At 37.3% G+C, this 1,153,433-nt stretch overlaps 3 protein-coding genes across 18 annotated transcripts in view; 2 read left to right on the forward strand and 1 right to left on the reverse strand.

Moving 5' to 3' along the window:
* Window positions 1-89,536: 89,536 nt before the first annotated feature.
* Window positions 89,537-484,822, forward strand: BMPR1B (bone morphogenetic protein receptor type 1B). Of its 14 annotated transcripts, none has more exons than XM_078001801.1 (15): window positions 89,684-89,874; window positions 200,341-200,410; window positions 228,985-229,047; window positions 326,211-326,305; window positions 406,336-406,399; window positions 433,636-433,795; window positions 443,709-443,811; window positions 444,664-444,766; window positions 453,201-453,297; window positions 454,380-454,518; window positions 459,300-459,492; window positions 460,630-460,927; window positions 478,102-478,277; window positions 480,852-480,982; window positions 482,756-484,417. In XM_078001801.1, the coding sequence occupies exons 6-15, from the start codon at window positions 433,653-433,655 to the stop codon at window positions 482,879-482,881; spliced, it is 1,509 nt and encodes a 502-aa protein (XP_077857927.1). In that variant the 5' UTR covers window positions 89,684-89,874; window positions 200,341-200,410; window positions 228,985-229,047; window positions 326,211-326,305; window positions 406,336-406,399; window positions 433,636-433,652; the 3' UTR covers window positions 482,882-484,417.
* A 5,626-nt stretch (window positions 484,823-490,448) lies between these two features.
* UNC5C (unc-5 netrin receptor C) lies at window positions 490,449-876,128 on the reverse strand. Of its 2 annotated transcripts, XM_015138825.3 has the most exons (17): window positions 875,655-876,128; window positions 658,003-658,224; window positions 625,544-625,687; window positions 602,175-602,278; window positions 575,284-575,464; window positions 569,785-569,952; window positions 567,249-567,413; window positions 545,200-545,256; window positions 542,985-543,176; window positions 541,964-542,308; window positions 539,098-539,185; window positions 528,924-529,092; window positions 525,770-526,003; window positions 508,432-508,581; window positions 506,280-506,444; window positions 498,063-498,241; window positions 496,289-497,307 (listed from the first exon to the last, which is right to left on the reverse strand). In XM_015138825.3, exons 1-17 carry the CDS (start codon window positions 875,776-875,778, stop codon window positions 497,142-497,144), a joined length of 2,853 nt encoding a protein of 950 aa, XP_014994311.1. In that variant the 5' UTR covers window positions 875,779-876,128; the 3' UTR covers window positions 496,289-497,141. The 2 variants fall into 2 exon arrangements, with proteins under 2 accessions (XP_002804202.2, XP_014994311.1); XM_002804156.4 differs by lacking the exon at window positions 545,200-545,256 and having other exon boundaries at window positions 490,449-497,307.
* Window positions 876,129-1,153,256: 277,128 nt separating this feature from the next.
* The window catches only part of PDHA2 (pyruvate dehydrogenase E1 subunit alpha 2), a 2,574-nt gene continuing 2,397 nt past the window's right edge, over window positions 1,153,257-1,153,433 (forward strand). For both annotated transcript variants that reach the window (XM_001097880.5, XM_078002565.1), the window contains exon 1: window positions 1,153,257-1,153,433. This exon is cut by the window's right edge. The gene's annotated coding sequence lies outside the window, so the exon portion shown is untranslated.

Below are 1,153,433 nucleotides of genomic sequence, written 5' to 3' on the forward strand. Positions count from 1 at the left end.
GCGCCAAAGGCAGAGCACTAGGGAAGCCCCCCCTTTTTTTTTTTTTTTTTCTTTTTTTTGAGGTAGAGTCTCCCTCTGTCGCCCAGGCTGGAGTGCAGTGGTGCGATCTCTGCTCACTGCAAGCTCCGCCTCCGGGTTCACGCCATTCTCCTGCCTCAGCCTCCCGAGTAGCTGGGACTACAGGCGCCCGCCACCACGCCCGGCTAATTTTTTGTATTTTTAGTAGAGACGGGGTTTCACCGTGTTAGCCAGGATGGTCTCTATCTCCTGACCTCGTGATCCGCCCCTCTCGGCCTCCCAAAGTGCTGGGATTACAGGCGTGAGCCACCGCGCCCGGCCGAGAAGCCCTCTTAAACAGAAGTTTGCCAAGAAGGCAATTTTTATTTTGTCCTGTCTGTGACTGCATGTAATAACACACAATAAAGCTTGGAGCTGTTGTTTAGTGTAGAATGGAGTATTTCCATGTCCGAAAACCACTTGTCTGACCTCGGGGGGATAAATAAAGCAATTCAGAATTCTCAGGGAGTATAATTTTTCAATTTCTCAAATATGGTAAATATAGTTCCCAAGGGAAACGACTTCTATGCCGGGTCCTTGAGTTGGTTGACACGGTCTCTTATGCATCTATGTTTCAAAGGACAAAGTTTCTGTTCTTTCTGTCTGAAGTTTCCTGAGTTCCAAATTATTTTTCATCTGAACTGTCATGTTCGCTCTCTAGTTCAAATATAATGGGTTTTTTTTTCTTTTTTCCTTTTTTCTTTGTTTCTTTTGTTTGCAAAGCACACACAACTGGTGCTATTCTAACTTACTCAAAAATACCATTGTTTCTTTGTTTAAAGTATTTTAGTAGACTATAATACCTTCAGGTGTGTCTTGAATTTTCTACCCTAGCTTAGTACTAATATGCCCATTTGTTCCCTTGGTAAATGAGAAAGTAAATGGAACTCCAGTTACATCACAGCAATATTAGTTTTGGCATAATAAAACTGCTTACTTAACCTATATTGATGTCATCTAACCCCGGAAACTTTCTCTATCCCTGTTTCCTTGAGAATCCTGACAATTTTAGTCTCCTTAATTGAATGAAACGGAGAGCAGAGGAATCCATGGAGCTTTTCAAGTATGAACTTTGAAATATAAGTTAAATTAATTCCAGCTTAATTAACTGGAACTTACCATTCATTCTGCTTTGCTCAATTATTATGCTACTGCTTAGTGATTTTTCTAATACCATTATAAATGCTTTGAATTCTCCTGCCCCTAGAAAAGATAAATTGATCTGAATCTCTTATAGTTTGTTTGCGCCTGTATCTGGGAAGTTCTGGATGACCTTTGACCATATCAACATAGATTATAATCAAGAATATAAATTACAGCTGAGGGGGAAAGGTGGTTACTCCTGGTAGATCAGTCTGAATGCAATCAGGAGGACAGAAATCACAAAATAACTTAGAGTCTAGTATAAGGAATTAGTAAGCTGTGATAGGAGAGTAACTAAAAATACAAAGTGACCTCTAAAGGATAGCCTGGGGCTGAGAGAGGACCCAAAGAAGATAAGCTTAGAAGGAGATGCCCTCCTCATGACTGGGGGTAGGACCTTGTTGGAGAAACTGGTTTCAGCCCACTAAATAACCGTTCTCTGGGTTGCTGAGGTTCTGCGGACAAGGCAAGAATCCTCTGGAATGCAGACAAGATTGATGGGTGAGTGCACAAAGAGAGCTGGGTGCTGCTGTGGGCACAGGCCCGGAATACACAGTACCCACGTCATGAAGCAAGGTGATGTGAAGGCCCCAGCCCGGGACGTGAAGTTTCTGAGGGACTGTGCACGCTGGAAGCACAGCTGGGGCAGAGCTCCACCAGTTGTCCCCACATACGTGCGCTCTGATGGTCCACACAGAAAAAAACAAATGCAACACCTAGACCCAGGAAGAGAGGCCCCTTCTGCAGCAGTCCTTCTGCTCCCTCGGGACAAAGCTTCCTCATCACTGTCAAGGAGAAATGATTAATATCACAAAGCTGGTACTGAAGAGTAAAGGGTGCAATTTGGACGTGCAAGTCAGTAAATTGATAATCGGCACTCTTGAATGCAAAATAGAAACTAGATGCTCAACTATATTGAAACTTCCATTATCCAGAATGTCACTGCATATACTTGGTGAATTATAAAGTTAAACAAGAAATTCTTCTAACTTTGTTCTAATCAAAAATCCTCTCATTAATATGCTTTCAGTGTGCAAAGTTAACAATGTTGCATTGGTTGTGTTTTTCAAGGTCTAAATATTCAGTATAACTAAATAGTTCTGAATATTCAAGAGATTTAGTTGGATGTATACTAAGATATGACTGAAGATTTGGGGTTTTTTTTCTTTTTTAGTTCATTTTCTTTTACTGTAATGCTTTTCCTACAGTTAAAATGAGTAAAACATTCTTAATTGAAGGCTTATGTTAGTTAACTGGGATTTCAGTTTATAGAAGCTTTTCTGTATAAACTCCAATCCTTGTCATATAGAAAAAAATGAATGATTTTCATAGTTAGCAATAGAAAGCAAGGAGATAAACAAGTCCCCTTTCTCAATAAACTAAACCATGAAGGGCTCAAGCCCAGCAGATCTATAATAACAGCTTACATTTGTTGTATCGTCTGTGTAATTTGTGTGCTATATTACGTGGTACACTAGTATACCGTAAAGTTCTAAGAATTGGAGAAACTCTGAGAGTCAAGTATTTTTAAATCTACATTTTACAGATGAGAATATGAAAACTCAGCAAAATGAGTCTCTAAAAACAGTTATTAAAGCAAATCTGAGACTTAGACTTTCTAATAGTCCAGGGAGGAAATGTATTACTTTATCCACATTCCCTTAAGGTCCTTCTTATTAATAAGGGACAATTCCCATATATTAAGTTAGTAAAGGATATCGTTAGAAAGTATTTAGTTTTGCTACAGTATGTAAAACTTAAAGACTGTCTCTATATGACTTGTGCAGTTGCCTGCTACACAGATGTCAATATCTGTGAGGTTTGCAATTGGACCATCTGTTCTTCAAGGGTATTTGTGAATTGATAGTCCTCTCTGCAATGCACCATTTGCTGTTCTTTGTGTTTTCACTACATTTCACAGTCTATACACTGGATATAAAACAACCACAGAAATAAGAAGAGAAAGTTTATTTGAAGTGTGCATAATACCAAATGTGGTATCAAACAAATTAGAAGACTATAGGAAATGCAATTAAAATTACTTTCACACAGCAAGGTCAATAATACCTATTTATAAGATGCTGGAAAAACAGGTCAGAATGGTTGACACCCAGTTAATTGTTACCTTTTCTGTTTGATGGATTTAGTTCCAGACTGTGAGTCTGAAAAATGAAGGATGGAGAAGGTGAGACCTCCATGAGAGGGGAAAGAAACTGCATGTATGCCCAGTTATATTGACAAGGTTGTATAAGATTCTTGGTTTTATTCAATTGAAATAAAATCTCTCTACTATTTGGTAATGACAGGCACCACTGCTAAGTCCACTGAAGCATAGCTGGAAAATCCAGCTGCCCTCACATCTGTTTTGCATGACCTTTTAATCATCAGCAAATACTTCTGCCACTAGGAATGGAAGTCTGGGTAGGATATGGCTATGTGACTTTCTAAGCTATAGCTATGGAAAACATATTGAAACAAAATTCACGCATGCCATGTACTGTGCCCAGAAATTGTAGACTAGTCTGGGTGGTGTTAAGGATCTGACCTATTGAGAGTACTCACACCTGCTTCTTACATTCAAGTTGTTAATCCTTTGTTCAGAAAATGAGACATATTATGAAATATGTGAATGGACTGCTGTGACTTGAATCTTAAGTGTTTAGGCTCTTAAACTGGTTCAAACTAAAATAACATTGATGAAATAGTGTTTTAGAGTTCTATTACATTTATTATATTTCAGAAACCTGTGTGAGTTGACTTTACTCTCATTTAAGATCTAGGACTTTGTTGGAATGCTTGCCTGAGTTCTAAGTTGTAACAAAGGGTCCTGAAAATATTTAGTTACCCAAAATTTTAAAAACAAAAAAAATCACTAAAGAATCTCTCCTGAAAGCATTGTAATAAAGTTCACTCTCCTACTAATAAATGTCATTCTCACACCAATATGATGGGTAGCCAATGGGATATGTTCAGGGATTACAGTTTATCTCAAGAGCAACTTAAACTGCTATTAAAGTAGAAGCATTAACCAGTAGTAATTGAATATAGCAATTATATGTAAATATAACAGTCAAATTCTTAAAAGGAAAAGATCTTGTTTATGAGGAACACAGGTACTGGCATTTAAAAACCCACCTGAGCATGAATCTTGGTGATACTCAGGTTGAATTTATATGTAGGAGTGCCACAGACTGGCTAATAATTTGGATCCCTTTCAAGTCAATTGTGTTGCTTTGTTAAATCATTATTCCACATTTATGTAGAGGGAAGACTGAGCACTTTGTCGTGAGGAGGGAAGAAACAGAGAATAACTGGGAACAAAGATCAGCCTGTTAAATACTCTGATCACCTAGCTGTGTCCCTCACTTACCCCTGCCACTCAGGAAAGCAGCCCTTGGCCAGGAGAGATTCAGGTGTTGCTCCAGAATCTCTCTTAGGAGTCTTCAATCCCTGACTCTAGGCTGCTTATCAGAATAGCACATCCAGCCCCACACAGTTCTCTCACCAAGAGCCACCCTATCGTCTCCATCTTGTAATGTTTCCAGCAATGTCTTAGAGCTTCTCATGGACTGGCACCCCGGGCAATTGTCCAGTTGATCAACTCTAACCAATATTCCTTCACTTAGGAATCTTCTGGCCTTGGAAAAACTACATAACTTGGTTGAACCTTCATTTCGTCATTAGTGTGTTCCCTCATCATCTTAGAGGATAATTCTCAGTCTTGGAGAACCATGTGACACAAATGAGATAGTGTGTGTGACACTACCAGAGCTTCAGACAACATCTTCAGCCCTTTTTCCTAGAATACAGATGAGGTATTACTCAAAAAACAAATTCAAATTTTTAATCTTTTGTTCAGAAAAACGAGACATATTAGGAAATACGTGAATGGATTGCTATTCCTTAAATCTTAAGTGATCTCAAATAAATTGGGGATTACCATCAACTGTCTTATCTCAGAGACTCATAATACATCTTTACGCTGAATAGTCTTGCACAGTTTTAACTACATGTTTCCAAAATATATCTGACCATGGACTCCTTGCTTAAAGAACACCTATTCTACATAATGTAACTTGGGAAACACTGGTTCATCCCTTCTGTTTGTTTAGGGTGAATGTCCTGGGTTGTGCCTCTCTTCACATTTTGGACCAGTGGTTCTCAAACTTTGGTGTACATCAGAATCTTCTGGGGGGCTTCTTAAAATTGGATTGCTGGGCCAACCCCCAGAGTTCCTGATTTAGAAAGTCTGGAGCAAGATGAAACTCTGCAGCTCCAACGAGTGCCCAGGTGAAACTGATCCTGCTAGTCTGGGAGCACTGTTTGGGAAGCACCTGTTCTAGATCTAGACCAACACTTCTCACCTTAGTATGCGAACAAAGGACCTGGGGATTGTGTTCAATGACTCACCTGGGACCCACCTCCAGAGATTCAGATTCAGTGGGAGTGGAGTGGGGCCAATACGTGTGCATTTCCGACAAGTGTGGTCACACTTGAGGGTCTGGCTTAGATGTCACAAAACAGAATGCTGAGGGACTTTGTGAGCCTGAAGGTAAAGCCCAATGTTTTCTCTCCTCCTCTGTAGTCTAAAATCAGGGAATCATGCTTTGATTTCTGAAAATTAGATACACAGAAAAATATGATCTCCTCTGAAAGCTTTTTAAGGTTTTTTTCATCATTTTTTTTTTCTTTTAGAATTTCTATGACACTGGTGAAAAGTAAAACTGGTACAACAGAGCCTGCATGGGCTGTTGGCAGAGCCAGAACACTAAATGCCAGCAATGGATGTAAGCCCTGCAAGGGAATTTGGAATTCAGTTAATGGTAGATTTTTTTCATCATTCCAGATTAGGAATGCTAATTTCTCTAATATTTAACAATAAACCTCACGGAAGTATGGCAGGAGTAAGTTACAGAAGAGCGTACACTGAGCCGGAGGCAATGAATTTGTGTCTTTGGCCGGCTGGTCACTTAATGTTTTTCCGATACTGCAAAAGTCACTTGACCAGGTTTGAGCAGAGCTTTCTTCTCTATACAAATCCACTAGATTGGAGGTCTTCTACAGTTTGCTTTCGTAACTCTGTTTTTAAAATTAGTTTCCTTTTAATTTTAGGGGTTGTTTTCCTTTTTTTTTTTTTTTTTTTCCTGAGACAGAGTCTCACTGTGTTGCCCAGGCTGGACAGCAGTGGGGTAATTTCAGCTCACTGCAACCTCCTCCTCCCGGGTTCAAGCGATTTTCCTGCCTCAGCCTCCTGAGTAGCTGGGGTTACAGGTGTGCTCCACCACACCCAGCTACTTTTTTTGTATTTTTAGTACAGATGGGGCTTCACCATGTTGGCCAGGCTGGTCTCAAACTCCTGACCTCAAGTGATCCGCCTGTCTCGGTCTCCCAAAATGCTAAGATTATAGGTGTGAGCCACCTCACTCGGCCTCCTTTTTATTTGTACAAATTTATGGGGTCCATGTGCAGTTTTGTTACATGCATAGTGGTCAAGTTAGGACTTTAAGGGTATCAACTGATTAACATTGCCCCTATATATAATTCCACATCATTGTCTTCCCCACTCCTACCCTTAGCCCTTCACCCTTCCAAGCCTCCATTACCTAACATTCTACTCTCTATGTCCATGTGAACACATTTCTTTTTAAGCACAGAATGGCTATTATTGAAAAGGCAAAAGTGACTCTTTTAAAAGCCTTGAGAACTCAATACAAGAAACAAGCAGGAAGTAAGCACTGGGCACTTTCATGTCTTCATTTTTTAGGAGGAGATACCTCTAACTTGCAAAACCACTGGAAGGCCTCTGAATTCCTCCAGTTCTCACAAACAAGATTTGTAACTGACTCAGCTGTAAGCTTCCTACATTTCTTCTAATCGCACATTCAACCAGCTGTGGGGGATTGAGGGTCTGTGCTGTTTGATGCACACCCAATCAAACTCCCCACAATGGCTTTGGCTTCTCCTAAAGAAGAGTTTTGTTTTCGTTTTAAATCATAATCCATTTCTTCAATGCTTTCCCCCTTAAAACTAATAGGCAGATTTTTTTTTTTTTCTTTTCAAACTGTTGAAAACTGCTTCACTCTGGGAGAGGAGGTAAGTGGAATGGTTGTCTTGCAGCCGCACGGGGAGGTCTGGGAGTTGCTTTGTTTTCTTAGCTGTGCTGTGCAAATGAACTGAAGGTTTAACACTTAGGTGCTGTTTGAAGATATAATACAACAGAACCCAGAGTAGGGAGTCCAGGAACGCCATTGCTGGCCTTGCCCAAGGCCCCTGCTGTACAGCTGTTCTGAGAGCTGCAAAGCTAAAATTTGTTGCCATGGCTTATACCTAAACAAACCCATGCCTGTTCTGGTATGTAGATTATGTTCTCCAAGGGCAGTCCTGCTCACTCATTCCATGTCCATCTGTGGGACGCATGGGTTTCAATCATTCCTCCAGCATCTCCCATTCTAAAGCTGCAGTTTGTTATATGATATAGTGCCTTGTCACTTAGCAGCAGGCTCTGTGGTATTGGGATCAGCCTATTCCTCCTGCCTTCCCCAGCCATACTGGAACCTCTGTCCTCAGGGACCTTGCTGTGGGACCACCTTGCAGGTGTTAATACTTTTCCCACTAAACCTGCTTGGACAGAGGCCAACGTGAATGCTGTACTCCACTGAGTAATGGATATTCCAGGATACCGTTTGGTTAGCTTTGAGGCCATAGCATGCAATCTTCCCCTACTTCTATCAGTACTGGTCCTTCTCTTTTAATTCCCCATTTCTCCCCCTCTCTCTCTCTTTCTCTCTCTCTCTCTCATCTGCCCATGGTCTGGCAGATGGCTCTCCTTTTGGTTTATTCTAGTACAATGATATTTGGTCTTATTTTTTAGTTTCTGCCATCTCAGGGGACTCAGAAGCAATTTCAAAGACCAAGAAGTCTCCTAGGAAACAGCAAAATGACATTACTTCTAATTCTGTATAACATCTTAGAGGTAACAAATACATATACATTCTTCTATCAATATGAAGTCTAAGCAGCAAGTGCAAAAGCACAGGTCATTTTAATTAGAACAGCATCCTGTGCAGGCTCATGCACACACACACACACTTTCCATGACTTAGTAGCAACAGTGGTATTAAATTATTTTCCTGGCAGCTAAGCTAAGAAAAAAGTGCTCTGTGGTCTGCACAGTCAGTTTCAAAAGATGCAAATAAGTGTTACTCTGGAGAAATCGCCAAGCCCTGGATTCTTGAAGGAATTTGTTGTGTTAATCCTTCTGTGAGAGACATTGGGCAACAAAATGGCCCATGTTTTCAAACTCTGAATGGGTAGGGAAGACCGTTATTTACATAAAGTCATGTTTTTTTAATCAACGCTTTCTAAGAGCAGAATACTGTCATCTCACAACACGTTTCTGCAAGGGAGTTGAAAGAATATGAACCACATATGTTGGTGCCTCATTCACCCTTTCACACATTCATTTATTGAACAAAGATATGTGGAGCACCTAGAATTTACCATGCACCATATTTGTCACTGGGGATCTAGCAATAAACAAAGTACAAGTCTCTACCCTCTTAAAGCTGACAACCAGTCAGGAGAGAGACATTCTGCTACAATAGTATTTAGTCTTTTTTACGGACCAAGAGGTCTCCTAAAAAACAGCAAAATTACATTACTTCTAATTCCATGTATCATATTAGAGATGTAGCAAATGGATATACATTCCTGTATCAATATAAGGTCTAACCAGCAAATGCAAACGCACAGGCCATTTTAATTGGAACAGCATAAATCAACTAGAATAAACCAACTAGCAACTGAATATACAGAATATCAGATGGTAAATGGAGCATGGTGAAGAAGGGTGAGGGACAGAGTATAGGAATGGATAAACCAAAGGAAGTGAGGGAGGGACCCATGTGGCTATTTGGGCGAAGGTTGTTTCAGGCAAAGGAGAAAGCTTGGCATGTTCAAAGAAGAGCAAAGAGCCAGGGTGTCTGGAGGAAGAAAGAGAGCAAGGAGGCTGGGGAGGAGAGGGGCTTGGGGAGGCCAGACAGGGCTTGGTAGGCCATTTTAATGGCTTTCACTTCCCTCTAATGATAAATAGTTTAACAAGGTTTTTAGGTTGGTTCATGTTATTAATTCTCTGTCTGTCTCTCTCTCTCTCCACTTTTGAGGCAGGTCTTTGGCAACGAGTGGACCACATTCCAATGTCTGAATGAATGAAGGCCCAAGTGTCTGTAACATTACTAACCACCTTTGACTTTTACTGTGACTTGCTCACAGGGCAGGGCTTTCCGAACACTCTATTTTTGGCTTGTAAGAAAAATTATGTAGTTCTCATCTTGATGAAATTTCACAAGTCTAAACTCCCTATAATTTCCATAATACAAAATTTACTAGTCTTCGGTTTTCCTTTTCTTGTTTTTTGTTGTTTCTGTGCCCAAAGGGAGTTCATTTCCACAGGGTTAGCAGCACAACAAGATGAGCCTTTGACACACCCTTGCTTAAGTCTGCTCTCTGGCACGGGAAAGGGGCTTTGCAGAGAAGAATTTTTTTTTCTTTTTATTTTTTTGAGGTGGAGTCACCCAGGCTGGAGTACAGTGGCGTGATCTCAGCTCACTGCAACCTCTGCCTCCCAAGTTCAAGCGATTCTTCTGCTTCAGCCTCCCAAGTAGCTGGGACTACAGGCACACACCACCACACCCAGCTAATTTTTGTATTTTTAGTGGAGACGGGGTTTCACCATATTAGCCAGGCTGGTCTCGAACTTCTGACCTCGTGATCCACCTGCCTCAGCCTTCCAAAGTGCTGGGATTACAGGCGTGAGCCACCGCACCCCACCCAGCAGAGAAGAATTCTTACGGGTTGAGATGATCTTGGAAATAGGTGTAAGAACGGGATAGCAAACACGCTGCCAAAGAGCACAGGAGATTGGACCTGCGTCCTCAGATGAAGGGAATCGTCTCTGCCTTTTCCACACAACGCTCCCAAAAGGGCTGTTGTGGAACTTGAGTTGAAGTTGAAAATAGAAAACTCTTATACTTTGTCTATTTGTTTGGTTGATTATCTTAAAGTGATTCTCACCCACTCTAGAAATCTGCAGAGTTTTTGGGAAATCACTGTAATCCTCACCTGACACATTTTTGTCCAGAAAAAGTAATTCTCAGGAGCAGTTTAAAAGCAAAAGAGAGTCCTCAAAACATCATGAATGCATTCATGTTGAGTGTGTGGAGACTACGGAGACAACTGCCTTGGTGTGCTGGGCTTGATGGAAATGGAGAAAAGAAACTGAGGGTGTGTGGTGCCCTTTGGGCTTTGCTGGACTCCGTTGATGAGGGGGCCTCCTTGGCTTCCCTCCTCCACCCTGCCCAGTGCTTGTCTTGAGTTGTTGTCCAGCCAGACAACGTTCGCTTTGTTCTTCCAACGACTTTCTGGCCACATAACAAAATTCTCAAAGCTTTACAGACAGTTCCCTCTGAGCACACATAAGGATGCTTTATGGTAGGACAGTATTTGTTCCTTTTGGACTCTAGGTACACCATGTGCACTTGCCAATTTGTGCAGCTAGATTTTATGAGCTTCGAAAGATTATGGACAGTTGGCAGTCGATCATTTATCCCAAGTAAGAAAGGCCCATTAGGATTGTGTCCCCCCTTCACCATCCTCCCGGACCAAACATTTATCAGAATAATTCCCCCAAACACTTCTCTCTAATTCTGTTTCCAGATCACCACCTCTATGTGACATCATGGGAACTTAGTGCAAATAAATCTCCAGAGAAACCTCTGGTGGACAGATATTGAAATGGATTGCTGCAGGAGGGCATTACTTATCTCCCTCCAGAGCGAGGTTTATCACTAAAGCAAGGCTTTGACGAAAAACACTCCTGAGGCTTCTGTGTACCTTAGTGTTTCCAAAGCATTTCACCATCAAGTCTGAACATAGCCCAGAGCAAAATTAGTGCAGGATCTTTTAGCAGCTTAAGACTGAGGCCACAAATTAGGGTACAAGAGGAAGCAGCCGCGATGGTACAGGCTAGTTATTATTATTGATACTATTTTTGTTGTTGTTTAACTAGCAGGATAGAAAAGATGCCTGAAATTGGTCTTTGTTGGCACTGAAAAAGAAGCCATCCAAAGGATAACCTTTTCCAAGTCTCTGAATTACCCTGTGTGGAAGTATTATATCACTGTAGAAGGTTATATGATTTTATATATGGGATGGTGTTTAAGACTCATCAAAATTTGGAACTTAGACAGTATCTAAGAGTGATTTCTTTTCAAATCACTTCACTCTTCCTAACTCAGGTTAGAATTTGACAATGGGAGTTGATTATTTTCAGTGTATTCCTTGTAGTCCCGAATGAGACAAGGGAATGACAGAAAGACTCTGGGTGATGGCAAAACAAATGCTTCTGAGAGGATAAGATGGAGAAGTTGCTTCAGACTGAGCTGGTTTAAAACGGCCGCATATGGGACTAGGATGTAAGTCAGGCCTTGAAGTTTGTGTGGAAACAAGGCAAGTGACAGGCAAAGAACAGTGCAGGTAGAAGACTAAAGACTAAAGATGTATGTATCCAAAGACACAGCCTGGCAAGAGGAAGGGAGAAGAGGGGGAAACCAATTCACAATGTAGTGTTTAGGAATTCTGAACTTTACTTATTTAAAGACAGGGTCTTGCTCTGTCACCCAGAGTTAGTGCGGTGGTGCGACCATGGCTCACTACAACCTTGACTGCCCAGGTTCAAGTGATCCTCCTACCTCAGCCTCCCATGCCACCACACACAGCTAATTTTTAATTTTTTGTAGAGACAGGGTCTCTCTATATTGCCCAGGCTGGTCTTGAACTCCTGGGCTCAAGCAGTCCTCCTGACTTGGCCTCTCAAAGTGCTGGGATTACAGGCATAAGCCACTGTACCCAGCCCTGGACTTTATTTTAAAGCTAGGGAGACAGGTTCAAAATAGTTAAGTGTATTTCACCAGGTAGCAAATGGCAAAACTGGAATTTGTATCAAGATCTGTCTGTTTTCAAAGTCCATATTTTTTGTTCTCACTTATAAGTGGGAGCTAAAGCCAGGTGCAGTAGCTCACACCTGTAATTCCAGCACTTTGGGAGCCAGAAGCAGGTGGATCACTTGAGGTGAGGAGTTTGACACCAGCCTGGCCAACATAGTGAAAACCCGTCTGTATTAAAAACACAAAAAAGGCCAGGCGCGGTGGCTCACGCCTGTAATCCCAGCACTTTGGGAGGCCGAGGCTGGTGGATCACGAGTTCAGCGAGATCGAGACCATCCTGGCTAACACGGTGAAACCCCGTCTCTACTAAAAAATACAAAAAAATTATTCAGGCGTGGTGGCGGGCGCCTGTAGTCCCAGCTACTCGGGAGGCTGAGGCAGGAGAATGACGTGAACCTGGGAGGCAGAGCTTGCAGTGAGCCGAGATCACGCCACTGCACTCCAGCCTGGGTGATAGAGTGAGACTCTCTCTGAAAAAAAATAAAAATAAAAAAATTAGCTGACTGTGGTGGCGCACACCTGTAATCCCAGCTACTCAGGAGGCTGAGGCAGGAGAATCACTTGACCTCAGTAGGTGGAGGTTGCAGTGAGCCAAGCCGGGCCACTGCACTCCAGCCTGGGTGACAGAGCGAGACTCTGTCTCTAAATAAATAAATAATAAGTGGGATCTAAACATGGGTACACACAGACACGAAGACGGGAACGATAAACACTGGAAACTCCAAAATGGGAGAGATGGGGAGGGACAATGGCTGAAAAACTATCGGGTACTACATTCAGTAGGACTTGGGTGACAGGATCATTAGAAGTCCAAACCTCAGCATCACACAAAAAAACCTGTACATGTACCCACTGAATAGGAAAAAAAAAAATAGCCTGTGTTCTGTGCCCTCATCTGAACATTGGGAGTGTTGGACTCAGTTGCTGATTCTAAGAACAAAATGAAAAGAAAAGGTGTGTGTGTTGGAGGCCCAAAGCTAACTCCCAGCTATGTGAAAGAGTCTTCTTGGTTCTCAGAACATTAATCCCGTATCTCAGAAATTCTAAGCAAGTAACCTGTCCACCTGTCATTTGTGATGTTTATGTAGCCATCAGGTTTAGGAAATTTTAAACATAATTATTAAATTATGTTTGATATTAAAATTCTGAAGATGATATACCCAAAGGATCAGATTTCTACCTTGTTTCAAGGAAGAGAGAGATTTGGCAACTTTTGGCATCCTTTAGGGTTTGGCCCCCGAGGCTGGAGTTGAGTGGCCACAGTCCATTTTCTTTTTTCTTTCTTTTTTTTTTGAAACGGAGTTTCACTCTTGTTGCCCAGGCTTGAGTGCAGCGGCGCAATCTCTGCTTATTGCAACCTCCACCTCCCAGGTTCAAGCGATTCTCCTGCCTCAGCCTCCCTAGTAGCTGGGATTACAGGCATCCACCACCACGCCCGGCTCATTTTTGTATTTTTAGTAGAGACGGGGTTTCACCATGTTAGTCAGGCTGGTCTCGATCTCCTGACCTCAGGTGATCCACCCACCTCGGCCTCCCAAAGTGCTGGGATTACAGGCATGAGCCACCACGCCTGGCCCTACAGTCCCTTTTCATGGGCAGGAACAGGCTCATTTGCCTCTGTGTCCCTAGAAGCTCTTCACTAATTTTTTTTTTTTTTTTTTTTTGAGATGGAGTCTCACTCTGTCGCTCAGGCTAGAGTGCAGGGGCATCATCTCGGCTCACTGCAACCTCCGCCTCTAGGGTTCCAGCGATTCTCCTACCTCAGCCTTTCAAGTAGCTGGGATTACAGGTATGTGCCACCACACCCAGCTAATTTTTTTTTTTTTTTTTTTTTTTTTTTGTATTTTTAGTAGAGATGGGGTTTCACCATGTTGGCCAGTCTGTCTCGAACTCCTGAACTCAGGTGATCCACTGGTCTCAACCTCCCAGAGTGCTGGGATTATAGGTGTGAGCCACTGTGCCCAGCCTGCTTCACTAATTTTTATTAACCTGCAAAGCCTGGCACTCGAGTGAGAGGCCTCATTATTTAGTTTAATAATGAAGAGCTACACAGGGCTTTCAGTTGGAAATTAACATGATGAAAGAAGGACAATATGATACATGAAAATAGATCTTTAAATGTGGTACATATAGCACTTTATGCAATTGCTAGTAATCCTTAATATTCACTAACTTCCGTTCAAATCTTCCCACTTAACAAGCATTCTGAGGCACAAAGTATTACTTGTTAGCTAAAGAAGTCAATGAGTATGCCATGATAGTGTTGGGAGATACTTAGCAACTGAGTTCAACCCTTGTTTTATGGTTGAGGACAGAAAGGTCTATGTAGGAAAAGCAATTTTACCCAAGGTAGCATGGTCTGAGAGCTATTGTATCTGTCAGAAAGTTCATTCATTGGTGATGGTATAAAATAATGCAAAGTATCAAAAAGATTTTGAATAAAGGTCCTAATGGAACTATGCATTGCATAATGAACTTCATTTTTCTTCTTCTTTTTTTTTTTTTTTTTTTTTTTTAGATGAAGTCTCGCTCCATTGCTCAGGCTGGAGTGCAGTGGCAACCTGCACCTCCCAAGTTCAAGTGATTCTCCTGCCTCAGCCTCCCCAGCAGCTGGAACTACAGGCATGCACCACCATGCCCGGCTAATTTTTATATTTTTAGTAGAGATGGGGTTTCACCACGTTGGCCAGAATGGTCTCCATCTCCTGACCTCGTGATCCACCCACTTTGGCCTCCCAAAGTGCTGGGATTACAGGCGTGAGCCACCGCGCCCAGACTGAATTTCATTTTTCATTCTTCCCTTTTCTATTTCTTTTCTTTTTTATGTTTCTTGGACGGAAAATAATTGTAAACTCCTTCTCAGTGTGTTTCTGTGTGGGGGATTGCAGCTCTCTATGCAAACCTGTGTGTTTACACTGAGATTGTGCCTGAGAACAAGCGTCAGGTCTTGCGCCACCCACCCCACCCAATTCCCCGCCCTGTTCTTTGTTAGGATGATTGATATGAGAGCAAACCAGTGGCCTGGAAAATAGAAAATGCAGTCAATTTTTGGTTTTGAGGCTTTTTGATTTCATGTAGCATTAACATTTCCAAAAGACTAATTTCAGAGGTTGACAATTTAAAAACTTTCCACAGATGGACAATTATCTACTGTGGAAAGTATTAATTACATAAAGAAAGAACATTTTAACATCAAAGCAGTCGAAAGGGCACACTCTCAGAATAACTGGCAACTTTTCCTGAATAAGGATTGTTGGTAATGTAACCCTGACATACATATGTACATTTGCTTTTCCATGTAGGAATGTTGCAAATTTGTCTGACCTTGCTCTGAATGAATGAACATTTTAACATTGTCTGGCATTTGGGAAACATTTGTTCTAAACAGCCCCCCCAACCCCACTACAAACTGAAATATTTCTATTGCCACTGTGAGTGACTTTTGATTATTGCTTTGTTTTCATGTCAAACCATCTGCCAAGATTTTTTCAAATCTGAAACAGCCTACAAAATCTCTTCTCACAGCATATTACCGTACTTGCAGAAATCAACGTATAGATATTTATAGTCTAATCTCTGTGACCCTTCTGAGTATATTCCCAAGTCCTTGCAGGAAAGGAGCTGTCTGCCCTGTGTTCTTGTCTTCCCAGTTCTGTCTGTGGTTGTCGTTCATTTCATTTGAACATAAGCTGTGCAGTGGAGGTGATCTTTGCTTGCTGGTGGTCATGGGTAAGGCAATTATGAAGTCTGACATTATTCTTGGAATGATTTTAAGCAAAATATCGTAGTTCATCAAAACCTGTCTGCAAAACGCCAACAAGTTAATAGTCATTTATGTTCAGAAGGAAAAAATTATGGCTGCCAGACCACCTTCATGTGGGAGATTTGGCCATAAATTTTAAATATCCATTGTGAGAATTATACTATGTGTAAGGAAATCAGCATCCTGCAGTTTTACAAGTGGGCCTTAGAAGGGCATAATGCACAAAAGCACAGTAAGAACAGAAAGACTTAAGAAATGCAAGCAGAACAGGCAAGTAAAAAGGCATCTCTAAAACTTCTGGCGTCTCCTAAAAGCCTTTAGGTATGGGCACAGTTCCTAAGGCTTTTTTTTTTTTTTTCTGAGACAAAATGGTGGTGTGGCGTCCTGAATGTTTTAAACACTTAGAATTGCCACCAGTTTTGAGCTCTTTCTATGCGCTGTCTTACTTGGGTCATCTAATGTCAGCTTTGGAAAAGCCTCATGGGATGTAGATACTGATGAGGAAACGGAGATTTAGTGAGAGGTTGGTACCTGGCCCAGGGTCTCAATCTGGCAAGGCTTGGCTATCCTTTGTCTGGTCCTTGTGCCAAACAAAAACTATTCCCTACTGGGCACCAGAGTTAGAAGAAGGTACGTGCCTACCACAGCTACTATATGATGATTATACCAATTTGTTTAGGAAAAAAATGGTGTGGGCTTTGGGGTCAAATCAGACCTAATTCCAGTTTCATCCTCACTGCTTACTAGCAATGCAACTTTAGGAAAACTTAGATTGTCAATTCATTTAAGCCTCAGTTTTCTTATCTGTGAAACAGAAAAAATAATATTGCCTTACCTCATGAGGTATTGCAATTTATAGACAACAGTATACCTCACTACCTGTACCTAGTAAAACAGTTTTAAATGTTAGCTATTATCATTGTTAATTACTTTTCGTTGAGCAGGCAGCCATCATAATGAATGACTCTCTTTGAGTCGGGGGAGATTTTCAGAAGTTTACATTGGTACATCATTTTCTTAAAGTTTTTTTTTTTGTTTGCTTTTTGTTTTTTTAAGACAAGGTCTTGGGCAACCCGCTCGATCCCCTTCCATGCCGTGGAAGCTTTGTTCTTTCGCTCTTCACAATAAACCTTGCTGCTGCTCATTCGAAATAATAATAATAATAATAATAATAAAAAAAAGACAAGATCTCCCTGTTGCCAGGTTGGAGTGCCAAGTGGCATGATCATAGCTCACTGCAGCCTTGAACTCCTAAGCTCAAGCAATCTCGTGCCCCAGCCTCCAGATTAACTGGACTAAAAGCATGCTCTATTATGCCCAGCTAATAGTTAATTTTTGTAGAGATGGGGTCTTGCTCTGTTGCCTGGGCTGGGCTGGTTTCTTGTTATTAGCTTGAAATTTTATAGTTTTTGTAGGAAGTTACAGAGTACTCAATAAAAGTAAGTTCTGAAATTGTCACTGAGAGCAGTATGAAATTTCAAAAACTGCTTTTAATTTCAACAAGAACTTTAATTTAGGAACTGAGTGTGCTCTCAGAAATATTTTGAGAGTCCATTATTCCAGTACCAATGGGTTCAAGGATCCCATCAGCCTTGGGTGCTCATGCTTGTGGTCTTTATTGGAATCAACTTTCCTTTCTCTCTTGAACCTTGGCATAAACTTGTAGACTCTTACCAAGAAATCACCATGACTTATTTAGGGCTAGCACTGGAAATTAGACTATGCACACCCTACACTCGCTAAAGCTAAATTTCCATAGAATAAGATTAATTTCCTGCTTCTTCCTTCCCAATTGACTTTTGTGCAATCAATTTCCTATAAATTAAAAACAAGATGCCAATTTGCTATAAACATTTTAAGAAGATCCTTAACCGCAGCCTGAACTAGCCCTAAGGCAGGTTCTGTTCTATCCCTTCATTTCCTCTCTCCTCCTTATCAGGGAGCCGGTCCACCAGCTGCGGTAATAGCCCTGTTCTCTGCTGACTACTGACCCTAGTTTCAACACAAACACTTTGATCTATGGGCAAATTTTGAAAAAGTTGAACAGGAAAACAACTTGAGAATGACAAATGCAATTGTTCGCTTTCCCCCACCCTTTTAGCACACATTTACACATACGCTCACATACATACAATATACACATTCAAGAATATACAAAGAATTCCTTAAAGCCCAGAGCAAAAGTGAATTTCCAGGACACAAGGAATACCATCTTTATTGAGGCCATTCCTAGAAGCTCTGAGCTTTTAACAAGGGCAATTCTTAACTAACACACTTTAATCTTGAGAGTTATTAATCTAAAGTACAATTATTAAGTAATAAATTTGGTATTTAACAAACATGCCAGAAATTCTACATCCAATGATTATTGATCATTCAGTCACTGCACTTATAAGTATTGAGCTCAACAGATATTGTTAAATGATCCATTTTTGTCCAGGTGAAGCAAATATTAACCCCAATGGCCATGCGGTAAATGTAGTTTTATGCTTTTGCAGAATAGGTAGTTCCTGAGTTGTTATATGAGTTAGACTTCTTAAAAACTAAGTTGTTATTAATGTCCTAAAATATTTTAAGTTATTTAAGTTTTCTTGCAGTAAACCTTTTATATAACTATTTGCCTTAAAGCAAAAACGAAGTAGTTTTTTGTTTTTGTTTTTGTTTTTGTTTGAGACGGAGTGGAGTCTCGCTCTGTCACCCAGGCTGGAGTGCAGTGGCACGATCTCAACTCAGTGCAGCCTCTGCCTCCCAGGTTCAAGCGATTCTCCTGCCTTAGCCTCCCAAGTAGCTGGGATAACAGGCAAGTACCCCCACATCCAGCTATGTTTTTTTTGTTTTTGTTTTTGTTTTTGTATTTTTAGAAGAGATGGGGTTTCGCCATGTTGGCCAGGCTGGTCTTGAACTTCTGACCTCAAGCAATCCACCCGCCTTGGCCTCACAAAGTGCTGGGATTACAGGCATGCACCACCATGCCTGGCCAGTTTGAAGTAGTTTTCACTTAGGGATAGACATATAAATCAATAGAAACAACTAGAAGGTCCAAATTCAAAACCCTGAACACATGAAAATTTGGTCTATCACAGAGGCGGCTTTGCAGTCATCTTTTCAGTAAATGATGCTGCTATGATTGGTTGCCCATATAGGAGGGGGAAATTGGAGTTGTAATTATATCACAAACAATAATTTATTTCAAGTGTATAAAGTTGTAAAGGTGAAAAGGAAGCCTTCAAAAATGTTAGAATAATATATAGGAAATTTTTTTATTTCTTTAAGGTAGCATAAGAGTTTAAAAATATACACACAAACATACACACAAGCACATACATAAAGGAAGGTATTGATAAATTCTTCCTCATTAAGATGTAAAACCTAGTTTCAGCAAAGATCATTTTTAAAAAGTGAAAGGGGCTGGGCACAGTGGCTCATACCTGTAATTTCAGCACTTTGGGAGGCCAAGGTAGGCGGATCATCTGAGGTCAAGAGTTGGAGACCAGCCTGGCCAACATAGTGAAACCCCATCTCTACAAAAAATACAAAAATTAGCGGGTGTGGTGGTGCACGCCTGTAATCCCACTAGTCAGGAGGCTGAGGCAGGAGAATCGCTTGAACCTGGGAGGCAGAGGTCGCAGTGAGCCAAGACAGCGCCACTGCACTGCAGCCTGGGCAACAAGAGTGAAACTCTGTCTCAAAAAAAAAAAAAAAAAAAAGGGAAAGGATGAGGCACAGTCTGGGAGAAGATATTTGCAAACCATAAATCAACAAACAACAAATCCATTGGAAAGAAAACATATTGTGCATAATAGGTATGTAATAGAAATGTGCAGATGTTGCAAAAATATAAGTTTAGGGACCCTATATATATATTTTAGAGACAGGATCTTGCTGTGTTAGGTTTGACTACAGTGGCCTGAGCATAGTTCACTGCAGCCTCAAACTTCTCGGCTCAAGTGATCCTCCCACCTTGGCCTCCCAGAGTGTTGTTTGTGATTACAGGTGTGAATGACTGCACTTGGCCATAGGCCAAATATTATTAAAGAAAGTTATAAATGCTATAGTTATCTAGAAAGTGATTTATTATATATGAATTAAGTCAGTATTAAACTCCACCTTGTTTTTGTTGATATGTTCTATTGCACATGAAACAAATATTTTTGAAACGTGATTGTAAGAAGCATTTTATAACACTGAGATTTCATTCAAATTTACTACATAGAAAAATCATGATTTAACTTTCATAATTGCTGCGACTTCCTCCTTGTTTTATCCACATGGGCTCAAATTATTTCCATTGACGTGGGACTTCCTCATCCTTTTCTTCCAATTGATTTCTAAACATACTGTTGAACAAAACTGATTCGAGGCTCTGAAACCCACAGTTTTATTATGAATCATTATAACAGCTGTTTTTAAACCAGTTCCTATGTGCTTGGCATTGTCCTAAGCACTTTGTATACTGTCTCCCTTTTACTTCTTACAAACCTATGAGATAGGGACTATTTTTAACATCCCCACTTTACAGATGAGAAAGCTGAGACACAGAAACTATGTAATTTGCTTGCAATTAAACATCTAGTAAGGTTCATTTTTTTTTTAAAGGATTTTTGGTCCAGGAAATATAAAAACTGTCATTGCTCTTCTTTGTGACATCTTTAAGTTATGAAGCTAAGAGCAACAGTTAAATAATGCTATTTTTTAATGGCAAAACCCGTAATTACTTTGGCACTAACCTATTACATTCTAAAATGCATCTGTTTGCTCACTTTATTTTCTTTGAATATCTGTTGAAGGGCCCTAAGACACACCAAAACATTTCTGAGTTTAAAAAATATATAAAGTAAAACAAAGTTTGTAAAAGTTGAACTCCTGCAAATAGTCCATATTTCAGGTGACACTTGGCCCTTGAACTACATGGGTCTGAACTGTGTAGATCCACTTATATACAGGCATTTCTCAATAAATACGTTTAAAAATGTTTGGAGACTTGCAACAATTTGAAAAAAACTTGCATATGAACTATGTAGCCTAGAAATATCAAAAAATTCAGAAAAAGGTATGTCATGAATGCATAAAATACATGTATTTTATCATTTACTAAAAATATACACAGTTCTATTATAAAAAGTTAAAATGTGTTGATACTTATGTACACAGACACCTAGAGACCATGCATGGCACCATTCACAGTCCAGAGAAATGTAAACAAATGTAAAGATGCAGTATTAAAATAACTGCAGAAAATTCACTGTGTATATACAGTGATACTTATTGACAGATAAGACAGTCGAAACACGGAAACTATGTAATTTGCTTGCAATTAAACATCTACTAAGGTTCATTTTTTTTTTTAAGGATTTTTGGTCCAGGAAATATAAAAACTACCATTGCTCTTCTTTGTGACATCTTTAAGTTATGAAGCTAAGAGCAACAGCTAAATAATGCTGTTTTTTACTGGAGTAATTTCACAGCCATCTCCTGTTGCTATTGTGGTGAACTCAAGCGTTGCCAGCATTGCTTGAAACGCCGTGTGAGCTCACCATCTCCCAGTGAGCAGTGTGTCTCTTCAGTAAATTGTGTGTCACAGTGCAGAGCAATCTCTCATGGTCTGCCAGTCTTTTTCATCGTATTGAGTACAAATCCCAAACCTTGAATAACACCATGGGACCCACACAGAGTGCCACTAGTGATGCTGCAAGTGCTCCCAAGAAGCAAGGATAAGTCGGGACATTACAAGGAAAGGTCGGATTGCCTGATTTGTACCACAGATTAAGGTTTGCTGCTGTGCCTGCCATTTCAGACAGATGATTCATCTTGTAAACAAACGACACAAATTTACACTATCTATGCAGTACAGTAGTGTAAATGTATTTTTTCTTCCTCATGATACTTTCTTAACACTTTCTTTTCTGTAAGAATACAGTATGTAACACAAATGGCATACAAAATTGTATTGATTGACTGTTTATGTCATCAGTAAAGCTTCCAAGCAACTGCTGGCTGTAAGTAGTTAAGTTTGGAGGGAGTCAAAAGTTCTATGCAGATTTTCGATTGCCTGAGGGTTCAAGGGTCAACTGTACTTCTCTGAATTGACCACAGAAATTAAAGCAAAGAATAATGGTTTATCTGAGTCCTCCCTGACTTCTCCAGGTGGGCAGTCAGATCAGCTCTCTTAACACCAGGCATTTACAAAAGGAAAAAGGCCCATTTGTGAGGTGCTGTAGATAAAGAAGAATGAAGAAAGTGCCGTGTACCTTCCATCCTCCAGGTGTTCTCCAATGGACCAAAGTTCAGCTGACAGACCCCTATGTGGTTGTGCTTGTTGCTAAATTATACTATTAATATTGGTTTCTACTGATTGGAAAATAGTCACTGCCCTGAGGCCTACCCCAACAAGCCAGTGCTTTCTGCTACCCGGAAGTCATGATCCTTCCCCCAGGAACCTCCTGAACCCCTGCACTGTCCAACAGCTTGAAGGCTAAGGGCTGGCACAGCAAAGGTATTCTGGATCCTTGATCTTGAGCTATCATCAGCATCCATTCTGATCAGCTGATGTCCATGAGGCAGCCCCAGTTGTTAGCTCTGTTGGTTTTCACCTCTGCATCTTCCATTCTTTATACTGAGTCCCCCAGCTATGGTGATTGGTTTAAAGGAGCAAACCATAGGTTCAAATTAGGAATTAATGACAGTCTAAATAAGTGAGGGGACAGCTCAGTCCTCATGTATTGCTTCTACAAATCCACCAAGAATTTCTTCATCAATATGTTTCCTGTTCCCTGCAGGTCCATCTCCATTCACTAAAGCAGTTCAGAAGTGGATCTTTCTCTTCATTGCCTTATTTCTGCCTATGACCTTCTCAGAAGCAAGTTCTTAATTATTATTAGCTCAACTGATTTATTTTGCACGAAAATACACAGTTTGCTGATGTATACAAAGTGTTATTGAGAGACAGACTAGCTGGATTTCCTAGGCTAAGAATCCCTAAGCCTAGCTGGGAAGGTGACCGCATCCACTTTTAAACACAGGGCTTGCAACTTAGCTCACACCTGACCAATCAGGTAGTAAAGAGAGCTCACTAAAATGCTAATTAGGCAAAAACAAGAGGTAAAGAAATAGCCAATCATCTGTTGCCTGAGAACACAGGTGGAGGGACAATGATGAGGATATAAACCCAGGCACTCAAGCCGGCAACGGCTACCTGCTTTGGGTCCCCTCCCTTTGTATGTGAGCTGTGTTTTCACTCTATTAAATCTTGCAGCTGCACACTCTTCTGGTCCATGTTTGTTAGGTCTCGAGCTGAGCTTTCGTTCGCTGTCCACGCCTGCTGTTTGCCACTGTCACAGACCCACCTCTGACTTCCACCCCTCTGGATCCGGCGGGTGTCCACTGTGCTCCTGTTCCAGCGAGGCACCCATTGCCTCTTCCAACTGGGCTAAAGGCTGGCCATTGTTCCTACATGGCTAAGTGCCCAGGTTTGTCCTAATCGAGCTGAACACTAGTCACTGGGTTCCACGGTTCTCTTCTGTGACCCACGGCTTCTAATAGAGCTATGACACTCACTGCATGGCCCAAGAGTCCATTCCTTGGAATCTGTGAGGCCAAGAACCCCAGGTCAGAGAACAAAAGTCTTGCCGTCATCTTGGAAGTGCCCCACCACCATCTTGGGAACTCTGGGAGCAAGGACCCCCTGGTAACATTATTTCTGTGCTGTACCCAGATCCATGCAGTAGGTCTTTTACTTCTCCTCCTTATAAGGGTAGATGATCATAGACCACATACTTTGAGAAACTCCTTGGTCTCCTATCTCCATCTCTCATGGTAAAATCTTTTTTTTTTTTTTTTTTGAGACAGAGTCTCACTCTTGTCACCCAGGCAGGAGTGCAATGGCACGATTCTGGCTCACTGCAACCTCCACCTCCCGGGTTCAACTGATTCTCCTGCCTCAGTCTCCCAAATAGCTGGGATGACAGGTGCACGCCACCATGCCTGGCTAATTTTTGTATTTTTAGTAGAGACAGAGTTTCACCATCTTGGCCAGACTTGTCTCGAACTGCTGACCTCAGGTGATCCACCTGCCCCAGCCTCCCAAAGTGCTGGGATTACAGGCGTGAGCCACTGTGCCCAGCCTATCATATTTTTTCTTAAGGTAAGACACCTTCACCGTAAGAGAAATGAATCAGCTCCAACAGAAGAAGGGGCTAGTATTCTAGGATGACAGGTATCATCTGTTGTGGGCAAAACTGCTGGATGAAGACTCCAATGGGCTCTAATGGCCCCCAAACTCACAGGTGAATAAAAATGCTCACTTGCTGTGATACATAATTGTATGTGTCAGTTTGGCTAGGCTGTGATACCCAGTTATTTGTGCAAACACCAGTCTAGATATTGCCTTAAAGTTTATTTTTTAGATGTGATTAGTATTTATATCATTAGACTTTGAGTAAATCATCTCCATAATGTGGGTGGACCTTACCAATCACTTGACAGTCTTAGGAGAAAAGACTGAAGTCCCCTGAAGAGAAAGGAATTCTGTCTCTAGTCTTCCTTTGGACTCAAGACTGTAACCCCAATTCCTCTCAGGTCTGCCCTGCAGGTTTCAGACTTGCCAGTGCCCACAATCAGGTGAGCCAATTAATTAAAATAAATCTCTCTCTCTCCAATGTATGCCATTGGTTCTGTTCTTCTGGAGAACCCTAATACACTTACCCAGAGAAAAACTATTTATATCAGAAAAAGGTGATTACTTCTTTTAAAATTATGTCAATTTTTTTTTTTGGTTTGTTTGTTTCTGAGACAGAGTCTTGCTCATCGCCCAGGCTGGAGTGCAATGGCGTGATCTCAACTCACTGCATCCTCCGCCTCCCAGGTTCAAGCAATTCTCCTGCCTCAGCCTCCCAAGTAGCTGGGACTACAGGCGCCCACCACCACACCCGACTAATTTTTTGTATTTTTAGTAGAGACGGGGTTTCACCGTGTTAGCCAGGATGGTCTTGATCTCTTGACCTCGTGATCCACCCACCTCAGCCTCCCAAAGTGCTGGGATTACAGGCATGAGCCACCGCGTCTGACCTATGTCAAGTTTTTGAAGCTTAAAGTGTGAAAAGCATAATTCTGAGAATATTAATATGCGTATTTTAATTACTACTTATGATGTAAGATGACTTTTATCCTTCACAAAGGGACAGGACTAAACCTATTTAGCAGCATAAAAAAGCATAAGATTTGGCGTGTTTCAGGGACAGCCAACCAGCACTTAACTCCAGGAACAGTTGGTATCCTCTGCTATTAGCAAGAAATCTCACTGTACTGTATGTGTTCCTGGTAGCCATTGTCTGCATACATCCCCCTCTCCTGCACTAGCTCCCAGATATACATTCCTTAAGGGTAGAGGAGGCTGTCATGAATCCCAGTTTTCAGTCCCAGAAAGAGACCTGGGGCCAGTGGTGAGGCATTCTGCTTGAGCTCCAAAGATTAAGCTCCTCTCCTGCCCTTGTTGGGTCTAGGAATGGTACATGAAGACCAACCACTTACACTGAATGTATTTCTCACCACTCATTTTCCCATGCTTACTCTGTTTGACCAATATCCAAGTAAATACAACCCAATCTGTGAACAGAGTATACCTCTTCATTTACTTAGATCCCTTTAAAAGTATTTCAATAAAGTCTTACAGAGTTCTACGTAAAATCCCTATGTAACTCTTTCTACGTTTATTCCTAGGGATTATTTTTTATAACTTTTTTTTTTTTTTTTGAGATGGCGTCTCGCTCTCAGTACGCTCTCATGTACTGTTGGAGTACAGTGGCATGATCTCAACTCACCACAACCTCCGCCTCCTGGGTTCAAGTGATTCTCCTGCCTAAGCTTCCCAAGTAGCTGGGATTATAGGCACAGGTTACCACACCTGGCAAATTTTTTGTATTTTTAGTAAAGATGGGGTTTCACCATGTTGGCCAGGCTGGTCTTGAACTGCTGACCTCAAGTGATCTGCCTGCCTCGGCCTCCCAAAGTGCTGGGATTATAAGCATGAGCCACCGTGCCCAGCCTTTTATAACTGTTTTATATAATGTCTTAAAATGACAAGGCTGGGCACAGTGGCTCATACCTATAATCCTAGCACTGTTGGAGGCCAAGGCAGAAAGATTGCTTGAGGCCAGGAGTTTGAGATTGACATGGGCAATATAGCAAGACCCCATTTCTACCAAAAAAAAAAAAAAAAAAAACTGGGTGTGATGGCATGTGCCTGTAGTCCCAGCCACCCAGGAGGCCGAGGTGGGAGGATGACTCGTGCCCAGGAGTTCGAGGTTGCAGTGAGCTGTGATCACACCACTGCACTCTAGCCTGAGAGACAGAGTGAGACCCTGTCTCTAAAAGTAAATAAATAAATAAATAAATAAAGACTCTTTCTGTTTGTTGTTGATTGAAAATGATTATCAAATAACTTCGGTCCTTCTCCTTTTTTTTTTTTTTTTTTTTTTTTGAGACAGAGTTTCGTCGCTCTTGTTATCCAGGCTGGAGTGCAGTGGCAAGGTCAACCTCTGCCTCCCGGATTAAAGGGATTCTCATGCCTCAGCCTCCTGAGTAGCTGGGATTACAGGCATCCACCATCATGCCCAGCTAATTTTTTAATTTTTTTAGTAGAGACGGGGTTTCACCATGTTGGCCAGGCAGGTCTCAAACTCCTGACCTCAGGTGATCTGCCCACCTTGGCCTCCTAAAGTGCTGGGATTACAGGCGTGAGCACTGCACCTGGCCGAGGTATTTCTTCTTTTTCTGTACTTGAAATAGTTTGTGTAAGATAATATGATATCTTTACTAAATGTTTGGTAGATGTTTCCGGTAAAGCCATTTGGATCTAGAGGTTTTATTTATTCTTTCTTTTAAAATATAATTTTTAACAATTCAACTTAGCAATTCAGGATGTTTCAGATAATTTATTTCTTCTTGAGTAAATTTTGGTAGGTTATATTTTTCTATAATTGTATTCATTTCATGTCTATTTTTAAATTATTGGCATAAAATTATTTATGTTATCTTTTAATTATTTTTTTCATTGTGCAGCATATGTGGTAATATTCCTTTTGTTGTTGTTGTTGATAGTCTGTAAGTTCTATCTTCTCTCACTGTTTTTTTTTTTTTCTGAAATGGATCCTCGCTCTGTTGCCCAGGCTGAAGTACAGTTGCACGATCTAGGCTCACTGCAACCTCCGCCTCCTGTGTTCAAGTGATTCTCCTGCCTCAGCCTCCTGAGTAACTGGGATTACAGGGCTCACCAGCACACTCGGCTAATTTCTGTATTTTTAGTACAGATGGGGTTTCACCATGTTGGCCAGGCTGGTCGCGAACTACTGACCTCAAGCAATCTGCTCATCTCAGCATCCCTAAGTGCTGGGATTACAAGTGCTGGCCACTGCAGCTGTCCACTCTCTTTTGTTGATTCAAATCTCACCAAAAGTCTATCAATGTTATTACTTTTTTTAAAGAATCAGCTTTTGGCTTTGTTGAACCTCTTGTTTCCATTTCACTGATTTCTGCTATTTTAGTTTTCTTTCTGTGTCTTTCTGAAGATTTATTTTACTCTTTTTCTAACGTCTTGAGGTGCTTAATTAGTTTTTTACCTCTTATGTTTTCTAATATGTGTATTTGAGTCCCTATATTTCTTTGTCATATCCATATTCACAAATTTTGAAAGTCAGTGTCTTAATAATTATTCCATTCAAAATACTTTCTAATTGGATTTTTTCTTTGACCCTTAAATCATTTAGAAGTAAATTTCTTAGTTTTCAAACACACAGAATCTAGTTATCTTTTATCTATAGCTTAATTGCTAGAGATGATAATTTGAGAACCCACTCTATATGATTTCAATTCATTGAAATAAGACTTGCTTTATGGCCAATTATGCTTAACATTTGTAAATGTGCCATGTATTCATATATATGTGTGTGTGTATATATATATGTGTGTGTGTGTGTATATATGTGTGCGTGTGTGTGTGTATATATATATATTCTGTGATTGTTTTCTTCTTACAGTTTTATATATGGCCATTAGGTCAAGTTTGTTAGTTGGATTATATAAATCTCTTTTAAGCTTCCTGCCCTTTTTGCCCATTTTGTTCTGTCAAATTGCTCACAAAACTCTGCTGGACTTTATTTCTCCTTTTAATTCTGTCCTTTTGCTTTATGCCTTTTGAGCCTACGTTATTAGATGCATACAAATATATAGTGTTATTTATAAAATAAAGTGTTATATAGTCTGATGAATTAAATATTTGTTATTATTAAATTACTGTCTTTACTTTCTATAATGCTTTTTGGCCTTAACGTGTAACAGTTACACAAGCTTGGGGACACTGCCCTTATAGAGCCACCTTAACTTTCCTGGGAAACCCAGGTGATGTAAACTTGGACTACAAATTTAGGCAAGGGCTAGTTTACTTATAGTTCCACTCTATCCTGAAGGTGTAGCCCTTTGGCACCTCAGCTTATTGTGGGGAGAATTTCCCGCATGTGATTCCTCACACCGTACGGACCCAGGTCTCCGATTTCTGTTCCTCTCACCCAGCAAGTCCATTAAGGCAAACATTTACGGATATAAAACTCTTAAAGGAAGAGGCATCAGCCATATTGCTAGAGCTATATAGATGTTGAAGTGCTTTTTATTCTTCTATACTATTTAAATACTTTGCAAATTTTGTTTGGAAGCAGTTACAAAAACAGCAGACAATAGCAATGAATATGCTTGTGTCATATTTTCCAATTACAACTACAAAATAATTTTTCAAGATGAATAATATTATCACATGACCAGCATATGGTGAGCTCAGGATTCAAAACCAGACAGTCTGAGTCCAGAGGTATCTTAACTTGGCTGGATAAAAAGAGCTTAATCAAAGTAGGACCTCCCTCTTCTGATGAGAGAACCTGACTAAATGTCTACATACCATGGCCCTTCTGAGAACAGCTGTTAAGAAACCAAGATTCTACATCTACCCTAACAATAAAGACCTCTTTAACTGAGTTCCCTTTAACATCCAACAAGTCTGCTGAAACAATTCACAAATACTGTTTAGAAATCTTTCATGTTGTCAGCAAATATTTGAACAAAATGAGGATGCTGTATTTAATATTACAAGAATGTGTCACATAAATCAATATTCTTTCCTGATTCCCAAATCATATTTATATTCTATATAACATGTTGCATTTGAAAATGATTTCATTTTCTTTTCCAAATTGTAGTCCTTCTTCAAGAAACTACAGTAGATATGTGCTTCATGAAGAACACAATATGTGTCCTCTTTCCAACTTTGTTTAAATAAACTGTTCATCAATTCTTAGGTCTGCATATTCTTAGGTCTCTGTTAAGGAATTTGAAAAATTTCCAAGTTCTTAATCTAATCCTGAATTAAAACATCCTATCTTCAACTCTCATCTTCTCGTGATAATTATTATGCTTATGATGCACAATAATGGATGTATGTATAATGTTTAGACTATTAAATACATTTATTCTTGCATCCATGACTAAGCCATTTTTATAACTTTTCAGTAATTTCATCCTTTAGAATTTTATCCCCCTCCCGCTCTTTTTTCTTTTTTTTAATTTTGAGAACTTTGGTACTATTGGCTCTTGATTTTATGCTTACAAGAGAATATTTAATGGGTTGGTGGCAGTTTTATTGTCTCTTAAACATTTAATAGGTTTTCTGCATAATTTCTTAATCTGTTCTTATTTTTTTTAATGTTTTTGGTATAAAATTGAAAACTTATGGGATTGAATTTTATGACATTGGCACAATTCCTCCTCCACAGTTGTAGCGTATACTTCTATTATACTCTTATTTCCAGGGAGTAAAATATGAATATAATAGTGTCACATGGCCTTGATACATAAAGTTTATGTTTGGGTCAGTATTACAGATTGAAAACTTTTTCTTTAGTAAACAAATAAGATCGGAGATCTTGTAGATTATTTTTATTTTAATTGTTATTTATCATAAAATACTGGCAAAATCTGGAACTGCGTTTTATTACAATTTTTTAAGGTTCAACATCAGTTTGATCAACTTTGTTTTACTTGCCTAAGTATGTTCTGATGAAAATAGCACTGGGGTGGAAGTCAGGAAATTCAGATTCTAGTCATAACACTGCCATTTAGATGCTCTGTGATCTTGGGCCTCAGTTTAGACTAGGTCAGAGATTTCCAAATTTTTTAAGGCTAACATTCTATGTTTAAACAAAATTTTACAATGTGAAAATCAAAACACACCCTCTGAAAAAGAGTGGAATATATTATTTTTATTAAGTTGCTCCACAATTCTAGGACAGTACTATTCATTCGATGAAGCAAGTCAATCTTTTTTTTTTTGTTTTTTTCTTTGAGATGCAGTCTCACTCTTGTTGCCCAGGCTGGAATGCAATGGTGTAATCTCGGCTCACTGCAACCTCCGCCTCCCAGGTTCAAGCGTTTCTCAAACTTAGCCTCCCAAGTAGCTGGGATTACAGGCATGCACCACCACATCTGGCTAATTTTGTATTTTTAGTAGAGACAGGGTATCACTATATTGATCAGGCTGGTCTCGAACTCCTGACCTCAGGTGATCCACCTGCTTTGGCCTCCCAAAGTCCTGGGATTACAGGCGTGAGTCACCACACCCAACCCGCAAGTCAAGTCAATCTTTATGAGAAACTGGAGAGAGATTTTTCAACTGTTTGAAATGGCTATTTTGCTCCCATTGCTATTTAATTTACAAATACAGAAATTATAAGTTGAGTAAGCAATTTATAAACAACTTTTGCAAGTAGAGTTATAAAAATGATCAGTATGTGGACCACTGCCATCTCTATGGATGTGTGTATTAACAGTTTAGTAAAAGTAAATTTTAAAGATGCAGTTTTCAAAAGTCCATACGTTAAACGAGAATAATCCTGAATGATAATACTGTCAGGGAACTTTTAATCTGTTATTTAGACTTTGTACAAAGTTAACAAATGTAAATATTTTAATTTTCTTCTTAAATTCTATACATGAGAAAGTTTATTACCATTTCTTCTTTTGTCCTTTGGGATATCCTCTGAAAGGACCTGATTGTGCATCTACAGTTGATTTTAGACAAGCCATTTCATGCATAATTCAAAACCCATTGTCAAGAGACAGAATGACATTCCTCTGTGTTACAGATGAACTGAGTGTGAAAAACTACTTTATCTTTTGTGCACACTCTCTGAAGTCTAGTTGTGACCCACTCATGTCTTCAAGCACTTCCCCTTTGATGACCTAGCTCCACCCTCCATCCTCCGGGGACCTCTGCACCCACAGCCATTCCTAGCCTGTGGCCCTGGGGCTGCCCTCCCTCCTGGAACAGCTCCCTCCATCCTATTCAGCTGTTGCCTGGAAACCTCTTTATTCTTCTCTCCTGTTTTCAATTTCTTAGCGAAACTTGTAAGTTTTTGGTGCCTGCCCCTTCACACTGAAATTTCAGGCCCGGTCTTGCTCCCTTGCTTGTTTCGGTGATGCTCCAGGGGCCCAAGCCTTGGCCTAACATTGCTCTCAGCCAGGCCTTCCCATCACCTTGGCCTTGATCTGACCCTAAAGAAACAGCCCATCCCCGCCCTAGCCCCTCCACACCCAGGAAGGGAGTCCCTACCAATGTCCAATGTCTCACTAAGTCAGCGCCACTTATAATTATGGCTTTGCTTTGTTGAATGAATTTTAAATGAAAGATTGGGTTTATAAAATCTGTTTATAGTCATTTAGGCTTGGCGTCTTTTTTTCATAACAAAAAAGCCACCAGAAATCACGCCCCAAAATTATTTTCTCTTTTTCCCCCTGCTGGCCTCTAAATCAGCTAAAATCTTATAAAAGACTTGCTTTGCCAATGACCACTTTGTACAAATCCTCTTTGGAAGCACTTGACCAATGCTCAGGTAACAGTTTTGGACCCTATTTTATGTATATACTGAATTAATTAGTACTTAATTTAAAGTTTTTTATTCTTGATGCCTTAATGAATAATTCATGTACCTTGGTAATACTGAAAAGATCTTTGATTCACGTAGGTGGGCAAACATCTGACTATACTCAAGTCATTATTCCTTAATTTATTTTTTCATCATTTGATGAAACATTTATAAGGCATTTACTCTGTATCTGATTCCATAAGAGAAAAGTTTATAATCTACTGAACAAGTCAAAATAATAAAAGCCCATACAAATTTGTATCTTTCCCTCCATACATGGTTATCATATATGCTTCTGTTTGTCTTCTTGCCGAAAGGACGAAATCCTTTTTAAAGATACTATTTTCACTAAATCGTGAAAAGTGTTTTATGGTATAATTTCACATAAAAGCTTTAGTTCTGACACTGTAAAATATAGTATTATACCTTAAATCCTAAACATTCTTGCTTGTGAGCTGAAAATTAAGAATCAGGATCCAGTCAAGCCCTTTCAATTGCTTTTGGAACAGGTGCTGGGGCAAAGCTGTGAAAACAGAAAACTGAGCGCCAAGAATTCCCATGGACTTCAAGAATGGAACAGACAAAACCAAAGGGTGGTCCAACATCCACAGCCAAATGACATAGCTCACTCTAATCACTGTATATTTTGAGAGCAAATGCACTGGAATAACAAAACGTTTTTCCTTTTTTTTTTTTTTTTTTAACATTTTGAAAAATAGGAACGATGACAGTTGTGAGAGTTTTCTCTTTGGAACAGAGGAACTATGGAGAGGGCTCCGAAGCGGCAATTTTCATAAGGAAAGCAAAGGAAGGGCCCAGGTCTCTGCGGCTTTTTGTGCTGAGTCTCCCTGGACTCAGCTGCCTGAGGAGGATGGAGCTGGGGGAGGGAAGTCTCACTGGCTGCTGCACAGGGCTGCTCCCCACGTCTGCCTTCACACTGGGGCAGCGCCCTTTTCTGGTGCCAGGACCCTGTGGCATTGCTTTCCGGTGCTACTGGAGCCTTCTAGGTCTCACAGCTGGAGGGGCTCCCAATCTTGTTTTTCTCCTTTGAGCAGTCAGTCATCTCTGTGACTTAATTTCTTTGTCTGAATACAGGATCAATGGCAACAGAGCCACCTACCTCACAGAGTCAAGTAAAGCAATGTGTACAAATGTCCTTTTTTTTTTTTTTTTTTGAGACAATGTCACTCAGGCTGGAGCACAGTGGACAATTGCAGTGCTCACTGCAGCCTCGACCTCCCAGGCTCAAGCAGTCCTCCTGCCTCAGGCTCCCACACAAATGTACTTTTAAAAGCAGAAATCAAGATGTGAAGGTATTTTAATTGGCTCTATGAACTGCCAGCTGATACAATTGGTTATGATTAGAAGCGTGAGGGAGACTTAGAGATATCATGAACACAGGAGAGGTATTACTTAAGAACACAAATATGAGAGAAAAGATCAAAATAAAACAAAAATAACAGGAAATTATAAGAAAAGATGGACGAGAATTCAGAAATGTGAGGCTAGCTCTAACTGTTGGTCTATGTGCAGGTTGTTGGCTATGAAAGATAAAAACAAACTCTGAATGGCTATGCCGGGTGAACGAAGTCAACAACACGGAGGGGCTGAAAGGGTGGGAATTTACAAGTGATGGAGTGGGCACACCACGCATATTGTAAACTCCTAACACCGGAGCCATTTTTCTCTATTCACCTTGTACAGACAGATAGTACGAGTGCAAGACACTGACCCAGCTCAGTCTGCTATTTCCTCCTGATTGGAGTAAATTGAAGAGGAGAAACAGCCCAGAGATTTTATTCTTGGAATTCCATGACTTCTTTTAAACTTTTATTTTGAAATAATTTAGACTTTACAGAAAAATTACACAAATAGGAGAGTTCCTGTATACCCCTCACTCTGCCTCCCCTAATGTTAACAACTTCTGTGACCATAGTCCAATGATCAAAACCAGGAAATTGACATGGATACAATACTATTAAATGGCAGACGTCATTCAAGGTTGCTACTTTGCTCACTAATGTGTTGTTCTCATCTAGACTCTAATCCAGGATCCCTTAGTCTCCTCCAGTAGGTTCCTCAGTCCTTCTTTGTCATTCAGTACCTTGACACTTTGAAGAGTACTGGTCAGTTTTTTTGTAAAATGTCCGGCAATTTGGGTTCATCTGAAGTTTTCTAAGATTAAATCGAAGCTATGCATTTTTAGAAAAAAATAAAATACAGAAGGGGGTTACAGCACATCAGAGTTTATGTAACATCAATAGGTTTTCTAACTAGGGATGGTAACTTTGCTCATTTGGTTAATGGGATGTCTGCCAGGCTTCTTCACTGTGAAGTTACCATTTTCCCCTCTGCTATTAAAAATTATCTAGTGAAGCTGGGCCTGGTGCTGTGCATCTGTAGTCCCAACTACTCTGGAGGCTGAGCCTGGTGGATCTTTCGAGCCGAGGAGAAGGAGGCCAGCCTAGGTGACATGGCAAGACCAGGTCTCTACAGAAAAAGAAAAAAATAATTATCTGGTGAGGAGACACATTCCAACAATGCAAATATGCTGTCTCTCATTGTGCTTTTGCTCACTAATCTTGACATGCACCGATGGCTCTTGCCTTATGACGTTTGCCTAGTGGTGATTTTCTATTTTTCTCATTCTTTTTCCATTTATTAAGGATTCTATGGGCTTGGCATGATGGCTCATGCCTATAATCCCAGCACTCTGGGAGGCCAAGGTGAGTGGATCACCTGAGGCCAGGAGTTCAAGACCAGCCTGGCTAGCACAGTGATACCCCATCTCTACCAAAAATACAAAAATTAGCCGGGTATGGTGGTGGACACCTGTAATCCCAGCTACTCGGGAGGCTGAGGAAGGAGAATCACTTGAACTTGGGAGGTGGAGGTTGCAGTGAGCCGAGATTGTGTCACTGAACTCCAGCCTGGGCAACAGAGTGAGACTCCATCTCAAAAAAAGAAAGAATTCTATGATTTCTTGGCTGGGTGTGCCCACACCTCCACACCTGTGATCCCAACACTTTGGGAGGCCAAGGTGGAAGAATCCCTTGAGCTCAGGAGTTTGAGACCAGCCTGGCCAACATAGTGAAACCCTGTCTGAAAAAAAAAAAAAAGAAGTAAAGGGAGAGAAGGAGGGGAGGAAGGGGAGGGGAGGGGAAGAAAGGGGAACGGAGGGGAAGGGAAATTAGCCAGGCTTGGTGGCATGTGCCTGTAGTCCCCGCTCCTCAGGAGGCTGAGGTGGGAGGATCACCTGAGCCTAGGGAGGTTGAGGCTGCAGTAAGCCTTGATCATGCTACTACACTCCAGCCTGGGTCACAGAGTGAGAGCTTATCGCCAAAAAAAAAAAAAGAATTCCATGATTTCTTAATCAATACTTGAGCAGGGTGGTGATAACAATACCTATATTAAGCAAAACAATATTTTTATTAAAAGTAACAAAAATGTGGTTATTGATATTTAGGTTGAATTTCTAAGGCTTTCTATAGCTAATTGCTCCCAATTAATGTCTAATTTACTAATACCGAATGCCTCCAACTACTTCAGCCTTATCAAATTCCATTAAAAAGCCTTATCAGGCTGGGCGCGGTGGCTCACGCCTGTAATCCCAGCACTTTGGGAGGCCGAGACGGACGTATCACGAGGTCAGGAGATCAAGACCATCCTGGCAAACACAGTGAAACCCCGTCTCTACTAAAAATACAAAAAATTAGCCGGGCGTGGTGGTGGGCGCCTGTAGTCCCAGCTACTCGGGAGACTGAGGCAGGAGAATGGCGGGAACCCGGGAGGCGGAGCTTGTAGTGAGCCGAGATCTGGCCACTGCACTCCAGCCTGGGTGACAGAGCGAGACTCCGTCTCAAAAAAAAAAAAAAAAACCTTATCGGGCTGGGCACAGTGGCTCACACCTTCAATCCCAGCACTTTGGGAGGCCGAGGTGGGCAGATCACAAGGTCAGGAGATCCAGACCACCCTGGCCAACATAGTGAAACCCTGTCTTCACTAAAAATACAAAAATTAGCTGGGCGTAGTGGTGCACGCCTATAGTCCCAGCTACTTGGGAGGCTGAGGCAGGAGAATCCCTTGAACCCGGGAGGCAGAAGTTGCAGTGAGCCGAGATAGCGCCATTTCACTCCAGCCTGGGCAACAGAGCAAGACTCTATCTCAAAAAAAAAAAAAAAAAAAAAAAAGAGGCTTATTGAAGCTAGGAAAATTAGAAAATTATTTTGTGACAATTCAAATACCTATATAGCTAGGTTAACTTGGTATAATGAGATATAAACCACACAATTAGAAAACTTATGACAGAAAACTGTTATGACTGAAGGATTCCTCATGGAATCAGATGATGCTTGTTTAAATCAGTTAATCGTTCAGAGTTGGTTGGCATGATGTGAGAGGAGATATATGTAAAATAGACATAAAAGGGATGTGGTCCCTTTAAGAAGCCAGAGTTCAAAATACAGCAATTGTTTTCTGTGAAGAAGCAGCTCTCCTTGAGTGTGGAGACAGCTTTACAAAATGATTTGCCACCATTTTGATAAAAGCAGAAAGTGCACAGAGGCTCAAGCTCTAACCTCTAAGTCAGGAACAGCCCTGGGGGAGAAAAATTAAAAGCCTAGAGTAACCAGAGGTGTTAAGGAGGCAATAAAACCTTTTCCTCTACAAGGCAGCCAGGAACTGGCTGAAGGAGAAGGTGCCAGGGGCCATGAAAAGGTCCAATAACTTGAACCTGTGGCATTATTTCAGATCATATAGTTGGTATAACTGATAAAATGCTACATAAAATGAAGAAAATATCCTTAATTTATAGGATCACGGGGAAAATGAAATAAAATAAATATGTAACATACTTAGCAATGGCTGGTGTTCAGTAAACAGTGAATAAATAGTATTCATTTTCCAAACAAACATCCATTGAGTTTTCATGGATTTCAACTTTTACACTTAACTATTTTGAGCCTCAATTTTTCACACTCATAAAAGCAATTGTACTAATGACTCCTAAAGTGTCTTTTAACTCTGAAATGCTATGACTACTCTGCCATAGTGGAGAATTCAAAACAAAAAACTGCACACTAGATTTTATAAAGTCAACTGCCTTTATTCATTTATTTATTAAGCACTGGTTTTGTAGCAGGCACCATGCTTAAGGCTAAAAATTTTAAAACGCAGTAAAACCTGTTTCCTGAATTCATTCAGGCTCACATTCTGTTTTGACAGATGACCATGCAAATAAACTATTAACATGCGATATTGTAGAATTGTAGAAGAAAGGGTTAGTTCTCCCTGGGTGAATAAGGGCTGGTCTCAGAGAAGAGAAGACAGTAGACCTGGTCCACAAAGAAGGAAGAAATTTAGCATGCAGAGAATAGTACATGCCCAGAAAGAGTGTTTGAACAAAGATATGGAAGTACACAAGTGTATGGTGGTAGGGATCAGTCTCATACTTTGGTGTGTGGAGAAGAAAGTGGTTGAACATAAGTTATGTTGGGAAAAGGCTAGAGTGTGGCCTTCATTAGGCAACAGGGAGCATATATTGTTATTTTTAAGTAAAGAAATCACATGATAGATAAGTGTTTTACAAAGTATTTGTCAGCAGGGTAGAAAAAGAAATTAATGGTGAATGATTGGAAATGAAGAATATATTTATACTAACCTTCTTACTGAAAATGACTACAAATGCCGTGTGTGTGTGTGTATGTGTGTGTGTGTATGTGTATGTGTGCGCGTGCATGCTTAAGCATCAAAATGCTGAAAATATAGTAAGGAAATAAGCCAAAATGCATGTAAAGGGAATAACCAGAAACTAGCTTAATGTATCAAGGCCTGCTGGAGTGTGAAGGACAGGAAACAGAGCCCATCTATCATAACACTGGGCAGTCTAACAAGTAAATTCCGAATATATTTTGGGACCTCAAAGGTTCCACCACATGTGTAAACCTGTAAGAGTGAACTGATAATAAACCTTTCTGCTCCTTCCACTCCTACAACCTCAAGAGATTTCAAGAATTGAAAGGAAAGTTATCTTGCATTGGACAAAGCAGGGTATGGGGAAAAGAAATAATACAGCTATCCCTCAGGAATTGTACCCTCCAGCCTGTCCTGAAAGAGATCTTATAGGCAAAATTCACATCTTTTGGGAGGTCCCCCCCGCCGCAAATTCAAGTCTTGAATTTAACCTAAAATGTTCTAGGACTGATAGTAACCCTGTATAATAACATGGCAGAAGTAAACACAAATCCCCTATGGAGAAACCCACCTACATCTCAGGCCTCAAATATTTCCCACATAGAATTTTTCAAAGGAAAACAGCAGTCAATGGTAATCAAGTACACAAGGAAATAAGGTCCCATAAGCAAGAGCCAGCAGATACAACAGGCAACAAAACCAGACCTGTCTATATTTCAAATGTTGACATAAGGATACTATTTTAATGTAAATAGAGGTATAAATATACATGTTTAAAACAAATCATATTTAAAGAAAGAAAAGATACGCTAAAAAATGCCTGCAGGAAACAGAAAACTACTTATTTATAGATTTAGGGAGCAGTATCATTTTGTTACGTGGATAAAATGTCATGTTTGTTATATGCATAGTGGTGAAAGCTTGGCTTTTAGTTTAGCTGTCACCTGAATAGTATACATTGTGCCTGTGAAGTAATTTCTCATCCCTCACTCCCTCCCAACCCCCGACCTTCCAAGTCTCCAGTGGCTATTATTCTACTCTCTCTGTGTACACATTATTTAGCTCCCAGGTAATAAGCATAATAACCAGTAGGTAGTTCTGATCCTCTCCCTCCTTCCACCCTCCACCTTCAAGTAGGCCCCAGTGTCTGTTGTTCCCCTCCTAGTATCCATGTGTTCTTGTTGTTTAGCTCCCATTTTGAAGTGAGAACATGCAGTATTTGGTTCTCTGTTCCTGTGTTAGTTTACTTAAAGCTCTATCCATGTTGCTGTAAAGGACATGATCTTGTTCTTTTTCATAGCTGCATAGTATTTCACACAGAAAACCGATTTCTTTTCTGTTTTTTGTTTGTTTGTTTGTTTGTTTGTTTTTTGAGACAGAGTCTCACTTTGGCCTGATCTCGGCTTATTGCAACCTCTGCCTCCCAGGTTCAAGTGATTCTTGTGCCTCAGCCTCCCAAGTAGCTGGGATTACAGGTGTGCACCACCATGCCCAGCTAGTGTGTGTGTGTGTGTGTGTGTGTGTGTGTATTTTTAGTAGAAATGGGGTTTCGGCGTGTTGACCAGGCTGGTCTTGAACTCCTGACCTCAAGTGAGCCACCCACCTTGGCCTCCCAAAGTGCTGGGATTACAAGTGTTCCTGGCCAAAAACCTATTTCTTAAGTAAGTTATTGGTTAGTTATTTGTTAAGAATATTTTCAACAGAAAGTAATGAAGTACTCAGCTGTGTATTAAGCAGTAAGACATTTGATTATGTCACACAACAAGAATAGCGAAAGTGGGCAGTCCCATGTTTTATGAAAAAAACAACAATATCCCCAAGGACCCTAGTTCTTTCTCCCTATCTATTCTGCCATTTCTGAACATCCCTAAGGCTTGTTGTAATCTCATGGTAACAATTCAGCTGGCACTGTTCTTCACTGAACTGGCTCAAAGCAGGAAGAAAGGATGGTAGAGAAAGGATGCCTCATGGGCTCAGTCTTTTCACCTGGGAAAAAAATTTTTCAGAAGTAATGGGCTATCTCTAACATTCTTTTGGCTAGAATTGGGTCCATACGTGTTAGCTAAAACTGGGTCCTATGCCTTTCCCAGAGCAATCACTAGCAAGAGGAAAAAGCATTACTATGATTGACATAGGCCAGTGTGTCTCAAACTTCACTGCACACTAAAGGCACCTTGGGAGCCTTAGAAAGTACTGAGGCCTGAGACTTATTTCCAGAGATTCTGGGTGAAATTGCTCTGAGGTGTGACTTGGGCATCAGATTTGTCTGTTTGTGTAAGTTTCCCAGGTGATTCTAATGTGCAGCCAGGGTTGACAACTACTACCTGAAAGACCAATTATGGTCCCTTAGGGCTGGAAGAAGGGCCTAACTTTACAAGCTCAAAGGGCCTGAGTTGCCAACCAAATGAAACTGAGGTAGAAAAATGGCTGCTGGTGGCCCAGGATTCATTTTTCAACTTAGCCAATCCAATGGAAAAAAGCTTCTCTTTCTCAATATTTCCATTAAAAGTCCAAAATTGAGTCCCATGGGTCTATTTTTGGGTATGTGCCATCCTTGAACCAATAATTATGGCCAAAAGGATTAAAAAAAAAACCCACTAATGGACCAGTCCTGGGTCATGCGCCAGGAAAGGAAATTTGCCCCAGTGGAGCCAAGCAGACTGTGAGTGGGAACGGGGAGGGGATTATTCTCCAAAGAAAAATATAGGTGCCATTATTAGAAAAAGAGAAGAGAAAAAGCCCAGAGGCTGGCTAGTGCTCAATATATATTTGTTGAATGAGTGAGTGAAAGAATGATACTTACTTCTCATTGTTTCCACTCCTAAGTGAGCAAAGGGAGTAACTAGCACACTTCACTCTCATTGAACCTGAGGTTCATTCTGCAGAGGGGCTCTGTTGATTCTTGGGACAAGAATCTTTGAAATATGATTTAGTCTGTCTTCATGTATTTAGGATGACTATTTCTATTCTTTGGAGGTGAACTAACTTCTACCAAACAGATATTGTGGATGGTTGTATGAAGAGGGTAAATATACTTAGTAGGAAATAAAATTGAGTATTGTGGCCAAATTTCACTTCTCTGATCTCAATAGTGCCAGTTGTGCAGCTATAATTGTCAAATATTTAATATCAGAGAATATCATACCATCAGATTATTAATTTTTGGTAAACAAAAGTACTTTTACCTGAAATTTTTTTTTATCTTTACAACCAAATGGAAGTATGACTTTATTGCCAACAGTTTTAAGAAACCAAGTTAAGGCCAGGCACAGTGGCTCACACCTGTAATCCCAGCACTTTGGGAGGCCGAGACGAGAGGATTGCTTGAGGCCAAGAGCTTGAGACCAGACTGGGCAAAACAATGAGACCATGTCTCTCTACAAAAAATATAAAAACTAGTTGGGCACGGTGGTAGATGCCTGTAGTCCCAGCTACTCAGGAGGCTGGGATGGGAAGATGGTGTGAGCCTGGGAGGTTGAGCTGAGATCACCACTGCACTCTAGCCTAGGCGACAGAGCAAGACTCTGTTTCAAAAAAAGAAAAACACAAAATAAGAAAAAAAAAAAGCAAAAACAAAAACAGAAAAACAGGGGGACATAATGATGAATGTTCAAAAGACATAAATGTTAGGATGCCATAAGCATTTCATTCAATCTATACCCTGGCTCTGTGATTCTCCATATATAGATTTAACCATTAGCTCCACAATAATTGCTTCTGCCTGCTAAAGGTTTTTTTTTTAAACAATTTTCCAAAAGGTATAAACATAATCATTTTGGCCGGGCGCGGTGGCTCACGCCTGTTATCCCAGCACTTTGGGAGGCCGAGGTGGGCGGATCACCTGAGGTCAGGAGTTTGAGACCAGCCACACCAACATGGTGGAAACCCCGCCTCTATTAAAAATACAAAATTAGCCAGGTGTGGTGGCGTATGCCTGTAATCCCACCTACTTGGGAGGCTGAGGCAGGAGAATCGCTTGAACCTGGGAAGTGGAGGTTGCAGTGAGCTGAGACTGTGCCATTGCACTACAGCAACAAGAGCGAAACTCCATCCCACCCACTTCCCCACAAAAAAGCTAATAGTCGTTTTGATGGCAGCAACTCACACGAAAGGGCAGTGGGGTGCTTCTTACAAATCTTAAGGAAAGAATGGAGGAAAAAAAATCTGTCTTCTCGATACCACCTGTGACTTTCAACCCAAAGCAGGCTGAGGAAGGAGAAATACTGAGACTTCTGTTCTTTGGTTGGTTGGTTGGTTGATTGGTTGGTTGGTTTATTTATGTGTTAGTTGTTGTTGAGACAGAGTCCAGAGTCTCTCTCTGTCGCCCAGGCTGGAGCGCAGTGGTGCGATCTCGGCTCACTGCAACCTCTCCCTCCTGGGTTCAAGCGATTCTCCTGCCTCAGCCTTCCAAGTAGCTGGGATTACAGGCGCCCCGCCACCTTGCCCGGCTTAGTTTTTGTATTTTTAGTAGAGATGGGGTTTCACCATGTTGGCCAGGCTGGTCTCGAATTCCACCTCAAGTGATCCGCCCTCCTCTGCCTTCCAAAGTGCTGGGATTGATTACAAGCGTGAGCCACCGCGCCGGCCTATGTGTTAGTTTTTGATATAACAGATTAAACATATTTTTGCTAGTTTGCATTGGCCTACTAACTCAGAGAAAACCACAAGAGAATTCAGAATTGTATTGCCTTGTTTCATTCTGGGTGTCCTTTAAGGGAAGAATTCTCTAGGGTCAAATTTCAGTACTTTGTAGAGATTTTTGTAGCAGCCATGGAGAGGTGGGAGGTAGAAGGAAAAGCAGACAACCTCGTGGGAGTGCTTAGTAACAATGCACAAGACACAGAACACAGAGACTGAATTAGAAGGTCTTCAATTCCTGACATTAAAATATAATCAGTTAATTCCAGCCGAGGACTTTTTACACATAATCCTCTGATTTTGTGTGTGAGAGAACATTAGTTCTATCTACAGTTCTATTACCCTTTAAAAATTTTTTTATTTATTGGAAATTTAAGAAAGACAATACTATACAAAGAATATGTTTCACATTTCTAGCACCCAGACCTTAACATATTTCCTTCCTTCCTATTTTCCTTCCTTCAACTTACTTTTTTTAAAAAAGATACATATTGATTATAAAGAACTAATACAGAAAAACATAAACATGAAAGAAAAAACCTAAAACCCAGAACTAGAAATAACATCATTAACAATCATCTATCAGTTAAATTATTTTTCTATGCAAGTAGACAGAGATAACTAGATACGTACAACTTTTTACATTAAACTAGAATCATACAGTAGATGCTACTTCTAATATAAAAGCAACAAATCTAATTTAACTTGAATGCTGACAAGAAAGAAAAGCTGAAATGGAAGACAACAAATTATTACACACACACACATTTATGGTTTATACATACACCTCAGGAGACATACAAAAGGCTAAAAAATAATTTTAAAATAGCTTTTTAAAATCAGCATTGCCATGAGTTTTGTTTTGTTTTTTTAAAAAACATTCCTCTTAAAAGCAGTAAGAATTGACTGGACACAGTGGCTTATACCTGTAATCTAGCACTTTGTGGGGGTAAGGTCGGAGGACCACTTGAGGCCAGGAGTTTGAGGCCAGGAGTTCGAGACTACACCAGGGCAACATAGCAAGACCTCATCTCTAAAAAAATATTTAAAAATCAGCGGGGTGTGGTGGTGCACACCTGTAGTTCCAGCTACTCAGAAGGCTGAGGTGGGTGGATTGCTCGAGCCCAGGAGTTTGAGGCTGCAGTGAGCTATGATCAGTGCGTTACACTCTAGCTTGGGAGAGAGAACAAGACCCTTTTTCTAAAAAACAAAATGAAGTAAAAATTGACTCTTTGTTAAAACGATGAGACATGAGCACCCTCACAATGCCTCTTTTTCATCAATTCATGTCTTGAATTTATTTACTCGTTTTATTTTAATGCCTAGGTTTATAACGTTAACATTCTACTCTGTAGGACACATTCCCCATTCTTACTAATTTCTGTGTTTAAATTTACTTTGTGCCACCATCAGCTTTTATCACAGCTCCCTATTTCTCTATTCTGTATTTTGCTTCAACTCTTAAAAGCGAGAGTTAAGTAATGTTTCTTTCAGAAGGGGCCGGAGGGGTGTATTTCTTTTCTTTTTTCTTTTTTTTTTTGGGGGGGGGGCGGGGGGGAGATGGAGTCTCGTTCTGTCACCAGGCTGGAGTGTAGTAGCAGGACCTTGGCTCATTGCAACCTCCACCTCCTGGGTTCAAGCAATTCTCCTGCCTCAGCCTCCCTCGTAGCTGGGACTACAGGTGAGAGGTGACAATGTGCTAGCAACCCTCACTCTCGGTGCCTCCTCGGCCTCGGCATCCACTCTGGTAGGCTTGAGGAGCCCTTCAGCCCACCACTGCCCTGTGGGAGCCCCTCTCTGGCCTGGCTGAGGCTGGAGCTGGCTCCCTTTGCTTACCGGGGAGGTGTGAAGGGAGAGGCGCCGGCGGGAACCGGGGCTGCACGTGGCTCTCACAGGCCTGCAAGAGTTCCAGCAGGCGTGGGCGGGGGCTCGGATGGGCCCCACACTCGGAGCCGCTGGCCAGAGCCCCCAGCCCAGGGCAGTGAGGGGCTTAGCACCCGGGCCAGCAGCTGTGGAGGTTGCACGGGTCCAAGCACTGCCGGTGGGCATGCACCACTCTGGAATTCTTGCGGGGCCTCAGCCGCCTCCCTACGGGACAGGGCTCCAGACCTGTAGCCCACCAAGTCCCAGCCCCCCTTCTCTGCTGTGGGCTCCTCCCTTGCGGCCGGAGCCTCCCCGAGGAGCGCTGCCCCCTGCTCTGTGGTGCAGGCGTGGGACTGGCAGGCAGCTGTGGCCTGCAGCTCCCATTCAGGATACACTGGGTGAAGCCAGCTGAGCTCCTGAGTCTAGTGGGGACTTGGAGAACCTTTATGTCTAGCTAAGGGATTGTAAACACACCAATCAGTACTCTGTATCTAGCTCAAGGTTTGTAAATACACCAATGGGTACTCTAGCTAGCTAACCTAGTGGGTACTTGGAGAACTTTTCTGTCTAGCACTCTGTGTCTAGCTAAAGGATTGTAAACCCACCAATCAGCACTGTGTCTAGCTCTGGGGTTGTAAATACACCAATCAGTGCTCTGTGTCTAGCTCAAGGTTTGTAAATACACCAATTGGTACTCTGTATCTAGCTAACCTAGTGGGGACTTGGAGAACTTTTCTGTCTAGCACTGTGTCTAGCTAAAGGATTGTAAAAGCACTAATCAGCACTCTGTCAAAATGGACCAATCAGCTCTCTGTAAAATAGACCAATCAGCTTTCTGTAAAATGGACCAATCAGTAGGATGTGGGAGGGGTCAGATAAGGGAATAAAAGCAGGCTGCCTAAGCCAGCAGTGGCAACCTACTGGGATACGTTTTCACACTGTGGAAGTTTTATTCTTTAGCTCTTTACAATAAATCCTACTGCTGCTCAGTCTTTGGGTCCACACTGCCTTTAAGAGCTATAATACTCACTGCAAAAGTCTGCAGCTTCACTCCTGACAGCAAGACCATGAACCCACCAGAAGGAATAAGCTCCAGACACGTCTGAAGGAACAAACTCTGCACACACCATCTTTAAGAACTGTAACACCCAGAGAGTCTGCGGCTTCGTTCTTGAAGTCAGTGAGACCAAGAATCCACCAATTCTGGATACACAGGTGTGTGCCACCATGCCCAGCTACCTTTTGTATTTTTAGTAGAGACGGGGTTTCACCATGTTGGCCAGGATGGTCTCGATCTCTTGGCCTTGTGATCCTCCCGCCTTGGCCTCCCAAAGTGCTGGGATTACAGGCGTGAGCCACCGCGCCGGGCTGGCTGTTTTCTTAGGTACCTTTCTTTATCTTTGAGAATTCTACCTGTTGCATTCATATTTGAATATCTTGCCTGGCTGTAATAATTATGGGTCATGGTCTTCCTCAGAGCCTGGTAAATGTTGCTCCATTGACTACTAGCATTGAACTTTGCTGTAAATTAAGCGTCTAGACTGATTTTTCTCTCCAAGTAGAATATTTATATATTCTGAGTATATATATATTCTGATATATATATATTTGCTATAGAGAATTTTGTATTTTGCTTCAACTCTTAAAGGCTAGATTTCAGTAATGTTTTTTTCAGAAGGGCCCAGAGGGTTGTATTTCTAAGTACTTTTTTTATCTTCGAGAATTCTACGTGTTGCATTCATATTTGAATCTCTTTCCTGGCTATAATAGTTATGGGTCATGCTTTTCCTCAGAGCCTGGTAAATGTTGCTTCGTTGAATACTAGCGTTGAACTTTGCTGTAAATTACATTAAAAGTCTAGACTGATTTTTCTTTTGGAGTAGAATATATATATACACACACACACACACACACACACACATATATGTTTGTAACCTGCAGTTCAGTAACTACTAGGATGAGTGTCAAACTTAAGATTTCCATTTTAAATTTTACTGAAGACTAGTCTGTATCCTGCAATTATAGTTTTTTCCTTTATTTCAGAGACGTTTTCTTGTAATATACTATATTTGAATATATCTTCTGTTCGTTTTGTGGGGCCTTTGCTTCAGAGACCTCAATTATCTTTATTTTGGTACTGACTTCATTTGTTTTCCCTATCAACTTTGTTTCATTTTAACCACCATATTTCTTCAATCTGATTTGGTTGTATAATCGCATCTTTAAGATCTTTTTTTAGTTTGTGTTCTCATTAAGATGAACAATGCAAAAGGAATCTCCTGTGTTTTGAATTTTATTTTTTTCTGGATTTTTTTTTTCCTTCGGGTGATTTGTTGCTGGAGTATTGCTTTATTTTGTCCGTAGGCTGTCATTGTTTCTTGTACATTGCGGAGTTGCTATGCTGTTTCTTTTTGTATTGATCATGTCTAGGTGACTCTCCCCAGTCTATTTGCTCTGAGGATGTTTGAGTGATTTCTCAACTCTTTCTAGCCTATCTGAAGCTTTTTTTCCCCCCCACTTCCCACCGACAGCTTGAGATTCTGTATGTTCTACTCTTTTTATCTGTACCTTAAGGAAACGGTGGGGAATGGGAGAAGTGTGCAGGCTGTGTCAGATGACCTGGGGTCCTGCACTTTTTTTCCTGAGATTTTATTACATATCCTGTACGAGAGTTCACTCCAGCTAATTAGGGCTCGATACCATTCGCAATAGGGAGTGAGTGCTCTTGGGCTTTGGATTGTTTTCTCTCTCACCCACTTCTCCCCTTTAGTCCTTGCTACTGTTCCTCAGTCAGAAGAGCAACAGGGTAATAAAACCAACTCAATTTCCTTTTCTCCATATTTGGAAGTTTTTGTGGGAATTCTCGGATTTTTGTGAACTTACCAACATGGTTTCTGGAAAGCTGAGGGTTGGATTCGGAGCCAAGCTATGTCTTTCAGCGTCACTTCATTCCAGAATCAGCTGCTTCTCTATGGCAATACATTGCGCCTCTTTCTTTATTTGGTGACTTGATGAATTGTTGTTCTTGTTGGTTTTTACTATTTTTTTTTTTTTTTTTTAGATGGAGTCTGGCTCTCTTGCCCAGGCTGGAGTAAAGCCTCCGCGGCTCACCACAACCTCCACCTCCCGGGTTCAAGCAATTCTCCTGCCTCAGCCTCCTGAGTAGGTGGGATTACAGGCATTTGCCCCCATGCCTGACTAATTTTTGTATTTTTAATAGAGACGGGGTTTCACCATGTTGACCAGGCTAGTATCGAACTCCTGACTTCAAGTGATCTGCCCTCCTCAGCCTCCCAAAGTGCTAGGATTACAGGTATGATCCACCATGCCTGGCTCATTTTTATGTATTTTATTTTATTTTATTTCATTTTATTTTATTTTTTGAGACAGAGTCTCACACTGTTGCCCAGGCTGGAGTGCAGTGGCACAGTCTCGGCTCACTACAAGCTTTGCCTCCCTGGTTCGCGTCATTCTCCTGCCTCAGCCTGCCAAGTAGCTGAGATTATAGGTGCCCGCCACCACGCCTGGCTAATTTTTTGTATTTTTAGTAGAGTTGGGGTTTCACCGTGTTAGCCAGGATGGTCTTGATCTCCTTACGTCGTGGTCCCCCCGCCTCAGCCTCCCAAAGTGCTGGGGTTACAGGAGTGAGCCACCGTGAGTGGCTGGTTTTTACATTTTTGAAAAAAACATATGACAGGCAGCTGTAGTAGACTAAAGGCATAAACTCTAGAGCCACACTTGCTGGTTTCAAGTCTCTGCTCCTTGCTCAATGAGACTGGGCGTGAAGATATTTAGCTTCTATGTTAGTTTTCCAGTCTGTCAAGTGCCTTCCTCAAAGCGTTGCTATTAAGATCAAAGCACTTTAATGCAGATAAAGCTTTTAGAACCATCCTTGGCATATAGTAAGCACTTAGTGAATGTCAGATAATCTTTTTATTTTTAATGCAGTTATCTTTGTTAAGTACTAAGCAGTAGAAAATTCTTTTCAATCTATCTCCTTAAGCCAGAAGACTCCGGTTTTATTCTTAGCTTAATGTTTCCTAATATTCTTGAGTCTATGTAGCCTGACTGAATGGCACAATGAGGTTATTCAGAGGTAATACCTATTGGTCTAAACTTTCTACTTCAAACTCCCCAAATCATGTAAATATGCCCATTATTCTCCTTTTTCATTTTGTCCTCTTCTCACAAAAACTCTGTCAAATGTCAAAAGTGAAGAAATCCATGACTTCGGAGAGTTAATTAAACCTTAACCTTCTCTGGTATATAGCATATGCCCCAATTGCTGTTTACGGAATAAAGATACTGAATCTAAGACTTGCTCCACAATTATCGGAATAGTGACACCCTCTAAGTATCATTTGAGAACTCATGCTATTATTTCATGGATTGTGCATCCTAAAAAGAACCAATTTATGTAGTTATCTGGACATCACCTTTTATCATTGCATAAGTTAACGTATCTTTTAAAATATATTTTTGGCTCTACATTTCAAAATATCTCACCCATGCCAATAATCCCTAAGTGGTGGGCCCTATAAGTATACTGCAAATGGGTTACACATGGGCAGTAATATTGATCCCTCCCAGTGGTTGGACTGAGGCTGGAAAGCTGGAATGCCGTGCTTTTGGCCTGTTCTACTTAGCCCTACAACAAATGGCCATTTCCTATGTGTGCCATAACTTGGAATAAGTTGGGGTGAATACAGGGATTTATGCAGTCAAGAGATCAATTATGCCAAAACATAGAAGCTCTCAAGTAGACCCATGACTTTGGAGAGTTTATTAAGCCTTAACCTTCTCTGGTGTATAGCATATGCTCCAATTGCTGTTTACTGAATAAATATACTGAATGTAAGACTTGCTCCACAATTGTTGGAATATGGACAAATGATGGGTTTGAGAAGGCTTATGAAACTCTTACAATTGTGTGCAAAGTTTGTGCCTGTGAGTGTTTTTCTGAGGGTGTGTAACTTTTGTAAAATCTTTAAAACAGAGTTTTTTCAAAGTGCAATTTGAGGTCCAGAATTATCTGAAAAGAATGTTGTTAAAAATAGATTCCCAGGACCCATCTTACTGAATATTAAATCACTTTAAATGAGTAAAATAAAATCCTTGACTTATATCCAAATTTTTTATTACTGCATAAATGTCAATTATTTTTATTAAGTGGACATTGGCGTAGTATTTGTGTCACAATCAGGAAAAAAAAAGAATTGACGGTTTTATTTGTCAATAAACTCTGGATTTGTTGATAATATCAAGCCATCAAAACTTAATCAGATCTGGTTCTTTACTGATAAAAGTTTTATATATAAAATAAGAGAAATGAAAATTTCCTTTAATTCTTCAGAGATTATTTCACACTTAAAGAGTATGTGCCTTCTCAGAAACTTTGAAAGAAAATGATACAATAATTTTAGGTCATATAAAGAATAACTTTCAGCTGGGCATGATGGCTCACGCTTGTAATCACAGCACTTTGGGAGGCCAAGGCAGGCAGATCACCTGAGGTTAGGAGTTCCAGACCAGCCTGGTTCAACACTGCGAAACCTCATCTCCACTAAAAATACAAAAAATTAGCCGGGCGTGGTGGCAGTCGCCTGTAATCCCAACTACTTGGGAAGCTGAGGCAGGAGAATCTCTTGAACCCAGGAGGTTGACAGTTGCAGTGAGCCAAACCACTGCACTCCAGTCTGGGTGACAGAGTGAGACTCTGTCTACAAAAAAAAAAAAAAAAGTAACTTTCTCTCAGTGAAAGCTGCTTAAAGATGAAATGGGTCGTTTTGGGGAACAACAAGTTTCCAGCTCACTAGAGTGGTCAAACATAAAGGGCAAGTTCACTTCTAGGAATACCGTAGAAGGAACTCAAACATCAGGACCATTGACCTTCTACTGTTCTATTTATCTTGCCTCTCCATCGCAGTATGTTTTAATCTTGACAAAATTTTTATTAACTTGACAGGGGTAATACATACTCATTGTAGAAAATTTGGAAAATATAAACCAGCAGGGGAAAATAAAACAGTTTAACTCTATGTTACCGCTAACATTTTATTTTAGACTCCTCTAGTGTTTTTATACATAGATTTTAGAATTTTTTTTTTTTGCATAATATAGTAATATTGTGCCTTAGCTAACATCCTATTGAATGGGCAAAAATCAAAAGCCTTTCCTCTATGATCTGAAACAAGACAAGGATACCCACTTTTACCACTGTTATTTGACATAGTACTACTATAAGTCCTGGCTAGAGCATTCAGACAAGAGAAGGAAATAAAGGACATCCAAATCAGAAAGAAAGAAGTCAAATTAGCCTTGTTCACAGATGATCTGATATACTTAGGAACACCTAAAATTCCCACCAAAAAATTATAAGAACTGATAAACAAATTCAGTAAAGTTGCAAGATACAAAATCAACATACGAAAATTGGTAGCATTTATATATGCCTATAGCAAACAATCTGAAAAAGAAATCAAGAAAGCAATCCTATTTACAATAGCTACAAAGAATATAAAATACCTAGGAATCAATTTAGCCAGAGAAGTGAAAGATCTATACAAGGAAAACTATAAAATACTGGTCAAAGAAATTGAAGAGGACACACAAAATAATGAAAGAGTTCATGAAGCTCATAGATTGGAAGAGTTATTTTTTTTTTTTCTTGAGACAGAGTTTCGCTCTCGTTGCCCAAGCTGGAGTGCAATGGCGAGGTCTCAGCTTACTGCAACCTCTGCCTCCCAGGTTCAAGCAATTCTTCTGTCTCAGCCTCCCAAGTAGCTGGGATTAAAGGCACCCACCACCATGCCCAGGTAATTTTTATATTTTTAGTAGAGACAGGGTTTCACCATGTTGGCCAGGCTGGTCTCAAACTCCTGACCTCAGGTGATCTGCCTGCCTCGACCTCCCAAAGTGCTAGGATTACAGGCATAAGCCACCATGCCCGGCCGAGTTAATATTGTCAAAATGACAATTCTACACAAAGCAATTTATAGATTCAATGAAATCCCTTCTGAAATACCAATGACATTCTTCACAGAAATAGAAAAAAAAAATCCTAAAATTTATGTGGAACCACAAAGGACCCCTAATAGTCAAAGCAATCTTGAGCAAAAGAACAAAACTGGAGGCATCATACTACCTGACTTTAAAATATACTACAAAGCTATAGTAACCAAATTAGCATGGTACTGGCATAAAAACAAACACCTAGACCAGTGGAACAGAATAGAGAATCCAGATATGAATCCAGATATTTAGAGCCAGCTCATTTTCAATAAAGGTGTCAGGAACATACAATGGGGAAAAAAACATTGTCTTCAATAAATGCTGCTGGGAAAACTGGATATCCATATGCAGAAGAATGAAACTAGACCCCTATCTCCCATCATATATAAAAATCAAATAAAAATGAATCAAATGAATCAAAGATTTAATCTAAGACCTGAAACTATGAAACTACTAGAAGAAAACATTGGGAAAACACACTAGTACATTGGTCTGGACAAAGATTTTTTGTGTAAGACCTCAAAAGCATTGGCAAACAAAGCAAAAATGGACAAATGAGATCACATCAAGTGAAAAAGCTTCTGCACAGTGAAAGAATCAACAAAGTGAAGAGACAAACCTATGACAGGGGATTAACAACCAGAATATTTAAGGAGCTTAAACAACTCAATAGCAAAAAAATCCAAATAATTTGATGTAAAACTGGGCAAAAGATCTGAATAGATATTTATGAAAAGAAGACATACAAAGGACTAACAGATAATATGAAAAAACACCATGAGATATCATCTCACCCCAGTTAAAATGGGTTTTATAAAAAGGACAGGGAGCTGGGTACCGTGGCTCGCACCTCTAATCCTAGCACTTTGAGAGGCCGAGGTGGGCAGATCACCTGCGGTTAGGGGTTCAAGACCAGCCTGGCCAACATGGCGAAACCCCATCTCTACTACAAATACAAAAATTGGCCAGGCAGGGTGGTGCATACCTGTAATCCCAACTACTCTGGAGGCTGAGGCAGGAAAATTGCTTGAACCTGGGAGGCAGAGGACGCAGTGAGCGGAGATCACACCACTGCACTCTAGCCTGGGCTACAGAGTGAGATTCCATCTCAAAAAATAAATAAAAAAAAAAATAAGACAGGGAATAACAGATGCTGGCAAGTATGTGGAGAAAGGACAAGCCTTGAAGGAATGTAAATTAGTGCAGGCACTATGGAAAACTGTATGGAGATTCCCCAAAAGCTAAAAATGGATCTACCATGTGGAACTACCATATGATCCAGTAAGTCCACTACTGGGTATATATCCAAAAAAGAAATGTAAAAAACGGAAATCAATATATCGAAGAGATATCTGCACTCCCATGTTTATTGCAGCACCATTCACCTTGCCAAGATTTGGAAGCAACCTAAGTGTCCATCAATGGATGAATGGATAAAGAAAAGGTGGTATGTATACACAATGGAGTATTTTTCAGCCATGAAAAAGAATGAGACCTTGTCATTTGTGGCAACATAGATGCAACTACAAGTCATTATTTTAGTGAAATAAGCCAAGCTCAGAAAGACAAATACTGCATATTCTCACTCATATGTGGGAGCTCAAAAAGTGGATCTCATGAAGATAGATTGGTGGTTACCAGAGGCTGGGAAGCATAGAGGGGTGGGAGAAATGAAGACAGGTTGATTAATGGGTGTAAATATATACAGTTTGATAGAAGTAGTAATAACTAGTGTTTGATAGATCAGTAAGGCGACCATAGATTACAGTAACCTTGTATATTTTGGAATACCTGGAATAGAATAATATAAATGTTTTTAGCATAAAGACAAGCATTTAAGGTGATGGGTATCCTAGTTGAGCTGATTTGATCTTTACAAATTATACGAATGTAGTAGATTATCACATGTACAACAAAAACATGTACATCTGCTATCTATTAATAAATTTAAAAAAGAAAACAACTAGAAAAAAAGAATTATATTGTGTCTAATAGTTTACAAATTACTTTTTCATTTAGTATTAATAAATATTCTCTACATTTTTTAGAATATCATTTTTAATGTCAACCTCTTATGGATATGTGATAATACTCTAATCACTTTCTCATAGTGAATGTTTACATTTTTCTTACTCTTTGCTATTATAGACATAATTGCAATAAATATCTATGAAATCAAATTTTTGTATATTCTCGTCTATTTCTGCATTAACAACTTGCCCACACTTAATGGGTTAACACACTGTAAACATTTATTATCCTCCGAGTTTCCATGGGTCAGGAATTAGAGACACATATGAGGCTGGGCACAGTGGCTCACACCTGTAATCCCAGCACTTTGGGAGGCCGAGGTGGGTGGATCACCTGAGATCAAGAGTTCGAGACCAGCCTGGTGAAACCCTGTCTCTGCTAAAAAAAAAAAAAAAAAATACAAAAATTAGCCAGGCGTGGTGGTGCATGCCTGTAGCTAGTTGGGAGGCTGTGGCAGGAGAATCGCTTGAACCCCCGGAGGCAGAGGTTGCAGTGAGCTGAGATCGCATCACTGCACTCCAGCCTGGGCGACAGAGTGAGACTCCAACTCCAATAAATAAATAAATAAATAAAAATAGAGACACACATGATGGGATAGTTCTGGGTTGGAATCTCCTGTAAGGTTGTAGTCAAGATGTCGCAGGGTCTGCAGTCACCTGAAGTCTTGTCAGACACTAAAGACTTGGCTGTCATGACTGGCTAGTAAATGTTGATTTTGGCAGAAGGCAACAGTTCTTCCTCTCATAGATCTCCCCACAGGCTGCTTGAGTTTTCTTACAACATGGCAGCTCACTTCCCCCCAGAGAAAGTGATATGAGAGAGGGAAAGCCAGATAAAAGCTGTTTTTTTTGTTTGTTTGTTTTTTGCTTTTTTTTTCCCCCCCTAAACAATTTAGCCTTCAAATTCATATAGCAGCACCTCCTTCACATGGTATCCCTTAGAAGTGAGTCCTCGCTAACTCTGGTTAACATTCAAGAGAGGGGAATTAGGCTCCATCTTTTTTTTTCTTTTAGACGGAGTCTCGCCATGTCGTCGCTAGACTGGAGTACAGTGGCGCGATCTCGGCTCACTGCAACCTCCGCCTGCCGGGTTCAAATGATTCTCCTGCCTCAGCCTCCCGAGTAGCTGGGATTGCAGGCACCTGCCATCACACCTGGCTAATTTTTATATTTTTAATAGCAACGGGGTTTCCCCATGTTAGCCAGGATGGTTTCGATTTCCTGACCTCGTGATCCGCCGGCCTTGGCCTCCCCAAAGTGCTGGGTAATTACAGGGTGAGCCACCGTGCCCGGCCTAGACTCCATCTTTTTTTTTTTTTTTTTTTTTTTTGGAGATGGCGTCTTGCTCTGTTGCCCAGGCTGGAGTGCAGTGGCATGAACTCGTAGGCTCCATCTTTTGAAGGGAGGAGTGTTACATATTTTATAGACACATTTTAAAAACCACCACCACAACTAATCTTCAAATAAATTTCTATAGGTGGGACTTGAAGTTTAAAAGAATATGGAACATGTGAAGGCATCTTATACAGTACGTATTTCTGAATTGCCCTTCAGACAAATTGTATTCATTTATACTCCTCTAGCAGTGTATGTAGTTTTTTACTTCCCAGAGCCCTAGGAAACACTGTGCATTGTTTTTAAACAGGGCCTTTGCTTCTTTGAGAATTAGAAAAACGTGCCCCTTCCTCTGGGCAGACAGATGTACCCACTAGGGTATATGGCTTCGCAAAAGGACTGCCACCTGGATTCTAGCTCTCCCACGTCTGCTGGGCTGGGCACCCTGGTGCAGGCTACAACCCACACAGCTATACTCAGTGGCCTTACTGAAAGTCACATGTTTGTCTTTTCTTCAGTACAATGCTAAAGTTCACATTTGTCCTTTTCTACTTACTAACGCAAATTTTATTTTTCTTCCCATTCTAATGATTAAAAAAGTGGCCCTAATTTTCCAGTTTAAATCTATTATTGTATATAATAAAAATTTACTTCCTTAACACAATATCCCATACACATTTTATTAAATTGAGCTCTGTTTTTCATCTTTGCTTGCCTTGTCTGTAGCCACCTCCTGTATAAGGATAGGGTTGTGTCATTGCCTTATGACAAAATTGTCTGTAGAGGTGATTTTTCAGTATGCTATGATACAGGCAAGGTTGTAGAATGCCAGCCAGAAAGTTAAGTGTGTACTTATAAGCATCAATTGCCCTTGACCAGATTCACAGCTTCTGCTTTTTTTTTTTTTCTTTTTTCCACTTTCATTTCCTGTAAGGGGAGATGTGATAAACCACAAAACTGGCCGTGAATCCTACACCTGCTAAAACTTGCCATTTGGATCCTGGCACTTACATTTCATAAAATATACAAGCATATTTATGCCAGTTTACATAAGAACACAAGAGCCTATTCACATGTTTTTCTATTACAAAAAAATATTTAAATTATGATTTTTATGCTGCCTAAACCAGGCTCTAATTAACATCCATTTTAACATAACCCTCTCTTGTATATTCGACCTCAGTTTCTTGGTATTTCTTGATATTTTCAATTATCACTCATTTTGTGTTAAGTTTGAAAAATTTTGTCATGAACTGATAAAAAAAGATTTTATAATTAAAGTTTTGGGAACCTTGACTAATGTAAATGTGAACGATCCTGTTAAAAAATTTGACTATTTTAACAGTGGTTGTTTTTTGGTATTAAACTGACCATTCAGTTTAATCATAAAAAGCAAAACTGTTTATGTGGTTAGCATAGTTGAAGCAAGAAACATAGTTGCTATTTCCACCTCTAGTATTTGGGTATGATATTATTGTATGCAGTTCTTCATTAAATCTATGCTTGGTGATAGGTGCTAAGAAGCAACAAGAGCTCAGATTTACTTCCATAAAGCTCAGGGAGGTATAATCAAAACATTACTTAAAATGTAATTGCTTTTTCATCATAATATTTGAAACTGAGAGATCACTTTTCCAGGTGTCAAACAAGCATTGAGTTTTAAAAAGTGGCAGAGTCACTAACATTTATCAAAATGCATTATTTATATCAAATAGTTAAAAATGAGTTTCAGTATCCCCAAATCACAGAACCTCCTTCTTTACCAAAAAAAAAAGAAAAAAAAAGTATTACCTCTAAACAGTACACAAGTTAAATTTTCATGAGAGTGAGCAAATTCTAATGTTTAAAATAGAAGGCCCACTAACGGGTTAGAATTCATTCTGACATAGTTTCATTTGATCATTAGATCAAGCAATACTATTTTAACTGTAATGAAAATATCAATTCTTAATATCATCTTTTTAATTATAGGATCAGAGATATTTTGGCTCTAAAATGCCACGGTCTTGTCAACCTGGACTTTACATCAGGACAGAGAATGGTGTGAGAAAAACTTTTAAAGTGGGCCAAGAGTTTTGCTTCAATCAATTTCTGTTAAAGTGGTTTCTCATTTATCACCTCTGAAAGGACGTTTAACAAAGGCCCTCTGATGTAACTTTTGTCAGAGTACCAGGTAAACTGCAGATTAAACATTAGCTTAGTCTAGAGACGGAGTCTTGGAGAGGGAGGTTCAGTCTTCAAACTTTAATAGATGTGAGGAAATGAATTTATTTTGTTAAGTAGTGAGCTTCTTTTCCTAAAATAAAAATTTGTCACTTGGAGCTTAACAGTTTCATGTCCAGGGTGAGAATTAGAGTGTGAACCATGATCCAGGGTATTAAGATATTTAAAGGCTAAAAAAAATAGATGGGTGGATCACTGGAAATATCCTTTCCAATGCAATAGTATTAAAAGTTTTATGTGTACTATGAACCTGGAATATTTGGATCTTGTGGGAAAAGTTGACTTTGCTGGCAGAGTATCCTGTTTTTTTTCTTCTTGTTTTTATGTTGTGTTGGTTTGTAGGGCTGAAACTGGACTTGAAAGTGAAGTAGAGATTTTACATATGTGGACAGTAGTATATTTCTGTGAGGCATTTTCAGAGGTTTCGTTGTATCCATGTAAGTGGTCAAAGTCCAAGGGCAAAACAAGAAGATTTAAGAAGAGATGCCACCTGTATCAGATAATCTCAATACTTCAAGTTGTTTTGAGCAAAGAATGTATCTGAATAAGACCGTCTGTTCTCAACATCACCTTTTTGGCAGTAACATTCTGTGGGTAGACCAAATTAGAGGTAGGCAGTATGTTGGAACAAAAAGAAAAGGCTATGCCTCCACCAAAACTGACTGCACCACCAATTTTATTGGAACTTTTTCTTTTTTAATACCACTTGGAATTTGGAAGGAAAGAAAATCTTTTCTGTTTTATCACTTATGTTAGATGTGGAGTCCCGAAAAAAGAGCACCCAAGGGGATTTTAGTATTTATTTCTGCTTAAACGAGAATATGAATAGGGTAAGAAAAACCTGTCTGTGTGTGTGTGTGTATGTGTGTGTGTGTGTGTATGTGTGTGTGTGTGTATGTGTGTGTGTGTGTGTGTGTACCCCCAGAAGTGGCTGTTATTCATCATGAGGGAAGTGTTGGATGAGATGCTGCACAGAGGGAACTCTGTGATTTTAGACAACACTTCCAGGTAAAATACATTGATTTTTATTTATTTTTGAAAATGCTTTGAAAAATATATAGCATGGTACTGCAGCATATTAGGTGCTCAGTAAATGCTTTACATTACAACCCAGCTTCCTTAGGGCCCCTCATCTGTTACACTAACAGCAAGAACTCACTCCTTTTCCCACCTGCAGGGCCTTCCAGCCCTCTTAATGTCTCACCCAGCTATTTCTAGGAATTTGAAAGGAATGGCTTCTTTGTGCTGAAAAGCAGGTCCACCGTGGTGATTACTCCAGCCCCCTTTTGATTTTTGCTGATTAAAAACTGCATGAGGAGGCCAACATGGCAATGCTAGTATCTCTGCTCAGGATGCAGTCTTCTGATCTGAACAGGGCTGCCAGGAGGGCTGTGTAGGACAATAAAGATTATGCCCTGCACAACCCCAGGACCACCATTTCCTTACACTCCAACAGAATGGCACTTCCTGGAATTGTGCCGTAAGGTGGCTATGCTTGCACACACACATACACATACCCTGGGTATCAAAAAATGGCATGATACTCTGTGGAGGCCACTGTGTACGGATGCCGTGTGTGTGTGTAGAAATGGAGAAAGTACCCTCTCCCTCTCTACCTTGACTCCCTTGGACACCTGAGCATAGAAGTAGTATTGTTTGTGTCCCGTCCCTCCCCAGACAGCAACTTGACCATCTGGATACAGTCCCTCTATACATAAGACCCCATCAAATGTGCAGTGGAATCAAGAGTCCAGAAAAGTGGTTTGCTGTCTGCCTTCTCCTGACCCTAATTTCATGTGCCCATGAAGAGTTTTTGCTCAACTTTAAGTGACCTAATGTGTCTATTTACTAGGCATGCCTGTTATGTTGGAGTTTCAGTTCGGGATCCAGCTGGGACCTTTGCTAGAAGTTGATCGAATGAGTAAATGAGTGAGTGAATGGGTTTTTGTATCCATACATATATCTTAATTTTTTATTAAATAAACTTGTTTTGTGAGGGGAAAAATAAAGCCTATTTGTGGTACTAGTTGCCACACTGGAGTCTGAACCTTAGCTTTTTGATAAGTTAGTTATTCGTATGTTTTCTGTTTATTTAGACCCTCTCTCTGCCTGATAATTAAATGGAAAAGCTTTGAGTTTGATATACAATCCTCACAAAAGTTCCTAATAAACTGGTCATTGAATGGACAATAGGAGATAGTCCAAAGTGCTCTCTAGAGGAATGCTAATAATTTTCAGAGTTCTGCTTGGTTTGCTTTAAATGATAGAATACCTAATGGTCCCTAGGGCATCTTTAACATAAGTAATTTACTTTTAATTTAAAACAAAACTCGGGTTACCCTTAAGCCACAGAGGGAATTGTGGTTTTCTAGTCAGGGGTGAAATCACAGTTCAAAGCACCCTGTTGTTTCCAAAAGCTGCAACCTCCTTAAGGGAAGTGTCAGAGCCTCCAGCCAGAGGCTGATCCGCATTCACACACCTACTCAGTACATGGGCCTGTGTCCACATCGTCTCTGGATGTGGAGGACACAATGGAATTTTGCTCTCTCAGCTTGCTTGCCTGCTTGCTTGCTTGCTTGCTTGCTTGCTTGCTTGCTTGCTTTCTTTCTTTCTTTCTTTCTTTCTTTCTTTCTTTCTTTCTTTCTTTCTTTCTTTCTTTCTTTCTTTCCTTCCTTCCTTCCTTCCTTCCTTCCTTCCTTCCTTCTTTTCTTTCTTCTCTCTTTTTTCTTTCTTTCTTATTTTTCTTTCTTCTCTTTTTTCTCTTTCTTTTTCTTTCTTCTTTCTCTTTCTTCTTTCTTTTCTTTCTTCTCTCTTTTTTCTGCTCTCCCTCTTTTTTCTTCCTCTTTCTTTCTCTCTCTTTTCTTTCTTTCTTCTTTTTCTCTCTCTTTTTTTCTTTTCTTTCTCTTTCTTCTCTCTCCTTTCTTTCTTTCTTTCTTCTCTTCTCTCTTTTTTCTTCTTTCTTTCTTCTCTCTTTTTTCTTCTTTCTTTACTCCAGGGGAAGATCATCTTCCCACTCATTCCCTTTCCAGCTCTGCATTCATTCACTGAGAACCACCTCCATCACCCAGTAAAATCCCTGCATTCACCATCCTTCAAGTCTGTGTGTGACCTCATTCTTCCTGGACACCGGACAAGAACCTGGGTACCAAGAGGGCACTGAGCTGGTTAACTCTTAAGCCATCTGCGGACAACAGAGCTAAAAGAGCACTGTGGCATGCCCACTGGGGCTTCTAGAGTCACAGGCACCCACCCCTAGGTGCTGCGGTGGGGCCGGAGCCCAAAAACACTTGTCCCACTTTCTGCACCTGTCTGTCTGTGTGCTCCCCATCCTGTAAAGGGTTTGAGCATTCAGTGGCCAGACAGACAAGCCATACCCTTGTTGCACATCCTGCGAGGGGGGTCAGGGAGCACTCCTGTTTCATCACAACACACTCTGTGACACTGTGCCTGCTATTCCTTCTCTTCTTCATGTAACACAATCTTGTTCATCCTTAATAACTGGTGATCTTTAGGGCCATTTACAAATGGTCAATTTCTCCTGCTTTCAGGCACTTGGTAAGATCGCTCTTTTCCCATCCTGTTTTAAATTAGATGTGGTCATGTGACTTGCTTTTTCCAGTATGTGGTGAGCAGATGTGCTATATTCATGAGGCCGAAATTTCCTGGCAGAAGTTTCAAGGGTGAGGGTTGCCGAGTTCTCTCCGCCTGCTCCAGCTATCATGAAGGGACCTGCTGAGATGAAGTCTCTGTCACCAGGGGCTCCTAGGGACTATATTGAGCAGTAGTTTCCTGCTAACTGGAATTGGATGTGTAACATGAGTGATGTGTACAACTCGTGCATGTATTAGAGCAACAGAAACATTGGTGATGTTTGTTACCATGGCGTAACCTCACCTAACCTGACAGAACAACACAACCAAATTCAAGTGTGACTTTATCTAGGAAGCCTGCTCCACGTCTTTCCTACAATGACCTGTTAATCACAATTTTCTTGGTGCCTTCATAATGCTTTTCACGTAACTTCATTGTTGCGCTTGCCACAGTGCTTGGGGATTTTGTTTACATGACTCTTTCCCCTATCATGCTTTGAACACCTCAAAAGAAAGACCAGATCTTAGACACCATACCCACCCCTTCTCATTTTTTGACAGATTGGTTGGCACATGGTTGCTATTTAATGACTATTTTTAAATAAATGAGAAAAAGGATAATCAGAAAAGCCATTTTCCTTTTATGATTAGAAAAGATTTTGTAACAGCTTAGAGAAGCTGTTAAAACAGAGAAAATAAGTTCATCAAGTTATCAGACCAACCCTTTTGTTATTGTTCATGTAAGGTAAAGAATGTATTAAAATTATTTTAATATCTGTTTTGCCCTGAAATAAATTTCAAAGGATAATAGTTTGGTAGTCAATAATTTCATTGATAATGTAAAGATCATCACCCAAATCTCTTTCTTTTTTTTTGAGATGTATTCTTGCTCTGTTGCCCAGGCTGGTGTGCAGTGGCATGATCTCAGCTCACTGCAACCTCTGCCTCCTGGGTTCAAGCGATTCATGCCTTCCACCATGTCTGGCAAGTTTAAGAAGATACTAATGCAGGAGATATGGATTTGGGGTTACTAACAGACAGCTGATACCTTGAGAAACTAGCATGTAATGAGTGGCAAAGGAAAGTGGAGAAATTCAGATATAGTAGAGCTGTGGTTCTTATCAAGATAGGTACTTCCTCAAAGGGGGGCATTTTGGGTAATCACAATGATTGGAAGTGCTATTGGCATTTAGTAGCCTTCAATGAAAAAACATTTCTGTACAATTAAGAATTAACTTACATTGCATGTCTTTTGAATCTCCTGCTGGACACTAGGTAAAAATCTGTTTATAATTAACTGAATGTAGAACCTTACTCTATTTTATATGTAAATTGAGGATTTTATTTTCAAGGTTTCAATATACATTGATTATTTTTTCCAGTAATGTAAGGACCTGATAAATAATTGCACTTTTTAAAAATTTTTTTTTTGAGACAGAGTCTCAGTCTGTCACCCAGGCTGGAGTGCGGTGGTGCAATCTCGGCTTACTGCAACCTCTACCTGCTGGGTTCAAGTGATTCTCCTGCTTCAGCCTCCCAAGTAGCTGGAATTACAGGTGCCTGGTACCACACATGGCTAATTTTTGTATTTTTAGTAGAGACGGGTTTCACCACGTTGGCCAGGCTGGTCTCGAATTTCTGACCTCAAGCTATTCACCTGCCTTGGCCTCCCAAAGTACTGAGAAAACAGGCATGAGCAACTGCACCTGGCCATAATTGCACCTTTAATGTTTGAAACTTTACCAAGAGCTAATTGCCATTTTAAAAAACCATGTAATTGAAAACATCATCCTTCGTATTTGAGTAACTCAACTATATATCAATCTGTATTGTAATTATCACAATTGATAGGTTCAAAGATACAGGTTCGAAAACTATAACCTTAAAGATATAGGTTCAAAAAATCTGATTACAATACTTAATCGTGTCTTTTAGTGTAGTTAAATCAAAGTATTTACATGTCAAGATATGTACTAATTTTATAAATTACCTTATTTTCTTCATATTGGTTAAAACACTTTATTGTGTATTTTTAAACATATGTAATGTGAAGATACATTAATAGTTACCATAAGGATCCTAAATGGGGCACCACAGGATGTAGAGTATAAAGAAGGAGCATGGTGACACACAGAGTGGGTAAGCTGTCTCCAAAATCTTAAAAGAACTATAAAGCATTGTCCTTTCTTAGGTGTGGCGGATATGAGATGCAATAATTTGTCCTTTATTTTTGAGGGGATACCCCTATATGTTCTTAAAAAAAGTCACTGTAAACTTTAAGCTCCTGAACCTTCAACCTTCATAAGGATTATTTCCCATCCTCTGGAGTGTATTTATCTTTTTTTTTTTTTTTTTTTTTTTTGACAGTGTTGCTCTGTTGCCCAGGTTGAACTGCAGTGGTACAATATCGGCTCACTGCAGCCTCCACCTCCCAGGTTCAAGCTATTATCCTGCCTCAGCCTCCCAAGTAGCTGGGATTGCAGGCGCACACCACCACACCCGGCTAATTTTTGTATTTTTAGTAGAGATGGGGTTTCACTAGGTTAGTCAGGCTGGTCTTGATCTCCTGATTCAAGTGATCCACCCGCCTCGGCCTCCCAAAGTGCTGGTATCATAGGTGTGAGCCACCATGCCTGGCCAGAGTGTGTGTATCTTGCTAGGTAGAGACTTCTGCAACATCCTTAAGAAAGGTTAGAAGGGCCGGCCTTCAACTAGCCTTCAACAGAGAGGAATGGGCCACTTCTTCAGGTTGAAAGGGTTCAGCTGATTCAGATTTCACAGTTCTTGATTGCATTAACCCAGATGTTCTTAAGTCCCAGGTCCTTTCCAATCAAGGTCTGATAATCAAATCAGATTTGAGAGTACGAACTTCTGGACTTCACCCCCTTTCTAATTAAGTCTAATGTTTGATGCTTAGCTTTTTCTGCCCTCTAGCTGCAGAAGATGAACCTCTTTATATGCTGCCAAGGACAGTCTATGACTTGCACATTTTAAGTTGGTGATTAATCACCATTGTCTTCATTTTCTTTTTTCTAATGCATCAATAATACCCAGCAACATCCATCTAATTCCATAGTCCTTAAAAGCACCACTTACTCCATGCTTCTCAAATGCCTGAGACAATAGCATCCTTCAGAGCGTTCCTTTCCACCTGTATCCTATACTCCTTAACCTCTCATGAACAATTGCACTGCTACAGCTGCTAGAAGCTTTTGATACTCCATCTGCTGAGCCCCTTCCAAAGCCCCACTGCAGAGCTGCTTCCTAAGAATACTTCCAGTACCAAGTCCTAGGTTGGGTTTCCTGGAAACAGATGCTGAGATGGAGGTTTGTACGTAGCGGGTTTATTGATTCATGCTCCTGGAGCAGCGTTTTTAAGGGGGTAAGAAAAGCATGATTGGGAAGAGGAATCAGTGGCAACAGAGACCTCCGCTGATCCCATAGGGAAGCTCTGCAAGTGGGACGGCCCTTCAGAGATGTCCTGAGTTAAAGCAGGAGAGCCTGGAAACTCAAACTCACGTAAAATGTTGATTATATATAAGCAGTCCCTGAGGATGGGACATAATCTTGGGTGAGGCAACTACCTTTGGCCAAAAATAATTCCCAGAGAGGCATGCAGTTGTGAGCCATAAGCAGTCAAATTATTATTAAAGTATAACCCCAGAACGGGGGAGGGGAAAGGAAGGAGAGGTGCCTTGGGCCGAAGGGGGTGATCTGGGTGGTGCCCCACAGCATCACCACAATTAGGAATTTTAGAGGTGCTGGGGGAGGGGGTGAGATAATAGGATTTCAAGGAAGAAGGAAAGATGAACAGACTCATGTCCCTTCTGCCTGCTTATCATTGCCACTTTCTAATTCAACCAAGATGTGGAAAAAGCATGAGCTTTAGCATCTCACACACATGTGTTCATATTACAGTCTAAAACTTGCTAGCTGTGTGATGCTAGACACCGAGCTAGCATAAGAACTCATTAACAATGGTTGTGAACATTTACGGAGTTCTCACTATATACTAGGTGCTTTTCTCAGTGCTTCACATGTACAAGCTCATTTACCTGTACTAATCCTATGAGGGAAGGATTATTACGTTTCACATGAGGAAACTGGGCACAAAGATGTTTGAGGCCAGGCACAGTGGCTCACGTCTGTAATCCCAGCAGTTTGGGAGGCTGAGGCGGGTGGATTGCTTGAGGCCAGGAGTTCGAGACCAGCCTGGCCAACATGGTGAAATCCCATCTCTACTAAAAACACAAACGTTAGACGGGTGTGGTGGTGTGCACCTGTAATCTCAGCTACTCAGGAGGCTGAGTCAGGAGAATAGTTTGAACCTAGGAGGCTGCAGTGAGCCAAGATCGTGCCACTATACTGCAGCCTGAGCAACAGAGCAAGAATATGTCGCAAAAACAAACAAACAACAAAAAACCAAAGACGTTTGTTGCTTTGCCCAAGATTTCAAAGCCAGTAAGTGGCAGAGTTGGGGATTGGAACCCACAAAGTCATCTTCACAGCGTTAGCCTTTAACTATTTTTCTGCACTGCCTTGTTCTCCTTACATAAAATATTTTGTTACAAGAACTCACATGTGTAAGATGCTTGCCACAAAGTAGAAACCTGATAAATGTAAATTTCCTTGTAGTTTCCTCTTGGATGGATTTCTGGAATTATCTAGTCTAGACTGATCTTCTGGCCCTGATTCTGGAAGGGTTCCCATCATTCCTCCCCCAGCACGGCTTTCGAAGTGCTTTGACATGTATGAGCAGTTGAGACCTGAGTTTAGATGCTTCATTCATGCTTTGTATTCATATATTGCCTGTGTTGTTGCAAAATAGATGCTCTAAACATTTACAAAATAAATGAAAGAATAGATAATGGATATTTTTTAAAGGTAGTTCCTAGAAATGTTCTATTGTAAGATTATGGTGGTGGTTAAACTACTATGTGCATTTGTCAAAACTGATTGCATTATGCACTTCAATGGGTACATTTTATTGTATGTAAATTATTCTTCAATAAAGCTAATTTAAAAATAGTTTCAACTCTTAGAGAAATGAAAAAGAAGCTCCCCATGATACATTTCACCACATGGAATGCTGGGAAGAGTTTTCTGTCACTAGAAAGGGAATCTAGTGGTACAATTAGGTCAGCCATTACAGAAAGATTAAGTTTCTGGTTCAACCAAGATAATATAACAACTTGGGCTCAGTGTTTCTTTAATTGATTTACTGTTTCCTCTCTGCTGCTTCTGTTATTCTGAGACTACTTTGAGTAAGTTTTAATTTTAATTTTAAACATGACTTACTAAATTTTCTAGGAAATTGAACCTAAATAGCGCTGTCATATTGACCATATCCATAAAACACAATGGACAGGAAACAGCATATTGTTTTACAGTTCCAAATAGGCACATACAGTAATCTCAATCAGCCGTGTTCACACAGGCAGAAATTCCACATGAATGATAAGAATCTGGAATAAGAATTCTTCAGATGCTATTATTTTTTTATTTTCTGAAGATTGAGAGTAGAATAAACTTGTATGTTTATTTTCTTAAATTGTCAAGCCCTAAAAATTAACTTCATATGTGTTATGGTTATGCATAACATCACTGAAAGTCATGTCATTCAGTTTGGAAATACAAATTAATATTTAGTCAAAAGAATCAACTGTGAGAATAAATCTTGAAAGTATTGTTCAAGAGCAACTTACCTCAGTTTTCTAGAGCATTAATTCCTTCCGGTTTTGGTGTCATGCTAATAAAGAGAAGATAATAGGCTATATTGGGTTTAAAAAATATTTATAGTAATAGGGTTATAGATATAATTTTATTAACATTATATAGGGTGAAAAAAGATGTATCATGTTTTACTGAATTCCTGGTTTGTTGGTATCTCTCATGGTTTTCTTTTTTTTTTTTTTTCTGAGACGGAGTCTTGCTCTGTCCCCCAGGCTGGAGCGCAGTGGTGCGATCTCGGCTCACTGCAACCTCCTCTGCCTCCCAGATTCAAGCAGTTCTCCTGCCTCAGCCTCCTGAGTAGCTAGGATTACAGGTGCATGCCACCACGCCCGGCTAATTTTTGTATTTTTAGTAGAGACAGGATTTCACTATGTTGGCCAGGATGGTCTTGAACTCCTGATCTTGTGATCCGCCCACGTCAGCCTCCCAAAGTGCTGGGATTACAGGCATGAGCCCCCGTGCCCAGCCATTTTTGTTTGTTTTTAAGCAACAGAACTGTAAGTTTTTAATCTTTGTTTTCCCAGCCTTATTACAGTGGTAACATTCAATTAATACCTGCTTACTGACTGTGAACAAAAGAAGCCGTCGTGTGTTACTTCAAAAACAGCTATTAGGCGCACTGAAGGTCACAGAGGCAGCTCTTCCCAATGTAGACAACAAGTTATTGCTGGGAGAGGCTTTAGAAATCTCAGTCTATTAACAAGTACAGTTAATAGAAAACAAAACTAAGGTCCAGTGAGGTTGTGGTGATTAGTTCAAGGTTATCTAGCAGAACCAGATCTAGAATTTAGGACTCCTGTGTTCTAGTTCATTTCTCTTTCAACTACCTGATACTGGCCCCATGGATTTTTAATCATCAGATAAGCATTCACTCATTCAATTGTAAAGAAATACCTATTGCACTCCTACTAATTCAGATGCTATCTTAAACATTGAGGATAAAATACCAAACAGTACACATGCCTTACTTTGTGAAGCTTAGACTTGAGTAGGAGATGCAAATATAAATATGCAAATGAAGCATTATTAAATTTCACTTTATTATGAGAATAATTATAGCAAATTTTTAAAATAACTTATTCTGTTAATTACTTCACATTGCAAGCACTCTGAAAATAGTCATATAACCTTATTTGGTGCTCACCAAAACTCTCTACATATTTATAATTATTTCCATTTTAAGGCTTGAATAAGGAAGGTTTTTGAGGTTGATAAATTGCCAGGGCCACTGGGTTCTTTTGATGTTCTGCCCACAAGGTATAGGGTGCAGGGCCAGCACTAGAAACCTAGGTGGGAGAAGGAGGCTGGGGTCCTGGCATTCAGAACACGAATATTCACTTTAGCCCCTGACACCAAATGTGCTGTGTCTCCACTCCAGAGACCCTGTGTTTTTGCCCTCTCTACAGAATAAACTTTATTTTTGTTTTCCATGAGGGTAAGGAAGGAACTCACCTAGATAAGATGGAACCTAGGAGTCAGACTACTTCTGAAATAGACTTTTTTTTTTTTTTTTTTGAGATGGAGTCTCGCTCTGTCACCCAGGCTGGAGTGCAGTGACGTGATCTCGGCTCACTGCAACCTCAGCCTCCCAGGTTCATGCCATTCTCCTGCCTCAGCCTCCCGAGTAGCTGGGACTACAGGCACCCGCCACCATGCCCAGCTAATTTTTTTGTATTTTTAGTAGAGACGGGGTTTACCATGTTAGCCAGGATGGTCTCAATCCCCTGACCTCATGATCTGCCTGCCTTGGCTTCCCAAAGTGCTGGGATTACAGGCGTGAGCCACCGTGCCCGGCCTGAAACAGACTTTCAAACAGTTGACATTACCTCGGCCCTGCTTCCTTCACCCAACTGCCAGATATGATAATTGTGATCATTGCATATAAATATTTGGGTATGTCTAATTATTTTTTATGATTATTACTAGAAATTGACAATGTAATATTCATAACTACAGCATATAATATTAGTAGAAATATAATTGCTGGACTAAGAAGGCATGAACATTTTCATGGTTATTCATACGGATCACCAAAATATTCTCCCAAAAGTTTGTACAAATTTATATATCAATCTGTTTTTATGAGTGCTGCTGTCTTCGTGCCCTCAACAATATTGGATATTCATAGCATTATTAGTGGGTAATTAGGATGTATGTGTGTTATCTTATTTATTGATTATAATTACATGTTCAGTATATATATATATATATATTATTGAAGAGGTTGTATGGTGTGGTAGGTGAGAGTTGGTTTTGGGGCCAGGCGTGGTGGCTCAGCCTATAATCCCAGCACTTTGGGAGGCCAAGGCAGGTGGATCCCTTGAGCCCAGTAGTTTGAGACCAGCCTGGCCAACATGGCAAAACCCTGTCTCTACAAAAATACAAAAATTAGCTGGGCCAGGTGGTGCATGCCTGTGGTCCCAGTTACTCAGGAGGCTGAGGCAGAAGGATCACTTGAGCCCAGAAGTTGCAGTGAGCTGATATTGTACCACTGCACTCCAGCCTGGGTGACAGAGTGAGACTCCCCCCTGAAAAAAAAAAAAGGTTGGTTTTGGAACTGCACTGCCTGGGTTCCATCTGCACCTCCCATTGATGAGCTCTGTCCCTATACCCCAGTTTTCTCATCTGCAAAGAGGTAGAACCCACCTATTAGGATTGTTGGGAGGCTTAAACAAATAAGTCAACACATCTAAAACTTTTAGGAAAAGACTGGCACACAGTAGACACTGAATATATGTTAGCAATTAATATTATTAAAAGTTGTGTGGCAGGTAAAATATCTTAATTTGATTACTAAGTGAGAATGTTCCCTTTTCATATGCCTAGTGGCCAACTGTATTTCTTCATTTTTGAATTGCTTTCTCATATTATATGCCTTTAAAAAATAGACATAATGATGTTCTCTGAATTGATACCTAAGAGCTCGTTAACCCTAAGTCCTATAATTTTGCAATATGTATTCTTTTTGTGACCACTTTTCACGCACCTCTTGAATTTGGCTCTGAATATCTTCCAGTAACTTTATGATATCAATCTCGGCGATCCTTCAGTGACCACTCTACACTTCCAAGTGCTTCCCAAGAAGGCAGAGGATAACAGCCACCACTCATTTTCCAGTGGTACTGTCTGTGTACTCCAAGTTGCTATTACTTCATAGCAATAACCATAGCCCTTCTGTCCTCTGTGCACTTATATAGCCTTACATTTTAAATTTCAAATTGTTATAATAATTTTTGTTAATATCATTTTTTGGTTAAATTTTTCGTGATTATCTGAGCAAACTTCGAAAGGCATAAACAGGAAGACTCAGCATATATATCTTTTATTCAGACACAGTAACAGTTTATATATTAGACATTTCTTCTGGTCTTTCTCATATTTCTTCAATTTAATAGCAGAAAAAATGTGGAAAACATTTTTTCTCATAACATTATGCAATATGCATACTATACATCATTTCAAATAATTTATTATTGTCATTTTAACAGCAGCAAATGATTCTATTTTCTAACTGTACCTTTTCTGTTCTCCTGATGATTATTTTGGCCATCTACAGCATTGTAATGAACAATACTGTAATAATAAACTTGCTCATAAATCTTTTTTTTTCTTTTTTTTTTTTTTTTTTTGAGATGGAGTCTTGCTCTGTTGCCCAGGCTGGAGTGCAGTGGCGCAATCTTGGCTCACTGCAAGCTCCGCCTCCTGGGTTCACGCCATTCTCCTGCCTCAGCTTCCAGAGTAGCTGGGACTACAGGCGCCTGCCACTACACCCGGCTAATTTTTTGTATTTTTAGTAGAGACGGGGTTTCACCGAATTAGCCAAGATGGTCTCGATCTCCTGACCTCGTGATCTGCCCACCTCGGCCTCCCAAAGTGCTGGGATTAGAGGCGTGAGCCACCTCGCCCGGCCAATAAATCTTGCCTTCTAGTTTGGGTATCTTTAAAATAAACATTTCAATGTATGGACACTTAATTTTTAGGTAGTCAAATATATACTTTGGTTCACATTTTCTTGAAGATATCATTAATTATTCTGAGGTCATATATGCTACTCAGCTCTCACCAACTTGACCATACATTTCTTTTTTTTTCTTTTTTTTTTTTTTTTTTTGAGATAGAATTTCACTCTTGATGCCTGGGCTGCAGTGCAATGGTGTGATCTTGGCTTGCTGCAACCTCCACCTCCCAGGTTCAAGCGATTCTCCTGCCTCAGCCTCCCAAGTAGCTGGGATTACAGGCACGCACCACCACACCCAGCTAATTTTTTGATATTTAGTAGAGATGGGTTTTTGCCACGTTGACCAGGATGGTCTCTATCTCTTGACCTTGTGATCTGCCCACCTCGGCCTCCCAAAGTGCTGGGATTACAGGCGTGAATCACCGCACCCAGCCTTTTACCATATTTTTACTAGCACGTGGCCCTCACCAGAAGCCAGCCAGATGTGGTGCTGTGCTCTTGAACGTCCCAGCTTACAGAACTGTGAGCTAAATAAACCTTATTTTTTTAAAAACGAATTACTGAATCTCAGGTATTCTTTTGTAGCAACACAAAATGGACTAAGACAGAATTATAGCTATGCATGATGGCTGCTGGATTACCTAATCTAGGATTCTTTTGGAGATTTAATCTTTTTAGGCTGTACCTGACTCTTTCCAAAAAGATGTGACAATTCTCCTGTGTCCAGTGACTTTGCTGTCTCTAATACATGTGAAAGTCCTGGGAATTAGGCAAAGCCTGCCATTTTTCTGCTCAAAGGGCAAGGATTTCCTTCAGGAGCATAGTCATTCTGGGATATAGATAATCTTTCTAGAGAAGCTAAAAGTTTCCCCCCTTTTTTCACCAGGAAAATGCCGGGGATATTTGAGAAACTGTGTTCAAAGTTGTCATGGTCTGTATGATACCAGTTATTTGAAATGCATTAATATTTGCATTACACAGCAGGATGTTGTCAGTGTTCTCTGGGTACTTGAAAATAATGTATATGCTACATTTGTTGCGTGCCAATCTCCATATAATTTGAATAATCATGAATTCACGTTCAATTCCTTGTGTGTGTTTTTTTTGTTTTGTTTTTTTTTTTTTTCTGGAGGGGAGATGGAGTTTTGCTGTTGTTTGTTGCCCAGGCTGGAGTCTGGAGTGCAATGGCCTGATCTCAGCTCACTGCAACATCTGCCTCCCAGGTTCAAGCGATTCTCCTGCCTTAGCCCCCTGAGTAGCTGGGATTACAGGCATGAGCCACCACGCCCAGCAAATTTTTGTGTTTTTTAGTAGAGATGCGGTTTCACCAGGTTGGCTAGGCTGGTCTCGAACTCCTGACCTCAGGTGATCCACCCACCTTGGCTTCCCAAAGTGCTGGGATTATAGGCGTGAGCCACCACACCGAGCTGATTCCTTTTTCTTGTTGAAAATATATTCACTTTATAAGTATAATGGATTAGGAGATGGGTGAATATTTCATGTCTCATCTCCAGACTCAACTGTTTAGTACATGCAACTTCCTCTTTATCATCTCCAATTAGATGTCTCATGGATACCTTGGGCTCATCATGTCTAAAACTAAGTTTCATCATTTTATTTATTTATTTATTTTTTTGAGATGGAGTCTCACTCTGGTGCCCAGGCTGGAGTGCAGTGGCACGATCTTGGCTCACTGCAAGCTCCGCCTCCCCCGGTTCACACCATCTCCTGCCTCAGCCTCCCAAATAGCTGGGACTACCAGGTGCGCACCACCATGCCCAGCTAATTTTTTGTATTTTTAGTAGAGACAGGGTTTCACCATGTTAGCCAGGATGGTCTCGATCTCCTGACATTGTGATCCACCCACTTCAGCCTCCCAAAGTGCTGGGATTACAGGCATGAGCCACAGCGCCTGGCCAGTTTCATCACTTTCTCACCAAACAAGTTCTGTTTCCACTTTTACTGTTTCAGAAAACTTCACCATGGTCCATCCACTTTCTTAAATTAGAAGCCTGAAAATAATCCTTCATGTCTCTTTTCCTCCATTCCCCATGCTTAATTTACCAAGCTCCGTCATTTCTAGTTTCTCAAAGATTCTCGAATCTGTCCACTCATCTCCAACCGCAGGGCCACTAACTCAGTTAAAGCTACCAAGATTAAAAATTCTGATTAGTGTGACAGAATGTGTCTCTGTCTCTACTTTCACCAACCTCAAATCTGTATTCCACATCTCACTCAGATTGGCTGTCCTGAAACAAAAATCCAATCATGTCACCAAAAATCTTTTATTGACTCCCCATTCACCTTAAGGTAAAGAATGAACTCTTTGAAATAGCTATCATTTTGTGAACATACATTATTTTCTCAAGACAACCCCATAAAGCAGATACTATTGTAATTACTATCATCCTCTTTTAAGATAAAGAAACAGGTATAGAGAGCTTAAGCAACTTGTTCCATGTATCAGTCAGAGAAACATATCCACTGTGTGTTATAAGATAAAGGATGTATTGGCCGGGCGCAGTGGCTCCTGCCTGTAATCCCAGCACTTTGGGAGGCCAAGGTGGGTGGATCATGAGGTCAGGAGATCGAGATCATCCTGGCTAACACGGTGAAACCCCGTCTATACTAAAAAATACAAAAAATTAGCTGGGCGTGGTGGCAGGCGCCTGTAGAACCAGCTACTCAGGAGGCTGAGGCAGGAGAATGGCATGAACCTGGGAGGCGGAGCTTGAAGTGAGCTGAAATTGCGCCACTGTGCTCCAGCCTAGGCGACACAGTGAGACTCCGTTTGGAAAAAAAAAAGATAAGGGATGTATTATAGAATGTGTATATATAACATTATGAGATGCTGGGGAAGGAAGATCTGAAAGGGAGAACTGGAAGATCCAAGTGGTTCCCAGCCAGTCAATATAAAAAGCCAAGCACATCCAGCCACCCAAGTGGGACTGTGAAGCTGCTGGCAGATAAGTCTGTGGGAAGATTTTGCTTCTGTGGGTTTGTGGTCAAGTATTCAGTGATGGTCCTAGGGCTGCTCCTAGTCCGAGGAGCCAGAGTAGAGAAGAAGAGCTGGAAGTGAAGAGGAACAGATTGAGGACAAGCTGGGACCCTCTAGGGACCTCTGTGTCTGTCCGTCACTACATCCAATCACAATGATTTTTAGAGGGTATTGGCTGCTGCTTCACTTCTATTTCCTAAATCTTGTGAAAGTTCTCTAGTTGGCCATGCTAATAGAGAACTATCTGTGAAAAAAGAGTGTGAAATTTGATTCTCAGATTAACTAGGTTGACAGTAGAATGATTCACCATACCTAAAGTCATCAAGACAGAGTTTGTGTCTGAACCAGGATTTGAACCCAGGCAGCCTGGCTGAGATTCCATGAAGGTCCATTTTATTATGTCCTTCACGGTCTGGAAAACTGCTTATCTCTGCTTTCACTGAATCCTGTTGTACATCCTCTACTTCAGCCACCCGGGGCTACCTCTAGGGACCTGACAAAGGGATGCTCCTCTGACTTTTGGGCACCTGCTAGTCCCATGCCAGAAAACTCTGCCTTTCCTCATCCATTAAATGACCACGTGTTATTTGCCTTTTGGGTCTCAGATAAGCTGTCACTGTCTTTAGAACAACATCCCATTCCCCTAAAGACAATTTTAAATACCCTCTGTTTGACAAGAGCTAATGCTTGCTGCTTTCTTAGGACTTAATACACACCTCCTGCCAGGGCAGAGTCCTGTCTGTCTTGCTCACTGCTGTATCCCTGACACTTAGCACAGTCGCTAATAAATCACGAATAAACAACCATACTAGTAACTGCTTTATGTAATTCCCTGTTCGGATTTATACTCAATTGAAACAGAGATTTTTGTCTTGCCTAATGCATTCGCAGCATTCCAGCATAATATCAATCTGTTTAATATTTGTTGAATGAATGAATCCAAAAATAACAGGGAGAAAGCTGAAAATTTGGATTATTAATTGTGTGTCTTCTCTGCCTGGTAAGTTACATGGACAAAAACCTTCAGTGAGAATTAACTTGGAATTGAGTATTCTTCCACTTAGACCATTAGGCTCGTTAATCACTCTTCTCTGTTCATCTCTTCAAGCACAGTTAGTAGGGCAAATTTATACCATAAAATTCTTGGCTGTCTTTCTGGTTTTGTTGTCTTTGCTGTCTTTCTGTCTTTCTGGTTTTACGGTGGTTTTATTGACACCATCGTAAAACTGTGACTTCTTAAAATGATTTGAAGGTCCCCAACAATAAAAACATGAATATGTTATTAGAGAGTGAGAGAAACACTCTGCCTTCCTGTGCTGGTTGTTGCTGATTATCCTGTTGAACTTGATTACTGATTACTGAGAAAGCTGCATGTTGCAGTTCTGCTTGTTCATGAGTTCTGATGCAGTCTAGGGAATGTAGTAATTACAGTGCTCATTCAGAATAAGGCTGCAATCCAGATGTATAGTACATAAGAAGGTAGAGTAGCTAATATGTTTTCTATGAAAATACACTGGTTTCCATAGGAAAACCAAAGTGAAAGAATATGCCATATACAAAAGTGAATCCTAAATCTTATAAATCCCTCTATCAGAAAAGAAAAGGAGGAGTAAATTACAGGAACTAGAATCTGATCTAAGAAAAGATATGCAATGTATACTTAGTGCCTTTATTTGTATGCTCTAGGAGAGGGGTATTTATTTTTTTTCAGATGGAGTCTTGCTTTGTTGCCTAGGCTGCAGTACAGTGGCCTGATCTCAGCTCACTGCAACCTCTGCCTCCCAGGTTCAAGCGATTCTCCTGTCTCAGCCTCCCAAGTAGCTGGTTCTACAGGTGCCCGCCACGACACCCAGCTAAGTTTTGGATTTTTAGTAGAGATGAGGTTTCACCATGTTGGCAGGGCTGGTCTTGAACTCCTGACCTCAAGTGCTTTGCCCACTTCAGCCTCCCAAAATGTTGGGATTACAGGTGTGAGCCACATTGCCTGACTGGGATATGCAAATTTTCTAAAGGCAAAATCAATAGTATAAAAAACCTAAGTCAAACATTAAGAGAAGATAAGCCTTTGAAAGATAAAATTTTAAATAAATTATTAGCATGTTATAAAGTTTTATTATTTTAAGATGAAACAAAAATGTTAGTTAATAAATGAGAGTAGAGGTGTTAATTAGTAAGTTTATGAACCAGACTTCTGTTTATATTCTCTTATGAAGGATAATTTTTGGTTAGTATAAGATTTTATTTCTTGATTATGAGTGTCAACAAAGGCAAGTGTTGGCTGAGCCTGGGTGAAATACGAGATGTTTATAACACACACACAATTGTGACAATTCAAATGCAGAACTTTTTGTTTAAACAAATGATTATGGTTGAAGTAGAAGTATAAGCAGGGCCATAATTCATGACACATCCAATTCTTTTTCCTGCTGTAGTCATTGGTTTTTCACCTTCACAGTAACACCCATATGAGTGCAACAAAATAGACTATGATTAAAGGATTTGGTAAGATCTTGTTCTACAAGAAAACAAAAAGAAAAACAAACAAAACATTAAGAAAAAGTACTACAAATTGCTGCTTAATGAATTTCCTATGCTTACAGAACTATGTAGCTAGGCTATGGGGAATTTAACTGTCTGAGTCTTCTTTCATTTCCAAACCAATAATACATTGACATAGCCTCGGTCTACATTGTATAAATTAATTAGAGCCAGAAGCTAAATAATTTCCTGGCTGTTAGTTTTAAACAAATGAAAATCTTGCTACCAAGGCTTTCCTGTTGCTACTGTATCAAGATCTATATGACATATTTGGTATCAAAATGTATCTGATATATGTGGAATATGGTTGTATACAATCCAGCTTAGTCGCAGTTACATAGAAAGGCTATTCTTTTTAAGTAAGGCTGCTGGCTTTTAAATCACAGTAAAACGTAAGAATCTTCAAATCAGAAGTCTATTTTTCCATGGGTATGCTGAAATAATGCTTTCAAACTATTACAAATTAACTGAAAAGGTAAGTAGTAAAATAGAATAGGTTTATGTCTTTGTGGTGTAACAGACAGTAAAGCATATAGGTAATTGGATTCCTAACCTTGCCCCCTCCCTGAGGGCTATATATGCCCATTCTTCTACTATACTCCCATGGGGAAGTCATCCTGGAACGTGGAGATAATTAAAACAGCAACCATGGCCACAAACATAATATTGAGGCTATTACCTTGGTTATCTCTATACTAATTTTATGTATATTATGTGCATATCGATCTGCCTTCACAAATGCTGTGTACCAAATACAAAGTTTTCAAGTTGCTGAATGTAGAAATTAGGAATATCAGTAATTTTAAGGTTATGATGAGTTGCAGATATAGTAATAATTCATGTGAGATGTTCTGTCAAATGATTTGAAAGTCATTAAAATCCCTCACCCAGAAATAAATCCATGCATTTACGGTCAATTGATTTTTGACAAAGATGCCAAGAACACACAATGGGGAATGGAAAGTCTCTTCAGTGAATGATGCTCAGAAAACTGAATATCCACATGCAGAAGAATGAAATTAGACCCTCATCTCACACCACATTAAAAACATTAACTCAGAATCTAAGACCTAAGGCTTAAGTCTAAGATCTGAAACTAAAACAAAGAGAAGAAAACAGGGGAGAAGCTGTATGACATAGGTCTGGGCAATGATTCTTTGGATGTAACTCTAAAAGCCAGGTAAAATAAAAACAGATGAATGAGATTATATAAAACTAAAAAGCTTCTGCAGAGCAAAGGCAAGAATCAATAGGGTGAAGAGACAACCCATAGAAGAGGAGAAAATATTCAGAGATCATACATCCGATAGACAGCTTACCATCTAATAAGAGATAATAGCCAAAACACATAAGGAATTCATCTCAATTATAAGAAAACAACCCAATTTAAAAATGAGCAAAGGACCTGAATAGATATTTTTTAAAAGAAAATATACAAATGGCCAACAGGTTTATGAAAAAATTCTTGCCATCACTATTGTCAGGGAAATGCAAGTTAAAATCACAATGAGATATCACCTCATGCCTGTTAGAATGGCTATGATTGTGAGTACAAAAGATAAATGTTGTTGGCAAGGATGTGGAGAGGTAAGGCTTGTTGATAAGAATGTAAATTAATATAGCTATTATGAAAAACACCATGGGGGTTTCACAAAAAAATGAAAACTATACCATATAATCCAGCAATCCCACTTACGGATATATGTCTAAAGGATATGAAATTGGTATGTCAAAGAGTAAAATGGTGGTTACCAAAGGCTGGCAGGTGGGGGGACTGGATAAATGTTTGTTGATGCATACAAAATTTCAATGAGACAGAATAAATTATTTCAAGGTATCTATTGTACAATATGGTGACCATAGTTAATAACAATGTACTGTATCTTTAAAAATTACTACTAGAGGCCGGGCATGGTGGCTCACACCTATAATCCCAACACTTTGGGAGGCCGAGGGGGGCAGATCATGAGGTCAGGAGATCGAGACCATCCTGGCCAACATGGTGAAACCCCATCTCTCCTAAAAATACAAAAATTAGCTGGGCATGGTGGCACGTGCCTGTAGTCCCAACTACTTGGGAGGCTGAGGCAGGAGAATAGCTTGAACCCGGGAGGCTGAGGTTGCAGTGAACCAAGGTCGCACCACTGCACTCCAGCCTGGCAACAGAGTGAAATTCTGTCTCCAAAAAAAAAAAAAAAAAAAAAAAAAAAATTACTACTAAAATAGATTCTTACTATTCTCACCACAAAAATAAGAGAAGGATGTGAGGTAATGCATATGCTAATTAGCTTGATTTAATTATTCCACAATGTATACCCACAGCAAAACATCACATCATGTTGTACACCATAAAAATATACAATTATTATTTTTCTATTTAAAAGATAATCCCTCATTGTCATAAACTTTTTGGTCGATTGCTTTCTCTTCAAAAAAAGCACTAGGTAACTAGGTCGGAATAAGGCAGCAACTTTATTAATGAGTGTTCAAAGGCAAAAGTAGCTTTTCTCCAAGTGGATTTTTTACTGTCCAGAGAATGTTTATCATGCTTGTTCAGTGTCCTTGGCTTGTTAGTAACATTCAAAACACTGTCTCTAGTTTCTGTATCATGTGCACAGTAGACTATTGTCACTAGGTACCAGGCTTCCTGTCGGCTTTGAGAATTCTTTCTTGCAAGGTTAATACTGGAGGTGAGAAGGCTTATGTATTTCTTTTTGAGAATTCATATTAAAGTATCAGTATGGTTTTTTATTTATTCTTTAATTCTGACCTATGTGTTCTCAGTATAGATAGTATGATCTGTCTATTCACTGAGCATGTATGTAATGCTGGTGAATGTGCTACAGAGTCTGCTAAATGCTAGACACAAACATGCAAAGATACAGTCCCAACCTCAAGAAGTTTAGCAACTAGTAGAGGAGAAAGGGACATGGAGAGAGGAACAACACACACTGGGGCCTTTTGGAAGGTGGAAGGTAGGAGGAGGGAGAGGAGCAGGAAAAATAACTAATGGGTACTAGGCTTAATGCCTAGGTGATGAAATAATCTGTTCAACAAACCCCCATGACACACATTTACCTATATAGCACACCTGTACATGTACCCCTGAATTTAAAATAAAAGTCAAAAAATAAATGGCCGGGCGCGGTGGCTCGTGCCTGTAATCCCAGCACTTTGGGAGGCTGAGGCAGGCGGATCACTTGAGGTCAGGAGTTCGAGACCAGTCTGGCCAGCATGGTGAAACCCCGTCTCTACTAAAAATACAAAAAATTAGCTGGACATGGTGGCACGTGCCTGTTTTCCCAGCTCCTTGGGAAGTTGAGGCAGGAGAATTGCTTGAACCCAGGAAGTGGAGGTTGCAGTGAGCTGAGAGTGTGTCACTGCACTCCAGCCTGGGTGACAGAGCGAGATTCCGTTTCAAAATATATATATATATGTGTGTGTGTGTGTGTGTGTGTGTGTGTGTGTGTGTAAAATAAATCATAAGAGTAATTTAGCATGAAACAATTCAATACAATTTCAATGCTTTAAAACCTTCAACAGAAGGAAAGAGAGATGCCAAGTTGTGTTTCCTCACTTCTTCTTAATGTTGGAATTTCAGCCTAGCATAAAAATTGTATCTTTAACATCAGATGATATTAAAAGTCCTCTATGATACCTGCATGATAGCTTTGTCATTAGCATTTTATGATCTGTGACATCATGTCCACAGGTAAAAGCAGTGAAGCAACTGTAAGGCAATGAAACATCAAAAATTTCTTCAATTATTAATGGTTTATCTCTTTTGTTTCACAATAACACAATGTTCGAAGGTAAGTTCATGGTTCTAGAAACATCCAGCACTAACAGGAAAAAGAACAAAATGATTGATCCATTTAGGAGCACCTCAGTCCATCCATAGATTAGCTTGCACTTTAAACTATAGGTAAGTGTGTGTCTATATTCAGAAAGTCTAAGGGGATGTTCTAGTTAAGAATGTGAGATATACACCCTAAAAATCCTGGCTTTAAATATCCACTCCATCACATACTGCTCTGAGACCTTGGAAAGTTACTTAGTTTATCAAAACCTCATTTTCTTCATCTGTAAAATGATGGTATTAGTAGTATCCATGATTAAATGAGATAACGAAATAAGTGCTACAGTTCCTGGCACATAGTAAGCAATGAACAAATAATGGCCATTCTTTTAACCATATTATTATTGTTCTTGTTATTTCGGTTCACTCCAAATTTTATTTGGTCAGAAATAGGACTGTATGTGTAAGAAGAATCAATTCTGTCCTTATTCTGTTATAATAGCATTTGGTGGGTGAAACAGTAATGCCAGAAATTGATGTACATTGTCATGTTATGTTATTCCAGTCTTCATATGTTTATGAAATCTGTAATATATGCTAGGTATCAGATGGCTAATTCTGTGTTTATGTACTCAAGGAGCTTTCATTTGCATCACACAACATCTTGGGATACTCTCTGTTCAGGTAAGAATGCTCTGAATGTAAGAATGCTCACACACGCTCAGCAATGCGATTTTTTTGTTTGTTTGTTTGAGAGTTTCTCTCTGTCACACAGGCTAGAGTGCAGTGGCACGATCTTGGCTTACTGCAACCTCTGCCTCCCAGGTCAAGTGATTCTCCTGCCTCAGCCTCCCAAATAGCTGGGACTACATGGTGCATGCAACCACACTCGGTTAGTTTTTGTATTTTCACCATGTTGGCTAGACAGTCTTGAACTCCTTACCTCAAGTGATCCACCCGCCTCGGCCTCCCAAAGTGCTGGAATTACAGGCGTGAGCCACCATGCTGGCCAGCAATGTGATGATGATTTGATGACTGTTTTCTACCTGTTGAAGATGATAGTCTTTGAATTCCTCAGCCAGGAATAAAGAAATTTTACCGTCATGCCCAGCTCGCCCCCAGACAGCAACTCCCATGATTAACTAGACTTCCATCATCTGGGCCCTTCCCATCTCACACCTCATTCAAATTGCTACTCAGGTCACACTAGTGCCATTTTGCACCAGTCTACTGCTTGCCCTAGCCTTGCAGTAAATAAACTTGTGTGGGTTTTACTCCTGTGTTTAAAAAAATTAATTTAAAATATTTATAAACCGGAAACAAAACCCCATGTACTCGCTGCCTACACAGCCCATTTATAGGATGCTAATCTTTGTTTCAAAAAATCTTTTTTGGGGTGGCCAATACAGTTGGGAGTCTATAGATGTTCTAAGATTCGGCTTCATGTTTTTTAAACTAAACTATGAGGTTCTGTTGTCCTTCAATAGCCAAGATATGTTGAGCACCTATTATATGCCAGGAACACTACCGTGTGTTAAGAATATGCTAAGAGGCCAGGTGTGGTGGCTGATGCCTGTAATCCCAGCACGTTGGGAGGCCAAGGCACACAGATAACCTGAGGTCAAGAGTTTAAGACCAGCCTGGCCAACACGGTGAAACCCTGTCTCTACTTAAAATACAAAAATTAGGCCGGGTGCGGTGGCTCAAGCCTGTAATCCCAGCACTTTGGGAGGCCGAGACGGGCGGATCACGAGAGATCGAGACCATCCTGGCTAACACGGTGAAACCCCGTCTCTACTAAAAAATACAAAAAAAAACAAAAACAAAAAAACACTAGCCGGGCGAGGTGGTGGGCGCCTGTGGTCCCAGCTACTCGGGAGGCTGAGGCAGGAGAATAGCGTGAACCCGGGAGGAGGAGCTTGCAGTGAGCTGAGATCCGGCCACTGCACTCCAGCCTGGGTGACGAGCAAGACTCCGTCTCAAAAAAAAAAAAAATAGCCAGGTGTGGTGGTGGGCACCTGTAATCCCAGCTACTCAGGAGGCTGAGGCAGGAGAATAGCTTGAACCTGGGAGGCAGAGGTTGCAGTGAGCCAAAATCGTGCCACTGCACTCCAGCCTGGGCAACAAGAGCGAGACTCGGTCTCAAAAAAAAAAAAAAAAAAAAAGAAAGAAAAGAAAAAGAATATGCAAAGGTATAAAATACATAAGAGTGATAATGTAGAAGTGTGAGAAACAGTGAACCATATTCCTAGAGAAAGAAATATTTTATGAGTGAAAAAACACTTGACTAGGGTCTAGAAGGTGAAGGCCAAATGATGAAAGGGTCTAGAAGGTGAAGGCCAGAGGATGAAAAGGGCCAGAGAGTATAACAGCCAGGAGAAATGGTGGGAGGTATAAAAATAGTTGGCAAGCAGTCTGTGGGGCTAGAATATTTGGGAGAAGACATGTCTGGTAAAAAAAAAAAAAAAAAATGCTGAAACCAGATCAGTATGGGCTCTGAAGGTCCTTCCAGAATGTATGGGTTTATTCTGTAGGCAAATGAGAACTTTTACAGTTTTTAAGCAGGTGAGTTACAATCAGATCTTCAATACTTCATGTAATTCTGACTTACTGTGTAAATATCTAGCTCATCTTAATGCATAGTGCTACTTAACAAAATCACAAATTTGACCTTGTGTGTTAAAACAAAATTCTGCCACCAGAAAGAAAAGATGTATTTTAGAATGCGATTTCCTCTTTGATCTTTTTTTCCTTCATTCCTATTTTTGTTGTTGTTGTTACTTAGAGGACTCGTTTTCTCTCTTTTTTTGTCTTTCCTCCTTTGACTTTGGTTCTGTCATTTTCCTTTCCATTAAAAGTAGCATGAAACTTTTTTAGGATTCCTTGAATATTGCCAAAGAGGCTGGGGCTTCATCCTGCAGCATGTCCTGGACATCATTGTCTTCATGGTTTGGTAGGTGGGAGATCTGTATAGCTTTCCATGAGTATCTTCACAGTCTCAATGCAGACATTAGTCTTATAATTAGGAATATCATAAAGGAATTCCTACAATGTCTTCTTACAGTTAATGTGGTAATATCCAATATTATTTCTGATTAACACAATGTTAAAAGCTTTATGAATTTAAATAAGGCACAGTCTCTAAAATTATGGAATAGAATTTAAATTTCTTTTCTCTACTAGCCTTAAATAATTCTATCAATTTAAGAGAATATGATGGAAAGAATAGGTTTTTAGTTAATAAGTTTTTAGTAAACTCATCCTTTTCAGGTAGTTTAATCAGAAAATTGCTCTTCATCTGTTTTTGTTACCTAACTTTTCTGTGTTTTTTTCTAGTACAGAAGGAAATAGTTGCTGTATATTTCTTCCTGAGGCACACACTGTAAATATACTGTGAGTCAGGGAAAACACTGAAAAGTTCCAAGGTTGGCAAATCATTTTAGAAGGAAAAAGTCATCAGGAACATGAGACTCTAAAGAAACAGATGTAGGAATTATTTTTATAAGTTTTGTTACAGAATTTTTTCCTCATTTTCTAGTTTTAGGAATTATGTAGGTGTATGGATTAGGATGGTTCAGAATAAAAGATGCTCTAACTTTAGAAATATTTAAAAATTCAAAAAACTATTAATATGACATTGTATTCAAATGTGACTTCAAAGAGATTAATTTATTATCAAGTCCTGCATAATTTGGCAGCATATAAACATGTGGGTATGATATCTGCTTTTATTAAGAAAAGTTGGAACAATATTGACAGCAAAAAAAAAGTAAAATCATTTTAACATTTCTACTTCAGTTTTTTTTTTTTTTTTTGAGACGGAGTCTCACACTGTCACCCAGGCTGGAGTGCAGTGGCACCATCTCAGCTCACTGCAAGCTCTGCCTCCTGGGTTCACACCATTCTCCTGCCTCAGCCTCTGGAGTAGCTGGGACTATAGGTGCCCGCCACCATGCCAGGCTAATTTTTTGTAATTTGTTTAGTAGAAATGGGGTTTCACCGTGTCAGTCAGGATGGTCTCGATCTCCTGACCTCGTGATCTGCCTGTCTCGGCCTCCCAAAGTGCTGGGATCACAGGCGTGAGCCACCGTGCCCGGCCTTCTTCTTCTTTTTTTTTTTTTTAAAGTGAGACAGATCTTGTTCTGTTGCCCAGGCAGTGGATCGATCATTGCTCAGTGCAGCCTCAAACTTCTGGTGTCAATCAGTCCTCCTTCCTCAGCATCCTGAGTAGCTAGGACTACAAGCATGTGCCACCACACCCAACTAATTTTTTACTTTTTTTTAGAGATGGGATCTCCCTATATAGCCCAGGCTGGTCTCAAACTCCTGGCCTCCAGGGATCCTCCCATCTTGGCCTACCAAAGAGATTTTTTTTCTCTTTAAAAACAGAACCAGTAGCTTAGCTACTTCAGATGTTTTCATAGTTTATGACTTGTTTCTGTTTCAATTGAGGAGTTCTATTTTTCTTTAACTTACATATTAGACATAATTAAATTGCTACAGAACTAGAATATCTGTGTTATTTCTTCCCATATATAATCATAGTTGTTTTATATAAAACCAAATAAAATGATAAGCAGAAAATATAGCAGATATGAGAGTAATCTGATGTGTATTTTAATTGTGAGGTTATCACTGACATATTATATACCAGAATGAATAATCAGAAATATATTAATTCAGGCTGGGTGCAGTGACTCACCCATGTAATCCCAGCACTTTGGGAGGCAGAGGTGAATGGATCATTTGCGGTCAGTAGTTTGAGACCAGCCTGGCCAACATGATGAGACTCCATCTCTACTAAAAATACAAAAATTATCTGGGCGTGCTGGCACATGCCTGTAATTCCAGCTACTTCAGAGACTGAGGTACAAGAAATGCTTGAACCCAGCAGGTGGAGGTTGCTGTGAGCTGATATCTTGCCACTGCACTCCAGCCTGGGTGACAGAGCGAGGCTCTGTCTCAAACAAACAAGAAATATATTAATTCACATTAATATTTATTAATTTATTATTAATATTTCATCATCATTTAATTAAATAAATTTAATGAACAAATAATGAAATAAATTAAAAATTCATATTTATTTAATATTAATAAACATTAAAATTTATTAATTAATAAATATTAATGTGAATTAATATCCATATTCACATGACTAACATTAGTATTTATATACATTATGTAAAATTATATTTGTATTGATATTTGTGTTAATATTAAAATTATTCATAATATTTTAAATACAGAATCATAAAGTAGAAAGGAGTCTTAGAGAATTTTTGAGTCTGTCCTTCAACCCCCTGTAGGCACGAACTCCTTCCACAGTTTCCCATCTCTACCTTTGCTAAATGCTTCTGTGAGGGAAATCTTGCTACTTTATGATGCAATCCACAGCACAACATGCAAAAATCTGCTTTTGAGCTAAAAGCACCCATTTTTAGCTAGCAAAACACCGGCGGAGAGTAGTAAAAGACAGGGAAAAGATCCTAACGAAGCTTACAACTTGGCAAAAGGCCTAGCCAAGGTGATTAAGCACTGACCCAGAGAGATGAGTTTTAAAAGCCACAGACCTCATTGCTTCCCAGGTCTCTGCTATCACCAGCTTTTCCCCCCAGCAGCTAGCTTTCAGAACCTCAAAAATGTGTTTAAAGAAATATAGAGGACTCAAGTACCCTGCTTTTCCGTATGTTCTAAGATCAAGCTCCCATAATATCTTAGCTTCAAGATCTTGACATGTTTTTGTATAGTGTCTGTTCAATGTCTACTTAAAACATTCTCAGCTGGGTGCAGTGGGTCATGCCTGTAATCCCAGCACTTTGGGAGGCCGAGGCGGGCAGATGGCCTGAGGTCAGCAGTTTGAGACTAGCCTGGCCAAAAGTGGTGAAACTTTGTCTCTACTTAAAATACAAAAATTAACTGGGTGTGGTGGTGTGCACCTGTAATCCCAGCTACTTGGGAGGCTGAGGCAGGAGAATCGCTTGAACCTTAGCAAGCAGAGATTGCAATGAGCTGAGATCACACCACTGCACTCCAGTCTGGGCAACAGAGTGAGACTCCATCTCAAAAAACAAAAACCAAGAAACATTCTCATTGCTATAGAAGCAGTTTAGTGCACTGATTAAGTCTGAGGTGCTGGAGTCAGACAATTCATGTTTAAATCCTGCCTCTTCCAATTTCTAGCATGGCCTTGGGAATGTTATATAACTTCTCTGTGCCTTGCTTTCCTCATTTGTAAAATGGAAATAAACTAATACCTTATTATGAGACCTCAGGTTGATAACAAATGTGAACTACTTAGTAGTGTGCCTGACCACGCCATAAATGTGGCTTTTATTATGGAAGCTACATTTGTTGAGAGGCTTAACCACTTATTTTGTTTATGTAGAGTCAACATGTTGCAGTGGACAATACGACAACCACAGCAGTAGGAACAGAAGAGCAAGAAAAAGATCTCTCTTACACTGAAAAATATTTCCTTCACCTGATTCCTAAAATACTGTACCTCAAAAGAGGCAGACTTTTATTCCACAATTAGAGAGAAATAGTTTAAAAGCACATGTTCTAGAATGTTACTTAGCATGATATGTCTTGATTTATGACACAATATTAATGGTGGTCAAATCCCTTACAGTTTTGAGAGAAGAGGAGGGTGGAAAAGGAAAGTGATAGGAGTGAGGATATCCATGAAGAGGAAGGAGAAGGGGAGGCTGATAGCATAGAAGCAAGCTGTGTCCCCAGGTCTGTCCTATTTCCCTACTTATAAATTCCCAGAATAGTTCAATTCCAGTGGGCCTGGGCAAATGTCTTTCTTAATGGGAAATATGCCTGCAAGTATTTTGAGAGTCCTCATATACACTGCCCTGGTTTCCTCATGTAGAAGCAGAGGGGAAAACAAAATGTTACTTTTGCTAAAATTTGTCGTGCCACCCGGTGAAGCCCCTGTTTTCTATTCTTTTCCCCACAGTGGTCTCTATTTACTTACTTATTTAGAGATGGTATGGGCATGTGGGGGTCTCACTATGTTGCTCGGGCTGGTCTTGAACTCAAAGGATCCTCCCACCGCTGCCTCTATGTATGACTATGTGTCTATGACTACATGCATGTGCCACCACATCTGGCTCCTATGGCCTTTAAAAGCACCAGAATCGCAGGCTACAGTCACCAATATCTGAAGTGTCTTTGGAGTCTGCTGGTAATCTTGGTAGTTACACCATTGTCTTGGTTCAAGTTTTCCTTCTTTCAATGACGGACTCTTAATTAGTTTAGTGCTTTCATTTTTCCCTCTCCAGGTATCTCTAAATGATCTCCTGAAAATCCCAGTCCACCATTTGACTCCCTGGCTTACAAATCTCCAATGCTGCTCCATTACCTAATAAGGAAAAAATCAATTTCATTAGTATGTTTGGGAAGGTAATTTCTGAACCCTGCTTAGCTTAAGAGTGTCATCTGCTGCACCTTCTCCTCCTCATTTGGACAGCAGCACTGAGATACCAGCTGTTCTCTAAACATGCCATGCTTTTTCATAGTGTTCTCCTTGCTTAGAATGTTTATTCTCTTTCTAGCCCCGCTTTGATCTCTAGAGATCCTTTAGGACCCTTATAAAATGTGACTGCTCTATGAAGGTTTTCCTGACATTTCTAGGCAGAATAGTTCATTTTCCTATGCTCCAATAATTGTGTGTTCATGCATTAATGTACTTCTCATAGAAAGTTCTTTTTTGTTTAAGTATCTTGTTTCTTCTGTATTATGAGTTTCAAGAAGGAATGGACAGAGTTTAAATCTCAAATACCAGGGCTTGGTTTGTCATAGGCACTCAAAAATGTTGATTGTTGAATAGCTTCTTTCCAAGGCTCCCCATTCCTGCTTACAGAAATGCTACCATCTAAGGCCCACCTTAAGCACAGTCTCCCCTGAACCCCATTTTCTCCCACCTGGAGTGCTTTTTTTTCATCCTGAAGACCTACAGGAATTTCCTTTGTTCTCTGATTTGGAATTTTTAAAAATATATTTAAACAAGGTATTTAAAAAAATCTATCTCCTTGTCTGTAAGTTGATTGAAGTGCAATCTGTGTCTTCTCTCTCCAGAGATGCCTGTATTTCCTGAATCAGTATCTTATACCCAGCAGATTCTCTGAAAGATATTTGCTGAATGGAGGAGTTAAGCCAAGGAAAGATAATCCTTAGCGCAACTTCTGAAAAGATACAGGTGACAATACCCCTAGCTCCAAAACATTCTGCATAATGTCTGCTTTATTTCACTGCAGTTTATGAGTACTGCAATTCTAAGGGAGATTATGCAGCTGTCAAATAAAAATTATCAGTAATTCACACAGTAGAAAGGATAGATTCAGGTTTCTTTCCTCTTTAAACTTGCTTAATGGTGATTAGATATTGACAATGATCAATACATTACATTTTTAGTTCTATGGATTTCCAGTAAATTAAGCTTTTCTATGTATACAATCATAAGCTCTGTAAGGAATTATAATTTGGTATCTTATTTTCAATATTTAAAACTCATATTTCTAAACTCACATTTCATTTTTAAATTTTATTATTTTTAGTTAATTATGTGATAGCTCATAATTCCTTGCTTTGACTTTTATTTTAATGGTGTAGAAGTTCTAATTACAGTGTCTTCGAGTCCCCTTCTCCCGGCAAAAAACTTAGCTAATATAAGAGGATGGAGATGATGAAAAATTGGATTGAGGACCAGGTAGAAGGTTATCTAGGTAGTCATATCCTTTATAGTTTTGAAAGAAAGGAGGTGGAAAAGGGGAAGGGGTGGGAGTGAGGGTATTAGGGAAGAATTGGGATGAGAGTAAAATGAATTGATTCTATCTTGGAATTCTTGGGGCAAGAGGATGCGTACTGGCACTGGGGACTGGAACAGTGGTTGAATAAGGAAGGTCAGATGATGCCAATGACTAATTTCACCTGCTTTGGAAATTTTCTTTCAGATACCTTTCTTCTTCCAGTTTGCCATCAGAAATCACAAGGCAGATATATCATGGGGCAAAAAGACCTTTGTGGAGACTCTAACATTGCTTTTATAGAAAAAACATGACCACATTTTCATACACTCAACAAACATTGGGGGCACTGCCTGCTCTAAGTGCAAGCTGCATAAAATAAATTGATACGCAAATGAATTTTTTTATTGGTAAGTGCAAAAAGATTACATTTAATGTTTAAAAAAGATTTAATAGAAACAATTTAAGAAAAAGGAGGAGTTGATGGAAAATAGTAGGCTAAGAATTGAATATAGAAATAGATATGAAGAAAATTGGAAGAAAGTTACTTCAGGCTGAAAAAGTGTTAAAAAAAAAAAAAAAAAAAAAAAAGACTTAGATCACACACTTGGTGGTGACCAGAGACGGTTTGTCAACATTTTGGAAGAAAAAAATTTTACAAAAGGAGAAACTAAGTAATGCTGGAGAGTGGGAAGCTGAAAGGTATTGAAAGGAAAAGAGTGTTTGGAAGGCACGAGATATCTCCCTGGGAAATACAGTTGGCAAAATAGCTGCTTTTAAAGAGGTTAACTATTCTCCCCAAATCTTCTGACTGTGAGCTAGCTTACTTTGTATTTACCCACTTAGAAAGTGTTTCAACACTTAAAGACCTAGCAAGGAGACCACAAAGTATGAGATGTTACATGCTTTTCCAAAAGAAACACGACTAACTGTAAATTGTCATCAAATACAAATGGAATGGGTTTTCTCTTTTGGGTTTTTATTTTTTATTTTTTGGTTGTTGTTAGTTTTCGTTTAACGGTTTCAAAAAATATGTAGAAGGGAAATATTTCATTTTCCTTGGACGCTCAACTGTATATAATTTCAAGATTCTTAAAACTCCCACCTCAAACTGCAGGCATAATTTTGATGTGTTCATTTTTTACGAGGTGTGTCAACGTTTCATCAATTTCTGAAAAGTGCCTATGGCCCTGAAAAGTTGAAATCCACGACATTCTATCATCTCTGCGAGCCCTTTCCAGCTCTCAAGGTACAATAATCCCACGAATCTTTGTTCCTCAAACCAGGAGGTTTTCTGGAAACCTTCTTAAACATAACCAGGACAGGACCTATGATGGAAATCTTGGGGATGCTCTGAGCAGCGAACGGGCTTGGGAAGCGCACCCCTCGAACCGGGCTGCCTCCGGCCCGCACGCCGCAGCTCCCCAAGTCGGCTCCGCGCTCCGCACACAGGCGGCGGTGCTGGGGCCGCTCCAAGTGCGATGAGAAGTGTAATCCCTCCGCTAAGTACTTGGCTCTCAGTCTCCAATCACTAGTGGGAGCTGGAGAGGGCAAGTGAAAAAAAAAAATTCCAGAGGCAGCCGAGGAGCGAGAGGAAAAAAAAAAAAAAAAAAAAAAAAAAAAAAAAGTCCCGCGGTGGCGGCGGCGGCGGAGCGGCCGCGGCGGCCAGAAGTTGACGGCGCGGCCGGGCGCGGGGCGCGGAGTCGGCGGGGCCTCGCGGGGCGCCGGGCAGTGCAGTGCGGAAACCGCGGCGCCGAGGACGCGTGAGCTGGGAGCGTAGCCGCGGGTAAGGCGCGCGCGGCGGGGCCCCGTCCCCTGTGGGTGGCCGAATTCCCGAGCGCGCGGGGGGCGGCCGAGCCGGCAGGAGCCGGGCAGAGCGAGGAGTGGCGCGGGACGGGCAGCAACTGGGTGCGGGGCTGGGCGGTGGTCGCCCCAGGCAGGACGGAGCGCGCGAGGGAGGGGGCGGGCTGCGCGGCCGTGGGGCGGTGGCGGCGGCGGCGGGGAGGGGGTCAGGCGGTGGCCGCCTCGGCTTTGTGCGCGGGCGGCTCTGCCCGGACCCCGAGGCCTCGTGCCCGCGCAGGCGAGGAGTCGGGGCAGGGGCAGCAGCGGCGGCGGCGGGCGGGACACGTGCTTCGGAGCTGGAGGGACGCGCCAAGGCAGGGAGTCGGACCTGCGAGCGGAGGGATGGGGCGGGAGGGCGAGCTGAGGGCAGTCGCGGAATCCGGGAAATGGGAGGGAGCCTGGCGGGGCGGGGGCCCAGGGCCAGCCCCGGCGGGACCCGCAGGCACCCACCTGCCCCGGACGCCTCCCGAGACCCAGCTTTGCCGCGGGGGAAAGTGCGCAGCGGGACTGGTCCCGGCTCCTCGGACTGGGCTCCGTCTTTGCTTCCGTTGTCTGTCTCTTCTCTGTCTCTCTCTCTGCCTCTCTCTCGAGTTCTGGGTCTTTCATTCTCTCCCTCCTCTTCTTTCTCCCTTCCTCTCCTTATTGTTATCCTTTGCCTTTCCCCGCGGTCTCTCTCTCCTTCCGTGCGTCTGTCTCCCTCTTCCCACCGCCTGCTCTGGCTCTCCCAGTGTCTCCCTCCTCTGTCCCTTCATCCTCTTCGCTCTGTCACTCTCGCACACTCTTTTGGTGTCTCTCTCTCTCAAGAGGCTTTCGCTCCAGGTCTTCCTGGCTCCCCTGTCTCTTGCTCTCTGCGCCCTTCTCTCTGCTCATCCCTTTTTCTGCCCAGGCTCCGTGTTTCCCCGTCTTTGGCGGTGTTGGAGAAGAGCCTTTGGAAGTTGTCCGCTGCGGTGCGGACACCCCTCCAGCTGGGTCCTGCTGTTTGTTCTGAGTGGAAACGCTGCAGTTTCCTTGAGTTATTAGGAACTGCTGTTTTTTTAGCCACCTTTCCACCGAGGTGAGGTCAGTGACTACGAGCGGCCACAAAGTTGCCAGTGAAAGAAAACGGAGGAAGAGAGCCGTTTCATTACCTCCAACAGATAATGTGTTAATACCAAACTTATCTGCAGCGAAGCAGAGCCACCTGAGAAAAGGTTCCTGAGTTCTGCAAAGAAACACGAAAAGCTCTAGTGGAAATGAGAGGGTTCATTGCAAACACTAAAAAGTGTTTGCAAATAATTTGAAAAAGCACTTAATGGAAATCTCTTGCTGACGAATCTGTTTTCTTACATATATTTTTAGGATTCCAGTGACAACTCTCCTAATTATTGTTTTGGGCAAGTTATGGGAAATGTCCTGTGTCAACTGGGACGTTAGTATTTAAGAAAATATTCAGTCTTTGTACTTTATACCTCTTTACACACTAGTGATCAAGAAGAATTATTTCTAACTGTAAAGAAAATAGTAAAGGATTTGTCAGTAGTTTTAAAACATGAGACGTTCCAGGGATCAATAATGTTTTTGGAAAAACTTTCATTATAAGGATGTTTTGAAGGATATTACATCTTAGTGAAATATGTAAGTTATTACACACTTAGATCATTGTGCAGTGCAAAAAAGTTTGTTATAATCAGATCATAGTAGTGATGTCTTTATGGGAAACATAGCTGGGAAATTAATTGCTCTGATTTTCACTGTTTTCTTTAGTCATGCATAATGTACCTTTGTGTTTAGCAAAATATGGCCTAGAGCTACAAAACTTGATACAGTGTGTTATTTGTCCAATCTGAATTACCATTTAGAAAACCACCCTTTCCTTTTAGTTACATGATATAAGTTGATATGATCTCATTACTCATGTACTAGAGGCCGCTGATGAAGTTTAATGGCACTGATTTGTGTTTTTAAATCAAAATGTTAGTTTTTGGTGAGTTAAAATCTTGATTTATGTCATGTTAGTGAATCATCACTATTTATAGGGGCTTTGCCACCTTGTCTGCCAGGTGCTGCCCAGCATTTAGTCTAGGCTAGGTTGTCTGAAATTCGCTCTTAGATTATTGTCCCTGAGTGACGTGCTGCCACGGCCTGCTTATGTATGTTTCTCAAAATGTTCCAGTCGTTAAATAATATTTATTAAAAGGAAATTGACTTAAATTTTTCCTCACAAGCTTTGGGAACTGTGAGAGATGGCCTGATAAAGTATTTTTATTACAGTAAATGCTGACTTACTATTATTTGTTTAAAAGTATAAGGCAGTTTAAAATATAAGGCAGTGCTTATCTTTTGCCACATATAGCACCTCCTCCAGCTCTTTCTGAGCACTCAACTCGTATTATCATCCAAATCTAGAGTCAGTTGTCACCTACTCCAACCTAGCAGAGCCTTCCTGATTTTCAGAAGCCCCCTCACCACTGCCTCTGCCTCTCAGGCTTCTCAGTGCCCCTCTTTTTGGTGTCCACCTCTGTGCTATATGGTTACTTGCTAGGCGCTTCCTTGTTGGCCTTTGTCTCATTGAGGTGAGACAGTGTCCCTTCTTTCTTTTTCTCTGAATTTCCGATGCCCAGCCCAGTACCTGGTATATGATAGATACTCAAGAAATCCATGTAGGACGATTGGTTCTTTTCCAAATTGCCTCTAACTTGTGATACTGATTCTTTGTGGATGCAGTAGCTCAAGGGAAATACTTTAAAATAGTGTAATAGCAGATCATAGACTTAGGATTGAAAGAGTCTTAGCATGTCATCACACACGTTAATAATGCTGAAGAGGATGAGGCCCAGAGAGTTTGAAAACCATGCTCAGAAATAGAAAGTGAGGCGAGGATGGCTATGAAATTGAGACTTTACTTTTTTTTCACGGTGCCACAGTTATTTTCACTGGACTTATGTTTGACTTCTTTCACTCGAAGTGGGTAAATATGTCTATAAGTAGAAGCTGGCAGTTATACTCTAAACTCTGAAGATTTCATGTCACCCTGTAAAAGCCATGCATGAAATGTATAACTTTGCAATAACTGATAATCATTTCTGATGCATGTAAGCATCGAGCTAATACTGATCTTTTGGGACCTTGACTCCTAAGTTGTTTCTATGTGGTCGGCATTGTTCTGGGTGATAACTGTGTTGGGCAGAATTACTATTTCTTACCTGCAAAGAAGATTTAAGGTCTCTAGACTTATATTTTCTGCTCTATAATTCTCTCTCTCTCTCTCTCTCTGTGTGTGTGTGTGTGTGTGTGTGTGTGTTGAAGGGGGTTAGGGAGAAGAAAAAGGAAGTTTGGACCAGATTAGTGGTTCTTTTTGAAGTTTTCTTCAGAGACTACCAGTTTAACTCCCAGAACAACTGCAAATTCATCTGTTTTACATATCAGACTTCCTGGTAAGCTTTTGTTTTATAAAAGGCTAACACAGCTTTAAAAAAGCTTGAAGACCTCTTTACTTGTTGTCCTCCAGTCTCTTCCAGTTCTTGAATTTCACAATCAGGATCATTTATAGCTTTTAAATATGGGTATTCGGAGGATGGTTGGTAAAAGTATTAAGGACAGAAGGAAAAACTGATTTTGCCTTAGAGATACTATTAATAATTTCAGGTTTCCATATGCTGAATTTTATGTGATGGCAGAAATTGAAGTAGAATTGTTGAGATATGTATAGGCAGGCCAGAATTCAGGGAAAGGAGAGGTTGTGGCTAGAAAGGTAGATTAAAAAGTCACTTATATTGACTTAATAATTTAAGTTGAGTGAAAATAAAACTTCTTAGGGATGGAGTACAGAGAGAGAGAGAAATAAGCCAAGATTTAGGAGTAGACAAAAAGGACAATTTGTTATGTTATTTCTGGGTATTTTTAAAGCCCATCACAGTAGTAAGAAGGATAATGTATAATTTACATCAGGCAATACTTTGTTTGCATGATGTTCAGGACATCCACTTACATGCCAATATTCTAATTACATTCATTTTACACTCTTTGTGTGGCACTGTTATACACTGTGGGGACACTGTGACTATAAGAGAAACAGGATCCTTGCTGTCATTGAACTTCTAGGGAGTGAAAACACAATGAGCTATAAACAAACACAAGAATAGGATTATTTCCAATAGTGAAATTTGCCGTTAGGAAAACAGGACAGGGTGATATGACAGCATGTGACTGGGCTACTTTATGTGAGATGGTCAAGGGAGGCCTCTGTAAGGATATTCTTGAGTAAGAAGAAAGAGCCAACCCCATGAAGATCTGAAAGAACTTCCTAGCAGAGGACGCACTAGGGCTGTCTCTAAGAGTAGCAAGCTAGGCACTCACTGGCCAGGAAGGCTGGACTCAGGCAATTAGAGGAAGTGGTAGGAATGAGGTCACAGAGGTGGTGAGGTTCATGGCATGAAGTATGCATTTTATTCAAAGTATATTCTGTTGAACACTCTGGAGGATTTTAAACAGAGAAGTGAACAAATAGGATTTAGCGTGTCTGTGCGTAGTGTGAGCAAGAGTGCCTGAATAAGGCCATGTGGGAGGCTGTGAAAATGATGTAGGTGAAGGGTTTGTTGGCTTGCCCAAGGGTGGAACCTTGAGAGGCTGATCAGACATTGTTCTTATCATGGAATAGAAGAATCATGGAGTTGAATCATCTTTTTTTTTCTGGGGCTGGGGGCTGGGGATGTGCCAGGATCTACATTGCAGCAGTTCACTGGTTCAAGAGTTACTTTTACTTTTGAATTTCAGACCTCAGCACCTTCTTAGAGTTCCCAGATATCACCTCTTTACCTCATCTCAAATATCTCATGGGCTGCAAGCTTCTTCCACGTGAGAGCGTATAGTATGTCCTAGGAAGTATTGCGGTAAGCTTCTTAGTGAGTGGAGATGATTCTTGGACTACACTGAGATGGTTGGTTCTTTCTGAAAAGCAGAGTGGTGAGCATCCTTGAATGAGCATCTCTTCACTTCATTTTTGGTGAAGTCTGCCAGTATGAAATAGGGGAAGCAAGGCAGAATTCCTCTAATCAGGTCTGAGTGTCATTTTCCTCTAACCCTCAGCTTTGAAATCTTTGGATGCTTCTTGAAAGAATTCATTGTAAAGTCTGCATTGTTAGATCGGGATGTTACACATCATTGTACTCCAGCCCCTTTGCAAAGTGCTAGGATGTAGTAGGCATTCAGTAAATAGTTGTGTAGTGCTGTTGGATGTACTCTTTTAGAGGCCAGTAGTTTTGATTCAGCTAATTTTATTTTTTCCTGTCTTTCAACAAGGATATGGCTGCATGTGGCATCAGCTTTGGAAGATATTAAGTAGCAAGTTTGGAAATGATTTTTCTGGAGATTGTATTTAGTTATCGGCTAAAGGAAAAAGATACAATCCAATATATCTGTTTATAACGTTTCTTGCCTGGCTGTCTTGAGATAAACATTTTAGTCATTTTTATAGCAGTTAGATAGATAGGAACTTAAACAAGTACAGACACATCTGTCACTAGTTAATTTGATGATTTACGAATCTAAAATGATTCCAAGGAAGTCTGTAATGATGGTGCCTTTGTCTAAATTAATCTCTTGATAGAAATCAGTGAATTTTATCTAACTAGTATACTTTACGACCATCTATAAAATGTATTAAATTATCATCAATTCTTTTTTCTGAAACAAGCTACTATTCTGCTGTTTTCCAATACACATTTAGCCATGATAGTCCACATAATGGAGGATTATCCTGAAATCTTTCCCCTTATTATGGAACGTGGTGCAATGCTCAAATGGGCTTGCCAACAGTTGTGGCATCGCTTCATTTTTATGTATTTAGTAATTTTCTTCCATGGTTTCTTTTGATCCTCTTCAATTTGTCAAGAGTTTTTTCTGTATCTGTACATTGTGTGTTGCCCCATTTTGCCAAAACTTCTTATTACCATTGTCTTCTATGTCAGATATATTTTGGTTGCCTCTCCAGAACCACTCTCAGCCCTTCTGCCTTGTGCTCTCTGCAGGGAAAATAACCTGGATGAACAACTTTGACTTCTAAAATCTTAGGTCACTGGGGAGCCACAGCAGGAGAGTAGAGGGAGGGTGGGGAGTGAGGGTATTTATTTCCTTGGCTCCCTTTCTGTGAGATCAGTTTGGGCTGCCTGTATTCCTACACTGAAAGTCATTGTTCTTCCCAAGGTATCCTTCTCTATAGGACTCTATCTTTCCAGATTCTGGTAATCTCCGGAATAACTTCCCTGCTTTTACTAACCTGAATTTTCTGCAGTACCCTTGGGGTTCTTTTCCACTCCTGCCCACACCCTTTTACATTGTCTGTTTATAAATCAATCCCCTCAGCTTATCAGGAGCTCTGTCAATTAAAGCCCTATTTTCTGTTGATTCAGCTTCTGAAAGCCTCTTCTTTGAAGTTTTCTTGGATTGATGAGAACAGTCATACTCCCTTACCTCTTTTGGACATCTGCTTTCCACCCCAGATTATATGCTTCTGTCCATGCAGAATGATGCACAAACCTAAGTTCTTATATAAATACTGTCAGTCAGTTTATTAGAACATCTCGTGACTTGATAGTCTGTGTACCTTCTATCCACGTGCTTTGTTTCCTTCACTCTTTCACAAACACAGTGCATCTTTATAGATTCACTGTATAGGACCCGGCACTGTACTAGGCATTGTGGATGCAAAAAGGTGGATGTTTGCCACTGTTTGGGAGGGCTGGGAAGGGAGCAGGAAATAAACAACTATACATAATAGTTACAATTTAGGTTTGTGATTAGGTCTATTAAAAAATAAACAGGTGCAGCAGTAGAGAGTAATAGGAGAGACTGTCATTTACTCAGGATCGCAAGCAGCTAAAAGGGCATGTCTAAGTGGCTTTTGTTAAGCTGCATTTATTACTCAGGCTCTTAATATTTGAATATTAAAAGCTTTTCCCAGTGATGACACAAACAATAAATCTTGGCAGGAAAATTAGAATTTCATATAAACCTTAAGAAAATAAAGTGCTTTATACTATTACCTAAAATTAATAGTTTTGTATATATGTATGTATGTATATGTGTGTGTATCCCTTAGGAATTTTCTTATGCGTTGCTATGTATTTTTAAATGAAAATAAGATCATCTATATCATTTTGTGACTTTCATTTTAAATTTAATCGTGCATCAGTGACTCCATCTACATCGATGTATGCATTCTGAAACGTATTTAATGTGTAATCTGTTAGTTAAAGATCACAGAGTTCCTCATCTTCCTGCTCGTTATATTTCTTAGACTATTTTAAACGTTTGATAGACATGAAGAAGAAAACTGGGCCAATAATCTTGCCACACAAAACCTCTGGAAATTAAGAGGCACTTGAGAGTATATTCGTTTGAATTGTGATGCCTAATAAAATTAAATGCCAACAGAGAGGGAACATAATTTAATCAAACCTCTCTTGTTTAATAATTACATTCTAGAATTTTTTTAAGGTCTAACACCACTGTTACTTCTACTTTGTCACACAGTAAATGAAAAATTGGGGTTTGAAGTAATATGAGCTATTTGACTAATCCAGATGAGGAATTTACGTGTAACAGTATGTTTTACCTGATTTCATTTGTTTTCCCAGTGTGTTTCATGGAACAGTGGTTTCATGGAATGTTAGGTGTGCAGCCCAAGAGGGATCTCATGGATGGCAGCATAGCCTCCTGGTTAACTGTGGGAGTTTGTCTAGGTTTGAATCGTGGCTGTATCATTTCCTAGTTGTGAGACCTTGGGCAAGTTATTGCACCTTCTGTGTTTCTGTTTCATCCTCTGTAAAATGTCAATGCCAATAACAGTATTTACATCATAGGGCTGTCTGAGGATTAGAATTTTGATTTTTAAAGTGTTTAGAACAATGACAGGTGCATAGTAAACACCACAGAAGTGTTTGCTAAGCAAGTAAATAATGAAATCTGGCAATTTCTGATGTTTTTAAATGCAACCCTTTCTGAGCCTTTGTTGTATTAACATGCATTAATATTGACAGTCCCCAAAAGTGGTATTTGACCGTGGGACTTGTATTTTTTCCCTGTGTATATCATTGAATTAATGTTCCTCAGAACTCACTAGGGGAAAAAAATTGATACAAACAATTGGCTAAACATTTTCACCAGTTTATTATCTCCTGAAATGAAAGGATCATTCTTACTGCCAGGGGTTGTTCCTACAGTTATCTCACTCATCATAGAACAGGAAACCAGCTCCTGTCTTTTTTTTTTTTTTAAAAAAACTCTTTTTCTTTTTAAAGGTAAAAATGAATGCTTTCCTTCGCTACCCAGTAAAAAACTTTCAGCCCTATACCTGTGAGTACATACTGGGCCTCTGCAGCTCACTGAGCATGAGCTTTACTGTGTATAATATTTTCTAAAAAGTTACTTATTGTTATTTTTTGTAATTGTAAAGAGTGTTCATTGAAGTGAACTTGGGAAACAGGGAACTCAAATAAAAATCAGTCACTTTTTTTTTTTTTTTTTTTAACCACACAGAAGTAGCCACCATTAGCATTTTGGGTCTTTTTTTTCTTTACTGAATTGAGAGCATAATATACTGTGGTTTTGTGTTCTTCCTTTCTTTTTCACTTGACTTTATTTATATAATATTCTCAATCCAAGACATGCAGTGATTTCTGGCCCTCAGATGATTGGTAATCTACATTTCAAAAGAGCTTCCTTCCTTACCAAATTCTGTGGCCAGAGACAATATAAAAATAAAATGGTGTATCTAGAATGAGTTTCTCCCTTATTTTAAGTATTCTTGGAAATTGGAACCACCTGGTAAGCAGTTGGCAATTCTGTTTAAAAGACCTGGAGTAGGTGACCTCAGGTTGCTTCATTTTTATGAGTCATTCCAGTCTTCTAGCCAAAAGCCAGATGGACTCAGAAGAACCCACGACCAGGCTGTTGTGGAGGCATTACTTACTCATCGTGAGTGACTGTGAATGAATTTATATAATGTTGAGATTAACGTGGAAAAGGTATCCAGGGAAACCTAAATTATTCCAAAATAAATTTAGCTTAACTACTATTTACATTTTAAATTGTAAATCTTTTCCCACCATTGCATGTTCGAGGTTGGATTCTAGTGATGTACTAATATGGGGGAACAAACATTGTCTCTAAATATTTTATCTTGTCCTATAATTTTGAGTAGGAATTAATATTGAATTTATATGACAGGACTTAATGTAAACAAAAGTCCTTTTTGTTAGGGGCTTTACTTTGTGTACTTCATACATAATGGATGCTCTAGTAGTTAGAGTATATGTGTCAGTAAAAGTTGTTTTCATTCAAAAGTCCTTATTCAACAGCTTTGAATCTGCATCTCACTCAAGATTAAATCAATCACTCCTTTAAATACTTATCATTAACATCTGTAGCAAATGAAAATATTTAAACCCTCTCTGAAGAGAAAAACCATACTACATAGTTTAATTGAATTAAATTAGCTTTTCATGGTAACCTAGGAGCTATTTCTGGAACCAATTTGGAAAATGATCTTTGTATGCTGTGGCATTTATGTTTGATTATGTTTTTCTTAGTAATTCTCAATGGACCCGATTCACTCCTTGCTTCAGTCATCAAACTCTTGTGATTTTTGTAGGCAAATTATGTATTTCCTACCCCATAATTATGCATATTTATGGATACTATATTCTTCCTCCTTAAATATAGAAGTTATAAAAATTCTTCATTCAATAACATAAAATTATTTAAATTTTATCGTTTCAGCATTCTGTGAAGTCTGTTAAGACTGAGATAGACAGCCATATATAAATGAACTTCTTTCAAAAAATGTTTCATACGATTTGACTTTTGACACTTACTAAAAAAAAAGGTATTTATAAAAATGGCAGATAATCCAAAACTTCTTATAAATACATTGTCTTGAAATACAGAATATTTCAAGCCACATTAAAGATTTTGTGTACTACATTTTCTTCATTTTCTTCTAATTGCAGTCTCTTGATTTACAGAGCCACAAAAACATTGAAAATTGTTTTGAATAACTCAGTTTTCAAGTTTTTTAGCTGTTAAAATTTATTTGTGATTAGCATGGGGTGTATTTGATATGCTTGGTACAAGGACTGTAACTTAATGTCTTTATTTCTTGAATAGCTCAGACTTGACAATTTAAAGAGAAAACTCACCTTCTCCTTAAAAAACAAAACAAAACAAAACTCTGCTTTATTTACCACAATCCGAGTATCAGAATTGCAGTGATTTTTCCCCAAATCCTAACAATACAGGAATGCTCATTTGCATTCTCTTTTACTCCTCACCTTATGATTTTTCCCTCCCTTTTCATTTTTTCCTATTTTTCTCACGTTTGCGCTTAATCAAAAAACGCTATTTTATGTAACTGCTTTTTCTCTGAGCCAAAAACAAAAAACAAAAAACAAAAAACAAAAAAACCCACTCATTTTTATTGTGAATATCAAGAGTATTTCTTTACTAACTCCATCATTCTCTGATTGGAAATTACGAAGTTAGAGTAAGTGGAATGATGATTTGATATTTTGTAGGCATAGTCTTAATATATTTTAGTAACATTGTAAACTAATAAGAGCGAGATACATTTCTATTTTGTTATGTAATCACTTATTTGATTATGTAGTTTCACTTAAAATGTTTTTATGAAATGTTTGTTTTGAACATTCAAAGGAATGTATTTCCACAGCAAAAATAGCTAAAAATGGCACAGACGTGTTATATAAAATATATTGTAGATATTACTTAGATCTAGACACTTTTTATTTCTTTATATAATCTCTTTGATATACAAAAATCTGTAATTACATTATACAGGTTTTCATCAACACCTTTCTAGCTTTTATTTGAAATTTCATGTGTTTATACTTGTGGTTTGAAAGCTGTTATGCATTCTTAAACATTTTTCTTCAAACATACTTGTATGCACCCTGGCTTACCATGAGCCTCTAAATTCCTTTTGTGGCTTATCTGTCCTAAACCTGGAAGGTGTAATGCAGTTTAACAATAATATTTTATATCTGTAGTTTGTGAATAATGTCTTTCTTACAAATGGAATTATTAAATATTTATGCAACATGAATGATTTTGATACCATATTGTAAAGTGTGTCAAAAGAGATGATCTAGTCCTGCTCTAAAGAGAAAGATGTTTAAATTCACAGTTAAGGCTGGGCGGGTGGCTCATGCCTGTAATCCTAGCACTTTGGGAGGCTGAGGCGGGTGGATCACTTGAGGCCAGGAGTTCAAGACCAGCCTGACCAACATGGTGAAACCCCATCTCTACTAAAAATACAAAACTAGCCAGGTGTGGTGGCACAAGCCTGTAATGCCAGCTACTTGGAAGGCTGAGGCAGGAGAATCGCTTGAACCCAGGAGGCGGAGGTTGCAGTGAGCCGAGATTGTGCCATTGCACTCTAGCCTGGGCAACAAGAGTGGAATGCCGTCTCAAAAAAAAAAAAAAATCACAGATGATACACTACAAAAAATAATTCAGAGCACAAGTAGACCTAATATGGGAAAGACAAAATGAGAAGTTGTTGAGAACATGAAATGTGAAGTTGATTCAGTCTGTTATTCTGTCTTTAGGTAATGAATATATTAGGGAAGACTAGAATTGGTGTTTTATGATTTTACTTTTTAAATTTGCTATTAAGTCCTCCAAATACCTTAGTTATCCTCAATCTAAACCACAGTGCTCAGCCATTAGTGAAACTGCTATATTTGGAAAGTGATTAGATTTTACCTTCTTTTCTTCACTTCATATTTCTCCTCAACCAAAGTGGGTATTCTAGCTGAAGTATGGCAGCATGTCCTTAGCACTCTGCTTTGTCCATGCTGTCCATCATTTATGGGGTATGTAGAGTCTTCCCATCTATAATGTTTCCTTGCAGCCTTCACCTTTCTAGACTGAAAGAATGCTGATCTTTGTTTTTGTTTATATGGCTGTCCTATGGTTCACCTGATCATTTATTTCATTTTTATTTTTTTGAATTTTCCTCAGTTTCTATTTTTTTTTTTTTTTTTTTGGTGAAAGCAAGGTTATAGATTTTTTTTTTTTATTCAGCAGCAGATATTTTTGGAGGGCTACTCTATGTAAGACCAGAAATTGCATGTAGTATTTCAAGTAAAGATGAACTCTGATGTTAAATAAGATGAGAACCATATTTTCTCTTCTCTAGTGATGTCTGTGCCGTTGTTAGCTTTTTTGGCTGCAGGAACTTATTAATGCAGTATCCCAGAGGTGACTTCTAGCTCCTTTTTGTGATAACTAAGGCCCTTATCCTGAGAAGTACAGTAACCCTATAGTTTTCCAATTTGAATCTTATTTGATTTTTTCCCCCTAGTAACTCATAAAGTTTTGGAAATCTTGTAGGTTATCCCACTGCCTTGGCATTTCACATGCTGGAAAAACTTAGTGTCTTTTGCAGACCTGGAAAATTTAATCTATATTTCCTCTTTTACATCATTTATAAAAATGTTAAGGCTACTTCCAGCACATTCCCTGTTTATGGTTTTCTTGCCAAAATAATTCCTTTTTTCACTGGTCTTTGTTTCTCCAGTAAAAATTCATCGAATCCTATGATGACTCAGTTCATTATAATAACTTTTGTGGTAGTACCTTGTCAAGGGCTTTAAAAAAAATCCAGTGGATTATATTGACTGGTTTCTCCCTTGAGGATCTACACAAGTTTTAACTTACCGAGACATGATTACCCCTGTTAAAAGAAAATTAAAAGCTAGACCCCCTCCCATGATTATATGTGTTAAATTCTTCCGTGACCTTATACTTGAGCATACACAGACCTTAGAAATTTGTCAGATTGCTAAGAAATAATTACAACACAAAATTAGGGAAACATGAGGGGCTGTGGATAAAAGAGGTGACATTTAAACTTAATGTGGATGGTTGAAATGCAGTTGTATACAAGTAACAGCAGAAAACACACACACACCCACCCACCCAAGAGGCTACCGTGGTTTTCTTTTATATGTGCTAGGCAGTGTGCTAGGCCGGTCACATTGAAGATAGTAGTTACTGTCAACCCATTTTACAGATGAAAGATTTTAATGCACAGTGAGGTTCAGCCAGTTGTAGTGCTGGATTCTAATGTAGGACCCTCTGCTTCTAAATCCATACTCAAATGTTGGAGGTCTGTTAGAGCCAGATATTCTACTGGTTATTGATGAAACAAAGATGACTGACAATCAGCCTTGGTGGTTCATGAGCTTGAAAGACCCCTGAGGCAAGGAGACATGTGTGACAGCTGTATGAGATGGTAATTCCATGTGGAAGGTGCTGTTAGAGCACAAAGGTTGATAATTAAAGAGCCTTCAAGATAGAGACGGGTTATTGATCATATCCTGAGGAGAGAGGTGGATAAAGAGAGACAATGTTTAAAATCTATGGAAAAATATATTTTGAACTTTAAATGATGTACTCTCCCTTATTCTACCCTTTCAGTTATATAACATTTCTATACAGAGAGTACTGGCAATGTGTTTTTAGAGCAAAGTTACCACATATTTACTAATATTGACTTTTCTGTTTGATCCCTATATTGTCTTAACTACAGTGACATTTTAGTGAATGTGAGGAACTGGATAGCCCAGGTAACTTGCTAAGGGTAGAGGGATGCAAGATGAAGAAAAAGACTCATTTGAAATCAGTTGATAATATCTGAAATGATATTTTTAAACTTAAAATTATTTTGAAGGAAGCACCGTGACATACACTCATTGTATGACTTGATGGAGGATTGATGTTAAATTACCAGGAAGACCAGAAAGTATGTACTAAACACCACAGTAAAAACTTTCAAGAAGAGTTTCATCTTGTAACTCCTGTGATTAAATTTTCTCTAATATTTTAGTGACTCTAGTCATCATCTGTAATAGGGATATTACCTATACTTTATCCTTCTGATTTGATTTATCAGAATGCACCAGAGTGGATGGCAATGAAATGACTGCAGCAGTTTTCCAGGCTGGTTTGCAGCCTGCCCATACTGTCATCGTCTGCCAGCCAGCCAGCTGGCTTCATATCTTCACAAACCTTTTCCAGAGAGGACCTCCCCTTTGTCTTCAGCATGATGTTGTTATTTTTTTTTGCAGAGCAAAATGCAGTAAGGCCTACTGGCTGTGACAGTGGAGTTCAGCTGAGGCAGAGTTACTGTACAAAAGAAATCTTTAGTTTCCATAATAACTAGATTAAACATATATTTTACATATAGCCAAGGAGTTATGAGGAAAGCAAGGTTTAAAATGATGTTAAAAGTAAAATAGCAAATTTGCTTTTTAAAATATTTAATATTTAAAATATTTGATATTACAGGTACTATCTCTGTGTTAAATGAACATATTTTTGCTAATCCAGTAGTCACCACTTGATTTTCCAAAGGAATATAAATATTGCAAAAATGTAATAAGATATAGTATAATTTGTAACAAATAGAAAGCTTCCTTAGTGACTCCTTAGATTCCAAAATATAATTTTTCCATTATGGAAAATTATATTTATGTTGAACATAAATAATCAGATGTTTGCTTCACTAATGATGCAGCTTATTTTAAAATTATGTTACTGGATTTAACGATGCGACCTCTGTTCTGTGACTTTGTGTATTCTGGAGGCTTGTTATGCATGTCAAGGGTATTTCCTTTTATTTGTTTTAATTTTACCTGCCATTTAAATCATCGAATGACCCTTCTTAATTGTATTATGAAACCATATAATAAGGAAGGACTAGTTGATTATTTTTTACTTTAACTTTCTTAATCTCATATAATTCAAATCTTCTTTGTGTTCTCATTTCTCAGGTCAAATAATTTTTTGTTTGTAATTTTTCATCACAGTAATGGATGAGATAGAGTAATATGTTTCAATACATTTATTGTTCTTATTTTAGCATTTTACATCTGTTCTCTTTTTCAGGAGAGGAAGTCAAGTAGAATGTAGAAAAGAGCGTACAGTTGAGAGACAGGAAAAGTCATGATCTAGAATCTGGGCTGATCACTTAAAATGGAAGATTGGCTAACTGGAATGGGAAAATCTTTTCTTGGTTAATAATAGTAGCATATAGCATTAGTTCCTTTAGAGCAAGGTACCATAACTGTTTCATCTTTGTACCTTTTTTCTTCTGGTGGTTTTGGAATTTCAGAGACAGAAGGGAGTGTTTATGACTTAAGTCCCTTCTAAACCTTTCAGCTCTAAGATTTTGTAATTCTTTATATGAGACTGATACTTACAAATCTAATAATTATACAGAGTACCATTTACACAATTTTATGAATAAACTCATTACTTGGGAGTCGTAAATTATTTTGGTTAGTAGAAAATAATTCTGCCACAATAAATACTGTATTCTTTTCTTAGAATTATTTGCTAAGAACTTTTAATGCAGTTGTTGAAATGATTTTGTTCAGAAGTCAGATGCGGTTTCATGTTTGACTGTATTAGATTATAATGGCTAATTTTACCAGAGATAAAAAAGATGCAGAGGTTGCCAGCAACACGATAAATTAGTCTCTGTGATTACAACTTTTCACTAATCAATAAGGGATAATTTCCCTGCGTACCTCATCGGTTATCTTTGTTTCTCTGACTCCCCACAGGAAGTCTCTTTTAAAAACTCTTGGTAATATGAAAACAAAAACTGAACCAGGTTAAAGTGTTATGCAGTTGAACTGGTTCCCTCTTTGAAAGGTTAATGCCCGTTGTATTATTTTCCTAAAATATTATTTATTCATACTGTTCTCTGATTGTTTAAATGTTCAGATTTCTTGAAAATGTCTGGGAAACCTGATACATGCTTATTATTTTCAGGTTGATTAGTAATTTCTTTTTAAGAGACTATATTTTCATATAGCAGTCAACTCTATTATTTTTATATGTGTGGGGATTTCAGGGGTGTTTTCTAGATAACCTATACCAAATTTTTAATCTCATCATGCTTCTGTGCAACCTGCCCTATGGCCCGTCAGTATATGCTAACAGGAAAATTATATTTATCAAGCTAGCTAAAATACGGTTGAGAAGACAGATAATCAAAGCCCCTAGAAATTCATCTTGGAGCATTTGCTCTTAGTATAAAATAGGAAGCCTCCACTAAAAACTGCAGAGTTGCTTGTTTTACATGAATTGTTTGCTCTTAAGGAAAACATTTGAGGTTCTTAAGTAATACAAAATATGTTCTTGTCCATAGTGAATGGATTAGGGTTCATGATAATAAAACCCTTGAATCAGAAATGAGAAAGAATGTGAAACAGACTAAGGCAAGTCCGCTTTATGTGGACTCTTTTCTTAGAAGTTGGATTAAAAATGAAAAAAAATTGGATAACCTTTATACCCAACATGTATAAGTTTTATTTATGAATTTTTTCTTCTTGTGCTTTTCTCTTTCTTTGGAACCTGATTCATAATTCACTTTGGGAAAATATTCTGTTCATCTCATTCCATTTGACTCAGTCCCTCCCTTTCTCTGCCTGCACTATCTTCCATTCTTATGTACTCTTCTCTGTTCTTGTTGTTCTTGCAAAATCAATTTGTAATTACTAGTTTCCTGAATTGTTGGTGTACTTCTATCCTCACAGTTTTAGCTGTATGAAATGTCAAAACTTGTTTGTTTCTTTCTATATATTTTATAAAATGGAATATAGAACCCAAAAGATGCTTGGTCAGTGTTGATTAACTGACTTTCTTTTGTATGGTTCTGATCTTTATTTTTTCATAATGGTAGAAATTTTTATTTTTAAAGTACGTGAGGAACCTTAGAATTTTTTAAATGTATAATTTGTTGCATTTGTTTTAAAAATGCATTCTGGGACATGAAAAAGGAAAAAAAATTCTCTTCTGTATTTTGACTAAAACTAGTGTACATGGTTCTATACTGAACTTTCGAGGCAGATATCTGAGTTTGTATTCCAGCTCTCCCACTCAGTGTCCTCATCTGTAGAATGAAGATAATAAGAATACCAATTCAGTAAGGATGTTGTGGGAATTACACGAAATACCTGGCATATAATAGTTGTTCAATAAATGTTCACTCTTGTTCTTTATTTTTAGATGTCTTAAATGGCATTGGCACTCAGCTTACTTTACCAGGTTGCGCTATGAGACTGTCCTCCTAAAACAGAATGAGGAAAATATACAGTTAATTAATCAATTTTAAGGAGAAACTATTTTCTTATTAAATGTTTCTAAGCCCCAAAATTATTTGATCGCAAAATGTTCATATTGAAATATCAGTGCCTAATTTCAAAAAAGAAGCTCTTTAGAAACAAAGTTGTTTCCTTTCCTTTTTTTCCAATTTAAGATATTTCCATCTCTATTTCAAATGCTTGCTTCTAAAAAAAAGTTTATGTAGTGAAATAAGAGGGTAAATTTTATGTTTTTATTAATTTGAATGACATTTTCCCTTGGATGAATTATGAAATGTCTGGTTAACTTTAGCATTAGTGAAGCTTGAATAGATTTTAATATTAAGCAAGTGTTTAGTTGCATGACATGATCAGTTTACACTACTGCAGAGCCTTAATTAAAGTTTTATTAAACTGTGTAAACCGTGATCCAGTTTGAATTTGAAAGTAGATAGACATCTGTTTCAAATATTATTACTACGGTTAGAAATTAATCGCCTTTGACCGATGTGGTGGCTCACACCTGTAATCCCAGCACTTTGGGAGGCCGAGGCGGGCAGATCACGAGGTCAGGAGATCGAGACCATCCTGGCTAACATGGTGAAACCCCATCCCTACTAAAAATACAAAAAATTATCTGGTCGTGGTGGCGGGCGCCTGTAGTCCCAGCTACTCCAGAGGCTGAGGCAGGAGAATGGCATGAACCTGGGAGGCGGAGCTTACAGTGAGCCGAGATTGCACCACTGCACTCCAGCCTGGGCGACAGAGTGAGACTACGTCTCAAAAAAAAAAAAAAATAAAGAAAGAATAGCCTTTTTTCTTTGGAAGTCTGAAGGTTTCTCTTTTGGAATTTTTGTTGTTTCCTCACTATTTCCTCTGTATTAGAATAATTTTGAGGTATATAACTTATATACTTAAAAATCACTTTAATAATGTTTATATTATCTATACAAAAGAAAAGCAAGGAAATATTTGGAAGTATTTTATCAAAGAATAGTAAAACAAGACTGTTTTATGTTAAAAGCAAATTTTATGGTGATGCATCATAAGCCTTTAAGACAGCTTTCTTGATTGGGGACCGTTGTGCTTTCCTTCCTCCTGGGCTTTTTTCTTTATGAAGTGAAGATTAATTCTAAGTAAATTTTGGTATCATTTTGCTCACTTACATAATAAACACAAAGTATTCTCATTCTCTTTTTTTCTTTCGTCAGCTCAGTTGCATTAGAAAATTCTTCAGCAAATGCAGTTATTTAGCTACTTGTATATGTGTTTTAGTTGTGGTAAGGAATCTTGATGTATTTCAAACAGAATTACTTAATACTGTCTAGAGAACAACATCAGAATTGAAATTTTCTATTAAACTGTGCTCATTCAAATGGTAGAAAACAAAACTTGTAATACCCCAGAGTCAGAATCCATTCAGTTACTACATTGCTATGTCTTGATTCTGCAAGACTTGATTATTAAATGAATACGTGTTCAATGGAAACATTATAAAATACAGGAAAAGGCCAGAAAGAAAAAAGAAAATCACCTGAAACTGTACCACTTAGAGCGTGTTATTTGTTACCATTTTGATATATTTCCTTTACTCTTTCTCCTGAATTATTTTTACATATGCTAGCAAAAGTGTGAATTACCATCTTAATTTTGTATTTTATTTTTGCTTGAAATGATTTTATGAATTTCTCCTCATATCATTACATATTCTTCAAAATACTGTTTTAATTAATGACTGGAAATATTCATTCCTATACATTTTCCATATTTTTATCATAAATAATAGTGCAGTGAACATCTTTATGAATAGGTCCTTTAATATTTATATGAAGGCTTTTATATGTATCACCAGTTGCTTTCCAGTCATTCTAATTTGTAATTCTACCAGCAGAGTATCTATTTAATTTCACTCATATTTTAAGATAAGTGTTAATATTTCAGTTATATCCATGAAATCTCCGTAAGGCTCAGAAAAAAAAACAAAACAAAATGTGAAGGACCCCAAAATGAAAGTAGTTTTGAATAGGTAAGAACTACTTCATGTTATTTTTATTTAAAAAAAGGAAAAGAAAGATAAACAGGAGTTTTTACTGCTTACAAATACTGGCCGTTACCTTTGATATATAATTTTATTGTATTTATAAAAGAAATACAAATTAACCCCAATTGTTTTTCTGTTATTATGGTTCTGAGTTTTACTTAATAACTACAGGAATTATTTAAAGGCAAAAAGCTATTCATGCAGAAATCCTTGTAGTCAATGGCAGAAGTGACCTTAAAAGAATATAATTGAAACCCTTTTTTGATATGCAAAATGAGATTTAAGATGGTTCTGTGTTATGTGAAAAGGCCCTTATAGTAGCAGAGATTGAGCCAGAAAACAAGTTGTCTGATTCCTGCTGTTTCCTTGCTTTTAAAAAATATAGAAGTTTTAGTCAGGCATGGTGGCTCATGCCTGTAATCCCAGCACTTTGGGAGGCTGAGGTGGGTGGGTCACCTGAGGTCAGGAGTTCAAAACCAGCCTGCCCAACATGATGAAACCCCATCTCTACTAAAAATACAAAAATTAGCTGGGCGTGGTGGTGGGTGCCTGTAATCCCAGCTACTTGATAGGCTGAGACAGGAGAATTGCTTGAACCAGGGAGGCAGAGGTTGCAGTGAGCTGAGATTGTGCCATTGCACTCCAGCCTGGGCAACAAGAGCAAAACTCCATCTAAAAAAATATATATATACACACACACACACACACACACATATACATACACACATATATATATACACATATATGTGTAAAGTTTTTAAATGAAATAGTTCTTCTCTTAAAGGATATATAATAATAAATAGAGTGAATGTTTGTACATCCAATAGTCAGCTTATGAAACAAAGTAATACCAATACCTTGTAAGCCTCTTATGCATTCCTCAGTTGCATTTGGCTTCTTTCCTTCCCATCTGAGTAAACACTAACCTGAGTTTTGTGTTTATTATTCACTGGTTTTTAAAAAATAATTTTATCATAGATGTGTGTATACCTAACCAGCATGTTTTTGAGCTTTATAAAAATACCACTCTTTTAGGTAGTGTCCTGCGTTTTATTTTTCCCTTCAAATTTATGTTTTTGAAATTCATCCATTTTGCTTGAAGATGTATTTCACTTACTTTCATTGCTTTGTGATATTCTATTGGGGAATAGATCACAATTTATTTTTCCATTTACTTCCTAATAGGATATTTCTATGTATCTGCTATTATAAAGAATGATGTTATGGGCTTCTTGTATTAACTCTTGGTGTACCAGTAACAAGGTGCTCTTTTTTAAATGTATAAAATGGTGCTATATTGTTTTCCAAAGTAGTTCACTTTCCTACCAGCAGCATGTGGATAATTCCTATTGTACCTCATCGTAATTCATACTTAATATTTTCAAATTTATTAAATATTTTCTAATATCCAGGTTTAAAATTTCTTACTGGGTTCATAACTGATGTTTTCATGATTGTTAATGATGATGAGCCATATTTTCATGCATTTTGTCCATTTGTTCTTCTCCTTTGCCAACTTTGTGAAGTGCCTGTTCATTTCTTTTGCTGATTTCATATTAGATTGGTTATTCTTTTCTTAGTGACTTTTAGGGATTTTTTTTTGTTTATTATGAAGGCTAATTTTTAGTTAAATGCATTGCAGACATCTTTTTATGACTAAGGGTTTCTCTACTTTACCTTTTTATGTAGCTTTACTGACAGAAGTTCTCAATTTTAATGTAGTCAAATTTTTCATTCTTTTAATTTATGGTTTATAGTTTTTGTGCCTTGTTTAAATCATCTTTGTCTACCCCAGCATCATAATGATATTCTCTTAATAGTCTTCATCTATCTGTAATTGAATTTTATTTGTGAGGTGTGAGTTAAGGTCCAATTCCATTTTTTTCTATATAAATATGTGTAACCTGTTGATGTATAACCTATTGTCCAAATGCAATTTATTGAATGTATTTATGCTTTCATTCTAGAGTAATTGTCCATTAATGTCAGCTCTGTTGTATGTCAAATTTCTCTACACATACATGAGGGCCTGTTTCTGAGCTTTTAAATTTTGCTCCATAGGTCTGGTTTTTATTCTTGTGATAATATTACACTGCCTCAATTATTGAAGTTTTATTGTGAGTCTCTATACCTGGTCAATGACTCCCTTCCTCTTTTCCTCCATTTTTAGGAAAATCTTATCTATTGGTCCTTTCCTCTTCCGTATACATTTTATAATAAACTTTTCAAGTTTTAAATTGAAATTGCGGTGAATTTAAAGATGAATTTGGGAGAATTGTCATCTTTATGATATTGTCTTTATTAAGAGATATGGCGTATATCATTACTTAGGTAGTTTCATGGCATTTTACTTAAGTTATGAAATTGAAAAAATTCTTAAAAAATCTGGCATGTGTTTTGTTAAAGTTATTCCTAGGTACCTTATTGTTTTGCTCTTATGAACAGTATCAATTATTAAGCATGTTTTCCAGTTTTTTTTTTTTTTGAATAGAAGTTCCCTTTTTTTCAGTATGGTGATCCTATATTCAGCTACCTTGCAAATTTTACTACTAATTTTAATAATATTTCTTTAGATTTTGAGGGACTTTCTATGAAAACAGTTATATTTCTATGAATTATAGTTTTCTCTCTTCCTTTCTAGTATTTGATATTTTCTTTTATTTTTGTCCTAGTGTACTGCCTGGCTAGGAACTAGAATATAGTATAGAATAGAAATAGTGATAATGATCATATTTTTCTTTTTCTCATAGAGTCTAAATCTAACATCACCATTAAGAATGATAACTGATCTAAATTTTATATATACATTTATCGTGTTAAGGTTGTTCTTGGCCGGGTGCGGTGCCTCACGCCTCTAATCCCAGCACTTTGGGAGGCAGAGGCTGGTGGATCACCTGAGACAAGGAGTTCGAGATCAGCTTGGCCAACAGGAGGAAACCCTGTCTCTACTAAAAATACAAGAAATTAGCCGGGTGTGGTGGCGGGCACCTGTAGTCCCAGCGACTCAGGAGGCTGAGGCAAGAGAATTGCTTGAATCCGGGAGGCGGACGTTGCAGTGAGCCAAGATCAGTTCACTGTACTCCTGCCTGGGTGACAGAGTGAGACTCCATCTTAAAAAAATAAAAAAGGATGTTCTCTTATATTTCTAATATACTAAGTATTTTATTTTATATTCATAATAAGTGGATATTAAGCTGTATCAAATTATTATTCTGTATCTTTGAGATCATAAAAGTTTCCTTCTTCCCTTAATCTCTGTGTTACATTTGTTGGGTTACATTTGTTGATTTCATAATGTTAAATTGCTCTTATTTTCTAGGATAGACTCAATTTGATCATGACGTGTAATTAATAATCTTTTTAATTGACTGCTAGATTTGGTTTGTTAATGTCTCATTTAGGATTCTTGCATGTGTTCATTAATGAGATTAGCTTTTTTTCATGTCACCTTATTATTACCCCCAACCCCACTAGCCCTAAGTAGCCACCAATTTAATTGCTGTCTCTATAAACTTGTCTGTTTTAGACATTCCATAAAATGGAATGATACAATATATGATCTTTTGTGACTGGCTTCCTTCACTTAGCATATTATTTTTGATGTTCGTCCATATTGTAGCATGTGTCACTACTTAATTCATTTTCATTGCCAGATAATATCCCATTGTATTGATATACTACATATTTATGCATTAGTTGATGGACATTTGTGTTGTTTACACTTTTTGGTTAATATTAATAATATTGCTATTAACATTTATGCCCAAGATTTTATGTGGACATATATTTCATTTTTCCTGGGTATATACCTAGGAGTGGAGTTGTGGGTCATATGATAACTCTGTGTTTAATATTTTTGAGGAACATCCAGATTGTTTTCTAAAGTGCCTGTAGCAGTATACATCCCCAGTATATGGGGTGTCAGTTTCTCTGCATCCTCATTAACATGTATTATTATCTGTCTTTTTGAAAATAGCTGTTCTAGTCAGAATGAAGTGCTGTGTCATTGTGGCATTGATTTGTGTGTTCCTGATGGCTAATGATATCAAGCATCTTTTCATGTGTTTATTGGCCATTTGTATGTCTTAGTTGGAGAAATGTCTATTCAGATCCTTAGTCCATTTTAAGAAATTGAGTTATGTATCTTTTTGTTATGGAATTGTAAGTGTTCTTTAGGTTTTCTAAATGTTAGTCTCCTATCAGATATATGATTTGCAAATATTCTCATTCTTTGGATTTTCTTTTCACTTTCCTGATGGTGTCCATGGAAATGAAAATATTTTCAACTTTTATAATGTCCAATATATCTATTTTTTCTTTTGTTTTTATGCTTTGGTATCATATTAAACCATTGCCTAATATAAGATAATACTTTTTAATTTATTTTTTTCTGAAATGGAGTCTTGCTCTGTCACCCAGACCAGAGTACAGTGGTATGATCTCAGCTCACTGCAACCTCCACCTCACAGGTTCAAGGGATTCTTCTGCCTCAGCCTCCCGAGTAGCTGGGATTACAGGTACCCACCACTGCGCCTGGCTAATTTTTGTATTTTTAGTAGAGATGGGGTTTCACCATCTTGGCCAGGCTGGTCTCAAACTCCTGGCCTCGTGATCCACCTGCCTCGGCCTCCCAAAGTGCTGGGATTATAGGCTTGAGCCACTTCGCCCGGCCAATGATAAATATTTACACCTATATTTTCACCTTCATTTTTGAAAGATCATTTTAATGGACATAAGACTCATAGTTGACAGTTTTTTAATTTTAGCACTTTGAACATTATTTTCCTGGTGCCTTTGAGCCTCCATTGTTTCTGTGTTACCTGTTAACCGCAATGCAGTTTCCTTGTATGTAAAGAGTCATCTTTATTTATATGCTCTCAAAATATTCTGTTTTTGTCTTTCAGTATTTTTACTATTGTGTGTTTATTCTGCTTGGAATTTGTGGCGCTTCCTGGATTATTGTTTTTGATCAATGTTTCATCAAACTGGAAGTTTTCAGTTCTTCTTGAAACAAATTTTTTTTTGCTCCTTTTTTTTCCTCCTCTTTTTGGTAGCCCCCTTCCATATATATGTGCTTAATGGTGTCCTACATTTCTCTGAGGTTCTGCTTATTTTTCTTCATTTCTAAAAACCTGTTCTTCAGATTGTATAATCTCCATTGACCTATTTTCTTTGTTTATTCATTCTTCTGTCAGTTGAACAGATAATCCCTTCTACTCAGTTTTGCATATCAGTTATTATACTTTTCATTTTTTAATGTTAATTTTTTTTTTTTTTGTCACCCAGGCTGGGGTGTAGTGGTGTGATCTTGGCTCACTGCAGCCTCAACCTCCCAGGCTCAAGCAATCATCCCATCTCAGCCTTCCTGGTAGCTGGACCACAGGTGCATGTGACCATGCCTGGCTACTTTTTGTATTTTTTTGTAGAGATGAGGTTTCGCTATGTTGCCCAGGCTGGTCTTGAACTCCTGAGCTCAAGTGATCCAACTACCTTGGCCTCCCAAAGTGCTGGGATTACAGGTGTGAACTGCTGAACCTGACCAATTATTATAGTTTTTATCTCCAGAATTCCAGTTTGAAAAATTTCTATCTCTTTATTGATATTTTCTATTCGATGAGACATTATGATCACATCATCTTTTATTTCTTTAAGCATGGTTTCCTTTATTTCATTGAGCATATTTATAGTGGCTACTTTGAAAGCTTTGTTTGTCAAATCTAACATCTGGTCTCTCTCACAGGTAGTTTCTGGTGCTTGCTTTAATTCCCTGTATGTTGGCCTCATTTCCCTGTTTCTTTGTATGTCTTGTAGTTTTTTGTTGAGAACTGGACATTTTAAGTAATATATTGTAACGCTGGAATCTGCTTCCCTCCACTCCTAATGCTTGTTTTTGTTATTTGCTTGTTTGGTGACCTGGCTGGACTATTTTACTGCTAGGTGAAGTCTTTGATATTACTTCTCTAATGGTGGATGCAGCATTGGGCATGTCCACAGTTACCTTTGGATGAAAGGGTTTCTAGCAGGGCTCTCTCTGACAGTCTCTTTCCCTTACATCTTTGTCGAGCTGCTTACCTCTGTTGTTATCACACCAGCTATTAGGATCCACTAATTGCTGGTCGATTGTTCTATTGTTGTGACAGTGCTCCAGTCATAACTTGCTTCATAGTCTGATCTAATTAGTTTCAGGCCACTCTGCTGGGGTAGTTTTTGAGGCCGGTGTTTGAGGTTTGTTCTGATTCCAGGAGGGCTCTTAACTCTTTTCCTAGTTCTCTATAGTAAACTATCTGGCTTATAATATAGTTTATGTCTCTTGTGGATCTACTAGCTTAATCTTAATTGCTTATCACCAAAGTCTTCATTGTTTCGAGAGTACCCTTAGGCTTGAACTTCCCTTATACTCTGCTGTTTCAGTTAAAGTTAGTCCCTTTAAGTGAGAATTTTGAAGCTCTCTGTTTTTACAAGCTGTCTCTCCCTCTGGGCAAAATCTCTGAGCCATTGATCTGGAGCCAGTGATCTGGAGGGAGTAGTAGCTTGTTGGAATGACACCATGATTTTTCTAGCAGGGTGCTGGGCTGAGATGGTAGCCTCTGGTCTCCTTATCTTACCTCTTCTGGTATGGAAACTTTGTACTATGAATGAGCTAAAGTGAAGGCGTTTGGGGCACCAGTATTCTCTGCCTGCTGGTGCTGGGTGTAGAGCCTTTATCCTGTGAGTAGGGACTGGTGGAGGAAGGAAGCTCTGACCACTTGGCCATGCTCACCAGAAATGTAGCCATTGTAGTTTAGAGCTGGGGGGATGAGAAATGCTGGTGGCCCCTCCCTCCTGGTGAGAGAGTTTATTCTTTGACTTGGAGCCCCATTTTCTTGTCCACATCCACAGGAAGTGGAGTTTCTCTCTTACTGAACTGGAGGTAGGGAAGGAGGGGATATGTTATGCTCAGAGACCATAGACTCTCACTGTTCTTATCAGGATTTAGTATACTTCTTTGAATTAATGTTTCTTGATCTGCTTCTGGCTCTTAAGACAATTTCCAGAGACTTTACGTGTTTTCTTAATTTTTTAATTTAAAATTTTACTTGTATGGTTGTTTTGGCTGGAGAGGGTGGGTCTGTGGAGCTCCTCATACTGCCATTCTAGACGTGGATTATTGCGAGATTAGCTTTTAATTTTATTTCCTATTGTCAATAAGAGACTTAGGAATTGAGGTATAGTAACCTAATGGAATGAGGTCAGGAATGTAAGTAATTTTTCTGTTTTTTGGATGAACTTGTATGATATTAGGTTTTGTTTCTTAAAAGTTTGATAGAACTTTGTAAAATTATCTGAACTTACGAGATTACTTTTAAACTACTTAGATTTCTTATTTGTTGTGAGTTTTCAGGCCTCCTGTTTCTATTTGAATCAGTTTTTCAAAATTATATTTACATTTGCTCTTTCGTGTAAACTTTCTAGAATTTTTTCTTTTTTTTGCTAGAGATGAGGTCTTGCTATGTGGCACAGGTTAGTCTTGTACTCCTGGCCTCAAGTGATCTTCATGCCTTGGCCTCTCAAAGTGCTGGGATTACAGGTGTGAGCCACTGCACCCAGCCTAAATGTTAACATACATTGGCATAAAATTTATACTGGGCCCTTTTGATTTCTCTGCCCAGATTCATTTGGCTCCCTTCTCAAACCTCAGTTGCTTGTCCTACTTCCTTTTTAGAGTGGCCACAGTAGCAGCTCATGTCATTCTTGTGGTTGTAAAGCCCTGGCCATTTTCATTTTAACCTCATCTTTGATACCATATAGGTCATCTTAGCCTCCACTTTGGTACAGCCTTCCTGTGACCTTTAGGGTAAGAGTCGTAACAAATTCAAAGCATGATGTGCCCCATCTAGACCTACAAAGCCTCAAGCTTCGCCGGCAGTTGCTTGGAGGGGTCAGGCCTCAAAATAGTAATACAAGAAAGTTATGCTGTGGAGCAAACACTGACCCATGGGTGGTAGGAGATAGAAAGGAGCTGAGACAAATGGTCTCCATTTATCCTCTGTGGATATATTCCTGAGACTTGTAGCTTATCGCGATTTCTTGCAAGGCTGTAGCCAGTTTGTTAATGTACCACCTTATAGTTGTTTTCCCTCCTGTCCTGCCTCATTTCCCCTTTCCCTTACTTTTCCTTCCCTGTACTCACCAAAGAATTATTGACATGTAAACTTGGCCTCAAACTCTGATTTCGAAAGAAGTCAGGCAAAACTAATTATAATCCGTGGTATTCCTAGAACATAGGTACCTAGGATGGGGTTAAATTAGATTGCTTCCCTCTTTGAAGGCCTTAAGGACTGCTAGTCGTCAGGGAGCTGACAATGACCTTGGTATGCAGTGGCATCACAATGACCACAGCTTTCAATGAAATAATTTTTCATGAGGTACGGGTGAAAAGAAAGACATGTGGCTGTTGCATTTGATGGGCATAGGGGCATGGTTAACTGTTAGGATTTTGGTGTTTTGGCAGCATTAAAGACTTTAGAAAAGAAAAAGATGGGCCCAAAGTAGCTCACAGCCAGCTTAAGGCACAGTGTGAAAACCAGAGAACTGCTATAATTTAAGAGAGACCTCATTGCATGTTCACAGAGAATACTTTGTTGAAAATTAACCCCGAGATATAAGAGTGGCAAGGCCGCAATATAAGACTGAATGTACAGTTTTGACAGATCACCTGTCAAAGCCAGGGCTTTGATAGAGAAATAGGATGCTGACACCTGGAAATGAGACCTCTGGGTGTATGTGCTGAACAATATTGAATCCTCAATTTTCCCCAAGTCATTTTAGCCGGGAGAAAATAGCCCTACTTTCTCTGGATTCTATATAGTGACTTACCTGAAGTTAGTTCTGTGTATGATCATGCTTAGTCTTGAGATCTGGCCACATCATCACTCATTACTTTTAGGCTGAATTGCTTAAGTAGCATCTCAGCATACGCTAAATGGGGAATTACGATCCCTGCTGTGAAGAATATAGTATGTGTTAAAATAATATGCCCTAATAATTCAGGTATTGTGGAAACATTTGTGGGAATAGGTCTTGAGGATATGGGAAGATGAGAGGGCATGGAATATAAGGTTCTGCTGGGTGAAGATGTATCATCATGCGAGTAGTTACACCTGTGTGATTTGGAATTACATGTTCTAGCAAGGGCTTATGAAAACGTCAGAGCTTCCTTGGCATGTTGTTGAGAAAGGGTCAGAATTCATAGTGGGCAGAAATATTAGAAATATACTTTGTAAGACTTGAGAATTCACCGCTTTTTTTTTTTTTGAGATGGAGTCTTGCTCTGTCGCCCAGGCTGGAGTGCAGTGGCGCGATCTCTGCTCCCTGCAAGCTCCGCCTCTCGGGTTCACGCCATTCTCCTGCCTCAGCCTCCAGAGTAGCTGAGACTACAGGCGCCCACCACCATGCTTGGCTAATTTTTTTTTTGTATTTTTAGTAGAGACGGGGTTTCACCATGTTAGCCAGGATGGTCTTGATCTCCTGACCTCGTGATCCACCTGCCTCAGCCTCCCAAAGTGCTGGGATTACAGGCGTGAGCCACAGCGCCCGGCCCCACTTTTTTTTTTTTTTTAAAGAGAGTCTCATTCTGTCACCCAAGCTAGAGTGTGGTGGCATGACCATGGCTTACTGCAGCTTCAAAGCCTTGGGCTCAAGTGACCTTTCCACCTCCCAAGTAGCTAGGATTATGGGCATGCATCACCACACTTAGCTAATTTTTAAATTTTTTGTAGAGGTAGGGTTATGCTGTGTTGCCTAGGCTGGTTTTGAACTCCTGGCCTCATGTGATCCTCCTGCCTCAGTGTGCCTAAGTGCTGGGATTACAGGTGTGAGCCGCCGCCTCTGACCGTAAACGTAACCACTTTTATTCCCCAGGACATTTTTTGTTTTACCAGGGCAACAAGGAATGAATTATTGACCCTACGGCTGAATGCCTAACCTGGGATCCATAACAAGCCCTTGATATGTAGGAGACCAGCTGCCACCTAGTCTGATGGCAGATGGATCATCTTGGAGGTCTTGGACCTTAAAAGAAGTACTAAAGCATCCTTACCAGAATTGATGTATGCTCCACGTAAAGGTTTTTTATTCCCTACGCAGGCAGAGATCCTGCCAGTATCACCATGTGAATGTCAGTCCACTGACTCAGGGCCTAATATGTTGATGGGGTTCAGGACAAGCTACTGAAATATGGCACCTTGGCTTATTAAATATTTCAAGCTAAAGGAATTTAAGAAATGGCATCTCTGGTTCTCCCCTGAAGCAGGTCATAAGGCCCTCATGTCACAGGTGCCCTCCCTGTATCCGTAAGAAAGAAGTATTCTTATCTCTGAAGATTGGAAGGACAGTGAGAGGAATCAAAGTGAACAGGCCTTGCTAAAGTTCCCCAGTTTATGACACTTAGCTCAGCCTCTTTGTCCTTTCATATATTTCCACAGCTTTCCACTCTTCATCAAATGAAACATAGAAACACTCAGGTTTAACCACAAAAATGAAGGTTTAACCACATCTTTGGTGCTTCATTTGCTTTAAGAATGGCTCCCATGTTATGTAAAACTTACATTAAATAAATTTGTATGCTTTTCTTTTGATAATCTTTTGTTACAGGGGCTCTAGCTGAGAACTTAGATGGGTAGAAAGAAAGGATATTTTTCCTTTCTTGCAGTATCAACGTGGTAACCCACATAGTATTCCTTGGACCAAGGGACCTATTTTGTACTGGAACTCATGATCACAAGATTCACTGGAGTTTGTATGTTTCTAATACCCAGAAGCATTTGGATAGAAGGTTTGAGTGGCCTATGGAATGGAAGAAATATTCAGTAAAAGCATGCAACTTGTGGACAACTTTTGTGGGGTTCAATATGGTATATATGGGGCTGAGTTGATAATAGAAAAAGACAATCTGAAAATCAGAGGGTGGAAGTCGGATTTACTTTCTGTCATCAGTTACAGTGACCCACTTGTAGATTTTGTGCTTCTTGCCCCTGCAGTCTTAAGCTCTTCCAAGTAAGAGGTCCTGATTCATGGAGGTTGGGGTGAGGAACACTTTAGCCATAGGACACAGTTCAGAATTCTCTTGACTGGAAGCTGTGACCGCAGTGTGTTCACTTTGAGCTTATGACAGTGCACCAGCAGGCATAAAAGAAGCATTGGTAGACAAATGAAGTGTGAACACCAGGAGGAGTTAAGGTTATTGCTACACAGTGGGGACAGGGAGGAGTATCTCTGGCCCAGGGGATTCACTGGGCTGTCTTCTGGTGGTTTGCTGCCTAGCGGCAACTGTAAATGGACAATTTGAACAGCCATAGCCTGACAAAAGCAAGGAAACTGTAGACCCAAGCCTTTTGGGAATAAAAGTCTGGGTCACCCCATAAGGCAAAAACTAGACCACCCAGAGCACTGGCTATGGGTGAAGGGAATCTAACATAGGAGGTGCAGGAGGGAGATGATAAACACAGATTTACAGGACCAGCTGCAAAAGGCACAAATCATACCTTGGTTTACTAACTCTCTAGGTGAGTGCAAGTGCAATTCTTCACAACCATGAAGAACTGGACTTGCACCTCTTCTCTTGGAGAAGAGATGTGGGCATCTTTTAGATGTGCCTTTCATAAGAGAGTGCAAATTAATCTGAGTGACAGAAGGAGAGGATTGCACCAGATCCAATTTATCTACCTCTCAGATCTTCTGCATCACACCTGCCCATGCCTGAGCGACTTGCTCTTCCTCCTCTTCAGCATAGCCCCAGGATATTCCCTGGCATAACTGTGGTTGCCTGCCTCTGCCATCACCTTATCTTCTATCACTTCTATCTTGGCCTCCCCTGAGGTGACGAGGGCCTGGCCTTTGCCCATTCACCATCACTTGAACTGGAAAAGGAATTTCAGTAGCTCCAGTGCCCAGGTACCCGTGAATGGATTGGCTGTGTCTTTCTTAGAGGCTTTGCAGAGTGGCAGCAAGCACAACCTGGAAGTAGGAGGAGATTAACACATACATATTAAAATCCACTTATCGTTGCACATCACAATCTGATTGAGAAATGGTTTGGTGTTCTTGCGTAGAATAAGAGAAGATGACACTTCAGCTCATGAGGCACCCACTTACCGAGTTTTTTCACCTTTACAATTTGTTTTCAATACTGAATGACTGTAGACTGGTCAACGTTGAGTTCTTTGTCAACTTCTGATTTAGTCTGAAGAGGATCACCTTCAATGATTGCTCTCAGTTGGTCATTGTCAACTTCCAGTGGTTGGCTACTATGCTCCTCATCTTCAAGGTTCTCATCTCCTTTGCAAAACTTCTTGAACCACCACTGCACTGTGCGTTCGTTAGCAGTTTCTGAGCTAAAGGTGGTATTGATGTTGTGAGTTGTCTCCACTGCTTTATGACCCATTTTGAACTTGAATAAGAAATCACTCGAATTTGCTTTTTGTCTAATTTGTTTCCATATTCTAAACTAAACATGAAATAATAAGTCATTAGCAAAAAACCATAAAGCGAGAAATACCCATTAAACTGATGTATAACATAATCACATTTAAGAATATTCCAGTGTCAAATGGCGAATTCCAACAATGCAAAAACAATTTACTTTTGCGCTCACCTAATATATATATCTTAGTACAGTAGGTCATAGATATAGCTTATAAAAAATACACAGTTGACCCTGGAACAACATTAGTTTGAACTGGGTGGATTCACTTATATGTGGATTTTCTGTCTCTGTCAGCCCTGAGATAGCAGATAGAGGATTTCCTCCTCTACCTCCTCCTCCTCAGCCTACTCAACATGAAGATGATGAGGATGAAGGCCTTGATGATCATCCACTTCCACTTAATGAGTAGTAAATATATTTTCTCTTCCTTGTGATTTTCTTAGTAACATTTTCTTTTCTCTAGCTTACTTTGTTTTAAGCATACAGTATGTAATACATATACTGTATAAAGTATGTGTCAGTTGACTGTATTGGTAAGGTTTCTGGTCAGCAGTAGGCTTTTAGTTGTTAAGATTTGGGAGATTCAAAAGTTATACATGGACTTTCAGCTGCACAGAGATCGGTTCCTCTAACGCCTGCATTGTTGAAAGGTCAGTTGTACATATATTAAGGGTATATACTTAATTTTTGACTGAAGGGAAGATATGATAAAATATTTGGTATAATCTAAAGTTAACCAGTGTGAGTTATTCCTGTTGTTGTAACATGGTGGATTAACATGATCAGATTATCAGTTTTAGAAAAATAAGTAGTGAGTTTAGGGGATACATTGCTGGGTGGGGCGTTGGGTTCTGGAGGCAGGAAGGCCAACGAGGAGGTCTGTGATTTCTCAGTGCTGAGGATTCATTCTTGCTGCCTTCTCCCTTTTCCCTGGTGTTCTCGGCCCTGTCTGGATCTTTCTAACATTTGGCAGAGGAGTTCATGAAGTAGACGCATGGCAATCTGGGAGACATCGATGGCTTTCCATTATTTGCATTTAAGCTCTCCAACTTCAGTTTGTTTAATCCAAAGTTCTTGCCATATCATCCTACAGTTCATTGAGAAAGAAAGAATTTCTCATTTATCTTGGTAACTTTAAAAAACCCTTTATTTTTTAGAGCAGTTTTAGGTTTCTTCTTGGTAACTTTTAAATGAAAAGACAGGACACTTTTTAGTTTTTTACCTCTTGTTATTTTTATCATGATGAGTGACTTCTTCCTAGTTTGCATGGCATCTGTTTTATAGAAATTCTAAGTAGTGTTTCTTGATTGATATTCTTACGTTGCCTTTGGTAGCTTTTTTGATAGTTTTATTGTGAAGTTGTCAAGAATAATTTTGCAATTTACTTTACCAAGTAGGTCTTTTTGTTTGTTTGTTTGCTTTTTGAGATGGAGTCTGGCTCTGTCGCCTAGGCTGGAGAGCAGTGGTGTGATCTCAGCTCACTGCAACCTCCACCTCCCAGGTTCAAGCAATTCTCCTGCCTCAGTCTCCCAAGTCACTGGGATTCCAGGTACACCACCACGCCCAGCTAATTTTTCTATTTTTAGTAAAGATGGGGTTTCACCATGTTGGCCAGGCTGGTCTCGAACTCCTGACCTCAAGTGATCCACCTGCCTTGGCCTTCCAACATGCTGGGATTACAGGTGTGAGCCACCGCGCCCAGCCACCAAGTAGGTCTTTTATTATTCAGTATCATCATGATGATTCTATTTGGGATAGAGCTAGGATTTTTATTTCCATGGAGCCTAGAGGTGGTCACTGTTCCATGTTCTTTTAATAGTGTTTTAACTTTCTAGAAATAGCTGAAAATTATTTATAGAATATTTAAACACGTAAGGAAAAGTTACGTCTCAGTTATGCTCTTGGGAAATCTTGAAATATTTTAATGACATTTAAAAATATTCTAATCACTTGCAAAGATACTTATCTAAACTAATTTTTATTTACTTTACTAATTCTTAAAATTTACTTAAAATATGGAATGATATACAGGCAAATAAGTGGAAATAGAATAGATTTAGTTTTATACCGTCTTCTTTTAGTGGCCACTGGTTTAATACTGTAAAATATGTTTATCCCAAAGTAAATGTGTCAGGAAAAGCTAACCAAAATCGACTGGAAATAAATCTCTTGTTTAAATAGATAAATTCTTGAACATTTAACCTTTCTCTCCCTCTTTCTCCCTTATGCTCCCTCTCCTGCCACCCCCACCCCACCCTAATTCCTCCCACTCCCATGTCTCTACTCCTATTCATTTTCTGAAATGAATAGAGCATTCTTTATTTCATAACCCCATCTTTGCTGGTTGCTTTAAAACTCCTCTTTCTTCCTTTGATTGGTGCCTAAGTTTTTCATTACTTGGCACTGGTTGATTTATAATATATTTTGAAAAGATGTATAAATGCTTAAGACACTAAACTAAGTAGTTCCTCATTTATCTGGCATATTTGAATAATGGATTATTCAAATTAAGATACATTTTTCGGATAGCTTTTAACCTTTCTGACAACTAAAATATTTTAATTATCATTGATAAGCAACTTTAAAAATGCGTGCTTTTGCCTTCTAAAAATAGATTAATTGAACATAATTTAATCTCCTTGGATTATTCTAGTTATTAACATACTTGTAAAAAACTCTACTTTCTTAAGGATTACTGATGTTAATGGGGCTGTTTGCCCCTTCTCTGAGCGTTCTCAGGGCTGATTTCTTCCATCTGTTTTTGGCCTCTGATTTTTGTCAGTTATTAGATAGCTGCAGTATTTTTGTCCCCAGTGGGCTCATGCCAAGTCCCCTTCTCTCCTCCTCCTATTCCAGTCTCATCACTCTCTTTTTCCAAATTATAACATAACACACACACACACGCACACTTTTTGCTGTTTTTATTACTTTGATTGCTTGAAAAATGAAAATTATGCCCAAAATGCCACAAAATAGGGCTTTAATTTGAAGGCAAGAGACTACTTTGAGTAAAATATCTAAAACTAAGTGTATTTATTGCCTGGTATCCTTGTTACTGTCAGTGACTTTGTTTTATTTGCTTTACTTGGCGATGCTAGAGAGATGACTTTTTAAATTGTGACTTTATGTTAATTGAGATGCTACTGTAAAATTATAACATTTAGATAGTTACATAAGAATTTTGAAGCAGAATTAGTTATGGAGAAAATACAACTGTCTTCTTTACATAGTGTTCACCAAACACCCTTAGATATACAAAAGTTACGTGAAAAATTTTCAAAGCAACATGAAGGGATTCTGCTTTTACTTTTTAGAAAATTATTGTCTCAAAGTAATGGCAGTGTTTAGATAGTCAGAAGAGGAAAATATGGTATAATGATTTTCCAGTAGAAGGATCTATAGAAAACCTCTTATTGAAACATTTTTTCAAATGTAGTTTGGCTCTTGATGATTATTAGTTTTTTCAGACGGAGTCTCACTCTGTTGCCCAGGCTGGAGTACAGTGGCGTGATCTCGGCTCACTGCAACCTCTGCCTCCTGGGTTCAAGCAATTCTCCTGCCTCAGCCTCCTGAGTAGCTGGGATTACAGGTCTGCAGCACCACACCTAGCTACTTTTTGTATTTTCACTGGAGATGCAGTTTTACCATGTTGGCCAGGCTGGCCTCAGACTCCTGACCTCAAGTGATCTGTCTGCCTCGGCCTCCCAAAATGCTGGGATTACAAGTGTGAGCCACCACGCCCGGCCTAGGTTTACATAAGCTTTTATAAATACTAACTGATTCTGCAGATGTTCATGTACTTAGTAGTGTTTAGGTGAAGTCATGTTTGTAGGTTTAGCTCCATCTATCAAATGGTAGACTTTGTAAAATCATAGAGTTGTGACAGATGTTTGTGGCCATCAAGTTGTTTCTGAATAGCCTGGACAATTAGTGTTAATATTGAACAAAATATACTCTAAGCTTTTCTCAGATCATCTACAAAGAGGAGATTATTCAAACCTTTGAAAAGAGGTTCTTAATTTTTTTTTTAAGTTTGAGTAAGTCAGAATCAGGACTGAATGATTGGAATAAGAGAAATTATTTAAATACATCTTTTATTGTTTCTTTAACCTCATTAAAGACAGAAATTTCCCCTGGAGGTGTTTTGTTTGTGTGTGCGTGTGTGTGTGCGCGCGCGTGCTTTCAGTTCTTGTATGTTGCCCGTGTGTCTTTGTTGAGCTTCCTCAAGTTTGTAGCGACTGTATGTTTCCAAAGATTTTTTCCAGTGTCATTCAAAATTGTGGGTGCTAAGGAGGCAACAACAAAATAACCTCCAAGATAATTTTTGTATGTTTTTGGTTTATTGTTGATTTGTAATTATAGTCAGGTATAATAGAGTCTACTTGTTTATTTAAATATTAAATGTAATATGGAAGTATATAGTTTGGCCTCTGTTGGAGTACTCAGAATTCAAGAGATACATGTATCTATTAGTCTGTTTTCATGGTGCTGATACAGACATACCTAAGACTGGGAAGAAAAAGAGGTTTAATTGGACTTACAGTTCCACATGGCTGGGGAGGCCTCAGAATCATGTAGAGGGCGAAAGGCACTTTTTACATGGCAGAAGCAAGAGAGAATGAGGAAGAAGCAAAAGGGGAACCCCTGATAAACCCATCAGCTCTCGTGAGACTGATTCACTATCATGAGAATATCAGGGGAAAGACTGGCCCCCATGATGCAGTTACCTCTCCCTGGGTCCCTCCCACAATATGGGGGAATTCTGGGAGATACAATTCAAGTTGAGATTTGGTGGGGACACAGCCATACCATATCAGTGTGTAAGAGATAAATGTAATTTAATTCAAATAATTATTTCTTTATTTCCAGAATAGAGATTTATCTTAAAAGTGCTAAGGGAATTTTAAAAGAAATATGTATATTCCTGAAGTGTCTATTCTATAAACTGAGGTAATGTGATTGCGAATGTGTTGTAGAAGAAACGATTTAACAAAATATTAAATATGGCTTTGAAAAGTATTGGGAATGTTTGAGGCAAAAATTGTCAGCAACTTTGGGCATGAAGATTAAGAGTTCAGTATATTCACGTTGTCCTGGGCTGGACTATGTAGTGTTCCCCAAATTTACCTAAATAGCAAGGCTCTCTGAGTGGTGGAATTTGCGTGTGTGTTTATGATTGTGAAAATACATTTCTGGACTCTTGCTGAAGAAATTCTTGTTGAGTAGGGTTCGGGTGGTGCCCATGAATTTGTATTTTAAGAAGTACTCTAGATGATTCTTCTTATTAAACACATTTGGGAAACGCTCTCATGGGCTAAAGAACTAGATTGTCAAATAGCTTCAGACCCCAGAATTATTGACTGCAGCTGTCAGACAATGCTCAGACTATTTGATGAGGACTATTTGCCATAGTAGTTAGTGAATGAGTTTATAACACATATCCTGGGAAATAGCTTATGGCATATAATGCATTGTTTCTTCATCATAATAGTATTTATTTAATATTTAAGATGTACCAGACATTGTGTTTATCACTTATAGCATTTGTGATTGTTATTTTGTATGCCTCATCTAATTTTAATCTTATTTATAGATGAAGTTGTGACTCAACTAGGATCAGATTTAATGACTGGTAGAGGTAAGATTTAAACCCAGAGAGTCTGTTGTCAGAATAAGCATTCTTAACCAAAATATTGATATATTGTATGCTTGGATTCCTACTTCCTTTGATAAGAGTTTACAGTCCTAAGATCCTCAACTCCAGCATCTCTGTAATAGGAAAGCAATTCTGGTAAAAGTTGGTGCTGACTGTTGCAATTTGTATGAAGGGACTGCTACCACTCCCAATATTAAATGTGTCCCACAGCTCTCAAATAATTCATTAGCATGAAGAGAAACATAAAGTAGCCTGACATGGAGCTATTGCATCCCCTACTCTCAGTTACAGTTCTCCAGTTAACTGAGTTGCACTTAAGACCACCACATCACTACCACCCAAAGAAGTCTGATCACATCCAGCCTCTTACAACCATTTTCTTGCTCCCACGGATGTTTACTCAGAAGCCAGGCAGCATCGTCCTTCGTATACTGACAGACCTTCAGCAGGTTGAGCTGCCTCAGTTCTAGGTGATAACATTTATGGTGACATCCGTCAGTCAGGCAGAGGTGCAGAAAGGAGAGTTTAATCAGGGCACTGATAAACTGAGGTGGTGACAGTGGGAGAGATTGAGAGTTGCAGAATGGTATTTACCCTTTGAGTCTTTAGGATTATAAATCCTGAAGGCTTCTCTTCTCTCCTTCCTCACTGTCCCCTCTATGCAGTGTTTTAAAGCAGGTTCATTAATTTTAGTCTTGAGAATCTGTTCACCTGTGTTGCTGTTTCAGAGAGCAGCATCCAGAGAACAAAATAGAAGCAGGCAGTCTCCTTAGCAAGACACTTGGCTAAATGTGAGTCAGCGTGGTTGCTAACCCAAACCTTCCCATTGAGAATCCCAGGAGCGTGTTAGTGTGTGTTTCTTAGATGACCCCCATAAAGCTTTTCTCTCCAACCCAGTGAAGCAAATGAAAAACAATGGCTAGCCTTCATAGTATACTTCTGGAATGTAATTTTTCAATGCAGCCTCCCCCTCACTCATAGTAGATGAGAACTTATTCTCTGTGTTGCTCTGTTGATGCAGAAAAGACCTTATCTTTGAAATGCCGGGCTGCATAGAATTCACAGTGACTTAATTGGATAGTAGCACTGACCTGTCCTCCTGTCTTCAGGCAGAGAAGACATTGGGAAATTCCTTTAAATTTTCTGAACAAAAGGAAAATGAAAGCCAAATTTCAAAAAAGAGAAGAATTTCATTTTCTGTAGTTTAAAATGACTGATTTTTTTTTTCCTTGAGACGGAGTCTTGCTCTGTCTCCAGGCTGGAGTGCAGTGGCACAATCTCGTCTCACTGCAGCCTCCACTTCCTGGTTTCAAGCGATTCCCCTGCCTCGGCCTCCCTAGCAGCTGAGACTACAGGCGCCCACCACCACACCCGGCTAATTTTTTGTATTTTAGTAGAGACGGGGTTTCACCATGTTGGCCAGGATGATCTCGATCTCCTGATCTGGTGATTCACCCGCCTTGGCCTCCCAAAGTGCTGGGATTATTGGCCTGAGCCACAGCGCCTGGCCAACTGTGTTTTTAATTCATGATTTTTTTTCCCTCTCTTGTTTTGAGTGCATTTGATTCAATGGGTGTCACTTTTTGTTTTTGTTTTTTTTTTTTGTTTTTGTTTTGAGACAGAGTCTCACCCTGTCCCAGGCTAGAGTGCAGTGGCTCAATCTCAGCTCACTGCAACCTCTGCCTCCCAGGTTCAAGTGATTCTCCTGCCTCAGCCTCCCAAGTAGCTGGGATTACAGGTGTGTACCACCACACCTGGCTAATTTTTGTGTTTTTAGTAGAGACGGGGTTTCACCATGTTGGCCAGGCTGGTCTCAAACTCATGGCCTCCAGTGATACCTGCCCCAGCTTCTCAAAGTGTCGGGATTACAGGCGTGAGCCACTGTACCCAGCTTCAATGGGTGTCACTTTTTAAAACTGTGATTCAGTCAGAATAGTGTAGTATTTTTGATGGGGATAAGCGTTCTCTATTTATGTAGAACTAAAGGGTTATCCCCAGTTTTTCTTGTCATTTGCCTCTCTGTCTTTTTCAGCAAAAGGCGTTCTTTCATTACTGTGTCTATGGAAAGAAATTCTGTTTTCAGCACCTCATTGGCTAGATTAATCCAAGATTTACTCTTTTAGAAAGATTTACAAATTTATAATTAGGGATCATTTGTGCAGGAAGAGCTTTTGGATTCAGATGTGAGATTTTGTATTCGTTTAGAGTTTATATTTGAAGAATGTGTAGGAGATGATTTATGCCGTTTCAAGGATTGGTAAAGAGGTATTAGTAAATGGCCGAGTGTAGAAGTTTATGTAAGAATTATTTAGATATTTACTTATGGTAGGAAGCAAAATATTTTAGGGTCTTTACTATTTTCTTTGGTCAGCAAGTGGCCTCTTAGTGAAAAAGACAAGGACTGTTAAGCACCTAATATGAGTCCAGCACTCTTGTGGACTAGGTGGGCAGCTGTGAAGGAGTGAGGTCGGCATGTCTGCCTTGTCTGGCTTGCCCCTGCATTTCTTTATCTGTGTGACCTCAGGCCAGTCTTTTGCCATCTTTGGTGTCCTCAGCAGTAAAATGGAAACCATTATACCATGAACACGTTGCCTTTCTATTTGGATTGTTTGGAGGGTCAAGATAACCTGTGTCTTTTAAAACTATAAAACAATTACCTAAAAATTATTTGGTGATATTATTACTATGATTTTTGATGTAGCCACTGTCCTCAAGGAAATTTTGATTTGTGTGATCAAGGTTTATTATAAAAACAAATGTTTAGAAAGCAATGTAAAATAGGATACAACCCATTGTGGTTCTTTCTCAAGAGTTATGCATTTTATAGGAAACCAGGAAAAGAAGAGATGGGTATACATAGATTAGTCTGAGGAGGATTACAGGATAAGGTGGGATTTGAGCTAAATTTTTAAGCAAGCTTGGGACAGAGGGTGTGAGCAGAGACCTAGACCTAGAGCAGAGAATGATTTCACCCAAGTGCCAAAGAATTGAAAATTGTCTGCCTTCATATGCCCTGTGATTCCTGGGACTCACCACCCCCTCCTACCTTCTTGCCCTTTGCACATAATAGTTCTTCTTCATGGAATTCTCCCCGACTCCCACTTCTCCTTCCAATCCAGTGTCATATGCCTTATGACAGATCATTACCCTGGTGCCCTCACTGCACAGTTAAACCTGCCCTCCTCTGTCTTCCCTACCATATCTTCTGGGAGATTCCATCACTTATCACACTTAACATTAGCTACTGTTAGATAAGGTGCTAGTGGTTTACATGTGTCATTTAATTTTCTCATAACAACTTCATGAATTAGATAGTACTATTATTCCTATTTTATAAATAATAATAAAATGCCTCACACTTTGGAAATTTAATTTGTCCAGGGTCCCCCAACTAATAACAGTGACTGGAACTTGAACTAACCCTTAAACTAAAACTTAAACTAAGTTTTTTTGCATGCAAATATAAAGTAAGACAAACATGGGCTTGGAAAACTTTCCTCATTCTTTCTTCCCTGGATTTTGCTGAGCGGTAGATAAAATGAACTTTATGATTACATAAATAAAGAGTAAATAATTTGAGAGAGTTAACAGTTAATTAACAGTTAACTGCCTCAGGTTTTCAGGAATATATTTTCTCTTTTCATGGTGAGACATTATACTGTGTAAACAGAAGAATTATTTATTTTGATTAAAGGATTCTGTTATTTCACTTTATATTTCATAAATGAGTTGAATGTATACTAAGGCATTGATTAAATGCTTAAGGTTATTTTGTTTATTTTTAGTTGAGAGGAATAGTTTCCCTGGGGGCAAGAAGTCTCTTGTATTTAGTTGTAGTGGTTTCCTCCCACCTGTGGTGAAAGACACATGCTGTGGACGTGGCATTTACTGGGTGTTTGCCTGCCTGCTTTCTCCAGATTATGGGTTCGAGCTGAAATCTAAGCACTTGTGTTAAGAGGAGTCTGGCATAGGGCTGTGACAGCAGCACTGTTCCCATTGACAGCAGGGCTTCTGAGAGGCCTGGGTCGGCTCCAAGAGTGTCTGCATCCACCTGGGAGCTTAGCAAACTGCTCTGCCTCTGGGAAACTCCTCAGTGTTTGTTTTGTTTTGTTTTTTAGGGATCTTTGTCATCCCAGGAGTCCAGGCTAGCTTAAAATTATCCTTGTCCAGGGAGGTCAATGAAGAGAGAGATGAATAAGGTAAAAATAGAGAAGGCATTGTGGCGAATGTGGCATTGGAGCTGAACTTTGAGGGATGGTAGGGTTTACTTAAGTACATTGCATGGAAGACATGAGCAGTGACTTAGAAGTGATACCATATGGAGGATCTTAGTGGAAGTTTTGATAGAATTAGAGGAAAATGTTTCATGGGGTCACAAAATTCACTTAGGTTACAATTTGGATGCACAGAGAAAAGTGATTATTTTGTGTATAATTGATCTGGACTTCCTAATAAGGCTCATTTATTCATTGCTTCCCAGGAGAAAAAGTCACTGTTAAATCAGTCTGGATTAAAAGTAGATTGAGTCTATAATTTAAATAATCTCTTCAGGTAATAATTCTTCTTTCTAGGGAATGTTGCCCATCTCTCACCTCATCCTTTTTTGTGGCACTTCTCCAAGATGGTACGTGGGATAGTGGGCAGGACAGAGGTGTGGAGTGCAGACTATTGACCTTGTGCTCACTGTTCCTCACCCTTCTGTCTGGGGCATCGTTTCTTCTTCGCCTAGTTGCTGAATGCTGTAGTGACCTCCGGTGCTCATGCTTGCGAGTGAGGAACTCATGGTCAGTTCTTTTTCATTTCTTTCATTGAGTACTCCTGGCTGATTCCAAGCCTGTCTTTGGCTCTTGCGGGACCATAGAAACCTTGAACATCTGGCTGTGACTCCCATTTAGTGTTGGCCTGAACGCTCCACTCTGCAAACCTTACTCTAGAGCTACCTCGATTTATGGCAGTGATTTCCCTCTGAGAAGCTTCCTGCCAAGGTTCTTAGCTAGGTCTGGGTTGGTTCTACCCTGCACAGTAATCTGGCACTGTTCAGGAATGCTACAACTCTGTATCTCCTCTGCCTGACCACATTGTGGTTTACATTGATGTGACCCAACCCCAGGTGTTCGGGGTAGCCTAAGATTCTCCAGTGGAAAATGGAGCTCTGGTGAGTGGGGTGGGAATGTGAGAAGTGGAGAATTGACACGTGTCTACTTACCTGTTTCTTTCCTCTCTTCCCTTTTATTTTCCTCACAACTGTTCTAATATCAAAAATGGGCAGAATGCTCTTCTTTTTTCTCCTAGGTCATCTTTTTGTATAAGTAATAAATTTTAGCTCAGCAGAGATGGGAAAGAGAGGATAAAGGGGTAAAAGTTTTATGCAATCTGTTCTCAATATAATTTGATTTGCAGAGTTCTTGTTTTGATGCAGTATCTTATTTTCCGAATGTCAGAAGTTGAATATTTCTTCTTTCTTGGTCTTTGCATATGCATTTCTTCTAGATAAATCTTAATCTCCCCGAAGTAGAAGCTTAGGCCATATTTGGGGAAAGGTCATGTGCACAAAAAGTCAAAAGATAAAAAAAAATTAATTTTTTTTTTTTTTTTTGGATGACAGAGTCTCACTCTGTCGCCCAGGCTGGAGTGCAGTGGCGCAATCTCGGTTCACAGCAAGCGCCGCCTCCTGGGTTCATGCCATTCTCCTGCCTCAGCCTCCGGAGTAGCTGGGACTACAGGCGCCCGCCACCATGCCCGGCTAATTTTTTGTATTTGTAGTGGAGACGGGGTTTCACTGTGTTAGCCAGCATGATCTCAAGCTCCTGACCTCGTGATCTGTCCGCCTCGGGCTCCCAAAGTGCTGGGATTACAGGGGTGAGCCACTGCACCTGGCCGACACATTAACATTTTATAATATATTGCAAGTAGTAAAGAAGTGACAGATAACATTGACCCAGTTTCTTTGAACCATACTTTTCAAACTGTATCTCGTAGGATTGATTAATAAGAAGTTTAAAATTACTCCTTTTAAAGGTGATTTTTGGACAAATGGGATATCTGCCTCTTGGAGAATCACAACAAATATTTGTTTATTAAAGGTTCTGAGAAATTGTGTGGTAGGAAAAAAGGATCTGTTAAATCTTGACTGTGAAGCTTGTAAAAAAATTGTTAAATATCTATTGATTTCTAATAGAAGATAGTTTTTGACTATGGCCGTACCTATCTTACTGGGCGGGGTTGTGGCCGTGTCGGTTAGAGCCTACAACCGAAGAGGGAAATCAGACAGAGATTTGAATAACTTTTCATATAACTTTCTTTGTAATACTTTTTTTTTTTTTTTTTGCCAAGGACCATTACCAGGCTGTAATGAAGGTATTTTTCAAAGTAAGTGTATAGTTCAGACCTGTTCACTAGTATTTACTTTGAACTGAACACCAGGTAAAAATCATTTTCTTTGGGAACTATTTTTTGGTAAAGTAGTTTATGTGATGTGGAAACTATTTTGTAACACGTATGCCTAAGCAGTGGGCCTTTTGTTAGATCCAATTAGAGTTTTCTCTTCTGATTAAATGTGAGACTCTGAAATGTTTCGCTTGGCTGCAGGCAAACTAAATCACTTGGGACCTCTTCTGCGTCAGCTTTCTGCAGATGGAGAGTATAATATTAATACTATTTATGTTTACATAATTCTGGAATTCATTATAGACAGAAATAGCCAGGCTGTACACTTTTCTGGAGTAATGTAATAACTAATAGAACTTATTTTAGAGTTTTTCTGTGATCTACAAAATGAACAAATAGCCATCTTGTGCCTGTAAGTATAGTACGACTTAGAATTATGTAATTGAAGAAGCACAGAATTTTGGAGCTTGGAGAAACTCAGCCAGTGTCTATATATACCATATTTGGAAGAAGAGGAGGCCAGAGAAGTTAAATGACAGTTTTAGGACCATATATTAACACTAGAATACAATTTTATCTTTATTGGTAAACTGAACAATAAGAGCTAATTAACTTTGTTTTTGGACAAAATATTACACTGGTACTCAGGGAATCTAGTTCTTTGTAAGATCTTGAACCAGATGTTCATTACAGTTGTTAAATTCCATTGTCTTTATAAAATTTCATTTGCTGAAAGAAAGTGTATTTACAAAATTTATAAATATGTGAAGAAACAGCCTTGACTTTTCCTTTGTAATGAAATTAAGAGTGGTTTGTGACTAAAGATAAAAGAGAGCTGCAACTTTGTTTCAGAAGACTTTTGTCCCCTAATCAAAATGCTGTGTGTTCATGAGCTACAATGAAATGAATTTATAACATATTTATAAGCTACACTTACATTATTATTCCCAAAAGTTCAAATGGGCTTTAAATAGAAAAGTCACAGCACAAGTATATTTTTCTAATGGGGATGGGGGAATTACTAGGGGGAATAGTGTAGAAGGAGGGAAAGCAGTGTGGATGGAGATGGAGATTCTGGCAAAATCCTGGCTTTTAACCTAAAAAGACTGGGAATTAATAAATCTTATATTTTGTCCTAGACTTTTTATTCTTTATGTTGAAATTTCCATATCCTAACACATACTAGCAGCTGAAAAGTTATATATAGAATGAAGAAAATGAATGAATGAATAAATATGGATCTAGAAAATTGTAGCCAGTAATAACAGTATTACAGGAGAAGATTTTCCATACAATCTAGAAACTCCCAATTCCCTTAAAATACATTTGTCTGATATTTTCATTACCTGGATATTAGCAGCAAACCATATATATTGGAATCCAGTGCAGTATCAACAAATATTTTTCCAAGTTAGGACATTTTGTGGGAGAACTTGTGTGGTTCGATTTAGCTTTAATTCAAGTCAGCTAGCCTCTTATTATCTAAATGGGATGCTGTACTCATCGTGTCAAGTTGATTGTAATGGGGTATATGAAAAACTCAACTGAGGCTGAATCTACAATATTTAGTGAATTCAGTTCTGACAGTAAGTTTTCTACATGTCAGGCCCAGAATTCACATGCTTTTCAACCAAAACTGGGAGTTTGAATAGAATTATATACATACTTGACCCAGTGATTCACTTTAACTGCTGTCCTCATTGTTTTGGCAGACTGTTAAACAGTCTGCTATTTAAACTAGGTTAAAGTTCAGCTTTAAATTTTTTGAAGATAGCTTTTTGAAGACTGTTTCCTCAATAGTTAAATGGGAGCAATACCTATGTCACAGGGTTTTGGCGAGGATGAAATAGATCATTTGATACGTCAGTTGCTGAGCGCAGTTCCTGAGGAGGCTGTTGCACCAGTAACTAGTAATTCCTTCCCTACTTTCCCTCTTACTGTGTTAACTGTGTTATAGGTCAAAATGTAAATAACTGAGTTGATTCTGCTCTTAGTGCTTTAATACTCCATTATGTTCAGACTTCCAGACAAAATACTGGCCATCCAGTTAAATTTAATCTCAGATAAATAGCAAATCATTTTTAGCATAAGATTGTCCCAAATATTGTGTGGGACATACTTATTCTAAATAATTATTTGCTGTTTATCTGAAATTCAAATTTAACTGAGTGTCTTGTATTTCTTTTTGGCAAATCTGGGGACTGAATTACTATATGCTATATTTTACATTATTAGCAGTTGATTTCTTTTATTATATTAAAGATATTTTATTAAATAAGTTCATAATAATAAATATTAGATTGTTGCCAGTTATTTGTGCATTAAAATAATTATATTTTATAATACTTTATTTTATAATTATTTTATATTAAAATAATCGGATTTGATATAAAAATGGTATAATTTTTGTTATAAATGCTTGTGTCCCAATTATTCTTTTTTAGAGATAGGGTCTCACTCGGTCACTCATGTTAGAGTGCAGTGGTGTGATCTCTGTTCACTGTAATCTCTGCCTCCCAGGCTTAAGCGGTCCTCCCACCTCAGCCTCCCTAGTAGCTGGGACCACGGGTGCCCACTACCATGCCCAACTAATTTTTGCATTTTTTAGTAGAGATGGGATTTAACCATGTTGTCCAGGCTGCTGAATTGCTGAGCTCGAGCGATCTGCCCACCTTGGCTTCCCAAATTGCTGGGATCGCAGGTGTGAGCCAAAGAACCAGCTGTGTGTCCTAATTCTTGAATGAAAAAACTGGGGTTAGGGGGAGAGGTGTCTGAGAAAGATGGTGAATGTACTTTTTGTTGTAAATCAATTTACTGATAAAGTAAATAATGTTTAGTAATTAATAATAATTTTAACTTTAAGTAGTGAAATGTGGTTATAGCAAATCACTTGAATGTTTCAGCCATACTGGAAACAGTGTAACTGGAGAGAATATATCTTTTGTAAACTGTGGAGAATAGAAAGTTAATTCAATCTAGGTCCAGCAATATGTTTAACTGAGCTTTGTTTTATATTACTTCAGCATCTATTTACTTATTTATTGAGACAGAGTCTCATTCTGTCGCCCAGGCTGGAGTGCAGTGGCACAATGTTGGCTCATGCAACCTTTTCCCCCTGGGTTCAAGAGATTCTTGTGCCTCAGCCTCCGGAGTAGCTGGGATTACAGATGCCTGCCACCATGCCTGGCCAATTTTTGTACTTTTAGTAGAGGCGAGGTTTTTCCGTGTTGGCCAGGCTGGTGGTCTCAGACTCCTGGCTTCAAGTGATCCACCTGCCTGGACCTAACAAAGTTCTGGGATTACAGGGGTGAGCTACCATGCTGGCCTGCTTCGGTATTTAAAATAATATTGAAAACTTTTTTTTCCAGTGCAACATTGTACTTAAAATATTTATAAATTTAAATCTCTATTTTGCTATTATGTGTACTTGTTACTTTGTAGCCTTTTAAAGCTAAATGGACACCAGATTTGTTCTGAATGCTATTTTAAATGTTTTTGCATTTTCTTTCATATACTTAATACTGTTTTCTAATTAACAGGTGTTAGATACCCAATATAGAAAATTTGGGATTTAGGGAAAATTAGAAGAAAAATTACCCATGACCCCATTACCTAAAGAAAACAACTGGTAGTTTTTAGGTATTTTAGTCTATACGTTTTTCTCTATACATATTTTAGATTGGTCATAATTATTATATTACTGTTTATAATATAGCAACATTTATAATATAGCAACATAATTTTAATTTTAATGGCTACTTAATGTTAGATCCTGCTTAATAGAATAAATTACTCAGCCACTCCCACACTGTGAGATGTTTAATTTGGTTGCAGTTTTTTATTTGAAGTAATACTGAGATGAGCAATTTTGGTCATACAACTTTTTGTATGGTTATGGTTTTGCTCTAGGCTAGTTGCCAAAAGTGAATTTTAATAGTTCAAAGAATTATCTACATTATGAGATTCCAGATATGCACTTTCAAAATTAGAATCTGAAAGGATTATGCTTATTTTTGTCAACACTGGCAGTGTATGAGTTTTATTTCACTATTGACCTTTCTTAAATTTCCAAAAGTTTTTGTTAATATGCTAATTAAAAAATTTTTACAGGCCGGGTGCAGTGGCTCATGTCTGTAATCCCAGCACTTTGGGAGGCTGAGACGGGCGGATCACAAAGTCAGGAGTTCGAGACCAGCTTGGCCAATATGGTGAAACTCCGTCTCTACTAAAAATACAAAAATTAGCCGGGCGTGGTGGCGGGTGCCTGTAGTCCCAGCTACTTGGGAGGCTGAGGCAGGAGAATTACTTGTACCCAGGAGCTGGAGGTTGCAGTGAGCCAAGATTGCACCACTGCACTCCAGCCTGGGTGATAGAGCAAGACTCTGTATCAAAAAAATAGATAATAATTGTACAATTCTTTGACTATTATTATGGTTGAACCTTTATAAATGTGTTTGGTCACTGACATGTTTGTGGTCACTTTTATGGTATTTTAATCCAATTTTTAGAGTGACACTGGGCTATAGGCACATGGGGGGGCATGATAGATACTTGTTGCTTGAGTGTATGTAGGTAGAACATATAAAATTGTTATCATTGAACAGTTTCTTGTTTCATCCCCTGTATACTACTATAATTTTAAAATGCTTTTAATCATCAAACTATGCTGTACTTAGAATACTCCGTTATTTCTTACATTTAAACAAAATTGTCTAGCCACAATAAAATGAACACAAGGTCAGTTAGAAGCGAGGTTACTGTTACTCTGTGAAATATGTAGCCCATTCCTTTTTTCATGTATAAGCTTCAGATTATATCACTTTCAAATATCTGAGGATTATGCCAACTGTTGATCGGAGAGTACACACAACAAATACCCACTACAGCTGCTATCTTCTTTAGTACTAAATATTCTCATTAGGTGCTTTTTTTCTATTCACTTATCTCCCTCTTTCTTTTGTGTACATTGTACCACTCCACCCCACCAATGTGTAGAAAAGAGAATCCTTTTTCTAAAACACATTTGTTTCACGCTTCAGAGACAATGGACAAGAATTTGAAGGGTTCAACATGCCAGTTAGCTTTCTACAGCTTGCTCCTGTAGGGAACACATTTTTGCAGAAAGCAAAACATCTATCTGGCCTCTGCCAGTATCCCAAGTTTTAAGGCAAAAGGAGTAGAGTCCAGTGTTTATGCTGAGGAGAGGCCCTAGATGGTAGCTGTGATTTCACTCTAGAATCTGAATTCTTAGAAAAAGTATGTACGTCAGTGTCACCTCTTAGTTGTTGCACAGTTGTCTACAACTATAGTGCAGTAGATGAATTTACAGCTTTTTTGACCCTAAATGGGTTGGCAATTGACAGAGATCCAAATGGCACAGTCCTTTTTGTTTCATACTTACTCTCAAGGAGCAGGGAGAGAGAAGGATGTAGTCTGTTGCTCTCTATCCACTCTCAAGAAATACAGCTTTTTGAGCATATTCCCTTAGCATTCCACGTATTGGCATTATTTGCTTTCAAGCCCATCAAAATATTTTTACTGTTTTTTGTTAGATACGTGCTACAATTGGTTTAACATTTATTGGCTATATGCTGTCTTCGGTGAGTGCCATATTAATCTACTCAAAATACTAAGTAATATGTGGAAATTTGAAGACAACTTACAACACTGTAAATATATATGTAACCAAATATTACCAATGGTTGAATAGATCATTTTTGTTTCTATTTCTTGGAGGAGTATATAGTAATTTTCTGGAATTAAAAAATCAGTGCAAGGGGAGAAAGTGTAAATTTGATGTGGAAATGGAAACTTACAGTAACTTGTGTTGTTGTCCAGAGGACAAGAATACAGCAAGATTGGGATGTGAGCTTACATGAAACGTTTCATCACGCAGACAAAGCAAATGCAATTTGATTTATATTTTATGTGACAGGTAGAGTCAAATTAAATGAAAAAGTATGTTCTCATAATATCCAAAATACGCTTCATATTTAAGTCTTTTCTGCTATAAAGACAAACTAAATGGTGTTTCTTGAAGCCAGAGAAGAAATAAGCCAAGTATAAAATCCTACTGTGGTGCATTGTGTCCTTTTCACCCTTGGGTGTTGAGTGGCTACCTCAGTGTCAGGCACATATTAGAGAGTTAATTAATGCTGATTAGATTAGTTTGGCATGATTATTTAAAGAAGGGATCAAGCATCTTCATCAGTCGTGTGTGCGTGTGTGTGGTGTGTGTAGCGGATAACATAGTGTTAGACTGGGTAGAAAATGTACTGGTTATAAGTTATGATGTTTATATGATTCCCTGTGAAATGGAACTGAGAAAAACAGCACAATAAAGAATGATGAATTATGTTCTCATATTAATTTTCTGATTTAATAACTATATTTGGTCATGATAACAAGAATATCATGTTGCATAACAGGTATATCTCAAAATGTGTAGTGCTCAGTCAACCATTATGAGAAATAGAAGTTTATTTCTCATTGACATAAAGGCCAAAGCAGGTTTTCTGACCAATAGCTAGCTGGCTGATTAGTAATTCAAGGACCCAGGCTAATTTCATTTTATGGTTACACCATCTTTCATGTATGGCTTCCATTGTACTTATGTGCATTAAACCTACTGAAGGCAAAGAAAGAGCAGGGAATTTGCACTTTGGAGGCTCTCATGGGTCAGGCCTGGAGGAGTTGCATGCCACATCTCATTAGGTAGAGCTGAGGCATAGGTCATCACTTAACTGCAAAGGACTAAGAATGTAGTCCTGCTGTGTGCTCGAATAGCTGTAATCAGCTGCAACTCAGTCTTCTTAAGTCACTGTTTCTTTTCGTTTGTGAATAAAATGACTTCAATATAATTATTATACTCTGATCTAGGATGATTATTAAGAGAATTGTTGGTCCTTTAAAGAATCAGGCTTATTCAAATGCTTGAGTACAAAATTCCGGAGTTTAAGTTCTAAGTTTTAAAGAACTGCTAATCTTCGATACCTTGGTCATGACAACTTTCTCAAATGCCAGGGAGGGAACCTTTGAATCCAAATATTTTCTCTGTATGAAAGGCCCACCCACAATAACATTCATTTGCAGAAGGAAATGATTTATTGCTCCCTGTGAGTGAGTGCCAAAAAAAGTTTTCTCCTGGAATATCGTGCCACTATTTCCATATAAACACGATTTTACCATATCTGAGATGTGGAAATTTATTTTTCATAGAATTTATAGGTTTTGAGGTGTGAAGGGTCCCCATAAAGTCATTTTGCAGTTTGAAAACTTGAAAATATTTAACTTTTATAGTTAAAAAATGTATGTTGTAAAAATGATAGAAACAATATCTAGAGAACTAAAAGCCTTTTTCTTCCAGAATATGTGGTCTGCTTGCCAGAGGACATTGTTTTATATTCTTATTCATTAAACAAGCACTTATTGAGCATTAACTATGCGCTATGTGATTAATTCACTTAGTACCTAGTCCTCCAGAATTTAAAGTCAGAGGAGAGAAGCTTCATACTATTATAGAAGAAGCAGTGAAGGAGGAACAGCCTAGTATTTTTTTAAGAAGCTTTGTGAAGTTTTAAGAGAAAAGACAACATAGCCACTTGACCTTGAAAAATCAATAGGTATTTACCTGGAATGGAAAGGGGTTAGGGTATTCAAGGCACAGAACAGCATGAGCACAGCAGTGAAAGCTTCGAAAGCTCATGACTTGGTTTGGATGCTGGAATTCTGAAAAGCTAGACATTTTGTGATTTATAGAGGAATTGTGGGATGTGCACCTGTCCCAGTTGGTCAGACTAGCCTGACAGACCATACTGAGACCTTTTTGCTTTTTTCTGTAGGCACTGGGAAGCTATGCAAGGTTTTATATCTCATTATATCAATGAGATAATCAGATCTCTAATTTTAGAAAGATAACCCTGTTAACTCTGCAAATGATGTGTAAGTGTTGAAAAGACTAGAGACAGAGGAGAGAGGGTGAGGGCAGTCCCTGGGAGGGGGAGCACAGAATGGACAGGAGAGAGAGTTCACAGGTGGAATTGCTAGAATTTGGGGGTTAGTTGGTTTTTGAAAGTGATTTTTTTTTTGCTTTGTCATTAGAAATTGAAAGGATAACAGCATATACAACTGAACAGCATATTTGACCAAAACTTTAATAAATTTGTTTTAAATACAGTTTATAGACCACATCATGTACCAAATCCAGGATAACATATAAGTTAAAATGCACACAAAATTAAGACAATCTTTATTTTCTTACTGTGACAACATAAGGTGTTTGATAGTTTAAGCTTTTTATTTTTTCGGGCTTCATCTTCCATAGGGTTTTTAACCATTGTTCTAATGGTATTAACCAATTGGTTTATTCATTAAGCAGATATTTACAGAGCACCTAAATATGCTCAGAAATGATCTAGGTCATGAAGACAAATTATAAAACCACTGCCCACATGGAGTTTATATTTGATTAAAAGAAACAGACAGTGTGTCAAATAAATAAGAAAATATATATAGTGGCAGGTGGTGATAAAAGAGCTGTGGGTAAAAAAAATGCAGGGTGGGAGACATGTGACACTTGAGGGTTCTGGTGTTTTAAAGATGGTGGTCAGAAAATCAAGAAGGGCCACTCAGATTAAGTGATGCGATGAGAGATCTGAAGGTCGTGGGGGAAACCAGCTGTGTGGATTCCTAGGGGAAGAAAGTAGTGGACCAGCAGGTGCCAGGACTGAGGTGGAAACCTGACCGGGTGTGAGGAGCAGCAGGAATGGTGGCATGGCTGGGAGAGTTTGGCGAGGGGAGCCTGGAAAGAGATGAGGTCTGGGAGGGAGATGGAGGGCGTAGCACTGGAATCGTGCAGGCTGTTGTCAGGGTTGATCTTGGCATTTTCTCTGAATTAAACAAGATGAAGAGTTTTGAGTAAAAATGTGACATCATCTAAGTTGTAAAGGGATAGGTTGAGCCGCTATGTTGAGAGTCTGCAGTGGTCCCAGGTGAGAGGCTGTGAAAGGCTATCTCAGTAGTCCAGTCGAGAGAGAAATGATGGCTTAGACTGGGGTGATAGTGGTGGGGGTGCTGAGAAGTGGTCAGATTTGGATTGTATGTCCTGATAGATTGGTGGATATGTGGCATGAAAAGGAGGAGTCATGGGTGACACTAGGATTTTTGGTCTGTACAACTGGAAGAAGGAAATTAGCAATATCAAAGCAAAGGAAAACAAGAATGTGAGATGGAAATATGAGGAGTTCATCTTACGTTGCTATGCCTGTAAGATATGCAGGTGGGAATGCCAAGTAGGCAGCTGAATATACAAGTCCGAATCAGGTCAGGGGAGATGCTCGAATATGTTGTGATTATATTTGAGAAAAATAGGATTAATTTAAAACTGGTTGCAAATGATTCAAATCTGATCTGTTCAGGATTAAATACTTAAAAAGATTATAACATTTTAGCATGAAAAAAGAATTGTTTTTATAAAAATGTATTTCTCTATGATTTTGCTTTATTCATATTATCAAAAAATTACTTTTTAACAGATTCTCATTTTTATAAATTCAGAACTTGGAAAGGAAAACTTAAAAGATGTTTAACTTGAGATTCAGAAACTAAGGTTTCTTGAATGCATGACGTGTTATTGCCTGACATAAATATTATGCTTACTAATTGTTGACCTATCCTCCTTCTGCTTTTCAGTAATACGTTTCTGACAGGCTCATATGGTGAGTACCAAAGAACAGAAGTGCTTGGTGGTTAGAGTGTGGGTTGGGGAACACATCCTGGTTCTGCAGTCATTCGTTGGCTGAACTTAGGCACATTACTTACCATTCTTGTGCCTCATTTTCCTTACTAGTAAACTAGAGATAATATAAGTTATAATACAATACTCTTATTTAATTGTGAGAATTAAATAAGTTAATGCATATAAACTGCTTAAAAAGGTGCTGGACACATAGCAAATGAGTAAATGTTAGCATATTTTTATCTGCCATTGAACGTTTGCTATGTGTCAACATATTGGGTACTTTGTATTTATTATTGTATAATTTCAAACTATATTTTCTGCACAGGATATATTTAGCACACAAAATAACAGGATTAATAGAAAACTAAATTTTTAAAAAGGTTATTTGAACTCTGCCACCTCAAATTAATGAGGTGTCTTTATTTATTTCTTTTCTTTTTATTTTTCTTTTTTGAGAAGGAATTTCTGTCTTGTTGCCCAGGCTGGAGTGCAATGGCGCCATCTCGGCTCACTGCAACCCACACCTCCTACGTTCAAGCCATTCTCCTGCCTCCGCCTCCTGAGTAGCTGGGATTACAGGCACCTGCCACCACGCCCGGCTAATTTTTTGTAGTTTTAGTAGAGATGGGGTTTCGCCCTGTTGGCCAGGCTGGTCTTGACCTCCTAATCTCAGGTGATCCACCCGCCTCGGCCTCCCAAAGTGCTGGGATTACAGGCGTGAGCTACTGCACCCGGTCTCATTTTTCTCATAGTCCTTAGACCTGTTCACTCGCATATTGTGTGTCTTTTTGTCATTTTTCCATGTTGCAATAAAGTTGTAATGATTATACATTTTAATGTAACCAAAATTTCTTGGTCGTGTCCTTGTTGATGGATATTTAGACTGTTATAAACAGTGCTTTTATATACTATTATGAATTATGTATTTTCCAGCAAATAACTTTAATTTTACTTATTTCTTGAAGTTAAAGTCTCAAAAGTGGAATTACTAGGAAAAGGATATGCTTTTTGTTCTGGAAACATCTTACCAAATTTCTTTCACAACGTACCACATACGTTCTTATTAGTGATGTACAGTCAATATTGGTAATACTTTTTTTATTTTGCTAATTTGAGTAGACACTGTGATAAAGAACATGGTGCTGGCATTAGACTGACTGGATTCAGATTCCAGAATCACACGTGGCTAGATGTGTTAGCTTAGGAAAGTTACTTTTACCTACTCTAAGCATTGGTTTCCTGATCTGCAAAGTGTGAATTATACCATAACCTATGTACTGTGATTATTACAAGGAATAAATAAGATGATACATATAAAAATGGCACAGCATCTGATATAAGATTATTACTGTTACACCCAATTTTTCTCTTTCTGCACTTTTGGCAATTAGTGTGATCTGTTGTATCAGTTTTGATGCTTGTTTCCATTTGTATTACTTGTATGTGAATTGTCATTCCAGAGATCTTATTTTTTATCCTAAAAAATGAATATGTTTTTCATAGACTGTAGTCCATGTGATGTTGACATTTTATCTGTTATCTTGGCTTTGTGTAGTTACCCTGGTTTCTTGTTTTCTCTTTCTTTTACTTATGTTTTATTTTAAAAGTATATGATTCATTACAATCCCTTTCCATATATCTGAAAATGGTTCTGTTTTATGCTAGTATTTTTTTTTTTTTTTGAGACGGAGTCTTGTTCTGTCACCCAGGCTGGAATACAGTGGCACAATCTCAGCTCACTGCAACCTCCGCCTGCCAGGTTCAAGCAATCCTCCTGCCTCAGCCTCCCAAGTGTCTGGGACTACAGGTGCATGCCATCAGGCCTGGCTAGTTTTTTATTTATTTTATTTTATTTTTTTGTTTTTAGTAGAGATGGAGTTTCACCATGTTGGCCAGGTCTCGAACTCCTGACTTTGTGAATCCCCCCTTGGGCCTCACAAAGTGCTAGGATTACAGGCATGAGCCACCGCACCTGGCCTTATGCTAGTATTTATATGATTTAAACTGTTTTAATGTAACTCTTTGCTCTGTTTGCAATTTGGCACAAAATGTGAAGTATGGATCTAAATTCATATTTCTAAATTATTGACCATTCTTCACTTTGCCATCATTTTTCAATAGCTAAGGCCATTTTTCTATAGAAATAAATACAAAATGAATATATGAAATACTTCTTAATAAAAAAAAACTAGCTACTGCATTGTTTACTACTCGGTTTATCCTCCTAAAAGTGAATTTTACACAAGTTACAGTAACATAACTGAGAAGGCAGTACTATGAAAGAAAACGAAATGGTCCAGGCTCATCTAGTTCTTATTCTTAAAGCCTTATGATAAGAAAAGAAAGGCACAACTAATTTTCTTTCCTCACATGTCTGTTTGTGTAAAGATAGATAATGCCATGGTCTGAATGTGTCCCCCGAAATTCATGTATTGAAACTTAATTGCCAATGTGATTATATTAAGATGTGGGGCCTTTAGGAGGTGATTAAGTCATGAGGGAAGAATCCTCATGAATGGGATTAGGGCCCTTAGAAAAGGACTTGAGAGACTTGATTCACTCTCTTCTGATCTTCTGCCATGTGCGGACACATCGTTCCTCCCCTCCAGAGGATGCAGAAACAAGGCTCCATCTTGAAGCCAAGAGCAGCTCTCATCAGCCCTTGACCCTGCCAGTTCCTTGATCTTAGACTTCCCAGCTTCCAGAACTGTGAGAAATGAATTTCTGTTTACAAATTACCCAGTCTCAGGTATTTTGTTATAGCAGCATAAACGGACTAAGGCAGATAGTAATTTCATACCCATAAAGTCCTTTGAGAATTCTTGGCTGGTATAGAAGACAACAGTTTAATTCTGAGAAGAATATGCCACAAAATCTCTAGAAAATTTGTTTTGGGTAACTGAACTTTTAAATAATACGTTATATCAATTTTTTTTTTTTTATAGTTTCAGAAATTTCTACTTTTCCTGCTTTGATTAAATTCTGGCTCTGTTGTTTTCTAGGTACATGGCCTTTGGTGTATTAGCCTTAGAGCTTCCTTTTTTTTTTTTTTCCCTTGGTCTGCGAAATGGGAATTTTCCTAATGTCTCCCTTGTAGGCAGGAGTGATAATTAGCCATATGCTTCTGTTGTTCTGTTGCATTCAGCTGGTGTCATTGATGGATCTGTGCCTGTGTCAAATTGGTTGCTAAGTATATTTAAAATTGTTCCTGCTCCCAGGAGTATTGTGAGGGTGAGAGAGAGTGTCTGCCCTGTGCTTCAGGGTCTGGGTGTGGGGAAGGGTGATGGTTTCCCCTAAGAAAAGGTATCAGGATCTTCAGAGAAAGAGAACCTTTTCTGATGGCACCACGCTTTTCTCCTTTTCCAGCTACTTTCATTGGCGTTTCTTATTCTGATGGAATGTTTTATGTGCTTCAAACTCATGTTGAGGTGGCAAAAGCCAGAAACCACTCTCAGGAAGTGGTTCTTAACTAGTGCCCCACGGTAGGATCACCTGGGGAACTTTCAAAATTAAATCAATTACATCAGAAACTGAAGGTGGGGTCAAGGCATTAGCTTTTCAGAAGCTCTGCAGAGGATTCCATTGTGAACCCAGGTTTGAGGACCTGTATTCTGGATGATTTTTTCAGTAATAAAAGCAGTACTGTTCTTTGTATTCTCTTTTTTATTACTTTGTTAGGACTATTTTATACAAGCCTCTGTGGTAAATTGTGCTTTTAGTTATACTTTTATTATTTTAGTTTAGTATTCTAGGATGTTATTTATTCAACAAATAATATTTAGTAGTTATATATTCCTAAGTTTGTGTCAGGGGCTCTTCTAACTATCTTATATATCTAAGTCATCTAAGTTTAATGACAGCTATTTACAATAGGTACTATTATCATCCCATTTTATACAGAAGGAAGCTGAGGTACGAAGAGGCTAAGTATCTTGCTGAAGGCTGCACAACTGGTTTGAGGCAGAGCTGCATCTTGTTGGTATAGTTTTAGCTCTTAGCTTCTATGCTGTGCTGTCTCTATACAAGCTCCTACTATGTGCCAGAGAGTATTGTAGGTGCTTAGATTAAAGCAGTGACCAGAACAGCCAGAAATCCTCCTCTTGTGGAGCCTACAGTCTGGTAGAAATTCTACAGATTTTATTTTAAAATGCTCCTGAATTGTAGTCAAGATTTAGTATCTCAGCAGATATTCTACTGTGAAGCGATTTCCTCATCCCATGTAATTAGTTATAATTGTGCATGATTGAACCTGCATAGTATCCTTACTTGAAGAAATGTTTTATTAGTCTAAACTGATTTGGGGGGAGGGGGAGATGAATTAGTGGATATATAGAAAAGAGTATCAAGCCTGTTTAATTTTCTTTTATAGGCTAGGTGTGTTGGCTCATGCCCATAATATCAGCACCTTGGGAGCCTGAGGTGAGAGGATTGCTTGAGTCTACGAGTCTGAGACCAGCCTTAGCAATGTGGCAAGACCCCAACTCTAGAAAAAAATGTAAAAAAATTAACTGGATGTGGTGGCATGTACCTGTAGTCCCAGCTACTCAGGAGGCTGGGGTGGGAGGATCATGCACTCCAGCCATGGTGACAGAGTGAGACTCTATCTCAAAAAAAAATTTTTTTTTCTCTTATAGGCTTAGCTTTGGGTCAGAGCATCCAGATTTGTAGTTAGAACTTTCTCAGTCCTCTCAGAGTCACGGGCCATAATGTATTTCTCCCTCTCTTTTCCCAAAGGGAGAAAGCACCAAGTTTTGGGGTTTTGTTAACTCTTACCACTACAGCTTCTCCTTGTGGCATTCCGTTTTCTCAAAGTGCCGTTATATCAATATAAGCAGCTCATGAACTGAACTAATTTGAGCTAAAACATTACTGGTTGGTAACAGTTTAAGGAGCTGCCCTTTCTGACACCAGGTGCATTTTCACAGGAGTTTTGGTGGGAATGACCATAAGGAGCTGCGTGGGAATTCTAGACACTGTGGCACAGCCAATGGAAGTATTTTTAGCCCAGGGTTCTTTCATCAGCCCTCTAGTCACACCACTTAAACAGTGTGTGTGTAAACAAGTTCTTCTCCCTTCTCTCTGAGGACCTAGATTTGAGACCCTTATTCAGTCCTTCACACATATAACATTGGTTGTGACCTTGTACTCTAATCTGAATACTCTTGAGATTTTCAAGTACATGCTGACAGGGATTTTGTGAGAATATGTAAGTATCTGCTTAATGGTAAGAAATGAACCTTTTAACAAGGAGCTCACCCAGTAGTGTACATTTGGACACAGTTGGTAGTACCTTGGTAGTGGAACAAAATTCACCCAATGAAATATTTTTTTGAAATGTTGGCTTGAAACATTTAATTCAGTTGTAGTTACAAGAGTGCTTTCCTGCCAAAATGAACAGCTCCTAAAACAGTCTGTCATCCTGAGATTTCTCCCCTGCTTTTTCTCCTTAGCCCTATCCAGCTTGCGTCATAATTAGTGAGTAGCTGAATGAATTGAATTTGCCTGAATTTATTATCAGTCTCAACTACAAAACTAAGATTCTTGAAGCCTGGGAGTGCATAATGTTCATTGTATTATTCCTGTACTTCACACAATGAGGCCCATCATAGACCCCCGTTATGTACCTGTGGAAGGGAAGAGAGAAAGAATTTTCTAGGGTGCCAGACCTTGAATGTATGGAGCAGAAATTTTAATTCACATGGTCTGATGCCAAAGTTCATGGTTTATCTTCCCCCCAGAATCAATTATTATTAAATGAACTAAAAAGCCATTGGCATAAAAGTCACCCACAAAAAACATTTGTTTCTTTGGAGAACCTTACATAACTCGATTCCTGAGTAATTTGCTAGTTGAGGTAACCGGATTGCTTGCCTGTCTTCCCAGTGGGACTGTAAACTCTGGGAGGGCAGGGAGTATGCTTTGTTCATTGTTTATTGCCAGGACTATGCAGTGTTCCATGAATAAGTATTTTAAACTACATAATGCCATATGATTAAAACATGTTTTTCTCATAAAGATATGGTAATGATTTGCAACAACAGAAGCTTTTTCTCTGAAGACTTGAAAGAGATCAGAACTTTGAAGGATACGAATGTATTCAAAGAGCAGTTGTACTTAGACTCAGATTGTAAAATAAAAATAATGAAGTCAGAAACGTAGATATATTTTCACTTCTTACAGGTGTTCACAAAGTCACATAGATACTTAATCTATACTAAAAACTTCATGAATTAGAAGACATGTAAATTTTAAACTGGTTAGAAAGGAGACCCAATTCATTCTCTACTTTTGGCACTAACTTCAACCATATAACATATGTTGCTAAAATTAGAGTTTTCAGAAATATGGTATTCATAATAATTAGAATAATGGATTCTAAGAGGGATCATTAGGGCGCATAGTGTGCTTTAACTCTTACCAGCTGTGACAGGGCATGCCATTGCTGTTCCTTAGATTTTGCCTAGAAGCTTTAAAAGAATCTGTTTATAAACTGGAACCAGTACTTAAGTGTCACTGGATTAACACTTCAGAATTTCATGTTTACACATATATTTCACAACTCTCTTTAATATGCTTTAAAGCTGGCTGAGACTTATTTATGTGTTACACAGCTATACTTGGTTCCATAATCTATAGCTACTTTCTTTTGAAATTAAATTTATTGCCACAGAAAATTGTGGCGAAAATAAAGCCAAAAGGTGTTGCAACCTACTAATTGAAAACATGTATTTGGTAACTAGTAAGCATTAGTAAGCACTTAAGAGGTAAGTTTTATTTAATTTTTTTGAAGTTTAATACTAACAAAAAGTGTTTAATAATATTAGCAAAGTTTTCTCAGAAAATAATTTTAGCTAGAATTTAGCTAGAGCATATATAGATATGATATATGCATATATCCTATAAATGTTCTTTAAAATTTTATTTTTTTTTACTTAAACTGTAATCTCAAAATTCATACAAAAGAGTTAGGTTTGACTTAAGATAGTGTTGGAAATGGTTTTTGCCGCTAAGGATCTTAAACTAATCAATTAAGAGTTCAGTAAAACAGCAATACACATAAACCATTGAATTAAATTCAATAAAATATTTATTGAATACCTCCTATTTGCTAGCCATTGTACTAGGTAATGGGGATATGGGAGCGAATGAGATACAAGTGTTAAATTCTGTGGATTTAATGATACATGTAATAAGGATAAGGCTTATAAATGCTTTCTTGTTGAAGCCTGGATAGTACTGTGTGCCAATAGCTAGTTTTTTAAAAATTTGGCTTGATTTCAGTACATTCATGTCTTGTGCATCTATTCACGTCACAGGTAAGTGAAGTGAATCTTCCAACTCCTCTTTCTCCCCAGTTAATGAGACACCCCTTTCTGTGTGCTGTACGTAGCTCTGTGGTAGCATTCATTGTCTTACTCTGTTTTGGTGACTGTTTATAGTCTTAGTCTGTTTTGCTGTGCTATAGTGGAATACCTGAGACTGGGTCGTTTATAATGAGAAGATACTTATTTCTCAAGTTCTGGAGGCAGAGAAGTCTGAGATCAAAATGCTGGGATTTGGCAAGGGCCATCTTGCTGCGTCATCTCATGGTGGAAGGTGGACGGGCAGAGAGACAAAAGGAGGCCAGATTAGCTCTTTTGTAAAATCATTAATCCCACCAATGAAGATGGAGCCTTTAGGGCCACATCACCTCCTAAAGGTCCCATCTCCCAGCACCACCACAATGGCAACCAAATTGCAACATGAATTTTGGAGGAGACAGACATTCAGATTATGACAGTTATTATATCTGAGTTTTTACTTACACCATGAGCCCCTAAAAGGCAGAGACCACTTGAATGTTTACAGTCCAGAGCTTCTCAACACATTGGACATATTTCATGATGGCTGGGTAGATGAGTAAATTAATAAATTGAAAGGAAAGGGGGATATTGGAAAATAGAGAATAAAGAGTGAGGAGCAAAATGGATAGGGTAGAAGAGAAAGAGAGGAGGCAATATAAGAGACAATAGGAGATGAATGGCCAGCTCCCTTCTCCCTTCTCCCTTCTTTTCAGATGAGACTTGATGTGCTCTCAAGTCCCTGGACTGGGTGCTCCCTATCAGTGATACTGGGGGGCTGTAATGGATGTGGCTTCAGCAGAGTCTCTAGTATGGCTTATTCAAAGTCACTGCCATAGACTTAGCACCTAGATAACTAGTTTGGGTGCATTCCAGGAATGCACTCTGACTTAGGCATCTGAGTGATCTGTTTGCCCTTACTTAGTCTCTAGAATAGCAAGGTTACCTCATATCTGCCAAGCCAGTAGGAAGGATACAAAGGCTTTTTTGGGATAATAGTGTTTTTCCACACTGCATTGGTGACTTTTATGTCAGCTAATCTTTGAGTCATGATTGCATTTGAATGGGAAATGATACTCCTAAAATGTGTGCCTTAGATATTGTTATAGTTTTGACTCCTGGTTAAAAAGCATTAATGTCAAAAAATAAATTTTTTCAAGTAACTTTTGGTATCAATGCTTGCCCAACATTTCCACAGGCAGCCACTGTTTGTGCTACACTGTAAGCTTTCTTGTTAACCAGAAACTCTTTTACTTGCTTAGCTGAAATATTTTGAAATCATTTGTTATTGAGCTTGAGGTGCCCTTTCTCAGCTCATATTCTAAATTAACCTCACCAAAGAGCGACAGAAGGTCGAAAAGAGTTCTGAGATAAAACTGCTTTCCAAAATTTTGGTTAAAGCTAGAATGGCGTGGGCAGACAAGGGCTCCTTTGCTTTTGAGGGGTCGGTGGGAGAACTGACGTGGTAGAAAGTTAGCTTGGTTCGCTACCATGCTTCTCTCCTGGTGGGCTGCCAGATTTCTGTGGGTGGATATGTATGAGTTATGTGAAAAAGCTGGGGGCAAAGCTGGTGTTTGGATCTGTGTTTTGAGGAGCTCTGCCCTCATTTTGGAGGAGCCAGTGTCTGGAAAGTGATTGTGAGAGACAACTAGCAGAGGAGAAGGAATTAATGGTCACAGTTTATGAAGAAAAAGAACCAGGATTGCACACTGAGCCCTCTACTGCACACACAGCCTAACCTCTCTATAAGACAAAGATCTGACCATACATATATTTCCCAGGGCTGTTTTCTGACTGAGATATGGAATAGAGAAAAGGTTAGATATGCCTATCTGAGCAGCCTACAGATTGAAAAATAGTTTGTAGTATCTTTTTTTTTTTTTTTTTTTTTGATAGAGTCTTACTCTGTCACCCAGGCTGGAGTGTAGTGGCGTGATTTCGGCTCACTGCAAGCTGCGCCTCCCGGGTTCGCACCGCTCTCCTGTCTCAGCCTCCCGAGTGGCTGGGACTACAGGTGTCCACACCACACCTGGCTAATTTTTTGTATTTCTAGTAGAGATGGGGTTTCACCGGGTTAGCCAGGGTGGTCTCAATCTCCTGACCTTGTGATCTGCCCACCTCGGCCTCCCAAAGTGCTGGGATTACAGGAGTGAGCCACTGCGCCCAGCCACTATCCTTTTAGTTTTTAGAGTTTAGAGCCTTTGTTGGTGTTTAAATTTCTTTCAGAATTATAATGAAGTAAAATTAAATGTTTAATTGATCTAATTCAAGCATTTAAAGATCTTAACATTTTTGTTTGAATTTTGATGCACTAATTTACCACTTAATTCTAATTAGCCTGATAATTGCCAGCACTTTCCCATGCATCTATTCAGGAGGAAGCTAAGGAAATCTTCCTCACTGTAACTTTTTCCTTCCCCATGATTTCACCTGTTAATCAGATGCTTCATTCTTTGTGCTGGTACACAGTTCTGTAGTAGCACCTATTATATGGTTATTGTCTCCTCAGTGTCTCATTTCTTTTCTGCACAGTGAGCATGTGAACAGAGCAAGTATCTTAATCACTTATGGAACTTCTAAACTTGAACCACTTCATGGTTTAGCCCCAAATGCAGACACTAAGGTAGTGTATCCATATGCTATTTGAACTGATCTGTTTTTAAACATTCTAGTTATTTTCTAAAAAGCTCATTCGAATAAAGAAATTATAAAATGAGAACTCATTTTTACTGTCTATATGACATTTAGAGAATTAATTTTGTCTGAGAGAATGAAAACATTTACTTGTGAAATAAGGCAAATGAGGATTTTATTTAACAGATTTGATTCACACAGAAGAATTTCTGTTTAATTGATCTTGGGGAAAAACTCAATGGGGAAAATTTGGTATGCTTTTGAGTAAAAACTTTTATTTTGGGTAAATTTTTATTTTATAAAATAAAAATGTAATAAAAGTTATATATAGTGTTCAGATTATTGTCTAATTTCTGTTTTTTATAAAATTTTAGTTACTGAAATTTGTAACATGGACTCCTTGATCAGTTAACTAATTTAAATTGACATTTTGTTACATTGATTCTCATTAGGTAGAACAATGTTGGATAGAAACAGAAAATTTCAATACAAACTTACTTGAAAAAGAAGGACGTTTAGAATCTCTTTTAAGTGGATGTTCATGTAGTTTGGATGCCAGAGGTGATTTATACAGACTAGAGGCTCAGTAATGTCATTCCAGACTCATGTTAACTGTTCTTTTTGTGGACGGGAGTTCATCTCTAGTCTCTGACATTCTGTGATGGCCCCATCCTCTGGCTGTTAGCAGCAGATACCACTTTCAGCTATAAGAATAGTACTGCTGGGTGTGGTAGCTCATGCCTGTAATCCCAGCTACTCAAGAGGCAGAGGCAGGAGGATCTATTGAGCTCAGGAGTTTGAGACCAGCCTGGACAAGAAAGTGAGATGCCATCTCTACAAAAAATTTTTAAAAATTAGCTGGGAAGGGTGGCATATGCCTGTAGTCCTAGCTACTCAGGAGGCAGAGGTGAGAGGATCCCTTGAGCCCGGGAATTCGAGGCTGCAGTGAGCTGTGATCATGCCACTGCACTGCAGTATGATAGATAGGTGATAGAGTGAGACTCTGTTTCAAAAGGAAAAACAAAACAAAACAAAACAAAATAGTGCCATCGTTTTTTAAGATGGAAAAAAACCTTTCCCAGAAATCTTGTAGCAGACTTGCCTTCTCATTGGCAAGAATTGGGACACTTTGATTTTCCTCAACCACCGTTGACAAAATACATGGGTGACAGTGACTGGTTGCAGTAGTTTTGGGGAGTAAAGCAGAGCACTCTTGTAATGGGTTAATTTAGACTGCCTTTGTACAAATATCAAAATGCTTTGCAGAATGTGGAAAGAAAATGGATTACATTTTTCTGAATGGAAATAGTTTTATTAATATAAGAAAATAAAAGCAAATTTTGTAAGTACACATTACATTTGTAGATAATTAAAAATACCACAACAAAGGATGTTTTTTCTGTTTTTCCAAACTTTGGAGCCAGGCATATGATAACATTTCTTTTTTATTTTAGGCTTTTGCATTATGGATATTACTTTTTCCCCAGTGCCGTTGGCTATTGGAACAGGATCTGAAGGTTTATTATTTGTGGAAAAAATAATTTTAAAATCATTTCATGAAAAATATTAATTCAAATTTTTATTTATTTGATAAGGGCCAGTCAATAGATAGATAAACTGACAGAATGGTACTTAATGTGGAATTCAGATTTTCAAAGATAATGTGAAGCATAAGTGAAACATTAGTTCCTTAAATAGGGACTGCCTAGAGATCTTACTTGAGCCTTTATTGGCTGTGTTCTATTGGTGGTAGAGCTGATAATTTGTGAAGGATATTAAGGGTCAGAAAAGGTTGCAGGGATATTGCAGATGTTATTCCTCTGTCAAGTGTAGTCATTTGCACACCTGCAGCACTGGGGTCTTCTTTCACCATGTTTTAAAGCTCACTTGGGCTGGACTGCTTCCAGATTCACTTCCTGCTCCCTTTGTTCTCTTTTGCACTGTGCTTTTCTGCTGTGTCCCTGCTCTCACTTGTTTAAGGCATTTTCAGAGGAGAATTTGTTCTTGCAGATTTTAGATTTTCTTATAAAAAGTGGAATTATTGAAATTCCTTTTAAAAGATTTTTTTTTTTTTTTAAAGATTCAATTACTTTACCATTTCTAAGGTAAAGAGAATCTCAGGAATACCAATGAAGGAGGAACATCTGGAATGTTCTGTACATTAATAAAAATGGAAACAGATGCATAATTGCTAACCCTGTAGAAGTCCCTGTTATTAGTAACTTAGGAAAAATTTTATTCTGCTTACCCAAAAGGAAAGGTAAATATATGCTTATAATATTAAATTGTTGAAACTGAAATCAATAGTTTTATATTAGTTGTATAGATTTCAGTGAAAAACCCTACCTTTCCAAGAGAAACAGTTTTGCCAATAAAATATGGGAATTAAAATATAGTAACTTTGCCAAACAGATGTAAATTCTTTAATTAAAATAATTTATTTGAGTAAAACTTGCAGCATAATACTACTTTAAATGATACAATTACAAAAATAAGCCAAAAATACTGAATTCTAAAAAATCTATAGGTTTTTTAAGGAAGTAATTTTCCTAATATGAAATATAATCTAATTTGACTCATTAGGGGAACACTGTTTCTAAAATGGCGTTTTATGTAATAAGCGTTCTCTTTTCCTCATTCCTCATCCCCCTCTGTGTCTCTCTGGTTGAGTTAGTTGAGGCTTCAATAGCAAAAGCACTTCCTTTTGCAAGTTTAGAGTTTTAAGCAGTAGTTCCTCTGTCTTTGACTTGAGACAGTATGATTATGTTATATAAATAGATTTGAAAATCTATTTAATAAATGACCCTTTAAAAATAAAGTGTACATAAAAGACTAAACTCTGTTTCTCAAATATATTATTTATGGTTTTGTGCTGTTTGCAAATTATTGCCCCTCTTGGTCATTCCTAACAGGTTCAACAAGTAAGTATGGAATATCTGTAATTTGCCAGGCACTGAGTTAGGCATGTGAGCAGACAAAAATGTCTTTCCTTAGAGAGCTTACTTTAAAAAATTCCATTAAATATTCACTGATGCCTTTGTTCAGCATTTTCCCCTTCTTTATCTTCTCCTAATGATTCATTCTTGCTGTTTTTGTGGCAGCCAGCAGTGCCTAGCTTCCCATGTAGCAGTGTTTGAAAGTATCTGTCTATACTATGATGTGAAAGATTTTAAATATGCATTTATTTTCACATGCAGTTTTTGTGATTAAAAGAGAAGAGAAAGAGAAAAGATGTCAGATAAAATCAACAGGATCAGTATAAAAGTTTTCACTGAAGCAGCACAGTGTCATGGAGAGATGACTGGAATGTGAGTCAAAAGACATGTCATCACCTAGTTCCATAATTGGTGACTCACTTGCTTTTCCTTTTCACAGTTAACCAACTCATGCTAACACAGAGAGAAAAATGCCTGCCATATCAGTTTCACACAAGGTGTTTGTAAACAGCAGATACGATTGCGTGAGAAAATGTTTTCACTTGAACATACTTAAGGTGTTTCATTCCTTTGGCTTATACATTTTATTCGTAAATGTGAGCAAATAAAGGTGAATGTGTGGCTTTCATTATTTCAAATTCAAAATAGTGTTAAATTATACCTAGTTTCTAATTAATAGGATTAATAACTAAAACATTATGTGATCTTGATATTTACCTCACACTCAGAGCTATAAAAAGTAGCATTGCAAGAAATGAGATACATGATTGAATGAACAGTGCCTGATCTGAAGTTGAGATGCTTTTATTTTATTTGGACAGGAATCATACATGGTAATAATTTGGATTATTTCCAATAACAGAATTTTTTCTGCTGAAATATATTTTAAAGAAAACACTTTTAAAGAGTCCACTGTAGATTTTTCCACAGTGTATTTTACAGAGCATATTAAGATGTTAATTATTACTCTTTGATTACAGGATTCCAGGGTCAAATAATTTTGTTTGATAAACAGTATAAAACATATTAATTTACTGCAGAACTTTCAGAGCTTTCAGTATGCGAATGCGTATACTGAAATGTTAAGAGGGCATATAGAATATGCAGCATTTTCCAGCATTATTTGAAAATGGATATTTTTTTCCCTTAGAGAACATCTATTAACAAGCACCCATGGACACTCATCCTGAAAGTGAGGTCCCAGCACCATGAGCATCACCATCATCTGGACCCCACCCCAAACCTATTGAATTAGATATGATGGTGGGGCCTAGATGTCTGTGTTTTAACAAGCCTTCCAGATGATTCTGATACATGTGAGAACCACTGTACTAGGGTTTCCTGGAACATAGTTTTCAAAATAAAGAGCTAATCATTTAAAAATATGTATGCTTTTAAAAGAAGGCCAGACTATTCTGAGTAGTGATATTTAGGTGTCAAGTTTTTATGCTTGGGGGTGTGTGAGAGAAGTCATAAAAAACAAAACAAAACAAAACATAATGCATTCCTGCCAAGTAGAAGATAGGTGTGGTAGAATGAAAAAGGTGTTGAAAGTTTATGATTCAGGATTTAGTAACAGTGGAGTTGGATTAGCTGTAGATTAAGTATCTGACCTTACGTACCACACCCTGACTGTACCTTAAGTTTATGCTTCTGTAAGTTAAAGAAGTGCAAGTAGAATTCCTGAGAAATTTAGTTTTCACAGGGAGGTGTGCTTTTGTCCTTTTCTTGAAGCTTTCTCTCAATTTATTCCAATAGGGCATAATTTCTTTATGATGTTGCTCTTAGGAAAGTCTTTCAACAATTTTTTTATTTTACCTTTTTTTTTTTTTTTTTTTTTTTAGACAGAGACTCATTCTGTTCCCAGGCTGGAGTGCAGTGGCGCCATTCACAGCTCACTGCAGCTTTGACCTCCTGAGCTCAACAGATCCTCCCACCTCAGCCTCCCGAGTAGCTTGGATTACAGGCACACGCCACTATGCCTGGATTATTTTTGTAGAAACAGGCTTTTTCTACGTTGCCCTGACTGTTCTTGAACTCCTGGGCTCAAACGATCTTCTCACCTCAGCCTCCCAAGGTGCCAGGATTATAGGCATGAGCCATTACGCCTGGCCTTCAACAGTTATTTATTGGGTCCTTAGTAGGGGCTTCCTGGGCACTGTGCTAGGTGCTGGATGCACACTGGTAAATAAAAAGAGCACAGTGCTGATCCTCACAGAATTTACAGTGCATAGGAAGGGAGAGGCAAGGAAACAACCTTTCCTAAAGAATGCAGTACTCTGGTAAGGAAGTCCAAGGTGCTAAGGGAAAAGGAGGCATGATACCTGTTATAATCCCCAAGGTCAGGATTGTGTGACATGAGAGGTGTAGTTTATTATATTTTACAGTGATTGGCTTGAAAAATAGTGCAGAAAATTTGTAACACATTTCTAAATTTGGGAAGGATAAACAGTAGCTTGGAAGCATCTCTTTGAGCAGTAGGCAGTTTTATGTAGATAAAATTCAGTGCATCTATCATTTGTAGGAAGAGTTTGAGAATAAATAATTATTCTGAATTTAAAAATATTAGAAATGAGACATTATATAAGTATGTGACATGGAGTTATTCATGCTAGTTCTGATCAGTAATATATTTAGGTCATCATAGGAAGTATGTTCATATTAAATAACTCTTGCATATATTTGTTATAGTAAATTTTCCTAGAGATAAATAATAAACTATTTTTTGGACAACTTCAAAAGGGAAAATTCAAAATTTAGAAAAAATAACAGAAATGTTAATGAAGATATTTTTGACTTAAGAAATTCAGAAAAGTTAAATTTTAACATGATATATGATTATAGAATTCTATTCATATTTGTTTTCACTTTTATACACTTTGCTATACTTTGTATTTATAAATATAATTCTGTTAGATAAGTCATTCATATTTTGTCAAAACTTAATTTTAAAATTTCAATATTTAAAATATTTTTGAATCACTGGTTTTCATTAAGTGACTTCATAGATGAGATTTGATTCCATGTAGCATATAATTTTAGATGTTCCTCCCTCACCCCTTTTAAACTCTTTTAAGCATTGCTATTACTGGGATTGCCTTTGCGAAAACTTACCTGTAGATACTGCCATAATATCTGAAATAGTAGAGGTGGATGTTAATAAAATTCATAAAATAAGCATGAATTACTTTTTTTGATTTACCACTGGAAGGAAATACAGTCAGTCATGTGCAACATAGTGACGTTTTGGTCATTGAGAGCCACATGTGTGACAGTGGTCCCATAAGGATGTGGCTGAAAAATTCCTGTTACTGCCTAGTGACATTGTAACCATCATAACCCCATAGCACAACACATTACTCACCTGTTCATGGTGATGCTGGTGTAAACCTGTGCTGCCAGTTGTACAAAAGTATAGCACAATGACAATTATGTGCGTATATCATAATTCTTGATAATAAATGACTATTACTGGTTTATGTATTGATTACACTTTTTGTCATTATTTTAGAATGTACTCCTACTAATTATAAAAAAGAAAAGGTTTACTGTAAAACAGCCCCAGGCAGGTCCTTTAGGAGGCATTCCAGAAGAAGACATTGTTATCATAGGAGATGACAGCTCCATGTGTGTTACTGCCCCTGAAGACCTTCCAGTGGGACAGGATATGGAGGTGAAAGACAGTGACATTGATGATCCTGATCCTGTGTAGGCCTAGGCTAATGTGTGTGTGTCCTCGTTTTTAGCAAGAAAGTTTAAAAAGTAAAAAAAAAAAATTAAACATAGAAGAAAGCTTATAGAATAAGGATATAATGAAAAAATATTTTTGTATAGCTGTGCAATGTGTGTTTTAAGCTAAATGTTCCTATAAAAGTGTCAAAAAGTTACAAAATTATGAAGTAAAAAAGTTATAGTGAGCTGAGGTTAATAAAGAAAAATATTTTAGCCGGGCGCGGTGGCTCAAGCCTATAATCCCAGCACTTTGGGAGGCCGAGACGGGTGGATCACGAGGTCAGGAGATCGAGACCATCGTGGCTAACATGGTGAAACCCCGTCTCTACTAAAAAAATACAAAATATTAGCCGGGCGTGGTGGCAGGCGCCTGTAGTCCCAGCCACTCGGGAGGCTGAGACAGGAGAATGGCGTGAACCCGGGAGGCAGAGCTTGCAGTGAGCAGAGATCGCGCCACTGCACTCCAACCTGGGCGACAGAGCGAGACTCTGCCTCAAAAAAAAAAAAAAAAAGAAAAATATTGAAAAAATAGATTAGTTAAACCTAAGTATACAATGTTTATGAAGTCTGCATTAGTGTACAATAATAATGTCCTAGGCCTCCTCATTCACTTACCACTCACCCAGAGAAACTTTCTGTCCTGTAAGCTTCATTCATGGTAAGTGTCCTGTACACTTTTTGCCTTTATATGTATTTTTACTGTACCTTTTGTATGTTTAGATATGTTTAAATACACAAATACTTACCATTATGTTATAGTTGCCTACAGCAGGGATCCCCAGCCCCAAGTCTGGGGCCCGTAAGGAACGGGGCCACACAGCAGGAGGTGAGCAGCAGGCAAGCTAGCTAAGCTTCACCTGTATTTATAGCCACTTCGCATCACTCACATTACTGCCTGAGCTCTGCCTCCTGTCAGATCAGCTGTGGCAATTTGATTCTCATAGGATTGCAAACCCCACTGTGAACTGCACATACGAGGGATCTAGGTTGTGAGCTTCTTATGAGAACATACTACCTGACAATCTGTCACTGTCTCCCATCACTCCCGGGTGGGATTGTCTAGTTGCAGGAAAACAAGCTCAGTGCTCCCACTGATTCTACATTATGGTGAGTTGTATAATTATTTCATTATTTATTACAATGTAATATTAATACTAGAAACAAAGTGCACAATAAATGTAATACACTCGAATCATCCCAAAACCATCCCCCTACACTCCCACCCTGGTCCATGGAAAAACTGTCTTCCATGAAACTGGTCCCTAGTGCCAAAAAGGTTGAGAACCGCTGGCCTACAGTATTTAGTACAGAGAAATGGTGTACAGGTTTGTAGCCTAGGAGCAATAGGCTATACCATTTAAGTTTGTGTAAGTACACTCTATGATGTTCATGTAAGGAAATAGTGACACATTTCTCAAAACATATCTCTGTCATTAAGTGATGTGTTACTCTTTATTATTTACTCCTGACACTATTATTACTGAAGTTAACTAGAGTCCCCAGTGGCTAATAGAGGAAAGTTTATTTGTACCATGGGGCGGCTGATTTTACGGGTTTGATCAGATTGGTCTCATGTAGAAAGGTAGTGTAGCAGCCGAGCATGGTGGCTCACGCCTGTAATCCAGGACTTTGGGAGGCTGAGGTGGGCAGATCACTTGAGGTCAGGAATTCAAGACTAGCTTGGTTAACATGGTAAAATGCCATCTCTACTGAGGCAGGAGAATTCCTTGAACCCAGGAAGCAGAGGTTGCAGTGAGCCGATATTGTGCCACTGCACAACAGCCTGGGCAACAGAGTAATGCTCCATCTCAAAAAATAAATAAGTAAATAAGTAAATACATAAATAAATAAATAAGGAAAGGTAGTGTAGTGTATTGGGAACATGAATGCTAAAGTCACACTGCATGGGTCAAAGAAATCCCAACTCTGCACTTGAGTAGGTCATGTCTGTGAGTTGTTTCCTTATCTTTAAAATGCAGGTATAGGCTGGGAGCGGTGGCTCATGAGGCTGAGGCGGGAGGATCCCTTGCGGTCAGGAGTTTGAGACCAGCCTGAGCAACCTAGTGAGACTGTCTCTACAAAATATTAAACAAAAATTAGCCCTGCCTGGTGGCACGTGCCTTTATTCTCATTTACTTGGGAGGCTGAGGTGGAAGGATCACTTGAACCCGCAAGTTCGAGTCTACAGTGAGCTGTGGTAGTGCCACTGCACACCATCCTGGGTGAAAGAGGCAGAGACTTTTTCTCCAAAAAAAAAAAAAAAAAATGCAGGTATAAATAAGTACCTACTTCATAGGGTTGTTAGTATTAAAAAAATTAATTAATACAAAGTGCCTACCATAGTCACTGGCACATAGTAGATAATCAGTAAATATTAGTAATTATCATTTTTCATTTGACCTTCCATAGCCTTTCATTATTCCTTTTTTTTTTTTTTTTTTTTGAGACAGAGTCTGGCTCTGTCGCCCAGGCTGGAGAGCAGTGGCAGGATCTCAGCTCACTGCAAGCCCCGCCTCCCGGGTTCTTGCCACTCTCCTGCCTCAGCCTCCCGAGTAGCTGGGACTACAGGCGCCCGCCACCAAACCCGGCTAATTTTTTTGCATTTTTAGTAGAGACAGGGTTTCACCGTGTTAGCCAGGATGGTCTTGATCTCCTGACCTCGTGATCCGCCTCGGCCTCCCAAAGTGCTGGGATTACAGGCGTGAGCCACCGCGCCCGGCCGACTTTCGTTATTCTTAGGGTAAAGACCAATATCCTTAACAAGACCCATAAAGTAGCCCCATTATTGGCCACTACTTGTTTTCCCCACTTTTTTCTTTTCCTGAATCATTTAAGCTCATTTTATTATCTCTCATGAAATGCTTATGATTAGCTCTCAGTGCTGTCTTACTCATCTTCCCTTGTCTGATTGTTTTCTCTTGCTTCAGATTTGACCTCAGACGTATCTTAGCCAAATCTTTCCTGATATTCCCATCAGTTCCCAACACCTCCTTCCCCTGCCTAAGTTCAATGCTGTCGTTGGCTGTGTTCCTTATAGAATTTTAAAAGGATGATAATACAACTGGGTTGTTTTCTTTCACACCAGAGCATATTATAGACCCAGAATTGTTCTTAGCACATAGTAGGCAAAAGATAAATATTTGGTGGGTGAGTGTGTGAGGTAGTGAGTGAATTAGGAATGAACAAATTGCTCTATGCACACTTGGGTATTACACATATTAGGGTAAGTGCAGGTACCAGGTAATCCTGATACATGAGGTTAGACATTTCTTGTTGTTTTTGAAACTTGAGAAAATAAATGCTTCATTGTATGCAGGTGTACTTGAGAGCTACCCATATGTAGTGTGATGTTTGGTTTTGTTGATTAATTGTATTTTTAAAATATGTTTAAATTATCCTAAACGGATTAGATGTATTATTGTGCTTGAGATATGCTAATGTCTGAACATTGCCAGTCATTTCCCATTATACCTGAGGACTTACATGTTGTTGGCTTGAGCTGCTTTCCAAGGCTGTAGCAGGCACAGTTCTGCCTGTCTGCAGTGAGTATCAGCAGGTGATCACCCTGAGGCAATTGCCTGTAGGAAGCCACTGAGAAATAGGACAAGTTGGAAGCCAAGGCTTCTGCAAGAGCTTTACAAGTACAGATTTGTTTGGGGGTACAGATAACTTCCATTAGTTCTTTCATGATATGCTTATCTTCCTTATCTTCCTGCCATCCTTTTTCTTTCTTATACTGTCCAATTTTCTTCCCTGTCCTTTGAATGTTTGTCTTACTTTTTCCTTCCTCCTCCAGCTTTGCATACTTGAAAAACCTCCTTTTTCCCCCTCCACCTCCCCTTAATTTTGAAAAGCCAAGGAAAGATTTTTTTTTTTTTCCTTTCAAACTCTTCAAGGTTTTTTTCTGGGAAGCCTTCTCTACAACTTTGACACAGGCGGTGAATAAACTCATCGGTATTAAACCCATTCAAAGACATTACACTCCTGTTTCACAAGGAGATTAGGGACTGGTGTAGAAAATCAAATTCTATAGTTTAGAACCTTATGAACTGGAACCAATAAAACAGTTCACCAGAATGGGAGTGTTTTATACTTTCTGGATCACTGATTGTCCAGTACAGAAAGTTCAGCATCACCAGCACTCAACAGTAGCAGCTCTTCCATATCTTACTCTAAAATGGAAATGGCAGTGCCTACTTTAGGTATTTCGATAACAGTAAATAAATAAATTTAATCAGTTCTTTCCTACTTGTTGAACCAAGTAGTTCTTAAGAATTAGGTTGTCATTAAAATTTCAGAGAAATCTGAATACTATGCAGTTTGTGTGTGTGTGTTTTTTTTTAATTTTGAAAATATCCTTCAAAGATAGGGAGTAGTGTTTTCACTTTGACAGGGCATTTGGCAACCATTAATTTATGTAGCTTCTGGGCTCTTTTAGGAAGAAATGCAGATTTTATTGGTTATATGAGTTATTTTTGGTTGTATAGAAAGGTGTAAAGATCTTCCATAAGGTGTTTTAAGTTTCCAAATAATAGTGTGGATTATCTATGGCAATTTTAAAATATAAATTTTACATTTATATTTACTGATTTATTTTTAATTAAAAAACATTTTCAAAGATGGGGTTAAGTAGCCCAGGCTGGCTTGAACTCTCGAGCTCAAGTGATTCTCCTGCCTCAGCCTCCCGAATAACTGGGATTACAAGCGTGTACTACCATGCCTGCCTTTAGCAGAATTTTTAAAAATATAAGATAGGGTGATTTGTTGACTGTTTTTTGGCAGCAGTGTGCACACAGTCTTCAGCTACAAAGTAATTCTCTATACATGCTAGCATTTTGTCTGAAATTTTCTTAAAGGAATCCATTTTGAAAAACTGAATGACCCTGTAATAAGCTTAACAAGTGTTTGGGATTGCAATAAATGATATCAGTTGGCAAAACTTTTTACACTGCAGTAACATTCTCTTTGGTAACAACCAAATGTGGTGTGAAAGATACAATAATATATTTTTAGATTCAAATTTAAATTGAAAACATTTATTAAGTGTAAATTTTGTAAAACTCTACAATTTAAAGATTCTATTTTCTAAGACCATGCTAATTTGTATTCAAATGTAAGATTTCCAGCCATTTAGGAGTTATCTAAATAATTTTTTTCTATTGATGATAGTTAATCTGGTAATAATGAAAATGAAAATATCTGTGAATAAAGTGGTTTTCAGTAATATTTCTCTGTGTACATTCTAATCTTACTTCAGGAGAAATCTTCCTTAGGGAGCTACTTAAAGGGGATGACTGCTGGACGAGTGGAAGGACATTATGATAGTAATAACACAGATCCCCAGTGGAAACTAGGGCTGGTTAGGAAGTGGGAAGACAGAGATGCTGATAATACACTCAGGAGTTCCCTCACCGTACAGATGGGAAGGGAGAGTGAATACACACCCCAGGGTCCTTGGACGAGTAGCCTGAAGCACAAATTATTTTTTTACATGTTTTATTTGTCATATTAATTATAACTTTACATTATATTTCCTAATATACTTTAGTATAAAGCAAGAATTCCTTTTAAATCTTTGGAGTAAAATGAATAATCCAAAGGTTGTTTAACCAGTGACTTCAGATACCTCTTTGTACCAGGAGATAAGTATGAAGAAGTCTTAAATAAATCTTAACCTACTGGGGTTTTTAGTAAAACTAACACATATTTGATGTATATAATAAATAGAACTCTGAAAAATATTTATTAAATACCATATCCTAGATAGATTTCTAGAAAACCATGGTTTTCATAAAATATTTTCCACTTTAAAGGTAAGTTATCCCTGATTCACTTTTATTTACAAGTACATACAATCTTTGTGATTAACCAGTTATTGGATACTAATAATCTTAGTAAAAACATCTGAAGATACTTTTTTTTTTTTCCCCTGAGACAGAGTCTCACTCTGTTGCCCAGGCTGGAGTGCAGTGGCCCAATCTCAGCTCACTGCAACCTCCAGAGGATACTTATTTTTTAACATGCTTTGTACCCAAAGGCCATTACATTTAGTCTGTGAATGTGTTTAGTAGCTGTAATTGAGCTGCAGGACAATTTGAAAACTAGAATTGAACTCTTAACCCCAGGTTTCCTCTGTGATAATTACAGGATGAAAAATAGCCAAGAGAAAACAAATCTATTTATCTTCATTAATAAAATGCCTCACAGTACTGTTTATTACTTTTAAAATATAATATTTTCATTTTACTTATACCTACACATACACACTGTATGTATGCATGTATGTATGTGTGCATGTTTTGTTGAATTAGCTGTTTAATACCCAGATTTCATGAAACAGGAATCATAAAAACTCGTAGTTATTTTCAAGTAATAATAGGACATACTCTCTGCCAGGCACTGTTTTAATGTTTTAAACATATAATTGCATTTAATATTTATATTAACTCTGAAAAAAAAAATCAAGGACCAGCATGATTAAATAACTTGCCCAAAATCCCATAGTAAAGACTCAAGCTGGTGAACCCACGCAGCCTGACTCTGACGTCCATGATCTTAACTACACATGGTATGGATTCCTACTTATTTTTATTAATAAAAAGGAAGCCTTTCTAGGTAAATATATGGAAGTTTATTATCAAAACAATTTGTGGTGATAGTGTTCATAGATTTTCCTGGTTTGAAAGTGAACAGCCAGCCCTATGTTTGAGCTCTAGCATAGGAGCAGGCTGCTTCCCAGCTCACATCTGTGCTGTACCTTTTGAAGTCATGCTTCACTGCGTCTTTGATGTGTTTCTTCTGCCTTGGTTCCTTTCAGGTGTCTAACTTCAAATGAATGGTAATGGTTCCATTCTTCAGTGATAACATAATAGAACTGGAGTTCTTTTATTCTTGTTACATTGGTCATAATATGCTGCATTTTTATAGACCTTTATTTTAACTAATCAAAGTTTTGAGTTTCAAGATTTATCTTTTGGTTATTATTTTATGTTTAGTCTATTCAATGACAAATTAAATTTGAAACTTTAAAAGTTTTTGGAAACACTGCTGTATTCAAAAGAGGTGTGGTGAATAAATTTTATTTTTATTTTGACAGGCAATAATGGGGTGAAAAGCCTTACGAGCCATTTCCTCTGTTCTCATCGAGGTGCAGCTCACCTTCGCTTCCTTGATTTTGGGTACTCACCTCCTACTCTGGTCAGTTTCCTAGTGCACCTCCAGTTTTGTAGTAATAGTGAAGGATGACCTGGGGCTGCAATGCAACTCTATACCAGAAACTTCTAAGACATGTGAAATGTAAACATAACCTTTCTAAGTTTAGAGAAACAAAGAGTAGAATGATGGTCCCCAGGGGCTGGAGTATGGGGGGAAATGGGGAGATGTTGGTTAAAGGGTACAGGCTTTCAGCTAGAAGATGAATAAGTTCTAGAGATCTCATGTACAGCATGGGGACTATAGCTGATGATATGTATTGCGTACTTGAAATTTGCTAAAAGAATTTATCTTAATTGTTCTCATCACAAAAGCAGGTTAAAAAAGAAACTAATGTAGCCCTTCTATTCTGAATCATCTTTTTTTTTGATATGTGTGAATCTTCTGCGTCGACTCTTCTTCCACTGTGGCTTGCTCCTTCTTGTTGCCAGCTCCCTCTATTACAGATACAAGAAACAGAAACTAATCGTAAGGAAAGTGAATTAGTTGGGAGGATTCAGAGTGGCTCAAAGGAAGATTTAAACAATGAGGCCTTAGGATTAGAGCCAGTTGCCTGTTTATCTGAGTGTCTAGAGATCCTACAAGTGAATGACTTCCTCTGGTCAGCTTCTCTGCTCAAGATTACATTATCTGGGAGAAAGTGTGGGAGGATCCAAGACATTCCCCACCTGCCCCATTTCCATGCCAGAGGGATGGGTACTGTGTAGAGGAGCTTGAAGCAGAATACTGGAGAGGGGATATTGGCCAGGTCTCTTGGTCTCTGCTGTCTTCTTTATGTCTGCCTGACTTCCCTGCCTGTCCCCGCAGATTGTTTCACATGTAATATGGGCCATAGGCAGTTTAGTTTAATGCAGGATTTTGCTCTGGGAAAGAAAGATTTGCTGAAAATAGAAAGAAGTAGTGGCTCTGGATTTCAAATCAATTTCATATTGATCACTGGATAATTGTCAGTGAATCATGTTTTTCACTAATCAGGAGTGCAAATTAGTGAGATTAATGAATGTGACTGAGGAGATAATAGTGGGCCAGATCCTAGCAGCCAAATATTTTCACCCGGGTCCTTCTTCCAGGAAAATCCAGAGAAGAAAGAGGAAAAATTAAATTAGTAATACTGCTGGTTCTTCTGGGTTAGCTTCTTGTAAGCATTTCTCTGCCGTTACCCAATATGAAGAGAGCAAAATAGAGTATCAACACTAAAAGATGAAAAACATCACAAAATGTTGATGATTAGAATTTTATAAAATAAATATATCATAGATTAAATATTTCATAGAAGTTTTAATTATATAATTTAAAGAGTAAATAATAGGGTAGAAAGTTATATAAGGGACTATTTTTAAAGCTATATTTGTATTTTTTTAAAATTTCAGTTCAATATCAGGCAGTTGAACTTTAAGGCAGTTCAGAATAAATGGTTAGGTTAGAAAAGGTGAGACTGACAATAACCACGGAAATTCTTAATTTAAGAATGGTCACTTTCAAAACTTGTAAAGAAATACGTATTTCTTTTAGTCACAACCTAAAATTTTTGTCTCTTGTTTATATCTTCTGTTTAAACTTTGCAAAACCAGTTTTTAATTAAAATTCTAAATATAAGCAAATATTAGTATCTAGTCTATTTATGTGTATCCTTTAAGAAGAAATACTGAGTCAGGAAGTGTTATTATTTTGGCATAACAGAGGATCAGCCTATATAGGGAAGGAATTTGGAAGAATTATTTCTTCTCTAGTAATCTGTGTTAATATTTGTTACCTCATCAAGTATATTAAAAGTGTTTAAAAATTTCAGTGGAACAGAATAGTTAAAACCATCCTGAGCAAAAATAACAAAACTGGGGGAATCACATTACCCGACTTCAAGTTATGCTACAGAGCTGTGGTAACCAAAACGGCATGGTACTGGCATGTAAAACAGATACACGTACCAGTCAAACAGAATAGAGAACCCAGAAGTAAATCCATATATCTATATATCTACAGTGAACTTGTTTTTGACAGGGGTGCCAAGAACACACATTGGGGAAAAGCCAGTCTCTTCAAGAAATGATGCTGGGAAAACTGGATGTCTATATGTGGAAGAATGAAACTAGAGTCTTATCTCTTATCATATATGTAATGGTTAATACTGAGTGTCATCTTGATTGGATTGAAGGATACAAGGTGTTGATCCTGGGTGTGTCTGTGGGGATGTTGCTAAAGGAGATTAACATTTGAGTCAGTGGGCTGGGAAAGACAGACTCACCCTTAATCTGGGTGGGCACAATCTAATCAACTGCCAGCACAGCTAGAATGTAAGCAGGCAGAAAAATGTGAAAAGGGAGACTGGCCTAGCCTTCCAGCTTACATTTTCTCCTGTGCTGAATCTTCCTGCCCTCGAACATCGGACTCCCAAGTTCTTCAGTTTTGGGACTCGGACTGGCTCTCCTTGCTCCTCAGCTTGCAGACAGGCTATTGTGGGACCTTGTGATTGTGTGAGTTAATACTTAATGAACTCCCTTTTATTTATATATATATATATATATATATATATATGGATATATGTGTGTGTGTGTATATATATATATATTCCATTAGTTCTGTCCCTCTAGAGAACCCTGACTAATACAGTATATGAACATAAAATCAAAATAGATTAAAGACAAATCTAACACCCCAAACTATGAAACTACTCAAAGAAAACATTGGGTAAACTCTCCAGGACATAGGACCGGGCAAAAATTCTTGAGTAATACTCCACAAGCACAGGCAATCAAAGCAAAAATGGACAAATGGCATTATATCAAGTTACAAAGCTTCTGTACGGTAAACAGTCAACAAAGTGAAGAGACAACCTACAGAATGGGAGAAAATACTTGCAAACTACTCACCTGACAAGGAATAAATAACCAGAAAAGGGGCTCAAATACTGGGAAAAAGTCTAATCTGATCAAAAATGGGCAAAAAATCTGAAGAGACATTTCTCAAAAGACATACAAATGGCAAACAGGTAAGTAAAAAGGTGCTAGACATCACTGATCATCAGAGAAATGTAAATTAAAACTACAATGAGATATAATCTCACTCCAGTTAAAATGGCTTTTATCCAAAAAACAGGCAGTAACAAATGCTGTTGAGGATGTAGAGATAAGGGAATCCTTGTACCCTGTTCGTGTATGTGTAAATTAGCACAGCCACTATGGAAAACAGTATGAAGGTTCCTCACAAAAGTAAAAATAGGACTACCGTCTGATCCAGCCATTCCTCTGCTAGGTATTTACCCAAAAGAAAGGAAATCAGTATATTGAATAGGTATTTGCCCTTTCATGTTTATTGCAGCACTGTTCACGATAGCCAAGATTTGGAAGCAACCGGAGGTGTCCATTACCAGATGAATGAATAAGGAAAATGTGGTACCGATACACAATGGAGTACTATTCAGCCATAAAAAACAATGAGACTGTGTTATTTGCTGCAACATACGTGGAACTGGAGGACATTATGTTAAATGAAATGAGCCAGGCACAGAAAGACAAACTTTGCATGTTCTTGCTCATTTGTGGGAGCTACAAATGAACTGGTGAAGATACAGAATAGAATGATGTTTACCTCTGGGTGGCAAGGTAGTGGGGTGAGATTGGGAGTGGGAAGTAAGGATGGGTAAAGGCTACAAAAATATACAGGATGAATAAGATCAATTTGATAGCATAATAGGATGATTGCAGCCAACAATAATTTATTGTACATTAAAAATACTAAAGAGTATAATTGGGTTTTTTTGTAACACGAAGAAATGATAAATGCTTAAGATATTGGTTACCTTATTTACCCTGACATGATTATTATGCATTGAGTGCCTGCATCAAAATATTTCATGTACCCCATAAATGTATACACTTCATATGTACCTACAAAAATTAAAAATTAGAAAAATTCAGGGAAGTAAGCATAAGAAATAATCCAATTTAATACAGGTGTAGTATTAGTAAGTAAATACAATTCTAGCCTATTACAGTTTTAGGATTCTATTAGGAATTAGAAGAAAAGGGAAGCTAGATTTCAGTTAAGCTCTTTCATTGAATCTGTGAAAGACGTTTGTGGGGAATTAAAATTCATTGAACTGCTATAAGTAATAGTTCTTCATAATTAACCCCCCAACATGCCCAATTTACAGAAATGCAAATGGGGGATAAATGGTTATTTTAAAGAATCACTGCTTTGACTTTCATGGTTTAGGAGTGAGGTACAATTCATTTTATATTGGGGGAAGACAATCCTGGTGAAGTGAACAGCAAGGGCAGATGACCCAAGGCAGCAATGTGCCCAGTGCGCTTAAAGACCAGCAACGAGGCCAGCGTGCCTGGAGTGGAAGGATCTAAGAGGAAACGAGTAAGAGGGAGTTCAGAGAGGTTAACAGGCACCAAGATCATGATTGGTCTTACAGACAGTCTTAAGGACTTTAGTTTTTATTTTTAGTGATATGGAAAGTCATTGGAATGTTTTGATCACATGAATAATATGAACTATCATTGGTGATTCTGGCGGCTGCGTGGAGAGGAATGTTAGGACAATGGGTGGAGTGAGAGACCTGCTAGAAGCTACTGAAGCGATTCCAGGGTGGCAGGGGTGGAGCTGATGAGAAAAGGTAAAATTCAGGATGTATTTAAAGGACAAATAGAAAGGATTTGAATTAGATGTAGGGAGTAAATGAGAGGGAGGCATCCAGAACAATTCCAAAGATTTTTCCAGATGACATGATGGAGTTCCCATTCATAAGGCTGAGAGGGACTGAGAGGTGAAGGCATGGGTGAAACCAGGAATTCATTTTTAGATACGCTGAGATATCAAAATGGATATTGGAGGCTGGAGTTCAGGCTGGCTCCAGATAAAAATTTGAGTTTTGTTAATACATAGGTTTTACCTAAAGCCGCTAAGTGGTACAAGACCATGTAGGTGTAGGGAGTGAATGTAGATAGAAAGCAATATGAGAACTGAGCTCAGAACACTCCAAGGTTTGAAAGTTGGGGAAATAAATGAGCAAAGGCGAATGAGAAAAAGCGAGGTATAGGAAAATCAGGAGTACATGTGTGTCCTGGCAGCCATGTGATGCAAGTATTTGAAAGAGAAGGAATTGATAACCTCAGTTAAGTCCTGTTTAAAGTTCAGCAACTTGGAGAGTCAATGGATGCCCTTGAGAAAAGCAAGTTGGAGTGTCCAGGGACGCCTGATTGGGTTGGTTTCAGTAGAGGTCAAGGCAGGGGAACGAAGTATAGGCAGCAGATTTAGACTGTTCTCTTGAGGAAAAAGGGAGCTGAGAAATTAGTGGCAGCTGGAATAGGAAATGAGGTCAAGAGAGTTTTCTTTGTTGTTTTCAATTTTATTTTTTAAAATTAAAGTAAATACATCATGGGAATGATCTAGTAGAGAGAAGAGAGAAAGGGAAACTGCTGTAGTGCTGTGCTTGAGTTGGCCAGAGAAGACGGAATCTCATACAAAAACAGGGGCATGGGGATGGGCTCAGGTAGGTACCTAGCCTGTTTATCCAGTTGAGGGAAAGCAGAGAGTACATCTGGCCACAGATGCAGTTTGGTAATTAGATGTGGTGGGGCATAATAAGGTAGGAGGGGTTTTTTGGTTTATGTGTGTGTGTTTGTTTTAGTTTCTGTGAGCTGTCCTAAACAGAGGACTGAGGAGTGTGGGAACAAGAAGTAAGGAATGGCTAGGAGAGAAGGCGCTTTTAGAAATTAAGTACAGGCTAGTGCTCAGTGATTTTCCAAGACCAGCTATTGCCTGTGCTAGGATCTACTATATTCTCCCTCTGTTTGTTCCAACCCTTCATTTTACAGCGCTTACAGGATTGCCTCAGACTTGCTTTTTTCCCTTCCTCCCAGTTCTTGTTGATGCCATTCCTTCAGCCTCCCACAGCACCATGGACACGGGGCTCTTGTGTGCAGTGGGCTTTGACTAAAGAGTTGAGACAATGGAGGGAGATTACAACATAATCCTTCCTGCCCTTATTTTTTTAATCCTTTTCCTCATGCTTCAGAGCAGGGGCTCTTCCTTTTTTGTGCCATGGATCCCTTTGGCAGTCTAGGGAAACCTAGGACTGCCTCTTCAAGGTAATTTTTAAATGAAAAAAAAAATGTGTATATATAGCATTACAAAGGAAATTAATGAATAGAATACAGTTTTCAAAAATATAAAAAGCACAATTGTGCTATAATCATGTGTCTTTATGATGTGTGAAACAAAGTCTAGTGGCAGGTCGCGTGACTGTGTTATTTTCAAAGTAGTAATGTAAACAATCTTTCAAGATATCTGTAACAGCTGAGATATGTGAAAATGTTTGTGATTTCCACCGGTGGCAAGGTCACAGGTATTGGTAATTGTACTGTGATTTGTTGCCTATATTCATAAAGAAACGCTAGATCTTAGTTAAATGTTCATAAAAATAGAAAATCTTTTTCCCATCGAATTTCTATCCTTCATTCTGTGCATGAATCTTTTTGGCATCTGTGGTCTTCAGGTTAATGACCCCTACCTCAGTGGTACCTCTGAGTATACCGCTCTTGTCCAAGACTGGATCCTACTACCTGTGGTCTAGCCTCCTACGCCCTCCTCACCAGCCCCATTTTCTTCGAAACTTACTCCAAACAGATATCCCAGATTGTTCTTGTATCTTAAATCTCTCTCTCCATGGGTCCTTTTCTTTTCTTCTTGGAATATGCTTTGATTTGTGTTCTTTCTTCCATTTCCCAGGAGGGCAATAAATAGACTTGCTTGTGTGGCTGTGGCTAGTGCAATGACTGGCATGTGCCCTGTAAATGTTTACTACTTGTAGAAGGTACTCACTAAACGTTTATTAGGTAAATAAACAGATACTTCTGTTTCCACTGGGAATTTTCAGGTTTTTTTTTTTTTTCCAATTAGAGAATGTTATAAATGTCTTCCTGCTGGAAAGGGGAAAATGCTCATAAGAATTATTTCCCATCATGTAAGCCCCTTTGGTAAACACAGGAGAGTCTGCAAATTTCATCAGTCAAACCATGAAAGTTAATGTCGTCGTAGAGGGGTATACTAGATTTCCAAATGTAAGTAATTTTGATAAGAAAACTGAGAGTGACTCTTTGTCAAACCAGTTCATTGGTTTCTATGAAAGTCTGGTGACAAAAATAATTTTGAGTGAGTTATAACTTGTTGGACTTTGGAATTAAAAATATAGTTAATCTCTATTTATTTAAATGACATGTTAAAAATATAGTTCTGATTTGAATTTTGCAGTGGATGCTAAGTAGACACATGTATCTTAGAGAAAAAGGATAGGATTCAATGACCTATTCCTAACTTCCAAGAAGTTAGTTTTGGAGAAGTGTTGGCTATTAGTATTAGAGCATGTTTTTATCCTTGACATGGATTTACTTTTAGTCTATAATAATTTTAAAAAGTATTTACTTTTCTTGTAGTCCAGTAACTGATATTCTTTGAACACATACCTCTAATTTATGCAGCTATTAATCATATTTTATCTTATAATATTTGTTGTTTTCTGTTCTTTATTGGAAGCTCACTTGAAATTTTATATTTATATATTTATGCAAACATAAAGGAGTCAGTTGAGATCATTATAAAACATATAGGTTAATGCTTGGCATGTGGTAAACACTATACAAATAAAAGAAGGAATCACAACCATGCGTATACACAAATATTTATTGTTTCCAACCAGATTTAAAACTGTAAACTCTACGAGTTATGAAGACCTTGTTTGTCCTGTACATCTTCGTACACTCAGTGCCTGGCATAATGTAGGCTCATAGTGTGTTATCAGTAATTGTTTGTTGCGTGAATGTAAGCCACCGAAGAGCAGTGGCTGTGTGGATTGGAAATAAAGATGGTGGAAGATAAGAGATTATTCAGGTAACTCGTGCTAAAGGGGCAAACACATTTTCCCTTACCTATTTGTATTCAGTGCAGTTAGTATTTCTTACAAATACAAAATGAGTGTAGTTACTACAAGTGGATTAGGTGTAAGGAGGTACAGTATTCAGCTGGGACACACTAGCATAGCTGTCTTCGTTCTTTAGGGCCAGCCTCCATTCTTCTTAGATGTGTGCAGGCCATATCAGTTGAACAACATTTTGAATATAATCTGTGGTTTTAAGTGAATATTTGGAAGAAAAGTTATTAAACTGTAGAGATAGGAAAACCTATATGTATACACACATATGGACATTACTCTGTCTAATTTTAAGGAATGATGGAAATTTTAGATATAATTAACCATTGCCATTTATAGATCAAAAAATATATAAATTGATAAGCTATATTTTAATATTACTAAAATAAGATACTTTTACAATTAAGATCTTGCTTTTTCTAGTTCCAAATGGGTGTCATGGTAACAAAAGTACATTAATTGGTTTTCTTACATTTGTGTCCTTGCCCGTTCATTAGGGATTTCGATGTTTTAGAGGGTCATGAAAATTAATCAGTAGCATTTTCTTCTTGTAATGGCAAGCACCCACATTAAAATTATTGCATTCCATGTAACTTATCTTTTGATATCACTGTCTTATTTCTCCTCCTTAAAGAAAAGGCAGACCAACTACTAGACTATATATAAGGTAATTTTATACTTGCCAATTGATCTTCCCTGGGGAGCTACTGTAGTTTTTATAAATAGCTTGCTGACTTCGAAGAAGCATATTTCTGTTCTTAGGAACTCATCTGGAAAGAACATTTCTTTGGGGGATATGGAGACCATGTGTGGAATTCCAGCTACAAGAAAAATTCTGGGATTTAGACAAAGAAATATTAGGTGGTTAAAATTGAAAGTCTTTTTGTGAAAAATTGGTTTGCCCTTAATGGCCATATTTTATGTTCTTAGAACCTAATATATTGTGGATTCGTGGTCCCCAGCCTAGAGTTTCCAGACTCCGGGGACCTGCAAACCTAGATTGGTATCACTGATTATATTATCTTGGTCAAAGTACTAACTTGAAATTGTATGTGTTTAATTTATTAAAAATGAGCAAATGTTTATTACTTAAAATGTTTACTACTTAAAAAAGCAACTCGTTTATTTACTAAATATTTCATAGCATGGAGTTCATGAAGTGAAAATGAAAAGTTGCTTTGGGAAAGACTCATGCCGGTTTGAAGCTTGACCTATATGTGTGATTGCTACCTCCAGAGACTTTAATTTATTGAAATACTGTGTCCAGTTGTAAAGCTAAGAATACAAACCACTTAAGTGAATTTTACTTTACAGTGAATATCAAAGATTGAACTATTTTTTATCCCAAATTAAAATTTCTGATCAAAGATGCAGGCGGTTTTATGGCAGTTCATAAAATACCATATTCTCTCCATGAGGATAATATGTATGGAGGCTATATCTTTTATATAGTATTATCTTTAATGTAATGAATGATAGTGAATTCATAAGTAAAGTAACTTTTATTGTTTTTGGATTAAGAGATATTCAAAATAAGCTTTGTTGTTTTCAAGACTAATGTTGTTTTTTGTTTCTTTTAAAAATTTATTTAGGGGGAGGGGAGGAAGAGCGGGTCATGGTCAGACTAGCAGCACATGCCACCATCAGACTTCAGACACTCTCTGAAGGTGTTTCACACCTCACCCTCCATTTCTCCAAATCACTGTAAAAGCACTAAACCTGAAGATTGAATTCAGTATGAATTCAACATTTTGAAATTTAAACATAATAAATGAATAATTATAGAATTGCTCCAATTTTCAGTCCAATTTGATTTTTAAGAAAACTTTACTTATCTCATTCTTAAATGGCTTAGAAATATTGACCAGAAATTTCTCAGTCATTCCAGTGATTTTACAGCCTTTTTCTTCAGGATGCTGATCAGAGTACTTAACCTATGTTCCTCTTACTGCAAGTTAAACTTATTTCCTGTTCAATCTGTAGTTGAAGGAAAGTAACTGTTTGAGTTATTTGCATTTCCCCTGGGCTGTCTTCATATATTTAAGGACTACTGTGAAGCTCTCTATTCCTTCTAGCATGCCCCAAGATGCCTCATCTACTGAATAAGTCCTTTAGTATCCTGGAATGATAAAAAGTGGACATGAGGTTCTACTGTAATTGTACCCTAATATAAAGGAGAAATATATGAAAATAATTTTATAAAAACGTTTAAGAAGTGCATTTTCAAAAATAATGAATTTGAATATGGAAATATGTGGACACAATTATAATAAGAATAATGAAGTAGATAGATTCTTGTACTCATATGTAGCATCACTGTGAACACCAGAGTTACAAATGCAGGCTGAAAAAGGTTTGTTGTATCAGTGACTCAGAAATAACAAGGGGTATTGAGATTGTGGAGGCAAGTTTTTGATAATGGTGACAAGACTCTGAACAAAACAAATCTCTTGATTTACATAGTTTGTTGCCTTCTTGGAATCTAGTGTGTATTTAAAATCTTTGATAAATACTATGTGTTTATATATAAAATACAGTAAGGTTCTAGACTGAGATAATTATAAACATATTTTTCACTCTCATCATTCTCCAGCCATTCACTGAAGAGTCGTGAGGGACCCTGGAAAATTCTTTGTTTGGGACACTGTCCTGTATTGCAGTAAACCTAGCAAGCCTATTCTTGGCCCGTGAAAAGAAAGACATGCTCCCTAGTCATTGTGCAAGCCAAAAATGCGATAACTTATTTTCAGAAAAAGCTACTCTTTACGTGATCCCCTTGAGAACCTCTGCTCTAGGGTAAGCTTTTGAACTTGAGGTCTATTTTCTAAAGCATCAGTATTTTTATTTTTTCCTTCTCGGTAGTCTATTCAGTTATCTGTTATACTGAAATGTAATCAATAAGGACAAAGGATTCACATTCCTTGTGAATCCATATTCACATATCCCAGAATATGCCTAACATATATTGGATAGCACCAACTATAATAATCTAGGTGCAAAAAGATTGTAAACAAATTATCAGTTGCTAACGAACCCCTGTGGATGATTACTAAAAAGAACCTTTAGTCTTCTTTAAAGGATCCTTCTTTAAAGGAATTCTGGTTCATATTGAGTATTTTATTTTATAATATGTGGGGGGATAAGAACACCAAACATTTATAGAGCACTTATCTGACAGTTATTATGTTACTTGCCTTCTCTCTCATTTTTAAGTCTGATAACCATCTGATGAAGCAAGCATTATTAATATCTTCGTTTGATAGAAAAGAAATCAGAGCCATACAGAGGTTAATTATCTTGCTCAAGGTCACACAGCTATTAAATAGTAGAGCCAGGATTTAAACTCAGGTTTCTCGGACTCTACCTCATTTGCTCTAAATTGCAATGGTGTGCAGGTGAATCTTTTCAGATGGTTTTCATCACTATTAAAATGTGTCTAACATAGATCTTCAGAGAAACTCTTCCCATCTCTTTTAAAATAACATAACATGTACGTAACAAAAATATGGGATAATTAAAACTCTGAAGACAGAAGATAGTGCTTATTTTTGTTAATCACCTTCAACTTCAACTAAAGGGAAAGGCTGTTTCTCAGTCTTCTGGTTCCAGTTACCACTGAAGAAAAGGAATGTGCATTGCTGCCACTAGTGATATTTGTGACTTCTAGATAAACAGTGCCTTCTAGTCTCCTATGTGTTCTCCTTTTCAACGTTAATAAATTTATTTAAAATAAAGTTATTTGAGTTAATCAAATGAGTGCTTGTGCTTGGAAGTGAAATAATCAGATTTTTACTTATATTTAAATTTTAGAGAGGTCCAATTTGATTATTCCACACTGTATATGTTTATTGAAACATCACTATGTGCCCCATAAATGTGTACAATTTGTATTTGTCAAAATAAAATATATAACTTTGCAGTTGTTGACACAGCCTCTTCCAGTTTTCTGCTAAAAGACCAGTGAAGGCCCAGGGGGAAGATGACAACAAAAAAGACTGACAATTGCTAGAAATTTTGATGCATTTCTTTCACCTATAAGGAGCTGGACTGGGAAAAAAACAGATTGTCTCATGAAAAAGAAAACCCAGCTATCCAAAGTAAGAAATGTAGAGGTAGTTTTTGTTGTTATTGTTGTTGTTTTATAACGTCTGCTGCTTGCTCAGAGACCCATGATCTTTTAACGGCTAGAAAACCGGGCAGCCCTCCATCTGCTGCAGGGGTGCTGTTTTTCTGAGGACGCTATAGCATTACCATCACTCATGCTGCCTCCTGACCTCCTGTTCTGTGTGTCTCCATTCTCTTCTTATGTCTTGCTCCATCCAGCCAGCAGCTGTAAGTCATAGAAAGTAGCAAGAACCTGGGAGACGGGGAGCAGCTGACTACTGCATCCTGAAAGGAAGGGGTTTCCTCCTGTAAAAGGCTCAAGATGGGGACAGAGAACTCAATGGTAGGCATTTTAGTTTTCAAGTGTTCCTTTTGCTGATTAACAATGTGTAAGAAGAAGGTCCTGCTGCGGTCCAGAAGATCAGCTTTAAATGAATATATCACAGTCACTGAGAACTGGGCTTCTGACTCTTCACATCTTTCTCCGTTCTTGCTATAGCATTGAAAAGGGATGTCTATAATCATCTAAGGTCATAATGAACAGGCCAAACCTTCTGTTTGGTGGTAGATGCCATCATCATTACAGAAAGGCAATAGAAAGGTTCCAAACAACTTGGGACCTAATTTAAGAAAACTATGCCAGGTGAGGGCCTATCATCCTAAAGATGCAAGAGGAAAGCACATGTTTTGAAATTTATAATGACTGGAACACTTAGAAAACAGTGTAGCATAACAGAAGGTAGAAGATAAGATATTTATGAAACTTCAGCAAAGAGCCCTAAGGAGAACAAACTGCTTCTCTAAAGGTTTGGGAAGATTGCAAGGAACACTAAAACAAGGTGGGACTCAGATCTGCAGAGGGGGCAAGAAAGAATTCATGTTTTTAAAAACTAAGTGAAGTAAAGAGTATGCTTCAGGAACTCTTTCAGATCTCAAGAGAAGGATCAAGAAATGAAATGAGTGAGATCAAAAAGTATGGAGGAGAGAACTGAAATCCAGTCTGAGGAAGGATAAATGCAGATGGCTGATAAAATATGAAAAAACAGCCTTACTCTTATGCAAAGAAATGCAAATTAAAATAAATTAACAAGTAAGAAAATGTGCCATATTAACAAATATTTAAACAAATGACAACATACTTTTGATGCAAGTTCAGTGAAAAGGTGCTACGTGAAATGTGTAGCCATTTAGGCAGTTTCGTACCATTTTCTGTAGAAGGTTAGCACTTTATCCTTAGTGCATAGTTACACACATATAATAAGATTTATATAAAATGACAACAGAATTTGGAAAGAATCTAGTGAACTATATTTAGATGTAATAATTTACGACCTTAAAATCATGGTTTAAAAAAATTTTATATAAGAATATCCTTCCAATATAATGTACTTTATACATTTCCCAAGCTGGAAGCTAACAGATGAACAAGGAAAATAAATATATTAATTAGGAAATAAATTTTGGAAACTGCTTGCTACCCAGATTTATTATAACTTACTTCCCAGGTCATTTATTATTACTTGAAAAAGCATAAGAAGTGTTAGCTCATTACAGGTTCTGAGATGTCCTCAAAAAGACATTTGTTAAATTTGCTTAAACCTATTTTAAACAATAGAACACTTTTTTTTAGTGGAATAGATACTAATATCTCCCAGAATGTTCTTCAAATATCAGTTTAGAAAACAATGTGTTAATGAAAAAAATATGTATTTTTGAAAAACATATGTTTATGTAAAATGGAAGTAAATACACCAAATAATTTAAAATGATCTCTGAATAGAATTGTTTTATGCTTGAATGTAACTCCTGAATTTTCCTCAACAAGAATTTCAATAGAAATGCAATGCTTTTATTATAAAAATATATAGCAGGTAAAAAATATGGAAAATAAATTTGGCTATAAAATTTAGTCATTAGAAGATATAAAATGGAACCATCCTTCTGATGGAATTCATACCATAATTTTTTTCTATTACAGAATTTTGGATTAGGCATTTATTTTAAAATATGGCAAGAGATATTTTGACCAAATTTTTAGTGGTACACATGAGTTAGTTTCTCTTGAACTATAAATTAGTTCAAAGAGACCAAAAAATGGAAAGAGTTATCTTGAGTTAAAGAAGAGTGAAAATAGTTGTTTTCATTTTGTTTTAATCAAAGAACTGAATATAACTCTTCTTATTTGTATTAATTGTAATCAAATGAAAAATGGGACAGGTAGGTTAGTTGCTGTTGATGGCTGAAGGGCATGAGTGTGTGGATGTATATGTGTGTTTAAACTTTGTAACTTCTACTTCATTTTTAATACATCAAAGTGAAAGACGCTGTAATCCTATCTCCTCAGTCTTTCTCCACCCCTTCCAAATCAACTTAAATTCTTCTAATTATTCACAGATGAGATTAAGTCCAAAATAATTTTTTTTACATTATTGTTCTATTTTCTCTTTTTCTTTAGAGATGACTACCTTTGTTTTTGCAATTATGTTAATAGGTAAGCATGTCAACATAATTTACAATTGCCATAATTATTTTATTAATGCAAGACTTTTAGACTGTCCGAGGCAGATCTGGAAGTGATTTAGATGCTTGCCTTTTTTGAAGAATTTGAACTGTTGTCCCATCAGACTGTCTAGAGCCAATTAAATTGGGAGATGAGAGAATTGAGCTTCCAGAGGCCACTCTTTGTGTTAGAATGGGTAGTATTCATTATAAGTTGTAAAGTGAAGTTGAAAGAAATGCATGTTCTAGTTAATAATTTTTTATAAAAAGAATTATTTTTTAACAGATTGAAAAAAATTTCCATCTTCTATATTTTGAAACGCTTTCCATCTTTTAATTTTTCATGACTTAAACTGTAGGTTATAGCACATAATACCCTTCCCACGAGGGAGGCTTTTAATAGTGGAGTCAACAAACCAGTTTTATTTTGTTTACTGTAGTGTGTATAAGGGGAAAATAGTATTCCCCTAACCCCCACATTAATTTATTAGTTAAGACATTATTTCAGAAGATCTTGTGCATATGTATTTTTAGAATAAAGATAGAAAGCACTGGAATCCTTATATGGTCAACTCCTGCGTTTTTAATTTGTTGAACACTTTGATCAGTGTAGGGTGGCAGTTTTCCGGCCAGATCTTAAACCAGGTGGCATAAAGATGATGAATCTTAAAATATTCTCTGACAAGACTTAAAAAAAAGAGTTAATACGCAGTGATAACGAAGTATTTAATATTTGAGAAATCCATGAAAATAGCAAAATATTTTTGTAATATTTTGGCTCAGACTGTGAGGAGATTACTTAATTGCATATAAATGACTAAAGGGTGGCATGGTTAAAATTTCAAAAGTAAAATATTTTCATTTTATCCAATAAAAAAGAATCTTCCTCTTCCTGGGTCTCCAGGAGCCCAGTTAATGATTTGCATTGTGATCAGCATCGTTTTGGAGATTTTCATCAGTGACTTATTAAAACTTGTTGGTTTGATTCGAAATTTTCCTTCCTCAGTGAAACTATCCTACTGGAGTAAGAGAAGCAACATTTTCTGCCCCCGTTCTCTCTTCACAGATTATTCCTTAACACTCCCCTAAACTGTGTGGAATTATTACAGATGATGTGAGAGATTGTAGGTTGAAAGAATTTAACAAATTAATGAGACTTATTTTATTTTATATAGAGATTCTTTCACTAATGGGAAAAACTTTGGTTCCCCTTTGGTTAGGGAGGAAATTAAGTTAAAACCTTTGATCCTAAAGGATTTAGGTAGGTCTGAAAATTGGATGGTGTATGCTACAAACTTGAAGAGCAAAAACTGAGTATTTAGAAGCACTTAGAAATCCAGAAACAAAAGTAAGATGTTGAGTAAATACTGTTTTCAAAGTAGTCATCAGATGTTAGAGAATCATATATATGTAATTTTACAGAAGGCATTTCTTGATAATAAGGATTACTTCTTACTAAGTTTTTTATTCCTACATCTAGAAAGCAGTTTTTATGTAGTAAGGTTGCTTAAATATCCATCAAGAAAATTTTTAAAAACTGAGGCCTAAGGATTCAATTTATGTACTTTGATTGAACCTGTTTGTAACTATTGGTTTCTATAGCCAGGCATATTCCATTTTTTCAGATTGTCTGCTATTTATAAATATTAAACTTCTATTTTTTTAGTTTTTGTAGGAGTTTGCTTCCCCTGTCAGTAAGCATTGAGATTATAGTATAGTAAATACTGTTTTATAATGTTAAAACCTGTTTTGGAGCTTGGCGGAGCTGAGTCTTCTTGTATAGGCATTTCTGGTGCCAGTGCATCCTACAAGCGGTTCTTGGACAAAGTCCATGTAAAAGTTGGCTTTTATATGTCTTTCTCTTTCACAAGAACCCATCCCATTCCATTTTCTTTCATTTTATTCTGTAGTCCTTCATATATATGTATATCTCTTTTGCCTGGGTCTTGAGAGTCATAGGCAGTATAGTGCTGTGATTAAGATAAAGGATGCTGCTGCTAAGGTGGCTTCAAATCGCGGTTCTGCTGCTTGCTAGCTGGGTGACTGAGGGTAAGTTATTTAATCCCTCTGTGTCCCTGAGTTATTTAATCCCTCTGTGTCTCACTTTTCTGATGTGCAAAATTGGGGTAATATTATCATTCGCTTACCCCTCAGAGCTGTTACGAGGATTAAATGTGGTAATACATGTAAAGTACTTAGGACAACGTGTAGTGCATATCTACATTCATTGTCAAGTATTTGAAGGCTGGTAAGAATTTGATATTACCGGTTTCATCAGAGAGTATTTTCTGACTCAGTATGATGTTTGTATTTGGCCAAGAATGGAGTCTTCCTTTGGTGTATTCTGTCTATCCTCTGCAAGATTCTAGAATACCTGTGCTCAGACACTGTGCTCAGCTACCTAAATACTAACTATTAGTGAAGATCCAGGTCAAGTCTCCTATGTTATCCTTCTCTTACAGTCAGAACAAAGACAAGGTCCCTTAACACAAAAAACGTACATGACCAAACTAGATTGCAAACTTCGTGAGGTTAGAGAAATTAGGCTTTATGATATTGTTTATCATAGAACTGAGAAAAAAGAGATTACCTAATAAACACATGCTGATTTTAAAATTATGGTTATAGCTAAGCCATTTTCCAAAAGAGAAATGTAGAAATGATATGATGTAGGTCAGAATAGATTGATGCTATTTGCAGTTTCAGTTGTGCATTTAATTAATAGAATGGAAGTAATCAGAGATGGTTTTACATTGTGTATTTTCTGAACTTTGAATGAAATATTATCATCCCAAGGCTGAGTTGTATTCAGGTGGTGAATAATTTGTATTTACTGCTTATTTGACTTTAGTTGTAAGGAAACTATAGATTTCAGTAGAAATAATAATAGTAGCAGCTAACATTACATAGTGCTTACTGTATGCCACACAGTATACCTGTCAACCAACACCTAATTTTGACTTTGAAAAGCCTTTTTAAAAAAAAAAAAAAAAAGACACAGTGACTTGGGAGATTCCGAATTATTTTTTTTGTTGTTGCTGTTTTTTTGAGATGGAGTCTTGGTCTGTCACCCAGGCTGGAGTACAGTGGCACGATCTTGGCTCACTGCAATCTCCATCTCCCAGGTTCAAGCGATTCTCCTGCCGCAGCCTCCTGAGTAGCTGGCACTACAGGCATGTGCCACCATGCCCGGCTAATTTTTTGTATTTTTAGTAGAGACGGGGTTTCACCATGTTGGCCAGGCTGGTCTCGAACTCCTGACTTTAGGTAACCCACCTGCTTCCACCTCCCAAAGTGCTGGGATTACAGGCATGAGCCACTGTGCCCAGCCCCAAATTTAAATATAAATTTTGGAAACATATTTCTTAATGAAAGATTTTCGGTTTAAAAGGTTTGTATTTAGGCCAGGCACTGTGGCTCATGCCTGTTATCCTAGCATTTTGGGAGGCCAAAGGAGGTGGATCACCTGAGGTCAGGAGTTTGAGACCAGCCTGGCCAACATGATGAAACACCATCTCCAATAAAAATACAAGAAAATTAGCTTGGCATGGTGGCGGACGCCTGTAATCCCAACTACTTGGGAGACTGAGGCGGAAGAATCACTTGACCAGGAGGCAGAGGTTGCAGTGAGCCGAGATTGCTTCACTGCGCTCCACCCTGTGCAACAAGAGCCACGATCGCACCACTGCACTCCAGCCTGGGCAACAAGAGTGAGACTTGTCTCAAAAAAACAAAGGTTTGTGTTTAATTGAATGCTCATGGACATAAGGAAAGGAACAATAGACACCGGGGCCTGCTTGAGGGTGGAGGGCAGGAGGAGTGTGAGGGTCAAAAAACTACCTATGCTTATTACCTGGGTGATGAAATAATATGTACACCAAACCCTATGACACACAATTTATCTGTAGAACAAACCTGTACGTGTACCCCTGAAACTAAAAAGTTAAAAGGAAGTTTGTGTTTAATAGAAATGGTACTTCTAGCCAGTTCACCAGCCTCGATGTGGTTCTTGAGTATATCAGTCGAGGGTAGTCACCACCAGAGGTAAAGTGAGATAGTGAACACTGCTCTTGGCAACAGAGTGGTGTATAACAGTGCTAGGATTTTCTTTTCTACCAGGCTGGTCAAAGTGAAAGGTGAAGAAAATAGCCCTCTGTATTTAGTTTGCAGTTGCTATTTGGTTTCTAATTTAGGTTGTGTATTTTCCTTTAATGTTTCATTTTGACGTAATATATTTTAAAATGGACTTTTCTTGTGGATACAATTTTATGATATGATTTTTCTTAAGTTCTAGGCGGCAATGTGGCTGCGTTTTATTTACTTGAATCGTATGTGATGGGAACCAGACTCAAACTTATTTCAGAAATAGTGTTAATTATACAAATGAAAGAGGCAGATATCTTTTGGTTCATCTACACATTTCAGAGTTGCTCCTGTGGTGCATTCCTGAAACCATATCTGAATAAGCACAACATCTTCTAATGCCAGTAGATATTTTATACCTGCCTGTTGGAAGTTATAGTTCATTAAATGACTACACAATAATGTGTGGTTGTCAGTCAGAACAGCATTCAGGACACAGGTAGCTAGTATCTGGTAATGGGGTTAAAAGTAATGGAAGACAGGTTTGAATAGACATGATGAATATTTAAATTGTTCCCTTATTATCCATTTTAGTTGATATACCATTATTTATAAAACAAAAAGTGGTCTATTAGGTTATATCTCCAGATAGCAGCATTTTGAGTGGGAAAAATCAAGGGATATATGCTGTAAAGAAACAGTGGTCTCTGCCTTGAGTATAATTACTGGGATTCAGTCTTCAGAAGCCCCTTCGTCTGTGCCAGAACCCCAGAATGGATTTTAACCTCTCCCGTTTCAGATTGTCTTCATGGTGGGTGGGAGGTAGTGGTAGCAGGAGGGAGATGTCAGGATAAAGATTAGGATTAAAAAAAACCCAAACTCCAATTACTAAAAAGTTGACATTAGGATAGTATTTAGAAGATTCTTTAAGGAGGGGAAGGTGGAGGCAGAACAAGGAAGGATTGGGAAGTCATTTTGGATATTAGAGTGACCTGAATTCCATATGAAGGAAATGTGTGTTAGCTGCTGTTTCTAAGCCATGTAGTTCTGTATTTTTTTATGAATAGTTCTTTTGATAAGGGCCAAGTCCTTATTAAAAAACAAATTGTATGTAAGTTGATAATTTCTTGGAATTTCTTGACTGTAGATTAGGGATTCAACTTGGTGATATTAGGTCATTGCAGTTGAAAAACAGGCACAAGCTTAAGATAAAATCTTTTAATACCCGATACAATGTAAATGTTTTGTAATAGTTATACTATATTGTTTAGGGAATAATGACAAGGAAAAAAAGTGTGTACATGTTCAGCGCAGACACAGCCATCCCTTTAAAAAAACATTTCAATCTGTTGTTGGTAAAACCCGTAGATACAGAGGGCTAACAGTATGTATTTTTGCATTGCACATGAAAAAACATTTTAATAGTTTAGTGGTTAAATGGAGGTTTGCTTTATAATTTAGAAATGATACATCTGAATGCAATGATATATAGGTTTTTACTAATCTTCAAGTTTTTCTTTTTTTTTTTTTTTTTCTGAGATGGAGTCTCGCTCTGTCACCCAGGCTGAAGTGCTGTGGTGTGATCTCAGCTCACTGCAACCTCCGCATCCTGGGTTCAAGCAATTCTCCTGCCTCAGCCTCCTGAGTAGGTGGGACTACAGGTGCATGCCACCATGCCTGACTAATTTTGTATTTTTAGTAGAGATGGGGTTACACTGTGTTGGCCAGGCTGGTCTTGAACTCCTGACCTTGTGATCTGCCCGCTTCAGCCTCCCAAATAATCTTCAAGTTTTATGGATATATTTTAGATTAATTCAGAAAAAATAAATGTATATTTTAATCTATTAAATATAAGAATATAGAACATAGTTCTAAACACAAACCTGTTCATGCTGGTTTTTTTTTTTTTTTTTAAATTTTGAGACAGAGTTTCGCTCTGTCACCTGGACTGGAGTACAGTGGAGCCATTTCAGCTCACTGCAACCTCCACCTCCCGGGTTCAAGTGATTCTCCTGCCTCAGCCTCCTAAGTAGCTGGGATTACAGGTGCCCGTCGCCACCCCCGGCTAATTTTTTTTGTGTTTTTAGTAGAGACAGGGTTTCACTGTGTTGGCCAGGCTGGTCTCAAACTCCTGGCCTCCTGATCCACCTGCCTCAGCCTCCCAAAGTACAGGCGTGAGCCACTGCGCCCAGCTGCCATTTTCTACTTTAAAAATCCTTCAATGGTTCCCATTGCCTCTGGGTGAAATCCAACATTTCTAGCATGGAAAGCTCCTTTTCAGTTTTTATTTGCTAAGAGGAAAGAACAACAACATGCGTTACATAACAGACTCATTGAAAAACTTTTTTTTTTTTTTTTTGGAGGTGATGGTGGCATAGGATAACACTCTTATCAAATATGTTAAGTGGATTTTTTCTGATTTGTGTCAGGAGTTTTCAGATGCTGAGCATGATTTTAGAATATACTATTTACTGAGTAACCTTCAAGACAAACAAACAAGCAAGTACATATCATAAAGTCTGTGCTTATGCCTAAACCTTTGGAATAGAGGTGAATGCATAGATTGTTTGACAACTTTGTGTATTGGTGACACTGTAAATTCATAGTCCCTAGCTTTTTAGGTGCTGATTGTTGCTGTATAAAAATTCTGTTTATCCCATCTGTTATCTTTCTCATTCCTACTTAGGAGTTACGTTACCATCCATCTTCTCAAGCTCTCTCCATCAATATATTCCAATCCTTTTTCAGAGAATTAGCATTTCTCTCCTCTGACCAAGGAAATACAGGTCATTGGAGACGTGCACCAGTTTCTGCCTCATGTCAACATCCAGTTGTATTTCCATATATTGATACTGTCTTTCTTCCTTTCACAATGTAAGGATCTTCCCTCTTCCACCCTGAAACAAGACTCTTTTCCAGTCATATTATCTGTCTCCTCTCTTTCTTCTCTTTTTGTCCCTGCTGTACTCCTCCTTTAGCATCTCTTTTCCCATCCAAAATCCTTCCCTGGTCCAGTGTCAACCTCTACCTGCTGCTGTAACTCCCTTTGGAAAAAGGCTGTCTGTGTTCCTTACCACCAATTCATTGCTTTTTTGTTTTTGTTTGTGTTTTTGTTTTTGAGTTGGAGTCTTGCTCTGTCACCAGGCTGGAGTGCAGTGGCATGATCTCGGCTCACTGCAACCTCCGACTCCCTCGCTCAAGCTATTCTCCTGCCTCAGCCTCCCTAGTAACTGGGATTATAGGCATGTACCACCATGCCTGGCTAATTTTCGTATTTTAGTAGAGATGGAGTTTCACTATGTTGGCCAGGATGGTCTTGATCTCCTGACCTCATGATCTGTCCACCTCGGCCTCCCAAAGTGCTGGGATTACAGGCGTGAGCCACTGTGCCTAGACCCCATTCATTGTTTATTTCACTGTAGTCTGTAGCTGGAAATGCTTTCACCAAATCATTAATGACCAGTAATTTGTCAGATCCATGGACACTTGTTTCAGGCCCTGGCCTATCTCCTGTATGCCGTAGGGCCCCATATTGAGCACACAATAATGTTAGTTAAGTGAATAACATTTTTCACTTATCTTCTCTTATTTATGTGACTTTCCCTTCTGTGGGGTCTTTTACTGGCTTTTATCTGCCTCTTAAACATTTGCGTTCTAAAGGTTCCAAGAAACCACTGTCTCTCATTCTAGCATGGTTAACTTTTCTCTGGGTAGGACACCCCATTCTCAAGCATGCCTCCAGAGGATGCATATATAGCAAGTCTTTCACCTTAAGTGTTGACCCTTATTAAAAGGGGTCAACATATTCATGTGTTCCATAGACACCTCAAACTCAATATATCCAATTTTACGCTCATTTCCAATCTCACCAAACTGGGTCCTTTTAATTTATTACTGATAAGAGGCATCTTTCTCATTGATATCATCAGATACACAGATGCTTAAACTAGAAATCTAGGAATAGATCACTAATTCTTGCTACATCTACTATCTTTAATTCTGAGTTCTTCCACTCCTCTTTATTCCTCCTACATCTTAGGGCCTCAGTTAATACCATCTCAGTTTTCACCTTGGAATAGCCTTAGTTTAGTTTCCCTGCCTGTGTTTCTAATTTTGATCCTCTCTGTTTTGTGAGTTTTCTTCTCTTTTTTACTTCATTTAACCTAAAGAAAACATTTTAGAGTTTCTCTGGGATGTATGGAACTTTTTACAGTTTCTGGAGAAAATTGAAAATACTGGCCTTTGAACCATTGGGAAAACATACATTTTCATAACCTTCAAAATGTGATTGACACATTGCCCAATAAATGTTTATTCTTGTGTAATTACTGTATTAAGATTAGTTTTTTAGTTGTGTATTAAGATCACAGTTTCTTTTTCTTTCTTTTTTTTTTTTTCTCTTTTGAGACAGAGTCTCACTTCCATCACCCACCCAGGTTGGAATGCAGTGGTTCAGTCACAACTCACTCAGCCCCCTGGGCCCCAGGTGGTTCTCCTACCTCAGCCTCCCAAGTACATTGGGACTATAGGCGTGTGCCACCATGCCCGTGCCCTGCTATTTTTTTTTTTTTGGTATTTTCAGTAGAAATGGGGTTTCACCATGTTGCCTAGTCTAGTCTCGAAGTTTTGGGTTCAAGCAATTCTCTTGCCTCAGCCTCCCAAAGTGCTGGGATTACAGGCATGAGCCACCATGCCCAGATACCTTATTTTTTTATTTAGCAAAAAAGAGGACTCCCCACTGTCATTGAATTTGGGTGTGGGGAGACCAAATGAAATCCTATTTCCTTGGAAGGGACCAATAAGTGTCCTTTGTTTCCAGTGTTGAAGGATGAGCAGGATTGGACAGTTGGATCTGAGGGAAGGGCCATCCCAGGCAAAGGGAAGGCAAATGCTAGTGCTTGAGGCTGTCAACAACACAGTGAAAATATTCCTAGATCATGAAAGTAAGTGTTTGAATTTAGCATAACACATTTGACTTATTATTAATCAAAGGTATTGCATAGGAGAATGAGTATTTATGTTTACCTAATCACTTTATAACATATATTTCATCTCAAGTATTCCCAGTTTGGTAGACTACAACATGAAGGCTTGAATGCTGTAGCTTAATTTCTTCTGTAACTGCTAATTTCTATTATGGTACTGCTTATTTGCATGGTAGTGTGTGTCTCCATGGAGTCCTCATTCAACAATTAAACATTAGAGTATTCTGAGGACAGGGCTTAAACAGTCGAAAACTATATCTTAAATTTCTCTAGAACCTCTTTTTTAAAATTAAACTCCATGATTTATTTGAATTAAATTTTACTATCTCTCTCTCTCTCTCTCTCACACACACACACACACACACACACACACTCTCTCTCTCTCTCTCTCTCTCTCTCTGCTTTAAAGGAAGAATAATAATTTGTATTTCTACTTGCCAGATAATTTGTGACTTTTGTTTTACTTTCTGAAATGTCAAAGATAAAACTTCCATGAGGTTTTTAAATCTAGAATCATCATTCATATATTGTATGAAAACAATTTTACACTTCTTTTTCTTTAAACCTTTTTCCTTTATTTTACTGAGCACCAGAAGAAAGTCAGATATTTCCTGTGATGCTAAAATTTCTTCCAGATCACATGCTGAAATACCTTTTTTCTTTGAGGGTTCTCTTAAATGATCAAATGTAGACTTTTAAGTGTATGTGGCCAGCTCTTTCATCTGAGCTACTTTGTCTAAATATTTATGCTATTCAGATAACATGTATCTTCAATATTCAGCTTTGCATATGGGCTATACTTCAACCAAATCGTATTCCTTTTTCTTCTTTTAGGTTTGACTGAATTAGAGGTATGTTCCATCTGTGTTAAATGAGTTCAAAAGACCTACTTGAATTTGAAATACTCCTGTTCGTTATAAAATAAAATGTGACTGTGTTTCTAAGTATGCATACTTTTTATAATCTATAACATTTTAATTTGTTATTTTCCCTGAGATCATGTAAGCATTTCATTAAAAAAAAAATAGTTTTTATAAAATGGCTCATGTTTTATGTATGTTTGGCCTTTATTTTTTCTAAAGATGTAAAGCCAAATGGTTGTAAGGAACAGAGGTACCACTTTCCCCCTTGAGTTGAGGCCTGGTCAATATTTGAATACTTGTGTACAGGATAACAAATATCTTTTAGACTGAAAACATTATTAATAGTACTTTCAAGGGATATTTAGCAAACTTTCTGGGTAGCAGGGTTGAAAAGCTATGTAGTCAGTAGATTTACAAAGTTATGTTAGAGAAGAAGTTGCAAAGAAAGTTAGGTTTTAAGGAAAATTTAGCTTCATGTTCTAAGTGGCCTTTTAAAATTCTATTTTTATAAACTCTGATCAGTCTTAGCTAAATTTTGCATTTAAACTTGGATAAAAGTCATGTTACAGGGGTTCTTGCAGTGTGAACTTAGTGCCGTATTTGGGCTTGTTTTTATGATTTTCTTGCACTAAACTTGGAATGCACTCTTGAAGAATAGGTTTTTGGCTCTCAGAGACCTTCGTAGTCATACACTAGCTCTTAATCACTGTGTCTGTGGAGTGTCTTACTGGTGGAGCTCTCAGTGAATTGACTTCCCTTTCTCTCTACTTCCTGCCAAGAGTTTTCGAAATGTTTTAATGAAAGAAAGAGAGAGAAGAGAGAAGAGAGAGAGAGAGAGTTTTACCACTTGTGGTAGAGAACATCTTTACTTGGTTATGCTATTTTCCATGTGATTGGAATTACTACTATGATAGAAACTGCCAACTCTTAAGTTATCAGCGCAAGTTTTGGATTAATAGCATCCTTAGCTTTTATTTCCCTCAGTCCTCTTGCTCATTTCATTATGCCTTAGAGAATGGAGAATTGGGAATAATAAGAAATGATTTAGTGTTCTACCATTTAATTTGACTTTTCTTGAGTATGTTAGACTTAACCTGAAAGTTTTGGTCGTGATGGGTTTACATTCTCTGTGGGTTTGATAGTCTTCAGCAAAAATTAGCTTCTATTAGCACGATGAATTGATAATTGCCCAGCATTTCGTCTTGCATTGGATTCTGACTTCACTCTGGAAGCAAAGTGTTATAAAGGTTACCCTACCTCAGATTTTGGAGTTTCCCACATTACCGTTGGAAGGTGTCTTTTGGTAGGCTCTTAAACAATTATGGAGCTATGGAAATAGCCTTAGGTGAGGAGCTGAGCATCCCAAGTTCTCAAGTGCACTCTGTTTATTGAATTACAGACACTTTTTTTTTTTTTTTTTTTTTTTGAGATGGAGTCTCGCTCTGTTGCCCAGGCTGGAGTGCAGTGGCCGGATCTCAGCTCACTGCAAGCTCCGCCTCCCGGGTTTATGCCATTCTCCTGCCTCAGCCTCCTGAGTAGCTGGGACTACAGGCGCCCGCCACCTCGCCCAGCTAGTTTTTTATATTTTTTAGTAGAGACGGGGTTTCACTGTGTTAGCCAGGACGGTCTTGATCTCCTGACCTCGTGATCCGCCTGTCTCGGCCTCCCAAAGTGCTGGGATTACAGGCTTGAGCCACCGTTCCCGTACTGAATGGGCAAAAACTGGAAAAATTCCCTTTGAAAACTGGCGCAAGACAGGGATGCCCTCTCTCACCACTCCTATTCAACATAGTGTTGGAAGTTCTGGCTAGGGCAATCAGGCAAGAGAAAGAAATCAAGGGTATTCAGTTAGGAAAAGAAGAAGTCAAATTGTCCCTCTTTGCAGATGACATGACTGTATATTTAGAAAACCCCATTGTCTCAGCCCAAAATTTCCTTAAGCTGATAAGCAACTTCAGCAAAGTCTCAGGATACAAAATTAATGTGCAAAAATCACAAGCATTCTTATACACCAGTAACAGACAAACAGAGAGCCAAATCATGAATGAACTTCCATTCACAATTGCTTCAAAGATAATAAAATACCTAGGAATCCAACTGACAAGGGATGTAAAGGACCTCTTCAAGGAGAACTACAAACCACTGCTCAGTGAAATAAAAGAGGACACAAACAAATGGAAGAACATACCATGCTCATGGATAGGAAGAATCAATATCGTGAAAATGGCTATACTGCCCAAGGTTATTTATAGATTCAATGCCATCCCCATCAAGCTACCAATGAGTTTCTTCACAGAATTGGAAAGAACTGCTTTAAAGTTGATATGGAACCAAAAAAGAGCCCGCATCTCCAAGACAATCCTAAGTCAAAAGAACAAAGCTGGAGGCATCACACTACCTGACTTCAAACTATACTACAAGGCTACAGTAACCAAAACAGCATGGTACTGGTACCAAAACAGAGATATAGACCAATGGAACAGAACAGAGCCCTCAGAAATAATACCACACATCTACAGCCATCTGATCTTTGACAAACCTGAGAGAAACAAGAAATGGGGAAAGGATTCCCTATTTAATAAATGGTGCTGGGAAAATTGGCTAGCCATAAGTAGAAAGCTGAAACTGGATCCTTTCCTTACTCCTTATACGAAAATTAATTCAAGATGGATTAGAGACTTAAATGTTAGACCTAATACCATAAAAACCCTAGAGGAAAACCTAGGTAGTACCATTCAGGACATAGGCATGGGCAAAGACTTCATGTCTAAAACACCAAAAGCAACGGCAGCAAAAGCCAAAATTGACAAATGGGATCTCATTAAACTAAAAAGCTTCTGCACAGCAAAAGAAACTACCATCAGAGTGAACGGGCAACCTACAGAATGGGAGAAAATTTTTGCAATCTACTCATCTGACAAAGGGCTAATATCCAGAACTTACAAAGAACTCAAAGAAATTTACAAGAAAAAAACAAACAACCCCATCAAAAAGTGGGCAAAGGATATGAACAGACATTTCTCAAAAGAAGACATTCATACAGCCAACAGACACATGAAAAAATGCTCATCATCACTGGCCATCAGAGAAATGCAAATCAAAACCACAATGAGATACCATCTCACACCAGTGAGAATGGCAATCATTAAAAAGTCAGGAAACAACAGGTGCTGGAGAGGATGTGGAGAAATAGGAACACTTTTACCCTGTTGGTGGGATTGTAAAGTAGTTCAACCATTATGGAAAACAGTATGGCGATTCCTCAAGGATCTAGAACTAGATGTACCATATGACCCAGCCATCCCATTACTGGGTATATACCCAAAGGATTATAAATCATGCTGCTATAAAGACACATGCACACGTATGTTCATTGCGGCACTATTCACAATAGCAAAGACTTGGAATCAACCCAAATGTCCATCAGTGACAGACTGGATTAAGAAAATGTGGCACATATACACCATGGAATACTATGCAGCCATCAAAAAGGATGAGTTTGTGTCCTTTGTAGGGACATGGATGCAGCTGGAAACCATCATTCTTAGCAAACTATCACATGAACAGAAAACCAAACACCGCATGTTCTCACTCATAGGTGGGAACTGAACAATGACATCACTTGGACTCGGGAAGGGGGACATCACACACCAGGGCCTATTATGGGGAGGGGGGAGGGGGGAAGGATTGCATTGGGAGTTATACCTGATGTAAATGACGAGTAGTTGGGTGCTGAAGAGTTGATGGGTGCAGCACAGCAACATGGCACAAGTATACATATGTAACAAACCTGCACGTTATGCACATGTACCCTAGAACTTAAAGTATAATAATAATAATAAAAAAAAGACAGACACTTATCTGTAAATGATGATGATTTTTTGGGGGGCGGGGGTAAGAGATACTTGGTTAAATGCTTTGTGTGCGTTATGTTATTTAATTCATGTAGTAAATTGGAGGCAGGCATTATCGCAATTTTACAGATGAGAAAACCAGGGGTTAGAGAAGTTAAGCAGCTTGCTGAAGGTCACACAGCCAGTAAACATAAAGCTAGAATTCATACCCAAGGACTGCCTGACCACAAGACCTGTTTCTTTGCTGCTCTGCATTGTGCTATATGTAAAGTACTGTGTGCTTATTATGAGGATTAAATAAGCTAATGTGTACATCCTTTGTAAAGTAAGATATTAGTCTTGGTATGGTAAAAATATGGACATGTTTGGAACATGGAACTGTTACTAATCTTTTCTGCTATTTTAAGGCTTCATATGCATTTCATAATTTTATATATAAGTATTTTACACCTTCAAGATTGTTAATATTTTGTCAATGTCATGTTTCTTGATTTATGAAGTACTCTTGTTATTCTTTAAAAACCCTTTCTAAGAAGGAAGGAAATCTATATCCCCCCCCTCACATATTCCATGAATTTTTGTTTTGAAAAGAAAAAACTTAATTTTACATCAGAATCTTTAGAATTTTTTGGACTCCAGAATTTAATAATTAGTTATATTGTTCACTTACAATTTCATACTAGAGAATAAGATCTTCAGTATTCCATTATTTTAAAAGATAATACAAGGTAAACACATATAGAAAAGGTTTGATTGCTCCAGTAAGGATACTAAATAGTCAAACAATTTTCAGCAACTTAGTTTACTACCTATATATACAAGCTACTTTGAGTGTTGATGCATTACTGAAATACTTTAAGGCCTTCCTTAGTTTGTATGCATTGCTGAAATACCCCGAGGTTTGATTCTAGAATGCTTGAAAAATTTTAAGTTGCAAAAGGAAAACAAATGAATGCTTACTCATGTTGTAACACTTTTCTGTAATTTACCTCAATTTCTAAGGTTGTACCTTTTATTCAGGTTAGGAATAGGTTTTAAGTACTCTTGATTCCAAGTAATTTGTTTAATTGTCTTAATGCTATCTTTATAATCATTTTAAGCTGTGGCGCTTTTGTGAGTGAGTGCCTAGGAGCTAGAAAATTGACATCCAGGCAGTGAGGTCTGCTTTTTCTTACCGGCCCCCTGGCATTCTCTGTGACCTCACAAGGCACTTTTAAAATCTTTTAGCTTCTCTAGCTCTGAAGGCAAAGCCCTAGAATATGGCTTGGAAATTCAGAAAAAAATGATAATTTAAATAAAGATAAATGTAAATATTTGTAGACAAAGCTTTCAAGTCCAAACTGGTTTTAAATACCCTCTAAACATATAAAAATATTTTTCAAAATCATTTTATAAATCCAGAAGCAATAGAGTATAAAAGCCCCTATCAATAGCACATGTTTAGTGATGATTACAAGTATTTGTTTGAAATATAAATTTTGATATTCTAACTTTTGATTAAAGTAGAAGTATGAATTTTTAAACCTTCTCAGATGAGAAATTAGAAATTTTGTCTTCATCTTTTATAAGAATTGATGAATCTGCTGGCTTTTTATGATATTTAACATTTTTATTATCAAAGAAGAATGCCGGATGCCAGTGGAGCGTGCCTGTAGTCCCAGCTACTTGGGAGGGTAAGGTGGGAGGATCGCTTGAGCCTGTGCCATTTTGCCATAAGCCAGACTTCCTGGGTCAGCATTGAGCAAAATTTCTAACAGGTTTCTGACTACTTCCTCTTACTTCTGGTTCATATGGTCAGAACTTGTTCTGTCACTTGGGATACTCTCCCTTAGGTACTGACCACCTTACTAAACAACCCTCAATCTGCCTTTCTATTTTTATCTGAGTTACCCATTAGGTGGTGGTTTACATGAATTTTTGCTTTTTTCCTTCATCGTTTGGAGATGACTTTTTGCGGATTGAATCTTGTACCAGGATTTTCCATCTCTGTTTCTGCTTGGATAAATCTTATCCATACTTCACGGCTATGAATTTTTTTTTTTTTTTTTTTTTTGAGACGGAGTTTTGCTCTGTCTCCAGGCTGGAGTGCAGTGGCGCGATCTTGGCTCACTGCAACTTCTGCCTCCTGAGTTCAAGCGATTCCCCAGCCTCAGCCTCCCAAGTAGCTGAGACTACAGGCGTGCACCACCATGCCCAGCTCATATTTTGTATTTCTTTAGTAGAGATGGGGTTTCACCATGTTGGCCAAGATGGTCTCGATCTCCTGACCTCGTGATCCGCCCACCTTGGCCTCCCAAAGTGCTGGGATTACAGGCATGAGCTGCCGTGCCCGGTCCGACCATGAATTCTTTCTTCTATCTTCCTGTGTGTTACATGTCTTAATTGCGTTTAAAAAAATTAATGTAAAAAACATGTAACATAAAATTTACTGTCTTAACCATTTTTAAGTGCAGTTCAGCTGTGTTAAGTATATTCACATTATTGTGCAACAGATTTCCAGAACTTTTTCATCTTGCAGACCTGAAACTCTAGATTAAGCCACAAGCCCCATTTTCTTTTCTTCAAGTCCCTGGTAGCCACCATTCTACCTTCTCTCTGTTTGTATGAGTTTGAGTACTTTAGATACCTCATGTAAGTGGAATCATAGAGTGTTTGTCTTGTAGTGACTGGCTTATTATACTTAGCATGATATCTTCAAGTTTCATCCTGTCACTTGTAGCATGTCACAGGATTTCCTTCTTAAGGTGAAATATTTTATGTATATATGTGTGTATGTGTGTGTGTATATATGTGTGTGTATGTATATATATACACACATACCACATTTTGTTTTATCCATCCATCTTTCAGTGGACATTTGGGTTGTTTTCAGCTTTTGACTGTTGTGAATAATACTGCAATGAACATGGGTGTGCAAATACCTCTTTGAGATCCTGCTTTCAATTCTTTTGATTTATATACCCAACAGTGGAATTGCTGGATCATATAGTAATTCTATTTTTAGAATGAAAAGTGTTGCTGTAGTCTTATTTTTGACCTTAAAAATTTGACTACCAGCCGGGCGCGGTGGCTCACGCCTGTAATCCCAGCACTTTGGGAGGCCGAGGCGGGCGGATCACAAGGTCAGGAGATCAAGACCACGGTGAAACCGGGTCTCTACTAAAAATACAAAAAATCAGCCGGGCGCGGCGGGTGCTTGTAGTCCCAGCTACTCGGGAGGCTGAGGCAGGAGAATGGCGGGAACCCGGGAGGCGGAGCTTGCAGTGAGCCGAGATGGCGCCACTGCCCTCCAGCCAGGGGGACAGAGCGAGACTCGGTGTCAAAAAAAAAAAAAAAAATTGACTACCACAGCCATACTGCTTTCAGTCTTCTCCTTTAAGTTTGTGTCTCTTTTGTTTATGTTTTGGAAAATATGGAAATGATGGAGCATATGTAAATATAGAAAAATATGTTTTATATCTAATTAAAATCTAATTGTGATTTTATACATTTTAGTAGAAGAGGGTGTTGCTGATGTGAATACCAACAAAAGGCTATAGAAATCCGATTATCTTTTGGTTTCTATTTTTTAGTAAGTAAACTTGATTAGAAAAATGTTATAGATCAAATTCTAGTTTATGTATTTTCTCTTAAAATCTGTGGCTATTGGCGGGGTGCAGTGGCTCACGCCTGTCTGTAATCCCAGCATTTTGAGAGGCCAAGGCAGGTGGATCACTTGAGGTCAGGAGTTCAAACCAGCCTGACCAATGTGGTGAAACCCCATCTCTACTAAAAATATAAAAAATTAGCCGGGCGTGGCAGCAGGCATCTGTAGTTCCAGCTACTCTGGAGGCTGAGGCAGGAGAATGGTGTGAACACGGGAGGCGGAGCTTGCAGTGAGCCGAGATCGCGCCACTGCAGTCCAGTCTGGGAGACAGAGCAAGACACTATTAAAAAAAAAAAAAAAAAAAAAAAAAAAAAAACTGTGGCTAGCATTTAAGTATCAAAATCCTTGCACTAAGTAACATCCCAAAATTGTAAGTCTAGTAAGACTTAGTATTTGCTGCTTTTTGGAAAGATACCAGAGAAACATCATATGGTATCTGTAATTCTATTATATGGAATATTACATTTTCTCTTATTCATAAGCTAGGAGCTCAAACATTAGAACTTTGTTAAAAGTTTGTAAAAAGTTAGAACTTTGTTAAAAATTACACCAAAAGTTGGAACTTTGAGGTGTTCTTGATCTCTACTATAGTGCTATAATGAAAACCTGTAATACCATTTCAACAATTTGAACTGGTTCATAACAATCATGGAGAGATGTGCTTTATTTTTGGTATATCTTTTCTATTGATAATAACAAATGGGGCTGGGTGCAGTGGCTCACGCCTGTAATCCCAGCACTTTGGGAGGCCAAGGCAGGCGGATCATGAGGTCAGGAGATCGAGATCATCCTGGCTAACACGGTGAAACCCCATCTCTACTAAAAATACAAAAATTAGCCAGGCGTGGTGGCGGACACCTGTAGTTACAGCCACTTGGGAGGCTGAGGCAGGAGAATGGTGTGAACCCAAGAGGTGGAGCTTTCAGTGAGCCAAGATCAAGCCACTGTACTCTCCAGCATGGGCAACAGAGCGAGGCTCAGTCTCAAAAAAAAAAAAAAAAAAAAAAGTGGAAGAACTGTACTTGCCCGCCCCACCCCCTGCCCACAATTTCTTTATGTATTACCATGATTCTGCATTTGAACTGGTAAATAATAATAAACCTTTCTCAAGCCACAAATAGCAATTCAGTTTTTGTGTCTTTGTTGACAGGGTGGAGTTCAGCCTACTCTTTCTTAGATGTGAAAGGAAAGGAAGGTCGTTTCATGCCTTGTTGATAAAGGTAAGGTCATAGTAATTATTAAAGAGTTTGAGATGTTTGGTGGGTATCTACTGCTTTCTGACATTCTGACTTTGTGGTATGCTGAAGTTAACAGAAAGATAATACATTTTATAAGATGAATGGAATCTACACTTGTTCCTTTAGTTATCAGTAAAAACACATAAGATAAAGAAACTGGTGTAAATCAACATGACAAAGTGGATGTGGATTTGTTCTATAATGAGAAAGTAACTTGTGCTTTTCATTTGAAATGTTGGCCTACACACTTAGTCTGTTCCTCAAACATTTACATGGTTGGTAATAACCTTTTATCAACCATTGCTGATATCATCATGATAACATGTTTTAGGTTAATACAAACTAGATTACAAAATTATGCATTTTAAAGCAAATCTATCCGTTACACTTTTCATGCTGATAGTTCTAGTTGGTGTCACTGATTTTAGAGGGCGAATGTGAAACAGGTGGTGTGGACTTCAGAGGCCCCACCTCTGACCCATGTATATTAGTGAATGTTAACTTGGAGACTCTTTTCTAAGCATTTGCTCCTATTGTAGCTATTTTTATAGTGTGCTAAAATGTTCAAATGCTATTACGACTGCTTTAAATGAATTCAATTTGTTTTTCACAAGTCTATGAAAACTGTTCTGTTAATATTCCCATTTTATAGATGTTAAAACTGAAGCATTGGAAAATTAAGAAAATTACCCAGGATTATGTAGATAGTAAATGGTAGAGTTGGAATTACATTGAGACCTCCTGATCTTTACTTCAGTGCTATACTGAAAACCTGTAATACTATTTGAACAATTTGAACTGGCTCATAATAATGATGGGAAGATGTACTTTACTTTTGATGTATCTTTTCTAATAACACATGAACAAATGCAGGATGAATACATGTTACACTTCTTGATGGGTTTGACTTTACGCCAGTGAACTCTATCAGAAATTTTTTATACTTGAAATCCTTATAAATCTACTCAGTAAAGTTTTCAGAAAGTTCCTTTTGCATATTTATAAAATGTTTCATTGCTTGCTTAAAAATGCCCATATTAAAAGATGGTAGCATAATTTTAATTAAGAAAGCAGAAATAATGTACTTTACAAGGATTAGTATTACTCCTTTGGGGGCTATAAGTACAATGTATATTTTTTCCCCTGGCTAGGTGTTATGAGGTTAAATTTTCAGCACATTAAGTTTCAGTTGGACCACATATTATGCCACTGTGCTTAAAAACTCACAATGATTCAAGTATTAGAATCATAGAATTTTCTTCATGGAGAGAGATGGTTGGGGAGTAAGCCAGAAATAATAGGTCTTGATTTGGGTTGCTGTCTCTTTCCAAAGGTTAGTATTTGAGGTGTGGGGCAGGGCATCAGGAACCTCCCATGGTACCAGGGTGAGGGGTTTGGAAAAGGTTTTGTTCATTTTTGAGTCATGCTTCCAGTTGTCGATGGGATCAGAAATTAACCCCAGAGGAAAGGGGCCTTTTACCAGGAGTTGGGATGGGGTTAGAGAACCAGTCAGATGGATTGGCCTCAGGGTTGGCATTTCCTGTTAGTGAACTGAAGTAAGTCAGAAAGCAGAGAAAACCACTGCCTATGCACTAGGCTCTGCAAAGAGAGAGCGAGTGGGTGCCTATAGCCACCTTTCTCTAGAAATAAATTTTAGGATTAATTTAGATTAATCTAGTTCCTACATTCCCTACTCCTAGTATGAATTATAATGTCTATTTTTTGAAGATTTGCCAGAAGAGTGGGAATGGCTCAGCAGGTAAATTAAGGTTTTAAACTATAAGAAAGTGAGGCCAAGGAAAGTAGTAACTGAAATGCAAACATATTTTTCCAGAGATATCAACTATCAAATACATTGAGATACATTTTATATATGTCTAGAAGTATAATATTTATTAATAATAGAGTAATTAAAACAATATTTTTATTAGTGAAAATAATCTATGCTTATTAGACAGATTTGGTAGCAAAAGGTAAATTACACCAGTTCAGTATCAGCACTTTTATATTTCCTGTGTTTGTGTGCATGTGTGTGTGTATATGCATTTAAATTGGAATTGTATTGCCTGTATTGATGAATGGTCTTCTAAAAAACAATTTTAATGGCTCTACCATCTTGTATCATCTTATGTTTTATTATTTCAGGTTTTATTTCTAGGATATATTCCTGACAGTGGAATAACTAGATCAAGGGATGAGAACATTTTTAAAGGCTCTTTAAGCATATTGCAAAATTGCTTTCAGGAATGCTGTATGACTAATATTTGTTTCAGGAGCATAGGGGGGACTGGTTTCCATTGTTTTAATGTGCTGTTTTTTTATTCCTTCTAAGATTTGTTAAAAACCAAAATTGCAACAAATTTAGTTTAAATATATTAGGTTTTTATTAGCAATTCATGAATCGGTAACATTTCATCTAAACATTTAGAAAAGGTGCTCCCATGAGCTGAGCAGAGGACATTATTTTTATAGGCCAGAAAGGGCTGAAGAAAGCAGAAACAGGAGATGAAAAGTGAATTGGTCATTTCAAAGTAACTTTCCTTATAGAATTAAAACAGAGAGGACTTTCTTGTTACACTGGCCCAGGTAAACTAGGCTCCTCCTCATTGGCTGCTGTGCGTCTCCTGTTTTATTTTTTTCTGAAAACAGGCCCATTTCAAAGTTCAGTTTGATTGTGTGACTCCTAGCCACATAATGACTGCATTCTGAGTGACTCTATTTTGGTCTTGTCTGGTATATTGGGCCTAGTGCAGAAGCTCAGTCCAAACCAGTGGCCTCCCATACATTTCAGAACAGGTTCTGCGTTTTTTGTGTTTTGTTTTTTTTAAACTTCATGCTTTTGCAAATTTGTCTATTACAGTTTTAGTTTATTACTAATTTGTTTAAAAAAATTTTTTTTTAAATTATACTTTAAGTTCTAGGGTATATGTGCACAACGTGCAGGTTTGTTACATATGTATACATGTGCCATGTTGGTGTGCTGCACCCATTAACTCATCATTTACATTAGGTGTATCTCCTAATGCTATCCGTCCCGCATCTCCCCACCCCATGACAGGCCCCAGTGTGTGATATTCCCCATCCTACGTCCAAGTGTTCTCATTGTTAAATTCCCACCTATGAGTGAGAACATGCGGTGTTTGGTTTTCTGTTCTTGCGATAGTTTGCTGAGAATGATGGTTTCCAGCTTCATCCATGCCCCTACAAAGGACATGAACTCATCCTTTTTTATGGCTGCATAGTATTCCATGCTGTGTATGTGCCACATTTTCTTAATCCAGTCTGTCTTTGATGGACATTTGGGTTGGTTCCAAGTCTTTGCTATTGTGAATAGTGCCGCAATAAACATACGTGTGCATGTGTCTTTATAGCAGCATGACTTATAATCCTTTGGGTATATCCCCAGTAATGGGATGGCTGGGTCAAATGGAATTTGTAGTTCTAGATCCTTAAGGAATCGCCACACTGTTTTCCACAGTGGTTAAACTAGTTTACAGTCCCATCAACAGTGTAAAAGTGTTCCTATTTTTCCGCATCCTCTCCAGCACCTGTTGTTTCCTGACTTTTTAATGATTGCCATTCTAACTGGTGTGAGATGGTATCTCATTGTGATTTTGATTTGCATTTCTCTGATGGCCAGTGATGGTGAGCATTTTTTCATGTGTCTGTTGGCTGCATAAATGTCTTCTTTTGAGAAATGTCTGTTCATATCCTTTGCCCACTTTTTGTATGAGTTCCTTATGTAATTAAGATGATCAACTCTTTGACTGTTATTTATATGAGATATTTCTACCATTTGTCCTCTATTTTAATGAATTTATTGAAGTATAGCAGTTTCACATTGTATATTCAGGTTTAATAGATTTTTTCGTACAATTTCTTCTCATTTCCAGATTTTGAAAACCAAAAATGACAATTTAAATAGCAAAAATAGATGAATTATGTGTTATGTTTCTGGATCTATTTTGTTATTCACTCTTCCTAACAATCTTAGGTAGTGATTGTAAATGAGGAAACTAAGGCAAGGCAAGATTAAGTAACCTTTGAAAGATAATCCAGCAAGTAAATGGTAGAGCTAGTATTTGAACTGGTCATATGGTTGTAAATCCTGTGCTCTTTACCAGTACCTCATACTTCCTGGTAGAATAGAACAGAACAAGGGACTTTTAAAATGTTTAAGGTATTAATGAAAATTGTCAAGGAAAACATTTGGATTTATTTGAGTGTTTAAATTTGATTCTTTGGGAGGTTAAGGCAGGAGGATTGCTAGAGCCCACAAGTTTGAAACCAGCCTGGGCAACATGGCTAGACCTGGTCTCTATAAAAAAAATTTTAAAAAATTAGCCAGATATGCTGGGATGTGCTTGTTGTCCCAGCTACTCCAGGAGGCTGAGGCAGGAGGATCACTTGAGCTCAGAGGTCGAGGCTATGGTGAACCATGTTGGCACCACTGTACTCCAGCTTGGGTGACAGAGCGAGACCCCGTCTAAAAAATAAATAAAAATAAAAATAAGTACATTTGATTCTTATTTTTCTAGTATCCAGTGAATTTGCTTTTTCTGTTGTTTGGTCCAGGAGATCTTTAAATTTTTTCCCCATTATTATAGAATTAGATGTAGAAAAATATTTTGTTTACTAACTATATCTCATGATATATTTGTATTATTAAATTGGTGTGCATATGGGCAAGACTGTACTATACAGTGAAAAATCATTTTTTAATACAAAGTTTGATACTTAAAAAAAAAACTCTGTACATTGAAACTACTGTGGTTATACCAACCATATGGATTGTTTGGAATTCCTAGACTGAATTTGAATATAATTAGTTATAGACTTGTTATTTGTGGTATTCATCCAGTATCTAAGAGAAGTGATTATCATAAAATATTTTTATGGGATATCTTATATAAAATGACAAAATAATACAAATTATTATTTTATTCATAATTTTTGACTTTTTAAAAAACATGCAACGTGCTGTTAAGTATATATGTGTGTTTCTCATTTACTAAAAAATAGAATTTTCCTATCAGGTTGGCCCTATAGCTGAAGCATTATGTATCTTTGATTGGTTCTCATTCAAGAATTGGCAGTTTAAGAGTACTGTACTTCTAACTTGTCTCCATAAATTCAAGGCAGAACAGCAAATATGCCCTAAAAACAATGCATTAAAATGATATATTTTTATTTTTACTTTTTAATTTTACTTATTTTGAGACAAGGTCTCTCTTTGATGCCTAGGCTGGAGTACGATGGCACGATCATAGCTCACTGCACCCTCAACCTCCTGGGCAGCAATCCTCCCACCTCAGCCTCCTGAGTGGCAGGACTACAAGCCCACACCACCACCTCTGGGTAATTTTGTTTTGTTTTTCTGTAGAGATGGGATCGCACGGTGTTGCCCAGGCTGGTCTCGAACTTCTCAGCTCAAGCAGTCCTCCTGCCTTGGCCACCTGTAGTGCTGGGATTACAGGCATGAATCACTGCTCCTGACCATTAAAATGATTTTTTTTTTTTTTTTTTTTTGAGACAGAGTTTCACTTTGTCACCCAGGCTGGAGTGCGGTGGTCCGATCTTGGCTCACTGTAACTTTTGCCTCCCAGGTTCAAGCAATTCTCATGCCTCAGCCTCCCAAGTAGCTGAGATTACAGGCATGCCACCACGCTCGGCTAATTTTTATATTTTTAGTAGAGGCGGGGTTTCACCATTTTAGCCAGGCTGGTCTTGAACTTCTGATCTCAAGTGATTGGCCCTCCTTGGCCTCCCAAAGTGCTGAGATTATAGGCCTGAGCCACTGGGTCCAGCCCTAAAATATTTTAATTAGCTTTTAAAGTCAGAAAATTCTTGTGTGTGGAAAAGATGCAACATCATAATTCTTAAATTTTGCCTTGCATAATATTGCCATTTTTTATTGTGGCCAAATGTGTGTACCATAAAATGGACAATTTTAGCCATTTTCAAGTGTGTAGTTCTGTGGCATTCAGTATGTTTACATTCTTGTACCATTACCATCATCTATCTCCAGAATATTTTCATCTTCTGCAACTGAAACTATACCTTCTAACTCCGTTTTCCAGTCCTGTCAGTCCCTGGAAACCCCCATTCTGCTTACTGTCTCTGTGAATTTGGCTGTAACATTACTATTGTTAAAGGATATAGGGTCTCTCCCCCACAAACACATGCTTTCTTGTTTTGGTTTGGATGTTTCCTCATGAATAGATTCAGGTCATGCGTTTGGCAAGTTACTGCATAGGTTATCTTCTGCACAAGAATTTGGCAATGAGAGGAGCTGGGTTCAAGTTATAGGCTGGGTCAAGTGTAATATTTCAACTTTTTTTTTTTTGAGATAGAGGTGTACTCTGTCACCCAGACTGGATTGTAGTGGTGTGATCTCAGTTCACTGCAACCTCTGCCTCCCAGGTTCAAGCGATTCTTCTGCCTCAGCCTCCTGAGTAGGTGGGAGTACAGGTGTGCACCACCACACCTAACTAATTTTTGTATTTTTAGTAGAGATGGGGTTTCACCATATTGGCCAGGCTGGTCTCGAACTCCTGACCTTGGTGATTCTCCCATCTTGGTCTCTCAAAGTGCTGGGATTACAGGCATGAGTCACTGCACCTGGCCTAATATTTCAACGTTTCTAGGCCTTTTTTATTCAGCCATAAAATAAGGCTGTTGGTCTCACCTCATCTGATGGCTAAGGTGCTTTTTAGCTCTAAAAATAATCTTTGTTAAATAGGCTGAGATATCCTATAGTGGTTTATAAGTGAAAGGAAAGACTTGGGGATAAGACAGTGTCTCAACCCTGGCTATGCAGCTGACTAAATTAGTGAGACTTTGGAAAATATCCGATTCTTATCTCTAAAAGATTGTGATTCTGGATTTCAAACTCAAGAAAGCGTGGAAAGCTGTGTAGGGAATCTAATGGACAGCCAGTTTGGAAATACTGGCCTGAAAAAGGTTCCTGTGCCACTGTCCCCCTCACTTTTTTTTTTTTTTTCTTCCCATGGAAGGATTGAGGAGGATGACATCTTTCCATAGATTTTTTTTATTAAAAAAAAGTATTTCCCCTTCCATAGAGGAATATTTTCTTCATAGCATGCAGAGGGAACATGATAGTCTTTTGTGTAGTTTTCTATTCTAGGATGCAAGAACAATTCTTTCACTAAATTTATTCTATGTTTTCATATGGGAACAAGTATAGCTTTGCCTTCTCTTGGAAACAAGAAACTTACTCTCTTCATCAAAGTTTAGCTTGAGAGTGGGGAACAGGAGTAGAAATAACATAAATATTTAGCTGAGAATTGTGATTTTGCCTTTCACTTCTGGTGGTGGTGGTTGGTACAGCTGCCTTTTACTGTGCTAAGCACTCAGCATACGTTGTTTCATCTTATCTTGCCAATAACTCTTTAAAGCAGAGGAAATTTTTATAATCCTCTTTTTGCAGATGAAGAAAATCAGAATCAGAGACTTTAGTTACCTGATAGAGGTTAACCCAGCTAGAATTGGTAGGGTGGAGATTTGAATTTAGGTCAGTCTGACTTACAGTACTTTTGAAAGATAGAGTGTTTGTGATTTTCATAGGAAGGGTCTTCAGATCTCCTTCTGGACCATGGGATAGAAGTAGAATAAATTGGTTTTTATAAAGTTTGTTTATCAGTTATCATGATTTCAAATTTAAGAATTCATAGTTTACAACATTATCATTGCTCTGATTTGGTTGGCAGTGCAAACTGAATCACCTTCAGAATGCCTGCAGGTAGGATCAGAACTAGTCGCAGGCTGAATTATCAAAAAGAGTGGCCTTTTCTTGTGTGTGTGTGTGTGTGTGTGTGTGTGTGTGTCCTTCCCTGAATTCCCTTGTGTTTTTAGGCTGCACCCAATTCTCAGTGCAAGGTTCTTTCTACTCATCTGCCTTTCCAGGCATCATCCCAGAGAGCCTTGAAAATAGACTTTGAAAAGTAACTGAGCTCACCTTCCTTCTTCCACTGATGAAAGAACTGTATCAGCTGGATTCTAGTCCAGAGCTGTTTGTTTTATAAAGTGATGTGCATCTGAGAGAGAGAGTGTCTGTGAACTCTCTGAAACTACTTGCTAAATTTCTGTGTGTATACATTTTCTGGCCCATAACTTTATCAGAGTCTTAAAGGAGTCTCTGTTCAAACAAGACAAAACAGAGTTTTTGCATCCTATCATGTTAACATTATAAATGGCCTTATCTTATATTATCTCTCTACTACTAATCAGAAATTACTGTGATAGCTTATTCTCCAAGGATCTCATATTTATTACTCATCCACATGCTCATTTCTTTGTTGTTTATACCCTTTCTCTATTTTACAAAATATTTGAGATTGTTCATGTAAAATAATCAAGCAGCTCATTAATAACTTGTTTTTTATCCAAAGAGAATATATTTTATAATTTAGTATATGTATTAAGGAATATATTATATATGTATTAAGGAATATATTCTGTAATGTGCTAATAATTATTTAGTGTGCTAATAATTTATTAATGTGCTAATAATTATTTAATCCCTTTGAAGTATTAAAGATATGTCAATAAATTGGATCAATTTGCAATTAAGCTATTGTTGGACTAAGGGTAAAGCAAATGGTTTTCAATCATCCTTTGAGGAACATGTGATTTTTTTGAGTCATGTCTCTGTTCTTCATTAAGCTCAAAGTTTCATGAGTAGATGGACTATCGATTCCCTTGAACCTACCAGAGTATTTGGCACTTAGTAATTGTGTTGAATACCCATTTAACAGTATACTCAGTTCCACCCCTAACTAGCCCTCAAATTTTGTCAACTCTTGTGCTTTATTTATTTTTTTTTTGAGATGGAGTCTTGCTCTGTTGCCCAGGCTGGAGTGCAGTAGTGCGATCTCGGCTCACTGCAAGCTCCGGCCCCTGGGTTCACGCCATTCTCCTGCCTCAGCCTCCTGAGTAGATGGGACTACAAGTGCCTGCCCCCACGCTCAGCTAATTTTTTTTTTTGTATTTTTAGTAGAGATGGGGTTTCACCACGTTAACCAGGATGGTCTCGATCTCCTGACCTCGTGAGCCACCCGTCTTGGCCTCCCAAAGTGCTGGGATTACAGGTGTGAGCCACCATGCCTGGCCCACTCTTGTGCATTTTCACTGTCAATACCTTGATCCTAGGGCACTATCATCTTTTGGTTTAAACTGTTGTATAACTTACAACCTGCTAAAAGAATATTTTTCTGACTCTAATCTGCTTCATGCCAATCTAATAATGTTCCCCCTTGAAGTCCGGGTGGTCTTCCAAGATTTCAAAAGTAATGATCTAACTTCCTCAGTTGAAAGCCTTTAATAGATTTTCAGTGCCCTTTGGAGAAAACGTCTTAACTAACTGTCTACTATTCCAGTTTCATATAAAAAAACTGACGTTGGCTGGGCACAGCGGCTCATGCCTGTAATCCCAGCACTTTGGGAGGCCGTGGTGGGTGGATCACTTGAGGTAAGGAGTTTGAGACCAGCCTTGCCAATATGGTGAAATCCCATCTGTCCTTAAAAATACAAAAATTAGCCAGGTGTGGTTGCAGGCTCCTGTGATCCCAGCTGCTCGGGAGGCTGAGGTAGGAGAATCACTTGAACCCAGGAGGCTGAGGTTCCAGTGAACCAAGATGGCGCCATTGCACTCCAGCCTGGGAGAGAGTGAGACTCTGTCTCAAACAAACAAACAAACAAACAAAAAAACTGACCTCAAGTCAGTTAAATGGAGGATACCTTCAAATTGGGTAAGAGTTTTGACCACCCTAGGGAGGTTCTAGAGTTTCTCATAACCTTATATAGGTTTTAATAAAATTTTCAGACATGACTAAGATGGCATCTTATGAAATATCAACTGCAAACATACATTTTATGCTTACAGATTATGGCTGAGTAAATGCAACAGTGCCCCCAAGCTCCATGTATCTAACACTCTTTGCAGTAAGACTTTGTAGTTGTTCCTATTAAGAAGTGAAATCTGTTTTCCCAGCTCTTGAATGTGGGTGGCCTTGGGATTTGCTTTAGCCAATAGAGTACAGTAGAAGTAATGGTGTGCCAATTCCCAGCCTGGGCCTTAAGAGCTCTTGCTTGCTTCTGTTCCCTTTGGAACTCTGCCACTGCTGTGAGCACAGGAACAGGCTCACTTGGTGGAAGGGGAGCAGCTAAGTGGAGCAAAGCCAAGTCCTTCTACTTGAGTCTGGCCCTCTCAGACCAGTCATCAGCCAGCTGACCAAAAATATGTAAGACAGAACAGCCAAGATCAGCAGAGCCACCTACCCAACCTGTACCTGACCACACATGCTTGAGGGAACCCAGCTGAGACCCGAAGGTCCTCCCATCTTGACCCATAGATTCATGAGCAGTTAATGTTTGGAGCCACTCCATTTTAGGGTAGCTTATTTTTGCAGCAGAAGTAAACAGATAAACAGATATTAGTGCCTTTTCCATTTAGTCCATGAGAAGATGACTAAGTCAAAAGGAGCGAGTTGAAAATGTTGCTGCTTTATTTAGCACATCATTATTTTGCGGTTTAGAAAGATTTGACAGATGAATTTGCCTGTTTCTAAGAATTTGCATAGAATGGTAGAGTTTGGACATTTTTCTATTCTGATTTGTTTTAAAAACCATAATAAAATAATACAAAATATCTTGTTTTCTAACTGCAGCCATTGGTGCTAACATATTTATCACCAGGGAAGAAATTTTATTTTTCAAACTTCAGGGAAGAAAAGACATCTTGCCAAAATGCCTGACCACTTTGTGGTTTTTGAAGGAAATGTTAAGTTTATATAGAAGAAGAACATGACTTCCATTTCTGGCATTATGGCAGAACAAATATTTTGAAAAAAATCATCTAGGATTTAAAAATATGTGTAATCTAAAGAGCTCAATCTAATTATTTGACATAATTGTAAAATATATTGCTGACCTGGAAAGATACTAACCTAAATCTTCAGAAGGAAGAAATAAGAAAACGTAAATCCAGAAAAATACTGGATCTGACCGAGCCCTGGTCACAGAATCCTGGAAATGTGGCATTCACAGTGAAAGGATGTACTTGGAACAAAACTTTCCTTTCAGAAGGAAGCTTGGTAAATGTGGAAAAACTGAAGAACACAAAGTAAGATGATAGGAATAAATTCAAGTATATCTTTAATTACAATAAATGTAAAGGCACTGCACTTTTTAGTTCCAAGACAAAGATTGTCACACTACATTTCCAAAAATCCAGGTATATGCTGTTTGTAAGTGCTATGCCTAAGTTATAAATTTAAAAATGGTTAAAAATAACAAGTGAAAAGTAATGTATCAGCCAAGTAATAATCAAAAGTAAGCTTAGATAGATATAGTAAGAAATAACACTTTAAGAATGAAAAGCATTACTACAGATAAAAAAGATTACAACAATTTGATAAAAGGTTAAAATATTCTGAAAGATACAATTTCTAATTTATATCTGAAGTCTGGTTTAAATTTTTTTATAAAGCTAGGATTAACTGAATTATAAGGAGAAGGTAACAAATTTTCAGTAGGAGATCTGAACTCAGTGTTCTCTGTTACTGATTGACCAAGCAGGTCCTAAATCTATAAGCATATTGGAAAGTTGAGCTATACAAATGCTGTACTTGATACAATGGTTTTATGTTGTATATTATGCTACAAAATTGTTGAATACACATCCTTTTAAAAGTCATGGGACATGTTTTATAAAATGATCACCTACCTTCCAGATAACTGAAGACAGAGTAGAGTTGGTAGTACAGTAACCTCTTCAAATCTCCTCCCCAGTGGATGTGAAATTAATTTACCACTAATAAATTTCTATGCAAAAATATACACTCAACATCACTTGAAGACAGAGAATGCCATGACTGCAAAATAACTGTAAGTTCTACAGTCCTCCGTACTCCTGCCCCTTCCCTGTCGTGCTGCAGTGCTTTGTAGTATACACACACAGACTGGGAATCACTTGGGGAGGAAGAAGAGGGACACTGGCAAGGGAGCTTAAGGAACAGTTGGAGAGACCGCTGTATAGGTCAGATATACTTCAAATCTGGAAATACTGAAAAACTGGGAAGATGGGATGAAGATTGTGGGAAAAGGTTTCAAAGTATGAACTATTTAAAGGGTCAAATTAACAATTTTATGGGACAGTCCTCCAATTGCATTACTTTTCAGGGAGGGGGAAAAAAGGTAAAAAGGAATGAAGAGCGATTCTTTGGCAACGGGTGGGAAAGGAGAAAAGAAGGAAAAGGGTTAAATTAGGGTTCTGTAAAACAAAGGAGAACCACAGACTTGGAGGACTCATAACCCTTCTCCCCGTCTACTAAAACAAATACACGTATAAAAGAAATAGTCTTGCTGACACCTGGAATTTGCCAGATTGACAAAAAAAGGTGCCTTTAAACTAGGAATTTTGTAAAATATCCTTACATCACAAAACAAACAAAAGGAAAATGACAATTCATACGAATCTATTGAAAAAGATCAGATAGTGAATTTTCATACAAATCAACGGAGGGAAATACCACTTTCATCACCCCCCCCAAAAAAAAAAGAAAAAAAAGAAAAAACAAGCAGAAAGCAGAGGAAAACTATGTCTACATTCTAAACAATTACTATATACTCAAACATTTAGGTATAAGAAAAATACCTTTACTCAGAAATTTAAGAATTAAAAACAAATAGAAAAGATGGAGAGATGAAAAAATAGTGTATTGAACTTGGTAAATAAATACAAGAAAATGACAAAATTATCTCACAAGTGAAGATAAATTACAGATCTCCCAGGAGAGAATAGATTCAAATGAAAATTAATAAGAGGCATCAAAGAAAAACAGGAAAAAGACCAAGAGGATACAAATGACACAAAGAAGCTAAATGGGTCATGAGAAAGTGGTGGAAATGGAAGGCAGGCAATTAGTATTGTATTACTTGACTCTCTGAAGAAGAAAACAATAATTCGCAAAACCGATACTTAAAACTATAATCCAAGACAATTTTTCAGAAATAGAAAAAAATCGGGATCCCTGTACATTGAAAGAGCTTACATGGGCAAATTAACCCCAAACAGTAAACTTGGAGATTTAGCCTGTTTCAACAATGATCATAAAATTCTAAAGGCTAACAGGCAAAAAGAGTGTGTCATCTACCAAAGGAAAATAATTAGACTAGCATTAGATATTCAAAACCAATATTCAATGCAAGGAAACAATGGAACAGTTTTGTTATTGGTATTATTTTTTATTTTACTCAGTGAAAGAGTCAATCAAGAATATTATATTCAAACTATTTTTCAATTTTCAAGGCTTTAGAAAAGTAGTTTTCAACATGTAAAAGTTTATGTAATTTTCTATCAGTTCTTCCTGAGGAATCTATTAGAGCATGAGCTGTATCCATCCAAATCGTGACTAGGAAAACATCAGTAAAAGGACTGATGGTGAGTATTTAAAAATAAATAAATATGCGTATAAGACTAAAACAAAAGTAGAGATGAGATATGCCAATTAGAAAATCAGAGAAGAGGGGAGAAGAAATGAAAATAGAAAAAGATCTTTGTTGTGTAGGCAATATTCTACTGTAGGCAGATGTTAAAGGACCATATGATTTTTCATAATAGCATGAATAATAACAATGATAATGATACAGAGCACTTACTATGCACCAGGCACTGTTCTAAACACCTTTTAAACAATATTTAATTTTTTCACAATTATAAGAGGTGGGTGCTAATATTGATCATTTTACAGATAAGGAAACTAAAGCAGAGAGAGATTAAATAGTACCTTGGTCCAAAGCTGGTAAGTGATGAAGCTGGGATTGAGGCAGAGGAAGGTCGACTGTAAATTTTTGCTTGCACCCATAAACTAAGTGACCCAGTAACCTGACTTTTCTAGGCTAGTCCCAATTTCAGATATTTTGTTGTATGATTATTTACATGGTAGGAAATTACTTTATCTTATTTTATTGTTAGAAATGCTATTAATGATATATTTCTAATATATCATGATATATCATATGATATATCTCCAAGGAAATCATATCTCTAAGGCAACCATTGTTTCTTACACTGGAAAAGCAAGGCACCATAAAACATTCTAAAATTTGTAGTACATAATATAAAATTTCAATAGTTTTCATAAATGAAATATAGGTTTTAAGAGTCTTATTTTTTCTTATTTTAAATATATATTGGAGCCTCAGAGAATCAGAGAGAAATTTGTAATAAAGAGGACTAGGATATCAGTACCAGGAGCCTCTTGTGGGGGATCCAAGAGAGGCCTCCTAATTACTTTTTATTTTAAGTTTTTCAATGGTGATGTTTCAAATGTGTTATCCAAAAGGGAACTTAATGGAGTTTTAATAGTGATATTTTATTTTTGGTTTTCCTATATTTTTATTGTAATTTACCTGTGATTAACATTTTTCTAGTAATAATACTGTAATATAAAATATTTAGAATTAATCTTATATGATAGGCATTTTCTGAGGCAAACATTTCTAGGCCCTGCGTCAATTCTGTAGTATCTCTATTTTTCAGATAAAGAAATGGATGCTCTAATTGGCAAAGTGAAAACAAATTAAGATTGAAATTGAGGTTTGTACAACTCCAGAGCTCATGCATATTCCATGTGTACAGATGTAGTTTTAATTCTTTCACAAAAGGTGTTTATCAAAAACAAATAAAAAGTGTTGTGCTTTGTTTTGATATGAGCGGAAGGGCTCATTAGTTCTGTGCCTCCTTCCTTTTTTCATTGCTCCTGGTGTCCTGCAGAGAACTTTCCCATGCAGAATAGCCATAATGTACCACAGCCTTCATGTTCCAAAAAGGGAAACCTGAGAAGGAGCCACAGTCTTCCTGCAGGCAACAGATGGTTACTGTTTAAATGAGGGTAAACTCTGGATCTCATCTGTGAAGTGACTCTAGGTTTTTGGGTGGGTGGTTTGGGGAGTTAGGTCAAAGGAACAAGCTAGTAACAAGATTTAGGGGGAGGAGGAAGAAGAAGTAAACAAACCAAATTTGTCTGTAGCTTTTTTTGCCCTTATATACTCTTTAATCATAGTCACATGGCAGGTTGTATTTTTCTGACCCCTCCTCTACCCCAAATAGAGGGAGAGGAATGAAGGGAGGGCATGGCAGGCTGTTTAAATTTGTAGTGTGTTGGCATCTAGCAAGTGCGTTTTGCTGTGGGGTAAGTCCTGTGGCTTGTTTTCTGTCTTCGTGAATAGAGCCTTTCCAACTTTGCCAAGCCTACAGTTAATGTGGTCAAGGGATTTATTATGAAATGTACTAAATCTTGGCATGGAGCTAATTGCATATAACAAGAAGCCTGCTAGAGGCTTGGACCTGAGAAGTGACACATGCAAAAAGCATTCTCTTTCTGATGCTGCTGAAAGAGGTTTTGTGTAGGGGAATGTCTGCATGTCTGCACTTATTGCTAATGAGGTAACCCCCTCTCCCCTAAAGCTTATTTCTGACTTACTTGTTAAATAAATGTAAAATTCTCTCTGTCTTTCCTTCTTCCCACTTTTATGAACAATTGGCAATTGAAGAATTGATATTTATTTACTAACTCCACTTGTAAACCTCTTACTATATTATAAAAATACATTTGTGGCGGTAAATTACATGAGTGTAATTGTGATCTAGAATAATTCTAATGTAAAAGTATGAAAGTCAATCAGAGAAATTGTATTAGTCATCTTGCGCTGCCGTAACAAAATACTTTAGAGTGGATGGCTTAAACAACAGAAGTTTATTTTTTCACAGTTCTAGAAGCTGAACGTTTAAAATCAGGATGCCAACATGGTTGGATTCGGGTGAGGGCTCTCATTTCTAGCTTGCAGACTGCCACCCTCTTGCAGCGTCCTTACATGGTAAAGAGAGACAGTGCATGCTGTCTGGTGTCTCTTCTTATAAAGGCACTAATCCCATCATGAGGGCCCCATCCTCATGATCTCATGTAAACCTAGTTACCTCCCAAAGGCTCCATTTCCGAGTACCATCACATTGGGGGCTAGGGCTTTGGAATATGAATTGGGGATGATACAATTCAGTCCATAGCAGAAGTGATTAAAGGAAAAGACCAACATTGCATTTTTTTTTTTTTAGTTAGTATGTGCCGCTAAAACTTAATTTAAAATTGAGTTTAAAAGTAATAATCGAAAAAGTTTTTTAACCTTTTCTATTGTTTTGTTGCAATTTTGTTGTCTGTATCTTCTCATAACTTTATTGAGATATTATCTTTATATTTCTCACAATATCCTAATATGTGCACTCTACATAGTAAGTGGTTAATATTTGTGTGGTACATTAAACACTTAATAACTTGTTTGGTAACTTAAACACTGTACATTCAACTTACATCTTATTACTGAGATGTACAGAGATAAAGCAATAAAACTTGGTTCTATAAAACAATGACATCCTCTTTTGAATATTATGAGAAGTAATTTTCTGCAGATAAATACTCTTGGATTCTGATAACAAATGTCTATTAAGAGGTACATACATGAAAAATAAAAGTAAAGTTTTATTCATATCATCCAGTAATTTTTGTACATGTAAAGCTAAGACTTTGATACTTAAAAGGTAAATGATACTTAAAAGTAAAAACTTAAGAAGTATTATAGTGGCTTTCATCATATGGTTAACAGTGATCTTTTTGGTACTAGTGGTTTTAGAAGTGACAGTAATCCTGAGCTGAAAACAGTAGTGGCCACACATTTTAATCCTGGCACAGCAGAAAGGAAATGTTGGAATGACAGCGTATGTAGAATTAGGAAAAACAAAACAAAAGGTAACATTCAAAAATGGAATAGCATAGGGATTGTATGACGCCTAAAACATTGCAGATTTATTAATATCTAGGGCTTACCAGATCAGTTGCAATTTTGATCAAGTGTCTCAAATTGGCATTCATGAGGATGGTAAAAACTTGATGATTTACAAAGAAAGGTTTGCCTGTTTTGTTTATTCATTCATTCAGCATTTATATATTGAGTCTCTCTTGTGTTTGAGGCACCATGCCAAGCCCTGTGCCAAAGAGACAAATCAGTGATAGCTTTTACCCTCAAGTACTTAATTTTTTAATCTACTTTAATATTAAATTGAGTCCCTCTGACATATAAAGCACTGTCCTGTGTCTTGGGGCTGTACTTACAAACTTCATCAAGAGTGGTCCTTTTCAAAAAAACTTATGTCTCATTTAGGGAAATTCATATAAACTCATAATTGCTCATAGTTTTTAAGTTTAATAAGTTGAGGTTTGGTGCCAAGTCTAAGTGGAGGTTAACATCCCAGAGGAACATACGGTTTTCTAAACAGTTCACCAAGTCTGGTATGTGTTGTCCCAGTGGATTACGTTCTTGCTACCCACAGGGTGGTTGGTCTGGGAACCAACAGCAGTGCCACCAGCTGCGAGCTTACTGGAAATGCACGTTTCACCCCAGACCCACTGAATCTGAATCTACCTTTTAATAAGATCTCCATGTGATTCATATACATGTTAAAGTTAGAGGAGCTTTAATACAAGATTTAACCTGTAGTTATAATTATATGAGATGAGATTGTATCTGATCTCAGAGTTGAGCTGTTATTTGTTCATGTATACTTTTACCAAGCATTTATTAAACACAAGGATTTATTGAACAAGTATGACATGCTGTACTGGGAGCTGAAGACCAAAAAGAAAGGGTAATCTTTAGTCATGTTTAATCGTTAAATAAATTCTATAACCCAGGAAAGAAGTAATTCTATTGGTATGGAGAGTAAGGAGACTTTACAGAAGATGTGATACTTGAATTGGACCTTTAAAGACCCACAAGCATTTGGTAAGTGAGAGGGGGAGAAATATCCCAGATCATTTTCTCAGGTTTCATTTAACTATCAGCTTTTGAATAGGTGAATTACTAGCGGTAGTTTGTTGAAAATCTTTTACAACTTACTAGGTAAGCTCCCAACTCAAGTTTTGTATATCTTAATGCATTTTGTCAACGGTATATGAATGTACTATTTCCTGAGGAAATGTGGGATAATGAACTTTGGAGTTCAGTTTGAGTAATTTTACATTCTGAGCTTCAGTTTGTTCATCTGTAGAATGGGATATCAGTCTTGTAGGGTTTTCGTGAAGATTACAGGAGCAGAAAATCTAGCATTATGGAGTCCAGTACATTTAAATTGTTATTAATGATTATGAGAACAATTTTAGTTTTTTTTGGTATTCACTAATTTGTATTAGCAAAAGGAAAATATAATGTGACGTGCTTAAAATAAAAATCTACTTTTATAATATAAATGAATATAAAACATGAAAAGATTAAAAAATGAAAAATAATGAGTCATAACATCTGAAATAACATTTTCTCCTTCTGGAAGAGGAAAGCTTGCAAACTTAACGTTCTCCTTTGGCTCTAGACTTTGCACTTAGTGTTCAGAGTCCATCCCAGGAAAGGCCTTCTCTGTCTATAGTAATGGCCCATTTCCGTCTTTCTTAATGAGGCTTCACCTCAATGCCTTTTAAATATTAGAAAAGCAAATTTGTGTGAAGTGGACTCTTCACCGTGTTGTGTGTGGGCTTCCTAAGAAGAAATACATGCATATGTTCTTAGAGAAGATACAACTTCTCTTGTTGTTGTTGTTCTTTTTTAAATTTCACAAATTTGGGACACACATTTCAGTACCATGCTAATGAAGACCAGCTGAGTCTTTCTCAAATGAAGAGAAATTGAAATTGGCTTTCTCTAATCAGTGAATTAGAGATTCACTGATTCCTTATTTAACACTCAGGAACTGGGTTTGTGCGTTCTATAGCTGCAGTCTCACATGACTTGAGGCGAAGTTTCTTGGTGCCTTTCCATTCCTATAAAATGGTGTTCTAAGAACTACCAGTAGAAGGCAAAATGTAAATAGATGGTATTATACCAAAAAAAAAAAAAAAAAAAAAAAAGGTGGAAATGGTGGAGAGAACCCACTGCTGTGTGGCAGTGTTTGAAATGGATAACAACATAAAGTGGGCTGTGGTAGAAAATTTGAGTCCCACAGTGAAATGTGCTACTCAAGGTAAACAGTTCAGTTTTGTTGTCCTTGGCAGTTCTTGAGAACCTTGTCATGTTAATGTAATTATTGAAATTGAATTTGGAAATTGTAATGTTGCTCTCATATTTCACTTAAAAACACTGCTGCTAACACCCACCTTGAAAGGGATCACATATATCTCATAAGCAGGGCACTGCTAATATTTTAGTTACCCCATAAGAAGGATAGTGAAATGAAATACTGTAAAAGCACAACCAGTCTGCATTTTCTTTTCCCTGCTTTTTTCCAACGAGATGCATAATGCAAAAATAACCCACTACCCGAGTGCTCTTTACAAATACACAAACGGTGCTTATTGTGGTTGGAGATCACCCTAGGTCTCTGTGACCTTGGCAACATTTCAGGGGTTACATTTTCACATAGATCCACTGTTCTTGAATAGTTTCTCCAATATATTGGCATAGACCAGCTTTTTTTAAACAGTAAGCATTTATACCTTCTTTCCCCACCTTTTTTTCCCTCAACAAACACAGCCATTATGGCCTTTAAAAGAGAGAGAAAGTGGGAGAGAGAGAGAAAGCGAGAAATCCCTAATTACCATTTACATAGGAGTTTCCATATAGTCTCAGGGCAATGTTGTGATACTTGATCTCGGTCCACATTTTTTCCTTATTTTATTTTAAAGGATTGACTTTTTAAGGATTTCCTTTTGAGAATACTCTATTTTGCATATTGCTCCCCGTAGAACAGTTTAAAAGATATTTGTAAAACTAGGCATTTATTTTCCCTGATACATCTTTTGATCATTTTTCTAAAAGGGAATTATTGATTTGATCTTTTGTTAGTTTGGAATTCTTTGAGAAAAGTAAACTTGTTATATTTCTTCAGACTTGGTTATCTTGGGCACTGAATACTGAGAGAAGCAGCTCTGTATGCTAGTTTTTTTTTTTTTTTTTCTATCACATCTTAACATACTTCTTTAAATGGCTGTATAAATAAGTTCCTTTGATCACTATTTGATTTTTAAAGTTGTTTTAAATTCACGATGAAACTAATTTCCACCTTTAGGTTCTCTGCCTATTAGGCAGAAAAGTTATTCTGCAAGTACCATGATACAGAAGAATAACAGTAGAGAAGAAAATAGTTAATATTAATGTCTTTTAAGTTATTTAATGCATCTTCATGTTGGAGAGACTTGATAGTACTATGTTCAACTTTTAATGTAAATAAGTATCACAAAATTCTTTTTTCTGCTTGATTTTACAGTTGTATGGCTAGTCCAAAGTTGAAAATGTGTTTGTTCTTGAAAGAAAAATGTCCCTCATTGCTTGGATTAATGGTGCTTTAAGACGTGTTTATTCAAAGATGGCAGCACAGAGGTGAATAGGCTAAATGCTCTACATTAGACATCATTGTGTCTTTCACAACAGATGCAGTCAGTGAACTGTTTATATAGCTGCCTTAAATTTTTCTTTGATTTATAATCTATGAGAAAATGGAAATGTTTGTCTTTTTTTGACGAAACTGTAGAGATTCTAGACAAACGTATCTAGTATTCTAAAAACCAATTCATGAAGAAGTCTCAACCTGCTGCACTTCAGCTCTGTTGTTAAATTACGTATTCAGGTTCTTTTAAGAATTGTTAGGCAGTTGAATGAAGAAAATTTATTTTGATTTTGGTATGTTAGAGGCAATTCATTTGTTAAATTGAACTTATGGCACTTCAAAATAATTATTAAGAAATAGCTTGGTGTTCATGAGGTGTGTGACTTTTTTTTTTAATAGGCTCTATATAGCATATCATTATTAAATAAAACAATTAGAATTTTTTTCTAAACTCATGTTTCTTTTTGTTTGGTTATTAGAATCATCTTGTTAGTATTCTAAAATAGATGGAAGTGATCAGACTAGATGCTTTAGTTAATGCTAAAACTGTGCTGTAAACACACAAGTGATGAAAGGAAACTAACCAATGTGTGGCTATCTTTAGGATGTCTTGAGAGGGCTTCTGTTAGCATTTGAGTTAAATTCTTCTGGCGACACAAATATACATATATATTTAATATGCTTTTTGTGACCTTTCTCACCAGTTTGACTTTTTCGGTGTAACTAGCAATCTTTTAGCAAGGATAGCAGTAAAACTTTCTACTTCTAGAGATTTATTTTTCATTCAATGACGTACTCCTAGTTAAAAGCTCTTTGGGGATTTGTAAAAAACATATCTTTGCTAATACTAACTCAAAGGGTAAAAATGAATAATATCTTTCTTTAGGAGTTTGAAAAAATGTTTATCCTCTTGTTGCTTTGTTGAAGTTGATGTAACTTCTCAAATTAGTGATATATATGTCTGTGCATATATACATAGCCCATGAATACACTATTTTTTACAGTTAAATCTAGGCTTGATGATCAAAGTATCTGTTTCAGTACAGAAAAAGAAAAATTTGAGAATGAAGATTTTTGTTAACATTTGAGAGTTGACTTTATGTGATTAATGTTTTAATACCCTGAGTTTACTGAATTAAATCTGAAAGTTGAAAATTAGCTTGAATTTGACTATGATCCTTTTTTTCACCAGCTAATAATGTCATTTCTTTGATTATCTGTTAATGCTGGGAACTTCTCAAGCTCAAAATAGTGTAAAAAAATAGACCTCCCTAGAGCATATATGTTAATATAAAATGCCTATGAATTGGTTCTATAATCCTGAATGAAAATGTAAACATTTTGAAAGAAACCCAATTTGTAACTACAACTTTTTTTGCATATTTTTAGGCAGACTTTTGCAGGAGTTATTTCTTCATTTGTTCCTAAAAGTGAAAATACAGGTATAATCAAGTATTTTTAGAAAATTATTGGCTCTTAGAATATGTGATTATTTTAGAAAATGATTAAGTGCCAAAGTAAGACCCTATTGTAAGGAGAGGCTTGGATCAGTAAGTTAATATAAACTATATCCTGAATCAAAAATAAGTGAAATGAATAGAGGGTACTGCTTTGAAAGATTTAGTCTCTCTAGAGTGTTTATGACTACTGTATGTTTAGTAGGCAACATTTATGAAAGTATTATTTGCTTATACTTTGGCTTGTTCATGAATCTGAAAGGATCCTAGGGAAGCCTGAGATATTTTTCCTCACAGACTTTGCATACGTAAATATCCGCCAGTCAGAGTGGGTTTGAGGCCTTGACCTTGTTTTTCTGAAGCTCTCTGATAAGAAGAGCTGCCTACTCTCCATGACAAGGTCTGGTCCTGCTGCGGCACCATCACCTTGGAAAGGAGGATTAAAGCCCCAGTCTGGAATGACATGACTTGGCTTCTGTCCCAGGTCTTCTTGCTTATATAGGATGACCCTGCGTGGACTCCAAAACCTTTTGTGCCTTGGGTGCTCCCAATGTAAATAAGCGATAGTGTTATCTATTCCTGCGTGACTCATGGATATTCAAAATCATTATTGATAATGCGATGCATTGGAAGGCATTTGGGAATGTTGGCTGTTAAGGTACTATTCTTCTGTCTTTCATTCACCCAGAAAATTGGAGCATTTGTATCTATCAGTTAGCCCTTTTGTGGTCCTCGCTTACCACTGAGTGTCTGGTGTAATTTAGTAAACTGTTAACAGAATTGAAAGAAAGAAAAAGTTAGCTATAATCTTACATATTTCTTTTTTTCTATGAATTTTAAATGAGAATTAAAGGCAATAATGTCCGTGTTCTTTTGTGTGTTGCTTTGTATATGTAATAGTATAACATAAGGGTTTTTTTGTTTTGGTCCAGATTTTTTTGTAAACATTATTTTTGACGAATTTATAAGATGTTCAGCCAAGAAGACATACTGTGGCTTACTTAGCTCTTCTATACTTGGATGTTTAGATTGTTTCTAGTTTTTGATATTATGAGATGTGTGTTACGAGAGGAACATCTTAATTTATAAAATTTGATCTGATTTGGGTATATTGATTCTTAGCAGCAGAATTACTGAGTCCAAGGGTAGGAGTCCTTTAATGCTCTTGATAATTACTGACAAATTCTTTTTCTTTTTTCATTTTTCATTTTTTTTTTTTTTTTGAGACTGGGTCTTTCTCTGTTACCCAGGCTGAGTGCAGTGGCACAATCATGGCTCACTGCAACCTCAAACTCCTGGGCTCAAGCGACCATCCTACCTCAGCCTCCCGAATAGCTGGGCCTACATATGCATGCTATCACACTTGGATTATTTTTTTTTTTTTTTAATTTTTTTCTAGAGATGAGAATCTCACTATGTTACCCAGGCTGGTCTTTAACTCCTGGCCTCAAGCTGTCCTCCTGCCTCAGCCTCCCAAAGGGCTGAGGTTGCAGGCATGAGCTTCCATGTGCAGCCCTGACACGTTATTTTCTGAAAGGTTTTAAGTGTAGTTTAAATTTGCTCCTTAGACTAGATATTCTCTTCTTGGCTCTGACACTTTGATATGGTTTGGCTGTGCCCTCATTCAAATCTCATCTTGAATTGTAGTTCCCATAACCTCACTTGTCATGGGAGGCACCTCATGGGTGGTGATTAGATTATGGGGGGGTTCCCCCGTGCTATTCTTGTGATAGCAAGAGACTTCTCATGAGATCTGATGGTTTTACAAGGGGCTTTCCTCTCCTTTGCTCAGCACTTCTTTTTCATGCCACCACGTGAAGAAGAACGTGTTTGCTTCCCCTTCCACCATGGTTGTTAGCTTTCTGAGGCCTCCCCAGCAATGTGGAACTGTGAGTCAATTAAACTCTTTCCTTCTTAAATTACCTAGTCTCAGATATTTCTTCATAGCAGCATGAGAACAGACTAATACACACTTTAAACTCTCTTCATTTTTCTAGGCCTGGTTGTTTCAAAAATACTTCTCAGACTCTCCAGCACACTAAAATAGGATCATTCATTTCTCGCAAGTGGTTGTGGATCCCTCTCGCTCAAATTTATTAATGTAATCAGAAAATTCAATACATTATCCTGGGATAATAGCAAGTATAGTTGTATTAATTTCTTGAAGCTGCTGTAACAATTTACACAAATTTAGTGGATTAAAACAACTGAAATTTATTCTCTCATAGTTCTGGAAGACCAAAGTTCAAAATCATTGTCCCTGAGTTGGAATCAAGGTGTCAACAGGGCTGTGCACCCCCTGGATTGTGTAGGAAATAATTCATTCCTTGCCTTATCCAGCCTCTGGTGGCTGCTGGCATTCCTTGGCTTGTGATTTGCATCAGTCTAGTCTCTTCCTCTCTGGTCACATTACCTTCTCTTCTTCTGTGTGTGCAATTTCCCTCAGCCTCTCTCTCATGAGGACATGTGGTGGCCTATGTGGATAATGTGGATAATCCAGGATAGTCTTCCCACCACAAAATCCTTAATCTAATCACATCTCCATAGACTCTTTTTTAAAAATAATGTAACAGTGTAACACTTACAAGTACCAGTGATTAGGACTTGACTTTTCAGGCCACTACAGCTTTTACAAAGATGAGTAAGATAGTTTGACTAATGCTTTGGATTTTCTTTAAATCATATATATATATATAAAAGAGCAAAATAACTGATATTTCTGGGAAATTACATGGTTGAATATGAAGTACAAATATGAATATAAAGATATGAAGACTTCTGGTAGTATTATATGACCTCCTGTTAAATGTGGTATATTTCTGTTTTTTGAGATGCAGCAAAAGAAGCGTTGATATTTTATAACTGGTGTTTAAGAAACTTTTCATTAGAAATGTGAAATTTCCTAATTCAAATTCATGAAAATTTGAGAAAATTTATTATAGCCACTGTCAAAGTTAAGCGGGAAATTGAAACTTTTCCTTTTGAAATGGGAATGTCTGTACTGGAATTAAATTGAGCATGTTTTCTCCCTGTAAATACTCTTGATGTCAACTAAGTTTCCCTGTTCACCTACACATGGTACAATTATAGTTTCAGGTATATATTTCTGACAATCTGTACCAGGCGCAGAGCTTGCTATTCAAATTACCACCATACAGTTCTAGAAAATAGCAGGTTGTCACTTCTAGATTCTCAGCAAGAGAGAGGAACTCAAAGAAGGTGGGAGAAAAGGCAAGGGTTAGAAATAACCTGCCAGTTCAAATCTTCGGAACCTTTGCATAAACAAGATTGGAATGAAAACAGATTTTTTTTTTTTTTTTTAAATTTGGAAACCTGTAACTTATCCAATCATAACATTCCATGCTGAGTGCATGCATGCACATTTTAGAAAGACACCACAGTGTAATGTGCTAGGTCCCTGAATCTGCTTCAGTGCTAGCTTTGTGTATAACTTGAACCTAAGACGTCAATTGGCTGGATGGTGTATTTTTATATAGCATCCGGTAAAATGGAAATAGAGGATAAAATGGCCAGCAAAAAAAAAAAAAAAAAAAAAAAAAGCCTAACAGAAATAAGTTTTAAGAAAATTTTACATGTTAATCAGAATGTTAAGTCTTGTATTTACAAATGCAAACTTGTGAGGGCACAATTTAAGTTTTCATGTGTACATAAAAATATGATGATGACTTCAGAAATTTTCAGTGCCTAGCCTCAGCTAAATACAATGGAAGTGTATTAAAAACAAGGGCAGAGTTTCAGAGTAAGTAAAGTTAACAAATGCAATTTAAAAGAAGGCCTAAACCTGATTACTTTGTTCAAGAGTACAGATATATATGTTATTTGAGGCAGAAGTTGGAACATCAAAGAAGCTGTATTATTTGAATAGTCAGAATATCAAGTAGTAAGCTATTTGATTACTTTTTAGGGGTGTGGAAACAATTTTGTTAATTTTGTTATGGCAAATCTTGGGAACCCAAATAACTTACTAAAAAAGGGTATACTTCTAGATGTTTTCAAAATACATGGTCCTCACCCATATCTCTGGAATCTTTAAGACAGTTTACCAGACAGTAAAGCAAAAACCAACCTAAAAACAAAAAGCACCAAATAAAGTTGCCCAACAAATATACCCCAAGAGCGTCAGACCTCCCACGATTCTAAGCTTTGCACATCCATTTGAAAAGTAGACTAAGGTCTTGTAACACTGATGGTTCCAACCCTAGAACCCCTTGGGCAGAGGGGCCCGTTAGGTGTCCTTTTCTGTTAATACTTTGTGCAGGGTTGGTAGGGGCCCTCAGCTCGTAGGTTGAAACTCAAACAAGTATTCTCTGCTTCCCAGGCGCATTGAGCATTGAAGAGATTTAATGTTTCCAAATTGAGTGTTGTGACTTTTTAATGGGATCATGACATCAATTTAGTGGGTTACTAGCAAATACATAGATTAAAATACAGTAAAATGGAAAATATCAGAATGCCTCACCTGTAACGATAAGCATTGTTTTGTGAAAATTTTGTTTAATTGTTGTGATATGATGTAAAATTTTCTAGTAGGCTATTCTTAGATCTCAGTCAGAATAAGACTCCTTCATTGTGGAGAAGGAGTGCCTAGTACATCATTAGATCTTTGTTTTCAGATCTTGAGAGGGCCCGAGAGACCGGATGGCAGTTTATTACTACTGGCAGTTGAGTGCAGTGAGAGCATATAGAGAATGACCTTGGGCCGGGCGCGGTGGCTCAAGCCTGTAATCCCAGCACTTTGGGAGGCCGAGACGGGCGGATCATGAGGTCAGGAGATCGAGACCATCCTGGCTAACACCGTGAAACCCCGTCTCTACTAAAAATACAAAAAACTAGCCGGGCGAGGTGGCGGGCGCCTGTAGTCCCAGCTACTCCGGAGGCTGAGGCAGGAGAATGGCCTAAACCCGGGAGGCGGAGCTTGCAGTGAGCTGAGATCCGGCCACTGCACTCCAGCCCGGGCTACAGAGCAAGACTCCGTCTCAAAAAAAAAAAAGAATGACCTTGAAGATTTAGACTGTGTTTAACATGACTGAGAGATTGAGAAATTATTCCCTATATTCTTGACCATGTATTCACTTCCCTGAAATTGAAGTTCAAAAGCTTGTTTATAACCTAGGAAATACCAACTAAAACAACAATGAAATATCACTTTAAACCCATCAAATTGGCAAAAAATAGTTGATATCTGATATCTCCAGACTTGGCCTGAATGTGGCCAAAGAGGAATTCTTTTCTTTCTCTTGGGAAAGCAATTCGACAGTTCCCTGTAAAGCAGAAAATGTGTGTACTCTCTGAACCAACACTTCCTTAGCTACGTGTCTGCCCTGGAGAGACTCTTCTCCTGAACATGGGCAAGAACACTTGCACCGGGGTGTTCATTGTACCACTTGTATGTGTGCATGTACAAGATGGATTATAGCAAAGATTAGACACCTAGTCACATAGGTATATATTCATATGAAGATATATCTGATCTCTGCTATCCATACTCTGGTTCATTTCAACAATAGAATGGTTAAGAGGGCTCTGCAGACTGCATGGTGTGTGTGTGTGTGTATGTGTGTGTGTGTGTGTGTGTGTGTGTGTGTGTGTGTGTGGGGTATGTTTAAAGGAAACAACTTGACTATCCCTCTCTTGAGTAATTAATAACACACAGGTTTATTTATGCTGCAAATACAGCAGTTGAAGTGAGTGAATTATATTTCTGCCTGTATCAATGGAAATTCATTACACAGAGAGAGATAGAGAGAGATAGAGAGAGAGAGAGAGAAGATGGGGGAAAAGAAACAAAGTACAAATTATTCATGTAATATAATGCCATTTATGTAAAAGTTTGACCCACAGAACACAGTTGTGTCTATAATGTCTAGGCATTCACATACGTTAAAACAAAAAAACCTGAATGAAATTATATTCTGAAAATTGTTTATCTCTAGAGAGGAAGAGAGTGAAAAGGATGATGGCAGTCCTTAGTGGTAGTGTTACAAAAATAAAGAGTCTGAAACCTAAATAGCAAAATGTTAATATTTAGTAAATATTTCTAAACTTTTGTTTTTTTCTGAAGTATTAAACAGCTTAAGATGTAGTCTATTCTATGCTTTAAAAAGTAGAATCATTTAGTCTTTGAGTTATCACTTAATACATATGTTGGGAATTGCATATCTCTTTGAATATATTAAATTTAAAATTAACTTACTCTTTTGAAGAAAGGACAAACTTTAAACTCTTGCAGTCTCCTTTGCTAAACTCTGCTGTACTCATCTTCACTTTAATGACAGAGTGGTTGAGAGAGTAACCGGAAATGCTTTCTTTGTTTTGCTTATTCTCAATTCAGTCTCTGCAGACTGCTGAATTCAATCTTGATGTTCTCCAAGTATGCTCTGTTCACTAGAACAGAAGCTCTGGTAGGGCTGGGTTTTGATCTCTGCTTCACCAGTGTGTAATGCCTGGCAGATAGTAGGGTGCAGTAATATTTGTTGAATGAAGAAATAAATGGATAAAAAATGAGTGCTTTTTCATAGCCTGTTAGTTTATGCATGTAGCATGGCTAAGTGCGTATTATAGGCAAAATAAAGTTAGGGCATAGAAGTTAATTAGATGCTTCTATATTAATCTGTTCCTTACTTGCCTTCTAGAGCTTGGTATTGGGGCAAAGTGTATTTTTCTGAACAAATTTCTCAGCTACCTTTGTTTGAAAGGTAAGAAGTCAATTTAACCCCTTACCCCCTTTTTTATCCCCAAGTCCCAGTTAATGTAGTTAAGTTTAGTACTCAATCAGACAGAAAAGAATGAACTTATGTGTAGCCCTATCTCTATAGTGTCTGTAGTTTCTGATTTCTGTGTTTGCTTTTGTTCTTGTTGCTGCTCTATTTAATTAATTCTTAATCATGTAAACTGCCTCAAAAGTATTTTTGAAAAAATAAGGACAAATGACTTCCATAAACATTTATATTCTTGTAAAGTTGTATATTGCTTACTTTTTTTTTTTTAAAGACAATCATTTAAGATGTTTCTGTGGTCCAGTATTTTTAAAAGAATTCAGTTATGAATTTTATACAGCAGATGCTTAGTTAATGTTATGGGCGGAATTACATCCCTCATAATTTATACGTTGAACTTAAAATGTGACTTTATTTGGACATAGGGTCTTTAAGAAGATGATTAGGTTTAGATGAAGTCATTGGAGGTAAGCCTTAATCCAGTATAACTGGTGGTATGACTTATAAGAAGAAGGTATTAGGATAGAGTAGAGAGGAAGGACCAGGTGAAGACACAGAGAAAGGACAGCCATCTGCAACCCAAGGAGGGAGGCCTCAGAAGAAAGCAGCCCTGCAGACACCTTGATTTCAGACTTCCAGCCTCCAGAATAGTGAGAAAATAAATTGCCGTTCTTTAAGCCATCCAATGTGTGGTATTTGTCACAGTAGCCCTAGCAAACTAATGTACTTAGTGAAGTGAATAAAATGTAGATATCCATCTTTTATTTTATCAACCTACATTTTAATAGTATCATCTCCTTTATATCTTATGATGATATGGAATTCTTATTTTCAGGAAGTTAAAAAATTTCAAATGTGTATTCCATAGAATAATACTTTATGTTTATGTCATTCTTTATATTTTAAATAATTGGTACATGCCATCTCATTAGATTAGCAATCTGACGTCAATGATTTGCTGTAGAAATGCATCCCGTTGCATAAGAACATTTCAGTGTCTATGTAGTCATATGACTTACAGATGCTCTGTAATAATAATAATTAATGCCTATAATAGTGACTTTGAAGTACTAATACCATTCAGGTACTTTGCCCTTTCAGCTAGATTTAATATTAGTGTTAGTCTGTTATTCTAAGAAGTGGTAAACAGTATATATTAATGTGATAGCAGATAGGGATTAGAATATTAAATTTGCTGAAATTCTTTATTCTTTACTTAAATTGTTGGTGAATAGTATTAATGGCATTGCTTTTGCAGTAACGAGCTGTGCTAGTTTTAATTCAGCCACGTCAGGTGATTTGTGAATTACCTGTAAGAGAAATCAAAGACTGTAAACCTTTGTTCAGTGTGAAACATTCTTTTGCTTATTCTAAAATGAAAGATGTGCTAATCAATAATGAACAACATAATTTTCTGTGGTAGCAATTGTGGAGGTAAGTTCTCTGAGGTTTTAAAATATATTAAGTTGTAAAAACTTATATATGAAAAAGATTGGTTTTGAACCTACTCAGTTTTTAGCATTGGCTTGCTTTTATTCCACAATATAGTAAATGTCGAGAAAAACGAACTTGGAATATAGCACTCCTATCTTTCGTTTTTCTTCATCATCCCTCAGCATTCTATGTGTATACTTTAAATGCCACAAGAAAATAAAAGCAGTATTTTATGAAATGGTCTGCCCTAAATTTTAAGGACTCTATTTTTAATAACTCCGAGCTTTAAAAGTCTTGGAAGCTTTAAATAATTTCTATTTTTGGCAGACACCATGAGAATTGTTTTGGATAAATTATTTGAAAATAGATGTCTTCATTTAAGTCATATTCTGTTTGTGAATTCCTTTACAGATATTGTCCAAAGATGGGTAAAATTTTCTTTTAGTTTAAGATGATCAAGATGGTTGGAAAGGCATGATGAATTTCTTACCTGACCTGATAGCATGAGTCAATTTAAATGAATTTTCTTACTTTTATTCAAAAACTAGCAAATTATGTTTTATTTTTCACTGGACTGCTTTAGGCAGGCATAGCAAATATCCCAATTTAAATTTTATCTAGAACATGTAGACCTTATTGCCATTTGGGTATTGCTTCTGTAGTGAAGACAACTGATTACTAATACAAACTGTAGTGGCTAACAATTTGAAAACTATAGTTTTTATAATTAGCTTATAGTTTTAAAATGGCTCTTAATGACTGATTTTTTTTACATCTTAATCAGTGAAAAATAACTAACCTATACTTTCTGTCAATTTGAGTTTTAAGGCTTTTTTTGACTACTCAAGATCTTACATTTACATAATCTTCTTTAAACATTTCCCCTTTTAATAAATTTCATTATGTATTGTACCCCAAAGATACTGGCTGTCATTGTGATTATGTTGCTCGTTCTGCATTCCTTTGCATAGCCTGGCAGATGTGATGCTCTGGACGTCTCATGCAGGATGCCTGCCTACGTCTGGCTTCTATGGCTTAACTAGAGGCTAACTTTATCACTGATGGGCTGGTGGTGGGCAGGGCAGTAGTGCTGTCTCTTTTTCTGATTTTCTTTGCATTTACTTTTTTATCTTGATGGAAAATTTGGCACTTACTAAGAGAACAATGATGTATTTTGCCATTTAAATAGTGAAATTCTTTTTTTTGTTACTGTTTATTTATTTATTTTTGTTATGAATGGACATTTATTTTCCTTTAGGAAAATATCAAGCAACAAAACAGTAATTAATGGATCATAAAATGAACAAAGTAATGGTGATTTTAAAGAAGTATTTCTAAGGTTTGTTCTGTTTTTGTCAAGGAGACTCCTAGTTCTTGCTCAGCCAAGATTTTTCTTCTGTGAATAGTGTTTGGATATAATTCACATTATCTCCAGTGACTCTACTTTTTCCTGGCTACTAAAGATAAATAGCTCCTTAGATTGATAGTTTCTTTCTGTTGATATATTGGTAAGTCAGCCAGTTCAGAGTTAAGTCTAGTTGATTTGAAAATCTGGATGGGTAAATGCCTTGAAAATGCCCTTGGAGACCAAATTAAAATTAAAACCATTTTTTGTTTTGCATGGTACTATTATTTTTGTTATGTCAAAAGCCCAGTCTGAATACTGATGCATTTCAGACGACACATTTATTCATGTCTTATATGGGGAAAAAACAAACACATAAAATATTCACTCTTAAGGGGCAGCAGCCCTAAAGTAAAAACATTTTATGACTGGCCAGTAGTCTTCCTGGCTGTTCATTTATGAAAGATGCATCCTTTCCAAATACCTAATGCATGTGGGGCTTAAAACCTAGATGACGGGTTGATGGATGCAGCAAACCACCATGGCACATGTATACCTATGTAACAAACCAGCATGTTCTGCACATGTATCCCAGAACTTAAAGTATAATAATAATAGAAAAAGAAATATGCATCCTTTCATTTTGTATCTCCTTGGCTTGATAGATTGTTGAAGCAAACACTTGAGGGCAGTCATATATTTAGGGTAGTGAAGACTACTGATTACTAATGCAAACTAATTAGCTAACAGTTTGAAAACTATAGTTTTTATAATTAGCTTATAGTTTAAAAACAGCTCCTAATAACTATGAATAACTCACAGTTTTGGCTCCTTAACACAAACAAGATCATGTATATTATACCTATTATAATTGAGTTAATTTATGGGTTTTGCAGAGCAACACTTCAATTATCTCTCTTTAGGGATTGTTCTTCCTATTTCCATATAGATATCTCAGAATATTTCATTGCTGTCACCTTTGAGTACTTCTCAGCATAATGTTTACACCACAGTTCTCAGCTTCAGATCAGTAACTCTGGGATGTGCAATAGAATCAATCAGAATGCACATGCCTGTGCTTTGTCCTGGATGTATTGCTTTAGAATTTTGGAGGTGGTAGCTGGATAAGTGCATCATGGAAAAGCTTCTCAGTGTATTCTGACACACTCCTTTCATGAAGAGGCATTGACTATACCATAAACCCTAGAAATACATCATTGGCAATACTACTGTTTTAAAGGAGAGAAAGGCATCTTTTTGTTTTTGACCCAGAATGGCATTGCCTGTAACAGGTGAAAGGGAATCATGCTATGTTAACAGGAATCAACATTATCCATTTTTAATGAGTTCATTAAACAGGCAATATTTATTTGGTTGTCTGTTCTATGTTAGGAGCTTTCAGTTCAGCACTCAGGCAGCAAATAAGGTAATTGCCTGTGCATATGCTTGGTGCTCTCTGTCTGTCCAAAGCTCCTCTCTTCTCCATTCCCTTTTTTCCTCAGTAACTCATCTATTAACATGTAAATCAAGAAATGCCCTATGTCTCAGGGAAGCCCTTACTAGAATCTCTAGGTTGAATTAGAGGCCAACTCCACAGCACCCTAGAGTTCGTAGCATGTTGTTATCATCTGTGTGTATCATTGCATGTAAAAATATTCTTATTTGTTATGATTTGCTTGTATGTGTTTGTCATTAATCTATTAATTCATTCAGTGAAGAGATGCTGACTCGTATACTAGCCTGGGAAACCTCTGTGTCCTCAGTGCCTAATTTAATATTCCTTTTTCTATCCAGTAATAAAATTGATATGAATGTTTATGTCTGAGGTCTATATAAATTAAAAGGTAAAAAGTCTTAAGCCAGGTGTGGTGGCATGCACCTCTATTCACAGATATTTGGGAGACTGACGTGGGAGCATTGCTTGAGGCCAGAAGTTTGAGGCTGTAGTATACAATGCTCTCGCCTGTGAATAGCCGTGGTCCTCCAACATGGACAATGCAGTGAGACCCTGTCTTTGAATAAAAAAAAAAAGAAAGAAAAAACAAAAAAACAGTAAAAGGTCTTGGGGAAGGGTCTATAGCAAATAAGCAGAGGAAATTTGAGCTGTTGCCCTTTAACAGGAGACAAGAAGATACTTTTCATAAGAATTGCACTTTCTACACTAAATTAGAAGGTTCGATAGTAGGTCAGAATTATGGAATTTTGTAAGGGTAAATTTAACATATTTGTGTGTATGTTTCTGATATTTTATACATCACATTTGAAATTTCTTTTTGTTTCTATTAATTCATTCAGTAAGCATTATTTAAACCAGTCCTTCTTAAACTTTATTTTTGCATGGTCTCTGTGATTCTCTTCTCTCCTTGTTGCCTTTCTTCTCTCAGCGGCCCCATCTCTTCTGCTTGCTTTTTGTCCTAAACCGCTAAGCAGTAGAGCTTCTTAAGGTTTTATTCCTATCAACATCTCTTCTTTTTCTACGCAGTGATCTGTAATATCACACCCTTTCTTAAGGGTCTCTGTACCATCTTTATGTCAATGATTCCCCAGTTTTTAATCAGCTTCAATCCTTTTATTATAGAGAGTAATTAATTTCAAATACTCAGTCACGAAGAAAGGGTAGACTGATAGATATCTGCAGCTGACGTCAGGACTTTTCATCAAATCCAACGGTGGCTCACGAAAGCATTCATTGAAGTCAGATATCTTCTCTTTAAAAACATTATAAAAACCCTATTTTTTGCTTTAATAATGTCTCCGTGTTCATAGTTCTTACCTACCCTTTTTACCTTACTGTCTGTGTTGCTGTCCTAGGACTGCTGTACGAAATTATTACTAACTTTGTGGCTTAAAACAACAGAAAAGAATTTTCCTCACCATTCTGAAGACCAGAAGTCTGAAATGAAGGTGTTGGCAGGGCCACACTCCCTCTAAAGGTGCTAGGAAAAAATCCTTTCTTGCCTTTTCCCAGCTTCTGGTAGCTCTTGGTGATCATTGGTGGCGTTTGGTTTGTGGCTGCATCACTCCAATCTCTGCTTTCACATGCCTTTCTTTATGTATATTTCTGTGTGTCATCTCCTCTTAAGGACAGCAGTCATTGAATGTAGGGCCCATTCCAATCCAATATGACCTCATCTTAATGAATTAAGTCTGGGAATATAATTATATGTGGGAATATATTAGAGAAGACTATTTCCAGTGTTCTGGGTGAGTATGAACTTTTAGGGGATACTAACTTACTATTCTCCCTAGGTTAATCTATGCTAAATACTCAACAGGAGAGGCAGCTGTAGGGAAGAGCTAGAGTATGAAACCTGGAAAAATGACTGCCAGACTCTGCTGCTTGTGGGTGTGTGGCCGTGGGTAAGGTAGTTGCTCTGTGCTTTCAGCTTCCTCATGTACAAAATTGAGATAATAATGATGCCGACTTTGGGGAATTCTTGTAAAGATTAAAATGTTCCAAATATGTAAAGCGCATAGAACAATCCCCAGCAAAAAGTGGAACATGTTAGTGATAATTGCTGTCATAGTCGGTCTTTTTGCTTAGTAGGCCTGAGATAAAACTTTCTCCTAATTCGTCTCTCCTCCTCCCTCTTCCTGATTTTACATGTTACTTAGTTGTTTCTCCTTCTCACTATAATTATTTGTGAGAAGTTACAAGAGTTACACTACGGTAAGAGCAGACAGGCTTTGCACACCTTCAAGGTCAGTTCTGGACCAACCCACTCAGAAACCACTGCACGGATGAATGGCTGGAGATTGTGAGGCCTATTGTGTCTCCAGGTGCCTGTGGTTACATGGGATCCCTGGAATGTTAATTAATTTTCATATTTCCCCTTAAGGTACTTCTGTGGCTCAAACAATGAATTTCTGAGTTAGGTCCCAGAGTGGCATTTTTGTTTGCCAACACCCTCATAGGAAACTGTACTAGAAGCTTTCTTGTAATATTTAAGAGTCTTTAAAAGACATTCTAGATATGTAAAGCTAGTTTAATATCTGCTCTCAGGACTAGCACTGGAGCCTTTGGTGACATCTTCACACTAAAGATTCGGAGATTACTTTAGGTTATGTGCCTTGCAACACTAAGGTAGATTTATTGCAACTGAGGGGCCCTGAGGTAAGCGAACATATTCTCATCTTTCTTCTGAGAACCTTTTGGCCCCATTAGAAGTATTTGGTTTTTAAAGTATGCCTTATTTTATATCATCCCCTGCAATATTTTTTTCTTCTCAAAATTAGAGAAAAACAATACACCGGTATCTCAGGTGATAGTAGTGTTTGGCACTTAGGGACTCCAGATGTGTTCTTTAAAGTAGATTGAAGTCTTTTGAATTCTTTCCTGCTATTAGAGAACAATGGCAAAAAGCCAGATTCAATCTAGCTAAGTAATTTATAAGATAAGCTAAGTAACATAAGTTTGGATGTTCAGTATAATTTGTCAATGTGTGCTTTTTAGGTATAGTTGCTTATTTCTATTACACCAGGAAATTAAACTACAATATTAAAAATTTCAGGCCAGGTATGGTGGCTCATGCCTGTAATCCCAGTACTTTGAGAGGCCGAGGCAGGAGAATCACTTGAGGCCAAAAGTTTGAGACCAGCCTAGGCAACATAGCGAGACCCCCATCTCTAAAAAAATAAAAATAAAATAATTAGCCAGGCATAGTGGCACACCTGTAGTCTCAGCTGTTCAGGAGGCGGAGGCAGGAGGATTGCTTGAGCCCAGGAGTTTGAGGTTATAGAGAGCTGTGATGGTGCCACTGAACTCCAGTCTGGGCAACAGAAAGAGATCCTGTCTTTTCCCACTCCCCCCAAAGCTGAGATAATTCAGTTTAAAAATCCTTATGAATAAAAAAGGACTTATTAAATTGACCCACCCAGTACTTACGTGAACCACTTATACTGTGCTGTGCTTTTACTTCACTGACCTATATTTTGGATATTTAATACATACTAATGTATTCATAAAAACTATTCTAGTTTCTTCTCTCTGTAGAGGGATGAGCTGAGGAAACTACTCATTCATTCATTGATTCACAAAAGTTTAAAGTGTAAACATTACTGGCTTAGTACCGGACCGAGGATACAGAGATGAGTGAAACTCAATCTTTTTCTCAGTGAATCTGGAAGAGGGAATTGATGTGTAAACCATTAAATTAAAACATAGTGTGAAAAGGGTAAGACATAGCAATTATTAACTTTATCTAGAAGTGAATGTGGGGAGAAGTGTGCTGCCAGGTGGTAATGCCTGAGCTGTGTTTTAAAACATAGAAGAAGCTTGTTGGCTGATAGGAACAGAGGAGAAGAAAGCCAGCAAGATCTTCTCAGGTACCATGGCTTCACAAGATACGGTGTATTTAAGAACTACAAGCAACTTGATTTTCCCGGAGTTTGCAGTACATGGGTTTTATATTTCCCAGAGTCCTCTAGTAGCTGTGGTCTTCAGTGTGGTTTCTGGAAAATCAGAAAATTTTACTGACCTTATGATATTTTCCAAATCATTTGAAGAGATAATATAATATGAAGTTAATGAACATTTGCACAAGTGAATGTAAATTAAGCCCTGATAACTGATATCTCAAAATTGGAGATATTATAATCATAGCATTTTCAATGTTCTTCCTGCTTCAGTACATCTAAGATATGTGAAGCACTCTTGTTAGTAATGGTGGCTCCCCATGGCAATAACTCTTGATCATGGGCAGTGGTATAGGAGTAGGCCCAATCTGTGTATTTGCTAAGGTCAGTCTAGTTTCTGTAGCAGATATATCTCCACATATAAGTGGATTAACACACTGTATTGGTCCTTTTTCATGCTGCTAATAAAGATATACCCAAGACTGGGCAATTTACAATAGAAAGAGGTTTAATTGGACTTACAATTCCATGTGGCTAGGGAAGCCTCACAATCATGGCGGAAGGCAAGGAAGAGCACGTCCTGTCTTACATGGATGGCAGCAGGCAAAGAGGGAATGAGGAAGGTGCAAAAGCAGAAACCCCTGATAAAACCGTCAGATCTCTTGAGACTTATTCACGATCATGAGAACAGTATAGGGAAACCGCCCCCATGATTCAGTTATCTCTCACCGGCTCCCTCCCTCAACATGTGGGAATTGTGGGAGTACAATTCAAGATGAGATTTGGGTGGGGGACACAGAGCCAAACCATATCACACAATAAATACCTTTTTTTCTCATTTAAGTAAAGTACAAAGTGGAAGCTTTTTACTGATAGGAGGGTATGAGGTGGATGGAGGTTAGGTTGCGGGGGAGTGGGCCTGGCTTCCTGTTTTGCTCAGAGATTCAAGCTGATAGACACTCCACTTTCTACAGCAAGTAGCTTTGAAAGTTGCCTTGGGTGTTGCCAGCAAAGTGGGATATGGGGAAAGAGAATGGAGAAGGTCCATCTGCTTTTTGCCTAAGTTTAGAAGTGGCATACGTAACCTTTGCTCATGTCTCCTTGGTGAAAATCAGCCAGGAGGTCCCATCTAAATGCAAAGGAGGGTGGGAAATGTGGTCTTTCCGAACAACAGTTCAGCTCTGTAGAAGGTGACCACAACACAGCCAGCTGCCTCTGTAGCCAAGGCTTTTTAGACTCTCCAGAGGGAGTGAGGGGTATGGAAATAATAGGTAGCTTGAGAAAGCCTCACAGGTGATTCCCGTATGTCCTCTTAGGGAGGGCACTTTTCTCTCTTCAGCTGATTTGAGTGTTATAACTAGCCATATCTCTTCCTGTGTAGATACAGATCAGAAAATTTAGGGAGGGTAAGTTGGGGGCAGAATTAAATGTAAAACTTGGATTAAGTATTTCATGTACATCATTCTGATTTTCCTTCATTTCTAGCTGTCATGGTGTGCTGCTTTTTTTTTTTTTTTTCCAGCCAATTTTCAACATCAGTTTTTGTTAAAATTGTTTAAAATTCTTAAAACTCCCAGGAAATCATAACTTTTAAATACATTTGAAGCATTATATTGCTTTTGGAAGAGGTGACACAATCCTCAGATTGATGAATATTTGATGTAATTTTTTATTTGAGTAAAATTTTAGTGAAGAGTCCATTATGAAATAATTTTCAAGTGGGCAACATATATGTATAGTGTAGCTGATAAGTGGAGATTAAGCGTATATTCTGCTTTTTATCTCTCTTTCAACAACAAATGCTGTGAGGTTTACATTATTAGCTTGTAACCTTATCTAAGTGGTGTTAACGAGTCTTAAGATTAACAGCAACAACAGCAGAAACTCTTGGAAAGAGATTAAGAATTTCTGCAACTGCTGATAGTTTTTTGATTTTGAAAAAGTCACTTCCTTTTGTTAACCATTGTAAAGATTGAAACTATTGCAGTAAACAGGATGCTTAGTGTGACAGTTTGAACCACATTTTCAGTCCTCTTTGTCATTTGATTTAAATATCTAAACTTTGCTCTGCTTTCTCCAGAGGCTCTGTTAAAGAATGGCAAGAGATATACCAAGCAGTATGTGGAGTCTCAGAAGGTGATTTCTGGCCATTGTATTTATGCTTATTCTTACTAATTAATTATCTCTGTGTGTGTGTAGCCTACAATGTTTCAGGCTCTGTGATAAGCCAGGTGGTAGATGAGGGGTACAAAAGGACAGAATCCCTATTCTCACAAAGTTTATGTTTCAGTGCAGCATCATTCAATTGAACTTTTGTGATGATGGGAAATGTTGTGTGTCTATCTGTACTCTTCATCGTCATGGCCACTAGCCATGTGTGGCTATTAAGCTTTTGAAATCTGGCTAATGCTGCTAAGGAACTGAATTCTTATTTAATTTGAATTCATTTAAATGTAAATAGCTACACGTGGCTGGTGGCTATCTTATTGGATAGTTTAGGTCGCATGGAAATACAGACGTTATTCAAATAACCATGGTAAGAATGTAAAATTTCAAGTCTAACAAGTGATATGAAGGAGGTAGATGAAATGCTTTGAGCACCTATAGAGGTTTATTTCACTAATATAGGTAGGTCATTAAAAGCTTAAGTGTGAGTGATAGAGATGGGGAGAAGTGGACAAATTTAAAGGATAAATAGAGTAGAAAATGAACAGGATCTGGCAATTGTTTTGAAAAAATTTGTGAGGCTAGGTGGTCTCAAAGATGCCTTCTAGATTTCTTTCTTGTAAAACTGAAGAGATGAGGCCTATCCACTAAGAGAGAGAACATTGATAGAGGACCAGATTTGCAGGTGAAGCAAATGAGTTAGGTTTTGTAATATTGGGTTGGAATATATAGGCCTTGAAGAGAGATTTGGGCTGGACATAGACAGCTGGTAATTGAAGCTATAAGCAAGGATGAAAGAGTATCAATTGAGTCATCAGAGTCACTCTGAAAGTGAGTCACTTAGAAAGAATATTAATTGAGTGATCAGAGGGCCAGTAATGAGTTGAGGAACTACAGTGCTTAATGGTGAGTATGCATGCAAAGGAAGGATAAGAATTACGGATTCTGAGGGAGTTGAGGAATCACTGAAGTTAAGGTTCTAATGAAGTCAAAGAATGGTTTTAGTGGATACAGCTGAATGAGTAGGCTGGGAGGAGAGAGGGTGGTGGTTTCTTTAAGATAGCTGGATAAGTAAATTTTGAGATGAAACATTTGGTGCTGATGATAATATTCAGGAGCCAATTAGGGAAATGGATGACCCACATAAAGGTGGTCACTGGAGATTAGGGGACTATGAGACTATATAGATTAATTAAAGTGAAAACATTTCATCTCATTTTGACTAAGTAGTCAAAAACTCTCTCTCCTGTTAGAATTGTAAGCTATTAATATGAATGTCATAATATGCATATATTTAAGTAGTAATATCTTATGTGAAACTCACTCGTTATGGTGCATAATGAAGCTGATGATCATGCAATACCTCAGGAAAATTTGATCATTCAGAATTTTCAGGTTTGCTATAGAAGGTCATTTGAAAATGATTAAAGATGATTTATCCCATTATTTAACAAATGTATATGACCTCCTCAACCTTGACAGGTACCAATAATAAATGCCTTGAACTTTGCATGTGTGACATTAAAGGTATTATCATAGATTAAATTACCTTTCCATGCTTTGAAATCTTTAAAGCTGAATATTTGATCACTCATCTTTCATTACCATTGATTATTTCTAGCTGCCCTTACATTTTTTCTTTCTTTTTTTATAATTAACTAAAACCACAACCTGGAAAGAACGTGAGTTATTTGAATCTTGTTTTGAAAAAGCCATTGAAGTTTTAATACCTACAGGGAAACAGATAGTTATCAAAACCATTTGGAATCACTCTCTCTGAACCAATTCTCACCCCTCCTCCCATGCTTACACAACAGCACACATAAGATGACTCTTCTAGTTTGAGCCAAGTTGTTAAATATAATTCTCAAATTATTTTAAACATAATTTGAACAAAAGTGTTCAACTGGACAGATGTTTCATCTTTTGTGTAAGAATACTTCCTCTTTAAAATTTTGAAATCAAAACATTTAATTAACATAATGAAGATATTACTATAAATGAATGATATACATGAAAATACCAATTTTTAGGTATGATTTATTTGATTATTTCTAGCCCTTCACAGTTGCCACTTGTTTGTATATATGTATAATCACATTTGGTCATCCTACCAATAATTCCACAAATAATAATAACAGCTTTAATATAGTTTGGATATTTGTTTCTGCCCAAATCTCATGTTGAGTTGTAATCCCCAGTGCTGGAGGTTGGGCCTGGTGGGAGGCGTTTCAGTCATCGGGGCAGAACCCTCATGGCTTGATGCTGTCTTCATGATAGTGAGTACTCGGGAGATCTGGTCATTTAAAAGTGTGTTGCACCTCCTTTCCCAGCCTCTTCCTAATTTTGCCATGTGACATGCCTGCTCCCATTTTGCCTTTTGCCATCAGTAAAAGCTCCCTGAGGCCTCCCAAGAAGTCAAGCAAATGCCAGACCCATACTTTCTGTATAGCCTGCAGGACCATGAGCCAGTTAAATCTCTTTTCTTTGTAAATTACCCAGTCTTAAATATTTCTTTATTGCAATGCAGGAACAGTCCAATACAGAGAATTTGTACTGAGGAGTTAGGCATTACTAAAAGATAACTGAAAATGTGGAGGCAGCTTTGGAACTGGGTAAGGGGCAGAGGTTGGAAGAGTTTGGAGGACTCAGAAGAAGATAGGAAAATGAAGGAAAGTTTGGGATTTCTTAGAGACTAATTAAAAGATGGTGACCAAAACGCTGATAGTGATATGTACAGTGAAGGCCAGGCTGCTGAGGTCTCAAATGGAAATGAGGAACTTACTGGGAACTGGACCAAAGGTCATGTGTGTTATGCCTTAGCAAAGAACTTGGCTGCGTTCTATTCATGCCCTATGGGTCTGTGGAAGTTTAAACTTAGGAGTGATGATCTAGGGTATCTGAAAGTAGAAATTTCTAAGTAGCAAAGTTTTCACCATGTGGCCTGGCTGTCTCTAACAACCTACCAGATGCAGGAGCAAAGAAATGACTTAAAGTTGGAATTTATATTTAAACAGGAAGCAGAGTATAAAAGTTTGGAAAACTCGTAGCTTAGCCATGTAGCAGAGAAAGTAAAAGCTTATTTGGAAGAAGAATTCAAGCAGGCTGCAGAGCAACCACTTGTGAGAGAAATTTGCATAACAAAAAAGCCAAATGCCATATCCAAGACAGTGGGGAAAAGGCCTCTAAGGCATTTCAGAGACCTTAGCCCCAGCCGCAGCCATCACAGGCTCAGAGAGGCCTGGGAGGGAAGAATGGTTTTGTGGGCCAGGCCCAGGGACCTGCTGCCTTGTGCAGCCTTGGGACATTGCTCCTATATCCTGGCTGGTCTGGCAGCCATGCCTCAAAGGGGCCTAGGTACAGCTTGGGCTGCCACTTTGGAGAATGCAAGCCATAAGCCTTGGCTGTTTCCATGTGGTGGTAAACCTGTAGGTGCCCAGAATGAAAGAGCGAATAATGCTTGGCAACCTCTGCCTATATTTCAGAGGATGTATGAGAAAGCCTGGATGTCCAGGCAGAAGCCTGCTACAGGGGTGGAACCCTTACAGAGAACCACTGTTAGTATGGCACTAAAGGGAAATCTGAGGCTGGAGCCCCCACACAGCATTCCCAGTGAGGCAGTGTCTAGTGAGTCTGTAAAAAGGGGGCTGCTGTCCTCCAGACCACAGAATGGTAGATCCACTGGCAGCTTGCACCCTGTGCCTGGAAAAGCCAGAGGCATTTAACTTCAACCTGTGAGAGAAGCCTTGAGGGCTGAACCCTGCAAAACCACAGGGGTGGAACTTCCCAAGGCTTTGAGAGCCCACCTCTTGCAGCAGTGTGCCCTGGATGTGAGAAATGAAGTCAAAGGAGATTATTTTGGAGCTTTAAGATTTAATGACTGCCCTGCTGAGTTTCTGACTTCAGTGGGGTCTGTAGCCTCTTTCTTTTGGCCAATTTCTCCCCTTTGGAATGGGAGTGTTTACTCAGTACCTATATCCCCATATTATCTTGGAAGTAAATAACTTGCTTTTGATTTTACAGGCTCATAGGTGGAAGGGCTTTGCCTTATCGCAGATGAGACTTTAGACTGGATTTTTGACTTAGTGCTGGCATGAGTTAAGACTGTTGGGAAGGCATGATTATATTTTGCAATGTGAGGAGGACATGAGATTTGGGAAAGGCCGGGGCGGAATAATGTAGTTTGGATATTTGTCCTCAGCTAACTCTCGTTAGTACTGGAAGTGAGACCTGGTGGGAGGAGTTTAATTCATGGGGCTGCCCCCTCATGGGTTGATGCTGTCTTCCTGATAGTGAGTTCTTGTGGGATCATTTAAAAGTGTATAGCACTTCCCTCCTCGCTCTCCTCTCTCTCCGTCTCCTTCTTGCACCATGTGACATGCCTGCTCCTGCCTTACCTTCTGCCATGAGTAAAAGTTCCCTAAGGCCTCCCTAGAAGCCTGTCAGATGCCAGAGCATGGGTCTTGTACAGCTGGCAGAACTGTGAGCCACTTAAATCTCCTTTTTTAAATATTATCTAGTCTCTAGTATTTCTTTATAGCAAGAAATACAAGCTTCTTTACCATTAAATTATGATGGAATGAAGGTTTTTAATTCTCTAATTTGTCTCAGACTTAAGGCTTGAGGCAGTTCTATTAAAATCACACAAGTATGCATATATCATAGTGCATTTTCATTATTCTCATGTGTATCCTCATTTTAAATGGCAAGTGTAGCAATGGAATTGTTTTATTCATTGTTACAAAGAAATGCAACTTCTGGATGGGTGCAGTGACTCATGCCTGTAGTCTCAGCACTTTGGGAGGCTGAAGTGTGAAGATCACTTGAGTCTAGGAGTTTGAGACCAGCCTGGACAACATAGAAAGGCCCTATCTCTGCAAAAATTTAAAAATTAGACAGGCAGTGTGGCGCATGTCTGTAGTCTTAACTGCACAGGAGACTGAGGCAGGAGGATCCCTTGAGTGCAGGAGTTTGAGGCTGCAGTGAGCTGTGATTTAACTGCACTCCAGTTTTCCAGCCTGGGCAACAGAGTAAGACACTGTGTTTAAAAAAAAAAAAAAAAAAGAAGCTTCTATCTTTAAACTTCCTTTTCTTTTGAACTAAATCTGCTGAGGAAGCTGTTTTTGGTTACTTAATTCTCTTTAGTGTAACTATTTCATCTTTATTTTTGATTAACCCAGCCTATATTACTCTGTTATATGGCATTGGTACCTGTCACAGGGAACTTCTCCTGTGTCAGTGGGTCCATTCAGTGCTCTCTACATTATTTTATTTATTTATTTATTTTTCGCCGTTGGGAGCCTGGCTTTATACAAAGTTTAAACATGTGTCTGCTGAGAAGTGATGGGTTCTTCCTAGTCATTTGGGTCCCATGGGGATATCTATACCGAAGCCCACAATCCCAACTGTTTACCTTTAATGTTGAAGATCTTATAACATAATGCATCATGTTATCTCTTCTTCCTGCTTCTAGGCCTCTGCTACCCCACCAACTCTTTCAACATGGCTGTACCTTTCAGTAGGATCCATTTTATGTTCTGAATCCCTTGCAAGCCACACCCAAGTCATGCATACCCAGAAGTGCACTGCCTTAAGTGTATTTAACTGCCACCAGCCTTTTCCGCGATGCATTAATATTTCCTTGTCATGGAGGATATGGATTTGAGCTGATAGTTGACCTTCTCTTAGAGCAATTGCTCTCAAACTTTTATGACTAGTAGTTATGGTAAGAAGTATATTTAAAATTATGATCCAGCATGGATACTCTTGTATATACACCTAACAAACAAATGCTTCACAAACCAATACTTATCCGTGCTACTTAGAATATAATGTGATATTTTCTACACTAGTAGTAAATTTTAAAAAACTGGATGTTTTGACAGAGACACCTCATTACCACCCCCTTTATCCACACCCCCAACCCACCCAAGAAAAGGTTTAAGCCAGACTGTAGAGTTTGAGAAGTCACTAAAACTCTAAAACTTGCTCTACATCTGTCTTTTCTTCTCATACTCTCCCATGGCCACAAGGGGCAGGCCTTCTTTCTTCCTGCATGCCAGAGCTTCCCTTTTCATCATAGGCTGAGCCTTTTCTGTATTATGGGTAAACTCTATGATCCAGCTCTTGATATGGGAATGGGGAACTACCAAGAAAAATAAATTTTCTAAAAATGTTATACCCAAGAAGATGATTTAAGGTCATGTTTTTCTATTAGGAGATTCTCCTAAATCATTTTGTTTCTACTCTGGAAAATACTGATGAATAAAAGTGGGGACAATGTTATCATTTTTCTATCATATTCTTTATTCTGTTTGAAAGTAATTGTCTGAGAATATTAATAATTCTCCTTTTTATTGGATTATGGTGCCTCTAGTGTTAAAAGTATTTTCTTGCAAGTTTTCATTGTCTGGGTTCATAATTTTGAGGAGATTCTTCAAACACTGCTTTATATGATGTTTAAAAATGGATATGGTAGGTATTGAATAATAAAGAAAAGGGATATTATTGTACTTTATATACTGGTTATGTGACATTCTGACAAATTCTTTTAAATTAAAACTACAAACAAAACTACTTTTCCCATATGCAAGGAAATCTCTCTTCATACAGAACAGTTATTTCAACTTCTTTTACAAAGAAAATATTACCTAGAATTTTTGTTTTTTTATTGCTTTTTGATTATTTTTATTGAAATGCTTATTGTCTCTTGTTAACTAATTATATTAATTATGGAGCTAGTGCTCAGTTTCTCAACCTTTTCCAAAAGAAGTCCCCAGTTTCCATTAAAGAGTTTTATGGGGGCTCCCCACACGTCAAATTTCACACAGCCGGCTACATTGGCTTTTTGCAAAGGTCTTTGAATGCAATGCCAAGGCCTCCCACTAATTGTTTTATGGGCTCAGTGTGGGATCTGCATCCCTGACTGGGGAAGCCCCATGTTAAAGGACTGTGGGAGTGAGGAGTTGTCAAACACACCAAGAGCGAGCACTAAAAAAATCCTGGTTAGCTGTAATGTTGCTGCCAAGGAGCATAAGCAGAACCACAAAACATGCCACATGCTGGCTGATTTTAAACAGTGACCCCTATTTCAGAGAATACTCACTTCATTACATTTGTGGGAGAAATTCAAATCACAAATAGCTCCATAATTAATTTGAGTGTTCACTTCAAGTTTTGGCATTGGTAAATTATTGTTTTCCAAGTGGTTAGAAAAATACAACTAAATATTTTTATGTGTTCTTTCAAGGAGACAAAGCTCATCCTGGTTATCTGTGAACATTTAGTCCTGGAATAATATGTTCAAAGTTGTATACTTATCTTTTTTCGTCCGAGAAGATTAAGGAAGTATGTTTTTACCCCTTTTAACCAGTGAATTGCATGTACCTACACTAGTAAAAGTAACTTTTTCTAAACTTGAACAAAGAGCTGTAGTGGTAGAATTAAGACTCCTACATCTTCACTAGGCCTTGACATTGATTTTTCTCAGCCTCACGGAATGCGCTTGGCATTTTGAACCTGTCTTTCCTCCAGAGATTGAAACAGGATATTTTTGAGGTACAGTATGACATCAGAGTGCGCTGTTAGCTTGGCTAGTATTGATACGTGAACAGAATTATTACAGCCACACTTCAAGAGGCCTAGAATAGTAATACTGTATTCTATAGGAAGATAAGTGCATTACTCAGTTCTTGCATTGCTAGAAAGAAATACCTGAGACTGGATAATTTATAAATAAGAGGTTTAATTGGCTCACAGTTCTGCAGACTCTACAGGAAACACGGTTCTGGCATCTGCTTGGCTTTTGGGGAGGTGTCAGGGAGCTTTTATTTGTGGTGGAAGGCAAAGTGGGAGAAGGCCAGTCACATGGTGAAAGCAGGACCAAGACAGAGGAATGCGGGCAGGTACTCCACACTTTTAAACAACCGCATCTCCTGAGAACTCACCCACAATCGTGAGGACAGCACCAAGAAGATGATGCTAAACTGTTCAAGAGAAACCTGCCCCCTTGATCCACTCACCTCCCACCAGGCTTCATCTCCAATATTAGGCATTACAATTCAAAATGAGATTTGGTGGGGGCACAGATCCAAGTATATCAATAAATACAACCTGTTTCACTGCAGGATTGTAGCACTAAAATGAAATGACATATTGATATTTTTGTGAATTTTGAAGTATCTTTTTAGAAGTTGATGGAGAAAAATAGAGTCTTTTTTTTGTAATCGAAATATGTTCATCTTTAAAAGAAGATCCTAATATTTCAGATAAATAATCTTGGATTAGCAATTTTTCTGGAAAAAAAAATCTCATTTTGTTAACATGTTTTCTTTCCTTTTTTGTTGGGTGGGGAGGGGCAGAGTCTTGCTCTGTCACCCAGGCTGGAGTGCAGCAACACAATTACTGCAGCCTCGACCTCCTGGGTTCAAGCTATCCTTCCACCTCAGCCTCCCAAGTAGCTGGGATTACAGGCATGCAGCCCCATACCCTGTTAATTTCTTTTTTCTTTTGTAGAGATGGGGGTCTTCCTATGTTGCCCCATCTGGTACTGAACTCCTGGGCTCAAGCAGTCCTCCCACCTTGGCCTCCCAAAGTGCTGGGATTACAGGCATGAGCCATTGTGCCTGGCCTAGCACTTTTCTTACATGTGTGTGTAACATGTGGATACCTTCTTGTGGGGGGTGTGTGTATGTGTGTGAGAGAGAGAGATGCCTATATGTCATTCTCATTCTGTTGTGCTGTCAACACGATAGCAGTGTTTAATGGATAAAGCAAACCACAAATAAAACATTATGTATATAAAGTACAAAAATAGTTTGATTTTGCAGACTACAGAAATTAATTTCAATAGTCTGTTGATAATGTTTTATCAGTAGCACTATTATTTTTGTTGTTTCTAAGTTGGTTATAAGATTGCAAAATCTAAAGCATGCGGGAACCCTTGATGGTAATTTCTTCATCAGTGTGACTTCCAGAAACTTTATCTCAATTATGATATATATTGCAATTATCTTATATAAAATAATTTTAGTAAGCAGGCACTGACTTACTGTGTGGAAAATTACTCCTGAAAGCCAGATTTTATCTCTGGATAACCACTTGCTGTGTCTTTATTCTGAATAAGAATCCACAGTATGATCCATAAAGCCAACCTTAATACTCTTTATTTAGATAAATGTTAAAATACCTTTACACCCTCTGTAAGATTAAATTGATCATTTGCTATTCAGATCCCAAATTATGCAATCTTTTAACAATTGTCAACATTTCTTCTCTAGGTTGTACTAAACGTTTCTCTTTATTTTGAGTTCCAAAGAGCCAGATTGGATAGAGTGCCCACTATTGCTTCTATGCTGCCATTAGGTTAGTATATCCCAAAGGAACTCATATCAAAAGTGCTATTTCATTGACCTGTTTTCCACCATGGGTCTCTAAAATGCTGTAAGCATGCAACATATCATTATGTATAATTAATTTATCTTACATACTTTGTTTTTGTTCATCATTTTGCTTTGTAACTGTTCTATAGAATGTCCTTCTGCTCATTTTTTAGTACATGATGGTGAAGTTTTTAAAATGAAAACATTTTAACATTTTAACATGCTACCTCCTTTCGAAGTAACATAATGTTATTCCTATTTGCAGATGAGAAAATAGTTTTATGGGAGTTTAGTACCTATCCCATAGTCACATACCACCTAGATTTGGGATGTGAATGCAACAGGCTTATGTACTCTGAAATTTCACATTTATGAAAGGAAATAAAAGAAATATTGAAATTGAAGGGACTATTTAGATAGTCTGATTTACTTGTTGGTGAGGTGTATCTGGTTTATAGAGACTACTCAAGGTAACTACTAACAATAGATATGCAATAATTACTGAATGACTTCGAGAGCCCTGGGTTTAAGTTTTGGCACTTCCACTTGATAAATGAGTGAACCTTCTTGGACTTAAGTTTCTCAGATTGAATAATAATAAGTTTAGATTAGCTGTTCTTTTTAGCCCCAAAGCTTTTTATTCCAATGAATTTATTTCCAGAAGCTGTTTTTGTAGTATAGATAAAATCAGATGTGTTCTTGTTGGAGATGAAATAGTAGGAAGAGAGGGGTGGTTATAAAACCTTCTCTGCCCTGTTTGCCCCTACCTCTAGGCACAGTTTGAGATGTTCTAGATTAGATGATCTTTCGGCTCAAAGATAATTTGGGTTCTAGATCTCTTTGACTGTGATCTCCGGAAAGGTCCTGCTCACACTTGGACTGGGTCTTAGGAAAATCTATAGTGTGACAGTAAATAACATGCATAAACCACTCTTGATGGGTTGCCTTTGACACCGGCTTGCTTCCAGTTATTATAGGATCCAACTTAAGGATGCTATGTCTTGACTAGCATATGCTGTTTGGGGAACTGTGATATTCTCTTTCATTTTTGGAAGAGAATATCCTTGACCCTTCTGAGGAATATTTTTTCCTTGCTACTTGACAGATCTGTATTACCTGTATATGGCAGCTATAGTTAGTTTTCTTCAATTTTTCTAGGACAAGCAAGATAAAGTTGGAGCTTCACAATTACTGAAACTATTTTATTGGCTGAATTATTTTATTGTTTATGTGATTTTCTTGTATAATTATTTCCTTGCCCTTATATTTCTAAGCAAAACTTATTGTACTCTTAAGTTAGAGAAGATATTAACTTTTTTGTGTTACATTTTGCTTTCTCAACATTATGAAACTTGGAGTAGTTGGAGAACATACTAGGATACCTAGTCTACTACTCCCTGAATTAGGAATAAGGATACTTGCGGGCATTTTTCTCCTTTTGACAATAAATACATCCTTGTTTACCCCATCATTGCTCTCAAAACAAGGACTGTGATAAAGGGTGGGGACAAAAGCCTCAGATGTAGGATCAAAACGTGTCCCAGACATGCATGTTAAGGTGGACTGTTTTGCTGACCCCCAACATTCATTTGCCACTTCTCTCCAACAAGACAGTCCATGGTTTCCTTCTGAGTATTCATAAATTTTCAGGGAAGCTGACTTCACATCATGTGTGCAACTTAGATCAAGACAATCAGTGTATTTAACGTTTCTTGCTATAGTGATGTGTGTCACTGTATGACATGTAGTGGTATATCATATTAGTGAGGTATGTGACACTGTATATATCTTATAGTGGTATGTCATATAAGAAGGTGTGTGACCTAAGCCAGTTCAACAAAGTGAATCACAGAACTTTGGTGGATGGTTTTGAAGGAAAAAAAAGGTCTTTCTTTTGTGTCAAATGTGAGCAAGGGGAGCATTTAGCTTCAGAAGTTGGTGACCATGGCTGTGTTGGAATGATGAGCTACAATGAACTGAATCCTTGGTTATTCATTGAACCACTGAGTCAGGCCTTACCTGAGGTTCATGCTACTTAACTTTCCAGTGATGTGAGGCAAAAAATCTTCTTTGACTAATTTATTGCCACTGAACTGAATGAATTTTGTCTGCTACATCACAGCCTTTGGTATCTTTCCAATTTAACTTACTTTCCTAGAAGTAAAATCTCCTGGCCACTTAGACTTTAGTTTCCTCACCTATTAAGTGAAGAGTTTGTTTTGAGCTATACAAAATACATTTTAGATCATGCTTGTCCTCTCTGCCTTCAAGAATGAGAACTTATCTCTGTAGAATCAGAAATTGGTCAATCTTCCTCTTCCTATTTAGAATCATCTGCCCTGCAGCCACCTGGACTCCAAGCATGACATTAAGAATGTGGGTTCCGGCCGGGCGCAATGGCTCACGCCTGTAATCCCAACACTTGGGGAGGTGGAGGCGGGTGGATCATGAGGTCAGGAGGTCGAGACCATCTTGGTTAACATGGTGAAACCCCGTCTCTACTAAAAATACAAAAAATTAGCTGGGCGTGGTGGCGGGTGCCTGTAGTCCCAGCTGCTTGGGAGGCTGAGGCAGGAGAATGGCAGGAACCTGGGAGGTGGAGCTTGCAGTGAGCTGAGATCCCGCCACTGCTCTCCAGCCTGGGCGACAGAGCGAGACTCCGTCTCAAGACAAAAAAAAAAAAGAATGTGAATTCCTCACATACCATAATGTCTTATACTTTTAGTCAGTTTCATAATTTATGTTGACCTCTCTCCTTTCTTCAATCTAGAAATATAATTTTTAACTATGCAAATTTTGAAAAAAAGGGATGGACATAGGAATGATGAAGAGTGGTCATTTTTCTATTAATCTGTAATTCTGAGGCAATACACAGAACTATAGGGAAGCTAAGAATTAATGATGTCAGAGATAAGTAGTCTGTTTTGATATAAGTCAATGAATTTTACTGTTGTGTTTCTTAATCGCATACTGGCTTCCAAACCTTAGCCAGTCATATCTTAAGTGTTATCAGAAGTTAAAATTTGTGACTTTCGCAAACTCACTATTTGTGAGTTTCACAGATCAGCCCAAGTATTTCACCCAGTATTAGCAAAACAACCAAGAGCACATGCCTTAAAAATTCTAAGTCCATATCAAATTCACATGTAAAAAAAGCACTGAAGTGCTTTGAAACTTGGACATGGTACCGGAGAGATTTTAAGGGAAATTTGGATATTTATAAGGACTTTAACCAACTATTGAAAAAATAAGGCAAACAACCAAGTAAATTTTTAAAGCTGAATTAGTTGTGATGATTGGTGGGGTGTTAGTGGAAAATGATTTTATTGGTTTGTGCCAGATGGTGATAGGCAGCAATCAGGGCTTTATAAGAATTCAGTGAATGGCTGTAATGCCGGCACTTTGGGAGGCCGAGGCGGGCGGATCACGAGATAAGGATATCGAGACCATCCTGGCTAACATGGTGAAACCCGTCTCTACTAAAAATACAAAAAAAAAAAAAAAAAAAAAAAAAAAGCCGGGAGTGGTGGCAGGCGCCTGTAGTCCCAGCTGCTAGGGAGGCTGAGGCAAGAGAATGGCGTGAACCCGGGAGGCGGAGCTTGCAGTGAGCTGAGATCGCACCACTGCACTCCAGCCTGGGCGACAGAGAGAGACTCCGTCTCAAAAAAAAGAAAAAAAGAGAAAAGTTCAGTGAATGGTAGTTTTCAGCAATCCAATTTCATGCAGCAAAGATTACCTGCAAGGCACACATTTCTCCTTCCTTCCTTCCCTCCTCCCTTCCTCCGTCTTCTTTCTTCCCCTTCCCTTCCCTTCCCTTTCTTTCTTTCCTTCCCCTCCCTCTTACTCTCCCTCCCTCTCCCTCTCACCCTCCCTCCGCATCCCTCACCTCTCCTTCCCCTCCTTTCCTTCCCCTCCCTCCCTCCCTTTCTTCCTTTCTTTGAAAATGACAGCTCTAATATGTGTGACTCAGTGGTGAATGACCACGAAAGAATATTTATGAAAAATAGGTATGCTCTTTCACTTTGCACTGCAGGACATTTGGTGCTTTCCCTTCTGAATAGATGTTTTACAGGTTTTGCACATTTTGTGTCATACTCTTTTTGGTCTTATCCATAAAGACCAATTACATGATATTTTGGTCTTAGATGGCTCTAATTTTTCTGTTATGCTTGATAGCCTGACTTTTGCAGTGTTTTCCTACATTCTGAATTATTATTTAAATTCAAAATGTTTAGATTTTACAATTTTTATTTAAGGCCAAGCACAATATTAGCTTAGAGGAGTTTGCCCTGGAGTTCAGATGCATCTGTCATTTTGAATGGATACTCCGGGGACCTTTCTTATTTTGTTTCTCTCACAAACACCTTGTTAAATGTGGTGATCATGTCCAAAGTCAGCAGTGCATGCTGAGTTTCTTGAGTTATTTGGCTATACATTAGATTGCATTTTTTAAAACTGTCACTATTTTCTTGAATCTTATAGTGTTATAATGATTTATAGGGGTGTGTGTTTTTTTGTGTAAACGACTGCCTTTGCTTTTTGTGGTTTAAAAAATAGTTAAAAATAATACCTTCAATGGTATTCATAGGTGAAAATCTAGTAGATAATATTTAGGAAACAGATGACCTCAAATTACCTTATGTGTTGGCCTTTACAAAAATGTGTAATTTAAACCATCTCATTTTATTTTGAAAACTTATTAAATGCATGTTTTTTCTTTGGTAGAATCAAAAGAGTTATTTTTAAAAAGATACTTCCTTTCTCAAAATTGGCCTAATATTTACTTTCTTTGTTTGAAAGTTATTTGTATATAATCCATTTACCCACAATTCTTAAGGTTTGCTAACAATAACTGGTGAATTCAGATGATCTGGACACAACTAGTGCGCGTCGCAGGCTTGGTGCACAAGAAGGGGACAATAAAAGCTCTAGTGGACAGACTGGTTTGTTCATTCCTTGTGAGTCACTGATGAATTGATTTGGCTTCAAACTCATGCTAACATATTAACGTTTTCAATTAAATTCAGCAAATAATGACAGTGTTACTATGATCAGATCATTAGGCTCCTCTAGATGAGAAATAATTGTAGTGCATTTCCTGCCCTCATAGAGCCAGTGGATTGCTAGTGGCATTTAAGGCAAAAGCAAAAATAAACAATATTCAAGATGCAACCTAGGAACTATACAAGGCACAGGCGTTCTGTGAGGGCTCGTAAAAGGGCAGGGTCAGAGATGAATGGGGAAAGTAAAATCATCATGAAGAAACTGATGTTTGAGTTTATGAAGAGACAGATGTTTGAGATTATTATTGAAAGATCAAGTAGTCTTTTGGTGAGAGAAGATGGGAGAAAAGGACATTCAGTTGGCAGAAATAGCATAGTGATGTTAGGGAGGTCAGAAACTGGGAAATAGTAGATAAATGCAGTTCCAGAATAGCAAGCTTGAAATAGTTGTGCATGAAAGAAACTGCCATGTTATGGATCTTAAATCCCAGGCCAAGGAGTATTCACTTAATTTGCCAGGCAGGGGAAAACCATTCAAGGCTGAAAAGCAGTAACTTGGAACTGGACTTTATGGAGAGCAGTTGGGACTCTGCTGAGGAAGAACTGGAATGCATTCAGAAAGTTGCACAGATAGAGATAGTAAAGGGCCTAATTGCATTGTGGCAGAGGTAATGTAAAGAAAGAGACCAATGCCTGGCACATTGAGTATGTGGAATCTGCTGTATTTGGCAGCTAATTGGATATGGAGGATGATAACTCCAAAGTTTTGAGGCTGAGTATCTCTGGAATGTTGGTTATTTTTGTTAACAGAAACTGGGCAGTCATAAGAGGAGCTGTTTGTGGAGAGTAAATGTAGGAATTTGGTAAAAGTGCTTTTTTCCATATCGCTCTGGTAGATGAAAGTCTCATCAAATGATTAAATATGTGTATGTGGTTTTTTTAAATTTTATTTTCTGTTTTATTGTATTTTACTTTTTTAGAAAGAGAAATAAAGCTATATTGCCCAGGCTGGAGTGCAGTGGTATGATCATAGCTCATTGTAACCTCAAACTCCTGGACTCAAGAGATCCTCCTGCCTCCACCTCCCAGGTAGCTAGGACTACAGGCTTGCACCACTGTTTATTTTTAAAAATGTTTGTAACTGCAAATCTTTCTAATGGGTATGTGTAGTTCTTTTATAAATTTCCTCGAGATCAGGTGTAAGCAGAAACCTATATTATTGTGCATGAAGGCAGATCAGTTACATTTTAATCTTGATAAACTAAAAATAATTTTAAGAGTTGAAATCTCGTTCTAATTTCTGATTGATTCTTTTGAGACAGCATTGGGCAGGTCCCCCTCCTGTGTTGTCATGCAAATTAAGTGGAAGACTGAGTTTTTTTTTTTTTTTTTTTTTGCAAGTCCCTTAGTAATATAAGAAAAAATATTATTGTTTGGCTAGATGCTAATGTGAATAAACAGATGGCTGGCATTATAGCCTTTTTGCCTGAGATATTAAAACATGTAAAGATATAAAACAGGCCCCTTATATTTGCTCATTGGTCTTTGGTTCATATCAGATATTTTACCTGTTTATATCTTTTATGTGATGGAATAATAACCAACTGAGCAATTAATTGGGGTAACATTACTAAGTCATTTTTGTCGTACAGAATCTATGACAAAATCTGTTTTGATGTTATATTTGTATTTTATGAGTTTTAAGGATAAATTAATTGTACTATTCTCATAAAACTCATTTATTTTTACTTTTATGCCCCCAGACCGTAAGATTCATTTAAAAGAACAAATCAAATGATTTCTGACACAACTCTATGAATAGTTTTCGTGATACATGCACTGGAAACCAACCAAAGCCAATGCCTCCCAACAATTCCAGCTTCTTTAGATTGTGGAGCATGAAACTTGGCTACAATGATGGCTTAAGAGATTCCTAAATGCTTTAATCCAGTAAGTGTCCCACAGCACTTCTTTTAATTTCCACTGAGATTTTGGTTACAGTCAAAGCCATCATTAAACATTTGTTTGGTATTGCCTTGGGGAATAGTGGTATGTCTTAAAAACTTGGGCACAGTGACTTGTAGTGGAGAAAATAAACTAGAATCACTTGCAGCATTTAATATGTGCTGTGAGCTATGCTAGAACCACTCTCTGTATGTTCTCACTTCATATTTGCTCATCTGTAACTTTTGTATCACTACTGTTATCATCTCTCTGCCAAGACTTTTTGCAAATGTCAGGAATTACTTCTTTGCAAAATCTAGGGGCCTTCTTTAAGTCCTTTTGCTGTATCTCAGGATCATTTAACACTCAGGAGTTCCCTTCTCAAAACTGTTTTCTGGACTCTCCTCACCCACTTCTGACCACTTGCGCTGCTGCTGCTTTGGTTCCTTTGCAAGTTTCTCTATTTCCTCTGCCTCCCTTCTTGGTGCTGTCAGATCAATTTGAAACTTTCTTCTCTCAGCTCTATTCTGGCTCATTCTGCCTGCTTTTCATGACTTCATTTAACAGCACTGTAGCCGATGCCTCTCATATCTTACATCCCAGCACAGGTCTCTCTCTTATGCACCAGATCCTCACGTTCTATGATTTCTCCACGTCTCCACTTGGAATGATAAACAAGAACTTCCAGCTTGACACGTCTCGTGTCCCAAGCTAACCTCGTCTTACCTTCCCCACCAGATTTGCTTCTCTTCCTGTGAACTGCATCTCTTTACCCCTTGTGGCCAAAAGCAGAAACCTAGGAATTGTCCCTGATTCCTTGACTTCTCTGTGTCTTCAACTCAGTTTTTAAGGCTTGCTTGTTTTGTCTCCTTAATCCTTCTCAGGTATGTCCACCATTCTCTATTTTAAACTAAGACTGTTTAGGATTACATCGTTTTTCACCGGAATCACCATAACTATCTCTTAAGTGGTTTTCCTGCAGCCAGTTTTGCACCTTCTAGTCTGTTTTATATACACTCTGTTTTATATACAAAGTGACTTTTCCAAAATTCCTAAATGGTTTCTCAGAATAAAGTGAAGAATCTTCGGTATAACATATGAGACCCTTGAATATATGGCACTGCTTGAATCTTCTGGTTGCATATGTCACCACACATTCCATGATTAGCTCCCAGTGGTCTTCAGAACCTAGCTGAAGCTTCCACTGTGGTTCAGATTGGCTGTTCCCTGGTATTTCAGGTGAGCTCTCTGTCACCTCTTTGTGCCCCTGTGACACAGTGTTGGACTCTAAGACATTGTATTGCAATCATTTGCTTTCTTATGCACTATACTTTTAGAATTTATGTGTAGGAGCTGTGACTTTTTTCTGTGTATACTTATTACTGACAAGGATTTAGTATAGGGCTAGTAGGTATACAATGGGAATGTTGAATGGTTTAATGAATAACCAAACTAGGATGAATAAAACCTACTTCCTACTTTAAAGGAACCCACTGCCTAGTGAGAAGTTTACAAGTACTAATACTTTTAAAAAGACATCAATAGACAATTACGATATAGTGTGGAATGAGCTATTAAAACTCATGTTTTCAAGTAGGAAATAATTAAATGTTTATCTCAAGTGACTGTCTCTTGAAGATATATCATAGAAATATGCAAAATTTTTCAAGGCATCCAACCGTGTTTCTTTGAAATGAGGCCTTATTGTGACACTAAAAATATCCAGAGCACGTTACAAAACATTTTTATTGACTATTTAAAACTTTACCCCATCTTTTGTTTTGTCAGTTTTATGAGGACTAAGAAAAAAAAATAAGGCAGGATGTATTAAATTTCTGGACATCTCTTTGGCTGGCTAAGTGGCACGAGGACCATTGCTTATTTTTCTTTTCCTTTCTGAAACTACTATAACAGTTTTTACTATTGAATAGGATTTAGCATGATTCTGGCCTCTGACTTTATGCTTGATAGCTAATTCACTTACAGCTAGCTATAAAAAAAATACAGTTTTCTCCTCTTCTATTGAAAACAATTTAGGAGGACAAATGCGTATTTAAAAACTTGGGCCTGTTACTTTTATGAACCCCTAGGATTTTTAAAACGTATTGTGACATAATTTTACTCGTAATAATAGAGCAAAATATTGTCCAAAATTTGAATGACTCCTTTAGACTTTTAAAGTTACAACTGTTACACATGTCGTGGACTTTTATATTGCTGGAAATAGTCAACATTGTGAATATTAACTCTGTGATTGAAAGGACAGGATCTTTTTAAGTGGTTTCCAAGTCATGTTCTGCAGGGTCCTAGAATTTCAGGGGGCATAGGGAGCTTTCGGGGAAGCTGAGGAGTAGGTGGGCAGGCTATCAGTGAAGCTCTGCAGCCTCTCCTTGCATCTTCTACTCTTCAGTTATATCAGCCGCTTTTATCTGTATGCCTACTGGAGTGTGTTTTGTTTTGTTTTTCTTTTCCTTTTTTAGGATATCATTTTTAGGGTGAAAATACTTTGAAAAAATTAAGAAAACTCATGAAAATAGAGAGTGTTCAGATTTCGTTCACTATCTTCACGTGTCACCTACAGTGACATCCTAAAAGACAGCAAGGGAGGGCTGCATGCTTAAAAATGCTGGGCAAGCAGAGTAATCCTGTCTCATCTGTTTTCCATCGGAGACGTTCAGTCACCATGTGGCGTTTCTGTTGTCTGGTCAATAGAACCTGTGAACCAGGGCCTGACTAGGGTTGGTGGGGGAGTGTGAGGTGGAAATTTGGGGGATGGCGAGAAGCAGAAGTTTAATTATTCTTAAGAGCAAGGAAAAAGGTTGATGATCTTTCCAGTGTCATGGTGTTCACATCGCAATACCAAGGACTTTTATGCCAGGAAGCGAAAAAGTCAGGTCAGAATTTTATAGATTTTGGCCAAAGGCTGTTCCAAATAAAAAGTAAATGTTTAAAGGTGCTGACCATTGCCCTAACTTCTTCTTCCATTCTTTTGGTTCCTTACTTTTCTCCCCTGCCCCAAATAGGGTTCTCCCAAGTGCAAAATTCAAGTGACTGCCATAGTAACCACACAAATAGACCGCAGAGGAGTTCCATTTACTTTAATATCATGATAGTTGAAGAAAAACTACACATGGGGATACCATTGGGTGACATAGATGATGATATAAAAATATCTGTAAGTGATAGGCTGGAATGGACTTTACCCATAAAATAATTTGGATCTTAAGAAACAGATATAACTATTCTTAGTTTAGGGAGTAACTGCATCTTTTGAAACACTTTAAAAAAGTTGGCAATGTTGATTCAAAATGCTATTTTAAAAAACTTGCAAAATGATTCTTTTTGGAGAAACTATAACTGTCAATTTGAAGGATGAGATTCTCTTCAGCAGAGCTTGTAAAAATATCCATTGCCATATGTGAAACAGGTTTAGGGCAGTTTGTCATAAATAAATGAGTTTGTCAAATACATACACACACACACACACCCCTTTTTTGGCCTTAGAGGATGAATTCCAGAGCCATTAAAAAAATGGGCATTTTACAACACATCACACAGATAAATAGACATTACATTAATATACATAATAATAAGAAACAGTAATTTAATAACAGGGATTAGTTATGCCTGAAGGAAAGATAGTGTTGGAGGGTATCAGGATTTGCTGGACTTGGCTAGGTCTGAGGTTTATATCAAGTGTTTGATGAGAATATCACTCAGAAAGGTCTGATTCATCCTGTATTCTGTCAGGATCATCATCTTTGTTAATGACTTATTTGACTCAAACTGCTATAGTAGCTACAATAGCTTCATTTCTGGTTATAAAAGTAGTATGTGTTTATAGTAAGAATCGTGTTTCTTTCAACTACCCGAAGATAACCTCTGTCTGCATCTGGTGTATCTTTCTTTTTCTTTATAATGAATGTGCATATTATATATAAAAGATGTATGTGTAATGTTTTTTATGTAATATGCATATGTATTAAAATTAAATTAAAGCTATTCATAAAGTTGTAAATTGCCTTTTTATTTCATTCATTTAGCAATTCTTCATTATTAGTCTGCCATAATCTAGCGATTTTATGTCCTATTAACTGTTCCTTGAAAACATGGCACTTAATGACTTCTTATTATTCCATTATATCATAGTTTATTTAACTTTTTTCTTATTGTTGTACATTTTCATTGTTTCAGTTTTTACTATTATACATAATATTAAATCATTATCTTTTTGACCTCCTTAATACTTTCGTATCTCAGTATTTCTGATTATTTCCTGAAGAAAAATTCTAAGAAGTGTAGTTATGTTTGCATAATCCCCAATTTAATGGCCTTGATTTGGGGAAATGAGACAAACTCAAGCTTTTATAGAGCCCAGACAATAGGATAGTCTGGAGAAACTCTAAGACATATCTACTGCAATTGCTTTTCAGTAATCCAGCACGCTGGATGGATTCTAAATGGCCTAGTGTTTAACATCACTTTAGTAAAGGTGTATCAGGGTTCTAACATGGTGTGATTGACCAATATGTAACAGATATTTGTTATGACAGACTGTCATTGTAAACCGAGTTATTCTTTATCCTGTTACTTGCTTCTCATTACTGTTCTCAGAGATATCTGAGGCAATCTCAACACCCAATTATTATGTGTGAAACAGCTGTTAGAGCCTAATCCCTTGCACACTTCTGGGTCAGCGGTGCTGTAAAATCATTTCACTGTACCATGACCTCACTGAACAAAAGAAAATGAAAAGTTTAAGAGAAAAGAAAATTCCTACACAGTGCATAGGTATTCTGTTGCATTGTATGACAGTCAATAAACTTGGCACTGTTGTATTTCCAACTATGTATGGTATGTGGTGTTTTAGATACACCCTGCAGTAGCTGATGGCTCAAGGTGAATAATAACTGATAGTCTCTTTCTCTTTCTCTATGTGTATGTGCATGAGTGCACATGTGTTTGTTTTTGGAAATATGTGATTTGGTTCATTTCAGTCATTTGTAGCATCCACGCATACTTAGCCAAGTGTTCAATCTTCCCATGAAATATTTCAGAGATTCGTCATATGAAATCATGGGCTTCTCTTTAGTGCTAAGTCATAGCAAATTATCATCTTTTTAAGGTTGATTTTGTTGAGTGTTAAATGCATTTAAATTTCCCTTAGATATGAAACCATTTATTTTTCTCCTAATCACTTGAAATAGCAAGAACTAATCAAATGGAGTTTTTCTCCTTTTTATGTATACGCCAATCTACCACTGACTCACGTGCATGTTTCTGCCTTTAGGTCAGTGGGAACTTTTCCCAGCCATGGTTTTTTTTTTTTTTTTTTTCCCCTTCATTCCTAATTTCTCTCAGGAACAAATGGCAGCATAGTTAAGCATTAGAAACTTGTTGCCGAAGGTGCTAACCTAAACATCAGTGCCAGGATACGACTGAGACTTAATAGACTAATTAATTTGTCTACTGCACCCCTGACCTGGGAATTACGTACAATGGGCTATACTTATGGAACTGAGAGTCTGGGATCCAAAGTAGAGAAAATGCAACTTTTGTGTGCTTTCTGTATCAACATGCAATTAATAGTTTTTTTCCCCTGCAAAAGGGTTTTAAAAGTGGAACTTTATTCCATCGTGTTTTTGGAAGCATGATACTTTAGGATTCTGTGTGCCTTCTTGTTTTTTTGTTTTAATTTTCTTTTTTTCATATTTTATAGTAGTACCAAATAAAACTTTCACATTATTTAATCCAAACATGAATATGCTGCTCACCTCCAGAGGATCCCAATTATTATGGAATACAACAGTTTCTGTTTTATAATTTTAATATAATAGTGTGTAGTGTGTTTTGATAACAACTACAGTAAGTCATAGAAAAAAATATGAACTTGAAACTTGAATGACATTTTGAAACTGTTTGCATTATGAATTCCTAACTATGGTATTCGTACTTCTTTCAGCAAGTAAATTAATTTTGTTTCCTCTTATATTCCTTTTCTTATATCTCTGTTTTAAAGACAGCTTAAATATGCTTCAAGGGCAGTTTGCATTTGACTTCCACTGAATTTATGGCACTAGATAGAAACTAAATTGAGTAAATCTTTTCCTATTAGCCTGTCAATTAATGGAATATATATGTCTCTGGATCTTGTGAACTCATGGAGGTACCAAATCAATCCCTATTACGATTTTATTTAAAACAAAGTTTTAATATTTTCGTAGTTTGTGAACTTGGAAGCACTCATTAGACCACCAAATGTATGTTGTGCACATGCCAGGCACCCTTCTAAGGACTGTTGATAAAGTGGTGAACAAGACGGACATTTTCCAGCCCTGATACAGCTTGTATTTCAGTAGTGGAAGTCACACTCAAAGTAAACACACAGAGTAATAAAAAAAAAAAAAAAAATCAAGACAAGGCCGGGCGCAGTGGCTCATACCTGTAATCCCAGCACTTTGGGAGGCCGAGGTGGGCAGATCTCGAGGTCAGGAGATTGAGACCGCCTTGGATAACACGGTGAAAGCCTGTCTCTACTAAAAATACAAAAAATTAGCCCGGTGTGGTGGCGGGCGCCTGTAGTCCCAGCTACTGGGGAGGCTGTGGCAGGAGAATGGCGTGAACCCGGGAGGCAGAGCTTGCAGTGAGCCGAGATCACGCCACTGCACTCCAGCCTGGATGACAGAGTGGGACTCTGTCTCGAAATAAATAAATAAATAAATAAATAAATAAATAAATAAATAATCAAGACAAGGCTGATGGTTCTACAAAAAAATGAAACAGAGTAAAAGGATAGAGAGTGACTGGTATGTGTGTGAGGTGGTGTATTAGCAGAAATATTTAGGGCATGGCTTTCAGAGAGGTAATCTTAGAGCTGAGAACTAAATGGTGATATGGTAGCCTTTGGGTGGAGGCTGATTTCATTCAGTTATTGCCAGCCACTTTACCTGAAAGAATATGCAAGACTCATATTCTTCTCAGTATAGGTAGAATGCTTGGGGCATCATAGATACTCAGAAAATGTTAGTAAGGAGAACAAAATAAAATAAATATGGGCACATGATTTCAGGGGAAAATGCCTTATCTTTCTAAAGTTATGTTGCCTCTAATAGAGGAGTGAAAAGTTTAGGTTTTGTGTGCATTTTTTTTTTTTTGTTAGACTATAATGTAAGCCTTACATTTTTGCCTGTATTTATTATTATTTTTGTATTTTATAGGTTTCATAATGGTAAAGTCAGTGGGTGTACTTGAAGTGATGTGCCTTGTATAAACCATAAAGTCAGAAAAGAGTGCTTCTATTGGAGCATTTTATGCTACAAATAGCAGCAGCATATTTATCTGACCGTGGTATTCCTGCTGTGTAGCTCTAAGTCAAGTTGAATTTGCTATGATAGTACACCTCACAGAAATTAAATCATTAATGTTAAAGGAAAAATCATAATGATTTTTTATGCCAAATTATACTGAGGCAGTTTGCCATATGTCTAACCAAAGGTGTAAGAGCAGTAATTTGAATTTCGTGGGACAGACAGGAGCAGTTAGAGAAGAGAAGTCAAATGGTGTAGTGGCCAAATAGGATGAGTGACTGTAGACTTTATTTACTGCTTTCAAATGAATTTTTTGTACCCATTTTCAAAAAGAAGCCTAACGAACAGGTATGTTTGCAGCAACTTTGCTTTGACAGTTTTTTTTTTTTTTTTTTTTTTTTTTTTTTTGTGGGGGGTGAGGGGAGTGGGCTGCAAGGGAGATGGAATTTATTTATTTTTGAACATGTAGTGTTTGAAAGACATTGGAAGATTATTGGATAGATAAAGAGTTTCTGGTGTAGGCTTTAAAATATTCATCTTGATCTGTTTCTTCTTGTTTATGCTTTGAGAACTACAGTTTTAAAGAGAAAAAAAAATTTAGTTTATTTCCAAACTAAGAATGGATTTGACTTTCAGTAGAGCTTTATGTTAAATGTTGATGTTGCTCAGTCCTTTCCTTGGCTCTCTTCTCTTCTCACTCCATTTGTTTTCATCTGTACTTAGGCTTGAAATTAGCACGGTTCTCTTCTCTGTGTCCCTTAGCACAGATCCTCATCATTTCTCAGACTCTGAAATAGTTTGTTAACATTTGTTCATTTTTTTCCCCTTCCAAACTGTCTACCATTTCATCAGCAGAATGGATATCTGAGCCTGTCACTCTCTCTGCAGTAACCCCCAGTGCCTCCAGGACCGGAGGAATGTGTCTTGTGGCATGTGGAGTCCTCCAACTTTATTAAGTCCTTGCTGCCATTCTAGCCTTGGTACTTGTCACTGCCCTTTCTATACCTGAACTTACAGCCTATGCATTTTTTATAGTCCCTTATTGTACCGGCCTGCTCACTCATTCATCATTTTGTTTGCACTTGCTGTTCTCTGTTAGTTGAATGCCATTCCTATCTCTTCTCTTGATTGGGAAATTTTTATCCGTCATGATTCTATTTAAATGACCCATATCTTTTTCTGTGATGTTTTCCTTGGCAGAGTTAGGCACTTCCTCTCAGTCTTCCCATATTAATGCCTTGAATACATCTCCATTTTGATTCTCAGTATACACCTTAAAATGTTTGTTTACATGGCTTTCTCACAGTCATCCACAAACCGTTTATGGACAGACATTGCCTTCTGTTTTTCTCTTAATCCTCATCGCTCAGCACATTAACTGATAGGGATTTAATTGTCATACATTGAATAAATAAACTGACTCCTGCTCTATGTGTCTAGCACCCTGCTATTCATAGTGGAAAAAAATTAAAAGAATATGATTTTGTTCCTTATTCTGTTTAGGGTTGAGATTTTTATCTGATGGGCAAGACTTAAATGCATGAAATAATGAGAGACTACAACATATAGCAGAATATACAAATGGATTTTTGTTTTCTAAAGTATATACAGACACACACACACACACACACACACATATACATACAGACACACTGTGGGAGAGGGAAGGGCAATTCTTAAGTTTCAGTTATCAGATAGCAATCACAAACTAGATAAGAGCTTAGTTGGGATATTGAGGGAGTGAGATTGGAAGTGGCACTATGGTCTGAGCCACGGCAAGATAGTGGCTATGGGATAAATGAGTCCTCATGTGCTTATTTTCCCTATCTTATTTTCAGAAAATCCTAGATATTTTATATAGGTTTAGTGTAAAGGCAAATGTTGATTAATTTGTAAAGCTCCAAAAATAAAATCGAGGAAAATAGAACACTGAATGAAAGTTGAGGTATGCATTGTGCTGATTCTGTCTGGGATGCATGAGACGGAAAGGAAATTTAGGGAACTCATGGCCATGTTGTTCCTCTGGGGTTCTGAGATCTCTAGCTAGTCATTTCCTCTCCACTCTTCGTAGTCCTCTTATGTGTGTTTTATATATGGTGTCGAGGGTTTTAAACTGTACTAGTGGGAGAAATTAGAAGTGCTTGGGAGGCTCAGGTGGGCAGATAACAAGGTGAGGAGTTTGAGATCAGCCTGGTCAGTATGGTGAAACCCTGTCTCCACTAAAAATACAAAAATTAGCAGGGTGTGGTGGTACACGCCTGTAATCCCAGCTACTTGGGAGGCTGAGGCGGGAGAATCGCTTGAGCCCAGGAGGCAGAGGTTGCAGTGAGCTGAGATTGCACCACTGCATTCCCACCTGGGAGACAGAGCAAGACTCTGTCTAAATAAAAAGCTCTCATACTCCATTTTGGTCCAGAATTGCTTAGATGTTTTAAGGTTCCTATCTGGTCCTTGGATTTTGTTGTTGGAGCATGTTGAATTGATAGCTTTTCAGAAGTAGATAAATAGAAGCCTCAAGGTGCTTTGGATTGTCAGACCACAGAAAACTGTAATAATAGCTTACATTTACTATATACCAAATCCCTTAAAAAGCACATTATAGTTTCCGCTATATTTCTTCAACAACCCTATATGGAAGAGAAACTAGGGCAAAAAGAGATTTGGGAGCCTTCCTTAAGATCCCAGATTTCAGCCTGGGCAACTCTGCCAGACCCTGTGTCTACAATTTTTTTTCTTTAAATTAGCCGTGATTGGTAGAACATGCCTGTAGTCCTAGCTACTTGAAAGGCTTAGGCAGGAGGATCGCTTGAGCCCAGGAGTTCAAGTTTGCAGTGAGCTGTGATGCAGCCACTATATGCCAGCCTGGGCAACAGAATGACACCCTGTTTCTTTAAAAAATAAACAAAAGAAAAAAAATCCCAGATACTCTGATTCCATAATCTGAACTCCAAGCCTCTATGTCCCTTTTGCCATTTGACAAATCAAAATTGTTTTTAGGGCTCTGACATCCTAAATGGGAATCACCAACTTTCAGCAAAGGATGAAGGAACCTGATGATGGAACCAAGTGCTTAAATTGATACATTCCTATGGAGATTCTGCATGTGATTAAAAAGAAGCTACATCTGCAAATTTAAATTTTCCCCACATTTCTTCTTTGCTCTAGAATTAATTTTAAAGCTTCTGTAGTTAAGCACTAATCTAGTAATCATAGTAACACTATGAGTTAAAATCAGGATAATTAAAGTCTTCAGTAACCTTCAATATTTTAATAGTTCTTGACAATATGGGGTCTGTGATAATATTAGTTTTTCATGAAAATTTAAAGAGTGTACTTGAAAGTAAGCTTGAGGGTCCACTGTATTTGCATATTTGGATATTTTCCTAGAATAATATAGTGTACTAGTTTGTGCTTGATTTTGTCAGGTTTGTAAAATTTATAAACTTTGGTACTTTAAGTAAGGTTCAAAGCAAACTGATAACTAACCTTTGATGTATTACTGTAGCTTTCTTAGGTTCTTTTAAATCCTGGATAGAGACAGGCAACTAGAGGTAGCATATTCCCAACAAAATTTAGTAATAGCTAGTAAGAAACCTCATTTGTTCTTTTGCATTTTTTAGGGATAGTGATTACATTTTCCAATTTTTATGATTTGATTATGATTCAGATATTTTCTAGAAAAAATGTCCTGTTTTTGGTTTGACACCTTTTTAAAGCCAAAGCCATTTTAGGACATCTTTGCCAAAAATGAAGGAAGTCAAGACTCATTAAATTATTTGGTGAACTCCACCAGTTATTTTAGTTAGTAACTATGATCAGTGCTTTAACTTGAATTGTTTGTTTTGAATCAGATACTATTACAAAGTAATCTGATACTACTCCCTCCCTCGCCCCCTTCCTTTGTTTTTGTCTAGGAATTAGGCCAGCAACACTAATGCATTTGGGAAGTATTATTATATTGTAAAAAATAAACATTTGTGAATTAACAAAACAAGAATTGTCAGAATATAGTTAGAGTCTGGGTGTGTTAATCATTTCTTCATTTGAGTTCTTGTAAATGGAGGCATTTTCAATACAGCTTATGGCAAGCTTGTCCAACCCGTGGCCCACGGGTAGCACGCAGCCCAGGACAGCTTTGAATGCAGCCCAACACAAATTCATAAACCTTCTTAAAACATTATGAGATATTTTTGCAATTTTTCATTTTTTTTAAGCTCACCACAGCTGTCGTTAGTGTTAGTATATTTTATGTGTGGCCCAAGACAATGCATCCACTGTAGCCTAGGGAAGCCAAAAGATTGGATACTCCTGGCTTATGGGATTCTCAGTATGCCACAGTCCTTGGGGATTCAAATTTCTGTATCCTTGCTGGAGCTTTAAGTTCTTAAAAAACTTTTTGTGTCTTTATCACAATTGTTGAACATTGTGAACAGATAGTGTTTACTGAGTTGTGTAATACATGTAAGCTGTGTTCATTTGAGGCTGTTGGATTGCTAATTAAAACTTAGATTTATCTGTTATTCAATTCAGTGTTTCTTTGCCATATCACTAGCTATACAGAAGGGCCATCTCAACAGCACTGGATTTGTTCTTCTCCTTTATACTGAATTGAATATATTACCCAGCTCTATTACTTCTTCCTCCGTTGGTCTCCAGAATAGAGCCCTGAAGTTCCTGCTTGCTCTCACAGTCCTCTTCAAGGCTTTCATCCTTGAATTACTGGATTTTGGCATAGACTTTTAACTGATTTCTCTGCTTCTGGTTATCTAACCCCCTGCAGAAAAGTTGTTCTGAATTTTTAGCTTCATGGTACTAGGTACATTATAAAGTTGAAGGACGTTCTTCTTGGTGTGACGTTAGATACTTTATTTGAATATTGGGAATTTTAATGAGGAAGCCATATTTTATTTTTCCTGTTTGGTGAAACAACCTGTGAAATTCAACTAGTTTCTTTCTCCGTGTGCCTTCTACAATTTAGTTGTAAAACCTGCCTCCTGGTCCTCCTTTAGGTGATAAAAGAAAATATGAAGGACAGGTGCACAGTGGCCCATGCCTGTAATCCCAGCACTTTGGGAGGCGGAGGCGGGCAGATCACTTGAGGTCAGGAGTTTAGAGACGAGCCTGGCCCACATGGCAAAACCCTGTCTCTACTAAAAGTACAAAAAAATTAGCAAGGCGTGGTGGTTGCGCGTCTGTAATCCCAGCTACCAAGCTACTCAGGAGGCTGAGGCTGGAGAATCGCTTGAACCCAGGAGGTGGAAGTTGCAGTGAGCCGAGATCGCGCCACTGCACTCCAGCCTGGGCGACAAGAGTGAAAACTCTGTCTAAAAAAAAAAAAAAAGAAAAGAAAATATGAAAAAGTATTGCTTACTTTCTTTGAATGAGTAAATATTTAGCAATTGAAAATAGTGAAGTTAAAATCAATATTTTCTTTATAGATTTTTAAAATTTTTATTTGTAAAATAAAGTTAGACATTTAAAAAGAGATTAAAATTATGAAGGGTTAGCAGGTGGTGTGGGCAAGTTAAAAGAAAGAAAATGATCATTTGACAGGACTTTTTCACCATCTGTACGATTGTTGAATTGGTAATGATTCATTTTTTTTCTGGGCATATTTTCAGTGAATTGCTCTGTGTTTTCCAGAAGAATAAAATGGTAATCTAATTCTAATTTGCTGCTTTTTCATCAAAGCCTCTCAGTAAACTTAAAATTATTGATGCTGAGAAGTGTGCAGTGAAAGTCATGTGAAAATTCCCTTGCTTCTGTTGTTTTGCGTCTCAAACATCACTCATCCATCTCCAACAGGTGTTCTACCAGCTGTGCCCAAACATTTCAAATGATTTAGAATGTTTCCACACTTACCTTGTATTGTGGCTATTTACTAGAAAAGGAATTATCTGGTTACATAGCTCTTTGGCACAGGCAAAAGACCAGAAGACAAAAGAGTCTAATTCGAGGTTTACCTGCATGTTGTAAAGTAGGTAGAAGTGGCAGGTCTCAGATTGTTTTGCATGTAGCACTGGTACTAAGTGGAATTTTCCTTTAATCATGTATTTTTGGATGTGTAGATTGTGGCAAGAAATAATTTAAATGGAGTCAGAATAATTTTATTTGTGCAGCTGCATGAGGATTCAGTGAAAGACAGTTTGAATTCTCAGACATTTTAAAGCTATTTGGTCTATTAAAATGGAGGAAAATACCTCTTATGCTTTACCTCCTTAATAAAGAAGTAAACAACCTGTCTTTATATAATGTCTTTTGTATCTTTAAAATTATTTGGTTAGTGATTGTAAATGACTGAGAACACGTATGAATGTATTACACTTTCATAAATGACTGAGAACAAGTATGGCTGTATTACACTTTCATAATTGAGAACATGTATGACTGTATTACACTTTCATAATTGAGAACATGTATAACTGTATTACACTTTCATAAATGAGAACATGTATGACTATATTACACTTTTGTCAAGATAATAAACTTTAGAACCTCTGGAAATTTTATTATTCATGCTACTTAGAAAAAACTATTCTTATTATTACGCAATCAATTAAGTCTTAATAGGCAGTAAATTAAATAACACAGTTTCCCATGCTGATAAGGAGGGTTTTCCCTGAGTTATAAATAATCATTGTTGAAATACATTGTTTTCCAATTGTAGCTATATGTAACAGATATCATGTTTAAATGTCATCTTATAGCTGATACCAAGTTTAACTATTGCTGTCACTTTGTGACATGCCATTATTGAATTGAATTCTGGCCTCATAGTACAACTCCAAAAACCAGCAGGTGTTAAGAAATGTTGCCTTAGAGTTGTAGGCATAGGATAGAATATGTTCATGCAGATAAATATGCTTTTCTTTGTAGCACTGTATATGTTTGCATTTCGTGGGCAGAATCAAATGGATTAGGATCTAGGGAACTATCTAACATTTTCTCCACATATACATGAAACTGTGTTGTAGAGTTGCTATTCATGGCGGAGTTCTTAAGGCACTGCAGTATCTTCAGTCATCAGCCTTCCACAATTAAATTTTGACCCTTTCCCTTTAACTAGACAATTATACCAATTAGTGCTCCTGATTCTAGGAATATCCCAGTATATGCAGAGTAGTATGGAGGTGAAAAGAGATGGCTCTGGAAATCAGTCAGCCTGGATACAAAGTCTCTCTCTTCCACTCACTGCTTATGTGACATTTGATAATCTACTCAGCATATCGGCTCCTCTGTGTCTTCAGGTCTAAATAAAGATAATAATAGTACCTACTGCATAGGTTTGTTTGAAAGTTAAAGGAATTAATATGTGTGTCATGCTTAGGATAGTGCCCTGTACCAAGCAAGTAAGGCTTAGATATTGTTTTGATTCTTGGTTTTTTTATACCTAGTAACTATAAGTTGAGAAATATTATCGTGGGAAAGTGGAACTTTTTATAGCATTGTTTCTCATGCTCTTCATGTTAAAGAAATGGAAATGGAATGCTGTAAATAATTTGCCCAAGATTAAACAACTAGTTAATGGCAGATTTGGAACTAGAATGTAGGGCTTTTTAATTGTCCTGAATTTGTTCTGTTTTTATCTCAAGAACATTCCAATAATTTTAATAGTTATAAATTACATAGTTGATTGTGAAATTTCTCTTCTCTAATTTGGAATTAAAGGTAATTAAAATGTTGCATATGTATATATAGGTTGAGAATCCCTTATCTGAAAATTCTAAATCCAAAATGCTCCAAAACCCTAACCTTTTTGAGTACTGACATGATACCACAAGGTGGAAAATTTCACACATAAGCACTTAACACAAAACTTTCTTTCATGCACAAAATTATTTAAAATATTATATAAAATTACCTTCAGGCAATATGTATAAGGTATATATGAAACATAAATGAATTTCATGTTTAGACTTGGATCCAACCCCAAAATTTCTCATATATATGCAAATTTTCCAAAATCCAAAAAATTACAAAACCTGAAACACTTCTGGTCTCAAGTATTTGGGATAAGGGATACTCAACCCATAGTAGGAAATATTTACATATTCTTAAGTCATTAAAAAGTTCTCACTTGGAAATTGTTTATATGGTTTATTATTTTAAAAATACTAAAATTAGGAAACTGGACTCCTCTTCCATATCTGCTTCTGATCCGGGATGAAGCTACTTAACATTACATGCCATAGTTAGTGGTAGCAGATTTTAAATACATAGATGTAAGATCTTAAAATCAGTAATGCATTATTGCTTTGCATTTCCCTGGAGAACATGATTCAATTCATTCTTACTGTGTAGACATATGTGGGATAACTAAAGAGAAATTAGACAACCATGTGCAGTTTTCCTTCAAGGGAATTATATGTAAGTTTTGCAAAGCTCTGTGGTTCAAATAGGGTGTTAGACAGTGAAAGGATGATGTTTGTACTTTTTGGTTAGTTCTAGCGGTAAGTGAAGCTTACTGAAAGCAGAACTACAGAGAGGACCTAATTACTGGCCTTCAGTGATTTTTTTTAAAAAATGAACTTATTGCCTTATTGTAATGCTACCATAATGTTTATGGTGCAACCTGTATACCTGCATTGACTGGAGAGATTGAATGGCCTGACTGTCTGGGACACATAATAGGTTCCAGCTTTTTTCCGTGACATCATTATTATAACAGACTTCTTTAAGAATATGAACAGCAGCTGTGCACTTTTGTGAGTTTTACATTATAAACCATAACAGCCTGTTCAGCTCTATACAAGTGATGGGGCAGCTTGATTCTTAACAAATGAAGCCAAACTCAGCTGTGAAACTGTTAACGGATCTAGTAATGACATAGGCCCCATGTATGGAACATTTCATAACACAACAGGGGAAAACAGGGGCAACAGCCATTTAGCACATTGGCTAAGAAGGTTTTCTTTACCTCTTGCTCAGTATAACTTCACAGAATTAATACAGAATTGCAGTTTATGTCAATAGATGTGGCATATCCAAAGTTGAATTGCATTTTGAAACTTTGACTAGATTTCCCAGTTAATAAGTGTTCCCTTTACCATCCTTAAAGTAGAAAAACAAGAATTATTGGTCCTTGAAGGTAAAAAATAAAATTGCTTATTCTTTCCATAGAGTTAATAATCTAATATGATGATGGGAAAAACATCTCTTGGTTCAGTATCCATGGATTATCTAGGTGTCAGATAAGAAATGTATCTACTTCTTTTCTGTTGTTGTTTTTTTAGACAGGGTCTCGCTCTGTTGTCCAGTCTGGAGTGCAGTGGTATAACAGCTCACTGCAACCTTGAACTCCTGGCTCAAGGGATCTTCCTTCCTGTCTTCTCCCCCAGTAGGCAGGACTACACGTGCATGCCACCATGCTCGGCTAATTTTTTGACTTTTTGCAGAGATGAGGTCTCACTGTGTTGCCCAGACTGGTCTCGAACTCCTAGGCTCAAGCAATCCTCCTGCCCTGGCCTTCCAAAGTTCTGGGATTACAAGAGTGAGCCACCACACCTGGCTATTATAAATATAACTTCATAAGTTATATTTTCGTGTAATAAGCAAAAATCAAGCATTTAGCAGAGAAATTGCTGTAACTATTATGGATGTACCTGCATAGTTTTTTACATACTATATTGACCTCATCATATATTTTTTAAAATTAATACTGTGATGTGCAGTACAAACTGTATACTTTCCACGTGTCTGTTTTCTCTAGTGAATAGCTAAGTAATAACTTTGAAATAATGTCTTTTCAGGGATATTTGAAATTTTGTGAAGTATTCTAAACAGATCAGAATTCCTGAGATGGGAAAATTTTTAGATCAATATCTTTTATAATTCCCTATTTAATTATAAATCTAAACTCTTAGAATAACAATAATCTTACAAATATTTACGTACTATCCTTGTCAAAAGTAGTGAGTACTGCCATGAAATGTTAGTGAGTATATTTGCATCATCTCTTGTGAATCTTTTGGCAGTTAACTCTAGTTTTTCAGATCTTTACTTTGGTGGAATGGAGATTAGTTGCTTCTTGTTTGGTAACATTCAAGAATATAAAGTATTCGTTTTTCTTTCTTAATTTCTCATTAAATAAGGACAATTATTTGTAGCTTTACAAAAATATCAAATCTTGTTTGTTAAGGAATAGTATCTCTAAGCTTCTACCAATTTTATCAGTTTTTATGTATCACTTGAAGTGAGGATTTTATGGGTGAGACATCTAATACATAGAGTAAAAAACTATTCTGGGGACGGTCTCATAATACAGCTTCTTGTGGAAGGCACTGGATCAAATTTGAAGTGTTACATATAATTGATTTTTCTGTGGCAAGAATTAAACCTTAATACTTGTTTGCTGAGAATAACCTAAAATTATTTCACTTTTAGAATTTTTAGCCTTAGTCACTAAATTAGTTCATCCAGTCAAGAAAAAATAAGCCAACATTAGGTAAATATTCTATTCCCTTTCAGATGCTGTATTTGGAGGTAAAACTTGTAGTTTATGCCATGATATTCAAAAGGGCAGATTCGGTAGGGCGCGGTGGCTCACACCTGTAATCCCAGCACTTTCAGAGGCTGAGGTGGTTGGATCACCTGAGCGCAGGAGTTTGAGACCATTCTGGGCGACATGGCAAAACCTCATCTCTACCAAAAATACAAAAAAGTAGCTGGATGTGGTGGCGAGCACCTGTGGCCCCTGCGACCCTGGAGACTGAAGTGGGGAAATCGCCTGAACCTGGGGGGTAGAGGTTGCAGTGAGCCAAGATCACTCTGCTGCACTCCAACTTGGGTGACAGAGTGAGACCCCGTCTCAAAACATACAAACAAAAAAATCCCCAAAACCAAAAAAACCAAAAGGGTAAATATAAAGGAATGACCTAATTTTAGTAAAAAAGATGTGAGGTCATGAGCTGTGTGTTTTTGTGATTCAGTTTAGATTATTGCCACTCAAAAATGAGAGAATCGATGGATGAATACTAACTCCAGAAGGAAATTCCAAGCACAACCATTTGTGAACTCCTTTAACAAGTGAAATTTTTAGTCAGGAAATTTTTAGATATAACTATTAGATTGGCTTACCACCCTTTACACGTGCTTATCTTGTGGAGAAGGTGGTTTTAAGAAACTGGATAAAGCGAAAGACTGGATAGTGTGAGTTTGTTTGGGAATATTGGCAAGGAATAGCCCATCTTAAAAAAATAGTCAGAATTTTTTCCAGATGCCCACTCCTTTGAGCTAATTGGTGACTATTGTTCATTTATGTTAATTTATGTTTCCTTTAGCTAGTAAGATCCTTGAGAGCTGGAGTACTTCTTTGCTTGTATACCTGTGTGATTGGAGCAGAGCAGATGTTTAATACAAATGTGTTTGTTGATTGAAGTAAAGCATTTACTAGGCAGCCAGGATTTTGGAGTCATGTCACCTACCTTTGTGTAACAGTCCCTGCTGGGCATGCGAGGTAAGATTTACTTATGTATTGTCTGGTCTGTCTTATCTCCTGTAGCACCAGTCCTCCTTACAATTTTACTCCATTCCTGAAAGGGATGTCTTTCCTGAAAGGAGGCCTCCTCCAACCCGCACCACCTCTGGCTGTTCATGGCCTTAGTCCCAAACCACATTTACCCAGCAAGCTTCACTTTTTTCTTCCATTACTCACAGATTCAGACCATATTACGACTACTGCTGCTAGTACCATGCTAAACTACTACTGCTAGCTACAATTCATTGACTGCTATTATGTGTTAAGTTCTTTATATATGCTAGCTCATTTAATTCTCAAGATCCTGTGATGCGCTTTACATGTGGGAACAAGTTACATTCCAGTGACACTCACCAGACAGGGTGGAGACAAGATGTTCACTCACGATTTTCTGACTCCAAGCCTCTGTCCTTAGCTTCTTCCTGGTCATAGCTTAGTTCACCATCATGCCAGGTACTTGCCTTTCTCTAACTTTAGTTGTGTGCTTACAGTTCAAACTTTTCTAAAGAGCTTTTGTCTATACCAGGTGGTAAATTCTACAGTAATGCACCAGAATCACTTTGAGAAGCCCTAGATCAAACATGTTCAGAAGCATGAAGAGATACCTGAAATGAGGAATGTAGAAGAAAGGCCAGAACAGTACCAGAGAGAGCAAGGAGGCATTCATAGTTCTTTGAGTCTGTGACCAGAAATTCTCAGGTTTCCAAGCCAAATATATCAAAGTCAAGCATAAAACCAGTACTTTTGCCAGAAAACAAATGAGTAAATAATGCTCTTGAGGTATCTAATCCACCTCATTTGGATAAAAGCTAAAAACAAGGTTAAAGGAAAAACAAGGAGCATAAAGCATGCGGCATAGTAGTTCCTATTTTTGAGGAGGTCAGGTCCTTTTTTTAAAGAAGGACTTGCAGTTTCTCTTATTGAACTGTACAACCTTGGGCAACTTCAATAACCGTCTGGGCTGAAATTCCCTCATTTATAAATCAGAGGTTTGAATTCCGGAATCTGGGCTGCACAACAGAATTTCCTGGGTTATTTCTCTTTTTCTTTCATTTTAAACTACAGGTATGTAAGTTTCAGCCTAGATTTGCTGAATCACGATCTCTGCCTGGCTTTGCATATAGATAGAGAGATGAGTCTGGGGACGAGAGGTTGTGAGGCATACCTTGCCAAGGAGCGTGGGTGTTGCTTGCTAGCTAGTAGGGAGGCAATGAACGTTTTAAACAATTTATTAGTATTCTTTTGTCTGCAAATGAAAAGTCATTCTTTCATTTCTTTAAATTATACTTTAAGTTCTGGGATATATGTGCAGAACGTGCAGGTTTGTTACATAGATAGACATGTGCCATGGTGGTTTGCTGCACCCATCAGCCCATCATCTACGTTAGGTATTTCTCCTAATGCTATCCCTCCCCTTGTGCTCCACCCCCCAACAGGCCCTGGTGTGTGAGGCTGCCCTCCCTGTGCCCATGTGTTCTCATTGTTCAATTCCCATTTATGAGTAAGAACACATGGTGTTTGGTTTTCTGTTACTGTGTTAGTTTGCTGAGAATGATGGTTTCTAGCTTCATCCATGTTCCTGCAAAGGACATTAACTCATTCTTTTTTATGGCTGCATAGTATTTCGTGTGTATATGTGCCACATTTTCCTTATTCAGTCTATCATTGATGGGCATTTGGGTTAGTTTCAAGTCTTTGCTATTGTGAACAGTGCTGTGATAAACATATGTGTGCATGTGTCTTTAAAGTAGAATAATTTATAATCCTTTGGGTGTATACTCAGTAATGGGATTGCTGGGTCAAATGGTATTTCTAGTTTTAGATCCTTGAGGAGTTGCCACGTTGTCTTCCATAATGGTTGAACTAATTTACACTCCCACCAACAGTGTAAAAGCGTTCCTGTTTCTCCATGTCCTCTCCGGCATCTGTTGTTTCCTGACTTTTTAATGATCGCCATTCTAACTGGCGTGAGATGATATCTCATTGTGGTTTTGATTTGCATTTCTCTAATGACCAGTGATGATGAGCTTTTTTTCATATGTTTGTTGGTCCCATAAATGTCTTCTTTTGAAAAGTATCTGTTCATATCCTTTGCCCACTTTTTGATGGGGTTGTTTTTTTCTTGGAAATTTGGTTAAGTTCCTTGTAGATTCTGGATATTAGCCCTTTGTCAGATGGATAGATTGCAAAAATTTTCTCCCATTCTGTAGGTTGTCTGTTCACTCTGATGATACTTTCTTTTGCTATGCAGAAGCTCTTTAGTGTAATTAGATCCTGTTTGTCAATTCTGGCTTTTTTGCAGTTGTTTTTGGTGTTTTAGTCATGAAGTCTTTGCCCACTCCTATATCCTGAATGGTATAGCCTAGGTTTCTTCTAGGGTTTTTACGGTTTTAGGTCTTATGTTTAAATCTTTAATCTATCTTGAGTTAATTTTTGTATAAGGTGTAAGGAAGGAGTCCAGTTTCAGTTTTCTGCATATGGCTAGCCAGTTTTCCCAACACCATTTATTAAACAGAGAATCCTTTCCCCATTTCTTGTTTTTGTCAGGTTTGTCAAAGATCAGATGGTTGTAGATGTGTGGTGTTATTTCTGAGGCCTCTGTTCTGTTCCATTGGTCTATATATCTGTTTTTGGTACCAGTACCATGCTGTTTTGGTTACTATACCACGTACGTAGTACAGTTTGACGTCAGGTAGCGTGATGCCTCCAGTTTTGTTCTTTCTGCTTAGGATTGTCTTGGCCATATGGCCCTTTTTTGGTTTTGTATGAAATTTAAAGTAGTTTTCTCTAATTCTGTGAAGGAAGTCAGTAGTAGCTTGATGGGAATAGCATTGAAGCTATAAATTGGTATGGCCATTTTCACGATATTGATTCTTCCTATCCATGAGCATGGAATGTTTTTCCATTTGTTTGTGTCCTCTCTTATTTCCTTGAGCAGTGGTTTGTAGTTCTCCTTGAAGAGGTCCTTCCCATCCCTTGTAAGTTATATTCCTAGGTATTTTATTCTCTTTGTAGCAGTTGTGAATGGGAGTTTGCCCATGATTTGGCTCTATGTTTGTCTGTTATTGATGAATAGGAATGCTTGTGATTTTTGCATATTAATTTTGTTTCCTGAGACTTCACTGAAGTTGTTTATCAGTTTAAGGAGATTTGGGTTGAGACAGTGGGGTTTTCTAAATATACAATCATGTCATCTGCAAACAGAGATAAATTGACTTCCTCTCTTCCTATATGAATACCCTTTCTTTCTCTTGCCTGATTGCCCGGGCCAGAGCTTCCAATACTATGTTGAATAGGAATGGTGAGAGAGGGCTTCCTTGTCTTGTGCAGGTTTTCAAAGGGAATGCTTCCAGTGTTTGCCCATTCAGTATGATATTGGCTGTGGGGTTGTCATCAATAGCTCTTATTATTTTGAGATGCGTTCCATCAACACCTAGTTTATTGAGTATTTTTAGCATGAAGGACTGTTGAATTTAGTCGAAGGCCTTTTCCGCATCTATTGAGATAATTATGTGCTTTTTGTCATTGGTTCTGTTTATGTGATGGATTAAGTTTATTGATTTATGTATGTTGAACCAGCCTTGCATCCCAGGAATGAAGCCGACTTGATCGTGGTGGATAAGATTTTTGATGTGTTGCTGGATTCGGTTTGCCAGTATTTTATTGAGGATTTTTGCATCAATATTCATCAGGGATATTGGCCTGAACATTTCTTTTTTTTGTTGTGTCTCTACCAGGTTTTGGTATCAGGAAGATGCTGGCCTCATGAAATGAGTTAGGGAGGGGTCCCTCTTTTTCTGTTGTCTGGAATAGTTTCAGAAGGAATGGTATCAGCTCCTCTTTGTACCTCTGGAAGAATTTGGGTGTGAATTTATCTGGTCCTGGACTCTTTTTTTGGATGGTAGGCTATTAATTACTGCCTCAATTTCAGAACTTGTTACTGGTCCATTCAGGGATTCGACTTTTTCCTAGTTTAGTCTTGGGAGGGTGTATGTGTCTAGGAATGTATCCATTTCTTCTAGATTTTCTAATTTATTTGCTTAGAGGTGTTCATAGTATTCTCTGATGGTAGTTTGTATTTTTGTGGGATCAGAGATGATCTCCCCTTTATCATTTTTTTATTGTGTCTATTTGATTCTTCTCTCTTTTCTTCTTTATTAGTCTGGCTAGCAGTCTATCTGTTGTCTTAATCTTTTCAAATACCAGCTCCTGGATTCATTGATTTTTTTTGAAAGGTTTTTTGTGTGTCTATCTCCTTCAGTTCTGCTCTGATCTTAGTTATTTCTTGTCTTCTGCTGGCTTTTGAATTTGTTTGCTCTTGCTTCTCTAATTCTTTTCATTGTGATGTTAGGGTATTGATTTTAGGTCTTTCTTGATTCTCCTGTAGGCAGTTAGTGCTATAAATTTCCCTCTAAACACTGCTTTAACTGTGTCCCAGAGATTCTGGTACATTGTGTCTTCGTTCTCATTGGTTTCAAAGAACTTTTTTATTTCTACTTTAATTTTGTTATTTACCCAGTAGTCATTCAGGAGCAGGTTGTTCAGTTTCCATGTCGTCGTGCGGTTTTGAGTGAGTTTCTCAATTGAGTTCTAATTTGATTGCGTTGTGGTCCAAGAGACTCTTTGTTATGATTTCTGTTCTTTTGCATTTGCTGAGGAGTGTTTTACTTCCAATTATGTGGTTAGTTTTAGAATAAGTGTGATGTGGTGTTGAGAAGAATGTATATTCTGTTGTTTTGGAGTAGAGAGTCTGTAGATGTCTGTTAGGTCTACTTGGTCCAGAGCTGTATTCAAGTCCTGAATGTCCTTGATAATTTTCCATCTCATTGATCTATCGAATATTGACAGTGTGGTGTTAAAGTCTCCCACTATTATAGTGTGGGAACCTGAGTCTCTTTGTAGGTCTCTAAAAACTTGCTTTATGAATCTGGGTGCTCCTGTATTGGGTGCATATATATTTAAGATAGTTAGCTCTTTTTGTTGCATTGATCCTTTTACCATTATGTAATGGCCTTCTTTGTCTCTTTTGATCTTTGTTGGATTAAAGTCTGTTTTATCAGAGACTAGGATTGCAACCCCTGGTTTTTTGTTTTGTTTTGTTTTGTTTGCTTTCCATTTGCTTGGTAAATATTTCTTCCTCCCTTTATTTTGAGCCTATGTGTGTCTTTGCACGTGAGATGGGTCTGCTGAATACAGTACACTGATGAGTCTTGACTCTTAATCCAGTTTGCCAGTCTGTGTCTTTTAATTGGGGCATTTAGCCCATTTACATTTAAGGTTAATATTGTTATGTGTGAATTTGATCCTGTCATTATGATGCTAGCTGGTTATTTTGCCCGTTAGTTGATGCAGTTTCTTCATAGTGTCAATGGTCTTTACATTTTGTTTTGTTTTTACAGTGTCTGGTACCGGTTTTTCCTTTCCATATTTACTCCTTCCTTCAGGAGCTCTTATAAGGCAGGCCTGGTGGTGACCAAATCCCTCAGTGTTTGTTTGTTTATAAAGGATTTTACTTCTTTTTCACTTATGAAGCTTAGTTTGGCTGAATATGAAATTCTGGGTTGCAAATTCTTTTCTTTAAGAATATTGAATATTGGTCCCCACTCTCTTCTTGCTTGTAGAGTTTCTGCAGAGAGATCTGCTGTTAGCCTGATGTGCTTCCCTTTGTGGGTAACCTGACCTTTCTATCTGGCTGCCTTTAATATTTTTTTCTTCATTTCAACCGTGGTGAATCTGATGATTATGTGTCTTGGGATTGCTGTTCTCGAGGAGTATCTTTGTGGTGTTCTCTATATTTCCTGAATTTGAATGTTGGCTTGCCTTGCTAGATTGGGGAAGTTCTCCTGGATAATATCCTGAAGTGTGTTTTCCAACTTGGTTCCATTCTCCCCGTCACTTTCAGGTACACCAATGAAACATAGGTTTGGTCTTCACATAGTCTCATATTTCTTGGAGGTTGAAGGCTTTTTTGGTTCCTTTTCATCTTTTTTTCTTTAATCTTGTCTTATACTTTATTTCATTAAGTTGATCTTCAATCTCTGATATCCTTTCTTCCACTTGAATGATTTGGCTATTGATACTTGTGTGTGCTTCACAAAGTTCTTGTGCTATGTTTTTCAGCTCAATCAGGTCTTTTATGTTTTTCTCTAAACTGGTTGAATAACCAGTTTAGCAATACCTCTTAATACTTGAGGTATTGGTAAGGTAATACTTAGCAATACCTCTAACCTATTATCAAGGTTCTTAGCTTCCTTGCATTGAGTTAGAACGTGCTCCTTTAGCTTGGAGGAGTTTATCATTATCCACCTTCTGAAGCCTACTTCTGTCAATTCATCAAACTCATTCTCCATCTAGTTTTGTTCCCTTGCTGGCAAGGAGTTGTGATCCTTTGGAGAAGAGGCATTCTGGCTTTTGGAATTTTCAGCCTTTTTGCGCTGTTTTTTCCTCATCTTCGCGGATTTATTTACCTTTGATCTTTGATGTTGGTGAGCTTCAGATGGAGCTTTAGATGAAGCTTCGTCCCAGAGGGTCACCCGCCAGATGCCAGCCAGAGTTCTCCTCTATGAGGTGTCTGTCGACCCCTGCTGGGAGATATCTCCTAGTCAGGTGTCACGGGGGTCAGGGAACCCACTTGAGGAGGTACTGTATCCCTTACAGAGCTTGAGCGCTGTGCTGGGAGATCCACTGCTCTCTTCAGAGCCGGCAGGCAGGAACATTTAAGTCTGCTGAAGCTGCGCCCACAGCCGCCCCTTCCCCCAGGTGCTCTCTTCCAGGGAGATAGGAGTTTTATCTGTAAGCCCCTGGCTGGGGCTGCTGCCTTTCTTTCAGAGATGACCTGCCCAGAGAGTAGGAATCTAGAGAGGCAGTCTGACTACTGTGGCTTTCGGGTGCTGGGGTGGGCTCCACCCAGTCCGAACTTCCAGGCAGCTTTGTTTACAATGTGAGGGGAAAACCACCTACTCAAGCATCAGTAATGGTGGGTGCCCCTCCCCGCACCAAGCTCAAGCTTCCCAGGTCCTCTTCAGACTGCTGTGCTGGCAGCTACTGGAGTATGAAAAAAAAACTCCTGCAGCTAGCTTGGTGTCTCTTCCAACAACTGCCCAGTTTTGTGCTTGAAACCCAGGGCCTTTGTGGTATAGGCACCTGAGGGAATCTCATGGTCTGTGGGTTGCAAAGACTATGGGAAAAGCATAGTATCTGGGCTGGAATGCACAATCCCTCACAGCTAGGGGTGGGAGTTCCCTGATCCCTTGTGCCTCCTGGGAGAGGCGAAGGCCCACCCTGCTTCTGGTTGTCCTCCGTGGGCTGCGCCCACTGTCTAACCAATCCCAGTGAGATGCACCAGATACCTCAGTTGTAAATGCAGAAATCACCTGCTTTATGTGTTGGTCTCACTGGGACCAGCAGATTGGAGCTGTTCCTATTCAGCCATCTTGCCTTGGAATCCAAGTCATTCATTCTTTTAAGTCATTTAATAATGTGAATTGTGTGTTTACCAGGTGCTAGACACAAATATGTTACTACTTCCTCAGAGAAATACTTTAATCTTTTGAGCTGCTGCCTACATATGGAAAAGTTGAAATAGGTTATTTTGTATCAGGCACAGAAGGATAGCTACCTTAGGACCTTCTCATGGACAGAAAAGAAATGTGTTAATTATCACTATTTTGCATTTATGTATTCCTAATTAATTATTAACATTTAAAGGCAACTTTAATTTTTTTTAAGTCACAATTACATTAACTTTTAACAAGAAAACATTTGGTTTCATTATGAAGTACAGAGGAATGTGCCACAGACCGCTTAATATCACTTTTGCAGTTTTCTTGTCTGTCTCCACTTCTTGCTCTGTGTATTTGGAAGAAGCTTCATTTCTTTTCCAGAGGTTTTATTGCGAGGAACAAACAAGTCTTGTTTGCACTTTGATTTTAGTATTTGCCATTACATTCCATTCTTCATTCCTATTAAAATTTTAGTTGGGATCCCCTTTATGGAACATATTTTTACAATAAGGTAGATGCATCTGAGCTAGTTCAGCATTTACTAGCAAGGGATAGAAAAAGAGTACCTGCTCTTTTTTTTAGAAATGGTGTCTCGCTCTGTCGCCCAGGCTGGGGTGTAATGGTGCAATCTTGGCTCACTGCAACTTCTGCCTCCCAGGTTCAAGCAATTCTCCTGCCTCAGCCTCCCAAGTAGCTGGGACTACAGGTGCAAGCTGCCACTCCTGGCTAATTTCTTTTGTATTTTAGTAGAAACGGAGTTTCACCATGTTGCCCAGGCTGGCCTCAAACTCCTGAGCTCAGGCTGTCCACCCACCTCGGCTTCCTAAAGTGCTGGGATGACAGATGTGAGCCACGGCACCCGTCATCACTTCCTTTTATAAAGGCCAGAGATCATTAGGGCAGACTTGCTCACTTAGATTTATGTTAATTGTTATTAGATTGTTACTAGATTACTAAGACTTAGAGGTTAAGAGACAGGGTGGTTTAGTTCAGGGGTCCCCAACCCCTGGGCCATGGACTGGTACTAGTCCATGGCCTGTTAGGAACTAGGCTGCACAGCAGGACGTGAGCATTAACTGCCTGAGCTCCACCTCCTGTTAGATGAGCAGCGGCATTAGATTTTCATAGGAGCCTGCACCCTATTGTGAACTGTGCATGTGAGGGATCACTCCTTATGAGAATCTAACTAACGCCTGATGATCTGATGTGGAACAGTTTCATCCCCAAACCACTCTCCATTGTCTCCTCCCCACCCTCTACCCCTTCCCTCGTGGAAAAATTGTCTTCCACAAACTGGTCACTGGTGCCCAAAAGACTGGGGATCACTGGTTTGGTTGTAAGAAAAGCAGTGCAGTTTTGGATATATAATCATGTCTCCAAGAGGCTTATAAATTGCTGTACCTTCACCTAGTTCCTTACCTAAATTTCTTAAGTAGGTCTCAATGTTCTCGTCTATAAAATGGATGGATTAGTTCTTATCTGATGGAGCCACTAAGGATAAAATGACCTCAGAAATAAGTATCTCATTTAATAGTGAGCCTGAATAAGTGTTATTTTCCTCAAAGAAATGTTTCCAACCTCTGTATAAGAGGATGAATGAGCATGTCATATATGTATATTTTGAAACCAAAAAGTTTCTGTATAGTGTTACATATTCTTATTTGATTATTCTTTGTAATTTGAGGAGAAATTAGTCCAAACCAAATATAAGTGTAATAAATACAAGATTACAGTTTACTTTATAATTCATTTTTTACATTATTTCTGAATATTCCAAAAATTTATTGTATTTTAAATGCAAAACACATTGTATAAAATAGACTCCAAGTGAACTTGTACACTATACTATATTCTCATCCCACCGTTTAATCAATTTTCATTGCTTTCCCATTATTATGGGTTTCACATTTTGGATTTGTAATGGTTTTTCTTTTGTAGAATGCTTTTGCATCCATAACCCCAACCTTTTCCTGCAATCTCTCTGATACTGAGCCTTCAGTTGCTGTCTTTGTTCCTATTTAATTTTTTTTTTCCTCAACAAGAGGGAACTGCTTCTCCTTACAGTTTGTCCTTATATTATTTCCAGGTTCAGGCCTTTAAAGGTGTTTTTATGCTGCACTTTTCGGGAACATTCAGTGGCTTTTTCTCTCACCCGGAGCGTGTTGGTCAGATGGGAGATGAAGTGTGTGTTTTCATTCTATTCTTTCTCTGACCAAACCAGAGACTGGTTTACTCCTTGAAGCCCAGAACAGTTCTTGCTCATTACTATACCTTAGCTTTCCTGATTCTTTTCTCTCTTGTCTAACATGTTCTCAACATTTATTTTTTACTCATATACTTCGTGGCTGAGTGGAAAGAGTGAGACTGACTGCATTTCAGATCTTGACTATCCAAACTCTGCAGCTTTGGCTAAATTATTAATCTTTCTACCTATGCAATGCATATCATTAAGGCTGCCACATATGGCTGCTCAGATTGTGCAATGCACATGCCAAGGACTCTGTTTACATGGATTACAGTATGTAGAATGCACAACCACCTTTGCAGAATTGTGATGAGAATTACATGAGCCCATAAAGAGAGTAGTTAAACATAATGATAAAGAGTGGGACTTGAGAGCCTGCGTTCCTGGTTTTATAACTCAGTCTTTCTATTTATGAGCTGAATGATCTTGGGTAGATAAGCTGTATGATCATATCTAATTTTTCTGTGTCTCCCTTTTAGTTTTTTTTTAAATGATGGAGACCACAATGTTTATCTCAAAAGGGATATTCTGAAGATCAAAAGTGTGAATATTTATAAAGCACTTAGAATAGTTCCTCATACTGAACACCTAATATGTATTAGCTATTTTGCTTATTGTATGAAAATTATTTAACATGGTGCTAAATGCTCTTTTGCTGCTGCTGCTGCTGCTGCTGCTGCTGCTGCTGCTTCTTCTTCTTCTTCTTCTTCTTCTTCTTCTTCTTCTTCTTCTTCTTCTTCTTCTTCTTCTTCTTCTTCCTTCTTCTTCTTCTTCCTTTCTTCTTCTTCTCTCTCCTCTTCTCCTCCTCCTCCTCCTCCTCCTCCTCCCATTATTTTTATATAAGACTTACCCTTCACATTCACAATCTGTCTCCATTAGGTCTTTCCTAACCCCCTTATACTTTAATTATCTTTCCATCTTTAGACTTCCATACAGCAAGAATTGTAGTGGGTGTTTGATTTAGCTTAGAACTTATGTTGCTTTATAATATGCATATTTCTATCTCTGTAGTTAAACTGGAGGGCATCTGAAGAGTGGGAACATGATCAGTACTGTTATGGTTTAGCATCTTCTACCTTGCCTATAACTAGTGTTAGTGGAAGATGATTCGGTTTCTGTCAGCTGCTCTGAAGAGAGTTGCTTCCTTCAGGGCTTGAGGCTTGAGAACTGGAGAAGACAGCAGAAACTGTGTTGTATGATCTCCTCTTTTAAGGATTTTATATTCATGTGATTACTTAAGCTTAATATACACAGCAGTGAAAAGTGAAAATTAAAATCTAGGATGTATAGTCAGACTAGCAGAAAGCAGTAAGAGATTAGAAGAGAGTCATGTGTGTAAGAGCTGAGTTACAGAAAAGAGTCTTCCTCTGGGACATGCCTTAAATAGATTTGTATGTGCCTAGATAGAGGTGGACTGGACCTTCAGTCAGTGCTAATAATGTTAATACTAATAGCAATACTGATACTAGTACTAAGAGCAAACACTAACAGGTGCATGCTATGGTAGGCTAGGCATTGTTCCTCATGCTTTACGTGTATTAACACATTTAATTCTTTCTTTTTTTTTTTTTTAAGATGGAATCTCACTCTGTCACCCAGGCTGGAGTGCAGTGGTGCGGTCTCAGCTCGCTGAAAGCTCTGCCTGCTGGGTTCAAGCGATTCTCCTTTCTCAGCCTCCCGAGTAGCTGGGATTACAGTGTGCGCCACCACACCTGGCTTATTTTTGTATTTTTAGTAGAGACGGATTTCACCATATTGGTCAGGCTGGTCTCGAACTCCTGGCCTCAGGTGATCCACCTGCCTTGGCCTCCCAAAGTGCTGGGATTACAGGCTTTAGCCACCATGCCTGGCCAACACATTTAATTCTTACAATAGCTTTCTAAAGCAGCAAATGCTCTTTCCCCATTTTATAAATGAGGAATCACATGTTGCCAATAGGTTTTATTTAGTTGTGTTTGTGACTGCAAGTTACACTTTATTTCAAATTTCTAGAATTTGAAATGAAAGCCTTTACAAATTCTTGGTATCTAACATTTTGAAATTATATTCCATCAATAGTTTTAAAACCAAAAACCAAATATGTCTTGTAATTTTGTTCTTCATAATTAAAGACTTTTTTTTTTTTCTAGAGAAGAGAGTTTTAAGTTCACCTGTTTGTTTCTTTTTTTTTAAATTTTTAATTTTTTTTGTAGAGATGAGGTCCTGCTGTGTTACCCAGACTGGTCTCAAATTCCTGGCTTCAAGTGATCCTCCCACCTTGGTCTCCCAAAGCGCATGTTTCTTTTTAAATAAAAATTGTTTTTATGATAACCCCCTCCATATAAAGACATAATATAATTATTAACAATAACACAAAAAGATAAGAGGCTTTTATGTTTTGGAATGTGGGGTAGCTTATTTTAACCTTCTTTTTTAATTGAGGTCAGCACATCAGATTTTAATGGTTTCTTGTTTGTATGATGAAAAACAAATGGTAAAACTCATCTCCAGAAAGAAAAAGAACAGAGTACTGAGTTTGTGGAACATTTATATTAGTAGAGTTCTACATTTAATTTCTAGCTACTTGGGTTACAATAACAGACCAGAATTTACTTTTTAACAACGTTAACAGATTTAGTGTGTTCTTATCATACCTTATAATATAAATTATGGATCATTGGCAAATCCCATCAATAGTGTTTTTGGCAGCCCTTTGATGGAAGTAGAGTTTGATTTGTATTGTGTTGTTTAAAGAAAAAAATTTAAATTATTATTTTTTTTACTCTTCAAAAAGGCTCAGTTTCAGTGTAATTGTAACTACATCTTTTTCTAATGGGCTTTAGGTTGCATTACTTGTGACATCAAAGAAAACTGTGTATTTTCAAGTAGAAATATAAATTAAGAGGTAACTAAAGATGAACACAGGCGTTATTGTGGTAAAAACTGATAAAGCAGTCTTTTAAATTGTAGATTACTATGTTGATACATGCAGCATTCAATGATTGTTACTGGTTTATTCATTTGACCAAATAACAGATAATCAATAGGGCAAGTGTTGTGAGTCCTCTAATTGGGGCCATATTTCGCAGGCTATTTACCTATCTTTCTTTCTTCTCATTCACAGATCTTGCTGGGGATTAGTGTTAACAATCCTGTGTTTGAGCATGCCTGTGAAACTCGATGCCTCACCTAGGAGGCCTGCCTTCCATGGCGGTATATGAGGTGTGACTATAAAGTGTGAGACTGGTTTCCACTTTATGGACACACTGTGTACAGAGTCTGCCTCCTGTTTGGTGGTTTTTTTCCCTTTTGTAACATGTGTGTGGGAGAATGTATGTAAGCATTTTTTGTGGCTTTTTCTTTTTGTCTTTTTTTTTTTTTCCTTACAAGACTTTAGGATGTTTAAAATGAGCTCTATTACTTGCAGTGTTGTTTGCAATTTCACGTGCCCTTTTTTCTTTTCTTTTTTTTTTTTCCCCCTCTTCTTTCCCCATTGTTTGCAGTGCAACTTTAGGTGAGAAATATTTTTCTTCAACTGGCCCAACCTTTCTGCTGTTCCTTTAGCTTATCACAGGAATGCATCATAGATGGTATTGTGATGATTCATTTTTATGTAAGTCTCAGAGACAACATATAACTTCAGTTAGTGAATTAAAGTATTTCAACTCTGAGATCTAAGAATCGTTTCAATTTGCCTATGGTGATGATAAATGTTACTGACTGTAAGATGTATCTTTTTCAAATATGTTAAAAATGTAAGAAATACAGGTTTTTGCATCAGTGAAATATGGTAACCTTTTTATTAGGTTGTGTATGGTGGGTTATCACTCATGTTTGATATGAAATAAGAAACATGGAATCAAGATGAACATATGTGTGTTGATTCGTAGGCTATTAATTTTGGAAACTGACTACCGTATATCTTCTTAAAAATGTATGGAATAAAAGGTTAAAAAAAAGTTTTCTAATTCTCAAATCATCATCGTTTATCAGCATTCTACTGAGAAAGCAGAATAAGCAATAATAGTGTTCCATTTGGATCATTCACATATGATTAATACACTATGGTGGATAATATAATGACCTTTAAAATAAAGCGGTCTTAGGCTCTAGTATGTATCTGTGAGACCTTGAGCAGATTACTTCATTTCTTTCCCTTTCCTTGGGTAATAAGCACACCTTCCATACAGAGCTGTGTTGACGAGTAAAGTATTACATAAGTAAGATATTTTATACACTGTCTGGGCATATGGCAGGTGTGTTACTTGCTAGGGTTACCCTAACAAAATACTGCAGACTGGGTGGCTGAAACAACAGATTAACTTTCTCACAGTTCTGAAGGCTGGAAGTCCAAGATCAAGAAGTCCATAGGGTTGGGTTCTTGTGGGACTTTTTTCCTTAGCTTTCATTTGGCTACCCTTGCTGCCTGTTCTCATCATTGTCCCTCTGTGAGTGTCATCTCTCTGGTGTCTCCCTCTGTCTCCTAATCTCTTCTTATAAGAACGCCAGTCATGTTGGATTAGGGACCACCCTAACAGCCTTGTTTTAATATAATTACTTCTTTAAAGGCTTTGTCTACAGATACTCTCATATTCTGAGACTTCATCATACGAATTTTGGTGAACACAATTCAGCTCATAACAGTAGGTCCACAGTGTTAGTCATTATTCGGAAATGTGTATTTCTTATTATAAGGATGCTCTGATAGTGTCTGGTGTCATAGTTAGTAGTGTAGGTAACCTGTATCTCTGTACTCTGAAATAAGAGGACTCAGGCTGAAGTGGTCATGGGTTCATGTGAGAACATTAGGGTTTTAACTAGGGAATGAGGATGGTAGTGCAAATTTAAGCAAAACGATTACAGGTCAGGAGTTATAAACAATGATTAAAATCTTGATTTTGGAATGAGCATGGTATAGTTGGAAACACGAGGAAGCTGATTTGGCTGGAAAAGAACCTGAAGTGTGGAAGTCTTGAGAGGGTAAGTGTTAGTAGTTAAGATAAGGGAGGCCAGATTTTAGGGTCGCTTGAAAGCCACAAAAAGGTATTTTAACTCTATGTTCCTAGTGATGGGGAGTCCATATTAAAGATTACAGAACTGGAGGGGGGCACAAAAAGAATTTCAGGAGGATCATATGCATTTTTAGTCTACGAATTTCTGTATATTTTTAGTGTAAAAAGTAAGTATTCATTTACACATTACTTGTGGAATGAAATATCTTTTCCAAAGCATTTGAAATAATCCTGTTAGTAATCCATGATAATGTTAAGGTAGTTGAAGTAGTACAGTCTTATGAGACATGTAGAACACCTTGAAACAATGTGTTCAAATTATTCCCACCTCACCTCTCCCTTTGCCTTCTGCCTGATAACATTGTAAGGTAAGTTTCCTTCCTGGACTCAGTCGGGATGGACTCATTGGTAATCCATGAGTCAGTAAGCATTTTGCAGAGACTCCTCAAAGTTGAATATTGCTTTGGGTTTATTAAAATATTTCTTACTTCTCACATTTCTTTTACATATTTTTACCATTATTATTGTCTGAGCCACATTGGCTATCTTTATAAGGACAGCATTTTTTCTTGAAATGTAATATAAAATTTCATTACAAAATATGTAGTTGGGTTCCATTTCATAAAGTTAATTTACTTCACAGAGCTTTGGAAATGCTTTGGCCAGTGAAGTTTTTGATCTTTGATTAAAATGTCAGGTAATAAAAATATTATGTGAGTTGAGATATATCTGAAATAAGATCTAGGGTAGAGAGTATGATTTTAGTGGCAATTTGGAAAGTTTTGTGCACTATTTATTATTTTTGAAATCTCCTTAAAGTAAAAAATTAAAAGGTCAATGTGAGAGGCCATTTAAAAATTAGTGTTCAAAGATTTAAATGTTAATCAAATTATCTGCATGTTTTCGGTGTCAAAGTAAAGCATAAAATCCTTTCAATTATTGTTTGAGAGTTAGTGTCAACACATACTGAATTACTGCATGGTCCTAAAGACCAACCCCTTTATCTAATTAGAACTATCTGGAATTTATTGTCTCTTTTTACCAATATGAAGGTCCAAAAATGTAGTAAATCTTTATGTTTTAAGATGGCAGCTTTAGTCATAAGTTTTCTTTTAAGGAAAGTCAAATTATTTCAATAAAAGGAAACGTCCTATCTGTATTACTAGTGCTCTGTGAAGCATCTTTTTGGTACAGCTGTAGTATTACGACTCGTGTTTACCATAAGCATAATTTCACAGCATAAATCTCCTGTATACTAGACCCTTCAAGAGATTCTTATCTTCAGACATTCTTGTTTTTTTCTATTCTTTATATCAATGATCCATTTTCAGGGACCACCCAGAGATGGTACCATTGGTTTCTTATGTAGTCGTAAGTCATGTGTTTTTGGAATAGGTGATAGTAATGTTAGAGCATAACAGAAGAGAAAAATATTTGGCATTCTGAGGTAAATTAGGTCTAAGGGTCTGCTTTAATTTTAAAAACAAAAGCTCTACTGTTTCTAGCCAGAAATCCAAATATCTTGGAGTTTAACATGGAAAATGTTTATAGTGTTGTATAGTTTTATTACTACAGACAGAAGGAAAACAGTTTATTGAGTAGCTTTCAGCCAATAAGAAATTTTATACAGGCTAACAATCAAGAGGTGTATGAATATATATATATATATATATATTTTTTTTTTATTTAGAGAGAATGAATGATAAAAGCTCAAGATATTGAGCCACTTACTTTGAAACAAGTCTGATCCTTTTTGGCTTTTATATGACAGTAGACAACTAGCCAAGCAGAAATGTTTTGCAAATTACAGATTTGTCCTTAAGATGAAGGGCATGTCCTTTTGTACCCTTCTTCATTCCTGCTTGCTGGAATGCTCATTTCATGGCTCAAACTCAAGTTCATACCTTGAACCAAGTGCTAGAAGTCACATGTTAAGGATGGTGAAATAATGGTATAGAAGGAGCTTGAGTCTTTCAGAATTGTGGAGTTGCCATAACAGACCTGTCTGTTATCTGTGGATTTTGTTTAGAATGAGAGTGAGCTAAACTTTTGCTTAGCACTGCTATTTTAGGTTTTCAGTTATTCATGGTGGAACATACCAGTGACTGAGCCACTGTCCCTCCCCAGCTGTATCTGGTTCAGGAGTCAGTAAATGATGGCCTACAGGCCAAATCTAACCCACTGCCTATTATATATACAAGAAGTTTTATTGAAATTCAGCCACCCTCATTTGTTTATGTGTTGTTTAGGACAATGGCCGCTTTTCTGCTACAGTGGAGATTTGAGTAGCTTTATTGGAGACCACATGGCTGGCAAAACCTGATTCTTTATAGAAAATATTTGCTGATCTCTGAGATAGCCTATTCACTGATTTCATCTTGAAAATGCCTCTTTTATCATTCTTTTTTTCTGTATTCATGCTGATCCCTTATCAGGTACATATTTTTGCCTCATATTTAATCTGCTTTCACTTCTTCATTAAAAACTTCCTTAAATCATTTGAAATTCCATTATTTATCTATTAGTTGTACTATAACATGGCAAGCTTTCCTAAACAGAGTTTATACTGTGTCACTCCTATAATCAAAAACTTTCAATGACTCTGTTTCCTGGAGCATCAGGTCATAACGTTTTTGGTTGCCATTTATGATTTTCTATGTTCTTTCCATACTGAAGCGTGCTAACATTATTTCCTATTCATTTATAAATTAGTTTATTTAACATACTTTAAAACTTTTTAATTTTTATGAATGCATAATAGTTGTAAATATTTGTGGGAGTACATGTGGTATTTTGATACAAGTATATGATGTGTAATAACCAAATTAGTGTAATTGGGATATCCATCACCTTAAACATGGATCATTTCTTTGTGTTAGCAACATTTCAATTTCACTTGTCTAGTTATTTTGAAATATATAATAAATTGTTCTTGACTATAGTCACCTTATTGTGCTATGGAAACATAGAAACTAGATCTTATTCTTTCTTTCTTTCTTTCTTTCTTTCTTTCTTTCTTTCTTTCTTTCTTTCTTTCTTTTTTTTTTTTTTTTTTTTTTTTGTGAGACAGAGTCTTGCTCTGTCGCCCAGGCTGGGAGTGCAGTAGCACAATCTTGGCTCACTGAATCCTCCACTTCCCAGGTTCATGGGATTCTTCTGCCTCAGCCTCTTGTATAGTGGGGACTACAGGCATGTGCCACCATGCCCAGCTAATTCTTGTATTTTTAGTAGAAACCAAGTTTTGCCATGTTGGCCAGGCTGGTCTCAAACCCCTGACCTCAAGTGATCCTCTTGGCTCAATCTCTCAAAGTGCTCAGATTACAGGCTAGATCTTATTCTTTCTAACAGTATGTTTATACCCATTAATCAACGTCTCTTAATTTTTTCTCTCCACTACCCTTGCTAGCTTGTGGTAACCGTCATCCTGCTCTCTAACTCCGTGAGATCAGTTTTTTTTAGCTCCCACATATGAATGAGAACATGCCATATTTCACTTTCTGTGCCTGGCTTATTTCACTTAACATAATGTCCTCCAGTTCCATCCATGTTATTAGAAATGACAGGATTTCATTATTTTGTCTGGCTGAATAATATTCCATTGTGTATATGTACCACATTTTCTTTATCCATTCATTGTTGAAGGACACTTAGGTTGGTCTTGGCTAATATGAATGGTGCTGCAATAAACATGGGAATGTAGCTATCTCTTCTGTATACTGATTTCTTTTATTTTGGATATACACCCAGCAGTAGGATTGCTGGATCTTGTGGTAGTTCTAGTTTAAGTTATTTGAGGAACCTTCATACTGTTCTCCATAATGGCTGTACTAATTCACATTCTCACCAGCAGTGTGCTAGCATTCTCCTTTCTCCACATTCTTACCAGCATCCATTATTGCCTGTTTTGTATAAGCCATTTTAACTGGGGTAGAGATGATATCTCGTTGTGGTTTTGATTTGCATTTTTCTGATGATTAGTGATATTGAGCTTTTAAAAATATATCTGTTGGACATTTGTATGTCTTCTTTTGAAACATGTCTGTTCAGGATTTTTGCCCATTTTTAATGGATTATTATTTTTCTTCTTAATATTTGTTGTTTTGCCTATTGAGTTTGAATTCCTTGTATCTTCTGGTTATTAATCCCTTGTCAGATGAATAGTTTATAATTGTTTTTTCCATTCTGTAGGATATCTCTTCACTTTGCTAATTGTTTATTTTATTATGCAGGAGCTTTGCAGCTTGGTGTGATCCCACTTGTCTACTTTAGCTTTGGTTGCCTGTGCTTTTGAGGTCTTACACACACAAAAATTGCCCTGACCAACATCCTGGAGCATTTCCCCAATGTTTTCTGATAGTTATTCATGGTTTCAGGTCTGACATTTAAGTTTTTAATCCATTTTTATTTGATTTTTATATATGGCACAAGATGGGATCTCGTTTCATTATTCTGCATATGAATAACCAGTTTTTCCAGCATCATTTATTGAAGAGACTGTCCTTTCCCCATTGTATATTCGTGGTACTTTTGTAGAAAATGAGTTGACTATAAATGTGTGGATTTGTTTCTGGGTTCCCTGTTCTTTTCCACTGATCTGTGTGTTTTTATGCCAGTACTATGCTTTCTTCATTACTATAGTGTTGTAATATAATATGAAATCAGGTAATGTGATGCCCGTAGCTTTGTTCTTTTGGGATTTTTTTTGGCTATTCTATGTCTTTTGTGGTTCCATGTAAGTTTTAGGATTGTTTTCTCTATTTCTGTAAAGAATGTCATTGATATTTTGATGGGGATTTCATTAAATCTATAGGTCGCTTTGGGTAATATGTACATTTTAATAATACTGATTCTTCTAATCCATGAACATGGAATATCTTTCTTTTTTTGTATTATCTTCAGTTTTTTCATAAATGTTTTACAGTTTTCACTGTGGAGAACTTTTACTTCTTTGGTTAAGTTTATTCCTTGGTATTTTATTTTATCTGTAGCTATTGTAAATGGCATTGCTTTCTTGGTTTCTTTTTTAGATTGCTAGCTGTTAGCATATATAAATGCTACTGATTATAGTATGTTAATTTTGTATCCTGCAACTTTACTGAATTTTTCAGTTCTAATAGTTTTTTGGTAGAATTTTCAGTAGAATTTTGAATCTAATAGAATTTTGGTAGAATTTTTCTAAATACATCACCTACAAACAAAGATAATTTGACTTCCTCCTTTACAGTTTGTGTGCCCTTTCTTTCTTTCTCTTGTCTAATTGCTCTGGCCAAGACTTCCAGTGCTATGTTGAATAAGAATGGTAAAAGTGGATATCCTTGTCTTGTTTCTGATCTTAGAGGAAAGGCTTTCAGTTTCTCCCTTTTCAGTATGATACTAGCTATAGGTTTGGCCAAGACTTTTTTCTTCTATGGCTGTGTCTGTGTCCCATAGCACATAACTCAACAATGTTGATTAATCACTAATGAGGACTTGAAGAGTGCTTTGTTAACGCAGAAAGAATCTTCAAATAAATCTTATCAGAAGTATAATATATAAAATGGATTAAAGCAGAGATGCCATTTTTCCTTCTGAGTCTCCATTAGGCTTTGTTGAATCCCTAGGGCCTCATGGTTAAAGATGGATGGGAAGCCACTGATAGAATGGAAATAACATTGGCTTTTACAGCAGGTTAGCAGTGTTTTTCATCAGGTCTTGCCTGTAGCTGTGAGAAAGCAATTTAACCACTTGGAGACTTGGTTTTCTTATCTTTGAAATGAGAGTTTTGTCTTAAATGCTTTCAGTGTTCCCTTCTAGCTATATTAGTATATTTAAAAGTTTCAGGTATATTCCAGCCCTTGATCCTCACACAAATGGTATTCTCCTACTGGAGTACCTTTGCCCCTGCCTATTCTAATCTGAATTTCTTTCAAGACACCATGCCAACTTCTAACTCATCTAAGAAATCTTCCGCTATACCTCTGTGTTTTGCATCTATCACTTTATTGTCCACAGCACGTAAACTAGAACTTGATGTGCACAGCTTCCCAGTACTACTCAGTTGCATATATTTTAGCAAGTGGATTGGTCAGACATTAACCCCTACCTATTTTACTTACTTTAAATATCCTAATAATTAAAATAATAAGGCACACTTTTACCGTATGTACATTATTTACCTTATGAAAGTTGTATATATTCTATTGGAACACTGTACATAGCATATTTTATTGTCACCTTAGTTAGCTTTATCTGCTTACCTACAGAGTTCTCATCTCATATTTCTTGCATATATTGTTGTATTGGTTGAGCTAACATAAATCAAAAGCCTTGCACATAATAGGCATTCCACCAAGCTTAACTCTTTTTATGGCATTTCTTATAACTGGAGAAATCTAAGGTGAGCTCCCCATCCTCCCCACTCCAAAAAAGATGTAGGTGTCCCAAAGACTCCATGCAAATCCATTTATTTTCTGGCCTGGGTTATATAAGATATTCCAAATTGAAGTTACAAAGTTATAAGCTATTTTTTGCTTTGTCTACAAATTAATTTTCCCCCAGTTTAAACACATTGAAAGAGATTGGAGAAAACATAGAAAATTAATAACTTTTGTTAAAGGTTTTCAAATTTGAAGTCCTGAATTTATCTGGCAGTACACTGAAGAAGTGTTCTTCCTGATGTGTTTCAAATAAAATGTATTTTGATTTAGACTGAAAGAGTAAATTGTGTGTGTGAGTGTGTGTGTGAATGTGTGTATGTATGTTTGTGTGTATGTGTTCTCATGTTTACACATATGCACAGGAGTATCGATATGATAAACACATCTTAAGGCACTCAACAGCTCCGATCAGTATTTAAAGCAACATCACTGTGTTCCAACAATGAAACATTTGGGGAATTGGAAAAGACAAAGAAACATTGGAAAGCAAGTTCATTGGCACATAGGGAAAGCATTAGCCAGGAGAGCACTTAGAGAGAATGGACATGCCACCATACAGTTGTGAAAAAGAAAGATTTTGAATCTTGCAATACAGAGCAGTGGCTTTGCCTACCCTTAGTTTAAATATTGACTTTTGAAATGGGATGAAAGTTGATATATACCATGTTGTTGTATCTTTCTCACCACATGTTAAGTGGCAATAACACAACTTTGTTGGATAACTAGTACTGTGTTGTTTCTGATTTAGAGCCCTGGTAATTTTTCTTGTTCTGGGAATACATTGCATGAGAACACATGTTGGAGCTAAAATTAGCTTTAAACCTACCTAAGTAAAAGTGAGAATTCTTCTCATTTAACCTACTTATAAATATTTAAATTGTAAAATGTTTTAATTGCTTTTCTCTAAAAATTATCAGAAGAATAAAAAATATAATGTTAGGAACAAAAATAGCATCAGGAGTAATTGCAGTGAATGATAGTTCAGTTTCAGAAGAAAGTAGAACATTTAAGTACCCATGGAAAAACTAATGTAAAATTTTTGCTATAAGAAAAAGACATATGACTGCTTATTCAAAGTGCAAACAATAAAGAAAAAAATGCAGATTTTAAAATTGGTCACAATACTTCTTTCAATGAGAAATCGATTATGAAGTGGATGTTCTTTAAGCAATGAACTCTACACTCAGCTCTGTGGAAAATCCTCCAGTAACTGGGAAATTGCATAGCCTTCACTTGCCTATGTCTGTATGCGTAAATATTCTCAAGAGAGCTTATGACTTAACTTTCATGCCTGATTTTATTTTTTTCATTTTACTGGCTTTAATTTAAACTGTACATCAGAGTTGAAAACCTAAGTTTGATGACTAGCATTAGGTTATTTGAAATTGTTGACAAGTGCTTGATATGGTAGATTTATACAGGAACATTTTCATTACACAACTAGCCGTTCCCTAAGAGATGGTATGGAGCAGTTAGGGAGCAAATTCTAGAAGTTCCAGCTGCATCCATGGAACTTCTAGAATTTGCTCCCTAACTGCTCCATACCATCATTCTTAGCAAACTATCACAAGAACAGAAAACCAAACACTGCATGTTCTCACTCATAGGTGGGAACTGAACAATGAGATCACTTGGACTCAGGAAGGGGAACATCACACACAGGGGCCTATCATGGGGAGGGGGGAGGGGGGAGGGATTGCATTGGGAGTTATACCTGATGTAAATGATGAGTTGATGGGTGCAGCACACCAACATGGCACAAGTATACATATGTAACAAACCTGCACGTTATGCACATGTACACTACAACTTAAAGTATAATAATAAAAAAAAAAAAATTCTAGAAGTTCCATGAAGAGAGAGGGGGCCTTGCGGAAATATTAGTCAGCCTGAAATGGAATAGTTATTTTACCTTGGAGGTCACAAGGGGAAGCAAGACAACCAAGTGTCTGAGCTATTTTTATATAATACTCATATGTAGGAAGGAGATAGGAATTTATGACAAAGTATATCCAAAGTTGTTGTATATTCAAGTTTTGTAAGTTTATGGGAAAATAAAACTATGGAATTAAGGGATAGTTTCCTCATATATTTTTATATAAGAAAGCCTTTGTAAACCTTTTGTGCAGTCTCCAACTCTGCTAAGTAGAAGTAGAAACACCTTTAACATCTTCTTAGGGTAATGATTGATGGTATTTGAATTGAGAAGGCTGCATACAACCATAGCTGTTCAGAAAGTAGGGACTGTCACAAATACAACCCTGTTGTTAGAGATTATTATGCATACCAACCACATTTATTGTAAAGTAACTTTCAGTAACTATATTCTCTTTTCTTCTATTATAGAATAGATGTCTCTTTTCTTTTCTTCCTTTTTCTTTTCTTTTTTTTTTTTTTTTGTTGAGATGGAGTCTTGCTCTATCACCCAGGCTGGAGTACAGTGGCATGATCTTGGCTCACTGCAACCTCTGCCTCCTGGGTTCAAGCGATTCTCCTGCCTCAGCCTCCTAAGTAGCTGGGATTACAGGTGCACGCCACTATGCCCAGCTAATTTTTTGTATTTTTAGTAGAGACAGGGTTTCACCATGTTGAACAGGCTGGTCTCAAACTTCCGATCTCAAGTGATCCGCCAGCCTCAGCCTCCCAAAGTGCTGAATTACAGGCATGAGCCATCATGCCTGGCCTGGAATAGGTAACTTATCATTTGCAAGTGTTTATGGCCACGTGAAAGAGATTTTTTTCTTCACTTAATAAAACCGTAAGAATACTCTATTCATATCATAGAACTATAATAGCTTAAAATAAATAATATCCAGAAAGTTATTAGAGTACATGAGATATGGCACATTCTGTAAGAATGACTATTTTCTTATCTCACTTTGAGGTTATCTTCTTGAAGGCAGTGATAACATTTTGGTAGTTTGATTACTTTTCTTATTAGTTACACAATATAAACTATGCTTGTAACTTTACCTTCAGGGACTTTTTCTTTCTTTTACTTTTGGTCATCTTTGGACTTCCCTAGCATCTCTCCAGACATCATTACTTAATAATACTTTCCTTGGTATATATGCTTTATTTGCTCAGAGATGAAAAGGTAGCCAAAGACTAAAGTGATTAAAGCTTACTAGTGATGGTGGCTGCATCCTGCCTCCTGTCTTCCTTACTCTTTATGGCAAGATCTCATTGAGGCTGCACCTGGAGGAACATTGCTCAGCTCTAGGACGTGATAAGTAAATAGGTTTTTTTTTTCTTTTTTTAATCATGGGGCAAACTTAAGAAAGCTATTTTTATCGGTTGTAGTTTAAACATTTTTTAATGAAAATGCTATATTGAATTCTGGGGAAAATACGTTTATTTAACAATTAGATATTCTACTTTATCAGACAGCAGAATGTCAATGAGAAAATTTGCACTGCTTGTTAGCAACTTAAATGTGTTTATGGGGGAATACTGGAGAAGCAGCAAACCCAAAGTGAGTTTATACTTCTTAATTTAGTTTTGAAGTTGATCCTTATGCTAAAACTTTCAAGGCAGGTAGCAGGAACACAGCCTCTGCGCCTCTGATGTTTGAGATAGCTCCAGGTTCTATTCTCTGCTACTCTGTAACAAGAATTTAAGATTGTGGTGAGGGAGTTTTACCATTGGTAGCATTATATTATTGTACTCTTATTCTTTGTTCCCAAGGAATGTGGTATTTTTGTATAATACTCATATGTAGGAAAAAGATAGGAATTTGCCTCCATATTCTCATGTATTCTCATGTAGGAGGAAGGTCTTTGCCATATTCCCTGGGATCCAACTCTACTCTGTTTCTGCTTCCAGATTTCCCTGATTTTGTATCCACAATTCCCAGCTTTACCCTGTTCCTCTTTTGGTGAATTTTCCACAAGTTAGATAGGCATAGTTTGTCTATACATCCTGAGTTTACTTTTTTTTTTTTTTTTTTGAGCTGGAGTCTTGCTTTGTTGCCAGGCTGGAGTGCAGTGGCGTGATCTCGGCTCACTGCAACCTCTGCCTCCCGGGTTCACGCGATTCTTCTGCCTCAGCCTCTCAAGTAGCTGGGACTACATGCGCCCGCCACCATGCCTGGCTAATTTCTTGTATTTTTAGTAGAGACAGGGTTCTGCCATTTTGGCCAGGATGGTCTCGATCTCTTGACCTTGTGATCTGCCCGACCCGGCCTCTCAAAGTGTTGGGATCACAGCTGTGAACCACCGCGCCCGTCCATATCCTGAGTTTTCTAAATGATCCGCTGTCTGCCACCCATCACTGCGATTGCATTCTGTCATCAAGATGCTTATTTAGAAGCCTGCAATGTCTGGGCTAGTAGATTGGACTGTTTGTTCTGTTCAGAACCTGAAAGCCTTTGTTTTAACATTGGGTAATAGTCTCAGAAAATGTGTAGCTATTAAAATGCCTTTTCTTCTCTTTTTTAGCCTGACAAAGTCCTGATTATTTTAAAAATATCATTTTAAGGATTTTAGGATTAAGAATTTATGTTCTTGGTGGAATGGCAGAGTCAGTATAGCAGAAATCTTCCTTCTCCCACTTTATTTTTCTCCTTAGCATTTATCACTAATACACTATATATTTCACTTGTGAATGCTTTTTATTATTTGTCTTCCCCAGTGGAAGGTAGGCTTCATTTGGGCAGGGGATTTTGTCTGCTTCATTCTCTTCTGTATCTTTAGTTCTCATAGCAGTGTCTGGCAGATGGTATTTGCCTAAGAAATATTTGTAAATGGAAATATTCTAACTTTGTCCAATAATTATATCTTTAAGTTTAAAAATCTAACAAATAATTAATGATCATACTGTTCTGGTTGTCTTATGTTTCCTTACATGTAAAAAGGGTGATACTTTCATGATTTTTTAAATGTTTCTCATACTTTTAAATGGTTTAGTATTTATTGTTCTTTAGAGTTATAATTAAGGATTAACTTCTTAGTTACTTATAAGCCAAGATTATTTTTTTGTTATATATCTTGTTTTATTTTAAAAAGCTTTTTTTAGAATGTTTAGTAGTTTAATCTGACAATAATTCAGCCTCTTCTCTTAAAGTGCTAGGATATTCTATTGAATATTAATTGCTGATTTATCTGTAGTTATGCCAATTACAAGATCTTACTTCTGCTGTGTTTATTTCTTTCTCCTTTTCTTTTCTTTCTTTTTTTTGTTTTTTTGAGATCGAGTTTCACTCTCTGTCACCCAGGCTGGAGTGCGGTGGTACAACCTTGGCTCACTGCAACCTCCACCTCCCGAGTTGAAGTAATTCTCCTGCCTCAGCCTCCCGAATAGCTGGGACTATAGGCATGCACCACTACGCCCTGCTACTTTTTGTGTTTTTAGTAGAGACAGGGTTTTGCCATGTTGATCAGACTGGTCAGGAACTCCTGTCCTCAGGCAGTCTGCCCACCTCAGCCTCCCAAAGTGCTGGGATTACAGGCATGAGCCACCGCGCCCGGCCTGTTCATTTCTGTTTTAAAGGTTTTTTTTATTTTTAATTTTTATGGATACATAAAAGTTGTACATATTTATGGGGTATATGTGATATTTTGATAGAATCATACAATATGTAATGATTAAATCTCAGTAATTGGGATATATATCACCTGAAACACCTATCATTTCTTTGTCTTGGGAATATTCAAAATCTTCTCTTGTAGCTATTATGAAATATGCAATAATTTTGAACTGTAGTTGCTTCATCGTGCTACTGAACACTATTTTTTATAGCCCTTTAAGTTACATTTTTTGATGAACTTTTAAAATTCATTAAAATTAACTATTCACTACTTGCTCCTAAGACACACAGTCTTAATACATTTTACAGACACTGAATTTGGGATTTGTCCTAATGACATCGTACAACAATTGCAGTTTTTTCCCCCTCAGTGCTACCTAAAATGGCGGTGCAGCAATATAAATAATGATTTTTACATTTGATGAATTACTTATGTTTCAAAGTTTTGGAATCTGGGACTCAGTTTCAGTACTTGTGAAATAAGAGAACTGGACCATGAAATATGATAAATAAAAATAACTTTTCTTCCTGTAGTAATGGATGTGTTTTAGAAGAGTTAAGTTTCGCTTGAATGAAAAAAATTATGAGTAGGTCTGTTGCTTGGAAAAGAGTGTATCCCATTGGCATTTGACAACATATGTATTAATTGAATTAATCACTGCTAAAAATAAACCCTGGTAAGGGTAGGTTATTATTTTACTTGTCACTTTAAGGAAAAATAATTCAGTCTCATCATCTGTCACCCATGTCAGTTAATTGTAGTGCTAAGTTTCATATTACAATGAAAGTGTGATGGCTAAACATACAGTATTTTAATTTAATTCAGAGATGCTTCAATTGCAGGCAGTGCTCCCTCTCTACGTCTCTTCCTGATCTTAACCTGTCATCACAAATATCAAATCTAATAACTCTTTTTCCTCTTACTGCTTATTTATTGATAGACTTATTGCTTTCAATACTTAATATTACTAGAATATTTAAGATTTTTAAATAACAAAATATGAGCTTTTTAAGCATCTAGTATCTTCATCTATAAATTTCAAGATTAATCTAAATTTTATTAGCAATAAAATAGGATCTCATTAAATGCATTATGACCATGAAATTGGAAGTTTGGACAGTTTATTTCTTATATACACCTATAATTTTAAACTAATATAGGTAGTTTTTCTCCTTAAATTTTTCATGTTCTAGACAGAGATGCTATAAATAAAAGTTGTAGAAGAATATCTTATTTAAAAATAATGATGAGCCTCTTAAATGACTGCAAGTTCATTTAATTTTAACATTACATTGTATTGTATTTATGTTGATGGTTTGAGTGATCATTTAATATAAATTTGTTCTCAGAATCAATAATGGAAATGGAGGAACTACTTATTCAAACTTAACAGTATCATTGCAAATCATAGTATGTACAACATTCTTATTTACCTCCTGATAGTCTGCTTATTTTTCCTGCAATAAATGATCACAAAGGAAAACTATAATCAATTCATTGGATAACATGAACTCTTCTTTACTGAGTATTTTGGGAAGAATCAAATCTACTTAAAATATATAATTTGTGTTCAGTTTCTTGCTAGGTGTAACATTAGCTAAGTTGTTTATTTGCTCTTTCTTTAAAAAGATAACTTTATTATGACTTCTAAATAAATACTCATTTTAATACATTTGAAAAATATAGACACTATAAGGGAAAAATGAAATATTCATTAGTTCCATTACTTCATACAACCACAGATAACATTTTGGTTCATTTTTTTTCATTACCTTTCCTAGGTGTACATGCCCATACATGTTCATAATATTATATTGCATATGTGTTTCTGTAATTTGATTTTGTAATATTCTTATATTTTACCTTGAACTTATCTCAAGTTTCTAAAGTTTACTTTAAATATACTTTGAATATTTACGTAATATTTCATCATTGGTCACTTAGGTTTCTTCCATTTTTTTTGGTCTTATAAGTGGATATAATTATGAGTGAGCATAAAAACAGTGGAAAGAGCACAAACTTTGAAGTCAGACCTATGCAAGTTTCAGCTCTGAATATAACTTTTTATAGATTTGTAACTTTATACTATTCAGTTTCTCCATTTATGAAATAGAGATAATGCTGGCCTTAAATTATTTAAATATCAGAATTATAATGGTAATGAAGCAGGGTATTTTCTTGACACCTTCAAGGAACTCAGGACAGGGGTGCCTCATTTACTCAGCCCGGCCCTGTCTACCCCTTGCGGGAGGGAGTGTGTGAGCAAATGAGTGCTGGAAGCAGAGCGAGCGCTTTTGGGTGCTGGCAGGAACAAACTCGATTTACTCGACTCACCATGCCCAACCCCTTGTGGGAGGAAGCTGGTAGGCAAGCGAATATGGGATCCAGTCAGCTGCTTTTGGGCACCAGCAGTAGCAAACTCTGTGTGGGCCCTGTGCAGCATCTAGGTGGGGGTGCCTATGACCCCCTGAAACCCCAGAGGGTGTGTTGCAGTGCTCTTTGAGCTCTGCCATCTGTGGATGGCTCAAGTGTTAACAGCTCAATGGGCCCTTCACCCTTTTGCATGAGGTGACTGCCCTCTGCCAGTGAAGGCAAAGGGCCAATGTGACAGCCTTTTTGTATCCACAGTCATGGCTCCCAAGCTCTGGTCTGGTATCTAGGAAAAATGAGGTCGCATGAATGAATTGAAGGTTGATAACTGTGGGGAATTTTATTGCCGATGAAAGTGGCTCTCAGTGGGAAGAGAAGCTGAAAAGGGCACAGGGCGGGTAGTAATTGTCCCCTGAAGTCTGACCATCTCCAGCCAGATTCTTCTCTGAAGTTACGCTGTCAAGCTGTCCCTCTGAAGTCAAGCTGCTTCCCTCTGATGTCCGACTGTAGTCCCATTTACTGGCTGAGTCTGGGGATTTTATAAGCACAGGATAGGGCAGGGCGGGGCCATGGGTGGTTTAGGAAAAGGCAACATTTGAGCGGGTAAACAGGGATAGAAGTTCTCACTTTGGGCCTCCGTTTCAGGCTTTGCGACTGAGGGCAGGGTTTCGCTGCCCTTTCTGCCTAGAATTTCTCTGTCCCCATCCCTATCAGTAACAGCATTTTCATAGAACCCAGTTCACAGTAGGTACTAAATCACCATCAGTATCATTATGGTAAATGGTAGTGATTACTCTTTCATTATGTGGAATTCATTTACTGAATTCAGAATTCAGTCTTGGAATTTATGGTCCTTGCTTTGGATAAATTTTTACAAAATAGATACTAAGAAAAAAGTGGTTAAGATGTCGACGTTTTAAAGACTTCACTCATACATCCAAATTGCTTTCCAGAATGTTTATGTCAATTCATGCTTCTAACAGCAGTGTAAGAATGTGCTTTTTGCTGCATACCCTTGAGCACTGAATATTATTAAAAATTATACTGATTTACTTAAGAAACTCTTGTTGTTTTAATTTTTATTTATTTGATCACCAGTGAAGTTAGTGATTATTTTTATGGCTATGGTTCTCTTCTGTGTATTATATGATCTTGTCCATTATTTAATATTTTTCTTTCCAATTTGTATGTGCTCTTTGTATTTTAAGGCTATTAATACTTCGCTCTATTTCTGAAAGTATTTTTAGCTTGGTATTTAATTTTACTTATAACAATTTTAAACATTCATTTTTTATAGAAGAGTCATTTCAAATATTATTTTCTTCATGCCGAATCTTATTTCAGCTGCCTTTACTGACTCCTTGCAGCCCTTGTCAGACTAGCTTTCAGGACTCCTCATGTATCCCTCGTTGCCTTCCCAACTCTGTCCTGAAATCACTGATGCAGGCTGACTTACCTGTTGTCTGCCTTTTGTAAACTCCTTTTATGTTCCTAACGTGATCTCCTTGCTGTATTTCTTAACTTTTCCTTTGCACATCTTCTGTGAAGCCTGAGTAAAGCTCTAATACCTGATTAAGGCACAGTTTAGCACTTAATTGTTTTATTTTATAATTTTTTTTTTTTTGCTAATTAGATTAGTCTTCCCAGCTGCATTGAAACTTGCTTCAGAGCAGCGTTTATAGTTTGTACCTTTGTATGTCCCCAAATCTCCTAGCACAGGCAGGGAACATAATAAGCATTCAGTGAGTTAATTTTTGTAACTGCAGATAATTGCCTGATTCCCACCACTCTCCCAAACACACAAATAGACACACATTTATTTTTACCTAGCAACAGAGAAGTTAAGGGAAATGAACAGTAAAGGGTTTCGAACAAATATTTTGGAGTTTATTGCATTCTGTTTTCTCAGTTGTGCTCTGAGTCAGACAGATTACATATAGCCCAAGATAGAGCCAGGAGACCACTTCACTAATTGTAAAGAGCCAACAGACTTCACAAGGACGAAACTTCCAGTTTCTTATTTAAGGTGCCACAAAAGGTATTGGGCTACTACAGGCTCCAAGGTCTCCTCAGGATGGGCTTTGGCAGTGGAGCAGGTGAGTAGGAGGGGCATATGTCCTCAGCCAGAATATAGATAGGACGCAGAAGGGTGTGAAGGAGGACAGAACCATTAACTCTGTCTAGGAAATGTCCTTGGGCGTTCTCAGAGATTTAGGTTTTTGTTTGGAGACTTGGATAATTTAGTGATCAATTCTGAACTCTTTTCATTTTAATAAATATTAATTTCCTTTTTTTTTTCTTTTTTGAGACGGGGTCTCATCCTGTCACCCAGGCTGAAGTGCAGTGGTGCGGTGACAACTCACTGCAGCCCGCCTTCCTGGGCTCAGGTGATGTTCCCACCTCAGCCTCCCAAATAGCTGGGACTACAGGCATGAGCCACCATGCCTGGCTCATTTTTTTTTTTTTTTTTTTGGTATTTTTTGTAGAGGCAGGATTTCACCATGTTGCCATTCACCATGTTGCCAAGGCTGGTTTTGGACTCTTGGACTCAAGCAATCCATCCCACCTCCCATAGTGGTAGGATTACAGGCATGAGCCAGTTTGTTTTTTAAAATATCATCGTATTAAAAAAAAGGTGATATTATAATACCTAACCTGTTTTGGTTTTATTTCATGATTTCTCCTAAAGATTTATAGACAATGTCATTGAAAGAAAATTTTTTGCCTTTCTTTCTAAATTTTTTTACCAGGTATCTATTGCTATTTTCAGTTGTTTCTGTGAAATTTCTCACATATAATCAAAATGAGGTTTAGTAATTAGTGCTTTTTGTTTCTCTTAATTCTATCTGTATAAAAAGTCATTGAAATTCATAGTGGCTTAAAACCACAATAACAATTTTATGATCTTTTTCAGTTTCTGGGGTCAGGAGTTTGTGTAGGGTTTGGCTATTTGATTTGGGTTATGGTATCTCCTGCATTTGCAGTCAGACAGTGACTAGAGTTGGAATAGCAAGTGGCTGAAGTAGCTGGGGCTAGTCAGACATCTTTCACTTTTCATATAACCTCAGAGTCTGGCCATGTGGTCCCTTCACATGGGCTAATTTGGACTTCCTCATAGCATGGCAGCCCCAAGGCAGTCAGACTGCTAATATATATGGCAGCTGAATATTTAAAGAGAGAATACTGTATTATAATGAGCAAGGTGAGAGCTGTATTGACTTTTATGATCCAGTCTCTGAAATCAGATAACTGCATTTATGCCGTGGTCAGAAATTCAAGGTGAGGTAATACAGACTCCAGGCTTGAGTGTCAGAGTTACATGTAAGAAACAACATGTGGAATGGGAAATATCATTGAGGTCATTTTAGGAGAATGTAATCTGCCACAGTCCATCCTCTAACCACAACCACTTATATAGCTCTCCTACGTGCAGAATACACTCCTTTCTGCCCTCAAGCCCCCCAAGTCTCATTCCATTCCTGCATGCAGTTTGAAGTTCAGCATTTTGTCTTCCAAATCAATTCCAGACGCAGATAAGACTCCTTGGCTAAGGCTTCTTGAATATTGAAAGCCTTTGAATTAGAGGTTCTTTGGAAAACCTTTGAACTAAAGAGATAAGTCATCTACCTTTCATACACTAAACATCCAATGGTGGGGCAAGCATAGGAAAATTCTAGAGTTCTTTCTCTTCCAAAGAGGGAAAATGAGAGGCTGTTACATTCCATACTGACTCTGAAACCCAGTTGGTCATCTTGCCATTTGCTGAATGAGTAATCAGTCCATTTCCTGGGAATCGTTCTCTGTGGTGCTTGGCTCCTCCTCTTTGTTCTCTGGTTTCCATCTTCTGATTCATCATTCTTTTTCCAAAAAAGACCTGTATTTGTAGCTGATGATTTCCTCTGCCTTTTTCTTGGGCATGGAAGTTTGGGTGTCCAAAGGTCACTTTTAATTTTCTATTGTCTTTGTTTCCTTTCAGTTCCAGGTGTTACAGTCTTAAAATTTTGAGGGTGTCTTATGCATCAATTTATAATCTACCCCATTAGCAAAAGCCATGCCCTTACATTTTTGAAATAATCACTTCTTTACTAGGGATTCCCGGTGAGGCTGTGGTGGGATAACACCCTGATGGTTTTGGTAGTTAGGTTGTTGAGCAGGGAAAGTCAGCTACGTATGCCTTTAATATCTTTAGAAGGACTTTTATCCGGCTTAAAGGATGTAGAAGGCACCATAATACTGGTGTTAAAGGGTTTTTGTAGTCACACCCTTACTTTTACTTGTAAACCAAGTCTTTCTGACTATACCTGGTATTTTATTTTTCGCTTGAAGCTCTTTCTTATTTTGAGACTGTTTTGTTCTGTGGAGTGACAGGGAATGCAAAATAGTTTTATTTTCAAACCCAGCAAGTTGCCTTTTTTTTTTTTTTATATAGTTCCTCTAAATTTTGCTGAATTTGAAGTTTCTTTTTAAACTCATCTATCTCTGTCCATGTGTTATAAGATGAAAAGGAGCCAGGTGCAGTGACTCACACTTGTAATCCCAGCACTTTAGGAGGCCGAAGCGGGGGCAGATCATGAGGTCAGGAGTTTGAGACCAGCCTGGCCAACATAGTGAAATCTTGTCTCTACTAAAAATACAAAAATTAGCTGGGCATGGTGGTGTGTGCCTGCAGTCCCAGCTACTCGGGAGGCCGAGGCAGGAGAATCGCCTGAAGCCAGGAGGCGGAGGTTGTGGTGAGCGGAGATGGCACCACTGCATTCCAGCGTGGGCAACAGAAGAAGAAAAAAAAAAAGAAGCAAAAGGAAGCCAGTTGCTCCTTTCAGTTTTCTACTTGGAAATGTTCTTAGCTAGGTAGTTGGAGTTTTATTAGGTATATTTTCTATTTTCAACATCACTATGGGCAATGGTGTTGCTATTTTTTTTTTCCGGTACATAACAAGAATTTTTGCCTTCCAATAACTTAATCATCATTTCTCTGAAGCCCACACAGTCATATTTCTTCAGGCCCATCAGCTTTCACTAACAATTTCTTGCAGGCCCTTCTCTCTTCCATCCGCTGTCCAGTTCCAAGGCCAATGCCACGTTTTGAGTATTTTTTTTTTATTATTATAGCACTCACTTCTGCTATCAAAGTATGTTCCAGTTATCTATTGCTTTTTAACAAATAACCATAAAACTTAGTAACTTAAAACAACAAAACAATTTTGTCACCTTTCAAGGTTTCTGTGGGTCAGGATTTTGGGCAGGGATCAACTGGGCGATTCTAGTTTCGGGTCTCTCACGCATTTACAGATGGTGTCTGCAGTTGGAACAGCGAGAGACTGAATCAGCTAGGTGCTGTCCAGGCATCTCTTTATTTGTGTAGTTTCAAGGTCTCTCTAGTTTTTCCACATTGGATGGTTTGGCCTTTCTGCCAGCATAGTGTACTCTGGATAGGCAGACTGCTGAAGTGGTAGTGAAAGGTTTCAAGAGCACATATTCTGGTGAGTAAGGTGGCATTAAATCAAATTTTATGACCTGCCTTTCACACACCAAACATTTATTGGTGGTACGAGCCTGGGAAATCATATAATATCACATTTGTCATAGACATAAGCTTATCAGGATTTAAGCAGAAAGAACTTAGACCCCACCTCTCAATGGGAGGAGTCTCAAAGACAACATAAGAAGAACATTTCAAATGGGAGAGATTGTATTGGCCATCTGAGTCTGTTCTCATGCTGCTAATAAAGACATACCTGAGACTGGGTAATTTATAAAGAAAAAGAGGTTTAATGAACTCACAGTTCCACATGGCTAGCGAGGCCTCACAGTCATGGCAGAAGATGAAGGAGCAAAGGCACGTCTTACATAGTGGCAGAGCAAGACTCCATCTCTCTCTGTCACACACACACACAAAAGGAAAGGTGAGAGTAGAAGTTGTCATCATTTTAACTCTTATGCAGTGAATTCCATGACCAATAGATTGTGCAGAAAATTTGTCTACTTCTTTGTCTTACTCACTATCATGAGAACAACCCAGGAAAACCCACCCCTATGATTCAGTTACCTCCCACTGGGTCCCTTAATGACACATGGAGATTATGGGAGCTACAATTCAGGATGAGATTTGGTTTGGGACACAGCCAAACCATATCACTATCTTTGCAAAAATAAAAAAAATTAAAAAGAAATCATCCACACTTCTTTGTATCCAATCTTTACAGATTAACTCCAAAGTTAATAGACTTTAGGTAAGATGTTGACACATACAGAACCTTTTATGTTTAAAAAAAAAAAAAAACTTTACACATACTTTTGTTTTCACCCTCAAATTTTACTATATAAACATCTAGTGAACTTCTATAGTAATTAGTGAATCAAATTTGAAGTTTTTCTCTGGCAAAGCCAAAATTATGACTGTGGGTGGCGCATGTTTTAAGTTATATCAAGTTCTCAGACGTGCGGAATTTTTAAGTGGCAATAGTTTTAACTGGCCAGGTATAGAAACCTCGTGTTTTTATAAGAAAAGAGGAAAAATATCCCTTTAAAGTGAAGAAGAATTACATCTCTTTCTAAAATCTAGCTTTGCATAAGTATTGACAGATTGTCCCAGTGATTCTCAAAATTCATCTTTTCAGATATCAAGAACCATATGGTTAAACTTCATAAAAATGAATAGTGAAAACTTCATTTAAGGCGACGAATGTGCAGCTGCCAGCATCTCCTTTCTTCTTGGCCACACCAGCTTGGCTAATCTTCTGTCACTACATATGTGGGCCACGTGTGCTTTGGAAATGTTGGACTGTTTCGGATGTTTAGTCTGCATAGGCTGGATCCTGCTCACTGCATCTTATTACTTCGATTTCCCCTTTGCTTTCAGCAGCAACACTATCCAGCTAGTTTTTGTGGGAGTGCCAGATATGCAGCAACTTGTGAAAACCAAGGAGCAGAAAACTGCTACCTGCTTGAAACACAAAGGTATCTTCACAGGGCTGTCAGGAGACCATGTTCCCTGTAGCTCTCTTAAAGGGATTAAAGGTGATATAAAATGAATGGAAAATACCAGAATAAGTCATCACAGTTCATTGCAATTATTACTGTACCTAAGAAACCACACCACTTTTTAGTAGTTGAACTGACCACTGATAAGAGTTATTCATCACAAAATTGAAGGCAGTTTTTCTTTGTGAATTATTAACTATAGTTTGAATGATTTTCTAAAATATAGGCAAAGTGTGGTTATAATAGAATAAGTTAAGTTACAAATAGGATTGCTTATTTCATGTTGTAGCCCTAATTTTGCCTCAACCACTCACCCTCAGGCAAATTCCTCTGTGATACACAACAGGTCCTCAAGTAATGTCTTGTTCAGCATTGTTTTCTTCAGTAACTGATGAGAAAACAAATCGATTCCCAGCGGAGGCCCCTCTTTGTATGGAGTCTGACTTTCTCCCAATGTCCATGTGGGTTTCCTTTAGGTATTTCAATTTTCTCTTACATCCTAAAGATGTGCGCATTAGGTGAATTGGCATATCTGCATTGTCCCAGTCAGAATGAGTGTGGGTGTGTGAGTGCACTGTGTGAGGTAATGGTGTCCTGTCCAGAGTTATTTCCCGCCTTGCACCCTGAACTGCTGAGATAGGTTCTGGCCACCCAAAACCCTGAATTGGAATAGTTGGGTTGGAAAAATGAATGAATGAATACAAATCATTGTCAAATCAAAGTTTATAACAATAGAGTCTACTAGACAAGGGAAGACAAGTACTTAATACAAGTTGGGAATACCTGGGTATTAGCCAGGCATGGTAGTGCAGTCCTGTAATCCCAGCTACTCAGGAGGCTGAGGCAGGAGAATTGCTTGAACCCAGGAGGTGGAGGTTGCAGTGAGCCGAGATTGCATTACTGCATTCCAGCCTAGGCGGCAGAGCAAGACTCCATCACACACACACACAGAGTAGAAGTTGTCATTTTAACTCACAATGTTGTCACATTGTGCAGAAAATTTGTCTACTACCTTGAAATTCCCTTCGATAAAAAATTGGTAGTGTAATACTTATATATGCAATGAGGTGAAATATTGCTTTGGGCAGGTAAATAATGGAGTTTCATAAATTTATCCTTTTTTTTTTGAGACGAGGGTTTGCTCTGTTGCCCTGTTTGGAGTGCAGTGGCGCAATCCCAGCTGTCTGCAGCCTTGAACTCCGGGACTCAAGCAATCATCTTTCCACCTCAGCCTTCCAAAGCACTGGGATTACAGGTGTGAGCCACCATGCCCAGCAAATTTATCTTCTATTGAATGGTTGAATTTTTAATCCATATTTTAATATTTTAATTTTAATATTAATATTTTAATATTCTGATAGAAACATGAGGAGAAGCTCTGCCAGTGGAACTCTTAGGACTTCCGCACCACATGATAGTTAAATCAGTTTTTAACTGATTAGCTTGCCTTTCTGGAATGTGACCAGTACTTGATTGCTTTTTATTTTCTTACAATTTAATTTAGCCTGCTTAGTTTATGGATGATTTCAGCTGTTAAAAAATAAGAACCTAAATTGACACTAAGACTTGGAAAATGTAACCTATGATTAGGAGACTTTATTTTCCACTAAATACACTCCAAGGAAAGATATCCCGGTGTGTTTAATTGAACAATAGAAATGGCAGCTATGCCTGATAAATGTATCTAAATGTTTAAAATCATCATGTAAACCCATGATGATTCTCAGGTTCCAATAGTTTTAGTAAATCAACTTCACTGTTCAGATTATTTCCCAGTTGAATTATTCAGCGGTAGCTGGTGAACTCTTATCAGAATTACATGCTGCAAAATGATATGCCCTTTCAGCAGATGGGCTTAAAAATACAGAGAACACACACTAGTGGAACCCTGGTGGTCAGTGTTAGGAGAAATCAGAAAGAATAATGTAAGCAAAATGTAGATACTGTTTCACATTTTGAGTATCTTTTCCTCCTAACATGTTCAAAGTTACTCACAAATTGTAAGCAAGTGTATTCCAGAACGCACAGGGAGAATACATAAAAGCAGTGAGTCTGAGATGGATTTAATTGTCTTAGGTATTTCCAGAAGAACTCATTTTCACCTAAATTACTTGAATTTTTAGAGGCAAGCATTTCAAGAATTGCTTTCATTTTTGTTATTCATAAATTTACTTCAGAAGGAAATGTATCCAAAGGTGTATTGCTTTTTTAAAAAACAAAACAAAACAAAACAAAACAAACATTCAGATAGGAATTAAACAATCAGGCGCCTGATGGAAGTTTCAGATGAAATCTTTATCTTCCAAAGTCTGCTTATGTAATTAGACTAAAATTTAAATTTCTTACTGTGGCCTAAATTAGTACTTCTCAACCTTGGCTGCATATCAGAATTACAAGGAGAAGTTTAAAGAATACTGGCGTCTGCCTTTTACTCCAGCAATTCTCATTTCATTGGTTTGGGATATGTCCTGGGTATCTGGATTTTTAAAAACATCCTAGTTGATATTAATGTGCAGCATGATTTAAGAACCACTGGCCAAAAGCAACCATGCCTTTTGGCCACCATCTCCTTATTTGACATCATCATGTGTCCTCTTTATCATTTAAAAAAAAAAAATTGTCAGCCGGGCGTGGTGACTCATGCCTGTAATCCCAGCACTTTAGGAGGCCGAGGCGGGCGGATCATGAGGTCAGGAGATTGAGACCATCCTGGCTAACATGGTGAAACCCTCTCTCTACTAAAAATACAAAATATTATCGGGGCGTGGTGGCGGGTGCCTGTTGTCCCAGCTACTGGGGAGGCTGAGGCAGGAGAATGGCGTGAACCCGGGAGGCGGAGCTTGCAGTGAGCCGAGATGGCACCACGGCACTCCAGCCTGGGCAACAGAGCGAGACTCCATCTCAAAAAAAAAAAAATTGTCACCAGAATACTAAAGATTGTTCTTAACCAAGGAACTTTCCATTAGCAGTTTCTTCTGCTTGGGATCCTCTTCCTACAGGTCTTTACATGGCTGGCTCTTTCTCACCATTCAGGTGTCAGCTCCAAGGGCTCTGCTTTAAGCAGGCATTTTCTGAATTTCCCTGTCTAAAGCTTTGTTTTTCAAATATTATCACATTATTCTGTTTAAATTTTATTATTGCTTTTTTTCTATTTATTATTATCACATTCATTTGTTAGTGTTTGTTTTCCCACTAGTATATAAAGTCCATGAGTGAACATACCTGACATGCTGCTTCACCATCATGTATCCAACATTTAAGCCTACCACATAGCAGTTGCTCAATAAATATTTTTTAAACAAATGAATAAAAATGCTAATTGAAAATGATTTTGATAATATTCATAATTATATCTTATTTTTGCCAAAAAGTTCCATGAGATCACATTTTAAAAATTTGAATAGAGACCTAGAATGAAATGAATGGAAATGTCAACAGGCAGAGAGAGGAAGTACACTTAGAAACGTGGTAGTCTCAATACGGAAAATAAGGGCAGTGATATTAAGCCTGTTACTACCACTTAAAGCTGTCACTCCAAAGCCATATTTTAGGTCTTACCAAAGTGTCCCATGTTAGAAATCTTCATATACTTTCAGGTTAACGTCTCTTATTTTAAGAACCCAAGTATCACCTCCCCCTCCACAAAGCCTTCTCTGAGCTCAGTCTCCAGGAAGTTTTATTTTCTATGTTACATGTTTACCTCATGGCTTTTGCCATATTATAATTGTAGCGATGTAGCCACCAGTCTGTCTCCCTCACTAGCTTTTAGCCTCACTGGGAACAGGGATTGTGTCTAGAGTGCCAGACCCATAACAGCCCATAACAGGTACTAAGCAAGTGTTTATTGAATGAAAGCATAAAATAAATAAGAAATATTCCATGAGAAGGATTAGAACTGCTAATTAAAATTATAAAATGGATTTGTCAGGAATGTAAGTGAGTTGAAGTAATTTTTAATAGAATAAAGCAATAAAAAGGGATATACTAAGCCAATTGGAGGGGGAGGGCATGATGTTATGCACACTTAGGAAATTAAGAAAACATTGTTGGTGCCAATAAGTCTGTGCACTGGCTTCCAACTGATATGTGACTTGTCATTTGAATCAGGTTTTCATCACTCACTTGGGACTTTTTATACATTATTTACTCTTTTTGATAAACTTCTCAATAGCTGCTATTCAGATAGATGCATTTTCCAGTAACACCTGATATGCATTTTAAAATGTAGCTTTTAATTGATATTGATTGCCAGTAAACCCAATGAAAACTTTCATCAGTGTACTTTGAACTTCATTATTCTACCCAAAAGAAATTGCAGCAGTCCTTGGGCACATAAATATTTAAAAATCTCTATGTAGAGGCCCTATTAGCTCCATGGGTACTTTTGTCATAATTTTAGCACTTAAATACTACTTAGGTTTGCTCATTCAGATTGTATCCTGCTTCAAAATCTCTATAGTACTACTATGCATAATTTTACCTGATAGTTAGATGACTAGGTCTTTCAAAAGGACACTCATGCAGTTGGAATGGACATATTTTTATTGTCTTTAAAAAATTACACAGATAATTAAACAGAGAAAGAAAAATTGATGTTCAGGACAGAAATTCTGTTCAGGTTCCCAAAGTCCTTCTGAAATACACAGTATTGTCATAGCTTTGCTGCTGTAAGCCTGGAAACTGGTATGCGCTTTTCCCTTGTGCTTTTATGAGGAAACACTACCAATGTCACATTTCTAGGAAGGAGACAGCAAGCAAGGAAAGCAAAGTCTTGATACCAGAGTTACAGCATCCAAAGTAGTTTTCCTTCTTTTAATTTGAATCTCCTTTCTTACATATTTGGATATAGTTCTGTTCTGGCTTAAATGTTACTGCATAGAAATAAAGGTTTACAGAAGGTCATTCTGTGAACAGAGGTATGGAAAGTCTACACATGGCATTTCCTGTGAACAGATGGCATGGTACATTAGGAGAGCATAAGGTGGGATTTGTGTTATTGGCAGAGGGGGAAATGAACCTGAAAGGACAGGGCCAGGTCAAGGTGGTGGAAAGGCCTTTATTCTCTGCTGAGAAGTTTGAACCCTCTGTTGCCAGAGGGGGTCTTGATTAAAAAAATCAGCATAGTAACAATATAGAAGATGGATGGAGGAGAAAGGAAAGTGGTGCCAGGGAGCCTATATTGTGATCATTTCAGTATTTAAAGTTAGATAAAAGCTAAGTCGGAATTTCAGTAGGACAGAGGAAAGAAAAGGAGACAAGGTCCAGAGATCACCATATACTCAAGAATCTTGAGTATATAGGAACTAATTGGAAATAGGGGAGAGCAGAAGTGAGACATTGAGATTTTTAGCATGGATGACTAAGTAATGATACTGCTATTAACCAACACCAGAGAAACCAAAATAAGAGCTTTATATTTGTGTGTGTGGCCATTGTCAATAAAAATATATATGCCCCAAATTGTAAGACTTCATTCTGTTCCCTGGGAATTATTGTGTTTTCCTATAGGAAAATAATTCTACTGAGATTTGTTCCTGTGGTGTTACTGAAAGATATAGTAGTAAGGGCCCAAGATTTAAGGTGAGATGACCTGAATTCAGTTTCTATCTATGTTTCTTTCAAACATGCACACATTGGGCTATTCCCAAAGCAGGGAAGTGAAGTTCCCTGCTCTGAACTTCACTTTCCTCATGTGTAAAGTAGGAATACTTTCTTATTGCTTATCCCAATGAACAAATGAAAGAGCCCTTGTAAAAATATAAATGTGAGTTGTTAGATTTGTAGAGACCGTTAGGAGTTGGACCGTAAGAGAGGTTTTACCCCAGCACCATGGATCTCTTTGCCCTTAGACATGTTTTTAAGGTTCCTGAACTTTATTCTTTCATATTCTCTACTGGTGTTAAGTATCAATTATAAGGGGGCGGTTTGTATATGTTTTTCCAAACACAAGTATTTATGTAAAACAATTATTTTGATTCATTGGTTCTATACCGGTTACCTTTAAAACAAAACAAAAACATAAGTAGTTTAGTTACTACATTGACATGCTATTTGATAACATTATTTCATCTCTTTATTGGATCATGAAAAAAAGTATAAGGATTTTCTTTATTCTTACGTTTTCTACTTTTACTATCTTTCTTTAGCTCAGTTGCAGCTCTGTTCTTGCTCAATCTAGGACTCATACCAGATTGAAGTAAATTAGAGGATGGAAAACAAAACAAAACAAAACTCAGAGTACATTCCTGTCAGTTTTCACCACTCCAAAGTAATCTCATGAAAGTAAAATTTTCAAAAACAAAAAGAATTGCTTCCATCCATCTTAAAGTCTAATTTAATCAGGTCTTGACAATGTATTTTACGTGACAATATTCAGATCTACCAAAGTATAGAAGTGAGATTTTTCATTTTTAGTCTTTTTTTTCCCATTACTCTTTAGTTATTTTTGACACCACATTTCAAGAGAATTTCAGGCCCTGTCAGTCAGAATGGCAAGTGGAAACAACCACATTTTATATGTGAACCAAAGAAGAATAATGGATGTTTCATTCATTTTTTACAAAGATTAGTTTGTTTTATTGTTTTCTTACTATTTCCTCTTTAAAAAATATATTTTGATTAAAAATATAAATTGAATAATGATATTCCTGAGCTTTGCAATTTAAATCTTCCATGTGAAAGTGTATTTATCATGGAGCTGTAAAATAGACCAGTGTTTTTGTTTTTTTAGTGAATTTTCAGACTTAATCCACATTCCTGTTTTCACTACCTAAATTTAATCATTCAGTGATATTTTCTGAGCTACTGCCTTATAATTAATAAACAGTGAAAGTCAGCTTAAACTTGGTAGACAGATATTCTCCTCTCCCATTGAGACCATTGAGTTGGTTTTTGCTGAGTCCCTCCTTCCTGAGATTTCCCCCATTCTAATGTATGACTTTAGCTTGTCTTAAGGAATCCACCAATCTTTGCTTCTTTCCTTTTAGCTGACATAAATCTCTCTGGCATGGATGGTTTCAGGACCACCTTTTTGACCCCCCTCGAAAGATACTTTTTATTCTTGAGATTCCGGTTGTACTGCCTAACCAAATATACTGCAGTTTTTTTTTTTTTCTAGAAATAACTATTCCATAAAATTAATGGCATAGTGTTAATTATGTGTATCTGTGTGAATGAAAATATCCTCTAATGAGTCATTTCTAAAAAAGAAACATTGAAAATTCAGCTACGCCTTTATAATGAAAGAAAATAGTTATTTAAAATGTCAGATAATGATTTATCTGAATATTAGAATCATCCAGAGATTAATGGAATTAAATATTCTTATCCAGTCTCTTGTTGTCACATAGACCTAATCTAATTTCCGTTTTGGAGTAATTGTAGAAATTTTTGATTTAGTGAGGATTAATTCCTTACCTTTAAGAAATTTCTACTTACAGGTATATGATAATTTTAAGAACTGCAGACTTTCTAAAAAGTAGAAAATGCTTGGAATTATATCGCAAATATTTATTATGTTAAATAACACTTTTGATATTGTCATTCATGTCATATAAATATACATTTAGCTCTAGGAGAAAAAGAAATTGAAATACTGATAACACAGCTGGTAACCTAGCTATTATTGTTAAACATGATGAGAAATCAGTGAAGTTTTAATATAGGTTCAATTAGCAACGACTATAACAAAAATAACTTGAAATTCTGGGTGCTTTTCATTCTTCATTATTACCTTATTTTATTAAACATAATTTAGTTTTATTATTGGTTATGGTTGTGTGTATTGTATGCACTATGAATTTAAGAACAATTTCTATTGATAAATGATAAAGCGCTTTAGTTTAGTTTGCCATTTGGTTTGTGCGATGTCATATAAAAGTTTACAAAGACGCATTCTTTGCTGTGGTTTCTGGATTTAGTTTATTCCATCTTTACAACTTACATACAACATTATTTCAGTTGAAAAGAACAAATGACCTATTTATTAACTGAGCAGCCAATACTTCTCATACTAATAATGGGTATGTATTATAATAAAGTGGCAGCAGTAAGGTTGGTAGACTTATGTATGATTTTTCTGTGGGGTCCTGGGAACCCAAATTATTTATTACTTGAGAACAAAGAACTTTAGAGTTAAAGGTAAGTGAGTCTGTATATGATATGCCTAATAATAGCTCCCTAAAGTATGAAAAAAAAGAGGATAAAAACAGTTTGTAGTTTACTTCTAACTAGGCACATCGTAGGGTCAATATTCTTTCTCCTCATTCATTTACACTGAACGCCACCTGTTCCCTCAGATGAAAAATGAGGACTAGCTTGGATTATTAATATCTTGCTTGTACCCATTTGCCCCTGAAGAATGTCTCATTACATAAATTTCTAGTATTCATATATGATTAAGTTTGTCAACAATATATTTTAAAATCATTCATGGCCAGGCACGATGGCTCACGCTTGTAATCCCAGCACTTTGGGAGGCCGAGGCCGGTGGATCATGAGGTGAAGAGATAGAGACCATCCTGGCCAACATGGTGAAACCCCATCTCTGCTAAAAATACAAAAATTAGCTGGGCGTGGTGGTACGTGCCTATAGTCCCAGCTCCTCAGGAGGCCAAGGCAGGAGACTCGCTTGAATCCAGGAGGTGGAAGTTACAGTGAGCCGAGATCGTGCCACTGCACTCCAGCCTGGTGACAGAGCGAGACTCTTGTCTTAAAACAAACATACAAACAAACAAAAAATCATTCACTACTTAGCTTCTTGCTTTTTTAACACCGAATTTCAAGGAAGCATTAAATTAAAGCATTAATGTAACAAGATTACAATTTCAGCTACCTAACATTGATCTGATAGAGTATTTTATTATTACCAAACTGAAAGTACCAATATAGGTATTTATCATAATAATGAACAGAGGATTAGCACATTTTCTTTGCAATTTTATTTTTTTCCCAAAGCTGCTTCTCCTTACTAAAAGTTCTACTGAAATTGTATAGGAATTCAAATTTATTTTAAAAACTGAAACAATATACTAATAAATAAAATATTTCTTATTCCTTAATCATTCATTTGTTTATTAGTTTATTTATTCAGTTAACAAGTAAGTAACTCTGTTAATGCCAGGTACAACTTTCTTGGGCCCTCAAAAACATATTTTAAGCTTTATTTGGTCATAGCGTTTTCTGAAATTATGTTTACCAAAAGTCAAAAGTAAATAGCCAAATGGCTAATAAGCACATGAAAAGATGCTTAACATTATTTATCAGTAGGAAAATGCAGATTAAAGCCACAGTGAAATTCTGCTTTGGGAAATAGTTGGACAGTTCTTGACTGTCTTAAACATAAAATTAGCATATTAGCAGTTTGACTACTTGGTATTTACCCAAGAGTAATGAAAATATAAGCTGAGGCTGGGCACAGTGGCTCACACCTGTAATCCCAGCACTTTGGGAGGCCAAGACGGGTGGATCACTAGGTCAGGAGTTCGAGACCAGCCTGGCCAATATGGTGAAACCTCATCTCTACTAAAATGCAAAAATTAGCCAGGCGTGGTGGCAGGCGCCTGTATCCCAGTTACTTGGGAGACTGAGACAGGAGAATTGCTTGAACCCGGGAGGCGGAGGCTGTAGTGAGCTGAAATCACACCACTGCACACCAGCCCAGGCAACAGAGTGAGACTCCGTCTGTCTCAAAAAAAAAAAGGAAAAAAAAAAAAAGAAAATATAAGTTTGAAGCAAAAACTTGTTTATAGCAGCATTATTCATAATGGCCCCAAAGTGGAAACAAACCCAAATGTTCATTAGCTGATGAACGCATAAATAAAACCTGGCATACCCATACAATGAAATATTATTCAACAATACAATGAATTATTGATTCCCAGTGATGCAAGGTACTAACATTAAATCCATTTCATTGATGAGGAAGGTAAGGCACATATGTAACTTACAATGTAGCTGGAGAAAGAAGAAAACACGGGGCTACCTGACTTCAGAGTACTCAACCTCTACACTGGAATGAAGTTTTGTGGTTGTTTTGTTTGTTTGTTGTTTTAAAGCATCACCCCATCCTTCTTTTTCTTTTCTTTTTGGCCAAACTTTTCAAAAGTGTGACTTTATTCCTGTCTCACTTTCCTTGCTTACCTCCCACCTGCAGTGAAAACAGCTCAGCTGCCAATGCTTTTTCTTTTGTAATAACTGCTTTATTGAAATAGAATTTATACACCATAAAATTTGCCCTTTTAAATCATGCATTTCAGTGGTTTTTAGTATCACAATACTTTCTGAATGTTGTATGTAATGGGCTTTTTCAGTCTCTTTCATATTTAATCTTTCCATGGCATTTGACATTGTTGACCCCTCAGTCCTTGACTCTGTCCTCATTCAGCCCTTTTTCATTCTCCTTCTACTGACCTCGTAATTGTTTTTCAGTCTTTATGCCCTTCTCTTCCTTGACCTACTTTGTAAATGTTGATTTTGGTTTACTTCTCTTTATACATGCTATTTCTGAGAGATCTCATGACCTTGGGAGCCGCCTTTATTGGCGTGTTGCTCGTAAATGTTTATTTTAGTCATTTATCTAACAAATATTTATTGTGCATTCATTATGTAGAAGGCTCAGTTTAGGCGCTTGAAATCTATGCTATTATTGAACCTATATTCTATGGGGAAGACACAAACAATAACAAATAACAAGGAAGTTTGCAATTTTAAATAGTATGAGAGTGGTATGCTTTACTGAGAAGGTGCACTTTCCACAGGGAGTTGAACGTGAACAGTTAGCCGTGCAGCTTTCTGCAAGAACATACAGCAAATAGAAGGATACCAAGAGTAAACTGGTCGGGCATATTTAAGGAATGGTATGAGGACAAGTGGGTTGGAGCTGAGAAACTGAGGGGGGCCCTAGTCCATGCTGTCAGAGACAAAATGAGAGAATAAAGTGGGGCTAGGCTATATGGACCATTGTAAGGACGTTAGCTTTTACTCTGAGTAAAATGGGGAAGCAGTACAGGGCTTTGATTAGAAGATGAATGTAATCTGAGTGAGGTTTTTTTTTTTTTTTTTTTTTTTTTGAGACGGAGTCTCGCTGTGCCGCCCAGGCTGGAGTGCAATGGCCGGATCTCAGCTCACTGCAAGCTCCGCCTCCCGGGTTCCCGCCATTCTCCTGCCTCAGCCTCCCAAGTAGCTGGGACTACAGGCACCCGCCACCATACCCGGCTAGTTTTTTGTATTTTTTTAGTAGAGACGGGGTTTCACCGTGTTAGCCAGGATGGTCTCGATCTCCTGACCTCGTGATCCGCCCGTCTCGGCCTCCCAAAGTGCTGGGATTACAGGCTTGAGCCACCGCGCCCGGCCTGAGTGAGGTTTTTAAGTGACTTCTCTTCTGTACTGAGAATAGACTATATGGTGACAAGGTTTGAACCAGGAAAGCAAGAGTACAAAACTGCTTACTGAATTGATGCGGTCTTCATCTCTCCGGTATTCTAGACTAGTATATTTAAATGCCCATTGAACATACTTCAGTACAACACAGATATCTAAAGTTCATCATGTTCCAAACTAAATCCATCTGCTCTTCCCAGCTCCCTGTTCCCAAGTTGCCTCCTCCTCCCAAAACCTTGCCTTGGCAAAGACCCAGCCACTCAAAGAAGAACCCCACTTGACTCTTCATATATTCCTTGCCCATCAGTCAAATTGAAGATTAAAAGAGCCTTTAAGTTCTCTTTAGTAAGGTATATCAGTTACTTTAATTTCATCCACTGCTTAATTTGTTAGTCCTATCTTTCTGCTACCCCTCAACACTCAATATTAAAATTCAAGCAGTTCCTTGAGAGAAATGCAGGATACAGTGAATCTGTCCTGAGTTTGTGAGTCCTGTTTAATCCACTTCCTTGCCTGGGCATGGGCCTATACATCTTCAGTGACTGATAGAAAGGCCTTGTGTGGTACTGTAGTCCAGCCAGACAGATTTGGGCTGAATCTCAGTTCTATAATTTATTAGTCACATGACTTCAGACAAGCCGCTTAATAACACTAAGCCTCATTTTCTTTATTTTTAAAAAAGCAAAAACATAACCATCTGCCAGTGTTGTTTTTAGTGTTAGAGATATTTCCAAAGCCCCTTTTAGACAGTCCTCAATAAATAATACTTCTACTCCCTCTAGACCACGTTCCTCAAGAAGACAGAGAAAGAGACTTCACTAAAGTTCATAGTTTACATTAAGGCTCACTCTTTGTGTTTTACAGCTCTGTGGGCTTTGTCAAATGCATAATATCATTCATCTGCCATTGCAGCGTCATACAGAGTAGTTTCACTGCCCTAAAAATCCCGTGTTTCACTGTCATCTCCTGACAACCACCTGACAATTACACTGTCTATTGTGTTGCCTTTTCCAGAATGCCATATGGTTAGAATCATACAGTATGTAGCCTTTTTTTCCCCCTAAAGCGATGGGGTCTTGTTCTGCTATCCAGGCTGGAGTTCAGTGGCACAGTCGTAGCTTACTGCAGCCTCGAATCCCTGAGCTCAAGGGATCCTCTCGCCTCAGCCGGGACTACCGGTGTGTGCCACCACAGCTGCCTAATTTAAGTTTTTTATTTTATTTTTTAAATTTTTTGTAGAGACAGGGTCTTGCCGTGTTTCCCAGGCTGGTCTCGAACTTCTGGCCTCAAGAAATCCTTCTGCCTTGGCTTCCCAAAGTGCTGGGTTTACAGGTGTGAGCCACTTATGCCCAGCCCAGTATGTAGCCTTTTCAGACTGGTTTCTTTCTCTTAGCAGTTTAATGGATAATTTTAATGGAATCAGTGTCTAGATTCTCCACTTCTGCATAAACTCTTTATTAATATTGATCTGCCTGAGAATAGTGCTTTATTCACAACACTCTTTCTCTTACCTTACGAAAGAAAAGCACACCCTTATCCATCCCAAATGTTATTATGGTGCATTATCCTGAAGTCATAGAAAATTTAACATTAAAAATTCAACTAATGCATTAAATGTGTATTGCAGAGAAGTATGACAGGGTGGCCGGGTGCAGTGGCTGACACCTGTAATCCCAGCACTTTGGGAGGCTGAGGTGGGCAGATTACCTAGGTCAGGAATTTGAGACCAGCCTGGCCAACATGGCAAAACCCCATCTCCACTAAAAATACAAAAATTAGCCATGATTGCCCTTCATATGGTGGCACTTCATATGGTGGCACATGCCTGTAGTCCTAGCTACTTGGGAGGCCTAGGCAGGAGAATTGCCTGAATCCAGGAGGCGGAGGTTGTAGTGAGTCAAATTAGTGCCACTGCACTCCAACCCGGGTAACAGAGCAAGACTCCACCTCAAAAAAAAAGTATGACAGGGTGAACAACTGAGGACTTAATTATAAAAATACGTAAAAATTCTCTGAGGCCGCAAGATGGAAATAAAGGTCAAGAAAATAAATTGCCATGTAAATTTCAGCTGCCAAAAGAATCATCTCTGTGTGTTATTTAAATAGATAGTGGTTATATTAAATTATTGTAGATTTAGATGCTATTGAGTATATTTAAAATAGCTGATGTGTTTTTTTTTTAAATGCCAATATTTCCAATAGGGTAGAAATTAAATTCTTTGCAAGTACATATTTTACCACAGGTGGAAATTTGTAAATGTCAATTTGGTAATGTGTAAATGGTTACATAATTTTACATAATTTTTCAAAATTCTTTTAAGAGTCTGTGAATAAAGGCAATTAAAGCCTGGTAGCCTATCCTACTCTATAAAACCCAAGTTTGTCGACCTGGCTTATAAAATCCCTCATCACCTTACTCCTTCTAATTGGTTTTGTTTTGCTTTTAACTACTTACTGTCTCCAGCAAGAAAGATCTATTTGAAGTTCTAAGTATGTGTTGTGCTCTTTCCTGCCTTTGTCTTGATTGTGTCATTCTTCCTTTTTTGCCTCACTACCTTCTGCCCATTCTTTAGGATCCAGAAGTCTGGAGTGAGGAATTACCTCTTCCACCCCCACTTCATGTTGGCTCAGATGCTCATTTTCCCTTCTCTCATCGTTGCCTCCTCTAGTCTTTGTTGCTACATTGTTTTACATTTAACTTCTCTTTTCTTTTTCTGGAATTAGACCTGGAAGGTCTTTTGAGAGTAGGAACTATGTTTTATCTTTGCCTGTTCAGCACCTAGTTATATACATCTCTTGACAATAAGTTAATTTATTAGATAAATATTAATTTTTGCAATAAGCAAGGAAAGGTGGATTTCAAATAGTTGGAAAGTTAATTCTTATGTGCAACTTAATTTTTTTTTTTTTGGTCAGTTACACTGTAAAAAGCTATTTTTGTTCTATGCTGATTATTTTTCTGGCTATAATATTTGCATTTACTGGTAAGATTTTAGTAAGCTTTCACATGAAGATGAGCCTAAAGATTATTTTGAGAACCACCGTTCTAATAGAAGGAACACATTACTGTAAGTAATCAGGCAAGGTTTCTAGTTTTGGCTCTGTCACAGAGTTGCCGTGTTGGCACTGTCACAGAGTTGCCATGTTGGCACTGTCACAGAGTTGCCATGTGACCCTGGGCAAAGTAACCAGCCTGGGGGTTGATTTTCTTATCTGTAAGATGAGTAAGTGACCAGAGTCTCCCAAAAGTTTCCTTTACCTTTGATTTAATCAAGAGAAAATTTTAGTAAAATTTGCTTTTAGTAAAGCAAACACATGATTATCTTTGATAAGCAATAAAAAATATGGGCTCATTTATTTTCTACTCATTCATACTGTGGACCTTATAGGTGATATATGGAGATACTCTGTACCTTGTTTATGTCACCTACAAACCATATACTCTAGTGTCATGACTTGGATTCTATCCTTAATCTAAAAATTAAATTTTCAACTTGTCATAATTATAAATATAGAAGTTTATATTTAAACTGTAAATATTCTGTTGAGTTACAATTTTAGGTTATATTTTGGCATCTTTCACTAAATATATGTTGTATCTGATTAATATTATACTTTCCTATACATTTCTATCATTCTCCAAATGAACTTACATTGACATATTTTTGTGACCAGTTACTTAGTCACTGCAGCCTTTCTTTTTGAGAAGCAATATTAAAAAAATTACAAAACTGCTTTCCTGTGTCATTTGGATTCATAATATATAATAAATAAGTTTTATAAAGCTTGATTGACTGACATTTAGATATGACTTTTATAAAGGGTTTGAGAGTATGTTGTTTGGCTGAAACAAAGGCAGTATTTCCTTTCTTGTCTTTGACTCCACCTAGCCCCACTTTTCTCCACCTGCCTGAGGAAAGCTGGAAAGCTGTATTTCTTCAGACAAACTTCATGATTGCCCTTCTGTGCCTGATAGGGGCCTCAGGAAAGGCCCATAGCATCTGTAAAGCTGGCAGCAGAATGGTATTTCCAGGCAAGCACAGGGTTGCTGGGTAGTGAGCCAATCCACAGCTTTGTCTGAGCAGCTGAGAACTTTGCCGGAGTATTACCACGGTGTTCAGTAACACAGACCTGTGCCATGAGCAAGTAAAGCACTGAGCAAGTGTCAGGGTCAATATTTATAGACCACTACATAGCTGCCTTGCAGAGAGAGAAAACGGGAGAGTAACATGCACACAGAGGGCAAGGAAAGAAAGACTGCAGTGGAGGGAATGTTAATTTCCAATTCTTTTCTGAAAATATATTCTTTTTGACTGTCAGGTTCAGACTTCTGCTGATTCATAACCATTTGGCGCTGAGCTATGACAAGAGAGGAAACAAAAAGTTAAACAAGCAAGCCTGCCATAAGTGAGAAGGTAAGTAATTAGCCAGTTCGGTCTCGCTGTTACTCGTAAACTCTGTCTCCCTGTTGGCTGCACTGCATCAGTAAGCCAAGGGCTGTGTGGCATGTCAAAGCTAATGAGGAGGGCTGCCTGCTGGGTAAGAATGTTCTTGGTGGCAGAGCCGTTTTGTGTACTGCTGTTGAGAATGCCGGGTACATTCACAAGACGTTTCCTGCGTGTGGTAGGAATAGCTCTCAAGCACCAATTTCATACTGTGTCCTATCAGTAAGTTTCTGTCTCTTCATTCTATCAAACTCGAGGTCTTCCAGTTGGTAAATTCCTATTTACTTTTATGTCGGTATTAAAACATTAGTGTCAGTTAAGTTTATTGTAGTGAGTGGTCTACACATGGATTGTAAGAGAAACATTCAGATGAACGTATGAAGGTGTAGTAGTCAGTGTCAAAATGTGGAAGCTGGGAATTTGGGTAACATGAGGTCTTTTTTTAAAAAAAGCCAGCCTCCATTTTCCAGTGCACTGAAGTGAAATAGTACCTTTGGGATTAGAGAGAACCTGGGGCGGTGAGAAGTGAGAACAGTCTTCCTAATTCATGGTGCCAAAGGCAAGCACTGAGGTAGAAGTTCTCTGTCCAGGTCACTTGCTATTGGGTTCTAAAAACTGCGACTCCATACTCAACCTCAAACTAAAATTAACATCTCCTCCTATGCATTAATAGTTCGTTTTTTACTGTCATCACATGTAGCACTTTAAATATATTTCTGTGTATGTTCACGGTGCTGTAGCGTGTTCATCTTCATTGTGGTTTTTCATATTCCAGATTATCATTAAAAGCACTGGCACTGAAGGAGACAAAAAATTGTTTTCTATGTATTTTCTGGTTTAGAATGCTCATGAAATATACATACTTGTATGTTTATGTCTACTACACATGGACTAGAAAGTAAATTCTGTTGTTTCACTAGAACTGTGGCTTTAACTAGAGGAAATTTACTGACATAATGAAAATTTCCTTGATCGCATTTCAGATTGTAGAACTATCAGCATTAGCATGATATTTAGAACTGTTAAGTTAGGTTATAGATGGTGATTATAGGTCCAAAGGGTTTTCTGTACTACATATTTAAGTTAAAAACAAAAAATGAGATTGATGCTGCTGTAGAGCTGAAACTGTACAGCAATAGAGATATGAGGAAGAGCTAATACTCTGGCTCAGATTTTGTGTTAGGACTAATATACAGAAATCAGCGCATTCTAAAATAGGATAAGCCAGATCTAAAACAACAGGTAGAATATGTTTAAATCAAAGTAAGAATCTTAAAATGAGACCAATTGTTGTGCAGTATCACTTTTGTTGAATGCATATATAACTTTTCAAATGATGCAAATGTTTCAAAATTAATTTTATTACTTCAGAAATACTTTAAGGCTAATGTAATTGATATCTTAAACAGTATTTTGACATTCATTTATTGCTCGTTGTATCATCTGAATCTTTGTACTTCTTCAAATTCTGCCTACCGTTTCCATTTTATTATTGGGTTTGATTTAGATTTTTGAAAATATCTTTATTTTGAAAATACAACCATGATTGATCTAGAATGGGCATTTCCCAGTTATAGAATCTAACTGGCTAATTTCATCTATCAGTTTTTATTTGCTCTTCCCTTTAAGTAATATCTCATGATCAAGATTGTAATTTCAGATTTTTATTCAGTGTCTTTTAATTTTTGCTTTATATTTTGCATTTAAATAAATACTGGCATGATAATTGCTTTCTTACCCCTCTTTATTGGTTTTGTTTTTATTCCTTCTGGTGTCTTGTTTCCGAAGTACCTTGTTGAAATTTGGGCAGAAAACAAGGCAAGCAAATAAAGAACTACAATAAAAAGAAACTAAAGAAAGTTTTCCTTTCAATCAAGAAGAAATACGACATTGTGACACTGGTTAATAATGTCTGCATTAGGATGTATTTTGGTTGAAGACTGGTTGAGTGTTTTAAAACTCGAAATGCCTTGTCAGTATTTTTGGCTCTGTTGTCCATCCTGACTTTGGTTATCATATTTACAAATAATATTTTATATGCAAGCATCTTATACAAAATGAAAATGGCACCTTTTGTATTATGTATTAAGTATCTATTGAAGCAATGTGAATGAATTTAGCTTGAAATATTAATATTAGCCTCCTCATGGATCTCACTGCTCTAGAGTCATATTTGCTCTGCTAGTAGTCCATCTGCTACACTACTCTTTTTTTTTTTTTTTTTTGAGATAGGGTTTCAATCTTGTTGCCCAGGCTGGAGGGCAATGGCAAGATCTCAGCTCACTGCAACCTCTGTCTCCCGGGTTCAAGCAATTCTCCTGTCTCAGCCTCCTAAGTAGCTGGGATTACAGACATGCACCACCACTCCAGCTAATTTTGTATTTTTAGTAAAGGCGGGTTTTCTCCATGTTGGTCAGGCTGGTCTCAAACTCCTGACCTCAGGTGATCCATCCACCCCGGCCTCCCAAAGTGCTGGGATTACAGGTGTGAGCCATGGCGCCTGGCCTCCTGTACTACTCTTAGGGGGTCAATCTTCCACTCTGATGAACCCATTGCTTTTAATCTAAAACCATCCCATCCCTGTCTTTCTACTGCTTATAGATAAAGACCAGGCTTTACTATGAGTCTCTTGCTCATATACCATCTACTTTTGTTCTATATCAATCTTCTGCCATTCCTTCTGGGCTGTTGTGTGTATCTCTCTTGCCTATCCATGAGAATATTCCCCTTTCTGTTTTATTTGCTGGCAGTATTCAACATCTTCTATTTCTCAAAACAATCCACATTGCATTGCTTTTTTCTTGTATCATTTATGCTGTTCTATCTTGAAAACCCTTTTCCCAATCTTTGCCTTCTAGCCTCACTGGAGAAAGCCCTGCTGGTCTATTCTTAGACTCTATGACTTGGCCTCCTATATAAATCTCCATCCCGGTACTTTGGAAAGCTTGATAATATAGTGTTATATGTTTTTGTTTCTGCCTGAGACTGTAATTTATTTATGGCCAGATTTTTAAATTTAATTTTTTATGCTTCCCCAAGACCTAGCACATAACACGTGTCCCAGAATTTGAAGTAAACAAAAACTTTATTATTTTAAATATAATTTTCTTTATACCCCTTTCACTTTAAAATATTTTACAATTTTGATTAATTAGATAGAAGGAAAACCTCTCAAGTAGATGATACATACTTTGGGGATATTAATAATAATCTAAAAAGTTATTTTGTTTCTTTTTCTAGGACCAATCACAGTATAGTGTGTGTGTGTGTGTGTGTGTGTGTATCCATGCAAAGAGATATTTGCTGAACTCATAAGCTTATTTGAGTAACAAAAGTCAAAATGATGTTGGTTAGCAAATACAAATTCAGGATACATATTCCAAAAATGCTGTTTATGTAATGAATTTGGTGAAGTCTGTCAAAAATATCAGCTAGTTGCTGTGGCCATGTTACCTTAATTTACATGGATAAATTAAGTGATGCCCTAGCAAACTAAAGACAGTGTCATGCCTTCCAAAAGACCCAGAGAGAGCTTCAGGAGAGAATAGGTCCATCCTCATGTAGCTGAGAGAATTGCAGAGTGAAATTGCTCCCAATATTACTAGTAATCCCTCAGATTTCATTTACTGGAGCAGAGATAGTTCAGGTTTTAATGAAATAATAGAAAATCATGGTCTAAAAATTCTAAAACCTGAAAGGTGATAATTCCATTTCAGGCGGAAGAAGAATTTGCTCCTCAAAATAGAAATGTTGAAAGAGAAGGAAGTTGACATTTAAAAAAAGTAGTTTAGCTCTGATATTCAATAAAAATAAAATTTATTTTGCCTTTAATTGTATTTTATTTGCCCATCATACATAAAAGTTCTTACATTATATATGAAATATTTTATATACCAGGAACAAGTGTAAAGCTTCATGAACAATTTGGAGTGACTTATAGTTTTCTTAATTTGATTATTTTTACTTTAGTGTACTCTACCAGCAGTTTCCACTTAAACCTTATAAACATCTTCCAGACATTGAATATAACTCTTCTGTTTGTTTAACCTTGAATTGTATCTGTCTTAGGAATGAAAACAAGATTGGTATTTTCATAGGAAAATTTGGTAATCGTAATTGCTTGGAATGGACCGTAATTCAATTTGGAACGTTTTTTCAGATGTATTTTGCCCATATAACTATCCTGTGTTAAAAATATGTGGAGTGGGGAGGCTGAGCAGGAGAATTGCTTGAATACAGGAGGCGGAGTTTGCAGCGAGCCCAGATTGCGCCACGGCACTCCAGCCTGGTGACAGAGCGAGGCTCCGTATCCAAAAAAAGAAAAATAGTGGAGAAAGTGCCTTAGCAAAGAGTCATAGGTATGGATTTTATAGATCTCACTGGCATATCGTAATATAAATATTATATGATTGGGATGGTGGAATTTTCTTTGGTATGGACACAGAAATATACCAAGTTCCTGTTAGCCAGTGAGGAGGGAAAGCCAAGCTTGCCTCAGTATGGAAACATATAACTATAACAAACATAAGCAAAAACACCACCACCAGCACCGAGAAAAGCTCAAAGAACTTCGTGGTTGGAATGAGGCATAAAGGATTTTACCAGAACAATCAAGTCTTATTTTATCATTGGTACAAGCTTTATTGCCAACCAAAATTTTTCTGTAACAGTGAAGGGCATGTAATTCATAGAACCCAAGAGGAGAAGAGTGAATTAATTATGGAAGTGGGACTTTAAAGCTTTTCTTCAGTGCTTCCATTTTATCAATGGGCAGTTGTGGCATCCACAGGTAACATAACCTGCCAAACATCAGCTTTTCAAGTAGCTAGTTAAGATTCGGATAAAAATTAGTGTTAGGTAATTATAAGGCCAGTATGTTATTAATGCAGCTTTTCTTGTCTGAATGTAATTGCTCTGTTTTTGTTCTTCATGCTGCATTTAAAGTTTAATTTGTTGTGTCTCTGTGTCTTGTCTTGTATTAGACTCCTTTGTGTTATTTCTTAATTCCTGAAAGTTAGAGCTAGTAATTTACCATCAAGTGAGATGGAGTAAAATAATTTTTTTTTTTTTGTCTAATGACAGGTATCCTTTCTGGCTCCCCTGAATTGCCCTATTCTGTTTCGTGGTACAATCACATTCTGCCACACAAACATTCATTCAATAGAACATGGCAGATAGTCCTGGAGCAAAAGACAGGAGCTAAAAAAACAAGTTTCATGCTTAGATTATGTCTAAGATTAGAATTTCTAATTCTAAGATTAGAAATCCTGTATTTCAATAGGATATATATGGCTATATTTTGTTTTATAATTTAAAGATTTAAAGATGATTATTTGTTCTAATTTACACCTGGAAAAACTTTGTTTAAAACAAAATCGAAAGAATGCAATGGGCTTTTCCATGTTGTATTGGCTTTCATCTGGGATTCTTTTAAAAATGTAAATAATCGAAGATGCAGAGAGGGGAAAAACAAGTTTGTTTTGTACCTTTCATCTTCTAGTAAGTTTTTGCTTCTCTATATCTGTTCCCACCACTCCCAAAGAAATTGGGGCGCTTTGGCTCTATCCATTGTTATTAATATTAAGGGCTCTGGTAAAAATTGCTTGTATACTTAGATGAAAGAGGTTTTTTATTGTTGTTGTTGTTGTTTTATAATTTTAACTTCTCTTTTTTTTTCAACTTCTCTTTTAAATTCAGTGAGTACCTGTACAGATTTGTTACATAGGTATATTATGTGATGCTGAGGTTTGGAATACAAATGATCCCATCACCTGAGTAGTGAGCATAGTACCCACTAGGTAGTTTTTAGCTCTTCCTGCCTTCCCTCCCTCCGCCTCTAGTAGTCTCCAGTTTCTGTTGTTGTCATCTGGGTGTCCATGAGTTCCCAATGTTTAGCTGCCACTTATAAGTGAGAATATACAGTATTTGGTTTTCTGTTCCTGCATTAATTCATTTAGGATAATGGCTTCCAGCTCCATCTAAGTTGCTGCAAACAGTACGATTTCATTCTGTTTTTTTTTTTTTTTTTTTTTTTGAGACGGAGTCTTGCTTTGTCGCCCAGGCTGGAGTGTAGTGGCATAATCTTGGCTCACTGCAAGCTCCGCCTCCCCAGTTCACACCATTCTCCTGCCTCAGCCTCCCGAGTAGCTGGGACTACAGGTGCCCGCCACCACACCTGGCTAATTTTTTGTATTTTTAGTAGAGATGGGGTTTCACCATGTTAGCCAGGATGGTCTTGATCTCCTGACCTTGTGATCCGCCTGCCTCGACCTCCCAAAGTTCTGGGGTTACAGGCGTGAGCCCCCGCTCCCGGCCGATTTCATTCTTTTTTATGGCAGTGTAGTATTCCATGGTGTATATGTACCACATTTTCTTTATCTATTCACTGTTGATTGTCACCTAGGTCGACCCCATGTCTTTGCTATTGTGAATAGTGCTGTGATTAACATATGAGTGCTTGTGTCTTTTTGGTTAGAACTATTTCTTTTAGATCTATGGCCAGCAATGGGATTCACTGGGTCAAATGGTAGTTCTGTTTTATGTTCTTTGAGAAATCTCCAAACTGCTTCCACAGTGGCTGAACTAATTTACATTCCTACTAACAGTGTATAAGCAATGAAAGAATTTTTGAACATATAGCTGAAGGTTATTCTCAGCCTCAGCCTGTGATTTCTGTACTTTCCTGTTTCCTCCTCCCTCATGTCAGAAGCAAAGTGATCTTCACAGTTCTGTATCAATAAAAACGCCTGGTTATCCCTTTGTGATAATTTTCCGTTGGATTAATACCTTTCACTTCAAATAAGTATTGCCCACATTTTAAATGTCATGCCTGCAAAGAAATGTCTGATTTTTACATCTTTGCTAATATGAGGAAAGTGATATTTAATTTACTTATTTTTAATTACTAGTGAATTTAAATTTGAGTTATTACCTTTTTTGTTATTTATAATTTATTTGTCTACTTATTCTTTTTTCCAGCAGCTCTCTTCTCCTTTCTGGTTTACAATTGCTCCTTTATTTAAAAAAAAATTAAAGGATCTTGATTCTTTAAATGTCTATTCGTTGCAACTGCTTTCATAAGATTTGGATTACTGTTTAATTTTGTTTTATGTGTTTTGAAACATAAGTATGTTTTGAAATATTTTTATTAAAGCTAATCGATATTTTCTCAGTATCTTTTGAAACTTAGAAAGTCTTTTTAAAACCTAGAAATAGGAAAAAATAGTTTTCTACATTTTATGTCTTCATTTAACTGTTAATACTATAGTCCACAAGGATTTTTTTGACCAAGTACTTCAGCACTTTTGTTGAATCATTCTCCCCCTTTCTCACTTTTTTTTGTGAACTCATTTTATTGTGTATTCCTGTGCCACAAATTTCAATCTTTGTGTTACCTTTCAGTTTGTATTGCATTAAAATTTTTATCTTAAAGTTGATGTTTCTTGTTTAATGAGATTTAAACATTGGAACATGTTAGGGTGGTAGTGTTGGATTTGGCATGATTCTAGAAATTACTGTAGACAAGAGGCTGTGTATGTTACTTATCTGAAGCCATACCTAATAATATAATATGTGTGATTGAGAAATGATGCATGAATAACCACCTCTAGTATGTGTATGTGTGTGTGTGTGTGTGTGTGTGTGTATATATATATATATATATATTGTTAATCCTTCTAATAGACCATCTGATGACTTATTGTTATTTCCTCTTTTCAGGATAAAGAAACAGACCCCAAAATGTAAAGTCACAGATAACCTCACATAGCTAATGAGTGATAAGGTCATGATTTAAACTCAGATCTGGCCAAAGTCCATCATTTTTTTTTTTTTTTTTTTGAGACAGAGTCTCGCTCTGTCACCCAGGCTGGAGTGCAGTGGCACGATCTCGGCTCAGCACAACCTCCATCTTCCAGGTTCAAGCGATTCTTCTGCCTCAGCCCCTTGAGTAGCTGGGACTACACGCACGTGCCACCATGTCCAGCTAATTTTTGTATTTTTAATAGAGAAGGGGTTTCACCACGTTGGCCAGGATAGTCTTGATCTCCTGACCTCGTGATCATCCGCCTTGGCCTCCCAAAGTGCTGGGATTACAGGCGTGAGCCACCGCCCCCGGCCCGAAGTTCATCTTTTAAAGAAACATTGCCAGAAAGAGAAATTACGCTTTTTGCCATAAGTAGTGATAATACATGTGTGTCTGTAGTGTTCTGATGGCACGAATCTTCCCAGCTTGAGTCCATCTGTGAAGCAGTGAGTTCAGGAATGCTGACTTTCAAAGTGTAAGGGCAAGTCAATGAAACTGGCAACATGTGGAAACTTATTTGGAATTAGCACTGAAGATACCAGAATCTCAAAACGGAAAGAAATCATTCTATTTAAATTAGTTTCAGAGCAGTTAAAAATTATTTTAACTTCCTCAGATTTTACTACAACTGTTGACTTTTATCAATTTCTTTCATTTTAGCCAACTTGTATTTCAGTTCTTCCTCATTTGCTTAACATAGCACCATGCCTTCCCTTACATATCTGCTCATGACCTTAGAAGGAAAATTGGCAAGGAATTGTGAGGTCATCAGGGAGTGACTGTTCCATCTGGGTCTCTTTTTCTGTACTCTAAGTTTCATTCAGGGGAGAAATGAGTCTCACTAACCAACAGCTTTTACTACCATGTCTATTTTAAACTACTCAGCTGAGAGAGTCAAGCTCATTGCTGTGGTATCAGTGTCTTGTGTTTGAAGCAGGAAAGGAAATTGTGGATATTTTGGTGTCATCAGAACTCAATATTTATATACTAATTGGTTACCTGGAATGATTTAAGAGGATAGTTTAATCTGCTCTGAAGAGATATACTTTATAAACATAGTTTGTGTTTGTGTACGTGTTGGGGAGTTCACATGCGAAACTTTATAAAAAGACATCATTTGAAATTTTAATTTTTGTTATGTGTTTGCCCACTATGAAGTATTTTGTTCTGTTTTCCTCTTTAACTCAAGGCAAACAATTTTGCTTCAAGATAATGGAGGACTTTTTCCTCCTTGAATCACTCTGCCCTTTTTTGATACATTGGTATGTCTTTGGTAACAGTTCTGCCATACTTCATTTTGTTTTATAACGCTGCCCTAGAACATTTAAAATTCAATTACACCTTATTGTTGATAAGCAAGTTGTTCTTCTATTATTATTTAGAATATTATGCATCAGTATTTGTTTTGTCTTAAAAGTCTTAAATAGGTTATTCATATTATTCCTTATTTTTCAATCATATTTATTTTCTTGCTTTAATGTAAAGATGACTATTACTGCACAGTATATGGTTGAAATATAATTCAATTATGGTTTCATATATTCCTCAGGTGAATATTTGCTTTTTCTCCATGTAAAATACATTTTTCTTAAGAGCCTCTTTCTACTTCTCTCTATACCAATTTTAACTTCATCAGTAAATTAATGTATCATTATTCCCAGTAGTAGTTTAGCTTACTAACCTTGAAATTTATATCTGTGCTTATTATCAGAGGCTTGTTGGCAAATTGATCTTGACAATAAGAGAGAAAGAAAGCATGGTGACCTAGGACACAGCGTTCTGCTGAAGTAATTCACAGTTCCTTGAATGTGTAGAGCTTTTTTGTTGTTGTTTATTTGTTTTAAATGAGCCAAGATACAATGCATATAGTCTTTTGAGTTATTCATTAATACCTCACATGTAATTATTTTCAGTTATTATTGGTAGAAGCAGACAATTTAGAATGCTTTTTTTCTTAAGCCGTTGCAATATAAAGTCTATTGGTATAGCTTGCAAAGCACAATGTGAGTTTAAAATATGTCTCCTGAAACCATGTGTTCTTAACTTGGGGAGCTGATTTTGTGGTCAGTTTGAAGCTGTTCCCGTCGTGTATGTTCCTTCTAGTTAAAAGGAAATGTGGTATTTGTGCTAACATGATTTCATTGTTAATAGTCCAAACTACAACTGTGAATTGCAGAGGTAGAGAATCAATTTTAAAATTTTGGTTATATTTTAATAAAATATTTTTTGTGACACATATGTTTCTGTTTATTAGCTGTGTATTGCCAGTGGTATTAATTGATGGTATTGGAGCATACCTGAGATCAAATGCTGGTTTAGAAATACCATAAGGCATGTAGAACACACATTGGGCTCCTGTAAGGCCACTCATTTCTTACATTTAGGGCAGTTCAACAAACAGGCTGACTTAAGATGACCTCTCAGACAGCCCACCCACCCAGCCAGGAGCTACACATGCTATCACTCCCCTCTGTGTTTCCCTCCTCCCCCTCTCGCTTCCCTTCCTGGTTACATTCTTCCTTTCTTGATCCCTGTTTTTCCCGGCTCCCTCCTTTGTTTCCTAGATTTTATTTTCTTTTTTATCTTTTCATAAATGTCAGTTGCATCTCAGCAAGTTTCTGTTATACCAAGTTGTTACTGATTTTAAAAAAAGTTTCAAACTTTTCCTTATCTCCTGTCTATTGCCCAATTATATCAGAAAACTCTTTTTTTGTGCATTTTGAAGAAAATCTTTCGAATTGTAACAACAGTAAATGCCTGGAAGCAAGAAAAATGTGTGTTATGAAATGTAAAACTGCAATTAGCATCTTTCACAATTTCCCTAAAGTCATTTACCCTCTCATTTTATAATTAATGGTAACTTCGTCAACATGTCATGGATATTTGTATATATGATAATAGTTTCCACAGGACACGGTGGCTCACGCCTGTAATGCCAGCACTTTGGGAGGCCGAGGCGGGCAGATCATGAGGTCAGGAGTTCGAGACCAGCCTGGCCAACATGGTGAAACCCCGTCTCTATTAAAAATACAAAAATTAGCTGGGCGTGGTCCGAGATTGCACCATTTCACCAAAGTTTTAATAGTCAGAAGGTAGGGCTGGGCACGGTGGCTCACGCCTGTAATCCTACCACTTCGGGAGGCCGAGGCGGGTGGATCACAAGGTCAGGAGTATGAGACCAGCCTGGGCAACAGGGTGAGACTCCATCACAAAAAATAAAATAAAATAATAAATAAATAAAATTAAAATTAAATAAAAGTTTCATTTAATCCTTATAATAATTCTGTGTGATAGCTATTATTATCCCTATTTTAAAGGTAAGGAAATGGAAATTCAGGAAGATTAAATAACAATACTTATGATTTATGTAGGTTGGAAAGTAAGGGAGATAAGATTGGAATCAAATACCTTCTGATTTTTTTTTTTTTTTTTTTGGAGATGGAGTCTTGCCCTGTTGCCTAGGCTGGAGTGCAATGGTGCAATCTCGGCTCACTGCAACCTCTGTCTTCCGGGTTCAAGTGATTCTCCTGCCTCAGCCTCCTGAGTAGTTGGGATTGCAGGCGCACCACCATGCTTGCACCACCATTTTTTGTATCTTTAGTAGAGATGGGTTTCACCATGTTGGCCAGGTTAGTCTCATACTCCTGACCTTGTGATCCACCCACCTTGGCCTCCCAAAGTGCTAGGATTACAGGCATGAGCCACCACGCCCAGCCTTACCTTCTGATTCTTAAAACTTTACAGTATAGTATATGACTCTTTTTTAAAATAAGTAACTTCACTTTCCTACTCCTATACATGTCTAAAAGTTTGAGAAGTAGCACGGCAATTCATAAGGCTTTCAGATTTACCAGATGTCCAAACCAGAGAGCAGCAACTCTGTTCCTACAAGGAAGACAAGTCTGTTGATGTTTACAAATATTAATTCATTAATTTTAATATATTATTCTCATGTCATTTTATGTTTTTCTCACTTTTGTAACTCTACCAGGGTTTCTTGATACAACAACAGCAACAATACTTGTGAAAACATGTTCTTCCAAATAAATCCATGCCATACTCTGGAATGTTTTTTGAGACAGGTCATATTTTCATCTATCGTACTTTCTGATTTCAGTTAGACTCTAATAGACTTTTTCATTAGTAATATCACACTATGATGGCATGAATTTTTAGAACACATCATTATAAAAATAGATGTTTTAAGTTATTTGTATATAGTTATTCTGTTAACTTTTTACCTTTGCCTTGCTCTACTTTTCAGGAACTCTATTAGGAATTATGTGAGACAAAAAATGATATTCAAAACAAATTCAATTTTTAGTCTAGTTAGAAGAACCTTTTTTAAAGATTTGGTATAGAAGAAATAAAAGTTGTGGAATAAATGACCTTTAGAAGTTATCTGTTGACTTTTCCATGACTGTTCTAGCCCCATTATTTGTAAGATATAATTTAAGGTTCTTATAAATTATAACTCCTGTTGTAAAATATTTTGCATTTTAAAAGCATTTGAAGACCTGTTGCTTCTTTTCACCTTGCTCCTTTAAATGCTTTGAAACAAGAATATGCATTTTATACACAGAAAAATTAAGATGAAGTAAGGGTGGGCAAAGATCCCAAAGTGAAAAGCCAAGTGTTTTGGCCTTGCCAGAATAGTTCTAAAGCTTGGTTATCTTAATTACAATATATGAAAATGTAAAGAAATAAATACATAATATGTTAACCCATACCAAACTCTATAGAAATAATGAGTGGTAGGTACAAGTCATTTAGGAAAAAAGTTATGAAGTGTTATTTAATATTAAGAAAATTTTATACATTTACTTTAGTTGTTTTTGAAAACTGAGAAAAGAATTTAATATGATTATAGTGGCAGAACACCTGTATTGAGCTTGTGCAACTCTGTGGGAGTTTAGTTTGAGAGCCACTGAATTATCACATAAAAATTACTAATCAGTACATAGGGTGGCAGTAATATTTTCCTGACTATTTTAATAAGCTGTGTTGGTATGTCAGTAAAGAGTTTATAAGGAATATAGGCCAGCTTAAGTAAACTATTGAATATCTGTCTCATACTGTATGGGGAAAAGTGATGACAGCATGACTATGTAGAGTTATATAAATTATGTAAAAAGTCATAAAAATACAAGTGGAGTGAATTTGTCAACTTGATTTTCTTTTCCCCTAACCACTCCACTTTCCTCCTCTCTCCGTTTGTAATGCTATGTAGTAACTTCAGTTTTATGCTTCCATCCATGACAGGTATCATCAACCAATCTAACACTTGTTCTTGTTCAGGTCCCAGTGAGCCTTGAGTACAACCTGCTGCTACAGGGGTTATCCACATGGAAAGTGAAGACTGTTACTACTCACCGCATTCCATAAGCAGAAGCAAATTCTGTAGAGATGAAGGACTTAACTATGACAGCCAAAAATTTAAAATATTTAGAAAATAAATATTTTTATTATCAGCTAAGAATTTCTTTACCAAGACCAGAAGTAGAGCAAAAATAAAGAAAAAAATTAATCAATGCAGCAACATTAAAATGAAAAATCAAACCTGTGTTCATCAAAGGACACTAAAAAAGAATAAGAAAGACCCAAAATTGGTTTAGTATATAGAATTTATTAAAGATACTATGAATCAGTAAGAAAAGTAAATTTAGTAAATGTAAAAACAGGAATTTCAAAAAGAGAAAATCCAAATAGCCAATAAACATATGAAACATGCTGAACCTCATTAATACTTAAAGAACAGAATTAAAACTAGAGTGATGAGGGTTGGGCGCAGTGTCTCATGCTTGTAATCCCAGTGCTTTGGAAGGCTGAGACAGAAGGATCCCTTGAGCCCTGAAGTTGACGATTGCAGTGAACTATGATCACTCTACTGCACTGTAGCCTGATTGACAGAATGAGACTCTCTGTCTCTCTCAGAAAAAAAAAAGAGTGATGTATCATTTCATTTCATACCTACCATGTTGGTAAAAAATATAAATCTGAAAATAACAAATCTTGGCGTCGATGCGAAGCAACAGGAACTCTCATTCACTGCTAATGGCAATGCAAATTGGTACAGTTGTACCAATTTCAATTGATAAATTGAAACTGAACATAAACATATTTTTCCCCAGCAATTCTACCCCAGGTATATATACTATAGAAATTTTTGCTTGTATGTCTCAGGAAATAGGTATGCGATTTTTTAATAGTAGTATTACACATAGTAGGGAAACAAACAAATGAAACAATTTTGGAAACAACCCAACAGAGAACAGAAATGATAAGTTGGAAAATATTTTACACAGTGGAATTAACATAATCATAAAAACGAATGAGCCCCAGCTACATTCATGAGCCTGCAGAATTCCCAAAACATAATTTTGAATGAAAAAAGCAAGTCACAAAAAATACGTACATGATTCTCATAAAATCATGTAGAGTTTCTTCTTCCCATCTCATAGTAAGTTAAAGTTGGCTTCATGGAATTGAGAAAATGTGATATTTAAGACACAGTTAAGGAGTATGTGGCAGGTTCAAACACCAGTTTTCAGAATACCCTTATTTTCTACTTTAATGGTTTATCTGAGGGGTGCTTCATAGTTTAATAAGTGGTTAATATGGTGGGCTCTGAATTTAGAGATCTGGAGTTCTGAGCCTGCCGCTACCATCTAGTAACTGTGTGAACTGTAACAAATTAGTTAACTTCTCTGGGCCTTAGTGTCCTCATTTGTAAAGAAGGATCTTTCACTGAAGAGGAATTCCCCTTTCAGTGTGGAGAATGATGAACTGAAGTTGAGAATCTAGCCAAAAGACGGCATAGTACAACCGAGTGAGACCAAGTGAGAACGTGAACTTAAGACAGAGGCAGAGGATTGCAAGACAAAGGAAACATGAAAGATGTAGAAAGAGCATAAACCAAACAGATTTGAGGGACACAGAGAAGGAATAGTGACAGAACATCTCATGTTGTCTGACCTGGCTAATTGGCTAAATGCTGGTATGATTTATAAAAACAGAAGACATGGGAGGGGCCCGTTTCAGGGTAAAGATGGGTACTCTACATTTCCTTGTATATGTACAATAATTTCAGATCCCTCAAATTAATCTCATCTTTCGTATTGCTGTTATTCTGTACCTGCCACTGTGTCATTCCTGGAAGCTATTTCCATCCATTCCAGTGCTTGGTTATTAATTGATGTGTATTTTCTTATTATTGCTGGAATAGGTCCTTGCCCACCCCGAAGTGACACCCTTCCGGTTTAGTGAAACTTCCATCCTCAGTTATCCACTATTTTGGAACCATAACTCTAACAGCTTCATCATCTAGAGCCTGATTTTGGTGCTCTATTCCTTCCTTTTGGTGTTCAGTGTCGTTTGCTCCCACAGTTGTCCCACTTTATTAAAAGAAAAATTTCAATAGTGTTGCACTTCAAAGGAAATGGAGCTGGGAGTCTCTGCTCCTTGGAAATTGTTTGGCCATATGAACATTTGTTTAGTTTTTCCCTTAGACTAACTCTTTAAAACCAGGGTATTAGAAGATCCTTGCTAGGCAACCCGGAAATCTGTTACCCTTTAATCGAGAGCAGTGTTGTATCTTTATGTCTTATGATAAAGAAGATCACTCAAGTGTTCAGTAATAGCTAAGAAAGATTTGTTTCAGGGTGAGTTTTGGTGTCCAAATGAATCAAAATGGGTTAACAGATTCTCTCTCCTAGTAGAAAGTGTTAGGGTCACTCTCATGAGGCATCGGACCATAGATATCAGCTTAATTTTTCATATGCTGGATATGTGCCTTATATTATTTAGGAATTGCATTTGGATGGAAGTAAAGAAACTGTAAATAATTGTAGAAAAAATTTAGAAGTTTATTTCTCTCTTTTTTTTGGGTCAAAAACCTTTATGTCAGTTGCTTTTTAACCTATACCTGATTTTGTTAACAAATTTGTTTTTTGTTTGTTTTATTAAACTTTTAATTTAGATTTGGGAGTACTTGTGAAGGTTGGTTACATAGGTAAACTCGTGTCATGGTGGTTTATTGTACAGATTATTTCATCCCCCAGATATTAAGCCCAGTACCCAATAGTTATTTTTTCTGCTCCTCTCCCTCCTCCCACCCTCCACCCTCAGGGAGACCCCACTGTCTGTTGTTTCCTTCTTTGTATTCATAAGCACTTATCATTTAGCTCTCACTTATAAGTGAGAATACACAGTATTTGGTTTTCTGTCCCTGCGTTAGTTTGCTAAGGGTAGTAGCCAGAGGTAGGCAATCAGGGATTATGAGACTGTTCCGCAGAGCTCGGGGACTAGTCTCTCTCTCTTTTTCTGCTCCGCCAGCCTAGCATGTGGCTTCCATCTTCAGTGACACGTATGGTTCATTGTGGCTGCTATCGCTCTAACTGTCATGTCTAATTTCTAGGCAGCAGGAAAGAGGTGGATGTGAATGACAGACATGTGCATATACCTCCTAGGCAAGTACCTTCCTTAAGCAGCAATTCAAAATGTCCCACCTCTGGTTACATTTTATTAGCCAGCTTTTAATCAAATGGCTACCTCATGATCTTTTAGCTGGCTATGTTACTACTCTGAAAAACCAGGAATCTGTTGCCAAGGAAAAAGAAAAGATGGGGTTGGGTGCAGTGGCTCATGCCTGTAATCCCAGCACTTTGAGAGGCTGAGGTAGGTGGATCGCCTGAGGTTGGGAGTTCAAGACAAGCTGGGCCAACATGGTGAAAACCCATCTCTACTAAAAATACAAAAATTAGCTGGGCGTGGTGGCACACACCTGTAATCCCAACTACTTGGGAGACTGGGGAAGGAGAATCTCTTGAACCTGGGAGGCTGAAGTTGCAGTGAGCTAAGATCCCACCACTGCACTCCAGCCTGGGCAACAGAGCAAGACTCTGTGTCAAAGAAAAAAAAAAAAAGAAGAAAGAAAGAAAAAGAAAAAATGGATATTGGATGATAACTAGCCTGCCTTGCCTCATTTGTTCTACTTAAGATATTGATGGAACTAGTTTATAGATAAGTAGGAAAAATGGACATTGCTCTTTAATCATAAATACAATGTGCAGATTCCTTATTTTGAGATGTCCCCTTTGAAATTCATTAGCTATTTGAAAATAATTTTTGCTCATTTTTTTCTTTTCTTTTCTTTTTTTTTTTTTCTTAGACAGAGTCTTGCTCTGTCACCCAGGCTGGAGTGCAGTGGCACGATCTCGGCTCACTGCAAGCTCCGCCTCCCAGGTTCACACCATTCTTCTGCCTCAGCCTCCCAAGTAGCTGGGACTACAGGCGCCCACCACCACGCCCGGCTAATTTTTTGTATTTTTAGTAGAGATAGGGTTTCATCATGTTAGCCAGGATAGTCTCTATCTCCTGACTTCATGATCCGCCCGCCTCAGCCTTCATATTTTTTTCTTAACACATTAAGTTAAAATGCAGAGTTTCATGAAAAGGTTTCAATACCTGTTTCCCTGAATATCTTAGACAATTAAGGAACTGAGGGATCAACTAAGAAGGTTTCTGTCTAGGTGTACAAACATGTTTAGAACCTTATGTTTTTTAGTCAGAACCAGAAAGTGAGGCAGTTTGTGAATCATTATTTCAATATGCTACAATGTAATTAATTAAAGAGAAATTGATTCTTGATGTATTTGAATGATTCATTTCTAATCTTAAGCATAAGTACTTAACCTTTGTGTGCTTTGATACAAATGTACCTATACTGCTTCTTATTAATACTGATTTTGAATTAATATTGGCATAGAGACAGTTATTTTTGATGCTTTTCCAGCTGTGTAAATATATGTATTGCATAAACAAACTGAAATTAATAACAGCATTTACTGTGCTAGCAGCATTTACAACTTCATTGTGGACCCTGTGTTTTAAACATCTGTGCTTCATTTACTGTATCTTAAATAGAGTTTTATAACACAAGCAGAATTAGAAGTGTTTACACAAAGATGATAAAATATAATAGTACTGAGAAGAAGAAACAAAATTTTGGAGAAGAGTTTCTTCATAATTAACACAGCTTAGATGAGTAATTCTCCCTCCCATTGAAACAAATAGGTGCCTATTCAAAATTAGGAGGAAAGCATTTTTAAGAGAGTTCCTGAGAGACTAAACTTTTTAATACTTTTGAAAATGTTGAAAGCAAAATTTTTAAAGGGATGATTTATGTTTTTTAAATGTTTTGTCTTATGTTAAAAATTATATAACTTTCTCATTAAATAATTAGTTTTTCAAATGAAGAAAACATTGTGTGCCCTTTAGAGTTAGGAGGCTTTACAAAGTAGAGAAACAGATTTAGTAAATACGACTTTCAAAAGTTATTTGTCCCACAAACAATGACTATATATCTGTCTAATTTGATTATGTGAAAGTTCTAGAATTTTATTTTTATGGTTAATTTTTTAGTTTGAGTCCTGCAAGGCTAGTTCCTGATGTATTTTCTTCAACCGATGTTATTTTAGATAAGACTATTTTTATCTGATTTTCCATTGAGAAATCATGGACATTTGCTTCCTTGGCTGACTTACAGGTACAGGTCAGTACTAAAGGACCCACATGAATAGGCTTTACATATGAGACAGCTCACCCCATGCAGAGATGCCTCCCCAGGCTAGCTATTTGTGCTCTGGAAAAGGCATGAGAAAACAGGTCCTAAGAATGCCCAGTTTCTCAGGATTTATACACTCATTGTTTTCTATATACATGGAAGCAAACAGTGTCCTTAAAGATGATTTAAAAAATTAGAAAACGTAAACTTTCAGAATAGCACTACTGATACATGGAATAGAAGAAAAGAGCAAGGGTAAAGAAGTGATGAATTAGAAAAGACATAATTGTTAGAAGTTATCAACCCACGTTGAAGTCTAGATGTCTGTTTCACTTGTTATGTTATTAAGTTGATATTTTATTATACTACCTATTATAATTTGCTTTTTGTATATATGTATCACTTTACCTAATTAGATGTATATATGTATATATGTACCTAATTTTTGTATATGTGTATCACTTTACCTAAGTAGTCGTTTTGTGGAAACAACTGTCTTTTACTTCTTCAGGTTTTCCCATAGCATCTAACATCACATGAGACACTATCATCTTAAAATAAAGATGTTTAGTACCCTAAAACTAGATCCAAGCGGCACATTTGCTTAGCAGTGGTTTCTTGATAGTGTTTTAAGGATTCGGGGCTAGGTCTGTGTTGTTAGGGAAAATATAGTTTTACATTTAGCCAGGGACTCTATTTTGTTTATTACTGTTTATCTGGTGTTTAGAGTGGTTGTCTGACAGGTTGTAAGTCCTAAATAATTGTTAAAAGAATGAATAAACGATTCTATAATAGTTGAGACAACTAGTAAGCACTAAACATATTTGCTATCTTGTTAACTAAATCAACTGTAAAATCTTTTCTAATTCTAAATTCTGCAGTTAATATAAATATTTGTTGATTCAGCAAATATTATATCAGCATTCAAATTCGGAAGTTGGACTGTCTTTTAATTAATAGAATCCACACAAGAATTGTAGATTCAAAGATATTAAGAATAGTTAATAAAAGCAATCTTTCTAGGGTTTAACTACCATTATTTAAGAAACAATGAAAAAGGCCTGACCTATTTAATTTGATGAATCGATTTCAATTTTGTTATGTCAAACTCCAACTAATATTAAATTAATTAATTGTACAGAATTTTTCTTTGGTTTATATTTTAGCTTATACAGAGTGAAAGGCCACTAACCTAGCTGTGAAATAAGGCTTTGGAATGATTGCATTCTCTGTTTTACATAGGGTAAGATGATGCAGGGACCTGTCATCTGATTTTATCATTATAATATCAGAATTCTGAAAGGGAACTTAATCTGCCTTTAATACCATCTTTTATACATAAAGTGGATCCTTAGAAATTAAGTGCTTAGATTCATAGATTTTTACTGCCAGAGTTAATTTACTACCAAGGTCCTGATTTCAAGATTCAGACCTTTTTGAGTTGTCATTATTTCCCAGTGACTTTTCCACTAAATACTACCTAAAAACATTCAGCTAAGAACGAAATGGTTCTGTACTTCACAGAGTGTCATCTAGCAGGGCTACTGGGTGGAGCAGGGCTGTGGCTGTCCCTCCGTCCCATAGGGTTCTATGATGCATGGGAAGAGGCAGCCAGAGCAGTGACTTGTAGGTATGGTCCATGGACCCTTGGGAGGGGGTGTCTCTAAGAACCTTTAGGGCCTTTGTGAATTCAAAACCATTTTCACAAGAACACTAACATGTTATTTGCCTTTTGCTGTATGCTGACATTTGCTCCTGTGGTTTAGAAGCAGAGGTAGGTAAAATTGCTGCCACCTCGGCACCCATCAACATACAGAGTGTGCTGTATGCCATTGTGATCTTCACTGCTGCACACTTGAAGAAAGAAAAGAAAAATGAACATTGAAAAATGTTCTTGAGAAAGTAGTAAAAATTTCCAATCATGTGAAATCTCATGCCTTTTTAATGTTCTAGAAATATCCTTGGTCCTGCTGCATACTGAAGGACGATGGTTTTACTCAAGGAGTTGTTGTGGAACTAGTTCCTTTATTTAATAGAACTTCTGTTTTTGATTGTTGTTGCCCAGTCTGGAGAGTGGCGGCACCATCATAGCTCACTACAGCTCCAGTTCCTGGTCTCAAGGGATCTTCTTGCCTCAGCCTCCCAAATAGCTGTGACTACAGGTGTGCACCACCACACCAGACTCATTTTTAAATTTTTTGTAGAGATAGGGTCTCACTGTGTTGTGCAGGCTGGTCTCCAGCCCCTGACCTCAGGTGATCCTTCCACCTCTGCCTTCCAAAGTGCTGGGTTACAGCCATGAATCACCATGCCTGGCCTGGAACATCAACATCTTTTTTTTTTTTTTTTTTGAGACAGAGTCTCACTCTGTCACCAGACTGGAGTACAGTGGCATGGTCTCAGCTCACCGCAACATCTGCCTCGCGGGTTCAAGAGATTCTTCTGCCTCAGCCTCCTGAGTAGCTGGGACTACAGGCACATGCCACCGTGCCCAGCTAATTTTTGTAGTTTTAGTAGAGACAGTTGGCCAGTGTGGTATTGATCTCTTGACCTCATGACCCCATCCGCCTCGGCTTCCCAAAGTGCTGGGATTACAGGCATGAGCCACTGTGCCTGGCTGGAACATCATTTTAAATTGAACATATGACAGACAAACTAACAATTCAGACTTAGATATTGAGTAGACATTTTTTTCAAAATGAGTGAAGTGAACCTGTTACTTCAAGGCAGATAATTGATAGTGTTTGTGATGGTGATAAAATTTGAGCTTTCAAGTAAAAACTGCAATTTTGAAAAGCTTTGTAACTGCCACAGTGACCTTGAGAGTGTCCAAATATTTAAAATCCTTTTTGATGACATTGGTTCAGATATTATGGGTGTACTTTGTTGTTGTTGTTATTGCACAAGGAAATGTGTTACCATTTGAAAGGTCTGAAAGGTCTGTGTAACTCGGTGGGCTGATATTTTTCAAATGATCAGTGATGAACACAGGATGTTACAAAATTATGCATAGATGAGAGATTCATTCAAAATGGAAGATAATAGAATAGATTGTAATGTCATCGTACAAATATTTTATTCATATGGTTCAAATCTACGTTACAACTACACTTTTGAGAAACTAGCACTTCTTGAATTTGGGAGTAGTATTAAGGAAGAATATTCATACTTTCTAAAAAAGGATGTTAAAATATTGCTGGTGGCCAGGCGTGGTGGCTCACGCCTGTAATCCCAGCACTTTGGGAGGCTGAGGCGGGTGGATCACCTGAGGTCAGGAGTTTGAGACCAGCCTGACCAACATAATGAAACCCTGTCACTACTAAAAATACAAAAATTAGCTGGGTGTGGTAGCTTAGGCCTGTAGTCCCAGCTACTTGGGAGGCTGAGGCAGGAGAATTGCTTGAACCCAGGAGATGGAGGTTGCAGTGAGCCGAGACTATGCCAGTGCACTCCAGCCTGGGCGACAGAGTAAAACTCCGTCTCAAACAAAACAAAACAAAATTGCTGGTCTGAGGCATTGGCTCATGCTCTGTAATCCCAGCACATTGGGAGGCTGAGGTACGAGAATTGCTTGAGCCCAGGAGTTTGAGACCAGCCTGGGCAAAATAGCAAAGACCTTGTTTCTACTAGAAAAAAATAAAATAAAATAAATAAAGCCAGATATGGTGGTGTGTATCTGTAGTCCCAGCTACTCACCAGGCTGAGTCAGGAGAATCACTTGAGCCCAGGAGTTCAAGGCTGCAGTGAGCTATGAGTGCACCACTGCACTCCAGCCTGGGCAACAGGGTGAAACCCTGTCTCAAAAAATAATAATAAAAAGAAAAATGATAAAATATTGCTCCTTTTTCCAGCTTTGTATCTGTGGATTGTCTTCATATATTTCAGCCAAAATATCTTATCACAACATATTGAATACAGAAGCAGAGTTGAGACTCTATCTTATGTTATGCCAGATACTTCTCACCAAATTATTTTTATTTGGGGAATTTGGTTATTTTTCATAACAAAATTATGACAACATATAATGGATGTATTACTGTTACTTTGAATACATTAATAAATATTTTACAAATATCTTAGTTTTAATTTTGAATATGGTGAATGAAACAAAGATAAAACATGAACATAAGAAAAATAAACTTAAACTCAACATAAACAAAAATAGAAACAAAGGCTCTTTGGGGTCCTTAATAAGTTTTAAGAAGGTAAAAAGGTTCTGAGACCAAAATATTTGGTGACATAGCTGTAGTCCCTGAGTTAGAGCAGGGGCCTTCATGCTTAGGTCTAGCGTGATCTTGTATAACCTCTTAGCATTTTCTCAGTACAATTATTACCACTTCAGTTTTTTCACTTATTGATACATTTAACAATTATTGTGTACCTTCTACCCTCCAGGTACTGTGTTAGGTGTTCGGAGTTAAAAAAAAGTGCAGATTTTGTCTTCTGCTTATTCTGAAGCTCTTCTAAAGCCCATCCATATGTTATACTTCTTTTTGTTTCCCTAATTATGATAAGTATGTTGACATTCTAGTTTTCTCCTTCCTGTTTTCTATAACTTTACAGATATAGAGATGTAGCTTTTTATTTGCTTTCAGGTTTTTGCCATTTGTTACTATGAGAGAGATTGGCTAATATTTGAGCCAGGGCATCATTTTTTCTGGTCTGTTAAAAGGATGAAATAGGTGGATATCTTTGGAGCATTTTGAATGTATGCAATTTTTTATAGATTGTAGAGATAAGAGAAAAGAAAGGCAAGAGAAGAAGAAAGATGGAAGGCTTTAACAAAGTATTTGTGAAGTGTTTTCCACATCTACTTCTGACTTTTGCAGGGTCCGGGGCAAGAGTACAAATGGAGAACTACAGACCATATGTCAAAATATTTTAAAAGTTATAAATTTAGTTAACACGCTATTAAATAAAAATGTATTTATCCCCTTTCCCTAACAAGTATACCATCTTGCCCACAATATATGTAACTATATAAAGCAACAGTTTATACCAAGTAATTGTGGATAGTGCAACTTCAATGTGATTGTCATTTTTCACTACGGACTATGATTTATTATAGGGAGACGCAGCAGCATTGGTCAGACCAAGAGTAGGGAGAACAGATTTATACTTCTTTTATTTGCTCCTTTAGTTTCTTTTTCCATAGGGAAAACATTCACTTTGTTTTTCCTTGTGTGAGTGGAGGTCTTTCCTCCCCACCAAGGCTCAGCTGTTTATCCACTGTGTACTCTTTCCTTAACCCCACTCTTCAGATTTCTCAGAAGATGCCCAAGTGAGGAATTTGCAAGATTTCTTTTCACTCTTCAGCAAGCCATGCAAGCAGCTCCCCTTCCTGTCAATATTGTTCTTTTCAATTTCTCAAATGAACTGAAATTGGAAGGCCAGGTTCCAGTGTAGAAATCTTATGTTTGTGTGAATTCTGTGCTGAACTGCTGCCTTGGGAGAGGTTATCTGACTTTGGTTCCATGGCCACCACCCTGTTCTTTCTGTCTGTCTTCTTACTGCACCATGAGGGACTTCTTTGCATATATGTGGCCTCCACATGTTCATATCTAGAGGCAATATTAGTGTGGGCCATATGGGGCTTGTGTTAGAATCACCATGTGTGTTTCTTAAACATTCAGTTCTTGGGCTTCACCCCAGTGTGCCACAAAGTTAGATGTTAAGAGTGTTATCAGTCACAGGTAATGTTTGAGGTGTTTCCTAGACAGATGAATCTTGGCATTTAGCATCAGTATTTCAGTGTTGCCCTAAAAACTTTCCTTTAAACCTGTTATCTGGTTTCATTCTCTCAGCAACTCTGTGAGATGTTATTCCCATTTTTCGATGTATATACTGTAATACCATTGGGAAAATTGGGTCTTGAAACGGCCTTGGTATATATCTTTTTCTAATGCAAAGAGTCTACATTTTATTCTTCAGGATTTGTAGATAGTGTTGTTAGAGAACACCTGCTCTATTGTTGTGGGGACTCTAGAGAGATAAGATGCTTTTATGTCAACATCAAAAAGAAAATACTGTTGTGAAATGGGTAAACAAAGGAAGGCTTCTGTGAGCAAAATTCCTCCCTAAAGTTTGAGGAAAATAATATGTTTTCACACTTGATCTTAGCCAAAAGACTGAGAAGCGATAATACTATCTTTTCAATAAAATCAGTTCACATTAAGTAAAGCAAATGTTAATGTATAGGTTCAACTGAAATATTTAGTGATAAAATATAAAATAATTATTAAAGAATGCATACTAATCATTTTATGTAGATGTAACAATGTTAACAAATTCACATTTTAATTTGCTGATAATTTGCATTTTATAGTACTTTTCTTAAAGGAAGTAATTCTAGGTATCCAGAGTAATATTGCTATGAACAGAGAAGTCTTGGATTGAGTTGGGATTTGTATGGAAATACGTATATTGTTTTTGGAAGGTTTTTTTAAGAATTAATAAATTGAAAACTGATTAATATTATTTCCAGAAAACAAATAATGAAAGCATTTACTCTACTTGCTTTTTAAAAAGTTAATATTGCTCTAGCCCATAAAGTGCTATTTAGTAGCTAGGGGGATGTTAGTTACCATTAACCACACAGTACTCTAGTTGTTTCCCTGATTTAATATTAACTACCACAGATCTGTAATTTATAATGTGAAAGCATTTTAGTCACTAGATTACCTGGATTATTAAGTGTTTTGCATCCCTGGGAAATACTGAATGTCCACTTGTTTGTGGAATTATATGAACTTTTTGTGCAGTTATTTTTGGAATTATTATTTCACACAACTGAAATGTCTTCCTAATGATAAATAACTACTGTTTTTCAAAACTGACAAAGAAACCAGCTTAGGATTCAATTTTGGGTTGCATAAACAAATCAACCTAGTATGGTTAAGAAATGGAACCTGAACTGGAAGAGTTAATCTTCAAGTTCAGCTTGAGCTGTGTTTACTGATCCTTTTCTGCTTCTTCTTGCTAATTGGCACCTCGGACTTCATACTAATTAATGGGATAGCAAGGGGCAGGTGGCGCCAATCTATTTTGATAATCCTTGTCAGCAATGTCTGTGTAATCTTTTTGTTTAATTATAATGAATGTGCAATTGGGGTGCGTGAACTTTCAACAGTTTTTTTTCACTGGAAGTTCACTGGTCAAGGAAAGTTTTTCAACTGTCGGATACTGCTTCGTATTGCATACAAAGCCACTTGTTTTACCATTGTATTTGTAGCAATTCACACAAATGAAAGTCACTAATGGAAATAACCTATGCTTCTTTAAAACTAGACAAGTATAACTTTATCAAGAGAACTGAAAAACATTTGTTTCCTTTAATTGTGCCTTGCATCCCCATTTTTGGAGTGAGGGTAACAAATTTTGTTTAAATAGGGACATTTAATTTTAAGAGTACTTAATGGATGAAAATATTAGAATAATGTTTTCTCTGGAAAGAAGAGGCTAGGCAGGAAGTCAAAATAAATGGAACTGCTTTACTTAGGAATTTGCAGGGTTTAGCTGTGAAATGACTAGATAAATGATATTGTTGGAAAGTAAAGTTACCTACTAGAGAATACATATTTTGTTCATTTCCATTTTAGAGAAACTGTTATGTTTTCAAATATAAGGTGGGTTTAGGTAAAATCAATTCACCGTATTAGTAGTTTTGAAGTTTGGGGACTGGTCTTAAAATTGTGATCCATGCAATGCATTATTTATTTGTGGAAAGTAGGAGAAAGGGAGGGAGGAAGAAGTCCAAAAACACCTCCTTGGCTGTTAATACCTTGAAACTTAGTGGAAAGGAAATAACACCCAATTTATAAGGACTCCAATGTAAACAAACAGGAGCTATGATAGGAAATAGCACTAGGGCCAATTTAGAAGACTTGGTCCACGTTCATTTTTCAGATAAAACTTCCTGTACTTACTCCTAACTGTTTAAGCTAGACCAAAATCAAAATAAATCTTCCTCAAGTGGTGAAAGGAAACGTTTTAATTGGGGGATATTTTTGGAAAATCAGAAATAGTTACTTCCAATATTGGTACCTTGATAAAATTTAAAAGTATTATTGAAGAGAATAGTGTAAATTTATACAAGCTTGGGTGTTATGCACCTTATAGTTTATTATATAATAATAAAGTTTGATTGTATTTGTACCTAGCCAGAGAATCTTGATTTATCTTAATTTAAATTTGCAATTAAAATGAAAACTCATTGCCTTAAATCTGCAGTTCTCGGACATTTGGCAATGTCTGGAGACATTTTTTATTTTTACTACTGGGTAGGGATGCTACTGGGATCTAATGAGTAGAAGTCAAGGATGCTGCTAAACATCTTATACTACAAGGACAGTCTCCTACAAAAAAGAATTATCGACTGGGTGCAGTGGCTCATGTGCCCAGCACTTTGGGAGGCCGAGGCGGGCAGATCACGAGGTCAAGAGATTGAGACCATCCTGGCCAACATGGTGAAACACGGTCTCTATTAAAAATACAAAAAATTAGCTGGGTATGCTGGTGCGTGCCTGTAGTCCCAAGTGCTCAGGAGGCTGAGGCAGGAGAATTGCTTGAACCCCGGAGGCAGAGGTTGCGGTGAGCCGAGATTGTACCACTGCACTCCAGCCTAGTGACAGAACAAGAATCCATCTCAAAAAAAAAAAAAAAAAATTATCTAGCCCAAAATGTTAATATTGCTGGGATTGAGAAACTTGCCCCTACCTAAATGGTGCCGTCTGCTGGTGAAACACAATCTAATTTATTTTTATTTTGTTATTAGTTTTGAGACAGGGTGTTGCCTCTTGCCTAGGCTAGAGTACAGTGGCGTCATCGTAACTCACTGCAGTCTCCAACTCCACCCTTGAACTGCAGCCTGGGCTCAAGCAATCCTCCTGCCTCAGCCTCCTGAGTAGCTAGGATTACAGGCACACACCACCATAACCAGCTAATATTTTTAATTCTATTTTTGTAGACATGAGGTCTTGCTTTGTTGCCCAGGCTGATTTCAAACTCCTGGCCTCAAGTGATCCTCCTGCCTTGCCTCCCAAAGTGCTGGGATTACAGGCGTAAGCCGCCGTGTCCGGCTGACTATCTTATTTATGATCACTGGATTGCGAAGATGCTTGAGATTTTATGAAGAAAATACGCTGAAAGAAATAGTCCTATATGGGCATGCAAGTGTTGAGTTGTATGGGGTCAAGTAACAAATAGCATATTCCTAATTTTTAATTTTTTCCCGAGGTCTAAAATATAATGGAAAATAGCGGTTACAAATTCTTTGTAGCTTTTTCTTTCAGTTCCTACCGTATTTGTTTTCAACATGGAAGAAAGTGCAGTACTTACTTGGCCTAGAAAGAATGCAGTGCAAATGCAGTGATTGTCTTATTGAATACTTTTGTGTTTATGAATTCTTGCATCATTTGCATGGTATGGAGTAGCTATAAGTTAGAGATTTTAAAGAAAATTTTTAACCTAGCAGATAAATTCAGGCTTTGGTTCATCTGATTTAATAAAATTTAAACCTGGTGTTAATTTATTGTGAAATCAATAGCTTTATATCAAATTAAGCACTTTAGCTGCCTATTATTTTTCTTTCATGATGTTAATACAGCTAAATAAATGCTGATTAGGATATGCCTTTTTTTTGGCATTTTGGTATTTTTCATTGGTCTACCAAAATTCACTAAGTCAGTTCTTACTGGCTTCTTTATGTAATAGGGCAGAAATGCTATGCCAAATTTTAAGTTGTGTAATATTTTATACATATAAAATATGCGTATATTAGTCGTATGTGAGATATGGAGCATAAAAAATGTTTCTGAACCCACTGCTGTACTTCAGAAATTTAAAATGAACACTATTAATGCTGCTAGGAGATTGGCAGAAATAGTTACAGACGTACATTTGTTCTTTTGAACTGGTCTATTCTCATGTATTGGCAACGCATGTTCTACCAAAAGAGCTTAGCTGAAAATTAATAGGAACTTATGTGAGCATTGGGAAAGGTTTCTCTTACACATGTGGTACCTCAAAATGGCTTGCTGAATAGATGAAAAATAACTTGTTTAAAAACCAGTTCCATTTTGTTTACATTTTCTTTTTTGGGAGGGGAGAAATAGGACAGGCGCAGTGACCAGCAGAGCTACAGAAGACTTGTTAGATGGCGAGAAGCTTTGTCCGCAGAAACAAGAAGGCTCCTTCAGCTCCGTGACTGTGGCACATTTTATAAGGAAACCTGTGTCTAAAAATAGATGCTGAATGAAACTTTTTACACCGCCATATGGTTTTTAAAGGGCCACTTTGTTTTATTGGAAAAAAAATATGAAAACTCCCCATTTAGAAACAAGTTTTAGTAGTGGGTGTTAGAAAATATCTTTTTGTGCACTGTTGCTAGGTAAGTGTTCCAAATCAGATGTGTTTTCTGACCACATTGAATAAGTAACTACTCTAAACAATCAGCATTTCTCAAATTCTATCAGTGTGCGCTTCCTTTTGAATGATAATAGAAATCATTTATGATTTGGCGTGGTCAGCTTTTTTCCTGTGAATTTTGGCAGATATTTGATATTTGAAACAAAATATGAAATGGAAGGAAATTGTATTGATGTTCTAGGTGTGACCTTTGCTATTTATATTTATATATTCTTTTAAAAATTCACGTGCTATACTTGTTTCTGAGCTTTAATGTTATGTTCCATGGCAGGAAAATATTTTTATTTTTATTCTGTTTAGAGGTGTGTGTACCCATAGAGTTCATTTCTGTGGCATCAATGCAATTTCTGACATTCGAGCTTATAAAAAGACTATGGGAATTGAGTTTTTAAATGAGACATTATTAAAATGATATTAAAATATTATATGCCATGTAACTACTACTGCTAATTTAAATGAATGAGGAAGATTTAATATAAAATATATTTTTCTTCTGTCAGAGGAAAAGAGACCAACCTGTTCTATTGTAAGAAAGACTGTGTTGTGGATCACCAGTAACGCCTTGGTGCTCAGGTTAGATGTAAATGAAACCTACACTGTTAGCAGAGCCATACTCTAAAGTTATAACTGAGGGAAAACTTCAGATACTTTCTTTATTTCCAGAAACACAGTACATCTTTTTTACGGTGAAATTGCCACTAACTTTATTTTCCTTAATGGGAGAATAATTCCCATTTCCCATGTAAAGCCTATAAGGCTCAAAATGAATGTAACCCAACATGTTTCCAGTTTAAACACACATCCACCCAAAGCTTTTCTCCATATCTTTCTCCTCTTTCCTCAGAGACCGTTGCCTTCTCCTGTAAAACACATGCCTGCCAAGAAAACTTCCAGTATGGTGAAATGTTTTAAAAGTATATGTTCTTTCCAACTCTTATGTAAGACCTTTGAAGTTATTTCAGATCTAGCAGCAATGATGGCAAATCTTTAAGACTCGTTTCTTTTATTTTTATTTATTTACGTTTATGAGACAGAGTCTTGCTCTGTCATCCAGCCTGGAGTCCAGTAGCTCGTTCATGGGTCACTGCGGCCTGAAACTCCAGACCCAAGAAAGTCTTCTGCCTCAGCATCCCAAATAACTGGGAACACAAGCATGTGCCACCACGCCTGGCTAATTAAAAAAAAAAATTGTAGAAATGAAGTCTTGCCATGTTACCCAGGCTGGTCTTGAACTCCTGGGCTCAAGCGATCCTCCTGACTTAGCCTTCTAAAGTGCTGAGATTACAGGCATGAGCCACCACATTCAGCCTCACTTCCTTTAAAATGTGTTTATATGCATTTGTGTAACAGATTTTTGGGTTCACCAGCTTTGAAATATAAACCCACAAATGAAACAACAGACCTCTCATGCCAAGTGTATGTTAATATATGCAAGTTTATACATTGACTAATATGAGGACATTGATTTTGTACCATATCTTATAGTTTACAGGCTTTCACATAATATGTCATTTGTTCAATGTGACAATATTGGGAGGCATAAGGGGATTTCTGTTTTATAGCAAGAACGGATGCTTAGAGGGATTAGGTGACCTACTCAGAACTGGGATCCTGTGATCCTTAGTTCAAGGCACTTCCCATTAGGCCGCTCCAAAAATATATTTTAAAATGCCGCAAGATGACCCTGCTTATTAATAGCACTGCTGAATTCGAAATTGCTAAATGTGTAAATTAGTCCATGAGGCCAAAACTCTTAGCTACTTGAATAATGATGATTCTATGAGCTAATATATTGGAATCTCCATTTGCTCACTGCACGTTCTTTGTGATTAAAGAAGTAACTTTAACTTGTCTTTATTTTAGAAAGTTCTCTTTCTCTCTTTGATGATGAGAAATTATTGATCTTGACAATTGAAGTTATTTCATGTGTTTCAGGTTAAAATTTTATCTGCCAGTTTAGAGTCTCAGCTTTTTAGGATTTTCCCCACTTTCTAAAATTCTCCTATGTCCTCCTACCTAGGTCAGTTGTTAAGAAAAGTGTAATAAGCCTTATTATATTGGGACAGGGAAGTCAGGTCCTGGTATCTTCATCTGTAACCCATGGCATCTGTTGCTGTGAGAGTTACCTGACAAGGGCTTATTATCATATCATAAATACAACATGAACATGGATAATTCGGTTTACTTCACCAGCTTCCTAAATATCAGTTGTGCCAGTCACAGTTATAGATGCTTGCGACATTGTTGTGAACATGACAAAGTACCCATCCCCAAACTGTTGATATCTAAAAGACAGACAATAAATACAAAAACAAAGATTAAGCCAGATCAAGATTAATGCTCTGAAGAAAATAAAATGAGGTAAAAAGTTGGTAGTTACTTTTACTTAGGATGCTCATGGAACTGAAGCACAAAAAATGAAAATAAGAGGCTGGGTGCGTAGGCTCACACCTGTAGTCCCAGCACTTTGGGAGACCAAGGCGGGCGGATCACGAGGTCAAGAGATGGAGACCAGCCTGGCCAACAAAGTGAAACCCCATCTCTACTAAAAATACAAAAGCTAGCTGGGCGTGGTGGCACACGCCTGTAGTCCCAGCTACTCGGGAGGCGGAGGCAGGACAATCACTTCAACTCTGGAGGTGGAGGTTGCAGTGAGCTGAGATTCCAGCCTGGCAATAGAGCGAGACTCTGTTTCCAAAAAAAAAAAAAATGAGAAAGAGGAAGAAGTAAGTACAGGGACCGTGGCAGGAAATTAGTTTTGGGTGTGTGGGGAAGAGTAATAGAAAGAAAACCAGCATTCATGGAGTGTTTTGCAAAGGGGAAAGTGATAAGAAATGAGGTCAAAGAATTAGATCAAGGCCAAACCATGTAGTTCACGGTAGTGAGTGTGGTTTTGTTCGAAATTGGGAGATGTTAGGCAGGGAAGTCGTGTGTGATTTCAACTTTGTCGTCAGGTCATCTCTTTAGTTGCTTAGTGGAGAACTGTGTCCATGGCAGGATGCAGTGGCGTTAATAGACTAACAAGAGGCTGTTAACAGTAGTTTCTCCAAGACAGATGATGGTGACTTGGGCTAGGGTTTTTGTAGTGGAAGTAGAGAAGGAGTTCAATTTGGGATATATTTTGAATATAGTGCTACTAGGTACAACACTTGTGGAAGCGTAAAGTATGATGATTGACTTGGCATTTTGCACATGAATTGTTTCATAGCCTTCTTGATCTGGTTATGTTCTCAGAAGTTGCCGCTTCAGTAGCTTTGAACATTTTGTTAGAAGGTGAGTGGGACAAATTTTGGAGTTGATCTTTAAATTTGAAAGTGATTTTCAGAAACATCTTTATTAGAAAGATGAATTTTGAATTTTTTCTATATATGTTATAGAACTTTGATCAAAGTCTTAGTTCACTGGAATAGTTTTTTAATATCTGTTTACTATAGGATAGTTTATCAAGATAAATAACATTATTCAAATTTGTGTTATGAATTTGAAAGACTTGATACCATCTTAATAGCATTGTTTTAAGACAGCACATGTAATTGTCAATGAAACATCTGTTTAATTTTTATTAGCACTGGCATAGATTTACAATTGCATGTTGATGTGTCACAAGTACACCTGAAGGTACATCAGGGCCTCTTGTCTAATCAGTGTGTATAGTATTCTTTTGCTCGTTTTATAGAACGAAGAACATAAACTATTATGTGGAGGCATATTATCTGAGTCTTTTAATTTATAACATTTTAATCATGTATGTGAATTACTTGATTCTGAAATCTTAGAAATTTAACCTCAAATTATAGCATTAGGGTTAATCCTAAAATTACAGAAAGGTATGGCCTTTATAACACAATTGTAAAACTATACCTCCTGCAAAATAACTTTCTGTCCATATTGACTGTCCATATTAAGCTTGGTTTCCCACCATTTGTCATTCCAATTATTTTATATTATACATTCTCTGTATAATTACTAGTACTTTTCCTTTTCCTGAAAAATATTGCTTTAATATTCATATAATTTTAGAGGTCATTAGAAATTTTCCCTTAATGTTTAAATTGTTTTAGATTAAAATGGTAATTATGAGGATTAGCCCTAATCTTACTTTTCTAAAATATGGGTAAGGGTGCTGTAGTTGTTTTTCTTTTTTTTTAAGTCTGTACTTTTAAAGAAATGAAAGGAAGATTTTTCCCCTCCCCTCTGCTCCCCTTCCCTACCCCTCTCCCCTCCCTTCCCCTCCTGTCCCATCACTTCTCCCTCCCTGCCTCCCTTTCTCCCTTCCATTCTTATTTATTGGAGGTGGTGTCTCACTCTGTTATCCAGAGTAGAGTGCAGTGACATGATCTAGCTCACTGCAGCCTCAAAATTCTGGGTTCAAGAGATTCTCTTCCCTCAGCCTCCCAAGTAGCTGAGACTAAAGGCATGCCACCACCAGTGGCTAATTTTTTAAAAAAACTTTTGTAGAGATGGGGTCTTGCTGTGTTGCCCAGGGTGGTCCCAAACTCCTGGGCTCAAGCGATCCTCCTGCCTCAGCCTCCCAAGGTGCTGGGATTAAAGGTGTGAGCCACTATGCTCAGCCAAGATTTTTCTTAACTAAATGTTTCAAGTTATCAATAGTACAGACTCTTGCTTCTTTCTCTAAGGCCACTTAAAAAGAGATAGTACTTTTTAAGGGTCAGAAAATCAGCTAGCTTTGTTTGTAAAACATGATGAAATGAAATGCTTATTTCCAAATCTGAAAGAACTTGTTTCCCAATTAACTTAATTTTTTCTTTTGTATTTTATTTAAAAATAAAGTTAGAAGTGAAAGTACTGATTATTTCATAATTTGTTGGCGTCTAAAATGCTAAATCAGTTATCTGAAGTCATCTGATTAAAGATGCAGGAGAAAACCAAAATGTCTGCGCTTCTTACCACCATATCCTGTTTACGTGTGATTCTGAGGGAGGAACTCAGCTTGCATTATTATTTGTCTTTTTGAACTGGATGATAAATGCTGAGCCATCATGTCAAGCCTATTCTGAAGATGTCCAGAGTAACAATAAACCTTTTGTGATGAAAATGGTGTAGGATAGCTATTTACCAACTTAAAAATCATAAACTTACTTGTTACCTATATTTCAATGTGCTTTGCACATAGGCAGTCTTCAGTTTGACTGGGAAAATGTGAGTTAAAGTATCTTAAATAGAATAGAACTGTTTTTACTTTTAGTGTTGTACTTTATTCCCCAGAACACTCAGATAATTAAATGAGTAGATGAAATGCCTGCTTTTATGTGCATATACACATGTATTTTTCAACGTGTTCCATACTTTTTATTGGCAGTGCTAATAACGACCTTTAATCTGTGTATTACTGTCTACTTGATCATTCTAACTATGTCAAAGATCGCCTTGTAGAGGTAAGCTTTCCACTGTAGAAGAGTCACCAAAGTAAAGGAAAGCACACTCTTACTCAAATGATTTAACTTAATGAATATCATCTCTTTAGTGCAGAGGCAATAGAAAGGCAGGGCCAAAAGCACTTACCCCAGGAGGTTATATATAGGATGATTGGAGACATTCCTAAAGACAATGAGGCACTAGCATTGTGTAAGAGGGAGGCTATTTCACTCTGAGGGCTCATGCTGGAATTAACTGGTGTCATTTTGAAGGAGGGTTTTGCTAATTGGCATCTCCCAATTGTATATAATGCCAACACCTTTTTCTATTAATTATTTCCCGTAAGTATAGCTCAGTAAAGCAAAACTCCCTCCAAATGTATAAAAGTTTAAAAGAAACTGTTGGAATTTAATTAGTTTCCAAAAGCCCTATGTGAACTGTAACAGTTGGTTGGTATTATTTGTATAATGTTTTGTTGTTTGACTTTGCAAGCATTATGTTCATGTATTGTGGTGATGGCCTGCTGAGTAATTGCAAGGTTCATTATACTACCAAGACTGTCAAGGGGTATTTATGGATATTCATGTGCAGTGAACCCTTGAACTTGAACTGGTCATTCTTGTCTCCCATGGCTGGAATTGTGTTTACTCTAAATGGCAGGAGAAACTTTAATTATGAAACTAGAAAAAAGACAAAATTACCTTACTTTAAAACGGTAAACAAACTATTAAGAAATGTACATGTGTTTGGCACATTACTATAAAATTGCTATCTCTTTACTGCCAAGGAAACACTTAATAATTCTAAGCTTTAAATTTTTAAAAGATGCCTTGTTTGTGGTAGATGTATGCCTCTAAAATTATTTGTTTCCATGTAAAAAGATACTAGAAATCTACTGTTTCTAATGCAGGAATTCTGTATATCAACAAAATATTAAAGTTGATTAAACAGAATTAAATAATAAAAATTAAAAATATTAATATAAAGCTTAAAATGTGATCCAAGCATTGTACATTACTTAGAAAATGCTTAAAATTGAGGAAGAATTTAAAAAGTAAAATGGAAGTTTTTATATACAGATTTATCAACAAGTAATTATTTGTCAAAGGTAAAGTTTGTCACGATAATTGAAATGATCTCTTATCTGTGTCTCACCACTAGCCTTTCAAGTTCTTGAGAACAGAAACATTTCTTAGTTAATCTATGTATCTTCTAGTTAATCTGTATATCTTCTATTTCTCAATGCAGAGAGCGTATTCAGTGAAATTATATGGTATTGAATTGAGAGCTGAGAGAGAATATGGCACATTAGAGAGGAGTGTAATCAGGAGTGGAATGACATGACTGGACCCTGAGGTACATAAGAGATGGAACTTGAGAATTAGGCAGCACAGATGCTTCTGTTTTCAGAAACTTGGATCACATGCAGAGAATATTATGGATGGATTGCAGATTTGTTTTTTTGAGACAGGGTCTTGCTGAGTTGCCCAGGCTGGAGTGCAGTGGTTATTCACAGGTGCAATCATAGTATACTATAACCTCGAACTCCTGGACTCAAGTAGTTCTCCCTCTTTGGCTTTTCAATTAGCTGGGACTACAGGGACACAGCACCATGCCTGGCTGTCGTTGCAGGATTTTAAGAAGCTATTCTGACCGCAACGTGGATCATGGGGATAGGAGTAGAAAAACAACTCTTTGATTTACCAGTATGGATTATAGTATCCTGGAAATCCAAGTTGAACAAAGAGGTTTAAAAAGATACTCTTAAAAATTGTTTTGACTGGACAGGGTGACTCAATCCTATAATCTCAGCACTTTAGGAGGCTGAGGTGGGAGGATTGCTTCAGCCCAGGAGTTCAAGGCTGCAGTGAGTATGGTCGCATCACTGTACTCCAGCCTGGGTGGCAGAGCAGACTAATGTCTCAAAAAAAAAAAAAAAAAAAAGGTAAAATACTGTAACATAACATTTCTCATCTTAATCATTTATGTTACAGCTCAGTAGTATTCAGTATATTCACATTGTTGTGCAGCCAGTCTCTGCAGCTCTTTTCATTCGGAGAAGCTAAAACTCTTAGTCTACTCAGGTTGCTATCACAAGGTACCATAGACTGGATAGCTTAGACAACAGACATTTGTTTTTCACAGTTCTGGGGACTGGGAAATGCAAGATCAAGGGGCTTGAAGCTTCTGTTCCTGGTCCTGGTGAGCTCCTAACCTCCTGGTTTGCAGCTGGCTACCGTTTTGCTGTGTCCTCACATGGTTGGGGGAGAGAGAGAGAGAGAGAGAGAGTGAGCATGCACACATGTGAGCATGTGTACGTGCAAGCAATACCTGGTTTCTCTTCCACGTCTTGTAAGGACACTAATTCTGTCATAGCGGCCTCACTCTCATGATGATGTCTAAACCAAATTGCTTCCCAAAGGCCCCACCTCTAAATACTGTAACACAGGAAGTGGGGGGCTTCAACATACAGATTTTGAAGGGACACAAACATTCAGTCCATAATATCCTTTATATCTATTAAATAGCTACTCCCTATTTTCCCTCTCTTATCTCCTGGCAACAGTCATTCTACTTTCTGTCTCTATGAATTTGACTCTATATAGCTCATATAAGTAGAAGCATACAATCTTTAATGTTTTTGCTACTAGCTTATTTCACTTGGTGTAATATCCTTAAAGTTTATCCATGTTGTAGTATGTGTCAGAATTTTCTTCCTTTTTAAGGCTGAATAATATTCTGTTGTAGTGTAGACCGCATTTCATTTATCCATTCGTCCATTGATGGACACTGACGATCCAATGGGTTGGTTCCACCTTTTGGCTATTGTGAATAATGCTGCTATGAACATGGGCATACAAATAGGTCTTTGAGACACAGCTTTCAAGTCTTAATTTTTGAGATGCTACCGTACTATTTCCATAGCTGCCACACTATTTTACATTTCCTCCAACAGTGCACAAACGCTCCAATTTCTTCACATTCTTACCAACACTTGTTATTTTGTGTTTTTGATAGTACTCATTCATGTAAGGTAGTATCTCATTGTGGTTTTGATTTGCATTTACCTAGTTATTAGTGACTTTCATGAGCATATTGGCAGTTTTTGTATCTTCGTAAGAGAAATGTCCACTTTTTAACTGGGTTGTTCATGTGTTGTTGAGTTGTAGAAGATTTTTATATAGTCTCAGTAGTAACCCTTCATCAGATGTATGACTGACATATTTTCTTCCATCCCTTAGGTTTCCTTTTCACTGTGTTGATTGCATCCTTTGCACAGAAGTTTTTAATTTTAAAGTAGTCTAGTTTATCTTTTTTTTCCTGTTGTTACCTGTGCTTTTGGTGTTATATCCAAGAAATCATTGTCAAGTACAATATCATGAAGCTTTGCCCCTGTGTTTTCTTCTAAGAGTTTTATAGTTTTATCTCTTATGTTTAGGTCTTTAATCTATTTTGAGGTAATTTTTCCGTATGGTATAAGATAAGTCTCCAACTTCCTTCTTTTACAGGTGGATATCCAGTTTTTGCAATACTATTTGTTGAAAAGACTCTCTTTTCCCTTTTGCATGGTCTTGGCATACTTTACATACAATGCCAGAGCAAAAGCGTTCTAGTGTGGAAATGAGGAATGGCCTAAGTTAAGGCAGAATCTTGGAGACGTACTAAGTAAGTTAGTCATGGAGGCATTTCCAGGAACAGAATGGTGAAACTTAGAGGAGGAACTTAGACCAGCTTCCTGAGCCAGAAAGAAGATGCCTGCAATGTTTTGTTTATTTTTTAAGGATATCGAAGATAGATAATGAGGGAGGTGTTAAAAGCATGGGCAAAGATGAAAGACAGGCACTCCCTCCCACCCCTGGAAATGTAACATATAGTGAGGAAGATGGAGTCCATGATTATAATACAAGGAAAAACAAGTGTTATGGAAGTTCAGAAGAGGAAGCAGTTATTTCTGCTGAGATTACAAATAGAATCTTCCTGAATGTATCTTTCAAATCCATCGAATTTTTTAGCTGAAAGCAACAGACATCAACCATGATTAATTTACACAGGAAACAAAGTTATTAAGAGGACATTTGCTAGCTCATAGACTGTCTGGAGAGATAGGGGAACCAGTTAGAAGAGACACAGCAAAGAACAGTATTTAAAATTTCACATCAGAATGTATCCTGGCACCATTGTCACCGAACTTAGCATATATACACACTTATTTTTTTATTTTTAATTTTTGGTTACATAATAGGTATATATGTTTATTGGATACATGAGATATTTATTTTTATTTCAGTAGTTTTGGGGGAACAGGTGGTTTTTCCTTGCATAGAAAAGTTCTTTAGTGGTGATTTCTGAGATTTTGGTTCACCCATTACCTGAGCAGTGTATGTTGTACCCAGTGTGTAGTCTTTGATCCCTCACCCCTTCCCACCCATCCCTCAGGGTCCCCAAAGTTCATTAAATCATTCTTAATGCCTTTGCATCCTTGTAGCTTAGTTCCTGCTTATAAGTGGGAAATACAATATTTGGTTGTCCATTCCTGAATTATTTCACTTAGAATAACCGCCTCCAACTCCATCCAGATTGCTGTGAGTGCCAGTGTTTCATTCTTTTTTACGGCTTAGTAGTATTCCATATATAGAAGTTTTTAATTTTAAAGTAGTATATATATACACACACATATTTGTGTACATATACATATACATAATTTTAAAGTGTATATATATATATATATACACATACACACACACATACATACATACGTACACACCGCGTTTTCTTTATCTACTCATTGGTTGATGGGCTTTTGGGCTGGTTTTAAATTTTTGCAGTTGTGAATTGTGCTGCTATAAACAGTTTGTACAGTGTTTTATTTCATATAATTTCTTTTTCTTCTAGGTAGATACACAGGAGTGGTATTGCTGGATCAAATGGTAGTTCTATTTTTAGTTCTTTAAGGAATCTCCATACTGTCTTCTATAGTGGTTGTACTAGCTTACATTCTCACCAGCAGTTTACTAGTTGTTCCCTTTTCACCACATCCATGCCAACATCTGTTATTTTTTAATTTTTTAATCATGGTCATTTTTGCAGGAGTAAGGTTGTATCTCATTGTGGTTTTAATTTGCATTTCCCTGGTAATTAATGATGTTGAGCATTTTTTCATACATTTATTGGGTATTTGTTTATCTTCTTTTGAGAATTGTCTAGTCATGTCCTTTGTCCACTTTTCAGTGGGATTATTTGTTTTTTTTCTTGCTGATTTGGTTTGAGTTTCATGTAGATTCTGGATGTTAGTCCTTTGTCAGATGCATAGTTTACGAATATTTTCTCCCACTCTGTGGGATGTCTGTTTACTCTACTGATTATTTCTTTTGCTTTGCAGAAGCTTTTTGGTTTAATTAGGTCCCATGTATTTATCTTTGTTTTTGTTGCATTTGCTTTTGGATTCTTGGTCATGAACTCTTGGTCTAAGCCAATGTCTAGGAGAGTTTTTCCAATGTTATATTCTAGAATTTTTATGTTTTCAGGTCTTAGATTTAAGTTTTTGATCCATCTCGAGTTGATTTTTGTATACAATGAGAGATGAGGATCCAGCTTCATTTTTCTACATGTGGTTTGCCAATTATCTCAGCACCATTTGTTGCATAGGGTGTCTTTTCCCTACTTTATATTTTTATTTGCTTTGTTGAAGATTGGTTGACTTTAAATATTTGGTTTTATTTCTGGGTTCTCTATTCTGTTCTGTTGGTCTATGTGCCTATTTTTATATCAGTACTACACTGTTTTGGTAACTGTAGCTTTGCAGTATAGTTTGAAGTCAGGTAATGTGATCCCTCCAGATTTGTTCTTTTTTCTTAGCCTTGCTTTGTCTGTAGACTCTTTTGTGATTCCATATGAATTTTAGGATTTTTTTTTCTCGTTCTGTAAAGAATGATGATGATATTTGGATGGGAATTACATTGAATTTGTAGATTGCTTTTGGCAATGTGGTTATTGGCACAATATTGATTCTACCCATTCACCAGCATGGGATGTGTTTCCGTTTGTCTGTGTCATCTCTGATTTTTTTCAGCAGAGTTTTGTAGTTTTCCTCCTAGAGATCTTACACCTCCCAGTTTAGGTATATTCCTAAGTATTTTATTTTATTTTTTCCAGCTATCATAAAAGGGGTTGAGTTCTTGATTTGATTCTCAGCTTGGTCATTGTTGGTGTAAAGTAGTGCTAATTTGTGTTCATTGATTTTGGGGATATATGAGATATTTTGATACGGGCATACAATGTATAATAATCATATCAGGGCAAATGGGGTATCTATCACCTCAAGCATTTATCCTTAGTTTTACTCTTTTCATTATTTTAAATTAATAATGTATAATATACATTATTTATTTATATTTATATTTATGTATATATTTAATTATATACATATAATTAAATTATTATTGACTGTAGTCACACTGTTGTGCTATTAAATTTCTCTTTTTAAATTAATTTCTCTCTAACTGTTTTTTGGTACCCATCAACCATCTTCACTCTTCCCACCCCCACAACCCTTCCTATTATGTAATAAACATCATATACCCTCTTTGTCCATGATTTCCATTGTTTTAGTTTTTAGCTTTCACAAATATGTGAGAACATGCAAAGTTTGTCTTTCTGTGGCTGACTTATTTCACTTAACATAATCATCTCCAGTTCCATCTACGTTGTTGCAGATGACAGGATCTCATTCTTTTTCATGGCTGAATAGTATTCTACTGGGTGTATATACCACATTTACTTTATCCATTCATTTGTTGATGGACAATTAGATTTCTTCCAAATCTTGGCTATCCTGAATAGTGCTGTAATAAACATAGGAGTACAGCTATCTCTTCAATATACTGATTTCCTTTTTTTTGGTAGTAGTGGGATTGTTGGATTGTATGGTAGTTCTAGTTTTAGTTCTTTGAGGAACATCCAAACTGTTCTCTGTAGTGGTTGTAGTAATTTACATTCCCACGAACAGTGTACAAGGGTTCACTTTTCTCCACATCCTCGCCGGCATTTGTTGCTTCCTTAGACACCCCAATTTTGCTGCCCACGTTATCAACCCTAGATCTGGATGCTGCCACTAAAACTGGTGCTGCTATTGCCTTTGGAAAATCAATGTAGCTGCTGCTACTGCCGCCACCTCCAATTAGCATGAATGCCCTGAGGTTTTTTCTTGTTAGTTTACTGTAAAGTCTGGGATGGGTACATATGATATAGAGGATTTCAGTCCTGTACTCATGTCCTCGCTGTAGAAGCTGTGAAAGTGAGTATCTGACTTTTTCAGCTTCCATGTTATTGGAGTGCTATCTCCCAGCATTAGAAAATGCCCAACAAATAGGATGGGGGCAGGGCTTAAAGCTAAGTGGTTGCAAAGAATGGAAATATCCATGGAGCTGGGAGAGGTATTGAACAGCTGTAGGAGAAATAGTAATATTTAGATTTGCATTGCTAGAGAGAAATATAAGGTGGTCATTCAGGTAAGTTATTTTCCCTGGTAGTTGAAATGATGTAAACTGAAGCCCTGATATTACTAGGGAACATGTTTGAGAAAAGAGATTATTGGAAAGAATCATTAGCACCTATACTTGTGTGAATGGAAAAGGAAAAACACATGGATAGATAGGCCCTCATCATGAAAACCAAAGGATGAGCTTCTAGCGGATGCCCAGTACATTGTATTTGTTCAATATTCTTTTAAATGAGTGAGGCTCTCCAGAAGGGAAGTACTCTTGAGAAAGGAAGCCCAGAGTTAGTAGTGCTGAAAAGGGTAAAGACTAAGGAAAGTACATTTGTTGACCTTTGAAAGAAGAAATTCATTAGAGTGGTAGGTATAGAAACCAGAGGGCAAGCCAGGATTTGGAAGAAAAAAGTAGTTGGTATGAGAATAATTGATGACATGAGGGGTCAGATCCTTTAGAAAGAGAGAGATAGGGCTTTACAGAGGAAATAGTTGGAAAAAAGGCTTCTTGAATACATATTCAAGTCACTGTTTCCAGTGTTGGGGGAACATAGGTGAACAAGGTGGAAAAAGAGCAAGGCCCTGGGGGTTTTGTACTCAAGTGGGGCTGAGGGGGAGACAGTTAACAATAAACAAAGTAAGCAAATTATGTAGTAGTTAGAAGGTGTTAAGTGCTATGGAGAAAAAAAATAAAGCAGTGTAAGGAGGATTGAGAGTTTGGGAATGGGGTGGTTGTGGTGGTAAAGAGAGTACTAGGTACCTTTCATTGAGAAGGTAAGAATTGAGCCAAGATTTGAAGGAGGCAACGGAGAGAGACCTTTTGGATATTGAAGAGAAGAGCATTTTAGGCAGAGGAATCAGGAGATACAAAGCTCTGAGCTGGAGCATGCGTTGTATGTTTGAGGAACAGGATGCAGAAGGGGGAGAAAAAGAGCCCAATGAGGTAGTAATTGGAAGCCAGATCTTGTGGGGCATTGCCAGCTACCAAAAGGATTTTGCAAGGACATCATAAGCATCTGGTCTAGGATTGGCAACTCTCTTATATTTTCTGTAGCCCAGCCTGAGTTTGGTCTAAAGCTTCTTACACAATTCAGAAAGACATTAAGCTTTATTTCCATAGGCTGTTTCTAGTTGCACTCCCAGAAAGTGATCATCTAAAAAGCAACACAAAGAGATAATGGTCTATAACCAATGTAGAGTGAGGACAAATCCTCTATCGAAAAGGCAGAGGAAAAATTTTGATGAATAATTTATGGTTCTTTTGCCTAACTTCATAAATATTTTTGGTTCAATTTGTCAATTTCTGATTATACACATACCATTTTAATAAAAAATTTAAAATATGTTTAAAGAAAATGTTTCTAAAATAGGAGTTACTCCTTTTGAATGTTCTTGCTTCTCTTTTTTCTTCACACATCCTTTGGTAGAGGTGCTAATGAGATGTAGTGAGGACTCTGAAGTGCTTCCACTATAAACTTTTGGGAGACCTCAGAGAGGAAATTATGGTGACAATTTAAATCACATTGGTGGTCTTAATGGATCTTAAATCATCTGGGTAAATACAGGCTTTACTCATTTTGGTTAAGGTTGAATTTGAATGTTTCATTTGGCATAAACCTTAGGATAACTCACTGCTTGACTAAATTTGTCACTTTTCAGCTGGGTGTTTGGCGGTACAGACATAACCACACAGAGTTCTGACTAACCATAATAAGATGTGTAGAACAAGGTGATGGGATAAAGGAATGCCTCTGTAACTAAGGCTCTTATATTGACAAGAATAGTAATAGAATTTTATATTTTTCCATTGTTATTAGTAGAGAATTGTCTTTGGGTCAGATAGGTCACTGGTTTTATCTGATATCGTGATCACTAAAGCTCGTCCTCTATCTCCATAACTTAAGTTTCTTACTTCTGTTATTTCGTGCACATTAAATATCTTATGCTTTTGCTGTAATGCTCTAGACAGGGCAGAGAATGTAGTATCTCCATCTTAAAGTTTAGGTTTCACTAAAACGAAAGTCTGATATCTCTGTGCTGTGAAATTTTCTGATTCAATGAAATTTGTACATGGGGTTCATTTTACTTCTTCTTTTTCTTTTTTCTTTCTTTTTTTTTTTTTTTTTTTTTTACACAATCTACTTGTTTAAGCATCCAAACCGATCCCCAGTGTTCTGAAAGTTTTCCATGTGTAGAATCTGTTAGAAAGGCTTTAATGAGATTATGAAGAGCTGCTATTTCTCATAAAAAACAAATAAAGGCAGTAAGCAGGTGTGCCATGTTTCTAAGAGCAGGTAAGAGAAGATATGGAAATATGTGTGTGAGAGAGATGAAAAAGTTTAGCACAAGTTTGTTGTCCAGCACACAGCCTGTGGGCCACATGCAGCCCAGGCTGGCCAGGAGGTTCAACCCAAATTTGTAAATTTTCTTAAAACATTATGAGATTTTTTTGCAGGTTTTTTTTTTGGTTTTTTTTTTTGGTTTTTTTTTTTTAGCTCATCAGTGTTAGTGTAGTGTGTAGTGTAGTGTATTTTCTGTGTGGCCCAAGACAGTTCCCCCAGTGTGGCCCTGGGAAACCAAAAGATTGGACACCCCTGGTAGCATGTCATGACTCTGAACCAAAAATCCTGGCATCATTGTTTTTTTTATTTGAAAATACTTTTATATGTACATAGATTTAAAATGCCACCTGAAATAAAAATTAACTTCCTGAAACCTTTATATTTCCTCTAGCATGAGTTTTTGAAGGTTACTGACAGCTAAGTCTACTAGCTAAATGTATAAATCCATAGGACTGATATTTCATAGCACTGTTGAGGTTTCTATGGAAAAACTAGTATGTGGTATACAAGAACAAAATTTTTCTCTACTGCTAGTATCTTCTCTTCTAAGACACTTTTTTCTTATGTAATTCTTATATTTAAATATTTTCCAAATAGTTGAAAACAGATTTTCTAGTAGCTATTCTCATATGGTATATGGAGAAACAGCTTAAGCAAACATTCTTTAAGGGTGTAGATAAGAGCGATACTTCAGATCCTTTTGTGTTAAGTAGAGTTAGTGTTGATATTATCACATCTATTTAAAATTTCATTTTCAATTTACTTATTTTATATCAGTTCAAGTTGGATTTGCATAAATTTTATGCACAATTGACTTTAGGATGAAATAAGAGTTACAGTAATCATTTTTAAGAAATTGGTTTTGATACGAAACTTTGTTCAGCTTTTTATAAACGGCAAATGGGTACTAGAGATGTTGATTTTCTGCTTAGGGATGCTTTAGCACTAATTTGATAAAGAAGAAAATGTCCTTAGAATCCCTTTAAAATAGAGCTTCTGGCAAGTCAGGTTATTAGCTCAATGGTTCATGATAGTGTGTAACTTTAACTTGTGGACTCCAGGAGTCAAAGTGTTAATAATTACAATGTCAGTGTGTATCTGTTGCTATTTAAAAATCAAACACAAACCCTTTATAAGTAGTTCCTTATAGGTGGGACAAAGGAAATCTTCTAGAAAGTTCTCTTGGTGTGAAGAAAACATCTTGTTTTGTTAAAACAAACTCAGACTCTTCCAGTGAGGGAAGGACTACATTACATGACTCTGATAGCTTTATTCGTCCACTCGTGTGCCTTCTAAGCCTACAGTGCTACCTCATGGTACCTCCTAAAGTACAGCCTTATGCAAGGAAGAAAAAACCCTTTCCTCAATTCCAAGGCACCTCACTCTCCTTAGTTGCTTAGAAGGGTCTTTGAGAAACTTATAAAGAATGCAAACATCACACACTGGGGCCTATCATGGGGAGGGGGGAGGGGGGAAGGATTGCATTGGGAGTTATACCTGATGTAAATGACGAGTTGATGGGTGCAGCACAGCAACATGGCACAAGTATACATATGTAACAAAACTGCATATTATGCACATGTACCCTACAACTTAAAGTATAATAATAATAAATAAATTTAAAAAATAAAAAAAAATAAATAAATAAAAAAAATAAAAATAAAAATTAAATTACTATATATGCAAAAAAAAAATAAAAAAAAAATAAAAAAAATATAACAGTAAAAAAAAAAAAAAAAAAAGAATGCATATAAAATACTGCTTTATGTTAATGACAATATATGTATTTGATGTGCAAACCTCCTGGGCCCAAGTGATCCTCCCAGCTCAGCCTGCTGAGTAGCTAGTAATACGGTTGTGCACTACCACACCTGGGTACATTTTTTTGTTTTTAGTAGGGATGAGGTCTTCCTATGTTGCCCAGGTTGGTCTCGAACTTCTGGGCTCAAACGATCCTCCTACTTCGGCCTCCCAAAGTGCTGGAATTACAGGTGTGAGCCACCACACGTGGTCTATACTTGTTTTTTTATAATAAACACTTTACACGCTTTAGAGGAGAGTTCCACCTCGCCATGGGTTGGAAATCCCTGACCTCTGAAGGCACTGCTGTTGCGTGACACAGTGTTTAGTGTCACCTCCTCTGAATCTACAGATTTGGAATTTAGAATATCTGATCCTCCTTTTATGCTCCAGCCCTCAGAATTTCTGGTAGTCATGTTTGCTGAGTGAATCTCACCAGCATCCCAGATTCTTGGAGTCCTCCATCCACTGAATGGACTTTTTTTTTTTTTTTTTTTTTGACCCCAGATATTTCTCCTAGAACAAAAATACATAGGTCCCTACCTAGTGAAGTATTGGTATCTGATCCAATGGATTCCTTTTTTGTTTGTTTTTTTTTTTTGGTTTTTGGTTTTTGGTTTTTGTTTTTGAGACGGAGTCTCGCTCTGTCGCCCAGGCTGGAGTGCCGTGGCCGGATCTCAGCTCACTGCAAGCTCCGCCTCCCAGGTTCACGCCATTCTCCCGCCTCAGCCTCCCGAGTAGCTGGGACTACAGGCGCCCGCCACTTCGCCCGGCTAGTTTTTTGTATTTTTTAGTGGAGACGGGGTTTCACCGTGTTAGCCAGGATGGTCTCGATCTCCTGACCTCGTGATCCACCCGTCTCGGCCTCCCAAAGTGCTGGGATTACAGGCTTGAGCCACCGCGCCCGGCCCCAATGGATTCCTAACCATTTCTCAGGGCTTATATCTTAGGTGTACACAGTATTCTTATCTGAAATTGGGAATGATATTTCCTGCTGCACAGGGCGGCAGTGAGGATTAAATGAAATAATCAGAGTGAGCATCCCTAATCCAAAATCTGAAATACTCCAAAATCCAAAACTTTTTGAGCACCTGCCTAATACCAAAAGTGGAAAATTCTACACCTGACACATTTTTATTGTATTAATGGTATGTCATAATTTTTACTGTTAAGTACTTACATGTGAATAAGTGGGAGAAAATGATTGCTTATTGATAATGTACAAATTGAGAGTCAGAAATAATGGTGATGCCAAACAAACAGAGATTGTCTGTAAGAGTGGCTGACACAGTGACACCTTTGTTCTCTTATGGCTTGATGTATACAAACTTTGTTTCATGCAAAAAATTATTTAAAATATTGTATACAATTACCTTCAGACTGTGTCTGTAAGGTGCATGTGAAACGTAAATGAATTTCATGTTTACCCTTGGGTCCCATGCCCAAGATATCTTATGTTTATGTAAAAATTCCAAAATCTAAAAATCTTTGAAATCCAAAGCAATTCTGACCGCAATCATTTTAAATAAGGGATGCTTAAACCTGTATGTTAGGTACACAAATAGTGCCTCACAAACAGTAAAAGATGGCCAAATAGTATGGATCATGATCATTATCATTGTTGTCATCATGATCCTAGCTGTCATCATTCTGAGTTCTATCTGGAAATAACTACACTAGTCTTGCCTGGGTTTCTTGCTTCCCATCTCCTGCCAAGACATCTTCCTCTCATTCCAGTTCAGTTTCTTTCCTGAGATAGTCATATTTTCCAGGTGATAGTTTACTCTGTAATGATTAACATAAAGAATAACCTCACAGTTTATCTGTCACCTAGTTCCCTGTTACTAGGGTGCAAGTCTGACCTCATGGTCTTTTAGTAGCATATCACTAAAACCAAATAATAAACTAAAGATCCATGCAAGAATAATGCATATATAGAGGCAATCTGGAGGGTTTGTTGTTGTTGTTGTTTTAATTGGCAAATTTACTAAGTTAATTTTCTTTGGTAGTTTAATCATATAAGTTACCTTGAATTCTCTTCCTGCTCTTTTAATGTTCATTGCCTTGTTGTCTCATGAATTGTTTTGTAAACCTTTGTGTCTAATCTTATTTTGTGCACAGGCCATGCATATAATTATTATATTCATAGCATGACATTAGCTTTTAAAAAGAATTTTGTGATCGCTAGGTAAACGATATTGTAGTAGATTTAAAGTATCAATCTATCATCAAATTCCATGAAGCATCTTTGTCTGATGGATTTGATTGTGCTGTTGCTGAAATCATGCCCTCCAAGTATAGAGTGTTGCAATATTTTAAGAGAACACAGTTTGGGGCTTATTTGTTCTTTTTCAAAAGCTACCTCAAATTCCTGGCATGAGCTGTGGGGAGGGGCAACAATAAAAGACAAACATTAGAAGCCTGTTTCAGAAGGTATCATCGTATCTACACTATAATATTGGGGCTCTTGCCTGTTAGTAATGACAGTATTTGTGTTAGGTGAAAAATGGTTTGTGCTGTTGACTAGTCTTCAGTTTATTTAACTATGCTCAGTTTTGTAACAAATGTATGTCCTCTATTTTATAAATGCTTTAAAAATATGTTTTGAGCATGATTGTTATAAAAGAAATTTTATATTTTTGGTTTTTAAAATATATACTTAATAAAATGTCTTCAGGAAAGAAAATATAGCAATCTGCTAAAGCTATTGAGACCTGGTTTATAACAAAAGTTTTGAGATTTTAAAGCTGAAATGAAATCTGGTTGTCTCTTTGTATACGAATTGTTTTTGTTGCCAGTAGTAACTATAGAGAATTTTTTGAAACAGCACCCTTTTAATAACAATGGTCTCCCCAAATATATTGTGGCATAGCTTTAAACTTTATTAAGTCTGTCTTGGACTCCCCCTTCCTCTCCCTGAGTAAATGGAAGAAAAGTTTGGCAGGCTCCATGCTGTGCACTTGATTGATGTCCAGAACATCTGAAGGACTTTTGTGTCCTGCCTGCTCTCCATGAGTGCATAATGTGTGAATACTTAAAGAAGGTCAGCCCTTATCACATGTAATCTAGGCCTGAAAGCAGATCAACAGTGACAGTCATATCCCGTAAGTAAGAATACAAATCATCCTCTACATGCTTTAGACAAGTTGTGGGATATTTTTTCTCTCTTTTTACCCCTTCCCACTCATGGAGGACCTTGGCAGAGCAATGAAAGCAGAGAGAAGACGTGCTCAGAATAATGTGTCACTCGTTCAAGGGAGAAAGGGATTGTTTATTTGTAATAATGTGATGGTCTTTCACTCTGCAGCTGAAGGGAGCTTTGGGTTTTTAATGACTAGTGATGTGGAATGCTGCAAATTAGAATGGGGTGGGGAGGCAGGAGGCAGCCTGAAAGAGGGCTAAAGTTGTGGTCTTTATAAACTCCAAAGTCAGGAAAAAAGTTTTTGTACCGTGGCCTCCATTGTTAATTTTTTTTTTTTCTCATAGTGGAGTAGCTTTTTATGATAGTATGTAAGTGTTTAGTTAAAAGCCAGAATAATAAAACGAATTACCAGTGCAGTTCTGAGGTCACTTTTGTTTTTGGTACAACATGTATGAAAGTTTGAAAAACGTTTTAGTGCAAAGCTCTTGGTAGGACCTAAAAGGCTATGGCTTCCAATAGGAAGAAGGAAATAACTGTTGTTATGAGTGTGCCTGTGTGTTTGGACAGAAGTTTAACTGAAAAGTAAATTTTATTCCAAACAGTATTAGCAGGGATGTTCACATGATAAAGAAAATAACACTCATAAATTTAAAAAAAAAAAAATAATAACACTCACCTTATTGTTCTCATTAAGAATAATAAATATATTATTATGTTTTCTTAGATACCAAGGAAAATATTTTTCTTCTTATTTCCAAAACTTTATTAGTTTCCTTTGAAATATAATCAGCTGCAAGGAGTAGTAGCTGTCAGTTTGCACAATGGAAAGTAACCTGTGCTTACCTCCAGAAATGAAGACATTGCTCCCCATGTGTGTAGGATAAAATCAAAACTTCTAATTATTGGCTACAAGGCTCTTCCTAACCTCCCCAGCCTACTTTTCCAGCCTAATTCCCCTGCTCTCTAGGCATATCGAGCTTCTCCTGTTCTCTGCAAGCACTGCTCTTTTTCTTACTCATATACGTACTATACTGCATGTTTTCTTTGCCTAGATTTTCTTTGCCTTCCCTTCACCCAGTGAATTCCTACTTACCTTTGAAGACCCGGTTCAAATGCCTCCCCCACGCAAGTCCAACCCTCACCCTCAGGCAGAATTAATCTTTGTTTGTTCCCTGGTTTTTCCATGTTTCCTCAGCATAGCAGACAGTTACTGTACTGCATTGTCATTATTGGATTGTATGTTTGTCTTCACCCACTAGAGGATAAGCTTTGTCCTGAAGGCAGGTGCTGTCTCTTTTTAATGTTCTCACGTCCATTCAGTAGACACAATCCCCCCAAATATAGCAAATAGTGAATGTTTTTGAGATAAAAACTGTATATAAACATAAAATCAGGAGATTTGGGGAGTTTCTATGTGAAAATAAATCACAAATTGAAATTGGTAGCAAGGTAGTCTCCATTTAAAATTCTTCAGTATACTTCTACTTCAAATGCATGGATATTTAATGAATTAAGTAAAAATGAATTGGATTAAAATAAATATTTAGTTTTTCAGGTATAATTTGACTTTTTTTTGAGGTGAGGTCTTGCTGTATTGCCCAGGCTAGTCTCGAACCCCTGGGCTCAAGCAGCCCTGTTGCCTTGCCCTCCCTAATAGCTGGGACTATAACCAAGGACAAACCACTGTGTCCAGCTTTAATTGAATTTTTAAAATCTCGACTTGAGATATTTTGTATCCTTGATTTAATGATCACACTGTTTGTGATAGGAACAACTCGGCAAATGTTACATTGTAGCCTATTATATTAGAGAACATTATTTTTATTAGCAAAGCTTTTCATGTGGGAGGCAAGAGAGAGATTAGTGAGAGTTGTCAGGAAATTACTAACATTTTCTGCTGTCTTCCTATGTTCTGGGTACTGTGTTCAGTAGTCTGTATTCCTTCATTTATTTAGGGGTAATTAGCAGAGGGTTTAAATAATCTGCCCCAGATTACACACAACACAAATAGGCCCTTTCTGCTGTATAGCAAAGACTCTGTAAATCTGGAATGTGTGAATGTCATTAGTAAGAATTCTGCAAATGACAAACGGTGATGTCCTACTCATATTAGTAGTACTCTCCATAGTGCTCCTTTTTCCTTCCTTTGCCCTTCTGGCAGGTGTACATTTTCAAATGGTGACCTTTCTTTCAATCTTCTCTCAGAGCTTTCTTTGAAGACTCATTTGGTATATAAATTAACTTGCAAAATTAAGTTGGCTATCTCAGTAGAAGAAGAACGCCTCAGACATAAACCATTGTTATTCTCCTTTCCGGTATTTCTTCCTGTAGGTAAAGATGTAATTGAAGTCGAATCTATTGGAGCAGTTAAGTGAATCTGTGATGAAAGCTGCACACGCAGGTATATAACCGTTTGGCACATTGGTTCTTTCTCTGCTGTCAACTCTGTGGTTAGGAGATTGGGAGCGAATGTTTAACTGCTATGAAACCCATTTTTTAAAATAAACTTTTTATTTTATAATTGATTTAGAAAATTTCCAAAGGTAATATAGAGTCCTCATCTACCCTTCACCCAGTTTCCCCTGCTATTAATATTTGACCTTACTTTGGAGCTCTATATGTGTCACAGCTAGGAAAGGAACAATTGTGTATTACCAGCAACTAAGCTCCAAACTTTATTCAGATTTGTTTCCTCTCTCCCTTTTCATAATGCCATTTTTGTCTGTTCAAGGATCCTGTCTGGAAAACCACTTTGCACTTAGTCAACATGTCGTCTTACTCTCTATTGGTTTGTAACTGTTTTTTTACACTTTCCTTGATAGTTTTAAGAAGTGATGATCAGATATTTTATTTAATATTTCTGAAATGGAGTCGACCTGATGTATTTCTCATAGACTGGGGTGGTTGATGTTGAGGAGGTAGACCATAGAGGTGAAGTGCCATTCTCATCATATCAGGGGTACCAGTTGTCAGCATGGCTTGTCTTCAGTCATGTTAACCTCGATCACCTGCCCAAGGGAGTGTTTGCCAGTTATTCCAGTGTAAAGTTATATTCCTTTTCATACTGTACTTCTTGGAAGCAAGTCACTAAGCACAGCTTAGAGTCAAGAGTGGGGTTGATTAAGCTCTGCTTCATGGAGTGAGACTATCTAAATATATAAATTTTTTGAATTATTCTGAAAGGGAAATTTTCCCCATTCTACCATTGATTTACTTGGTTATCCAGTTACTAAATCTTTATTTTAAAGATAATTTCAACCTTTATTTTAGATTCAGAGGGGAAATGTGTGGGTTGTTACATGGGCATATTGTGTGTTGCTGAGGTTTGGGGTCCAATTGATCCAGTCACCCCGGTAATGAGCATAGTACCCAGTAGTTTTTCAACCCTTGGCAGCCTGCCTGTCTCCTTCCCCACTCCAGTAGGCCCCAGTGTCTGTTGTTGCCATCTTTATGTCCAAGTGTACCTAATGTTAAGTTCCCACTTTTAAGTGAGAATATGCAGTAATAGGGATATATCTGTTCCTGTGTTAATCTGCTTAGGATAACGCCCTCCAGCTGCATCAGTGTTGCTAGGATTTTATTCTTTTTTATGACACTAGTATTCCATGGTGCATATGTACCATATTTTCTTTATCCAGTCTACTGATGATGGGTACCTCGGTTGATTTCATATCTTTGCTACTCTCAGTAGTGCTGCAATGAACACATAAGTACCCATGTCTTTTTGGTAGAACGATTTATATTCTTTTGCGTATATACCCAGTAATGGTTTTACTGAGTAGAATGGTAGTTGGTAGTACTGTTTTAACTTGTTTGAGAAATCTCCAAACTGCTTTCCATGGTGGCTGAACTAATTTATATTCCTACAAACAATGTATAAGCATTCCCTTTTCTCCTCAGCCTTGCCAGTATTTGTGAATTTTTGACTTTTTAGTAATAGCCTTTCTGACTGGTGTAAGATGGTATTTCACTATGGTTTTGATTTGCATTTCTCTGATAGTGATGTTGAACATTCTTTTCATGTGTTTCTTGGCCTTTTGTGTGTCTTCTTTTGAGAAGCATCTGTTCATGTTGTTTGCCCACTTTTTAATGTGGTTATTTGTGTTTTGCTTGTGGAATTAGGAAACCAGTTCTTGACCTGGTACAGATAGGGGCTTAATTAGATTGGATGTTGGAAATTAAAATATAAACTATAGATAAAAATATGTACATTAGGGTGAGTGGGTTAAATCATAGGCAAATCTGGGTTGTTTTGCTAAATTAGACTTTTGATCTACATAATAAGAGTTTCATGAGATTTTGTTGAACCAAGTAGTCAGGGGCCTAATATGCCATTTATAGAAGATCCCCTTCATTGTTGGCACCCAGCATATGTTAATAAATAAGTTAAAAATGGAGGAAATTAATAGGTATACATTTTGATTTTTTAAAATATTGCTAAATGAAAGAAATAGGTATTAGCAAAAAGTTTGACTAAGTGGAAACCTCTCCTCATACGTTTAATCTTGTTTTCACTCTCCTTCACCTAGTTGGAAGGTGAGGTTCAGAGATTCATCCTACATGCTGAAGTCCAAAAGTCTTTTTGGAGATGGGGTCTTGCTCTGTCACTCAGGCAGGATTGTAGTGGTGTGATCATAGCTTACTGCAGGCTGGAAATCCTGGCCTAAAAAAATTCCTCCTATCTTAACTTCCCCAATAATTGGGAATACAGGTATGACCCACCATACCCAGCTAATTAAAAAAAATTATTTTAGAGATAGGGTCTTGCTATGTTGCTCAGGCTGGATTGAACTCTTGGCCTTAAGTAATCCTCTTGCCTCAGCCTCTCAAGTAGCTGGGATTAGGGGTATGAGTCTATGTGCCCAGCATAATTTTTTTTTTTTTGAAATTCATATATTCCAAACTCTGTAACCTATATTCAAAGTCCTGCACAATTTGGTTCCACTCTGTCTAGCTTTCTTTCCAGCCACTTACTAATAGGAGCTGTCTGTTCCAGTAAGATTGTCCTCATGCTATTGCACAAATTGAAAATTCATATCGACCTGTAAACCTTGCTCATATAATTTCTTTCCTCTCAACTTCTGTATTGCTGTGTAAGTTCAATTCATCTTTCAGCATCCAGCTCTCCCTGCAGTCTGGGCCCAGTCTGTTCCATCCTCTGCTTGGGATTTCCATGTTTATTCTGTTGGGGCCACTTCATCTTAAAATGTCATACATTTTTACTTAATTATTTCTTATATACTTATTTTGTGGTATTATAACCTTCTTGAGGAACCAAGTCAGCTTGCACATAGTTCAAAATCAGAAATGGTTGCTGATGTGAATTCTTTGGAACTGAATTAGGATTCTGGGGAGAGAGCAGAGATTCTGTCTTTAACTTTCAGCCATTTATAGAAGCCCATATTGGGGAAATGTGAGCAGTGGGAGCTGTCCCACATTTCAGCTATTCACTTCTTGCCCCAAAGCTCAAGGCTGGATTCCAAATTGGCAGTGGAACCATGTTGTGAATGTGGCTCTGAGCCCAACATAGAAGGTTTGAAAAGCAGATTCTATTGCTTGATTTTTGTCTGTTTTTCCCACATATCCCTCTGCTCCTAATCATCCTTACTCATTTTACTATATACCAATCTCTTTTCCCAACTAAAAGGGATATGGATAAGTATTACTCAAAGACAGTTCTTTTTAATCACCACCAACTTCCATGTTTCTGATAACTAAGTTGCATGGCTTCTGTGAAATGCAGAATGTGTCGTTTATTAAGCTCAGAGTAGTTTAAGATTTCCTACATGGTTAAAATTCTGTATTTTGGTTAAATTTCATGAAAGTACTTATGAAAGTATAAATTGAGAGTGTTGATTGGTTGTAGTATGTGTAAAATCATCAAAACAAAACATTGTTGGACTTTCCTAAACTGGAGAGTAGATTTGAATGGTACCTAGTGGAATAGTGCTGGGAGGTGCAGGATGGGGTCAGGAGCAGGGGCAAATGAGGGGTGTCTTTTGAAAGTGAGAAGAAAGCAGAGATTCTTTTTCCAAGAAAAGATTTTTTAAAATATCAAGTAAACGTATAATGATGATATCTAGATATAACCATTGTAATACATTTGCTACTCTACTCATAAATCCTTTTTCAGATAAACTCATGGGATTTAATAATAACCTCTGTTTGTATTTGTCTGTGGTAACATTGTAGTTTCTACATATACTGACAATTCATTTATCTTTCTTGGTGTTCTTTTATTATTGACAGTTCTCAGAGTAAAACAAAAACAAATTTGAAAAAATTTCTTTATCATTCAGTATCATGGCAAATGAAACTTCACAAAAATGTTCATAATTTACATTGAGAAACAGTTACAGTTAAAATCTAAAAAGTGGAAAAACTTGCAATGGTTTTATTTACATAATAAAGTCGGTTAGGTTAACAGCACTTAAAACTATAGTCATAACTGAAATATCTTAACTTGCAACATTTATTAGTGATTACTTTTACATGTGACCCTTTTCATATCTGTGCACTTGATTCAAGGGTATTATTTATCTGTTGACGTAGTGTGAGTAAACTGCTGTAACATAATACTTTGATCTGTTGCACTGTTTCTGGCATTTCGTTAAGTAAAAATATTATTTCTTGTTTTCTTTTTACATTTCTCAGTTAAAATTCTTAGCAGAGAAAATAAATGTTGGTAAAAGAAACAAACTATTTTATGACAGCAACGTTTTAAATGAGGTTTGCTATGGATTCCCCTCATAGCTGCCTGAGAGATTTGGGGGACATGAGTGTTGCCAGTGCAGAGTGAAGCCCCGGCGTGTGCTAGCCCTTGTGTGGGCAGCTGCGTCAGGCTCCTTTCTTAAGAAAACAATCCAGCTCAGGGTCCTCACCGCCCTTTGTTGTCCTCCCCACGAGGTGATCAGTTGAAGTCTCTGTGGTGACAGAACCAGTTTGTAACAGGCTTGTCTTTCACGGTCCTGTCTCAGGGTTGCTGGCAGGCTTGCGAGAAGATCTGACAAGAGTGGCAGCAGAGGAGTCTCAGTGAAAGACGGAAAGGCAAGAAACAGGAGGCTTAAACAGGCAGGGCACATTGACTGCTCTGCTGCTGCAATGGGTTGGCTGGAAGAACTAAACTGGCAGCTTCACATTTTCTTGCTCATTCTTCTCTCTATGCACACAAGGGGTAAGAAGATCAGTGCCCTCCACTATAGTGCTGACAAGGCTGAGTTAGAGTCTGATTTCGTGGCTTTTATCACAGAAGGGAAAGTTCAGGCCAGAAGTTCAATGTCTATAAAGTTCCATCCCCCATCCTCCAACTGCTTTGTAATTTTACTACTTTCTCTATTACGGCAAGGCTTTCTAAGTAGTCTGTTAGAATAATTTTAAAGAGACTTAACATTTCTATTTTCTCTAACAATTGAGAATTAAATGCAATTCAACTTGGAACTTTAGGAAATTCATTCTCAATATACTGTGACAGTTTATGTGTGAAGAATTTAAGAAAATAGCAATTCTAACAAACTTTTTTCTGATTATTTTAGTTTGAATACTATTAGATTTTTATAGGTTAGTTTTCTTTGAAGTTCATCATTTTTATATGGTTGCATTGAGTAAATCTAACTTTGCAATGGCGATAATTATAGTTCGTGAGTATGTCAAATGTTTGTTCACTTTTAAGAACAGGGGCTTGCTTTGTGATAATTTTGTTCAGAAGAATTATTATTTTATCAAGTTGACTAAAATATAGAAAATGTTAAAACTTATTTAAAATTTTTGAATTAAAGTAATTTTAAGAGTAGAGCTATTTTCAAATGAGAAGAAAGCTAATGAACTGAATATGATATAACTGACTGTGGTAGTGAAGGAGTTTTAAGGTTGGAAATAAGGAAATAATGGCTTTATAAAATTAAGCCAAATGATAAAGGAAATATGTATGAGATTGAAATGTATTTATAGTTCAACTTTATATACTTGTGGATGCATATTATAGAACTAACTTGGCTGTACTATTTATCAGAAGGGTGTGTACTTTTGATTGGGATTTACAGGATTCAGATTTTCATCATCTCAAAGTATCCTGTGACACTATTAAGATACTATGTTCTGTGGTTTGGCCCTATGGAAAATGTTTTTAATTTCAGTATATGTAAAAGTATTTTTACTTATACGGTATACAAAAGTTTAAATTTTGTGTATTGATATGAAGGAATGATAGGTATTTCGTCGACCTAGTTTGCTAGTTTATTCCCTAAAAATTGTTATAATCTGGTACCCTGTAGGGAGAATAGAAAGACTTCAGGGAAACTGTGTCTTAAGTGTGTTCCAGGAAGCTCAAAGCATGTTATATGTGAGGTAAAATTCTAATTCCTCTATTCTAGCTACTACTGCTTCTTCATTGTCTGGGGGTCATTTTTTATTGTCTTTTAGCATTTTCTTTGAAATACATGAATACTTGGCTTTAGTATTGAGTTATGCCAATAAAAAGCAAAGAAGCCATATGCTACAGACAGAATCTTTGGATCATAAAATGCTAACCTTAGAATGTATCTTAACATAATGTCTTAATATCTTATTTCTTCCAGTGAGGAAGATGACGTCCAGAGACATTCCTTGTCTTCTTCTAGGTCATATAGGTGTAGGGAACCTTTTAAAAAGCTCCCTTTGCAGGGCACTGTGTGTGTGTGTGTGTGTGTGTGTGTGTGTGTGTGTGTGATGTGCCTCTACTTAATTTATCTTATAACATAGTATCATAGTGGCTAAGAGTACAAATTCTGGACCCAGAATGCCTGGTTTTGAATCTTAGCTCTGCCACTCACTAGTTGTATGAACTCAATTAAATTATCTTATTGTTGTCTCAGTTTCCACAACTGTAAAATAGGGATAATAATTACATTTACTATCGATTTGACTATTACATGAGTAAATATATATAAGCACTTAGAATAGTGTCTGGCACATAATATTACCTGAAAGTTTGCTGTTGTTAGTATCATTATTAATAATTAATTTATGCATAAATAGGGAACCAAGCTAGAAATGTACAATGAGATAGGACTGTGAACATCCAACAGGTCGTCTTAGTGTGATGAACATGTTGAATCCCAGTTGATTTTCCCAGCTTTGTCACCAATTGACTTTTTTTGTTGAGGAATTACTCTCTGTAACTTTCTATAAAATACACTTGATGTTGTTTATTTATTTATTTATTTTTTCCCCTGATAAATGCAGAATGTGCCATAGACAGGGAAGGACTATGAGATTAACCAAAATTAAGCCACTTAGATTATTAAGTTAAATATTCATTGACAACAGTTAACACGCTTCACCATTGTTAATTTCACATCTACTTCAGTGAGAATGATGATCACTGAAAAGGAAAATACGGAGCACTGATAAATGATGTGTGCATGACTTTTAAGTGAATGACAAAGCCGAGATTAATATTCTGAGATCTTACATCCATATTTAAAATAAATGTCTTTCAAAATGACAACTTGAGACATTTGGAGAATGTGAGCATCAGGTGCGTGAAAATATTTTGTTAATTAAATACGTGGAAACCTGAAATATTTATATGAAGGGATAGGTATAATATTGCAGTTCCACCTGAAGTGGTACAAAGCTCTGCAAAGTCACAATAAGTGGAAAGAAGAACTCTTCCTACTTGGGATAGAAGCAAGGGTGACCTATGTGTATGGTAACTCATCAACCTAAATCTTACCACTGCCTAGCTATTACCTTAAATGTTTTACTCGGAAGAGATACAGGCTTTGAAAAAGGAGGCATGAGTACATCTTGGTAGAGGTCTTGAACTTCAAGTTTTTAAATACTGGAATATTGTGATTGCTTCAGAAACATATTTTTACATCTAGGGAAATGGGGAATTGCCTTCCTAAAAGTGAAAATGTGACCTGTAATGATCAGAATCTGTAGTGTTCACTTCTACTTGAAATGGATTATGTTTAGATTGAGCTACTTGTACTACCCTGCCCCTTTATTCTCCAAACATAGTAGAGACTCACAGACAGTCATAATGAATATAGTGCAATGTGCAAACAGTACTAAAACATTGAATATAGTGCAATGTATAAACAGTATTAAAGCATCATTTTGTTCACTACCATTCTTCTTAAGTTCTGTTAAGGGAATTTAGTAAAGTTATAAAGATGATAGACTGACAAACCTAAAAACTAAAGGACTCTGGGTTTGTTGTTCTAACACAATGGTGGCAACAATGTGCCTGTCCTGACGAGGATAGGCCTCATGTTCCCATATTTAAGATGGTGAAATTTTCATTTGGTTCCCTGTTAAATGTACATGTGAAAGTGTCTACAATTTTTCCCCCATAAAATAATGCTAATAAGCCATTAAAGCAATCAGATTAAATAAAAGTTAGCAGCCACATTTATTTTAGGAGCAATTCTACATCAATAAAGATACAGGAAAACAAGGTGAGATAGGAAGTAGAAATCCACTCTTTTGTGAATACAGGAAAATTTTCAAACCCAGTGATCAAAACCAGATCCAAGTATCCATGGTCCCTACAGTTTTATATAATCTGGATTTTTAATACCACTTCTCCGTTGCCAGGCCATATTCCTTGGGTTTCCTATTGTCATATGTCAGGCCTAGATGAGACTAATTTAAAATTCAAAAAGCATGTTATAATTTTTTTTTAGTATAATCAGGGCAAATAGAGAATCCAATAAGAGGAGGATAACAAACATCAAGCATGGCTGTGAATATGTAGTTTCACAATTAGAATGATAATATTGCTATGCGGCATCAGGTTTTGGTAATATTTTGAGTGAAAAATGATCCTTATTACCATATGGCAAAATATACTGAAAATCTGAACTGTTAGACCAACACAGCTGTTAAATGCATAAATGTGGTTATGTGTTTAAAATGTTTTCTACTACAGCTATTATGTGGCATTTCTTAATCTCAGACTATTAATCGGCAGTAACTGCAAGTTGTGGTGAGCATCACAGATGTAAGAAATTTGATCTCTGGTAATTTACCTGGAAAGAAAATGGCTAAACTATAGTTTTCAACTTAAGTTCTGCTCATTAGATTGGATAATACATTCACATAATTGCCGAGTACAGACTGAAATCATTTGGTTTCACTTTTTTTATAAGTTATTTTCAAAATGCTAGCAACCGTATGCAAGTCTTATATGTGTATAAATATCTGTACATATATAATTCAAACCTGTAAATTACAACTATATGAAGGCTTTTGAAAAAACATTGGAACATCAAAATAACTCAAATTAGTTTCTTTTTCCTCTGTAAGCCAATTGAATCTGAAATAACATTGTACAAATATTTTATTGATTTAGAACATTGTACAAATCTTTCATTGATTTAGAATTGCCAGGAATAAATCTATGAATTCTTCCCCCAACTTTTCAAATGCGTATCTGTTTTTAGAATTCCTATAGGCGTTTGAACAAATCCTCAAATAAGATAAAATACTGACAACTAATTATAGAACAATTATCTTAATCAGCTAAGTTTTCTGTCAAGCTTTCTTATTGCTTCATTTTAGGTCCAGATGGACTTCTTTGGTCTTGATTATTATACTTGTTATCTGTAAAATAGAGACTTTGTCTATCTTAATATATCTTTGTTGGTTTGGGAATGTGAATAGTAAAATACATAAGGATGATCTTGTGACTTTGAACTCAGAAACACCTTATTCTTACTCTAGACCTCTCCATGTTTCTTTTAACTTGGAACATATCTTTCTGGATTAACTGATTACTCTGCTTGATACTATCTCTATTACATTCTTTTGATGTTTAGTTAACTATATAAAATCATAGTATTGATATTTTGGTTATAAAGAACAGAATCTTAAGTAGAGAAAGAAGTTTAATGGAGACATAAAGAAAAACTAAAGGAAACACAGGCCTCATGGGACCCAGAAGGCCAGGAGGACCTGAGCGTCTCCTTGTCTATGTCTGTCTCTCTCTGAGGGCCTTGTGCACGTTCCACTCTCGCTGTGTGTGTCTGCTCCCTTCTTTTCTTTTTGTTTAAAATTCTTTAATGGACGCTCTTTGCATTTAGGATAAAATCCAGATCTTTCTATGTCCTGCAAGGTCTGGTATCAGCTGGCTCCTGACTCATCTTGCAGCTCATCTCATTACTTATGGAGCATCAGCCGTATAGGCCTTTTACTGAAAACAATCAAAACAAAACAAAACAAAAATGATCCAACCTTTTTCTCACTCAGGTACTTCACATATGCTGCTTTCACAGTCTGGAAAGTTCTTTGCCTTTCTACTCTGTTTATCCGTGCATTTGCATAAGTGCCATTTAGTTAAGTTTTCCTTAACAGTCTAAATTAAATGAAACCCCCTTGATATAATTCTTCGTTGTGTTTTATTTTTCCTTTGTGGTACATATCATAATTTATCATTATACATATGTCACTCTCCTACTGGAAGCTAAGCTTCTCAGAAGAACAGACTCTGTCCATTTTATTATTGCTGTGTCTTGAGTGCATAGCACAGGCTTGGCCTATAGAGGAATCTATGTTCCTGGACATGCTTAGAGTTTCTTGCTTGACTGAAAACGGTGGCTGCAGTCCCTAATGTTCCAAGACCTTTTGCTTAGCTCTACAGAGTTAACTGATAGATGTTTCACTTTATTTATTTATTATTATTATTATTTTGAGACGGAGTCTCACTCTGTCACCAGGCTGGAGTGCAGTGGCGTGATCTCAGCTCACTGCAACCTCCGCCTCCCTAGTGCAAGTGATTCTCCTGCCTCAGCCTTCTGAGTAGCTGGGACTATAGGCGTGCACCACCATGCCCAGCTAATTTTTTTGTGTTTTTAGTAGAGACGGGGTTTCACCATTTTGGCCAGGATGCTCTCCATATCTTGACCTTGTGATCAACCCACCTCGGCCTCCCAAAGTGCTGCACTTTTCTTTTTAATTTCTTTGGAGGGAGAATTTGATTGACTGCGGACCCTTAGAATAATCAAAGGTAACCCACTAGCCATGTTAAAAGTTTTGATTGCCAGTATAATCCAAACCCTCTTCTAGAAAAACTGCACGTGTCACAGTGCCTATTATTGTCTAGTTTTTCTAGAAGAGGGTTTGGATTATGTTGACAGTCAAAAACCTTTAACATGGCTACTGTTGTCAGTATGATATAGCAATATAAATACTTCCAGGACTCTTTTGTTTGTAGTGAATTGCTATTGGCTAGCAAGTGAGTTATTTATCAACTACAGGTCTTGAAAATTATTTTTAAAAACACTTTAATATTTCTCACTTGAACTTCAGAATTCAGCAAATGTTACGACTGAAAATAATGTTAATGTATTTCTGTAGGTCCTACAGAATTATCTTGAGAGTAAATGAAGGCATATCTGACTATCTTTTACTCTGTAAAAAAAAGATGCTTTAGAAATTCGGAATGTCAATGTGGTGGCAGAAATAATGCATGAAACAAGTAGTGTGGTGACTTGACAGCCTGTAGTTCTAGGACATTGTTATATATAGGTTTCACTCCTTTATTGAAGTGGTAGTTGCAAATTATATGTCTCACAAAGAACATCTCATAAATTTTGCATTTATGATTTCTGAACAGGACATGAGTTTGAGGCTAGTGTTATACGTCGTTCATCAATCAGATTCTTGGAACTTAATGTCTGAAACTATGTTTCTGATTTCTTCTGGAATCCAGAGGAAAATTAATGTACATTTCAAATTCACTTTTGAAAAACCTCATGAGTACCTGGTGAAAATTGTCCTTGGTTCATAGTTTTTTACTGCCATACAGTATTCGGTGTTGTATAATGTCCCCATAGTCATATTGGTGTCTTCACAATTTTAATGGGAGTTTTACATATAAGGAAATAGTGACTTACACTACTTAAAAAAATCAATTGTGGTACTTCCGTGATGTAGAAACTGCATTGATGAGGTATCAGCCAGGTGTGAGTCAATTAATATAACAGGGCATCTTAAAATTTTTTCTGGCCATTTTTGTTTACCTTCAATACAAGGCCAAGGCGAATAGCACGGAGCTTCAGAAAATCCAAGCCAAGATTTGTTTTGGGAACTCCACATGAAATTATCTTTCTGTTATTACATTTATAGAAATATTCATTATCTAATTCTTTGCTAAAGTGTTTACCTTTATTTTCTCTCTAAAAGAAAACTAAATTTTTTCAAATCTGAAAAAACTCAAATTAGTGTTTCAAATCACTATTTTTTTCAAATCTGAAAAAATTAATAAAAACTTGTTGCTTGCAATTGTGTATAATTTTAATGATTACGCACTTTTTTATGGGGCTGAATCTCAACTGAATATTTGTCTTGATTAGAGTTGAGATGCTCAAATATGTGTTGTTTTCAAATTGCATTATAAAACAAGTCTTTTTATGTCCTACTTTATAAAAAAGCTTAATGTTGTAAGAATAACATGCTGTATTTATCCATGAAATAATGGCTGATTTGAGTGAGGAAATGCGCACCAGCTCATTGCGGGAATAGTTGAGTGGCTTTTCTGAGTTTAACTTAGCCTCTGAATTCAGCTGAAGTTATTGAGAACTGTGCAGTGACCCGGAAAACAACAACAACAATCACAAAAGAGTTCCACTGTGACATGTTAACAGAAGAAGGACAGATGCCACTTAAGTTACCTTTTTACTGCACACACTTTCTTAGACACATTATACATATCCACACACGTATGTTTCATATATATATATGTTTTCATAGGATTATTACAGTTTATTGAAATCAGACAGTATCACTAAATATTTCCTACTTAATTTCCTATGCCCTGAGTGAAAACATGTTCAAATTGGGGGAAGAGTTTGAAGGAGAAAGAGCCTTGTGCTAAATCATGTGATTTTATAGGCCCATGACGTTCTTTCAATGGGGGAATTTCTGGGGATCATTTTTGGGCTGATTTAATGCATATATACCAAACGCTTTATTCATAACATAAGCATATTAGTAGCTATTGTGAATATTATTAATCTACTATACTTAACATATGGTTAAAAAAACATAATTTTCCGTCTTTTTTTGTTAAATAGACTTAATGACAAACATCTTGCAAATTAGATTTTCATATATTTCATCTCTTTCTTATGCTCAATTTAATCTATCAAAGCCACACATTGTAGAAGACATCTGGTATTGAGCTTAAGCAGCTGGGTTTCATTTGTAAGGGTTTTGAGCAAATTTCGGTGCTTGCCAACAATAATATAACAGTTGGCCAATGTGTTTTCCTTGTGGCAGATTTGTGCAGTGTGGCAAAATAGACCTGAGTTCAGGATCAGGTGCTTTTCTGCCTCTTTTTGGCCTGTCTGGTGGGACTTGAGGTTTTATGCAGATGTTCAGTGAGCACTGGCTGAGCGCTTGCTGCAATGGCCATTGAGTAGGAATCATCTGGTGAGCCGTGTTTGACCAGCACCCCTCAATTTCAGAAACACGGAGTCTGCAGTTTTCCCAGCATGGTTCTATGTATTTCCTGTATCAGAATCACTCCAGGTCGTTTTTAACATACAGGTCCCAATACCCCATTTCAAAACCACTAAACCAAATATTTGGGAGTTGAGCTGAGAAGGCTTAAATTTAATAAGCTATCCCAAGAGAGTTTGTACACCTTGGATTCAAGATAATAAAGTTTAGTTTATTCTTTCCCTACAGATAGAACCTCTAACCCCACTTTCAGAACAAGAGAAGAAACTATGTGTATTTAAAAGGGATTTTCAGACTGTTTCAAAAGTGACTTACCCATATACCCAGTTTAGACTTTTTATAAAATATTTTACCAGCATGATGTGTTGTTTAATAAAACAGTTGTCCTAGCACTATACAAATATTGTCCCCAATGATGAAGAAGGGATAAGGAATCTTAATTTACTATGAACAATCCAAGTAGGAGCTGAAAGATTTCTGAAAGAGTGAAATGAAATAAGAATCCCAAATTTCCCATCTCTTCCTCAGATACACTTAACTAAGTGATTTCTGTCTCCAAATAGTCATGAGATACCTGTGAAGCTCCTGGAAATCTGTTCAGAATTTGGCTGTGAGATTGTTCCCTCAGAAAGCACTGTGTTGCAATTTGCATGCTCCTGAGCCCTCTGCTCATCCCCAGTTACATTAAACAGGTTATTCCTAATGGAAAGAGTTATGTCTTTGTGGCTATCTAGGCAGTTTTGGGGACTGTTCTGAAAAGAAACTTAAGTCATAACTCCTCCTGCTTCTGCTGGAAAAGATCTATGCCAGAATTCTTACTACCTTAGTTTAATATTATTTTGTGGATTCTGAGTCCAGAACTGAGTTTTCCAGATAAACACTTCTGAGTTCCCGGGCAATATGGAAACATACCCAGGGAATGACTGTGTGGTTGATGTGAGGTTTGCCTCTTTGGAAGTAAATAGATAGTGACTGATTGTTGTTAAAATGTCATTAACTGGAAATGTACTTTTCACCCCATCTTGCTTTGAAAATTAGCACTCAAGATAGCTATTTCAGAGAGCTCCTGTGTTCCCTCAGGAACTTTGGACTTGATTTGGAATACACACACACACACACACACCCCTCCATTTAATATACACAGGCAATACCCCAGAATATATAAAATTAAAAGAGGGTAAGAAAAGAGGCATTCCAAATGCTTGGGATTGTCCTGTTTCATAACCCATGTCATGCATGGGCTACATCTGCAGCTTTTTTAAGTTTCTGGAGGAAGCTCAGCAATGCAGCTGTCTCTAATGTACTGTGAACCTTGAAAAGGAATTTCCTTTCAAGTAAGAACGGAAGTAGTTTGTGTGTGGGATGATGGAGCTGAAGGTTTCCTTTAACAGAAAATAAAGTGCTGTTATGTAAATAAACATCTATACAACCTAAAACAAAAAGGCACCTACAGTTGAAAAAAAGACCTAGTTAATTTTTATTATCTACTTTTGTTTTCTCATTTTTGAAAGTGAGGAAAATGAAGCAGAAAGTTGTTAGGTGAATTGTTTAAAGTCTCACTATTAGTACTAGAGTCCCAGGACAAAACTTGGGATCCTAGAGTTTTTAGTTCTAGTTCTTTAGATATTACTTTAGATTTGGCCTTAGGATTGCTGTTTAGGCTGTATGTTTAGAAAGCCAAAACAAGGTCTTTGCCATGTGATGTGTTTGGATCTATGTCCCTCCCAAATCTCATGATGAGTTGTAATTCCCAATGTTGGGGGAGGGAACTGGTGAGAGGTGATTGGATCATGGGGGTGGTTTTCCCCCTTGCTGTTCTTGTGACAGTGAGTGAGTTCTCCTGAGATCTGATGGTTTAAAAGTGTATGGCACTTCCCCATTTACTCACTGTCTCTCCTGCCGTCATGTGAAGATGTGCTTGCTTCCCCTTTGCCCTTCCACCATAATTGTAAATTTCCTGAGGCCTCACCAGCCATGCCTCTTGTATAGCCTGTGGAACTGTGAGTCAATTCAACCTCTTTTCTTCATAAATCATGCAGTCTCAGGTAGTTTTTTTTTATAGCAGTGTAAGAACAGACTAATACACCACAGGAGCATTTTATTTAAGAAACAGGTTACAAAACATACGCTATCATCACCACCACCTCCAAGAATAAATGTCAGTGTATGGAAAAAGCTCAGAGCTGACAACTTCTGCTTTGATTTTCCTATTTATTCTAATATATGCATTCTAATATTGTAATATAGTTTACAAAAAGTATTCTATATTCAACCACATTTAGACTTTCATAATTTAGTGATTCTGGGAATGCAGCTTATGCATAGTTTGTTCTGACCTAAAATACCTCAGTATCTGAGGTGAGAAGGGGACAAAGTAGAGGAACACATTTGAGGTATAGGACAAAAAATTTGCACCCCAGATTGAAGAATGGAGCATCTTTTTTTTCCCTCTTCCTAAAATGTTAATCTAAAGAGATTACAAGAAAAATAACCTAACTAGCTGTGACTGCAGATAAGAAATGTGATCTGCAGCTGTACACCTTGGAAATGAGTGTGAACATCTCTACAGATATATTTCTTAATGCTAAAATTGCATGGTTAATGTTCCTTTCCATTGTAGGATATCGCTTGTACTTGGATCCTCTAAATTTACATATTTGATTTTATGGCTTTGGGCAATTGCTATAGAATGTTTTAGAACAATCAGTGAGCCTTCTTTAGCAGGCAAAATTGCTGTAGTATTTATCCTGAGTTTTCAAACTCTCCATTAATTATTTCTTCAGTAACTGTAAATACCGACTTTGGCTTTGCAAGCCGAATGAGAATGCTTCGTTTCCTTTTGTGGCTTTGTTTGGCTTCTTATATTTGCTACTTAAGGGCCTTTAAAAATCTGCTAAAGATGTCATATTATCTATTGACATTTTATGAGATACTCTGGCAAAATTACTCCCCCAAGAAGTTCTAGAATGGTTTACTTTTTAGTCTGGATTGTTTTTATTATTTCTCTGCTTTTAATGAATCACGTTATTATCTTCAAAATAATAAAAAAAGATCTAGGAGTAAAAAAGAAAGTGGCATTCTTATAGTTACAATAGCTATTAATAAACTAATAGACAATAACTAACATATTCCATTTGTGATTTTACAATTTAGAAATCCAAGCATACAAATATCAACATTCGTTTTAGGTTTTAATATGTGCATGTTTCCATTTATAGATGTTAAACACAGAGCAAGTTAAGGATAGTTGCTCTTTCAGATATAAAAATACTTATGGTTTTACAGTTTTTTTAGCTATAGTGATTAAAATAATATGATTGTAGCCTAGCGTAGATCATAGGTGCAGGAGCTTTTATTATTCCATTTGTATAAATGTGTGAACAGTTCAGAGGAAGATACATAACTTGCTCAAGGTCACAGAGTTAATACATGGTACATTTTAGATAGAAATCAACACTCTGGCTGTTGTATCCTTTCTTCTAGCAGCTATGCCAGATAACATTTCTTAGAGGAGAATATTTATATGGCTTGATATTCAAAAAGATGCAAAGCCACAAAACATAAAACATTTTAGAATTTGTTAATAGTAAAATCAGTAGTAGTAAATAAAACAAACTACAGACAAGCAAAAGGACACCCCATACTCTAGAAAATCCAAGTTGTATGACATGTAACTGGAAAGTGTCTATTACTAATTGCATATAAAAAATCTTCAAGAAGGAGAAAAATGAAAATAATAAAAGTGGCAGAAGGTATGAACAGGGCATTCACAGAGGAGTAATATGGAAATATAGGAAAAGAAGCTAAATAAATAGAGAATTGCAAGTTAAGATAATATGACATATCACATTATAGTCAGCAGACTGGCAAAATAATTAGCAGTTTAGATTACCAAGGTTTGGCAAGGAGGTGGAGAAACTAACCTCTGTTAGTTGGAGTATAATAGTTCAACCATTTTTAAGAGTGATATATCATTTATAGGTATAGATAAATAATTATATGGAAATATTCATAAGATTAAGAAATAGTGTCATAGACATGACAGCAAAAACAATAATAGAAAAAATAATGAAAGTCTTTATCAATTAAACAAAATTATATGCTTTAGAACAGGGGTTCCCAACCCCTAGGCCGCAGGCTGGTAGTGGTCCCTGACCTGTTGGGAACTGGCCACACAGCAGGAAGGGAGCAGTTGGCAAGTGAGCATTATCGCCTGAGCTGTGCCTCCTGTCAGGTCAGTGAGAACATTAGATTCTCATAGGAGAGCAAACGCTATTGTGAACTGTGCATGCAAGTGTTCATGCACAATTGCAGGCTCCTTATGAGAATCTAATGCCTGATGATCTGAGGTGGAACAGTTTCATCCTGAAACCATCCCCCACCACCCCTCCCAGCCTGCCCACCCCTGTGCATACAAAAATTGTCTTCCACAAAACTGGTCTTTGGTGCCACAAAGGTTGGGGACTGCTGCTTTAGAGCACATCACCAAGTAAGTGAAAAGACAGTCCACGTAACGGTAGAATATATTTGCAAATCATATATCTTATAATACACATGAATCTAGCCTATGTAAAGAATCATTACAAATTAATAATAAAAAAAACCTAGTTTGAAAATGGACAAGGATCTAAACAGACATTTCTCTGAAGAATGTATACAAGTGTTTGACAATCAAATGAAAAAATATTCAGCATCCTGTTATCAGAGAAATTCCATCAAAAACACAATATACCACTTCACGTGTACTAGGATGCCTGTAATAAAAGATAACAAATGATCCTAAAGATGTGGAGAAATTGGAACCCTCATCTGTGGCTCCTGGGAATATAAAATGGTACAACCACTTTGGCAAACAGTCTGGCAGTTTCTCGAAGTGTTAATCATGTAGCTGTCATATGATCCAGCAATTTGTCTCCTAGGTATATGCCAAAGAGAGATGAGAAAATGTGTCCACAAAAAACTTGCACCCAGATGTTCATAGCAGTGTTATAGATAATATAAATGTTAAATATATTAATAACACAAACTGTTGTATATCTATGTAATAGAATGTTATTTGGCAATAAAAAGAATGAAGTACTGATACATGCTACAACATGGATAAATCTTGAAAACGATGCTAAGTGAAAGAAACCAGATACAAAGACCATAGATTGTATTTTCTATTTACATGAAAATTCCAGAGAGGCTTGGGGGCATAGGGAGTGACTGCCTGTCTATGGTTTTGGTTTTGAGGGGGTTGAAGATGTTCTAAAATTATGTCATTTGATGGTTGCATAATTCTTTGCCTATATTAAAAAGCAATGATTTGTATATCTTAAATGAGTGAATTTTATAGTATGTTAATTATAGCCCAATAAAGCTGTAAAAATATTCATAGGAGTGATAATCAAATTTAGGATAGTGCAGAATAAGGGAGGTGAAGGAACTGGTACTCATTTGACTTCACTCTCTAATATTTTATTCCTTAGAAGTAAAATATCTGTTAAGATTTTATAAAATTGAGTTGTAAGAATCTTGTATTCTCTTATCCATTTTTTAATATATTTGTAGCATTTTATATAATAGAAGAGACAGCCAGAAATGAAATTAAGTACATTATCCCTCCTCCCTTTCAGCCTGAAACATGGATTTTTTCCTAATAATTGAAGACAATTCAAGAAAATGTCCTCTACAACAAAATACGTAACTAGGGCTCCTGCATTGAACATTATTTGCTTTCTTCTGTATCAATTATAATAATATTTTATCTTTAACATCAGAATTTTACTGAAACAGTTTTGTTGGTCATTTTATTATTTAACTTATGAGAAAAAGTATATGTGATTTAGAGTTGCCACGAGTCCTGATTCAAATCAGATGCCTTTTCTTTTGCTAAAAACTTAGCAGAGTAGCCCACCTGCAATCCTGCTTGCTTCAGGGGAAATGATACCTTCTTGGGACAGCTGCTGTTCATACTTCTCAGTCTAGCCTTGTGAGTAGCTGTTAATTTGCCTATGAACCTTTATCATGGACTCTCTCCTCACAGAATAAAAGATTCTCTTGGCAGACAAAGTGCAGGCCCTAGGCCAGAAAGCCTCATTCCTGAATCAGAGGTGTCTATTGCTTTTCTACTTGTTAATATAACAGAAATGCCTTTCCTGTCATAGGGGAGAGTGGTTGGGAAATTGCCTGTGCTGACAAGCCCTTCTCAGATAGGAGGAGCTCATAGACATAACATAAGCGTATTTTCCTAGAATATTGTTTCGTGCTTTTCCCACTCAGGGCCATGGCCATTACTGGGGAGGGAAAGTGACCTCAGGGTCTTGAGGTTTGTTTGTTGTGGTATTAATAACGTATGGTGGCAGGGATGAATATAGTTATACTAGCATTCAAATACAGTTGGAAATGCAGTTATTCTGTAGCATACAGGTTAGGTAAAGTTTCTTTCTTCTATTTCTAGAGCTTATAAACATAGGAGCGATTGGAATAGTTTAAGCAAAATCAAAGTGAGAAAATGTGCAGTGCCAGAAGCTTGTGTGAGGAAGTGGAAATTTTTGTACAGAAGCCAGGTTTTGACTAGATAATACTTTTCAAATTGTGGTCCCTGCAGCAGCATTACATGGGAACCTGATGTAAAAAGCAAGTTATTGGGTCTTAACTAAAATCCACTGAATCAGAAACCTAAGAGGGTTTTTGAGCCCAGAGATCCGTGTTTTAACAAGCCCCCCAGTGATTTTGTTATGCACTAAACTTTGAGAACCACTGGACTAAATTATGTTGGTTTTTCAACGGCAGGTAAATAACAGGCATTGGAAATGCGTGGAAGTGCATTTGTGAGCACAGTGTTGGAACGATTAAAGCATTTTATTTAGGTAATAGAGCCTTCTGTCTTATTTTTCTAGAAAATGAATTTTAGTTTAGAGAAATATAAAAATGCTACAGTATCTAGCAATCTGATTTAATCCATACATCTCTGAAGGATGTATTGGTTTCTCATTTCTTTTAATCAAATGAGAGAGTTGTTGAATGATTTAATAGAACTTTGGAAATTTCAAACTCAAGTGATTTTTATTTGCTATAAATTATAGGTGCTTTCTTTGTATGCCCTTATATTTCCTAAACTTGCACCTTTTTACAGATTTAATAGGACCTAGATCTACTCTTAAGTCCTGAAGGTGTTATCCAAATAATTTAGAAAATTGCTAAGGGCCTTCCCCAAGTCACTTTACTGTGTAATTTTTCCCAAGTATGTTTTGCATTTTAAATGTTTTCATTTTTCCTCTTAATCTTGTTATATATCAGTAACACATGATGTGTTGGCATCTTCTGGAATAACACATTTGTTCCAAATGAAAAGGACTAGGTTCAGAAAACCTAGTCGGCCAAGAAGTTTACCCGACAGAAACCTATGTTGAATCTAAAATTAGTGTGCTCACATTTTCCATCAAAATGAAAATGGAATGAAGCCAAGAAAACACTGTGAGAAGAAGTTTGTTGGTCTCTGCCCTGCATGAACAGCATTAACAAAATATGTCATTTAGTCTTGTAGATAATAGACGTATTGAAAACAATATTTTACCTGTAAGTCTGAGATGAGACACAAACTCTGATTATGTTACTCCTCCCCTTAAGAGTCATTTTATTACATCTTTAAAATAAGCATATAATGGCTTGAAGAAACCATTTTTTCCTTTGGTTTATCAAACCTTTATTAAATGCTTGGTGTCTTCCAACGGTGTGAAATGCCCTGTAGATTTAAGGAAAATATTCCCAGATGGAGGTCGCGGGGGCAAACAAATACAAAGAATACTTTGGGAACAGGTAGGTGTGCATCTGGCTTAAAGGGAGGTCTCAATCAAGTTGAGAACTAAAGGATGATAATAAGGCATGGCACTGCTGGAGAACATGGCACTGCCAGAGAACTGCACAGGGTTTAGTGTGACTATAGAGTTAGAGGTGAGGGGTAGTGAGCAGCTAAGTTGAGATTTTAAACAGGGGAATGATGATGAAGGTTTGTGTGGACACAGGCTAGGAACCACATATGTTTTCCTGTGGGTGTGTAGCTCCATGGCTGGCTTTTGAGAAGAAAAGTAACATAATTGTATTTCCCACCCATTTTCTCTATCAGTTAATGGCAGTTCCATCCTTACAGTTAATTAAGCCAAAACCCTTGGAATTATCCTTAAGTTTTCTTCGTCTCTCACATAATACACATGGCCCATTGGAAAATTAGTCAGTACTGTCTACATTGGGCACCTGCATGCACCACTTCCAAATCCTCTTTGATCTACCTGTGACTGCTGTCAGGGCTGCAGCCATCAGTTCCATGAAGACATTGCCCAGCTTTGTGAAGGTGGAACTGAACACTGTCTCATCTCCTGGCCTCCTGTCATGGACCGTCTTTGATGCAGCATATGGGACGCTGGGAGGAGCCATTCTATACTCATGTATAACCTGCAATGAGGGGCAGATAATGGCCCATGAAAGCAGACCTTACTAGTGGGGGATAGGGGCTGAGAGGTAATACTTCTCCTTTGACTCCATGGGTTGGCTATACTTGGACTTGTTTTCTTTAGTGAAGTTGAACTAGATAACTTATCCTTGAATTGCCATTGTTTTCTTTGTTATTTCACAACCCCAGTCACAAACTTCAGCTTCCTGGGATGTCATTCCCAAATAAACTCACTCTATGCAAGCAATTGACTTAGGCTTTACTTTCCTGGGGAACCAAAATTATGAAGTACCTTCAAAATACAGTAGGTCCTCACTTAATGTTGTTGATAGGCTTTTAGAAACTGGCACTTTAAGCAAAACGACATATAATGAAACCAATTTTTTTCATCGATGTTATAATGGAGATATGTTGTCTCATGTCACTATAGTGAAGGTATTTTGAAGCGTAGGTTTTTACCAATAGGAAATGACATTATTTTGCTGAAGGAAATGACATTATTTGAGGACTTGCTACACATTGTTTTGCTTAAAGTTGCAGTTTCTAAGAAGCTATCAACACCGTTAAGTGAGGACTCACTATATATCTTGAATCTGACCACTTCTCATCACCTCCACCACTGCCACCCATGTCCAAACCACAGTCAGTGTTTGCCGTCATTATAACAGCAATCTCCTGACTGGCTCTCTGCTTTGGTTTTGCTCCCTATAGTCTATTCTTAGCATAGCAATCAGAGTAGAAGTTTTCAAAAAGGCCCGTGAGGATCTGTTCCCCATTTCGTGTCTGACCTTACCACGTACTACTGTTACTCTTGCTGGAAAAACTGGCACCTGTTACTCTTCAAGAATGCCAGGTGCACTTCTCCTTCAAGGTTCTGGCTCAATACTCCTTCTGTCTAGAACACATTTCCCCTTTCTTCACAACTCACTCTCTTCATCCTTCCCTTCTCAAAACTGACTTTTAGCCATCCTCTTTAAAATCATGACCACTCCCAATAAATCTACCCTGTTTCCTACTTAATTTCTCTCCAAAGTGCTTAGTATAATTTAGATATCTTCATGTTGTTTTATTTACTGTTTCTTTTTCTCTTGAAATTTCATGCCCTCTGTAAGGGCCTGAAATTGTGTCCGTTTCTTTCTACTGCTATGTCCTTGGGCCTAGAACAGAGCCTGGTACCTGGAAGGTGCTCATTTAATAATTGTTAAGTACATGAATGAACAGATAATTTAGAAACTGTAATTTTGGCCAGGTGCGGTGGCTCATGCCTGTAATCCCAACACTTGGGGAGGCCGAAGTGGGCGGATCACCTGAGGTCGGGAGTTTGTGACCAGCCTGACCAACATGGAGAAACCCTGTCTCTATTAAAAATACAGAATTAGCCGGATGTGGTAGCACATGCCTATAATCCTAGCTACTTGGGAGCCTGAGGCAGGATAATTGCTTGAACCTGGGAAGCGGAGGTTGCCCTGAGCCAAGATCGCGCCATTGCACTCCAGCCTGGGCAACAAGAGAGAAACTGCGAAACTCTGTCACGAAAAAAAAAAAAAAAAAAAATGTGATCTTAGCTGTGGTATAAAGAAGGCTAAAGGAAGGTAGGGATAGAGAGTAGAAATTAGGCTGTGCTGTCAACCAGGTAAGAAATGATGAGGACCTCCTTTTGGCATCTTTTTAATAGCATCAGTGGTGAGAGGAGGCAGGATGACAGAAAAATATAGAAGATTAAAATGATTGAGATGTTGATGGATTAGATATAGTGAATATGAGTGCAGAAGAGATACAAGAAGACTCAGGTTTTTCACTCTGGCAGCCGGATGGATGGCGGTGATGTTCATCAGAGAGAATGCTGAAGGAAGAGCAGATTTCGGAAAGAAAGGGATAGGATGGAAAGGCTTCATGAAAAAGAAGAGTAACTTCAGAGTTTGTTGAGTTTGACATATAAACAAGACTTCTTAGTGTCACTCAGATGCCTGGTAGTCAGTTAAGTGCATTGGCCTAGGACTCAGGAAAGGATATTGTAGGGTAAACTAGTGCCTAGTGAGGAAGTTTTGCCTTGAGTTAGGCTAGTGGCCTTACAAAAAAAACAAACAAGGAAAACCCACATGTAACTCACTGTGTTCCTGCAGGAGCATAGAAGTTCTTAATCATTGCCACTATTTCTTTTCTAGATTATTTAAAAAATAGAAAAAGAAAACCTTAAGAAATAAAAAAAATTTTTGGTATATTTTGAAAGAAAGATAAAAGCATTTCTCTTAAGACAAAATGCCTGAGTATCTCTAGAGTGCAAGGAATTTACCTTTAGTTTGTCCTGGCTAGCCTCAAACTCTTTATTTTGCTTTCATAGCCATTTCCTTTTATTGAAAACATGTTGAAGCACTTCTTCTTCCTTTAGTCACCAGAAATGAGTATGTTCTATACTAAAACACTCAGAATCCATATAATGAAAAATGTCTAAATGTTTCAAGTAAGATTTTTGGTATGTATGTATCTGTTTCATTATATAAAAATTTTAATTGTTGTAATTTTCACGAACACATTTTTCATGTGTTTTGAAAGCTTTGGTTTTTGAAGCTTTGGTTTTTGCCAGTAGCTTTCATACCTCTGGTGATTTTATTATGTTATTTAATAGAGGAGAGTCAAGCCTCTTGAACTGTTCTTCAACTTAGAAATTTATTAAACAATTTGATTTCTCAAGGGGGCAATACTGTTGGAAAAGATTATTATATACAAATTTCTGGGCCAATAGAAGATAGAGATGAGAAATATACTGCCCGAGGAAATTTATAGAAACTAAACTAAAACAAAAATCACTCTTTCTGATCTCTTAGTTGGTGAATATACCTTAGCTGTGGATGAAATCTTTGACTTATTTGAATTGAATCATTGCTGTTTAATCTCATACTGATACTTTGCAGTACACTAAGAAGATGTTAATGGTTTACCAGTCTGAGCTCACATTGGATACTCAGTGGGTCATAGAGTTATGAAGGGCTATGTTGCCAAAATTGCAATCAATAAAGCATAGATTATGAATATATATGTCTGTTTGTGTGTGTGTATGTATATATATGAACTCTATATTGCTGACAATGAAATTACAGTTCTTGCTTTCTGGAATTGAAGAAATCATGAAAACCATAATTCAAGGGCCTGAGTTAGTTCAGATTTAGTTAAATAACCGTTTGTATTTGTTTTTTAAAATGCCTGGTTATTTAGTGACACTTTGTTAACTGTTAGTTGGGGTTCTCCAGAGAAACAGAGCCAATAAGGTGATAAAGCGTGTGTGTGTTTGTATGTGTGTGTGTGTGTGTGTGTTTGTGTGTGTGTGTGTGTGTGTAAAGAGATTTATTATAAAGAATTGGCTCACATGATTCTGGAGGCTAACAAGTCCCAAGATCTGCACTTGGTCAAGCTCGGGACCCAGGAAATTGGATGGCATGTTTGAGGCAGAAGGCCAGCAGAGTCAAGACTTAGGCAGAGGGGAGGTTTCAGTTCAAGTGCAAAGAAAGGAAAAAAGCCCATGTCTTAGTTTGAAGGCAGTCAGGTAGGACTTTCTTACTTTGAGAAAGGGTCAGCCTTTTTGTTCAATTCAGGCTTTCAACTAACTGATTGAATGAGGCCCACCCACAGTAGGGAGAGCAATCTGCTTTACCCAGTCTATAGATGTCAATGTTAATCTCATCCAAAGACGCCCTCACTTACATAAACACTCAGAATAATGTTTGAGCAAATACCTGGGCACCTTGTGTCCCAGTCAAGTTGATGCACATAATTAACCATCACAATAACCAATTTTAAATTCACTCACATTTATTCAGTCAGGAAGCATCTTAGGCTTAGCTCTATGGATTGAGCAAGAAGGTCAGACATTTTGGTTATTCTAATGAAGTAGAAGATAAATGTCAGGTAACACTTAATAGAGACCAGAATAAAGTTTAATAAAATGAGGAAAACTACAAGTCTTAAGTAGTTGTATTCTTCACTATAGTATTTTTAATGTATATTGAAGCTAACTATATGGAATTAAAATTCAGTTTCTTACTCTGAACTTTAAATTATTAAACAGCCATTAAGAAAACTATGTACTTGTGTTTTAGTTTTATCCTTTTTACATTTTGTTTATATCACCATACGCATTCATTTGGAAGGTAGTAGAATAATAATAAAGTAATAAACACAGTGAAGAAGCAAAACAAATCATTAATCATTTGTAATTAAAAATTTTTAAAAATTAAAATGATTTAAGTATTCTGAATTTGGTTCATATTGGAAATTACAGAAGTAGGAGTCTATTAAAGAAGCATACACATTTTCTTGAGTTAATATTCATCTTCTATTTTCTTCAAACTTGACCAATATGATATATCTCTTGCTTTTGGTTGCATGATAGTGACAAGGAAGCTACTTCACAGTTGATAGTCTTTTATGAAGGTATCTTTCTAAAAACCTATCTGTTTATGTTTCTTGGCTGGGGAAACAAAAGTTCTAAGAGATAAGGGAGAAAGTCATTGCTACAAATAGCAAATATAGTTTTCCCTCTTTTACAGATTTCTTTTTCAGCAGTGAATTAGAAGTGGTGGGCTTTGGAGAGATTTGTTCTGAGTAAGTTAATATTTGACTTGCCAAGCCATTTGGGAACACAGAATTGCCATGATATCTTCTGGGCATCTCCCTGGTTTTGGTGACTAGGAAATATTCAAGGCTGTGACTTAATGAAGAGAAGTTTATCTGTGTGATATTATCCTGACTGCTATGTAGGACTGATGTAAAATGCAATATTTTGGTGGATATTTTCTTTGAAGACACAAATCCAGTGTGAAAACCCTTTTTTATGAAAGGTTTATGGCACTTTCATAGTAGCAGAGCTTGTCTTGTTATTTAGATCAAAATCATTTCCTCCCAACATCATAACCATTTTACTGTTCAGTGGTGCAGAAGGCATTATAAAGAGTTAGTGAATTGTTTTGGATCCTTCAGAATTAGATGACGGACTGAAAAGAAGAAAATATCACCAACAGAGATGATACTCTGGATAACTTCTTATTAAGGAAAAAAAAATATTTCCATACTGAGAATGTAAGTGTTCTAATGATTTGAGTCTTTCAATAAACATCTAATACAAAACCAGATGTTCACAGTTCCACTTAGTCTTTCTGCATGCCTTCTCCACTTTGAAGTCTTACTGTTTTCTCTCTCAGCTTTTAGGAATGGGAAACAGGACTTCCCTTAATGTCTAATGAATATTTATGAAGTCCTTTGACAATTAAGGGCTCATTAAAATTCACTTTAAAAGAAAGATAAAAACACTTTTAAGACCAAAGCACAGAAACTCACATCTCTCTTTCCTCCTTGTGAATTGTCAAGAGAAACACTCTACAAATGAATTAAGTGTCTCTTAAAAGTGATTCTAGGTAGGAGTTTGAATAATATAGATATATTTTATTATTATATGATGACTTTAATTTTGCATTGACTTTTGGCTTGGTGTTTTTTTGTTTGTTTGTTTTCTGAAGATACTTGGAAATCCTGTTTTCGTATGGCATATCGTAATGCTTAGATAAGGCTTTGGAGTCACTTTTTGTATTTAAATCTCAATTTCAGCTCTTTCTTAGCTCTGCGACTTTGAGCAAGTTCTTAGTGCCTCAGTTTCTGTTTTGCAATATGGAAAAGATAATACTACACATTCCACAAGCTCGTTGGAACAAGCAACTGAGTTAATACACGAAAAATACTTAGAATAGTGCCTGGAACGCTGGTTTTCTCTGCCTTCAGAAATCTTTCCTTTCAGTTCACACGCTTTGGCCCTGCTAGAGCCCCTTGGAATGGCCTTTGTTTTCTCCTTACTGGGGGTGGAGGGGTGCACAGGAATAGTTAATGAATCCTCACTCTTGATGGGTAGCATTTTAGTTTTCTTCATTTTCATTTTTCATCATTGTCTTTTTTCTGAAGACCCCAAGGCCCTATGCTACCACTTCCAGCTACCTTGGACTGCAGCTGTTCTCCTGGTTCTAATATTATGCGAATAATATAAGGATGCCTAAATGTATATATTCAGTCACTTTCAAAAGCACATTCTTTTATGAATGAAAAATTACTAAAGTAAACAAAGTACTTTGAAGCTAGAGTAGTTATGTTGTTTTTGCTGCTACTCTAGGTAAATCACTGTTATTTAGTAATGGAAATTAAAAAAAAAAAACCTGGACCTGAGTTTGGTAATGGAAATTAAAAAATACCTGGACCTGAAATCAGATAGAAAAGGTAGAAAAGTTACACGCCTGTGCATGATTATTTTAAATATGAAATAGAGGTATGTTTTGGGATGAGCAAAGAAGTAAAGCATCCATCTGCATATTTCTTTTTTCATGAGGCTTAACATTTGCAGAAGCAGGCACTGACCTGGAAACCAAAAATTTGTAGTCTTGTTGGTAAATGTGTTCCTCTAAAGAACATCCCACTTATTCTTAAGTCATTTACCATCCTACTTTACACACTGTAGGTCATAAGATTAAATGTGTCTTTCTAAAGTGCTGATAGCTATTATTTAACTCAAACCTTATCTTTAAGACAAGCCTCATAAATTTAATAATAATTAGGCATAGTTTCCACTGGAAATTTTACTGTTTTCACCATCTGTTCTTCTCAGAGTCTGTATAAAAGGTATTGGATCTGTTTCACAGTAACTTAGTAAACATTCACTTCTAATAATTATTTTCTACTGGAAAGTGATTGCTGTACTTAAGATTTTTAGGCATTTAATAGTGAATCTATCGTTAGTCTGTTTTTTAGATGCATGATAGCAGTACTTTATTTTCACATGTTGTATGTAGATGATATATGAATAGTATTAGTAGTATGATACTAATGAAAGATAAGAATATAATCCTGTGTCATTTAATAGCCATTGTGTACTTGAGTGTTTATACCCAATTTTGATTCTTGTTTAACTTGCCTTTATAATTCTTACCCATATAGTCCTCAGTTTGGAGTAGAAAGACTTTATAGAACACAGTCAATTATTTCCATGCTTCCAAGTAGGCACCCAGATAGAGTGGTACTATTTGGCCTGCTTTTTGATTTATATTACTGTAAGGCTTCTCTCTCAGCTCAGTAGCTCCATAGCTTTCTTTCCCTTCCATCCAGCCACTCTCACAAGCCTGATGTCTGTTCTTTCTTTTTCTAGTTGGACTGAAGTATCAGACTTGTTAATTTGTCTAGTGCAAAGAGAGAAAGAAGAGAAGACCCAGGTATTGAACTATGAATATCCTGTAGCTATAAAACAGGCATATTTTTTGTGTAAATAGTAAAATGTACAGAAGGCATTTCAAAAATAGTTTCTAAATTGTATTCAGTTAATAGGCTTATCTCTTCCCAAGAGTCCTAGCTTGACTTACAACCCTCATTTCACTGTTTATATAGTAAAATTTTAGGATGAACTGATGCTTTGATTGGAGGGATGAGCTTAATTTGTGCTCTGCAGGAATCCATTCCAACTTTATTAGTATTATACTTGAGATTGGTCTTATGCTATAGTTAGCTTGTCTTTTTTCGTTCATTATAATAACGTATGTATTTGCTAATGTAAAACTACTATGAAAAGTTATAATCTAGTCTTTAAAAATATTTTATACTTAAAAATTTTAATGTCTTCAAAAATTTGCAAGACTAAAAATCAGAGTTGGATGCATATGTGAGCCAGTTAGCATCAAACAATGAAGTTCTTTGAAGATTGTAGCTAATAGTAGTATATAAATTGCTCACACTTATATGAGGCAAACTGTTCTAGGTACTAAAAGCATTTTACATATAGAAGTATTATTATCATCTTCATTTTACAGATGAGGAAATGAAAATTCATGGAGGTTAAGTAAATTGTCTGAGGTCACACAGCTAATTATCCAAGTAATCAGTGGGGTGACTCATGTAAATAAATTATGCTACTTGCAATAAGAGGGAGGTAGTTGGTAGGCCACAACATGTGTATGCAGCTAAGGTAGAGTAAAATATATAACACAGTAAAGTTCTGTGGAAACATCAAAAAAGAAACACAGAATTATAAGCAAAAACATGGGAATACAAAAATCATGGTACATCTAATTAGAATAAGGTATGGATAGGGAGCAGACTATGGTAGAAGATGAAACTGGAACGAAAGGTTGAATCAGTTCATGAAGAACATTGAATGCCTTCCTAAGAAACTTAGAACTGTTAGAGATTTTTATTTGCTTTACTTTATTCGCTTTACAAGCATATGCACATGTGTTGTTATCTTTAGAAGGCAGCAGTGCAAACACTAGATGAAAGAAGTGGGAAGGAGATGAGAGTATTACAGTAACATTGGTTAGGGACAGGTATAACAGCAGGAGAAAGGAAGGACTGCAGCCAATAACTTGTATTTTGTGGTAAGGGAACGCAGAAGACGTAGGAAAATCTATCTTTCCTACTGGGAAAAAGAGAAATCAAATGTACATACGCCTGCTGATGGTGATGTAGTATTATTACTATTATGGGGTGATTTGGTAAAGCAGTAATGTGGAGTAGTGAGCATCTTAGCTCCACCTTAAGACCATATAGGCCTCAGTCATTTAGACAAATGGGAATACTTGTGTCTATTTTGCCAGGCTCCGTTAAGAGTTATGTGAAAACACATGAAAGCTGTTAGAACAGTTTTCACCTAATGTAGGCGCTCAGTAGTTCTCCTTCTTTCATTGATGGATTATTTCAGGAATCATTATTTACTTGCTTGAGGCATACCAAGCACAAAGCACACAAGCACTTTGCTAATGATTTGTTGACAAGCCACTTTCTACATATAATTTTTAAATTGTCTTCATAAATTTTAAAGTGAATGTGATGTTTCTTATATATTATCTTCCTATTAAAAGATGGTAAATTAGAATTCAGTAAAGTTTTATAACTGGCTTTACATGATTATATATTATGGAAGAGCTGAGGTAAATGATTTAATGTATGCCAGTTTTAAAACCTAGTTAACACTCTGTGAAGACGTTATAGAATGTATGTGTGTCTGAATCTGTTTAACATACACATATATATTCATGTAAGTATCTTGCAAAATACAAGATGTAATGCAAATATAAAATAGTGTTTAAAATATAGCTAATATCATCTAGCTTTGGGAATAGCTTATAAAGTGAATTGAATATGGCACACACAGCATACCATTTTAAGATACATCTATGTAGTGCTTGGAAAGCCAGGCTGATATCGTGCACAAAGCAGCTGTAAATATGAGTCAGTAACATGGGTATGCTTCACGTAGTATGTACTGTTCTCCAGTTTGGTTCTTTATGCAGTGACAGAGATACGTATCAGTACCAGCAGGAACCATGACTATGGAATTTCCACATTATTGTCTTCTATGTAGTGAAATGATATAACAAAGTAGAAAGTGACTTCAATTAGCTAAAATTTTAAAATATGAATTAGTACCAGTAGGTATTATTACCAGTGATAAATACTTGGAGGTCATCTGTCATACTCTAGGAAGTAGTCTTGTGTGTGCATATTTTTAACTGGTGTATATTTTTTAATTGGTTCTAAATTCTGGTAGTGGCTTTATCTATATGCAATTGCAGTGAAACTGACATTCTTTTTATTGACCAGTTTTAACTCATGGATTTCTGATAAATGAATAGAACTAACATTTATTGGTCATTTACTGTATCTCAGGCACTGGGCTCTGTACTAAGTGCTTTATATCATACTTCATTTAATTTTAACACCAGCCATGTGAGAAGTAAACATTATTACCCCTGTTTACAAGATGAAGAAGTTGAAGTCTAGGGAAACTAATGAATTTGCTCAAAGCCATACAGCTAATTAGTCTAGCCCATGCACTTTCTTCTGTAAGGTGGTGTCAAGGTTACTTTGGTACTAGATACTGTGTTCAGAACCTTCTCACACCCGTGTTCCCCTGTTTCACTCCTTATTTATCTAAAACATAATTTAAATGAAATGGCTCTGTCAAAAACTGTATTTCTTTCTTTTTTTCCTTCCTTACTATTTTTGAGACAGAGTCTTGCTCTGTTACCCAGGCTGGAGTGCAGTGGCGCAATCACAGCTCACTGCAGCCTCAACCTCTTGGGCTCCAGCGATCTTCCCATTTCAGCCTCCAGGGTAGCTGGGACCACAGGCGCACACCACCACACCTGGCTAATTTTTGTGTTTTTTTGTAGAGACAGGGATTCACCATATTGCCCAGGCTAGTCTAGAGCCCCTGAACTCAAGTAATCTATCTGCCTTGGCCTCCCAAAGTGCTGGGATTACAGGCCTGAGCCACTGTGCCCAACCAAATTTTTGAAGACATTTAAATTTTAAGTATAAAATATTTTTAAAGACTGTATTTCTTGGGTTTGAAAATTATATGTCAGAAGGAAGGGGAAATGTAAGAAAAACCCAGCTGCATTTTCCCCTTTCATTTTCAATTTCAGAAAGCAGAAATTTTAGCAAATGACAATCACAATAGAAAATACACACAACTGAGATAGGACAGAATCATAAATGTATATGAGGTAATGGTGTTTCTTTCTTTTGTCTTATTAGATGATCCATGAGGCCTTCACAATAGGGAAGTTGTTCTACGTACCTCAAGAAAACTTTATCATGTGCCTGCCAGGTGCCTGACATGATTCTAGATGCTGAGGACATAGTAGTTAGCCAAAGGGACATAACTCTTGCTCTCAGGCAGTTTATATTGTAATTTGGATATTCTAAATATTTCATGTAGAATGTGAAATAATACCATATTTAAGATATCACATAAGAAAGATACTTTCAGAACTTCTGTAATAATTTCATGTAGGAAAAGAAGGTCTCCTTAGTGTATCTCATCTTTCAGACCTTTATATGTAATAACATGATTTTTCCTAATTTAGAATTAACAATTTTCTCCAGCAGGTAAGAAAAACTGACTTGTGTTTGGAAATCAAGACTTAAGTTCAAATCAAGACATAAACAAACATAAAGTTAGGGAAAAGTTTGTCTCTCTCTATATATAATCAGTTCTTCAGTGTTCAGGTGTGAAATGAAAAAAAAAATGCAGAAGAAACAATTCTGCCTATGATATCCTATAACCCAAAACAGGCAAAAATAGGCAAATCAAGGCAACCCCAAATAGGCAAACAAAAAACAAAAATCAGTGAAGACTGATTTGTTCCACATTTGAGAAACTTTTTCTTTTTTAAATTACTTTTCTGAGAATGTGAACTTTCTGTATATGCTTATTTACTCCCATATTAATGATTCATTTCTTCTTTTCCCAAGTATTTCCCAATACTTCATAACTGGCTGAATCTAGGAGGTGCTAGGTTAAAAAATTAAGACTCAGGTACTTAATTGTGGCACTTATAAATAAAAGCATTTAAAGTACAGATGAAAAGCTCTGTTTAGATCTCAAGAGTTTCAAAATTACATATTTTCTTAATTCTTTTCCTTTTAAAACAAATCATCTCTTATGCTCACTCTGTTCTCTTCCATCACGGTAAAAATGCCTTAGCTTCTCTTAAAATATTTTATGTATGTGTGTATGATAAAGTCTTGCTCTGTCGCTCAGGATGGAGTGCAGTAGTATGATCTCGGCTCACTGCAACCTCCACTTCCTGGGTTCAAGCGATTCACCTCCCTCAGCCTCCTGAGTAGCTGGGATTACAGGTGCCCACAACCACACCCGGCTAATTTTTGTATTCTTAGAAGAGATGGGGTTTCACCGTGTTGGCCAGGCTGGACTCAAACTCCTGATGTCAAGTGATCCACCAATCTTGGCCTCCTAAAGTGCTGGGATTACAGGCATGAGCCACCACACCTGGCCTAAAATATTTATAAATTTTCTCTCTAATGCTAATGACTGGTTATTGGTCATTTGTTGTGTCAGTTTTCAAAGTATGATTTGCCAACATAGTAATATTAACATGTTTTATTAACATTTGCACGGATAATAGGTAATAATGGATAGAACCTTAGCACAAATCAAAGCAGGAACCAAACTATACTTGTATTCTTCACTCCAATGTGCTCATAGTAAAAACAACCAACCAACCAAAAAAAACAAAAGGAAGCTTCATTTCAGAATATACTTAATGAAACAATAAAATGATTAATTTTATTAAATTTCAACCTCTCTGTAAATGTCTTTTGAATATTCTGTGTGACAAAATGTAAAGTATATATAATTTTTCAGCAACTGAGAGTCAATCGTTGATATGGTTTGACTATGTCCCCACCCAAATCTCATCTCAAAATGTGCTTCCCATAATCCCCACGTCATGAGAAGGACCTAGTAGGAGGTAATTGAATAATGGGGGCAGTGATGTTCGTGATGTTCTTGTGATAGTGAGTTCTCATGAGATCTGATGATTTTATAAGGGGCTTTTCTGTCTTTTGCTCGTCACTTCTCCTTGCTGCTGCCATGTGAAGAAGGACGTGTTTGCTTCCCTTTCCACCATGATTGTAAATTTTCTGAGGCCTCCTCAGCCATGCTCAACTGTGAGTCAGTTAAACCTCTTTCCTTTATAAATTACCCAGTCTCGGGTATGTCTTTATTAGCAGCGTGAGAACGGACTATTACAGGTGTCTTGAGATTTACTTCATGAAACAAAATTTTTACTAGAAACAATGACTGACAGAAAAACTATGGTTATTCAGACTTGGGTATTTGCAGACATATTCTCAAAAATGAATGAATTGAGCCTGCCAGTTCAAGGAAAACAGTTGACAATATTTATTGCTAATGATAAAACTCAAACTTTCAAGCAAAAGTTAGGATTTTGTGACGCTTGTATCCACATAACTGATCTGCATAACTGAGTGGACCAAACATTTTTTTCCCAGATGGCCAGTGCCTGTCGTTTCATATTCATGCATAGGTAAAAGATCAGTTTAAAATACAAGATAGACAGTAGGTTTTAATTTATCAGAATATGAAAATTTCATTGATAGAGTTTTAGAGCCTGTATTGTAAGTTTTAAGAAACTCCCTGTTGTTCAGTTATAGTGTATATTAAAGAATAACCACTCATATGAAAAGGCTATTAAAATAGCCTCCTTTCTAACTGCGTATCTGTGTGGGACCAATTATTCTTAATATGTGAATCACAACAACGTGTTGTAACAGATTGAGTGCAAAAGCAAACATCTAGTTTCTTCTATTAAATTAGACATTAAAGAGATTTGCAAAAATGTAGAGCAATGCCACTGTTTTCTTGAAAATATGTTTAAATATAATGAATTTATTATTTTTAAAATGAATTACACATTTTTTTAACTATTCAGTTTTTTTTAACATAGTAAATACTGAAAACTGTATCCAGATACATAGAAAATTTGGTATCCTCAGTCATTTTTAACAATGTAAAAGGGTCCCGAGAAGAAAGTATTTGAGAACTGCTGTCTAGAGGAATCACTGCTTTTAAAAGTCGCAGAGTGCAGAACTTTACTTCCTTCCACTTTGTCTGCTGCTCAGTAGTTTGTACTCAGGCAAATAACCTCTTCCAACTCTAGTCCCCTCATCATTTGTAAAATGAGAGGAGTAACACTTACATGGCAGAGTATTTTGAGGACTACATTAAACAAATTTATAAACCTGTAATAGGGGATAGATAAATGATTACATCTCATTTAATCTCCCAAACTCCGTAAAGTGTAAGTATTGTTGCTGTGAAGTGTTTGAGACCAAAGGAAATTAAGAACTTGCTTAAGGTCACAAACTAGTAAATGGCAGTCAGATCTGGAATCCTTGTTTTATTCATGGAATATTCAGTATCCTTTTTTCATGCTATAGATTTGAAAAAAGAGTACATGTAAGTAAAGTAGAAGTTACATAGAATCACAATATATTTGAAGTACAAGAGAGGTTAGAGAATTTATCTTCCTACAACCTCATTTTATTGATAAGGTAACTCAGGGCACGCAGGTACAACAGTGTGACCTCTAACTTGCTTTGAAGCTGGCAGTATTTTTAACATAATCATCTCATTCCTGTTAAGCATTCTTCTTTTTTATTTTTTGCTTGACCACACCAAAAGAATTCAGACCTCTTTGGCAAGAACTGTCCTTATCTGTTCCACAAAGATGCCAATGATAACAAAAAACAGATTATAAAGAAACTGAAAGATTATGGTGAATATAATCATGGTAAATAACTATAATCTTCTATGGCTATAGGCTGATTTTTGTTGTAGAAGCGAAAAGAAAAATTTACAATGTTTTTCAAACCTTAGAATCTCAAGAGTTAGAAGTTTAACTGAAGTGATGGAAAAAGGGAGTGTGTGTGTGTTAGAGGGGAAAGGGAGAGACTTACTACTGTAATAAAAAAGTGAAAGGAACTGGAAATATTTGGAACAGGAAAGTGCTTATGATATTCAGGGTCAGATAACTCATCTCCTCAGAGCAGCCTAATAAGATTTCAGGATAACACACTATTTTTTGGTGGTTCTTGATATTATACTATGCATGCAGATGCTTCACCTTCAACCCAAAGATACCTTATGGAGGATGGAATTAAGGGTTTGGTTCACCACTCTATAACCACTCCATAAAGCATATCTCTTTTTTGTGTGTTTCTTCGTAATTTCTTCCCATTTTACTATTACTAAGTAAAATTAAAAACATAATCACTTGAGTTAATGGTGCAGTATTAAACTATATTTTTATGGAATTAAATATATTTTGTATATAATAAGCTCAAAGGAAATGCAGATTATTTTCAGATTAGTCTGTGATTAATTTTGGAAATTCACAACTATTCACTTTTGGCTGTATGTCCTGACATTTTCTCCTTTCTCTAATATACTAAAGTCTTGTTTCAGACCATTCAAATCCCTTTCTAAGTAAAGTCACTAATATAAACTCATAAATAATTTTATATGTATGTAATATTCCCTAAATATGTAAAATTAGATATGTAAATATGTAAAATCTCCCTGAAATTAGATTAAATCAGTGACATTTATACATATATTCATATCTAATTTGTAAGATATATATCTCTTTATATACAGATATAATTTATATATAATAAAAAATATTTATATATTTTATATAAGTTCAGTACTCTACATGATCTATACATATCTTTATAAATATATATTTACACATATGTGTGTCTACATATATACATATGTGTAGGTGTGTGTGTGTATATGTGTATATGTGTATATATACATATTTTTTTTTCATGTAAATGATTTTCTATGTTTGTGGTCAGAGTAGGTTCAGATTTATTTTTATCCCTCTGTAATCTTAGGCAATGGGAGGTTAGATGTCCTTTTCCCAAATTTTGTTTTAGGTAAGGGTAAAGTTCGAAGTGGTCAGAGGAAAGCAATCCCCATGTGGAGCATTACTACATTACAATGTTGACTCAGGGACACTTACCTTGCACTAAATTCCTAATCTAGGCAGGTATGTTTGTCTGAGTCTTTTCCATAATCTGGTTCATTCACTCAGTATTACCTTAACAAATGTATCGTAAGAACCTGTGTTTACTACCTGAGTCTTACTTGGTGAATCATCACTGTGCTGGTTTTCTAACCAAGACATTGGGGAGATTTCTGAGTCAGTAGCATAGCTAGAGCTAGAAATAATGATTCCTACACCTGCTTGGAGTCTAGTTATCCTGTTACACGTGTGAGTTGGCCTATTGAAAGAGCTGGTGCCTGGTTTCATGTTTTGTATGTAAGTTTTTACATTTTGACATGAAGGCCTAAGCACAGGCATCTCAGGTTTTCCTCTCAGAATTCTCATCACCTTTCTTCCCCATTCACTCATTTTGTCTTTGTTGTAAAACCCTTCTTTAGCCAGGCTGGTCTAGGTTGGGAAAACGACTCTTTGATCATAACCGAAGAAGGAATGTATCAAAGCAAACCATCCTCTGTGAGAGGTACTGTGGCCATGGCTGTACACCTGGGTGTGTGAGAAGAAATGGGATCCAGCAGACCAATGGCAGGTTGCTCCCCTGAGACAGCAAGCAAGGATGAAAGACAGTTTGCAAACAGGAGTTGCTTGTGAAGTCGAGAGAGGCAAACAGGAACATTTCACACCTGCTGTTTCCTGTCCTATCAGTGTGTGTAGGAGGGAAGAAAGGAGACATCTGGGTCTCAAAGAATGTCAAAGTTTTTGAGAAATCAAGAAGGAAGCAGAAAAGGATCTCAGATAAAAAAGACATTCTGCACATACACTCAAGTACAGAGACACTTGCACCATTCCCTGCCCCTCAACTTGTTTTCCCCATGCATTGTGGAATGTTAGTAATGAAGGCCTCTGGGTTTGCTGCTTGTGAGGAGGAAAGTAATGCTGGGAAACTTGATATGTGTAAATAGAAAATATATAAGCAAGTTATCAGCCAGTCTTGATGTTGTAGCGGAAGCTGAGAGTGCCGTGGTATATCCTGTTTTGTGCATTAGCTTTTTCTGGGGCATGAGCATTCAGGCATTTTATGAAGAACTTAGAAAAAGGGAAAAATGTTTTGAAGTTTTATATTTTTGATCATTAGCTGGAAGGTTTGTCCAGTAGTAAGTTACTTGTGAGATTTATAAAATATTAGGAACGTTTGGCAAGAAGAGACAGGTTTTATGAGAATAATTTGTTTCCTGTTGACCCTCACTGTGGACATATTTGTGTGTACCTGTGTGTGTGTAAAAAGGAGGGTTTATAGAAATACAAAATCTTTTGAATGAATATGAACATGATTGACAATGAATTTTAAAGGTATAAACTGATATGATTCTGAATCATTGATAAACATTCATAAAGCTATGACTATTAGGTCATTTTACTGGTGGAAAGATTTTTCTAATCTTGATTGGAGTCATTTGATGGTAAGAATCCTTTCTTGCCACTATTTTTTGAATATTAAGAACATGTCATGTTTGTTGCTGTTTGTGTCTAATAGAGGTTTTAAATGATAACTATAGTTTTTAGCTTGAACACTGGTAATTTCAGATATGAAAGTACTATTGCCATCTTTCTGTGCCAGGCTTGTTACACAACAGTCAAAATATGTGATGGTTTTCTTAAGACCAGTAGCCATTAATGCGAACCAGTATTCTTAAGCATTTGTTACTGATAACCTCACATTTAATTGTTTGTGGTTTGTCATAGTTTTCATGACATGACAAAAACTTACATGTGTTGATATTGAATATTTTATTGTTGTTCAACCTGTTGTCAGTGAAATAGAAAGGAGAAGATGCTATTGGAGAAAACATTAAAGGTTTACTAAGAAGTGGCAGTGAGTTTGATGTTAGTAGAGGTCATGCCTTTGAACAGTACTGCTAAGGAATAGATCTAATGAGATTTGGGATGTTTTAAAAAGTTAGTCAGCATTAGTGTAATATTCCTTCAGGGAGCATTTGTAATGCCCACAAGAATGTGTCCGTAGAGAGATCAGATTCCAGGCTAGCCTTTATTTGCTTTCAGTAGTTGACATAACACACACCTGTGTGTTCTCTTCGCTAACCTCAAAATTGTTTTGAAAAGCTTCTGACATTTGGAAGCGTGAAAGAGAGAAGATTTTGATTTGTTTTCTGGCAAGTAGGAAAAATAAATTCTAAATGTTGTGTTTTACCCATATATGGCCCTTGCAGTAAAGGCCTTGGTCTGTCTCATATCCTTCTTTTTTTTTTTTTTTGTAACAGAATCTCCCTCTGTTGCCCAGGCTGGAGTGGCACAATTTTGGCTCAGTGCAGCCTCCGCCTCCAGGCTCAAGTGATTCTCCTGCCTCAACCTCTCTAGTAGCTGGGATTACAGATGTGTGCCACCACACCTGGGTAATTTTTGTATTTTTAGTAGAGACAGAGTTTAGCCACGTTGGCCAGGCTGGTCACGAACTTTGTCTCATGTCCTTCTAATCAATTGTGGAATAAAGCCTCTATGGTTCCATGATAGATTATATTTAATTATATAGTGTTTTCCTTGAAGCATTTTAACATGCTAGAGATAGATGTGTGTGTGTGTGTGTACGTGTGTGTGTGTTTACAGTTAGATGTAAAATAGCACTTGTGTTTTCTTCTTGAAGGGAGTCATTTAGAAATTATCTCTCGGCCGGGGGGTGCAGTGGCTCACACCCGTAATCCCTGAACTTTGGGAGGCCAAGGCAGGTGAATTGCTTGAGTCCAGGAGTTCAAGACCAGCCTGGGCAACATGGCGAAATGCTATCTCTACAAAAAATAGAAAACTTAGCCAGGTTTGGTAGTGCATGCCTGTAGTCCCAGCTACTTAGGGAAACTGAGGTGGGAGGATCACATAAGCACGGGAGATTGAGGCTGTAGTTAGCTGTGATTGTGTCACTGCACTCTAACCTGGGCGACAGAGCGAGACTCTGTCTCAAATAAATAAATAAATAAATAAATAAATAAATAAAAAGAAATGATCTCTCCTGATAGTTTGTGTGTAGGAAAAGAAGTGATAAAACTCACCTAATTGAACTTCACCTTTTACATAGTGATAGATAAAGCTTTCCTTGATAGCATACATTGGCTCAGTGCCAGTAGTACCATAAATGCTGTTTCTTAAGAGAATGTCAAGTTTCAGTAAATTTACTTTGAACTTCAAAGCAGTGTGCAATAACTTTGATAATCAAGCTGATCTTATAAAATGATATAAAAGATGTTATGTTTATAATTATAAAAATGTTGAATTTTCTGTTTTAACATCCCTGATGTCCCACATTGATTTTTATTGCATTCACAGATTTTTCTTTTCAAAAATAAGCTTCACATGGTTTGACATCAGCAGCTTATTTCTTGCAATCTGTTTAATTGAGACTTTTCTGCTGTTTATCCTAAAATGCAGATAAATGGCTTTCAGCACACTGTTTATAGTGTAATAGCTCCTGAAGTGAGTCAGCATTATCAGCTGGAGTCTCCATGTCATATCTAATGGTCTCTCTGCTTATACTTTCCTGCTAGTGAGGAGCCACTGAACTCCACAGAGGCAGGAGCCTTGCATAGTTGGGGGTGGGTAGATTGTTTTGATGGTGCTTATTGGACAAGGCTTTTTTCCTCCTTTATTGGTGTGAAATGAGAAGAGAAATATGTCATTTTCATGATTTTAGCATGCATGCTCAAAAGTGCCATGTTCTAAGGCTGGGGCAAAGAACTTTTAGGATGTAGTGATCCTAGAGGGATTTGTTTTATTCCAGATTATCTGCTATTTCGTAATAGCACAATTTTAATACTTTTCTGTTGAGGCTGTTTGACTCGCTGCTAGAGAATGGCAGCTACTAGGAAGTATTTGTATTACTACCAAATAGTTATTATGGGCTTAATAATAAAAGTGAGTATTGTTTGTTTCCCAAGAAAGAAAGAAACTAAAAAACTTCAATTGTTAACTAATTGTTTATCATAAATCAGGCCTATTCATTTTGAAGGGTCATTATGCTTTTTCTTTAGAGAAAAAAAAAAAAACAACAAACAACTATGAGACCCCTAGGGAAGATCAACAGACTTGACCATGAGAGTTAAAACTGACAAGTTTTGCCAACCTTTAATTATTTGCTGGGTTTTTACATAGAAGATAGAGGATTCTGTAGGTAAATACAGGGAATAGTTTTCATAACTGAAGTACCAATGAATACATTTTGGTAAAATATTTTGTTTGATCTCCTTTGTTCTTTTAGAATGTGGAAAATTTTGACTGAAGCGGCCATTAAGATAGCCATGATCCTTCGCCCCCCTATTAGTATTATGATTGTTTGGCGTCACTTTGGTCATTTAAATACAATGTATTTATTTTTTAATTCGCTCTGATACTGAAATTTAAGATAATATATTCAATTTCTTAAAAATATTTCAAAGTGGAAAAACATAACACACACAAATACATCTACCTAATGTTGGTGTGGCTTAAAATACAGAAATATCTGAAGATAGGGTTTGTGAATGGTAATTGTTTCTCACATAGTATCCCAGATACAGGCTTTTTGTTGTTCTTTTTTTGGTGGTGATTTGTTTATTGTGAGAGCCCATATTGACAGTTATTTAAAAAAGGAGAAAGGAAACATTTTGACCTTAGAGTAGAATTTATGGGTGAGAACATTACTGGCACAAATGAGAAGATGTAAATTCGATAAAAGAATATAAAGAAAGAAAATTTAAAGGTAAAATTAACAAGGCTTTTAAAGACTGGGACCACTGAGGTGTACTGGGTGTTATACAATTTAAAAAATAAGAATATAAAAGTGCTTTAGGGGAATGTTTTGAAAACTGAAGCCATTTGTTTATCCAAAGAGGGACAGCTTGAGCAGCATCAGGCCAGAATGTTCCTCTGTGTGCCATGCCCAGATTGAAGATAACACAATTATTATAATAACATAGTTTCAATTCAAATCTCTCCTCAGTGTTTCTGCCCAGAATTCAACAAGATTGTCCTTTGGCAGTCTTATTCCTGCAAATCAAAGCAAAGTAGATGGTGGTTCAGTATTTCAGCCTATTAAGTATAATTTCAAGAAAAAAGATTTATCATAAATTATCAAAACTCTATGAACTCTAGTCTTACACATATCCAGGTTGCAGTTCAACTGTCTTATTTTACTTGGATATAGACTAATGGAAGAGTTAGGGGAATGCTAGTAAAACATCTTACAGCACACTTCCTGAATACCATTCTTCTTTCAGTCGGCCTCAGGGTGTTACTTGGAAATTGATATGCAGTATTCTAACACAAGTGTTTGAATACAAGGGAAAACTATAAGATTTGTCAAATTCTGTTGAGAGAAATGTTCTTATGTACACAGGAATTTTTTTTGACCCTATTTATTTTAATACATATCCTATGCATATTTTTTTCTAACAAAATTTTTAATATACTTTTTGACTAGTAGGGAATTAGCATATAAACAGCAATAACAAAAATAACTTAAAATGTTTAACATGTTCTTTAATATATATATATTTAAATTATAGTTACATTTTGTAAAAATTATATTTACATTTTGAATTGATGTGCTTTCTTCGTTTCAGCTCTTTTTGTAAAGGAACTTTTTTGGTTTGTTTTTGACCATCTGCTGTTAGGCAAGGGTGTCTGTTTTTTGGATAAGATTTTAGGTTATTTGTTTAAAGTGGCACAGATACTAGCTTCGAGGACACATGATTTTATGTTTATCTATAGTATAAAAGGAAATAGAGTGAAACTTTTGGTGTGAGTGAATAATCAGCAGACCTTTTATGACAAAAGAACAACAACAAAATTGACAACTTTTATGCCACACTCTCCAAATAGATTTTGAGGTTCATGAACATAGTGGCCATTTCTTCTTCAACTCTTTGAGCCCAAAGTGCTTACAGCACTTTGAAATATTTGTGTATGGTAAATATTTCTTAATATTTGTGTATGATAAATATTTCTTAAATCAATTTGGACTTGTTAGCAGCTTTAAGGTGGCTCTAATAAATATTTCATTCTGTTTTAACCATATATGATGAATAGGATAGCTGTGTCTCAACTATAAACTTTATATCAAAATTTTTAATGAATCAAGTCAAATGATATGATAGATTTAATAAAAAGATAGAAATAATGGCATTCATTTGGTCTTCAGTTTTCCAAACATTTTGAAATTTTCCAAATTTTAAAAGGAATTTAACATTTAGTAAAGGTAAATCTCCTTAATGACAGATTTCTAAATGTTTGTGTAGTTGATTGATTTATGAAATTGAGATTCTCTTAAGATAAACTTAAGACATTGCGTATTGAAATAACATTCTGATTGTCAAAAGATATTATAAAAATAGATTTCTAGATATTTAAATGATGAATTCTAGATATTTTTCTGCCTTGCATAGACTCAGAGGTAGCTTTTAACCATCTGGAAATGTTACATAACACACTGTGGTCAGTGACCTTTTTTTCATTCTTTTTCCTTTTTCTTTTCTTTCTTTCTACTTTTTTTTGTTTGTTTGTTTTTGACTCCTAGGTTTCTTTTCTTTTTTACCTTTCCACTGTCATATGCCATGGGTCCTGAACATAGCTCATTGCTTGACCGGAATAATCTCTCTTGCCAGCTTATAATCAAAGGGAGCACTGAGAAAAACAGCTGAGCTGTATTAGGCAACCACAGTCTGGGCTGCATTTCTTAACTGCTGAATAACACATCACAGGTGCAGGATTAGTGCTGCCTACGGTGCTGGGCTTTTTAGTGGAAACCCCTAGCAATTCTGTGCCTCCTCCTCATGTCTCTCATCCCAGGGAGCCTGGCAACGATATATCAAGCGTACAGAAATCAAAAGTGAGTAGTGGGAGAAGCTTTATATCTCACGGAGACTGTTTTTCTTTTCCCTCCAAAAAATGTAAGCAAGATGAGTAAAGCCAATTCTGGCACAATAAAAGATGTTAGAACTTAGCCTTTCTTGGCATAGATGGTGAAATAGACTAATTCAAGGGGATCAAAAATTTTGTCTAAAAAAATTACATGGCAAGAAAATATCATTTAACCGAACTCTTCTGGTAGTGTATAATTTAGGTTACTTTTAAATTAATGATGTTCTTTATTAACTTTTGTGTTATGTGTGTTGGAGTGAGTGTGTGTTTGCCCCTACACATTTTCAACACTGTCAAGGTTAAAATCAAGTGTTGTGGTTGTATAAAGATCTTGTGGTTTAATTTTTTATAGTTTTTGATGTTGTGAATTCTTTTACTATTAATGTATCAACTATACAATTCTAAATTCATAGATTATAAAGGTCTAGGTTTTTCTTGCAAATATGAGTTTTAAAAAATGCAAAATGATTCTTTAAAGTATAAATGTAATGATTTAGATGTTAGATCAAATGAATGTTTCAAAAGTATAGTTACTAAGATATTTATTTTTGACCAAGAAGGATATAAATTGTTTTAGCATGATAAAGTATACATTTGGAGAAGTGAGGCAAGTATGTTTTAGTAATTCGTATCATTTTTGGTATCTATCTTAGAAAATTTTTCTGTGTTGCACAATAGATAAGTGTAAAAGCACATGGATGGCACTGCAGATTTTAAACAGTTTTCTTTGGTTTCCAGTTTGTTCTCTTAAAACTATGATGGCTTTCTCATGTTTACATTGCATTCTTATTCATTTTATTGCTGGTGATCATTATTCCATATTGTTTCACCAGAGTTAGACCTTTAAACTCATTGATGGTGATAATAGTCGATAATAATGTTTAGCTTAAAATATATATCCTATATTTTATACCTCAAGTATTGAAACATTTGAACTAGCGATATATTTGAATATTTTTGTCAGTAATAACTAAGGTTACCTTTAACAGTTATCCTATTAGAGGATACAGTAAGGATTAGAAGCAGACAGGTTCTAAATGCTTTCCAGGTTTTTTCTTTGGGGAAAAAGAATAGCACAAACACGGTGATTTGGTTTCTGGTTTGTCTGGCTTCATTGTCACTTCCCTTCTTTACATATATGAATCTATAAAATAGTTTTATACACTAGGCTGTCTTGGGAGTGCTTTGCAAAGCTGCAGAGTAAGTTTTGGTGTGGAGGCAAGTTTAACATCTACTTTGATTAGCTTCAGAACTCGGTGAAGCAGAGCATTCATAGAAACTCTGCTGAATAAAACCATAGCTCCTGGCTTGGAAATCTGCCAAGTTCTGGTTGACTCTTTGACATTATTGTCAAAGAGACCACGGTTCAGTTTCTTTTGTAACAATGTGGACCTGAATTGACACACTAAATATTTTAAAATACAAAGGCATTTTTTATTTTTAATCATTCTATCAGCTGAGATTATGCTATTTTATGACAATGGCTTCAGTTTGATGTTGCATATTTTTCAAATCATGGTTACTTGCTTGTTAAGTTAATTTTGTTCTTACGTTGTTGCTTTTATTAAAAATACTTACAAACAACTTGTGTTTTAGAGATTTTTCAAGGGTTTTTAATTTATATAAACAATTTGATTGAGTTTCTCTAAATTCAGAAGCAGAGTAAAACTAAGGGAAAGGCTAGCTATTGTTTTAAATTTAAAGAGCATAATTGTGATGTCCAAAGAATTTTTGTTACTACCATAGTTACTGTTCTTGCTGAGGTTTATACTTCTATATCAATTACCTGGAAAACAAATGAATATAAATGTTTGTGTTGTCTGTTGACTTGTATGTCATATTTACTCTTCTCATGATATTTTTATGTCATAGTCTGGTATCCCATAAAATAAAATGTTTGAGTGATTGAAGCTTTTACTTTTTATTCAGATGTTTTTAGGTCTCTTGGCAGGGTTTTACTGATGTGAAAATATTGAAAACATGATTATCAATCATAACCTGAGTGGATGTGGTGATGTCGATGTGTCAGTATGGTGAAAAGAGAAACAATTGCCAGTGAATAGAAACACCCACAAATATTTTATGAAGCCCTGGTTTCTAGAAAGAGCCAGCACTTCTCTCATATTTAAAATTAGTGTTTCTCTTAACCTACTCATTAGTGTTGACCATGAGTGGCTGAAATGAAAAACTGGCAATATCCCTGGTTCTGGTGGTTATGGTTTCTCTAAAAGATACTGGTTGATTACTGCCACACAAAGTAATCTTCCCTCTTACACACTCCTGTCTAGTACTTACATTTGGCAATTACGTGGCATTGTGACATCTCTTTTATTGTTTTCCTGTACTGTATTTCGGCTCTCCATATGTAGTTGATTTGTCTCACAGTGTTCTACGTGTGGCTGATTTGTCTTACAAGCAAGATTGTTATTTTATTGAGGACACCGTCAAGTACTCTGGGTCATTGTGTTACGTAAATGGATTTAATGATTATTTGCTAAATGAATCAATGCACCAAGAGATGAAAGAAAATAAGAAATTTTGGTCATCCTTGAACAAACTTTCAGTGTGTTTCTTAAGCTGAAAACCTTATATTTTTATAGACTGTTTGTTCACCGTGATTAATCTAGAAAGGAAGGAAAAGTAAAAGGCAGTAAAATGAAGCAAAAGAAAGAGGAATTGAAGAGGAAGAGGAGAGCCAGGAAGGGGAAAAGATAATAGGGAAGAAAAGGAAAGGAAGACAAATAGAAACAGGAGATAAAGGAGTAGAGAAAAGGAAAATGGAATAATAGTAAGAGTCAGCAGCACATAAAACAACCATTTATTATTATTGACTCTTACTATATGCAAAGAACCATAGTTGATGCTTTATGTGGATTTCTCCTCTACTCCAACCAGTGAGTGCTGCTGCTCTCCACATCTTCTATAAGGAATGTTAAGTCACTTGCTAAGCCCATAAAAGTAGCTAGGCCGGAGTTTGAACCTACTTGCCTCTTTTACCCTACGTTGTCATCAAGTCTGCCTCCACTGCTCAGTGACCATACGTGATACTGCTTTGTCATCTGACATTTCACCCCTGCACAGCATGTCCAGAAATTTAGCACCAGCATCTTCCCTTACCTGTCTCTTACCTGATTTCTGTCTGTTGAAGGAAAAAGATTACTGTGTAGGTAATATCACAGTTAATATTAGAAAATCTGTTCTTTCCCTACATATGATTTTGCTCTGGTATTTTTTAATAAAAATTGTATTTATATTTTGTTACTTTCCAGAAAAGTTTAGGTATATGTCGCAACTTTTTATTTAGTGTGTGTGTGTATGTATATATATATGTAAAACTTTTTCCTAAATTTTTGCTGCAAAGAGCATAGAAAATGATTTATTTGAAAGTACTTTAGTATAAGGAAAAATGGTTAGGTGATGAAAATGAAAGTCGGGCCTTTAGAGTTGAAAAATTTAGACAATAAATTGAGTTAAATGATTCAAGGTTTAAGTGTTAAAAATTAGTGATTAAACTATCTGATATCACAAAAAGTTATTTAAAAAATTAATGTTGTTTTAAAGTTGTAATCAGAGTTTTATTCCTGTGTGAAATAGACTCTTAAAAAAAAACTGTGAGTATTTAAACTAGTTTTGGTTAAGAAAGAAAATGGGCGTTGATTTGCATTATTTGTTATCATAACAGTACAAATAGCTATAGGATGGGTCATTCCCAAAGTTGTTGCTAGCCAGTTCAGTACTTTCAAGTTTTTCTTCCACTAACCTCTTTACCCTGGACGTTTAAAGTGCAAACTTCTGTAATATGAATTTCAATTTCTCTTCTTGCCCCTGCCTGCCCTCTGGTGTAGAGGGTGAAGAACAGTGATGAGAATCAACATTTTGTTAAGTTTTGTGATATTCAAAGAGTTTAAAAATGAAAAAGATAAAAGACGATAAATTATTAGTAGACCTTGTGTGACACAAAATGATTATATGTCACTTTTTAATGAATTTTAAAGACTCATATCCATTTCTAAGTGCATTACATATTGAATTTAATATTACTGAATTACCTCTGTTGTTCATACAGATTTTTCTCTATGTGTTCAAATGTGACAGTGGATTTTGATACCCTTTTGACTGTCTATAACATAAAACAGTCCTTTATATCACAAATTAAAAATGTTTTATTTATGATGTTTTTGAACTGGTAAGAATGTTACTGAAAAAAAACTAAACATGGTTAAAACATACTTTAGGATTTAATGGATTGATTTTGAAGGTAAAATGTAATTTTTGTAACATTGTACCCATGATATGTAATAGTATGAAATTTTTTTACATTTTACTTTTGTTCTGCATTTTCTGTAAAAATCATGTATAGGAGTATATAATAATATAAAATAATATAGAGATATTTTTAAAATAATGAACTGATTAAGTGTATACATTAAAGAACAAGTTATTTTATAATGTTTATATGAGGCTTCCAACTCATTATTGTCCACTGTTTTCAATTAAATACTTTAAAGAAATTATAACTCTATTTCCTACTACAAGAGATTCCATAGAAAACATGTACATAGCTGAAAACATGTATATAACTGCAACATATTTTCCAGAAAAGATATTCAGGATATTCAAGAAAAATAACTTTCTTTTTAATCCTTGTAATTGAATGGAAGTCACAATGTTGCATTCTGATCATTAGGTAATTTCATGAAATTTGATTAATTTGCCTGAAAATCTATAAACCTATTTCTAAAGAAATATTCTTAATATTCTATTTTTCTATTATTCCTTATAAGAATCATAAGGAATATAATTTAGTCGTGGTTCAGTAACACACAGTCAAACATCCTATGAAAATAATTCTGTGGTTTATTTGCATGCCAAAAATCCAGCGATCCTCTGAAAAATGAGAAGCAATTTTAGAGTGGCTTCCAAAAGCCTTACTTTTTATTATTATGATAATTTAGTTAGTAAACTAAACTATAACTATATAACTATATATGTATGTATATAACTATATATATAAAAACTATACATAACAAACTAAGTGAACTACACATGTGTAGTGTCTGGATTTATACTGTTTTAAAGATCAGTTATTAAAGAGGGAAAGAGGGAAGAAGAGAAGAGAAGGGAGGGAGGGATGAAGGAATAAAAGAAAAAAAGAAATGGCAAAATGGAATGGACTCTTAATGAGTGACTTACTTGATATAGTATTTATTCCTGAGAAATTTCCTGAAAGGATAATTTTTCTCAGTTTTTTTCTTTATATTTTCTCTCAGGTTTATTCATGATTCTGTTTTAAAATATTTATTGCAAACCTATAATTATTTAAAATGCGGTTGGGAAGAAATAATCAACTTTGTTGACATTTGCTCTACAATTAACTAGAAACTATTCACTATTTGACTTTCGTTTTTCTTGTTTTGAGACAGAGTCTCGATCTGTTGCCAGGCTGGAGTCCAGTGGCGTGATCTTGGCTCACTGCAACCTCCACTTCCTGGGTTCAAGCGATTCTCCTGCCTCAGCCTCCCAAGTAGCTGGGACTACAGGCACATGCCAATCACGCCCAGCTAATTTTTGTATTTTTAGTAGAAACAGTGTTTCACCATGTTGGCCAGGATGGTCTCCATCTCTTGACGACATGATCCGCCCATCTCAACCTCAAGTGCTGGGATTACAGGTGTGAGCCATCGCGCCCAGCCTGACTTTCTTTGGTGAAAAACTTTTTGTAGATTTTACTCTATTGATTTAGTAAATAAAATGTACTAAATTACATTTAATTTTTTTAATGGTTAGATACCTTCCGGTTGTTTTCAAGGATTATCATTTTTTATAAAACTAACACAAAATCAAGTAAAATGAGGATTTAATTAATAAATATTTATATGAGTCAACTAAATCAAACTTTTATCTCTTTTGATGGCTGCCTTTTTCCTGCTTCCAATGGAAGGATACTAATATAATAAAATGTGAGAAGATATATTCTTATATGTTATTTTAGTCAGATATCTGATATTTGGGATATATCTTCATTATTGCTAATCCACTGGATGTTTGTTAATCATCTTGATGTTTACATTTATTATGAATACCTGCCATTTGTCTTTTCTTCTATTTATTATTTCAGCATCATAATTATCAGACAAATTCATGTTTTCATAAAATAATTATTTCTATATATGCATGTAATTGTCTTTTTCATGTCATAGCTGATATATTCTCTTTTGTTTATGATCCAAAATGCCTGGCTTGTATCTGTGAGACTGGATTTTGTACAACTTCAGTATGACTAGATATTAAAGTGATCCTTTTATAAATACCTTTGCATAATTATAAAGTTAGATAAAACAGTCCAGTTTCTCATTGGCCCTTTTCTCAAACGTGGAGTACACATGAAGAAGATCTTACCATCTTTCTCATAGTTTTCTTAGCGTTTAAGGTGAGTCTCACCAGGTTCATTCTGCTGCTGCTTCTCTTCCGCCTTGCCTTATATCTGTTAAGCTACACATTATCAATTGTTTGTTTATTTATTTTTGAGACGGAGTCTCGTTCTGTCGCCCAGGCTGGAGTGCAGTGGAGCAATCTTGGCTCACTGCAAGCTCCGCCTCCCAGTTTCACGCCATTCTCCTACCTCAGACTGAGTAGCTGGGTCTACAGGTGCCCACCACCACACCTGGCTAATTTTTTATATTTTTAGTAGAGACAGGGTATCACCGTGTTAGCTAGGATGGTCTCGATCCCCTGACCTCATGATCTGCCCGCCTCGGCCTCCCAAAGCGCTGGGATTACAGGCATGAGCCACCACGCCCGGCCATCAATTATTTTAAAGTTATCAGGTGATTGGTAATATTGTGACTTGTGTAGATTGTAGATTTCCCAACAATTTAAGCACACATGTAAACATAACACATGAAAACATGGTGAGACATCAGTGGAGTTAGTGTTAACTACCAAGCCATAGTCGTTGGTCCCGAGCGGAATCCTGTCACGAAGCTTAGCTAGAGAAGCTCCTTCTTGGCTGGATTCTCTTTTGATGTCCAGTTCCTCATTGTTCACTGATGTGCTTTATTCCACATCAGGATATGTGACTAATACTTCCTTAGATTGAGTGGACAAGGAATTTGTAAATGCATTTAAATAGCTCTAACTATTATCTGTCCTAATTTGCTACTCCATAGATCCATGCAGATGTAGAAACAGGAATGTAGAAAGAGGAATTATGGCCCCTTTGAAAGTAGATTGTGAAAATTTCATAATGCAAAATTCAGTATTCCCTGACAGAGATAATCACATTTTTCTAAAAGATGCAGGATTCTCATGCATTTCTTCAGTACCTATATGGCGATATAAATCCTTCTCTACATCTCTCTCTGTTTCAAACACACACACACACACACACACACACACACACACACACACACACCCCCACACACACACTACAGTAGGTTTGTTTTTACATAAACAGATTTATTTATTTTTTTTTAAAAATCCTCCCAAGTTCTCCTTTCCCTGTCGCAACTACACCTGTGCCTCTTTTCATTGTTTTGGCATTTTCTTCTATATCTCTAAATAAATACTGTACTACTGCTTCTTTATTATTCAATTGTAGGCATTACCTTTGACTTTCCACTATCAAAGATGAGGATTTATTTCTTTTTTCCCATCCCTGCTTCCACTACATATGTACATATTCCAGTCTCCCATCTGTAAATATTTGGTTTAAATATTTGGTTCCTTAGTCCCCTGTGCTCATTACAAATGCGTTTCCAGACTCCCAGTGTAATTTAAAATATATGTCATCTTATTAATTTCTACATCTTAAGAGTTCTCTCTTCCAACATTTTTTGACCTGCCTTCAGTGAGACCTGCTTGCTCCTGAAGTCCTATGCAATGTCTCATCTTATTAGCCACATTTACCATTATCTTGGAGGTAAGCTTCATCTTCTCTTGGGAAGGACCTACCATTAGCAGGTACCTATTCCATCTTTTTTCTTGTTTATACCTTGGATGAAATATCCAAGATATTTTTCTTGTTTATACTTTGGATGGAATATCTCCTCCAATAACTTTCTGAGAAGGATACATGGAAGGTAAATTTTTGAGACTGAAAATATTAAAATGCTTTTTTTCCCCTACCCTCACTCTTAATTTGCCCAGGTATTTATTTCTGATATGGAAAAATTTTCCCTCAGACTTTTGAAGGCATTGTTCTATTTTATTCTAGTTTCTAGGTTTTCTGAACAAAGTTCAATGCCATACTTATTTTTTATCTCTTCTCTCTTTCTCTCCCTCACTTTTTCTCTCTTTATAAAAAACATTAGGGTGTCTCTTTGTCTCCAGTGTTACAGGATTTTACAGTGACATGGCGTGGATCTGTTCTCAGGTGCTATATGGGTTCTTTCAAATTAGAAACTCATGAGTTTTCATTATGAAAACCGTGCGTGATTATTTGATGATTTTCTTCCCTCTGGTTTCTCAAGTCTTTCTTTCTAGAGCTAATATTGTTCAGATGTTGAATCTGGATTCATGCTCTAAGTTACTTAACTTTTCCATCCTTGTATTTTGTACTGTGTTGTAGGAGATTTCCTAATCTTTATCTTTCAATTCACCTGCTGGGATTTTCATTTATGCAATTATATTTTTAAAGTTCTTTACTTGTTATTCTCTTTTTAGAGCAATGTGTTCTTGTTTCATGATGTAATATATTTTTGTAAGATGAGGGTATTAATAATAATTTTTAAAGTCTTTATTTTCTTTAATATAATCTACTTCTTCCAAGTAGTGTTTGTTTTATTCTCAGTCTTTGATGTTTGAGGTTTTTTCAAATATCTGTTTACCCTGAATTAGTGGCCCATGTGTATGAGAATGGATCACAGAAGAAGTGACTGGAAGTTCTGTTGTCACCAGTGGGCCTCACGTAGGATAACATTGCAGGGCTGTTTCACTGAGAAACTCACAGTATCACTATCTTTATGCTCTTTGTTCTTGACCTGGTCGAATTACCCAGTAAAGAAGGCGCATACCAGGCTGCATTGAGTTCTGGAAGCCATGTGGGGAGGTGAACTGGAGGAGGCACCATCCAGTGTGAATGTTCACTGAAAGTTGGCAGTAAGATGGTACTCCTGCCCTCTTCTGTGCTTGTTGTCCTACAGTCCTTGGCTTCGATGGTAAAATGGAAAAATAAAGAAGGCATCTCAGTGATATGTGTATTACTTTTACCCTTCTTGTCTCCTGCAGGGGTAGGAAGGAAATACTGCTAGCCTGTAGGGAACAGGAAAGGATATCTGAAGTTCTAATTACTGTACTTATAAATATATTTTCAGCCTCCTTCTGTTTTAATATCCCCTTCCCCCTTTTAGAATTACTTTTAGAAGTACTTTATGATACCATTTCTGGAGCTTTTTGGGGTTAAGCGGTAAAGCTTTGCTTCTTAGCCTTTCCCCACATTTGGCTTAAGAATCAGCTTTTGTAGATTTGTTATCAATTCAATATATCAGAGTTTCCTCTCTAATTATTAACTCTGTTATTTCATTAGATTATTCAAAATTCATACAAGATGTGCATCTGACTTTCTCAAACAGTTTCCTGTAAATTTTGTCCAAAAAAAAAATGTTGATTGCAGTGGGCACCTGTGGCATATGAGAAGATTGTCTTATGCAGAATCCCACCCCGAGCCACAGCAATTTTGATTCTGTAGACAAGTGACTGCTTGTCTTTCTACTTTTCAGGCTTTTATTGTTAGTGTCTTCTCCCTTGATTTCATAGTGTAGGTTCATTTTCTTAGCCCCTTTTTCTCTTATGAGAGTGGGATTTAATAACTAGAATACCCTGTAAGTAAAACAAAAAATTATGCTATAACATTCTTTCTTGTCAGTAAATATATTTCTACATCAGCATTTTAATGGATATATAGGAATCCCATTTTACAAATATACCTAATCCTCTACTGTTGTAAATATGGGTTGTTATAAGCAATATTGCAAAGAACCTTCTTCTAGCCAAATTTTATACCGCTCTTTAAATAAATTCACAATGTGACAAAATCATGAATTTTCTCTTAAAATGTTTCTTAGAAAATAGCATCTTACTTCCAATCACATGAGGATGTTTTCTTTTCTACTTTAGACCATTTGGTGTCAGTGTTCCATTTAACAGCTTTTCCCACCAACTGGTAAGTTCTGTGTATGTTTAATTCATCCTAGTTACACAGGCTGTGCCTGGAAAATGGGAGGGCGCCCAATACCTATTTGCTAGTAGACATTTGCATCATAAATGAATTTTTATTGTGTTTTAAAGCATCAAAAATAAAGGGTCTGGTGTGAAAGAAAGCAGGAAGTAATAAGTTTTAAATACTCTATTGCTTGGTCTGCTGAGGTGACTCAGGTCCTAAAGGCAGTAACATTGAGAACCAGATTTAAAAAGAAGGAGCTTACCACGAGAAGGTGAGATATAGGTACACCTACACACACTACTCTGGGGTACCAAGCGGTGCTACACTCTCATGTGGACAACCTTGGAACAAATGGCTTTCAAGATAAGGCAGTGACGTGAACTATTTAACTTCACTTTATTTGGAAATTTAACCTAAGGATGAGCACACTATTATATAGAAATAATAACATGTATTGGAAGTAATTGTGTGGTTGGAATACATATTTGCTTAATCTGTTGGGTTTTTCTAAGTGGAGTCTACAAGTAATTTTTTTCACAATTATATGAGATCTTGTTGAATATGCACATTTCCTGGCTCGCCTGTGACCTGCAGAACCAAAATTGCTGTGGCTCGGGGTGGGATTCTGTATATGACAATCTTCTCCTGTGGCACAGGTGCCCACTGCAATCAACATTTTTTTTTTTTCTGAACAAAATTTACAGGAAACTGTTTGAGAAAGTTAGATGCACATCTTGTATAAATCTGAATAATTTAATGAAATATTAGAGTTAATCTTAGGAAATTCTGATATATTGACAACATATTTTATTGCTTTTTCAACTATTTTTTTTCTGTAAGAATTTGAATAATTAGTTTAACATGCAGAAGGTCAGGAAAAATTATCACAGATTTAAAAAAATAAACTTCTAATTCTCTGATGGACCCATTACCTGCAGACATTCATTTTTGGTTGAAAACTATAAAAAATGTGTGGCATATCTTGTACTTCTGACCTAGAATTTCAGTTTTTTTAACCCAGCAATTTTAAAATATTTTTGTTGATCTTGGATTTCACTATAGATAAGCTAAATGTGTTATGAGAGAGATTTTAAGTTGAAAATTGCTCACGGTGACAATTTATGCAGTTACATGGCATATATAAGAGCTCTTACTACAATGCCTGAAACAAAATAGATATTAATGAATGCATGTCCTCTTCTATGTAACAAATATTCTAAGCTGTTGACATGAGGTTTGGTGTCTATAATTATCTCCATTTTAAGGATAAGAAAATGAGTCACAAGATTATTTATAAAGTTATCTAAGGACAGCTAACTTAGTAAATAGTAAAGCCTAATGTTGAACCCAGAACATCTCTTTCTGAGAGATCATGTCTACCAAGGTGCCTTCTATCAAAGATGGTAGAAACATCACTACAGTAATAGGTAGGCACTTTGCATTTCCCCATGCTGATGGGGAAGATGTATCTTTTGAAATATGTTTTGATGTTAACTAAGTTTTTATCTTCTTACCCAATTTTACAGATTAAATATTTCTAATAATTTATTTAAAAAGTACACAGTATACCTAAAGTAGAGAAACTCTGTGATATGGTAGAAAGACAGTTTTAAAGCTTAAACAATTTGAGTTTAAATGCTGTGGCTCCATAGTCTATTGGCTGTGTGCAGATCTCTTAAACTTTGAATCTCAATTTTCTCATCTGAAAAATGGGGATGATAGTATTTACCCGTAGAATTGCCAGATATAGTAGAGGTTGTCTATATAATGTCTCGTTGAGTTCCTTGCACTCAATTAAATATAGCTGTTAACAATTTAATACATAAAAGACCATCCTGAAAGGATATGGGTCTTTCTTTATTCTGTATGAGGCATATACTGGGGTAAAAGACATGATTTTAATCAAAATACCAAAATGTCTGCTTTTCTGTTTAAATCTTTAAGTATCTTGAATATTTCATTTTAGAATGCAATATCATGTTTTCCATTGAACAGAAGACTGGGGTAGCCTACCCCACAGATGCCTAACTCTTACTATTTCTTCTTTCAGCAAACTTCCTTGATAACATGCTTTTGCGAAGTGCAGGAAAATTAAACGTGGGCACCAAGAAAGAGGATGGTGAGAGTACAGCCCCCACCCCCCGTCCAAAGATCTTGCGTTGTAAATGCCACCACCATTGTCCAGAAGACTCGGTCAACAATATTTGCAGGTTGGTGATATTAATGATTGAAAGCTAGCTTTAACAAAAAGCCACGCTTTTTCAACTCTGCAACTGTAGGCTAGTGTTTCAAAGAACACATTTTAGAGAGCAGTGCCTAACACTGTCATAAACTCTTAGAGCTGTGCTTGTTTTAGAGAAATACTGAATTGTGTTTCATCCTGAAACAATGTTCTAAGATTATTTTTCCTCCCTCCAGACAGCACATATACACATGAACACAGACCTCAGATCCCAGGCTCCTTGTAAAGGTGCAAATGCCAATGATTTTCTTTCAAAAGACCTGGTCGCCACAATTAGTTAAACATCAGGGGCCGTCATATGCATGTGATTTTGTCTGTTTGTCTGTTTGTTTGTTTGTTTCAACCATTCATCATGCTGATGTTGTTTGTATTTTAGAAAGAACACCTAAGCTGCTGGGAAAATTCATAAACTGACTCTGGGAAGCAGTACAGTGGTAGAGCTCATGTGATTCCACCAGTTGCTAAGAAAGGCATTTTCCAAATTCTAGAAAATACTCTTTAATCGGTGATCATGTTTTTATAGATACTTTATGACATTTGAAATGACTGTTTGGCCTTTTTCTTCCTTACATGCGTTTATGCAGCTCCATCCATTCCTCTGATCACTATAGCTACATTTACTCCTTACGGTAAGGTCAACAGTGAACAAAGAGCTATAGCCTAACGAAGCCAATGTGTGCCAAGAGAGAAGTGGGTCAGCTATTCGGAAGAGCATGGCCCTCAAGAGTTAAAATGTCAGAGAAGCAGAGTGTGCCTTAAGCTTCAAGAGGGGGTGTGGACTGAAATAGGAAGGTGGACTGCTAGGTTTAGAGCCCAGGTAGAATATTTGGGCAATCATTTGAGGCTTATTAGCCAGAAGGTATGCAAAGCTGGGTCGAATGCTTTTTTTTTTCTTTCTGAGAAGTTTTTTAAAAAAGTTTTTAAGTTTCCCACGAAGCAAAATCTAATATAAGTATAAGCTTACCAGGGTCTTCCAAGAACCTAGTATATTTAGCACAAGAAACACATATTGACTAAGTAACACAGGGAGGAAACCTGGGTATATTCATAAATATATATCTCATTTAGTCAGCAAAACAACTTATTCTCACCTTTAGACAAATGAAATTTCAGATTGGAAGAGGTCTGGTAGTTTGACCCTTGTGCTACAAAGTTGTGACCACTGAATTTTATGCCAAGGTAAAATGATTCCAAAGCTCAGTTTTTTCCAGGGAAACACTGCCTCTTTATAGTAAATAGAAAAAGTATCAGGAAAGTTTAAAAATGTTTGAAAGAAAGAAAATTAGCAGGAGGAAACAAAGTAGTGTGGGGTATTTTACTATTGTGTCTAAGTCTGTGGTATTCAGAATACATCTGTGTGTGTCATTTGAGCTATTGTCCTGGTGATCAGGATTTTCCAGAAATAACCTGGTTTCAAATATTTTGTCCTATTTTCCTGATAAGCCATTTGGGTATCCTAAGTGGATTTGGTAGAAAGTATTCAGTCAGGGGTATCTGCAGTGGAAATTCTGTTGTGGGAAGAAGCCCGGCATGTTCAAAAGAAACTGTTTCTTTCTAGAGTACAGGGAGTAGGAGCAGGGAATAGGAACAGTAGAGTACAGTGGTAGGAGCTGTGTCTGGAGACAGGTCGTATAGTGACTGTGACCTGGTGGGCGATATTGAGAATGTGATCTTATTCCTAAGGGTGTTGGGAAGCAAGTGAAGGGAGTTTTGCACAGGAGTGGCTGTGGGTAGACATGATCTGATTTGTTTCTTTGCTGCAGAATATTGGATATATTAGAAGGAGACAGAAGTGAATTCAAGAATAGTTAGGTCAGGGAAATTGAACAGTGGATTGGGTAAAATCAGTTTATGTGCAAGAAAATGATCTTGAGCTAGGGTGGTGCTGGTGTAGGAGTTAATGGGATCTGTTTGAGAAATATTTAGAAGGTAGAGTTGTGTGATTATGAATTAGATATCATCTAGGAGGACAACCAGAGAGCCTTTACAAGTTCCCGGATGTAGATTTAAATGCATGGGATAGACTTTTAATGAAAGAGGACAGATGAAAAGAACCGAGTTCCAATCTGGACATGATACATTTGAGGTTTTTGATATATCTGAGTAGAGGTATCAGTATGCAGTTGGATATGGATCTGGGACTCAGAGAAGAGGTTGAGGAGAGAGGTCCAAGTGCACAGAGCATTAGTCACTGTTTGCTGTGAAACAGATAACCTCAAAACCACAATGGCTTATAATTAAAGACATTTATTTTTCATTCGGGGTTTATAAGGGGGCTGTATCTGTGCTGCAGTCTGTTTGGTTTGGGTGAGCTTCACTTCTTGCTGCTTTTTGAGTTTGGGCCTGCTGCACATTTCTTCATTTTTCTTGTTTTAATTTTGGACCAGCAGCTACTCAAGGCATATTGTTTCTCTCAGGAGTGTGAAGGAGTAATCTTTTAAAGTTTCTGCTCATATTGTGTCCTCTGACATTGAATTTTTCAAATCAAGTGACAAAATCAAGGTCACAGTCAAGGGGAAGCAATGTCCATGGTAAAGTATGAAGAACTGGGATTATTAATAGAACCATCTACCACAGTATGACTTGACCATGAAACATTTAATGCTTAGGTAAAGGGGATGTCTGCAAGATACTAAAGAATTCACAATAAAGCAGTGAGTCTGGTGTCACTGAAGCCAAGTTTACTTAGAGAGGTAGTAAGGTCAGCTATGTTGGATCTGTTAGAATAGGATAAGAACTGAAACATGGCAATCAGATTTATTGACACTGATAACTGCAGTTTAGAGATATTTAATGTAGTAGAGATGGAAGTCAGATCAAAATGGGTTATGTATTATATGGTTATCAACCTTTCATTTATGATAGCAAAGAAAAAGTAAACAAAAATACAACAGAAAGAAAAACAGCAACAGTAAAAATGGAACCCTTCGAAAGAACACAGATAAACCATTGCAGTCAACATCAGTGGGTTAACTTTGTAGAAGTTAACAGAAAACTAAAATTTATTGAATTTTTTATGAATATTAGCATGTTTACTTTTACCTTTCTTTATTCATTGTAACAATCTGATAAAGAATGTAGCAGTGTCTAGTTTGCAGTGTCTAGTTTGCTAGGTGAGAATTCCGAGGCTCTAAAAAGTTAAGTAATTTTCCATAGTCATGATAATATGATAGAAAAATTGTGGCCAGGACTCCAAAGTCCTGAATTCTTGGCCAGCAGCCAGTTCTGGCATTGGTTTTCAAAGAAGCAAACATACACTCTTGAGTAAAAGGCATATGTATTTTCCTAATGAAGTATTGATTCCAGTTGAATCTTCCTGTGAGCTAAGATCAGTCATATGTGAATCACAGGGGCTACATTTGTTTCTTTGTCCTAAGACCTATATAAATTCAGGACTTTCTACTTCCATTCCTGTAAGCACACTCTACTCTCCACCTCCAAATCGGTACTTCTCAAGCTATCTCTAGTGAAAGATAATTTTCCCTCCACAATAAATTGTATACTGATGATTTGCTACAGTATAATATAAAACAAATTCTTAGAAAAATTAATTTTTAAAATACTTGCAAAATATACGCTCCATTTTTATTGCCTATTATTTACCTTCAACAGACATAAATTTGTTCCTTTAGATTGCTATACAAGTTTTCATTTTTAAATTCACACCTTCACAGATCAGTAGCAAGCAGTTTGCTGACCTGCAGGGAAACACACCTTGAGTGATACTGCACTAAGTGTTACCCTTCCAGGTAAAACGGTGTAAAGGATAAGGTTGTATTTTCTAACGTGTACCTTAGAAAAGGGCTGGTCCAAATTTTCTGGCCTGAGGCCTTGTACCACCCAGATCTTAGTCAAACTGAGTGTTGTGGTAAGTTTCATCTTCATTATCACTTCCACCTAGCTGGAGAGAATAATCCAAAAGGAGGCAAGAATCAATTGTACTTACAAGAGAACCTGAAATTCCACGTGCTAATTTAGAGGACATGTGCAAGGTTTTAGAGGCTTGTAAACTTCTTTTCAGTACCATCAGTTACTCTACCAGCCTTCACCAAGGCCTAAGTCATTTTTGGCTTGATCTCTGTCAGGTGCAGATACAGCTGCTTCCAAAATCCATGCCATTTCCATTGATCATGACATTCACATTAAAGGATGTAGTACAAACACAGCATGACTGAATACAGTAATAGAGCCTTTTTCATATCTATATTTGAAAGTAAGGGGTAAGGCCATTGTCCTGTCTCCCTCGAGATAGCGTCTGTTTTCTAAATATCTTTCCATGTGTCACTTTGCGTTGTAATCCATCCAGTTCCATTTTCAGATTCTTCTCCTAGGATGACAGACCATCACTGCATACCTTGAGTGCTGTAGTTTCCTTGAGTAACTCTTCTTATGTGGCTTTCAACATGCCAATGTTCTGTTTCATTTTCCTGTCCTAGCAAGTGTTATCTCAGCCTTGTTTATGTATTTTTTTTTCTATATAATCGAATCTGGCTTTGCATATCATTCCTTGTTTTACTTGATGTGGTCTGTAAACACATATTTGTCTCTATCTCACCACCTCTCTCAAGTCCCTCCACTTCCTCACGAATGTTAAGCATTTAAAAAAATTACTTTTGACTGTTTTCTTCAAAGACAATCTTTAATACTTCTTTACTTATCTTACTGGTTTCTTACCAAGAATTCTCCTGGCTGGGGAGTTTTCAGGGTTTACAGATATAATAAATCAAATGGAATGTTTGTGCAAAGGATGTGCAAATGACACCAGACTGCTTAAATGAGGAATTAGATAAGCCTCCAACTCTATATCCTGAAGAGTCTCAGGGGGAAGAAAGAAAAGCGTAGGGGCTCTGAGCCTTTTAACAAAGCTTGTGTTAACGCAGGTTTTAAACCTCTTGCTGAGTGTGGTGGTGTGTTTTCAAACAGGTGCTCCTGACCTAAGGTCTCAGAGGATTTAAGTGTGCATTGTTCCAGTTTGTTTGCACATTTTACCTTGCATTCTGAATGTCATTATAAACCATCCAGGGTTTTATTTTTTCCACTGTTGCCCAGGCCATTTAAATATTGATCTATATAATTATTTTTTTCCGGCAGAAGATGTTGATTTCAAACCATTGCACCTAAGGGAATGGTGGGTTCTTCATGAGAACTTCTAATTCAGTTGTTAGAGGCTGAAATTTAAATTCACCTATGGAGGCTTTTATAAGGAAGAACTCTCCTTTTGTGCCTCTCGTGAGTCATCAGTGAGAATGTTAGATGGTCCCAGTTTGTTGTTGGAGTTAATAGAAAGTGATTGTGCAGGGCACTTTAAAATTATACAGAGAGAACTATTGAAGATTTTTGAGCAGAGACAAAAAATGTGAGATTTATCAGGCCTGCTGTATGGAATGGGTTGGAGTCAGGAGAGGAGAGAGGAAGTTCTGCAGGAAGGCCCTCAGAGCCATCGAGGTGAGATGTGGTGAGGGTCTGCATTGGGTGAAATTATACTAATGCTGGTTGAATGTAAAAACTGAGACAATTTCAACAAATCATGCACCTCATAGAAAAAAATAAACAAAATGCTAAATCATTTGGTAAGGGTATCAGGGAAGGATATCTGATAGTTACATGATCTTGAGGATAAAATAAAAGGGGCATCTCTCACATTGGTACTTTGTCATTAATGTTGTAACTTCACCTTCTGCCAATACTGTGACCCCTCAGAAGGAAAGCCAGGGAAGGGGAAAGTAGACCCACATGTATTTCATGCTATATTCCCTCTACCGCTATGGGAATCCATCATCTAAGATGATAGGGGAAAAAAAGTAGGATTGTATTACTTTGATAATTACCACTACTCAGCATTCTTCTTCGATTACTTCACAATCGGTAGAAAACACTTTAGGTAGCTTATGATGTCTCCCTGTTCCTGGAAGTTGAATGACTTTTCTCTTTTCCAGGATTGGTGGTCTTCATAGATTATGAGTTCCTCAAAATGCACCCTTGCATACTCAGCACCCAACTCTGCTCGAGTCATAGTATGCTTGATAAGTGTAAAACATACCACTGTTAACAAAGCTGTGAGCAGCTTTCAGCTATTTTAGTTAATGGACTAAAAAGCTGCACCATTTAAATGGTAATTCTAAAAGTCATGTGTATCTTTGCATTTACCTGTGACAAAAACTGAAAACTGACTTTATTCCCTTGAGTGTGAAATAGATATTTTAGAAGACAAGGTGTTCTTAAGAACTTGTTTACGGATGACCTAAAATCAGTTAACCTTTAAAAATCAATTCTGACTAAAATGTAAAAGAAATTCAAAAGAAATTTAAGAGTTGTTGTAGAAAAACTGTTAATCTTTCCAGCCAGATGCAACTGAGCAGATACCCATCATATAAATATAATGCATTCAAATTTCCTATCACTTGATTGAACAGAGCAGATAAACTCTTTTTAACTAATACTTTAAAAAATTGTTTTACAGTTAAATGAATCTTTATAAAGATCTAAACTGTTAGAGGAAAAGTTATACAAGAGTCTCTTCTCAACTGTGGTGGCTATATGAACAACACTGGGGTTTACAATAAAGATACATAAGATCTTAGTGGAAGAGTAGAATTAAAGAGACCAAAGTTTGGGTAACCCTTGTAAACACTGTACTCATGTTAAATAAAGATGCGGTCAATGCAGTTTTAGACATCTTATAAAATTGGTTTCTAACCATTCTACAACAACTAATGAATGAGTTGGGTTCCAGAAGACTGTGTTATAAATCTATTTTAACCATAATAAATGAAATAAATTTTTGACCATAATAAATGCATCTATTCTCTGAATGCATATCTACCTAAAAAGAGTATTGCTTGGTCCCTTGAAGCTTTAAAACAGGTAGACACCTTTCTTGCAAGTGTATGTTCACCTGGGCACACTGAAAATATCTTGAGGCAGTTAAATGCCTCATGATTTTTCTAGATGTTCCTTGTAGACTGTCCTTTACTTTTGGAATATTTGGAAAACTTAAGGAGCCTGGAACCTGTATAATCATCCAAGAATTGGAACAAAATTGTTTCTGTTTTCTTTTTCTTTCCTTATCATATTATTTTTCTTCTTTCCCTGAATCCTCTTCAAGCAAAACAAGACTTGTATTATAACTGCTTTGACTTCATGCAGTCTTTAAATTCTCCCGTGCTTTGCTTTTTCATGAGTTAACATTATGTCAAGAGGCAATTAGCACTGATGACTGAATAGCTTGTGCACCCAACTACTGTTTCATTTTGCTATCACTTTTCTTTGTCTATAACACAGGGACAGCATTTTTGAAATGTTACATCAATTGTCGTTTTATTTCATTCATAATCATTACTAAAGTTCCATGATTCATCCTATGTTCATGTATATATCTCACTTACTTTCAATTTTGTTTAAAATTATTTCCACTTTTATTTCCTTTGTGATTCTTCATCTTACCTTTTTATCATTTTCAATACTCTGGGAATGAGGGTAACAATCTATATACAAAACTAAGCTTGAACATGGCAACCAGGCAGCAGAATGTTCACATAGGCCAATGATAGGAGTTAATTGTGACAGCCTGTAGCCATCTCTTAGAGTGGGCAAAATTGATTAGCTTTGACTGGGGAACATAGCTTTGTTTCCATTTGTACTTGCTTTAGGGTTGAAAGTTTTCAAGTAATTCTTGAACTTCTGTAATTGTAGTGCTAGTTTCCGGTTGATGTTCCTTGCTGGAGAGCAATGGCAGTGGGAAGCATAGAAATTAATTTGCTTTGTGGCAGCTAATATGCCATTGAAATGCTCTCTCACCTCCTTTCTTGTCTTCCAACTAAATATTTGATTCCTTTGTGAATTTATGGCTTATGAGACATGGACTATTTTCTCAGGGTCTCCCTCCCTTTCCCCTCTTTATATGTTTAGCTCCTCTCTCTTTGTAGACAAGGGGTATTTTTAAAGCTTGAATTTACTCTCTCTGATGTTTCTTTATATTTCCTAGGACATTGTAGCAGTAACTTGACAATAGCTTTACCAGCTTTTTCTTTGCCTTTTTTTTTTGATTCTTAAAAGTTGTCTAAAAGTACATTTCTATTTACTCATATTTTGAGTAAGAAGAACCCATGATAAGGAGAAATTAGTCTTTAGATTTAATTTAGGATACTTCTCTAGCCCCTATACCTTCGTGATATCATAAAATTAGAATGACTGTGATTTCTGATAATTTTTGAATTTTGATTTTGATGAGAAATATAAGTTATACATGTAGTCTAAATATGACGGAAAAGAATAAAAAAGTCACAGGTGTTACTTGTTCATATTTTTAAAGTAAATTTCTAAGGAACAGATATTTTAATTATTTCATTCGGTGTTTACATGTTTTACGTTTTTATAGCAATTTCAGTAAACTGGTTAAAAAGGCCCAAAGAGTTCAAGGCATGGGCCGTTCAGAGACAATCTTTCTTCCACAACAATATTCATGCTTTTTGACCTTGGTCTAAGAGAAGGATTTATCATTGGTCCTTTTTAGCCATTCATTATTAGTATGTTTGAATTTTGTTGTGCTGGCTCTTATTAAGTGAAGTATTTTGGATCACTTGAGGCTTATAAAACAAGTAAACAATTCTGAGGGTGTTGATAATAACTGAAGGGCTAACATATAGCAGCATGCTGCTACCACTAAGACAGAATAGACAAACCCACAAATCATGGCTAATACCATTCTCAGAGCTTTATTCCCATGACCTTTCAAGATTACATTGCCATATCTGTCTTGGACGCTGAGCATGCATATGTATGAGAAAAGGATGGAAATATAGTTTAGCACTTTATTTCTTAAAACATTCAGTGCTGGCATATGAGTTATATTGAGAGTCTTCACAAACTTGTGAAGATATCAATGTCTGTTTACAAACAGTTCTATATATAACAGATTTGTTTTTTATTTTAGTCCTAAAGGGCATAGCAGAAAACACATGGTGAAGTGAGAGGCCCTTGATTCAAGGCCCAGTTCTGTAACTGTTGGTTCTGTGACCTTGTACACGTTTGCTACCCTTTTATAATTTTAATTTCCTCAATGTAAAATGGGCATAATAATACTTTATTTTTCTTATTGTTGAGAGGATTAAATGATGTAGAATAAGTGAAAACTATTTTTAATCTGGAAAACCATACAGAATTTAAAATTTTCTTTCCACTATCTTATCAAGATCCCTTCTTTCTGTTGCCCATCTTTCCTCCACCCCCAAATGAAGCCCATACATCTTACAACAAAGCTTAATTTCTTCATATGACAGGATATCCCAGAAGCAGAGGTACTAAATGTAAGAATCTCAGTTATGCTATGCTGATCCTAACTCCTACCTGTCTTTAGTTTTTGTGCTTTAATAAGAAATAAGTGTATTTCACTGTCTCAGAACAAGTAGAACAGGATAAACAGTCACCTGCCTGGATTGACACCCTTGCACTCCTTGTCACTAACTGTAAGACCTTTGAAAGTTACTCAAGCCCTCTGAGCCTCAGTGTCCTCATATAGAAAGCAACAGTAGTGCTACCTGGATTTGTCTGGAAAAGTAATATCTGTGGAGGGCCAAAATAAGTGTTCAGTAATTGGTATCTATGGTTGTTCATGGTAATTAATGATGTATGTTATACGGAAATGTTAGATCCTTCTTTCTCACAAGTTTCTGGACAGAGGAGATGTTACAAAATATTTTTATCTTTATTAAATCCATTTTCATAAAAGGAAGCTTTTGGATTGTCTTAACAGATCATTGACGTTCTCCTTGTTGGAATAAAACAAATGATACACATCACTTATTTCCTTTTTCCCTAGATATACACACACACCGACTCTCACACACACATTCTGTTTCTCACTTTGCCTGTTTGATCTTCAGCACAGACGGATATTGTTTCACGATGATAGAAGAAGATGACTCTGGGATGCCTGTCGTCACTTCTGGATGCCTAGGACTAGAAGGCTCAGATTTTCAGTGTCGGGTAAGGAAGATAACTTGATTCTGTAACCTTTCATTGGCTAGATTTCCAACAAGTTTCAAGCAAGATAAAACCATTCTTTTTCTTGGCCAGCCCATTTTTAGTATAGTCACGTGCTGCACAAAAACATCAGCAACAGGTGGTATGTATGATGACAGTGGATGGTGGTCCCATAATATGACAGCACCATATTTTGACTGTACCTTTTCTATGTTTAGATACACAGATGGATACTATTGTGCCTTAATTGCCTACAGTATTAAGTTCAGTGACATGCTGTATGGATTTTTACCCTAGAAACAATAGGCTTCATCTTATAGCCTATGTGTGTAGTTGGCTGTACCATCTGGGTTTGTGCAAGTGTACTCTGTAATCTTCTCACTATGACAAAATCACCTCATAACACATTTCTCACAACGTACCCCTGTCTTTAAGTGACACGTGATTGTAATTTAGATAACTGAAATTTTCCATTGGACCAATTCTTCCTTCATTTTGAAATCAAATATTATTTTTATTTTTGCGGTTAACTACTTTCTTAGTGTCCCATTAGAGTATCTTCAAAATCCAATTTAGCTTGTTGCATTAATCCAAACCTTCTTCCTCAGTTTATACAATGCACACTAGTTATTAGAAATGTAGTAGTAATTTTGTTGAAATGCAGAAGTTGCAGTAAGATAATACATGGTAACTTGAAATAAATTAGCTTATAGAAGAGAACATATTTAAGGTGTTTGAGTGAAATTATTAGAATTTTAAATTAGTTCTCTAAATAGTGAAATTTTTAAAGTTTTAGATGATGTGACTTTGAAATTCAGAAAAAACTCACTAATAGCTGTTTGGGTTCAATTATAGGACACTCCCATTCCTCATCAAAGAAGATCAATTGAATGCTGCACAGAAAGGAACGAATGTAATAAAGACCTGCACCCTACACTGCCTCCACTGAAAAACAGAGGTAAGCGAGGAAGGCTTCCAGGCTGGAAAATCATTAGGTATCATGAAAATAAAAACTAAAAACTAGAATCATTCTCTCTCAATCTACCTGTACCACTTGCCACTGCTGGAGCAGAGCACTGAGACCAGATGACATGGAACCATCATTCAAAGACATGTGAAAGTAGTTTGTGGGAAAAAGTCATATGTGACTTCACTTTTATGACTTTTATTTTTTCCCACTTCTGTTCAGAAAATTGCTATTCCTAGAGTTTATAGTGTATTTCAGGGTGGAGGTGGGAGATAGCACTCTGCTTCTCCCTGAAAGTTATTCAGAAGTTGTAGTTCACCCAAAAACTACCATTTGACTATATTTATTTTAAAAGTAAGACTTACAAAGGACTAAATTAAACATTATTTGCTATATGGCATTTCCTTTTGTTTATGCTAGAGTAACACCTTTTAGTCAAATCATATCAATATATTGATAAAATGGGGAAAGTGTCCAAAAGTTTTCATTTCAAAACTTACCCATTTAAGTGTTGTTACTTTAAAATGACAAATATTGCATCCCAAGAGACCTTTTGTTTGCAACATCTCTCATTTTCCCTTTCTTGTCCTCCTTGCTTTCACCACACACGGACACACAGACACACACACACACACACACACAGATTTTTTTTGTTGTTGCAGAGTTTTAAGTCGTAAATATTATCTAAGTGATTTAAAGTGATTTTTCATGATTGATTTTATTTCTTGAGAACAGAAAAATCTTTCCAACATAATATAATAGAATTTCATGACTTTATTTTGCTCTTTCTATTTTGTTTTTGTTTTGTTTTGAGACAGGGTCTTGCTCTGTCACCAAGGCTGGAGTGCAGTTGTGTGATCATAGTTCATTGCAACCTCTACCTCCTGGGCTTAGGCAGTCCTCCCACCTCAGCCTCCCCAGTAGCTGGGAAAACAGGTGCACACCACCACACCCAGCTAGAATTTTGTGACTTTGATAACATTTTTTAACATTTGTTCCTGTTCTAGCCTAGAAAGCTATACAAGATTGATTAATAATAATTCACATCAAAGCCTCACCGGCATTTTTTTAATTGTGGCAGGCAACATCCTAGGTATTAGGAATACAGAAATTAATGAAGAAAATTATTCCTCCCAAGAAGTGTACATTGGAATATAAGAGAGAACCATGTCAGTAACTATATTTGTTCAGGAATAACTCAGTAGTAGAGTTAGATTATAAAGTGTATTAAGGACATAATAGAGTGAGTGACTGGCTCTGCCTGGGGGAGGAGGTTGTCAGAATAGCTTCTTAGAAGTGATACTTGAACACGACTTTAAGGATGAACAGGAGTGTGCTAAGTGGATAAGGCAGGATAGGCTAAGTATATAAAAAGTTTAAAATTTAAATGGCTAGCGTTAGCCAAACATTCTGCTAAAAATTACGTTAATTAATCAATTTTAACCTCACAGCAGCCCTGTGAAGTACATAGAATTGTTCTTCCAACTTTAAAGGTAAGGAAAATGCAGCACGGGAAGGTTTATTAACTTCAAGTTTGCATAGCTTATGAGTAGCAGTGACTCTAAACAGATGCAGTAGTAAGTGCAGAGGTCTGGTTTGTAATATTTGAGAACCGTTTACTAACTACAGGAGTATGAAACAGTATGACTGGTTGGAGAAAATCTCAGAATTAAGAGATGAGGACTGGGCACAGTGACTCACACCTGTAATCTCAGCACTTTGGAAGACCAAGGTGGGAGGATTGCTTGAACCTAGAAGTTCAAGACCACCCTGGGCAACATAGCAAGGCTCCATCTCTACAAAAAACAGTTTTTAATGATCTGGGCGTGGTGGTGTACACCTGTAGTTGCAGCTACTAGGGAGGCTAAGGTGGGAGGATCACTTGAGCCTGCAAATTTGAGGTTACATTGAGCTACAGTCATGCCAGTGCACTGCAGCCTGGGTGACAGAAGGAGACACTCTCTCTAAAAAAATTTTTTTAAATAAGTAAGAAAAGAGAGATGGGGCCAGATTTCAGTTCAGTTAGGAGTATGAAGGTGAGGGAGCATTATCTGAGGAGGATGTAGGAATTTAGAAAAATAGTGGAATAAAACTCCAAAGGACAGAGTGAAAAGGCTTAGAAAAGAAGGGTAGGAACAATGAGAAGAAAAGTTCTTAGTCCAGGGCAGTGTGGAGATGAGTGGTTGGTGGACTCTACTGAGCATTGTGTAAGGTGGCTGGCTTTGGTGGAGTTTAGTAGCATTAGAATGTACTGCTTTGAGCTCTGAGGGTCTCAGGTGGTACCTAGGCAAGGTCTTTCCAGATTCCACTGCTTTGCCAGTGCCTAGGCAAGGTCTCTGCATAGTCTACTGAGGTAGTGCCTAGTTCCAAAGTCTCAGCAGATTCTTACCTTTTTGGCTCAGCTATTCTGGGGTCAAGTAAATGTCCCAGCAGATTGTAGTCTGAGAACACTGATGTTTTTACATAGCTATACCACAGAGCTGCTGCTTTTTTGGTTTTTTTTGGCCTCTACCATATACACATGTACAATTTTTTATTGAAATTGTACTAGATATTTTACTTTCTAGCAGTATGATTTTTTTCTTCTATTTCTTATTGCAATTGTGAACCATCTTCTAGTCTTATAAAAACAGTCCTGGCATTTTAAGCAGTTACAAACTAATTATCGGAGAGGTGACAGTAGTGACAGAATGCAGTTTTGTTATGAAACCACTGGTGATTCTTAACTTGCCTCTCAGAGTGAACCAGACTTCCCCCGGGAGCTCTCAGTTCTACTTCCCAGAGCAGTTGGAGTGACGGCGCAGGTAGAAATCTGCTTTCCTGTAGAGAGCTGAGAGCTGTGGGCCCTGCTGTTTTCCTGATAGGTATCTGGAACTGTTCACTTTCTGAGACTCTGGCTGTGACTTAAATGTTTACATTGTTAGTGCTCTGAGTACAGGTAATGGCAGATTAAAACATGACCAGCTTGACCAGCAGAAACAAAAGGTTTATTGATAAGGATCACCTATTCATGAGAGAAGACCAGGGGGCTGCCGGGGATAGGGTTATGGGGCAAATAAAAGGAAAATGGGAAGGTAATGCTAGCCTTAAATAAAGTGCTTGATGGTAAGGAAAGAATCCCTTGATCCTTCTGGTCTCATTGCTCTCATAAATCAGAAATATAATAAGATAAATAATAAACAGTGTTCTTGCAGCTCAGGGTATATCCTGTATCTTGCATTTACATGGAAAGTAAAAGGCAGGGAAACTTGGAGTTTTAGTAAAATTACATCATTGGAATGGAAAAGTATTCTGTGTTCATATACTGATAATATAGTGACATTGTAATTATGTGGATAGTTCTAGTTTTAATTGAGTATCTAGCATTCTCCTAAAATCTAAAATTTTTGCAAAATCTTTTGTTATCTTTAAAATTGGAAATGCATTTAAGCTAAGTTTCTAGTGGCAGTCTTAACGTATTTGTGTGTTACAGTCTTTGGATGCCTCTATCTGTATAAAAATATTGTGAATTGTGCTTTCACTGGCTGAGGTATTGTGACACCTTGAATTTATTTTTAACTCTTTATATAAGCTAAGAGAGGGAGGAATGGAGGAAAAAATCTGCTAAGGCCATTTATTATGTTAAATTTTAGCCTGCATAACATTAAGAGCTTACAGATTATTTTCAGGATTTACTAACCAGCATGTTTAGACAATGAATGCTCAAATTATATATAATTCCTGTTTGTGTTGAGCCCTGAATGACTTTTTACACATGCTATAATATGTCAAGTTCCTGAGCTCTCTTTTCCTAGATTATTGGTAACATTTCTTAATTTATTAATATAATAACTGCTTGTTTTAGTGGCCTCTCATTTAGTGTTTTCAGATGCAGATTACTTTCATTAGTATTTTGCAACTATTACAAATCATAAATAGCTATTAAACATATATATTTTAGACTGATGAGTAAATCATAACACTCACCATCATGAAGTTTGGATAAGAAATTTGTAGTGGATTTTAGTTTGTAATAGATAATCCAAAGTTTTTCTGAAATATTTCAAAGATGTTTTTCTTTTTTTAAATTTCAGATTTTATTTTTCTATACAGGGAGTACATGTGAATACTGTTACATGTGTTTATTGGACCCAGGTAGTTTTTCAGCCCATTTCCCCTCACCCCCGTTAACCCACAGTGTCTGTTCTTGCCATGTTTATGTCCATGTGTGCTCAGTGTTTAGCTCCCACTTATAAGTGAGAACATACAGTATTTAGTTTTCCATTCCTTCATTAATTCACTTAGGACTATGGCCTCCAGCTCCATCCATGTTGCTGCAAAGGATATCATTTTATTCTTTTTTATGGCTGCGTAGTATTCCATGATGTATATGTACCACATTTTCTTTATCCAACACACCATTGATGAGCAACTAGGTTGATTCTATGCCTTTGCTATTGTGAATAGTGTGGCAATGAACATACAAATGCATGTGTCTTTTTGGCATATTCCTTTGGATATGTATACAGCATCACTCCTATTCAACATAGCACTGGAAATCCTAGTAAGAGCAGTCAGACCAGAGAAAGAAATAAAAGGCATCCTTAGGAAAAGAAGAAGTTAAAGCATCTTCACTGATGGTATGATTCTATACTTAGAAAAACCTAAAGACTCCATCTAGTCTGCTAGAACTGATAAATGAGCTTAGCAAGGTTTAAGGATACAAAGTGAATATACAAAAAATCAGTCACTTGCCTGCCTGCCTGCCTTCTTTCCTTCCTTCCTTCCTTCTTTCCTTCCTTCCTTCCTTCCTTCCTTCCTTCTTTCCTTCCTTCCTTCCTTCCTTCCTTCCTTTTTCTCTTTCTTTTTCTTTCTCCTTCCTTCCTTCCTTCCTTCCTTCCTTCCTTCCTTCCTTCCTTCCCTCCCTCCCTCCCTCCCTCCCTCCTTCCTTCGCTCCTTCCCTCCCTCCCTCCCTCCTTCCTTCGCTCCTTCCTTCCTTCCTTTCTTTTTCTCTCTCTTTCTTTTTCTTTCTCCTTCCTTCCTTCCTTCCTTCCTTCCTTCCTTCCTTCCTTCCTTCCTTCCTTCCTTCCTTCCCTCCCTCCCTCCCTCCCTCCCTCCTTCCTTTACTCCTTCCTTCCTTCCTTTTTCTTTCTCCTTCCTTCCTTCCCTCCCTCCCTCCCTCCCTCCTTCCTTCCTTCCTTCTTTCCTTCCTTTCTTTCTTTTTCTTTCTTTCTCCTTCCTTCCCTCCCTCCCTCCCTCCTTCCTTCCTTCCTTCCTACCTTCCTTCCTTCCTTCCTTCCTTCCTTCCTTCCTTTCTTTTTCTCTTTCTTTCCTTTTCTTTCTCATTCCTTCCCTCCCTCCCTCCCTCCCTCCCTCCTTCCTTCCTTCCTTCCTTCCTTCCTTCCTTCCTTCCTTCCTTCCTTCCTTCCTTCCTTCGTTTTTGAGATGGAGTCTCTCTGAGTCACCCAGGCTGGAGTGCAATGGCACGATTTCTGCTCACTGCAACCTCCACCTCCCAGGTTCAGGTGATTCTCCCGACTCAGCATCCTGAGTAGCTGGGATTACAGGCACATGCCATCATGCCCAGCTAATTTTTATATTTTTGTAGAGACGGGGTTTTGCCATGTTGGCCAGGCTGGTCTTGAACTCCTGACCTCAGGTGATCCGCCCACCTTGGCTTCCCACAGTGCTGGGATTACAGGCATGAGCCACTGTGCCCGGCCAGTCAGTAACATTTCTATACACCAATAACATCCAGGCTGAGAGTCAAATCAAGAACACACTCCCGTTTACAATAGCCACAAAGAAAATGAAATACATAGGAATACAGCTAACCAAGAGGTGAAAGACCTCTACAAGGAGAACTGCAAAACAATGCTGAGAGAAATCAGAAACAACACAAATGGAGAAGCATCCTATGCTCGTGGATTGGAAGATTTATTTTCAGTTTATGTGTTCATGATAATTTCCTAGATGTTCTGATTCAGGCATGCAGTATAAAATAAGCACAGCATGGGGCTGTGCATTAATCCTTAGAGTACATTACTGTTTAGTAAGATAGTGTCCTAGTTCTTAGGAAGTACACTCTCGAAGTATTTATAAGTGGATAGTGGCGTTACGTCTATAACTCTAAATGATCCAAAAAATAATACAGACATACATATAAGTAAACAAATACAAAATTTGAATACAAATATATATATGCATATTATATGTAACCATATATAGAGAGAGGCATTGGGAAAGCAAGATAATTATTTTAAAATGATGAAATGTTAACAATGAGAAATCTAGGTAAAGGGCACATTGGAATTCTTTTTTCTTATGGTTTTTTCTGTAAGAGTGAAATTATTTCAAAATAAGTAAAATCTTTGTTCACATTCATGGTAAAATAGAAATTACTGTTAACTTTTAAAAAGAATATTTAACAATATGTATGAAAATACTTATGTATCTTTTGAACTAACAAATCTACTTATGGGAGTCTTATTAAGGAAATAATCCTTAGCATGTGCAAAGATGTATGTGTAAGAGTGTTTATTACAGAATTGTGTATGTTATGACAATCTTTAGAATCTCCTGAATATATGACAGAAGATTGACTTTCTAATTAGAATGATTTTATGTGCAATACAATTTAGTCTTTAAAAGTCAGGTTGTAGCTGGGAGTAGTGGTACACACCTGTAATCCCAGCACTTTGGGAGGCTGAGGATCACTTGAGGCCACAAGTTTGAGACCAGCCCGGCCAACATGGTAAAACGCTATCTCTACTAAGCATACAAAAATAAGTGGGGTGTGATGGCTTGCACCTGTAATCTCAACTACCCAGGATGCTGAGGCACAGAATCGCTTGAACCCAGAAGACAGAGGTTGCAGTGACTTGAGATTGTGCCGGTGCACTCCAGCCACAGAGGAAGACCCTGTATTTAAAAAAAAAAAAAAAAAAAAAAAAAAAAAAAAAAAAATCATGTTGCAATAATATATAATTTCAAATAGATAGGAGGACATTGAATGTTCCCAACACAAAGAAATGATAAGTGTTGGAGATGATGTATATGCTATCTGATCACTATTCATTATGTATGTATTAAAACATTATAATTATGTGTCAATAGAAAAATATAAAAATCCTGTTGCAGAAAAAAGTATTTGTTGTTCTGGAAAATGTTCACAGTATTATAAATGAGAACAACCTAGTTATAAATCAGCATATATTATATTTTGCTCATGAACATTTTTATTGAAATGATACTGTTAGCAGTAATTTTTCCTGAGCTCAGTTGAGGAGGTAGTGATTTTATTTTATTTTGGTTAGTTGGTCCTTTTCAGTTTTTCTTCATGTAACATATAATACTCGTGAATAAAAAAAGTTACCTTGGTTGGAATAAGGTTCCCAGCCAAAATATTTAGGTGGCCATATAGTTAAAGTTATATAGTACAATTGGAAAACCTCTTGTCCACAGCATCCAAAGTCATAAGTTACAATACTACCTTTTACAATTAAACAACAGTAATCACTCTCTCAAAGGTAAATGGTGCCTTTAATAAGAATGGTACTAATGATATTACTATATAAGTGTACCTGGTTTTAAGTCAGTTTCCTCAAAATATGTCCCAGAGATCACCTGTATAAAATTTACCTGGGATGATTATTAAAAATAAAGTACTTTGAATAAAAATCTTTGGGGTTAAAGTCAGTGAATATGCATTGTATAAAGCTAAGTCATTCTGATTTATATAAAATTTGAGGAATCTGATTTGTCAAGAACTAGAGTTAAAACAAAATGAGTAGTGTTTAATAATTTGTTGTATAAAAGTATCATACATTCTTTGGCTGGAACACATACATTCTTTTAAAATATGATTCAATTTAAGAAAAAGTATGGATTTTGAAGGACATCTTTGTTTAAAACAACGCGGAACCATATATTCTCTATTTGGCAACATTTGAGGGGTCCACTTCCTTTTTATCCATTATAAGATGACTTTATGTACAACAAATTATGTTTTCTGTCCCATGAATTATATAGATATTTTTTAATACAAATTCATGGTATAGAGTACTCCAGAAACCACATAAGAAGAGCCTGTGAACCCATGAGCTGGGTCTGTAATAACGATGAACTGCCTGTTTCTCTTGTGGGTGCACAGATCCACTTACCTTTGTTCATGTTCTTTCTGTAGTTTTATCCTGTGTCGAGCCTGTGCCTTCCAGACAGGAAGAAATGTGTGCTCTTGATTAAGTGCCTAGATGAAGGATGATTCATGCTAGTCAAACTTACTTAATTTTCAGTATATGTGGGGTTTTTTTATTAATTGGTATATGAAAAGGATCTTTCACATCTTGTGTGTGATACCTAGCAAGTACCTTTAGGGAAGAGTTGCTTTCTTATTTTCGAGTAAAAGTATTCTCTAGATTATGGCTCTTTTTCTTTCTAATTTCAGATTTTGTGGATGGACCTATACACCACAAGGCTTTACTTATATCTGTGACTGTCTGTAGTTTGCTCTTGGTCCTTATCATTTTATTTTGTTACTTCCGGTAAGTTGCTAAAATGTAGATGCCAAAAATTTTAATTTATAGTATCTTCTTTATACTAATATTCTACTGCTTTTACCTGTTAGTGTTTCTCACCACAGCTTTCTTTATCCTAATTAGATCTTATATTTAACTGAAAATATCTGTTACTGTTGATAAATGTTTGTCCTAATGAAGTTACAATTAGCTACCTGTCTCATTCCTGCTTCAGAATTCAAAACTACCCAGATAAATATTTCATCCCTAGGGAAACTAGGGTAGTTAGAGAATTCAGAGACTGGTTGTTACTTAGGTTTGATTCCAAGCAGAGAAATGGCCATGTTGAACTTAAGAGTTGCTCAAATTTCTTATTTTCTAAGCTGTAACATTTCTGATTATTAAAAGATTTTAAACTTAATTTATAGATTAATCATTAAAATAAGGTCATTTATTATATTAAATTTGATAATTCCCAATTATTTTTTAATGGCCTATGAACTTATTTTCTAGATTGTGAAATATTAAGGACCTTGATATTTATGTCATTTGGCTTTTGATTAATTTATTACTCATTTGAGATACTCTTCAAATGGTCAGATAATTGATTCAAATAAATTCATTTCTAATTGAAAAGTTAGTTATTGACAAAAAGCTTTTAAAGTTTAAATTTATATTATTTCTTTAGATATGACCTAATATAAGGGAGTTAGCTATAATGTTTTGTGTACACCAAAAATTTACATATTTGATTAATTAGGGACTTTAGAAAAGATTTTAAGGAATAATATTGGAGCTATTTAGAAACACTAATAGAATGTAGTCTGCTTAGTTATATGCAATCTGAAATAAATAAAAGAAGAAAAATTGTAAATGCTTGAGACTGAGTAAAAATACGTAGTTTATTTAGTTTATTTTAAAAAATAGGTTAGCAAAACAGTAATGAGTTTTACTTGGCAAACCATAACTAAGAGTAAAAAATATGAAGCATTTAATGTATTATATTTAGGTGCTAAAATAAAACTGCTGTGATTACCATATTAGTTGCAATATTTTACTCCATCATTGCATTTCATTATCTAAAATTATCTTCATCTATCCATCTTTAGGTATAAAAGACAAGAAACCAGACCTCGATACAGCATTGGGTTAGAACAGGATGAAACTTACATTCCTCCTGGAGAATCCCTGAGAGACTTAATTGAGCAGTCTCAGAGCTCAGGAAGTGGATCAGGCCTCCCTCTGCTGGTACGAGAAGAACATATCTTGAATTTAAAGGAAATGTTTTCTGAAAGAACTGTCAATGAATATGGGGTTTCACTTACTGATACAGATAGGGCACTGGACAAGGAGAAAGCTCTGTGCAGTCTGTTGGACATCCGATCTCAGCTGCAGGGCTTCCTGATAACATTTTGACATATTGAGAGTAAGGTGATTATTTTTTAATGTAGGTGTGTGGTTACAACCCAGACCCTCAGACATTCTGATAAAGAGCAGATTAGAAAACATTAAACATGGGACCATCTTCCCTCTGTTTTCCATAAGGGTAGCATTACCGCACTTTGGCCTGGCTTTTGAAGGCTAAAATATTACAACCAACTGGCTTCTCAGTAGTTCTACAAAGAAAGAAGGTTGCTTTTCAGCTGTGGGGTTTATGTTTCAGGGTAAAGTTCTGGCTTTTCCATTCAGGAGAAGCTTCATTTTTCTGATGGTCAGCACTGTCAACCTTGAAGAGAATATGTGAGCAAATACAATTTGAAAATCAATAGTAATACACTTATTTTTTTCTAAAAGAGTTGTACAAATAGTAAAATCCCTTTTGGTATTAATGAATTAGATGCTCTCGGAATTGAAACTGAGTTCTTCCAGTGTTTCTTGCCTTCAAACTCATCTTTCCCATTACTGTGGAGTTCTCTCTTCAAAACCATTGATCTTGCAATGTTACGTCCTGGATAAAATATCCTAATACCCAATACTGCTTGCAGGTCTCCTTTCCCAGCTTGGTATGTGTGGTGCATAAACTCAACCTGCCTTCCTGACGTCTCCTCCCACCTCTCCCCAGTATGCTGCCTGGGCTCTAGCATCACCTTGGAGTAATTATTTCTCAAATACAACATATATCCGTGTCTTTGCAAATGTAATCCCTTTACTGGACATACCTCCAACTCATGGCTCAAGGTCTACCTCATATTTTACCTCTGTGACAACTTCTCAGTTACCCCAGACTAAGCCAGTCTGTTTATCTTCTGTGATAACACTTTCTTTTTAGCACTAATAATGGCCATTTAAAGTAATGTTGTAATTGGTGGTAATGTTCTTGTGTCTTTTGGTGGAGTCTGTCCTCTTTAGGGATAGAGGTTACATTTTGTTCACTTTCTATCCCCAGTAGAGTGGCTGATTTATTAAAGGCACTGTTCAATAATTTGTTATTAAAAAGCTTTCAGCTCCTGCTTTTAATAGCTATAAAATACTATCTTGTTTCTATAATGTAGATACCAAAAAATAATATTTGGCTCACATTATATAATGATTAAGAGCATATATTCTCAAGCCAAATTGTCTGGTTCCAATCCTGGCCAGACGTTGGCCTTTAAAACTAAATCAAATTCTCATTTAGTCCTCATGGCAACCCAATAAGGTAGTACCAGAAATATCAGTATAACCCAGTATTACCCATCAGGGGATACAGGCCCAGATAGGTCAACTACCTAGTATGTGGAGAAGCCAGGATTCAAACCCAGATGATCTGTGCTCTTAACATTAGTGAGATGTGAACTAAATGATGGTTAAATAAAACAAGAAAGTGCATTTGATGGGGGTAGGATGGGAAGGAGGGTTCTATAAAACTCAGTTCAATAAAGAAAAAGTCTCTATTACAGATTTATTTTCTGGTTTTAAGATTTGGTTATTAAGATAAACAATGCAGAAGTATATAGTTCTCTCTATATATATTGGTATGTGAGTGAATACCTCATCTTAACATTGATTTCTTATTAATTTTAATAACATAATGGGCAAATTAGTGCCTTGTATATAACTACGTACTTGGACCTCATGTTTACCAAATGACTTTATATGTGCCCTTTAATTTTAGATCTTTTCTTTTTCATAAAATGTCAATTTTTTCCTTCTTTAAAAGGAAATAATATCAGGCTGTTGTAAGAATTAAGAATTAAGACTGTGTGTGTGTGTGTGTGTGTGTGTGTGTGTGTTTTCTGTGTGTGTGTCTTCTCACAGTCCTGGAATAGTGATAATTCTTTGTAACTCCTTATACATTCAGTTATTCTCAGTGTACATGAAATACAATGATCTTTTTGAAAGTACAGCTGTAGTCATTGTATCTTCCAGGCATTTTATTTATACAATTAATCTAAGAAGTTGGTATCTAAGAATGTAATATAGAATTAAAATTTAGGTATAGAAGGACCAGAAACATTTGCTAAATCAAATAAAAACTAAAATGAGTCAGTTAAAAATTTTTGAAGTTATATTTTTAGGTCCTTACATGTTATAATAGCTTACTTTCTATCTTTGGGATAAGTTGTTCCTCTTCTATTGAGTATTGCCAATTCTCTTAAAACTTTATAATTAAAGTATAAAATGTATTATTAGAAAAAAAAGCAAATGCAAAAATGCTTATGTTAGGAAATACTCCATAGACTTACATGAGCAATGCTTTGTAAGATCTGTAAATTAAATAGTTTTCTTTAATAAATGTGGGAAGTTTCCACTCAAGCAAGTGATTTCCCTGTGTATGAATTTGGCTCCCAACTGCTTGGTGTCCATGTTGCTCCTGTTTCCTTGTTTGGGAATGGAGTACAGTGGACTCAACATGATGTCTCATGGCTCACTGGGCTTCTAAAGGGAGGACGACTGCATTACACATAAACTTACATGCTTATTTCCATCAAGCTTCAGTGGCTTCATGGTACATCAGCAGTTTTTTTTTTTTTCATAAAGTACGATATTTATAATCTTCATTATAAATAATATATAATATATTATGTCCCCCAAAAATGTTCATGTCCTAATCCCCAGGATTTTTCTTTCTTTTTTTTTTTTTAGACAAGGTCTTGCTCTGTCACTCAGGCTGGAGTGTTGTGGTACAATCTTGACTCTTTACAGCCTTGACCTCCCAGACTCAAGCAATCCTCCTACCTCAGCCTCCCAAGTAGCTTGTCACTACAGGTGTGTGCTACCACACCTGGCTAATTTTCATATTATTTGTAGAGATGAGTTTTTGCCATGTTGCCCAGGCTGGTCTTAAACTCCTGGACTCAAGGGATCCTCCCTCTACAGCCTCCTAAAATGCTGGGATTGCAGGCATGAGCCACTGTGCCTGGTTCCTAATCCCTAGAATTTTGTGTTCTATGACAAGGGTGAGCAAAGGTTGCTGACAATAAGATGAGACCATTCTAGATTATCTGGGGTGGCCCAATGTAACTGCATGGCTCTTAAAAGTACAAAAAGAACAAGTTTAAGTTTTTAATTGATGTGAAGTATATCTCTACAAAGAATACATTCTAGTTTTCTTACCAGATGTTACAAGAGTTATATGCTAGATTCTTTATGTCCTCTAAATTATATAAATTGTAACAGATGCTTAGCCCTTTCAGTCTTGGAACCATTGATATCAGAGTTCTTCAAATATTTTACTGTAAGTACAGATGGAATGAAGATCATATATAAAGAGACATTTAAATTTAATGCCACTTAACTCGTATTTTCATTCTCTTTGTCTCTACTCCACTCTTTATAATATTGTTTACAGCTCTCTTAGAGCTTGGTAAATAATATTATCTCCAACTTGTTAGTTTCTCTCATTAACTTTTCTCTCTAATATGCTGTTTTGTCTACTGTTTTGTGTTTTTTATTATGACAGTTAACTGTTGCATTTCAAAAATGTAATTTCCAGTAATATTTTCTTGCTTATTTTTTATTCCATCTTCATTTCATTTAGAGCTACTTGGCATTCTGTATCTCAGAATTCCAGTATGTAATCCAAAGAGGTTAAATCTATTTGGGTTGTTTCTGTTGACTCTCATTTATAGCGGCTGTTTCTTTTTGTTCTAAAGAATTCATTCTTTAGAATCGTCTCTCATTCTCTCTGTTTCTTCTCTCCCTCCATTTTTTTTGTTCTCCTTTTTCCTCCCCATTCTTGGATATTTCCTTTATTTCCCTGGGAGCCTAGGAGTGCATTACAGTTTATTTCTTATGTCATACCCGTGATCAAGTTGTATGGTGGCAAGAGTTCCTTCAAAGTACTATTATCCCACCGTAGTCACGGAATGAAAAGTATTCTGCAAATGGTTTCCTCAAGAGAGCATTTGTATCGAGGAGACTTGGCATGCTACCAACCCGTAGCAAATTTAGTACCATTTGATGCTCCCTGCTTAATGCTGAAGCCCTGGGTTCAGTTCCTCTGGTTTGAAAGGAGTCAGAGTTTAAACTCTGGATTCCAGTTCTGGTGTTATTCTTTGCCCAGACAGCAACTTGGTTTATCGTTCCCTGCTCTGGTCTCAACTCCTTCCTTCCTTCCCTCCCTCCCTCCCTCCCTCCCTCCCTCCCTTACTTCTTCCTCCCTGCATATAGATTTCCTTTATTTCTGTATGTGCCTAACAATGCATTACAATTTTGTTTTGTCATATTTTATACATGATTGGGTGTATGGTGACAAGAGTCTCTTCAGATTATGTGGTAGTCGATTATAACGGGGAAGTGCAAGTATTCTATTCTGCCAATTACTATGAACCCACTCAGGTTTTTTCTCTGTGAAAATAATAATAGTAGAATAAAATATTTCATAATTTGGAAGCAGTATTTTGAACTTTCAGAATCCACACTCAATCTCAAATATGTTTAAAAGAGTGTAACAGAAATTAATAAATACAAATAAGTTGTCTAGGTAGAGAAAAATACTGGCTAAAAATATTTTACATGCAGTAATCGTTTCTTCTCTGGAGAAAAAAAAGATTAAACAAATCTGTAGTGCTGTGAATACACTAACAGTGTGTTTTGGGATTTCACAGGTCCAAAGGACTATAGCTAAGCAGATTCAGATGGTGAAACAGATTGGAAAAGGTCGCTATGGGGAAGTTTGGATGGGAAAGTGGCGTGGCGAAAAGGTAGCTGTGAAAGTGTTCTTCACTACAGAGGAAGCCAGCTGGTTTAGAGAGACAGAAATATATCAGACAGTGTTGATGAGGCATGAAAACATTTTGGGTGAGTAAAAGTCTGCGTAGCTACGTTCAGGGTTTCCTAGCTTTCCTCTGTCTTTCTGTTAACATCTGCATGTTAACTCATCTGTCTAGACCCGTTGTGAAATGTACTGAAGTTTTCTTCTTGGCATGGGCCCAAGAACATCATAAGTTTCTAATGGGAGACCTCACAGGAGGAATGAATGACTAAGGCACTTCTGTGAGTAAGTGGTAGGCTGGAAATGGAATACTCTCAAATATTTTTTCTTCAGAAACAGGAAATGCAAGTGTAATACCAGAATTTCTTAGGGTGTCTTGGGAATTTGAAGGAACATATTTTTGTTTAAATGTTGAGAAATGTTGTAGGAATCTTATCTGCAGAGTTTATTTGTATTAATAGTTTATATTGAAAATTGGTTTTATTTTTGCAAGTTAGAAATGATCTGTCTGGATCGTTCAAGTGGAAAGAGAGTAAGCTAATCAGTGGGATATATTCCTTAATTCAAGAATTCAAGACCCTGTTTTGCAAACAATGTCTTATGTGTAACTATAATACCATAAAGTAGTTTAGATAACATAGTAGTTTATAATACCATAAAGTAGTTTAAACATCAACTGCTGATGAGGAATGGACCATATTTTCAGATGTAAACTCTTAATCTTTCTCTCCTCCTGTAATTTTTTTTTTTTTTTTTTTTTGAGATGAAGTCTTGCTCTGTCACCCAGGCTGGAGTGCAATGGTGTGATCTCTGCTCACTGTAACCTCCGCCTCCCAGGTTAAAGTGATTCTCCTGCTTAGCCTCCTGAGTAGCTGGGATCACAGGCACACGCCACCATGTCCGGCTAATTTTTGTATTTTTTAGTAGAGATGGGGTTTCACCATGTTGGCCAGAGTGGTCTTGAGCTCCTGACCTCAAGTGATCCACCTGCCATGGCCTCCCAATGTGCTTGGATTACAGGTGTGAGTCACTGTGCCCGGCCTTACTCATACAATTTTGCCTCTTATTGGTATTAGTCATTTAATACCATCATAGGCATAGTCAGGAAATTGAATGAAATGCTAAACAAAAATTACCTGTGACAAAGAATGATGTTTGAGAATATGAGTTATTCCTGATACTATTCGGAAAACACTAAACCTTTTCATCTTTTTTCCTTTTAGGTTTCATTGCTGCAGATATCAAAGGGACGGGGTCCTGGACCCAGTTGTACCTAATCACAGACTATCATGAAAATGGTTCCCTTTATGATTATCTGAAGTCCACCACCCTAGACACTAAATCAATGCTGAAGTTAGCCTACTCTTCTGTCAGTGGCTTATGTCACTTACACACAGAAATCTTTAGCACTCAAGGCAAACCAGCAATTGCCCATCGAGATCTGAAAAGTAAAAACATTCTGGTGAAGAAAAATGGAACTTGCTGTATTGCTGACTTGGGCCTGGCTGTTAAATTTATTAGGTTAGTATGAAAGTGAACAAATACATGTTTTATGACTCTTTTCTGTTACTTTTTATTTTGTAGCACAGTGCTTCTAGGATATTTAGTAGAAGAGGAATATCATTAATTTTGACATTTGATGGGGGGAACCACCAAACATTTTATTAGGAACACAGTATATTTGGGTCTGTTCTATTGTTTCTATGCTCATCAGAGATATTGCTTAGAGACTGTTCACATTAGCTTTGCAGCTGTCATTAAGTTATGTAGAAAAGAGGTAGCTAATACCTGGGAATATGTAGTCAGAATTCTGCGTAACATTTGTAAGTAGGAAAAAGTTTTGGGGAAAATTTACAGATTATATATGGATAAAGACATTTTTTATATGGTATAGGAAAGATAACTTGCATAGGTGTTTTATGAGAAATGATAGAAACTAATAAACAAAACCCAGCTGTTATTCAGTACTGTTATCCTGTACCTGAAACAGTGAATTTAACATCTGTGCACATAAACCAGAGCGTGTTGTAAAACAGTGGTTTTCAGACCCCTAGGGCTGCTTGGGTTACATCAGTAGCTTCTGCACACTAGGGAGGGGAGACGATAGTAGGGACCCTATTTTGCTTACTCTCACTTTAATCAGAGAGGCTCCTTCCATCTCACAGATGATTTAATTAGAATAAATGGTTTCTCTGGAAAACAAAGCAAACAAAATGAGCTTGCAAACCACCCATGTAGAGAAATCATCGTATAACTACCTTTTAAAGAACTCAGTTTAGGCTCAGCCATTATTAAATTGTTGGATCATCTTGTGGATTTTTCTAAGTAAGTCTCTGTAATACATGGAGAAGAGCACAAAGAAAAAGCCATGGAGATTATTAAAAGTTTGGAAAGTAAAATTGACAGAAAAAGACAATGGATTGGTATTTTCGGCCAGAAGTAAAGGCTGAGATGTGATTTAATAACGTACCCCGAATATATTAAGGTCTTCGCCATGTAAAGGATGGGAAATTGAAGTTCTTGATCTTTAAAAACAAAGCAAGAGGAAATGATTTGGGCTATAGATTTAAGTTAGAAATATGAATCTCCTGCCAATAAAGATTATTAAATCCTTTCTCCCTTCTGATTTTTTTCCTCTGACCTACAACCCTTTTCAAGTCTCCTATAAAAAAAATTCCCACAATGCTTCTTAAATTACCAGCCTCTCTCTCCTTCTCTCCCCTGTTAAATTTCTCCCAAGAGTTCCAAAAGATCATCTGCTTCTAAAACCCAGCAATTTGTAATAGTCTTGTAATTCAGCTTCTGTTCCATTCTCTCTGGACACTGCTTTATTCAGAGACACCACTGGGCTTGGACACCAGAGGCCTTCTCTATTGCCATCACCTTATCCATAGTGTCCAAACTTTTATTTCTCTTGTTTTCTTGGTGTATCTCTGTACTCCAGTTTCCCCTTCTCTCTCTCTAATGGCTCTGCTCTCTTTTTACTTCTTAATGTATTTTCCCACTGCTAGATTTCCTGCTGTATCTGCATTTGCTTCCTAGTTCCCAATTTTGGCTGATCCATTCTTAATATTAGGTATCTGACATCATCTTTTGTTCCCTAACTTTTGGTTTGCTCAAGTGAATGAATTTTCTCTCCACAATATTCCCGTTTTTACTGGGCCAGTGTGGGCCTTCTGTACAATTTTTCTAGATTCTGGGGTGAAGCATTTTGAGTTACTTTCTTTGTCTCTCCTATTTCCAGTCTTTTGTACATGCTGCCACTGGATTTATTTTCTTGAAGCCTAATTTTGGGCATCAAAATAATTTCATAGTTCCCTGTGGCTTCATGTGAAAATGTAGTTAAGAGTCCCTTGGTACAGTAGACTCTTTTCTGACCCTGGGCTATTCTTCTGCCCTATTTCCACCATACTCCTTATCTTTGGCAAGATTTATTCTGAAGACTTCACACTTCTCATACCATCAAGTGTTTATAACATGCTTTTATCATTACCCGAATACCCATATCCCCTTCTCTATCTAGATCACAACTACTGATCTTCACAGTTTCTTCCTTTGAGATATCTTTTTTAATTTTGATATTTTAGACAAAGTCTTGCTCTGTCACACAGACTAGAGTGCAGTGGCACCATCACAACTCACTGCCGCCTTGGCCTTCCGGGCCCAGCAGTCCTCCCACCTCAGCCTCCCGAGTAGCTGGAACTTCAGGCACGTGCTACCATGCCTGGCTAATTTTTTTTTTTTTAAATAGATGGAATCTCACTATGTTGCCAGGCTGGCCTCAAACTCCTGAACTCAAGTGATCTTCCTGTATCAGCCTCCCAAAATGCTGGGATTATAGGCATGAGCCACCGTGCCTGGCCCACCTGCTGTTTATTATTATTATTATTATTATACTTTAAGTCCTAGGGTACATGTGCATAACGTGCATGTGTGTTACATATGTATACATGTGCCATGTTGGTGTGCTGCACCCATTAACTTATCATTTATATCAGGCATATCTCCTAATGCTATCCCTCCCCCTTCCCCCCACCCCACCACAGGCCCTGGTGTGTGATGTTCCCCACCCTGTGTCCAAGTGTTCTCATTGTTCAATTCCCACCTATGAGTGAGAACATGCGGTGTTTGGTTTTCTGTCTTTGCAATAGTTTGCTCAGAATGATGGTTTCCAGCTTCATCTGTTCCCCTACAAAGGACATGAACTCATCCTTTTTTATGGCTGCGTAGTATTCCATGGTGTATATGTGCCACATTTTCTTAATCCAGTCTATCATTGATGGACATTTGGGTTGGTTCCAAGTCTTTGCTATTGTGAATAGTGCCACAATAAACATACGTGTGCAGGTGTATTTATAGCAGCATGATTTACAGTCCTTTGGGTATGTACCTAGTAATGGGATGGCTGGGTCAAATGGTATTTCTGGTTCTAGATCCTTGAGGAATCGCCACACTGTCTTCCACAATGGTTGAACTAGTTTACAGTCCCCCCAACAGTATAAAAGTGTTCTGATTTCTCCACATCCTCTCCAGCACCTGTTGCTTCCTGACTTTTTAGTGATCGCTATTCTAACTGGTGTGAGATGGTATCTCATTGTGGTTTTGATTTGCATTTCCCTGATGACCAGTGATGATGAGCATTTTTTCATGTGTCTGTTGGCTGCATAAATGTCTTCTTTTGAGAAGTGTCTGTTCATATCCTTTACCCACTTTTTGATGGGTTGTTTAAGTTCTTTGTAGGTTCTGGTTATTAACTCTTTGTCAGATGGGTAGATTGTAAAAATTTTCTCGCATTCTGTAGATTGCCTGTTTGCTCTGATGGTAGTTTCTTTTGCCGTACAGAAGCTCTTTAGTTTAATTAGATCCTGTTTGTCGATTTTGGCTTTTGTTGCCATTGTTTTTGGTGTTTTAGTCATGAAGTCCTTGCCCATGCCTATGTCCTGAATGGTATTGCCTAGGTTTTCTTCTGGGGTTTTTATGGTTTTAGGTCTAACATTTAAGTCTCTAATCCATCTTGAATTAATTTTTGTATAAGGTGTAAGGAAGGGATCCAGTTTCAGCTTTCTACTTATGGCTAGCCGGTTTTCCCAGCACCATTTATTAAATAGGGAATCGTTTCCCCATTTCTTGTTTTTGTCAGGTTTGTCAAAGATAGATGGTTGTAGATGTGTGGTATTATCTCTGAGGGCTCTGTTCTGTTCCATTGGTATATATCTCTGTTTTGGTACCAGAACCATGCTGTTTTGTTGACTGTAGCCTTGTAGTATAGTTTGAAGTCAGGTAGCGTGATGCCTCCAGGTTTGTTCTTTTGACATGGGATTGTCTTGGCAATGTGGGCTCTTTTTTGGTTCCACATGAACTTTAAAGTAGTTTTTTCCAATTCTGTGAAGAGAGTCAGTGGTAGATTGATGGGGATGGCATTGAATCTATATATTACCTTGGGCAGTATGGCCATTTTCACGATACTGATTCTTCCTATCCATGAGCATGGAATGTTCTTCCGTTTGTTTGTGTCCTCTTTTATTTTGTTGAGCAGTGGTTTGTAGTTCTCCTTGAAGAGGTCCTTCACATCCCTTTTAAGTTGGAGTGAATGGGAGTTCACTCATGATTTGGCTCTCTGTTTGTCTGTTAGTGGTGTATAGGAATGCTTGTGGTTTTTGCACATTGACTTTGTATCCTGAGACTTTGCTAAAGTTGCTTATCAGCTTAAGGAGATTTTGGGCTGAGACAATGGGGTTTTCTAAATATACAATCATGTCATCTGCAAACAGGGACAATTTAACAACTTCTTTTCTTAATTGAATAACCTTTATTTCTTTCTCTTGTCTGATTGCCCTGGCCAGAACTTCCAACACTATGTTGAATAGGAGTGGTGAGAGAGGGCAGCCCTGTCTTGTGCCAGTTTTCAAAGGGAATGCTTCCAGTTTTACCCATTCAGTATGATATTGGCTGTGGGTTTGTCATAAATAGCTCTTATTATTTAGAGATACGTCCCATCAATACCTAATTTATTGAGAGTTTTTAGCATGAAGTGCTGTTGGATTTTGTTGAAGGCCTTTTCTGATCTATTGAGATAATCAGGGTTTTTTTAATCTTTGGTTCTGTTTATATGATGGATTACATTTATTGATTTGCATATGTTGAGCCAGCCTTGAATCCCAGGGATGAAACCAACTTGTTTGTGGTGGATAAGCTTTTTGATGTGCTGCTGGATTTGGTTTGCCAGTATTTTATTGAGGATTTTGCATTGATGTTCATCAGGGATATTGGTCTAACATTCTCTTTTTTTATTGTGTCTCTGGCAGGATTTGGTATCAGGATAATGCTGGCCTCATAAAATGAGTTGGGGAGTATTCCCTCTTTTTCTATTGATTGGAATAGTTTCAGAAGGAATGGTACCAGCTCCTCTTTGTACCTCTGGTAGAATTCGGCTGTGAATCCGTCTGGTCCTGGACTTTTTTTGGTTGGTAGGCTATTATTGCCTCAATTTCAGAGCCTGTTATTGGTCTACTCTGGGATTCAGCTTCTTCCTGGTTTAGTCTTGGGAAGGTGTATGTGTCCAGAAATTTATCCATTTCTTCTAGATTTTCTAGTTTATTTGCATAGAGGTGTTTATAATATTCTCTGATGGTAGTTTGTGTTTCTGTGGGATCGGTTGTGGTATCCCCTTTATCATTTTTTATTGCATCTACTTGATTCTTCTCTCTTTTATTCTTTATTGGTCTTGCTAGCAGTCTATCAATTTTGTTGATAGTTTCAAAAAACCAGCTCCTGGATTCATTGATTTTTTGGAGGGTTTTTTTGTGTCTGTGTCTCCTTCAGTTCTGCTCTGATCTTAGTTATTTCTTGCCTTCTGCTAGCTTCTGAATGTGTTTGCTCTTGCTTCTCTAGTTCTTTTAATTGTGATGTTAGGGTGTCAATTTTAGATCTTTCCTGCTTTCTCTTGTGGGCACTTATTGCTATAAATTTCCCTTTACACACTGCTTTAAATATGTCCTAGAGATTCTGGTATGTTGTATCTTTGTTCTCATTGGTTTCAAAGAACGTCTTTATTTCTGCCTTCATTTCATTATGTACACAGTAGTCATTCAGGAGCAGGTTGTTCAGTTTCCATGTAGTTGAGTGGTTTTGAGTGAGTTTCTTAACCTTGACTTCTAGTTTGATTGCACTGTGGTCTGAGAGATAGTTTGTTATAATTTCTGTTCTTGTACATTTGCTGAGGAGTGCTTTACTTCCAACTATGTAGTCAATTTTGGAATAAGTGTGATGTAGTGCTGAGAAGAATGTATATTATATTAATTTGGGGTGGAGAGTTCTGTAGATGTCTATTAGGTCCACTTGGTGCAGAGCTGAGTTCAATTCTGGATATCCTTGTTAACTTTCTGTCTCATTGATCTGTCTAATGTTGACAACAGGGTATTAAAGTCTCCCATTATTATTGTGTGGGAGTCTAAGTCTCTTTGTAGGTCTCTAAGGACTTGCTTTATGAATCTGGGTGCTCCTGTATTGGGTGCATATATATTTAGGATAGTTAGCTCTTCTTGTTGAATTGATCCCTTTACCATTATGTAATGGCCTTCTTTGTCTCTTTTGATCTTTGTTGATTGAAAGTCTGTTTTATCAGAGACTAGGATCGCAACCCCTGCTTTTTTTTGTTTTCCATTTGCTTAGTAGATCTTCCTCCATCCCTTTATTTTGAGCCTATGTGTGTCTCTGCATGTGAGATGGGTCTCCTGAATACAGCACCCTGATGGATCTTGACTCTTTATCCAATTTGCCCATCTGTATCTTTTAATTGGAGCATTCAGCCCATTTACATTTAAGGTTAATATTGTTGTGTGTGAGTTTGAGCCTGTCATTATGATGTTAGCTGTTTATTTTGTTTGTTAGTTGACGCAGTTTCTTCTTAGCATCGACGTTCTTTACAATTTGGCATGTTTTTGCAATGGCTGGTACCACTTGTTCCTTTCCATGTTTAGTGCTTCCTTCAGGAGCTCTTGTAAGGTGGGCCTGGTGGTGACAAAATCTCTCAGCATTTGCTTGTCTGTAAAAGATTTTATTTGTCCTTCACTTATGAAGCTTAGTTTGGCTGGATATGAAATTCTGGGTTGAAAATTCTTTTCTTTAAGAATGTTGAATATTTCCCCCACTCTCTTCTGGCTTGTAGAGTTTCTACCAAGAGATCCACTGTTAGTCTGATGCACTTCCCTTTGCAGGTAACCTGACCTTTCTGTCTGGCTGCCCTTAACATTTTTTCCTTCATTTCAACTTTGGTGAATTTGACAATTACGTGTCTTGGAGTTGCTCTTCTCGAGGAGTATCTTTGTGGTGTTCTCTGTATTTCCTGAATTTGAACATTGGCCTGCCTTGCTAGGTTGGGGAAGCTTTCCCGGATAATTTCCTGAAGAGTGTTTTCCAATTTGATTCCATTCTCCCCGTCACTGTCAGGTACACCAATCAGACGTAGATTTGGTCTTTTCACATAGTCCCATGTGTCTTGGAGGCTTTGTTTGTTTCTTTTTACTCTTTTTTTCTCGAAACTTCTCTTCTTGCTTCATTTCATTCATTTGATCTTCCATCACTGATACCCTTTCTTCCACTTGATCAAATCGGCTACTGAAGCTTGTGCATGCATCACATAGTTCTCCTGCCACGGTTTTCAGCTCCGTCAGGTCATTTAAGGTCTTCTCTGCACTGTTTATTCTAGTTAGTCATTCATCTAATCTTTTTTCAAGGTTTTTAGCTTCTTTGGAATAGGTTCCAACATCCTCCTTTACCTCAGAGAAGTTTGTTATTACTGATCGTCTGAAGCCTTCTTCTCTCAACTCGTCAAAGTCATTCTCTGTCCAGCTTTGTTCCTTTGCTGGTGAGGAGCTGTGTTCCCTCGGAGGAGAAGAGGTGCTCTTATTTTTATAATTTTCAGCTTTTTTGCTCTGGTTTCTCCCCATCTTTGTGGCTTTATCTACCTTTGTTCTTTGTTGATGGTGATGTACAGAGGGGGTTTTGGTGTGGATGTCCTTTCTGTTTGTTAGTTTTCCTTCTAACAGTCAGGACCCTCAGCTGCAGGTCTGTTGGAGTTTGCTGGAGGTCCACTCCAGACCCTGTCTGCCTGGGTATCATCAGCGGAGGCTGCAGAACAGCAAATATGGCAGAACAGCAAATGTTTCTGCCTGATCCTTCCTCTGGAGGCTTCGTCTCAGAGGGGCACCCAGCTGTATGAGGTGTCAGTCGGCCCCTACTGGGAGGTGCCTCCCAGTTAGGCTACCCAGGGGTCAGGGACCCACTTGAGGAGGCAGTCTGTCCATTCTCAGATCTTAAACTCTGTGCTGGGAGAATCACTACTCTCTTCAAAGCTGTCAGACAGGGATGTTTAAGTCTGCAGAAGTTTCTGCTGCCTTTTGTTCAGCTATGCCCTGCCCCCAGAGGTGGAGTCTACAGAGGCAGGCAGGCCTCCTTGAGCTGCGGTGGGCTCTACCCAGTTCGAGCTTCCCGGCTGCTTTGTTTACCTACTCAAGCCTCAGCAACGGCGGACGCCCCTCCCCCAGCCTCGCTGCTGCCTTGCAGTTGGATCTCAGACTGCTGTGCTAACAATGAGCAAGGCTCCGTGGGCGTGGGACCCTCCGAGCCAGGCACGGGATATAATCTCCTGGTGGGCCATTTGCTAAGACCGTTGGAAAAGCGCAGTATTAGGGTGGCAGTGTCCTGATTTTCCAGGTACTGTCTGTCAGCTTCCCTTGGCTAGGAAAGGGAATTCCCCAACGCCTTGCGCTTCCCAGGTGAGGTTATGCCTCACCTTCCTTCGGCTCACATTCCATGCGCTGCATGCACTGTCAGACAAGCCCCAGTGAGATGAACCCGGTACCTCAGTTGGAAATGCAGAAATCACCCATCTTCTGCGTCGCTCACGGTGGGAGCTGTAGACTGGAGCTGTTCCTATTCGGCCATCTTGGAACCTCCCCACCTGCTGTTTTTAGTCTCCGTTCTTGTGTCTTCTAATAAAACTCTGTGCTTATTATCATGAAATGTCTTGCCTGTTATATAGTCATCATTGACTATTTATTTGTTATTCCCAATGGAAAGTAAGCCCCTTGAAAGTAGATAACATGCATTTTTCAGATTTGCATTTCTAGTGCCTTTCCCTGGTGCTTATTACTTAACGTTTAATGGATAAATGGTTCCATATGGAACAGAGGATGAAGAAGAAACTTCTTTCCTAACACCAGAGATCCTACACATTCTGGCCGAAATCCACCTTTCTAATCTTATGTTCTACAAACTCTCAAATTTGTATGCTTTCTTTTGCAAAACTGAGCTACTTGCATTTTCTCCTTATATACCCCATGTTTGCTGTTGCCTTGCTTTTGATTGCACAGTCCGTGGGTTGGAAAGTCCCTGTTTTTCCATGTATCTTAATCCAGTCCCAGAATCACCTCTAAGTCACTTGATTCATCCCCCAGCTGAGAATAATGACAGCATCTTCTGTACTACTGTTGTAATTTCCTGGTCCTTGTCTGCTTGGTATTACAGTTATTTTGGGACATGCCTCATCCCTCCTACCAGTGACGGGGCATCTTGAGAGCAGGAGCCATGCCAGCTTAATTAATATATTTCCCATTTAACATGACATAGTGAGTTACCCATTAGAGGTAGTCTAACATTGTTGTGAATCAATAAATGTAGGCAATAGCAAAGTAACTGAGACTCATCTCCTTTATAGACCTTAAACAGAAAAGGAAAGTGAGTATCTATTATATTATAGAAACTTAGTTCTGCTTAATGGAAGGAGAATGAACTGAATGACCTCTCAAATTTCATACAAACCCTGATTCTAGGAAGTGGAGGGACTATTTTAAGGGATAATTCAGAGATTTATTTGTCATATATTAACTACTTCATCAAGAGATGAAGAGATGAAGATGATAGCCCAGCTGTTGGCTGTGCAGACTCCTATGGCCATAGCCTAGCTGTGTGGGGCCGTTTAGCTTTCTGGGCCTCAGCATCATCTTACATTACATGCAGATTACATTTGATCATTTCAGAGGTGCTTTTTCTAGTTTTATTTTCTGTGTTTCAAAGTTTGCTCTTCTCAGCTTTTGAGCCTATTTTTTTAAAACTTGCTTAATGTGTTTCTTTAGTTTCTACTCTTTCTTTCACTGTTTTATATTGTATTTTTGCACATATGCATGGATATTTAGACTTTAATTACAAGTGGAGTCACAGCTTACCCTGTGCTGAATTCTCTGACTTCATATGAGAACTTCCTGTGAGACAGTCTCTCTGTAGTGGTAAGTGTTCTCTTAGGCTTTTCAGTTATTTCTGAAAGGCTCCCAGGGAAGTCAGGAGCCACAGAGAGGGAGCAGACTATGCTTTAGAGGTTTCCTGCTCATACAAATTTTAAAATCCTGTGTTGGTTTCTTCATGCGTTCTCTTGACAATGACGTAAGTGCCGATGCATTTCCTGATCAGCAGAAATTTAATCCAGGTGATGTGCTGGCGGACATCACCATTACCACCAGTCTCTACTGGGAGGAGAAAACAGTGACACATGAAATGCCTTGAAGAAACTTATAAAGCTTTTCACTTTTCACTCTGAAGAATTCAGCAACTCCTCTGAGACTTCAGTGTCAGAATAAAATATTTTCATATGGGAAAAATAAATCCTGGCTTAGGGCTCTCAGGTATTAAATTTAAATAGAAAACCTGCAGTGAAGACGAGGCCGTCACACTGATGTCCAGTGGCTGATTGTCAAATTATCCAAGTGCAAAAGAGAGAGGGTAGCTTAGCTCGGAGGGTACTGAATTTCTTGAGTCTTGCTGATGTGATTCTTTTTAGCGCTGCTTTTGGTTTGCATTTTAAAAATGATGTGGCTAAATGACTCACCAAAGTCATAAAACTAAGCTCATTCGTGGCATAGTGAACACTACCAGTCAAGGTTTCTGCGGCCATACCCACATTATGTTGAAGACTTTTTAGTTGTAAAGTTCTGTTTCTAAGATAGCCTGAGATTTCTTGGGATTTTCTCATAGCAGCATGGAACCTTGATGAAAGTTGCTGCGGAAAACTCCACTCACCGGTGAACATCTGCCGCAGAGTTCAGTTCTGCAAGTCAGTTCCTCAGCCATCTCCAGGATGCCGCGGGAAACCCACAGGGATGTGCACAGCCCATTCTTCCGTAGACACTTGAGAATCTTTTATGCTTTTGGGAAATCAAAATCATCCTGCTGAGAGAGGATTTAACATCCTGTAGTATATATAATGTGTAGCTGATTTCAGACATCACTTACAAACCACAAGCAAACCCATGGCCTCCTTCACATGTCTTCTCATTTCTCCTTTGTTTCACACATTCTTTAAAGTACAGTTCTTATTTCATAAGAAGCTTTTTAGATTTTTTAAGATATACAATGTTTGCTTCTCTTTTCTTTCTCCTGTCTATTACTTTTCTTCTTTTTTTTTTTTTAATCTCCCTACTCCGTCTCTCTCCCTTTCCTCTCTCTGTTTTAGGCATCAACAACATCCAGCAGGAGGACCACCTGCATGTGCCCAAAGGCTCAAAGAGGTAGAGCCACCTTGTTGGAGCTAGCAACTCTGTCCCTGCGCTCGCCTCTCCTTGCCACAGCAGGCTGTGCTTAGGACTTTCATGAGACTCTTACTTCAGTTTATGGTACAGTGGGGAAGGTGCCCTGTGCTCAGTCAAGCAGTGGGGGCTCTTGTTTTTTTAACATAACACTTTTAGCCAGATTTTCTGGGTTTAGGTTTATAACTAAAAGGCTTAACTAACATGAAAAACATTTAATATATTATGAGACTAAAGAGATACTGTATTTTCAGAACAACTCCCCCCTTACTCCTTGCCACCAAAACAAAAATCTTTTGACTGCCCTCATTTAATGCAACATAGTCAAGAGCTTCAGGCATGCACTGTTGCCTGAGTCCACTGGGGTGCTCATGTTTCATTCTCCAACCTGCTCACGATCCCAGCTGAAGGCTCCACTTTCAGCCTTTCTGCATGCACAGGCAGCCCCATGGCTTCCCTCCCACAGTTACACTAGCACCTGCAGTACGCACATGCCATACCAGGCAGCAGTGGTGTGCTGAGGGGCACGCCAGGGGCGGTACACCAGGCACAGGCAGGAAGGGAGTGCACTGTCAATAATAAAACTGACTAAAATCCTAGTTTTATTGTCACTGTGTGCCACAATTCTAAACAACGTCAGTGGTTGAAATGTGTCTTCTGGCAGGGTGAGTGGCTCCCATCACCCCCCTGCTTGGTATGTCCTTCCCTGGCACCTTTGGAGGAGAAGAGGAAAATCTTAGTTTTGTGTGTCTTTTAATTTTTTTTTCTCTCTCTCTCTCAAAGTCTTTCCCTTTGCTCCCCTTCCCTACCCTCAAAACCGTAGCCTTCCGAACTCTCTTTGTTTATGTCTTCCCTGGGGTAGAAGAGCCACTTGGAGTGTCCACAGATTTATGAAGCCCTTTGTTATCAATGTAGACCTCATACTCCACCACGCTGGCATTTTCTATATCATACCACTGTCATTCAAGTGACTTTGGTCAGAAATAGGAACTTGGTTTTCTGGCCTCTTTATATAATCCTAGGTGAGAGCAACCCTGCATTTTGAGATCCACATGAATGCAGACATTAACCTAATTCCTACCTGGTACAGTAGGGAACTCAACATTATTCACTGCTTGTCTGGGAATTCAAAGGAGTTGTTTTCCCGTTTGCATTATCAGTCGATAGCTCCCATATGCGTTGTGCCTTTTCCACATTATATAGTTGCTGTCTTCTGGTTTCCAAAATACGAACAGCTCAGGTTTGAAGATGTTTTTACTGGAGATTGTGATGGAAGGTAGTACAGAAAATTTAGTCCACCTGGACTTTTTTTTTTTAAAACCCCTACAGCGCTTAATATCTTATGACCCTAGGCTAGAAGAACAGAACCCTTCTTCTCCCTCACTGACTTCCCCTTTACCCCCAGGCTCTCATTACCATTAACTTCTTACTGAGAAAATTGCAGACATTTTTGTTTTATCTTCTTCCATCCCCACTGTCCCTAAATGTTTATTGATTTTTTTTGAGATGAGGTTTCAGTCTTGCCCAGGCTAAGGTGCAGTAGTGTAATCTTGGCTCACTGCAACCTCTGCCTCCCAGGGTCAAGTGATCCTCCTGCTTCAGCCTCGCAAGTAGCTGGGACTACAGGCATGTGCCACCACACCCAGCAAATTTTTCTATTTTTAGTAGAGACGGGGTTTCACCGTGTTGCCCAGGCTGGTCTTGAACTCCTGGACTCAAGCAATCCACCTGCTTTGGCCTTCCAGAATGCTGGGATTACAGGCATGAGCCCCCACACCAGGCCTTTTCTTTCTTTCTTTTTTTTTTTTTTAAATACTCATTAAAGCATGATTTGAAAACAAAGCAAGCTTTTCTCCTGGAGAAGAATTTATCTGACATCTCTTAATTTACTTTATTTTACTCAAATTGTGTATTCATTTCCTTCTAATTCTACTTAAGTCTGAATCTCTTTAGTACTCACATTAACAGGAACAAAAACCATGTTGGATCTAGTGGGAGTATTAATTATTGAAGTATAAAAGGGCAAAATTGTCTACTCTTATAATTCTCTGAACCCTACTTTTTAATAATGACCCCTTTGTGCAAATATTTCCAGTTCTTCTCCATGGGAAAGAAGAAGAGAGAGAGCATTTCTTCTGTAGTGAATGCAACACTCTTGTTTTTAATGGGATATTTTCAGTTCTCCTTCGTAGCAGCTCATTTTCTCTGTAATTTTGTCCGGTTTATTTATATCACTTTTGTTCTTCCCGTCCTTATGCCTATAACCTATCCTGTATTCCTTGAAATGTACATTTTTCTAGTTCTGGATCCTGCTGGGTTCTTTTAACTTATAGTATACTTAGAAATATATTACATATACTTATATTTGTGATATATTATAAACATACACAAAAGTATAAAAGTGAGACATCCATGTAATAATTTAATATGAACAGATGTTAACGATTTACCATGTTTTTCTCTTTAAAAGAAATAAAATGTTGAAGATAGCCCCATTGTAGTCCTGTTCCTTTTTCATTTCCTTCTATCCTTCCCAGAAGTAACCAATATCCTATTTGTGTCTCCTCTGTATGGTTTTATAATCTGACTTCATATGTATGTAGCTACTGCAGTACATAGGATTATTGTGTGGGGTTGGAGTTATTGTCTCTGAGTCTACAACCCTTGTGCAGTATCTATCTTTTTTGTCAACCTTGTTTCTCCCCTCCATAGCCGTCCATAGACAAGGAGACTAGAGGAAGCTAGTGCAGAAGGCACCCTGCCCTTTTCTGCCTCCTTCTTTCTCCTAGAACCTTCTGTCTGTTGTACTGTGTCTGTTTTCATGTGTACCACACCATCTGACTCTACTTCCACTCTCTTTTTCTTCCTTTATTCTTGGTACCCCAGTGTTAAATCACATTTATTTCTATTTTTGGCTTTAGGATTAACACGAGCTCAATTTTTCTCTGCCATTATTTGGGAACAGGTAAAATGATGTTACTGAAAATCCAAGAAAGAAATGTAATCTAATGACTTTCAATTGTAGAAACATGCCTGAGGGAAGAAGGGGCAGAGCCAAATGTCTTGGAGGATCTGACACTTTACAGTATCAGATATGAATTACCTGTAATTCTCATGTTTGTTGTTTAAGTGTGGTGCTAAAGGCACTTGCCAATAGGTTAATAGTGATCTTTCACAGAATTAGTTTGCTCAACGAAATTCTATTTATCCTTCTAGAAATTGGTAAGATCTCATTTTATGGCCCATACAGACCAGAGATTTTTATATTTCCCTTTAAATTATACATAGCAAAGTTTAGTGTAACAAAACTTTTCCTTCTTTCATTTAAAGTACAATTTTCTGTCATGTGCAAGACACACTACAGATGGAGAAGGATTGGGGCTATGCTCTTTGGGTATATACCAAATGGCTGTGACTGTGACAAGTATTTGGGGCTCAAAGGAGTTGATAGTCTAAAGTTGGAAACCAGATCACTTACTCAAATATTACTAGGGAGAATATTTATTCAGCTACTACAAGGGCAAACATCTAGGGTGGGAGAGGAAGGTGAGGAGAGAGAGGGCTTATTGCTGAACATGCATCTAGACATATGTACATGCATGTATTTAAGGAACTACGTAAGGGACTGATTTTTGGCATTTGGTCGACATTCAAAATCCTTGAGTGTATGTTTTTGCAGTGTTTTAGAAAAAGAATTTAGAGATGTACTATGTACAGTCCAGCTGTCACAAATTTTAATTCTATTATTAGGTCACAGTTACCTGTCATTTTTCCAATAGATATCTCTACATCACAGATTTCATTATCTTTCCCTGACCTCCCAAATCCAAATAAACATTAAGGAGCTAAGAGTAAGAACGGAATGAAGTTGCCTAAAATCTTTATCAACTGTGGTCAGATTACACCTTTGGCCTTTCTAAATGCACTTCTGTGTGGATTGTCTTCAGATTCTTCTTGATTCCCTTTCCTAGTCTGTTTTCTGGAATATAATTTAGGTCTTTAACCATCTTCTTTTCACCTGCAAACTCCCATGTTTGTTTTCTCTGCATGGGACCCAGGACTTCTTACCTGGGGCCACCGCTGTCTTCCTCATGATTAAAAATTAAAATTAGAACATGCTGGCAACACATTAGTGAAATCCCTACTCTCCTCCCATGAGAGGTGTCAGCAGGTGGAGTAGGAGGAGAGAGTGCTTTATAAATGGAAGTGGAGCTTTTGTAGCATCTATTCAATCTGACATGTTTCCAGTTTACCATTAAGTCTCTTCTCAGCATACTTGCCTCCTCTGTCGTTTATCATTTACACATACAAATGACGATTTTCTATTGTACCAGTACGTAAGTGCTGAGAATTAAAATTTTAACTTCTTTTTCCAGTTTTAGAAAAGAGCCCAGAACACTGGGACCTATGTTTGCATATGGTAAGGAATGCCAGCTGTTTTGTTTTTTTAATTACACTTTAACTTTTTTTTTAACATCTTAACTTTTATTTAGGAAAACAGGCTGGTTATCGTTGCACCTAGAAAACCATGAGGGGCCTAATGAGTACGCGATGACATATCTGTTGAAATAATTTTAGATTAATAATTTTAGCTGGAAGTGAGTTTAAAAGGTTCTAAAATGAAGCTTTATATTTTATATTTTAGTAAATAAAAATTTTGAGGTATGATTTTGAGATACATTTAGTAAATGTAAAAATTTTGAGAGTGACACTTAAAATGTTCTCAAATGACAAAAAATGACACCACATATTTCATGTTGTAGAAGTGGTCAAGGTAATGAGATCAAACCTAGAGGTTTTTGACTTTTTATTTTTTCCTAAAACCACTAGTGTTTTGGTATTGACTATCTATGACAGCAAGATAAGTGTGATATTCGATAAACGAATCTATTTTCCAGGCTGAGGAGAAATAACATGTAAATGCTTGAGAGTCAATAGAGTGTAATGAAAAACAAAAGCAAAAAAAAAAAAAAATTCTTGGGAGTCAGGAGATAGAAAGTTTTATCCAAGATTTTCCACAGAGTTCAGTTTAATAATGAGTTTCTGTACCTTTTCTGTTTTATAGTATACCTTATTTGGTTATAGTCTGTTCATCTGTTATACCTAGGATTTGTTACTTTTCTACTTAGTTCCTTTCTGATGAGGTATAGTACTTAAGTGTCTAATATGTGCCTAGTACTTTGTTGGCAGGGCTTGTACATAATCATCAGCCTAGTCATTCAGCACCCTTAGAACAGGGGCTGGAACTGTGGCTCCAGCTCGCCGCACTGAGGCCATGGTTCCCAAGTGCCAGTGTGCAGGTTGTTGTCCCTCCATCATTCATCTTTTCCCAGTCTGTGGGAAGGAATAGTAAATGGGCCATGTTGTAAAATTTTTAGAGAGTTAAAGATGTCATATTCCATTATTGTTTTGTTCCTTTTTAAAAAAGTTAAATGCTATTTGGTTCATAAAACAATAGTGATAGTAGAAAGCCTTTTTACATGTCCCACCTTGCCAAAGTAAAACAATTGCATGTGTTTGTTGGTTCTCTCCTTCCCCATTTTTAAACTTGTTTGTAGATCTAAGAGCTTTACAACAGCTGGCTTAGGAAATACTGTTTCTCACGAAATTGCCATGTGTGCATGCCCATTTTAAGAGTAAAGTTTAAATAGGAGGGCAAGGAAGAGGGGTTTTTTAGACATTTAATATATATTTAGCAGTTGTTTAGGGTATAAATTTGATCTATTGATAATGCACTTTTAAATGCTGCAGCTTCATTCTGACTGAGTTTCGTCTTCTTTTTTTTTTTTTTCTAACTTTTTTTAAGAGATGGCATCTCACTATGTTGCCCAGTCAGGCCTTGAGCCTCTAGACTCAAGCTATCCTCCCACCTCAGCCTCCAGAATAGCTGGGACTAAGGCATGCACCACAGTACCAGCTTGCCTTTCATTGGGTTTTAACCTGTAAATATTTAATATAGCTTTTGGCAAGAAATATTCCTTAAGAAATTGTTTTTATTCCCTGGCAAGTTTTTTTTTTCCGCCTTTCAATAATTAAAGCCATTGTTTAAGGATCACCTTGATTTGTTTTTGTTGGTCCTCTTCAGTGCTATAATGCTTTGCTTTACTTTTTCCTTAGTGATACAAATGAAGTTGACATACCACCTAACACTCGAGTTGGCACCAAACGCTATATGCCTCCAGAAGTGTTGGACGAGAGCTTGAACAGAAATCACTTCCAGTCTTACATCATGGCTGACATGTATAGTTTTGGCCTCATCCTTTGGGAGGTTGCTAGGAGATGTGTATCAGGAGGTAAGAAGCAGTGCTGTCTTTGAAAAGCTACTGTCGGAGCTACTACAAATTCTTTCTTTCTGATCGGAAATCCAAGTTATCATACTGTCTGTAAGATCCGGTTTTATTTTCTCCTTTATTTCTGTTGATGCAGTCATAATGCTTCCAGGAAATTATATTCGACATCCTAGAATAATCTTTGACTGCTTCCTTCCTTCACCTGCCACTAGACACGCTGTCAGCTTCCCCTGCCTTCTCAAGCATCACTGTTTTCTGCTCTGTGTATTGTCTCATTTCTCTCTTGGGTTCTTCCTCCAGCAGTGGCTCCATCAAATCAAACCCCCTTTTCTGTCCCTGCCAGTTTATTCTCACCTAGCTGCTGGGCCCCATCCCCAACTCCATTCCCTGGGATTTCCTCTGCAGAGATGACAGTAGGACATAAATGTGGGGAGGGACACCCATTTCTTACCTTCTGTATTTATTTTTTATAAAACTTCCTCATAAAGCAATTTGGAAACAAATTTTTATCAAAAGAAAATTAAAGTATCAGAGTATTGTTATTTTTTATGGTATTGTTTTTTCTACAAACATGAGGATTCCCTAGTAAAACCACTTATAATAAACAAGAAGACATATTTAAATATTCAGAAGTATTATTGCTTGTACTATTTTGATTGCTGCACAATCTGTCTTCGAGCAAATTCTGACACCTTTTAGGCAAGGAGCTTAATCTTTGGCTTTTCTGTATCAAGTACTCTATGTTATTCCATGGTTGTGCTCATTAAAAAGCCTTGATGCTGCTGATGTTCCTCATGATGGCCAATTTAAATCTATCTTCATGAAAACATGAGCTTGCTGAAGATTCTGAAAGTGCAGCATGCACTTAACTAGTACTGAGATTTGTTCTTGTTCCTGCTATTTACCTGTGATGCCTTGGACAGGTTATAACCTTTTCTTTGTTTCAGAGTTCTCCTCTTAAGGATGAAGTGAATTATTGTATCCGCTTCTTTGGTTGTATGGTTTCAATGAATGTAAAGATAATGAGAACTGCCTGGCACATAATTAGCACTCAATACATGTTAGCTATTATTACTATTAAAAATTTTCATTTTGGTTGGTAGAACCATACCATCTTTAGGTTCATATTTAAATACAAAGAAGAAACAGTTAATCAACCTGCATTCATACTTTGATAGAAAGATCATCTTCAGTGGCACAATGCCTTCTAATAATCACTCTGGGAATTCTGAACCTGTTGTAAGAAATTTGAAATAGGACACATTCTCTCTGAAGTGAGAGAACTGTTTTGTCCAAAAGGAAAGTTAATGCAGGAAATTTTCTCTAACCAGATATTGAATAAATTTCTCATTCTAAATGTAAAGAAGAAGTAAGCAAGAAATTAACAGATGGTCTATGCCTTGATTTCATGCATTATAAGGAGTAGATAAACCTCACGTTTGCAATCCCAGCATTTTGGGAGGCTGAGTGGGGAGGATTGCTGGAAGCCAGGAGTTAAGGACTAGCCTGGGCAATAGGTTGGGACCCAGTCTGTATTAAAAAAGAAAAAAAAATCAAGTAGACGAGCCTTTTAAAAAATAACATGCTTATACTTAATTAAGGTAGCTTTGTGGAAGTTAAAGGTGTAGAGAACAAGATTATTTTCTAATTATGTTTTCTTGAACATCTAAAGAGACAGGGCTATAAGAAGCCTATATTTGAAAGCCTGTGGGCCAAATACAGGAGAAACTATTCTCAGCTTAAAAACAAGGTAGCTTTATATAAACAGACTGTTCAGAGCAGCAGCCTCTAATGTAATTATTATGAGGAGTTAATCTGAGAAGGTGAAAAAGAAGACACTAGAAGCCTGCATTTTTAAAGGAGAAGAGGAAAAAGGTAGAAATGAAATACTAGGAATGATAAAATGAAACAGTTTAGTGTACATTTTTATGAAGATGCTATAGATTTGTATTTCTTAACTCTTAACAATACATACTTTTTCTAATAGTAATGTATTCGTTATTGAAAAGTTGGATAAATATAGAAAAAAAATCAGATAATCCTTGGACCTAAAAAATTCATAGTTAATATTTTTGGGTGTGTATAATTTTCTAAATTTTAATGGGCAAAACCACATTCCACCAATTAAGCAGAAAAAAATGTAAATCTGACACTTCGTTCAAGTAGGATACACTTCCAAATTATGTTCATAGTTTCATACTATAGTAATAGAAATAGTCACATATTATGTAATATGAGTTCAGGATATGTCTTGCAAATTTGCATTGAGATTTAACATAGATTTGTCTTTTAATTTGTTCTTTATAAAATTGGAAATAAATTTAAGATGCTTGTTTTACTTAGCGTTTGGAAATTAGGAAAGAAAGTCTTGAAGACCTATGATAATACTTTTCATTGGGCTTTGTATTCATTTTTTCTAAATTAGATTAAGCACCATTTGGGTAAATATTTTTCAAGGTTTATTTTGCTATTTTTCTGCCTGAACTTGTCTGTAATACTGATAGCACTTTTCCTTTGAGAGCTGTGTTAGACTTTTATTTCTACTTCACAGAAAATAATAACAATAACACATTTTAGGTATAGTGGAAGAATACCAGCTTCCTTATCATGACCTAGTGCCCAGTGACCCCTCCTACGAGGACATGAGAGAGATTGTGTGCATCAAGAAGTTACGCCCCTCATTCCCAAACCGATGGAGCAGTGATGAGGTAAGGCTCAATTGAGGTAACCATGTGGCTGCAACTGACTTCTAAATAGACTTCTGTTTTAGCCAAAATTCCACGTATTCATTGTAGGAATTCTTCTTTGTTTTAATGGTGATGGTGATGGCACCTTTTTGCAGTGATTTATATGAAGATAAGTGTAGTTTATTAAATTACTTGTTCTACTTTTCCAATTTTATTTTGCCAGTTCCAGAATATATTGAGTGGGCTGGTCAGTGTTTAACCTGCATAACAAATAACACTATTTTCCTTATTTATAATGTCTTGACATTTGCATAAAACCTATTATTTCTCTGTGTGTGTTTTTAAAGCATCATGATTTTTCTCTGTAACAAACCCATGTACAGCGTTCTCCCATTTTGATTAGAGAAAAAAGTAAGCATGTTAAAGTGATACAAGTTGACCTAGTTAAGATACCTGACTGTGCTGGGTGTCTTTGTTAATAAGGATGATATGTGATTTGAACAAATCCACCTTCAGCTTGGCTCTAAGGATGTAGTGGTGAAACCTACATAGGTCTGGAAAGGAGCTGCTAGGAAGGAGGAAATGAGTCTAGCCTTTCCTGACTCCTCCTCCTGTTCCACATTCCTCTCCTTCCACCCTCCCAGCCTTCAAACTCACTGTGTTCTAGAGTTCTCTGGCGGACTGGAATATTCAAGATGAGTTTGAAGCACCGCTGGGAAAAAAAAAAAACCCGGCTCTTATCAAACATCTACCAAAGCACTGCAAAGGAGGGACAGAGCACTATTTCTTAAGTGTAAAAGCCATTTAAAAGTAATCTCTGGGCCGGGCATGGTGACTCACATCTGTAATCCCAGCACTTTGGCAGGCCGAGGCGGGTGGATCACTTGAGTCCAGAAGTTCAAGACCAGCCTGGCCAATATAGTGAAAACCCATCTCTATTAAAAAATGCAAACAATAGCTTAGTGTTGTGGTTCACGCCTGTATTCCCACCTACTCAGGAGATTGATGCACAAGAATTGCTTGAACCCAGAAGGCAGAGGTTGCAGTGAGCCAGAATCATGCCACTGCACTCGACAGACCAAGACCCTGTCTCAAAACAAACAAACAACAACAACAACAAAAACACCTTTGGCTCGTTGGTTTTGTGTCTGGTTACTAAAATGCTATATAATAATATATGTTTTCCAGCAAGCTGTGCAGAAAGCTTTATGAGATGCTGGAGCTCTGTTATTGTCGGCTTTTGGTGTTACTTGAAATCTCTTCACTGAGGATTTCTTATGAAGTGAAATTGTACTTTTCAATAGGAAGACCAATAATTGATGTACCACAGGAGAAAGTTTTAGTGATGCTGTGCACAGGTCATTAATCTTGTTAAATGGTGCAGTGTGATGCTATTACTGCAGCAGACAGCTATGATTTAGGAATAACTGTGTTTGCATAGTATGGAATTAGATAAAAGATTTAAACTTATCAAGTGTTGTAAACAATCTGGGAGTACTGAGTGGAATACAAACTCCCTGGGTATGTTTATGTTTGCTTAACACTAACTTCAAAGACACCCTTCTACAGTCAGCAGAACCACCTGCTTGCTTCTGTCACAAAGAAGACATGAACATCTGTTTTAGTCATATATAATTTTGCATGAAAAAAACCTACAGAATTTTATTCCTACATGGTTTTAAGGGTACCTTTTAAAAATATATTCAAACTTAATGAACCTAAAGCTAAAAAGCTACATTGTATCAGGTGCCAGCATTGCAGATGATACATTTTTCTAACATTTCTCTTCCTCAGTGTCTAAGGCAGATGGGGAAACTCATGACAGAATGCTGGGCTCACAATCCTGCATCAAGGCTGACAGCCCTGCGTGTTAAGAAAACACTTGCCAAAATGTCAGAGTCCCAGGACATTAAACTCTGATATGACAGGAAAAGTAAGCATCTCTGCAGAAAGCCAACAGGTACTCTTCTGTTTGTGGGCAGAGCAAAAGACGTCAAATAAGCATCCACAGTACAAGCCTTGAACATCGTCCTGCTTCCCAGTGGGTTCAGACCTTACCTCTCAGGGAGCGACCTGGACAAAGACAGAGAAGCTCCCAGAAGCAGAGATTGATCTGTGTCTGTTTGTAGGAGGGAGAAACCGCTTGGGTAACTTGTTCAAGATATGATGCATGTTGCTTTCTGAGAAAGCCCTGTATTTTGGGATTGCCTTTTTTTTTTTTTTAAGATGCTTTCATTTTGCCAAAATAAAACAGATAATGTGGATGGTTTAAGGGTTATAGAATTATAGTTTAAATAATAACAACAAAAGTTCTTCCCAGGAGCTCTGCTGGAAGGTAAATTAAAATACATGTCTTTCCATTGGTAAAATATTGTTGCACTCTGTGAACCAAAAGACAGTCTAAGTTGGAGGACATAGAACAGAATTCATCTTAAACATACTCCCCACCCCACCTTAGCCTCCTCAGACCACTTTGGCCATCCCTGTATTTGGGGCCGCTACGGTAATGTGAATGCACTGGGTACAGACACCGCCTGTCTAGGACCACATTTGGAATTCCTGCAGGTGGCCTTTTGCAGCTTCAGGCAATATGGAACAAATGAAGGTTTATGTGACTCTAATAGAAGTAATTGTTGATAGGTGTTCTTCAGAACCACTTCTGTTTCTGATTGTGTTAGGCATCTCTGTCATGGTAAAGTCCTTCTCGTTAAACACAAAGAAAGCTTTTGTTTTGTTTTGTTTTTTAATGTGCAGAGGATTGACCTGTACATGCTTTTGATTTCTCAGTCAAAGGATCAATATTAAATAAAATTGTCATGAGCTGTGTTGAAGACGGGGTGCTTTAAAATAGAGGTAATTTGCTCTTGTGTTGTAAGAGGAATATGTCAACAAAGATAGGGAACGAGGGAGAGTGATGGTGCAGATGGCTTGTATCTTATATATGCAAAGGAGCCAATCTCAGAAGCACAAAGAAAAAAGTGTGCAAACCTTATTTTGTAGAGATAAAGATGATGTCTTTTTGTTGTCTGTTCATTTTGTATGTGTCTGAGATAAGGAATAGAGAGGAAACATCCATCAGGCTAATTTAACTACATTTTCTTTTAAAAATAGGGAAACATAACCTCTAGATGGGACAGCAGAGGAGAGTTAGTGGAGGCCACACAATATTATGGGCTGCTGTGTTTTACTGTTCTAAAATCAATATGGATGGAATATGTATATGTTAAGTGATCATTTCACATCTTAGGAATCCTACTCATTTTATTCTAGTGATGTTCAATTCACTATTTAATTTATTATATTTTCTCTTCTGTGGCACTTATACAAAATATCTCTTCACCTACTTAGTTCTACAGGGTTTTAACTTTGGAACAACATGAATAAAATCATTGAGAAGGCAAATATTCTGTAGCAACATGAATATAATAAAGCTTAAAGTTGTACACTTTAATCACATACATTTCCTTTCTGTGGTTTTCTTTTGCTTCTTAGAAATTCTGTAGTGGTTAGTGGTAGTAAAGAATTTGAAAGTACTTTCCCCTTGTCTTTTTTTTTTTTTTTTAAGACATTCCTCCCAGAATACTCCAGGGGGCAGTGTTTTATAACACATTTTCCCCACTGGGTGATTGAAGGATGGAGGATTTTTGCAAATTTGACAGCTACGTGAAACACGAAAAAACATTTTCCTCACTTCTGAAGTCGGTTTGCAGCTGGTAACTTGTTCATCCAGAAAACATTCTAAAGCAATGATAGTTTGTGAGCTGTGCTTACAGTTTCGGAGAATCATGAGGATTCTTTCTATATTTTGCATTTACTTCCCAGTGCTTCATAGCCGCATTTTGTTTGTAACTAAGACAGAAGAATTTCATAATCCTTGAATTTGAAAAAAAAAAAAAATTGCGTTTTCACAGAGTGAAAACAGTTGGTTCCAAGTAGAACTGTAATCAGAATGCTGCTTTTATTGATATTAAAAATAACCTCAATAATAATGTAAAGGTTCCTTTCTCTTGTGTCAGTTATATTCTTAGGGATAGCCTAGAAGGAATATATGGTTAGAACTAAGTGTGACTAATAATCTGAGCCTTGGAGAGAAACTTCAGTGCCTCTAAACAGATCATCTACAAAACAACAGGTAAACATTTATGCCAGTTAAGTGGGACATGTTTTTGTTTCTTGGATTTTTCCTAAATTTAAGTGAGGTTGGGCTTACCTTGTAGATAAAATTATGTTTTCTTTTTGGTAAATACTTGAACGTGGATAACTTCAAATCAGAATATTTTGTGAGGAGGTGATGATTTGAAATTAAGCTAGATTTCTAGGGAGGTGTTGGTGCCAATGAAGGATGGGAGGAAATTAAAATAGTCTTCAAACTTCTTCCTTACTATATTTGGTTGCTTTGGAAAAGATTGGTAGCTTATTTTCTAATCCTCAATCTCATTTATTCACTATTAATATTTTAAAAACATTGCTGAGATACTTAAAAAGACCCGCTTAGCAATTATGGTCGCTCAATGAAACAAGAATTTATTTATGCATAGATTTTTCTCTGTGTCTTACCAAAATCCACCTTACTTAGATAACACTAAATTGTTCTTAAAGACTATCTACTCATTTCCCAATAATCCTTTATGATTTCAAAATTTCTAGCGGCTCAGAAGTGAATTTTATTTTATTTTTCACTTGAATAAATGAGAACCCAGAAATTAATAATGTCATTTGTTGCTTACTGTCAGGATATTTCAAAGACTAAGAGTTTCTTCTAACCCCTCCCTCTCAAAGGAATCCTAAATTATTAGTTGTTAGATAAGTTTCAAATGCTAAGATATTCAGGTTTATAGTTTATGTATGTGTATATATATATAAATATATATGTATATATAAATATTATGTTCAGTTTGGAGTCTGGCACAACTCCATTATGTGGATTAGAGAGTAAGATATTATGGATGATAAAGTACTAAATGAAACATAATATTTATTTATAAAAGTATGTAGATTGTTAAATCACAAAAAGAGTGCTATGAACATTATGTATGCGGAAACAGGCGTTTGACCTCCTGGAAAGCACTGCTCAAAGGTCATTAGTGACCATTTTTGAATTCCCCAAACAGAAAGCTTCTTAGAAAACATGCTGAGATTTTATTTACAGGGAATTCTTTGACACATTTCAATTGGTGTGTAGTCAAGTATAGCAAGTACCTAATAATGACTGAATTTCGTGTTCCTAGAGTCATGCATATTCATTAGAAGTGTTATGTTGTTGGTCTGATCTGATTCTTTGTTTGTGGGTGGAACAGCACTGAGAGAAATATAGTTTTTTAAACTTGAACATGTTTAGTAGTTATATTGCCTTAGAAAACCCAGACACATAGCAGTGGAAATGAAAGAAATGACATCAGAAGTGACTTAATTTAGCAATTATGATTCCTCTTGTAAAACAAAACAGAAAAAAATGCCATATTTTTTAGAGAAAAGTTGGCAATATAGGGGTTTCGTTGTCCGTTTCACAAGAAGACTCATTTGTTCTTTTGGGGGAACCAGTGCCTTACAGATTTTGTATATACTGTAATTATTCAGGACTAGGGAACAAACAATTGTATTGTATTTGTTACAGATTGTATATGGCTTTGTTTTAACATTCCCCTAAATAAAATGGCTTCATTCTCCCGTTGGAAAAAAAACATGACTGTTATGTTATAGTCGTGCTTGCTTGCTTATTTATTTATTTATTTATTGTCTTTGAAAATATCACATTGTAACAGGTGGGAAGGCACAATGAAGGAGGCAGATGCAGGTAAGTTTTTCACATTTCACGACAGGAGGACAAGAGAAACGGTCTGATGGCTTCTACTTTCTTTGTGAAGGAAACAGTCATCTGCTGAGAGAGTGAGGGGAAAGGCAGGGAAGTCAGTGGTTTGAGAGAAGGGAAGAAGGTTTAAAATTGCACTGGAAAATTACAGCTTGCTGGGGAAAGAGCCAGATGGTTATGGGCAACTCTGAGGGCCAGGTTAGGCTTCATGAAGCTGACTGTGGCACAGCAGCCAAGCGTAGACTCGGGACTGCCAGGCAGCCTATTGGTGTGAATCCAGCTTCCCTCACTCCCTCAGTTGTGTGACTGGGCACGTTTTGATCTCTCAAAGACTCCGTTTCTTCCCCTTGAAGATGAGAATGATGTTAATATCCACTATCTGGAGTTGTTCTGAAGATGAAATGACATAATCCATGCACCAAGCATGTGGTGAGTGCTCAGCTATAGTATTCACAGAAATTCATAGTGCCACTTTTCTTGTGATTTATGATTTTATCTGTCAGCAACCCAAATACAGGTATAGAGACAGCAGTGGTAGGATTCATTCAGGGTACTGGTTTATCATGCAAATGCAGCAACAGGTCATGGAAAGTAAGAATTATTACTATCAAGGGGCTGGTGGGCCAGAGGGGGTAAGGAATTAATTAGAGGAGCTAACAGACCCCCACCCCCGCCACCGCAAAAAAACAAAACAAAACAAAACAAAACAAAAAAACCCAGGTCCCAGGACAGGGAATCCTGATGGGGTGGAGGTGGTATCTCCGCAGTTACCGAACTGAGGGAGGGGCTGTGGTCAGATTTTGAAGGGAGAACAGCTGAGGGTGTGATCGCAGGAGTGGGTGAATCCAGTTCGTGGGCAACGTTGGTGATGAAAGAGGAACCCAAAACCTGGCCTTTAGATTTGTTGTCTTCGTGGATTTTGAAGGTGGCAGTCTTGGGAGAGGAAGGTTGGGAGGCAAAATTCTCCAGTGCCACAGAATGGGGAGGGGCGCAGTCAGTGAGAGGCAGAGAGAGGGGCTGGCCAGCTGAGCCAGGAGGCCTGACTTGCCAAGCATTGGGTTTTAATGCAATGATCTGGAATCAGCGCTGTATGAGAAAGACCTCACCCCCTCCCAGCTGTGGAGTATTTGAAGTGTGGAAGGATGAGGCTATTGCTGCTGCCCCTGAATTGTCACCTCTGCAAAAGGGAAGGGAACATGTTAGGGCTGTTGTTGCAAGCATTGTGGACCCTGGAGGGCAGAGTGAGAAGTTTGGTTTTGGGGGGATCCATTGGAGATTGGATCAGGACCAGGGAAGCCCAAAATCATCTGGGGAGTGGAGAGTGCAGGAAGGTTTGTATCTGACAGAGGGAATGAAGAGTTTGGGTGAGATTGGCAGTGGTTAGCCAGCTGCACTTATGTCTAAAGAGTGCATCCTGGCACTGGGATTCAGACTGATCTGCTTAAATTCCACCATTTTCCACTTTTTCATTCTTTGGAAGTACATAATCTGAGCCCAATCTTCCCACCTGTAAATTCCCACCTCTTCAGGCTCTTGTGAGGAATCTATAAGATGAGTATCTGAAGTGTGTGAGGGTCCATGCCAGGTACATCATAGCTGCTCACAAATACTGCTCTTTCTCCTTTCCTTCTTTCCTCTTTTCTTTCCTTCCTTTCTCCCTTTTTCCTTTCCTTTCCTTTTCTTTCCTTCCCCTCTCTTTTCTTTCTCTCTTTTTACCCTTTCCCTTCCCCTTCCCCTTCCTTTCCCCTCCCTCAGCTCCTCTCCCTTCCACTCCCTCCCCTCTCTCCCCTTCTTTCTTTCTTCTTTTTCTTTCTTTCTTTTTCTTTCTTTCCTTCTTCTTCTTCTTCTTTTTTTTTTTTTTTTGACAAAGCCTCACTCTGTCTTGTCCAGGCTGGAGTGCAGTGGCATGATCATAGCTCACTGCAGTCTCAATCTCCTGGGCTCAAGTGATTTTCCCATCTCAGCCTCCCAAGTAGCTGGGACTACAGGCATGCACCACCATGGCTGACTAATTTTATGTTTAGTAGAGACGAGGCCTCGCTCTGTTTCCTAGGCTGGTCCCAAACTCCAGGACTCATGTGATCTCCCCATCTTAGCCTTCCAAAGTCCTGGGATTAGAGGCGTGAGCCACTGTGCCCAACCAGTGCTGCTTTTTCTTCCTGCCATTAGTTTAGCAGGATCTACAATTAGCAACAATTAAAACCAGCTGAGATTTGCTATTGGTACATCTCTCCCACCTTCTGTGCACCCCACTTCTGTGTGTCATGGGCTCAAGTTAAATTTTTCACAGAACTCACAGGCATACTGACAGTAAATCTCAGCTGAGGAAAAAAGGTTATTTTCTTGGCATTGGTCATTTTGTAAGTTGCAAGCTTGTTGTCTCTATCTGGTCACAGCAGCAAGGTACAGATGACCACGCTCTCAGAAGTTTTGTCTCTGCAAAGTGATTCCTAATTTCTACCTTAGGTTCTGATCTGAGCTTAGCTGTGGGAATCTCTGGGACTGCTGAAGGTTCTTTGCTTGGCATCCGTATGCTGGTACTGAGACGGGAACAGAGGGAGGCCAAGCTTCAGAACTCTCCAGGGACCTCCACTCAAAGACAGGGGCTTAGGTTGGGCCCTCAGTGAATAGTCTTTGAAAATGCATGCATGCCATCCTAGGTAAGGCCTTCTCAGCAGGAATCTCAGCTACCAAAGCTTCTAATTAGGGATTAGCAGTCTGGTAACAGGGCTGAGCCTTTGCCACCATGGGTTTTCTATGTAAAGGACAGTTTTTGTTAGTGTTTTATTGTTTTCATTGTATTTTCATTCTTTTATATGGAATTTGAATTCTCTAGCTCAGCTGCAGCCCTTATTTCTCCCTTTGATTTTTACCCAGGTTCCAGTTGATGTATTTCCATTACTTCCTTAGCCTTGAAGAAACATTGGAATTCGTGATCCCAACATCGATTGTTTTATGTCATTTTCTTCCAGTCCATGGCATGGACCAGTTTCTCAGTGCTGGGCAATGGCTTACACCCTTCTGCCACTGAGGCTGAGGGGAGGGGTGGGGGCAGGTGGCAGTCCATCTAAGGAAGCGTCTCCAGGTCATTCTCTCATAGAGGACAGGGCTGCCTTTGCTTCTAGTCCTCAACCTCACAGCTGCTTCCCACCTCACAGCTGGAGCCCTTAGCTTGCTCGCCCGAAGGCAGTGGCCAGCAGCCCTGTACCAAGTTGAACTCCTCTGCTGGTAGTTGCTCACCTTTCATTTCCTACCTATTAGTATAGTTGTTTGCAAACTTCATTTAAAATCGGATCTCTGGGGGCAGGGCTTGACACTCTATTTAGAAGCTCCCGCCCCAGGGAATTCTGCAGAAGTTCTAGACATTGGTTCTCACCCTTAACTGCTCATTAGTGCCACCCGGGAGTTTTTAACGCCCAAGACTCAGGCTACCCCTAGACCACTTCCATCGGCATCTCTGGAGGTGTGACCCTGGCGTTAGTTCTTAAGGCCCCTCGGGTGATTCCAGTGTGGAGCTGATTTTTTAGTAGCAACATTCTAGAACCTCATCCTGTGCCTGCAGGAGGTTGTGATCACCATCCACGCAGGACCCAAAGCCTTTCTGTCCCACTGAAGAAACACGTGGCGACTCTGAACACGCAGGAGAACCTTGCGTGAAGTGAAGGAGGCAGCACTTCGTTGCTTATAAATATAATTTATTACCTGTTTAAAAATTCTTTCTTACATTTTGTACATGTTGGCTGACAGAATAAATGCAGGCAATTTACAAACGAAGGGGACTGCAGGAGAAATCGGGATTGGCAGCCAGGGAGAGAAAAGAGGCACACCCGGAGCTGGTATCCCTCACCTCCACCACTCAGCAAGGCGCCGGACAGATGTCCGGAGGGCACTCTGCCTCCGCCGGGGATTTTTTAGAAAAGGAATTGCATAGAAGATACAGCAAGAGGGAACTCCACAACAACAAAAGTGTTCCATATCAGAAAAGCCAAGGTTGTCATGTTTCGTTTAAAAAAAAAAAAACGACAAAGCACAAAACCTCAATCCGACCTTTCTGCAGTTGAACTGTTCCAAAGACAGCAGGTGGATGACACTGCCTCTTCAACATGACTGCTGGGGAGTTTTCTCTGACAAACATTGGTGTCTTCTTTACAAAGCGCAAAGAGGAAGGTCACCAACTTGCTTCAGCTCAACATTAAACTCAACACATACAACACCGTGACATCACACACACACAGTGATGTTCCCTGAAACTGGGCTCAATGCATTATGTCTGGAGGGCGAGGGCTGCACTACCAGTAGCAGGTCTAGGAAAGCATGAAGAAGAGAATGCAAATCACTTGTTCCCACGTGTTCTGACTGCTGTACTTTTTTTTGTCCATGGCCCGGAGGAGTAGACACCTTGAGTTTTACCCCTACATGTACAGATGCCATTCATTACTTTCAGAATAGAAAAGAAGGCAAAGGTATTTTACACCAGCTATAGATTTCTTGCTCTTATATGTCACTCTAAACAGGTTTCACACTGAGAACCTATATAGCTCAGGTCCCGATTCTCTGATGCTGCCTCCATGTGCTCAGGATCAGAGGCCAAAAGAGAGCCCATCCATCCTTAGGCTGTTGATCAGCAAAACCTGCCTACAGTTCGTCTTCTAAACACCAGTACTGAGGGTTATTCCACCCCGGGTCAGTGCCATCAGCTTCTACAGCTGGTCTCATAGTACTTAGTCCAGTAGGCCTTTGGAACTTAAAAATGACACACGACTTAGGCATATTTGTAGGAGACCCTTAAATTATATGATTTGCAATTTATATTTTTGTTGAAGGACAGATCTGAAATGGTATGTTAAGAGGCTGGTATTCAGTAGCAAACACTATGGTAGGTGGGCAGCTGACGATATCTCAGGGCAGCTTCCTTGTTTCTATTTAGAAGCTAGTTGGGCCACAACTCTCACGATATTCTGCAGAGATTCCCAACCTGTGATTCCAGAAGATCACTGGACAGGTCCCTTCAGTAGGCAAGCGTCTGAGTAGACAGCAGGCTCATGAAGAGCTGCTAATAATTGCTGGGCTTGGTGTGCCAGTACACTTGCAGAGTACCAGTTGGTTTGTCCTGCTGATGCCCCCTAACCATGCTAAATAGGTCTGAGGCACACATTACATTTGTTGAATGAGCCCGTTAATATCCTACCACAGATCAATACAATGAGGTGACAGGAAAACCTAGGAACCATGAACTCTTATGAAGACAGGCTGTTAAAGTAGCATTTATGAAAATGGTGTAAGCACAAGGCTGATAAAACTAAAGGATCTGGAAGCTCATTGCTAGACTTAGTCTTCAGAGAAAATCCACCCAGTGCTACACAAAGTCATCTCCCCACCTTTTGAAAATAATAGGTTTTTCACACTAGAATTCTGGAAATATTAATGACTTCATTTGGCTTCCTTGGCCTGTATGGATATGGGTTTACATAACATTGGTTACAATATATTTATTCCCCCTTATGCCTTATTCCATTAAAAAGAAATAATTAGAGATGCAAAGGAAATCTTCCAAAGTGATCATTACTGCCAGAGATTATACAAATAGATCTCTTAGGGTAGAGAAACATTACTTCATTGCACAGAGGCAAAGTTCTAAAGATTTCAGTCAACATTAGCTCAGCAAGATTAAAGAATATATAAAAATAATACAAAAAGAAAAATAAAAACCAAAGAGTAATAGTTGCTCCTATGAGGCACTCGAAAGATAAAAAAAGTTTTGCTAACTTGAGATAATAAAATATTTTCCTTATTAGATCTATAAAATCTAATGCTCATCAACCATTATCTTGAGCAATGATGTTCTGCTTCACAAAAGCTCCTCCATTCTCAAAGAAAATGGATGAAGCCCCATTTCATTTCAGCTGTGTTTCCATGGGCCCCCTCCCGTTTGTTAGCCTTGGGCTTGCACTGAGTTCTCCACATGAAACTGATGACTTGTCCAGAACAACTGCCAAGCAAAAGCTAAGACTCATTCAACTTGAAGGCTTGAGAACCCAACAAGTAAACCTTTTCTACCTTCTTTACGCTCTCTTGCAGGTCCTTATATAGGTTTCTATTTTCCTGGCCCCATAGGGGCAGACCTTATAGAGGCAGAGACCTGTGAATTCTGGGGAGATGGTGATCACCTTATTAACTCCACTCTGCATCCGTGGATTACAGAGGAGTAAGCAGACCAAGAGCACAGCTGCTGTGATGCTGACAGAGACACACAGAAGGACACATGAGACAAGAGCCTTGTTGCACTTCTCCAGGAGAAGTGAAAAGTCTTGATTCCACCCTCAAAACATTGACTTTTAGGATATCTTACTTGTAGGAAAAAATACCTTAAAAAAAAAATCACTGGTCGCACAATTTCAGAGTGTCCTGAACTCAGTCCCCATGATTTTTTTCTCCTAAAAATTGCTCTACTTTTTGATAGTTGAGAGATTTAAATCTCTAAAATAGTATATATGAAAATGGCTGATGATGCAGTTTGATATTGAACACCTCACCCAAAAAGTTGTCCAGTTTTTGAAGAGCCTAACTCGCTCACAGCAGGATGGGGTTTTCCGCACAGCACAGCTGACGACTGTTCATTTGGAAGATGCCGTTTGTGAAACAGCTGTTAGCTGTGAGTACCTTGATGTTACACAGGTATGTCATCAGCATGCCAGCTGTCAATTCTGAATCCAACTTTTCTATTCCTTCCAGATACATTAAGGAAACTTGAATGAGTGTGATAAGAAGAAAATAAAAACAGGATGGAACCTCTGCCTTTGGATTCTCAAATTCAGGAGAAAAGAAACTGCTTTCTTCCCTTTGATTAACAACCCCAATGTTCTCTTCCCCAGACATAGTATTCCATTTGCATATATAAGACTTCTTTCTTTCTAAGCAGATACTTCTTACATTTCCAAAGATAAACATTAAGGAGATTTCAAGTATACAAATCCCAATGAAAACCATAAATGATAACAATGACAACTCTGCAAAGACTGTTTTATATAGATTTTACATAGTTCTGTTAAGAAGCAACTTAAGATGTGTTGTGTATGAATGGGTTGATGTACTAGGCTCACAATGACCTGATTTTGAGATGGGGGATGCAAATGAAAAACAAGTGAGAATAAGAAAATTGTAAATTTGAAGTGAAAATGTTCCCACATCTGTTTGTCATAAAGGTCCTTGAACTCTACAGCTTTTCATTCCCTTTGTCAAACACATTCTAGTGAATATTAAACTCAGGTTAGATTGTGTTGCACACCACTAGATGGCAGCATGCACAAATGATAGTTTTTTCTATCCAAATGAAGCCAGCCAAACTTGCCTCTCCAGCGGTGTAGAAAGAAGCAGGACCTATCAGAATAGTTGATGAAGTGGCTTCCTATGAAATGACTGTTATAGCTGGACCTTCTAAGTTTGAAAGCAATCTAACAGCTATTACTTTACTCCAAAGGAGAAGGAAATCAGAATTTGTAGTGAAAATTATTTGGTATAAATAGTGTATGCATGGAAGTTGTCATTCACTTGATAGGAAACATTAAGAATTCTATGACTGGCAGATGAGTACCACACATAAGAAATCAGTCACTTTTCCTTTGTCTGGTGGTGGGAGGTTGAACCAAAAAACAAGCATCTGAAGTGAACCCCAAGGGTTCTCAATGACTTTAAGTAAAACAGTTCCTGTTTGTGTTCAGTATTTCTGTGTTGTTGGTGACTTTTTAGTCAAAGATTTTAGTAACAGTTATGGAATTGAGTCATCTTCATAGCTACATAGCTGCTCCCCTCTCATTTTCACTAGGCATAGAAGTTTCAGCATTCAGTTCAGATAATTCTAGTTCTTGAGTTCCCTAGATGATTCCACAACCCCGGTATTGATGAGTAATCTTGAGAAGTTTATTTCAAAATGTAGGAATGGACAACAGCTCTCTTTCCTCCTCCTCCTTTTAAAAAATGTATGTGTATAACTGTGGGTATATATATTTGATTTTTAATTTAGAATACAGTTTTACTCATTGCTACAAACATTATCCACTGAACTTGTTTACTAGTGCAATCTCTCCCTTCCCCAATCAGTGTACAAATATTTTAAATATGGAAATCCTAATGCGGGGGTGGGCTGAGAGAGGTTTTATAGAATATATGTCCAAAACAGAAGATAAGGAATAAAAAGCATGAAAGAAGAGGCTCCATAGCAAGGTATCAGCAGTTCCTCAGGGATGAGGATGGCAGAGGCATCAATATCAAGATGCTACCAAAATAGGAGCAGAAACATGGAAAGATGGAAGAACATGTATAATTCAAATCTGTTCAGCAACTTGTGTGCCTCCAGCCTAAAAGTAAACCACAGTCATGTTCTAAAGGTTCTGATTCATACACATGTCTGCTTGTTCAGTTTTGGTTTTGCTACTGGGCTTTGATTCTTTAATCCCCACCTGCTGAATGAATTGAGTCCTTGTGTTAAAGAGCTTGTGATGGTCCCAAGGAAACATAATAGTTAGTTTCCACAAAGTAGCGTGTTGACTAACATTTTGCAGGACAACAGTTTTTAAAGAGCTAACTAGACAGCCTTTATAAATGCTACTGAATATTATGACAGCAAAGATTCAGGGTGGGGTTGGGTGGGGTTTGGGGGTGTAGAAAAAATGCACCAAGTTCCTACTGCCAGGTAAACTTGTAGGAGTGGTCTAGATATCAAGATGCCAAGACAATAGTAAAACAGAATTTGCAACCAGTCAGGAAGGCTGGGGGCAGGGGGGTCCCAAGAGAGGCTAAGAAAATGGTAATAAAGGGATGTCATCTCTCAGTGAACAGCATAATGCAATGATGCAGAGTGACTCAAGCCAAACAAACATAATGCAGGTTAGAATAATCATCTTCCATGTCAGAACTATTTGAAAGGCATAACATAGCCTGGGCAAAAGACCAGCTGATTATTTTGAATGATCTAGGTCAGAGTCCATTGTGGTCTTCAGACAGATGAGTGAGACTGGAGGCATCATGGTGGAAGTTGAGCATTTCAGAATGTGGAGATGATCTAATCCCACCCCTTCACTTTCTAGTGAGGACACTGAGGTCCAGTGTGGTTAAATGACTTTCAAGGTGGCGCAACGAGACAGTGACAGACTCACATGAGAACTGGTTTCCTGATCTCCAGTTCAGAGTCCATTCCTCCAACCACACTGCCTCTAAAGTAGAGCACCATAGGGAGTCGACGTGGGGCCACACAATGGCAATAGTAAGAGAAGTTCATAGAGAACACATCTCATCATAAGACTCAGAGGAGAAAGACCCTGCCTGAGCAAGCTGAAAGAACAGACTGACAAAGCCAGTGAGCATTTATCACCTTTCTGGGGCGGAATGAGGGAAAGAAAGGTAAAAGGTCAAGGAAGCTATGCATGTTGAATTAAACTGATGACCACACCCACCTTGATAGGTGAAAAGGTGGGGCAGGTCTAGTCAATACCCAAATACTAACAGTACCACTAACAAAAATAGAAGTTAAAAAAAAATCCTTTTACTAGAATACCTGTAAATACTCATCAATAATAATAATAATACCTTTTTTTAAAAAAAACACTTCATATTGCATATTACAAACACACGTTGTGAAAAAATGCTTGTTTGTGGGGTTAAACATGAATCACTGTCTTCCCTGCAATGCTACAGTTTTATTCCCAAAGGGCACCAGAAGGTCCCTCCAAGGAATAGGAGTCTTAGTTATTTCTTTTTTACACTTAGATTCTCCACTTCCCTGATACAAACAATAACACTGGTTCTACAAGTTCTAGAAACAGAACACTGATGGGAGGATTATCTGAGACACTTGATGCACACGATTTGTAGCAAAAGTCTGATTTCTCTGTAAATTACTAATCTGAAATAGACACAACAAACCGTCCACAGCTTCAACTTCAAATGATTTGAACAAAAATAGAACGAGCCATGGACAGTGTCTGCATCCCTGTCCAATTTGATGTAAACAACATTTGTAGAAATTGGGTTTGTTAAGAAAGTTTATCCATATATCTGGATAGCAATAAAAAGCGTTTCCTAGGAAACTGTAAGATCCTGTACCACACAGCATACAGCCCAACTAAGAGGAAAATTAGGTTGATAGCTAAATTCAAGGTACAAATTTACACAATTTTTCTTAACTCCCGTGATGATGTCCGAGTAAAGTGGGCATGTACATTGGCAGTTGTATCTGTTTTCCTTCTGGCTCCTGCTGCAGTCTTGCCTGTGAAGTGCATTGGTCTCATCTGGATTTCCTCCTCCACTGTGATTCCCCTGGACGGCCACAGACTCCCTGTGCATTTTCGTCCTTCATTTCCCCTTCCAGGATGGTGGTTAATACTGCCCTTCTGCTGCTAAGGACACCACTGTTTCATGTCTTCCCATTTCTTCCAAGACAGCTGCCAGCATGCTCAGGTTTCCATCTGGGAAGTTCTGTGCTTCCCAAAGATCCAGGATTACGCCAGTTGGGCTGGATTTGGTGGCAAAGTAATTCAAGTACCTGTAATTGGGAAAGAGAAAATGTGCTCAACGGTGTGACTTACATATCTATTTTTCCTCAGCTAAACTTTTGTGTCTCTCTACTTGTCTTTAAGTATCCTGGTCCCATGGTGGTTGACAGTGAGCCATCCTAAATAACTAGCCCATGCTTAATTAGATCAGCCCCAGACAGGAGACGTGATATTGAACTTTGTGAACCTCAGCTCTGAGTAAGATAATTTAAGAGACAAGATGTCTATGGGTCATATTCTAAATAGGAAATCAAGAGACTTATGTTTTCTTTCTAGTCCAGGCTTGGATACTCTTTGACAGGTCATGTCACATGTTTTGTTTGGTAGTGACGGTGACATTCCACAAAGTAGAGGCTCCAGAAGTCTCTTTATAACTTAATTTCGAGGCGGTGTTAGCTTGCTAATTATTCATCAAACATTAGGTCCCGCTCAACTGCAGGGGAGGAGCAATAATTACGGTAGTGAATGGTTGTATGATTTGGGGAATTTAGCCCACCAGCTTTGCAAAGTGGATCATGAAACTTGATACTTACCAATGCCAAATAAGCTCAGAATGTCTCTTAGCACTCTTTGCAAGCCTGCAGTGCAAGGTACAAGGATGGAGCTTAATGCATATTTGCAAAATGAAAAACTAAATAGATGTGTGGATGGGGAAAAAAAATGAATGCTACCCTATGTCTAATAGTTATTGGTCCTGGAGAGCACTAACAGAAAGAAGCTAGCCTTGGGGCCTGACCACACCCACCTGTCCAGGTTCAGCTTATGGGCCAGCATCCTCCAGTCATGGCCTCTCGTCTGGGGGGCATCCAGGCTGCTACAGAGCTTCTGCCGGATAGGGAGAGGGATGCTGAAAGCACTAGGCCCCGTGACCGTGGTGATGGTGTTTGCAGGATCCAGCAGTGGCAAATCGATGCCAGTGGGTTCCTGTAGTTCAGGGACAGAAACAACACAGCATTATTTCTGAAGACAAAAGCAATCTCTATTGAACCAATCAACATAATGCCTTGCTTTGAGCGATAAGAAAAGAATGAGTGCTGTTATTCTTCTTCAGAAGAATGGCTTCTTCTTAGCCTGAAAGTTGTGCCTCACTAGATGTAACCTGGCTCCGAGAAAGAGGTATATATATTTTGAGCTAACTTTGCATAGCCACAGATTTATGGCTGTTTGGTGAGGACTGGGCTGGATGGAAAGTTCTGGTGTGATTCGATAACAGCTTTACTAATGGGATTCTCCAGGCTGAGAGAGAAGAGAGGGAATATCAGAGCTTCTAAAGGTTTAAATTTCAGGAGAGGAAAATGTTCAAAAGGGCAGTGCTTTGGGAATGAATAGATCTGAGATTCAAGGCTTCTAGAAACAGCCTGACCTTGAGGGAATGTCCTGGGCAAATGCCCCAGTAGTTCTCCCTCTAAACTCCACAGAAGATTTCTGAGTTCTGCTTTTGTTGAATGAAATGGAACACAGCTCTCCTCTAAATGATATCAACTTAAGGCGAATTTTTTAAAAAAGAAAATGGTAAACACAGTATATTATTGCCTTAAGGCAAGTCGTTAATGGCGTCCTCCAATTGCTGTATATCCTTATTTTTTAAAAATCTAATTTTAGTAGAGAAAACCATAAATTGGCTTTTAAGATAGTCTCAGCTCATAAAACAGCACAAATGCAAAATCTGAATTTCATCTGCAGGAGAAATTCTAATCATTTTCTGATCACTTCTGCTGGTTGGAAAAGCAAAAGCAAATGTTGCCTGGGAACTATTAAAGCAATAAAAGAAAATCTACTTAATCTACTATAAATGCCATCTCTCTCTTTTTAAAGCAGGTAACTTGTTGGTGTGCCTTACTAGTTGCCGGAGGATGAACCGGCCACACCCAGTTTCAGCCATCATGAAGTGTTTGGTTCCTGCTGAGCACTCAGCTCAGGGGCTCAACACCACCATCACCCAGAGCCCCCCAAATGCTGCCCTGCACTGCTTCAGTGGCCTCCCCAGCCGTGAATGCACTGGCACTGCAGGCGGTGTGGTTGCAATTGCCTGTGTGCCAGTGTTGACTAGCAGTGTGTTCCACGTTCCGGGATCAGCAGCAAGTACTCACTTCTAGGCTTATGCAATCCCATGGAACAGGGTCAATCCAGGGGTGTGGAGGGCATTTGAATTCTTTTGCCATGGTATACACAGTGGTGTTGGCTATGATCATGATATTTGTCCTCAAAACCCAAAGCTTGGCAAACTGAGGCTCCAAGCATTCCACTGGCTCTTTTGTGTTAGCTCCAGCACATACCAGGGTTTAAAAGACTGTGGCATGAACAGATGGGAGTCGGAGGCGCTGAATGAGGATCTTGACCCATAGCTCTTTCCCCCATCCGGCACAGGGTTCTTTCCAAGGCAATGAGGAAAGAGGGCTCCTGACCTCTAGGGGAATAGGGCTTAAAGAAAGGTGACCATAAGTGATCTGAGGGCATGTGTCATGTTTATCAATGGATTTATGTTCGGGACATCTGGACTAAATGCACCAATGCCTTTATTAGGCATAGAATGATATTTAGATGGAGTGGAGTGTGGAAGTGAGGATGATACGGACAGGAGACAGGGAAGTAATAAGTAGAAGACAGCGGTTCCCAGCAAAGGCCCCACCCTCAAGCCTGAAGACCTGAAGCCCTAAATGAGGACAGGCATTTCTGTTTTCGTGCCCAAAACATTGCCTTTTGGCCCACCATGCCCCCTATCCTGCCCCCATATAAACCCCAAGCCCCAAGCTCCAGATGAGACCCGCAAGTAAGGAGATGAGGAGGCACACAGACGAGCAGGGCAGCGATAGTGGAACGACATGGCAGAGAAAGAGAGAAGAGGAGGGATGTCTGGATGCTAAGGGGAGTTCAGCGGGGGCAGTGGGAGAAGAGTCTGGCTGCTGGGTGGCCTGACTCTAGGGGAAGATCACCTTCCTACTCCGTCTCCCCTCCTGGCTCCCCACCCGTCCTGCTGAGAACCACCTCCACCACTCGATAAAACCTTGCACTCATCTTTCAAGCCCACATGTGATCCGATTCTTTCAGGACACTGGGCAAGAGCTCAGGATGCAGAAGGCTGTCACACTGGCCCCCTGCCCTTGCAATAATGCAGAGGGCCCATTGAGCTGATTAACACACAAGCCATCTGCAGATGGCAAAGCTAAAGGAGCATACCGTAACACATGCCCACTTGGGCTTCAGAAGTCGCAGATACCCACCCTTAGATGCTGCTGTGGGGCCAGAGCCCAAAAGTGCTCGCCCCGGTTCCTGCTCCTGCCCGTCTGTGTGCTCACCCTCCTGTAAGGGGTTTGCGCTGTGCGGCAACCAAACAGGTGTGCCACAACCCTGTCGTATATTCTGTAAGAGCAATCAGGGAACTCTGGTTTCAAAGAAAAATCACATGCTACTTCCACAGTTTAGTGTCATCGCCCACATCGTGGTCCTGCTTGCTGCTTTTCTGGATAATGACAATAGGGCCTAAAAGGAGACCTACCATATTCCTTAATACACCAGCACCTTGATCATCCCTGGGTGGCAGTGGAAGGTTAAAGTCTGCACAAGGGAGGGCCTTGTTTTGTAGTGCTGTCTTGTGTCCCCAGAGAGCCTTTGTACTGTTGGCCTTAGTACCTCCCCGCTGCTTACCTGTGATCCATCCCATACTTCTGCCCAACTAACCTTCCTAAAGTGCCGCACTGATGAACAGCAATATTTCTCTTTCTCTCCCTCTTATTCTCTCATTAAGAAGTGTTAAATGCCCCTCCTACCACATGAAGTCCAACTCTTAATCAAGCAGTGAAATGTGTGTGTGTGTGTGTGTGTGTATAAATATATATAAAAATATATATATATTTAGAGACAGGGTCTTCATGTGGTAGGAGGGGCATTTAACACTTCTTTGTCACCCAGGCTGGAGTGCCGTGGTGTGATCATAGCTCACTGCAGCCTTGAATTCTTGGGTTCAAGCGATCCTCCCACCTCAGTCTCCCAAATAGCTGAGACTATCGGTATGCACCATCACACTGGGCTAATTTGCATTTTTTTTAAGAGATGGGGTCTCACTGTGTTTTCCAGGCTGGTCTCAAACTCCTGGGCTCAAGTGATCCTCCTAGCTCAGCCTTCCAAAGTCCTGGGATTACAGGTGTGTGAGACACCACACCTGACCCAGTAAGGGATCTTTGTATGACCTTCCTGGTTGGCTGGTATGAGGCTGCAAGGTGACCATGTGAAGTGCAGAGTGCAGCCGGACACGGAGTAGGGCTGTCCACTTGTGCTTCCACTACTTCATTATCTGATCTCAGGTTGCCCCGTCCTTGCCATGACTTGACCTGACTCATACGCTCTTTAGAGTCTGAGCACCACTCATTATTTCTCCTGCCATTTCTAAGCATGAACCTCTAACAGTTATTCTGCCCTTTCTTTGATCTCTGTCCAGCAAAGTCCTCAAAGCCTGGTTCAAAAGTCCTGTGTCCTGGGGCTCCCGGGGCAAGCCTACCCTAGGCGTCAGGCCTGGAGGTCTCCTTGGCACCTCCCAGCTCCTCTGTGCTCCTCACAGTCTGCTCTGTGCATGTTGGCTGTATCTGTAGGTTACTGCCGTTTATTTCTCACATTTCTTATTGGTGAGAGTATATCACCCTCAGACCTCTATGATAACACTGTGCCCCACACACAGAGGCTACTCAATTAATGTTTGTTGAAATGAGAGAAAATATTTGTCCTTAGTACAGAAAGAAGATGAAGCCAGCGCCTGATAGGAGCCCACCCATAGAGCTGCCTTCCAACTAAATGTGGAAGTTAAATCCTGAAATGAGAGGCCAGTTGAAGATAGGCATGGATCTTGGGAGGGCCTGCTCACATATTCATGTTGTCCCCATTTTCTTGTGGATAAAGAACTATCAGCATTTCATGTGGGCATTAAAGTCCTGAGCTGTCTATCCCTGGCTACTCAGCCTATTTATTTCTGTGTAGATGAAACAAGCTCAATAGGGCATCATTTCTTTGTCTCTCTTATCAAATGGCTGACAACAGCCTTGAAGGTAAAAGTAAAACACATTTATACATTTACATTTCATCTAGTAATTTTAGTTGCTATTAGTTCTTCCTTTACTTCTAGGTAAAAGTAGAGTTCATGGTCACAGAATGCTTATCTCAATAATCATTTATAATATCGGTACCATCAGTCTTTGATGTTATGATTTCCTTATGTAAACATATGATTTTTCAACATTAGTCAAACAGCTGCTATGGGTGATGATACACATATTCAGGACTCCACAGTCCTAAAACAACTTTTTATTTTGACATTTGGACTTTTCCTAAAGTCACTTAGAAAAACTAGATTTTCCCAATGGTCATTTTGAGCAGGTTATGGAAAGCAGAAGATGTAAACAGATGAAATGGCTATAGCAGAGTGATATTACTTTGTACATTTATTTTAAATATTTATTTGTGTATACAAAAGTGCTATGCATCACGACTTGAGGTTATAAGATCTAGCAAATATAAAAATTATAATTGCTTTTATTACCTATAAATCTATTATTAAAGTAGATGAGGACGAGCACGGTTGCTCACACCTATAAACCCAGCACTTTGGGAGGCCAAGGTGGGTGGATGACCTGAGGTCAGGAGTTTGAGACCAGCCTGGCCAACGTGGTGAAACCCTGTCTCTACTATCAACACAAAAATGAGCCGGGTGTGGTGGCACACGCCTGTAATCCCAGCTACTCGGGAGACTGAGGCAGGAGAATTGCTTGAACCCAGGAGGCGGAGGTTGCAGTGAGCCGAGATCATGCCACTGCACTCCAGTCTGGGCCACAGAGCAAGACTCCATCTCAAAAATAAATAAATAAATAAAAGTAGATGACTCATACTGCCTCCTAAAACTGCACCTTTTTTCAGGGTTCAGAGCCTTCAACTAAAGCAATGTTGTGATAAACTAACTTGGGGATACATGCTACCTTCTTTTCTCTGGGAGCTAATTTTTGTTTATTTATATTTAGTTTTCATTTATTTATTTATATAGGATCTGAGTTTTATTTTTGTGCTTATTTTGATAGAAAGAAAATCTGAAACCTCAATTGATGACAGACCCCACAGATTGAAGAAGCAAAGTTGACTCAAAAGCCCTGTTATTCTTATGGCATTAATGGCACCAGTGAAAATGGTGAACATAGATTAAGCACGTGCTCTGGGCCAAGTTCTGTTTAGAACACTTACTAACATTCTCCCATTTAATTCCCACACAGGCCCAAGATAATATTCTATACCAATTTACACATGGGGAAACTGAGGCAAGAAAGGATTAAGTCATTGGCCCTATCTCCATGGAACTGTCATGGGAATTTCCCATGATGCATGTCTGCCTGTAACTGAACAAAACAGATGTGAAAAAAAACTATAAATTTATCTGTCCTCTGTACCATGTTTTCTTTTGGAGATAATGAGTAGCTTCCTGGTTACTCTCTCTGCACTTTTCTATGAAACAAACAAAAAAAAGAAAAAATAATCTTTTATCATCTTTTACACTTGGACATTCATTTGTGCCAATACAGTTAGTCTTCCAGACATTTTCCTTCTGAAACTTCATCTCTGTGAAATTAAAGCCTTTGTCTCTAGTTAAGGAATCCCTGGCTAAATCACCCAGAGACAACTGGCTGGCCCTTGAAGTAATCAGAGTAGATGTCACGCACAGCCTGGTCTCTGGGGTGGGCAACAGGTCCTCTGTCTTGACAGGACAGGCCAAGGGCTGTGTGGCTATATAAATGACAGCTGGTGAGTGCGTTGGGTGGTGGGTGGCTGGAGGGAGGGGTAGCATATTTCTGGCAAGTCAGCTCATTTCTGAGAGATGGGACATTGGAATGGGAACCCCAGCCTCACTGCCATCTTGCCCTGTGACCCTAGGAAGGAGCCCTGTTCAGAAGAAAGAAACCACAAATGGAGCCTTTTCTCTACTTGTTTATGGTTTGTCAATCATCTTGTACCCTTTCTTGGAGGTTTTGATGAGGATCTGGGTCGCAGAACTCTCCAGAGTCCATTGTTCTTCAGTGCAGAGGCTTCCTCTCCAATGTCAGTACCCCCATCCACACTCCCTCCTCTGCGCACCCAGCATCCGCATTCAAATGCTAAGCACAACAGTGGGATTCAGTGACCCAGAAGGAAAAGCCGCAGAGTGCCCCTTAATCCCCAAAGTCATCTTGACTCCGCTCACTTCTTCCCCGCCCTCAGTTAAATATGCTTGTCTGTCACACATGGGCAAATGCCTCCGACATGACTGAAGGCTGGTCTCTTTGAGCAGACTGAGGCCACGTTGCAAAAGAAGTAATCTTTCCTCTATGTTGCCACAAGAAAGCAAGCCCTTAAATTGTGATCACACTATGCAAAACTGTCCTTTTTCTGAAGGGAGGTGGCAGCCCTGGCGGGGGAGAGCACAGAGCAGCTCTCTTTCATTTGTGGCTGCATCTGATCCACCTTTTTAACACACAGCCAATGTTCATGCGGAACAGAAAGCAAGCATCAAAGGACCAGACCTCCTCACCCCCCTCCAAAATTCCGCAGCCTTTGTTGTCACTGGAGCTGAGTGGTTATTGAACTTTGCAGACCTGCTGGGCCTGGAAAGTGAAAACACCCTCCCGAGCCAGCAGGGGTGGTTCTGTGTGCCTGGGAGATAGGGCTGCGCATCTGAAGGCCTGGCGGTTGCCATGGCACCCTGACACCGAGATCATTCCTTATGAATGTCACCGGGGGCTGTGACTAAAGTTGTTTATGAGTCAAAAGTCTCATGAAACTACAGGAGGAAATGATGACCGCACCTCGGCAGGTTGTGGGAGAGAAGGATGGAGTGTCGTGAAAGCTGAGGCGCTGTTCTCCCCTCTCGATTTGCTAAGGAAGATGGTCTTTAAATACATGTGGAGCAAGACACGCTGAACATGCTGATATTTCATTCGTCACTGTGCATGACACAATGAGGGAGAGGTAGTATTTTAAATCATATACTGGCCCGCTGTCGTTTTCACATATGACAATCTTGTGCTTTGTGGCTTAGCACGCAGCACGGGGCTTGAGCTCCATGAGGCCCCAAAGAGGCTGCCTTCTGCCCATTTGGCTTCTTCTCTTCCCTTTGTTCCTCCCGTGTGAAGGGTTATCACTTTTCAAGGCTTTGGATCCAAAGTAACAGATAAGGAAGGTCGTGGGCACTTCCTCTTTCCTTAAGAAGAAGTTTTAAATAGCAGTGATCACTATTATTTCTGTAATATGGACAGAGGGAAATGGCTAGCCTAAGTGTGTGAAGATCACAGCAAAGGAAGGCAAAGCTGATGGCCATGGCCGGGGGGCGGGGGAGATATGGAGATTCTACTTCTATTTCTGGCATATTTCCCCCACCCCGGAGGAAAGTGTATCTCTTTTTTATTTAGGGAATGATATATGAGAAAGGAGATCAAGAGATTTCTCCTTTCTTCCTTTGAATGGAGAAAAAAAGAGACAAGAAGAAAAAGGGAGCAGAGAAGCCCCTCTCCCTTGCTCCACTCCACCCAGCAGCACGTGATTAGGGGAAAGGGAGGAGAGTTGCTGAGAAAGTAGCAGAAAGGGAGGAGAGACAGATGGAGGATGGGGGACATGGCACACTAAGGGATGCAGGGGGAGAAGTTACTCCATGTGCACGCTCCTTAAATTAAACCTTTACTTGAAATTCAGATCTGTTTTTAAAAGTTAGAACATAATTCTTAAAATTCATGTTATAAAAATTAAGACTTGTTTTTCAAAAAGAATCCCTTAATATATATTTTTTCTGCAGCTAGCTTCCCTTGCTCATTACGAATATTATTCTATTAACAAATAGGATCTATAGAATGCTTTTGAGGACTTCTATATGGCCTATATTGAGATACGCTTTTAGCCCACACTCTCTCTCCTCCTGAGGGTCCCCCTCTCCCCTGATTTCAGACAGACAGGATCTGCTTACCTCTGACACGGTGCAGTTGAGCTGGAAGATCTGCCCTTCTCCTTCCACCTGCCGCACACAGAGTTTGCAAACCAGCTCCACTGTGTTCAGGCTAAATCTTTCCAGGGTGAAGGTGCACTGCAGGTTTCTTTGAGACCCACTCCAGACATGGTAAAAAGGAATTTCCTAAAGGATGTAAAAGTGTTAACCACAATTGAAGGACTAATACCAAAAATAACTCTCAGATGGTCTGCTGCTAGGTACTCTCAGTATCACACCTGTGGCCTCATTTAATCCTCACAACAGCCCCAGGTTTAAGTACATCCTGGCCCCTCATCACATGAAAAACTTGAGGCCCGGAGAGGTTCAATAACTTACCCTGAATCACACAGCAAGTAAGTAGCAGGGTTGAGATTTGAACCTAAGGAGTCAGCCTCCAGAATCCATGTACCTAACCAGTCTGTCACATATCTCTAATTTGCAACAAGAGCCATTGTAAATAATTTAAAAAAAAAAAAAAAAAAAAAGAGTTTATACAATTCCCAAAATAAAACTTGCACACACCAGTCATTGCTCATTAAAAGAATCCCTGTTGTGACATTCTGGAGAAAAGCAAAGAAAGTCTAAAGGATACTGCACTGATGTTGCTCCCTTTCATGCTTACATCCTTCTCTGCCCAGGACAGGGGAAGCCAAAACCCACTACAGTTGGAAACTTCAGACTCAATTAGCTGCCACAGAAGAGTTCTTGGCACCAACCATAGAACAGGCTTTAATTTTCTAAAAGTCTAGACCACCTTACAGAGCCTATCCTAGAATCTGTTTTCAATAAAGGAAAGAAAAGGTTGCCACATAAAAAATGGGAGAGCATGGCGTTAAAAAGCGGTGGCTTCAGCGCCAAATCCAGTACAAATGAGAACTCCTTATTTCGTTTACTTGATAACCTGGGGCAAGTTACTTAATCTTTCCACTGCTCAGTTTTCCTATCTGCAAAAGAGTAAACAAAGAGTTTCTCATTCATAGGTCTGCTGGGGTTAAATGAGATAAACCAATGTATGAAGAGAGTGTCCAGCAGATGGTAAGCATTCAGCCAGGCTTAGCTTTAACTAATATCATATTATCATTATCATTAAAATAGTATTTTCTTATAATTGTATAAAGGAAATTACTTCTAAAACGGGGAGATTTGTAGAATTTTATGGCAATTGCAACACAGAGGAAAGAAGAAAGCAAAGGAAGAGGTGTACTGAGTAAGTCAGAAGCCTTCTGTTTCCATCAAGGACTGAGCTGTGCATAGAGAGTCTGGTGTGCAACCTCCATCAAAGCTCACAATTGTTAACAAACCAGTAGGCTTGTTTCCCATCATTCATGTGCAGAAACTTGACCAACGAGAGTGAGAATGGAGCCAGAATGTCTTCCCTTCAGTCTTCCAGTATGTTCATTGACTTACATCAGGAAATAGCTACCAGTTCAGCGGCAATGCTGGGGTTTGGGTTGAATTTGCATAAACATTAACATGGATTCACAGCTCTCTAAATATGTCTGCCGCTCCTAGGACTGTATATGAGGCTTGCAATCCCATCAAAGAGATTTTCTCAGAGCACAGGCTGACGGATGGAGGAGGGGAAAATTCCTTGAGGGTCTTGTGATTTTCCCCCAGGTATATACAAATGACACTTGGGACCCGTATTTTCTTGTCTGTTATTTAATAATATCCTGTTTGGGTTTTACTTTTACATGCTATTTCAGTTCTCCAAAGTAGGGCTCGCTCTAATTTTTCAATGTAAGGGTACTGGCGTAGGAAGGCTGAAGCCTAATTTGTGTCCCATGGAATAAACATGTCCTTCTGTTGTTTCTGTGAATGCATTTGAAGCTGTTTGTACCCATTGATGTGAACATTTAGTATGAAAATTAATTGAAATGATGGATTTGGAAGTCTTTCATTTATTAAAAATAAAACAATGATAGTACACTTATTTAAAGGAGGAATTTTTAAAAAGTATTCCTTCAAATATGTCTATATTTCTCAAAAATCCTAAATACCCAAACTATTTTGGAGAAACAAGTAATGACATATGATTAATTTCAAGGAAGGGGATTTCCTATGTCCATATAATTTTAGACCTCTTTCTTAGAGATGTCTCCAGACCTTTTGTTTGGCTTGGGAACCTTACCTGATATTTAGCCAGCAATTTGCTCTTCCAGAGGGAATGGGCGATATCATGAATTGACAGGCGCAGGTTGTGGGTGCTGCCTTTAAAATGAAGAGCTTTAGGTTCTTCTAGGAGCTGTCCTCCCATCTGTCTCTCAAGATGTAAAACTTCCTATAATGACAGGCCCCAAACCCAAAGCACGTTATTGAATTGCATCACTTCTGTCAGCTCTCTCATTGAATACGTTTCTTTACTGCCTCCTGAATGGCAGACGGAACTTGCGCAACACCGTGAACACCCACTTTTGCAGCCTCGAGACCCTCTAATTAAAACCCCTCCTATTTTGTATGAGACCAGACCCTAATAACAAACCAGGTTTTGGCACAGTCTACATCACACTGTTGTGGAGTAATTTCAGTACAGTTTACCCTTTACCCACTGATGAGTGGGGGACATAATCAAGTCAGGGGAATAACATCAGAACTCAAAACCAGAGAGCCACCAATTAAAGAAAAAATAGGTAGAAATGTAGACAAACTGATAAGAAGGTAGATTTTCAATTAACTTTTACAGAAAGGGACAAATAACTAGAAGAGATACTTATTCCTTGGACTTGATAAAAGCAACCAACAAATAAAAAATCAGAACCTGTTTTAGGCATTTAGTTCAATCTCTTATAGTTTCTTCAAGTACAGAAATAAAACCATAAAAATTTTGCTTAAAATGATGTATTGCATAATTCCCAATTTAAAAAATTTAGAATATGCTAATTATATATTCTATTAAAGGAAAATATTCTGATACAGATTAGGAAGGTTTTTTTAAACACCAAATATTGAACTGAACAGTTACTCCAATTACATTTTCAAAAGAATACTTTATTTCTCGAGAATTGTGACTGATGAAAAAATTTGCTACATAATTTTCTTATACTATACAGATACAACATAAAGACAAATTCTATATATGCTTCCATTTCTCAGGCTAGTCAATGGGAGTTAATGAAGCATTTCCAACTGCAGCTGTAATTATCCAAACAGCCTGAACCATCCCTATGCACGTTACTCCTCTCATGCCTTAAAAGTTTTAATGGTACAAATACGTAGGAAATTTGTGACCCGTTTTAAAATAAGGGTCCAGGAATATATGGATTTTAGAAAAAAAATCAAAGCAAAATATAATTTTTTCTTTGGTGATATTTCAATAGAAAGCAGGGAGTTCAAGAACATAGGTGTTCATTCAGACTGTAACATGCATGGATTGGGGATGCTTATTTTAAAACGGGTCACAAATTTCCTACGTATTTGTACCCACCAAGCACAGGTGGGTCGCAGTGGAGGATTTCAGGCATGGGAACCAGATTGCCTCATATTCAGAAAAATGCATCCACCTTGCATTTGTTGAATGAATTCTAACCCATGCACTTGTAGAGCAGTAAGTGTGGTGGTTACCACCATCATTGATTACATGCAAACAGCTCATTTCAAGATGTTGCATTAGTGGTTCTTAATATCCGTCATCTTTGGGTGAGGCCACTGTTCTGAACTGTGCAAGCTGCTCAAAGGTGTAAAAAAATATTAGGATAATGTGGAATGTGGTTGCAGACAGGGCGTCCTCTAATTAGTATCTAATGGAAGAGATGAGGCAATAACACACTGACGTAGACAAGTGTGTGGTTGAGCTGCCTGAGAGTATTGACCTGCTACTTAATGTTGCTGGCTGATGAGTAGCTATGGCTTGTGACAGGAGCCCGAGCAGTCAGCCAGCCCCCTGCCACAGTCAGCCAGACACCTTAACACATATGTTGTGTCATTGTCCCCCTAGTCTGCTGTGCCTGAGCTCAGCAGGCTCCGAGGGTCTCCCGTAGGCCACACAGACCCATCCAGCCCTGAGTCACACATGCTCCTCACAGAACGTGGCACACCTCACTCCACGACACCCCACTCCACGACACCCCACTCCACGACACCCCACTCCACGACACCCCACTCCACGACACCCCACTCCACGACAAGAATCCAGCCATGTGGAAGTGGAGAAGAAAAGTGAGGGTTAATTGCAGTTTCTTCTGCTTCAGCAGGAAGGCATAATGAGCTTATGTTGATCATGTTTGGTGTCTAGTTAGCATAATAGAGAAAGCTGATGTTCCCAGTGAACCTGGCACCTGACAAATTCTAAAGCTAAAATGATGTTTGTTTATAAGCCATTAGAAGAAAAGAAACATAATTAGAAATCTTTGAGATTACAGTCATGCCAATCAATCAGTTCCAGCTTCTTTCCATACGCCCTAATTACCTCATCAAGACGTCTAAAGAGCAATCGATAGTAATTATCTGATTACTATAGATCTTCATTATGTCGAAATTATCTCCCTGGGATGTCTAAAAGAAGATGCATTGTATTCCGGGAGGTAATTGTACCCAACAATGTATAATCCACACCCCATTCCTACAATCAACATAGACTGCCAGAGGATATGAAGAGCATTATCAGTTTTCTTGGCAGGCAGGACATTGAAAAAAAAAAAACCCAAACTGCCTATTGGTCATGACCTTGAAGTCAGGAAATCTAACACGGCATTTTGAGTGCAAACTCTTCATTGGAGTCAGCCCAAGAATCAGGCTCAGTTTTTTGTTTCTTCAGCAACGATCTCAAAAGTCACGGTAAAGAATTCTCCCTAGTGGGGAAAAAGTCTAGACTGGCTTGGAGGAGCCCTGTTTTGGACAGAAGGTACCAAGTGCCATTTTAAAGACAGTGGGACCACAGAACACATTACTTCCATAGTCTTAAGCTCGCCATTTCTCCATCAGCCAGGAGTGACACAAAGCTGCAGCACAGAGATGGGAGGAACCTGACTTTTTTCTCCCTTCCATTTGGACATAAACCCTGGGGAAAGATAAACGGTTCATCAGGACACACCCATGCTTAGAGCAGAGGCTGTAAACATGTTTGCCAGAATAGTCTACCAGTCAAAACATTGAGCATGCATGTTTATAAATTACATATCTCTATTATTGGTATGTTAATATATTGCATTAGAAAATACACATCAAATCTAAAAATACATAAAATCCTGTGTTAATCTATCTTAGCATACAGCTAGGTACTCATATTGTATTTTTTTTTTGGTCCCAGTGGTTCATTGGGCCTGGGGTGTGTAAACTCGGTGTTGGAGACTGCTGGCTCAGAGAGCTTGTCCTTTCACTGGTACCTGGGGAAGAATCCAGCCCAGCAGTGAAGGATTCAGTAACCTCACCACACTTCAACTTAACACTCCTTCCCGCAAAGTGGCAACTGGTATGGTTGCACTACAGATGTTCATGACATAGGAAAGCATAACAGAAAAAAGGAGAGGACAACAACCAAGGTGTGAGTTAAAGAGATCTCAGTCAATCATCCAACAACTCCTGGGAAACGAGTATAATCTAAAACCACACAGGAACAGGAGCTGACTCGTCACATATGGCGAATCTCAAATAGAGTTTTGTGTCAGATGATAGAAGAAGCAAGCTCGCCCGAAAGGCTAATCAGGCTTTGTCTTGTGTTACCATTTTAAGTGTTATAACTTGAGATTTACTCCAGCAGAGTCCACTTAAAAATATGCTGCAACTTGTACTTCACACAGCTTGATTTTCTGAATTCCTTGCACATGATCTTATTTTGGTTATTTATATGATACAGCTATGTAAGAGGACAGAACAATAACAAATATACAAATCAATAAGACATGGCTTTACAGTTCAGTGTTTTCCTCTGCTTCCTCTTCCTGGGAACATTCATTCAACATCAGTGAGACACGTTAGGCTGCCAGGAACCATGTCAGGTCTGGAGCACACAGACAAGTAAGTCCCTGTCACTGCCTTAAACTGCCAGTGGGCTAATGGTCCATGGGGGTTAGGGGGTGACCTGTAAACATGTAACCACAACACAGTGTGCTCAGCTCTAAAACCACTTCCAGACAGGCTGCTTTTGAATCAAAAAGGTTAGGATATTTCACACACCTTAAAAAAGAATATGAAGAAAATATATTTAAGGTCAAAAGATTTGGGATGACTTAAGAGAAATATCGTGACCCTGGAAAGAAATGCTATAGTAAGGATGCGGATCATCTGGCCTCTTTGTTCTCAGAAACCGGAATGTCAACTTCCTTTGCAGAAGGTGTTCTTTCTGCTGGGAGTTCCCCCACCTCAGTGGCCTGGTCTGGCTCTAGGTGAATCCACCTGTTGCTTTGATCCCCTTGCTTTGCTTCTGTGAGAAGGGAGACAGTTTCTGACTTCCTTTCACAGTTCTTTTTTTCAAAATATTTTTAGAGACCTTCTTGCTGGCTCTGCAGCCCAGGCTGAAGTGCAGGTGGCACGATCATAGCTCACTGCAGCCTTGACCTTTGTGCTCAAGCAGTCCTCCCACCCCAGCCTCCCAAGAAGCTGGGACTACAGGCTCATGCCACTGCACCTGGCTACTTTTAACATTTTTTGTAGGGACAAGGTCTTGCCTTGTTGCTCAGGCTGTTGTTGAACTCCTGAACTCAAGCAAACTTCCCACTTCAGCTTCCCAAAGTGCTGGGATTACAGGCATAAACCACTGTGCCCAGACCCCCTTGTACAGCTCTATCTGCACTCCTCTAACTTTTCCTTGCAAAGACACCCTCAAGAGTAGGTCATTAATAAAGGTGTCTGTAGCCCATGCACATCTACACATGCAAACCATCAGAGTCACCAGAAGCAGGCCATCTGCCTCACAGCCCAGCGTCCGCCAGGGATCTGAGCAATGCTGTGGGAGGGCCTCTTTCCCCAATGCGGGCGCCGCCTCCAAAGCAAACTGGCCGGCCCTGAGTGAGGGCTGTATTGATTCAGGGAGTCTGTGAGGGATTGCTCCAAAGGCAGGGACAAGAGATTCCACAGTAGAAACAAGCAGCTTTCACAATAACCAATTAAACCAAGACATTATCCATGCCAAGCCATTAGCCTGGGCCACTTAAAAGCCACAATAAATCCAGGCTGTTTTAAAGGCTTGTGTGCACAAAGGAGGCACCTCTGGCCTGCACCCAGAATGCTTCCAGGCTCTTAGATGAGAGGATCTCCCCTTGTTAAGGCCTGACAGAGAGGCAGGAGGGAGGATACATCTGCCAGCCAAGCCACTCCTCCACTCTGGCCTGTCCAGCCCCCGAGATTCCCACTCTGCATTATGTCCGGGTTAGATTGCATCTGCCTCATCTGCTTCTCTTGTTCTCTCTCTGCCTGTTCCTTCCATGCCTGGGCAAATTTCCATTAAATATCAGGCTCACAGCTATTGCTCACTGGGAGCCCCCAGGCAACAGAGTGGCATATACTTGGATGCTTTGAAGTACATCTATAAGAGTATGACAAGTCTGCCCCCAGGGTCCAGGCTGAAGCTGAGTTACAGGGCCCTGCAAAGTGGTGATTTCGTGCAAAAAATTGTGAGGTGCTAGGGCCCCACAGCAGGTCTGGTGGGCTAGTGCTCCAGACCCTGGCTTTGTTGCCTACACCCTCTGCTCGCGCTCCCCACCAACCCCACTTTGTGCTCACCCTCCTCCTCTATTGACCTTTCTCCCTTGCTCTCCCTCCTCCCCTGCTCGCACTCCTCTCCTGCTTGCCCTCCTCCCCTGCTCAACCTCCTCCCCTGCTCACCCTCCTTCCCTGCTCATCCTCCTCCCATGCTCACCTGCTCCTCTGTTCACCTCCTTCCCTGTTCACCTCCTCCCTTTCTCACATCCTCCTCTGCTCACCCTCCTCCCCTGCTCACCTATTCTGCTCACCTTCCTCCCCTGCTCACCTTCTCCCCTGCTCACCTCTTCTGCTCACCCTCCTCCCATGCTCACCTCCTCCCCACTCATCCTCCTCACCTTCTCACCTCCTCTGTTCACCCTTCTCTCCACCTCCTCCCCTGTTCACCCTCCTCCCCTGCTCACCTCTTCTGCTCACCTTCCTCCCCTGCTCACCTTCTCCCCTCCTCCCCTGCTAATCCTCTTCTCCTGCTCACCTCTTCTGCTCACCTTCCTCTGCTCACTCTCTTCCCCTGCTCACCTCCTCCTTTGCTCACCTTCCTCCCCTGCTCACTTCCTCCCCTCCTCCCCTGCTCATCCTCCTCCCATGCTCACTTCTGCTCACCTTCTTCCCCTGCTCACCTCCTCCCTTTCTCACATCCTCCTCTGCTCACCTCTTTTGCCCACCCTCCTCTGCTCACCCTCTTCCCCTGCTCATCCTCCTCTCCTGCTCACCTCTTCTGCTCACCTTCCTCCTCTTCTCACCTCCCCTGCTCATCCTCCTCTCCTGCTCACCTCTTCTGCTCACCTCCTCCCCTTCTCACCTCCTCCCCTGCTCACCTTCTCCCCTTCTCAACCCCTCCCCTGCTCACCTTCTCCCCTTCTCAACTCCTCCCCTGCTCAGCCTCCTCTCCTGCTCATCCTTCTCTCCTGCTCACCTCTTCTGCACACCTCCTCCCCTTCTCACCTCCTCCCCTGCTCACCTCCTCCCCTGCTCACCTCCTCCCCTTCTCACCTCCTCCCCTGTTCACCTTCTCCCCTGCTCACCTCCTCTCCTGCTCAGCCTCCTCTCCTGCTCAGCCTTCTCTCCTGCTCACCTCTTCCCCTGCTCACCTCCTCCCCTTCTCACCTCCTCCCCTGCTCACCTCCTCCCCTTCTCACCTCCTCCCCTGCTCACCTTCTCCCCACTCACCCTCCTCTCCTGCTCACCTCTTCTGCTCACCTCCTCCCCTGCTCACCTCCTCTGTTCACCCTCCTTCCCTGCTGACCTCCTTCTCTGCTCACCTCCTCCTCTGCTCACCCTTGCCCTGCATAACAACTTGCCCCTCTCTCACACCACTTTCCCAAAATCGCACCACCTTCTTCCTCAAGGCATGTGTTACGCCTTCCAGTTTTTCAAGGGGCGATTATGTTATTTGTAGATTATCTAGTCCACAGCTTCTTTCTCTCCCTCTCTGCCTCTGTCTTGTTTTCTCTCCAAATACTTTTCTGTCATTGTTTTCTTTCCCTTTTTAGAAGCAGTACAGGCTATAGAAAGGATGAAAGAAATGATTAAAGTTAAGTTTCATATAACCCACTGAAATCTCTCTTGAAGGGAAGGCTGGAAGGCGCTGAAATCCAGGTTGTTTCACTCTGCTAGCCTTTTTTTTCTTTTTTTCTTTTTTTTTTTTTCTTTGAGACGGAGTCTTGCTCTGTCACCCAGGCTGGAGTGCAGTGGCACGATCTCCGCTCACTACAAGCTCTGCCTCCCAGGTTCACGCCATTCTCCTGCCTCAGCCTCCCAAGTAGCTGGGAATACAGGCGCCCATCACTGCACCCGGTTTTTTGTATTTTTAAGTAGAGAAGGGGTTTCACCGTGTTAGCCAGGATGGTCTGGATCTCCTGATCTCATGATCCACCCACCTCGGCCTCCCAAAGTGCTGGGATTACAGGCGTGAGCCACCGCGCCCGGCCCTAGCTTCTTTCTTTATATTGTTTCTGGATGTTATTTGTCCAAGCAGTCTTCATGTTTGAGAGAAACACAGAACCACACATTGGCTAGATTTACTGCTGCCACGAGGCCAGGCATCAGCAGCAGGAGCATGAGCAGGTGGAGGTAGATACTGAGGAAATGTCGCTGAGATCACTACATGGAGAGGACAGAACAGAAGGCAGGAAGCCAAGCAGCGGACAGCCTCGCGCTCTGGCTGTTTTTTAGTTTGGTTCGGCTCTCTGGCTCCTGGAGATAGAACTGCTCTCCATGCTGGAGCTAGCACAGGAGGCTGAGTTGTACTGCAGTGGTGCCCCACCTTCACCTTGATTCTGGGACGCAGACACAAAGAACAGACCAGCAAACGTGCAGCATGCCACTCATGTGAAACCTCAAAAGGCCAGCCCTCAGTGACTGTGCTGACTGGTGTTTAAAAAAAAATCACATCTGCCATTTCATGGAACCTGCCTTTCTTCTGCTCATTCTTTAATCCTGTGTCGAAAACCTGCCCTTGTCATTTGGGGATGAGAAATCTGTGTCTTTGCTATGGTGGCTGTCACTGCTGTCTCTGTCACAGCTGTGGGGGCCTGTACTCCACCAAAGCAGAGGCCAAAAAGAGCGGCCATCCTTCTCTCCTCTTCCCTGCCAGCTTTTCAGCGACGCTGCTCTCAGGCCCCCACGCGCTGTCTCCTCCTCTCCGGCTTTCGGGCCTCAGGCTGCGGAGCCGGGCAGTGGAGAACATCTGACTGTCAGCCCAGCCTCTCCCACCTGCTCGGGTCAGTGTCCCTGGCGCCCGGCCTGGCTTTGCTCCCTTCCCTTCCTGTGTTCACGCCAGGGTGCTCTGCTCTCCCCCTGAGTTTATCTGCCTTACTTCTTCCCTAATAATAACAAGGCTGGACTCTGGTGCCCATCTGCAAACATCTCCCCGTCAAGTTGCTTCGTTCCTAGGGCTCTGCCTGCTGTTCCCACAGCTGCTGTGGCCACGGATGCTTGGTCTGAGCTGCCACTTCCAGCCTGCACAGTCAGGGCAGTTTGCGACACTTTTAAAGCCAAATGCCAAGGGGTGACACTCATGCAAGTAGCATGTCACTTGTCTACCTCTGGGCATGCTCGTAGGGAAACGGTTCTCTCTCACATCTATGTATTAGGAATAGGACTTTTTAGGTTTTTCTAGGACTTCTGAAGTCATCTTGTGTTTCTTTTCTCCTGTTAACATGCTGTTTTTAATCTTCTGTATTAGTTTTCTACTGTTGCCATAAGAAATCGCCACTAACATAGTGACTTAAAAAATAACACAAACTGATGATCTTACAGTTCTGGAGGGTGGGAGTCTAACACAGTTCTCATTGAGTTAAAATCAAGGTGTGTCAGTGGGGCTGCCCTCCTTTCCAGAGCCCCAAGAGGAGAATCTGTACTGGGTCTTCTCCACCTTCCAGAGGTTTCTCACATTCTTTGGCTCACAGTCCCCTTCCGCTGTCTTCAAATCCAACAATGACAGATTTCTCTGAGCCTTTTTCCACAGTCATATCCCCTTCTGACCATAGCTGGAAAAAGTTCTCCACCTTCAAAACCATATAATTAGACCGGACTCACCCAGATGGTCCAGGATAATCTCCTCAAATCACACAATCATATCTGCAAAGACTCTTTTGCCATGTAAGGTAAAATACTCACAGGTTTTGAATATTAACGTGTAAACATCCCTGGGTGGTGGTGGTGGTGGGGGGTGTTATTCCGCATACAACAACTTCTGTTTTCTTTCTTTTCTCTCTCTTCAAAAAGTAAGTTCAACATAGCAAGTCATTTCTAAGATATATGATAGACCCAGGACCAGATTTCATAAGAAGATGATAAAAATGGGATAAATTTAGAGGCACCGAAAAGATCCCTGTGACTAAATGTCTAACCAACCAGATTGCTATCAACCCTGAAACTCACCTCACAGTTAGATTCCAGTTAGATTTAACATCTTCCTTAAGCCATTATCTTCAAAATGCCACTGTAGTCTATATGCCCACCTAGGCATGGCAAACAGTGTCTGGTGTCTATTTTGTGCCAGGAGATTGAATAACTTTTATCTCCTTTAGAACTTCAAAGAGTCCTTGACGCAGACCAAATTACTCTCCTAAGAGGTCAAATTCAGCGACCAGGGTCACCAAGCTGATAAGTGGCAGAGCCAGTCACAGCAGCCAGCCCGACTCAAGCTCTCCTGCCGTACCATGCTCCCTCCCATACACACAGCAGCAGTGATACACTAGAAACCTTTAATACACGTTTTGTTGTTGGTCTCTAACACACATGTTGCACATATGAATATATTAGTTTAACTCCAGAGGCCGGGATCCTGAAAGTATACAGGTAAGGCTATTTTTGAGGTTGTTTGTGGGAACTATAAGAATAGGTATGGATTCTTACTAGGATAATTCCTGGGAGGATCAGCCTTAGAAGACCTAGAAGAAGCAAGCATGAGGGGTTCAGAGTTCTGTAAGGTCACAACTTGCCATGGAGGAAATGCCAGGAGGACAGCAGTGAGGAAGGTGACAGGTAACAGGATAAAAATATAACCACCTTCTCCCTGTAACAAGCCACGTCTGACTGTCCATGACTGTGGCCCAAGAACATGAGCATCACACAATTCTCAGCTAGACTTCAGCCAACCTCCTTTCTCTCTCTTCACCTTCCGGTGTTTCTTTCATTCTTCTCTTCTCTTTTCACATAATACAATCTTTCACAGAGTTACTCTATTACAGCTGGGATTAGGGCACATGAAATTATCCAAGGAAGATCTTCTCCATGCCCCATGAGTCCATCAAAAAAAAAAAAAAAAAAAAAAAAAAAAGCCAGGTTATGTTAATACACATTATTTGGTTTGTATCACATATACATTTGTCAGAAATTCAGTAAACATCATATACTGCCCATAATGTATGAAAATAACTCCTTTTTTATGTTCTGAATCTCAGAGTTTAGTATAAAACCCTTTATTCCAAAACGAGACTCTCATGTATTGTACCCTTTGGATGCCGGGAGAGAAATGACTTATTTCCACATAGATGTATGTTTCTCCCTAGGTGTTTTTAAACTTACTCCAAATATAACCTTGCTCTCTGTTAATTGTTGGTCTATTTATACTAGGATTCAAGTCTTTGCAAATAATGAAAGGAAAACACCTTTTTCATTAATCACCTGAAGATGGGGGAAAAAGAAAAGCTCTGATACACCAAACTCAACCTTTTCAATAGACTTGACCTCTCTATTTGAATTGATTCCAAACTATTCTCACAATTCTTAGCATCTTTATCCTTTTACGTGAACACAACTAGAGCATTGTTCCCAGTGGTCCTTCAAGCACATGCACAGGAAAAAGCCCTCCTGAAAGGCATAAAATAATTCCACTGTCACCCATCAGCCTTGACTTCTGCTCTGGTAGTCACTGCCAACACGCTAATTCTGTATCAGTGCTTTCAAATTGCTAAACGCAGCTTTTAAGTTTCAGGTGACCATTTTTGCCCCAAGGCTTAACAAAACTCTGGGAAATTGTTACAAAAGCTGCCAAGCTCAAAGAGGTGGGTACGAAGAAGAAAAATGCATCACAGTTGCTTAAGACTGACTGCATTATCCATCCATATGGATAATATAAATAAATGTACAAATATATATATTTATGTAATATATATATTTATATTTTATATATTATATGTAATAATATATCTATATAATATATACTTATATAAATATATAATATAACCATATATTAATATAATGAATATATAAATATTTATATATTTTTATATATAATATAAATATATATGTATATTATATGTATATATATTTATTATAATATAACAAATATATATTTATTATATATCTTATATATAATAAAATAAATAAAAATATATAATATATTTATATAATATATATTTACATATAATATAAATAAATGTATTATCTATCCACATGAATAATATAACCACATATAATAAAAAGTGATAATTAATATTCTTGAAATACACAGCTCTAGACATCAGGGCAGTCTTTTTGCAATAGCTCTCCTGGACTTACTCCCCAAGAATAAGTACTCCACTGGGCCTCCATCTCTGCCCTAGTCCAGCATTTCTGTGGATTTTTCTGCAATTTGTAAAGAATCCCCAGCACATAGCAATTACTGTAAGAAAATATCAAATGCTGGTAAATGCAGCCTCAGGCATCATTTGCTATGCTGAAGATGGAGGAGGTCAGGAATTGGATTAAAGCACAAACAAGGAAGCAGAGATCCTTTTCATCAGAGTCAGAGAAAGTGAGAAGAGGCTGAAGTAAAAGGTTTGGAGGGTAGAGGACGGCAGCTGGGGGAGCTTTCATCGGGTGGTTAGGTCACTGCTAGGCACGATGTGGGCTTTAAAACAGCCAGGGACTTCCTGAGAGCGGAAGAGACCTGGAAGAACTGCCGTGGGAATCGGGGTAAGTCAGGAAGAGCTAAATAAAAGGAGTAAGGAGAAGCAGGGAAGGCATCCCTTAGAATAGATATCTTGAGAGTATAATAGACCCAATCAGAAATGTATGGTTTTTCATAACAACTCATCAGCCTGGAAGTAGAAGTAGCGGGCTTGTTCAGTGGAGGGTATCTTTGGTTATTGATACTAGAAAAGCCTGAAGCGCTCACAATGACGAGAGAGTTCAGTGTGGAAGTAAGTTTGCTGCAGATGCGAGTAAGAGCAGGGAAGGGTTTGTGGACTGGGAAACTGCAGCAGGTTGAGGGAGCCTCTCCTTTTTTTTTTTTTGAGATGGGGTGTCACTCTGCCACCCAAGCTGGAGTGCAGTGGTGTGATCTCTGCTCACTGCAGCCTCAGCCTCCCGGGTTCGAGCAATTCTCCCATCTCAACCTCCTCAGTAGCTGGGATTACAGGGGCGCACCACCACGCCTGGCTAATTTTTACATTTTTAGTAGAGACAGGGTTTCACCATGTTGGCCAGGCTGGTCTTGAACTCCTGACCTCAGGCGATCCACCTGCCTTGGCCTCCAAAAGTGCTGGGATTACAGGCATGAGCCACCATGCCCAGTGAGGGACCCTCTCCTTAAGAACAAAGGGTAGCTTCCATGCACCTTGTGGAAGAGAGAGATGGAAGGTCAGATGGTTGTGGTCAAAAAGGGGGAGTTTGACAGGTGGAGATCTTGGCAGTGGAGCAGTTGCTAATGAAGATGAAATCCAGAGCACATCTATACGAGTGAATAGACAATGTAAGATGTTGTGAAGGCTACTGGAATAAGTTTGGGCAGAGAGACTGTGATTTAAGTCATGACATTGAATTTGAGAGATGATGGGAATAAAATGGATGGAAAGAAAGACCACAAGGCAAGTACTGCTAGGGCGGGATCCACAGAGGTCTGTGCAAAGGAACTGAAGTGGGTATGAGCAGCAGCAGAACCATCCAGCCTGGGCAGTGAAGAGATGCCCCAGAAAGGGTCATGGAGTATGAGAAGTACTGGTACATCTCCTCTTGGCCTTGGGTTAGTTAGGGGGTGCAGTCTTCACTGGAGGTATTGTGAGGTGTTACCAGGAAGATCTCCTGGCAGTTAATGAGAGCAGGTGGAGGAATGGGGGAGGGAATGATGTAAGGTTGTAGGAAAGTTTGTTCTTAGTAGAATTTTAATTCCAGAAAGATTTGGGAAAGTGTTTAGGATAATAGCTCTTAACTTTGGTGGCACAATAGAATAACCCAGGGAGTGCTAAAAAAAAAAAACAAAACAAAACAACAAAACGACAACAACAAAAACACCCCAATACCCAGACCAATTAGATCCAAACCTGTGGGAGTGAGACCCTGGAGTGAGTTTTTATAAAAGCTTCCACCTGCTTCCTCTGTGCACTGAGAATTCCTGATTTTGGAAGAGCATGAGGGTGAGTCTGGAGGGGGGCAGGCCTGAAGGAGGAGGAGGCCTTCGGGAGGGACATTGCAAGAGGAAGTATTTCTGGGCAACGGCGGTTAGAGAAGCAACGAGATGGGAGAGAGTATGGTGGGAACATTAACAGGGTGGCAAGAAGGCAGAATTTTAGTAATAAAGGGCTTTTTGAGCTAATCAGCCCGAAGTTTCCAATTCAAGCGTGGGTGTGAGGAAGAGATGGCGTGACTGAAATAATTGTCTCTTCGGTATGTTGGAGAAGCCATTTACCTATAAGTAGGATTTTGGTATTTCTGCATTATTCAAAGGCCATGAGGTGCAAGAAAGCCTCATCCATTATTCATGTTTGTTTCAGGCTATGTGCTAGATCCCCAGATGCTTAGAATTTATAAATGTCTAGTTAGAAAGCATTGACCATGATACAGAGTGCTCTTGAGTTGTTTTTGCTGCTTAAACCTGTTCATCACTCTTTCTCACTATTGACCATTTGTGTCTTGAGTTCACTAACTATAATAATCAGAATTATTTTTATAAAATATTTTATTTTTGCATGTATTTGTGTGTGTTTGTTGGGAAGACAAGGTGCCTGGGAAGAGAACTATGTGTGTCCATATAAAATATGTAAATCAAACACTTCAAATATGATGTAGGTCTTCTATGCATGCTTTTGCAATGATTTTTCTTTTTTTTTTTTTTTTTTTGAGACGGAGTCTCGCTCTGTCACCCAGGCTGGAGTGCAGTGGCCGGATCTCAGCTCACTGCAAGCTCCGCCTCCCGGGTTCCCGCCATTCTCCTGCCTCAGCCTCCCGAGTAGCTGGGACTACAGGCGCCCGCCACCTCGCCCGGCTAGTTTTTTGTATTTTTTTAGTAGAGACGGGGTTTCACCGTGTTAGCCAGGATGGTCTCGATCTCCCGACCTCGTGATCCGCCCGTCTCGGCCTCCCAAAGTGCTGGGATTACAGGCTTGAGCCACCGCGCCCGGCGATTTTTCTTGAAACTGTTGAAAAACTTTGCCTTAATCAGACCCCATAGCTCCCTACAGATACCATTTTCCCTAATTTAAACCTAGCATGATTCCTATCCTGACAGTGCTTTGGATGTATCACATTTGCAAGGAATATAGAAGAAATAACCTTAAGCTTTACATTAGAGCTGTGTGTTCACAACTTTTATTCAACATCACAAAATCCTACAGGCTCGACTATCAAAATTATATGCACTAACCCAGGAGGTCTCATGCCTTCCCCAAGACCATGCTGGTCAAATCCACCACAGTGAACAGATGATGGCAACAGGCTCCTAGCTCACCTTCCTGTTTCCACTCGGGCCGTCTCCAGTCTTTTCGCCTGTAGCCTGCTTCCCAGGGAACCTATCCTGGAACACTCAGTATTCATAACCAAGCATTACTCTCTGAACGGAAGCTCCAGATGGAAATACCCTGATATTCAGAAAAACTTTCTTTCCTTGGCTTCCTTGACTCATTTTTCTTCCATTTCTATTCCTAATCTGGCTGTTTATCCTTCTTTAGCTCTTTTGCTGGCTGCCTTTCCTCCTCCCTTGCAATGCCAGGGCTTTCCTTGGTCCCCAGTCTCTAGGGTACGGGTCTTCAAGCAACTTCACTTAGGGGCAGATCAGCCAGGCTGCAGCCAATTGCCTGGGCATGAAGCCTGCTTTCTCCACTTAACAGCTGTGTGACCTAGAGCAACTTACTTAAACTTTCTGTGCCTTGGATGATACATCTATAAAGTGTAGATAATGGTGCCTTATAGGTCAAATGAAGATTAATGAGTTAATATAAAATATTGAGAATTTTGCCTAACATATAGAAGCTCTCAGTCATGTTGATTATTTTTATGATTATCTTCTCCCTCTACTCTCTCTTGATATTCTCCCTGACCACTGTGGATAACAGTTATCAACATAATGTAGGTTTCTGAATCTCTATTTCAAGATCTGCTCTCTGTCCAGAGAACCATATCTATATTTCTAACTGTGCCTTGGGCATATGTTATAGATGCCCAATTCATACCTCTAATTCAGTATTCCAAAAGAAAAGGCACAGTTATGGACTGATGTCTGTGCCACCCCCAAATTCATATAGTGTAATCCTAATCCCTAGTGTGATAGTATTAGGAGGTGAGGCCTTTGGAAGGTGATTAGGTCACAAGGGTGGTGCCCTTAGGAATGGGATTAGTAACCTTGTAGAAGAGATCCCAGAGAGCTGTCTCCCCATCTCTCCACCACATGAGGACACAGCAGAATGCCAGCAGCCTGTCACCCAAAAGAAGGTTCCTCACCAGAGCCCACCCATGCTGGCACCTTGATCTCAGATTTTCAGCCTCCACACTGGAAGTCTGGGTTGGAACTGTGAGAAAAGAAGTTTGTTGTTTAAGTCACCCAGTCTGTGGTACTTTGTCAGAGCTGCCCAAACTGTCTAAGACAGGCACCATCTCAACACGCCAAGGCCTCCTGCCTCCTGAGTTTGCTTCTATGACTTAGAGGCAGGAACTTGACCTTCTGCCCCAACCCATTGAGCGTTCGTCATGGGATTCTCAAAAGGCCACTTGAGCAGGACCTTTTAGGCTTGTTCTCTTATCTCACTGCCCCATCACCATCCAGCTCCATCACCCGTTCCTGCACCATCCAGCTCCATCACCCGTTCCTGCATACTTTGACTCACCTTTTCACTGAAGTCAGGCTGATATTTCTAACATGTATTTTCAATCATGCCTTTTTTCTGTTTAAACCTATCCAATCCCCATTAACTCAATAACTGAATCCCAACTTCTCTCTCGGCCGTGAAGGTCCATCTAGACAAAATTCTTATCTTACCGGAAATAATATGCCTGTAGAGAGTCTTTTTTTTTTTTTTTTTTTGAGACAGAGTGTTGCTCTGTTGCCCAGGCTGGAGTGCAGTGGCAACATCTCGGCTCACTGCAACCTCTGCCTCCCAGTTTCATGCCATTCTCCTGCCTCAGCCTCCCAAGTAGCTGGGACTACAGGTGCCCACCACCACACCTGGCTAACTTTTTTGTATTTTTAGTAGAGACGGGGTTTCACCATGTTAGCCAGGATGGTCTCCATCTCCTGACCTCGTGATCCACCCACCTCAGCCTCCAAAAGTGCTGGAATTACAGGCGTGAGCCACCGCGCCCGGCCAAGGGTCTTTATTTATTGTTTACTTCTGTGTTTATTCATGCTGTTCCCTCCACCTAGGAATCCTGTATTTTTCCCTTTACTGTTGCTGGTCAAAACCTAATCCTCCATTAGGGCTAATCATCAAATGTTAGCTCCTTTTCAGATTCCCTCAAAGTAATAATGCCTCTGTCTCCTGAGCCCCCACATAGCACTTTGCATGTCAGCCACTGTGGCATTTCTCACCCTCTCACTTACCTCCTCAGCCTTGGCATACTTCTTTTATTCCTCCTTTTATATCATAACTTCTTCAAAGGCACTTACTATATCCCTTAAAGCTTCGAATGGGATAAAATGGATGGCAATAATCACACCAGGAATTAAGCTCATTTATTCTGCAAAGCAGCAGCCTGTTGTCAAATGCTAACCCGCTCCCTCGCAGCCCTCATAAAAAGAATGGGAAAGCATATAAATGAAGCAGCACACCAGAGGAACATACAGTGTGAGCAATTATGCCAATTCCTTTTATAGGAAGAATGCAGCTGAGATAAACATGGAAGCAGATTATTTACCATCCACGGGTCTCGTTGCCAAATTCTTCTAAATTTTTCATTAAAAGAAATCAAGGAAGGTAAACAAAGTAGCCCTTGGGAGGAATCAGTGTAAACAGCTCATATATCTGCGTGGCCTCAGAGAAATGTCTATCTTTTTTAACTGCCTCCTTTGGGGCCAAACACATGTGTCCACACACTTGGGTGCACACACAGAGCCACGTCTCCAGGTGTGCACAGCCGTGCAAAACCTTGGCTTCCAGGTGAAGGTGAAGAGGGCAGGCTAGGTGGGAGGCACTTACCTTCAGAGCATCCTGGGTGTCATCCAGACAGTAGACTCGGATGCTGTACTCCAGCGAGGAGCAGCACAGGGGCCCAAAGATGGCCAGCTTCAGGCGCTTCGCAGCCGCTTTGGTGGTGGAATGCCCGACCAGGGCGTAGGTGCTGAGGTTCTCTGTGAGGATGTGGCAGGCCTCTGCGTCCAGCTGAATGTAGCAGGGGGTGGTAAAGTTTTCTTCCCCGACCACCACCACATCCTGGGGGACAAAAAGGAAGGGCCATGGCTAAGCCACCCAGGACGCATGCCGGCCACCAGGGATGGTGGTGAATGGCAGTGGGTAGAGCAGGACCTATCCTTTACTTGGCCTTTTTCTCTCTCAGATTTTATAATCTGTCTACTTAAGTTCTTCATCATTGTATCTCTTTCTACCATTGTCTTTACACTGAGAATATTCTTTATTTAGATGTCCTTCAGTTTGCATCTTTTGATCTTCTAAGAATCTACATTTTCCCTAAAAATCTGTACGTGTGAAAAGAATTAGATAAATTAAAGAACTGTGCAATAATATATTAATATGCAATTCTACTATATTCTTTCAAAACTCATCTGACAGTTTCTTCCTACAGAAATACACTGCTTTTTCTAAGTAATCTTGGCTGTCAGGTTCTAAGAAAAGCAAGACATGACAAATTCCATGACACATAAGATACATTTCTCTGTTACTTTGTATGTGTCATTAAACAGTCTACTCTTTCAGACATTGAAAACATTTAGCATGAAATAAAAATAAATGGAAGTGATTTTTATTTAAAAAAAAACAGTTACTAATTCAACCAAGTTTTGATTCATCTATATGGTTCAGGCCACAGAATACGTTAGCCGAAAGACCACGTATGGGATGCAAAAACCAAGGGTTGGGATTCCGAATGCATCTTGGGGCAACCAGGTACCAGAGGCATGTGAAGCAGGCAGGGCCACAGACAAGGAGGAATGATGGAGCCTGTGGCGAACCAGAGCGCGTGCCTATCTAAAGAGCTCAGCCTCTGCTGGGCTTTGGCCTATGGCTGCTATGCAGGAATGCAGGCCAAGTATGGACAAAGCCTCACATGTTCCAAGACAGACTGGAGGTTCAGATTTTAATGTGAAATCTTCCAACTTTTAATGAACTCAAATTTAAAAGAAAATTTCAGGCAGGAGAAATCCACGTGTGAGCATGAGTCAGTCTCTGCACTGTCAGAGACAGTCAGAAAGTCTCTCTGCAGGGGCAGGATTCATGTCGACTTTGCTTCCCACTGTATTCCAGTGGGTCTGGCTCAGGATGAGGGTCCCACAACCATTTGCTGAAACAGTGAATGAACACTTTGTTATACATTTAGTTCAGAGGGCTACACAAAGATGTGAAAGAGGTCGCCACCTAGGTTATTATTTATTATGCCTTGCAACATGATCTGAGCTATAATAAGAGCTGTGTTTTAACAGCATCAGTGAAATAATTTCTTCTACTGAAACTATGCCCCCAGAGGAAGTCTCTGAAAAGGAAAAGAGAGAAAGAAGCTCAGAACCTCCAGGTTTATTTCAGTCCCAAAAGACACCTGGAAAGGAGCTGCTTTCTCCAGGGCAAAGGAAACCCTCTGGTATCCCCTAGTGGTGACATGGTACAGAAAGGTTCCTAGAAGACATGGCCAAAGAGTAACGATGCCCATGTCCCAGTCAGTCACAAGTACAAGGGGGCTTCCATGAGGACTGTCCTCTTCTACTTTCCTCATCTACTCAGTTTATTGTAACTGTTGTTGTTATTGTTACTACTCAAACCCAGAAACGGTAGGGTAATAGGAAGAGAATCATGCAAACAATTTAGGATCACTTTGGATTAAAGGATGTTTTTCAGATACATCATTTAAAGCTTAAAGAGAATTAAAGTTAGATCTGGTTAAATCTGGTCTTAACTCAGCATAAAGTATATTTATTTATTTATTATGTACATTTTGGCAAGCAGTGATCCCCCGATATGGTCAAGAGTAGAACATGCCCCTAGGAGGGAAATCCCAGTGAATCCCAGGGATGCTCTCGTACTCTTCTACATCTAATACTATATTTTCTTAAAATATTAGGAGCTGGAATCTTCATGTGTATCTTTTCTAAAAATTTTTTTCCTAAAAAATTATAAGTAATCACAAAGCATATAATATATACTTTGCATATTATAACTTCCTATTTTATATGTTTTACATTTTATACAACTATAAATATAAAGTATAGTTTTAAAATTATTGAATATTTTTGGATAAACATATTACTGAAATATAGGTGCTAAGTGGGGGGTTCTAATATAAAGAACTGGACTTGTCTTTAAGAAGTTATGATGGCAACAGTTGCAGAGAGCCAGAATGCTGCGGATTTTCTTCCTTCTAGTGGAGCTTTGGAGACATACCCTTTCTGTTTTTCAAGCTTAAGTTCACAAGAACTATATCCCAGGTACATGTCTGCAAGTAAGTGCCTAACATTTTCTGACCCATTTGCAACGTTTTTGTGCCTGCAAATTATATACATATATATACATGTACATTTTTTTTTTTTTTGAGATGGAATCTCACTCTGTCGCCTAGGCTGGAGTGCAGTGGTGTGATCTTAGCTCACTGCAACCTCTGCCTCCCAGGTTCAAGTGGTTCTCCTCCCTCAGCCTCCTGAGTAGCTGGGATTATAGGCGTGCGCCACTGCACCCAGCTAATTTTTCTATTTTTAGTACAGACGGGGTTTCTCCATGTTGGCCAGGCTGGTCTCAAACTCCTGACCTTATGATCCACCTGCCTTGGCCTCCCAAAGTGCTGGGATTACAGGCATGAGTCACCCCATAGACATCTATATGTATATATTATATATATACACATAATATATATACATATATATAATCTATATTCTGAAAGCGACATGTCTACAGCTCTTACATATACTTTTCCTATGAGTTATCTAACGAGTGACCATCATTTTCTGTGTGCTTATCAAACAGAAGATATAACACTCAGGAACTAGTCTGCCTGCCTGTTTCTCTCTCATTTTGAGGGTGAGCTAAAATTCCACTCATGTTTTGCTTTATAAATAATAGGCCTTCCATAATTGCTCCTACTTATCTGCATGGATTATTCTTGCATAGCATCTTTATCCCGACAGCAGCTCACCTCCCACTGTCCCTGTGCTGCCTGGTTCTTGAGCAGTATCTTCCAGTCCTCGGTATTGGGGTCTGCGCAGTGATGCATAGTGAGGACGACAGGGCGGGTGAGCAGAGCTCCTGGGGGCCCACAGCTCACCACAGGGGTCAAAAGTGTCTGAGAGTCATCCATGGGTGGCCTGGGAGGAGAGCAGAGCATGGCATCAGTGACATTTCCATTGTACTTATGAACTATACACTTGGGTTCTGAATGCAAACAGGTCAAGTAGTTTTCTCTTGGAATTCTTTTTTTTTTTTTTTTTTCTGGGGTGTTGGGGAGAGGAAATGGGTGATACAGAATTAAATGCTCTTTATACCAAGACCTTGATCTTGCAGGACAGGAAGTCTTTATGATAACAACAAATTTGCCAGCATCTCTTTGATCCCCTTCCCTCCGACACCGGTCTTTTTGTGGTAGCTTCCTCTGAATTTGTGTACAGACACTTTCAAGATGGAATGAGAATGAACAGAGTCCCTATGAAGTTACATAACCAGATTTTCTGATAATTCTTGCCACTGGTCTCACAGGGTTTTAAATACTTCTGTGGTTTCAGGACCTGACTTGAAAAATACTTTTAAAAAATCATTTCAGAATGAGGACACTCTAGAACTAAACTTAGTCCAAATGACTTTCCGGAATAATTTAGGCTAGTACAGCAGATTCATTATTTCAAATATGACTAGAAAGAATATAGAACTGTATTTATACAGCAACTTAAAATGAGATCTCTTTACTTGTATAGTTCATACGCAGAGAATCGGGGCAGAAAGAATCCCAAAAATGCAGATTCTTTATTTTTATATATAAAAATTGCCTTACATCTTTTCCCTAGCAAGACTGTAATCAACAAGCAAATGGATAAATTAACCTAACCCATCAGTAAATTTGTGAAGATATAGCTCCAAAGGTGTTGAGTGGATTGCCCCAAGTCTCACAACTAAGTGCTAGTTAGTGCTGAGACGAACATAAATGCCTTCTCAATGACAATATTCAAACTCCTCAATCAGAATAGCAGAGCTTTTGAAATCATGAACTCACAGAATTTTAGAAGGGCCCTTGGTGGTCATTGGGCAGCACCTTCCATCCAGCCAGAACCCCTCTACAACATGGCTGATATATAGTTAGTGCTATAGACACATCCGGAATTGTGGTCCACTACTGCTAAAAGGTCACCTCGTTTACTATAAACTCAAATTTACAAAATATTCTTACTTAAAATGAGCACAGCCTGACTTCCTGAAATTTCTCGGTATGTATCCTTGGTTTGCTTTCGATGCTACATTGTTTCATATACTTGGAGATCATTATGATGTCTCTACAGTCTTCTTTATTACAGACCAAACAACCTCAACGTTCCCAGCCTCAGCTGGAATAGCATGGTTTCCGGATCTCTCCTTGGGTTTCTATCTTCATTTTCATATGGATGCTTGTCATTGTTTTCCAGGTCCTCGTTAAAGTAGTGGCATCTTGGACTCAACACTCACATAGACAGTATGAGAGAACATTTTCTTTGATTTGCAATCTGTGTTTATATTCATGCCTCACAAAATTGTTGCTCTTGATTATTCCCAATCAAGGAATTACTTATAAATATTATTTAGCAGGCTCCAGTTACATGGGAAGATGGAGATAGTATGGTTAAGCATTTCCTTTATAAAATGAAGCAATGCAGCTCCAAGGAAGTTAAGAAATTTGCTAAAGCTAACCACTCTAAGTATTCCTAACATGAAAGGCTCTTAGGCTAAGTCTAAGGATGTGGTTCTTAGGCTAAGTCTGGTTCCATGATTGTAATGATGGCTTTTAAACCTAGGTACAGAAATTTATATTTAGCTTTTCATTTGCACTTCATAGTTTCAAGGTAAATTTTGGTTCATCTATTTCTTAATGCTGTATCTTCCCTCCAAACATTGGCTATCTCTTCTAGTCTTTTCTCCTTCCTAAATCTGATATGCTTGCCATTTATCTTCTCATTCTAACCATTGATAACTTTGCAACATAAGAATAGAGCAAGGGCAGAGACCTTTTCAATGACACCATTTTAAACCTCTTTCCAGTCTGACATGAATACTTTGAGCTATTTAGTTCCACCAAATATAAACCCAGTAAATGGACATTGTTCCGTTCACATTTTTTGATTGAATTCACATATACATCACAAGGGACATATACAACTCCTTTATAATTGCAAAGGTCACTTGAAATGGATTTTTCTCTAGTTTTTGTTTGTGGTTTACCCATTATTTATTACATATTCCAGAAGTTAGCTTTTATCTATGGGTACCCTTGTTGAACACTCAATGAATGGTGGCAGTTATTATTATTTTTAATATTGTTGGAAGACAATTATCCATGGATTTCTCATGTTTATGCATGGATGTTTGTATAGCAATTACCTTGAAAGATAAAGACAATGTCTACTTCTGGAGCAAATGGCAGGCATGTCTACTCATTATAAAAGACTCAGGTTCCCTAAGCTCACAGGTCCTTTTCTGGAATGCAACCATTGAGTGTGTAGACTTCATCTGAACATTTTTGCATCACCATTTCTAAAATGGGGCTCACAAAATTGGCACAAAAATGATGGTACTCTGTATAATGCTATCGCTGTGGGTAGTAAGCTGTCCGTTGTCTCTGATCCACACATCTTGTGTCTTTTATTTTTATTTTATTTTTTTTTTGAGACGGAGTCTCGCTCTGTCGCCCAGGCTGGAGTGCTGCGGCCGGATCTCAGCTCACTGCAAGCTCCGCCTCCCGGGTTCCCGCCATTCTCCTGCCTCAGCCTCCCGAGTAGCCGGGACTACAGGCGCCCGCCACCTCGCCCAGCTAGTTTTTTTTTGTATTTTTTAGTAGACACGGGGTTTCACCGTTTTAGCCAGGATGGTCTCGATCTCCTGACCTCGTGATCCGCCCGTCTCGGCCTCCCAAAGTGCTGGGATTACAGGCTTGAGCCACCGCGCCCGGCCATCTTGTGTCTTTTATCAGCATGCATACAACTGTAGCAGCTAACTTGGTAGCTCACAAGCAAGTTTAAGTCTTAGAGCTTTCACAGTTGACTATTAGTTCTAAGAACACAATTAAAATTTGGTATCTGTTCCCCTTAATAACTCTTGGCTATCACTGCTTCCTCTCTTGTTCTAAAATTGCACTAGGATCTCACTAACCTATGGCTTTTCTTTCTTGCTATTTAGAAAACCAACACAAATTTTACCTACTTTTAGTCTTTTAAGAGCATTTCCTTTCTCTTTAAATAACAATACCCTTTCCTCCATTAAATCTAAAGTTATTTAGGTACTTGGGAATGTACTTAAATTTGGAACTATAGGGTTATTGGGAGCAACCTGAGACCTCATTACTATCCCCATTACCACCTTGGTTTTCACTTTCTCTTAACCCAATTTGTCCTTCTTCCAGTGTGAAATTCACTCTCTAAGAACACAAGTCAAGTTCTACTTTCACCGCGTCATAGTTAACACTACACTATCTGCCTTAAGCGGTGACTTCATTATTGCTTAATTCTATTTTTTGTATCCTGGAGGGGGAAAAAAAACGATTGCATTTTTCTGAGCACTACTCTTACCTTCCAGTTACAAGTGTACCTTGAGAAGTGAACATTAAACTTTTAAGAAAGTAGACTAGAGTGGAATCTATTCCAAGTGGTCTTTGCAATATAGTTGGGGATTGGAAACATCTATCTCTCAGTCTGGTGTTAGCAGCTGGTGCTTGAGGCAGGAAGGAGGAGGGGTCCTTCTCACCACTGACTTGGAACAGAAGGGAGAAGGCTCCCTGCTGGACTGGGGAGCTGTCAGACCTGTACTCTCCAAGTACACCCCTGGCATGCAATATTGATGGGCACCATTCTTGGAGGAGGGATAGCAAGGGAAGGAGGGAGGAAGGAGGGGCAGTAGGTGTCAAAAGAATTTATTAACCCAGTGAGGTGCAAGAATGTAATGAATAGGGAAGTGGTGAAGTGGAATTCTTAACAGGGAATGAAAAACAAAGAAGAAATAATAATAAGATTCTCTTATAGGCTTTCAAGATGGGAGAAATAACATTGAAATTGGAAATATCTGAGCATATATGGAAGGAGTTACGCAGGATAAGATTTAACTATGTGAAAACTAAGGTCAGAGTGTGTAACACATTTCCTTTATTTATACAAAGGAAGCTATTAAATGACACAGAAGAAAATAGCAGAAAATAAATATCTCGGATTCATGTTTTTGCAGAGAACGGCTTCCCTCTTTATGTCTTATGTGTTTTCTAAGCAATTCAAGTAGTCTGTAAATATTAATTGCAGATGATATGGCAATGAACATAGAACAAAAATTAGCTGCAGAAGCAGCAATTAAGTATAAATTTCAGCAAAGAACAATGATTAAAATTTTAAATGTTTTCCGAAGTCCAACAAGGATAATATTCAAGTAAATGGTGGATGGGTGCTGAGTCCTCTAGGGACAAAGCCCACAGAGAGAAATTTCAGTTTTCTGTCAGAAATATTTTCTCATCTTTTGCTTGTTGCTGTCAGTGAGGAGAACTTTTTTTTTTTTTTTTTTTTTTTTTGAGATGGAGTCTCGCTCCGTCGCCCAGGCTGGAGTGCTGCGGCCGGATCTCAGCTCACTGCAAGCTCCGCCTCCCGGGTTCCCGCCATTCTCCTGCCTCAGCCTCCCGCGTAGCTGGGATTACAGGCACCCACCACCACGCCTGGCTAGTTTTTTGTATTTTTTTTTTTAGTAGAGATGGGGTTTCACCGTGTTAGCCAGGATGGTCTCGATCTCCTGACCTCGTGATCCGCCCGTCTCGGCCTCCCAAAGTGCTGGGATTACAGGCTTGAGCCACCGCGCCCGGCCTCATCAGTGAGGAGAACTTCTAATCAAGAGTGCATAGTTTACAAAATTTTCACATAAGCCTTTGCATTTGCCGCCATGGTACACTTGTAAGATAGTGTATGTCTTTTACCTCTTTTCCAGAAGAGGAAATTGAAATCTACAGATATTAACACACTTGCCTAAGGATGCAAAACTGGGTAGGTTTCAAACACAAATCATTTAATTTCTTTCACACGATGCCGTATTTTGGGTTGCTTAGAGTGGGTTTAAGTCCTTGCAAAACTATTCCTGTCTGTTTCCTAGAGCAGGCTCAAGGAAAGAATCTGTCTCCATCCACCTCTGTGGGAACAGGAGGTGCCTTCTAGTGATGGACATGTCTTTTGTCTGGTCCCTTAGGATGATAATCCCACCCTAGGCTCAGCTGCCTTTTAAAGCACAGGCCTTCACACATAACTGGCAACTTGAAATATTTGCACTCTAGGTAGCTGACAGGGAATATCTAACTCACTTGCTATCAAAAACTCAATTGTGCAAAAATAATATTTATGAAAGCCACTCCGAAGGGCGTGCCACCATTTCCCTAGACAGGCCAAAATCTACCCCTGGATTAAGCCAGAACTGATAAGCATTATGCTTATCTACCTCCACTGAGGGACACTGATAGAAGCGGCCCTTGAAGCTCATTGCTGTTTTTCTTTTAAGTATGCTGTTCATTGCATTAGCAAAATGTCTTCTTTATGAGGAACCAAAGGAAAAATAATTGAGTTTCTTCTGAGAATATTTTTTTCCCTCATGGACATGCGGATCTTGTAATTTAACACATCCCCTTCTTGAAAGGCTTAGAAATAGTAAATTCATGACCTGGTAACAGCAAATGTGCTGGGAATTATACCAACTATTTTATATTCTAACTGCTCGCCTACTTTATCTTATCTTTTATAACTTTATTTTCCCCATTTTCTTACCTTTTTATCCACTTACTTAAATTTATTCCTCTTATTGAGAAGAAGTGTTTTCATAAACTACCTTGAAGTATTTCTTTATAAGTGGGATTTCAATAAATGAACATTGTCAAGAACAGTATGAGGATAAGATTTAAATATACCTGGACTCACTAACTCCCACCGTTAGCCTTTTTATAGCTCTTCTTTCAAACTGAGGAACTTGAGGCTCATGAATGAGAAAGGACTCTACTAAAAGGAGAAAGATCACTGTGTTTCCTTGAGACAGAATAATGTCAGCTACTATTTTACAAAGTTCCAAAAAATAACATGATAAGTCAATCTATCTCTACACAATTACCTACACAGGGAATTTTGGACATTTATCCTCACACATTACTGTATTATTTATATTTAATAGATATATATGATAGTGTCAGTTGCCACACTACTATTTCACATCTTAAACTATTGCTAAGGGGATTTCACCAATTAAAAAAAAAAAATCCTAAACGCCACTAATGTCCCACAGTTGACAAATCTAACAATCTTTTTGTTGTTCTTCCTCTTTCTTTACATTTTTACTTTAATAACACCTCGTGTTAAGGCTCCATCTTGGAGCTCTCTTTATGTTTGATTTTTGAGAACCTATTTATACCACGGTTTTTTTTGCTACCCTTACAAACCTTCATACTTTCATTCAGAAATATTCATTGAGGAGCCACTGCTCCTAACACCGTAATATGTTAAGTCCTGTGCTGGATGCAAACTCTTCATTTGCCTTATCCTTACATGCTCTGTCTAGTTTCTCTCATGACAGTCAAACCTTCGTAGGACTAAAGTTCTTTCCCCAGTTCTTTCTGCCCTTGCATGTTCTCGGCTGGAGGTTCCTTCTCTGCCATGACTTCACTTCCACGTGCCTAGCAGGAATCCACATTTCCACTCACACTGAACGCATCCAAACTGGAATCTGTCCTCTCCCCTGGAGCCACTGCTGCTTCTCACCTTTCTCACAATTCTCACAGCGCCCCAGGCTTGATTCTTGAATCTATTCTGTGCGTTCTGCCCCTCCTTTGCAACACTTCTAGCAAGCTGTGAAATAGTTTCTCTTCTGAAATAGATTCTCTTGATACCCTCCCCATTCTCTCAGACTGGGACCTGGGCTCACCCTCCGGCCTGGCTCCTCCTCCTCCTCTTTCCTCACACCTGCATTACTGCCAGGGCCCACCGAGGCACCAAGCCTTCTGGGCAAGTCCTTCTGTTCCCTCCACCGATGCATCCCGCGCACTGTCACCGGATCAATCTTTAAAAAGCGCTGCTATTCCTGTGTCACTCAGCTGCTCAGAAACTCCGTGGCTCCCCACAGTTTATAAAAAAGGTGTTCTATTTACCTTTGTATTTGGAATTTCTAAATTGATTTATTCACCTTTTGATAAAACTGCGAGGTGAGTACAGAATGCAGAGAAAAGGGAAAATCAACTTTCATATCTTCAACTCAAATTGTTTTCCGACAAGAATCGATACAGGACAAAATTTCAGTCTAGGTGGGGTTCACTTGTGCAAACTGCTACTAGAAACAAGGCAAAAAGGCCCATGTTAGCAGCATTAATTGTGGAAATTGTATCCACCAGGAAAACAAAGGCTTCGCCGCCTCTCCAGAGATCTGTGAAGCAGGAGAGGCAGAAATCCTGAGCACGGCCTTGCAGCTCTGCACCCTCTTTGGTCAGAGACCGCTTGTCCCATCTCTGTGGCTCATTCAGGCTGTTCAGCTGCCAGCTTGCACTTTCGCTTAGAGCATATTCTGTAATGATAAGACCCCTCTTGTCACATTCACTATGCCACATGTAATTAAGTTCACGCCTCCCTTCAGACAATTCACATCCACAGATGACCAGCTGGATACCATCCAGCTGGAAACATACCCAGTTTGCGATGCAATAAAAGGAATCAGAGAGAAGGAAAATGGAGAAAAATGCTCAGAATTTTCCTACGAATGCGTAGTAACATCACAGCTCCTGATGTCCTCACAGGAGTCTTCTCCCAAAGAAGTTCTGTCTTGTATCATGTGTGGATAGAAAGGATCTTTAGTGAGCAATAGAAAGTGTCTCCAAAAATGCACCATAATACGTAGGCAGAGGTTTGGTTTGTGCATTGGTGCGATGGAGGAGGATGGCACATTAGGAAGCAGAAAGTGCTTTGTGATCAGAAAAGCCTGGGTTTGAATTCTGCCTTGCTAAGGTATTAACTGTGAAACCTTGGCTATGGAACCCAATTCCCCTGTGCCTCAGTTTCTTCATCTTTAAAGTGGAGCTCATCACAGCTTGCAGAACGTAGTGAGAAGTAAATGAAATTAAGAGTTTGCTGGATGAAGGGCAGGGATGCTTTGTATTACGACTATATCCTAAAGCACATTCTTGCCATTGTGTTTTACAATAAATATGCATCTGGTTCATAACAGAAAACTAGTGACGAGAAGACTTCTTATTTATCCGAAACGGTTATCCTCCTGTGTTTGTTCCTTGGTTCATGGTCTCTGGTGCATATTTTCTTTTGAGATCTTGAGGTTTTCCTAGCTTCATTTTTATACACAGAACTTCTTTTATGAACGCCAAATTCAACAGAGGAATTCCCTCTGCACCTAACTTCAGATGGTAGGCATAGCAAGGAGTGATTGATAGTTTCCTTTTCATTATAGTCAAAGGCAGAGGACCCTAAAAACAGAAAAGTGTCTAGCTTTATCAATTTTCTGTTTTCTCTTTCTTTCATCTAAAATGTACAATTATCCTGCTTCTGCTGCCAAGGAAAGTATGGGAAGAGCAGGCACGTGGATGCACACCTCTTTCAGCTTCAGCCTGTGCCTGCAGCAGCCCCTTAAGGCTTGATCTTCAGCTGCAGATAATGATAATCGGATGGAAAATAAGGAGCCCAGGCATCTTACTGTTAATCACCATAAAGCACAAGCGAATACTTATTTCTGTTTAAACAAAATGTCCATGCTGGCAAAGGCCTTGCTGGATAGATCTTAATGCTAACCTTGATTCCGGATAAGAGGAAGAAAAATAAAATAAAATAAAGAGATCGTGTAGTTTGCTAATCTTCTTTTCTCCTGATGCAAAAGAAGGGAGCTTTGAGGGCCTGTGAATGTTGCTTTGCATTGGGAATGAAAAAAATGAATATTTGATGTGAGTAAATACAAGCCTTTTAGTGATTTTCTGTTGCTCAAATTTAAGGCATGAATAATGCTCAAGAATTGTATTATTTTCTTAGACAGGCTAGTATTTATGTAGGTGGAAGTACACCACCCGAGGAAAAAAATGTTCTGGGTCACACCAATTATAAATGCCAATATCTCCACCTGAGAGCATAATAAAAAAGCTTTACAGCTAGTGAAGAACAAGACTAAACATGGATGTTTTTCTGAGGATGAGAGCTGGGAAAAGAAAAGGTATAATGCGTTATAATGATAGCGTAGTTGTGCACTGTCACTCATGCTTTATACTCAGAGCTCAGGGCTGAGGAGCCGATGCTTTTCCCCTTGGGAGAAACAATGATAATTACATGATGAGGATCTCCATTTTAACAACATCTTTCATTTTAAGATCTCGGTGTACTTCAGAAGCATTCATCAGGCTTCTAAAGCACCATTTAACACACGCATTTTATATGGAAACTAATCAAGAAAGACCCAGAACGATTTGTGAAAGGCCAAAATGAAAATTGAATTTAGGACTTCTCAACGCCTCTTGTTATTTTTACTTAAAATAACTTCATCTTTATGATTATGAAACATTCTAAACAAAACCTTTTAATTCAATCTAGTTTTAATCAATCCTAGACCCATTCTGAACGGCCTAATGTGGAATTTATAAGTGCTAAACATAAGAAGGAAATTGGTAACACTTAAGCTAGAAGACAGTCACAAAAGGAAGAATCCATGGGTCAGAATTAAGGGCGAGGCTCAGTGGGAGTGGTAGGGATTGGGGGAGTTGTTCAATGCTTTGTGACCTTTGACTCTGTAATAGGAACAGGCTGGATTTCTGAGCCGGGTCCCATGAAGTTGATGTGTCTGTGTCTACCCACTTGTCTCTCCGGACAATCTAGGAATCACATTTCTGGACATTTTTCCAGGAAATATGGCAACATGTCCACTTGGGAAAAGATCTCTAGCCTTCTACCCATATTCAAGATCTGCAAAAGTGTCTGGAGCTTCGAAGACAAAGAGAAGTAAAACCTGACCTCTTGTAGGTCAAGGGAAAAATAATGTACGCCAGAAGCAAGGCACTTGAGACAAAAATATGTTGGGTTTATTGTCTATTGTACAATTCTCCTCCAAGTTAGACATTGGTAAAGCCAGTGCACCAGAAAACGCATATTTACCTCATAGTTTCTTTCCTGTGTACAGTCACGTACATTTCGTAGACTCTCCCTTGGGGAATGGCCCCAGCGGGAATCAGCAAGCTGACTCCTGAATAGCAAAAGAGAAAAGCAGTCATATAAGACCTAGGAATCAAAGCTTTTGCAGCACGTAAAAGGGAATGAGGAGATTTTGTGACCGCACAGCCACAAGCCTGCTTCGTTTTCTCTAAAGACATGTAAATATTCCGCGTTGCTCTGTTTTCCTTCCTTGTTGGCCTCCTTACCACAGCTCCCTCTGAACTCTTATGGAATTACTTAAAGGAATGATGTAACTTTTTAAACGCTTGTTTTATTTAAGGAACAGACAGATGGTTCCACTGTTGTTTTCCTTGCAAGACAAGGGGAAAACCAACAATTGTTCAAAATTTCAAACAGCTGTAATGATGCATCATTTCCAATTTTTTGAAAATCCCCACAAGATTCAAAGTCAGGGAAATGCCAACTTCAACATTAAAAAAAAAAATGTATTTTTAAAATATCTGGTTAGCATCAATGTAATTCCACAATGGTATAAGAATTGGTGAAGACCTTTTATTATACATAACTCTAGAAAGTGAACAGTAACTCCTAGTTTAGTCACAGCAGGTCAAAGCGTTTCTAGTTAGTTGCTAATCGGTGCCCTTTTGCAGAACTATCAGATTAGGCTGTGTTCTAAGCTAACTGTGTCTGCTGTAGCAGTGGCTTGCAAATTTGAGCTCACATCAGAACCACCTGGAGAGCTTGTTAAACCACAGATTACTGGTCCCTACCCCTGGAGTTTCTGATTCAGAGATATGGAGTGTGGGGTAGGAGATTTTTTATTTCAACCAGTTGCCAGGTGATGCCCATGGTGGTGGTCTGGGGCCCACACCATTGCTCATCATCACAAAGAGTGATTCAGTGTGGACAGCACTCCAAAGATGTTTGGCTCTATCATTTGATTCCCACAAGATCCAGCTTCCTTCGCTCCATACAAATTTATGAAGCATCCTTGTGAGTACAGTGTTTGGCACTGTATTTCAAGAAGGAAAAGATAGCCTTCCTGTCTTTGAGTAATTCATAATTTAATTAGCCAGGAAATGGAATATGCCAAATGAATGTGGGGCAATATGAAAACTTGCCTGACCACACTGGAAAGTCTCAAGAAAAAAGAATGGAGAGTTAAGAGGTAGTAGTTATTCAAAGGCCTTTATGTAACTGGTTGAAGATGGTGAGCCACAGCCTTCTTGAGAAGGAGAGTAATATGAGAGCCCTGGTGTTGTAGGAAGTGGACTGTCAACGTACAGAATGATTTGTGGAGGACACAGCGGGAAGATCACACATGAGGCTACCAAGCCTCAGTGCTTTTATTTTTTTCATTGAAAACATAAAACATGACTTCATCCTTGTTATGGGGATGAAACAGCATTATGAATATAAAGTAATAGGTAACTATTGTTTGTCCATTAAATAAAATATCAGATGCTCATCACCATTGCCTAATACATAGGAAGCATTTAAAACATGCTAGCTCACTCCCTTCCACTTAAGAGGCCTTTATAATAATGTACATGTGAAAAAGTGGTAGGTAGAAATGGGAAGAAAAGGCAGAATCCAATACATATCAGAGGGAAAAGAACTATTTTGAGAACAACTGTAATGTTTAAACAATGGAAGAACATTAAAGTATGTTTTGATTCATTCAATAATGGACTGCTATAAAGATATTTAAAATCATGATTTTAAAGAGCATGCAATAGCTTAAGGATTAATGAGAAAAGGGTGGAAAACATTATATAATACATGATTTCAGCTATGTAAACTGTGAAGAAAAAAATGGTATTTTATTAAATGTTTTGATTTTGTTAAAATATACTTTCAAAGGTTTAGGGTAAAAGTTGCCAAGGCATTGAAATGAAAGAGTGAATGACAGGAAGAATCAAATAAAATTTCATATTCAGGCCTGAAGACTCATTGGTCTGTATATTCCTTGACTATACATATATTATGTTTTTTCAATGTGACATTTTAGGTATTTACATTTTAGGTATTACTGTATTTACAAAATACTCACAGCCTTGTCCAAAAGAATTAAGGTAGATTTAGAGAGGAAGCCATTAACCCTTTTATCACCCATGGTTCTGAGCTCATTACTAATATTGATTAATGAATATCAATTTTTAATCCAAAAGTATCGTCATTAACTTTTGTTCACCATGAAAGACCTTTATGAGGCTTATTCTCTAGATGCAGAGAGACTACATAATAAACTGAAACCAAGTAATAGTACAAAAGCACACCTGATGAATATGGTGATTCTGGATACAAATATCAGAGGTAGGAGTGAGTACAGTGTACACTATCAATACTGTGAGGTGAAAGACTGTGTTATGAAGTTAGGTTAATAAATGAAGATTTGATGTCGATTATGATGCCTCTGATGATCAAAAAATTTGTGTTCTGTAGTATTGATTCATGTAGTAAATTGGAACTGAACCAAATGATATATTTTATAATTAGTTTGTCCTTTTAAAGTATAATGACAACATTAGGACTTGTGGCTTGATGTTGCCTTCTGAAGTTCTAGTAAAAAGGAGGTCAATGATGGTTCTAAATTGCACCTCAGCAGAAAGTTGTGAGTATAAAATTTCTAGAGGAAGTGTTTTCGGAATTGGTTGGAGGAAGAGAAATGGTTTTGCTGATTCTGTCTAAAGAAATGTTCTGTTTACACTGAAAGTAGATTTGGGCTGGATAGGTCACATTTAACATTTCAGGCCATGAATGAAAACATCCCATGAACAAAAAATATTTTGGTATGGAAAAATATGTTTCAAGCTGCCTCTTTGCAATTTAAACCTCTAGGAATTACCTGAATTGGGAACAATAAGGTGACCCCCCAGCGAGTTGAAGCTGCCAAATGCGGTACAGGATGGATCAGTCTGCCTTGCTAGACTTTGGTTCTTCAGGTTGAGGGCTTCATTCTCCAACAACGACTGGGTCATCTGAGGGGACAGCTTGGATGTAAACTCAGAGAGGTCATCTTGGGGGGTGACAGCACCTGATGTGTTGTACACTTTGATTTTCAGGTTGGGCAGTGGATCCAGAATTGGAGAGTTGGTCATTGGGATTTTGTCTGAGACATCATGCAGGGCATAGACAGGTCCTCTGTACATGGCTGCAGCTGACGTGAGGTCTGGGGGTACCGCCAGCAGATCTGAGTCAGAAAAAGAAAATAATCCCATTGGCGTTCTCCATTCAGGCCAAACTACATTAGTCAGACTCCCCCTCACACTTTCTGAGCCAAAAGTAAAGCAGCTCAGCTAATATTGGAGGTGGATAGACAGGCTCTACTGAAAACAGGGCAATCAGATAACTACCAGCTATTTTATTATTGGCTATAAGTAAGTGGTCAAGCTCATTCTATAATTTGCTTTTGACATCTATTCATTATGCCCAAGGTATTTAGCTCTTTCAACAGATTGGATTGAACAATGAGCCCTGCTAGGTGTCGATTAGCTATGGTTTCCCTGGTCTATCCTGGATTTGGGTTCATTGGTAAATTATTGTATTTATAGCAATACAAGATATCTAGTCAAAGGAAGGGAAAAAGGAGACTCAAGAAATCAGTCAACCAGTCAGTGTATTCTTTTCAAATAGAAGTTAAAAAGTGACAGAGCAATCTGTCAGAAAAGAAAAAAAAGAGGATTTGTTTACCTTGTTAACTCTCATTTGTTATATAAATGACATCAATACAGTAATGAACAAAATTAACTCAAATTGCTGTCTTCATGGAGCTTACATTTTAGCTGAATGAGATGACCCTGAAGTCATTGATTTTGAAACTGCTTACATGCGTAAGTAACAGGGTGTGAAGTGGAATGTCAACTGACCTTGTCTTGCTGCCTTGATGTTCACAGGTTGAAAGCCCCCATTGAGTGCTGAAGAGTCAATAATATCTGACTCAAAGTCACGATGATTCTTCCGATACACAAACAAGGCCACAACTACAGAGATCGCCAGGCAAACGATTACTGCTATCACAATCCCAACATAGAGAGCAACATCATCTGAATCAGGAGCAGCTAGAAGGAAGAGTGAAACACTGAACCAGCTGCTTATAGAAATTTCCCACAGTACACATATGTATTGCTATAATTTTTTCAGACATTTACTGCCTTTTTTTATAGGTTAATTTCAAATCTATTTCAAAAGCTATATAAAATGGCTGTGGCCTTTCAGTGGAAAATTATCTCTGATTTCTTTTCCTTTCTCACTCTGTATCTATCCACCCACTAATCTATCTTATAATTGGGCAGCATAACAGACCATTTATTGCTAGGCATATAAAGAAACTGGAACTAAAACCATCCCAACCCACAGGAAAAAAAAAAAGTTTATTACACGTTTCAGGTGGAAAAGTTTGGAAGGGTTTTTGAATTCTCTGATAGTTCTTTAAAAACATAAACACAAACACTGTTAGAAATATCTGGCATGTTTTAAATCTGTATATTTATTGAACCAGAATATTTTCCTAAGTATCACTCCAAGTCATCAAATTACTTTCCATAGCACTGTCCTCATTTCCCCCTAAATCAATGGAGAGGTGGGTGGGAATGGTGTAACTAAGCAAAGCAAATATTAGGAGCAAACATATTAGATTTGAAAGGTGTGCGTTCAGAAGGCCCAGATCTGGGGGACAGAGGTTAATGCCGATAACCTTTTCTAAGTCCAGGGTTTGATACAGATGCAGTATTATCTCTGAGAACCCTGAGCTTCTCACGGTCCCCTGTCAGAGATTTACATTTGAGCTACTCATTACTAGAATAAAATATAGCTCTCTTGTGCACTAAGGAAGATAAAGGCCTGGTTCAGTGATCAGAAAGGTCAGGCTACCCCAAAAGGCAAATAAGCATTTGACCAACACAGCGTGTCAGTCAACTGAGGCCTTGTTTCTAGAACAGAATTCCTATAAATGCTGCATGTTGCCTTGGTGGCATAGAACATGCTTTCATCCAACTGGAAAAGGTGATAGAAGCTGATAATTAAAACAAATGAAATGAAATGAAACCTTTGTGGACCCTTTGACGTTTTTAGGTCTCTGGTTTTAGTTTTCTGTGATACACAAAAACATGTTCAGCAAAATTAATCAAAGCTGCTCCACTCACTGTAAAAGAGGTTGTTAAATTGGTACTTCAGGTGGTCGAGAACAACCTAGAATTTAATGGTCAGTGTTATATACATATGCATTTTTCAGGGAGAGAGAACTTTCAAATTTGTAGGTCCCATGACCTCCTAAAATGGGACGAACCATGGTCCTGTCCTAAGACTCACATCCACATGGTTTCCATGGTGAAATAAGTCATCATTTCATTTGCCAGTGGCTCACAAGATAACCCACACTCTAATATCATGCAATCTTTCACATATTAGCAGTGTAAATGAATTCTCTATTGGAAATTGCTCTATCTCTTTTAGCATTTTGTGTTTAAATGTAATGTATCCAAAGAGGGTTGCTTTCTCTTAAAAATAATTTTCTTCCCAAAATTTCCAGAATATTCACTTTCTTAACAATCAAGTCAACATTAGCAGATTTTCTTCAGAAAACCAAGTTTTCTTGGTTGGGTGAGTGCTGCTTTCAAAGTGCTTGTTTCACTTTTCTGTTGGGTTTTATTTGAGGCACTGCTGCAGGATTCTGAACTCTGGTCAGAATATTATATCTAAATCCTTAACGTTTTACTTTGCCAGGCCATTATTACTTATTCAACATTCATGATTTCTAGCTCAATAGATCTGTCTTTTTTCAACCCTTTCCTTTTTAGTATTTGAACCCTGCCCTTTACTTATATCAGCATATTTCATGATATGTTTTGTCAGCTACTGGGACTCAGGCTTTGAATGGTAGACTGATAGATTTTAAAGCTGGCAGTCTTGAAATGACCCTTTCTTCTCTTCAGCAGCGAAAATCTAATTTATTTTTCATGTTAGAATATATTTGGCTCCTATTTCCTGTGTGCACATCTGTAATCCAAAGAAAGGTAAACTTGAACTAGGGGCAATAACGTTAAATGATTATTCAGCGACATAAAATCCAAACATCAAACTTACAAGAAAATCCATATTCATTCTGGGTTCTCTGTTCAGTTGAAATGGGATAAATGAAACCTTGAAAAGAAAAAAAAATGAAACAAAAATGGGAACAAAATCAAATTAATGAGGGAAAGAAAATAGGAAGCATGAAAAATGGTTTAATTAAAAGGAAAAGAAACCTGTGGTCTTTTAAAATTCTGGTTCAGTACAGAATTATGATTTTGCATCTCCTGTCTGCTCTGGAGCCTCACTAAGAATTAATAAGCAGGCAGATTGAATTTTAGAGCAAAAACTGGTCTCGAGTCACTAACTTTGGAGTGCTTAAAGTCTTTCTTTTATTGAGCATAAACTCTAATGGATCTAATTTATTTCAGACATCAGGGGTCATTAGCATAAGGAAAATCTTTTTTCCTTATCCCTGCCATATGCTTTAATTCCCAGGACATATTCAGTAAGGCTCTAAACAGTTTTTTTTCTTTTTTATTTAATCATAACAGCTTGCGCTTGGTCTAAGAGAACTAAAGAAGACCTGTCATCATTGGTCAAAGGTTAAGTACCCATTTACTGAGCTAAGCTGAGACCACCTCTCCCCCGCTCCATCTCAAATCTACTTTTTGAATTTTCTGTTGTTTCTTGCTCCCTTCATTTAATAGGAATCCAATAGGTTTTGCCCAGGGACTGAACAGTTTGTCAATGCAATGGAAACTGGATGCTTTTTATTTGAAATCATTAGAAAATCAATAGGGCCTAGAGGTTATAAGGTTATTTATTTTAGGGCTTCAGAGAAATGGTGTATATTGGTAAAAATAAAAACTTCATCTCATAGAAAATGTAGAAATGGCACTAGCATTTTATGTCTCTTCCTTTTTAGCGTATTCTGAAGATGGAAACTAACAATAATAATGCAATATGGATAATGAGAATAATGTGAAGTAGAATAAGATAGGGAAAAGTCACTTAAAATATGTGCAACACAAACTTTTTGAAATGAAAAACCTATGGAAAGTTTTAAAGTATATCTTATAACTGGTAACCACAGTTCTCCAAGATTTACTATTCTGCTGCATATGAATTGATCAAATGATATAGAACCATCTGGATTAACCAAATGAAGATGACTAAGAAGCATGTGAATTAAACCTTCCTAGTAATACTCAAGGGTGAAAAACAGAGAAAAACTGCAAGATTCACAATTAATTGGTTCAAAATGAAAGGTCTATAAAGCTGTAATACTAAAAGCAGCTCTAAATCGTGCCTCACGTAGCACTTCCATAGTTTGCCGAACACTCAGTTCTTACAAGCTATTTACCTATTTGGGGGAACTAATTCTGGAAAAACATGCAGTGCTACCTTAATGAAAGAGAGCTTTGCTGTAGCACAGACAGGTTTGCTCTGAATTAATTTTTAATGCTTTATTTTAGAGCAATGATTGCAACCTCCTACTCAGTTTTATAAATATTATATTCCTTATTCCAGTTGTCTGAGTCCATGTATTAGGTTTGATTTTCATTTTTAAACACCACTGTCTGGTAATAAAATGTTTCCATTTGTATTCTGGGAACTCAATAAAAGGACATCTGGGACATATACAGGCTCTATTTTCAAAACTCAAAGACTTAACACAAAACAAGTTCACTGCTAGTAGAGGAGAAACAGATCACAATGCCATCCTCCTGAAAGTGACGATGTTAAATAGAGGAATGTCAGAAGACTTATTCTTGCAGGTCAGAGGGCAAGGAAATGAGTATAAAAGGCATATTTACAAATCCTATGATGCTCATCCTGAAACTTTTGGTAAGGATCAACCTGGCGGGCCGGGCATGGTGGCTCACGTCTGTAATCCCAGCACTTTAAGAGGCTGAGGCAGGTGGATCGCCTGAGCTCGTGAGTATGAGACACTCTGGGCAACATGGTGAAAGCCTGTCTCTACCAAAAATACAAAAAATTAGCCAGGAGTGGTGGCGCGTGCCTGTGATCCCGGCTACTCGGGAGGCTGAGGAAGGAGAGTCACTTGAGACTGGGAGGCGGAGACTGCAGTGAGCAGAGATTGTGCCACTGCACTCCAGCCTGGGTGATAGAGCGAGACTCTGTCTCAAAAAATAAAAAGAAAAGAATCAGCGTGGTCCTGCTTGAATAAGCAGAAAAGTCGCACCTGGCAAAAGGAAAGCCTATCTCCAGCTAGATAGCACGTGGTCTGAAATTTCTCCCTGTAAAGCAGTTCTGAGTTTTTTATCCCTGCTTCCCACCAGAATTCCTGTTCTTGACAGGCCGACCAAGAATAGAGAATATAACTTTGTAATTTCAATTTGAATGTCAACTTTCACAAATTATGTAGATTTGAACTACTCAATGAATGTTTTGTGCCTTATGGTATTTATCTGAAACTTCAGTCTCATTCCAGGTACAGAATTGGAATTCATTCATTCATTCATTCATCATCCATTTAGCAAATACTCTTCAACCTTATTATATTCTGGGTTCTGTTGTAGACATGGAGATACTTTCCTATTTTTACTGAAGTTTAACAGAAAATAAGCAAGTAAACAAAATAAGATCATTTCAAATAGTAAAAAAGTTCTTTTAAAAATAAACCAAAAGAATGTAATGTGTTTGGAGATGTCAGGATGGCCAACTTAGGGAATTGAGGAAGAATTTTTTTTTTTTAATTGAGATAAAATTTGACCTGAAGCTTGAAAAAAAGATAGAATCTGCCAAGTGAAGATCAAGAGGCAAGTGCTTGATGAGAAACGACAATAAATATGAAAGTCCTGACAGAGAGACAGAATGGTTGGAGGGTGGGGAGCAAGCGAGAAAAGAAAGGGAGGAGGTGGGGTCAGAGGACAGGCAGCACCAGGTCACGTCCTGGTGGGCCAGGATGAGGAGTCTCCCTCTGTCGCCCAGGCTGGAGTGCAATGGCGTGATCTTGGCTCACTGCAACCTCTGTCTCCTGGGTTCAAGCGATTCTCCTGTCTCAGCCTCCTGAGTGGCTGGGATTACAGGCATGAACCGCCACGTCTGGCTAATTTTGGTATTTTTACTAGAGACGGGGTTTCACCACGATGGTTAGACTTGTCTAGAAATCCTGGGCTCAAGCTATCTGCCCATCTCAGCCTCCCAAAATTCTGGGATTACAGGCGCGAGTCACTGCACCTGCCCTCCACAATGAGTTTTGATTTTATTCTAAGTGAAATCCAAATCCTGTGATCAAATGCCATTTTGAAAAAAAGTCACTTTGGTTTCTATAAATATGGATTTTCACATGGAGCAAAGTGATAGGGTTTCATAGGTGGTTTCTATAACACATGGCTTGGGAGATGTCTGTCGATAGGTGTATCAATATAACTGATGAAGTGTTTGCATTTGAGGTTGTTCTGAACAAAAAGAAAATATTAAAAAATATTAAATATAGCCTCACTCTATTTAAAATATTAAAAATATTAAAATATTTAATATTTTTAAAAATTTAAAATATTTTACAAAGTCTCACTTACTTTAGTTATTCCTCATAGGCAATTAGGACCAATCTGGCCAAACTCTTATTTTCCTACATGGGAAAATTTAAAACAGACCAACATTAAGTGTACTCACCAAAGGTTTGACACTCCAATTTACTGTTATGGAAACACTGATAAAGAGTTTTGGAAGGCATCCCTGTAAAACTTTTTCCATCATTTTCAAAACACTTCTGCAACTACAGAAATAAAACATCACTTAGCAGGCTGGGAATCAGAGAAGAAGGGGATTACTGTTCCATCCTCTAAATGAGGGGAACACAGAATCACTTTCTGGAGTTTGTTTTTATGCTTCTCCATCTGATCCGTCTCTCACGGAGCAACAGGGAATATTTTCTTCAGCTAATGAGGTGACCCTGCTGAGAGTAGTCCTAGCAATAATGAAAATAACATCTCCGGCAGAACACAGTGCAAAATAATTGTTTTTAGGTTGCTACCGACAGCCCTGGTTCAAAAGTTAGGGATTTCAGTTAACTTTCCTGCTACTTCAAAGTAAGGTGGACTAAAAAAAGCACCAGGCCATGGGCCAGTACACTGCTTTTTGGTCTCACGAACATCAGCTTGAATCCTCGCTCTGCCACTTAGCTGGGAGAGCGTGGCCAAACTACTTCACTTTTCTAAGCATCAGTTTTCTAATCTGTGTAAGGGGATATGAATACTTCTAGAGCTGTGGAAAGGATAAATGAGATTTGTAAGGTGCTGGTACATTGCCAGTAATCAAAAAATGACCAACAATGACATTGATATAATTATGATGCGCATTACTAAGGTACACTAAGATGCTGGGTCCTTAAGGTATTTTATTTGTAGAGTCAACATAGCCTATTATCTAATGAGTGATCTTAGGAAAGTCGTTTGAATTTCAGTTTCCCCAGTTATTACATAGACAAGGAGCCCCATTTTTCAGATAAGCCATATGCAACGCTCTCTTCTAAGGACTCTTTCACTCTCTTCGTGTAAAAAGGCTTATGCCTGGCCTTTGTGGCTTCTGGCAAAAGATGTAGTGGTATGTTTCCAAAGCACATTTCAAGGCCAGAGTGCAAATTGATGGTAAAAAGGTATCTCAACCAAGAGTGATGCCATTTCTCAAGATGGTGTTTGGAAATGGGGTAGGGGTGGTGGTTTTTTTTTTTTGGTTGTCATAAGGATTAGGGGGTTGTTTTTTGGCATTTGGTGAGTGAAGGCCAAGGATATTTAATGTCCTGCAATGAAAGATACAATCTTGCCATGAAAGGATGGCCCAGAACAAAATCCACCTCCCTTGATAACAACTTTCAAAATCACCTCTCTTCGACTGAGAAGGCAAGGACAGGCATGGCGTTCAGGGAAAGGCACGAGGCTTGTTACCCCTGGGGACAGTGTGGCCTCAGCAACTGCTTTTTCAAGAGCAGTGCTTTTTTAAGGGTAACTGCTTATAACCTATATCCACTTTTTTTTTTTTAATGTATTTATTTATTTTGAGACAGGATCTTGCTCTGTCATGCAGACTGGAGTGCAGTGGTGTGATCATAGTTCACTGCAGCCTCCACCTCTTGGAATCAAGCAATCCTCCCATCTCAGCCTCCCAAGTAGCTGGGAAGACAGACCTGCACCAACAAACCCTGGCTATTTAAAAAAACTTTTTGTAGAGATGGGGCCTTGCTATGTCGCCCAGGCTGGTTTCGAACTCTTGGGCTCAAGTGATCCTCCCACTTTGGCTTCCCAAAGTGCTGGGATTGCAGGTGTGAGCCATCACACCCAGCTGCAATTTGTATTTTTAAAGAACATTTATTTTTTAAAGAATAGATTTTCCTGACCTGCAGGAATAGGGACTAAAGGAGATTCAATTTGGAGAAGGAAAAATATTTGAAAACTGGAGCAAGAGCAGGCTATGTCTTAAACAGTTCATGCGATGCTCCTTTTACCTGAAGACCATCTCGTAATTGCTCAAAACATCATCTCAAGAGATTATCTCATTCAATCTTTTTCATATGAGGAGACAGTCTCAAAGGTGAGAAAGGATGTTTGCAAAGTTACCCAAAGTGTTGAAATTCTATCAACTAAAATTTGGGTCAATAAAACTGACAATGTATAATTTTGCATTGTCCAGCTCTGGGTGGCACCATTCATATTTGTGTTTACTGTAGATTTGGATTAATCATAGAACCATTTTCTGGCTGCTGGTAGTAAAATGACTTAGGGAACGAATGACTTTTTTCTAATTTGCACAAGGTCATCATTTAGACTACAGGTGAGGTTGCCCAAACTTTTTAGTGGTGTCCAACCATTGTAAAAGATCAGAGCCCATGTCCAAGTATTGTAAAAAAGAAAGAGAGCAAGAGTAAAAGATCAGAGCCCATGTCCAAGCATTGTAAAAAAGAAAGAGAGCAAGAGAGCTTTCCTTGGTGTTTACGCTGAAGGAAGTAATATCAAATTATCCCTAAGTACACAGCCAAGACCCAGTAACTGAGCAACAATATGCCTAAATGTAGCCTATTTGGTGGGTTTATATTTGAGAGTCTCAAGAACAATGCCAGAAACCAAATGTAAATCTTCATTTCCTCAATGAACAGCAACTGCTTTTATTTTTCTAGCCTTTAAAAATTTTTTATTTCCATGCAATATGGATAGATAGCAAAAAATGATCATGGTTTTATTACTACATTTAAAAAAAATGATCATTCAAACTTTTTATGCCATAATACATACTCTCATAGAAATAATTATCAAGCAAATATTCTGATGTGAGAAATGTCATAACTTCTGAACATCATTAGCCAAGTTTAAATCCCCAAAACCAAGTCTATATTCTCACAAACTTGCAAACCCCCAGGATGTTGGAGCAAAAATAGATCATTGATTGGAACTGCCTAATTTAACCCTTTGAACATAGAGTGGTAAAGGGATTTGTCTAACATTATAAAGCTGGTGAAACAGCAGAGCCAGGGTTGGATTCCAGCCCTCAGGCTACACCTCCATTGTCCTTCTTAAGTACTATGTGAGCAATAATTAGTAGATTCAAATGAGGAGAGATAAGGAAATGACAGAAGAGGGCTTGGTAGGCCCCTGGCTTAATTTATCGTTCAGTGATTGCATGAGATAACCCTGCTGATTTGGATTGTAAAATATCTCTCCATTTGAAACATTTACAGTCATGACATTTATAAAGCTAAAGAGAGTAGAGAGGTTGTCTCCCTTAAATGAAAAAACCTTCCAAACAATGTTTTCTGTTTCAAGTGTGGGGCAAGCAAAGAGGTGTACCAAACCTTGGCATTTCCACTCTAATGTAACTGGAGAGCCTTGCTAGAATGATGTAGCTGTTAATACATGCTAATCCATTGCATTTGGCATAAAACCCTGTAAGTAAATATTTAAAGGAGAAACATCGTTTCCCTCAAAAATGATGCCATGTAGAAAAAGGAAATAAACATCAATAATTGGAAGAGCTCTACATGTGAGAAGAAAATCCCATTTGTTGTTGTTGTTGTTGTTGTTGATTACACTTTGAGTTCTGGGATACATGTGTAGGATGTGCAAGTTTGTTACATAGGTATACACGTGCCATGGTGGTTTGCTGCACCCATTAACCCGTCATCTACATTAGATATTTCTCCTAATGCTGTCCCTCCCCTAGCCCCAGACCTTCCGACAGACCCCAGTGTTTGATGTTCCCCTCCCTGTGTCCATGTGATCTCATTGTTCAACTTCCACCTATGAGTGAGAACATGCGGTGTTTGGTTTTCTGTTTCTGAGTTAGTTTGCTGAGAATGATGGTTTCCGGCTTCATCCATGTATCTGAAAAAAACATGAACTCATCCTTTTTATGGCTGCATAGTATTTCATGGTGTATATGTGCCACATTTTCCTTATGCAGTCTATCACTGATGGGCATTTGGATTGGTTCCAAGTCTTTGTTATTGTTAACAGTGCTGCAATAAACATACGTGTGCACGTGTCTTTATCATAGAATGATTTACACTCCTTTGTGTATACACCCAGTAATGGGATTGCTGGGTCAAATGGTATTTCTGGTTCTAGATCCTTGAGGAATCACCACACTGTCTTCCATAATGGTTGAACTAATTTACACTCCCATCAGCAGTGTCAAAGCATTCCCATTTCTCTACATCCTCCCCAGAATCTGTTGTTTCCTGACTTTTGTTTTTGTTTTTGTTTTTTTTTGAGATGGAATTTCACTCTCATTGCCTAGGCTGGAGTGCAGTGGCATGATCTCAGCTCACTGCAACCTCTGCCTCCTGGGTTCAAGCGATTCTCCTGCCTCAGTCTCCTGAGTAGCTGGGATTACAGGCATCTGCCACCATGCCAAACTAATTTTTTGTATTTATGTAGAGATGGGGTTTCACCATGTTGCCAGGCTGGTCTAGAACTCCTGACCTCACGTGATCCACCTGCCTTGGCCTCCCAAAGTGCTGGGATTACAGATGTGAGCCCCTGCACCCAGCCTGTTTACTGACTTTTTAATGATCACCATTCTAAGTGGTGTGAGATGGTATCTCATTATAGTTTTGATTTGCATTTCTTTAATGACCAGTGCTGATGAGCTTTTTTATGTTTGTTGGCTGCGTGAATGTCTTCTTTTGAGAAATGTCTGTTCTTATCCTTTGCCCACTTTTGATGGGGTTGTTTTTTTTCTTATAAATTTGTTTTCAAGTTCCTTGTAGATTATGGATATTAGCCCTTTGTCAGATGGATAGATTGCAAAAATGTTCTCCCATTCTGCAGGTTGCCTGTTCACTCTGATGGTAGTTTATTTTGCTGTGCAGAAGCTCTTTAGTTTATTTAGATCCCATTTGTAAATTTTGGCTTTTGTTGCCATTGCTTTTGATGTTTTAGTCATGAAGTCTTTGCTCATGCCTATGTCCTGAATGGTATTACCTAGGTTATCTTCTAGGGTTTCTATGGTTTTAGGTCTTGTATTTAAATCTTTAATCCATCTTGAGTTAATTTTTGTATAAGGTGTAAGGAAGGGGTACAGTTTCCATTTTCTGCATATGGCTAGCCAGTTTTACCAACACCATTTATTAAATAGGGCATCCTTACCCCATTTTAAAGCAATAAAAGCTGACAACCACTTGCTTCTGGCATCCAAGATCCTGCATGAGAACAGTCTTAAGAATGAGACAGATCTGCCTTCGTACATTAGCTCCAGCACTCATCTGTGGGTGTTGGGAGGGCTGTTTCAATTCTATGCCTCAGTTTCTTCCTTTGCAAAAGAGAACTATTACTAGGGATTAATGAAAGTTTTGTTTGTAAGGTTTTTTTCTACCTTTTGAGTATTAATTAAATTGAGCTCAATTCAATTTTGTCTTAACTTGGTCATGTCTGACACAGTAGACTGGAGTCAGAAGCAACTAATGCCAGGGCCTGAAATCAGTGTATTAGGTGGACAGCAAATAGAATTAAAATGAAATCTGAAATATCTTTAAACTACAATATAAGATATGGTACTTTTTATGCCCTCCAAAGTCTACTTGTAGGTGTCTGGGCATTAAAACCCTGTCTTTACATTAGTATGAGATACTTGGCCAAAAGGGAGATAGGTAGAGTTTTAGGAGGTGTCCTGCTTGCCTTTGAGGTTTATTCATTACATTTCAGTAGGAGCTGCTTCTATGACCTTAATACATGTAAATAGATTTTAGGATACTGTGGGGGATTAAGCACAATAGAAGATGGATTCATATCTTATGGGGGTAGCTAGGATGCAAATTATGCATTTGACATAATGTCATTTATAAAAGCATTAAGCATATTGTATAAAAGTAGCTATTTTTAAGTCACAAAGGTCTTGGTCAGTTTTAGTAATATTTATCTACTCTAAGTCCACTAGGCTACTTGATAAGATTGTTCCTCATTTTCTACTCCTATGTTAGAAGAATCCCCTCTCCTTGACCTGGCTGCTTGGTCTTCTTTTTCGCCAGTGACTTTTTATGCTAAGCCAAAACATGGGCAATTTTTTCACCCCAATTACATTTTTTTTCTGATGCAAATATTCCTATTAAAACCTCAAGGGCCATTCAAAATAAACATGTCCAGATTTTCTTTTATCCTTTAAGGTCAGCTCTTATCTAGCAAACCCATCAGGGCTGCACTAATGATGTCAAAGGTCAGGTCTGTCAAAGACACCCAGGGTCATTTATTATAATTTACCACTCTTCTGAGGGTTTATTTATTGATAGGGCTTAAGGAACTCCAAATAAATGAATACATAAATCCTAGAACATGACAACAACAATTAAAAAGAACATTTGCTTATCACTGACGTCAGTTATCTAAATTGCCATGGTAATTTACTGCTCCAGCCTGCTGAGGACAACAGCCACACCTCACTAAGCGGGTCCATAGCCCTGTTCCTCACAGTGACAAACCACACCCTTCTGAAAATGAATAGTAGATAATTAATATCCCAGGATGTAAATGTGTTATCTCATGATTCACAGTAGGTGAAGCATAAATGCCTGAAATTTAGGCTAAGTTCATTAAAATCAAACTCATAGATCAGCTACTCAAGTGTTTTTATATAAGTGTTATATAAACTATATTATATGTTTTATATGAGTGTCATATAAACTATATTATGTAAACTGTATTATAAAACATTATATATGTTTCATATGAGTGTTATATTATATAATGGACTCTATCCCCATCAATGCCTCTTTAAAAAGAATAATAAATTATAAATCCAAAAGCAATGATACCAGAATCCCTCCATGGTAGTAAAGACACGTGATAGAAAAAGTAAAATGATGAAGAGTCCTGATGTAAGGCGGCTGACTTCTAGAATACATGAACCTACCTGCTAGATTTTTAGCAAGAAGAAAATTGAGCTTGCAGCCCTGGACCTGCACCCCTGTGATCTTGAAGGAGCCCATGCTTTGCTGTAGTTGCTGGCATGGTGGCACCTTTCTTGATCCCCTCAGAGTTCCTTTTCCACCTAGAATCTAAAGACCTTGCATTTGTTTTCTAACCTGTGTGGTGCTCCATAGGTGTTCATTAGGCTTCTGTGGGCTAAAGTTTCTAACCACATCCCTGCTTTCAAAACCAGGAAAATGTTTTACCAGAAAGGAAAAAAGCAAAAGCAAACCACACTTATTATACCGGACACTGTGTAGCATTGTACAGGGCAGGCAGGCCATGTACAGAATATTTATTTGCCAGCTGGGACGCTACACATATCAAGAACTACACAAACACAGCTATGACATCAACTTCTTCCAACTATAGATAAAAGCTCTTACTGTCTACCACTCACAATTATGCTTTCCTATCAAACTGCTTTGTTGACAAGAATTTCACTGGGAAATGACTAGCACCTTCTCAAATGCCTACCACAGGCGGTTATAAACATATCATTCTAAAGTCAAGAAATGAGTAGTTGTAAGGTAAATTACTTCCCCACATTAAATCCACCTGGGCTTCTGGGGGCCCTGGTATGCAGTGTGTCCACACCACAATTTAGCCATGGAGAGCTCTGCCACTTCCTCTGTACTTCTGAGAATTAATAGAAGAGTTGTGTGACGTGTAAATTTTTTAATGAGTTGAAAGTGCTAACTTTGCAGAATGCCTAACATTTTAATTTCCCAAAGTCAGGAAGTTCACTGATGCAGACACAATTCTGGGCAGTTCTTGTTAGTAAATTGCAATTTTAAATTTGTCTACTGTGGCATGAACCGTCTTCAGCAAGGAGTAATTCTAAGTTCAGATTTGAACTGTTACGAATCCCTATGAGAAACTCCAAACTTACAATGGGAATAAAACTAAAATCTATAGGAATAGTTGCAGTAACTTAATAATCCAATCTAGTGTATTGATAAATATATATATATATATAAAAATCTGCATTTCTGGACCAGGCCATATATAGTATTTGAATTGCTATTTTCAAAACGAAGAAGTAAGCAGTGATTAAACTATTCATTTTATATGCCATCCATGACAAATAAATCTTACTAAAAATTCATTATAAAGATTATAAAAGTTAGGCCCGCTGTGGTGGCTTAGGCCTGTAATCTCAGCACTTTGGGAGGCCGAGGTGGGCAGATCACTTGAGGTCAGGAGTTCGAGACCAGCCTGGCCAACATGGTGAAACCCCATCTCTATTAAAACTACAAAAATTAGCTGGGCAGGGTGGTAGATGCTTGTAATCCCAGCTACTCCTGAGGCTGAGGCAGGAGAATTGCTTAAACCCGGGAGGTAGAGGTTGCAGTGAGCCAGAATTGCACCAATGTACTCTAGCCTGGGCAACAGAGTGAGACTCTGTCACATTAAAAAAAAAAACAAAAAACAAAAAACAAAACAAAAACAAAAACAAAAACAAAAGATTATAAAAGTTAAAAGTTATCAGGTCTTAGTAATACAATTGTATTTCAACTTAAAAGGTAAATATGCTTATTGTCTCAGCATTTTTTGAGTTTTCTTAAGTGCTTTCTGCTTCTTCTGTATCTTTCTGTGTGTCCTGTTCTTTGTGTCTCTCTCTCTCATCATAACCATTTAATGTAAAGCCTATTTCAAAAATATATTGTGAAATGTGGAGGGTGGCTGTTTTCACATCAGTTTAGGGATGATATAAAGAAATCTAAATATTTTAATGTGTACACAGTACAATTGGTCTTCCAATACTGATTCTGTAGTATTATTAAGTAAAAACTGGTATTTGTTATTAATGCTAAGTTTTTTTAGATCAGACATATGTTTTCAATTATTTTCAATAGTGACAAACACTTATCAGCTTAAGGAGATTTTGGGCTGAGACGATGGGGTTTTCTAAATATTCAATCATGTCATCTGTAAACAGGGACAATTTGACTTCTTTTCCTGATTGAATACTCTTTATTTCTTTCTCCTGCCTGATTGCCCTGGCCAGAACTTCCAACACTATGTTGAATAGGAGTGGTGAGAGAGGGCATCCCTGTCTTGTGCCAGTTTTCAAAGGGAATGTTTCCAGTTTTTGCGCATTCAGTATGATATTGGCTGTGGGTTTGTCATAAATAGCTCTTATGATTTTGAGATACATCCCATCAATACCTAATTTATTGAGAGTTTTTAGGATGAAGGGCTGAATTTTGTCAAAGGCCTTTTCTGCATCTATTGAGATAATCATGTGGTTTTTGTCTTTGGTTCTGTTTATATGCTGGATTACGTTTATTGGTTTGCATATGTTGAACCAGCCTTGCATCCCAGGGATGAAGCCCACTTGATCATGGTGGATAAGCTTTTTGATGTGCTGCTGGATTCGATTTGTCAGTATTTTATTGAGGATTTTTCCATCAATGTTCATCAGGGATATTGGTCTAAAATTCTCTTTTTTTGTTGTGTCTCTGCCAGGCTTTGGTATCAGGATGATGCTGACCTCATAAAATGAGTTAGGGAGTATTTTCTCTTTTCCTATTGATTGAAATAGTTTCAGAAGGAATGGTACCAGCTCCTCCTTGTACTCTGGTAGAATTCAGCTGTGAATCCATCTGGTCCTGGAGTTTTTTTGGTTGGTAGGCTATTAATTATTGTCTCAATTTCCGAGCTGACTTATTGGTCTATTCAGGGATTCAGCTTCTTCCTGGTTTAGTCTTGGGAAGGTGTATGTGTCCAGGAATTTATCAATTTCTTCTAGATTTTCTAGTTTATTTGTGTAGAGGTGTTTATAGTATTCTCTGATGGTAGTTTGTATTTCTGTGGGATTGGTGATAAGGAATTTCAGCCAAGTCTCAGGACACAAAATCAATGTGCAAAAATCACAAGCATTCTTATACACCAATAACAGACAAACAGTGAGCCAAATCATGAGTGAACTCCCATTCACAATTGCTTCAAAAAGAATAAAATACTTAGGAATCCAACTTACAAGGGATGTGAAGGACCTCTTCAAGGAGAACTACAAACCACTGCTCCACGAAATAAAAGAGGACACAAACAAATGGAAGCACATTCCATGCTCACGGATAGGAAGAATCAAGATCATGAAAATGGCCATACTGTCCAAGGTAATTTACAGATTCAATGACATCCCTATCAAGCTTCCAATGACTTTCTTCACAGAATTGGAAAAGATGACTTTAAAGTTCATATGGATCCAAAAAAGAGCCTGCATTGCCAAGACAATCCTAAGTCAAAAGAACAATGCTGGAGGCATCATGTTACCTGACTTCAAACTATACTACAAGGCTATAGTAACCAAAACAGCATGGTACTGGTAAGAAAACAGAGATATAGACCAATGAAACAGAACAGTGCCCTTAGAAATAATACCACACATCTACAAACAACTGATCTTTGACAAACCTGACAAAAACAAGAACTGGGGAAAGGATTCCCTATTTAATAAATGGTGCTGGGAAAACGGGCTAGCCATATGTAGAAAGCTGAAACTGGATCCCTTCCTTATACCTTATACAAAAATTAATTCAAGATGGATTAAAGACTTAAATGTTAGACGGAAACCATAAAAACCCTAGAAGAAAACCTAGGCAATACCATTCAGGACATAGGCATGGGCAAGGACTTCATAAACACCAAAAGCAATGGCAACAAAAGCCAAAATTGACAAATGGGATCTAATTAAACTAAGGAGCTTCTGCACAGCAAAAGAAACTACCATCAGAGTGAACAGGCAACCTGCAGAATGGGAGAAAATTTTTGCAATCTACTCATCTGACAAAGGGCTAATGTCCAGAATCTACAAATAACTCAAACAAATTTACAAGAAAAAAACAAACAACCCCATCAAAAAGTGGGTGAAGGATATGAACAGACACTTCTCAAAAGAAGACATTTATGCAGCCAACAGACACATGAAAAAATGCTCATCATCACTGGTCATCAGAGAAATGCAAATCAAAACCACAATGAGACACCATCTCACACCAGTTAGAATGGTGATCATTAAAAAGTCAGGAAGCAACAGGTGCTGGAGAGGATGTGGAGAAATAAGAACACTTTTACGCTGTTGGTGGGACTGTAAACTAGTCCAACCCTTGTGAAAGACAGTGTGGCGATTCCTCAAGGATCTAGAACTAGAAATACCATTTGACTCAGCCATCTCATTACTGGCTATATCCCCAAAGGATTATAAATCATGCTGCTCTAAAGACACATGCACAAGTATGTTTATTGAGGCACTATTCACAATAGCAAGGACTTGGAACCAATCCAAATGTCCATCAATGATAGACTGGATTAAGAAAATGTGGCACATATACATCATGGAATACTATGCAGCCATAAAAAAGGATGAGTTCATGTTCTTTATAGGGACATGGATGAAGCTGGAAACCATCATTCTCAGCAAACTATCGCAAGGAAAAAAAACTAAACACTGCATGTTCTCACTCATAGGTGGGAACTGAACAATGAGAACACTTGGACACAGGGTGGCGAACATCACACACCAGGGCCTATCATGGGGTGGGGGTAGGGAGAGGGATAGCATTAGGAGATATACCTAAAGTAAATGACAAGTTAATGGGTGCAGCACACCAACATGGCACATGTATACATATGTAACAAACCTGCATGTTGTGCACATGTACCCTAGAACTTAAAATATAATTTTTAAAAAAAGGGTGTTGAGCACAGTTCACTATTCAGATGCTGGATACGTTGAAAGCCCAGACTTCATCACTACACATACATGCGTGTGAGAACTCTGCACCTGTACCCATTACAGATCTAAAAATAAGAACTAAATGAAAAAAAAAGCAAAGATAATAGGATCTTTGATAAATACCCTTCACCTCCTATGAATATATGTCAATGTATGGCATATAGGTTAAAAATTAGGTGATAAACCTGTTAAGTTCAGTAAATTAACGTAATACAATAGCTATATCCTCGAGATGTGACAGCCTGGAACAGGGGTTGGCAAGCTCTGGCCCTCAGGCTAAATTGGTCCTGCTACTCATTTCTGTAAATAAAGTTTTACTGAAACACACACACACACACACACACACGCACAAAATAGTGACAAACACGCCACTTCACTTACCTTTCTTATTCAATGCAATCCATGTCATTTAGTATACCAAAGAACTCCACTTTTTAAAATGTTGTTTGGAAAAAAATTAACTATGTGCTTATAAATCCAAAATGTCCAAGTTATTTGTGGGACCTTAAGTGATTCTGATAGCTTCTAATTACTCTTTAGTAACGCATTCTGGTGAAATAACATCAATTTTGTAAAGGCCTTAATTTGAAGGTACCAAAATGTGTCCAGTGTAGGAACTACTTTTTCAGACCAGTGAGATTGTATCCAGTGTAATATATATATATGTTATACAGTTCTTACAATATGAACTACTGTGTATGAGTGGTATAAAAATTTAATAGAGCTTCTGAAATTGTTTACAGACCATGATCATATTTCACAAATGAGATTACACAGTATCACATAATGAATCCAACTTATCACACAGACTAAGAATTTAAATTATGATTGCAAGGCCAGATATATATATATATAAAATAGACAAATGGGAAATATTGCAAAACTATAATTCAGTTCCAAATCCCCACATCTTCAAAATACTTGGTTTACTGGCTATAAGTAATTCTTGCACCCTAGGGTTTTGTACAACTAGGGTTTTATACAAGTATTTTATGCAAATACTTTTTTGGTAATCTAATTTGAATCAATGTGACCAAAGTCAGTGACATTGCTACTTCTTAAATCCAGGGAGCCATGCTTCCAAGACAATGCTGTGGCCTATCCTCAACCGTTCTTTTTAAAAAATGTCATTTATTATTATAAATATAATGGAATACTAAGCATAAATAATGTATAGAATAGAAAGCATATAGAAAAAGAAAAAAATACTTGTAATCTCATTAGCCCAGAAAATTCATAAATTTCATTCATCTTTTACTAAGCATACCTTTACACACTTATCACTAAATGCATATATAAATCCATATTCTGCTTTTCCATGTTAAACCTTCTAAATATTTTAGCGGCTATATGATGTTCCATTTAATGGAAGTACTATGTATTACTTAACCATCATCCTAATATTAGACTTTTGGGTTTTGCATTTTTTACAATAATAACAAAGAATATAGATATATGTGGCATACAGCTGTTTCTCAGTATCCAAGAAGGATTGATTCCAGAACCACCCCCGCCACCAACACCAAAATCTGAGATTGCTCAAGTCCCTTATATAAAACGGCATAGTATTTGCATGTAACCTATGCACATCCTCATGTATACTTTAAACCATCTCTAGATTGGTTATAATACCTAATACAATTTAAATGTTAAATAAGTTGTTATACTGTATTTTAAAATTTGTTTTATTTTTAATTGTTGTATTATTTTTTATTGTTTTTAAAAATATTGACCTGTTCTTGGTTGAATCCACAGATGTGTAACTCACTGATACAGAGGGCTGACTGTATATATTTTTAGATATTCATACTAATTACTTAAAACTTATTCATTCAAGTAGAATTATTGGGTCAAAGGGTATGATAACTTTAAAACTCTTGACTTATACTGTAAAATTGCTTCCCCATAAAAATTTTTGTTCCCATTAGCAAGGTACAAAAGTTTCCACTTGACTACATATTTGCTTGACATTTAGCATTGTTATATCTTTAAAGTATTCATTAATTTTATAAGTAACCTTCAAAGTCTTTTTATGAAAAATTTCACTTGGTGTTGAATTTGAGGAAAGAAATAGATTTCTAACATGTCTTATCTGAACACTATCAAAATGGTAAACAATTTAGAAAACTGATGATTAATTTTTCAGTTGAACTTAAACATTCTAAAAGCTATAAAGCCCATGATAAACAAAACTCTATATCCAAACTATGAGTCAAAAATGATCTCTAATATATATTACTTAGGCATAATGGGAAATGGAATTGAATAAAGAATAGCCCAATCAGATAGTAAAAGCCATTAATTGGACATGTTAAAATAAATACTGAACAGACCGGGCGCAGTGGCTCACGCCTGTAATCTGGGAGGCCGAGATGGGCGGATCACTAGGTCAGGAGATCTAGACCATCCTGGCCAACATGGTAAAACCCTGTCTCTACTAAAAATAAAAAATTAGCTGGGTGTGGTGGCATGTGCCTGTAATCCCAGCTACTCAGGAGGCTGAAGCAGGAGAATCGCTTGAACCAGGGAGTCGGAGGTTGCAGTGAGCCAAAATCACGCCACTGCACTCCAGCCTAGCAACAGAGCAAGACTCCGTCTCTAAATATATACATACATACATACATACATACTGAACAATACTGTAAGTTCCATTTCTTAACTTTCAATCTTTTCCTATAATTATGATTTAAGTATGTGACTCATAAACAGAATAAAACTGAGTTTTTTCTGATAATTTTGGATTTCCTTTTACAGGTGGGTTTAATTCATTTACATTACGATCCCTGATATATGTAGCTTTATTTCCACCATCTCACTTATTGTATTCATTTACTAGTTTTCCTTTTGCCAATTTCCTACCCTTAAAATTTTTATTTTGAATTTATGCATTCAATTTTTATGCGTGTACTCAAGTCTTAACATTTTAACTTCAACAGTGGCATCAGTGAAGTCTAATGTAAATACCGTTACTATTCTTTTCTTGAGCAATATATGGAAAATGGAAATTTTTAACTTAGTTTACACCTTCCCATATTCCATGTTAATGTTGTCTACCATTTCGCTCTATCTTATTTTCAACTGCTCCTCAATTGGTCTCATCTTATTTTAAGGAACCAATTGTTATTTTTCATTTTCAGTAGTTTACTCAGTAAGGTTTATGAGTAATAAATCCTCTCCATCTTGATTACCTGAAAATCTTTCAGATTTTGCTCTTTTATGCAGTAAATGTTGGATTTTCTTATTCTATCCTCCATGAGTTTTATTCTCACTTTTACATATTCACTTATGTATTCACAAAACTTCCCTGTATTGTGGGAAGTTTCATAAGATCTACATTCCAGTTAACAAATTTTCTCTTCAGCTTTATCTGAAGCTGTATCTGATCTGATTTTTCATCTTCCAATGAGTTTTAAATTTCAATCATTATGCCTTCCTCACTAGACATTCCATTTGTTTTTTCTCCAAATCTGTCTTTTTAACAAACTGTTATTTCATTTGTGCTTATATTCCTTTTAAAAATATGGTTTGTCTTTTTACATTTACTCTACAGTTTTTTTCAGATTGCTCTATGAGTTCATGTTAGTAAAATGCTAACTCATTTATTATTGCTGACTCTTCCTTACAGTAGGCAATTTTCTTGACTGATTGGGAACTTTGTATTGTAAGCTTATTGACAGGTGTGGCCTATGTATGTCATAGACTAATGAACTTACATTATGGAAGGAAACCTAGACAGTAGCTTGCTGTTTGCTCTGCTGGTGTCCTAGAAGCTTAATTATACATATTTTGTGTTTTGCTTCTAGCAATGTATCTTAGATTCCATACCAGAGCTGGGGTGAAGTTATGGTTTTACTATAGATTTTATTTAAATGAAGTCTTCACTTCCTTTTTCCTACCATGTTTTTCTATGTCTTCCCTTGGCTGGTGGGCAAAAATGTTCTAGTTGTTTCTTATGGTATAGGTCAGGCATTTGTGAGTTTCAGCTTTCTTTAGGGTTCACACTTCCAAGTCTAGGTCTTACAAAGCCAGGGCTTCTGCCTCTCTGACAAAACTGAAACCCTAATTTCCAGTCCCTGGGACCCATGTCCATATCCAGTTCCCCCTTCCTGGTTATTTTGGTGTCAATTCACACAGTTACCTCTCAAGCTTGGAGTTGCAGCTTCATTTTTGGCATTTGAGGATTTCTCTATCTTCTTTCTTTTGGACCTCTTTTCTTCTCTCTCTCTCTCTTTCTGCATGCACATGTATGTCTCATACTAAGTTTGCAATATTTTATCCAACATTTTAATATACTTTTAAAGGCGTTTGTATTAAGTGCTTAACAAAGAAATGTATCTGAATTTGTTTTGAACAAATTAACAAATAAACATCAACAGTAATATTTTCTGTATATTTCACATTATGTTCCTCTTAAGTACCAAGTTAGCTTTTGAAGAAATACTGTACTACATTATCTAGTTAACTCTGAATCCTACTCACATCCATTATGAACTCTGAATTTCTCCTATCTAGCAATACACCTACATTTATGTCAGAATTATTTGTATACAATTTTGAATAGATTCAGAGGATGTAGTTCTTACCTGGTTCACTGAAAGTAGACTAGCTTTATTTTGAGATAACATTGTGATATCACTGAAAGACTATTTATTAATGCACTCCAGACACTAATTCTCCCAAAGGAAATAAATATTAAATGATAATTCCTAATTGCTGATTGCCACTTTCTGGCTATCTTTTCTACCCCAATCTTTTTCTTAATACTGACCTTGTCCCTTTTGCAAACTTTGCAGTATCACTGTTAGAAGCCTTTGTTTTCCAAAATAATGGCCAAACAATATTATTTCTTTGCAAGACTTTGGCAGTATACTGTTCCAGAAACACCAGGCTAACTGGCAAGCAGAAACTATAGCTTTCACTGTAAAATACTACAGTTGCACAGTGCAGAATATCTGTGGTTTTATCACTGAGGAAATCAATAGTGATGTAGACTACAATTCTTTGTTTGACTGGAGTGGATACAGGAGGGCAGATGAAAGAGTTTATTGACCTAGTAGGGATTGCCACTATAGCAAATCAGAGCTGCAGAAACAAATAGCTTTAAATGGAATGATTTTAACCCAAACAGCAAAATGTTTCCATCGAACAGGAGACGTGATAAAAAAATAAACAAAAACAAACAAACAACTAAAAATACCCCTCCTGTAGCCTCATTCCTCTTCCTTGTCTATACACACACACTTCAGGCCATCATTACTGGCAAATATCCAATCATAAGGAAAAAATTCTATGAATGCTTAAGAAATGATCTAGAAGCTAAGGGGTTGCTATGTCATGAAAGTCTTAGTTTGAATATATCATGTTTGTATTTGTCATAATTTAAAATGTGACATTTTCTATGACTAATAAAAGATTCTGTCTTGTGGCATTGTATTCCTTGTTAAAGAGGTTGTTCTGAGGATTTGTAAATATGCACAATAGAAGTAGTAGGTATTAAATCACCCAATATTGAAATAGTATATTGAGAGAGAAAGAAAGTGAAAGACAGAAAGAGAAAAAGTCCAACTATTTCTACTTTGCAATCATATGAATCAGTTGGTTCTACAGTAAAGGAAAAACACTAAGTGATGAAAATGTTAAAAAGACTAACTTGTATGTGGTATGTTGTTATTTTAATCCTCAACCCAAACAAACTCTGTACCTCTGGATAAATGGTTAGCAAAACCAATTTTCATTAATGCATTTCTGATACAAACTTGTGAGGTTCACAGTGGCAGGCCCCACATCATTACCAGAAGCTGTGCTTTACACACTCAGCAGCAGCCCGTTCTCGAGGAATGCAAATGTACCCTGAACATAAAAATAAGAGGCCTACTGGATTTTTATTCTGCGTGAACAACATAATTATTTATTTGTATTTTAAGTAAGATATCTTTCTAAAAGTTCCTGTGTGTATAGACTGAAAAGTAAACAGAATTTCCTAAGTGTGGTAAAAACAAAATATTTTATTCTTAAATGACAAATACAAATACCTTTGCACAAATACCTTCAGCTGCTTGCATTCTGCTGGCAATGTGTAATGTATTATGAGAAATGTCAACACTAGACCACCGTTAGTTCACATCCAAAGACAGCACATCATTTGATCCATTAATCTGAATAGGTATGATTTCAGAATAATTCTTAATACCTCAATTTATGATCATGAAAAGAGATAGTAAACTGTGTACATCTGAGGACTCAATAAAGGGGTGAGAGTTTGCAAGTATGAAATCAAACTACCATTTAATTAAGAAAATCTAAGGAACAAAGACATGAAAAAAATGGAGAATATGTAGCTTATAGCACACATTACATTCCTGAGCCAATCTTTGGCACTCATTTAAAAAATGTATGCTTTATTAATATTTATTTCCTTTAAATAAACTAAATAATATCCACATTATAATTTCTAATACAAACCCAGAATTTTCAAGAGGTTGAGGAGATGTTCTCACTAAACATTTGTTCTAAGTCGGTAAATCTACCTACAGAAATATTTTTCATCTTTACATATATTTTACACTCCATGGATATTTTGGTTAGGTACCTGCCATGAATTAAGAATAAACAGCTTACATTTTAGAAGTCTTGTTTTGACTCTGTGAGGAGTTTAGAGTGCCCTTTTGTGCTTTCTGATAAAACCAAGTAATGGTTCCCTTCCATATAAGTGATTGAATCACCCCTTGCTCATGAAAAAGCAATACTGCATGCCATTTGTTAGCTGGACATAGTTACTATTTATTCTGGTTCCTGGAAAATTTGCTTTTTCCAATTTTGAGAGCGAGCTAGAATATTGCTATATTATTGCATTTTATTGTTGTTCAAAGAATTCTTTATTTCTAATGTTTCCTTAAAAAAATCCAAATGGTTCAATCTCCAGCCCCCTCAATGTCTGCAGTTTGCTTAAATTGACTTACTCTGCATGCAAAGCCCATCAGTGCAGTTCTTGGATTGCAAGACGAGGCCGTCGCAGTCCTTGCCTCCATTCTTGGGGGCTGGCGCCGTGCACTCCCTCCTGCGCCAGTGGGTGCACTCAGTTCCACAAGTAGACCACTTGCTCCATGATGTCCACCTGCCGTCCACTGCCATGGAAAAAATGCAGCAGCAAGTCAGAGGGAGAGGCAGCTACTTAAGGGTTGGAGCAGAGCTCAAGTATAATACAACAAAACAAAACAAGAAAAAGCATGCCCTACTGAGAAGCACTGTATTCATTTCAATTGCTGGGCATTGCATGTTCTATATCATTTGGGTTCAGTGAGCTTTTCCTATAGCGTGTGTGAGTGTTTTCTCACTGACCAAGTCAAGGGAGGCTGACTGAGACACACAAAATCCAAAGTTGTCACCAGGAGCTATGTAAAAGTAGGCCATGATGGTTTCCCTTTTCCTATTAATGGGGGAGCTTCTGGGTTTTGTATTGAAAATTAGGTCTGTCTTTGGATCCAAGATTCCTTCATTCCTAGGGCCATGTGGACAGTGAAAGTAAGCTCGTGTGGGAATTCAGAGAAGAGGTTGGTACAGTGGAGAAGAAATCTATCCAACCTTCCATTCATTCATCCAGTTGGTATACATCTATTTATCTCTTCTCTCTCATCTAAATTTTATATTGTATTTTTATTTTACTTTTTTCATTTGGTCTGCTTGATTCTGCTGAAACCTTCTGTAATATTTTCATGAAAAGACTATTAGTTTTTCATTTATTGTTTGATAATTCCACTATTTGATGATGTTTCTGTTTCTATTTTTATTTAAAAAATTTAGGTAAGGCCCTAATATTTGTTGTGATTCAGTCATTTAGAACTGACTGACTTTCTTCCTAATTTTGGTGGCTGGCTTGTCAGCAACTTCAAAGATAACTCAGATATCTCTATTTTAAAAGTACACAACTTAAATCTCAGTTTGAAAAAAGACAAATTTCAGTCATACTTTAAAATGCAGTTTAAGTTTCTCACAAAAATAGGATAAAAATGTTGAAATAAGAGTTTTAAAATATTAATTTTCCCTGAAATACATAATTATGATGATCAAGGATTCAATGTAAAACAATGCTAAACATTATTTACTGAACATCTTAACCTTTTATATCTATATATTGATAATAATTATATCAATTTTAATTGTCTACGTAGTTTGAGAAATCTACATGATTTCGTATTCAAATTACTATATAAATACATCATGTATAATGTGGATATGGTTATAAAGATACCCACATGAAAAATGAGAACAGCGTTAATATTTCAGTCATACAGAACTGGCTATATACGCAAGTCCCAACTACTTAGAGCAAAAACATTTGCTTTGACCTGCACCAATCCAGTTTACCAAAACACTGACACATGCGTTTCTATTTCAACTCAAATTGATCAGTGCTTTTTTAATTGTGGGAGTCAGCACCTATAAAATAAAATCTGAAATTTTAAGCCTAGCTAAGCATCAAAATTTGTTTCATAAATAAAAGCTCTCAAAGGGTTCACTGTGGAAGACAGTTTTGATATTTGGAAATCAACATTTGGGAATGTAAAGTGTAGATTATGTATATCTCTCCAGTTCATTTCTCCGCCCCATCTCTGAGAAAGGTTAAAAGATAAAGATTAAAGGATAAACACGACAAAATTAGGCAAAAGGGAGAAGGAGGCTGTGTATCTGAACAATAAAACTGAAAACACAATAGCTACTCCAATGAGTGCAGTAAATTTATGGATTATTTCAAAATAATTTTAGCCTAGCTTTAGAATATATTATATAACGAGGCATTTTAAAGGGTTTTGTTTTTACTTTTGGCAAATATTATCTTCAATTTACCTAGGGATAAGAGCTGGTAGCAAGATGAGATAGTACAGAAAGATGCTAAGAGGTGGAGAGATGCAATCTTGCTGTAGGTACCACTCAAAAAAATAGATGACCAACATTTACAGATAACAAAGAACTGACTGCGTTGTAGTTTCAGAATCCATTATTCCATGTGCCAAAAAACTTTGCCTTCCTTATAATTCATTTCAAATGTTATATTTGCCCTTGACCAGAAAATGACACCAAATGTAAAATATTTCCATCTAAAACATTTTCTAAATTTCAGTTCAATTAATTTCTGTGGTTTTCTGAAGATCAAAGATTGTTATTCCTAAAATGTGTGGCTTTCAGTGCCATTCAAATCTCTTGAATTATAAAATCTGCAATCTTGGTCCTAGCAGTTGTGTTGAATAATATAAAGGGATTACATCCAGTAGTGTTTAATCTCCTGTTTTATACAATTTGGCATGTTTTGGTAACAAAGTTAAGTATTCTTTTGGAGGAAAACACTTGATATCCCAGTAATGCAAACAGTGAGTAGGATGGATTTAAATAATGTTTATCACACATTCAGATCAAGAATAAAGTTTCTATATCTATTCTCTAAAAGCATATTTCTTGAATAATGGGAGATATTTGGATTGAGAGGACTGGTTTATTTACCTGGGCACAACGTAGTACAGGCTATTTTCTGCACACTCTGCCCTTCACAGAAGGCACCCCCATTGAGTGGTGCCGGGTTGGTACAAGTCCTTGTACGTTTCTGATACCCTCGTCCACAGCGGCTATTACACACAGACCACTCTGTCCAGGTGGACCAGCCGCCATTGACTGAAAGGAGGCAAACAGTAAAAAGTGAATTAAACATGTGTGCATGCACAACACACACGGACACACAAAACAGACACAATATGTAAACAAAAGTTATTTTCCAAGTGACCATTTATAAAAATCCAAAATTTCAAAGCCAGAAGAGACCATCGACCTCATTTTATCCAAAGTTTTAGTATATAGACAGAGAAAAAAAATGTTTGCAAAGATTTACTCACCTACTCAGAGAAATAAATAGGACTGTATGGGTTCTCTTTTACTTGGCCAGTGTTCTTAAAAAATATACATATCTCCTTACCTAGTCAAGCTCCAAAATTACTTTTGACAGCTCGTCTCAAATAATAAATGTTTACATCTCTATGACAAGCCTGCAAGTGAATCTATAGCATGGGAACAGAATAAAATAATTTAGCCTTAAAAAAAAAAAGATGATTGATTTTTTAAGCATGTGTAAACTTTACAACCTTTTAAGGATTTTTATTCACTTGCACAAACCAGTGAGCCTGGCTAAAAAATAAAATCTTATAGTACTGGGGTTATAAACAAATTGACTGGCTATTTGAGTTACTTGGCGATTAGTTGATATTGAAATTAGCACTTATTTTGTGTATAAAGGCCAATTATGATGTCTGATGGAGCTGTCAGCATATGTGATTGTAAAACCTACACCCTAACACAGCACACTCTTCAATTCTGCAGATCTCTCTTTAGAAAATACTTTGATATATATTTTTAATACTTCAATAATGTGAGTCTATACAATATTGTAATTAAACAATTTCCTTGTAGTTAAAATATAACACAACTAGTATATGCATCTGCTTCCTGATACTAAAGAAGTGTATTAGCCATTCAAGTAACACAAACCTTATATGTGCACAGCATTTGCCCAACATTTTGTTTTCTATAAACCTATCCAATAGGGAATAATGATGAATGTTATATTTACAGACAGAAACATATTTTTTATAGCAACTTTATTTCATATAAAGAGGAATAATTGGAAACAACTGTAATGTTCAAAAACAAGAAAATGGCAAAGCCAGCCATCTATGTTAATGTGACTGACTCCTGGACAACCATTAAAAGTGATCCCATAGAAGGCTATTGAATAATTCATGAGGTTGGGTGCAGTGGCTCATGCTTGTAACCCAAGCACTTCGGGAGGCCAAGAAGAGAGGATTGCTTGAGACCAGGAGTTCAAGACCAGCCTGGACAACACAGCAACCCCCTAGCTCCACAAAAATTTAAAAAATTAGCAGGTCATGTCAGCATGTGCATATAGACCCAGTTACTCAGGAGGCTGAGGCAGAAGGATCCCTTGAGCCCAGGAGTAGAGTCTGCAGTGTGCTATGATCACATCACTATACTCCAGCCTGGGCAACAGAGTGAGACCCTGTCTCCAAACAAATAAATAAATAATACATGAGTGTTTCAGTATGTTTTAAATAAAAGTAATGTTTATGGATACATTATCCATAATCATGTATATGTATATAATTTTTATATAATATGTATACAACACTTATATTTATACATTTTAAATTATAAAAGATGTATAACAATGTATAACGCTTATTTTTAAACCTTATGTATACATATAAAGTATTAGTAGCATATGCCAGGTGCAGTGGCTCATGCCTATAATCTCAGTACTTTGGGACACCAAGACGGGCAGATCGCTTGAGTCTAGGAGTTTGAGACTAGCTTGGGGAAATACAGTAGACTTCATCTCTACAAAAAATGCAAAAGTTAGCCAGGTGCGGTGGCACATGCCTGTAGTCCCAGGTACTTGGGAGGCTGAGGAGGGAGGATCATTTGAACTCAGGAGACAGAGGTTGCAGGAGCCAAAATTGCACCACTGCACCCCAGCCTGGGCGACAGAGTGAAACTGTGTCTCAAAAAAAAGAAAGAAAGACAATTCAAATAGTATACATATAATTTTTGTTTAAATGCTATCTCTGGGTGACAGAATTATAGGTATAGGCATTTTCTTCTTTGACCTTTTCTGTTTTTCAAATTTTCTCTAATGGATGCATATTTGCAATCTAAAAATTGCATTAACAAAAAATATATACAACAGTCGTTAAGTATGAAATACTGGTTAGATATATATGTTTTCTGTGGAGTTCTGGTGAGTTCAACCTATGAGGCTTGGACAAGTTATTTTAGGAGGTTATGTAAAGGACAAGCAGATGGTGGATAGGTAGGGTTTCAGTTAGTGTTCCAAAGAGCAACTTAACCTGCTCAAGTTTACAAAATTCCCTGCCATGGAATTGTCTGTATAAACTGCTTACTAGCATACTGGCAAGCTGATATTTGGGGTTTAGGATACATGTACTGTTCTGTTGGAGATTTTAATGAGAAATGAATAATCAGAAACTTTCAGAGATGGAAAAGTCTTTGAAGATCCCTTCATTTACAGAGAAGGAGGCAAGGGCTCAGAGAATCCTGGTTAAAAGACCCTCTGAAGATAAGTTAGTGACAGAAATACTCCTATGACCCGATATTCCTGACCCTAGTCCAAATCCGTTTCCTTAATTCTAAATACTAAGTTACTTGTGTTTGATCCTTCCTAAGGACAACATATTCATTGTATTTATGGATATTGAAAGCATAATATACATAGGAAGAGATTTGCAGATTTGCATGTACATTAAACATCTATATAATACATCTATATATAGTCTGCCTTCATTAGTTATTTATGACTGGCACATGCTGTGATTGTGCCCCATTTCTTTTCTGCATTTCAAATGTTGTTAATCAAGTCTTTCAGGCAGTTTAAAAAGAGATAAGAAGAAGAAAACATTTTATTGTGATTTAAGAAAGGCAATTGCATACAATTTAACACAGCCATTATCTGGACTAGGAAATTAAACCTCAGAGTAATCAGAGGATCAAAAAAATTTTATGCATCTTTCCTGTAATTAAAATGACATTTTTATAGCAGTACTACATTCATCCTTTGGAACAGCATAGTGGTTTCTCTTCTCATAAACACACATCCATCTGAATGGTACTGTGGGGTAGGCAATATTTTACTTCAACTCTTTTAGGATTTTTTGACGGGGCCTAAGAATTAAATTGGTGTAACACAAATCACAGGAGAAAAATGTGTAAATTTATTTTATATAACTTTAACATGGCCTAAGAAAATGAAGACCCAAGATGCAGTTAGAGTTGAATGCTTATATATTGAATCAGACAAAGAGTAGTAAGTTGTGAAAAAGTAAATTATGTGGTAATGCTAAAAGAAGATTAAGAGTTATTTTAATAAGATCAATACAGAATTATCTGGATCTTAACTTCCCCCTGGTCTCAACTTCCTGTCCTTGAGGATAAGAATGTTACTTTCCTTCTAGTATAGGGAAGCCATCTTTCAGTTGAAAATCTCCTCTCCTGCTTTTAAGAGTTAGAAGGTTTATCAGAGTGATCTTGAGTCTGCTGTTTCTCAAGGATCTTTAATGCAGAAAACAGTCAATATGCCAAGTGGCATATTCTGGGGTGACAAATTCTTAATTCCTTCAGTCCTATCATGTACCCCGTAACATTTCGGTCAAGGACAGACTTCATATACAATAATGGTTTGTTCCATAAGGTTATAACAGAGCTGAGAAATTCCTGCCACCTAATAACCTCATAGCTGTTGTATCATTGTGGGGTATTACTTTACTTTTTCTACATATGTGCTATAGCGTAAGTGTAGTGTTCACAAAGTCTACAGCAGTGTACAGTAATGTCCTCGGCCTTGCCATTCACTCACTATTCACTCATTGACTCACGAAGAGCAACTTCTGGGGCTGCAAGCTTCATTCATAGTAAGTGCCCTATACAGGTATACCTTTTTTTTTTTTAATCTTTGATATCTTATTTTTACAGTACCTTTTCTATGTTTAGATATACAAATACCATTTTGTTACAATTCCCTACAGTATTCTGTACAGTAACACAGTATGCAGGTTTGTAGCCTAGGAGTAATAGGCTATACCCTCTATCCTAGGTGTGCAGTAGGCTATACCGTCTAGGTTTGTGTGAATACACTATGATGTTCTCACAACGATGAAATCACCTAACGATGCAATTCTCAGAATGTGTCCCCATCATTAAGTGACACATGACTGACTGTACCATAAGCCACATACTTGCCAGTGGCTGTCCCTCCTTCAGTCAGTAAGACACCAAGGCCCATGGAGTTTAACACTAAAACAGTGATGAAAATCTTCATTGTGTTCTAAGAGGTGGTGAGGCATGGGCATATCATTCTGGCGGTGGCATAACCTCAAAATACTTCCCACATTGTTCAATTTCCTCTGAGACAGTAAAACATCAATAATATGAGAAACTATTAGATGTCTAACATTGTAAGAAATATGTAAATATACAGACCAGTCTCTCAGTCTACCAAGGAGCTTAACCTTAGCTGGGGAGATGAAACTACTCATGAAATGACTGGAAAATAACTGAGTGCTAAACCACACAGGGAGATAAAAGCGTATGTGCCACATCAAAATGGGGTATGAAATTGCTTAGTACTTCCAGAGGATTGATAGGTTTAGAGATGAGCTGGCTTAGAAAGGACCAGGGCATGGGAGGAAGCTTCCTAAGAAGTCACTTTGTTGGATTTTACCATATTGTTAGGATTAGGGCCACTTGGCCAGACAAGGCAGCCCTTATCTTCACTCCGCACACCTCTGATGGAGTGAGTAGAATGAGTTCTAAGAAGCTAAAATTGCTCTAATGTATTTTGGGAACAAGTCAGCTCCCGCTTTCTGAGGGTTTGCAATGATAAGACTGAGGTTAGGTCCATGGAAACATCAGCAGGCTGATAGAAGCACATTCATCTGTAGAACTCAATGTAGATCTTGGCAGTACAGGTTCTGGAGAGAAGAGGGGACAGCAGCCACCCAGGAAGGCTTTCTTCACTTTCCTGGAAGCTGGCTGAGAAAGGGTTGAGAATGTCCGAGCCTATCCTTTCATATCAGTACCGGGGAAGCAATTAAACCTCACTGCTCCTGTGAAAAGCAGCAAAGAAGCCACGATGGAGATTGAAAAGGGGCTTCTAGAACCGGGCATGGTGGTGCATGCCTGTAATACCAGCTACTCCAGAGGAGGCTGAGGTGGGAGGATCCCTTGAGCCCAGGAGGTTGAGGCTACAATGAGCTATGGTCATGCCATTGCATGCCAGCCTGGGTGACAGGGAAAGACCCTGTCTCAGATAAAATGAAATTTTAAAAAAAAGGGCTTCCAGCTTGATATTTTAAAGTTAAGATACCGATGCCAATGAGAAACTAGACATGAACTAGATTGAGACCCTGAAGGGCCACTCACCATAGACTATGACAGTGGCAGTTGTGCTTTTCCTCTTGGCAACAATGTTTTTGGCAACACAGGTGTAATTTGCAGTATCAGAGAGGCGGGCCTGCTTTATGATGAGGTTGTGATCAATAGTAATATAAAAATTCCGATCTTCAACGGGATCAATTATGTCTTCATTTTTCAACCATTCCACCTAAAGATACATGAGAAAAATAGATAAATCCTCAGCATGGATTCCTTGATGGCTGTCTGTCCTAACCCGTATTTTGTACACTTGATCTTAGCCAAAAGGCCAAGAAGCTATACCTGTGTTTTATAATATGTACAATGTTGTTCCAGGCCATGAACTTCTGCAAACTGGTGGGAAGTAACTTTCCAAGGTCATGTTAAGTATCACTCACCTGCCAAACATGCTGATTCTGTCTGTACTACATTATTCTCAAATGTCAATGAACCAATTGGGAAATACAGTGTTCAAATTGTTTTCACTTTGCCCTGCAGGCACAAATGGGGAAATGGGGAATGTGTGCTGCCCAGTTCAGAACCCAATCAAAAATAATAGGATAAGCGTTTCAAACTGAACTCCAACCTTTTGCTATTTGATTTGTTTACTCTTGGCAACTTACCTGCTGCTTTTCAGAAAAGAATAGAAAGACTATTTTTAAAAGCACAAAAGGCATTTTAGACATCACATAGCTGTAATAAAATAACATTTGGATGATTTACGTGTAGCCTCACTGAAACATATGGATTAAATATCCCTGAAAATACACTGACTTCAAAATGTAGCAAAACACATATTTGGAGATGTATCTAAGCCAAGTTTTTTTAAAGTTTTTCTACCAATTCTTAATACAATCCGAATAGCTTACAAATCATACTCGAATCCCTCCTTTTGTATAATGCTAACATTCAAATCTTTGGCTCAGGGGGTGCTTTTGGGGAACCTGACCTTAAGACATGACCATTTAAAACTACTGAACTATTTTTTTCTATGCGAATAATATTAATGTAGTAATAGTGATGTTATATTTGCTGAATAAAGAGAGGAAACATACCTGTATAAACTGTTCTTCTGGAGGTAAACTATTTCTTATTCTGGCAGTTGCCTTTTCTATGCACAGGTTTTTCCATAAAGCAAAACAACAAACAATGTTGATATTTACCACACTCAAACTCTGCTTTTGCATTAGGGTGAATGTGGATACAGGTAACCTTTAGTGGTAGGGAGTCAATATTGTTGCCATTTTCAAAACCTTAAGGAGCTTCTCTAACACCACAAGAGGTCTAGAAATTAATCTCTAAATCTGTCAGTGGGTTTGACATTGCACAACTCTAAATTACATTTAAGGCAGGGACTCTCAAATAATGCTCCTCTAATCCTTAGAAGAGAAGCCAACATTTATAGAGAAAAATAAAAATCAACAACAATCTTGAAATATAGAAAAGTATGAGGTTGTAGAGTAGATAAACTATTTGTAATGATGTAAATGCTGAAAAAGCTAAACATTCTTGATATTTGCACTCAAGGTAGTGAGAAAAAGAATAGAATCTATTTAAAAGAGTGGGTGTTTTAAATATGTATTTTGTTTTCAAATACAGACTGCACATTCAGTCAGGGCTATGCCTGGGTATCTCTGAGATATGTACTCATATTAACTTGACCTGGATTTTCTCAACGTTTCACCCTATGTGTGGAAATACGATCCTGCTGGAAGTGCATGGGAGAAGGTGGCACAATTTATACTGTTAAAAATCTCTTTGATGATAATTAAAAGTTGAAATTAATAGTTTTTGAGTGGAATCTTTACCTAGGTTGTTATCTATGTCCTTCTAAAGAAAGCCTCCTATCACACAAAGCATGGACAGACTCCCTTACTCCCAGTTGTTCTTGTATCCCTTCTACAATTTTTGTGCTCAGTATGCTTCTCTTTCAAGTACTCATACCTGGCCCTCTTCTCTGAAGAGCAGCCCTCAGGCTCATGGATTGTTTTTGCCTGAATGTGCCTAGGATTTTTTATAACTTCCCCATTAGCCATTGACTAATGGGTGCAGAAATATGGCTTCTGTCCCATTGGGTCAGAATCTGAGCTGTAACTTTCCAGAAGTCCCTTGGAGGGATGAGGCTGAAGCTCTATCCTTGAGACTGGACCTGAACTGACACTATTATAAATGGAGCATACCTAATCCAAAAATCTGGAATTGAAATATTCCAAAATCTGAAACTTTCTGAGCACCAACATGACACCACAAGTAGAAAATCCCACACATGACCTCATGACTGGTTGTAGTCAAAATGCAGGTGCGTAACACACAGTTTATTCAGCATCTCCAAGGGAATGATGGTGACACCAAACAACCATAGATTGTCATAGTGATCCCTTTGCTTTCTGATGGTTCAGTGTGCACAAACTTTGTTTCAGGCACAAAATTGTTTAAAATGTTACATAAAATTACATTCAGGCTGTGTGCATAACACGCATATGAAACAAATGAATTTCATGTTTGAACTTGGGTCCCATTCCCAACATACCTCATTATGTATATGCCAATACTCCAAAACCTGAAGTCCAAAACAATTCTGGTCTCACACATTCTATATAAGGAACACTCAACCTGTACTAGGCTTCTTTTCTCCCCTGCTTGCTCGCCCACTTACAGGGTTCTCCTGGAAGTGCTTTCTTAAAAGACTACTCACATTCATAACTTTGGTTCATGGTTTGCCTCTGGAGAACCCATAGCTATTCAAAACTATGGGTCCTCCTATGTAAATGATGTTATCCTAATCATAAATGACATAAAGAAGTCCCAAGGGATATTAGAAATCACTTGTTTGTATGAAGAGTTTATTACATGGAAGAAAGTGTTCAGTCTGCACGGTTGACAAAAGATTTGAAGAGACATGATTGTTGGGTATATGATCTTTACTCGATTATACATAACTACGCATTTGCCTTGGGTGTCTCTTGCCTATGCTGGAGCAGTGGTTCTGACCTGAACCTCAGGACCGCTGAGAAGCCCCAGCCATGTTTGATGGCCCCTGTGGGGGGCACTGCTCTCCTCCCCTAACTCCCATTTGAATCACAGAAACTCTGCTTTTATCTGTTTTCCACACTGGATTTGCTTTCACGCCTTTGTTTCAAGAAACAAAGGGTTCTACAGCTAGAAAATAGCTGCGGGAATGAAGAGGCGGGCCCAGGACTCCTCCAGCTTCTGACAATACCCCACAGTTCCCAACACCCCAGGGCTGCCAGCCATATCACAGCACTCTGCTCTGAGACAATCATCTCCTCTCCTCGAGAGGCTCAGTGAGGACTGCAGGCCACCCCTCACCTCTTGTGCTGGAATACCAGGGGCTACACATAACCAACCCCAGAAGTCCTGACACTCTTCCATACTGCCTGGAAGACAGCATGAAAATCTTCTAACATTTCAGTCTCTTTTTAGATTGTTTCCTTTACATTTTTCTCATACTAAAGTCTAGGCCTTTCTGATGCCATTGTTTCTTCCGGAGTCCTCTGAAGGGGTGGATGTTCGATTTCCCAAATCCAACATGCCACTGGGTCTGGGGATGGGTAAGTGCTGTCCTTGCTCAGGATTGTGTCTTTCAGACTGTTCTCTCTAAACATCTTCGCCTTGAGTCTCATGCCATCAGATTATATCACCCAATTTTGAGTCTTTTTTTTTTTTTTTTTTTTTGCAGTTATTTACAGACCTCTGGGCTTATAGTCACTTTATTTAAAGCATAATTTCTGAAGAGTTTAATAACCACAAAGATGACACTTCCAACATCTTGGCCCTTCAGTTCCATGACCTTCCATCCTGCAATGATCTTATCCTCTAAGGTCACACATTCTAGGCCAAAGGTTTCCAACCCCACTTTACAGTAGAATAATGTGGAAAACATTTATAATATATGAATTCTAAATTCAACCCAGAGAAGCTAAATCCAACCCACAAAAACTCCAATTCACCGGTCTAGCATCAGTGTGTTTTAAGTTCCCCGAGGGTTGTAATTTACTGTTAAGGTTGAGAAATACCAGTCTAGATCATTGCCCTTAAAAATGCAATCCCTGAATCAATAGCATGAGTGTCACTGGGAGCTTGATAGACGTATAGAATCTAAGGCTCTGCCCACCTATTACCGAATCAAAATATGTATCCTAATAAGAACTTCAGGGGGTTTATATACACACTAAACTTTGAGAAGCATGATTTAGTTCTTGTCCTTATCATCAGTTACAACTCCTCCATAAACTTAGTTCCAATTATCCTTTCCTTTACCCTTTTCTGTCTTTCCTATTCACTCTAAGATATTGAATTCAATAATCCTTCACCAGCACCTACAATCTGTTGAATTTGCCAATTTGTTTCTCAGACTTTCAAGCGTAAATTCCAATGTCTAACTGTATATATGATTCTTGCAGTATGCCATCAGTGCTCTCATCCCTTTGTCACTTCAAGATACTCACTTGGCCACTATTTGCCTACAACCCCACTGTGGTTTCTTTTCTTTTTTTTTTTTTTTATACAAAGTCTCACTGTGTGCAGTGGTGTGATCTCAGCTCACTGCAGCCTCTACCTCCCAGGTTCAAGCAATTCCCGTGCCTTAGCCTCCCCAGTAGCTGGGATTACAGGTGTCCACCACCACGCCCAGCTAATTTTTGTATTTTTAGTAGAGATGGGGTTTCACCATGTTGACCAGGCTGGTTTTGAACTCCTGATCTCAAGTGATCTGCCCGCCTTGGCCTCCCAAAGTGCTGGGATTACAGGTGTGAGCCACCGTGCCCGGCCTCCCCCTCTGTGTTCTTGAGGTGGAACATGGGTGTAAACAGCCATGGAGAGTGAGCTCATCTTAAAATTCATAACAGATCACAAGTGGGCCTTTATTTCTGCCAAGAAGGCTGCTGTATTTTCATTATTCACTCTCCCCTTCTCCTAGGTAACTATTTCACACTCCTCTCCACTACCTCCCGTTCTAGCCTCACTTTCAGCTGATGACCAAGATTTCCATGTCACTGAGAAAACTGACAATCACAAGAGATCTTCAAACACTCTGACTATCCGTGTCCCCACCCCCATCTGCACCCTCTTTCCTATCACTGGGGGAGCTCTCTGTGTTCCTATCTGTCACCTTGGATTTGTACTCCGTATCTTAGCCTCGCTCTTCTATTCAAGGGCAAGTCCCAGCAATTCTCTTCTTTCTCTCCTAAATTATTCAATTTCCCTTGATACTGAATCATTTCCACCAGCCCACAGATGTGCTTAGTCTTTACACCTTAGAACAAAAACCCTTCTCACCTGTTTCTGCCTCTACTCACCCCCCGCCCACCACCTATATTTCTCTGCTTGCCCTGCCTCATAGTTGTTTACATTCGCTGTCTTCAATTCCCCACTGAACCTGTTCTAATCTGTGTTCACTTCCACTGCTTCACCATAGCTGCTCTTTTCTCTTTGCTAAATGTGCTGCTGAGGACTTAGTGCTCATCTTACTTGACTCACAGCAGCATGTGATCTGGTTACTCGCTTCCTCCTCCTGACTTTCTTTCTCTTGACAGGACACTTTCCTGGGTTTTGTCCTACATTGCTTCATGCCTCACAGCTTCCTTAGGCTAATATTTGTGTCCCTGTGGCTCAGTCCTTGGAATTCTGCTGCTTTCTATTTTCTATCCATATTCACTTCCTTGTGAACTCATCCAGTCTCACACAGATGACTCTTAAATTTATCTCCAGCCCAGACCCCGCCCCTGAACTCCAGACTCGTATATCCAACTGTCTTCATGCAGCTCCGCTTGGTTGTCTGATAATGACCTCCTGAACCGCCTTTCCAACCCTGCTCCTCTCACAGTCTTATGCACCTCACTTAATGCCAAATGCAGCCTTCCAGCTACTTAGACAAAAACTGACTTAGTGTTGACTGCTTTTTCCCTCTTTCTTAGCCCATTCAATGTTACAGAAGCACACATTAGGAATCAGACCACTTCTCATTCCCTCCCTGCCACCTCTTCCTGGTCCAAGTCACTATCATTTCCTTCCTGAATTACTGCAATCATTGTCTGTCTTATCTTCTGCTTTTCCCCTGAACACTCAACTGTCTATTTTCAACACTGTTGTTAGAGTGATCCATCAAAAGTCAGAGCATACTATATGTATGAGTCAGGGTTCTCTAGAGGGACAGAACCATATATATATATATGGTTATGTGTATATATATGTGTGTGTATATATACACACACACACATATACATATACATATGTGTGCGTGTGTGTGTGTGTATGTATATATATATATATATATGAATTTATTAAGTATTAACTCACATGATTGCAAAGTCCCACAATAGGCCATCTGCAAGCTAAGGAGCAAGGACAGCCAGTCCAAGTCCCAAAACTAAAGAGTTTGGAGTCCAATGTTCAGGGGCGGAAAGGGTCCAGCGCAGAAGAAAGATGTAGACTGGGAGGCTAGGCCAGTCTAGACTTCTTATGTTTCTCTGCCTATTTTATCCTGGCTGCACTGGCAGCTGATTAGATGGTGCCCACCCAGATTAAGGGTGGGTCCGCCTTTCTCAGTCCACTGACTCAAATGTTAGTCTCCTTTGGCAACACCCTCACAGACATACCCAGGATCAATACTTCCCATTTTTCAATCCAATCAAGTTGACACTCAGTATCAACCATCACACTATACCTCATCTCAAACCCTCCTAATGGCTCCTTCTCCTACTCAGTGTCAGCACTAAAGTTCTTACAACCAGCCTGGACAACATAGTGAGACCACACCTCTATAAGAAAAATGCAAAAATTAGTAGGGCATGGTGGTATGTGCTTGTATTTCCAGCTACTCGGGAGGCTAAGGCAGGAGGATGGCTTTAGCCTGGGAGGTCAAGGATATAGAGAGCTATGAGTGCACTACTGCACTCCAGCCTAGGTGACACAGCAAGACCCTGTCTCCCCCCCCCAAAAAAAAAGGAAAAGAAAAAAGTGGCATGGGGATAGGAGACAGGCAGGAAAAAAATGGATTCAGACAATAATTGGAAGGGACAGAGGACAGGACATACGAGTTGATGGTATGTGGAAAGGGGCGTGCAAGCAGGACTCATCTTCAGTTTCAGGCTTGAGGACCCATGTATGGAGCAGGGATACAGGAGGCAGAAAATAATTGAGGGTAGAAAGTATAATGATTCCGATTTGGCTGATCTCATAAGGAATCCAGCTAGCACAGCATGATTCTGACAACAGTTAAGTTGCTAAAAATTCCCATTATTTCCATGAACAGAGTGAGTTTTTCTCTTAAGGTTTTGAAATAATTTTAAAAAATAACGCTGAGGATCTCTGCTTCTCTTGGATCAGCTTTACCTTAGCATTAAGAACTGAACGTGGATATTGATAGAAAGGGTATTTGCAGGGCCAGCATGACTGCAACAACATTTATTACCATTGTGGCTCAGATAAAAATGATAAAGCATTAATAAAACTTAGAAGATGAATGGCAAGGAAAACAATGTGTGAGAATAATTCTGTTTATCATGTAAAGATTGTCTGAATCAGCAAGAGAAATCAATATAAGAGCCATAACATACAATTTAAAATATATAACCTTCTCATGCAATATTTCCAGAACACACACTGCAAAACTAACATTCTTCCATGTGAAACAATTCCACGGTGAGTCTCCTTATATACACTGTATATAAAATGCCAAGAAACAATACAGAATGTTTTGTTGTGTTAGAAATTTATTGCATTCAATAGTATGTAGTTAATTATATTGTTGCAAAGCTATTTATTTGTAAGCTAATCTTGGTTAACCAGGAGTCAGTACTCTGGTCTGGTCATAGAATTCTGTTCATATTTTGGTCATTTCAATGCTTTTTGTTGATTTCAACCTGTGGCTTCTATTTTCTCTACTCCTCCCATTAAATAAACTGATTTATACAAGAAAGAAGTCTTTCTCAGTTAGAAGTTATTTTGAGTTATGTACAAAATTTTCAAAGATAAAGAAAAATAGGTTGAAGTTCAGAAAACAATAAAAGACTTCAACCATAAACTAGGACTTGTTGTCATGGTTGCAGAGATGCAAAATAATGTTCAAACAACTTCTGTCCTTGTGGTTCAGTAACTGCGTCCTTTCAATGATTTGGGGCATATTTGAACCAATTTACTCAAGTGTTTATAAAGGCATGGGATTTTACTAACAGGTACTAAAAATAGTTACAAGGCAACATTAGAATGACTGGTTTGCATATTCTGCTGTTGTTTGGTGTTCTTAGTCCCACTGTGTGCAATCGAGCATCTTACTCTAAGGAGCAGTTCCTGAAGTATCAGTTAAGAGGGCTGCTTTCAATTGCTTGAGTTCAGAACTGAACTCTGCGATTTTGGGGCTGTGTATGTCGCCCATGGGCGAGTGTTTTATCTTCTGTATGCCTTAGAGTCCTCATTTACAAAATGAGGATAATTCTAGAACCCATTATAAGGTTCTTAAAAACTAAATGAATTAAAACACAAAACACTTACTGTCTGGCATGCAGTAAGTATTTGAAAATAATTCTTAACATTTAGTTAAGGATATACTAAAACAGGTGAGACAAACCCCAAACAACCCTAAAAAATGAAAAGGAAATGGTGTTAATCTGAAAACTAAAAAAACATTTAACACCTGAGTCCTTTCAGCCTTCGCTGGCATTTCTATGAGGCAAAGTCCACTCAATATTAGGTTATACCTCTTTAAGTTTGCACTACAAATATATAAGTAACTGAGTATTACATTGGCCAATATTGTTTGTATGCTAACCCTAAATACATATTTTCCTTTAAACTCTATGAGTTCATAATTCTAGAGATGTCATTAGCATGCATTTGCTTCATAGGTATTAACATTTTAATTAATCTTTATAAAAAATTATTTTCTAATTCTAAATTATAAGAAAACATACTTTATCAATTTTTAAAAAATAAGTAGAAAAGATTTTTAACCAAAGACAAGTTATTAAAACAAATGAGAAATATTCACTATCATACTTGGTAATAAGGCATAAATGATAGGCAATTTATATTACTATTATTTTTACCTAGACCATCTATATTTTTAGTTTTTAATTTACTTTTGTGGGTTTTCCATTTCTTTTCTCCTAGTACTTCAAGCTAGTCTACTTGTTCTTTTAATGACATCAGTCTATCAGCCCCATACCATTGCATACATATCATTAGCTTCAACACCCTTATCCATGCCCCTAAGAGATACAATTTTCTTCCAGCCACCTCTGCTTTCCCTACTACCCTGAAAGTACACCTATGTTGGTCCTATGACCACATTGGTCCCCAAAAACGTACTGTCCCCCATCTTTTTTTTCCTCATTAAACTTTGTTTTCATGGGAGTCAAAATTCTGTGACAGATTTTTGGTCAAGTTGTTTCCATTAAAAACCATAGATTTTTAAAACTCTTAACTGCCGCATGCAAAACCAAACAAAAAAACCCCAAAGTGGTCCACAAAACATTCTCCTTTCCTTCTGAAGGTTTTATGACGCATTGTTATCATTAATCAGTCTTTTACCATTAAATTTAAACGGCCAATTGAAACAAACAGTTCTGGGCCCATACTTCTACCACTGATTTAGACTGGGGTGGCAGGTATTAGGGATGATATTCATTTAGCCTTCTGAGCTTTCTGGGCAGACTTGGTGACCTTGCCACCTCCAGCAGCCTTCTATCCACGGCTTTGATGACTCCCACGGAGTGGTTGTCCCTGAACTCTCTTCTTTGCTTCTCTCTCTTCCCACAGAAAGGATTCTGGGGCAGATGGGCTGGTCCAATGGGAAAGAAGAAGTGAAAATTATGGGACACATTCTGTGGTGATAGAATAATTACCATTCCTTAGGGTGGGAAAAGTAGGGGATGTGACCTGGAGGGGAAGAGGGCACCTTGTACTCCCTAATGCAAATCATGAGAATCCTGACCTGGCTTTAGGGAGCAGAGAGAGTTCAAAAGAAGAACATTTTCCTTGTGCTGAAATTGTGAGGACAGAGAAGCAGGTGGGAGGAATGGTGAGAAGTTGCCCAAGGGTAAAAATGGAGAAAAACAAGAAGCTTGTAGGGTGCATTCCGGGTCCCCAGCTAGGTACTTTGTACTCAGTGGTTCCTCCTCACAGCAGCCTGTGAAGGAGGTAGTTGCACTCCCAATTTTCAGATGAGAAGAATGATGCTGACAGAGAAGAAGCTTGCACAGGTTTACAAGCTCAGAAAGGAGCAGAGATCCGAATTCAGGACCGCCTGAGTTCTGGACTCTTTTCTGTCCATAGAGCCAAGAACCAGGAGGAGCCAACTACAGTGCTACAGAATTCAGCCTTGACAGAGTGGGCTGCGGATTACGAGATGGGGGCTGGAAAAAGCTGGGACACCAAGACATATACATTTTAGCTACTCCAGGACTTAGGTTGAGGCTGTCCTCAGGCTGGTGTCCCCAGGCAAGCAGAGAGATCTTTAGAAAAGAAGCACTGGACACACTTTCTGTTATCAACATGACCCCGTCACTCATAGGACCAATGCAGATTTCCTTTCAGAGCTAGAACTAGAATTGGGTGTGCTTTGATTTTAGGGGCATCAGGAAAGCCTCCTTCCTCTCCACAATCACTCCCCCCAATTTATGACAATGACTTGAAATGTCTTTAGGAGAGACCAATTTTAAATTCCATCATTAGAAGGATCTCTTTACATGTAAATGACCTGGAGAAATAACAAACTAAATCATATACAGTATTCTACAACATGGCATATAAATAACTAAGGGAAGACTGTAGATAAAGAGGAGTTCAAGGTGCTAGGGTTTCCAGGTAGGACTGGATTCAAGTATCCAGCAGTATGCAAAAATTTCTAAGGGATATACAAACAAACATATTTTTAAGGTAATCAGTATATCTTTAACTTCCATATGCATTCCTTCCTTTCTCTTTTTTTTTTTTTTGAGATGGAATCTCGCTCTGTCACCCAGGCTGGAGTGCAGTGGTGCCATCTCGGTTCACTGCAACCTCTGCCTCCTGAGTAACTGGGACTACAGGGGCATGCCACCATGCCCAGCTAATTTTTTCTGTTTTTAGTAGAGACAGGGTTTCACTGTGTTAGCCAGGATGTTCTCAATCTTCTGACTCTGTGATCCACCTGCCTCAGTCTCCCAAAATGCTGGATACAGGCATGAGCCACTGCACCCGGTCTGCATTCCTTCTTATAACTAATTTCTCTAAGAACTTGCCCTCTGCTTTTCAGAAGAAAGACATCTCTTGCATGAAAATCTTATCATCATACATTACATGAGACTGTAAAAACCTCTAGGGCAGCAGATAAGGGAATAATTGGGAATATTAGTGTGGTAGTTGAGGAAATAAGGGACTATAATAACTGGGCAACAAATCCTCTTTGCAAATCAGGTGGTTTAAATTCTTTGCTTTCATCAAAACTGAAGGAGGGCCTAATATGTCAAATGATGGGTCACTGAACATAAATTTTGATGACAGATCGCTATGCAATTTTTGACCTGTAACTTGGAAGACGTGCAGAGTTGAGGGACATTGTTACAACATAACTCCACATATTCCTATTTACTTATGTATGAGAAGGTTCTCAGTATTTGAATTTATTATAAATGACAGATAGAAATGTAATTGATTTTATCCTGTTTCATTTCAGCAGTAAGTAACATTCAAACTCGGCTAAATGAGCTACCTGGACAGGGGAGCAGGGATGAAAACCCCATTTTTCCTATTAAAAGCTGTATTTCCAATAAAAATTCAGTCTTTATGCCAATTATTTATCAAAACTTGTAGTACATTTGGGTTTTTACAAAAAAATTAACAATTTGATCCCTATGGTCAAAGGAAATAAAGCTTATATGCAAATTTTTATTACAGAGAAATACGATGACCAATAGAAATTTTTATGCCTAAAATTTATTCTATTAGAGTAAAAACCTATGAGAGAAATGGTATAGAAATATAAGTTAAAATAGAAAAAGGAATACTGTAAGTTTTCCTACAATTTTTTTTTTTTTTTTTAAGATGGAGTTTCACTCTTGTCGCCCAGGCTGGAGTGCAATGGCGTGATCTCGGCTCACCACAACCTCTGCCTCCCAGGTTCAAGCAATTCTCCTGCCTCAGCCTCTCGAGTAGCTGGGATTACAGGCATGTGCTGTCACGCCCGGCTAATTTTGTATTTTTAGTAGAGACGGGGTGTCTCCATGTTGGTCAGGCTGGTCTCGAACTCCCGACCTTAGATGATCCGCCTGCCTCAGCCTCCCAAAGTGCTGGGATTACAGGCGTGAGCCACCGCGCCTGGTAAGTTTTCCTACTATTAAAGAAGAGTTTGTTCTTACATTTTCTTAATTGGTAATGTTGAATAAGACATCATTATGGTGTCTGCATTCCATTGGATAACTTTAAGTCATCTAACAGTTCTTTTTAAAGATGTCAAATGTTTATAATATACACAGACATGGTATCTTTTCCCACTATTTAATTGTTTGATAATATTTTTTAGATACCAATGTAAAATGTGCAAGGAGATATGTATTTTTTAAGTCTTTTAGGGATATGCTAGCAAAAATTTTAAAGAACACTTCACTAGGGCATGAGAGGATAGTGGTTCTGTTACCAAGCAGGAAATTTTACCAGGGGAGAATGAGGAAGGTTGAGAACTGAAAAGACTAAAGAACAGGGTAATAGGAGTGGGAGTTGGAGGTCAGTGAATGGAACTCTCCGAATATTTCTCCTGGATGCCTCTGCAGTTGTATTTATGCTGCACTTTCACAGAAGACCAGTGAGATTTTGCCAAAAGACACTCAAGTCTCAAGTACGAAAGCCTAGGGATAGGACCCAGCTGTGCCATTCGCTGAGTCTATGCTCTTGAGCAAGTCACATAAAATCACTCAAACTTACTTTTCTACTTCTACAACAAGAAAAGTAGTATCTGTCCTAACTCCCTCATAAGGCTCTTGTGTGGTTTGAAAAGCATATACTATATATGAAAGCACTTTTGATGACTTCTATACAACTTTAAGCTGGTGTTATGGTGATTTCTTTACAGAGTAAATAATTTATTCTACAACATGTCCTTATTACTTTAAATAACTTTTACAAATTAAGATATAAGTTTAGCGAACAGGGAGGAATGATATCTAGCATAAAATGAAAGATATTTAAAAATATTTTCAATGGACACATTTTCCATTAAATTCTGTCCTAAAGACACCATCTATTTATACATATCCAGATGCTAGAACTCACTGTGTTCAGCGTAACTGAACACTGTGGTTTGTTTCATTCTCAGGCAACATGCTCTGTGCTGAGGATGCTGAGCAACAGTGTGATATAATTCTGTAAGGAACAATCTTCACATTGTGAGCCCTTATTCAACAATCAATGAAAGACCAACAAAAATAGGGTCATCCTACTTCAGCTGAAATGTGTTAGCAACTAGGAAAAAGGAGAAAGTTTATGCAGAAGACATGAACTTGAAGGTTTACATGCCACTCCAAAGACCATGCCCAATTGAAATCTTGCACTCAGAAATTCACTCACTGGTAACTTTCTAATCTTCTCCTCGTAGGCCTGTTGAGACTCTAGGTCATCAATAAAGTACTCAATATTTTTGTGATTTTCCTTAATCTGAGCAGATGGCATATGTCTCTTTCAACAAACTAAATAGTCCAAAATACATCAACTCCCCCATTGCTCTTTGAGTCTCAAGTAATCCAGAAACATGCCCACATCTCTTCTATCCTAAAAACCAACCAACAACAAAATTAAGGCTGACGTACCCATCCTCTCCAGCTATGCTTCAGACTTCTCTTTCCCTTAGTGGCTAAACTCCTCGAAAGAGTGACATATTCCCCATCCCTCTTTATGCACCTGCTCATTCACTCTCCCATTTAGCCATGTCTGGATTCCTGCTCCCCACTCTATTCAAACTTCACTTTCAAAGGTGGCCAGTGGCCTTTCTCGTTGCTAAATCCAAAGGCATCTTCTCTTCTCTATGGCGAACAGCTCCACTGTCCCTCTGAAAAGCCTCCCTCTGCTGTCTTTCCTGCCACTTGATTATCCGTTCTTTTGCAAACCTCTTTCACTGGTCCTTTGATAACATCCAGCATTTTCATACAGTCCTTCTCAAGGATCTCCCTCTCTCTCTTTTTCTCCTCCTTCTACTTTATATCATGGTTCTTTGTCCTGCATCAGAATCACCTGGGGAGCGCTTAAGCCATCCTGATGCCTGGGCCCCACCGTCAAAGGTTCTTATTTAATTGGGCAGACAAAGGGCCCAAGAATCAGTGTTTGTAAAAACTACTCAGGTGACCTCAATGTGCAGCCAGGTTTGAGAATGAGATACACACTGGCTGAGTGACTTTATTCATTCTCAAGGCTGACAACTCACAAATCATTAGCTTCAGTCCCAACTTTTCTTAAGCTCTAGTCATACTTCCAATTACTTTTTAGATAATTCCATCTGGATGCTCAACGAATACAAAAAAAAACATAGTAAGTGCTGAATATGATGTAATCGATTCACACCACAATAGGTGTAAATCCATCACAATATCTCCTCACAGTGGCCTTCTCTCTATAAACTTGGTCCTCCGGTCTTATTCTTCTTCAATAATGGAGTCATTAATGGACGCTGAAGTTGAATTTCTCTTTTCCATTCAAGAATTTCTAAAAATTTTCATTATTTAAGAAGTGTGTGTAAATAATCACACACAACACAATGAAATATGCTTACTCTACTTTTAGAAAATTGATGAGATGCATGTGACACTTTTTAAATGAATGAGTTTTTCCCAAATACATTTTTGCTTGGGGTTTATCTGATTAGTTTATGAAAATTCATCAAATGAGACCACACAGACAATTTGTGTCATTTTAATGAATCAAATTTTAAAAGCATACAGTCAATAAAACTCTTTTTCTTTTTTCTTTTTTTGTTATAAGGAAAACAAAAGTGCTTTGGAGTCAGGCAGAGTTGGCTTTGAATCCCAGCCCTCTCACGAATTGAGCTTGTAGCCTTGCACAGGCAGTAAGCTCCCAGAATCATAATCTTCACCTGGACAAGTGCAGGGCGCATCCCTCCAAGGGTTGTAGGGGGATTTAAATGAGCTATGAAAAGAAAGCACCTGGAATTAGGAGATAGTCAATCAGTGTAATTTAATTGCCTCTTCCCTAGAACTAACTTGAGCCTACACAAAGCTATACCTACCTAAATGTATTTTAAACAATGATGATTCAGTGCCCCTTAGTGTCTCTATTAAGAAGTACATATCTTCAAATTCATAATGCCAAATTAGTAATATCTCAAAAAAAAAAAAAAAAACCACCTGAGAGAAATCTGACTTTCAATTTACTGCTGCACAGGACTATAGGTGGTGGTTTATGAGTCTTCGTTCGTAAAACGCTCCCAGTGAGGAAAGTGTCGTCTTATTTACAGCTTCAATCCCTGCTAGTGTATGTACAGAAGAGATGTCATATCTCTAGCCTTTCTACATGGGGACCAGTTCCAGCTCTTGCAGTAGGAGGAGAAAGTGTTTGGAAATCCCTCCAATAGTGAGGTCATTCAATTCTACTGATGCCTTCAGTCTGGCACAGTGTTCTCAAAATACTAACATGATTTTTTTAACAAATATGAATGATTCCTAATTTGATTACAATTTTTAGGACTAGAGCATATTGACATTATATGGTATGTTCCCAGAAAAGGTGTATAAAACTGCCATCCCTACTTGTGTGCAGTGTGATTTAATAAGCAACTTTTTATGGCTCCTAGACTCACGGTTTTATAGTTTCGCTGTTACTGCTATTTTATAATAGTCAGAACCATTGGCTGCCTAAGTACTGTCAGGGAAAGAGAAGTTTTGCAGCAAAACATGGAGATCATTTTTCAATGGCTCAGGCTTCCATAATTTCTTTTGAGTAGCAACTCCAGCATTCAACAACCCTCATATTTCAAAAATGCTCTGTTACCTCTTTCCTAAATACTTTATTCTTCAGTTTAAATTTTTATTTATTTATAGTATCAGAAAAGACAGAGAAATATGGATTAACTTTTCCAGTGGATTATCCATTTATAGCTGGTCATTAAATATGGGATAAGTTATAATCCAGTTTAGTCTTGACTTTCCATAATCATTTTCTCACCTTCGTTCACTCCCTTCTCTATTATTAAAGATCATAAAAATGATGTTACCAAAGACAGATTCCCATGTTCTTGTATTTAGAGTGTATATAATGGGACCCCATTTAGATAAGACAGTTATTTTCCAAACAATATTTATTTCCAATAATTTTTCCCATGGTTTGCTATCAAAAGTTTTAAAATTATAACTATGCTCATGTTTTACTATTAAAAAACAGAAGACAACTATCTGGGGCAAAGTAACATAATTTTTAAAAAGGACAACTATGGCCTCTCCCTCAGTGCTGCATTCTTCATAATGGCCTGGGCAGAAGGAATGTGTCCCAGGGTGATTCATATATTTGGGGCTTTCCTGGAATGTCTGACACTAGAAGTAGTAATCATAACTATTTTCCAATATATTTAATGTATTCTCTGAGTTGTTCCTTTCCAAAATAAGCAAATTAGTGTCACAGTAAGAAAAAAATTTATGATCTGACATTCAAGTATTATTTTCTGTTCCTAACAAGAGGGGCAATATATTTGTAATCACAATAATATAGACATTATGGTAACAAAGGATGATGTTGCACCTTTGGATGATACAAATACATAGCTGAATATCATCAAGCATTTAGGAATGTGAGCCATATTCAGCAGAAAGTATAGACTTTTAACTCCACACGAAACAAAAAGCTTTATTTTAGGATACACTTTGACTACCTTCAAGAAGACTAATGTGTTGATTTTGTAAGTATCTTCCTCATACTTTTGGAATCAACACAAGCAGACACTGCTTATATTATGAAATAACTGGACTATAACTCCATCTCTTTCTAAAGTCTTGCCAAGTATGGAATGCAAATGCCAGTAAATAACAATACAAACAAAATCATTTTTTTCTCCTCAATCAGAATGCTCTAAAGTTCAGATATTATGGAAACATATAAGTAGAAACTATAATAAATTATAATCTGATTCTGATTTACATGTTTATAACACCTTCCATATGATTCTATAGGCTGAATTTTGTGATTTCTTTTAGCATAACCTTTTACATAAAGTTGACTTTTTGAGGGTTTCAAATACTTAAGAACTTGTTTATTTCTTTAGTTCAGGATAAATAAACCACATCCCTGCATTTTACCAAAAGGGCAGTGTAATTTTTTGTTGTTGTTAAAAAGGAAGGAAAGATCAATGAAAATCTTTGCAGAGATACTTGAGAGATAGGTGGACTTTGGTCAGCACCATACTAACAATGAGAGGTTCTCAGCTCCAAAAATCACTTTTGGCATCCTTTGCCCTTCTGATATACAAACTTGTTAACCTTATGATTGGTTAAGGAATTGTCTAATCATATATGTCAATAATAGAGAGCAAAGCATCTTGCAGTTTTCTTTCTTCTTATACTCTCCTGTGAAAGACAGATGTGTTGTGTCTAATTATTCACTGATTGGTATCGGGAGAAACATTAACATAATTGGCACATTTGTTCTAATTAACAGAGGGAAACTGCCACATGCCACCCAACATGAAAAGTGAGTCCAGCAACCATTAGCTAGAAAACTCCACGTCTATCAGAAAGATTACTCTGTTAAACTCAAACTGAGGCCCATCAAGTCAGAGCACAGGTTGAAAATGATATAACAGAGTGGAGAACTGTGTGCACACCTAAAAGAATGGAGATTTAGCCTAGAATCATTGTCTATAGGTACATTAATTAAACAAATGAGAAAAGCAATTAGGTGGCTATTATCAAATGTACACTCAACCAAGCCAAGCTTCTCCAAGGAGCATTAGCTAGAAGCTGGGAATCTGCCAAGTTTTACTGACTGGTTTGGAAGTGACAAATCTGAAGTTTTTGTGTATTTGTTTGTTTTAACTTTGTCCTTTACACCGGAGCTTCTCAAACTGCATTTTAGAATCACATGCAGAGCTTTAAAAAAATCTTGATAACCTGGCTGTGTATCATATCTATTAAATCAGAATCTCTAGGTGGGATATAAGCATTGGTAGTTTCTAACAATTCCCAGGTGATTCCACTGTGCCTCCACTGCTGAGAACCAGTACTGCAGAGTGGTTTGGTTTTGTTTTGTTTTCTGAGACAGGGTCTTGCTCTGTTGCCCAGGCTGGAGCACAGTGGTGTGATGATAGCTCACTGCAGCCGTGGCTTCGACCTCCCAGGCTCGAGTGATCCTCCCACCTCAGTCCCTGGAGTAGCACACACTGCCATGTCTGGCTAACTTTTATTTATTTTTTTATTTTTTGTAGAGATGGGGTTCTCTTACATTGCCCAGGCTGGTCTTGAACTCCTAGGCTCAAGTGATCCTCCTGCCTTGGCCTCCCAAACTGCTGGAATTACAGTTATGAGCCACTGTGCCTAGTGAAGACTGGTTTGATGATCTTGCTAAGATTTTGATTAAGTGTTCTGGGTCTGAGATTCTAAGCTCCCAGGTCATGATGATGTAGATAATCTATGTACCACAGTTAGAATTGCAAGGCCTTGACAATTTTTTTTTTTTAATGAGACCGAGTTTCACTCTTGTTGCCCAGGCTGGAGTGCAATGGTGCGATCTCAGCTCACTGCAGCCTCCGCCTCCTGGGTTCAAACGATTCTCCTGCCTCAGTCTCCCGAGTAGCTGGGATTACAGGCATGTGCCACCACGCCTAGCTAATTTTGTATTTTTTTTTTTATTAGAGATGAGATTTCACCACGTTGGTCAGGCTGGTCTCAGACTTTTGATCTCAGGTGATCCACCTGCCTCAGCTTCCAAAAGTGCTGGAATTACAGTCGTGAGCCCCCATGCCTGGCCAAGGCCTTGACAATTCTAAAAGATATTGACAGCTAATAGTCTTCTGTAGACTTTCACAGGTAGGTTTGGCTCTAATTGCTCCAGAGTTTGAAATCCTAGTATTATTTTCTTATTTCTCCCACTGGTGAAAGGTATCTCACCCTCCCTTGTAGGTGCTTTAAACAATCAAAACAGTTCTCTACTGTGGATAATTATGCTGGACGTTCTCTCTTGCTAAAAACCAGAGGCTACTATGTAGATTTTTGCTTCTCAGTTTTGGAATAAAACAAGTATCCATTCACTTCTGTGTTGACCACTGTGAAATATACTTTGCACCTTTCAGTAGGTTTGTGGAAGCCTGGGTATTTTTGTGCTTTAAAAAAAATGTTTGTCTTTAAGCAAGCTGAAATTATATCTTTAGACAATGGTAAAAAAAGATAGCCAAAGGATTAAAAAAAGCAAGTGGAAACTAGTGGCATTTTGCTCAGTTGTTGTTACTTCTGCAAAGGAAAGGCATTTGCCAAGAAGGGGAATTTGTTTTCCTGCTGGGGAAACACTCTCTTAATTGCACATATGTCTAGCTCATTGCTTTTGAGGGTTGAACATACATAGGCCGTATTTTAGAGGTGAACTTGTCTTGAAATCTGAAAACTTCTAAAACCTAAGTTCAACGATGAGGAGATAAAAGCATGTTGACAAATGAACTAATACCAACAAAAACCACATGAAATAAAATAACCAAAACCCAAAGTAAAATGACTATATGTAATAGCACCATCCAAGGGAACAAAATGGCATTGAAGTGTCCCTAAAAGGCTAACTTTTCCAGGGCAAAAGGGCAACAAACTGACTAATTTGTAGCTAGTTCCTAACCAGTTTTTACTATAAACTTGCCTTTCAGTATAGGTAACTCTCAGCCTTTCTTCTTACCAGTTAAAAGTGTTCAGGTCTTTAGCTAAGTCTGACCATCTTTAGAAAAATATGCGTTTTTGCTCTCTCTGACTCCATAATGAGTTTATGTTAGTGTGTGTAGGCATATAAAGAATCATTGGAAGAAATCCCCAAGCAAGGGAACTTATTGAAGAAAAACCTTTTTTGAACAAATGAAGGCCAACACACATTTTTAAAAACCCTCCTGCTCCGTGATTATGGGCACAGGTTAGGTCTTTGCCTGCTGCCTTATCTCTACTGAGATAGAGACTGTGCTCGAAAACAGCTGAGGCTTATTAACCATTGATTTTAGGTCTTCTGAAAAAAGCTCATTCTAGTGGGTCTGCTGAATTTCCACATGGAACATTTCAGTTTCTCCTCAAAGACTAAATCTTTTCTAGATTTTCATCATTAAATAAATCCATAAAGGTGTCCCTAAATCCATTCTTGCACTTCTAAAATCCATTTCCATGCAGCAGCCAGAATGATCTTTTAAAGGTATATGTCAGGTCTCGACAATTCCTTCATGTGTCCGTTGGCTTTTCAGGCATTTAAAGAAAACTCCAAATCACTTACCGTCTCTACAAGTCCGCGCCCTCGTTCCCCCTTTCCTGACTGAACGTCTTCCTGCCTTCCTCCTTGCTCACTGGTCTCAGACACACTGGCCTCCTTTTTAACCCTGTAACCAATCACCTCCTCCTGAGGGTACTTGTCCTTGTTGCTCCCATCACCTGGAGCTTTCTTACTCGGATCTTTTCAAGACAGCTCCTTCCTTACCTTCAGATCTCAGCTCCATTACTGTCTCTTCAGATACACTTTCCTTGAACTCTAAAGTCATCCTCAATCCCCAACAACCATCACCCTCTCTCATATGACCTTATTTCCTTTAACTTGTTTATCTGAAAATATCTCACTCATTTTTCTTACATTCTTGCTTATTGTTTTTCTCCTCGAGGGACTTGACTGACTTGCATTTCCTGCAACCAGAAAAATGTCTAGCACACCAAGCATCTACAGTAAATATTTCTTGTATAAGTGAATTGATGATTTTTAGAAATCTACATTTTATACTATAGGCTCAAAGCAATCACTAAGTACATGCAGAAATCAAGCCACAGATGTATAGTAAGTCAGATAAAATCTATTATTTCTTCTGCTTTAAAATGGATCTTTACATTGCTTAAACTTATTGCAATTTTAATTTGGCTTACATGGTTTCTGGGCTTGTGGTGATCTCTATGTATAACTATTAGAGGCAGATATTGGAAGAAAAATTTGGGATTTTTCCCATGATTTTTCACCCCAAAAAGTATGGGATGGTCATAATAAGGAGGTGACTTTGGCGAATGTTGATTGGACCAAAGCAAAGCTTGAAAGGTGACTGCTAGTAAGGGAACCTGATACTTTTGAAAACCTGTGTTCAAGGCTGAGAATTATATCCTAATCAAAACTCTGTCTTGTAGCTACACACACGGTAGGAGAAAATTCCAACGGATAATTACTGGCGCTGAAAGCAACATCTCCCTCCAAACTGGTATTCAAATTCTTCTTTCCTCTCTAAACTCTTTTGCCTGGAAAGAGTGTAAAGCACCTCTCCAGAGACAACATACCTGCATGGAAATTCATCAATATGAAGTTCCTATTATGGGAGAATGGCAGGGAAACGTGAAGGACCCATGAAAGAAAGTGTTCAGCAGCCATATTAATAATCAATTAGATGGAGAGCCACCTGATGCTGCACATTTGGCGGCGCCTCCAGCTGCCACCAGCTTTCTGCCCTGTCAGTATCAGCTTAAAAAAATCTGTTCCCTGTTTATCACGACTACACTCAGCAAAATAGTCTATTCTTTTGCACTTCACCCCATATTTTCCCTCTTGCTAATTAGAGATGCAAATGTTGATAAATAACATGACAGTTTCTAAGCACAACTGGGTCAATAAGTTGAACATTGTGCCCTGTTCCTCCAATTAAACTCCTATGAGAAATAGCTCAATTATAATTAGAGGAGCAATTATCCCCTTGTTAAAGGTGAAACAAATCACAGGTTTTAGAGAAAAATTCAGCTTTGCTCCTTCTGCCATGCCAACAAATCTTGTATCCATTGATGTTTTCATCCCAGTACTCTCCAAAAGAGATAATCTGATAAAGCATCTCTGAATACATTTCTGGCTCTCCATGTGACAGTAACATTTTCTAGGCATAAAATAAAATGAGCAAAGAGGGATTAATTTCATAGAGTGCTGCTATTATGCTAGTGGAATAACTCAGCACCAGTTCCATGGGTGTATTAATTTTCTTGCATCTTCAGGGAGATGGGGGGAAGGTTTATCTGTTGAAAGAAAGGCAAACGCCTCATCAGAAATGGAAGACAACAATCATATTTTTGGCTTGATCCTAACAAAAGTGTTATTAAAGGAAACACTGAGCTATATCATTTTAGAGTATTCCTGGGATTTGTTTTCCTTTCTTTCATCTAGTTTACTTGAAAATTTTAATGTTATTCTTATTAACACCTCCCTTATCGTCCTGGAACTCAAGTGTCTCCCACTCCCAGTGGCCTTGGTTCTTGGTCCTAGTGGTTTGGAACCCCACCCTCAGGGTTCAGACTGATGGAGTCTGTCATCCCACACCAAGATCTCTCAGTAGGATTGCATCTTCAGGGACGAGAAGCATCCTTTTTCTTAGAGCGTTCCATCTCCTGAGGTGCTGCCTCCGTGTCACATCCAGCAGGGTCTCTTTCTGTCATTTAGTTAAATATACTTAGAGAATCTACTAAGTGACTTATAACCTGCTGGCGTTAGAGATAAAACATGAACAAAAAACTTTTTGCTCCTTATCTCATCACGAGCTTGTCAGGCAAGAAGAAGAGTAAACAGATAAATTTCAATACAATCAGTAGGTAGAGCTATATAAAATTGTGGCATGTGGGGGCTGCTGTTTAGCCAGGCACACTGGTTCATCCATGCCAGGTATTCAATGTGGAAACAGTTCTGTATCTGTTGCTAAACTACTGAGTGCCCCTCACCCCCAGGCCCTGGCTGGCTGCCTGGGATTTCTGGATACTCTGTGACCCCGTGGCTAAAGGGTTATATCTGATATAGCACTAGGCCCCTAAGAGTCTGCTCTTGTGCTCAGGAATCCATGCAGTTATTAAATATTTGGAATAAAATCTAGATATAAAGAAAGGACTTTAGGGAGAACAGAGAAGAAGCAGCCAAGCCTAGAGTTCTGAAACTGTTGTGCTTCCTCCCTAGCGTGCCCTGTTTTCTTATTGGAAAGGGCTTAGTCTAAACAAGTATAAGGAGTCCTTGGTTGACCGCTTCCTCCTCTGAGACTGTCTTTGCCACCCTCTTTCCTTGGGCTCTGAAAAGGAGACCTACCAAGAGTAGCCTCAGGCTAAATTTCCTCTGGGAGAAAATGTAAGGGCTGGTCTAGTGTCCTGAGTCAATAAGGACTGAATGAACAATAGTAGCTTTAAAGATCAGGGTAAGGGGCCAGTCATAGTAGTTCACACCTGTAATCCCAGCACTTTGAGAGGCTGAGGTGAGCAGATCACTTGAGGCACGGAGTTTGAGATCGGCCTGGCCAACATAGTGAAACCCTGTCTCTACTAAAAATACAAAAATTAGCTGGGTGTGCTGGTGTGCGCCTGTAATTCCAGCTACTCAGGAGGCTGAGGCACGAGAATTGCTTGAACCTGGGAGGTAGAGGTTGCAGTGACCCAAGATCATGCCACTGCACTCCAGCCTGGGTGACAGAGCAAGACTCCGTCTCAAACAAAACAAAACAAAACAAAACAAAACAAAACAAAACATTAGGGTAAGGGCAGCAGCACATCACGACTTGCTATACGTAGTTTCATTAACCAATTATTTGGTAGTGTTGTTGAAAGAGCATTTCCTTATTTTAAAGCTCACAATATTGTCTTCATCTGTAGCATGTGTGGACTCCAACCAAAGTAACAAATACAGGAGAGCATCTTGGTGATTCTTAGAACAGAAGCTTCCCCTCTGTGTACCCCACAGTGCCAAGAAGAGGGGCAAGGTACTCAGTAAGAATTTTGAATTTAAGAGGTTGAGCTTGGTCTTGTGTGAATTAAAAAATTATAATATATTAATAATATCAACAATGCCTAATGTTTCTTGAGTGCTTTTGACATGTTCTAAGTGATTTGCATATATTATCTCATTTAAACCTCACGACCACATTCTGCATAGACACTAGTATTATCTCCCCTTTATGGTTGAGGAAACTTTGGTTCACAGTATTTAAGTACCTTGACTGAAGTAAAAAATGGTGATGCTTGGGTTTGAACCTGGAATGCTGTAAGAAAATTAGAAAACATTCTATGGTGGAGATTATAGGATGCCAAAATAGGGAAGAAGTAAAATGTTACTACCTTAGAAATGCCTATGCCATTATTTGTACCCAAAGTGCTATATCAAAACTAAGACTAGCATTCTTGACAAACTTACTGATTTGGAGAAAAAGGAATTACTGCTTCCTGACATTCTGCAAAGAATGTACCTGACTACTTCCTCAATAGAACTAGACATATGCTTATAAAACAAAGATCAATTGAAACAATCAGCCATATGTTCATTGAACATATTTTGCCTGACTCTTTCTTGGAATTATTTGCCTTGGAGACAAAAGGAGCACGAATCCAGTCTGGCTTCATCTTCCAAAGTCTGATCTAATTATTACAAAACACATGAGTTTTACCTGCTGGTTTTCCTTTAACATCAATGTTTCACTTTATCCTATTTTTATGCTTAAAGATTCTTTAAACAAATAAATGAAATATTAAATAATGAACACATTTATATTAGAAGGAAAATGATTGTATAATCCTTTAACTCACCAAGTTACCTTTCATCCCTTTCTTTTTTAATTTATCTGCTCCTCTTGAGCAAATGGCAGTTGTAATATGTCATGTTAAGGTATTCATTAGCTTTCTGATCTTGGTGATTTTAATAGTGTTGAAAAGAATCTACACAGGAATTTATTAGCCTGCTCTTGAGCATGTGTGTTTGATCTCTCTTCCGACTTTAAAAAATGAAAAAGAAATGCATATTAAATATAGTTCTTTGAATGTCAAATGGGTATATGATTTTTGAGCTTGCCAAGTTTTAATTGGTCTCTTCCCTAGTGATGATACAGATAGAATTCACAGCCAATTAGTTTGCAGTCATGAATCTTTACTCCTTGACGAAGTGAACTACTTTGTCGAGGACACTGAAAAAAATGAAGACATTACTAAGATCTCCCCACCTAAAGTCTTTGCAAGGATCAGTTACCTTTTAGAAGCCCTGAGCAAAAATGATGCCATGGATACCCATGTTGCTCATGATCTGTTTTGGTCTCTAAGGTGGTTTCATGGAGGACGTGTGCATTAAAATTTTAGAAATACCATTAAGAAGACATATGCACTATTGTAATTATCAAAATGAAATATTGAATAGAGAAGAGTTTCCTCCTTTCTAGTCGTACTAAATCATACTGTGTCTTAGTGCTGGGAGATAAGGTTTTGATGCCGTTGAATGAAATAGCTACTATCAAGCAAAGTCTCTGATAACAATTGGCATGAGATGCCAATTTAAGACAAAAAATAGCTCTTTCAAAGTAAAAAAAAAAGGAATTTCATTAAAGTTTCCTTTGAGTTCTTTGCATTGACTCATAGAGATATGAATGGCTATGATAGAAAAATGGAGTTATTTCATAAGGACTCTGCCTAAATTTTCAATTAATTAATTATTATTATTACTATTAAAAGAACAATCAGATGTTTGAGTTTGTTGTCAGGGGACCAGCGAACTACCTGACCCCATCTTTACTTCTTGAAAAAAATTGAAAAACTATGAGAAGTAAAATAGTTTAAGTACATTATTAATTATTAATTGCTTTTTGGACTGTGTTGAAAGTCTCAATAGTATTATTTTTCACTTTCAGAGATAGGCACAATTTCAGGGCTTAATTTTTAAAAATTCATATACATTGAACCCATATATAAGACCAAATTGCAACAACTGAAATATGCCTCTTTCAACACATGCAATAAAGAGTAAAACTTTCAAATGACTCAGTGTAGTTTGGAGGCCAACAAAGACCACCACCAAACTGGCAGCTATGCCACTTGTCAAATTAATGTGTGCTTGGGCTTGTAGGACACGGGGTCAGTTAGGGCAATAGTGTCAGATGCATATAAGTATGTCTCCTAATAATCATTTAAAGGGTAACCTGTTTTTAGAGTTTAGGATTTATTTGTTAACAAATGAAAGACACGGTATTAGTTTTCCTCAACAGTGTGATCTAAGATGATGGTGAGTGCTTGCAGTCTCTTCTGGGTCAGAGTCCTCTTCCCCAAAGAGAGATATTTTCAAAGGGCATTGTATTGTGTGGTGCTAATGAAAAGTCATGGTATGCATCTGATTTTTAATACTTCATTAGCAACCAGTAGGCTTTGTTCTAGCAGAAACAAAAAATGGAAAATGAAGGACTTGATCAAAAGCTTATAGGATGAAACTAATTGACACCTGTTACTCCTAAAACATGTTTTTATGCAAGGTGTGTGGGCATGGCTTTTAGGTATGTCTATGACTACATCATGGAATAGAAAATACATATGTTAGGTGAACAGACTCACAGACACAGAAAAACACACTGTCTTCTTACACTCACATTTTTCGCATATCAGCAAGAACAATAATAAAATTGATGGCACATTGTTAAGTCATACCGTCTCTCTCTGTGATAAGTGCCAGATAAAATAAAGCAGTACTTCTGATTTCTTGAAAGAGAATGACAAAATTAAACCAAGCTGCCCGTGGCTTTGTCCAATGGGGCATTCTAATTGACTCCCAAGTCATTAATCAGTTCCCAATCAATCTATTTTGCCAGCAGCAGGCAGTTAGGACTCCATTACCAACCATTCATCATGCCATACCCTAATTCACTGCACCATTAGCCAGGGATTAGGCCCCTGTTAGAATAACTTAGTGCCAATTGCTAAATGCAAAGAACTGTTGTTATTCACCTCAGCCACTGGGATCCCTTCAGGTGGTCGACACTGGAGTAAGACTTCCTGTTCCAAAGACACTTCCTTTCCTAGGGGTTCCTGCTCAAATGTCTTCCGTAGATCTGGAACGTAAAAGTGACAAAATACATGTCAAAACTAACTAAATAACATTTATTCATTTACAGAGAGTACAAAAAATTTTCTGACTTAGTATTTTATCTGTGCTTTTTCTGGTTTGTTTGTTTGAGACAGGATCTCACTCCATGTCCCAGGCTGGAGTGCAGTGGTGTGATCATAGCTCACTGCAGTTTTGAACTCCTGGGCTCAAGCAAACCTCCTGCCTCAGCCTCCTGAGTGACTGGGACTACAGGTGCATGCTAGCATGCTTGGCTATTTTTTTTTTTTTAATTTTTTTTGTAGAGATAGAGTCTCACTATGTTTCCCAGGCTGGTTTCAAACTCCTAACTTCAAGTGGTCCTCCCGTCTCAGCCTCCCAAAGTGCTGGATCTATAGGTGTGAGCCACGGTGCCTGGACTTGCATTTTTGTTTAACCACAGGTTATTAGTAGTTTACTAAATCTGGTGACTATATTATGTGGAAGAAATTGTGAAATTCAGAGGCTATGAACTGTTCCTACTTTAAACTTCAATGGAAGCCTTTGGCAGTCCTTATTTTAACAATTAATAAAGTTCATTAATTGCTTTTCATTAGTATTTTTTTATCCATCAATTATGATGATCACAGAGTCAAAAAAACTCCATTCTCTTGATTCTTCTACAGACTCCCTTATGTATATATATATTTTCCTCTTTTCTCACAATGGATACTATTGAAGCTCCAGTAACTCTGGAATCTTTCGATGAATACTCTAGGTGAGTTTCCGTTTCAAAGTGGAAAACAGGTATAGCTCTAATGTAAATGACGAGTTAATGGGTGTAGCACACCAACATGGCACATGTATACATATGTGACAAACCTGCACGTTGTGCACATGTACCCTAGAACTTAAAGTATAATAATAATAATAATAATAATAATAATAATAGTAAAACAAAGTGGAAAACAGAATGCTGGAATCTGTAAGGAAGAAACATAACTTCTTCAGGAGCCTCAAGTACAAGGCAGAGAAAAGAGAATGGAGAAGAGTCCCAAGATATCACTACATTTAATCATATGGCCATTCATCAATTAGAAGCCTAGTCATCTCTGCTCAAATATCCCAGGTATCTAATTATGTATTTATCTAGTTATAGTTGATATAGGGATATGCAGCTGAGTTTTGCAAACTGTTGTTAGATGGGCACAGAAATGTTAGAAGCCAGTGTGTCATTTTAAACACATCAGAGGCACATACTTCAAGAGATGGGTTTAACTAAATAATCACTGAATACCATATAATTATTTTGTTTTAATGGTTTGGCTTTAAACTCTGTATACATTTAATCTAATTTCTAAAGTTAAAAAATTAATTTAGTCATAGAACTTTGAAGCAGCATTTTTTTAAAAGTCTACAAAAATTTTATTTCATGCATGTACAGTTCAGTTCCTTCCAATAAAAAGTTATTAGAATTTTACCCAGTGAATTTTAATAAAAAATTAATGCCTCTGTTCTGTCATCCCAGGTCCCTGATGAAGACGTAAGAATCTGAGAGCGGCATTGCAGTGGACTGAACTAATGAGTGGAAATCTGAAGACCCTAGAGCAGTGGTCCCCAACCTTTTTGACACTAGGGACTGGTTTTGTGGAAGATAGTTTTTCCACTGACCGTTGGGATGGGGCGTGGTGGGGATGGCTTTGGGATGAAACTGTTCCACCTCAGATCATTAGACCTTAGTTTGATTCTCATAAGGAGTGTGCAACCTAGATCCTTCATATCCGTAGTTCACATAGGGTTCATGCTCCTATGAGAATCTAATGCTGCCACTGATCTGACAGGAGGCAGAGCTCAGGTGTTACCCTAATGCTCACTAGCCTGCCACTCACCTCCTGCTGTGCGACCAGCTCCTAACAGACCACGGACCAGTACCAGTTCTCAGCCCAGGGGTTGGGACTCCTGCTCTCAAGTATATCCCTAATAGAGCTCTACCAGAAAGCACCTGGAAAAAATGCACTAAGAAAAGACTGCATTGTTACACACGTGCCATATTTTTGGAATTCTCGGCAGAAGAAAACCCTCAAGATTATAAGGGTTGTGAGAAAATTATAGATCTATGAGGGTCTGAGGCAAGACAAGAGACCTCCAAATGTGACAGAATTTCTATCAGAAAAATGCTTCTAATTTGATTGTCAAGACATTGAGTATATTGTAGAAATGAACATTTGGGGCCGCGCGCAGTGGCTTATGCCTATAATCCCAGTAATTTGGGAAGCCAAGGCAGGTGAATCACCTGAGGTCAGAAGTTTGAGACCAGCCTGGCCAAAATGGCGAAACCCAGTCTCTACTAAAAATACAAGAATTAGCTGGGCATGGTGGTGTGCGACTGTCGTCCCAGCTACTTGGGAAGCTGAAGGACAAGAATTGCTTGAACCCAGGAGGCGGAGGTTGCAGTGAGCCGAGATTGCACCACTGTACTCCAGCCTGGGTGAAAGAGTGAGACCCCATCTCAACAAGAACAATGACAAAAAGAAATGAACATTTGGAATCCACAGAGTTATCATAACTTTAAAGTTATCTAAACCATGTCATTGTCTTACATCCAAAAAACATGTTGACTAAATTACCTGGAGCATCACAGCACAATAATCAATGGCTGCCTTAGAACCTGCTGATACAGATTTTCTACATTTTGCCACCCCACACATCCCCCTGACATCTCTTTTGGTTAATTCGTATTCTTTCAATGGAAACATTAAAAATTTTCTCTTCTGATGTGGTGGCTTCTCTTGGTTTTTTTTATCTGCACTGAGATAAAATTTGATGAAACACCAGATACCAATAAAAAGAGCAGCAGTGAATATCATTTATGGGCTAAAATGTTCTCGACAAGATTTATCTTGTTTGTAAAAAATGATTCTGAGGAACTTCTGCCTGATGTGGGGTTGGGCAAAGACATAATAACTGGAATGAGTTCTCAAATTAAATAACATACTGACTCACTCTAATTTAAATTAAGACCAAGATATCACAAAATGAGGGCTAAGAACAAGAAAAAGGCATATATGTATTTAAATAGAGCAATTTCATTTAACATTTATTCATTGTCTCCATATGGTAGACATTTTATTAGGTACTTTGGATGAAGATGTACAAGACACAGAAAGAAGACTAGAAAGGTAAGCTGAGGTGTGCTTATGAAAAGCCTTTCTGTCATGCTATGGAATGGCAAACCCTCAAAGGAGTGAGGTCAGAGACCAAGAGTATCCATCAGAGTGACTGATGGAGGGAGGCGGTGGTGAGGAGCCCGAAGTTAGTTAGGGACTCATTTGAATAAACCATGAGGGATGATGGGGTCCTGAACTCAGCTAGTATAGTGGACAGGAAGAGGAGGAAGTAATTCTAGAAATAAATAGATCATACCTTGAAGAAGATGTAGGTATTTGGAGAGTGCCACAAGGCAAGAATAATGTTATATTCTTAGCTACTGCATTGTTAACTTGGTACAAACACTGAGTGGCATAGTATCAACTTGGGCAGGGAAGCAGAGAGAAAGATAAATTCATTTTGGTACATGTTAGGTTTGGCACATCTGTGAAACATTCAAACTGAAAAGTCTAGTAGTCCAGATCATGGTTCCTAAACCTTAACCCTATTAATTTTGGGGACTGGGTAATTCCTTGTGGTAGTCGTTCTTTGCATAGCAGGATGCTTAGCAATATTCCCGGACTCTACCTGCTAGATGCCACTAGAACCCCATCCCAACCTTAAGAAAATAAGAAACTTCAGACAATGCCAGATGTCCCCTAAAGGGAAAAGTCACCTGCAGTTGAGAACCGCAGGTCTAGGGCTTGGAAAAGAAGGCCTGGTAGGATTTCTTGTGCTTCACTAACTAGGCAATTGCTGAAGCACTGGGAATAGATGGCATCACCAGGGAGAGGCTACAGCATTAAAAAAAAAAAAAAAAGAAGACGGTTACGTTCAAGAGGAAAAGCTGTCATCCAATGATATAGAGTGAACAAAGCAGTAGGAGAAAACCCAAGGAAGTTAGTGTCAGAGCATCTAAGAGGAAAATAAAGTTTTAAAAAGTGGGGAGGTCAATAGGAGAAATGCAATGAAGGACTCAGAAGCACTCACAGGAGAGAAGTCATTGGTCTGGGAAGTTTAGGAGTGCGGGGGAGCAGAAGCCAAGCTGTGATGAGGAGTGGCCAGGAAGTGGGGAAATGACCATTCTGGGTACTGTGGGAGCAGAGGGAAAAGTTCTCCTTTGCCCTCTGAAGGTTCAGTGGAAAACCAACTAAGTCACAAAAGGCAGATTATTTGGAGAGAAGACAGACAAATTTTACTTAACATGTACACATGGGAGCCTTTGGAATGAAGACATAAAGATCCAGGGATAATTGCCCATTTTGATGCTTCCATTCAACAAAAACTGGACAGTGTGTAGAAATATGATTGGACAAAAAGGATCTGACCTAATGTTAATAGACTGAGTGGAGAGACCCGGCAAGACTGTGGGTCTAGATTTTTCCTGGCCTCTCTGAGCATTCATTCCTTCCTTCACCTGGGTGTCAGGCAGGGCCCTCTCTGGAATGGGGGTCTGATGACCTATGATCACACAAGGTAGGTTAGATGAATTTTTTATGGTCACTTTTTACACAAAAAGGAGGTTGGAAATTTAGAATAATATTTTTCAGTTTTGTGGCTGGTTTTGGACTAAGGGGGTTTCTATGACTCGCCTGGGGGAAAGAGGGATTGTCTTTTCCATAGCTGGCCTTGGGGAAGAAGGGACTGAGAGACAGGAGGGCAGGAGAAGGTCAGAGAAAAACTTTTGCTTCCGGGGCCTTCATTTTGGGGTATTGTTTTCTGAGTCCCAACGGTATCTAGTACTCTTTTCCAAAATTTTAAGGTGACAGAAGTTAGTAGCACCATTAACGGGCAACGGGTTTGAGTGCAGCATGCTGTAATTCTTCTCAGAATATGGTGCAATTTTTGGCACAGTTTTCTAATTCTTGCCATAGGAAGGCGTATTTTATGTAGACGTTTGTTTCCTAATTGAGAATGGCGATGGATACAGGCATCTACTTCCAGAGACAGGCTTAATAAACCATCATTGAATACCACAGAATTATTTTAAGGGGTTGGCTTTAAGCTCTATATAAATTTTATCTAATTTCTAGAATGATCTCACACTTAACCCCCCACAAGGCAATACTTCTTCCTGAAAAACACTTCTAATTCCTGCCGTAAAACCTCTCTGGCTTTGAGATTGTGTAATGAGCATAGGGTATATCGCGGCCGTGCAGCACGGAAGCCGCTCATTTCAGCACACCTCCTCGCTACTCTGTGAGGGGAGGGTAGATAAGATTTTAAGCATATCTTTCATCATTTGGAGAGATGTGATAGAAGGCAGGCCGGTTGCCTTGCAGGCAGAGTGAACACAAGGGTGACGAATGAATAAGAATGAAAAACAGACACTTGTCAGCTAGGAATTAGATGTAAAACAGAATGGTTCAGAATAATGTGGCCATTCCTGTCAGAAAAAAAAAGACGAATTTCTGCCCTTGGAAGACCTTTAGGATTCTACATTCTGCTTTCTTTCCATTAGTTATAAGACTATTACTAAAATAAGTATGAAGTCCTTTCATTAATAACCTAGATTACTTTCGCAAATTCAACTTGATATGCATCTAACTTAGTCATTGATTCTGCCAATTAAAAGCTATCGTCATATGTATGCATTCAGAGAGATGTTTACTTAAGAACATGAATATTGGCTTACTAAATCCATACACTGAAATCCAATTAGCAGATGTAGAATCAGACCTGAAACAATATAGATTTCTATTTTCCATTTATACATAACCAAAGAAAGTCCCTTTGGACACACACATGTGCAAACAGAGTCTCATTTATTGGTGGTAGAATTTTGATGCTTTCAATGATTTTTTTTTTTTGCACAATATACTGTGGTTACAAATTAGCTGTGATACAGAATACATGAATTCATGGCATTCTGCAAACATTAGCTCTGCTTTTTGACAATGCGGTTAGCAGAAAAGAAGACTCACTGGGAGATAGATTTTCTGGCCTTCATTTTCCATATTTATGAAATGAAAATGAATTACTAGATAATTCTGAAGGATGCTTTTGCTGTAAGGACCTATTACTGAACAGACTAAGATTTTAAATATACATTTTAGGGGGGAAAGCTTATCCTTTGTGGAATAAGGTACTTCTTGGTTGCAATTATGTGTCCAAGAGAAATAATAGAAGAAATTGTTTCAAAAGTCAAGGAGTTGATACATCTTTGAAGACAACAGCTTATAATATTCCTCTCAGAACAACTTTCAGGGAACTTTTTGGATACTTGGATCTACAGGTGTGTGTAAGAGTTAGAAACTAGGGAGAGAAGTGAGTTACAGAAATTTAATACTTTAAAAAATTAGCAAATTCTTTGTATAAATCCTGGAGAGTAATATAATATACTCCACAAAAGCAGATGAAAATTCTGGCCCCGGTGATTGTAAATGCACTAAGAATTATTTTGGCAACCGTATCCATAGGACAGAGAGGATGGGGGAGGGAAATGCCTACCCAAAACAGTGTGGAAGGAAGCCCATCATGTCAACGTGCATATTTACAAAAGGGGCAGAACATCCTGTCTCTTCCCAGTGCCATTTCTTGAGCACCTCTGCCTGTTACTGTATGAAAACAATCAGTGATGCCTATAATAGGAAAGTGGAGGCTCTAGTATCATGGGTCATACTAACACCTCTCCACCTTTGAGCCCTGCTGATTTTAGAAGACTAGGACAAAATATCAGCAAAAAGATCTCCCTGTGGTAGCTAAGCGGGCAGGTGGTGGATACTATTGCCTTGAAGAAGATAAGCATGTTTTTATCCAATTTAAAAATGATTTACATTTATTAAAAATATGTATTATCTCACCAAAGGTACTTCATTATGCAGAAAGATTAATTAGAATAAAATATTTTTTATTTTTTTCTATCCATCGTTAAGCATAGAATAACTTTTTTTAAGAAAACAAAATATTGGTGATGTGATAGACCGATATTATGAAGTAATTCTTCAATGGGTATATTTCAGTAGACTATCCTAGTGGAAATCTAAATCCTTAAATTCCACAGAATAAGATATAAGTGATATGTTACATTATTACTGTTGTTGTTTTTTAGACTTCATCAGGTTTTGTGAATATTAAAATAGATAATGAATCTGAAAAGTTTGGAAAATTATAAAGCACAACATATGTAATAGATTGTTATAATTGCATTTATTATTACTCAGAGAGTTCTGGAATGAGAAGTGATTACTCATCTGCAAAAATTTTGTACACATCATGCTCACACACACACCTTGGCCATACGGTCCATAAGCTATAGTATCTAATATTCCTTATTGTTCTTTTGGAATTTCAGGTTTATTGCTGTTTTTCAAACTGAGTGTCATGACCCTTAAGAGGGTTATAAAATCTATTCAGTGGATTAAAACCTAGCATTAAAAAGTATGAAACTGAATAAACAGAAGTTATCAAGATATACATAGTCTTATAGATGTGTATGTGTATGTACATTCATATGTCTCTGTGTGTAAGGATGTGGGTATGTGTCTAGTAGATCATGATATCAACCTATTTTTTATTGTAAGTCAAAAAGGTCTGAAAGCCACGGGGTAGGCTAACACTGTGGCTGAGAGCAAGGTTTTGGCATACACAATCCTGGGTTTAGGTCCTGACTCTGCCACTTGACTATCCATTTAACCTTGAGCACATTGCTTAGCCTCTTCCTGCCTTAGTTACTTCATCAGCTGATAAATGGGTATAATTTCACAGGGTTATATAGGAAGGGTCACCTATAAAATTCTAAGCACACGCCTAGCATATAGTAAGTGCCCAAAAGATAATAATCCCCCACTCTACTTTTCCCCCAAAGTATTAATAAATTTTATTAGGCTATACATTTACTGTTATCACTACTAATCAAAATAAACATAACCAATGAGACAAAGCAATTGGGAGGGCCAATACTTGAAGGTGATGTTTCGTAAAGAGATATGCAGCTATTACCCTGCTGTGCTTGATTAAAATGCAGATTCCACACTCAGGTTGGGCCCTGAGAATCTACAGTTTTAACAAACTCCACAGGTGTGTTTTCTGCACAGCATTAAAATCTGAGAAGCACTGGTTGATGAATTGATTCATTGATTATGGAGCACCAAGATATGTATGGCAATGTGGACACTGTAGGAGGCTGTGGGGAGCCATGCAGATCTGCTTCTGCATCGTGGCTCTAAAAGCCTGGTTTACAGTGTGTCCCTGTTGGTGTTTCCACAGTGTCCCAGAGCTCACTTTTGTACTAGTTGATGGTTGACATTGTCTAGCACAGGACTTGAGTTTCATATGTCTCCAGAGGCCATACAGGTAACAAATGGGAGAAAGCTAGGCATAAGATTTTTTTTTCTTGAAACATGACACCTACCTGGGTTGTCTTTTATTTTCTAACTGTTAATGGAGACATGGGTACAAAACCAATCAATCAGCTTCCTCTTTACTCTTGTTACTTAGCTCTGGCTGCCTGTTGCCAATAGCAGTGCAGGTTCAATGGGCTACAGACCCCATATTTGATGACTAACAGAAGTTGGTAATGTGGATTTTTCTGAGATTTTTTTTTCCTAACTGTATATGTTGTCAGCTACTTAAAACTTTATCAAAATACTTGTGTGGGCCAACATTTTGAGGACTAAACCAAAAAGGTGGGATGCCATATTGGGCCTGTGGACTGCTACTTTGAGACCAATGGTCCAGAAAGTTCAATGCTGAAAGTGTCAAGTTACGTTAATATTTCTTGTGGCCTCTCACCTCAGAGAAAATCCCCAGAGCCTTTTGCTCTGACTTTCAGACACTTAACTAAGAAAGCCAACAAGAGACATTGGTGAGTAAAGCTGTTTTTGTTAGTAGGTTGCATACATAACATTTCATAAATTAGTATTTTATAATTATTCACTTATATTCCTTTACCTACTTTCAGAAGGAATGTTAGGCAATAAATGTGGGCACGTCAGAAGATTAGTTGACATTTTTAATAAATGTAAACCAATAGCGCCTGAGTTAGGAAAAGAAAAAGTGTCTTGATGGCTGAAAAGACACTTTGCAGTCATTTCTGTAATTCTTGATGATTACTTAGATTAAAATGTCCCTACATTCTTTTTGGAACCAATGTTGTCATTTCTACAATTGCTTTGAAGAAAAACCTGAAGCTCTTTCAGGTACAGCAGGAAACTGTTAAGAGTGGTTATGATCTTAATTATTGTGCTTTAGAGTAGGAATGGCAAACATTTGGAACCACTGCATTCCCTTCCAGCTCATGTGTCTATACCTAATTGACCATGATATTTTCTCCAGAGTCTGGATTTAGCTTCAGGATCTGCTCCAACACAGGACTCTGGGAGGCCACGGCAGAGCAAGAGTTAACAGGCAAGATGCAATGAATTTGCATCCTCAGCCTAGAGTTCACTGCACAGAAACTCCTGATATGGAATGTGTCTCTGCACAGTTATGGCCATGTTTCTATTTGATATCATGTCACTGCTGAGTTTTACTTCAAAAAACAAACTTAATCCCAGCCTTGAATGCTACATTTTAAAATTTTAAAAATTATTTGAGATCAAATAAATCTTGGTGTTTTGTGCTGAGTACATAGTAGCTCCTTAGTAAATGCTGAGTTAAATTCAGTTCCCAAAATAATCTGGCAATTCCCTTTGCCGAAGGCCTGGAAACAATTTCCGTTATGATGTATAACTATAAAATGTCTTACAAGTCACAAAGTCCAACTCCCTCACTTTACAGATTATATAACTAGAACTGTGAGAGGCTAACTCACTTGTTTAAGCTCACCAGCTATTTAGAAGTGGGTTACTCCATGATGTGAATTTGCTGGAAAATGGATGCCGCATAGCCGTTGTGTTTCCAGTGGAAATTTCCACAAACTTAAAACAACAGAAATATATTCACTTGCAGTTCTAAAGGCCAAATATTTGAAATCAGTTTCACTGAGCCATAATCAAAGGGACAGCAGGACTATGCGCTCCCTCTGGAGGTTCCTAGGGAGAGATCATGACTTGCCTCTCCCAGATTCCAGTGGCTGATGGCATTCCTTGGCTTGTGGTTACATCCCTCTAGTCTCTACCTCTGTGGTTACACTGCATTCTCTTCTTCAATCTGTGTCAATCTCCCTTTGTCCTTCTCTTACAAGGCATTTGTGATGACCTTTAAAGCCCACCTGGGCAATCTAGGAAAATCTCTCCATCTCAAGATCCTTAACCAAATCTGCAAAGATCCTTTTTCCACATAAGGCAAAATTTACAAATTCCAGAGATTAGGACCTGATGCCTTTGGGGGTCATTATCCTACTGTGGTTGTTACAAGCATGGAGCCTGGATCTGCTCTGCCATAGTTTAATCCTAGTTCTGTACTTAACTGAGGTTGCTATGTATTCATTTCTTCATCCATAAAATGAAGACAATTCTAGTACATATTGTATAGGATTACTGTGAAGATTTTAAAAGTTAACATACATAACAAACCTAGGACAGTGCAGTTACATAAAGAGTCCTCTATCAATGTACTCATTTACATACCCACTTCATTCAGCCCCCAAATCAGCATTGCTGTCAAGTGTTCACAGAGTTGATGGTTGTACTGATATTTATTTCTTTAAATTTTACTGAGAAGCCAAACTCCAAATATCAGAAATAAAGTTCTTGCTTCCCAAATTGAACTGGTCTTGACAAAATGGCTCTTGATCTTTGGAAATTCTGTACTTAGAAGAGCTTCATGTTGTTATCTGCTGCTGGCCAACGTATTCACTTTCTGACCTAGGCCTGACCCTGCATTAAGCAAATACAGCTGCTGTACTATGATTCACATTTTCATACTTTCAAGTGCTTTTCAGTTAATTCTTTTACACACTCAATGAACAATGGTGATGAACACATCCTAATTTTTTTTTTTTAAAAAAAACTTTTAATATATTTTCAAAGTGCTCCTCTAGCAAATAATTTCATGGTCACTCAAAGTAATAATACTGTGTTCTCGAAGGGGGAAAAATGTATCTTTCTTCCAATAATGATGGAAAGAGCTAATTATGTTGTCATAGCAGAGTAGAATTTATGCTTAAATCACCAAATCTGTCTGTTAACAGGAAATAACTGCTGTGAACCAACCAGTGAAGCATATTTTGGAAGAACTAAATTAGCCTTCAGAGCTTTGGGCATTTATTAGAAGTGAAAAATGCCTGACTTAACGCCATAGAACCCTGAAATGTTAGCTATGGTTTTCTTTTCCAGGAATAGAGTATCTGATTTTTGCTGGAATTTTAAAAAATGAATAAAAATATTATTATGCTAAGCATCTCTTACTGTAGTTTATAAATATAAAGGATATAGAATATTTTAAAGATTGAAGCTGGGTGCAGTGGCTAATATCTATAATCCCAGAACTTTGAGAGGCCAAGGTTGGGGATCGCTTGAGGCCAGGGAATTTGAAACCAAGCTGAGCAACAAAGTGAGAACCCCCATCTCTACAAAAGATACAAAAACTAGCAGAGTATGGAAGCAGGTATGTGTAGTCCCAGATACTAGGGAGGCTCAGATACTAGGGAGGCTGAGGTGGGAGGATTGCTTGAGCCCAGAAAGTTAAGGGTGCAGTGAACTATGCTCATGCCACTGCAGTCCAGTTTGGGTGACAAGAAAGACCCTGTCTCTAAAAAAACAAATTAAATTAATAAAAAGTTTGGGTTTTTTTTTTTTTACTTATCTTTCCTTCTCAAATATTGTAAACAATAAAACAAACAAAAATCAACTATATACAGTTCCCTCTATAGCTTGAAAAGTCAAGAATTGTTATATGTTTTTGCAACTGTGTACAATGAACTAGACTACAAAGAGAAAAGTTTGTTTAAAACTCAGATTCAGTGTTTCCTAAACAAGTGACATGGGCAAGTTAGCTAATATTTCCATGATTCTGTTTTGTTATTTACAAAATGAATATAACAGAACTTACTTCATAGGATGTCGTATGAGGATTATGATAGTTAACATGAACAAGGGTCTTATAACAGAGTTAGGCATACAGTAAGCATATCATAAATGTTGGCTACTAGGACAGAGACTAAAGAAGAAGGAATAAAGACAATCGATTTTGATTTTTTTCCTGTTATTTTATAATCTCATTTTGCTTTTGTAAGGGATAAAGTTTTTGTTCTCTCTTAGGAATTTACCACAAACACTTTCATAATATCATAACTCATAACCAGGAAGAGAAGTTAGAATGATCTGCAGCAAGTCAGCAGAAGGGTAAGCTTGGTAATTTCTTCAGTCGTGCCAAGTCCTGGCTATCACTTACTGCACTGAGATCATTTAAATGGGAGAAATTCCAGGGAACAAAGCCTCTTCAGAAAGGAGGACAATTTCAGCCATTCTTTGTTATTTCTTGACTTTTGGGCATTTATAGGACAAACACATTTGTATTCAGATAGTCTTGTTAAAGAGTTTTTTTTTTTTAAATAAATATTTCAGCTAGCACTCCAAATGACATCCACTACAGAAAAGAGGAAGAAAAAAAAATCCATACAAGTCACTCTTTTATATTCACACTGCATCTTTAGTTTCAGAAAAAAAGTGATTATATGTCATTGCAATATTTTTTAAGGTATGTCTTAGGGATAAATAATAAGAAATATGCCAACTTTATGGATGAGGAACCTGACATACCAAAAAGCTAAGGCTTTTTTCTCAGAGTACAAAAAAAAGAATGCAATGATTGCAGACAAGCTGTTTTCTTGCAAATAAGCATTTGAGCCATAAACTTCACTTTTCATATAGCATAAAACATACTTTAACAACACATTTTTGTCCAGTGTGTTACCAGCCCTGCCTATAACGTATGTATAGATGATTCCCCCCAAAATATGACTTATGAGACTGTGTTCTATGAATCTGTTGTCTACTTCTCAGAATAAATAGGAGCTATAAATGCCTATGAATCTGTGGGGCATTCATGAAACTTGGGAACTTCTGACCATCTACAAAAGCAAATATGTTTGAAAAAATATATACTGACACAATCAGGTATACATTATAATATTTAATCTTGAAATAGGAATAACCTGATTAATACAACTCTTAAGATTTATATGAAACAAGGGGATTAATTAATTTATTGTTTAAACATTTTTCCATTATCTAAAAATGTCTAAAGTATATATTTAATCTTATCCAATTCAAAAATGGCCTCTGTTACTTATAACTGGATTAATGTTGGCTTTAATGGTTGTATCATACCACAACTCAGAAATGTACCTTAGTAAAAATGCCATCTATTCTGGTGTACAGGGCAGCCTACTGAATTCTACCAAGACATTTGACATTAGGCTACTAGAACTCTTTATAGTATGACCTATATCTTTCAGGATGCTTGTTTAAAGAAATGCATTATTTTTGTGAAATTATATAATTAATTTTGTTTTATGCCAAGTAGGGTAGACAGGTAGAAAATAAAAAAGTAACACACAAGGCCACAAGTCAGGACTTCTGTACATGTGAACCAACATAATAATTCATGAGATTACATACATATTTAACTGGAGATACTTAAATATAGAAATGTCAATTCATTCATTCCTTTATGATATTTCTTAAGTCCCTACATTGTGACAGGAATCACCCTAGGCGTTTTGAATTCATCGGTGAAAAAAACAAACCCAAATCTTTGCCTATGTGGACCTTACTTTCTAAGGGGGTGAGGGGAACAGAACACAAATGATTAACTAATAAATAAGTAAATGTATGATGGTTCGAAGGTGAGAAGTGCTATGCAGAAACATAGTAAGTACAAGAGTGCCATGGGGGTGAGACGAGTGTGAGTGCAGAGGCAATCACGTCCAGCTACTTGATGTTCTAGAATTCCTTGGGAAAAAAAGCATTTTTATTAAATGAACAAATGATTCGCATTGAATAGTATCAGTGCTTTTCCCCATCATGCGCTTTTTTTTTTTTTTTTTTTTTTTTTTTTGAGACGGAGTCTCACTTTGTTGCCCAGGCTGGAGTGCAGTGGCGCGATTTCGGCTCACTGCAAGCTCCGCCTCCCAGGTTCACGCCATTCTCCTGCCTCAGCCTTCCAAGTAGCTGGGACTACAGGTGCCTGCCCCCACGCCCAGCTAATTTTTTTGTATTTTTGGTAGAGACAGGTTTTCACTGTGTTAGCCAGGATGGTCTCGATCTCCTGACCTCGTGATCCGCCTGCCTTGGCCTCACAAAGTGCTGGGATTACAAGTGTGAGCCACCACACCCGGCCACGTGCTTTCAATTTAATTCTATTTCATTTATTTATGTTTTAATTTATTTATCACCAGCCACAGGCAAGGGACATCTTTTAGGCACTGGAGACAACAAGGAAGAAAAGAATGGCTCTGTCCTTGTGAAGCTTACATTCTGCTATGGCAGATGGTTAACTCAAAAGAAAACAAATAGTGATGAAGAAAAACGTTATGGAGAACAATAAAGCAGGTTTAGGATTAGGATTAGGCGAGTGACAGGGTTGAGGTCCGGATAGACAGACCCGTCTGTAGGAGTGACATCTCAGTATATATCTGAATGAAAGAAGAAAGTAAGGCAGTTTTAGACCTAGGGTAAAATGTTCCAAGTGGGAAGACACAGTTCTTGCAAACAGCCTATATGTGGAATGAATCTATTGCATTCTTGAAACAAGGAAATGGGTGTGTTTAGAGCAGACCAAGCAATAAGAAGAGAGGTAGGAAGCCAAAGTCCTTTTATGCTTCTATATTATAACTAATAGTGAGCTTATAATTTTTTTTGTTTGTTTTTTTGAGACAGGATCTCACTGTCACCCAGGCTGGAGTGCAGTGGTGTGATCATGGCTCACTGCAGCCTCAACTTCATGAGCTCAAGGGATCCTCCTGCCTCAGCCTCTGGGCTGAGAGTAGTATCCCAAGCTGGGATCACAGGTGCACACCATCACACTTGGTTAATTTTTTTTTTACTTTTATTAGAGACGAGGTCTTGCTATGCCTAGGCTGGTCTCAAACTCCTGTGCGCAAGTGATCCTCCCGCCTTGGCCTCCCAAAGTGCTAGGATTACAAGCGTGAGATGTTGCACCAGTTATAAACATTATGCATATTATGCATGTAGGGAATAAGATGTTTTTGTGAATTGCCAGCTGATCTAGAAATCCTTGTTTTCTCCTCCCTTCTTTGTACCCAGCGTGCTGGTTAAACACATGGACTTGGATGCTGGCCTGACTCACTGCTCCATATACCAACTGTAAAACCTCAGGCAATTTTTAATCTCCCTTTGCTCTCAATTTCCTCATCTATAAAATGGGAATAATAATAGCACTCATTACATAGAGTCCTTGCAAAGACTGAATGATCTAATATATAATACATGATTGAAACAGCATTTCCATTATTATCATTATTATTATTCTGGAGCCTATCTGTCCAACGCAAACCACATGAGGTTTTCAAGCACTTGACCTGTTGCTGGTCATAACTGAAGCTATTGTAATGGTGCACATACTAGCTCTGAAAAACCAGTATGACTAAAAGAAAGAAAAGTATTTCATAAATATTGTTTATATTGGTAATACTGTTGAAATGATAGTTTAGACATATTGGACTCAGTGAAATACATGACTGAAATTAATTTTATCTGTTTCTTTTTAAATTGTGGCTACTAGAAAAGTATAAACAGTATTTGTGGCTGGCAGGATATTTCTATTGGACACTGCTGCTTTAGACAGTGTGCTGGATACTACAGACTCACGAATATGAACAAGACTTGATCCAAATCCACAGGTGGTTCACAAATATAGTTATAATCTCAGTGAAAATGATGAGTGAGCTGTGAGAAGAAGCCAGGAAGGGCCACCTTGATCATCCTTGATTCTTTCCAGGAGCTACCTTATTCCTCTTTGTGGCCAGCAGGCTTTCTGATGCTGGCTGTGATTTATTGGTGTGCAAACATGATCGAGAGGAAATCCGGAGGAGCCCTCCTGCTGTTCCACGGAAGATGAAACTTCGGTGCGTGTAAATCCCATTTTAGCTCATGACTGTAGGATAAGGGGTGACCATATGGCATGTTCTTCCATCCTCAGGCATGGGCAGGAGGGTTTGGAAATTATAGTCAAATTTTAGGTGAATCAGCAGAGAATTTCAACCTCTAGGATTGACAGTCTAGTCCTGGCACATGAAATGGTAAAGGAAAGACAGACTTTCCAGTTTTCAAAGTTTGCTCAGTATTGATGTTTCAAAACAAACGTATAAAGTTGTTTAAAATTGTTATATCCATTTTTAAGAACACCTATTATCATTTGCTGAGCATTTGCACTGTGTCTGGCACTGTGCCATGTGTTTTACAAGTTTATTTCACTTAATCTTAAAGTAACTCTATCTTTTTCATGTTATGGTTGATGAAACTAAGGCACACAGAGGTCAAGTAACTTGACTAAGGTCACAGTAGGAAGTCATGGCACTAGGATTTGAACATGTGTCAATCTGTCCCTTGGCTTGTGCTATTAACCACTCTCCTATGCTGCTTTTTCCATCTTATCCTTACTCCTGCCACACAACCACAGCATTATCAACAATGGCAACATCAGGAGCAGCACTCTTGAGACCCAAATTGTTCCTGAGGAAAGACCTTGTGTGTTAATATTTTGCCTGAACCTTATGCCTTGGGATTCACTCATTAGCCTATAACCAGAGACACTGGAAGAAGCAACCCCGTGGCGATACTGGGAGCTGTATTACTGTAAGGGTTCTGCACAGGACACCATTGTAGTGGTAACTTGAATTCTCTCAGAACAAACTTTTCTCTGAATGAAAACTACCAGACCCACCTAGGAAATTTGGCACTGCTGTCTTGTTAATGTGCAGGATTTTAGAGCAGATGTGTTATGTTCTCAGCACATGCCTGGCTGAATCCTAACTTGCATATTTCCATTTTTTCCTCTGCCTTGATTGTCTCACAAACCTATTTTTATATTTTACATGGTTTGAATGTGTGAAATATTGTAAGCAAGCTTAAATACATAAATTAATAGTCAATATTCATTTGTGGTTCATAAACTGAAAATAGAGCTTTTTCATGAAAGAACTATGGCCCTCTCCATATTACATCAAATGAGCACACATCTAATTAGGTAAGAGGTAATCATACTTATTTAAGTTTAGCATCGTGGTGATCTTCACCTCTGATGAGTTTAAACTTCAGTTGCCATTTATGTGATGGCCCTCTGTCAAGTATTACTGGGCAGAGCACCACAGCTCACTTGATACAGGACAGATGAGAAAACCCATAAGTGGCCAGGCACGGTGGCTCACACCTATAATCCCAGCACTTTGGGAGGCTGAGACAGGTGGATTGCTTGACCTCACCAGTTCAAGACCAGCCTGGGCCACATGGAGAGACCCCTATTTCTACTAAAAATACAAAAATTAGCCAGGGGTGGTGGCACATGCCAGTAATCCCAGCTAAATGCCGGGAGGCTGAGGCAGGAAAATCACTTGAACCTGGGAGGCCAGAGGTTGCAATGAGCCGAGATTGTGCTACTGCACTCCAGTCTGGGACAGGGCAAGACTTCGTCTCAAAAAATAACAAAATCCAAAAACTAAAAACGCCACAAACGTCTACAACATTAGCAAGAACCTGCTAACAATAGGTGTCAGCCTGTACAGAGAAAATTTGAAAATTCAACCTTTTTTGTTCTCATTATGATGCATATCTATATGAATCAATCTTTACATGTTAGGTGGGGTTCCTTCGGTACACACATATGAGTTCAGTTAGCTACAGGATTATAGGTGAATTGTTCTTGCATATTATTACATGAGGGTGAAAAGCTACCATGGATAAATAAATTAATATTGACCTAGAAGAAGACTTTGTTTTTTTATTTGAAAATGTCAAACTAGATTTAAAAGCCATGAAGTAAATAGCAAAGTTTATAGAACATACTGCAAAGAAAGGGGTCTTATACCTATATGTATTTAATGTTTGTGTGCTGAAAAAGAATATATCTACTCAAACACATATAATTATATATATATGTGAAATTGGCACAATAATGTTCTCTGCAAATTACTGAAAATTGAAGGCTTATTAACTAAAAATTCATTATTTGAAACTATGCAGCTCTTAAAGTTCAGCTTTAGCAAGTCAATGTAGGGTGGAATGTAGACTGGCAATTTTAAGTATATATTGTGCTTGCTATTAATGAATACATAGAAACGAAAGATAAAAGAATAGCTTTCTATCCTTGTACCTTCTTTGATTATAATTTGAAACTGATTTTGAGTTCAGTTAAATCTTTGACTGAAACATTTGCTTTTTGTTTCTTTTTAAATATGATTAAAAGTATTTTTCTTTATAATTAATAAAATCAGTTCTTTGGAATTTGTGGCAGTGGATGTTGTGGTATGCTACCAGGATCCCCTTTCAGGCCCGGTCCCACCTGTTGGAAGTGTTGACGGTGAAAGTCTCAGCTTCTGTCTCCTGGAATCACCCTCAGTGGTGCAGAGCTGACTTGGCCCTGGTTACACATGCTGGTGGGGTAGGGAGTAAAGGAGGGTCTTCATCCACTGACGAGTCTATGTAGGGGAATACAGGTCTGCTCACCCCCTGGGCCTCAGGGTGCTATAACTCTGAAGGTCCAGAGAAACCTGTGGATTCATCATGTGTTGTGTTTGCTCTGCAGGTCAATTTCTCCCTCTGCCCCACCTATTGCCTTTATTCCTCCACCTGATAAGCTAGTACCCTTAGCATATTGTTCCTAAGGGCATCCCTCAATACGTTGGCTGCATGTATGACTCCATTCCACAGTATTTCACAGACATTCCACTCAAGACAACGAGAAAATCTATTTAGACATTCTCAGAGAGGAAAGATTAATGTCGAGCATTTTAATAAACTTCACGGGGAATTCTTTATAACAGTTTTAATTCAAAAAAAGTGTTAAACATCTGTGATATTCTAGGCATTGTACTAAGCCTGAGAGATACAAAGTTAAGTACAATAGAATTCTTGATCTCATGGAACTCACTGGCATGAAACACAGATTTTACAAGTGAATATAATTGAAATGAGACAAGCCCTATATTAGTACAGACAAACTACCCTGAAAGTATTGAGAAAGGAATGCCTAGCCTTCTCCCTCAATGAGGCAGGAATGGCTTCACTAAAGACATTTGAAAGAAATCCCTGAAAAGGTTTAGCCCTTTCAAATCATCCTTTCCCTTCTTTTTCTCACATCACATATCCAAGGTCTCAACAAAAGCTATTATCTCTACTTTTAAATATATCTGAAATCCCGGCCTCATCACCTCCACTGCTTCCATTCTACAGTAGCCTAACATCTCTCATAGCTGCAGCCTCATCACTGGTCTTCCTGCTCTTCCCCTTGCCCAGTATGGTCCATTCTCAACACAGCAGCCAGATGACTCTGCTAATGGATGTCAGGTCATGAGTTCCTCTTCTGAAAAGATTCCAAAGTGTTCCCAACTTATCCTCAAAACCAAATATGGGCCAGGTGTGGTGGCTCACGCCTGTAATCCCAATACTTTGGGAGGTTGAAGTGTGCGAAATGGCTTGCGCCCAGGAGTTTGAGACCAGTCTCAGTGACATGATAGAACTACATCTCTACAAAAAATGCAAAACAGTAGCTAGGCATGGTGGCACACGCCTATAGTCCCAGCTACCTGGGAGGTTGGGTTGGGAGAATCACCTGAGCCTGGGAGATTGAGGCTTCAATGAGCTGTGATTGCACCACTGCACTCCAGCCTGGTGACAGAATGAGACCCCCATTTCAAAAAGCAAGCAAACAAACAAACAAAACCAAAGATAATTTCAACACCTACAGAACCCTATGCCACCTCCACATACCCCTCCCATCTTTAGCCCAGGCCTTACCTTTCTTGCTGCATCTGGGGATGGCCTCTCACTCACTCTTCTAGCCACTCTGCCCTCACTGCTGTCTTTGGGTCCCGCCAGCACACTCCTGCCTCAGGGTTTTTGTGCCATCCGCTGTCCCCTCTGCCTGATTCCCTCTTGCCCCTCCTTCAGGTCTACGCAACTGTCAACTTCCTCAGCAAAGCTTCCTGACCACTCCCTCCCAGCCCTACAAATTCCCTTTTCCTACTTTATTTTTCTTCATGGCACTTACCATCTGCTCTGGACCTGATGATCATTCATTTTATTTAGAGTTTGCCTTTCCTCACCACAACATGAGCTCCATGAGGGCAAGAATGGTTACATGTTACATGTTTTGTTTCTACTACCAACCCCAATACCCACAATTGTCCCAAGAACAGAGTGAATCTTCACTTAGTATTTGTCTAAGTGAACAAACACTAAGTGAGCAAATACATACATATATATATGTGTGTGTGTGTGTATATATAAAAGTGTGTGTGTGTATATATATGTTGTAAAAGGTAGTAAGATAAGGGTACAATGCTTCAGCATAAAGAATAGCTGAAATGCATGGAAATCAAAGTAGTTTTAATCTAGTGTGACTACAATGTAGAAATCCTTACCTTCAGAGCTAGAAACATAGGTTGGTTATGTAAACCACAAAATGTGGTTGTTATTGGCTGAACTACATCCCACTCCCCCAAATTCTGATGCAGAAGCCCTAACCCTCAGTACCTCAGGATGTGACTATATTGGGATATAAGGCTTTTAAAGAGGTGATTAATTTACGATGAAGCTGTTAGGGTGGGCCCCACTCCAATCTGACTGGTGTCCTTATAAGAAGAAGAAATTTTGACACACAAAGAGACACCAGGGATGCACACCCACACAGAGGAAAGACCACGTGAAGACACAGTGAGAAAGAGGCCACTGACTAGGCAAGAAGAGAGGCCTCCAGAGAAACCAAACCTGCTGACACCTTGAGATTGCACTTCCAGTCTTCAGAACTGTGAGAAAATAAATTTATATTGTTTAAGCCATCCAATCTGTGGTGTTTTGTTATGGGAACCCTAGAAAACTAATTCAATTATATATGCCATTGTAAGGAATTTTTACTATCTCACACGTCACTATAAAATTTGGAGCAGGAATGGAGGCAAGATGAGAGGTGTATTCATCTGTTCTCATGCTGCTAATAAAGACAGACCCCAGATTGGGTAATTTATAAAGGAAAGAGGCTTAACGGACTCACAGTTCCACATGGCTGGGGAGGCCTCATAATCATGGTGGAAGCTGAAGGAAGAGCAAGGAACATCTTACATGGTGGCAGGCAAGAGGGCACGTACAGGGGAACTCCCCTTTGTAAAAGCATCAGATCTCCTGAGACTTATTCACCATCATGAGAACAGCATGGGGAAAACCCACTCCCATGAGTCAATTACCTCCCAACAGTTCACTCCCACAACACATGGGGATGATTACAATTCAAGGTGAGATTTGGGTGGGGCACAGAGCCAAACCTTGTCAAGAGGACACCTGAGATTTAGAAAGACTGTGTTTGTGGGAACATGGAGGAAGGACTGGAATAGAGAAAAGACTTGAGCCATGGAGACTAACTGGAAGATCTGCAATGGTGAAGATCTATATGAAGAAGAAAAGGAGGCAGAGACAAGTATAGAATTGGGTGAAGCTTTAGAACCAGGATTGATGGGACTTAGATCTAAGTGATATTGGCATCCAACACAAAATAGAGTTAGTAAAATGCAAAGGTGTAAAGGGTTCAGAAAAGAACACATATGGATTTCAGTGCTTTCTCATAGATGAGAACATTTCTCAATATAAAACCTTGAGACAGGTTACATGGCATCCATGTTGCTTAAGACAGAGAGAATATTTACTGAGGAAAGGGCTCTGCAAAGCTGCAGCCTCCATCTCCCTAGTGGTGATAACATGCATATTAGTGTATTAAATCATCTGAGAAGTTTTGCAATGAAGAAGCTTCTATAACTTTGTCAAAAAATATATTTCTCACATTTATTTGATTATGGAAGCCTTTTTTGCAAGGTAACTTTTAACCTCTTCCTGAACATGTATACTCTAGAAATTAACACAATTTGGAAAACAGTCCTATGTGTGGTCCAATGTACTAGAATGGTTCCAAAATAAATAGAGAAGCTTTATCTTGGTAATCTCTATTTTGAATAGGAAAACGACTCAACTTTGTCTTAAAGTGGTAGAATGAACTCATTCAAGGAATGATATATGCCATTGTAAGGACTGATTTTCCTATAGCCTAATTCCTACTAGAGTTTTTAAAAAATCAAAATCTTTGGAAAGTAGCACAGTTCTTTCACAGCCCTAAAGAAAATCTACTCAGTGCCTTAAAACAAAAAATAAAATGAAAAAAATTGAACTCATGGACATAGAGAATAAAAGATAGTTACTAGAGGCTGGGAAGGGTAGTGGCAGGGTTTTGCGGGGAGGTGGGGATGATTAATGAGTACAAAAAAATAGAAGGAACGAATAAGACCTACTATTTGATAGCACAACAGGGTGACTATGGTCAATAATAACTTAATTGTTCATTTAAAAATAACTAAAAGAGTATAATTGAATTGTTTGTAACACAAAGGATAAATGCCAGAGGGGTGGATACCTCACATACTTCATGCATTGCATGCCTACATCAAAACATCTCATGCACTATGTGACTATATACACCTACCATGCACCCACAAAAATTAAAAACTAAAAAAGAAAATTAAAAATAAAATGAAATCCTGGTGACCTAAGAGGAATATGTGGCTCAAATGCAGAAATCTGGGAGCAGTTTTTTTCCAGAATTTATTTATTTATTTATTTATTTATTTATTTATTTATTTATTTATTTTTTAGGCGGAGTCTTGCTCTGTAGCCCAGGCTGAAGTGCAGTGGCGAGATCTCCGCTCACTGCAAGCTCCGCCTCCTGGGTTCACGCCATTCTCCTGCCTCAGCCTCCCGAGTAGCTGGGACTACAGGCGCCCGCCACCATGCCCGGCTAATTTTTTGTATTTTTAGTAGAGACGTGGTTTCACCCTGTTAGCCAGGATGGTCTGGATCTTCTGACCTCGTGATCCGCCCGCCTTGGCCTCCTAAAGTGCTGAGATTACGGGCATGAGCCCACCGCACCCGGCCTTTCCAGGATTTTTGACCAGGTTTCTTTGGTGCTGGAGTAGTCATAGTGTAAACTTTCCTTTAAGTGCATCAGTTTCTGAGACCTAAGGTGCTTATGTACAATGACTCACATGCAATGCGCACATACGCCTTCCGGCTCTTTGTGGTACCCGCCGAGCTCCAGGCCACACACTGGCACCAGTAATCTTCAGGTCCAAAGAGTTCTTCCACTTGCTGGCGCGAAATCTCAATACTCACTTCCCGGACAATGAGACCTGACAAGAGAAAAAGATCGAAGTCAACACAAGACTCATACTAAAGAAATATAAACCATCACATCGTATTTTTCCCCCAGTCGTCCCTTTTGATGCCATGAACAACCCAGATACTGTCTCTCATCTCTTTTGATTTTCTTCTCACTCCAGTAATTTTATTCCACAACTTTTTCATTCTCTTATTTGCAATTTCAAATCTTCTGGATTATTCTGAGGATGAAAGTAGAATGACTCTATCACTCCTCAGAATAACTCCTTTCCCAATATAGCTTGCTATTTTTTTTACCTCTGTATTGAAATATAAACTTGAATTTCACATTCTAGGGTTTTTACCTCAATTATATAGTTGTGGGTAAAATAACCATATGTACACAGATTTACAACAGCTAAAAACAACAGGCATTGTGGTGATTATTTAATAACTAAATTACTTTAACAGTTGTGGTTCAATTAAATGGCACATTCTTTTTATTGAAAGAGATACTAGCCTTAGTTAACAAATTTCTGGTATTGTATCCAAAGAATATATAACTTTAAGGTTTTCATGCATAATATTTTGAAAGCCCAAAATGTTTCTCTGTAATTGTAATGTACTAAAACCCTGTTAAAGGTAAAGTAGCCTCCTGCAAAATGGTCAAATACTTGGAATTTATTTCACAGCATTATGTAATCTTGAACAACAAAAATTTGAACTAGGCATCTGGGATTATCATTTTAGAGGTATTTATCTTGAATTATCAAGGCTGTTTCAGACATTCATTCTTCAGTGTGCCTCTTTGCCCTGAGCAAGAGGGGTTATCTGAATAACATATGTGGGCAACTGCCAGTTCCCCCAGAGCTTGAACTTGCACACTTCCAGCATGGAGTGTCCATTGAGGGAACCAGCAGAACACCCCTAGGGAGGAGGAGAATTTGCTTTGGGTCAAGTATAGTTATAGTAAGAATGACTAAATGTATTGTTTTGCACTATTCATGTGTCTATTCATTTATTCTTTGAATAAATATTTATTAAGTATCAATTATGTAAAAGATACTGTATCAGCACTTGTGAAAGTAATCAGTAAGACAGTCCTTCCCCTCAATGAACTTATATTATTGTGAAGAGGTATCATATTAACAATGCATTATACAACTTATTATTTAGGTACAATTGCGTTCAGTGCTGCAAAGGAGAGGCATAGGGATGAGAGTGAGTAATCAGGGAACCCAATCTAGCATGAAGGATCCAGTATGAGCTAGCTTGGTTCAATCATATGGTGAGCAGGAGGGACAGGACATACGGGAAAGAGCAGGGAAGGGAATTAGGAGTTTGAGAATTTAGGAGAAGACAACTGAGCACCACCCACAGAGAATAGTGGCATGAGCTGAAGCTAGAAACAAGACAGGGTCTAGTTTATATAGTCGTGTAGACCAGTGTTTCTCAAAGTGTGGCCCCCAGAGCAGCTTCATCAGTCCTGGGAACCTGCTGCAAACGCACATTCTCAGGCTCCATGCCAAACTCACTGAATAGGAATCTCTGGGGGTGGGGGGCCAGCAATCCGTGTTTTGATAAGCCTGCCAAGTAATCCCAATGCATGCTGAGTTTGAGAACGACTCACATCTACAACGTTTAAAATTCTCAGTTTCCCCCAGGCACTGTGGCTCACACCTGTAATCCCAGCACTTTGGGAGGCCAAGGCAGGCGGATCACTTGAGGTCAGGAGTTCGAGACCAGTCTTGCTAATGTGGTGAAACCCTGTCTCTACTAAAAATACAAAAATTAGCTGGGCATGGTGGCACACGCCTGTAATCGCAGCTACTTGGGAATCTGAGGCAGGATAATTGCTTGAACCCAGGAGACGCAGGCTGCAGTGAGCCGAGATCACATTCCAGCCTCGGTAATGAGTGTCTCAAAGATGTTCACCTTCTTCCTAAAAGCCATGGATATTACTAAAGTGTTTTAAGCAAGTAGATGACATGATCAGATGAGAATTAAATATATACATAGATATCATATATAAAAGAGATATATAGATGTGTGTATATGTGTGCATGTATATATCTGTGTGTATGTGTATGTGTATTCAATTCTTTATAGTTTAATAAGTTCATAAAAGTTATAATTTCTCAAAATGTTTGATGATAGGTGACAGGAGAGGGTATATTTTCTGGAACTCCTTAAAAACTGTATTTTAGAACTTTCCTTAACGCCCGGAAAATATTCAAATGACTAAACACACTCAGGGAAATTAACAACTACCCAATGGGAGTAGGAGCCGTCCCACTGGGGGAACAAACAGTATTTCCTATCAAGAGCTGATGGGGCTTGTGTCATAGAAACTGCTAAGCTCATAGGCCCATTAATGACTATCTAAATAGAATGAAGCCCAAGAAAGTGGGTTTTATAATCCCAAGGCATGACAAGATCCTAAGGGGCAACTCTATTGTCAAAAGCTTATGAAGTATATTTAAAATTTTTTCAATGTTTTGAAAGTTAGTAATCCTTGTATGTTTATATATTAACCAGTTTAAAATGAATTTCCAAGTAAGTGGCATATTCCAATCCATCACCCTTCTGTGGAAAGATTAGTATATTATTTTAGCCAATGTCTAACCAATATAACAATCCTCTCAGCAAAAACCCCAGGCCATTAACAAATAATACCACTTTGCCCCTCTTTCCTGGCCCCTGCTCAGACCTCTCATTTTCCTATCTTATTGTAGTTTTTCACATTATTCCAATTCTGGAAATCTATGGGGAGATGGAACACAACCTCCTTCCCCAGTCCCCATATCTTTCTCTCTCTCTTTTTTTCCCCCTACTCTCTGATGTTTGATGTTTTTTTCCTGCTTTATTTAGTTATACATTCCCTCTTCATGGGGAAATTCAGTTACTGGAAACAAACCTCTTCCTTTAAGATTACTGCAGTAACTTACAGTCACCAAAGGGCTGATAAATTTGCAGTATGTGTTTCCTTAGAACTATAATAGCTCTTTACATGATGCAGAGCAGCAACAAATACGCTCAGGATATTAAAACCACATCCAAATATTTGGTGTCCCAAGATGATAACTTCAGGTCTCATTCTCCCCCACTTTTACTTAAAGCAATTACAGGAAGCCTAATTAAATGCTGGAGGAATTCACTAGGTCCACTGTATCCTTTAGCTCAAATAGGCTCATGGATGGTTCTACTGACCACAAATCTGAAGCCTTTTAAAAAGCCGCAGACCAACTCTCCTGCTACAGGAGTTATTCATAGTCTGAATGCTCTGAATTGTATGGCTCAGGCTCCCCGTGGGCACTGGAGTCAAGCACACACTGATTTTTGTATTCAGCTTCACAGATGTCCCATTCAGGAGGAGGTGAGTTGTGTACAGTTGTCCTATTACATAGCCCAAAGTTTACATTCCAACTTTTGGTCAACAACATAAGAGTAAGAAAGAACTGAAGCATGAAGTATCTAAATACTTATGGCTCAGAAGAATTCCATAGAATCAGCTGCATTATTCAGACTCTGAGCTACTTGGTTCCATGCCATGTTTTCATAACCATAGCTGAGTTTATTACCTATGATAGTTTGTTCATCAGACCAGAGCCTAGTGGTTTGGGTAGAAGTAGATAATATCTTTTCTCTTTGAACCTATAATTTCAAATCTGCTTGAAGTCTGGAGATGGAAAAAGCAAACTACCTTATATTTGAAATGCCATCAGCATTACTTCTAAGGTGGTTTGCTTTGAAGAGCATTTGGGAACTTGAAATTGGTTTCAGGTTATTTAAGGGTGGGGAAATGCTTCGGTCTACAGGACTTACTCAAATACAAATGTGTAGTTTCCATCGCATCTGATAACATCAAAGATTTCCCATCACAGTGCTTGCTTTAATAGTGGCATCTTAAGGATGCATGCTGTTTGAAGTTTGCAGTGATTTGCTTTTATAATAGGATTCATTATGGTTTGGGAGCCAGAGTGCAGGAAATTAATTAGCTTGTTATTCCAAGAAGTTGTACGATGAGTATGAGTGTGCACTTGTTAATAATACATTTCAAATGAATATAGAAATCCAGATTCAAATGCAACTCTCTGATTGGATATTTGTGAGGGCATACATGAATATGGCCATAAGACCGGATAATGACATTTATTTCTTATTTTTAGCATACATTTAATTTCATAATAGTGGTAAGGCACCACAAATACTGTTTTTCTAGGATACTAGTATGAAGTGAGCACAAATACATGCTTAATCTAATTAAATAATTACTTATAATAATATCTATATTTCCCCAAAATGTAATCTACAGTGCTATCAAACAAATTAAGTATTAAAGTCCATTAGTATCAGATATTACGTTAAGTTGCAGAAATGTGAGGATGAGTCAAACATTACTCAGCCTTAAGCTCTTCATATATTTTATTTATTTTTATTTTCATTTATTTAATTTTTTGAGACAGAATCTCACTCTGTCACCCAGGCTGGAGTGCGGTGGTGTGATCTTGGCTAACTGCAAGCTCTGCTTCCTGGGTTCATGCCATTCTCCTGCCTCAGCCTCCCGAGTAGCTGGGACTACAGGCGTCTACCACCATGGCTAATTTTTTTCTATTTTTACTAGAGATGGGGTTTCACAGTGTTAGCCAGGATGGTCTCGATCTCCTGACCTCATGATCTGCCTGCCTCAGGCTCCCAAAGTGCTGGGATGACAGGTGTGATCCACCACACCTGGCCTCTCCATACATTTTATAAACATATCTTGTTTATTAGGTGATACTGAAAAAAATCACACATCGTCTTAAAACACATTTTCATGATCATGAATTTGCACCTTCTGATATTCCATGTATGTTTCTTTGAAAAGTATCCTAACCCAACTTTAGACTTAGATATTACGTATGCCTGAGTTGTATTCCTCCCCATGACTTAATCTTTCTTATGGCAAAAGGAAGTTTTAAGATACCATGTTGTACAGGCCTGGTAATTTGACTTTCTCCAGCAATCTCTCTAGTCGGAGAAGAACTGCAGAGCTCACTCCACCAAATCTCATTATAGTACATTCACAGTTAGGACACAGGTTGGTAGGAAATGTACAAAGCTGCAGGTTGGGATGTTCTGGAATACATTACAAAGTTTTATTGAATTACTGTGATCTTTTCATACTTTCTTCCAGTGCCTCATTCTATTATAAGCTTTTACTAGTATTATTTAAAATATGAAACATATCAGTTCTAGATGTCTTAGTATCAACTAAATCACACAAACACCCTGTCATTATTTAAAAGGATGTCATACCATAAAAACTGATTATTGTTTTAGCACCTTATAACTCTTATTGAAGTAATTAAAGTATGATAACTTAAAAGGCAGAATTTCAGAATCAAGATACAATGTTGTGTTACATGAAGTCGTTCAACAATCTTTAACTATAGCAGGAAGGTATTGTTAACACAAAATTTACCTACTCTTTGAAATGTTTTAATTGAATTTTTAAAATATTGTTTAATATATAAGCAAACTATATAATTTAACTAAAGTTATTTTGTGCAAGTGGGAATTGCAACTTACTGGTGTATTAGCTTTATTATGAGTATAATTTTGTAAAGTTACATCTACTATCTTTGTGATTAAGACGAATATAAGAAACACAACACTTACAGAGACTGAATCATGAAGGAATAAAAAACTTGAACAGACCAATTATCAGTAAGATGATTACATCAGAAATAAAAAGTCTCCCATCAAATAAAGGCCTAGGACCGGCAGTTTTATTTAACAAGAACTAACCTTAACCTTTCTCAAACTCTTCCAAAAAATTAAAGAAAAGAGACTACTTCAAAATTCATGTTACAAAGCCAACATTATCCTCTTACCAAAAACTGCTGAGGACACAAGAAAAGAAAAGTACAGGCCAATAACCCTGATAAACCAAAATGCAAAAATCGTCAACAAAATACTAACACACCAAATGCAACAGCACATTAAAAGGATCATGCACCCTTATCAAGTGGGATATATTCCTGGGATGCAAGGATGTTTCAGCATATGCCAATCAATCAATGTAATACATCACATCAACAAAATGAAGGACAAAAATCATACGATCATCTTAATAGCTGTAAAAAGAACATTTGACAAAATTCAACATCCTTTAATGAGAAAAACTCTCAACAAATTGGATAGAAAATGAATGTATCTCAACACAATAAAGCATGTATGACAAGCCCAGACCTAGCATTATGTTCAACAGTGAAAAGTTGAAAGTTTTTCCTCTAAGATCAGGAACAAGACAAGGATGCCCACTCTTGCCATTTCTATTCAACGTAGTACTGTAAGCCTTAGACGGAGCAATTATGTAAGAGGGAAAAAAAATCTAAATCACAAAGGAAGAAGGAAATTGTCTCTGCTTGCAGGTGACGTGCTGTTACATTTGGAGAATCCTATAGACTAAACAAAAACCATTAAAATTAATAAATGAATTTAGTACAGTGCAGGACACAAAATCAAAATATAAATATCAGTAATGATTCTATACATGAATGATAAACTTTCCCAAAATGAAACAAAGAAAATAATCCCATGTATAACAGCTACAAAAATAATAAAATACACAGAAATAAATTTAACCAAAGAGGTGAAAGTGCTGTGCACTGAAAACAATAAAACATTAATGAAAGAAATTGATGAAGAAAAACATTAATGGAAGTCCGGACGCAGTGGCTCACGCCTGTAATCCCAGCACTTTGGGAGGCAGAGGCGAGCGGATCACTTGAGGTCAGGAGAACGAGACCAGCCTTGCCAAGATGGTGAAACTCTGTTTCTACCAAAAATACAAAAATAAGCTAGGCATGGTGGCAGGTGCCTGTAATCCCAGCTACTTGGGAGGCCGAGGCAGAGGATTGCTTGAACCTGAGAGGTGGAGATTTCAGTGAGTTGAGATCGCACCACTGCACTCCAGCCTCGCCTACAGAGCGAGACTCTGTCTCAAAAAAAAAAAAAAAAAAAAAAAAAGACAGAAAAAAACGATTAATGGAATGATATGTTCATGGATTAGAAAAACTAATGTTAAAATGTTCATATTAACCAAAGTGGTCTACAAATTTAATGTAATCCATATGAAAACTCCAATGACGATTTTCACAGAATTAGAAAAATAATCTTAAAATTCATATAGAATCACAAAAGACCCTGAATAGCTAATGCAATCTTGAGCAAAAAAGAACAAAGCTGGAGGCAACACACTACTTGATCTCAAAATCCACTATAAAGTTACAGTATCAAAATAGCATAATGCTAACATGAAAACAGACACATAGACCAATGGAACAAAATAGGTAGCGCAGAAGTAAATCCACACATTTATGGTCAATTGATTTTTGACAAAGATGCCAAGAATACACAATGGGGAAAGGACAGTCTCTTCAATAAATAGTGTTGGGACAACTGAATATCTCTATGCAGAAGAATGAAATTATACCCTTAACTCAGACCATATACAAAAACCAACTCAAAATAGATTAAAAATTTAAATGTAAACCCTGAAACTGTAAAACCACTAGAAAAAAACATGGAGGAAAAGCTCCTTGACATTAGTTTAGGCAATGATTTTTTTTAATATGGCCCCAAAAACACAGGCAACAAAAGCAAAAATAGACAAATAGGAATACAACAAACTAAAAAGCTTCTGCACAGCAAGGAACTAATCAACAAATTGAAGAGACAACTTATGGAATGAGAGAAACCATTTGTAAACCATACATCTGATAAAGGGTTAATAGATAAAATATATAAGGAACTCAGTCAACTCAAGAGCAAGAAAAAGAACCCAATTAAAAACCTAGGCAATACCATTCAGGTCATAGGCATGGGCAAGGACTTCATGACTAAAACACCAAAAGCAATGACAATAAAAGCCAAAATTGACAAATGGGATCTAATTAAACTAAAGAGCATCTGCACAGCAAATGAAACTACCATCAGAGTGAACAGGCAACCTACAGAATGGGAGAACATTTTTACAATCTACTCATCTGACAAAGGGCTAATATCCAGAATCTACAAAGAACTTAAACAAATTTACAAGAAAAAATCAAACCACCCCATCAAAAAGTGGGCAAAGGATATGAACAGACACTTCTCAAAAGAAGACATTTATGCAGCCAACAGACACATGAAAAAATGCTCATCATCACTGGCCATCAGAGAAATGCAAATCAAAACCACAATGAGATACCATCTCACACCAGTTAGAATGGTGACCATTAAAAAGTCAGGAAATAACAGGTGCTGGAGAGGATGTGGAGAAATACGAACACTTTTACACTGTTGATGGGATCATAAACTATTTCAACCCCTGTGGAAGACAGTGTGGCGATTCCTCAAGGATCTACAACTAGAAATACCATTTAACCCAGCCATCCCATTACTGGGCATATACCCAAAGGATTATAAATCATGCTGCCATAAAGACACATGCGCACGTATGTTTATTGTGGCACTACTCACAACAGCAAAGACTTGGAACCAACACAAATGTCCATCAATGATGACTGGATTAAGAAAATGTGGCACATATACACCATGGAATACTATGCAGCCATAAAAAACGATGAGTTCATGTCCTTTGTAGGGACATGTTTGAAGCTGGAAACCATCATTCTGAGCAAACTATTGCAAAGAGAGAAAACCAAACACTGCATGTTCTCACTCATAGGTGGGAATTGAAGAATGAGAACACTTGGACACAGGGTGGGGAACATCACACACCAGGGCCTGTTGTGGGATTGGGGGAAGGGGGAGGGATAGCATTAGGAGATATACCTAATGTAAATGATGAGTTAACGGGTGCAGCACACCAACATGGCACATGTATACATATGTAACAAACCTGCTGTGCACATATACCATAGAACTTAAAGTATCATAATAAAATAAAAACTGGGCAGAGGATCCCAAAAGACAGGTTTCAAAAGAAGACATACAAATGGCCACGGGTATATAAAAATATGTTCAACATCACTAATCCTCAGGGAAATACAAATTAAAACAATGAGATATCACCTTACACTTGGCAGAATGGCTACTATCAAAAAGACAAAGGATACGGGGCAAAGGGAACCCTTGCACTCTGTTGGTGGGAATGTAAATTAATACAGCCTTATGAAAAACTGTATGAAGTTTCCCTAAAAGAAAACAAAACAAAACAGAAATAAAACTACCATATGATCCAGCAGTTCCACAAATAGGTATATACCCAAAGTAAGTGAATCAGTATTTCAAAGGGATATCTCCTCTCCTACATTCACTGCAGCACTATTCACAATAGCCAAGATATGGGATTAATGTAAGTGTCCATCAGTAGATGAGTGGTGATAGAAAATGCAGTATGTATACACAGGGGAAAACTATTCAACCTTAAAAACAAAGGAAATATTTTGATTTGCCACAACTTGGATGAAACTGGAGAACATTATGTTAAAGGAAATGAGCCAGGCACAGGAAGACAAATACTGCATGATCACACTTATATGTGGATTCTAAAAAAGTTGAAATCATAGAAGCAGAGCAAAAATGGTGGTTCAGAGAGGGTGGGGGTCCCAAGATGGGGGACTGGGAAAATGTTGGTCAAAGGATATTAAATTTCACTTAGACAGGAAGAGTAAGTTCAAGAGGTGTGCAACATCATGACCATGGTTAATGGTAAAGTGTTGTGTACTTGAAATTTGCTAAAACAGATTTTAAGTGTTCTCATTACAAAAAAAAAATGAGAAGTTTATGAGGTGATATATATGTTAATTAGCTTGATTTAACTATTCCATGATATATATATTTCAAAACATCATGTTGTTCACCACAAATATATACAATTGTGCTAATGAAAAATTTAGAAGGCTAAATTTATTCAAAGGTTAAAGAATTAATATGACTGAAAGTGAGTGGTTAAGGGATTTGCTTGGAAGAATTTCTAGGTCATTGACTCAATTCCTTTTCATGGCCATAGTTTTTAGTAACTTGGCTCTGTGTGGCAGCCTGTGTCAAATGAGGATCTATGCTTTGTTATATTTTTGTTTTGTCTAGAACTGAGAAGAATATTCACTGGATTGTGTATTTAAGTTGGGGAGGATTTCTAGTGCTTCAAGAAAGCTCTGTGACAAATATAGATCAATGCACAGTTTTCTGCCTTAAAACTCGAAATTTTAATTATAAGACAATATTACATAGAATGAAAAATGATACTCTGGCAATCATAACACAGTTTTCCTCTTTCCTCTGTGCGAGTGTCAGGTTTTGAGTTTTACAGGAGAACTAGGCCTTCCACTTTTGATTTGAGTTTCCAACTAACATCAAACTTAGAGTCCATATCTGAGGGATAACTGGAATGATGGGTATGCAAAATATTTCTCTCTTCCATTTAAAGTGGCAACAAATTGCTAGAAATCAACCTTACAAGCACTAGCTGTGATTTAATTCTTGTTTTTAACTTTGGTGATAAAAAATCTTTCGAATGTGTGCAAAGACGACTTTCTGATACTAAAAGGGCAGCTAAAATGCTTTCTGTTATTAACTTATGCCTTGTGTGTCAATGTTCTTTGGGATATAAAGAAACAATTTTGTGAACACATGACGGCAATTTGTTTAATTTGGAAGGGCACAAAGCATGTTCCACTGAATTAGCAAATGCAGCATCCTTCTAAATATTTGTCCTAAAACACCAAATATATTATACATATTTGAATGTATATTCCAACACTTTTCTTGAAAAATATAATTGCTAATTATGACCTAAATCTGACTACATGCATGTATTTGCTTCCTTGTTTCACGCATTCATGAATAGCTTTAATACAATTTTAATAAAATTTAACAAAATGATTCCTGCTAATAAAAGTGGGGCATGGTAATGTGTTCTTAGAAATCTAGTTAACTGTACACTTGTGAATTATAGACCTCACTATTACTCTTGTCCAGTCATTCATTCAATAGATGTTTCTTGAGACTCTACTATGTGACAAGCACTTTTCTTTTCCATGTGCTGGGGATACAGTACTAAAGAAAGCAGGTATCACCTTGGCACACTGGTTCACACCTATAATTCCAGAGCTTTGGGAGGCCTAGGCGAGAGGATTGCTTAAGACCAAGAATCCAAGACCAGCCTGGGAAACATAAAGAGACCCTGTCTCTACAAATAAAAATAAGAAAATTAGCTAGGCGTGGTGGTGTATGCCTGTAGTACTAGCTGCTCAGGAGGCTGAGGCAGGAGTATTGCTTGAGCCTTGAGCCTAGGAGTTTGAGCTTATGGTGAGCTATGATTGCATGACTGCACTCTAGCTTAGGTGACAGAGTGAAATCTAGTCTAAAGAAAGAAAGAAAGAAAGAAAGAGAGAGAGAGAGAAAGAGAGAGAGAGAGAGAAAGAAAGAAAGAAAGAAAGAAAGAAAGAAAGAAAGAAAGAAAGAAAGAAAGAAAGAAAGAAAGAAAGAAGGAAGGAAGAGAAAGCGAGATAGGAGATAAGGTCTCTGTTCTCCTGTGGGCTACATTCCATTATGAAGATAATTCTTAAGCACATATTTCATGCATTATGATAGTTTCTTAGGTGGCCACATTGATGAAATGCCTATGAATCCTCCCCTCAGAAGATACAAAGACTAGAGATAAAATAGTTGTTCACTGAGCATAGGCACTGTCCTATGCATTCTGTATTCATCAGTACAGTAACTGGCACAAATATTTGTCCAGTTAATATATGTCAAATAAGTGAATGATTTGTACATATATATAGCTACAACAGAAAATAAAGTGTTTAATCCCAGGTATAAAATAAATTTAATTGTAACTTAGAAGAGTAAAGGTAACTAGTATTTTTTGAACTGCTACTGTGCGTCTCAGTTAATCTACATAACAATCCTTGGGGATTCATACTGTCAAATCTATAATAAATAGGTAAAGAGCAGAGATCAGAATCTAAACAATTTTTCATACAGCCAATAAGTGCCAAAATAAAGATTTATACCCACATTTGTCTGAATCCAATGTTCCTATTCCTTTCACTACACCGATATTCCTGAAACTATGTCTCAGAAAAGAGTTCCATTGTCAAACAAGTTTGGGAATTTCTGTGTAATACATCCTCTTCTACAAAACTCAGAATGTCCATCCACATATTGAAGGCATTGGTCAGAAGTTCTGCAGTAAAGAAGTCTGTTTAGTACAGATTAGCACCATTTTCCCTCAGTTTGTTAAACCACAGAGCCCTACAGTCAACGTAGCCACAGAACCTCACTTCATCATGGCTTTCAATATGGTTTTGTTTAGCATTCTCTACGTTGATCTATTGAATAAAAATAATCCAAGATTTAGAAAATTCTGAAAATCCCATGACAAAAGCTATAGTGAAATAGTTTCAGATGGAGAGACTGGGGGAACATGGCAAAGTGGAATATTTGAGATTGGCACTGAAACAAGGTTTCAGTTTAAAGATTTAGAGACAGGAATCAAAGACACTTCAGGAAGACAGAATAGCATGAAGCCAAAAAGCAGAGATGAAAACACATAGAGCACTCCAGGGGAGAGTAGTTTACATTCATTGAGTAAAGGAATAAGTGTTGAATTAGATAGAAGAGATTCGTGAAGAGCTTTGAATGGCAGCTAGAGAAGTTGGTTCTTTGGAGCAGTGAGACTGTAAAAATTGTAAATTGGTAAAATGACAGTTTTTAAAATGACGTGCTTCAGGAAGATTGATTTGTCTCTATTGGTAAATAAGGATAAACTGACTTACTTTAAAGGAATTTTAATAATTTTAATTTTAATTATTATTACAAAATGGTTTTCAGATCTTTGATCTTACCTCAAGTCATTAATCATAAGTGTTAAGAACAATAATCTTGGTGACCCTCTAAAAACACTGCCTGACAGTGGAAACCAGATATATGTATCCAGAATAATAATTACTCATCTTCATGGACTTTCATTTTGCATTTACTCCAAATGATTTGAAAACAAGCATTAACAGCAGTCACCTCTGAGTGACTACCACTTATAACAGTTCACACACAGTATGTTCTATTGAGGATTGCTATTTGTTTATCTGAAAAGCAGTGTGTTTCATAGTCTTAATGAAACTTTAAAAAGAACACTATAAAGATTCATATGTTTCAAAATTCAACTCACCCAGGACAATTATTGCAACTAGGTGACTGAAAACATATTCATCTAACACACAACTACCTAGTGATTTATTGAGATAAGAAAGTAGAATTCTGCTCTGTGTTTATTTTCTGACTTTTGGCAAATCTTAAATTCATCAAACCTTGGTCTCCCATCTTGTGAAATGAGACTAAAAATGTGTTTGTCTTGCTGGGTTGTGAGAAAATGAATGAAATAACAGTTACAAAAGTACTTGAAATCCATAAAATGTCTTTAAAATGTACTGCATCAAAATTATCTTGAGAATAAAGCTGTATTCTATTCCCAAAATTAAATTATCATTTGAGGTACTATAAAGACTTAGCAGAGGAGAAGAGCACCGCTAATTGAAAATTATATTAGGCACGTACCTAGATGAGAAAGACATGACTGGTTTGGGGAATTTTCAGTGGAGTCGGGCAAGTCAAGTCTGAGTGAAGATTTCAGTTGTTCAGGGCAATGCAGATGAGGCTAGGTTCTTTAGACATGGATTTAGAACACTAGAAATGAGTTCAGGGAGTTGCCTTTAAGTTTCTTGTCCTTCAGCCAAGCCACCTGGAATTTTACTAACCCTCCAGAACCCCACCATCCTGAAGTGTAGATATAATGGAGCTACCTTGACATGAAGAATCAAAGTGTAGAAGATCTACTTATTTTGCCAACCACAATGCTTGCACAGCTCCTCTATCAGGCATTCCCTATATCCTTATTCAATAACACAGGTGAGGCAGGGACATTAAGCAACTGAACAGACATTACTAAGTAGGTTAGTTTTGACTAATTTTGGGCAGAATAAGCTAACATCCATATTTTAAAAAAGATATAAAATTGATGACTATAATCATGTCTTCTGGAGTCTTCCTTCACTTTCCAACTAGAATGTGAGCCCCCTCAGGGAGCTCTCTAGCTGCTATTCAAGGCTCTCCACAAATCAGATGTCACTTTTCTGTGGTGTTAGTTTTATTATCTCTCGCAAAAACATCAAAACATGATTGACTGTAAAGAAAATGATAATGGTACTTAAACACTATGACCTAGCATTTCACATCAATTTGTTCAACGTTTATACTGGAAAATACACTTTGAAAAATATTGCAAACATGAAATTTTGAAAATAACATTTTGTTATGTAATAAATTCCTCTGCATTTTGAGGCAGTTGGGCATAATATTAAAATCAAACATTCAGATATTTGAAAACCCTCAGAATTGTGTTATCTAACAAAATGTCAAATTAAAAATAAATTTTAATTGTCTGGAGCTAAGCATTGGACCATGGTAAAAAGCAACAAAGTTTCATGGACTTTATAAGTATTTTTTTCATTCATTTATTCAATTGGTATTTACTGAAAACCTACTGTGTGCCAAGCATATTATATTCCATATCATTTAAGTCTATGGTATGGTAAGCTGCTGTAACATTTAGACACCCCCTACTCCCAAGATGGACTGGCTGAAACATGTGACAATAAATGGTACATTCATTGTCATAACAATCTTAGGAAGGTGACCTTGTTCAGGGCAGCTCTTCTTGCCTTAGGCAGGAGTGAACCCAGATTCTGAGTATGTTTGGAACCTGTAATGTCTTCATGTTTATTCTACACTAGCATTACAAAGAAAAAAAAGAAAAATGACTGTTTCCCACTATGAGCTCCAATTCCCTGAGACATTTATGTAACTGTATAATATTGACAATTGAACAAACAGCTTCAATCATATGTCTATTCATATCTCCAGGCAAAGTTTTGTTCTTCTTCCTTTCTTTTACAAATGTATTGCTTCAAAGGACACATACTTTAGTGGATAAACAATTTCCACTAGAAGAAGAAGATGAAAGGTAGCTATTTAATATATGCACTTGGAGCCATGAGGTATGAATCACAGTAAATAATATTTTGCAATGATACTAACACTAATAAAGATGATGACATTTTCATGATTAGCTATGTTTTTAGTAAAGGAAAATTAATGGATAGGAATATTTAGCTTGAAGGATACATACAACACGCTGACAAACAAAACTGAGTTTCAGCATAAAAATGGATATATCATATAGAGAGTATACATGTGCACCTAACATCTCTGTGTGCATGTGTATGCATATTATTCATCTAGTATTTTCTTTTTACTTCCAAGTTGGAATGCATTTACTTCATATCTTATTATAAGCCCATTTGGTAACACTTCTGTCAGATTTCACTTGCATATTCACTGTTGAATAAATCAGTGGTTAATAAATGTCCTTGGAAATGTGTTTAGAGATAAATAATGAACTGCTGTATCTGATCATTAAGTGTACATCAAGTACACATTTTTACTCTCAGAATCCTAAAAGGAAGATAGCATGACCTACTCTATATATACATGGAAAAAAAGGAAATAATTATAGAGAAAACATGTAAAAGGAGCCTGGTTTATTATTCTTAAGTGGGTACATGATAGATCAAAATAAGTGTTATTACAACTGATCAAAAAATCCTACTGCAAAGGAAATAATAAATAAAGATGGAGAGTCAACCTTTCCACCATAAGTGCTTTTTGTTACAAAGCCAGGGACTTAGAGTGTGGGCCCAGCCCCACAGCATGCAAAACCGTGGGGCTCTCAGGATTCCAAGCCTAGCTTCCTCATCCTCTCACAGGCACTTAGGAGCTAACCACAGGCACACTTTTAATTTGTGGCAAGATGGTCTGACGAACAGCCTGGGAGGACAGCAGAAGTGAAAATACAGATCAAGTGCAGATAAAAATATGTTCACCTTGAAAAATACAAACAAGACTTTTAGGTAATAATGTACAGGGATGTACCTATTGAAAAATGAGAAGAATAGAACCACTGCTTTCTCATTAATAGTTTTCACAATCCCTTTTAGTTTGTATTCCAACTTCTGTCCATAATCCAATATCTGCACACTCCTTACATCTATACTTAAATAATATAGATTTTTGTCCCCTGTACATATCTTATAAATGTCAGTCCATCCACCTCAAAGTTTCTTGGTATTCAGCAAGTTTTTTAAAAAGTCTACCATGTAGGAGATCCTTTAGCAATACTTCAGGTATCACCCCTATTAAAAGTGAAGAGGGATCTGAGGTCCTAAGAAGAAAATTAACGACAGAGAATGGCTGTAATTTCATATATTCCTGATGGAAATCTCACTGCTTAGGGAAAAAAAAAAAAAAAAAAAAAAAAGAACACATATGCTAAAATAAAAGGGGAAAAAAAAGCAAAAATAAAAGGGAATGGGGCCACATAAAACCTCGCCAAAGATTCACGTGTTACATAAAGCAGCAGTTGGGACTTCACAAAGGAAATCTCTGCACTTTTTATTTCTGGTTCAGAGGATTTACATGCTCTTTCTAATGATCTGGGCCTTCAGCACTGGGTAATGTCTCCCAGTCCCCAGCTTAGCGCTCATGCAAAATTGAAGCACTTTGGAGGCAGTTTAGTAGCTGCAGATGAATCTCAATGTGCAGGAAAAGGCATAATGGCTGTTTAGCACTTGCTAGGAGAAGCTGAGGAAATCAGGGGGAAAAATCTATTGAACTCAAGCCATCTGGGAAGCCAACTGAGAGCGGCTGCATTAACAACGTGTTTACATTCCCATTGTGTTGCTAGGCCAAGCAAAAATAAGTGTGTGCGTGTGCGTGCACGTGTATATGTGCGTGTGTAAAGGAAATTATGAAGTGAAGCTCTTTTGACTGTATTGGCTATTTTGGTTTGGCTTTGGCAACAATGTGGAAAAAGAACTTGTATGAGAAGCGTGGCTATGAGAATGAGATGGGAGGGCTGTCACAGTGCAGGGGCTGGCAAGGATGCTGTGAGCAGGAGGAAAATGAGCGCTATGCAGAGCCTGGCTGTGCAGTTCTCTTCCTGTCTCTGGCCCTGAGTATTAGGCAGCAGACTGGGGGAGGCCTCAGAAAGCTGATAAAGAACACTAGGGAATGCTTTCATTGCCTGTTCCATTTATAGTTACTTTAGAAATACCGACCAAATGAGGGAAAACAGCCAGGTGAGTAAGTCCCTTTACGTTCAGTTCCCACCACTCCTACTCGGTCTCTCCACCATCACTTCCCTCCTGCACTGTCATATTAAGTGATTTTTTCTTGACAAATGTTTGGTGGCTGTAGTGGGCTGAATGCTGAATGGTGTCCCACAAAAGATATGTCTATGTCTGAATCCCTGGGACCTGTGAATCTTACTTTGTTTGACAAAAAGGTCTTTGGAGAAGTCATTAGTTAAAGGTCTTGAGATAAGGAGACAGTCTGGGAGGACAGCAGAGGGGAAAATACAGATCAGTGCAGATAAAAATATGTTCACCTTGAAAAATATAAACAAGAATTTTAGGTAATCCATATCCTGGATTATCCATGTGAGCCCAGAATCCAATGACAAGAGTCCTTGGAAGAGACACACAGAGAAGCAGACAGATGTGGAAGAGAAGGTGACATGAACATGGAGGCTGAGATTGCAGTGATGGAGCTGGAAGCCCAGGAGTGCCAGGGCAGCCACCAGAAACTGGAAGAGACAAGAAACAGATTTTCCCCTGGAGCTCCCCGAGGAGGGCAGCTCTGCTGGATTTCAGACTTCTAGCCTCCAAAACTATGAGAAAATACATTTCTGTTGTTTTAAGCCTAGGAGACAAATGCAGTGACTAAGGGCATTTACTGTCCATTCAAAGCCTGGATGCAGAAACCCGACAGAGCAAAAAGGTGAGAAGAAACTGTCTACCATGCAGTGTTTGTCTGGTTTCACAAATGCCCCCAGAATGGGTTTGGAGAGGCAGCCTCTTAGTCACTGAGGTCACTTCATACAGAGGGCATCACTGTCCAGGGTCACCCAGGGTGCAGCTATAAAAAGAGGTATGCCATTCACCCCCTGCCATTCCTGGACTCGCCTTGTACAGAACATTCCCCTGGGTTTTTCGGGTGAAATTTTAATTCACTTAAGCCTGAGAGTTCCCTGCATTTCCCCCAGGAGGCTGCTATCCTTCTGCTCTAGCGGTTTAATAGGCAGAGACAGGGGAAAGGATATTGAAGAAAGCAGGAGCTCTATCCATGTAACTCTATACCATAGGACTACCAAGGGGTTTCATGAATTTATTCTCAGAATGAGAGGCAAACCTGAGCAAATCGTAAAGCATACTCATTTCCCCCCATCTCTCTTTTTCCTCCTCTCTTTTGCTCCCTCCAGACTGGGATATCCTTAAGTGCAGTAATCAAGTCTTGGTTATGCCTCTACTTACAGCACCAAGTAAAGTATCTAGGTCACGGATTTTGAACAGAACATCTATGTACTCCCTCTCTGCCACACTTCTACAATAAATAGCATCTCTCTTGTGCCCTGGTTTTCAAGCCTGGCTGTACATTAGCATTACTAGAGAGCTTAAAACAAACAGACAGAGGAAAAGCTATGGCCTGTTCCCAATTAAATGATTATCTCTGGGGCTGGGGCCAGGACCTAGGTGTTTTCAAAAATCCCCCCTGGTAACTGTCAAGTGCAGCCAGGGTTGACAGTTCCTGCCCTAATAGTTCCTTGAGGCTCTTGCCTTCATGTTCTGGAAACTTTCTTCCAGAACACAATTTTTATAATCAGGTTAAACCTTTGATGAAATTAGAAATGAGTCCAAGGCTCCCTCATCTGAATTGCTTTTCATTGCAAGATACTGTATTTCCTACATGCTGTGCTTACTTTTTTGCCAGACCCTGATAGTTGGCTAATGGTAGTGCTCATGTTACATGGGCTGGTTTTTATATCTCCAAAAGGTACTATTTAGAGGATCTGGCAAGAATGGATATTTCAACAGGCTTCCCCAGGACTGGTCTGACAAGCACTAGCTGAGCGATGACTCAGGACTGATGATAAACACGGGGGAAGACAATATGATCCACAGCTAGTTAGCGATGTACCCCCGACTCAAGGGTTCGCATTTGATTATTCATCGATTGTGGAAATTTTTAACTAAAAAGTTCTTAATTGTGTTTTCAAAGATGGCAAAAAATGATAGGGTGAGAAGAGAGAAACAGCATCAGGATTTTGACCAAATTATTGAGAGAATAGTGGGTACTAAGATTCAGTGATACGGAAACAAATAGAATGGAATAATAGCCTGGATCATTATATCATAATTACCAACCAGTTTACTTATATTTAGCACAATAGGTTCAGACACCCAACAATAATATTTAAATTTTAGGAGAAAAGCTATGCTCTTTTGAAAGTGGACCCTCTCTTTTAAGCATACATTGTTTCTTAAACTTCCTTTAAAATGATGCTTAATTTGTTTTATATGATAACTCCAAACTCTTTTAAATGTTTCTTCCATGAAAATAAAGTAAAAGATGGCTCACGCCTGTAATCCCAGCACTTTGGGAGGCCGAGGTGGGCGGGTTGCCTGAGGTCAGGAATTCGAGACCAGCCTGGCCAACATGGTAAAACCTTGTCTCTGCTAAAAATACAAAAATTAGCCCAGTGTGGTGGTGGGCACCTATAATCCCAGCTACTCGGGAGGCTGAGGCAGGAGGATCACTTTAACCCAGGAGGTGGAGGTTGCAGTGAGCCAAGATCATGCCATTGTACTCCAGCCTGGGTGACAGGAGAGAAATTCCATCTCAAAAAAAAAAAAAAAAAAAGTAAAAGAGATTCTTCTTAAACCCTTCACATGCTTCAGCCAAAGGTTAGATTAAAAAGTACAATATGGCTTTTAACAATTGTGCTATTCTCACTTCGAAGTGGTCATATTAAAACTCAGCACACAGCATATGCATGGTTGCTGAGCACGTGGCAACATTGCTATAGCAACACAATCACTAGTTTTGCTCCTGAAATGCCTGTTTCAGTAGCATGTTATCTAGATGAAGAATGTTCCTTGGACTCCAGCTTCTTATTGTAGCCTCTATGTGGGCCTGAGGATGGATACAATTTGATTTTTTCTCTTCTGAATTTGGAAAAACACACACACATGCAAATATGTGGGTCTGTATTTACATATCTACTTATATGCATATTTTTGATTAAATTGTATTAATCAGTGCTTTCATCTTCACTGTGGACAAGAAGAGGAGTTATGTATTACAAGTAACCTTGCCCTAAGTGTTAATTGGCAGGGGAGAATTCCTTTGTGTTTATTACACTAAAAACTCTCACTGTGTATAATTTTAGAAAATTTCTCTTTTCCCCTAGTGAAACACAACTTGCTAAAATTGCATTGAAAGGTGAAATGTTTTCTCACCTTTACTTTGCAATCATGTTCTAGGCCATATCTGTGCAATAAATATATGCTATTAAAATTTTCTGTACAGTAGAAATTCAAACATTAAAAATCTTCCCCATGGGATATAATTAAATTAAAATTACATAGTTCTGCAAATAGGATATAGTCAGGGTGTTCCGGAGTATACACGGGGTCTATAATACTGATATTTGCAAATATTGGAATTACCAAAAATGAACAAATAACAATAACAATAAAAACTTCATGACAACAATAGATTAGAAACAAAAAGAATCTAAATGTGTAGCCTAAAAATTTTCAAGTACTCTCTTCTTTTTGTAAGCTAGAAAAAGAATGAAAAGAAAAACATTTATATGCAGAAGGTGAGCTCAAATAAGTCAGCTAGCAGAGATTCATCTGCGTCATATAATGGAAGCAACTGCAACAAACACTCAGGTTCTAGAACTCTGATCTAACCATGTTTTTGTAATTGCAGCTGAGTTTATGTTGGCCATGTTAGCCCAGGTGTTTAAAGACAAAGTCAACGTGAAATAAGGATGAATCAATTGTGAACACTAATAAACGAAAAATAAGATTTAAACATTAAAAAATCTTCCCCATGGGATACTGAATCTTCAAATACTGCATAGAAAATTTTAATAACATATACTTATTGCACAGATATGGCCTAGAACATGATTGCAAAGTAAAGGTGAGAAAACATTACACCTTTCAATCCAGGACAATTGATATTCTGTTATGACTAACCAGCAACTACTATCTTGTGAAGTTATCAGATTAACTCAGTGAAATAGCCTCATGTACTACATGGGTCCTTATCAATTTTCTATTTTTATTTACTCAGCCCTGGGGCCAGCCTCATACTGAAAAGAAAAAATTGTTAGTCTCTGGTATTGAAATAAGTACCTCTGAGAAAGAAATCAAATAAATAATTGATTTAAATTCCAGAATCATTTATCTTCATTGGCAGACAACTGTATTACAGATATAAAGCTCCATTCTTGCAAAGGCAATATTCCTACTGACTTAAATAACAAATTATGGAATGAGGTTCAAGTAGAGTTTTCAAATTTTATGCATCATTTACTAAAATGTAAGCAAAACCCACATAACTTCCTTTTGAAATTGTTCACTCTGTTAATGAGAACTGAGTTTAAAATGATTACATGGATAATAACAATTGGTGTGATAGGTATATTTAGTGTATAAAGTAACTCTTCTTACAGAAGATTAAGCTATCTTTATGTATTCCTCAAATTACCTATTCATGAAATATTCCAAATACACACTGTTGGTTTGTCTCACTAAATTTCAGTTACACAAATTTAGTAGGATGACTAGCTATAATCTCAGAAAATAAACTCATTGATCATTGCCTGTGCTTAGCACCTTGTTATAAACTACAGAAAAGAAAAAGCTTTACAAAAGATAAACCATACCATACCATTCCAATCTAGTTGGAGAAACAGAGATTATATATATTATATATACATGCACCTCTATTAATAAATGTATACATAAATATAACTTTAATAAATAACACATGATATTGAATATAAGACTGTGACTTCTGCACTTCAGAAATGGTTGAATATTGGCCAGGCACAGTGGCTCATGCCTATAATCCCAGCATTTTGGGAGGCTGAGGCAGGTGGATCACCTGAGGTCAGGAGTTCGAGACCAGCCTGGCCAACACAGTGAAACACCGTCTCTACCAAAAATACAAAAATTAGCTAGGCATGGTGGCAGGCATCTGTAATACCAGCTACTTGGGAGGCCTGGGCAGGAGAATCTCTTGAACCCAGAAGGTGGAGGTTGTAGTGAGCCGAGATCATGCCACTGCACTTCAGCCTGGGTGACAGAGCGAGACTCCATCTCAAAAAAAAAAGGTTGAATGCTGAATATTGATGATTTCATAGGGATTATCATAGTATTTCCACAATTACCATGAGTATAAAGAAAATGGAAGTACAAATAACAGAAATGAGGACATATTTACCTATGACTTGGGTTTTTATAGAAAGATTCATTCACAGTATTGCATTTGAGATACTTCTTTAAGAATGAATAAGGTGTTGACAGAGGTGGAGCGAAGAAAAGTATGGTATAAAGGATAATTAACTCATTCAAAATGTATTTATTGAGTCCCTACTAAGTACCCAACATCATGTTAAGCAGGAGCAGCAACAGTAAAAAAAGACAGACACGGCCCTGAATTTCATGAAGCCTTCTCTTGACCTATAATGTTTAGACTAAAGAGGGGAGAGATTTGGGGAAAGAGATGTGATAATTATCTTTTTCAAGTTATCTAAGACTAATAATAAGAGGACAAGATGTGAACAAACTTATTTTCTGAAGTTCCATGTGATGTAAGCAGGTTCACAAAGTCAAGATAATAAAAAATTAGTTTCACTCAATTTAATGAAGAGCATGCCAACAATTAATTAAGCTGAACTAAATGACTGCCATAGTTCTCAAAACTTAATGTTTCTATGATTATAATGCTCCAAACTATAAAGAAAAGAGTATGCATCACTTGATAGAGTTTATACAGATCTCCCGCAGTTCCCCTTTGAAAATCTGTGAGTGGCATTTCCTAAATCATCTCCTGGTGTGACATTAAGATCTCATGATATTTCAATAGAGATTCTGTGAAAAAGATTACAGTTGACAAATAGTAAAAAGGTTATCAGGTCAGGCGTGGTGGCTCATGCCTGTAATCCCAGCACTTCGGGAAGCTGAGGCAGGTGGATCACGAGGAGTTCAAGACCAGCCTGGCCAACATGGTGAAACCCAGTCTCTAATAAAAATACCAAGTTAGCTGGGCATAGTGGCACACGCCTGTAGTCCCAGCTGCTCAGGAGGCTGAGGCAGGAGAATCGCCTGAACCTGGGAGGTGGAGGTTGCAGTGAGCCGAGATCGCACACTGACTCTAGCCTGGTGACAGAGCGAGACTCCATCTCAATAAATAAATAAATAAATAAATAAATAAATAAATAAATAAGATTTTCTCATTAGAGACCTTTCCTTAGACTTTCACATGCTAATACAGAGGTCCCCAACCCCCAGGCCACGGACCAGTACTGGAACTAGGCGACACCGCAGGAGGTGTGCAACAGGTGAGAGAGCATTATGTCCTGAGCTCTGCCTCCTGTCAGATCAGTGGCAGCATTAGATTCTCACAGGAGCGCAAACCATATTGTGAACTGCACATGCAAGGGATATAGGTTGTATGCAGCTTATGAGAATCTAATGCCTGATGATCTGTCACTGTCTCCCATCACCCCCACATGAGACTGCTGCAGAAAAACAAGCTCAGGGCTCCCACTGATTCTACATTTATGGTGAGTTGTATATTCATTTTATTATATATTACCATATAATAATAATAGAAATAAAGTGCACAATAAATGTAATGCACTTGAATCATCCCTAAATTATCCCTCTCCCACTTTGTGGAAAAAGTGTTTTCCATGAAAACGGTCCCTTGTGCCAAAAAGGTTGGGGACTGTTGTGCTAATATACGTTTGCTATGGTCTCATTACTCATATCCCCTCAAATTCATATGTTGAAATGCTACTTCCCTAGGTGATGGTATTAGGAGGCAGGGCCTCTGGAAGGTGACTAGGCCATGGGGGCAAGTGTCATGAAGAATGGGTTACTGCTTTTATAAAAGAGACAAGGGAGGCACCCTTTGCCCCTTCTGTCATGTGAGGACACAGCAAGAAGGCACCATCTAGAAGGAAGCAGGCCCTCATCACACAACGAATCTGCTGGATATTGGATTTCCCAGCCTCCAAATCTGTGAGACATACATTTCTGTTCTTTATAAATGACCCAGGCTGTGGTATTTTGCTACAGCAGCCCAGATGGATTAAGATGACTTAGTACTTTCTCCAAAAAGGGAATATAATTACTGCAGCGTTTCCTACATTGGCTGCAAAGTTTTTGTTTTCTTGTTTTCCAAAATAACATCTATTAAGAACTTATAAGACACTGGTGGTTTGTTGAACACAGTTTAAGAGGAAAAACCCTATCAGCTTACTATACAAGGCATGTGGTAAAGGTGAAACTATGGGACAAGGCTAGAAAGTTTGATTAGGAGCCAATTATACTGAAGACTTTGAAGATAAGATCAAGGAGGATGTGCATTATTTCATGGACAAAGGGGAACCATTATATATTTTTAAGAAGGGGAATGACAACCACTTGGAAAAACCATTTGAACACTTGTCTTTTAGGCCTATAACTACTTGGAGAATAAACTGCTCGAAAAAAGGCCAAAATAAAGAAGATGTAGGTGGCTATTTAGATAATCAAAGAGGTATATATTAAAGAGTAGAAGGGGAGTAGAAGCAAGACTTAAAACAGAAGGATGATTTGAAAATAAATTGGCAATACTTGATGATCATTTTGCTTGTTGGAGTGAAGGATGAAGCTGAGATTTTAATTTTTGGTACCCAGATGGAGAGAAAAGGTATCTGAAATAGGAATACAAAAGGAGGAGGATTTTCATTGTTCCCACTCTTGCAACAAATGGGGTCTTGAGTGAGCACAGTACACCTAAGCTGAGGTTTGATTAGAAGCAATTCACTTAAATTTATGCCCAATTATAGCTTCTCTTCATCACTTCCTTTTTTCCATTAAGGATCACTGTTTGCTAATTGGCCAAAAGGCAAAGGCCTTCAAGAATGAAAAACCAGACCCTAAACACTAGCGTATGTTATTATATTAAAGAATCACAAAGGCCTGCATGTGGAAAACCTGACACAAAGCAAGGAAGGCAAATAAAAACATGAAAAATGCACATACAGCTGACACTCTGGAGCTGTTTTTCCTGGGAAAAGAAATAATTGTATTGCATAGCTGTTTTTTTAGACTAACTGTTCTGTGTTCAGTAGTTATGCAAAACTTAGGGAGACACCAGGCACAGGGCCAACAGCAAAGTTTTTGGAAGCAGAGAGCTCTGGGTTCATATCCTGGCTGCATCACTTCCTCATTAGGTGATTTGAGGCAAGTTTGTTTCTTTATCCTGCTGAGCCTCCGATTCCTAATTTACCAAAGGAGATTCTTAGAAATTATCTCATAAGACACTTGTGATGACTAAAGAACAGAATACATGTAAGGTGTTTGGGATAAGGCCTGGAACTTTTCTTTTTGTTGTGTTGACCTCATTGATATTTTCTGCTAACTTGAGAATAATTAAAGATGAAGAAGGAAAATCTCAGGGATTATTAAAATTTCAACATAACCATGGTTTTCTAAACCTCTTTGCTTCTTCACAGAGAAAAAATATTTGCTTTTAGATGGTAGATCTTAGGTACCATGGAAACTAGAGTTGAAAAGACTTCAAGTAAATAGAAAGCGAACAGCGGAGCCTGAGTTTTTCTTAAAAATGTAACCACAAAATATTGAGTAGATCATGATTTCTATGGAATTTTGAAGGCAACATAGGCATGTATTACTGTATTACCAAATCAAGAACTTTCAAATATTGAAAATTTCTAAATGATTTATTATAAGCTGCTTTCTACTTTTCTGTTTCTTATATGTAAGAAATGCAATTGTGGTTTCAATGATGGAAAGGCAAAGAGTAATGGTAATGAATGATCTTCAATCAGTACATTTTGTTATGATCAATGGATAGATATAATCAGTGAGTATAAATAAGTATTTGATTCCTATTTAATGATTTCCTAATTTAAAAGACGATCTTATGAGTTGGAGAAGAAATTTGTTTTATTTTAGTTTTATTGTCTTGCAGTTTTTAAATACGAAGTTACCTTTGATAGATATTTTATTGAATGTAGTCAACTTTTCTTAGTCTCAAGGTAATGTAGCTTGGTTGTCACTAAATATCCTTCTAAATATGATTATAAGGCAGCGGTATGTATAAAAACAACTTGTTTGCAATGTCTCTTCTCTGTCTTATCATAGGATAACCAGATTTGATTTTTTCCAATACTAAGAAAATTTACCTGATTTGAAATACATTTCAGGACTTAATGTATTCTAAAATTTCTTGCTATTAAGAACCAATAAATCTCCAACAATACTACAGTCAGACTCCAGTTGAGAAGCAAAGTTGCAGGGCGAATCTAGCTTCAAGAAAAACCCCTCAACCCCCACCCCTAAAAAAACAAATGCCTTTATTTCAGTTGCATTCATGATATTCTGATCTCACAGGAAAGCAAAAAACTTTAACATAAAAAGCCTACAAATTTCTCCACCAATATTTGTCCATATTGGGGATTTATGATAGCAGGCAAAGAGAGGCAATAAAGTGGTACGGGCTTTTGTTCAGGTTTCATTATTTATTATGAAAATAACACATTCACAGGATTGAAAAAAAAAAAAAACAAACCTCAAACAATAAAAGTCCCTTTATCACCCCAGACTCTAAGGTGTCAACTGCTTGTTATATGTTTCTCCAGAAAAATTCTAACGCACCTACAAATATACATGCATCCTCTTTCTTTATACATGGAAGCATATCACACACAGTACACAGTCTTCTCTACTTTGGCTTTCATTCTAAGTTTTATCTCAGAGAGTTTTCTATAGCTTCATATATATCTGATGCAACCTCATTGTTTTAAAATGGATGATGGCCAGGTATGGTGGGCCTCTTCCCCTGTAGCTCCAGTGATATGGACAGGAAGAAGGGAAATACTGAGTTGAAGAGGGCAGTTCCCCAGCAAAGGCCCCATCCTCAAGCCTGGAAACTACAGCCCCCTGTTTTCCTGCCCAAGTTACCTTTTTTGGCCTGCCCTGCCCCTCTATCCTGTGCTCGCATAAGCCCCAGACCTTAGCTGGCAGAGAAACAAGCAGCTGAATGTCGAGAGAAGCAACTGAGCATCGGAGACTACAGATAGACGCAGTATAACTTCTGACTGCATGACTTTGGAGAGGAGGAGCCTGGCCGCAGATGGCCGGGCTTCACGGAAAGATCACCTTCTTCCCATATCATCCTCTTTCCAGCTCCCTTTCTGCTGAGAGCCACTTCCACCGCTTAATAAAATCCTACGCATTCATCACCTTTCAAACTGTTCCTGTGACCTGATTCTTCCTTAATGCTGAAAAAGAATTCAGGACACACTGGGTGCAGGAACCCAAAAAGGCTGTCACAATGACTCTTCACGGAGCTGTTCACGTTTAAGGCATCTGTGGAGGCAAAGCTGAAAGAGCACCTTTTATAACACGTGCCCTCTGGGGCTCCAAAGCTCTGTCACAGGCAACTTCCAGTCACTGCTGCAGGCTGGTAAAGGGTTCCTTCCTGCTGGAGCCCAAAGGCACTCGCCCCAGCTCCTGCACCCCCTCACCTGCACGCTCCTCCTCTCAAAAGGTGTTTGAGTGTAGCTTAAAGAGTAAATGAGCCATACCCCTGTTGCAAGCCCCAGAAGTGGTCGAGGGAACTCTCCTGTTTCACCAGTGCATTGGGAGGCTAAGGCAGCAGGATCACTTGAGCACAGGAGTTTGGAGACCAGCCTGGGCAATATAGCAAGACCCCATCTCTACAAAAAAAATGAAAAATTAGCCAGGCATGGTAGTGTGCCTGTAGTTGTAGCTATTTGGGAGGCTGAGGTGGGAGGATCATTTGAGCCCAGGAGTTTAAAGCTTGCAGTGAGCTATGATCATGTGACTGCATTCCAGTCTGGGAGACAGAGGAAGACCCTGTTTCCAAAAAAATAAAAAATAAATTTAAAAGTATCACCGTAGGGATAAACAGTCCCTGATATGCAACTGCAACAAAGGTTCAATGGCCAACCTTTGTGCACATTTGGAATTATATTTCAGATAGTTTCTAGGTTTGTAACTACTCAGTAGAAGCTATATACCTTTCAATATTGAAGGTATTTTCAAATTGGCCTTCAAAAAGATTGTATCAATTTAAACACCCATCAACAAATTATGCCTTTAATCAACACCATATGTTAACAAACGTTTTGATCCTGATGACATCTCCTTAGATACTTAATTACCATTTACACTGCTGTTCCTGTATCTTGTTGTGTCAACAACTCTGCTCAATTTTCTATTGGGTTGCTGATCTTTTCTTTAAATAGAGTTTTGAGCTATTTATATATTTATAAAATTAGCCTGTTGGCTAATAGATAGCCACAGATACTATAACTAGTTTTTAATTCTGTCTCTTGGTTTTGTTTGTGGTTTTCTTACTTTGGATATTCATGTTTAATGATGCCTTCCTGTAAGACTTATAGATTGTGTGTCCCGATTTAAAAGACTATGCTCACCACTGAAACCAACCAACCAACTGCCAAATTTTCTCCTAATGATGATGGTGATGGTGGCGATGATGATGATGATTTTAAGCCCCAACATCTAGCATTTATTTTGTTCTAAAGAATGAGATAGTTTCAGGTTTTCTTTATTATTTTTCAATTTGAACTTCCTATCTTGTTTTATGAAATAATTTACGGAATAAACTATTTTCCTCACTGGTTAAAAAACTGATCTTTATTACATTCTAGGTAATGTAATAGGTACAAATGCCTTAGGTGTTTGTTTCTTGATCTCTATTTTAATCCATTAATCTGTATGTTTTATCCTCTGCTAAGATCAAACTCTTTTAACTTCTTTAGCATTATATTTATAATGAGTTGGGTCTTTCTCATTACTCTACTATTTAAGAATTCTCTCAGCTATTTTCCCAAATTATTTTTAATAAAATGATGGTGACATTACAGATTCATTTATAAGTATTAGACATTTAAACATATTTGACCTTTCCATTCAAGAGTAATGTGTGTTTCCTTAATGTAAGTCATGATATCTTTTTGTCTCTAAGTAGGATTTTTAAATTTCCTTTAAAAAATTCTGCAAAATTTTTGTTAAGTATATACCTACATGTTTTCTTTTACATAGCTATTCTAAATCACATCTTTTACTGCATTTTAATTTGAATTGGCTGTCTGTACATAGGAAAGTTGGTTGTTTATACAAATTTTTTATCAGCTATTTTCTCTATTCTCTTGATTTAAAAATTTTTTTTCTTTTAAAATGCATACATTTTCCAGGAGCACAAAATCACATAATTTGTCATAAATGATGATTTTCCACTTTCTTTACTATTTTTGTACCTCTTCATTACTTGTGTTGTCTAATGGCACTGGCTGGTAGATTAGAATAATACCAATTAATAATGGTATCTGTGAGCATCTTTGTCTTTTTCCTAACTTCATTCTTTTTATTTGTAGTAAGTTATGGGATATAAGTATAATTTGTTGCATGAATAGATTACATAGTGGTAAAGTCAGGGCTTTTGGAGGTATCCATCACCTGAATAACATACACTGTACCCATTAAGTAATTTCTCATCACTTACCCCCTCACCCATCTGCACCCTTCTGAGTCTCCATTGTCTATCATTCCACACTCAACATCCATGTGTACAGATTATTTAGCTCTCACAAGTGAGAATATGTGGCATTTATTAATATATTTCTGGGTCTGAGTTACTTCACTTAACATAATGGCCTCCAGTTCCATCCATGTTGCTGCAAAAGACATGGTTTCAGTCTTTTTTATGGATGAATAGTATTCTATTGTTTGTATATACCACATTTTCTTTATCTGATTATCCACTGATGGACACTTGGGTTGATTCCCTATCTTTGCTATTGTGAATAGAGCTATGAAAAATATATGAGTGCAGGTATCTTTTTGATGTAATGATTACTCTTCCTTTGGGTAGGTACCAAGTAGTGGGATTGTTGGATTAAATGGTGTGCTATTTTTAATTCTCTGAGAAATCTCCATACTGTTTTCCATAGAGGTTGTACTAATTTACATTCCCACCAAGTTTTTCCTAACTTTAAAGGTAATACTTACATGAGTCTAGTATGTTAGCTTTTGGCTGGATGCTGGCTTTTTTTTTTTTTTTGTAAAGTTTTGGATGAAAATGAAAGCTCCCAATAAAGCTATATTATATTTCACTCCATTCCTGAATCTCAGGAGAACTGAGAAAGTATTGAATTTCCTAAATCATCCCTTAGTTCTCATCTGTCTCTCCTGAATTTAAATGAAAACATGCAAACTATTTTAGTTTATAGTTAATTTAAAAGGTAGTCTTAATCATTGATGTATATAATATTAACGAATTTTGTGTAGAATTATTAAAAATAAGGGTTTCACAGAAAGGAAATCTCTCTCAATATATGTGTATAAGTGTGTGTGGGTGTGTTACCAACATAGCATGAAATTGTTAGAAGCATTCAATATTAGAATAGTTTTGTTTCTATTTATAATCTTCCTATATAGGCATTTCATTATTTTAGTAAAGATAAGCCTGAATATGTTGTGACATATTTGAGCTTTTGTGATTTCTTTCTCTTTCCTTTTATCATTAAAGCTTATTTGTTTGAAATCTGTACAAATACGTGAGCTGAAACAAATACAACTCAATCCACTTGAGATTTTGAAGACATCTGGTGGAGTTATTTTCTGAGTAATTAGACCAAGAGGTGGGACAATTCCCTGAAGTAAGCTACCCTACAATTGGATACCCAGTTGTATCTGCAGTCATCAGCTTGCATTCAGTGAGCATATTGATTCACAAATTGACAAGCAATTATGTAGAGTTGCCACCTGATTTTCCAAAGACCATTTATGTTATAAAGAATATGCCCCAAATGCTTTTTAAAAAGTTGCCTCTTCTCAGTCCTCTCATAGTCAGTTCTGTTTCTTTATGTTCTGTCACCTCAATATGCTATTTACTTTGTTGCAGACCTTGAAAGTAGAAAGTAGAGCCCTCAAGTGCTGGTCTCTACTTGTCTCTGGTTAATCCAACACTTGGGCACAAATATGAATTATTTACAATTTGGATTTTGAACATGTGTATCCATTTTGGTATAGAAAGACATCTATGAAGGATAACAAAGATATTTAAATGCTTCAATTTTTGTCATGCTTGATATTCTTTGGCTTGAAAACGTTGAACAATAAAGTATTAATACTTAAATATATGTCAACATTACAAAATCATAAGTCTGGAAGATATCTGAAAGTTCAAAGAGTTATTCTCTCTGTTGGAGAGCAAAAACACTTATACTACCATGGAAAGATATATATGTTTCCAATTTAAAAGAACTCCAGGAGATTCCACAACCACCCTAACTTATCCATTGTGTAGCAGAAAATTGCTATCAAGAAAGTTTCCTTTATATCTAATTGAAATCCCACAGGTTATTAGAATCTACTTCATCCTTTCTTTGCCTTTAGTATTTTATCTTTAAGGATGGTATTTACAGAGCAACAAAGTCAGGAGTTTTAACCATGCCGCGGCAAAGATAATCAGATCAAGACCCTCTGAGAAAGGGCTACAATTACCATTTCTTCTGTTCATGGATCCTACACTATCACTGTTCTGAATCACCCTTAATTTAATTTTAGATAAGAGTTAGGAAGTTAGGATTCACTTTTGGATGTAAATTATGAGTATAAGATACTTTGAATCTACGACATTTACAAATCCTTAACAAATATAAGGGCAAACTACGCACATGGATTAACATTAGACAGTAATGTAAACACGTTCAATTTATCCTAGTTAAAAATGCTTCCCAGATCTCAGGCTATTTAGATCTGACTACCACGCAAGTGCAATTCAAGAATATTATTTGCTAGGGCATTTAACATTGTCAGTCTATTCATTTGCATTATTTATCTTCTTAAGTATGAACCATGTTTTAATCTCATGTAGTCCAACGGGAATCAAGTCAAGATTTATTCACGCCATTTTACTTTTCAACACATGAAACAAGATCACCAAATCTTAACCAACCAATTCAAAACTTTTTTTCAAAGAATAACTCCATTTTCCATTCTACTAATTGAAATTATAGTATGGCCCCAGGCTAGAGTAGTGAGTAACTGAATCTTGAACTGCAATGCAAATGCAATGGAAAACTCACCGGAAGTTTCATCTACTCTTTCATCTACTATGTGGTCCTTCTGATGAACCCATTCACTATTACACTTGAAATAGATCTGGGTGGCAGGGCTGGCTTTACAGTACAGGTTCACAGGCTTATTCTTCACAATATAAGCTTCTTCAGGCTCAATAAGGAAATGTGGCAGAGGCTCAGGTGGATCAGAAGGAAAAGTTTCTGGGAGTTCATGAAAAAAGTCGTCGTCTGAGAAACGAGAAGAAAGTGGAAAATGGTTAACACATTGTAACAACTTGCCTTTTATTTGCTAGTTGTGTAAAAATAATGACTTATAAATGCAGTAATTAAGGGATTTGAATGCCTGCTGTGTGTTAGGCAGTATGTTAGATCTATTGACTGGTCGTTTAACTAAGGATATAGATTATTATTCCCATTTCTATACACAGCAAAACTCAACATCAGGGAGGATAAATAAGTTGCCCTGAGCACATAGGTAGTAAATAGCAGAGCTGAAACTGGAATTCATGTGTATCTCAATTCAAAACCATGATCTTCCCAATGTATCACTACATTTCCTATTATAGAGTGTCACCCTTGAGAGCAGACAAAAGCAAGAGCAACTTCATTAGAAACATTTCTTTGAAAAGCATAAAGCTCATAGATAAAGCTTACATCCTTTGCAAGGAGATGAGCAGAAATATTAGAAACTTTAATTAAAGATCTTTACATTCAAACTCAAATCTGTTGTTATTTTCAAAAGATGTCATTGTGTGAAATATTCATTCAACCCAAAATTTAAAAACCACTTTAGATAATTTGCACACTTTGAGATACATTTTAAACCTGGATTCTGCATGATTCAAAATAAAAAAGTAATAATAAAAGTGCTTTGTATAATAAAACCTATTCTTGTGTTGTACAAAAGTCAAGGTAAAAACAGTCTTTTCAATACATCATAAATAAGTTCAGCCTAATAATAATCTTCCAACTGGGATAGAGGAGAACAAAGCTATTACTAATTCCCCAAATTGGTTACAAACACGTCATGTGAAAACTCTGATGTCAAAATTAAAAATTTTTACAAGTTCTTTAAATGTACTTTTTATTCAGTAGTAAATATAGAGTATGGTATTGATACTTAAAGGCTGGTTGCTCACATGTTGTCTTGAAAGTCATTTTATTTCTCCTTCAGTTGTTGCCCTGTGTTGGAAGATAGCCATTGGTATAGTGGACATCTATCTGTCCACTAAGAAAACTGGCTTGGAACTTTTTTCACTCAAGTCATAAGATAGCTGTCAAATAGTAATGATGTCCGGTCTCTGCTAATCTATTTTGCAGTAAAAATTGACTTCACTTGCATCACTGGACAAAACTAGCATTCAAAGCTGCCCACAGTAGTAAATTTATGACACTGAAATGTAAATGTTGTTTCCTATACCTAGATATTTTTTCTCACTTTACCTCCTTAATTTGCTTTCTTTTGGCAGGGCATCACGTCTAGTTTTTCCATTGTTGAACATCAAGGACAAAAATTGTCAGCTTACTAAAGAATAACCTTGTTTCCATCAATTGCAGCTCCTTTAGTCAATATGCAAGAACATTCAAGACTGCTTAAATAAACATAGCTCAGAAAGGAAAAGGGATGAGGAACTGAACTATTGACAAATCCATCAGCATGAAACTGATGTCTTGAAGGTCTTATCCAATTTTTTTTCTAAAGCACTTACTGTTATATGTGATGATGGACAGTGCTGATAATCAAAAAAGCTCCAAAAAACATGACTCAAATTCTATAGAAGTTAGCTATTGTTTTTAATTATTACTATTCATGATGGTGGTCAACTAGATTTTATTTTTTAACTATGTTTGTACACACAAAAACATGTGAATGTATTTAATAACTATATTTATTTAAGCACGCAAAGTATAATAAATCTTTCAGCCATTATTTCAGAAGATAAAACTGAAAAGGAATGATTGCAAGATATAGATGATTGCATGCAACCTTACCTTATTAAGTAATATAGCAAAAGTATTTATATGTTCACATGCTAGAGAAAACTTTACAGGCACTAAAAACTGATTACTCTGCCTTGCCAAAGCGTATATCTCTTTCTTCTGATTATTTTATTGTAAACTACTGAAAAGACAAATGGAAGCAAAAAACTCACACATTTTAAAGTCAAAAGCAGCTCTGTTAAGCGCTGGGAAAAAAGTAATAACAATATATTTAGACAATGTATGGGCACACTAACTTTGTATTTCCTTAACTTTGACTTTTAAGACAACATGATCAAAACAAGTAAAGAGAAATGAACCTATATCTTGGTTTGAGGTTTCACACAGTATTGATTTTTCAAGACATTTGTTAACACTTGAAAATACAACTTATTAAGGAAAATTTCTATCATTAGAAATGTTTTAATTTAATAAATCCAGTTTTTCTTTTACATATCATTATAGTTTCGGCAGAACCAATCTCTTAAAAGTTGATCTAGAGAGATGCCTTGGCCAACCCCAGCATATTAGTTTATTAAGATTTCATATAATATTCACAAAGCAAATTCAAGCCTATGCCCTGGATGAATTCCTGTTACAGGCAATATGGCATATCACTTCTATTACTCAATTCAGTTGTTGAGAATGATATTAATATAGAAAATTCAAGATCTTGGGTTAGTAGATACGTACAGTGGGACAGATATGATAAAATGCAAATAAGCTGATTATCAGTAGGCTCACCACTGTTGTGAAACCCTCACCTTCTCCACATACAATATATGACCTGGGTACCTTACTCAACCATGGAAGTTGGTCCCACCATCAAGTTAAACATACTAAAAGAACACTTTCTGATTCTTGCTCCATACAAAACTGTTAAGTTTCAGCATTAATTCTGAGATACAGTGTTATTTTAGAAATCATCTTTTTATGAAACTGTATCCTAACTTTTTTCTTTTCTAGAGAAAGTTTTGAAAATCAAACAAGCAAGCCAATTCTCTTCAACTAAAATAATAGATGAAAACTTATTTAAACATCCAGCATGGCTATAGCTACACGTATTTAAAGATAAAAAGTGCTCAGCTACAAATACCATTTATCCTACATGAATATTTAGCTCCTCTGTGCAATGCATTTGCCAGTCATACAAGGGGAGGAATCTACTTTTCAGTTTTGTAATTTGTTTTATAAGACTATTACCAATTTTCAAAAAACTAGAAATATATAACAAATGCTTAACACTAGAAATGAAACTCTTTGAAAGCAGGGGCTATATTGTTTTCATTTTCATTTTCCATAAGTCTAACACATTATATGGGGTAAATAAAAATCTTACAAATGCATGAATATTATACTAAGGGCAACTTTGGTCATTTCTAAGAGATTCACAGAGGATTTTAGAGTTTATAGTGCCTCAGATTCATTTACAATTATAAGATGTTTTAACAATAGAAATATCTACAAACAGGACTGGCTACAAAATTTGTGTGGCCCAATGCAGAATGAAAATTCAGGATCCCTGGTTAAAAGTTTATTAAGATTTCTGAGATGGTGACAGCAGAACATTAAACCAAACACTGGTCCTGTGTGACAGCCAGCCCTGTCTACAAATGTCAGTTAAATGAGCATGTCACTTCATGGAAAGTCTGAAAAATGAAATTGCATCTTTATTATTGGATATTCATTTTGGAACTTTGTTTTTCCCAGCTTCTTGTGGTAATTAGATATTTTCTAAAGGAAAACATAATTGTTCAGACTGAGAATCTCAGGCTCGTATCAATTCTCTAAGCAAGTGTATTTGCAATGGTGTGCAAGGGAAGGTGTGTGACTTTATGTGTTCGTGGCCTTCCTTTGGATGATCCCTAGTGCCCATCAAAGGGCCTCTGATCCAAAATAAGTAAAATCCTGCCATGCTAAAATTTTTACTTTTTCAGGGCATTAAAGGACTGCTGAACCCATGGAGATAAGAAAGTTTGTGATTCCACCCTGAGGTGGTAGACTGTTTACTGAGATCAGTACCTTTCATGCAATTCATATTACCATACTAGAAAAAAAAACCCACATAACAAAATAACTTAAAAAACCAGCTTTATGATACTATTAAGGTCATGCTGCAAAACTTGAAGCTATAAAAAAAATTGATTTTTTTTTCTTCAAGGACATCAGTGAGTACATCCTCTTACCACTTTATTTCTTAATATAAATATCTGAAGGAGTGATATTAGGGTGATAATAGGAATTCAGTCTGTGAACAGTAACTTCAGACTGTGAACTTATTTCTGGCAACATGCCACAGGTATCCCAAATTATTACATTTTCTATAAATGCACACCTCGGCTGCTGGCATTGACTGCATCATGCTATCTGGGCAAAATGACTTGATAAATTAAGTTGTGAAACAAGTTTTGTACTTGTAGTTCATTCAAATTAACAAGGTAAATTTCCAGAGTTGCTTTTGTTCTGTACATTGAACTCAGTATTAATTTAATGCTTTTTTGATTTAGATATAATGTTATTATTCCTTTTACCCTCCTCCGATATTTGACTTAATTTTCCATTTTCTACTATTACTCAATACTGACATTCCAACAGTAGTACCATTTTTATCTTGATATCAATAAATCTCAGTATTTCCTTTTTTCTGTTATCTCACATAGGCTTTTGCTTTTTCATTTACATCCAAGAAGAGAAAGCTTTTCGCCATATATTATTTTTATAGACTTTCATTCCACCTAATTCTTCACCGGAAAATATTATGCTATGAACATCAATCTGGGGAGCTTTAGGTTGCTGGTTTTATTGCTATATATCAAGCCTTAATTTTCATCAACTTAATACATAAGTTTCTATATTTCTGAATCATAAGACTTAAACTATTATTGCTTATATCATAAAATATGGACCATTATCTCTTTGTCTGAGACTTAAAGTGTATTCTTCTGAAATGGAATTTACTTCCAAGTGATTCGAGAGCAATTTAAAATGAATGACTGCAAAGCTAATTTTATCTGCATTTGGCTACCCATCCATCAGAGAGATAATTCATGATATATTACAACAAAAGGCAGCTGGAATTAACTATTTGAATGAGACTCCAGCTTATTTTTAATATTTTGATTAAAATATCCTCAGGAAGGCAAAGACTATGGTCTATATTTCAAGCAATATATTAATGGATTCATCATTTAAATTCAAGTTGTTGAATACATAATGCCTTAAATGTATTACATAACTTGGAAGTACTGAATGATTTCTAACTTCAAAACAAACTTTCTTTTGTTTTTAAAGAAATACTTGCCAAATCATGCCCATACATTAGTAATAACAATATACAGCTAATGTGCTAGTTGATAGCCACTTAACCCTGAAAAAGAGGCACCTTTTTCTGCCTGCTTAAGCCTTCATGATCTCTGACTTTTATTAATTAATCTATCCTCCTAAGTGTTTTCCTGCCTATCACCTCTACCTCTGCCATGTAGTCTATGGTGTGGTCTTAGAAAACATTTTCACAAAAACAACTTTACCTCTTTTTCAAATAATTTAATAAATGTAATATAATGTTTTTTGCAAAATAAAATTTTTGCTTACCAGATTAGCTAAAAAATACTGAATGATTGATGAGGAGGTGAAAAAATGTACAATTGCATATACTGGCTGGAGTGTAAATGGGTATCACAGAAGACATAATTTGACAATATAAGTAAAAATTAAGTCTCTGCATATCTCCAAATAAGCTATCCCACTTGTTGGAATCCATATTACAGACAGAATGACATGAAAATGTAAATACATATGTACAAATATGTTCACTGCAGCATTATTTGTCTAAAGAATATCTGATATATTACAAAAAAAGGCAGCTGGAATTACTCATTTGAATAAAACTGAGAACAACTGACCGCCAACTGAGGAATGGTTAAATAATTTCTGAAACATCCAAGCAAAAGTATGCTGCCTGGCCAATAAAAATAAGAAAGCGGATTTGTATGTGTTGAACTAGAAGGGCAAGCAAATAAAACAAGTTTTTGGCCAGTTTGTATAGAATTATACCACTTTTTGTAAGAAAGAGAGAAAGAGAAAGAAAGAAGGAAGGAAAGAAAGAAAGGAAAGAAAGAAAGAAAGAAAGAAAGAAAGAAAGAAAGAAAGAAAGAAAGAAGAGACGAGGGGAGGGGAGGGGAGGGGAGGGGGAAGGGGAGAGGGAGGGGAGGGGAGGAAGCAGAACAAGATAGCCAAAGGAAGCCTTCATTGATTGTCTTCCCTGCAGGAACATCAAATTGACTATATACACCATAAAGCACCTTCATAAGAACCAAAACTCAGGTGAGTGATCACAGTACCTGGTTTTAACTTCCTATCACTGAAAAACGCACTGAAGAATGTAGGAAAGATGGTCTTGAATTGTTAATGTCACCACTCTCCCAACTCCTAGCAGTAACTGTGAGGTGTGCAGAGAGAATCTGTGTCCTTGGGCGAGGAAGAGGGCAGGGGTTGTGCGACTTTGCATTGGAACAGAGTGCCACCCAGTCACAGCAGAAAGCAAAATGGGGCAGAATTCAGCTGGGGCCCAAAGAGGGAGCATTTATACTGCCCTAGCCAGAGGGCACTCACTCATCCTTACAGTCAGAACCTGAGTTCTATTAAGCCTTGTCACCATGGGCTAAAGCCTCTAGGGTCCTAAATAAACTTGAAAGGCAGTCCAGGCCACAAAGACTACAGTTCTTGGGCAAATAATGGTTCTATGCCAGGGTCGGAATCAGTGGACTTGGGGAACATGCTACCTAGTGAGATACCAGCCACGGTGGCTAAGGGAGTGCTTGTGCCACCTCTTCCCTAACCATGGGCAGCACAGCTGACAGCTTATAGGAGACATTCCTTCCCTCTGCTTGAGGAGAGGGAAGAGTAAAGAGGACTTTCTTTTGTCCCTTAGCTACCAGCTCATGCACAGTACGATAGGGTACCGGGCAGTCCTGAGGCCCATATTCTAGGCCATAGCTGCCAGGTGACATTTCTAGAGCCACTTTGGACCAGAAGCAAAACTACTAGGGAAGGACCAAGTCCTGGCAGAATTAATCACCTGCTGACTAAAGAGACCTTAGGCTCTGAATAATGAGCAGCAATACCCAGGTAGTACATGCTGTGGTTCTGGAGTGAGACTCAGAGTTGTGCTGGCTTCAGATGGCTTCAGATTGAGCACATTCCCAGCTGTAGTGAGAGTGGGCTGGGATGAGACTCCTTCTGCTTGAGAAAAAGGGAGGGAAGAATAAAAGGGAGTTTGTCTTGCATGTTAAGTACCAACTCAGCCACAGTGGGACAGAGAACCACATGAATCCCTTGAGGTTCCCAATTCCAGGCCTTGGCTCTTGGATGGCATTTCTGAACCTTCCCTGGGCCAAACGGGGGCCCACTGCCCTGAAGGAAGAGTCACCACAAGCTGACTAAAGAGCCCTTGGGCCTTAAGTGAACATTGGTGGTAGTCAAGCAGTACTTGCTGTTGCCTGGGGTGGCAGTGGCCGTGGAAAAAGACTCCTCTGATGGTGGAAAGGAGATGGAAGAGTGGGAGAAACTTTGTCTTGTGGCATGAATGCCAGTTTAGCCACAGCAGAATAAAGTTCCAGGTAAATTCTTAAGGTTTCTGACTCCAGGCCTTGGCTCCTAGATGTTATCTCTGGACGCGCACAGGGCTGGAGGCAACTTGCTTCTCTGGAGGGAAGAAGCAAGGCCTGGCTGGTTTTGCTGCTAGAGTCCTAGGGCCTTGAGAGAACATAGATGATAGCCAGGCAGTGGCTACCATGGGCCTTGGGTGAGACCCAGTACGTGCTGGATTCAGGTCTGACCCAGCATAGTCCCAGTGATGGGTAGAGACAGGGATGCTTATGTCACTCCTCTTCAAGCTCTAGGCAGCTCAGTAGACTGAGAAAGAGACTCTGCTTGTTTGGGAGAAAGTAAGGGAAGAGACCAAAAGTCTCTGCCTAGTAATTCAGAGAATTCTTCCAGATCTTATCTAAGAACACAAAGGTGATACCTCTATGAGTCTGCAAGAGTCACAGTGTTATTGGGCTTGGGATGCCACCTAATGCACATATGGCTGGAGTGACCAAAAACTTAGATTACAACTCTTCAATGCACAGACACCAATAAACATCCACAAGTATCAAGGTCATCCAAAAAATCATGACCATGCCAAGCAAATTAAAACACCACTGACCAATGCTGGAGAGACGGAGATATGTGATCTTTCAGAGAATTCAAAATAATTGCTTTGAGGAAGTTCAATGAAATCTAAGATAACATAGGGAAGGAATTCAGAATTCTATCAGATACATTTAGCGAAGAAATTGAAATAATTAAAAACAAGCAGAAATTCTGGAGCTGAAAGATGCAACAGAGATAATGAAGAGTATGTCAGAGTCTCTTAAAAGCAGAATTAATGAAGCAGAAGAAAGAACTAGTAAGCTTGAAGTCAGGTTATTTGAAAATACAGAGTCAGAAGAGACAAATCAGAAAAGAATGAGAAAAAATGAAGTACATGTACCACAACTAGCAAATAGCCTCAAAGGCACAAATCTAAGAGTTATTGGCCTTAAAGAGGAGGTAAAGAGAGATATTAAGGTAGAAAGTTTATTCAAAGGGATAATAACAGAGAACATCCCACACCTAGAATAAGATATTAATATTCAAGCCCAAGAAGGATACAAAACATCAAGCAGATTTAACTCAAATAAGACTACCTCAAGACATTTAATAATCAAACTCCCAAAGATTCAAGGATAAAGTATGGATCCTAAATGCAGCAAGAGAAAAAAACGACATACAATGGAGCTCCAATACACCTGGCAGCAGACTTCTCAGTGGAAACTTTACAGGCCAGGATAGAGTGGCCTGAAATATTTAAAGTGCTGAAGGAAAAAGTCTTCTTTTCCTAGAATAGTATATCAATAGTAAATATACTTCAAACATAAAGGAGAAATAAAGACTTTCCAGACAAACAAAAGCTGAGAGATTTTATCAACACCAGACCTGCCCTACATGAAATGCAAAAAGGAGTTCTTCAATTGGAAAGAAAATGTTAATGAGCAATAAGAAATTATCTGAAGGTGCAAGACTGACTGGTACTAGCAAATACATGAAAAACACAGAATATTATCACATTACAATTCTGGTGTGTAAACTACTCATATCTTGAGTAGAAAGACTAAAAGATGAACTGATCAAAATAATAACAACAACTTTTCAAGACATAGACAGCACAATAAAGAATAAATAGAAACAACAAAAATTTAAAAAGTGGGGGGACAAAGTTAAAGTGTAGAGTTTTTATTAGTTTTCTGTTTGCTTATTTATTTATGTAGTCAGTGTTAAGTTGTCATCTGTTTAAAATAATGGATTACAAGATATCAATTACAAGCCTCATGATAAACTCAAATCAGAAAACATACACAGATACACAAAATAAAATAAAAAACAAAGACATTTAAAAATGCCACCTGAAGAAAAAACCTTCACTAAAAGGAAGACAGGGAGGATTGAAAGAAGGAAGATAAGATGATTGCAAAACAAACAGAAAACAAACCACAAAATGTCAGGAGTAAGTCCTTATTTGTGAATAATAATATTGACTATGAATTGATTAAACTCCTCAGTCAAAAGACACAGAGTAACTGAATGGATTATAAAACAAAACAGAAAAACAAGACCCAATGATCTGTTGCCTACAAGAAACACAGTTCACCTATAAAGGAACACATAGACTGAAAATAAAGGAATGGATAAAGATATTCCATGCAACTGGAAACCAAAAAGAGTAGGAATAATTGTACAAAATACATTTTTCAATACAAAAACTATATAAAGAGAGAAAGTAGGTCATTATAAAATGATAAATGGGTCAATTCAGCAAGAGGACATTAACAATTATAAATATATATACATCTAACACTAGAGCACCTAAATATAATATATAAAGCAAATATTATTAGAGCTGAAGAGGAAGACCCCAATACAATTAAAGCTGGAAACTGCAACACCCTACTTTCAGCATTGCACAGATCATCCAGATGGAAAACCAACAAAGAAACACCAAACTTAATCTACATTATAGACCAAATGGACCTGATAGATATCTACAGAAAATTTCACTCAATAGCTACAGAATGCACAATTCTTCCCTTCAGCACATAGATCATTCTCAAGGAAAGGCCATGTGTTATGCCACAAAATAAGTCTCAAAAATTAAAAAATTAAAATTATATCAAGTATTTTCTCTGACCACAATGGAATAACCTAGAAATAAATAACAAGAGGAATCTTGGAAACTGTATAAACACATGGAAATTAAACAATATGCTCCTGAACAACCAGTGGGTCAATGAAGAAATTAAAAAGTAAATTTAAAAATTTATTGAAACAAATGATAATGGAAACACAACATACCAAAACCTATGGGATATAGCAAAAACAATACTAAGAGGAAATTATAGCTTTAAGTGCCTACATCTGAAAAGTAGAAAAACTTCAAACAAACAACCTAAAAATTCATCTTAAACTGGAAAAACTAGAGCAAACGAAACCCAAAAGTAGTAGAAAAAAAGAAATAATAAAGATCAGACAGAAATAAAGGATATTGAAATTAAGAAAACAATAAAAAAAGATCAATGAAACAGAAGTTGGTTTCACTTTCAAAAGTTTTTTGAAAAAGGAGACATTACAACATTACAACTGATACTATAGAAATTCGAAGATCATTGAATTGCTCAGTTACTATGAGCAACTATATGCTAATAAATCGGAAAATGTGGAAGAAAGGGATAAATTTCTAGACACATACATCCTACCAAGATTGAAACATGAAGAAATCCAAGACTTGAACAGACCATTAATAAGTAAGGGGATCACAGAAGTAATAAAAAGTGTCCCAGCAAAGAGAAGCCAGGACCCAATGGCTTCACAGTTAGATTTCTACCAAACATTTAAATAAGAACTAATACCAATCCTCTCAAACTATTTCAAAAAAATGAAGGACCAGAGAATACTTCAAAACTCATTCTATGAGGTGAGTATCACCCTTATACCCAAACCAGAAACACATACAGAAGAAATCAAAATACAGGTCAATATCCCTGATATTGAACATTGGCACAGAAATCATCAACAAACTAGTAAGCAAACTGAATTTAATAACACATTAAAAAGATAATTCATCATGGCCCAGTGGGATTTATCCCAGGCATTCAAGGGTAGTTCAACATACACAAATCAATGTGATACATCCTATCAAGAGAACGAAAATCAACAACATATGATGCTAAAAACCCATTTGATAAAATTCAACATCCTTTTATGATAGAAACCCTAAAACAAACTGAGTATAGAGGAAATATACCTCACCACACTAAAAGTAATATACAACAAACCCACAGCTAGTATTATACTAAATGGGAAAAATCTGAAAGCATTTCCTCTAAGATCTAGAAAACAATAAGGATGCCCACTTTCATCACTGTTAGTCAACATAGTATTAGAAGTCCTGGCTAGAGCAATCAGAGAAGAGAAAAAAATAAAGGGCATCTAAACTGGAAAGAAAGAAGTAAAATTATCCCTGTTTGCAGATGATATGATCACATATTTGGAAAAACCTAGACTTCATCAAAAAACTATTGGAACTAATAAACAAATTCAGTAAAGTTGCAGGATAAGGTCAACATACAAAAATCAGTAGCATTTCTGTATGCCAATAGCAAACAATCTGAAAAAGAAGTCAAGTAAATAATCCCATTTACAGTGGCTACAAATAAAATAAAATCATTAGGAAGTAATTAAAGAAGTGAAATATCTCTAAAATGAAAACTGTAAAACATTGATAGAAGAAATTGAAGAGGACACACAGAAATGGAAAGATATTCCATGTTTGTGGGTTGGAAGAACCAATATTGTTAAAATGTCCATATTACCCAAAGCAATCTAGATTCAATGCAATCCTTATCAAAATACCAACGGCATTCTTCACAGAAATAGGAAAAAAAGCTAAAATTTACGTGGAACCACAACAGACCCAGAATAGCCAAAACTCTCTTGAGCAAAAAGAACAAAACTGAAGAAATCACATTACCTGATTTCAAATTATACTATAGAGCTATAGTAACCAAAACAGCATGGTACTGACATAAAAACAGATACACAGACTAATGGAACGGAAGAACAAACCCGGAAACAAATTCATACACCTACAGTGAATTCATTTTTGACAAGGGTGCCAGAAATGTACACTGGAGAAAGGACCATCTCTTAAATAAATGATGCTGAGAAAACTGGATATCCACAGGCAGAAGAAGGAAACTAGACCCCTATCTCTCACCATATACAGAAATTGAATAAAAAGTGGAGTGAAGAATTGAATCTAAGACCTCAAACCATGGAACCACTAAAAATAAACATTGGGGAAACTCTCCAGGACATTGGCCTGGGCAAAGATTTCTTGAATAATACCTTACAAGCACAGGCAACCAAAGCAAAAATGGACAAATGGGTTCACAGCAGGTTGAAAAGCTTCTGCACAGCAAAGGAAACAATCAACAAAGTGAAGAGACAACCCACAGAATGATAGAAAACATTTGCAAACTACTCATTTGACAAGAGATTAATAACTAGAAGAGATAGGGAGCTCAAACTGTACAGGAAAAAATCTAATAATCTCATTAAATAATCAGCAAAAGATTTGAAAAGACATTTTTCAAAAGAAGACACACAAATGGCAAGCAGGTATATGCAAAGGTGCTCAACACCATTGATCATTACAGAAATGCAAATCAAAAGTACAATGAGATGTAATCTCACTTTTATCCAAAAGACATGCAATAACAAATGCTGGAAAGGATGTGGAGAGAAGAGAACACTCATACACTGTTGGGGGGAATGTAAATTAGTACAACCACTACGGAGAACAGTGTGGAGGTTCCCCCAAAAATTAAAAATAGAACTACCAGGCAATCCAGCAATCTCACAGCTAAGTATACCCAAAAGAAAGGAAATCAGTATATCGAAGAGATATTGGCATTCCAATGTTTAATGTAGCACTATTCACAATTGCCAAGATTCGAAAGCAACCTAAGTGTCCATCTGCAGATGAATGGATAAAGAAAATGTGGTAGATATGCACAATGCGGTAGATATACACAATGGAGTACTATTCAGTCATTAAAAAATACTTTTTTAAAGTACGCTTTTTAAAAGTACTTTTTTAATGACTGAATAGTACTCCATTGTGTACATCTACCGCATTTTCAAAGTACCCATTTGTAAACTACCTGCAAGCAGATATATGAAAAGGTGCTCAACACCATTGATCATTACAGAAATCCAACGAAAACAACAACCTATAAAAAAGATTTTTTTATGACTGAATGATATTTAGTTATAAAAAAGAGTGTTTCTGTCATTTGCAAAAACATGGATGGAACTGGAGGACATTATATTAACTGTAACAAGCCAGGTACAGAAAGACAAACTTTACAGGTTCACACATATTTGTGGGAGCTAAAAAGTAAAACAATCAAACTCGCAGAGAAAGAGAATGGAGTGATGGTTACCAGAAGCTGGGAAGGGTAGTGAGGGAGAGGGCAGGAGGGGTAGAGTTAATGGGTATAAAAATATAGTTAGATAAAATGAATAAGATCTAGTATTTGATAGCAGAACAGAGTGACCACAGTCAACAAAAATTTATTATACATTTTAACATAACTAAAAGCGTATAATTGGGTTGCTTGTAACAAATAGAGAATAAATGCTTAGGGTAAGGAATACTCCATTTACCCTGATGTAATTATTTTGCATTGTTTTTCTGAATCAATACATCTCAAGTACCCCATAAATGTATACACCTACTCTGTACCCACAAAAATTACAAATTTTTAAAAATGCAGAAAAAAAATAAAGAGAATGAGAGAAAGGGAGTGTGTGTGTGTGTGTGTGTGTATAGGTGGCTGTATCTCCCTCACACACACACAATCTCTCTCACACACACACACACTACAAGAAGTATAAGGTAAAACCTAGAAGCTGATGCACACAAATATTGACAGTCTTTACTTCTGGGGAAAAGAACTAGAGGGCTTTATGGGGGACTTTAACCTTTATTTGAAACAGATTTTTCAAATCCTAGATTATGGGTGATTCCTATTTTTTTCAGCTTTTTGAGCTTTTATTCAAATTAAGAGATGGAGAAATAAAATATTCCCACATGCAACCTATTACTTCAGCTTAGAATAACTACAAGTCTCTTCATTAAATGCAACTCTCCCAAATCAGTGATACTGACTCTATAAAAAAATCACTTGATGTCTCCATTAAAACCTGTGTTTATACACCGCGGTACTTATAAGTATAATGTGTAACATTTCTTTAAATCTTCCTGCCTTTATATCATTTTTCTCTTATTTTCCAATGCCCTAATGTCCTCATGTCTGTGACCTCTGACTTTGAACTAACATAGTTTAGTATATTTCTCACATTTTGCTTAAAAATCAATGCTGGTTGATCACCTTCTATTTGCTGAGACTGTCTTAGCTACTATAGTGGAAGCCACACTTTACATTTCAATGAAATCTTTTCACTTATAAAAAGAAATCATGAAATAGAATATAGTAAATTTAAGATAATCTGACTTTGTGATAGAAACTGGTCTATTAGTCTAGTTATATAAATATCATGTTTATAACTAATTTGTAACTCATTAGCACTTGACATTCACTTTAACATGCTTCATTTTAGGATATCAGAAAAGTTTGTTAATATGTGGAGGGTCTTACATAGGGAATTAAGAAAAAGTTCTGGCTGGGCGCGATGGTTCACGCCTGTAATTCCAGCACTTTAGGAGGCCAAGGTGGGTGGATCATGAAGTCAAGAGATCAAAACCATCCTGTCCAAACATGGTGAAACCCCATCTCTACTAAAAATACAAAAATTAGCTGGGCATGGTGGCACATGCCTGTAGTCCCAGCTACTTGGGAGACTGAGGCAGGAGAATCACTTGAACCCGGGAGGCGGAGGTTGCAGTGAGCTGAGATCGTGCCACTACACTCCAGCCTGGTGAAAGAGCAAGACTCCGTCTCAAAAAAGGTTCCACCATTTCCTTACTGCCTGTTAATGATTAGAGCTACATATCCTGTACTAGTATTATGAACCTCAGGAATTTGAAGAATAAGAAAAGATTACCCACAGGAATATTGTAAAAATTAAATAATTATTGTCAGACAAATAGGACAACTCAAACATAGGGTTAAGCCTTACTAGCTAATTAATAAGAATGATTTATAATATAGAATAATCCAATAAAGATGGAAAATTCATTATTACAATATATTTGCATGACACACGCTCTCTTTTCTGGAAAAATCTCTGTGATGGTCAGTTATATGGGTCAACTTGGCCAGGCTACAGTTCCCCATTATTCAATCAAACATCAACTTAGGTATTTCTGTGAAGGTATTTTGTAGATGTGATTAAGACCACAATTAGCAATCTTAAGTGAGGGAGCTTATTCTGGATAATCTGGATGTGTCTGATTCAATCAGTTGAAAGGCCTTAAAAGCAGAGCTGAAGCTTCTCAGAGCAACATCTAGATTAGTGTTTGACTGAACAACTAGGGACTACAGTCTGGCCAGGCAGATACTGTCAGATTCTCCTCCCCACAATTTCATCCCCACCATTCCTCAGAACTCTTAAACATTTCTCAGATATTAGTTTAAATGCCCCTTCACCTGAAGGCCTCCCCACTCCAGGACATAAGCCCTTGTTAACCTCTCCCTTTGCTCCCTGCTCTTTTCCTTGTTCACATTTCTCCCCCACTAGATGGCAAGTTCAGAGGGTGAAGGGCAGTGCTTATCTTACTCATTGCTGCATAACCAATGTCTACTTCAGGGTCAGGCAGTAAACCTGACTTTAGGGTTAGGTTTTTTGTTTTTTTTTAAATTTGCATTGTGGTTCCTAAAGAGGTTCTGTAAGGTAAGACAGAAGTTTATAGGAATTACTCTATTAATCAAAATTGTGAAACTTTGGAAGAAATCGTTGTACAAAATAAAACAGAAATGTGCATATTTAAAAACTGTTCCTTTAGTGTTTATAAGTACAGATCCAGTTCTCACATTTAAAAAATTCTATGTGGTCAGGTGCAGTGGCTCATGCCTGTAATACTAGGGCTTTGGGAGGCAGAGGAGGGAGGATTGCTTGAGCCCAGGGGATTGAGACTACAGTGAGCTACGACCATGCCACTGCACTCCTACTGGGGTGACAGAGTGAGATTGTGTCCTAAAAAAAAATGAAAAATTAAAAAAAATATATATCTTCTATGCAAGTGCTAATGCCATCCACCATGAGATGTGTAGGGCCTTGGACTAAATGTATTCCTTCACTGAATAATTAAAGTTGACTCTAAATCGTGTTGTGAATGAGAAATAAGATGACACCTCTGAATACAGTGCCCCTTCAATCTCTTGGTCTCATCTGACATTTGACCTCACTGCACCACTCTCTCCTTTGGCAAACTTCCTCCTCTTTGGGGGACTGTGTATTAGCACTCTGTTGCTTCCTGTCCTACATCTTCCACCTTTCCCTTTCTTCCTTGCTGCCTAAATACAGTCAGATACTTACCAAGCTTTCTCTTTTAGTCTCTCCCCCAGGCATCTTATCCTAACTGTGGCTTCAGTTAGCAGATCATGTCACATACACAACCTTCCACTCCACTCTGCTGCTTCTTAAACCCCTTCAATGCCTTTGCATCAAGCAAGTATGAAATCAGACTCCTTACTAAGGCAGAAAACGACTCCCCTGATCTGATTGCTGCCAGCCTCTGTGTCTCATTTTCAAGGCTCTTGATTTGTTGTCACTATGTTCCAGACAGACAGACCGGTGTTTGTATCTTTGAACACACCAAACTCGTTTCCGCCCTAGAGTATTCACACTTGCCCTTCACTTCCCTAGGAAGGATATTTCCTCTTCTCATTGCCTTTTAGGTTTCAGTTCAGGATGTCCCCTGGACAAAGAGATTCTTGACCACTGTATCTCAAGTGTATTTCTCCCTCCGAGAACGCTTCATTCTATCTATCTGATTATTATTATTATTATTATTATTATTATTATTATTTTTGAGACAGAGTCTGGCTCTGTCGCCCAGGCTGGAGTGCAGTGGCGCGATCTCCGCGCACTGCAAGCTTCGCCTCCCGGGTTCATGCCATTCTCCTGCCTCGGCCTCCCAAGGACTACAGGCGCCCGCCACCACGCCCGGCTAATTTTTTTGTATTTTTAGTAGGATGGGGTTTCACTGTGTTAGCCAGGATGGTCTCGATCTCCTGAAATCATGATCCGCCCGCTTCAGCCTCCCAAAGTGCTGGGATTACAGGCGTGAGCCACCGCGCCCGGCCTGTATCTGATTATTTCTTCTTACCTATCACTTTCTCAAATGTGCTTGTTTACTAAGTTAGTCGTTTATTTCCTTTCCCTTCCCGCAAAACTCCAAGCTTTATGGCATCAGAAACTTTGTCCATCAGATGAACTTACCTTCCTTCTAAAACTACCTTCCCCTGTTGACTTAGCTCCCCAATCCAGACTACAAGATCCTTCAAAAGCTTGAAATTCCTTCTCCCTGTCAGGTCTAATCCATCGACAATCACAGTGCATATCAGCTCTCCATTATCTCACTCACCCTCAACTCCCATTCTCCTTTTCATCACCAGGACTCAAGTTGAGGCCCTTATCATTTTTATTTGAATTGTTACAAGAGCCTCGATACTGATTTGCCTTGCTCTAGATTTTCTTCTCTCAATTCCATTTATACCAGATCATTACATCAGCATTCCCAAATGAACGTGGAATTATAACAGCTTCTGCTGGAAACTTTCAGCATTCCACATAACATGGCCCAAAGCTTATTTAATTTCCATTTCGCTTAATACCATTCCACCAAAGCTAGATTTGGTGATTCTATATTCCGTAAATGTAGCCTTTAAAATTTTTTCCACTTTCACTTATTTATTCTGCACTTAATGCCTTATTCCTTATTGACTTTGAGTTCATTCAAAAATCTATTAATAATCTTCCCAGATAAAACCATTACTTGCTCTTCAACTGTAAAAATCCTTTAATGCAATTTGATGGTCTCAGTGTTTTTTACTGCAGTCAGCTCTACCACATACCTAAGTGGGTTCTAAAACTTTTCAATTTAAGTGAACACATCTAAAAGTGATGACTTGTTTCAAGAACTATGAAGAAAATTCATGTCATCCACATGGATAGATTATATATTTTAAATTAAATTACCTGAATATAATCTAACTATATCTATCTATATCAAAAATATGCATGCATTATATATTTCGTAATGATTATAAAAATTAAGTAAAGGCAAAATGATAGTAACAAAGCACCTCAAGTACCTATAACTCATCTTCAAGAAATTTCAATACTGTGCCAATTTTGTTTCAAAGAAAAAACTCTTTTATAAATATTCAGAAGTCACAAGCATGGAAAATATCAGAGTGTTAGGCTGAGATAGTGAAGGAGACTAACATCACCAAACTGAAAACAAGAATTAAATTCATAATATTGGAAACTATGAAAAGAAAATAGAGATATGTTGAAAATAAGAATATGTGGTTTATTTAAAAAAAGAAAACTTGGTTGATGTAGTACAATGTTTATCATTAAAATTATTGTGACACTAAAAATAGTTATAATTGATGATAAGACCATATGGTTTAAAGTATATTTTAACTAAATAACCATTTAAAAACTCTAATTTGAGATTTTCTATAAAAATTAAAAAAACATTTTTAGTGACTATGGAGTATAGAAGTTATTACTTCAATTCAGTGAAATGATTTGTTAATAATACACATGAAAAGTACGGAAGTCCATAAGTCTTAATGAAGTTCATGAGCACAGAAAACCTTCAAAATCACATGATTGCCCCAAACTAGAAATCTGAGAATTATCTTTAACTCTTTCTTCTCCCTCATTTCCAACATTAAAACAACCAAGTCCTACTCATTGTATGACCTACATACTTTTTGAATCTGTTTCTTTCTGTTTCTGATTCCACTATTATCATTTTTTGCCTAAACATTTTCAAAGCTTCATAACTGCTGTTGTTTGTCTGCTGTCCAAAGGTAAGATCTGAATAAGTCCATCTTTGGTTTAAATTCCTATAGCTCCTCGTTTCTTATAAGATGAATCCAAGCCTTGCACACATGGTCTCCAGGGCCTCCATAGCTTGCTGACCACTCAAACCTCATCTTTCACCACTCCCTGCCTTGCCTTCCACATTCCAAAAATACAGACCCTGTATCATCCTATGTACACAACACACAGTTTCTACACCTTCTGTCTTCAATGACTTTTCTATCATATTTTACCTCACTCTTCCTTATATATATATATATTTTAAAAGACAGGGTCTTGCCCTGTCACCCAGGCTGGAGTACAGTGGTGCAATCATGGCTCACTGTAACCTTAAATGACTGGGCTGAAGTCATTCTGCCACCTCAGCCTCATTTGAGTACTTGGAACTACAGGCATGCACCAGTATGCCTGGCTGATTTTTACATTTTTTGTAGAGATGGGGTCTTGCTATGTTGCCCAGGGTGGTCTCAAACTCCTGGGCTCAAGTGATCCTTCCGCCTTGGCTTCCCAAAGTGCTATCTGGGATTACAGGCATGAGTCACCATGCCCAGCCAGCATCATTTCTTTTAGGAAGTTTTCTCTGACTCTCTTCACCTGTGCCAGCTTAGAACCATTTTCTCTCTCTCTCCCACCCCTATCTTCAACTTGTTAGGGGCTTATATATATTTCTAACACTACCTTTTATAATTAGCTTCATAGCTAACTAGCTGGCTGTTATGCATCTTTGCATACTTGGTGCTTATTATGCTCATGGAGTTGAATTTGTATTTTTTGAATAAATGATTGCAGAGCTGTCTGAATCTAGGATAGAATATAGATTTTGTTCTCATAGATTATGAATTGTGTAATTGCTATAAAAATAGGCTTTGAGATTCCATAGACCTAGTTTTAAATATGAGTACTGCTGCTTATTAGGTATGTGACTTCTGACATTTCACCTAATCTCAGTTTTTGTGGCTGTAAAATCTGTAGATATGGCAATGTGGTGACAGTGTGTGGGTTACATGAAATAAGGGAATGTAAATGACTTAGCTTAGAGATGACCACAAGAAGAGATATTCACACAAAAAATTTTCTACTTGACTTATTTTCTTGTCGAATGTCTATTGTGGTATCAAGCTTCTCTCATTTTCCTAAATACACTTGAGCTCTAGTACTCTTTATTCCCTCCACAGGTAATGTTTTGCCTCCCCTGTGCCTGGTGAACTCCTAGTCTTCTAAGTTCACCTTAAGCTTTATTTCCTCCAGTAAGTCATTCTGGGCCCTTCCAGCATGGGGTTGTTGCCATGTCCCCCCGCTACCACTGCACAATGGGCATGATTGCACCATTGCGCCTATCACACAGAAATATGTCACCTCGTTCTTTTCTGCACTCCCCCCGCCCCACCCCACCATGAAACAGAGTTTATCTGAACAAGTTTCTGTGTATTTCATTTATAAATCTGTAGTACCCAGCCATGTTTGGTACATAGTAAAACCAAAGATAAATAAAAGACAACGTTTGTTGAATAAATGGATGAATACACAGAGATTCCTAAAACTATGTTTCCCCCAGTTTTTAAAAATATAATAGTCAATACTCTTCATTTTACTACTTTTAATAAACAAGACATTAGTTTTTGCGTTAATGCCTTGTTAAGACTCCTTATTACTGGTTGAGTGCACACTTGTTATTCCAGTAGTTTGGGGGACTGAGGCTGGAAGATCATTTGAGGCCAGGAGTTTGAGACCAGCATGGACAACACAGTGAGACCCATAGTGAGATCTACAAAATATTTAAAAATTAGTTGGGTGTGGTGGCACCCACCTGTATTTCCAGCTACTCAGGAGGCTGAGGAGGGAGGATCATTTGAGCCCAGGAGTTAGAAGCTGCAGTAAGCTATGATTGCACCACTGCACTTCATTCAACCTGGGTGACAGAGTAAGACCCTGTAGCAAAAAAAAAAAAAAAAAAAAAAAAAAAAAAAAGAAAAGATTCCGCGTTCTTCCTCATTCTTTCCTGTGGTATACAACATTGTTTTTGTCTTATCTTAGTTCTCTATTAAAATTTAGGATATAATTTATAAACAAAATTTCAGAATTTGCTCATTAAAAATCTCCCTCTATAGAAATTCCAGTTACCATCTCACTTACCAAAATCTGTTTATTTTCAAGTGCTGCTTGGGAGGCATCAGCAGGTGGTGAAAGGAACACTGAACCGTGAGTTTGAGGACTTGGTATTGGTTCTAGCCACATTCCTAATGATCTTTTGCCTTTTCTAAGTGTGTTTAAGTGAGCTGATGGGTCGATTCATATTCTGTAAACAAAAATCCAAGTTGTAAAGACACCATACACACAAATGGCAGTTTCCAGAAAGTGAATGCAGTCTAGAAGTCCCTTAGCACTCTAGGCGTCTGTGCTTCCACCATGGCTGTGTATCAGGATTATGTGAGAGAGACGCCTGGGTAACAAGGGCAGAGAAAGAGGTTCAGAGAAATGTCTCCTTTCTTTGTGGCCATTCTCACTGGCTGAGTGGCAGTCACAAAACTGTAGGGTGGGGAAACATGAGTGAGTATTGCTTGAGGTTATAGAGAAGTAATCTGTTGCATAAGTAAATATCAACAATGAATTTTAGAGTTGGTAAAACTGTCTCGTTTTACATAAGAGGAAACTGAGGCGCAACTGGTCTGAGTGACTTTTCTGAGATTGCATAGGTATTAAGGGGCAGACCTTCCAGGCCACTATCATAATTTCATGGCTCTGCTGTGTATTTTCTGACTATGTAAGCTCTGTGACAACATTTCAGTCCCACTTCTAATTCATTTGGAGGTTTATTTTCTCTTCTTAGTTTTGAGCTACCCGCATGGACTATTGGTTTCTTGCTTTTTTTTTTTTTTTAAATTTAAAGACAGGGTCTTACTCTGTGACCTAGAAGGCTATAGAGCAGTGGCACAACCAGAGCTCACTGCAGCCTCCAACTCCTGGACTCAAGTGATTCTCCCACCCCAGCCTCCTGAGTAGCTGGGACAACAGGCATGTGCCACTGCACCCAGATAATTTTTTAAATTATATTTTTGTAGAGATGGGGTCTTGCTATGTTGCCCAGGCTGGTCTCAAACTCCTGGCCTCAAGCCACCCTCCTCAGTCTCCCAAAGTGCTGGGATTACAGGCGTGCACCATTGCACCTGGCCTTGCATTTTTTTTTAATGCTGCTACATGTTCCTTATTAAAAAACTAAAATACTGGCCAGGCCTGGTGTCTCATGCCTATAATCCCAGCACTTTGGGAGGCTGAGGCCAGAGGATCGCTTGAGCCCAGGAGTTCAAGGCCAGCCTGGTCAACATAGCAAGACCTCTGTCTCTACAAAAAATTTAAAAAAGAAAGAAATAGCCCGGTTTGGTGGTGCATGCCTGTCGTCTCAGCTACTCGGAAGCCTAAGGTGGAGGGATCACTTGAGCCAGGAGGTTGAGGCTGTAGTAAGCATGATCATGCCACTGTACTCCATCCTGGATGACAGAGCAGGGCCATGTCTCAAAACAAAAACAAAACCAAAAATGACAACCACAAAAAACACTAATAGTAACATATTGTAGTAGCTAAAATTTTACAGTAAAGAATGAATGTGTGTGTGTGTGTGTGTGTGTGAATCACATACAGTGTTCAAAAACAGATAAATGGGATTATGCTGTACATGTTCTGTGTCTTGGCTACTGCTTTTTAAGAAAATACTCTGCCTCACTTGATCCATCCCTTACAAAACTTGGTGCTGTCATAAACCAACTATGTGCCAACTGCTGACCTACTATGTTTAATATAAGCTACCATCATACAATATTTACAAAAACAAAAACAAAAACAAAAAAAACACCACTGCACATTTATGGCTTTGCTAATGTTTACATGGTACCAAATTTTTGGTGGGTGTTTTATAACAAAAACAAAAAAGCATCACAATCCTTATTAATTAATTTCTACCTTTAGCTTAAAGTAAATGAATTCTAGATCCATGTGTGTCCTTTTTTAAAATCATAGCTTCCTTGTGGCATGTGATAGAATTCATTTTTTTGTGGCTTTGCAAGAAGAGTGTTAACTCCGTTTGTTGAGAGAAAATGTTCACTATAAACCACATTTATTTCAACCTTTTTGATGGAGCAAATGATATTCTTCCAACATTTATTATTTTGAAGGATAATATACCCAATATGCTGAAGAAGATGGTAAGGGTATGAGTCACCTCTAGCAATGAACAGTGCTGGTTAATATTTCACATTTTCACTTCTACCCTTAGAAATCACAATACTTGACACTAGATCACAAGATTATTAAACCTTCAAGTGGCTACACTTCCTTCTCCACGTGAGTCCTCACTTCTCCTTAACATTTTACTCCGGCAATCCCTTCAGGCTTCTGGCCTTTTCTCCCTCCCTTTGACCCTCATAACTAATTAAATCTGGACAAGTCTTTGGTGAAAATAGTTTCCTTTAAAGTTATTCATTCAAAGTTCCCCTTAAGGCATTCTTTGTCACTTTAGCCCAGCCTGCAATCTTTACATGTAGTTGAAAGAAGTGAACTATTTTTATAAGATAAAAAAGTCTTGCAAGACCTAAATCTACTTTAAGGCCACAGATAAAGACTAGATTTTGAAATATGACAAATGTTTCAGCAGCCATGAAACTGTTATTCTGTAGAAGTCTGCAGATAAATAAAAAGTTCCAAGGACTCTGGCCATGCTTAAAGGCAGTTAAAGTTTTAAGATTTAATATTATATTTGGAGGTAGATTTATTTGAGGTCTGTAATTAAATTCTACATCAAAAATAAAAGATTAACCAACCAGTATAGTTGAACTCATGCCCAATAAGTTTGTTTTGGAAATCATATTGTATTTAAGAATTAAGCAGCTGACATCCATTTATCAGAAGACAAAAGTGAAGACTGTGTGAAATAAGAAATTAAGTCTGAAACTATAACACGGCTTAAGTATTTTCACTGTTGAGATAAAATAAAAACTTGCCAAGTTGCCAATTACTTTAGACCTACTTCTACATTGTACAAATAAACAGAAAATAATGTTTTTTTGTTTACAAATTTAAGGATCAGGCAAGTAATTTCTTTTGTTGGCCAAAGGTGTTCAGCTCTAGAGCAAAACAATTGGATGAGGTTTAATGACAAGCTTTGGCATCATTTGTTAAACTAGAGAAGTGTTTTCTCAGTTTAGTAATTGCTATCCATACTGTTTCTAAAAATAAAAAAATAAAAAAATAAAAAGGTGAGGGAAGTTTTCTTTATGAAGCCATTTTTCTACATTATTTAATAATATTACCTTCTCATTTTTCAGCTACCATCTGGGATGCAACTTTCTAACTTCCCTATGTTTTTCCTAGATGAAATTGGGTTTTGAAACTTTGAGTGTGTCCCAAGACTATCCATCTGTTTAACAGAAGAGCTATGAAAGGAATCTAGGTACTGCTGGCTTTGTAAACCTGACTGCTGTAAACATGACACTGCCTCCCAAAATGTGAAAGCTTGGTTTTGAAAATAATTCTCTAACAGTATTATGGTTAGTAACAATATTGAAAAAAGCTATTTTAAAAAATAACAAATACTTAAGAAGCACTTATAATATGCCAGGTATATTACTAAGGACTTTGGATGTTTTCCCTCATTTAATTCTCACAATAGCACCATGGGTAATATCATTACTGCCATTCTGAAGATTAAAAAACAGGCACAGAGAAGTCCATGAACTTGCCCAAGGTTTATAAAGCTAGTAAGTAGCAAACATTCCCTTTTTGCTTGACAAATACTCAATACATAGACTTAGAGAACCATCTGATGAATAATAAACTCTGTGGAGTTTCCCACGGAGATACCAACATCTATTTATTAGTTATAGGTCTAAATGAGAAATATACAGATGTTACCTTTCAACAATATGTTTGTACATACTATATATACTGGTCTCTTCAGAGATTACAATGACATGTTCTTATTATTCTTTCATTTGCATTACTTTCTAATTTATTCAACCAACATATTTATAAAAATGTTTTAAAAGTTATCTGTGAATATAAAATTACTGGTAATCTGTAAGTGAAAGGAAAAAGACTTAGCAAATCATTGTCCGCAATATGAAGAGGAGCAGTAAGACACAAATGGCACAGGATATGTATAACCAGTTGGAGAATAGTTAACTGCTCCACAGAGTAAGAGATCAGCACTGTTAAAATTATTGTGAAATAAATAAACAAATAGAAAATTTGCAAAAAGTATACAGGGAAAGGATTCCAAGTTGAGTAGTATGATTCAACTTAATGTTTAACCACCTTTCACTGTTCCTCATGAGCCAGAAGTCTTAAATTGCATTTTATCCATTGATAATGTGCTTCTTCAGAATATCTACAATTCAAAACAATGATTATGAACTAGTATAAGCTGAAACAGAGGTGGGTGATTTGTGGAAAGACGGAAGCACCAAAGATCTAACTCTGGCCTTTTGTGTTTCAGGATGTAGATTTCTTTGAACGGTATCCATTTCCTTTCTCCAAGGCCTCTGTTTTATAAAATCTCCAAAAAAGAAATTAGAATTGACCATCTTTGAAAATATAAAGGAGGCAAATGATTTGTGAAGGAAAGTAATTACAAGGTTTTCTCATGTTAAGGAGGCATTTTAATAGAAATATACTCATGTCAAGAAAATACAGGTCTGTGAGTATATGCGGTTATTTTTTAGGAAGACGTCCTTTCTGTCTTCCACTTCAGTAAACTTGGAAAGTGAAAACACATTCTGTGACTGCAGCTAGTTCATTGACATTTCCAGTATATCATTTTCCCAAAGTTTGAGAGAGCAATGGATTGATTTCAGGGTTCACAGTGGGGCAGGATAAGACAGCACGGCTCACATGTCTTTCGGAAACAATATAAATTCACAGAGCTATTTCAAGGTTTCGTGAAGGTGTGATAAAGTACTGTATTTGGTTACACATTTCCTCCTGCAGGGACTATTTTATCCACTCTTCTTAGATAAGTCAGGCTGATTTGTTGTTTCATGCTCTGTTTTTCTTCAAATCTACTTAAATAAGCAGGTTGATTTCAGGGCAGTCCCTTTAACTCCCTCTTCCTCTGCATGAGTTCAACTCAAGTTCTTGTGAAATTGTTATCCTTTTCATACCTTCAATATGAACTGCCACAAAAAGTGAATTACATAGTAAACAAAACTAAGTTGAAATAAAATGTGGTCATCAAGGATGTGCTGCTCTGTGCAGATGTGGACACAGAATCATGCAGCATTTATGAAAGTGTCTCCTGTGCAGTGTGGGCTGCAGATCGAATGTCTATGACTCTCTAAAATACACAGTCCTTCAGGCCAAAGTGCCACTTCACTCTCACTAAAACCAGACCCACATCCAAATCAAAGCAAACAAAACATTTCAGTAGTTAAGAGTGCAGAGAAACAAGACAGCCATTTGCATTGGATTGCTTTTTGTTGGAATCACTGCCAGTAATTCTGAAAAAGCTTCTACCTACTTGTATGATCTGTCAAAAAAATCAAGCTGAATCATACTGAACCAAAGACTCAAAAAATATTCTTATGATTCTAATGATCAATCAACCCACTCACTTATTCTCGTTCTTCAGTGTTCTCAGAGCACCATGCTATCTGACGTGTGTATGTACATATATATATATGTATATACATAACAGATATGTCTATCATAAATAAGATATATATATATATATATATATCTTATATCTAATCACTTAAAAACCTGAAGCAGCCCAAGAATGAATGAAAGACAAGGTAAAAAACATACTGGACTCAGTGTCAGAAGACTTACATTGTCAAGACACATGTCTTCTCTGAGCCCTGGTTTCACCACCTGTTAAATGAGGAATGATGTCAGGAAAACATCTTGTTTTTTTCTTTTTCCTTTTTCTTGTTTCTTCTTGTTTTGAAAAAGAAACCTCTCCCACCCTCTTAGGCCATGTGGTTCAGTTTCCCACTCGCCTCCCCTCCTGCCCATCAGAGCATTCCAATCCTCTGACCACAATTATTGGTTTAGGATGAGCACATGACCCAAGGCAGTGTAATTACAATGAAATCTGGGATTTCGCTGTGATGGGAAGAAAATGATTGCTGAAAGACTGGCTGTTAGTGTGACGCAGTTCGTGGCCATCTTGATGTGGGATGGAAACAGCAAGGTGGAATGGAGCAACACAGAGAAAGGCACAGCTGAGAGATGGGGCAAGAATGTGGTCAGGTCATCATATAGGGCAATGGATTTGACTGTGATGGAGCCAGATGGGTCTAATTCTGGGATTTTCTGTTACATGAACCAATTAATGTGCTTTTTATCTTTTTGACTTAAACCTGCTTGATTTAGGCTTCTTTCACTTGCATCCACAAGATTCCTCACTATTAGATCTTGTGACATACCAATATGAATGGTATTTTTGGAAAGTTCTTACTTGTTAGAACACAAAAGCTAAAATGCTTGGCTTTGAAAAATATATTTGCACTTTTATTTCATTCACTGAATAACTTTAAATAAAAATGCCTTTTCTATGCCATAGGCATTCTAGGGCCTGGGAATATGAAGATCAAGAAAGTGAAACAAGTTATGAAGGAGTTTATAGGCAAGTGGAAATACAAACGTGTTAAATAATAATAGGACACCATGGATAAGGTAAAAAGTGTAGACTACAAAATGCAGGGATATCATATTACACAGCTCTAGGGGGCGCCATTCATATTGTAGTTTATGTAAATGTCACCCCCCTGGAGTTACACACACTCAGAAACCCTAGCCACACCTCTGCCAGCTGGTGGACTGGGCTGGGGAAACGCTTGCACCAGCAAGTGTTTTCAATCACCATAATGGTTCTTCTTGGCTGTTTCATTTTTTAATGAGCTGATTATTGCTCCCTATATCTGAGTTTTTAGGAGGAGTCTCTGGCAGACAGCTGGCACCACCAGCTTACCACTACACAAACCAGACACAAATCTCACTGATCTCACTTGGCTGTGCTATCATTTGTTACTGATCAGTTGGCAGAGGCACCACTAAATCAAGAGTCTGCAAACAAAATGTCGCATCTCAGGATTACAGAGGTCCTTGGGCAGTGGGAGATTCATTGAACATCAGATTACGTTTTTGGCAAAACAAGTGGAGCTTTTATGACTCAGAGGTCGTTTACAACAACATACTTTCACATTGTTGCCTCAGTGATAATACTTCATTTTAAAGTGGCAACATCAAACTATAAGTAAATTAGTAGCCAAATTAAAGCAACAGCTGTGTGTTTTGATAGTGATTAATATGCACTCTATAAAAGAGGCTTTGCTTGTCTCTTGTTATCAGTTACAAAAGAGAGAGAAAGAATGTTCTTTGATGTAATGCCCCTTCTGAAACAGTGCCAAGTTAGTTCATTGTTTAGCTACAAAACAAAAAGGAAGCAAAAAGGAAAAACCTCTGAGACCTTCATGGAGATGCTGCTTTTCTTCATTGGTGAAATAACAGCCACAGTACCCCTTGACGCTTTGGAGACCGCAACCCCCCACCCGCCAAGGCCTCACTCCAGGAGTCAAATTCAGACCTAATCACCTCTCTCCTTTGCACAAAAGGTAGCATCAACCCTAGGCTTGGTGCAATTGGCCTACCATACTTAGACGCTGAATCTTGCACTTCCGGGGGAAGCAATTGAAAACCCCATTTGAACTATACCGGGCAAATTGTTTGGATAAAATGTGGGGTGACATACTTTTACATCTGTATTTACCAACATATTAAGATGTGCCACTTGATTGCATGTTCAAAATGACCCATCTCAATCACTCCTCCTGGTCCCACTTTCTGCTGCCACTCTCACCCACGCTGTGAAACTTTCTGGAGCACTCCCTGGCCTGCATTTCAGACATTTCTCAAAAGAAGACATTCATACAGCCAACAGACACATGAAAAAATGCTCATCATCACTGGTCATCAGAGAAATGCAAATCAAAACCACAATGAGATACCATCTCACACCAGTTAGAATGGCGATCATTAAAAAGTCAGGAAACAACAGGTGCTGGAGAGGATGTGGAGAAATAGGAACACTTTTACACTGTTGGTGGGATTGTAAACTAGTTCAACCATTATGGAAAACAGTATGGCGATTCCTCAAGGATCTAGAACTAGATGTACCATATGACCCAGCCATCCCATTACTGGGTATATACCCAAAGGATTATAAATCATGCTGCTATAAAGACACATGCACACGTATGTTTATTGCGGCACTATTCACAATAGCAAAGACTTGGAATCAACCCAAATGTCCATCAGTGACAGACTGGATTAAGAAAATGTGGCACATATACACCATGGAATACTATGCAGCCATAAAAAGGGATGAGTTTGTGTCCTTTGTAGGGACATGGATGCAGCTGGAAACCATCATTCTTAGCAAACTATCACAAGAACAGAAAACCAAACACCACATGTTCTCACTCATAGGTGGGAACTGAACAATGAGATCACTTGGACTCGGGAAGGGGAACATCACACACCGGGGCCTATCATGGGGAGGGGGGAGGGGGGAGGGATTGCATTGGGAGTTATACCTGATGTAAATGACGAGTTGATGGGTGCTGACGAGTTGATGGGTGCAGCACAGCAACATGGCACAAGTATACATATGTAACAAACCTGCACGTTATGCACATGTACCCTAGAACTTAAAGTATAATAATAATAATAAAACAAAAACAAAAACAAAACAAAACAAAACAAAACAAAAAATACCAAAGGTCTGAAGGCTGAGAGGCTTGTCTGTAGCTGAGCTGGCAAAATACAACAGTGCTTTTCTGGCACAGAACATGTGACTCCACCAACAACTGCACAAGCTACATCGTTGTGTCTGGAGATACTGAAGAGGAAACCTCTTTTTGATACACCAAAATGGTACTAAAATGTTGATGTGAGGAGGTGGGGATACTTTCAAGAACTATATCCCATTATTGATACGGGGACAATTTGACACGGCATTCAATATTTGGTGGAGGTAGTTTCAAGTAAATCTGTAAAGCATTCCACTTTATCTTCAAAATGACTGGTATTTTATCCTATTGACACTATGATTGCTTTTGCAGCTTTGATTTAGCTGCTAAAAGTCTTAGAACCAAATGTGTGGCGCCCTGTAAAGTGTATATGTAATTTTACCTGCTGGTTTTACGGAGAAGGCAGGGGAGCTCAGTGACCCAGAGCCCAGGCTCAAAGGCCAGAGGACAGATTTCAAATATGAGTGCTTTTTTAACTCTGTGACTTGGAATATGTACCTTAATTTCTTTTTCATCCTAAGATATTTCTAAGGTTATTGTGAGGATTACATGAGTAGCTGCATCAAAAGTGTCTACAGCAGTGCTTAGCATTGATGCCACACTGAACAACTACTTCATCGTCATCAAATCATTATCATCATTGCCTTATTTTTCTGTCCTACTAACTTTCTCAAGGATTTATCTTATTCATTGCATTTATGTATTTTTGTAAGCACTGTTAAATTCTTTATCAAGAAAGGACGTCATAAGCAAAACAAAACAATATAACAAATATATTATAGATATATTTAAGTGTATGTTGTATTTATTTATATGTAAAAAATAAATATTTAGCCCGGGTGCAGTGGCTTACACCTGTAATCCCAGCACTTTGGGAGTCCGAGAAAGGCAGAACATCTGAGGTCAAGAGTTCGAGACTACCCTGTCCAACATGGTGAAACCCCGTCTTTACTAACAATACAAGAAATTAGCTGGACATGGTGGCATGCCTCTATAGTCCCAGCTACTCAGGAGGCTGAGGCAAGAGAATCTCTTGAACTGGGGAGGTGGAGGGTGCAGTGAGCTGAGATCATGCTGCTGCACTCCAGCCTGGGCAACAGAACAAGAATCTGTCTCAAAAAAAAAAAAAAAGAAAGAAAGAAAATACTATGTAATACAATAAAAAAAAATTTAAAAATATATAATATAAAAAATATTATTTTCTATATTTTTACATATAAATCCAACGTAAAAATATCAAAATATATAATGTAAAATATAAATATGCATTTTCAAAATTAAAATATATCACTAAAAATACTACCCCATTTTGTTGTTACAATTATACCCTCACTGAAAATTTTATAAATCTGTTTAAATATTTTATTTCATAATATTATTTCTAATGGCTCAAACCTATTTTAAAATATTCTTTTCAATGCTCAAACGTGTTGAAGTGCCAATTGATCTTTATCTTTTCAAACGCAGATCGATTTCTAATACACAGAGTTAAAATGAGACATGTTCTAAATATCAATGCATATGAAAAATTACTGAGAATAAACAATGTAAAAGGTAAGTGCAATAGCAAGACCCAGTTGTCTTGGATGACTAATCATTTCTAGATATCTAAGCTCAGGCACTCATCTACCAGGCATTATTTTCCTTTATATCTAGGGTTTAGCTGCTATGTAAAAAGTGATGTGATTTTTCCCCCAGGATTTCTCTGCTCTAAAGAATTTCCTGAGAAGTGTTTTTTTTTTTTTAAATCAAAATTCTAAGCTATAATATGCTATGCTTTTCTTCCATTTGAAGAGAAATTAAATTTGGTTCAGCGGAATATCTTACAGCAAATTACTGCCAACCCACTATCTGGTCCTGTCACAAAGGGCTTGGAATTACCTACTTTTCAAAAGAGAAAGGTACAAGTTTATGATGTTTTAGGAAGTGAAGTCGAGGTAAGCATTATTTTGTATTAATAAAATATATGTGATGGGCTGAGTGCACTGGTGTGCACCTGTAGTCCCAGCTACTCAGGAGGCTGAGGTGGGAGAATCACTTTAGCCCAGCAGTTCAAGACAAGCCTGGGCAATGTAGTGAGTCCTCCATCTCAAGAACAAAATAAATAAAATAAAATGAAATGAAATTAACTATGTGATCCTGAAAACACGAATCAACTTACAAATTATATTTCAGCCAAGATTTATTGTAAGAGATGAGTCACTGTATTCTTTTATCCAAACTTCTTGAGGAGCTAGAGTTGGATGCGTGGGGCATCCAACAATAATGAAGGCAACACAATTAAAATCCCAATCTCTTTCCTGGATGGCACTATGTTTTGAAAATTGCTTCACATTCCAAAATCTTCTATTTGAATAAAAACAATCAAATACTAACCTAGTCATGAAGTTTACTGTAAAATTTAACGAGAAGCAATTATTGGTAGGACCTTTGTCAACATAAAACTGCAAGTTGCAAATCTAAGTGCGAAATGATTTTCAAAGGCTGTAGTTCCAGATGGCAACGCTAAGAGGTCTTCTTATTAAGTCCGGTCAAAACTAACTTTGGTTTTATTTCTTTTTTAATTGTTAAGTGAAATTTTGTCACATTAAAACAGCAGAGCTAAACATTGAGGCTGTTATTTCAAAATAAAAATAACTTCTCTGTGTGAGGCAATTTATACCAAAACTTTTCTGTTTTCACCCAAGTATAATTTGCAATGCTATCAGGCTTGCTGGCAGTTGAGGAAAGCAAAGAGATATTGTAAGCCGTCACAGGAATTTAGGAAGTTACATTTATAATAATGTCTTGCATTTGACTAGTCATTTGAAGTTCAGGAAAACCCTTCACAAACCTGTATCATTTCATCTTCACTAAGACCCCATAGATTAGGCAGGGCAGAGTTTATTAATCCTCATTTAATGTATCATATCAAGGCTCAAAAATCTTGACATATCCCCAAATCATACCACTGGTCACTGGTATGTCAGACCTAGAATTTGAGTCTTCTTACTACTCCCATTCTTTCTTTTTTTTTTTTTCTTTAAAAAAAAAAAAGAAAAAACCTGACTGCAGTGGCAAATCATGGCTCACTGCAGCCTCCACTTCCTGGGCTCAGGTGATTTTCCCACCTTAGCCTCCCAAGTAGCTGGGATTACGGGCGTACACCACCATACTTAGCTAATTTTTTTGTGTTTTATGTTTTTACTTAGAGACTGGGTTTCGCCATATTGCCCAGGCTGGTTTCAAACTCCTGGGCTCAAGTGATCCTCCCACCTTGGCCTCCCAAAGTGCTGGGATTACAGGCGTGAGCCACCACACTGGCCTTCTCCTGTCCTTCTTAACACTATGCTTTGTTGCCACTTTATTTGAATTTAGATGTTAGATATTTTAAATATTCTACATATTAAATATTTTGTACTAACCCTCTAAAAATGTGATCACCTCTCCTCTAAAACCTTATTGGTAACTCCTAGACAAGTGGATTATACGAATATTAGTTATGTAAACTTGATGATAATAAAACTTTGAACATACTATTTATCATAATAATATTAACTTTTCTTTCTTTACTCTGATGTTTAAAGTTTTCATAGAGGCTAATTTCAGTGACTCATGTAAATTTTAGTTTTTTCAAGGAATTGGATTATATTACCTACCATACTTAGCCCGTCATAGGTGCTTAAGAAATTCTTTTTGAATTGATCAGCTTCTATCTAAGGACATTATAGATCATGTTAGCAATGAAATACAAATAGTACATATGGAAAATTATTTTACATTATCTTCCCTAGAAATGGCTGACAAATTCATTCTGATGAAAGACAGATATGGTGCAGTGAATAGATGCTTTCACAGAAGCATTAGAGGTCATGAAAGTAACCCAGACACAGTCTAAATCAGCCTCTGGTGTGCTGACAGCCTGTTAGCATAGTGTATGAATACTCCTTTCATGATTTAAAAACATTTTGACGTCTAAAATAACACTGTCTAGTTATCTGTGATGTATGAAATTGTATCATAAATTAGTAGTTCAATTCAATACTGAGGTATTCAGAAAAGCAAATTCAATAAGCTAATAAGTCTATGCTCTTTTCCTGTCTACAGAAACTAAGTAAAATAATATGCTTTTATAACATCCTTTTTGAAAAAAAAACTATCAATTTCAAAATGCTTTGCAAATTACAGGCTTACTACTGCATTTCACATCCCATTATGGCATTGGTAAGAATTATCAATTCATTTAAAAAGGTAAATAAATGAAAAAAGAAAAACAAATAATTCCAGAAACAAAAAAGGCAAAAATTTTTCACAGAGCAATAAATTGAAAGGTAGGCTGGCTCTGATGACAGCTAATGTATATTTATGATGCACTTTATTAAGTCCTGTGACTTTTTCAAGGGGCCACCTGTAAGCCAGTTATGACTTACAGGTTTTAGGAATGCATTATATTCTTGGCCATTACTCTCCAAATCAAGTGTTTAAGACATTCTCAAAGTCCAGGTGAGACCTAAACCAGCACTGTCCAATGCAAATATAATGCAAATCACATATGTAATTTAAAATTTTCAAGTCATCACTTAAAAAAAGTAAAAAGTAACAAGTGAAGTTAATTTTAATAACATATTTTATTTAACCCAATATGTCCAAAATACTGTTATTGCAAAATATATTCAACATTAAATTTTATTGATGATATATTTTACATTTTTTTCTTGTACCAAGTTTATAAAATCCTGTGTGTGTGTGTGTGTGTGTGTGTGTGTGTGTGTGTGTGTGTGTGTGTCTGTGTTTTGAGACAAAGTCTTACTCTGCCACCCAGGCTGGAGTGTAGTGGCACAATTACAGCTCACTGCAGCCTCGACATATACCATATCTGGCTAAATTTTGAATTTGTTTGTAGAGATGGAGTCTCACTATGTTGACCAAACTGGTCCTGAACTCCTGGCCTCAAGGGATCCTCCCACCTCGGCCTCCCAATATGCTAGGATTACAGGCATGAGCCACTGCACCCAGTCCAGTGTGCATTTTTATGTATACTTTCTGTAATATCAATTTGGGTGCTAACTTTTTACCAGAAATCTTGACTTGAATTTGGTTTCCATAAAATTTATAGTTCAAAAAGTAAGGCCGGGCGTGGTGGCTCACACCTGTAATCCTAGCCCTTTGGGAGGCTGAAGTGGGCAGATCACTGGAGGTCAGGAGTTTGAGACCAGCCTGGGAAACATAATGAAACCCCAACTCTACAAAAAAGTATAAAAATTAGCCGGGTGTGGTGGTGCATGCCTGTAGTCCCAGCTGTTTGGGAGGCTGAGGTGGGAGTATGGCTTGAGCCCAGGAAGCAGAGATTGCAGTGAGCCACAATTGCGCCCCTGCACTCCAGGCTGGATGACAGAGTGAGATTGCATCTAAAAAAAAAAAAAAAAAAAAAACTAGATTAACCTATACAAATATTCCAAATGTACTGAAAAGTTTCTTAATAACTGGATCCAGTAGGAGTTTTCAATTTAAATTAACAAAAACTTAATAAAATTAACATTTTCTCAGTCACATTAGCAATATTACAAGGTATCAATGGTCCAATGTAGCTAGGGCTACTATATTGGATAGCACAGATCCAAACAAATTAAACAACACAGCAAGTTTCGACTACAGCAGTAGGTAAAATATGAATGAACAGGAAGGATGGCATTCCAGAGGAAGAAAACTAGTTGAAATGACAAGTATGGATAAAACTCCTTTGTGTAAGCCCATTTTTTTTTCAAAACTATTTCCAAGATTATTCTATCATATTTTGTTCCTGGAATAACTTTACCATCTGTTTATTCACTGTCTGCAAGAATACACAGGACATAGTTTTAGAGGTAGAAAAGAACTAATGAGTATACATTTCAAATTATTTTAAAGAATGCGAAAAGCTTGGTCTAGAGCTGTGCTCTCCAACACATTAGCCAGTAGCCCTGTGTGGCTACTGAGCCTTGAAAGATAGCTTATCCAAACTGAGATGTGGCTTAAGTGTAAATATGTATTAAATTTCAAAGACTTAGGCCATAAAAGAAGGTAAAATATCTCATTAATAATATTTTACTATGGAATACATGTTAAATGATATTTTAGATATATTGGGTTATATAATTATATTACTGAAATTAATTTCACTTGCTTTTTTAATGCAGCTACTAGAAAATTTTAAATTTTATAAGTGGTCATATTATATTTATATTATATAGCATCATCTAGAGAGAAAGTTTACATTTGCTTATGTCACAGCATTGCCTGTACATGCGATTTCTGATATTCACAGAATTCTTCACCAATATGCTAGCAGGAAAAGGCTGCATATTCCTGGCCACAGTTGGGCTTAGGACCTGGTTTCCTGTCACTGGCTTTTGGAAGCAAAATTGGGTGCACTCATGAAAAGTAGGGCCTACATGAAAAGAAAGGTTTATTTGTACTCGTTTTCAGCTGATTGTTGTTTTGTTTTGTTAACCTTCTTTTGCTCACTTACATTTGGCGGCTTGATTTGTGTTTTTCCTTCTTCTGAAGTTGCAGAAGTAGCAAACTGCACCACCCATTGTGGGTGACTCCATGTAATTATCGTGTAATTATGTGTACAGGTTTATACTTTACCACCGTAAGACAACAGCATCATAAGAAAAGCACTACATGATTTCCAATGATTATATGAATAAAATAATCACTAGATTGTACAAAAGAGTATGTAATTCAAAAGAATATGTAGTTCAAAGTGGTCATTCATTTCTCTAATAAGCAAGTGGTCTGCAGAGGGAAAGCTATAGGTTTATGCTTGTCTTGACGTTGTTTATCCAGTGATCACAATACATGGCAGGGTCCTGGGGCCATCAGGAAAGTTGAAAGAGTGTTGGACTACTCCTGTGGCCTGCTCTGTGGTACCCTTGGTGGGTGGGGAGAAGGAAAAAACAGCATTCATAGTGCTGTATCAACACTAAGTAATTACTTGAATCTGGATTGCCTGTGTTGTTTGTGCATATACTAAAGTGGCATCTGGAAACTTCAGTGTGGAGAACTTAAAAAGTTGTACTATCACACCAGGTTTTTGGAGACCATCTCTGCCTAAGGGACTCGATCATAACTGGCCTCAGCACTCTGTCTTAGCACGTGGCACTGTCACCAATTCCTCAGTGCAAAGCAGCACAGAGGGCGCTTGCTCATTCTGCTGAGGTGCTAGCAACACATCTGATGCTTACTGTCCTCTGTGAAGTTTCCTGGCACCCATCAGGCACATAAAAAGTTTGCTCTCATACCACATACTCTCTGTGTTTGGCTCTTGAAAGGAATTTTGCCTGTAGCTCTGGGGCTGTAATACAACACACTCTTGCATGGCCCAGATAACGAGGAGCAGATTTTTAGCCAGCCTTGTAATGCCGTGGTAATGCGCCTCTAAGGATCCCACAAAGGGAGCCCTTAGAATACAAAATAGTGAAATCTCATTAAAAATACACCATTTTAATAACACCATTTACAAGCACTGACTTTCAACAGGAAACATAAAAGGACAGAGTTATACAGAATGATTGCCTACTAGAGGTCCATCAACTCCAGTACTTTCTTTTAAAGGGTTGATAAGGTTGCCTGGATGACTGCAACGGAAAATAGCTAATATAATTCACCTTTTGAAAGGTTAATCTTGCTGAAAGACAAGAAGGTGAATGGCAGCTTATGTAAACACTGACTTTAGCACCCCATGTGGGGATCTATGTGTATTTCAAATGCATATAATGACACACTCTCTAGTTTTGGGAAATAATTGTTTTTCTAATATTAACTAAAGTGAATTTCTAAAAGAGTCAAGCTGGGATATTAATTGCAGAAAATCTGCCTTTTATTTTCAGGATTATTTACCTAAAATCTCAATGATAAATAGAAGCAGCACAACCTTGGGAACACAATGTTCAAAGGGATGGGATTTGGATACATTTTTTTTTTTTTTTAATAAAAACGTAAGAAGTGTTGGAAGAGATGGACAGGAAAAGAAATAATACATCTAGGGGTTTATCCCTAATGATTGTCTATTAATTTATGGCTTGAGTAATACAGAGCTGATATCATGAAATAGCTTATCTGATATTCTTTCTTTGTTAGCATGGTCAATATCTATCATCTTCCATTCATTTAATTCAACTCCTTTCCCTAAAAGAATTTATGTATTTGTTGAGAGCCTACTGTGTGCCAGCACATTATTTGACACTTTTGTACATAGTCTTCTTAGTCCATATAACAATCAGCTCAGTATGAACCTCATGTATAGACAAGAAAACCAAGGGTAAGTGAAGACACTTTCCCTAAGATCACGTGACTTCCCCATGGCTGTGCAGAAAACTGAATACTGTCTGTCTTGACTATAGAGCTTGGGACTTTGCATTAAGGTATCCTTCTACCATGAAAAGAGTTGTGCAATGACAAATATAAAATTTCAGAGATGTGCTTCTACTTGTTACTGGTGGGTAGAGTATTAATCTATAAATTCTGCCTGCAGAAGACTCCAGGCAATTGTTTCCTGGTAATAGAAAATACTGCCAAACTTCCCTTGGTAATAGACAAAGGTATATTTCTCAGTCTTCTTTTCCAGAGTCCACAAGAGGAAGAATCACAGATAGGATTCCAAGACTGAGCTAGTCTTTTAATGTCCTTACTTCTATAACTAAACATATTTCTCAATTTCTTTACTTTTATTTTTATTTTATTTTTTATTTTTTTATTATACTTTACGTGAGCATTTCTCAATTTCTATCACTCAGTTTTACCAAGTTAAAAGACAATGATATAGTTTGGCTCTGTGCCCCCACCCATACCTCATGTAGAATTGTAATTCCCAATGCTGGGGGAGGGACCTGGTAGGAGGTAATTGTATCATGGGAGCAGATTTCCCCTTTGCTGTTCTCATGATAGTGAGTGAGTTCTCAGAAGATCTGGTTGTTTGAAAGTATGTAGCATCTCCCCTTCTCTTTCTCTCTCTGTCTCTCTGTCTCTCTGTCTCTCTCTCTCTCTCTCTCTCTCCTGCTGGCTATGTGAAAATGTGCCTGCTTCCCCTTGGCCTTCAGCCATGATTGTAAGTTTCCTGAGGCCTCCCTAGAAACAGAAGCCTGTACAGCTCACGGAACCATGAACCAATTAAACTTCTTTTCTTTTTAAATTACCCAGTCCCAGGTAGTTCTTCATAGCAGAGTGGGAACTACCTAATAAAGACAGGCTGTCCTTATGTTGAAAAAGATGCGCCTGAGGTAGGGATGGATGACTGTTACCAGCTAGTATTACTGTAGCAATAATTCTCAAGTGAGTGCTGAGGCTGGTTTTTCAAGCTTGATGATATGATTTTTTTTTTAATCACTTGAAGTAGCATGTTGATTAAGTTTAGGATTGTTTTTTGTTTTTAAATTTAGTAACCTGAAGTTTTTGGACTAAACAATGTTTAAAGTAACCGTTTATCAATAAACAACTAGAAGTTTCTAATTTCTAGGTAATTGGCATTACTCTTTGCTTAAATAATGTACTAAATATGAATAGATAAATAAACCTATAAAGAAACTACCATGTGTTTTCAGTCACATATAGAGCACAATGGATCTATGCTTTAGTAACATTTAATAAAGCCACAGAACTTTTACTCTTAAACCACTCTCTAACTGTTAACATTAATTTTAAGCAGTTTACAAGTGGGTTATCCTTACTATGCAACAGAGCAATCTTTGAATCCATCAGACAAGAAACAGCACATGGCTGACATTAACCTTGTGATCTCTTCAGTCTTCTGTCTGATAACAAATTGTAAGTCTATTTGGTGATTACATTCCATCTAAATGTTGAATTGTCCAAGTATATAGTCCTCTAACAGAAAATCAAAACTAGTAATTCATGATTCTATATGTATATGCCTCTATGTATATATACATTTCTCTGTTATGCTGTTCAGGTAACATGAGAAGGCATTAAAGAAAAAAAAGCAGCTGCTGTTCAAAATCAGTACATTAAAGAAAAGCAAAGAATGACATGTTCTGGTTTTTCTCTCTGACTCACTAGAGTCAGATTGGTTTGAACCAATCTGCAATGAGCTGGAGAAAAAGAAATCAGTAGAATAAGAATGTTTCATAATGAAAGAATGTTAAATGCTCAGAACTGCGAGAGAGATACTAGGTGGATCATTTATGATTTTATATATATATGATAGCACAGTATAGACTATAATTTATAGAGTTATCAAGAACAACTGTTGAAAATGTTGGAAGGAAAAGGCTATTTCTTTAATTAAATCAGTCTTGATGTTTGAGTTAGCATTTCAATTCCTGTGATTACTTGAAGATAGTTTGGTTCCTTAAAGTTGACTTTTTTTACCTTTCTTTCCCAGCGCACTCTAATTTCCTTCCCTGATGTAGGTTCCACAATTCATAAATCTGTATCTCTAGACTTGTATGGGTCAAGAGCAAGCTGCCATCTTGTTGAACACCTTCACACAAACATGCGAATAGCGCTTGCATTCAGCTTGCACTCAGTGGAGAGAAGGGAGAGTGTAAAAGAAAGCTGATATTTGTGTGCACCCTCCAACATGCAAAGTAATTTATATTCACACAGTTATTATCAGATGATCACCATTCTGATTCTCTTCCTGTTTTCCTAAGTCTAAATATAGTTAATTCCATACAACTTTTTTCCCAAGTCAACAAATTTAGAAACCTAGGAATCAAGTTTCATTTTTGCCTCTTCCTTACCCATCACAACCATTCCATTTTCAAGCTATGGCAATCGTATCTCTAAAATTTTCTAAACGCCATCTCTTGTTTTCTTTTCCCATCTGCTTTTGTTTAGTTGGATCTTCATCAGCTTTACCTGAATTACTAGCAGAATCAACTCTCTGTTCTGACCTGGAATGAAATACCACATTGTTCATGTTTTTTGTTTGTTTTACAAAAATCCAGTCTAATCATATTACTGACTTTCTCCAAAATCTTTTCATGTTTCCTCTTTATTTCTGGCATTAAAATCGGTCATCCTTTATTTGTATTCCAAGTCCTTTACAATATGGCTCGTGTCCACTTTTTCAGCCTAATATGATATCTCTCCAACCTACTCTGGTCATATAGTACTTTAGTTTGTGGCCTTAATGTAATTGTTGGCCTTAATCCTTAATTATTGGCATTTATTCTTTCTTTAATCTTCATTCAATTTATTAAAATTGTAACCCTCCCTTCCCCATCCAGCACTCCCAATTCTTACACTGCTCTATATTTTTTCCCGTATCTGTCAGCTTCTAGCCTACCAACAATTTACTCATTTCTCCATTATTTTCCGTCAGTTTTAACATATTACAATTCAGTCTCCACCAGAATAGGGATCTTTCTCTGTTTTCCTCTTTGGTGTATTTATCATTACAAATGATTGGAACAGTTCCTAAAACATACCAAGCATTCCATAACTATCTGTTGAATGAATGAATGAATGGATAAAATTCTCGAGTGACTTTGTTCCTTGTTTCTTCTGATTCTGAGGCACCCTCATCCCTTGCCTAATTACCCATCTTCTAAGTCAGCAGTCCCTAACCTTTTTGGCATCAGGAATCAGTTTTGTGGAAGACAATTTTTCCACAGACTGGGGAAGGGAGATGGTTTCAGGATGATTCAAGTGCATTACATTTATTGTGCAATTTATTTCTATTATTATTAAACTGTGATATACAATGAAATAATTATACAGCTCAGCAAAATGAAGAATCAATCAGTGGTAGCCTGAGTTTGTTTTCCTGCAACTAGATGGTCCCATCTGGGGGTAAGGAGAGACAGTGACATTTCATCAGGCATTAGATTCTCATAAGGAGTGTGCATCCACGATCCCCTGCATGTGCGGTTCACAATAGGGTTCATGCTTCTATGAGAACCTAATGCCACCACTGATCTGACAGGAGGTTGGAGCTCAGGTGGTAACGCAAGTGATGAGGAGTGGCTGGAAATACATACGACGCTTCATTCACTTGCCTGCATCTTACCTCCTGCTGTGCGGCCGGGTTCCTAACGGGCCATGAACTGGTACCGGTCTGTGGTCCAGGGGTTGGGAATGTCTGCTCTAGGTAGCAAAATCTCTCCTATCCTTAAACTCATAGATCTCATGTTGCCTTCTTTTTGAGTTTTTTGATTCCTTAGGTGTAATAAATCCATATTCATTCCATGCCTCCATAATCAGTCTAACTTGGGTTATGGCTTATTTTTTCCATTATCAACACATTGAAAACAGCGTATCTTCTTACCTCTCCAGCCTTGCATGTTCAGTAAATTGCCTAAACAGAGCTGCAAAATGAGATGTACATTGAGGAATATGAGACATTTGTTTATCAAATGGGATCATGATAAGACTACTATTGTAGCTGAAAAACACTGAGGGCAAAAGGAGACAAGTATAATTTCCTAAACCTGTACCAACTCTTCATGTAGAAAGGACTAGGTAAGACTGAATGACCTATGTTAAGCCAATAACAGGAATTTTGGAGAGTGATTATCGCCTAATACTTTTAGAACAGCTGACATTAATTTTGGATATACCTAAATGGACAAATGCCATCTTTGAAATCAAGACTCCTGAAGCATTAAAATAGCCCTTAGTGAGCCCTTACAACTCACTTTTTCCATCACAACTTACCTTAAAAGATCTAACAAAAATCACAGCAGTGGAATTTGCTTCAGGCCACTAGTGAATTCTGTGTGCTCTAAGACACTATATGGTATGTCAAATGTTAATCAGACAATGAAATAAACCAAAGTTGGCATTAGAAAATAGGCAAGCATTGATTTTCTTTTCAATTTCTATTTATTAAAATGCTATGGAGGAAACCGATAAACTTTCTTGGCTCAATATTTATGACCAATTTCCTTTTTTTAACTGGGAAAGAGAAGTGCCTTGAAACATGGACAGAAAGCCTGTTTTCAGTAACACTTCAGTGAGGCAGCTTTCCCCCAGCTCTGATAGTCTCCTCAGTGTAATGCTGTTTCATAACGTTTTTCCATAGGTTATATCTTGACAGAAATAGGGACATGAAATAAAAAGAAATGTAAAAGATGAGAAAAATCCATACTGCTTTTTAAAATGTTACAAAACCCACTGTACATAAGGCAGACCTGTCACTGTTCTTCAACATTTGCTGAACCTACAGTTATGATAAGACAGAAAAACACATTATATTTTGGGGGGGATCAAATATGATTGAGGTTAGAGTTGGAAAAGATGAAAACTGATTGGAAGATGCAGCATAATCTGATGGTTTAGAGGCAAATTCTGCATCTACATACATTGCCTGAGTTCACTATTTAGTACCTGTGTGAATTTGGACCAGTTACTTAACTTCTCTGTGCCTTGTTTTTTCACTTGGGAAACAGGGATAATTGAATCACGAGCTTCAAAGTATTGTTATGTAAATTAAATGAGTTAACATGTACAAAGAACTGGGAACACCAGTAAGTGTTTGTTCAATAAATAGTTTTTCACAGCTCAAAACCTTACAGTAGCATAAAGGACACTTGAGAAGCTGGAAATCAAATGGGTATTTAACTCAAATTTTCACCCAATAAAGCATCTGTTCTCTTCCAAATCATGACATTAAAATGCAATAACCCTTACTAACTTTGGCAATTTATTTGTAAAACCGTGTTCTGCATTTCTTAGTATAGGTTTTTAAGCTATGTCTCTTTCTGATTTCTACATTATAATACAGCCAGCACCAGAACCAGGACAATTGTACTGTTTCCTATCAATTGTCTCTTCAGTGCAATGCCTCCTGAAACCATTTCCTGAAACATGTAACAATCCTATCACATAATTGTGTAAAACCATAGACACCCATGCCTGTTGTTTAATGCTAATTTCCTTGAGCTTCCTAAGAGGAATTGCTATTGACTACTTTCATTAGGGAACTATTGACCCTTCTCCAGTGGAGCATCCTGAGAAGAAATTCACTAAATATGCCCATATTTCATCTTTTGAATATCAAGGTGAAGTAGGCATGCTGCAGGATATGGCTTATTTAATCCAAAATTAAAATTTTATAGGCTACATTACCTAAAGTAAATTGCTTAATACATTTAGAAGAACAGCTGCTTTCTAAGTGTTTGGCATCCATGTATTTGAGACCTAAATTAGGCGAACCCACTGACACAAGTGCAGACATAATGGTCTCCATGATATTTTGGATGACATCCCCTTACCACATACAGAAAAGCAATTTCCAAACAGGAAAGGGTTGCTCTATTAGGTATGATTGATTTCAGAGAGACTTCTTAATTCTTCCTCTTATTGTTATTCTACAAAATTGAGAAATAGTCAAAAACATTTTATGGGATTTAACATCCTGATTTTTAGTTTCTTTGGCCCTGTTTTGAGTACTATTACATTTTTATTAAAAATGAGTATTCGTTCCACATTCAAAATTAGATCTAAGTCATGTTACAATAGAAATAGATATAAAATATAGCATTTAAAGGCAGAACTACTGTGTGGTTGGTGGTTTGTTAACACAGGAGAGATTTTCTTGCTCTGCTTCTAAGTAAAGTACCGAGAAATCATTCTATAGCGCTCAGAGGATGCACAAATATAACAAAAGAGTTCAGTTTAGATTTCTGAAAAGTTGGGTGTAAGAAGTGGCACCAGACCCTAGGTCGTGATCAGGAAGAATCCTCAAGCAGCTACACCATCACAGGAGAGTATAAACAATACAGGGGTGTAGCAGATTCTGCCAGCACTCCTTGAAGCTAGGATTACATAAGTTCTGATTTCCTAAAGACAAATATACCTCAGATGCAACTCCTGCGATGTTTTCTGTTACCAACAGAGTCGAAACCACCATGATCTCACTATCTCTTGTCTTGTACTATGGTAATGGCCTCCTTGCAGGTTTCCTTGTTTTGATCCCTAAATTCAACTATCCCGCAACAGCCAGAGTGATCTTTTAAAAACTTAAGTAAACACATGCCACAACACTACTTAACTGTTTCCCCTGCTTTCCATGGCTTTATTTTACTATGGCCTAGAATGCCCTACATCTATGTGAGCTGACACTCTTCTTATTCTATTTCTAATATTTTCTCTCTCCCATACTCTATGCCAGCCACTCAGACTTTCTTGGTGTTCCTCTAATACTTACTAGATAATATCCTTCTAGGTATCCACATATCCTGCTCCCTCCATGCATCCAGGAGTGCTCTCTACTGTTGCTTTGACAAAGAATACTTTCCTGACTGTTATCCATCTCCTTACTCACCACTTCATTCTTCTTGGTGACCTTTATCTTCTCCCAATACTATGGCAATTGTTGATGTGTTGATATGATGTTTGTCTGATTCTTCCTCCCAAATGTCCTAACAGTTTGTTTCGCTGCTATATCCTCAGCACTAGCACAGTACTGGCAAAAGGTAGACACTCAGGAAATAGCTGCTGAATAAGGGAATGACCCCCTAGTTTATGGGACGTAAATAGCTCAGCTGTTGAATATAGGATGGAAAGACACTGATTCATTTTACAAATGTAGGAAGGGGGTGGCAAGCTTCCATTAATGTCCCTCTGAGGTTGAACTATGTTATGCTTCAAAATAAGAAAGCAGGAGTAAAAATTATTTCATCTTAGTTTGTTAAGCCATTCTAAATATGATGAAGTTGTTTTGATGACAATCTCGAATAAAATCACTACACACGAGATCTGATCTCCAGTTGGCCTCCAACTGTGATCTTTTCCCGCATTTGAAGAATGGGTCTGAATTAGCCCTTAAATTATACTATAAGTAAGTTGACATGCCAACAAAAAACTCAGGGATCACGTACTCTGACTTTAAGAAAACAGGAAGGAGATGTCAAAGCAACATCCCTCAGGATTCTTCTTAATGAATTATGAAAATAATTCAAGAAAACAAAGGAGAATAATATTTCAATGCAGACTTGCCCTCAACATTTGCAGGGCTCAGGATAAGAGTGCAAACGGAGGCTTGCATACCATATGCCTAGATACTTCAAGGTTATGTATTAAGGAAACAAGGTATTAAGTAAAGTATTTATTGTCCTCTAATCTTGACAAATATATCTTCTAGAGATGTATTATAAAGCTAAGCTCCAAATTATCATTCTTTAAGTGCTTTCAGTGTTATGGGTTTTCAATGCCCAGATTCCTTAGTCGCCATGAGCAGCCTTGCACGTGCCTCTATGGCTATCCCGGTCCATGCACATGCTCGGTCCACACCCCTTACAAGCAGTTGCTCCTTGGCCTCCCCTCAGACCCAGGGATTTACACACTGACAGCAGGACTTATCCTTGAGAGGACAGACCCAAGCAAATGATCCATGCAGAGCCTGGAAAGCAAGCAAGAGCCATTTGCGCAGAAAATTCTGGAATCCTGGCTACCCAAGGCATAATCTAGAAGAGATGGTAGGTGAGGAGGAGCATAGTTGGGGAAGGGCCAAAATGGGGGACCCTCTGGAGAGGGAGGCCCAGGGTGGCAGGCCGTCTAAACCAGTCTAAGTGAGGCATGGTCTGCTGCAGTCAGACTCCTTCTCAAGAGGACACAAAGGAAGCAGGAAAGTATGAAAATCAAGTACAATATATATGTCATATAAAGTAAATACAAAGTTTAGGAAAATTCACATTACTGATTCTCAGGAAGTTAAAAATGTCATGGTTGCTAAATTATAATAACATCATAGGTTGAACTATAATGCTGAATATTTAAATCATCACTTCAAGCATTAAATAGTTGAACTGATAGAGAAGAGAATATAGATTAGAGTAACATGTAGTAAAAATGCTTAGCAGAGACTGGAAAGTGGGTATTTTATTGTATTTATCTTTCCTTCAGCCCTCTTGCCTAGTAACTTGTCACGTAGTAGACTTGCAATAAACATTCGGATAAGAAGGAGATGAACAAACAAAAGCTAAATTAAGAAATGATGAGAGAAAATGACAGACACAGAGAATACATAATAGGAGTTCAGAATCACCATAAAAATGAATTAGAATTGGTTATGAAGAACATAATTGAGGAAAGCATTTTAAAACTTAGGTAAAAATAAGAAAAAACCAATATCAAAGTAGTTTCTCTTAAGATTCTTTCATGTCATAGAAAAATACATTATCCATACTTCCAAACAGGGTGAAAAAATGACAATGGATTATTTTAAAAGAGACCATTTTCAAGAAATATGTCAGTATTCCTTTTACAATGAGGAAAGAGAACAAAAATTGGAATATAAAGATGATTGTTATAAAAAACATGTTAATATAAAATACTAATCTGAAAGCCCACAAAAGCATCATACAATTAATTTGAGGCAAAAAAAGTATTTGATGACATTTAACACTCATTCTTAATAAAACCATTGAAAATAAGATTAGAAGAACATTTTTCTAATAGCAAAGTACCTATCTTAAGGTGAAAAGCAAATTCTCTATGGGAAAATTCTTGAGAAATTTCCTTTAAATCCAGGAATAAAATAAGCATGCTCATGATTTAATATTATTATGGAAGTATTTCTCATCCAAGAATAGTTTTAAAATATATGGAATAGGCCAGGCTTGGTGGCTTACATCCGTAATCCCAGCACTTTTGGAGGCCAAGGTGGGTAGCTCACGAGGTCAGGAGATTGAGACCATCCCGGCTAACACGGTCAAACCCCGTCTCTACTAAAAATGCAAAAAAATTAGCCAGGCATGGTGGCGGGCACCTGTCGTCCCAGCTACTTGGGAGGGTGAGGCAGGAGAATGGCATGAACCTGGGAGGTGGAGCTTGCAGTGAGCTGAGATCGCGACACTGCACTCCAGCCTGGGCGACAGAGCAAGACTCCGTCTCAAAAAAAAAAAAAAAAAGTGTGTGTATATATATATATATATATACACACACACACACACACACAGAATAAACAGAATCAACGTTTGATTCATTAACTCATTTTAAGATATTGCCCTTGAGATATCTGTTTCTTTCTATATGTACTTATACATACATCTCATACATATGTGTTAATATATATACATATTTATACAGATATATCTTATATGTGTTTGCATGTATATATATGTATACACACAAATATATATTTGTTTTCAGTAAGTTATTTTGTTCTCAATTCTGTACTGCTGAGCTATACAGTAATCCAGTTTCTACTCTAAGAAGCAGGTTATGTGATATTAGAGACTAAAAGAAAATAGATTCCTTTTAAACATTAAAATTGTTTTCATATTCTATATAAACAAGTATATATAAGTGCTATGCTGGTTTATCAATATTTATGTTGGCTAAAAACAGGGTCAGCTTGAGAACCAGCAATCAATTTGTACCTTTAGAAGCTCTTTTTTTTTGAAAAATTGGGTTACAAAATTCTTTCCAAGTTATAAGAACCTCTTGAAATGTTCAAGTGATCCTGTAAAATATTTTATTATGATGATAACTGATTATTTTGAACCAAAATAGTCATTTGACATGAGGGTTACACTTACTCTGAAATAAGAATAGGCTGCAATTGTATCAAATTGTTTCTAATTATTTCCAAATTACTTTAAAGATAAACCACTATTATTGCGTATAATGAATGCACTCTACATCCATCCAATATTTTATTGTTAAAAATTCACATTTGACCACTAATATGCAAGTATTTTTACTGAAAATACGGTTCTTCTTACAAATTGAGTGGAAATTCAGCTGAACCCAAGAGCCCCTCCAGTGCTCCCTTTACAACAGTTCTGGTTGTCTGCCTTTTTGCTGTTGTTTTAAGCAAATTAAGTGCTAATATCATTCTCCACTCATAGAATTATTTAACACTAGACACACCGGTATAGGGAAATCACTGTTCAGTAATAGCCAGGGAACATAATCAGTTGCTTGATTTTACTTTGGAATGTAATAGCACTGAGGGAAAAGAAAACCAAACAACAATGACAAAAAGAGGAGGCAGGAGGGCTTTATTTGGTGGGGGAAGTTGTATTTAATATTATATCAAAATCACACTTTTCAATTTTCTGCTTTGTAATGAACTACAGCCAATTACTTCCCATCAACACTGATAAAAAGAGCTGTCCAACTGTTCAACATTTGCTTTGCTAATTGAATGATCAATTATTCAAATAAATGATTTTCCCTATCAAGCTCCAGGAAAACCCTGGTCGTTGTTCCAGCCCCAGCTATAACATAGTGTGGAGCAACAAAGAGACTAAATCCAGATAGAATCCTGAAATGTTAAGACAAAATCCCTCTAATTGGGTGAAGATTTATGGCAAGTGAAACTGCTTTGGCATCTCATGGATTCTGATCTTTTCTGAGACTGCTAATCCCACCTTCTCCTAGCCTATTTTGCTGATTAATTCATTGGCAAGTATCACTGTGTTCCCTAAGAACATGCACTTTGTTAGGTAATGGGTTTTAATGATTAGCCTAAATGCATTCCTTCTTTGCCAGCAAAGAAAGACCTCTCTCTAAGTCATCTTAGCCCCAAGAGGACTTTGTGAGGAGTGGGAGTCTGGGTGGTGCCGGGGGAATTCTCAGCTGACAGATGGCAGATGTGTTCTGTGTTCACGCCCTACAGTTAGGTGGATTAATAGTAACTCAAGGTCATTCTGTGGATTTGGTCTTTTAAAGACAAAATAACTTTTAAAAGAGTCAGACAATATGTATAAGCAGCTACTTTCCATACGTTCATGGTATTCTGAAGGATTCCTTCTTGATAACTGACTTGCTTTAAATATACGGCAAGAAGAGCTCACATGAATGGGCACAGGTTCCTTTCCCACCCTCCTTCCAATAATTATTTTCACACACAGAGTCTGGTCTTATTAGATGCAAGCTCACATTATTTTTTTTTCACTACATTTGCCTATGTCTGAAAGTCACATAGTTAATAGAAACCCAAGATTCAGTATTTTATATAGAGAGTGTCCTTTCATGGACAGGTTATGTTCTTTCCCAAAGGAATATGCTGATGGAAATGAGAATTATAGTTTTAACAATTCATATTAGTTTGCAGCTGAATTGGCCACATCATAAGTGTACAGTAAACGCAAAATGTAACTCATTTTCAAAGTAGGAACTAAAAATCAGATCCTTAGATACATAATCTATTAATAAGAACATTTACTAAATTCAACAGAATTTTATCTCAAATCAGGCTAGATTGAAGTACTAAAAAAAGCCTATGTAACTATCATAATTTTTATATCTTAAGGGTATTGTGGCTGATGATCATTTCAGAAGCTAAGAAAAGAGTCGGACTTTTTGCATTTACTTAAACAAACACAATTTTTGCAAATTCTAAATAGTAATAGCTTCCATAGAGTAATAGCTTTTGATGGATCACCAGAGTAAAATCATTATAAGAGTTGAGGACTTTGTCCCAGTACATGGCATATCATAGATCTCCAATAGATATGTATTTAATGAATGAATAATTCCAGGTAGGTAGAACTACATCAAACTGTATTTGATTGTTCTTTCATAGTAAATTTGAGAGTAGAACAAGCACGTGGTTTTAAAATCTTGATAAAATCAGATTAAAAACTACAATTTCTAAAATTTTACACTAGTGCTTCCTACAGCTACTAAGCACAATAATGTAGGGTTATTTAAAGTTGCTTAGAAGTAGATTTACTGTCTTTGTGTAATGTGTCTAGAAAAAAGACACATTAGAAACTTGAGCTAACGTTTTACTAGTATTTTTATTCTAAGACTTAAATTGATTGGCTACACGATTATGTTCTGCATAGGAAAAAGTACACATTATTCCTCACTTTGGAAGTAGGAACTAAATACTCATACTGAGGATAACTTATTGGTTCTGATACACATAATTTAAAAACTATTGGTGCAGGGGAGGAAGGATAACTGGGGTGAGGAGCAGAGAGACAATAAAGAAATAGTCTGATCAATAATAAATAGGATACTAAGAAACACCCCAGAGACTCCATGCCTCCAAGTTCACTTAAGTCTTAACGTACTTTACATTTCAAATCATATCTCACAAAACAAGTGATAGGATTACACTGCTAAATCCATAAGCATTGATTTTTGTCTCAGTCACAGATGCATGCTGTGCACTATTGGAAAATTTGCTAAAATAGGTTTATGCCATACAATGACTATCATGTAGCAAGCACTCTATCTATAAACTTGCTGGAGTCTTTAACAAGCAATTATCTAAGCTTTAGAAAACACAAACAACATTAAATTATGCGAAAACCTCTCTGGACATGCTCATGAATCTTTCCCATTTCTACCATTTTTCATTGTTACAGAGGCCTTCCTATTCCCCAAGCGGAGTATCCTGCTTTCTAAAAATCACAGTACACATGTGTGAGCTTTCAAAGTGTTTTTAGGAAATATCCCCAGTGGACTCTGGAGAGCTTGCCTTCCGGTCAGAGAAAGAAGAAGCGCTCAAATGGGCTATTATTTTCACTGATAGATCGACCTCATTCCTTGTGGAATTTTGGATTTAGTTTCACATGACTTAGTTTCACATGGTAGTAGATCAGCGCTCAGAAGCCATCAGAACAAGAACGGCTTGGCACTTCTTAGGCCGGATAAGGAGTCTGAGAGGGCACAGACGCTAAAATACAGAGGTGACAAGATGGCTGCGCTGCCTCAGGCTTTTCTTAGTTCCGTCAGCTACTCTTAGGGAAGGGTTGTTAGTTTGGGCTTGTAGGTGTGGTAAGACATAAATGGTCGCTGAAAGACGTGTGGCTGCATGACGTAAAATGACTATTATTGCAGCATTTGTTTAATTGATTACTGTGTTCCTACTCCATTAGAAACTTTCTGAAACATCCTCTTTAACGTTTTCACTTCCAAAATTCTCTTTGGTCCTTACTTTATTTTAATGCCCTCTCTGTTGTCTTGACTCGCTGCTGCTTTGCCCACATTGATGGGAATCAATCATATTTTGTCTCATTTTCTCATGCTCCTACTTTGGTTTTAGCTATATTCTCAAATCTAGCTCCTTTGTGTACTTTATATGTATCTAAAAATATTTTGGTTTTAATGTTTAAAATAATACAGGACAGTTCAATTTTTTTAAAAAAGTCAAGGTGATCAATTTACATTTTGTCTCATTAACATGGTCAAATTTAGATAGATAGAAATTATACATTATAAAGAATCTTGAGATCACTAATGCAATTATTATTACAAATTGCTATTTTTCCTCATGTCTAATACTTAATAAACCTTTTTTTTTTTTTTTTTTTTTGTAGAGACTAGGTCTCACTATGTTGCCCAGGCTGGTCTGGAACTCCTGGCCTCAAGCCATCCTGCCTCAGCCTCCCAAATCACCAGATTACAGGCATGAGACACCATGCTTGATCTACAAACCATTTTTAACATAACTTCTTAAAATCACCATTTACCCAGAAAAGATGAAAAATAAAACAAAAACCCTGCAAACTAAATCCCAGATTTTCTATAATGACATTTTTCTTACCTTTCTATGTGTGATAAACAATCCCCTTTTGCAAACATCCTGGAATAAAACCTCACATTTATTCAGAATTCATTAAATGATCATCTCTAATTTCTACGATTAAGCATTTACCTTCAGTTTTGCATGCAGCTAATAGCATTGAGCTCATTTTAATTAACTTAACCTCATTACAGAAAGGATGGCTCTCCCAGGGACCACGTGACAACTGCAATGTGAAAGTTCATATTTTGTGCAATTTTACCATACCAATTTAAAACCTTTATTGTAATGAATATTTGTTAAGTATGTAATTTATATCAAAGATGACTTTACTCATTACATAGGAGAAGGAAACAATGTATTTAGGATTTAATATTCTTAATTCAAATACCTAAGATAATTACTTTGCATAACTACCTTCTTAAGGAGCTTTTTATTTTAGAAATATATACTTAAAAAAATGTATTGTACTATCATCAAACAAGAAAAAAGTTTCTTATAGGTACAGCGTGAGATGTATGCTTGCTCCTGAGTGTGAACACTCATCATCACCGAACATCCATAGTGCGGCCACGAGAGCCACTTTGAAGAGCTATACCATGGAGCTCGATGTGTTGATTGTGTATTTCTTTGAAATTACTTACGAATGCATGCAATGGCCTGAAGTTCACAGCAGATCTGGTATGAAAGGAGAATGTGTGTATGTGTGGGGATGCCAAGTTTCTAGAACAAAACTGGAGTGAAGGGGCAACAACTCCTATTTGTGTGTCTTTTTATTTCATCTTTTCAAACAAACATGACTTTTCTAGCTTTATTACCAGAAAGAAGAACCACCAGTCCTCCTTCTCCACCACCATTTGTCACTGTCTGTAAGCTTGAGTGGTATTACATTTAACAAAAAAATTAAATTTGGAATATGTCTAAACTCAGATACTAGAATGTGACATTACATTGTACAACTTAATTATTTGGTGGTTTACATCTAAATTTTGAGTACTTTACTGTCAACAATGAAGATCTGAAATTATTGCATGATGTATTGCATATACACTTATTAACTAAATGGTAATGTAAGTGCTTAGATTAAAGAAAAAAAAAACCTGCTAAAATGTTAAATCAGAACTATAGATCTTCGTGGCTATTAGGATATTGAGACAGTGGAGGACTTTCATATTGGTATGATGCCAGTTTAATAGTGATTGGTTATTGACCACAACCCAGGAATGCAGCTATAGGTGTGTGTATGGGGTGGCTGGTGGGTAACAGAGTCTCTCTAGAAGAAAAGAGCAAAGCCCAAACTGTAGGGCTACTAAGGCATCCACTCCCAAGCTCAGGAGCCCCGGATGAAGTAAGAAGCTTGTCTCCAAGCTTCCCAGCCAATCTGCAATTGGTGCTAATGAGTTCACTCAGGTCAAGTGTAGCCAGTTTCAAGTAGTGTTTGTCCTTTTTACCAGGATCATTACCGTGGCCCTTCAGGAACACATTTAAGTTTTGTGGGACCTGAAGCTTAAAAAATTTCAGGCCAGGTGCTGCAGCTCACACCTGTAATCCCAACACTTTGGGAGGCCAAGGAGGGAGGATTGCTTGAGTCCAGGAGTTTGAGACCAGCTTGGGCAACATAGTGAAGCCCTGTCTCTACAAAATTAAAAAAAAATTAGCCAGGCATAGTGGCATGTGCACGTACTCCCAGTTGCTCGGGAAGCTGAGGGAAGAAGATCACTTGTGGCTGCAGTGAACTGAGACTGCACCACTGCACTCCAGCCTAGGTGCCAGAGTGAGACTCTGTCAAAAAAAAAGAAAAAGTGAGAGTTTTCATTAAGAAGAATAATCCAAAATCATTTTGCATAAATCCATCTTTTGAGAATAGACAAGAGCTTAGCTTTTAATCATGCTCATATTGATATATGAGAAATATTACTATATGAGAAAACTGGCACTCAAAAGGAATTGAGAAGGCATAAGTGACCCATCCTCATTTGGATAAGGACAGTATAGAGTCCTCAGGTGGAATAATCTACCCTCTGCCTCTGTCCTTTTTTGGCAATGGGATAAATAGCCTTGCTATCATTTGATTTTAAATTGATTCTACTACTTAGCCACTGCTTTATCAATGCTTGGCTGAATGTAAAGCCAGAAGTGAGCAACTTCCTCAGGGTGCACTGCTTTTGATGGGTTAGCTGTCAAACGCTCCATTGTCCAAATTACACTGCTACTGTAGATTTCCTGCTGAGAAACAATTTACTGCAGCATTGGACTATCAGTCTTGTGGGCTGTGTTGGTTTTGGGGTATCAAAATCTGATTAACTTACTGCAGATACACAGCAGTTCCTACTGTTTCTTTCCCTAAATTTCCACTTACTGTATTGTTAGTAGGATATGATAACAGAGGCCCTATACAAGAAGCATCCCTAGAATAAAGAGTAAGCAAAGCTGCCAAAGTTAATGCAATATCAAAACTAAAGATAAGCACAAAAATAACAAATACAAAGAGAGAAGAAGAAAAAGTGTATCACCAACATTTTCTCATAGTTTTCTTCTTTCAGCAAAGGACACATCAATTATCTGAAATATATAAATATGTGTGTGTTTAAACACACACACACAAACACACACACACACACACAAAAACTCTCTCTCTCATTTTTATACCTCTTTTCCAAACTAACGAGCAGACCTCTTTTCCAAACTAATGAACAGTTATAAAGGAATAAGCACTCTCAATTATATGTGCATGGGTTTTATTTATTGTTCTTGTTAAACACATAAAATACACTGGGAAGTTAAAAGTAAATCTCCTCTACTGATTTTATGTTTTCCCCTTTTACACAAAACTAGTCCCATAATAGCCATTTCTCAAGATTTCTGTTTTGGTATCTTAAGATTCAATTATCTCTTTACTGATTCAATACAACAATTTGATGATGAATCTGCTTACCTTTTGCTAACTGCATGTATGTATAAACACCCAACCACAGCAAACGAGGGAGATTTTCATGATATGGAAAACAGCAGGCTATTTACTCCTTATTCAATATGAGAGAGTTGAGTACTAGATTAAATTTAATCATTGCATTCAAGACAAGACCAAACATCAGTTCTATTAGTGCATTTGTGATAAAATTGACATCCATATTTGCTAACTTAATTGAAGCACGACAACCAGCTTTAACATAAACTTCCCAATTTTTAATAAATGGAGACATGGACATTCTCATTACACTAGCAAATAACTGCACCTTTTCATCTTAATTTTTGATAAGATGGAAAGATGTAACCTTTCCATCTTTATTTTTGATAAGATCAAATGGTTTCCTCTTCACATCAGGAAACTCAAACATGTCTCTTTGGTTAAAAAATGGGAACTAGATTGTCTCAGAATGTTATTTTACTTCAGTATACTAAACACATTTGTAAATAGTATTAACTAATTTAACTCATAAAGAGCCATTAATTAAATTAGTAGTAGAGTGTTCAAAAATGATTTACTCTAAGATAAAGTAATGACTAGGATGCTATGTTCCAAACCCAAATATTTCGTTATATATAGATATAAAGTTCCAATGTGAAGCCCATCTGTGCCTACTTTCTTAGCGTCATGAGATAAATATTTATTGAGTAACTATTACATGCTAGGTTCTGTACCTGGTCTTGGAAACGGAGAATGCTTATGGATAGCCTCCATCCTTAAAAAGCACGTGGTGTCATGGAGAGAGAGGTTGAAAATGATCACAAATACAGGAGTAATAGTATAAGCATGAAGCAAAGGGAACAGATGGGGCTGCAGGGGAAAAGGTTAGATGAGATCATGTTTTGCAGGACCTTGAAAAATGACCCGCTTAGGTGGGAGTGTGTGTCCAGGGCACTGTAAACACTCACCGTGTTCCAGGAGGGGGCTGGGCAGAGCAGGTGTGAAGAACGCCCCGGAGTGTGGTAGAGCTGGACCACAGTCTACACTACCTGAGTGTGGACAAAGCCTGGAGGGTGGGTAAGGACCTAATGGGTCAAATCAAGAAGCTTGAATAATATCTTGGCAAGAGGCCACTAAATATTTTTTCAGGGGGAAAATGACAGGTCCAGATTTCTATTGGAAAATGACTATGCTGTAGGATATGTGGAAGAGGGAATCAGAGGGATAGAAGACAGAAAGGGGGTGAGCAGGCAGGGGAATATTGCAAAGTGGGTGAGAGACCAGGAGAGCCTCTACCCAAATAGCATCTCTGGAGAAGAGGGAACAAAATATAAGACTCTTAAAGGCTAAATTGAGATTAGATATCTGACTGGATGTGGGTAATAGAGGGGAGGGACAAGTTAGGAATAAAGTGTCTACTTGGAGACTGATGCTACTAACAAATTAGGTGGGGAATGTACGGATAGGACAGGGTTAAAAAGGAGAAGAAGAGACAGGAGTGCCTTCATGTTGCATTTGTGCCCAGGGGGAGGTCTGGAGCTGATTTAGAAGTGGGAATGAGAAATCTTCCAGACCGAGGTGAAATGTTCTCAACCGTTAGAACAATTATGGGCTCCCTGTTCACATTATCCATTAACAGGGCTTTGTAGACTTGCAGTCAAAGAAAAAAAAAACTTTTCATGCTCATAAAATCTTCGTTTTATTTCAAACACACGCTAAGAACATAACTGTGCTGTTTATGATTTTGTTCCTATTGTGTCGATGTGCAGAAGTGCTCATAACCTATAAAAATGGTAGATGACTACTTGCAGAAAGATGGATAAACCCGTACTGCTGTACTGCTCAATTTTATTCTTGTAAAAAATGTGTGTTTTCATTCAAATTCATTTTTGTCATCACTAAATAAGTAACAACTAAAGCCAAATGGTTTTCCATTTCATAGAACTATAGAAAGTAGAAAGAGCAGTTTTAATAGCACAGCATATTATTCCAAGATTCTGCAATTAAAAGCCTCAGAAGTGTCCACTGCTATCAAGTAGATGGTTCTTCCGTTAGAAAGAGGAAATAAAAAAGGTGCTTATACACTGCCATGAGAGGACTCCTGTAAATCTAACCTATTCTTACAGCAAAATTACTCTGTTTACTGATGGCTATCCATACTTTATCTCTAGTGTTTGCCAGTAGTTGAAGGTCCAGTCCCACGATGACTCTTCCGGTAGACAGACTACATGGAGGTCTGCTTGTAACATACAAACATCTTACACGTGTTTAAGAAATATATTCCCCAGTCTTGTTTTTCTATTTAATATCTTTTTGAGTTCTAATATATCCAGAATTCTTCTCTTTGGTGATATTTTAGTAATGACCTGAGAAAAATCAAGCTCTGTTATAGCATGAAAATTGTTACATAAAATAAAAGCTAAAAGTTACTCTGTTTTATACCAAGTTAAAATACCAAAAAGCCTCAGTCCTTCCCAACCAGTATCTCCTGACATTCGCTCTCCTCAGTGTCTGTTAATGGTACCACTATTACTTCTGGTACCCATTTGGAAACTTGTCTTGACCCACTTCTGACCAGCCATTGTAACCTGCAGTCAGTGTTTCTCCCTGTAATTTTTCTAATGTTTCTCCCATCTCTTTGTTCATTCTCTCCTAACTCACCATGGTATTATTACAACCAATTTCTAACTGAGTTCTTTGACACAACTTTTGAGCCCAGATATACTTTCTGCATGTACTGTAGGCTGAGTATTCACTTCTCCACATTTTTTCAATCTTATCTCTTCCTTTACTGCAACACTGATCTTTTGATCTACTCACATATTTCCTCCTTTTGAGCACTCAACACAGTTGTAAAGTTAAGACATGAATGGCTTTGATCACACCACTGTCTCTACCTGAAGCCTTCTGTTCCTCTCTATCCAATGTGTGTTTAATCCTTTGAGATGCAGATGATCTCTCATTCTCTCTGATGGTCTCTTTAACCAATTCTGACTTGCTAGTCTCTCACAGGGGCAAAAATATTGACAGCAAGAGACACCACGGCCATATTTTCACCTTTGCTGGGAAGAACGAATGCCGGAGCTCTTCTCACTTCCCCCCAAAAAAATACCGAGTCTTGTGCCCCTCTTATGCTTAATTTAATGTGGTGAAGCTGTGTTTTCTCTTTTTTTCCATGAAGATCTTTTTGTGGTCCTCAGTGTACATTCATATGGATTATAATATAAGATTAGAAACCTATACAAGATGCCAACAAAACACAGGGTATATGCCAAGGCTTGGACATTCGCTGCAATGTTTATTCTAAAGTCTGGTCTTCTAGAGACACTTGTCTTTCACTTCTGGAAGAAAAAATATCCATTCTAAATCATAAAGAAGTAATATTTTAAAAACGCTTTTATGTTTTATTTGAAATGGTGCCCTATTTCTTTTCTTTCTCTCTCTCACTCTCTCTTTTTTTTTTTTTTTTTGAGACAAGGTCTCACTCTCTCACCCAGGCTGGAGTACAGTGGTGTGGTCATAGCTCACTGCAGCCTTGGCCTTCCTGGCTCAAGCCATCCTCCCACCTCAGCCTCTCGAGTAGCTGGGACTATAGGCACCCATCCTCATGCCAGGCTAGGGTTTTGGTTTTGTAGAGATGGGGGCCTCACTATGTTGCCCAGGCTGGTCTGGAAGACCTGAGCTCAAGCTATCTTCCTTCCTAGACCTCCCAAAGTGCTGGGATTACAGGCATGAGCCATCTCGGCTGACCCCTTTTGGTTTGAATGCAATATCTTTGAGAATAAACGGCCATACCTCAAAATTGAAGATCCTGACATTTCTAATTTTGAGCCACTTTCTGCCCTAGTTTCACTTTTAAAATGTAATAACAAGGGCTCTGAAATTCTATACACAAGGAGGGCTAACAACTCAATACTAAAGGTTTTTAAAATAATGCATAATTCATCCTACAACTCTGTGTTTCTATGACTGCTGTCCCATGAACTTTTGTAATCTGCCAGTGCAAAAAACAAAGTAAGATTTTTTTTCCTTTTGCCTGTGATAATGCATCTTAAACATCAGTTCGGTGTGGGTTTTCATGTTAGCTGGCATAGATACCCATCCTAAAATATTTTTATTTGTAATAACCTGATTATTTTAAGCTGTTCAGTGGAAACTGTCTAAATGATTGACTGCTCCCCAAAAGTATGGGAATGATTTCCAAGCTGTTTTCAAGGCAGTTAGGCAGATAAGTAAAACCCATAAGAATTCTGTTCAAGAGATGAATGGTTCTACATTTGTTCCAGAGGGATATTTTTCATATTCAATGAGTAAGCACATTTGCTTTAACACTGAAAACTACCTACCAGAGACGACCTATTCTTATGCAAATACTGTAAACATTAAACATGCCACATTAATAATAATAATACAGAAAAGGGTTCTGAGAAATAGGAGTCTAGGGACATGAAGGATGATGTAAATTAAAAAAACAACCACCAACAACAATAATAGGACAGCAAAAATGTACAGTAATTTACCAATCTGGCACTACATAAAACTAGCAAATGTACTTCATGATGTTTATCTTTGCTATAATTTGCAGAACATAAAATGATACCTTGATTAAAAGTCTGATCTGTTACTCATAGAATGGTTTTAGAAAATTTTTTTATAAGTTCTTGTTTCACAATATAATCAAACTAGCCGATTTGGAACAGGTAAAGAAAGCAAAAATCACATAGTGAAATTGATGAACAATTCCTTTTGCTTCTTGATGTAAAGATTTTGCACACTAACTAAAAACAACAACAAATAAACAAACTGGGGATGAGGCCACTGGCACGCCACTTTTTAGGGTTTATGCTCCTTGAATTAACTTCACAGTGGTCACGTACAGTATTTGCTTTCCTTCTTCTTAACTACTGGTGATGAGTTTCAAGTGTAATGATGCCTATGGTTCCACTAGTCTTGTAGAGTAACAGTTCATTTTCTGAGCACTTACTCTGTGACAGGTACAAAGTCAAGGACATATTCTCATTTAATTCTCCAATAACTTCATTGAGTAAGTCCTAATCTTATCTCCATTCTAGAATGAGGAAACTAAGGTTTGGAAAGGTAAAGTAACTTCGGACAAATTCATATAATTTCTAAATTGTTCTGACTCCAGAATCACACTTTTGATTTATTTGCTATACTGTCTCTCTACATAGGCCTAAAGCACTAACTTTTAAAAAAGTAATGGCAACTAGTAAGCCTATATATTATATATAAAAGTGTTTCCTAGAGTCTGCCAGTTAAGAATCCATTGTGCTATTTAACATTTTTTTCAAAAATTCTTTGCCACGTACAGGAAATGATGCAAAAAGCTGCCCTAAGCATATTCCACGGATTTCCCAGTTGGCAATTTGATAGGCCTGCTGTTATTCAAAAACACTTGTCTTTAACCATACTAGAGCAATCAAGTGAAACAAAGCAGGTTAAACTGAAAGTATTTACAAAGCAGGGCACATGGTTATACAAACCAACAAAACATGCAAAGCTGTTGGAAAGAAAATCTGGTCAATTCCAGTACTAACAATCACAGTTAAGGCAATTTCCCAAGGTTTATCTTCCCATCAGTGCTTATAATGAATGTCTTACTATTCAATATGGAAAGGAAAATCTAAGTATTAATTACAGAAGGTATGTAAGTAGTGTTTGCATCGCAAAATAAAGCGCTAATCAATAAAACAAAATAGATGGATAGATGAACTTTTTATCTCTCTTCTGCAGAAACAGTCATGGTGACAGCACTGAATATCTAGAACTGTTATTCTCTCTGGTAGCCACTAGCTGCATGTGGCTATCCAGCATTTGAAATGTGGCTAATATAACTGATTAACTGAATTTTTAATTTTAATTTATAAAAATTGATTTAAAATTTAAATCAATGACTGATGCTTAATTCAGTTATTGGAATAATTTTAAGCATCTTTGGAATAACTTGGGTATGTAAATTTACTTTTTTCAAATGTAAATTTTATGAAATCAAATATAGATCATGTATTTCTGATGAAAATTTAAAATCCAAATTAGATGTGCTATAAGTATAAAATAGACACTGAATTTCAAAGACAGTATTAAAAAAAGAATGCAAAATCTATCGTTAATAGTTTAAAAATATTAGTTACATGTTGAAATATTTTAGACATATTGAATTAAAATAATATTATTAAGATAATTTTAGCTGCTTCTTTTCACTTTTTTATTGTGAGTACAAGAAAGCTTAAAATTAAATATGTAGTGCCCATTACGGTTCTATTGGACAGCATTATGCTAGAAAGTATGACTGTAAGTTCACTAATTGTCTTGAAAATAGTGTAATAATATGCCCCAAAACTCACTGAAATTACATTATTTTTCAACGATAATCTCCATTCTAGTTGCTACAGTAAAAATGTATCATACTAATTCATTATGAAGGAGACTCAGTAAGTGCTAAATCACCTGAAATAAAAGGGAAAACTGGGAGACGTGGGGTGTCTAACTCATTCCATGACTTCAGATAGTACTGGTAGGTTAAAGCCAGGATTTGTTAAGATGCTTAGCCTGAAACTAGCTAGACAACTTTTGCAAGGGACATTTCCACTTGCTAAAAGACAGGCACATTCCGCAGAACTTCTAAACAGAGGGGGATGTAACTGAAGAAATCTCTACAGCATTTTCGTTCTTGGCTTCTACATTTCCAAAAAAAAAAAAAAAAATGACACAACAATACACTTCTCAATGATCCCAATGGTGTTCTATTTTAGACTACATTCTAAAAGTAAATATATAAAAATAAATAAATAAACACACAGGTAAACAAATGAGATGTGTCCAGAGGTCTGAATTGAGGTCCGAGTCTTGCAATTGTCCCTACCTCCCTGGGTCTATTTCCTTATTTCCATAATGGAGTCAGAGAGGCTTGAGGTCTCTAAAAACTTCTTTTAGTTCTAAAGTTGGTGATTCTATATGAATTCTAAGAAGGTAACACTTACATAATGCTTTACTTTTTCATAGCACCACTTCCACTTGTTCAACTCACAGCAACTTGGTGACAGGCTTTTTTTTGAGACAGGGTCTTGCTCTGTTGCCCAGGCTGGAGTGCAGTGGATCAATCATGGCTCATTGCAAGCTCAAACTCCTGGGCTCAAGAGATCCTCCCATCTCAGCCTCCAGAGTAGCTAGGACCACAGGCTTGAGACACCACCATGCCCAGTGAGATGGTTTGGCTGTGTCCCCACTCAAATCTCATCCTTAAATTGTAACTCCCATAATCCCCACATGTTGTGAGAGGTAATTGAATCATGAAGGTGGATTTTTCCTGTGTTGTTCTATGATAGTGAATAAGTCTCAGGAGATCTGATGGTTTTATAAATGGGAGTTTCCCTGCACAAGCTCTCTTGCCTGCTGCCATGCAAGACGTGCCTTTGCTCCTTCTTCACCTTCTGCCATGATTGTGAGACCTCCCCAGCCATGTGGAACTGTGGGCCCATTAAACCTCTTTTCTTTATAAATTACCCAGTCTCAGGGATTTCTTCATAGCAGTATGAAAATGGACTAACAGACCCCAGCTAACTTATTTTTAATTTTTGTAGAGACGAAGCCTTGCTATGTTACCCAAGCTGGTGTCCAACTCCTGGGCTCAAGTGATCCTTCTGCCTCTACCTTCCAATGTGCTGGGATAAATGGACACATTTTTAGAAAGTGAAGAGCCTAGGACTACAACTAATCTAAATCATTTTTCAGTATATTATACTGATTGTCATTTTCTGACAATCACAGAAATTATGGTGAATAATGTTCATGTATTAAATCATTTATAAGAGATGAGCTAGACAATCAGATATCTGTCATTTATTTCTCTCTAATATATCTTGCATTCTTTCCTTTTCTTCCACTGTCAATACCACATTTTATATGTGAACTTCTATAACTCAGTATTGATGTATTATAGATACAAACAATTTAGTAGACCATGTCATAACTATTTTAATAATAACCAATCCCCTAACTTTGTTCAAATACCATGCTATACAAAATACGAAAAGAGCTTTGTCCTTTCATGGGGGGGCGGTGGGGAAGGTGTTTTTAAAGAGAGGCCAAGGCACTGTGGCTCACACCTGTAATTCCAGCACTTTGGGAGGCCGAGATGGGTGGATTACTTGAGACCATGAGTTTGAAACCAGCCTGGGCCACGTACAGAAACCCCAACTCTAGCTGGGTAGTGGCACACCCCTATGGTCACAGCTACTCTGAAGACTGGGGTGGGAGGATCACTTGAGCCCCAGACGTTGAGGCTGCAGTGAGCTGTGTTCATGTCACTGTACTCCAGCCTGGGTGACAGTGAAACTCCATCTCAAAATAAAAAAGAGGTACTCATAATATTCTTTTAATGTAGGTTGAAAAACAAATGAATATTTTTTACAGAAATGTATCTTTAAACCCTAGAAAAGCTGACTTTAAAAATTGGGTAAGTTTAAAAAGTTACCCAATTTTAAAGCAAGGACAACTCCCTTCACTCCCTAGAAACTTAGCTCATTATTGAGTAATTATATAGTTATTTCTAGCATCTTCTGTGAGTCAATAGAAAATAATTATATAACAGATAACATTTTTAGTCTAAGATAAAGCATTCTAGTTAAAATGCTGACTGAGTTTTAAAATGGCACAAATTTTGGGCATAATTTATACACTTAACAAAGCAATTTTTAAGAGAATTTGAAGTATCAAAACACTTTTTTTTTTTTTTTAAAGAAACAGGTTTCACTCTGTCACCTTGGCCAGAGTGCACTGCACAGGATCATAGCTCACTGCAGCCTTGAACTTATGGACTCAAGCAAAACTCCAGCCTCAGCCTCTCCAGTAGCTGGGACTACAAGCATGCATCACCAGGCCCAGATAATTTTTTAAAACATTTTTTTTTAAAGATGAGGGAGTCTCACTTTGTTGCTCAGGCTGGTCTCGAACTCCTGGCTTCAAGTGATCCTCCCTCCTTGACCTCCTAAAGTGGTGGGATTACAGGTATGAGCTACAGAGCCTGGCTGAAATGCTTTTTCAATAAACTATTCCACTACAGAAATCATATCACTACAACGTACTAAAAAGCTTCTTAAGAAAGAAAACAAGATAATTTTAATGTATAAGATGTTTTATAATGCAATTCAGTAAACATATATTATTGGTTCAGAAGGACTAAAACCATATTGATTTACCTGTGATTATCTAAAAGTAAAAGTCTCCCATGAGACTATAAAAAAGACATATACATCTCACATTCCCCCAGGGAAATTCCTTCAGATCAGCATACATGGTATTAGATGTCTGCAAATGCAACCTTTAACCAGGAAACAAAAGATAAAAGAAACAGAAGGGATTTCTACCCTTGGGGAAACTAGTAAGTCACTGGCTTAAATTTATTATACTGTTCTTCTACTATGTGTCACTTCATGATAAAATGCAAGGTGGGAGTAGGGCAGATGGAGGACTTAGATGGTTCAGAAGGAATCTATAATGTCATTTCCTCCTCCCCAAGATATTAGGAGTTATTATTTTAAAGTCAAGGGATTAAACCCAAAATATGGAGTGAATGTAAGTAATTTGAATTTTCCAAGATGGAACTTTCATGACCCAGTCATACTAGTTGATGGTGGAGCACTGTTGGAGGAACCAAGGGGGGAATATCAAGGAAAGTGGCAAAAGACTGTCACTTGGAGATGATTATGACACACATACCATGTGTGATAAGCCCACAGGACATTTTCTATATTTTAAGCTGCTCCTGAAGTATTTTCTAAGTTAGAGTAATTCCACTTGGCACTCAGGACTTGTTTAGGAAGTTCCACTGAATACCATTGACATTTCCGAATATTTAATTTTTTGTTGTGTCTAAGTATTGACTGTAGATGTTATTTCTATGGTCCAATTACCCATTCCGACCCTGAATTAGAGATACGAAAATTATTTTACCAGCTTTAGAGAATATTTAGTATGCTGATATATTCTTCCTGTGATCACTTATTCATTTGAAATTAAAAGTCTACTGATGTTTTATTATAGTGAGCTGTTCCAAAAATTACAGAGTTGCTTTCTTTAGAAATATAGAATCCAAATAGTAATTCCTATACAGTCTACTTTTTTTTTTAAAAAAAACATATTACTATAAATCTCCCCTTTAGACACTAACCCTAGAGGACAGTTTTGAATTTAAACAAGATTAAAGTCATGATAATGACACTCAGTTTTGTAAACCTATTCTCTGATTATTTTATTAAGAAATGGGAAAACAAATGAAGATGTATGGCTGGGTAGCTAAGGACATCTTATCTGCAAATCTGCACTGACTATTGTTAGTGCATTGCCTTTAGTTGTGCTTTTAATGTACTAAAGCTCACACTGTGAAATAAATCTACTCTTTTCTGCAGTATTGCTTCTCCATTTGTTTTATTTTAAAAGTTAGCTCAGCTTGACTTCTGTACCCAGCTGCTTTCTAAATAACTGAGATATCTATCCAGTTCTGAAACTTTAATAGTAATTTACAAAAAAACCTCCAATCCCACTGAAGCAAGTTTTGAAAGGCAGTGATGAAATCTCACAAATGGGGGGTGCTAGCTGTGCAGTCAGATCCTCCTTATTCTAGAAATAAAGTGCATCTAATTGGAAAACTCCTCTTGGGAGAACAGGGATTGACTTTTACCCACCCTTACTGCCAAAGGGCAAAAACTGGAGTAACTAAACAGAGTTCAGTTTACCAGCAAAAAATATAAAGTAGTACTTTTACATTGATTGTAAGAGATAAGATATGTGTTGGGTGAGAAATATTCAATGTTGGGACAAGTACTTCCTAACAGATATTGTTACATAAAGCAAGAGAGATGAAAAAATTATATAATTACAATTCTGGCATCTGCTATGAAAAGGTATTTGGTGTGTGTGTGTGTGTGTGTGTGTGTGTGTGTGTGTGTGTGTGCGCGCGCGCTTTTCTCACTGGTCATTGCCTGGTATTATTTTTATCCTTTGTTAGTGTTCTTGCACTGTTTGCTAGGAAGTATGCTTTGCTGCAAGACACCGGTTCAACACAATTCAGCAGCATAAGCGGCACTAGGATTGATGAACAAAATGGAATAAGAATAAAAAACAATAACTTCACTCATCTCTATCTCTGACACTGAAAACAACAGGCTGTGAAAATAGTTTCATTAAAAAATAACAAGCCCATGCTCACCAGGGGATAGATCAGGGCAAACTGAATCAAAAATTCCTCAATCATTGCTCAAGTAGGTCAACTGGAATTAACTCAAAGGGCAAAGATTCAGAGTGAGCTGCCCATTTCTCACCAGTCTGCTTCTTCAGCCCTCCTGTCTGCCCAGGAGGGAAATGATGTGGTGGAGCTCTCCATGGTGGACATATCATTTGGCCAAGCCTCTCTTAATACCAATGTATAAAGGTGGGCCCATGTTGTGGACAGTATTAGTTTGAGCTCCTCCAGTTGTCTAGAATAAAATGCTAATCGGATCCAAAGTTATTTGCTTTTTGGGAACGTACTTCTGTGATTTTGAATGTTACTACCTTACTTTTCAACAAAGTCATTAGTCTAGTTGTATGGTCAAAATGCTGGTGAATGTCTCAGTAAAGCTATTTTACTTTTGCACAGGTTTTATCAAAGCATTATTAACTTTATTCTTATATGCCAAATTATGTTCTTTATTTTTAAAAAAATTAGAACAAAATCCCTTTAAATAGTGCTAGCGAGAAATTTGTCCAGGTTAAATCTACAGAGTTTTCTTAGTGTCGTTCTCCAAGACATTAAGGGTATAGCTGTCTGAGAGCAGGTCTTTTCTCTTCCTCTGTCATACCAAAGTTAAAAAGTCCTCTTAGAAAAAATACATGCTGCTCTAATGAAAATACAGTTTTCATTTATATTACTAATTGGGGGTTTCTAGTCCTGAGTTTTGTTATTAAAAGCATAGCAATTTCTCCCATACAACCGCAGTTCCCTGAGCGCCCAGGGATTTATCACAAAGATCCACTAGTTCTTCAGGAGACAGGCCAAAAAGTTGTAGGGCCGAGAGGAACATGACAATGTGGGATTTCATTGAAAGAACATTAAGAATTTTAAGATAGCCACAGCAGAGCATTAGACCAAGCATGGGGCCCTTCTAAGGTCCAGTATCCCTCAAGTCACAAGCCCATGAAGACTGGCCTGTTGGCCTGTCTCTGGGTCTCATAGAGCTGGAGTACACAGATGGGCAGCTTTCAGAGCAGTACAGCTTCTCTGACTTCATCATAAGGCAACTTCTATGTTTCTATGTATCACCCTTTGCAGTAAGAGCCTTAGGAACCACCCGGCAGGCTATCATTAACAGATAACCAATAACGAGGGCAAAGGTTTCAACCTAGGATAAACCCACAGGATATTAACAGGAGGGTTTGTCTTTAGCAACTTCAGAAGCTACAGGGGAAGAGAGAGATTCTGTTGTGTAGAAAACATGTGCTGACCCATAGATATCAGAACATATGAATTTAGGATATGTTGCTCATTAATTAGCTCTATCACCTTGGGTAAGATACTCCAACCTCCTGGATCTCCTGCTTTTCACTTTAAAGTAAAGATGTTAGAGACATGATTCAAGGGTCTTTGGAAAATTTACTAAGTCTGTGATTTAAGAAGAAAGAGAAATGATATACATTTTCTTTTTTCAGGGAAATATCTCTACTTGTAATGAGTATTTAATTTTATTTAAAGGCGATGATGATGATGATGATGATGATGATGATGATGGTGATGATGATGGGGATGCTGATAGCAACAGGAGATAGACAAATTTCTAGGCAGACAGGGATGGGTCCCTGGTGAAACCGACCTTCAAGCCAAAGGACAGTTGAAAGCCTGAAAACTGAGCTGGCAGTTCCGGATGGAGTCCACCACCGGAGTGAAAACTTCTATCCCTCTCTTACCCACTCTCTCTGGATTGGTTCCTCCTGAATGATGCCTTTCAATGAATCGAATGGTGCTTTTTCCAAGCCCACCCATGGATTCATCAGCATGCATTCCCCCATTCTAAATCCATAAAAATCCCCATTGCTGAATTACTGAATCTACTTTTCATTTTAACAAAGTTGCAACCAAGAAACCATTGTCGCTGATTGTGACCCCATGTTAACAACTGAACTAATTTAGTTTGCATTTAACTCATTTAATTTTCATGAATACTTTATGAGGTAGATACTGTCATCATACCTAGTTTACAGGTAGGGGAGTCAAAGCCCAAAAAGCTTAAGCATACCAACATTTACAAAGCCCCTATCATGTGCTAGGCTCTATGGCAGCGTCATGGGTTTGATCCATTCAGGGTCGAGGAAGCCAGGAGGCTGAGTGCCAGAGAAGGGGTAGGGAAAAAAGGAAGGGTGGGCAGTCTTGTGTGTATTGTCTGGGTGCCAAAGGAAGAGTCTACAGCAGGGAAATGCAGCTTTTTGACAAGTGGGAATTAAGAGGAATTTCTTAAAGAATATAACAGAAGTTCCACTCAAGTTTCTGAAAAATAAAAGTGCTTTACACAAAACAAAAATGTCTAACAAATTCCAAGGTTAATACATTGGTGCATTTAAATCTGCACCACTCTTATATTTTCAACTAAACAAGTATGGATGTGATAATTCACATTTGGTATTTGTCTAATCCCATTCTACCGAGGAGTTTTAAATAGTAGCATTAAAGAAAAGTTAGTAAGAAAACACTCAGGCATCTAAAGGATTTAGTTAATTAGCCCCTAGACAAAGAACCTGGTTTCTTCATATCCCTCCTAATTTCTCATTATATATTCCACTAAGAATTAATTTTTAAGTACATCCTAAATATATTATTCCAAAGTAGAAAAAGCACATTGAACAGGATAATTTGCAAATAGAAACTTACATAACTCTTTTTATATGTTTTGCATATTTGTGTCATTCAATGCATAAGACATGAATGTACATGATATGACCAATACCGTCCTTAAAATTCAATCCTTTGGACAAGTGTCCACATACTGAAAAAATACCATCTAAGTTTTGATTGCCCTTCAGACTATCTGACATAGACTTTACAGAATAAAGAACATTTAAATTAACTGTGCAGTAGAAATCATCTTATTATACAACATCAAGACAACTATCAAAACATTTCTTTAAAACTCATCTATATTTTAGAGCAGTAGCATTATTAATTGTCTGCATTCTGCTCCATCTTCATAATTCAATGTGTCCAGTCCTACATCTGTTGCATAAAATTGGCATTTTTATTGCACCCTTGGGACATGATTTCCCAATAAGACGTAGCCAAATGTAGTTTTTTTTTTTTTATGTAAAATGCTACAGTGGATAACATTTAACCTTGCTCCCAAAGTACAGGAAGAAAATTTACATCACTAAACACATGCAAATAAAAACACAGGATTCCCTGCTTATCATCCAAACCATTTACCTGATTCATCAAAACTACTTGGGTAGTAGAGCGAACTATTATATCTTCCCAGAATATTATGGAAAGGTATCCTCTATTGCTGAATAATTGAATCTACTTTTCATTTTACCAAAGTTGCAACCAAGAAACCATCATCCTTGATACTGACCCCAGTGCTGCCCAACTTTGGTGGCCAGATTCTGCAAACTGTCTACCAAACTAGTGAGATAATAGATGCAATGCACTAATCTAACTTCATTCACTCATTCTTTCACTCACTCATTCATTCATTCATTCATTCATTCAACAATTGTGTGTTTGCTAAGCACAAGGTAATAAGGAAAGTTCTACTACAGCAGATAATTCTCCATGTAGTATTTGTATCATTCTAAACCATTGTTGACTTGCTAATACTGTCCATTTGAAAATAAAAATCCTCTTTTTAATTACTAGTTTAGACAAAGCAATGAAGATATACTGCCTGTTTCTTGTTTCTGTTGCAAATTATGTACGTCTAGAAGACAATAGGGCATTGATTTTCAACCACAAGTAAATAAAGCATGTAGACTTTGTCTTAATGAGATAAGGTTTAGTATGTACTTTCTCAGTGGGATGGTTTTTGCTATTTTGCTATTTAATTGGTAGCAAAAAACTTCAACACTGTGTCCTTTTTCTGCCTACAGTGAATTCTACATGGGAATGGAGTTGCTGCAGAGAGTTTTCAGATATAAATGCTGCTTTACAGCTAATTAGATAAAAATCACAGAAAAAAGTATTGTTTCTTACTTGAGAGGAAATTTGAAATATTTTACTACATGAATTATCTGAATAATACAGGAAAAATATAGAATCTAGGTTCTTTAATTCTCTACTGAAATCATCAAAAATAAGGTCAGTTTACTTTAAACATGTTATTTCTATCACATAGGTCTTCCTAATGCCTTAGACAAAACTGGGATAAAAAATATGAACAGAAGTATGCCACCTGCAATGTTTTTAAGTCCCTAAAATAAAAATGCAATCACCAATTTTAAAAAGGAAAAAAAAAAAGATATAGGAAGTATCATGCTCAAAGCAGTATTCTAAAAATGTTAACTAAGACATGATTAAATACCAATTACTTTAATTTAGGCAGTGTCTTCCCTAGAGACTACCTGGGAAATACTGTCAACAACTCCACATAAAAGCATCACACTACATACAAGAGGCAAGAACCCTTTCAAGTTAATGAGGATTTTTAAAAATGCAAAAGATTGTTTCTCCTTTAGTGATTTTCAAATTGGATTATGTCACTCCCTTGCATAAAACTCTTCAGTGGATTCCCATGCACTTAGGATAAATGTTAAATCCTCATGATGGCCTGAATCCCCTTCCTATCTCCCCACTTTTATCTATCCACAGGGCATATTCTCTGTTTACACTAATATTTTTCCATTTTCTCCAAAGGACTTAATTGTTCCTGCCTCAGGGCCTTTGCACTTGTGTTCACTGTACCTCAAGTTTTCTTTTCTTCCTCTTGAAAAACTTCTAGGCATTCTTTAGGTAGTCAAATGACATTTCTTCAGGGAAGCCTGCCCTGATCACCAGCTTCAAAGTACTTTTTCTTATTCTCTTTTTCAGCACCCAAGTGGATTTTCCTCATTAGTCATTTTCTTAGAACCCTGCTCTTTTCCTCCTCAGGACTTATTAGAAACTAATTATGTATGGGAGTAGGATTTTTGTTTGTTTGTCTTTAAGATTAGCCTTCCCCATTAGATTATGTTTTACAGCTATAGGGACTGCATCTCCATTTTTTACCCCTAATTGAGCACGATGCTTTCATATATTCACAGGAATATATCTTGAAATAATAGTCAACTTCCCAGTCATTAGACTTTGTTTCTGATATTATTATAGATAAAGGTAGCCAATCTTTTGCATATATATAGACTGTAGTGGACAACATTGTCATAGTGCACACATTCTAAGCAGATAATAATGAGTTACATAATCCCCTCTCTTTGCGTGCAAAAAGAACCTGTGACTTGCTTCTAACTAACCGAATCTAGCAAAGGTGACAGAATATATTTCCCATGATTACATTACATTATACCTTGTTGGCTTTGAAGAAGTAAGCTGCTATATTCTGAGAGAGGAGAAATGTCAAGGAACCTGTAGATGACAGCAGACCTTGATCACAGCCAGCAAGACAATGTGGCCCTTAGTTCCACAGCCACAGTGAGATGAATTCTGCCAACAACGTGAGGTGGCCTAGAAGTGGATCAACCATCCAGTCCCCTACCCCACCCTGGGTTGAGCCTTGAATGAGAATGTACCCCTGGCCAACAGTTGCATTGCAGCCTGGTGAGACCCCGGTAAGCCCTGCCTGAACACAAAATTCACAGGAACTGTGAGATAATAAATGGATATTTTAAACTGCTAATTTTGTGGTAATTATTACAGGGTAGTAGGAAACTAACACAGTTGCCAAATCACATCTGGAGCCAAATTGCCAGCAAATGGATTCTTTCTTCATTGATATTCTTATTTTATTCTCTTTTATTTTAATGACTGAGTTTTTGGATGTTAATGTATTTTCTTTTTTTTTTTTCTTTATTTGAGATGATTTTCTCACTAAAAGAAATACTTTTTGTCCTTGAGATATAACATTAGAGGTATTTTTCTTTTTTATTCAATGTATTTTTTTAATTTGGAAGCTTCAATTTGTTCTTAATAGAGTGCCTACCACGTGCAATATGGGAGGCATAAATTAGGGTACACTTTAGGGGGGTACTAAAGCAGTGAGCAAAACACAGTGTCTGATAATGTATTTACTCCTATTTTTATTATTTTTATTTTTTTGTTTTTTTGAGACAGAATCTCACTTTTTCACCCAGGCTGGAGTGCAGTGTTGTGATCATGGCTCACTGCAGCAGTCTTGAACCCCTAGGCTCAAATGATTTTCCCACCTCAGCCTCCCGAGTAGCTGGGACTACAGGAGTGCACCACCATGCCAGGCTGAGGTTTTTTCCTAGCTTTTTGCAGTAACAAGTTCTTAATATATTGCCCAGGCTGGTCTTGAACTGCTGGGCAAGTAATCCTCCCAACGTGCTGGCATTACAGGAGTGAGCCACTGTGCTCCACTCCAATAATTTAATACAGATTGGGTAATAATCCAAAGAACTCAACATATATGTTCAGCACCTCTTCATGATATTTTGAGTCTAACCCTGAGAAGTTGAGTCAGAGCCCCTATTTGGGGCATAACAAGTAGCCCAGAACCTGAAGGAGGTGAGACTCAGTGGATCTGAGCAGAATTGTGTGATATACTCCCGTCTGGGAGGAGGCCAGGGATAATATTTTATTCACCTTTGTCATCCCCAGATGCATAGTTGACAATCAAAAATTACAGATTTTTAATTGAAAGCTCGAGAGATATTACAGTACAATGGAATGTGTCAAGGATGCCTTTTCGAAAGTGGTATCTTACTGTGGTTCTTGAAGATGTGGACAGTGGTTATTGCTAGCGAGACTGGCGAAAAGCTGCTTCTCCTGTCTTCATGCAATTTCACATACCAATTATCTAGTTTTTGCCTAAAAGCTGTTTCTAAAAATGTATCATTTGTAGTTTTATTCATTTTGTGAAATGTAATGCTACTAATACATCTTCATTTAAATCCACTCTACCTACTTGAAATTTTTTTTCAGAATGCCTTTTAATTGATGCCATTATACATCGTAGATATCATCTGTTTTACTCCATTTGTTCTAATTTTTAAATGGCTGCTACCCTATTTATAATATTCATCAGATGTACATTTTCAGATTTCTCTCTTTTGCCTAGGCCTGCTGTCCTAGCATGCTAGAAGCACTGGACAGACAAGGAAGCCTTATGTTTAAGTGCGGGCTCTGTGATCAAGCACACTTCTCTCAGGGACTTATTTTGTATAATCAGCACAATCATTCTCCATTTGCTTATTTCTTTAAGAAGTGTTTAGCCTTGAGGGGAAAAAAAGTGCTTAATAATGGTTCCCTCTATTTCTGATCACACAGATAAATAGGAGAGAAGAATAAACAGATAATCCCAAAAGGCCTTGAAACATTATGGTAACTTAATGTTACAGGGTAGTATTTGAGGACACATGTAATATAAAGAAAAATAGTTTGCAAGCTATAGCAACCCTTTATCACCATATAAATATGCTATAACACATATTTAGCAACTATGTCTCTTGATTGTAGCCTATACTTTCCTACTCCACACTTTAGTCCACGCCATTTCTCTAGGTTATTATCTGCAATTAGCTAAATCTTTCTAAATCTATTTTAAATCCTAGTTCCTTGGCAGCAATTTCTTTAGGGTCCCCTCATCTAAAGAGATTGCTCCCTTTATTCTAAATTAAAAAACTAATAAGTCTCTTTGAGACATTTCTTCTATGATCCTAACAGTGATCTGAATTTTCAGTGATTCACTTTTTCATGTATGAGATATTATTTCTTTTAAAATACATTGTAAGGTGTTTAAGATATCTTTTCAATTTGATGAGTATAAATTACTGCTATATTCCATAGGATGTCTAGAACTTCACAGTCTTGGGGGAAGAAAGAGAGAATTAGACACCTGTGCCAATAATTACTAAGTAGAACAAGGAGTAAGTGTGGTAGGCAACAAAAATGAAAAAAGAGATAAAGATTGCATCTAGTTGAGCTAATCAGGAGAGGCTTTTCAGAGTAAGGCCATGAAATAAGCCTTTGAGTATTGTTGAAATTTCCAAAGGCAGAAACTGGTATCTGCTGGGAGAAGAATATTTGAAAAAACAGCCTGAGCAAACTCATGTTGGTAGAGCAATCTTGAGCATGTTCTTGAACAGGACAGGTGAGCTGGAACCCAGCCACTGCTCAGTAGCTGGGACTTACACTTGGGAACCAGGTCAGTGTGGAGATGACAAGAAGGCTTTTAATTTGATAGCCAGCAGGAGGCCACTGGAAGTTTCAGTTCAGGGAAGTCAATAGTACTCAATAAATACCTGCTAATACTTTCACTTTATTTCTGCTACTTTTCAAAACCTTGTCTCCCTTTGGGAGCCACTGTAAACATTTTAAATATAATACCTTTATTATTGAAATAAAATAGATAGATACTTTCCATATTCGTAGCAGCTGCAGATGGATTACCATTTCCCAAGTGCATCTCTTCTGGTCTATGTCCATCTCTATCTGGCTTACTCATCCACTGCACAGTTCTTCAGTGCTCTGTGGATCTTGTTCAATCCTTGTTTCAAGAATTTGCTTTAGGTCATAATTAAAGTAACACTGATATGTTTCCTCAGTAGTGTTTCTTGAATAATCTTTTACAGTTCTCTCTTGTAATCAATAGGAGGGTATTTCCGAAGAGGCCAGTGTGGCTCACAGATGGATCGTTTTCCAGCCATAGAAAGCTACCTTGGGGGAAGGAAACTACTTAGCCTCCTGTGTGGCGAGTACATTAGACATACATAACACAATAATTAAACTGATGAACAGTCGATAGACTCTAAAGGCCTGGGAGGGAAGAACGAAAAAGCACGTAAACTTTCTTCTCTTCCATTTTTTTTTTTTAAAGAATCGCTTTTATTTTATATCACCAATGAAAAAAAAACCCATAAATTAATAATGCAACTGTATACAATTCTTAAGTCATTTATAATTGCTGCTTATTTTCATAACATTCTCTGGGAGAGGTCCAGGTATATCCCACATTTCAGTTAGATCTAACCATCAAAGGGAAATAGAATATTTTTGGACAAAACTACCCAAAGTATGTCAGAAACAAAAGTAGTTCTGAGTTATCTTTATTAGCTGCTGGTATTGATGAAACTCATTTTATTTCTGAATGTATTGGATATAAAAAAAAGTCAGCATCCAGGTGTCACTCTCCCTTTTTAAAAGCATAATAAGGTCAGGGAAATCATTCCAAGGCCATAAAGATATGCAATGAAGAGGACCCAAGCAGAGCCAGGGTTCTAGGCCAAAGTCCATGGATATAAATAGTTTTTTGCCTGTTACTATTCAACTGTATAATAATGGGCCACATAGGTTTTCTGGGACGCTTGTTTTGACATTTATTAAATGAGTGTTGGCAGGGAGAGTTCATCTTAATGATCTCTAACGGTGCTACTGACATGGACAGGACACAGGGAAATACTGGATACAAGAGGGTGGCTCTCTGGCGAAGGCTTCACCCTCAAGCCCGTATATCTGCAGCCCTAAATGAAAACAGGCATTCCTGGTTTTGCACCCAAAAAGTTGCCTTTTGGCCCACCATGTTCCCTATCCTGTACCCATATAACCCTGAACCCCAAGCTCCAGAGCAGAGCAGCAAACCAGCAGACCAGCAGATGGATGGTGGAACAACGCGGCAGAGAAAGGGAGAAAAGGAGGAAGATCTCAACGCCGAGAGGAGTCTGACTGGGGGCAGTTGAAGAGGAGTTTAGCCAGTGGGCGGCCTGACTCCTGCGGAGGATCACCTTCCCACTCCATGCCCCCTTCCGGCTTCCCATCCATCCTGCTGAAAGCTACCTCCACCGCTCAATAAAACCCCGCATTCATTCTTCTAGTGTGTGATCCGAAATTTCCGGGATGCTGGACAAGAGCTTCGGGTACAGAAAGCGTCATACTGGCCCTCTGCTCTTGTAAAAAGGCAGGGGGTCCATTGAGAGGTTAGCATTCAAGCCATCTGCGGGCAGCAAAGCTGAAAGAGCTTTGCTGTCTGCAACTCTCGGGTTGCAGGCACCCACCCCTAGACACTACTGCAGAGCTGGAGCCCCAAGTACTCGTCCCCGCCTCTATACCTGCCCATCTGCATGCTCCCCCTCCCAGAAGGGGTTTGAGTGGTGGAGGAGCTGAACAGGCGAGCCACACCTCTGTCACACATCTTGCAGTCCTATGAGGGGAATCAAAGAACTCTTCCTTTTCACTACAAGCTCTAAAGCTCTATGAGACAGTGGGTCTGTTATTCCATCATTCCAGTGATCCTCAGGGGGATGACCTGGGTGGTTATCATCAGCTGCTTCATAATCTTTTCCTCCTTGCTAGTTGCTGCGAACCCAAAACAACCTGTACCTATATTAAATGCAAAGAAAATCCTTGAAATCTCAAAATTTAAGAGATATAAGGGTTTTATTAAGAGATCTGAGCTGACTCCTCATTTTAGATGAGGAAGTACAAGCAAAGAAAAGTTACATGAACTGCCCAGGTCATACATTTGCCATGGAAAGAACCGAAGTCCACGTCTCCTGTTTTCTTGCTCCGTGCCTGAACTTCCCACACATTAGCCGTGTGTGCACCATGCTCACAATTTCTGATGTATTTTCTCACTGCCTTTACTATTATTTGTGAATATTTTCTTTGAAATTTATTAATGTTTTTACTGAGCACATTTATTATAAGAGGACGCTGTACATCATCACAGTAAATGGAAACCAGTATCAGCTGTCATCAATAGGTAACCGTAATGTAAAATGAACATAAAACTATGTTTCATCATTTACTTAGATTCTTTTGCTTGCCAGAGGCCTGGGGCCCAAGGCGGCTGTATATGTTAGAAATGAAGATTAGCAAATGTTACGAGTTTTCCCTGGCACTAGCAAAAAATTGAGATCACTGCTTTAATTTAACGAGGACTGAAAAAACCAGAAAAGAATCGACTTTTATGCTAGGTAAAGGTATGATTTCAATATTTCTTTACCCCTCAATACCATAACTTCTATCTTCATCCCCACATGAAAAACCAAATTACTGGTCCTGTTTCCCATGTCCCTGCTTTTCAGTCCTCTGCTTCCCATCTGTAGGAATGCTTCATCTGCACCAACGTTAGGTTGGGTAAGCAGGGCCCTCCCCTCCGGTTAATGTTCTGCATTATACAGCATGAGCTTCCTGGAGATGGTGCCATGATCCATAGGTACCGTGGTGGGATTTTCAAAGACCTTGACATCATCTGAAAAGTTATTGTTTGATTCCATTGGGGCCATCCCTGATTTCGTTTCTCCAGAATGAAGCCTGACAACTCTAGTTTAGGCAGGGCTTATATGTGATGCAACTAGGGCAGACTCAATTCATAGTCCAAATTTATCAGCACATGGAAGAAAAAAAAATAGGTTGTATAACAAAACTAGGTCAAAACCCCTGATTTCTTTCACCACTTTACTTCATTAATAACGTTTACTCATTCTTTCTTTCCAAGTTTAAATTTCTGAGTATAAGTTATAGGGCAAATCAAAGACTGAGAAATAAAGTGCATTATATGCTTCTGGAGAATTAAATTCAGATTCAAATCTTAAGGTTTCAAAATGTTAAGAAAAAGCTATTTATATATTTTTCAAAAGCTAGTTCACGGCAAACTATATTTTCAACAATTTCACGATTTAAAAATATGCTCACTTAAAAATGCAAACATTTGCCTTTAAAATCAAAATAATTCAGTGGTTATAGATGGCAAATTTAACAGACATAATGTTAAATGGACATTTTTAGGGGCTTCGTGAAGGAGGTATAAGTTACTAATTACACAGAAATGATTGTACTTTGCTCCTGAAATCCCCAATTCCAGTGAAGAAGTAGAAAAGCTACAAACACTAGAACAAAGAGAATGGGAGAGTAGACAATAGCAGATTAAGGTTGTCAAAAACACTGATTATGAAAATCAGATGAATTATTAAAAGCTAAAGTTTTAGATTATAAAGCTCTTATCTAGAATTTTGTATGCAGCACAGTATCAATTGACCATACGAAGAGAATAAAGGTATTTTTTGGGATACAAGGGCACTAAAATTTTACCTGCCTTACTTATCCATTTTGAGGAAGATGATAAAGGGTATGTTTCGCCAGCTTTGGGGAGTAAAACATACAATGGGATGTGAGGAATTTCAAGAGGGAGAGTGTACAGTAAAAGTGACAGGTTAGAGGCAGGGCAGTGGGCAGAGAAATCACAGGTGGACACCTCACTTGTGCAACATTCCTGGAGCAAAACCAATCATTCTCAGCTGGGACAAAGGGCAGGGGTCTCCAGAAGGATTGCATCCAAAGAAAAACAGACAAATTACATGATGTGTGTGGTTTTTCTGGGAGGAATTTTAGAATTTTGTGGAAGCACTTAGGAATACATTAATGTTAGTATGTAGAAATCTAAGGATGAGGGGAGAGAGAGAGGCACAAAAGAGGCAAGTTGTTAACTTCAATTAAAACAAGAAGTCATACAAGAAAGTAAATAAGTTAATATGATGATTCACCTTCAAATAACACTTCTACAACCATGAGGCTGTAAACAATGCTAATTTAACCAAAAGGCATTATATTACTGTATTGGGCAGTTAGGAGAGGGGAGCATGTGGAACGGAAAAAGGGTTCATAACAGGGTGAAATTGCAATTTGCAATAGTTGAAAGTCAATCACAGATGGCTAAAAATGCTAAGAATAATAGAATAAAGACTTTACTTAGGAATACATGGGTATAAACCAGAAGAAATGGTTACAATCAAAAGCAAGTGGGTTGCTCAGCGGTTAGTAAGGAAGTATTTGGCTTTTTAAAATGTCATGTTTTACTATTATGGTAAAAATATATTACACATTTACTTAACCTGTAAATTAAAGTAAATTCCTTTTCATTGTTAATGTTTTGCTAAATACATTCATTTTAAAATAAATTCTATAAAGACTTCAAAGCAGATTTTTATAAAATTGAATACAAAATGCAGCAAGCATATTTCATTGTCATAGAATACTCAGGTTCTTCTGAAATATCTAATCTGCTATGTGCTTTAAATGGCTGGAAGTATTTTCGAGAGTTCTGTGAAATGAAAATACTTCTGATTGTCTAGCTAAAATTCTCTGTCTACAAGATACCAAAAATGTTCACCTGCAACTTTCCTTTTCTATTCTGTATCACATAAATGCATTCAGTCTGTTTTCATTAGTGCTTTTGTCTTTGGAGTAAATCATTCTAAACTGAAAATATTAAAAGATGTGATGAACTATAGAATCTTTTTGAATTGTTCATCTTCTGTATGTTAGATTTCTAAGGGAACTCTTCCTCTCTCAATAGTAAAGCATTTGTTACCCAATATTAAAAAGCAGCACAGTCAGTATTATTTGAAATATACTAACTGAACACTAAACTGTTTAATAAGAAAGAGAATCAGGTGTGGCCTTTCAATACACTGAAATGTTTGTGCTTAAGGCACTAAAATATTTCTTATATAAAAATGTGTAAACATTTATTTCTAGGTTTACATTATACACAAGGGAGCAGAAAATATATACTAGAGAGATTTTTAAAAAGAGAAAGACATTTCTCTTCAAATACTAGATAAGGGTGATCTACAGCATGTAAGTATAACCTTAAGTATAACATGGAATAACCTTCCTGAAGATTAGAAGGTCGACAATAATACCCCCTTTCACTTGGTAGCCTATGATTTGACTCACATTCACATCATTTAGAGAAATTAACACAGACTGAGATAGCTGATGCCAGCAGAGCTACCCATGATCCTAATTTACAAAGAGTCAGGTGAAGTACACAGTTTGACAAGTTAGTTTTCTTAAAAAAAAAGCTGACTTATATTCTAGATTATTTGATTCTCTTATTTCAAGCCACTGTCAATGCTTTATCCTTACATAGTTCATTATGCTTTGCAAGAACTTTCCTATTTGTCAGATTAGTTCCACCTCACACAATCATTAGGAGGTTAAATGACAGGCATTACTATTCTCATTCCAATGACAAAAAAGGCTCAAACAAGGTAAATGACTTCTTTGCTCTTTGTTTAGCTTTAGGAAAAAAATGAAAATACGGCTCAGGACTCTTGTGTTTCCTATCTAATCTTTGCACTCTCATCCATCATTCCCAAGCTGCAAGGGATTCAGGATAATGTTAAACAATTCAAGGGACTCAGGATAATGTTAAAGTGTCCACATTCTTAACTCCAAATTCAAATCCAGCATTATCTTCAGAAGGAATCAAGAATATATCCTATACATATGTATAATTCTATTTTTCAAATGTGCATCAATGTTGCTCTGATGAAGAAAATACACACTTGTGTAAAAGCTTTCTATTGCATTCACAATTGACTTTTATCTTTATGTATCCTCAAATCAATGGATATTAGAAGTACAACTACTTAGTGAAGGTGGGAACAACTTTTTGGTACTAAAAAAAATTATCCTCTATGAGTCCAGTGGGGGGATGTGTCTCTTGGAGAGGCCCTCATTGACCAGGCAAATTAAATCAAGCACCCACTCCACCCGCCATTCCCTATCTCAGTCCCTTCTCCTCTTCGTCGCATTCACAGGCATTCTATTTATTTATTGACTTATTTGAGGATCTGCTTTCCTCCATTCCTCACCTGCCACAAGAGGCTATAGTCCGTCAGATCAGAAGCTGTCCTGCTCTTGGGCACTTCTATGTGCACCTAGGGCTGGCCTGATACCAAGGAGGAGCTTTGTGTAGCTCAGCTGACTTAATGTTAAACCCATGTTTCCATACCCAATCTTCCAGTGGGCTGATGGCTCTACCCTCTTACAGTAGATGATCACAGTGTCAGTAGAAAAACAACCATGGCAATGAAAATGGTGACTGCTAGTGATTTGGGGGTGTTTAGCATGCCATGTTAGTACCTTACTATGTAGTATATAATACTTGTACCCCAGCCTATAAAGTGGGTATTACTGCCTCTTCTTTGCAGATGACATAGTTGATTTTAAGAGAAGTTAGGCACTGTTGTTTTGGACTGATGGACCTCTTAATTATATCTGCAAGTTCCTAAAACCAGCCCTAATCCACAGGGTGGTAATGTCCCTGTACTACTCTAAATGCATGATACCTCCTACTAGGTTCCAGTCTCATTAATACAAAGAAAAAAAGAAAAAAAGACCAACGGATTTCACCCAAGGGGTTACCTGCCTTCTCTTACTTATGCACATTTATTAAAGACTCCACCTCTTCTTTAGAATTCAACAGATGTTTCAGCATTAACTAAAATATCCCATTATTTTTCAGCGAGGAATAGAAGAGGGTGGAGTCAGAGATGCTCACAAAGGGAAGTTTGTGATGCTGAATCAGACTCAGAGCTGAAGTGCAGGCAAAAGGATGCTGCTACCGCCCAGAGCAGAATGAAAGAGCCACTTTGTTAGTACTGGGGGAGAGTGTAAGGGGATGCAGCGTTTAGCTAGAAGAAAGTCAAGCCTCAGGCAGAAATCAGGGCAATTATTGAACAGATCTGGGCGCATCATATTCATTCTGAACACTAGAGATGATGGCCTTCTGCTCAGAGGCAAATGACAGCATTCAAATGTGGATCCTACCCCAGTCAAGCCCCCACCCCACTAGCCCAGTATATAGAATCAAAGGGAGTTGGACGCTTAGCCTGGCTCTGCCTCAGGGTTGACAAATGTGAGATCAGCCCCTCCTCACCACCACCTGGTTCCCTCTGGACCTTCTAATGGTTCGGAGGGCAGAGGAATAATGTAATTTGTCAGGAAAGGGACAAATGCTGCAATAACAATGTCCACCTAAACTGAGCAAATGCTTGGTTTAATTGTCTCTACAAGTCAACCTAGCAGGAGTTCAGCAGGGGAAGCTGATGATCCAAAAGAAATTATTTTCTTATCTTTTATTGAAAATTTCAAAGAAAACACATGCCACAGCCCCTCGGGACAAACCAGAGAATGACCAGGACAGGGAAGATGGATGTCTTCCAATGTCTTGGCATATCTAACTTTAAGATATTGAGTATACTATCATAACTTTCTGCCTGAAATGTCTTTATTAGAGGAACAAGATTTATGTTTTTGGTCTAGGGGGCAAAAAACCCCTCAGATGTCCATAAAGGGTCCTGTGTAAGTCACTCAGCCTATCTGATTAGGGATACATAGTGCAGAATTTTAAAGAGAAAGTTATCTTCTTTTGGGTGGCCACGTTTCCCTACCTTGTAATTTACTTTATCCATTCCCTTGAGCTTTCTGGCACATTATATTACTTTTTTGGTTTCTTTTAGAAGTTCCTGCAGGAAATAGGAACTCTCTAGTTTCCTGATTTTCCAAAATGAATGTTCACATATGTTTAGCATCAGGCTGTTTTGTATCCAACCATAAATCTGCACACTACAGGAAAAGTGCATATATTTTAAATAATTCACATATTGCAATACAAACTTGCATTTCACTGGAGGAAATTAGGCAGATTAGAAATTCATAAATTGGATCGCAATCTCTTCTCTTTGTAAACTTAAAATCATACTAGTTGGCTAAGTTATATTTAGGAGAATACAGCTAACTATTAACTTGAAACTTTTCTGATGGATTTCAGCAGGGGTAACTGTGGATCTCAGACTAGTCATTATGTTCCCTCCAACTCGCCCTCTCCTGCCTGTATCCACTGCTACTGCCTTCATTAAGGACCTTCCCATTTTTTGCCTAACAACTGCCAGAGTCTCCTAACTGGCCTTCCCTGGCCTCTTGTCATCACTCCCTCCCACCACTTCTCCATAATGCTGTGGAATTTTTTTTTTTCCTAAAACCTAATTCTAGTCATGTCAATGTCTGCTTTAAATCTGACTGACCTATTTCTTTCTTTCTTTTTCTTTTCTTTTTTTTTTTGAGATGGAGTCTTGCTCTGTCACCCAGGCTGGAGTGCAGTGGTGTGATCTCAGCTCACTGCAAGCTCCACCTCCCGGGTTCACGCCATTCTCCTGCCTGAGCCTCCCCAGTAGCTGGGACTACAGGTGCCCACCGCCACGCCAGGCTAAATTTTTGTATTTTTAGTAGAGACGGGTTTTCACTGTGTTAGCCAGGATGGTCTCAATCTCCTGACCTCGTGATCTGCCCGTCTTGGCCTTCCAAAGTGCTGGGATTACAGGCGTGAGCCACTGCACCTGGCTGCTAATCTGACCTAGTTCTTTACAAAGTAAATGCCCACTTCCTGGTTGGCATAGCGCCCTGCGTGAGCTTCTTCATCTCATCTCTGGTCATTACTCCTCTCTTCCCCAACATTCACATTCAAGTCATGACAACTGACTTGTAATTCTTCAGAGTGTGCTGCTTTGAGCCTTTTTATGTTCACACCTGTTTCTCTATCTTCTCCAAACTACCCTTCTCAATCCTCTCCACCACATTAATATCTCTCCACACAAAATTCCAATCTGATATGAATATTATATTTTCCATGAAGAATGTGCCACCTGAACACCTTCTGTGGGGCACAGCTGTGCCAGAGGAGGTTTCCACAGACCCTGCTTTTCTTTTCTCACACTTGATGGCAATCTTATGTTAGCTCCCCTCCAACTCTAGACTGGAAGCTCCTTGAAGGAACTCACTGTTATCTTGTGGTTGTTTTTCAAGTATTGAGAGCTGTGCCTGACACAAAATCATGGAAACTTTATCAAGTGTCCATGTTTCTGGATAAATGTTTGTTGGATAAATAAATATATTAAGAATACACTGAGTTAGAAGTCACCATATTTGGTATGATATGAGAAACAGTGGGAAGTCAATCGTCTCCTCCACAAAAAAATTACTGATGCCTGAAAATCTACCATTTATGATTTATTTCATACATGATTTATTGCCTTATTAATATAAAACTATTAATATGTAAATATTATTGTGAGAGTTAACACAATGAGTCACCAACTGACCCTGAAGTAGTTTTTGGGTTCCCACTGTCAACAAAAAGAATGGGAGAGCATAGATTGCAAAAAATAGGGAGTAAAAGAAAGGCCAGGTAGCAAAAGGGTGAGGCTGGCATGGACAGGAAACAGTAGAGAAGGATTAAAGCAACTTTATCAGCTTCTTAATTTTCCCTGGCACCAGCACTTACTTTCCATCTACATACCCAGGATTCTCTCTTAACTTCCTTCACTTCTGGGATTTGAACAAAAGTGAACAGGGAAATTGTTTATTTCACAGATATAACACATCTTTTGAGAAGCAAAGAATGAATCCCATGTGACCCTCTGATAAACCCACTTTCCCTCTTTACCACAGTTAGTTCCCTGAATTCATATGCCAAAGCCCTTGCCACACTCCAACTTCCTGATTTACAGCTTTCCTTGATTTGTTGGAGTTATGATTTGCTTTCATAATCCTGAGGCAAACCCTGGTCAGTTTTCTGCATTGGCCTCTCCTCCTCTGATTCCAGTATCTCTCATAGCACTGCAAATGCAATGCAAGCAGGATTTTCCTAGCTCTCTGGAGACGCCCACAAGAGCATTGACCTATATTTCCCTGCTGCCTCCTCTGCCTTGCTTTCTCAGGGCCCACCCATGGTGGGGCCTGGCTGCCAGCAATCTCCTACAGAAGGCCAAACTAACTTTCAGAATTGCCATTCATCAAGCTCATCATCCAGGCATCATCTAACATCTAATTATTCTGATTATGCCACATTTGTGTGGAGGGTCTTATTACCTTTACACTTTATTGAATATAATACGATTCAGAATAATCAACTGAATTCATCTTCCCAGTGGTGGAAATTAAGGTTTCAAAGCTACACAGATTGGGGAAAGTGTTTTCTAGGACTGTGTTCTACCCCATTTTTGTTCCTTTAAAAATAAGAACACTTTTTCATTAAAAACATGTTTCTCTCAACTAGTTGAAAACATTTCCACATAGCCTATTTGCAAGTCCCTGCAACAGCCAAGAAAGCAGAAGAACATAAATATTCTGTAGCAGTTACCTGGGTCATTAGGTTACACAGCTCCCTACTGCACACCCTGTAAATGTACAGGTGTTAAATTAGCTACAGAACAGCTCCCTGGTTGTACTTTTCCATACAAGAGACAGCCTGCAAATGGGAAGGATGTGTCTTTACCGTCAAAGAAAAGCTGTTCCCCAATTTGCACTCAGATCCCAATGCAGAGTCAAATTTGTCTGTATCTTATCAAATAGTGGAGGCACATGAGCAACTACCAATTTCTCTTTGATTAGATCTATGTGTTACCCCCAAAGATCACACCAGGTTAATTTATTCAGTAGCTCAAATGGTTGGTAAGGAAATCTGAAATTAAGGAGAAGTTCTTTCATCAGATATTTATAATCCCCTTAAATTTCCTGTTCCAGTTTCTGCCCTCTTTCATTTCCCTTCCCCTGGCCCCCCAACAAAAAAAACATAGGTCTAGTAGAGAGAGAAAGTTACCAAAAAAGAGCAGATAAGATAAAAGAAGATGGAGGGTCATACTGACAAAGAAACTAAGCAAGTGTCCAAGGGTCTACACGGCTTACAAAGGCTGCTCTATGCTGCCAACACCTCCCGGGTGGCTTGCTAGAGTCCCCAGACACCGGCGGAGTAAGCCACTCAGTTGGCTTTCCTGTGAAGCCTGTCAGCGGAGATTTAAATTCTGTTAGGCAATGGGAGGTCTTACCTGAATTTACCGGCAGATGATGGCAAAAGCAGAGTATAAAGGAAATACCTAGCAACGAAGGTCCTTAGACCAAGCTGTTTTTGTATTTAACATGAACACAGAGCTTATTGCTGTATGGCCACAGGGTTGTGGACACTTCGTGATGTCAGCTTTCTCTAACCCTTAGTCCACATTCTATTCTAATAAAATATACAAGTACATTTAAAGTAAATTCCCCTCTATATGAGAATATTAATGCCTATAACCTTATCCACATGATGTTAATGAGAGGCAGAAACCCATAACCTACTATTTTGAGGTAATTTATTCAGGTTCAGGAAAATGCCTTTGAACTTAAACACATTTTCTTCAAGGAGGTTATACAGTGCAGTGAAGAAGAGAAAATGATCTGGATAATTATGCTGAAAAAATGAAGAAAAGAATTTTGGAGATTATTGTGACCTTTCTTTTACAAGTGGGAAATAAGGTAAAATCCAAATCTTCAGTACAATAATATTTACTCATCATATTAAATTCATATAACTGTAAGCCTCTCCCTTGATTATAAATCCATTTGAGCCTGAGCCATCACAGCCAAGGATTTCTTTCCTTTCTTGTCTTCTGGATACTTTAGCCAGAGCTGTCACAGACTCCTTTAACTCTTAAAGGGATCATCAGAAGCATGCATGTAAAAGAAGCAAGTAAATAATTTTATAAAATTCTAGACATGTAGAAGTTTCATTTGCCATTAATATTTGTCTCAACATAGTCTACATTTGTTGGCACTCTACTACTTTCTTCTTTTAGTAACAGCTTTCTACTTCAAAGTTCCCAGCTACAAGAGGGCAGTGATCCTCAAGTAGCTCAGCAAAAGATATGATTAAAATTGTTAAAAAACAAAACAAAACAAAAACAAAAACAAAAAAACACTACAGCTTCCTATCCCTAACGTGGCTTTCTGAAACCAAATCTCAGAGGAGGGATCAGATGATTCATAGCAAACACTTGGAGTTTTCCTTAAGAAAACCAACCAAAGAAGCAAACAAAAAAAGCAAGTAGATGAAAAATAAAATGAATATGCTCGACTAATCACTTACTGATTGAGTTGATATTTACTGAGGGTCGTGTATGCGCCACTTTTCTTGTCTCTGGGCACTATTTACACACTATTCGTAAGGTCAACTGTCTGGTTTCAGTAAGTTTGACAACTCATTTTTATGAAGTTTGATTTTTAAAACAGAGTTATTATATGCACCAGAACTCATTTCCAAAACAACTTGATGGTTAGCAACCTTCACAAGTTGCTATGATTTACTTATCCGTGATGAGTAAATTAGAAAGTATGGAATAACTAGAGTAGGTTTATTGCTTAAGTTCAGAAAGTACAGGTGTTAAATGGCAACCCTAAGTGTGATCCTATCATTCTAAACAAAGATCTTCACATTGAGACCACGTTTCAAGTGCTTTGAAAGTCATCTTTTAAAATTGTTGTTTTTTTCACTCTGGCAATAACTGAAAGACAATTTTGTCTCCTTTCATTCCCCAGTCCCCAACTTCAAACTAATTAGATCATATAAAACATGATGGAAGTGGGCATGTTAAGATAAAATTAAAAAAATAAGCAAGGGAAGGTAGTCTTTGGAATACATTTATTTGTGAAAGTTCAGAGGGCAGATAAATAACTGGAGAATGGAAAGTAGATAGATTTAACTCAATGTAAGGAAAAACCTTCAAGTGCTTATTATATAGAATGAGCTGGCTTGTGAGCAGAGACCAAGGAAACATCTGTCAGTGCTACCTTAGGGACTAGACTAAGAGTTTGGAAAGAATACAGGCTAAATAAGAGTTTTTAGAGTGAGGAAGTGCTTACTTGTGTTGTGCACTGTAGCTTCCCTAAAGAACTAGAAAGTTTAGTTTAAGACAGGTTCACTCCTAAGTTTATCCTTGAACAGTATTTGCCTGTAAGAACCAAGTGGAACACTAGAGAGTATCTTGGGGACAGTGACTAGCATCAATTCTCAAAGAAAAAAGTGAGGGGAGAAGGGTGTGGGTATCATGGCACTCCTCTGCTGTCATTATAAGTGCGACATGAATTCTCTGGCTAGGGGGTAGAAAGAAAAATAATGTGTGAAAGTTAAAACAGGTACTATCTGATTCAGGATAAATGGAGACATTCGGACAATTAGGACAGTTAGATCCAGTTCACATAAATATGCTTTTATCAGCATTGCAAAAATACGCTTTCACTTTCAAAACTTCTATGGTATCATTATCAAAATGTCCACATGCCATGTCCAAATCACAGAGCAGCAGAACCAAATACTCGACATAATTAAATAGCTTGTACTTCTTGAAAAAGTAAGAATTTGGTAGCGTGTGCAATGTAAAGCTGTTTGAAAGGACCCCACACCTAGCAGAGTGCCCATCCTGTCACCAGGTAAACACTCAACAAAGATTTACTGAATGCGTATATTAGAGCTAGTGAATGCTTATGACAGCTCACTTCTGGTCCAGAAATTTAAAGAGTGGCAAGTCTGTAGTCTTATTGAATTCTTGGAATAGCCTTATGAGGTCGATTCTATGACAATTCTCTTACTGGGGAGAAAAGGGGGCGAACATGCCCAAGGTAAGTGTGAGAAACAAGATTTAAATCGAAGTTTGTTGAACGAGAACTGGGCTGAATGACCTCCATAGACTTTTCTTGCTCTTACATATATGTTTTAATACATTTCAAAATGAGTGCCATTGGGATCTCTGCAGTTTGAAGACCTAGAGCTTCAATGGCACACAGGAAAATGAATTGCATATGGAAATGATTTTGCCAGGTGGAGATTCAATAAATCTTTTTACAGAAATTAGCCCTGTAAGTCCTGAATGTGCATTAAGTTTAATCATTTATTTTAAATATTTTCCACACACACAGAGCTCTTTGACCTATATTGTTATTATCATTATTAATAAACTTCTAATATTTGACATCATGCACTTGTTGCATAGTGATTTTCACATTTAGTGGGCAGGAAAAATCTTCCTGATGACCATTTTGTAATTCTCTTTCAAAATGTTTCCTTGGGATGTTGTTCAGATTGATTAAAAACCAATTTAGGGAAAAAAGGAGGCAAGCATCTTCAGTTCTCAAGCTAATTAGCAATACATAAAATCTCTATAATTGACAGAACATTTCATAGTTGTATTTCCTTATTCATAAGATGATTATGTATGAGGCAGAGCCAAGGCAGGAAGGAATGGGGGCAGGCACAAAGGGAATGAACAGGTGAGTAGCTGAATGTGCACACACAGGACTGACTAAGTGTATACTTCTGGCATCGTGCCAAGTCCAACTAAAAATGTGGTTGCTGTTGTTTATCATCACCACATTAATTCTTCCTTCTCCTTTGATGTGTTCTCAAACACAATTAAAACAACTATATATGAACACAGATAATGCAAAGCAATTAAAATTCATTTTCCTGTACTTCCTTTCCTGCACCTTTACTCCTGTTCTCTGAGTATCAGGGAGACTCTTGTCGCATTTTGTTCCAAAGAAAATGACTTACTGATATACTAAGGCAATTAATGATCTCAAGAAGTGATTAGAAACTTTATGACTCCTTCTTCCATGTGGTGTGATGGTAGGTTAGCGAATGAGCAAAAAGTCATTGGGAAACTGTTTTTAGAATGGGTTGTTTCTTCCAAACTCATCTTAGGGACAATTCTTCCACTTAGGTGAAGGAGCAGTGAGGACCTAACCCCCAAGACTTTAGACTCTTATATTTTCAGAGCCTTAGTCTTACTATAGTGAATAATTTACCTTTCAAAACAATTGTATTTTTCTTTGAAATATCAGTCTGTGATTATTGTTCTCTTTCAATACTCAATTCTAAAATTGTACAAGTTTCATTAGAAATGCCATGACAAGAGATTTTTCACTTTGATTCATTGTCAGGTTTTGTAAACCAGGAGAAGTTTTATGTTATCTTTCAAGCAATTTTTAGAGTAAATGTGGTTAGGAATTTTAAGAAACAAAATTAAGAAATAAATGATGAAAACAAAATGTATTACAAGTAATGATGCTGTGATCTAAAATGTATATTTGAATAGGGATGCCGTGCTCGGGTTGAGAAGTATAATATTTATAGTAATTTGAGGCCTACTTTTTACTATAATAACATGAATATCATTTACTGAGTAAGCACCAGCTGTCCATGCCTCTCTGACTCCTGACCATCTATTTAAAAATTAGAAAAAGAAAAACAGAAAACATGTTATCAAATACCTCTAGCCATTACCTAGAACATGTGAAGCTTTCAGTGGTAATAAAAAAAAAAAGTAACTTTCTTTAGAAAGATGATAAACAATTACAGAGAAGTCTCTGTTCTTCATCACAATCAGGCTCAGCACCAATTTCTCACAGCACATGCACAGCCCAAAGTCTAGGAAGAACTCCATTCCTCTTCCTCTGTTCTGCCCTCCCCCTGCCTCTTGCCCCTGACTTCAGAATGTTTTCCTGCTGCTCACTTTCTGTGTATCTGCCTTTAGTCCGATTCTGGAAGACCCACTTCATTAGATGAGACACGATGATCTTCAATATTTAAGCATCTCTTATTTTTTCCCATAAAGAGATATTTGGAATTGAGATAATATAAACAAAAATAAAGACTTCCTTAAAGTCAATATCGGAACAGGTGAAACACTGACATCAAATTGGTGCTAAATGATGGGTGAAGATGGAGAAAGATTATCCCCAGGTGGTTCTTTTGGTGGTCTCTAAGTATACCTCCACGCTTCCTCAGTTTTATATCAGGGAAGTTAAGCTGATAAGGTAACCCCATAATGTCAACATATATGGAAAAAGGTAATTCTTAATGTTTAAAATAGATAAAAACCCTTAAGAATTCTCTAATAACTGTCATAAAACCTAGCGTTTTACTTCATTTGCCTTTTTGCCCATGGGTTCTTTATGATAATATGATTTACTTTCTGTTAAACCGTTTTATCTGTGAACATAAAGAAATCATAATTGATCTTCTAGCTTGACTCTCTTTTTGAACAAAGGTGGACACTGAGAAGAGGTTGTGTTCCCTCCAACTTCAGAGAGGATATGCTATGGCTCTCAGCAGTCAAATGCAGCTGGCTGCCAGCAAAGGATTTCTGGTGAATGCTATTATGCCTACTCAATTAAAGTAAGCAGATATTTATTGAGTGCTACTGTACATAAAACAGAAATGTTGCAGAAATATAGTAATGCAGTCACCACCCCACTATCCCCAAACCCTCAAACTTTTCTTTTATCAGAGCTCTGGGCCCAAGGAATCCATTTATAGACTGATGCTTTTCTGGTCCATGTTGAACATTTATAAAATAGCAACTACCCTTAAACCTATACTGGATATACTAGATAATATTCAATACCCCAGACAAAGGATCATTGCCCTCTAGAACTTAACTTCTAAAATGTAAGCTTGGAATATCTCAGATGTTCTCAAAGAAATAGACAGGATGGATATTTTTTACAACGGCTTTTTATGTTTAAAAATGTCTTGCAACACCATATTTCCACAATTTTGATGGTCTGTCTTTTTACAAAGAAATGACGTTATCAGCACTTCCTCTTGAGACGTCTTAAGTATAAATACCTATAATCAGATATGAAAACAAAGCATCCATAGCAACTAGTATGTGTTAATTTATTCTACACTTACTGTGTGTTTGAAAAACGATGGATCAGATTAAATAATGTTTTATTGGAAAATATTATCAATCTATTCCCTCCAAAATATGATGAAAACTCATTGAACAAGTACCAAGACAGCAACTTTAGGTTCTAATTCTTGTTATTTTTTGTTGTTACATTCATGTCTAATGTAAAATCCAGGAAGGTTTAGTCTACTATGTAGGCAATTTCACTGAGAATGCTAGACATATTTGTGTCAATGAGGATACAAAATAAAATAATCAATATTTTCATAAGCCTAGAGATTTAACAAATCTAATTTGTTCTAGTTATTAGCCCTTACACACTTTTATTTTTAAAAGGGAATTGATAAATATGTCCCAATAAAACCTTATGCAACTACATTTTATTGATGCATATGCTAAAATATATAAAATATTTTTAGAGTTCTAAATTAGCCTAAACTCATTTGTCCATTTTTTTCCTTCTTTTAAATGAAATTGCCTTTTAGATTTTACAACAATGAGCTATAAGAGTAAACAATTCCGACAAAAAGGTAGAAGACATTATCTTATCTTTCACAAGGGGCATCTGGGACTGAATACACTATCATTGTGGGTGACATGGAAAAGATACATGAGACTCAAGGAAGGACTAGAAAAGGGAAATATAAATAATCCAGGTTACATTTTAAAAGAGGCATAACTTCATAATGAAAAATTTTCCAGTAAATAAGGACAAAAGCTGCTTTGATCAAATTCTATAAAACCACAGGATTAGCACTTAAGATTACGAAGCCTAAAACCAAGGTCTTCCTAGCATTTAATTCCAGATCTGCTACCTATTATAATTTAGAATTTGGGACCTGTTCTTTGATAATCCTATCTTCAATCTCTAGAATGTTCTTGTTCAGTTTTTTCACTCCATCTGAGCAAACAGGACCAAGACTTCTCCCTTTCTCAATTGTTAGACATGTATTTTCAATCTAAAATCCCTTCTCCTGTCATTTCTATCCAAACAAATTACTCTGGATCCCAAAAATTTTACATCAGAATCACTTTCCTGTGATCTTTTTGGAACAGATTTTCATGACTATAGTTTCTCTAAAAGTTTCTTTACTATAGAATAGCTGTAGTATAACTGTAGTTTAATCTTCATAAAGGTTGGCCATGAAGACAGACAGCATAAGAGAGAAGAGGGGAGACCCCAAGAAGCCCATTGTTCTCTGGTCTACATTGCCACCCTTCATTTCTAGGATACATCTATTTTTCAACAAAGTTGGAAAAGTAAAAAAAATTATATCCAACATATTTATCGAACATCTATTTGAATGCTTGTTGTTCTTTCAGGTACTACAGTAGACTTTTTTTTCAAAGATTTCTTTTGGTTTCTGCTCTTAAGGAAATATCTTTTATTTGATATTTGATTCAAAACAAGAATCAGAATGTTAAAACCAAGATTGCTTCATATTCCTACTATACACTGTCTTTTATACACACACACACACACACACAGACACACAGCTAATTGTTAACACAATAGTTCTCATCAGATTATGAAATATAATCATGTTTGGCAAACACATGTTTATGAATAATTTACTATAACTATTTCAGGCCCTTAAAGTAACACTATTCTTACTGTGTTTTTGAGAGCACTCAGTCTGCTAATTATGTTGCATGGAAAAGTCCCCATCATATCTCCCATTATGGATTTTATGGTTCATTTTACTGAAATATTTTTTCCTCTTTATTATCTAAGACTTGGCTGCTTTTCTTTCTCTAATACTTTACTACTAAGACAGGAAATCAAGTTGATAATGTCCTATGGATCATAACAACTTCATTTATCTCCACTAGTAAAAGATCTGTGGTAACAGCAAGGGCCAACAGAGCACAACATGTCAGATGTGCTGACTGGTCCCAAGACAGCAGGCAACATGAAACAAAAAAGAGAAGTTCAAGACCTCACTGACGACAACAAGCTGCAGCAACAGCTTCCCAGCTGAGTGACACCAAGCCCATAATGGAAACGTTACTCGTTTAGGTAGGCACACATGAAATATTAATTTCCTGGATTGTCTGCATTTGCATAGTAATATTACGTTCATCTTCTTGGCATGTTATGGTCTCAATTAGCAATTCTATTGTCATACCTGAGATTTGGGGAACGAAGGCAAAGAGAAGGCTGTGGAAAATTTCCCTCTGGAAACAGCAACACGAATGGAGCTTATCACTCCCATCATTAATTTAATCAAAAACCTTAAGGCAGAGGGCTAGAGCAATCTGTTAAGAAAACATTTTCTAAAATGAGAATGCTTCCCATTTCAATTAGGGTCTTGCTCTTTTTTTCTCTTTGAGACATATTTTTTTCCCTCTATGCTCTCTTCCCCACTTCCCATACCCGTCACTGATTACATCTGCAACGGGGGGCTGTATTTTTTTTTTTTCCGAGAGAATGTCTTCTTGCAAACTGACAATTTTGCAACAACATCCGTCGCCTCAACCTTCTTAACTGACTTGTTTTTTAAGACATCTCAATTAGTTCAGACCCACTGTGCAAAGATAAAGTCCTTGTATCTCAGTGAGAGAATGCTCTAGAGAGAATAGAGTTTGCTTTACGGTGTGCATGTTAATATGCTATTCTCTTTAATTAGTTTGGCAAATATGGCTGCCAGTGGATAATTCTGCTGTGTTTGCACACACATGTGTGGTTATATGTGTTTCCTCTTCCAGATGCAGAAAAAAACCAAACAAACCAAAACATGAGTACTATGAGGAAGGTTGCTGGGAATAGGCATAGCACATATAATACAAAAATATTAACAGCAGTTCACAATTTCAGAATTTTAAATTTGTTGATTTTTGAAAGCTCAGGAACAGCATTATTATTAAATATACATAAGTGGTGGTGGTCTCTGCTCAACAATGAGATGTTTTCCCACGACCCCAGGGAATACCTTTGTTAATGCAGACAAACCCCTTGACAAGTCCCATTGCAACCATGACACTTGCTATATGAAAGGACTGTATCTTTTGCTAGAGAGAATTTCCTGAGCCTAAAAATCATGTGAGTAGACTGATAGGAATTTCTCTCTGGGAGTTGGAGGACACAAAACTGTATTTTGGACCTCTGTGGCATTAAAGACAACAATGCTCTGGCCATGCTGCCCAGAAAGCACAGGGACTATCCACCTGGGTTCGCTGGCAGCTGAGCCCACTGGCTGTTTCTGTATGGCAGGAGAAAGTAAGTTGCCTGCTCTCAGCTCACCTTTCTCAATGCAGTCATACTTTAAAAATGTAAGTAACACCATGGAATTACGGGTCTCGGAATTGCATGTGAGGGATTCTATCCGTGGATCACTACAAGATCTGAAAAACCTGTCACAATAAAATACATTCAAAAAGATAGAAAAAAGTTCTCATGGTATTCTTTACCATTCAAATAGATACGTTTTGAGATTTTTGTCTTTCAGTATTTAAAATTGATTTGGATACCGGCGAGATAAATCACAAACAAAAGACATTTAAAGAAGATTTAGGAGAAATGTCTTTAAAAATGAAGCGTAGATTTCCAGAGGCATAAGTCATCTAAGCCTTTTTCTGTAAAAAGTGCAGACTCTATCTGTGCCCATTCTTGCACACGAGAGAGAAGTTCGTGTACATGTGAGCATTTGTTTTGGTGTGATTAAGAGCCAGGCTATAGTAACACCAGGGTAAACATTCTCAAACACCTCTTTAATCTTCTAAAGTTAAGGATACAAACAAAAGGGAAACAAACATTTTAGTATAGTGATTATTGTTTCTAAAATGAATAGAAATATGCTTATGGCCCAATCTAGATGGTCTTAAGGTGGAAAACTATAACAAAATTGATCAGTTTCCACAAACTAAATATTATTAAACACTAAATAGAAAGGTCAGCATTAATTCACATGTAAAAATATGTCACCTTTTAAATGGGGAAATTATAAAGGGTTCTATTTTTTCAGATTCATGGAAATTTTAGTAAATCATGTTGAAGGATGAAGACCCTGATGAGTGACTTCTAAAGGTACTAAGATAACATGAAAATAAATAAATAAACCGGAATAACCTTTGACATCCCTCCCTACCCCCACGCCTCATTCCAAGTGTGTGTGTGTACACACATGGAAACCAAAATTGAAATATGAAAATTACCATATATACATGTCTGTGTATATAGACACAGTGTATGAAGAGTAGGAAATACTGATTTTTCACATATTTCGGGTACTGGGCTGATTGCTTCATATATATTAAAGTGCTCAATCCTCTCAGCAGCATTGTAAGTATGGTAAGTTTTTGTTTGTTTGTTTGTTTGTTTGAGACGGAGTCTTGCTCTGTCTCCCAGGCTGGAGAGCAGTGGGGCAATCTCGGCTCACTGCAAGCTCCGCCTCCCGGGTTCATGCCATTCTCCTGCCTAAGCCTCCCGAGTAGCTGGGACTACAGGTGCCCACCACCACGCCTGGCTAAATTTTTGTATTTTTAGTAGAGACGGGGTTTCACGTGTTAGCCAGGATGGTCTTGATCTGACCTCGTGATCCGCCCTCCTCGGCCTCTCAAAGTGCTGGGATTACAGGCGTGAGCCCCCGCACCTGGCCCAGATATTTTATAGATGAGGAAACTGAGGCACAGGGAAGTCTAGAAACAGGAGGCGCTCCTAACTGAAATTCAAACCCAGACAGTTTTACCCACCAAACTATTCTGTCTCTACCAGAAGGGAAAGGACCGGACTAGTCTTCAGGAAATTTGAGTCGGCTGTGTTCTTGATCATTTTAATAAGTCTCTGGACTTACACATTTTTGTCATTTTAAAAATGTCTAAAGTTGAAATTGTGCATTTTAATGTCACTTGTCACTTTTCCACTCCAATCTGCAAAATGTTTCAAATTGTAAATTGCCTTTCCCCTCTAGAAGGCCAGTGTTGAAAAGGCATTTGAGATCACCAAATACAGGATCCCTTCCTACCACAGGAAATCTGTTCTGTATTATCTCAGATTTACAGTGATTTTCTACACAAATTCTTCCAATGAAGGAGACAGCCCATAGGCCACAAGCCATTGTTAAAAGTATAATTGTTAGAAATAACTTATTTTTGTTAACTTTATTTACTCAGAAAGTCTAAATAATTGACTCACTTGTTTTTTTATATTCGTTACTTTATATGCCTTTCTGAAAACCTAAAGCATATAATTTGAATACCCAAAGAAATTGATGAAAAATGATTTCTTAGCAAACACATATATTTCAACTTTAAAAATTAAAGTTTGATCTAGAGATCTTTTAGTCAACATTATATTGTGCACATTTATTCATACCATTAAGTATTGTTAAGTGTAATTTTAATAATTTCTTCAGCTTCATGTTTTAAATTTTTATAACTTCAAAGAATTTTTTAATAATTCAGATATTCCTAATCATAACTACCAGTACTTCCTTTTATATATTTTTCATTCAGTATCATCCATACCACCTCCAAAAGAAGTTAGAAATAGGCATACATGATTTTTTTGCACTTTTCTTTATTGTATTTGCAGATATTGCATTTCTTACAAATTGAAGGTTCCTGGCAACCCTGTGTCAGACAAGTTTATCTGCACCATTTTTCCAAAAGCATATGCTCACTTCATATCTCTATGTCACATTTTGCTAATTCTTGCCATATTTCAAAGTTTTTCATTATAATTAAATCTGCCATGGTGATCTTTGATCGGTGATCTTTGAGGTTGCTATTGTAATTGTTTTGATGTGCCATGAACCACACTCACATAAGACAGTAAAATCAATCAACCAATGTCATGTGTTTTCTGATTGCTCCAGCAATGAGCCGTTCTCTCATCTCTCTTTCTCTCATCAGGCCTTCCAATTCCCTAAGACACAACAATTTTGAAATTAAGCCAATTAATAATCCTCTACTGATCTCTAAGTGTTCAAGTGAAAGGAAGATTTACACATCTGTCACTTGAAATCAAAAGCTAGAAATAATTAAGCTAGGTGAGAAAGGCATGCCAAATTCAAGAGAGGCTGAAAGCTAGGCCTCTGGTGCCAAACAGTTAACTGAGTTGTGAATGCAAAAAACTTCGTGAAGCAAATTAAAAGCGCTACTCCAGTGAACACATGAATGAAAAGAAAGTAAAACAGCCTCATTGTTGATACAGAGAAAGTTTTAGTGGACTGGATAGAAGATCAAACCAGTCACAACATTCTCTTAAGCAAAAGCCTAATCCAAAATAAGACCCTAACTCTCTCCGATTATTGGAATGCTGAGAGAAGTGAGGAAGGTAAGAAGTTAGAAACTAGCAAAGATTCGTTCATGAGGTTCACGGAAAGAAGTCATCTCCACAACTTAAAAGTGCAAGATGAAACAGCAAGCGCTGATGTAGAAACTATAGCAAGTTATCTAGAAGATCTAGCTAAGATTATTGATGAAGGTAGCAACACTAAACAACAGATTTTTAATGTAGACAAAATAGCCATATATTGGAAGAAGATGCCATGTAGGACCTTCATAGCTAGAGAGGAGAAGTGATCCTCATGAATGACTTTGAGGGGGTTCAAGAGTTCAGTGGAGGAAGTAATTGCAGATGTGGTAGAACTAGGAAGAGAATTAGAATTAAAAGTGGAACATGAAGATGTGACTGAATTGCTGCAATCTCATGGTCAAACTTGAACGGATGAGGAGTTGCTTCTTACAGATGAGCAAGGAAAGTAGTTTCTTGAGATGGAATGTATTCCTGGTCAAGATGCTGTGAATATTATTGAAATGACAACAAAGGATTTAGAATATGACATAAACTTAGTTGATAAAGCAATAGCAGAGTTTGAGAGGATTGACTCCAATTTTTAAAGAAGTTCTACTATGGTTTGTAAAATGCTAGGAAACTGCATTGTATGCTATAGAGATATCGCCCATGAAAAGAAGAGTCAGTTGTGGCAAACGTCACTGTTCTCTTATTTTTAAGAAATCACCACAGTCAACCCAGTCTTCAACAACTTCCACCCTGATTGGTCAGCAGCCATCAACGTCAAGGCAAGACCCTCAACCAGCAAAAAGATGAGAACTTGCTAAAGTCCCAGATGATCATTAGCATTTTCCTAGTGATAAAGGTTTTTTTTTTTTTTTAAATTAAGGTATGTACATTGTTTTTCAGATAGAATGTTATTGCACACATAATAGACTCAGGAGAGTGTAAACATTACTTTGATATGCACTGGGAAACCAAAAAATTCATATGACTCACTTGATTGTAATATCTACTTTATTGTGGTGGTCTAGAGCCAAACCCACAATATCTTTGAGGTATGTTTGTATTTGCTTCTATTTTCTTCTGCAGTTTTTATGGTTTCCTTATATTTTCCCACATCTGTCTCTTTAATCCATCTGTTATTTATTCTTATGTGTGGTTTCAAGAACTATAAATTTTCTGAAAAATCACAAATGATATTTTTCTATATAATAGGCCTTCAGCTATTTGAAGTTTGTTATCATGACTACCATTTATCTTCCATCCAAATCACTAGATTTTCTTCTCTGTGTTAACTATGATCAATTCCTTTAAAGGGCTTAGGGTGTTTTTTTTGTTTTTTTGGTTTTTTTTTTCAGAGTTTTCGGTCTCCTTTGTATATTCTCAAACTTGCCAGTTTTATCCAGGAGTGTGATGTTCATAACTGGACACAATTTTTAAAATGTGCAATCAGTGTCCATGCATCCTAGGGCAGAAAATTGTAATTCTATACATGCAACTATTATGAGATTAAATTGGGTTGCTGGCCACCACATCGTAACCTTGGCACATATTCAACTTGTACTTAACTAAAATCTCCCAGATCTTTTTCACATGAACTGCTACTGTCAAGCCCTATTTTCTGAAAATGTTGCCAATTAATCTGCAAGCCTTTCATCTATATAGCAGTATATATGCATTTGATACACATTTTGCCTTCAAATGGTGATTGCATTTCTTATTTAAATAAGATTATGCAATTATCCAGAAACATAGAAGGGGGCTCAATGAATGCCTTTGATAGGAGTGATAATGTGGAGTGTACAGATGTTGGAGTCCCTATTCAGTAATCTTTTCCCATAAACAGTTAGCTTCACTGCTGCACAGGACATGTGATGGCCATATAGTGAGCAATGCCTTCATTTAAAACACATACCTATGGAATGATAATAGGGATTTCACAGAATCCCTTTAAGAATACTAAGAAACAAACTTAAAACTCCCCAGAATAAAGAAGGAGTTTCAGGCACCAAAAGAACTGAGGAGACTACTTTTTTGCAAAGTCCTTTGTGATCTTCTTAAGCCCATCTATTCAGAGTAAAGGTCAAGTGGGCAAACCCAGCAATTCTATTTTCCCACAAAGCTGCTACAGTTTTCTATCTCCTGACAGCCCCGTCACTAGGAGTCTATTATCTACCATTCTGTTTCCAGCACCACCCAGATCCTTAACTGGAAACCCACTAAACAGCTCCTTTCTTTCATGGGCTGACTTTCAGCTTCTTGTAAGGCTTCATGTTATACATCTAAAAGCTTTCTGCTCTTGCTCTGTTTGTTTAAGGAGGGCAATTTGAGAAAGCAGAACCCACCCTAAACAAGCCTTTCACTACTCAGTAGGCCAAATGCAGGCAAATTTGCTAATCAAGGCCTCTTCTAGTTCATTAGGTAGCACTTTAAAACTAGCATTTAGATGACATGTCTGAAACTGTCTTTAAAAACTATCTTAAGGATTTGATTTTTACTTGCTGGAGCATTTTAGATCTTCCCTTTAAATAATACTTAGTGATTCTTAAAAAAAAAAAAACCCAACAAACTGGAATTTTACCATCCAATCATACAGACCACAGATTGTGTCTGTACTATATTAAGTACACTTTTTCTTGCCTCAATAGCTGTTTACAGTGGTAGCTGTTTTCTTGCTCAGATCTTGATCCAGATCAAGAAATTAACTATAAGAAAATAAAATCTAGTTGTTTTAAGTTGACAGCAATTTGGCAATAAAAAAATCAAATCCTCCCACTTTCAAAGTTAAATGGAGAAAAAAAAGAAGAAAAAAAATTTCTTCCTGGCAGGCTGTAAGCTTTCCATTTTGAGGTGTTTGTATACTGACACGAATCAGATCGGGGCCAAAGAAGCCTCATTCACAACAGTGGAGTCAACACATCAAATTTAAGCTCAAGTTAGCAATTTTCTTACATTTCTAACATATATTCTTGCCATTTCTTGACTGGCAGTTATTGACACATAAGCACACATTGAAATACACACATATCCTTAACCAGGAAGAGAAAACAAGTAGGGATAGCATTGAAAAACTCAGAGCAAATGAGCTATCAAGACTTGTAAAGACATGGAGGAAACTTACATGCATATTACTAAGTGAAAGAAGCTAATCTGAAAAGGCTACATACTGTATGATTCCAATTATATGTCATTCTAGCAAAGGCCAAACTATGGAGACAGTAAAAAGATTAGTGGTTGCTGGGGGTTAGTGGGGAGGGAGAGATGAACTGGTGCAAGACAGAGGATTTTTAGGGGAAGGAAAATACTCTGTATGATACTATAATTGATGGATACATGTCATTATACATTGGCCAAAACCCACAGAATGTACACCACCAAGAGTGAACCCTAACGTAAACTGTGGACTCTGGTCGATAATGATGTGTCAATGTAGGTTCATCGACTGTAAGAAATGTACCACTCTGGTACAGGATGTTAATAATTGGGGAGGCTATGCATATGTGGGAGGGAGGCTATGCATATGTGGGAGGGAGGCTATGCATATGTGGGAGGGAGTGCCATCTGTGGGATAGCTCTGTACCTCTCTCTCAAATTTGCTGTGAACTTCAAAACGTCTTTAAAATAATTTTCAGTCTGAAGTCTAACATGTATTTGAACATTAATTTGTGTTATAGGACGAGAATGATTATTTATTTAAATGTCATGATTAGATGCACCCAAAATAAATGATAAAAATGCCTGGTTTACCTTCAATTACCTATTAGAAAAGAAATGCACTTAAAAATACAACAGAAAACACAAATGGTGGAATCTTAGACCATTTGTTTTCCTTTTAATCTTTGTCACATGACATTGTCTTACCATAGTCCTAGTGTTCTTTTCTAATATTTATGGTTCAAAGTCAATGAAATAAGCTGTCTGAATATTAAGTACAAATTATCTTCAAATAAAATATATCCACAAAGCCATTCCTCTTGCATGTTACTTCATGACCTGTTTTTTTCTGTAGAGTCTCACCCTTGGAAGGTGCAGTGGAAATGAAAATTACATTGAAAGCAGTTTTCTTTTTTTGATGATGACAGACCCCAGACTATATGCAGCCTAAGAACATGAAAGAACCCATGAATGGTGGCAAGGTCCACAGCTTACAGAAGTCCTGGTGGTGTTTGGCAGGATGTTTTCCTAAATCTTGCACATGGCTCCGAGGACTTCACAGTCTGATCTCCACTCACTTCTTCAAGCTCATCTTTACATCCCACCTCCTTAGCCACTCACACATCATTCTTCATCCAGATTGATACACTTGCGGATCCTAAAGTACCATTTTCTCTCTAGCCCCTATATCTTTTTACTCAAATAAACTTGAGTTTAAAATGTTTTCATCCTCTCATAGCCCATGCACTGCCAACTGCCTTTAGGTAACCCCCACGCAACCTTCAGCTCTCAGTTCAAATCTCAGTGCTACCACCTTTTAATTTAGGTTCCCTTCCTGTGCAGTTTCCTCGCACCCCTTACACTCATCCCCATATCACTCTACAGTGATGGTAGAAAGTACAGTTTTCAAAAATGTGTCCAAGTACCACAGGCATCAGAATCATCTCAAAAGCTTGTTAAAACTCAGATTTCTAGGTTTCATCTTGGTCTTACTGAATTGAAATCTCTGGTAATGGGGCTGAGAAATCTGTACTTCAAATAATTTTCCAAGCTAATACCTATGTGTCCTAACTTCAGAAAAACTAGAGCATGAATATATTCTTTGGAAGGATAAGAACACAGATTGAGGCTACTTTTCCTTTCTTAAAATATCAACGAAATAAGGGGTAAAGACTAAAAACAAAAGAGATATTTTAAAAGTGGACTATAGCCTTTACATGGAGGCAGAACCATTGCCATGTCTGAAAGTCACAATTCTCTAGGTGGTTTTCCTTTTCTAGTCTTAAAAATGAAATCATGCCCTACACATGTCATTCCATTCCTCCCTACAAGAAATAGAGTAATGGCTCTGCTAAAAAAGACCAGCGTTAAAGTGTGTGTGTGTATTCAAGAGAAGTACTTTTAGAAGAGACATTTTAATTAACCCCAATTTAATAGACAATGCTGAAACACAGGGGACTTAAGACATTCCTGACCTATAGCTTTTCAGTGATAATGATGATGATAAATGAGGCTACATCCTCCAGTCTAGAAATACTTGCCACAGGCATGATTTCTGAACAAATTGCCTCCCTCATTTGTCACTGCCCCATATCAAGTAATAATGATCTCAAGCACAAGAACAGAAAGCCTAGGGAACCAAATGTAAGAAATGTAAAAGGAAATGAATAGAAGTGAGGTTATGCCGCTTTGGAGACATTTTTTAAAAAGTTAAATTCCAATGAAGATAGTTTAGGAATTGGAATGATCCTCAAGGTTGGTTCTCCAATCAGTATTTGTGTTTCCTGAACAATCTTGGTGTTGATTCTTAGATTTTAATTAGCAATGTGCTACCATAAAAGGATCCTCAGCAATTTCTCACAGACTCCGGGCCATTTGCTCTCATTATAAAAGTCCACTTTCATCATTCCTGCAGTATCATTGATCCTGCAGGATCACAGTTGCTAAGGCCAACACTCATGTAATTATTTTTGATGTAACATGAAGAATAAAAATAAGTTCCTCTGTAAAAATCTAAGACATATTTTATTTTTTAAATGTCTGATGGCCTGTCAGAAAGAGGGATAACCATATAGTTTTCTAAATGCTAAACTATTTCTTTATGTGAGTCAAAAACATTGATTTTGGCATTTTGCCTACACCAAGAAAACCAGTGCTTTGAAGGCAATGAGCAACTGACAATTTACACAGAGCCTGTTATAATCTCTCACCCCCTACCTTCCTGGAAAAGCAGAATTCACAGTGGTCGGTCAGAACCCTGTTTGGGGCTGGAATAGGCCAAAACCACTCAGAAGTTTCTAGAGCCAATTAAATACCCCTGATTTACTGATTTAATAAAGAAACTCTGTCTTCTGACCTCAAAGGGTCAATAAGAACAAACATCAATAAAAGGGAAATGTTTTCATTGAAAACATGGGGAGATCAAGCATGAGGCTGCTAACATTGTGTGATGCACTAATTTATCAGCAAAATGCTCATGGTGGGTAGCAACTCATCAAGAAAAAGAGCAATCTGCTCCACAGCCTTCACAGTATGCTACTTACATTTTTACGGAAACAAGTTAGAAGCTAAACTACTGAATATACTGAGACTCTTGGGTACCCTTATCTACCTTCAAAGAAACAATTGTTCTTTCTTTTATGTCAGTTAAGTCAACCACAAATCTTAAAAAACTTTAAAGGTAGAATCTTCTGCTGAGAACTGATTATACTAATAGATTCCAGTGTGTTCACTTCCTTTCTGCCACACTGACAGGTACTGGGTGGACAGTTGAGGATCGATGTATTCTAGTCTAAGAGATTTGTCTTTATACTTAGTCAAAGAAATACCTCATCAAAGATTGGATAGTTTAAGTAATGTAAAACGATGCAAATAATTTAAAATAATTTCTTTAAAGTGATGAGATATGCTTATTATTTTAAAATGCAGATATCAATTCCATAAAACTAAAAAGTCGCAGAGCAAGAATCAAATGGTAATATGCTAGAAGAATCCTTCTTTTGGAGTTGTGGGATTTTGTATGATTATTATATATTTCCTTATTTTTATTTTGGAGCATTTATTTTTTCTAAAACTGTTATGAATATTTTCAAACATATAGTAAAGTTGAAGAAATTTTGCAGTGACTATCTGTGTATCTACCACTTGGATTTATTAGTAACTTACTTTACTAGTTTTATCATACTTTTATATATTTGTCTACTCCTCTATCAATTTTATCTTTCTGATGCATTTCAATGTAAATTACAAACCCAGGAATCATCCTAGTAAATATTTAAACATGTAAATCATTAACCAGAGTTCAATATTGGTTTAAATTTTTTTTTCATGCAGTATTTACACAAAATAGAACTCACAAATACTAAGTTTACATTCACTGAATTTTGACAAATGCATGCAAACTCATCTCAGTTAAAATCCAAACCTTCTACCAAGTATGATCTGGCTCCAGCCTGTTTCTCTACTCATGACGCCAGCCCAGCATGCCTACCCAGCTCACTCATCTTCAGCCTTCTCTCTTTTTCTCATACAGCTGAGCTCTTGATGCCTTCACAGCCTGTGCACAAGTTAATCCTTCCTTTTGTCCCTCCTCATCTTCGATCATCACTTTTAAATATCACCTCCTTAAAAATGCCTTCCCTGCCTGCCCATATAGATTATGTCTTCCCAGTTATGCTCTATAATTATTATCAAAATGTGAATTATACATGTTTACGTTTTCTTTATTTAATGTCTGTGTGCTTTGTTAGTTTATACGTTCCATGATTGTAGGGACTATGTATTTCTAATCCACTAGTTCATCTAACACAGGGAAACAGAATACAGATAGCAGTTGACTAAATGAATTATAGCCCTCTTTGATCTCTTCTTTCTTGGACATTACTTGTTCATTCTACAATAATGCATCACATTATCTCATAATCAATTCATAAATGTATGTTTTATCTCTTCCTCTTCACAGTAATGTCTGAGATCCAATGCTTATGCATTCATTCATACATGTTTACTAAGCACCTACTCTGGTACCAGACAGTGAAACGGATACATATAATATAATCTGAAAAGTGCTCTGGAAATGCAAGAAGGGGCACCTTACTTGAATCAGAGGGAAAGGAAAAGACTGACTTGCCATTGAAAGTGGCCTCCAAGCTGAGGCTTGGAATAGATCTTAGCTTTACTATACTTTCTTTACACACTAAATTCAGACCACCTTCTCTCTCATGTGTGAACTCCCTTTCACTTTTATTGACATGGACTGTGGAGCACTTTTCCCTACATGGAGAACGAGCTAGTAATAATAAGGTGTCAGAGTGACTCTCGTTTGGTTTCTGGCAAGTAAAATCTAGGAAAAGTTCGAGGCCATGACTATATTATCTTTCTCCCCATTGGTCTCCTTCTTGAATATCCCACAGTGACTATGAAGTTTCAGCTCAAAGAACTTATTATTTTTCTACTCTGTACACTGGAGTCTAGCTCCAGAATATGAAAGCACAGCAGTGCAAGGGCCACAGAGGCACTGCAGTATGTCAAAGCCCATTCCCTACCAATATTTGTTAACTTCTCTCAGAGTACAGCAAAACATCACAGAAGAGTTTTGCTCTTGCAGAAAAACGTACAAGAGGAAATGGATAGTTGAATAAATTTTGCATGTCCCACACTTTCATTTGCTCCCTTAAACATATTCATTCATTAAATAAGTAGAGTGTCATGGTTGCTTGTACTGACTGGTTGAGAATCATAAATTCCAGAGACAGAGTACAAGGAAACAGACAAACAAAAGGTTTTGAAATGTTGCATGATTACTGAGTGGCCCTCTCCATTCTGATATCCCTTTCAAGTAAGATGTTACTTTTCAGTGCAAAACTCCAAGTGAAGATGATACAAGGTAGCTCTGTTTCCAATCCTTAAATCTCCAAAAACTCTACCGGTGATTTCAGTTTCTTTCTACCCTGTCATGTAGCAGGAAAAATTATACCCTGGTGCATATCCAAGTTCACAGGCCACATTCAGCTTATTTTTCTTTTACAGGCCCTTGCAATAAGCAGTTCCATTATAAACAATTCGCTTTATCAAGGCTAGCCCCAACAAATACAGATAAATAATAAAACATCTCAAGCTTCTAGAATGTAAAAGATTTATAAGCATGGCTGGCATGGATGACGTGAAGAAGGGTTCAGAGGCTGTTTGAACCATAAACTCAAGAGGAAAAATCTGAATCATTTAGCAAAAAGAAGTGTTACGTGAGGTTTTTTTTTCCCCCTCTTCTTCTTATGTTTTAAGGGAAAGTTTATTTAACACAAAACACAAGCATCCCCTTTGTTATTGGATATGGTTAGGGTCACAGATATGCTTTTGATAGATGAAAGAGAAATACCTCTGGAAACAAAACATTTTATTTGAAGGAAACCTTCCAAAAACATGTCACATACTTCCGTGTTAATGTGATAAGCTGAATATGTAACTGAAACTTTTTTGATTGTATAAAAAGCATCATTCCCCAAAGTGCATTCTAGAAGCATGATGTTAATGGTGTTTTGGGAAAAAACGTGTTCTGAGGTCAAATAAATTTAGGAGATGCTGATGTCAATTTGGATTTGCTTAGAACAATGAATATTCCCATTTAGACTGGCTAATTGGGTGGGAAACGTAAACCCATATGTCAGGGAGTGTATTGACCCCACAGGCACTAAGAAATTGAATGCCAGTCTTTTTCTTCTAATTTCATGGCACCACTCTGTCACCAACTCCTTCCTAGAGGTTGAAATGTTAGAAAAGGAGAGAAAAAAAGAAGATTACAGGAAGAGAGGACAAGCTAAGAGCTGACCTACTCAGTCACGCTGTTTGTTTATTTTCCCTTATGTACTAGGAAACATTTCTCTCCTGTATTTTGTGCAAAATCGGTCACCTGTTGCTGTTTCTGCTTTCCATTGGCTGTTCTGCCTCTGCTGTTCTCTATTTGGTAATGTAGCGACCCTCAGATACCTTTGTTGATTTTCCTGCAGAGATTATAAATCACAGAGAGGCTATTGTTCTGCATGGATAGGGAAGCCGGAAGAACACGTAATGGAGAAAGGGAGACACTAGATTATTTTCAGTAGGAGGTGGCTTACCTGTGTTTGCTGCCTTTGTTCTGTTTGTTTCCCTATGTGCTAGTATTACAGAAGGGAAAACATGTGAAAAAGAGACAACCCAGATGAATTTAGTCACATCTTAAAAAATATTTGCTCTCTAAATGTAAGGAATTCAAACAAAACAGACCAATGTTTTCAGCCTTCATTAACAGCAATTTAGTATCATTTACCATTAAGAGAGGATGTTAGGCTGTCTCCAGTTATTCAGTACTTTCATAATTATTTCAAATATTGGTATGACTTTTAATTGAAGTATGAGTAGAAGACTCTACTTATTTCTTTCCACTGAAAAAATACCGCATATGTAGCTAATTTCACTTGTATACAATTTTAAGGCATTCTAGGTTTCTAGATGGCAGTATTGGTGATAATTAGTAAGGGAAAATTAAGATTCCTAAGACCTGACACTAAAAAGAAAGCAATAAGTCCCAAAAAGGAGGGAAGATTCCTGGAGTGCTTGAATAACATTTGGCCATGCCTCAGTGAACTTGAAACTCAGTGAAATTTAAAAAGTACTTATCAGTAAACATAGCTCTAACATGCTTTTCTTTCATAAATAATACTTAACACTTAGTGTTTACATAACAATTTTCATCTTCAATGTACTTTACAACATTAAGTAATGTTTATAATGCTTGAGAATTAACAATGCTATTTCTGCATTTATATAGAGTTGCTCATTTGAAGAACCTGAAAGGACTTCACAAATACTAAACATAAGCCACACTCAATTTTAAAAAGGAGAAATAAAAACAAAACTGGACAGGTCATTGGAAATAGAGTCTATATACTATTGGACTTTAGAATTTCTGATTTCTAAATTTGGTTTTGACTACATAAAAGCATTCCTTTATGGAGGCTGCTTAAATTCAAGGGTGTCTTAAAAACTGCTTAAAAAATTGATATACAAGGACAATTTCAATGTCAGGCCAGCAGACTTCAGATTTTGTGTCATGCTTCTATTCATTCCTGAATAAATATGGCTATGTTCTCATTTCCCAGCTTAACAAAAGAAAGCAATGGAACTGCTAATACAGAAACAACAGGTGCTGGAGAGGATGTGGAGAAATAGGAACACTTTTACACTGTTGGTGGGATTGTAACTAGTTCAACCATTGTGGAAAACAGTACAGTGATTCCTCAAGGATCTACAACTAGAAATACCATATGACCCAGCCATCCCATTACTGGGTATATACCCAAAGGATTATAAATCATGCTGCTATAAAGACACATGCACACGTATGTTTATTACGGCACTATTCACAATAGCAAAGACTTGGAATCAACCCAAATGTCCATCAGTGACAGACTGGATTAAGAAAATGTGGCACATATACACCATGGAACACTATGCAGACATAAAAAGAGATGAGTTTGTGTCCTTTGTAGAGACATGGATGCAGCTGGAAACCATCATTCTCAGCAAACTATCGCAAGAACAGAAAACCAAACACTGCATGTTCTCACTCACAGGTGGGAATTGAACAATGACATCATTTGGACTCGGGAAGGGGAACATCACACACTGGGGCCTATTATAGGGAGTGGGGAGGGATGGTATTGGGAGTTATACCTGATGTAAATGATGAGTTGATGGGTGCTGACGAGTTGATGCGTGCAGCACACCAACATGGCACAAGTATATATATGTAACAAACCTGCACGTTGTGCACATGTACCCTAGAACTTAAAGTACAATAATAAAAAAAAAGAAAAAAAAATCCTTCCAAATGAACTTCAAATGAATGTATTTTGCTCTTTGCATACATTTAACTTTCAAAGTTGTATGTTTCAAAAGATAATATAAAAATTATTTAATTAATAATGAAGGAGAACTCTGTGATTATCAGTGAAAAATATGTCCAGGTTGTTTTATTTTTCAATCAATATTTGACTAATAAAGAAATTGCTAAATTACTTTGGCCAAATGTTATTTGTTTAATGGAAGTTAGCACTCAATTTTTCTTTATTCTAAGTAACTCTGCAAATCAATGTTTTGGAGATCTTGCAAAAAATAGGTATAATTACATTGTTTTGTATATGAATATGTAATACATATATACACATAGATACATAATATATGTAATGTAACTAATTACATAAATTATTTTATTGAGTTATCACAGCAAAAGACAGGTATCATTATCACTGTTTTACAGATGAATTGAGGCACAGTGATATGACTTACCTAACTAAGGCAATATATCTAGTGAATGCTATAGTCACAATTCAAACCCAAACAGTCTGTTTCAGGAGGCTGGACTCTTAAGCACTGCTCAGAATAAGTTGCTCTCATAAAGCTAAATAGTATAGTAAACTAGTAAGATTAAGATGCTAAGCAGATCAATTGGTGGATAACCCAGCATAGAGCAAAGAAAGTCAACCTGGGTAGAAAGAATTTATGACTTCCATTCAGGAGCCCAATTTGGTGAATTGCTTGTATAGTTTACTAGACACGTGACCCTGTGAACCATGTCAACTTTTTGAGTCTTAACTCTTTTAACAGTAGTAGCACAGGGGTAGAGAGAAAGAGATTGAATTATCTTTAAAGACTTCAAGACTTTCAAAGTCTTGAAGGACCCTACTGTTTTTTGATTGCTTTTCTGTTGTTGTTCTTTTTGAAACAGGGTTTGGTCTCCTGCCCAGGCTGGAGTGCAGTGGTGTGATCATAGTTCACTGCAGCCTTGAATTCCTGGGCTCAAGTAATCCTCTCACATTAGCCTCCTGTCTAGCTGGGACTACAGGCATGTGCCACCATGCTCAGCCAATTTAATTTTATGGGTTTTTTTTTTTGTAGAGACAGGGTCTCACTATGTTGCCTAGGCTGGTCTTAAGTTCCTGGTCTCAAGCGATCTTCCCTCCTTAGCCTCTCAAAGTGCTGGGATTACATGTGTGACCCATCAAGCCCACCTGTTTTTAGAGATGGGGTCTTGCTATGTTGCCCAGGCTGACCTCCAACTCCTGGGCTCAAGCAATCCTCTCACCCCAGCCCCCAAGTAGCTGGGACTAAGGCACACTTGTCATTTTTAACAATATATATTATCTTCTGCTTCTATTATTCACTGCTGGAAGATTTTGGTGAGGTAAAATAACAGCTGTCTTATATAGAATCAATCACAAACGTAGCCTAATATAATAATATGCCAAATAATTAGTAGTGTATGCAGATGTGTCCTAAAAGTCCAAAATTTTTTTCCTAAAAGTCCATGCATGAGTGTGTGCGCCAATACATACACACATACCAAAAAAAAAAAAAAAAAAAAAAGCATACTCATGCAAATATATGCTATGTATAGCTTCTTCTTGTATCATTTATCATAATGGTAACTCGGGCAGAAGTTTCCTAGGTTTGGAGGACATCATAATGAACAAGACAGTCCTTGTCTTCAAAGAGCTCACATTCCAGTTGGAGCACATGAGGAGATAAACTAATTGCAAAAAAAAAAAAAAAGAGTGAGAAGCTGGGGATATTTTAGCCAGATTGGTTAGGGGAGGACTAGATGATATGAATAAGGAAGTAATACAAAATCTACTACGAGAACATCCCAAGGAGAGGAAACAGCTAATGTAGGAGGCCGGATCTGGCAAGCAGGTTGGATAGTCTAAACAACTAGACAGCAAGAAAGTCAGTGTGACACAGGGAAGAGAATACTACGTGATCAGACCAGAAGGGACACAGTCAGGCAAGGGACATCTTAAAGATCAGACAGGGCCTCAGAGGTCTTTGTGTATTTTTGTGTTGTTGTTTTTCAAGTATAATTAGAAACTACCAGGGAGTAACAGGGTACCTACTTTTGCTACTCACAGTATGTATTAGTATGTTAAATATCATTTATTTAACACTTCTTAACTTTCAAAAGATTCCTTCAAATGACTGAGGGTATCTGTTATGCTAAATGCACACTGATATTAGAGGAACAATCAAAGCAATTTGCCAATCATTTGCTGCAAGGATGCAGAGGAATCGAGGACCTTTGAGAATGTAATAAATAATTCTTTTATTTGGAACTCACTGAAAATTTGACATTTAAAAATGTTTTCCTTTAATTATTTAAACATCTTTGATTTTCAGTTTGTGCTATTTTTTATAGATACAACATGAAAATGATGTTCCTATACAGAATTCTATCAATATTAAGGGGTATAGAAAAGTTTATTTGAACTATATATTTATTGTTTCCTTTTACTATTATTCTTTATTGAATTTCTGTGAGATTACAGAATTTTCAGTCAAAGTGCTGGTAGGATTTGACATACTCTCTCTCGAATAATACAAACACCCTATGTTTTCACTAAGATAAAATCAAGATAATTTACAAACATTTTAATTAGACCATGAATGTTTTATTTTATATACATAAACATATATTAGTCCATTAAGACTCCATCACCATTTTTGAATACTGACAAAGTTAATTCCTTAGTCTTGTACCATGGAGATGGCTATTAATACAGCGCATCTCCGTATATACTAATGGTCTCCTGAATATCCTTTGAGAGCACGAAACTAACTCCATAGACTATACTGGGAATGGACAGATGGACAACAGAATTCAGCTTATCTCTGCTAATGTGGGGTTCTACAGTGAAAACTGCACTGGCAGATAAAGACCTGCTCATTGACCTCTTTCTTCTTTATTCACAATGGGGTCTTGGAAGTTCACTGTGGGCCTCAGCAATCCCACTTATAAAATGGGGATACTTGCTTGTCTGACAACAAGTAAATAGGCAGCTGGAGTGTATTGCTTTTTAAAGCACTTTAGGAACGTGTATGATTGGCCATGGGGACTAAGTACCATAGGTACAACACAGTAAAACAGACCTCAGAACTGAAGGAGCGAAGCCATAACTCTTTCCTCCATTGACTGCCAGTACTCACAGCTCTTGGGCAAGCTCTGATGGTCCTGTATCTGCAGGGGATTATCACCACTCTGCAACTCCGCGATTTTGCCTCCATTAAAAAAAATTAACTGAAATATCACACTAAAACAGTTTTCAATTATATTTAGAAACAGAGAAACATATGAACAGCCACTTTTGGTAGATGTATTCCAATGGAAGCTTCGCTGCAGGGTTTAATAATGTCTGAGGGAACTGAACTGACAGCTGTGGAGGCAGAGTCTTGAGTGCGTCATTTCAGAAGGGAAGGAGAGAGCGAATCCAATTAAAACAATGACAAAGCTGTCACCTCACCCAACGATTTTCATTATTAGTTGCCTTTTGCTTTTCTATTTTTGTAATGGAGAGGGTGTAGAGACAATTCATATATTAAATATATATCAAATTTCAGGAGATGATTTGTAAATTAAATTACTAAGGTTTATTTTTTTCCTTCCCTACTTGCAATGATATATCATTTCCATTCTTAGTTTTTTTCTCCTTAATTTCATCTGTCCCCCCAACCCTTTTCTTCTAGATGAATTAATTAGAGAAATTAATCTTTTTTTTTTTTTCTTTTAGGTGAATTGCAGTGAAAAAGGGAGGGAATGCAGCTGAATGCAGTTAGGTTTCTGTTCCATTCAGATTCAGCTGGCGCGTTTTTAAATTCCCCTCTTGATAACAACAGTCCTGTAGAATTGGCTTTTTAAAAATAGCACACCCTGTGATAGAATCAGTAACATAAAGTAAACAAATTCAGTAAGACAATGATACTCTTATTTCTGTTGCTTTATGCCAGCTAATCAAGCAATAAATCGGTAAATATTTATTGGTTTGGCAATATGTCTAGTATGAAGGAAGCATTTAGAGGGGAAAATACAAGTTCTTGACAATTTTGTTGCCAAGAGAAGCCCCAACTTACTGTGAAACAATGAGTATGCAATAAAGCAATAAGTGAATTTTCTGAGCGATGTGAGAGAAATGTAGATCGAGTGGAGTCATCAAGATACATTTCTGAAGAGGTGGAAGAAGTGAGTCTTAAGCTGCTCAGTGAAACACAGGTGTTCAGTGCTGGAGCCGAGGAGAGGGAAAGCCTGAGATGTGACTCCCTATTATTATTAAGATAGCACCACCAGAAGTTACTCACTAAGAATATCACATTTCTGGAAGATACCAAAAAGCCTGAAAAAAAAAATGGCGGGGAGATGTGGTTTTTATAAAGGTAGATTTTATAAAGTACCTAGAATAAAGGAAGGACACACTTTGTCTCAAGAGAGTGCCTAAAGAGACCGGCCGCATTCAGAACTCATCTGTTCTTAAGTAACGAACAATTCAACAAGTTATTTAATCTGATTTACTATGATACAAATAAGTAGCAAATAAGAAGAGGAGAGCATAGCAAGAAGTAGCCAGAGGGCAAACTGAAGGCAAGTTGTAAAGACAGAGGCAAAGGCTGTAGGAAAAAAAATTCTACAAAATAGAAGGCAAGAATTCAAAAATAGTTATCTGACTCCATCCACAAAAAATGAGCATCCCATACGTGATACACTCTGAAGGACTGCTTAATATTACAATACAGATTCTTACATACAGTAATTGTGCAATACTCAATAAGCTTATAATGATATCTATTTAGATTACATTTATATGACATCCCGGGAAAGAAAAAAACTGCAGGGCGAGGAAATAAGTAAGTGTTACCAGACAATGGGAGCAAGGGTAGGAATTGACAGAAAGTAGACATGAGGGTGTATTTTGGAGATGAGAAAAATGGTCAATGACAAGTATCTAATGAAAGTGGCAGATCACAGATTTAAATTTAAACCTGCCTGATTTCAGGTTCATTGGCACACAATAGTAAATATCCTATATCTTGACTGTGTTGGCTACACAACTATAGTGGTAACACACTGTGTTTCAAAACTCATAGAACTGTATACTAAAATGGGTGAATTTTACTCAATATAAATTTCTCTGTTTAAAAACAATCAGTTCATTTTCTGAGATTATCTGGTTTTTCACTAATGGAGCATTAAATATGTCTGTTGATTGTGCATGACTAGTATACCACTGTTTTATCTTGGCTGTCCATGTACAAGGTGGTCTCCACAGCATTTCTCTATCATTCCCTATGCACAGCTTAGTAGACTGGCAGAATCTTACCATTATCTATTCGTAAGTTTCTTTCTCTGTTTGACCTAATCAAGAATTGACCATATACAAAAATTATTTCTAAAACATATTCATAAATACTTGGAGTTACAGAATCAAAATGTGTTCCTCTCTAGCATGATCGTAATGTTGTATTTTATCTAGATACATCTTCTTAGATCTGAATCTATTTTGTCTAGTAAAAATTGAAGAGCTGGAGATTAGAAATACAGATATATGTATTGTTATAAAATTCTATATTCAACTACTATTCTAGATTCATAGGAAAATGAGTATCTGAATTAAAGTCCAGAGAGTTACAAAATCCAAAAATAATAATAGCTCCCATTTATTGAGCACTTCATAGTATCACACATTTTCTTAATGATTTACATGTTTTAAGCTTCGAAACTTCACTGAGAAAAGGGCCCTAATTTATAGACAAGGAAAGTTATATTAGAAAGTGTAACAACTAGCCCAGTGTCACACAGCTAGTCAAAGTGACAGTTCTGAAAATAAAATTCAGGCCTACCTAATTTTATTATTTGTTTGTTTATTTATTTGTTTATTGAGACGAAGTCTCGCTCTGTCACCCAGGCTGGAGTGCAGTGGCGCAATCTCGGCTCACTGCACCCTCTGCCTCCCAGGTTCAAGCAATTCTCCTGCCTCAGCCTCCCAAGTAGCTGGGATTACAGGTGCCTGTCACCATGCCCAGCTAACTTTTGTATTTTTAGTAGAGATGGGGTTAGAGATGGGGTTTCACAGGCTGGTCTCAAACTCCTGATCTCAGGTGATCTGCTTGCCACGGCTTCTGAAAGTGCTGGGATTACGGGCATGAGCCACCGCGCCCAGCCTGTGCCTAATTTTAGATTCATTGAGATGCAATGATAGGAGGAAAAAAAAAAGTCTACCATAAGACAGACTGTAAAGAATATTATAACAGGGGAAAAATAATCTGTAGGAAAGGGGATATTCTTCCAGGAAGAAGAGGCTTGGGCTGGCACCATAGGATAGATAGAATTTTGACAGATTAATAGATAGGAAAGGGCTTTTGTCAGTAGAGCAAACAATCTCTTTCCTGCTGACACTTTCTAGCTTATGTCCAGTTGAGAAAAGCAACACTTGTAACATGCTAACATGTATCGCCACCATTTTTTCTCAGCCCCACCCTGAGAGCCTCACCCTGATATGTCAGGGCCGGGCTGAGAGAAAATGGTGGTGATGTTAGCATGTCACAAGTGTTCAAGTTTTGCTTGTGTGTGTGTGTGTGTGTGTGTGAGAGAGAGAGAGAGAGAGAGAGAGAGAGAAAGAAAGCCTGATTTGTGGACACCATCTTCTGTGGGAAGAACAATGAAGCCAGGTTGTAGCCACACGAGCAACATTTGAAAACCAAAAACCTCATCACCAGAGGCAACCCATAAGACCTTTCTGGGCCTTAGTTTCCTCATCTGAGAGAGAAGTTCACTAACAACACAATTGACTCTGTCTACCTTTTGGGATTATTGTGAGGATCAAATTAATTTCTATGGATATGAAATCAATTTTAAATTCTAGTGATGGCACATAGTGGATCGAGTTAAGGAAAGATAAGCAAAATGTCTCCAAATCCTGGGAAAAGCAGCTTTAACTCGGGGTGGAATTGAGAGAAAATGGTGGCAAGTGTAACATGTGGTGGTGTGAGAAAGTACAGAGCAATAACATTTTCCACCTGTGTTCCTTTAATAAATTGAATTACAACTACCAAGACTGCAGAGTTTTAACATGAGAGTATGTGCTAATGTCATGACACCTGGGAAACACATTTTTACACAGATAAAGCTGTAAGTAACGGATACACTCTCTTTTGAGATGAACATTTTATATCATTTAATGATTCCTTGTATTTGGATGCTAAAATTGTTTTCATGTGATTTCCAGCCAATTGAACTTGAAAACAGAAGTAGTTAGTAATCCGTTCTAGGTGCCCCTTTTCTTTGGGGACTCTAAGTAGACTCTTCTAATATCATGGGGCCATTTGATCTAAGGTTATGCCAGGCAAGACCCCATATCCATTGCCTTCCCCTTACACCTGACACATCCCCACATACTGATTATGCAAACTTGCTCCTACTGGGGAAAAAAATCAAATTATGTTAACAAAAAAGACACTTGAAATATTGCTACTTTGTTCTAGACCTGGCAGGACCCAGAGGGAACATCCACACCTGGTAACAAAAAGAAAGGTCAATGTTACCTGGCCCCTCTCAAAACAGCAAACCAGTTAAGCCTCCAACTTGATAAAGTTTTTATCTCTGGAATTCTATTTATGTACATACTTGGTACCCAAAAGCAATGAGACGACCATTGTCTGTCGTCACCACCAAAATTCCAGGCCTTTCATGAAACCAGCCCCTTTAAAAATAATCACGGACACTTATGGATTGAACCCTTAATTTTTAATATGAGATTCATCAATGAAAAATAATTCTAAATTTGTTATGATGAATATGCACTTCCTGTAAAGTGTATGGTGGTATGCAGCATCCACATCTCACATAGCTAATTTTCTTATGCTCATAAAATAACAAAAATCTTTTTCTCTCATGAAAAATGTTTCCCCAGAAGAATGCCAATTCTTCAAGCCATTGACAGGAATGAGGAAAACATAAAGACATCTAAGAAAGTGCTGGCAGTTTTTAGTCAGAAAATAGCAGCTTGTATAAAGAGTGGAATGTGAAATTCTGCAACGTTTCAAATTTGTAACTGAACACATCTACATATAAACTCTATACAGAACTCGTCTAGTAAATGTGCCAACTAAAATGTCTGTTAGTGACTTTATTAATAATCTTAGTCTTATTTTTATTGAAACAATAAAGTTATTTGAGTCTTACATTTTATTGTTTGTATGGGGGAAGTTCTAGGTTCTAGTAGTGTTTAAAGATTGGAGCATTTGTCAAACTTTGGAGACATGCATTTCAGGAAATCAAAGGTCTTCAGACTGCAATGGAAAATCTGGCCCATACCCAAGTTTCTTGTTACTGTCAGCAGGGAGGAACAATCCCTTAACTATTCAAGATTTATTTGCTTCTTTCAATTTAATTTTAGTCAGCAACTCACCAAGAAGAATTCTATTTTATAAGAATCTCTCTGTTTCTATCTATACATCATTTCCCTTTGAGAAAACAGATAATAGATCTGCCCTTTCCACCATGTCATCACTGCATCTAGGCATTGTAGGTAATTAGCATGACGTAAATTGTAAGGTGGTGCTTCTTTTCCCCACCCTTTTGGAGATGGGATCTTGCTCTGTCACCTAGGCTACAGTGTAGTGGCACAATCATAGGTTCATGGCTCAATGAGGCCTCAAACTCCTCGGCTCAAGTGATCCTCACACATCAGCCTCCTGAGTAGCTGGGACTAAAGGTGCATGCCAGCACACCAAGCTAATTAATTTTTTTTTTTTTTTTTGTAGAGGGTGTGTGTCACTATGGAACTCAAATCCTCCTGGTGTGGCTTCCCAAAGTGTCAGCATTACAGGCATGAGCCACTGCACCTGGCCTTGGTGGTGCTTCTTACGTCAAAGATCTAATGTTGTTGAATTGCACTGTGAAAAACTATTTGAGTAGTATTGTTCTTTCAGCTTCCTTTCTCTGTCTTATTTCCTTAAGTGAGAAATTTATTTCTTCATTGTCTATTATAAGTAATGCTGCTTAAATAACAGTAATGTGTTTCCATAAACTGCAGTGTATGGCATGGAATAAACTAAAAAAGTCATCCATTTAATACATATTTTCCAAGTTGCTTATTTGAAAGAGCAAATTAAAATGTTTACATAGATATCCTTGTCATCACACCTTAAGTAATGTCTTAAATCATTCAACAAATATTTATTGAGGTCCTATCAATTTCCAGGAATTAAACTAGGTCTGGGGCTAACGAAGAACAAGACAATCACCTTTTCCCTCATAAGCATGCCCCAAAGGACTAACGTAGCATGGAGAACATATGTAAAAGTGCCTATAATTTTGTTAGCACGTATACCTTCAGTAAATGTTAGTGATTAAAGGTATTCATATTGATTCCATACAATGTAAAACCTATATTTATTTCATAAAAATATGAAAAACCTATAACTTACGTAGCAATTAGTTGAGCATCACTAGCAGAGTGTTTGTAACATTTAGAAGTCACTTTAAATCTCAACCTGGAAGTCTTGTTAATCTGATCTTGTCAGTGGCATCGGAATCACATTACACATCTAAATAAACTGATCTACTGGGACCTTATTCCAAATGGCAGGCACTGCTGATTTAAATTAGGGGTGAAGCCCACCACAGCAGCTTGAAACTTTTCCTGCTTACAGCTTAGAAAAGTGATACTCATTCCCAGAAAGGAAACTTCGACAGAAACATATCAGAAAAAGCAGGCTGTCATTTCTGAAATGCTACTGAAAAACCTCACCAGGTTTATCCCTTCATCTCCAAATGCTTCAAAATGTAAAATCTAGATATTTTAACCATAACTCAATAGTAATATAGTAATGCCACTAATAGTTACTATTTGGTAAAGTAGAGAAATTGGAAATTCTCATCATAAATAAAATTAAGGAAATAAAAACATATCTTAACATTTGCTAAATTTCAAATCATTTAATCTTTTATTAGTAAGAAAAAATATTATCTTGCTACTTTGTTTTATCTGAGATCAGATGATGAAAAGTAATAAAATTCTTCTACCAACACTGTATTGTTTCACATCTTAGTCAAAACAGAAAGCAACTATATTTTTCAAGAAAAATTATTTTGATAAACATCTCTTTAGTGAAATAATAAGCATTATAACAAATGAGATAAATGTTAAATTATCAATATAACTATTTCAGAAACTGTATTTGTTTTCTATCTTATACTATATGTCTTAAACACTAAAATATCTGACACAAAATTTCCCTTTCCAAAATCAGCATTACCATGATGGCTCTTGAAACATTGTCCTAAGTCTGTAAATCAGAAAAGAATATGTTAGGTGGAAAGTAACAAAAAGCAACCAAACAATTTAAAGATAACCTTTTAAAGCAAATATGTATGACTCTATAGACATAGCATATTGGTTAAAACAAAGTGGTAATGTATATGGTACATCATTTTAAATTTGCTTCAATGCTGGATATACTTTGTTTCCATATATTAATTTTTCACACAAAAGTATTTTTCCCTAGTGAAAAGTACTGGTTAACACGAAATGAATATGGTGTAACAATTTCTTTGAAACCCTGCAGTCAACTCTTTGCATATAACTTTCTAATAAAAAAAAAAATCCCACATACTTCATTTTCCTTAAAGAGCAGCATGAGATTTCCAATCCTTTGCTTGAACACATAAAATATTAAGAGCCAATTTTCAGCTGCACCTCTGTCACTTCCATTATCATTCTACACGTCCAGAGGTGATAATGGACTCTGTAAATTGCAGTCTTTCTCCATCCCAGACCACTGAGGGTTTCACCAGGGGACAGTTCCACACAAAGGGTGGCCCAGATGTATGTTAATGGCACTGAGAAGCAAACAGCAGACACTGCCATACAAGATAATGTGACGTGTTACCCAGAAGAAAGATGAAAGGAGCAGAAAACAATTTCCTTAGAAATTCTGTAAAATCAGCAAGGACTCATTCTTCTCCACAAATCAAATAGGTAGCACTATCTTCACAGAACCTTGGAAACAAGATTAAAATACATTCCTAATGCCTTGTCTATGAAGGAATTGTTTGTCCAAGCCAACAGAGAATGAAGGCACATAAGCATTGAAGTTTAAAGAATTATGGGGAAGGTTTTTACCATTTGCTTTTTTCAGACATACAACACAGATCTACCAGCATTCGTTATCTTGAAACATGAAGTGAAATAAAGAGGGTAAGGTAAAAGAAAGTGCTTATCTTATCCACTGTTGAAATGATACTCACTACTATTTGTGGTGGGCAATGTGCCCATTAGAAGGAAGCTGTCTTATAGGAAATCGAATGTGGTTGACAATGGGTTTTCTTCCTGTGATCATATTTCCTACTATCCCATGCCAAATAATCAGATTTTACAGAAAATATACCCGAGGAAGGATGGGATTTGAAACTAGTTTTTCTCCCTTTTCCATGGGCAGTCATCTAACTAGTTGTCTCACTCTAGCACTGGGTGAGTGTTCATTGACTGAACCTACCAGACTAAGCACCAATGCTTCGGGCAAGGTGCTGGGGGTGGGTTGAGAGACACGTGTTGTGCAAGAGGAAAGAAAGCCTAGTGAAAGAAAACAGGCAGATCAAAATCAGATTGCATTACCCAGATAATTAAACATAGCTCTTTACCAATTAGATAATAATACATGACACATAATCATTCCTCATACGCTAATAAAGCCAAATGTTGGATAAGATAAGGTAAGGTCAATTTTAATACAATAAGTATATTCTGGAACCAATTCCATAGTCTGCAAACTAATTTCAGGAAAGTCAGACATCAGGGGAAAAAAATAAGAAGAAAAAGAAAAAACGATAAAAGCAAGAAAGCAAGAAAGAAAGCAAGAAAGCAAGAAAAGCAAGAAAGCAAGAAAGCAAGAACAAAAAAGGAAAAGTATCCATTAAAATAATTTCTTCATTTATTCATCTAGGGTCAAAATATCACCAATGAGCTCCACCTCTTCTCTTCCTGTTCCCCTTCATTTCCTTCAGCAAACACCAAGGACTGAAACATATAAAGGCATTGTGCTAAGCATTATAGTTAGAAAAAAGCCCACCAGTGATTACTGTCTTGAAGAGAATACAGACAAATAAGCAGATTATTACAGTAGAGGGTGATACTTGCTCTGGGAGAGAGATCAGAAGGCTGCTTATGGTGAGACTTTACCATCTTGGCAGAGTTTCCAGGAATTATTACTAGGATTTCAAATCCTAGTCCTCCATATCTCATTCCTCAAGAAAAATGAGGCATACAATCAATGCATAAGCAGAATTTGTAATTTGTACATATTTAAAAATAAAACAATTGAAATCCAGAATAGGCAAATCCATAGACACAGAAAGCACATTAGTGGTTGCCAGAAGAAGGGAAGAGGGAGAAGTATGGAGTGATTACTTAATGGGTAGAGGATGTTCTGTGGTGTTAAAAAATTTCAAAACTAGATAGGGTGGTAGTTGCACAATGTTGTGAATGCACAAAAAACCACTCTATTTTACCCTTTAAAATGATTATTATGAGTTATGTGAACTTCATCTCAATTAAAAAAAACTGACACTTCATTTGATACTTTGTGGCACTTTGAAATAGTCATTCTGACATGTTGCAAAAATTTAGAGTCAATCAGACTCTTCCCTCTGATTTTCTGTTTTTTATTCTCCATATGCAGAAAAAGGTGGAAGAATTTTCCGCGTGGAGAATATGCAGAATATTTGAGAAAGAAAAATCTGCAAGAAACTTTTGATTTAACTAGATACCTAGAGCAAGGTTAATGTCTTTGAGATAGTTTTTAAAGTTCAGAAGATTGCAATAGTACAGTAGCATAGCAGGAGGTACTATGATTACATACGAGTATTCTCCAAAATGTTACTTTCTATGAATTTTTAATGATGCAAGTAATTTTTCAAGGTCACTGAGAGAGCAATCAGTCATTCAGACAGTAAATTTGTTCACAGTTTCTTGGCAGCTTTGCAAGAAAACAAGCAAGTGGGATTTGTGGAGGAGGGGAAATGACACACTGAGGAAGAGGTGAATTAGGAGTACTATAAAATTAGCTACAGGTATACTTGATTCGCTCTTCAACCTACCAGGTTCTTCACTAAGTGTTCTAGAGGTAGAATGAGACTTCATGACTCAATGATTTTCTGTTTGCCATTTTGATTAATAGCATAAACTGGCGACACCTACAAAACTCATTTTCTAATGATTTGATCATATCAGTATCCAAAGATCTGCTGAACATTTCTAATTTAAATTTAAATTTAAAAATTAAGTTAGATTATAAAATTAAGTGCATGGAAAAGACATTAAGAAATATATACTTGTCAATATTTATAGCCCAGAATGAGTTATTTCTCAAAAACTTGAAAATAATAAGAAATTATATTGCTCTCTTAATGTTAAATTATAAGACTGAAACAGAATGGAACAAGAGAGAAATGTGAAAAATGTATAGAGTATATGTATTAAAAATAGTGTCCCAACCCCTGGGAAGACAGAAGACTATTAATCACCCATGAGATCATATTGAAGAGGCATCACAGATGTCAATATTCAAAGTATCTTTCAAACATTGTAGAAAAGTATCGGGCTCGGGCAATGAACTTCAAGAATTCTTTCCCATTGGCAAAGTCATGTCTAAGCTGGAGATAGACGCAAGGGGTTATGTTGTTCCCCCCCCATTAACAAAACCTTGATTGCATTTGGTGTCCATCTGTAATGGCCCAAAACTATTAAGCATGCAATTTAGGCCAAGTGTGGTGGCACACATCTACAATCCCAACACTTTAGGAGGCTGAGGCAGGAGGATCGCTTGCATGAGTTTGAGACCAGCCTGGGCAACGTAGCAAGACTCCATCTCCACAAAAAATTAAACCACTTGAGAGGTTAGGCTGGAGGATTGCTTGAGTCCAGCAGTTTGAGGTGGCTACAGTGAGTTATAATTGCACCACTGAACTCCAGCCTGGGAGACAGGGCAAGACTCTGTCATAAATAAATAAATAAATAAATAAATAAATAAATAAATCGGCTTATCTAACTCTCCTTATTCTGATTCTGAGCAATCTTTATTACTTATTTTTCCATGTGCATCTACATACAGAGAGAAAATGCTCTCATCATACAGACCTTGATATTCTTGTCCTTGAGATATTAGTTCAAGTTATTAATAACTTGACATTCTACATAATTTGATCATATCAGTATCCAAAGTAGCAGTATCATGTATTTAGACCATGTCCACCATGTCCATAGGAGTATTCCATTCAGGTAACAATTATGTTTTTCATTTTAAATTCCAATTTTGGTTTGATACATTAGTGTATCTATGAAATGAGATTAAATTCACCAGTGTCTGAAATCACAATTTTGAAGGCCAGCTAGATAGATGGCAGTTGATGTGCTAAAGAAATGACTGCTACACAGTGAGGCCTGTGAGTAACATCTAGGGACTTTGTTCCATGTGAAAAACACATAGCTTATTATATTGCTGAGTGGCTGCATGTAAAGGTACTCCCCTCAGTTGTATCTTTCGTGTGTATAATGGTAATAATTATAAGGCAATGAAGGCCTTAATATGGAGGAACACACCACTGACTAAGGGCATAAAATAAAAAACAAATGAAACGAGAAAATGTGTTCAAGTAAAACAAAATTACAGTATAAGTTGATCTCATATTTAAATCCTCTAGGTATAAGGAAAGCATACAAGTTGGCTATTAAGACTGCAGGAAAGTCAGTTGTAGGAATGGGGAATCCATTGAGTTAAAGGAACTTAATCATAGTGGTGATGGAAATAGAATAACTTGCTTTGGTAAACTCAACTGTAATAATTCTGTGCATTTTCACTGACTGTGTCATTAGAACCTTCTTAATTTTGAGGTGCAAGAGATTAATTTGGTTCTAGTGTTCAATATATATCCTGAAAATGAAGTGAATGGCTGTCTTTATGCTTGATTTTCAGATAACAGAGATTGCTTAATTTAAAAGAAGAAAACTCCTGAAGCCAGACATATTAAGGAAATAACAAAAATTCAAGGATGTAACCAAAATGTGGACATTGGAAATATCTGGGAAGTTGAAGAAGGTGAAGTTATGTACCAATGTGTAGAAATGAATGTTTTTCTTTTTAAAAATATAATTAGATATTCCATCATGCTTCATGCGTAGAACACATTCATTGATGAAAGTTATACAAATACTATTAAAAGATTCAGTTCCATATGCAAATATGAGGTTAAGATTTACTTATTTTGAAAATTAAAAGCAAATGAGAACATTTTCTATGACTACAATTATTTTCACCAAAGAAATGACTGATTTTTAATATTTTAAGTAACATGAGCAATAAGATATTAATACTATGTTCATCTCTAACTTCAATGTTCCCAGAAAATTCTGCGCATTTGCAGAACTTATTAGATACTTTTAAGTAAATCAACTGACATAATGTTTCAATGACCAAGTTAAAAGCTAATCAGAAATTTCCAATAATACCTTTACCTACATGTTTACACACACCTTTAAAGAATATTTTATGTAAATATAATATATTATTCAATGTTGTTTTCTAAATTCATTTCAACTTGAATTGAGAAACATTAGGAATACCCCTATTTCCTGTTATTTTCCTTTGTTCATACCTGTTATGTGTACTGATTGCAAACAAATATACTTTAAAAAATGAAGAAGGGAACCATTTTTCATATAGGGTACAGATTTGTCTAGGGTGTTTTATACCATACTAAAAACATGTTTCTTGAAAAAAAAAAAAAAAACAAATTTGAACATTAACCCCTCCCCTCTCTTCTCTATCCATCTGCCAAATTTTGCTTTCAAAGAATTGTGGTAACAATATCAAATATTCCTACCACCCTTGTCACCTTTCATCTGTCTGGGAAAAGCAGAAGAGATTCTACTCTCAGGAACCAACAAAACAAGAGCACACAGCTGAACGGCTTCTGGTCTACACTCACATTTCCCATTTGCCTGCATTTAATGCTGTTAATATTTCAGCAGCTGGAGTACCAGAGTCAAACTGAAGTTTTTAACTATTTAATTCTGAATCCTCAGTCACAGACCTTGGAGAGAGAGAAAGAGAAAGAAAGAGAGAAGGAGAAATGACAGAGATTGAGATAAAGGTAGACACAGAGATAGAAAAAGAAATAGAAAGACTGATGGTCTTTTTAAGGACTGACAGCAGGAAAACAGGGAATTCTGCTTTACAGCACAAGAAACTGAACTCTGTCTACAACCACAACCAAAGCATGTGGACAAGGATCTGAACCTCGGGTGAGATGGCAGCCCCAGCTAACAACTTAATTTTAGCTTGAGAAGATTGGGCAGAGAACTCTGCTACCCATTCTCCGAGTTCTGTTCTACAGAACTCTGAGAAATGTGAACAGCTTTTTGTGTGGTGCTAACCTAGGAGAATCTATCCTTAGAAAAGAGTCCACAATTTCTAATCTAAGATCAGTTTGTGTAGTGTGTATGTGTGTGTGTATGTACATTTTCTCCATCACTTATTTTATTACTTAACTTCAACGCAAGTTTGCAAGGAAATGAGGCTCCAAGCGGCTCATTATTAATATAGGGCCAGAATATTTTTAGGGGTTTAGAAGTTTCAAATGAACCAAAATGGAACTTAGCAATGAAAAGAGTGAGTCTGTCCCATTGTAGTATGATATTTTTACTTCTGTTTTGGCTAGAAAATGGGGGTAACTGAGATAAAAACATGGTTTGTAAGATGTCTGTATCACATCTATTAATAGAATTTTGCTGAATATGATTTTTCTGTCAAGTAAAAAAAATGGTTGAAAAATACATATAGTAGAATTTTCTGCTTTTTCCATTAGATATCTGTTTCTTTTTTCATGGACCTGACAAATATGTAGTTTCAGTTTGTCTTTTCCACCTCTTTTTTCTTTCTAAAATTTTAAAATTTGTTTTTCATTTCTTTCCTTTGAACCACAAAAATCTATAGCCCCCCTTACCAGAGCTAATTGAAGAATGGAAAAGACTTCAGTGAGACCTCTTCTAAGGTCTTTCGAGATTAAAACTCATTTTCAGGGTAGTGTGATTATTAAAATATATTTTCTCTGTCACACAGCTAATAGGTACTTATGAAATTTTGGTGTAAAGGAATAATTGAATAATAATTATATCGTAATTGAGTACTTCCTATAGCTTTCCATATGCCTCCTCTTTTAATCCCCATAATGATCCAATGAGTAAGTTCTATTACTATTATTTAATAGAATATTGAAGTTCACAGTAATCCCATATTTTAAATGGTATGATGGGAGTTTATATCTATCACTTTAACTTATCCCTTAACATTTAAGTAAATGAATTATAGAATTATAATTTATTGGTGATTGCTCTAAAAAGACTTCTGGTTTCTCTTATATTGAAATTCTGAACTAGGTATATGGATATTACTAGTATGTTTTTATTTATACCCCGATACTCTTCCAGAAATTTTCCTAGGTTATTTTTCCACTACATCTATTTTTAGAAAGAACATAAAGTTAAAAGGAACTCTCAATCCCACTTTATATTTTCTTCGATTAGAGGTAAAAGTATTACAGTGGTTCCAAATAAAACCAGCTCTTAAATTTCTCTTCAACTTCCTCATCCCTTCCTATGTGGAGCATAGTCAAGTACAACTGGAATTCAAGTCTTTTCATATGGCATTGTGATTGTTACTTTTAATGTTACTTCCTCTAAGAACTTTGTTTTGTACCTGAAGAGTTTAAAAAAATCAAAATGTACAAAGTCATTCAGTAGATTGACTCTCTATTATTCCAGTAGTCAGTGTATTAAAAGTCTCTAAAGGCCCATTAAGGTATCAGGCTAGACTGGCTCCGGACCCACCGTTGTCTATTTTGGTTCAATAATGATTGGCCGGGCGCGGTGGCTCAAGCCTGTAATCCCAGCACTTTGGGAGGCCGAGACGGGCGGATCACGAGGTCAGGAGATCGAGACCATCCTGGCTAACACAGTGAAACCCCGTCTCTACTAAAAAATACAAAAAAACTAGCCGGGCGAGGTGGCGGGCGCCTGTAGTCCCAGCTACTCGGGAGGCTGAGGCAGGAGAATGGCCTGAACCCGGGAGGCGGAGCTTGCAGTGAGCTGAGATCCGGCCACTGCACTCCAGCAAGGGGGACAGAGTGAGACTCCGTCTCAAAAAAAAAAAAAAAATTAAAAAAAAAAATAATAATGATTATACACATGTAATTGACTGAGACTATATCAGACTCATAAGTCACACTGTAAATGAAAAAAATGCAATAAATGTATACAACAGACTATAATTACAAGCCAATTCAATGCAGTGGATTTGATAAACTTATTTGTAAGTTACGAATATTTGAACAACGGGGCAAAAGAATGTTTTATCAAGGACAACATAGTTAGAGGCAGAGCAGTTAGTATAGGTTCTAACTTCTTCAAAATGGGGAGACTTGACTGTTATTCCAAAGGTGGTTCACCACATGATCTCAGAATGACCTGAAAGAATTTCCCTAAAAGTCTCTCATTATAGAACAGCAGTCATTTATTATGATAATATCATTACCATTAAGTTTGAACAAGTATTTTTCATAATTTTATAAATATGTAACATATTTGTCATTCATTCATGGATTAAGAATATGTATGAAATATAATTCTTATAACATTAAGCACTTATGCACTATTTTAAATGGTAACAGATTATTATTGATAATAGTGAGAATCAAAATATACTGACAGGTACTTAATTCAAGTTCCAGTTATTTCTTGTGGAAATACATTTTCTTTGAATCAAATTGAAGAAAACTGCACTTTTAAAAAGGAGTAGGAGTAACAAGTTACCAGCGAGTACCCCAATTAGGATTGTCTGTGGGTAACGGCATTTTACGCACTTGTTGGTGGATGGAACTGCCCATGTGGTTTTTGTGTGTGTGTGTGTGTTTCATATTTCTTTATAACTTGCACTTTCAAGAAGTCTATTCATGTATATGTATGAATTCATAATACTAAATTTTAAATAGTCATTCTAATAATAACTTTTCTCTATGCAATAACTTAAATAGTTAGCAACGTGCTTATCTTTGTTTCATCTAACACAGTGATGTGGTTTGACTGTGTCCACAACGAAATGTCATCTTGAATTTTAGCTCCCCTAATTCCCACACGTTGTGGGAGGGACTTTGTGGGAGATAACTGAATAGTGGGTGCGGTTTCCCCCATAGTGTTCTCATGGTAGAGAATAAGTCCCACGAGATCTAATGGTTTTATCAGGGGAAACGCCTTTCACTTGGCTCTCATTCTCTCTTGCCTGCCACCATGTAAGTCGTGCCGTTTGTCTTCTGCCATGATTGTGAGGCCTCCCCAGCCACATGGAACTGTGAGTCCATTAAACGTCTTTTTCTTTATAAATTACTCAGTCTTGGGTATGTCTTTATCAGCAACGTGAAAACAAACTAATACACACAGTGTCAACTGTTTATGAACCTTAATTATGTCCACAAATTCTCTTTTGACAAACAATGTTACATAACCATAGGAGTGATATTTCATCACATTCCTGGGTCCACCCACTATTACTGGGATAGGATTACACAGAGTGTGTATATCAGGAGGAAGTGATCATGTGGTCCATCCTAGAGTTCTAACTGCCACATAGGTATATAAAAGATGCTTATTATTCACAAAAGTTATAAATAGCATATTTTCTATGTAGGCGCAATGGATGGTTTAAAATATTTTCTGATATTTTGGCATATTAAATTCTACAAACACATTTTATTATTATAGAACATGTTCATAAATTATAGTTTTAAATTATTGACAATGATAGTTATTCTGCTTAGTTAAGTACTCTGAAGATATAAACAGATCCCCCATTTACTTTTTCAGAAAGACTTGAAGGGAAGGTTTCTTAATGCAAAGTATCTTTTTTCCTCCAAGGATAGTGCAAGGCATGCAATATATAATAATTCACTTAATGCGTGATTGATTCTTCCCATGAAGTTAAGATGTGATACAGTCCTTTTCCAACATGAAGCACAAGGCATGAGCAAGTTGAATAGATGTCAAAGGAAAGAAATCAACAAAAGAAGATGTCATGCTTTGTGAGTAAAATACTGTGTTGTGAACATATTATAAGCAAATATAAGTCGAAAAATATTCCCAAAGTAAAATTATAAATTATTGCTGGCTTATCTAAAATACAATTACAATTCAAACAAGAGAATCAAGTATTTACACTAATTTAAATACAATTTCAGTTTTACCTTACAAATATCTCAAGCTGATTAATACAATTAACTGTTAGCAATGACACATTTTGCTATATTTTCTGGCTATTTGAATTGTTTTCTTTTACATTATCCTTAGTCTTTTTCTATGAAAATAACAACAACAATGACAACCCTGGGCCTGGGGCTTTAATTTGGCAAGCCCACCTGCAGCATGCTGTTGCACTGCTCAAACTCTGTGTTTTCTAATCCGGTGCCTAATGGAACCTGGTAGCAAGGAGGAAGTCAATCAGAGGTGATGCATGGTGATGATAGTGACCATGTTTGCAAAGCTGCTGGTAAAGTCAGATTGCTTTCCCTGCTAACCCAAGATATCCTTTCATATGTGGAAATTTACCCAAATAAAAGGAAACATTTATTTGCCTTTTCTGATTTTCTTTTTTTATCTTGTGGTTATATGATTGGCAGCTGGAACTATTTATTGACTTTTTATCTTTTTAGTGACTCCCACAATCCTTTCCTCAATCAAGTTGATAGAGCCTTGGGTTTTTTTGTTTTTTTAGGTGAGTGAATAGAGAGAAAGCTATATACTGAAATACCATAAAATAAAACCGCATTCAAGAAAATCCATTGCTGTTTTTTAACCATTACTGCATGCACAAAACATTTCCTCAATGCGCACTTTCCCTCCCTTTCTCTTTCTAAATTGACACATGTATGTGTACACATATTATACCTAACTAGATATAATGTAAATAGTTATAAATGTAGACAACAAAAAAATGGGACATTCAAACTAGTCACAGGACAAGAGCACAATGTATGTTAGGAATTTATACTAACAAATTCAAGAAATACTGAGTGATAAACTTGTTTCAGGTGCTCTATTAGATATTAGGGGTAAAAATTATAAATAAGATCCATCCTCTGCTCATAAAGGACCTTATCAGCCTAAAATCAACATAGTGGAGAATATAGTCAAGTTAACCCTAACTATAAAAATGAAAATTTCAGGAGAAATGCCTAGTTCTAGCGTAACTTCTTGTAATATGGCAACATACAGGAGGTAATTTGGTTTTAAGGGAAAGTCAAATAAAGCTTTCTGAATGAAATAAGACTTAACTGCTGTAATACTTTAGATCTTTCCTAAAAATAAAAACTAAAAACTACAGCCAACACTAGCATGTATCCTGGGTTTATGTAGCAAATTTAAAAACAATATATGCAGATTACTTTCTTCCAATGTATTCAGATAACAAATGGCCCTATTCTTGTTGATATTCAAGACAGAATATTTAAGTGTACTAGTATTTGATTCTCCAGATCCTTTGATTAAGGTAGACAGGCAAATCACATAGTGCAAAGTCACCACAAACAGTGAACAGTTAGGGGTCATGACAGGGTGACGGCCTTGAGGCTGCTCTGCTAGTCTTCAAATCTTTGAGGGTGACAGTGTCTTTGATCTGTCTGCCTTTTAAACAAGGAAACCTGGAAATATCTGAAATGACCATTTGATCTGTTTCTGGTGGGGAAGGTAGTCTTCCAGCTGCCACCCTCAAACATGCTGTGCTCTCCCCACTAACTAAACACAGGGCTTTCATGTTGGAGAAAAACCAGGCTTCCAGCCACAGAGAGCACTAAAGAAAGGGCTGATGAATACGGCCAGTGATTGGAGTGGCAGCCAGGCTGCAGTGTGTGACCTACTGCTGGAGACGTGTGGCTGCAGGGACTGCAGAGCTGCTGAATATGTGGACACATTCCTAACAGGGAGAACAAGAAGGCTCTGCTGCTAAGAGGAAGGGCTCTCAGGAAGAAGTGGTGGTAAGAGCAGTCTCAGCTTAGGATGATGCCAGGCTCTCCTGATTTAAAGGGCAAGAAGCCCAACCATGCCATGAATGGTGAACACTGAATGAAGCACAAGCAGAGACTGAGGCTCAAGAGTCCAAACCATGAGGCAGAAAATGAACCCATCCTAATGGAAAGCAGAGCATAGAGCAGATGCCAGAGGAGGAAACGTGGGGGTTTCAGGTCAGAAACATCTTCCTAGTAAAAATCTATGAGTAACCTGCTTTAGTTACATGACTTCTGAGACAAAAGAGAAAAAAGAAGAAAAGGGAAGGATCAAAATAGCAGGATATTTTAATTTTCAGATTATTGTAAATGTAAATCTCAGAACACTGCAAATCTCAGCATATGACTTGTAGCAATATTTACATCCATTTAACCATCAATTGATTTATTCAACAGAACTGTTGACTCCTTATTTTCAACCTACTGTATTGGGTACTCCATATACAAAGATGAATAACAAACAGGTCTTGCCCCCTAGTAATAGTCTAGAGAGGACAAAAGATATGTGAACACACAGAGGTATCTGTCCTGAGTATTTTTAAACTCTCCAACTATTATTAAGTCACTAGGATTCACCTTAAATAATGAAGCATTTTAATAAAATAACTGTTAATCTTTACTGTAAACCAGTCTTCTCAGGAAGTGCAAAATGAAATACAATGATATAAATACTTTCACATAAGCTGAAAGTATGACATAAGGAACAGTATTATTATTCAGAAGGTACGGTTTCTCCTACATAACAGAAAGGTGCTGGATATGTGGATTGAAGGAAACATCTCATTATCTTGATCCAGTAAAATCTATTTGGAAACTATTGATACTGAACCACATCGCAAGACTCACTAAAAAGCTCTGTATTGGTTTACTTTTAAAGGAAAAATATTTGATGAAGGCTAAGTAGGCATGCTGGGAGGAGTTGGAACAAGAGCATCATTGGCAGGCTGCATGATAATGAATTGGTTCCTACGGAAATGAAATTGTTACAGTTTGCTATTGTCATCTACAATTAAAAATGACAAGTATTGAGCACCGTGTCATTAAGAAGAATCTGATTAGAGAAGTTTCCAAGCCTTAGGAATTGTTATTGGATGGTATCCTGGTTGGTATATGAAAGGCTTTTTTTAAGCCAGAAAAGTAGGAGCATCTAAAATAGAGCTATTTTAAATTCCTTAACTTAAGAACATAATCACAGAGATTTATGCATTATCAACAAGAATGCATAATTAAATAGGGGATAACATTTTACCGGGGATAACTTCCAAACATCATAGATTGCTTAATTATAAATAAATTCATAACTATTTGTAACCGAAATGGTTTTTGAGAATTATTTTTATGGTTTTTGTAAACAAATCACTGTCTTATTTTCTTATCGTGAGCATGAAAAAAGTTTCTAATAGGCTTTTGTTTCAACCTGAGTGTGTCTTCCCACCTATACCTCATGTAAGTTTTGAACCTTTATGAAAAATCATTAATTCTTTCCCATTTTCAGAACTTAGAACATTTACTAGTTTTTAGATTGGGATTAGGTGTCACGTTTTCATTTTGGGCTAAATAAGTAAACCTGAAGATCAAACGTTCAAATAAAATACAATAAGTGGGTGTTAAATAATGAAAAAGATATTCTTGTGGAGCTTTTCACAGAGAGATGATCCAAGCTGAACGTGTGTCCCCAGTGATGGTGAGAACCGTGGGACTGCTGCCTAACATCTGCAGGGTGTCATAAAAAGCCTCACTAAGGCGCATCGTTCCAAATGAATACCGTATGGGTCACTTGCAGGCTATGTTAAGTAAACAATAAAAAATTTAAAACAAACAGCCACAAAGACAGAGGAACACTCAGGAAGGGAAGCAGATGAGTTATTTTGAAGAGACTCCCTACATGACTAATCCCTGCCAGGGCATAGCCTCTCAAGGTATATTGCAGCCTGTCCCTCCCATCTCCAAAGTAGGAACAAAAGAAGTGCAGTCATCAAAACCATCGTGTTGACATACTTGAAGTGGAAAATTATCCAAATTATATAATGTTATAAGGGGAGATTAGAATATGTGGTCTCTAAAGTCACTTTGAACTTGACAAGTATTTGAATCATTGTATTATGCTACAATATAGTGTAGGCTTCACAGAAAGTCCTAGCTCCTCTGGAGGTGTTTCTTTCCTTCCACGCAGGAAGAAAGCCAAATAGTCTTTCTCCCAGTGCCATCCTTTCCGAACAGATTTGGTGATTCTTTAAGGTAGATTTGCCCATCATTTTGGGTAACATATGGGATGCGTAAAAATGAATAGAGAATATTCAGTAGCTTATTTTAAGATCTACAGCAATTTGTATCCTAGAACTTAGAAAAGCCAATGAGGACAAAATATACAGATGGATCCAAAGCAGCCAGGTTAAAAAAAAAGTTTGGATTTGCACATGCTATTTCATTTCTAATTTCAGGACTGGAATTACAAACAAGCAATTTCCCCATTAACCTTTCTCCTTTCTGCACTCCTGCCCAGGCCTTGGAACATGTTTTCTATCTTCACCAATATTCATAGCTTTTCTTTGCCATACTTTGACTGTACAGCTTTTCTGCCCCTTATCTTACCTTGTCCTTTCCAAGGTATAGAGTGACAAGCTAGTCAAGTAAACCTGGTCATTCTGACGAGCCTGTATATTGGCAACAGCAATAAGTATGTGTTTCAATCATATGTTTTTAATGCTGAGGACTTCAACCCAGAGAAAAAGGAGAGGAATTTTGAAGATCTCCAGATAAGTATAAGTGTGTATAATTATCTAAGCAAAATCCCTGCAAATGACAAGGTTCTGACATCCTTAGCTTAGTGAAAATTTTAATTAATTCATTTAATAAACATTCATAGAGTACCTACTCATAGAGTCACAGGGTCCTAGTTTGGGGATACTGCCTTACCCAAAATAGGCAAAAATCCTGGCCTTTGCGGAGCGTAAAATCTAGTGAAGGTAACAGACAATAAAAAGACTTATAAAAGCAGATAATCGACATATAGGAAACTACATATAAACTTCACATACATTGGACAGTAATTAAGAGATAAATTATGATGCTTGTAACTTTTTAAATCAATCTTTAGATAAAAGGAATAAATACCCTTAATTCTATTTTCCCCTGTTTAACATTATTAGAAGCAGAGCAAGAGGAGCAAATGTTGGTAGTAAAACTTCAAGTGTTTAGAAAACATACCCCAGCATTTGGAGACATTAATTAATTAATGCTATAGTTGTTCAGTACCAGCTACTATCTGCCAGGTTCTATGCTTGAGTTGAGCTATGGACATAGGGTGCATATGAGAAAAAAAAAATGCCCCAGGCCTCAAAGGAGATACTCATTGTTTTATTTTTAAAAGCCATTCATAAATCACATTATAGTGTTATTGAAGTGACCAGAGATATTTTCTTTCTCAAGAAGGATGGTGGTTTTAAGGTGTGTCCACAGTTCTTTAATACCACGCCATTTAGCCACTCAAGAGGTGGAGTCTAACTTCATTCCCATTGGGTGTGGCCTGGATCTAGTGACTCACTTCTAATGGTATACAACTTTAGAGAGTGGGTAATAAAAGTTACTGTGGCTTCCTGCTTGCACCTTGCTCTGTGTTAGATCATTTGCTCTGTGGAAGCCAGCTGTCATGTAGTGAGGACACTCAAGCCATGATGAGAAACTGAGGCCTCCTGCCAACAGCCACAGGAGTGACACAACTTGGGAGCAGATCCTCCAGCCCAAGCTTTCAATGTCAAGCTTTCAGGTGGTTCTGGCCCCTGCTGACAGGTTAACTGCTGTCTAATGAGAGACTCTGAGCTAGAGCCAACCATCCAAGCTACTCCTAGATTCCCCACCCTCAGAACCGGTGTAAAAATGACCAATGTTTTTGTTTTAAGCTGCTAAATGTTGGGGTAATTTGTTACTCAGCAATAGATAATGAATGCAATCACTTTTTTTGGAAGATAGAGAAGGAATAAACAACAGGAAATGCAATCACTGTGTGTGTGGAGAGGGAGAGAGAAAAACATATAAAGATCAACCCATAGATAAAAACAGAGAGAGAGAGAGAGAATGGGACTGGGAGAAGCAGGCACAACCCTTGCAGCAGGCGTATATTTTCTTTTCACATTATCACTGGAATTTACAATCATCATTATGTGGCAACATTTTCTGTAGTTAATGAAAATTACTACATGGATTCCAAAGATAAGAAAGAAGAGCATGAACTTATTTGAAAGGTAAACGATGCCCTGTGTCTGCATAGTCACTGCATAAAATATTGATTCCAGGAAAGTCTCTTAGGAAGAGTCCATACAGTTAGCTCTTGAACAATGCTGGGCTTAGGGGACACCAATCCTTCACACAGCCAAAAATCTGAGAATAAATTTTCATTCTCCAAAAAGTTAGCTACTAATAGCCTACTGGTGACTAGAAGTCTTACCAATAACATAAACAGTCAATTAACACATATATTGCATGTTATATACACTTTTTACTGCATTTTTACAATAAAGAAAGCTAAAGAAAAGAAAATATTATTAAGAGCATCATAAGGAAGAGAAAATATATTTACTACTCATTAATAGGTAGTGGATCATCATAGAGGTCTTCATTCTCATTTTCTTCATATGGCTGAGGAGCAGGAGGATGAGGAGGGGTTGGTCTTGTAGTCTCAAGGGTGGCAGAGGTGGAGGAAGTGAAAGGGAGGCAGGAGAGGAAGGCATACTTGGTGGACTTTACTGAAATACATCGTAATATCTGTTTTTTTCCTTTTTTTGCTTTTTCATTTATTTAAAAATTTTCTATAAAGTACCAATCTTCCTTCCACCATTTGCTTTAGTTTCATATCATATAAAGATCCATGTTGTAAAACAAAACAGTCTTGAATAATCAGAACCCTTCTGCTAGATTGTCTAATATCAACTTGTTTTCTGGTACTGCTTCTTCTCTCTCTTTTTTTTTTTTTTATTATCTGGCACTGGTTTGGAAACGCTCATCTCCATCAAGTCCTCTTCTGTTAGTTTCTCTGATATGGTGGTTATTAGTCATTGAATTTCTCCAAGATCTATATCTTGAAGTGCTTTACCCTCCATCTTTTTTGCTATATCCATAATACCTTTCATCATTTCCTTGATTAGCTCTGTCATAAATTCCGTGAAGTCATGTACACATCTGGGCACAGTTTTCCCCAGCAGGAATTTATTGTTTGAGGCTTGGTGACTCTCAGGAGTTTTTCTGTAACAACGATGGCATATTCAATGGTGTAATTCTTCCAAACCTTTATAAAGTTCTCTCTACTGGGGTTCTCTTCCGTATCATTGACAATCTTTACCATAGAGGACCATGTTTAATGAGGCTTAAAGGTCTTAATGACACCTGATCTAGAGGCTGAATTATAGATGTCATGTTTAGGGGCAAGTTGACCACTTTGACACTTTCAGTGTTGTACTCCTGGGGTTCTGGGTGGCCTGCAACATTGTCCAATAAAAAAAGAACTTTAAAAGGCAGTCCCTTTTTGGCAAGGTACTTCCTGACTTCAGGGACAAAGCATCAATGAAACCAATTCACAAAAGGGGTTTTCCTTGCTCAGGCATTATTGTTTACAAACAAAAGACTGTCAGTTGATACTTTTCTTTCTCCTTCAAGGCTCAGTGGTTGGCTGCTTTATAGATAAGGGCAGTTCCAATCATAACCTTGATTACATTTGCCCGAAACAGTGGAGTTAGCCTATCCCTCCCTCCCTTAATTGCTGGAGCTCACTTCTCTTCCTTACCAGTAAATATACTTTGTGGCATTTTTTTGTTCCCAGAGTAGGTCACTTTTATCTGCATTAAAAACTTGTTCAGGCAGATATTGTTCCTTCTCAAAGATTTTCTTAATGGCATCTGGAGGACACTGTTGCCACCTGGTCAAATGAAGCTGCTTCTCCTGTTATCTTGACTTTTAAAATCTTTCTAAAATTATCGAACCATCCTTTGCTGGTATTAAATTCTTCAGCTTTAGATCTTTCACCTTCCTTTTGGTTTAGGTTGTCATACAATGACTTCATTTTTTTCTCAAATCATATGAGAGTCAAAAGTATGCCTTTCTTATTATAACCCTGCACCCACAGAAGGTTGCATTTTCAATACAAGATAAAAAGGTATTTTGCAAAAAGTACAAGGTTTTCATGCCTGCTAGTATAACTGCAGTGAGGGCTTCACATGTTTCCTTTTCTTTTTTTACAATGGTCCTTAAACTGTATTCATTTATCTTGAAACAGTGGGAAATTGCAGCTGCAGGCCTCAAGCTATGGTATATATCATGCAAGTGAACTTTTGCTTGTAATGTCATGACTTTTTTCTGCTTCTTGGGAGCACTTCCAGCATCACTAGTGGCACTTCATGTAGGTCCCACTACATGGTGTTAATCAAAGTTTACTGTTTGCACTAAACAAGATAATAAACATGTGGGAACCCAGAGACATCACTTTTACTGTGGTACACAATTTACTGGAGACAAATTGCTCATGCAGAGATAAATAGCATCAAAGAGTGTTTTTAGTGTATCTTTTAATACTGGAGCTCACTGCAACAGCAACAGGAGGTGGCTACAGCATTATTATAGTATGTACTAAGGTGAATTTTATGCAGTTATTATTTAATACTGCATCTTTATGTTTTTTAACATTTCTTTGGACTGCAAATAGTGCTATGCACAGACTGTATTTGTGCACATAAGTTTTGATACATTTTACGGTTTTGAATGGGTTTGTGTATGTTTTATGATAGTAAATGATAAAAATAGACTAGTGTATATGTATATTTTATACATTCATTACATACTTAACTTTATCTTAATTTTTTCTACATTTCTAGGCTACTTGAGTTCACCTGCAATGTTTTCCAATTGTAGCATTTGGAGAATGCTACAATCTCCAAAAATGTTTTTCCATATATTTATTTTAAAAAAATCCATGTATGAGTTAACCCACTTAGTTCAAACTCATGTTGTTCAAGGGTCAAATGTATTTCAAAGAGAAGAATAAATGAACAAATTAACATGGTTCTGTTGATCAGTTTACCTTGGGTTACCTGGTCGACAGAGAATGGACCACACTGTGAGTATACAACAACATCTGGGAAGGAGATAGGGACTGTGCCTGTGAATGAGATATAACCCACCTTGAGTAGCTCTAGTGTTGGGGAAGAGGGGCAGGTGGTGGAGAATAAAGGGCAGAGAGAAGAGTTAGAAAAAAAAAATAGCAGTATGTGATGGCAATAAACTTAAGCGCGAACAAAGTGAGCACTCAAAAGTAAGGGTATTGCAAAATGCTTTTGAAATAAGTCAGATGTGTACCAAAGTTTATACTTAACAAACATTTATAACTAGAGGAGAAAAAGAAGCAACATTCTGATTGGATAAATATTTTTAAACGATAAAGAAAAGCCATTTCTCACGAGCCTGAATTACTCTCGTGGTCTATTTGCTTAGCTAAGGAGAAATTACTAATTATTCATTTTAAATTGTAAGGGTTTCCTTGACAAAAACAAAAAAGAAGTATGAAATATTTAATTTTTCAACAAGATTAATGGTACTGAAAAAGTTCTAGCCTTCATGAGTGTCAGGATATACTTTTAAAACTTTTTTCCTTATGAAAGAAAAAAAAATCCAAGGATGGAAACCATTATCCAAGTAAAATGAGCCTAAATTAGGAAATTTGGAAATATCCTTTATGCAACTTCTTAAATTTAAATATAGGAAGATTGGCTGGAACTTAAAATTCCTTATTTCTATGAGGGCGGGGTGGGGGTGGTAAGCCGTTACTGAGAAGGCTGGAATTAAAAGTAGAAAAAATGATTTTCCTTGGAAATGGTGATTTTTGTTTGAAATCGGATGAATAAAAATAACCTAAATATATTATGCTATAAATATAATAATGTGTGGATAAGTTTTCATGGATGATATACTTCATGTAAGTATACCAACATGTAATTTACAAGACCTTTGAATGTACTAGGAATAGAAAGATGACACCACTCAAAAAGGTCATTAGAAATTACGCAGTGTTTAAATAAAGGGATTTCCTGGATAAGAGAATATCACAGTGAGAACATTAGCCACTCAACACAGCGTTTCAGAGATAAACAAGAAAGCATTCCTGGGAACCCGCAGTTTACATGAGTACTTGGACCCCCCGACATGCAGTTTACCACACCCTGACTCAAGACTCACTGCCTGTCAACATGGCCCTCAAATTCATTGATATCATGACATCTTATTGGAAGAGTAATTTTTTTCTCAACACAGTTTGCGTTTCTATGTTTTTACGTCGAATTTCCTTTCATGCATAGGCATATAGGCACATATATAACTTTAACAGTTTTCAAGGGATGCCCCTGTTAGTTTATGAATCTTAACAGCACATGATGTAATGATGAGTTCCATAAATGCACTGTCAAAAAACTTTACGCCTGTATGCATTTTGTCTTTTTTTTTTTTTAACTCTGATTTCTTTTTTCTTTTTAAATTCCAAATAGCCTTAAAACATAGAGTAAGACCAGCTAGGTTAGAGGTATTTTAGGCCTCAAGTGTCTCTGTTAAGTCTGAAAATAAGTTTAGCTATGCAGAAAGTAAGAATCACATTAAAAGGATGTTTTCTGTTTATTTTGTAAGAATAAGGGCAGGAACTTTTATTTACAGGCTTATTCAAAATTTCCAATGCCCTTGAAATTCAAAAGGATAGATGTGCATTAAAATACCCAGTGAATAAAGGTCAAACAAGACATTAAAAAGACAAACTAGAAAATATTTCATAACTTCCATTTGATGGCTTTACTGTATTAATCTGTATTTTTTTTAAAAATAAGTTTTCCATTTTAAAGTATTTTAATGAATCTGAATACGTGTAAATTAAATTCTTCTCATGAAGGAGAAGCCTTTCATTTTACATTTCCATCATGAGTTTTAAAGTGTACAAAATAGTCTTATATGAGATAGATTCAAAGGTATTTAATTGCTATGCCCTTTTTGCCAAGATCTTCCAGGCATGAGGATCATGATGGGGAGATGAATGCTCACTTTTCAACTACATAACTTTTAATCCATTAATGCAATGCAAAGTTGTGTTTTTTAAGTAATAGTTTTGTCTCATTCTTTTTCGTATATTTAAATATCATCTGTCTTTAAAGTGAGCACATGAAAATTGAGGTAAAAAATGAATGGTTCATTTTATCCTTTGCAGTCTCATTTCACTGAAGCCTGTTCCCTGTGCTGAGTCCCATGGTACACATATAAATTCACCTTTCAATCATTTGTGTGGGTTAATGACACTGAGTAATAGCACATTAGCAAAGTGCCATTCCAGACACCAGCCAGGCATGCCAAACAGATAATCTGACAATCGTTTCAGATTCATTTTCCTCAAACAGAAACACTGTTCAGGCTTATTAACTGGCAAATCTGCATAAGGCATAATGTAGAGCACAGAGCCTCCATTAAAAGTAGCAATCTATCTCATTAATGTAATTTACAAGGATATTTGGCCCATTCTATTGTTGTAAAATCTAAAAAAAAAAAAAAGTGTTCCTGTTCAACAAAGCTGTCATTTATTTGTAGCAAATTTTTATCATATCCTTTATGCTCCACTGAAATAAAAAGATCACAAATTAGTTAATAATGAAATTGTTACTCAGATATCTTATATCTTGCTGCCAACAGTATAGGACATTTGAAATTTAACTCCTAATGTGTTCCTCAGCATCTAACCTCATGATACACTCACCCAAAGGTAATTCATGCCAACTCTTCTTTTGCGTTTTGACTTTCTACTCAAAAGTTTCATTAAAAGTTCCTCTTGGAATATGTGATCAGGGACAGTTATACTGAAAATATCTGCAACCTGATTTTAATCAATTGCTTAGATTTTGATTACAAAACCAAAGACACAGTAGCTTAAGATTTCTGCCATATCTTCATCCATGGTAACCTGGGGTCGTGTTTTATTTTTATATCTGTGAATGGAAAGCTTAAGTTTCCACTTTGTAGTTAAGCAATCTGTTCTCTTTTTGTCTCTTGAGAGCTTGCTGCTTCTTTGTATTTATGAACAATATGTTGTATCCTTTTCTCCTTTTGCTGAGAAATTTCCCTGCATTTATCTTTAGACTTTGGGATAAGAGCAAATTCCACTTAAATTTGATCTGTCCTTTACAATGGTTAAATTTTCTTTCATGTTGTCTTGATACAGGTATAATCCACGGTAAATTGAAGTATGTTGTTCTCAAGTATCTTATTTGCAAAAAGGCTATCATAAGATGATATTTTATTAGAGATGGTCACACACAGGCAGATTTTCCAAGTCAGTGACCTATGTGGAATTTACTCAAGAAACATTAAGATCTTCACTCCTCTGTGCCATATTCCAAGTCTAACTCCACTTGCACTAAAAACTTCTACAGAGGGGAGACAGTAGCTATAAATGACTTAATTATGAGATAGTGAGACCAGTATAGTTTCAGAAGGATGGAATTTTGGAAGGGGAGTGTTTGTTAGGATAATAGTTTCCACCTGATTTCAAGGTCCAAATCCCTGAGATAGATCACAGGGCCTTTTAACATTGGTAAGCTATAATCACAAAACACATTTTTCCTCAGCCTTCAATTTTCTCTGTGTTGGAGACAGTGATATTTCATATAATCAAATTCCTTGCTTATAACACCTACACTTTCAATGATAAATTCTTCCTTCAATGATTCTGTAGTTGATATTTTCCTTTCATTCAGAAACCGTTAGTATTATTTTTCCCCATTTTGTCTATATTGCACAAAAATGTGATTGCATTTCTCAGAGCCGATTCGCCTTCTGTGACTGTCCCACTGCCACAAAGTTGAGATGGAATCAAACTAGGCTTGAGACACACACACACACACACACACACACACACGTGTGAATTTTCTTATACATTGTCATACATGTAATTTCTCTTTCTTTGAGATGAAGTCTCGCTCTGTCACCCAGGCTGGAGTCCAGTGGTGCAATCTCTGTTCACTGCAACCTCCACCTCCTGGGTTCAAGTGATTCTCCTGCCTCAACCTCCCAAGTAGCTAGGATTACAGACACCTGCCACCACACTTGGCTAATTTTGTATTTTTAGTAGCGATGGGGTTTCACCATGTGGCCCAGGGTGGTCTCGAACTCCTGATCTCAGGTGATCCACCCGCCTTGGCCTCCCAAAGTGCTGAGATTACAGGTGTGAGCCACCGCACCTGGCCTGTGGTACATATAATTTTAAAAGACACTGATCAACTTGTTAAAAACTAATACCTTTGGGACCAGATAATGTGGAAACAGAAATACAATTATATGCGCAAACAAAGTGTAAAATAAACATAATGGAGAATAATAAAAACTTAGAAAGACATGCATGCATTATAATGTAGAGCTCTTTGAATTTTACAAATTGTACCCATTATTCATCCAGCACATAGATCAAGAAAGAGATTTTACCAGAATTCCTGAAGCCTGTGTTGTGCTGTCTTCTAGTCACTACCCACCACCCTATGCATAACCACTCTTCTGACTTTGAACACCACATTTGACTCTTTTCACAGTTTTAAGACTTTTGAGGTTCACTTTACAGTGCCTTGGCATGAAATAAATATCAATTCCCCTATACCATCAAGCACATTTATATCGATCTTCTCCCCTTGCTTGCACCACTTCATCCCAGACAGCCCACTTGCTAGAGCCTGCTATGTACTCTAACAAGCATCTCCATCTATGAGTGGTCCTAGGGTTCTACCTCCTGCTTCATTCACTTTTAGCTTAGGTCAAATACCTCAGCTTTCCCAATGATGAAGGGATAATCTAGTCTTAAATTACGGGGTGTCTTTATACCTTCTCCTCTTGACTAAGATGATGAAAACCACTGGGACCCCATGAAAGATCCATATTATTGAAGGAAACATGTGAGAACATGGAATCTGAATCCAAGACCCATTTTGGGTCTTACTTAATTCATTACTTGGGAAATTGGGAAATTGGAGTTGCATCAAATTCCCAATTTATAAAGGAAGGTAATAATAACACCCAATTTTTATTTTTTTAATTATTTATTTATTTTTTTAAATTTATTTATTATTATTATACTTTAAGTTGTAGGGTACATGTGCATAACGTGCAGGTTTGTTACATATGTATACTTGTGCCTTGTTGGTGTGCTGCACCCATCAACTCGTCATTTACATCAGGTATAACTCCCAATGCTATCCCTCCCCCCTCCCCCCTCCCCATGATAGGCCCCGGTGTGTGATGTTCCCCTTCCTGAGTCCAAGTGATCTCATTGTTCAGTTCCCACCTATGAGTGAGAACATGCGGTGTTTGGTTTTCTGTTCTTGTGATAGTTTGCTAAGAATGATGGTTTCCAGCTGCATCCATGTCCCTACAAAGGACACAAACTCATCCTTTTTTATCGCTGCATAGTATTCCATGGTGTATATGTGCCACATTTTCTTAATCCAATCTGTCACTGATGGACATTTGGGTTGATTCCAAGACTTTGCTATTGTGAATAGTGCCACAATAAACATAGTGCCGCATGTGTCTTTATAGCAGCATAATTTATAATCCTTTGGGTACATACCCAGTAATGGGATGGCTGGGTCATATGGTACATCTAGTTCTAGATCCTTGAGGAATCGCCATACTGTTTTCCATAATGGTTGAACTAGTTTACAATCCCACCAACAGTGTAAAAGTGTTCCTATTTCTCCACATCCTCTCCAGCACCTGTTGTTTCCTGACTTTTTAATGATCGCCATTCTAACTGGTGTGAGATGGTATCTCATTGTGGTTTTGATTTGCATTTCTCTGATGGCCAGTGATGATCACAAGCATTCTTATACACCAGTAACAGACAAACAGAGAGCCAAATCAGGAATGAACTTCCATTCACAATTGCTTCAAAGAGAATAAAATACCTAGGAATCCAACTTACAAGGGATGTAAAGGACCTCTTCAAGGAGAACTACAAACCACTGCTCAGTGAAATCAAAGAGGACAAAAACAAATGGAAGAACATACCATGCTCATGGATAGGAAGAATCAATATCATGAAAATGGCCATACTGCCCAAGGTAATTTATAGATTCAATGCCATCCCCATCAAGCTACCAACGAGTTTCTTCACAGAATTGGAAAAAACTGCTTTAAAGTTCATATGGAACCAAAAAAGAGCCCGCATCTCCAAGACAATCCTAAGTCAAAAGAACAAAGCTGGAGGCATCACGCTACCTGACTTCAAACTATACTACAAGGCTACAGTAACCAAAACAGCATGGTACTGGTACCAAAACAGAGATATAGACCAATGGAACAGAACAGAGTCCTCAGAAATAATACCACACATCTACAGCCATCTGATCTTTGACAAACATGAGAGAAACAAGAAATGGGGAAAGGATTCCCTATTTAATAAATGGTGCTGGGAAAATTGGCTAGCCGTAAGTAGAAAGCTGAAACTGGATCCTTTCCTTACTCCTTATTCGAAAATTAATTCAAGATGGATTAGAGACTTAAATGTTAGACCTAATACCATAAAAACCCTAGAGGAAAACCTAGGTAGTACCATTCAGGACATAGGCATGGGCAAAGACTTCATGTCTAAAACACCAAAAGCAACGGCAGCAAAAGCCAAAATTGACAAATGGGATCTCATTAAACTAAAGAGCTTCTGCACAGCAAAAGAAACTACCATCAGAGTGAACAGGCAACCTACAGAATGGGAGAAAATTTTTGCAATCTACTCATCTGACAAAGGGCTAATATCCAGAACCTACAAAGAACTCAAACAAATTTACAAGAAAAAAACAAACAACCCCATCAAAAAGTGGGCAAAGGATATGAACAGACATTTCTCAAAAGAAGACATTCATACAGCCAACACACACATGAAAAAACACCCAATTTTTAAAGGGGTTGCTGAGAGAATTCAGTGATGGCATATATTAAAAACAACCAGTGCTAATGACTGTTTAGTTGACGGATCCTCTCTCTTTGCTTCTGTCCTGTGACACTCAGGAAAGATAGACAGACAGACAGACAGACAGACAGACAGATATTTGTAATAGATATATATTCAAAATATAAAGTCAGAAGACATCCAGAATAAAACATATTTTGCATGACCAGAACAATTAAGTCCATTGCCCCTTTAAACTCACAAAAAAGGGTCTTAAAAATAAGTTCTCTCATACTAAAACAAACAACTACCCACCTGGGAAAACTTTGAACTTACTATTAAATATCACATGTCAGCTTTTCCTATGTTTTAGCAAAATAATTTTAAAACAAATCTGTTTCTGGCATAAGCCTGAATAAAAACTATTACCAAATCATTCATTACCTAAATACACAACAAGATGTCTAATGATAATCAGGAGGTCCTCGCTACATCTTATGGCAATAAAGTGTTTTCAAAAGCTCATGTAATTATGTCAGGCATACATTATGCTCACCTGCATTATTATAAAATATCAAGTACTGGTCAATATTTCCAGTTAGATAAGTAAATACTTTGGAATGAAGACCATACGATGAATTGTAATAATTTAATGAGGCCCATTTTGTTCATTTTTAATATTCACTCAAGTCAGTTTGTCCAACTCCTTACTTCAAACATATCATTTGATCTAACTCCATTTCTTGGTCTTTCCTTTTAAACACATCTTTTCTAGAATGAGAGAACTTCCCTCTGGGCTCATTGCAGATTGCTCTGTTAATGAGCCCTATTTTCAGCTGTTAGTCATGCTCTTTCTCTTCAGATCTCTGATACATGCATTAGCTTCTCAGTAAATATTTCTGTTTGAAAGCAGTTGGCCTTCAGTCTTTGTAAAGTCTTAAAAAGCCTGGCATCTACCATCTCCATAGGGTACTTTGCAGTCATAAAAGGAACGTCACAGTTTGGGAATGGCAGACTGAGCTATTTTCTTCTCCCCGGAAGGTGACAGTAGATTATAGGTGAAATATCGCACAAATTACATAACCAAATAAAATATAACCTTTTGGAAGTGGGGTGTCCTTTAGTTTTTTTCAAAGAACACTTCCTTTGTCCCTATTACCTTTGCTAAATTTAAAAACACGAATTCATGTTTTGCGATAGTTTCCAAAATATTGTTCATTCTGTTCTGACACAGAATTTCGAATCTTTCTGAAAAAACAAGCTGCTTTGAAGAAAGGCATGCAACTACTTCAACTAATAAAATTTATAGTTGGTTAGTATTAAATAATACATATTACTGCAGTAAGAATTTGTCCTTTTTTTTTGTTGTTGTTAAACTTCTTAACTCTATTAGGTATATACTATTCTTGTTCCCAGTTTACAGATAAGAAAACCAAGGCTAGCAGCGATTAAGTAATTCTTCAGTCACTCATGATTTTTAGCTCAGGTCTGAATGCCTCCAGGGTCTGTGCCCTTTTCCACAACCTTGTATGGGGAAAAAGAATCTCATACCAGGCCGGGCACGGTGGCTCACGCTTGTAATCCCAGCACTTCGGGAGGCCGAGGCGGGTGGATCACAAGGTCAGGAGATAGAGACCACGCTGAAACCCCATCTCTACTAAAAAAACACAAAAAATTAGCCAGGCATGGTGGCGGGTGCCTGTAGTCCCAGCTACTCGGGAGGCTGAAGGGGGAGAATGGCGTGAACCCGGGAGGCGGAGCTTGCAGTGAGCCGAGATCGCGCCACTGAACCTCCAGCCTGGGCGGCAGAGCGAGACACCGTCTCAAAAAACAAACAAACAAACAAACAAAAAACTCACACCAAATTCATTCATTTGGACATATCTGGAATCTGAATTATGATAGTTTGTGACCATGTGCATGTGTGCATGTTTACACACAAAAGACACAAATATGTGAGAGAGACAGCAAGAGAAATGGAACGTTTATTTTAACATAAATAAAAATGTCTAAAGATAACCTTTAGGATGATTAAATTAGACTGCTTATATATATTGGGGAGAAGATTTTGCCAACTGGCTATGACATATATTAGGTTCCCTCTTGAGGTCCCGTTTAGCCAAGTGATTTTATTATTCCTTTTTTATCTCATATATATATATAGGCAGGCCACAGTTTTGGAAATAAGATTGCATGTTGAGGGTTAAACTATATGAAATTATCACAAAATGGATCAGAGGAAAGAAATTGCAACATTAAAGAGATTTCTGATTTCCAGGCCAAAGGCTCAAGTAATAATAACATATCTAAGAACAAAATGTCAGTCTAATGGGGAATTAATGTGGACTGGAGAAAGGGCCAGGTCTGTGAAACTGAGGTTGGTGGAGCCATCATAAGCACTGTCTAAAGGAAAGGGGCGCCATTGCCTCCCAGACAGAATTTTTCCTACATGAGATGGAGAGACAAAGCTGTTAGAGCTCAGCAGCTCTGGAACCTAAATTACTCTGATGTGCTCATCCTTGTCCACGTTCACCCAGCAGCCTTATAAAACGGTTGCCTGGTGGACAACATATTAGCCTTTGTTCAGCAAATTCTTGTTACATTTAAACTTTCCTACATCCACAATAATGTTGTGTGTGTAAAAAGCAGGATTTTCATGAAGAGTCATCTAGACACAGATGCCTTTAGTTGTTGTCATACTTCAGAGCACAAACTTAAGTACAATAAGCATATACCTACACTTAAGAGGACAGACTTTGGAGTTGACTCACCTGGGTTGGAATTTCACCTCTAGTGTCACCCTCACCAAATAAGGTAGCCTGTCTTTGGGACCAATTAATAGTACCTACTTTACAGGTTGACATGCAAATTAAATAAGTTCATATTTGTAAAGTGCCTAGAACAGTGCATGGTGCTTATAAGTACTCAATAAAATGTTATGAGTACTGTGTATTATCAATATTATTACTAGGTTTTTAGCTCACTCCTACCACTCCCAAAACCCAATACTCAATCTGAACACTTTATTCAGTCCTTATACCCACTCTTAATTGACAATCTCCTCTCCATTTTTATTTTTGCTCCTCAAGTTCCTACCACCACCTTATTCATTCCGGATAGCATCAGTTTTTTTCTCTAGTAATCCTTGCCAGTAAAAGCTGAACCTTCTATGTGCCTCTGTCCCTAAGCTCCATGATTGACAGGACAAGAATAAGGACAAGGATTGGGGTTTATAATTTTTCTTTTCAGCTACCACTTTCTCCAAGATCACTCAACAATCTCTCAATCTCTACCTGACATTTGCTTTGCACATCAGCTAATGAGATTCTAAACCCTCTTCCACCTATTTCAATGGTTCAGGACTGCTTCAAATTCACCATATATCCCTCTTGTTATCTTTAGGGACAGTAGTATGATGTTGATGCCCCTTTCAATATCTGGCTGGTTATTTCTATTCCACACCCTTGTTGTAAACGACACTGATATGTACGTATCCCCAAAAGCAATTCAGTTAGCCTAGAGTGACTCTTCTTTAATTCTTCTGCATTTTATTATTTTGTTTTTTAACTCTGTCAATAGTAGACACAATTGACTCTAATGTCCAAAATCCAGGTTATCATTTATTTGAACACTGATACAGTTTGAATATCTATCCCTTTCAAATCTCATGTGGAAATTTGATCCCCAATGTTGGAGGTGGGCCCTAGTGGTGGGTATATGGGTCATGGGAGTGGATCTCTCATCAATGGCTTGGTGCCTTTATCATGGTAATGAGCAAGTTCTCACTCCATTAGTTCAGGTGAGAACTGATTGTTTAAAGGAACCTGGCACCTTCCTGCTTTCTCACTTGTTCCCTCTCTCACCATATGACCACTGACTCCCCTTGCCTTCCGCTGCCAGTAAAAGCTTCCTGAAGCCTCACCAGAAGCTGAGAAGGTGTACGATCTCCAGAACCATGAGCCAAATAAATCTCTTTTCTTATAAATTACCCAGCCTCAGGTACTCCTTTATGGCAACACAAAACAGACTAACACAAGCATCTACCTTTAGAAATTGCATGCTTACCTGCTCTATTCTTAGGCTGATTTGTATAAAGAGTTATGTGAATTTTCATTGTCCAGATTTTTCTTGATTTCAAATAGTATATTCCATTATCTTCATATGCACATTCTTCCTCACTGTGGGTCTCTATTTTTGGTTAAAAACTGTGATCTCTGTTTCTATGTGGGCTTAGGTGATACAGAATTTTAGACCATTGGATAGATCCCTGGGCATGTGATCAAAAATCATGCCAGAAGCAGGAGATATGTTTCCTTAGATGATACTACTATGCAGCCAGGATTGAGATCTTATAGTATAAACCACAACAGTGGGTAGAAATTGGGTTATTATTTGAGTAGACAGTATTTTCCTCTCAGTTAACTAAATGAATGTCTGAAATATACGAAGGTTCTGAAACTAACAGCTATAGTACACATTGGAAGATCCAAAAATGGCGAATGAACCATCTTTAGCAGAAAGAAAATCCTCATATTCATAAAGAATAGCTTAGTTTATAAGATACCCAAGATAGTGAATGTATTTTTTTTACCCAGAAAACCAACCCCTCATAAACAACAAAATTTATTTTTCATGAATACAATAGTTAATTTTATGTGTCAACTTGACTGGACCATGGAGTGCCCAGATATTTCATTAAATATTATTATTGACATATCTGTAAGCATGTTCTGGATAAGGCTGACATTTGAATCAATGGACTGAGTAAAGTATATTGTCTTCTCCATAATCAATGGGCCTCATCTTATCTGTTGAAGGACTGAATAGAACAAAAAGGGTGAGTAACAGAAAATTCTGTCTCTTTCCTGGAATGTCTTTGAGCTGGGACATTAGTCCTGCCACTGGACTCTGACGTGGACTCGGACTGGAAATTACACCTTGGGCCTGTGTCTTGGAGCCTAGACTGGAACTATGCCATCAGCACTTCCAGGTCTTCAATTTGCTTACTGGAAATTTTGGGACTTTTCAGTCTCTATAATTGTGTGAGCCAATTCCTTATAATAAATAAATAAATAAATGTGTATATGTATGCACATATATATGTATACACAAGTATATATGTATGCACATATATATGTATACACAAGTATATATGTATATACACATTTATAATGTATATAATTTATATTTATAATCATATACATTATATGTGTTTGTGTGTGCATATATAGATAGCCTATTGGCTCTGGTTCTCTGGAGAAAGATGACTAATACAATAGGGCTTTAGTTTATGACTTCTGCAATACTTAATAGTTTAGGAAAGAGTTGTCTAAAAATATTAGTTGTCATGTCCTCAGAAATGAGCAATAAATGCTACCATTTTCATGTATACATAATAGAATCTTGTTGAGAATTTTCTCAAAGACCACCCTATGTCATTTTCTACCATTGTACACAGCGTACTTATTATACCTCAGATTAAAAAAAGGAGCATGTTAAGATGGTCACAATGGAATTCGTTGGAACAGCAGCAGGGAGTTCTAGCAGCTCTCACAAGTTAGCGCTTGATAAGTACCAGCCCATCACTAACTTGTTTTCAAGACCTCTTGCTAATCATATATGCCTGGGTTTTAGCTCTGGTATATTACAGTGCCCACTGGCAAGGAACTCAAATTCCAGTCAGGCATAATAAATCCTCAGTCTCACACCAGCAAATAATTTACCCAGACTCCCTTCTGTCTTTCCTTCTTTGACAGTTCATCTCCTGTCAAGTGAGCTTAAAAGGGTATTAATGTTTTTCCTTTTGTGACTATTAAAGTCAAATCAGGACTTTTTATATTATCTTTAACTCTTTCTCTTTATTTTGTAAATATTCACCCCTTTACCAATAGAAATGTGTATGTATATAATAATGTGTGTATATATTTTCATCTGCTTATCATGTTAATAATGCATCTGCCACTAGAAATCTTAAATGTACTATAATTTTTGTATATAAAATGGCAGCCTGATAAGCTTTTCTCACTTCAAAAATCAAATACAATCCCATCCTAAGAACGAATTTAGTAAGGCTGAGAAACAGACCCTTTTATGGTTCTATATTGTATTCTCATTAATTCAATTTGACTCAGAAGCCATCCTCACAATCACCCCAAATTAGGCCTCTACTGACCTGAAGGGTTCCCTCTCCTTGATACAATCTCTTAATAGAGTAGCTGTTCCCCATGTTTGGCTGTAATCTCTTACTTTTACTGTTTTCAACCTGGATCCCATTAAGCAAGAGACAAGTCCCTCTAATTTTTGTGATAGCCTCAGGAAACAAGGGGAAAAAGGAAGTAAGTTCCTCCAGTTCCTAAGGAATACGATATGACAAACACGTTAACTACACAGAGGAAATGGGATTCACAATACAGCTTTTAGGGCATTTCGTACATTCGTTCATATTCTAATATGCCAGGCACCATTCTAGGCATTAGGTTTAAATGGTGAATTAAACAGTCCTTCCACTTTTGAGGTCACGTTCTAGTAGGAAGGGGCAAACAATCAACAAAAGTATTAAAAAAATCCATGTTGGTTAGAATATCAGAGTGGTGAGTGCTATGGAGAAAAATAAAATGGGTCATGAGGAAGGGCTTCTGTATTAAGCAGACCTACAGGAAGTCAGGGAATAAGCCACATGGGTGGGTGTATATTTGACTTTGTGCTTCATAGTAAGGACACAGGTTTTTCCTCTGAGTGAAAAATGCATCCATTCAATGATTTTGAGCAGAGGAGGGATATGACCCCACACATTAAAATGACCATTTTTGGCTGCCCCGTTGAGATTTTCTTGTAGCAAGGAAGGAATCTGGATTTTCCAAACCAGTGTGAGAGATATTATGAATGCTCAGTAGTACCCTGTTCCCATTTCTGCCTGGACTCACGAGCAGGTATGTTTTCCAACCATTGTGCAGTTGGAGTTGAGGCAACATGACTGGTGTTGGGTGACAACCTGTGGGCGTTAGTGACATGTGTCAGTTCTATACTGAGGCTACAGGATTCTCCAGTCTCTTCTCCTACTGCTTCAACTGGTGACCTTGTACATGGTGCAGCCTCTGTCAACCTGGATGCCTGAGTGACAGTAAGAAGCTCCTCTAGTATCCTTACCCATGCAAACATAAAGTAGATATTTTGAAGAAGATACATAATATTTTTGTGTTAAGCCACTGAGGTTTGGAGAGTTCAGAGTTACTGCTGCTAAAGCCTAGCCTGTTCTGAAGAAATCAACTAAATGGGAGTCTACTACAATAACTCAGTTCTGAGATGACGGGGGCTTGGACCAAGGTTAAAGTAGTGAAGGTGAGGTTCTGGATAAGTTTTGAAGGTAAAGTCAAACCATTTGACCTGTTCATATTATCTTTATAGGAAATTATTTTTGAAGCTGAAAACACTTCATATATTTGTACCCTTGGTTAAAAAAATGCTTAAAATGACAAATATAATCTATCCAAGCGTATATAATCTCTTTGGGCTTATGTCACATAATTACGATAAGTGGTCTCAAAAACAAAAGCAGTGGTGAATATCTGACATTTATATTCTGCCTTTCTTTCTTTAGTATGATAATATCTTTTGAAAAATTATGAATTTCCATATAGTGGAAATTGGTATCTTGTTAATTATACGTTCTGGCAACAATTTCTAATAAGAAGACAGGTAATTTTTTAAACTCACTAATGGGAATTACTAGATATCTTATGCTAAGACAGAATATGACAGTCTTTACTATTTTAATGACATTAAATGAGTTGTGTTTAAAGTTGTCCCAAACGTTAAAGATGTGCCTAAATTGAAATAGCATAAGCTATTTATTTAGGAAACATGTAGTAAAGAGAACATGATCTGTAAGAACTTATTGTAGGCACTTGAATCATCATCAAAGGAAGAAATTATTCATCTTTCTAAGGTCAAATCTTTACGTAAACCACTTTACAGTGCTTTTAAGAACATGATATATAAGAACCTTCATGTGGCACCAGAGGAAATTAACATTAACACCACAAATTAGTCAAACACTTTATATTTGCTCTGTGCATTTAACAACATAAGCACTTGAAAACTGGATGATGATCATATGTCCCTAAATTTATACGGTCAGATATAAATTATATCTTGATATTAGTTATCATTCTTAAAGGGGAAAAAAGAAAGATAAGTTGTTTTGATCAAAGTTTATCATTTTTTCCTATAATTTATTTTATCATTAGGTCAGCTATAGTTTTAAAATGTTCAAGGCTATCAGGTAGAGTTCTATAAGCTACATTTATGCTCTACTCAGATGGTCACTTTTATGAGTATTAATAGTAACACAGTATCCACAGGTCCAACCATGCATTTAATTATACAACTTTCCAGTATCTTTTACATTAAGAATTAAGAACCCTGTCATCACCAAAAAAGTTGCATGACATAAAATGATTTTATAAATTTATGTTAGAAATGAAACATAAAAATATTTTTCTGAAAAATATCAGGTTACTTAAGAGGCAACCTTTGGCTCAAATGTTTTTGTGATTTAATCAGCTTTGATTTAAAAACTCTGGCTTATCTCTTTAGTTTCTGATTAGTTCAAGGTCAAAATATCAAATATACATAAAATAAAATATATTTTTAGAATTTATGACCATTACATAAATTATTATTATATTAATCTTAAGGCACAAAACATTTCTGAAGTTACTGCATGCTCATCACTGAGAATATTGAAGTCATAATATCCCCTTTGTCTAAGACTTATATGTATGCATCACTTTCTGGGCTATTGTTTCCTAATGTATAAATATAGGCATTCATCATCCACAATCCCTTTACTCTCTAAAATTCCTTGACTCCAAATCATTGCTGTGTTGATACTCTGGCATCTCTTCTTGACATTCCTACTCTCACTGACATAGTTTGGGTTCTCATTATCCTACACTTGACACACTGGTTTCCCAAGTATATGGTGTCCATATTTACACTATCCATATCCTGCACTTAACACAATGATCTCCCAAGAATGGGTGTCCATATCTCCAGTCTGGCCTTATTCCCAACAGCCTCCAAACTGCTACTAGAGTTATTAATCCAAAATGCAAATCTGATGACTTGAGTTACCCTCCAATGAAAATGTTTTAAATGTATTTCTTCTTCCAGAAAAACATCCTGGTCCCCATCATTTGATTTTGATGCTTCTCCACCATGACCCTGGCACCCAGAGCATTTCTCTTTTATATAACTTATCACAATGCACTATGAAACTTGATATACTGCTACATGCTATGGTTTGAATGTGTCCCACCAAAAAATCATTTGCTGAAAACTTAATCTCCAATGCAATGGTTGGGAGGTGAAGCCTAATGGGAGGTATTTAGGTCATGAGGGTTCCATTCTCATGAATGGATCAAGGCCAATTATAAAAAGGTTTGAGGTCACACATTCATACCTTGCTCTTTCTTGCACACTCTTTGGCTTTTCCCATGGAATGATGCAGCAAGAAGGCTCAGATGCTGGCCCCTGGATCTTGGACTTCCCAGCCTCCAGAACCATGAGGCAATAAATTCATGTTCACTATAAATTACCCATTCTGTGGTATTCTGTTATAACAGCACAGACTAAGACACCATCTTTCCCTCTAGTCTCCTTGAGGATAGTAGAACATTTGATTTGGGATCCTTGGTGTTTAGCACATTGCTTTGTACCTCATAATGAACAGTACATGTTTGTTGAATAAACAAAGGAGTGAATGAATAGTTATCTCTAATACCTGAATGTGAGATTTTATTAAAGGACGGAGGTAGCATATTCTCTAAAACTCTATAAATATTTACACCCATTTGAAAATATGCTCATAAATTTCTAGCACATATTATGCCACAAGAGATACAGAAGGGAAATAAACACTTACTCTATGGTATCCTTTTTAATATTCATACTATAAAATCATCACTCAAAATAAAACATTGCTTTTCCCTAATTTATTTTATTTAGACTGTTTTGATTTATGATCTGGTTAAATGTGCTATGTATTGATTTACACTACTATAAATACTTAGGTGCCACTAAAAAGTTTTTGATTGTAAGCAAGAAACTACAAACATTAAGTTATTAGAGAACTCTCTCCTACCACATCCTAGTTATTATAAATGGAATCTAAATTTGGGGTCTAAATTAAGAAAATACATGTAAGTTTCATACAGCATAATTTAGAACAGGAAGTTACCCTGGTAACCATATATATAAGTTGGCAAGCAGCAAGTCAAACTATAGCCTTAGTTTCTTATAAGGAAACAGAAAGTGTACTTTATGACCTTGAATTCCTTATTGATTAACTCCTTCCTCATGGGCTATAGTATTATAATTTAAGGCTTGTCTTTTTCATTTAAGTAAACTGTTTACAAGAAGGTTGAAAAGAATTTTAGTAAATCCCATCCCATTGTCTTCAAAACTTTACAGATGTTTTGTATAGGACTAACAATAGTGATAACCTTTCATCTTTCTTTGGTTAATACTGGTCCAATCCACAAAGAAACTTAGCTCCATTCAGTCAAACTATGGTAAGCCCAAATGGCATTTTAAACAGTCTCTATCCTGGAAATGTTCTGAAAATAACCATTGAGTCAATAGCAGGAATACTGATATTAAGGTTATTTATTTTATGTAAATTCTTTGAATATAGATAGATATATAAAATCTGAAAGTGCTATATATACAATATACTAACAATATTATTCATAACAACAATTAAACAGAAATATTTTCTAAGGAGAATTTGCATGAATTTACTTGATATAAATGCAAAAGAAAAAGAAAAACAAATTACACTTTACATACTCCTTGACAACAATAATCCAGCTCTCTGTACATTTTTAAGCAAATTTTCAACTAAAATTTCCTTAAGATAAAACAAGGCAATACTTCCATAGCTTCTAAGAATTGGTTCTTTTAACAGGCACACTTAACATGTTTTAAGTATTTTAATATCAGTTCTTTGGTATCTGTGATTTCTTAAGAACAAATACTCTATTATATATGATTTAAGGAGAAAAATGCACACTCAGGCAAATTCTACCATTAACAACAGGAACTCATAACACAAATTAATGGTAGCACATGCCCCTTAGTGGTTAATATAACATTTTCAAAAGCCTTTTGTTAACTGCAGTAATGTGCTGAAACTTTGGGACCATCTGAGAATAATTCTATTCACAGCCTCAGGAGGAGGCAAAAATTGTTAGCATAGAATATTTCAAATATTTAGATAACTTTAGATAAAGGTAATGTTAGATAAAGTAGCAGTTCACTCTCACACAACGATGCATGCTCTCTAGCTTTGGGATGCATCCTCAGAAAACATAAGACCAATTCAAAAACTGAGAATTTGACTAAACCATGCAATTTGGCATATACTTCTCTGCTATGTTAAATTGTGTTATGCATCAAGGGGATGAGGGTATCATGACTTAATAAAAATGAGTATATTCTGAAAGAAAGGAAAAAAGAAAGGGAAGAGGGGAGGCAGGGAGAGAGGGAGGTGTGGAAGAGGAGGGGGAAGAGGGGAAAGGGAAAGGGGAGGGGGAGGGGGAGGGAGGGAGGAGGAAGGGGGAGAGAGGAAGGAAGGAAAGAAGGAAGGAAGGAAGGGTAAGAATATGTTATAAGATTTCAGACATGATGATAGGGTGATACAATACAAATGCCTGTAAGAAAGGACATGCTGTTCAATTTCTGAGGTTGGGACATTACAAACAGGAACCAAAGGCCCTAAGGTGGAAAGTACACGGGGATTTTTAAGGAACAGAATTAAGACCAGTGGAACTCAGTGATAGTGATTGTGACAGAAGATGTGACCTGGGAGGCAGAGAGAAGTGGGATGATACAAGGCATTGCAGGCCACAGTGAAGAGTAATTTTTAAAATTTTATTCTGAGGATAGAGATGAGGTATTAGAAGATCACATGGTAGAAAGTCACTGAACTAGTAAAGATATTAAAAGCCCATCCTCACTGTCTGGGGCAGAATGTGTTTTGGATGGGCAAGAGTTGAAGCAAGAAACAGTTAGATTACTGCCATATTCTAGATGTGAGAGTCCTGCCCTGGAAGGGAGCAAAGAGATGGAGAGACATATGTGTGGTAGACTGTTAGTAAATGGATTCTACATATGCTGTGAAATCAGTCTCAGGACATGTTGATAATTGGAGTACACAGTGAGAAGTTGAGGAATGGAATGGGATGCAGAGGAGGAATTTTGGGGTGAGGGAAGAAAGGGGAGAAACAACTTTTGTTTTACGGACAGGTTGTATGTGAGCAGTCTGTTCCAAGTGGAGACATCAACTATGCAGATGAATGTATGATTCTGGATTTCAAGTGGAAAGTTAGGGCTGGAATTGTGAATTTAGGAGTCATTAGCATATAAGTCAAATTTCAGTCCATGGAACTTAATGAGATTATCTAAGAAGGATAATCAGAACCATGGCACGCAACTGGGGAAAATACATGTTTACACAGAGAAGAGAAGGGGACCCCAGGTGGAGTCCTGAGGCCTGGACACCTAACAGTTGTGGAGAAGAGGAAAAGCCAGGAAAGGAGAATGAGACGGACAGATCTGAGAGGAAGAGAGGCAGAAGGGAAGCAGAACAAAAATGCATGGCAATCGAGAGATGCATCTTGATAAGATGGAAGGGGTTACATTGGCCAAAATAAAATATAGCAAGTTATCACAAGTCCTTAGAGAAATCACTGAAATTTCAGGAAAAAAGGCATTAAAAAGTGATAACTTTAAAAAGTTTGAACTTTTCAAGATACCAGTAAACCTAAAGTTCATAGTAAAATAAGCATTCAATCACATTTTATTGCTTAGTTGCTCCCATCGTGAACTTTTAATTAATATATTAAAAAACCCTGTTAATTTATTCTAATCATTATAAAATAATTAACATCTTGACTATGTCTCAGATTCTGCATGTATATATCTATGAAATAAGGCATAATGAACACACATAATAGATTCATCTGCATTTTAGTGAGTGACCTTATTGCTTCAGTAAAACATTACTAAAAGATCACCATAACCACAAATATAAATGGAAAAAAATTATCATTCAATAGTTCTCTCTCAATAATCCTCCTGCTAAGAATAAAATTTTCTGGGCCGGGCGCGGTGGCTCAAGCCTGTAATCCCAGCACTTTGGGAGGCCGAGGCGGGTGGATCACGAGGTCAGGAGATCGAGACTATCCTGGCTAACATGGTGAAACCCCATCTCTACTAAAAATACAAAAAACTAGCCGGGCGTGGTGGCGGGCGCCTGTAGTCTCAGCTACTTGGGAGGCTGAGGCAGGAGAATGGCGTGAACCCGGGAGGCGGAGCTTGCAGTGAGCCGAGATCACGCCACTGCACTCCAGCCTGGGAGACACAGCGAGACTCCGTCTCAAAAAAAAAAAAAAAAAAAAAAAAAAAAAAAAAAAAAAAAAAAAAAAAAAAAAAATTTTCTGAATACACTTAATCATTTAGTCATATTGATTAAGAGAACAACTAAAAATAGTCCATTAACTGAAGTTTTTCACTTGTACTAAAGGACAAACAGTAAAATACTTTAAAAGGTAAAATATGCTGTAAATAAAAAGTGATTTAAATTGAACAATTTATCAAATAATTTATCAAATTATTATATATCCAAGCAGATCTCATTTCATTTTACTAGGTCAAGTTTAGAATATGATTGATTTCTTTAATTCTATATAGTTCCTGTTTCTGCTAGATAGAACTTCTGGTAGGGAATGGTTTTACCTAGTGTAATGCCTTGCACATGGAATACAGTAGGAGTTTAATACATGTCTGTTGAATGAACAAATCAATGGGAAGATGGTAGCAGAAAAGTAAGATGGGGGATACACAAAACTGCCCCCTTCTAAAATAAAATTTTTGCCAACAAAACTTTTTCAATGACTGGCCAAAAAAGTGGGTATATATTATAACTTTGCATGACACAAGTAAGAAAATGTGAACATAGTAAATTGTTTAACTAGAGGCTGACAAAATAATTACAGGCACAAATGGAAAATTGCCTCAATATAGTGCTGTTGCTATTTTAAAGATAGAAAAGAAACAATATTTTGGAAAAGTGATCATATTCACTTATTGATAGAAAGAAATGTGGAATTTAGGATAAGAAACATTTGGTGTTAGGCAAAGAGACTAAACAAAAGTTATTTTAATGAACATTTTAAAGACTTACATATGGAAAAACTGCCCATCTATATATAGACAAGTCAGTAAAATAGCCATTCAGTTTTCTTGGATAATTCATTCTGCTTACTGTGCAGTTGTTACATGGCGAGGAATCCACTGGACAGTCACATGGAACAGATACCCAAATCCTAATTCCTTCACTCACTAGTGAACCCATTTAGGGTTACAAATGATAGTAATTACCACATCAGATAGTTCCAGAAATCAGATGAGACAATATATTTGAAAATACTCTATAAAATATAAAGCAATAGTAAAATGTGTTGTGTTCCAAAGAAATGATGATTTTATTTCTGCATTGTGAGTTTTTTTTTTTTTTTTTTTTTTTTTTTTTTTTTTACTAAGGCGTTCTTGAGACATTTACTGATTTGTTCTATTCTCAAACAGAAATTTCCATTTAAATATCAATACGTGTCCAAACTCTATAATGTCACTATCATTGACATTGTTTGGTAGCATCAAGGACAACCAGACGATTTTGGCTTATATCAAAATGTATGTGTAAAACATGGGAAATATACTGAAATTCTTGAAGTGTGGTGTGTTAGTTATGTAATTACTATTTATTGTGCAAAATGTTACAAGAAAGCTTGCTTTGTGTGTGTGAGGGGGTGTGTGTAGTTGTGAGGAAAAGAAATAGGGAGATGGATGATAAAAATAAATCTCTAATGCAAAATGGGTTATGTTTCCTACGCTATTTAAAAAGCAATGTATAGTTTGGGGAAGGAATTATATGTTTATTTTATGAATAGTTACACTATCTTAATTAATTTACTGTTTCCTTGCCCTGAGTAGCCAAGATTATGATAGCTCATAACTCTTCATGTGTGTTCACTTCTATCATGCTGCTTCTGCCATTTATTGTAAATTTCTTTAAAAATTAGAATGTGCATAGCATTATGTTATATCGATTTTTGAATGTTGTTTCTGCTTACTGTTAATTCTCCTAACATGGAATAATCTTAGCAGAAAGTATCCAGTTACTAAGCTGCTCTCTTCCAGCCTTAGAAGCCTGAATTATTATCTGTCCTTTGTTTTTATGATAACCACTCATAAAATATATACTAGATAGTTTAAAGGTTTATCTTTATGTTATGCATTAATGTTTTTATGCATTAATTATATGCATTAATCTTATGCATTACTGCTTTTAGCTGTGTTTAAGATTTAAAAGTATATTTTATTCAAGGTACAAAAGGAAAATGTAATAATTCCACACAAAAATTCACGTTATCACACACACACAAATCTTGACTTCACCTTTAATGGAGATTAAGTTACTAATGGAGAGGCCTGCTGTGATGAAGTTTACTATTACTCTGAGAGAAATCCATTATCTAATGAGATCAGAAGAGCCAATTTCTTCAAATGCAGTGTTTAACTAAACAGAAAAAACTTTTGAAATAATTGTGGTAAGATTTTTTGGTTTATTTGACATCATTCTCATCTATGTATTAATCAGAGGAGTTATCCAAAGATTCCTATTTGTTAATATTTGGATAGCTAGGCATATATCTAGTAGTAAATAATAACATTTCTTTAAAATTTATATACAACTCTGATTTTGACTGATTCAGACTACCCTTTTAAACTGCAGAAAAGCTAAAAAATACTTATTAAACACCTATTGTATGTTGGGATGTATGTTGTACAGCACTCAACATATGACACATTTAGAGGCAGCTTTAATGGCAACCAACATTATTATAAAGTAATGTAAGCTTAATTCCAAATTAAAATAAAGATAATGAATATAATAATAAATTCAAGTAAATGTGAAATGACCATAGGCTGCAGCTATTAGGGATGAGATGTTCCAGGAGCTAGAATCTGAAGTTATAATGGAATGGAAAGGAGTTACAAGGAATTCCAGGCCAGAAATAAGGATATAGCTTTGAATTAGGAATTCAAGAGACCTCTTTGGAAAACTGGAAGCACAACAATCCAATTACAATGTGGAATTCACGGTTGGAAAGGTGGCAGGAAATACAGTCAGGAACAGACTTTTAAACACTGAATTGCGAACTGAAGTTTTATTGTGTACGCTCTATTTTTAAAGAGAGTTTTCCAAATATTTTTATCCAACAATACGCTTTTCAGTCAGTGGATGGAAACACTAGATGGTGAGCTTTATTAAACTTTAACAATATTTTTAATCTGGGAAAAATAGAACTACAAAAGGTAAAAAACACACACTAAGTTTTAAAAAAATCTTTCTTTCAAATTTTCTTTCCTTCAAATTTAAGTGTGTTTAAGTACTCATTTCTAACTAGGTACTGTGGGGCAAAAGTCGTCTAGGTTTTTAATGGCATCCAGTAACTGGGTTAGGAATTCAAGAAATACTGACAAAAGCTGGCTGTATATTCCTGCTTGTTTCAGCAGGCTTTGCAAATCATTAAGTCAAAAAACAGCTGGCTGATCAACAATATTCCAACCTAAAGGCCAATTCTGTTATATTAATAAACAATCTGAAGGCAAATGATAGATAGGAAATCTCCACTACTATGTACAGTTAATATTCTCTATCAATTACAATGCCATTTTTTTAGTTTTTAAAAATTGTATCTGCCTAAGATGCCAAGTATATGATACATTTCATGATTAAATTTAAACTATGATATCAAAATTCAATAAGGAGATACTAAAACTACAGGAATCAGTTATTTCGGCTCACTCCAGGGTTCTTAAAAATGTTCCCCAGACTAAAAACGACAAGAAAGAAAAATCATTCAAATGATCAATGAGTAAAAAAGGAGATGATCAGCTGATATTGCTTAACTCAGTGGAAAGGCTTGAAGAGTGGTGCTATTTGGCAAATTTAAAGTGTGAATCAAATGATATTTAAATCAGTTTACATTTTATAGGAAAGTAAGCCATTTAAAATACAATTAACAATGGCCAGCGGGTTTGATATGTCCAGATATTCAACTGGCTTTTTAGTAATGGCAACTTGTTATTCATTCAAAAGATTTCAGGACCTTTAAAAAAGTTAGTGCTGATGAAAATTTTTAGCTGTTGGAAAATTAGACCAAAAGGCCCCATAATTCTCATTGGAGATGTTTTTCAGATCTTGTTGTCCTCGCCACCCCTTAACTACAGCCAACAGAATTCAATGCTTTTACAGAAAGAAAGAGCACAATTGCCTCTCAAGGACATATCTTTGTTTAGAAGGCCTTCCTGTATTAAACGCAATTCTCAAAATTGGAGAAGTAAAGTTCACATAAGAAAAAGCAAATCTGGTGAATGGAGGACAGATGTCTTCCATTTCTAAGAGGCAATGCTAAACTTAAAACTTATTAAACTAAGTCTCAGCTAAAATTAAAACATTTAAATGTCCAATTTAAATGATGTTCATGTGACATATTTACATGCCTTTAAAGTGCAGAACTGATACAAATTTTTAGTCACTACTTATTATGAAATTTTCATTACTGTAAGTAGCCAGAAGTAACTCACTATTGCCTTTCTTTAATTGAAAACATTAATTGGAGAAAAACTGATTTCATGACAAATTTTAATAACATTTAATATTTTATATGAATATATATGGCCACCATAGAGAATATTTGGAAGTAGGATTTATATAGGATATTTCTCCAAATGTAAACAAAGTGATACAGTTATATACAGTTATTCATGTGAATCAATATAGGCATTTCTAATTATTTTAATGAAGTCAGCTAGTATTTAAGTTGGAAGGAATTTTTATATGTTCCCCTACTGTTGCATATCTATATTAATTTTTCTTATTTCAAAGGGTAAATTATTGTTCTCTATTTTTTCTTTCTACATAATCACTTGTTTTCTAAAACTAACTGAAAAGAAGATTCTAACACACTCCCCACTCCCTTCTCTTGGGAATGTTCTCAACAGCACTATATTCCTTTTATCACTTGTAACTTTGTCAGTTTTAAGACAAATTGTTCCCAGTATAGACGTCAGGATCTATTGGTCTATAAAAGCTGCCCCTGAAATTGATAAAACCATTGCCTCTAACAACAGAGGGAAATAGATTGTGAATTTCAAAACCAAATTAAGTACAGTATCTTTTCGTGGCACTGATGAAACCCCTGAGGATAGCAGATGTTATTTGAAATTGAGTTGTACATATTATAATAAAAAGATAATAATTGATACGTACTTAACATCATAAAGATCACATTAACTCCACATAGATGATTTCTCTGAACCTTCACAACAATCTCAGCGAGTAAATAAGGATATGGGTTAAAATCCGTATTTTACAGATAAGGAGCCAAGGCTTCAGCAAGTTAAATAACTGTCTAAGTTCAAATGGCTATTAAATGGCAGATCTAGGATTTAAAGTCCCATGTTCTGACTCCAGAGCTCATCTTCTTTTAGAGGCCAACTCTATCACCCTCATTTTAAAATTATGAAATTAGTGGAAAAATCTGTCGACTACAGAAGCAACAACAATCTGAAGGGCCAAAAAGGAGAAGAAAATTCAAAGATTTACTAAAGTTCAAATGAATAACAAAGTACCCAGATTTTAAACAATATTCAATTCATATGGAGAAATTAGAAATTATTCAGAGATATATATTAATATTAACACTTTTCATATGTATAGCACTTTGCAATTTTTAAGGTGTTTTACATACATTATCCTATTTATATTGCATATAGAAACAATTCTATAAATGCTAGTTAATATGTTTTGTTAATGTCAAAATTAACAAAACACATTAACAACTAACTGAAAATCTGAGGACTAGAAGATTACACTGCTCTGAAGAAAAACAGTATTATTGCATAAATCCTTACTCATTAACTAAGCAACAAGAAAAGTGGCATTCTCTTCTGACAGTGTATATACTACTTATATATTTTAGCTCTTTCCTGACTTTCAAAATAAACATTTACTGAGCCTCAGAAATTAGGATTTAACCAAAAATGTCTAATAACTTTTATCTTTTAAACAGGTGAATGACTCACATTGGTCAAGAAGAGTATATTAGTATCTGATGGAAAATTAAGAGTATTGAGTATGTATTTCAAATTGGACTATACCTAAATCTGTGTTGTATAATGTATTTTAAATATATAGAAGGGAAAACAATTATAGATTGCTATTTTAACTAGGAAATTATGAACAGCCCATCCTCAGTCATTTTTAAGCTTTAATTTTAAAATATTTTAACATGTGCCACTAACAAAAGCATCACTTTTAGTTCATCCTAGGTTTTAAAACAGACATTCTTTGTATCCAAGAGAACCCTAATTTGATAAAGTAACATAAATATTGGGCACTAAATGACAGTAGCATTGAGGACAAATATAACAAGAAATAGATATTTGTACTTTTAAAATTTTTATTATTTCAATAGTTTTTGAGGTACAGGTGGTTTTTGGTAACATGGATAAGTTCTTTAATGGTGATTTCTGAGATTTTGGTGCACCCATCACCCAAGAAGTGTACACCATACCCAATATGTAGTTTTTATCCCTCACCGTCTCCCAATCTTCCCCCTCACTGCCGAATCCCTGAAGTCCATGCCTTTGCATCCTCATAACTTAGCTCTCACTTAGAAGTGAGAAAATACAACATTTGGCTTTCCATTCCCAAGTTACTTCATTTAGAATAACAACCTCCAGCTCCATCCAAATTGTAGCAAAAGACATTATTTCATTCCTTTTTATGGCTGAGTAGTATTCCATGGTATATACATACCACGTTTTCTTTATCCACTTGTTGGTTGATGAGCACTTAGGTTGGTTCCATATCTTTGCAATTGTGAATTGTGCTGCTATAAACATGTGTGTGCATGTGTCCATATAATGATTTATTTTCCTTTGGGCAGATACTCAATAGTGGGATTGCTGGATTGAATAGTAGTTCAACTTTAAGTTCTTTAAGGAATCTCCTTCATGCTTTCCACAGTAGTTGTACTAATTTACATTCCCACCAGCAGTGCAAAAATGTATGCTTTTAACCACAGTTTGCACTTACTTTAAAATATAAATCCATATTGATATATGCTATATAAGCCATTTAAGAGCAGTTAAATTCACTAATTCTATTCTACACTTACTTCACAAACTCTTCATTATTAATAAGTTTTAAGAAAGATCCCTGTTTATTCAATGATCATTCACCTGGGATTTATTTAGCAGACACTATAGGGCAATCACTGTGCTGGTCTTCAAGTTGTGTAGATAAGACATCAGCTATACTCGTGTGGAAATCACTAATGGTCTCCCAGTGGTGTAAACAAATTATAAGACCTAATGTAATAAATTTAATACTTACAGTACTAAATGCACACAGATAAATTAATTAATAGCTAGTATTTTCCACATACTCATTTACTACTTGACCATTTGATCCATTTATTATTTAAAAATAGATGTTTTTGAACAATATAATTATAATGGTATTAGAGAAATTTAAGAAATTGTAGCAAAGGTAAAAAGCATAATAAGAAAAAAAACACAGTTTTATCTTATGTGTTTTTTCCAGTCTTTAACAAACATGCGTTTTATTGAGACGAAAATTTTAATTTTTTCCTCCCAAGTATTTTCATATAATCCTACATAATACTTTAATATGCTTTTAAACAGCTACATGATATTCAACTTAGTGAGCAGATATATCATAGTCATGGCATAATGCACAGGCTGCATAGCTTCCAAATCTCAGAGACTTGGGTTTAGAGTTAGGTAATTGCTCTACCACTTCACATTCTGTTTTCTTATCTGTAAATTGGGGATAAAAATAAGTAGCTTTGAGGCTTTTCAAGCATCAGAGACTATTATTTACCAAACATCTATCATAGATCCCGAAAGTCAGTAGAGAACTAGGAAATAGCAACTATTGCTTATAATTCCCTTAATGTTGCAGAATTAGGTAACAATATTTTGAATAATCATTCTTTTTGAGTTGTTTTATTCAGCCCCATGCACAACTTTGCTTACCACTTATAATGATCTTTGAGTTTCTTATTTTCTAGCCTCAAATCAGAATTATATAGTATTAATTCTTTTTTTAAATTATACTTTAAGTTCTAGGGTACATGTGCACAACATGCAGGTTTGTTACATATGTATACATGTGCCACGTTGGTGTGCGGCACCCTATAACTCGTCATTTACATTTTGGCAAAAGGAAAGATCATTCAGTAAGCCATAAGCAAAGGAAAGCAAGACTAGTTGTACTTAAAATTAAATATTTCCTTTGACTAGTTGAAAAGTGTTACATAAAACAGGAAAACATTCCATCTTTTCTAAAAACGCCAAATGAGATACTCCTTACCAAAATACTCTAAAAAGTGAAAAGTGTATACAAATGTTAGCTAATGCTAACATATAATGGTACGATTTTTTCTTCACTGATTTGTCGTATCCCAAACTTTAAGCCAATCTCTACACATTTATAAAATTTTAAAAACAGTGAAAAACCCTTTCTGTTTTATCATTTTATTCCTTCCAAAAATATTTTCAGATTGGAACATACAGTGATTTTTTTCCTTGGGATCATATATCGCTATAACGGAATTCAAATTTTCCCTTTAAAATTTTTTTGGAGTTGATTTGTATGAAATGACATATAAAACTTCATAATGATTCTAAGTTTGGGTAAGACACATATAATCACTATTTCAACTACTGATACATTGCTGTCTTTTGCTGCAGTAAATCTACTACCTTATTCAAATAAAAATGTACTTCTCCAAATGTACTTGTGCTTAATTTTTTCCAATGCAAGTTTTTAATATTCATTATTGGAAGAGTCTTGATATTGAAACCTCTTTTTCCTCATGGACATGGAAGAAAACAAAAGCTCTACAGGAGACCTGATGAAATGCAGACTCAAGTAAGAAAAATATTTTAAGGCATAAAGTTTTAAAATATACTTCTTATTCTAGGACAGCTATCATTCATTATGTAACTTCCAACTTGAGAAAAAGTTGGAATCTGGTTATTCTTCTGAGTCCAAGTTAGAAGGAATCCTCTGGATACAATAGGTGGAGGTTGAAAAGTTGGCTTGACACCCTTAGGCAACTGCAGACCTGGTCACTGTCCCTTCAGGAATGTTTTGAAGGGCAATAAACCACTCAACCCCTGCCTTGTCTTTATAAATAATTCTCACCAGCTGTGGAGCAATGCTGGATGTGGCTTTCAGCTTCACCATGGTTACTTGAGAGCATTCTCAGGTATTGCTTCTACCCAAGCAGCCTCTGCCTCTGTGGGAAACCCCAGTGATATTCTGGGAGAAGTGGCAAGGGCAGGTAGCATGACCGTTCTCTTCTCTGGAAATCTCACTCCCATGCACTTTTCATGCAATCAATCATGAAGAAAAGGTCAACAGATAGCTTTCAAATAATGGATTCACTTACCTACTGACACTGATCTGGCCAGAGAGGTGAAGTTGTGGGGAGACAAAGGGAGGAGCACAGCAGTCAATCACAGGAAACCTAAACCCCTTCAATCTTCCAAGGAGACAAAACACACTCCAGTAAGCTCCCTCCCCTTGATCACAGATATCTGCCAAAGCTATTAAGGTAAGTTTACATTGACGTCCAGTTAGAAGTTGGAGGAATGTATGTGCACGTAAGTAAGATGGGAGCACTGGGGGGAAAAGATAGAAATTAAAGAACTGTCATTCACTGTGGAAATTAACAAAACAGGATAGGCTGTGTTTCAGCAAGGTTAACTGGCTGAAGTTAGTTAGCCAGTTGAACTAGGCCATTCAGTGCAGACCTAAATTTCAGGAAACAGTAGGCACATGAGGATAAATCCCTCCATCCTTGGAAGACTTAACACACCTTTAGCATCTGACTCAATCGTAGGTGAACTAAAGGTAGTTTGGCCAGTAAAACCAATTGACATGGAAACTTAATACAAATGATAAACACTTAGGAGTTTTGTTTTGGGATCAGCCGGTCCTATAACACCTAGTTCACAGAAGTGCTGCAGTATTTTCTTTTTAATATTAATAGAACATAAATCTTATTTCCATTTTGGTTTCATTCTTAGCACCTTATCATGCCACAATGAATAGTTAGATGGTCTCTAGTTTTGAAGGAGTTTAGTGTCCTACAAACCTTATGCTACCCATTTAGTTTCTTGCCAGACAATGAATTCCATGAGAACAGGGACTATAGAAATGTTTTGCTCAATATGATGGCCCCTGTGCTTATACAACAATGTTTGGCCCATATTAAGTTCTTAAAAAAAAACAAGCTAGTTATAAAAAATGGATGAGTTCCTAAAAAACTCTGCCTGTTAGAGCCACATTAATAAGTTTTTTCCTAACCTTTCTAAACATTGGTCATGTTTATATGGATTACTTTTGATTTGGCATCGAAATAATAAAATCAGCACCCTTGATCCAAGGTTCCTCAGCTGCATAAACAACAACTTGCTCTTATTTTGATTAAGGAGAGCTATTATATGTTCTTCCTCAAGCTATTAGTCTACCAGGAACATGCTGTAATTTATAAGGCCTATCAAAACTTTCCTTTTACTAAAATGAATAGAAAATTAATGCAGCCAGGCAGAAAGCTCTGCTAGCTAATATTTTTTAGCACTTTCTCCTTTGAGATGCTAGAAAGCAATTTTCATTTGCTGGTTATTTAAGGAGGAAAAATTCAGTCCCACTGATATCACCTTGATTGGGTTTATGTACAAATACTGTATATTTTTTCCCTTGGGCATATCATGTGCTATTACATGGAAAAGAAATGTTACAATTTTCTAACATCAATAGCTATTTTAGATAGTACTGCATGATCATTAGTCGAAAAACTCTTAGAATAATACTACACCCTGTGTGTTAATAAGTATTTGTAGAATTTAGGTAATTTGGGATGGAGTTAAAACACCAAACTCATAAGCACTGAAAGAGATGGAATTCTACTTCTGCATTAAAATACAAGTATAAATTAATGTTCTTATTTTAGTTCTTGGAAAGTGCTTTATAGATGCAATATTGAAATACATGATAGTACAATTAGGTTTTGCTTTATAATGATATATAGGCAGCTAGTCCTCTGTTCAATGTGGGCTTGTGTTCTTTAAAAGAACTAGCTAGAGGCATTTTTTTATTGGCTCAGAACTCTGAGAACTAGACTACAATTTAGGCCTTTTTTGGTCAGCAACAAGTATCAATCATTCCACAAATACAGTATTTACACATAATCTTGCTATTTAATTAAGATAAGTTAAAAGATGTTTGCTTTTAAGGAGGCTAACAATGTCCATTTGCAATGTATTTTTTTGTTACTAATTAGCTTAGCAAAACTTTTCATAGGGTAAAGGTCATTTTCAACCTAACAAATATGAATATTGTTACATGCTAATGAGTGCAGAAATCTCCATCGCTGTTGTTAAATTAATAAATTATTTGGCTCCTCTTATTACATGTGTATGGACTAGATGCTGAAATACAATAATTTTGAAGTAAAGTGGTTTTAAAAATAATAAACTATAGCTTGTGCAAATATTATAAAGGCAAATCAGAGAATCCCAAGAACACATATAAACCCAAGGATTCTTTTGTCTGTTATAGTTCCTTTTTCAGGATTCAGCTTTGAGGGAGTTTTGAATTTCACATCTGATGTTACCTTTGAAAATATTATTACAGTGATGAATGACCTCTTTCATGTAAAACAGTTTTTGAAAAATATATACGTGTATTTACCAAAGCTTCCTTCCTCTTATGTTGGAAATATTTATTTTTTGATTGGAAGCCTGTGGTGATGCAGCCACAGTAGAAGAAGAGAGGAGATTTCTTTTCCCTTGTATTATGTTGACAAATCAGCCCCTGAAGAAGTGACCACTGTTTTATTTCTTCAAAAACTACGGCCCATTAGTTGAGGAACATTTCAATTTCTTACCATGGTGCTGTGTTTTACTTCATTACTAGTTTTGACAAAAGTAAAGGAGCATTTACAGCTGGTCTTTTGATGAAGAACATGTTACTTCTAGTGTGATTGGTTACAACAATGGATTATGACTGGTCCCCAATCACCTTGTAAAAACTGGATTAGAAACTTTATTAGAAATGTAACAGAAAATAATTATCATATAAACTTTTTTTTAAAGGGGCAGGGTCTTGCTCTGTTGCCCAGGCTGCATACAGTAGTGCAATCGTAGCTCTCTGCAGCCTTGAACTCCTGGGTTCAGTCGATCCTCCCATCTCAGCTTCCCAAGTAGCTGGGACCACAGTTGCACACTACCTTGCCCAGCTTATTTTTAAAATTCTTTTTGTAGAGATGGTGTCTTGCTTTGTTGCCCAGAGTGGTCTTTAAACTCCTGGCTTCAAGCCAGCCTCCAGCCTCAGCCTCCCAAAGTGCTGAGATTATAGGGGTGTGCCACCATGCCTGGCCAACATTTTTTGACTTATACAGACAAACATTTTGTGCTAGACTTACATTTAATCTGAGCAGTTACACAACAGTGCATAATGCTCAGCACAGGCTTGACACACACGTGGAAAGCACTCAGTATGTGTCAGTTACCATTTTTATTATTACTAAAAATGAAAATAGACAGTTTTATTGTATGAAAATCTTAATAAAATTGTTCCCTATAACTTCCTCTTAGGGAAAAGCACAGATTTAAGTTCAGGTTATATTGAATATTATGTGGTATTAACTATTACCAGAATCTTTAAAATTCCTCTCCTCAAAGAATCCCACAGATATCATATCCAAGATTATTCAAATGATGTTATCGTGGACTCTGACTAACCTTACCTTTGCCCTTTGTTCATTACAAAATGCACTCTTTTAACTTTTATTTATATTCACTAAATGTATTCCATATCTTAACTTCCTATTCAGTGAAAAAGTTTGGTTCATATGTGCTATGATTTGAATGTGTCTCCCAAATTTCAGGTGTTGGAAACTTGATCCCATATGTAACAGTATTGAGAGGTGGTCTTTTAAGAGGTGATTAGATCATGTAGGCTCAGGCCTCATCAATGAATCATTGTTGTTACTTTTAGAGTGGGTTTGTTACAAAAGAGAGGCCTCTTCTTGGTTTCTCTCTCATGCCCTTTCTCACCCTCTCCCCTTTCACCATGGAATAACACAGCAAGAAGGCCCTAGAAAGATGCCGGTACCTTGATATTGAACTTCCCACCCTTCAGAACTGTGAACTTTTTTTTCTTTTTAAATTGGCCAGTCTGTGGTATTCTGTTATAGCAACACAAAATGAACTAAAACAATATGTCACCCATTTTCTTCAAGTTTGTAATTATTGGACAATACATCTCTTCTTTTGTAACACTAATAAGTTGGCTTTTATTTTGATTTGTAATTGTAATTTATTGTCTATTAGAGAGTCATTTGACATAATTCTTCTAATGCAACAAATTCAGTTCCTTTTGTCTCATGTCATCTGGCTGCCATCAGGACACAAACCTTCTGAAAGAATAGATGCCAAATAAACACTTTAGCAACTTTATTAAAAGATGCTAAAATAATAGAAGAATAATCAACATGCTTTATGTACTTTTTATTATATTTCTGTCCTTTTACTTGAAGAATATTCAAAACCATTTAACCAACTCTTTAGAAAAGCATAAAGTAGCATGGCCCCTCATCACTTCTCCAAATTCCTCATTGTTGGCTGTCAGTTAAGACTGCTTCCATCTGCTGCCACACCATTTCACTTATATTCAATGGAAATTTTTCACTTGTATCCTTGATATAACAAAACAAATTCTAGTTTCAGAAATCTACAGCATTTTCTTCTCTTTCACCACAGTCCCTAATTATCAGTTCACATCAGTCCAAGAGGAATTTCAAATTTATGTCATTAATCAATCACCACTATGTAATATCACTAAGAATCCTAAACACTTATTTCCTACAGTTTTGTAATGCATGATTTTATCTTAACTCCACATACATTATGTAGTAAAACACGACTCCTATTCTTGAAGTCCCACTGACATTTTCTATGAAATAATGAACTTTCAGTGGATGGTAATATAAGATGGCACTTCCTGGTCCTCCAATCTTTGGCAAATGTGTTTCATTTTTCTTTGTCTTTGAACACTTAGGGCTTCTGCCTCTTACTGCAAACAGCACTCCCCTCTGAACAAGCTTACCCACCACTCAGTTCTAAATATAGCAAAAAACAAACAACGCTTTTAGCATTTCTTTAACCTTCTGTCTTCAAATCCTTAGTTGTCCATTTGGGGCAACTATCATTTCCTTTTGACCCAAGTCTGTGGCAGATACATGTAAAGAACATATATATTTGTTATATGAATCACATCTTTGTAAACTAAACTTCTTAATAGCACTCTTGAAAAAGCTAGCAAGAATTATAATCATGATAAAGGTACTGAATAATTCAGGGGGTATTTCATTATGGATTTTGTCTATTATTTAAAGGCAAGGAGAACATTTTTTTAAATTGGAGAAAAACACACATCACTTCAGGTCTATAAATATAGTAACAAAATTAAGCTGTGGTTTCAAAAAACTGCTGACACATTATAACAAGGCATGAAAAATTAACCTTTGTGCCAAAATCAAATTAACAGCTCTTTAAAAAGTTTTTTGCAAAGATATTACATATGCATATATGTGTGCATACCCTCATTAATATGAATCATCAAATAATGTCTTTGCCCTATGATGTCATTCATTGCAGTTTAAATTGGGGGGTGGTCTGTTTTATAGTTTTTATGATCTTATGATACTAATTTTTATTTTTTATACAATTACTTTCATTAAAGAACTTCTACATTTTTTAGGTATTCACATGCAACCCATCTAAAACTAAGAGGCTTAGCTTATTTACCAACGTATTCCAATAATCTCTTACTAAATAAAAATGACAATGCTATATATGACAGGGGCTCAAAAAGAAAAATCAACAAATATTCACTTCTTAATTTCAGAATTTTGCTTCCTGCTTTAATTGGTCCGTTATCAGAATTTGATTCTAATTATTCATTAGCAAGGAACAATTTATTGATTAAGAACAGTAGCATATGAACAACTTACGGCCTCTAAAGTGTAACTACCCTGGTACAGGTCAATAGAACTAGGCAAACAAGAGGCCAATTCAAAAGTTCCTGTTCAATTTCCTTCCACAGCCAGGTCTTTATGAGCAAGCAGTCATGGAAAAGATCCTAGAAAAATAAACTGTGGAAACATTTCAGCAACTTAATTGAGATTTTGCAAGGCTCTCAAAGCCTGCATTGTTATAACCCACTCTCATCAAAGGCCATGATTCAGCTTTAGAAATGGAGCTATTCAAACCCTGCTGTATTAGCCATATATCTTAGGAATTTACTTCCTAATTATGCAGTATGCCTTATAAACACTTTTTTTGTTCTGTCATTGGGTGACATAATATTTTAAGCAACTAAAGCAAATTGGTCTGATCACTATTTTGAAAAGTTCTTCCTCAACACTTGTCAGATTTAGATTATGAAGCACATTGCATTTTTGTTCTAGAAACATTCATGCTCTCCATATGAATTGATCACTTGCTTCGCTACTGGGGGAAAATATGTGTCAATTTATATCTAACAGTAAAACTACTGACTCTCAATTTTGAAATACAGGAGATGTTGAAAAGACAAATAACATCGTTTCCGAAAGAAATGAGAATCTGTCTTTTAGAAAGAGTAGCAGTAAAGTCACAACTCTGATTTTATCTTGTCTTTGAGGAAGACCAAGAGCAGATACAAAGAATACAAGACTGAACTCATTTCAAGGGTAAAGAGTAACTCTAAAGGGCTTTTTTCTTGAAAGTGCTACCAGAAGACTAGAATATATGCTGACATGTGCCTTTTCTCTTAGTATCTGGAAAAAAGGAAAGGATGAGAAAACATGTTTTTTAAAATTTACATCATCCATGTAATTTTTATTTTCATTATGAAATCTCAATTTTCATCTTAATCTTAACAGGTGGGGCCATTTATTTTTATTACTTTCTCAGGAAATGTAGACAAAAGTAGACACGATTCTATATATTATATAAAAATAATCAGAAGTAAATTGGAAGCAAAATCACAAAGTAGTTGCAGAATATTCAAATCTGGGGCAACCAGTTCAGGGCAATAGTGCTATGACAGTATTTGTATTTAGGATGTTGTTTTTTTATCTGCCTCAGATGAGTAATTATCATAAATTACCACATTTGACTGATGCCCAATAGTACAGCACATTCCAGTCAAAATATGTCACCAAACCACCAACACTGCATGATGGTTTTTGGCCCTAGGTGATAGTGATGTTAAGCATAATACTCAGTAGTAATTTATTCTGTCACTCACACATTTAAAAGTTGCTATTTTGAATGGTCTTTGATGTAATAATATATGACGTGTTACTTTACATTTTTAAAGAAGCCAGCATGTTGAGTAAGGCTAATTGCTACAGAGGGGAAAAAAAAAAAAAAAAAACCCTAGCAAAATGGCTATGTAGTCAGCCCAGACAGATGGTAGATCTGGGAAAAATTAATCAGTAACAATGTTAACAATCTGGGGTTGTTAAATAGCTATACTGCATTAAGAAAACTAATAAAATACTTTAATATACATATAATATGGTCATAATAATATATATATTATATGGCAATGATAATATCCAGGATACATCTGATTTTCCTTCACTATTACTCTCTTCTAATGCCTTCACTTTGCGATGTTGAGGGTATATTTGATTTTGAGGGTTATTTATATTAATAAATGTAAGTAAGATATTAATAAATATACATGCAATGTATAATATGAATAACAATAAATAGTATATGCATATACACAAAAACACACATATATACTAAATGACTAGAATTTGCACTTAAATCACCTGAAAACCATTACAATTTTAGAAGCAGAGTAGGAACTCAACAAATATCCAGGAATTTGATAAATGTGTTGCGTCCTTCAGTTTTCCAAGTTTTTACTCTCAAGAATTTGAGACTATCAAATACACTTTTTTAAATGGGGAGAATAATCATTTTTGATTCTTCTCTAATATAGTATCACACCATGTAAATTAATCAGCAGATACAAAGGAAAGTGTTTCTCTATTTAAACTGACCAGAAAAAATGAGCTAATGATGCACCATTAGATAGTTAGGAGAGACAAATGACAGCTGCTAACTCTGGAATGACTCACTGAATTCTTTGTAACAACATCCAAACAGTCCAAACCAATGAGATGGTTTAACTGCCACCCCTCTTCCTGATTCTCTTTTTTGTCCTTTTTTACAGTGTTGCGCGTCATCATTTTAAGGATATTTGTCTACACGGCTCTGCAACATTACAATTTCCGTTTTAAAATATTAGTTTCCTTCTCTGATTTTTCTTCCTCTGCACACTCATAGCACTTAGCAGATCTCAAGGCCCATTCTCGAGCCTCAGCTCTTCCTGCCTCATCCTTTCCCTTAAAAAATTCATAGCCTGCCCTGATCACAACCATCATGTTGGTGCTGATGACTCCAAGTCTCTATGCAGAGCCATTTATTCCTCTCGATGTACAGTCACATAATTCTAGTGTGCTGACATCATTTCCAACTAAAGATCTTTAAAACTCAGACTCATCATCTTCCTCTATGACTGTTTCTTCTGTATGAGTTCCCTAGTTTTGTCAGTGGTATCATAATTTTTCCATCATCTTGTTGTTAATGCTACCATCAGCTAAAACTCATACAGGGAACTCCACTTCCCTGGATCAATGTGAAGCCATAAATTAAGTTAAATGTTTACCATCAATGTTGCCTTCTTAGAATCTCTAAATCTCACCCTTTTCTTTCCATTCCTATTGGCACCCCATTAAACACTTTAGGATCTCACACTTGGTTTATTACAAGAGCCTCCTGACCAACCAATTTTTCTTCCAGTCTTCTTCTTCTTGGATCCATCTTTCATATGGTTCCAGATTAATCTTCCTTTACAGGATACTCTTTATACCATAGAATAGGGTTTAAGGGCAACAGTTCTAGAATCACACTACTTAAGGATCTGCACATGCCAGCTCCAACATCCACTATAGACGCTGGAAAAGTTATTTGACATTTTGTTCCCTTATTCTCTACCTATACCAAAGGACTGTTGAGAGAAATAAATGAGTTAATACAGGGAAAGCACTTAGAAAAGCTTCTAAGACAACTGCTTAATAAATGATGGACACTATTATTATTACCATTATCATCTATTTTATGAAAAACTTCTAATGGCTTCCTGTACACTATAAAATAAAGCCTAAATCCCTTAACCTGGCAATTAGACTCTGTACAATCTGATCTTGTTATTGGCTCAAATTCAATAAATAGTATTTGTCAATATGAATTCTCTGCTCCAGACGGGGTGAATTAAAAAGAACACCCTTTGAAATTATGTTTTCATTCATGCTGTGACTCATTATGTCCCTCTCTTTCTTTGATGTGTTGTTGTTTCTCTCCATTTTTACTGTGTTACTCATTTTTCACTGACTTACTCAAGTCTAGTTTGTTCCCAAAGAGGAAAAACCAGATCACCATTTGGTATTGGTCAAAGTTTCTAGAAAAAGGAATCCTCAAATCAACTGAGAACGAGCTGTATGTTATAACCTATCTTGGAGATTAATATTACACATTAATTTTAATGGACCTTAAGATGTCCTACAGTAAAGAATATTTTTAATATAGTATCCCAAATTTATTGGAGGAGTAAACATCTTTTTTCTTCCGGAAACTATTAGAAATCTAGACATGAATATTCTAGATTCAGAAAGAGAACTGAAAATCATTTTAATTTTGAAACTGGTGTTACAGTCACAATTTCCTATGGAAATGATATGTACCATTCCTCCATAATGCTAAATTTCAAAAACGAGTTTAAGTAAATCTGGGATAATTGAGAGAGTGAAAAGCTTAATTTTCTAACAAGTAGGAATTTTGACACATTATGTAAGTGGAATACCAAAAATAAAAAATATTTAATAACATCTGATTAAGTTTATTCTTGATTAATATCACTATTAATTAAAAACTTTGAAGCCCAGAGAAAAACTTTTTACACTTTTCTCTAGTAATCATAAAATTTTTTGCAGTCTGTACCTATACTTTTCAACATAACTATTAATATTGTATCTGATGATAGTAAATCAAAGAGTATAGTGCAATACAGACTAAAGTTTTGATTCCTTACAGAATCTTAGTCTATAATTCTATGCTCCTTTGCACACATTTCAGCCTTCAACTCCTAATTTCTAGGCCCCAAATTGTAGCTAGAAAAATCCCACCTTTATTTCTATTATATAAGTCATAAAGTAAAACAAAGAAAGAAGAGATGCTGAAATCAACAAATAAAAAGAAGAAATTTAATAAAAAATCTGAAGCTTGACATTGATTCTTTTACACAACTGATTAAATGCCTGTTGTAAAATATTATTTAAAATGTGTGTACCCTGTTATTAATTCATTTAAAAATAACTGCAGCCACCTAGACTGAACATAATTACTAAATAATCAGTGAACTCTTGAGAGAAAAATACACTTCTTGAAATGTGTTTATGTATGTTTATTTAATTGTATTCTCAGTATATTAGTATATTTGATATTAGAGTAGCAGGCCATTTTAATTCAAATAATTATTTGCATAATAGTAGTCAAATATAAACAATATAAATAATATGAAAAAGTAAGTATTAATCAGCCACACTAGTATATAAATCGTCAGTAGTTTCCTAAGTAGCCATAATTGGAATATTCCAAAAGAAAAGTATGTTTGCATTTCACGCCAATGATTGCAATATTGTTAAATAGATTCTGTTTTCCATCTGTGAAACACTTGACATGTAATAGAAGACAGGGAAAACAATTTAAAGTCCTCTCCATATTTTACTTAAGGCACAGAAATTGGAAGTATAACTAAAAAACAATAATATCAGGCTTAAAATATCAATGTCATATATTAAATATTTTCATTTTTCTAAAAGGTAAAGTCCTTTTATTTCTAGTTTTCCAAATTCTCTTTGATGTTTCACTACAAACTTTTAAAGTGGACAAAAGAAAGCTTTATTAGACATATGTTTATTAAAAATGAAAATTATGTTACCATCCATTTGTAAATATTTTACTATAAATACTTTACTATTATCAAGTAAATATTTATCTTTCAAAGGCCAGGATTAAAGTTCGTTAAAACAGACCACTAGAGGGCAAGCCACACTCTGATCTCAGATATAAATAAGTGAATGAATATAGCTACCTTAAAAACACTAGCTATATCTAATAATCATTCTTTCTTGCCTTAATTTTTTATTCAAAACTAATTTTTCAGTGCCCACTGTGTACCAGCCTCTGTGAATACAGAATTAAAGCAAGTCATATATATACATATGTGTGTGTGTGTGTGTGTGTGTGTGTATATCCCTAGTTCTCTCTCCATATACACACAGGCATATAGATTTGAAAATGGTTTTAATACATCCCTTTAACGTTATTTATTCCTTCAGGATGTATTAGCTTTAAATTTTTATCTTAAGGGTAGTGTGCTGTAGAAAAATCAAATAACCAGACTTTCCCAGGCAAGTTGTCGTATAGTAACTTGGACATCTCTGACACTGAAAATCAAAGAACAGCTTTTTGTGTAAAGTCTATTAATGAATGTTATATAATCTCCATAGAATGGGATTTTAATAAAAGCCTGTGGAATATTCTTCAACACTGTTCGAAATTTGCCTCAGTGTTTTCCTAACTTGGTTTGTCCCTTCTTTTACAGGGCAGACCAGGATCCACATATGAAGAAAAAACTGGTTGAGTTGTTGTCAGAGACAATTAAAGTCTTCTTCAGGTCTCCATTAGCTAGTGCCCTGAGAAACGGGTGGAATGATTTCATAATTTCTGTTGAATATAAAAGGACACTGACACCATGGGGATATTGATTCAGAAAGACAGAAAGAATAGCTGGGAAGCTCTTTCAGTGATAGAGAAGTTAATGATTTTGTGATTCATCCAAGAGAAACACCTTACGACCTTTGATAATGGCAAGAAAGATAGTGTCACTGCTGACCTTGTCAAATTAGCAGAAGCTAATAATATCAGGGCAGAAGGCAAACCTAAGCACCACAAAGGAGAGTTTAGTAACCTTTGCATATTTTTAATTGTATTTGTCGGGGGGTTCTTTAACGAAAGATTGCTTTTGTTAATATCAGGATTAATATCAGGATAAAAGTGTTAATATCAGGATCAAAGTGTTTTCTGACGTCAACACTTTCATGGCAGGCTAGACGTACTAGAAATGCTGTGCCGAATTATGAGGAAAAATGGAAGCCTCCTCTCCTCCACATGCTATTAGTATTAAAAGTGTTAAATGTCCAACATAACTAAATTACATGGAGGAAAACAATGAACACCAAGATATAGAAATTGATAGAGAAATGTTGAACCACCAGAGCACAATCCACATCTCTTCACTTAGTAGGTACACTGATTCATTCATTCAGCAGATACATGCATAACCTCTATTTAGGTTCCATGGATACAACAGTAACCAGATCTGCTCTCACATAGCTTTCCTTTTAGTTAGGGTCCCCTGCTAGATGCATAGAAGATAAAGCTGATCAACACTCCCTTCCCTTGAAGGGTTTTCTCTTACATGTGGGAGAAAGATGTTGACATTCAGACCCATGCGATGGGAAAAAAATCAATAAAAATTTAAATATGTACCAATTACTGTGGAAACAAAGAGGTGGAAGTTTTCTTCTGAGGAAGTTGGGGAAGGGGCTACACTCTGAGTATTGTCTGGAAGAAGATTCAAGGGAAGAAGGTTGTTTTGTTCAGATAATCTTGTTTTGGCAGAAACTTGAAGGGTATGTCACTGCTTGTTAGATGCAAAGGAAGTAGCACGTGACGCACTGGACACCAAGTGGTGGGAGAACATGGCACTGTAAGTGGAATATGGAAATGAAAAGGGAGCTGGAGAAGGAGGTAGGAGGCAGGAGCGAGAAGGTGGAGGACCTGTCATGCCCCACTCCTACAGGGAACTATGATTTCCTTTAAGTTGGTGATAGGAAACATTTACAGGTTCAAACTGGAACTTGATGAGGGAACACAGGAAAACTGTGCAAAAATAAAGTAAAAAATCATTATTTTGGTATTTTACACACATATTCATACACACAGGCACACCACTCGATGAAGGTATGAGAAGTGGCTTGGAGTAAGGCAATTATTCTTAGGCTTACAGATCGAGACTTTTACAAAGAAATTGGATGGCCTATTTTCAACCAAACAATAAGGAGAATTCCTCATTCACAGCTAATAATTGTTTAACCCTCTTCTGCCAGAACAATGTGTTATGGGAAACTGGGCATGGTTCTGAAAAGAGAGTTCATGTATAAAATAAAGCAATGAGAGGCCTTCACCTTTCATTCTGCCAATCTTTGGACATTCAAGTTACCCCAGGGAGGAGAGTTTCATATGAATAACTAAATGACTTAAGTGCATTTAAATTGATATCTATTTATACATAACAAAATCTCCTAAAATTTACCATCTCTGACATTTCAACACGGTTCAAAGATTCATTATATGCAATTATATGTTTTGTTAATAGCTATGATAAATTAGATTTTCAACATGTTTATGCCAGGTTTATGGAAACAATCTTATATATTTGTTACTATTAAGCAAAAGTAATTATTTTTATTTTTAAAAGTTTGTTTAATTGGTAAGAAACTAAAATAAAAATTAATTTCCAGGTAATGAAAATTATTAATCAGAAGTGTCAATCCAGTAATGTAGTCAATATTTTTAAGGACATAAAAATACTTGATAATTAATTTACATTACAGATGCTCTGCATCTAGGTGCATTACCACCTGCAAAGGAGTCCCTCAACAACAACAACAAAAATTTTCTTGGTAGCAGTTAGAATCACAACCTCCACAAGTGGTTTGACAAATCTAGTTCTCATCATGGTTGTTAAATATGTAAATCATACTGAATAACTGAGGCTAAAAGCAAAGTGACAGTTGACTGTGACTGCCATTAACCATGGATCACGTCCCGGCATGTAATGCAATTATATGGCAGGAAACAACTAATGTGGGCTGCTCTGGTGGGAGAAGGGAGAAAATATTGAATTTTTCTTTGTAATCTATTTACATCTTGCAATGGGGGCATTAGTCAGATTAAGGTTCAGAATGCCAGGCGCACACCAGCCCAGTGTGCTAAGTGGTGCCTTCATTCCTAATGTGATAAGAAGGTAATGGCTGGATAAACAAATACTTTCTAATATACATCGCTTCCACTGATGTAGACTTAAATCTTTTAGAAATGTAAAGATCTGCCAGCATTATTAAGTATGACCTCTACTTTTCCTTTTCCCTCATTAATAGACAAATTTTGCTGAAATTTTCTTAGTAAATCATATTAATTTCCTCACAAAATTCAAGCTTAATATATATTATCAAGACACATGAAGACAACACATTAAAATGTATGTTTCAATTATTTTATTTGTATTGCTGAATATATACACATACATAGATAGGTCACATGAAATTTAAGAGAGTAACAGGTGAAGGAGGGGCAGGCATTAACGCAACAGCTTTAGAGCAGCCTGGCAAAAAGCCTTTCGAATATTTTGGGAGTTTGAAATATTCAAACTTCGGTATATCTTTCTTGGACGCTCATGTATTGTCAACCATCGTGACAAGTCTCTTAAATGTATGTCTAACTTATCTGGGAAATTCATTTGTTTTGCGAATACATAGATGTTAATTTTAGAGCTCATAAATTGCTTTACCTGACTTTCTTTTAAACTTTAAAGCCTATCACTTGAACAATTTTGGGTTATATAAAATTTGTGCTACCCCATGCTCTGGGCAGATGGCATACTTCAGAATCAATATCAAATTTGCTAAATTAGCCATAAATAAATTCCCTGTTTCTCAAAGCAGCTTTCTGAGAATAACCAGTGCTGTCATTCACACAGGAACATTTTCCTCATTTTTCCATCGTCTCATTCCACAGCACGTGTTCATACAAGATAATTGTCCAAAAATTGTCAATAGTAAATAACAACCCAGTATCAAATCTGTTATAGATAAGCTTGACTAGTTAAGGAATACTAACAAAATTTGCATTTATATTTAAATGCCTATATTCAGTTTGTACATATAAATTAAGGGAAGACCAGAAATAATCCAGGCTAGTTAATTAGGTATAAAGTAAGTTGAGATATTTTAGAAATGTGTGTGACCTTGGTATGCTTTGACCAATTTACAAAATTTTATAGTTCTATTGGCCTTAATTCTTTGAAATCTTTTAGACGTCAAATAATCTCCTCTGAGAAGCCTTCTTTGGCAATCTCCACAAGTTATCACATACTTCTATAATTTACTGTATCTTTCCTTAAATGCAATTATCACAAGTACAATTAAGTTCCTTTCTATATATCTCTTTAGTATTTATCTCTTACACTAGCCTGTGTGTTCTATAAGAGTAGCAATATAAATATATTTATAAATGCATTTATATTATACATACACACACACACACACACACATATATATATATATATATATATTTTTTTTTTTTTTTCTCCTCGAGATGGAGTCTTGCTCTGTCATCTGGGCTGGTGTGCAATGGCGAGATCTCGGCTCACTGCAACCTCTGCCTCCTGGGTTCAAGTGATTCTCCTGCCTTAGCCTCCCAAGTAGCTAGGATTATAGGTGAGTGCCATCACGCCTGTCTAATTTTGTATTTTTAGTAGAGACGGGGTTTCGCCATGTTGGCCAGGCTGGTCTTGAACTCCTGACCTCGTGATCCACCCGCCTCAGCCTCCCAAAGTGCTGGGATTACAGGCATGAGCCACCATGCCTGGCCCTAAATGAGGAAATATTTAAATGGTGATCTATTCCTTGCTATTTCCCCATCTTCATAATGAAAGATCTTAAATATATTTAATTTGCAAAGAAGGCCTAGATTATTTATATTACTTAAATGACAGGAAATCAACTGCTTTACATATACTTTATATATGTAACATGGAAAACTAACAATGATTTAGAAATAGCATCAAGAATATCTTACTTCTTATACAATATATGCTTCTAGTAGTATATATGTAATTAATTTAATAATTGTAATTTATTTATTATAGTACATGCTGCTTTCACATGTATCTTCTCAATAAATAATTGCTAGAGTCTTTGGGTAAGGTGTTATTGCCTCTGTTTCACAGATGGACAAACTGAGGCTCAGAATGTTAAGGGTTTGCTGTTTGCTGAAATTTAAACACTTGGTAGGTAATACTGAAAGAACTGAATCTGCACAGCCCTATAGTCTGAATGAAATCCCAATGACAGAATTCTTAATGAGTATTTTAATAGCTTGACCCTTAAGGTATTTCCGCTTAACGTGTTAGGTTTTCCTTAGTGAATCTCAGTTTTTGTTAGCTGAGTAAAATGGATACTTGAAAGCATCTAAAATTTTCCCTTATGTTAGAGAGAGTAGTGAATGTTAAGTATGAATAATGCAGCTAAATAGCTGTAATCATCTACTATGCATAGCCAATAGTCAACAGATGTTCAACATAGATCCAACAGATCTAAGGAGAAAAAAACATCTACCACATCTAACCTAACACAGGACTTTATTTGCAAAGTCCTAAAACAAAGGTCAATTTTGGCACACAAACAATTTTGACAATTCTTACTTTTTGACATCATATTTTCCTATTTTAGGGCTGTATGTTGGCTTCATCCAAAGAGAAACTTGGCAGTCTAAAGAGTGTATATAGATGTCATGAAATTTGTGTAAACATTAACCAAACAATCCCTAATGATGTAGTATTGTGTATGTATGCATATATTAATGCTCTATGTGCATGTATATATGAATATATTAAATTTCATATAAAAATGTTAAAGTGAACTGAAATAAGACAAATCAATTAAAAAATTAACTGTAACTGTACATGCTTTTGGACTGGATCACCCATGTAGAAAACAAATATTTATTGTTTTTTTCTCAATAATATGGTAGTAATGTTTACCTATGTTTTCAGATTGAATCCTTACAAATAATTCAGTTATAGTTAATTATATTACTTGAATAAAAATAAAGCGTGATTTAAATTAGCACATATTTAACTAAACTGTGATATCTTCATTTGCCCCAGCATATGGCTCCTCACAGACCATTCTTGAACGTGAACCTTGTGGACTGGAGGTTCTAAATATTAAGCAAATGATAACAGTATTGACTGGGACAGAATATTATTTGGTTTGGAATATCCTCCATTCCTTCAACCAAAATATACTGAGCACTGAGCATCCAATGAAGAGTGAAAGCACCCATGATCCCCAATTTTACTGAAACTGCTCAAAGCTGGGCTGGCTTTTCAGATTATGAAGGCCAAATTCCCTGTTTTCAGAGATGTTTGGTTGGTGTATGGTGAAAGCTTGGGGCGGATGTGTGTAAATGCCAGTGGCAGTCGGCCGCCCTCTTCATAGTGGACACAGGAGCCTTTAGAGTGCAGGGAGTAATGGATTTGCAAAATCTCCTGCTGCTTCCGAAGCTTTCCCAAGCCCTGCTTCTAAGTCCATGGCTCTTGTAATCAAAGTAACATGCTCATCAGCCTGGATAATCATTGTTACATCAATGTCTGCATCTGGTGTTTATCATCTTGGAGAGCCAAGCAACAGAAGGCCTCATTTCGACCAGGCATTTTAAAATCTCTTCTTGGAATGACACTTCCTGTGTGCCCTAAAGGACCTACAGTGCGTGCCAAGTTACTGTGTTTCCTGTTGTACATACACATGGAGAGCACTATGAAAAGGGATCTGATGTCCCCAGGATAGAAGCTTACAGGGAGCATGATGTCATGCAACAGCACAGACTGGGAAGGATGTGTTCATGGCTCACTCACTGATCAGTTTCCTCTCTGTAAACTGGGGGATAATATCAATTTTGTTTCTTTTTCTCAAAAACTAACTGTGAAGGCCAAAGTCATAGCATATGAACCGTGCTTTAAAAATTGCAAAGCTAGATACAAACAATGATTAATGATAATAATGATAAAAATATTAAACTGTTATTTAAATGTAAGATACTGTTATCTTATTCCTCAAATCCCACTCAGAAAATCTCTGCTTCCTCCAAATACAATTCTTACTTCTTGAAATTTGCATCTTCTTCATTTGTTGTTCAATTATGTTTTAATCTGTAAATTAGGGGATTTCTAATTCCCACTGACCTTATACTGGAGTCAGGCTGACTATGCATAAATATCTGACTACCTGAGGCATGGTGCCTAGCACACACAATGAAAGGAAAAACAGGGGGTCCCGTCTGTATCATAAACACATATACACAAAACTAAAAACCGAACCAATATATGCAGAAACTTAAACCAAAAGAGGAGAGCCTTATTGAAGCGCTCCCAAAAAATCAGGATAAAGAGAACAATTTTGAAAATTAAACTTGTAACCCAATACTGCGAAGATATACTCTTCCAGGTTGGGATTACAGCATTTCCAACCCTGTACTGAAAAAACGGAATATATTTTATGGACATGAAAAGCTGGAATGGAGGCACAGTACCAAAAAAAGGGATACCATTAAGAAGAGACATCTGGTCAATTTGGCATGATCACATTTCTGTTACGAAGTGCAAATACATTCTTTATGAGAATGTGCCATTGATTACATACTCTGCATTTTAGCACTGTTTCTAAACACACTGTAAATTATGTTAAGTAACTCACTGAGTCTCTGATTTAGATTTTTTTTTCTCAAGCGGAAAGATAATGTTTGCTACAAAAAGGAATAAACCAGTAGACAAATCACATTTACAAACTCTGCAAGTGACGTGAGTGACGTTAAAACATCTGGGAGACGTTAGAGACTGCATTAACTCTAATCATGGATCACATTATGGCAGAATTTTTTTTCCTTAATGAGGAAAAAAGACTGAGATAGTGAATGTGTTATTCAACATAACCCTGCAGTCCTTGTCCAAGAACTAATAAAGCACCAGAGAGAAGGCCTTGCTCCATCAGAATTCCAGAACTAAGGGTAGGCGATCTCCTTTATGTTTGGCCTACGTGTCACTGGGGATGGTGTCTGAACAAACAAGGCCCATTTTTCTCACTCCAAATAAATCATGGACTATCTAGCACCCAATATTTACATTGAACAAAAAGATGATCCTTGTTCCCTTTCTTCTAGCAACACCCCATTTATCTGTTAATTGGGTAACCTAAAGAAGAGGTCACTAAAGACAAGACTCCATATACAATGAGAAGATGTAAACTCTGTAAAACTATAACATAAAAGGAAAAACCTGATTTCATAATTATGCTGCAAAATATAGTCAAAGTATTTTTTAATTGACTTTATGCATATTTATACAGAAAACTATCTGAAGTCCCAATGTTACATAGATAAATATGGAGGAAGGTCTAGGAAATTAAGTGCAACTCCAGTAGCTCACCTTGGAAGAGATTTATACATCATTTTCAATATGCAGAATAACAATCATTTCACTTTAAAAGTGCTTTTCAGGCATTTATCTTTAAGATACATATTTTCATTTCATTTGTAAAGAAGCAATCAAACAAGATCTATTTTGTGTGAGGTTTACTTGATTTCAAAGTATAATTAAATAAAACATTAACATCTCTTTGATGAAGAGGTTGCTCCCCAAATATTTAAGTCCTTATAAGTAAGCTTATACAATATTTTTTAAAGGAGGATCTAGTGAGAAATATGTTGACTTGGGTGCCTTGGTACTGGAGAACTAGAGAGATCGGAATAAAGTGAAAGTATTACTTCCCAAAGTGTCTTATTTGAATGTCATTTTGAAGCTCAGAGTTGGGGTTGGGCAGGGACTTGACTAGAGAAAATCTCTATTTCTATGGATTATTAGGTATTACACCGTTCATGACTAGTGTTCCATGGACCACACTTTGAGAAACTTGCTTCATGGTTAAATCAACATCTGGGAAACGTTGCTTCAAGACATAGAGTATAGAGAGTTAAAGAAAATTTTATTATGATGATTGAGTAGTCTGCTAAACTGCAAGCATGGGTTAAGAAAAAAAACTCTAGGGGAGTAGTAATTGACACCTGAGGCCCCTTGAGCAGTAGGACCCGGTATCTAGCTATTACAATAAGGTCAGCATGGCCTTGAAGCCCCCAGAGGAATAAGAATCCATCTGGAGGGGAAACCAGAGACCTCTTTAGAGGCCATCACACCACTCTGATCATTCCAGAATGATTAAATGATGTTCCCCCTTAATAAACCCATAGAATAGACCCAAGTTGAAATCCCAACTTGGGTGTATTCCAAGTTGTTTATGCCAACGCCATTATTTATGCCCTATGGCCCAAAACACTGCATTGTTAACTCAGAACACTTCAACAAGAAAGCAAACATAAACACACATTAACACATTCTTTTTAAAAACAAAAACAAAAACAAAAACAAAAACTTTTCCTACTTCAACTGCTGATTGGGCAACATTTTGACTGCAACTCATTGGACTAAAGTAAATTCAACCTACCTGCTTAATTGCCTCACAGCAAACACTTTCCTTTGTCAATACAAGTGATAGAATTAATTGGAAGAGTATTCATTAAATGTGTTTTAATTGCCCAGTGTGCATAAGGGAACAGAAAGGGAAGACTTTTTATGGATTTCCCATTTCTCCCATTGTCTGCCCTACTTTCCTTCAAACCTAAACTGCTAACATAGCTGAAGGTATTTTTGTCTTGCATAACTGCAAATGCCTGCATCTTTAATAGAGATGATTTATAAAGACATTTTGGAACATGCTGACTTCATAATGAAGAAGCTGTACTCCCAAAAGAGTCATTAACCCAGACATTCAGTGCCTGAACCATTGGGAATTATACAAAACCATCCAATGAGCAATGCAAGATGGATTCTTATGCTTTCAGATAAGACGAAGTATGTAGGAACCTCTAGCAACACTCCAAACACTTTGAGATCAATGAAGAAACTGAACCTCCACAAAGGTAAAATGACTTTCCCAAGGTCACAGAGCTTATCAAGTCTCTAAATACTCAACCTAGGAAGAGATCTCTAGATGTTTCTACAGATCACATCACCTCTAAAAATAGAATATAAAATATATTTGTAGGTATACTGATATTTTGTTGTGTCATTCTTTCAAGATAATCCAATTAATTTTAAAAGACAAGGATTTTCTAATGTAAGATTCAAATATAAGTCAAGAGTAAAATTCAACACTTATATTTTTCATTTTTAATTTAACACTGATTGACTCATTGTACTTGTCAGGTTATATTAGTTGGTGTGACAAGCCCCAAAGTGCATAACGGTGAAAAATATGATGGAAGTTTATATCTGAACTCTGATATAAATACTTTTGCTTAAGGAGATATTCATTATCTCTTTGGATAAGTGACTAAAATGGAACAAAGAGAAACTGCAATTTCTTAAGCCATCAAGAAAGCCACATTTAAAAACTATTTTTCAGAAAAACTATCCAGTATATGCTCTTTATTGTAACCTGAGTACCTCCTGTTCCTATGTAGCCTGTGAAAATAATGATGCCCCTCTCTTAGTACCCCTCCAAGAAACATTGTCTTAAATAGGTTCAGGCTGCTATAACAAATGAGCATAATCAAGGCGGCTTAAAACAACATTTATTTTTTATGGTTCTCAAGACCTAGACCAGGGTGCCTGAATGATTAGATTCCTGGTGAGAGCTCTTTCTGGTTATATCCTCACATTGCTTTTCCTTAGTACATACAGAAAAAGAGACAGAGAGGTCTAGTGTCTCTTCTTCTTTTATACTTTCTTTCTCCCTCTTCTCTCTCTTTCTTTCTTTCTTTCTTTCTTTTCTTTCTTTCTTTCTTTCTTTCTCTTTCTTTCTTTCTTTCTTTCTTTCTTTCTTTCTTTCTCTCTCTCTTTCTTTTTCTTTCTTTTTCTTTCTTTCTTTCTTTCTCTTTCTTTCCTCTTTCTTTCTCCTTCCTTCCCTCCTCCTCCTCCTCCTCCTTCTTCTTCTTTCTTCTTCCTCTTCTTCTTCTTCCTCTTCCTCCTCCTCCACCTCTTCCCCCTCCTCCTCCTCCTCCTCTTTTTCTTCTTTTTTGTGTGTGTGTGTGTGTGACGGAGTTTTGCTCTTGTTGCCCAGGCTGGAGTGTAATGGCATGATCTCAGCTCACCACAACCTCTGCCTCCTGGGTTCAAGCGATTCTCCTGACTCATTCTCCCAAGTAGCTGGGATTACAGGCATGTGCTACCATGCCTGGCTAATTTTGTATTTTTAGTAGAGATGGGGTTTCACCATGTTGGCCAGGCTGGTCTCGAACTCCTGACCTCAGGTGATCCACCTGCTTCAGCCTCCCAAAGTGCTGGGATTACAGGCATGAGCCACCACGCCCAGCCTCTTCTTCTTTTTATAAGGCCTTTGATTCCCATCATCAGGGGTCCATCCTTATGATCTCACCTAATCCTAACTATCTCTCAAAGATCCCACATCCAAATACCAATACATTGGGGACTTAGGGTTTCAACACATACGTTGTGGAGGGACACAAACATTCAGTCCATAGCAAACATCCATTGGAAAAATGTGAGAAAGCTATGTAGATACTCATAAACTTTCCAAAATACTTGCCAAAAATGTGGTCTCTGAAAAGGAAATTATTGTATATTTTTTAAAGTTCCTATCCATTTTTATATATCACAGAATGTAAGAGATAATACTAAATGAGTGCAATTATGAAAAAGTAAACATAATTTTCTATTTAATTTTATCATTCAATTTGGTCTTGGCTTGGTGAATGAGAAAACTGGCAGTTACAAATTGTGTAATTCAACTTAATGAATATCAAACTGAAAATAAATGTCAGAAACGTGCAGTTCTTTTTTCTGAAAAAAATATGACCACATTTCTTCCACTAATTTATTTCTAGTTTAATATAATCATATATAGTAAATCGTATTCAATTTTCCAAGATCATCTACAAATAAGTCCCTGGCTGAACAGCTGCATGTGAAAAAAGACATTATTTAAACGTTGTATAAAGGTATAGTTTATATTATTCATTTCTAAATATTAAGTAATACTCTAATACTCTATATTTTAAAAGTTTGGAAAATAGCCTTCCCAATAAAATAATTTAAAATAAAACATCCTCAGTTGTTCATACTTTGGTACCCTACAAATGGGTAGGAGTTTTAACTGATTTTAAAGTGCAATGCTAATATTTCTTTCAGTAAAAATAGATTAGGCTGGATGAAAGCTATTCTGAAAGAAGGTATAAAAGTAAAAACAAACACAGGTGTGCATGAGAGAGCCATGAGGGAGAGAGAGAAGAGGTTTGGGAGGAAGAGAGAAGGAGAGAAATTACAGAATGAGAGGTTGTATTAAAATTTTAACAATTTCATCTTTATGAAGAAGTTAACATGAAAAAACAACCTACACACACACACACACACACACACACACACACACACACACACACACACAAAGCTTAAAAAAATCTATGGTGAAAAAAAAGTGTCCTGACTTTTTAATCAGTCTTTAAAAGTTCAGAGTTGAGAGTCAACCTCTAAAATCACAGTAGATTCTGTAGATTCTATTATCACCATTAATCTTCAATACAAAGGGCTTTATAATCCTTAGAATAATTTTTGAAATCATTACAGCATTTTAATCTTAACCTCTTCTTTCATTTTCTCCTAATCGTGAGTTTTTTATCTGTGTTAGGAACTGCTGGGGAGACTATCCTGTATTCTATGTCACATGTTCTCATAATTGTTCTATTCAAACACTCCAAGACCTGTGGTTTCTGGTCTTCTGCAATGCCGGTGACCAGAGCAAAGCACAAGAAAAGAAAGGGCCCCACAGTTGTAGGCACATTTTCTAGAAAATTAGTGTGTTTCATCAATACTGATGGGTATTTTGTCCTATCTTTGCCTGGATTCCCTAAAAGAAGAGCTCCACAGAGGGAATCTGTGCAGGTGACTCGCCAACGGACACCCTCAAGGAGAGGGGGAGAGTGAGATGGTCAGGATAGGGCAGAGGAGGGGCTGAGCAAGAATGTAGTCTTCATCAGAGGCAAGCTTCAGCCTCACCAAGCCTTTGGAGCCTCTGGAGCATGAACTGCCCAACAGAATTGTTCTCACCTTGAGGAAACCTACCAGGCAAGGCAGCTCTTGCTTCAGTCAAAGGAGATTCCTTGGAGAAGGGAGAAGGGGGCAGCTGTAAGCCTTTAGCCGCCAACAGGACAGCAGCTGGGGGATGTGTGCACTGGGCCAGTAAAGGAGATCAGGACAGGAAAGTAACAGCATCCACTGTTTGCCCATTCCTTAGAGATTTCCCATCACCTTTCTGTTGACATAACTGATCATCTCTGCATGTAGCAGAAACAGGCACTAGGATAGACGAAAAGTTCGACTGCAGTTGGAATGAAATGTGTCTATGCAACTGATTAGGGGTATAGTTTGCGAAAGAATGCATGGCTGTACTAGAGAGGGAGAGAGAGAGATAATAAAAATATTAGAAATTAATTTTCAAAAAATTATTCTGCTAGTTTCACCAAAGTGACAAGGCTGCTGCTATGTTGGAAGTTGAAAGAACAAAATAATTAATAACAAAATAATTTTTACAATTGCCGTTAAAACCATACACTACAAAAAAATCACATGTAAATATAGTCACTTAGCATTCCAATTACCAAATGCATAATAAAAATAATTCAAACAATGTTACTTTTAGGAATAAATGTCAAAAGTATCAGTCCCCTAATAAAAATTTTAAAAGCTTTAACTCCATTTCTATAAAAAGTTCACAAATAATTTATTGATTTTTTTTTTTCCTGGAAGAAAAATAAGAAGAAATAGATGTCAACCCAAGTAGAAGCCAACAAAATGAGCAGTTAGAAGTTTAATACATGAGAGAAGTGATTTAAATTCTAGAAATTATCTTGGTCCTCTTCAGAGCACACAATACTTTTTGCATAGTGATTATTCAATACATTTTTAAAAATGTGTTGGAAAAGTTGAATTGAAATGGACTTTGGAAAACTCTATAGATTTGTTGGTAGCTTTAATTCAATCAGCAATGGATGAAGCATCAGGAAGGCTAAGGGTGTTAGGGTAGGATTGAAAGCTGAGGGATCAGACAGGTCTACATTTCAATCCTAACCCTGCATTTAGCTAAGTTTGACTTTGGCATATTATTTCAAACTGGTACAGCCTCAGTGCCTCATCTTCAACATTTCTCTGGGTTTTTGTGAGGATTAAAAAAGATAAGACATAAATGATGCCTTGCATGTTTTATGCAACAGGGACAATTATGATTGCTGCTGTTAGGGAGATAAGAAACATGCACTTAAGTGGAGGCTGCAATCTATCAGGCAGCTGGCAAATGTCCACCTGCATGCATGTTCTTTGGCCTGTCCTGCGTAAAAAGTTTAAAATAAAAATTGAGATCTGGCTTTTCTTGGAAAACTGGAATGCCACCATATTGGGCCCATATTCCTTCAGTGAGATCCTGGAGTCTTTTGTGTTAGACAGGACGTGTGCTCTCCAGTTCACCACACTTCCCAGCAGAATCTGTTGTCCTACACTCAGCCCATTTACTCATGTAACTCAATGGTCCCAGTAGGCACTGGAGCTTGTGACTGCCTGGTTTGCCAAGGAAGCATAAGACCCAGAGGCATGCAATATAAATCTGCATGGGGCAGCTGAAGATGCAGTGCTTCGTGGTAGAAAGCAGCTGGAACCGGGAGTCAAGGGGCATGAGTTATAGCCCCAGTTCTACATTAACACCTGTGTGAACTCTGGGCTCTATGGGGGACTGTTTCCTCATCTGTAAAATATATGTTCTGGGTAGGTCAAGTTTCTGAACACAGGCAAGTCAGTTCCCCATCTGGGTTTCAGTTTCTCATTTGTTCTTTTTTTAAAATGATGCCAAATTAGTGGGTCACCGAAGCCTGGTTGAATTAGAGAAAGCCCTCCCTCCAAATGCTCCTGTCAAAAAAAGAAACACTGCACACAGAGTTGATGGGATACATTTGGAAGCTCAAATGCCAAAAGGAAGTTTAACATACATAAGAGCAGCAATTTTGAGAATGCACTCCCCTGTGTTGCTGGCCTAATGCATTAGTTCTAACTGAGTAAATAGAACTAATTGTTTCCCTCAAGTTTATTCTTCTGCCTAAAATACCTAGGAATGCTCAAGTACTAAAATAAATTATATCAGCTTTATAATTCTCTTTAAGCAAAATTCCAATCATATACTCTTATAAGTTTGCAGAACTACGTTTTGAAACTCATGACTCTGGGTACGTATCATTATTCACTCTTTCTATTCAGTTAAGATTTATTCTGGTGTTTTTCATTCTAGAAATTTTTAATCAAACGATTTTTGTAAATCCCACAAGAAAAAGATGTGAAAAACATGTAACTCAAAATGTGATACTCAAGTTCTCACCTAAGATAGTATATTAAAAAACCCATATTCAATTTTCATAGCAGTGTGCTAAGCCTACTTCTTAAAAAAAAAAAAAAAAAAAAAAAGACATATGCAGCTAATATATCTTGCTGAAGTCCAAGATACTGGATTTGGAAGTGTCAAGCAAATAAACTTTACAGAAAGTTACTGTCAAGGTTTTCTGTTTTGTGTTCTGTTGTTGTATAGAATAGCTACTCTACTCAAATGTGACAGTCAATTAATGACAATTCCCAGTGGTGGAATAAAAGCTAACAAGAATGGGAGGTAAGGGGCTATATCAACTCTGGCAAAATAGATTATAGATTTGTGTTGTTCATGGTGTAACAAATTGTAATTTCTATGCTTTTTGAAAAATCATCTGTCATAAGAAGTCAACTGTTTTACTTTCTAAAACACATTTAATTTTAAAAATTCAAATAGGCTTAATGAAAGACTAAAGGTGCACAGGTAAAGCATACTCTGTTAATTGACATGGGCAAGAAGGTAACTGTTCTGACTAATCAATTATTTTATTCAAACTCATGAAAGGGCAACAATTTTTCAAAGACACAGAATATAGTACATTTAATTCCAAATTCGCTGTGAGCATGATCTAACTTTTCCCCTAGTGATTAAGAAGGTACTACATGATCTTGCAGTGTCCCAGTTGGGTGATTATCCATCTTGTTTACCCAAGACAATCCCAGTTTATACTTGTAAAGAAACAATTATTAATAACTTTCTATCTCCTGCACAAAAATGACCCAATTTAGGCAATAAATTATGTGGTCTCCCTACCTCTGGGTCACTATAATGCACCTAGTCTTTCATGCAACACTGTAGATAGACAGATGTAGGTTTAATAAGACTGAACCTGTTGAAGAAAATGCACTAAAAGGAAGATTTACAATACAAAGTGTAAATAAATATTCTTCTACACTAATTTTAGTCAAGCTATACTTTCAATTTAACTCCACTAAGCAATAACAAAAAATGGTCAGAAATAGGTTAAACTTACAAAACTAGTAAGTAATACAAATGTCTTATTTCCATTATCTATCAAGTTTTTAATTCGTGTCTTCAAAGATAAATTAAAATCCAGAGTATTTAAATAATCACCACAAAAAAAAAACTATTTTCTAAACATTGTATAATGAATTAAAGTTAAAATAAAAGTGGAATATGGGGCATAAATGGTCTTCTTATTGCCCAAATTTAAGATATGTTTCACAATGTGAATTTTGTTCTGTATTGCTATGAAACTACTCAGGCGGATTGAAAAAAAAATGATTTTAACATGGTTATATTACCAACAGTACAAAGTAACAATAAAAACACAAAAGAATAATTATTTCTACTAAGTCCTTAATAAATAAAATTAGCTGAAAGTTGAATTTTAATTTTATTAAAATAATATGTAGCACTAAAAAAACCCAATAATACAAAGCAAAAACATGTCTTTAATACAGGCATAGTATGATAGCTTTTAGGATAAAGTTTCAAGTTAAGTGACAATATTTTGAAGATCAAATTCAAAAGTCTGTATTTAAATTTTTTAATATACCCATGCATTTACCCTATTTACAAACTTCCTAAAAATGAAGATCCCCAAACAAGTTACTTTTACAATCCAATGACAAAAATTAACTGAACTCAAGAAATGTTGTCAATTTCAATTCCAAATGTATTAGTAACGACAAAAACGCATCACACCCATTAATAATATTTTCCTAATTTTACTTCGCTTAGGATTTTGAAACATTTTTTCCTGCCTTTGACATTGTTTTATACTTCATGCTTAATAAATTGCATTTATTGGGAAATAATAAATTAACTCACGTTAAATCACAAAGATATACAACTGCAAATCAAGACTTCTGATTAGTGTGACCAAACTGATTTGATAAATTAAAGAAAGACTCCTGATACTTCATGGGTAAGCTGTGCAAACTTGAGGTTTTTTAAATATTGGAGTATTTCTCAGCCTCTATCTTTCCTCATGGTCTTTACGTTGCTATCATACAACTGTCAATTCAATATCTATTTGTGTGTATATATATTTAACATAGTAAATATTTATAACTGCTTTTGTAATTACTATTTTTACCTATTTTAAGAAAAATGAAGTTTTTTTATGGGCATATAATTTCTATGCCAAATGAAAAGGATGGAATTTGATAAGAATTATGCAAACTTTATTTGAGGGAATGTGTTGTGATTTTCTTATTAATCTGTAATATGAAGTTTCTTTACATGTATTTTTAATGCAATCGATGGAGAAATTTTTAATAAGAGCCTACCACAGGCATGGCTGTGACACTGTATTGCAAAATCACTTTACACTATTCCCCTATATTCCTTCCACATTTTTGTTTTTAACATTTCTATTCCTAAAACTAGAAAACACCAGAGCTTCAGAAATATTCATTGGCATCCTATACACTGTTTACTCTAACAACACTCTTAGTTTTTCCAAATGACAAAAGGCATAAGAAAAAGTTCAAAAAGCTTTTACTAGTGGGAGGATTGCAGAGTAAGGAAATTCCAGTTCTAAAAATTATTACATGATCAAATTTAAAATTAATATATATCTCTTAACTATCCGTTTATGTTTTGAAACTTATTTGTGAAAGCTGTTAGGTAAAAACATTCTTATGTTTTGAATTTAAAATCTGATTTTCAGAATCTTTCATACAAAGCCCTCTGGCCCCTTCGATATGAACTTACCTGAAGAATTCCAGTTAATTATAGAAATTTCTATAACTGACTTTGAAGTAGTTCTGCTTATGCTTAACTCTATCAATTTTCGCACCCATGGAGATTCATGCACAGAGTCTCCTTCCCTTCATATAGCCTTCAAGGAAAAGGAGAAATAGCTAACGTTGCCACCATTTACCTTCAAGCACTGACATCATTTTGTAAACAACAGGGGACCAAGGAGACCATTACTCAAAATCCAAACAAGTTTTAAACGATGTAAAACTGTATTTTAAAGGAGACAACAAACGTGCACAACTTGACAAACTGAAACTCTGTTGCTGAGAGATGTGGTAATGTCTGGCCTAAAGTGGCTTAGCTACAGAGTATGTAATAAAACAGCTAAATTTGGATTGGAGACTCATTTTGCACTGCAGAAATGTAGTCTAACCCTGGAAGAGCCAAGTAGAGAGCGACTCAAGAAATTAGAGACAGGGACTCTCTGCAGCTCCCCACTTCAAGGTAAAGACAAGAGCTGTTAAAAGGAGAGGCCCCAGGGAAGATCTGCTCTCAAGTTGAAAGGGGAAGAAAACGGAAAGAGGCAAAGAGAGGATATAACTGTGCATGGCTATAACAAAACAGTTCCAGTAGCCTCTCTGAATTAAGTAAAGAACAATCCTTATTAAAGGCAAAGAAAGTTGTTGCTTGATTTTTTTTTCCTGAAAATTAAGTAATAGTTAATTCCAGCAGAAAGTTACCAAAGCACATTTATCTCTCCTTTAATCTCTTCCAAAATATTTTCATTCATTTTTTATATCAGTTGACCAGCTTATGATTTTATATATTTTATCTTCCTAACAAGATTTTAAGTTTCTTAAAGGCAGGTACCATATGTTATGCTATTCTGTCTCATTTATCTCCATGGGATATGCCGATTAATGCTTCCAGAATTGGATTCATCTCAGCAGTACTGATTTTTTTCCTCCATTAAAAAAGCTAAACTGAATTGTGATTTGAGAGAATACACTATATATACATACATACATATATATATATATTCGAAGTTCCACATCTATACTTCTAGTCACATTTATCCTCACATAAATTTTAAAATACTAGCCAGGTGCAGTGGCTCATGCTTGTAATCTCAGCACTTTGGGAGGCCCAGGCGGGTACACTGCTTGAGACCAGGAGCTCAAGACCAATCTGGGAAACATGGCAAACCCCATCTCTACAAAATACTAAAAAATTAGCTGGGCAGGGTGGTGCATCCCTGTAGGTCCCAGCTACTCAGGAGGCTCAGGCAGGAGAGTTGCTTGAGCCCAGATGGTCGAAGCTGCAGTGAGCTGTGACTGCACCACTGCATTTCGGCCTGAGCAACAGAGTGAGACCCTGTCTCAAAAAAAAAAAAAAAAAAAAAAATTAATTAATTAAAAAATTCCCTAGCGAGAATTCAATTACTTTGATGCTTTGTTACAACTACATAAACTGTGGGCCTAATGTCAGGCTTAATTTAATTTCCTTAATCTAAGAAAAAAGAATTCCAAATAAGTCAAAATATGCAGACAAACTACAAATCATAAAAATTTTACACTCCTTTTTTCATCCACCGAAGTTTAGGTAATTCTTGAATCTGTCTTCCGTATTTGGTGTCCACTTTGAACAACAACTGAAACCCTCTGCAACTTGCATATATAGTTTTAGATGGGGCTATCTTAAGTGTAATGCATCAAGTGTGACTTAAGTTTATTTTTATTTAGCTACAGAGATCTTTTCCTTTATATTTTTGAGGGTTGGTCTCTCCTGGTAAATTTCCAGAATAAATTTTATGTCTTGCTTTTAAGTGGGGCAAGATGCTGACATATAACTATTGTGGGAGCTAAAGGCATTTCTGGCAAGTGCAGTGAATGATTGACTTTCCCACTTGTTTTCATAATGATAAATATATGGTTAGCATTAAGCACGAAAATAAATATTTCCAAAAATGTATGCTAAGGCCATCTGGTAATGAATAGGGTCGTACAGATATATCATGATTCCCCTCTGCATTAGGAGATATTCAGTTCCACAAAGTTCATTCACTCCCACAACAGAAAACCACAAAAGTGTACTCTTACTTGGAAAAGAAAGAAAAATAAAATTCTTCATTTAAAAATTCAAAACACTACCAAAGCATTTATGTTTTGTTGGCTTTCTTTCTTTTTTTATGAGACGGAGTCTCGCTCTGTCCTCCAGTCTGGAGTGCAATGGCGCCATCTTGGCTCACTGCAAGCTCCGCCTCCCGGGTTGAGGCCATTCTCCTGTCTCAGCTTCCCGACTGCAGGCGCCTACCAACACACCAGGCTAATTTTTTGTATATTTAGTAGAGACGGGGTTTCACCGTGTTAGCCAGGATGGTCTGGATCTCCTAACCTCATGATCCGCCCGTCTTGGCCTCCCAAAGTGCTGGGATTACAGGCGTGAGCCACCGCACCCGGCCCTTGTTGGATTTCTTTAGTCGATGCCTCATACAATAGAATTTCCTGTAAGTTAATACTAACCACAGTAGTGCATAGCTTGAGAGAAATATTGAAGTACCTTGCACTATCAAAATAACAACACTAAGTGCATTTTTAAAAGTGGTGCTGGCATCATCAATTGACATTTAACATTTCCTTTATAACATGATTACAAGTTTCTATTGAATATACAGCACCTTATCATATGGCTGATTATTCTTTATAAGTTGTATTTAGAGAGGACTTTTTTCAGAAAAAAAGTGAAAATTGAAAACTGCTGCTGAAAGGTGCATTTTTGTTCAGCAATTGACAAGTAAATATATTTGGTCATATATGAATATGAAATCAAGATTTGAGGACCTTTGAAACCATGAAAATTCGTTTAAAAAAGGAAGTGAGTCATTCATTCAATATATTCATGTGATTCTTACTAAAGACAAAAGTTTTTGTTTACATCATAAACCTTTTAATAACCAGAATGTCTAATGTTGTTAAATCATCCCTTTTCTGAAAGTGGAATCCAGCCTTGTTTTAAGATTTCATAACTTTATAGTATTTGGGTGTATGGAAAAAAACTAGATTAACTTACATTAATGGGATTCTTAAACTTTTCTTTGTTTCCAGAGAAGTATTCTTTTAATACTCTTTGCAAGCCAGTTTTTCCTTAAATGTTTTTTGGTCTAAATTGACAGTCTTGAAATCTCTCCTAAAGTAATGTTTAAACATCTCTCTGGCATTCCATTATGGGCACCTGCTGCTGATAATTACAGGTCTGTCTCCTAACCACTTCCTCTGCTTTATGTCAAAGCAAGATTCAGGCTGCTTGATTACAAACAACTACCAGTTAAAGACCAGTGCACAGCTCTCTGCGGTAATTATTCAGGGCAAGTTGGGTCTGTGTTTACTGAAGTCTTAGGAAACAAGAAGCAGTTACTTGTTATAATTTCCTCTTTGCTAGCAGTGTAACATAATCCATAACATATTTTGGTTACCTTAAAAGTGCTTATGAGAATATTTTATTCAATAACACCTTATAATGATACATTTCACTAAACTATTTCCTTGTCAAAAAATCAAAATATCCTGCCCAAAAATAATAGGCTGTGGTCCTACCAAAAGAATTTTCAGATAATAGTCAATTACAGGGAAACATTTGGTTTAATAGGTACTCCAAAACATATTTAGTTTTCTTTATTTTACCATTCTACCCCTGTTCCTATAGCCACCCTTCCCCACCACCTCACACTTACACCATCATGCCCTGCACAAGACTTGTTGACTTTACAGTGGAGAAAAATGAAAAATATGCCATGGGGTGATTTTTGGCACAACAATAATCCCAATATAGAACAAAATTTCATCACTCAACCTGAAAGTCGATGTATTTTGTCAGTATTCCATATGATAGAATTCTACAGTTGAATAATTGGAAAGATTCTCTGGCAGGACTGCAGTGCTGTTTGACTTGCACACCTCTTTAATTCCCAATTCTGTCTTTAGGTAAATTGACCAAACCAGTTAGAGCCCAACTGTGCTCTTAATGCTTACCTGTCAAATTGTCTGGGGTTTATTTCCTCAACTGCAACAGGATCCAAGTTCTTCATTAGTTAATAGTCCCAAATTACAGGATAGAAAGTCTGAAGTTAGAGATGGATCTCTGAGGGTGAGGAGAGTGGCCTTTTAGCTAGAATCTAAGAGATGGGAAGCACTCACTCCTGAGATAGTCTTGATTTCCACCTATGACTTCACATTCACTTCGCTCTGTCCAGTAACTCTAAAAGTGAGTGATGAACCTGGAAAGTTTCAATGAACTTTACCACCCTGAGTCCTCACACAAAGTCCTTCCAAGATGCTTTATTTATGCATCAACAAAATATGCATTCACCTGACATTATTCAAAAAAAAAAAAAAAAATATCCTGCTTACCTTCTGGCTGTGTGCCAAAAGCTGTATCACGTGCTAGAGACACCAGAATCAACTCATCAATTCCTGTACTTATCATGTTGGCCTACCAACTGAGGACACAGGGAAAAGAAGAGTGCTCCTGTGAGATGGGAAAGGTTGCTGTAAGAAGGGGTGAAGATCTAAACTAGGGAGCCTGAGGAATTAACACTTGTTCATAGCAAATGAAAGAGCTTAAGCGAAACTGATAGTAAGTGGGCACGATGGCTTGTGAGAAAACCCTAAAGGATGTCATCTACTGGGGCTGCACTGGAACAGCCTGTGCCAAATTTGGGAGGGTTCATGGTCTGGAAGATTGTAATGACAGGGAATAGAGTAGAGGGTTAGCACAAATACTCCTGTCACTCATTGTAAGATGTTCAGATCATATTCTAAAAGTAACTGTTTAGTAAAGGTAAAAAAAAGGTTTTAAGGAAAAAAGTTCTACTGATGGTGTCTCTTAGAATTTTCCTGACTTGAATGTGGAGGTTTGAGGAGAGTGAGGAAGGACAGGAAGCAGGAAGAACCTTCTTCAGTGAACCAGTTGGGAGAAATGGACATATTTTAAAAATAGTTAGGTAACATCATGTAATCATCAAATAACTTTATTTTGAAAAATAATATGACGGCTCACGCCTGTAATCCCAGCAATTTGGGAGGCCAAAGTGGGTGGATCACAAGGTCAACAGTTCGAGACTAGCCTGACCAACATGGTGAAACCCCGCCTCTCCTAAAAATACAAAAAAAATTAGCTTGGCATGGTGGCAGACGCCTGGAATGCCAGCAACTTGGGAGACTGAGGCAGGAGAATTGCTTGAAACCAGAAAGCGGAGGTTGCAGTGAGCCGAGATTGCACCACTGCACTCTAGCCTGGGCAATAAGAGTAAACCTCTATGTCAAAAAAAGAAAAAAAAAGAAAAATGATATGAATAATATTTTATTATTTAATAATATTTTAAATGATAAAACAATTTTTATCATTTAATGTGATATCATTAAATAATACGTCATTAAACACAACACCATCAAATGTTTGAATATGTGTACATATTTTGTGAACATGTAAATATGTGGGACTCCAGGAAATAATTTAATTCTTTATTTGTTTGAATAACTTGGCTCTCTGAATTGGTCTCCTACACTTCAACGAAATAATAGCAAATAAATAATATATTATGGCACAAAATAAATATCGTTCTTGTTAGTTCAAAAACAAAAACAGAAAAGGCAGTAATCATTCAATAGAACTTCCTAAGACAGTTTAATATTCAGAAAATTAGTTTTTGAGAAGCATGTTTTTATATCAGAAAACAACACAGGTACAGCCTGAAAGAAGGGATTCTAAATAGTCTCATATTTTTTGTTGTTTCATTTTTCCCTCCCTGGAAATCTTCAAATAAAAATTCCTACAAATTCAATGTTCTAGGTAGCATAAAACCCCAAATAAGCAGTTTAAGCAATCATTAAAAGCATTCTAGGTTGCTTCTGTTGAATTCTTTAGATGGAATAATATCCTATAAAGATAAAACATTTTTATAATTATGTAGGGACTAAACCACACTGTTGATTGCAGAGTTTTAAACGTGGAACATTCCCTGCAGCACAGCACTTGAGGAAGTTGGGGAGGAGGGTTGGGCTAAAAAAATAAAAGAGTGCTAACCTGATTTTCGGACAGAGAAAATTACAAGTGAATCGGTGTTTTATAGACCTGCTTAAAATGTTTCCTGTGGGGGTATCATCCTGAAGTGGTGACTGAGCTGTCCTTGTTTATTTAGTTAGTTAATGCATCTATTACATTATGTTTGCTAAAGGTCCACCATTGCATTAATTTGGGTTATAAATATTTTGGGTTATGTTCTTCCTATCAAGTTGACACATTTTGAGGACAAGATTTTTTTATGTTTTGTCTTGTTTAAATTTTACAATGACACATTTTAAAGCATATAAATGTCACAGTGAACAAAGACAAATACTAATGAGTATTCTTTGTAGCTGAAAGGCTTTTTCTTTATTCATATTATTTTTCAAAATAAAGTTGTTACTTAAGCAACTGTACACTTTCATTTTACAAATACACACTGGAAAACATTTTCAAGTAGAACTGTGATCTTTGGATATTTTTTCCATTCCCTTCTCCTTAATTATATCATGATTAACATATATATGCCTTTTAGAAACTATAGAGTTTAGCTAGAGTCTGTTCATTAGTACATTTTAGGAATATTTTATTAAATGCAATATGTGTCAGTCACAACATATATATTTAACAATAGGGTACCTAATTAATTTCTTTTTTGCTTTTACAATAATGTGTCCCCTTGCAAATGTAGAACTTTGACCTTGCTTGGAAATTTCAGTTTAATTAATTTTTGCTTTTATATTAGTACCAGTAAAGACTTTGTTGTGTTAAAATTTCTGATATAGTGAGGAAGGTTAATTGTTTCTCTTCCTTTATAAAGAGTTTAAATGTTAGCAGTGGGTAACAAGTTTCCTATTCTTCCTGATTTCTAATTATATTTGTCTTTATGAATACAGCAAATGTATAGGGGAGAAAAGCACAAACTTAGTTTTTTCATTACAGTTTATCAAGTAGTAGTTTTATAGAAATATATTCTAGATTCAGAACCTGGCACAGAAAAAAAGAAATTACCTAAACTTGCTTATTCATGAAACTGAAACAAAAGTGTGTTGACTTTCCAAAGAGTTTTATCATAAAATCAGAATCTCATAACCTAACCGGTTACAAAAAAAATGTGATTTTAAAACATACCAATTTATTTTAAGAATTTTACCTTTGACAACACGCTTTTATTGGTCCATATGACATTCTTTCACCTGATGGTACCCCTGACAGAATGCAATTTTGTCATTCTTTTATCTAATTATTTTCATAATAATGCCAAGTGAAAATCATTGTATGGCATAGACTTATATGATGAGAATAAAACAGCACGGCAACAATTGCTAATGTGCATTAAGTGTTGTTTGGTGCCAGGAGGTATTCTCAGTTCTTCACTTTTGATGACCCTGTTAATTACAATTCTATGATGTAACTATTATTATTATTGGAATCTTCTCCTTGAAAATATGGAGTGAAAGTAAGAGATTTTAACTTGTATTCAATTTGCAAAGCATATATTTTAGCACAATTTATTCACCTGTACCAAGAGACTTACATAAAGGCTGCCATTAGTATTTGGCCAGCACAGGTGTCTGAGGAATACATTTGGTTGTACATCTTAATTTTTTTTCAGAGTAATTTGATTCATTTCCTATATCAGGAAATTATCAGATCCAAACACGCACACATGGGTGCGCACACACATACAAATACATGCACACATCCAATACATTTTTAATTCTCTAGCAGTTAAAGAAAGAAAGGATTAAGCTGAAAAAAAGGAGAGATTTACAGCATTCACTCAAGGAAACACAGCCATGATACACTTTAAAAAATGAAAATTATTAAAGATGCTTTTAATAAAAGTTTTATAAGCATAAATAATAAATAATCAAGTGAAGATCAATCCATACTATAATGTGTTGGCAGTGTATATATATATATTTATAAATATATATATATATTTATAAATATATATATATATATTTATAAATATATATATATATATATTTTTTTTTTTTTTTTTGAGATCTGAGTCTCGCTCTTGTCACCCAGGCTGGAGTGCAATAGCACGATTTTGGTTCACTGCAACCTTTGTCTCCCATTCAAGCGATTCTCGTGCCTCAGCTTCCCAAGTAGCTGGGACTACAGGCGCATGCCACCATGACCAGCTAATTTTTGTATTTTTAGTAGAGACGGGGTTTCACCATGTTGGCTAGGCTGCTCTTGAACTCCTGACCTCAGGTGATCCACTGGTCTTGGCCTCCCAAAGTGCTGGGATTACAGGCATGAGCCACTGCGCCCGGCCACTCCATATATTTTTTTAAATGTCATTCATACAGAAAGAAAAGAACACACTTCTAAAGTTATCCATGAAAGTAACAGTACATTAACAGGGTAATTTTTTTCTAAAAACTATTCCAAAGTCTAATGTAATAATTGTCCTATTTCAATCAGTCTGGCATCATCTTGTTATTTTCAACATAATTCAGTTTCATAATACTAGTTCATAGATGTGTGTAAATTTATTATGTGGCCAAATACAATGACATTCTTTATTCATCTTGCAATAGAATTAAGTTTTATGCAATACAAAAGGAAAAACATATGGAAAATAGTCACTTTTAATAGATATTTGAGTCTGAAAAAAATAAAATGGGTTTAGAATTAAAAATCAAAGCCCATGGCTTGAACTGAGGCATATTCCATCTGTTATTAATGTTTGAGTTATATACTAAAGATGAGATTATTCATCAAGTCCCTCATGCAATATGTTAGTAAATGGGATTTTGGTTAGTAATTTAATTGCTCAAACCCTGACCATGTAAGCTCCCAATTCACTCAAAATAAGCTTTTACAGTGGCCTGAACTGAATTAAAACAGTTAACAACACCAAAGAGTACCTCTTGATTTTATTAAGAAATGCATGTATGAAAATCTATTAATATAGGGGGAGATCTCTGCCATCCCGCTACAGTAAAGAGTAAGCTTTTCCTTTTCCTTTCTTTGCTTTCTCTTTTTCCAACAAATGATGGGTTCTGTGAGAGTTTTTTAAAAATATATATATAAGGAAATATGGACTTAATTTTAAAATCTAAATAAATAAAAGATGTGATGCCTCTGGTTAGAATATTGAATAAATAATTCTGACTACTAGAAAGTATAATGAGAATTCAAGTGACCATTGTGAAAATGCTCACAAAGCTTATGCACAAGCTATAGGGGTCATATGCTTAAGCAGGGCTCCACCGTTGTTACTTGTACAGAGCTTCACTAATGGTCTGATAATAGGGGAGGGGAAGGTCGGCATGGAGGTTCTCGTAATACTTTATAGTGGTCTAAGCATGACAGCCGCTGATTAATTACTGCCCTGTTCTCAACACACATTAGATTACTGAGCAATCCCGTTTGTCTCCACAATGGCTTCATAGTTGCAGAACACTGTCCTAGAGAATATGTTAAGGTGACTTACTAATGATCTTTGGATACTAGTGTAAATTTGCGGTGAAACTTCTTGTCTTTCAGATGTTTAAAATGAAGATTGGAAAATATTCAAAAGACGGAAAAATGTACCTATAAGAAACTCTCTTGGGGAAAATAATGTGGGCATTTCAACCTTCAATTTCATTTCAGACAGCAATAATGCATCATACTACTTTCAAAAGGATTATCATAGTAATCACCTTAAAAATATCAGGACACATTCCTCTGTTTTTACTTGCTCTCTCTTCTAATTTCCTTACCTTCTCTCCCATTTAGACACATAACAGTTTGGGGTGGGGGGAGTGTCGTATAGTTTCAAACTGCACTGAAAAACTAGACACTCAGCTAAGAGTAAAAAAAAAAAAAAAAAATCACTTCACTTTAAGTGAATTTCTCAAAGTAGCTCATGTTAATATGTGCTTCTATGGAAACAACTCTTTCTGAATGTCAGCTTAAGCTTCTCCATATGATTTTTCTCAAAGGCTCCCTTTAAAAACAATCACTACTATTTATTATCTTCTTGTTATATAGACTGTTACTTTTGCTTCATCACAGATCTCTGCCTGTTTATTAGCAGCCCTGCCACCACTATCAGATGACATTTGTTTTACTTAATGTATGTAGTTTTAGGGGAAAAAAATTATAGAACTGCTATTACCGCATTATATGAAAAATTCCAATGTACATTTAGCTGACACTGCATCAGCTGCTATTTAAACTGGGCTTAGCTAATGGACTTTTAATGTCAGCGGGGTTATGTGCAGTTACTGGCTATTAGCAGAAATGGCTCCTTTCTATAAAAATCACTTTTCCTCAAGTGTGTTGTTTGAACATTCCTTTCCCTAATTTAGTGACTGTCACTGAATGCAAAACAAACTCAAGAACTCTGGAGTCCGCTGTTATCTTTAAGACCCTCTTTTTAACCTTTCATTCAGCATTAAACAGGCAACCTCCCTCATTAGTATTTAGACTTGTAATCTGAAAACTGTGTGATGCATTATTATTTGTTTTGCCATTCTTAGCAGTATACTACATATTTCACTATGAAAACCCCACGTCACCGATGAATGGTATATGTATGAAAGAAAACATTCAAAACAGTTTGCTTAATCCTAGAATTTATTTACACACTTTAAAAATCCTAGTTCAAAAATGACAAGTGATGTGGGAATGCATGACAATAATAATCAATATATGTTTATATGTTGATGTATTATATAAATATTCATATAATTAGCCTGCATTTAATACAGTAGTGAATATAAGTAGGGAAGCATATTATCACTATATACTGAATAAAATTATGTTTATTCTTTCTTTAGTAGCAACAACCTTCCCTCCTCCCAATTAACTTTATCTTCATCCATTTAAATAAAGCTTTAAATAGATGTAATGGATAAACCTGGAAATAAAGCCACCAATACGGCATCTGAGGGTATCCAAGAAAATCAAACATAACTTCATTTGATTAAGAGGTTGAAACAAACCATCACTGAATTCTGGTCAGAGAAGAACAGCACAACTGACCTCTTCTTCAATCAGCCCACACGAGAGGTCACCTCACGTAGGGTGCTTACCAGGGACATGCTGTCTCTTCCAGAGAGCACCCAGAGAGGGGTTCATAAATGTGAAGAGAGGATTTTACCCCTGCGTGCACTGCAGGCATAAAAGTCGACAGTCTCCTTTGGTCAACAAATTATAGTCCACCGTGTAGGAAAACAACAGCAGTTCTCCTCCACGGCTTTGAAACAAGTCAGTGAAAGTGGAGATCCCCTAGTCTCTGTCACTTGGATGACAGGAGAGAACTTGTTTCCATCAGATAAGCCACTGCACTAATGAGGCAGAAACATCTCTTTGGAAACTGGGGAAATGACTGTGCAATTTGCCAAGAGCAAGGCAACTGTTCTAAGAAAAGTAAGATATAATTCTTCATTTAGAAATCAGTGATTAAATCTGAGTTCTTAGTCCTTGACTACCTTTATGAATTTGTTTTACAAGTTAAAAAGTTTTTTCATTTGTTTGATAGGCTCCATTGGTTTTTTGAGAATATTGCCAAGTCTGTTTGAAAATCAACTCCTGCTCCTAAAACATAAAAAGCTACAGACACACACACACTCACAATTTGTGTAAGCACATATATGCTCACAGGGAATTAGGGAACTATGTTTGCCTTCTCCTTGTCATTCTTCATTTCATTAAGAGTCGGCCTGGAAACACCCTCCTAGGAAATATTTCCATAGTTATTTAATTCAATAAAAAATGACGTGTATCTTTCATGTGATCATCATTTCTAATAAATCCAATAAGATTATCTGCTCTCCCTTGCTACTGGGAAAACATACTTACTGCCAAAACTTTTCCTAGCCATCCTTCTACTTTTTTTTTTTTTTTAAAACCATATTATAGTAAGTAAACTATAACATTTTTCACTGTGGTCATTTTAATTCTATACAGATTTATATATGTGTGTATAAATATAAACACAAATAAAAATGACAACAATACTTAACAGAGTAGCTTAGGAAGTAGCATTTTATAAAACCCCTGGAGGATACTGGTATACCATTGATTTAAGTCTAGATTTCTCAGACAAGCACATCCTGCCCAAATAGTTGCAATACAATTCAAACTTCTTACAAGTTTATACCTTTTAAATACTTCCCAAATTCTTTTGCTATGTTAATTGAAATATGAGCAAATCAAGACTCTATTTAGATAAAAATTTCAAGTCAGAGGGCCTGTTGAATAATATTATGATGAAATACTGATGTAGGGTCTCTATTCCAGATAGCACAAATAAATCATTTGAACATGTCTGTTTTTCCTCAGCTTCTGAGAGCAGTTACTGAAATGGGCTTCTGTTTTCCACCACCCTGCATGCTCTGTGGGTGATGGCTGTGGGAGGCAGAGCGGGAAATGTCTGAGCCTCCAATCCTTGAATTTGATCCCTAACACATTTTTAAACTTTATTCTTTCATCATCTTATAGAGGAGATCCAGAAGGAAAAAGGAAAGTTGCTAAATAAAATGACAGGCACCATAATCAATGTTTCATTTAGAATGACTTCAAGATTGCTGCTTGCTAAACTTGAGCACTTCCACTGGGTGGCTACAATGTGTATATTTGCCAAACACTTTATTCAGTGAGATAAAATGTATCATTTTCCCTTAATCAAAAGCGAAATTCTAATGTCAAGGTATTTCACATAGACATACAGCTCAAAGTGAAATTACCATTATTTACTTTGTATTTCCAATCATAAAGATTTTGTTGTGGTACTAATTTGGTTACTTGTTTGATTTTGATTAGTAATAACACAGATCTCCGAAAATCATGTATAATAACAGTGCTCTTGTCACTGACTATCATTTTTAGTTTCTATAAAAGTTACGGAATACCATTGGCTAAAATATAATCTTTGATCTAGTTCTTCAAAGGGTTTTTAAGGCCATATGAAGTTCCAAAAGATATTAGAATTATTTAAAATATTGAATTTGAATACAAGTAACAAATACGCAAATTCATAGAGAATAGAAGAGTCCCAAATTGCTCCTTTTACCTTTAGTTCTATAAAGTAGTCCCCCTGCTTCTCTGCGGTTCACTTTCTGCAGTTTCAATTACCTGAGGTCAACTGTGGTCCAAAAATGTTACATGGAAAATTTCAGAAATAAACAATTCATAAGTTTTAAAGTGCATGGAGCTCTGAGTAGTGTGACAAAAATCTCTCAGACATGAATCACTCCTTCATCCAATGTACCCATGCTGTATAGGCTCCCTGTCTGGTAGTCACTTAGTAGTTATCTTGGTTATCAAATGAAAAAAAGCAGTGTAGATGGGAGTTCCGTACTATCGGTACTTTCAGGCATCCATTGAGTCTCTTGGAAAATATCTCCTGCATTTAAGGGAGGACTGCTGTACATGAATTTCTTTTGCTTGTTATTATAAGTAGATACTTTTATATCACGTACCCTATTACATTGCACTAAACTTCTATTATCTAAGAGAATGTATATTATGAATTAATTTAAAATGATCACTTTTATCCACAAATGCTGTGCTTCTATACTACATTTTTATATTATTATATACTCTAAGTTTTTTAAATTTTGAGAAAACCTGCATTTCTATTTATGGAGATATTTCTATTTATGGATATGTCCCTTCTGACTGTACTGTAGATGCATTTTAATAAACAAGCACTACTCTCTTTTTATTGCAAAGAAATATCCACAAATAAGGTGGTTCTTCCGAACAGAAAAAAAGAGAGAGAAAACAATAAATAAGAATAGAGTTCAGGGAGTCCGTGATTAAATATTCAATTAAGAGATTGACTAAAACTGAGAAATGTTAGCATGCATCAATGAACTTGTTAAGTGTGCTCAGGGAGTTTCTGTTGCTTCACATCCTCAGTTAGGAGGGGGTATAATCCATGGTCATCTACATGAGGCATTTTTATAGCTCTCATAATTGCTGAGAAATGAAACTAGCCACAGGATCCACATGACAACATGATTAATGAAGGTAAAACCCCTTATCCTCACAACATTTTAAAATAAGTAAGACTGGTAACTCTGGTGTTAAATCTGAGTAATCAATATCATCTGTTAATATGATTATTGTGAGCACTGGTATTTAAAATAAGAACTCTAACAGGCATATCTGTATAATGAAGTTTCACCTGGCTCCCCTCACTCTCACATTCCACTGCCACATTGGCAATGAGATGTGTTTAGTTATTTAACTAAAAGAGGGTATTCCCCAAACATGGGAGTTTTCAGATGTTACACTTCACTCTTGCCACACAAAGCACTTTTGAATCACTGCTCATTGCTATAAAAACTATACTGACCTAAGGACAAATACCTGCATCTTTGGCACTTTCAAAGCTATAGCTCACTTTCTAAATTATAACTTCAACTTAATTAATGTCATGGCAACTTTAACACTATATACTCCATCTAGAAGGGGAGGTATGTTTTAAGTACTTATAAAATCTGGAAACATTCTTCTGTGTATTTTAAAACCTCATTATATATTCCTAAGTGAGCAACTTTTGGGGGAGCAGCAATGCTCAAAACGAAAAACCACAGTACAACTTCAACACAAAACTTTTTAATTCTGAAATTTCAGCTCAATATTTTCAAACATATTGCTCATAAAGAGTCCAAATATCTGCAGCATGATATATGTTTTGGGTTTTCATGAAAAGGCAGAAATTCTTCTGGTGGTTCCATAGAGGTAGATGGGATAAAAAAAAAAAACATTTTCTATTTCTGATCATGTTAGCTCATAAAAGTATTACTATAAAATGTTTTTATTAAAATCTCCATAAGTTTGAAAATAACAAATATTTAAAATAAGAGAAACTATAAATTATCCCATTACTGAGTTTCTTTTTTAAAAACTAGAAAAAACGGAAACACTAATGTTTGAATATCGCTCAAAGCAAACTTACTCTGCTTCAAAGTAGCATCTAAAACAGCACCAAATTTCTGTGAGTAAAACATCCTTGAGCTAAGAGATACTGAAATAATACCAAAGGTCTCATATTCATGTAGCCTTCCTCCACAAATACATAAGCAATAACAAATCCAAGTAAGAAATGAAACCAAAGAAGCATCCATACATATGTTTAAGAAGTTAGGTTAAAAAAGAAAGAGTGCAGAACCAGAACTAATAATAGAAGCAGAATGACAATTTTGTAGGCGAAAAATCTAAACTGTAAGTAATATAAAATGCCCTACAAATCTCTTATTTTATCTCAAAAGTTTGACAGAAAACATTTGCTCCAAACATGCAAAGAATAGCAATAACCATTAAACAGTAAGAATTAAATGCAAATATTTCACCAAAATATATGTCATCGAGATTATCTATGCTGTTTTAAATTAGGATAACCAAACTTCCTGTTGCAAATATAGTTTGAATAAATGAAGGTTCTGGTGAATTTGCTTTGCCTTCATGTTGACCTATTTTTTGTTTATTTTGTTTTAACACAAAACCAATTATGTTATTTAGAGTATACACTTGTGTCCATTTTCTTTTAAAGAAAAACTGTCCACATTCACATAAAGGTCTGATTTTCCCCAAACCCTTATCAGAAACCCTGGGGTGTACCTTTTTTCTGTAATAGTGCTCATGGATTTATGAAAAGTTATCTTGCAGTATTCCTTGGGAAAACGGAAAGTCAAGGACGAGCTTCTTGCAAGGACTTAACTGGCAGTGACTTAACATGGCATTTTTAGAACTAATAGGAGGTTAATTTTCCCAGAGAGAACAAAAGGGAAGAAAAGAGGCTGTGGAAGGGAATGAGATTCCCACAGGCTGTTCAGAGAACTGTGCTCTGTTCAGGAGTTTACAATGATCTACTTTGGAGCATCTCCTCAGACAGCTCCATTTCTTGCTTTTGGGGAAGCAGTATCAGCAGCTATCATGACTCTGAGTTCAAAATTATTGACCTTTAGTTTCTTTTACGTCTAGATTTCTTTGCCAATGGTTTGTAGAATTGGAAGTCAAGGAATAATACTTATATTCTATGAGCTAAACGCTGCTCTAATTGTAACCTGTAGTATATATTATCCTCATTTTTACATGTGAGGAAACTAAGGCACGGAAACGTTAAATATCTTGCTCATAGTCACACAGCTGGAGGTGCTGGAAGCAGTATTATGAAGCATTGGTAAGCACTGTGTTAACTGACAGAATGGGCATATACCACTAACAGCTCTTAGCTCGTGCTTCCCCAGAGCCAGATGAAACTTGCATTAAATCTAAGTAAAATGCTGTTGCAACGCAAACTGAGCTTCAAGAACATACAACTTCCAGCCAAATCACTGCTCCCAAGTTCTTCTGTGTAGAAATTTTAGAACCCCCCACCACCACTCACATTAGAATCCTAGCTTGACCTATGTTTACTGTCTTCAGATGTTTGAATCCAGAAAGTACTATACCTGTGTCCGCTTTTATACTTAAGAAAGTGAATTATAATTCCATGATTCTACTTCTGTCTTCCTGTAGGGCTGAAACTGCCTCGCTACATTCCGTTTCCAACAAACAGCATTCAGTCTGGGATGCAATATGAGTGCACAATAATTGTTTAAGAACTTTACTTCTAATACTATGCTTTATCCAAAGAAAACATTGTTTCTAATTTGTGAGGAAATGTGAACAGGTTTGTTTTTAACTGCCACAAATACAAAAGTCAAACTAAAAAAAATATGTAGGCTAAAACTGCAAGGCAATAGCACTGGCTCAATCTCAAACCCCACAATTTTCCCCATTATCTTCCTGAAGTGGTTGCAGCCGGTAATTTTAATGTTTCTTCTGAGAGTGACTCCCTCTGCTGCTCCTGCAAAGCCATGACCTAAATCAGAAAAGTGCTAAACGCAGTTAAGGCCTAATAGAGCACACTTGCTGTTTGCACTAATTGGAGAACCTAGCATACATTAGAGAACAGTTATATTTAAGTCTCAACAATAATTCTAAATAAGCTAAGAGGGTTTGCTTAGTAGAGCTCATGCCCTGTTCATGTCCTTAGGGGGGTTGCTTAAAATAGACCCGTACGAATTCTGACTAGGACAACCAGCTCCCAAACTACAATGGGAGGCATTTGAGGACCCTGTCTTAATTAACTCTACCCTCAGTATCCAGAATACAGGGAGTCAATAAATGTCAGTTATAATCTAATGATTCCTAAGTCTTTGCAAGTGTTTGGAAAGTTTATTCTTTGAAGTTTTAAGCATTCTCTAAGCTAGAATACACAAAAGTATTTTTCTAAACAGAAGTAAACTAGCCTACTTTTCCTTATTGTATATTCCTAATGTGAATTCATAAATTTTCTGTACTCCTACAACGGAAACGTATACGACAGAATTGTAATGAACTTTAGTTGTCTTCATTGTTGACTGTCTGTTTATACCACACCAATATGCAAACATGCATAAAGGAATTTTTACTCTTTTGTAGGAAGACATATTTTTTTTTTTTAAATTATCAGTTAAGATAATAGGGAATTATCCCAATCTGATTAGAGACTTCAGTAATTTTTTGTCCTGAGTTTGGTGGTGTTAACACTCAAACACTAGTTGGTGCTAGATAAGCAGCATACCAATGCTGTGTAGCCCAGATAAAATGCATTTATAAACTAGGAGGGTCCTAATTCAGAAGCACACTGATCACACACACACACACACACACACACACACACACACACACGCTGCCTTTTACTAGTAAAATCTTTCATTCTTGGAAGTCAGAAACACTGCAAATTCCCTGGAGCTAGGAGTTCCCAGCAATCCTGAATGAAACAATTAGGGCATAGCCAGAAAGGAGAAAGTTGTTGCCTACAGCCTAGAGAATTTCCCAAGGACCTATTTAAAATGACTGCTGTCTAAACCGCAGTTACAAAACTCAGTACATTCACAAATAATGCCTATTCTATGTTTTATCTTAAATATCTGTTGTTTCCTTGATCATATCTGAAGATATATACATACTTCTAATTTCTGCAGTACTTCAACAACAGAATGAAAACCTTGTCCACATTGTAAAGTGCTTAAATTAACTTTCCCATGTTAATCGCACTTGGACTTTCATTCATAAGAAATAGTTCATTTGGATCTTTAAGTCATCACCACAAGGAAATCATACCTTGAGGGTATGGGCTAGTGTTCTAGTCCAAGGAAAGGAGAAAGAAGAGGAAGAAGAAGGGAAAGGAGGTCTGACCATCAGACCATTTATAAAATGTGTGATTCTGAGAGGAAAGTGTTAATAGTGGCTCAAGATAAACAGGCTGGGGTAATGTACTGCAGTGATGATGATAGTAGCTGATAGTGGAGTTTGGTGCTTTATCCTTCCTTTGATAACTAACAGACAACACAGGAAGAACTGGTATCCCTGGAACATGGAGGATAACAAAGATAAAAGTGGTAGAATAGTGCATTTTACAGACCATAAGATTCAAACAAAAATTTTGCTAATCAAGCACTGAAGGAACTAAATAAACGAAATGGACAAGAACTGCAGTGAAATGCACACACCCAACAGAGTACGTTTCCTTTTCCACTTAAGACGAGACTCGGTCTCTAATCTTTAACTTGCCTACTCTATAAAAAGTGCAAGAGGAAAACAGTCTATCCTAAGCATTTTTTCTTTTTAATCTCTTCTCCCTTCCTCTTTCAATATTAATCCATTTACAATCTCCTGTTTGATTATCTTTATTGATCCTTTTTCTACCCAGTCTTTTTAATTTGGTTATTGTAAGCTCTCAGCAGGAATCCTATCTCTTGTTTGACATCTTTGGGGACTTTAACTTGTCCTTTTCCCAAACAGTTCTCTCACCGTGTCCCGTCCCCCTCTCCCACCACCCACCCCCATGGCTCAGTCCTTTGTGCGCCCAATAACAGCAGGCGAATTCCACAGGGAGTCATGCGGTTGATTCCACGACTATTCATCAGGTTGTTCACTTAAGCTTCCAAACACCCCCCTCTAAGTATCCCTGGCTAGCGCCCTGAGAACTTGTTATCAATGTTAGGAAATCTACAAGCTATGATTCTTGGTGGAGTTTCCTTTTTAAATGGACAGACAGATGAACTCTGGAAGTGTGCATAAGAAAACAAGAGCAGAACCTCGGGGATGGGAGGCATCTGGCGAGAAGGGAAGGAAGGATTTATGAGCAGGGCCACTTAGCAGGGCAGCAGGAAAATTTACTCCCGAAGAAGCTATCGCTAATTCACAAAGCCTTGCTAATCACTTACCTCCCCACCCAGACCACACTCCTATGCTAGGCGCTCTCCTCCACTTCCAACAACCCCACTCCCATCCCCAGCGCCTCTCTAAGATCAGAGGGAATGCTCTCCGGAACCCCTAGGGTGTCTGAACATCACCTGGGGAGTTGGGGCTACCGTAGAGCCTCCCTTTACTCTCCAAATTTGGAAATAATAGTAACCGAGAGTGAGGGGAGAATCCCTGAATTGCCTCTGAATGCTGCATAAGCTTCCTTCATCCTCTCCTTTTCCAGGAAAAGCTGAGCTGCCTCGCCTGAGCCGCCTCGCCTGAGCCGGCTATCACCACTGAACTGGGCTGAGAGACCCAGGTAGGAGTTGGGCTTGGCCAGAAGTTTTGGGGCCCAGGTGACCCGAAAGAGACCGCAGAGGGTTCAGCCTTGGCTCTTTCTTCTCCGCTCCATTCCAGTCAGCTTCCCTGGCTTGGAAGGCTAGGAGCTGCTGCTAACACTTCAAACTAGGGGAACAAGAAGGGAGCCGGGCGATCAGCTCCTGAGCCTCCCCTCCTCCCTTACCCATCGCCAACTCCCGGCCACACACTTCCCAACCCGGCTTCGCCCAGGGCTCCGGTCACTTATGTTAAAGCTCACAGGCGTTAAATTAAAATGTCAGAGTTATAAACTGGTCGGCCACCCCGGGGAGTTTCGGATCCGGTTTGAACAACCAGCCGGTTCCCCCAGAGCTCTGGGATTTTCATTTCTACGTCCCCTGGTGGGAGGCAGACATGAATTGGGGTATGTATGAGTGCAGAGGCATGCACACCCCGGGCCTGCCTCCAGCCGGGTACGCGGATTCGGGTGGGCTGTGTATTTCCACAGCACCTGAAGCAGCAGGCGAGGGGGACGGATGCTTTTGAGTCCTTGACAGTAATGGACACATTTCCTTAGCTGAGCGCCCTTCGGGGTCTAGTGTGCTCAGAGACTCAGTGAAGATCCTGCTCCCCCAGCCTTGGCACAGCGCGAGGAGCCTCTGTGCATCATGCGCTTCGGGGTGCATCTACGGTATATCACAGAGCGACCCGCACCGAGAGTCTCTCCAAACCTCTGTGTGTACAATATGCAACAACGTGCATGTGCGGTGCTGAAAGTGCACAAGACACCCCAGGCTCCCACACGTATGGAGACGGATCGGATGCGTGTCCACACCCCGTTCGTCCCCGGTCCATTCGTGCCCATCTCGGAAGATAGATTAAACATTAATAATAATAATAATAATAATAAATAAAGATTCTTGACTAGTTGGGAAAGTGGAATTTAGAGTGGTTTCCAGTTGAGAGCAACGAGGCAAATTGAGGAAGTCAGGAGAACTGGGGAGGAGGAGAGGAAGCAGGGAAGGAAGAAGCGAAGGGAGGTGGCCGCGGAGCCTGGCGGACCCCCTTACCTTGGGCGGCGGAGCCAGTGCCGCTGGCGCTGAGCAGGGCCAGGGCAGGTAGTACGAGCATTTGCAGCAAGTATCCCAGTCCCAGTCCGCAGCGGGCCGCTGTCGCCCGTAGACCTTTCCTCATCGTAGACAGAGGTGTGACGGGGGAGGGGGGGGAACAGAGAGACGCGCAAACAGAGGAAAGCCCCACTGGGCAGAAGCTGAATCCGTGCACCGCGAAGCAGTCCGAAGAAATAACGACAACCGAGCGCCACACTCCACTTTCTCCAAGGGCAGGGGCCAAAAGGGGGAGGAGAGGAGACGCCGAGGAGGAGTTTGAAGGTCCCTCTTTTCCAATGCCTTCTAACTGACGTCTCCCGCGAGCGACTGCTCTGCCCCCACTTGGGAAGTCCAGGGAGGCGCAAGGCAGCCACCTCCGCCGCTCCCCCCAGCAGCAGGAGCAGCCGCAGCTCCGCCGCACGCCGAGTCTGGACTGCTCTACGGGTCCCCTCGCCTGTGAGGAACACACACAGACACCGGGGGTGGGGGTGGGGGTTGAAGTGGGGAGTGGGAGGAGGAGGGAGGGAGGAAGCTTGGGCACCGTCAGGCGCTCTGGTCTCCAATCTCAGTGTTCTCACGCCGGCGGAGAGATGTCCCGGTTGTCGCTGCTGGGTGGCCAAGGAGGGTCACATCCTAGAGTAGGGCGCACGGGTGCGCGAAGGCGCTCGGCAAGGAGGCGTAGAGGGCGCAGCACAACTCCGCTGGGGGGTAACCGGGGGCGGGAGCACGCCCGCCCGCCTTATGTAAGCAAGGATTGGAGAGAGATCAGCGCCCAGGGCGGAAGGTGGAGATCAGCTGTGGGTTTGCCCGCTGAAGCTGAGGCGAGAGAGACCAGAGGAAGAAGCAAGAAGCGGCTGTGGAGAGTGGCCGCGCGCCTGCCTCCCGCGGTGCGCCAGACCCGGACGCCAGGAGTGCAGCGGGCGCGCCCTGGGCCACTTGGCTGTGTCCAGTGGAGCTCAGCCTGCCGCCTGCCACCTTCTTCGCAGCGCCGGCAAAGCTTGAGCCGTACTCCCTGGGACTGGACTCGCTATACGACTTCGGGTGTTGCGTTTGACCAAGCCGGTGCGGGCTCGAACTGAAGTCCTTCTTGCTTGGGGAAGAAGGCATGAAGCTTTTGCAGTGCTCCAGCCCGTTGCTGTCCTGGGGTTGTCAGCGCCTGTCAGACTGCTTTATGTTCTGAGCGCGTGTGACCCCTTTGCAGTGGAACAGAAACTAAAAGCTCCATGAAAACTCATTCTGCAACAGTGCTTTCTTTGCGTGCATCTTGGTGGCTGACAAGGGTGGTGAGGCGATACTGGAAGGAAGAAACTCTCTTAGAAAAAAAATGCAAAGCAAAATTTGTAGATACTCAAAGTGATGATGGAGCCTATAACATGTTTTTCAAATTTCTAATAGTGTGTGTAAGAACTCGAGCTGCTATGAATTTGTTTACCTTTCTATGGGAAATAATTGTCTACGTAGCCGGGTTGTGAATCCCTGTTGTCATGATGAAGGAAGGATGCAAGACTGGGTGGGTAAAATAAGGAAAGACTAGACAAAAGGAAAGTGAATTTATTAAAAGATCAACACGCAGACACAGCATTTTGGGAAAAAGAAAACCATTTCCCAAGATTAGCATATCTTTAAACTAATAATACATCAGGGAATTTTATGTTCTTGGTACCAACGGGGCCATGTGTAAACACACATGCACACACACACGCAGGAAACTTGAGGTCTAATTTTGGCTGTGATCATAACTACTGTTACCCTGGGTAAGTCAGGTAACCTGTGAATGTCTCAGTGTCTTCATTTGTGAAATATTTTGATAGTTTCAAAGTTCTCTTAAGTTCTAGCATTCTATGATTCTGCCTGCACAGCCCCATCTAGGCAATAAGACCTATCTTGGATGAATCAGGGAGATCCAGAAAGGTAGTATTTGCCAAAGACATTGACAAAACCGGCCACTTCTTATTTCTGTGGAGACTTTGTCCACCACACAAAACTCTTCTTCACTCTCTTCATCTTCTCCATACCAAGATATCATGATATTTGACAATAGGGTAGGTGCTGGCACGAGACTGTCTGCCTTCAGTTCTTAGCATTTCTTATTACTTGACTGATATTGAGCATTAAAGCTGGGTGCCTCTCTTCCCTAACTTGTAAGATGGGTCTAGTAACAGGAACTATCTCACAGGGTTGTTTGAGGATTATATAAGTTAAACATATGTAAAATGCCTGACACCAAAATTGTAAACTGCTGTTCTTACCGTTCATGAAAAATTCCCATTAGCCTTATGCTATCTCGACCAGTGCTGTTCAGCAGAAATTTCTGGAATGAAGAACATGTTCATATCTGTGCTTTCTGAGCTGGTAGTTATGAGATACATGTGGCTACTTGCAATGTGGCTAGTGTGAATTGGAAATTTTTATTTAATTAATTTTAATTTAAATGGTCACATGTGGCCGGCGGCTACCATATTTTATGGTGTATTGAGGCCACTAATAACTTGTCAAGTATTTTGAGAATGACTTCACAAGGGATTATTATTATACTTATCTGTATGTACAATTTTACTAAGAAGGACAACAGCTTAAATACTAAGAAATCTCCACACATACTCACCATCACATCAACAACATCCAAAAGTTATTTGTTTATTTATTTACAATTTTATTGCCTGTCTTCTTACATTAGAATTTAACTGTTTTAAGACAGAGATTTTGCCTTTGTTCATTATTTCAACCACAGCTCCTAAACTGAGCCTGATATATAGTTGGTACTCAATCAATATTGATTGATTTCCTGCCCAAAAAGCTCAATGGGGAAGACTCCTCAAAGTCTAGGACAGCTAAAGAAGGTTGAAATAGTCACCTACTCCTGTTTGGGGCATTGAGGTACTCAGTGACAGATACCACATGCAATTAGTTCCTTAAAATAAATAAGAGATTAAAAGAGGAAATGTAGTTAAATACTGAAATTCAGCCTAAAGATGGCAGGAGAATGGTTTGAGAAGTGTATAGAGTGATGAGGTAGAAAAGGAAGAGGAGAGTGACAACACCACACCAAGGACAGGAAAAACACCAGCAATAGATCAGCTTTACACAGCAGGCAAGTTTCCTGCTATCTACAAATACAGATGAAACTTGTCTTGTGGATTAACATCCTGCCTACTTTTGTTGATCATCACATTTTTTCCTCATGAGAGAAATAATAGTGTTTTGTAGGCTCCTGAGAATAGGCTTACTAATGTCACCGAGATCTGGGCTCAAATGACACTGCTTAGGGAGGCATTCACTGACCAAGTTACCTAAAATAGCAACAATCTATCATCCAAAGTATTATTTGCCGACTTTGATTTTCCATATAACACTTATTTTATATATGTACATATATGTGTGTGTGTGTGTATATATGTATATGTACATGTATATACACACGCTCCAATAAAATTCTCAGGGGAGGAATTTTTTTTTCTAATACATTCAGTGCTCTATACCCAGAACCTGGAACAATACCTTGTACATAACAGGTGATCAATAAATACTTACTGAATATTGAATGGACCGAATCAGAGCCAATGGATTTAAAACTGAGCTAAGTCCTTCATTAAACCTTCTTGCTCTCCTCTTCAGCCTCCCAAGTTATCAAATTATGAGTAGGCTTTCCTAGTTGTTGAGTAAAATCAAGTTTTGACAAATTTTCAACAAAAATTTATTGGAATTTGACTTTTTAGGGTTGGAATACTGCAGGTGTTTAAGGGACAGACATGAAATTCATCTCATCTTGAAAAACGAAAAACTTCATTTAAATCCATATACAAGGGCTTTCTTTTTCTTGGCTGCAGTGAATGGAGAATTAACTCTGGGATAATAAATCCCAGTGACAGGTGCTAATGGGAATTAAGCATGCAAATCCCCTGCATATCCCTCCAGAAATCTACACCAAGAAAAGTATGCTATTTAGCATGTAGGCTGCTTAGTAATAATATCATTTACTCGGAACTAGTACTGAAAAAGTTTCCAGTTTAAAGCTTACATCAAAAACAACTGATCATATATTTTAATTATGGAAATATTTTCTTTCGTTTTATCTCTCTCCTTATAGGTTTGATTCCTCACTTTTTATATGTTTTGTGTACTTTTAAAAATAAATCTCCATAGCAGGGATATTATTAGCTGGATTAACTGGCAACATAGGAGAAAGAGGATTTTAGTGAATAAATAGGATGGTGATGAGGAAAACTCCTTTCCTACGAGTTGGGAGTTCAGAGTCCTCACATAATGTTACTGATAGACATCAACTAAGGAGAGCCAGATGGTCTAGATTCAGTTGATTCAATCCTCCTTCCCTACCTTAGTCCAGAGAAAGAGATTTAACTTGTCATAAACCAAAACTCTCTAGGGCTTTAAGCTTTTTATTAATTGTATTAGATAAGACCCATTTGGTTGCAAGTGAAAGAAACCCAACCCGAACCAGCTTAAGCAAAAAGATAATTTATCACTGTACATAACTCAAAAACCATGGATAAGAAATATCTGTTTAATAATAGATACCATTTACTGTCACTGCGTGTCAGGCACTTTCTAAGCTCTTTACATGTGCTATCTCATTTAATCATCATAACTGAATGAAAGTGCCATTATTATCTCCATTTCATAAATGAGGAAACAGAGTGGTTATGTAATTTTGCCCAAGGTCACACACAGTATTTACTAGCGACAGTCTGATTTGAGGGATCATGTCCTAGACCCATGCATTTAAATATCACTCATGGGACTTAGTACTTCCCCCACCCTCAATATGTTGGTTATGCTCTCCTCTGTTTTGGTTTCATTCACAGACTTATGATCTCCATCCTGGGATTCCCAGCACCTCCAGGTTTACATTGTCTTTATCATTGTCAATCTCAACACAAAGCACACTCATTTCCAAATGGCAAAACATAAATACAGAATTATGGCCCTGGCCTATCTTGGGCCACATACTCACAACTGAGGTAATTACTACGGCCAGATATTTGGCATATACTGAGAGGCAGGGCCTGGGTCATGTGCCAATATTTGCCAACTGGAAACTTGGATTGAAAGTGGGGATAAAGGATTGTCCAAAGGGATACACTGGAAAATGATTAATACAAAAAAAAAAGAAAAAAGAAAAAAGAAAAAGATGCCAAAGAGAATGGATGTAGGGCAGAAAAATAACAAATCCCTATTCTGTGGTATATGCAGCTGGATGAGTTACCACTGTAGCAAAAGAAGAGCACTAGTTAAGAAGGGCTGAAGAGAGCCAACCCCCTGTAGATTGCTTTTCCCATTAACTGACTGAAAGAATTAAGTCCAATTCAATTCAATTCAGAAAACTTTCACTTCTCCCCTATTATATTGTGGTTCCACTCTAGGATCCCTAGGGAAAAATATACATGAGGTGTAGTCCTTGTGTGGCAATGGCTCAGAATCTAACAGGCAACATAAATGAATAAACAGAAGGATTTTAAATAGAGACAAAAATATTGTGGGAATATAAGGATATGGGAGCCTGGGAAGAAGATTTATGTAAAAGTAAGACACACACTTGTGTGTCAGCAATACTATGCTTCACACAATGGCTGTATTTATCTCTAACAATAAGGAACCTGGGAGTAGGCAGTAGATGGCCACCGTGGAAGCTCAGTTATGCTCTTTTCATGGCTTGGCTCCACGCTCCAGAATGTACAGCTTTCATTCTCACAGTTGCTTGATAGCTTTTCCACCTCCAGGAGTCATGTTTCACTTTTCAGGCAGAAGAAGGCGGAACAGGCCTGAGGGGCTGCAACTAGCCTAGATGCCTTCCACATAACTTTTCTGGAAGCCCTCAGCCCAAGTAGTTTCCATTTCCTTGATGGTCTGTCAAATAACCCCCTAAGATCAATCACAAGTGGTGGATAAGGAGAAGGGTGTTGTACATGTTGGCCAGATCATCTGAGTTGGACACAACTGTTTTGGAGAGAAGGAACAAGGGGAAGGCACAGAAAGAAAGACATTAAGACAGGATATTTGAGGATGGATTTGAATAATTATAGGTAAATGAAAAATAGTTTGTTGGTTGAGAAAAAAGGGAGAAAAGGGAGGAAAGTGTGTTCTTTTTTTCTTTTTTTAGAGATAGAGTCTTGCTATGTTGCCCAGGCTGGAGTTCACTGGCTATTCACAGGTGCAAGTATAGGGCATGACGGCCATGAACTCCTGGCCTCAAGTGATCCTCCTGCCTCGGTCTCTGGAGTCTCCAAAATAGGGGAGGGGTGAGTGTGTTTTCTATCACACTGGGAAATAGAAAGATGGAAAGGACTCCATTATTCAGTTCACTGAAGTGTATTTACTGAATTTTTGGAAAAAAATGTGTAGCATTGAGGTAGAGTTTCATGGAGTTTATAGTTGGATGGTAGAAATGATATTTATAAAAAAGAAACAAAGCAAAAATAAAGGAAAGATAACAGGAAAGATGGAGAAAAAAGAAAGGGGGGAAAGAAGAAAGGATGCAGGGGACAAAGGAAGAAAGGGAAAGAAGAAAGGCAAAAAGAAGAAATGAAGGAAGAGATAAATAAAATCCAATGTGATTTCTGCATTGGTGTAGCATATTGTAACTGCTACAAGAGGGAGGAAACAATGAAAAGGTCAATAAAAACTATAAGGAAAATAATAGAATATCTAATTTAGAAGAGTATTACTGGAGATAGAGATTATAATTATTGCTCACCAGAGCTTTTCTAATATCTCATTTTATTTTAAATTTATCTGCCAAGTTAGACCACAGTTATTTTTCTCATTTTACAGATGGAAGAAATAAAATACATAATGGAATGGTGGGAAGAATCTGGATCAGGAAACATGAATTTAGTCTCCATTTATCTAAAGTTATTTGCTCAGAAATCCCTGTAAGTTCTTTGCACTTTAATTTATTTGTTACAAGAAACGGTAACAATACGAATGCACAAAGTTCCTGTGACTATAAAAGGTGTGTGAAAGTGCTTTGTAATATGTCTACACTGAAGATGTTATTAGGGTAAGATATGCTCTATATTGTCTATTGTACTTAACTTACATAATCATCTGAATAATATAGTATTAGTGATGTGGCTTTCTATATATGAATGATACCACCCTAGTATAATCTTTGGAGCTACTGTCAGTATCTCCCTCCTTTGCTCACATCACCTATTCAATTAATATTTTATAAGTCCATCCAATTTCACTACTTAAAGAGCTATACGATCTATCCCATTATCACCAGCCCTACAGCCTCACAATATATTTGCTTGTTACTGAGAGGTCTTGTAATTATTTCCTTAGTAGCTAGTTTGCCTTTACATTCTAGTCCATGCTCTCCACACCTCCCAGAAAGACCTTCTAATATGTAAAACCTGTCATTTTACTGTCCTAAAATCTTAGTCAATGATTCCTCACTGCCTCAGACCTGCTTTTCCAAAGACCACTACAGGGAACTCCTGTCCTTTAAAAAAGCAGTTCTAGAACGAACAGAGGATGATAGGTTGCACTATTCTTTAGTCTTTCCTCCTTTCCAGGTAACATAATTACCCAGTTATTTCCTTTGCACTTTGCCTTGCAGGACCACCCACTGCACAGTGGGTCATATTGGCTTCCTCTCTCACTGATGGTTGCTGAGCCATGGGACTTGCTTTGACCAGTGATCTTGGGCAGGTGCTACAGTGTGCCAGTTGCTCCCATTGCATACCTCTACTCATTTTCATGTGTTGTCACCATTAGTCCTAAGACATTAGAACATTTTCCAGGTTCTAATGTCTAACCACCAAACTAAGGTGGATAAGAGACACATAGAGAGATGCGCAGCCTGGAGCCTTGTGCTTGCTGTCTGGAGCCCAGAGCCTGTGTTGCATCAGAGCCAATGACCTACGAGCAAGAAAAATAAGGTACTTGTGTTCAGCTACCGAGCTCAGGGTTAATTTTCTATACAGCAATGTTGCAGCAAGAGGTGTCTAATGTGCCTAGTGTGAGAAATCATGTCCTCAGATTAAGCTCAAGATAAATAAAATGACAATCTCCCTGAGAGTACCACTAAGCTAATAGAAAATAAGACAGACTACAGAATTAAATAGGCTGACTCTGAAAAGTGCAGTGAGAGAGTTACGGAAACATCACTATGGGAGATGAGAGGAAAGGACACTTACTTCACATTGAAGAACCAGTGAAATCTTAAATGAAAGCACATTAGACCCAGGTCTTGAAGGATAAATAGAATTTGCTTTTGCTGAGTTGGGAAGAAGAAAGAACTGGAGCCACAGCAGGCAAAAGGAGCACAGGAATAGCAAATACTGAGTGACTTAGGTTGGAGGCCAGAAAGCATCATGCTTAATGCTTTTATCATCATCCTTATAAAAATTATAGTTGTTAACATTTTTGAATACTCATTAATCAAACACCTTGTTTTGTATAAAGAGAGATAAATATTCATTTAATACACACAACAATACTATATATGAAGTGGTATCATTATTATCCTCATTTTAAGCTTGAGGAAATTGAGGTTTGTTTGGGTTAACTTGCCTATGCTAAATTAGTGTCAGCTTGGGATCTGAAGTTGAATTTATCTGGATGCAGGCAAATACTGGGAGGAAAATTTGGAAAGGAAGATAAAGCTATTTTTTCAAAGGCGTTTTGTGGTTTGCTAGGAAGTCTGTCCCACATTATGCATAGAATAGGAAGTGACCAAAGGTCTTTGGGCAATGAGGTAATACCATGACCGTTTCTCGTGGCAATGTGCAAGCTGGACTAAAGTGGGAAGAAAAATCATGGAGTATCCATTTAGGAGTATATTTCAACAATCAAGATGAGAAGCAGCGAGAGCTTGGATGTAGGTAGTAGTAAGCAGAAAATGAGTAAAGGGGATATATGCAAGATACCCAATTGGGATGGTGGTTACTACTGCCAGAACACAGGATGATAAATTTGTGTTTTAAATATTCATGATATAATTAAGAATAAATTATGTAACCCTGAAAAACTACTTGAAACAGTAAGCCACCCTCAACTTAATTAAAGGCATTAAAGAATTAAAAATAAGATTTAAAGGGCCAGTGGGACACATTCATTTCTTAGGATTACTGGTGTTTATGGGGCCTTGAAATCGTTTATTCAAGAAATACTGTAATGACTCACCAACATTTTGGATACATAGCCATACTACTTGCTTTTCAAAGTCCCTAAAACTCGCCCTGGCACAGAGAAGGTAATCAATAAATCTTTTAAAAATAAAAATCTTAAAGTAAAACAATAAATAAATAATAATAATATTTTATAATATGTAACCTAAATCAGTTATTATTACAATTAGAAATCTTTTACTTGTTTTTTTTTTCTAAATTTACTTATAACTTCATTGTTAGAAATGTGTTGTGCCTTATCCTGCAGAAACATGCCATAAATTATGGTTTGGAATTCAGCCCACACAATCTTGTTAATCATGTGTCATTATGTGGAAAACAATGCTATTACAGCATATATAATCCAATCCAAATATAACTTATAGTTAAATGAAAGCAAAAGCAAGACATTTGATCTTTGTACTTGTAGAAAAAATAAAGAAGAATGAGGAAAAAAGGGTAAAGATTTTAAGGAGATTTCTAAGTTCATTTTATGTCGTTTCCAACAATTCCAAACTGTGAAACTCTAATTTCAATTGGAAATAGAAGGATTTTTTTCCACTAACTAGCCTTATGTTGATTGTAGCTGTTTTTTGCTTATTTGCTATATGTTAAGAAATTAAATTAAAAGAACAAAGAAGGTAAAAACAGAAATAAATTTTTCTCATCACATGGAGGAAAACAAATATAAAATACAGAGAAGGAAAGAAAGAGTAAAACAATTCAAGGGAGAATTTTCTAGAGGTATTTTAAACAGAACTGTGTGAAATACAAGTCCCCAAAGAATGAGATGAAGTTAAATAGTGAGGAAGCAATAGTTCAGATAATCATCCACAAGGGCCACTACCCCACTAGCCAAAAACAGCCAGGTATTATGGAGCAGGATTAAGTGGGCGATCCAACAGTATAATTTATGAAAATATTACAAGTTAGATATTTTTAAGAATAAATGCCTTGCAATGATTTGCCTGCTTGTTTATATATGTTACTATTCTAGACTTTTAGCTAGCTTCTCAAGAACGATTTTATTGTGTTGTAGTAATATTTAAATCATCATCACCTACTCCAATGCAAAGTAGCACAGTACTTTGCTCCAAAGAGCAAAGAAGTCTTTGTTTCTATTGTTGTCCATGGGGTGTATTTAATAGGGAGGGAATTCTAGAAACTTCCAGTTAAGTCAAGGGAAACTCTGTGTATTAAGAGGAGGAGATCACCTTATATCAACATGATGTGCCCTGGAAAAAAATTTTTTAAAAGGAACCTATTCAGCATTCTGAGCATCGAAGGCAATTTTGCATCAGAGACATCCTGAATGCCCTTAGTGAAAAAGGACACGGGAGGTAATACCGGTTAAAAAGCCATAGTAACTTTCTTGATCTCCACGCTGGTAGAAGCTACGGGTATGGGTAGTAATCGTGTGCTGCATGGCTAGCAAGACTCAACACAGGGATGAGCCACGGGGCACCAGCACACCCCTACAGTGGTCAAGTGTTTCAGAGCATGAACTCTGAAGCAAAAATGCCTCCTAACTTCTAATTCCTGCTGTGTCCCTTACTAACTTTGTCACTACAGAAAATTTCATGAGCTGCTTATAAGCTATCTGTCCCTGTCTATAAATTGGGATATTCATAGCCACTTTATAGTAGGACTTACCTTGTAATATTGTTGTATAGGTCAAACAAATTCATTTGCTTACTTCACTAATAACCATGCTTGGATAGAGTGAACATGAATAAATATGAGCTTTAAAAAATTATTATTATAATTCACTAAATAAGTACCTGTTTGTAAAAGATGGTTCAGAAATATTTTAGTCATGTCACAGACATAAATGGCTTGTTCTATTAAATAGTCATGTCCTGAATAACAATGTTTCAGTCAACAAGAGTCAGCATATACAACAGTGGTCCCATAAGATTATACCATTGTATTTTTTTTTACTGTACCTTTTCTGTGTTTAGATGTGTTTAGATACACAAATACTTACCATTGTGTTACATTTGCCTATAGTATTCAGTGCAGTAACATGCTGTCCAGGCTAGTAGCCTGGGAACAATAGGCTTATGCTATATAGCCTAGGTGTATAGTAGGCTATTTCATTTGGGTTTGTCTAAGGACACCCTATGATGTTTGCACAATGGCAAAATCACCGAGGGATGCATTTCTCAGAACGTATCCCTGATGTTAAGTGACACATGACTGTATATTTGTAACATTTTAAGTATTTTTACTTCATAAATGATCTAATGCTACATCCATTCAAATATTTTTACTCTTCAAAATGATATACTTTATGAATATTTAGTTTCAAAACCTCAACATATTCCATATTCCAAATAAATTGGCAAAAGCATGATAGAAGAAAATGCTTCAATTATGTGATTATAACATAAAAATGTGAGCAGCGTGTGTGTTTATGTTTATGCCTTATGTTCACAAACTCAAGATAACACTTGCAGCAAAGGAAACCTACAAGGTCAGTTCTGTGCAGAATAGAACAATATCTACAAATGTTCACAATATTTCTTAAAGGGGGAAAACACTCAAGGGAATGTGACATGGTTTTCATAGGAACTCACCTGATGGGAAATGTGTGTATAATAAGAATGGCTTTTCTTATTCCTCATGAGAGAAAGTTGATGTACTCACCCACCATGCTTTTCTAATAGCACTAGTTGATTTGAGCTGACATTGCCACACTCTTTTACTTAATTCTACAAATGCTTGCATTTATGAAAATTTCCAAGAATGAAGCCTGAATTTGTAGAAAACTTGCAGAATGAAGCTTACTAACCTATATGTGTATTTAAAATAGCAATTTTCATCTCATTAGCACAAAGGCTAACCAGTTGAATATGTCACTCAGAAAATATTATAGACATATCCATTTTCTAACATGTCAGCATTCAGTTGGGAGATTATGTTATTGATGTATGTTTCAGGACTTCCCCTCCCTGCCTTCTATACATGTTAGGGACTCATGTGCAGAAACCTGCCCTTTTGGAGATAAAAATGCCTCTTTGTAAGTGAACAGATGGTGTTGCTCAAGTTCAGAGACACATCCAGGCAGAATCTCAGGGGGAGGAGGGACCGCAGGGAGAGCAGGACTGGTGTAGTTTGAAAAGGCTTCCTGGGTGATTCTGATAGTCTCCCACCTCGCCCCCACTGTGCAGCACTGATTTAGAGCTTATAAATACATGAATGTCATGTAGATGTTGATTTGAGCTGCAAAGTAAAAAGTGAATGCTTTTCCTGGTAGCAACTTGTATGATTGCTCTTCTTTGCATTTGATGTCATAATTTTCAAAACCTGAGCATCTTAACAACAACTTTAAATTGGCCCATTTAAAAACATTGGATTAGTTCAAATCCTACATTATTTCCATTTGTACGGGTGGCACTAAATTGCAGGTCCCACAATGTCATTCAAAGATAATTTTTATTTTGGTTGTGTTTTCATGTATATAGGCCACAAAATAAATGAATCATACATATGTGACATAATTAAAGCAACCCACAAATATTATTAGTAAAACCATTGAATTTAGGTTTGAGATTTAAAATAATTATAGTCAAAATTATGTTTAAACTGCTTTAAACCAACCATGAAAAATAATATATGTACTATGTGTTTATAAACTTTCCCATCCACTTGTTAAACTAAAGAAAGAGGGGGAAAGTCTATATGCAAGTGTCTGAGAATTCAAGCAATTGTAAATTTCAGGTAGTTTTATTTTGATTTAACTTATATTTTAAGTTCGAGGATATATGTGCAGGTTTCTTATACAGGTAAGCTTGTATCATGGTTGGTTGTTGTGTGGATTATTTCATCACTCAGGTATTAAGAAGCCCATCAATAATATATTGAATAAACAAAAATGTGATACATATACACCATGGAATACTATGCAGCCATAAAAAAGAACTAGATTATGCCCTTTGCAGGTACATGGATGGAGCTGGAGGCCATTATCCTTAGCAAATTAATGCAGGAACAGAAAACCAAATATCACATGTTTTCACTTATAAGCAGGAGCTAAAATGCTGATAATTTCAGGTAGCTTTTTAATGCCACAGAAGTAAGGGATGCCAGAGAGAAGTTCCAGACATTTAACTGGGTTTCCCAGAGCATAAACAACCTTTGTCACACCCAAAGGGTATTTCTTGTGTTCCTCTGGAGGTACTGAAGATTCCTATTCTTAAAAGGTTGGGAGTATAATGTCATTTCATTTGTTTTGATAGTGTTGTAAATAGATGAATTTGGACTATCCAAAGAGAAGAAGTTGTCAGAATTGGATTAATTTTCCATACACTACAGAAAAGATTGTGTTTTAAGTTCTGCTTTGATAAATAGATGCAGAAGACTTTCTAGCCCAGCTGTGAGTTTCCTGGAAGGGAATTTATAGAGTCATCTCTGGGTATTCATAGGAATTAGTTCTAGGACCCCTGAGAATACCAGAATCCACAGATGCTCAAGTCCCTGATATAAAATGGCATAGTATTTGCATAAACCTCTGCACATCCTTCTGTACACCTTAAATCATCTCTACTTATACCTAATACAATGTGAATGCTCTGTAAATAGTTGTTATACTGTACTGTTTTTAATTTGTATTTTTTATTATACTGTTTTTTTTTTTTCCAAATATTTTCCATCTGTGGTTGGTTGAATCTGTGGATGCAGAATGTGTGGATACAGAAGGCCGACTTTACAGAAGAGAGAAAAGGACTAAAGCAAATGAGAATCTTGCTGGAATCCATGTCAGTCCTGGGGGCGGAAAAGCTAGCTTATCCCTGAATGCATGCCTGGCCACCAGATCAAATGCCACTTGGCTAACAGTAGCCTCTGCATTTTATGTTTTCCTTGTGAGGCAACCTGCCCAGATTTTCAAGATTAGTAATTGGTATGTGGGAGATGTGTGGTGTGTGTGTGTGTGTGTGTGTGTGTGTGTGTGTACGTGTGTGTGTACCAGTTCTTTCTTCCAGGGTTCAGGGTTCAGACCAGTACTTGTCTGTCATTAGTTTTCCAGCATTTTCAGGTGATACTAACGTAGGTGACACACACACCCCTACTCATGCACACACACACCTGCCTACACTTAAAATTTTACCCTCCTTGCAACTTATAATTCTCAATCCTCTTCTAACATTTTAACCTCTTACTCTGTATCCTTCTACTGCCCATTCTTCCTACTACTTCTGCCTTTTCTAATTTGCCCTTTTTCTCTCCACCTATGTTCTGTAAAGAACCAAAGCATGATCAATTTTTCAATCATAATTAAAATGAGACCCAAGGGAACACAATTTTAAACATAAGGAAACTGAGGCCCCAAAAGCCAAACTTACTGGTCCAAAGAAAGATAGAGACAGATTCAACACCAGAGGATGATCTCTTTTTATTTCTGCTCATGCTGGAAAAACTCTGCAATAGAAGATATATGTGATATCAATTCCACTTCTGATTCTTTACTAGCTGCATGATTTTCTGCAAGTTACTTAAACCAACTAAATAAACTTTGGTTTACCTATCGTTAAATAGGGAGAGATAAAATGGGAATAAATAGAGTTGTTTTGAAGCATCGCCCTACGAATGGATATAAAATGACCTAATACCATTCATGGAATATAGTAAGTGCAAAACAGGATTTTCCTACCAAGTCCAGTTTTTTTCTTTTATGTCACCTCACCTTGTAATCTTCTCTTAGTTTACTCTTTTCTCTTATGGAAAATTACTTCTGTTTTTTCTTATTTTACTATATATATATATTTACCATTCATGTTCATACTCAGGCTTCAGTGACTGAAGAAATCTTTTCCAAACCTGTTAATAACATTTTGAATGATACAGCAGCTTCCTGTCTGCCCTGGTTTGTCTGAAGTTTAGCATATGGAGGGTCATACACCTACAGGCCTTGCAGAATTCTGCATGTCTGAATACGCTGAAGTAACCCAGAGCTGCAGCGGCTCCCTCTCTTGCAAGCAGTGGGAGTCTCTGAACTCCCTGCAAGACTTGAGTTTTCCCTGTACCACATCAGAGCAGCTCTGCCTTTCTCTGGCCATTGGCACAAAATGCAAAGTTTAGGAGGTAGCCAATGAATATTTATAAAACACTTAAAGGAATAAATGATTGCATAAACATGTAAGTCCTTGCTTCCCTTTTTGAACAGAGCAGAGAGCAAGCATTTCGGTGTTGGAATCAGTGTTGTACGTCTCGTGATCCACTTCCTAGGCCTGTCTGTGTAGGCCTTTGAAACAGTAGGCTTTCCTAGTGAGCATCATAGAACCAGCTGCTTTCTGATTCTGTTTACCTCACAGAAGGGTCAACATACCAAGGTTTAATCAGTCCTCTACAGGGGCACTCTCGTTGAAAGGCATAGGGCAGGGAGATGTTTTGAGGACGTTTCTGAACACCTACTCCATCCTAAACTTTCCATTCCCCACTGCAGCCCCCATGTACAGTTAGGGTTGACTTCCTTTTGGAGGTTTTTCTTTGTAAGTCTATCCATACCCTCTCCCATTCTTACCGAAGTGTGGAAAACAGCCTGTTTCCCTCAGAACAGTTGAGATAATACGACATTTTCAAAAGTAGCCGTATTACAGTATAAAGAGGTACAAAATAGGATACAAAGAGTATATAAATAGTCATGTTTCAAAATTATAAAATTTCACCCCTTCTGGGGTAGATTTGCTGGTCTGACTTTGTAGACACCTCATTTGGCTTCATACCCTCCTGGGTCTCTGATGGTTTCCTTTGATGTCATATTTTCTCCTGGCATGCATGGGGGCACACAGGGCATCTTTTTCCCTTCAAGGTCAGATGCAGAAAGGTGCACCCAACTTCTTACTCTATAAATCTCTACAAACCTCCAGTTGCAAAACTATGTCTTCCGTAGTCAATGGTCAGACAGTTGGGATGGAAGCCACGTATGATCTCATTTACCTTCTTTGGATTATCTGTTTATCCCAGTCCTAGATAATTTCCTTCTTTTTTAAACATTTATCTACATTCATTATTTTTCGTTCTATTTTTAGTTAACTTATAATAATTATACATATTTATGGGATACAGTGATACTTTAATACATGTATACAATAGGTAATGATCAAATCAGGATAATTAGCATATCCATCATCTCAAACATTTACCATTTCCTTGTGTTGTACAGTTTTACAATTCTCTCTTCTAGCTTTTTGAAAATACACACTAAATTATTGTTAACCATATTCACCCTTCAGTGCTACAGAACACTGGTATTCTTCCAATCTAGCTGTAACTTTATTACCTAACATCTCCCTAAACTTTCCTCCTTGCAACCCTTCCCAGTCTCTAATAACCACAATTCCACTCTTGACCTCTATAAGAAAAATTTTTAAAAACTCCCTGATATAGTTTGGATGTTTGTCCCTGACCAAATCTCATGTTGAATTGTAATTCCCAATGTTGGAGGTGAGGCCTGGTGGGAGGTGTTTGGGTCATGGCTTGGTGCTGTCCTTGTGATAATGAATGAGTTCTCACCAGATCTGGTTGTTATAAATTGTTATACCTCCCCACAACCACCCAGTCTTCTTGCTTTTGTCACATGATATGCCTGCTCCCTCTTCACCTTCCACCCTGATTGTAAGCTTCCTGAGCCCCCTATCAGAAGCCAACCAAATGTTGGTGCCACACTTGTACAGCCTGCAGAATCATAAACCAGTTAAACCTCTTTTCCTTATAAGTTACCCAGTCTCAGGTATTTCTTTACAGCAATGCAAGAATGCCCTAATACACTCCTACACGTAAGGGAGAATAATTTGCCTTTTTTCTGCCTGGCTTATTTCACTTAACATAATGTCCTCCAAGTAATCAGTTTCCCCAAATGATAGGATTTCATTTTTTATAGCTGAATAGTATTCCGTTGTGCATATATTCATTTTTTGTCCATTCATCTGCAATGGACATTTAGGTTGAGGCTGTGTCTTGGCTAAACGATAACTAAGTACTGAAAGTAGAACTAAAAATGGAACTTTATTCAATAAAGCTACAATAAACATGGAAGACCTGGTATCTCTTTGGTATTCCTATTTTTCATCCCTTAGATAAATACTCAGTATTGGGATTGCTGAATTGTACAATAGTTCTATTTTTAGTTTTTTTGAGAAAGCTGCATACTGTTTTTCAAAATGGCTATACTAACTTATATTCCCATCAACAGTGTATTAGAGTTCCCTTTCCATGGCATCCTTACCAGCATTTGTTATATTTTGTGTTTTTGATGATAGATATGCTGAGATGAGATGATATATCATTGTGGTTTTGATTTGTATTTCTCTTATGATTAATGATGTTAAGCATTTTTTCATATACTTGATCATTTATATATCTTCTTTTGAAAAATGTCTGTTTAGAATCTTTGCATATTTATTAATTGGATTATAATTTTTGCTGCTGAGTGGTTTGCGTTCCTTGTATATTCTGGATATTAGTTGCTTGTTTGATAATGAATTTGCAATATTTTATTTCTTTTTACATGTTCTCTCTTCACTCTTGATTGTTTCTTTTGCTGTGCAGGAGCTTTTTAGTTTTACATGTTCCTATTTCTCCATGTTTGCTTTGTTGCCTGTGTTTTGGGGTCATATAAAAATCATTTTTTAAATCAATGTCATGAAGTTAAAGCATAAGTTCTTATTAGTTTTCTTTCACATGTTTGTTTGTTTATGCGATAAGCATAAAGTCATCATCAATTTAAAATAATGGGCAACAAGATAGTATTTGCAAGCCTCATAGTAACCTCAAATTGCAAAACATACAAGAGATACGCAAAAAATAAAAAGCAAGAAATTAAATCATAGCATCATAGCATCAGAGAAAATCACTTTCACTAAGAGGAAGAAGCAAGAAAAGAAAGAGAAGACCAGAAAACAAATAACAAAATGGTAGGAGTAAGTTCCTACTTGTCGATAATACAAGTTTTGGGCACCTTTATTGACAATGAGTTTGCTGCTGGTATGCAGATTTGCTTCCCGATTCTCTATTCTGTTTCATTGGTCTATGTGTCTGTTTTTATGATAGTATCATGCTGTTTTGTTTTCTAGAGCTCTGTAGTATAACTTGAAGTCAGATAATGTGATTCCTCCAGTATTGTTCTTTTTGCTCAATATACCTTTGGCTCATCTGGGTCTTTTTTTATTTCATATACATTTTAGATTTTTTTTTCTGTTTCTTGAAGAATGTTATGCTATTTTGATAGGGATTGCATTGAATCTGTAGATTGCTTTGAGTAGTATGGACATTCGATAATATTGATTCTTCCAATCAACAAACTTGGAATACATTTCCTTTTTTGTGTGTGTTCTGTTCAATTTCTTGCATGAGTGTTTTATAATTTTTATTGTAGAGATCTTTCACTTCTTTGGTGAAATTAATTCCTAGGTATTTGTTTTATTTATGGCTATTGTAAGCGGGATTCCTTTTTTGATTTCTTTTTTAGATTGTTCACTGCTGGCATATAAAAATGCTACTGATTTTTTATGTTGATCTTGTATACTGCAACTTTAATGAATTAGTTTATCAGTTCTAGTAGTTTTTTGTGGAGTCTTTAGTTTTTTTTCAAATATAAGATTATATCATATGTACACAAGGAAAATCTGACTTCTTCCTTTCCAAGGTGGATGCAATTTTTTTTCTCCTCTCTGATTGCTTTAGCTAGGACTTCCAGTACTATGTTGAATAGGCCTGGTGAAAGGTGGCATCTTGTCATGTTCCAGATCTTAGAGGAAAGGCTTTTAGTTTTTCCCCATTCAGTGAATCTGTCACATGTGGCTTTTATTACATTGTGGTATGTTCCTTTTATTCCCAGTTTTTAAAATTGTTTTTATTATGAAGGGATGTTGAATTTTATTAAATGCTTTTTCAGCATCAGTTGAAATAATCATATTATTTCTGTGTTTCATTCTGTTGATATGATGTATCAAATTGATTTGTGAATGCTGAACCATCCTTACATACCTGGAGTAAATCTCACTTGCCCATGATCAGTTATCCTTTTGAATTTGGTTTGGTAGTATTTGGTTGAGGATTTTGCATCAATATTCATCAGAGGTGTTGGCCTATAGGTTTCTTTTTTTGATGTGCTTTTGTCTGGTTTTGGTATCAGAATAGTACTGGCCTTGTAGAATGAGTTTGGAAGTATTCCCTCCTCATCTGTTTTTCAGAATAGTTTGAGTAGAAGAGTAGAATTGGTATTAGTTCTTTAAATATATTGGCTTTCAGGCTTTTTGTTTTTACTGGGAGACTTTTTACTCATTACTTGTTTTTGGTCTGCTTAGGGTTTGGATTTCTTCATGGTTCAATCTTGGTAAGTGTGCATGCCTAGGAATTTACATACTTCATCTAGATTTTCCAATTCACTGGCATTTGTTGCTTACAGTAGCCACTAATGATCATTTGAATTTCTGTGATATCACTTGTAATGTCTCTTTTTCATCTCTGGATATATTTATTTGGGTCTTCTCCCTTTTTGTCTTTGTTAATCCAGCCAAAAGTTTGTCAGTTTTATCTGTCCAAAAAAAATTCTTTTGTTTTATTGATTTTTTGTATTGTTTTCTTCATTTCAAATTCATTATTTCTACTATGATCTACTGATGTTGGGTTCAGTTTGCTCTTGCTTTTCTAGTTGTTTAAGATACATTGTTAGGTTATGTATTTGAAATTTTTCTTCTTTATCAATGTGTACACTTATAACTATAAACTTCCCTTTTATTACTGCTTTTGCTGTATCCCGTAAGTTTTGTTATGTTGTGTTTTCATTATCATTTGTTTTGATAAATTTTAAAATTTCCTTCTTAATTTCTTCATTGACCTACTGGTCATTTGGGAGCATATTGTTTAATTTCCATTTGTTTATATCATTTCCAAAATTCCTCTTGTTTAATTTCTAGTTTTATTCCATTGTGGTCAGAGAAGATGCTTGATTTTATCTCAGTTTTTTTTTTTTGAATGTTTTAAGATTTGTTTTGTGACCGAAGATATTGTCTGTCCTTGACATTGATCCATGTGCTGAGAAGAATGTGTATTCTTCAGCCTTTGAATGAAATATTGTGTGAATATTTATTAGGTCCATTTCTTATATAGTGTAGATTAAGTCCAATGTTTGCTGAGATTCTGTCTGGGACATCTGTCCAATGCTGAAAGTGGGCTTTTGAAGCCTCCAGCTATTATTGTATGGAAGTCTATCCTGTTTTTAGGTCTAATAATATTTGCTTTATGTATCTATGTGCTCGAGTGTTGGGTGCATATACATTTAAAATCAATATATCCTGCTGCTGAATTGACTCCTTTTTCATTAGATAATGACTTTCTTTGTCTTACAGCTTTTGTCTTTAAATCTATTTTGTCTGTTGTAAGTATAACTACCCCCACTCATTTTTGGTTTCCATTGACATGGAATATCTTTTTCCATCCCTTTATTTTCAATCTTTATAAGTGAAGTGTGTTTCTTGCTGGGACCAGATCAATGGGTCTTGTTTTTCCATCCATTCAGTCACTCTCTATCTTTTGATTGGAGAGTTTAGTCCATTTATAATCAATGCTATTATTGATAAACAGGGACTTACTCCTATTATGTCATTTGTTTTGTGGTTGTTCTGTGGTCTTCTCTTCTTCCTTCTTTCTTTCCCATCTTCCTTTTAGTGACGGTGATTTTATCTGGTTGTATGATTTAATTTCTTGCTTTTTATTTGCTGGTGTATCCATTGTATGTTTTTCAATTTGATGTTACTGTGAGGCTTGCTAATACTATCTTATAACCCATTATTTTAAATCGATAATGACTATTAACTTATTGCATAAACAAACATCCAAACAGAAAACTAGTAGCAACTCTATACTTTAATTTCATCCCCCACTTTTTAACTTTTTGTTGTTTCTCTTTATGTCTTATTGTACTATGTCTTGAAAAGCTGTTGTAGTTATAATAATAATAATCATCATCATCACTATTGAGACAAAGTCTCTCTCTCATCACTCAAACTGAAGCTCATTGGCACAATCACAACTCACTGCAGTCTCGACTTCTTGGGCTCAAGTGATTCTCCCACTTCAGCCTCTCAAGTAACTGGGACTACAGACACACACCACCATACCCAGCTAAATATATTTTTAGTAGAAACAGGGTTTTGCCATATTGCCCAGACTTTTCTTTAACTCCTGGGCTCAGGGGATTCTCCCATCTCAGCCTACCGAGTAGCTGGGACTACAGGCAAAAGCCACCATACCCAGCTAACTTACTGTGTTTTTAGGAGAGACAGGGTTTTGCTGTCTTGCCCAGGCTGTTCTTTAACTCCTGGACTCAAGCAATCCACCCACCTCAGCCTCCCAAAGTGCTAGGATTACAGGTGTGAGTCACTGCACACAGCCTAGTTATAATTTTTGATTGGCTCATCATTTAGTCTTTCTGATTAATATAAGAGTAGTTTATATACCACAATTACAGTGTTACAATATTCTGTGTTTTTATAGGTGTTTTTCTGTATTCTGCTTTTCTGTGTGCTCACTATTAACAGTGAGTTTTGTTCCTTTACGTGATTTCTTCTTGCTCTTTAATATACTTTCTTTCAGATTGAAGAACTCCCTTTAGCATTTCTTGTAGGACAGGTCTGGTGTTGATGAAATCCCGCAGATTTTGTTTTTCTTGGAAGGTCTTTATTTCTCCTCCATACTTAAAGGATATTTTCACTTCATATACTATTCTAGGATAAAAGTTTTTCCTTCAACATTTAAATATTTTAGGCCACTTTCTCCCAGCCTGTAAGGTTTGCACTGAGAAGTCTGCTGCCAGATGTGTTGTAGCTCCTTTGTATGTTATCTGTTTTCGGCTCTTGATGCTTTTAGAATCCTTTCTTTATCGTTGACTTTGGAAATTTGATTATTAAATGCCTTGTGATAGTCTTCTTTGAGTTCAATCTGCTTGGTGTTCTATAACCTTCTTGTACTTGTGTCTTGGTATCTTTCTCTAGGTTTGGGAAGTTCTCTGATATTATACCTTTCAATAAACTTTCTCCCCTATCTCTTTCTGTCTCCTGTTTAAGGCCAATAGCTCTTAGATTTGCCCTTTTGAGGCTATTTTCTATATCTGATAGGTGTGCTTTATTGTTTTGATGCTTTTTTCTTATCTTCTGAACATGTGTTTTCATATAGCCTGTCTTCAAGCTCTCTAATTCTTTCCTCTGCTGAATCAATTCTGCTATTAAGTTTCTCTGATGCATTCTTCAGTATGTCAGTTGCATTTTTCAACTCTTGAATTTCTGCTTCATTCTTTTCAGTTATTTCAATCTCTTTGTTAAGTTTATTTGCTAAAATACTGAATACTTTCTCTGTCTTAGCTTGAATTTCTTTGAGTTTCCTTAAAACAGGTATTTTGAATCATCTGTCTGAAAGGGCATATGTCTCTGTTTTTCTAGGATTGGTCACTGGTACCTTATTTAGCTCGTTTGGTGAGGTTATGTTTTCCTGGATGATTGTGATGATTGTAGACATCTGTCGGTGTTTGGGAATTGAATGATTATGTTTTAATTGTAGTCTTCATAGTCTGAGCTTGTGTTTTCCCGTCCTTCTTGAGAAGGCTTTCCAGGTATTCAAAGGGACTTGGGTCCCAAGCCCAATAGTGCTGTGGTTTTTGCAGACTTGTAGAGGTACTGCCTTGGTGGTTTTGAATAAGATCCAGAAAAGTTCTCTGGATTACCAAACAGAGAAATTTTCCTTTACTTTTTTCCCTTTTCCCTTACTTTCTATCAAACAAAAAGGGTCTCTTTGTACTGAGCCACCTGGAACAGGGGGTGTGGTGATGTAACAACCCCTGTGGTGACCAACACTGGGACTGTGTTGGGTGACACCTGAAGCCAGTATAGCACTGAGTCTCGCCCAAGGTCCACTGTAACCACTACCTTGCTACCACCTATATTCTCTCAAGGCCCTAGGGCTCTAAAATCAGCAGGTGGCAAAGCCAGTCACGTTGTGTCCTTCTCTTCAGGGCGCCAAGCTACACCTGGCCCTAGGCAGGTCCAGTAATGCTGTCTGTGAGTCAGCATTTGCAGTCAAAAGCCTTAGATTTTTGCCTGATTTTCTATTCTACTGTGGCTAAGCTGGCACTCAGACCACAATATAAAATCCTTCCTGCTTTTTCCTCCTCTTTTTCAAGGCAGGGGAGCCTCTTCCTATGGGCACCACCTCCACTGGCCCACCTGGGGGTTCCACCAGGCCACCAGTGTTCACTTAAAGCCCAAGGGCTCTTCAGTCAGGCTCTATAGTAAATTCTGCCAGGCTTGGAACTCACCCTTCAGGGCAGTGGGCTCTCCTCTGGCCCAAGGCTGGTCCAGAAATGCTGTTCAAGAGCTAAGTCCTGGAATTGGAGACCCCAAGAGCCTGATTGTTGCTCTACCCCACTGTGGCTGAGCTGGTATCTAGGGTAGAAGACAATGTCCTCTTTACGTTTCTCTCTGCTTTTATGAAACAGACGAAGTCTTCCACCACAGCCACCACAGCTGGAAATGTTCTGAGTGACACCTGTAGTCAGCCTAACTCAGAACCCAAGACCCACGGTGTACAACCTGAATATCACTGCTGGTTATTCAGGGCCCCAGGGCTCTTTAGTCAGCAGGTAATGAATCCTGTAAGGACTGGGTCCTTCTTTTCAAGAAAGCAGGTTTTCTTTTGGTTGCAGGGTGCTAGGGACTGGATCGGGGGCCTGAGGACTCTGCCTGGTGCCCTTTCCTACTGTGGCTTAGCTGGTATCCAAGATGCAAAAGAAAGTCCTCTTTATTCTTCACTCTCCTCCCCTTCAGCAGAAGGAAGGAGACAATGTCATTGCTGTGAGCTACACTGACCGGGGTTGGAAGAAGAGTGGTGCAAGCGCTTCCTTACCAACCCTAGCTCATGTTTCCCTAGGTCAAATGCCATTCTAGATCCCTGGCTCTGAGCCAGCCCAGTAGTTGCCAAGGAATTGCAATTCTTGTGTCCTTGGCTATCTTTCAAGTTTACCTAGGTTTTGGCCCATGGTGGTGCGGCTTGCCGAGAAACTCATGTTCTGGCCAATTGGATGCCAATTCCCCTCTGGCTAGGTCTGGTCCAAATGCTTCCTCCATAAGCGGGCACTGGCTGAGCCCAGCATGTCTTTGCTGTCAGTTATAACAGGGAAGCACTAAGTTCAATGTTAAGTCCTCCAGTCACTGCACTTTCCTTTTCCCAAGTGTACAGGTTCTCTGTGCTGCATGGCTATTGCTGGATGTGAAGGGATGGTGCCTCTGATTCAAGACTGTCTCTCTGACCCTCTTCAATGCCTCTTTCAATGACATGAATTTAAAACTAGGTACTGGGATTGCTTACCTGATTTTTGGTTCTTGTGATGGTGCTTTTCTGTGTGCAGATAGTTGTTAATATTTGGTGTTTTTGCAAGGGGTACAAATCACAGGGTCTTCTGTTCTGCCATATCACTCCACCCTGTTTTCTTGATTTCTTATTCAGCAAATTCATTATTGATGCATAGAAATGCTACTGAGTTTTATATGGTGATTTTGGATCCTGAAACTTTACTCAATTCACTTAACAGTTCTAAGAGTTTTTTGGTGGAGTATCAGGTTTTTCTATATGCAAGATCATGTTATTTGTGAAGAGGCACTATTTGACTTCCTTATTCCAATTTGGAAGCTCTTTATTCTTTCTCTTGCCTTTGACTAGGGAGTTTCCAAGACTATGTTGAATAAGAGTGGTGAAAGTGACCTTTTTTTCTCTGTTCCAATTCTTAGAGGAAAAGTTTGCAGCTTTGCCCCATTCAGTATGATATTAGCTACAGGTTTGTCATATATAACCTTTACTGTGTTGAGGTATATTCCTGTTACACCTAATTTGTTGAGAGTTTTTATCAAGAAGAATGCTGAATTTTATCAAATACTTTTTCTGCATCAATTGTGATGATCATATGGCTTTTGTCCTTCATACTGTTGATGTGATGTACCAACATTTTTTTGCATATGTTGAACTATCCTTGCATTCCTGGGATAGGTGCCACATGATCATGATGTGTTTTCTTTTTGATATGTTGCTGAATTTTGTTTGATAGTATTTTGTTGTGGATTTTTGCATCATATTTGTAAGAATATTGCCTACAGTTTTAATTTGTGTTGTGTCCTTCTCTGGTTTTGATATCAGGGTAATGCTGGTCTTATAGAATGAGTTAGGAAGAATTTCTTCCTCTTTAATTTTTTGTAAGGCTTTGAGAAGAATTTCTATTAGTTCTTCTTTGAAAGTCTGGTAGAATTCAGGAACAAAGTTATCTTGTGTTGGACATTTCTTTTTGGGGGGACTTTTTATTACTAATTCAATCTTGTTACTTCTATTGGTCTGTTCATGTTTTCTATTTCTTGCTTGTTCAATCTTGGTGGTTTATACAGATTCAGAAATTCATCCATTTCCTTTATGATTTCTAATTTGCTGGCATATAGCTGTTCAAAATAGTCTCTAATGATCCTTTGCATGCCTGTGCTATCAATTGCACTGTCTCCCTTTTTGTTTATGATTTTATTTGTGTCTTCTCTCTTTTGTTCTTAATCTGGCTTATAATTTGCAGATTTTTGTATCATTTCAGAAAACAAAATTCGCTTTTTCTTAATAACCTTTTGTATTGTTTTGGTCTCTTTTGGTTTAGTTTTGCTCCAATCTTTATTATTTCTTTCTTTCTACAAATTTGTGGTTTTGTCAGTTCTTGCTTTTCTAGTTCCTTCAGGTACATTGTCAGATTGTTTACTTGAAATCTTTCTGCCTTTTAAAGGTAGGCATTTATTGCTACAAATTTTCCATTTAGATTTTGCTATATCCAATAAATTTTGTTATTTTGTGTTTCAATTTTCATTTGTTTCAAAAATTTTTTTGATTAATTTTGTCTTAATTTGATCATTGATTCAATGGTCATTCAGGTGAATGTTATTTAATTTCATTTTTTATTCTACTTCAGGCTCTAGGGTGCATGTGCACAATGTGCAGATTTGTTACATAGGTATACATGAGCCTATGTTGGGTTGCTGCACCCATCAACTCTTCATTTACATTAGGTATTTCTCCTAATGCTATCCTTTCCCCAGCCCCCAGCCCCCACCCCCGACAGGCCCTGGTGTGTGATGATCCCCACCCTGTGGCCAAGTGTTCTCATTGGTCAACTCCCACCTATGAGTGAGAACATACAGTGTTTGGTTTTCTGTCCAAATGATCGTTTCCAGCTTCATCCATGTCCCTGCAAAGGACATGAACTCATCCTTTTTTTATGGCTGCATAGTATTCCACGATGTATATGTGCCACATTTTCTTAATCCAGTCTACATTGATGGACATTTGGGTTGGTTCCAAGTCTTTGCTGTTGTGAATAGTGCTGCAATAAACATAAGTGTGCATGTGTCTTTATGGCAGCATGATTTATAATCATTTGGGTATATGCCCAGAAATCGGATGGCTGGGTCAAATGGTATTTCTAGTTGTTGATCCTTGAGGAATTGCCACACTGTCTTCCACAGGGGTTGAACTACTTTATGATCCCACCAACAGTGTAAAAGTGTTCCTATTTCTCCACATCCTCTCCAGCACCTGTTGTTTCCTGACTTTTTAATGACCACCATTCTAACTGGCATGAGATGGTATCACATTGTGGTTTTGATTTGCATTTCTCTGATGACCAATGGTGATGAGCATTTTTTCCTGTGTCTGTTGACTGCATAAATGTCTTCTTTTGAGAAGTATCTGTTCATATCCTTCACCCACTTTCTGATGGTGGTGTAGTTTTCTTGTAAATTTGTTTAAGTTCTTCATAGATTCTGGATATTAGCCGTTTGTCAGATGGGTAGATTGCAAAGATTTTCTTCCATTCTGTAGGTTGCCTGTTCACTCTGATGATAGTTTCTTTTGCTGTGCAGAAGCTCTTTAGTTTAATTAGATCCCATTTGTCTATTTTGGGTTTTGTTGCCATTGCTTTTGGTGTTTTAGTCATGAAGCCTTGCCCATGCCTATGTCCTGAATGGTATTGCCTAGGTTTTCTTCTAGGGATTTTATGGTGTTAGGTCTGACATTGAAGTCTTTAATCCATCTTGAGTTAATTTTTGTACACAGTGTAAGGAAGTGATCCAGTTTCGGCTTTCTACTTATGGCTAGCAAGTTTTCCCAGCACCATTTATTAAATAGGCAATCCTTTCTCCATTGCTTCTTTTTGTCACGTTTGTCAAAGACCAGATGGTTGTAGATGTGTGGTGTTATTTCTGAGGCCTCTGTTCTGTTCCAATGGTCTATATATCTGTTTTGGTACTATGCTATTTTGGTTACTGTAGCCTTGTAGTGTAGTTTGAAGTCAGGTAGCATGATGCCTCCAGCTTTGTTCTTTTTGCTTAGCATTGTCTTGGCTATGTGGGCTCTTTTCTGGTTCCGTATGAATTTTAAAGTAGTTTTATCCAATTATGTGAAGACAGTCAGTGGTAGCTTGATAGGGATAGCACTGAGTCTATAAATTACCTTGGGCAGTATGGCCATTGTCACGATATTGGTTCTTCCTATCCATGAGCATGGAATGTTCTTCCATTTGTTTGTATCCTCTTTTATTTCGTGAGCAGTGGTTTGTAGTTCTCCTTGAAGAGGTCCTTCACATCCCTTGTAAGTTGGATTCCTAGGTATTTTATTCTCTTTTTAGTAATTGTGAATGGGAGTTCACTCATGATTTGGCTCTCTGTTTTTCTATTATTAGTGCATAGTAATGCTTGTGATTTTTGCACATTGATTTTGTATCCTGAGACTTTGCTGAAGGTGCTTATCAGCTTAAGGAGAGTTTGGGCTGAGACAGTCGGGTTTTCTAAATATACAATCATGTCATCTGCAAATAGGGACAATTTGACTTCCTCTTTTCCTAATTGAATACCCTTTATTTCTTTCTCTCACCTGATTGCCCTGGCCAGAACATCCAACACTATGTTGAATAGGAGTGGTGAGAGAGGGCATCCTTGTCTTGTGCCAGTTTTCAAAGGGAACGCTTCCAGTTTTTGCCCATTCAGAATGATATTGACTGCAGGTTGTTCATAAATTGCTCTTATTATTTTGACATATATTCCATCAATACCTAGTTTATTGAAAGTTTTAGCACAAAGGGATGTTGAATTTTATCGAAGGCCTTTTCTGCATTTACTGAGATAATCATGTGGTTTGTGTCATTGGTTCTGTTTATGTGATGGATCACATTTGCTGATTTGTGTACATTGAACCAGCCCTGCGTCTCAGGGATGAAGCTGACTTGACCGTGGTAGATAAGGTTTTTGATGTGCTGCTGGATTTGGTTTGCCAGGGTTTTATTGAGGATTTTCACGTCGATGTTCATCAGGGATATTGACCTAAAATTCTCTTTTTTTGTTGTTGTGTCTCTACCAGGCTTTGATATCAGGATAATACTAGCCTCATAAAATTAGGCTAGGGAGGATTCCCTCTTTTTCTATTGACTGGAATAATTTCAGAAGGAATGGTACCAGCTCCTCCTTGTACCTCTGGTGGAATTTGGCTGTGAATCCATCTGGTCCTGGACATTTTTTGGTTGGTAGGCAATTAATTATTGCCTCAATTTCAGAACCTGTTATTGGTCTATTCAGAGATTTAACTTCTTCCTGGTTTAGTCTTGGGAGGGTGTATGTGTCCAGGAATTTATCTATTGCTTCTAGAATTTCTAGTTTATGTGCATAGAGGTGTTTATGGTATTCTCTGACGGTAGTTTGTATTTCTGTGGGATCAGTGGTGATATCCACTTTATCATTTTTTATTGTGTCTATTTGATTCTTCTCTCTTTTCTTCTTTATTAGTCTTGCTAGCAGTCTATCTATTTTGTTGATCTTTTCAAAAAACCAACTCCTAGATTCACTGATTTTTTGAAGGGTTTTTTTGTGTCTCATCTCCTTCAGTTCTGCTCTGATCTTAGTTATTTCCTGCCTTCTGCTAGCTTTTGAATGTGTTTGCTCTTGCTTCTCTAGTTCTTTTAATTGTGATGTTGGGGTGTCGATTTTAGATCTTTCCTGCTTTCTCTTGTGGGCATTTAGTGCTATAAATTTCCTTCCACACACTGCTTTAAATGTGTCCCAGAGGTTCTGGTATATTGTGTCTTTGTTCTCACTGGTTTCAAAGAACATCTTTATTTCTGTCTTCATTTCGTTATGTTCCCAGTAGTCATTCAGGAGCAGATTGTTCAGTTTTCATGTAGTAGTGTGGTTTTGAGTGAGTTTCTTAATCCTGAGTTCTAATTTGATTGCACTGTGGTCTGAGAGACAGTTTGTTGTGATGTCTGTTCTTTTACCTTTGCTGAGGTGTGTTTTACTACCAGTCGTGGTCAATTTTAGAATAAGTGCAATGTGGTGCTGAAAAGAATGTATATTCTGTTGATTTGGATTGTAGAGTTCTGTAGATGTCTATTAGGTCCACTTGGTGCAGAGCTGAGTTCAAGTCCTGGATATCATCATTAACTTTCTGTCTCGTTCATCTGTCTAATATTGACAGTGGGGTGTTAAAGTCTCCCATTGTTACTGTGTGGGAATGTAAGTCTCTTTGTAGCCTCTAAGGACTTGCTTTATGAATTTGGGCACTCCTGTATTGGTGCATACATATTTAGGATAGTTACCTCTTCTTGGTGAATTGATCCCTTTACCATTATATAGTGGCCTTCTTTGTCTCTTTTGATCTTTGTTGGTTTAAAGTCTGTTTTATCAGAGACTAGGATTGCAACACCTCCTTTTTTTTGCTTCCCATTTGCTTGTTAGATCTTCCTCCATTCCTTTATTTTGAGCTTATGTTTGTCTTTGCACTTGAGATGAATCTTCTGAATACAGCACACTGATGGGTCTTGACTCTTTATCCAATTTGCCCGTCTGTGTCTTTTAATTGGAGCATTTAGCCCATTTACATTTAAGGGTAATATTATTATGTTTGAATTTAATCCTGTCATTATGATGTTCACTGGTTATTTTGCCCATTAATTGATGCATTTTCTTCATAGCATCGATGGTCTTTACCATTTGGCATGTTTTCGCAGTGGCTGGTACTTGTTGTTCCTTTCCATGTTTATTGCTTCCTTCAGGAGCTCTTGTAAGGCAGGCCTGCTGATGACAAAATCTCTCAGCATTTGCTTGTCTGTAAAGGATTTTATTTCTCCTTCACTTATGAAGCTTAGTTTGGCTGGGTATGAAATTCTGGGTTGAAAATACTTTTCTTTAAGTATGTTGAATATTGGCCCCCACTCTCTTCTGGTTTGTAGAGTTTCTGCCGAGAGATCTGCTATTAGGCTCATGGGCTTCCCTTTGTGGGTAACCCGAGCTTTCTCTCTGGCTGCCCTTAATATTTTTTTACTTCATTTCAACCTTGGTGAATCTGACAATTATGTGTCTTGGGGTTGCTCTTCTTAAGGAGAATCTTTGTGGTGTTCTTTTGAATTTGAATGTTGGCCTGCCTTGCTAGGTTAGGGAAGTTCTCCTGGATAATATCCTGAAGAGTGTTTTCTAACTTGGTTCCATTTTCCCCATCACTTTCAGGTACACCAGTCAAATGTAGATTTGGTCTTTTCACATAGTCCCATGTTTCTTGGAGGCTTTGTTCATTTCTTTTCACTCTTTTTTATCTAATCTTATCTTCTCACTTTATTTCATTAATTTGATCTTCAATCACTGTATCCTTTCTTCCACTTGATGGAAGTGGCTATTGAAGCTTGTGCATGCATCACAAAGTTTTCGCGCCGTGGTTTTCACCTCCATCAGGTCATTTAAGGGCTTTTCTACACTGCTTACTCTAGTTAGCCATTCATCTAACCTTTTTGAAAGGTTTTTAGCTTCCTTGCAATGGGTTAGAACATATTCCTTTAGCTCGGAGAAGTTTGTTATTACCCACCTTCTGAAACCTACTTCTGTCAACTTATCAAACTCATCATCCATCCAGTTTTATTCCATTGCTGGCAAGTTGCTGAGATCCTTTGGAGGAGCAGAGGTGATCTGTCTTTTGGAATTTTCAGCTTTTCTGCTCAGGTTTCTCCCCATCTTTGTGGTTTTATCTACCTTTGGCTTTGATGTTGGTGACCTACAGATGGGGTTTTGTTGTGGCAGTCCTTTTTTGTTGATGTTGATGCTATTCCTTTCTGTTTGTTAGTTTTCCTTCTAAGAGACCTCTCAGCTACAGGTCTGTTGGAGTTTGCTAGAGGTCCACTCCAGGCCCTGTTTTCCTGGGTATCACTCCGGAGGCTGCAGAACAGCAAATATTGCTACCTGATACTTCCTCTGGAAACTTCATCCCAGAAGGGCACTCACCTGTTTGAGGTGTCTGTCGGTCCCTACTGGGAGGTGTTTCCCAGTCAGGCTACACAGGGGTCAGGGACTCGCTTTAGGAGTCCATTCTTGGAGCTTGAATGCCATGCTGAGAGAACCACTGCTCTCTTCAGAGCTGTCAGACAGGGACATTTAAGTCTGCAGAAGCTGTCTTCTGCCTTTTGGTCTACTATGCCGTGCCCCCAGAGGTGGAGTCATTAGAGGCAGGAGGTCTTGCTGAGCTGCAGTGGGCTCTGCCCAGTTCGTGCTTCCTGGCCTCTTTGTTTTCACTATGAGCTACTCAAGCCCCATCAATGGTGCTCAGCCCTCCCCCCATCAAGCAGCAGCATCACAGGTCGATTTCAGACTGCTGCGCTAGCAGTGAGCGAGGCTCCCTGGGTGTGGGACCCACCGAGCCAGGCATGGGAGGGTATACCTGGTCTGCTGGTTGCTATGACTGTGGGAAAAGCTCCGTATTTGGTCAGGAGTGTACCGTTTCTCCAGGTACAGTCTGTCACAGCTTCCCTTGGCTAGGAAAGGGAAATCCCCCGACCCATTGCACTTCCTGGGTGAGGTGACGCCCCGCCCTGCTTCAGCTTGCCCTCCGTGGGCTGCACCCACTGTGCAACCAGTCCCAATGATATGAACCAGGTACTTCAGTTGGAAATGCAAAAATCACCTGTCTTCTGCGTTGATCTTGCTGGGAGCTGCAGACTGGAGCTGTTCCTATTCGGCCATCTTGGAAGCACCCACCTATTTAATTTCCATGTGTTAATATTTGTAGAGTTTCCAGAATTTCTCCTGTTATTGATTTTTAGTTTTATTCCATTGTTGTTTAAGAAGATATTTTATATAGTTTCCATTTGAAAATATTTGTTGAAATTCATGTTGTGGCCTAACATGTGTTCTATCCTGGAGAATGTTCCATGTGCTAATTAGAAGAATATATATTCTGCAGCTGTTGGGTGAAATATTGTATAAACTTCTGTGAGGTTTATTTGGTCTATAGTGCAATTTAAGTCTTTTGTTTCTTTGTTGAATTTATGTCTAAATGATCTGTCCTATGCTGGAAGTGAGGTATTTAAGTTCCCAACTATTATTGTACTAGAGTCTATCTCTCTCTTTAACTCTAATAATATTTGCTTTATATATCTGTGTTCCTTGTTGGTAGGTGCAAATACTTTGAAAGGTATTTTGTCTTCTTGCTGAATTGATCCCTTTATCATTGTATAATGAACTTAATCTTTTTTTCTTGTGTTTTGGCTTAAAGTCTGTTTTCTCTGATATAAGTACAGCTATTCCTGCACATTTTTTATTTCTATTGGCATGGAATATCTTTTTTTCCATCCTTTTACTTTCAATCTATGTGTGACTTAACAGGGATGTAAGGTTTTTGTAACAAGTGTATAATTGGTTCTTTTTTATTTTTAATCTGCTCAACCAGTGTTTATCTTTTAATTGGGAAATTTAAACCATTTACATTCAAAGTTTTTAACTGATAGATAAGGACTTACTCTTGTCATTTTTGATCATTGTTTTCTGATTGTTTTGTATATCCTCTGTTCCTTTCTTCATCTCTTATTGTTTATCTTTGCAATCTGTTGATTATCTTTGGTAATATTTTTTTCTTACTCTTTCTCACTCGCATATCTGCTCTACCAAAGAGTTTTATACTTTTATGTATTCTCATGCTGGTAGATGTTATCCTTTAGTTCCAGACGTAGGTCTCCGCTAAACATTTCTTATAGGGTCAATATAATTGTGATGAATTCCCTTGGTTTTTGCTTGTCTTGGAAATACTTTATTTTGTCTTTGTTTCTGAAAGATAACTTTGCTGGGTATTTTTAAGTAGCATTTTTGTCTTTTGATATGACAATATCATCCCATTTTCTCCTGGTCTATAAGGCTTCTGGTGAGAAATCTGTTGTTAATATGTTGGAAATTCCCTTATATGTGATTTTATGTTTTTCTGCTTTTTTGAAAATATAATTCTCTCTCTTTTCCTTTGACTTGACAGTTTGACCATAATGTCCCTTAGAAAGGATCTTTTTGGGTTGAGTCTGTTTGGGAACTTTTAGCTTCTTGAATATTGATGTCTATATTTCTTCTAAGAATTAAGAAATTTCCCCCTATTTCGTTATTTCATTAGTTTTTCAAAAAACATTCAGGTTCAGGAGTACATGTGCAGGTTTGTTACATGGGGAAATTGCATGTTGCTAAGGTTTGGTGTACAAGTGATTCCATCATCCAGGTAGTGCACATAGTACCTGATAGTTTTTCAACCCTTGCCTCCATTCCTATCCTCTACCCTCTAGTAGTCCTAGTGTCTATTGTTCTCATCTTTTTGCCCATGTGTACTCAATGTTTAGCTCCCATTTATAAGTGAAAACATTTGGTATTTGGTTTTCTGTTCCTGTGTTAATTCACTTAGGGTAATGGTCTCCAGTTGCATCCATGTTGCTGAAAACAACATGATTTCATCATTTCTTATGACTGCACAGTATTCCATGGCATACATGTACAAATACTTTCTCTGTCAAGTTCATATTTATGAGCATCTGGGTTGACATAATATGTTTGCTATCGTGCATACTGCTGCAATAAACATATGAGTGCATGTGTCTTTTTGGCAGAATGTTTTACTTTCCTTTCAATATATACCCAGTAATGGGATTACTGACTTGAATACCTAAATTTCAGGATAACATGCTCACCATATGCAGAATAATGAAACTGAACCCCTACCTTTCACCCTATATGAAAATTAACTGAAGATGGATTAAAACTTAAATGTAAGACCTAAAACTAAAAGAATCCTAGTGAAAACCTAGGAAATATCAGGGTATCAGCCTTGGGAAGGAATTTATGACTGAGTCACCAAAAGCAATTGCAACAGAAACAAAAATTGACAAGGTGGACCTAAATAAATTATCAATAGAGTAAACAGACAACCTAGAGAATAGGAGAAAATATTTGCAAACTCTACTCTGCCAAAGATTTAATATTCAGTATATATAAGGAACTTAAACAAATCAACAAGTGAAAAACAACCCCATTAAAAAGAGCAAAGGATATGAAGACACCTTCTCATAAGAAGACATAGTTGTGGCCAACAAATATGTGAAAAAATGCTAAATATCAGTAATCATTAGAGAAGTGGAAATCAAAACCCCAATGAGGTACCATTTCACAGTAGTCAGAATGGCCATTACTAAAGATAAAAAATAACAGATATTGGTAAGGTTGCAGAAAAAAGGGAACACTTATACCCTGTTGGTGGGAATTCAAATTAGTTCAGCTGTGGAAAGCAGTTTGGAGATTTATCATAAAATAGATTTTTAATGACTTTTCTCATCCCTTATTTTTCTGAAATCCAAAAATTGTATTATTTGTTCACTTGATGGTGTCCCATATGTCATGTAGACTTTCTTCATTCTTTTTTTGTTTTGTCTGATTGTGCTATTTCAAACGACCTCTCTTCAAGTTCTGAAATTATTTCATGTGCTTGAGCTAGTCTCTTGTTAATGTTTTGATGGTATTTTTATTTTATAGAATTCTTTAGTTCCACTATTTTTTTTTTGGTTCTTTCTTACAATATCCCTTTGTTGAGAATTTCTTATTCAGATCATGAATTGTTTTCCTGATTGTATGTTCTGTATTCCCTTGTGTCTCATTGAGTTTAAGATCATTCTTTTGAATTCCTTTTCAATTCAGACGTTTCATAGATTTCCTTTTATTTGGGGTATGTTACTAGAGAATTATTATTTTCATTTGAAAGTGTCAGGTTCCTTACTTTTTTATGTTTCCTGTGTTTTTAAGTTAATATTTGTGCATGTAGCTTAACAGTAATTTCTTCCAAGTTTATGACATAGCTTTCCTATTAAATTATTTTCATAGAAAAATACGTTTTTCCTCTAGATGGATCTATAATGTTGGCTGGGTAGTGTACTTTGGTTTGGTTTGGGGTGACCACCACAGTATAGTCTCCATATGATTTCTTTGGCTGTGATCAACATCAGTACTGTCCTTGAGTTCCTCAGTGGCTTAGGCTGTGGTTGTTTGTGGAGGCTGTGATGAGCCTTTGCTGAAGACTAGAACACTGGGTGGCCTGGTCCTGAGGTCCCCAAGCAGCATTCATATGTGTCAGTGGTGGCAGGAGTGGGCCCTGATCACTTCTTGAGACAATTTTTTATCTCATATGAGCAGAAGAGAACTTAATATTCACTAGCTATGTGTCTTCCTGTTAGATGAGTATTCATCTGCCAAAGCGGCCTAGTTGTTATCTATGAAATAGTCACTGACCTCTCCCAGAGAGGAAGAATAATTACTCCCTTCCCTGGGCAATTTTTTTTTTTTTTTTTTTTTGAGATGGGGTTTCGCTCTGTCACCAGGCTAGAGTGCAGTGGCACAATCTCAGCACACTGCAACCTCCACCTCCCGGGTTCAAGCAATTCTCCTGCCTCGGCCTCCGGGTAGCTGGGACTATAGGTGTGTGCCACCACGCCCTGCTAATTTTTGTATTTTTAGTAGAGACAGGGTTTCATCATGTTGGCCAGGATGGTCTCGATTTCTTGACCTCGTGATTTGCCCCCTCGGCCTCCCAAAGTGCTGGGATTACAGGCATGAGCCACCACGCCCTGGGCACATTATTTATTGGCATATCTATGCTTATTTCTTTAGTGTGTTGATGTGGAGAATAGATTCTATGGTTAAGAGGTTTGTGTCTCTAGGTGCTATTATGGCTCCTATAAGAGTAGAGTCCTCAAAAAATGCTATAGGACTTGATTTGAATAATAACTTAGAAATATTCCAATCCTGACATCCATTCATTTGGGATTCATATACAAATAGAAGGCACATGTGCTCTAATTTACCCTGCCTGTTTGTGTATTTCTGCTTTTTAAGTTTACCTGGACCTGGTGTTGACTTTGGTATTTCATCTCTTATGCACCTAGTTATGACTAAGTTATGACTAAGTTATGACTAGTTATGACTAAGTTAATGTGTTGTCACTTTTTAAGACTGGGAAATTTTCCAGTTCACTCTTCAATAGTCTCTCTTGAATTATTAAATATTTGGAATTATTAAATATCAGAATATTGACAATTTGATATTTCTAATGATACAAAATTATTAGAGATGAGCAATATTTATTTTGTGAAGACTATATAAAAGATCTCATTCAGAGAAAAATTTTAAGGTTGTAGCTTGAGTCTTGAGAACAGATATCAATATTACCACATGAAAAAAATCCTAATATTTTTATGCTAAGGACAATATTAGAGTGTAAAAACTACCCTAAGGGAAATTAAGTCCTCAGACAATAACCACTTCAGTGGAATACATTTAGCCGAATATATACCAGTGATTTAAATGCTTATGGAAATGGAGTAGTTCACAGATTAAGCATCCATGCTTGCATGTCTGCTTAAGTAGATGATATCCAATATTTAAAGTGCCATATTCAAAAATATAAATACATTGTTGTTCTAATTGATGAAAACAGAAAGCATTCTAACTTTGTAATTAGTATGGAAACAGCACATTATGATTCATTTAATAAAATTAATATTTTGCTTCCTCATGTTTCTTTCTCTTTTTCCTCCTCTCCTCTCCCTTCTCCTTTTTCTTTTCTCTCTCTTTCTTCTTTCCTTCCTTCCCTCTCCTCTCCTCTCTGGATCTTTTCTTTTTCTTTTTTCTTCTTTTCTCTTCTCTTCTCTTCTCTTCTCTTCTCTTCTCTTCTCTTCTCTTCTCTTCTCTTCTCTTCTCTTCTCTTCTCTTCTCTTTTCTCTTCTCTTCTCTTTCCTTTCTTCTTTCCAGGATCTTGCACTGTCTCTTAGCCTGGAGTCCAGTGGTGTGACTGTAGCCTCGAATTCCTGGGCTCAAGCAATCCTTCCACCTCAGCCTCCCAAGTAACTGGGACTACACGTATGTGCCACCACAACCAGCTACTTTTTTTTTTAGTAGAGATGGGGGTCTCGCTATGTTGCTTCAAGCTGGTCTCAGACTCCTGGCCTCAAGTGATCCTCCCACCTTGGTGCTTCCTTATTTTTCTGTCAAGAAAATATTCTCAAAATGCAGAGAGTAAAACAGTTACTCATTTTAAGAGAAACTAAAATCAATTTAGATGTCTTATATTAGCAGTGTCCATGTAAATGCAAATTAAATCCTAGGGCAGAGAATAATGCATATATGCATATAGATATATAAAGATTTTGATATTTGGTAAATCAATGTAAATAGTAGAGATGACTTAAGGCTGGAAAACTGGCAAATGTTTGAGTACTTTTCAAAAAAAGAGAAATGGGCAAATCCTACATATTTCATTTTGGTAACCTTGTATCAATTCATGGAAAAACTCTAGGTCAGATGATTTGTGAGCTCTAACATAAGTTAAGCTTCACTAGTACGAGCATGAGTCTTTAAGAAAGCCTTATATCCATGTAACACCATTTTCTGTCTGGACAATTGTTTGCCTATATTAACTCAAGGGAATGCCATATATAGAGGGTTAGTTTTTTCCTGATGTAAGTATGGACAAGATGTTAAAATGTGACCTATATAATGAAGTGAAACAGCTATGATCAGTGTTACTAGTAAAACAAAGTTAATTCAACCAATGAAGTTGAATTCTCAGTAGTTGCAGAAATGGATCCTTGTGACTCTGAATGGTGAGTGCCTGTGTTTGGGGATGGGAGGGATGACACCATGCCTTAAAAGTATATTGTTCTCCAGAATGATGATTCTGCTTAAAATCATCAGAGGAAGAGAGGTCTCAAAATGGTGTGGTACATATTATCATTATTCTCAGTCTCACTACTGTCCAGAACAATTAAGATAAATGGGAAGTTCAGAAGAGGTGGATGGAACTTTTGGATATTAGTGAGGGACAAAAGAATCCCTCCTCCACAGCCCTGCTTCTTTTCCAAAATGAGAATATCTCAGACATTGAAAGTTGGATTGAGCTTAATGTCGACATGGAGGGCTAGCAATATTTGTTCATACCTCTCAAGGTTGTTTCAGAATGGATTGCTTTGCTAGTGGAATGCTGAAATAGATCAGAGGTCTTCTAATTTTCGTAAGTACTAAAAATAATATGTGTCAGCCTATAAAAGCACAACTGAGAAGTTAAGCTGATTTCCTTTCCCACTTCCTTCTACAATTGCCCTTCTCTTACTCCACAAAAAAGGGGCACCCTTTTGTTCTATCTTGTGTTGCAACCATTGTTGAATTGTCTTAGTGTAGAAACCCTACTCTTAGTATTAAATAAAATGACAATTACAAATGTGAGTGTTTGCTTTGAGGAAGTAAATGAGTCTAATAACAATACCAAATCCATTTGCATGTTATGATTTCTAATTTTTCGCTTTCATCAAAATTGGAGGAGTATCTAATTGCTTCGGTGTTTGGTAGTAGATCAAATAGAATAGAATTGATAGTGAACCACTATTTTGTCTGGCAATAAATAATCTTCATCCCTGGATATATAAATTAATCAGGGGAATAGAACTGCTTCCATCTCATTAAGAAATGAGTTTCCAAGAAAATTTTGCTCTTTATGTATAAAATTTATTACAAAACATAATATATTTATGTTGTTTTACTCATTTTTACAACTAATTATTGCAATTATGTATATATCAAAAGAAATTTTTAGCACTTCAGCACTTTATAGTCAGGTAAACTTTTTCAAAAATTAAATTTCAATTTACATACATATTATAAAGCAGAGAAGTACGATGGGGGAACAAGAAAAGATTAAAACATAGTAATTCATTAAATTTTAATAAAATTGTCAGCATAAGTGAAATGGATATATAAGTTCAAGTAGAAGAGTCATGATATTACATTTCTGACAGTTGAAAAGATTTAATGTATTTTTTATATGAATAATGATAAGTATAAAATTGCCATGATATGTAGATACCATCGGCTACATTTTAAATGACATAACATTTTTATTTTAAAAGTCAATAATTGCAACATGTTAAAAAATTATATAATTTACAATGACTAGAATTTTATGAAAAATTAAACAACTAAATATTTCGTGAAGGGCTTTCAAAATTTGTTTAGGTGGCATCAAAATAGAAGTTTGAAAAATGCTGGACTAGTTCTGGTATATTTGTAGAATGTTTCTTATCTGCAATAACAGGAAATTTACTCAACAAATGAAAATTACAATGTAGAAATTAAGATTAATGCAAATAAATGGAACCTCAGGTGATTACCTGGTCTAGTTTTTAGGTTACTGTCCAGATGGTATTTTTTTCTTTTTTTTTTTTTTTTTTTTTTTTTTTTTTTGAGACAAGAGTGTCGCTCTGTCGCCCAGGCTGGAGTGCAGTGGCCAGATCTCAGCTCACTGCAAGCTCCGCCTCCCGGGTTCACGCCATTCTCCTGCCTCAGCCTCCCGAGTAGCTGGGACTACAGGCGCCCGCCACCTCGCCCGGCTAGTTTTTTGTATTTTTTAGTAGAGACGGGGTTTCACCGTGTTAGCCAGGATGGTCTCGATCTCCTGACCTCGTGATCCGCCCGTCTCGGCCTCCCAAAGTGCTGGGATTACAGGCTTGAGCCACCGCGCCCGGCCCAGATGGTATTTTTTTCTTGAATTTTATGAGCTGAGACTTATTTATTGTACTCACTAATAATTGTTGTTCTAGCACATAGACTTGCCGTGTGGAAAGAGCCTGATGTGAATATGAATCTGAATTTAATTACATTCAATATTTAATATATTAAAAAACTAATGACTGTTCTGCATATAGAAAAATGAATATCTATAATTATCTAAGTGTATTCCAGTTTAAAAATATATACACATATGAAAATATGCATATATTCTAGTGTTTATATATTCTTATATATTATTTTAAAAGTAGTATATGTATATTATTAAACATTATTATTTAAAATTATATAACACAATTAAAACAGGTTCTAACCTAAGTTTCTTAGAGATTGTATAATACTACCTTACATATTAGGTACTCAGTAAAAAAAAGTTGATTGTGAAATAAATGTTAGCTGTATATATGATATATTATGACATGTATTTTTGCCATGCAGATTCAGTCTTTCTGTGTTTGTCCATACCAGTGTGTTTTAAAAATTCATACAAATACTATTTTGTCTGTTCTTAGAAGATCCAATAAGACAAAGTATAATTTAATACATTTTAAAATTAACATTTCTTAATATTTTCTCAAATTACCCATATTGATATATTAAGCCAATGATAACATTTATAGGAATAATTGTCATTTAATAACAGATATTATAGTTTATAATGGATTCTGTTTCAGTTACATCCCACAATTAACAACCAACTTAATTATCCTATAGTAATTGGGTTTCAGTATATCAGATACAACATCTAAAACAAATTATTTCTGGTTTGAACACTGCAAGCAGATTAAAATAGCAACTGCCCTTCATAATTAGACATGATTTTGTTTTATGGGTTTTAAATACATTTTTAGATCTTTACTGAAGAGCTTATTAGATGAGTGAAAATAACTACACTAGTGTGGTTTGTATTGTTATCCTAATTAATACTGACAAGGTTCTCAATTTGAATTTTTTTTTTCAGAAAACAGATGTGCATTCCCTGGGTGAGCTATATTTCATATAAAGAGAACTTGAGTCATAACAACAACATTATCTATGTGCCTATATGAAAACCAGCCTAATTTATTAAAAAGTATTTGCACTTAAGTGCTTTGAGATCTTGTCTGGAAATTAGATGTGCAATATTTTTAGCAATGGAAGTATATTATGTCAAAGATCACTTATTCTTTTGATCATCATCTTTTTATTGTAAGCATTTAGAACTACATATAATTATGAAGGTAGAAAACATAGACTATGAATCAGCACATCCCAACTTAGGCATGTGACTTCTCCTCAGTTAGTTTTAGTGTTTTAAATGGTGTATGAATGATGCTAAGATCATGGGAAGCAACAAACTCATTGCACACAATGCTGATCAAACCACAGTTGCAGCATGGTGTTGACCCTTTGTCTCATAAACTTTAAAAATACATGTCTGTATATTTATACAATATGGTGCTTTTCAAATGTAGCTATACATTATAGAAGCATTGGCAAACCTAAATGCATCTAAAGAAAGGCATTTGGAGGAAATCATCACAATTTTCAGAAGTCTAGGATGGTAAGTCTAGAAAGCATGTCAAAAAAAAGCAGCTGAAATTATTTGGACTGGAAAGACTAGACTCTGCAAAGCCATCTTTAAATATTTAAATAACTTTGAAATAATAAAAGCATTAGAAATTTTGTATGTTGGTCCAGACTTCAGAACTAGAAATAACAGTGAAAGTGAAAAGAATATAGATTTTGTCATATTGTAAGAATTACTGTTAAAACCCAGTTATTTGCCAATGCAATAAATTACATCATAAGATAGTGGGCTACTCATGGTGGAGCTACTTAAACCATCCAGCTTTTAGAAACTCTGTGAGACATATTAAACTCTAGGATTCCTATATATTTTATGGTTTTTTAATATACTTTAAAATTTCTTTTAAAATTCTAAAATTAAGCATTTTGGACATGGATTGTTTAGCAAAACTCTCTTCACTTTTATGTATTGTGAGAATACAATTTTAATTTTGAATATAATTCCATTCAGGTAATCAACAAATCTTTATGGAGCAGTTACTGTGTGCCAGGTATTCAGCACTGGGGTAGAATGGACAGCCAAATTAGACCCAGTGTCAGCTTGAGGGAGGGCAGAGATCAGTAGTGGTAGACATTGCTCTACAGTCATAGAAACAAATGGGCAATTGCAAAGTTTGATAAATGGCATGGAGATGACTTTGTGACTTTACATCAAAGCTGTAAACTTATTTCTATAGTCACCGTTATTGTCTTTGCAACCCACATCATCTGCCACTTGTAGTATCACACAGCCTCCTAAACTGGGCTCCTCGCCTCCACTCATGCTGTCCCCTCCAACCATTATCAGCTTTACAAGTGTAATTTTCCTCAAATACAAATCAGCTTATGCCACTACCCTGCCTAACATTCCACATCACTTCTCATTGCTTTAAAGATAAAGACTGCATTCTTAACATGACCTGAAAAGATTTTCATAATATGGCCCATTTATGTCTCTGAGGCTATCTTAAAGCACTTTCCCCCAGTTTCTGTACTCCAGCCACTTGGGATTTTCAGTACTCAAACATTACTCATTATCTTCCACACAGGGCTTTTGCACACATGGTGTTCTTTCTCCCTGCAAAACCCTTTATCCTGTTTCCTTCACTTAGATAACTCCATCAAATATAAACTCACATATTTTCTTTTGTACACAATAAGAAGCCATTTACTCAGCAAATATTTATTGAGTTCTTATTAAGCACCATGCACTGTTTTGGGTGTTTGGATTACACAAACAAACAAAACAGTCAGAGACTTGCCGTCCAGGGGGAATAAACAAAGATTCCAGCTGGTTTATATTTTATCCAGAAAGTTAAGTCATTATCTAGATGATTAGATAAAACAATCGATTTCATTGGATATACAACTGCATTCTTAGAGACTTTTAATACTAAGATTTTGAATAACTCTTAGGAATGTGAGATTAAATAGACTATAAATATTTTCCTTTGATAAAAACACACACTATTCTGTATTTACAATTTAAAGAGAACTTCGTTCATTTCATGCCACATGATTTCACAACTTAGTTGATATTATTGTAATATATTTGTATATCTATATTTCATATGTATAGTGTATATATGTGTTATGTCTGATAACTGAGTATAACATATAATCTACCACAGAAAAATGCAAACAATTTTTTACCTTACAAATATTAATGAATTTATTCAAAATTAATTTTGATGCTTTGGAAATAAAATGCTTGATTTTATAAATAATTATTATAGGATTTATTTCTTTCAAAGCAAGTGGTCTTTTAATTAACCAATCAGTTATTTCAGAAAGGCTTTACTTATTACATTTTATTCAGTGTTGAATCTGAAAAGAGGCTTTTACAAATTATGAAATCTCTTCACTGATCTGAGGAATCTATAGTCCACCTAGAGAGACAATATAAATGAAACAATACAAGGCAGTATTTCTTTTATGTTCATAAAAGAAAAATGAACATAAGAGAAAAAATGAGCATAAAAGAAAAAAACAAGGAACTTTTCCTTACTCCAATAGCGAGACAATATAATGAAAAAATACAAGGCAGTATATTCATAAATTACAGCAAAGAACACATGAACATAAAAGAAGAAAACAACAAAACTTTTCCTCACTCCAATTATTTTCAATATGTCCTTATTCAGCAAGACAAAAACAGCACAGTCATGAATTTATGCTATGTCAGATAAAATTCACTAGACTGATTTCTGATTTGAAACAACTGCTAACCAGTGTTTTGTACTACTTAAAAAAAAAAAAAAAAGCAGCAAAAGCAGTAACCTAGAATTTTCAGGAAGCTTCTGGGGTAATAGATTGTGATTGTATGCTCTTCAGATCAGGATATCTCAGTTTGAAGGCTTTACAAGTTATGGATTTGAGGAGAAAAATAACAGCTCAGGGAGAGTTTCTTCTTCATAGCTCACTGAGATGAGGAAAAGGTCAAAGACAGTCTAAGGCGTTATAGCAGTTTGGAAAGTAGTGTGTCAGATAGGATCTCCCAGTGGTAACTGTAGCTCTGCGTTCTTCCATCATCCTGATTGTGGTGAGAGCAAAGAACTTAGAGCAATGGATTGAGAAAATACTATGAAATAAAAGGCCCATTGGTCTGGATAAAACTACAGTCAGTAAAAATGGAAAATAAACTTCCATGTGTTTGGCCTTTAGCAGCCTCAGAGACTTCAAAGAACATTTTACAAAATTGCTTTAGAGTCCTTCATAGTCGTAATGCTTTTTTTAAGGGGGGTCACTTGATAGTTCAAAATCTGTTAGCAGTAGTGAAATAGTGTGAAAGGAACATAGAATGTATTTTTCTTCTTAAATACCACTTAATCCAGTAAAATTTAAGCCAAAGGTAAATATGAATTTTAAAAGTTACTATTGGTTTCCACTGCTATAGATTTGGATAATGTTTCTACTCTAAAAAGTTTTTACTGGGGTCAGGATTGTCCAAAACAAACTTATTTTTCACTGGCCTACATATTGTTTTCATAGGGCTCAATTCTATTAGTTCAAGAATTTAACGTTACTCTGGGTTTCAGATATTATTTATGCTAGATGGTTTTGTATGTAGGGCACACAGTTTAAAAGGGTGCACTCTGTAATATTAAATGATATGACAAATGAATGCTGAGAAGAGAATTTAAATTTGAAAAAACTAACATGCTGACAATTGACAAATGGTCCAATTAACGTTACAGATGTTTTACCAAGTTGAAAAATTAGAAGCAAACAAACTAAAATGTACTTGTATTAGAAACAAAGTTTAGAAGTTTATAAAAATCATTTTTTTCCTATTTCGGGAAAATGACTTAGAATTATTTTTCTCAATTGCTTACTTATGGTGCTCTGAAGAAAGATCAGTAATGTATGATTCAGTCCCTAATGATTTAGATGTTATTGAAAAGGTTTTGTTCAAAGTGGATATTTATGATTTGGATCACTGTGCTTTTGAATCAGCCCCTTAAGTACCTGAAAGCAAGGGTTCCTGGGTCATTGCTGTAACCCCACGGGCTAGACAAGTGTGGGCACATAACAGACTCTGAGACACTCAAGAAATTTTTGTTGAATGTATGGATGAGGGCCCTGAAAGATAGTGAATGCCGAATGTCAAAATATAACTTGTAATATGGAAACAATCTGGAGGAAATATTAGTGAAATCAATTCAGGATGATGAAAGCGATTTTGCCAAACTGACATGAATACATTTAACAATGAAACATGACTAGAAGATAATTTTCCCCAATAATTTTCTACTTTCAGCTCTTTAAAGGAAAAAAGTAATAAAAATTAAAACATGGTCTAAAGATGAACTTAAAATCACCTGTGTCCTAAATCATCAGAATAGATAAACAGAAATACTTAACATAAAAAGGAACATAGCACTGCTTTTTGTTATTTTTTGAAAATTGCTCCTTGATGGGAAAAGTGACCAAGAGAAAACAGAAATAAAAAGCAGCAAAATTGCACAAATAATCTCATTAAAAAGTGGGCAAAGAATATGAACAGACATTTCTCAAAAGAAGGCAAGCATCCAACAAACATTAAAGAATGCTCTTCATCACTAATCACCAGAGAAATGCAAATCAAAAGCACAATGAGATAGCATCTCATACCAGTCAGAATGGCTTTTCTTAAAAAGTCAAAAAGTAACAGATGTTGATGAGGCTGCGGAGAAAAGGGGACACTTATACACTATCGATGGCAATGTAAGTTAGCCCAGCTGCTGTGAAGAGCAGTTTAGAGATTTCTCAAAGAACTAAGAGTTGAACTACCATTCGACCCAACAATCCCATGACTGGGTATATATCCAAAGGAAAATAAATCCTTCTCCCAAAAGGACACATGTACCTATATGTCTATTGCAGCACTATTCACAATAGCAAAAACGTGGAATAAACACAGGTGCTCATCAATGGTGGACTGGATAAGGAAAACGTGGGATGTATACACAGTGGATTGGATAAGGAAAATGTGGTACGTATACACCAGGTATACACAGCCATAATAACCACATGGATGCAGCTGGAGGTCGCTATTCTAAGTGAACTGACACAGTAACAGAAAACCAAATACCGCATGATTTTACTTATAAGTGGGAGCTAAACGTGGGGTACACATGGGCATAAAGATGGGTCAATAGACACTGGGAAATACAAAATGGGGGAGGAAAGAAGGGGGCACAGGCAGAAAAACTAACAAGTGGGTACTGTGCTTGCCATCTGGGTGGCAGTTTCTGTTATACCGCAGACCTCAGCATTACACCATATCCTTCTGTAACAATCCTGAACATGTACCCCTTGATCCTAAAAGCTAAAAAAGAAAAAGAAAAAAAAAACTGTATTGTAATATAGTTGGTGGCTCTATTTCTTCCATCAAAGTTTCTCACTAAAGACCACTTTGTTTATCCTTTTATTTCTTCATTCATTTTTTCCTTCTTTCTTTTCTCCTTCCTTCCTTCCCTCCCTTCCTGCTGAACCGTAGGAAAATGAAAGCTATGTAAAAAGATTCCCGGCTGGGCGTGGTGGCTCACGCCTGTCATCCCAACACTTTGGGAGGCCAAGGCGGGTGGATCACGAGGTCAGGAGTTTGAGACCAGCCTGGCCAAAACAGTGAAACCCCGTCTCTACTAAAAATACAAAAAATTAGCCGGGCGCGGTGGTGGGCACCTGTAGTCCCAGCTACTTGGGAGATTGAGGCAGGAGAATGGTGTGAACTGGGGAGGCGGAGGTTGCAGTGAGCCGAGATCGTGCCATTGCACTCCAGCCTGGGCGACAGAGCGAGACTCTGTTTCAAAAAATAATAATAAAATTAAAATTAAAATTAAAATTAAAAGATTCCCACAGCAGTTTTGAGATTTTGACAGGTCTAAGGGACCTTTTCGGAAGCTACTCACTTTAACGGATGCCAGGGATGTAGACCAGGAAAGTACAGGGATTTGAAAATGAAGGAGACCCTGAGGGATAACATGCCCTTATTTTCCTTCAATTGTTCATTCCCTCCACAGCCTGTCTTTGCTCTCACACATTTGCATAAGTCCTTAGGCATCTACCATGCACGATAAATACTTCCCTTGATTTTCCACATGTTATTGGTCCTTCAATTATGTTCACTGAAGAGAGAATCCCTTCATTGTTTTATTAGTTCATCCAGCTTTCTAAGGGATCTCATAAAGTCATTAAAAAACTTGTATTAACAAGTCTCATGTGAAGGCATGAAATAGTGCTTCCTATTTGTCACATGTTGCAGAGCTACGTACGCCAGTCATTCCTTCATTCTCCAGGAACACTTTCTTCTTGAAAGTGATACCAGCCCATGTAGAAAATATCACATTGTGGCTTGACTTGTTGGTGCTGCCTAGCTCTCCTGGCAGTGTGGCCCTTGAGAGCCTGATTCCTTGAAATGACTTTAGGGCACAAGAGGATAAGGATCAATTCTTCTGTCGCTGAGAGTCTGCTGGGGATTATACCTGACTACAGAAGTGCCATACTCTTTAAAAAAACTCAAAGGTTACCATGGTTAAATGCTGTTGGGCTGCTGGGTGCCAGAATTTTCAAAGCAGATTCATCTAAAAAATCAATATGGGCACAAGACATTTATTGCATTATTCCATTATACATCCATACCTCAAACATTTAACGTGTTGTCAGGAATAATACTTTGAGCTCTTAAACCTTAACTAAATGCAAAAGTAGGGATCCACAGAAAATTAAATCTCCAGTGAAGCAATACATCAAATTTATTATTTTTGTTCCTAGTTATTCCAATGACTCCATGAAAAGGAGCCTATTCAAAACACATGCCCAATGACAGAAGCATTTTTAGAAGAGTCACTAAAAGTACAAAAGCATCAATTAAAAGAGAGGTCCTAGTTGATTTAACAGCAACAACAAAAAGGAGGTAAGGACTTATAGAAGATTGCTTTAGGGAATATATTGATTTAAAATATTATAGTTCATTCCTGACAATTTCTGCCTTTTGTGAAACAGGTCGCAGGATGGTGGTATGATTTAGAATAAGGTGATGAAGTGGCAGTAATAAAAGCAGTTTGATGTTCTAAGGGCAGTGTGAGCTGTGAAATCTGACTACTAGTAATATTGTTTTATAAGGAATTGAAGTAGGTGAGTACCTAAAGCGAATGCTGTGTAAGAACCCATATACTAGATAAGTGCATATTTTGCACGCATTGGTCATTAAATTCATGTTTAAATAATGCCAAATGCATAGATAAATAATAAAACATTCTCTCATCTAGAGTTTAGGCTTTTTAAAGCCTCTCTTTTCAAAACAGATAATTTTCTGGTATATAAAGCTTAGTACAGGCATGGACTATGTTAGAAGAGCAATGCAAACATTAAAGGAAAAAATATTAAGATATAAAAGTGTGCATTGCAGCATGCTTCATATTAACTATCCATTAGGCTATATTTAATTATTAAAGTTCACTCTATAGATTTATCTAAATATTTGAGCTGCACAGAACTTTTTTCCAATATTTTCTTTTTTAAATAATATTGAAAAATATGTCCTGTAAACTAGATAGAATTTTTAAGACATTTTATGGCCCACTTTAACTGTATAATTAGATATTTTTATTTAAGAAAAACATTTTTAGATGCTCCTCCCTAATCCTAAAGATCTAAATTCAAATATTTAAAATTATTTAATATTATTTAGCCACTCATATATGTCAGACACTCTACTAGAAGTAAACGTGTGACATTTGTTAAATATGCACATACATACATACATATGCAAGAATATGCAATAATATATTCAATAAAAAATACACTCAGTTGATAAGACTATTATCTTCATTGAATTTTTAAGAAGAAAATTGCAGGAAAATTAGTAGATATCAGAAAATTGGGTTTTTCAGCATCTCAATTTTAAGTTAAAAATGACCTTTTAAATATAAAATCCAGTATCAGTATATTGTATTCAGCCTGATTTTGTACAACTTTTACTTGTACACACTTATTTTAATTAAATTTGACACCTGCACTAAACTTTTAGAATATTGAAAGCTATCAAAATATTTTTCTGAATATTGCAACTAAGAGAGCCACTGTATTCCTGTAAGTCTTATCCCCATGAAAAAACATATTGCAGTATGATGAAAGGAGATAAGAATATTATATTACAAATTTGAGCAAAAACTTTAAGAATAGCAGTATTGCTACAGTGAGTTAAAAAAAAGAAAAAGAAATTTCCCTTTGTGGGTAATAAGACCATGTTTATTCCGTGAAGCAGTATTAATATTTTGATAAGGGCAAGATTTAATATGAAACTTTAGATGACCAAGAACTTGTATCAAGCATTATGCTTTTTTGAGCTGCATATTACTCTTGCCAAAGGTAATTTCGTTTTTTATTTGGGAATGCTCAGGACTCTTGAGAAAGTGAAGATACAAGGAACTGATGACACAAGTCTGTGAGGCCAAAGCTCTCTATTATGAAAGACAGCTAAGTCATAACCTTGCTATTGATTGAAATAAAACATGTCAAAATTATCTCTATCAGTCAGTTTACTGGGGTCATCATTTGTATGTAAAGTACTCTTCATGGCATACATGCAGAAGTCCACTTGCCCGATTGCCTAGGAAGGCACTAGAAGGTGCATCCTTTTGGTCACCTACTCATGCCATCCCTTCTCCAGTGTATACAGTAACAACTAGGAGATGAAATGTGAGTCTGACAGGAAAAGATTACGAGATTATGTGACTTGGAAATTTGTTTTCTACTATTTTACCACATTAATGACTCCTAGCGTTAGAATGAATTCAGTTTTCAAAAAAGTCGTTTGAGGATATTCAGAAGTAGATTTATAAATATAAGAGGAACTCAGAATTGCTTTGCTTTCTCATGATTTTTAATTTGTTGTTTTGGTTTCCTTTCTTCAGTATGAGCCGTCATACTGAAACCCAACTCGATCATATGTACTTCCAGGAGGTGGGAGGAAATCTTTTGGTTTGAATTGTGAAACTGGTTGCCTTTTGGAGACAAGCTATCTGTGTATATGGAGAGGAAGAATATATAAATAAGTAAGATAAACAAAATAGAGTATTGCCATGACAACTCTACAGAACCAAAACTGTATAATGAATCCTTTGATTTCCTTACACTTTAAATACTTGAGAAAATTGCAACAAACAATAAATCATGTTAATTTTTAAATATAAAGGCAGAACTAGGTTTATGTGATAAAGACTTAATTACGTCAAATTCGCCCACATCCCCTACCCTCCATGTCATCCCACTTCCGCTCCTCCAGATATTTCTGATGTTTGTTTCATTTTCATCTCAAACATCAATCCACCTTTAAGTGTCCCACGGAATTTTTTTCCACACTTGTATTTAGCTGTTTTAAAGAGTTAAGAGTTATATGGTTTTGTCCATTTGATTCCTAAAAAATGTTTTGAGGTTGATAGAATCCTGTTTTATCAATGAGGAAACCAAGTCTTAGAGGGATTAAATTACTTGCCTAAACTCATGCATCAGGAATTGTTGGCTGACTGATCTCAAGTCAGTCAGACTTTAAAACTTATACTCCTACACCTATAAGTACAGAAACTTTTAAAATTTAATTCTCTGGACTTGTCTAAGAGAAGATCATGTTACTTTATGACAGCATTCAGATTAGTCACTTCTTTTCTCTATAAGTGCTTTCTAAGTACTGCAGGTAAACTCGCTGTAGGAGAGAAAATTATTAAAAGCCTGGAAAGCTCAGATTTAAGTCCTGTCTGAGCAAATTATGTAGTCTCAAGGTTTCAGTTTGCTCATCAGTGTGGGGGTAATAATATTCACCTCATGGGTCATTGTGAGGATTAAGTGTAATGTCCCATGTAATTGTACCTGGCACATAATAAAGAGGAGTTTTAAAAACGAATTAGTATGCTGTTGCTACAGTCCTGGACTACATAGGAAAAATGAGTGGATAGAGAGTTTAAACTCTAATTGAGGAGATGAGCAACCAATACGTGGGTAATTTAGGACAGTTGTAATACTTGTTTAAAATTATGACAATGAATTATATATGTATGTGTACATATATGTAATATGCACACATACACATACACACACACATGTGCACCTGCCTAAATTAGGACTAAGAATAACAAAGTAATAAGAAAGATATTGGGTATGCATAGAAATATTTCCTGGAGCAGGTAGGTACATTTCAATACGTTAAAGTGATGAATACTGCTTGAGTTTAAGGGGTGAGAGTTAGAGGACAGGCAGGAAGCTACATATGAATGGAACCACTAAAGAGGAACTGGAGTACCCAACTAAAAAAGAATCTTGAGAAATTCCCAATTTATTTATCCTTCAAATAAAATAATGGAAAATATTCTTTGGTGCTTTTCAGATGCTCGGCACGGTTCTAAGAACTTTCTGCTAACTCAGTTCTCGCAACTGTATGAAAGAAGTGCTATCCGTTTTTCCTTTTTGACAGGTAGGAAACTGGGGCTCAGAGATGCAGATCACTTTGCCTAGGTTCACAAATCTAGTGAGCAGCATATCTAGGATTCCAAATTCAGGATGCCAAATCCAGAACCTAAGGGGCTTGTAGAGATGCACTTAGCACATGTTGGGAGGGGGAAATGGGGAGGGAAATAACCCCTGCAGGAATGCACTAGGGAGCATGGCTTACCATTAAAGAGCAGAGACTGGTGCCACTTCTTATGTCAACTGAGGGTCAAGCCCAAATGTTTCCCGTTCAATTCCTAAGAATCAGAGGACCTAAAACTTATCTTTGAGTTATAAACCATGCAGAGATTGACTAAAATTTTGCTTCCGAGAAGGGGTAAGGAGGTTGGATTAAAGGACTAAGTTCCACCTTTGTAACAAGCACTCACATAGAATAAGGCAGTGACAAGGGGATGTGCACTAAATGTAAGTCACAGTATAGAAGTCCAAATAACTGGGGTTAGGATGAAGTTTGGGAAGGAATTTAGAGAGGAAGGAGAATATTTTACCTAATATTTAGTAATGATATATGGATGAAAATTTGGGGGAAACAGAAAGGAAAGAAGGGAGAATAGAGAAACAAGACCCCATTCTGCAGTCCCTGAAGTTTTCAGCCTGAGTAGCAGGTGTAGTGGAAGTGCTATCAATATTAAACAAAATTAGGAAGGTATAGAAATTAATGTGAAACAGGAAATTCAGTTTTCATAACGTTGAGATGGGGGAAATTTTATCTCATCTATGAAATACATTTCCCTCTGAACAATTTTAATGTAAGAGTTAAATATTTCCAAATACAACTAATAAGTTACTTATTAGCAAAATATAATGAACGTTCTTGAAAGAGTATGAGAAAAAGACATTGAGCTTATTTTATGTGGGGAAAAAAGGCTCAAGAGTGATACAATGTTTATATACAAGTTGTGTGCGTGTGTGTGTGTGTGTGTGTGTGTGTAATTGTATCATCTCCAAAAAAATAAAAATTAGAGGGAAAAGAGATATTAAATACTAGATCTGGCTTTTATGAAAAGTGGCCTTTCTATATGTATATCACTGAAAATGGAATTTATATCTGGCTGGAATATTTGAATAAATTTAAATCAGTGTGGCCTGTCATATTCTAAGTTTTGTGGCTCGATTTCATTGAGTTCACTGTTGTCACCAGCTCATATCCACAGCATAAAGCATCTGCGTCACAAAGTTTGAGTTTGGAGAGCCCAGAGGCTTCCAAAATGCATGCAAATAAGTTCCAGAAGGCTTTGACCTTTGCGAAGCCCCAGGCTGTCTTATCTCCACTCCACGTGGAGTGGCCTTTCATTGAAGCAGGCAACAAGTGGTAGTAAGACTCTGAAGCTTGCAAAATCAATGGAGAAAGCTACATGAAATGACATCTTCAGACTTACTTGTGATTGGCACCTGATCCCTATTTGAGAATCAAAAGGTTGTCATAAAGTCCATGTTTTATTACTTTCTCCTTTTATATCAGGCAACCCCCAAATGGTTATCCTAAAGCCCCATCTTTGCTCTCAGTAGTAACCAAGGCAGACAGGCAGGCAGCTACAGGTTGACCTATAGATATTTGGTAGAAAGTAGGGCTCTTGGGTCCCATCTCTCTGGCCAACAACCCATAACTCATTGTCATTGAGTTTTATTTATTTATCTAAAGGAAGATCCAGTTTGTATCTTGGTTGGAGAATTGGATTTCCTTGTTCGATGGCTATTTTTTATGGATATAATCTTAAGTGGCCAGATCTTGAAGTGTGACAGCTGTGGTTAGGTTAGTAGTCAGCCACCTGAGGGTATTAGAGGTCAACTTGTACACAGAGCCAAAATCAACTCTTAAAAGTATTCAGCTTTCTCATAAGATTGCAGGAGGCTGTTCTCCCCAGAACTCTTAAACTTGGATATCACCAATGATCTACAAATTATTATAGCTCTGAGCCATGCTGAATTTATCATAGACTTATGTTTAGTTGTTTTGATATTAGATGATCCTCATATGTCTCAATGTTTATGCAGTTATACTCCCCAACTTAAAATGAGTGGACTATAATACAACTACATGATTTTTAAAAGTGCTTCTTAATTATATTTTCTCTTCTACTTCTATTTACCATTCATAATCTAGAAGATGAACATTGACCCAGACTGGAGAATAAAAACTGCAACAGAATTTTAGTTTAATAGGGGCAGCGATTTTAAGCCTGCTTGTACACGGCTGCATCACCAGTAGAACCGTTAAGTGCCTGGCAATTCACAGGAAAGCAATACAATTTGTTAAATAGTTATTTTTGATTCAAATGCAAACTTTTGAATAAAAACACTGGAAATTATGTACATACCAGAAAATCCATACACAAATGCACATGGCTCTTTTGGTACATTCAACGTGTTCTAAATGACTGCAAGGATCATAGAACCATTGCTATTTACTACATAAATGTAGTTACTGTGGTTTTTTTTTAATGCTCAATATATCACCGCCTTTCTAGAGGAGTTTCATGGAAGTCTGGATTCTTGGTTTTATACTGGTTCATGTTTCATATCCCTGAGAGCAACAAGAATGTCTTGCCCCTTTTCTTGCTCTTTTACTAACTCGAAATCCAGTTTCCAATACCTTTCTAAAATACCTGGTTTAATTTAAGAAAGGATAGTACAGGAGAGTAAAATTAGAGTGCAGGGGAAATGAAATCTGGGCATGGCTGGCCTCTTTAGATATAATTTACTGGTGATTAGATGAGATTATAGAAAACTGTTTGGCTGCAATGGTAGACAGGAAAAAAAAAAGGAAAATTCCTTAAGGTGATGAACTTGTGTCGACATTTACAAATGACCTGTGCATAACTCTGTTCTTTTTTTTTTTTTTTTTTTTTTGAGATGGAGTCTAGCTCTGTCACCCAGGCTGGAGTGCATTGGTGCAATCTCGGTTCACTGCAACCTCCACCTCCCGGGTTCAAGTGATTCTCCTACCTCAGCCTCCTGAGTAGCTGGGATTATAGGAATGCACCACGATGCCAGGCTAATTTTTGTATTTTTAGTAAAGATGGGGTTTCATTATGTTGGCCAGGCTGCTCTCAAACTCCTGACCTCAGATGATCCACCCGCCTTGGCCTCCCAAAGTGCTGGGATTATGGGTGTGAGCCACCGCCCATGGCTTGTATTTTCTTTTTTAGTATTGCTCCAGTATGATTGACTGATTAAAGCATTAGACACACACACACACACACACACACACACATACACGTGTGTGTATGTATATATAAATTATCCTACTAAATTTAACATTTTAATGCTAGAAGCTGATTCCCAGTCCATGTGTTTAAATTACAGCACTGTCCAGAGTTTTAGGTGTCATCCATTTATACCATAAAGGAACATTTCTTGTGCATTAGTTGGCCTCTTATTGGCTTCCAAGGATTAATATGATTTATAAATAAAATGTATGAGGAGAGCCTTTATGGGAATAGAGGCTCTACTTACACATTTGAATGTGGTGAAAATGATTTTCTGCTTTTTTTTGTTCTTTCCTCCATCTGGAAAGTGGCCTAGAAGAGTGCAGGTCTTTGTAGCCTCTGTCGGCCTTACTGCAGTCCAGTTCCAGCTACCTGAAAAGAGAAAGAAATTCCTAACCTCGTCTCCAACCATAAAGAATCAAGGCTCCAGAATGACAACAGAGCCCTACTTTTTGAACTGCATGGAGTTAGGCTGTCCTTTCTCCCTCTTCTTCATCATAGATAGCTTGAGAGGTGCTTATTTCTCCATTTTGAAAATCGTGTGTCTTTTAGCATCACCGTGAGACTATTGCCTCCCCTTCTTTTTCTTGGTCACATCCTTTCAATTTTTTTCTTTGGTTGTGCCTGTTACTTTTTTCCTGAATAATATAAAGGTCTGTTTGGCTATAGTGATGCAAATAAAAGTTTCCTACCTATGTCTAAACATAAAATGTTAATAGTGAAAGCAGTTCCCAAAACTTTGTTTCATACAAAATTAAGCTAATTTTGCCAGGTGAGTGACAAGGGTATCCGAGCTATTGACGTTTCTCCCAATTAAATTTGCACCTCATCTAAATCGCTTAGAGTCACTTAGAGGGCAAAACTGAAATCATATTAAGAATTTCTGGGGAAAAATGTGTCCAGGATTAGAACATAAAAACTCTCATCCAGAAAATTCACAAGAAACAATTTCCATATAAGCCTTTAAATGTCACCTAGTTCTACAAAAATCAAATTGCGAAAGTCTTAATTACACTGTACATTTGCATTACAAAATCATAATCCCCTTACGAGGACCCAGGGTTCTTATAATTTTTTTCCTCTCACTTTTCCTTCCTCCTTTCCTTCCTCCCTTCCTCTCTTCCTTCATTTTTGATGGATGTTCAGAGTGAATAGCATGAGGACAAACATTAAATGTTTTAGTACAAGCATCCAAAATTTTATTTTTCATGGAAATTAAAAGCCTCTTACTCCCTTGGATTTTGTATTGAGTCTTAGTTACATGTTACCACAGAGTTGAATCACATTCACACCTCAGAAAAGTTTACCTTGGGTGGGATCATCAGACAAGAAACGCTGAACTAAGGAGTGATAGGTTTCTCAGTTCTTTATGCCATCCATTTTTGCAAACTTTAAGAATATAATAAATTTTAAAATTATTTTATGTTTGGCATTCTCTAAAAAAAAGAAAAAATAATGTTTTCATTCTCTTTTCTTTCAGAGTAAAAGCCAGTGCCCTCGGGGTGCGGTGGAGGAAACTCAAGGGCTTAAATGTCTCACCTAATAACTCATTGAAAGCAAATGGCCTTTTAAATATATTTGCCTTTTTATCTGTGGCTGACATCCCACCTCACTGGGTCACTACCCACTACAGCCTGGTTTTTATGCTAACAGCCTTCTTCCACGAAAAGGAAAAAAGCAAACAAACAAACAAACAAAACACTGAAGTAATACAGGTAACTTTTTTTTTTTTTTTTTTTTTTTTTTTTTTTTTTTTTGAGACAGAGTCTCCCTCTGTTGCCCAGGCTGGAGTGTAGTGGCGCGATCTCAGCTCACTACAAGCTCCGCCTCCCGGGTTCACGCCATTCTCCTGCCTCAGCCTCCCGAGTAGCTGGGACTACAGGCGCCCACCAACATGCCCGGCTAGTTTTTTTGTATTTTAAGTAGAGACGGGGTTTCACCGTGTTCGCCAAGATGGTCTCCATCTCCTGACCTCGTGATCCGCCTTCCTCGGCCTCCCAAAGTGCTGGGATTATAAGCGTGAGCCACTGTGCCCGGCCACATTTTTTTTTTTAACTGCTATGTTAATAGAAATACCTTCTGTCACTCTTCACAAAAGGGAACATATGCATAAGTTTAAAAAAATGCTATTTTAAAATGCGAGGAATTATACCTAAAATAGAAACAAAATAACTAAGCATTGTGAGCTAGCAAACTTTCGTTTTGTTATTCAAAAGACCAGATATTTCTCTGTAGATTTGAACACCAAGAATTCTTTAGCTGTGTGATCGCTATGGCATATATAATATTTAATTGCTGAATGTACATCCTGGGCCCATGGGAAAGGAGGAAATGGAGAATGCACATGTTCACACAAACGCGGGTGAGCACTCCGACGGCCAGCCAGGCTACATGGTGGTTAGGAACCACAGGCTCAGAGGAGAGTGGCTTTCATAATGTGAACAATGGAACTCTGTTTCCAAATGGAAACTTCTTTTATTTTTTTACCTCTGCAGTTTCCGAGTACTGAATGGTCTCTTAATACCTTTTTCACGTAAACTATAGAGACTCTAAATGAGAATTCATATTATCCCGAAGAAAGATATTAAATACACGAACTTTTACACAACATGGTTCAGAAACAAAATTCTAGCTTGACACTGATGTAGGTGCCTAGAGTACAAGCATAAAGACCAGAAGCCCGGGTAGGTATCTTTTTGCCCCTGGAAGGAGCTTCTAGTTGCATGAGACAAATGTTCTATATTGGCCTTTACTCATCTGTGTTGAATATTACTGTTTTCCTATTGTTTTTCTCACTCTTTTCCCCCCCGGTTCTAGTAATTGCTTGTATGCGTGTGTTTCTGTGCAAGTGATGTTTCCTGGTTTGATCTTTCATTTGCTAATTCAAATATTTCCAGTCACAAATTGGTATGATTTGGCTTTGTGTCTCCACCCAAAATCTCTTTCCGAATTGTAATCCTCATATGTTCAGGGAGGGACTTCGTGAGAGGTGACTGAATTATGGGGTAGTTTCTCCCATGCTGTTCTCATGATAGTGAGTGAGTTCTTATGAGATTTGATGGTTTAAAAGTGTGGTACTTCCTCTGCAATCTCTCTGTCTCCTGCTGCCATGGGAAGATGTGCCTTGCTTCCCTTTTACCTTCTGCCATGATTTTAAGTTAGTTTCCTGAGGCCTCCCCAGCCATGTGGAACTGTGAGTCAATTAAACCTCTTTCCTTTAAAAATTACTCAGTCCCTGGTTATTCTTTACAGCAGTGTGAAAACAGACTAATACACAAATGAAGTCCAAAGTCGATCTTGAAGACTGGTTGTGAAAAATCCAATAGTAGAAACTAAATGCTTTTGAATTTGGAATATAAAGGACCATTTCTCTAGGGGGAGGGGAGAATGGGGAATTACTGTTTAATGAGTAAAGAGTTTCGTTTTGAAATGGTGAAAAAGTTTAAAAAGTTCTAGAGTGGAAATAACTCACTCACTATCATGGGAACAGCATGGGAGAAACTACTCCCATAATTCAGTCACTTCTCACCAGATCCCTCCCTCATCATGTGGGGATTACAATTCCGGATGAGATTTTGGGTGGAGACACAGAGCCAAATCATACCAATTTGTGACTGGAAATATTCGAGTTGTACAACAATGTGAATGTTTATAATGCTACTAGGCTGTACACTTAAAACTGATAAAATGGGCTGGGTGGTGGCTCACACCTGTAAATCCCAGCACTTTGGGAGGCTGAGGCAGATGGATCACGAGGTCAGGAGATCGAGACCATCCTGGCTAACACGGTGAAACACCATCTCTACTGAAAATACAAAAAATTAGCCGGGCGTGGTGGCGGGCAACTGTAGTCCCAGCTACTTGAGAGGCTGAGGCAGAAGAATGGCATGAACCTGGGAGGCAGAGCTTGCAGTGAGCCGGGATCACGCCACTGTACTCCAGCCTGGGTGACAGAGTGAGAAACCATCTAAAACAAACAAACAAACAAATAAATAAATAAAGGTAAATTTTATGTTATGCATATTTTACCACAATTTAAAAATAGCCCATTTTTAAAGTCTCTTTCTATATTTGAAATGATTTTTGGCATAGAATAAATATAAGTATAAATATTCTGCCAGGATCATAGAAAGGAAAATTGTATTAAAAAAATCTTCCTAGCACTTGGTTTTGTTAGAGATATTCTCATGCTCTCAAAATGATGATCATCAGTTTCCAGAAATAACATCCAATAAACATAGTTAATGATCAGGAACCTTTGTTTTTTCCCTTGTTCAATTTACCAACATCATGAATATAATTCTCTTCATTCTCTAACAGGCAGTCCTCCAGAGTTACATTTGTTGGTTGTGAATCATGGATTTGATATGGGTAGTTCTCTTTTATATTTCTGATGCTTTGATTACTAATTATAACATACATTAAATAATATGTCTTATTCATCTCACCAATTTAAGTTGATAATTAAATGATATTTATACTGTTTTATAATGTTTTTATTCATAACTAAAGCATCATTAAATATTTTTAATATCTCACTTGTGGATTTTGTATGTCATCTTTGACAGAAGTCTATTCACTTTTATTGTTAACTTTCTACTCTTTTTTTTTTTTTTAGGTGAGTATCACTATGTTGCCCAGGCTGGATACCAACTCCTGGGCTCAGGTGGGCATCCCACTTTGGCCTCTCGAGTAGCTGGCATTACTTGTAAGCATGTTTAAAGCACAGGAAGATAACTCTTTGCAGATTTTCTTTCTTTTTAGGATCTTTTGTTGAGCTCCATTTAAATATATTTTAGTAGTATATATTCTAGAATGATCTAGACTTGCAATCAACGTAATCTAAGGTTTTACAAAATAAAGTGTAATTGCAGTTAAAGAGTTCAAAATGGAATGTATTTTCATCAAAAATGTATACTAAATGTCAAAAAATTAAAATTATATTTCATCTATGTGTTGGTAAATTAAGATGTTTTCCCAATAATACTCAGTTACACTAGTTGGGAGACAGTACCCTGAAACAGTGGAGTTCTATATGTAGGACTTAATTTGTGGTTGAATCAGTGACCAACTCATTGTGTAATTTACTTAATAATTGATCTGGGCTTTAGGGGTAGACATGGGAATGGCTCTTCTCACTAGTACATTTAATAATCCACTCACAGGATTTATTTATTTATTTATTTATTTATTTATTTATTTATTTATTTTTTGCTTCCAGTCCCTGCAACTTAAGAGTTACATTGCTTTAGAGCATTGATGTTCAAAGGAGTAATGTGTCATGACAAGAATTCCACTGAATTGGACTGCTACATGTATATTGGAATTTTTATGCTATTGAACCAATAGGCAAGAAAGGCAGGGCTCTCTCTAATGGCTATGGCAATTATCAAGAAGAAATTGAGATCCTCCTTTATAATGAGGCTATGGTGGACTACGGCTAGAACCTAGTGATTTCCCTGGGGTCCCTTTTCATATTTCCATATCTAATAGTAAAAGTTAATAAACAGCTACAGCAAGGTAAACAAACAAGTAGAAACATTAGGGTTTCAGACTCTTTAGGAATGAAGTTTTGGTTCATCCCATAAGATAACGCCAACCAGCCAAGATTCTGGTTGAGGGCAAAGGTAAGAAAAAATGGATAATGTAAGAAAAGTAATTAGGGACTCCTGGCCAATTGGATTATAGGCCTGAGGGATTTAAATTCTGGGCATCTTTTCCCTTGCTTGTTACATATGCATGCTACTTTATTGCTTTATTCTAGGATCATTGTTGTTTCATTTTGCAGTTTAGTCTTTAGGTTACTGAAGATTCAGACAAATTTCTTTAATTTTTAAGGAGGAAAGACAGTACAAAGAAGGGCTTGTTTCCCTATGACTTTACTTCCTATTCTTGTTAGAGTCCCTTTGGCAATATTTCTTTATCCTGACAATGGTTGTTTGCTTTCAGTTTCCTGTTTTTGTTTGTTTGGTTTCATATTTTAGCACCAGCCTCATTATGTCCCCTAAGAGATACCAGTACCAGAAAGTTGGCATAGCTTCCTCAGCTATTAGTTCCAGCTGTGTGAGGATGTTTTTCTAGGCCCCTGAGGTACCAGCACTGTCTGGTTAATACTATTCTTTAAAAGGTTTGGGTCTCTGCTCTGTAGGGCTACACATAAACTTCCAGGTTCTACAAACCAAATCTTTTCATTTTGTTTACCCCACTCAAAGAGTGGCAGCTTCTTTCAGCAGTTGCTAACTTTATATTACTCAGTGTTATATTTTTCCCCTTTCAGTCCTCTAAAATCTATTTAACAAATTTCTTATATTAAATTTTTTCTGTAAAGATAACTGGTGTGGATTCTGATTTCCTGACTGGACCCTAAGTACTGTACTATTAAGTTAAATACAAATAAAAACATATTCTTTGAAAATATTCAAATCATATATTAAAATCAAAAGAAAATACAAATTAAAATTAGTAAATACAAATATTTAAACTGAAAATTATATAAGTAAATGTGATAATTTTATATTTAAAAAATCAAATAAAATCTGATTTTAAAAAATTATGATGTTTCAATGTTTGAATTCTAACACTCAAGCCCATCTGGTTATGTGCAGACCTAAGCATATGCATAGTTAAGAGGAATTTGAATTGTCTAATGTTACAAAATGTTTTTCAGCCATCATGTGCAACTATTGTAAATACCACTCAAACTCAAGAGTACCTCTAGGGGCATTGTTGGGAACACAAAGCAAAACAATAAAAATGAATGCTTGGCACTAATGAGATGATGCTTTGTTACATTGGAATTCATTTCTTCATGCTACCTGGGAGAAAAGGTTTGACGAGAAAATTAATTTGTCATTTTACTTACTGGAGCAATTTCACACACTCAAATCCCTCTCACTAGGAACCATGCTTTTACATTTGCAGCAGCACAACTTGCAAGCGTTCATGGCTTTCCTACTCAGTGACCTATTTGAAGTCATAGGACCAGAAATGTGGAGAAGCATTTTCTGTGGTGTCTTCATGGTCATACTCTGTTAGTGCTGAGCATAAGATCAAAGTGAGGAGTTGCCCAGGTGTGTTTGAATCCATTTGTGCAAACACACACATGCACGCATGTGTGTATGATAATGTGGGGCCCTATAAAGCATAAGAACTAGAGCAGGAACCCCTTTTGCCTGTGGCCTGAGGATACATGTTACCCTTAGCATATTGGGGTACTGCAGTGTTTCCTAGGTTTTAAGACTCTATAACTTATGTATTTATTTTCCTGGACTTTGTTTGGTTTGCTTCCTAAGCATTGATCTCTCTTTCCCAAACTCTTTTATTGTGTTTTACTCTCTCTCCCAGAGGGTTTTATTTCTTTACATTTCCATGATGCAAACAAGGCTAGAAAACCGGTCTTCCAGCTGTCTTTCATTGACCCATTTTTCAAAGCAGCATCACACGTTTGCAGTTTTCACAAAGTTTTCGCCTTGTAATCCACTCAGTATGTATTTCCTGGGACTTATATCTTCCTCAAGGGCTTCCATTGCAATTGATCAGTATGCTCCAGGAATCAAAGCCTCTGAAAAACCTCTGATACAGTTATATCCCCATTGGCCCTGGCCTTCAGCAGAGCAGATAATTTTAAAGGTTCACTAGGAACCCCAAGGTCCTTCTTACTATGGAAAAAGAGTTAAAAATCTACTCCTAAAATTATGAAAAGTTGAGTTCATTTTTGTCACCTCAATCACATATGGACATCCTGGAAACCCAGTGGATCTGCCCTGCTCAAATTAAGCTTGTGGGCAACATGACCTCATCAATACGGAGGTCTTCTATTCTCTTTATTTCCACATCATGGAGGCAGCAGGAAGTTAAATAGGATTCCTTGATTCTCAAATATCCAGTTTTAGAAAGTGGACAAAATAGAGTCTTTGAGCTTTTCTGTAAAGCTGAATCTCTTCATCCCACAGACAAGAAGTCCTGGCAGGGAGTGTGGCCTGATCACCAAAAGCTTGTCATGTTATGGTGCACTTTCCTTCTGCCTTCAACAATCCCAAACATTTATCTTGAAGTCTCACCTCATGTCAGAACTCTATGGTCCCTATACTCTTCTAGTCCCAGAATTATTTTACATGTATACATTTATTTTATATAAATATACCTGGATCCATTTTAAAGGATTTAAAATAATTTTTATTTTCAAACTTTATATTTTATTCCCTTTTTAATTATATACTGAACTTAAAGATTAATAACCTATTCATTATTAATCCTTTAATATATCGACATTTTATATGCTAGGTTAGTCAAATAGAATTAAAATGTATTAATTAATAAAAAGACTATAAGAGATTAAATACATTAGGAAACAATAACATGAAACTGGGCATACACACTGCGCTAGAGCAAACATACATAAATTCTTTCCAAGCATTTTACCAAAGTAATTATTTTTTCTGTGTAATATCTATTTTAATGAAATATAATCCAAAGGAAATTTAAACATCTTTATTAATATAATAGGCCACTGATACAGAATATACCAATATTCCTTTTAGAGCTTTTTTAAATTTAAAAACACAATATTAGAACTTTCATATAGTCATATATTTTCTTTACCATTTGATTATGTCAGAATGATTAAATAAGCTTGATAATTATGAAGCCAACATAAAATATTCACGGAATAATTGTAAAGTGTAAGTTTCAATCTTTTGTTGATAAACACTATTCATACATCGAACAGACTATAATATAACCCTTTATTCTCAAGATGGATGGGAATAGTCAGGTTCCTCATAGAGGCATGAAAGAACTTAAGTGGAGATAGACCATGTGTCATTTGCAAACATAAGTTCCCTCCTTCAGCAACACCCCCAAATACAGCAGAAAATTGCGGATGTTGTTGCACTTCTGTTGCTGTGTTCCACGATTTTTTTTAAAAAGTAATGATTGACAGTGCTATTTAAATTCTAAACATGCAAATTTGATTTGCCAGGTTAGAGCTTGATATTCAGCAATGCAATAAGGGCTAGCACTGACCCTCTGTTAGAAGGGATAGGTATTGCTTTCTTTCATTTTAGTACTAACCCTAAGGAGTACCCAAATATTCTATCTGACTCACCTATATATCAAAAAGTATGTTTGCCTGGCTCACAATCAAACAAATTAAAATAAATATAGGTGTTTTACAAATTCTGTGACTTAAGCAGTGGCTTGAATGACACTGGTGGTCTGAACGCAATGGATTCATCTTATATTGGAAGCCCATCACCTATCTTTTTGCCAAGTTCTCTACCCTATATTCCAGCTCATGACATTTCTTTGAAAACAACAATGAAGCTCCAACTTAAAATAAATAAATTTGATTCCCATGCTGAGGCATTTATTTATTCCAGGCATTGGAGATTATACTGATATAAGTGAAATTTAGAAATTTCATCTGTTAAGAAAGACATATAAAATTATAAATTTAGGAACTAAACTCATCAGTTTCAGGAAATGAATGTGGAGAGTGTTATTTTTAGTGTTTAAATCATTTGCTAATGTCAGGAAAATAGGAGACAAGATCCTAAAGTACCAATTTTTGTATTATTGTTGTGTGTTGTCAGTTACATGCATTTAATGTATTTTCATAGAAATTATAAAACTTTTCTTATGCCCTCTTAACTACAGTCAGTGTTTTGGCATTAAATTCTAGCCAGATAATATGCTGGTTGAAAATGTTGGTCTGATACCACACAAGCCTGGGCTTTGGAATGACATTTTTATCAATTATTAACTTTATAATCTTAGGTAAGTAAACATTTCTCTATGTTTTCATTTTCTCACTTGTAAAATCAGAATATCAGTACCTACAACACAGAGATAGTTGTTTAAGGATTAAATGAAATAATGAGAGTAGAGATTCTTGCTGACAGTGGATTTAATGCGTAGCAGGTTACTTTGGTGGATTGTTTTTATTATTTACACAGAGTTTTTTCTAGAGAAGAAAATTAAAGAAACAGACAACAGGCCGGGCGCGGTGGCTCACGCCTGTAATCCCAGCACTTTGGGATGCCGAGGCGGGCGGATCACGAGGTCAGGAGATGGAGACCATCTTGGCGAACACGTTGAAACCCCGTCGCTACTAAAAATACAAAAAAATTAGCCGGGCGTGGTGGCGGGCGCCTGTAGTCCCAGCTTCTCGGGAGGCTGAGGCAGGAGAATGGCATGAACCCGGGAGGCGGAGCTTGCAGTGAGTGGAGATCGCGCTGCGCTCCAGCCTGGGCGACAGAGCGAGACTCCATCTCAAAAAAAAAAAAAAAAAAAAAAAAAAAAAAAAGAAAAGAAAAGAAATAGACAACAACAAAGTGTGGCTCAGTTGAAAGATGTGGGTACTAGTTCTGCCACCAGCAAGAATTTACTATGACTATGCACTAATCAACTCAACTGGACTTTTTTCTTTTTCTCATTTAAAAAATGGAATGATGATTTTTTTTTTTTTTTAATGAGACAAGGTTCTGCTTCCTTGCCCAGGCTGGTGTGCATGATCGTCACTCACTGCAACCTCAAACTCCTGGATTCAAGTGGTCCTCTCACCTTGGTCTCCCACAGTGCTGGGATTTTAAGTGGGAGCCACCATGCCTGGCCGGAATGATGATATTGGGTTTCCCAATTCAACTATTTGTGAGGGTAAAGTAAGATACTATGTGGGAAGTTGTGTTGAAAAGTAGTAATACCTGCAATATTTAGACTTTTGTTGAGTAGACAAATGATTAGAATTGATATGAAACCAGTTATCAGTGTTTTTAAATTATGAAATAATGTATACAGATGAAAGAACATAATGTAACGTGTAAAATTTTAAAGTATAACAATAAAATTATGGAGGCATCTAATCAGAAAAATAGACCATTACTGTGGTAGCAGCCAGGGATAAGAAATAGCACGGTTTTGACTTTGCACTTATCATTATCTTGTACATATGTTTATTGCCATGAATGCCATATTTTAAAACATGTATTATAAAATTTTTCTTATGCCTTCTTAATTGCAGTGAGTAGTGTCTACACTCTGGACACTTTTCTGTGACATTAAAAAAAACTGCTTTATTGAGATATTCACATACCATAAAATTTACCCATTTGAAGTATACAATTCAGTGCTTTTTAGTATATTCACAGATCATACAACCATCAACAGAATCTAATTTTAGAACATTTTAACTATCCTTGACGAAACTCTGCATCCATTAGCAGTCACTCCCTATTCCTCTTTGCAGCCCTCAACCCTATACCATCATTAGTCTACATTCTGTGTGTTTTGCTGGTTACTCACCGTGGTGCTTCTGAAATTCATCCATCTTGAGGCAAGTAACTTTAATTTACTTTCGTTGTTGTTGTTGGTTTTGTCTTTTTAATTTATCAGCTACTGGGAGAGATGTATTAAAGATCTCCACCCATAACAGTTGATTTTTCAATTTTGAAGCTATGTTGCTAAGAACATACATGTTTAAAATGGCTAGCTTCCTGGTAATTGGTAATGTTTATTTTCACATAGTGATCAGTGTCTATTGAAGTTCCTTTTGCTTTGAAGCCTTTTCAATTTGATATTAACAGAGCTATAGAAACTATTTTTTCTAACTAGTGTTTGCTGATATCTTTCTTTTAAATACATTCACTAATGATTTAAGTGTGTCTTGCAAAAGGCATATTGGATAGTATTTATCAAATATTGAAAAATATATTCTTCTTAGAGAATTTAAGAGTAGAAATTTAATCAACTTATAGGTATATACATGTGATGTGTAGGTTTACATATATGTATCTTCAGTTTGCTATACTGCCTTATTTTGGCTTAAGAAGTTAATAGTTAACAAAATAAAAAAAGGGTTCTTTTGAGTGGTTGATGCACTTGCTTTTGTTGATAATATTTTTATAATCAGCAAAGCAGGCGACTAATCAAGGGAGAGCTAATTGTATTTGTTTAGTTAATTCATTTCTGAATTTAATCTCAAAACGGAAGCCCAGAATACAAATGTTTCACAAACTGAAAGCAACACAATTTCTAGTACTTTTCTTGTAAACCCAGGAACCCTTTACTAAAACAAATTTAAGCTGCCTAGGCAACATTTTAGAGGCAAAATGTCTGGGGACTAGAGGCCAAGTGTGGGCATTAATAATTAATTAATTGATGATACCCACACTTATTTGATAACTAATGCTATTTTAAGCCACTGCTTCCAGATTTCTGAGCAAAACCAAATTTTTGTAGCAAAAAAAAAAAAAAAAAAAAAAAAAACTAATTTCAGAAACCAAGCAGGAATATACACTCTTGAATAGATGTTAACTACAAATCATTTTACAAGGAATTTCAGTCCAAATTGCCTCACCAAAGATCAATTTCACCAGGTAAGAACATATTCTAAGTCAGACAGAGCCTGGAGCACTCTTATGGCTCTTTGAGCAAGGTACTTAACATCTCTGGCCTCTTTTTCAGGTCTGTAAAATGGCAACAATACTAACACCTCATCAGTGTCACATTTTATTTTTTGAGAAAAAAGTTATTCTTATTATTTTATTAACAAAATTTATTGAGTAGTAACTGTACCAAACATGCTACTAAATATTTGTCTCATGCTATTAGATTTACTGTAGCGTATCTAATTTCTTAAATGCTATGCAATACTATCTCACAACACTCTATGATACCCTGATTTTCTTCCTACTCCAGTGAGCTCTTTAATTATATCTCTTCAAATAGCCTTTCTTCCACTTTATCAGTATAGGCATTTTAAAACATCAATGCCTTTAGTACTCTTTATTTTTATCTTTCCATGTCACCTGCAGTTGTGTCTTCAGTATTCAACTTTATTGGTTCTTAAATTTATTTATTTATTTATTTATTTATTTTATTTTTTTTTATTTTTTTGAGACAGAGTCTCGCTCTGTCACCCAGGCTGGAGTGCAGTGACCGGATCTCAGCTCACTGCAAGTTCTGCCTCCCAGGTTTACACCATTCTCCTGCCTCAGCCTCCCGAGTAGCTGGGACTACAGGAGCCCGCCACCTCGCCTGGCTAGTTTTTTGTATTTTTTTTTAGTAGAGACGGGGTTTCACTGTGTTAGCCAGGATGGTCTCGATCTCCTGACCTTGTGATCTGCCCATCTCGGCCTCCCAAAGTGCTGTGATTACAGGCTTGAGCTACCGTGCCCGGCCTTGGTTCTTAAATTTATATCTCCAGAACTGAGGACCCTCTGTGTTTCAGAATTTTTTTTTCAACTCTCTGCTGAATATGACCATCTTGACGTCCTCAGAGTTCAAAGGCACTATAGGAGAACCTAAACTCATCATTTTTCCTCACAGAAACATCTACTTGTTGTTGTTGTTCTTGTTGTTGTTATTTTAGAGATGGGGTCTCACTCTGTCACCCAGGCTGAAATGCAGTGGCATGACCATAGCTCACTACAGCCTCAAACTCCTAGGGTCAAGTGATCCTCCCACCTCAGCCACCTAAGTAGCTGCGACTATAGGCACATGCCACCACACTCACCTACTTGTTCTCTTTTGGGTTTAACGTTTAGATATCTACGACAATAATTACAAAACAATACTGAACAAAATCGGAGACGACACAAACAAATGGAAAAACATTCCATGCTCATGGATAGGAAGAATCGATATTGTTAAAATGGCCATACAACCATGCTATTCCTATCAAACTACCAACATCTTCCTCACAGAATTAGAAAAAACTATTACAAAATATATATAGAACTAAAAATAGAGCCCAAGTAGCCAAAGCGATCCTAAGCAAAAAGAATAAAGCCAGAGACATCACACTACCTCATTAAAAAGTGGACAAATGGGCTAGGTGTGGTGGCTCATGGCTGTAATCCCAGCACTTTGGGAAGCCGAGGTGGGAGAATCATGAGGTCAGGAATTTGAGACCAGCCTGACCAACATGGCGAAACCCTATCTCTATGAAAAATACAAAAATTAGCCAAGTGTGGTGGCAGGTGCCTGTAATCCCAGCTACTCAGGAGGCTGAGGCAGGAGACTTGCTTGAACCTGGGAGCAGAGGTTGCAGTGAGCCAAGATCATGCCACTGCACTCCAGCCTGGGTGACATTGCAAGATTCTGTCTCAAAAAAAAAAAAAAAAAAAAAAAAAAGGACAAAGGACAGGAACGATGAATAAATGAACAGAAACTTCTCAAAAGAAGACATACACATGATGTGGCCAAGAAACACATGAAAAAATGCTCAACATTACTAATCATTAGAAAAATGGAAATCAAAAACAAAATGAGATACAATCTAACACCAGTCAGAATGACTGTTATTAAAAAGTCAAAAAAGAAAAAATAACAGAGGTTAGCAAGATTGTGGAGAAAAAGGAGTGCTTATATACTACTGGTGGGAATGTAAATTAGTTCAGCCACTGTGGAAAGCAGTTTAGAAAGTTCTTAGAGAACTTATAATAGAACTACTATTTGACCCAGCAATTTCATTACCGGGTATATATCCAAAGGCATATAAGTCATTTTACCATAAAGACACATGCTCACATATGTTCATTGTATCACAATTCACTGTAGCAAAGATATGGAATCAATCTAGATGCCCATCTGTGGTGGACTGGATAAAGAAAATATGGTACATATTCACCAAGGAATACTTTGCAGCCATAAAAAAGAATGAGATCATGTCTTTTGTAGCAACATGGATATAGCTGGAGGCCATAATTGTAGGTGAATTAAAGCAGAAACAGAGAACCAAATACCATATGGTCTCAGTATACCTGGACACAAAGAGGGAAATAATATACACAGGGCTTACTTGAAGATAGAGGGTGGGAGGAGGGTGAGGATAGAAAGACTACCTATTAGGTACTATGCTCACCTGGGTGATGAAATCATTTGTACATCAAACCCCAGCAACACAAAACTTACCCATGTAACAAATCTGTATATGTACCCCCTGAACCTAAAATAAAAGTTGGAAGGAAAAAAAGCCATAAAAAAACTTCTTTGACATCTCTGAAAGAAACCAGCATAATGTCAGACTGACAGAGGAATGATTATTAAATATTCACTGGAATATGATTGAAAATGAAACAAATGAACAAATTCAAAAAATTCGACCTCCCTTTACAGTCGTCACTGACTCGTCTCTCGCATTTTTCTGCCCCTTTCCTGTTCTTCTGCATCCACCATGGTTCACACCATCATCGCTACAGCTGTCCTCAGCAGTTCCTGGCTGATCTCCCCCCTTCAATAGCTGCTCTTCTAATTCAATCTATACACAACCTGCAAATGGGTTTTTCCTAAAACCTGTCTCTAGTCATGTGGATAAAAATAAAACAAAACAAAAAATAGGAACTCATTGAAACTAAAGCTTCCTATTACCTATCGACTGTAGGTCACTATTTTTAGAGGGCTCTTCAAAGCTTTAGAGGGCGCTTCAAAGATCATCTATGACTTGGTACAGACTCACTTTTCCAGACTTGTCTCCTAGAAGCTCTTCTGAAAAGTAACTTAGTCTGCTGGCACGCTATTACTTCCTTTCATTAAACACATCTTGTTTTCTTTAAAACGTATCACATAGTGTTACAATTCTTTTCTTTCACTCCCTACTTTTTCCCATCACGCATTACTGCCAAAATTTAATATTTGACATGACTATCTCCCTTCTAACAGGAATTTATACTTTTTAAATGAAATGGTGTATCATCTGCCTAATTTGTTTTGTGTGGATATGCCTTATCTCCTTTACTAGGCTGTGATGAAGAAAAGGTCTAACGTTTAATGAAGACTCCTATGGAGAAGGCACAATATCTTCTCAAGAGCTGTAGTTAATGGCACTATTTTCATTTTACAGATAAGAAGGCCCAGACAAGTCTAATAACTCTTCATGTTTGGAATAGAGCTTTGACAAAATTCTGGTAAATTTTAGTCTCAAGGCCTGTTTTCCATGTATTAAAGGAGGAATGATTTCTTAGGTCTTGCCATGACACACTTGTTTCCTATTTGACTTTCCACAACAGAGACATTTGAAAGTGTGAGGGTGAACCGTGACTGAAAAGTTACTTATTTGACTTTGTTCTAATTTCCCTCAGCACTACTAAGGAGTGACTTCTTGCCCTTACATATGACAGTTCCAAATTAAATGAGGAAGATATTTACAGTTCTGTAAATATCACTTTGGCATTTTACATTTTGTAGGAAAGGGCTTTTACGTTACAGTTCATATCATAGTTTGTGGTTTTTAAATGCCAACTTGAGAAGTAGAAAAGAGACCTTTCCTGGAGAAAAGACCAAGCTTCAGATTCGACGTTGAAAAATGTGCAGAAATTTTAGGGATTGCTGTGAAGAGTGAAGACATTACTTGATGAAAAGAACATAAGGCTCTGGCTCATTTATTTATTGGCTCACAGCAGAAGGGGTGGGACATTAGAATCAGAGAGAAGAAGATGGTTCCGTACTTTACTTCCTTTATATTCTATTTACATGACCACTTGGAAGAGTAGTAGACAGTGGGCAAGAATCAAATAGGTACCCCGGGAAACAGCAATGTCTATGTATCTCAGTAAATTGTGAAGAATGGAAGTATCCAATTGCAGATGTAAACATTTTAAAAGTGGGTCACTTATCAATTGAAAGATAAGACTGGGATGTTGCTATTTCTAGAGTACATTGTTTTAAGCAGGGAAGGGAGTGCTACTGCAGCCCATATTGCTCTTAAGTAAGTTGACAATTAGCAATTAAGGTCTGGAAGAAAAGTGGAATTTTTGAGCCCGAAGACACTTTCTCTTTCCTAACATTTTATTTTTTGAACTTACAGAGCAAGAAAGTATACATAAGAAGAAAAAAAAAGACCTGCTAATATATTCATATTCACCGAATATATAGTTATATACATATGGAAATATACAGATATGTATGTGTGTGTGTGTGCATATATATTCTTTTAGTTAAAAACCATTGGTGTTTGCAAGCAGCATGGGCAACATAGTGAGTCCTCATGTGACAAACAATTTTTTTTTTAATTAACTGAGTGTGGTGGCATGTGTCCATAATCCTAGCTATTGGGGAAGCTGAGGCGGGAGGATCCCAGAAGTTTGAGGCTGCAGCGAGCTATGATCATGCCAGTACACTCTAGCCTGGGTGACAGAGTGAGACCCTGTCCCTAGAAAAAAAAAAAATCATTGCCTTTTTTGGTGATTTTATATAAATATATACATTTATATAGTATATGTGTTGGCTATGTCACTACTCAGGGTCCCAGCAGGAAATAGATGATACACCCAAATGAAATAATTGAGAGGAATTAATTTTTTTTTTTTTTTTTTTTTTTTTTTGAGACGGAGTCTCGCTTTGTGGTCCAGGCTGGAGTGCAGTGGCCGGATCTCAGCTCACTGCAAGCTCCGCCTCCCGGGTTTACGCCATTCTCCTGCCTCAGCCTCCCGAGTAGCTGGGACTACAGGCGCCCACCACTTCGCCCGGCTAGTTTTTTGTATTTTTAGTAGAGACGGGGTTTCACCATATTAGCCAGGATGGTCTCGATCTCCTGACCTCGTGATCCGCCCATCTCGGCCTCCCAAATTGCTGGGATTACAGGCTTGAGCCACCGCGCCCGGCCGAGAGGAATTTAATGAAGGGATTACTACTTCTAAAAATGGTGGGTGAGTGGCATTATCCTATGCTGAAAAGGAGAAGAGGGCTGAGGGAAGGAAGCGACACCTGAAGTAAGTTGAAGCTCTAGGAAAGATGCCTTTGGTAGAGAATACCAGGAACCACCTGTGGCAACCAGTCAAAACCTGCGGTGTGATAGGAAAGGACCCAGAGAAATAGATACCTTGACTTCTATTTATTCTAGCCCTCCGATTTCCTACCAATGCCTGCCATAGGCCAAACCCAAACAGGGTTAGAAGACAAGAGGGTCTGTTTATGCAGCCCATCAATATCATTCTCCCCCAACACAGAGCAGAATGAATCGTGGAGGGTTGATGTGAAGAGGCAAACTGAGGGAATCAGCACACCAATGTGGAATTGATGAGGAAGTAAAGGAAGATTCAATAGGAAAGATCTGTGGAAATTATAGGATATTTCTTCTGGGATTATTTGACTCTGAGCCATCTTTTGTACGTTGTCCTTCATCTTTACTTCCTGGTTAGTCAAAACCATACCCAAAATTACAGAAAAAAGAAGAAATAGTAATTGCTGGATTTTATCTTAGGTGAGACTTTTTACTAAGCTCCAGGTTTTGTAAAATTATAAAATCTATGCCTCCATTTCATTCAAAGGAATAGTACAACCTATTTTTTTTTTTTTTTACCATAAAGGTTACTTCTTTTAAATTTATTGTCTGCAATTTATGACTGTTATACTTAGCTGCCTTTTGTTATCTCAAACATTCTCTCAATTTTTCCATTATAGCAATCTGTTTTATAATATGGAAAAAAAGAAGCCCAGGACATTTAAGCTTTGTAACAAACATTTAGACCTCAGCATGGCCAAAGAGTTTTCTCAAATTATTGTTGCAATATAACCAGTTTTGCTGGTATAGAAATGTAAATAAATTATATGAATAGCTTGTATCTTTCACATAGAGATGGTTTCTATCATATTTTTGGAATTTAAATGTCCATAGGTATGACAGAATATAAGCCGGCAGGGGCTGCTGGCACTGGCATGAAAATGTTGATGATTAAAATCTCACCATAGTATGAGGTTTACTGTTCCTACCATCATTTAGGAAAAAAGTTAAATTACTTAATTTTAGCTGTAATTTATTTTTCCAATTATTCTTTATTGTTTCCCCCAAATAGCATAATGCATGATCCAAAAATACAAAATGAAACAAACCAAGAGAAAAACCCAATTTAACTGGTTGTTGCTGACATTTTGCCTTTTCTCAGAAAGCAGCCTCAGTTAAAAATAACTCAAAGGCATTTTTGGTGAACACTCTGACCTAGAATAAAAATATCTCAGTAAGTTAGCAATTTTCTATTTTATAGTTGGTCCTGAGAAGCAGTAGCCAGAGTGATATTTGTGTTCATTACACTGTATAAAAAAGTATAATCTTGAGCTTAGAGTCACTAATTATGTGATGTTGACATGCTTCTGAATATTTATTTATCACTGTGTATGAAATGAATTTGTTTCAAAACAAAAAAAAATCCTACAGAAAGACAAAGAGATTATTTTTTGAGGTTGTGAGCAGGTAAGATAGCCTGCTTAACATGGAGACTTCACTCACTGGTCCTCTTTCCGATCGTTAAAGAGTTTCTCGGAGTTATCTCATTCTTAACCATGGCTTCAGCTATCACCTACACACTGATTTCCCTAAAATTCCACCTCAGACTCCAAATCAGGCCCTACCTTGAGTTCCAAACTGCTCTATTCAATTACTGTATTATATTAGTTATCTATCATTGTGTAACAAATTATCCCAAAACCTAATAGCTTAAAACAACAGACAGTCTCTCATAATAATTTCTGTGGATCAGGAATCAGGGCCCTGCTTAGCTGGTCCTCTAGCACAGGGTCTCTCACAAGGTTGCAATCCAGGTGTTGCTTTGATTGTAGCGTATTTAAAGGCTCAGCTGGAGGAGAATCTGCTTCCAAGATCACTCTCATGATTGTTGGAAGGATTGAGCTCTTGCCCGGGGTTGGCCTGAGGCCTCTCTTAATTTCTTTCCTGTACAGCCCTCTCCACTGGGCAGATAGTCAGGCAGAGGGCTTTCCTAGGAATGAGAGTATGAGAGAATGGCAAGCAAGAAGGACATCACAAACTTATTATAACCTAATCTTGGAAGTGTTAACCCATCCTGTTTGCTGTATTCTGTTCATCAGAAGTGAGTCATTTGGTCCACTCTTCCTCAAGATGAAGGGATTATACAAGAGCCTGAATGCCAGGACCTGGAACACTGGGGACCCCCTCAGAGGCAGCCAACCACAGGTGCCAACCAAACATTTCCTCCCAGGCTGTCACAGACACCTGAACATCAACATGTCCAAAATTAACTCTATCAATGTTGCTCCTAAACCAGCTTCTCCTTCTATATTCTCTCACTTGAATATGGGTCACAGAATGTGATCTATACAGTGTCTACATGTGTGTGTGTATTTGGTGTGTTTGTTTATTAAAGATTTTTCTTGTTTTGTTTTTGTCTGAAGGACTGGCTTGTGTCAGCTTATGTGACAAGTGCAGAGATCCTGAAGTAAAATTACATTTGGAAGAGGTTATAGACTGACTATGAAATTCCAGGAGACTTCATGATTACTGAATTTTTTGTCTGAAAAATCAAGTATATCTACTATTTATTTTCTGCTCGGCCTTTTTTTATTTTTTATTTTTATTTTTTTACAAATGTATGTTTATAATACTATCTGGCTTTCTTACTGTTGTTGCCCTCACTTTCACACTGTCCTATCAGGTGGAAGCCCTGCCATCCTTCCACTTGCTGAGACTGTGTGGAACACGTCTGGGCAGCTGTGGAATTCTAATGGGGAAAGTAAACCATGAGGAGTGTATCCAGTTTAGACTATGGCCTTCTTTCAACTCCAGCTCTCATAATTTCAAGTTAGAGGGATCAAGATCTCCTCTACTTGCTCCCTTGCTTGCCTTCTTAAGCAAAGGAGACAAAAGACATCTTTTGGACCCAATTGCACTACAATATGCTATTTATTTCTCACGATATTTTTTCGGAATGTGGATAGCACCTACTGATATTTTTATGTACAGATTCTTACTTTTATGTTATATTGATAATTTCCTTTGGAATCTGGAAAGGGTGGGAAGTGAGGTGGGTTAGAAGACAAGGTTCAACTGGCTATTTTACAAAGACTTTAAAAAAACATCATTTCTTGCCTTGCCAACAGAATTTGATTCTATTACAGAGGCTTAATAACATCTTGAAAATTTCTCCTGTCAAAAACAATTATGCACCAGTTCCTCCTTGTCCATCCATTTATGTGTCCTTCCCAAATAATTCTAGTAGATTAGTGAGAACTAATGTTGCCTTGATCTCAATAGATTACATTTCTGAAAATAGGATTATGCCTAGAACTTTCCTGCCATGGAAGTAAGGCTAATTTAATTGCATGTGCTCTATTGCTTTTTCTGGAAACTTTGTGCAAGTTGGGGCACATCTTGGCAAGCCTCTGGTTCCCTGAAAGTTGCTATTTGTACTATTATGGCCACATACACTAGTCATGATTTATATAATTTATACTCTTGGTTTTCTCAAAATTTTGACTGGAGATTCAGTTTTCATGTTTTACTTTTATCCAGTTCATCAACTAATGTAAAGCAACCAATGTCGCCATCTGTTTGCTTTTACTTCTCATTTGTCTGCTAAGATTATTTGGAATCAGTTTCATAATATGTTGTCAATAAGCACCAAAATAATGTTTACAGAATCTTTGCTATTTCTTTTTTATTCTAGAGCATGGATTTGGTACCACAGAGATAAAATGGTCCTAGTGATACCAGCTTTAGGTTACTTAAAGAAATCTTTTCCCAAATTATATCCACATGGTAAGTAGTTCCTAGGTGAGCCTAAATGCTTACTCTTACTTTGCAATACTTTATTATTTGTAAAAATCATTAGATGGTTGGAGCCACTCTTTTCATTTTTCTCCTAACAAATGCTTAGGATTTTCTGGCATTCTCTTTCCTGAAATTGAGTAAATATCTCATGGATATCAATTACATCAGGATCTTCACTTGCTGCCAACCATTTTCAAACAGTGATTTTGTCTTTATGCCTCTAGTATATGTCCAGAAGCATTTATTTACATTTTCTGGCTTCATTTTTCTGCCACTTTCTATACCTGTCAGTTGTCTGAGCATTTAGTGGATTACTTTCTGGTTCCATTTTTTTCAAGCACATCATCAACTTGCAATAGAGTACCTTCATAAGACTAGTGTCAATCTAAGTGTTTTTGTTCTTCTGCATCCATCCTTTACCCCTTTATTATATTTTTCAAAAACACAAAAAATCACTTTTATCAAAATTTTTAATTTTAGTGCCACAGCTTGGTTGCATTTTTATTCATATTCTCTCTTTTTTGTCCATGATTTCTTCTATTTATTATAGGGATATGTTTGTTGGTTAGGTTAAACTTTAAGTGTGTTTTCAGCACTTGCAGACAATATCCACTATATTTCCCAGTGAATTCACTCGCAGAATCTCAAAATGGACTGATCTGGTGGCTCTGCTTTTATTTTACTAAAAATATTAAAGCAGTGAGAAGAAAACTTACTTATCTTGCTGGCACCACATTTACCAAATACATACATGTGTCTCTATATAATCTATCTTCCCTCCTGCTACATGCATCCAATACTACTGCTCTTATAAAAGATGCTATACTTATGTATTTGATTCCACTCATTTTATTCAAGGAGTTTTGCTCTGCAAATATATCACCTCTTTTCTGCATTATCAGATTTTTTCTATTAACCTATTATTCCTATTAGCATGCAAACGTAATGTTTTCCATCTGTAACAAACAACATACACAATGAATGAGGAATGATTGCTGTCATTTTTCAATCATTTAACATTTATTTCAGTAAGGTATATTAAAATTAAACATATAACCAATATACATTAACAATATCACTTAATATAATCTCTTGGCACCAACTTTTCCCTATGCATTTCATACAAAAATAGGCCCTGTTCTGTTAAAAGGTAGGTAAAAGATTGACCCAGAATATACTTTTATTAATTCTTAGATTATCATCAAAAGGAAAATATTTTTTTAATTTGGAGAATTCCTGGATTACTGAAGATAAATACTAGAGTTTGAGAGACAGTTTTTTTTTTTTTTTTTTTTTTTTTTAGGATGAGGAATTAACTTTAAAGCTAAAGTCAGCAATAAAACTACATTTATTGCCTTAAATGTCTTTTGAATGCATTTTATTCATGAATATAGAGAAAGGATTGCTCATGGATTTGGATCTTCAAACATAGCCTAAAGTTTTTGCATATTTTCATGATCAATGTTCAGCATCAATATTATTCTTTTGTACATCTTTAGTTGGAGATTATTACTAATAAATATAACATAATCCCTTAAATAGACTCAGACTTTATGATCACTCAGCTGAGTGAAGTGGCTGGGTGGCTGGCATGGTGTAATACATAAAGCAAGAAAACAAAGTGCTCGAGTCAGGAGATTCAGTGAGTCCAGGCTTCGTGTCTTTTAGAAAATTGTTTTCCTCATCTGCACATTGACAGTGTTAGATTAGATTATCCATATGGTCTCATTTGCTCTGAAACTCAAGGAATATATTTTTGGCCATAATAATTAAAACTAGGTCTTTCTGAGCTCTTCTTAGTTACATTTCAAAGCACTGTTGTAAGTGCTTAATATGGATTATGTAATTCAGTTCTCATAACAATCTTTTGAGTTTTGGTACAATTCCTATCATGAATACACTGAAGCTTAGTAAGGCTAATGACAATGCCCAAAGCCTCTCAACTGGTAAGCTGTGCAGCTGAGATTTCAACTGAGACAATGAGACACAAAAGCTATGGACCTTTAAACTATCTCAAAGACTACCTCTCTTAAAGCATGGATAGATTCAAAAAGAGTGAACTATAATATAAGCAGAGTGCATTTTCTTTGGAAGATTTGTGGTGGAGTGAAGTTTTACAATTTTGTAAACCTCATCATTTCCTCCCTTTCTATTTCCTTACCCCCCAGGAGACACCCCTACCCCCTAGGAGCCAAGCATTACTTAAGAAGAATGATGACACCGACTACAGGGAACCATGAGCCAAGTTTTTGCTTTTGAATATCTGAATTGACTTTTTAAACTCATGAGGGAGGTAATTAGTCTTTTGAGCCAAGATTTGTGATGTGTTGGAGCCAGGACTTCTGCATTTCAAATGGTTAGGCTGGTAGGAGTATTGAAATGAAGTTCATGTTCTTAATGTATTTAAAAGGGCAGACAGGGAGGACAGGTCTACCTCTCACTCAGAAATTGGAGTAGCCTGGACTGGGAAGAAGAGTCCATGAGGAGGCAAGTGAATTAGAGCCTCAGAGAGGGAGTCTAAAAACCTGGAGGGAGAGGGCAAGTGATAAAAGCCTCAGTTAATCCTTCTAGAGATCTGGACAGTAGTGCAGATGTGGACAGAATTTTTTTTTTTTTTTTGGCTGGAAGACCAGGGGTCGGCAGTGTCTCAGAAGATCCCCATGGAATGGGAATGTTAATGAAATGGATGTCTAGGGTTTATGTGCCTCTAGGGAAGAATCAGAAAGCCTAAGACAATCCCAATAGATTTTATGAGCCTGTGTCAACATGAGAGAACACCACGTTTTTCCTGTCATAGAGTATGTGGAAGTCAGGTGAGAGAGACTTCCATCCTGGAGTAGACCTGAAGTAGAGAGAAAGAGAATGCCGAGTGGAAAAACGTATGAATCGGGGGACCAGGAAAGATGAGGGTGATGTCCAGACGTTGGAAAACATAAAGAGGTATCAGTCAATGTGGAGGATGTTATTAGATAACAAGTATCCCACTCCCCAGTACCTGTTACTAAGTACCCAAGGAAATATAATGCATCTCTTTACAAAAGAGGAAGCAGTGTGGGATCCTGAAATGACTGAAACAATCTTAAATTGACTGAAAGCATTTTGGTGCTTGAGTTAAATTTATGTTGGAGAAACCTCCTAGAAACATTGTAGCTGACTAAATTACATTGTTTTTGTTGGCTTCAAATAAAAAGCAAGGTAAGTCTGGAAAATGTTTCCTGCATGCTTAGGTAAGTAGACTAAGGACATCAAACTAAGGAAGGAATAATAGAGAGGAATTAAGGAAAACAGAGGATTTGGAATTTGAATTGCGCTTTGCAATATGGGCACCATTTTTAGGCTAAAAATATCGGAAAGAGGCAGGGGTAGAAACCATATACCAGCTGCAGACAATATGAAAAAAGAAGGCACACAGTTGTGAAAATTCCTGGTGTATTCAAGGACCAGTGTGACCAGGATTCAGGGCATTTGGAAGGCATAGTAGGATATGTAACTGAAAGAGTGGATTAATGCTTAATCATAAATGGAGTAGAACGCCATGCTTACGAGTTTGAATGTTTTCATACCTGTAGACAAGTAGAAGCATTGAAGGGTTTTGAGCAGGAAAGAGATACATAGGGCTTGCATTTTTTAAAGTCACATTTCAAAGCTCCCTGCTTGTTTATCCCGTGTCCTTCTTGACATTCCCAGCTGGATGTCTCATGAGGAGGTAAAACTATTATCAGTTTAAAAGTAAACTTTATTTCCTTCCAAATATTTTTCTCTTCCAGGCTTCTATATTCCAGGAATGGTACCTCCTTACTCCCAGGTGCTCATGCCATCATGCCTTTGTTCCAACTACCTCTCTATATTTAATCTCTTTAAATATTTTGTCAATTCAAGTAGAAAGATGGATTTTAAATATGCACATCTTTCCATCTCCCCTGCCATCACTTTTGGTCTAAGTTACCAGCTTCTCTCACCTGGATCCCTGTATTTAACTCTGATCTCTTCTCATCTTACACTTTTGCCCCCCTCCAATCCATTTTTTTCCCACTACAGCAAGAATAATATTTCTAAAACAAAAAACAAAAATAAATTTATGCTCTGTTGGAATCACTTCCATATCTCCTTATTCCCCTTAGAACAAAATTTCAAATCAGCATTACCAACAGTCTCTGGTTCCCATATCCTCTGTACACCCTCACACCCTTCTAGGAGCATCTCTTGCCTCCCCTTTCATTACCTTCTAACCTCCAGCCGTGCTGACTCTGCTGACTTTCCTCCAGTTTTCTAAGTGAATTAAACTCTTACCTTGTTTTCATTATTTTGACAGACTACTCTCTTCTAAAATCTCTTCCTAGTGACTTTGTGCATCCTTTGGTTTCAGTTAATATCATTTCTAGAGAATCCTGCTTGGGACTTCAATCTAAATCAATATTTTGTTTTAACCTTCCTCATATTATTTCCATTTTTACACCACAGTTTATAATTATGTATTTATTTATTTGCTTCTTTGTTTAATGCTTTGCCCCGTGCTAGACTATAAGCTCCATAATTGTATCTAATATGTTTCTTGATCAACCATTAGCTGCTAGCCTAGCAACTGACATGCAGTAGGTTCTTTCTGAATATTTGTTGAATTAAGTATATGAAAGAATGGTGGTCAATGAAAACCAACTCTCAAGTTGGAGGCTTGAAAATCGGTTTTAAAAGATTTGCTGATAAAAATTAATAAAAATTGGAATTAGTTACCATTGTAAATTATAGAAAAGCAAAAGATAGAAATTTATCATTTTAACATCCTGAGGTAGGTGGTCCTAGACTAGTGTAGTAGCTCCACACTCATCAGATTCCTAGGTTGCATGTATTTTACTGCCCTGCTGTCCCTAGAATGCCCCATATGAACCCACCATGACGTCGTTGCAAATTCTCCCAGCAGTTCCATACCCCAGGCAACGGAGACATGGAACGGGAGGCAAAGGGCACACCCTTTAAGGAGATTTCCCAGAAGTCCCACAAATCACTTCTCTTTATGCTTTGTCAGTCAGATATTAAGTGATCATATTTGGTTTCAAAGGGGCTGGGAGTATTGTTTCCTAGCTACAATGGGGTTTCTGTTACTAACAAAGCAGAAGAGAATGAGTGTGCATTTGGACAATTCACAGTATCTGCCATATGATGATTATAGAAAACAGAGGGAGTGGAACAAATAAGAGTCCTTTTAGAAGTACTGAGAACTCAGTTCTTATTGGAGGAGCTCAACTATATCATATTTTATAGGTAAGAAAAATTGAGGTCAGGTAGAATCAATATCTGTACCTACACCCTTCCTCACTTCCCATCATCCTGATAACATAAGGCTCATTCTGGTCAACAAATGGTTTCATTCATGCTGACATTTTCAACAAATTTCATTTGAACTAAAACTTTATGAGGAATTCACAAAATATCCTCAAAATGCTCTAGCAGTTTGCATAGTGTAAATATTTAAAGCAAATATATTCAAATATATAAACACCGACTGTCTCATCTTTCTCGTAGATAAATCCAAATGCATCAGTGGGGCAGTGAAAAGTCAACTATCTTTGTTCAGATGTTGTTTAGCATATCCCCAGATGCAGTGAAAAATATTTTGGGGGTGTTCTTGACTTTCTGCTAATCCTTTTTTTCATTGTATAATGTTTCAAAACATAGAGACATAATTCTGCTAATGGAAAATGTGTCCAATTAAAATCTCATGCATATAAATGTGTTTTGCTCACAAACAAAATTTTTAAATATTAAAAAAATCTGTTACTATTTTTGTGTGTTTATACTTTATTTCAATTAAATAATATTCTGTTAGAAAATATTATGTGCAATATATAGAGGTTTATTTTCTGATAATTTCCCTATTTTTGCTTCTGGCCAAACTTGGAACTTTCCATTTATTAATAACTTCTCATGTCAAATAAGAGCTTTTGTCAAAATTCTGTCACGTGGAGTGTAGTAATTTACTGATGGATTGGTAACCCACTGTTAGTCATTGCACCACCAAGACAACAATAACAATAAGCCAAATAAGGACCAACGCTGGAGTATTTACAGAAGTGTCAACAATGTCCTTGGTGCTTGGCACACATTATCTCGTTTATAATGATTGGTGACCATTTCCACATTTTATTGATAAGCAAACTAGGTTCAAAGACATTAAACACCATGTCCAAGAATATAAAGCTCACATAAATAAACTATCTCTGTGTGACTCAGGTCATAGGTTGCCCCCTCTCTTAATTATGTACATTTTCTGACCGCCCCCCACCTCCATTCCCTTAATCTCCTGATGGACACTGCATTCATTTGAAAATGCAGAAGATATAACTAAGGAAAGCTGGCTAATTCGTTTGCTTTTATGGGATGTGTGGGCCCACAATTGCAATAGTCCTTAGCAAAAATTCTTAATTTGGGGGTCCATTGACCCCAGTGAGTTCAAGAACATGTCTCATAGTGCCTCCTGAAATTTTATTTATTCTTATAGGGAGGCTGTTCATAATCTTCATCATATTCTTACAAGGATCCATGATTTCTAAAAACCTAAGACTAGAAAAATCAACAAATGTTCATGACTGATGAACATGACAAACTACTAAGAAATTTGTTCATACATTCCTTTGAAATATAGCACTGCTCTTTTTAAGAAGACTGAGTGGATGGTGGGTGACATTTGTTGAAATATGTCCACTCCCTTAAATTACTACTACAGAAAGTGGATCAATATTTACTAGAAGCCTGTTGATCCAGCAGAAGATACTGGAGTGTGCAGTAAGAACACAGGAACGGAGGGTTGAAGACTGAACTGTACTTAAGACCCATACCCTTCCTTCTCTGACTTTGGGGTAAGTTTCTTATGATTTTTTCCCTGAGTTTGCTCACCAGTTTAAAAAAAAAAATGGAGTAAGAGGCGGTAAGCCCTGTCTAGCCAACAGGGACAAATGGCAGAGGAGATTATAGAGATAGAAAACAAATTCACAAACACAATTATTATTAACAGCGAATTGAATATCTGAAGTTTTCTATTTCATCCCAGTTTTTATAATGACACAAGTAGGCAAGTCCCTTCACTGAGCTGGGACTTTAAGTCCTCTTAGGAAAATGAGAATGCTCTGTTTCCTTCCTGCCTCCCTGAAGCAGTGTTTGGAGCAACAATCACAGCGAAGTGATAATCAGTGTTATTTCTTCAGTGAGGCCTGCCTATCTGAAATAGCACCTGTTTCATTAATTCAACAATGAACTAGATACTTAAACGTGATGCTCGAACTACATGCATAACCTAGAACTAGAAGAATGAACTAGATGCGTTAATTTAATAGTTCATTCTTTGCTTAATATGATTCATCTTTCACTACTTGATGTTCTATTAGCTATCTGTCCATTTCTTTCTTTGCCTGTTATTTCTCTGCCCCATTGCAATGGAAAATTCTAGGATGTCTAGGGCTTTGTTTTGGTATCTGCAGTTTCTAGAAGAGTACCTGGATTATAGTAAGTACTGACAATTATTGAATGTATATTGGATACTTTACATGTACAAACTACATTAATAAGATTGAGGAAAAAGATACTGCTATATAAATGCAAAATACAGTTATGTAACTCATTGACTCTTGTCTTATTTCTCTATTATTTTCTCTTGTGAGCCCTTCCTTTCTTTCCAGTTGTTGATGGATTCTTCCTTAATTTCTTAATACTTCCACCACAACCCTCACCCTCTGTCTATATTGGGCTCTGTCATGTTGTCACTGCAAACACGACACAGGGGACAATGGCTTAAGCTCTGGAGTCAGTTGTGTATGAACATCCTGGCTTTGCTGCTAAGTAAGTGTGTGTCCTGGGAAAACTTGACTAATCTTTTTAAGCATTAGTTTTTCCTAACCTGTAAAATAAAATTTTCAATTGAGAAGAGAGCAAGAAAGAAAGAAAAGAGAGAAAAGAGAATCTCAAATTTACCTTAACTAGAAAGTGGAGACTAGAAAATCTTTTAAAAAGTGTTCATAGCAATAAATTTGATGACAGTTAGCAAACGGAATGAATTTTAAAGTAGTGACATGGATTTTGGTCAGATTTAAGATTCAGCAGCAGCCTTTGTAACTTGGAAAACCTCTTATATCCATCAGTAACTACACTAATAAGCCCTCCTGTGGTTGTTCCTACTATTTGGACTTTAACAAATGCCCTAAATATGTGTGCTTTTCAGGGAACGTCTGACTACATTCAGAAGCACATCAGGAGTTCCTATGTGGGCAGAGACACAGATTGTTGGGGCCATATGGGCCTGTGGACTTCAAGTATTGTAGCATACTTAGAAACCTTCTTAGATTATTTCTTCCATCCAAAAACTCCTACTTTGTGCATGTTCCTCCTTCAAATCATAGCACTTAAGTCACTTCATACTGAGAGCTCTAAACTTTCTTAATAGGAAGGTGAAGTATGAAGACATTTGGGATAATTCTGGACAAAAAATCAAGTTATTGCAGATGCTATAATAATAAGCTAGTTTGATGAGGACAGGAAGTTCTAAAGTCAGTTATGTGCCAAGGTGGAGCTAATTTCTCACTTTTGAATACTAACAAAATATATTTCATTGAGATGATGGGTCCTAAAAATTGGTTGGAGGTATCTAATGTGGTAGGGTTATAAAGATCAAGAAAACCATTACTGGTGTTGGACCAGTCTGGACTGTGATCTTCCTGCAAGAGTTATGATGAGATGGCCCATTTTTCCATACAGACTCCACAGATTTTAAAAGAACTGATACCAAAGCAAATGATCCTTCTTTTTAAAATAACTGACCTGTTTTGATAGCTTGATATTTACATATGGGTCTGGACTGAGTTGGTTTTAATGGAAAAAAATAAGAAAGTTATGAATTAAGTTTTTGCTTATTGAGTTATACAGGATGCTATCTCTACCTGCATGCATATTTGTACCTGTATAGGTAAATTGTCTCTAAATGACAGGAAAAATGTAATTGGTTTAGACTGCCATCACTTAAGTCTATGTCATTTTTGTTATTTTGTCATAGAGAGTAGTGGCAAAAACCTGCAAGGTCTATTGTTACATGGGATAGTACCAGTTACCATCCTGCTCATTTCTCTTCAGCACTCACTGTACACACCCATGGCTTCTGCCTGTAAGCTTCTGTGACTCTCTCTTTCTTAACACTTTGGGCAAAAAGCTGGGAATGCCTGGTTATTAACATTTCCAGGAGCAGACCTCAACCAGTGATGGACAGCATTTGACATATAAATAGCCAACCTCATTGCCCCTTGGGTGGGACCACTATACAGCCTACTTTATGGAGTCTTCCAGAAGCCCCCAGCAGGACTGAGCCCTAGCGGTTCACTATGCCACATTGATCTACTCATTACATATTTTGTATAAACTTCCTTTTCTGTCACTTCCCCACTCCAGTACTTGTGTTTCTTGGGATTACTTCTCAAATAAGCTATAACGCTGAAATCATTATCTTCAGCTTTTCTCCTACAGGGAAACTGACCTAAGACAAGGAGGCATAAAAGGATGCAGAAGCCTTATGGTTAGGATGGTCAGAAAGAGAAATTTATGGATGAAGACAGAGCACATTCATTCATTCAGTTATTCATTCCTTTATTCCCTCATTCACCATTTACTTATTTACAACCTGCAATGTGCCCATGACTAAGGCAGACACCTCATAATGATGGATAAGAATTGGCTCCTAGGCCGGGTGTGGTGGCTAACGCCTGTAATCCCAGCACTTTGGGAGGCCAAGGTGGGTGGATCATGTGAGGCCAGAAGTTTAAGACCAGCCTGGCCAACGTGATGAAACCTCCTCTCTCGTAAAAGTACAAAAATTCGCCAGACATTGTGGTACATGCCTATGATCCCAGCTACTGGGAAGGCCGAGGCATGAGAATTGCTTGAACCTGGGAGGTGGAAGTTGTAGTCAGCTGAGATCACGCCACTGACGGTACTCAGCCTAGGTGACAGAATGAGTGAGACCCTGTCTCACAGAAAAAAAAAAAAAAAAAAAAAAAAAAAAAATTGGCTCCCATTCATGGGACACTCACTGTTAATGAAATATATGGAACCTTGTAAAGGCTGAGATTATTTCCCAGCTTTTTCTTACTGTCTCAGGAAACAAATCATAAGTAGATAGGATGGAATAAGGAGAATTTGCTAGTTCTTCGTTTGTAAATGATGGAGGTTTTAAAATTAAGCATGGGGCAGTGTGAAAACAGGGCCTTGCCCGTGTGGACTACCATTTTTGTTTTATATGCAAAGGGAAATCATTGCCGTATGGTCTTTGTATACCTAGCTTACAAGGGTGTCATTAGTCAGTTCTTTACTTCTTGAATTCCTTGGGTTTAAGATGCTCCACAAGTATGAGGTGTTACGTTCTCAACTCTTACTATATATTTTTTCTTTAAAAGTCACACAGTTTTTGTTTAAAGTGGTATGTAGGAGGGTTTTAGAAAACACATTTTATTCCCACTCTCTTGTTCTGTTCCCTCAGTACCATCTGGTATGAGGGAGAGCCTCCCTAATTGACACTAATGACTGGGAGATCCATTGCAAATTACTAAATTTTGCAGATTAGCAAACATGATTAGAAAAATCAGGGAGTCTGCATTGAACTAATGTATTTTGTTGAGAACTAAGAAAAAAATTTAAGCACATTATTAGTCCTTAATATTTTAATATAAATAGATACTTTATAGAAGTTGACTATGCCATTAGGGAACACTAGAACATAATGTTCTGTGGAAGAAATTAGTTGCAATTTAAAAGGAAAATGTCCTCATGCTTTACGCATTTTCTGAACTCTACAAATATCTATTATTTATATATATCTACATGAACTAAGACTAAGGTAGTCATTCCTTAAGATTCTTAGAGGTCATCTAGTGCCATTTGTTCTGATGCAGGAAATGTATAGAGATTATTTGTGTACGTGCATCCCTTTATGTTGTGTTTTACTGCTTTATAATAACACAGCTTATGTTAATGGAAATTTTGTGGTTTGTAAACATTTAAAATGTCAGCTGTTGAGGCTCTGAACGTTTATTATTCTCAATTCCCATTCCTCTGTTATCCCAGCTCTTTATCGGGCAACAGAATCTCTCGCTTTCTCCCACACACCAGTGTAAATAGTTTAATACACGCAACCCGTATATGCATACAACTTTTTTAGGCCCAGCTGTGTGTGTCTTCTGCATCCTTCAGGAATTCAGTCATCAAGAGGGGAGGAGGAGGGAGGGAGGAGGGGAGAGAGTAAATGTAGAGGAAAAATTCATAGCATAGATTCAGAGACTTTTTCCCCTGCCTTTGAGGATTGCAATCTACAATATGGTATATTGTACTAACATAGTGGTATTCTCAGCTTCTTTTCAAATAAAAATCTCTTTGAATTTAAGTTGAAGTGTGGAATTTTGAGCTTGAGGGATTGTTGCTCTGACATAGCTACTTTTCAGAACACAAGGAAACTGGGATGAAAAAGATCACAGCCCCATTTACTTCACTGTGATACAGTCAAAAGCCAGTAGGAGGAGCATTCCCGGGAGAGGTAGCCAAGAAGTAACCCTATGTGTTCTCTCCAGCTGAGAACTGAAACATAAAACATCCTAGTTTGCTTTTGATGCAAAGTTAATGCTTCTGGAACTAGAAGCAAGAAGAGCAAAGAATGCACAGCTGATTGACTGTGTGATTGAATTAAGAGAAATAATATCATCTGCTGCTTTAAGACAAATAGGAAGCTATATGAATCATTACCTAATACATATTTCTTAGGCTAGGTTTTATCTGGTGGAAGCTCTTGATCTACATTTGGTTTTTAAAAACAAGTTATACTTCAAAATTAAAATTTTTAAAAATATAAAAGCAATTACAAAATTACTTCATTCTGGAATGTTTTTGATTCAATTATAAATATATGAAACATACTACAGGAAGGAGATGAAGATACAATGCAAAAACATGGCACAATTTTACCTTTTTTTTCTTATCAAATCTTTTGAAATATAGTTTCACTGAACTTTCCCACTTCTTACTGAGCAAGTTGGAAAAAATTAAAAGAGATCATCCTAGTCTTAGATGTAAGTCTTATGTAAATTGAGCTTTTCCCCCTTTCATTGTAATTTCTTCAGAGTACTTTTTCTAATGTTGTTTTCTCTTTTCTGCTGTTTTAAACACTATCAATATTTTTGTTTGAAGACTCTTCTGTAATGGGAATGTCCTGAAACCTGACGCTCCTAAAGGATTTTAGATTATAAAATGTAAGTGACTTAGTCACTGACTATATTTTGCTGATAACAGCTAAGCCCTCACAGATCTTTCTGGCAAATGTGTAATCACAGATTTATTAAAATTCATCTGGAGAGTAAGTTTGACAAAAATGCATCATTCATTCCTGCTCCTTAAAAACAAACAAAATTAAAAAGAAAACAACCATTTTTTGAGCACTTACCAAGTGCAAAGTTCTGCAACAGTGGGGGAAAAATACATCTGCATATGAATGACTAGAATAATGAATTTTTCCTATGGTTTTCTAGGACAATGTTTGTTCATTTCATAGAATCTCTCTCTCTTTTTTTTTTTTTTAAGCTTATATTGGTTTTCTCCACTGAAAAAAAATTGAGAACACAATACAAAAGAGGGGTTAATTGCCTAAGCTTGCATCAGAAATGCTTGACAGCCCATGGCAGCATTGAATTGAATCAAAGAAAAACTAAGAGTTAGATGATGCAGCTTTTAAAACTATGGTGGATAAGGATGTATAGCATATTTTCAGGAAAGAGAAAGGAATCAATGATGCACCAATCAATAAAAGGAAAAAAACATAATAATGAATAGAGATAAGCTGCAATATTTTTTGTTAAGGAAAACGTTGTCTTGATATGAATAGATTCGATGGTGAGGGACAGAAATGATGCTGCATTTTATTTTGGTATTCATCCCTGTCATTGCTGCAGTTGAAAAGCAGTCATTTCTAAGAACTTGAGAGGTATTTCTCAGCAGTCACTATAATGTTTACCCTCAGGGATTTGATCCCAACAACTTCAGCAACCAAATTGGCTTAAAGACATTTCATCTCAAAAGGTCTCTGTCATGTTCAAAAAGAGCAAATCATCCTTAATCTACTGTTTAAATTGAAAGTGAAAGACAGTAGACATTAACCTGAGGTCTCCACTCCAGTCACATTGCACAATTGCATTAAAATGCCCTGGTTAGAATGACAGTCTATAACAACACGCTGGTGCTGCTGCTTTAAAATATTAATCATCCTCTCTGTAATCCTGGAAGATGGTATGTAAGAGAAGAAACACAATAACAAATGAAGGTAATAATGGGGACATTCCATTTGAGCCTTGAGAAATGTTTTACACAATGGGAGAAAATATTCAGACCATAAAAATACTGTAATTACTGCATCACCAGCCTCCTGTGTGCTGAGCAGGACACACTGTCTTTGTCCCTCTCAGACCCTGGAACGTAGGTATATGTTATCCCCATTTCAAAGATAAGAACAGTAGGTAACACATTCATATTCTCAGTAAAATAAAACCAAAATGGAAGAGAAGATGAAAGAAATCTCCCAGGCAGACATGGTGGTTTATTTCTGAGCCAGTCTAAGAACTTTGAGCACTTCAGTCTCAGGTTTTTGCTTATTCTGCCAAGTCTGCTGTTTTTTTCTTTTAATCAGCCATCATTTTTTCTAAAGGACTGTGTTTCCATTCAAGGTATAAGCTAGAATGGTATTTCTGAAACCATGTGGAAGTAAAATTGAGTCATGGCACATTGTGAGGAATATGACCCTGGGGTGCCCAGGGATAAAGGGCCCAGGCTGCTTGTGGGGTATTGAGAGGTTTGCTGGAATAATGGTCTGCATGCTGACCTTCTCAGCAGCTTGTAGCACTTGCAATCTTAGCCACATAGACAGTAGGTATGTGTTCAGCATCATGTAAGACTCTGAAATAAATCTTTACCTACCTTTATCTAAACCTTGGACAAAGGTAGATAAAGAATCTTAAAGTAGGTACGAGTTTAACAGCAAGTTACCTTAGTTCATGGACTTCACTGGCCCTTGAACCCTAGTTCTTAATGACAGTCTCTGAACTGCCAGTCACTTGTGGTATAGAGGCAAAAAGATAGGCTGTAGTTGCAGTTATCAAGTGGTTGTACTCGATAATGTTTTTAACCTCAATGAGACGTATTTGCTTTCTAGGTAAAAACACATTATAAAACTCAGTTTACAAGGTTGCTTTGAGGACTCAATATTAAAATGCTCCTGCCACAGTCCCTGATACAGTGGAGGCTCAATACATATTTGATCTTTATTGCTTTCTCTTTTTAATTGCAATGACTATACCTGAGTCTGAATGGGTATGCAGTGGTGGCAGAGACTGTGTTTTATTTGCGGCAATATCTTCAGCTTTCAGCCAAGTGCCTGGAACACAGCAGGAGCTCAGGCGATGAGATGTCTAATCTCATAACAGACTCTCCTTGTTTACAATGCTCCAGACACAGTGGCCTTTTTCTCTGTTCCTTGAATCTCCCTAGCTTCTGCTGTATCACTTTGGAATTGCTCTTCTTGTGGCTGGAGTGCTATTTCTCACAACTTTTTGTGTCCTAACTGACCTCCGTTTTGTTGTTTGAGTGCCAGCTTAATGGTGCGACAGTGTGTCTCCTCAGCGATGTGTTGTTTTTATACACACATACACACACGTGGGCACACACACATACACACACATGGGCACACACACACACACAGCTTTCTTCCAAGTGGGAGTCCTTTTCCAGGCCCAAATTCTACATGTGATCTTTCAGGCCCAATGATGGGCAATCACAAGGCTTTACTGGGCAGGCTTCATGGTGGGAGCAGGAAGATGAATGCCATAGCCCTTGCATTGCAGTTTCTGATTTTTTTCTGGAGGGAGTTTGTAGTCAAGGACTTAGCATAGCACTCCATCCGCCAGCCAGCAACAGTGTTTATATTCTTATAGGCATATCTGCATTCCTAGCCTAGGCCCCTGTGTTTGATGGCCACTTTGTCTATCAGGGACCTTGGCTCAGCACATGTATTTTGACTCAGTACCTTTCCACTCTTGGCCTTCCCCCCTCCTCCCTCAGCCCATAGATACAGAAAGAGGCAGCAGCCCTTTGTTTGAGGCTTCTAGGCAGTGAGATGGATGATTCTCCCACCTGCACTTCATCCATCTGACCCCTCATTCTGTGCTGTTCTATGGGGGAAAATGGAACATTGGTGAGCCAGTGTTTATTTTGCCTCTTGTTTTCATTGCTGGCAGCAAGTGATTAAAGCTTTGGTTGTTACTTTCAGTTTGGTTCATTATCCTAATTTACCACCTCTATACTGATTGCTAAGAACTTACCATATTGGAAATGATCTTGTTTACTTTTGCTTTTTTCACTGTCTCCATTTCCCAACTTGAATGTGTGCTACATGATTCCAGGGACCTTGTCTCATCTGTCTCCTACTATACCTACAATACCTAGAAGAGAAGCTGGCACATGCTAGGTCTTCCATAAAATACGAACACCAAATAAATGGTAGCTACATATGTGCTCAACTGCTTCATCTGGGTTCTTCCCAGCAAGAAACTCTACGTATGCCATGCTTTTCACAAGGATAGAAATAAAATTCAGGCCTTTAAGACCAGTCCTCAGGCCTTCTGCCTTTTTCTAACATAGGATCTATTTTACACCAGATTTATATTTCACTTGCCTTGACATTCATCTACTGCCTCTGGTAAGGCCACTTGAAATAATATTCCATGTAGCTTACTGTGGCCGACATGTAGAATTTCCACTTGTTCTGTCTGATCCTGATTACTCTTTGGCTAGGACATTTTTCAGTGGCTTAAATTTTTTTTTTTTTTTTTTTGGGTCGGAGTCTTATTCTCACACGCAGGCTGGAGTGCGGTGGCATGATCTCGGCTCACTGTAACCTCCGCCTCCCTGGTTCCAGTGATTCTCCTGCCTCAGCCTCCCGAGTAGCTGGAATTACAGACATGCACCACAGTGCCCGGGTAATTTTTGCATTTTTGGTGGAGATGGGATTTTGCCATGTTGGGCGGGCTGGTATCAAATTCCTGGCCTCAAGTGATCTGCCTGCTTTGGCCTCCTGAAGTTTTTTTCCCTTATTAAACGCTCCATCTCTATAGGTCTTTCTTCTCCTGGGTCCTGGGAATCTTACATTTAACCCATTTTACTTGTTACAAAAAGATGCTAAGCTCTAAATCAGAGGTTAGCAAATTGTAGCCAATGGGCCAAATCCAGTACGTGGCCTGTTTTTGTACATCCCTGGAGCTAAGAATGGTTTTTACTTTTTTTTAAAGAATTGTTAAAAGAAAAAGAGTATGTGACAGAGACAGTATGTGGCCAATAAGCCTAAAATATTTACTATCTGGCCGGCCCTTTGCAGGAAAAGATTGCTGATACCTGCTCCAAAATGTATCCAGCCAGCCCCCATGGTGCCAGCACCCACAGTTGCACTTGTTAGCAGCCAGTTATACTGATATGTCTAGCTAACCTCCAATGAAGGCTATTCATCTAATTATAGGAGAAATAAGCTCTACTGTACGGCTTCTGTACCAGGGATTTAAGCTTTTCAAGGTGACTTGAATCTGGGAACAAAGTTTCACTTGATACTTCAAATAGTAAGCAGAATCTACTACGTAAAAATCTTCTAATCTGAGCAGAGTTGAAGGCCTCCTTTGGATTTAAGGCTATAGTGTTTGTTACCTTAGTTCTCTGCATCTTAGGTGCTGGTGGCAATTATTTGCAGCAATTTACTCTAAAGTTTCTAGGAGGTCATTAATGAAATGGACAGTGCTGTTTCTAAATCCATGCTGACAAACATAAGAAGGGTGGACCAAGGTGGGAAGCAAAGGGATTATAAAACCAAGGGAGCACATTTGCCAAGACGTACATATTGGAAATAATGAGCTACATGGAATTCCACCAAATTTTTGTTGTTTTGATTAAAATGTCTGAAGAAAGAGTTGGCTGCATTTAGCAAGCACAGAATTGTCCTTTTAGCTGTAATGGGTGACAACAGCATTCAACAAACATTTATTGAACAGCTATTGTTTACTGGGCGCTGTTTTAGTATTGGAGTTAGACCAATGCACCAAATAATGTTTCTACCTTGACCCATCCTTCTAGTGTGGGAGACTGGCATATGTCAGGTAGTAGTAAGTGCTATGGAGGTAAATATAACAAGGAGATAAGAAGAGTCAAAAATAGAGTGTTACCCTGTTATATGAGTTTAAGAAAAACCTGTCTGATGAAACAAAGTAGATCAGAGATAGGAAGGAAGTGTGTGACAATATTTGGACAAGAACATTTTATGCAGAAGAAACTGCAACATCCAAGGTACTAAGGTGGTCTTTTCATAGAATAGCAAGAAAATCATTGCAAGTCTGCAGAGAACAAAGGGGAGAGTGGAGAAGGTGAGGTCAAAGAAGACTCAGGAAACCAGACCTAGAGGACACTGAGGATTTTGCCTTTTATTCTGAATGAGACAGGAAGCAATTGAGGGCTCTCAGCATAGAATGGCAGTGATCTGACTTAGACTTTAAAAGGATTGTTGTGACTTATCTCTGTGGAGAATAGATTTGAGAGAGCAAGGGTAAAAACCAGGGTTTTAGTGAGAAAGCTATTTCAATAATCTCAGAAATGATTATTATAGCATGATAGGTCCCCCACCAGACTAGAGAAGGGTGTATGTTCCCCTGCCTGAACCCTGAAGGCTGTGCAGTGAGCCAAGACCGTGGTGCCTAGCCAAGGAGCAGGTGTCCCTGAGAACCCAAACATCCCAGAGAGTATATGAGAACCCACCAAGAAAAAGAATCTTATCAAAGCTCACCCACAATAGGCAAGGAGCAAGAAAATGAGTTAAAAGCAGCTTAGTGATGAGAGGTTGCGTGGATCCCTAGAGCTGTCCTGCCACCAGCCAGGAGGGTGCTGTATGTAAGTAAGTCTTAATACATTCATCTTCTTGTCAAACTGGACTCGTCTGAGTCATTCTTTGGTCTCTCAGCTCCTTCCCAATTTGGAGTGGACATTAGCATCCCAAATTTTTCCTGTAACAGTGATAGTCAGGACTGAGGTGGTAGCAGTAAAGGTAGTAAGATGGTTATTTTAAGAGCATGGTTACTTTAAGAACAGTAAAGGTAGTAAGATGGCTATTTTAAAAACCTATAGCCTATAGGTTTTGTTGGTGGATTGGACACAATGTATGAGAAAAAGAGAGAGTCGAAGATGGCTCAAAAGATTTTGTCTAGAAAAAAATGGAACCATGAAGTTGACATTTGCTGAGCTGGAGAAAAATATGAGAGATACAGGGTTGGTGGGGGTAAATTGGAAGTTTGGTTTTGGATCTGGTAATATTGAGACAACCAGGTGGAGATGTGGAAGACACTGATGAATATATACATGTCAAAGGGAAGTCTGGGCTGCAAATATATATTTGAGGGTTGCCATTTTATAGATTGTATTTAAAAGCATGAAATAGAATGAGGTCCCTCAGGGAGTTCATGTGCTTAGAGATGAGAAGATGCTTGAGAACTAAGCTCTGGGTTGCAGGTGGAGAGGATGTAGTGGAATAAGCAAAGACTAAGAACAACCAGTCAGTAAAGTGAAGAGAGAGCTGAGGGAGATGTGGGAGTCAGAAACCAAGTGAGGAGAATATGTCGAGGAGCGTATGAGTAATTCTGTCAAAAGCTGCTGATGTGGAGTAAAATGGATATTATATTTAGCAATATAGTAGCTATCAGAAACTTTGGTGACAGGTTGGGGGGGGAATGGGCTCAACAGACTATGAAAGAAGACAGTATGGGACTCTCTTAGATAAATTTATTCTTTTTTTAAACCAACTTTGGCAAATTTTATTAATGAAAAATTTTGCATGGTTTACTTTTCACCCGTCTGTTCCGGCATGCTTCTAAGGTATCAGTCACCTAGATCAGTGATAGCCAGTGTACATACTCTGTAGTGTTTTCTGCACACTGACCAAATTCGACATTCTTAGTGATGAATGCCAATTTTGGCCAACATACTCTAGTATTCTATTTGGGAATTCCTCAAAGCTGGGCAGGAGGAATGTTGGCAAGGAAGAGCAATTTCGCTTTGTCTTGCACCATCATATTCAGAGTTTTCTTGTACCCAAGCACATACTTTCCACTTTTAATAACGAGTTGAAGCCTAGAGTTGCTGGACATCGGTGACTTTTTAATCTTATGTTCTGCCACCACCTTGTTGTCTTAAGGTGCAGGACAGCCCCCAGTCAGGAACAGCTGTCAAAATGACTGGGGAGTGAGAAAGGAGCACTGAAGGAATATGATGGATGATTAAACAGACATAAAAGAAATTGGATGGTAACTCAAAAGCATAGAGACTCAAGGGAAACATTCTAAAGAGAGGTATTTTAGTATATTTGTATGTTGATAGGGATGAGTAGTGAAGAAAATATTTTAAACAGCAGAAGAGGAAGGGAACAATGGCTGGAATGGTGTGTTTGAATGCATGGTATCCAGAAGATAAGAGGGATTGGCCTTTCATAGGCACATGGAGAGTATATTCATAAAAAAAGCAGAAGTAAAACTAGACTAAGAAATATGGTGATAAGAATGGTTAGAAACTTCTCTTAGTGCTTGTATTTTCTCAGTGAAACGGGAACCAGAGTCATCAGCCATGAAAGAGAAAATATTACAGGCTCTAAAGATGTGGAATACAGGTGAGCTAGGCAACAACCAGCAGATCAGGAGTCAGGCCAGTTGCAGCTGCTTATGGAGCTATAGCCCTGGAAGCAGTGTAGACAGAGCGGAAGCCCGAAGGTGCTAAATGTGGCGCCTGACTATCATGAAGCTTCAGGTTCAGGTGAAGTTACAAGATGAACTATGTGTGGGCTTGAAAACACTAACACTTATATGACTACCTGTGTTTTTCTTTTAGGAGCAGAAAATAGCACTATGCCAATCTTGGAACACCTCAGAATAGAGTGACACCCTGGCCTCTGGGATAGTTATTCATTTTCTGACTCCACCAAGGCAAGGAAGTCATCAAAAGGGATATGGGAAGTGTGGGGAGAAACTATTTAAATCATGGGTAATTGATTAAAATTCAAAGCTGGCCGGATGTGATGGCTCATGCTTGTAATCCCAGCACTTTGGGAGGCCAAAGCGGGTGGATCACCTGAGGTCAGGAGTTCGAGACCAGCCTGGCCAACATGGTGAAACCCTGTCTCTACTAAAAATGCAAAAATTATTTGGGCACGGTGGCACGTGCCTGTAAGCTACTCGGAAGGCTGAGGCAGGAGAATCACTTGAACCTAGGAGGTGGAGGTTGCAATGAGCAGAGATCTCGCCATTGCACTCCAGCCTGGATGACAGAGCTAGACTCTGTCTCAAAAAAAAAAGAAAAAAAGAAAAAATTTCAAATCTTACTTTTTTAATGCTATTTTAGTGCAGCAACAAATCTTGTAAACTAAAAAAAATTTGAGGAGAAATAATAACATCTTAGCACTCCTATGAAGTTTAATTTTTTTTTTCTTTTTTTTTTTTTTTTTTTTTGAGACAGAGTCTTGCTCTGTCTCCCAGGCTGGAGTGCAGTGGCACGATCTCGGCACACCGCAGGCTCTGCCTCCCAGGTTCACGCCATTCTTCTGCGTCAGCCTCCTGAGTATCTGGGACAACAGGTGCCCGCCACCATGCCCAGCTAATTTTTTTGTATTTTTTTAGTAGAGACGGGGTTTCACCATATTAGCCAAGATGGTCTCCATCTCCTGATCTCGTGATCCGCCCGCCTCGGCCTCCCAAAGTGCTGGGATTACAGGCGTGAGCCACTGCTCCCAGTTTATTGGTTTTATAGTTAATCTGTCTGGACCCAGGTTAGTCATCTTTCTGGGGCCCATATTATGAATTTGCCCAGGGTTTTGCAAAGTTATAACAAAACATATCAAATGCCGCCTAGTTAACATCACCATTTCACCAATGATTCATTGGTAATCTTGTGAAGACATATACATAAAAATTAAATGTGTGCTAAATTGTATCTCCAAATATTTGTGGAGACTTATTTGTCATCATTGTGCCTTTTTATTTAGAGTGTAATGACTCTGAGAATTGGAATAGCGTGGTGTTAAAACCACTCTTTCAAGTTTAATTTTATGAATAAAAGGATATTTTTAAAATGCTAGTTTTTCTATGTTATGGTTCAAATTTGTACTCTGAAATAACCTTTTTTATTTCATTTACAACCTTGCTAAAATGAACTTTTTGCTCCTGTAACATTCTTAAGTATCACAAAAACCTTTATATTCAGCTAGCTCTAAAGATCAATTTTAACATTTAATAGATGTATGGCAAGTACAAAAGCATAATCTTATCAAACTCTTGTTATGGAATTTCCCCGTACTTTATAGTGTATAATTTTCTTTCTAATGACCCAATAATAATTTTGTTTAAGGTTAGACTTTGCTATTATTTAGTTCCACATGCAAATATTGATATTTGGGTTAGAGATGAGTGGTTGAATGGCTAGTAAAACATAAGAACTCATCAGAGAGACGCATTAGTTCAGTTCACAACTGATTTTGGTAAATACCAAAATTAACCAAAACTTCATATTAAATTTTACCTGTACAAAAATTACAATGATACATTGTAAACTTAGATGCTGCTGCTTACCAAATAACCATGTCATAGTGGGGGAACTCTTGGGTTACATTACCAGCCTGAATCTCAGTTTCCTCCTCATATTGAGGGGATAAAGTGTAATGACCTTGAGGTCTAAGTTTTTCCAGCTCTAAGATGCCAGGAATTCATTTGATGTCATGTAAGTCTTTGCACATGTAAAAGACACTGCCCAATGTTTATCTATTTGGTAAGCAAGACCAACCTTGCTTTTTTTCACTACCACCATTTTAGTAATGCTAGTCAGCATCTGGATTTTTGCAGTGGCTATCAAGCTGGGTTTTCTGTGATGTCTATTTTATATCCCAATAACCGGATGTTTGTTTATTAATTCATTCGACAAATATTTATTAAACGTCTTACTATGTTCCAGCAGTATTTTGTCTCAGCTGTGAACAAAGCAGAAACATTTTATTTCATAGAGCTTAGTTTCCAGCAAAGATTGAAAAATAATAATAAACCAGTAAAATATATGTATATATGTCAAATGGTCATAAGAAGGAAAATAGGCAGAGTTAAAAATTAGGGAAAATTTGTGTGAGGGGATAGGATAGACTTATAATTTTAAATATGATAGGAAAGACCCACTAATAAAATGACTTTTAAATGGAGACTGTTTAAGCATTTATTGTGAGTGCCACATTTAGTGAGTTCCAGATAATGTGATTTGCAAAGGTATTTTCAAGAGGAGGAAAATGTATAAATACAATCTCAGAATTCAAGGAGATTAGGGTGTAGTGGAGGAAATAAGCAAATAAACCATCAAGTAAAAAAGAGTCATCTATGATATAATGCCAAAAAGCATAAATCCAGATTCAATCTCTACCATTTCCCAGTTGTATAGCCTGGGAAATTTATTTAACATTGCTAGCTTCAGTGTGTTCATCTAGAAAATAAAGAGTATAATAGCACCCAACCCTGTGTCCTAAAAAAATTAGAAAACTTAAATATGCTAGCAGATTTTTGTTTTTGTTGTTTCTTATAGACTTAGTGCTGTAGCTAGCATAAGTTGCTACTTAATGTATGTCCAATGGTTTAACAAAAGAACAATAAAATACTTTTTAAGAAGTGACATTTGTTTTATAGCTTTACCCATTGTACACAGACAGCTGTATAATTCTTTTTTGCTTTTATGGCAAACCTTGGCTAAGCTTTTTAAATTTATGCTCATCTTTTGAATTATCTGAGTTATAATAAACATCTAAAGACAACAGCGATTATGAATTAAAACAGAAACAACAGTCTGAAAACTCCACTGATTAAAATGTTAAATTTAAAATGTTAAATCTTTAAATTAAAAGGTTAAATCTCTGTAAATATAATTTTCTATGAACAAAAATAAGTGTTAATATTAATTCTACAGTTATTACTGCTAACCTCAAGGCTTCCCAGGCAGAATGAAAGAGTATTATTTTACAAAATGAATCTATTTTCTTGTGCTACATAAAGGTTTTAATTTTGATGACAACGAAAGGCATCTCTAGTACCTAGCTAATAGCTATTTACATATGAGATTAGGGTTGGCCTTTAAAATTATTTTTAGATAGAGTAAAATAAACTATGCCTTATTTTCTGGTGAAATGGGCTTAATCAACTACATCAGTCAATTTTCTACTATAAAAGAAGTAATATGAAAAGAATACAATATATGTACTCTACATAATTGTCTTGCAACTCAGCCATATAATGCAACCGTAGAGACTCATTATATAGCATAAGTAAAGCAATGTTATTTTTATCCCACACTTTTCACGTTTTTCAGTATGTTTAAACTAAGAGCCATGTTTAGGATTGCAAAAAAAGTCACAGTCCTTCCATTAAATTCATATACCTAGTACATTTCTAAAACGATAAGCCTGATATAAATAAAGCCAGGAAAATTGGTTTTGATGCATTTTAGCTTCTGCATCAAAAAATATTGAAATAAACATTAAAAGCAAATAGTTGTCTTTCAAAGCTGTAGTAGCTTTTTCCCCCTCATAGAATCCATCAGCTTTTGAAGAGGAACAAGTCATTCATTTGAAAACAGAGGTCATATTAGAAAAAAAGGAATACATGCATGACTAACAAAATCCTCTCATTCCGGAGCAAAATTTTATTTAAATTTAAAATCAGTAGTGAACCCTATCCAAACACTTTTTGAACAAGAAGGAATGAACTGTATTTCTATGGAGATAGTTTGTGAAGCATAACATATGATAGATCTTATCTTTCCTATGCCCTTGCTTACTGCTGAAAGTGTAGTAGGTCATGAAAAGGTACAGCTTAACTCATAAATAATGTTTAATTCACTTTATTATTACTCACCATTCAGTTTGGAACTGAATAAGTAATCTGTGAGTATAATTATAATAATTTCATTACCCATAAACAGAACACTTATATTACATACCTGCAAATACTCTTTTGATGGTTAAAAATAAGCTTAAATTTAAGTTGTTAGCAAATAAGTGTAAATAATAGTAAATCACAGAAATTAACTACTCTTTATCTTCCAACATAGGCTAGGGTTGATGTCACTTAAATTTTTATATCCAGCATCTTTATTTGCAAGATTAGCTAGCCATCTTTGATTTTTTAAATACATTATACAACTGGTTTGGGAAAATACTTGTAAAAATACACTACATGAAACTAAAGTTAGTAGATCATTTGGGAAATAAAAAGAAACATGTTATTGAAAATGGAAGTTATTGAAATTTTCAGTGTAAAAGTGACTTTAAATTAAACGCCGCAGACAAAAGTTGACATTGAAAGGCATAAAAGAAAGGGTGTCACTTTGATATTTTCAAAGTTCTGGATATTAATCATTTTATAGATCAGAAAATTGATTATATTTATGACTTCTGGTCAAGTGTTTAGCATTGTATGCACACTGCCATCCTGGAAAAAACGTTTCAGGAAGCCACTGATTATGTAGTCTGGGCAATGTATTCACATATGCTACTTTGGATTAGTTCTAATGCACGTGATTACCAACACTCTGATAATAAGTACAATATGTCACTGGAGAATAATAAAATATGAGTTACTGGATGTATCTTGAAGGTGGGGAGGCATAACTAGAATATATTTTCCACATACCAATTCTAAACCAGAATCAAGGAGACAGAAACCAAAATGCCTCTTTTGTGGATACAGTGAATATTGGAGGCTTCTATTGGAAGGCAAAGTGAGCTTCTTAATGTTCAGCCCCAAATTGGGTGGAATTCTTCCCACAGTAACAAGGACTTCCTAGAGGATCAAAGTAGAAAAATAACTTTGGTTTAAAACTGTTCTATAAAGAGAAACAGAAAGACAGAACTGCAAGTGCTCAGTTTCTCCTTCCATGCTCACTAATTAAAAAGTTATCCACCTGACATGGAGTCAGAATATGGATACAGAGGCCAAGGATCCTAGACAATGGGGCTCCCTCCATATCCAAGGAAACATCAGCAGTGGAAAAGCAGGCTAACACTTGTTTCACCTAGAACAACTCTTGGATATGAGATAATGAGGACAAATAAGAAATGGGGCTACATAGACAAAGAATCTATGACTAAAATTGCTGTTTAAGTCAATATTTATCAAGTAGTTACCATGTGCAAATGACAATGCTTTATACAGATACTTGCAAAGAGGTTGAACTCAATAAATATTTGTTGGATTAATGAAAATATGACATAAAAGCTCCAACGGAACTAACAATCAAAGCCAAAAGTTAATTCAGTTAATCGGCACTATAATTCCAATTGTCTTCTTTAGGAGTTCAAAAAGAAAGAGGAGAGAAAAGCAATATTCAGAGCTCCCATTTGCCTGGCCATGTATTTCCTATTTTTATTTCTGTTGTGGAAGGTGGCCAAAACAAACAAAAAAAGGCCTTACGTCTTCCCAGCTCCAGGTATTGACATCCTTTGTCATCTAACTTAGTAATGTTCTCAGATTGGCTGTGTGGCTTGCTTGGGTCAGCAGGATGGAGCAAAACGTGACCAAGTGGAAGTTGGAAAAGCGCTTGAAGGATTGAGTTTGCTCTCTCTCTTGTACTGTTTCTATTACCATGAGGACATACCTGATCTAGCCTGCTAGACTATAAGAGACATGTAGTACAGCCAATTTATTCCTGCTGTCTCATCTGAGACCTGCAAGTGCAATAAAGTTCAGCAGATCTACCTAGAAAGTACCCCAGACATTCAGGCACTGAAAGCTGATTTTTGTATGCCACTGAGGTTTCATGGTTCTTTTTACACAGCATTATTGCAACAATAGATAAATGGTACAGCTTCCTTCCATTCTCCCTCCCTCCCTTCCTCTAGCTCTCTTTCCCTCAACCTCTTTCTTCCTTTTGAAAATGATAAATCAAAATTTATTTATTACTTGCTGTATGCCAGGCACAATGGGAAAATGTGGAGGTGCAAGGATAATAAGACACTAGCCCAGTCACTTTATTCCCATGTATGTCAAATCTCTTCTCTGCAATTCATGGTCTTTTATACTGTCAAAGTAAATAAGCTCTAAAATTAAGTGACTATCTTCAGCCAAAACTAGACTGGTTTATTGTTGAATTCAAAGCAAAGCTTTGAGCTTCTAACTAAAGATAAATAACAGACAGTACTTAGTGATTACTTTTATTATTAGCTCTTGTCCCATGTCTTAGAGCCTGGGCATAAAGCCATGTCCTAATCCATAAGGTTGCTGGTGTCTAATATGCCAGGAACAAAACAGATCAAGGAGAAGCTACTTTAATCATAGGAATTGTCATGTATAAAATGTATACCACTGTAGGACTATACAAGATGTGGTGATACGACCATCAAAATTAAAAGTACTTTTCATGGCCTTATAGAAAAAATCTAAAACATATATCCTTTATTTTTAATTAAAAATATATATTATAAGCCGGGTGCGGTGGCTCATGTCTGTAATCCCAGCACTTTGGGAGGCCGAGGCAGCTGGATCACGAGGTCAGGAGATTGAGACCATCTTGGCTAACATGGTGAAACCCCATTTCTACTAAAAATACAGAAAAGTAGCTGAGTGTGGTGGTGGGCACCTGTAGTCCCAGCTACTTGGGAGGCTGAGGTAGGAGAATGGCATGAACCCAAGAGGCAGAGCTTGCAGGGAGCCGAGATGGCGCCACTGCACTCCAGCCTGGGAAACAGAGCGAGACTCCGTCTCAAAAAAAAAAAAAATATATATATATATATATATACACACACACACACACACACATTATATATATATATATATACACATATATATAAATTTCCACATACATGTAAAAGTATAGAAAATAATATAATTCAATGGCATATACCTATTAACTCAAACTCAACAATTATCAACTCAGTGCCAATTTTGTTTCATCTATAGCCACACTTAACCTCCTTGATTTTAATTTGAAGCAAATATCAGTCATATTTTTAATCTATATTTAATACATATATCAAAATACTACAAGCTTTTAAAAATTTTTTGATATCCTTACTACACTAAAAAAAAACTTCATAGAAAATCTCATAGTCCATGTTCAAATATTGCCTGTTGTTTCACAAAAATGTTCAAACAAGTTTTTGAATTGTAATTGGTTTATATACATAAGCCTTTTAATTTTAAAATACTAATACTTTTCTCTCTTTTATCTTGCAATTTATATTTTGAAGAAACTGAGTCATTTGTCTTATAGTTCATGATAGTCTGAACTTTGCTTTGGAATTATGTAGTATGTTCCCCTGATTCTTTTATTTCCTGAAACTGGGAAGTTAGATCTATGGGCTTGATCATCTTCAGGTTAGATTCTTCAGCATAAATACTTCAGAGGATGTTTTGTGTATTTCCACAAGGAAGCATGGATGCCTCTTTTTCCAATCTATCATTTATCTAAATTCATTAATTCATTAAGGAATGCAATATGGTGATATTTATTATTATTTTGAAAACAATTTCAACTTTTATTTTAGACTCGGGGTACACGTGCAGATTTGTTACCTGGGTATATTGTGTGAGGTTGACTTTTGGGGTATGATTGATCCTGTCACCCAGGTATTGAGTACAATGCCCAGTAGTTTCTTAACCCTTGCCCCATTTTCTTCATTCCTGTTCTAGTAGTCCCCAGTGTCTACTGCTGCCATCTTTATGTACATGAGTACCCACTGTTTAGCTCCCACTTATAAGTGAGTACATGTGGTATTTGGTTTACTGTTTCTGTGTTAATTCACTTGGGAGAATGGCCTCATGTTGAATCTATGTTGTTTGTTATTGCAAAGGACATGATTTTGTTCTTTCATATGACTGTAAAGTATCCACCATATATGTATATCAAATTTTCTTTATCCAATCAACCATTGATGGGCACCTAGATTGATTCCATACCTTTGTTATTGTGAATAGTGCTGCAATGAACATGCAAGTAACTATGTCTTTTGGGTAGGACTATTTATTTTCTTTTAGATAGATACCCAGTAATGGGATTGCTGGGTTGAATGGTAGTTCTAAGTTCTTTGAGAAATCTCTAAACTACTTCTAACAGTGGCTGAACTAATTTCATTCCCACCAATAGTGTATAAACTTTCCCTTTTCTCTGCAGCTTTGCCTGCATTTGTTTTTTGATGTGTTAATAATAACTATTCTGACTGATGTGAGATGGTATCTCATTCCAGTTTTGATTTGCATTTATCTGATGATTAGTAATATGGAATTTGTTTTGCATGTTTGATGTCTGCTTTTTTATCTTATTATCAGAAATGCCTGTTGTGTCTTTTGCTCATTTTTAAATGGGATTATATGTTTTTTGCTTGTTGAATTATTTAATTTCCTATACATTTGGATATTAGACCTTTCTCAGATGTATAGTTTGCAAATATTTTCTCCTATTCTTTAAATTATCTGTTGATAGTTTCTTTTCCTGTGCAGAAGTTCTTTAGTTTAATTAGGTCCCACTTACCAAGTTTTGTTTTTGTTGCCATTGCTTTTGAGGAATTAGTCATAAATTCCTTCCCAAGGCTGATGTCCCAAATGGTGTTTCCTGGGTTTTCTTCTAGAATTCTTATAATTTGAGGTCTTATATTTAAATATTTAATCCATCTTGAGTTAATGTTTGTATATGGTGAAAGGTAGGGGTCTAGTTTTATTCATTTGCACATGGCTAGCCATTTATTGAATAGGGATGCCTTTCCCCATTGCTTATTTTTGTCAACTTTGTCATTAGTCAGAGGGTTGTGGGTGTGCAGTTTTATTTCTGGGTTCTCTATCCTGTTCCATTGGTGTATATATCTGTTTTTGTACAAGTACCATACTGTTTTGGTTACTGTAGTATTCTAATACAGTTTGAAATTGGGTAATGTAATGCCTCTGGGTCATTCTTTTTGCTTAGGAGTGCTTTGTCTGTTCGGGCTATTTTGTGGTTCCATATTAATTTTATAATAGTTTTTTTCTAGTTCTGTGAAAAATGATGGTGGTAGCTTGATAGAAATAGAATTGAATCTGTACATTGCTTTGGGCAGTATGGTCTTTTGAATAATATTCATTCTTCCTATCCATGAGCACGGAGTGTTTTTCTATGTGTCATCTCTGATTTCCTTCTGCAGTGTTTTTTCATTCTCCTTGTAGAGATCTTTCACTTCATTGGTTAGGTGTATTCCCAGGTATTTTATTTTTAATTGAAGCTATTGAAAATGGGAATGTGTTCTTGATAAGACTCTCAGTTTCAATCATATTGGTGTGTAGAAATGTTACTGATTTTTGTATGTTGATTTTGTATCCTGAAACTTTACTGAAGTCATTTATCAGCTTCAGGAGCCTTTTAGCAGAGGTTTTAGGATTGTTCTTGGTATACAATCATATCATCGGTACAGAGAGATAGTTTGACTTATTTTCCTCTTTGGATGTCTTTTATTTATTTCTCTTGCCTGATGGCTCAGGCAAAGCCTTTTTATGTTGAATAGGAGTGGTGAGACTACACCTTCTTGTCTTTTCCCAGTTATCAAGGGGAATGCTTCCAGGTTTTACTTGTTTGGTATGATGTTGGCTATGGGTTTGTCACAGATGGTTCTTATTATTTTAAGGTATGTTCCTTGGATACCTAGTTTCTTGAGGGTTCTTATGAAAGAATTTGGATTTTATTAACAGTTTTTTCTGCATCTTTTGAGATGATCATATGATATTTGTTTTCAATTCTGTTTATGTAGTGAATCACATTTACTGATGTGCACATATGAACCATCCTTGCATTCGAGGAATGAAGCCTACTTGATCATGTAGAGTTAACTTTTTTAATGAGGATTTTTACATCTGTGCTTATCAAAGATATTGGCACATAGTTTTTGTTTTGTGTGTGTGTGTGTTTGTTTTTTTTTTTTTTTTTTTTTTTCATTTTGTCTTTGCCAGGTTTTTCTATCAGGGTGATGTTGGCTTCACAGAATCAACTAGGGAAGAGTCCCTCCACCTCAATTTTATGGAATACTTTTAGTAGGACTTGTACCAGCTCTTCTATGTACATCTGGTAGAATTCAGCTGTGTATCCTTCTGGTCTGGAGCTTTTTGTGGGTGAGTAGGTTTTTTATTACTGATTCAATTTCAGAACTCATATTGGTCTGTCCAGGGTTTCAATTTCTTTCTTTTTTTTTTTTTTTTTTTTTTTTGTCTCATTCTGTTGCCTAGGCTGAAGTGCCATGGTGCGATCTCGGTTTACTGCAACCTCCACCTCCTGGAATCAAGCGATTCTCTTGCCTCAGCCTCCTAAGTAGCTGGGATTACAGGTACCTGCCACCATGCCTGGCTAATTTTTTTTTATTTTTATTTTTTTAATTTTTTGGTAGAGACGGGGTTTCACCATGTTGACCAGGCTGGTCTTGAACTCTTGACCTCAAGTGATCCATCTGCCTTGGCCTTGCAAAGTGCTGGGATTACAGGCATGAGCTACCACGCCCAGCTGCTCAATTTCTTTCTGATTCAATCTTGGGATATTATGTGTTTCGAGGAATTTATCTATATCCTTATAGATTTTCTAGTTTGTGTGTATAGAGCTGTTCATAATAGTCTCTGAGGATCCTTTGTATTTCTGTATGATTGGTTGTAATGTCACCGTTGTTCTTTCTGATTGTACTTATTTGGATACTTGCTCTTTGTTAACCTTGATAGCAGTTTGTGTATTATTTTATCAAGCCAAACTAAACTTCATAAGTGAAAACAAGAATAGACCCCAAATCTCTCCTGGTTTGTAAGGTATCTGCTGAGAAGTCTGCTGTTAGCCTGATGGGGCTCCCTTTTAACATGATCTGACCATTTTCTCTGGCTGCCTTTGAGTCCTTTTTCTTTAGCATTGAACTTGGACAGTTTGGTGACTATATTAGCAGTTTGTGTCTATCAATCTTGTGTATTATTTCAATAGCCAACTTTCGGTTTCACTGGGTTTTTAAAGATGCATTTTTGAGTCTCAATTTTGTTTATTTTTGTTCTGCTTTTAGTTATTTCTTTTCTTCTGCTAGCTTTGGGATTAGTTTGATTTTATTTTTATAGTTCCTTTAGGTGTGATGTTACATTGTTAATTTGAGATCTTTCTAATTTTTTGAGGTGGTCATTTAGGTGCTATAAACTTTCCTCTTAACACTGATTTTGCTGCATCCCAGAGATTTTGGTATGTTGTGTCCCTGTATTCATTTATTTCTAATGATTTTTTATTTCTGCGTTAATTTTGTTGTTTACTCAAAGTCATTCAGAAGCAAGTTGTTTAATTTCCAAGTAATTGTATGGTTTTGAGAGATCTTCTTTATACTGATTTCTATTTTTATTCCACTGTAGTCTGAGATTATAGTTGCTATACTTTTGATTTTTTTGAATTTATTCAGACTTGCTTTATGGCCAAGCATGTGGTCAATCTTGGAGTATGTTCCACATGCAAATGAGAGGAACATATATTCTGTGGTTGATGGGTGGGTTATTCTGCAGGTATCTATTAGGTCCAATTGGTCAGGTGTTGAATTTAAGTCCAGAAATTCTTTGTTAGTTTCCTACCTTGATGATCTAATACTGTAAGTGGGGTGAAGTCCCCTGTTATTATTGTGTGACTAAGTCTTTTTGCAGGTCTAGACGTATTTTTTTTGTCAATCTGGGTGCTCTAATTTCAGGTGTTTATGTATTTAGGAGAGTTAAGTCTTTTTGTTTGATCAAACTCTTTATTATTGTGTAATGCCCTTCTTTGTCCTTTTTTACTGTTGTTGGTTTAAAGTCTGTTTTATCTGATATAAGAATAGTGGCCCCTCCTTTTGTTGTGTGATGCATTTGCATGATAGGTTTTCTTTAACCCTTTACTTTAAGCCGATGGGTGCCATTACCTGTGAGATGGGTCCCTTGAAGACAGCAGATGGATGGATCTTGTTTTTTCATCCAACTTGCCACTCTGTGCCTTTTAAGTGGGGCATTTAGGCCATTTACTTTCAAGGTTAATATTTATATATGAGATTTTGATTCTCTCATAAAGTTGTTAGCTATTGCTTTGTATTTTCTATTGTCTGGTTGCTTCACAGGGTCTGTGGACTGTGTTCATAAGTGTGTTTTTGTGGTAGGAGTTATAGTTCTTTTGTTTCCATGTTTAGAACTCTCTTAAGGATTTCTTGTAAGCTTGGTCTAGTGGTAACAATTTTCTTTATCACTTGCTTGTCTGTAAAAGATTTCTTGTTTTCACTTATGAAGTTTAGTTTGGCATGATACAGAATTCTTGGCTGCAATTTATTTTCTTTAAGAATGCTGAGAATAGACCCCAAATCTCTCCTGGTTTGTAAGGTATCTGCTGAGAAGTCTGCTGTTAGCCTGATGGGGCTCCCTTTGTACATGATCTGACCATTTTCTCTGGCTGCCTTTGAGTCCTTTTTCTTTAGCATTAAACTTGGACAGTTTGGTGACTATATGCCTTGGTGATGTTCATTTTTTTATAGCATCATACAGGTGTTCTCTGGATTTCTTACATCTGGCCATCTAGTTATCTAACAAGATTATGAAAATTTTCTTGAATTATTCCCTCAAATATATTTTCTAGGTTCTTTTCTTTGTCTCTCTCAGGAATATAAATAATTCATAGGTTTGGTTACCTTATGTAATCCCATATTTCTTGAAGACTTTGTCCGTTTAAAAAATAATTTACTTTTTATTTTTGTCTGACTGGGTTGGTTTGAAAGACTGGTATTCAAACTCTGAAATTCTTTCTTTGTTTAATCCAGTTTATTGATAAAGATTCAATTGTAGTTTTAAATTTATTAAGTGAGATTTTCAATGCAGAAGCTCTGATTGGTTTCTTTTTAGAATGTTCATCCCTTCCTTCACTTTCCGGATTGCTTTAAAAATTTTTTCTTTGTGTGAATTTTCAAACTTGTCTTAGATCTTGTTCAGCTTCCTTTCAATTTTTGTTTTTAATTATTTTTGAGTCATTTCTGAGTTTCCATTTTTGTTAGAGACCTTTGCCAGAGAGCTAATGTGATCCTTTGGTGGTGTCACTACATTCAGATTTTTCATGGTGCCAAAATTCTTGCACTGATTGGTTCTTTCTTATCTGCAGATTTTGGCACTTCTAATTTTTGTGATTTTTTTTTTTTTTTTTTGGTGCAGATAGGATTTTTTCCCTTTCTCTTCCTTTTCCCTTAATATATATTTTTTTCCTCTTTCCCTTTAGCTCTATCCCCAGAGGGTGTAACTGTATAGAATTTTAAGTAAGGTCTTTTGGTTTTGTTTCTATAACCCTATGTCCTTCTTCAGCTGATACTACATCTCTTACACTTGTTAGCTAAACGTAATTATCAAGTGAAACTGCTCATGACATACTTGGTTACCCTGAGATACAGTTGATATAGAAAAAAGTGAATAAATGCTTAATTCTTTTCTGTGTTAACCACTTTTCAAAATAATGAATAGCATCTTCCAAAGGTGAACAAAGAGTTTTCTTTTCTATTGTGTTTAAAAAGAATCTTAAGGGCCCATGGATTTAATGATGTTTGATGTATTTTAATTCATTATCCAGTAGAGGATGCTTCAAGGTGGCTTCTGAGTCCTTTTGATAAAACCCCAGTAGTCTTCGCTAGATTCTTTTGCTTTCAGGTTGACAAAATGTTCCAGACTCATCTCACACATTTTTCCCCCCAGCACTGGAATTAGTCACTCAAGGAGCTGCTGGTTCCCTTGTATAGAAAATGATATATACAGACTCTAATCTGAGCTCTAGTGGTGTAATGCAACTAGGCTAATTTGTTGTTTCTAGGCCTTTTCAAAGGAAGAGCTAGCAGATGCATATATAGTACTTAATGAGTTGATGAAGAATCTTTGAATTCAAATGTAGAACTAATTGAATGGGAATTGTATATGACTTCATTGATATTATACCTATATCTCCTCTTAACCTGAAAATCCAGGCCCTTGATGACACCGGTATAATTGCTCACTTGCTTTATTCTAAATGTAATACACATATAACAGTTTCAAAAAAACAAAACAAAACAAAACAAAACACTACTGGAACTACCACCACCACCATGTCCACACACAAAAAATTTGAGATTATTTTTTCAGCTATTTTTGTGTTTAGTGTCTATCAAACAAGGGATGTATGGCCAAATTTTTATTTAGTTATTTTGTTTCCTCACACTGATTATGCTAGCAAATCAATAGCCAACTAGAATATGTAAGTATTATAACTTTTCCTTCATAGTTTAAGACACTGCTATGACAGAAATGTCTAATTTTATCATAATCATTTAGGGTATTTTGATTATTTTAAAGTGAAATTCACAAATAAGTTGTAGGAGCCAGCTTCCAAGTATTTTTAGTTTTTATTTTATTTTTTATGCCCTCAAAGATCTTTGTCTCCTGCTGTTCATGTCCTTGTACAATCCCCTCTTGCTTTGAATCGGGTTAAGCTGTACAACCAATAACATGCCGAGGAAGTGATGATGTGCAATTTGTAAGGATAGGTCATAAAAGACATTGAGAATTCAGCGTTGGTCTTCTGTACCACTCACTCTCAGGGAGCCTCCATGTTTAGTGTTTTTCTCAATATTTTGTTGAAAGGGTTGTCCTCTGCAAATACCACATAATAAATATACTTCCACATCTATGTCTTCCTACACCTTCAGATCCCTTCTTCTACATTTTGCTAAAATACTAGCATATTAACTGTATTGAATATAGGCCACTTTCAAGTCCACATTTTAGTTAAAAATAAAAACTACTAGAGCTGCTACTAGCTGATGGAGCCATCATATTAAATTTAGTCTTTGTTGAGTGCATCCATATCAATCATTTTGCATAATCAAAAATTACATTTCGTTCTCGATGGTTTAACACTCTTAGAATTCATTCTCACATATATTTCCCAAGGTTTCTGATGATATAGATGAACAAAACATTACAATTATTTTGAAATATAAACTTTTTCTTGGTTAGACCTCACATTTTTTTCCTACAAACCTGCTGAGATCTGACATGAAATATAAGTCTGGAGCCAGTAAAGGGCAGTTTGGGTAGGTCTTGAGCGTAGTATTTTCCTACCATACTACTGCCTCGGGTACATTTATTATATGGTCTTCAAACAAAGGAGAGCTAGTTTCCTTGGAGAAAGGAGGGGAAGTCTTTCCTGGTAAAGACAACTTAGAAAATCTAGGAGGCTCTGGATGCTCAGCATTAAGTTCACGCATGTGTTTCCATTTCAAATCACAGGGTCTCAGCCTTCTCAAGCAAACCTCTTTCAGTTGGTAAATCTGTAAATTCAACTTACATTGTACTTCTTTAACCTGTATAATTAAATAGTAGTCTTATCTTCAGCAGGGTTGGCTCTGTGGCTGTAAGGAATAAGTGATTCCTTTAGATTTGTCATAGAATAGAAACTCTTTGGTTCTTTTACTATTACTTAAATGAAGAGTTTACAGTCTCAAACTTGCCACCTTCTTTTGCAAAACTCTCTAAGGCAAGAAGCAGCAGCCATTCTTCCCCATAGGTCTTATAATTATCATTCCCACCCCTTTACAATTGTAAAGGGCAACCACCATTTGATCTGCCAAAATATTTGCTCCAATAGCCACATTGTCACAAACAACAACAGCTTCCAATGTAATTGATATGATGCCACTGGATGTTGTGAATTACTCGGATTCTATTTCACAACTGCCATAAATCTAGCCTGCATTCAAAAATATCACCAACAACAAAGAACCTTCTCAGGGTCTCTACAGGAACACAACAACCAAACTAGATATTGTAACACAGGGAACTTAATACATAAATTGATTGCACAAGTGTTGAGTGTCTGATTGAATAAACAGAGAACACTAGGGTAATATGGTGATTATAACTGTGGACATGGCTATTACATTTAGGCTTGGAGAAGTACAGGGAAGTAGTTGGGTTTATTAAAACATCCAAAGCTTAGATGAAGACCTCATGTAGATGTAACTCAGAATATCTTATCAGGAGGCCTTTTCAACTGCCAAGAATTACAGTGAAGGGGAGAATAGAGCACTTCTGGAGTGCTCAAGGTAGCTAGAGACTGGAACAAACCACTGCGGCTATGGGCATTATGGTCAGGAACAGTATGAAAACAGAAAGGGAAGAAATCATTCTCCCTTTCTATGCCTTTAAGTTCTGCTTGAATACCTCCTACTATTGACAGAATCTAACAGGATGCCAATTAGCAAATAGTTTGCAGAGTACCAGCTCCAGATCACAGAGCAGAGTGTAGAAGGATGAATTTGAAACTGATTGTTAATATGTACTTGGCTGGCACAACCACTGGTTTTTCTATTCTCTTAATAGAGGAGGTATGGCTTAGGATATGTTTGCTAGCTTCTTACCTGTAGGAATTCACCCTCTTTTATAAACACTAGATATTTAATAATATGCCTTGTGCACTCTGAGATTTGTGTTGTCTGCTCCTCTCCCTACTTTCAAAAGAAAAGGAATTTATTTTTTCTTTGCCCCAGTGCTCCCTTTCTCCTCAATTTAGTTGCTTTTCATTGATTTCTTTTCAGCATGAACTGAGTCCTGGAAACCAGCTATGGTAGGTTGACTTCTAGAGTTTACAGGACCCAGACTGCCATGTACTGCCCACGCTTACCAATGTCTCCTTCGTTTACCTGTGAACTGACAACTGCATTGGCCTCTTCCAGTCTCTCTTGCTGTTCCCAATTGGCCCACTGAACTCTGCATGCAGATGGGAGACTTTCCTATTTGGGAATGAGTACTTGTTGATGATTCATTTCATGGAGTCTCTAACTCTCTGGGCCATTGGAAGTCTCTTTGCTTCTCTTTATGTCTTCCCACATGGTTGCTGCTACCTCACGTGTCTTTCAGGAGTTGCGTTTGGCCTGTCCTTGTATTTTTGCATTTGAGAGATATTCTGTTATTTAGAAGTGGAAGTGCCAGGTTATATGGTAACTTTTTTTTTTTTTTTTGAGACAGGGTTTCACTCTGTCACTCAAGCTGGAATGTAACCCAAGCTGGAGTGCAATGATGCAATCATAGCTCACTGTAACCTTAAAGTCCTGTACTCAAGTGACTCACACCCCAGCCTCCCTACTAGCTAGGACTACCGGTGTGGATCACCATTCCCGGCTAATTTGCTTTTTTCAAATTTTTTTTTTTTTTTTTTTTTTTTGTAGAGAGAGGGTCTTGCTATGTGTTGCCCAGGCTGGTCTCAGACTCCTGGCCTTAAACAATCCCCCAGTCTTGGCCTTCTAAAGTGCTGGGATTACAGACTTGAGCCACTACACTTGGCCCATGTTTAACATTTTAAGAGAAACACAATCTAAAGAAACCACACAATTTCATGTACAATTCCAGCAGTGGGTCAGGGTTTCAGTTTCTCCACATCTTTGCCAATACTTGTTATTATTTGTCTTTTCTGAGGATACATAATGATGTATGAAACAATATTTCATGTGATTTTTATTTGAACTTTCCTAATGGCTAATGATGTTGAACTTTTATTTATGTGTTACCAATCATTTATATGTCTTATATAGAGAAAAATCCATTCAATTCCTTTACCATTTTTTCAAATAAATTGCCTTTTCATTTCTGAGATGTAAAATTTTAAATTATATGTTCTGGATACAGATCTCTTATCAGATAAATGATTTTCAAATATCCCCTGCTATTCTGTGGGTGGTCTTTTTGCTCTCCTGATGGTGTCCTTTAAAGCACAAAAGTTTTTTATTTTGATGAAGTCCAATTTATTTATTTATTTATTCTATCACCTATGCTTTCAGTGTCATACCTACAGTTTTGCTTAATCCAAAGTAACCCAGACTTACTCTTGTATTTTCTCCTAACTTTTAGCACTTACATTTAGGTGCATGATACATTTTTTAGTTAAAAATGTGTTTGTATACCTGTAAGGAAGACTTCCAACTTAATTTTGTGATACTCAATGTTTCCAGCATTATTTGTTAAAAAAAAATTTCTCCACTAAATTGTCTTCACACCCTTATCAAAAATCTATTTAAAGTCAGTGTAAGGGCTTATTTCTGGACTCTCCATTTTGCTATATTGACGTATGTCTATCTGCATGATCTATATGTCTATCTCTCTTGATTGCTGTGGCTTCGAAGAAAGATTTGAAGTTGGAATGTGTGAGTCCTTCAACTTCGTTATATTTTTTCAAGATTGTTTTGGCTTTTATGCATTTTCATCAGTTTTAGGGTCAGCTTATCAACTTTTGTAAAAAGGCAAGCTGATAATTTGATATATTTATGTATCTGTTTGGGAAGTATCACCATTTAACAATATTAAATCCTCTAATCTATCAACATGCAATTTCTTTCCTATTTATTCTTTTTTTAAATTTCAACCATGTTTGTAGTTCTAAACCCACAAGTCTTGCATTTATTTTGTAAAACTTATTCTTAAGTATTTATTCAATTTGATGTTTTTGTGAATGGAATTGTTTCTTAATTTCATTTTTCTATATTTGCATTGCTTTTGGTACGTTGATATTGCATCCTCTTGCAACATTGCTGAAGTCACTTATTTGTTCTAATAGTGTCTTTTTAAAAAGTAGATTCCTTAGGATTTTCTAGGTACAAGACCATATCATCTACAAATAGAGATAGTTTAACTTCTTCCTTTCTAATCTGATATCTTTTAACTTTTACCTGCCTAATTTCTCTAGCTAGAACTTTCAGTACAACAACTGAATAGATGTAGTGAGAGTAGACATCCTTTACCTGATCTTACAGGGAAAGTATTTAATCATTCACCATTAAGTATGATGTTCCTTTGTGGTTTTCATAGATCACTTTACCACATCGAGAAAATTTCCTTTTACCTGTAGTTTGTTGAGTGCTTTATCATGAAAGAGTGTGAGATTTTGTCAAATATGTATCCTTTGTTTATAGAGATGATTATGTGTTTTTGCCCTTTTTTCTATTAATACATCATATTGATTGATTTTTTAATGTTAAAACAACCTTGCATTTCTAGGACAAATCCCAGTTTGTCATGGTGTATAATACGTTTTAATGTTTCTGGATTTGGTTTCCTATTATTTTATTGAGTATTTTTCTGTCTTTATTCATAAGGGATGCTGATCTGTAATTTTTGTTTTCTTGTAATATCTGATTTTTGTATCATGAAAATACTGACCTCATAGAATAAGTGTTCTACTCTCATCAATTTTTGGAAGAGTTTGTAAAGTATTGGTCACAATTTTTCTTTAAATGATTGATAAAATTAGCCAGTGAAGCTATCTATTGGGCCTGGGATTTTCTTTGCAGTAAAAAATATTTTATTGTTAATTCTTTCTCTGAACTTATATAGGTCTATTCATATTTTCTGTTTGAGTCACTTTGGTAGTTTGTATTTTTCTAGTGATGCATCCATTTTGTGGATGTTGTCTAATTGTTGGCATATAATTGTTTATAGTATTCCTTGTAATTACTTTTAGTTCTGTAAGCTCAATTGTAATGTATACTCTTGCATTCCTAATTTTAATATGAATTTTCTATATTTTCCTTATTCTACTTAAGGTCTGTCAATTTTATTGATCTTTTTGATAAGCAAACTTTGGTTTTATGGTTTTCTCTATTATTTTCCTATTTCATTAATTTCCACTTTAATTTTTATTTCCTTTGCTAGTGGGATTTTTTGGTTTTTGTTTGTTTATTCTGTGTCTTGTTATCTTAGTTGCTTTGTTTTTAATGGGAGGGTTTGGGAAGATTAAAAAATTATTCTGAAGCCACGGCCATCTAGCCTGGTGACAACATAAGACACTTTAAAACTACAAGGAGAAAGATGTTTCTTTATACAGATGCTTCTTGACTATGATGGGGTCATAATCTTATTATAATCCTATCTGATAATCCTATCATAAGTCATAAAAATTATAAACTGATAATGTATTTATTACCCTGAAAAGCCCAGCAAAAAGAAAAAAAAACTTAAACCATTGTAAGTCAGGGGCTCTGTATATTTTCTGAAAACGCTGTCAGTGATACATATTTCCTTATGAAATTTCTTGAATAAAGAAATGGGATGGTGCTAATCCATTTTTTAAAATGTATGATTTTGCTGTTACTTAAAAAATCAGTGATTATAGTGAACGTCAGTTTGCACTATTAAAATTATTTAATTTTCAAGTTTCATAGGCCTGAGTTGATCAATTGAACCAAACTCTGTACATTTGTAAAATAATTTGTATTATTACATGACTGCTATCCCTTTAATTAGATGCTGGGCTCTTGGAACCTTAATATTTTAGAATACCACATAAAGAAACAAAGAACTCTGAAAATGTATCATTTTTACAAAAATAACAATAAAATTCTAAACTTAAAAAATATGGGATAAGTGCTCTGTATACATTACCTCAGAATTCTCACTACTCTAAAAATTGAGTATTATCATCTTTATATTAAAGAAACTGAGGCTTGGAAAAGTAAAGATCTTGTCCTTAGCTGCATAGGTAGTAACTAACAGAGCAAAGATTCAAACAAGATCTAAAGGACTTGCTTTTTCCACATTTCCCTGCAGTCTCAATTCAGGATTAGACATGAAGTACTTTCAAGTACATTTATTATCCCACAGGGAAAGCCCACATACTTCCATATTTAATGGGAGTAAATTGAGAAATATTTGAGGTGAACTGACTGGACTTACTGTGTCTCTGTAGAGAAAACTAGACATCTATGTGGTTTAAAAAAAAGTAGGGGAGAGGGATCAGTAAAAAAATTTAAGAAATAGAGAATTGACCTTGCATCCAGAGGTATCTCTGCAGGTTTAAATATTTGGTATGTCTATACCTCTTTCTAATTACTAAGATGTGATTCCTTGGGCAAGAGTTGCCAAATTATTCCATGTCAAAATGGCTATATGGCCTTCCAGACAACAAGTCATTGATGTTGACCTGCATAGCCTTAGAACAGGCATTAAGTTCCCATGGGCAATCATGATGGAAACATAAAGAACTTAGTGGTGAGTGACTTCCCCATTGTTGATATGATTGATTATGAAAGATTGTAAGTGATGTAGGGAGTGATCACTAGATGGAATAGCCTCAAGGGGAGAAGTCCTTTGTCCAAGAAGATGAGTCTAGGAAGAGGGTGAAAAACTGAAAACATGAATTATGGTTTGGATTAGGGAGTGATAAATGAGATCCTTCTGTTGATATTCAGTGAAACCCAGAGGCTATTTGAGACAATTAGGAAATGTAACTGCATCAGAAGATCAACAGCTGCATGGTAAGAAGGGTCTTAAAAATACTTTAATTGACATGACCTTTCTTTATCTCCTTAGCAGTAACACATGCACTGAAATGCCTTAAACTCCTAAGGTCATCTGCATATCACAACTGAGTTCTTTCAACTTTCCACCATCCATTCTTTCAGATTACACATTGGCCATCTCTGAAGAAGAGAAAATTACTAATATTCCAAATATAAGCTCTGTGAAACTGAAAGGTTAATTCACTCCTGTGTTTTGTTGTAGTGTAAATGTAACAGAATTTTATTAAGTACCAAAATTGAAAAAAAAAATACGGAGAGAGGAAAAAAATCCTAACAAACCATGAGCTTCACTTAATGCAAAGATGTCCCATTTATAGGATAATGACTAATTTTTATGTCTGCCTGTAAAATTTGTTGAATGTTTTGTTGAATGTGCGAACTACTGTTTTGTCCTTCCCTTCTCCACACTCCCCGGCACAAAACTACTGCGAATGATTCTCAAACCCTGGACCATAGGGTTCTGTTTCTGGTCTATTGCTTCTGCCTTCCTCTGATACAGGGGATCTGGGTGGCTGTCACGTTTAGTAGACTCTGAGGACCCTCCAGCCAAACTCTAGACACAAGGCAGCTCTCTTTGCTTTGCCTTGACTTTGAAACTAAAATTGTTGGAATGACCTTGTATTACTTATTCAGGACTCTCCGTTGACTTCTGACAGTGAGGAAAATTGTCAGAAGAGACCTTAGCCCTAAACTGCTACTACTATCATCCACTTTCCTTCTGTATTCTCTTCACTTTTCTTCCTGCAGCCCAATCCCTTCAATCACACACATCACCCACCTAATATTTCATGCTGAATTTTTTGTTTGCTGCTGCTTTTCATCAAAGCATCAGGGCGTTAAAAAAAAATGAACAAAAAAGTATTTTCCTTTTTACTGTAATTCTTATATGGTCCTGATTGGGGTGTCTTCAGCTTTTTATCTGGGGTAGGTCAAGTTAAAATAAAATGAAGAGTTAACTGCTTAGAATTGGTTGTAGACGTAAGGGGGGTTAAAAAACAATAGCATGCCAATCACCGAGCCATGCACTTTATGTGAGCTTAAAGAAGACATTTAGCTTTGTGCACTAGCTATATCATCTATTAGGATAAGCAAGAAGACAGGGAACCAGATCAGAATCTCTGGACCTTATTGGACTATCTATTGAGTTCTAGTCTTCATGGATGATGGAAAGGGAGATTATGGGACAAGATGATGAATAAATGCAGTAATAGTTTGTGACTTCGTTATAGAAGCCCAAGTTGAGCCTTATGTAGTTGATGTGTGGTTGACACCAAATACCGACACACAGGTGGTTGGAGATGTGAAAGGTTCATTCGATTTGGCCAAAGTGAGAAGGCAGGAGGGCAAGAACTCTCAAATCCATCTTAACAACAACAAAAAAATCAGCAGGGAATTTTTTATACAGCTAGAGAATAAGAGAGGGGGAGTTGCCAGGAACCAAGGGAAAAATCTGTGTTTCTTCAGTCTCAGATAACATCTTGAACAACCAGACTTCTGGGCGTCAGCAGTTTGATCACAATATCCTTAAAGGCATAAAAACATTCATTCCTTCTGCAAAATGTTCTTGTGACCCTGAAGCTATCTCCTGCTTGACAAAGAAATAGTGCATCAGCAGTTTGTAATTTTTTAGTTTGTGGGAACAAGGGATGTTGGCTTTTGTGCAGGCAAGCAAGGGCCTAGTCAGAATTTTCATGATTTCAGTGACTAAAAATGCTTGGGTGCTGAAATCTCAAGGGGCCTACTTAAAACCTCAAAAGCTTAAAATTAACTGTGAGATTGACATGTTCTGAAGAGTCTCATTGTATTATCAGAGTTCTCCAGAGAAACAGAACCGACAGGAGATAAAGAGATACATATAAGAGGATATTTGTTATGGAAATTGGCTCATGTGATTATGGGGGTCAAGAGGTCCCAAGATATTCTGCAAGCTGGAGAAACAGGAAAACTTACAGTGCATTTAAGTTCAAGCCTAAATGCCCGCAAACCGGGAACTCAAGTGCAGGAGAAGATGGATGGCCCAGCTCAAAAACAGGGAGAGAAGTTTCCCTTCCACTGCCTTTTTGCTTTATGGGGTCTCTCACTGGTTGGATTACGCCCACTGAGGGAGGATCTTCTTTACTCAGTTTACTTATTCAAAGGCTAATGTCTTCCAGAAACATCCTTGCAGACACACCCAGAAATAATGTTTTACCAGCTATCTGAGTATTGCTTAGCCCAGTCAAGTTGACATATAAAACTAGGCATTACACTTGTAATTCAACCATCAAGATAAAAATTTAGTAGCATAAAATTCAAGCTTTCAAAGCATATAATTTTCATTCTTACCATTATGCACACTCATACTAAGGAGGACATTAAAGAAGAGATTAATTTTTTTAGTTGTTCTTCTCCTTATGAGTTTGAATTTAAGAGTAGACATGATTTCTGGCAGTATGTGTAAGTGTGACTTTACACTAATGTTTCATTTTCCTGTCCTTTAGTTACACTGATGTTAAAATGAGTATGGTAATATCACACTAAAATCAGTGAGAACATGAATAAGTTAATACCTGCCAAGTTCTTGTAGCTCCTTAGAGAAAGGTACTGTCATCTGATCCAAGTCCCTTGTAAATGACTAATGATGTAAAGCTCAAGAATTTACTAGACTTCCCTTAAATTATATTATAAAGTTTTAAGTATATTGGCATCTTGTGTTCCCACTATACATAAGACTCTGAACTCTACTCATGTTCAAACCTAAAACAAAGCATTTATTATACAACATTGGCAGAAGTTTCAGGATGAATAAAAATGTGAATATATAATAAAATTCTTCACATTTTAATATGTTACATGACTAAAAGAATAAAGGCACTAGGTAAAACAAAAAGGATATACTACTATTAATCTTTTCACTATAACTAGCCATTATGTCTCTACAGACCCCTTTTAAAAAGTGTTTCCCATTCACAATTTTAAAACGCAACATAATTGGAGGAAAATAGTAACCATGATTTTCTCAAGAGAGTTGTTTTCCTTTAAATTTTAGCTTGAACCCTTTCCTTCCATCACTGATCTGTTCAGTATCTATTGGAAGTGATGAATCCTCTGACTATATGAGAGCAAAATGTCAGTCAAGGATCTTTATTGAAAACAACGGAAACCAACTCTAGCTAACTCAAGTGGAAATGTAATTTACTAAAGAATTCTAAGTAGCTCACAAAATCTTTGGGTGGATGGGGGAATGAGGCTCTGAACAATGCCCAAAATATACCACATAATGATGTCATTCTTGCCCACTCAGGGATTGCATCACCAACACAGGATGCTCCAGCAATAATCTTGACTTTTGCTGCTTTTGGAAGCTAGACTCAATTTTTTACCTCCACTATGAAATGTGTTGTTTGCTGTTTATGTTCAGAATCAAAGTCTGCCTTGATTGCATATGACTTTAATAGGTCTTTATTAGCAAACAGGTGCCTTCCAATTGCCCTTTCTTAATGTGACCTTGTATCATTAGCAACTGATCCATGGCATTACTGAAAGCATGAAGATTTTTTTAAACCTCATAGTGTTTAATCTCAGAATCATCTATGACTCCGACATGGTTATTGGTCCATTAATGTAAGAGAAGATTCTAATTCAGAATACAAAACTGATTTAAGTCTATTATTCTTTGCCTTCTAACAACGTGTTTGCAAAGGCAGCTAATTGTATCTTCTGATCTGAGTTCCCAAGATCTTGATAATGCTGAGAGCTCAAGACTTATTCCCCACATATTTTAATTACCTTAGTTCCTGAGATTCCATCACATTTTGAGCTACCATTAATTTACTCAACTACATTTCTTTTGATCTGGCTGGGATGCTCTATTTTATAGGCTTGTCATATAGAAATATATGCAATGCACAAATAAACTCAGGGACATGCTCTGAATACATGACCCTAAAACAAGGATGGAGCAATTGTTTTAGAGACATGTGAGGTGTACCCCAGTAGGCAATTCACTGTGCAGTGTGGTTGTTACCATACCTTCCTTGTAAAATCTACTTATTTGAGAGTAATAAAAGTTGACTAAGTTATAATTATTGCAGTTACATGCAAGCAAAACCTTTCATATCATCCCTATTTATTTTCCACCTTGCTAAATATTTTGAGATATATGCAAGCAGATCTTTCCTACCTTTGAAAAAGTCCTGTGGCTCTTAACAGTTATCACTGTATAAAGATTAAAGAGTTTCAAGCATTTGGGAAGGCTAAAACTGGTGCTTCCACTACTGCATTATTTTATCATGACCCTTGTAGTTACTGCTCCTGCCTATTCCTCCCCAAGATATTCTATGGGTTGACCCCACTTCTTGAAGGTTTTGGCTCAAGTATCACTTTATCAGAGAGGCCTTCCCTAATTTTTCTTTGTAAAGTAACACATCTCTCCCTGACCCTCAGCCATCCTCCATGGCATATCATATACTCCTTGACCACAGGATTTACCACCATCAAATATTAACCTTTTTGTTTGTTTCCTCAGTTGATAGTGTAAGCTCTGAGGAGAAAGGAACTATGATATGGTCACTGCTGTATCCCTATTTGGTGACTAGGACTGCCCAATAGAAGTCTGCAAGGATCGTAATGTTCTATGTATGTGCTTTCCAATAAGGCAGCATTAGCTACATGTGCCAACTGAGCACTTGACATGCAGTTAGTAATACTGAGAAACTGGATTTTTAATTTAATTTTAATAACCATACTTGGCTTATGGCTACCATATTGAACAACACAACAGAAACTGGCATCTGAAAAGTACATAATAAATATTTGTTGGTTCAATAAGTGAGTGGTGCTTCTCTCTCCATACTCATTTTGTTGCAGATATACACGCTTAAGTGGAGTTGCCTCATGTTTTGCACAAACTCATGGCAGAACCTTGCATAACTGGAAATGGCTGTGTGCCTATGCGGTGACCTGATTAACTTTTCCCTGTTCTTATCTTCTGCTTTTTCATCCATAGAAGAAACCTGTATTCTCATGCATGACACTGTATTTTGCCTCAATTGTGCACTTTCTTTAACTTCATCTCTCCTTCTTTAATATCATAGGATATGTCATATTAGTTTCTGATTTCCCCTGCTGATGTATGTGCTAGAAAGAGGCCATCATGTCATTAAAGTGACGTATTCTATCATATGGTTATATCCAAATGAATGTCTTCTGTAACAATGAAAGATTTCTGAATTCTCATTATCTAAATCCAACCAACCCAGAAGTTGAACACACACAGTGTTCCATTCATGGGTTCATAACTTTTAAGCACCAGCATCAGAAGCTGTGGTGGAAGGTCATATTTTTTGTGACAGCTGCTTGAAAGTTTTTGTTGATAATATTACTGGTAAACCATAGACTTGAAACTACTGAAACAAATGAAACCACTTTATTAATAGAGTGAGAAGTAGGGAGTTTGCCCTTCACATTCTTATTTTAACACTTAGAGTACTTCTGTGTTTTACTGAGTTTCTCATTTGTCAATGAATGATAGCTGTATAGAAAAACAAAGCCAAGTATGTGCACACACACATACATGTACACACATACATACACACACACACACCCCGATAGACACAATCACTTATAAAACGATCTTGGGTCTTAATTTGATATACTTGGCATTTGATCTGTACTGTTAAAGGTGTTGATTTAGATGTTTGTTAATCTCTCTCCTAAGACTGGTCAATTGAATACTCTATGACCGGTAATATAGGAGAAGAGTGTTCCTAATGTGTCTATAATCTTCTCCATAGCTGTACAAACTTTTGAAATCTTTGTCACATCTGCCACATTTGCAGAAAGTGTTCGCAGACAGCCTGGTGAATGGACATCTAATATGCAAGTTTTCTACTAACAGTTTTTTAGATCTGGGTATGCAGTCTCTGGAGCCCTACTGTAGGGATTTCTGTCCTAAACTCTGGCCAAAAAAAATCCTCTTGGTTCTTGGATAGCCAATTAGTGCCACTGTCTCAAGCCACTATGCAAAGTCTCACGGTCAACTTTTGAGGTCTCAAGGGCATGAGCATCATAAACGAGGCAAGTGTATGATCAGAGTCAGGTAGGCTCAGCCCATCATCTCAAGTGCCTAAGCAGCAAAACAGGGGTGAAGAAGTATACACCTTTCTTATTCATTGATTTAGCAACTATCTTGGAAAGTACTACTATACCTACTAGGCACTCGGGAAATCACAGGGAATAACACAAGCAAATAATCTATGGATTTCAGAACGTCTCTGAGAAGCCTAAAGGGCATTGTGGCTGAGTCAAAGGGATTTTGTAAGAGTTTTCTCTGGAGATACTTGGCACTGTTGGCAAAAGATGTAGATCTGCTTTGGGAAAATTACATAAGGTAGAGTCACTCATACAGTTTTTTTTTTTTTTTTTTTTTTTTGAGACGGAGTCTGGCTCTGTTGCCCAGGCTGGAGTGCAGTGGCCAGATCTCAGCTCACTGCAAGCCCCGCCTCCCGGGTTCACGCCATTCTCCTGCCTCAGCCTCCCGAGTAGCTGGGACTACAGGCGCCCGCCACCTCGCCCGGCTAATTTTTTTTGTATTTTAGTAGAGACGGGGTTTCACCGTGTTAGCCAGGATGGTCTCGATCTCCTGAACTCATGATCCGCCCGTCTCGGCCTCCCAAAGTGCTGGGATTACAGGCTTGAGTCACCGTGCCTGGCCCACTCATCCAGTTTTAAGAACATAAAATTGGAAATCCAAAGACATAGGTTATTAAAAAAACCCATACAAGAATGTTATAAAAATAATATCCAAAGTGGAATTAAACAGTGATTTAACTGATAAAGAAAAATTGGAAACAGGCGTGTGTGTGTGTGTGTGTGTGTGTGTGTGTGTGTGTTCTCAAATAGCCAAGTAATGAGATGAAATAGATTAATTTCTTTCTGGGAAGGAAAAATAGCATGTATGAGTTGCAATACTCTACTAGTCTGCTTGGGCTGCCGTAACAAGCAAAACAACAGAAATTTATTTTGCACAGTTCTGGAGGCTAGAAGTCCAGATCAAGTTTCAGCAGGGTTCAGTTTTGGTGAGGGCTCTCTTCCTGGCTTTCGGATGGCCTCCTGCTTGCTGTGTCTTTGTAAGGCTGTTCCTCTGAGCGTGCGTGAAGAGTGAATGAGTGTATCGTCTTATAAGAATACTAATTCTATGGACAGAGCACCACCTTTGTGACCTTATTTAGCCTTAATTATGCCTTAAAGGCCCTATCTACAAATATGCTCACATTGGACCTCGACATATAAATTTAGCAGGGAGAGACACAATTCAGTCCATAGCAAACATGAAGCATATTTTATGTAATACTGTTGATATTTTATCACAGAGAATTTAGGCTAAGCATTTTTAAGCCAATTATATGTCATTATGCGGTATATTCGAGCAATATTTTTATATATGTGATCAGAATATAGTACATTTTGGTTTAAATTCAAAGCATTTACTGAACATGCATTTTGTACAGCAACCACAAGCCAGGGATTCTTTTGTACACACTTCTCATTTAGTGCACATTGTCAACTTGTGGCTTTTGGTAATTCATAATAACTGAAGTGGGATTGAAAATTGCATTTAGGAACTCTCTTCCACTTCTGGGAACACAATCAGAAGAGGTAAAGTAGCATATGACTTTATTTTATTTTTATTTTATTTTTGTCCCAGGGGTTTCTTGCGAGCTCTAAACCATAGGAACTTGCCTGTAGTTGGGATGCCATTACATATGTTTGAGATTTACAGAGGTCTACAGTAAAACTCTAGATTTCTGGATAACTAAATTTCTTGGGAGCACTTCGAAGTGCTACTTGACTCAGAATTTTCCAACTATCTTAATTTTACAGATCTGTATACCTAGGTATATGCAGGAAATTCTGTATTATATTTTAATTAACTAGTTAAATAATTCTTACTTTTATGTGATTAATGTATACAACATGATGTTTTGATATTCTTTCCTTGATATGCATATGCATGGTGAAGTGATTGCTGCTGTCAAGCAGTTAACATACCCATGATCTCACATAAGTACTTTTGTTTTTCTTTCCTTTTTTTGTGTGGTAAGAGTACCTAAAAATCTGCTCTCTTGGTCAATTTTCATTACAATCACAGTATTATTAATTACACTTCTCATGGTATTTGTTAGATCTCTAGATATTTCTTCTACAAAACTGCAACTTGGTACCTTTTGTCCTGCATTTTGCTATTTCCCCTGATCCTGGTAGCCTCAGCTTGATTCTGTTTCCATGTATTCAATTTTTTTTAAAGATTCCATGTGTGATTTTTTTTCTGTGTCTGGCTTATTTAACTTAGCATAAAGCTGTCTAGGTTTATCCAAGTTGCTGCAAACAGCAGAATCTCCTCTTTTAAGACTGAATAAAATTTCACTGTATGCATATACCACAATTTCTTTATCCATTCATCTGTAGATGGACATTGAAGATTTTTTCATATCTCAGCTATTGTGAAAAATGCTGCAATGAACATAGGAGTGAAGATCTGTTTACGAGGCAGTGATTTCACTTTATTTGGGAATGTATCCAAAAGAAAGATCGCTTAGTCATATGATAGTTCCATTTTTAATTTCTTTAGGAACTTTCATATTGTTGTCCACAAAAACTACACTAATCTACATTCCCAACATTACACAAATGTTCCCTTTTCTCTGCACCCTTGCCAACTGTCTTTGGAGAAAGGTCTATTCAGGTTCATTACTCATTTTTAAACTGGGTTGTTTTATTTGCCATTGAGTTGTTTGAGTTCCTTCTATATTGTGTATATTAAACTCTTGCTAGATAAATGGTTGCAAATATTTTCTCCCAATCCAGATTGCTTTTTCGTTTTGTTGTTTATTTCCTTTGCTGCACAGAAGCTTTATAGTTTGATGTAGTCTCACTTGTTTATTTTTGTTTGATTGCCTGTGTTTTTTGCGTCCTATCCAAAAAAGCGTTGTCAATACCAGTGTCAAGGAACTTTTCCCCTGTTTTCTTCTAGAGTTTTATGGTTTCTGGTTTTCCATTTAGTTTTTAATCCAATTTGAGTTGATTTTTGCATATGTTGTAAGACAGGTATCGAATTTCATTCTTTTGCATGTGAATATCCCATTTTCCCTACACCATTTATTGAAAAAAACTATCCTTTTCCCATGGTGTCTCCTTGGTGCTGTTATCAAAAATTAGTTGATTGTATATCCCTGAGTTTATTTCTGGGATCTCTATTCTGGTCCATTAATCTATGTTCTGTTTTAATGCCAGTATCATACTGTTTTGATTACTATAGCTTTCCAGTAGATTTTGAGATCCAGGCAATATAATGCCTCAAATTTTCTGCTTTTTGCTTTAGTTATTTGACATCTTTTGTGTTTCCACATGAATTTTAGTATCACTTTTTCTATTTCTGTGAAAAATGTCATTGGAATTTTGATAGAAATTGCATTAAGTTTCTATATCATTTTGGGTGGTATGGACATATTAAAAATTTTAATTATTGAAATCCATGAACACAGGATATATTTATTTGTCTTCAATTTATTTCATCAATGTTTCATAATTTTTATATAAATATCTTTCATCTCTGTATTTAAGTTTATTCCTATATATTTTTATTTAAATTTATTTCTATATATTTTATTTTTGATGCTATTGCAAGTGGGATTGCTTTCTTGATTTCTTTTTCAGAAATGCTACTGATTTTTCTGTGTTGATTTTTTAGCAGGAGAATCTTGAAAGAATATTTGCCCTTAACTTCACTGATAAATCCACTGATTCTAAAGTGGGAGCATCAGTAGGGATTCTTGCTTGCTGGCCTTGTCATCTTCAATACACTGTTCAAGCACAATAGTTGTTGAATATAAGAGGAGCCTGTAGTGTAATTTCTCTGAGAACTATAACACCACACCACTGTTTAATTTGGCCAGACTGTAGGTTTAAAGGGCCTTTGACACTGTCTCTTAAAGTATTTTCAAACCCCAAATTTGCATTAATACAACAAAAGGGCATAATGCAATATTTAAAATAAACAAAAAAGGAACTAACAGATATGCAAACAAAAAATTGCCACATTTATCAGAGTGTAAACTACAGCATTGATTATAGTGATCCCGTCAGTCTTAGTGTATGTATGAGTCCTCTTCTAAGCTCATATGTGTATATTTTAAATTATAATGAATTTCATACCATCTCTTCTTTCCCATCCCCCCACCTAGAGTATACAATCTAAAGTAAATTTCATTTGTCTGATAATATTTCAAGTATTATATATTATTTACATAACTCCCAAAGGTTGATACATATTTTTTTGTTTGCCCGTGGCTGAGAACACAAGGATTTGTTGAGCTGATTTTATGTATTTCTTTCCTTCAGGTAGCACTTTTCTTTGTTTAGAGCAAAAGGCCTCATAGTACAGTTTTCACCAAGGAATGTATTTGCTTATTTCATAAACATATTTATTATGAATCATTCTCTGAACTAGAGAAGCGTTGCCCATGATATATGGTGAGCACAGTTAAATTGGTGAACAGAGACAGAGAGACAAAATAAGTTTGCTACGAGATCATGAATCTGTATTTAATAATACTAACTGAACAAGAATTTTCACCAGGCTCTGGAAAAAGTGGATTTATAGTTTGGTAATATAATGAATATCATTAGTGGTATTTATAAGCAGAATTGACTTGTAGTTTTTTTTAATTGAAATGGGTTTAAGGAATAATGAAGTGAGATCATACAGTTTGTCCCTACTCTTTTTCTATAAATATCTTACCTTAACATATTTATATTAATATTATACTTGGATTCTCATTCAGAGAGCTCATCTTGCTATTTCATAATAACATTAATTTTCCGTAAAATAAAAAGGAAGCTTTTAATATAACATGAATCTGCCAACATACCTGACTATCCTGAGTAATAAGGAGACGCTTTTGGCTCTATTACTAAAGTACACAATTAATTGGAAGATAATAATGTCAAATAAATATTAGTTTAATATACTACTTTTGAATATATTTTATATCTTTATTAAGGTGTGTATTAACATTTCTATTTATAATATTGGTTTAACTTATTTTGGGAAAAAAACCTTTACAGTGTAGGAGAAATGACATAGAAAGATATAAAGAAAGTTTAGCATTGTTGTGTTTTAATAACTGCAAATGTTCTAAATGTGAATTAGAGCAATATAATTAAGATTTTTAGAATAAACTCCTAAAATTGAAATGTTTGTGTTGTCTTTATATCATGACCCTAATACCCATTTTTGGTTGAGGTATTTGACAGCCAGAATAATGGCTCCCCAAGGATGTCCGTGGTTTTGGAATTTAAGAATATGTTACCTTACATGGCAAAGCTGTAGAAGTTAAAGTAGCAGATGGATTTAAAGTTGCTCATCTGCTGACTTTAAGAGAGGTAGATTTTCTTGGATTATTCCATTGGGTCCAATATTATGACAAGAATTTTTAAATGTGGAGGAAGTTAGAAGAAGTGAGTGCTTTGATATGAGAAGTACTTGAACCATATTTGCTGGATGTGAAGATGGGGGAAGGGGTCACTAGCCAAAGAATGCAGGTGTCCTCTAGAAGCTGGAAATAGCTAGAAAATATGCTTTCTGTAGAGGTTGCAGAAAGGAGCTCAGCTCTGGGATCATTCTCAGTTCCTTGAGGCTGCCCTCTGGTCCTAGCCTTGGCTAGCCTAGGCCTTGGCCTTCTCACAGCATCACAATTTAGTTTTTAAAAAGTCATCAAGAGAATTAATCTCTCAAGCTTGCCATGATAATGTCTTATGTAATCTAATTAAGGAAATGGAGTATCCCCTCATATTCATAAGCCCTGGCCACAATCAAGAGAAAAACATATACATGGCAAATATAGCAGAGAACAAGAAACTTGGAGGCCATCTTGGAATTCTGTCTACAACACTCCTGATATTCCCTCTCTATGTGTGTCTTTGTCTCTCTCTCTCTCCACATATATATATGCACATATATATACACACACACATATATATATATGCACATATATATACACACACATATATATACATATGTGTGTATATATACGTACATACACATCCATGCACATATGTATTTGTTTTACTTTTTTCAATGTAGACATATCAGCTTCTTATAATATTTAATTGTTTTTCAACTAGTTCAGTCATATTTCTCTGTTTTTTTTTTTTTTGTTTTTTTTTTTTTGAGACGGAGTCTCGCTCTGTCGCCCAGGCTGGAGTGCAATGGCCGGATCTCAGCTCACTGCAAGCTCCGCCTCCCGGGTTCACGCCATTCTCCTGCCTCAGCCTCCCGAGTAGCTGGGACTACAGGCGCCCGCCACCTCGCCCGGCTATTTTTTTGTATTTTTTTAAGTAGAGACGAGGTTTCACCGGGTTAGCCAGGATGGTCTCGATCTCCTGACCTCGTGATCCACCCGTCTCGGCCTCCCAAAGTGCTGTGATTACAGGCTTGAGCCACCGCGCCCGGCCATATTTCTCTGTTTTAACTACCAGATCCCATGATACATGAAAACACATGAAGAAGATGAAGTTTCTCTACGCATCTTGTCTCTCATGACATTCAATTGTATACCCACCATCACCCAAACTGCAAAATTATTGACACTAGCACTTCAAATAACCTCTTGTAGTACTTATTTACATTAAAAAGATTTTTCTTTATGATGGTGAAGTAGAAATTAATTCACAGCTCTGTATTCTGGTGAAAGAAAAAACTGTAACAAAAAAATCTTCACACTGATCTAACACTTTATATTCTCATGAGTCAAGTGATTAAATTCCAACGCTCTTCTGAAGAAGGTTGGGTAGTTTTATAAATTAAAAAAAATTATTGCTGGGTGTGGTGGCTCACGCCTGTAATCCCAGCACTTTGGGAGGCCAAGGTGGGCAGATCACAAGGTCAGGAGACCGAGACCGTCCTGACTAACACAGTGAAACCCTGTCTCTACTAAAAATACAAAAAAAAAAAAAAAAAAAATTAGTTGGGCATGGTGGTGGGCACCTGTAGTCCCAGCTACTCAGGAGGCTGAGGCAGGAGAATGGCATGAACCCAGGAGGCGAAGCTTGCAGTGAGCCAAGATCGTGTCACTGCACTCCAGCCTGGGTGATAGAGTGAGACTCCATCTCAAAAAAAAAAAAAAGAAAAAAAAAAAAATTTATAACTAAAGTTTTGAATTAAATCATTCTGATTGTCCAGGAATGCATGCCCTTAAATATATGTAATAAAAAATTAAAGATTTCTCATAGAAAAACTTATTGAAAAAGTCACTGAAAGATAAATGTTATTATAAACTATGTATTTCTGTAGTAAATTTCCCCAAAATACATAATTTTATGAGCAAAAAAAAGGTGTGGAATATATAAAATATTGTATGTATGTGTGTGTATATAAGCTTTTTAATTGAAGTTAAGAAACATGAATGAGGACCTACGAAGCATTATTTCTGTGCATGTACCAATATCCTGTTATCTCCAGTACCCAACCCTAAGATCTCTGACTCTACCACATTAGCTTCAGACTAAAAACGAACCCTTTTAAACACAATGCAAATCATTTATTTTTTTTGCTAAATGCAACTTAAAAATTTTTAAATATATCATAGTAAAAATGATGTTTAATATATTATGTTGAGGATGTTAGGGAATAAACTGTAGTTTGAATGCATCAAAATTTTTTTTAGACATGCAACAGCTCTTAGTAAGATACCATTCCATCTTTCCGAGAGAAAGTTGTATATTGACTGAAGAGAGGCATTTTGTTATGATCTGGAGGCTCAAGAAATCTTAAAGTGTGAATCCCGTTAGGTTATCATAAAAAAAATCCTATTAATTTTATAAAAATGAGAGAATAGCAAAATAAAAATCACTAGTAATCTCATTACTACCTCCTCAAATACTGCCACTGTATGGGTGAACAGCTTCCCCTCTAGTCTTTCCTCTTTCTTCCCAATATAGCTGCCATGTGGATCAAGCATGTCTCATGGGATATAAGCACAAAATATGTTTATTCTTGTTTTCTCCTCTTTTTATTTGTTCTGATTATTAATTTTTACCCTAGTCATATTTCTTTTCTTGGATGAAATTTAGGACAAATCTTCAGGCTTACCTAGTCACTTCAGATGATGACATCTTCTCCAAACAGTAATTAACATTTTCAGTCCATGGTAATATTCAACATTTTCAGCTCATTTAAAATACTAACTATGCCCCTGATATGGTTTGACTGTGTCCCCACCCAAATCTCATGTCAAAGTGTAATCCCCACTTATTTAAGGTGGGGCCTGGTGGGAAGTGATTGGATCATGGTGGAGGGTTCCAGTGGTTTAGCACCATCCCCCCAGAGCTGTCTTGTGATAGAGTTCTCACCAGATCTGACAAGATTTGATGGTTTAACAGTGCGTAGCAATCTCAGTCTCTGTCTCTCTGTCTGTCTGTCTGTCTGTTTCTCTCTCTCTCTCTCAATCCCCTGCTTCACCATGGTAAGATGTTCTTACTTCCCCGTTACATTCTGACATGATTGTAAGTTTCCTGAGGCCTCCCAGCCATGCTTCTGTACAGCCTGAGGAACTGTGAGTCAATTAAATGTCTTTTCTTCATAAATTACCCAGTCTCAGGTAGTTCTTTATAGCAGTATGAAAACAGACAAATATATCCCCTTTCTCAGCTTGTGCTTGTGATAGGCTAGCCAAGGCAAGCAGGAAAGAGGGGTGTTGTCTGCTGCTTCTCCAACGGGCCTCTGTACCCCTTCTTCATCTTGTCAGTTACAGTGTCTGACCCCTAAGCGGCATGGGAAAGGAGAGGACAAAAGGAAAGGAGTTAGACATTTGATTAATACTGTTCAGAGTTGAAATGCACTCTTTGAGCAGGTAGGTATTTAAAGCTAACTTTTCCCTCATGGGATACGCTTGTGGATTCTTTGGAGACTGATCTGCCTGACCCCAACAGCTCAGCAAGAATCTTCTCCTACAATTCCCTTGACTAGGTAATACCCTTACTCTCCTCCTATCTTCTTCTCCCTGGTTCTCAGTGTTTCACTGCCACATAAACTGTCTCTCACTGTTGGGGTCCCATTGCCCTTCTGAGTGGTATTCCTGGGCAAGATTCAATGCAAGCTCACCAGGCTGTCTCTCACACTGGGCCTACATCTGGTCTCCTGGAAAGGGCATATCCTTTGTCTGAACAATCCTGAGACAGACCCATCCCAATGCAGAAGTGCCTATTCTTCTCTCAGCGGCAGATTAACTTGTCTGGGAGTTACTCATCCTCCGACTTCTCAAGCTCATTCCGAAACCTGTCCACCTAATGCAGCAACTACATGTGACACAATAAACACATAATGCAAGTCACAAATGAGAGCCACATATATAATTTTATTAGTAGCCTTGCTAGAAAAATGAGAAACAGGTAAAGTTAATTTCAATTTCAGTAACATTTCATTTAATCTATCAAACATATTATTGTCTCAATACATAATCAACAAAACTGTTAATGAAATACATTACCTTTTTTTCATATTAAGTCTTTGAAATTGAGTGTATATTTTAGACTTAAAGTACATCTCTACTCAGAGTAGCTGCTTTCAAATGTTATGTTGCCACAAATCATAAATGGTTTGTGTATTGGGAAGTGCAGCTTTAAGTCCTTAAAATCTTTAACTTTAAAGACTTATAAATTCAAGATAAGAATACTCTCTCATATTTATTCCTATTTTTCCCATTCTAATGTTATTTTTTCTCCTCCAATGTTTCAAGTTCCTTCTGTTATCATTTCCTTTCTAACTGGAGACCTACTAACCATTTACTTATGTTAGGTCATCTGGCAACACATTATCTTAATTTTGTCATCTGAAAATGTCTTTATTTTTCCTTCTTTCTTGAGGTACATAGAAATTTGCTCTGGATTGAAGTTCTTTCCTTTCAGCTCTTAAAGCAAGTTTTGCCATTTCCTTCTGGCTTCCACAGTTTCAGAGGAAATCTGCTGTCATTTGATTCATTGTTGCCTCATAGGTCATATTACTCTAGCAGTTTTCAAGATTTTTTCTTTTGTTTTCAGAAGTTTGAGTATAATGTGTCTTAATATGGATTTCTATAAGTTTATTCTTTCTGGGACTTATTAATCTTATTGAATATACAGGGATTTTCTCCTTGCCAAGTTTAGTAAAGTTTTAGACATCACTTTGTCAAATAGTTTTTCGGCCCCTTTTTATCCTCTCCTTCTGGGACCTCCATGACATAAGTTTTAGATCTTCTGGATTGTCTACATGTTCCCAAAGCTCTGTTCATGTTTTGTTTTCAGTCTATTTTCTCTCTTTTGTCAAATTGGGTAATATTTTATTGATTAGTCTTCAGATTTATTGATTCTTTCCTCTGTTATTTCTATTCTGCTATTGAATACATCCAGTGAAATGTTTATGTTGGCTTTTGTGTTTTTCCATTTTGTAATTTTCATTTGGTTCTTTAAAAAAAAAAAAAAAACCTTCCTTCATTGAAACTTTCTATTTCAAGAGCGTTTGTAATTGTTCACTGAAGTGTTTTTGGATAGTTGCATTGAATTATCAAACTATCCAACTGTGATTGTTCTGGTTGTTGATATCACAAATAATTTTCAAATGTATCCTAGAAATTTCTGGTCTTATGTTATTTGACTCTAGATCCTATTTAAAACTTCTATTTTATTGGGATTACCTTGTTTAGGATTAGCATATATGCTCTGGCCTACTTTTGCGGTTACAATGATAATTTAGTTTTCAGAGTCTTTGCAGTGCTGTTCTGCTCTTCTTTGTGTGATACTCAAAGGCTAATCTGAAAACTTGTGTGGTTTTCCACACAGTAGTTAAGCTCTCAAATCTTTTGCCATATTAAATCTGGAAGGTTTCTCATGTGGGCATCTTAATAATTTGCTAAGGACTATCTATATAAGTTTGAAGAATGCTTTTTACTAGCTCCGTACTCTGCTCTCTGAAATTCTGCCCAGCACTCTATTTGGGAGGGGAAGGAGTTCCTTCTGCCAGTGCAGGGAGATGGTCCAATTTCTCCAACGGCCCTTGTCTGGCACTAGCAGGATTGAGGTAATATAACACCACCTCTTAAAGCTGAGTGAGTTTGCAAGCCCAAGTTGCCCACTGCACAGGAGAAGCAGAGTGCTGCTTACTGCCGTCTGATCATGATGGAGGCCCAGGCTCTCCACTTGGACTCTGATGACACCACTGGAGAGAAAGAAGAGGTGATGGTGATAAGGTGGGAAGAACATATTGTTTTTCCTGTGGTGTTGGTTGAGGTTTTCTATTCTTCTAAGATATATATTTGTCTTTCTGTTTCTCACATATCCCTGACTAGGGGCTGAGATTATCCCTGACTTATTCTTCTAAGCCACTCTTTTCCTGGTTCTTTGGCTAGAGAGAAGCAGTCTTTTCTTGGACCAATTTCTGTCTATGCCTATTGGCATTTCTGAATTGCCAGCTTCTCCAGCCCCTAGTCAGGGATATGTGAGAAACAGAAAGACAACCTAGGAATTCACTACTCTGTCATTCCTCAAATCCCAAGATCTGCCTTCTTCTTTCCACATTTCAAACTCTTCTTATTTCACTTTATTATGTGGGGGGATTTTTACTTGTACTTAGCAGAAGGACTCGGGTAAAAGGAGTCTATTTCATTATGTTCAAAACTGAAACTCCTATTGCTTAAACAAAATTTACCTTTATTGATGTAACTAGTGGCTCTAATAACTCATTTTGAAACAATAATTAACTAATATATTAATATTCACAAATGCTGTATTTCCATTTAATACATGTTTATATTTTTAAAATGTGCAGCACTCCAACAGCTAAACAAGTTAAATAATTCTAGTTGACATAAAAACAATTATCCTTCACAGTAAAACTCTGTTTTATCAATTTGGTAACTGTCATTCCCAGATAAGGAGTGATTTTCACTTAGTTAATTTTCCTTGCCAATAGTAAAGTCTTACTGCTAAAAATAAGATTCAAAACTTGAAAATAATCCATTAGAATATTTAATCTTTCAAATGCTTAAACAATTTGAAAGAAATGACAAGAAGGATTATTTAGGGCTTATTCTTTTAAGAGAATCTAATTATATTTAGCCATGTTCTACTAGAGTTAGTATTACACAGTGACTGAGCTGATTTGTTTATCAGAAGAGTTTATTTCTGATCCTACAAATGTTTTCACAATAATATTTGGAAAAAAATGTTTAAGGCCTTTCAATGATATGTTCACAAAGCAATTAAATATTGCAATGATATTTGTATATCTTGAAAAATTGCACATAAAGTCATGAAAGGAGTAATATGTTCTCATATATTTAAGACCTAGACAAATATGTTATTATGCCTACTTTGGAAATATATTTTATACATGAGCATTCATCTCCTGGTAATATATATAACTATAGTTTTAAATTTATAGGCTTATATTATGATGCTGCTAATAGAGCCATTCTAGGCTCTCATGTAAATACAGGATAAATATCAAAATGTATTTAAGTCACCAAACCTTTTATAATCATATTAGATATTAGAAGAAATATTTTCATTAAATTTTGCTTGCATACACAATTTACCTGAGAATTTATTATGTTTATTCTAGGTCACCTCAGAATTTGAATTTATGAGTTCAGCAAAGCACCTTGTTATATAGTAATATTTATTGGCTATTGATTTTTATTTTTTAATGAGTATATGATGTAATACTTCTAATACATACATTTTGAATTAATATATTAGGTAAAATTAGAAAAAAAATTGCGGGTGTGATGCTTTTCAGCACTTTAAATATAGTACAGTTGATGAAATGTGTACTAGGAAAAGGTGGTGTAGAATTGTGGTTGGCAATCTATGTTCTTTCCTCAGTTCCATGAGTGACTTTACAGACAAGTCATCAAGTTACCCCTTAGAGTTGTGTAAGAAGAACCTGAGTACGTGGCTCCTCTTGTAGAGAGAAGAGAAGTGGCCTCAAAAGCATTATGAATGCCTTAGAAATGGGTATTTTAAATATAAGCAATTATTTTAAGTAATTTGGTGTCCTAAAGAAAAAGGAAATATATATTCTCACATCTAAAATACTCTTCAATGATCAGGTTGCCATGTGTAGGGGCAGGAGGGTTATAATTCCATAGCCCTAGCAACAATGAGTGGGACATATATAAAACTGAAGCCATAATTATTACAGAAGTTGCAGTACAGAAAGCCTTCTGCTTCAATTTCCACTATATCAGTACATCAAAATGATTCTTAAAATCATGTTTAAGATAAAAATTGTAGCTGCTCATTGTCCAGTGATAGCCCAATTAACATTTGGAGCCAATCACCATGGACATTAGTTCATTGGTTTGGGAGTATGTAGTTACTCATATTTAGTAATGTCTCTAGTGATATTGAGTGGGATATTTTAGTACCTAGAAGACATAAGACTCCCTATCTTCTCAACAAAGACTTCATTTATAGTTTTGCTTTCATGAAAATACCTCCTGTGTTTGGAGGTATTTTCTCTACTAAATCATCAAAATAATTTGCTTTCATTTATTTATTAAACAATACCATTGGTTGTCTACTGTAAATCAAAGACTATTCAAGGTCCTGAGGACATAGTTCTCCTCTTAGAGCTAAAAATATTTTCCCATTTCACAGTAAAAAGACATAAGCAAATTCCTAACAGAGCTTATGATTATTAGATAAAAACTAAGGCTATTATACTGGCTTGATATAACTTCAGGCAAAAGCAAAATATCTTGGTGATTTGCTTTACTTCAGCTGATAGATCTCATGTTTCTAAATTTAGAAAACAGCCCAAGGACCCTTCATTACTAGCTCCAGACACCTAAGGGTACAGTGAATCCCTTTGGAGAAACTGTCCTACAGTTTGAAAATCTGCTGATTTTAAACTCTAAGATAATTTGTTAAAGTTTATCTTGATATATTCTCTATTTGGTTAATTATATAGTCATTGTAGTTGGCTGAAAGCTTTTAGAAATGAAATGAGTCAAAGGCACTGCAACTCTAAAATTGCTAATTTCTTTTCCTATTTTTGATTGTATTTTCTCTTCCTATTTTTCATTGTATTCTGGATTTTTAAATAGGATTTCTATTCTCACAATATTTAATAAAATCTAGTATACATGAGTTTTGTGTGCATGATGTTGTGAGAATCTCAAACAAAACTTTGTGTGTGTGTGTTGTGTGTGTGTTTTATGGATATTTGGAAAAACTCTGTCTACTCTGGACATCTCCCAAATTAGTATTGTTTGCTTAAGTCTGAGATTTATGTTACTGTCATGTAAAATTGGTGACATAATTTAAAAATTATATATAATTTCAAAAGTAGTAGTCTTCTAGATAATATAGTCTATCCTTTTCTGTCAAATCTTTTTTCAAAATCTTATCTCTTTATTCCTATTTCCTCTACCCATTTTTCATTCCTTGCAATTACTTTAACCATCTAATTCTGATGAACCAGTTTTTCATGTATCATCTAAATGGTGTGTGGGACTTTATTGGCTCCCCCGACACACGCCCCTTGATAGTCATGCCCATCTGAGTTCCCTCCATGTCAACTCTAGGCTTGGCCATGTGGCTAGTTTTGGCCAATACAACATTAAAATCAGGCATTAAACTGTCCTCTTGAAGCATCTTCCTTGGATCCCAGACATACTATAGTATGAGGCAGGCCAAATAGCTATATGGAATAATCTACATGGAGGAGAACTGAAGTCCCTGCCTGACAGCCCCAGCAGTCATCCACATGAATGAGGCCATTTGGGCCTTTAATTCTACCTGGGGGCCTATATAATATCTCATGAAAAAAGGGAGTTTCATGATCAACCCAACCAAACCACAGAATCATGGATTAGTAATCAGTTTCTGGCATTTTACCTACTAAACTTCAAAGTAGTTTATACAAATAGATAATCAAAACATGATTTTTCCTGTTTTTCTCCCCACAGCTAGATTTTAGTTCCTCAGAGCATCTCCCTCATGGCTACCCAGTCCACAGCTGTATTTCAAATCCAATGCATGCATTAGAGAAAACAAAAATGAAACAGAAATGGTTTATCTCCTAAAAGAGCTTATAATCTAGTAGGAACGCTATTACATATGTAACTGACTTTTAGGTTGAAAATGATACGTTTCTTGAGAGTTTCAGAGGTAACATTCTATGATGGTTGAGTAGAAGGATGGGTGAAACATCTTATAGGTTGCCATGCATGGAGGCCATGAAAATATACCACTCAGATTCCCTACTCACGGGAAAGTAGTCGACTGCAAGTTCCAACATGTGGCCCTCTGGAACTACTGCTGTCTTTGAGCTTAGGCCACCCGTTCTACAGGATCAAATCAGCTAATGACTGAGCATGTGTCTTAGTCCATGCAAGTTGCTATAACAAAATACTGTGGACTTGGTACTTTACTAACAACAGACATTTATGTCTCATAGTTCTAGAGGCTGGTAGTTTCACAATGAGGGTGCCAGCATATTTGGTGTCTGGTGAGGGCCTACTTTCTGATTCATAGACTATGCATTTTAGCTTTGCCTTCACATTTCAGGAAGGATGAGGAATTTTTCTCCAGCCTCTTTTATAAGTTCATTAATCCCAATCATGAGTGTGGACTACCTAATCACCTCCCAACGTTCCTACCTCCACCTTGAAGATTAGGATGTCAATATACGAATGTGGTGGAGGGGACACAAATATTCAGTCACAGGCGTGGTGATTCTAATTCTGGCTCATTCCTTTGACATCTGTAGCTTCTCTAATAGGAGACTTGGAATTGAAGATTTCACATTGGTCTGGCTGAAACTTTCACAAAACTCTGCTGAAAGATAATATACTTGCTCCACAATTGTCCTTCCTTTTACCTTTTCCTCACGTTTCAGACTTGTATGTCCTTGCCTTCTTCTCCCTCCTCTTTAGATTTTTACAGGCATTTTCTGAAAAAAATTATCTCTTACATGTCTAATCCTGTCTTGACATTTGTTTCTTGGGGGAGCAGAACTAACACACTAGGTGTATTGAGCCTTGAAGGACAAGATTTGAACACCAGAAGAGAAATGGAATTCAAGGAGACAGAAGCCATTTGAAAAGGGAATTAAAAGAGGAAAAGCTTGATGACTAATATGTGAAATAATATTTCATGGGAGCATAATGAATAGGAGGAAGGATCAAATGAATCACAGAAGCAAAAGTAACATGTGATCTTAAAGTCAAGACAGAAGAGTTTGGACATTGGAATAGACAAAGGGGGAAGCATGGAAGAATTTTGCATAAAGGAATGACATAATCTGAGTTGTGCTTTAGGAAAAGTAATCTGCTACTAGGGTCTCCTAACTCTTCTAATCAAGTAGGAAGTCAAGTAAAAAGATTGATCTCATAAACCAATGGGGAAATTGACACAAGCTTGGCATGAGGAATAATGATGACAATGGTAACTCCATTACATGTATACAATGCTGTGGGCTTTACAAAAAGCTTTTCACAAAGATTTAATTGTATTGTCATAAATTTAGAGAGTTAATTATTTTTATGTCTATAGATGAAGAAACAGAAGTTCAGAGACTCAGATAATGTCATTTAACTTCAGTGCAGAGTTTGTAGCTAACCAAGCTAGGATGTGATATCCTATCTTCTGATTCCAAACGCAGGGCTCTTTATGATTATATCAAATTTTAAATCCATGAAAGACACAGAGGTGAAGCATCAGCTAACTAATGGAGAAATTAGACCTTGTGAGAGTAGTTAGTGTTGGAGATGCATCTTTTGGACCAATATCTAAAGAGAAGTTGGAGGAAGCCCTGAGTTGATGTATTAATGAAGAGAATTTAGGGAGCGAAGAGCATTCCGAAAAGTACAATGAATACTTTAGCTCAATGCTGAAGCAACAAGAGGAGGATCTGCAACTAGAGAAAAGAACAACAAATGCTCATTCAACAAACATTTATTGAACACCTACTATTTACCAGCCTAGGGATGAAGAGTTTAAAAAATAATAGACAAGGCCAGGCGTAGTGGCTTATGCATGTAATCCCAGACCAAGACAGTAGAATTGCTTGAGCCCAGGAATTCAAGAGCAACTTGGGCAACACAGTAAGACCCCCATCTCTACAAACATAAAAATAAAAATTAGCCAGCCATGGTGGTGTACACCTGCGGTCCTAACTGCTCAGGAGGCTGAGGCAGGAGGACTGCTTGAGCCCAGGAGGTTGAGACTGCAGTGAACTATGATCATGCCACTCCACTCTAGCCTGGGCAACAGTGCGAGGCTTCATCTCTAAAAAATTTTTCAAAAACTAAAAAAATGTCTTCCAAAAAAATCTTATATTCTGGAGATGCCAAACAGGCTTAAAGAATTTTAACATTCACACATGAACAAGTGAAAGAGCTGGTTTGAATGTGCTTCTGACCTCACATTTACATTTGGTCTCAGGAAGTGAGATATGCCCTCACATCACTATAAAATGAAGTTGCATCTCTTATTTTTGCTGTTAGGCCAAATTCAATTTCCAGACATAAAAACCACTGTTGTGTTCTTGATTGGAAAATGTGAAAGCAATTTACCTTTGGTGAGTTAATATACAGCCCCTGGTCTCTATATTCTTATAAATGTTTATAACTTTTTAGAGTTTACAAAGCACCCTATCTATCTCTTAGGATATGTAAATTTTGTCTAGGTGTATTTTTGAAAAGTTGAAGACCTAGTTATCCTAAGGCAGATTTTTTTTATTAATATTATTAGAGGAGAATGAAGGTGGCTGCTGCCTTTCAGAGTGCTTTTTCTTGTACCTGTGTTTCTATGTTCATACTGCTTTCTATCTTACTAGATGTTGTTAGACACAGCCAATGATCAATAGCATTTAAATAATCTTCATAATTGACTTCATTTACAAGAAATGATTTACTTAGATTTAGGAGATTATCCAAACTACTGTCTTCTTTAAGTATTTTTTTTAAGCAAATACAGGTTTTGTTGCATTTTCTTAAGTTCCCATGCATAAACTTAAGAAAGTATATCCTTTAAAATTACTGGATTTAAAAATATTGACATTTAAGCTTTCAGATATAAAAAGATGCACATTTCTGTAACACAGAAACATACAATCACACATATACACATGTGCCATGCATACAGTCTTATTCCACAATAAAGCTGAGTTTGCACTCAGCATTTACTATAAAATAAATCTCTCTCTCTCACACACACAACCTGTGTACCAATCTGAAATTATGGCCTCAAATAGTAAAATGCCATAAAAACCTTAATTGCAGGGGCATTAATGGGAACCTCTCTGATACTGGGAAACTGCCCACTGAATAATGCCTCTCCAGAGAGACTTGCTGACTACACACCTGGCTCCGTAAATGAAAGCAGAGCCCGTGCCTCATTTCATCCCTTCAGCCTTAAAACTGCTTAGAGTCCTCAGTCTGCTCATTTTGATATATCTCTCATATGAGTGACAAGTATATCCACAAGATAATAAAATGTGTTAAGATAGTCAGCTTGGCAGTGTTTTTGCTGATGTATTAATTCATTTCTTTTCACGTGCTATATCACCACGATGTCTCACCAGATTTTATGAGAGGGCTCACTGAAGTGAAAATCAAGCCAATGAATCGTTTAATACGAACTAATGAAAACCAGATATAAAAGGCTTTAGTAACTGTTTTGGAGCTTTAATTGTCAAATGGGTGTAAATTCTGAGCACTTCTAAGTAAGAGAAAGGACTGTAATGATGAAATTGGGATTCCTTTGTGATAATGGGTTTAATTAAATTGTCATGTAAACAATGATGTCCTGGATGAAAACACTGAACTAGGAAGGAGGAAATGGTTTCTCCAAGGTAGGAGATACACTTTGAAAGACAAAAGGGTACTCCATTATGTGTATTTTCTTTGCCATGGTTTGAGAGAAATCGTTGGTAGCATGTTATAACCATTTATACAAAGCTCACTTTATTCAAAGAAATTCATAAAGACATTTCGAATATTTTGAAATATAAAACAAAATATGTCAAAACTTCTGTTGTTAATGATATCGATGCAATACATTGATGGATTGCTATGCAATTAACTGTTACAGTGCACAAAGGGGATCTAAAAAGAAGATAGCTATAAATACAGCACATAGGTTGTTCTCAGATATGGAAAGTGTTTTTATTGTATTAAAATAGGCAGTGTCTATAATAACTAATGCAGGAAAAGATGAGCAATAGGTGTTAAAATCATGGGGTAAAAAATTATTAGGGAATAGGATATTGATAACATGCCAGAGTATCATCCAACAGATTACCTGATAAATACAAAGAAAAAAATTACAACTTTAAGTCAAGAGCTTTCAATAAATTATCAAATTAAGCATCATCACTGATAATACTTCTTGGTATGGTGCAGTAAAAAGTATGTAACATCCTTTATGTAATATGTTTGTGCCAAAGTATTTAAACTGAATTTAATCATGAGGAAATAAGACAAATCCAGAATGTAGACAAATTCTACAAGACAACTGGCCTGAACAAAACGCAATGCCATTAAAAACAAACAAACAAAAAAACCCTCAAAATATAGATGGAGGAAAGCAGCATCCTAATTTCATAAAAAAAGTAGAGACAGAACATCAAAAGTAGGGATTAATTCCTGGATAGGAAAAAAGAAAGTTACTTCTTTTGAAGACAAATGAAATGTATAGTGTATTTTGGAGAGTATTGCATTAACATGGACTTTGTTAGTATAATAACCTAGGTGATTGTCTTGTTCTTAGGATGTGTATGCTGCAGTAGGGCAGAAATACAACGTCTGCAACTTCCTGTCATATAATCACAAAAAAATAGAGGAAGAGGTAAGTGTGGCAAAATGTTTAGTTTGATAAAGAGTATATGTGTACTTACCTTTCAATTTTTCTGTAGATTTAATATTTTCAAAACAAAAAAATTAGAGAAAATCAGCATTATATACATGGTGTTTTAAAGTCAGATAAATATATTTCAGGTTTGCTGAATAGATACACACTTTTACATCCCCTCATAACTAGAGTTATTAAACTCTGGTTTACGAACACTTATACACAGATAAATTTGATAAACAGAGTGACAATTATTTTCTGAGAACTCATACCCCAAGTTTCTCATGAAATAAAAGACACGAAGATGTCAATTGCTTTTTGCTCAATATCACTTCTAGGAACTATATTTAGCCTTCTTATTATAGATGAAGAAATTTCAAAGGGATTAGTCAATGCAACTCTGTAATTTAGACCAATTTTATCTTGGCACATTTTAGACAATGCTGAAATAAAATGTTCATTCTTAAAAAGACATTCGCATGCATTTTTGTTATATAAGCTTTTAAACAGCCTTAGAAAATGAAGAATTCAGTCTTTTAGTAATTTTGTTCATATTATTTATTTGACTCACTCTATCCAATAATTTGATTTCCTTGATTGTTGCAAATAGCTACATTTAGATGTTTGTCAAAAAGTATGCAGGAAAATGATATGAAATATGGTATGAGAGCATATCATCCTTTTCTTGTTTTTTAATGACAGGTCTTTCCAGCGTAACTGCAGGGTACATTTTTAACTTCTTGTGCTTACATTCCCAGCATAGAAATAGTTAATACTCATGAACATAGAATCAAAAATACTTCAATATACTGTTTTTCAAAATAGTGAAGTGCCTAAATGTGGAAGTGGCTGTTAATATGAGTTTGATTACATGACCTTTATGCTTTGTTAACCTAGCTCATTATCATATGTGATCTGAGAGTATCCCAGAAATGCAAGGATGGTCTAATGTCAAGATATAGATTAATACGACATGTTTTGATCTGAATGTTTGTGTCCCCCAAAGTTCGTATGTTAAAATTCTATCTGCCAAGGTGGTGGTATTAAGATAGGAGGTGGGGACTTTAGGACATGATTAGATCATAACGGCAGAACCATCATGATTGTGATTAGTTCCCTTGTAATGCAGACCCCAGAAAGCTATTGCTTTTTTCTGCCATGTGAGGACATAACAAAATATGCCTTCTATAAACCAGGAAGTGGGCACTCACCAGACACTGAATCTGCCAGTGCCTTGATCTTGGACTTTGCAGCCCCCAGAACTGTGAGAAATCAATTTCTGTTGTTTGTTTAAAAGCCAGTGGCTTATGTTGCTTGTGAGAACAGCCTAAATGGGCTAAGACATTACAGATTCCATCAATAGATCAAATATATTAAAACCATTCTTTTCAAGAGATGAGGAAAAGGCATTCAATAACATTTCAACCATTTCTATTTAAAAATCCCAAGTATTCTATTAAAAATAAACCCAGAAATAGGATTCTATGCTAATATCATAAATAGTATTTGCTTTAAGCAAACAGCTAATGTTAAGTTTGACAGTACAACTTTAAAGACATTCCCAATAAAATTAGAAACATATAATGATGATGATAACACCATTATTTGTTAACATATTTTTTGGATAAGTTTTGTAATACGCAGTTAAATGAGGTAGGAATGGAAACTATAATTTTGGGAATGACAAAAATATCATTATTTATAGACTATATTAATATATACTTATAAAAGTATTCTAATTAAAGGAAATACACACAAAAGGAAAATTTAGTAAGTATTTTTTTGAGATAGGGTCTTTGTTGTCCAGGCTGGATTACAGTGGCATGGTGATGGCTCACTGCAGCCTTGACCTTCTGGCTCAAGGTATCCTCCCACATCAGCTTACTAAGTAGCTGGGACTACAATGTATGCTACCACATCTGGCTAATTTTTAATTTTCTTTTGGAGATGTATGTTTCCCAGGCTGGTCTCGAACTCCTGGCCTTATGTGATCCTCCCACCTCAGCCTCCCAAAATGCTGGTATTACAGGCATAAGCCACCACTGTGAACTAAATTTAACAGGAAATGTGTAAGATATGTGTAAGGAAAGTTATAAAACCCTTTTGATTAATGAATAAAGATTAGAAAAAACAAAATTTTCAATAACAGAGAGATAGTTAATATGGTATATCCTCTCAATGGAATACATCAAAGCTAAAATGTCAGCCTATATAAAACTAAATATCACCCGTATAACTGATAAAACTTAGTTTGGCTTTATATGACAGCCAAAAAGGCTAGACTAGAAACTTCTTTCTCTTACGTGGAAGACTGAATCTGAAGGGCAGATGTACTAATTCAGATCACTATTTCTTTTTTTTTTTTTTTTTTTTTGAGATGGAGTCTCGCTCTGTCACCGGGGCTGGAGCACAGTGGCCGGATAACAATCTGGATTGAGATGTGTTATGGACTGAAAGTTTATATCCCTTGCAATTCATATATTAAATCCCTAATCTTCAGTATAGCTACATTTGGACATTGAGCCTCTAAGGAAACAATTAATGTTAAATGATGCCATAAGGGTGGGGCCCTGACCTGATAGGATTAGTGTCCTTCTAAGAAGTGACTCCAGAGTGTTCTTTTGTTGCTTGCACACAAATAAGAAGTCGCATGAACACATGGTGAGATGGCAGCTGCCTAAAAGCCAAGAGAAAAGGTCTCAGAATGATATCAACCTCAGTAACACCTTGCTATTGGATTTCCAGTCTCCAGAACTATAAGAAATAGATGTTTTGTGTTTACTTCATCTACTCTGTGGTATTTGTTGTGGCGGCCTGAGCAGACTAAGACATGAGGGAAGAAGAAAAGGACCAAAATATGCCCTCTGAATCTTGATTGATCACCTTTATCCACTTGAGAATGTGGGCAAGGGTAGTCATCCAACAGCCATGCTCTTAGCAAAGACCAATCCTTGAACTTGTGTACTGAATGCCATCTTCTCCTCTACTCTAGGATGTGTCTCTTAGCATCATTAATGCACCCCTTTCTAATAGATTTTACTACCTGCACACATTCAGAATCTAATCACCCCTCACCAACTGCTCTGCTAATATCCCGGTTCCCACACAATCATCTCTCATCTGGGCATTTTACTATTACTTCCCAACTGGGTTTCTTTCATTCCTCCTTGGACTATTCAATCTAATACCAACACGATGATTCTGTTAGAAACTAAGTCAGATTGTGTTGTTCATCTGTGAATATGACTTTTTATCCAAATGATGGTAAAAACTGAAGTTATTAGCATAGCCTACAAGACAGGCCATCTGGGCCCTAGTTCTTGACCCAGTGACCTACCACTCTCCTTCTTTCTTATTCTGCTTTAGTCATTCTAGCCTACATTGTTTTTTTGCACATTACCAGAAATAGTTTTGCTTGAGGACTTTCCCATTTCCTATTTTCTCTGCCTGGAAACTTCTTTCTCAACATATCCCCATGACTCATCCTCTCACGTTTGTTGGGGCCATTACTTAAAAGGTTTTTTTTTTTTTTTTTTTTCTCATGAGAGCTCTCCTGGCAGCTGCTATGGGTTGAACTCTGTCTGCCCAAAAAAAGATACATTGAAGTCCTAATCCTCAACAGCTCAGAATGTAATCTTATTTGGGAAAGTATAACTGCAGGTATAATTAGTTACAATGAGGTTGCACTGGATTAGGGTGAGTCCCTATGTCAATATGATTGGCCCTTGTAAGAAATTGACCATATGAATACAGACACACAGAGACGGCACTATGCATGGGACAATGAAGGTGAAATTATGCTGCTGCAAGCCAAGGAATATCAAAGATTGCTAGCAAACCACCAGAAGCTAGGATGAGGTAAGGAAGAATTTTCTTAGAGGTTTTAGAGGGAACATGGTCCTGCTGACATCTTGATTTCAGATCCTGGCCTCCAGAACTGTCGGACAATAAATGTTTTAAAACATGCAATTTGTGGCACTTTGTTATGGCAGCCCTAGGAAACTGATCTAAAAGCCCTATCTGAAATAGCAATTCCTGGGATTCCCATCCCCCTAGCCTGCTTTATTTGTCTCCTTAGAACTTGACATCATCCGTCCTACCATATTTTACTTACCTATTTTGTATATTTCATCTTGCTACCCTAAACGCACCTCAAATGCCAGCAATGTGAGGTTAAGATGTTTTTCTGTTTTCATTACTTTCTCCTCAGCTTTGAAACAGTTCTTGACTTGTTACAGGTCCTTAAAGTATACTTGTTGACTGGAAGAAGGAAGACATGAATGAATGAGGGAGCAAGCCTGGTAATTGGTTCCATCTCCGTGCGGAAGAGAAAGGGGTGTTTCAAAATGACATGAGTGTTTTGGAAAATTGCTCCACTTATTGTATAAAATAGTCTAAGTGGAAAGAAGTGTTCCCTTTTATGAAATACTATGCAGAAATTAAGTGTAATTTTTTGAAGAGTTTAAATGATAGGATAAATTCTTATGGTTTTATGAAAAGGTAGTTTATGAAATAGTTTCTATAATAAAATCAAAACTACATAAAACAGGTATTTTTGAATAAAGAACACATAGAAGGAAACATTCCAAAATTTCAAAAATAGTATTTTTACTTGATGGCACTATTTGTGATAATTTTTTTATTGTATATATTTTGAAGCTGGAAGAGTTTATTCTGGGATAAGAAAGAGATTTTTTTGAAATATAGTAAACATGCAGACTTTTATCTAAAGAGGGTTTTGTTCAATTATTAAAATTAATTTGAGAAGGATTTGGATTTAATATAATAAAAATGTCCCTTTTCAAATGTGTTTTGCCTTATAGTTTATTTCTCACTACATTTGTGCACTTTACTTATTTTTATATTTAAGGTATACACTGTGGTGTTTTGCTATATATTATTATATATTTTGAAATGATTATCACAATCAAGCTAATTAACATATTCATCACCTCATAAAGTTACCTTTGATGAGAATATTTATAATCTACTTGCTTAGTAAATTTCAAGTATATAATATTATTAAGTATAGTCACCACGCTCTATGTTAGTCCCCTTCGACGAACATCACCCCCATTCCCCCCACCCCTCAACATCTGTTAACCACCTTTCTACTCTTGGTTTCTCTGAGTTCAACTTTATGAATTCTATCCATAAGTGAGATCACATGGTATTTGTCACTCTATGACTGACTTATTTCACCTAGCATAACGTCCTCAGGTTTATTCATGTTGTCACAAATGGCAGGATTTATTTCTTTTTTAAGGCTGATATTGCATTGCCTTTATGTATCACATCTGTGTCCATTCACCTACTGATGGATACTTAACGTTGTTTCCATATCTTAGCTAGGATGAATGATGCCACAATGAACATGTGAGTGCAGATGTCTCTTCAAGACTGTGATTTCATTTCCTTTGGATATATATCCTGTAGTGGGATTTCTGGATCATTTGGCAGTTGTATTTTTAAGTTTTTGAGGAATCTCTATACAGTTTTTCATAATGGCGGTACTAATTTACAATCCCACCAACAATGTATAATGGTTCCCTTTTCTCCACATCTTTAGTAACACTTTTTATCTTTTTACTTCTTGATAATACCTATCCCAGCAGGTGTCAGGTGGTATCTCATTGTGGTTTTAATTTGCATTTCCTTGATTATTAGTGACGTTGAGCATATTTTCATACAACTCTTGGTCTTTTGTACGTCTTCTTTATAAAATTGTCTGTTCAGGTCTTTTGCTCATTTTTAATTGGACTGGGTTTTTGCTATTCAGTTGTATGAATTTCTTACACACGTTGGATACTAACCTCTTATTGGGTATATGGTTTCAAATATTTTCTCCCATTCCATAGGCTGCTTTTTGAATTGATGCACTTCTACTTATTTATTTTATGATTCTTAAATTTCTACATATAATGAAATTTCTTTAATGATAACTGATTTTTTAAAATGCTTTTATTTACCTCAGTCAGCTTCATGGGTGCCTGTGACTTTACATAATATCAGGAAAGAACAAAGAAGTGCAGCTGTGATAATTCCACGATTAACTTTCAAAATCATATCACAGAATTAAGCCACCAACGTTGTCACTGCTTCTACCATGTTCAGTACATTTAGAAGCAGAAGTATGTAATGGATCTGTCATCTCCAGGGCCTTGTTGCCTTAACTCTTTCATTCAATCAGCAAAAACCTGGTGAAATTGGAAGCTCCTCATTGAATTAAGGAGCAACCATTGACTCAGGAACCTCAAATTTCTAACCACAATCTATGCTAGCAAAGCAGGCACATCATATTCTGTCTCTATCTTCTTGTTAACGCAAATTAAAGACTCATATATTTATCATATGAATCTAATAGGCAGGACCAAAATTGTATTCACATTCAGATTCTTAAAGACAGGGATATGTAATTTTGAATTCCATTACCTCTGCATATTAGAAGATATTTGGTGATGCATGGTGATTACCCATTACATGAAAATAATGTCACACGTAGGTGGTATTTATTGTACTCTCATTTTTAACATATATTCAGGGGGACTGGGATGTCCAATACGTGGAGAATGGTGAAATAGAATATAAAACATTTTAGAAATTACCCTTAGAAACTAAAAAAAAAAAAAAAAAAAAAAAAAATGGCCAGTGCGGTGGCTCATGCCTGTAATACCACCACTTTGGGAGGCCAAGGCAGGTGGATCACCTGAGGTCAAGAGTTCAAGACCAGCCTGACCAACATGGTGAAACACTATCTCTACTAAAAATACAAAATATTAGCTGGGCATGGTGGTGGATGCCTGTAATCCTGCTACTCGAGAGGCTGAGGCAGGAGAATTGCTTGAACTCGGGAGGCGGAAGTTGCAGTATGCTGAGATCGTGTCACTGCTTTCCAGCCTCGGCAACAAGAGAGAAACTCTGTTTCAAAAAAAAAAAAAAAAAAAAAGGAAAGAAAAAGGGGAAAAAACACAAAATCTAATGAATAAACAAACTTCTCAGTCCTTTGGTTCATGGAGTGAAGAATGTTTTCTCTACAGTCAATGTTGTGAAAGAGATCCAAATCACTATCAGGGAATTCAAAGGATTAAAATTTAATTAAATTAGAGAACACATTCTTCTTGGCTAATTTTATTTCTGCTTTCATTGGTTGTGGCCAAATTTTCAGACTTTCAATTTTATTCTATGAAAAATATTACTTTCTCTTTCATGAAGATAGAATTAAGCCATTCAAAAATGGATACATCTGGTTAAACACGGACTTAATTCAATCATTAGGTAGCTTTGTAAAAGAGAGCTTTTAGGCTATAATATAAAGGGAATGAAGCAATTACATTAAAAGGAATTGTGATATGATAAAGTGATTTAGGCCTGGATTACAGATGGAAGAGATAACCAGGAATGATTGCTGCAGATAGGGTAAATTAGCCTTAAAACATTCTACCCATTGAAATGACAAGGAAACTGTAATTTTTGAATAAAGGCACAAAATGAAACTAAATATATTTTACTTCCTCTACTACTTTACTGCTTTCGTCCTTAATATTCTTTTGTCTTGACTGACTGACCAAGAAGGGGCCACATTTGTATGCTCAAAGAAAGTGGAACAATGGAATTTTAATTAATTCAGTTCTGTTTTTGTAATCTTTATTCATTAGTTGAATGTTGGCTAGGTTCCCTAGACAGGGTATCAATGTAAAAGATCAGAAAATATTGCAATATATGGACAACAAACTTGATGCTAAATATAAATTTCCTCCGTGCATCAGTGAGTGGTGGATTTTTGATATGAAGGACTGCCTTTATTTTAGGAAGATGCTCCCTTATTAAAGAAAGAATACAAGGGTTATAAGAAGTGTGAACTTTATGTTAAAGGGAGTGATAGTAGTAGAACCATATTTTAAAACTATGAGAGGCTGAGCACTGTGGCTTATGACTGTAATCCCATTACTGTGGAAGGTTGAGGTGGGAGGATTGCATGAGGCCAGGAGTTCAGGGTCAGCCTGTGCAACATAGTGAGACCTCATCTCTACAAAAAATAAAAAATTAGCTGGGCTTGATGGTGCACGCCTATAGTCCTAGCTACTTAACAGGCTGAGGCATGAAGACTCTTTGAGCCCAGGAGTTTGAGTTTGCAGTCAGCTATGATCAGGCCACTGCACTCCAGCCTCAAAAACAAAAACAAAAACTAGGAGACGTGTGACTGCAGCCTGAGTAGCTAGTTAGACCACTGTACAGTACGTTTTGAGGCCGTATCCTGACAGCTTTCCTAAAACTTCATAGAGAATACAGCAGATCTTATAAAGAATAACAATCAACTAAATATCCAGAACCACTCCATGTTATCTGCCCAATAGTCTATCTATTCTCCTGTCTTGACTTTCATAGTTCTTCACTTCATCCTTCCCCATATTTTATACTCCACTTTCCATCTGCCTTATGTATCAGTATAATGAAAATATAAGACTGTCTTGGGGTTTTGTTTTGGGTCTCACTCCAGCTTTGATTTTTAACATTCTCTCTTGCTATGGAAAATTCTTGAGTTACCATCTATTTGGGAACAATTTTTCATGGATCTCTCATGTTTCTTCATGTCTAAATGAATGAGGCACTGATTGCCCGTCATTTTAGACCATATTTTCAAGTATGTTTTTACAGCAAAATAGCCTTGGAAACTATAGAATCTTCCTGCAGAGCCAAGGGCAGGTTTGCTTACAGTCTTGGGAGATAGAGATTATGTCTTTCACTGGAGCAAGGAACAAAGGAGGCAGGGTTAGTGCCCATTATAAAAGGTTCAGATTTCTGAAGCTTGGGATTCCATTCATGTACTGTAACCTAACATTTGCATACATCCATCCAGGTCTGTTTGTGTCACCCCATGAAACTTAGGAGCAAGGGAAACTGAGGCACATGTGATGATGTTCATGGTCTTTGCCATGCTATGAGTAATAAGGTCCTTTGTCTCTGACCCAGGAATGCTGTATCTTTTGCCATCATCCTTGAGTCTGTGGCAGGCTAACTGGTTTGCTTGCAAGTAGTGTGAAACCTCAGACTACCTTTTTTTTTTTTTTTTATCCCTTGGGTTTTATTTAATTAGCTTTATTGAGATATAATTCACCATTATAGAGGGTAAAATTAAAAGATTTTAGTGTATTCAGAGTTATGCAACCATCACCACAATCTAATTTTTGCATGTTTTCATCACTTCAAAAACATATCTTGTACCCGTTAGCCATCTTCACCCTATCTCCCTTTCCTCCCACCCCATCTCTCTTTCCTCCCACCCCAATATAACTTTTTCCATATATATCTGCCTATTGGATATCTCATATAAATGGACAGAAATAGGAAATTATAATAATTTGAGTAAGTGGATTCAAATTAATTCACTGGGAATACAAAGGGAAAAGCAGAGGAAAAAAATTTAATTTTGGAAAGGTAGATTTTACAGAATTTTGTGATAGAAAATGAGAGGTAGAAAACCAAAGTTGACTTCTATGTTCTAGCCAGGGTGAGTGAGGGATGAGATAATTGGAAAGAAAACAGTCTGAGAGGGAAGAACAGAAACCTGGTAACAATATGAAGAGAGACAGTAAGCACCGGACTTTTTCAATGGAAGGTGTGGCTTATAAACCTTGGAAAGAGCAGCTATTATGCAGCTTTTAATGATTTTGTGTTTTTGCTTCATTTTCATTTTGTTATCCTCAAGTCTTTGGTAAAAGAGTCTTAAAAACAATAGGATTATGCTTATTGTTACTTCACAAAAGCAACATTTTGTTCATTCTTTAAACAAAAGAGATTTAGAAGAGTAGGCAGAAGCAAGATGAAAAGAGAACTGGATTGGGAAGTGGAATTCTAAACAAGAAATGACTACCTAGAGAGTATGTGTACATTTCTCACTTAGAAGAAATTTTAAACATACCTAGGAGGGAATTTGGCTATCTACCATTGCGTGGCATGTGGGTTCAAATAACTTTCCTTGAGTATTAAATACCAGACATAAACTTCAGAAGCCTAGAGGACTAGGGTACAACCGTAATACGAGTGCATTTTCAGTTGGTTGTTCTTCTGATCTACTCAATTAGAAATATTAGTCTGGAATGGAGGTGAGTGGTCTGACTGAGAAGTTTAAGCCACCAACTCATTGGGAAGGAGTCAACATTGATGAGAATTTCCAGAGAAAGGGAATGGAGCTTCAGAAGGGGTAAGAGGAGGCACTAAGTCAACACCAGTCTTTCAATGATAGATAAACAAAGATGAATTCGAGAACTTATTTAGGAGAAGTGAGAACAAGAAAGTTAAGAAATAGCCTTTATAAAAACAAGGATGTGTGTGTGTGTGTGTGCGTGTGTGTGTGTATTTTAGAGTAGAAAAGTTTATTGAATGCTGATAAAATATTCTTTATAGTGTTTCTTTTTGTGCAGCAAGTGGGGGAATGGGTGTGGGGGGTATTGAATTATAGTTTTCTCTGGAAGATACCTTTGACTTTTATTTCTTCTCATAAGACAGAGTGCTTTCTGAAAGTATCAAGTAGGAATCCTGTCATTATTAGTTAGTATTTATCACATCCTTATTATGTCCATATCCATAAGCACTTTCTGTGTATGAATAGTTCTCAACCGGGGAGACTTTGACCCCCAGGGGACATTAGGCAAAATCTGAATCTTTTGCGGGTTGTCACACTTCTGTGGGGATGCTGCTGGCATCTAGTAAGGGTTCAGGAATGTTGCTAAATATTTTATGATGCACACGACAACCTCCTGCAGAAAAGAATTTTCTAGCCCCCAATGCCAATAGCACTGGAGTTGAGAAATCCTGATGAGAAATGCACGTTTTAATACTTCCAGAAATACTTTGAGATAGGTAACTTTTATCACTTCCTTCTTCAAGATGAGGAAACTGGGGCATGAGGATTTTGAGCAACAATTTTTAGTAAATGGTAGAGCCTAGATTTGGATGGGAGTAGTGTGACTCTTGAGCATGTGTTATGCCCTATACTCTATTATCTTTGTAAATTACCCCTGTATGTGTGTAGCCAACCCCCGCTACAGCAACACACCTTATTTAACTCAATCAGAACAAACATTTATTTAAACACATCCTTCCCCACCAAGACAGTGTGCTTAGAAGGATTAGAGTATCCATTCTTCTTACTTTGCATAGAACAGGAAACATAGCAACTTAGAATTGTTCTCAGGTGCTAGGAGCAATAGGGCAGCCTTTATTTATGAGCTGTTATTTTATGGCATTTTTATTTATTTTTAAAGCTTATTGGTTTATCTTTTTCAAGTTTAGGATTCAATGAAGGGAGGATTTTCATATAAGCTGAGGCACTTTTTCTCTCCAGTATAGAAAACTTATGTTATACACATTGGAAACTCTGCCAGCTCAGTTTTTCAAGGAACACATTTTTGTCATAGAGATGCAATTCATAATAGCTGAGGAAATGTCATTTTAGCTCTAAGTTACCATAAGCACCACTTGGACTGCTACAGAAGTACCCTCTGGAGGAAAATTTACTATTTTGCCTGTGCTAAGTACTTAGTGTTTTTAAGAGATCTATGATGCTTTCATTCCAGATTAATTTAATGTTCGCAGTGTACTCAATCTCTTTCTCTGTAGAGTGGAATTTGAAGTTTGTCTTCCCCCCACCAAGAATATTTTATTTCCCCATGTAATTGTCAGTTTTTGGCTGAAATTTTTGTATTATAGGCAGAAAGCAATACATTACATGTCTTAAGTCCTTCTGCTTAAATATTATGGAAGAATAGGCCCTCACCGTATGGCATATTGTGTGTATTTTAAAGTGTTCCTCAGAGTAAAAGGTTATATTTATTCTGATATATGCCCTCTACCTGTTTCTTTCTCCTTCCCTTCCTCCCTCCGTCCCTTTCTTCCTTCTTTACTTCGTTCCTTCCTTCTTTTCTTTCTGTCTCTCCCTACCCTCCACTCACCTCCCCTTTCCTTCTCTCATGGACTTAAAAGTACTTGCTATTTAAAAATCAATCTTGAGCTAGTCTGAATATGCTAGTGGAGATTCTGGATTTTAAAAATTAGCTATTCACTTCAAAACATTTTGTTTATCAGAAAAAGTGTTTACCTTTTCTAAAAGAAAATACAGCAAGTGAGAAATTAGCAAATGATTGAAAATTTACTTCTGGCTATGCATAGTAAGTACTCTGATGTACATTGGGACATATTCTGAAGAGAGCATGCTTATGAAATCATCTATGTCAAATTAGCGTTGAGGATTTGTTTAAACAATACAAAGACCTCTAAGGTCTTTTAGTGATTTTGCTATTCTTTATACAAAAGCCTTTTCTCCCTAGGCACAAACACACACAACAGTAAGAACCTATCAAATCCTTCCCTATTCTAGTGACAATAACAAAACAACTTTTGTGATAAATTTAATAACAAATAGGAAATACATTTTTATTTTTAATAAACCTGATGTTGTAGATGAGTAAGAACTGTTTTTCTTTCCTGTTATACTACATGCTTTACAATGTGCCCATTTGCCCAAATTAGAACTCCAAAGTTAACTTCGTTTTTTATTTTTATTTTTATTATACTTTAAGTTCTGGGATACATGTGCAGAACATGCAGATTTATGACATAGGTATACACGTGTCATGGTAGTTTGCTGGACCCATCAACCTGTCATATACATTAGGTATTTCTCCTAATGCTATCCCTCCCTTAGCCCCTCACCCCACCGACAGGCCCCAGTGTGTGATGTTCCCTTCCCTGTGTCCATGTGTTCTCATTGTTCAACTCCCACTTATGAGTGAGAACATGTGGTGTTTGGTTTTCTGTTCTTGTGTTAGTTTGTTGAGAATGATGGTTTCCAGCTTCATCCATGTCCCTGCAAAAGACATAAACTCATCCTTTTTTATGGCTGCATAGTATGCCACGGTGTATATGTGCCACATTTTCTTAATCCAGTCTATCATTGATGGACATCTGGGTTGCTTCCAAGTCTTTGCTATTGTGAATAGTGCCGCAATAAACATACGGTGCATGTGTCTTTATAGCAGAACGATTTATAATCCTTTGGGTATATACCCAGTAATGGGATTGCTGGGTCAAATTATATTTCTGGTTCTAGACTCTTGAGGAATTGCCACACTGTCTTCCACAATGGTTGAAATAATTTACACTCCCATCAACAGTTTAAAAGCGTTCGTATTTCTCCACATCCTCTCCAGCACCTGTTGTTTCCTGACTTTTTAATGATCACCATTCTAATTGGTGTGAGATGATATCTCATTGTGGTTTTTATTTGCATTTCTCTAATCACCAGTGATGATGAGCTTTTTTTCATGTTTGTTGGTCACATCAATGTCTTCTTTTGAGAAGTGTCTGTTTGTATCCTTCACCTACTTTTCGATGTGTTGTTTTTTTTCTTTCTTGTAAATTTGTTGAAGTTCCTTGTAGATTCTGGATATTAGCCTTTTGTCAGATGGACAGATTGCAAAACTTTTCTCCCATTCTGTATGTTGCCTGTTCACTCTGATGGTAGTTTCTTTTGCTGTGCAGAAGCTCTTTAGTTTAATTAGATCCCATTTGTCTATTTTGGCTTTTGTTGCCATTGCTTTTGGTGTTTTAGTCATGAAGTCCTTTCCTATGCCTATGTCCTGAATGGTATTGCCTAGGTTTTCTTCCAGGATTTTTATGGTTTTAGGTCTTACATTTAAGTCTTGAATTCATCTTGAGTTAATTTTTGTATAAAGTGTAAGGAAGGGGTCCAGTTTCAGTTTTCTGCATGTTGCTAGGCAGTTTTCTCAACACCATTTATTAAATAGGGAATCCTTTCCTGATTGCTTGTTTTTGTCAGGTTTATCAAAGATCAGATGGTTGTATATGTGTGGTGTTATTTCTGGGGCCTCTGTTCTGTTCCATTGGTCTATATATCTGTTTTGGTACCAGTACCATGCTGTTTTTGTTAGGGTAGCCTTGTAGTATAGTTTGAAGTCAGGTAGTGTGATGCCTCCAGCATTGTTCTTTTTGGTTAGGACTGTCTAGGCTATACAGGCTCTTTTTTGGTTCCATATAAAATTTAAAGTAGTTTTTTCTAAACCTGAAAGTCAGAGGTAGGTTGATGGAGAAGGTATTGAATCTATAAATTACTTTGGGCACTATGGCCATTTTCATCATATTGATTCTTCCTATTCATGAGCATGGAATGTTTTTCCATTTGTTTGTGTTCTCTTATTTCCTTGAACAGTGGTTTGTAGTTCTCCTTGAAGAGGCCCTTCACATCCCTTGTAAACTGTATTCCTAGGTATTTTAATCTCTTTGTAGTTAATGTGAATGGGAGTTCACTCATGATTTGGCTGTTTGTCTATTATTGGTGTATAGGAATGCTTGTGATTTCTGCACATTGATTTTGTATTCTGAGACTTTGCTGAAGTTGCTTATCAGTGTAAGGAGATTTGGGGCTGAGATGATGGGGTTTTCTAAATATACAATCATGGCATCTGCAAACACAGACAATTTGACTTCCTCTCTTCCTATTTGAATATGCTTTATTTCTTTCTATTGCCTGATTGTCCTGGCCAGAGCTTCCAATACTATGTTGAGTAAGAGTGGTGAGAGAGGACATCCTTTTCTTGTGCCAGTTTTCAAAGGGAATGCTTCCAGTTTTTGCCCATTCTGTATGATATTGCCTGCGGATTTGTGACAAATAGCTCTTATTATTTTGAGATACGTTCCATCAATACCTAGTTTATTTAGAGTTTTTAGCATGAATGGCTGTTGAATTTTATCCATGGCCTTTTCTGCATCTATTGAGATAATAATGTGCTTTTTGTCATTGGTTCTGTTTATGGGATGGATTACATTTATTGATTTGCATATCTTGAACAAGGGTTGCATACCAGGGATGAAGCCAACTTGATTGTGGTGGATAAGCTTTTTGATGTGCTGCTGGATTTGGTTTGCCAGTATTTTATTGAGGATTTTTGCATTAATGTTCATCAGGGATATTGGCCTGAAATACTCTTTTTTTGTTGTGTCTCTGCCAGGTTTTGTATCAGGATGATGCTGGTCTCATAAAATGAGTTAGGGAGGATTCCCTCTTTTTCTATTGTTTGGAATAGTTTTAGAAGGAATTGTACCAGCTCCTTTTTATACCTGTGGTAGAATTTGGCTGTGAATCTGTCTGGTCCTGGACCTTTTTTGGGTGGTAGGCTATTAATTATTGCCTCAATTCGAGAACTTGTTATGGTCTATTCAGGGATTCAACTTCTTCCTGGTTTAGTCTTGGGAGAGTGTATGTGTCCAGGAATTTATCCATTTCTTCTAGATTTTCTAGTTTATTTACATAGAGGTGTTTACAGTATTCTCTGATGGTAACTTGTGTTTCTGTGGTATCAGTGGTGATATCTCCTTTGTCATTTTTTATTGTGTCTATTTGATTATTCTCTCTTTTCTTCTTTATTAGTCTGGCTAGTGGTCTATCTATTTTGTTAATCTTTTCAAAAAACCACCTCCTGGATTGATTTTTTGAAGGGTTTTCATGTCTCCATCTCCTTCGATTCTGCTCTGATCTTAGTTATTTCTTCCCTTCTGCTAGCTTTTGAATGTGTTTGCTCTTGCTTCTCTAGTTCTTTTAATTGTGATGTTAGGGTGTTGATTTTAGATCTTTCCCACTTCTCCTGTGGGTATTAAGTGCTATAAATTTCCCTCTAGACACTACCTTAGCTGTGTCCCAGACATTCTTGTACATTGTGTCTTTGTACACAATGTACAAAGAATTTCTTTGGTTTCAAAGAACTTATTTATTTCCGCCTTAATTTTGTTATTTACCCAGTAGTCATTCAGGAGCAAGTTGTTCCATTTCCTTGTAGTTGTGTGGTTTTGAGTGAGTTTCTTAATCCTGAGTTCTAATTTGATTGCACTGTGGTCTGAGACACTGTTTGTTATGATTTCCATTCTTTTGCATTTGCTGAGGAGTGTTTTACTTCCAATATGTGGTCACTTTTAGAATAAGTGTGATGTGGTGCTGAGAAGAGTATTTTCTTCCTTAACCTCACATGTATTCAGTCTTCATAGTTCTTCTCGTCTAATCTCGTCTCATCTCTTCTCTCTTCTCTTTTCTCTTTTCTCTTCTCTTCTCTCTTCTTTGTTAGAATCTCTCTTTGTCTCCCAGGCTAGAGTTCAGTGGCCTGATTGTGGCACACAGTTGGGAATTTGGGCATAAGGATTTTGTGCAGGGAAGGAAAATCTCTAATCAGAATAAGTGTCTATTTCAGTAAGAACAAAATATTGCCCTTCTATGACAGAAGAAATCCAATGTAATTAATTTGTCAGAAGGTAGCTAGTTGATCACCCACAAGACTCGTGCCATATAAGGGTCTCAGTGTTGTTCTCTGTTGCTAGATTGGACACTCATCACTGTCAGCCTTGTTAAGTGAAAGTCCATGTTGCTGAGCACATGTATATCCTCCATCCCTTCCACCATGACCACTTTTTTCATGAACCCATTGAGCAATGGCAATGGGGCTAAAGAGGTTGACTGGTTTCCTCAGAAAGGGTCATTTTAATCACTTGATTATTAAACTCTTTCTCTGTTGAGATCACCCCTTGGTGAGCACTTACATGGCATAGAAATACATTCATATTTTTTGCCCATGTAACTCTTCCTCAAATGTCCCCATTGCCAATTTTCCAATCATATTTCTTTCAAGTCCCTGGTCATCCAGCCAAACCATTGGCTGCAGTTTATTGATCAGTATATGATAGAAAATCCGGCTTTTTCTCTTTTCAAGCAAAGTAAACAACCAGGTACACCATTTGAATTTTTGCCCATTGGAAGGATTTCCCTTCACTCCAGTCCATCAGGGATGTCCCACACAGGGGCTGCAGGGCTATAGTTGTCTACTTTTGAGTGGTAACTGCATATCATGCAGAACCATCTGTAAACTAGGCCAAAGTCTTCTATTCTTTACTTACCTGATGGTAGAGTACTCCTCATGAGGCCATAGGTGCAGGCTGAGAAATAGAAAACACTGGAACCAGAGTGGAGACCATGGACATTTAGGCCATTGCTGTAAGCTGGATGATTGTCTCCCAAAATCTCATGGTGAAATTTGATCCCTAATTTTGGAGGTGGGGCCTAATGGGAGGTATTTGGGTCATAGGAGCTTATCCCTCATGAACGGCTTGGTGCTGTTCTCATGTTCATGAGTAAGTTTTCACTCTTAGTTCCTGAGAGATCAGGTTGTTAAAAAGACTGGCTTCCTTAGTTTTTCTCTCCTGCTTCCTCTCTTTTCATGTTACCTCTGCACATGCTTGGTTCTCCTACTCTTTCCACCATGAGTGGAAGCAGCCTGAGCCCTCACTAGATGCAGACCCTGGTGCCATGCTTCTTGAATAATTTGCAGAATGGTGAGCTATATAAACCTCTTTTCTTCATAATTTACCCAGCTTTAGGTATTTCTTTACAGCAACACAAATGGACTAAGACAGTCATTTCTATATGTAACTTTTGCCTTCAGGGCCTGCTTAGACCTGATCACATATATATCACTTTTGTTTGAGGATGGAATGTGACTGTGCATGTTCAACTTTATGGCTTCGTGAGTCAGATAATACCCAGTTTATAAAGAGCAGCTCAGGTTGCATAACCTGGTGGCCCATGGTTAAGCACTTATTCTCTGTGAAGGACCAGTAGGAGGTCAAGGACTGTTTCTCAAAAGAAGAGTAGCTATCTGGGGAGGGTGTCAGGGCTTTGCTCCAAATCCTGTCAGAGCCTTCCAAAGTCTTCAAATAGCATTCCTGTCTTTCACTGATACTTTAAGCATCATTGGACCTGCTGGATCATATGACTCAAGTGACAGAGCAGCTTGTACAGTAGACTGGACTTGTTACAGAGTCTTTTCCTTTTCTGGGCCTTTACTCAAAACTAGAAACTTGTCAGGTTACTCAGTAAATGGGCCAGAGTAACACACCCAGATGAGAAATATGTTGCATCCAAAATCCAAATAGGCCCACTAGCCACTGTGCCTCTGTTTTGGTTGCAGGAGGGGCCAAATGCAACAACCTATTCTTGACCATAGAATAAATATCTTGACATTTCCCACACCACTGGACCTGTAGAAATTTCCCTGAAGTAGAAGGCCTCCGAATTTTTGTTACTATATTTCCCATTTTCTGATAAGCAAATCCTTTACCAGTAAGACTAGAATAGTTGTTATGTGTTGCTCAGTAAGTCCAATCAGCATAATGCCATCAATATAATGAACTAGTATGATATATTTTTGAAGGAAAAGGAGATCAAGATCCCTGCAAACTGAATTATGATATAGGGCTGGAAAGTCAATATACCTCAGAGGTAGGACAGCAGAAGTGTATTGCTGGCCTTGCCGACTGAAATCAAACTGCTTCTGGTGATCTTTACAAACAGGTGTCAAGAAAAAAACATTTGCCAGGTCCATAGCTGCATAACAGATATGTGTTAATTTGTTTAAGCAAAGAAACCATATCTGATAGAACAGCTGCAATTATATTCACTGCCTGGTTAAGCCTATATTTTCATTCTCCAAGACCCATCTGGCTTTTGCACAGACCAAATAGTAGAGTTGAATGGAGATGTGGTGAGGATCATCACCCCTGCATCTTTCAAGTAAATTTTGGTGGCACTAATTTCTGTAATCCATCCAGGAATGTGGTATTGCTTTTTCGTTTACTATTTTTGTAGGTAGAGGGATTTTTTTTATTGATTTCCACTTAGCCTTTCCCACCATAATAGCCCTCACTCCACAGGTCAGGAAACCAATGTGGGGATACTCCAGCTGCTGAATATATCTATTCCAATTTTGCCTTCTGGAACTGAAGAAATAAACGCAGAATGGATTGACAGACCCTCTGGGCCCACTGTGCAATGAACCTGAGCTAAAACTTCACTGACCACCTGACCTTCCTAAACTCCTATTCTGATTGATAGGACACAGTAATGTTTTGGGTCTCCTGGAATTGGTGTCAGTTAAAAGCCAATGTCTGGTATGTCCTGAAAGGTTTGATTATTTCCCCTTCTTCAGTACACAGTTACCTTTGTAAAATACCATATGTGTCTATGGAGAAGGGTAGGATAATGATTGACAGTATAAATTTTTGATACTGTATCAGAATCCTTCCTAATAGGTCCTAGCCTCCCCTTCATTCAAGGGGTTCTGAGTCTGTAAACAGGCCCAAGACCTCATTAAGGCGTCATGACATTTTTTTCTTTTCTGAAGTCTGTGGCCTGTCAGGTATGAAGTCTGTTTTCATGATTCGGGTTAGAATTTTGTTCATTTGACTTAGAATTATTTGCATATACAGATCAAGTAAGTCTTTAGTAGGCTTCTTATTTGACTAATTGATTATTGTAGGAATACCATAATCAATAAATCAATGCCATAGGTCTGCACAAATCAGACTATCCAATTGCTGCTTTGCCTTTGCTGTCCATTACAGTAACCATGCCCACCTTGTCTTTGTTCATTGAGTGCCTGCCTCCACTTACATCCAATTACTTTTATTACTCCCAGAATATAATTACTCCTATTGCATGTAGGCTTCCAAACTGAATGGCTCCATTTCCTACTTCAGTTGACCCTTGAACAACATGGGTTTGAACTGTATGGGTTCACTTATATGCAGATTTTTTTCAATATATACCTTGCACTCCACTATCTACAGATTTCACATTAGCAACCAAATGCAATTGAAAATACGGTATTCATGGACAGTAAAACCCATCTATTTAGATGGCCAACATTTTATATCTTAGGAGCTCCACAGGGTTGAATGCAAGACATTAGTATATGCAGGAAGTCCTGGAACAAATCCCTTATGTATCCCAAGGGACAGCTGTATAAGGTCTGGCCTATGGAAAACAAAAAGCTCTTTAAGGATTCTGGGACCCCTTCCACAAATTTATTTCTCACAGTATCGGGGAAAAATGTTTTCTGGACCCTCCCTGTGTGGGTGAGTATGTTTTAGATGACAAATCCACTCTAACATAACAATCCTTCTAAGCCTTTGCATCTCCATATTAAATCAAGACAGGTCAGGCATTTCTAATTTGCTTATGGTGGGCCATCTTTTGGTCCATGTTTCAGCCAACCAACCAAGAAAATTAGGGCTCTTTCTAACTCCCTGAGCTGCAACGTTAAATGCAGAATCTTTCCTTAGTGAGCCTGTATCAACATTGAACTGGTCCAACTTTATGCTCCTTCTACCATTGTTCTATACCCTTAGCATCCATCTCATACATATTCTCCAGGTTTATGTCTATATAAATTAGAAAATTCAAGTAGTTCTTGTGGAGTGTAGTGCACCTCCTAATGGGCCACATTTTTTACCTCACCTTTGGGGTCTGCTGGGTTTGAGTTTAGTTACAGGTCTAGAAGCAAAAAGAGGTGTTAGGTGTGGGTTCTGAAGAGAATCAGCCTTGTCTTGCATAGAAACTACTTCTGGTGAGGCCATTAAGTTTCCCCAGGCAATGCAGAAATAATCTTCTTAGATGAGGGTAGAAAGGCCGCTACTAGTAATGAGAAGACTGTTTCCACTCCACAAGCTGTGGAGACTTCTTCCACTGGCAGAAAAGACTCATCAAATTTTAGGGGCTCAATGTCCCCAGCTTCATCGCATCTTCCTACGTGTCTCCATTTCAATATATAGGATTCCATTCTTTCCCAGTCAATATTTTCATTTTAACAGTAGACAGCTTTAGGGCTGGGAGTTCAACTTGCACTGTAATTTAGCTAGTCAAAAGATGAGATTGTACCTTTAATTTTCAGCAATCTCAGCCCTGTGTTTACAAGAGATATGGGTCTCCTTAAAGGCACAAACAGAAGCACACACATTTTTGTTATCTATCAGATGAGAATGGCGATGCCTTCTCATAAAGGGATAAATGAGATAATCTGTGCATAGTAGTAATCACAAACTTGACATATGGTTGCTGTTCAATCATGTTACAAATCATTATTATTGTACATACAGCACATTACTATTACACATACAGCACTTTTGCTAGGAATTTGAATTCCTGAGCTCATCTTTTTCTTTTATCACTTCGTCCAGCAACATTAGGAGCAAGCAATCAATCAATGTCATTATAATAATTAGCTTTCCAAAAATGTTTAAAAGTACCACATGCACAATCACCCAGAAATTTGCTTCATAAGTCATTGACTAGGAGCATCCAATAGAGATATTTTCCATCCAGTTCCAACCATGGACTACAAGTGCTCTCTTTACTACTATAAATAAGGTCATTAGCAGATTTAAATCTAATAAGATTATAGAGACAATTCCAGAATCCCAAAACCAATTCAGAAAACTCATCCTTAAAATTCTATTCCTCTAGAACCAATCCTGTTACCAACATCTGTATTAGTCAGGGTTTTCCAGAGAAACAAAACCAATAGAATAGATGATAGATAGAGGGATAGATAGATCAAAAGGAATTGATTATAAGGTGATGACTCACGTAATTATGGAAGCTGAGAAGTCCCATGATCTGCCTTCTGTAAGCTGGATACCCAGGGAAGCCAGGGCTGTGTAGTTTAAAGGCCTCAGTACCAGAAAGCTGATCCTGTGGAATCCAGTCAATGTCTGAAGGCCTGAGAATAAAGCATACAAAGCAAAAGATTGATAGCTCAGCTACAGCAGTTAGGCAGAGGGAGAATGAGTCTAACCTTCTGCTTTTTTGTTCTATTCGGGCCCTAAGTGGATTGGTTGATACCCACCCACATTGGGGAGGGCCATCTGTTTTATTCAAATGCTACTCTCTTCTGTTAACACTCTCACAGAAACACCCAGTTTGATGAGATATGTAGACACCTCGTGGCTCAAATTGACACACAAAATTAACCATCGCAGTGTTTCGTCAGCAATGTATTTGCATGGTTTTCCCTCTTGGGTTGATATTTTATTTGTATTCTACAATTTTCTATTGAAAATTGTATCATGGATAATAATTTCAGTGGATTGGCGAACTATGTTTAACCATGTTCCCATAGGATTTAAAGTACTTTTAAGAATAATGTTTTATATCCATTGCTAATATAACCTATGGATTTTATCATGTTAAGACATCTGCTACAAAAAGAGGTGGTTCCATGAGTGTGTCATTTGCTATTTCTAAGCATATGGGAAACATAATCTTGTGATTGACTGGTTAATAGTTTGGTTATAGGTTGAGTTGCGCCCGCTCAAAAAACTATATGCTGTAGTCCTAACACATAGCACCTCTGAATGTGACCTCATGTGAAACCGGGTCCTTACAATCAAATCAAGGTGAGATTACTAGGATGAGCCTTAATCCAACATAACTGGTGTCCTTATATAAAGAAGAATTTGGACACAGACACACACAGTGAGAACGTCACATAAAGAAGAAGACAGAGATTGGGGTGATGCATCTGTAAGCCAAAGAACACCAAAGATTGCCCCCCAACCACCAGAAGCTGGGAGACTTGGAACAGATTCTCTCTCACAGCCCTCAGAATGATCCAACCCTGCCAATACCTTCATCTTGGACTTTCAGCTTCTAAAACTGTGAGACAACACATTCTGATTATTTAAGCCACCAAGTGTGTTGTATTTTGTTACAGCAGCCCTAGGAAACTAATAAATATATCCAGGTAGCAAATGGCACATGCTGTTTGTTAATAGATGGGGTCTGTAATACTTTTAGCCCCACTGAGAAACAGTTGCCAATAAGGGACTATGTCAAGGTTTACATACAAATAAATAAATATCCTAATATCTATATTAGGAGGAATACCTGCATGAAAGCAGAGAGAAGGAACCAGTTAGCAGCTAGTAAGTCTGGGAGAGCCATCAGATCACCGTGCAAGTTTAATACTGGATGAAGGTAAGATAGAGATGGCAATAGAGGGGACATATCCTAAACTGCCCTGCAGTCTAAGGAAGGTTCAGTTTGCCAAAGCCTTTGTGGTGTCTTTAAGCCAAAGTCAGCTGTCGGAGATAGCTCGGGTCCTCCAGGAACAGATTGGCCTTAGTATCCCTGCCATGCTTATTCACTGGTTGTGAGCAGTTATGGCAGGCACGTCCTCAGCTCAAATGAGGTGATGGATTTCCAAAAGCAGTTTGGGGCCCTTGGTTAAGTCCTCTCCCTGAAGGGGGAGGTCTGCAAGGCACATTCTCACAGTCCCCAGAGATGCTCCTCAAGGGAGTGAAAAACTGATATGGAATTCAATCCTTGAAAGAAAATGAACCAAATGAAAATATTATCCAAGAATTGAAAAAATTCACTCACCTAGAGTGTACGTTACCTGGGCTGTGAAAATAAATCAATTCTAACACGTAAAGAATGAGCAAAATAAGACATTTTGTTACTCGTGGGGCAGTTTAACGGCGGGAAAGTTGGAGGTGGGAATGAGGAAGTCGCTCTCCACTGCTCCACACAAACAATGAGGGATGCAGGTAACAATACTTCCATCATCTTTAACAAGTGGCTTCTATGCTTGTTCTGGGGTAGGGGTTGTGGTCACCACCCTGGTTGGCTGAAAGGGGAAAATACGGAGTGCTGAATGTGGGAGACTTTTATGGTTAAGGCCTTAAAATGGCACACGTTTGTTCCACTCACTTTCCATTAGCTGAAATTCAGTCATTTGCCCCTACCCAACTGCAAAGCAGGCTGGATAACATGCTTAAGCTTTGCGCCCAAGAAAAGAGGGAAAGGATCCTGGTGTACAGCTGATTACTTCAACCAAACCTGGACATGGCCAGATATCAGTATTTGTGACCTCAATTAAAAAGAACTCCAAAAGAGTGACTGAAATTCTCATTTTATCCAGCTGTTTGACATTATACAAGTACAGAAAATAGTTACTAGTTAATGCTTTTAGGATTAAAGGTATCTGCAATATATGGCCACACATCACTATAAAGGTAAAAAGTAAATAAATTAGGCATATACTGAAGGGATTATTACAATCCCATGTTTCATAATTGAATAATATACCCCCAAGTTTTATAATTGAAAAAATGCAATTAAGTATTCTAGAAATAGAATTACAGATGGCCCAAATGAAAATGTATGGAGGTGGATAAATCCGACATGTTGAATCAGTCCTATAAATAAGTTCCTCTTTGGTTTTGTTTTACAGGCTTCTGAGAGTGTATTTTCAGGCTCATCTTTTTTTAGATTATCTGTATTCTCAGTGTATATATATTCATAGCCTTGTAATATGAAAGTTATAGAACACTAAAAGGGTACAAATTATATTTCTAGCAGCAAAACAATACAAAATAATAATTAGGAATAAATGAGGGCTAAATACCAGTAATACTAATTTTTTTAAAAAGAAAAATAATACTAATCAAACCGAGACAAGCATCAAAGTTCACCAGGTACCTTGTGAACTGCTTTTCTCTAGTTCCTACCTATCCTTGACTAATGTATATGATGAGTATTCTGCCAACGCAACAGCCCACCTTTTCGCAGGTCGCACTGAAGCCCAGTCTGAAATAAGGCCTAATGATTATCAGTGTGGCCCACATCCTCAGTGCACCTAGATTGGAATGCCAACTGTGTACTAATTATCTGTATGACCTCAGAAATATGCAATGTCTTTAAACTCTCTAAACCTCAATTTCTTGATCTATAAAATGGGAATGACAATGCAGTCTCATAAAGTTGCTGTAAGGAATAAATGAGATAATCTGTGTATAGTAGTTATGACAAACTTGACATATGGCTGCTTTTGAATCATGTTACAAATTATTACCATTATTGTTAATATTACAAAACATTTTTTAGTAAAAGTTTCTACTCACCTAGTTAGAGAAAACAGTGTCCAGAAAATGGTTATTAGTTTCCACTGAAATGTTTGAAAATTTAATTGTTCTCTTAAGAGATTGGGCCCTCTGCTTAGATTTGGAAAAAGAAGGCTGAGATTTTGCAGGGGCCTACTGGGTTTTTCTCCTAGGCCCTGTGAAAGCCAATTGGTGCCTGCTCTCCAGCTTCATTTTTTTGAAAACTTCCTGGAAACCAGATTGAGTCCATGCCCTTCACTTACTTATTTTACCACTGGTTCCAACCGTCAGCCCTACTCCCTCCTGTTAGATCAAACTTGCATCTTAGCAAGGGCTGCCAATTGACTGGAGTTACTAAGGCCCAGTTTTTGAAACTGCTCATTGACTGAAGATCCTCCTTGGGTTGCCTGCTCTGTCTTCAAGGTGATCTATATTATTATCCCAATGCCTTCCACAAAGTTGATTTCCTTTTACCATTTTATGAGAGACATAACAGTTTCAAATTAAGTTATTTATATCTAAGTGATATTACATTATCATAATTATTATTTTTTTCTGTGGTAATTTCTTTATTTAGTTTCTTAAAAACATGAGAATGCATCCATAGGATAAATGATAAACCCATGTCTATTTATCCGATATTATAATGATTATAGTAAACAGTGAGACTACGTTCTAATTTTGATATATTTTTTATGAAAAGTTTGAGTTGGAAAAACAAAATGACATGCAATTTTCAAGTGCCCCCCAAGTGTGATATACATGGTATAAAATAAAAATACATCTGCCCCTTATATGGCACATTTATTTTAACATTATTCTACCTTAAAACTGCTCGCATTTTCATTTGAGGAAAAAGAAATTCTACCTCATGCAAATATTTTTCTTTCTGTATCATATGAGTATTAATTCTTTCATCTGACCTTTCTTTTTTTTTTTTTTTTCATTTCACTACCATATGCCAGGATATTATATTAGGTATTGATAATTCAGTAAAGAAGACAGAAACTGTGTTTTCAGAGAGTGTACACTCTAGCAGTCCATGAAGCTAAAATAACTATCTTTAAGTGGAACATGTTTCATCGATGAGATCATTCATTCTTTTATCAAGTGATTATTGAGCATCTATGCCATCTGCACGATTTCCTAAGTTAGTAGATTATACTGATCAATAAGGAAATGAATTACAATTTTTGAAGCCATTATAGACAAACCCCAATTGTTCACCTGCATGCAATGGAATACAGAACATACAGGACCTCAGCCATCCAGAAGTAGGGGATTGGAGCTATAGAAGCAGGACCGTCTCTTCAACAGATTCTTCTGCTAAATTGTCCTGTACTACACTCAACTGCGCTGGCCTTTTTCCCTATCACCATTCTTTTACTTGTGATTTAAGATGAAAATGTCAACATGAGGCTTTGTTCCCAATTCAGTGCCCCTGCAGCCATTTTGTTTTGTTTTGTTTTGTTTTTTGTTGTCTCTAGCCATTTTGGTGTGGGGAATGAACTCTCTGATGCAAATGCCTGATTCTTTTTCTCCTGTAGATGTTTAAATACCACACCAAAGGCTGGGCGTGGTGGCTTATGCCTATAATCCCAGCACTTTGGGAGGCCGAGGTAGGCTTATCTCCTGAGGTCAGGAGTCCAAGGCCAGCCTGGCCAACATGGTGAAACCCCATCTCTACAAAAATCAAAAAATTAGCCAGGCATGGTGGTGTACACCTGTAATCCCAGCTACTCGGGAGGCTGAGGCAGGGGAATCGTTTGATCCCGGGAGGCGGAGCTTGCAGTGAGCCAAGATCTCGCCATTGCACTCGAGCCTGGGCAACAGAGCAAGACTCTGTCCCCCTCCCAACCCCACAAAAAACAAACAAACACAAAACCACACCAAAAATTTAAATGAGAAAGAGAGTATCTCAATGTCGAGATAATAATCTTATCTCCTGGATTGTTACTCATGAACATGTGAGGTGACAAAAACACTTTAATGGATAAGCATTTAGCAAATGAAAAGAAAAAGTCTGTGATTATTATGTAATCCTAGATGACTCATTATACTTAAGTAAAGGGGAACATGAATCTCAAAGAATAATGAGAATTGTTGAGAGTGTCAACAAATTAAGAACTAGATGTTCTTAAAATGAACCTCGTCCTTATTGTTTTAAAAAGATCAGTGGGGAATCATGCAAATGGAGAATGCTATATTGCTAGTATTTAAAAATGATGTCAAAAACTTAATGACAGCTCCAACTACTTACAAGCATTTGTCTATATAATTCCAAAGCTATGAAAGTTTAAACTTTAGTTACCTGACAAATAATTTAGATTCTCAGAATATAAAATCCATTTGACTGTAAATTTTCTGTAAAATTCACATTGAAGAAAACCAGTGAAAGCAGCATTCTGATATTCACTCATTTTTGTTTTGGGTAGATTCTACCTTTGGAAAAATAAGATAATATTTTCAAGAAATGTTGAAATGATATCACATTAGTGATACCACATGTTAAATTTTGACACAGGAACATTATGTTATTTTTCTAACTCTGGGCTTACATACAAATTTTTATACCAATGATAAGATTATTCTTATTATTGAATTCAATTCTTTGTTTCAATTTGACAGCAAATTGGTGCAGCAGATCCAATGACACAAAATGATATAGGTTCTCCCCCACAATCTTTCTTTCTTTTTTCTTTTCAGAACTAGTGAACAACACTATCCATATACTATAATTGTTCTCCAATTGTTCATCTTTGTTAAAAAAAAAATAAAATAAAAGATTAAGTAAGCACAACCTTTTGGTGTATAGTTTTTAATTTATAAGAATTGAGAGTCATTGTTAGGTCCAAGATGAAAGGATACCACAGTTGGCACTTTAAGCTGACACAGATCTGGGGAGCCAGTGACATTGCATCTCTGTTAATGATTTCACCTCTTGCACTGTGTTCCCACCAAAGGAAACATATCTTTCAGCTTGAAGTATGTGAAGGAGAGAGGAAAGGAACAATTCAACCTAAGCCCTAAAGAAAAGCTCTGTAGGTTGTGCTGAGCACTGAGCAGAGAAATGGCCCCATTAGCTTCTGCATGGGCTGCTCACTAGACTAGTTTAAAGTGGAGTTTCATTGACGCCTTGCCTCTAGGCATCCTTTACTTCACCTCAGGATGAACTGCTACTATGATTTTTAAAGACTTTTTAAAGACAAATTACAAAAAGTACCATTTGTTTCTTTTTGTAATTGTTCAAAGAGAATTGTTCAAGAGAAACAAATGGAAGACACTAAGGAAGTGACTTAAATTAGCTGTGCTGAACAGACCTTAGTGATATTCAGGAAAGTAGACAAGAAAAGAGATTAAATATCTGCTTTATTTAAATTCAGCAGGAAGAAGGAGCCCTACATTTACCAAATGTTTCCCTGGAAACACTAATCTCAAGAAAAAAAAAATTCTTCCTTGGGTCATTAATTTTTAAATGGTAAAATGAGTTAAGAAATAGAAAATTGTAATATATACACACATACATATATACATGTTAACACATGTTATCTATATGTATATACATGTTATTCATATAGACACGCACACACTCTCATACATCTCTGAATTCATCACAACTTCCTGTCTCATTATGGTGCCACACGAATTATACTGGCAGCAGCACCATAGATCATTAAGTCATCCAGTACATTCCTTTGCTAAAGAGAAGTTGTTGTCTATAATGTGTTTTTCAATCCTTTCCTCATTTCATGTTCAAATTACTCAGCCACAGGGGATTTGAAGATATCCCTTGGAAAAGTGTTCCACAGGCTGACATGATGGGGTTTACACAGGTGCTTTAAGATATTTAAACTAAATTTTCTTTTACTCAATTTAATGTGGCTGCTTCTAGTTAGGCCTTATTTCTACTATCTTAAATCATTTTTACCATGATCATTACTTTTGCATCTCTCAAGAGAGGCTGTAATTAATTATAAGAGTAATCTACATGATCATTATTTTGCTTATTATACCTACCAAGTTCTTTGCATTGTTTCATTTTAAAACATCCTTTTAGCCTCTTAGTCATGCTTTTTGATTTTGGTAAACTATTCACTATTCTACAATTATTAGTCAAATATTTTATTCTCATAGCTCTTTAAAAGCAAGACTTATTTTAAAAATCTTCCAGGTCTTGACATTCAGAAATTCATATTTAAGTGAATCACTTAAATTACATTTAAGTGATTGTGGGTTCATAGGAGGTAGAAGTTAAGTCATAGACCTTTGTCTTTCTGTATCAAGTGTATAAAGTAGGTACAGAGTGAGTTATTGAATTAAAACATTGTTGTCATATATTAAAGTTCTATTGCAAATATAGCATTTGTAATCTGAATTTTAAAGATTAAACCTATCCAGTCCTTAAAAAAAGTCTCTTCTCTGATATTCCATTTAGATTGTCTCCCATAGCAGGTATAATTTCCTTGCTTGCTGTATTAGATATTACCTCAATAATTTCTGTTTATGTTCACTATTCCAGCATTTTTACCCTACATCAATGCTCATTGGAAGATTTGTAATATATTCTTGAACAGTACAACTAAAAATGTGAACTAAGGATAAAACTCTGGAAATACCAAAATTTATAAAAGAACCTCCTGGGAAACAGAAAAAGGAGGAGCTAGTATAACATCATATGGATTTGCTCCATTTTTTTTTTTCTTTTCTCAATTCTGAAGTGCAGAACTATGTTGAGCTTAGATATTTAGTTGAACTAAACGTTATATTTAACAAGACTTTGATATGGTACCATGTCAGACCTTGAACAGAGAAAAAAAACAAACCACGTTTAATGGATAATGCCTGCTTAATTATCTATTGTTACATAAAAAATCATCCCACACATAGTGACTCAAAGCATCTACTATTTCACAACTGTGAAACTTCTATGGTTTAGAAATCTTGGCATGGTGTAACTGGTTTATTGCACTCAGGGTTTCTCACAGGGCCACAATAAGATGTTGGCCAAGTTTGTAGTTATCTTCAGGTTCAACTAGGGCAGGATATACTTCCAATCTCACTAAGTTTTTCTTGGTAGGATTTAGTTCCTTGCCAGCTATCGGACTGGAAGTCTCAGTCTTCCTAAGGTCCTTGGCCAGAGACCACACTTTCAGTGATTGCTATGGGAGCCTCTTCAAAAAGGCAGCTCACAATATGGCAGCTGGTTTCATCAAAGTGAGTCAGACAAGGACAGAGAGGACCATAAAGGTGTCACAGGTTTTTTGTTTATTTGTTTTTTGTTTTGTTTTGTTTGAGATGGACTTTCACTCTGTCGCCAGGCTGGCGTGCAGTGGCGCCATCTCGGCTCACTGCAAATTCCACCTCCCGGTTTCAAGTGATTCTCCTGCCTCAGCCTTCCAAATAGCTGGGACTACAGGCACGTGCCACCACACCGGCTAATTTTTTTGTATTTTTAGTAGAGACGGGGTTTCACCATGTTAGCCAGGATGGTCTTGATCTCCTGACCTCGTGATCCGCCTGCTTAGACCTCCCAAAGTGCTGGGATCACAGGTGTTAGCTACTGCCCCCAGCCATCACAGGTTTTTATAACCTAATTGTGGAAATGTCATTTCATCATTTTGCCGTACGCTATTTGTTAGAAGCAAGTCCCTAGGTCCAGGCCAGATGCAAAAGAGATGATTGCACAAAGGCCTGAATACTAGCAGGCAGGGCTTTTGGGGTGCCTAGATGGCTATCTACCATCTTTAGTTGTACCTAGGATTGAGGAAATGGTATCTAAAAAACTGGGATAAAATGTAAATTAACATGTATAGCAATTAATAAGTTCGGTCAGTCGTCTTCTCATTAATATGTAGTACTTTCTGGATACTGAGTGGTGCTATTGCCGTGAATGCCAAAATTATTACTCCTGCCCCATGTTGAGGCCTGAAGCCCTCCTTCCTCTAGCTGCTGGGAGTATTAGTAGATAACACCTCTCAACCGTGATTTTCCACTTGGAAATTGGCTTCTGCTGCATTGCCAAATGTCACTCCCTTCCTGGGCAATAGCCCACCTGTAATGACTGATTAATATTGAGTTTTAAAAGCCCAGCTCCTTTGCCCCAGTGTTGGACAGCTCTGAGTGTTCATGCTAGCTCCAGGGCTTCTGGCAAAGTAAGCTGAGATCTTTGTGGTGACTGCATAGCAGTCTAAGGCTTCTTTTCACCCAGTCCAGCTCATTTCAGTGGCCTATGACTGCTGCTCCTGAGAGCACTCCTCAGTAAACATCCTGCATTCAAATCTAGGGCTTAAGGTCTATTCCCGGGAAACCCAACTAGCAACTGCTTCACTTTTGACTCTTTCTGTGTAAATGTAAAATAGCTAACATATAAATGATGAAATATTAACATAGAATATAGAGACATTTCATATAGTTATGATACAGGATATTTCCCTGGCCCCTTCACAGGACTCACGACAGAGGTGCCTTGTTTACTCGGCCAGCTGCTCGCAATTCCTCGCAGGAGGGAGCCTGCAGATGAATGAGTACAGTAACTGGAGTGAGCAAATGTGGGAACCAGCCAACTACTTTTGGAGGCTAGCAGGAGCAAACTTCACGCGGGCCCCGCAGCAACATCCGTGTGGGAGTACCTGCGACCCCCAAAACCCCAGGGGGCAGGTTACCATCTCTTTGACCTCTGACGTTGCAGCTCAGTGGGCCCTTTGCCTTTTCGCCTGAGGTGGCTGTCTTCCACCAGCGAGGGCAAAGGGCCAGTTTGACAGCCTTTTGTATCTACACTCGTGGCTCCTGAGCTCTTGTCTGGCATCCAGGAAAAGTGAAGTTGCACGAGCGAATTGAAAGATAGTAAATGCAGGGGAGTTTATTGCTGATGAAAGTGGCTCTCAGCGGGAAGGGGTACTGAAAAGAGGAGGGGCAGATAGGTAATCTTCCCCTGGAGTCTCGCTATCTCCTGGGGGACTCTTCCCTCAAGGTATGCCATCAAGCTGTCCCTCTGAAGTCAAGCCACTTCTCTCTGATATCTAGCCACAGTCCATTCCACCACCCGTGTCTAGGATTTTTATAGGCACAGGATAGGGAGGGGCAGGGACTTGGGTTTAGAAAAGTCAAGCCACTTCTCTCTGATATCTAGCCACAGTCCATTCTACCACCTGTGTCTGGGATTTTTACAGGCACAGGATAGGGAGGGGCAGGGACATGGGTTTAGAAAAAGGCAACATTTGAGTGGGTAAACAGGGAAGTAAGTTCTCACGTTGGGCCGCAGTTTCAGGCTTTTTGGCTTGAGGGTGGGGTTTTCACTGGGAACCTGACCTTTTATGGCTAGAATTTCTCTGCATCCCATCCCCATCACTTACAGACCTCTTAAAAGGGATACTGAAATGCATCTCTAAGTATGTCAAACCAAAACATCAGAAATTCACAATGTGGTCCCTTGTATAATTTTAGTAAAATTGAAGGGCATGCCCTTGATTTTTGCTAATGGTTGATTAACAAACAGCCATTCCCATTTACTACAAAGATGTTACTGAAGCTCTAGTTCATTACATTCTTTCTGTCACCTATAAATAAAACTTTGGTTGCAAAGTCTTCATCTAGTATTAGAGGTGATTTCCTTTTATCTTCTGATTAGATTCTCACTTCTAACTTAGACCATGGGGCAAAGTTTTAGCCTTCTATGGGAAATCATTAGTACAAATAAAAGCAAACTAGAACACATCAAAAGCCTTAATACTAAATATTGAGATTGGAAGTAAAGTCAAGGTTATCATATTATATATAAATCATGATAATCCTCAAAATATGATCACTATACATCATAACTTCCCTAATTTGCTAAGGTGGCATTCACACAAATCTTAACAGTGCAATGTGGCAATTAATAGACTGAGAGATGTAAGAGTGGAGGAAGTGTCCTCCAGCAAAATTGAAATGAAACACAGAAGAGTGAGATGTAAAACTTGATATCTGTTAGGATGTACAATTTCGTTATGATTTTCCCATGGACTTCTTGATCCCTGACCCATTCCTCACTCTTCAGCTGCTTTGGTCTGATCTCCAGTGGGAGGGCTGGCCTCTGATGGTCATGATTTTCCCGTCTCCTGTGTCAGCTGACTTCCGGAGAAAGACTGGAGGAGCCGGGAAGAAGGGAGAAACAGGGTATAACTTCCTCTTTCTCTCTGCATTGGGCGGTGACTTCAGAGCAGCTGTCTCCTTTGTGGCTCCCTGCCTTTGCCACTATCTGACTCAGGTAGCACTGCCAACCTCCCATGTCCTTCCAGCCTAACACTGGTAGCTGCTTTGTGCTGTTATTAATCTTTGGTTTGCTTCATTGCCCCTTTTGGCTTCTTAGCTCTTTTCTGTTACCTGTGCAATGAAGTCTCTACGTAATTCCCACCTCATTTAAATGCATAGAATGGTTTATGGTTGTACCTGGGTGGCTACAGGTACCGTAAGTATACTTCCATTCATTGCAACAACAACAAAAAAGTCCCTGACAAATACAAATGTATTTAAATTTTAAAAAAAGTTCTCAAAATTATTCACATTTTATAGATAGGAAAGATGAGCTCAGCAGGAATAGATAACTTGCTTGTAATCAGGTATCTCATGCATAGTTTACATGTGGAGGGTGACTGTTAAAGCCAGACAACCTGGATTTGAATCCTGACTCCAGCTTTTATTACACAGGCAAGTTACTTAAACAACCTGTGCTCAATTTTCTCATTTATAGGATAGGGACTTTGTATCTACCTCAAAAGGGTATTGTGAAGATTAAATAAATTATTGATTTATCTTAAGTTTAACTTCTTAGAAAAGCTGCTGACACATAGTATATGCTCAATAAAATCTAGCTATTATTAGCCATGTGGCTTCAGTAGTGTTATTAATTACCTTGAAATGAGAAAACATGCTACAAAAATTGCTTCTTGGATTTGTAGCCCAGTGTGTGTTTTGAAAAGAAACAGTTGCAAATGTATGACATAATATAATATTGAACAGTAACTTCTAATTTGGTTAAAAATCTGGTCTTCTACTGCTAATTATCAGAACAGTTTAGAAAAGCAAGATTGATTTCTTTTGTGGAATAGTCAAGAGAATACCACAATGGCCTAAGGCACCAAATGATTGCAAACCATCTTCCTGCAATTAAAACGGCCAGAGCTGACCTGCTCTTTATTAAACATTAATCTTTGGCTTCTTCTGAATGCATCAGTGAGTTCAAGGTCTGGATATGTATGACTCATGCAAGCTCTGTGCCATTAAGCTGTTTTATAGGACAAAACTATTCTTCATTGCATTGAGCCTGACACTTGAGATTCTTTGTATAATTTGAAATTTGGCAGCCCAGTGTATACTTAAATGAAAAATGCTTTTTTCTAACCATCATCTAGATGATAGAAACATTGTTTTCACCATTTAAATAATTGTACAGAAAACAATGTGGTCTGAAAATATCATATATATATATATTTTACTTATAATACCATTAGCACATTTCATTTTTTTTAGTATTTCTTTGCTCAGTATTTGTATATGGGAACATTGTCAACAGATGCGAATTATATGGATAAGTTAAATTATACTATTTATTTGCAATCACGTGGAAGATAAAACAAATGCGTATATCATAAACAAAAATTTTCTATTAATTACAGTTGTGTATTTTATAATGATTCTGAGGCATGAGTGTATCTCTATACAATATAAAATAAAGTGGGGTGAAATAACTAATGAGTAGCCAGGCCGATCATTATACCAAATATTTTGGCTTTTCTTATATAAATACTCATATGTTTTTACCATCTGCAAAAATATGATTGTTTTTTATAGAAAATTTCCTCAAAATTTCCTCAATTTCTTCTATTCTGTAATTAAATCTTTTTCATGACGACAAAAGCTAACAGGTCAATTCTGGTTATTTTTGACTATTAAATGAATAGGAGATTTTGAAACTAATTTTGTAGCCGGGTATCACATATCACCGATGAATATTAATTTTAAGCTTATGGCTAGAAGTATGCCTTTTGTTTTTAGCATTACAAAGCTTTATTTTTGTAGCTGAATCTTTAATATAAATGGATGAATACATGATTTTTTTCCTGTACTTTTGTGAACGATTACACACAGTCAAAAATCCATGTATAATTTTGATACCCCTAAAACTTAACCACAAGAAACTTGACCAATAACATAAATAGTCGATTAACACGTATTTTGTGTATCTATTATATATTGTATTCTTACAATATATGCATTATATACTGTAAACTAGAGAAAAGAAAATGTTATTACAAAATCATAAAGAAGAGAAAATATATTTACTATCCATCAAGTGAAAGTGGATCACCATAAAAGTCTTCATTTTTGTCATCTTCAATGTTAAGTAGGCTGAGGAAGAGGAAGAGGAAGAGGAAGAGGAAGAGGAGGGTTTGTCTCCCTGTCTCAGGAGTGACAGAGTTAGATGAGGTCAAGGAGGTAGAAGTGGAGGCAGGAGAGGCAGGCACAGTTGGGGTAACATTATGGAAATTCATCATAATATATGACTTTTTACTTTTTAATTTCTCTGAAAATATTTTTATACAGTACTAATCTTCCTTCCACCATTTGCTTTAGTTTCATATCATATAAGGATCCACGTTGTAAAAGAAGTCAAAAACAGTTTTGAAAAATGGGAACCCTTCTGCTAGATTGACTAACAGCAACTTGTTTTCTAGCACTGCTTCTTCCATGTCTTCTTTTTTATCTTTTGGCACTACTTTGGAAGCACTCATCTCCAACAGATCTTCTTCCATGAATTCCTCTGGTATGGTGTCTATTAGCTCTTGAATTTCTCCAAGATTCATATGTTGAAACCATTCACCCCTCACATTTTTTTATGGTTAAGATTTATTTTTATTTTTGTTTTATTATACTTTAAATTCTGGGATACATGTGCAGAACCTGCTGGTTTGTTACATAGGTATACATGTGCAATGGTAGTTTGCTGCACTCATCAACCTGTCATTTACATTAGGTATTTCCCCTAATGTTATCCCTCCCCTAGCTCCTTGCCCCCTGACAGGCCCTGGTATATGATGTTCCCCTCCCTGTGTCCATGTGTTCTCATTGGTCAACTCCCACTTATGACTGAGAACATGCTGTGTTTGGTTTTCTGTTCCTGTGTTGGTTTTCTGTTCCTGTGTTAGTTTGCTGAGAATGATGGTTTCCAGCTTCATCCATGTCCCTGCATAGGACATGAACTCATCCTTTTTTATGGCTGCATAGTATTCCATGGTACATATATGCCACATTTTCTTTATCCAGCCTATCAATGATGGACATTTGGGTTGGTTCCATGTCTTTGCTATTGTGAATAGTGCTGCAATAAACATACGTGTGCATGTGTTTTTATAGTAGAATGATTTATAATCCTTTGGGTATACACCTAGTAATGGAATTGCTGGGTCAAATGGTATTTCTGGCTCTGGATCCTTGAGAAATCACCACAATGTCTTCCACAACAGTTGAACTAACTTACACTTCCACCAACAGTGTAAAAGCATTCCTGTTTCTCCACGTCCTCTCCAACATCTGTTGTTTCCTGACTTTTTAATGATTGCCATTCTAACTGGCATGAGATAGTATGTCACTGTGGGCTGGTTTCATTTACCTTGAAATGGTGGGCAACTGCAGTTGCAGACTGCAGTCTATGATACATGCCAAGCAATTCAACTTTTTCTTATAATGTCGTGACTTTTCTCTGCTTCTTGGGAGCACTTTCAGCATCACTAGTGGCACTACATATAGGTCCCAGAATGTTTGTCAAAGTTTACAATATTGCACTAAACAAAATAAAAAACACACAAGAATCCTACAGGATTTTTACTGTAATACATAATTTATTGAGGAGACAAGCTACTCATGCAGAGATAACTAGCATCACAGGGTGTTTTAGGCAGACACTTGCAAAACTTGAGCTCACCATAATAGCAACAGGAGGTGGTTATGAAATTATTACAGTAGTATAGTATGTATTATAGTATACATTTAATGCAGTGGACCCATGCAGTTTAAACCCATACTTTTCAAAGGTCAATGGTACACTACTCATGGACCAGAATTATTGTCTTTTATGCATGTTTTTGTTATGGGAGAACAGAACTATTTACTGATGTTGCTTTAATCATAGAAGTTAATTAATGATAATGTCTTTTAAAAATTAATATCCAGTCGTTATAATGCAGATAGTCAAATAAATATCCAAATTCAATGACAATTTAAAATTAAACCTAGATATTAAAGTCAGTGTTTTTGAAAGGAAACGTAACACACATCTCCCCTTTACATATTCCAGGTTGGTAAACTAAAAGTATCAGCAAACATGATTTATAATGCAATAGAAAGATGTAGGCTAAATTTACACTAAGTGTTTCTAAGAACAAAATTTATGCGGGCAACAAGGCTGAAGGAAACACTCTCAAAAATATCATTTTCTTTAAAACTTAAAACTCATAAAGATGTGAAATACTTTATAATTCAAAATAAAATAAAAACATAATTCTTTCTGCAAACATTTTCATTCATCATGAACATTCATTAGCATAATTAACAACAGATTAACAAAAATGAGTAGAACATTATGACACACCTAAATACGTTATGTGAGATAAACTGATGGACATTTCCTAGTACTTTTCTTATACCAGTCATGCCATTTGCCGAGGCAACTTGTCAATGACGACATCAATTTCATCCTAAAATAAATTTCAGTTGAATCTAACCTTTTTATTGAACAAATAAACAAACTGGAGTCTTGAGGGATTTAATGACTCTCCAAAAACATATCATAAACAGAACAAAAGTTTGATTTTTGTCAAATTATTATAAGACAAACTAATGTGGCAAATCCCCTATCATAAGTAAATTAAATTTTAAGATTATATGCAGACTCTCAAAGTGTCTTTTAGATCCCCATAGATATGTGTTCACTTTCAGGCTTTGCCCGTCAGGCTATCAGATCTTAGGCAAGACCCTGAAGTTCCTGAGACTTCATATACTAAATATGTAATGTTTTTATAATGATGACTAGAGATGTGAGAATTAGGGAGTAAACCAAAGTGCCAGCAGTATCTGGTACATAGCTATAGCTCAATAACTGGTAATCTTGGAAAATCTACTATTTAAAGTAAGGATAAAGAAGATCATAAAATGTAAGTTCTTTTTTTATTTTATATTTTCCTTGTCTTTTCTGAACTATTATCTAGTCATATGTTGTATTTCTTTCATCTTATATATCCACTTCACAGGTCATGCTGTTATTTACATTCTTAATCCCGTATTTCAGTGGCCTCTTCTCACTGCATTTTTATTTGATATTATTGATAAAATATGCAGTGTATAAATAATATGGAGCTGTAATAATACGGAGCTGTATGTATTATGAGTTTAAAGGTTTTTGTTAACAGCTGCTAAGACTCATATCTAATTTAGGATAATTCATATTGTTAGAACCACACACTCTATAAGAAGACTAAAATTCTCCTGGTTTTAAAATGATATTATTATGTATTATATATAATATTAATAGTAACTCTTGGGCATGAAAGAATAAATTTGAGGGCTAACACATATTCTTGAGTTTGTATAAATTCAATTTTATTAGTTCTGAAGATAAGATATTAAAAAAAGATGCCATAAGGGAAATATGAGGATAATCACATCCTGACAGCTTCTTGCTGGGCTTGTTTCCTGCTCAAAAAGACCTAATCAAAGTTTGTTAAGTAAAATTCACAGCAGTAGTGCAAGGATCCAATAACATGTATGCACCATGAAAATATATAACATATTATAGAACACTGCCCTTTCAATCAGAATTTGGAGAACAGTGTCTGGTACTTTGTCATCTGCTTCCTCTGTGAAGACATGAGAAAGCTGATACAGCTTCTTCTGAAATTTCTGTGACTCATATCTTGGGGACAAATGGCTGGTGGACATTCTTGAGGGCTATGGCAGCAACTGTGGGCTTTGTGGAGGTCCTGGTGGCTCTACCAGTTTATCAGGGGCACATACACTTTGGCAAAAGCTTACTAATAATTATAACACTAGTAGTTTCTGTTTATTAAATTATTATGAATTAAGAACTGTGCCAAGCCATATAAATCATCTGATATAACCTCAGTACAAGTATACAAAATAGGTCATATTATTATTACCATTTTACAAACGTGAAAGGTGACTATGATTACCTTCATTAAAAGTGGAGAGCTAGTAGTGGCAAAAACAGCATAAGGGCTATTACAAGATTCTAAACCTTTGGCCACTGCACAGTACTGCTTCTGCCCAACTTGTCTTAACTTTATTATATTTTAATCAATATTTTTCTAAGCCAGGTGATAACTGGCTTAGGAACTATACATTACACTTGATGTTCAGTCTAGGATATCCCTTGTGAAATTGATTCCTGTCTATTCTGAAGCCTTAGCTACTGAAAATTTCAATTATTTAGAATACAATAGACTTATTTATTAATTTCTGTGTCTAAGACTTCTGTCTAAAATCATTTTCAAACTTGGAAAAGTATTTCAGATTTTCCAATATTTGGGGATATGATGAATTTCTTTTTTTTTTTTAGTAAAGACTACACTATAATTTTCTCCACATGCATGAAAGGCATAAAAGATGCAGATAGAACAGAAATCAAAGGAGCATCACAGTAGAAAAACTAGTGGCAAGGCAAAAATTCAGCTTCAGTAAATGAATAGTTGATTCATCAGACTTTTTCTTTGAAGTTTGATCTAAGGGAATAACAACAAAAAGAGGCGCAGAGGGGGAAAAAAAAAACTTGCTTCAGCAAGAGCAAAACTAAATCTAAATTAGGTAATTTTCTCTTTTTTAAATACCCAAAGAAGCCAACTCCAGGATGGAGGTATAGTTATGCAACAGGACTACTTCTAGGAGCTTAAATGAGAATAGAGGAAAACCCCATTTTTAAAATATGCCGATATCAAAGGAAGTGTCCCTTGATTCAGTCATGACACCAATGTGATCAGATGCTCTGATCACTAATGCACTCCAGGGCAAACTCATTTGACATTTCCTTCAGAAATACAGAGAGATGTTTGGAATTATTTAGAAGAAACAGCCTCATTTGAAAATTGTAGGTCTGTCCTGGCTGTGTGAAGAATGTTAATTATGCCCATTTGGGGAAATTTACTAACATGATGCATATAAATGGAATTTAGTTAACTGAATTTTCTGAATACTTGGGACAGGCAAAAACTTCTAAACCACCTGGGACTTGGTTAGCTTGAACATGAAAGCAAAGGAAAGCTGGTTGTATATATTCTATTTATTTACCAGATATTTACTGAGCTCCACAATTGACAATATGAGAGTGGCTTAAGGGAGTGACGTCAGAGTTTTAAAGGATAAATAAAAGTTTTCCAGAAATATGAAGGTGAATCAGAATCCTAGCAAGAGGTAAGAGCAGGTAAAGTGAGTGGAGAAATAATCAAGGGTCTAACTATTGCCTAAGGGTCTTGAATCACCTACACTAAAATTACCCCAAGTGTTTGTTAAAAGTGTGGTTACTATGCCTTGTCCCATGCCAAGTGAATTGCAATCAATGATAGTAGGAAGCATTTATAATAGAGATACCTCGGCTGCTTTTATAAACATTAAGATTTGAGAATTCTTGCTATTTGTAATAGAAGCATATGCATTCAAGCAACAGAATTTCACAATTTGTTTTACGTTTACAAAGACTATGCTAGTGGCCTATGGATAGTTAAGAGAAAATTGCAGGTGACAAAAGAGACCCATTTCAAAGACAGATGCATGGATCCTTACTTTCTCTTTTCAACCTACTTCATTCTGGCTTTTGTTCCTAAACTCTCGCCTACCTAGCTTACGAAGGATCTTTAGGCTGCCAAATCATTCATTCTCAACCTGAATCTCAGCAGGACTTGAAAACATTGCCCTACTCTAAAACACTGAATTTTCTTGGCTCTCAAAAAAAGACTTAGTAATCATTTTTTTCAGCCTCTACTTCTTTTACTTTACTGAATCCTTCATAGCCTTGAGCTCTTTTCCTCCTATACTTAATTTTTGAAACAGTAGCTTTAAATGATCATATGATCAGACCTCCACATATCTATCTCTAAGCCCTCTCTTTCTCTTTTGCTTTCAAAAGAGAGCTTTCTCTTGTACGTTCAAAAATCTACCCGAAATCTCCACTTTAAAGTCTACTGGGGTCAGGCACAGTGGCTCATGCCTGTAATCCCAGCACTTTGGGAGACTGAGGTAGGTGATCACTTGAAGCAAGGAGTTCGAGATCAGCCAGACCAACATGGCAAGACCTTGTCTCTACTAAAAATATTTTTTTAAAAAATTAGCCGGGCATGGTGGCATTTGCCTGTAATCCTAGTTACTTGGGAGGCTGAGGCACGAGAATCCCTTGAGCCCACGAGGCAGAGGTTGTAGTGAGCAGAGATCATGCCATTGCACTGCAGCCTGGGTGACAGAGTGAGAACCTGTCTCAATAAATAAATAAATAAATACATAAATACAAATAAATTGTTGGGAATCTCAAATGTTTTATGTTTAAAAGAGAATCCCCTAACCCAAACCTGTTCCTCCCCTAGTCCCACCCATCTTGGATAATGGCACTCACACTTCATCAGGTCAATGCAAAGTAATCATCCTTATTTCCTTTAAGTCTTTTTTTTTTTTTTTTTTTTTTTTTTTTTCATGTTTCATGGCTAATCCATCAGTAAGTGCACTGGCACTTTCCTTTCCTATATCCCAAACCTGACAACTTCTCACCAACTCCATGGCTACCATTCTAATTCAAGCTACCAGCATTCCCTCTCACCTAGAAAATGGCAGTAGTCTCCTAACTGATTTCCCTGCCTCTATAATTGCCTCATATGGCAAAGTTTCCATAGTTACTCTGAGTGATCTTTAAGGACATAAATCAGAAAATACCACTATCCTGCTCAAAATCTTTCAAAGTCTATCATCCTTAAAATAAAACCCACAGTCCTTACCAAGGCCCACATCTCTCTTAGCATTTCCCTATACTTAGACTTTGCTTATACTGTTTCAACTACAGTGGTCTTGCTGTTAAACACACCAAGTCTGATTTCCTTCAGAGATTGGTATTTATGGTTATCTCTGGCTGGAATGCTCTTTTCCCAGATATTAGCATGTTTTTCTGCCTCATTTTATTCTGATCTCTGCTCAAATAAAACTTCCTTTAAATGTTCTTTTATGCCCACCTTACTTATACAATTATCTCTCCTCCATATTACTCTATATTCCCTTACCATGCTTTATTTTATTCATAGCATTATCTATACTTAACATTGTATCATGTAGATATTTACTTGCTTATATATTGTCTCTCTTTGATACAGAAATATAAACTCCATAGGAGTAAGTACTTTATCTCACATGCTTTTTTTAATCCTCTGTGCCTGGAATAGCCTAGTACATAAAAGGCAGACAAAGAATATGTGTTAACTGAATGAATCTTTTGTATGTAAAATATTGAAACCTTTAACAATGGCATTGTGAATAAGGGTGATGAGAAAAGAGAAAAGGATAATTCTGCTCTGTAAAATAAAAAGTCATTTTACTATTATTATAGTATAATATAAGATGAAAAACTAGAAAATGTAAAAAATGTCAGCACATCTATTATAGAAATGACTATGCAAAGGATAAAATGGTTAATCTACCCAAAAGAATGGGGTATCAGCAGATTTGTGTTTAAAGGATTCTTGAAAGTGGAATTTGTATAGAGGATTAGGAGGTGAAGGTGAAAACAAAATGGGAAGAGGTGAGTTCAACAGACATTCTGTGTATAGAGACTGACATTAAAAATCTTGGAGATTTGGGAAAGCTGAAAATAATCATACTAAACCATGAGATAGAAAATTAGGAAAAACTGTAAGGTAAGCAATAAGAGTGGAAAATACATCATATCCCAGGTTATTTGTACCCTTGAAGACCATATGTAAGCTGCTGGATTAATCTAAAATAAGGATTGAGGGGCGTTGGAGAGTTTTAATCAGAGACAGGAATCCATACTGGATGTTTGTTGTACTTGTCATTGCAGAACTGAATAGATGTGAGAAGTACCAAAGAGTTTGGGCAGGTTCCCAACCCCAATTATTGTGGCTGAAATAGAACAAATAATATATCTTCTGCTCCTCAGCAACCAAGGCAAGAATATATGACTTAGATTCAGCCAACTGGATGCTTCTACCAGAAATTTTGATTCTCAAGGGACAAAGAGTCTTTATGGTGATAGAACTGATATGGTTTGGCTGTGTCCCCATCCACATCTCATCTTGAATTCGCATATGTTCCCATTCCCTCCCATCTCATTCAGTTACCCCCTCCCCACTAGTTTTTTTTTTTTCCATCTTTCCCACGGGAGGGAATTGAATCATGGGGGCAGGTCTTTCCTGTGCTCTTCTCATGACAGCAAATAAGTCTGATGAGATCTGATTGTTTTAAAAAGGGGAGTTTTCCTGCACAGGCTCTCTCTCTTTACCTGCTGCCATCCATGTAAGATGTGACTTGCTTCTCTTTGCCCTCCACCATTATTGTGAGGATCCCCCAGCCACGTGGAACTGTAAGTTCATTAAACCTCTTTCTTTTATAAATTGCTCAGTCTCAGGTATGTCTTTATCAGCAGCATGAAAATGGATTTATTCAGTAAATTGGTACCAGTAGAGTGGGGTGCTCCTGAAAAGACACCCAAAAATGTGGAAGTGACAGGCAGAGGTTGGAACAGTTTGGAGGGCTCAGAAGAATACAGGAAAATGTGGGAAAGTTTGGAACTTGCTAGAGGCTTGTTGAATGGCTTTTACCAAAATGCTGATAATGATAAGGACAACAAAATCCAGGCTGAGATGGTCTCAAACGGAGATGAGGAAATTGTAGGGAACTGAAGCAAAGGTGACTCTTGTTATGTTTTAGCAAAGAGACTGGCAGCATTTTGCCCCTGCCCTAGAGATTTGTGTAACTTTGAACTTGAGACTCGAGATAATTTAAGGTATCTGGTGGAATAAATTTCTAAGCAGCAAAGCATTCAAGAGGTGACTTAGGTGCTGTTAAAGGCATTCAGTTTTATAAGGGAAGCAGAGCATAAAAATTTGGAAAATTTGCAGCCTGACATTGCGATAGGAAAGAAAATCCCATTTTCTAAGGAGAAATTCAAGCCAGATGCATAAATTTGCATAAGTAATAAGGAACCAAGTGTTAATCCCCAAGACAATGGGGAACTTGTCTCCAGGGCATGGCAGAGGTCTTCATGGCAGCCCCTCCCATCACAGGCCCAGAAGCCTAGAAAAAAAAATGATTTCATGGGCTAGTCATAGGGTCCCACTGCTGTGTGCAGCCTAGGGACTTGGTGTCCTGCATCCCAGCTGCTCCAGCGTGGCTGAAAAGGGTCAATGTAGAGCTTGGGTGATGGCTTCAAAGGATGCAAGCCCAAAGCCTTGGCGACTTCCATGTGTTGTTGAGCCTGCAGGTGCACAGAAGTCAAGAATTGAGGTTTGGGAACCTCTGCCTAGGTTTCAGATGTATGGAAAAGCCTAGATGCTCAGGCAGAAGTTTGCTGCAAGGGCAGGTCCTGCTTGGAGAATATCTGTTAGGGTAGTGTGGAAGGGAAATGTGGGGTTGGAGGTCCCACACAGAGTCCCTACTAGGGCACCACCTAGTGGAGCTGTGAGAAGAGGGCCACTGTCCTCCAGACTCCAGAATGGTAGATTCACCAACAACTTGCACCATGTGCCTGGAAAAGTCACAGGAACTCAATGCCAGCCCATGAAATCAGCTGGGAGGGAAGGTGTACCCTGCAAAACCATAGGAGCGGGACTGCCTGAGACCATGGGAACCCACCTCTTGCATCAGTGTGAACTAGATGTGAGACACGGAGTCAAAGGAGATCATTTTGGAGCTTTAAGATTTGACTGCCCTGCTGGATTTTGGACTTGCATGGGGACTATAGCCCCTTTGTTTTGACCAATTTCTCCCATTCAGAACAGCTATATTTACCCAAGGTTTGTACCCCCATTGTATCTAGAAAGTGACTTGCTTTTGATTTTACCATAGATGGAAGGGACTTGCCTGGTCTCAGATGAGATATTTGGACTGTGGATTTATGAATTAATGCTGAAATGAGTTAAGACTTTGGGGGACCCTTGGGAAGGCATGACTGGTTTTGAAATGTGCAGACATGAGATTTGGGAGGGGCCCGGGGTAGAATGCTATGGTTTGGCTGTGTCACCACCCACGTCTCATCTTCAATTCCCATGTATTGTGGGAGGGACCCAGTGGGAGGTAATTGAATCATTGGGGGCAGGTCTTTCCTGTGGTGTTCTCATGATAGTGAATAAGTCTCATGAGATCTGATGGCTTTAAAAAGGGGAGTTTCCCTGTACAACTCTGTTTTTGCCAGCCACAATCCATGTGAGTTGTGACTTGCTCCTCCTTGCCTTCTACCATGATTGTGAGTCCTACCCAGCCACGTGGAACTGTAAGTCCATTAAACCTCTTTCTCTTTTAAATTGCTCAGTCTTATGTATGTCTTTATTAGCAGCATGAAAATGAACTAATACAAGAAGTATAAAGAGTCCAAGGCTAGGGTGACCCTTGACTGCATCTGTGCATCTGTATATTGCAGCAACACTATAAGGTACTGGGCACAGTTTACTGGTATATTGAGCACAGCATTCTCAGTCCTGGGACTTTAACAGGCCTTTTGAGCTTTCTATAACACACTTTGTAATACACTTTGTAATAAACTGGATTTTGCAACTCTCAGAAGCCACTAAAATCACACATTGGGGGAGAATTAGGGAAGGTAATCTATGATGTCTAAAGCTTAAAGGATAATTTTTGTGAAACTTGGTGATAGGAAAGGATGATATTAATCAATATCCTAGTGATTTCAATAATTGAACATCCTAAATATGAGAATTGACTTTCATTATATTTGTGTGTGGTGGTAGACCCGTGGTTGAAAAATGTCTGACAGATTAGTTGTGAGTGTAGACCATTCGATAAGATGGCTCTGTCTACCATAAAAATCTAATTTTCTATACTGATCATATTATTTAGAACACTGTGATATTTCCACTTTGTCTTATATGGAGATACAACTTGATTTGCTACCTCATAGAAGTAAAGGGCTCACCTCTTCAAGGTTAATTAAGTTTTTCTGTTAACCTATAGTCCAATGGTTCACAAAGAGTTCTCAGAAAAAGTTAAATGCATTCAAATATAATCCATGCTACAACTAGACCCAGTAACAATAATTTAAGTATCAAGTAATTTTCAAGGTATCTCTCCATATAATTAGTTTCAATTGACACCATCATAGGATTGAATGCTTAAATGTTGAACTCTTCTGTGGAACAATATTCTGTCTTTAACCATTACACTGCTAAAGCACAGAACTTTCCTTCAAGTATTGTATATTCATAATAACTATTCCTGGTGTTTATGATCACCCTAAATAACAATTTTAATGGTCTGTATTTATTTGAAATTTGCTTTCAGGTTTAAATATCATAGATGAGATCATTTGCCTAAAAACATTATAGTACAGTGTATATTATCCCACCCTGCCCAATGTTTTAGACATCTTCAATATCTATTGCATTGGAAAACATAATTTAATAAGCATCAGTGGAACATTATTATTTGGCAAGAATAGATTATATGATGCTATTAATATCATACAAACTGTGAAAGTATGACATTTTGTATTATTTGAACATTTTAGTGAATTAATTGTAGCTAAACAACTTGGTATAATTCTTAGCAGTTTAGGATAAACTGATTCATTTAAAGAGACTAATAATATTTAGAAGTAAAATTCTAGAGGTAAAGAAAACAAATTTTTGTTTAATTGTAAAAAGAAATGGCACACATTCTTTTCATACAAAAGGGACTGTGCAGAAAACAGTTTTCTTCTGAATAAACTGACCATGTTCATGATTTAACAGAATCAGTTACTTTGCAATTGATTCTGACACAGCTAGTTTTTGAACTTTAAGCACTCTAATCTCAGGATTTTACCTAATGGTACATATGAATCCAGTGATAGGGCTACTACAAAACATGTACATTATGCTCAACAAGGATTTTCTTTGCATTAAAGAAACATTCTTTAAGGAAGGCATTATGAAAGGGTTCAACCATGACCTTAAGAAATGACAGGATTTTTCATAAAATACAAGGACTGGGGAAAACTCAACAGCTTGTAAGAAAGATCATTCACCAAATGGGTGACGTAGCACATAGCAATAGGACTTGCTAGGCACTCATGAGCTAAGGTGAAAGTTTGATAGTGGAACATGTTACACATAATTAAATATGGATCCTTCCTAATCGACAGTGAGGGCATAATTACTTTTCTCAAGGTTAGTTAGGCAGAGTTTTTTGAAGAGACAAAAGCCATAATAAAGGGAATCAAGAAGACAAACTAAAGACTCCTGTATTTGAGAGCTGAGGGGGCTATTAGGAGCTTTGGCACACTTGAAAAACCAGACTGCAATTTTATCAGTAGTCTGATTAGGGAACTATTAAACAAGGTCACGAAGGCCTAGGAGAATGGCTAGGTACATTTAAGCAATGCCTCCCTGCTTCACCAATTTGCTCAATAATAGCTGTCAAATTTTCATGTCTTTGAACAAAAACATCTTACATGAACATCTCGTTAAGCTACTGTCTAATTCTGCCTTTTAAAGAATGCCATCGTTTCTCTATGAAGACTATCAATGACTGATCAATGAATGTTTCCAACAGCGATGGACCAAAACAGTTCAAATCACTGACTACAAATCATGAGGGAAAGAAGTATGCACTTAAGTATGTGTAGGTGTTTGGAAATATGTCTTCCCAAAACCAGATCCCTGTGAGGGAGGAAAAACGAAGAGGGAGAGTGTATCAGCTCAGTCCCTTCAAGCATGTAGACCACTTAGTTTTCTCATAAATGTTGCTAAATATTATATGTCGTGTACTTCCTTCCTTTTTCCCCTCAATTCCTAAATATATATTATGTACCTTCTATGAGCCAAATATTTAAAAAAGGAGATCAAGAATTAATTTTAAAGATGTAAATGATAATGATGTGAGTAGGGTCAATTATGTGTTTGCAGGTGTCATAAGATGACCAAGAAGACTGTGTGTTAAACAACAGCGTCTTAGTCACAGAAGACTATAAGAGTATCTGTATATCTGGCTTTCGATGGAACAAAGGACTATAAAGGACTTTTGAATTTATTCCAGGAACAAATAATGTAAGTTTGCATTATAGAAAGATAGTATTTTCCTTAAACTTATTTTTCCAAACATATTTGATGAAATTTCTTACCTCAGAGAGAGTTTATTTTTAAGAAACTTAACAATATTTTAAAAATTATCTAAGATTATAACAAATAAATCCCTTTAACCTCTTGCTTTTCTTTCTTTTATTTTCGAAACTTTAACTTGTTTCCTTAAGAGACATGGGAAAATAATTCATTATTTTTATAAAAATAAATATATTGAGCAAGTATGAAGTGGTCGAATTTTCATCTGAGATAATACATTTAAAAAGCCTTTGAAATTAAAGCCTAAAAAAAAGTTTCTTGGGCATTATTTATGCTAACTGGACCTGGGGATCAGAAATTAGTAGGTACCCTAGATGCCTTAGAAAGACCCATGCGTGCCAGAGGTTAAAAAATAAACTCTAAGACAGTTTAAAGGTTGTATCAGCCAGTAATCTCCAGAGAAAGAGAACCAATAGGATACATAGACCAAGAAAGAAATTTATTTTTGAGGAACTGTCCATTTCTATTGATTTTTCTTAACTGTATCCCTTCAAATATTGCTTCATTGACATGTTTTCAGTTAAACCGTCTGAGTGGAAAGCTGTTTCCTGCAAGACTGACTGAGAAACTCTCAGGACCCAGAGAGTATATATTTGTATATCTTTGTCTTACCCAGGCCTAATACTGAGGCAGGTATTTGTAAGGTAGTTGTCATATTGCGTTATAATAAAATACATATACATATGGTTTCTGTTCCTTGTTCTTAAAAGAAAGCTCCTAAAAACCCTTATTTCTGAGCAATAGGAGATGCTAGGTGCATCTTTTGTTCTGATATCTGGCTTTTGACCTCCATTCTTGACAAAGAGCTCCTAATTCTTTGGAATTTATTGGGTAATAGGAGCATCTTTTGTCCCAATGAGGTGACTCTTGGTGGGCTCCTGATTGGGGGCTAGTCATCGGAGAGACCTAGACATGATTAGAAGCTTGAAACTTTTAAACCTAACCCCCATCCTACAGGAAGAGGCAGGTGCTGGAGATTGAGTTAATAATCAATCCAGCCTCCAATGATGAAACTTCCGTAAAAATCCTGGACTGCAGGTTTTGGAATGCTTCCAGGATGCTGAGCACATGAGGTACATGAAGTGTGGTATGTCTGGAGAGGGCATGAAGCTCCCAGTCCCTTGCCCCTACTGGCCCTATGTATCTCTTCTATGTGGCTGTTTATCTGTATCCTCTGTCATATCCTTAGTAATAAGTGGGAAATAGTAAACAAAATATTTCCCCAAGTCCTGTGAGCTGCTCTAGCAAATTAGTGGACCCTGGAGGGAGGTAGGGAAACCATGATTTATAGCTGGTTGTTCAGAAGCAGAGGCTACAACCCAGGGCTTGTGACTGGCATTTGAAGTGGGATCAGTCTTGTGGAGTGAGGTCAGTCTTATAGGACTGAGCCCTTAACATGTGGGATCTGATGCTACCTCCAGGTAGGTAGTATCAGAATTGAATTGAAATATAGGATACCCTTCTGGTGCTCCCTGGAGAGGTTGTTATTGATGGGGAGAAATTTCCACATATTTTGATGACCAGAAGTTCATTTTTTCCAGAAGACTTTAACCCACATTTCTAAGATGGTGGTAGATTAAATGATGTCCTAAAAGACATGAATGACACATTTATTTTGCTTAATCCTCATATTAACTCTGAAAGAGTTTTACAGATAAGAAAACAGAGACTGGAAGAGATTACCTAGGTAAAGTAAAACAACTTATAAGCAGCGGCATAGAAATTTGTACCCAGATCTGTCCATATTCTACCATGCATAATAAACAAACATTCATTTGTTTATTTAATTTTGAGGTAGGTAAAAATAATTTTACTCTATTATGTATGACGTACTTGATATATATGCAGTAATCCCTAATTCACTGTCAGTTCTCCTTTTGCCCGCAACTTGCCACACATCATGCTATGTAGGTGATCCATAAGATTTAACAAATTGTCCCCAAATTAACAGCACTAATTCACGGAGATTGAACAGGTAGTATTTGGAGCCACTTTACTGGTATACTTGCCTCACAAAAGAAATATGTCCTTTTTTGGGGAGAAGTATATTGTACCTATTTCTTTTTTTTTTTTTTTTTTTTTTTTTTTTTTTTTGAGACGTACTCTCACTCTGTCACCAAGGCTAGAGTGCAGTGGCTTGATCTCTGCAACCTCTGCCTCCCAGGTTCAAGCAATTCTCTGTCTCAACCTCCCAAATAGCTGGAATTACAGGCACCTGCCACCACACCTGACTAATTTTTGTATTTTTAGTAGAGACAGGGTTTCAGCACCTTGGACAGGCTGGTCTCGAATTCCTGACCTCGTGATCCACCTGCCTTGGCCTCCCAAAGTGCTGGGATTACAGGTGTGTGCCACTGCAGCTGGCTATCGTTCCTATTTCTTTAGATGTCTCTTAGCCATAAATCACCGAGAAAAATAGGAATGATAGTAAAATAGAATATGACGATATTAGAACTAATGTCACCTCTGAAAGCAGAAAAAGAGCCAATAAGATTTTTTAAACTTGTGAATCTTGTTGGTACCCCATTATCTGTCTCTAAAGTATCTGATCAAGAATGAAACCTCTATTTCTGGTTTAATGTGGGAAATCTAGCATTGTGGTTCGAAAATATTTCCAGGCCCCTCTTGTTAACTGTTACGCTTGTTTGTACTACTGTAATAACTAAGTGTACAGCATCTTAAAAGCTATCCCATAGCTGCTACCTTAACATATGGCACATACAATAGATGGGCATGGGTAGAAATGGGATAAAATCATGCTGTTCACCAAACTGCTGTCTCGTTTCCTAAGGAGCAACATGACAGTTGTGTAGTTTGGAGACTTATCTTGTAGCTTCTTCTGATACCTGACCAAAGGGGGCCAAAACCGTGGACTCACATTAAAATCTTCAATGTTTCCAGAAGACCCTGATCCACATTTGTATCAGGGATGGTAAATTATGTCCTAAAGGACATGAATGATATCCATGTAAGAAGCTGCAAAAGCAGTCAGTTTAAAGCTGAGTACCCCACAATCAGCAAGCCTGTTTGATTAGCGGACCCACCAATAAGCCATTAGCCACACTTTGCTTCATTTCTATGTGTTCTAAATTCTACCTTTCCCTCTTTCCATTTTATATAACCCTGTTACTGTTTTTTAAGAAAAAAGCTGTACTTCTATGTTCATTTTCTTTATTCCCTGAGCAATTTTTGAAATGGATTTATCTTTTTATTTTGAGATTCACTACAATGTGATTTCCATTAATGGATAAATAAGAACTTAATTTAACCAATTAATGCCAATGCATATAGGGGTAAAGTGACTTGCTCAAGATTAGGGAACAACTCAGAAACAAAATCAGGAGGATTCTAGAAAGAAAGTACTCAAAAAAACAAAGGGCTGGTGGATGTGGAAGGGACACAGGAGACAATGTGGAAGAGCTTTTAATGGGCTAAGCTGGAAAAATTCAAGCACTAAAATAAAAAGCAGATTATCGGATTAAAACCCAAAGTAAGAAATTAATATCCATTAAAAAAATCGAGCCTGATACAAATTAAACGGGGAAGAAGGGAAAAATCTCTTATATGGAAGAGGTCCAGGTAATTTACGTGGATTGGTTATCTATTTCTCTCCAAGAGATGGAAATTGACACCTCCTGCCTCTTCTCCCCACTAAAATGTGGGCTATGCTTAATAAGTCACTTCCAAAAACTGCATATAAAATCAGGTGGAAAACAAAGAATGATTTTACAGTGGAGTAAGCTGGCAAATACTACCTTGACCAGATAATCAAGGTTAGCATCATGAGTGATAAGTAATGTGTCCTTGATACGATGTGACAAGAATGGTTCTTTACCTCTGTGGTCTTCTTCTCAAAAATCCATAATCCTAGTCTAAAAATGAGAAAAACGTCAGACAAACCCAAATTGAGAATATTCTACAAAATGTCTGACCAGTAGTATTCAAAACTGTCAATGTCATCAAAAGTAAATGAAATATAACAAACTATCACACACCAGGAGACATAATGACTAAACATAATCTGGTATCCTGAATGGGGTCAAGGAATAAGAAAAAGACATGAGGGGAAAACTAGTAAATTTCAAATAATTTGTGGAGGTTAGGTAATACTTATACGCCAATGTTGACTCCTTAGTTGAAGCAAATGTACCATAGTAGTATAAGATGTTAACAGTAGAGGTAACTAAGTAAGGGGTAGATGAAGGCTCTCTGTACCATCAATGCAGCTTTCTTGTAAAGACAAAACTACTCTAAATTAAAAATGTTATGAAAAAATCAGTAAAAAATCATGATGAATTCCAGAGGTCTTTATAGTTGCAACCAGTTTTTCATATGGGATAGATTTTATTTGGTTGGTTGGTTTTTAAATGTATTGCTGAGTATATTCTTTGCAGATTTCCATTGTTCAGCACATTCTAGTACTGGAGACGAATGTTTATAGCATGGAATAAGTGAAATAGCACTTAGTACATTGCCTGATATAAAGTAAACCCTCAGTAAATATTTATCAATTGATTGAACAGGATTACAAATTATTTTCCACAATGGCTTCGGGTACTTATTGCATTGTCTGGTTTCTGATGTAATAAGTAGATGGGCATAAGTGAGAGGGTTTTAAAATATGGACATATTAATCCCTGAGAACCATACTAGTAAGAATCAATAAGTAGTGTAGTATATTAGTCATTCGATGAAGTACCTCACCCTGTGAAATGGTCTCTCAGTTTATCCTGGAGGAGATTTAAGAAAGGTCTATCTAATCAAGGTGATTGGGGGTGGGTACAGTCAGGAGCACATAACAAGAATGGAATTGATATGAAGTAAATATAGGTGGATCAATGATATTAATATTCCTGAAGATAGTTAGCCTGAGTGTAAAGAAATGGGAGTCTGAGAAGAAAAATTTGTCAACATTTCCCCAGCACTCTCCATGAATGCCTCAGGCCATCATAGTTTGATGTCATTAACAATCAGGTTCATTCAACTAACCACTCTCCTTGCTCTGATTAATTTTATTTCCTGTGTAGACTGTTTTAGTGAAAGATAGTATTCTTGGGTAACTTTGCTAGTTATAGTTCTCATGGCACATTTGTAAATTTGCATTTAAAGTTCACCCACTAGTTTCTTGGACATCTAGTTAATCTAGTTTTTTATTCACCAAATATATATAATGTTATTATGTACCTCGTACAGAAGTCTTGAACTTAAAATTAGTGATAAAATGCATATGTTGTGCTTATTAGAATGCCTTACATAGTACCCATTAATTCTTCAGATATATTATTGTTGATATTTTTTATTACAGTTGGTGTTTTGTTGCTGCTGTTTTTGTTATTGCTATGGAATAACTTGTCACCTTCCTCCGGAATTTGAGCCATTCTGACAAAACTGAATCCCTTAACTTACAAATCTGGGAATTAGATTATCAGTCAACTATGTTGTGATAGAATGCAACTTTGATTGTTCTGCTAAAGTAGCCAGTTAATTTGCCCCTCATGCTGCTGTTCCTGTTTTCTCTTTTCAACCTCAGCATCTGAGGATCATATACTCTTGAAACACTCATGAGAGACAGAAACAGGTAGATAAGGCTACTTTAGAGGTACTTCTTAATTCATCACAAAAATGAGGTGCCTCTGGAGTGGAACGTAAAAGTTATTTAACCAACAGGTTTAGCAGCTGTGATAAATGGTGTGTGAGATTTAAATTTGAGTAGAATTGTGTTTAATTGAAAATTTGGCCACTGCATGAAATCTTCACTGCAAAGATTAGGATGATATTGAAGAACTGTTAAGGGTGCTAAGAATGTGAAAGAAAGAGCCACTTAAGTTAATATTTCATAAAGCAGTCAGTGTCTTATAAAGTAGAGTTCTAGAAAATATGTTCCAGGACCACTTTCATTAGAATCACCTGTGACATGTGTTAAACTGCAAATCCCTTGGCCTCAAGGTTCTACTGGATCAGAATCTCCTTACAGGGAGTGCAGGAATCTGTGACTTTGAGGTTTATTGGTAATTCTTATAAGCCCTACAGTTTGAGAACCTGGTTTTGCTTTGTAAATTAAGAGAGCACTTTGATACTAATGTGCTAGCAGATTTTATTCACATTGGTTACACACTTGCAAGAAGTCTTGAATTTAAAACTTACTGGGCAAAAAGGGGGAAAATATGGTGTTCAGGTATTATGCTTTGTTAACATTTAAAATAAAATATTTTTAGAGTATGTTTTGTAAACTAAAATTTATAGTCAGCATTTTAAATAACTATTGTTTTAATTACAAAGGCTTTTTGGTACAGAAAGTTTCCTCAATTTGCATATAAATAGCTAGGCAAAAGTGTCTGTTGGAGATGCACAGTAATTTAACCAAGCCTGATTTCTGTTTTACATTTGTCAGAATCTTTCTACGTTTGAGGTTGCTTTTCTTTCAATAAACATTGTATTAAACACATATCAAGCTTAACCTCATTGATAGCTAACTTGATTTAATTAATTTTCCTAGGTATACACTTGACAACAGATTTGCTTTGTTCGTGATCCAATATTTGCAGTCTTTGAAATATTTCTGTGAATCCTAACATGTATTTGTGTTTTCAGCTTCCACAGACTCTATTCTAAAGAAAAATGCACCAGACTGGCTTATTTGCAATTAAATGTCCGCTCTAACACCAGTTCAGTGGAACCCATTGCAACAATAAGCCATTGAAAACTTAATCAGAAAAATGATTTCCTTCTGGTCACACTAAAAGAGTGGAACTTTGAGTCTGAAAAACCTATATTATATAATTTATTACCTGTATAAACTTGAATCCAGTCTGTGAGCTTTCTGAGCCTCAGATTGCATACCTATAAAATGGGTTAATCAAATAAGATAATATTTGTAAAATGCCTGGCACATTCCTAAATAAAGAATGGTAGCAAAAAGGATAAAGGAAGGAGATGTGAAAATAGTGGAACACTGGTGGGAGAACAGGTTGTAACTTCTGAGCCTTCACTTCATACACACAATGCAGAACTCTTCATTTCTAATGTGGGACATCCAGACTCTTAGTGAGTGTGGAAACCATTACATTATGAAAAAGATAAAAGGAATAAAAGTAATTTCATGGCACAGCTAGAACTCCTTAGTAATTTCATGATTTTTGAATTATAAAGTGAATAAGAATGTTATTAATATTTACTTCAAGAAACATCTCCATTGTACCATGGTTGAATGAATTTAGAATTCTTAATAAAGGTACTATGCTTTAAGAAATAGCCCTTGATGCAGCTGACATTATATTTCCTCTGTTACTTTTTTATTCTTTGACTCCATTTCCTGTCTCTTGCTTCACACATAATGAATAAAAACTGCTTCTACATTTTATATTGTGCACATTATTTCTTAACATTTTTATTTTCACCAAAAAAAGAACATAATGCCATTTACAAAGCAGAAGAGGAAGAGCTAAGGATTTTTAAGCCCTACAAATTTTTATAGTTATTAGAATCATTACTGTACTTTCTCAAAACTGCTATTTTAAGGAAAAGGGCCTTAAACCTTATCTGATACACAGTAATATCAGTTCCCTATTAAAAATGTTAACATAATTGAATTGGTGACTAGTTTTTACAAACTAATGATAAGTGAAAGGTAATATTTTGTGACATTGAACTGGTGCTGTCTTAAGTAACAGTACTTTGTTCTTTTTACAGTACTTTTTGAACAATCTGTGTACCCCACTTTAATTCAGAATCAAATAACAACAGACTAGAGAACCCACTCAAAAGAGGTTTTCAGTGTTTGGAATGAGTTTTAATGTATTAGAAGAAAGAGGAATACACTGATTTGATAATTAGCATAAATATAAATTAGAATGCAAGTCATTTTCAATGTAGGAAAACTTGCTGACTCACACTGAAATATGAACCCATAATTTTGGACAAAGTGAGAATAAAGCAAGGAACTGGACCTATAGCACTCTGAGAAGAAAGAAAAACATTTTGGGATAACTCCAGGAAAAGTTATAAGATTGGAGATTCAGAGAAGAATGTTTTGTTAGTTTGTTTTCATTGTGTTTTCCAGCTTTTCCATTTTGCTCTTGTTATATGTTTGTATGCAAACTTTGCTCCAATTTTAATTTTATTAGAACATATATTCAGAACTAGAATTATTGCATTAAAGGAAAGTTTAGGATTGCTATATGCTGCACAGAGAAATGTTGCCAAATTTCTTATCAACATAATGTCTGACAATGCTGGTCTGACCACAAAATCATTAATACTTAGCATACTAGAATGGCCGAGCAGCAACAGCTCCAGCCTCCAGCTCCCAGTGTGAATGACACAGAAGGCGGGTGATTTCTGCATTTCCAACTGAGGTACTGGATTCATCTCACTGAGGTGTGTCGGACAGTGGGTATAGGACAGGGGATGCAGCCCACCGAGCGAAAGCCAAAGCAGGGTGAGGCATCGCCTTACCTGAGAAGCACAAGGGGAAGAGAATTCCCTTTCCTAGCCAAGGGAAACTGTGACACACAACACCTGGAAAATCAGGTCACTCCCACCCTAATACTGTGCTTTACCAAGGATCTTAGCAAACAGCACACCAGGAGATTATATCCCGCACCTGGCTCGAGCCCACACCCTCTGGAGCCTCCCTCATTGCTAGCACAGCAGTCTGAGATCTAACTGCAAGGCAGCAGTGAGGCTGGGGGAGGGGCGCCCTCCATTGCTGAGGCTTGTGTAGGTAAACAAAGCCACTGAGAAGCTCGAACTGTGTGGAGCCCACCGCAGCTCAAGGAGACTTGCCTGCCTCTGTAGACTCCACCTCTGGGGACAGGGCATAGCCAAACAAAAGGCAGCAGAAACCTCTGCAGATTTAAATGTCCCTGTCTGACAGCTTTGAAGACAGTAGTGGTTCTCCCAGCATGGAGTTTGAGATCTGAGAACACACAGACTACCTGCTCAAGTGGGTCCCTGACCCCCGAGGAGCTTAACTGGGAGGCACCCTTCAGTAGGGGCATACTGACACCTCACACGGCTGGATACCCCTCTGAGATGAAGCTTCCAGAGGAATGATCAGGCAGCAACATTTGCTGTTTGGCAATATTCACTCTTCTGCAGCCTCCACTGCTGATACTCAGGCAAACAAGGTCTGGAGTGGACCTCTAGCAAACTCCAACAGAACTGCAGCTGAGCGTCCTGACTCTTAGAAGGAAAACTAACAAACAGAAAGGACATCCACACCAAAACCCCATCTGTATGTCACCATCATCAAAGACCAAACATAGATAAAACCACAAAGGTGGGGGAAAAACAGAACAGAAAAGATGAAAATTCTAAAAAATCAGAGTACCTCTCCCTCTCCAAAGGAACACAGCTCCTCGCCAGCAACAGAACAAAGCTGAATGGAGAATGACTTTGACAAGTTGAGAAAAGAAGGCTTCAGACGATCAAACTTCTCCAAGCTAAAGGAGGAAGTTCTAACCCATCGCAAAGAAGCTAAAAACCTTGAAAAAGATTTGATGAATGGCAAACTAGATTAACCAATGTAGAGAAGTGCTTAAATGACCTGATAGAGCTGAAAACCAAGGCACAAGAACTATGGGACAAATGCACAACCTTCAGTAACTGATTCAATCAACTGGAAGAAAGGGTATCAGTGATTGAAGATCAAATTAATGAAATGAAGTGAGAAGAGAAGTTTAGAGAAAAAAGAGTAAAAAAAAAATGAACAAAGCCTCAAAGAAATATGGGACTTGTGAAAAGACCAAATCTAGGTCTGACTGGTATACCCGAAAGTGACGGGGAGAATGGAACCAAGCTGGAAAACATTCTGTAGGATATTATCCAGGAGAACTTACCCAGCCTAGCAAGGCAGGCCAACATTCAAATTCAGAAAATACAGAGAATGCCACAAAGATACTCCTCAAGAAGAGCAACTCCAAGACACATAATTGTCATTCTTACCAAAGTTGAAATGAAGGAAAAAATGATAAGGGCAGCCAGAGAGAAAGGTTGGGTTACCCACAAAGGGAAGCCCATCAGACTAGCAACAGATGTCTCAGCAGAAACTCTACAAGCCAGAAGAGACTGGGGGCCAATATTCAACATTCTTAAAAAAAACAATTTTCAACCCAGAATTTCATATCCAGCCAAACTAAGTTTCATAAAGGAAAAATAAAATCCTTTACAGACAAGCAAATGCTAAGAGATTCTGTCACCATCAGGCCTATCTTACAAGAGCTCCGTAAGGAAGCACTAAACATAGAAATGAATAACTGGTACCAGCCACTGCAAAAACATGCCAAAATGTAAAGACGATCAATGCTAGGAAGAAACTGAATCAACGAATGGGCAAAACAACCAGCTAGCATCATAATGACAGGATCAAGTTCACACATAACAATATTAACCTTAAATGTAAATGGGCTAAATGCTCCAATTAAAAGACACAGACTGGCAAATTGGATAGAGTCAAGACCCATCAGTCTGCTGTATTCAGGAGACCAATCTCATGAGCAGAGACCACACATAGACTCAAAATAAAGGGATGAAGGAAGATCTACCAAGCAAAGGGAAAATTAAAAAAAAAAAAAAAAAAAAACAGGGGTTGCAAGCCTAGTCTCTGATAAAACAGACTTTAAACCAACAAAGACCAAAAGAGACAAAGAAGGCCATTACGTAATGGTAAAGGGATCAATCCAACAAGAAGAGTTAACTATCCTAAATATATATGCACCCAATACAGGAGCACCCAGATTCATAAAGCAAGTCCTTAGAGACTACAAAGAGACTTAGACTCCCCCACAATAATAATAGGAGACTTCAACACCCCACTGTCAACATTAGACAGATCAATAAGACAGACAGTTAATAAGGATATCCAGGAATTGAACTCAGCTCTGCACCAAGCAGACCTAGAACTCTCCACCCATAATCAACAGAATATACATTCTTCTCAGCACCACATCATACTTATTCCAAAACTGACCACATAATTGGAAGTAAAGTACTCCTCAGCAAATGTACAAGAACAGAAATTATAACAAACTGTCTCTCAGACCACAGTGCAATCAAACTAGAACTCAGAATTAAGAAACTCAATCAAAACCACTCAATTACATGGAAACTGAACAACCTGCTCCTGAATGACTACTGGGTACCTAATGAAATGAAGGCAGAAATAAAGATGTTCTTTGAAACAAATGAGAACACAGACACAACATACCAGAATCTCTGGGACACATTTAAAACAGTGTGTAGAGGGAAATTTATAGCACTAAATGCTCAGAAGAGAAAGCAGGAAAGATCTAAAATTGACACCCTAACATCACAATTAAAAGCACTAGAGAAGCAAGAGCAAACACATTCAAAAGCTAGCAGAAGGTAAGAAATAACTAAGATCAGAGCAGAACTGAAGGAGATAGAGACACAAAAATCCCTCCAAAAAAAATCAATGAATCCAGGAGCTGCTTTTTGAAAAGATCAACAAATTTGATAGACTGCTAGCAAGACTAATAACGAAGAAAAGAGAGAAGAATCAAATAGATGCAATAAAAAATGTTAAAGGGGATATTGCCACCGACCCCACAGAAATACAAACTACCATCAGAGAATACTATAAACACCTCTACGCAAATAAACTAGAAAACCTAGAAGATATGGATAAATTCCTGGACACATACACCTTCCCAAGACTAAACCAGGAAGAAGTTGAATACCTGAATATACCAATAACAGGCTCTGAAATTGAGGAAATAATTAATAGCCTACCAACCCAAAAGAGTCCAGGACCAGATGAATTCACAGCCGAATTCTACCAGAGTTACAAGGAGGAGTTGGTACCATTCCTTTTGAAACTATTCCAATCAATAGAAAAAGAGAGAATCCTCCGTAACTCATTTTATGAGGCCAATATCATCCTGATACCAAAGCCTGGCAGAGACACAACAAAAAAAGAGAATTTTAGACCAATATCCCTGATGAACATTGATGCAAAAATCCTCAATAAAATATTGGCAAATTGAATCCAGCAGCACATCAAAAAGCTTATCCACCATGATCAAGTGGGCTTCATCCCTGGAATGCAAGGCTGGTACAACATACACAAATCAATAAATGTAATCCAGCATATAAACAGAACCAAAACCAAAAACCACATGATTATCTCAATAGATGCAGAAAAGGCCTTTGACAAAATTCAACAGCCCTTCATGCAAAAAACTTGCAATAAATTCAGTATTGATGGAACGTATCTCAAAATAATAAGAGCTATTTATGACAAACCCACAGCCAATATCATACTGATTGAGCACAAACTGGAAAAAATCCCTTGGAAAACTGGCACAAGACAGGGATGCCCTCTCTCACCACTCCTATTCAACATAGTGTTGGAAGTTCTGGCTAGGGCAATCCGGCAAGAGAAAGAAATCAAGGGTATACAGTTAGGAAAAGAAGAAGTCAAATTGTCCCTGTTTGCAGATGACATGATTGTATATTTAGAAAACCCCATTGTCTCAGCCCAAAATCTCCTTAAGCTGATAAGCAACTTCAGCAAAGTCTCAGGATACAATATTAATGTGCAAAAATCACAAGTATTCTTATACACCAGTAACAGACAAACAGAGAGCCAAATCATGAATGAACTTCCATTCACAATTGCTTCAAAGAGAATGAAATACCTAGGAATCCAACTTACAAGGGATGTAAAGGACCTCTTCAAGGAGAACTACAAACCACTGCTCAGTGAAATAAAAGAGGACACAAACAAATGGAAGAACATACCATGCTCATGGATAGGAAGAATCAATATCGTGAAAATGGCCATACTGCCCAAGGTAATTTATAGATTCAATGCAATCCCCATCAAGCTACCAATGAGTTTCTTCACAGAATTGGAAAAAACTGCTTTAAAGTTCATATGGAACCAAAAAAGAGCCCGCATTGCCAAGACAATCCTAACTCAAAAGAACAAAGCTGGAGGCATCACGCTACCTGACTTCAAACTATACTACAAGGCTACAGTAACCAAAACAGCATGGTATTGGTACCAAAACAGAGATATAGACCAATGGAACCGAACAGAGTCCTCAGAAATAATACCACACATCTACAGCCATCTGATCTTTGACAAACATGAGAGAAACAAGAAATGGGGAAAGGATTCCCTATTTAATAAATGGTGCTGGGAAAACTGGCTAGCCATAAGTAGAAAGCTGAAACTGGATCCTTTCCTTACTCCTTATACGAAAATTAATTCAAGATGGATTAGAGACTTAAATGTTAGACCTAATACCATAAAAACCCTAGAAGAAAACCTAGGGAATACCATTCAGGACATAGGCATGGGCAAGGACTTCATGTCTAAAACACCAAAAGCAATGGCAACAAAAGCCAAAATTGACAAATGCGATCTAATTAAACTAAAGAGCTTCTGCACAGCAAAAGAAACTACGATCAGAGTGAACAGGCAATATATAGAATGGGAGAAAATTTTTGCAATCTACTCATCTGACAAAGGACTAATATCCAGAACCTACAAAGAACTCAAACAAATTTATAAGAAAAAAACAAACAACCCCATCAAAAAGTGGGCAAAGGATATGAACAGACAGTTCTCAAAAGAAGACATTCATACAGCCAACAGACACATGAAAAAATGCTCATCATCACTGGCCATCAGAGAAATGCAAATCAAGACCACAATGAGATACCATCTCACACCAGTTAGAATGGCAATCATTAAAAGTCAAGAAACAACAGGTGCTGGAGAGGATGTGGAGAAATAGGAACACTTTTACACTGTTGGTGGGATTGTAAACTAGTTCAACCATTATGGAAAACAGTGTGGCGATTCCTCAAGGATCTAGAACTAGAAGTACCATATGACCCAGCCATCCCATTATTGGGTATATACCCAAAGGATTATAAATCATGCTGCTATAAAGACACGTGTACACGTATGTTTATTGCGGCACTATCCACAATAGCAAAGACTTGGAATCAACCCAAATGTCCATCAGTGATAGACTGGATTAAGAAAATGTGGCACATATACACCATGGAATACTATGCAGCCATAAAAAAGGATGAGTTTGTGTCCTTTGTAGGGACATGGATGCAGCTGGAAACCATCATTCTCAGCAAACTATTGCAAGAACAGAAAACCAAACACCGCATGTTCTCACTCATAGGTGGGAACTGAACAATGAGATCACTTGGACTCGGGAAGGGGAACATCATTCACCGGGGCCTATCATGGGGAGGGGGGAGGGGGGAGGGATTGCATTGGGAGTTATAACTGATGTAAATGACGAGTTGATGGGTGCTGACGTGTTGATGGGTGCAACACGCCAACATGGCACAAGTATACGTATGTAACAAACCTGCATGTTATGCACATGTACCCTAGAACCTAAAGTATGATAATAATAAATAAATAAAAAAAAAGAAAATGTGGCACATATACAGCATGGAATACTATGCAGCCATAAAAAAGGATGAGTTCATGTCCTTTGTAGGGACATGGATGGAGCTGGAAACCATCATTCTCAGCAAACTATCACAAGAACAGAAAACCAAACACCACATGTTCTCACTCATAGGTGGGAACTGAACAATGAGAATGCTTGGACACAGGAATGGGAACATCACACATGGGGGCCTGTTGTGGGGTGGGGGGAGGGGGGAAGGATAGCATTAGGAGATATACCTAATGTAAATAATGAGTTAATCGGTGCAGCACACCAACGTGGCACATGTATACATATTTAACAAACCTACACGTTGTGCACATGTAACCTAGAACATAAAGCATAATAAAAATAAATAAATAAAACCTAATTTCCAAGACAAAAAAAATTTAGTATACTACCTAAATGTTATTGTAAATTAGGTAAATAAAAATTATATCTTATTATGTGATTACTAATGAGATATAAAGTATGTATTAGGAATTTATAGTTCTGTCAATTATATCTGAGTAATGCTCCTTCTTCAATTTGAGAATTAGCATTTTTTTGAATCTCTGAATTTTCTTTATATATTAAAAGTGTTACTCTTTATTACTCCCATAGAGTTACAAATGTTTTCTTAAGTTTGTGGTTTGCCATTTAAAGTTATTTTCATAATATTTTATATATTTAACTTGCATCTTTGAAAAATAAATAAAACATCAGAATAAAAGTTATACAAAGCATGAGTTTGCCTATCCTGTACTATGCTGTATCTTTAGCCTCTAGCCCATGCCTAGCAACTAGGAGATTCTCAGTAAATATTTTCAGATGAGCCTTTGCAGGTATTACACCTTTGGTTATTAATAATTATGGCAAAAATAGAATTCTATAAAAAACTAACCAGTAGTTGCCTTATCTTTTATCCATTTAATTTCACTCTTAGAAGTCCTTAATTATAACATAAACATTTTGAAATAAATTACTGTGTTTTACTCATGTCGGTATACTTCATAGAGCTTATTACAGTGCCTTTTCATACATATTTATGGAATTGAATTCAGTGCAAAGAAAAAAGCCCAGCCAAATTAAAACATAATATTTTCTCCCCCAAATCATTATCTTTATCAAAGCTCTAATAATTATTTTTTGACTTCATATTCTGTGCTAATCACAGAATTTTCTTTATCAGTCAGGTTTTCTGGAGGCAGGCAATGCTAATAAACTTTGTCTAAGACAAAAATGAAATTTTCCAGAAATGCAGCAGGGGCACACAGAACAAACAGACTTGAAGTTGCAGAAGTGAGACTGAAAGATAATCAGATTAACCGAGACTGGTTGAGAGCTAACATGTAAACAAAAAGATTTTGGTGAGGATGATGTTAGAATGCCTGAAAAACATCATTGTTGATGCTGTGAATTAGATTCTAACTCTGTTTCTGTGTCACTGAAGCAAAACTCAAAGATGAGAATACAAATGTCTAATTGGCCAAACCCAGGTCACATGTTTCACCCTGGTTTTTGGAGGGCAGGAAGAGGGACAATTTGCCCCAACCTCTTTCAGTTTCCACAGGACTCTGTGCAAGACGGCACAGTGCATCATTCAGTAAACTAGGCAGGGGTTATTGGAAGCTGGACAGAAAAAATGATAAATATCTTATAGAAATAGGCACGTTGGATAAAACAGATATTTTTCTCCTTGGAGCTTATCATTTGAAAGAAGAAAATACTATCACAGATATAAACATAATATTAAAACTGTGATAAGTGAAATTAAAGAAAGTAGTATGTATTATCATATATACGTGTGCGTATATATAATAAATATAAAATAGATCAGGATTTTTTTATATTACAAGTGACAGAAATCTAGCCTTTACCAATCATGCTAGCTTGCAACATAAAGGAACTGATATGGTTTGTGTGTGTCCCCACCCGAATGTCGTTGTGAATACCCACATGTTGTGAGAGGGACCTGGTGGGAGGTAACTGAATCATGAAGGTGGGTCTTTCCCATGCTGTTCTCATGATAGTGAATAAGTCTTATGAGATCTGATGGTTTTAAAAACAGGAGTTTCCCTGCATAAGCTCGCTTCTCTTATCTGCCACCATGTGAAATGTGTTTTTCACCTTCTGCCATGATTGTGAGGCTTCCCCAGCCACGTGGAACTCTAAGTCCATGAAACCTGTTTTTTTTTGTAAATTGCCCCAGTCATGGGCATGTCTTTATCAGCAGTGTGAAAACAGACTAATACAGGAACTTATCAGCCAATTTACCTAAAATGTCCAGGGTTAGGTCTGGCTTTGCATGTGACTGGATTTAGTCTCAAACAGTGTGCTATGTCTTCGTTGCTCTGCATCTATCTAACTAGAAACTATAATTAGTTTATAATATTTCTAGTGTTGTCTTTATTTTCAGGCAGCTATTTCCCCATCTGTTGGGAAAACTACTTCTCCACAAGCCTCAGTGAAACAAAATCTTTACACTTGAAATCCCAGAGGATCCAATGCCAGAGATCCGAGATAAAACATAAAGAAAGAATAAACAATCCAGAGGGATCTTTACATATATCTAGAAGTGATGACTATAAAGGTCAATGAGAAAACTGAATGAAAAATTTTCCTCACTGCGGAGACACTGAGAAAAGATCAGCCTCTATGTTCAAAGAGTTTATGAAACTTAATATTTAGAGCTGGGACTTCCAGAATATCTGAATGAGGAACTCTGAAAATTATTTTCCCCAAATACAGTGATTAAATCTTCAAAAAAAAAAAAAAAGACTAAATCTTCCCCAAAAGTTTGGAAATTTGCCAAATGCATGAAAACAGGCAGAGAAGTATTTATTCAAGAAAAATGACTCACTGTAAGCACTGTAATAGATTATGCGGCATTGTAGCCTGGGGCAATTCAAATCATCCCCATATTTGTGGTATTCTAGTTCTACCGGGAAAAGGTAGACTGTGAAGACAGTGGTCCTGTGCTGGAGAGATGACTTGATTTGGAGCATGAAAAAACTCACTGTTGAAAGAGCTATCAAAAACAATTTGACCTTGGTGGCAAAAATCAGGGAAGGCTAACATTGCAGCTACTCTGAGAATGTGATAGGCATGGGGCATACACTAGATCAGTAGATCATCTATTACAGGAAGAGTCGGGGAATAAGTTAGCTGTATAAGAACTTGATATGTGCCATGTATACCTGGTAGTCAGAAAGGCTGCATACATGCTGGGGAGAGACCAGAGAGGATGACTACCTAGACAGATCTTATACTCACAGAAAGGCAAAGCTTGGGAACCCTTTAAAATCACCTAAACACTGTATATCTAAACATTGTATGCATTCTCCAAACATTCATCAGCAAAGGTTAGAAGGTATAGTAGCTCAAGGCATTCAAGCATAACTTCTGACCAATCACTGACTGAATAATTAGCTGTATGGACCCAGGTGTGACACCAGGAAATCCAGGTTTAAAAATAAAAATGACGATGACAACTATAACAAAAACACTGACTAGAGGTATCAGTAGCAATACACTACAGAATTGACTCTACAGAATTAGTCCAAAATGGTTACTAAACAAACAAACAAAAGAAAAATAAAAGAACAGTAACAATCCCTGAGGGGGATTCAGAATCCAGAGTTGATTGTACATATAGCCTAAAATGACCAATTCTTAAGAAAAATATATTATTATTATTATTATTATTATTATTATTATTATTAGAGACAGAGTTTTGCCCTGTTGCCCAGGCTGGAGTGCAGTGGTGAGATCTCAGCTCACTGCAACCTCTGCCTGCCAGGTTCGAGCAACTCTTCTGCCTCAGCCTCCCAAGTCGCTGGGATCACAGGTTCACACCACCATGCCTGGCTAATTTTTTGTATTTTTAGTAGAAATATGGTTTTGTCATGTTGGCCAGACTGGTATTGAACTCCTGACCTCAAGTGATGCACCCACCTTGGCCTCCCAAGTGCTGGAATTATAGGCATGAGCAACCATGCCAGGCCATTTAACAAAAATTATTAACAGACAAAGACACAGGAAAGTGTGACCCACATACAGGAAAAAAGGCAATCGAAAGCAATAGTTTCTTTAGACATCTAGATTTTGGTGACAGAAGACAAAAATTCAAACAACTGTTATAAAAAATGTTCAGTGAACTAAAGGAAATCACATTGAAATAATTTTAAAAATTGTTATAACAATTACTCAACTTGAGAATGGAAATTCTGGTGTTGAAAGTCTAATAGCTTTAATTTTAAAAATCATTAGAAAGACTCAACAGCAAACTGGAGAAAGCAAAAGAAAGAATTGGAAATCCAAAGATACCAATAGAGATTATTAAATCTGAATAACAAAAATAAAAAGAATGCAAACAAGTTAACAGAACCTCAGAGACCTTGGAAAACCATTAAGTGTACCAATGTACATGTAATGAGAGTTTAAGAATGAGAAGAGAAAAACAAAAGGACACAAAAATATTTGAAGAAATATTGGCTGAAATATCCCAAAACTGATAAAAATTAATCTACACATTCAAAAAGCTCCATAAACTCTACACAGGATAAACAAAAAGAGAACTAAATTTAGACCTATCATAGTCAACCAGTAAACGCCAAAGACAAAATCTTGGTAATATCAAGAGAAAAATGACCTATTATATATAAGGGAATCACAATTAGCCAATGACTTCTTACCAGAAACAAAGATTAGGGAGATGAAGGTGGAGCAAGATGCTGAAGAGAAACCTCCAATGATCCTACCCCAACCCTGCATGAATATAACATTGAACAAGTATCCACACAAAAAAAGCACCCTCATAAGAACCAAAATTCAGGTGAGTGATCACAGTACCTGGTTTTAACATCATGGTAAGGAAGAAGGCACTGAAGAGGTTATAAAAGACGGTCCTAAATGGCCTCCACCATGCTCTTCCACTCTGCAGCAGTGGCCACATTTTGCAGAGAGAGAATCAGTACACTCAAGGGAGGGAGAGTGCACTGATAGCGTGACTGCACTGGAACTTGGGGCTTCCCTGTCATGGTGGAAAGCAAAATGGGGAAGAACTCAGCCAGCATCCATGGAGGGAGCAGCTGGACCAGCCCTAGCCAGAGGCCAGTCGTCCATTCTAGAGGTAGGAATCTGAGTTCTGGCAAACCCTGCAACCATGGGCTAAGATGCCCTGGGGTTCTTAATAAACTTAAAAAGTGGTGGGACTGTAAACTAGTTTCACCATTGTGGAAGACAGTGTGGCGATTCCTCAAGGATCTAGAACTAGAAATACAATTTGACCCAGCCATCCCATTACTGGGTATATACCGAAAGGATTATAAATCATGCTGCTATAAAGACATATGCACACGTATGTTTACTGCAGCACTATTCACAAGAGCAAAGGCTTGGAACCAACCCAAATGTCCATCAGTGATAGACTGCATTAAGAAAATGTAGCACATATACACCATGGAATACTATGCAGCCATAAAAAATGATGAGTTCATGTCCTTTGTAGGGACATGGATGCAGCTGGAAACCATCATTCTGAGCAAACTATCACAAGGACAGAAAAACAAACACCGCATGTTCTCACTCATAGGTGGGACTTGAACAATGAGAACACTTGGACACAGGAAGGGGAACATCACACAGCGGAACTTGTCGTAGGGTGGGGAGGGGGGAGAGGGATAGCATTAGGAGAAATACCTAATGTAAATGACGAGTTAATGGGTGCAGCACACCAACATGGCACAAGTATACATATGTAACAAACCTGCACGTTGTGCACGTGTACCCTAGAACTTAAAGTATAATAAAAAAATTAAAAAAATAAACATAAATAAATAAATCTCATTTAAAAAAAAAAAAAAAAAGAAAAGAAAGGCAGTGAAGACCACAGTGACTGTAATTCCTGAGCAAAGACTGGTGCTGTGCTAGGCTTATAGTCAGTGGACTTGGGGTATACATGAACTAGTGAGATACCAGCTGGAGTGTCCAAGGGAGTGCCTGCATCACCCTTCACCCAAACCAAGGCACAGCTCACAGCTACTGGAGAGACTCCTTCCTTCTGGTTTAGGAGACAGGAAAGGAGAAAAAGAGGACTCTGTCTTGCAACTTGCATACCAACTCAGCCACAGTAGAATATGGCATCAGGGAGAGTCCTGAAGTCCCCATTCCAGGCACTCACTACCAGATGACATTTCTAAACACATCCTAGGCCAGGAGGGAACCCAATGTCTTGAAGTGAAGAACCCATTCTTGACAGAATTCATTGCCTGCTATCTAAAGAGTCCTGGAGCCCTGAATAATCAGCAGTGGTAGACAGGCAGTACTTACTGCAGGCCTTAGGTGAGACTTAGAGCTGTACTGGCTTCAGGTGTGAGCCAGCACATTCCCAGCTGTGGCAGCTAGAGGAAGAAAGAAGAGGGAAGAGTAAAGGGGAGTTTGTTTTACAGCTCGGGTACTAGCTCAGCCACAGTTGGGTAGAGCCCTAAGTCGGCTTACCCAATTCCAGGATTTATTTCCTGGATGGCATTTCTGGACATGCCCTAGTTCAAACAGGAGCCCATTGTCCTGAAGAGAGAGGCTCAGGAATGGCAGCATTCACCACAAACTGACTGAGGAGCCCTTGGACCTTGAGTGAAATCAGTGGTAGCAATGCAGTGGTCATTGTGGGCTTTGGACAAGAACCAGTGCTGTGCTGGTTTTATATCTGACCCAGTGAAGTCCTAGTGGTGATGGCCACAAGGGTACTTGTCATCTCTTCTTCCACCTCTAGGCAGCTCAGCAGAGAGAGATACTCCATTTGTTTGGGAAAAAGTAAGGGAAAATAAGAAGAGTCTCTGGCTGGTAATCTAGGGAATTCTTCTAGATCTTACTCATGATCACCAACGTTGTACCTCTATCAGTCTGCAAGAGCCACAGCATTACTGGACTTAGGGTGCACCCTAATGCAGATATAGCTGCAGTGGCCAAAACTTAAATCACAACACTCAAGTCCCTTTGAATACCTGGAAAGCCTTCCCAAGAAGGACAGGTACAAAGAAGCCCAGACTGAAAGGACTATAATAAATACCTAACTCCTTAATGCTAAGACACCAATGAACATCTACAAGCGTTCAGACAATCCAGGAAAATTATCTCACCAAATGAACTAAGTAAGGCACCAATGACAAATCCTGGAGAGAGAGATATGTGACCTTTCTGAAGGATAATTCAAAATAGCTGTTTTGAGAAACCTCAATGATAGAGAAGGAATTCAGAGTCCTATTGATAAATTTAACAAGGAGATTGAAATAATTAAGAAGAATTGGGCAAATTCTGGAGCTGAAAAATGCAATAGGTATACTGAAAACAGCATCAAAATCTTTTAATAACAGAATTGATCAAATAGAAGAAAGAATCAGTGAACTTGAACGGAAGCTACTTGAAAATACACAGCCCAAGAACCCAAAAGTATAAAGAACAAAAAGGAATGAAGTGTGCCTACAAGGTCTAGAGCATAGCTTCAAATCTAAGAGTTACTGAAAGGGAGGTAGGGAGAGAAAGAAAGATTGTAGTAGAAAGTTTATAAAACGGATAATAACAGAGAACTTCCCAAACCTAGAGAGAGAGATCAATATTCAAGTACAAGAATGTTATAGAAAACCAAGAAGATTTAACCCAAATACGACTATCTTAAGACATTTAAAAATCAAATTTCTAAAGGTCAGAGTTAAAGCAAGGATACTAAAAGCAACAAGAGAAAAGAAAAAAATAACATACAAAGAACCTCCAACACATTTGGCGGAAAACTTTTCAGCGGAAACCTTACAGACCAGAAGAGAGTGGCCTGACATATTTAAAGTGCTGAAGAAAAAAAAAAAAAACCCACACACTTTTATTCCAGAATAGTACATTTGGTGAAAACATCCTTCATGATGGAGAAATAAAAACTTGCTCAGACAAACAAAAGCTGAGGGATTTCATCAACATCATACCTGTCCAACAAGAAATGATAAAGGGAGTTCTTCAATCTGAAAGAAAAGGACATTACTGAGCAATAAGAAATCATCTGACAAGATGGCTGAATAGAAACAACTCTGGTCTGCAGCTCCCAGTGTGATCGATGCAGAAGACGGGTGATTTCTGCGTGTCCAACTGAGGTACCTGGTTCATCTCATTGGGACTGACTGGACAGTGGGTGCAGCCCACGGGAGGGCAAGTCAAAGCAGGGTGTGGCATTGCCTCACCCGGGAAGCCCAAAAGGTCAGGGTATTTTCCTCTTCTAGCCAAGGGAAGCTGTGACAGACTGTACCAGGAAAATCGGGACACTCCTACGTTAATACTGCACTTTTCCAACAGTCTTAGCAAACAGCACACCAGGAGATTATATCCTGCGCCTGGCTCATTGGGTCCCATGCACACTGAGGCTTGCTCACCACTAGCACAGCAGCAGTCCCAGATCAAACTGCAAGGCAGCAGCCTGGCTGGGAAAGGGGCGTCCGCCATTGCTGAGGCTTGAGTAAGTAAACAAAGCGACCAGGAAGCTTGAATTGGGTGGAGCCCACCACAGCTCAAGGAGGCCTGCCTGCCTCTGTAGACTCCACCTCTGGAGGCAGGGCATAGCTGAATAAAAGGCAGTAGAAACTTAGGCAGACTTAAATGTCCCTGTCTGACAGCTCTGAAGAGAGCAGTGGTTCTCCCAGCACAGTGTTTGAGCTCTGAGAACGGACAGACTGCCTCCTCAAGTGGGTCCCTGACACTCATGTAGCCTAACTGGGAGACACCTCCCAAAGCTTCCAAAGGAAGGATCAGGCAGCAATATTTGCTGTTCTGCAATATTTGCTGTTCTGCAGCCTCCACTGGTGATACCTAGGTAAACAGCATCTGGAGTGGACCTCTAGCAAACTCCAACAGACCTGCAGCGGAGGGCCCTGACTGTTAGAAGGAAAACTAACAAACAGAAAGGAATAGCATCAACATCAACAGAAAAGATATCCACATCAAAACCCCATCTGTAGGTCACCATCATCAAAGACCAAAAGTAGATAAAACCACAAAGATGGGGAGAAACCAGAGCAAATTGCTGAAAATTCTAAAAAACGGAGCATCTCTTCTCTTCCAAAGGATTGCAGCTCCTTGCCAGCAACAGAACAAAGCTGGACAGAGAATGACTTTGACGAGTTGACACAAGTAGACTTCAGAGGGTTGATAATAACAAACTTCTCTGAGCTAAAGGAGGATTTTCAAAACCATCACAAGGAAGCTAAAAACCTTGAAAAAAGATTAGATGAATGGCTAAGCAGTGTAGAGAAGACAGTAAATGTCCTGATGTAGCTGAAAAACCATGACACAAGAACTATGTGATGCATGCACAAGATTCAGTAGCCAATTTGATCAAGTGGAAGAAAGGGTATCAGTGATTGAAGATCAAATTAATGAAATGAAGCAACAAGAGAAGTTTAGAGAAAAAATAGTAAAAAGAAATGAACACAGCCTCCAAGAAATACAGGATTATGTGAAAAGACCAAAGCTATGTTTGATTGGTGTATCTGAAAGTGACAGGGAGAATGGAACCAAGTTGGAAAATGCTCTTCAGGATATTATCCAGGAGAAATTCCTCAACCTCACAAGGCAGGCCAACATTCAAATTCAGGAAATACAGAGAACAGCACAAAGATACTCCTCAAGAAGAGCAACCCTAAGACATAGAATTGTCAGATTCACTAAGGTTGAAATGAAGGAAAAAATGTTAAGGGGAGCCAGAGAGAAAGGTCGGGTTACCCACAAAGGGAAGCCCATCAGACTAACAGCAGATCTCTTGGCAGAAACTCTACAAGCCAGAAGAGAATGGGGGCCAATATTCAACATTCTTAAAGAAAATAATTTTCAATCCAGAATTTCATATCCAGCCAAGCTAAGCTTCGTAAGTGAAGGAGAAATAAAATCCTTTACAGACAAGTAAATGCTAAGAGATTGTGTCACTACCAGGCCTGCCTTAAAAGAGCTCTTGAAGGAAGCACTAACCATGGAAAGGAACAACCAGTACCAGCCACTGCAAAAACATGCCAAATTGTAAAGTCTATCGATGCTAGGAAGAAACTGCATCAACTAATAGGCAAAATAACCAGCTAACATCATAATGACAGGATCAAACTCACACATAACAAGATTACCTTAAATGAAAATGGGTTAAATATCCCAATTAAAAGACACAGACTGGCAAATTGGATAAAGAGTCAAGACCCATCAGTGGGCTGTATTCAGAAGACCCATCTCACATGCAGAGATACACACAGGCTAAAAATAAAGGGATGAAGGAAGATCTACCAAGAAAATGGAAAGCAAAAAGAAAAGCGGGGGTTGCAATCCCAGTCTCTGACAAAACAGACTTTAAACCAACAAAGATCAAAAGAGACGAAGAAAGCCATTACATAATGGTAAAGGGATCAATTCAACAAGAAGAGCTAACTATCCTAAATATATGCACTCAATACAGGAGCACCCAGATTCATAAAGCAAGTCTTTAGAGACCTGCAAAGAGACTTAGACTCCCACACAATAATAATGGGAGACTTTAACACCCCACTGTCAATATTAGACATAAGCATGAAGACATAACATATCAGTATATCTGGGACACATTTAAAGTAGTGTGTAGAGGGAAATTTATAGCACTAAATACTCAGAAGAGAAAGCAGGAAAGATCTAAAATTGACACCCTAACATCACAATTAAAGTAAATAGAGAAGCAGGAGCAAACACATTCAAAAGCTAGCAGAAGGTAAGAAATAACTAAGATCAGAGCAGAACTGAAGGAGATAGAGAACAAAAACCTCTTCAAAAAATCAATGAATCCAGGAGCTGATGTTTTGAAAAGATCAACAAAATAGATAGACTGCTAGCAAGACTAATAAAGAAGAAAAGAGATAATAATCAAATAGACACAATAAAAAATGATAAAGGGGATATTGCCACCAATCCCACAGAAATACAAACTGCCATCAGAGAATACTACAAATGCCTCTATGCAAACAGACTAGAAATTCTAGAAGAAGTGGATGAATTCCTGGACACATACACCCTCCCAAGACTAAACCAGGAAAAAGTTGAATTTCTGAATACACCAATAACAGGCTCTGAAATTGAGGCAATAATTAATAGCCTACCAGTCAAAAAAAGTCCAGGATCAGATGGATTCACAGCCGAATTCTACCAGAGGTCCAAAGAGGAGTTGATACCATTCCTTCTGAAACTATTTCAATCAACAGAAAAAGAGGGAATCCTCCCTTATTCATTTTAAGAGGCCAACATCATCCTGATACCAAAGCTTGGCAGAGATGCAACAAAAAAAGGAGACGTTTAGACCAATATCCTTGATGAACATTGATGCAAAAATCCTCAATAGATTACTGGCAAATTGAATCCAGCAGCACATCAAAAAGCTTATCCACCATGATCAAGTTTAATCCCTGGGATGCAAGGATGGATCAACATATGCAAATCAATAAACGTAATCCATTACATAAACGGAACCAAAGACAAAAACCACATGATTATCTCAATAGATGCAGAAAAGGCCTTTGACAAAATTCAACAGTCCTTCATGCTAAAAACTCTCAATAAATTAGGTGTTGATGGAACGTATCTCAAAATAATAAGAGCTATTTATGGCAGATCCACAGCCAATATCATACTGAATGGGCAAATAATAGAAGCATTCCTTTTGAAAACTGGCACAAGACAGGGATGCCCCCCTCTAACCACTCCTATTCAACACAGTGTTGGAAGTTCTGGCCAGGGCAATCCGGCAGGAGAAAGAAATAAAGGGTATTCAATCAAGAAAAGAGGAAGTCAAATTATCCCTGTTTGCAGATGACATCATTGCATATTTAGAAAACCCCATCATCTCAGCCCAAAATCTCCTTAAGCTGATAAGCACCTTCAGCAAAGTTTCAGGATACAAAATCAACGTGCAAAAATCACAAGCATTCTTATACACCAGTAACAGACAAACAGAGAGCCAAATCATGAGTGAATTCCCATTCACAATAGCTTCAAAGAGAATAAAATACCTAGGAATCCAACTTACAAGGGATGTGAAGGACCTCTTCAAGAAGAACTACAAACTACTGATCAACAAAATAAAAGAGGACACAAACAAATGGAAGAACATTACATGCTCTGGATAGGAAGAATCAATATCATGAAAGTGGCCACACTGCCCAAGGTGATTTATAGATTCAATGCCATCCTCATTAAGTTACCAATGACTTTATTCACAGAATTGGAAAAAACTGCTTTAAAGTTCATATGGAACCAAAAAAGAGCCCACATTGCCAAGACAATCCTAAGCCAAAAGAGCAAAGCTGGAGGCATCACGCTACCTGACTTCTAACTATGCTACAAGGCTACAGTAACCAAAACAGCATAGTACTGGTACCAAAACAGAGATATACACCAATGGAACAGAACAGAGGCCTCAGAAATAACACCACAAATCTATAACCATCTGATCTTTGACAAATCTGACAAAAACAAGAAATGGGGAAAGGATTCCCTATTTAATAAATGGTGCTGGGAAAACTGGCCAACCACATGTAGAAAGCTGAAACTGGATCCTTTCCTTATACCTTATACAAACGTTAATTCAAGATGGATTAAAGACTTAAATGTGAGACCTAAAACCACAAAAACCCTAGAAGAAAACCTAGACCAATACCATTCAGGACATATGCATGGGCAAGGACTTCATGTCTAAAACACCAAAAGCAATGGCAATAAAAGCCAAAAGAGACAAATGGGATATAACGAAACTAAAGAGCTTTCACACAGCAAAAGAAACTGCCATCAGAGTGAACAGGCGACCTACAGAATGGGAGAAAATTTTTGCAATCTACTCATCTGACAAAGGGCTGATATCCAGTATCACAAAGAACTTACACAAATTTAAAGAAAGAAATCAAGCAACCCCATCAAAAAGTGGGCAAAGGATATGAACAGACACTTTTCAAAAGAAGACATTTATGCAGCCAACAGACACATGAAAAAATGCTCATCATCACTGGTAATCAGTGAAATGAAAATCAAAACCACAATGAGGTACCATCTCACACCAGTTAGAATGGTGATCATTAAAAAGTCAAGAAACAACAGGTGCTAGAGAGGATGTGGAGAAATAGGAACACTTTTTACACTGTTGGTGGGACTGTAAACTAGTTCAACCATTGTGGAAGACAGTGTGGCGATTCCTCAAGGATCTAGAACTAAAAATACCATTTGACCCAGCGATACCATTACTGGGTGTATACCCAAAGGATTATAAATCATGCTACTACAAAGACACATGCACACGTATGTTTATTGCGGCACTATTCACAAGAGCAAAGACATGGACCAACCCAAATGTCCATCAATGATAGACTGCATTAAGAAAATGTGGCACATATACACCATGGAATACTATGCAGCCATAAAAAAGGATGAGTTCATGTCCTTCATAGTGACATGGATGAAACTGGAAACCATCATTCTGAGCAAACCATTGCAAAGACAGAAAACCAAACACTGCATGTTCTCACTCATAGGAGGGAATTGAATAATGAGAACACTCGGGCACAGGGTGGGGAATATCACACACCGGGGCCTGTTGTGGAGTAGGGGTCTGGGGGAGGGACAGCATTAGGAGAAATATCTAATGTAAATGACGACTTAATGGGTGCAGCAAACCAATATGGCACATGTATACATATGTAACAAATCTGCACATTGTGTACATGTACCCTAGAAATTAAAATGTAACAAAATAAATAAATAAGAATAATCAAAAAAAATCATCTGAAGGTACAAAACTCACTAGCCATATTAAGTACACAGATAAACAAAGAATATTGTAATACTGTAATTGTGATGTGTAAAGTACTCATATGTTGTGTATGATTAAAACATGAACCTATCAAAGATACAAAATTTTCAAGACATACACGGGATAAAGTTAAAGTGTAGAGTTTTTATTAGTTTTCTCTTTGCTTGTTTTTTAGTTTGTTTACATAAGGTATTATTTCTAAGCCTCATTGTAACCTCAAACAATGAATACATTAACATGAACTGTTCAAAAAGCAGAGCCAACATTATACTGAATGGGGAATAGTTGAACTAACTGGAATAAGACAAGGATGCCCACTTTTACTACTCTTTTTTTTTTTTTTTTTTTTTTTGAGACGGAGTCTCACTCTGTCACCCAGGCTGGAGTGCAGTGGTGTGATCTTGGCTCACTGCAGGCTCCACCTCCCAGGTTCATGCCATTCTCCTACCTCAGCCTCCCAAGTAGCTGGGACTACAGGTGCCTGCCAACACACCTGGCTAATTTTTTATTATTTTTAGTACAGATAGGGTTTCACTTTGTTAGCCCAGATGGTCTTGATCCCCTGACCTCGTGATCTGCCCACCTTGGCTTCCCAAAGTTCTGGGATTACAGGCATGAGCCACCGTGCCAGGCCCACTTTTACCACTCTTATTCAACATAGTACTGGTAATACCAGCCAGAGGAATCAAGCAAGATAAAGAAATAAAATGCATCCAAATTGGAAAGGAGGAAGTCAAATTATCACTATTTGTTGATGATATAATCTTACATCTAGAAAAACCTAAAGACTCCATGAAAAATCTCTTAGATTTGATAAATGGACTTAGTAAAGTTTCAGGATAAAAATCAACATATAAAAAATTAGTAGCATTTTCATATACCAGTAATAATCTAGCTGAGACTATTCACAATATCAAAGACATGGAATCAACCCAAATGCCCACAAAGGATAGACTGGATAAAGAAAATGTGGTACATACACACCATGGAATACTATGCAGCCATAAAAAAGAATAAGATCATGTTCTTTGCAAGGACATGGATGGAGGTGGAAGCCATAATTCTCGGCAAACTAACACAGGAATAGAAAACCAAACACCTCATGTTCTCACGAGTGGGAGCTGAACAATGAGAACACATGGAAACAGGAAGGGGAACAACACACACTGGGGCTTGTTGAGGAGTGAGGTGAGGGGAGGAAGAACATTAGGAAAAATGGCTAATGCATGCTGGGCTTAGTACCTAGGAGATGGGTTGATAGGTGCAGCAAACCACCATGGCACACGTTTAGCTATGTAACAAACTTCCAAATCCTGCACATGTACCCCAGAACTTAAAATAAAAGTAAAAATGTTAAAAAATAATAAGCTAACTGATAATAAAATCAAGAAGACAATTTCATTTACAATAGTAACAACAATAACAAACAAATACCTAGGACTAAGTTTAACCAAAGAGTTATGAAAATTCTCCACAAGGGAAACTACAAAACACTGATGAAAGAAATTGCAAACGATACAAATGAATGGAAAAGCATCCATGATCATAGATCTGAAGAATTAATATTCTTAAAATGACCATACTGCCTCAAGCAATCTACACATTTAATGCAATCCATATCAAAATACCACCATGAATTTTCACAAAATTCAAGAAAAATCCTAAAATTCAGATGGAACCAAAAAAGAGTCCAAATAGCCAAAGCAAACCTGAGCAAAAAGAAAAGAGTGGGAGGGATCACATTCCCTGACTTCAAACTATACTATACAGCTCTAGTAACCATAACAGCATGGTACTAGTATAAAAATAGATGTACAGTTGACAGAACAGAATAGAGAACACAGAAATGAAGCCACATATTTATAGGCAACTGATCTTTGAGAAAGTCAACAAGAACATCCATTGGGAAAAGGATACCCTTTTCAATAAATGGTGCTAGGAAAATTAGATTGCCATATACAGAAGAATGAAACTTGACCTGTATCTCTCACCATATACAAAAATCAACTCAAGATGGATTAAGGGTTTTAATGTAACACCCAAAATTGCAAAAATACTAGAAGAAAACCTAAAGAAAACTCTTGTGAACATTGATCTAGACATAGAATTTATGACCAAAACCTCCAAATCACAGGTAAAACAAAAATACATAAATTAGACTTAATTAAACTAAAAAGCTTCCACCCATGAAGGAATTCATCAACAAAATAAACAGACAGTCTGCAGAATGGGAGAAAATACTTTCAAATTATTCATCTGACAGGCACTAATATCTAGAATGTTCAAAGAACTCAACATCAACAACAACAACAAAAACTCACAAATAATCCCCTTACAAAGTAGAAAAAGGGCATGAATAGACCTTTTCTCAAAAGAAGACATACAACCAGCCAACAGATACATGAAAAAATGCTCAACATCATGAATCATCAGAGAAATATAAATCAAAACCACAATTAGGTATCATCTTATCCCTGTCAGAATGGCTATTACTAAAAAGACAAAAAATAACAGATGTTGGCAAGGAGGTGGAGAAAAAGGGAACTCATACACTCTTGGTAGGAATGTAAATTAGTACACCCTCTGTGGAAAATGGTATGGAGATTTCTCAAAGAACTAAGAATATAATTACCATTTGATCCAATAATCCCACTACTGGATATCTACCCAAAGGAAGAGAAATTAATATACCAAAAAGATAGCAGTACTTGTGTATTTGTTGCAGCAATATTCACAATAGCAAAGATATAGAATCAACTTAAGTGTTTAACATTGGATGACTGAATAAAGAAAATGGGGTGTATATCACAACAGAATACCATTTAGCTATGGAAAAAAAAATGTCTGGCATAAGGGAGCAGAGAGAGTATTAGACCAGGGACTTCTGGATCAGAGCCATATATAACCTGTCTATTTCAGGGCCTGTGGGAATGGGGTGAATTTGAACAATGAGGGGTTTGTAAGTTAATTCAATGTTCCAAGTAACTGAATCTTCTTGTACCATATTAATCTTCCTAGATATATGTATATATTTTATTTTGTGAGTTAATGAAGATTAGCTCCTTTTGAATGATCCTTTCCTGGTCATAACTAAAGCCTGAGTCTTCTCTGGAAACACTGCTTCTCTCACTTTCCACCTACCATAGAGGCAGGAAGAAATGGCAACAATTTTGCTCTCCATTGATTTTCTAAATGAATACTCCTCTACCTATGCATAATAGGTGTCATTTAATGCTCTGCTATCAGATTACGTAGTTTAGTTTTTTCAGTACTATTGTCTTCTTCCAATTTCCTGATATTTTTCCTATAAATTTAGATTTGGCCCAGATGAGACAACTTCTCCATCATTATTCACATCCTGATCTTGAGTTATTTCAATATTCTTATTGATTCAATTAGTACAGTAGCCTCTGCTCCTTAAGCTTTTCATCTCTAAAATTATCACTTCTGGTAGTGTTTTGAAGAAAGACTGATGGTCAAGATCAACAGATCTAGGTTTTATATTAATGGAAGGGATTCAGACACAAAAAGTATATACTCTTATTGCTCCATTTAAACCAAAACACACTAAACTAATCTTTGAGATTAGAAGTCCGAAAAGTGAATGGGGTGCCAGCAGGTATTTGGGGGCACTGCAATATTATATTTCTTAACCTGGATGCTTGTTATATGAGTGTGTTAATTTGTTGAAAAGTAATCAAGCAAAAAACCTATCGTATGTGCACTTTAATATATGTATTGTATACTTCAATAAAATATTTCTAAAATCAAAAAGATCTAGATTTAAATTTTGGCTCTACCTCGTATTTGTTTTGGAATTATGAGCAAGTTAATTAAGCTCTCTGATCCTCAGGTTCTTATTCTGTAAAATAGTCCCCAAACCCATCCTGGTGAACATTCCATTTTATGGGAAAATTAAAAACACAGAATAAATGGTTGTACTACCACTACAAATACTAGGAAATCTGTCAATGATCATTATTATAACAATTATTGGTTCAAAATAACCTACTTCATCAAAACAATCTCTGTGACCAGAGCATGAACCATGTCTTATTTTGAAATATTTCAGCTTTGAAATTTTTAGATCTCTAATATTTCATATGACAATAAACTTTTCTCTAACTCTTTTACTTTGGTGCTCCCAGCGCTCCTGTGAGTATAGGCTTTACAGCCAGGCTTCCTGAGCTCAAATCCAGGCTTCACTCCTGCTTTTGCTATTTTTGTTATGTGGCCTAGATTCTAGGATTCATTTTTCACTTTTAAATCGCTTGTTACTTGTCCCCAGCCACATCTATTCTAAACAGGGTAGAGATCCTATTTTATTTAACTATGTATCTCTGTAACCCAACACTCTATAGATAGTCACAGAGAAAGATGAATTCTTAGAAGGTATTGGAAGGATTTTTTTTTTTCATCAGAATCTAAAAAGAAGAAGATGCCAGTTTAAGGTACTATAATTGTTACATATAAAATCTTAGAAATAAGGGGAGGACCTGGGAAAGGGAAGGCCGCCAAATTCAAGTTATGTAATATTTTACAAATCAAGAAGAGTCATTTTTATTACTAACAAAAAAAAAAAAAGGATACCACTGCTCCATTTGAATGGCATCAACAAAGTAGGGTAGGTCTAGAAATCAGGAACAGAGTTGCTACACTGGCTGGAAGCTGTCACAGTTATGATGGAATGTATATTGTATGTTTTTGTACTTTGGTGAAACAAAAGAGAATTCTCTGATTGATGAGTTGCAGGAAGTAGAGGTTGGATGTCCTAAGCCAGGCAACATAATAGCAACATAAAACTTGAGCTTGCTTCTATTTATCTCTCTTTGGACAGGTGTCCCTGGTCTTTTGTAAACTGATCATCTCCAGAAAAAAAAAAAGTAAGGAAACAACATCCTTGAGATATCATAAACTTCTTATGGACAAAATACGACTTTACTTGATTCCTTATATGATCTAACAAAAGCAATAGAAAGTGCTTGATTAATATATGTTGATGTCATTTAGTCAGCAGAATGCAGAGCAGAGTGGGGAATTAGAATAAGCATGTGGTTCAGGCTCTCAGCACAATGGCTTTTAGTCTTGGTAGGATAATTAGAATGTAGAAGCATTTGTTGAGAATCTGAGGAGTCTAAGTTACACTAACAACTTTCGAAATGACCTTAAACTGTGAGCATAATGATCTTATATATGCATTTTACTGTAGCATGTGGTTTATTTCTTCTTAAAAGGCATGATAAAATATTTATGACTTTTAATATTTATATATTAGTCCACAGGTTGAAAAATGAGACCAGAAGCCACCTGCAAGACTGATATTTTTCCATTATTAGAATTCTTAGTTCTGATCAATATGTATTCCTGTATGTTATCTCAGTATCCATTTGCCTTGTTTTGCTTATTTAACATTATCTATAGTTTTAAAAGACATTTGGGGATGGTTTGTCATTAATTTATCATTTAGCATCTAAAATGAGGAAATAATTCATAAAATGTTTATTTCCTTTTAGAAAATGTAAACCATTTTCGGTAAGAACATTAAGTGTGTGATTAAGAAAGTATATGGTACATAAAGGAGAGCTTATTTTATGAGTGAAATGAAATCAGCACTTTAACTTAATTTTTGTCATAAGAGTCCATACGTGTATTGTGTTCTCCATGTAAGCTTATAATATTGAGGGAAACAGACAATTTATGTGTTATTTTGAAAATCTTGTGAATATAATTTGTGTTTCATATCCTATAAAGACAAAAATGGCCATAGCTCGCTGTGAATAGATGAGTCAAATTGCAATCATCAAACCAAAAAAAGAAATGTCACTAACTTCTGTCTTTCTTCTCACTCCTCTGTGCCAGGTCTCCAGGATCTCCAGTGAGTTCAAGAAGAACAGGACACTTCCAAGGCCTTGCAAAGGGGGTTGCTGTCATTGGATTTCTAAGAAAATTGGCCCAATTATATGTCTGGGCACTTCCCTAGACTGCAGAAGTCAGTAGAAAAGGAAGAGGGAAACAAAGGAAAGATCAAGAGAACCAGGCAAAGAAGGCCTTATTGCTTTGTGGTCATAAAGAGAGGTGGGAGGGAAAGACACATTCGTTGGCTTTATGCTTCTCATTGGGTAAAGTGGTTGTGCAATTTGGCTTGATATCTACTCAGCTAACAAAAATATATGTATTGTGTTCTAAGACTGCAAAGCACTCTTTGTGAAACATGGTACTATAATAAGCTCTCCTATTTTGCTGGCAATAAGCTTCAAAACAATTTACAAGCATTTCTTTCTTTGTTCAGAACCACCTAGTAGTGATGGAGGGAAAATTACATAATTCCTCAAGAACCATCTTTGAAATCAAAAGGACTTATTTAGACAATGTCAACTTCTGTTTTGTTTATTTCTTTTTTAAGTTAGCTACTATATGAAAAATCAAAACTTTGGTGATGTTTCTTTGATAACTGATCTATCATAAAATGGATAAAAATAAAAGAAATAGCCATTTACAACCGATTGCAATCATGATATAGCTGTTTTCTTTTTACAAGTAAATAAATCAATGAACACATAGTAGTTAAGGCTATTGTGGAGCACAGTTCTAAGTGACTTTCCTACAGACAAGTTCAGCAATTTTTCAACGTACTTCCATGGTCCATTCTTAGCTAAAAATGTCTACTTTTTTGCTCCTGCAAGCAGTCATTCAACTAATGAGTTTTATGAAGACCTGTCGTTCATTTGGCCTATACTAAAGAAGTAATTTAACATTGTAAAAACAAAAAGAGGCTATGTCAAACACTATAGGAAAAGAAAATTCATCCACCCATAAATTCAATCCTTTACTCCTTACTAAATGAAATCTTCAGATGATAAAATTTCTTTTCCAATGTAGAGGCTGTTATTTACTTTTGCATTTAAAGGCTGGACATTTTCTGCTTCTACTATCTTTGAACATTGATATAATGTTAAATATTTGAGGAGTTGCCTCCAAACTTGCTGATGATAGGAAATACTTCAAAGGGAGTCTGTTTTCTTCTATAAAGGAAAATAAATCTTAGTGTATGCATTATATTTCACCCTGCTTGCTCCACAATGGAGAGAACCTGATATCAAGTAAAAACATTTGTTATGCATATTTTTTGTAAATACTCAGATCTTTGAGTTGTATTTTGCATGCAAAGTTACGATTCATCCATCCAAATTCACTCACGCATTTGTAACAGACGTACATAATGTAAATAAACTAAATTCAGAGACTGAAGCAGAGACTATGGTATTATCTAAGACACATGTAGAAATGTGTCTAGCCCAAATTTGGGACTGGTAATTATAAACAAATTCCTCATCATCACAAAATATCCTGTGTACAAAGGTAACACATATCAACATGCTACACGGGAATTTTGCCCTGCAAAAATATAACTTATAGAAAGATGGGATTTGTGGTTGAAGAAATTGTTTTGAATCTTAGGAGAAAAGAAAGGTTTAGCTATTACAAGGTCCAAATGTTTCATACAAAAAAATAGCTTCTTCCAGCATTTTGGACAAGCCATTCCAAGATGTGATCAAGTAATTTTAAAAATAACTTTAACTAATAATAAGCAAACCAAGGAAGCAGAAATGAAAGTAGTAGCAATAAACTTGTAAAATTTGAGAAATGTTAAGGATCCTTGTAGGGTCTAAAAGAGAAGAATGCATAATGAATACAAAATTATTGTTGGTAGAGAAGATGACATATGTAGTGACTGTATGAGTCTTCTGAGTTTACAAAAGTAGAAGCTAATCTAAGACACTTCAATTATACTTACCCATCTGTAATTGTGCTTAGCAATATTTGTAATTATTGTGTTTATGTCTGATGAGTTTCATGGATAAATATCATCTTTACATAAAAGATGAGAAATTTAGTGAGGGATTTAATACAAGGTCTGTATCCAAATTAAGCTAGATTAAGGCATGAAAAAGTAGTATAACATGGTATGATACCTATCATATGCATAATGGAAAGTTTCTCTGGGCATAGAGTGATACTAAATCCTGGAGAATGGTATTTATATTAGAAACACAAATATTCTGCCTGATCGACTTCTAGGGAGATAATTTTTAACTAGTGTTATACTCATCCTCATAAAGTTGTTCTAATAGGGCCACATTTTAGAGACTTAGTGTTTTTCACTGTAATCCCATGGTTTTGTTGCCATGGCTTTTCCTTTGGCTCTTGTTTCCACTCTTACAGAACATAATTGTAAATACTATTTTATATTTATCACTTTCTATGTACTAAAATTTTTTGCTTAATTTTAGTTAAGATATCGTGGCCTAGGTAGGATTCTAATCATTTCACAGATGAGAAAACAAGATCTAAAATATAAGCAATTTGCTCAAGATCACAAAACTAGCATTTGATAGAGTCAAGGCTTGAGTCTAGGTGTCTGACACCAAAGCCACACACAGGGACTCCCATTTATAAGTACTAAGAGAAATAGCATACACGTATGTTGGAAAAGAACTGAAGTTTTGTTTTTTCTTTTTTTTGAGACGGAGTCTCACTCCGTCCCCCAGGCTGGAGTGCAGTGGCGCGATCTCGGCTCACTGCAACCTCCGTCTCCCGGGTTTACGCCATTCTCCTGCCTCAGCTTCCTGAGGGGCTGGGACTACAGGCGCCCGCCACCACGCCCGGCTAATTTTTTGTATTTTTCAGTAGAGACGGCGTTTCACCGTGTTAGCCAGGATGGTCTCGATCTCCTGATCTCATGATCCGCCCACGTTGGCCTCCCAAAGTGCTGGGATTACAGGCGTGAGCCACTGCGCCCAGCCGAACTGAAGTATTTTTCCGCATTGTATAAACAAACCATGATTGAAATCTTAGCAATGAAACTTTTTTTGTGTGCCCCTATTAATTTTATTGTATCAATAAAAGATTTTGCTTAGAACTGAAGTTGCTACGAAAGAAAGACCAACTTTTCAGTTCCAAAGAATTTCACATACTCCATGCTGACATCAAAAGGCTTTCTTTATGGAAAAGAACTATGGGGAAGCCACAGAGGGACAAAAATCTCATATTTGGAGCCCACTGGAAGCTTCAGGAATATGAAACAATGATTCAAGTATAAGATAATTCCTCCCCTTCTTCAGTTGATTTTATTGGATTCATGTTTATATGTCTAATTGTATGAGCACCAATTCTTCACAAATAAGAATCTGCACGGACATTTAAAAAATGTATGTACAGCAGAAATATTATCACATGCTCATCCTGGCACTGAGCAGAGACACAGGATTTTAGTAAAGGAAAACTTTTATCTTACTGTACTACAGCAGTATAAGAGCTATGCAACCCCAATAGAAAGGGATTCCAGTTTGGATTTAATAACAACATCTTAATTTTGCTTTGCACCTTGTAATTAACAAAATGTTCTTGTATTTATTATCTTATTTGGATTTTTATAGGAGGTATCTTTTGTATTTTATTAAAAAAAAAAAAAAAAAAAAAAAGACAGTGAGCCTTAGTGTTACTTCAAGCTTTGCCAGGATTTTTTCTGTAGTGGCAAAACTCATGAGTTTTAGAAGTGAGAAATTTAATCGAGTTTTTTTTTTTTTTTTAATTTGACCCCAGGTTGTTTTTAATTTATACAGTAAGTCCTCACTTACTTGTTAGCTTCTTGGAAATTGTGACTTTAAGTGAAATGAAGTGTAAGAAAACCAATTTTACCATTGGCTAATTGATATAAAAACAAGAGTTAAGTTCCTACAACATATTCCTGGTCACAAAAACATCACTAGACTCCTAAATAATGACCCAAAACATTTCTAATATGAAACATTGAGATACATGTGCGCCATACATACGTGAAAGAATAATTAACAAAAACAAGTAAGGTCATGATTTACCCACCTATTCTAGTTCAGGGTTACGGGTGGCCAGATCCTATCTCAGCAGCTCCTTGTATAAGGTGGAAACCAGCCCTGGCCAGGACACCCTTCCATCTCAGGGTGTACTCAAACATACCCACAGTCACTCACACTAGGACCATTAGACATGCCAAGTCACCTGATGTCCATATCTTTGAGATATTTCCTTCTCTGGGAGGAAACCAGAGTACATGAAGAAAACCCATGCAGACATGGGGACACTATGTAAAGTCCACACAGACAGTAGTCCCAGCCAGGAATCTTTCCCTTTTTCTCATCAATGTTACAACAAAATGATGTTGAATGACATTATTCAAGGTCTTGCTATAATTCTAAATCATTTTAGTGGTGGCAGGATTCTTACTGAGATACCTCTGAGAGTTGTTTTTTCAGTAGTATAATATTTATTTATTCTTAGATTCAATTGTTTAATAAAATGTGTTGAGGTTCTTATATGCCAGACACTGTGTTAAGCAGAGTAGGTATAACAGAGGAACATGTGAACAATTTAGGGAGAAATTAATTTATCGGTAGGAGATAAAAAATGTTTCTGTAGAGGAAACTACCCTTTGTAGCTGATGTGGATAAATGATTAGAAGTAAAAAAAATAATAATTTATATGAGCCTATTTAGCACTTAGAACCTGAATCTTGTGCCAAAAAATATTTCATGTTATTTCCTAAAGGAAAATAAAGGCTTTTCCTCACAAAACCAAGAAGGACCTGTACATGCTAAAGCAGAATGGTTTTGCTTGAAAGGGTGGGAAAAATCTTGCCTACTTGCCCTTTTTCTTTTTTCTAGAATTTCTCCTGTGCCATCTGTTAAGAACTCTAGGGAAGACCTCTATTGACTACTAACCCTGGATACCATATATGATATGTTTCTATATCCTGCCTTAATTTATTTAATGGTGAAGATTTATGTCAGTCAGTGTTCAACACAATTTAGTAGCTATGAGAGGAGGAGAATAACTGGTCCAAGTTTTGACTCTTCCTGAACTTGCTGCCATTTTTCCATTCAATCAATATAAGGAAATCATGATTAATGCAGAATGTTTCATTTAATATACATAAGTGGGAAAAACGTTGACCTCCAATGACTGGTTACAAATGACTCGAAGAAAACAAAAATCAATAAAGAAATTAGCTAAATCAATAAAGAAATTAGCTAACCCTGAGTTTAGCTCCCAATATTTTACTTATCTGCTTTACTCTCAATCTTTATGTTCTTGGCATATTTACTTATGACCTAAATAGCCAAGATCTTTTCTTTTCTTTTCTTTTCTTTTCTTTTCTTTTCTTTTCTTTTCTTTTCTTTCTGAGATGGAGTCTCGCCGCTCTGTGACGCAGGGTGGAGTGCAGTGGTGAGATCTCGGCTTACTGCAAGCTCCGCCCCTCAGGTTCAGGCCATTCTCCTGCCTCAGCCTCCTGAGTAGTGGGGACTACAGGTGCCCACCAACATGCCCAGCTAACTTTTTGTATTTTTAGTAGAGATGGGGTTTCACTGTGTTAGCCAGGATGGTCTCGATCTCCTGACCTTTTGATCTGCCTGCCTTGGCCTCCCAAAGTGCTGGGATTACAGGTCTGAGCCACAATGCCCAGCCAATAACCAAGATCTTTTCTACATGCCTTTATTTTTCCGACCTAGCCTCTCAATCACAATTCCTGCCTGTAGGCATTCAATGAGTATAAATCCTAACCAACTCAGAGTCCTCAACAGCACATTTCTTTGTTACTACTCTTTTACGGTCTTTCGTCCCTCTCATTTATTGAGCAGATATTTTATCCTAAACAAAGGGCTAAACATTTAATATTCATTATTCCATGCAATATGTTCAATATCTCTTTGAAGTAGGTCAGATCAAAGATGAAGATCAGATGAAACTTTTAGACTTTTGTGCGGCCTAATATTAGGCCTAATCGTTAATCCATCGCCGAACTAGAATTAAAGCTAAATCTACCTGAATCTAAAGTTATATGAGAGACAATTGATTGCTCCCCAATATCTGACCTTCCCTTCTCTATAATAATGAAAGTTTCATATAAGCAACTGTATGAACTGCTTTGCTCCAAGAAGAGGCCATGTGACTAGGTTCCACCACTTGATGGACATGGTGGTACAACTTCTGGGCCAAGACCATATTGAGGAAGAAAGTGCTTTCCCTTATTGCTTTCGCCTTTGCCACTAGCTGGAATACAGTTATAATGGAGGGAGCCATCAAAGCCCACTTGGACATTGAGATCAAAGCTGAGTGTTCAGGATGGCAGGGGGGTAAGTCAGGAGATAAGCTAGGTTCTTGGCTCCATCAGGTTGCCACGTGAGTGTTGGACTCCCCATCCAGAGTTATGAACACAGCATTTCTGGTTTGCTTACAGCAATGTAACATTTATCCTAACAAAGCAGACCACGCTCAAAGACTCAATTAGAAAGTAAGAAGCAATATGAAACAGAAAACATGTAGTAGTCACCTTTAAGGGGATCGTTGAAATAGTTTGATAATTGTATGTAATGAGAAGAAAGGGAGGGAGAAAAGGAACCCAGGTTGGGGAACATTCATGATTACCAAGAATAATGGCCTTTACAGCAGTATTGACAACTTTACTCTGGGTGAGTGAGGATTTAAAAAGCAATATGAAACGTCCAAAATAATTTTCATTCAAGGAATGAGGGTAATGTATAACATGTAATGAGACTAAGAGAAATCTGCCTAGAAAATAAAAAACAATGAGAATAGTCCAGAACGCAGGAATGAAATGAATTAGGTAGGAAAAATCTGAGAAAATATCCTATACAGCCCATTTTCTCAGAGCCTGTTACATTGTTTCTGGGTCTGTTGCAAATACTTTTTATTTGTATACTATTTAGATGAAATAAATTTTAATGAACGTGTTAATTGTTCTTTATTTTCTCACCTATTAATGATTTGGTTAATGATTTCCTTTTTATATGAATATTAACAGTTGCCTTATTTTTAATGCTTTAACATTTTTTAAAGAAGCTAACTCTTCAGCATTCGGCATTTTATTGACTTCAGAAAACAACACTCTTCATTTAAATTGATTATATTTTGGGGAGATTTATTATCATTTTGAAATATTGAACAGGAAATTTTAAAAGTAGGACAACTGTATTTGGTATCAAATATAACCAACAAGGATCAACTGAATTAATGTGTTTTCTAGTTAATGTGCTTTCTAGACTTACAGCACATCTGATCTAACACCATTAAATTCATTCAAGAATCAAAAACATGGTTGGCATCTAAGCCATAGAATTTTTTTAAATGGTGGGAAGTAAATCCAGTAAAGAGGGAAAAATGATTGACTTGTTATAATGAACTATCGATCATACTGGAGGGGTATGAGTAAATTGGGCATTCCCTTAGATGAAGGGTTTTCCTCCTTATTAGGAATTCAGACAATGAAATATTATTTCTCTGAGGTTTTTGCTAGATTGCTTATGCTGTTTTCTTCTCAAATTAAATATTATATGAAACACAGTAATTCAATTATTTGGACTCTATAATAATTTTAAAGGGATGATGTTGTTTGAAATACTATAATAATCTGGAGAGGGGAAAAGCATCAAATGCATAAGTTATTTAATTTAAATTATAGGGACAAACTCTGTAAAATATTTGAAGAGATTTATTCTGAGCCAAATATGAGTGACCATGGCCCGTGACACAGCTCTTAGGAGGTACCCATGTGCCCAAGGTATTTGGGGTGAAAGTTGGTTTTATATGTTTTAGGGAGGCATGACACATCAATCGAATACATTTGAGAAATACATTGGTTTTGTCCAGAAAGGTGGGACAGTTTGAAGTGGGGTGGGGGAGGTGAGATGGGGAGGTGTTTCCAGGCTACAGGTAAATTTAAACATTTTCTGGTTTACAATTGGTTCAATTGGTTGAGTTCATCTGAAGACCTAGGATTAGCAGAAAGGAAAAGTTCAGGTTAAGGTAAAAGATTGTGGAGGGCAAGGTTCTTTGGAATTCTCATAGTGGTTGTCCTTAGAGACAATAGATGACACATTGTTTCCTATTCAGACCTTTAAAATGTGCAAGACTCTCAGTTAATCTCTTCAGGAGAGGGCCTGGAAGAAAAGGATCTCACTATGTTAGTAAAGATTCTTTACAGATGCAAATTCTTCCTCACAAAAGACAGGTTTGCAGGGCATTTCAAAATACGGCAAAGAAACATGTGGAGTAAAATGTTTTGATTTTCTTTTTGTCATGTAATGTTATGCCAGAGTTAGGTTGGAAAGTAAGTCACGATATATAGGGTTAAATAAAACCCATCTGATGAGAATTCATGGTTTGCAGGGCATGGCGCCCCAGATCCCTAAGACAGGAATTTGGGCAAGATTAAAAAAAAAAAAAAAAAAATCAGTGCTTAGTCCTCAGTTTCCTTGTTTTCTTTTGCCCTCAAGTGTTTGGAAGTAATCAATTCCAATAAAAATTCTTTGAAAACTTCCCAACTCATCAAAAATAACGAGCTGTCTTTATAAAACATAGATGCTGAGTACAGTTTGACTATGGGGGAAAGATCCTTCAGGTGTGGGGTCAAGAGACCTTATTTTGTAGGGTGGCAAATTACATTTTCCAAAAATGAATACATCAATATATATTCCATTCCACATTTTCTTCTTCCAATGTGACCGAAATGCTCCTCTGTTGAGAGGGAAAATCTATGTTTCCCCACTAGAAACACAGTGGGGAAGACTTTTGTCACTTCTTCAGTCAATAGTATGCAGTAGAAATGATGCTGCATGACTTTCAGGGCCAGTTCTTAAAAGGCAACACAACTCCCACCTGGCTTTCTCTCTCTCAGACACATGCCACTATGTTGCAAAGAAGTTCAGGCCAGATGGAGAGGTCACATGTGGGTATTCTGGCTAATAGCACCAGGTAGGCCTGGAACCTAGAGTCAGTATCAACTATCAGACATGCAGTGAATTAAAAAAATTCGATCCAATGCCAAGACTTTAAGTCTTTTAGCTGATGGGGAGGCATAATTTCCTCCCCAACCTCTCACCTGACCCAAAGAAATTATGAGTGAAAATAAGTAATTATTAATGTTTTAAGCCACCTAATATTTTGGCTAATTTGATATGTAGTAATAGCTAACTAATACATGTGGTAATCAGGCACTTATAGCTACCAACCATGGCTACCAATAAATTTAGAGGACACCTTGATTTATCTTCCGGTTTTAGAATGGCAATGATAATTCTTCTGGCAGTACCCAAACAATCATTGTGTTTGTTGCTTTGTTTTTTAAGTTTTAGCTTCTTGAATACATTTTTAAAATCCAAACTAATAGTTGTCGTTAAATTATTTATAGTAGATGCAAAAGTTACTGAACCAAAAATAAGTCTGAAGCTATTATTATTAAGAAATTTATAGTGAGTGATTTGGCGAGAATGTCAGATACCATATTTTTAACACAAGTTTTTAAGTTCAATCATTTCACTGGCCACATTATCCGATATTTTAATTTCATATACTTGAATGTATTAGCCTCCAAAATTCTGTCTCAGAAAAGCAAAATCATATTAAGGAAATGTGTTTTTCTCTGATTATTTTTAAATTGTTTCTGTAATGTGAGCATGTACACTTTATTTTGAAATGAACTAAGCGTTGTTGTGGGTGGCAGATGGACAGAAGTGGTAGGTGTGGTTCTGTTTTTAGGCCGAGAGCAGATGCAGTGCTGGGGTGTGAATTGTTCTCCCCACACGGGGCTGGCTCTGAACATCCTGTGGAACTGTTCTTCCTCAGGGGATTCCCCCACTGTTGGCTTTCCACTGGGGCTTCCAAGAATAGACATTTATTTTAGCATTTAAAGATTTCTGATCCCCCAGGAATTGAAGTTAGACCCCCAATTCATACAGCTGTATGCCTGAAGGCTGAGGAGTCAGTGGCTACTTTCTGTATGCATTTTCTTTATCCAGCTGTGATGGGGGAATTTGAATTGAGTCTCTCGTCTCCCTGAACTATTAAAAACCTCATTTCCTTTAAGGTAGGGCATGACATCTAATGCACCATGTTTTCTGACGAGGCATATATTTTCATTTCAGTAAATATTAAAGACAGTTTGGAAAAATAAAGAATGTGTTTTCAGTGGCTTAGAGACATAACCTAGCCGTGGTATGGCTGATTAGTCTTTTACTTTTATAGATTCAAATTCAATCATTTAATCTATTTGTATCTCTAGTCTATGTTTTCATTAGGCCCCATAAGGCCTCTGTAGAGAAGCATTTAATGATTTAATGTCTTATCAGTATTTGGTGCCCTTTCTTCTCTATTGGGCAGCATTCCTCGGCCTGTAGGCTTTCTTGTGCATCTACGGCCCACATCCTCTCTTGTTTGGCATGCTGAAAGTGCAGAGGAATTAATACCTCTGTCAGCAGCCCTCAACCAATGACTAATAAGAGCTGATATACTATTATCCCACCCTTCTGGCTCCCTGGAGAGTTTTACTATGATATTATGTATTTTGCATTGGCTCTCAAGTGTCCCTTTGAAGATTAAGCTTAGTCACCTGCAGTGATGGCTGGCTAGATAATGTCGTCCTTTATTAATTGTTTTCCCTTCCTTCTTTCACATCCCTTTATCACTTTTTTCTCATGAGTGTTCCCTTCACCCCTCAAATGAACCACTTGCCCTGAATCCTTGACTCAGGGTCTGCTGTTGGAAGAAAGCAAAGTACGACATGGGTCATTCTATTATTTGGTTAATTTAAATTTCTTTCTTTAATTTATGTACCTGATTTCTTTTTAAATGTATATCTTGTTTTAATAGCTTATTTATTTTTCTGGTCAACAAGTTCATTAACATTTACGGGTGTTGTAAGAGAGAAAAGGTAGTGTCTTTCCACACCCATTGCAAGGCTCGTGGCTGAGGCATCAATAATAAAAAGTGGAGTAATAAGAGGAAAGCATACAAATTTATTTAATATAAGTTATATGACACAGGAGCCTTCAGTAATGAAGACCACCCAAAAAAGGGAAAATTGTGTATTTTTATGCTTAGGTTTCATGAGGAGCAGACAGCTGTGTAGAAGCGATTGGACAAAATAGGGTATGATCTAACTGTAATAAACTGGAGAGGGAGGACTTAGCAAGGTCTGTTTGTTCAGATTCTTCTCTGTGTTCCTGTGTCTTTATTCCTTTCCTCTGACTATAGGAATGGGCCCCTCTGGAATAAGGTCCTGTGACTGAAAGGACAGAAAAACACAAAGACATACCCACCCCCCCTTGCTCCCTATTGCTACACCCTTTGTTCTGCTTTCTTATCTCTGCACGTACCAGAGGTTTCGAAAGTTCTGTAAGTACCTGTTTTTCTTCCTGGGGCTAGGTCACAAGACATGTTTAAGATGAACTCATGCTGCCATAAACCAGTTGTGCAACCTGACGCAATATAATTAACTGCCTTTGTGCAGAAAACTGCTCTTCCGTCTCAAGGGTTGAACTGAGATACCAGAAATGGCAGGAACCAATCATAGTTAGCCAAATCACCTTGTTCAAACACCAGCCAATCATACATCTGATCTGTATAATGATTCTATGACCACTCTTCTTAGACTATATAACACTGTTTAATGCTTTGTGGGGGGAACTCTCTCTCTCTTGACCCTCTCATTTCGAGAGTGAGTGAGAGTTCCGGGTTCGAACCTATAATAAAGATCCTTGCTGCTTAGCTTCGACTCTGGACTCTGGTGGTCTTCTTCAGGGAATAAACGGACTGGGCATAACATGACCTACTTTATGCATTTATAGTTTTTTATTTTGCATATGCAATACTGTTTATGACCCATTTTAGAGGAAGATCAGAGAATGTTTTCATGACCTGCTTCAGGGGAAAATGGCAGTAAGAGGTCAGAGAGATTTTCTTGCTTCTGTTGTCTTCTCAAATGCCAAGCTGCCATATTTTGGGGTCAAATGTCCTGAACCTCATGGTGGCCATTCTTGTAGTTTGGAACCCAGAGCTGTATTAAAGAACTTGGCAAAGGCTAATTGCCCAGGAGATACTACAAATGGTGTCAAAACATCATTTTGCTGCAAAAATGAGGTAGTAATAATTTGACTTATGGTAAACCAGATGAGTAGTGTATGGGTTTATAATAAATAAGGTGTTGGGGTTTGACAGGAGTGAGATACTCAAGGAGGATTCTTAAGTGACAATAGATGGTAAACTCTTAAGATGTGTGGGACCAGTTAACCTCTAGTCTTGCTTTGCTAAACAGACAGCATGTGAATTTGGGCTTGAATGGAAGAATTAAGGATAACAATAGAGAGAAAAGGGAGGTAAGCATTGCAATCAAAGCTTTTACCCCACAAAGTACTCAGCATTTTTTCTTAATGAATGTTTAATACATATTTAAAGAACACCACTGTCAAGACATTGTCAAAATATTGACCTTTCAAGTACCCATATCTCAGTTGGCTTCTATTGTCTTCAAACAGTATATTTTGTTCCATCTCATCTCATCTCATCTCATCTCATCTCATCTCATCTCATCTCATCTCATCTTAAGACATAGTCTTGCTCTGTCGCCCAGGCTGGAGTGCAGTGGCACCATCTTGGCTCACTGCAAGCTCCACCTCCTGGGTTCAGGCCATTCTCCTGCCTCAGCCTCCTGAGTGGCTGGACTACAGGCACCCGCCACCACGCCCGGCTAATTTTTTGTATTTTTAGTAGAGACTGGGTTTCACCATGTTAGCTAGGTTGGTCTCAATCTCCTGACCTTGTGATCCGCCCGCCTTGGCCTCCCAAAGTGCTGGGATTACAGGTGTGAGCCACCGCACCTGGCCTATTTTGTTCTTACATATACCTCTGACTCTATTTCTTGAAGTCATATTAAATTATTAATAGAAGTATGTGAGACATAAATTATAAATTATCAGTATTACCTTTTTCCTTTACAGAAAATATTGTTAAAGTAAATCTGTTAACCTTTCTTTCATCAAGACCCATAAAAGCTCTTAATATTTGAAATTACTAAAATAGAAGTATTGTTAAAAATCTACAGAAAGTTTGATAACTCTTTACCTTTTCTGATGCATCTGGAACTTTCCTTAAAAGGCATAAATATTGTGAACCTTTAGCAGAAGTTTCTTGTTTTTTTTTTTTTTTTTTTAATATTGGCTCATGTTATGGGCTGAGATGAGGCACTGGATGCCCTTGAATTCTAAAATAGTATATGCTAGAAAGAGTAACTGTCTTTCTTTGTGAGCTGAAGAGCTTTTGAGTTTGGAATAGTAGCAAGAATGTATGTAAAATACAAATAAAATTGTTAACCACTTGACTTCTGATGTGTGTGCTGAGAACTGATAATCAGTCAAATGTCAACGAGCTGATGTTGTCCTGGTCTATGATGTTCATATCTGGGCCGATGATGGTAGTTGTGATCATTAAGAAAGAGTTTAAGATAAGAATCTATTAATGAAAGCAGTCACAAACAAACCACTGTGCTAAACGTTTAATATTACACGTACTCTGCCAGCGTTTCTGGTAAAGTGTCTAAACACACGAGAGTGGTCACAGGATTTTTTTTCATCATCTAACTAGGACTAGAGTAATCCACTTGCTATTTTCACGTTAAATGACTGGTGAAACATTTTTGATACTTTTTCTTTTTTACTTTTGATCCCATTCTCTTCCATGTAATTTTATTTTTCGTTAAAATTGGCTTGCAAAAAGACCATTAAGATACACTGTGTAGCTGTCAATCAGTGGGCCCAGGAAGTTCCTAAATGATAATAGTTGATTCAGCACACTAGCTTATTGGAGTGATCTGCATGGCAGAGATGTCAGTGTGTTGTTTCCAAGCCCGACTTCTACACACAAGGAGTAACAGAGCATGTCCCTGCCTCTTTTTTCTTCCTCAGAAGAGCAACCAAGTGGCATAATCAATTCTTCCAGCCTTTGTATTTCACCTGGTATTTACTTTATGCATTGCGTTGAGATTTGCCCTTATTTTACCTCTTTAAATTGTATTTGCCTTTTCTATCTTATAAGAAAATAAAATTATCTTAGTGCAAGGTCATGGTGCATTTCATGAAGCACTCATAATATTTTTCTTTTCTCAGTAGCCACAAACCAGTGAAAAGTTGTCCTAATTACTGAAAGATTGTCAGGCTCTGGATATACACAGAATAACCTTCTCTGTACCAGGTGCTGAGGGAATTGGAGCTGTGCAGATGGCTTTGACGCAGTGACTTTACTGGTCACTGACATATATTATTGTACCTAAGAGAGATCAAGCATAAGCTTGACATAGATCGTGTTATGAATATCAAAATCAAGGAAGTGTGGATTTTGTCTTTAACAGATGAAAATAACTCTGTGCTACTTTCAAGCATTCAAAGACTTTTTGTCCTTTTGTTTTCAGTTGACATGTAATAATTGTACATATTATGGGGCACACAGTGATCATTTTATACATGTATACAATGTCTAATGATCAAATCAGGGGAATTACAATAGCTATCACCTCAAACATTTTTCATTTCTGTGTGTTGAGGTCATTCAAAATCCTCTCTTCTAGCTTTCTGAACATATACAATGAATTATTAACTACATTCACCCTACAGTGCTATAGAACAAGAAAACATTATTCCTATCTAGCTGTGATTTTTGTATCAATTAACCAACTTCTCCCTGTCCTCTTCTCCCTTACCCTTCCCAGCCTCTAATTCTCAGATTTCTGCAAATGACCGACCTGGCTTTTTCCTTTGAATTTGATGCATTTGTTTTCCAAGTCACTTAACAAGATCAGGATACCATTTCTGGGTATTAAAGGCCCCATTAGGAAACTACAAGCCTTTCTCTTCTAAAAAAAATTATTTTATTTCATTTATTTTTTAAGTTCCGGAGTACATGTGCAGGATGTGCATGTTTGTTACATAGGTAAACGTGTGCCATGGTGGTTTCCTGCACCCAACAATCCATCACTTAGGTATTAAGGTGCTTTTTTTAGCAGTCAAATAGGTATGGCCACTACTAGGCCATGGCTTCTTTTGCAGTGACATTTGCTCAATAAACTTTCTTCATGGCAATAATTGAAAAAAGCAAAGTAAAAAAAAAAAAAAAGGGTGAAGAAGTAAATGTCATATTCCCACAATGCCATATAAATGGAATTCATAAAGGCTCAGTGACTCGTAAGACAGGTTAATTAAAGCCTCCCTGTGGCAAGTAGAAGTTAGCACAAAATTTTCTTGACCACATTATTTTCATGACTGCATAGAATAAAACCTTTATTAGAATGTCTGGCAGAGCTTGTGATCTACTGTTAACTTGCTCTTGCTACTAAATTTATTTTGGATTATTTTAATCCACTTCCCATTCCAGTAAGGAATGTTTTAAGGGTTGGTATTTAATAGGAAAAAAGAGTGTTGCAAAAAGGCAACACAGTCTCTGTCTCACAAAAGTTGCTCTATCAATACCCGGAATACCATCGGAGTTCTGTAGCCTAAATGAAGAAAAATCAGCTGGTGCAGGAAAGAAAAAGCATTATGAATTTAGAAGTGTTTTAGGTATGACAATTGTTGATTTCTCTTCTCTACATGTTCCTTCAGGGCCTAAAACATACCTTGCTATTTGGAGTTAACTTTTCTGTTTCCTTAGGACTAAGAAACAAATTGTAATAAACAGTTCCGAAACAGAAACGACATTTTAAAAAAGTTGGGGCCATCTTGCATCCAAGTTGGGGTCGGGAGTAAAACGGCAATTTACACTCTCTCAGTCTTCCCGCTACTCGCCCCTTCAGCCTGGAGGCGGCTACTAGCTTCCTGCGGGTTTTCTGGTCACAGCTCAAAGGAAGCAAGGACTGAATGGGGAGGTGGTGCTCTCTGTGAGCTTTCTCCATACTGGCTGCTTTTCTATACACAGTGGGTCAGAGCATTGCCATTCCTTTATTCTTCCCAGACAACAAGCAAATAAAATGAAAAACAACATAAAAATGAAAGTAAAACAAGGAGACTTTTACTTGTTTCAAAGAAAAATTATTTTGAGTCTTGGTAAAGGAAAGTAGCCAAGCTTATTATTTCATTACAACCCTAACTGTGAAATGATGTCAAATTTTAAATCTTGGAATTAGATAACTTCCAGGTTATCTTTCTATGCTTCTATCTATCTACTTTTTTTGGTATGTGTGTATCAGAGACTGCAGATTTCCTACCCCAGTGCCCTTTCTTTAATTTTTTAGCGTGGCACATGATCATGCAAATCAAGATATCATGTTTCCATGCACGGGCAGAGTAATGAAGGAGAAAGGGCTGCTGCTTCTAGAACTGAAAGAATTAGCTGTTCCAGCCAGGGACTCTCTCAAGCAGAGCACCTTTCAACAGAGAGATAAAGACACTCCATCTTGTTAAAGTCATTACTGTTTTGCATTTTACTCCTAGCTGTGCACAGCCTTACCATTAGGGTTTTGGGATCATCATGAAGCAACTGAGAAGCCGGGCAAAATTGAATAGTTTAGACCCAGAGTCAGAAGAACATGTTTGAGTCTTGCTTCAGCTTCTTATCAAATATGTATTTTTGGGCAACTTAGTTGCTCTATTTGTAAAAGGAGGTGGGTAGCAGTTTCTACCTGACTGAATAATGAATAAATGAGATAGTACAGTACTTGGGATCAGCCAATCTGTCCCCACAAAATGATCAAATGTCAGCTAGCAAGTATGTGAACATCTGAGATATTTACCCATACATTTAATAAGAAAAAATAACAAACATTTCTTTTGCATTTTATCTGAAGATTTCAGGTAAATATATTTCAGAGTCTTTTTTATAAAATCACAGTAACGTGGTCAGGCGCGGTGGCTCATGCCTGTAATCCCAGTACTTTGGGAGGCTGAGGCCGGCGAATCACGAGGTCAGGAGATCGAGACCATCCTGGCTAACATGGCGAAACCCTGTCTTTTCTAAAATTACGAAAATTAGCCGGGCGTGGTGGTGGGCACCTGTAGTCCCAGCTACTCAGGAGGCTGAGGCGGGAGAATGGCGTGAACCCGGGAGGCAGAGGTTGCAGTGAGCGGAGATTGCGCCACTGCACTCCAGCCTGGGCGACAGAGCGAGACTCCGTCTCAAAAAGAAGAAGAAAAAAAAATTAAAGTAACGTATCTTCTACTGTATTAGAATCTTTCGTTAGGTAGACCCTCAGTTTCTCAGAACTTTAGCATTAATATGAGGTTCTTTGCTCATTTAGCTTTACCTTGTACTCAGCTAACCGCTCTGACTTAATCATTATTTGCTAATGTAAAAACTTGTAGATTTAGGCTGGGCGCGGTGGCTCACACCTGTAATCCCAGCACTTTGTGAGGCCGAGGTGGACGAATCACAAGCTCAGGAGTTTGAGACCAGCCTACCAACATGGTTAAACCCCATCTCTACTAAAAATACAAAAATTAGCTTGGCGTGGTGGCAGACGCCTGTTATCCCAGCTACTCAGGAGGCTGGGGCAGGAGAATTGCTTGAAACTGGGAGGCGGAGGTTGGGGTGGGCAGAGATCGTGTCACTGCACTCCAGCCTGGGTGACACAGCGAGACTCCGTCTCAAAAAAAAAAAAGAAAGCCTGTAGATTTAAAATGGCAGTAGAATAAAGGCAAAAGATGTGTTTTGTCCCAGACCTCACTTGGGAAATTACTACAAGTGCAGTAATTTCATTATGCATAATAAAACATAGCAAATCTGAAGCCACATTTAATAGAAACTTCATAGTATCTGTTCAACAAATGTGCACATTTAGAATATGTATATATTAAAATATGCAGATAATACACATTTCCTTACAATATCAAAAACTAAAGTTTCATAACATTACAAAAATACAAAATATGGGTTACAGATAAATTAAGGCGCTTATAAACACACTGACTTTCCCCTAATACTTAGACTCTAGTTCTAGATGCAGCATTCTGCAAGTGAGTAATAACATTTACAGTATATATGTATCGCATATTGTTTCAATAAGGTTTATATGTTCAATAAATCTTTAAGAACAAAAAGCTTGTGTTTCTATTGCTTAATTGATCATTTATTTCTAAGAAAAAAATAGAATAAGGACATCAGAAATGCTTCACCAGTGAAAAATTAAAAACCATCATAAAAATTACTTTCTACTGCATGACAAATGTTATTTTGTGGGCATGATAACAGATTTAATATTTGACAACTTTTTGTGTCATTTAATTTTAAAAATTCATATTACTCAATTAATAAGAAAATATCCTACACTAAATTATCTTACGGGACCTGTGCTTAATATTGAGGTGGTACTGGAAGAATTAGTAAGGTAATATTTCTGAAATACTGATGGTCATAAAATAAAAGCTACATAGTAACTACAAAGTATTACTTCTCATTTATTATATTTACCTGGCTTAGTATCAGTAGTTCTAAAGTAGACTGAAAATTCCCTTTTTAAATTGTAATTATTAATTTTCACCAATTATTGATTTGTAATTTAAACAGAACAAAGCTTGAGACAAGTTAGGACAAAAATCTCTGATGAATTTAGATCACAACTTTTCTATAGAAAAGACTTTTGCTGTTGTTAAATATTGTGAATCTGTTACCCAAGACCATGTAAACATTTAGGAAAAAATACGTTCATTTCAAAATATAGAGATTATTAGTTATTGCAATCCCCACATAGAAACAAGCTTAGGAATCATCGGTCCTGAACATAAGATAATGTTAAATGAATCTTCTGTTTACTTAAGTAACTCTCCTTTTTTTCTTCCTTTTCTGCTAACCTCATCTAAATTTTTTCTGATTTTAATACCACGACGTTTAACTCATTTAATCTTAATGTGAGCTTGCTTTTTCCTTGACCTTTCTATTACATTTTTTTCTTTTAGAAATTATTCATCACTTCCTAGTGACCAACTCCTCTTCTCACTTCTTATCTCCTTTAACTATTTTGCTATATGCAGAATTGGAAGCTATGTCTTCTTAAAATAGTTCCTGGGACCAAATCTCCCTTCAATTGTTCATTAGGACACTCATTCATTTCCTCAACATGTACTCCTCAGAAATGTTTCACCAGTGAACAATTAATTAGGCAGTCCTCAGAGGGAGCAACGGCATTGTGGCATCAGGCAAGGCACGGGCTCCCCATTCACTCTGGATGTGTACCTGTTTCTATGACAATCATATGCCCATTTAGCTATTTGATAAATATTTATGGAACACCCATATGTGCCACAGGACTCAGTGCTAGAGAAACAGTGATGAACAGTTCAAAATATAGGACTCTTGAGAACTCAAGCAATCCTTCCTTCATTTATTCATTCAAAACTGTAATTTATCAAAAACATATTATATATCAGGCACTAGTTTAGACAGTGGTAAAGGGGGGGGGAAGTTTATGTACTCATGGGGTTCATATTATGGTAAGGAATACAGACAATAAAATAAATGAGCAATATAATATGACAGAAGGTTATGAATGTCATGAAGAATATTAAATTAGGATAAGGTATAGAGAGTGAAAGAAATGGATGGTATTTTCACATAAAGTGGTTAATGAATGCCATTTGAAAGAGGATTTTTTTTTTAGGAGAGTTTGATGGAAATTGGAAAGTGAAGCATGTGAATATACGGAAGAAGATCATTTCCAGCCGCGGGAATGTGATGTGCGCAGATTTGAGGTGGGGTTTTGTTTTGTGTGTTTCCCATACAGAAAGGCCAGTGATCCCAGAGAGGGATAAGGCAGGAAAATGAGATTAGCGTTAGACAAACCAGCTCATTTGGGGCCTTTTAGGCTGCAGTTTGACTTTTATTCCTCCCATGGTGGAAAGCCTCTGGAGAGTTTTAAGGATTCCTTTAACTGCTGTGCAGAAAATAGACTGTGAGGTTGTAAGAAGGCATGCAAGGGGACCAGTTGGAACCAGCACCCTGCTCCAAGGAAGATAGGAAGGTGGCTTAGCTGGGGAAGTGACTATCGAAGTAGTAAGCAGTCTTATTGAGAAGGTATTTAAGAGGTAGATACTGCATACGTCGTTGATGGTTCGGGGGTGGGATTACATAAGAACCATAGAACATAATTATGACTCCAGTGTTGTTTCTCACTCTAGGAGGTGAAAAAGACTGGAGAGGACCAGATTTGCTTACTCTACTTGCTGAAGTGTAAAAGGCTGAGGACAGCAGGCTTAGGGTGGGAAATCAAGAGTTTAGATTTGTTCGTATTAAATGTGTGAGGCCAATTAGACATCTGAGTGCAGCTATCAATCAGGTTATTGGATACATTGATCTAGAGCTTGGTGGAGAGTTTGGGAATATATATCTGTATTCCAGAGTTGTTAGCCAAGGACCTTGCTGAAATCATTGAGAGTGAATTTGATGAAGGAGAAAAATCCAAACTGAGTCCTGGGCACTCTGACATTTAGAGGTGAGCAGTAGGAGGAAGATTAAGCAACTTGAATGAGATCATTCGGGAATACGGGGTGTCCAGCAGCCCTCGTGAAGAAATAATTTCAAGGAGAAATCTATTATCAGCTCTAGTACTATGGAAAAGTTGAGTAAAATATGTCTTGAGAACTGTCCATTGGGTTTGGCAACATGAGGTCACTGGTAAGCTTATAAATGCTTTCAGAAAAGTGTGGATAACAGAATGAGTAAGGTGGGTTTAAAAAGAATTAGAACTAAGGAAAGAGAAACAGCTATTATAGATAACTCTAAGGAATGGTGTTTCTGTGAAGAAGATCCCAGAAATGAGTTGCTAGCTGGAAAATGTTGGGATACAGGAAAAATAGTTTTATTTTGTTAATTTAAGTAGGAAAAGTGATAGGATAATTTTATGCTATAAGAAATATGCTGGAGAGGAGGACAATATGAAGCTTAAATAGAGCAGATGTAACTATGTGAGAATGGTGGCATTGGCCATGGAAAAAACACAGTGTGTTTGGAGTTCAGAATGTGAACAGAAATCTATTTGTATATCTCTTTCAATGATCTTTCTGTCCCAGAGTAAGTCTTCATATTAGTTATCTATTTAAGTATCCTAACACTTAATGACCTAAAATTACAATGGTCATTTACTATCCCATAAGGTCAGGATATGTAGGCCAAAAATTTGTGAGGAGCTGAGTTGAGGTCTGGCTCAGTTTTTCTTGAGGTGCAGTCAGAGGTCAGCTGGGCTGGCAGTCATCTGAAGGCTTGACTGGGGCTGCAGGATCCATTCCCAGGGATCCCACTACATGTCTGGTAAGTTGGTGCTAACAAGGTGCATACTCTCCATGTGAGCCTCTCCATAGGGCTTTTGAGTGTCTTTACAAGATGGTGGCTGAATTTACCTGGAGCAAGTGATCAGACAGTAGGCCAAAAGCTCCAGTACCTTTATGAGCCAGAGTTGAACTTCATACATGGTCATATCTACCATAGTCTATTGACCACACAATCCAGCTTGATTCAGTATGAGAAGGGATTGCTCAAGGGCATAATACCAGGAGATAAAGATCACTGATGGTTATTTTGGAGGTTGACTACCATAATCACTAACTTTCTTTGGACTTTCAACCTTTCAGTATCCTCAATTGTTGAATATGCAGATTTTTACCATATGAGCTCCAATTCCCTTCTAACTCCACAATTCCATGATTTTCTTTTTTGGTTAGGCCTATGGCACTCAAAGGTAGCATATTCAAAGAGTGGGGGGTAGAGTCTGCTGGAATCCTCTATTTCTCAGCCTCTTACTAATTTATATTCAGTTCAATGACTCTTTCTTGGAAAGCAGAGTATGTGATGGTTCTGCATATTCCAGTACACAATAAGTAGCTTTTTGAATAATAAAATTTCCATCAGCTGGCTCATAAACTAGTGTTTAAAACAAAACAGCCACTCAGACCAAAACAAAAATTCCCTTGCTGTTACTTAAGTTGACTTACTGAATTCTGATTAGGAAGTTCAGCCTAAAGAGTCCACTAGGAACAATATTAGATTACTAAAAAGGAGTGAAAGTCCCAAGAAATCAACCATTGGTGCTCTAATGGAAGGGCCAAAGGCTTTGGATTAAGAACTGAGTTTGAATTCTGTCTCTACCTTAACCAATTTGCTAAACTTTAGCAATCACATAATCTCTAAAATGTCAGTTTCCTTATATTTAAACAGGGATGATAGTTACTCCTTCATAAAGAATTAACTATGTTTACCACATAAAGTTATGTAACATGCCTACACTTTTAGGTAAACACATAAAAGGTGTTTAATAATTGTTATTTTTTCTCTGGCCTATATGTTATATCCTAACCTCATTAAGTACCCATATGACAAACCACTGAAAAAAGTATATTTACAACATATGAAAGAAAGGAATATTTTATAAAAGAAACCTAAAATAGTCACTCTACCTGGTGGGAAAGCCCCAAGACAGAATTGGTGAAATTTTCTTTCCTGGCTCATATCTGATCATTTGTCATTCTTTTATATAATCAGTGACTAAACCACTGAATGCCTTCTCTCCTGTTTCTCCTCAAGACTGGGATGCCTAGGGTGGTGTAACAGAATTTACCAATCAGTGTCCTCCCTGCAAGAGAATGATGCTTTTCTATCAGTTGAACTCAAGTGAGTTCATGTAACTTTCTTTAGCCAGATAAATAAGATCTAGCATATCCTGCAGTATGTTCCTCGTTTCCTCCACCACTGAAGCTGTGAGGGTTTCATATAATGGAACTGTTAGCCTGGGTCATGGAGTAAAGGTGATGACAATGCAGAGTAGAGCCCTCAGCCTAGGATCACAAACCAGGGGCAAAGTATAAACCTTTTTTTCTTTAAACCATTGAGACGTTTGGGTTATTTTTATCTCTGCTGACTGACACACATGGCAAGTTTTATAAACAGTATTTAAGAAAGAGTCTCATTTATGACTGTCTCATTTATGAGTATATTACCAATATGAGAGACCAATTGAAAGAGACAAAGCGATTCGTGCAGAATGTTAAAGAAATCAGCCAAAGCTTACTTCATATTTTAAATCTTAAATCTACTTGGAGAATCTAAAAGACTATTTTATTATTTATTTATATATTTGGTTTTTTTGATATGGTCTCGCTATGTTGCCCAGGCTGGTTTTGAACTCCTGGGCTCAGATGATCCTCCCAGATTAACTTCCCTAGTAACTGGGACTATAGGTGCCTGGCTAAAAGATCATTTTTAAGGAAGCATAATTTTGCGACGTGATCAATGAAGAGATTTATTTGGAGATAGCAGTTGCCTTGCTGTGTTTTGCCGCCCCATTCCATACATTTTCCGGGGGGCGGGGTATGGATGTGTTGCTACATTCTGACACTAAGGCTAGCTAGAGAGCTTCAAGAAGGGATACTTGGAATGCCTTGAAATGTATTCGCAGAAGTTGAGAGACACAAAGGATTGAGGCCTGAATCCTACCTGTGAAAGATGGAATGGATTGTGGATTGGGATCTGACTTTTGTCTGGGAAATATAGAGAGCAAGAAAAATACTAATTGGTGGCTGAGTGAGGAGAGCACTACTTCATTGGGATCTGCTGGTCTTAAGTCCTGCAATTTGTCTGGACAAGAGATGCATTTGTATATTTGGAACTATAAACCAAAAATAAAATTCTAAGGCCCCCCAATCATCTGAATGGACTTCCTTCTGAGCACGGCACTCTAAAATTTAATCTGAAAGAGTGGCTCAGGCCATAACAGGAAGTGGGGGCCAAACGTGCCTCATCATACCCTCCAGCATTAACATCCACACAGACCTTACGTCTGATAAGAAACATTTATGTTCCTTTCTATTGATAATAACTCTTTCAGCCAGGTGCGGTGGCTCTCGCCTGTTATCCCAGCACTTTGGGAGGCCGAGGCAGGCAGATCACCTAAGGTTGGGAGTTCAAGACCAGCCTGGCCAACATGGAGAAAACCCGTCTCTACCAAAAATACAATATTAGCCAGGTGTGGTGGCACATGCCTGTAGTTCCAGCTACTCGCGAGGTTGAGGCAGGAGAATCACTTGAACCTGTGGAGGTTGCAGTGAGCCAAGATCACGCCATTGCACTCCAGCCTGGGCAACAAGAGTGAAACTCTTTCTCAAAACAAAACAAAAATACAAACTCTTTCAACCAATTGCCAATCAGAAAAATTTTAAATTTACCTATAACCTGGAAGTACCTCCTCCACCCTGCTTTGAGTTGTCCTGCCTTCCTGGACCAAACCAATGTTTATCTTAAATGTATTTGATTGATGTCTCTTGTCTCCCTAAAATGTGTGAAACCAGCTGCACCCGATCACCTTGGGCACATGTTCTCAGGATCTCCTGAGGGCTGTGTCACAGGCCATGGTTACTCATATTTGACTCAGAATAAATCTCTTCAAATATTTTTCAGGTTGATGCTTTTTGTCAACAGAACACTAGAGAGAGCCGGTAGGATGAAAGAAGTGTTGGGAGTACGTTGTATGCCCCACTAGATACGGCCTCATGGAAGGTCAAGGAGGTCTCAGCAGAAGGGGCTATAGTCCTGGGATGCCCTGGCATTCAAATGACCACACAGAAGAGAGGTGCATCTGTCAAGATGGAAGCAGCTTCAGGAGAAAGGTGCTCAGCAGAGAACCTAGGAAGATCCCTCAAAAGCAACTCACGAGTTGAGCGGTCTGTTTTGAATTACCATCATGGTCAGGGTGCAGAGTTGCCCAGGTAATGAAGTACTGTATTACCTCTTACTTTTTTCCTCCCTGTACTCTTTTGACCTTGTCAGGTTAAACAACTGCTAGTTTCTTAGGGGAGGAGGTGATCAGGAAGAGAGTGAATGGCAAAGGGGCTGTGCCCCCACTTTGCCACTGTGGGAAAGGAGCAGGGACAAGGGGTGTGTTCGCATGGCTGTGCAGGGTGTGCCCTCAACATTGACTACAGTGTTCTCTGAATCCCCTGAACTTTTGAAATGGGGCTGAAATTCAGCCAGTGTTACATTGGCTAAGTCCTCTCACCCGGCTGGGGATTCTGGGTCTGCTCAGAGGAAAGGGCACTTTTTTCTAATTTGCACAGAGACACCATATAGGCTTACGGAGACTCTGGAGAGAAGATTAACAGGAAATTAAAGTCAAATATTTTATTCATATCATAAAATGGACATTATAATTTTCAAACTGAGACTCTGTTCCTGACCATAGTGTCATCTGTAAGTGGGCAAAAAAAGTCATTTGACATGCTGGAGTGGTCACTGGGAGGAAGAGGAAGATTACTAACATTGACTATATTTTAAAAGGACAGAGGAGGACAAAAGCAAAATGTAACTTGATTATAATCTGTACTGCGTGCTTGGTCGATGTATTGTTTACATGTAAACACAGAGAAAGATGCAGAGATACAGTGATGAGAAAAAGGAGAGAGAAAAGAAAGAGTGAGAAAGAGACTGAGCAAGACAGAGCCCTCTGTCCTATTCACTCTCTCACTCTCTTTCCACACATTCTCCCCTTCCCCCACCAAGGTGGCCTTTTAGAACAATAAGTTACCAAGATAGTGCAACATTATAGGAGGAAGGTGATCAGTATAACCAAAAGAGAACCTATTTGTTTGTTTGTTTTTGGTGGTGCTTTGTGTTTTGTTGTTATTGTATTGATACAGTTTTCTAGTATTTGTTCCAATCTGAAGAATGTAGGAACCTACTACTATTATGTCAGGATAAAAATACAAATTTATCATTCCAGCCTTGATTTCAAGGGATTACAGAAACATGGAATAATGACACAGAGATCAGAGTAGAGGACTAGCCAAAGAAAGAGGAATGGAGACCAAGGGGGAAATTGCTCCTAGGCACTCATTCAAGTTGGATTCTGTCCAGACTCTAAGGCAATCCACTGGGATCAGTAACTAATTACTTTGCACCATCCTCTGGATTCTGAATTTGGCTGTGATTATGGACTGTGAACACTATTATTTCTAATAATGGACAATAACTACATATTCTTCTAGAGGATTCTGATATAGACATATAGATTAAATAGATATAGAATGTGAAGATTTAGATAAATACAGATACACAGATATTTTTAAGGCACTTATTAAAATTTGCTTTATTTCTGTTTTCTCTACCAAATAAAGCAGGGTTCTCTTCAATTCAGTTCACCATTGAGTTTGTGATGTTGCCGTGTGAAAAATGAACACAGACGAGCAGAATTTAATTAGGAGCATGGGTTGCAATCAGCTAAAGAGGGCAATCAGTTTCTCTGGACCCATACCTATTTGCAAAAGGCAAACTTCTCTATTCAAAATAGGATGCCTCAGTGGAAGGGAAGGTTTGAAAATGGGAACCAAAGAAGATTCTAGGTTTTATTATGTCCGTTGCTTTTAGAGTAGAAATTTGTGATAGGAGAGAAACACTATGTGTACTAAGCATGTGAAAAAGTAAAATCACTTCAGATTTGGGATGGAAGGCGAAGCTGAGGAATCCCCTGGCAGCTGAAATGAGGGAAGATGGAGATAGATTTGGAAGGGAAGATAATGACTTTACTGTTATATTGAAGAGCTCTGGAGTCTTAAATTATGTATATTTCTATAATTTTGACTTCTGCCTATTGACGGAGTGTTCACATCTATGTGTCCTGTTAGTTTGCTCTTTTAGCTGGTTGTTTATTTTTTATTAAAATCTCAGGTGGCTGACAGTGTCATAGTCAGTGAAGCCTCAGCCAATAGCCTGGGTATATTTTCAGCAGATGATATGCAGATGAAACAGGAATGGGCATGGGTCAGTGATGAGGGGTCTACCTCACTTATAGGAATGGCATTGGTGGGAGCAGGGGTGCTACCAATTCAAGTGAGGGCTGACAAGGCAGCATGAACTTAGAATCTTCCAGGCTTATATTATTAATCATAGTATCTGATCTGGGGGCTGGGCCTTTGTGACAGGAATCTCCTGGCAACACACTTATCTAATACGGAAGAGTCAGGCAACAAGTACTTTTTTATCTTCCAGGAATTCACTCTTGTTCGAAGCAAACCCAGTGGCATTGACTATGGGCATAATAAATGCTCCTCACAGAAAAACTGAGATAGAATCTAGGTTGTGAAAGCCACAGCAAAAAGCCCCAGCTTCATAGGAATTTTCTTGTCCTAGCAGGGGAATTGAAATACTAATCAGTGATTGGGAAGAAACCCACTTATCTTGCAGGTCCTCATTACTGGAAGGATGGGAGAAAGAAGGGTGGGTCACAAATGCCTGTAGCTTTCTGGGTTTGGAGTAGCCTGGGCTTGTGAGATTAATTCCAAAATCCATCCAATGTCCCAAGTGTGAATATGATTATCTCTGACAATTCTGAAGGACAAAGGCCGAAGTTTGAAGAGTTTGAGCACGTGCATTTTTTTTTTATAACTACCTGGAGTTGAGCAAGTCTAGGAAAACCAGGAAGATACAGGGTACATCAAGGATTGGGCTGAAAAATAATGTGGGTAGTATCCAAGGACATGTTTCCTACGTTTTGTACTGGAACACGCTGAAAATAACCCAAGTTCACACCAATGCAAAAACCAAATTCTTAAACATTGAACTTTGAAATGCTCTGGGGGGAAAATCTCTAAAGACACTATTTTCTAATAAAGCACAGCCTTTTTATTTTTAACTTCAATCTAAGAAAGGGGCAAAATGGGTGAATAAGACTCCTTCTAGCCTTACCTACAATTCCCAGTAGACAATTCCCCACCCCATCTTGTGAACTACAAAGCAGAACTTTCTCCCATCAATTACCAATTAGATTCAGCAACAGACTCGCTAAAATAGAAATGCACTTTCCCCTTTGTCCTTCACCAAGGAGCTGAGAGCTCCTGTACAGATAAGTACCAGACGAGCTCTTGAGGAGTACTAGGCATTTAAAGTCACACACGAGTGACTTAGAAGTTGCTGATATTCCAACATTTTGGCTTTACATATTAAAAAACATTTTAAATTTATGTGCTCAAAAACTTTTCTTCCAGAAACACAGCTTATTTGGTTGGTCCTTTAAAAACTTTGAGCAAAAATATAACAACTCAATCAGTACAGCACCCATTTCGGTCTAATGCTCTGAATCGCCAAACTAGGAGAACTAAGTGTGCTTTTAAACTTGGAAAATATGTTCTCCACTATTTAACCTAAGTGCCACTATAATTATAACCATCTCAAACATATGCTTATAATTCTTTCTGCAAGATATACAATTAAAATAAAGTGGTAATCTAAACAAGGAAAATAAAACAGAACCCTGTAATTACATAGTCAGACTTATCTCATGTTAGCACAGAAAGGAGAAAGGCATTATTTAATTAAAATACCAAATGCCATGAGGAGAAACCAAGTATACCATAAGTACAGAAGATAAAAGACAAAATCTCATGTCTAATACTTGACGTTATATATAAATATGAATTATACCCCTAAGAAATACTCCTATTCTCCATGGTAACCATTAGTGAATGTATTTTATATACAGCATTTTAAAAACATAGCATGGGGACAAAAACATTGCCTGCAGCTGAACAGTAGCTCCTTCGTCAGCTAGACATGACTTCCTTGGCACATTGGATCCACAGCCTGTTGTGTTAAACCCAACCTGCTTTGTTCTCAGAAGATTCATTTAAGCATTTGAGATTACAAATTATGATTGCAATCCCATCTTAAAGTGTCTTGTGTATTTCCATTACCCAAATCAAGAGCAGCAATATTGAGAACAAAGTAAGTCTGAAAGTAATATTAAATAGTCACTTTTAATCCTGTTAACAATAATTATCTGTAGGAATAAGCCATGCAAATTTAAATATTAATTTAAAAATGCTAGTGAAGTTTTTGCTAGACTTATTAGCTAGCATTCTATTTGATATTAAGTTGTTATTACAAGTGAACTTGATGAATTATAACTTCCTGATTATCTGCAGGGAAGTCTGCCCAAATCATTGCCAATTTGTAGTTAATATTCAGTAAGTAGAAATATATTCTGTTTCTAAAATTACCATACTTGTACCACAAAATGAAGGACCATGTATATTTGAATATAAGGAGTAAATATGAAAAACCATACTCAATGTATCAATAAGAATCATGACTAATAGGAACAACTTATTATTGAGATAAATGCAATGAGCCTGCTCTGCCATATAACTCACATATATTTATAGATTTAAAGTATCTTAAAAATGTTAATGTATTTATGCCATATATACTTATACACACAAAAGTGATGTCATTAATTAAAGCATTTAAAAATATTTACTTAAAAAGATGCAGACTATCTTACACTTATCATCATGTTAAGCACTTAAATACATACATAATACACTAGGCATTCTGTAGGATAAAAGGAAGCTATAAAAACAAGATCCCTGGCCACCAGCAGAATTTTAGGCTTCAGTTGGAAATACAAGATTCTGATTTAAGAACAACTGCTTGTAATCTGCCTATAGCATGTGACTGTGTTTGATCCTCTTCTTCCCTATTGATATCTTCTTTGATTTATAAAGCAATATATCCTTCTGCTATAGGATATTACCTTTGTCATGCATGGCCTTTTTTTTTTTGTTTTTTTTCCTTTTCTTCAGGATTTTGGCTTCTTTTCATGACCTTTTGATATTAGTTGTCCCAAGTTTCTGGCCCCAGTTTTCTCCTCTTTTTTTTGGCAAGCACTTTCATGCAGTTTTCATGCCTAGGCTGTTAAACTCATGTCTGTATTTTCAGCTCAAATCTTTCTCTTGAGACTTGATGCCTACCGGACAAGCTAACTGCTTCACAACACTTCAAATGTAATATATGTAAAATCAAATCCTTAATTTTACTGACCTTATAGCTGGACACTTTTCCTTCCCTTTTTATTTCCTATCTCAATTAATGAAACCACTATGCACCTAGCTGAATAAGCTGGAATCGTGCAGCTTTGACATCACCTGCCCTCACCATTCAGGCACCATCTCTCATCAGTTTTGCATCTTTGATGGTTCTCATTTGTGTCCATTACTTTCCATCCCCTTTACCAGACAGCCTTAATTAAAGTCTTTATAATGTTTTGCTTGGCTGATTGAATATTTTCAGCCTTCTAGGCTGTCCACTCCAAGACATAATAATGCCAGAATGATCTTCCTAAAATGTAAATATTATCATGCCACTTCTTTGTTTTTCATATTGTATGGGTCATCAAATCTTTAAGGGTAAGTCCAAAAGTCATTAGTCTGTAATAGAAACCTCTTCATATCCAGTTTACAACTCTACCTTAATTTCTGGCCACCCAGCATCTTCAGCTCTACTTCCATAAATACAATGTCACAATCCCATATATCCTGGCCTCCATGTCTTTGCACACATTGCTCAGTCATCTAGTTCCCATTTCCTTTTTCACCTTCATTAACTTTCTCTTTCCACCTGTTTTCAATACACACATATATACATACCATTGAATAAATACATGGATAAATATAATTATTTCTTCAATTTCTTCAAAATTAGCTCAAAGTCTTGATGAAGATTATCCAATGACAAAGCCACCCAAGTCTGGAGAGTCTATTAAGCACTCACACCATCAGGTGCATACTTCCTCTAAAGCCATTTTCACAGTGAATGTTAATAAACTGCTTTTATTATTTTACTATACCTCCCTCTAAACTGCAAAGTTGTTAGAACAGTTCTTGATACGTAGAAAGACTTCACATTGGTACTTCTAACTATTAAGTATTGTTAGAAGAACTTGTTATAAAAAAATTTTTTTAAAACAGTTCTATTTAAAATAGATGGCAGAGGTCTAGGCGATGATGTTTGTTAATTTTTATTAAAGAAAGAAATGATTTATTTTTAGTTCCAAGAGTAACAAAGTAGTAGCTCTTTATAGTGATTTTATTTTTTTTGGACAGAGTCTTGGTCTATTACCAGGCTTGAGTGCAGTGGCCTGATCTCAGTTCACTGCAACCTCCGCCCCCCGGGTTCAAGTGATTTGATTCTCCTACTTCAGCCTCCTGAGTAGCAGGGACTACAGGCGCACTCCACAATGCCCAGCTAATTTTTGTATTTTTAGTAGAGACAGGGTTTTACCATGTTGGCCAGGATAGTCTTGATGTCTTTACCTCATGATCTGACCACCTCGGGCTCACAAAGTGCTGGGATTACAGGCGTGAGCCACTGTGCCCGATGAATACATTCTTTTCAAATTGACATTAATTTATGTTTTATATTTAAAGTTTATTATAAGCAATAGTTCACATATACTTTTTTAATTTTTAGTTTGTAGATTTGCTCCTAAAACTTTTTAGTAACTCCAACTTATTAAAACTAAAATCCAAAGTCTTTGCAGTGTTTAGTGCTAGCCTGTTCCCTCTCTGATTGTATCTCCTTCCACATAGTATCCTCTCAATACATGTTATGGAATGAATAAACTTTTGAATATGTTTTTGGAATTCTCAGGAAGGCTATGTATGGAGTTGTACTGAGGCATTCCTCGGATAAAATGATAATTGTTCATGTTCTCCAAGGATCTCATTTGCTGCTGGTTTCAGGCATCTATTTAGCATCATGCTGTCTTAGGTATTTCCTTTGCAATATAAAAATCATCTCAAAGCAAGAATTCCAAAATACATGTTTTGTAAATTTCCTATGCACTATGTAATTACTATGGAGAAAGCATATGTTGGGAATTAAAATACTTTAACTTAAGTTTAGACTCTAAATTTATGGCATAATTATATGTTTGGTTTTCTAGAAACTGATATAATGAATACTGAAGGCTATGTCAGGTATTTATTTGAAAATAGCATTGTACACTTTGGGAAATTCTTTATTTTAGCTAATCACTTAGTAAAAGCACAAATTCTGAAACTCCAAAAGGAATATTACAGGCAATTAAGATAAATTTAGTTAAATGGAGGCAAAAAAATTAATCTTAGGCTTGCTATAGTATACTAGATATATTGAAATTATAGTCTCTTGATTAAGCATAATGACTTTATTCTATAAGCTGCATTAACTAGGACTTTGGTATACATATTGTATAAAGGTATACATTGTTACCTGGTTAATCACTGACTCTTGTCTTAAAAATAAAATAAATTTTCCATCTCGATTAAATGTTTAAATGAAGAAATGTGCAATATCCAGTCTATTTCTTCACATTTCTTTTGGGGTCATTATATCATTTATGCTTTATTTTTCCCCTTTTTGTCAGCGCCTATGTTCTTTTATGAGAAAGACCTGTTCTCAGGGTGGTAGTGTGCAAATGAGCAATTAAAACAAGTCTTTCTTACTTTAGTATTTACTAGTTAACTGAACATCTTCATCACCAGATCTATGAAACTTTCTTTCCCAAAGTTTTAAAGACTAGGCAATGTGAAAACGAGGCTGATGTGCAGTATGTTCTGTATGGAACAAGTGAATTTGTTTTCATCTTATATGTAATAACATGATATGGAAATCAATGAGGAGTGAAAGCATGGGTAATTAAAAAATGTTTCATTTTCATTTTATATGAAACATTCTGTTAAAAAAATCCCGCCAATCTAACAAACGAGAAAAAAGCAGACACACATACACACACAAATCATGTGAATTAGAAAGGTGCTCATGTTAGTGCAAACAATGAATATCAATTCAAAATAAGCTTATTGCAAATAAGAATCATGCAATGAAATGATTCACTTTAAAACAAAAAATGTCAACATGCCATTCCCTTATTAAAGCACTTCAGCCTGGCATAGTTGCTCACACCTGTAATTCCAGCACTTTGGGAGGCCGAGGCAGGTGGATCACGAGATCAGGAGTTCGAGACCAGCCTGGCCAAAAGACTGGCCTGGCCAATATGGTGAAAACCCCATCTCTACTAAAAATACAAAAATTAGCTGGGCATGGTGGCAGGAGCCTGTAATCTCAGCTATTCGGGAGGCTAAGGCAAGAGAATCGTTTGAACCCAGGAGGCGGAGGTTGCAGTGAGCCGAGATCGCACCATCACACTCCAGCCTGGGCGACAGAGCGAGACTCTGACTCAAAACAAACAAACCAACAACAACAAGAAACACCAAAAAACAACAACAAAAAACCACTTCAGTGGCTTACACTAACAACATCTGACTTACCAGCCTCCTCTGCCAATACTTATCCCACTGTCTGGGCTCTAGGCTCAAAGATGTTTTCTCAGCACTTTAATGGGCTATGCTCCTTCCCACCATCTAACATGTTTCCTCTGCTTGAGATACAATTTTTTCCCTCTTCGCTAATCCAATTTTTGCTCCTATTTCAGAATTCCAAGTGAAGTATGAGAATTCTTTTGGATCACCTAGAATAGTGGTTAGCGATTGATGAAGTTGCCACCACTTAGAAAATGCCTAAGAACATGCAGAAATATTTTTTATTGTAAGAATGACTCCAGGAAAGTGATATTGTCATTGAATGCTCAGCAACCAGGGATGCTAAACTGTCCACAAAGCAAGGTTGATTTTGCACAAAAAATATTTTCTCTCTCAAAATGCAAATAATGATTCCCCCTTGAGAAATAATGATCAAGAGAATAGACCAAGTCCTTTATTAAAAGTTCTAGTAGCTCCCTGATCTCTACTTTTATTGCAATCTTAAATAAATACTTTTATTAGTTATTTAATATTAGGACCAATAAAATTATTTATTTTATTTTGGCAGAGATCTTTATTCCTGATGTTTCCTTCCATATAAAGAGAATTCAAATTTGTAACGTTCTTCACCTACCCCGTCCCTTTATTCATCCTGAGGGGAAGAACTTATTTGATTTGTAAATTTGGAAAATATAACCCAGGAATCCCCTTTAGCATACTTAATGTCTTTTTAATGGGCTGCCTGCCATTCCACTCTGCCTTGTGGGAAACTTCACAGTATTACTTGTGTCTTGGTGGGTAAATCTGCCTATTTGTGGGGTAAGATCGGCAAGTGAATTTGACTTTCTCCCTCAACTCCATCTTCCACCAATAATAAATGTGATATTTGACTATCATCTAACATTCCTTTTTAAACTCTCAATTTGTTAGTCCCCCTAGGAAATCTCAACTTTTTTTTTAGGCTAGGCCACTTGTTAAAAAATAAATCACAGAGAGAAAAATTTCAGGGAGCAAAATATAAACATCCCAACACTGGCCAACGGGCAGGCACAGGTAGCCTGGCAAGCAGAAATGAGAACACAGTGACCTCAGCAAAGGCACAGTCCTCAACAAAGGTAAGAGAATCAGGCAGACTACGGGCCTCAGCAAAACTGCTGGTTTTTAACCATGTGGATACCTTCAAGGTTCACGATGTTGCAGGCAGAGCTTTTCCTAAATAGGCACAGGTGAAGCAAAGCTTCATGTGTGAGGGAGGCCTAGGTAAGTTGCACTAGGTTGGTTCTCCAAAATTCCATTCTGAATTCAGGGCCAATAAAGAAAATCTGGATTGACATTTTTTAATCTAATGTAGCTCATCATTTGGATCAGGAATGGAAACTACTCAAATAATAGCTGGGTGTGGTTCAAAGTGATTCGGTTACTAGAACTGGGCCTGCAAGTGCTGCTTCTGCTCTGTTGGAACATTCCCAAGAACTTGATGAAAATCAGAAATGGAGAAACGGCAGTCTGCAGAAGCATGGGCCTGTGCAATTGAAGCATCAACAGCAGCTTCAACACAGAAACCTTCAGTTCAGCTCAGAAGGTGGTGTATATGCTATAACAAATATAAGTACAGAATAGAAAACAATTCTTTGGCCACAGCTTTCTTAGTCCTCAGGAATTCTTTAAAGAGAGTCAGTGGCAGAAACAACTGAACACAGGTCTATGGTGCTGATTCACAAGAAATGGTGGCGGCTATGTATAGACAACCCTCACCACAAATTCTGGACCGAATACTGAGAGCAAATAGAAATTAAAAGATTTTGAAATATGCTGATTTGAAAAGAAAAACATACATGTAAGACCACTTGACTGTGTCTATCATCTTTTTTTTTTTTTTTTTTTGAGACAGGGTCTTGCTCTGTAGCCCAGGCTGGCATGCATGGCATGATGTTGAATCACTACAGTTTCAAACTCCTGTGCTCAAACTATCCGCCCACCTCAGCCTCCAGAGTAGCTGGGACTATAGATGACACCACCATAGCTGGGTAATTTGCTTTTGTATTGTTTTGGTAGAAACAAGGTCTTTCTATGTTGCCCAGGCTGCTGTTGATCTTCCAGCCTCAAGTGACTGTCGTGCCTCAGCCTCCCAAAATGTTGGCATTACAGGTGTGAGCCACTGTGTTCAGCTTCTATCACCACTTTTAAACTTTTTGAGATCTACTCTCTGAGAGAGAATATGGTAGACATAGGAAAATCCCACCTGCCCTACTTCCAGCCCCAATATGTCAAATGTATAGTACGAAAATTAAATAGCTAGAAGTGTCTGTCAAGTTAAATTTATAGGTTATGTATTCTGGAAAACTTACTAGTATTCCGATGAGGCTATGCCCCAGTACTTTTCCCCATTTACTCTCCTTTTCAAAGAGACACGAGGTTCTTCTGCATTGTTTGGCCAAAATTGAGGGAAAGGTTTCTCACCTTATCCTCATTTGTTTCATATTTTATTATCAGAGTTTCTGTCTTCTTTCAATCACAAAAACCTCTCATGTGCTGCGTGAGAAAGATGACTGGACATAATTTGGGATGAGTGAAATTAGCCCTGGTAACAGAGCAGCTTTAGTGTAAATTTAATTTGTTCTGTGACAAACTGGTAATTAGCTATACTAAAATTCATTCTCTTGTTATTCTACAGTAACTGATTCCCTATTTTATTTATGTGCCTATTGGAAAGACTACACTTCCCAGCTTTCATACCTTTCATGAAGTGTGGCCTTTTCACTAATTGACAATGAAATGTAAGTAGAAAGAGCATTGGGTGATTTCAAGGAAAACTCTGAATATGACTTTCATCTGCATTTTTTTTTTTTTTGTCCTTTTTTGTTCTCCTTCCATCTTGCTCCCTGAGAAGCAGACGTGATGGCTGGAGATCTTGCGATCACCTTTAGGTTTGAAAACAAGGGCTACGTGCGAAGGATAGAGGAGCAGAGACATGAAAGGAGCCTGGATTCCTGATGATGTGTTCCTTTTGAGAGAATGGAAGTTTTAATATACAAGCAAGCACTTAAGTGACATTTCTGAAGCTTGCAACAAACCTAACCCTAACTGATAACTTCTAAGACACTTCAGAGCCTTTTAAGGACAAAAGCTGAGTAAAACTCTGAAGAGTGGCTGGGGAATGGTCTAATAAAGGTAAGATAAAGCTACTTTAATGAAGTTTATTATCTTTTTTTTCTTAAAGGAAAAAGTCACTGTTGATCTGTTGATCATAGATTTGATGGTAAAGCCTGATGAGTTATGCATTCAAGAAAAAAGAAAAACAAAGCAAAAGGAAATAACAACAAAAGAAAACCCATGAGACAATGATTCCTCCCTACGGTAGCCTTGTCTTGCCCCTTGGTGGGCATTCATTAGTCATTCCTAGCCTCTCTGCCCTTCTCCTTGTTCCATCCAGGGAAGCAAGGTAAAAAATGGCTTGCTTAGCTCAGCTCCCCACTTCTCTTTTCTTTCTCTTCGGAGAGTGCTGCCTGCAGAAAACCAGAGTCTCCTGCTCCTCCAAGAAGAAACCTTTTCCATGACTGCATCGGAGAGCTGCCTAATTTGGGGGTTCAGTTAGCAGACTTCTTTAACTTGTATATCCTGTAACTTAGCCTTTGTCAATAATTTTGGTGATATTTGCTTTGTCTTCACTTTTTATTCCTTTTCCACATTTCTCAATTAGTTGAGAACTTAGGGAGGGAAAAAGGCTGTTGTTATTTGGGTCTGCCTCAGAAGCGAATATTTGATACAAACTCAAAAGTTTTGAGAATTGAGGCCAGAAGTAAAATTTTAGAGAGTTGGGAGAATAAATATTAGAGAACCCAGCCCTGTTCCTCTCCCACTCTGTAAGCACCCAGGCCCCAAACAATCCCAAGTGGAGTGTTTCAGAAACCTGGTAGGACACAGATACAGACTAAATGGGGTAAGAAAAATTTTGAGAGACTAATAAAGACGCTAGGCTGGGTGCAGTGTCCTGATGTCAGTAACCGAGGGCAGTTACCACCCCTATTTTGCAGATGCAAGGGAGGGAGTGGTTACAGGAACCTGCCATAGACAATGCTGTGTGGAGAGAATTGTATGCTCAAGAGGAGCTGCCAGCCTTTGGACACCCTGTAGGGAGGAACTTGGGATGTAAGCTCCCTGTGTCCACCTACCAGAGCTCCTTATTGGCCAAACCCAAACAGTAGTCGGAAGGCACTGGAGCCTTCTGATATAGTCCATGCATGTCAGTGGATGGGGGCCAGGGCAGGATGGAGAAAAGGGTATTGTGGAACTGGAGAGGCAAACAGAAGAGGCCCATCACAGATAACCCCAAAGGAGAGAAGCCTTGAATTGGATACATTTTGCTATTACAATGATTGGACATTTTACATTTTGAAATGAGGCTGTCTTTTAAATACAAGAGATTCAAAAAATGATTAGACTAATTTGACAAATTATCTGTGAGCAGGAAAATAACCAGTCCACAGATTGCGCCCAATGGAGAAAATGAATAAAGTTACATATTATTAAGTTCAGTTCGTTCAATGAGATGGATACAAAGGTGTGTGTTGGGGTTTCTCAACTTTGTCACTGTTGATGGTTTGGATTGGATGATATATATTTTTTTGATAGCTAGGTTGTCTTGTACATTGTAGGATGCTTAGCAGTGTATCTAATCTCCACCCACTAGATGCCAATAGCACGCCCCAAGTTGGAATAAATAAAAATGTCTGCAGACATTACCAATGTCCCTTGGGGAACAAAATCACCCTGAGTTGAGAACCACTGAGTTTTACCCCTCTCCCTGCTCTTAGTAACAAAGATAACTGCTTCCATTCTCCCTTTATATTGCTCTACTTCATTAAACATTCATTTGTTTAGCAGCCAGTCAGTACTGGGAGGCAGATGATAGGGTATTTGGCCCAGCATGGAGGTTTTACAGCATTTGCAGTGTCTCCTAATATAGGCTTCTTTTTTCTTTTCTTTCCCTTGCTTTTTTCCCCATGAACCATTTCCCAAGCTAGCTTGAGAGAATTAAAAAAATGACCTTCATAGTGAAAAATGTGGCTTTCCAGGCCTAATACTTGGGTAGGTCTACAGTAGTGAAACAGTCCGCATGTTTCTTTCTCTTTTTTGAGGCCCCTACCCCTCAGCTAGGATGCTTAGATTATGATTTAACTGCTCACTGGAAAGCCACAAAGGATTTTCTTGATCGACTGGGAACCGATCCAAAGATGCAAATTTTATTTTATTCTACTTGAGAAGGAACAAAGTTCCAGAGACCCATTTTTTTACATGTGTCTAACGGGATACTTATCACTAACCTCCTAATTAAAATATTCCTGGTTACTAAAATGTACTATTTATAATCCAAAATTAGCAAATCACTTCCTGAAGTCTCTGAATCAGCATTCGAGGTGCACCTGGTGTTCAGTAGTTGATAGTCTTCCTTTCTATCACAAATTACTCTTGGTTTAGCACCATTCTCGTTTTAGTGTATTGTCTCTCATTGTTTTATTTATTGTCAATTCTATGAAGCCATGTAATTTGTATATTTTTGGCCCCAAATCTTTTATTTTTAAGATTTAAGTATGTATTGCATTTCAACCACAAATTAATGATGTTGAATTACTAAACCAAATGTATATACAGTTCCCCTTCAACATTTGTCCCATATGCTTCCTCTTCATTCATAACTGCATGTCAATTCACGCTCTTTTAGTAACGCAAATATATGCAGTAAACTCTCTGTATAAGTGTTGAGCTTATAGGGCATTTAATATAATGCAAAATACTACTGATAAGTTGGTTGTCTTCCTTTGAAAAAAATAAATGATTATTATTTCACATATTGGCTTTCCTAATATTTATTATCTTTGGTTTAGGTTTATTTTTTATTATTTTACCAAGCAGTGCAATTTCATAGGGTAAATAAGAAAAGAGTCTTTTCCTTAACATATTTATTTTTTGAGCTGTTAAGTACCTGGATTCCATTATTTTGATCCCTTGAGAACTTTTTTTTTTAAACATATGTTCATTTATTTTTGTAACAGATCAATTATTCTCAATAGATCATATGTCTTTTTTAATGCTTCCCTGCCAACATTTTTTATGACCCAATTTTTCCTTTATGCTTGAGGACAGTGATTCTCAGAAAAGTATACCCAATCATTTTTTTCTAATAAATGTTTATAGAATTTACAGAATTTTATAGAATAGTTAAAACACAATGTTTTAACTCATGCAGTATTAGTGTGAACAAAACAGACTGGGTCTTGTATTTGCAAACTGGACTTTGTAGTCTAGTGAGAGAGAAAAATGATAAATAACGCAAGAAAAAAATGCAATCAGTCAGATGGCAAGTGCCAAAATCATTGACAACAGCTTCTTTTTCCATCTGCAGTCACAAGGGTTCTGCTTCTTACACTTTAGATATTATTCATTATTTAATTTAATTTTTGGAAAGTCTGAAGTTAAAATGATACCTCCCTGTCTTTGTTATGTTTTTAATAATAAATGATATTGAACTTTTTAAATTGTTTCTTGGCACTTTCTTTTTCTATGAACTACTTATAATTCCTTTGCTACATTTCCTTTTATTATATTTCTTTTTCTTTATTTGTTCTTTGCATTCTAAGGTAATTTACTCTTTGAATCTCATGTATTGCAAGTACTTTTCTTACTTTGTACATTTTCTAGAATTTGGCTACTTAACTTGCTATTTATACCAAAACCAACTATACAGTCATACAAATATTAATTTTAAATAACAACATAAAAATTCTAGAAGAAATACTGGGCAGTGGATAAGAAAATTGATATAAATTCCGAAATGAAGAAGAAAGAAACTAATAATTTTTGCTAAGTTGCTAGCCATTTGTTCCAACATCATGTGCCAACATCCACATTTCCTCACTAACTTGGTATTATATATTTTTCATATACTAAATTCCCATATCTGTCTATTTTTTGACTCTGAGTCTTTGGTTTCTCACTCCACAAAGAACTAAACTCTTTAATTTATTGTTACTTTTGAAATATTTTAAATATAGATTAGGAAGAAATCCCTCAATAATCTTTTTTGAAACATCTCTAGAAATTCCCCCTTAGTTTTTATACACCAATAACAGACAGAGAGCCAAATCATGAGTGAACTCCCATTCACAATCGCTACCAAGAGAATAAAATACCTAGGAATCCAACTTAAAGGGATGTGAAGGACCTCTTCAAGAAGAACTGCAAACCACTGCTCAACAAAATAAAAGAGGACACAAACAAATGGAAGAACATTCTAAGCTCATGGATAGGAAGAATCAATATCATGAAAACGGCCATGCTATCCAAGGTAGTTTATAGATTCAATGCCATCCCCATTAAACTACCAATGATTTTCTTCACAGAATTAAAAAAAAAAACTACTTCAAAGTTCATATGGAACCAAAAAAGAGCCCACATTGCCAAGACAATCCTAAGCCAAAAGAACAAAGCTGGAGGCGTCACGCTACCTGACTTCAAACCATACTACAAGGCTGCAGTAACCAAAACAGCATGGTACTGGTACCAAAACAGATATATAGACCAATGGAACAGAACACAGGCCTCAGAAATAACATCACACATCTATAACCATTGGATCTTTGACAAAAACAAGAAATGGGGAAAGGATTCCCTGTTTAATAAACGGTGCTGGGAAAATTGGCTAGCCATAAGTAGAAAGCTGAAACTGGATCCCTTTCCTTACACCTTATACAAAAATTAATTCAAGATGGATTAAAGACATAAATGTTAGACCTAAAACCATAAAAACCCTAGAAGAAAACATAAGCAATACTATTCAGGACATAGGCATGGGCAAGGACTTCATGTCTAAAACACCAAAGGCAATGGCAACAAAAGCCAAAATTGACAAATGGGATCTAATTAAACTAAAGAGCTTCTGCACAGCAAAAGAAACTACCATCAGAGTGAACAGGCAACCTACAGAATGGGAGAAAATTTTTGCAATCTACCCATCTGACAAAGGGCTAATACCCAGAATCTACAAAGAATTTAAACAAATTTACAAGAAAAAACCAAACCACCCCATCAAAAAGTGGGCAAAGGATATGAACAGACACTTTTCAAAAGAAGACATTTATGCAGCCAACAGACACATGAAAAAATGCTCATCACCACTGGTCATCGGAGAAATGCAAAACAAGACCACAATGAGATACCATCTCACACCAGTTAGAATGGCAATCATTAAAAAGTCAGGAAACAACAGGTGCTGGAGAGGATGTGGAGAAATTGGAACACCTTTACACTGTTGGTGGGAGTGTAAACTAGTTAAACCACTGTGGAAGACAGTGTGGCAATTCCTGAAGGATCTAGAACTAGAAATACAATTTGACCCAGCTATCCCATTACTGGGTATATACCCAAAGGATTATAAATCATGCTACTATAGAGATACATGCACACATATGTTTATTGTGGCACTATTTAGAAGAGCAAAGACATGGAACCAACCCAAATGTCCATCAATGATTGACTGGATTAAGAAAATGTGGCACATATACACCATGGAATATAATGCAATCATAAAAAAGGATGAGTTCATGTCCTTTGTAGGGACGTGGATGAAGCTGGAAACCATCATTCTGAGCAAATTATTGCAAGGACAGAAAACCAAACACGGCATGTTCTCACTCATAGGTGGGAATTGTACAATGAGAACACCTGGACACAGGGCAGGCAACATCACACACAGGGGCCTGTTGTGGGGTGGGGGGAGGGGGGAGGGATAGCATTAGGAGAAACACCTAATGTAAAAGACAAGTTAATAGGTGCAGCAAACCAACACGGCATGGCACATGTATACATATGTAACAAACCTGCACGCTGTGCACATGTACGCTAGAACTTAAAGTATAATTAAAAAAAAAAAAAGTAAAAAAAAGAAATTCTCCCTTGGTTATTTTTTATAACAACTTTACTGCTATTTTTCTAATTATTCCCCCCCTCATTCCTTCATCATATTATTTTTAGATAACATTAATTTTAGAAGAACACAGCTAAAATAATGTTTTTATACCTGTAAAACAGATGTGTTTTTTAATTTTTCATATCTTGTATGTTCCTTAGTTGAAATTTTATGTTTCTTTATATAGGAACATTTCTCACTAAATATTTTCTAAGCTCTCGTTATTTTTGTTAATATTATAAAATGAATCATTTCTCCCTTTATATTCTTACCTGAATATTTTTATATGTAAATCTATTATGTTCTGTGTGCTTATTCCATGATTAACATTTATTTTGTTTTTGCAAAAATTGTTTAACACTCATGTGTTTTCCAAGGTTAGCTTTTTAGGAGGATATGATTTCCAAGTATTAATGTGTTTCTTCTACTCCCAAACCAACAATTCACAGAATTCACCACCCACACTGTGAGAACTGAGTCACCCCTGGGCAACCAAAGAAAAACTAGAAATAATTAGACAGAAGGAGCAAGATACATAAAGTTTCCCAGTTGCAGTGAATAGATCAACAATAGGCTGGCCTGAAAAGAGTGGTTCGTTGGGGGACGGGAGATGTTGGACATGTAAGTGAGAGAGAAAGGAGGAGTTCATCAGTACTGGGGATTGGACAGACCACTTCTGGGTTTTGTCCATCCTTTCAGCTGTTCCACCTAAAAGAGGCTAGTGCCTTATCTAGATGGCAAATTTAGGAAGTAAAAATGGAATGCTCGGCTCAGGTCCTCTCTGTTCCTCTTGAGAATCAGCTTCCCATGCATGGCAGTACTTCCTCTCTGCTCTCCCCACTCACTGATTCTACCCTGCTGGTCAAGCATTGCCTGTAACCAAGTAGGTGAATCCACTTAATCTTGGGTTAGCAAACGGATTCTGCTTTCACACTAAGCTGTTCTTGAATGGAAATTACAGAAATCAGATGATATTTTGTCTTTCACTTGTGAATCCTTTACCTTATATGTCAGGTTTTTTTAGAGCCTAGGCAAAAAGTGGAATCTGACTGGGCCTCTCATAGATCTGCAAAAGAATTCAATGCTCCTGAGGGCAGAGAACCAGACTACAACCATTAAGAGTGAGAACTCTGGACTGGGCGCGTTGGTTCACGCCTGTAATCCCAGCACTTTGGAATGTCGAGACGGGCGGATCACGAGGTCAGGAGATCGAGACCATCCTGGCTAACACGGTGAAACCCCGTCTCTACTAAAAATACATAAAAATTAGCCAGGCGTGGTAGTGGGCGCCTGTAGTCCCAGCTACTCCGGAGGCTGAGGCAGGAGAATGGTGTGAACCCGGGAGGCGGAGTTTGCAGTGAGCCGAGATCGCACCGGCCACTGCACCCCAGTCTGGGGGACAGAGCGAGATTCCGTCTCAAAAAAAAAAAAAAAAGTGAGAACTCTGGACCCAAACTAAATTGATTCACAGTCTGGCTACAGTATTTACAGGTCTGTCATGTGGGCTAAGTTAAATGTTTCAATAAACTACATTTTAACATAAAAGTGTGCTTCTGAGAATTAAATTAGATAACCAATGATAAAGTTTAGCACAGTAGTATATGCTAAACAATCAATAAAAGGTAGTGATTATTATTATGACACATGAGACTATTGCTCCACAGTGCTATCAGGCCTTTATTATAGATTTCCTCTTTTGTCTCTAATTGATGCTGTGACATTGTGGTCTCCTTGGTTGGTCTTAAGCTGTGCCACAGGAGGGAAAATCATTCCTTACATGAATAGAAGTGTTCTTCTCATTCTTTCCAAGGCCCTTCTAGCTAGTAGTGATAGGCAGAAGGCAGGAGCACAATCAACAAGGAAAGAAATCACATCAAAAGAATGCTATGATTATAGCCTAAACATCTCAAAAGAAGACATAGTTGGAAAATGTATTGTTCTAAACTTATGCCACAGATACCCTAAAGGTAAGTTGAATGTGGCCAGAAATTGAATTATCAGTTATTTTTTCCTGCATACTATGGAAGAAACTTGCATCTGTGGTCATCATCAATAAAGCACAGTAACAACCTTTGAGAAGCTAGTGTTCATGAGTGACAGAATGTATATGACAGCATCATGTGTAATGATGTAACCAGAATAAATTAGGGGGCTACAGAGTCAAGACAATCTAAATGGCTTCAGTGTAAACAGGACATTGCTCCACAATGTCATCACCACTGCTTGTGGTTAATAACAGGTACTACCTCTTTCTTGAGGAAGCAGACATGAAATGAGATAGAAATGGTGCATTGGCAATAAAAAACAGGAAGAGATGGTTCTTAGGCATGAATAAAAATAGACTGTTCCTGTTGATACTATCAAGAATCTTCACAAGCTCTAATTAGACCACAAATGAATGTGTTACCTCTTTTCTATTCATTATTCTAAATAATCTTCAATAAATCACTATACCCTATATGGACTCATGAATTTTCTAATACAGCTTGAAGCTCCACAAAAATATTTTTTTCCAGTGCCCCACACACCTAGGGGTGGCCTTGAATGCCAACATATTAAGTCAAATAAAAAGATGTGATATGACTATTTTCATGATTCTTGAAAATATATTTGATAAGTTTTAACACATTTGCTTAAAATGTAGTAAAAAGTCAAATGTAGAATATTTCATTGACAAAGTGTTTCAGTCTTAGAACTAATTATTGATGAAACATTAGGAACTTTGGAGTTAGACAGATCTGAAGTCCAGTTTCCATCACTTGAGTCCAGTTTCTATCACTTGCTGGCTTTTAGTTCCTAAAAATACTGACTATTAAAGCATTTGCTTTCTTATCAGTAACAATAAGAAAGTCAATCTTATCTGTCATTGGACTGTTGTGACAGTTTAAGTAAAATATTGCTTGCAATACACTTAGCAAAGTGACTGGAACATGGGAAGTAAATAAATAATTGTCTATTAAAATCACCATCACCCAAGCTGAGAAACAACTTAACAGTATATAGTATATTCTTAAGGAAACCACACGATGTCAGTGTATATAATTCTGAGTAAGCTAAAAGATGCATATTCTTGGATGACAAAACTAAACATTGTAAAGACAGAATTCTCTTCACTTTATTTTACGTGTTTAATTCTAATCCAAATTCCAAATTATTTTTAATGTAATAAAATTACTCTGGTCTTCATAGGAAATATTATACAGGCTCTAAAATCTTAGAAGATTTTAAAAAAAATATAATGAGAAAGGGTTTGGACTATCAAATATATAATTACACGGTGCTATAATAATCAGAACTTAGAAGTGCTCCCATAAGAATCAACTAACAGATAATAAAACTAACGAACTCAGAAACAAAAGTTTTAGCTTATGAAGATGTAGACCTAGATATAGATACAAAGTGAGCATTCCAAAACAATTAGATATGGACTGCTCAGTACATGAAAGTGAGAAGAATTGAGCAGACAAAATAAAACTGTAATCTCTGTATTATCCAATAACTCCAGATGTCTCAAAGACTAAAATCTTTCAAAAGAAAACAGTATTTATAAGTTCATGATTGTGCGCAAATAAAACCATAAAGGAGAAGAGTGATATATTGAACAAATTCAATGTTTTGTGTTAAAATATTACAAAGTGAATCTTAAAAATCAGTACTTTCACTAACAGTGCCTGGCACATGGTAGAAATTCAGTAATAATACAAGTGTTCAGTCATAGGGGGACATTTTAGAGTGTTATGGTAAACTCATGTAATATAGATTTTTTGTAACCATTAAAATGATCTTTGAAATGGCTTTTGATAGTTTTGAAAATAATTATAATATGATGCTAAGAAAAAATTCAAGATATATAAAACATATAACCTTGATTGTATTAGAAATAAAAAGATAAACATAAATCAAAAGTTAATAGCAGATAACTTTTGGTGATTTAATTTTTCTGTCTTTATGCTTTTCTGTATTTATAATGTAGAATTTTTAAAGACACTATAATCAAAAAATATATATTTATTAAGTTTATAAACCAGAAATAGGTCTCTAATGATGAGAAACTTAAGATGAACAGATATTTTTTATTTAAATGGGGAGAAGAGAGAAAATATTTCTTTTTGGAAATTTTCAAGTTTAAATAGCTACAGGGCTTTAACATACTTTTTTTGGTAGACTAGAGAGAATGAAGGAAGTTAATGTTGAAAATATAGTTGGCATCTCCTTACTGGTGAGAATTAAACCAATAAATCACATGAGTCCCTTTGGGTAATCATTTAAGCTGGCAAGAATAAAGCATATATCATTAAACTTTATACCCCCACTTACTTTTTGGGTGGAGGTTGACATACTTTTTGGGTGGAGGTTGAAATGAAGTCTGGGGTATAAGCAGCATAAAAAAGATTTTAATTTTTAAGTTGGAATAAGGCAATATCCATGGAGAAACACTAATGTAGTGAAGAGTTTCAAAGAGTGATAGCACTGAAATTGTCATTAAATTTAACCAAGTCCTTGATGTGAGAAATTTCAGTTCATTGTTGACGACACAGATTGCAGAAGCATATGGAAGCAATTAGAAGAAAGTAAATGGAGACTGTGGGTGCAGGCTGCATATTTGTGGAGCTTGACTAGATAAAAGGAATAATATAGGATGAGATCTAAAAGAGGCAATGAGGACTCTGATATCTTCTTTCAGAGCTGAGGAAATCTGAGCATGAAAGAAAGTCAAAGAAGACGACAAAATTGATGATTCTCTGGTGGGGGTGTGGGAGTGGGGTGAACAGGAGAACAGTATCTCATTATGAAGGAATAGCAAGTTCTGTAGCAAAGGCTGAGGAGTTAGATTTCCAGATAAGAATATGATTCCTCTTCTGCTGAGATTAGCAGGAAGGAAGTTCTGATAGATGTAAAAATTCTTCAGGAGACAGGCAGCTGGGGCAGGGGAGCCGTGTAGGGCATGCCTGGAAGAAGCAATGGATCAGAACAGAAGAGTCTGACTCTCTGTGAATCAGATGCATGAGCTGAGGACATGCTCAGTGTTTACTGGGCTTACTACCTTTGCTGAGTTCATTTCTGCTCTGATCAGTGTCAGGATCCATTGCAGTCCGTATGACTTTTCTTATAATATAGAAAAGTTCCATATTATATGAAATTCCATGTTACATGAAACTTGGAAAATCCCTTGGAAAAGTTGTAATGCATTCTTATAAATAGATGGTGATTTTTATCATGAAATGAAGTGGGAAGAAGGCTAGATGAAAGTACAGAAAAGTTAAAAGCTTTTGGAGAAATACACCATAAATTTCAGTGGGATATTCAGGGTTCAGAAGAATGGAAGCAGCATGACCAGCTGGTAGCCCTGACAGGATCTTGTTAAATTCCTAATGAACCCCAATAATCTTGCTGCCTGATTATGATGCTTTGATGAGTGCTTAATATGTTTAAGCTTAAAAGCTCTTCTTGGACGCTATCTTCATTTACCATTGGGCCTCTAAATTGAAATTGTCTCTAAGACTCCCCCATAATGGCCTTTTAGATTTAGTGTTGGGTACTATGGAAATATCCTAGAATCTAAATGCACAGTGGGTCCGTGGGAACAGAAAGATTCTCATGCATGAGAAGCTCCATAAAATTACTACAGCATTGTCTTAGGTTGCTTGGAGAAACTGCATTCATATTCATAACGTATTGTATAATTATGAGATCCTGATTTTCATATTTCCCAGTGTGCCTTTTCAGCTCTGCTGTATAACCAAATTAAAGGAGACTACACAACTTTACAAAATTAGAGTGTTCTGTTTTGTATGTTGCTGTTTGACAGTACTTTATTTTTAATTTGTTCATCATTGATCCTAATAAAGACAAACTGTCATTGTAACCATTGCCTGGAATGCAATACATTCGTTTTATTGTATCTATAACAGCTGCTTATGTGTCCCTCCCTCTGTCTTTCAGTGATGATTTGTCCTTTTCTCTAGGCAGTGCCAGGAAATCTGGAAGAGCTCACAACACAACACCTACATATAAACTGGATTAAACAGAGGAAAATTTAATTGTATGTTATCATTGTACTTCTACTACTTAATACAGAAATGGGATACATAAAAGAAAGGCACTTCGTGCATACATGATGAATAAATGAAGAATAAATATTTTACTTTTTAAAATTAGCTTTGTATTTACCTAATTCCTTGGCCTCAGTTTCTTCTTCTAGAAATTGGGAATGAGATACTAAACTATATGAGGGTCAAATGAGCAGACTGTATTTCCTGGAGATACAAACTTTGTTAACTTTTTATCTCTAAGAAAGAGATGCAAGTCTATTCTATCACATACCTGGGAAATATTTATGATGTTGTTTTAAGTCTCAAATTAATGCTTGTAATAACCAAAAAATTCATTCTCATTATTTAAAAAATATTATTTGCCAAGAAAAAAGTGCTTATATGTCTGACCATATTCACATGTATCTCCTATGAATCTATGTGGACAGAATCTATACAGGTCTAAGTTTAGGATGTAATAGATAACACTGAGCTGAAGCTTAGACATAAGATAGGGCAAAGAAAACTGAAGATGTGGTCAACAGTAGGTTCTTAAAGTGGGGTGCATGATTAGCAATCTTCCTCAAAGTCTGTTTCTCTTAAGATTTGTCAGTGTTGGTCAAATGTGCTGCTCAAACTTCCTTCTAGGAGGCAGCAGTGCCCTGAATTTTTGCCAATATTCCCTCCTCTCTCTTTAAATCTCCTTCAGTGACTTAGGTCTTCTTCAAAGAGGCAAAGTCAAAGGAAATATTCTTACTAATTTTATTACATGGGCATACTGATATTAGAAACAGTTAATATTCCACCAAAAGTCATTAGAAGGGTTGTGGGAGGGCATATATAAAGAAAACATAACATGGTACAGTTAAGAGAAAACTAATGTATTAAAACCACCGCACAGAGGAGAGAAGCCCTCATTGCAATATTGAATATACAGCATTCATTTTGGCTAGCATATTTTGTGTATACTTTATTACTAGTATAATAAAATCCAGGTTACTGGGGTAAATGTGTTTATTTACAGAATAAAAATTTGAGACATGGGGTTTTAAGTATGTGAGAATTAAAATCTGCTAAAGAAAAGATTTGCCCAAGAAATGTAAAGATTTTTGGAGAACATGCAAATAGATTTAACTTTGACTTGGACTTTCTTAAAATTGCTGTGATTTGTCAGAAACGTTTATTGAATTAATGGTTTTTCTTTTGAATGGGGATTGTGGTTTTACAAAACAACTCAAAATACTGAGCAGAAATCAGTTCAAAACTCTTGACTCATGTTGTAGTCCTCTACTGGTTGAGACACTAGACTGTAGTAAATCTTGACAACAGAGTTTATACATAAAATTTTATTAACATGTTCGGAAAGTTTTATTTAACAGTTTTGCATCATGATCTCTTTTACCATATGTGTTAGACCCTCACAAACTCTTGAAATAGTGGATTTCGTACTAGGAGTATGATGACTCAGATGACTCTGGTCATCTATCAGGATAAAGATGGTACTCCATCTGTTACTACTAAAAATTAACCCACAATGTCTTCCTTTTTCTCACATCATCATTATCTGGGTAGGATGAGAAGCACTTCTACTTTACCTCTCATTTCCAATGAAGTCTTGTCTTTGAATTAATGATCCTGGATTTTTATTTTAATCACATTTCAAATATGGTACGATTATACAAGAAAAAATATTGTTTGCCCAAGCCTCTGAAGTGTTCTGGAAGAGCTTTGCTTATTGTAATATTAAAGAGAAACTTCGCTTGTCATTATTTTTCAAAATATATGGTACTGACATTGTGTCTTTTCTCCAAGGGAGATAAAGTAATATACTAAATGGGAAAAATTCTTCTCAGAGTTATATACATAAATCATAATTTTTGCACCAAGTTCTTACTCATCACTCTTAATTGGCAAATCTTAGAGCTATGAAAAAAAAAATACACTGCCACTAATCATATAATGAGATCTGATATTGCTTATCTAGAAAATATTCACTCTTTAACAGTTTTCTTCACTTAACATTTGGTGAAAAAGTGCAATAATTACTAAAGAAATGTAAATATCCTTCAAACATGCTCATTGTTCTTTTTTTTCACATTTCCTTGTCTCTTATTTAAAAACTATGTGTTATTGATGCAATGGGAGTGACACTTTTAAGATAAATTCAGAAATGCCCCTGTAAGATCAACAATTAGACATGAAATGTGAAATTCTGTCACACTGGCATGAATGACTGCTACTATAATCACTTGCTCTTCTTTTATAGGGGTTTTTTTAGTTAAATGTAAAGTCTGCCATTGGCCTTATAAAAGTGCTCACCTGTTTTCCTTTAATTTCAAGTAGATTAAACGTGAGATTTGGTGTTAATTAAAATCTTAGAATTTACGGGGATTCTAATTGCAAACAACATTTCAGTGATGAGTACTTAGATGACTTCTTAGTTCTGTTTGGTAATCAACATGGTATTGAACAAGCACAGGACAAAAAATAAATCATTTGAAGAAAAGAACAGCATCATTGGCTCTATGAATCCTATCTAGCTGGGGGGCATGTAAGAGGAGAAACTCAACAGCTCAGGATAAACGTGTACCCTGATGTCTGCAAATTTCATTATTTCTTTGAAATTGTAGATGGATTTGGAAGGATAGCAATAAGAGTCAAAAAGTCATTATCAAGATTAATCAGTTTAATTGAAATGCTTTGACACTGTTTGATTTCAGAAGTCTATTTTTAAGTTGAATTTAGGATATATAGGGTAACTGATGACCAAGAGGTCCATGGGAGTTTCACATTTTATTATTTACTAACTAGAGCCTGTTGAGAATTTTTTTTTAAAGGACATCTTCTGTGGGAACCCATAGTACTGATATTTTCCAATTAGCATCTTTGCATGTTCTCTTCCGCCATGAGTCGGGTTTAGGCTTGACACACTGGGCTTTTAAGGGGAGCTCTATCTTTGCAGTCCAGGCTACATGTGACAAGATTAAATTGGCACACTTTGCTGTACAGCTCTTGTGTTTCTGGCAGCACTGGCCTGGCTGATACCTCTGAGAGAAGGCTCAGCTGTCACTCACTGACCCATTAACACTACCGTTCCTTCCTGCAGTGTCATTTTTCTCATTCTTATGGAGATAATGCTCCCTGGAGATCTCCAATACCTGGAGGAATGAAAGAGAACAGCACAGACAGACAGACTATCAAAGAGGAAGCAAACAACACAGCAAGACCATGAATTCCAACAGTTGAATTTTAACTGAGTGAAAGGATGAGGCCTATTATGATGGCTGGGTTCAGAAGGTGGGGAGAGGATCAAGTTTTAAGAGTTATCTTAACTTTTTAACAAGCGATTTTCTCTTTTCTTCCTGAATATTAAAAGAAGTGCCCAAAATAACACCTGCAACTAGATATAGAGAAGGCAGCTGCTTTGAACATGTAATAGGGAAATTTGAGTAAGAATTTATCATTTGCAAATAGGCAATGGATATAAAACTGAGCATGCATTAAGGTGAATGGCTTAATATTCTAAATAGAACAGGATCCCTAGTTAGAGTTGGCTTATTGGGGCACAAAATCGCCTTCCTGGTAAAAGCACAAAAAGAGAGAAGTGATATGTGATCTTTGTAGCCCTTGGTCTAAGGCTTCTCTTCTCTTGTGATTGAACAGTTTCAAGTGGCATAAGCAAACTCTGTTGCTCTCTTGTAGTCCAAACCGTGTATTGTTTGGTGGGTCACTTTATAAGAA

Source organism: Macaca mulatta, chromosome 5 (genome assembly GCF_049350105.2).
Source record: "Macaca mulatta isolate MMU2019108-1 chromosome 5, T2T-MMU8v2.0, whole genome shotgun sequence".
NCBI lineage: Eukaryota > Metazoa > Chordata > Mammalia > Primates > Cercopithecidae > Macaca > Macaca mulatta.

What these genes read in the sequence shown, in the direction of transcription:
- BMPR1B (XM_078001804.1), top strand. Translation starts at nt 382,379, where the DNA reads ATGGGTTGGCTGGAAGAACTAAACTGGCAGCTTCACATTTTCTTGCTC. An exon ending in GCTCAGATTTTCAGTGTCGG is followed by an intron (nt 443,812 to 444,663) that starts GTAAGGAAGATA and finishes GTTCAATTATAG; the next exon opens with GACACTCCCATTCCTCATCA. An exon ending in ACCGATGGAGCAGTGATGAG is followed by an intron (nt 480,983 to 482,755) that starts GTAAGGCTCAAT and finishes TCTCTTCCTCAG; the next exon opens with TGTCTAAGGCAGATGGGGAA.
- UNC5C (XM_015138825.3), bottom strand. Translation starts at nt 875,778, where the DNA reads ATGAGGAAAGGTCTACGGGCGACAGCGGCCCGCTGCGGACTGGGACTG. An exon ending in TGATGGGCTTTGCATGCAGA is followed by an intron (nt 545,257 to 567,248) that starts GTAAGTCAATTT and finishes TTTCTTTTCAAG; the next exon opens with GTTTCATTTATCCCATTTCA. An exon ending in CATCAAGGCAGCAAGACAAG is followed by an intron (nt 542,309 to 542,984) that starts GTCAGTTGACAT and finishes TTTCTGACTCAG; the next exon opens with ATCTGCTGGCGGTACCCCCA.